Source organism: Salvelinus fontinalis, chromosome 16, assembly GCF_029448725.1.
Source record: "Salvelinus fontinalis isolate EN_2023a chromosome 16, ASM2944872v1, whole genome shotgun sequence".
Lineage (NCBI taxonomy): Eukaryota > Metazoa > Chordata > Actinopteri > Salmoniformes > Salmonidae > Salvelinus > Salvelinus fontinalis.
This window is the reverse complement of record NC_074680.1, coordinates 100,438-1,237,010: the sequence shown is the minus strand read 5'-3', so window position 1 is coordinate 1,237,010 and position 1,136,573 is coordinate 100,438. Positions and strand designations below refer to the sequence as shown.

Below are 1,136,573 nucleotides of genomic sequence, written 5' to 3'. Positions count from 1 at the left end.
TTTTTGCTACATGTGACCATATCATCGCAATGTATGTTTTTTCAATATAGTTTAATCAGATTATTGAAACTTTATTCGGGAGTTTTGCCGTGTTCCGTCATCTGACTGTGTTTACGTTGGAGAAATTTATGCCACTACGCTAGTGCCAATGCTAATTGAAGAGGGACATTTGCCATTCTGAATCGAAACAACGACTCATCTGGACAGAGTACACGTTCTTCAACATTCTGATGAAAGATCAGCAAAAGTAAGACCCATTTTATGATGTTATTTCATATATCTGTCGTGCATGTGAATTGGCCGTGGGCGCCCAATTATTTCTGTCTATTGTAGCTACGCTAATATAGCGATACATTTTGTTTGCGCTGTAAAACATTTAATAAATCGGAAATATTGTTTGGAATCACAAGATGCCTGTCTTTCAATTGCTGCAGACTATGTATTTTTCAGAAATGTTTTATGAGTATTTAGCTATTTGACGTTGGTGTCTGTAAATATTATGGCTGCTTTCGGTGCAATTTCGGATTGTAGCTGAAATGTAAACTATGGTTTATACATGAAATATGCTAATTTTTCGAACAAAACATATGCTATCAGACTGTCATCTGATGAATTTGTTTCTTGGTTAGTGGCTATTTATATCTTTATTTGGTCGAATTTGTGATCGCACCTGATGGAGTAAGAAACTGATGGAGTTAGAGAAAGTTGTGTCTTTTGCTAACGTGGTTAGCTAATAGATTTACATTTTGTCTTCCCTGTAAAACATTTTAAAAATCGGACATGTTGGCTTGATTCACAAGATGTGCACCTTTCATCTGGTGTCTTGGACTTGTTAATATGTGAAAGTTAAATATTTAAAAAATAGATTTTGAATTTCGCGCCGTGCATTTTGAGCTGGATGTTGTCATAAGTGTACCGGTGTCGGGCTGCCCCCGTAAAAGGTTAAATGCAACTTTTGATCCCTGGGACATTGGCAAGTGGGCTAACAGCTGGGCGTTGAGTTGGTTTAACAGTGATTGTTAGTTGAAAACATTCACCTTTATTATACAAATCACCTTTGTCAAATGTTTTATAAGCCAATGTGCAGTATTTCTCTGAAATTGTTAAGCATTAACTTGGCCAGAATCGTGGCACTGCTGAGATGAAAATGGCAGATGCTAGCAACGGGCATGTGAAACTGACAAAGAACCTGGCAAGCATGACCCCATTGGCTTAGTGTGATGACTTTGTATAGGGTGGGCAATACACGTAGGGCTAATACCATGAGCTCATATTGGGGCACAAATAAGACCAATAAGGGCAGCCGATCCAAAGGGTGGGCTTTTTTCAGGCGAAGTGAGGGCTGCCCTCACCAGAAATGGGCTGTCTACACAGGGCCAATACCTTGGGGCCATTAGCAAAGTCGCATCAACCCAATGTGGGCAGCTCAAATGGGGGCAATATTTTTTACCTGCATGTTTGCTGGGAAATACAATTTTTATCTCTTCTTGAGGTAAGGCAAGTTGTCTACAGAACTGATCATTCCATTTTCACACTCCACTGATGTGCATAACCATATTACATACATGTCACAAGCCGGCTCATAGCCTGTGACAAAAATGAGGGGACACGAACAACAGGTATAGGCCAATTTAAAAGTGTTCTTTATTATTAAACAAACTATGAACTTAAACTAAGAAATAGGAATGAGGTGTGGATGTATCATAATGTAAGGTGTATGTAAAGTGCATGGGTGCATGAATATGTGTGTGTGAACATGACTGAGTGAAAACTATGCAAAACTAAAAAGGAACAAACAAATCATGAGCATACCTGGAGGAGCAGAGAGAGAGAGAGAGCAAAGTGATTAGTGACAGCTTTATACCCTGAGCCCAGGTGGCTCCAATCACTAACGACCCTCCTCTGCCTGCAGGAGGAACCGCCCCCTGCACTGCAGAGGAGGAGCCGTGACACCCCCCTCCTTAAAATGAGGGTCCCACCCTCAACCCAACTTCCTCCAACATATTCAAAATAATTCAAATTTCCCAATAAACCAAATAAACAAAAAAAATACCAATCCCGGCTCCTAGCAGTAGCCCCGTGTCCCCCAGCTGACTGTCCGCCCCTCAAACTCAGCAGCCCTGGTACCTGGGGAGCAATTTAAGAGAAAAGAGGCGCAGACAGCCCGTAGGGGTCAGCAGAGAAAAGATACAAGCTAGGTTAAAGGAGCACGGGACAGAGCATCAGCAATGATATTATCCTTACCACTAATGTGTCTAATATCAAGGTTGAAAGGTTGCAAGAACAAAGCCCAACGCATCAGGCGCTGGTTTGGGTTTTGCAGAGACCTCTGAAAAACAAGTGGGTTGTGGTCAGTGAACACAGTTAAAGGGGTCAAACCAGAACCAACATAGACCTCGAAGTGCTGTAAAGCCCAAATGAGACCTAAAGCCTCCTTTTCAATTACTGAATAGTTTTTCTGATACTTATTAAATTTTCGGGAGAAGAAACTGACTGGACACTCAACCTTGTCGTCATTCTCCTGGAGAAGCACAGCCCCAGCACCGATTTGACTAGCGTCTACCTGCAATTTGAAAGGTTTCCCAAAATTTGGTGCTGCCAACACAGGTGCCAAACACAAGAGTCTTAACTGCATCAAATGCCTCTTGACACTGGGTGGACCAGATAAATTCAGCCTTGGCCTTCAACAGATTGGTCAGTGGGGACACTACTACCGAAAAGTTTACAAAAAGCACGGTAGTACCCCGCCATTCCCAGGAAGCGCATCAGTTCTTTCTTTGTAGAGGGCTGGGGGAACTGCTTCACAGCCTGAACCTTGGCTTCTACGGGACAGACAAATCCCTGACCAACAACCTTGCCTAGGTATGTGACTGTAGCTTTGGCAAACTCACATTTTGCCAAATCAATACCTGTGTCCAACATAGACTGCATCTCTGTTTCCAGTTTTAGTCTCTTCTCCTCAGATACACGATAAAATCTGTGTTTGATAAGCTTAGCATCTCCGATGTCTATATCATGTTCAATTAAGTGGGTTTGCGATGGAGTGTCAGAAAACAAAACAGGGTAGTTTCTAATAAGAGCTACCAATTCATCACGTTTCTCAGAGTCTAAATGATCTACCAAAACCCCAAGGTTTTGCAAAGTCTGAGAGTTTTTCAACAGACCTTGTAAGACCTGGTTTGGCTTACTTGTACACTGACACGTATGACAAGTTTTAATAAACTGAGATACATCCCGCTTTAAACGTGGCCAGAAAAAATAACGAAGTATACGATCATACGTTTTACGAACACCCATATGACCTGCCACATCACCATGTGAAGTTTGCAACACTTTATTTCGCAAAGTAGTAGGTACAACTATTTGAAAGACTGGTTCTCCTAGACCCTGATCATAGTGTGGAACCCATTTCCTGACCAACAGCCCATCAAGAAGAAAATAACACTGAGCACTATTCCTCACCACTGAATCAGGAACCACTTTATCAAACAGATCAGCCAAAGTAATATCGGCTTTTTGCTCAGCCATCAATGAATCTCTAGAACTAGTCAACTGTTCTGTCTGGAGTTTGACTGGCAACTCAAGACTTTCTGGCTTACTCTCAATCTCCTTACGAGAGGCCGCGCGGGTAACCGCACAAACTGGAAATACCTCAGGAGACACACAGTTCTGATCCGGAGATTCCCTTGCAGGTGACACTGAAGGTTGCTTCTTACAGATGTTTAATTTGCCATCTGCCCACACCTTACTACCTGCCAAGTCATTCCCCAAAATCATGTGCACTCCCTCTACTGGCAACTGAGGTCTAACCCCAACATCTACATCACCCTCTACCAGACCACATTTTAGGGTAACTTCATGTAAAGGACAAGAGAATGGAACTAAACCCATACCACATACCATTACACAACGGCCAGAATCAGACTCTTTAGAGAACGGCAAAACAGATTCCAGAATAAAAGAATCTAAAGCTCCAGTGTCTCTTAGGATCTTGATTTTAACATTCTGGTTGCCATCTACCAGGGACACTACACCATCTGAAATAAAGGCTGAAAAATCACAGCGGGAAAACTGAGAATCAAACTCAACTAGTGGCTGAAACAGCTCACCCTGGTGGTCAGAGGCTGAAACAGGACTTGCCATCACAGCAGGTTTAACTTGAACTGACTGTTTTGATTTAAGCAGAGGACAATTTTTCTTCCAATGTCCTTCAACTAAGCAGTAGCGACAGGTATTAGCATTAACCGGTGCTTTAAGTCCTCCAGACCCAAACTTCTGCCGAGGCCTTTGGAAAGAAGCCCCCCAAAAAGGTGACCTACTATTCCTAGGAGTAAAGTTATTTTCATGGTACATGTCACTGTTTGACTCAAAATGGCTTTTATGTGTTAGCCTGTACTCATCTGCAAGGATGGCTGCATCACTTGGAGACTTAACTTTACGTTCATTCAGGTATGTAGCAACCTGGTAAGAAACAGAATTTTTGAACTTTTCTAACACAATCAAATTAGACAGACCCTCAAAAGTACTAACTTCAGAAGCTGTACACCAACGATTAAATGCAGAAGTCAAGTCACAAACAAACTCAGAATAGGTTTGTGAATCTAACTTTTTCCTGTAACGAAAACGTTGACGATATGCCTCTGGCACAAGCTCGTAGACCTTCAGAACTACTGATTTAACTTTAGCATAAACTTTACTGTCAGCTACACTCAGTGCTGCAAAAGCCTCACGTGCTTTACCTGTAAGTACACATTGCAACAACATAGTCATGTCCAAATCTGACCAAGCTCTAGCTTCCGCAATACGCTCAAATAAAGTAAAGTATGTGTCTGGATCTGACTCATCAAATTTAGGCAACAAACGAAGATTCTGTGAAACATCAAACTGTGGTAGTCTTTCCGGTCTATTAGCATTTCTCAATCGCTCTATCTCTAATTGCATTTGCAACAGTTCCCTCTGCTGCTCAAAAGTTAATGAAGGGCTAGACTGAAAACTTGCACCCTCACTACTAGCAGACTGACCGCCAAAAACACCCATTTCCCTAAGACCCTGCTTTAAGCTAGTTTTAACAGTCTCTTTAAATTTTTTATCAACAATCTCAATCTGATAATGTTCAGCAATTTCAATTAACTGCTCCTTAGTACACAACTCTAAGGCTACCTCTGAAGGAGCTTGAACAAAACTACACAAAATGGAAGACATTTTCCTCAACCAATACAACTATTACAAATGCTCAAAAAAACACAACTCACCTGCTGTCAATCTGGGTTCAAGGACAGGAGCCACACCCCACTATCCTCCAAAAACTACTAACTAACTGGCCCTGGTCTTCGTGCAGTCACATGTGGTGGGGTTTTATGCACACAAAACCAGTGGAGTGGAAAAGACAACCAGAAACTGGCGGCCCTCCCATAACCACGGAGGTGCTCCCGAGCCGATGTAGGGGAAAAGGGAAAGGGATGCTCTACCCACGTTCACTGCCACCTAAAACAAAAACACCACAAGCCTCCTATGGACACTTGCTGATATGCCTGAACAGGAGAGGACTCCCACCTGAACAAAACCCAGAAAAACACAGAGTGAATTGCTTAGCTACCAAGCTTAACTGAACCAAAAGAACACATGGCTCTCAACTCTCTCTTAAACAAAATTGGCCCAACCAAAACATCCCCTCAAACAATTTTTTTTTGGCAATCTGAACTAAACTAACCCAAGTTAACTACTATCCCGGACGAGCCCCCACTTGTCACAAGCCGGCTCATAGCCTGTGACAAAAATGAGGGGACACGAACAACAGGTATAGGCCAATTTAAAAGTGTTCTTTATTATTAAACAAACTATTAACTTAAACTAAGAAACAGGAATGAGGTGTGGATGTATCATAATGTAAGGTGTATGTAAAGTGCATGGGTGCATGAATATGTGTGTGTGAACATGACTGAGTGAAAACTATGCAAAACTAAAAAGGAACAAACAAATCATGAGCATACCTGGAGGAGCAGAGAGAGAGAGAGAGCAAAGTGATTAGTGACAGCTTTATACCCTGAGCCCAGGTGGCTCCAATCACTAACGACCCTCCTCTGCCTGCAGGAGGAACCGCCCCCTGCACTGCAGAGGAGGAGCCGTGACATACAGTAATCATGAAACTGCATTTTCTTCTGTAACAACATGCTTGCAACCCACACCCGAGTGTTATGTCTACTAGAGTGCCAAAAAAATGCTAATAATAACTTAACTATGCTAATTACTATGGTAATAACTATACCAACTAAGTAAATACTAATATTCACAAATTACTATTTGGCCAAGTTTGCTTAACATAGATCGTGATAATGCCTTACTTAGCATCTGAGATCTTATTGGTGTGTTCAGATAAGTGTATCATACAGTTAAATATATAAACCGTCGAATTTATTCAAAACATCTGCAGGCAATTTGGGATAAAGGAGATCTTACAGACAAGGTCAAATCCAAACAATTGCAATTTACAGTAATTAGAAAGCAATCATTACACCATTTCTCATATCGAGTCTTAACATCCCAATGAAGCTACAATGGTTTAGTGGGTGCAGAGTATGAAACGGCAACCTCTGTTTATTACCAATAAAACTGACAAACGGAAAGATTATGAGACATGGTATTGAATGATTAAAAAAAACATACGTTTAATGCAGTATTAGTATCATAATGAGTGGAATAGGCCATATGGAAGTCAGAAATCTTAAGTTATCATAGTGTCATAATTTCCACATTAGAAACAAGTTATGATATTGATTGGTAGTTGTCATTGGGTGCATTCATTGTATCTCGATCAGGGCACCGGGTGGTCAAAATGTGCACATGTTTGCCATTGATCCTGAAGTTAAATGTACACCTACCCAGGCCACCGCTGGAGATAAAACAAATGCAGCCATTGGCCAAGAGTTAGGTGGTAGGGATTGTTGCAAATTATTTTTGAGGTGGAGATTTCTGTATTTTTCCAACCAAGGTATCACATGCACAGTATTCCCCCGAAAAGGATAAATAATCACAAGACCTACATTATAACCCAAAGAGTTCTAGTGATATTCTGCCACACATAATACAACAGGTTTCTTAAATCCTAACAAGCTTGTCTGTACTACTAAAATCCAGCTGGTGCCAAATCTGTAGTCCATACACTTCATGGGGGTAGTCCGTTTTTGTTACACAAACATTCCTTGATAGATGAAGGGCTTTTGTAGGTCTTCTCTCTTTCCATCTCTCTTTCTTTCCCTTTAATTCACAGACAACAATACCCGGGGGAAGCGATTAGATATGGTGAGATTTCACCGGACTTGTTTTTATTTAGTTCCCATGAGTCTTTGCTGCATCAAATGAGCCAATAAGAAGCTGCAGTCACCACCTCGGCCTTGCGTGGGTGCTCTGCTTATGTCGGATTGGACAGTTCAGTGGGAGGTTGGGGTATGGACACATGTTCACCAAAGATGGTGGATAAATGAAGATGGTTCACTCAGGCCGTTTACCATTGAAAAAAAGTAAATCATTTCGACTGCTCATGAATTTAAATTGACTAAATAAGTCTATATAACACACTGCCATTGTTAGAATCTTAATATCACAAACAGAACTAGAGTTATAACCATTTTAAGGATGGCATTTTTCACGTTTTTTTCCATTGCCCCTCCTTCTCCCGACAGCTGCCACGCCCAGTTGATAATCACCCAGATAATTGCCTCGAAACTGAACCTAAACTTTACCGTAACTAATTTCACCCATATAACAACAGATTAAATAAATTAAGTAAAGTATGATGGGGAGAAAGTGGGAGAATGGGTGAGTTGATGAGCGAAGGGAAGTGAACAATGCATAATCATAAAATCACCAATTGTGAGTGAAGAACAGGCCTGGCCATTCTATTGTATTGGTACAGTACATTTTAATTATAATCTCAAAATGCAATGTCCCTATATCAGTCTCCAAAAATTAACCTGTTATGGCTGCACTGCGGTGCCGGTACACTTATGACAACAGCCCGTCCAAGTGCAGGGCGCGAAATTCAAAATATATTTTTTAGAAATATTTAACTTTCACACATTAACAAGTCCAATACAGCAAATGAAAGATAAACATCTTGTGAATCCAGCCAACATGTCCGATTTTTAAAATGTTTTACAGCGAAAACACCACGTATATTTATGTTAGCTCACCACCAAATACAAAAAAGGACAGACATTTTTCACAGCACAGGTAGCATGCACAAAACCAACCTAACTAACCAAGAACCAACCAAACTAACCAAGAAACAACTTCATCAGATGACAGTCTTATAACATGTTATACAATAAATCTATGTTTTGTTCGAAAAATTTGCATTTTTGAGGTATAAATCAGTTTTACATTGCAGCTACCATCACAGCTACCGTCACAAATAGCACCGAAGCAGCCAGAGTAATTACAGACACCAACGTGAAATACCTAAATACTCATCATAAAACATTTCTGAAAAATACATGGTGTACAGCAAATGAAAGGCAAACATCTTGTGAATCCAGCCAATATTTCCGATTTCTTAAGTGTTTTACAGCGAAAACACAATATAGCATTAATATTAGCTTACCACAATAGCCAGAAACACAAGCCATTTACCAGCAGCAAAAGTTTGCGATCGTAACAAACCAGCAAAAGATATATAATTTTTGACTAACCTTGATAAGCTTCATCAGATGACAGTCCTATAACATCAGGTTATACATACACTTATGTTTTGTTTGAAAATGTGCATATTTAGAGCTGAAATCAGTGGTTATACATTGTGCTAACGTAGCATCTTTTTCCCAGAATGTCCGGATATTTTTATGACACTCACCTATTCTGACCAAATAACTATTCATAAACGTTACTAAAAAATACATGTTGTATAGGAAATGATAGATACACTAGTTCTTAATGCAATCGCCGTGTTAGAATTCTAAAAATAACTTCATTACGACATCCAGCTTACGTTATAGCGAGAGAGTGCCCAAAATCTGGGCGCAAACTATTAGTAAACATGTTCCGACAGATATATGAAATAGCATCATAAATGGGTCCTACTTTTGATGATCTTCCATCAGAATGTTTTACAAGGGGTCCTTTGTCGGGAACAATCGTTGTTTGGTTTTAGAATGTCCTCTTCTCCAGTCAATTAGCACGGAAAGCTAGCAAAGTGGCGCGAAGCTCTCCTTCGTGAACAAACGCAGACAACGCAACACGCCTAATGTCCCGAAAAAATTTCAATAATCTAATAAAACTATATTGAAAAAACATACTTTACGATGATATTGTCACATTTATCAAATAAAATCAAATCCGGAGATAGTAGCCGTCTATAACGACAGCTTTTCAGAAGGCAATCCCCGGGTACTTCCTGAAAACAAGAAATTGGTGACACGTCATGCCAAGAGCTCTTATTCGACCTCAGATCAAGTTATACACTCCATTTCTTCTCTCACTCCCTATTGACATCTAGTGGAAGGCGTATGAAGTGCATGTATACTAATACATATCAAGCACATTTATAGGCAGGCCCTAGAACAGAGCATCGATTTCAGATTTTCCACTTCCTGTCAGGAAGTTTGCTGCAAAATGAGTTCTGTTTTACTCACAGATATAATTCAAACGGTTTTAGAAACTAAAGAGTGTTTTCTATCCAATAGTAATAATAATATGCATATTGTACGAGCAAGAATTGAGTACGAGGCCGTTTGAAATGGGCACCTTTTATCCAGGCTACTCAATACTGCCCCTGCAGCCCAAAGAAGTTAAAGCAGTCTTATCAGTCGACTCTGTCCTACTTGGAGTACACAGTTAGAGCGTGCACATCATTTACAAAACGGCAAGAAGACCAAGACGATTGGGATGCACATGCTGCGTTAGCGCGGCTACAAGATCTGAATTAAACAGACTCAGATGGCGGGGAAGAAATGAATCATGACATGTCTGATTATTCTTCTGATTCTGAGCCTCAGCCTGAACCTATACCTCCGAGGCCTAAGAGCAAAAAAGCCAGACAGTAAGCACTGACCACACCACCAACTGAAACGGTGAGACAGAAAGGGATGGCACCGTTTGGATAGACCAAGCTGGTGACAATGCGACGGGCCGATTATCAGCACAAAATGTCATCACTGAGAGAGCAGGCCCTACTAGGGTTGCAAATGTATACTAAATATGAATAATTCTTTACAAAGTAATTCAAGTGTAAATTACCTAAAATACGATAGATTGCCTTGGATTTTCTGTTAATGACCTAAATCTGTCTGTTGAGGTGTTGGAAGCGTTCATTTCAATCCTGTGTGTCTATGGAGCATTTGGTGGGAAGAACGTGTATATGGAGAGCCTCTGGTCAGACATGTTTTCTTTGGAGAAACCATGTCACGTGATCGCTTCAGAGAGATCATGCGTTACCTCTGTTTTGATGACAAAGCAACGAGAACACGACGCCTGGAAACAGACATTCACTATGGTATCCAACGTTTAAATAATTGACTATTTTTGACTGCTATCATAATGCCATTATTGCTTTTGTGCTGATTTTTCCTGTTTATCAAGCACACTTGGCGCTGATAATTGTAACGTTCGTCATATTCCTCCTCCTCGGATGAGGAGGAGCATGGATCGGACCAACACGCAGCGAGGTATGTAGACATAATGAATATTTATTAACGACAAGACGAACACGAAAAAACACTTGGAAAATACAAAACAACAAAACGACGTAGACAGACCTGAACTTGAGAACTTACATATACATGAAGAACGCACGAACAGGTACAGACTACACAAACGAATGAACAACAGGGCTCCGGGCAGCCGAGCGGAAATGGAGGAAAACTCGCCTCCCTGCGGACCTGGCATCCTTTCACTCCCTCCTCTCTACATTTTCCTCTTCTGTCTCTGCTGCTAAAGCCACTTTCTACCACTCTAAATTCCAAGCATCTGCCTCTAACCCTAGGAAGCTCTTTGCCACCTTCTCCTCCCTCCTGAATCCTCCTCCCCCTCCCCCCCCCTCCTCCCTCTCTGCAGACGACTTCGTCAACCATTTTGAAAAGAAGGTCGACGACATCCGATCCTCGTTCGCTAAGTCAAACGACACCGCTGGTTCTGCTCACACTGCCCAACCCTGTGCTTTGACCTCTTTCTCCCCTCTCTCTCCAGATGAAATCTCGCGTCTTGTGACGGCCGGCCGCCCAACAACCTGCCCGCTTGACCCTATCCCCTCCTCTCTTCTCCAGACCATTTCCGGAGACCTTCTACCTTACCTCACCTCGCTCATCAACTCATCCTTGACCGCTGGCTACGTCCCTTCCGTCTTCAAGAGAGCGAGAGTTGCACCCCTTCTGAAAAAACCTACACTCGATCCCTCCGATGTCAACAACTACAGACCAGTATCCCTTCTTTCTTTTCTCTCCAAAACTCTTGAACGTGCCGTCCTTGGCCAGCTCTCCTGCTATCTCTCTCAGAATGACCTTCTTGATCCAAATCAGTCAGGTTTCAAGACTAGTCACTCAACTGAGACTGCTCTTCTCTGTATCACGGAGGCGCTCCGCACTGCTAAAGCTAACTCTCTCTCCTCTGCTCTCATCCTTCTAGACCTATCGGCTGCCTTCGATACTGTGAACCATCAGATCCTCCTCTCCACCCTCTCCGAGTTGGGCATCTCCGGCGCGGCCCACGCTTGGATTGCGTCCTACTTGACAGGTCGCTCCTACCAGGTGGCGTGGCGAGAATCTGTCTCCTCACCACGCGCTCTCACCACTGGTGTCCCCCAGGGCTCTGTTCTAGGCCCTCTCCTATTCTCGCTATACACCAAGTCACTTGGCTCTGTCATAACCTCACATGGTCTCTCCTATCATTGCTATGCAGACGACACACAATTAATCTTTTCCTTTCCCCCTTCTGATGACCAGGTGGCGAATCGCATCTCTGCATGTCTGGCAGACATATCAGTGTGGATGACGGATCACCACCTCAAGCTGAACCTCGGCAAGACGGAGCTGCTCTTCCTCCCGGGGAAGGACTGTCCGTTCCATGATCTCGCCATCACGGTTGACAACTCCATTGTGTCCTCCTCCCAGAGCGCTAAGAACCTTGGCGTGATCCTGGACAACACCCTGTCGTTCTCCACCAACATCAAGGCGGTGGCCCGTTCCTGTAGGTTCATGCTCTACAACATCCGCAGAGTACGACCCTGCCTCACACAGGAAGCGGCGCAGGTCCTAATCCAGGCACTTGTCATCTCCCGTCTGGATTACTGCAACTCGCTGCTGGCTGGGCTCCCTGCCTGTGCCATTAAACCCCTACAACTCATCCAGAACGCCGCAGCCCGTCTGGTGTTCAACCTTCCCAAGTTCTCTCACGTCACCCCGCTCCTCCGCTCTCTCCACTGGCTTCCAGTTGAAGCTCGCATCCGCTACAAGACCATGGTGCTTGCCTACGGAGCTGTGAGGGGAACGGCACCTCAGTACCTTCAGGCTCTGATCAGGCCCTACACCCAAACAAGGGCACTGCGTTCATCCACCTCTGGCCTGCTCGCCTCCCTACCACTGAGGAAGTACAGTTCCCGCTCAGCCCAGTCAAAACTGTTCGCTGCTCTGGCACCCCAATGGTGGAACAAACTCCCTCACGACGCCAGGACAGCGGAGTCAATCACCACCTTCCGGAGACACCTGAAACCCCACCTCTTCAAGGAATACCTAGGATAAAGCAATCCTTCTGCCCCCCCCCCCCTTAAAAGATCTGATGCACTATTGTAAAGTGGCTGTTCCACTGGATGTCATAAGGTGAATGCACCAATTTGTAAGTCGCTCTGGATAAGAGCGTCTGCTAAATGACTTAAATGTAAATGTAAATGTAACAAACGAAACAGTCCCGTGTGGTGCAACTGACACAGACACAGGAACAATCACCCACAAACAAACAGTGAGAACAGCCTACCTTAATATGGTTCTCAATATGGTTCAGAGGAAACGTCAAACACCTAATTGAGAACCATATCAGGCAACACATTTAACCCAACATAGAAACGCATAACATAGAATGCCCACCCCAACTCACGCCCTGACCAACTAAACACATACAAAAACAACAGAAAACAGGTCAGGAACGTGACAATAATGATGTTTAGGCTAATGATGTTTTCATAATTTAGACCACACATCTTGCTTAACCTGCACTGGAAAGCCCAATACATTTTTTACTCAAATACTTTTAACAAGTTGAACTCAAAGACAATGAAAAGTCATTATTACTTAACGTGATACTGACAAAAAAAGAATTGAGAAGTTCTAATGTTAAGCCAGCTCAATTGTCGCACGCTAGTTTGCAATTTCGACCTGTTAAAGCCAGCCCTCTTCTGTGTTCAATGAGCTTGCTTGAGCTAAGGTGGGAGGGGTGGCAATATCTAAGGTGCATCGTTAAAAACTTGCAATGTGCGCCAAAGTGCCACTTTCAGGCAGCACTGGTGGGGACATTTAAGACCAACCAAACGCTGGTCTTAACAGTAATGTGCTTGATTATGGTATGGATTTTAAAAGCAGAAGCACACCCTATCCAGCTTTGACGCACAGTGCCCATATGCACATGGAACAAGAGAGATGTGCTTTTTGTGCCTGTATACCTCGTATTAAGAAACACACAAAAAAATCCCCATTTTGCTACATTTGATTAGAAACCAAGCATAGCCTCCCCTCCTCTCAATGAAGGCTGTTTTTTTGTCCTTTACAATGCATTTGCTAAGTAGAGAGACTACTTTAAAATAAATCCTAATCACCAATGCTTTATTATTAAAGGAGCATCATTATTGGGAGCATCCCCTTTTTAATCTGTAGGCTATTGTACATTATTTTAGCCAGCTCCTGTTATTATTTTGATGTGTGTAAAACACCCTCCGTGTAGGCTATGCCCATCATGGAACGAGAAGTGAAATGATCCGGTGACACTTGTATTTAGAAACAAGTTATTTTCCTGTAACAATCGCTTTTTTCCCATTTCATTTGATTAAAAAACATGCTGATTAGACCAGGAACATGTGTGCGCACTTGTTGATTTTGTACATCCACACCAGACGCGATCCGAACACGCAGGTTGAAATATCAAAATGAACTCTGACCCAACTATATTAATATGGGGACAGATCAAAACTCAGGAAACATTCATGGACATTTAGCTAGCTGCTGTTGCTCGCTAATTTGTCCTAATTTGACCTGGGATATAAACTTTGGGGTTGTTATGTTATCTAAAATGGATAAGGTCCTTTTTCTGGATCTGTGTAGAATTTTGAGTCACACAAAATTGTGTGTTCTCTACTCCGACAATTAATCCACAGATAACAGGGGAAATCTAGTTAGTTTCTAGTAATCTCTTCTTCTTCAGTCGTCTTCTTCTTCTGTGGGCTTTCTATGTCAGTTGGCAACCAACTTTTAAGGTGCATTTTTACAACCAACTGGACTGGAGTGTGGACCTCAGTTCATCTTTCAATCACCCACATGGGTATATGCTCCTAAAAATCTATGAGGATATGGGAGAGGCGGGACTTTGAACCAAGTTCTATTTTAGCACCTGACTCCGCAGACGCTCGTTGGCAAATGTGAGCATTTTAGATTAAATTATTGAACAATATGTATGTGTACATTTATTTTCCAACGCTCGCGCACGCAACACAGGGGGGGTCAGCATTTTAGATGGCAATCACCCCACTCTCTCCCAATCCGGCAGTGTATACAGTTACTATTAGAAGTGTTAGCAGCTGATGTTATTCTTCAATAACACAGACTCAAAGCAAATCAGGGGGAGAACAATAGGTTTACTCAAAGAGAACAAATCAAAGATGTTATGCTCGGAAATAGACGACAGATGTTCCTTATTTCCTGTCCTCAGTGATTCTCTCCACAGAACAAAGTAACAGGATGTAATTTATAAACCAACCCTAGCCTGTGGTTGACCAATTAGAATTCCTTGAAGTAAAATTGGGCCAATGGCCAAATAACAAGTATCCCATTTCAGGCTCAATGTATAGACCAATCGAACCAATGAGAACTTGCCACATGTAGCTTAGAGTCTAGGACTGAAACCCCTACACAGATTCTAATCAGATGTTGAACTGAAAAACAACTATTTCCACTATCGTTAATTCCCTATTGACCTCTAGTTCTGTGTTGTGTATTATCCTGTCCTGGCAAATAATTGATTAACTTAAATTACTCTTACAGAAGTTACAACATTAGAATGATCAACAAAGAGATGTAATGGTGCTAGACAAGGAACAATTGAGGCCTGGACAAATATAATTGACTCTGTAAAGAATAAGCTCAGCTAAAGCCCACATACAAATAAACAATCTATAAAGCCCAACACATGCATTGCTACAAAGACTACAAAAACTATTGACTGTCTGTGATTTGAACCCCCCCCCAAAATAAAAGGAAATTAAAAAAGTTTGGAAAAAACTTTTAGGCTACCCTTGCCCTACTATAATGAAAGCTGGTTCAACAGAAATGCGTCTGGTGTATGGTTGCAAAGCTAAGTTTACCAAAGTTACCGGAATCTTCATAATTTTTGGTAATTAACAGAAAATGTGTCAATCTATTGTAATTTAGGTAATTTATACTTTAACAACATTTAAAATGTACTTATATATAGTATTTTTTTAATTTTTATATCTGTGTCAATATTGTACATGAATTTCTAGTAGATGGACCATATGGTTCAAGAGAAAATAGCCTAATTAATGAAAAAGAAATCTAATCAACACTTCCAACTCCAGACATTTTTCACAACTTTTACCAGTTTGACACCAAAACATTGACAGCAAATATATACTGACAGAGTAAAATAAATACAATTGTGTGAAAATAAATATAAACCCTCATATTAAAAACCAATGGTATGTGATTTCGCCTGGCATAAATAACGTGCTCACTCAGGACACTGTGGTTCAAAGGAGCTAGCCAACTACACAGCTAACACAATCACTTCAATGTGAATCTGGAAAGACTGCAAACTAGCTGCACTTCATTTCGTTTTGACCTTTTTTTCAATTTCCATTTATTTGTACATATCCATAAAAATGATACCAGCTGATTCATGACTTTGACTGGCTGAGAAACGCTGCCTGCCTTTCTCTCTAGTCCAGACTCCCAACACGTTCATTCTTATGGGACAGCAGGAGATCGAATTTGAATATTGAAACAATGTTGCAAATGTCAGAGAGACAGACAGCAAGGTTTATATAAATCTCCGCTGTTGAAAACGAAATGCTAGTCTATAAGAAATGTAAATGCTTTTGTTGATGCTTTTTATAGTGGAGATCAGGTTTATAAAGTGCCTGGCTAGGCTGATGAGACAGTGGATTGCACAGTCAGATGGAACAGGCATTTTACCGTCATAGATTTAGCCGGTGGTAACTTGTGGAATAGACACCAGCTGGAATGCGGTTTTAACCACTCAGCATTCAGGATTAGACCCACCCGTTGTATAAATGTTTTACAGCTTTGTCATTCTATTTTTATTTAACCTGTTAAGGCTAGGGGGTGCTGTTGTCACTATTTATGGTAATCGTGTAATTTTTGAAACGGCTTCCTACAAAATTCTTGATCGTACAATATGCATATTATTATTATTATTATTGGATAGAAAACAGTCTATAGTTTCTATAGGAGTTGAAATTTTGTCTCTAAGTGGAACAGAACTCATTCTACAGCAATTTCCCTGACATGGAGTCAGATTTCAGAAATTTTGGCCCCTGTTCTGGAGTCAGTTTTAAGGCCACTGTTATTCCTATGAGTATATGGACACTGCTTACGTCTTCCCCTGGATGCCTTTACGTGATGACGATTTGAATGGTATCGATTGCCCAATCACAGCCACTATAAATGAAAAAACCCTGTATGTAGCAACTCTTTTCTTGGTGCGTCATGCGCGCGGAGGATACCGACCCACTGTTTTTACAAGCACTAGTGAAGCCAGTTATATTTCTCCGGTCATATTTCTACTCGTTATAGGAGTTAAAAACATCATAAGGTAGTTAATTTAAAGCGTTTTATAGCAATTTATATCCGTTTACTGCGATTTTGGGACATTTATTTCTGAGACGCTGTGAATCTCTGGGCACGCTTCCAATTCATGCCGAACGCAGTTGGCATTTCCACATGGCAAGAGGACAGCTTTCCACCAAAAGACGATTATACCCAAGAAAGGATGCTTCGCCCAAGATTCTGATGGAAGAACAGCTCAAAGTAGGAACAATTTATTATGATAAATCGTGTTTCTGTCGAAAAATGTTAGTGGCTTAGGACGCCATTTTTTTTGACTTAGCTTCGCTTGGCGCAAACTGTATTGAAAAGTAAGGATAATTTAAGAAATGTAATTCCGCGATTGTATTAAGAATTAAATTGTCTATCAATCGCTGTCCACCCTATATTTTTTAGTCACGTTTATGAGTATTTATGTATACGACTAGATCACTGTCTAATATGGCGCACAAACATTTTCTCACCAGCTGGGCAACTTTTCTCATTGTCCAACAATGATTTTGGTGGCTAAATATGCACATTTTCGAACAAACTGTATATGTATGTTGTAATGTGATGTTACAGGAGTGTCATCTGAAGAATTCTGAGAAGGTTAGTGAAAAAATTAATATATTTTGGCGATGTTTACGTTATCGCTCTCTTTGGCTTGAATCAATGCTGGGGTAATGTTTGCACATGTGCTATGCTAATATAACGATTTATTGTGTTTTCGCTGTAAGACACTTAGAAAATCTGAAATATTGTCTGTATTCACAGGATCTGTGTCTTTCGATTAGTGTATGCTGTGTATTTTTACGAAATGTTTGATGATTAGTAGTTAGGTAAACACGTTGCTCATTGTAATTATTCTAGTCCATTTGTGACGGTGGGTGCAATTGTAAACTATCACATCTACCTGAAATATGCACATTTTTCTAACAAAACCTATCCTATACCATAAATATGTTATCAGACTGTCATCTGATGAGTTTTTTTCTTGGTTAGGGGCTATCAATATCTTAGTTTAGCCGAATTGGTGATAGCTACTGGAGTTGGTGGACAAAGTAAAGATGGTGGATTATGCTAATGTGTTTTTAGCTAATAGATTTACATCTTTACATATTGTGTCTTCACTGTAAAACATTTTAAAAATTGGACATGTTGGCTGGATTCACAAGATCTGTGTCTTTCATTAGCTGTATTGGACTTTAATGTGTGAAAGTTAAATATTAAAAAAAAAAAAATTTTTTAATTTCGCGGCTCTGCCTTTTCAGTGGGGGTGGGGGGGGTGTGCCGCTAGCGGAACGTGTGTCCTTGAAAGGCTAAGTCCAGTTCTGTTTCACGCACAGACATAATTCAAACGGTTTTAGAAACTAGAGAGTGTTTTCTATCCAATAGTAATAATAATATGCATATTGTACGAGCAAGAATTGAGTACGAGGCAGTTTAATTTGGGAACATCAAGAAAAAATAGTGCTAACAGCTCCCACTATTGACAAGAAGTTTTAAGGCACATGAAAGTTCACATGTTACAGGTGGGATTTTTGCCCAAAAACAAATTTTGATAAAACATAAATGTTTATGTTCAAATGCCTCTGGGAAGTAGTAACATGCGACATACGCCTAGTTTCCTGAAATGAGTCATATTTAGAAACCCTTTATGGATAGGCTACTTGGATTATGCACGGCAAGGATAAGAAAAATACAAGACTAGTGTTGCAAAGGGATGGTGTATTACTGTAAACTTCTAGCTTTACTTGTAGACTACCAGAATGTTGGTATCGTTCAATGATTTAATGTAATCTATCACAAGACTTCTAGTGGCCCTTTTGGGAACTTCAGATTTTTACAGGTGTCTGTAATGATCTCTGGGACTCTGTGTGGCCTTAACATATGTAAAATATGTGACAATTAAAGCAATTTCCCTATGTGGAGTTGAGAATGCAGATTTTTCCAACCTGTTCTCAGACCTGTGTATAACTCTGCCTGTCTTCTATTGGTTGAGATGCACTGCATACGCCTTCCCCTGGGTGTCAGCGAATAGAGGGCCTTGAAATGGAGTCTCTAGGCAGATCCGAAAGTCTATAAATTGATTGGAATCAATTTGGCATGTCGGCATGCTGGGGTGATGTTTGCACATGTGGTATGCTAATATAACGCTATATTGTATTTTCGCTGTAAAACACTTAGAAGATCTGTGTCTTTCAATTGCTGTACGCTGTGTATTTTTAAGAAATGTTTTATGATGAGTAATTAGGTAATACACGTTGCTCTCTGTAGTTATTCTAGGAGCTTTGGTGAGAGTTGTGATGGTGGCTGCAATGGTAAACTATGATTTATACCTGAAATTTGCACATTTTTCTAACAAAACATATGCTATACAATAAATATGTTATCAGACTGTCATCTGATGAAGTTGTTTCTTGGTTAGTGGCTATTTATATCTTTATTTGGTCGAATTTGTGATAGCTACTGATGGAGTAAAAAACTGGTGGAGTAAAAAAAGTGGTGTCTTTTGCTAACGTGGTTAGCCAATATATTTACATATTGTGTCTTCCCTGTAAAACATTTTAAAAATCAGAAATGATGTCTGGATTCACAAGATGTGTATCTTTCATCTGGTGTCTTGGACTTGTGATTTAATGATATTTAGATGCTAGTATTTACTTGTGACGCTATGCTAGGCTATGCTAGTAGCTTTTCTACTGATGGGGGTGCTCCCGGATCCGGGTTTGGGAGGTGTTAGAGGTTAATAACAAACTCGTATGCCATCTGTAAATACGAATAAAATTGTTAAATTACGAGCCTAGTTGGTTTAGCCACGGAAAAAGCAAGGAACCTTCCCACTAGCCATGATTGGCTGAGATAATGGATGGGCTGGACATGCCGAGAGATGAGTTCGGATTGGTCTTTAATGTAGCACGCTTCTATCTATAACATGAGCTGCTCAGTATCTGAAGGTAATAATTTTTGTAACGCAGCCTTTTTTATATCCCGAAGAACTGTACAAGTGTTGCTAATGCTCTCCACTTTCTGAAGGACCGAGTTTTGACATCAGTGAAATGCCCGGTGGAATCAGAGTATGATAGCTAAGGAAATTATTGCATTTGATTGCAAATAATGCGGATGGAGTCGAAAAGAGGACATGCAGAAGAAGGCTGTTGTATTAAACACCTGTCTCTGGATTATATCTTCAAAGTAAGGGAAACCATGGCAGGTAGCCTAGTGGGTAGAGCGTTGGACTAGTAACCGAAAGGCTGCTAGATTGAATCCCTGAGCTGACAAGGTAAAAATCTGTTGTTCTGCCCCTGAACAAGGCAGTTAACCCACTGTTCCTAGTATAGAATAAATAAGAATTTGTTCTTAACTGACTTGCCTAGTTAATTTTTTAAATAAAAAATAAAAATGTCCGTGACAGAGAGGGAGAAGCGTTCCTCCATGTATACGGGTAAGAGAGTCTAGCGAGCTACATTTTCAGATGTTAAGTTTCAGATAAATAAGTTTCAAATTTAGTCAGAAAGTCGTTTTCATTGCAAGTTAAAGCGTAGTTAGCTAGCTAGCTAACGTTACATGTGTGATCTGTGTAGTAATATTATTTGCATCTCAGAGCCATTTGCTGTCCTAGATATAGCCTAATGTTAGTTAACATTGAACCTAGCTAGTTGGTTAGCTTTAGCTACCAGCATATTCTTGCAGGGTACTAATATTATGAATTGGGATTATGGTTCATTGTTTAGCTGGCTCATTTCATTAAACATTTTTATTTTATTTGATAGTGTTTGTTTACCAGAGATGGTAATGTGAAGAAAAACATGACCTGCACCGAAGTCAAGTTAGGATAATAACGTTAGGGAAATGAGATAGTGTCCAAATTCTAAAATTCTCCGGTAAAATGCCTTGCTTTTATTTTGTCACACTCACAACCATAAGCTATATTTGTAATTATCTCACCACTAACTTCTAAATAATGATCGTGTTGTGAGTTTATTTTCCTGTAATAACAAATACAAATTAGCTAAAGTTAAGACGTTGTCAGTTATGATATGATCATTATTTGAACTGGCTAGCCAGCCAATTTAATGTTAGCTAGATAGCTAGCTAAAAAGCTAGATACAAAGCAAACATTGTTTCGAATGTTGCTTTTAGCTGCCTAGTTAGATTGACATACAATGAATACATGTTTAAACAGATGGGTTAATTGGTGTTAAGTACATCAGGTATGCTTTTTTGGACCACTAGACTGCTGATATCATGCAGCCTGTCATTTTTTGTGTTAGTACTTTTTCATAATGACAATGACAAGTTTGTGTGACATTAGTGCTAGTACGAACTCGGACCCAGGCGCAGAGAAACACAGCAGGCAGAGGTAAGGGGTAAATCCAAAATACTTACTTGAGGTCTTCATAGCAAAACAACAAAGCAAGAGCACATGAGAACACTGAACAAAACATGAGACCTGAGCAACTGGCCCAGTCCACAGAGGAACCTAAATAGTCATCCAGCAGGTGATCAAAATATGCCCAATCATGGTCACCTGGATACTAGAAGTAACCCAAGGGTGCTCTCCAGTGGCAACCTTAGGTAGTAGACTCAAGGGAGAAAACCTGACCTGTGACAGTTTGATGTTGGATGACAACTGTCTACAGACATGTAGATAGACGTAGTATAAACCAGCCTTTAGTCTTGAAATCTTTGGTTGTTTAGTACACTACTATACTCACTCTGTATAGCACTTGGCCTCACGTGAATCCTTAAAAAGAAGAGTGGGGCTAAGGCTTAATTGGGTGTGAACGATGCTGAATGGGTGTAGACAAAAAAGAGCCCTCCAGTAGGTTGTCCAACACATTCAAAAGCCATTCCTCAAAAGTGGGGTTACAAATGTATCAATTTACAAAGCAGAATTCCTTTCCCATTGTTCCTCAACTGTACAGTATGATATACTATTTTCTAGCTCTGAGTCTATACTTTTATCCATTGTCAAAAACACAATTTCAAATGTTGCTACATAAGACGAATCGAGCCGGTCGGTCACAAATGGTCTACTCATGAGGCTTTTGCCCTCATGCTTCTGGATTATTCACAATTCACATAATCCTACCTGCAGTGGATAGGCTACTCCATGTGGTTTGTATCCATCTCCAGTTCCAAAGAGTGCCTCTAGTCCTGTTACCAGAGACCCCCCCCCCCCCCCCCCCCCCCAAACATGTTCAAATTAGCCAAGGTATTTTTATTTTTTTTACGGGAGCCTAGGTATTTTTTTTTTCAGGAGAAATGTGATGCGTTAAGGCCTATATTTGTTGAAGCCAATTACAACAATGTTGACTGTCAAGACTCCAAACATATTGAGCAAACACTGGATGTTTTTGCTACTGTTGCTATTACTCGTTACTGTAGCCTATGCAATATAATAAACTGTTCCAATCCACAATAGACTAGGTTGAGAATATTCCGTTCCCCCAGCCAAATTGGAGTTTAAGACAATCCAAAGACAATCAATAACCTACAGAATTTGAGACAACTGCATGCAGTATTAAGCCATGAAACGAAACGCTCGGCACACCTATAATTTATCTATTCATCAAAACCCAGCTCTTTCACGCCACCGCCAGTTATTGCACTCATTATTCCCGCAGTGAAAATAGCAAAAATATTTCTGACACACCCCCAAACTATAGCTCTACCACCGGTGCTAAGATTTACAATTGCGTTAGGTTTATTAAAATAGAGCCCTTAAGTCTCTTCTCTGACTGATGATCTTGGTAATGAACAATACGATGTGTGCAACATCAATCTGGGGCTCTCTTCGCCCTCCCATTCCCGTCATGTTAATCATAATGCTTTCACTGATGTCTTCCTCTTGTGCCATTATGATTACGTGTGTGAGAAATCCCCAGTCTATTTCTGTCTGGGAATTCAATAGAGCATAGTCTGCCGTCTGATTGAAATGGATGTGTCGGGGGATGAGGAAGTAATAACCACATCACCACCAGAACTTTTCTGAGAGGTATTACTTTTGTTGGATTCTATTTATTTTTTTCATTACCAAGCACACGTTTGGGGTTGTATTGACCCTTGAAGCCAAATATTGAGTCAAACATTTTTGGGAGGTTACTTTATAATAATCTCTGAATTTGGTTTTAATAGCTGTCAATTGATGATACAAATATGGCAACATCATAGCTGATATAGTGATTTGAAAACACTAACCAATAATGTTAAAAAAGGGTAAATACTAAGTGCTCTATTTTAACAAACCTAACAAAATTGTAAATCTAAACGCTGTTGGTAGCACTATAGGTCTGAGGGTGTGTCAGAAGTATTTTTGCTAATTTCACAGCTGTTATTATGAGCGAAATAGCTGGCGGTGGAGCGAAAGGGCTAGGTTTTGATGAATAAACAAGTTGTAGGTGTGACAAGGGCTTAGCCACTCAATGGCCAATCAAGACGTTCCATGGCTTTAATACTTTTTGTCTCGTTCTATAGGACAATGAAAGTCTTTGCATTGTCATCATCTCCAACTTGGCTGGGTGCATGGAATATTCTATTCCTAGTCCATTGTCAATTGATCCTACAGTTTAGTAAATAACAGACTCGTAATGAGACTAGTAATGACTAGGTACAGACTAGTAATGAGTAATAAGAACAGTAAAATAGAGGACTGTATGTAGGCCTACAGCATGTAGGCAAAGCGTCACCAGTAGACCTTTGAGAAACCATTTATGGATAGGCTACTTGTGCATGGCCAGGATAAATCTTCTTCAGGCTAGGGTCTATTTTTCTCCACTTCCTGTCTGACTGACGTGCCCAAATTAAACTGCCTGTTACTCAGGCCCAGAAGCCAGGATATCCATATTATTGGTACCATTGGATAGAAAATGCTTTGAAGTTTGTATAACTGTTAAAATAATGTATGAGACTATAACACAATTAATATGGTAAGGAGAAAATCCAAAGAAAAACCAACCAGAATAATTTTATTTTGAGAGCCAATGCTCTTACAATGGAAAGCTATGGGTTATATGCAATTCCAGCTCCCAGATTGCAATTCCTATGGCTTCCACCAGATGTCAACAGTCTTTGCTCAAGGTTTCAGGCTTGTTCCTTCCCAAACGAGGAAGAATTTTGAGTTTTGGTACTGGGAGTCAGAGTTGGAAATCAGTCTGTGCGAGCGCGACGAAGAGGACACGCACCTGCTAATTTTACTTTCCTATTGAACATACTTCTTTCCGTATTAAATATTATAGTTTAATTACATTTTAGGGTACCTGAGGATTGAATAGAAACATATTTTGACTTGTTTTAACAAAGTTTAGCAGTAGCTTTTTGGATTCTTTTCTCTGCATGTTGAACGAGTGGATTACTCAAATCGATGTTTATTTGGCGCCAGACTTTTTGGTATATAAAGAAGGATTTTATCTAACAAAACGCCCAGCATGTTGTAGCTGGGACCCTTTGGATTGCAAATCAGAGGAAGATTTTCAAAAAGTAAGTGAATATTTAATCGATATTTGTGATTTTACGAAGCCTGTGCTGGTTGAAAAATATTTGGATCTGGGCCAGATCCCGCCATCCTCAAACAATCGCAATTAGATTAACAAGAACTTAAGCTTTTAACATATATATGACACTTGTATGTACCAAGATGTTTAATATCCATAATTTTTATGATTATTTATTTGAAATTCGCACCCTCCAATTTCACCGGAGTTTGTCGACAAGTGTCCCGCTGGCGGGACGCCTATCCCAGAGAGGAAGAAAGACACCAGACACATTGCTGCTGAACCAGCTTTCAATATAGTACGGTAAGTGTTTTTTTAATAAAACTAAATGGAAAACTTCCGGACGTGTCTCCATGCTGCTTTGCTGTTTGTTGCTACTTGGCTACCTGCCAAACCTTTCAGTTTTTACTTTTAATAACCGTTTAATCAAATTAACACATTACCAGCATCTAAGTTTTCTCCTCAACTTTTTAACCCCGGACGCTTTATCTGCACAGGGTTCTACCGGACCTCCACCAGCCGAAAAAGCGAAGTAGTAACATTAACACTAAGCCATCTAATTGCATTTGCTGTACTCATAATATACAGGAGAACTACCGCTTATGGTGAGGATAGCTGTGTTGCAAACCCAACTTCAGACACAATCGTTAGGCAAGTGCAATTTAAGTGTAGGAAAGGATTAAACAATGTCTGTGCCACCAGTAAGTAAAGATAGTAGTATAAATCCCCCCTCCCCCCAGGGCTTCTGGAAGAAAATGTTGTAGGTATGCTCAACTGGTGTCGCTCATTCAGCCAACAGAAACGTTCGACCGGTTCAGAGGCCGAGCCTTCTCAGGTCTCTCCTCCACCCGTTACGGTGAAGTCTCCCACCATTAGCTCTGACAAATTGAAAACCTTAGTCTTTGGCGACTCCATTACGTGCAATATTAGACTTAAAAATAATCATCCAACGATAATACACTGTTTACCAGGGGGTAGGGCTACCGACGTAAAGGCTAATCCGTAGAGGGTGCTGGCTAAGGCTAAAACTGGTGATCGTAGAGCATATAGGGATATTATTATCCACGTCGGCACCAGCCATGTTATGATTGTCGTGACTTTAATTTCATTAATCTGATGACTTATTTATCTTATCAACCATGTTTAATTGTTACCCGATTAAATTAATCATGTAACAATTAACTCATTAGGAATATGGGGCACCACGAGAGCGGTTCTTTAAAAAGAGTTACCATCTCCCGAATTAAACTCTGAAGGTCCTTACCTATCACATCCATAAACAGTCAACTTATTAAATCATAACCTCTTATCATATCATCATTCTGAACAGTCGTAACCTCATGCATCTGCAAAAACCACAAACGTACACAAATTGGTTTTATTATTTATTTACTAGCTAACTAAATAGTAACACAGGACAAACATACACATGTAAATCATTAGAAAAAGGTCCCTAGCAGACTGACACAATATGGCGGGAGAGAGGGACAGCGAAACAATACTAAGGTACATTTAGAAACTACTCTCACAGTAATCATATACTTTACACACGAACCGACGCCCGTTTGGAGTAAGAAATCATGAATGTATTTACGTGTAAATGTCTTGGTTCGTCGTGTCGTTCTGAACAGAACTGTAGAGTTGATTTCCCTTCTATTCGTTCCTGAAGCTGCCGCTTTAAAGATAGGCTAACCAGCCGTGTCGATGGTTCCCGTTGGGGTGATGAGAGTAGCGTGCAATGGTGATTTGAGAAGAGTAGTAGAATAGTTCAGATTTCAGAGATCAAACTACTTTGGACGTGAGATGCAGCTCGATTCCTTTCTGGTCTGATATGTTAATTCTTAACCCTTCATTTTATACAGTTCTTCAAAACACGCACTCAATCAAGGGGTGGTGACTACTCACTTGTACAAAGTTACATTAACAATTTCCTCTTATGGTTTCTAAGATCACATCCCTCTCAATGAATTACTTCTTATGGCTTGAGGGCAGTATTTCGACGTCTGGATGAGAAGCGTGCCCAAAGTAAACTGCCTGTTACTCAGGCACAGAAGCTAGGATATGCATATAATTGGTAGATTTGGATAGAAAACACTCTAAAGTTTCCAAAACTGTTACAATAATGTCTGTGAGTATAACAGAACTGATATGGCAGGCAAAAACCTGAGGAAATGTCTCCTGATGTACTGGCCTGTCTCCTGGTAGCGCCTCCATGCTCTGGACACTACGCTGACAGACACAGCAAACCTTCTTGCCACAGCTCGCATTGATGTGCCATCCTGGATGAGCTGCACTACCCGAGCCACTTGTGTGGGTTGTAGACTCCGTCTCATGCTACCACTAGAGTGAGAGCACCGCCAGCATTCAAAAGTGACCAAAACATCAGCCAGGAAGCATAGGAACTGAGAAGTGGTCTGTGGTCACCACCTGCAGAACCACTCCTTTATTGGGGGTGTCTTGCTAATTGCCTATAATTTCCACCTTTTGTCTATTCCATTTGCACAACAGCATGTGAAATTTATTGTCAATCAGTGTTGCTTCCTAATTGGACAGTTTTATTTCACAGAAGTGTGATTGACTTGGAGTTACATTGTGTTGTATAAGTGTTCCCTTTATTTTTTTGAGCAGTGTATATTGGCAAAAGGGAAATGCTCACATTTGTGCACAAAACTTCAGAGAAATAAGCTTTTTGTGTGTATGGAACATTTCTGGAAATGTTTTATTTCAGCTCATGAAACTTTACACATTTATATTTTTGTTAAAACTGTTTTTTCAACCACTCCACAAATTTCTTGTTAACCTCTCTGGGATCGCGGGACGCTTGCGTCCCAACAGCCTGTTAAAATGTAGAGCGCCAGATTCAAAAAAATTATATAAAATTAAACTTGATTAAATCACACATATAAGATACCAAATTAAAGCTACACTCGTTGTGAATCCAGCCAACATGTCAGATTTCAAAAAGGCTTTTCGGCGAAAGCATAAGATGCTATTATCTGATGATAGCCCAATGTAAACAAGAGAGTGTAGCCTATTTCAACCATGCTGGAGCTACTCAAAACGCAGAAATAAAATATAAAACTTGCATTACCTTTGACGAGATTCTTTTGTTGGCACTCCAATATGACCCATAAACAACACAAATGGTCCTTTTGTTCGATTAATTCCATCCATATATATCCAAATTGTCCATTTATTTGGCGCCGTTGTACCAGAAAAAGCATCGTCCAATTTGCACAAAGTAACGACAAAATGTCTAAAAAAATTACCTCAACTTTGCCAAAACCTTTCAAAGTACTTTTGTAATACAACTGTAGGTATTTGTAAACGTTAATAATCGATCAAATTGAAGACGGGTCAATCTGTTTTCAATACAGGATATCAACAAACTCACGGTACTTTTCAAGTCTTGCTCAACTCTCAAACATAAATACAAGACGTCACTCCACTTCCGGGTCAATATCTTTCTCAGTTCTCTAATGAAAAACCTTAACCTTTTTCCATACAATGGCGACATCCAGTGGAAGCAGTAGAAACTGCATGGATAGTGATTAGAATTCTGGTTTGCCCATGAGAACCCATTGAACACACAATGACTTAAAAAAAAAAAGGTTGGTCCTCAGGGTTTTGACTGCTATATAAGTTCTGTTATACTTACAGATATGATTCCAACACTTTTAGAAACTTCAGAGTGTTTTCTATCCAAATATACTAATGATATGCATATCTTATATTCTGGGGATGAGTAGAACGTAGTTGAAATTGTGCACGCTATTTTTCCATATGTGAAAACTCTGCCCCCTATCCCCAAGAGGTTTTAACAAACTATAGTTTTGGCAAGTCGGTTAGGACATGTACTTTGTGCATGACACAAGTCATTTTCCCGACAATTGTTTACAGACAGATTATTTCACTTATAATTCACTGTATCACAATTCCAATGGGTCAGAGGTTTACATCCACTAAGTTGACTGTTCCTTTAAAACTTCTTGCCACTAGGGGGGTGCCATTTCGACATAGTACAAATTCGTTTCCAAATTAAACTGCCTCGTACTCAATTCTTGCTCGTACAATATGCATATAATTATTACTATTGGATAGAAAACACTCTCTAGTTTCTAAAACCGTTTGAATTATGTCTGTAAGTGAAACAGAACTAGACTTAGAGCAATTCTCCTATGAGGATTTGAAAATGGTGAAATCTGCTTGCTGTTCCCAGACCTGTGGATAACTCTGACTGTCTTCTATTGGTTGAGATGCACTACATACGCCTTCCCCTGGTTGTTAGCGAATAGGGAGTCTTGAAATGGCGTCTCTACGTAGTTCCCAAAGTTTATAAATTGATTGGGAACGAGGTGGCTGATTCTTTTCACCTTCGCTCGGGCGCATTGAGGACCTGGGGACGTTCTTTTGGAACCATCGGTTATAGATCTCAGACATTTCCGGCTGTGTTTTTATTCGATATAGGTGTTGAAGACATCGTAATGTTGTTATTTTGAACCGAATTATATCAGTTTGTCAGTATTTTGCGATTTTTGGGTATTTATTTCCTTGGCGCTGTAGGAATGTGGGTATCTCTCTCTTTCGCGCTAATGTTTACTGCTAATTGCAACTCTGAAGAGGACGTTCTCCAACCTATCAACGATTCTTTTTGACAATGGACACCTTTCCCAAGATTCTGATGAGAGTTCATCGAAAAGTAAGAACTATTTATGCTGATAATTCATTGTTCTGTTGAAAAATGTCAAATGCATGAAACGCCATTGCTTGCAGTGTAGCATTGTGTTATCGCAGCCTGTATTGCGCAGTAAGGTCAATTTTAAAAATGTAATTCAGCGATTGCATTAAGAACTAATTTCTCTTTCAATTGCTGTCCAACCTGTATTTTTTTAGTCAAGTTTATGAATAGTTTTCGATAAGAGTAGGTGGCTTTCCAAGATGGCGCCGGACAGATTGCTCGAGCTCTTGGCTACTTTTCTCATTGTATAAGCACAATTTGTGCCGCTAAATATATACATTTTCGAACAAACTCTATATGCATTGTGTAATATGATGTTACAGGACTGTCATCTGAAGAATTCTGAGAAGGTTAGTGAAAAAATTTATATATTTGTGGTTTATACGTTATAGCTATTTTTGCCTTGAATCAATGCTGTTGTAATGTTCGCTATTGTGCTAAGCTAATATAACGCTATATTGTGTTTTCGCTGTAAAACACTTAGAAAATCAGAAATATTGTCTTGATTCACAAGATCTGTGTCTTTCATCTGCTGCACGCTGTGTATTTTTAAGAAATGTTTTATGATGAGTAATTAGCTAATACACGATGGTCTCTGTAGTTATTCTTTTATTTTAGTGAGAGTTGTGATGGGGCTGCAATGGTAAACTATGATTTATACCTGAAATATGCACATTTTTCTAACAAAACCTATGCTATACAATAAATATGTTATCAGATTGTCATCTGATGAGGTTGTTTCTTGGTTAGTGGCTATTTATATCTTTATTTGGTCGAATTTGTGATGGCTACTAATGCAGTAAGAAAATGGTGGAGTATGGAAGTGGTGTCTTTTGCTAACATGGTTAGCTAATAGATTTACATATTATGTCTTCCCTGTAAAACATTTTAAAAATCAGAAATGATGGCTTTATTCACAAGATGAGTATCTTTCATTTGGTGTCTTGGACTTGTGATTTCATGAACATTTTATTACATGATATCCCTGTGGCTTTAGGCTAGGCTATGCTAGTCAGCTTTTGTGATGGGGGGGCTCCCGGATCCGGGTTTGGTAGGCGTTAGAGGTTAAACAGTTCGGAAAATTCCAGAAGAAGATCATGGCATGACTTTAGAAGCTTCTGATAGGCTAATTGACATCATTTGAGTCAATTGCAGGTGTACCTGTGGATGTATTTCAAGGCCTACCTTCAAACTCAGTGCCTCTTTGCTTGACATCATGGGAAAATCAAAATAAATCAGCAAAGACCTGAGAAAAACATTGTAGACCTCCACAAGTCTGGTTCATCCTTGGGAGCAATTTCCAAACGCCTGAAGGTACCACGTTCATCTGTACAAACAATAGTACACAAGTATAAACACCATGGGACCACGCAGCCGTCATACCGCTCAGGAAGGAGACGCATTCTGTCTCCTAGAGAGGAACGTACTGTGGTGCGAAAAGTGCAAATCAATCCCAGAACAACAGCAAAAGACCTTGTGAAGATGCTGGAGAAAACAGGTACAAAAGTATCTATATTCACAGTAAAACGAGTCCTACCTGAAAGGCCACTCAGCAAGGAAGAAGCCACTGCTCCAAAAATGCCATAAAAAAGCCAGACTACGGTTTGCAACTGCACATGGGGACAACGATCGTATTTTGGGAGAAATGTTGTCTGGTCTGACGAAACAAAAATATAAGTATTTGGCCATAATGACCATTGTTATGTTTGGAGGCTTGCAAGCCGAAGAACACCATCCCAAGCATCATGTTGTGGGGGTGCTTTGCTGCAGGAGGGACTGGTGCACTTCACAAAATAAATGGCATCATGAGGTAGGAAAATTATGTGGATATATTGAAGCAACATCTCAAGACATCACAAATGGGTCTTCCAAATGGACAATGACCCCAATCATACTTCCAAAGTTGTGGCAAAATGGCTTAAGGACAACAAAATCAAGGTATTAGTGGCCATCACAAAGCCCTGACCTCATTCCCATAGATTTGTGGGCAGAACTGGAAAAGCGTGTGCGAGCAAGGAGGCCTACAAACCTGATTCAGTTACACCAGCTCTGTCAGGAGTAATGGGCCAAAATTCACCCAAATTATTGTGGGAAGCTTGTGGAAGGCTACCTGAAACATTTGACCCAAGTTAAATAATTTAAAAGCAATGCTACCAAATACTAATTGAGTGTATGTAAATTTCTGACCCACTGGGAATGTGATGAAACAAATAAAAGCTGAAATAAATCATTCTCTCTACTATTATTCTGACATTTCACATTCTTAAAATAAAGTGGTGATCCTAACTGACCTACGACAGGGAATTTTTACTTGGATTAAATGTCAGGAATTGTGAAAAACAGAGTTTAAATGTATTTGGCTAAGGTGTATCTAAACTTCCGACTTCAACTGTAGCTATCATATTTTTGCACAATTAATGTGATAGGTAGCTTGCTAACTAATGATTTGCCTAAACAGTTATATTTTTAGGAGAATACGTTGCTGTCGTTTAATACAGTAACGGAGACACTGGGAGTTGAGAAGCAAGTACAGGGGGTGAGTTTAATAATACAATGAACATAGACTGATACAAAACAAGAGTAGCGTCTGGACACGAAACAAATAACCAATACTGCCTGGGGAATGGAACTAAGGGAGTGACAGATATAGAGGAGGTAATCAGTGAAGTGATGAAGTCCAGTTGTGTCTCATGATGAGGCGCAGATGCGCGTAATGATGGTGCCAGGTGTGCGTATTGATGGTCGTCAGAGCCAGTGATTATTAAACCGGCGACGTTGAGTGCCGGAGAGGGGGAGCTAGAGTAGACGTGACAGTACCCGGCGGCCAGTGAGACTGCCTCGAGGGCGAGGAGCAGGCCGGTCGGAACGGCGAAGGTGGAAATCATGGATGATGTTGGGATCCAGAATGTCCTCCACCGAAACCCAACACCGTTCCTCTGGACCTTGCCCCTCCCAGTCCACCAGCTACTGGAGCTGACCCCTTCGACAGGAGTCCAGTAGGGATCTGACAGCATAGGCGGGACCTCCCTCGACTTTCAGGGGAGGCAGAGGGGTGTCGTGGGGGACAGCCTCAGCCAGGGGACCAAGAACAACCGGCCTGAGAAGGGAGACATGAAAGGAGATACGGTAGTCACAGCGGAGCTGTAATCTATACGTCACCTCGTTCACCTTCCGGCTCCTCTTTCACCCCAGCTGCCAAACTAACCCTGATTCAGATGACCATCCTACCCATGCTAGATTATGAAGACATAATTTATTAATCAGCAGTTAAGGATGCTCTCGAGCGGTTAGATGTTCTTTACCATTTTGCCATCAAATTTGCCACCAATGCTCCTTATAGGACACATCACTGCACTCTATACTCTTTTGTAAACGGTTCATCGCTGTATACCCGTTGCAAGACCCACTGGTTGATGCTTATTTATAAAACCCTCTTAGGCCTCACTCCTCCCTATCTGAGATATCTATTGCAGCCCTCATCCTCCACATACAACACCCATTCTGCCAGTCACATTCTGTTAAAGGTCCCCAAAGCACACACATCCCAGGGTCGGTTCCTCTTTTCAGTTCGCTGCAGCTAGCAACTGGAACGAGCTGCAACAAACACTCAAACTGGACAGTTTTATCTCAATCTCTTCATTCAAAGACTCAGTCATGGACACTCTTACTGACACTTGTGGCTGCTTTGCGTGATGTATTGTTGTCTCTACCTTCTTGCCCTTTGTGCTGTTGTCTGTGCCCAATAATGTTTGTACCATGTTTTGTGCTATGACTCGAGAGGGGATGGGAAAGCAGGTCCTCCGAAATTTGGGTGCCCAGTCTGATTCTCATCCTTGACCATGAGATGGTGGGATTATGGCGTTGGAGCTATGGGAGGCCGAAGATGATCTTGTGAACTGGTTCACTAATAACAAAAAAGCGAATGTTTTCCTGATGAATGGACTCCACGCTGAGGGTGAGTGATGTGTGTGATGGTTCCGTATCCTAGTGGCTGATTATCAAGGGCTTGGACTGGAAACGGAGAGGAGAGTGGGTATGAGGTGATGTTCAGAGAGGAGGCAAGGGTCTGGTCAGTAAAGTTCCCCACGGCACCGGAATCTACTAGCGCTGTATAAACAGTACATGAGGGACAGCCAGCTAGTGTGATTGACACTTAAAAGGGTTTAGCAGAAAATTATGAAGATCGGATACTCACACCTGCCCCAGGAGGTGGAAGATCACGTGACTGTTCCTCTGCTCTCGTGGACACTGCTGAAGCTGGTGCCCCCTTGACCACAATAGAGACAGAGCCCCAGCTGTTTCAAGCTGTGTCGCTCAGCCATGGGGATGTGTGACCCCAACCTCTGATAAAGAGCGTTCACTGAGGGAGGTAGAGAAGTGATGAGGGTACTGACGCTCCCGATGTAGGTTATCCAGGCAGATGGCTATCGCGATGAGTGCATCCAAGGAGAGGTTGTCGTCTCGACATGCCAGTTCCAAATGGATCTCCTCGCGCTGTCCTCGTCTGAATAGCATACGAAATGCCGGCTCATTCCACCCACTGGAGGCTGCTACTGTCCGGAAGTTGAGCACCTACTCGGCAGCGGTTTGATCACCCTGCCATAGTTGGAATAGAGGCTGTATTGAGAGGAGGCTGTATTGAGAGGAGGATGCATCAACACCCCGGAAATATGTTTGTGGTACACTCCTTGACAATGCTTTTTTTTTGTGATATAATATGTGTATTGTCTTCAAGATTGCTAAGGTAAGCAAATGCTGGTATTATTCTCATACATGTCACCCACACATTCATTCTTTGTAACAATTAGATCTTTAATTGCTTTAAACTAGTAGCTAGCTCATCTTGATCGTGTGTTCCTTCTCTCTTTCTAGAAGCAATCAGTTACAAGGCAAAAATACAGATAGAAGCCTTCAAATAAACTGAGGATAGAGAAATACAGGCTAAGGTTTCTTGCACGCATTACTTTTAGAAGTTACTCTAAAACATTTTGGGTTGTTTGGATGGGTTGCAGGCATTGGGTCAATTGTTGGGTTGTTTTTTAGGGTTAGGGTTGTTGGTGGGGTTGTTGGTGCTGGGTTATTAAATTGTGCTTTGGATATTTGACCAAGCCAGTGGGGTAATTCTCCCGCCAACAGCGAGTCAGGTCCAACAGAATACTTGCATGTATTCTAGTTTTAGTTCGACTGAGTGACTGACAAGTGGAAAACAGCTAACGTTATTTTGACAGACTAAGGGTGTTTTGGCTGACTGAAAACGAAGTAACAAACGTAACATAATTAGGTAGCTAGGTAAGGTTAGCTTGTGCACTTTCTTTGCTAAGATCTCTGGCTGTGGTAACATTAGTTAGCTAGGGGACAGGGTCTAGTTTCCTGAATTTCCACCTGACTGATGTGCCCAAAGTAAACTGCCTGTTACTCAGGCCCAGAAGCATATATGCATATAATTGGTAGCATTGGATAGAAAACACTTTCAAGTTTCGAAAACTGTTCAAATGTCTGAGACTATAACAGAATTCACATGGCTGTCACGCCCTGACCTTAGTTCCTTTTTTATGTCTCTATTTTAGTTTGGTCAGGGCGTGAGTTGGGGTGGGCATTCTATGTCTGGTGTTCTATGTTGTCTATTTCTTTGTGTTTGGTTGTGTGTGGTTCTCAATCAGAGGAAGTTGTCTATCGTTGTCTCTGATTGAGAACCATACTTAGGTAGCCTGTTCCCACCTGTGTTTGTGGGTAGTTGTTTTCTGTTTTGTGTATCTACACCAGATAGAACTGTGCCGTTTTGATAATTTTTGTTCTAGTATTCGGTTATAATAAAAATCATGGACACGTACCATGCTGCACCTTGCTCCTCACCTTCTTCCACCAACAGTCGTTACAATGGCAGGCAAAAATCTGAAGAAAAACCAACCAGATTTTTTTTTGAAGTCCCAGTCTCTTATAATAGAAACCTATTGTTCCTATGTAATTCCGGCTCCCAGATTGCAATTCCTATGGATTCCACTAGATGTCAACAGTCTTTATTCAAGGTTTCAGGCTTGTTTCTTGAAAAAACGAGCAAGAATATTTCGTTTTAGTGAAGAAAGCACCGGAACAATATCAGTCTTTCGGTGCATGGTAAAGAGGGAGCGCGCTTACTAATTTTACTTTCCTATTGAACATATTACTTTCCGTATGAAATATTATAGTTTATTTACATTTTAGGGTACCTGAGGAATTAATTGAAATGTCGTTTGACTTGTTTGGACGAAGTTTAGCGGTAGCTTTTTGGACTCCTTTGTCTGCATGTTGAACGTGTGGATTACTGAAATCGATGGCGCCAACTAAACTGACTTTTTGGGATATAAAGAAGGATTTTATTTAACAAAACAACCATTCATGTTGTAGCTGGGACCCTTGGGATTGCAAACATAGGAGGATTTTCAAAAGGAAGTGATTTATTTAATCGCTATTTGTGATTTTGTGAAGCCTGTGCTGGTTGAAAAATATGTTGATGTGGGGCGCAGTCCTCAGACAATTGCATGGTATGCTTACGCTGTAAAGCCTATTGTAAATTGGACAACGCAGTTAGATTAACAATTAAGCTTTTAAATGATTTAAGATACTTGTATGTTTATGAATGTTTAATATTACGATTATTTATTTGAATTGCGCGCCCTCCAATTTCCCCGGATGTTGTCGACATGTGTCCAGCCAGCGGAACGCCTATCCCTAATTAACATTAATTTCCCTAGCTATACTCGGGCTATACTCGGCCTTGTCTCAGGATGGTAAGTTGGTGGTTGAAGATATCCCTCTAGTGGTGTGGGGGCTGTGCATTGGCAAAGTGGGTGTGGTTATATCCTGCCTGTTTGGCCCCATCCGGGGGTATCGTCGGATGGGGCCACAAGTGTCTCCCGACCCCTCCTGTCTCAGCCTCAAGTATTTATGCTGCAGTAGTTTGTGTCGGGGGGCTAGGGTCAGTCTGTTATATCTGGAGTATTTCTCCTGTCTTATCCGGTGTCCTGTGTGAATTTAAGTATGCTCTCTCTAATTCTCTCTCTCTCTCTTTTCTTTCTTTCTTCCTTCCTTTCTTTCTTTCTTTCTTTCTCTCTCGGAGGACCTGAGCCCTAGGACCATGCCTCAGGACTACCAGGACTGATGACCCCTTGCTGTCCCCAGTCCACCTGGCCGTGCTGCTGCTCCAGTTTCAACTGTTCTGCCTGCGGCTATGGAACCCTGACCTGCTGTTTTCAACTCTCTAGAAACAGCAGGAGCGGTAGAGATAACTGACATTCACTCCTGAGGTTGCACCCTCTACAGCCACTGTGATTATTATTATTAGACCCTGCTGGTCGTCTATGAACATTTCAACATCTTGGCCATGTTCTGTTATAATCTCCACCCGGCACAGCCAGAAGCCTGGTTCCTCTCTAGGTTTCGGCCTTTCTAAGGAGTTTTTCCTAGCCACCGTGCTTCTACACCTGCATTGCTTGCTGTTTGGGGTTTTAGGCTGGGTGTCTGTACAGCACTTTGTGACATCAGCTGATGTTAGAAGGGCTTTATAAATACATTTGATTGAAATTTGATTGAAGTAACTCACGCAAGCAGTTAAATCAGGTTAGATTATTTTTTTTTAAATACATCCGATGGAACAGCACACAGGTACAAAAATAACATACACTATACACACCTGGTAAGTGTGTTGTAGTAAAGGTTTGGCCGGAGGGCACACAAAATCTATTGTGTAATCTGTTGTAAAATGTGTTAATTATTAAAATTTGTATTATAATGTACAGTGTATTACAGCCTTAATTTTGGTTGGACCCCAAGAAGAGTAGCTGCTGCCTTGGCACAGGCTAATGAGGTTTCATAATAAATACAAATATATACTTAAAAAATAATAATAATTGCTTTCCTCTAGGGCCCCACACGGGCCTGGGCACAGGGGCTTCAGCCCCGCTGAGCACCTACATTAATCCAGCCCTGCCCACAGGGGGAAGGCTGAGCTGAATATTCCATCACTCCTTTATCAGTTTAGGTTACCAACCTATGCTATGACGGCTTACTCGGAGAAGCCAGCGAATTGGATTTTCAACGACTTGAATAGATATCTCTAAGATGGTTGAGTTTCACAGGCTAGACGATGAGAAAGCTAATTACTTACCCCCAAGTAGAAAATTTCAGGCTGTCGAGGGGCCTAAGAGAAAAATAAGGAAGTGAGAGAGAGAAAGATGCATTGGAAAGGGGAAAGGTTTTTCCGTGATTTTTATGGACTGAGTTTAACTAGTGGTTTCCGTAACATTGTACGATCACAGAGATTGAACACCGGTAGGGAAACCAATTACTTTGGCTTCGTAACATTACATTATGAATCATCAATCGTGCTTAAGTCATTATGGGGATAAAGTGGTGTGGCCTCAAAAAATTGAATCGAATCACCAACCTGTCTCTATTCCAGTGCACATGATCAACATGTTGAAATGCCCACATCACTGTGACTATGGCTGTTATTATGTATTTGTAATAATCTGTAATGTTGGTCTTTATTCTTTTCTCCGTTCATTTAAGAAGTAGGTATTTCTTATTTAGAAGGGAAAGGGTACACATGGGTTGAATCAAAGTTGTTTCAAAGTCAATTCAATTAAATTACATTGACCCAATGTGGAATAGACTTTAAATTGAGCTCTGCGCCCCGTGGGTAGCTGTTGCACACTCGGTAGCGCCAATGCAACTTGTTTAGTACTCATCAACCCAGGACCGGCGCCAGAACAAATCAGTTGGATGGGCCTTTGATTTCCATAGATGGGCAAGTTTTTCATGGGACCTCCCTTGTGTGCATGCACTTGCTTGTTCACCATTGTTTAATGGTTGTAATAGTAAAGGTCATAGGCAGCTTGTGAGTTTCAAGTTTGGGGAAGCTTACAATGTATCCTACCATTTCTACCAATCTGAATGGCAGTTCTGATTATTTTTACATGTGCATTTTTGTAATAACATTTGTTTCTCAAAATCACGTGGTTAATCATACAAATCTGAAGTAAAATGATCAAAATCTAAAAGTGAAATTAAACTATGGTGAGAGCACTAGCTTCTGCCATATGTACACAATGACACACTGTGATCCATTGGTGGCTTAAGAAATGAGAGCATAGAACTCAGAGATAACCTATAGGCCAGGGATAATCAACTAGATCCAGATTTTTTGTGGCTGGTCGGGGAACGGAACATTTCAAATAATTTGTAGAATGAAAATTGACCACAAGAATCCCAAACCGATAATATTTGACTACAACATAATAATTTCAAACCTTGCTTACATTTGTTTCCTGAATCGGGTCACATATGATCACGTGCCTCTGTGTGGAAATACTTGGTAACAGATTTCCCAAATCAAATTCAATTGGTGCTGATTTCCTGGTGTTTCCAGTTTTTTATGTCCAACAATGGACAAAAACACTAAAACGTGGGGTGTCCGCCAGTTGTGGAACCCTTCTATAGGCCAATAGAGCAGTAGGCTTATAACTTCCATCGTCAAGGAAGTAAAATACGTAGTCCTAGAGCTGACAAATAAAAACAATAGAAAATATCTTGATGAAAATGCATTTATTTTCAATCACTATCATCTCTCTACTCTGGCTGTCTGCCTCTCTTTCTATCTGACTTGTGCTATTTTGTTTGTTTTCACGCAGTTTTTGTAACTTATTTTGTACATACTGTTACTGCTACCGTCTCTTATGATTGAAAAGAGCTTCTGGACATCAGGACAGCGATTACTCACCTTGAATGGGATGAAGAATGTTTCTTTAATGAGTTGGACGAGAGGGATTTACTCCAGACACCCGAACAGGCCGTCATCCCAGTCATTCCCAGGAGAAAGAGACGGAGGTTTCGCAGACGTAGATCGGGTACCTTGTGAGGATCCGGCGACGAGTGGCTAATTTGCCATTGGTACAATTGGCCAATGTACAATCGCTCAATAATACGGTGGACGAACTACAAGCACGTACAGTTGAAGTCGGATGTTTACATACACCTTAACCAAATACATTTAAACTCTGTTTTTCACAATTCCTGACATTTAATCCAAGTAAGAATTCCCTGTCTTAGGTCAGTTAGGATCACCACTTTATTTTAAGAATGTGAAATGTCAGAATAATAGAAGCTTTTATTTCTTTCATCACATTCCCAGTGGGTCAGAAGTGTACACACTCAATTAGTATTTGGTATTTGGTAGTATTTTGGGTAGCCTTCCACAAGCTTCCCACAATAAATTGGGCTGTGGCCCATTCCTCCTGGCAGAGCTGGTGTAAATGAGTCAGGTTTGTAGGCCTCCATGCTCGCACACGCTTTTCCAGTTCTGCCCACAAATTTTCTATGGGACTGAGGTCAGGGCTTTGTGATGGCCACTCCAATACCATAAGGAAACAGGAAAACGCTCATCCAGAGTTGGCGCTCCTGTGGCCAGGGACTTTAATGCAGGTGAACTTAAATCCATTTTATCTCATTTCTACCAGCATGTTAAACGAGAAGGAAAAAAACTCAAGAGCACCTTTACTGCACACACATAGACGCATACAAAGCTCTCCCTCGCACGCCATTTGGCAAATCTGACCATAATTATATCCTTCTGATTCCTGCCTACAAGCAAAAATGAAAGCAGAAGGCACTAGTGACTCGGTAATAAAAAGTGGTCAGATGAAGCAGATGCTAAGCTACAGGACTGTTTTGCTATCACAGACTGGAATATGTTTCGGGATTCCTCCGATGGCATTGAGGAGTACACCCCAAAAGTCACTGGCTTCATCAATAAGTGCATTGATAAAGTCTTCACCACAGTGGCTTTATGTACATACCCCAACCAGAAGCCATAGATTACAGGCAACATCCGCACTGGGCTACATGGTAGAGCTGCCGCTTTCAAGGATCGGGACTCTAACCCGAAAGCTTATAAGAAATCCCGCGATGCCCTCCGTCGAACAATCAAACAGGCAAAGCATCAGTACAGGACTAAGATCGATTCATATTACACCGTCTCCGACGCTCGTCGGATGTGGCACGGCTTGCAAACTATTACAGAATACAAAGGGAAGCACAGCCAAGAGCTGCCCAGTGACACGAGCCTACCAGATGAACTAAATTACTTTTATGCTCACTTCGAGGCAAGTAACACTGAAAGATGCAGGAGAGCTTCAGCTTTTCCGGACTACTGTCCCGTCTGCTCCCGCTCTTCTCTCCCTTTGGCGCTTGAGATTGCTAGGTTGCCCTGCATCACGCACTCTTGCCATCCATCATGCACACCTTCCCTCGTCGAATGCATCAGCATTATTGGACTCACCCGGACTCACTTATCACCTGTTCATTTCCTCCCCTATATTCGTCAGTTCCCCAGCTCTGTTCCCCGCTGCTGCATTGTATTGTTTTTGTCTTTAATATTAGTTTGCTGACGCTGTTCCTGTCTCGTTCTATGTCCGTCTTTATTACATGTTTTACTCCCCGTACCTGCTTCATCTCTCCAGCGTCAATTCATGTGACAGACTGCAGCAGCCAACATACGAAGCATCAGGGAGTACCGGCGTTCCGTTTGGTATTGTGGTTTCGGCTCTGGGTCGCCACCGATGGAACCGGGGGTGCCTAGCCAGCTCGTCGGGCTTCCACGCCCTAGCTGGCTCGAGAGGTTTCCTTGACCCAGTTGGCTCGGATGGCGCCCATCCCACGTCGGGCCTCAGCCGGATCATCAGTTTTTGTTCGCCCAGTCGGTCCAGGAGTTTTTTGTTTTGTTGGTGACGTCGGGGTGGATTCCGCCACTGATGGAACCGGGGGTACCTAAGCCAGCCCGTCTGGCTTTCACGCCCTGGCTGGCTCGAGAGGTTTCCTTGCCTCGGTTGGCTCGGCGGCTTCCCATCCCCACATCACACTCCGCCGGATCTTCGGGCTCCCTCTCTACAGCGGGATCGACTGGCGTCTTGCCTCAGCCGGATCCTCGGGCTTCAATGCCTCAGCCGGCTCGCCAGGCTCACACGCTCCTGCCGGTTCGTCGGACTTCCACTCCCCAACCGGCTTGCCCAGCGCCCATTTCTCGGCCGGTTCGCCCAGGTTGGACGCTGGGTGGTGCCCCAAGAGGGGGAGGTACTGTCACGTCTGCTCCCGCTCTTCCCTCCCCCTGGCGGTTGAGGGCGCTAGGTTGCCCTGCGTCACGAACTCCTGCCATCCATCACGCACACCTGCCTTCCCTCGTCACGCGCATGAGTGTTATTGGACTCACCTGGACTCACATATCACCTGTTAATTTCCTCCCCTATATTGTCAGTTCCCAGGCTCTGTTCCCTGATGAATTATATAGTTTTTGTCTTTAATATTAGTTTGCTGACGCTGTTCCTGTCTCGTTCTATGTCCGTCTTTATTAAATATTTTACTCCCCGTACCTGCTTCGTCTCTCCAGCGTCAATTCATGTGACAACTACTTAAGTATTTTTTTTGTGGTATCTGCACATTACTTTACTATTTATATTTTTGGCAACTTTTACTTCACTACATTCGTAAAGAAAAGAATGTACTGTTTACTCCATATATTTCCCTTGACACCCAAAAGTACTCGTTACATTTTCACAGGAAAATTGTCCAATTCACACACTCATCAAGAGAACATCCCTGGTAATCCATACTGCCTCTGATCTGGCAGACTCACTAAACACAAATGCTTCCTTTGTAAATTGTGTGTTGTAGTGCGCCCCTGGCTATCCGTCAATAGAAATAAAAAATATAAAAATTGTGTCGTCTGGTTTGAATTAATATAAGGATTTTGAAATGGTAATATTTTAACTTTTGATACTTAAGTACATTATCCCCCTGGCTGTCCGTCAATAAAAAACATTGTGCCGCCTGGTTTAATATAAGGAATTGAAAAGGATTTATACTTTTACTCAAGTATGAAAATGTAGTACTTTTTCCACCGCTGGATGTGGCTGGGGGATATAGCATTTCTTTCACATGACCCATCAATTTAGACAAGTGTGTCTGGGTAAGTGTCATCTAATATTTATAACACATTTTTATCTGGACACTTTCTGTTTACCTGGAATTGTTTCTTATTGTAGGCTACCACCACTTTTAGTCTTAATCTTTACTACATGACTCACAGTTTGGCACATGACCTCCCATCCTTAAAGAGATGAGTGGGCTGGCTTAAGAGGGTGTGAACAATGCTGAATGGGTGTAGACAAAGGAGAGCTCTCCAGTCGGTTCCAAAACTTTCAAAGGGCCTTTTCTCAAAAGTGAATTTCAAGTTCAACTTTCAAAGCAGAATTATTTTCCCATTGTTCCTGAAAAAAATGCACTGTATTTTATACCATTTTGTAGCTCTGAGTCTCTACTTTTCCAATGTAAAAAAATAAAATAATAATGTTGCTACATAAGACCAATTTGAGCTGGTCAGTCACATATTACATCAACCAATCGGTGCCCTCCCGCACATTGACTCTGTACCGGTACCCCCTGCATATAGACTCGCTATTGTTATTTTACTGCTGCTCTTTAATTGTTACTTTTATTTCTTATATTTTTGGGGGTATTTTTCTTAATACTGCATTGTTGGTTTTGGGCTTTTAAGATAGCATTTCACTGTAAGGTCTAAACCTGTTGTATTCGGTGCATGTGGGAAATACAATTTGATATGATTTGATTGAGGATGAGTGTTGGAAAGCTTTTACAAATACTGATGAACTATAATTTGCAATGGATGTTATAAAAGCACTGTTGACCTGTGTGAGGCGAAGAAAACATTTCTGAGTAGCCCAGCTTAGTGGTGTGTCAATCAGACATTGACAATGTGCACTTTCCTACATATGTACGCTTTTCACTGAGCCACAACTCAATCATCTAGACCTATTGCCACGTGCACTACCCACATTGCAGGTTTTCCTAACAGTAAAAATAAAGAAATAATTCTCTGTATAAGTCATGCTCAATGGTGAAGTATTTTGAATAATTTCATTTAGACAGGAGTAATTATGTTATTCTGGCAAAACATCAATTTAATTTTGGGCAATCCAGCATCCTAACAGTGCACTGTGCACCACGCCAACTTTCCTTTTCAAATCACAATGGGAGTCTAACAATGGGAGTCTTCATCCCAAAGGCGGGAAGGCAGGAAACAAGCTTCGGTCTGCATGTTATTCCCATAGAAACGCATTGGGTTTATTCTGGACCGATTTTGTTGAGTGAGCCCTCTCGCTTCACCTCTTCCTCTCTGCTGAAACGATCACAGGAGAAAACATCAGAGCGAGCGAAACAGTACTCCTCTATATTTAGTGCATGTATCTGATGCTGTCTGGACAGAATTAGTATGACATGTCACGCTCTTTCGGTCCAGACAGCATCAGATACATGGTCTACACATGTGGAGACAGAGGAGCGCTGTTTCCCTCGCTCGGATGCTTTAAGGCAAAAATGAAAGTAGGGTGGTTGGTCGGGGTGGGCGTATAACACGAACGTCTCGCAACCCAAAGAACAGCTTTAGCATTTTAGAAACTTTTCAACTACTTATTACGTTCTAGCTATTTTGCAACAACTTAGCATATTAGCTAACACTTCCACCAAGCCTAACCTTAACCGTTTCAGCTAACCTTTCCCCTAACTTTAAGCCGTTAAACACTGTGACATTTTTGCTGTAATTTTGTATACAACGTTTGCTAACATACAGTGGGGACTGAAATTATTGACACCCTTGATAAAGATGAGTAATAATAAAAATAAATATATAGTCAACAAATTCAAATACTGAGCTATATTGTAGTCTAAAAAGAATGGGGAAATTATATTATTTTATACTAATAGATTTCCTCTGAGAAAGAGATTGTTGTAATGTATTTTTTTCTCAAAAAGGTAGGGGTCAAAATTATTGACGCCCCTAAAGATTCTTATAAATAAAGTAGTCAAAAGTTTAGTATTTGGTCCATTATTCCTAGCACACAATAATCTCGGCTATCCAAGAGTAAAATTCTCCTCTAAAAGTTGATTTACTGTTTGACATCTGGGGGCAACCTGGTCTCATTTTTGCCAATATGTTACGAATTCTAGTTAGGTGACAAACTTTAGCTAGCTAGCTAACATTAGCGAGGTTAGGGTAACGGGTTAGGGTTAAGTTTAGGAATTAGATTAACTTCTCTGCGCTACGGATCCCTTTAGCGGGATCATTTTCCTAAACAACCGCTGAATTGCAGGGTGCAAAATATTACTAACAATATTTATAATCATGCAATCACAAGTGAAATATACCAAAACACAGTTTAGCTTGTTGTTAATCCACCTATCGTGTCAGATTTTGAAAATATGCTTTGCAGCGAAAGCAATCCAAGCTTTTGTGAGTGTATCAATCAATGCTAGAACTGTAACGCTCGTCTTCCTCCTCGTCTGAAGAGGAGCAAGGATCGGACCAAAACGCAGCGTGGGTTGAATACATACTTATTTATTATTATAAACGAAGACGGAAAAAACACTTAACGTCGTTTATTATTCTGTAGTTTGTTTAACAGACCTGAACTTGAGAACACAAAACATGAACGCACGAACAGGAAGGAACAAACAAAACGAAACAGTACCGTGTGGTGAAACAAACACAGACACAGCAACAATCACCCACAAACAAACAGTGTGGACAGCCTACCTAAATATGGTTCTCAATCAGAGGAAACGTAAAACACCTGCCCCTGATTAAGAACCATATCAGGCTAATACAACGAACCCAACATAGAAACACATAACATAGAATGCCCACCCCAATTCACGCCCTGACCATACTAAACAAACACAAAACAGGTCAGGAACGTGACAAGAACAGTTAGCCTTATATTAGCTTGGTTAGCTTGGTCACGAAAGTCAGAAAAGCAATAAAATGAATCGCTTACCTTTGATAATCTTCGGATGTTTGCACTCACGAGACTCCCATTTACACAACAAATGTTATTTTTGTTCGATAAATATTACTTTTATAACAAAAAAAAGCCATTTGGGTTGCGCGTTATATTCAGAAAACCAAAGGCTCATTCCGTTCGATGACAATTCCAAAAAGTATCCGTAATGTTCGTAGAAACATGTCAAATGTTTTTTATAATCGATCCTCAGGTTGTTTTTAACAAACATAATCAATAATATTTCAACCGGACCGTAACCTATTCAATAAAAGAGAGAAAGAAAATTGAGAGCTACCCCTCTCGTGCGCAGGAACTAATCAAAGGACACCTGACTAGTTTTGAAAAATCTTGCTAATTTTTCAAAATAAAAGCCTGAAACTATGTCTAAAGCCTGGTAACAGCCTGAGGAAGCCATTGGAAAAGGAATCTGGTTGATACCCCTTTAAATGGAAGAAAGACGGGCCAGGAAACACAGATTTTTAAAAAATCACTTCCGGTTTAGATTTTCTCAGGTTTTCGCCTGCAGAATCAGTTTTGTTATACTCACAGACAACATTTTGACAGTTTTGGAAACTTAGAAGTGTTTTCTATCCTAATATGTAAATTATATGCATATTCTACGATCTGTACCTGAAAAATAGTCCGTTTACCTTGGGAACGTTATTTAAAAAAATTAAAAAACATCTGACCCCTAGCGTCAAGAGGTTAAACCTATTACAACTGGAGCAGCCATCCTTGCCTATATTTAACCCCCCAAAATTAAATTCTACTTAACAGCTAATGTGGCTATCATGAATAACTAGAAATGCCATGATGATCTGGGGTGGCAGGTAGCATAGTGGTTAGAGCTGACAAGGTAAAAATCTGTCGTTCTGCCTCTGAACAAGGCAATTAACCCATTGTTCCTAGGCCGTCATTGAAAATAAGAATTTGTTCTTAACTGACTTGCCTAGTTAAATATAGGTTAAAAAAATTAAAACAAAACGGCCGAAACGAGGTAAAGGTAAGAATCTCTGATTTAACTACATATTAGCTAAATGTAGTAATGAATAAATTGGCAAAATGTCTTTAAATGGACAATTATGTGAACTGTCTTGTGCAAGTTTTAAATTGACACAATACCTGTTCTGCAAAGGTGACGTGCAGGAGCTTGCATGATGTCTACTTAGATGCTAATTAGCATTATCGAATCTGAGAGTAAATAGAGCCGAACACATTGATAAAAGTCACTGTGTCCGAGAGATTTACAAAACATCACCCCAAGGTAAACATCACGTACGGGAAAAACAAATGAAAAACAAATTATTGGAACCATTTCCCTGTTTGACCGCTAGGTTTTATGGGTCTTATAACATCTCCACTGTGGGGCTCTATTGCTGGGGTGGAACAGAAGTCTACTCACACAGTAGATCAGGGATCAGTGGAGCAAGGTTGTACATCGCTGATATGCACTTTTTTTCACCTAAAATTATGCTTTCGTAATAATAGGCTGCTCAACCAGTGAGCTATGGAGTGCCACTTCTGTCTTACCCTTAGCTCTGACGGTTTTCCATAATATATGTATTATAAAGTTGTAGTTTTTATTGTGTTGATGATTGTCTTTTGCATATATTATTGAGAATTGTGTCAAATAATTCAGCATCGCCTGCCAATGATACAGGATGGATATAGGTCTCTAACGGTTTGGGTCTAGAGTTTCTAGGGGGATGACCGCGGCCGCTTTCCAATCTTTAGGAATTTCAGATGATACGAAAGAGAGGTTGAACAGACTAGTAATAGGGGTTGCAGCAAAGGCAGCGGATAATTTTAGGAAGAGCGGGTCCAGATTGTCTAGCCCAGCTGATTTGTAGGGATCCAGATTTTGCAGCTCTATCAGAACATCAGCTGTCTGGATTTGGGTGAAGGAGAAGCGGGGGGGGGGGGGGGGGGGGGGGCTTGAGCCAGTTGCTGTGGGGGGTGCAGGGCTGTTGGCCGGCTTTGGGGTAGCCAAGTGGAAAGCATGGCCAGCCGTAGAGAAATGCTTATTGAGATTCTCGATTATTGTGGATTTATCAGTGGTGATAGTGCTTCCTAGTCTCAGTGCAGAGGGCAGCTGGGAGAAGGTACTCTTATTCTCCATGGATTTTACAGTGTTCCAAAATATTTAGTAATTAGTGCTGCGGGATGCAAATTTCTGTTTGAAAAAGCTAGCCTTTGCTTTACTAACTGACTGTGTGTATTGGTTCCTGACTTCCCTGAAAAGTTGCATATCGCAGGGACTATTCGATGCTAGTGCAGTACGCCACAGGGTGTTTTTGTGCTGGTCAAGGGCAGTCAAGTCTGGAATGAACCAATGGCTATATCTGTTCTTAGTTCTACATTTTTTGAAAGGGACATTCTTATTTAAGATGGTGAGGAAAGCACTTTTAAAGAACAACCAGGCATCCTCTACTGACGGGATGAGGTCAATATCCTTCCCGGATATCCGGGCCAGGTCAATTAGGAAGGCCTGCTCGCAGAAGTGTTTCAGGGAGCATTTGACAGTGATGAGGGGTGGTCGTTTGACCGCGGACCCATAACGGACGCAGGCAATGAGGTGATTGCTGAGATCCTGGTTGAAAACAGCAGAGGTGTATTTAGAGGGCAAGTTGGTAAGGACGATATCTATGAGGGTGCCCATGTTTACGGATTTGGTGTTGTACCTGGTCGGTTCCTTGATAATTTGTGTGAGATTGAGGGCATCTACCTTAGATTGTTGGACAGCCGGGGTGTTAAGCATATCCCAATTTAGGTCACCTAGCAGTACGAACTCTGACGATAGATGGGCGACAATCAACTCACATATGGTGTCCAGGGCACAGCTGGGAGCTGAAGGGGGTCTATAACAAGCAGCAGCAGTGAGGCACTTATTTATGGAGAGATGGATCTTTAAAAGTAGAAGCTCAAACATTTTGGGCATAGACCTGGACAGTATGACAGAACTCTGCAGGTTATCTCTACAGTAGATTGCAATTCCGCCCCCTTTAGCATTTCTATCTTGACGGAAAATGTTGTAATTGGGGATGGAAATTTCAGAATATTTGGTGGCCTTCCTAAGCCAGGATTCAGACATGGCTAGGTCATTAGGGTTGGCGGAATGTGCTAAAGCAGTGAATAAAGCCAGCTTAGGGAGGAGGCTTCTGATGTTAACATGCATGAACCCAAAGCTTTTACGGTTGCAGAAGGGTACGGCTAAAGGCTATAAGAACTGGTCGTCTAGTGCTTTTGGAACAGAGAATAAAAGGAGCAGATTTCTGGGCGATAGATTCAGGGCATAGTGTACAGACAAGGGTATGGGAGGGTGCGAGTACAGTGTGGCTTAACCTAGTCATTGAGTGACGATGAGAGAGGATGCATCTCTGGAGGGGCCAGTTAAGCTAGTGTCGGACTCCGCATGTGTGGGGGTGGGACAAGGGGGCTATCTGAGGCATGTTGAGCAGGACTAGGGGTTCCGCAGTAAAATAAAACATTGAGAGCTGCCCTAAACAACAGTATACAAGTCATATTGACATTAGAGAGAGGCATAAAGCAATCACAGGTGTTGATTGGAGAGCTAAGACAACGGGTTAATGGCGATGAATGGGCAAAGAGGGTCAGTTGTGCAGAGAGGGTTGGGTGGATGTGTGGTGTGGACAGAGGGAGGGTGGTTGGGATATGGTAAAATCTTTGTACTTACATTGATGTACATTTTGTAAAACTTGAATACATTTATTTTATATATATAAACCAGGAAGAGCACATTGAGATTTGAAATCTCTTTTTCAAGAGCGTCCTGGCCAAGATAGGCAGCATCAAGTCATTACATAATTACAGACAGACAACATGAAAAACGACAAGTAATCTAGTAAAAACCTTAGAAATGACAGGAGTGTAATGAAATCATAAAACAGTAAATTAAAAACATTGACAGGACAAGGAATCAGCCTCAAAATCCTCCATCAATTATTTAATCAATCGGTGTCATGGTTCCACCTGTCACCAGAGGGTGCCAGAGACCGTCCTAGAGACATTAACGACGTGTCCAATTTACTCCTTATGATTTCCCTGTTAAGAGGTGTGTTTTCTGATGTGCTTTGCAGAAGCTTGAATTATTATTATTAGTTTACAATTGGCTCATTCATCCCCCTCCTCTCCCCTGTAACTATTCCCCAGGTCGTTGCTGCAAATGAGAACGTGTTCTCAGTCAACTTACCTGGTAAAATAACGGTAAAATAAAATAAAAAAATAAATAAAATTTACCATGTGCGTGCATGTCCTGAGTGAGTTTTTGAGTCTTACTGTGATCCTGCGGCTAACGTTTCTCAGTAAAGTATTATGTTTTTCCTTAATTACTGATTCCTCGTCTGGTCTCTTCTCTGCACCTGGGTCCAACCTTACCATGTTACAGCAAGCTTCTGACCAATCATGGACCCAGCAGAGATCACCCAGATCAAGAATATTGTAACCCACCAAAGAGCACTTCTGGGGCGGCAGCAAGAACAACTCTTACCCAGGAGGAGCCAATGTCCAAGTCTCAACACCCAGTGCTACAGGCGTCACCGTAGTTCCTCCAGGGAACTCAAGATCCCAACCCCTGAGCGGTATGACGGCCATCTGGGAGGATGCAAGGGGTTCCTCACTCAGTGTTCTCTGGTGTTCGAGGTACAGTCCTCCTCGTTCCACACCGATCGGGCCATGATCTCCTACATAATCTCTCTACTCCCAAGGCCCTGGCGTGGGAAACGGCAGTGTGACAACAGCAGCCACCATCCTGTAGCTCCATATTAGCCTTCATTGCCGAGCTGTGATGAGTCTTCGACCACCCAGGCGGCGGATAAGAAGCGGCCATCCGACTGTTCAACATGCACCAAGGGGCTGACTTTTCCATTGAGTTTCGCACCCTCGCCGCCGAGAGTGGGTGGAATACGGAGGCTCTAGTCATCGCTTTCCACCAGGGTTGTCTAACTCCATCAAGGATGAACTATCCTCTCAGGAACTGGGAGAGGACCTTGAGTCCTTGACAACGCTGGCAATCAGGATCGACAATCGCCTCCGAGAATGCTTGAGACTGCGCCTTTTTGACACCACCCCAGTATCCCGGTTTCATGAGCACCCCAAGCCCCCCAAACCCAGCATTGAGGAGCCCATGCAGCTGGGACACACACGTCTGAGCCCACAGGTGCACAGGTGCAAAAGTTAAATCCTAGAGGAAACTTGCTTCAGTCTGTTTTCTACCAGACAATAGGAGAGGAATTCACCTTTCAGCAGGAGAACAACCGAAAACACATGCCAAAATCTACACTGGAGCTGCTTACCAAGAAGACTGTGAATGTCCTTCAGTGGCCTAGTTTTGACTTTAATCTGCTTGAACATCTATGGCAAGTCTTGAAAATTACTATCTAGCAATGATCGCAAAGAACTTGACAGACTTTTTCAATAATTATTCCAAGAATAATCTGCAAAAATTGCTAAATCCCACTGTGCAAAACTCAGAGTTACCCTGAAAGACTCAAACCCCAAAATAGCAGCCAAAGGTGTTTCTACCATGTATTGACTAAGGGGAGTGAATACCTATCTAATAGAGATACACTATGGGTGCTTCTCAATATGCATACTAACAGCTTAACACTCATGCTCCAAGGGCATTCTCTGAGGATGTGTTCTTGAGTACGTTCTTCTGAGAACAAGAGTGTGGAGAACGCATAAAACATTTCATTTGTGACACACTCACATTCCCTCTACTGTATTAACTCACGCTGCATCTCCCAATTAACTGAACCTTATTCCAGCCAGTGTATTCGGAAAGTATTCAGACCCTTTGACTTTTACGGTACAGCCTTATTCTAAAATGGATTATCCCCCCCCCCCCCACCCATCAATCTACAGTACACACAATAACCCATAATGACAAAGGAAAAACTGGGTTTTAGAAATATCACATTTTCATAAGTATTCAGACCCTTTACTCAATACTTTGTTGAAGCACCTTTGGCGACGATTACAGCATCGAGTCTTCTTGGGTATGATGCTACAAGCTTGCCACCTGTACATGGGGAGTTTCTCCCATTCTTCTCTGCAGATCCTCTCAAGCTCTGTCTGGTTGGATGGGGAGCGTTGCTGCACATCTATTTTCAGTTCTCTCTAGATATGTTTGATCTGTTTCGAGTCTGGGCTATGGCTGGGCCATGAAGCCACGACTGCATTGTCTGTGTGTTTAGGGTCGCTGTCCTGTTGGAAGGGGAACCTTCGCCCCAGTCTGAGGTCCTAAGCGCTCTGGAGCAGGTTTTCGTCAAGGATCTCTCTGTACTTCGCACTGTTTATCTTTCCCTCAATCATGACCAGTCTCTCAGTCCCTGCTGCTGAAAAACACCCCACTTCATGATGCTGCCACCACCTTGCTTCGCCGTAGGGATGGTGCCAGGTTTCCTCCAAACGTGACACTTGGCATTCAGGCCGAAGAGATCAATCTTGGTTTCATCAGACCAGAGAATCTTGTTTCTATTGGTCTGAGAGTCCTTTAGGTTCCTTTTGGCAAACTCCAGTTGGGCTGTCATGTGCCTTTTACTGAGGAGTGGCTTCTGTCTGGCTACTCTAAAGTAAAGACCTGATTTGTGGAGTGCTGCAGAGATGGTTCTCCCATCTCCACAGAGGAACTCTAGAGCTCTGTCAGAGTGACCATCGGGTTCTTGGTCACCTCACTAACCAAGGCACTTCTCAAGTTCCACAGTTCACAGTTCTCAAGTTCCACAGACATGTGACTAACAGAAATGGAATAAGGTGTCCCTGAACAAAGGGGGGGGGGGGGGGGGGATCAAAATTAAAAGTAACAGTCAGTATCTGGTGTACCTAGCATTAGCCCTCCGATCCAACAGGTCTCAGACCTGCTCAATAGGATTGAGATCCGAGCTCTTCGCTGGCCATGGCAGAACACTGACATTCCTGTCTTGCAGGAAATCCCGCACAGAATGAGCAGTATGGCTGGTGCCATTGTCATGCTGGAGGGTCATGTCCGGATGAGCCTGCAGGAAGGGTACCACATGAGGGAGGAGGATTCCTCCCTGTAACGCACAGCGTTGAGATTGCCTGCAACAACAAGCTCAGTCCGATGATGCTCTGACACCCCCCCAGACCATGACGGACCCTTCACCTCCAAATCGATCCCGCTCCAGATTACAGGCTTCGGTGTAACACTCATTCCCTCGACGATCAACACGAATCCGACCATCACCTCTGGTGATACAAAACCGTGACTCGTCAGTGAAGAGCACTTTTTGCCAATCCTGTCTGGTCCAGCAACGGTGGGTTTGTGCCCATAGGCAACGTTGTCTGAACACTAATGGAGGGATTGTGCGATCCTGGTGTAACTAAGGCAGTTGTTGTTGCCATCCTGTACCTGTCCCGCAGGTGTGATGTTTGAATGTACCGATCCTGTGCAGGTGTTGTTACACGTGGTCTGCCACTGCGAGGACGATCAGCTGTCAGTCCTGTCTCCCTGTAGCGCTGTCTTAGGCTTCTCACAGTATGGACATTGCATTTTATTGCCCTGGCCACATCTGCAGTCCTCATGCCTCCTTGCAGCATGCCTAAGGCACGTTCACACAGATGAGCATGGGCACCCTGGGTATCTTTCTTTTGGTGTTTTTCAGTCAGTAGAAAGGCCTCTTTAGTGTCCTAAGTTTTCATAACTGTGACCTTAACTCCCTACCGTCTGTAAGCTAGTGTCTTACCAACCATTCCACAGGTGCATGTTCATTAACTGTTTATGGTTGTGATTGTGTCGCCCATTTTTCACCATTATCCCCTGTGCATTTATACCTGTGTTTTCAGTTTGTCTGTTACCATTTCATCTTGTCTTGTCAATCCTACCGGCGGTTCTTCCCGTACTCCTGGTTCTCATTAGTTCCTGTTTTCTAGTTCTTCTGGTTTTTGACCATTCTGCCTGCCCTGAGCCTGCCTGCCGTTCTGTAGCTCTTGACACTGCCCTGGATTACTGACCCCTGCCTTCCCTGAGCCTGCCTGCCGTTCTGTAGCTCTTGACACTGCCCTGGATTACTGACCCCTGCCTTCCCTGAGCCTGCCTGCCGTTCTGTATCTTACGGACTCTGCCCTGGATTACTGACCTGTAACTGCCCTTGACCTGTCATTTTCCTGCCCCCTGTTTTGTAAATATTTTGAACAGTCTGCATCTGGGTCTTATCCTGAGGTCTGATACCATTAGGTTGCAGCTCAGAAACCCCATCCACCAGCTTCACATTGATGAGTTTGCCAGAGACTCACCCTTCTTTCTCAGAACAGGACATTTGATTTCTAGAAGTTCTTGAGAGTTTAACACTCCATCTGGGCTTGCAGAAAGCCATTGATCCTTGACACAGTACTGTGCCTCTACCCTCCAGACTAAACCCACAGCTCTCCATCCATGTATAGGCCACCTGCTCGTTCTCCTTGTCATTGTGGTTGCTGAGTTTCCATGGAACCTGGGGAAGAGATGCTCCCGCACAAAGTAGTCAGGATTTGTTGAGCTGCAAAACAGGAACCTTCTTTGCTGAGCTAGCAGTGATCCGAAGTTTAAGAGTGTCATACCACGCATTGGAGGCACTCTGTGCATTAGTGACCTTCTCCAAGCTGGTACATTTACACTCCTCCAGCTGAATAAAGGCATAAAATGACAAGCATTTCTGACATTGCATGTTGATGCCGTGTTCACAATGGCTGCTGTAGCTGTGTGGCTTCGGCTGGAACTTGATGACTATTTGGTTTAGCTTTGATGCACTTGTGCAGAAGGCTCCCACCGGAACATTGGCCCCTTCCAAACTCTTAAATTAAGTGCATTACGGGAGTGGTATGCAGGGATTGGAGGTAGAGATGGAGAAGCGGCCGGGGTGGTGTCAGAGAACTCAACAGATGTTGAGTTCTAAATCTACAATCTACTCAACAGATGTTGAGTTCTAAATCTACCTGAAATAGTCCTTATGGTGACATCCAGGTCAAATCCTTATTTTATGCCTCAACCTTTTTGGAGCTAAATTACGCTGCGTCCCCAAGTTCCACTGGCATTGCTCATCTATACAGGACACCCCTGTCAATCCTTCAGTCTGTACTTGTGCCAGTATCACAGCAGTATCTTTCAGAAGGAGACTGACGTCAACAAGAGTTCCACGGTGTGGCCCTATAGGTTAAATACGGCTCAAAATTATGATAAAAAGGTCTGCCATTTTAGGTCTGTTGTCTACAAATAATTGGGATCACAAGAAAACAAAATAAAGTTGCCAAAGTGCAAAAAAGTTAACTTCTCCAAACAATACCCCAAAATGAAAAATAGCAGGCACCCATTTAATGAAAACTATTTGAAACCAAAGCTATCGTGCAAAACCCGAAATCGATCTAAAAGTAATCCTTACACAAGAATTCTTACGAAATGGCGCACAGTTTCAACTTTCTCATTGGAATTCCAACATGTCAGTCTCTTGATGTCTGTCAAAGAATGATTAGAATTCATCATGGTTTCTCTTAACAAAAGAGCAAGTAATATTATGTATGTTATACAGCACATACAGCTATTCATGAGTTGTGTGCTCACTGTTGAGGGAAAATAGTTCCCTATTGGGCACTGTGAGCAAATTTGGCCAGTGGGATGACCTCATAATGAACCTGTGGAATATCCAACGAAGGCCTAGCTTTAGCTTGTGTTGGTGGGTGAACTTAGTACTAAAATGTTCTTCCGTTTTTATCAACAGTATGATAAATAGGTTCAAAGGCCTTATGCTCATGTGCCACTTCAATTTGTTTTTTTAAGGTTAAAATATACAAGGATTATGTATAAAATGTTTTAATAGAAAGATCCAGAAAAAGGGCCATTAGTGCTCTGAACACAAATGACACCACTGAGTAGGTTGATGAATATATGATGGAAACACTGTACATAGGGAGGTCTAACCTCAGAGGTTACCCACTGGGCACAGACTTTTTAATGTTTCGTATTGATCGAGTTGTCAGCTAACGTGAATTCAAAGTGAAATCAACATTATTGGATTGAAGTTAACCTTTTCACGTGTGAGTTCCAAATATCTCAAATGGTCGCCACAGCGAGAGTTTGTGTGCATGATGTCAGAATGCACTCACGATTCCAAAATGTGATTGTTTCGCAAAAGGACAGTTAACCTGCACTGCCATCAAACCAAGGCATGCTACCTGCTAATTATCTATAGGCTATGTGTCACGAATCCCGCCGAGGATGGTGTCTCTTCCTGTTCGGGCGGCGCTCGGCGGTCGTCGTCACCGGCCTACTAGCTGCCATCGATTCCTTTCTTTTTTGTTTTCTGTTATGTTGGTGTTGGATTGTGAAGTGGATTGTGGTATTTTCTCGGAACAGTTTAGTCCGGTGTTTTGGACTTATCTTTTTTCATGCGCCCGTGTGTTTAGGGCATGATCGTTTTCCTGTGTGTTGGAAAATAAATCCACGTTCGTTAAACCTGCTCTCTGCGCTTGACTCCATCCACCCATTACTCCTAGTAGCTCTGACACTATGTTTCAACTTGTCAATTTCAAATGACTTTCTAACACGTTTGAATTGAGGTGTGTTCTGTCTGCTCATTAATTCACATAAGAAGTAGCCCATTTCACTGTTGCGGACAATTTATATTTGACAAGAGCCCATGCACTTCCCCAGTGTCTCCCCAGATCAAGTATGGAGACATTGTGCATCTGTAGTCAGAACATGCCTTGCACAAAGCTTTTACCCCTGGCACATTTTCTGGCTGGTGCCCAGAAACTGTAGCATACCGTATGTAGTGTAGCATACCGTACTGTACTGTAGCATACCGTATGTATGGAGTATAATGTATTTACTGTGTTATTCACATTTTCATGTACTGGTGACAATCATGCATTCCGATTCTTGCTGTGTGTATAATACTTTTTTGAAGGTTGTAGTGATAATGATGAGCTAATGCTAAGCTATTTGCCAGCTATGTGTGGCTCCATGTTTGTTGACATCATACAAGAATTCTGGTTGTCACATACGCATCGGTCAAACCAAAGATGTTATGAAAACATGGTGAAGGGATAGTTCACTAGACTGACTTATGGTGCTTTCAAGACAACTGGGAACTCGGAAAGATACGAGGTAAACTCATAATGTCAGTGATCTTCAGGTCGGAAAATCAGAGCTCTAGAAAGAGTTCCCGAGTTGGAAATCCGAGTTGGATGATCGTTCAAAATGTTTTTTCCCAGTTTGAGCTTGTTTTTTTTCCAGAGTTCCCAGTTGTCTTGAACCCACTGAAGTCAGAAATCGGAGATTTCCCAGTTCTTTTGAAAACGGCATCAGATTGTAATTATGGTACCTCAGGGTTGCCAGCTCAGACCCCCCTTTCCAGGGGTTTTGATACCTTCCCCCATTTCTACCCACCATGGATTTGAAAATCACCCAAAAATTAAATGAACCTGTCAGGACCCGGTGTGAGAAAGTCACTAATAAATCGGCAGAACCCAGAAGATGAGGCAGACACAGCAGTACTAGAGACGGTGGTTTAATCAAAGGAAAGATCTTCCGGCAAAAATATAAATCCACAACGTCCAAAACAAAAGCCAAGAGACAAAAATAGATATCTTCAAAAATACAAAGAAAATACACAAAGTGGTAAGAACAGCAAGGGAAAAAACAAACCTCCAAAGACTAATCCAAAATAAACAAGAACAATACCAGAGAATCTCTGGAAACTCCAACAAGAGAAAACGTTAACAGCAGGGCTGGGGCTGGGTGCTAACGTACAACCACTGAGCAAAGAACTGAGGAACACACAGGGTTTAAATGCCAAACAAGGGAACGACCTACAGGTGCAAACAATAATTAGAGCAAGGAAAAAACAAAAGGTTCAAAAAAGGTGCAATGGGGACATCTAGTGACCAAAACCTGAACAGTCCTGGCCAAAACCTGACAGAACCCCCCACAAACCCCTCTAAAATTGTTTCATCCCTGTTTAGCTTTCGCGCTGCGGTTAGACTAGGCAGTAGGCTTGTATTTGGTGTGATGATCTTTGAGGTGACAACATTTGATTTGCTTTGTGATTTGTCAAAAACGGTAAACGACTTGTCAAGTCATGTACGCCGGTGCTTGTATACACTATAACAAATACATTGAAGATTTGTAATACGCTGAAAAGTGGCCATACTAAGTTCATAGTTTTTAGGCAATAGGTGCAGCCATCTTTGACTTTGTTTATTTGTGTCTTATAGTGAATGGCAATCTGGGATGAGGGAGTTTTCACTTGTCAAACATAAACAAACATGGCTGCCATCATAAAGATGTTAGCTGCTGTTAGCTTAGCGGACACACATCCCTTTTCTAAAGACTATTACACTTATCCCTTGTGCTCACCAGAGATGTGGTACATTGTAAACAAGTCTAGCTGTTAGGTCGTTAACTTATATTTAGTTTTTTGTCAGCGCAACCTGTTATTTAGACTGGTTTATGGAATGAGTTTAGCTGTGGATGTGTTCTGTGTGATGTTTGGATGAGGAAGTTCGCATTTATCTTTTACAATAAAAGGTGAAATTGAGGAATAAAGTGGTGAATACCTTTTATTTCCAATCAGTGCAAAACATTGTTGAGATGCTTTCAGACAACAATGCCGTTTAGATGCATTTGTTGCATCATCCGTTCTGTTCCAATCACATATTTGCTATGGTACGCTGCAGGGACAACTCAACAATAATCACATATATGTGATCGGGTTAAAAGTGGAAAGTGGAAAAAATAAATTCTCAAATGTCCATTACAATGATAATGTGTTTCAAATACAATTGGATTTCCATGTTGAATAATCGATTTTCTTTGTTGAAATGACATTAAAACAACATTGATTCAACCAGTTTGTGCCCAGAGGGTAGATATGTTGTTTGGATGACAGTGAGTGTAGTGTGGGTGGTGTATAGTACATAGATAAATAATATACTATACCTTACATTACTTAGGTGGCATGACTGAATAGTAATTACCCATGTTTCCACACCTCAAGGAGAGTCATTCCATGTCATTTTAGCAAGCCATGACATCCACTATCTCGGATAGTTCTGAAATAGTTTCCGTAGTGAGGTAAACAGGTAAAATTGGCATTCCTGAAACTAAGATCATCAACGAAACAAAGACAGTTCTGCCGAGTTATTCGAGGAAGGAAAGAGAGGAATGCTACACACCACTCTCGCTCTTGAGTATCTTACCTAGTTATTTTCAGATGATCAAATTTAGCTCTTTGGTAGGTTCGGCAACTATGTGTGTGTTTTCTATCCCAGTTCGCTCCTCTCCCTGTAGGCTTTACAGATGCTCCCCACCCCTTGGCTACTCTCTCCTCTTCTATCCTGTAATCTCTCCCTTCTGCTAAATCCTTCTCCTTCTCCTGATTCTGCCTCTTTGACCCTACTCTCCTCCCTTTCCGCATCATATGACTCGCACTGTCCCCTTTCCTCCCGGCTGGTTTTGCCCTTTACATCCTGCCCCGTGGCCGAGTGACTCATTGCGAGTTTACAGAACAGGGTTGCAGGCAGCAGAGCAAAAATGGAGAAAAACAATACACCGGGAAGACAGATTATCCTTTCTCACCCTCCTCTCGACCTTCTCTTTCTCTGTATCCGCTGCTAAAGCCACTACTCAATTTCTCCAAATTTCAAGCTATTGCCTCTAACCCTAGGAAACTATTTTCCATATTCTCCTCCCTAGATCCTCCACCCCTTCGCACTCCAGAGCATAACGGACCTATTTCTCTCCATATCCCCGGATTCCTACCGCAAACTCTGAACATTTTCATCTGGATCTTCGCAACTAGCTAACCACAATCCCGGGTGACCACTCCTGGCTAGCGTTTCCATCCCGGAGCAGGCACCGGAGCAGGCACCAATTAGCCTGAAGCTAATTGGCTAGGGCTCCTGTGCTACCACTGAAGCCCACTCCTGGGCTACAAGACCCGGACCCATTTACTGCCGGTACGGAGCACGGAACCCCGCCTATCCTCTATGACTGGAATACCGACATAATCTGCCCGGGGACTCCAACAGGCCCCTCAGGCGTGACACCCGCTGAAGGCCCATTCTGCTAACCTACTAGGCCTGTTAGCTACCTAGAGCTACCTGGAACCCTGCTAATTCCACGACTGGTCTATCGACGTCACCGCACGAAGAGGCAAAAACAGACTTCCCCCCCATCGCGACGTCCCCCAAAGGCTAACTTGCCTGCCCCGGTCTGCTAACTGCTAGCTTATCTTGCAGCTAGCGCAGCCAGGAAGCTAGCACCAGTTAGCAAACACAATTCTACAATTCACAACCTCTCTTTCGCCATCGCTATCCGGCTTGGATTCTCTGTCGACACGACCACGTCTGCAAACGTTTGCAGACGTGCCCTCAACCGGTGCCCTCAACCGGCCTCCGTCTGAGCAGACCCCCTCCGTCTGAGCAGACCACCCCCCCGGGCTACTAACTTTAAACGCGTGCTAGCTTATTGGAGGCCTCACTACTCCATCTACGGCTGCCCCCTGGACACTATGATCACTTGGCTACATAGCTGATGCCTGCTTGACTGTCCACGGTACTCCATTCTGTTTATTTGTGTTTTATCTGTCGGCTCTGTGCCTTAACTCAGGATCTGTGTGTAGTTAATCCGACCCTCTCTGCCCAGTCGTCGCCATTTTTACCTTCTGTTGCTGTGTTAGCTGACTAGCTGCTGTTATCTCAACTGCTGTTTTAGCTAGCTCTCCCAATCATGACCTGCAATCACTTTATGCCTTATTGTATGTCTCTCTCAAATATCAATATGCCTTGCATACTGTTGTTCAGGCTAGTTATCATTGTTTTGGTTTGCAATGGACCCCGTAGTTCCACTCTCCGTACCTCTGATACCTCCTTTGTCCCACCCCCCACACATGCGGTGACCTCACCCATTGAGACCAGCATGTCCAGAGATACAACCTCTCTTATCATCACCCAGTGCCTGGGCTTGCCTCCGCTGTACCCGTGCCCCACCATACCCTGGTCTGCACATTATGCCCAGAATCTATTCTACCACGCCCATAAATCTGCTCCTTTTATTCCTTGTCCCCAACGCTCTAGGCGACCAGTTTTGATAGCCTTTAGCCGCACCCTCATCCTACTACTACTCTGTTCCTCGGATGATGTGGAGGTAAACCCAGGCCCTGCATGTCCCCAGTCACCCTCATTTGTTGACTTCTGTGATCGAAAAAGCCTTGGCCTCATGCATGTCAACATCAGAAGCCTCCTCCCTAAATTTGCCTTACTCACCGCTTTAGCACACTCTGCCAACCCTGATGTCCTTGCCGTGTCTGAATCCTGGCTTAGGAAGGCCACCAAAAACTCTGAGATTTCCATACCCAACTATAACACTTTCCGTCAAGATAGAACTGCCAAAGGGGGAGGAGTTGCAATCTACTGCAGAGATAGCCTGCAAAGTTCTGTCATACTTTCCAAGTATATGCACAAACAGTTCGAACTTCTAATTTTAAAAATTAATCTCTCCAGAAATAAGTCTCTCATTGTTGCCGCCTGCTACCGACCCCCCTCAGCTCCCAGCTGTGCCCTGGACACCATCTGTGAATTGATCGCTCCCCATCTAGCTTCAGAGTTTGTTCTGTTAGGTGACCTAAACTGGGATATGCTTAACACCCCGGCAGTCCTACAATCTAAGCTTGATGCCCTCAATCTCACACAAATCATCAAGGAACCCACCAGGTACAACCCTAAATCCGTAAACATGGGCACCCTAATAGACATTATCCTGACCAACTTGCCCTCCAAATACACCTCTGCTGTCTTCAATCAAGATCTCAGCGATCACTGCCTCATTGCCTGTATCCGCCACGGGGCCACGGTCAAACGACCACCCCTCATCACTGTCAAACGCTCCCTGAAACACTTCTGCGAGCAGGCCTTTCTAATCGACCTGGCCCGGGTACCCTGGAAGGATATTGACCTCATCCCGTCAGTTGAGGATGCCTGGTCATTCTTTAAAAGTTACTTCCTCACCATATTAGACATGCATGCTCCGTTCAAAAAATGCAGAACCAAGAACAGATATAGCCCTTGGTTCACTCCAGACCTGACTGCCCTCGACCAGCACAAAAACATCCTGTGGCGAACTGCAATAGCATTGAAGAGCCCCCGTGATATGCAACTGTTCAGGGAAGTCAGGAACCAATACACGCAGTCAGTCAGGAAAGCAAAGGCCAGCTTTTTCAAGCAGAAATTTGCATCCTGTAGCTCTAACTCCAAAAAGTTCTGGGATACTGTAAAGTCCATGGAAAACAAGAGCACCTCCTCCCAGCTGCCCACTTCACTGAGGCTAGATAACACGGTCACCACTGATAAGTCCGTGATAATCGAAAACTTCAACAAACATTTCTCAATGGCTGGCCATGCCTTCCACCTGGCGACTCCAACCTTGGCCAACAGCCCCGCCCCCCCCGCTGCTACTCGCCCAAGCCTCCCCAGCTTCTCCTTTACCCATATCAAGATAGCAGATGTTCTGAAAGAGCTGGAAAACCTGGACCCATACAAATCAGCTGGGCTTGACAATCTGGACCCCCTATTTCTGAAACTGTCTGCCGCCATAGTCGCACCCCCTATTACCAGCCTGTTCAACCTCTCCTTCGTATCATCTGAGATCCCCAAGGATTGGAAAGCTGCCGCTGTCATCCCCCTCTTCAAAGGGGGAGACACCCTGGACCCAAACTGTTACAGACCTATATCCATCCTGCCCTGCCTAGCTAAGGTCTTCGAAAGCCAAGTCAACAAACAGATCACTGACCATCTCGAATCCCACCGTACCTTCTCCGCTGTGCAATCCGGTTTCCGAGCCGGTCACGGGTGCACCTCAGCCACGCTCAAGGTACTAAACGATATCATAACCGCCATCGATAAAAGACATTACTGTGCAGCCGTCTTCATCGACCTGGCCAAGGCTTTCGACTCTGTCAATCACCATATTCTTATCGGCAGACTCAATAGCCTCGGTTTTTCTAATGACTGCCTTGCCTGGTTCACCAACTACTTTGCAGACAGAGTTCAGTGTGTCAAATCGGAGGGCATGTTGTCCGGTCCTCTGGCAGTCTCTATGGGGGTACCACAGGGTTCAATTCTCGGGCCGACTCTTTTCTCTGTATACATCAATGATGTTGCTCTTGCTGCGGGCGATTCCCTGATCCACCTCTACGCAGACGACACCATTCTGTATACTTCCGGCCCTTCCCTGGACACTGTGCTATCTAACCTCCAAACGAGCTTCAATGCCATACAACACTCCTTCCGTGGCCTCCAACTGCTCTTAAACGCTAGTAAAACCAAATGCATGCTTTTCAACCGCTCGCTGCCTGCACCCGCACGCCCGACTAGCATCACCACCCTGGACGGTTCCGACCTAGAATATGTGGACATCTATAAGTACCTAGGTGTGTGGCTAGACTGCAAACTCTCCTTCCAGACTCATATCAAACATCTCCAATCCAAAATCGAATCTAGAGTCGGCTTTCTATTCCGGAACAAAGCCTCCTTCACTCACGCCGCCAAACTTACCCTAGTAAAACTGACTATCCTACCGATCCTCGACTTCGGCGATGTCATCTACAAAATAGCTTCCAATACTCTACTCAGCAAACTGGATGCAGTTTATCACAGTGCCATCCGTTTTGTTACTAAAGCACCTTATACGACCCACCACTGCGACCTGTATGCCCTAGTCGGCTGGCCCTCGCTACATGTTCGTCGTCAGACCCACTGGCTCCAGGTCATCTACAAGGCTATGCTAGGTAAAGTGCCGCCTTATCTCAGTTCACTGGTCACGATGGCTACACCCACCCGTAGCACGCGCTCCAGCAGGTGTATCTCACTGATCATCCCTAAAGCCAAAACCTCATTTGGACGCCTTTCCTTCCAGTTCTCTGCTGCCTGCGACTGGAACGAATTGCAAAAATCTCTGAAGTTTTATCTCCCTCAACAACTTTAAAAATCTGCTATCCGAGCAGCTAACCGATCGCTGCAGCTGTACATAGTCCATCTGTAAACTACCCACCCAACTTACCTACCTCACCCCCATACTGCTTTTATTTATTTACTTTTCTGCTCTTTTGCACACCAGTATCTCTTCTTGCACATGATCATCTGATGATTTATCACTCCAGTGTTAATCTGCTAAATTGTAATTATTCGATTTATTGCCTACCTCATGCCTTTTGCACACATTGTATATAGATTCTCTTTTTTCTACCATGTTATTGACTTGTCTATTGTTTACTCCATGTGTAACTCTGTGTTGTTGTCTGTTCACACTGCTATGCTTTATCTTGGCCAGGTCGCAGTTGCAAATGAGAACTTGTTCTCAACTAGCCTACCTGGTTAAATAAAGGTGAAATAAAAATAAATAAAAAAAACTCACTCTGCGGGTGACTTTGTCAACCACTTTGAAAAGAAGGTTGATGACATCCACTCCTCATTCACTCTGCCTATTGAGTACACTGGTCCCAGTCACACAGAACTAACTACCTCACACTTTGACCTCTCTCTCCCCTTTACCTCCAAATGAAATCTTGCTTGTAGTGAGGATCGGCCGCCCAACATCCTGGCAGATATCTCAGCTTGGATGTTGATCCATAACCTCAACCTCGATGAAACGGAGCTGCTCTTCCTCCCGGGGAAGGCCTGCCCGCTCCAAGACCTCTCCATCATGGTTGAAAACTCCATGGTGTCCCCCTCCCAGAGGGCAAAGAACCTTGGCTTGACCCTGGACAACACCCTGTCGTTCTCTGCAAACATCAACGCAGTGACTCGCTCCTGCAGGTTCATACCCTACAACATCCGTAGAGTACGACCCTACCTCACACAAGTCCTAATCCAGACACTTGTCATTTCCCATCTGGACTACTGCAACTCGCTGTTAGCTGGGCACCACACTTGTGCCATCAAACCCCTGCAACCTATCAAGAACGCTGCAGCCCCCCTGGTTTTCAACCCAAATTCTCCCATGTCACCCCGCTCCTCCGAACAGCAAGAGCAGCAAGAGGAACTTCCCCACTCCATCTTCAGGCTCTGCTCAAACCCTACACTCCAACCCGAGTACTCCATTCTGCCATCTCTGGTCTCTTGGCCCTCCCACCCCCAAGGGAGGGCAGCTCAGCCTAGTCCAAGATCTTGTCTTTCCTGGCACCCCAATGGTGGAACCAGCCTCCCCCTGAAGCTAGGATGGCAGAGACCCTTTCACATCTTCCGAAAACATCTGAAACCTTACCTCTTCAAAGAGTATTTTAAATAACCCCCCCCCCCCCCCCCCGCCCGCTCTGGTGGTCGCTACTTTATTGAAGAAAAGTGTACTTACTAGAAAATATGCACATTTTCCACTATTGGTGTGTTTCCACCAAACGTCCACTTTTGTGGATACAAATCAGTGCAATAGTTTCAAAAACTGTTGCATTAAATAGCAGATGTGCCCACTCTGGTGTTGGCACTTGTTCTCTAGCCAACAGTGCGGATGGGCTGTGTGGGTAGGCTAGTCTACATGATGACATTATTATGGAGCGAGAATATATTTTTTTGTCAAGTGTCAATCATCATGTCACCTGTCACGAATACTACCGAAGGTGGCTCCCCTTCCCGTTCGGGTGGCGCTCGGCGGTCGTCGTCGCCGGTCTACTAGCTGCCACTGATCCCTTTTTCCTTTTCGTTTATGTCTGTCTAATTGTTTTCACCTGTTTCTTGTTGGGGTGTTGGGAGGGGTACTATTTAGTTTCGTTTCGCCCGCTAGTGTTTGTGCGGGCTTATTGGTTGTCATGTTACGTCGGAGGTGGATTATTGATTTTGGGTTTTCGCTGTCCAGTTTATTTCACTGTGGTCTTTGGGTTGTGTTTGCATCAAGATCACTGTGCACTTTCACCACCCTTTTTATTTATTTATTGAGAAGGCAAATAGGCAAATTGAGAACAAATATGATGAACAAATTGTGAAGTTCATCATAAATTATTTCATCTGTAGCCTAATAAACTGCATGGTTTCCTGAGTCGTAGTGGGAGGACCAGACACCATTTCATCGCGTGACTCTAAGTTTACTTTGATTTGATGGTTATTACATCAACGTTTCCACCATACATCACCCTCTCCACACACTGCATACACGAAAGATGTCCACAGCGTATGTTACATTTTTATGTTCATTATTTAGTTGAATACATTTATTCCTTTTTACATTTAAGTCATATGTGGTCTCCCTTTGTTGTTATGAACTATGAGCCAGGTCGTAACACAGTGGGGGCTCGTCCAATTAGAGATTTTGGTTAAATGGTAGATTTGGTTGTATACTACTTGTAATTTTGGCTAATTTGTTTGGTTGGTTAGTAATTGGGGCCAAATTGGGTTTAGTTGTGCAGTTCTTTATAATGCAATATGGTACTATTTGTTTGGCATGCTGTTAAAGTCAAAGTTTCTGAGTATCACAATTTTCAGGGTTTTTCCTTGATTGTGTAAGCTTTGGGTGTTTTGTTTTGGTGGCTGCTGTAAGGGAAGCAGCAATTGTCCCCTGTGTGTTGGTCTACAAAGACATTTGTGCCTATTTCCTAATCATTGGGGTTTTAGGTGCTGGTACATGTGTTACATTGATTTGGTAAGGATAGCCACTTCAGTTGGTAGGAACCATATATCCCCTTGTAGGTTTCAGTGACTCGATTTCAAAAGGAGATCAGTCATTTTGTTTTCTCTGTAGTGTGGTAGAGACCACGGGTAGAGCCAATTTGTCATACATTTCCTCGGGACCACTTCCTTGGATTCAGATCAGTCACTGGATTTCTGGTTGCCTTTCTGCTTCCGATGGAACCAGTGCATAAATACCCACTGCCTGTATCTGCACGATGAGATACTCAGATAGGTGTATAAGTTAGAAGGGCATGGGAGGTTCCATTTTGTCTTGGTTGTGTTTCACATCAGTGTACACTATGTACCAACACTAGTTGTGTAGGCATTAAACTCAAGTCTTTTGTCTAAATTGGTCATATGGCTAGTTATGGCAAGTTTGAGTGCCCATCGGAAGCACTTTTGGAGCAGTGCACTGAAGAGCAGATGGCACAGATTGCTGAGCACTTCAATATTGAATTGGATCGTAAGAAATTGAAACGCTTCATGAAGGTCGGTCTAAAAGCTGAAATAGTTAAGGAAGGAATCCTAACTTTGAGATCCAGTTTGTTACTCCGGTTGCGTCTCCAGGTGTCGCTGGTGCAAGTTTTGAGCAACAAAGAGTTAATGCTACGACTGGAATACAAGCAGATTAAACAAAACTGAGTTTTCAAAATTACAGAACAGTATAAGCTAGACCCAATCAGAGGGTAAGCTTAGACAAGAGTCATACGTTCACCAGTGACAAACTCTCCATCTGAGGACTTTGTAAGACGTGTGTTTACTCCCTAAGTTGAATGAAAAGGACCCAGAAATATAGCAGTTCTATCAGATGAGTATGTCTTGCTACATACATTTTTTTTAATGGATCCTGGTAGTCTGAAGCCGCCCGTAAAGAGTCATTCTCCCCTCGCTGAAAGTTTAAGGTTGTGAGTAGATCAATGGTTTCCTAAGGTTGATCGTGAAGTACTACTGTGGGTAGAATTTATCTTAACATAATTCGTAACTACTGTCAAGGTAGTGGCAACTCAAAAGTACAGTTTTCTGGCCTAGCGATGTCACGTTGTGTGTCACAAGCATTTCCCTACACCCGCAATAACATCAGCAAAATAGATCTTGTGAAAGGAAAGGTTGGTGTGCGTCCTCATGTACCAGTTGAGGGTATTGATCTCATTTTAGTTAACCAGTGAGCTAGTGTACAGGTCTCGGCTGGGGTGCCACCACCTTGTGGTTACACAGCAAAACCGTGTTCTCCCTTCTCCTCTCCAGATAGTCCAGTTATCTAGCCTGCTTGTGCAGTGACATGTGCCATGAGGTGTCAGTAACTGAACAAAATTGTGTGTTACAGAACTGTTTGACTTGCCTTTGCCAGAGCATCTCGTCTGTTTCTCGTGATGACTTGGTAAAGGAACATCAGGACAAACCCTCTTTGAAGGAGCTGCTTGCCAGTTGATGGGATAGAAAGCTCTGGGATAGGTTACTCGCTTCAAAACAGTATGCTCGTTCGCAGGTGGGTGCCTCATGGGGAAAACTTTGTAGGTGATCCTATCATGCAGATTGTAGTGCCCTCTAAGTTTCACCATACAATGATTCAAACGTCCCATAATCTTGCTGGACATTTGGGAGTTAGGAAAACCTATGACCGTATTTTGCGGTCAAGGTTGAAACGTGACATCTCTGCTTACATTGAAACATGTCACATATGCCACTTGACTGGTAAGCCAAATCCGTCAATTAAACCAGCTCCTCTGTATCCCATTCCTGCTGTTGGTCAGCCTTTTGAACATTTGATCATTGACTGTGTTGGTCCTTTGTCCCACTCTAAGTCTGGTAGTGGCTATTTTCTTACAGTGATGTGCCAGGCAACCAGGTACCCTGCTGCTTATCCCCTACGCACAGTAACTACTAAGTCTGTGAAGGTTTTATCTCCATTCATCTCTGTAGTTGGCATTCCTAAGGTCCTTCAAAGCGACCAAGGCTTTAATTTTACCTCTCACATGATTACACAAGTGCTAGAGCAGCTTTGTGTCAAGCATAACCAGTTCTCTGCTTATCATGCACAGTCTCGGGGTGTGATAGAGCATTTTCATCAAACCCTTGTCTCTCCTGCGTGCATACTGTACAGAGCTAGATCGTGATGGGAAAGGTTTGCCATGGTTACTGTTGGCAGCTAGAGAAGTTGTCCAGAAGAGTATAGGATTTAGTGCAAATTATCTGGTTTTTGGACATGCTGTGCGTGGTCCTCTGGCAGTGTTGAAGGACAGCTGGTGAACAGTAGAGCCACCACTAAATGTACTTGATTATCTCAATGGTTTTCGTAATAGACTGTTCTCTGCTGGTAAAATGGCAAAAGTGAAACTGGAAAGTGCACAAGTAAAGATTAAGCATATTTATTACCGTTGGTCTGAACATTGACAATTTAGCACCGGTGACCAGGTTTTAGCTTTGTTACCTATTGTAGGTTCTCCTTTTCAGGCTAAGTTCACTGGTCCTGGTCCTTTCACGGTGGTGCGCAAAGTCTCTGAACAGAACTCTGATTGCAACTCACAAGCGCAGGTGAATTTGTTGAAACCTTACTACTCTCGTTTCATAGGCTCCTATTAAGTCAGGTCATAGTTCGTTTTTTCTTCTTCGCCAAAATTAGAGGAAAATAACGTAGCCACATTTAATGTTTGCAAAATATTGCACAAAATGTAATTGAGTTTTTTTCTGCAAAGATATCCATGTAGCGTTTATGTAAACTCAGAGTGCGCTTCTGAACACTGTATGCTGGAAAAACTCGGTTTGTTATTTTTAACTAAAACATAACCAATCTTTGTTAATCATAAATACCGAACGTGTTTCTGCTTCAGGTGCTACCTTGGATACTCCATCTGATATGAATTCCCGTAGCAATGGTATTGGAATAATTCATTTGAATGCTAGAAGCCTGATCCAAAAGTTGGACTTTATTGAAATTTTGGTCTCACAATCAAATGTTGACGTTCTGATTGTATCTGAATCGTGGCTGTGTGATTCTGTGCCAGATTCAGATGTTCAGTTGATTGGATACAATATTTATAGAACTGATAGAGTTGGTAGAGGTGGTGGTATTGCGATTTATGTTAAATGCTGCTTAAATGTTTCTGTGTCCATATCAACCTCTGTCTCAAAGCAATATGAATGTCTAGTTTTAAACGTGGTACTTGGTAATAATGCTCATTTAACTCTAGCAGGGGTATATCGCCCCCCCTCAGCTCCTCCTTGTACTCTATGCAATTTATCTGATATACTGTCTAATTATGCAAACTCTGAATTACTGATTTTGGGAGATTTTAACCTGGATTGGCTCTCACCAGTATCCGATAAATTAAAAGGCATTTGTACTGAGCTAAATCTAACTCAGCTGATAACTAAACCAACCCGTCCCAACTTTAAGAACCCAGTAAAATCCACTCTACTAGACATTATTCTAACAAATACCCCCCATAAATACACAGCCAGTGGGGTTTTTGCAAATGATATCAGTGACCACTGCCCTATTGCTTGTATCAGAGATACCAGGCTGAAACACTCTGATCCCTGTATAATCTCTAAGAGAAATTATAAACATTTCTCACAGCAAGCTTTTATCCTTGACTTATATCACTCGGAGCTTTTATCCACTTGCTGCTTTCTGGACCCGGTTTTAGCCCTTGCTTTTTTCTCTTCTATTGTTACCTCTATGTCTGATAAACATGCCCCGCTTAAGAATCACAGAGTAAGAAACCGAACCAGTTCTTGGTTCTCTCCTGAATTGTCAGGTCTTTTCCTGCAAAAGAATCGGGCCTGGGCCTTGGCGAGGAAAACAGGTACTCCAGCTGATTGGCTGTTTTTTAGGCAATTGAGAAATAAATGTACTGCAGCTGTCAAAAAGGCAAAATCAAATTACTTCCTTAATGCTATGACAGATTCTGCAGGATATCCTGCAAAATTCTGGAAAACCGTTAATTCACTGAAACGGGGTAATTCTGCTGTTTCTCTTCCTAAGCAAATTACCTCAGACTTCTTTATTCTAACTGAAAAAAATGATATTTGTGATGCTTTTAATAAACATTTCATCTCTGCTGGTTTTTTATTTGAAAGGAAAAGTGGACTTTGTGGTACTGGCCAGTTAGTTGATTTTGTGTCTAGCTTTTCAACCGTTACTCTGAAAAATGGTAACCCTGTTTTTAGTTTCCAGAAAATAACTGAAGCAGAGGTTCTAATTGCCCTGTGTGCCATTGATACTAAGAAATCCTTAGGCGCTGACAATTTAGACCCGTACTTACTTAAGTGTGCTGCACCTATTTTTGCTGGTCCAGTAACACACATTTTTAATCTAACATTAAGCACAGGAAATATCCCTAAGGTGTGGAAAGCAGCTTTTGTTCTGCCATTACATAAGGGAGGTGACGGTAGTGATTTGGATAACTATCGACCCATCTCCAGGCTCCCTTGTCTGGTAAAGATTCTAGAATCTATAGTCAACAAACAGTTACAATCTTTTCTTTCTGCTAACAGTATTCTTAGTACCAATCAATCTGGTTTTAGATCTAAACACAGTACCACATCGGCCACTATGCTTGATGTAAATGATAATGCAAATGCCTTAGACGATAGAAAGCACTGTGCTGCGTTGTTTGTAGATTTGTCAAAAGCTTTTGACACTGTAGACCATGCTATCCTTTTGAGTAAGCTGTCATCTATAGGACTGGGCACTGATGCCTGCCGATGGTTTTATGACTATCTTAAAGATAGAACTCAAGCCGTCATGGTCGATGGGGTCAAGTCTGACCCCTTACAGTTACTTAAAGGGGTCCCTCAGGGTTCAATAATTGGCCCACTATTGTTCTCACTTTATATAAACAACATTGGTGATGATGTCAGATATTGTAAATTCCATTTATATGCAGATGACACAGTTATGTACTCTATTGCTCCAACAGCGGACCAAGCTTTAATGCAGTTGGAGTCTGATTTTAGGATACTACAGGGGTCTCTTTTACAGCTTAAACTTGTTTTAAAAGCTAAGAAAACAAATGTCATGTTTTTTTCTAGGTCTAAACTCCCAGTTAGAAACACGTTTGTAATCACTAGCTTGGATGGTACTCAAATCAATAAGGTCTCTGCATATAAATACTTGGAGGTATGGTTAGATGATAGGCTTTCTTTTAAAAAACATGTTACTGAATTGGGAAAAAAGCTCAAATTCAAGATAGGATTCCTTTACAGAAACAGGGCTTGTCTGTCCTCTGTAAATAGGAACAAATTGTGCAGGCTACTTTTATGTCCGTTTTAGATTATGGTGATATTATCTTTATGCGTGCATCGGCAAACACATTAAAACCACTGGATGCTATTTACCATTGGGCACTCAGGTTTATCACGGGTGATAGTTACAGAACTCATCACTGTATCCTATATCAACATGTGGGTTGGGTCTCTCTATCTGTGAGGCGAGAGCAACATGCTCTCTTGTTTATTTATAAAGCACTTCTTTTAAAACTACCTCCATATATATCATCATTAATTTCCACAAGATGGACTAATTTTAAAACCAGATCACAGATGTGGATTACATTAGAGACTCCTGCGGTCTCCACAGAGTTGGGTAGGACTGCCTTCAGTTCCTTTGTACCTTATTTATGGAACAAACTGCAGATCCAACTTAAGTTAGACACTCTGGTGTTGTAACGGGTGTCGTAATCCTCCTCCTCAAACGAGGAGAGGAGAGAAGGATCGAAAGACCAAAATGCAGCGGGTTGTGAATACATAATGAATTTTAATAAACAAGACGAAACTAAACACACGACGAACACTTGATACTTTACAAAACAACAAAACGAAGTAAACAGACCTGGACACGAACTTACATACAACGTGAAGAACGCACGAACAGGAACAGACTACAAATACCTAACGACAATGAAACAGTCCCGTATGGTGCGCACATACACTGACACGGAAGACAATCACCCACAAACAAACAGTGAGAACACCCTACCTTAATAGGACTCTCAATTAGAGGAAAACACAAAACACCTGCCTCTAATTAAGAGCCATACCAGGCAACCCAAAACCAACATAGAAACAGAAAACATAGACTGCCCACCCAAAACTCACGCCCTGACCATCACACACATACAAAACAACAGAAAACAGGTCAGGAACGTGACAGAACCCCCCCCTCAAGGTGCGAACGCCGGGCGCACCAGCACAAAGTCCAGGGGAGGGTCTGGGTGGGCATCTGACCACGGTGGTGGCTCAGGCTCCGGACGCTGTCCCCACACCACCATAGTCACTCCCCGCTTCTGTATCCCCCTCCCAATGACCACCCTCCAACTAAAACCACCTAAATGAAGGGGCAGCACCGGGATAAGGGGCAGCACCGGGATAAGGGGCAGCACCGGGATAAGGGGCGGCAGGTCCTGGCTGAGGGACTCTGGCAGGTCCTGGCTGAGGGACTCTGGCAGGTCCTGGCTGAGGGACTCTGGCAGGTCCTGGCTGAGGGACTCTGGCAGGTCCTGGCTGAGGGACTCTGGCAGGTCCTGGCTGAGGGACTCTGGCAGGTCCTGGCTGGGGGACTCTGGCAGGTCCTGGCTGGGGGACTCTGGCAGGTCCGGGCTGGGGGACTCTGGCAGGTCCGGGCTGGGGGACTCTGGCAGGTCCGGGCTGGGGGACTCTGGCAGGTCCGGGCTGGGGGACTCTGGCAGGTCCGGGCTGGGGGACTCTGGCAGGTCCGGGCTGGGGGACTCTGGCAGGTCCGGGCTGGGGGACTCTGGCAGGTCCGGGCTGGGGGACTCTGGCAGGTCCGGGCTGGGGGACTCTGGCAGGTCCGGGCTGGGGGACTCTGGCAGGTCCGGGCTGGGGGACTCTGGCAGGTCCGGGCTGGGGGACTCTGGCAGGTCCGGGCTGGGGGACTCTGGCAGGTCCGGGCTGGGGGACTCTGGCAGGTCCGGGCTGGGGGACTCTGGCAGGTCCGGGCTGGGGGACTCTGGCAGGTCCGGGCTGGGGGACTCTGGCAGGTCCGGACTGGGGGACTCTGGCAGGTCCGGACTGGGGGACTCTGGCAGGTCCGGACTGGGGGACTCTGGCAGGTCCGGACTGGGGGACTCTGGCAGGTCCGGACTGGGTGGCAGCTCCGGACTGAGTGACAGCTCATGACTGTAGGGCAGCTCATGACTGTAGGGCAGCTCATGACTGTAGGGCAGCTCATGACTGTAAGGCAGCTCATGACTGTAGGGCAGCTCATGACTGTAGGGCAGCTCATGACTGTAGGGCAGCTCATGACTGTAGGGCAGCTCATGACTGTAGGGCAGCTCATGACTGAAGGGCAGCTCATGACTGAAGGGCAGCTCATGACTGGAGGGCAGCTCATGACTGGAGGGCAGCTCATGACTGAAGGGCAGCTCTGACAGCTCCTGACTGGCTGGCGTCTCTGGCAGCTCCTGACTGGCTGGCGTCTCTGGCAGCTCCTGACTGGCTGGCGTCTCTGGCAGCTCCTGACTGGCTGGCGTCTCTGGCAGCTCCTGACTGGCTGGCGGCTCTGGCAGCTCCTGACTGACGGACGGCTCTAGCGGCTCCTGACTGACGGACGGCTCTAATGGCTCGTGGCAGACGGACGGCTCAAAAGGCGCTGTGCAGACGGACGGCTCAGACGGCGCTGGGCAGACGGACGGCTCAGACGGCGCTGGGCAGACGGACGGCTCAGACGGCGCTGGGCAGACGGATGGCTCAGACGGAGCTGGGCAGACGGATGGCTCAGACGGCGCTGGGCAGACGGATGGCTCAGACGGGGCTGGGCAGACAGATGGCTCAGACGGCGCTGGGCAGACAGATGGCTCAGACGGCGCTGGGCAGACAGATGGCTCAGACGGCGCTGGGCAGACAGATGGCTCAGACGGCGCTGGGCAGACAGATGGCTCAGACGGCGCTGGGCAGACAGATGGCTCAGACGGAGCTGGGCAGACAGATGGCTCAGACGGAGCTGGGCAGACGGCCGACTCTGCCCTGCTGAGGCGCACAGTAGGCCTGGTGCGTGGTGCCGGAACTGGAGGTACCGGGATGACGGCACGCACTTCAAGGCTAGTGCGGGGAGCAGGGACAGGGCACACTGACTTCTCGAAGCGCACTATAGGCCTGGTGCGTGGTACCGGAACTGGAGGTACCGGGCTGAGGGCACGCACCTCCGGGCGAGTGCGGGGAGAAGGAACAGTGTGTACAGGGCTCTGGAGACGCACAGATGGCTTAGTGCGTGGTGCCGGAACTGGAGGCACTGGGCTGGAGACACGCACCATAGGGAGAGTGCGTGGAGGAGGAACAGGGCTCTTAAAACGCACTGGAAGCCTGGTGCGTGGTGTAGGCACTGGTGGTACTGGGCTGGAGGTAGCGCCGGAAATACCGGACCGTGTAGGCGTACTGGCTCCCTTGAGCACTGAGCCTGCCCAACCTTACCTGGTTGCATGCTCCCCGTAGCCCGTCTAGTGCGGGGAGGTGGAATAACCCGCACTGGGCTGTGTTGGCGAACCGGGGACACCATGCGTAAGGCTGGTGCCATGTAAGCCGGCCCAAGGAGACGTACTGGTGGCCAGATATGTAGGGCCGGCCTCATGACATTTGGCTCAATGCCCAATCTAGCCCTACCAGTGCGGGGAGGTGGAATAACCCGCACTGGGCTATGCACCCGTACAGGAGACACCGTGCGCTCTACTGCGTAACATGGTGTCTGCCCGTACTCCCGCTCTCCACGGTTAGCCTGGGAAGTGGGCGCAGGTCTCCTACCTGCCCTCGGCCCACCACCTCTTAGCCTCCCCCCAAGAAATTTTTGGGTAGTACTTGCGGGCTTCCAGCCTTGCTTCCGTGCTGCCTCCTCATAACGTCGCCTCTCCGCTTTCGCTGCCTCCAGCTCCGCTTTGGGGCGGCGACACTCCACTGGCTCTGCCCAGGGTCCTTTACCGTCCAGGATCTCTTCCCATGTCCAATCCTCCTTTTCCCACTGCTGCTGTTGTTGCTGTCCGTTAACCCGCTGCTTGATCTGGGTTTGGTGGGTGATTCTGTAACGGGTGTCGTAATCCTCCTCCTCAAACGAGGAGAGGAGAGAAGGATCGAAAGACCAAAATGCAGCTGGTTGTGAATACATAATGAATTTTAATAAACAAGACGAAACTAAACACACGAAGAACACTTGATACTTTACAAAACAACAAAACGAAGTAAACAGACCTGGACACGAACTTACATACAACGTGAAGAACGCACGAACAGGAACAGACTACAAATACCTAACGACAATGAAACAGTCCCGTATGGTGCGCACATACACTGACACGGAAGACAATCACCCACAAACAAACAGTGAGAACACCCTACCTTAATAGGACTCTCAATTAGAGGAAAACGCAAAACACCTGCCTCTAATTAAGAGCCATACCAGGCAACCCAAAACCAACATAGAAACAGAAAACATAGACTGCCCACCCAAAACTCACGCCCTGACCATCACACACATACAAAACAACAGAAAACAGGTCAGGAACGTGACAGGTGTCCCTTGCCCATTTTAAAATGTTTATGGAGGATCAATATGATGTTGTCTATGATTGTTTATGTTGAATTGTGTATGTTTTGAAATGTTCTTGTCTGTATGTCTAAAACTGTACATGTCAACATGTTTACACGGGGCACAGCCGTAAAAGAGATCTAGGTCTCAGTCTGTTTTCCCTGTTAAAATAAAGATGAAAAAAAAAAAAAAAAAAGTTTGCTTAGAGTAGGTTCTGCCCTCTCTGCATTCTGTTTCCCTAGACTCCTTTTCACCTCATGCGTTGCACGGGGAGGGGAATTCAGCTCCTGATGTTTTGCAAGGCCGTTTAAAAAAAAAATCTGTGTTGGGGAATTTTGCATGCTCTGTTGGGGCGTTTGGATGACTGTAGTGTTGGAGATGCTCAGCCAATAAGGCAGCGCTTCTACCGTGTTTCTCCTGACAAGCACAAGCACTTTGAAGCTGAATTCAGGTACATGTTGGATCACGATATTGATGAGCTTGTTCCAGCTGTTCCAGTCTGTTGGTCACGAAGCCCGATGCATCTTTTAGGCCTTGCGCAGACTATCGTAAAGTTAACAACATTGCGAACAACATTGCGAAGCCTGATTCCTTTCCTCGTTTCCTCGTTCCTCGTATGGAGGTCTGTGACGATCAAGTGGATTCTGCAATCGATCTTCTAAAAAGGCTACTGGCAGGTCCCCTTGTCTCCAAGAGAAAGGGAGATTTGTACTTTCATCACAACTTCTGGACGGTATTCTTATCCAGTTATACCTTTTGCTTTGCGTAATGTACCCGCAACATTTCAGGGCCTCATTAACAGTTTTTTTTTCTCTGGCCTGGACGGATGTGCGGTGTACTTGGGTGATGTGATCATTTATAGTGACACCTGGTCTCAGCATGTTCAACGTATACAAGCACTGTTTGATAGTTTGGCTTGGGTGCGTTTGACAGTTAATCTGGCCAAATGTGAGTTTGCTAAGGCAACGGTCACTTAGCTGGGCAAAGTGGTCGGTCAGGGTGCAGTTCGCCCAGTGCATGCCAAAGTTGAAGCTGTTGAGCAGTGTCCGTCTCCCATGACGAAGGAGCTTATGCACTTTCTTGGTATGGTTGGTTATTATCGAAGCTTCTGTAAGAACCTCTCAGTGGTAGCACCTTTGAGTAGGGCTGTTGCGGTGACCGTATTACTGCCACACCGGCTGTCATGAAGGCAGTCAAATTCCACGTGACCATTAGTCACAGTAATTAGGCCTCTCCAAGCTCTGATGTTACTGATGGTCATTAGTAGCCTAACAAACATGTTAACTGCCTAGTACTCAGCACTCTATCATCCCTCTAATCTCTGACATCAATCAAATCAAATCAAACACTTAATGAGAGCCCATGAGCTCATTTTGCGCAACAATTCCATAGGCCATGCAATTGCATGAGAACAGTGATGGGCTCTACTAAACAGAGTTGGATCATATCAGCTTTCTATAGGCTAGGCCTACTACAGTGCCTTGCAAATGTATTCATCCCCCTTGGCGTTTTAAAAATGTTTTTGCATTACAACATGTACTTTAAATTTAAATTTGGATTTCATGTAATGGACATACACAAAATAGTCCAAATTCGTGAAGTGAAAAAAAAAAATGGAAAAGTGGTGCGTGCATATGTATTCACCACCTTTGCTATGAAGCCCCTAAAAAATATCTGGCTTATAGAGACATACAACTAGAGAGTTGCAGCTGTAATTGCTGCAAAAGGTGGCTCAACAAAGTATTGACTTTGGGGGGTGAATAGTTATGCACGCTCAAGTTCTGTTTTTTGTTTGTTTCATTTTTATTTTTTTATTCCATCTTCAAAGTGGTAGGCATGTTGTGTAAATGAAATGATACAAACCCCCCAAAATATATTTTAATTCCAGGCAACAAAATAGGAAAAATGCCAAAGGGGGTGAATACTTTCGCAAGCCACTGTATATTAATTTCTCAACTTTCCTAATATTAAGCACATTGCTTATCTTTACAACAAGAGCATAGCCTACCTGCCTGGCATGGAAATGAACCATGTGAAAAACGTCCTCCATTCGCTATTAGATGGCATGCATTTCCTCCTGTTTTGAGACAGGCCCATGATAATGGTCCTTTCTAAATCAAAACAAATTCCACAAAAATATTGTTTTGTATATGTTACAATGAGATTAAATCAAGAATGGGTGACAATATTAGCCTATCACTTGTTAATGATATATTATCACTTGTGAATCATAGTTGCACACCTCGTGAATCCTAGCCCATAGTCCTAGATGTATTATGAAGGTTTGTATCACAGCTAAAGTTGCCAAATAACTTCTTAAAATTTGAGCATGCTAATCCACTTTACAAGAGGTTTAGCGCCTAACTGTCATGCATATGCAGCGCGTGAGTTTCAAGTTTGGGGAAGACAAGATTCACCATAAAAATGCACCTTTATAATAAAAGCATTACATGAATAATCATATTTGCTATAACTTTTGATAATGGTGTTTTCCAGCTAATTGAACATTCGCTCTTATAGCCTACTGCCATGTGCGCATTCCAAGCTTATAATGTGAAGAAATAGCCTAATAGTTCAACATTTATTTCTGATCTGTTGCGTTAGCCACATTGCGTGAAATAGTTTTTGGGTCAAATCAAATTTTATTGGTCACATACACATGGTTAGCAGATGTTATTGTGAGTGTAGTAAAATGCTTGTGCTTCTAGTTCTGACAGTGCAGTAATATCTAAAAAGTAATCTAACAATTACCCAACAACTACCTAATACACACAAATCTAAAGAGGTGAATGAGAATATGGACATGTAAGTACAGTTGAAGTCGGAAGTTTACATACACCTTCGCCAACTACATTTAAACTCAGTTTTTCACAATTCCTGACATTTAAAACTAGTAAAAATTCCCTGTCTTAGGTCAGTTAGGATCACCACTTTATTTTAAGAATGTGAAATGTGTCACGATTGTCTTGAGGATATTGAGTGGACCAAGGCGCAGCGTGTGAAAAATACATGCTCTTTTATTAAAGACGAGTGAAACACAAAACGAATACTTATGACAAAACTAAACAATACAACAAACGACCGTGAAGCTACAAACGTAAGTGCACTACAAAAGCTACAAACGTTATACATAGACAATTACCCACAAAAGCCAAATGCCTATGGCTGCCTTAAATATGGCTCTCAATCAGAGACAATGAACCACAGCTGCCTCTAATTGAGAACCAATCTAGGCAGCCATAGACATACAAACACCTAGACAAGACCTGACCCATTAAACGTACAAAACCCCAGGACAAACCAAAAACACATACATTCCCCATGTCACACCCTGACCTAACTAAAATAATAAAGAAAACAAAGATTACTAAGGCCAGGGCGTGACAGTACCTCCCCCCACCCCCAAAGGTGCGGACTCCGGCCGCAAAACCTGACACAGAAGGGGAGGGTCCGGGGTGGGCCTTCTTATGGCGGCGGCTCGGGTGCGGGACGTGGCCCCCACTCCACCATTGTCAATACCCGCTTTGGCGGCTCTGGAAGATCCTGGCTGGTTGGCGGCTCTGGCAGATCCTGGCTGGCTGGCGACTCTGGCTGCTCATGGCTGGCTGCCGACTCTGGCTGCTCATGGCTGGCTGCCGACTCTGGCTGCTCATGGCTGGCTGCCGACTCTGGCTGCTCATGGCTGGCTGCCGACTCTGGCTGCTCATGGCTGGCTGCCGACTCTGGCTGCTCATGGCTGGCTGCCGACTCTGGCTGCTCATGGCTGGCTGCCGACTCTGGCTGCTCATGGCTGGCTGCCGACTCTGGCTGCTCATGGCTGGCTGCCGACTCTGGCTGCTCATGGCTGGCTGCCGACTCTCGCTGCTCATGGCTGGCTGGCGACTCTCGCTGCTCATGGCTGGCTGGCGACTCTGGCTGCTCATGGCTGGCTGGTGACTCTGGCTGCTCATGGCTGGCTGGCGACTCTGGCGGCTCATGGCTGGCTGGCGGCTCTGAAGGCTCCTGGCTGGCTGGCGGCTCTGAAGGCTCCTGGCTGGCTGGCGGCTCTGACGGCTCGGGACAGACGGACGGCTCTGACGGCTCGGGACAGACGGACGGCTCGGGACAGACGGACAGCTCAGACGGCGCTGGGCAGACCGCCAACTCTGACCTGCTGAGGCACACAGTAGGCCTGGTGCGTGGTGCCGGAACTGGTGGTACCGGACTGGAGACACGCACCTCAAGGATAGTGCGGGGAGCAGGAACGGGGCACACTGAATTCTCGAGGCGCACTATAGGCCTGGTGCGTGGTACCGGAACTGGTGGTACCGGGCTGAGGACACGCACCTCAGGACGAGTGCGCGGAGAAGGAACAGTGCGTACAGGGCTCCGGAGACGCACAGGAGGCTTGGTGCGTGCTACCGGAACTGGAGGTACCGGGCTGGGGACACGCACCTGAAGGCTAGTGCGGGGAGAAGGAACAGGGCATACTGGATCCTGGAGACGCACGTTAGGCCTAGTGCATGGTGCCGGAACTGGTGGTACCGGGCTGGGGACATGCCTCTCAGGGCTAGTGCGGGGAGCAGCAACAGGATGCACAGGACTCTGGAGACGCACAGGAGGCTTGGTGCGTGGTGTAGGCACTGGTGGTAATGGGCTGGAGACACGCACCACAGGGCTAGTGCGTGGAGGAGGAACAGGGCTCTGGAAACGCACAGGAAGCCTGATGCGTGGTGTAGGCACTGGTGGTACTGGGCTGGGGCGGGGAGGTGGCGCCGGAAATACCGGACCGTGCAGGCGTACTGGCTCCCTTGAGCACTGTGTCTGCCCAACCTTACCTGGTTGTATGCTCCCCGTAGCCCGACCAATGCGGGGAGGTGGAATAACCCGCACTGGGCTGTGTAGGCGAACCGGAGACACCATGCATGCCGGCCCGAGGAGACGCACTGGAGAGCAGATGCGTTGGGCCGGCTTCATGACATCCAGCTCAATACTCAATCTAGCCCTGCCAGTGCGGGGAGCTGGAATAACCCGCACCGGGCTATGCACACGTACAGGAGACACCATGCTCTCTACCGCATAACACGGTGTCTGCCCGTACTTTTGCGCTCCGCGGTAAGCTCGGGGAGTTGGCGCAGGTTTCCTACCTGACTTCGCCACACTCCCTTGTAGCCCACCCCCCCAATAATTTTTTGGGGCTGACTCACAGGCTTCCTACCGCGTCGTCGTGCTGCCTCCATTCGCCGGTATCCCTCCTAGCACTGTTCCAGAGAATCCCAAGCGGGCTCCGGCATTCGCCCTGGGTCGATCGCCCACCTGTCGATCTCCTCCCACGTGGTATAGTCCAGATCCTGCTCCCATTGCCATAAATCCTGTGTATGTTCCTGCTGCCGCTTGACACGCTGCTTGGACCCGTTCTGGTGGGTAATTCTGTCACGATTGTCTTGAGGATATTGAGTGGACCAAGGCGCAGCGTGTGAAAAATACATGCTCTTTAATTAAAGACGAGTGAAACACGAAACGAATACTTATGACAAAACTAAACAAAACAACAAACGACCGTGAAGCTACAAACGTAAGTGCACTACAAAAGCTACAAACGTTATACATAGACAATTACCCACAAAACCCAAATGCCTATGGCTGCCTTAAATATGGCTCTCAATCAGAGACAATGAACCCCAGCTGCCTCTAATTGAGAACCAATCTAGGCAGCCATAGACGTACAAACACCTAGACAAGTCACTGACCCATTAAACGTACAAAACCCATTGACAAACCAAAAACACATACATTCCCCATGTCACACCCTGACCTAACTAAAATAATAAAGAAAGCAAAGTTAACTAAGGCCAGGGCGTGACAAAATGCCAGAATAATAGTTGAGAGAATTATCTATTTCAGCTTTTATTTCTTTCATCATATTCCCAGTGGGTCAGAAGTTTACATACACACTACATACACTTGGTAGCATTGCCTTTAAATTGTTTAACTTGGGTCAAACGTTTTGGGTAGCCTTCCACAAGCTTCCCACAATAAGTTGTGTGAATTTTGGCCCATTCCTCCTGACAGAGCTGGTGTAACTGAGTCAGGTTGGTAGGCCTCATTGCTCACACATGCTTTTTCTGTTCTGCCCACAAATTGTCTATAGGATTGAGGTCAGGGCTTTGTGATGGCCACTCCAATACCTTGACTTTGTTGTCTTAAGCCATTTTGCCACACCTTTGTAAGTATGCTTGGGGTCATTGTCCATTTGGAAGACCCATTTGCGACCAAGCTTTAACTTCCTGAATGATGTCTTGAGATGTTGCTTCAATATATCCACATAATTTTCGTTCTTCATGATGCCATCTATTTTGTGAAGTGCACTAGTTCCTCCAGCAGCAAAGCACCCCCACAACATGATGCTGTCACTCCAGTGCTTCACGGTTGGGATGAGGTTCTTCGGCTTGCAAGCCTCCCCTTTTCCCTCTAAACATAACGATGGTCATTATGGCCAAACAGTTCTATTTTTGTTTCATCAGACTAGAGAACATTTCTCCAAAAAGTACTATATTTGTCCCCATGCAGTTGCAAACCGTAGCCTGGCTTTTTATGGCGGTTTTGGAGCAGTGACTTCTTCCTTGCTGAGTGGCCTTTCAGGTTATGTCGATATAGAACTCGTTTTACTGTGGATATAGAAACCTTTTTAGCTGTTTCCTCCAGCATCTTCACAAGGTATTTTGCTGTTGTTCTGGGATTGATTTGCACTTTTCGCACCATCTCTAGTAGACAGAAGGCGTCTCCTTCCTGAGCGGTATGACGGCTGCGTGGTCCCATGGTGTTTATACTTGCGTACTATTGTTTGTACAGATGAATGTGGTACTTTCAGGCATTTGGAAATTGCTCCCAAGGATGAACCAGACTTGTGGAGGTCTACAATTTTTTTTCTGAGGTCTTGGCTAATTTCTTTTGATTTTCCCATGATGTCAAGCAAAGATACACTGAGTTTGAAGGTAGGCCTTGAAATACATCCACAGGTACACCTGCAATTGACTCAAATGATGTCAATTAGCCTATCAGAAGCTTCTAACACCATGCCATCATCTTCTTCTGGAATTTTCCAAGCTGTTTAAAGGCACAGTCAACTTAGTGTATGTAAACCTCTGACCAATTGGAATTGTGATACAGTTTTAAGTGAAATAATCTGTCTGTAAACAATTGTTGGAAAAATTACTTGTGTCATACACAAAGTAGATGTCCTACCCGACTTGCCAAAACTATAGTTTGTTAATTAACAAGAAATGTGTGGAGTGGTTGAAAAACAAGTTTTAACCCAACCTAAGTGTATGTAAACATCCGACTTCAACTGTATATGGATGAGCGATGACCCAGCGGCATAGGCAAGGTGCAATAGATGGTATAAAATACAGTATATACAAGTGATATGAGTAATGTAAGATATGTAAACATTATTAGTGTGGCATTGTATAAAGGGACTAGTGATCCATTTATTAAGGTGGCCAGTGATTGGGTCTCAATGTAGGCAGCAGCCTCTCTGAGTTAGTGATTGCTGTTTAGCAGTCTGATGGCCTTGAGATAGGAACAGATTCTCAGTCTCTCGGTCCCAGCTTTTATGCACCTGTACTGACCTCGCCTTCTGGATGGTAGCGGTGTGAACAGGCAGTGGCCCAGATGGTTGATGTCCTTGATGATCTTTTTGGCCTCCCTGTGACATCGGGTGCTGTAGGTGTCATGGAGGGCAGGTAGTTTGCCCCCGGTGATGCATTTTGCAGATTGCACCACCCTCTGCAGAGCCTTGCGGTTGAGGCCGGTGCAGTTGCTTTACCAGGCTGTGATACAGCCCGACAGGATGCTCTCAATTGTGCATCTGTAAAAGTTTGTGAGGGTTTTTGTTGCCAAGCCAAATTTCTTCAGCCTCCTGAGGTTGAAAAGGCGCTGTTGCGCCTTCTTCACTACACTGTCTGTTTGGACAGTTTCAGTTTGTCTGTGATGTGTACGCCAAGCAACTGAAAAGTTTTCACCTTCTCCACTGCTGTCCCTTCGATGTGGATATGGGGGTGCTCCCTCTGCTGTTTCCTGAAGTCCACGATCATCTCCTTTTTTTTGTTGACGTTGAGTGAGGTTGTTTTCCTGACAGCACACTCTGAGTGCCCTCACCACCTCCCTGTAGGCTGTCTCGTCGTTGTTGGTAATCGAGCCTACCACTGTTGTGTCGTCTGCAAACTTGATGATTGAGTTGGAGTCGTGCATGGCCATCAGTCATGGGTGAACAGGGAGTACAGGAGGGGGCTGAGCACGCACCCTTGTGGGGCCCCAGTGTTGAGGGTCAGCGAAGTGGAGATGTTGTTTCCTACCTTCACTACCTTGGGGCGGCCCGTCAGAAAGTCCAGGACCCAATTGCACAGGGCGGGGTTCAGACCCAGGGCCTCCAGCTTGATGATTAGCTAGGAGGGTACTATGGTGTTGAATGCTGACCTGTAGTCAATGAACAGTATTCTTACATAGGTAATCCTTTTATCCAGATGGGATAGGGCAGTGTGCAGTATGGTGGCGATTGCGTCGTCTGTGGAGTTGTTGGGGCGGTATGCAAACTGAAGTGGGTCTAGGGTGGCCGGTAAGGTTGAATAGCCGTATGTGCGCACTCAAATCGTTTGGAGAAAATATTTATATTTTATTCAGCTTTGATCAATTGTATTCATACTGTAAAATAATATCAAATAATGCCACAGAATTCTAAGCAAATTAACTAGTGTGGCTAAATGTTCATCAGTGTAGTCCACAGCCATTTGGCATAGGAAGATCAGAACCTAACATTGCGACAACTGAGTATGCTACTCTGTTCTTCTGAAGTACAGTCGTGGCCAAAAGTTGAGAATGACACAAATATTAATTTTCACAAAGTCTGCTGGAATACTGAAGTATAATCACAAGCATTTCATAAGTGTCAAAGGCTTTTATTGACAATTACATGAAGTTAATGCAAAGAGTCAATATTTACAGTGTTGACCCTTCTTTTTCAAGACCTCTGCAATCTGCCCTGGCATGCTGTCAATTATCTTCTGGGCCACATCCTGACTGATGGCAGCCCATTCTTGCATAATCAATGCTTGGAGTTTGTCAGAATGTGTGGGTTTTTGTTCGTCCACCTTCGCTTCGCAGCAAGAGGTGCCTTTTGCACACACTGTATATAGACTTTCTTTTTTCAACTGTGTCATTGACTTGTTTATTGTGTTATTGGCTTGTTTATTGTTTACTCCATGTGTAACTCTGAGTTGTTGTCTGTGTCACACTGCTTTGCTTTATCTTTGCCAGGTCGCAGTTGCAAATGAGAACTTGTTCTCAACTAGCCTACCTGGTTAACCTGTCTAGGATGAGTGTGCCGCTAGCGGCACTCCCCCCCCACCCCCACTGAAAAACCAGTGCCGCGAAATTCAAAAAAAATATATTTTTTAAATATTTAACTTTCACACATTAAAGTCCAATACAGCTAATGAAAGACACAGATCTTGTGAATCCAGTCAACATGTCCGATTTTTAAAATGTTTTACAGGGAAGACACAATATGTAAAGATGTACATCTATTACCTAAAAATACATTAGCATAATCCACCATCTTTTATTTGTCCACCAACACCAGTAGCTATCACCAATTCGGCTAAACTAAGATATTTATAGCCCCTAACCAAGAAAAAAACTCATCAGATGACAGTCTGATAACATATTTATGGTATGGGATAGGTTTTGTTAGAAAAAAGTGCATATTTCAGGTAGATGGCATAGGTTACAATTGCACCCACCGTCACAAATGGACTAGAATAATTACAATGAGCAACGTGTTTACCTACTTACTAAACATCAAACATTTCGTAAAAATACACAGCATACACTAATCGAAAGACACAGATCCTGTGAATACAGACAATATTTCAGATTTTCTAAGTGTCTTACAGCGAAAACACAATAAATCGTTATATTAGCATAGCACATAGCACATAGCAGCCCAGCATTGATTCTAGCCAAAGTGGGCGATAACGTCAACATCGCCAAAAATATATTAATTTTTTCACTAACCTTCTCAGAATTCTTCAGATGACACTCCTGTAACATCATATTACACAATCCATATAGAGTTTGATCGAAAATGTTTATATTTAGCCACCAAAATCATGGTTAGACAATGTGAAATGTAGCTCAGCTGGTCAGAAAATGTCCTTGCGCCACTTAGACAGTGATCTACTCTTATACATAAATACTCATAAACGTGACTAAAAAATATAGGGTGGACAGGGATTGATAGACAATTTAATTCTTAATACAATTGCGGAATTACATTTTTTAAATTATCCTTACTTTTCAATACAGTTTGCGCCAAGCGTCAAAAAACATGGCGTCCTAAGCCACTAACATTTTTCGACAGAAACACGATTTATCATAATAAAAATGTCCTACTTTGAGCTGTTCTTCCATCAGTATCTTGGGCAAAGGATCTTTTCTTGGGAGTAATCGTCTTTTGGTGGAAAGCTGTCCTCTTGCCATGTGGAAATGCCAACTGCGTTCGGGATGAACTGAAAAGCATGCCCAGCTATTCACAGCGTTTCAAAAATAAATGTCCCAAAATCGCACTAAACGGATATAAATTGCTATAAAACGCTTTAAATTAACTACCTTATGATGTTTTTAACTCCTATAACGAGTAAAAAGATGACCGGAGAAATATAACAGGCTAAACTAACGCTTGGAACAGGAGCGGGTCGGTGTCCTCCACGCGCGTTACGCAGCAAGAAAAGAGTTCCTACCTACAGGGTTTTTTTTATTTATAGGGCCTGTGAACGCGCAATCGACCCCATTGAAATCGTCATCACGTAAAGGCATCCAGGGGAAGACGTAAGCAGTGTCCGTATAGTCATAGCAAAAACAGTGCCCTTTTAACCTCTACAGAGTACCTAACCCGGATCCGGGAGCACCCCCCCCCCCCCACACACTGATTAGCATCGCTAGCATAGCGTCACAATTAAATAGTAGCATCTAAATATCATTAAATCACAAGTCCAAGACACCCAATGAAAGACACAGATCTTGTGAATAAAACCACCATTTCAGATTTTTTAAATGTTTTACAGGGAAGACAAAATATGTAAATCTATTAGCTAAACACGTTAGCAAAAGACACCATTTTCTTACTCCAACAGTTTCTTACTCCATCAGGTGCTATCACCAATTCGGCTAAACTAAGATATTGATAGCCACAAACCAACAAACAAATTTATAAGATGACAGTCTGATAACATATTTATGGTATAGCATAGTTTTTTTTTTTTAAATGTGCATTTTTCAGGTATAAATCACAGTTCTACATTGCAGCTGCAATCTGATATAGTGCTGATGCAGCTAGAACAATTACAGAGACCAACGTTATATAACTAATTACTTGTCTTAAAACATTTCAGAAAAAATACACAGCGTACAGACATTGAAAGCCCAACATCTGGTGAATCCAAACAATATTTCAGATTTTTTAAATGTTTTATAGCGAAAACAAAATGTATCGCTAATTAGCATAACCAGGCCAGCCAAAACCAGCTGGACGCGCGCGACCAGTTCACATGCACGACAGATATATGAAATAACATCGTAAATTGGGTCTTACTATTGCTGGTCTTTCATCAGAATGTTGATCAAGGTGTCCTTAGTCCTGATGAGTCGTTCAATCCATTCACAATGGCAACCTCCCCTCTTCATTCAGCCTGGGTACTGGTCGACTGGCACGGTCAATTCCCAAAGTTAAAAAACTCAAAGAACGGAACACGGCAAAACTCCCGAAAAAATTCTAATAATCTGATTAAACTATATTGAAAAAACATACATTACGGTGATATGGTCACATGTAGCAAACAAACTTCGACACGGAGATAGTTTTCATCCATAACGTCAGCATAACAAAAGACAATGCCACCTCTGAAAACGCGCATCTCAGAAACCGGAAGTTGTCGGTCACGCTAAAGAAATAAGTCTTATTTCACGTCAGTACAAGATAAACAAAAAATTTCTCCTCTGACGTCTTCCAAACACCCATAGGAAGAAGTAGGAAGTGTCATTCGGGTCATAGGTGGCGTGACCATATATAGGCAGAGCTTTGAAGCGAGCATACACATCTTGCAATCTTTTTCAGGCTCAGGGAAAGTGCTGTGAAATGACCTGTGTTTGACTCAGAGACTCAATTGGAACGGTTTTAGAAACCACAGCTTGTTTTCTATCCAATGCTATATGGTTATATGCATATAGTAACAGCAATAATTGAATAAGAGGCAGTTTAGTCTGTAGAGGCAATTATGCTAATGCGAAATAGCACCCCCTGTATTCTCAAGAAGTTAACTGACTCCAGAACAGTGGCCAAAATTTCTGAAATCTGACTCCATGTCAGGGAAATTGCTGTAGAATGGGCTCTGTTCCACTTAGAGACAAAATTTCAACTCCTATAGAAACTATAGACTGTTTTCTATCCAATAATAATAATAATATGCATATTGTACGATCAAGGATTTTGTGGGAAGCCGTTTCAAAAATTACACGATTAGCATAAATAGTCTCAACAGCGCCCCCATCCTCAACAGGTTAAATAAAGGTGAAATAAAAATAAATAAAAGTGACTCCAAAATGACACATTATTTACCATGAATTTCTATTGGGCACAAAAAAAATCTGAAGCACAACCAAAACGAACTGCAAATGCCTTCAATCAAAATCAAAAATGCATGTTTTGACCAATGGGTAAAATAATTGTGTAGATCCAACTCCAATGGTCCAAACCTCATGTCTCCATCATAATCCATTCAAAAGTTATTGGAGTTTTTACACTTGTAGGATTATCACATTTTAAAAACTTGTTTTTTCCTTTAACCTGTTTGTCGTGCAAGCCCAACACCGGTACACTTATGACAACAGCCAGCTCAAAGTGCAGGGCGCGAAATTCAAAATATATATTTTTTAAAATATTTAACTTTCACACATTAACAAGTCCAAGACACCAGATGAAAGGTACACATCTTGTGAATCAAGCCAACATTTTAAAATGTTTTACAGGGAAGATACAATATGTAAATCTATTAGCTAACCACGTTAGCAAAAGACACCACTATTTTTACTCCATCCGTTTTTTACTACATCAGTAGCTATCACAAATTCGACCAAATAAAGATATAAATAGCCACTAACCAAGAAACAACCTCATCAGATGACAGTCCGATAACATATTTATTGTATAGCATATCTTTTGTTAGAAAAATGTGCATATTTCAGGTATAAATCATAGTTTGCATTGCAGCTACAGTCAGAAATTGCACCGAAAGCAGACAGAAAAATTACAGACACCAAAGCCAAATAACTAAATACTCATCATAAAACATTTCTGAAAAATACATAGTGTACAGCAATTGAAAGACAGGCATCTTGTGATTCCAGACAATATTTCCGATTTATCAAGTGTTTTACAGCGAAAACACAATATAGCGTTATATTAGCTTAGCACAATAGCAAACATAACAACAGCATTGATTCAAGGCAAAAATAGCTATAACGTATAAACCACCAAAATATATTAATTGTTTCACTAACCTTCTCAGAATTCTTCAGATGACAGTCCTGTAACATCATATTACACAATGCATATAGAGTTTGTTCGAAAATGTGCATATTTAGCGGCACAAATTGTGCTTATACAATGAGAATAGTGTCCATAACGTCAAGCAATCTGTCCGGCGCCATCTTGGAAAGCCACCTACTCTTATCGAAAACCATTCATAAACTTGACTAAAAAAATACAGGTTGGACAGCAATTGAAAGACAAATTAGTTCTTAATGCAATCGCCGAATTACATTTTTTAAATTAACCTGTCTAGCCCGGGGGGGCCGCTAGCGGCACACCCCCCCCACCCCCACTGAAAAGGCAGAGCCGCGAAATTCAAATTATTATTATTTTTTTTAAATATTTAACTTTCACACATTAAAGTCCAATACAGCTAATGAAAGACACAGATCTTGTGAATCCAGCCAACATGTCAGATTTTTAAAATGTTTTACAGGGAAGACACAATATGTAAAGATGTAAATCTATTAGCTAAACACATTAGCATAATCCACCATCTTTTCTTTGTCCACCAACACCAGTAGCTATCACCAATTCGGCTAAACTAAGATATTGATAGCCACTAACCAAGAAAAAAGCTCATCAGATGACAGTCTGATAACATATTTATGGTATAGGATAGGTTTTGTTAGAAAAATGTGCATATTTCAGGTAGATGTCATAGTTTACAATTGCACCCACCGTCACAAATGGACTAGAATAAATACAATGAGCAACGTGTTTACCTAACTACTAATCATCAAACATTTCGTAAAAATACACAGCATACACTAATCGAAAGACACAGATCCTGTGAATACAGACAATATTTCAGATTTTCTAAGTGTCTTACAGCGAAAACACAATAAATCGTTATATTAGCATAGCACATGTGCAAACATTACACCAGCATTGATTCTAGCCAAAGAGAGCGATAACGTAAACATCGCCAAAATATATTAATTTTTTCACTAACCTTCTCAGAATTCTTCCGATGACACTCCTGTAACATCACATTACAACATACATATACAGTTTGTTCGAAAATGTGCATATTTAGCCACCAAAATCATGGTTAGACAATGAGAAAAGTAGCCCAGCTGGTCAGAAAATGTCCTGCGCCACATTAGACAGTGATCTAGTCGTATACATAAATACTCATAAACGTGACTAAAAAATATAGGGTGGACAGCGATTGATAGACAATTTAATTCTTAATACAATCGCGGATTTACATTTTTTAAATTATCCTTACTTTTCAATACAGTTTGCGCCAAGCGAAGCTACGTCAAAAAAGATGGCGTCCTAAGCCATTAACATTTTTCGACAGAAACACGATTTATCATAATAAATTGTTCCTACTTTGAGCTGTTCTTCCATCAGAATCTTGGTCAAAGAATCCTTTCTTGGGTCTAATCGTCTTTTGGTCGAAAGCTGTCCTCTTGCCATGTAGAAATGCACATTGCGTTCGGCATGAATTGGAACGGTGCCCAGAGATTCACAGTGTCTCAGAAATAAATGTCCCAAAATCGCACTAAACGGATATAAATTGCTATAAAACGCTTTAAATTAACTACCTTATGATGTTTTTAACTCCTATAACGAGTAGAAACATGACCAGAGAAATATAACTGGCTACACTAATGCTTGGAAAAACAGTAGGTCGGTGTCCTCCGCGCGCCTGACGCACCTAGAAAAGAGTTCCTACCTACACGTGTTTTTGTTTTATAGGGGCTGTGATTGGGCAATCGATACCATTCAAAGCGTCATCACGTAAAGGCATCCAGGGGAAGATGTAAGCAGTGTCCGTATACTCATAGCAATAACAGTGGCCTTAAAACTGACTCCAGAACAGGGGCCAAAATGTGTGAAATCTGACTCCATGTCAGGGAAATTGCTGTAGAATGAGTTCTGTTCCACTCAGAGACAAAATTTCAACGGCTATAGAAACTATAGACTGTTTTCTATCCAATAATAATAATAATATGCATATTGTACGATCAAGAATTTTGTAGGAAGCCGTTTCAAAAATTACACGATTTCCATAAATAGTGACAACAGCACCCCCTAGCCTTAACAGGTTTAACCTTACTGCGCAATACAGGCTGCGATAACACAATGCTACACTGCAAGCAATGGCGTTTCATGCATTTGACATTTTTCAACAGAACAATGAATTATCAGCATAAAGACTGCTTACTATTAGCTGAGCTTCCATCAGAATCTTGGGCAAGGTGTCCTTTCTTCAAAACAATCGTCTTTGGGTTGAAAGATGTCCTCTTGTCCGGTCGAATTAGCCGCTAAACGTTAGCCGCCAACTGGAGTGGTGTCCAAATCGTGAAAGCGCATGGCAAAGAAATCCCAGAAAATCGCTATAAACTGCTATAAGTCGGTTTAAATTAACTACCTTATGATGTCTTTAACACCTATAACGAATAAAAACATGACCGGAGATATAGAAATACTAAAACGAAAGCGTTTGCAGGACGCCATTCTGATGTCTTCATGCGTCAAGCGCACTGTTGAAAAGAACGGTACTTCCTGTTCCACGGTCTAATATAAGGTCCCAGATTGCGCAATCGACTCCATTCAAAGTCTCACCGCTTACTGACATCTAGAAGAAGGCGTATGCAGTGCAGGCGTATGCAACCCTCATAGCTTGCATGGGGACTTATAAACTGATCTCAGAACAGGGACCTGGATTTCTGAAATCTCACTCCCTGACAGGAAAAGTGCTGCAGAATGAGTTCTGTTTCACTCAGAGAAATAATTCAAACGGTTTTAGAAACTAGAGAGTGTTTTCTATCCAAAAGTAATAATAATATGCATATTGTACGAGCAAGAATTGAGTACGAGGCCTTTTTGAAATGGGCACCTTTTATCTGGCTACTCAATACTGCCCCTTGTGCCCAAAGAGGTTTTAACTAGGCAAGCCAGTTAAGAACAAATTCTTATTTACAATAACAGCATACCAGGGAATAGTGGGTTAACTGCCTCATTCAAGGGCAGAATGACAGATGTTTTACCTTGTCAGCTCTGGGATTCGGTCCAGCAACCTTTCGGTAACTGGCCCAACGCTCTAACTACTAGCCTACCTGCCGCCCCGGGGTAGCTAAATCAAGTAGTCAAAAATAGGATTGCGTCAGCCAGGCTGGATACTATGCGAGAATTAAGGCTAGCTGACAGGCTCACCGTTTAACATGTCATCTTTCTTCTCGAATCCGGAGGACATAAACCATTATAGAGGTCAGATAGATATTGATTTTGAGACATTTTAGTGTACACATATTTTAGTGTACAGTTTTCATATTGTGGAATTCCTGTTCTTTAAAAAAAGTAAAAAATCTCAAAAACCTCTGAAATGTCAACGGAGCACTGAGTATACTGCAAGCTTTTAATTTATTTGTTTTTGATCTCAATGTCCATTATTTAGCATTTCCTCAAATATTATTTTTACATTTTCAACTTACATTTTTCATGTTTACTAAAAATGCTCTGAAGCAGGTTGTCATCAAGGATCTCTCTGTACTTTGCTCCTTTCATCTCTTCCTCGATCCTGACTAGTTTCCAGGTCCCTGCTGCTGAAAGACATACCCACAGCATGATGCTGCCACCACCTTGCTGTACCATAGGGATGGTGCCAGGTTTCCTCCAGTAGTGACGCTTGGCATTCAGGCCAAAGAGTTCAATCTGGGTTTCATCAGACCAGAGAATCTTATTTCTCATGGTCTGAGAGTCTTTAGGTGCCTTTTGGCAAACTCCAAGCGGGCTGTCATGTGCCTTTTTTTACTTATGTAAAAAAGGAATTTATATTTTATATTTTTTATACATTTGCAAAAAAAACATTTTTCGCTATGCGTTATAAGGTATTGTGTGTAGATTGATGAGCAAATTGTTTTTTTAATCAATTTTAGAATAAGGCTGTAACGTAACAAAGTGGAAAAAAGTCGAGGGGTGTGAATAGTTTTCAAATGCACTGTATGTGATAATGATGCGTTTCTATGTTTTGTAGTAAAAAAGATAGAGGAAGATAAGTGTTTCCAATGACGTCATCGGTTTGCATCGTGTGGTTTTGACCAATTGTGAGTAGGCATTGCCTATCATGCTGAACAAACGTATAAACGCAACATGTTGGTCCCATGTTTCATGAGCTGAAATAAAATTGTTCCATATGCACAAAAACATTGCTCTCAAATGTGTTTACATCCCTGTTAGTAACCGTTTCTCATTTGCCGAGATAATCCATCCACCTGACAGGTGAGGCATATCAAGAAGCTGATTAAATACCATGATCGTTACACTTGAAAATCTATGGCAAGACTTGAAAAGAAAATGATCAATAACCAACTTGACAAGAGCTTGAAGAATTTAAAAAAGAATCATGTGCAAATATTGTACAATCCAGTTGTGCAAATCTCTTGGAGACTTACCCAAAAAGACTCACAGTTGTAATTGCTGCCAAAGGTGATTCTAACATGTATTGACTCGGGGGTGTAAATTAATATTTCTGTTTTTCCTTTTCAATAAGTTTGCTACATTTTCTAAATACATGTTTTCACTGTCATTGTGGGGCATTGTGTGTAGATGGGCGAGAGAAAAACATGTATTTTATCCATTTGGGGGGTGGGGGGAGGGGGGGGTTGTGTGTAAGTGGAGAGTCTCCAATGACACTAAATTAGTCCAGGAGTAATACTTACTGGTACTGAAGCTTGAGGGTTGATGTAATCTGAAAGTGGTTGACAGAGACTGGACTGGAGTTTGAAGGAGGCAGACGGTGACTGGGCTTTGAGTGCAGCTTACAGAGGCCGGACTGGAGTTTTCTAGGAGGCAGAGACTAGCTGGACTCTGAAGATGGGCCCCGTGTGGCTCAGTTGGTAGAGCATGGCGCTTGCAACGCCAGGGTTGTGGGTTCGATTCCCACGGGGGGCCAGTACAAAAAAAGTATGAATGTATGTACTTGTAAGTCGCTCTGGATAAGAGCGTCTGCTAAATGACTTAAATGTAAGATGGCTGACAGAGACTGTACTTGACCTTTCTAGGCGGCAGACAGTGATGGGCTCTGAAGGTGTCTGCCAGAGACTGGACTGGACTCAAGTAAATTATCCCAAAAAATATTTAGCGGATGTCACATACTGACAATGCATTTGCAGATTTTTGTCTGCTCTAACTTGTCCAACCTTTCCTGGTGGACATGGCAAACTGCCACATTCGTCAGTCTCTTCTGTGTCATTGATGTTCTGAGACATGTTTTCAGCCGTGATGTCCTGTTCTGTGCCAATTGTAATTTTCCCTCTTTGTGGCACCTGACCACATGACTGGACAGTATTCTGGGTGCGACAAAACTAGGGCCTGTAGATCCTGCCTTGTTGATGGTTATGTTAAGAAGGTAGAGCAGCGCTTTATTGTGGACAGACCTCTCCCCATCTTAGCTACTGTTAAATCAATTGTAAGTAAGCATCTGTAAGTAAGCATTTCACTGTTGTATTCGGCGCATGTGACAATTTGTTTTTGATTTGATCAATATGTTTTGACCATGATAGTTTACAATCTAGGGTTACTCCAAGCAGTTTATTCTCCTTCAACTTGCTCAATTTCCATATTATTCATTTCAAGATTTAGTTGAGGTTTGGGGTTTAGTGAATGATTTATCCCAAATAAAACAATGCTTTTAGTTTTTGAAATATTTATGAGTAACTTATTCCTTGCCACCCATTCTGCAACTGACTGCAGCTCTTCGTTAAGTGTTGCAGTGATTTCACTTGCTGTGATAGCTGACGTGTACAGTGTTGAGTCCTCAGCATACATAGAAACACAGGCTTTACTCACCAAGAAGTCTTCTACTTGCTTGAATATACTTCTCACCTCTGGTACCATGTTCTTGATAATGTCACCCACCAGCAGGTGCTGAATGTATAGTTAGACTAGAGCATGACTAGCTGCACCTGCTCCCGAGTGGCAAAGCAGTCTAAGGCACCGCATCTCAGTGCTAGAGGAGTCACTACAGACCCTGGTCCGATTCCAGGCTGTATCACAACCTGCCGTGATTGGGAGTTCCATAGGGCGACGCACAATTTGCCCAGCGTCATCTGGTTTAGGGTTTGGCCATGGTTGGCCGTCATTGTAAATAAGAATGTGTTCTTAACTGACTTAAATAAAGGCTTAATAAAAAACCTGCAACGCCCTGGGCTCCAACTCTGGGTACTGGTTGATCACACTATCAATTTCTCCAGAGATGGGCACCTTTTCCAACTTATGATCAAAACAGTCTGTGAATTGCACACATGTAGTATCTTAAGATGTTGAATTACTGCATTCTGTAGTATGATTCTGCAGCACAACGGACATGAGGCTCAGCAGGGCCTGAGAAACATTTCAGAGGGCGGCGGATGTGTGGCCTCTGAATTGGCAACAGGTTCAAAGAAGGGATCATTTGAGTTGACATGGACTTATACAGTAGGCCAGACAGACAGTGAACAATGTCCTGTGTTACTGGCTAATCTATGACGTTTACTTTAAAAGGACACATTTACAGAATTAGGATTTTCACGATTCTATATGTATTGTCATTCAATACTTTGATTTTATTGCGATTCGATGTTCCAAAGATATTGGGAAAGGGGATACCTAAATGTGTCTTCTGCAATTAACACAACCCAGATGAATCAGAGTAATGGGGGGCTGCCTTATTCAACACCTAAGGAGCAGTTGTTTTGGGGAGTCCCCATTAAGTAGCGAGTCGGAGTCTGAGGCCGAGTCTTCTCTTATACTCCTCCCGTTACGGGGTCAGAGACGCCGAAGCTTCCCACCATTAGCTCTGACAAATTGAAAACCCTAGTCATTGGCGACTCCATTACCCGCAGTATTAGACTTAAAACGAATCACCCAGCGATCATACACTGTTTACCAGGGGGCAGGGCTACCGACGTTAAGGCTAATCCGAAGATGGCAACATAGGGCTACTTAATGTTAGATCCCTCACTTCAAAGGCAGTTATAGTCAATGAAATAATCACTGATCATAATCTTGATGTGATTGGCCTGACTGAAACATGGCTTAAGCCTGATGAAATGACTGTGTTAAATGAGGCCTCACCCCCTGGTTACACTAGTGACCATATCCCCCGTGCATCCCGCAAAGGCGGAGGTGCTGCTAACATTTACGATAGCAAATTTCAATTTACACAAAAAAAATGAAGTTTTCGTCTTTTGAGCTTCTAGTCATGAAATCTATGCAGCCTACTCAATCACTTTTTATAGCTACTGTTTACAGGCCTCCTGGGCCATATACAGCGTTCCTCACTGAGTTCCCTGAATTCCTATTGGGCCTTGTAGTCATGGCAGATCATATTCTAATTTTTGGTGATTTTAATATTCATATGGAGAAGTCCACAGACCCACTCCAAAAGGCTTTTGGAGCCATCATCGATTCGACATGTTGGTTTTGTCCAACATGTCTCTGGACCTACTCACTGCCACAGTCATACTCTGGACCTAGTTTTGTCCCATGGAATAAATGTTGAAGATCTTAATGTTTTTCCTCATAATCCTGGACTATCAGACCACCATTTTATTACGTTTGCAATCGCAACAAATAATCTGCTCAGACCCCAACCAAGGAGCATCAAAAGTCGTGCTATAAATTCTCAGACAACACAAAGATTTCTTGATGCCCTTCCAGACTCCTTCTGCCTACCCAAGGACGTCAGAGGACAAAAATCAGTTAACCACCTAACTGAGGAACTCAAATTATCTTTGCACAATACCCTAGATGCAGTTGCACCCCTAAAAATTTAAAACATTTGTCATAAGAAACTAGCTCCCTGGTATACAGAAAATACCCGAGCTCTGAAGCAAGCTTCCAGAAAATTGGAACCGAAATGGCGCCACGCCAAACTGGAAGTCTTCCGACTAGCTTGGAAAGACAGTACCGTGCAGTATCGAAGAGCCCTCACTGCTGCTCGATCATCCTACTTTTCCAACTTAATTGAGGAAAATAAGAACAATCCCAAGTTTCTTTTTGATACTGTTGCAAAGCTAACTAAAAAGCAGTATTCCCCAAGTGAGGATGGCTTTCACTTCAGCAGTAATAAATTCATGAACTTCTTTGAGGAAAAGATCATGATCATTAGAAAGCAAATTACGGACTCCTCTTTAAATCTGCGTATTCCTCCAAAGCTTAGCTGTCCTGAGTCTGCACAACTCTGCCAGGACCTAGGATCAAGAGAGACACTTAAGTGTTTTAGTACTATATCTCTTGACACAATGATGAAAATAATCATGGCCTCTAAACCTTCAAGCTGCATACTGGATCCTATTCCAACTAAACTACTGAAAGAGCTGCTTCATGTGCTTGGCCCTCCTATATTGAACATAATAAACGGCTCTCTATCCACCATATGTGTACCAAACTCACTAAAAGTGGCAGTAATAAAGCCTCTCTTGAAAAAGCCAAACCTTGACCCAGAAAATATAAAAACTATCGGCCTATATCGAATCTCCCATTCCTCTCAATTTATTTAGAAAAAGCTGTTGCGCAGCAACTCACTGCCTTCCTGAAGACAAACAATGTATACGAAATGCTTCAGTCTGGTTTTAGACCCCATCATAGCACTGAGACTGCACTTGTGAAGGTGGTAAATGACCTTTTAATGGCGTCAGACCGAGGCTCTGCATCTGTTCTCTTGCTACTAGACCTTAGTGCTGCCTTTGATACCATCGATCACCACATTCTTTTGAAGAGACTGGAAACCCAAATTGGTCTACACGGACAAGTTCTGGCCTGGTTCAGATCTTATCTGTCGGAAAGATATCAGTTTGTCTCTGTGAATGGTTTGTCCTCTGGCAAATCAACTGTAAATTTCAGTGTTCCTCAAGGTTCCTTTTTAGGACCACTATTGTTTTCACTATATATTTTACCTCTTGGGGATGTCATTCGAAAACATAATGTTAACTTTTACTGCTATGCGGATGACACACAGCTGTACATTTCAATGAAACATGGTGAAGCCCCAAAACTGCCCTCGCTAGAAGCCTGTGTTTCAGACATAAGGAAGTGGATGGCTGAAAACTTTCTACTTTTAAACTCGGACAAAACAGAGATTCTTGTTCTAGGTCCCAAGAAACAAAGAGATCTTCTGTTAAATCTGACAATTAATCTTGATGGTTGTAAAGTCGTCTCAAATAAAACTGTGAAGGACCTCGGCGTTACTCTGGACCCTGATCTCTCTTTTGACGAACATATCAAGACTGTTTCGAGGACAGCTTTTTTTCCATCTACGTAACATTGCAAAAATCAGAAACGTTCTGTCCAAAAATGATGCAGAAAAATTTATCCATGCTTTTGTTACTTCTAGGTTAGACTCTACTCTACCTTCCGGCTACCCGGATAAAGCACTAAATAAACTTCAGTTAGTGCTAAATACGGCTGCTAGAATCCTGACTAGAACCAAGAAATTTGATCATATTACTCCAGTGCTAGCTTCCCTACACTGGCTGCCTGTTAAGGCAAGGGCTGATTTCAAGGTTTTACTGTTAACCTATAAAGCGTTACATGGACTTGCTTCTACTTATCTTTCCGAGTTGGTCCTGCCGTACATACCTACACGTACGCTACGGTCACAAGACGCAGGCCTCCTAATTGTCCCTAGAATTTCTAAGCAAACAGCTGGAGGCAGGGCTTTCTCTTATAGATCTCCATTTTTATGGAATGGTCTGCCTTCCCATGTGAGAGACGGAGACTCGGTCTCAACCTTTAAGTCTTTACTGAAGACTTATCTCTTCAGTAGGTCATATGATTGAGTGTAGTCTGGGCCAGGAGTGTGAAGGTGAACGGAAAGGCTCTGGCGCAACGAACCGCCCTTGCTGTCTCTGCCTGGCCGGTTCCCCTCTCTACACTGGGATTCTCTGCCTCTAACCCTATTACAGGGGCTGAGTCACTGGCTTACTGGTGCTCGTTCATGTCGTCCCTAGGAGGGGTGCGTCACTTGAGTGGGTTGAGTTACTGACATGATCTTCCTGTCTGGGTTGGCGCCCCCCCTTGGTTTGTGCTGTGGTGGAGATCTTTGTGGTCTATACTCGGCCTTGTCTAAGGATTGTAAGTTGGTGGTTGAAGATCTCCCTCTAGTGGTGCGGGGGCTGTGCTTTGGCAAAGTGGGTGGGGTTATATCCTTCCTGTTTGGCCCTGTCCGGAGATATCATCAGATGGGGCCACAGTGTCTCCTGACCCCTCCTGTCTCAGCCTCCAGTATTTATGCTGCAGTAGTTTATGTGTCGGTGGCCTGGGGTCAGTTGGTTATATCTGGAGTACTTCTCCTGTCTTATCCGGTGTCCTGTGTGAATTTAAGTATGCTCTCTCTAATTCTCTCCTTCTCTCTTTCTTTCTCTCTCTCGGCGGACCTGAGCCCTAGGACCATGCGTCAGGACTACCGGGCATGATGACTCCTTGCTGTCCCCAGTCCACCTGGCCTTGCTGCTGGTCCAGTTTCAACTGTTCTGCCTGCGGCTATGGAACCCTGACCTGTCCACCGGACGTGCTACCTGTCCCAGACCTGCTGTTTTCAACTCTCTAGAGACCGCAGGAGCGGTAGAGATACTCTTAATGATCGGCTATGAAAAGCCAACTGACATTTACTCCTGATTATTATTTGACCATGCTGGTCATTTATGAATATTTGAACATCTTGACCATGTTCTGTTATAATCTCCACCCGGCCCAGCCAGAAGAGGTGTGGCCACCCCTCATAGCCTGGTTCCTCTCTAGGTTTCTTCCTAGGTTTTGGCCTTTCTTGGGAGTTTTTCCTAGCCACTGTGCTTCTACACCTGCATTGCTTGCTGTTTTGGGGTTTTAGGCTGGGTCTCTGTACAGCACTTCGAGATATTAGCTGATGTACGAAGGGCTATATAAAATAAACTTGATTTAACTGCCATGCTCAAGGGTAGAACTGCAGAATTTTCCACCTTAATGGCTTGGGGACATGAACCAACAACTGGCCCAACGCTCTTAACCACTAGGCTATCAGCCGCCCATATGTCTGCTGCAGAGAGACAAGAGAGAGCCATGAGAAAACAAGTTCTGAACAGTCATGGGAAAAAAAGTGCTGAAAACATTCCCTATTTATGAAGCAGATTGAGAACAAGCAATTGACAAACACATTGTAAATATAGGGCCTAGTTCTTTCTCCTGGTTCATAACCTGGGTAAAAAAAGTAGATAAGATAGGGCCTGTGGTTCTTTGTGGTTCTGTTTTGGTATCGTTTTGGTATTGAATATCAAGTATTTTGATACTAAGCCTGCTATCGGTATCAAAGTCTAAATGTTGGTGTTGTGACAACACTTCTTGGCAGGTAGCCCAACTCTTCTTAATGGCCTCCTCATTTACGTGCCATATAAGAAGTTCACCACTGTCATTCAATACTGGCAATAAAAATTCAGCAACTCAGCAACTCTTGGAGGACAGTAGAACTTGAAAGAAGAGCTTATTTATTGCAAAAATTTAAAATCGGATATTTCAGCTCTTGGCATTCATCAAGGTATTTCATAAACAGATGTTCACATTAGACTTCACATGTGTAACTTATCAATGATTGTGCATTACTCATCTCATATGTATTCTTTCTTTTATTTTTTTACCACTTTTTCTCCCCAATTTCGCGGTATCCAAATGGTAGTTACAGTCTTGTCTCATTGCTACAACTCCCGTACGGACTCGGGAGAGGCGAAGGATGAGAGCCGTGCGTCCTCCGAAACATGACCCAACCAAGCCGCACTGCTTCTTGACACAATGCCCGCTTAACCCAAAAGCCAGCCACACCAATGTGTCGGAGGAAACACTGTACACCTGGCGACCGTGTTAGCATGCATACGCACGGCCCGCCACAGGAGTCGCTAGAAAGCAATGGGACAAGGACATCCCTGCGTCGCCCCATGGGTCTCCGGTCGCAGCCGGCTGCGACAGAGCCTGTACTCGAACCAGGATCTCTAGTGGCACTGCTGTATATACTGTATTATATCTTATTGTACTATATCGTAGTCTATTCAACTGACATTTCTCGTCCAAATATTTATATATTCTTAATTCCTTTACTTTAGATTGTGTGTATTGTTAGACATTACTTGTTAGATATTCCTGCACTGTTGGAGCTAGAAACCCAAGCGTTTCACTACACCCACAATAACATCTGCTAAACACGTGTATGTGACAAATAAAATTTGATTTGAAATTTGCACGTTATGTGCAAATGTTTGTGTGATTCTTTTTTAAAATTTTTGATCATCTTTAATATTGCGTATAGATTCCATCAATGTACTTGTCTGCATCATTTCCAATCCCCAATATTTTTTTGTGGTAAATATATCTATATATACATACATACACACACATACCCACATATATGAACTCAGCAAAAAAATAAACGTCCTCTGACTGTCAACTGCGATTATTTTCAGCAAACTTAACATCTGTAAATATTTGTATGAACATAACAAGATTCAACAACTGAGACATAAACTGAACAAGTTCCACAGACATGTGACTAACATAAATTAAATGATGTGTCCCTGAACAAAGGGGGGGTAAAAATCAAAAGTTAGTCAGTATCTGGTGTGGCCACCAGCTGCATTAAGTACTGCAGTGCATCTCCACCTCATGGACTGCACCAGATTTGCCAGTCCTTGCTGTGAGATGTTACCCCACTCTTCCACCAAGGCACCTGCAAGTTCCCGGACATTTCTGGGGGGAATGGCCCTAGCCCTCACCCTCCGATCCAACAGGTCCCAGACGTGCTCAATGGGATTGAGATCCGGGCACTTCGCTGGCCATGGCAGAACACTGACATTCCTGTCTTGCAGGAAATACCACACAGAACGAGCGGTATGGCTGGTGGCATTGTCGTGCTTGAGGGCCATGTCAGGATGAGCCTGCAGGAGGGAGGAGGATGTCTTCCCTGTAACGCACAGCGCTGCGATTGCCTGCAATGACAACAAGCTCAGTCCGATGATGCTGTGACACACCGCCACAGACTATGATAGAAAAAATGGTGGACAAAGAAAAATGGTGTCTTTTGCTAACGTGGTTAGTTAATAGCTTTACATATTTTGTCTTCCCTGTAAAACATTTAAAAAATCTGAAATGGTGGCTTTATTCACAAGATCTGTATCTTTCATTAGGTGTCTTGGACTTGTGATTTAATGATATTTAGATGCTACTATTTAATTGTGACGCTATGCTAGCGATGCTACTCAGTGTGTGGGGGGGGGGGTGCTCCCGGACCCGGGGTAGAGACCCGTGAAAGGTTAACACAGTTAGTACACAACCAGGAATTGAATTCAGGTAATACCACTGGTGTCCCTCAGGGCTCTGTTCTAGGCCCTATCCTATTCTCGCTATACACCAAGTCACTTGGCTCTGTCATATCCTCACATGGTCTCTCCTATCATTGCTATGCAGACGACACACAATTAATCTTCTCCTTTCCCCCTTCTGATAACCAGGTGGCGAATAGCATCTCTGCATGTCTGGCAGACATATCAGTGTGGATGACGGATCACCACCTCAAGCTGAACCTCGGCAAGACGGAGCTGCTCTTCCTCCCGGGGAAGGACTGCCCGTTCCATGATCTCGCCATCACGGTTGACAACTCCATTGTGTCCTCCTCCCAGAGCGCTAAGAACCTTGGCGTGATCCTGGACAACACCCTGTCGTTCTCAACTAACATCAAGGCGGTGACCCGTTCCTGTAGGTTCATGCTCTACAACATTCGCAGAGTACGACCCTGTCTCACACAGGAAGTGGCGCAGGTCCTAATCCAGGCACTTGTCATCTCCCGTCTGGATTACTGCAACTCGCTGTTGGCTGGGCTCCCTGCCTGTGCCATTAAACCCCTAAAACTCATCCAGAACGCCGCAGCCCGTCTGGTGTTCAACCTTCCCAAGTTCTCTCACGTCACCCCGCTCCTCCGCTCTCTCCACTGGCTTCCAGTTGAAGCTCGCATCCGCTACAAGACCATGGTGCTTGCCTACGGAGCTGTGAGGGGAACGGCACCTCCGTACCTTCAGGCTCTGATCAGGCCCTACACCCAAACAAGGGCACTGCATTCATCCACCTCTGGCCTGCTCGCCTCCCTACCTCTGAGGAAGTACAGTTCCCGCTCAGCCCAGTCAAAACTGTTCGCTGCTCTGGCACCCCAATGGTGGAACAAACTCCCTCACGACGCCAGGTCAGCGGAGTCAATCACCACCTTCCGGAGACACCTAAAACCCCACCTCTTTAAGGAATACCTAGGATAGGATAAAGTAATCCTTCTAACCCCCCCCCCCCCCTTAAAAGATTTGATGCACTATTGTAAAGTGGTTGTCCCACTGGATTTCATAAGGTGAATGCACCAATTTGTAAGTCGCTCTGGATAAGAGCGTCTGCTAAATGACTTAAATGTAAGTCATAGACAACTCCCTCTCATTCTCCTGAACTCTACCCCTCCCTACTTTCACCCCGCTGTCTTGCATTCAGATGCCCTTGTATATCTAATACCTGTTCAGTCTGGCAATCTACAGCCATGAGTTGTAACACAACAAACATTTATAGCACTTGTTGAGTTACTGAATAAGCCCTACCCGATTTTCAAATCAATTCCAATGTGTGTGTGTGTGTGTTTGTTTCTGTGTGTCTGTATGCCTACATCTGTATTTTGGACTTTTTTATGATGTTGGCTACTTTAACACTTCTTTTTTTTAAACTGCATTGTTGGTTAAAGGCTTGTAAGTAAGCATTTCACTGTTGTATTCAGCGCATGTGACAAATCAAATTTGATTTGATTTTAATAGGGTTTCACCACCTTCGCTGCTTGAACCCTTAATGATAGTAATTGATGGTAATTGCAACATCACTGCTGACACTAAGAATGCCGGATGGAATACTGTCCTATAACAGTAGCAACAACACCATTCTCCATCAGCAGCACCAACAACATCTAGTCTTTATCAGCGCCCCTTTATCATCAACCCAGAAGGGGCGCACACCCCCTCCCCAGCCTCCAGCAAACACGACGCCAATCAAGGGCTTGATGTTGAGTCGAGTATGCTAGCGCTATGGCAAGAACAAAGATGTGCACCCCCCGGGCCCCCAGGACCGAGACGCACCGGCCCAGGCTGTAGAAAAAAAACAGTAAGTCTGCATCGGATGACAGGATAGAAAAAGTATTAGGGCCTTTTAGTGGTTAGAGCGTTGGGTCAGTAACCAAAAGGTTGCTGGATCGAATCCCAGTGCTGACAAGGTAAAAATCTGTTGTTCTTCCTCTGAACAAGGCAATTAACCCCCTGTTCCCTGGTATGCTGTCATTGTAAATAAGAATTTGATCTTAACTGACTTGCCAGGTAAAATAATTGAAGCTATAGAGCATAAAAAAGAAAAGACAAAATAACAGGTGTTGTAATTATAGTGGAATCTTACCAGCACAATATATAGCCACGAGAACAGACATGACTGCTTACTAAAATAAACAAGTTACATTATGTAAAAGAGGTGAAGTCAAACTTTTCCAGCGGCCTTAACCAACTGCATAAAAGAAGGTGGTTTTGTCGACTTCCAATGAAAGAGGACAAAACGGCGAGCTAGCAGCGAGGCAAATGCCATCACATTCGCCTGATGCGTGGTAACATTCTGATCTAGCGGAAGTACTCCCAGAATAGCAGTGAACGGATTGGGGCTAATAGTTTTGTTACCCGTGTGTGAGAATGCCTCAGAAATGGGGTCGCAGAAGCCACTCGAAGATTGCCAAGACCAAAACATGTGTCCCACTGTCGCTGGACTCTGATGGCTTCTCAAACGCTCGGGGTCAACATTTGGATATATTTTTACCCTAGGCCTAGGCTACTTTAATGAAGGCTGGTTTAACAGCAATGCGTACTGTCTTTTTTATCCTGGCCTTGCAAAGTAGCCCCCCCCCCCCCCCCCCCCCCCACAAAAAAAGTATATTTAATGATAAGTTAGATTCATATGAATCGATAATTTGAATGTTTTTTTGTGCCATTGTAGTAGTTGGGATTCAGTTCAATCGTGGTGAATCGAATCATGTGATTCAAAATGATCATTTGTGAATTGTAAACAGTAATATTAGGGGAAAAAATTTTCTGTAGCCTTCCTTTTAAATTATGTACAAAACATTGAACTCAATAGATGCTAGTTAGCCTGCAAAGTAAACACTTCTGAAGATAAATATGACTAAACTAGAAAATGTGTGTGCTTGCTTCAGCTGTCTAAAATGATCTGAATGGTAGTGGGATATGTGTTATCTGTAGAATTCAAGCTGAATAGAAGCTGAAGCAGTTCATTATAGTGAGAATAGTTATGATTAATTAAGTAGGCTGCTATACACTGAGTGTACAAAACATTAGGAACACCTGCTCTTTCCATGACATAGTCTGACCAGGTGAATCCAGGTGAAAGCTATGATCTCTTGTGCAAAATCGTGCACGGAGCCTCTACCGTGCGCTGCCACTTTAAGAGCTCATCAGCAGTCAGGAAGGAGAAAATAAAGATAGCTCTTCCAATCTCATTCCCAGACACTTTCGCCCAACTGTGCAGAAGGTCTGGTGGACCAATGCATCAAACTTGGCTTTCATTAGTTAGGGTTAGGTTTAAAATCACATTTTAAGAATATAAATTGTGGAAATGTGCAGGGTTTAGTCTTTATTTCAACTTGGGGTTGCCGAGTGGCGCAGCGGTCTAAGGCACTGCATATCAGTGCTAGAGGTGTCACTACTGACACCCTGGTTCAATTCCAGGCTGTATCACAACCAGCTGTGATTGGGAGTCCCATAAGTGGCACACAATTGGCCCAGTGTTGTTTGGGTTTGGCCAGGAAAGGTTGTCTTTGTAAATAAGAATTTGTTCTTATTTGACTTGCCTAGTTACGTTTTAAAAAAAGAACTGGATGGAGAGGCCAAACCCCCTCTCCAGTCTGTGCAGAAGGACATCATGGTCAATAGTGTTGAATGCAGCACTTAAATCCAAGAGTAAAAGGACAGAGAGCTATTTGGCATCTGTGTTGGCTCAAAGATCATTTACCACTTTACAGTAACTAAGGCTGTCTCTCTCAAAATCTATTTTGAAGAAGGTGGTGGGGATAGGATAGAGAAGGCAGGCAGAAGCTTAATAAGTTGTGAAATCACTTTCCTGGGCATGTCTGTGTCAACCAGGGAAAAGAAATTCATAATGCCTTTGCGTGGTAAGCTAGGGAACGTATCATCAAACTTCTCATCAGGTATTGCTTGACTGATACCCAGCACAATGTCGGTTATCTTATCTCTGAAATATGCCGCAAACTCATCACATTTCGATGTGGAGCAAAGTTCACATAGGTTGGCGGGGGTAGGATTTATCAGGCTATCAATGGTCGAGAAGAACACTCTCGAATTATTATTAGTGATCAAGTTAGAAAAATGAGCCCGTCTGGCATTTCTAATTGCATTGTTAGAATGCCAAGTCGCTCTCTCATCATATCATAATGGACCTGCAACTTTGACTTTCACCACTTCTGCTCTGCTTTCTGCACTTTCTCTTTAACCTTTCACATGTGAGTTCCAAATATCTCTAACGGTCGCCCCAACGTGAGTTGTTTTATGATGTTAGAATGCACTCACTGTTCCAAAATGTGATTGGTACGCAACAGGACAGTTAACTTCTTGTTGCTGCAGGGGCAGTATTGAGTAGCTTGAATGAAAGGTGCACAGAGGTGCCCAGAGTAAACGGCCTGCTCCTCAGTCATAGTTGCTAATATATGCATATTATTATTAGTATTGGATAGAAAACACTCAGAAGTTTCTAAAGGTTTGAATTATGTCTGTGAGTATAACAGAACTCATATGGCAGGCAAAAACCTGAGATAAAATCCAAATAGGAAGTGGAAATTATTAGGCTGGTCGATTTTCAACCAAGATCCCATTGAAATCACAGCGAGATATGAATGCGTTTTTTTGTCTGATGCCTCTACTGTGAAGGGGGGCCGAATGAGAGAGGAATTAGTCAAGTCTGCCATGACCTGACCATGCTTTCACCATGCGCGTTCACATAAGTGGGAGCTCTGTTCCATCACTCATCTGAAGTCAATGTAATTCTCCGGTTGGAACGTTATTCAAGATTTATGTTAACAACATTCTAACGATTGATTCAATACATCGTTTGACATGTTTCTACTGACGGTTACTGAACTTTTGGACATTTTGTCAGCTTTTAGGGAACACGCTTCGTGACTTTGGAATTGTTTACCAAACGCGCTAACAAAGTAGCTAATTGGACATAAATAACGGACATTATCGAACAAATCAAGCATTTATTGTGGACCTGGGATTCCTGGGAGTGCATTCTGAATAAGATCATCAAAGGTAAGGAAACATGTATCATGTAATTTCTGGTTTCTGTTGACTCCAACATGGCGGCTAATTTTAATATTGTTCTGAGCGCCGTCTCAGATTATTGCATGGTTTGCTTTTTCCGTAAAGTTTTTTTGAAATCTGACACAGCGGTTGCATTAAGGAGAGATATCTATAATTCCATGTGTATAACTTGTATTATCATCTACATTTATGATGAGTATTTCTGTTGAAACGATGTGGCTATGCAAAATCACTGGATGTTTTTGGAACTAGTGAATGTAACGCACCAATGTAAACTCTGATTTTTTTTATATAAATATGAACTTCATCAAACAAAACATACATGTATTGTGTAACATGAAGTCCTATGGGTGTCATCTGATGAAGATCATCAAAGGTTAGTGATTAATTTTATCTCTATTTGTGCTTTTTGTGACCCCTATCTTTGGCTGGAAAAATGGCTGTGCTTATTGTGGTTTGGTGTGACCTAACATAATCGTTTGTGGTGCTTTCGGCTGAAAAGCATATTTGAAATCGGACACTTTGGTGGGATTAACAACAAGATTACCTTTAAAATGGTATAAGACACATGTATGTCTGAGGAATTTTAATTATGAGATTTCTGTTTTCTGCACTTTCACTGGCTGTCGTCATATCGATCCCGTTACCGGGATTGCAGCCCTAAGTTAACACACGCTGCCTTCTAATTTTCTATAGGCTGTTTCAAGTTGTCAATTTAAAATAATTCGATAACAAGTTGTTGTTTTTTACAGATTCCAGAGGCTGACCCAAAATAACACCGCCAGAGAAGAGGAAGACAGAGCGGTCTTCTGGTCAGACTTCAGAGGCATTCACACCACCCAACGCTTCAGAGTATATTACTAGCTACTGTCCAGTCTCTAGATAACAAGGTCGACAAAATCAAGGCATGGGTTGCTTTCCAAAGAGACATCAGGGATTGTAACATACTTTGTTTCACGGAAACATGGCTCTCTTGGGATATGCTGTAGGTACAGCCACCTGGATTCTTTGTGCATCGCAGGAATAAACATCTCTCCGGTTATTGTCACAGCCGTGTATATCTCCCCTCAAGCCGATACCACGACGGCCCTCAAGGAACTTCACTGGACTTTATGCAAACTGGAAACCATATATCCCGAGGCTGCATTTATTGTAGCTGGGGATTTTAACAAAGCAAATTTGAGAACGAGGTTATCTAAATTATATCACCATGTTGACTCTAGCACTCGCGCTGGAAAAACACTGGATCACTGCTACTCTAACTTCTGCGATGCATACAAGGCCCTGCCCTCCTTTTGGCAAATCTGACCACGACTCCATTTTCCTCCTCCCTTCCTATAGGCAGAAACTCAAACAGGAAGTACATGCACTAAGGACTATTTAATGCTGGTCTGACCTATCGGAATCCACGCTTCAAGATTGTTTTGATCACGCGGACTGGGATATGTTCCCGGGTAGTCTCGGAGAATAATATTGACGTATACGCTGATTCGATGAGTGAGTTTATAAGGAAGTGTATAGGATATGTTGTACCCACTATGACTATTAAAACCTACCCTAACCAGAAACCGTGGGTAGATGGCGGTATTCGCACAAAACTGAAAGCGCGAACCACCGCATTTAACCATGGAAAGGAGAATAGGAATATGGACGAATACAAACAGTGTAGATATTCCCTCTGCAAGGCAGTCAAACAAGCAAAATGTCAGTATAAAGACAAAGTGGAGTCGCAATTCAACAGCTCAGACACGAGACGTATGTGGATTGGTCTACAGACAATCACGGACTACAAAAGGAAAACATGCCACGTCACAGACACCGACTTCTTGCTTCCAGACAAACTAAACAACTTCTTTGCCCACTTTGAGGATAATACAGTGCCACCGACGCGGCCCACTACAAGGACTGTGGGATATCTTTCTCTGTGGCCGACGTGAGTAAAACATTTTAACATGTTAACCCTGCCAGCCCAGACGGTATCCCTAGCCGCGTCCTCAGAGCATGCACAGACCAGCTGGCTGGTGTGTTTACGGAGATATTCAATCAATCTCTATGCCAGTCTGATGTCCCCACATGCTTCAAGATGGCCACCATTGTTCCTGTACCCAAGAATACAAAGGTAACTGAACTAAATGACTATTGCCCTGTAGCCCTCACCTCTGTCATCATGAAGTGCTTTGAAAGACTAGTCAAGGATCATATCACCTCCGCCCTACCTGTCACCCGAGACCCACTTCAATTTGCTTACCGCCCGAATGGGTCCATAGATGACGCAATAGCCATCACAATGCACACTGCCCTATCCCATCTGGACAAGAGGAATACCTATGTAAGAATGCTGTTCATTGACTATAGCTCAGCATTCAACACCATAGTACCCTCCAAGCTCATCATTAAGCTTGAGGCCCTGGGAACTGCCCGCATCCTCCTTTCTTCGCGACCACTACGAGGTAAAATAGAGCCAAGAAACCAGCGTACCAACGGACGTAATCAGGCCAGAATTTTGCAAGTTCTAGCAACAGCCCTAGCAACAGAAGCTAGAACTCATCGAATCCCATTGTGACGTAGGAGGGGACACTTTTTGGCATGGGGTTTTAGCCCTAGCACTCTCAGTTCTCTGCTGCCAATGACTGGAATAAATTGCAAAAATCACTGAAGCTGGCGTCCCACCTGACGCTAGCGTCCCACCTCGTCAACAGCCAGTGAAACTGCAGCGCGCCAAATTCAAAACAACAGAAATCCCATAATTAAAATTCCTCAAACATACAAGTATTTTACACCATTTTAAAGATACACTTGTTGTAAATCTAGCCACAGTGTCCTATTTCAAATAGGCTTTACTACGAAAGCACACCAAACGATTATGTTAGGTCAGAGCCAAGTCAAAGAAAAACACATCTATTTTTCCAGCCAAAGAGAGGAGTCACAAAAAGCAGAAATAGAGATAAAATGTATCACTAACCTTTGATGATCTTCATCAAATGACACTCATAGGACTTCATGTTACACAATACATGTATGTTTTGTTCGGTAAAGTTCATATTTATATCCAAAAATCTCAGTTTACAATGGCGCGTTATGTTCAAAACATCCGGTGATTTTGCAGAGAGCCACATCAATTTACAGAAATACTCATAATAAACATTGCTAAAAGATACAACTGTTATGCATGGCATTTTAGATGCACTTCTCCTTAATGCAAACGCTGTGTCAGATTTCCAAAAAACTTTACGGCAAAAGCAATAATCTGAGTACAGCACTCAGGCACAAAACCAAGCCATACAGATATCCGCCATGTTGTGTAGTCAACAGAAGTCAGAAATAGCATTATAAATATTCACTTACCCATGATGATCTTCATCAGAATGCACTCCTGGGAATCTCAGTTCCACAATAAATGTTTGATTTGTTCGATAAAGTCCATAATTTATGTCCAAATACCTCATTGTTGTTCGCGCGTTTAGCCCAGTAATCAAAATGCATGAGGCGCGATCACTAGGTGCAGACGAAAAGTCAAAAAGTTCCGTTACAGTCCGTAGAAACATGTCAATCTATGTATAGAATCAATCTTTAGGATGTTTTTAACATAAATCTTCAATAATGTTCCAACCGGAGAATTCCTTTGTCTTTAGATTTGCAACTCTCACGTGAACGCACGTGGTCAGCTCATGGCACTCTGGGAGAGACCTTACTCAATCACCTCTCATTCGCCCCCACTTCAGAGTAGAAGCCTCAAACAAGGTTCTAAAGACTGTTGACATCTAGTGGAAGCCTTATGAAGTGCAATATGACCCCATAGACACTGTATATTCGATAGGCAATGAGTTAAAAAACTACAAACCTCAGATTTCACACTTCCTGGTTGGATTTTTTCTCAGGTTTTTGCCTGCCATATGAGTTCTGTTATACTCACAGACATCCTTCAAAAAGTTTTAAAACTTCAGAGTGTTTTCTATCCAAATCTAATTATATGCATATTCTAGCTTTTATGGCTGAGTAGCAAGCAGGTTAATTTGGGCACGCTTTTCATCCAAAATTCTGAATTCTGCCTGAAAGATTAGTGGAATCTATGTGGGTAGCTGGACGGGTAGGATGACTGACTGTGAAGGTGAACAGGTGGTCACGTGTCAGGTGACCGAAGAATGGATGAGACTGAGGCAGGAATTCCTTTAACCATAAAGTGGTACATTTACTGAGTAGTCTGTGCTGCATAACAAAGGAAACAAAATAACACATATCCAATCAAATTCATAATCATAACAATCATTCATTATTAACATAATTAGGGAATTCATGAATCCAGTTAATTAAGAAGTCAATAGTAATCACCTGTGAGTCATTTAGGCTCTTAACTATTTCACATAAATCATGAAATAAATACAAACAGTGAATGGTCATTCAATCTATAATCTCCTTTAGTTTGATATCAAAGTCGATCAGTTAGCAAACAATGACATTTCTCATTTCATCCTTTCAATTGGTCTTCATGTGTACATGGAATTAATTTAATTACATATTAAACATATCGATTGCATAATTGGCCTATGAGGATCCGTATGATCATTTACAATTCACATTACACAATATGTTTGAAGCGTGCACTCCAAGCCACGCTCCGCGATAACAACTATAAACAATAACTGATAGCCCACTCTCCCGTTCGCAACAGATAGTTCAGATGAAAGGTAACAGAGTCGGTGGACTTACGTGGATTCATGGACGCACAGAACTTCTGGAGCAGACGGAGTTAAGGAAGAGAAAGCAGCGAGATCAGGCGATGCCGTTTTCCTCCTTTTATGTGGATGAGATCTGTCGGTCATCGCCACCTGACCAAATTAAAGCGCTCTGGCCCAGCTGAGTAAGTGGCCATGAATTAAAGGATTATTCCACCAACTCCATGGGCCTTTTCTACAGCCACCCTGGAAATTTGTTAAATTCCACACTCCTCAGAAAGGCTCATTGCTCCCCGTCCTCCGTCATCTCAGGGAGAGGAATTAGTCGAGCAACTGGCCTAATATATGTTCGGTTCTTTACCTGGATCTCTACTGATCTAACGCGACCATCGATCCCAGGCATGGTCTTAGTGATACGTCCCACCGGCCAGGAGGCTCAAGGCAGCTGAGGGTCCACCACCATTACTACCTGGCCAGTTTCCAGGCTGGCCATTTCTCTCCGCTATTTCCCTCTGTGCTGTAGGCTTGGTAGGTAATCCCGAATGAATCGGGCCCAGAAATGGTCAGCCAAGATCTGGCTGTGTCGCCACCGGCATCTGCCAACGAGGTTGGTATCAGCATACATGGCTTGAGGAAGTGACGCATCTCGGCGTCCCATCAAGAGCATATTCGGTGTAACCGGATCGGGGTCAGCGATATCTGCAGAGAGATATCCCAAGGGTTTGGAGTTCAATATCCCTTCCACCTCTATCAGGACGGTCCGCAAGACAGTTTCAGTGACAGTTTGGTCCCCCAGGACGACACGTAAGGCCGTCTTTACAGATTTGATCTCTCGCTTCCATGTTCCTCCAAAATGCGGAGCTCCTGGAAGGTTAAATTTGAATAAGATTTGTTGGTCCATCAGCTGATCCTGAAGGCTGGGTTCCATGGCTTGGAAGGCTTCCTCCAACCTGGCTTCTCCTGCCTTGAAGTTTGTGCCTCTGTCAGCCAGGATCTCGTAGGGTTTCCCCCGTCTGGAGATAAACCGCCGTAGGGCCATGAGGAAGGCTTCAGTATCCAAACTCTCCAGTAGGTCCAGGTGGACACACCTAGTCGTCAAACACTTGAATAGAATGCCCCAGCGCTTTTCCACTCGACGACCTAGCTTGATCGTCAAGGGGCCAAAGCAATCTACTCCTGTTGACCAGAAGGGTGGTTTGAGAAGGCGCAAGCGAGCAGGGGGTAAATCTGCCATTTTGGGCACAGTGGCTCCAGCTCGCCATCTCTGACATTCTACACAGGCGTATTGGTGCTTACGAATGGCTCCTCGTCCTCCAAGTATCCAGTACTTCCGCCTCATCTCCCCATAGACCCTCTCTGGCCCTGGGTGGAGAAGCTTTTCATCATAACTCTTGATGAGGAGCCTGGTAAGAGGGTGTCTGGAGTCAAGGATAATTGGGTGGATAGCGTCGGGGTCCAAAACTTCTGCTCGGCGCAGCCTCCCTCCGACTCTGATCACTCCAAGGAGTTGATCATATTCTGGGGCGAGAGAGAGAAGACGGCTCTCCTTAGCAACTTCCCTACCAGCTTTCAGAGCTTTTAGCTCCTCAGGGAAGCTAACTGCTTGTGCATGCTGGAGGAGTAGTGTCTCTGCCGCGAGGGAGGTGGGTATAGAAGCCACCCCATCTGAGGTCTGGTTTATGGCGGCGATCAGATCCGGCAGTGTTTGGGATTGTGCTAGGTCAGGGAGAGCTGTTGTTGGTTCCGTAGAGATGCTGTAACATTGGGCGGACTTCCTTAACTCATGAGTTTCAATTGGTTGCGGAGGAGCCGCACGCCTGGGGCCTTTCGGCCACTCGTTCTCTGGTTGGGACAAGAATGGTGGTCCAAAGCTCCAGCGATGGGGTTGAGCCAGTTCCTTAAGGGTTTTACCGCGAGTAACGTCATCAGCAGGATTGTTTATGCTATCAACATACCTCCAGTCCTGGACTTCTGTCAGGTCTTGGATTTCCGCAACGCGAGTTCCGACAAACACCTTATACCTGCAGGACTCCGATGTGAGCCAGGTCAATACAGTGGTCGAATCACTCCAGTAGATGACCCTCTGGATTGGCAAGGTGAGCTCGGCTCGCAAGGTAGAGGCCAACTGGGCTCCGGAAAGGGCAGCACTGAGTTCCAGCCTAGGCATTGACAACTGCTTCTTGGGTGCGACCCTGGACCTGGCCATGACAAAGGAGACATGGGTGTGTCCTGCCTTATCTTCCACTCTTAGATAGGAAACCGCCCCATAAGCTCGCTCCGAAGCGTCACAGAACACATGCAATTCCAGGCATGATCCCACTTGGTCAGCACAGGTTGGTACATAACATCTTGGCATTTGGACTCCAGAGAGCTCCGATAACTCTGTTTCCCAACAGAACCATCGTTCCACTAGGTCAGCCGGATGGATCGGTTCATCCCAGTCCCTCTTGGTCTGCCACAGGTCCTGGACTAAGACTTTGGCCCGGGTTGTGTATGGCAGGATATACCCAAGGGGATCGTATTGACTGGCCAGTGTCCGATAGATGGTGTGCAGAGTGGGGGTTTCGGTACTCAGGGCTGAGCGGTGCTTGTACCCAAGGGTATCCGGTATGCAGCTCCATCTCAGTCCTAGAGTGGGCTCTTGTGGGTTAGCACCAGACTGCGATAGCCAGAGTTCACTGCTACTTGACCTAGCTTGTGGCGGGAGGTGCTTTATAACCTCCGCTCGGTTACTCGCACACTGTCGGACCTCAAATCCCCCTTTGGACAGGAGATTCCGTACTTTATCGAGGAGTGCTTTCGCTTCAGCCGTGGATGGGATGCTCTGTAAGCAGTTATCCACATAGAAGGCATTTTCCACTGAATCCCATACTTCTGGGTCACTGTCTGGGTGCTCCCGTGCGTGTCTCTGCAGAGCGTATATGGCACAGCAAGGACTGCAGGTGGTGCCAAATGGGAGTACTTGCCATTCATAGATGGTGGGCTCTGCGTCTCGTTCCATATCTCGCCATATGAACCGGAGCAGTGTGGTGTCGGAAGGCAGGAGACAAATCTGATGAAACATGGCTTTGATGTCTCCACTGATGGCTGTAGAGTGCTGCCGGAACCGGAGAAGGACACCGAGCAAGGAAGGACCTAAGGTTGGTCCCGGGAGTAGACAGTCATTCAGGCTTTGACCAGCAGCTTGGAATGAACAGTTGAAGACAAGTCTGTACTTCCCACCGTGTTGCTGGATAACATGGTGAGGGAGATACCAGGATTCCCTGAGTGGGTTTCCCTCTTCATGAGCGGTCACTTTTGTGACATAGCCTGCCTTCACAAGGTTATGAATCTCCCGGTTATGCACTTCAGCAAGCTCAGGATTCTTCACCAGGCGTCGCTCCGTTCCACGCAGTAGTGGGAGTACAGCCCGTGTTGTGGTTGCCAGAAGAGGATGGTTGGGCACCCGTAGCAGTGGGGTTGCCTACCTCTGAACGCCATCCAGTTCAGTGGTGGTGGTGCGCTTCTCCAGGAGGTCTAATGCATAGGAGTCATGTTTTGAGCGGGTGACCTCCTGTAGCTTCCGGTTGGAGAAGGTGTCCATCTTCCAGAGCATCTCTACATTCCGAAGGAGGTCAGTGGCCGCACAGGGGGATGGAGCTGGATTGCTTCTGGTGAAGAGGACTTGCTGTGACTGTACAGCTTGGGTGGAGAGAAGTAGATGGACTGGACCTTGCACAGCCCAACCCAAGGCTGTATGGACAGCAATGGGCCCTCCTTCTGGTCCAGCTTGTATAGGCTCAGTCCGGGTGACGAGATGTGGGTGGTCTGACCCAATCAGGATAAGTGGCGCTACTCTGGCCAAGTTAGGAAGAGGTAATCCTCGTAGATGAGGATATTGTTTCTGTAGAACACCTACCGGGCAGGAGTGCTCCGCAAGATTCAAGCCATCTGCCGTGAAGGCATTGGTGATATTATAGGCCACGTCCCGGTTTCCTGAAGGTGAAATGCTAAAGGTCACAGCAGAGCCTTTCATTTGGATAACATCATGTCGCACCGTTCGGAGGTTAACCTGTCTAGGATGAGTGTGCCGCTAGCGGCACTCCCCCCCCACCCCCACTGAAAAACCAGTGCCGCGAAATTCAAAAAAAAAATATTTTTTAAATATTTAACTTTCACACATTAAAGTCCAATACAGCTAATGAAAGACACAGATCTTGTGAATCCAGTCAACATGTCCGATTTTTAAAATGTTTTACAGGGAAGACACAATATGTAAAGATGTACATCTATTACCTAAAAACACATTAGCATAATCCACCATCTTTTATTTGTCCACCAACACCAGTAGCTATCACCAATTCGGCTAAACTAAGATATTTATAGCCCCTAACCAAGAAAAAAACTCATTAGATGACAGTCTGATAACATATTTATGGTATGGGATAGGTTTTGTTAGAAAAAAGTGCATATTTCAGGTAGATGGCATAGGTTACAATTGCACCTACCGTCACAAATGGAATAGAAAAACTACTTAGAGCAACGTGTTTACCTACTTACTAATCATCAAACATTTCGTAAAAATACACAGCATACACGAATCGAAAGACACAGATCCTGTGAATACAGACAATATTTCAGATTTTCTAAGTGTCTTACAGCGAAAACACAATAAATCGTTATATTAGCATAGCACATAGCACATAGCAGCCCAGCATTGATTCTAGCCAAAGTGAGCGATAAAAGTGAACATCGCCAAAATATATTAATTTTTTCACTAACCTTCTCAGAATTCTTCAGATGACACTCCTGTAACATCATATTACACAATCCATATAGAGTTTGATCGAAAATGTTTATATTTAGCCACCAAAATCATGGTTAGACAATGTGAAATGTAGCTCAGCTGGTCAGAAAATGTCCTTGCGCCACTTAGACAGTGATCTACTCTTATACATAAATACTCATAAACGTGACTAAAAAATATAGGGTGGACAGGGATTGATAGACAATTTAATTCTTAATACAATTGCGGAATTACATTTTTTAATTTATCCTTACTTTTCAATACAGTTTGCGCCAAGCGAAGCTACGTCAAAAAACATGGCGTCCTAAGCCACTAAAATTTTTCCACAGAAACACGATTTATCATAATAAAAATGTCCTACTTTGAGCTGTTCTTCCATCAGTATCTTGGGCAAAGGATCCTTTCTTGGGAGTAATCGTCTTTTGGTGGAAAGCTGTCCTCTTGCCATGTGGAAATGCCAACTGCGTTCGGGATGAACTGGAAGCGTGCCCAGCTATTCACAGCGTTAAAGAAATAAATGTCCCAAAATCGCACTAAACGGATATAAATTGCTATAAAACGCTTAAAATTAACTACCTTATGATGTTTTTAACTCCTATAACGAGTAAAAACATGACCGGAAAAATATAACAGGCTAAACTAACGCTTGGAAAAATAGCAGGTCGATGTCCTCCACGCGCATTACGCAGCTGCAAAGGAGCTCCTACCTACAGGGTTTTTTTATTTATAGGGCCTGTGAACGCGCAATCGACCCCATTGAAATCGTCATCACGTAAAGGCATCCAGGGGAAGACGTAAGCAGTGTCCGTATAGTCATAGCAATAACAGTGCCCTTTTAACTGACTCCAGAACAGTGGCCAAAATTTCTGAAATCTGACTCCATGTCAGGGAAATTGCTGTAGAATGGGCTCTGTTCCACTTAGAGACAAAATTTCAACTCCTATAGAAACTATAGACTGTTTTCTATCCAATAATAATAATAATATGCATATTGTACGATCAAGGATTTTGTGGGAAGCCGTTTCAAAAATTACACGATTAGCATAAATAGTCTCAACAGCGCCCCCATCCTCAACAGGTGGGTCTCGGGAGTCCCCTCCAGGTTTAGCTGACGGGTGGCCGCCGTGAGAATGATCGTTCTTTCTGACCCATCATCTAGAACGGCGAATGTATCAATGCTTCTCCCTTCACTTTGCAGAGTGACCTTGACCACCTTCAACATGACCCTTGGAGACCGGTTCTGCTGGTCGAGGTACAGCTCCTTTGCAGCTCCTACCATGAGCATACTCTGCTCCTTCTGTGCTTGGGGAATTACATCATGCAACACTGTGAGATGGATTTCCTTACAGCGATTGCAGGGTTTCCTCAATGTGCAGGTCTCCGCCTTATGGCTACGGGCACACTTGTAGCGTCGCTCGCCTGAAGTGATCCAGGCCTTCAATTGAGTTTGAGTGAGCTTTTTTACCCTGGGGCATGAACCAAGGAAGTGTCCCTTACTATTGCAATATGGGCAGTAAGGCTGGAATTTGATGTTCTTGCTCTTGAGAGGGGTCTTCCCGGGTTCCTCCCCGGCTTCACTATTTAAGTACATGGTAGTGGGATTTGGTCTTTTCTGTCCCCCCTGGCGTTCAAACTCCTTCCTTCCCCCGGTGGCTATGGCTGAGATTGTGGCCTGGTGAGCGATACTCTTCGCCTTTGCCTTCACCTCCAACCATGCGGCCAGGTCTCTGAGAGCATAGGTGCTTCTCGAGCCCTCTTTCAGGATGCCCCTGTTCAAACAATGTTCAATGAAACTGTCTCTGAGGTACACTGGAAGCTTGCTAAGAAGCCTGTCCACGTGGGAGCCACATTTCAGCTCGTTCCCATCTTCTCCTTCAACAGATTGGAGCATTGAGGTCAGGGATTGGACAGCCAGGGAGAACTCTTGGAAGGCAGCATGGTCTCCCATTTTAATTGGAGACGTGTTCAGGATGTTGTTTAGTTCATTCTGGACTAGCTGGCGTGGCTCACCATATCTCGCCTTCAGGGCCTGGAGAGCTGCAGTGTATGGCGTTGCGGAGTGCATAAAAGATTGGGCCAGCCTGTATGCACTAGGAAACCGCAAATGATCCATTAGTACTTGGTATTTGTAGCGTTCTGAGAGATGACTGTGAATACCCAGTAGGGTCTCCAATGCCATTTCCAAAAGGACAAATTCACTCTCCTTTCCGCTCTCAAAGTATGGCAGTTTGGGTCTGGGAATTCCATAGGCTGAGGCTACTAGAAGTTTCATAATATTGGCTCCCTCTTCTGGTTGCGTGAAAGATGAACCCGGGACTTCTGATGAGCCCACTGTGACCTCATTGGGCCGGTCCCCTACTGTCCCAGACCCTCCATTGGTGGCAGACGGAATTGGGTGAGAGCCCTTCCACCTAATGTTTGAGGACTGGCCTGGCCCTGGACGAGAGGAACGATTTGCCGTGGTTGGTAATTGGCGGAAAGGCGAAGGAGTGATGCTTTGTCCACATGGAGGAATGCTAACTTCTGTCACTGGCATAGAGGGCGTTGGTGGAGCGGCCTGTCCCCCGTGCTCCGTGTTGGCTGTTGACCCCGGAGCCTCCGGGGACTGTGTGCCATGCTGTACCAGAGGGGCACATTGGGAAAGAAAGGCAGACAGGTCAGGTCCATGTGGAGGGGTGGTCAGGTCAACTCCCTGTTCGTTCCTCTCCAGGAAGGATGAGACCATCCGTGCCTCCTCCAATTCCCTTCTGGCTTGACGGTGCCGTCGCTGTTGTGCCAGGTCCTTGGCAATGAATTCCCGTTCCTGTAGAGCACTACGGGCCTGCACATCCAATAGATGACATCGTTCATCAGCCTGTCGTTCCTCCTCAATCTGACGCTCAATTTCCTCCAAAGCTAATAGTTTCATCCTCTCTTGTAGAACAGCGGTCTGTGAATCGCTGAGGGCTAGTGAATGGCGGCTGCCATGGCCGCTTCCAAAGGGGTATCCACTGGTCGAACTCCCACTCCGTCTAGAGTGCCTCGACGATTTCCCTTTAGTTAAGGAGTGAGCGGAGCCTGCCTCAGGAAGCTGGTTGACCTGTGCTGTGGGAGTCACCTCCATGGGTTCTTCCTGTAGACCACTTTCCTGCTCCAACGCAGTTTCCGGTGCTTGGCTCAGAGGAGATCGTTGATGGCTGAAACGTACAGTTGATCCATCACCACCTTGAGCTCTAGTGGGCTTGCCCTTTGATGTCGAAATCTCGACCACATAATCCTTAAGATAACCAGGTGCTTGCCTGGTTCTTCTAGTGCTGCTGGTGGTTGAGGATGAAGCCTTTGTTGCTTTAGGCTTAGCTCCTGGATATTTCCTTTGTTCCAAGACCTTTCCCTCAGCTGCCCTCTCCTCCTCTCTTCCCTCCAGTGGAGACAATTCTTCCCTCTCCTCCTCCATTTCACCTGTCTTTGGTTCAGTCATCATCCGGTTCGAAGGACCTTTGAAAGATTAGTGGAATCTATGTGGGTAGCTGGACGGGTAGGATGACTGACTGTGAAGGTGAACAGGTGGTCACGTGTCAGGTGACAGAAGAATGGATGAGACTGAGGCAGGAATTCCTTTAACCATAAAGTGGTATATTTACTGAGTAGTCTGTGCTGCATAACAAAGAAAATAACACGTATCCAATCAAATTCATAATCACAAAGATCAAATCATAACAATCATTCATTATTAACATAATTAGGGAATTCATGAATCCAGTTAATTAAGAAGTCAATAGTAATCACCTGTGAGTCATTTAGGCTCTTAACTATTTCACATAAATCATGAAATAAATACAAACAGTGAATGGTCATTCAATCTATAATCTCCTTTAGTTTGATATCAAAGTCGATCAGTTAGCAAACAATGACATTTCTCATTTCATCCTTTCAATTGGTCTTCATGTGTACATGGAATTAATTTAATTACATATTAAACATATCGATTGCATAATTGGCCTATGAGGATCCGTATGATCATTTACAATTCACATTACACAATATGTTTGAAGCGTGCACTCCAAGCCACGCTCCGCGATAACAACTATAAACAATAACTGATAGCCCACTCTCCCGTTCGCAACAGATAGTTCAGATGAAAGGTAACAGAGTCGGTGGACTTACGTGGATTCATGGACGCACAGAACTTCTGGAGCAGACGGAGTTAAGGAAGAGAAAGCAGCGAGATCAGGCGATGCCGTTTTCCTCCTTTTATGTGGATGAGATCTGTCGGTCATCGCCACCTGACCTAATTAAAGCGCTCTGGCCCAGCTGAGTAAGTGGCCATGAATTAAAGGATTATTCCACCAACTCCATGGGCCTTTTCTACACTGCCCCCTACCCTAGTGAAGTTAAGCACCAGCTGTCAGAGCAGTTCACAGGTCACTGCACCTGTACATAGCCCATCTGTAAATATGGGCTACGTACCTCATCCCAACTACCTCATCGCCATACTGTTATTATTATGTTTTGCTCCTTTGCACCCCAGTATCTCTACTTGCACATTCATCTTCTGCACATCTATCACTCCAGTGTTTAATTACTAAATTGTAATTATTTCACCACTATGGCCTATTTATTGCCTTACCTCATTTGCACACACTGTATATAGACTTTTCTATTGTGTTATTGACAGCATGTTGTTTATTCCATGTGTAACTCTGTGTTGTTGTTTGTGTCGCACTGCTTTGCTTTATCTTGGCCAGGTCGCAGTTGTAAATGAGAACTTGTTCTCAACTAGCCTGCCTGGTTAAATAAAGGTGGGGCAAAAAATATGAAGCTAATTCAAATAATCAAAGCTTGATGATTTTAATCAGCTGTGTAGTGATAGGGCATGAAACAAACCGTGTACCCAGGGGGTGCCCCAGGACGGAATTTGGGAAACCCTGGGATGGGGCAGTGTGCAGTGCAATAGCGATTGTGTCGTCCGTGGATCTGTTTGTGCGATATGAGGATTGAAGTAGGTCTAGGGTGTCGGGTAATGTGGAGCTGATATGGTCCTTAACTAGGCTCTAGAAGCATTTCATGATGATAGAAGTGAGTGCTACAGGGCGATAGTCATCTAGTTGAGTTACCTTCACTTTCTTGGGTACAGGAACAATGGTGGACATCTGGAAGCAAGTGGGAACAACAGACTGTGATATGGAGAGATTGAATATGTCTGTAAACACTCCTGTGAGCATAGAATAATGTTTCAAATGCACACATTTGAAAGTCACGTGGCCTGCTGGAGGTCATTTTGCAGGGCTCTGGCAGTGCTCCCCCTTGCACAAAGGCGGAGGTAGCGGTCCTGCTGCTGGGTTGTTGCCCTCCTACGGCCTCCTCCACGTCTCCTGATGTACCGGCCTGTCTCCTGGTAGCGCCTCCATGCTCTGGACACTATGCTGACAGACACAGCAAACCTTCTTGCCACAGCTCGCATTGATGTGCCATCCTGGAAGAGCTGCACTACCTGAGCCACTTGTGTGAGTTGTACACTCCGTCTCATGCTACCACTAGAGTGAAAGCACCGCCAGCATTCAAAAGTGACCAAAACATCAGCCAGGAAGCATAGGAACTGAGAAGTGGTCTGTGGTCACCACCTGCAGAATCACTCCTTTATTGGGGGTGTCTTGCTAATTGCCTATAATTTCCACCTTTTGTCTATTCCATTTGCACAACAGCATGTGAAATTTATTGTCAATCAGTGTTGCTTCCTAAGTGGACAGTTTGATTTCACAGAAGTGTGATTGACTTGGAGTTACATTGTGTTGTTTAAGTGTTCCCTTTATTTTTTTGAGCAGTGTATATTCTCCATATCCCAAAATATTGTATTTTCAGCTGTTTGAAGCTGGTGTAAAAAAAAACGAAAGTAAAACCCTTCCCACGCTGTTCATAAAAAAAAAAAACGGAAACATATTTCCGATGGATGTCACGTCAATATTGCTGTGCTACAATCACCATTTTCTTCATAAAACCCCTCTTTTGAAAGGTTAAGTCTGCCTTAATGATATATGATTGTTTAGGGGGTGGAAATTAGCCTTTCTCTCAAAATGAAAAACTTGCATAATGGCTCATTTGACGCTGCTGCCACAGGGAGGCACCTCTCACCCACTCAATCTGACAGGTTATGACCAATTTTGGCAGCTCCATCGTTCAGATTTGGACAACAAGGTAAGTAAACTGTATAAATCGTTTTCATGTCTGTCATGATAATATTTACAATTTAGAGTATTTTTTTCTGATTGATAAGTTGTTTTCAATTCATATTATCTGATCAATAAAATCAATATTTTTAAAGTACACTGAATAAAAATATAAACGCAACATGTAAAGTGTTGGTCCCATGTTTCATGAGCTGAAATAAAAGATACCAGAAATCTTCCATATGCACAAAAAGCGTATTTCTCTCAAAATGTGTTTAAATCCCTGTTCAATCAATCAATCAATCAAGTTTATTTTATATAGCCCTTCGTACATCAGCTAATATCTCGAAGTGCTGTACAGAAACCCAGCCTAAAACCCCAAACAGCTAGTAATGCAGGTGTAGAAGCACGGTGGCTAGGAAAAACTCCCTAGAAAGGCCAAAACCTAGGAAGAAACCTAGAGAGGAACCAGGCTATGAGTGGTGGCCAGTCCTCTTCTGGCTGTGCCGGGTGGAGATTATAACAGAACTATGCCAAGATGTTCAAAAATGTTCATAAGTGACAAGCATGGTCAAATAATACTCATGAATAATTTTCAGTTGGCTTTTCATAGCCGATCATTAAGAATTGAAAAACATCAGGTCTGGGACAGGTGGCGGTTCCATAACTGCAGGCAGAACAGCTGAAACCGGAACAGCAGCAAGGCCAGGCGGACTGGGGACAGCAAGGAGCCACCACGCCCGGCAGTCCCGACGTATGGTCCCAGGGCTCAGGTCCTCCGAGAGAAAGAAAGAGAGAAGGAGAAAATTAGAGAGAGCCAAGATTTTCAAAATGTTCATAAATGACAAGCATGGTCAAATAATAATCAGGAATAAATCTCAGTTGGCTTTTCATAGCCGATCATTAAGAGTTGAAAACAGCAGGTCTGGGACAGGTAGGGGTTCCGTAACCGCAGGCAGAACAGTTGAAACTGGAAAAGCAGCAAGGCTAGGCGGACTGGGGACAGCAAGGAGTCATCATGCCCGGTAGTCCTTACGTATGGTCCTAGGGCTCAGGTTCTCAGAGAGAGAGAAAGAAAGAGAGAACGAGAGAATTAGAGAGAGAATACTTAAATTCACACAGGACACTGGATAAGACAGGAGAAGTACTCCAGGTATAACCAACTGACCCTAGCCCCCCGACACAAACTACTGCAGCATAAATACTGGAGGCTGAGACAGGAGCGGTCAGGAGACACTGTGGCCCCATCCGAAGATACCCCCGGACAGGGCCAAATAGGAAGGATATAACCCCACCCACTTTGCCAAAACACAGCCCCCGCACCACTAGAGGGATATCTTCAACCACCAACTTATAATCCTGAGACAAGGCCGAGTATAGCCAACAAAGATCTCCACCACAGCACAAACCAAGGGGGGGCGCCAACCCAGACAGGAAGATCACGTCAGTAACTCAACCCACTCAAGTGACGCACCCCTCCTAGGGACGGCATGAAAGAGCACCAGTAAGCCAGTCACTCAGCCCCTGTAATAGGGTTAGAGGCAGAGGATCCCAGTGGAGAGAGGGGAACCGGCCAGGCAGAGACAGCAAGGGCGGTTCGTTGCTCCAGAGCCTTTCCGTTCACCTTCACACTCCTGGGCCAGACTACACTCAATCATATGACCTACTGAAGAGATAAGTCTTCAGTAAAGACTTAAAGGTTGAGACCGAGTCTGCGTCTCTCACATGGGTAGGCAGACTGTTCCATAAAAATGGAGATCTATAGGAGAAAGCCCTGCCTCCCGCTGTTTGCTTAGAAATTCTAGGGACAATTAGGAGGCCTGCGTCTTGTGACCGTAGCGTACGTATTGGTATGTACGGCAGGACCAACTCGGAAAGATAGGTAGGAGCAAGCCCATGTAACGCTTTATAGGTTAACAGTAAAACCTTGAAATCAGCCCTTGCCTTAACCTGTCTAGGATCAGCGTGCCGCTAGCGGCACTCCCCCCCCCCCCCCCACTGAAAAACCAGTGCCGCGAAATTCAAAAAAAATATTTTTTTAAAATATTTAACTTTCACACATTAAAGTCCAATACAGCTAATGAAAGACACAGATCTTATGAATCCAGTCAACATTTCCGATTTTTAAAATGTTTTACAGGGAAGACACAATATGTAAAGATGTACATCTATTACCTAAAAACACATTAGCATATTCCACCATCTTTTATTTGTCCACCAACACCAGTAGCCATCACCAATTCGGCTAAACTAAGATATTTATAGCCCCTAACCAACAAAAAAACTCATTAGATGACAGTCTGATAACATATTTATGGTATGGGATAGGTTTTGTTAGAAAAAAGTGCATATTTCAGGTAGATGGCATAGTTTACAATTGCACCCACCATCACAAATGGACTAGAATAATTACAATGAGCAACGTGTTTACCTAACTACTAATCATCAAACATTTCGTAAAAATACACAGCATACACGAATCGAAAGACACAGATCCTGTGAATACAGACAATATTTCAGATTTTCTAAGTGTCTTACAGCGAAAACACAATAAATCGTTATATTAGCTTAGCACATAGCAATTAGCAGCCCAGCATTGATTCTAGCCAAAGTGAGCGATAAAAGTCAACATCGCCAAAAGATATTAATTTTTTCACTAACCTTCTCAGAATTCTTCCGATGACACTCCTGTAACATCACATTACAACATGCATATACAGTTTGATCGAAAATGTTTATATTTAGCCACCAAAATCATGGTTAGACAATGTGAAATGTAGACAAGCTGGTAAAGAAAACGTCCTTGCGCCACTTAGACAGTGATCTACTCTTATACATAAATACTCATAAACGTGACTAAAAAATATAGGGTGGACAGGGATTGATAGACAATTTAATTCTTAATACAATTGCGTTATTACATTTTTTAATTTATCCTTACTTTTCAATACAGTTTGCGCCAAGCGAAGCTACGTCAAAAAACATGGCGTCCTAAGCCACTAAAATGTTTCGACAGAAACACGATTTATCATAATAAAAATGTCCTACCTTGAGCTGTTCTTCCATCAGTATCTTGGGCAAAGGATCCTTTCTTGGGAGAAATCGTCTTTTGGTGGAAAGCTGTCCTCTTGCCATGTGGAAATGTCAACTACGTTCGGGATGAACTGAAAAGCGTGACCAACTTTTCACATCGTTGCAAAAATAAATGTCCCAAAATCGCACTAAACGGATATAAATTGCTATAAAACGCTTTAAATTAACTACTTTGTGATGTTTGTAACTCCTATAACGAGTGAAAAGATGACCGGAGAAATATAACAGGCTAAACTAATGCTTGGAACAGGAGAGGGTCGGTGTCTTCCACGCGCGTTACGCAGCAAGAAAAGACTTGCTAGCTAAAGGTTTTTTTCATTTGTAGGGCCTGTGAACGAGCAATCGAGCCCGTTGGAATCGTCATCACGTAAAGGCATCCAGGGGAAGACGTAAGAAGTGTCCGTATAGTCATAGCAACGACAGTGCCCGTTTAAATGACTTCAGAAAAGTGGCCAACGTTTCTCAAATCTGACTCCATGTCAGGGAAATTGCTGTAGAATGGGCTCTGTTCCACTTAGAGACAAAATTTCAACTCCTATAGAAACTATAGACTGTTTTCTATCCAATAATAATAATAATATGCATATTGTACGATCAAGGATTTTGTGGGAAGCCGTTTAAAAAATTAGCCACATTAGCATAAATAGTCTAAACAGCGCCCCCATCCCCAACAGGTTAACAGGAAGCCAGTGTAGGGAAGCTAGCACTGGAGTAATATGATCAAATTTCTTGGTTCTAGTCAGGATTCTAGCAGCCGTATTTAGCACTAACTGAAGTTTATTTAGTGCTTTATCCGGGTAGCCGGAAAGTAGAGCATTACAGTAGTCTAACCTAGAAGTAACAAATGCATGGATTAATTTTTCTGCATCATTTTGGACAGAACATTTCAGATTTTTGCAATGTTACGTAGATGGAAAAAAGCTGTCCTTGAAACAGTCTTGATATGTTTGTCAAAAGAGAGATCAGGGTCAAGAGTAACGCCGAGGTCCTTCACAGTTTTATTTGAGACGACTTTACAACCATCAAGATGAATTGTCAGATTTAACAGAAGATCTCTTTGTTTCTTGGGACCTAGAACAAGCATCTCTGTTTTGTCCGAGTATAACCTGTTTGGGGTGCAAGCCCGAAATCGGACGAAAATGACAACAGCTGCAGAGCGCGAAATTCAAAATCTATTTTTTAAAAATATTTAACTTTTACACATTAACAAGTCCAATACAGCATTTGAAAGATAAACATCTTGTCAATCCAGCCAACATGTCCGATTTTTTTAATGTTTTACAGAGAAAACACCACATATATTTATGTTAGCTCACCACCAAATACAAAAGTGGACAGACACGTATGAATTATTGTCACGACTTCTGCCGAAGTCGTTGCCTCTCCTTGTCCGGGCGGTGTTCGGCGGTCGACTTCACCGGTCTTCTAGTCATCATCGATCCATTTTTCATTTTCCATTGGTTTTGTCTTGTCTTCCCACACACCTGTTGTCAATCCCATTCATTACCTGTTGTGTATTTAACCCTCTGTTTCCCTTCATGTGTTTGTCAGAGATTGTTCGTTGTCATGTGTTGTGTTAATTGTGTATAGGTGTGCGACGGGTCTTCGTACCCAGATTTGTTTTATATTTTTTCCGTGAGTGTTATGGAGCAGATTACTAGGACTTTAATTAAAGTACTCCATTCTACACTCTATTTGACTCTCCTGCGCCTGACTTCCTCTGCCACTTATACACGCCATTGTGACAATTATGATTATGAAGTATGAATTATGATTGAAGTAGCATGCACAAGCCAACCGAAATAAACTAAAACCAACCTAAAGAGCCCAGAAAAAACTACCTCAGATGACAGTCATATAACATGTTACACAATAAATCTATGTTTTGTTCATAAAAAGTGCATATTTTAGCTATAAATCAGTTTTACATTGATGCTACCCAAAAATGCTAATACATAGCTAGAGTCTGAATCCAGCCGGGAGTAGCCAGAGAAAATACATACACCAACGTCGGCTACTAATTACACCTCATAAAACATTTCAGAAAAGCATATGGTGGATAACTAATGAAAGACAGATATCGTGTGAATAAAGCCAACATTTCCGATTTTTGAAGTGTTTTACAGCGAAAACACAATATATCGTTATATTAGCTAACAACATAAGCTAGCATAAGGCAGCATTGATTCTAGTCAAGCGCTAGCCTAGCACAGTTAGCAGAGTTAGCATACAACAGTTCGACATATATATGAAAAAGCATCCCAAATTGGGTCTTATCTTTCTTGATATTCCATCAGAATGTTGTAACGGGGTCCAATGTCCAGTAGAGTCTTTAGTTGGGTTCCAGAACGAATTATTTCCCTCTTTGGTTAGCAGGCACGATAGCATTGCGGCGCTAGAAAGCGTTTCTTCAAAAAATTCTTCCGTCGTTTCACAACTAAAGTCCAGAATAAATTGCAATAATATAATTAAAGTATATTGAAAAAACATACTTTAGGATGATTTTGTGACATGTATCAAATAATGTCGTAGTCAGGCATCATATTCAACGTTATCTACCTTGTTCCAGAAGCCGAGAACAAATTATCCTTCGCGCCCGGAATTTTTTTTTAACTGCGCAGGTCTCACAAGAAGGTGTGTTATTCAGTCCATGGACGAGATATTCGACTCCTTTCAATTCTCACTTCCGCATTACAGTCTGACGAACGCCTGTGACGTGTCCCTATGGTCCTAAGTCAAAGGGCCTTTTATAGAGAAGGTCTTAAAGAGACACATCGCATTTTGGAAAACTCAATTCGGCTGGGAAAATGGCTGTAAAAATATTTCTGTTCGACTTAGAGAAACAATTCAAACCTTTTTAGAAACTACAGACTGTTATCTATCCAACAGTAGTAAATATATGCATATTGGAAAATAAAAAGTTTCTTAGGAGGCCGTTTGAAAATGTGCACACATTTTCCAGTTTTTTCAATATTCAGCTTGCAGCCATAACAGGTTAAAAGTAGACAGTTTTCAGCCATCCACTTCCTTATGTCTGAAACACAGGCTTCTAGCAAGGGCAATTTTGGGGCTTCACCATGTTTCATTGAAATGTACAGCTGTGTGTCATCCGCATAGCAGTGAAAGTTAACATTATGTTTTCGAATAACATCCCCAAGAGGTGAAATATATAGTGAAAATAATAGTGGTCCTAAAACGGAACCTTGAGGAACACCGAAATGCACAGTTGATTTGTCAGGACAAACCATTCACAGAGACAAACTGATATCTTTCCGACAGGTAAGATCTAAACCAGGCCAGAACTGGTCCGTGTAGACCAATTTGGGTTTCCAGTCTCTCCAAAAGAATGTGGTGATCGATGGTATCAAAGGCAGCACTAAGGTCTAGTAGCACGAGGACAGATGCAGAGCCTCGGTCTGACGCCATTAAAAGGTCATTTACCACCTTCACAAGTGCAGTCTCAGTGCTATGATGGGGACTAAAACCAGACTGAAGCATTTCGTATACATTGTTTGTCTTCAGAAAGGCAGTGAGTTGCTGCGCAACAGTTTTTTCTAAAATATTTGAGAGGAATGGAAGATTCGATATAGGCCGATAGTTTTTTATATTTTCCGGGTCACGGTTTGGCTTTTTCAAGAGAGGCTTTATCACTGCCACTTTTAGTGAGTTTGGTACACATCCGGTGGATAGAGAGCTGTTTATTATGTTCAACATAGGAGGGCCAAGCACAGGAAGCAGCTCTTTCAGCAGTTTAGTAGGAATAGGATCCAGTATGCAGCTTGAAGGTTTAGAGGCCATGATTATTTTCATCATTGTGTCAAGAGATATAGTACTAAAACACTTAAGTGTCTCTCTTGATCCCAGGCCCTGGCAGAGCTGTGCAGATCCAGGACAGCTAAGCCCTGGAGGAATACGCAGATTCAAAGAGGAGTCCGTAATTTGCTTTCTAATGGTCATGATCTTTTCCTCAAAGAAGTTCATGAATTTATTACTGCTGAAGTTAAAGCCATCCTCTCTTGGGGAATGCTGCTTTTTAGTTAGCTTTGCAACAGTATCAAAAATACATTTTGGGTTGTTCTTATTTTACTCGATTAAGTTGGAAAAGTAGGATGATCGAGCAGCAGTGAGTGCTCTTCGGTACTGCACGGTACTGTCTTTCCAAGCTAGTCTTAAGACTTCCAGTTTGGTGTGGCGCCATTTCCGTTCCAATTTCCTGGAAGCTTGCTTCAAAGCTCGGGTATTTTCTGTATACCAGGGAGCTAGTTTCTTATGACAAACGTTTTTCGTTTTTAGGGGTGCAACTGCATCTAGGGTATTGCGCAAGGTTAAATTGAGTTCCTCAGTTAAGTGGTTAACTGATTTTTGTCCTCCGACGTCCTTGGGTAGGCAGAAGGAGTCTGGGAGGGCATCAAGGAATCTTTGTGTTGTCTGAGAATTTATAGCACGACTTTTGATGCTCCTTTGGTTGGGGTCTGAGCAGATTATTTGTTGCGATTGCAAACGTAATAAAATGGTGGTCCGATAGTCCAGGATTATGTGGGAAAACATTAAGATCTACAACATTTATTCCATGGGACAAAACTAGGTCCAGAGTATGACTGTGGCAGTGAGTAGGTCCAGAGACATGTTAGACAAAACCCACTGAGTCGATGATGGCTCCGAAAGACTTTTGGAGTGGGTCTGTGGACTTCTCCATATGAATAATAAAATCACCAAAAATTTGAATATGATCTGCTATGACTACAAGGTCTGATAGGAATTCAGGGAACTCAGAGAGGAACGCTGTACATGGCCCAGGAGGCCTGTAAACAGTAGCTATAAAAAGTGATTGAGTAGGCTGCATAGATTTCATGACTAGAAGCTCAAAAGACGAAAACGTCATTTTTTTTTTTGTAAATTGAAATGTTAGCAACACCTCCGCCTTTGCGGGATGCACGGGGGATATGGTCACTAGTGTAACCAGGAGGTGAGGCCTCATTTAACACAGTAAATCCATCAGGCTTAAGCCATGTTTCAGTCAGGCCAATCACATCAAGATTATGATCAGTGATTAGTTCATTGACTATGACTGCCTTTGAAGTGAGGGATCTAACATTAAGTAACCCTATTTTGAGATGTGAGGTATCATGATCTCTTTCAATAGTGGCAGGAATGGAGGAGGTCTTTATCCTAATAAGATTGCTAAGGCGAACACCGCCATGTTTAGTTTTGCCCAACCTAGGTCGAGGCACAGACACAGTCTCAATGGGTATGGGTATGGCTGAGCTGACTACACTGACTGTGCTATTGTCAGACTCCACTAAGCTGGCAGGTTGGCTAACAGCCTGCTGCCTGGCCTGCACCCTATTTCATTGTGGGGCTAAAGGAGTTAGAGCCCTATCTATGTTGGTAGATAAGATGAGAGCACCCCTCCAGCTAGGATGGAGTTCGTCACTCCTCAGCAGGTCAGGCTTGGTCCTGTTTGTGGGTGAGTCCCAGAAAGAGGGCCAATTATCTACAAATTCTATCTTTTGGGGGGGGCAGAAAACAGTTTTCAACCAGCGATTGAGTGCTGAGACTTTGCTGTAGAGCTCATCACTCCCCCTAGCATACCACCCTGCATACCACTGCTGGCTTGCTTCTGAAGCTAAGCAGGGTTGGTCCTGGTCAGTCCCTGGATGGGAGACCAGATGCTGCTGGAAGTGGTGTTGGAGGGCCAGTAGGAGGCACTCTTTCCTCTGGTCTAAAAAATATCCCAATGCCCCAGGGCAGTGATTGGGGACACTGCCCTGTGTAGGGTGCCGTCTTTCGGATGGGACGTTAAACGGGTGTCCTGACTCTCTGAGGTCATTAAAGATCCCATGGCAATTATCGTAAGAGTAGGGGTGTTAACCCCGGTGTCCTGGCTAAATTCCCAATCTGGCCCTCAAACCATCATGGTCACCTAATAATCCCCAGTTTACAATTGGCTCATTCATCCCCCTCCTCTCCCCTGTAACTATTCCCCAGGTCGTTGCTGCAAATGAGAACGTGTTCTCAGTCAACTTACCTGGTAAAATAACGGTAAAATAAAAAATAAAAAAATAAAAAACTGGGTGGGGGCCAGAGACAATTACTCGATGCCGACACATCTTTCTAGCTGATTTACACGCTGAAGCTATGTTGCACTTGGTGACCTCTGACTGTTTCATCCTAACATCGTTGGTGCCGACGTGGATAACAATATCTCTATACTCTCTACACTCGCCAGATTTAGCTTTAGCCAGCACCATCTTTAGATTAGCCTTAACGTCGGTAGCCCTGCCCCCTGGTAAACAGTGTATGATTGCTGGGTGATTCGTTTTAAGTCTAATACTGCGGGTAATGGAGTCGCCAATGACTAGGGTTTTCAATTTGTCAGAGCTAATGGTTGGAGCCTTCGGCGTCTCAGACCCCGTAGCGGGAGGAGTAGAGACAAGAGAAGACTCAGCCTCAGACTCCGACTCGCTACATAATGGGGAAAACCGGTTGAAAGTTTCTGTCGGCTGAATGAGCGACACCAGTTGAGCATTCCTACAGCATTTCCCTCCAGAAGCCATGAGAAACTTGTCCGGCTGCGGGGACTGTGCGGGGGGGTTTATACTAACGTTACTATCTGTACTTACTGGTGGCACAGACGCTGTTTCTTCCTTTCCTACACTGAAATTACCCTTGCCTAACGATTGCGTCTGAAGCTGGGCTTGTAGCACAGCTATCCTCGCCGTAAGGCGATCGTTCTCCTGTATATTATGAGTACAGCGACTGCAATTAGAAGACATCATGTTAATGTTACTACTTAGCTTCGGCTGTTGAAGGTGCTGACGAACCATGTCCAGATAAAGCGTCCGGAGTGAAAAAGTTGAATGAGGGGAAAAAAAGTTGCGATGGAAAAACAAAAAATATAAACGGTAATTAAAAAGAAAAAACAAACAAACCGTAAAGTTGGCAGCTAGCAAAGTAAAGTTGGCAGCAAAATGCACAGCAACAAAACGCACAACAACACGTCTGTAAATTCAACAGGAAGTGACGTAAGCTTCCTGTTCCTTCTTTGCCAAGATAATCCCTCCACCTGACAGGTGTGGCATATCAAGAAGCTGATTAAAAAGCATAATCATTACACATGTGCACCTTGTGCTGGGGACAATAAAAGACCACTCTAAAATGTGCAGTTTAGTCACGCAACACAATGCCACAGATTTCGAAGGTTTTGAGTGAGCGTGCAATTGGCATGCTGGCAGCAGGAATGTCCACCAGAGCTGTTGCCAAATAATTTAATGTTAATTTCTCTACCATAAGCCGGCTCCAACGTCGTTTTAGAGAATTTGGCAGTATGTCCAACCGGCCTCACAACCGCAGACCACATGTAACCAGACCAGCCCAGGACCTCCACATCCGGCTTCTTCACCTGCGGGGATTGTCTGAGACCAGCCACCCGGACAGCTGATGAAACTGTGGGTTTGCAAAACCAAAGAATTTCTGCACAAACTGTCAGAAACCGTGTCAGGGAAGCTCATCTGCATGCTCGTCGTCCTCACCAGGGTCTTGACCTGACTGCAGTTTGCGTCGTAACCGATATGCATGAATTTTAAAAAATGTACAGTACCAGTCAAAAGTTTGCCAACCCCCGCCCACTAATTCAGATGATATCAATCAGCCTACAGACGATTTACTTCCAGCCTTGCTTGTGACTTTAAATTAACTAAAAACACCCCCTCGGCAAGCCTCTTTAATAACAAACAGAGAGACAACAAAGTGTTATGGGTCTCCCAGCAGCTGTGCTTTAATTAAATTCCCACGAGGTTTTTCAGTTGTTTCAGCTGCAGCTGGAATAATTAGTTCAAATTAGCAACAATTTATTTACATAGCGAATGACTCGCCTACATCCCCGTTCCATGTTCCCTCAAATTGAGGACAGTTAAGGAGGTGTTGGAGGTCGAGGCGCCGCGTAGTTGAATTAGTAGAGCGACGCTGTACACTTCAGGGTTTTGATACTTTACATTGTGATTAACTGGGGCGGCAGGTTGCCTAGTAGCTAAGAGCATTGGGCCAGTAACCGAAAGGTTGATGGTTCAAATCCCTATGCCAACTAGGTGAACAATCTGTTGATATGCCCTTGAGCAAGGCACTTAACCCTAATTGCTCCTGTAAGTCATTTGGGATAAAAGTATCTGCTAAATAACTAAAACACATACAAAAATATATATACTAACTGTGCCCCAAGATTCTATTGCCATTTCACTGTTTTTTCTGTGCTGTGGTTATAATGACTTCTACTAGTAACGGCTGTACAAATGCTACACTACTCTTCGCTCTGATGCAGCCTGTTAGAGAAAGCTGCTTACTGCCAATTGCAACAGTTATGTAAATTGCTAATGCCACCTTGAATACCATTGAATCCCCCTTCTGTTTGAAAGGGGAATTTTCTTCATTTATCTTGTGTCTAGAGGTGCCACCTTAGATCAAATCCAAAGCTGCAAGCAATGAAACCTGTCGACAGAGGATGAGAAAGGCCACCGCTGCTGCCACCAGAGCTATTGCTACTGCTGTTTCCCCGGCAGCTTTGTCACTGTCATAATAGGAGGAGGAACTGGCTAATATGTCCCTCATTCCACAGCAGGGCTGCTACAGAAAGGATAGCCCAAGCTGAATGTAAAGAAAGCTAAGGGGAATGGGGGACAGGGATGGAAGATGATGAAGAGGCAGCCCACACAAACACAGTGGCATTCCCTCCACCAGTAGTCTGATCCACTCGATAAGGTCTCCTGTCAGTCAGGCTAACTCTTGGGATACCGTGACATTTTAGGAGGAAAACAGTGTCTTTGTTGCTTACCTGACCTTTCACAAAGGCTCTCAGGACACAATGTTGTCGTCCTCTCAGCTGGTGGTGACACCACATGTGGGCAGTATGGTCCAAAACAGTTCTGAGTCTTTACCGTTCGCCCCGATGTGTGCACTCGTACACTCCCCCTTGTGTATTTAAAGGGAATGGACTAGTGTAAGTAGTATGGTGGGAACTCCCTTCAGCCCTGCTTGCACCAATCCAATGCTTTAGAATGAATGAGGAGGCGTGATCAAGTGCACACTTCGGGAGAAGGGTAGAGAATGGGAACGCAGCCACTAACTCTGTTCTGGAGGAAAGAACCGCTGAACGTTGCTGGCACTCTTTTTGCCAGTCTTTTTTTAATCAAAGTTTGGGATTTTTAGCAACTGATCAGAAATGTTGTGCGATCACGTGTGTTATTTGCGTCTGTACAGTTGGGTGTAAAATATTGCTTAATTCTCATTCCATGCACAAACAAATAGAATGCGTGACTGATCTGTCTCACAACGTTCTGTTGTTGTCTGTTAGCGGTTTCATTTTCGGTGGAATGAAAGTAGAAACCAAGATTGTATCCATTCAAAATGAATAAGCACAGGTATGCTATGACTCCTCCATCTATACAAATGAAGAGTGGAAAGTCAGATTTTACAGCCAGTAAAAATCTGAAATAGATTCCTTTGCCAACACTTCCACCTAGTGCAATGAAAACAACGGTGCAAGGTTTCTTTCAAATGTTCATTTCCTCAGTGCCATCCGGTCTCAAATGTCTCCCTAACCCTTTCCATAACCCCTCGATGTCTGCAGATCTGTAAGGTCTGGATAGGTATAAGCAGTGCAGTTACTTCCACCTTAAAGATATGCAGAAACAAAGGGTTAGGGCCAAGGGGGAGAGTTAGGGAATGATTTGTCTGGTGGCTAAGAAAAAGATCATGGGATCATGATGATGAAAATGAAATGATCAATAACCCCCCACTGGACTTGATTAACTACTACAAATAAAATAGTTACCATCTTAGATAAGCTTGCCGATCATGATTTAAAAAAAATGTAATAAGACATTAGTGTATCAAACTTTAATAATTGGACACATGGAATCAGGCCCAAATGGTTCAGTTTGGCAGAAGTGGAATTTTGATTTAAAGCCTCATTGAGAATAAATCCTTTTACAGATTGTGAATGCTAATCGGGGCCGATTCAGACGTAGGAAATGTACACCTTTCCTACACACTTCTCAGTATTTGGTTTTCAGACTTACGTTACTCAGTCGTGTAACGTCCTCTGCAGGTGTGGCTACCTGATTTCATTCAACGGCTGAAATACACTTGTTGGCAAACAGATTTTCTTATGGAGTTTTCATTCAATAGGGTTTTCAGTTGATGTATCTAAAGCCCTTCCTTTAAATACGGTGTACCTTTAAGTTAGAATTTTGTCGACAGACTCACCAGAATATATCGAGAGAACGGGTTCAGAATACAACACACACGTTTTCCATCGCCAAGGAAGCTCAAGACTTCTTGGAGAAGCACATCAAATCCAACACACAAGGGGACAAGTTGGCAGATGGAACCCCATGACTGGCTTATTATTCAGGTGATATCCATGCACAATCACGTAGTCGAGCCTATGGCTATGATGCTGCCCTCAGCACAAGACAAGACACCTCAAGTTTGGGTACAAGGAACAATATGACTGTTATTGCTGAGCATTGAACTTGTTATAATTATATTGCCTATGGTCGAGGACGTTTACACAGTGATGACAACACGCCAATTAATGAACAATGGAAAATATATGGAGATGTCATATGTACTCCAACTGTTTTCTTATGTGGCTACAGCACATTGAATACATTTGGGATAAAAAATGGCAATATAAGTTGGTAGCTATCTCCCTACTAATTTGTTTAATTTTGTATTTAAAAAATTATACTGGCAAGAAGAGATGGACAGGCACATGCGTTTACCAATAGGACGCCTTGGGGAGTGATTAGCTCCGTTTTGTAACGACAAAACGGGTTATATGTAGAAACCAGACAACAAAGTTTAAATTAAGCCTCTAACATCGATAAATCCACATATCCCCAAGCAACTGGGAGAGTGTGAGCGATCAGTTATGTACAACAGCGACTCAATCAGTTGGTAAAGCGGCGCGGCGACAGGAATCCAACAAGCCATTGCTTCCCCAAGAGGAATAGATAAGGAGACGCAGACGAGAGTAATGAACAGTTAAAGGCTATCCAGGAAAACATAGCTAGCATGCTCTCAATGCTAACTCAAACAAACTGCTACAAAAGAACATTCCCCTCAAAATAAAGTAGAGGCTATTGTGTCAGACACTCACAAACAAGGTGTACGCATGAATGAACAAGATAATAAAAATGTGCCTTTTGGAAACAAAGTTGCAAACTTTAGAAGATTAATTGGACCAGCAAGAAAACAGAATGAGAACAAAACAACATGATCATATTGGTGTTGCCGGAAGACGAGGAAAAAGGAGACCTTTTCACCTACATGGTCAAACTGATATCCGAGGGACTTGACATGGTTATATAACCAGAAGATCTGGAATGATGCCATAGGATCGGTGTGAATGCTATATAGACACGCATGGTAATCTTCAAACTCTGTAACTATCAAACCAAAATAAACATTCTGAGGGCACAAGGAGGGAGGGTAGATAAAAATTCACAGCCGGTCTATTGATTTGTCCAGGACCTGCCTGCTAATCTGAGACAGAGACACAAGGAATACATTCCCATCAAAAAGTCACTGGAGGAAAAGGGGATCAAGTCTCAGCTCCGCTTCCTGACAGTGCTGTGGGTATGGAGGAACGGAAAGGATGGAATTCACAAGCGCCGATGAAGCCCTCATCAAGCTACAAGAAACCTTCCCATAAACCTTCCCAGTTGAAGGAGGAGAGCCCCCTGCTCTGAGAAGAGGATAAAGTAGGAAAAAACGATGAGTGCACTAGGCTACATACAGTTATGCCTAAGAACAGCTTATGGCAAATTGAGACAATATCCTTTCCTCCTCCCCCTGATACAATCTATACTCTACTTTCCCCAAATGACTGTTTCTTCTGTAGGAAGTTAAAATAGAAGTAGCCGATGCCTATGGGCTACATGGACACTGAAAGACAATTCAAGAGGGAAATTATAAACTGAGTGGTTCGAGAAACCAGATTCTCTGGTCTGATGAAACCAAGATTGAACTCTTTTGCCTGAATGCCAAGCGTCACATCTGGAGGAAACCTGGCACCGGCCCTACGGTGAAGCATGCATCATGCTGTGGGGTAGTTTTTCAGCGGCAGGGAATCAAATCAAATCAAATGTTATCGGTCACATACACATATTCTGCAGATGTTATTGCGGGTGTAGCAAAATGCTTGACTGGGAGACAAGTCAGGATCGAGGCAAAGATGAAGAGAGCAAAGTACAGAGAGATCCTTGATGAAAACCTGCTCCAGAGCGCTCAGGACCTCAGACTGGGGCAAAAGTTCATCTCCCAACCGGACAACGACTCTAAGCACACAGCCAAGAAAACGCAGCAGTGGCTTCGGGACAAGTCTCTGAATGTCCTTGAGTGGCCCAGCCAGAGCCCGGTCTTGAACCCAATCGAACATCTCTGGAAAGACCTGAAAATAGCTGTGCAGCAACGCTCCCCATCTAACCTGACAGAGCTTCAGAGGATCTGCAGAGAAGAATGGGAGAAACTCCCCAAATACAGGTGTGCCAAGCTTGTAGAGTCATACCCAAGAAGACTCGATGCTGTAATCGCTGTAAATGTGCTTCAACAAAGTACTGAGTAAAGGGTCTGAATACTTATGTAAATGTTATATATATGTATTTTTTCATTAATTTGCAAAAATGTCAAAAAATTTGTTTTTGCTTTGTCATTATGGGGTTTCAAATCAAATCAAAGTGTATTTGTCACGTGCGCCGAATACAACAGGTGTAGGCCTTACAGTGAAATGCTTACTTACAGGCTCTAACCAATGGTGAGGGAAAAAAAGGTATGTGTGTGTGTGTGTGTGTGTGTGTGTGTGTGTGTGTGTGTGTGTGTGTGTGTGTGTGTGTGTGTGTGTGTGTGTGTGTGTGTGTGTGTGTGTGTGTGTGTGTGTAAGTAAAGAAATAAAACAAAGGTAAAAAGACATTTGAAAAAAAGAGAAGCAAGGCTATATACATACACCTGTTAGTCAGGCTTATTGAGGTAGTATGTACAGTACATGTAGGTATCGTTGAAGTGACTATGCATATATGATGAACAGAGAGTAGCAGAAGCGTAAAAAGAGGGGTTGGCGGGTGGTGGGACACAATGCAGATAGCCCGGTTAGCCAATGTGCAGGAGCACTGGTTCGTCGGGCCAATTTAGGTAGTATGTTCATGAATGTATTGGCAATGTGACTGTGCATAAAAGATAAACAGAGAGTAGCAGCAGCGTAAAAGAGAGGTTAGGGGGGGCACAAAATGCAAATAGTCCGGGTAACCATTTGGTTACCTGTTCAGGAGTCTAATGGCTTGGGGGTAAAAATTGTTGAGAAGCCTTTTTGTCCTAGACTTGGCACTCTGGTACAGCTTGCCATGCGGTAGTAAAGAGAACAGTCTATGACTGGGGTGGCTGGGGTCTTTGACAATTTTTAGGGCCTTCCTCTGACACCGCCTTGTGATGAGGTCCTGGATGGCAGGCAGCTTTGCCCCACTGATGTACTGGGCCGTACGCACTACCCTCTGAAGTGCCGTGCGGTCGGAGGCCGAGCAATTGCCTACCAGGCAGTGATGCAACGGGTCAGGATGCGCTCGATGTAGCAGCTGTTGAACCCGTGACAAATCTTTTTAGTTTCCTGAGGGGTAATAGGCTTTGTCGTGCCCTCTTCACGACTGTCTTGGTGTGTTTGGTCCAATCTAGTTTGTTGTTGATATGGACACCAAGGAATTTGAAGCTCTCAACCTGCTCCACTACAGCCCCGTCGATGAGAATGGGGACGTGCTCGGTGCTCCTTTTCCTGTTGTCCACAATCATCTCCTTTGTCTTGGTTACGTTGAGGGATAGGTTGTAATTCTGGCACCACCCGGCCAGTTCTCTGACCTCCTCCCTATAGGCTGTCTCGTCGTTGATCAGGCCTACCACTGTTGTGTCGTCAGCAAACTTAATGATGGTGTTGGAGTCGTGCCTGGCCATGCAGTCGTGGGTGAACAAGGAGTACAGGAGGGGACTGAGCACGCACCTCTGGGGAGCTCCAGTGTTGAGGATCAGCGTAGCAGATGTGTTGCTACCTACCCTCACCACCTGGGGGCGGCCTGTCAGGAAGTCCAGGATCCAGTTGCAGAGGGAGGTGTTTAGTCCCAGGTTCCTTAGCTTGGTGATGAGCTTTGAGGGTACTATGGTGTTGAACGCTGAGCTGTAGTCATTGAACAGCATTCTCACATAGGTGTTCCTTTCGTCCAGGTGGGAAAGGGCAGTGTGAAGTGCAATAGAGATTGCATCATCTGTGGATCTGTTTGGGCGGTATGCAAATTAGGGTGGGTCTAGGGTTTCTGGGATAATGGTGTTGATGTGAGCCATGACCAGCCTTTCAAAGCACTTCATGGCTACGGACGTCTGTAGTCATTTAGGCAGGTTGCCTTTGTGTTCTTGGGCACAGGGACTATGGTGGTCTGCTTGAAGCATGTTGGTATTACAGACTCAATCAGGGACATGTTGAAAATGTCAGTGAAGACAACTGCCAGTTGGTCAGCACATGCCCGGAGCACACGTTCTGGTAATCCATCTGGCCCCGCAGCCTCGTGTATGTTGACCTGTTTAAGGGTCTTACTCACGTTGGCTACGGGGAGCGTGATCACACAGTCGTCCGGAACAGCTGATGCTCTCATGCATGCCTCAGTGTTGCTTGCCTCAAAGCGAGCATAGAAGTGATTTAGCTCGTCTGGTAGGCTCGCGTCACTGGGCAGCTTGCGGCTGTGCTTCCCTTTGTAGTCTGTAATAGTATTCAAGCCCTGCCACATTCGACGAGCGTCAGAGCCGGTGTAGTACAATTCGATCTTAGTCCTCTATTGATGCCTGTTTAATGGTTCGTCGGAAGGCATAGTGGAATTTATTATAAGCTTCCGGGTCCCGCTCCTTGAAAGCGGCAACTCTACCCTTTAGCTCAGTGCGGATGTTGCCTATAATCCATGGCTTCTGGTTGGGGTATGCACACACAGTCACTGTGGGGACGACGTCATCGATGCACTTATTGATGAAGCCAGTGACTGATGTGGTGTACTCCTCAATGCCATCGGAAGTGCGAGCAAAACAGTCCTGTAGCTTAGCATCTGTTTCATCTGACCACTTTTTTATTGACCGAGTCACTGGTGCTTCCTGTTTAAATCTTTTCTTGTAAGCAGGAATCAGGAGGATAGAATTATGGTCAGATTTGCCAAATGGAGGGCAAGGGAGAGCTTTGTTCATGTCTCTGTGTGTGGAGTAAATGTGGTGTAGAGTTTTTTCTCCCTCTGGTTGCACATTTCACATGCTGATAGAAATTAGGTAAAATGGATCTAAGTTTCCCTGCATTAAAGTCCCCGGCCACTAGGAGCGCCGCCTCTGGATGAGCGTTTTCCTGTTTGCTTATGGCGGTACACAGCTCATTGAGTGCAATCTTAGTGCCAGCATTGGTCAGTGCTGGTATGTAGACAGCTACGAAAAATTAGAAAACTCTCTAATTAGATGGTGTGGTCTACAGCTTATCATGAGATACTCTACCTCAGCCGAGCAAAACCTCGAGACTTCCTTAGATATCATGCACCAGCTGTTGTTTATAAATATACATAGACCATCACCTCTTGTCTTACCAGAGGCTGCCGTTCTATCCTGCCGATACAGTGTATAACCCACCAGCTCTATGTTATTCATGTCGTTGTTCAGCCACGACTCTGTGAAAATTTAGAAAAAGCTATTGCGCAGCAACTCACTGTCTTCTTGGAAGACAAATAATTGATACGAAATGATTCAGTCTGGTTTTAGACCCCATCATAGAACTGAGACTGCATTTGTGAATGTGATAAATTACCTTTTAATGGCGTCAGACCAAGGCTCTGCATCTGTCCTCTTGCTCCTAGACCTTAGTGCTGCTTTTGACACAATTGATCACCACGTTCTTTTGGAGAGATTAGAAACCCTAATTGGTCTTCACGTACAAGTTCTTGCCTGGTTTAGATCTTATCTGTCAGAAAGATATCAGTTTGTCTCTGTGGATGGTTTGTCCACTGACAAATCAATTGGACCTTTCAGCGTTCCTCAAGGTTCCGTTTTAGGGCCAATATTTTTTTCACTACATAGTCTACCTCTTGGTGATGTCATTCGGAAACAAAATGTCAACTTTCAGTGCTATGCAGACGACACAAAACTACATTTCGATGAAACATGGTGAAGCCCAAAAATTGCCTACTACGGAAAGCCTGTGTTTCAGACATAAGGAAGTGGATCACGGCAAATGTTTTACTTTAAACTTCGAACAAAACAGAGATGCTAGTTCTACTTCCCAAGAAACAGATCTGCTGTAGGATCTGACAATTAATCCTGATGGTTGTACAGTCATCTCAAATAAAACTGTGACGGACCTCTGTGTTACTCTGGACAATGATCTCTCTTTTGCCGAACATATCAAGAATATTTAAAGTACAGCTTTTTTCCATCTTTGTAACATTGCAAAAATCAGAAACTTTTCTTCCAAAAATTATGCAGAAAAACGAATCCACCCTTTTGTCACTTCTAGATTAGACTACTGCAATGCTCTACTCTCCGGCTACCCGGATAAAGCACTAAATAAACCTTGCTTAGTGCTTAACACTGCTGCTATAATCCTGACTAGAACCCAAAAATGTGATAATATTACTCCAGTGCTAGCCTCTCTACATTGGCTTCCTGTTAAGGCTAGGGCTGATTTCAGTCTGTGACTCCACCCACTGAAATGATGCAGCCCAGGTTTTTATCAAGGATCTCTCTGTACTTTGCTCCGTTTATCTTTCCCTCTATCCTAACTAGTCTCCCAGTCCCTGCCGCTGAAAAACATCCCCACAGCATGATTCTGCCACCACCATGCTTCACCGTAGGGATGGTGACAGGTTTCCTCCAGATGTAACGCTTGGTATTCAGGCCAAAGAGTTCAATCTTGGTTTCATCAGACCAGAGAATCTTGTTTCTCATAGTCCGGGAGTCCTTTAGGTGCTGTTTTGGCAAACTCCAACTCATGGGGACCTTTAATGCTGTTTTTCAGTCTCTCTGTCCCAGCTTTGATGCACATGTACTGACCTTCCCTTCTGGATGATAGCGGGGTGAACAGACTGTGGCTCGGGTGGCTGATGTCCTTAATGATCTTTTTGGCCTTCCTGTGACATTGGATGCTGTAGGTGTCCTGGAGAGTAGGCAGTGGGCCCCCGGTGATGCTTAAGGCAGACCACACCACTCTCTGGAGAGCCCTTGTCACGACTTCCGCCGAAGTCTCCTTGTTCGGGCGGCGTTCGGCGGTCGACGTCACCGGCTTTCTAGCCATTGCCGCTCCATTTTTCATTGATCCATTTGTTTTGTTTTGTTCCCTGCACACCTGGTTTTCATTCCCCAATCACACTGCATGTATTTATTCCTCTGTTCCCCCTCATGTCTTTGTGTGAAATGGTTTGTGTTACGTGTTAATTGTTGACACGCCAGACTGGTTTGCTTATACCGTGTTGTTCACGAAGATGTTTATTGTTAAACATAAATGATTAAACATAAACTGTTTTGTGCGTTTTGCACTTTTGCGTATGGGCTGGAGGTTTTGACACAGTTGCGTCCGTCTGTTGGTTTCTCCTGCCTCAATAAAGTGTGCACCTGTTCACAACTCTCTGCTCTCCTGCACCTGACTTCGCTACCAGTACGCACACACCTGACAGCCCTATGAGACACCTGGTCTGGAATTGCCAAAGTTTTGACTTCATTCTACGCCTGACAGACTGTGGTATGATATACAACAATGTGCGGGCAGTAACACAGCTATACATGTCACTTCAACTCCAACATATTAATTGATTGCCTTTCAAATGATAGAAAGTAGCATTTTGTGGCCAGTATAAAGTCAGATTACTAATTAAATGCACTCCGTGGAAATTGACAAATATCTTGAAACACTGAAAAGGGCTAATGACAGCCCGGAACGCAACCATTGACTGTGAATGATTGCAGACGGGGACACAGACAGGAGATTGTGCTGGTGAGAATGGAATAGGGCCCTGTCTGCAAACAATCACAGTCAATGGCAGTGTTCCAGGCTGACTACATTACGGACACATGCCAGATCTCACAATGCCTGGATAGGTGTTTAACATATCAGCTAAACACAAATGATATAGCAATCAGATCCACGATTGTGCAGTCGATGATGTGACATGCGATCATTGGTTTATGCCATTTTTGCATTGTGGCCCCCCTAGAAGGCTACTAAATGCTACGCTGACATTAATTTAACCTGTCTTGGATCAGCGTGGCGCTAGCGGCCCCCCCCCCCCCCCCCCCACTGAAAAACCAGTGCCGCGAAATTCAAAAAAAATATTTTTTTAAAATATTTAACTTTCACACATTAAAGTCCAATACAGCTAATGAAAGACACAGATCTTATGAATCCAGTCAACATTTCCGATTTTTAAAATGTTTTACAGGGAAGACACAATATGTAAAGATGTACATCTATTACCTAAAAACACATTAGCATAATCCACCATCTTTTATTTGTCCACCAACACCAGTAGCCATCACCAATTCGGCTAAACTAAGATATTTATAGCCCCTAACCAACAAAAAAACTCATTAGATGACAGTCTGATAACATATTTATGGTATGGGATAGGTTTTGTTAGAAAAAAGTGCATATTTCAGGTATATGGCATAGTTTACAATTGCACCCACCATCACAAATGGACTAGAATAATTACAATGAGCAACGTGTTTACCTAACTACTAATCATCAAACATTTCGTAAAAATACACAGCATACACGAATCGAAAGACACAGATCCTGTGAATACAGACAATATTTCAGATTTTCTAAGTGTCTTACAGCGAAAACACAATAAATCGTTATATTAGCTTAGCACATAGCAATTAGCAGCCCAGCATTGATTCTAGCCAAAGTGAGCGATAAAAGTCAACATCGCCAAAAGATATTAATTTTTTCACTAACCTTCTCAGAATTCTTCCGATGACACTCCTGTAACATCACATTACAACATGCATATACAGTTTGATCGAAAATGTTTATATTTAGCCACCAAAATCATGGTTAGACAATGTGAAATGTAGACAAGCTGGTAAAGAAAACGTCCTTGCGCCACTTAGACAGTGATCTACTCTTATACATAAATACTCATAAACGTGACTAAAAAATATAGGGTGGACAGGGATTGATAGACAATTTAATTCTTAATACAATTGCGTTATTACATTTTTTAATTTATCCTTACTTTTCAATACAGTTTGCGCCAAGCGAAGCTACGTCAAAAAACATGGCGTCCTAAGCCACTAAAATGTTTCGACAGAAACACGATTTATCATAATAAAAATGTCCTACCTTGAGCTGTTCTTCCATCAGTATCTTGGGCAAAGGATCCTTTCTTGGGAGAAATCGTCTTTTGGTGGAAAGCTGTCCTCTTGCCATGTGGAAATGTCAACTACGTTCGGGATGAACTGAAAAGCGTGCCCAACTTTTCACATCGTTGCAAAAATAAATGTCCCAAAATCGCACTAAACGGATATAAATTGCTATAAAACGCTTTAAATTAACTACTTTGTGATGTTTGTAACTCCTATAACGAGTGAAAAGATGACCGGAGAAATATAACAGGCTAAACTAACGCTTGGAACAGGAGAGGGTCGGTGTCTTCCACGCGCGTTACGCAGCAAGAAAAGACTTGCTAGCTAAAGGTTTTTTTCATTTGTAGGGCCTGTGAACGAGCAATCGAGCCCGTTGGAATCGTCATCACGTAAAGGCATCCAGGGGAAGACGTAAGAAGTGTCCGTATAGTCATAGCAACGACAGAGCCCTTTTAAATGACTTCAGAAAAGTGGCCAACGTTTCTCAAATCTGACTCCATGTCAGGGAAATTGCTGTAGAATGGGCTCTGTTCCACTTAGAGACAAAATTTCAACTCCTATAGAAACTATAGACTGTTTTCTATCCAATAATAATAATAATATGCATATTGTACGATCAAGGATTTTGTGGGAAGCCGTTTAAAAAATTAGCCACATTAGCATAAATAGTCTAAACAGCGCCCCCATCCCCAACAGGTTAAGTGGAAGAACATTATTTCTCTTGAGGGGCCTTACTTTATGGTGTCAGACACATGCATGTGTGGTTGTTGGGAAATATTTTGTGTTAGTATTGCTGTAACTGGTAGTGTAACGCGGGTTGCAGCTTCATAGATGTCTAGCAGTGCTAGTTGAAGGAGACAGGGATATACCAGGGATACATTTCTAACTCTGTTACATGAGTTTGGATGATGTTCCCTTCCCTGTCCCTCAGGTGACGAAGGTTCATAGGTTACACCTTTCACTACACGTTCCTTGGAGATCCCCTTTTCTCTCACAGCCTCTCCCCCTATTGGAGTAGAACGCCTTAGGACAGCCACAGCTGTAGCTGAGTGAAAAAGGAGAATATCAGTCCTAGAGGCTCCAGAACAACACCAGGAGATAGAAACAGCAATTCACAAAGGAAACCCTAGACAAGGTGACCAGTGTCTATGAACTTGTATTTCTTTTCATACAAATATATTATGTTAAAATGGTTTCCTCTGTCCATGTAGAGACATTGCCATGCTAAAGTGGTAATGTTTGGGTTGATTAAAGGGAGAATAATATATATATTTTTTAATTATCTTCATATTTAATCGATTATGTCACCAAACTAACACAAGTGAAATCATTTTCTTTGTTCTTGTGCTTCCGGCTCAAAGTGAGGTAAGCGTGGATCAAGGCCTCCCCCAAGTGGACAAGAGATGACAGCGCAGGCGCCACTCAATGCTGTCTATCCCGATTGACAGGCTGGCCAGACTGAGAGCTTGTCAACCGCCTTTGGCTCCCACCCTGGGCCCTAACCCCCAGTCTTAGCAGCCTCCCGTGGGGGATGATAGCAAAAATGAGACCCAACAAGACCCTGAGAGTGACCAAGAGGAGAGACCAGTGTCTTGACTTTACTTTCATTAATCTGATGACTGTTATTTATCTAATCAACTAACTATGTTTAATTGTTATCCGATTAAATTAATCATGTAACAATTAACTCATTAGGAATTGGGGCACCACGAGACACAATTATGTGGCTTGTTACAAAAGAGATGGAGAGGGGGAGAGAGAGACATAATACTTTGGTACATTTAGAGGCTGACACGCTCTCTGAGCTCACTCAAGGGGCGGTGACTACTCACTTGTACAAAGTTATAGAAACAATTTCCTCTTATGGTTTCTAAGATCACATTCCTATCTTATCAAAAACACGTTCTTCATTTTTCATACACAACATAGAGGATGTACTGTATATACTTTTCAAGTTACAGAATGTACTTTATAACCTTTTTAATGATATCACAAAATAGCAACCGAAATGACATTATTATTCTTCAGATCGCCTCTGACCAAGTTCTATGTTAGAAATATTGTTCCATTATTCGCTTTAGAATGTGTTAGAGTTTCGGCAGAAAAATGTCTGTGAACAAAGCCAGATTCCTGTGTGAATTTGGAGAGGGAGCTGAAAGGAAGATAGCTGAAAGTTGTCACTCTGTGGGTGAGAGGTGGTCTGGCTGAAGTCCAGCTGATCCGACCCATCTGGATCCTCACAGGACATTCATGACACCAGATATAGTTACTCCTGAAAAAAGTAATGAGTTAGAATGCCATATTAGAGCACTCAGTGCTGACATGGCATATGTCGATGTACAGTATACAGTACTTTTGATTGTTGTGGGCAGGGCCGGCCCTAGCCTTTTGGGAGCCCTACGTGAGATTTGGTTGTCCCATAGCACCTCGTGGGCAAAACATTTTAGTGACCCCGTCTTGATGGTGGAAAGAAAGAAAAGTTAATTTCCTGCAATTCTACACAGTAGGAGTGGACCAAAAGAAGTGGACCAAGGTGCAGCGTGGTGAGCGTACAATTCTCTTTTTATTTAAAATGTCGCCAACAAAACAACAAACAACCGTGAAGCTTACAGGGCTATAGTGCCACAAACAAAGTCACTACCCACACTGAAAGGAGGGAAAAAAGGGCTACCTAAGTATGATTCCCAATCAGAGACAACGATAGACAGCTGTCCCTGATTGAGAACGATACCCTGCCTAAACATAGAAATGAAGAAACATAGAAAACAAAGCATAGAATGCCCACCCCAAATCACACCCTGACCAAACCAACTAGAGACATAAAAAGGCTCTCTAAGGTCAGGGCGTGACAAGGAGTAGCAAAAATGTTGCAGCCCCATGAAAAAATACTACAGTTTATTCTAGAATACTACAGTAATTACTATACACTAGTATCTCTTGATTATGTGTAGTACTTACTATATAATTCTGTAGTATACTGCTGAATACTACAGGAAATACTACAGTATTGTCGTCAACAACACTACAGTCTGCAAAAAAACTAAACTTGTTTAACTATAGTAAATACTACAGTATTTACTTAGCATATGCCCTTCCCATTCGCCTCCCCCATATCCCAATGTGTGAGAAACCTACATGCCAAGTATAGACCATATATTGTTTTCCCTACAGGTTACAGAAAAGAGCAGACACTCAGACCCACCTACCTACCCACCTACCTACCGGTTGTGGAAAAGTTGCTATGTTACTGTTTCTCCAGTAGGTTTCCTCAAGGAGAAAGCCTCCACTTCTATGACAAAGCTATTAAAACAAAAACATTATAGTAAATACTTCAACAATGTCTGAAAAAAACACTACAATAAACTCTACAGCATACTACAGTCCATAAAAACACTACAGTAAATACTACAGTATACTACAATCCACAAAAACACTAAATTCATTACTAGGTCCTGCTGCTGGGTTGTTGCCCTCCTACGGCCTCCTCCACGTCTCCTGATGTACTGGCCTGTCTCCTGGTAGCGCCTCCATGCTCTGTACACTACGCTGACAGACACAGCAAACCTTTTTGCCACAGCTCGCATTGATGTGCCATCCTGGATGAACTGCACTACCTGAGCCACTTGTGTGGGTTGTAGACTCCGTCTCATGCTACCACTAGAGTGAGAGCACCGCCAGCATTCAAAAGTGACCAAAACATCAGCCAGGAAGCATAGGAACTGAGAAGTGGTCTGTGGTCACCACCTGCAGAATCACTCCTTTTTTGGGGGTGTCTTGCTAATTGCCTATAATTTCCACCTTTTGTCTATTCCATTTGCACAACAGCATGTGAAATTTATTGTCAAACAGTGTTGCTTCCTAAGTGGACAGTTTGATTTCACAGAAGTGTGATTGACTTGGAGTTACATTGTGTTGTTTAAGTGTTCCCTCTATTTTTTTGAGCAGTTTATATTGCAACTAGAGGAGGATGTGGTGTTTAGATCTTGCAAAGACAGGTCAGTGAGGGGAAAGGAAGGAGAAGGAGCTTCGTCGAGCAAAGGTTAACAGATTGGCAGTGTCTGGAAATATTTGTGTACTATTTGTTTGATTTAAAAGACAGATACACATGACCAGGTAACAATTTTTTGTATATTTACAATTTAGGTCAGCCAAGCTGGACTATGGAGTCCCTTGGGAAACTCAACTACCGAACCCTCCAATGATGGGATTTATAAAATTATCTGAACAACCCTTTAACTGGAACAGAATATGGAAAAATATGACCTTGGCATGCTGTAATCCGAACCATCAACCAAAAGTTGTACTTTGAAATTGGCCCCTACTCCCAACTGATCACTGTATCCCCTAAATCAGGTAGGCACATTCATTCAAATGTTGTGGGAGTGCCCTATAGTTAAATGCTTGTGGGACAAAGTTTCTAAATTCATTTAGAGGTGTATGAACCTAAATATTCAATGCGTTGCATCTACCATGTTGCTTAACGATGGCAGCTCCTTGAAACTTTCAATCAATCAGAGATGATTACTGCTGGCAGGCAGCAAATGCCACAAAAAATATGTTGGCTCTTAGATGGCGAACACCCCACTCTCTCCCAAGTCACCAGTGGATACAGTGGTTATAATATCAGAATTATTGACAGCGAGAATGAATGATGCTTGTCAATGACTGATGCTAGTCAAGGTACAATTGAGGCCTGGACAAATATACTTGACTCTGTAAAGAATAATCTCTCTCTCTATATATATAGATACATATGTATGTTGGGCTTAATAGATTATTTATTTGTATGTGCTGGGCTTTAGCTGAGATTATTCTTTACAGAGTCAAGTATATTTGTCCAGGCCTCAATTGTATTTGGAAAAATATGTATATATGTATAAATATTTCTATATATATATATATATATATATATATATATATATATATATATATATATATATATATATATATATATATATATATATATATATATATATATATATATTTATGTAAAAGCATCCTTGGTTGATAAGCAGCCTTGGATGTTAGGGGGTAGAGGGGGTGGGGTGGGGGGGGTGGGGGTGGGGGGTCGATAGATATGTGGGGTGGGGACTGACAACCAACATTTGTTGCTAAAATATGGTTTCCGGGAGGGGATGCAGCAGGTTCGATTGGGCTGGGGAGAATGGGATGGGGTGTTGTGGTTGTAGGCCCACCTTTTTTCTTTTTTTTTCTTTTCATACCAATTGTATTATTACACAATCCTGTGTGATCAATATGATATTTTCTCTGTGTATTTCTTACTTTTTTTTCTTAATTGGCAGCCAATGGGTACATGTGGAATCAACTAAGTGTGTAAATTGGCATGAATATTGTACATATACCCCACAAGCTTCAGCAATATGATTCGCTGACACAAATGGACAGTTTGCACATCTAATGAAATTGTATTGAGAGCTCTTGTGTCAGCAAATCATATAGATTACACCAGAAGAAGGGTGTTAATTAAGGATCTAAACCTTTTTTTTTTTTTTTCGCCTAAAATGACATACCCAAATCTAACTGCCTGTAGCTCAGGCCCTGAAGCAAGGATATGCATATTCTTTGTACCATTTGAAAGGAAACACTTTGAAGTTTGTTCAAATGTGAAAGGAATGTAGGAGAATATAACACAATAGATCTGGTAAAAGATAATGCAAAGAAAAAAACAATCGTTCTTTTGTATTTTTTTTTGTACCATCATCGTTGAAATGCAAGAGAATGGCCAAAATGTATTATTCCGGCCCAGGTGCAATTTAGATTTTGGCCACTAGATCGCATCAGTGTATGTGCAACGTTTTAGACTGATAAAATGAACCATTGCATTTCTGTTCAAAATGTTGTATCAAGACTTCCCAAATGTGCCTAATGTGTTTATTAATAACTGTTAATGTTGACTACTCCTAATCAACTTCTGCAGTTATAAACATACTAAAACATTCTCAAATCACTTAGTCAAAATACATCAATCCCTCCTCTGGAACAATGATCACTCTCATGTTCCACAAAACCTAAAAACATATTGAATTGAAAACATTGACTTCACACCACCCTTGATACGACTACAACTGGGGAAAGAACCGTCCATCCGTTACATTCTATGCCCATGTTATGCTGGTTTCCTTAGCCGTCTCCTTCATTTTCATCTAACCCAAATTCAGAACGACAGTCCTTAGCGCTTACTTTGATTCTAGGACTCGAATTCCAGCTTCTCAACTTAGCACACATCATCCCTGTTAGAACGTACATTTATAAACAGAACCTTTCATAATAACTCTTCAGTCCCCCATTGTCCCTGTTTTCCTGTCACGAGTGGCCTGGTAATGAAAGATCAGTATCTCAATGCATACAATTACCCGGAAGCAAACCACATCCTTTGACAATCATGTTGTCACATGAAACATAAGTACGACGTGTCCAATGCAAATCATGTTTTCTTGAACATGCCTTATGCTCATTCTATGGCCGTCGCATGCTGTGACCTCCTTCTCAGCCAACCTAATTGTGACTCCCTGGCTCAGGGAAGTCTCAGCACCACTGATTTGCATTTCCTCAGGTCCCTTCGGAATAAAGTGAGATTCTCCTTTAAACAGGCTGTGACTTTAACCACTTGGCCTACCTTGGCAGCATAGGATGTCCACCATAGCGCTCTTCCTCACTGTCTTCTGTGTGAAGGCTTTTGCCTCTTGCCAGGAGATCCCCGCTTCACTAAGTTATTGTAGAGTGGAGCCTCTCAAATTCTATGAAACGTAAAGGCAACACTCAAACTTTAAGGAAAACAATTAAATGTTCAATATTTGGTACAGTCTATAAACATGAAACCACAACATTCATTAGTTATAGGCTTAAAATATTTTGCCCATGGGCATAGGGAGGGGTGTACCTTTTCTGTCAAATTAGGTCATTTCTGTTCAAGATTTCTATTCATTTGGCGAAGAGCAAACCAGGCAAAGCAATATTTCATATAGCCTCTTTATACCCTAAGGCCCCAATTCAATCCATTGTACATAAAGGAAAAGTGCACTGCTATACAATTTACAGGAACCTCTCCAGTTAATATTGTTTCTTATGGCTTCAGACGGGTGATGATCACACGACAATCCCTTCAGTGTCATGTCACTGGAGATCTTCTCGGGCCAGTCTCTCAGCGTATGGAGTAAAACGTGCCGTGGGGCTGGCGGTGGTGCGGGTCCTTACGGACAGCCGAAAGGCTCAAACAGCTACAGGCCCTGCTGGGGGCCAAGGAAACCCCGGAGTGCCTCTGCTCTAGAAGCTCAACATCCAGCCCACACAGCTCATCTCTGCCAATATCAGCCAGGTGGGAGAGTCAGGGCTTGAACAGAATTAAAAACTAAAACACACTGGAGATCTTGATGCTTCCAAATATTTCATGGATCATTAAACCCATGTTTCGGTCTTCAATAGACCGTCATCAGGATATTTTCGAGAGAGAGGGCTTACCAAAGAGCTGCTCTATTTGTGTGTGTGAGGATTCGTACTGTGTGTGCGTGTGTGTGCGTGCGTGCATACGTGTGTGTGTGGGAAAGTACAACCACTTAATGCCTTGAAGTTGAATTGACTGAATTATGTTGTGGTCAATGTTGTCATGAAACATCTTGACTCCGAGCATCCTGGCATCGCCCCCGCCACAGAGCGTCTGCTAAATGGTCTGTCAACCCACGTGGTTAGTAGTAAACATATCTATTATAGCAAGTAATACTGCTTTATATGTCATGTATGTGATATCAATTGGCACCGTGCATTCGGAGCAGGTACCGTTCTCCTTGCATACCAAACCCAGATTGGTCTGTCGGACTGCCAGATGGTGAAGCGTGATTCATCACTCTAGAGAACACGTTTCCAGTGCTCTGGAGTCCAATGTCGGCGAGCTTTACACCACTCTAGCCAACGCTTTGCATTGCGCATAGTGATCTTAGGCTTGTGTGCGGCTGCTTGGCCATGGAAACCCATTTCATAAAGCTCCCGATGAATAGTTGTTGTGCTGATGTTGCTTCCAGTGGCAGTTTGGAACTCGGTAGTGAATGTTGCAACCGAGGACAGATTATTTTTACCCGCTACGTGCTTCAGCACTCGGCGGTCCCGTTCTGTGAGCTTGTGTGGCCTACCACTTCGCAGCTAAGTCGTTGTTGCTCCGAGACGTTTCCTCTTCACAGTAACAGCATTTACAGTGGACCGGGGCAGCTCCAGCAGGGCAGAAATGTTATGAACTGACTTGTTGGAAAGTTGGCATCCTATGACAGTGCCAGGTTGAAAGTCACTGAGCTCTTCAGTAAGGCCATTCTTCTGCCAATTCTTGTCAATGGCAATGGCACGACTCTGTGCTCAATTTTATAAACGTCAGCAACGGGTGTGGCTGAAATTTCCGAATCCACTAATTTGAAGGGGTGTCCACATACTTTTGTATACATAGTGTATTCTTATTATATTATGTCATGACAGAATGTCACAACATGTTAAGTGACGGCTAAGGAACCTTGTCATTGGTTCCCATAGACCAGACAGTGTTGTAGCAGACATTGGCATCCAGCAGAGGCAAGGTGCTTCACGTCCTCACTGAAAATCTGGCAGGTAAGACTTATCCTAGGTAGGCTGTATTTATTATTAGTAGTAGTAGTAGAAGAAAAGGGAAAAATGTCAGACAGGGGCATTGGTCATTGTGAGGAAATGGGGCGGTGGTCTTGATTGTAATAGAGTTTTCTAATTTAGTGGGGTCTTGCACACCCACACACATACACATGGCACTGTAAGTATGCTGTCACTTGCAAAGAATGGATACATGGCTGTATTAATGTACTCTTTACTTATAGCGTTGAAAATATGAAATCTCCCTTTCTCTCTTTCAGCTCTTGTCATAACCCAACTATTGTGCTGGGCCACGTCCTGCCCACTTCCTGGAAAGGGATTAGTCAGTTGAAGGGAACTGAGGACAGTGCTAATGTAACGGTGCGATTAAATTGTTAAATTCCAGCATAAAATGGGCATTATGCCACCTCCTGGTGGATTAGTGTGTTTACGTTGTCTAACACACTCAGTGATAAAGGTACGGGATTCTGGGTAATCCACAGCAGATTTATGGAGAATTGCTGTGGGTGAGTTTAAAATTGAATGGTTCCGGGATATTAATGTATAAAGTTGACATTCCATCATAAAATCCACTTTTTACATCGTACATTAGCAATGTATGTTATTAGAAAATAGTATTACATTACATTTAAGTCATTTAGCAGACGCTCTTATTCAGAGCGACTTACAAATTGGTGCGTTCACCTTATGATATCCAGTGGAACAACCACTTTACAATAGTGCATCTAAATATTTTAAGTGGGGGGGGGGGGGTTAGAAGGATTACTTTATCCTATCCTAGGTATTCCTTAAAGAGGTGGGGTTTCAGGTGTCTCCGGAAGGTGGTGATTGACTCCGCTGACCTGGCGTCGTGAGGGAGTTTGTTCCACCATTGGGGTGCCAGAGCAGCGAACAGTTTTGACTGTTGTTGGTTTGGCGTCAAATAAGCCAGTCTTTATATGTTATTTGCCAAATCTAAATTTTCCATGTGGGTATTATGTTAGCTAAAGTTCCTTCTTTGAAGTTGGTAGCTAACTCGAAAATGCATCTTCTTTAGGAGTGCTATTTATATCCGGTCCCTACTGATCATTCATCCATACTGTGTGTGTCCCATCGTTGCAGGTAATTTATGACAAATATATAAAGTATATGTTTTATAAACTCATGAGCACCAGCCAGCGTATTAGCCTGGTTTTGTTAGGTTCTGAAAATATGTGGTACATTCTAGGTTACATTCTATTATATTTCTTCGCCACACGACTGTGACATTGAGTCATTTTTTTCAGGTTAATTTAATATATTTTGAATACTAAAATGGATGATAGTTTATTCTGATGACCTATATATGAGATTACACATGGAAACAATGTATTTAATGTATTATAGTATATTAGGAATTATTAGAAATGGTTAAATCCACTATATGATCACAATGACTTTGATAGACATTTCGATTGTTTCTTTTGTTAGTATATTATACAGTAGATTTATGGAGAATTGCTGTGGGAGTGCTATTGATATCCTGTCAACTACTGACCATTCATCCATACTGTGTGTCATCCATACTGTGTGTCTATCCATCCATTGCTCCTTCCTGTGTTGACTTACTGACTTGAGGGACTGGACCAGGCATGTCACACTAAGTACCTATGCTGGGCATCGAGTCAACTAGATATGGCTCTGAAGGCAACACTTGCTGACAACCTACAGGCCAGCACTGAAACTAAAACCACACAGTGTGCTACTTTACAGGAACGTCTGCAGTCCCATACCACAAGTGACAATGACAACCCTATAGGCAAGTCCTTACAAAGAGATTAAACAAGGAGAAAAAGACTGAGAATGTTATTGAGAAAAAAAGATGAATGAATGGGCGTCAAAAAGAGCAGGAGAGAACATGAAATCCTTAATAAATTTACTGAGACCACTTTTAGACTTAAACATAACAATCCCCATTAAAATGAGCATGATAGCTAAGTACGAGATCTGACAGATAATTGCGTACTGGATATTCAGATACGATATGTGACTGTAAATTGACTGTTCTGCGAAAAGCAATAACAAGTAGTACAGTATGCGTTTTGATTGAATTCCCGCCTATAGTATCGATTTGAGTCCAAACGTCAAAGTTCTCATGGAAGCATATTTTTAATTGGAAGAAAATCAAGATAGAAAAACAAGAGAAATACTTTGACAAACCAAAATAGGAAACATGGAGTTGAAAATGTTTAATGGAAAATATAAGTCAGAGAGCTTATAAAATGAAAAATAAACACGTACGCACGCATGCACACACACACACACAAGCACGCTGCATCCAGAATACAATAACATGATAGAAAAATGTCTCTGAGAAAACTTAAAGGGAGTAGTGGGTTGTGGTACCACCCGGTAACGAAGCTTTCTTGGAATTAGCACTCCCAGTGAAAAAAAGGTATTAAATCCTCCTGCTAATTCGTAATCTGACTTGGTCTTCCACTAACCAGCCCCCTCATTCACAATGTAAGGCCCTGACCCACAATGCATAGGTCCGGGTGCGAAGCAGAGCGGGCATTCCATCTTAAGTCCGATTTGCTGTCCCATGACTTGTCGTCTCTGGTTGGCCCGTCCTCCAGCCTATGGAAGTGAAATGAAGAGGTGGTTTGAGGATTAGAGAAATAGGACAGGTTGGTCAGCAACCAGTTAGCACCGGGCAGAGCAAGCTACTGTTAGTCATAGTGGAATAATGCGTTAAGGATTAGCTAGTTACATACTACTGTTGGCTACCTGGATGAGGAAACTAGAGGGCACACAAAATCTAGTGTGATGACTTCACAGTGGCAAGATCAGAGTGAAAACATAACGATATTAAAACAGTTAATCGTTGTAACTCAAAATGGAAGGGTCAGGGTACTTGAATGGTTTTGAAAATGTACCATCAGTCTTGTATGTCTCATCATTGTGCTGTAATATCCTTAAAGCACTTCAATGGTTTATGCAAAGCTCCCCTCTCTCCTCTCCTTGACCTTATTTCACCCTCCCATCTCACCCAACTTATTCTCTCAAGGCAGTCAACACGATGCTTGTCATTTGGCTGGGAATAGTTCCCGCAACATCCAAACAAACCAGTTTTGCAGCATTAATGTTGCCCCCGTGGTTTTCTAGTAAAACAGAGAATCTACAGAACTTTGTGTGAGTGTCTTTGAGCTGGATTCAATCTGTACCGCTGATGATCTGCACAGTGGCACAATTGACATTTTTCACAATTTCACAGTATTATTCCACAGTGTCATTCATAGTGTGGAAAAATACATAAAATACAGGAAATCACATTTTTGACTGTACTGTATTAAATGTGTTTATGGGATTTATGCTGTAGATTGCACTGCATTATGGGTAAAAACCTAAAGAATACTGTTTTTAACAGTAATTGGTAGCCTCTTGTAAAGGGTTCACTACCATACTTTTTTTTTTTACAGTAATAGCTTATGCCTACTGTAGATTCAAATCTACAACCTCATGTTGTCGGGTGAGACACATGAAGCTCAGACTATTTTAGTAAATATCTCCTTGAAACGGCGGTGAAGTGGGAGAATATTTTCAGCAGCTGTTGACTTCTCGCTCCTGGATGCTCTCTTGCTCAAACTGTCCCGTTCTGTGTTTCACCGCCTCTGAACCCCTAACCCCGAATAGATTTTCCCCTGTTCATACAGTGGGTGGCTTGCGACCCCCTTTGGCATTTTTCCTATTTTGTTGTCTTATAAGGCCCCAAAAAATGAATTTTAATTCCAGGTTGTATCATTTGATTTACACAACATGCCTACCACTTTGAAGACGCTAAATATTGTTTATTGTGAAGCAAGCAAGAACTTTTTTTTTTTTACTTCAGCGTGCATAACTATTCACCCCCCAAAGTCAATACTTTGTAGAGCCACCTTCTGCAGCAATTACAGCTGCAAGTCTCTTGGGGTATGTCTCTATAAGCTTGGCACATCTAATCACTGGGATTTTCGCTCATTCTTCAAAGAAAAATTGCTCTAGCTCCTTCAAGTTGGATGGGTGCTGCTGGTGTACAGCAATCTTGAAGTTCTACCACAGATTCTCAATTGAATTGAGGTCTGGGCTAAATGACTCAAGTGTTGCTTTAGCAGTATGCTTAGGTTCATTGTCCTGCTGGAAGGTGAACCTCCGTCTCAGTCTCAAATCTCTGGAAGACTGAAACAGGTTTCCCTCAAAAATGTCCCTATATTTAGCGCCATCCAGCATTCCTTCAAGTCTGACCAGTTTCCCAGTCCCTGCCGATGAAAAACATGGTGGATGGTGTTCTCGGGGTGGTGAGAGGTGTTGGTGTTTGCGCCAGACATAGCTGTCACGTTCGTCATAATAACTGGACAAAGATGCAGCGTGGTATGTTTCCATCCTTTTATTTGGAAGAGAAACTTAAAGAACAAAAACAATAAAGCGAATAGAGTAGTGCTCGCAGGCAACTATACCTAGACAAGATCCCACAAAGCACAAATGGCCACCTAAATATGATCCCCAATCAGAGACAACGATAAAGAGCTGCCTCTGATTGGGTACCACACCAGGCCAACATAGACATACAATTCCCTTAGATAACCCACCCTTAATCACACCCCGACCTAACAAACATAGAGAATAAACAGCTCTCTATGGTCAGGGCGTGACAATAGCGTTTATCTTGATGGCCAAAAAGCTAAATTTTAGTCTCATCTGACCAGAGTACCTTCTTCCATATGTTTGGGGAGTCTCCCACATGCCTTTTGGCGAACACTTTAAGCAATTACTTTTTTCTGGCCACACTTCTGTAATGCCCAGCTTTTGGTGTGTATGGCTTAAAGTGGTCCTATGGACAGATTCTCCAATCACTGCTGTGGAGCTTTGCAGCTCCTTCAGGGTTATCTTTGGTCTCTTTGTTGCCTCTCTGATTAATGCCCTCTTTGTTTGGTCCGTGAGTTTTCGTGGGCGACCCTCTCTTGGCAGGTTTGTTGTGGTCCCATATTCTTTCTTTTTTTTAATAATGGATTTAACGGTGCTCCGTGGGATGTTCAAAGTTTTGGATATTTTTATATGACCCAACCCTGATCTGTACTGCTCCCCAACTTTGTCTCTGACCTTTTTGGATAGCTCCTTGGTCTTCCTGGTGCCGCTTGCTTGGTGGTGCCCCTTGCTTAGTGGTGTTGCAGACTCTGGGGCCTTTCAGAACAGGTGTATATATTCTGAGATTATGTGATAGAACATGTGACACTTAAATAAAGTCCACCCGTGTGCAATCTAACTAATTATGTGTCTTCTGAAGCTAATTGGTTGCACCAGATCTTATTTAGGGGCTTCATAGCAAAGGGGGGGAATACATATGCATGCGCCACTTTTCCTTCTTAAAAAAAATATATATATTTTGAAACTATTTTGTTTATGTCCATTACATGAAATCTAAATAAAAAGACATTTCAATTACAGGTTGTAATGCAACAAAAATAGAAAAACGCCAAGGGGGATGAATACTTTTGCAAGGCACTGTAGATCTAGGATTCTACCCAATCCCAATTTTAATTTATTTCTTTGTCTCTCTTTCACCCAACACAATAAAGGTTTTGAATTAGTGTTGTAATGAATCCTCTTCTTTGGTTAAATACTGTTAATTTATATATATTTTTTACGGTATTATAGAAATACAACTAATAGCAATGTACTAAATTGTTGTAAATCGCAATGCACTCTTGATGATTTTAGGCATAATTTGTAAATGATACTGTAAACTCCAATTAAATGTTGGCTTAACAGTACATTCATGTATTTCAAATGGTACTGCAATTCCACCCCACAGAATACAGTACCTTACCATATTTTTGGAGCGGCAAAAACCTTTTTACCACATGGTGCATGGTATTGTTGTTTCTGTCTCATCTACATATTTTGAGGCGTCCCTTGTAAGACAATGCATTTTTCATCCGTAAATGAGAGTACTGTACCAATTGATCTGTGGTTGTAGGTCCCCAACAATAAAATGTGTATAGGGGACAGATTGGAGTGGCAGCAAGCCTACAACCTTTAATGGTTGAGTATTTCCTATGTCCTTGGACTATTTTGCCCTGTACTCACTGCAAGTTTGGAAACCTTTGCCAAGGCCTCTATAAGTGCAAGTGATATTGAAGAACACCTTCCTAATATTGAGTTGCAGCTCTTTCTGCCCTCAGAAAAGCTTCAATTTGTAGGGGCATGGACAAGAAGTTGCCGAAAATGTTCTGCAGGTTTGCAGGCCCATGTTGACTCCAATGTTTCACACAGTTGTGTCAAGATAACTGTCTGTCCTTTGGGTGGTGGACCATTCTTGATACACACGGGAAACTGGTGAGTGTAAAAAAAACAGCAGCTTGGCAGTTCTTGACACACTCAAACTGATGCGCCTGGCACCTACTACTGCAAAATACCCTTTTCAAAGGCACTTAACTCTTTTGACTTACCCATTCCCCCTCTGAATGTCACACATACACAATCCATGTCTCAATTGTCTCAAGGCTTAAAAATAGTTATTTAAGCTGTCTCCTCCCCTTCATCTACACTGATTGGATTTAACAGGATCATAGTTTTCACATGGATTCACTTGGTTATTCTATGTCATGGAAAGACCAAGTGTTCCTAATGTTTTGTACACTCAGTATACATATTTGATATGCTGTAATATGAAAATATATTACCTAGCAGCCAACCTGCTTGCACCAATCCCATGCAGTTACAGGTAAATACTGTAAAATACAAACCCCACCTTCCCTCAATGAATTTCATTCATTTATTCATTACAATTACCATTAAAACATTACAGTCCGAGTTTTGGTACCATAAAATTATTACGGTAACATGCTGTAAATGTATGTCCTGTAAATATTGTGAATTACTGTACATTTTCAGCATTATACTGGCAGCAGTGTTGCAAGCAAATTACTGTAATTATATAATACAGCTGTGTTGCTGTAATGATTACAGTAGGCTCATTAACTAATAACTGACTAATAATACAGCACTGTTTCTTACTGTAGAACATTTTACAACATCCCTGCTGTGAAGCAAAATTACAGTATGTACCCGGTATCTCAGCTGGCAGTTTAACGCTGCAAATTTACAGGGGAACTTTTACAGTCTAGGGACAGTGTAAGTTGAGCCATAGGTATATTTTTTGTCGAAGTACTTCTTCAGTGTCATTCTGCCTGTATTCTTCCATCCCTTTGCTGGTGCTCGAATGGACTTCCCTTTTCACTTCTTTTACTGCTCTTTCAAGAACCTCCAGGGGGACTAGACCCCTGCTTGTTTTATCATCAGATAAATGAACACAATTTTAGTCTCCGAGGCATGACGATGTCTGCACTGTGACAATACAAAATGCACCTGAGTTCATACGCATGACAAATTGCAAAACAAAGTCTAAGCATATTTTGCATGAAACTGACTAAATGTAGTCACCATTTGTATGGAATATGAAGGAGCTGTTGGTTCAACTTGCCCCTGGCCAAATGGCACAATTAACCCCAAAGCAATCATTTTTACTCCAGTATATTAGCAAACACAGCTACAGTACAAGGATACACTTTCATGCCAAGTGTAGGACCAAATATTGTAGCTTATAGAGACCCCAACTGGTGTATAAAACAATCTACTTTGGTTTAGATACAAGCTTCATGAAACTTATAATGACTTTTGGGGACCTAACTTGTTTACCACTTTTCCATGTGGGTTCTTCCTTCAGACTCCATGAAGTGATGACCTCTTCCTAAATATTTGGTCACATAATTCATTTTGTTTCCTTGAAACAAGGGGTGGCTCCAGGGCTGGCACTAGCCTTTAGGCAGCCCTAAGCAAGATTTGGTTGGGGGGCTCCTCCACCTCATGGGCAAAACATTTTAGTGCCCTAACCCTCTCTTGACGGCGGAGATACATTTTAAAGTACATTTCCTGCTATCCTACACATTTAGCCATGGGGAGTAGAGAAAGTGTTGCAGCCCAAATGAAAAAAAACAGCTTACTATAGAATACTACAGTACTTACTATACAATTCTGTAGTAAACTGTAGAATACTATACTACACACTGTAATATCCTTGATCACGTGTAATACTTGAATATTATAGTAAATACTACACTATTATCCGATCACTGTTGCAATTACTACAGTAATATCCTCTAAAACGCAACACTTTTTTAACTGTAGTAAATACTGCAGTATTTAATTTCCATATACCAGGCCTGTTCCTCTTGTGCCATCCATAAGTGAGAAACCTACAGTATAGACCATATGTTGTGTCTCCTACAGATTATAGAAAGAGCAGAATGTCACGATCGTTCTCCTCCTCTTCGTCTGAAGAGGAGAAGCATGGGTCGGACCAATACGCGTCAAGGTATGCAGTCATAATGAATTTATTTAAATGAAAGACGAACACTTAATACAAACTATACAAAATAACAAAACGACCGTGAAGCTACAAACGTTGTGCACATACATACATGCTACAAACGTTCTACATAGACAATTACCCACACCTAATGAGAGCCTATGGCTACCCTAAATAAGGCTCCCAATCAGAGACAACCGAAATCAGCTGTCTCTAATTGGGAACTCATTCAGGTAACCATAGACTCTTCTAGATCACTCACCAACATAGACAACGCTAGACATCTACACTCAACACAAAACCATATATTACACCCCATAACCCCTTTACCAAATAAACACCCAAAACAAACAAAACATAAACATTACCCATGTCACACCCTGACCTAACTAAAATAATAAAGAAAACCAATAATACTAAGGCCAGGGCGTGACATAACCCCCCCCTTGAGGCGCGAACTCCGGGCGCACCATACACAGTCTAGGGGAGGGTCTGGGTGGGCTTCCATCCACGGTGGCGGCTCCGGCTCTGGTCGCGGTCCCCACGTCACCACAGTACCTAAACACCTCCTAGGCTTCCTCCAAACGACCCCCCTCCACCTTAACCCCATTGCATTCAGGGGCAGTTCCGGACTAAGGGGCAGTACCAGGGTAAGAGGCAGTACCAGGGTCAGGGGCAGTACTAGGGTCAGGGACAGTACCAGGGTCAGGGGCAGTACCAGGGTAAGGGGCAGCACCAGGGTAAGGGGCAGCACCAGGGTAAGGGGCAGCTCCGGACTGAGGAATGGCAGCTCCGGACTGAGGGATGGCCCATGGCTGGCTGACGGATCTGGCTGCTCATGGCTAGCTGACGGATCTGGCTGCTCATGGCTAGCTGACGGATCTGGCTGCTCATGGCTAGCTGACGGATCTGGCTGCTCATGGCTAGCTGACGGATCTGGCTGCTCATGGCTGGCTGACGGATCTGGCTGCTCATGGCTAGCTGACGGATCTGGCTGCTCATGGCTAGCTGACGGATCTGGCTGCTCATGGCTGGCTGACTGATCTGGCTGCTCATGGCTGGCTGACTGATCTGGCTGCTCCTGTCTGGTTGGCGGCTCTGGCAGATCCTGTCTGGTTGGCGGCTCTGGCAGATCCTGTCTGGTTGGCGGCTCTGGCAGATCCTGTCTGACGGACGGCTCTAGCGGCTCCTGTCTGGCTGGCGGCTCTAGCGGCTCCTGTCTGGCGGACGGCTCAGTGGGCTCATGGCAGACGGGCGGCTTTGCAGGCTCATGGCAGACGGGCGGCTTTGCAGGCTCATTGCAGACGGATGGCTCAGATGGCGCTGGGGAGACAGATGGCTCAGATGGCGCTGGGGAGACGGATGGCTCAGATGGCGCTGGGGAGACGAGCAGTTCAGTCATCGCTGTGCAGACGGCAGACTCCTGCCGGCTGAGGCGCACTGTAGGCCTGGTGCGTGGTGCCGGGACTGGTGGCACCGGGCTGGGGACACGCATCTCAGGGCTAGTGCGGGGAGCAGGAACAGGGCATACTGGACCCTGGGGACGCACATTAGGCCTAGTGCGTGGGGCCGGAACTGGTGGTACCGGACTGGGGACACGCATCTCAGGGCTAATGCGGGGAGCAGCAACAGGATGCACAGGACTCTGGAGACGCACAAAAGGCTTAGTGCGTGGTGCCGGAATTGGTGATACCGGGCTGGAGACACGCACCATAGGACGAGTGCGTGGAGGAGGAACAGGGCTCTGGAGACACACTGGAAGCCTGTTACGTGGTGTAGGCACTGGTGGCACTGAACTGGGGCGGGGAGGTGGCGCCGGAAATACCGGACCGTGCAGGCGTATTGGCTCCCTTGAGCATTGAGCCTGACCAACCTTACCTGGTTGAATGCTCCCCGTTGCCTGACCAGTGCGGAGAGGTGGAATAACCCGCACCGGGCTATGTAGGCGAACCGGGGACACCATGCGTAAGGCTGGTGCCATGTAAACCGGCCCGAGGAGACGCACTGGTGGCCAGATATGTAGGGCCGGCTTCATGACATCCGGCTCAATACTCAATCTAGCCCTGCCAGTGCGGGGAGGTGGAATAACCCGCACCGGGCTATGCACACGTACAGGAGACACCGTGCGCTCTACTGCGTAACACGGTGTCTGCCCGTACTCTCGCTCTCCACGGTAATTACAGGGAGTAGGCGCAGGTTTCCTACCTGACTTCGCCACTCTCCCTTTAAGCCCCCCCCAAAGAAATTTTTTGGGTTTTCCCACAGGCTTCCTACCGCTTCATCGTGCTGCCTCCATTCGCCGGTATCCCTCCTCGCACTGCGCCAGAGAATCCCAGGCGGGCTCCGGCACTCTCCCTGGGTTGATCGCCCACCTGTCGATCTCCTCCCACGTAGTGTAACCCAGATCCTTTGTAGGTTCCTTTTCCTGCCTCCGAGCTAGCTCCTCATATCGCCGCCTCTCTGCTTTCGCTGCCTCCAGCTCAGCTTCGGTTATATTCTCCTGGTACCTCCCGGTCTAAAATTTCCTCCCATGTCCATAAATCCTTGTATTGCTCCTGTTGCCGCTGGTCATGCCGCTTGGTCCTATGGTGGGTAATTCTGTCACGATCGTTCTCCTCCTCTTCGTCTGAAGAGTAGATGCATGGGTCGGACCAATACGCGTCAAGGTATGCAGTCATAATGAATTTATTTAAATGAACGACGAACACTTAATACAAACTATACAAAATAACAAAACGACCGTGAAGCTACAAACGTTGTGCACATACATACATGCTACAAACGTTCTACATAGACAATTACCCACACCTAATGAGAGCCTATGGCTACCCTAAATAAGGCTCCCAATCAGAGACAACCGAAATCAGCTGTCTCTAATTGGGAACTCATTCAGGTAACCATAGACTCTTCTAGATCACTCACCAACATAGACAACGCTAGACATCTACACTCAACACAAAACCATATATTACACCCCATAACCCCTTTACCAAATAAACACCCAAAACAAACAAAACATAAACATTACCCATGTCACACCCTGACCTAACTAAAATAATAAAGAAAACCAATAATACTAAGGCCAGGCCGTGACACAGAAGCTCGGAATTATCCGTTCAGACCCCAATCCTACCTACATACCTACAGGTTATGGAAAATGTGCTCTTTAGTATTTCTCAATTGAGTTTCCTCAAGGAGAAAGCCTCCACTTCTATGTCAAAGATATTAAAAACAAAAACACTCTAGTAAATTACATCAGTCTGAAAAACACTAGAGTAAATACTACAGTATACTATTATCATCAGAAACACTACATTAATTACTATAGTATATATACTAACTATAGTATACTATAGTTTTATAACACATTTCATGCGATGCTACTCTTTTTGCCATTGGGCAAAAACTTTTTGCCAAGTTTTAAAGCAAATTTCCTACAATTCTACACATTTTGACAAGACGTGTTAATGATATCGGAGTGTGAAGGACTAACAAAATCAATGGGGGCCCCCTGGAGTTTAGGGCCCCCGGGCACCTAACCTGCATGCCCCGGTTGGTATTCGGCCATAATTACTAAAAGTTTAGTTAGCTGCCTTGCTGACATTTTAATTTAGTGACTGTCGGTGATTGACACAACGAGAGAAAAAGTGCTGATGCACAACCACATTTAAAAATGGCGCCTTCTGTATTCTACTATTCTAACTCTCAACAGTAAGTTGAGACCTCGACTAAGTTCCTAAAAATATATATTTTTTGCCCGGGGGCCCTATGCGACCGCTTATGCCTGGAGCCGGCCCTGGGTGGCTCAACTAACCCTTGGCATGACTTACCCCACTCTCCCCTGCAAATGTATGTCAGTTATTTTAGTACAATTAACTCATCTAAATTCTTCAAGTCTGAAAACACAAAACACTGCACTTTGGAGAAGTGTAGATGGTTGTTTTCCAACTATTTATACAGATTTTATGATTTGGTTACCAAAAGGAGAAGACTGATGTGACCTGAAACCTTGGGGGTAGTTTTCAAGTGTCTTGTAATTGTATCACCTATATTGGTCATAGATTTCAAATGACGTTCATGCTGGTAGTCAAACCATAATGGTTATGTATAATCTTATCAAGCATAATTTCCTCTCGAGTGGTTTTATATCAATAGCTCAACGAAACCAGCAGGCTTAAAAAAAAAAAGAAATATGTGCTCAAAGGTTTACACCATGGCAAGTGTGCGAATCCATTACATTTTCATCTCTGAATCTGGGTGACATTAAACACCAAAAAAGTACAAATTGATTTCATAAAAAGAGACAAGGGTGCACTTTGAAATACCATTGAGATTATTAAATCATTTCACCAATAGTATTTTCAACTTCAGTGACAAGATAAAAGAATGCTACATTTCAAGCATGAATGCAGTTGTCCTTTTATGTAACCCATAACAAGTTGTGTTGATGAAAACCCGAAAGTAGAAACCTGTCTAACATGCCCCACAATTAGTGAACTTAATTTCAGAGGTCATGCATTTTAATATTTGTGATTTGTAATAATAGTTTTAGTCAAGCATAGAGCACATAGTCTTATGGCTATTGTGAAATGAATCAAGTCAATAGAATAGTTGAATGGAGCAGAAAGGTGACCATATGTGCTGACTATTTTTAAATATATAGAGGGGTACATGATGCACATGCCTAGTTCTTTCATTTGCAGTTTTTACTAAAACAGGATAATCGCCTCATGACGACAGCCAATTCTTGGTTCATATTATTCCCCTATTAGTGATCCCATACTGTGCTACAGCAGAGAGGGAGTTTTGACTACAAGGAGAGTGACAGAGGGCTTTTCCCTTCTTTGAGGAAAACAAATACTCATTGCAATATCCTAAATCATAGACATAGCCTTCCTTCGATAAATGTGCCTGTGAACACATCGATTTATGAATTGAAAGATATTACGACCAGTGGGAGCATACAACTTTATTATTGAATTTTGAAAGAGAGAGATTTAGTTAGAGGGAAACATCGACACTCACCCTTGTGTGTTGATGGCTGGCTCACTCCCACAAGTCTCTGCGAATGAGACGATGGTTGCCCTGGGCGGTAGGCTTAGACTGGGCCTCTGGTCTGAGTGGCTGCGTCGGATGAAAGGCTGTGGCCCTCGCACGGACATAGGCAGCCTGCCACGATCTCCCCAAGGACGTGGGACAACATGGCCACCGGTGGAGGCCCAAGTCTGTGGGTACTGGGGTACGGAATAAGGCTGGGCCTCAAACAGTGAGGGCGAGGCCGGGCAGAAAACAGAGCGAGCGTTACTGATTAACTGAGAGATAGCTGAAGACCTTGGGGTGGAGTCGTCGCTGTTGTTCTCTCGTTTCCATCTTTGTACCCTAGGGGACGCTGGTGGTGAGGGTGCCTTGAAAGAATGTGTGGAGCCAGAAGAGCTGGAGTTTGGGTTCATTACATGTCTTGAGGCAGGTGGGCTTGGGAGTCTTCTCTGAAGTGATGGTGGGGTGGGAAGTTTGCGAATGACCGGAGGGCTGGTTGAGGATGGAAGCGTAGACAGCGTTCTGAAGGTGGGGGGACTGGGGAATCTTCGATGCAAGCCGGTTGGGGTTGAAGGTGTGGAAGGCAGTATTCGAGCTCTAGATACAGGCAGGGTGGTAGGTGGTTGGATACTGACGGTTGAAGTGGGAGGCACTGTCTTAAAGGAGCTGTCATCGCTTTGACTACATCCCGATGCAGCTCGATTGGGAGAGGGCCACCTGGGCACAGCCTGACCTTTCTTCATCGAAGACTCTGAGGAGTGCCGCAAGTGGATTACTTTTCTGGATTGCTTGTAGAGAGTGGCCGCCTCCTCTGTCTCTGGGTTTACCTCCAGCTGAGGCTCATTGTGGCTAACCCTGGAACTAGCAGAGGTATCCTGCCGTACAGTCCGGACAGGGGGCATGCTGCTCGAGCGCTGGGGCAGGTTGCCTCTGCTGGGTAGCAATGTCACAGACTGCATGGAAGCACGCAGCTTCTGAGATGCCATAGCCCTCTTGGGAATAGGGGATCGGCCCCTACTTGCAACCCCATCGTCTACATCGCTTACTGTGAGGATTTGTGCACCTTCAAAGGAATTGTCCATCAGGACCTCAAGAGGAGGGGGTGGCAGACTTTGTACGTCTAAGTCATCTGTCCTACAACTGCTGACCCCACTGCTTAGTATGGCCTCGATGTCACCTACTCCAGGCATAACAAGGACCCCACACTTTCGAACACCTTCGATTGGCCCTAACATTTTGGAGGCCTCTTGTTTGGGCTCTTCCACCCCCTGGCTGAAGGTGTCAATCAGCCTTTTGACAGAATTCCTTCCCTGGTACAGCCCTGAGGACAGACGAGGTGACAGTGGAGGGCTAGGAGGTAGGGTGGCTTTCAACAGCCCCTTGGTGGTTGTCTTGTCTTTCTTTTCATTTTCCTCCTCCATGTCCTTGCTTGCCCCCTGTTCCCAGGAGCTACACTTAGTAAGCCCTGCCTTGTCCTGAATTGGAAAAGTGTTGTTGTTCTTCCGCAGGGTGGATTGTAGACGTTTGGATGCCAGGGACTTTGCAGTATATCCTGGGTTCTGTTTAGTGGGACCTGTCTTGGCATTCTCTTCCATCCTGCCTTTGCTCATCCTCTCTAGCCTCTGACTCAGATCCCTCTGTGTCCTCTCTAGTTCAAGCAATGTTGGATCTTCACCTTTGCTGCGGAGGGATTCTACAGACTGTGAACGGCCCTCTTTGGGAACAGGGGTCTTTTTAATTGCCCTCTGTACAGGGGCTGCTGTTTGGGGCCTTTTTGGTGATCGCTCCTCCCCCTCTGTCCACTGGCGCCTGCTGGTCTTGGGGCTATCTGTTGGTTTAGTTTTGGCACTGTCACATTGTGAGGGAACAAATCTAATCCGACCACTTATGGCATCTTTCATTTTCAGGGTCATTTCCACGTTTTGAGGGTTCTCTATGCGCCTGGGAACCAGGCGATTAGGTTGCTGGTTAGGATCAGATGGTAAGGAGTTAGATTGCTTCCTGCCACCTTCTCCCTCCTCTTCCCCCTCCTCATCATTGTCATCCTCCTCACCACCATCTAAAAAGGCAGATCCTAATAGTGACTCTGTGTCTTTCTGCTCTTTACCCATTCTGGTGCAGGCCGAGTCTATGGAGTTTAGGGAGTTGCTTGGACTCACTTTCTTGGTAAACTTTCGCCTTGGTGCCCCTTGCCGGACTAGGGGAGCATTGCTGCCAATGGGACTGTAAGGAGTGGTTTGGTTGGTCGCAGTGTACTCACAGCTTTCACGGTGAATTCTTTCAGACCCAGCTAGTGACTCGCTCTCGGCCCCAATTCCACTGTCCTCACTGAACAATGCAGAGTCCTCTGGTCCGGTTGTACGGAGTGAGGCAGCCTCAATGCGAGTCAGCAACTGCATCAGTCTTGTCTCCACATTACGCTTAGCTTTTAATTTCTCTTCCAGCAGCTCAGAGACAGAGCTGAAGTACTCAGCCGCCTCCTCTAAGGCAGAGTTCCCAATGCCACCCACAGACTGGCCCACATTTTGCATCCTTTGAGTAGTATACTGAAGTAGCTGCTGCAAGAGGTCTGGTGAAGACTCAACATTGGTGGATCCAGACGTGAGGGGGGGGAAACTGGATAGGTTTTTCATTGGGCTTGGCCAGGCGAGATGCTCCCCATTGTCCTTCAGAAGCCTTTCACCCTCGTCTGCCATTTCCTCTAGCCGTCGGTTGATTTCCTCGTAGCGCATAGCCATGAAGGTCACCATTGGCTGCACAGACACCTGGGTTTGGGTCGCCTGCTCCAGGAGCCGCAGCAGAATCTCATATTTGCTGATGCTTGGGTTTAAATAGGCATACACAGCCTGGTGGGCTTTCACTAAAGGTTCCGGAAAATCTACTTTCTGCTCCACGAGGGGAGATTTTTTCTCCTTCTCTTTCTTTTTGGTCGGTTTGATTCCTTTGCCATTTTTCTTTGGTTTTCGTCCACCCTTTTTGTCAGCCATGTCTTGACTATCTCCTTGTTTCTCTTTTACATGTGGCCCTGTCTCTTGAGTCACCACTTTTCTGTCAAGGATGACCCCCTCTGGAACCAACTCGGTCAGGGAGGGTCTCTTTTTCTGTGGGGTTGAAGGTGCTTCCTTCTGAACAGAGTAGTTCTGACCAGCCAGTCTACTCTCCCCACTTCCTCTCTCCCAAGTCTCTCCATCAGTGTCTCCTGTTCCGGAGGAGCCTCCACTCCCTCCATCATTAGACTGGGACTTCCCTTGACTCTCTTGGCCCCCTGGTAGTAGTGTCCTTCCGCTCCTAAAGGTGCCCTGACCCGGAAAATTGTTACCTTTAGACGGGGAACAGCCCATTGCGGCAGCTCAATTTATGTTGATTCCCTCGGGGAACAAGAGCCCTGTGAAACTCCCACAAAGACTGAGGGGAAATAACCTCCACAAATGAAAGAGAATAATAGCCAAGGTCCTTAGCTATCAGCTGCACCTGTCATCTTCAGATGGCTCCAATCCGCGACAGAGTTGTTGATACTGGCAGGTTCTTTGTCCTTACAAAAAAGAAGACGACAACACAAAACAGAGACGAATCCATTCAAAAGTGTCCTATTTTCTTGCCTATCGTAGATAGGCTTTAACAAAATATCTGCATATCCATTTTCATGTTTTCTGTTAATTCCCTTTGCATAACATCAACATCTTACAGCTTGTCCTATGGAACAACATCCCTGTGTACTTGTAGAGGACAAGGAGCTGAAAGGATTAGAGAGGCTTTCAGTGAACTCCACAGTGTGCACAATAAAGCAAAGAAAAAATTCACACTCGTAAGACCTTAAGCTCATTACGGTAATCGGGGCTGCTTTCAGGTGGCTTTTTATAGAACAGACAACAATATCTCACTGTTTAGTGCCCTGGCCAAACCCAAAGGATACTGTAAATACAGTATACTACCAAGTAAAATGGACTGGATGCTCAAAATCAACTCCTATATTAATATTGTTATTTCTATACAACAGATGAACAAATAGTGGGGTTTTCAACGGAACTCAACCTGAACAGCTTTGCTCATGCACATTATGTAATCCAAAGTATACTTGCAATCAATAGCTGGTTATTCTACACTCTCAGAAAAAAAAGTTATGATTAGGGTACAGCATTGTTCCCTGGGGTACAAAAATATAAAAATACAAATTTTACCTTCAGTGGTACACACGATGATCTCACATGGTACTGTTCGGGACCTTATAGGGTACATAAGCAGATAATCTAGTATAATCATTTTTCTATAAAAAAGGTACACTCATCACACACTCGCAACGAAATGGGTACGGTGACGCTACATTTCTGTTTAACAGGGTGGATGTATGGATTAGTGGGGGAGTGACTTTCAGTTAGTTCTTTCTGGCCACCCGTTAGTTGAAGTGTTGTACCAGTTTAAGTGATCTATGGTTATGTTAATATGTTTTTTTGCATGTCTGCTTTATAAGCTGGTTTGTATTTAATGAGCTTACTATTGTACTAGAGCAGTGGTTCCCAACCTTTTTATAGTCCCGTACCCCTTCAAACATTCAACCTCCAGTACCCCTTCAAACATTCAACCTCCAGCTGCGTACCCCCTCTAGCACCAGGGTCAGCGTACTCTCAAATGTTGTTTTTTGCCATCATTGTAAGCCTGCCACACACACACTATTCAATAAATGTATTGAACATAAGAATGAGTGTGAGTTTGTCACAACCAGGCTCATGGGAAGTGACAAAGAGCTCTTAAAGGACCAGGGCACAAATAATAATATAATAATAATCAATAATTTTGCTCTTTATTTAACCATCTTACATATAAAACCTTATTGTTCATAAAAAATTGTGAATAACTCACCACGGGTTAATGAGAAGGGTGTGCTTGAAAGGATGCACATAACTCTGTAATGTTGGGTTGTATTGGAGAGTCTCAGTCTTAAATCATTTTCCACACACAGTCTGTGCCTGTATTTAGTTTTCATGCTAGTGAGGGCCAAGAATCTACTCTCACATAGGTACGTAGTTGCAAAGAGCATCAGTGTCTTAACAGCACGATTTGCCAAGGCAGGATACTCTGAGCGCAGCCCAATCCAGAAATCTGGCAATGGCTTCTGCTTAAAATTCAATTTTCACAGAACCGCTTGTTGCAATTTTGATGAGGCTCTCTTGTTAAGATATCGGTAAGTGGACACGAATCATCGTTTGTGTCATCCGTTTCGGGAAAGTACCTGCGTATTTGCGCAGCCAACTCATTCAGGTGCTTCGCTATATCACGTTTGACATTGTCTGTAAGTTTGTGTTCATTTGCACACAAAAAAAATTATACAATGATGGCAAGACCTGTGTGTTGTCCTTGTTAATGCAGACAGAGAAGAGCTCCAACTTCTTAATCATAGCCTCAATGTTGTCCCGCAAATTGAATATAGTTTCGGAGAGTCCCTGTAATCCTAGATTCAGACTATTCAGGGGAGAAAAAACATCACCCAGATAGGCCAGTCGTGTGAGAAACTGAAGTGAAAATTATGGTCAGTAAAGAAAAGTTTATTCTCGTCTCTCAATTTAAAAAAAAAACGTGTCAATACTTTTCCCCTTGATAACCAGCGCACTTCTGTATGTTGTAAAAGTGTTACATGGTCGCTGCCCATATCATTGCATAGTGCAGAACATACACAAGACTTCAGGGGCCTTGCTTTAACAAAGTTAAGCATTTCCACTGTAGTGTCCAAAACGTCTTTCAAGCTGTCAGGCATTCCCTTGGCAGCAAGAGCCTCTCGGTGGATGCTGCAGTGTACCCAAGTGGTGTCGGGAGCAACTGCTTGCACGCGCGTTACCACTCCACTATGTCTCCCTGTCATGGCTTTTGCGCCATCATTACAGATACCAACATGAGCAGCAGCTACGTTTGGCTACATAAGGACCGTTGGTGGAATTCCCGCGGGAGAGTAACAGTTAATGTGATTGGATGTTAATTATTTGACTGGGCTACCTGTGTTTGACATTGTGTTGTTATTTTGCTGAACACTAGATGGTTGAATTTTATTTTTCGCAGTGAAATGAGGCTACTCAGGTGAGAAAAAAACCTCACCCAAATGTATAGCCCCATTGGAAAATATAACTGGACTGTTTGAAAATATGAAGAAAAAAACATGTTAAAAAATTATATATATATATATATATATATATATATATATATATATATATATATATATATATATATATATATATATATATATATACTGCTCAAAAAAATAAAGGGAACACTTAAACAACACAATGTAACTCCAAGTCAATCACACTTCTGTGAAATCAAACTGTCCACTAAGGAAGCAACACTGATTGACAATAAATTTCACATGGTGTTGTGCAAATGGAATAGACAAAAGGTGGAAATTATAGGCAATTAGCAAGACACCCCCAAAAAAGGAGTGATTCTGCAGGTGGTGACCACAGACCACTTCTCAGTTCCTATGCTTCCTGGCTGATGTTTTGGTCACTTTTGAACGCTGGCGGAGCTCTCACTCTAGTGGTAGCATGAGACTGAGTCTACAACCCACACAAGTGGCTCAGGTAGTGCAGTTCATCCAGGATGGCACATCAATGCGAGCTGTGGCAAAAAGGTTTGCTGTGTCTGTCAGCGCAGTGTCCAGAGCATGGAGGCGCTACCAGGAGACAGGCCAGTACATCAGGAGACGTGGAGGAGGCCGTAGGAGGGCAACAACCCAGCAGCAGGACCGCTACCTCCGCCTTTGTGCAAGGAGGTGCACTGCCAGCGCCCTGCAAAATGACCTCCAGCAGGCCACAATTTGTTATTAAGGATGTCTATGCTGAAGATATGTATGGCCATGATCTGGTGTTACATGCAGTTTTCTTATTGCTTCTTGTTTACAATTTTCACCAGCCTTGTCATTAGGCATACCTCCTGTTTTACCTTACATAATAAACAAACAAGCCGCCAAAAATATATATTGTTATCCTAGCTTAAGTTCAAGTTTAAGTATTTTAAATCTTTGTTCAAGACCATTTTAGTTCACCTTCAGAGGTCACCTTACCAAACCTCTTAATTATCAGACACTTTTTTTCAATTTTCACCTAAAATGACATACCCAGATCTAACTGCCTGTAGCTCAGGCCCTGAATCTTGATACCATTTGAAAGGACTTTGAAACACATTGAACTTTGGGGAAATGTGAAAGGAATGTAGGAAAATATAACACATTAGATCTGGTAAAAAATCCACCTTTTTTGTATTTGTTTGGTACCATCATCTTTGAAATACAAGAGAACATTTTGATTTTGGCCACTAGATGGCAGCAGTGTATGTGCAAAGTTTTAGACTGAACCAATGAAGCATTTCTGTTCAAAATGTTGTACCAAGACTGCTCAAATCTGCCTAATTTGTTTATTAATAACTTTTCAAGTTCAAAACTGTGCACTCTCCTCAAACAATAGCATGGTATTCTTTCACTGTAATAGCTACTGTAAATTGGACAGTGCAGTTAGATTAACAAGAATTTAAGCTTTCTGCCCATATCAGATATGTCTATGTCCTGGGTAATGTTCTTGTTACTTACAACCTCATGCGAATCACATTAGCCTACGTTAGCTCAAACCTCCCGTGGGGGCCCCACCGATCCTAAAGAAGCTTTTTTTAGGCTCACTGCAGTAAATATACACACACTTCCCAAGAGGGCTCTATTAATAGTGGGCCTGAAAGGGGAACACCTTTCTATTCTCTTCAATTGCCTGGTCGACTGTACTTCAGCCTCACTTGGATCAATATATTACAGAAAAGGTAACAGGAGAAGAGATAAGAGGGATGAAAAAGCGGGTGTGCGCAAGGAGGCCTATGTTAGGGTTCAATCCTTACGTCCTTCTTTGTCAATCATTGGTTCATTGGTGAAATTAGCATTGTGACAATATCTTTAATTAAATAATTCAAAAACCTTTATTAATTGCAATTGCAGACAGAAGTTGACAAACAGGAACATAGCACGCATGTTTCTGAGTAAGTTCTGCCTCAAACAAGGTCTCAAGTTGTTTTATTATGTCACGTTCCTGACCTTATTTCCTTTGTTTTGTCTTTGTTTAGTTGGTCAGGACTGGGTGAGCTGGGTGGGCATTCTATGTTATGTGTTTCTATGTTGGATTCATTTTCAATTAGCCTGATATGGTTCTCAATCAGGGGCAGGTGTTTTACGTTTCGTCTGATTGAGAACCATATTAAGGTAGGCTGTTCTCACTGTTTGTTTGTGGGTGATTGTTCCTGTGTTAGTGTTTATGCCACTGGGACGGGACTGTTTAGTTTGTGAGTTTGTTCCTGTTCGTGCGTTCTTCGTTGTCTGTAAGTTCTCATGTACAGGTCTGTTTACGTTGTTTATTGTTTTGTAGTTTGTTAAGAGTTTTTTCGTGTTCGTCTTTCTTTACATAAATCATTATGTCTTCATACCTCACTGCATATTGGTCCGACCCTTGCTCCTCCTCAGACGAGGAGGAGAACGAACGTTACATATTAAACCGAAGTCCCGCCTTAGTGATGTCACTGACTAAGTCATTACCTTTTTACTCTTGAGACCAAAACCCTATATAAACAATGGCTTTTAGTGGTATCTTATCCTGTCTAGGATCAGCGTGGCGCTAGCGGCACACCCCCCACCCCCCCACTGAAAAACCAGTGCCGCGAAATTCAAAAAAAATATTTTTTTAAAATATTTAACTTTCACACATTAAAGTCCAATACAGCTAATGAAAGACACAGATCTTGTGAATCCAGTCAACATGTCCGATTTTTAAAATGTTTTACAGGGAAGACACAATATGTAAAGATGTACATCTATTACCTAAAAACACATTAGCATAATCCACCATCTTTTATTTGTCCACCAACACCAGTAGCCATCACCAATTCGGCTAAACTAAGATATTTATAGCCCCTAACCAACGAAAAACTCATCAGATGACAGTCTGATAACATATTTATGGTATGGGATAGGTTTTGTTAGAAAAAAGTGCATATTTCAGGTAGATGGCATAGGTTACAATTGCACCCACCGTCACAAATGGACTAGAATAATTACTATGAGCAACGTGTTTACCTACTTACTAATCATCAAACATTTCGTAAAAATACACAGCATACACGAATCGAAAGACACAGATCCTGTGAATACAGACAATATTTCAGATTTTCTAAGTGTCTTACAGCGAAAACACAATAAATCGTTATATTAGCATAGCACATACCACATAGCAGCCCAGCATTGATTCTAGCCAAAGTGAGCGATAAAAGTCAACATCGCCAAAAGATATTAATTTTTTCACTAACCTTCTCAGAATTCTTCCGATGACACTCCTGTAACATCACATTACAACATGCATATACAGTTTGATCGAAAATGTTTATATTTAGCCACCAAAATCATGGTTAGACAATGTGAAATGTAGCTCAGTTGGTCAGAAAATTTCCTTGCGCCACTTAGACAGTGATCTACTCTTATACATAAATACTCATAAACGTGACTAAAAAATATAGGGTGGACAGGGATTGATAGACAATTTAATTCTTAATACAATTGCGTTATTACATTTTTTAATTTATCCTTACTTTTCAATACAGTTTGCGCCAAGCGAAGCTACGTCAAAAAACATGGCGTCCTAAGCCACTAAAATGTTTCGACAGAAACACGATTTATCATAATAAAAATGTCCTACCTTGAGCTGTTCTTCCATCAGTATCTTGGGCAAAGGATCCTTTCTTGGGAGGAATCGTCTTTTGGTGGAAAGCTGTCCTCTTGCCATGTGAAAATGCCAACTGCGTTCGGGATGAACTGAAAGCGTGCCCACCTATTCACAGCGTTAAAGAAATAAATGTCCCAAAATCGCACTAAACGGATATAAATTGCTATAAAACGCTTTAAATTAACTACCTTATGATGTTTTTAACTCCTATAACGAGTGAAAAGATGACCGGAGAAATATAACAGGCTAAACTAACGCTTGGAACAGGAGAGGGTCGGTGTCCTCCACGCGCGTTACGCAGCAAGAAAAGACTTGCTAGCTACAGGGTTTTTTCATTTGTAGTGCCTGTGAACGCACAATCGACCCCATTGGAATCGTCATCACGTAAAGGCATCGAGGGGAAGACGTAAGAAGTGTCCGTATAGTCATAGCAAAATCAGTGCCCTTTTAACTGACTTCAGAACAGTGGCCAACATTTCTGAAATCTGAATCCATGTCAGGGAAATTGCTGTAGAATGGGCTCTGTTCCACTTAGAGACAAAATTTCAACTCCTATAGAAACTATAGACTGTTTTCTATCCAATAATAATAATAATATGCATATTGTACGATCAAGGATTTTGTGGGAAGCCGTTTAAAAAAGTACCCAATTAGCATAAATAGTCTAAACAGCGCCCCCATCCCCAACAGGTTAAACTTAGCAGTAAACGTCCACTCCCCAAAGCTGATTTATTGTGGAATGTCTAACTAGTCTCTTATCTCCCACACTCCCCTGCAGAGTTCTCTCTCAGTCACACACACACACACGCACGCACGCACGCACGCACGCACGCACACACACACACACACACACACACACACACACACACACACACACACACAAATACACACACACACACACACACACACACACACACACACACACACACACACACACACACACACACACACACACACACACACACACACACACACACACACACACACACAGAGAAAGAAAGAAACAGAGAGAGAAAGAAAACAACCGTGGAACAATTCTAAATCTATATAATGAATATATATTGTTAATCTATAGTCTAGGACCCTATAAATGTAAGGAGGGAGGGACCTTATAACCCCTCCCCTTCTATTAATATAACATAAGCATAACCAATTATTCTAATACATCAAACATTTGTACAGCCCCAAATCATGGCCGCTAGGTGAATCCTGACACCTACAAACCTGACTCAGTTACACCAGCTCTGTCAGGAGGAATGGGCCAAAATTCACCCAACTTATTGTGGGACGCTTATGAAAGGCTACCTGAAATGTTTGACCCAAGTTAAGCAATTTAAAGGCAATGCTACCAAATACTAATTGAGTGTATGTAAACTTCTGACCCACTGGGAATGTGATGAAAGAAATAAAAGATGAAAGAAATAATTCTCTCTACAATTATTCTGACATTTCACATTCTTAAAATAAAGTGGTGATCCTAACTGACCTAAGACAGGGATTTTTTACGAGGATAAATGTCAGGAATTGTGAAAAACTGAGTTTAAATGTATTTGGCTACGGTGTATCTAAACTTCCGACTTCAACTGTACTTCCAGGTCAACTGTAATATGAATACCATTGTAAAGCACAATTTCTCACGTTTCCATCAAAATCAATGACGAGCCCTTCATGCTGCCCGTCTCTGCATGATTAAAATATGCAATGAGCTCCGTCGGGTCTTTTTAAAAATGGCAGATGGGGAGGCGAAACCTACTGCGTGATATGGAAAGGGAGGGATAAGCCGTGTGGGGCTCTGTCCAATTTATCACCTCTAAAATGTAAATAAAACACTATAAAGAGTTTATATAATGTTTCATTACATACCTTGAATAGAAACATAGTTCATGTCGTGGAAATATTCGGTCATATTTCACAAATACCGGAGCATATGAGTTCAAATATACTTTTTATTACTTTATAACAAATGCCGAGCTGGTTCATGAATACAACTGCCTTCCAGTCTTGGCACACACACGTTTTATACATTATTCCACCTTACGTCATACTCATAGGAACTCCTCTTAATGGCTCATCCCCTCTGGCATTTAGCCATCGTTATCATATTGCCGTGCACTAAGTTTCATATAGGGCATGGAACCCGTAGAGCTACAGAAATAGGTTCATGCATGTAGGACAACAGTAACAGACCTTGGCACTCTACAGGAATAACCAGACATGTCATCCTGCTAACTCCTCTGAAAGGGACACCCATGTTCTGGAAAAGACCCAGGTGCATGTCTAATGGTGTCTAATGACCCAGAGCACATATAGAGTGCACTAGTCTTGCTGGCTCTTTCTGAAATAAATAATTGCCACATATGTATTAAAAAAAGTCACAATATTCACACCCCGGATTTTGATTCCAACACAGTCGTTACAGTCCAATTATTTTTCATTGCAGCCTTATTTGAATGCCGCGGTTGTGCAAATTTGTACGGAATGAGGTTAGTCACCGTTAGCTAACTGTCAGGTTTGTCTGTGAGGCTAGCTAGAAACGTTGTGTGGCTGCACTGGTGAAACGTCAAGCTGTCACTTTCACTACCTGTCACACCCTGGCCTCTGTTATATTGATTTTCTTTATTAGTTTAGTTAGGTCAGGGTGTGACATGGGATGTTTGTGTGTTTTGTCTAGTTTAGGGTGTTTGTATTGTATAGGGGGTTTTGTTGAGTGTATGGGGTTGGGTTTAGTATAGTTGTCTAGGCAAGTCTATGGTTGCCTGAATGGTTCTCAATCAGAGACAGCTGTCATTCATTGTCTCTGATTGGGAGCCATATTTAAGGCAGCCATAGACAGTAGGCTTTCGTGGGTAATTGTCTATGTTGAACGTTAGTAGCTTGTGTGTGCACTTTCGTTTATTAGCGTCACGGTCGTTTATTGTTTTGTAAGAGTGTTTCGTTTCGTGTTACGTCTTCGTCTAATAAAAGGAAGATGTATTTCTCTCACGCTGCGCCTTGGTCCACTCATTATCCTCAAGACGATCGTGACACTACCGAACATTAGCCATACAGTCAACTAGCCACGAAATAGAGATTAGAGAAATTCGTATATATCTGTCGGAATATATTAAACACTAAACTATTCCACCTTTTTGTGAGACATGATGTCCTCTAGAAACCATGAAAAAACAGGTATGTGAATCCTAGGACGAGGCATAGGAATGAAAAAGAGAGTAAGAAATAGCATTTATTTACAAAAATAGACTTGATTTACAATACAGATTTTTAAATAGTTGATTATCTGTTTTTTTGTACATATAATAATGTTATTATAGGAAAATTGTGTATGACTGTTTTAATATTTTTGGAATGGCCCACGCCTGTGTCTGACAGACCATGTGGGTGCAATTAGCCAAACATTGTTAGACACTGAAACCATTAATTTCCACACTATGATTCCTGATCCTGGTGACTACACCAAATGGGAATTATGTGATAACTCGGCCATGTTTTTGTATGAGGTGAGGTTAGGTAACTGCACCTTCAGAAGGGGAGCGTGTTATAGAGAAAGCTAGTTGAATAACAGAGCTTCTTTTCACATAAGTCAAAGCAATAACATTAGCATCATTAGATACACCTGCAGTTTTCAGGGCTGTGCTTGTACAATAAATGCCTATAAGAATACTTAAATAATAGTAGAAAAGTGCCAACAAATAGAAGTAGCAAATGTGCAGCATTTCAGGCATATGTGCCCATGGCTGTTCCTGGCAGTTCAAACTTTGCTATTGACATATACACTCTCAATAAAAAGGTTTAGAATTGTACTTAAGAGTACAAACGTACAGTATGTCACTGTGGTGGTACCCTGTCCATTGTACCTTTTTAGTTTTAGGTACTTAACTGTACCTTTGCAGTTCGTACCTTAAGAGCCAATAGTGTACATGTCACGCCCTGACCTGAGATATCTCTGTTTTCTTTATATTTTGGTTAGGTCGGGGTGTGACTAGGGCGGGTACGTTAGTTTTTGTATTGTCTAGGGTTTTTTGTATGTCTATGGTGGCCTGATATGGTTCCCAATCAGAGGCAGCTGGTTATCGTTGAGACTTAGTCTTGGTAATTTCTTCAAACAATCATCTTCATTTAATATCGATTAATTATTGCAATAATGAGACCGTCAGCCCACCAGTCTAGACAGAGTCTAACAGACGATGCACAGTTTTTATTTAGCTGATACCAAGATTGCTTAGTCAGTCATTTCTAAACTTCCCATAAGCCACCTTGGTTTTCTACACATGGTCTTTTACTTAGTTTCCCAGATGCCAGGAAGATGAGACAATGAGGCATTGTTATTAACTCTTCCAGGCTCTCTCTATCTCGAGTCACACACACCACATCTTGTCTATAGAATGCTATTTTTTAGGTTTTTATCACCGACACAAATCAATTGTCAGCTTCAAGCTATCTCTAGTAGAAGCCATGTCCTCAACACCCAGACTAGCTGCAGGGTGCTAGAGTGGAGACCATAAAACACAGCATTAGCAGGACAGAAATATCTTACTGTTCGTTAAGTAAATAATTGTTACATATCCAACAAATAAGGTGAATACATAATTTTTCCCTCACAATGTCTACAATTTTTTTTCTGAGGTCTTGGCTGATTTCTTTTGATTTTCCCATGATGTCAAGCAGGGGCACTGAGTTTGAAGGTAGGCCTTGAAATACATCCACAGGTACACCTCCAATTGACTCAAATGATGTCAATTTGCCTATCAGAAGCTTCTAAAGCCATGACATCATTTTCTGGAATTTTCCAAGCTGTTTAAAAGGCACAGTCAACTTACATTTCTGACCCACTGGAATTGTGGTACAGTGAATTATAAGTGAAATAATCTGTCTGTAAACAATTGTTAGAAAAATTACTTGTGTCATGCACAAAGTAGATGTCCTAACCGACTTGCCAAAACTATAGTTTGTTAACAAGACATTTGTGGAGTGGTTGAAAAACGTGTTTTAATGACTCCAACCTAAGTGTATGTAAACTTCTGACTTCAACTGTATATATTCTTAATCCATTCCTTACTTAGATTTACATGTATTTTGGGTATATGTTGTGAAACTGTTAGATATTACTTGTTAGATATTACTGCACTGTCGGAGCTAGAAGCACAAGCATTTCGCTACACCCGCAATAACATCTGCTAAACACGTGTGTGACCATAAAGTATTTCTTTACTTTATGAAAAGCTATCTGACCATAACTGTTCTGGTAGTTTTGTTAATTGTTTGAGTGCATGGGATTTCCCCACAATTTGCCAAACCAAATGAGAAGATTGTAACAAATTTGCATTTAACCACATTCAGGCTCCCTTTTTCATTTATTTTGTGTGTCTCGTGTTTCGGAAACTACCAGAAAGTCTTTGGTTTAGGTCCTTCAGGTGTTTTTTTTTAGGAATTGTGTGATGTTGGTTTCTCATTTTAATCACATGGACCTCAACCTTTTTATCCCTTTTTACTGGGGTTTAGTCCAACACCGTCTTCTTGATGAATTCTGCCATACTGGTACTGACGCAAAACAAAATAACATTAGAATGCAATGTTCCACTGCATTAACCCCATACAGAAACCAGCTACCTGCATTACCCCCTGGACCGAAACTAACCCTGACAACCTGTACCTCCCTACTCCCTGTGAAGGGAGGCCTTCCCGAGGCGTGAGCCTTGTCTGAGAGAGCAAATTGGAACAGAAAGGGGTGGAACTTGCACAGAGGGTAAATTCATGTCATTTTTTAAATTGATATTTATAATCTGGGGAATACATAACCCGTTTAACAACTCATCTATGGAAATGTATCTGGACTTCACAAGTATAGACAACTGAAAAACTTGACTTGAGCCTATGTTGTCACTGATGTGGCTACTAACCCATACACCCTTTTATCTTTCCATTACTTCAGAATACATTTGTTAAAACAGTATAATGTTACAAGGACATAAAAACTTATTGGTCTTTTTTTTTTAGGATTTAAAACTTGTGTTGTGTTTTGTCTTGGGGTACTCTCTGTATGTGCAGGTTTCTCTTTGAGTCCTTGCCACAAAGACTGGATCACCGAGTCATCTAGGTGATCACTGAGAAGTGGAGCCTTTGCCTACTTTACCACAGGGCCTGTGGTGAAGTAACCAAAGGCTCCATCCCCCAGATCATAGAATTTGGTCCGTGCCACATGCACCCACAAAGAGGCACTCCAGGCTGCTAAATGAGAATAAACTGGGAAGTTCTGATGTGCTTATTTCTAAAAAGTGAATTGAACACTCAAATGAATACACAAAACACTGATAAACGTTTGTATTGGTTTTCTTTAAAAAGAAACAGTGGACAAGACAATAGTCTGTTGACTATAGGCTATTTATGTTACATTTGCAACAGGTTGGATCGGAGGTTTGAGTAGAAAACGGATTATACACTAAACGCATTCAGTCTCAGCAAGTTGACAGAAGTTTGCTACGATGGGTTTGTGTCACATCACATGGGTAGCTAAATCGTTTTTTTTTTCTTTGGTTACGAGTTAGTGAATGCGAAGGAAATCTGCACGTCCGCGGGGTGCTGTCACCCTGGCGCGCTGCTAATTTATGTGATAGCTGCTCGGAAAACATTCTGCGGTTTGACGCTGAAAATAATGCTGCCCAGTGCTAGGCTTGAATGTACAACGACCCAGGGTAGCTTAAAGCAACAGCTGCAATCGGTACGTTCTGACTTTATCATCTTCCATGGAGCCTGAAAGAACCGGAGAACGCAAAACGGAAGTGCGCATTTTGGAACATACGTATGATGTGAACAACAATAGCGGAATCAGCGGTTCACCTTCAAAATAAAAGTCTCAATTTAAACTGATACAAACGGGGAAAAGTATCTAATGTTATTTCTCGCTGTTAAAGTCCCGCAATAAAAGCTACAACATTAATATTTGTGAAACATCTTTACAGTTGTATTCTCCGAGTGTCACTGAGTAAGCTGATACCCCATTTCATGGACCCAAAATCAGCTGTACATTACAATATGAATGTCCAATACACAGAATAGGCTGAATAGTGGGGTGATTTCGCACAGTTGAAGTTCCGCATTTGGTTTGCAACAGTTGGGGGTTCTATAAACCTACCTGTACAACAATGAATCATTTTACAAATGCCAACTCTCCTGTGCCATTAGACTAGCACGTTCAAAGAATGAACGTGAAACTAATCATTTACCATGGAAATCGTAAACACGTAGAATTCTATTCATTCATTAAAACTCCCTAGAGTCTATTGATGCACCGTTTACGTCAATCTAAGTAACATAACAAAAAATTCCCCATCAAAATCTGTCAATTTAATCTAGAGACGTCTCAATCCGCCTATGGCAACCTTCCGCATCTGCGGTGGAAGGTGGCCGAGCTACCATGGTGTTTGTCAGATCATGAGACATCCTTCTCACGAACACATCTGTCACGTCCGAACGGTTTGGCCTACAAACTAATATGACCACTGTATGGAAAAATGAGACTCATGAACACAACTCCTCTGAAGGTAAACTGTACTGGTTTAAACAATTTATGGAAGTATGGAGATAGTTTTGTGCCTATCCAAAAAAGGGGGAAAAAACAATATATATTTCCTGGGCTTTCTAATATCTCCTAGATATAGGACAGACACATTTCAAAACCTTATACCTTATGATCTATTTGTTAACTGTCATTTTTTTTTACATTTATTAATGTGTTTTTCAGTGCGTTTCTATGGGCTATAGTAGTAAAGGCCAAATTCAATATTTCATCAGGTATTTTTTGAATATATATTTTTATACCTAAAGGGGTCCTTCATTTCAAAATCAAATAGATACATGATCCATCGCCTCCTGAGTGGCGCAGTGGGCCAGTAGAGATTCTGAGTTCGAGTCCAGGCTCTGTCGCAGCCGGCCGCGACCGGGAGACCCATGGGGCGGTGCATAATTGGCCCAGCGGTTAGGGGAGGGTTTGGCCGGCAGGGATGTCCTTGTCCCATCAAGCACTAGCGACTCCTTTGGCGGCCAGGCGCAGTGCATGCTGACACGGTAGCCAGGTGCACAGTGTTTCCTCCGAAACACATTGGTGCAGCTGGCTTCTGGGTTAAGTGGGTATTATGTCAAGAAGCAGTGTGGCTTGGTTGGGTTGGGTTGGGTTGGGTTGGGTTTCGGAGGGCGCACGGCTCTCGACCTTCGCCTCTCCCTAGTGCGTACGGGAGTTGCAGCAATGAGACAAGACTGTAACTACCAATTGGATACCACGAAATTGGGGAGAAAACAGGGTCAAAAAAACCTTCAATAAATAAAAATGATCCGTTGTATGACCATCTTAAAACAATTCCATATGTCAGTTTAAGATCCTCAAATCTGGGGATTATCATGCGATAACTCTCCTAGCAGTTGTTAGGCCCGAGGTGGAGTTTTCACACGATAAATCCTGGGTTCTCATGCCTTCTTGCTTAAACAAATCTTGTTTTATCCTTATCTAGTATAATTGTGGCTTGATTCCACTATTTTTTATCGGTTTGCATTCGTGTCAATGGGGGACTTTTATTTGGAAGCCGAATCTCAGATTCCACTATTGTTTCTCACGACACACACGTCAACATTAACATCGAGTTGAGGAATTTTGTTTCATCATCATGAGCATCCTGGACCAAACACAGAGACAGATTGCTCACCGGTTACTTTTTAGATAGGAAGACCAGGTACTGTAAATCGTTCTCTCTAAAGTGTTTGACATTGCACCAATAGCTAGAGTGGCAAATTGGTACGAGGTTGTGGTTTGTTGTTGTTTTTATGCGCAGCAAGCTTGGCCTGATCAGCTGTGGCCATTCATGCAGGTGTGTAGCTAGCTAGCTGAGCGTAAGTTAACGTTATCTTTTCATATCATTGTCATCCATTTTAATATTTTGAGTAAGCATCATCATTTACTCGTGAATGACGCCGTAGCTAGTATCTGGGAAAATGAGCAGCAGTGTATGTGAATGGGTAACTTGTGTAGTTAGCGTCAACTACTTAAGCAGAGCCTGTCTGCATGAAATGGACGAGCAACTCGGTCTCGTCGAAATATTGTTTTCGATTAGACCGGGTTGAATCTGACTATTGAGACTTCTAGATGATAAAATGCATATGATATTTACAGCTCACGCTTCACCAGGATCCCTTGTGCTGGTTTGTGATAGTAAATTAACAAGATGATCATGTCTCTTGCTGCTGCTAGCTAGCTAGCTAGCGGGAAATGACAAAACACCCAAATAGGCTATACAGGGCTTTTGGTAATTGTATAGATGGCCTGGTTAATAGTCAAAAAGCTATCCCACTTTGGAGTCCCTATTGCTAACTGCAGCCACAAGAAGGAGGGGAGTTTGGTGAAAATATAGGCTAGTCTCTCTCCAGAATGGCTCAGCTGTCAATCAATCAATCAAATTGATTTATAAATTCCTTTTTATCAGCCATTGTCTCAAAGTGCTATACAGAAACTCAGCCGAAAACCCCAAACAGCAAGCAATGCAGATGTAGAAGCATGGTGGCTAGGAAAAACTCCCTAGAAAGGCAGAAACCTAGAGAGGAACAAGGCTCTGAGGGGTGTCCTCTTCTGGCTGTGCCAGGTGGAGATTATAACAGTACATGGTCAATATGTTCATAAATGACCAGCAGGGTATAATAATAATCACAGTGGTTGTAGAGGGTGCAACAAGTCAGCACCTCAGGAGTAAATGTCAGTTGGTTTTTCATAGCCGAGCATTCAGAGTTGGAGACAGCAGGTGTGGTAGAGAGAGAGAATACTTAATTCACACAGGACACCGGATAAGAATGGATTAATACTCCAGATATAACAGACTGATCCAAGCATAAATACTGGAGGCTGAGACAGGAGGGGTCGGGATATCCCCAGACAGGGCCAACCAGGCAGGATATAACCCCACCCACTTTGCCAAAGCACAGCCCCCACCACTAGAGGGATCTTTTCAAACCACCAACTTACTACATTTTACATTTACCAGACGCTCTTATCCAGAGCGACTTACAGTAGAGTGCATACATTTTATTACATTTTTCATACTGAGACAAGGATATCGCCCCACGGACCTCCCGGATGCGGCCGGCTGCGACAGCCTGGGCGCAAACCCAGCCCAGCCTGGGCGCGAACCCAGAGACTCTGGTGGCGCAGCTAGCACTGCGATGCAGTGCCCTAGACCACTGCGCCACCCGGGAGGACCATAGGACAAGGCCGAATATATCCCACGAAGATCTCCCTTTAACGGCACAAACCCGAGGGGGGCGCCAACCCGGACAGGAAGATCACGTCAGTGACTCAACCCACTCAAGTGACACCCCTCTTAGGCACGGCATGGAAGAGCACCAGTATTTATTTAACTAGGCAAGTCAGTTAAGAACAAATTCTAATTTACAATGGCAGCCTACCGGGGAACAGTGGGCTAACTGCCTTGTTCAGGGGCAGAACGACAGATTTTTACCTTGTCAGCTCGGGGATTCAATCTAGCAACCTTTCAGGTACTAGTCCAACGCTCTAACCACTAGGATACCTGCCACCCAGTAAGCCAGTGACTCAGCCCCCGTAATAGGGTTAGAGGCAGAGACAGCAAGGGCGGTTCGTTGCTCCAGTACCTTTCCGTTCACCTTCACACCCCTGGGCCAGACTACACTCAATCATAGGACCTACTGAAGAGACGAGTCTTCAATAAAGACTTAAAGGTCGAGACAGAGTCTGTGTCTCTCACATGGATAGGCAGACCGTTCCATGAAAATGGAGCTCTATAGGAGAAAGCCCTGCCTCCAGCTGTTTGCTTAGAAATTCTAAGGACAATAAGGAGGCCCGTGTCTTGTGACCGTAGCATACGTGTAGATATGTACTGTAGGACCAAATCAGAAAGTTAGTTAGGAGCAAGCCCATGTAATACTTTGTAGGTTAGCAGTAAAACCTTGAAATCAGCCCTAGCCTTAACAGGAAGCAAGTGTAAGGAGAATAGCACTCTCGTAATAATATGATAAAAGAACAGGCCAATTCTTTTGCATTCATTGTTTTCATTGTGTGAATTGTGTTCCCTTTGATTGTTTACTTTTTATTAGTTCCCAATGAGATATATCATCGGTACTAAACAAATGTAATAGGGGAAAGAGTAGCTCAAGTCAAGACATAGAAAAGGAGGCGGATAGGCTGAGTAGAGAGAGAAATGCAATTGAAAGAACCTGAATTTTCCTTATTTTTTACAGTTTATATTTGTCTGCTTTATGTATTTTGACTTATTTGAAGATGGAAGTTATCGGTCTACTGCTGCATTGGCCTATAGGCTATGAGTTCCATGCGCTCATTTCTTTAGCCGCCAATGGATCACAGTGTATCATTGTGTACATATGGCAGAGGCTTGTGCTCTCACCATAGTTTAATTTCACTTTTAGAATTTTATCATTTTACTTCAGATGTTTATGATTAACCACGTGATTTTGAGAAACAAATCATAACTGGCATGCAGATCGGTAGAAATGGTATGATAAATTGTAAGCTTCCCCAAACTTGAAACTCACGCTCCGCCTTTGAAGTCTTTATACAATAATTGCCTCCACATTTAAATGGTGGGATTTGCCTATAGGCTACTTTGAAGCAAGGTAAGACGTGCCTCATAATACGAAGTAAAACAGTCAGGTTTCAAACAATTAAGTAGGGCAGGTGTTTTCAAAATGCATACTGCCTCCAGCTCACATTGTAAAGTAGTGGTGACGCTCCGATAGCCTGTTGCCTGCACTTGAATTGTGAATGGGAGGCGTACTTCAATTAGGCTACCAGTTGAGAAAAAAAATAGTAGGCCTAGCTCTTTTTTTAAGTGTGCACCAAAAATGTTTTTTTTAACATGGGACTGCATTTAGAATTGTTTGTCCATGAATGGGCTTATAAAAGCACATGATTTACTCCAACTGCAACCAGCTGAGGAGCTGCAAGAGAAATCCAGCTCAAAAGGCTCTGTATGCTGTGCGTGTGTGATTAGTTGTGTTAGATATTTTTCATGTAGCCTAACAAAAATACACACACACACACCAATTTTATTCCACTTTATTATGCAAATTAACCTATAGACTATTAATCACAATGGTCAAATGTATTTCCATCAATGAATAAAAAGCATTTTTTTGGGGCAACAGTTTTATCAACTTATATATTTTTTCTATCAGCCAAAAGGCGGGAATCCCAGCTTTGTGTGTGTGTGTGACCGCTCTTTTGTTGGTTTTGACCTAGCCCATGAGTGTGTCTGTGTGTAGTCTGTCTCCCTAGGCGGAGGGGTGGCCTCCCTCATTAACAATGATCCTACCTAGGGCTTTCTGAGACTAGTGTGTGGTTGTGTGTGTGTCTTTATGTGCCTGGCATCAAAGAGGACAGGTGGCAGTGGGAAAAGGTCTCCCTTTCTCTCTCAGTAGGGCTAGGCAGGATGTGTGTTTACCCAGGTGGTGCCACCTGGCTGCTGTCGGCATTTCCATTGGCACCAATAAAGAACCTATACTAGGAGAGTAATTGAGTTAAACTCGTGTGTGTTGATACGTAGCCTTTTGTAGCTTTTAAGTAGTTTCTACCTGAAACAATACAACAAAGACCTCTTAACCTCTCTGGTGCAGGCGTTCCGCTAGCGACCCACCTCGACAACATCCGGTGAAATTGCAGAGCGCCAAATTCAAAATACAGAAATAGTCATAGTAAACATTCATAAAAAATATAAATGTTATACATCGGCTTAAAGATGAACTTCTTGTTAATCCTGCCGCTTTGTCAGATTTCAAAAAGGCTTTACGGCGAAAGCATACCATGCGATTATCTGAGGACTGCGCCCCGCTTACAAAAGCATACAAACATTTTACAACCAAGTAAAGGAATTACAAGTCAGAAATAGCGAAACAATTAATCACTTACCTTTGAAGATCTTCATATGGTTGCAGTCACAAGAGTCCCAGCTTCACAATAAATGTTTGTTTTGTTCGATAAAGTCCCTCAGTTTTGTTGGCGCGTTTTGTTCAGTAATCCACTGGCTCAAAGGCGGTCAAAACATGCCGACGAATACATCCTAATAGTACCGGTAAGGTTCGTCAAAACATGGCAAACGATGTTTATAATTAATCCTCAGGTTGTCAATTGTCTAAATAATCGATAATATTTCAACCGGACAATAGCGTATTCAATAGAAAGGAAAAACAACGAAGGGCGCACACTCGGTCACGCGTGCAAACCAGCACTGTAAGATTCTACAGTCCACACATTTTTCAGAAAACAAGCCTGAAACAATGTCAAAAGACTGTTGACATCTAGTGGAAGCCATAGGAACTGCAATCGGGGTCCTAACCCATTAGATACTCTATAGGCATTTAATTGAAAACTACCCACATCAAAGAAATCCTACTTCCTGGATAGATTTTTCTCAGGTTTCCGCCTGCCATATCAGTTCTGTTATACTCACAGACATTATTTTAACAGTTTTGGAAACTTTAGAGTGTTTTCTATCAAAATCTACCATATATGCATACCCTAGCTTCTGGGCCTGAGTAACAGGCAGTTTATTTTGGGCACGCTTCTCATCCAGATGTCGATATACTGCCTCCAAGCCATAAGAAGTTTTAAGCCACTGGGCCCCTGAGCTGAATGTGAAATGGGGCTTTACACCTTTATGTAATATGTTGGCTAAGTAGGCGACGCTTAGGCTACTCCAATGGAGAACGTGCATAAAGATGGCAGAATTCAGATATGATGTCATTGTTTTAGCACTGTCCACTGAGTTTGTAAACAAATAAATCAGCACAATCTACCTTTTTTCAGTTTTTCAAATTGCCAGCCTCTTGAAGCAAAAATGTTGAACATGTTTTCTGTGCTAATGACTATATAAAAATAACAAAATTGTAACGAAGAGCAATGTACAATACACTGAACTTAGCAAAACAAGGAATTTGTTTTAAGTGCACGGGGGGCCGTCATCTTTATGCACCTCCTCTATTATTCCAACCTTTTTTGGCAGTCAGTGTGGATGATGTTGGTCAACAATAAGTGTTTCCAAAAAAGGCTCAAACGTAAGCCTGATCCTGAATAATGTCTCTAGTAAATAACTTCTTGGACATTGAGTTGTACTTGTTTCATGGATTGTGCAGTGTGTGTTCATGTTAACGAGCAAATCCACATGAATGTCTGTTTGAAAAATCCACTTATGAATTTGCATGCTCGTAATATGTTTCATAATCTTTGGCCCCAGTAGCCGAGCGCTGTAGCAGTCTCAGTCTGTGAAATGAGAACTAAATGTAATTGCAAGCGAAAGCTATCTCCTAGGCCTAATGGATAGCTTCAACAGTGCAGTAGAATGTCATGCAAATTAACAAGGAATCAAGAAATTACAGAAGAGTCCAATTAACAATCCAGGGCCTTCAGAAAGGGCCTTCAGAAAGTATTTACACCCCTTGACTTTTTCCTTATTTTGTTGTTACAGCCTGAATTTAAATATTTATTAAATTGAGCTAATACCCCATAATGTCAAAGTGGAAATTAATAAAAAATGAAAAGCTGAAATTGTCTTGAGTCAATAAGTATTCAACCCATTTGTTATGGCAAGCCTAAATAAGTTCGGGACTTAAACGTGTGCTTATCAAGTCATATAAGATGCATAGACTCACTGTTGGTTTGCAATAATAGTATTTAAACATGTTTTTATTTTTTAATTTTTTAATGACTATCTCATCTCTGTACACCACACATACGATTATCTGTAAGGTTCCTCAGTCAAGCAGTGGATTTTAAACAACAGATTCAACCACAAAGACCAGAGAGGTTTTCCAATGCCTCTCAAAGAAGGGCACCTATTGGTAGATGGGTAAAAATATAAAAGCAGACATCTGTTGTGAATATTCTTACACAGGAACACTCAGTCAATATCTTATTATCCTAATATCCAAATTTCAACCTCTTATCTCAAATGTAAATCTTATGCTTAATATGTCATATCAGACAACTTTTACATTCACCTCGTGCTATTACTTATGACTAGTGGTATCCTCCTACAGCTTTGTTCATTTTTATAGAAATAAATTATACAACTAATTTAAATTGACTTACTGAAAACAGTTGCCATCCCTCAATTGTTCACGGATAATGTGTTTCCTGGGCAGCTCGCTCTAAGTGTTTGGTCTGGGCGGGTCCTCGTCCTCTTTTGGTCAGACAGGAATTGCCCTCACGCTTCATAAAATGGGCCACCGGTTACCGGTTTTCCTCACAGACCCACATTGGAAAGCTCCACAGGCAGAATCAATCATCCTGTTCGTGATTCCAAATTGTCGTGGAAATTCTTACACAGGGACACTCAAAGTCCATCTTAAATTTAATAATTGTTTGTTATCAGCGCGCTGAAGAGGTTCCAACCAACTCAATGCACCAAGTACACATGTCGATCAGGAGTTCCAATGGGGCAGTCCCGTTTTAGTTATCTTATGTACTTACACAGAAAGTAATATTTGCATGATTTAGCTTATTCATTATTTGTTTGCTATTATTCATGTGACTGACCAATACTGGTTCATGCATGTGGCAGACCAATACCTCACGAGGCTCTTCTCTCCAAGCTGAGACCTTGAAACTGAGATATCATTCTCAAAACAAGGGTTTGGGCATACTGCCAAATTGCAGATACTACAGTGAGGATTTCTTCCAGGTGTTCAATCAGTCACTTGCATGAACACAAATGGGTTATTAGAAAAGCATAAACATTTCCATCACACCCCTTTGAGCAAGATCAAGTTATTTATTAGACTTGGGATGGTGTATCAATACACTCAGTCGCTACAAAGATACAGGCGTCCTTCCTAACTCAGTTGCCGGAGAGGAAGGAAACCCCTCAGGGATTTCACCATGAGGCCAATGGTCACTTTAACCCTTTAGAAACCATAGCGGCCGTCAACGGCCTGTCTTTACATTACTATAGCGGCCGCAAACAGCCTTGTTTTACTCACATTAATATCTTTGTCAACATCGCAAAATGAACTTGCTAACAACCTGTTGTCATATTCACGTGGCTGTTGTCATCAACCATTAACCGGAGACGGGGTATGCTGTCATTTGACTAAAAATGACGGCGCCAAAGCGGCTACGACTTTTCACTGTGGAAAGTGATACGGATTCGGACGTCCTTGCACTTTTAAAAGCGATGATGTCGGGGTGATTGAACACCTACTCATGGAATAGAAACACCATAATATTAATCACGTTAATTAAGCAAGTAATAGTCAAAAGTTTGGACACACATACACACCTCATTCCAGGGTTTTAACCTTTGTTTTTACTATTTTCTACATTGTTGAATAATAGAAGACATCAACTCTTTGAAATAACACAGGGATTCATATAGTAACCAAAAAAGTGTTAAACAAATCAAAATAATATTTTATAATGGAGATTCTTCAAATTGCCACCCTTTGCCTTGCACACACTTGGCATTCTCTCAACCAGCTTCACCTGGAATGTTTTCCAATAGTTTTGCAGGAGTTCCCACATGCTGAGCACTTGTTGGCTGCTTTTCCTTCGCTCTGCTGTCCAACTCATCCCAAACCATCTCAATTGGGTTGAGGTCGGGTGATTGTGGAGGCCAGGTCATCTGATGCAGCACTCCATCACTCTCCTTCTTTGTCAAATAGCTTTAATGCAGGGAAACTTAATTCAGTTTTACCTCATTTCTATCAGTATGTTATATGCGCAACCAGAGGGAAAACAAAAGCTCACCCTCCATTTGGCAAATCTGACCATAATTCTATCCTGCTGATTCCTGCTTACAAGCAAAAATAAAGCAGGAAGAACCAGTGACTTGGTCTATTTAAAAAAGTGGTCAGATGAAGCACGTTTTAAACTGTTTTGCTAGCTCAGACTGAAATATGTTCCGGGATTCTTCCGATGGCATTGAGGAGTACACCACATCAGTCACTGGCTTTATCAATAAGTACATCGATCCCACTGTGACTACGTACATACCCCAACCAGAAGTCATGGATTACAGGCAACATTCGCAATGAGCAAAAGGGTAGAGCTGCCGCTTTCAGGGTGCGGGACTTTAACCCGGAAACTTATAAGAAATCCTGCTATGCCCTCCGACTAACCATCAAACAGGCAAAGCGCCAATACAGGACTAGGATCGAATTGTACACCGGCTCCGACGCTTGTCGGATGTGGCAGGGCCTGCAAACTATTACAGACAACAAAGGGAAGCACAGCTGCAAGCTGCCCAGTGACACAAGCCTACCAGATGAGCTAAATCACTTCTATGCGTGCTTCGAGACAAGCAACGAGCATCAGCTGTTCAGGCTTACTCACGTAGCCGACGTGAGTAAGACCTTTAAACAAGTCAACATTCACAAGCCGCTGGGCCAGATGGATTACCAGGACGTGTGCTCCGGGCATGTGCTGACCAACTGGCAGGTAGCCATGTAGCCAACTGGCAGGTAGCCACGTCCGTAGCCATGAAGGGCTTTGAAAGGCTGGCAATGGCTCACATTAACACCATTATCCCAGAAACCCTAGACCCACTCCAATTTGCATCCTGCACAAACAGATCCACAGATGATGCAGTCTCTATTGCACTCCACACTTCCTTTTCCCACCTGGACAAAAGGAACACCTATGTGAGAATGCTATTTATTGACTACAGCTCAGCGTTCAACACCATAGTGCCCTCATCACTAAGCTAAGGATCCTGGGACTAAACACCTCCCTCTGCAATTGGATCCTGGACATCCTGACGGGCTGCCCCCAGGTGGTGAGGGTAGGTAGCAACACATCTGCCACGCTGATCCTCAACACTAGAGCCCCTCAGGGGTGCGTGCTCAGTCCCCTCCTGTACTCCCTGTTCACCCACGACTGAATGGCCAGGCACGACTCCAACACCATCATTAAGTTTGCAGATGACACAACAGGGGTAGGCCTGATCAACGACGAGACAGCCTATAGGGAGGAGGTCAGAGACCTGGCCGGGTGGTGCCAGAATAACAACCTATCTCTCAACGTAATCAAGACAAAGGAGATGATTGTGGACTGCAGGAGAAGAAGGACCGAGCACGACCTATTCTCATCGACGGGGCTCTAGTGGAGCAGGTTGAGAGCTTCAAGTTCCTTGGTGTCCACATCAACAACAAATTAGAATTGTCCAAACACAAGACAGTTGTGAAGAGGGCACGACAAACCTATTCCCACTCAGGAGGCTGAAAAGAGTTGGCAAGGGTCCTCAGATCCTCGAAAGTTTCTACAGCTGCAACATCGAGAGCGTCCTGACTGGTTGCATCACTGCCTGGTACTGGAACTGCTCAGCCTCCGACCGCAAGGCACTACAGAGGGTAGTGCGTACGGCCCAGTACATCACTGGGGCTAAGCTGCCTGCCATCCAAGACCTCTACACCAGGCGGTTTGCTACCGGACTATCTCCATTCTGTCTTGCCACCCACAACCCGCCAGCCCCCTCTTTTACGCTACTGCTACTCTCTGTTTATCATCTATGCATAATCTCTTTAACTATACCTATATGTATATATTACCTCAATTAGCCCGACAAACAGGTGCCCCCGCACATTGACTCTGTACCGGTACCACCTGTATATAGCCTCGCTACTGTTATTTTCACTCATTTTAATGTTTTTAATTTTTATTTCTTTACTTATCTATTGTTTACCTAAAACCCTATTTTTTTTAATTTTTTAACTTAAATTTCACTGTTGGTTACGGCTTGTAAGTAAGCATTTCATTGTAACCTGTTGTATTTGGCGCACGTGACAATTTTTTTTGATTCCATATCAAATTATACCATGCCAGGTTGGAGAGGATTGGTGCATTGTCCATTTACAATGTGGATGCTACAATGATTACAGATAGTCAAATCAAATTTTATTTGTCACATGCGCCGAATACAATAGTTGTAGACCTTACTGTGAAATGCTTACTTAGAAGCCCTTAACCAACAATGCAGTTCAAGAAATAGAGTTAATAAAATATTTAATAAATAAACCTAAAGTAAAACAAAACAAATCAATCAAAAAGTAACACAATACATGTACATAACAATAACGAGGCTATATACAGGGGGTACTTGTACCGAGTCAATGTGCGGGGGTACAGGTTAATCAAGTTAATTTGTAAAGTGACCATGTAAAGTAGTCCTGAAATGAGTCATGATGAGTAAGAAAATTACAGAAGTACAAATATCATACCCCCAAGACATGCTAACCTCCCCTGTTATTGTAATGGTGAGAGGTTAGCGTGTCTTGGGGGTATGCTAACTTTCTCACACGTCATTATTCCCCATTCAGTACTATCTGTAATTCATGAATCAAGCATCCTCATTAATCTAAGAACATGGATTAACAGCTACTCGCTGTTTGTCTATGCATAGTAGCTTTACTTCTACCTACATGTGCATATTAGCTCGTCTAACCTGTACCTCCGCTTATTGACTCGGTACCGGTTACCCCTGTATATAGCCTCCTTATTGTTATTTCATTGTTGCTCTTTGTGATTTACCTTAGTTTATGAAGTAAATATATCCTTATTTCTTAACTGCATGGTTGGTTAAGAGCTTGTAAGTAAGGATTTCACTCTAAGGTGAAACCTGTTGTATTCCACACGTGACAAATACAATTTGATGTTTTATTCTTATTTACAATAAAAGTGACTCCGAAGTCACACAATACATTACACAGTTCATTTCTATTGGGCACAAAATCATTTGAAACACAACCAAAACAAACAGCAAATGCATCCAGCAAGTTTGAAGATTCACAAGATGGATGTAATCATTGCGCACTAGGAATATGGGACCAAATACTAAACGTCTGAATACTTTAATACACATATGGGAATTTGTCCCAATACTTTCGGTCGACTTAAACGAGGGGACTATGTACAAAAAGTGCATCATTTCAAGTCCAAAGTGCTTGAGTACAGAGCCAAAAACAAAAATGTGTCCCTCTCCCAATACTTTTGGAGCTCACTGTATGTGCTGTTGGTTGGAGTCAGCACTATTAAATGGGTCTGCTCTACACCAGGGCTTACATATCCCTATTTTCCGCAATTAATTCTGTTAAAACCAGAGTTGTGGTATAATAGTACACAGTAGCTCTTTTTTTATTATTTGAGTCAGTTGGAAAGGACCCTGTAGTTATAACAACCACATTATCTAACATGGTTTTTAATCCAACACAACAACCACGGAATGTGTATTGGTTGAACATTTCCGCGAAGTAATTTTTTTTAAAGACAGTTGTGGCCCCCAAAATCCATGCAGTGGTGTTGGACTTGGACCAAGTGACCTTCTAAAACCTTTTCGAATGCCTGTTAGAAAAGTCATTGTGCATATGAATGGATAGGCCATACGTTTAAGAGAATCAAACCTTTTTATTTGCATGCCGTTGCCATCCCTTTTCTCATTTATGTTCTGCTTTGATAGCAATGATGATGAAATGGTACTAGGCTAGATGGATTCTGATGGTAAGATCTGAGCTAATGTCTGGGCTTTAGCTCAGAGGGCTATCGGTTTTTATCACAATCAGCCACAATGTAGCATGTAGGCCAATAGTGTTTTTTCTTCTGGTCTGACAAGTCATCTGTACTGTAAAGCACATGTGATAACTGCTGATGTAGCCTAAAACTTTTGATTGATTGGTAGATTATCATGACCCGTATTTAATACTCTGCACTTGTCTGTGTGTCTATAGGACCTGGGTGGGAGATGACCAAAGAGGATGTCCCGGTGCCAGAGTCTTCAGAGGGCGACTCTGACCTGGGCCGTCACAGCACATTGTCCCACAGTGGTGTAGCGCGCCCCACCATCCACCAGGTGGCCTCGGCCCCCATGCCCACTGACTGCGGTAAGAAGACACAACATATCACATGAAATTCAGATCTAAGTGTATTGAAAGATGAAAGTGCGTTTGAAACATTTCATTAGGCCTACACGTAAAACAAATGTCATGCACACACTCGAGGCGTACAAATGTCAGTCACACACACACACACACACACACACACACACACACACACACACACACACACACAGAGTACATACATCCTTTGATTGTTAATATAATCCTTAACCTACTGAGCTGACAAATCCGAATGGATCCATTAAAACAAAAACTATAAGTCTGACATATACTGTATATCTGAAAAATGGCTGGATTCAGCTCGCTGTGGTGATTTCAATGGTGTGTATTATACTGCCATCCAGGTGACATAAGTGGTACTACACCACCTCGTTTCATAAGTGTGCTTTTGTAAATGTTCATTGGCTCAGAGAGGCTCATGTGATGTCAACAGCTATAGACAAACTTCTGTGTGAGGTAGAATCAACTGCAAGGAACCATTGAATGAGTCTCGACCGGGGCAATCCAAAATATGTATTTTGTCTCTACGGCTTTCCAGACTTCTTTAAAAGGCAAAATCAAAGAACATTTTCAATAAATATATGCGTGTTTGTCTGATATGGACACAAGTTGTACCAAAATAACCGTCTGGGCCTTGTGAGTTGTATGGTATACCATTTGTCCGTGTCCGACAATGAAAATCATGGAACTATTGCCTCCCAAAAATGTATATATTTTATTTTTTACAATAACTCAACTTCATACAGTGGTTTCTCCTTTAAAAGTTGCAGCGGACTGCGGCGCAGCTTGAATGGTGCCGCAGAATTCTATGGCACGTTATTTAAGTGTGAACCGCTGGTACCATTAGTGCTAGCTTGACCACCAGAGGGCATCTTTGAGAAGCATTTAATAGCCTTCAATAATGGCTGTACTAGAGAATGCGGGCACGCGGGAGACCGGGGTTCAATTCCCCGACGTGAGGAAGGAGTTGGCTGTCCTTGAAAATAAGAATTTGTTCTTAACTGATTCCATATGTGTTATTTCATTGTTGTGATGTCTTCACTATTATTCTGCAATGTAGAAAATAGTAAAAACAAAGGGAAAAACCCTGGAATGAGTAGGTGTGTCCAAACTTGACTATTACTTGCTTAATTAACGTGATTAATATTATGATGTTTCTATTCCAAGAAAAATGAAAAACCCTCTGGGTTTCCTTTTGGATAGAATGGAAAATATGGCGCTGTACAACGTGACGGTCGGGAGTACAGTACTAGGCTATTTTGCAAAAAAATCTCTGTGTCATGTGGGCAGGGCACACGGGAGACCGGGGTTCAATTCCCCGATGTGGAGGAAGGAGTAGGCTGTCCTTGTAAATAAGAATTTGTTCTGAACTGACTTGCCTAGTTAAATAAAGGTTACACTAAGAGCATAACATTTCTGCACCCTATTTTTATAATTTTAGTCTAACCAATTCCCAAACAGAGATTAAGTGTATGAATAGGTATGAACTTTCCAATTTGTAAGTCGCTCTGGAAAAGAGCGTCTGCTAAATGACTTAAATGTAAATGTAAGTGAAAATAAAAATCTCATTGATTTATCAAGACCAGTCCCCATGATTGTCTCAGACCAGCATGAAACGGTGCTAAAATAGTTGAAGGCTTTTGCTTCAAATCCTATTGCTTCTAACTTCAATATGCTCTTTAAATAAATAAGACCTACACCACTTTTAACAGCACATTACTCAACACTAGTGAGACTCATGTCACCTACGGTAGGCCTACAGTATATCGAAAAACATGACGTGACTCTCCGCCAATAATTACATATAGTGGATTGAAGGATTCTAAATTAAAACCATAAGCCACCTCATGGGTCTCCCGGTGGTGGCCTGCACGGGTATCGAACCTGCATCTGTAGCAACGCATTTTGCACTGCGGGAGCCCCCATCCACTCCAGAGCCCCCATCCACAAAGTATCAAAATATAGAGAGGTGTTGGTAAAGTTATATCGTCCTGCTAATAGCCCATAATAGCTATTATAATACTGTACATGGTGTCCAGGTCAGGATTACCAAAACTTGTATTTATTAAAGACTCTCAGAAAGAATGTTTGTACTTATTTATTTTGATCCATAGCCATGAATGAGTGAGTTACTCAGCTTTATGTGGGTGCTGGCTATATGACTGTGTCATCAACTTGATAAAATATAACAATATTTTGGAGGTTATTTAAAGAAAAAAATAAACAAGAGAGCGATTGTAATCTGAACAAAGGCCAAAATAATATTTGTAAAGGCGAAAACATTTATTTCTGTTTTTAGAGGGAGAGAAACACAATTGTGCACCGCCTATAAAGGCCAAAATATAGCCCTGCTAATAGCCATCATGGCGCTGTACAACATGACTGTGTGTTTGAAAGAGTACTTTCCATTAAGCAACATTTTGTTTACCTTCATTAGACAACTTTGTTCCAATATTTCTGTAATTCACTGGTATTTATTCCCATAGTAATTTGTTATTGATCCATAACTAAATAAACATCAGCATTTTGAAAGAGTATTTTTATTATTATATTTTATTAACGGAAGCATAAAGATGTTGATAAAGAAATACTGTACTGCTGTTTTGAGTTAGAAATTTAACACTTCAGAGTACTTAAGCATCAAATACATTGCAGGTAAGGGTATGTTCACACCTACAGTAGCCGTGCTATAAAGAGTCTATTGTCCTGCTAATTGGGCTACAAGTGTTTGAAAACCTGTTTGATTTTCAAAATGCCACCAGCTGTCCATCGCTACTGTAAATAAAAACACAGCATCTTGTTTACATCCTTTATTGTAACCACAATGTCACAAATATTTTGTATCTACCTTTCCAATTACTCTTAGAGTTTGGGATAAATTTCATTAATATTATCGTGTTTCTTTCAAAAGGAAAACGAAAAATCCTCTGGGTTTCCGTTAGGATGGAACAGAAAATATGGCGCTGTATAACGTGACGGTTGGGTGTACAGTACTGGTCTATTTAGCAAAAGAATCCAGTGTCCTGCGGGCATGCGGGAGACCGGGGTTCAATTCCCCGACAGGGAGGAAGGAGTAAGCTGTCCTTGAAAATAAGAATTTGTTCTTAACTGACTTGCCTAGTTAAATAAAGGTTACACTAAGAGCATAACATTTGTACACGCTAATTGTATAGTTGTAGTCCAACCAATACGCAAATGTAGATTCAGTGAAAATAAAAGTCCCCATGCTTGTCTCAAACCAGCACAAACGGTGCTAAAATAGTTAAAATCCTATTGCTTCTGACTTCAATATGCTCTTTAAATAAATAAGACCTACACCACTTTTAACAGCACATTCACTCAACACTAGTGAGACTCATGTCGTCTACGGTAGGCCTACAGTATATCGAAAAATCTGACGTGACTCTCCGCCAATAATTACATATAGAGAATTGGAGGATATTTCTGTAATTCAGTGAGTACTTTTATCATTATTTTATTAATGAAAGCATAAAGATTTGTTATTTAGAATTATTTTTGTTTCTAGAGGGAGAAAAACCTACAGTCATCTCATGGGTCTCCCAGTCGAGTCCGGCACGGGTATTGAACCAGCATCTTTAGCAACACAGTTTACAAGCCAATTCCCTGCAATTCTACATATTTTGCCACGGAGCTGAGGGAAAATGTGCAGTTTAAGCACATTTCCAGTAATTCTAAACTTTTTGCCATGGCTTATGCCATGTTCTTATGCTATCTGAGTGACTCAAACATTGTAACAAAATCAATGGAGGCCCCATGCCATGCCAATTCTTTAATATTAGATTCTCCCTGACTGTCTAGTTTTTATTTTGGTGATAGTTCTCAAAGATGATCTTTTTTACAATGCATACAATACTGTTGTTTTCAACTCTCTAGAGAGAGCAGGAGCGGTAGAGATACTCTTAATGATCGGCTATGAAAGCCAACTGACATTTACTCCCGAGGTGCTGACTTGCTGCACCCTCGACAACTACTGTGATTATTATTATTTGACCATGCTGGTCATTTATGAACATTTGAACATCTTGGCCATGTTCTGTTATAATCTCCACCCGGCACAGCCAGAAGAGGACTGGCCACCCCTCATAGCCTGGTTCCTCTCTAGGTTTCGGCCTCTCTAGGGAGTTTTTCCTAACCACCGTGCATCTTCACCTGCATTGCTTGCTGTTTGGGGTTTTAGGCTGGGTTTCTGTACAGCACTTTGAGATATCAGCTAATGTAAGAAGGGCTATATAAAAAAAATATTAAAAAAATTGGGTGGTCACATAGAAAAAACCTCAACCAAATGTATATCCCCATTTGAAAAATATAAATGTGTAAAAAAAAGGGGGTCCATCGCCACCAGGGGGAGACTCGGCGATGCCTGGTGGCAGACGGAGTCTACATCACGAGGCGATGGCTCCCTCTGCTGTACGTGACAGGTCTCGACGGGCTCTCCGGCCAGGACTAATTGGGGCTGATTGTGGTTGGTGGGTAATCAAGGGCTGATTGTTCACCAGCTGTACGAGTCCCATAAAGCTGCCAGAAGGGCAGCACACAAGGAGAGGGACTGGGGGAAGAAAGGTGACGTCCGTATAGTTGGAGACGGTGCCCGAGCTAAAAGGAGGCAGTTCAGTTTTTTGTCCACGACAGGATACAGTAAGACCCGGAGCCCAGAAGACGGTATCCCAGAGAAGATCTCATGGGGAGACCTATCCTTTTCTTTTGATTTATTATTTAAATAGGAACCCTTGAAACCGAGCTAATCCTACTCTGTCCATGTCTGATCTGTGTAAACGTCTTGACCAAACCCCCTGGTCTGCCACAATATATATACACTGCTCAAAAAAATAAAGGGAACACTTAAACAACACAATGTAACTCCAAGTCAATCACACTTCTGTGAAATCAAACTGTCCACTTAGGAAGCAACACTGATTGACAATAAATTTCACATGCTGTTGTGCAAATGGAAAAGACAAAAGGTGGAAATTATAGGCAATTAGCAAGACGCCCCCAAAAAAGGAGTGATTCTGCAGGTGGTGACCACAGACCACTTCTCAGTTCCTATGCTTCCTGGCTGATGTTTTGGTCACTTTTGAATGCTGGCGGTGCTCTCACTCTAGTGGTAGCATGAGACGGAGTCTACAACCCACACAAGTGGCTCAGGTAGTGCAGTTCATCCAGGATGGCACATCAATGCGAGCTGTGGCAAAAAGGTTTGCTGTGTCTGTCAGCGTAGTGTCCAGAGCATGGAGGCGCTACCAGGAGACAGGCCAGTACATCAGGAGACGTGGAGGAGGCCGTAGGAGGGCAACAACCCAGCAACAGGACCGCTACCTCCGCCTTTGTGCAAGGAGGTGCACTGCCAGAGCCCTGCAAAATGACCTCCAGCAGGCCACAAATGTGCATGGGTCAGCATATGGTCTCACAAGGGGTCTGAGGATCTCATCTCGGTACCTAATGGCAGTCAGGCTACCTCTGGCGAGCACATGGAGGGCTGTGCGGCCCCACAAAGAAATGCCACCCCACACCATGACTGACCCACCGCCAAACCGGTCATGCTGGAGGATGTTGCAGGCAGCAGAACGTTCTCCACGGCGTCTCCAGACTCTGTCACGTCTGTCACATGTGCTCAGTGTGAACCTGCTTTCATCTGTGAAGAGCACAGGGCACCAGTGGCGAATTTGCCAATCTTGGTGTTCTCTGGCAAATGCCAAACGTCCTGCACGGTGTTGGGCTGTAAGCACAACCCCCACCTGTGGATGTCGGGCCCTCATACCACCCTCATGGAGTCTGTTTCTGACCGTTTGAGCAGAAACATGCACATTTGTGGCCTGCTGGAGGTCATTTTGCAGGGCTCTGGCAGTGCACCTCCTTGCACAAATGCGGAGGTAGCGGTCCTGCTGCTGGGTTGTTGCCCTCCTACGGCCTCCTCCACGTCTCCTGATGTACTGGCCTGTCTCCTGGTAGCGCCTCCATGCTCTGGACACTACGCTGACAGACACAGCAAACCTTTTTGCCACAGCTCGCATTGATGCGCCATCCTGGATGAACTGCACTACCTGAGCCACTTGTGTGGGTTGTAGACACCGTCTCATGCTACCACTAGAGTGAAAGCACCGCCAGCATTCAAAAGTGACCAAAACATCAGCCAGGAAGCATAGGAACTGAGAAGTGGTCTGTGGTCACCACCTGCAGAATCACTCCTTTATTGGGGGTGTCTTGCTAATTGCCTATAATTTCCACCTTTTGTCTATTCCATTTGCACAACAGCATGTGAAATTTATTGTCAATCAGTGTTGCTTCCTATGTGGACAGTTTGATTTCACAGAAGTGTGATTGACTTGGAGTTACATTGTGTTGTTTAAGTGTTCCCTTTATTTTTTTTGAGCAGTGTATATATATATATATAATTGAAGTCGGAAGTTTACATTCACTTATGTTGGAGTCATTAAAACTAGTTTTTCAACCACTCCACAAATTTCTTGTTAACAAACTATAGTTTTGGCAAGTCGGTTAGGACATCTACTTTGTGCATGACACAAGTAATTTTTCCAACAATTGTTTACAGACAGATATAATTCACTGTATCACAATTCCAGTGGGTCAGAAGTTGACTATGCCTTTGGGATAGGGGGCAGTATTTATCATGTCCGGATGAAAAGCGTGCCCAGATTAAACTGCCTGCTACTCAGGCCCAGAAGCTAATATTTGCATATTATTAGTATATTTGGATAGAAAACACTCTGAAGTTTCTAAAACTTTTTGAATGATGTATGTTAGTATAACAAATCTCATATGGCAGGTGAAAACCTGAGAAATCCAACCAGGAAGTGGGAAATCTGAGGTTTGTAGTTTTTAAGTGATTGCCTATCCAATATACAGTGTAAATGGGGTCAGATTGTACTTCCTAAGGCTTCCACTAGATGGCAACAGTCTTTAGAACGTTGTTTCAGGCTTCTACTATGAAAGGGGAGCAAATAAGAGCTGTTTGAACCAGGGGTCTGGCTGAAAGCCTTTAGCTAAGTCGCGAGCGCGAGCTCCGTTCCCTTTCATTTCTAAAGACAAAGGAATTGTCCGGTTTTAACATTATTGAAGATTTATGATAAAAAACATCCTAAAGATTGATTACATACATCGTTTGACATGTTTCTACGAACTGTAATGGAACTTTTGACTTTTCGTCTGGACTTAGTGCCCACGCCTTGTGCATTTGGATTACTGGACTAAACGCGCGAACAAAAAGGAGGTATTTGGACATAAAGATTAACTTTTGTTGTCTAACATGGAGACCTGGGAGTGCCATCAGATGAAGATCATCAAAGGTAAGTGATTAATTTTAACGCTATTTCTGACTTGTGTGACACCTCTCCTTGGTTGGAAAATGGTTGTATGGGTTTCTGTGGCTAGGCGCTGACCTAACATAATCGCAAAGTGTGCTTTCACCGTAAAGTTTTGGAAACTTTAGAGTTTTCTATCCAAATCTACTAATTATATGCATATTCTAGCTTCTGGGCCTGAGTAGCAGGCAGTTTACTCTGGGCACCTTATTCATCCAAGCTACTCAATACTGCCCCCCGTTCCCAAAGAAGTTAACAGAAGCTCTTATTTAGAGCTACTTTGTCAGTGTTTTCAACTATGGTTGATAAGACATCCACATATCAAAGCCATTGCAATTAAAACCTTACTTGCCACAGTCAGTGGTAGTAAGAAAAGACAAGTGCAAGTAAATAAGTGATGGTGGCATCATGGCTCTTTTCTCATCCACCCAGGGTCTCCTGTGATTCAGATGTCACAGTTGGCTAGCGCATGGTGCATGCAACACCGGGGCTACGTTCACCAGAGCACAACGTTGTGGGATGTTCAGATAGAACTATATTGTGTAGTACGAAGCTGCCTGGCATTGATATGTAGAATAAGGAATCACATCTGCTCTATTCGTGTCATTTCATATTGCCTTGGTTGTAGGTTTCACTTATTGTATGCACACGTACAGTATGCTCAATACATGTATTCATTGCAAGCAGACCTGGGTTTAAGTATCAATCGAAATCGTTAATATATTTTCAGCATTTGTTGTACGTTGTCTTGAGTGGCAGATGGGCGGGGTTTGCATTTTTGCGACTTTTCTATTGCTTCCATTTTGCCAGACATCCTCTATCAAGCCCAGATGAAGTATTTTAAATACTATTTGAACCCAGGGTGTATTCATTAATGCACACAGTTGCGAACCATAACAAAACGGAGCCTATCTTTTTAGACAAGTTCAGGTTAGTCTCTCCCCGTTTCGGTCATTTGCTTTAATTTGGTTCCTAGTGAATACACCCCAGGTCTGATTGCAAGTGACATGATGAAAAGAGTCTTACTGTTTTTGCTCTCCTTCCCTCCTCCAGAGTTCTCCTTCTTTGACCCCGAGGAGCCCCAGTGCAGGGAGGTGCTGTTTGAGTCCAGCACCACGGTACCGGAGCTGTTCGCCGTACTCAGGCAGTGGGTGCCTCAGGTCCAGAAGAATATCAGCCTGATCGGCAATGAGGTGACCCTTATTCCTCCATTACACCTAGTCTGTGTCCCACTGTCACCGTCTTCCCTATTTAGTGCCCTTAGGGCTCTGGTCAGAAGTAGTGCACTATATCAAGGGAATAGGGTGACGTTTGGGACATATACTTAATATCTCTCCAGGTTAGTTCATTAAGACAACCCATTTGTTCAACCTCCTGGGGTTGTAGACAAAGAGACAACACAAAGGACATTGTCAATGATGACACTAATGCCTGATTCACACTATGGGGCTGACCCATACTGTCCTGGCGTCAATATTTTCTTTTCACATTGTCCGTGGGTAACTAGGCCACGCCAGTACGTCTCGTTTTGGCTTTGCTCGATTTGGGGTCTATAGTTTGAATCCGGCATCAGTCAGCCACACTCAGACATATTTTACACAAAAATGTTAATGTATATGATAAAATAACTATTCAGTGTACATTTACATTTACATTTAAGTCATTTAGCAGACGCTCTTATCCAGAGCGACTTACAAATTGGTGCATTCACCTTATGACATCCAGTGGAACAGCCACTTTACAACAGTGCATCTAAATCTTTTAAGGGGGGGGGGGGTCAGAAGGATTACTTTATCCTATCAGTGTAGCTAATCACCTGTGGAAAACATTTTTATTTCTTTAAATACTGCAACATACTATACAGTACAATGTGCTCTGATCTTAATTGAACTCAAACGTAATCTCTCTCCTCCCCGTGTCTTAGTGCTCAGTGTTGTGATTTTCCCTCACCCCCCCCATTTTTAAAATGACTTTCTCTCGATAGTGTGCAACTGGATAATTGACCCCCTGAGAAAGGGAACAACTCTGCCTCTGTCCTTAGGGAAATGTAGCATTTAGGCAGGTGGACATTTCTCTATGAATTCCAAAGCTTACAACCTGCTTCAGCGATAACATAACGTAGCACTGCAAAAAAAAAAAAAAAGACCTCCTCACGAATGACTTCCCACAACAAAAGTGATAGCCATCTTCGTTTGGGTTTTCAGCTTCTGAAGTTAATATCGGTTCAGTGCTGTAAAATCCCTTGGTCTCAGACATTTCTAGGTTATCATGGCTATTATTAGATCTGTGTTCCACATAAGCTAACTAACTATTTAGACATCGCAGTGATGCTTATCGTTGCGCCACTGTTAGATCCTAAAGAGAGGCTGTGGTGTGAATGACCGAGATGGCTTGACCGACATGAGCCTCCTGCACTACTGCTGCAAGGCGGGGGCACCCGGCATAGGTGAGTAGAGGGGAGTGTATATATGTGTGTGCATGCATGTGATTGAGTGTCTTGTTTGTCTGTCTGTCTCGCTCTCTCTCTGTCTATGAGAAATATTGTTTGAAAGGCTTAAAGTCTGCCCTGACATTGTGTACTGTAGTATTCTGGCAGCCATTGACCGTCTGTCTGTCTCTCTCTCTGTCAATTCAATTAAATTTGCTTTATTGACATGACGTAACAATGTACATATTGCCAAAGCTTATTTTGGATATTTACAATATTAAAAATGAGAATCAAAATTATCAACGGATCAACAGTAACAACAATAACCAAGGGTCAAAATAACCATACATTCAACAATAACAATAAGCATACAGTAGAGTACATGTGCAGGTTGATTGGTCTGTCAGACACTGTCCCTCAACTTTAGGCAGGCAGCAATGTAGTGCGCTGCCAACCCACAGCTCTCTGCGTCCTCCCCAACAGGACGGGTAGCCTACTCTCATCAGAGAGGTCTTTGAAACCTTGAATAAGGGTACTGCTCTAGCAGGTCCAGGCTCTGCTGTAGGCCATGTGCTGTGGGTGACAGCAGGCATAGGTCATCTGCGAAGAATAGGCATTTAACTTCTGAATTGTGGAGACTAACACCAGGGGCTGAGGATTTTTCTAGAATAGTGGCCAATTTGTTGATGTAAGTATTGAAGAGTGCAGGGCTCAGATTGCAACTCTGATGAAGGCCCCACCCCTGGTTAAAGAATTCTGTTATTTTCTTGCCATTTTTAATGCTGCACGTATTGCCAGTATACATTGATTTAATTATGTCATGTGTTTTACCCCCTATACCACTTTCAATAACTTTGTAGAACAGTCCTGTATGCCAAATAGAATCAAATGCTTTTTGGAAGTCAATAAAGCAAGAGTATATTTTGGTATTATTTTGGTGGACATGTTTATCTATCAGGGTGTGTAGGGTGTAAATATGATCAGTTGTGCGATGTTTTGGTATACATCCAATTTGGCTTTTACTCAAGACATTGTGCTTATTAAGGAAGTTTAGAACTCTTACGTTTATAATACTACAGAAAACCTTCCCCAGGTTACTGTTCACACAAATGCCTCTGTAATTGTTAGGGTCAAATTTGTCTCTGTTCTTAAAGATTGGGGTTATGAGTCCTTGATTCCAGATGTCAGGGAAATAACCTACACTCAGGATCAAATTAAACTGTTTTAATATAGCCAATTGACGTTTTGCACTAGTGAGTTTGCGCATCTCATTTAGGATGCCATCAGGTCTGCATGCTTTTTAAATTTGAGAGCCTTAAGTTTCTTATAGAGCTCCTGGTCAGTAATTGGGAAGTCCAATGGATTTTGATTGTCCGTTATAGCTTTTTCTAATCCATTCAACTTCTTATGGATTTGGCGTTGTTCTCTAGACATGTTGTTTCTACAGTAGACGTGTTGTTCTGCGTTTGTGTCCATTTGAACGGTGTTGTAGAGTGTTTTAAAATGGGTTGTCCAGATGTCACCATTTTTTGTATCGTTATTTTGTAGCTGCAACACATTCCTTCCGTTTTTGTTGACGGTGCTGTCACTGTTGTTTCTATGGGGGAGATTAAGACAGTTAGAAACAGTATGGCCTGTAATAAAGCTGTCCCCTCGTGTGCTCGTTAGATCAGGTGGTGTTCTTGTGCGCGCATTTGTGTCCCCACAGATGAGCACATTTCCCTGGGCCTGGAAATTGCACGTCTTTTCCTCAAGGGTGGGGAAGATCTCCTCTGAGTAATATGGGGATTCTGAGGGGGGGATATATATTGCGCAAAGGAACACATATTTTTCTGTCAGTACAAGTTCTTTTTTCAGTTTTAACCAAACGTGATATTTCCCAATTTTGAGGGGACTGTACTGTAGTGTTCTAGCAGCCATTGCCCATCTGTCTGTCTCTCTGTCTATGAGAAATATTGTTTGAAGGGCTTAAAGTCTGCCCTGACATTGTGTACTGTAGTGTTTTGGCAGCCATTGACCGCCTGTCTGTCCCCTTAGGTGACGCAGACATTGCGGCCAGCTTCGCCCAGCAACTCCTGTCCCTGGGGGCAGAGCCTGGTCTGCGGTCGCGGTGGACCAACATGAGTGCCCTGCACTACGCCGCCTACTTCGATGTGCCCCAGCTCATCCGGGTGGTTCTGCACGCCTCCCAGCCCGGGGGTGAGGAAAGTGGAGATGGGGGAGAGAGGGGAGCAGGTGGTGGGGTGGATAGGGGAAAAGAGAGGGGAGACAAAAATAAGAGGAAAGACACTGGGCAGGATAGATAAACTGTGGAACAGATAACTGGAGAGAATGCTACGAAGGGAGAGAAACTTGCTACCAACACTGTCATTTGATACTTTGTCCCCTGCAACCACACTCACATGATCTCAAAAAATAAGGATTCAAGCTTCCAGTTTTCAGAATAGTACACTCATACAGTATGTGCAAAGGGAGTACTTGTCTAGGCAAATATGCTGAATAATCTGTAGGCAAAAAAAAACGCACACCTGTTTAGGCGAGGTGCTGGCTAGCGGAGTAGAACACTTGAAAAAGAAAAGGAGAGCTGCACACTCTAGGAGCTCAGATGCAATCATTTTGTAACCAATGTTTCGACAGACTGTGTTCGTCAAGGTATAATGACAAACACTGAGCTCCTAGAGTGTGAGACTCTAACATTCTTTTTTCAAATATACTGAATAAACAGACACAAACACTAAATAGACAACACTTACGGTTGCCTGTTCAAATAAAGAATAACGAAATACAGTTAGCTGACTTTCAGCATGTCACACCTCTCTCTCTCTCCTTAAACTTTTTGTCTTCTTGTGATGATTAAGCATTGAGATATAAAGCACATTTCTGCAAAAGCAGACAACGAAAGTGTTATTTCATCTAATTTGATTGAACTTGTTTCAGAGGTAGACACCACCTGCAGTGACTTTGACTTCGGCACGGCCCTGCACATTGCCGCCTCCAACCTGTGCTCCTCTGCAGTCAAGTGTCTGCTAGAACTGGGAGCTAACCCCACCTTCAGGGTATGTTCCCCAAATTGCCCTTCCCCTTGGATAAACACTTAGGGCTGATTTCCCAGACACTTTCAACAGAGAACCTAAATCGCTCTGTGCTGTTCATTTGCCTGGGAAATGTGGTGTCAATGGGTACCTTTTTTACTTCCTGTAACATAATTCAACTCAGTTGGTAGCTACCTGGTACCACCTACCTAACCAGCTTTTAGTTCAGCTGTCTCTCCTCACATTTGACTAATGTAAAACACAACTCAAGAACACTTTACTACAATTTTACCATAAATGCAGTGCTGGCTTGATTTATAGGAGTGGGTTCTCTTTTTAATTACACACTCACACATAATCATTCATATAAAAAGTCTGAATTTCTTCACATGGATGTGCTCCATTTCACTCATGCATAGTCATAGTAAATTAATATACACACCTCACACATACCGTCAAAACCTCCTTTCCACTCATTCCACGCTCGCAATTATACCCCTCAGGAATGTGCAATCCTTGTGACACAAAGACCCCGTCGAGCAGATGTGTTTCTTCGCCACTGAAGCTGTCACACGTCCCTCCTGTGCCCGACTCGCGCTTCTTCGCTTTACCCTCTGCCCAACTCTCTCATTCAGTTCTCTCCCGCAGGTTTTTCCTGCAAATTAACAGCACTAATTTATCTCCTAAACACATTTTACACCCCCTCGGTGCGAGGGGAGAGGAACGCAACACCAGATGCATTTTTATTATTGATATTATTTACCCCTGTTAAAAAGCCCGCTGTGTCTCGAACAACCTGCGACTCCTGTTTCAGCGTGTACGGCCCAGAGGGGGGACAAGTAAAGAGTCTCTGTGGCTCAGACTTTAGCTTTCGAGAAATGCTCCTTAAACATTTTGGTTGGTTCTCAGGTAGAGGTAACGGTGCGAGGGAATGTTCAAGGCAATATGTTTGCGGAAACATTTTTGTCAAGGTCAAATGAAAACGAGCGATTGGTCGATTGATTGCACTCTTTCAGATGCCCAGCCCATACCCTGATGACACTACTTGTATATTATAAATAATAATAGATTTTTTTTTATATAGAGACTTTTCATTACAAGTAGAAGCTCAGTCATTTTGATCTGGCAGTTCTTCGGTGGCCTTCCACAGCTTTAGATGGTAGGCAGGTTCGAAAAGGTAGTATCTTGAGCGGAGGCAGCCGATATGGAACGGCCAGGCTGGGAGGTAGAAACATCTGACAAACAGGCCACAGAGTTCTTCATCGGGTACCTTGTCGTCTTCGATGTTCGCAGTCCCTCTTCTGTAGGCAGTCTGGGTCCACTACTGAAATGTAGCGCCCACCTGGGTGATGCTTCGGCGACTGAAAAGCATACGTAAGACCATCACACCTCAGCAGTAATCTGGAGAAGCCCCCTATGAGGCGAGACTCTGCATCCCCTCACACCGCAGTCCACTTCCCTCTAGGAACCGGGGCAGGTGGCCAAAAGACTGATGCTGTTAATCTGGTGTTGCATCATTCAAATCATATTAGCTAGCTATATTAGCTTGCCAAGCCAAAACAAAACAGACTTGCCATAATCAGTCCTGCAATTCCGTGGATCACCACCAGATATTTCAGTTCATCTCTCAACAACTTGAATAAAATAAAAAAAAATGCAGTAGGAAACACTTTGATTGCTGAGATGTAGGCGGAGGATATGCGTTCTCACCCCCGCCCACTCTGTCCTGTCCCGATAAATCTTATCTGAAGAAAAGCTCCTGTGTCAGTCCTCCATACTGCCATCCCCTCTGTTTGATTCAGTAAGGCTTGTGATTCACCACGGCACATCGTTAATCAGCGAGATCTGCGAGAGAGGTGATGGGGGTTCATGTGTGTCGTGAAAGGCACAGGTTTGGTCATTTTTTCAAGTTCGTAACCATCTCTCCAAGCCCGATCACAATCTGTCAATTAGAAAGATAGAGTTCATCAAGAAGTGTAGCTCCGTGTGTATACTTCCAATAACATACCCGAGGAGGATGATGAGGATGACGATGATTGTTAACTGTACGTTGTAGTTCTGCCAATTTTTTATTTTTTTTTTGGGGGGGGTGTGGAGCTTATCCTTCCTCTGTAGTTAAGTTTTTTTTCATGCGCACAAGTGCAGTGTAATACCATTCTTGTTGTTCTTTCTCAACAATGCAGTAATTAATATCAGTTGTACTTTAAAAATTAGATCAAGTCAGTCAGAACAAAAGCAAACGAAATAGAAATAAGAAGAACACAAGAAAGTAAGCTATATACATTGTCAGTTCCATGGTCAGTGCCAATACCATATTAATATTGTGCAGGGATACTGGAGTGATAGAGGTAGAACTGTGTAGGGGTAAGGTGACTCGGCATCAGGATGTATGACAGAGTAGCAGAAGCGTATGTCAGTGTGTGTGTGTGTTGATGTGTGTAGAGTTGGTATGAATTTGTGTGTGAGCAAATTAAGTGTTTGTGTGTGTTGGAGTGTCAGTGTTTGGGAGTGAGTGTGTAGAGTGTGCATAGAGTGAGTGTTCATCGAGACAGTGCAAAAATATAAACAAACTAAAAGGGTCAATGCAGATAGTCCATGTAGCCATTTTGGTAGATATTTAGCAGTCTTATGGCTTGAGGGTAGATGCTGTTCAGGATCCTGTTGGTGTCAGACTTGTTCCTCCGGTACCGCTTGCTCTGTGGAAGCAGAGAGAACAGTCTATGGGTGGCTGGAATTTAGAAAAATGTTCTGGGTGTTCCTTTCACACGGCCTGATATAGAGGTCCTGGATGGTGGGGAGCTCAGCTTCAGTACTGGACGGTACATTTGCCATACTAAGCAGTGATGCAGCCAGTCAAGATGCTCTCAATGGTGCAGCTGTAGAACTTTAAGGATTTGAGGGCCCATGGCAAATCTTTTCAATCTCTTAAGGGGGAACGAGGCACTGTCACGTCTTCTTTACGACGGATTGCGTGTGTGTGGACCATTTTAAGTCCGTAGTGATTTGGACACAGGAACTTGAAGCTCTCGACCCGTTCCATTGCAGATCCGTCGATGAAGATGATCGTGAATATGCCTGCCAGCTGTTCTGCACATGCTCTGAGAATGAGCCCTGCTATACTTTCTGGCCCTGCTACCTTACGTGTGTTAACCTCATTAAAAACCTTACTGACGTCGACCTCGCAGAGCAAGATCACCCAGTCCCCTGGGTTAGCCGTTGCCCTTGTGAACGGCTCAAGAGTTTAGCATTTTTTTAAAGCATGCATAAAATGCATTGAGTTCATCTGGTAGAAAGGCATCATTGGACAGATTACGGCTGGGTCTTCCTTTGTAATCTGTAATGCACTGTAGCCCCTGTAGAGCCTGTGTCATAGGATTCAACCTTGTTCGTAGATTGTCCTTTTGCTTGTTTGATGGCTCTGCAGAGGATGTAGCGGGACTTCTCGTACTCGTTTGTGTCCTCAGCCGTAGCCTCTGTGTTTGCTGCGCTAGCCCTGTGTGCGGTAGCCCTAACCTTTACCTTAGCGCCTACCTCTGCGTTAATCTGGGGCTTTTGATTGGGGGAACAACGTTGGCGATGCATTTCTCAAGGAAGCCGGTGACGCAGGTGGCTAGCTCGTCGACGCTATCGACAGAGTCCTGGAATGCATTCCAGTCAGCGCTAGTAAAGCACTCTCCGATTCGGGTGACCATTTCTCAACGGAGCGTAGCTGTAACTGTGCCCATGAGAGGCAAGCTATTTGAACAGGCTGATGTTACCCAGTGTGTATTGGTTTTTGATTTACTTGGTCTATTTGAGTAACCCCGTTCTTGCTCTATAATGTTTTTCTTTTTTATACACCTCTGTAAGTCAAAAATAGTCATGAGATGACATTACAGTGTATTGCTTTGATGGAGACCATCACAAGCCACCGCGCTTGAGAGTAAAAATGAAAGAAACCGCATCGTTCACCCGCACAGTTAGGCTTACCTTGAATTTCAATTTCAGATATTCAACATTTTTGTGTGTCACATTTACCATTTGGCCTCAGTTGACGCAGTACACTAAACAGGCACTCGCTTGGAATGCCAATGTCTTCGATGTGCTTTGAATTGCCCCTCTCATCTTAGACAAAATGCTTTCTCATATAGGCTCACTCTGAGGCGTTTTGTCTCTGTAGCTCTGCAAAGTGTATGCTGAGGGCTTTGCTTCAGCGGCTCCCTGATTTAACTCTGCCATTTACTTTGAATAGAGACTCGCACCAGGTGAAATTGACAATGCGCCCTCATCCAGTGTTGTCCATATTTGCATTCGAATGGATCTGCCTCTATCCTTCTGCCCATTCTGCATCATTGGATATGTTTTATTTCACCACCCGAGGGCAGCAGAGTGCTAGCGTATCTGTGAATGGATTCAGCTCCTTACACAACTAGAGTTTCGAGGAGAAAACTGATGTGTGATTTGGCACAGAGTGTACTGGCTATACTTTTCAACCTCTCTCAAAAACAAGACTTGGTCTCCAAGGAGTACAAGGATCCGAGACTATGACAGTGCTAGAGGGCATAAACATTAATCGCCGGCTAAACACGTAAGCATGAAAGGGAAGCAGGGCAAAAATACGTGGCTGTCTTTCTTTCTTCCTAATTGACCTAGTTGTTACTAAGTCTGAGCTGTCATCCTTAAATTCACTGAGTTGTCAAGAAACGTACTGTTGATATAAGTAGAACATTTTGTCTGCTCATCTCTACATTTTTTGAAGGAGAATGCATTGTACTTTTATTCCGACAACAAGGAAAGGGATAAGGTGAAGGAGCAGGTAAAGACTTAGGACAGGATGTGGTTTGAACTCCTGCCTCTGGGGATAATGTGTAGTCCGGAGTCCGAGAGAAGTGGGAGCACTGCTATCTGCTCTGCTCTGTTTTTTGGTGTATTGACGTTTGGCTAATTACACCAGTTTCTAATTTCTAGGGTTGGTTGTTTTTCAGGGGGTTTGTTATAGCGCGGTCATTGGCACAGATCACCTGCCAGTCGGGATCTGATGCGATGCAGGTTTCACAAAGCGAGTGACCGATTTGCTGGCTCTCAAAACTGATTACTTCTCGTGTGTGAGTGCGTGCGTGAACACGTTTGTTGACCTCTGTAGCGCTTCGTCATTGCAAGAGGGACTTTTTATAAAAATTTGAAAACATGTTTTTGCTTTGTCATTATGGGGTATTGTGTGTAGAGGGGGGAAATAATAGAATAAGGCTGTAATGTAGCAAAATGTAGAAAAATGCAAGGGGTCATTTCCGAATGACCTGTATACATGCCGAGCTTTGCAGAATACACTAATTGTTTCCAAGTGCTTTACTCTCAAGAATTAGAAAAGTCAGATGGTCAGAAAGTTTCTATTGAAGTAGAGATGCTAACTTTGAAAGGCCTGCGTCTCTCTATAATCACAGGCAAACTCCAGGTTTTCCTTTACATGAGTGGCAATTGAAAATGTGTCTGCTAATGCTAGTAGTGCATTAACATCTACAGTTGAAGTCGGAAGTTTACATACACCTTAGCCAAATACATTTAAACTCAGTTTTTCACAATTCCTGACATTTAATCCTAGTAAAAGTCCATGTCTTAGGTCAGTTAGGATCACCACTTTATTTTAAGAATGTAAAATGTCAAAATAGTAGTAGAGATTTATTTCAGCTTTTATTTCTTTCATCACAATTCCAGTGGGTCAGTAGTTTACATACACTAAGTTGACTGTGCCTTTAAACAGCTTGGAAAATTTCAGAAAATGATGTCATGGCTTTAGAAGCTTCTGATAGGCTAATTGACATAATTTGAGTCAATTGGAGGTGTACCTGTGGATGTATTTTAAGGCCTACCTTCAAACTCAGTGCCTCTTTGCTTGACATCATTAGAATATCAAAAGAAAATCAGCAAAAACTTCCAGAAAAGGGTAGACCTCCACAAGTCTGGTTCAACCTTGAGAGCAATTTCCAAACACCTGAAGGTACTACGTTCATCTGTACAAACAATAATATGCAAGTATAAACACCATGGGACCACGCAGCCGTCATACCGCTTAGGAAGGAGACGCCTTCTGTCTCCTAGAGATGAACGTACTTTGGTACGAAAAGTTTAAATCAATCCCAGAACAACAGCAAAGGACCTTGTGAAGATGCTGGAGGAAACCGGTACAAAAGTATCAAGAACCACAATAAAACGAGCCCTATATCAACATAACCTGAAAGGTCGCTCAGCAAGGAAGAAACCACTGCTCCAAAACTGTCATAAAAAAGCCAGACAACTGTTTGCAAAATAGATGGCATCATGAGAGAGGACAATTATGTGGATATATTGAAGCAACATCTCAAGACATCAGTCAGGAAGTTAAGGCTTGGTCGCAAATGGGTCTTCCAAATGGACAATGACCCCAAGCATACTTCCAAAGTTGTGGCAAAATGGCTTAAGGACAAAGTCAAGGCATTGGAGTGGCCATCACAAAGCCCTGACCTCAATCCTATAGAAAATGTTTGGGCAGAACTGAAAAAGCGTGTGCGAGGAAGGAGACCTACAAACCTGACTCAGTTACACAAGCTCTGTCAGGAGGAATGGGCCAAAATTCACCCAACTTATTGTGGGAAGCTTGTGGAAGGCTACACAAAACGTTAGACCCAAGTTAAACAATTTGAATTCAATGCTACCAAATACTAATTGAGTGTATGTAAACTTCTGACCAACTGGGAATGTGATGAAATAAATAAAAGCTGAATTAAATCACTCTTCTACTATTCTGACATTTCACATTCTTAAAATAAAGTGGTGATCTTAACTGACCTAAGACAGAGAATTTTTACTTGGATTAAATGTTAGGAATTGTGAGAAACTGAGTTTAAATGTATTTGGCTAAGGTGTATGTAAACTTCCGACTTCAACTGTAGATACTTTTGTACCCGTTTCCTCCAGCATCTTCACAAGGTCCTCTGGGATTGATTTCAACTTTTCCCACCAAAGTTCATTCATCTTTAGGAGACAGAACGCATCTCCTTCCTGAGCAGTATGACGACTGCTTGGTCCCATGGTATTTATACTTGCGTCCTATTGTCTGTAAAGATGAAGGTGGTATCCTCAGGCATTTGGAAATTGCTCCCAAGGATGAACCAGACTTGTGGAGGTCTACAATTTTTTTCTGAGGTTTTTGCTGATTTTCCTTTGATATTTCCATGATGTCAAGCAAAGAGGCACTAAGTTTGAAGGTAGACCTTGAAATACATCCACAGGTACACCTCCAATTGACTCAGGCTAATTGACATAATTTATCAGAAGCTTCTAAAGCCATGACAATTTTCTGGAATTTTCCAAGCTGTTTAAAGGCACAGTCAACTTAGTGTATGTAAACTTCTGACCCACTGGAATTGTGATACAGTGAAATAATATTGTCTGTAAACAATTGTTGGAAAGATTACTTGTGTCATGCACAAAGTAGATGTCCTAACCGACTTACCAAAACCATAGTTTGTTAACATGAAATTTGTGGAGTGGTTGAAAAACGAGTTTTAATGACTCCAACCTAAGTGTATGTAAACTTCCGACTTCAACTGTATCTAACGATGGAAAGCAACATGGTTGCTACTGTGTACGTGTCCATCTCTCTGATGAGCTATTTAGTGCAGACTAGCATTAGCTAGCCAGCTTTAGACTGAAACTGGTCCAGGTCAGTTGTTAGCACTAGCACAGGAACCATTTCAGTCATTGGCCGAAATTGTTATCTTGCTTCTTTGCCGAGCTACTCACCGTTACGAGAAAAAGCCTCTCCAAATGTATGTCCTGGCTTTGTTATTGGCTGCCTACTAGCTCCTCTTTCACATTTTTAATAAAGGTTCAAGACGTGGTTTGATTTGCCTGCCCAACTTGCTACCATCTGCTATCTTCCACGGCAAGCCACCTCGGCAAACTACTGCCCATGTCGCAAAGAATCCCTTCTCCCAATTAGAGAAGCGGGAACCTGACCGTTTCGCCCCGACCGCCGCCCACGGCAACTGTTGCTGTCCGAAGCAGATGCCAAGAAATAAACACACTATTTGTTTTGGTTGTTAGTCTTGTAACCAGACATGACTTGTTCGGCAGCCACCCTCCAGGTGGTATGAACATAACTTTAATGAAGGCTAACTTTGCAATGTTCCGTATTTGGTTGTGATTATGCGTGAGCTTTATCTTCCCCGCGTCTCCTCTGAGCACTAAATGAATGCATTGGAAAATATCTTAACACGCTAATTGGTCCGTTGATTCTCCTTAACACCTGTCTGCGGTTAAAAGCAGCTACTGTAGGTAACTAGGTGCCCAGCTGGAAACGTAAAAGAGACAATTACAGAAGTTCTGCACTGTCAAGGTCAAGGTTTTCCTAGGAATGAAAGTATGGAGCTGAATTAAAGATGGGAAGAAAAAGACTACCTGCCACACACCCGCTGCCAATTAAATTCATTCCTGGTCACCGGTAGGGCTGTTTTTAACACATAACTAGCATTGCATTAACACCCATGGCCTGACTATAAATACATTCCAGCTCACACAGACAGTTTCTTCAGAAAGTTTTCACACCCATTGACTTTTTCCACATTTTGTTGTGTTTCAAAGTGGGATTAAAATGAATTTAATTCGCCTTATTTGTCAACGATCTACACAAAATACTCAGTCAAAGTGGAGGAAACATTTGTAAAAAAATAGAACTAAGTATTCATCCCCCTGAGTCAATACATGTTAGAATCACCTTTGGCAGCGAAATGTTAAAGTCAAGGGGTGTGAATACTTTCTGAAGGCACACACAGGCGCACACACACACACTCTTCGATCTCCAAAGACCTTTAATGCACTAAGGATATGCTTTTGTACAACAGCGTGATACAGTACTTACATAACAGTCATGTCGACAGACATTACACACACACAAGTCAATCAGCAGCGTGCCCATTAGCACAGTGCGAAAGGCGGGCTCTTGCGGAGAGCTCCTTTTGACAATTCATAAAGAATCACACGCCCCTCCAGAGGGGTGGGTGAGCGAGTTCCCAATTACTTCAGCAGCACCAATTCAAACACCCATTACACCTCTGAAGCCGTTTCTCCTCTGACACCTCAGTGCTCTGACTGTCTCTCTGACAGTTATGAGGATCTCTGAGGCTTAGCTGTTTCACTGAACCCCCAGGGTGTGTGCCCGCGCCAATGGACTGAACATGAAACACTGATAGGGTGTGTTTCTGCGGGTAATGGTGGTAATCAAGTCCAAACTTGAGCTTTCCAGACCTAAGTAGAACCACCAGTCTCATGAAGTGACATTGTTAACTTTTTGGGAGGCTCATTTTTTCCCTATTACTACGGACAGCTGCTATTTTATAAATCAGCTGGGGATAAATCAGTCTACTTCAGTGTTGACTTTCTCTGCTATTCTTTTTTTATTCTCTCCCTGTCTTTCTCCTTCTCTCTGTACCTTTGTTTATTTTCCTCTCCTTGCCCCATCTCTCTTCCCCCAGAATGAGAGGGGCCTGTGCCCGGCCGACGTGGTGTCCGAGCCCTTGGACATGCTCTTGGAGATGGCGGACGCCGCCGACCTGGCAAAGGAGCTGCGCAGCCTGCTGAGGGAGGCCCTTCCCCGGCCCTGCGCCCCCCTGACCCTCCCTGCCCAAGCACCATCAGAAAAGGCTCGGCTCCAGCTCATCACCATGGGCATCCAGCTGGGCGACCGCGTGGTCATCGCCGGTCAGAAGGTAAGCGGCCAGTTCCATAGCCATCAATGAAGGGTTTCAAATCCACAGACAGTCATTGGTCGATTGTCCATAACTGTGGTAGGAAAAAAAAGGAGCCGTCTGCTTATTTGAGTGAATGATTAACAGCTCATCTGCCAAGCCAATTCCCTTCTACTGATCGCAACTTTTAACAATATAGCACTCTGTGAAAGATCATGACTCTCTCGCCCCGGGAAAATGTCTGTGACAACACCGTCTTTGGCGGTCAAGTATGTTTTTCTTCTTCTTAAGACAAGTGAAGGAAAAGAAAGGGATGAAAAATAATAGAAAAAGGTGGACCGGTGACTTTAAGGACTTGTAATCTGTGTCGTGTTCCTGCCTGAAGACACCCTCACTCCTACACGCACACACTCCTAACACAGCTTCTGAGTGTGTGCGTGCACGCACACAGACAGACAGGGCCCCCTCAAAGAATAAGCTATTAATGAATTCCCGCGCCACACTGAGAGCGAAAACGCCGGGCGTTGCGTTCCCCCAGATTGGCTAATCAAAACCCTATTTTCTCCCTGCCGCTCTGGCGAGCCAGGTGCTTTGATCTCTATTTTCTTTTAATTCATTTTTGTCCCTGCTCCTCTACGTGTTTATAGATTTGGACGCATCAAAACACGCTTGAGTTCCCGGGGTTCTTGATAGAGGGGGCCCGTCCTTACCTAAATGCGCAGCCGTGCTCTCCCAAGGATGGGCAGATAGAGGATGAAACAACCATATTGAGAGAGTCTCCCCCTCACCATATTTTTTTTTACTGACTGTTTATCTCTAGGAGTAAGGCCCTGCTTGTTGGCTCTGTAGCTGTTTTAATGCGTGCGTGTGTATTTAGGTGGGCACTCTACAGTTCTGCGGCAGCACCGAGTTCGCCGGCGGTCTTTGGGCCGGCGTGGAACTCGACCAAGCGGAGGGGAAGAACGACGGATCCGTCGCTGGAGTCCAGTACTTTTCCTGCCGCCTCAAACACGGTATGTCCGCTGCAACCCCGACTGACAGTACTCCCTAAGCATTAATCAATCCAGTCGCTACGGATCATCATAGACTCAATCGGTATCCTCCATCCGACGCTATTAGGACCTATCGAACAAGTCGGTTGCTCAATGGAGTCTCACTATGGCAACAGCTATTCTCATGTGAGTTGTGAGTGAATTGGACATCTTAAATGGCTGCCCCAATCTGGTGTTTGGCCCATTTTGACCTCTTGCTCTCTTCATTACTTTTAGCAATCTCTTTTTCTCTATCTCTTCTCACATTCTCCATCTCCCCCTGACAGGGATCTTTGCACCCCTGTCCAAGATCAGCAAACCCTCAGAGCGATGCAAAGCCAGCCCCCAGAGAAGTGCCACCCCCAAAAGGCCCTCTCAGCGCATCAACCTGTCGCGCGTCACCTCCAAGATCAACACAGGTAACAGTTTCTCTGACAGGGACTTTGAATATTTGTGCCACGTCAGTGGATGGATGGATGGATAGGCTACAGGGTAAAGGATAGTTAGGCCTATAGTCCCTAGGGCCACAAAGACAAATGGACCTACCTGTGATGGAAAGCTCCCACCGTTATGGAAGCATAGAGAAACTCCTGAGCCTGAAGGGTTGAGTTAGGGAGGTAGGGAGCGGAGTCGGGAAGGTGGGAGAAGATGGAGAATGGCATAAAGGGAGGAGAGCCATTTTCCACTTCACCGTTTATCTCATTACACCTCCTCCAGGACGTGTTTTCTGGAGACCCATACACATTAATGCATTATTAGAGGCCACACATCACAGAAACACACACCTCGCCACCTCTCCCTCCTTAATTACATTTGTTTTGGATGCAATGTCTCAGCCCCCTCCCACCTCAATATGCTTCCACTGGCTGAGACATAACTCTGAAATTAATCCACTCTGGGCGGGGGGTGTACTCTATAATACAAAGCCATGATTCAGACCGTAATGGTCGTGAAAACCATAGCTTATCCAGCTCCCTGCTGCTCGGGGGTGGCTAGAAGAGGGGCCAATGACGAAGTCACAAACCCCATGAAAAGCGAGGAGACCGATTTCCGCTAACCAGATTTCCGCAGATGCCCGACGGAAAGGCGCAACGCCATCTCTGATGTTTGTGACTCTAACTTTCCCCCACCTCACCTGGGAATGAGTAGGTTTATCTGTCTGTCGGAGCTCTCTGGGGCACGAGTCAAGTTCTCTCCCAAGCCTTGAATGGATTGTCTTGTCGCAGTGGCCTGCCTTTTAGACCTCTTTCGCTGCTTAATGTAGACGCATGCTTACGGAGAGCTGCCCATGGTGATGAGGCTTCATTAAAAAGTGAAATACTGTAGATATGTTATCAAAAAAATTTAGCTCCAAGCTAGAAGCATCAAAACACCTAGAAAGGTAGTTCTAACCTTACATATGACTGGGCAAAGTGCCAAGAATAGGAGAGCCATCTATTCCATAGTACACTAGAACACAGCAAACATGGACAACAACAGTCCAAACATAGCTGAGGGCAAGAGAGCAAAATGTCTACTAGATGACAGGAAATGAATCTATCACTCCGCAGGAAAGGTAAAAAATCCATATCTTCATTTAAACCACAGTACTTAGTGGCCTGTAGTTTGTAAATCCAAAAACGTTCCCATTGATTTAGCTGTTTAAGACGGTCCTCTTTTCTAATTGAGTCCGGAACATGATCAATACCCATAGCTTGTAGGGAGGCAGGGTTGCCATGGTGTAAGGACTTGTAGTGCCTTGCCATGGGGTAGTCTTCATTGCCTACCCGTATGGCGTACTTGTGTTCCGCTAAGCGGTCTTAAGGCATCTCTTTGTCCGTCCAATGTAGAACACCTTGCACTGTGGACATTCCAATCTGTAGATGACATGAGTGGTTTTGCAGTTAATGAAATGCTTGACTTGATATTTTAGAAGCTGTGTCAACAAAATACTTTTTCTGTGAAATATTTCTGCAATGGTTGCACTGGTTGCATTTAAAAGAGCCCCTGGGTTTGTGGTCTAGCGAAGTTTTTTGAGAGTCACCTGGAAGATAACTGTGGACTAATTTGTCATTTAGGGTAGGACATCTCTTAAAGCTTATTACTGGTGGCTCAGGAAAGACTTGGCGTAGTAGCGTATCACTTTGGATGATTCCCCAATTATTTTTTAATGATCTCTGCTTCAGTGCTGTATTTTGTAACAAAGTACACTCTCTCTGATGTATCACGAGGCACTCCCCTACGCAACAAGTTCTCTCTGTCAAGTCATCCGGCCCATATACCTGTATAGTTCAGGACACGATTCAAGAAGTGATTCTCCAATTCAGCAGATTTGACACTGTAGTCTGTTTCCAGATCGCAAATTCTGCGGACTCTTTGGAATTGGCCATATGGAATGTTCTCTTTTAGCCTTTTGGGGTGAACGCTGTCTGCCCTCAGAATGGTATTCCCATCTGTAGGCTTCCTAAAGATTGATGTGTGCAAACAACCTTTGATATGTTTGTCAAAGTCCCAAAAATGTATGTTATCCTTGCTGTACTCCATAGTTAGTTTCATATGTTATTGGTGGAAGGAAATAAGTTAATATTCTGAGCCGGACCAGAACAGGCAAACATGATCAATATAGCGTCCCAAACATATAATCCGGTAAAATAACTGGTTATTAGAAGGATCCAAAATGAAGTTATTTTCCCATTTACCCAAGTACAAACCAGCGTAGGAAGGGCTGTAGCAAGCTCCCATGGCACATCCTTTGACTTGTCTTTCAGGACCGTATTTTTAAACAAGGATGTTATTATTAAGTCCATTCAGTCAGTGAGACAATGAATTATGTAGGAGGCATCTCAGTCTCAGGCCGGGTACTCAAGAAATGGTGCATGCCTACCAATCCTTGTTCATGTTCAATGGTATATAGACTCAACATCCATGTTGACTAAAAAGGAAGCTGTACCTATATTCTTCAATTCCTTGATTCAACACATCTGTGGTATCTTGAAGATAGGCTGGGAGTGATGGCAGAAAAGGCTTAAACTAATCAATGTACTTAGAGATGGGTTCTGTCAGACTTTCATTACCACTAATGACTGGTCTACCTGTTTTTTTTTTTTTTTTCAAGATTCTTGTGGACTTTTGGAAGAAGATAAAAAGAAGCCATACGCGGACTTCCATTGAAAATAAATTTGAACTCCTTGTCTGAAATGTAGCCATACTCCTTAGCTTCTGTGAGGATCCCTTTCAATTCAGTTTTTAGGTCCTCTGTAGGGTTGAAGGTAAAAGATTGGTAGAATTCATCATTGTCTAATTGACGGTAGGCTTCTGTCACATATTTGTCTTTACTCCACACTACTGTAACGCAATCTTTGTCTGCTTTTTTAACCACAATTCGTCCATTTTTGGACAATGATTCAACTGCATCCCTCTCTGTCTTAGAACGATTACGTCGTGTTTGGTTAGAGTCAATTTTAGCCTTAAACAGATTCTCCACATCAAAATGCACTTTCTTGGCACGTGTATTTAGTGTGGCATTCTGGACAATGGGACAAAAGGTGGACTTGGGCTTAAAAGGTGTTTTTGAGGGAACAGAAACTGCCTGACCTGAGACACTGGCGTCTGTAGTTGGAGAGATGTTTTGCTTGTACCAGGCCTTCAGATGTAGATTCCTGTAGAAATGAAATAGGTACATCTTTGAATTGAATGAATTGAGTATGTGGGTGCAAAGGACAGTCCTTTAGACAAGCCCGTTAACACCGTCATCAGAAAGGGGTTCTCCAGAAATGTTGATCCCAGCCTTGTTCTGGTCCTGCTCCGTGTGGTTGGATTGTCTTGATTTCTTCCTCCCCCCTCGGTGTTGGGCGCTTCCGCGTCCTCTCCCTCTCAACCTGCGTGGCTCCTCTTCATGGTCTAAAACATCTTGGGAGGAGCTGGCCTCTGAGTGTCTGGGGTGATGCTCATCGTCACTGCTTGTAAAATTGAAAGAAACAGATCTAGGCTTCCTCTGCGTATGTGATTCTTGCGCGTTGGTTTTCTCCAGGCAAAGACCTTGCCATCGCTATAGTCTACTTCATCTCTTCTAAATTCTCTTAGCTTGTCCTGCTTCAAATGTCAGAGTGAATGTGTCTACTTTCTCTTTCAAGATCGTATCACATTGTGCTTTGTTAGAATTGTCACTGTTCTGTGATTTTCCGTTTTTACTAGTTCAATTTCTGTTTGGACTACTTGTCTGTCCTTTTTAAATGCTTCTATTAGAAGTAGCATTAGGTCAAAAGAACACCTGTTGAGAATAGCCTCCCATTTATCTCTAAATTCAGTTTTACCTTGTGCTCCATTAGCTGGAAACTTCATAATACCTCTGGGGATTAGGCCTTTCCTCCAATAGTCAGACAAGGTGATAGAATTGAGGTCAAGTTTGGTGTCTTTCTCTATTAGCTGTTGCAAGTCTCCGTAAGCCTTGTTTAAGTCCATTCCAGTATTCTCTGTGGCTGTCATCTCATCTAGCAATGAGGTAGTGGTAATAAACCTTTGACCCTCTTCATGGGAATAGGAACATCTTGTAGCCTCTTGGGTAAAACCCATAGTATGAGTTGTAAAATGTTCCCAAAACACAGAAAAAATGACTGTGGAGCTGCTTCCTCTACACACGACCCAAGTGCTATGATTAACTTGTAGAAAAAAAGAGGAGGAAGGGAAGCACTGCTGTGGTGGATGAATCAGAATTAGTTGGGTAACATAGATAATTAAGATGTCTTATCTGCATAATATGCTTATGTGATATACTTGTTGTTAGAATGTATCCCTTCGGACTCTGGTGTTGGCAGTTGCACTTCTTCTCTCAGCTGGGGCTCAGTCACCTGGAGCCCAGAGAGGGGAGAGGTCAGACTTGTCTTTTACATGTCTCTGGTGCTATGCAGACTATCAAAAAGGGAAGAGGACAGGATGGAACATTGTCTTCATATGTGAATGTGTCTTTACCTATTCTTAAACCATGTGAAGGGATGGCGTGGGGAACCAAGTACTTCTCTCCACAATGTCTGTGTGCAAGTCACTCCCTCCTTTGGCATTCGGTGGAGGTGTATGGCAGTGTCTGGAACCGTTGTATGTCCTCTCTGATGTTGCACTTATCCTGGGATAGTGTATGACCTAGAGGCTCACTCCCCTTAGTGAGCTTGTCCAGGAGTGGGGTCAAGAAGGGGTTTTACTTGAGATGGGAGTATCTAGAGTTGACAATTGATTTATGCCGTTGGATGAGTTGGTGTTTTTGTGCTAGGAGTAACAGGAACAAGATAGCATCCTCGTCTTAGGAACCAAACTGAACAATAATTTATAGGGAATGCTATCTGGCTACGGAATACTCCTTTCTCATTTATAAAGTCTCCATTTGTGAACTGTTCCCAATATCTGTGGTTTGTTATGTCGACTAGGGGGTGGATCTTTGCTAGAAAAAATCTCAGTAGCCATTGTGTTGTCACTTTCAATGGTTCATTAGAAATGGTGAATCGTTGAAAGTCATTGCTATTGCAAAGCTCTTATTATTAAAGATGTAGTTTAAGTATAACTCTGACTTGTGTGTAAAGTTTGTCTCTCTTTATTTGATAGTAAAGAAATTAACCACCACACTGCTAAGGTACACAATAGTAGATTTTGGTAGACAGAAGGTGGAACTCAAGTACGTCATACAGGTAGGCAATGAAGACTACCCTATGGCAAGGCGCTACAAGTCCTTACACAATGACAACCCTGCCTCCCTACAAGCTATGGATATTGATCATGTTCCGGCCTCAATTAGAAAAGAGGACTGTCTTAAACAGCTAAATCAATGGAAATTACAATTTACAAACTACAGGCCACTAAGTACCCTGGTTTAAATGAAGATATGGATTTCTCACCTTTCCTGTAGGGTCGTGATAGGTCCATTTGTTGTCATCTAGTAGACATTTTGCTCTCTTGCCCTCAGCTATGTTTAGACTGTTGTTGTTCATGTTTGTTGTGTTCTAGTGTACTATGGAATATATTGCTTTCTTATTCTTGACACTTCTCCCAGTCATATTTAAGATTACACTACCTTTCTATGCGTTTTAATGCTTCCAGCTGTGAGTTGAATTTTTTTATAACATATCTACAGTATTTCACTTTTTAATGTGTATAGTATTGCTTACTAGGAGTTGTCCAATCTATTTTGTAACCACTCCCTCTTCAAATTAGTGCTGATTGGAAAAAGCTATTCAAAAGATGACATTATATTATAATTTCGTTGTACTCCCTGACAAAGGCCATGCAGTCGAAACGCGTCGGATTTTTAAAACTTTGTTCCATTGAACATGCTATACAAATAAAGATATTTTTTATTAATTATATGAATAATGCCTTGGTCCTCCTTTTTGATAACCAAATACTCTTTTACCAAAGAGCACATTCTGTCTACCAAAATCTATTATTGTGTACCTAATTAACCAAAGTTAATTTGTGGAATTTCTTAATGCTTTTGAGCCAATCAGTTGTGGTGTGACAAGGTAGGGGTGGTATACAGAAGATAGCCCTATTTGGTAAAAGAGCAAGTCCATATTATGGCAAGAACTTCTCAAATAAGCAAAAAGAAATGACAGTCCAACATTACTTTAAGACATGAAGGTCAGTCAATGCGGAAAATGTATGACACTTTGAACGTTTCTTGAAGTGCAGTAACACTCTGGGAAGATCCAGAGTTACCTCTGCTGCAGAGGATACGTTCATTAGAGTTATCAGCCTCAGACGTTGCAGCCCAAATAAATGCTTCAGAGTTCAAGTAACACACATCTCAACATCAACGGTTCAAATGAGACAGGCCTTCCTGGTCGAATTTCTGCAAAGAAACCACTACTTAAGGACACCAATAAGAAGAAGAGATATGCTTGAGACGCAGAGCAGGTGACCGGATTATCTCTGCATATGTGGTTCCCACAATGAAGCATGGAGGAGGTGGTGTGATGGTGCTTTGCTGGTGACACTGGCGGTAATTTATTTAGAATTCAAGACACACTTAACCAGCATGGCTACCACAGCATTCTGCAGCGATACGCCATCCCATCTGGTTTGCATTTAGTGGGACTATCATTTTGTTTTTCAACATGACAATGACCCAACATACTTCTAGGCTGTGTAAGGGCAATTTGACCAAGAAGGAGAGTGATGGAGAGTGTAGCATCAAATGACCTGGCCTCCACAATAACCCGACTTCAACCCAATTGAGATGGTTTGGGATTAGTTGAAATGCAGAGCGAAGGAAAAGCAGCCAATGTGGGAACTCCTTCGAGACTGTTGGAAGAGCATTCCAGGTGAAGCTGGCTGAGAGAATGCCAATAATGAATGTGCAAAGCTGTCATCAAGGCAAAGGGTGGCTACTTTGAATAATCTAAAATATATATAAAAAAATTTGTTTAACACTTTTTTGGTTAATATATGATTCCATATGTGTTATTTCATAGTTTTGACTATTATTCTACAATATAGGAAAAAATTAAGAAAAACCCTTGAATGAGTGGGTGTGTACAAACGTTTGACTGGTAGTGTATGATAAGCCTTTGGAACCCATTCTGGGATGAATTCATACTTCCCATAAACAGTGCAAGACAGCCCATTCCAATTTGACTATAGTACCTGTCTTGGCCTCAGGGGTGTCATCTGTGCCCTGTTTAGGAACTGGGCAGCTTTTTGGTTTATCAGGTGGGGTGGATGGAGAACCTTTTCTCCACACGTAGACAAAAAGAGGTACATTCATAAATAAAGGGACAAAATCTGACAGAGAAAATGAGAACATGAGAATTTGACAGGGACAAGAGTGCGAAAAGGAAACAAAACAAGAAAAAGGAGAAGGAAAAGTTGACGGGGACAGGATAGTGAAATGGAGACAAAAATAAGAAAAACAGAGGAAAAGCGGGAAGGTTGCCAACAAGACGAGGAGAAAGAATGAGCGAAGGTCACAGACAAATAAGCAAAAGAGAGAGTTGGTGATGCAAATGTAATGAAAGACAGCGTGACATTGCAGTGAAGGGGACTATAGAGAGCGTGGGAGTACAAAAATAGACATATTGAAAAGCAGCACTGGTCACCAAGGCCCTCCGAGAGATTCCAACAAAGTGCGAATGAGAGGTCACTCCCACGCAAGAGGCCCAATCAAAACCGGACCCGCCTCCAAGGACAGTGGAAGCGGCCATTCGTTGTTATCCAATACAAGGAAATTATTTCACCACAATGGTCCTCTTCTCATAGTTCAGCCTTCAGGTGTCTGATGCTAAATGGTTGAATGGTGAAGCTGAGTGGTTGACTAATGTCTGACTAGATACCCATTACAAGAAAGTCCAGAGCCTTTCAATGTGATGATGGTCTTTCTTTTTCATCCAAAGTGAAGGGAGATAAACTGCAGGTCAACTACAAGTATTTAACAGGAACCTGGTAGGGATGGACATGAGTAACCGAGTACTCGAAATTACGTCAAAGCTTGATCTTTAACCAGAGCTTTACATTTTTTTTATAAAATCACATTTTAACCTGTCTAGGATCAGCGTGGCGCTAGCGGCACACCCCCCCCCCCCCCCCACTGAAAAACCAGTGCCGCGAAATTCAAAAAAAATATTTTTTTAAAATATTTAACTTTCACACATTAAAGTCCAATACAGCTAATGAAAGACACAGATCTTGTGAATCCAGTCAACATGTCCGATTTTTAAAATGTTTTACAGGGAAGACACAATATGTAAAGATGTACATCTATTACCTAAAAACACATTAGCATAATCCACCATCTTTTATTTGTCCACCAACACCAGTAGCCATCACCAATTCGGCTAAACTAAGATATTTATAGCCCCTAACCAACAAAAAAACTCATTAGATGACAGTCTGATAACATATTTATGGTATGGGATAGGTTTTGTTAGAAAAAAGTGCATATTTCAGGTAGATGGCATAGGTTACAATTGCACCCACCGTCACAAATGGAATAGAAAAACTACTTAGAGCAACGTGTTTACCTACTTACTAATCATCAAACATTTCGTAAAAATACACAGCATACACGAATCGAAAGACACAGATCCTGTGAATACAGACAATATTTCAGATTTTCTAAGTGTCTTACAGCGAAAACACAATAAATCGTTATATTAGCATAGCACATAGCACATAGCAGCCCAGCATTGATTCTAGCCAAAGTGAGCGATAACGTCAACATCGCCAAAAGATATTAATTTTTTCACTAACCTTCTCAGAATTCTTCCGATGACACTCCTGTAACATCATATTACACAATCCATATAGAGTTTGATCGCAAATGTTTATATTTAGCCACCAAAATCATGGTTAGACAATGTGAAATGTAGACAAGCTGGTCAGAAAATGTCCTTGCGCCACTTAGACAGTGATCTACTCTTATACATAAATACTCATAAACGTGACTAAAAAATATAGGGTGGACAGGGATTGATAGACAATTTAATTCTTAATACAATTGCGGAATTACATTTTTTAATTTATCCTTACTTTTCAATACAGTTTGCGCCAAGCGAAGCTACGTCAAAAAACATGGCGTCCTAAGCCACTAAAATGTTTCGACAGAAACACGATTTATCATAATAAAAATGTCCTACCTTGAGCTGTTCTTCCATCAGTATCTTGGGCAAAGGATCCTTTCTTGGGAGTAATCGTCTTTTGGTGGAAAGCTGTCCTCTTGCCATGTGGAAATGCCAACTGCGTTCGGGATGAACTGAAAAGCGTGCCCAGCTATTCACATCGTTTCAAAAATAAATGTCCCAAAATCGCACTAAACGGATATAAATTGCTATAAAACGCTTTAAATTAACTACCTTATGATGTTTTTAACTCCTATAACGAGTGAAAAGATGACCGGAGAAATATAACAGGCTAAACTAACGCTTGGAACAGGAGAGGGTCGGTGTCCTCCACGCGCGTGACGCACCAAGAAAAGACTTGCTAGCTACAGGGTTTTTTGATTTATAGGGCCTGTGAACGCGCAATCGACCCCATTGGAATCGTCATCACGTAAAGGCATCCAGGGGAAGACGTAAGAAGTGTCCGTACAGTCATAGCAATAACAGTGCCCTTTTAACTGACTTCAGAACAGTGGCCAACATTTCTGAAATCTGAATCCATGTCAGGGAAATTGCTGTAGAATGGGCTCTGTTCCACTTAGAGACAAAATTTCAACTCCTATAGAAACTATAGACTGTTTTCTATCCAATAATAATAATAATATGCATATTGTACGATCAAGGATTTTGTGGGAAGCCGTTTCAAAAATTACCCAATTAGCATAAATAGTCTCAACAGCGCCCCCATCCTCAACAGGTTAAAGGTCACATGCGCCGAATACAACAGGTGTAGACCTTACCGTGAAATGCTAACTTACAAGCCCTTAACAAACAACGCAGTTCAAAAAATGTGTTTTAATGACTCAAACCTAAGTGTATGTAAACTTCCGACTTCAACTGTATATACTAGGCGGTGTCAGAGGCCCAAAATATTGGGGACATTTTATTTTTACACTGCTGCTACTCGCTTTCTATTATCTATGCATAGTCACTTTAGAAATTACCTAGACTAACCTGTACCCCCACACATTGACTCTGTACTGGTACCCCCCCAAGAAAAGAGTTAAGAAAAGATTTACTAAATAAACTAAAGTGAAAAAATATATATATCTACAAAGAGTAACAAGAAAATGACATAACAATAATTGGGGCGGTACCAGTACAGAGTAGGACCATGCAGCTGTCATACCGCTCAGGAATGAGACGAGTTCGGTCTCCTAGAGATGAAAGTACTTTGGTACGAGAAGTGCAAATCAATCCCAGAACAACAGCAAAGGACCTTGTGAAGATGCTGGAGGAAACGGGTACAAAAGTATCTATTTCCACAGGAAAACGAGTCCTATATCGACATAACCTGAAAGGCCGCTCAGCAGGGAAGAAGCCACTGCTCCAAAACTGCCATAAAAAGGCCAGACTACGGTTTTCAACTGCACATGGGGACAAAGATTGTACTTTTTGTAGAAATGTCCTTTGTTCTGATGAAACAAAAATATAACTGTTTGGTCAAAATGACCATTGTTATGTTTGGAGGAAAAAAGGGGGAGGCTTGCAAGCCGAAGAACACCATCCTAACCGTGAAGCACGGGGTTGACAGCATCATGTTGTGGGCATGCTTTGCTGCAGGAGGGACTGGTACACTTCACAAAATAGATGGTATCATGAGGAACAAAAATTGTGGATATATTGAAGCAACATCAGTCATAAAGTTAAAGCTTGATCGAAAATGTGTCTTCCAAATTGACACTACCTTCTGTAGCACCTTAAGGTCAGATGCCAAGCAATTGGCATACCAGGTGGTGATGCAACCGGTCAGGATGCTCTCGGTGGTGCAGCTGTATGACTTTTTGAGGATCTGGAGACCCATGCCAAATCTTTTCAGTCTCCTGAGGGGGAAAATGTATTGTCGTGCCCTCTTCACAACTGTCTTGTGTTTGGACCATGATAGTTAGTTGGTGATGTGGACACGAAGGAACTTGAAACTCTCGACCAGCTCCACTTAAGCTCAATCGATGCCCTCCTTTTCCTATAGTTCACGATCAGCTCCTTTGCCTTACTCACATTGAGGGAGAAGTTTTTGTCCTGGCGCCACACTGCCAGGTCTCTAACCTCCTCCCTATACAGTGCCTTGCAAAAGTATTCACCCCTTTGGCAGTTTTCCTATTTTGTTGCAGTACAACCTGTAATTTAAATGGATTTCATGTATGTAAAAATGTAAAATAATGACTTATTTAAAAATAAATACAAAACGGAAAAGTGGTGCATATGTATTCACCCCCTTTGCTATGAAGCCCCTAAATAAGATCTGGCCAACCAATTACCTTCAGAAGTCACATAATTAGTTAAATAAAGTCCACCTGTATGCAATGTAAGTGTCACATGATCTGAGTATATATACTCCAGTTCCGAAAGGTCCCAGAGTTAACACCACTAAGCAAGGGGCACCACCAAGCAAGGGGCACGATGAAAACCAAGGAGCTCTCCAAACAGGTCAGGGACAAAGTTGAGGAGAAGTACAGATCAGGGTTGGGTTATAAAAAAATATCCGAAACTTTGAACATCCCACATTAAATCCAATATTAAAAAATTTAAAGAATATTGCACCACTACAAACCTGCCAAGATAGGGTCGCCCACCAAAACTCATGGACCAGGCAAGGAGGGTATTAATCAGAGGCAACAAAGATAACCCTGAAGGATCTACAAAGCTCCACAGCAGAGATTGGAGTATCTGTCCGTAGGACCACTTTAAGCCGTACACTCCAAAGAGCTAGGCCATTGCTTAAAGAAAAAAAATAAGAAAACACGTTTAGGCATGTGGGAGACTCACTAAACATATCGAAGAAGGTACTCTGGTCAGATTAGACTAAAATTGCGCTTTTTGGCCATCAAGGAAAACGCTATGTCTGGCATAAACCCACCACCTCATCACCCCGAAAACTTCATCCCCACAGTGAAGCATGGTGGTGGCAGCATCATGCTGTGGGGATGTTTTCATCGGCAGGGACTGGGAAACTGGTCAGAATTGAAGGAATGATGGATGGTGCTAAATACAGGGAAATTCTTGAGGGAAACCTGTTTCAGTCTTCCGAGACTGGGACGGAGGTTCATCTTACAGCAGGAAAATGACCCTAAGCATATTGCTAAAGCAACACTTGAGTAGTTTAAGGGAAAACATTTAAATGCATTGGAATGGCCTAGTCAAAGCTCAGACCTCAATCCAATTTAAAATCTGTGATTTGACTTAAAGATTGCTTTTCACCAGCGAAACCCATCCAACTTGAAGGAGCTGGAGCAGTTTATCCTTGAAGAATGGGCATAAATCCCAGTGGCTAGGTGTGCCAAGCTTATATAGACATACCCCAAGAGACTTGCAGCTATAATTGCTGCAATAGGTGGCTCTTCAAAGTATTGACTTCGGGGGGGTGAATAGTTATGCACGCTCAAGTTTTCATTTTTTTGGTCTTTTTTCTTGTTTGTTTCACAATAAAAAATATTTTGCATCTTCAAAGTGGTAGGCATGTTGTGTAAATCAAATGATACAAACCACCCAAAAATCTATTTTAATTCCAGGTTGTAAGGCAACAAAATAGGAAAAATGCCAAGGGGGTGAATACTTTCACAAGCCACTGTAGGCTGTCTCATCGTTGTCTGTGATCAGGCGTACCACTTTTGTGTCATTAGCAAACTTAATGATGGTGTTGGAGTCGTGCTTGGCCATACAGTCGTGGGTGAACAAGGAGTACAGGAGGGGACTAAGCACACACCCCTGAGATCCCACAGTTTTGAGAATCAGCGTGGCAGATGTGTTGTTGCCTACCCTTACCACCTGGGGGCGGCCCGTCAGGAAGTCCTGGATCCAGTTGCAGAGGGAGGTGTTTAGTCCCAGGGTCCTTAGCTTATTGATGAGCTTTGAGTACACTATGGTGTTGAACGCTGAGCTGTAGTCAATCAATAGCATTCTCACATAGGTGTTCCTTTTGTCCAGGTGGGAAAGGGCATTGTGGAGTGCAATAGAGATGGCATCATCTGTGGATCTGTTGGGCGGTATGCAAATTGAAGTGGGTCTAGGGTTTCTGGGATGATGGTGTTGATGCGAGCCATGACCAGCCTTTCAAAGCAGTTCATGTCTACAGACATGAGTGCTACGGGTCGGTAGTCATTTAGGCAGGTTACCTTAGTGTAATTGGGCACAGGCACTATGGTGGTCTGCTTAAAACATGTTGGTATTACAGACTCGGACAGGAAGAGGTTGAAAATGTCAGTGAAGACACTTGCCAGTTGGTCAGCGCATGCTCGCAGTACACATCCTGGTAATCCGTCTGGCCCTGCGGCCTTGTGAATGTTGACCTGTCTAAAGATCTTACTCACATTGGCTGCGGAGAGCGTGATCACACAGTCTTCCGGTACAGCTGGTGCTCGCATGCATTTTTCAGTGTTATTTGCCTCGAAGCGAAAATAGAAGTAGTTTAGCTCGTCTGGTAGGCTCGTGTCACTGGGCAACTCTCGGCTGTGCTTCCCTTTGTAGTCTAATGGTTTGCAGGCCCTGCCACATCCGACGAGCATCAGAGCCGGTGTAGTACGACTCGATCTTAGTCCTGTATTGACCTGTAGCTTAGCATCTGCTTCATCTGACCACTAAAGCATCTCTTCTTCCCCCATGTGACCTACTTGCTGTGTGTATGTACTGACATGTATGTGTAACTGATAGATGCACACACACTACATGTTAATGTTTCTAAATGTATGTCAATTGTGAAGTATTTTGTCTAATGTCTGTGTCGGACCCTAGTAAGAATAGCTGAAGCCATTGGCTCCGGCTAATGGGGATCCTAATAAATGACATAAAAAATAACACAATGAAATGGACAGCGCTTTCTAAGATGATGATTAATTCATAACACCCATATTAGAGCATAAGCAAAGGCCTACATATGAGCCCAAGCCAGGAAAAAAACCTGAATTAAAATAATGAATGTGCGATTATACAATAAATAGTCTACTGCATATTACACATGGCACAATTTATTATTTATTTTTATTTTTTTAAGACTCATTTAACAAGTCCAAAACAGCAAATGAAAGATACACATCTTGTGAATCCAGTCAACATGTCCGATTAAAAAAAAAAAAAAAAATTACAGCGAAAACAGCACGTATATTTATGTTAGCTCACCACCAAATACAAAGAAGGACAGACATTTTTCACAGCACAGGTAGCATGCACAAAGCCAACCAAGAACCAACCAAACTAACCAACAAACAACTTCATCAGATGAGTCTTATAACATGTTATACAATAAATCTATGTTTTGTTCGAAAAATGTGCATATTTGAGGTATAAATCAGTTTTACATTGCAGCTACCATCACAGCTACCGTCAAAAATAGCACCGAAGCAGCCAGAGCAATTATAGAGACCAATGTGGAATAACTAAATACTCATCATAAAACGTTTCTGAAAAATACACAGCATACAGCAAATGAAAGACACAGATCTTGTGAATACAGACAATGTTTCAGATTTTCTAAGTGTTTTACAGCGAAAACACAATATAGCGTTATATTAGCTTAGCACAATAGCAAACATTACAACAGCATTGATTCAAGCCAAACATAGCAATAACGTATAAACCACCAAATATATTAATTTTTTCACTAACCTTCTCAGAATTTTTCAGATGACAGTCCTATAACATCATATTACACAATGCATATAGAGTTTGTTCGAAAATGTGCATATTTAGCGGCACAAATCGTGCTTATACAATGATAATAGTGTCCATAACGTCAAGCAATCTGTCCGGCGCCATCTTGGAACGGCACCTATTCTTATCGAAAACTATTCATTAACTTGACTAAAAAAATACAGGTTGGACAGCAATTGAAAGACAAATTAGTTCTTAATGCAATCGCTGGGTTAAATTTTTCAAATTAACGTAACTGCGCAATACACCGTGCGATAAAGCAAGGCTACACTGCAAGTAATGGAGTCTTATGCATTTGAATTTTTTCAACAGAACAATGAATTATCAGCATAAAGACTGCTTACTATTAGCTGAGCTTCCATCAGAATCTTGGGCAAGGTGTCCTTTCTCCAGAACAATCGTCTTTTGGCTGAAAGATGTCCTCTTGTCCTATCGAATTAGCCGCTAACGTTAGCCACCCACTGGAGAGGTGCCCAAATAGTGGAAGCGCATGGCAAAGAAATCCCAGAAAATTGCAATAAACTGCTATAAACTGCTATAAGTCGGTTTAAATTAACTACCTTATGATGTCTTTAACACCTATAACGAATAAAAACATGACCGGAGATATAGAACTACTAAAACGAAAGCGTTTGCAGGACGCCATTGTGATGTCTTCATGCGTCAAGCGCACTGTTGAAAAGGACGGTCCTTCCGCTCCAGGGTCTATATATAGGGCCCAGATTGCGCAATCCACTCCATTCAAAATCTCCCCGCTTACTGACATCTAGAGGAAGACGTATGCAGTGCATGTACCCTCATAGCTTGCATGGGGACTTATAAACTGATCTCAGAACAGGGGCTTGATTTCTGAAATCTCACTCCCTGACAGGAAAAGTGCTGCAGAATGAGTTCTGTTTCACTCAGAGAAATAATTCAAACGGTTTTAGAAACTAGAGAGTGTTTTCTATCCAATAGTAATAATAATATGCATATTGTACGAGCAAGAATTGAGTACGAGGCCGTTTAAATTGGGAACGATTTTCCCCCAGAGTGTAAATAGCGCCCCCTGTCATCATCAGGTTAACACCCCAGCCCTCCTACAATCTAAGCTTGATGCCCTCAATCTCACACAAATTATCAAGGAACCTACCAGGTACAAACCTAAGTCCGTAAACACGGGCACCTTCATAGAGATCATCCTGACCAACCTGCCCTCTAAATACACCTCTGCTGTCTTCAACCAGGATCTCAGTGATCACTGCCCAATTGCCTGCATCCGTAATGGGTCAGCGGTCAAACGACCACTCCTCATCACTGTCAAATGCTCCCTAAAACACTTCAGCGAACAGGTCTTCCTAATCGACCTTGCCCAGGTATCTTGGAAGGATATTGACCTCATTCCGTCAGTAGAGGATGCCTGGTTATTCTTTAAAAGGGCATTCCTCACCATCTTAAATAAGCATGCCCAATTCAAAAAAATTCACAACTAAGACAGATATAGCCCTTGGTTCACTCCAGACTTCACTGCCCTTGATCAGCACAAAAATATCATGTGGCGTACTGCATTAGCATTGAATATTCCCCGCGATATGCAACCTTTCAGGGAAGTTAGGAGCCAATATACACAGGCAATTAGGAAAGCAAAGGCTAGCATTTTCAAACAGAAATTTGCATCCTGTAGCACAAATGCCAAAAAAGTTCTGGGCCACTATAAAGTCCATGGAGAATAAAAGCATTTCCTCCCAGCTGCCCACTGCACTGAGGCTAGGAAACACTGTCACCACCGATCTACGATAATCGCGAATTTCAAAAAGCATTTTTATACGGCTGGCCATGCTTTCCACCTGGCTACCCCTACCCCGGTCAACAGCTCTGCACCCCCCACAGCAACTTGCCCATTTCTCCTTCACCCACATCAAGATAGCTGATGTTCTGAAAGAGCTGCAAAATCTGGACCCCTACAAATCAGCTGGGCTAGACAATCTGGACCCTCTCTTTCTGCAAATTGTTGCAACCCCTATTACTAGCCTGTTCAACCTCTTTTTCGTATAGTCTAAGATCACCAAACATTGGAAAGCTGCCATGGTCATCCCCCTCTAAGGGGGAGACACTCTAGACCCAAACTGTTACAGACCAGTGTTTTTCTGAATCAAAACACTCCAAATGAATGGACATTTTGGGGATATAACGACGGAATTAATCGAACAAAAGGACCATTTGTGATGTTTATGGGACATTTTGGACATTTTGGAGTGCCAACAGAAGAAGATCTTCAAAGGTAAGGCATGAATTATATCGTTATTTCTGAGTTTTGTGTCGCGCCTGGCGGGTTGAAATATGATTGTCATGTGTTTGTTTGATGGGGTGCTGTCCTCAGATAATAGCATGGTTTGCTTTCGCTGTAAAGCCTTTTTGAAATCTGACACTGTGGCTGGATTAACAAGAAGTTAACCTTTATTTTGGTGTATTGCACTTGTGATTGTATGAAAGTTAAATATTTCTAATAATTTAATTTCAATTTGGCGCTCTGCCATTTCACCGGATGTTGTCAAAACGATCCCGCTAACGGGATTTGCTTCATAAGAAGTTTTAAAACCTTTTTTTCCGTTGAACATGCCATACAAATGAAGGCATTTCAATTAATTATATGAAGAGTGCCTTGGTCCTCCTTTCTTTTTGAAAACTACATTTAATTTTTATCTCTGGGACCCTAAGGATGACAAATCAGAGCAAGATTACTGAATGTAAGTACATTATTTACCTTCAGAGGTGAATGTATCAAACCAGTTGCTGTGATAAAATGTTGTATTGTTGTGCACTATCCTCAAACAATAGTATGGTATTTTTTCCCGCTGTAATAGATACTGTAAATTGGACAGTGCAGTTAGATTAATATCAATTTAAGCTTTCTGCCCATATAAGACATGTCTATGTTCCGTAAAGTTGGCTGTTGTTTACAATGTCATTCTAGTCACATTATCGCATATTAAGCCACAACCGTACCGGTTTAGGGACAACGATAAAATTGAAACAATGTCGATCCATCCAAATAGTGCTCTGAATTGCGCACTATGTAGATTGCCTCATGGGCCCCAGAGAATGATACAGCTCTCATGGCAGACATGATAGAAATGGGTGGTTTGATATTAAGATTGTAGGCACACAGCTTGCTGTGTAGAGAAAGAGCACTTCCTCTGTACGTGTCTTGCAAGCTTCAGTTGGAAGCTTGATGCACTGCTCGATCAAAGTGGTGTGCAGTGACTGATTTCTGGTAGTTTTCCTCAAGGCCTTGCCACATTCATCTAAACCCTGTCTTCTGATAGCATATCTTGTTTTTCCCATTCATTATTTTGCTTATGGTGAATTATTTTATTTTACCTCTTCGCTAACTGTCCACTCCTTATTTTCCTCCACCAGGTGCTCTCTCTCGTTCCCTCTCCTCCTCTTCATCCTCCCTGGACTCCAGACCTGGCCTGACCGTGCAACCTCGGCCGTTTCCACGACAACGGCCTCCCGCAAGGCAGCGGCGGGAACGGCTTCAGCCCAGCTCCAAATCCATGCCCCCTCCGACCCGGTCTAATCCCAGCCCCAGCCTCATTGGTACTGCACTCTCGTGTCATAATTTCAAACCAATGAAATCCACCTACGTTGCTTTGAGTACCTTATATGGTGGAACCAGTTTAAAGTCGTAGAGGAGCCTTTATTTCGCTCTCTGATTATTAGTTAGTTACATTGGCAATTGAGAGTCACATTGATTAGTGAGCTCTTGAGGCCTTGAGACCATGGTAATGTTGAGAGCTGAAATGACTATTATTATTATGTCCAGGAAGGTACTTGAATAATAAGTCATTATTATGATGGTGGCATTAGTGAACATGATGGTGATTATATTAATGGCTTCCCTGATGTTACAGCTGCTTACGGTGTTGGTAAAAACATTAATATTCTCTCTCCCCCTCCCATGTTCCAGTACCCCGGAGCCGGACTCCCTCGGCCAGTAGCTCCGTGTGTGACGGGCCCGAGGTGCGCCTAGGGGAGAGGGTGTTGGTGGTGGGCCAGAGAACCGGGGTGGTCCGCTTCTACGGCAAGACCAACTTTGCCCCAGGTCAGATCACTGTCTATACCCAAAACCCACTACACACATCACGCTACATCCACTGGTAACCATGTGTACTGGCATACTAACTACCATACTAACAGGGTTGCGGTCATTTCTATTTCAATTCAATCAATCCGGAAAGTGTTCTGAAATGACGGAGACAACCATTATTGACCAAACAATATTTTGAAAGAGGAAGTTTAGTGTTTTAAGCATATGTTTTCGTTTGTCTCCTCCATATCCACGAACCGAAGATTATTATATGGATATTTTTTTTCTATTAATAACGTAGAATTAACAGCTGTACAGAAAGACTCATTTTGAAGGTCAAATTACAGAGGAGGAACTTCTTCTACATCCGCTGGTAACCATGAGAACTGGCATACTAACTACCATACTAACAGGGTTGCGGTCAATTATGTTTCAATTCAGTCAATACGGAAAGTGTTATGAAATGACGGAGTCACCCATGATTCACCAAACAATATTTTGAAAGTGGAAGTTAAGTATTTTAAGCATGTTTTCATTTCAGTCTCCTCCATTTCCACTAACCAACGTTTATTGTATGGATGTTTTTTTCTGTTTAATAATGTAAAATTAACAGCTGTACAGAAACACTCATGTGAAGGTCAAATTTCAGAGGAGGAACTTCTTGATGCAATTAAAGCCTTTAAGTCTGGCAAAACTCCAGAGCTGATGGCAGACCCGTGGAGATATACAGTGGCTTGCAAAAGTGTTCACCCCCTTGCACCTTGCACCCTCTAGCACTTGAAGATGCAAAATATGTTTTATTGTGAAACAAACAAGAACTAAACAAGAAACAAGAAAACTTGAGCGTGCATAACTATTCACCCCCCCCCCAAAGTAAATACTTTGTAGACACACATTTTGCAGCAATTACAGCTGCAAGTCTCTTGGGGTATGTCTATAAGCTTGGCACATCTAGCCACTGGGATTTTTGCCCATTCTTCAAGGCAAAACTGCTCCAGCTCCTTCAAGTTGGATGGGTTCTGCTGGTTTACAGCAATCTTTGTCGTACCACATATTCTCAATTGGATTGAGGTCTGGGCTTTGACTAGGCCATTCCAAGACATTTAAATGTTTCCCCTTAAACCACTCGAGTGTTGCTTTAGCAGTATGCTTAGGGTTATTGTCCTGCTGGAAGGTGAACCTCCACCCCAGTCTCAAATCTCTGGAAGACTGAAACAGGTTTCCCTCAAGAATTTCCCTGTATTTAGCTCCATCCATCATTCCTTCAATTCTGACCAGTTTCCCAGTCCCTGCCAATGAAAAACATCCCCACAGCATGATGCTGCCACCACCATGCTTCACTATGGGGATGGTGTTCTAGGGGTGATGAGTTGTTGGCTTTGCCAAAAAGCTAAATTTTAGTCTCATCTGACCAGAGTACCTTCTTCCATATGTTTGGGGAGTTTCCCACATGCGTTTTGGCGAACACCAAACATGTTTGCTTATTATTTTCTGGACACTCTTCTGTGACGCCCTGCTCTGTGGAGTGTACGGCTTAAAGTGGTCTTATCGACAGATACTCCAATCTCAGCTGTGGAGCTTTGCAGCTCCTTCAGGGTTATCTTTGGTCTTTTTGTTGCCTCTGATTAATGCCCTCCTTGCCTGGTCTGTGATTATTGGTGGGCGGCCCTCTCTTGGCAGGTTTGTTGTTGTGCCATATTCTTTCCATTTCTTAATAATCGATTTAATGGTGCTCCGTGGGATGTTCAAAGTTTCAGTTATATTTTTATAACCCAACCCTGATCTGTACTTCTCCACAACTTTGTCCCAGACCTGTTTGGAGAGCTCCTTGCTTGGTGGTGCCACTTGCTTAGTGCTGTTGCAGACTCTGGAGCCTTTCAGAACAGGTGTATATATACTGAGATCATGTGACAGATCATGTGACACTTAGATTGCACACAGGTGCACTTTATTTAACTAATTATGCGTCTTCTGAAGGTAATTGGTTGCACCAGATCTTATTTGGAGCTTCATAGCAAAGGGTATGCATCTGTTTTTTTTTGTTTTCTAGAATTTTTGAAACAAGTCATTTTTTTTCATTTCACTTCACAATTTGGACTATTTTGTGTATGGCCATTACATGAAATCCAAATAAAAATCTTGTTAAATTACAGGTTGTAATGCAACAAATTAGCAAAACCGCCAAGGGGGTGAATACCTTTGCAAGGCACTGTACCCAACCTTTTTTTGATATACTTAGAGGACCATTATTAGCATGTTTTAACCACTCCTATATGAATGGTAGATTATCAGACACTCAACAAGAAGGTCTGATTTCATTTTTACTGAAACATGGTCCAAGAGGTAAATATAAAGATCCAGTCCATTAAAAAAATTGGAAACCTCATATACTTCTGTGTTGTGATGCAAGATGCGTAGCACATAGAATTAAAAAGGTGTTGTCTGATATTATTCATCCTAATCAGACAGGTTTTTTACATGGACGATATTTTGGAGATAATATAAGTACTGGAAACAGTAGAACACTAATGAAAATCTGGAAAACAAGGCCTGGTATTCATAGCTCACTTTGAAAAGGCTTTTGATAAAGTACTACTGGAATTTATATATAAATGCCTGGAATATTTACATTTTTGAGAATCTCTTATAAAGTGGGTTAAAGTTATGTATAGTAAATAATGGCTACTTCTCAAAGTGTCGGAGTAAAACAAGGTTGTCCACTATCGGCATATCTATTTATTATTGCCATCGAATTGTTAGTTGTTTAAATCCAACAGATCCAAAAAATAATATCAAAGGGTTAGATATCCAGGGCATTAAACACATGTCATTATAGGCTGATGTTGTCTTTTAAATCCATAATTTGGATCCTTCATAGATCTACTTTTTCTAACCTCTCTGGATTACAACCAAATTATGATGTGTACTATATTATTTATTGGATCACAAAACAATACAACTTTTACATTACCGTGTAGTTTACCAATAAAATGGTCTTATGGTGATGTGGACATACTCAGTATACATATCCCGAAAGAGAGAAATGATCTTCATAGAAAGGTAGCAAAGATAGATTAGATCTTGCTACCTTGGAAAGGAAAATACCTGTCTACCTATGGAAAAATCACCCTGATTAACTCTTTACTCTTTAGTTTCCCTATTTGCTGATGGTCTTGCCTACACCTGTTTTATTAAATATATGAGCAAAAAACATTGCATTTTATTTGGAATGGCAAGGCAAGGCAGACAAAATTTAAAGGGGCCTATTTTTAGAATATGAATTTGGAGAGCTGGAATTCTTCAATATTAAAGCAGTAGACTTCTCAATGAAGGCATCAGTCATACAAAAGTTATACATAATTCCGAACTGGTTCTCTAGCAAATTAATAAGAATGTCTCACCCCATGTTCAAGAAAGGTCTTTGTCCCTTTATTCAGTTTATAACCTCTCACTTTCGGTTATTTGAAAATGATTACCTCCAAAATATCACTATTTTAAAAACAAGCCATAGAAAGTTGGTTGCAATTTCAGTTTGATCCACCAGTAAACACAGAACAAATAATGCAACAAATATTGTGCTTAAACAAAAAAAAAAGCTATAATCTTTGTAAAAGATATCATAAATAGGACTTATGTCACACATGCAGCGAACTAAAATATATGGAAATGTCTGCTCTACCCAAAATTACAACCAACTAATTGCAGCATTACTGCAAATATGGAAGAGGCAAGTGGAAGAGGGAAAAAGTAAGGAACTTCTCTGCTAGACCTGCATTAAAGACCAAAATTGGTTAAATAAAATAGTGATGAATGAAAAAAAGTATACCAGTTTAATTTAAGGACCAAAAAATTGACAACTGTGCCATATAAACTCAGCAAAAAAAGAAACGTCCTCTCACTGTCAACTGCGTTTATTTTCAGCAAACTTAACGTGTAAATATTTGTATGAACATAACAAGATTCAACAACTGAGACATAAACTGAACAACTTCCACAGACATGTGACTTACAGAAATGTAATAATGTGTCCCTGAACAAAGGGGTGGTCAAAATCAAAAGTAACAGTCAGTATCTGGTGTGGCCACCAGCTGCATTAAGTACTGCGGTGCATCTCCTCCTCATGGACTGCACCAGATTTGCCAGTTCTTGCTGTGAGATGTTACCCCACTCATCCAACAAGGTACCTGCAAGTTCCTGGACATTTCTGGGGGGAATGGCCCTAGCCTTTACCCTCCGATCCAACAGGTCCCAGACGTGCTCAATGGGATTGAGATCCGGGCTCTTTGCTGGCCATGGAAGAACACTGACATTCCTGTCTTGCAGGAAATCAGGCACAGAACGAGCAGTATGGCTGGTGGCATTGTCATGCTGGAGGGTCATGTCAGGATGAGCCTGCAGGAAGGGTACCACATAAGGGATTTGGATGTTTTCCCTTTAACGCACAGCGTTGAGATTGCCAGCAATGACAACAAGCTCAGTCCGATGATGCTGTGACACACTGCCCCAGAACATGAAGGACCCTCCACCTCCAAATCAATCCCGCTCCAGAGTAAGGGCCTCGGTGTAACGCTCATTCCTTTGACGATTAACGCGAATCCGACCATCACCCCTGGTGAGACAAAACCGCAACTCGTCAGTGAAGAGCACTTTTTGCCAGTCCCGTCTGGTCTAGCGACGGTGAGTTTGTGCCCATAGGCGACATTGTTGCCGGTGATGTCTGGCGAGGACCTGCCTTAAAACAGGCCTACAATCCCTCAGTCCAGTCTCTCTCAGCCTATTGTGTACAGTCTGAGCACTGATGGAGGGATTGTGCGTTCCTGATGTAACTCGGGCAGTTGTTGTTGCCTTCCTGTACCTGTCCCGCAGGTGTGATGTTCAGATGTACAGATCCCGTGCAGATGTTGTTACACGTGGTCTGCCACTGAAAGGACGATCAGCTCTCCGCGCTTTCTTATGCGTCTCACTCTTTGGACATTGCAATTTATTGCCCTAGCCGCATCTGCAGTCCTCATGCCTCCTTGCAGCATGCCCAAGGCACGTTCACACAGATGAGCAGGGACCCTGGGCATCTTTCTTTTGGTGTTTTTCAGAGTCAGTAGAAAGTTCTCTTTAGTGTCCTAAGTTTTCATACCTGTGACCTTCATTGACTACCGTATGTAAGCTGTTAGTGTCTTAATGACCGTTCCACAGGTGCATGTTCATTAATTGTTTATGGTTCATTGAACAAGCAATTGAACAATGCCGAGAGTGTGCAAAGTCATCAAGGCAAAGGGTGGCTACTTTGAAGAATCTCAAATATAAAATATATTTTGATTTGTATAACACTTTTTTGGTTGGTACATGATTCCATATGTGCTACAATGTACAATGTAGAAAATAGTAAGAAAATATAAAAAAAACCTTTGAATGAGTAGGTGTTCTAAAAATTTTGAAATGATGCAGACCATTACATTGATGGAAGCTACAATCTATCTGCAATATAAAGTGTTCTACTGGCAAACGCTTACCTACATACACGAATCTATGTGGCCAGACGGTTAAGTCCTTTACGTCATTTTTATTGTGTGCAAACTGCCATCAAAAGGAAAGAGATTGGGCATGGGTGTGGTTATCGCATAATTACAATACAGTGAGCTCCAATAGTATTGGGAAAGTTACACATTTTTGGTTTAGCTCTGTACGCCCACACTTTGGATTTTAAGTGATACAATGACTATGACGTTTTAGTGCAGACTGACAGATTTAATTTGAAGGTATTTTCATCCATATTGGGTGAACTGTTTAGAAACTAAAGCACTTGTTATACATAGTTCCTCCATTTTATTGGACCACAAGTATTGTGACAAATTCACTTCTGTGTATTAAAGTAGTTAAAAGTTTAGTTTTGGTCCCATATTCCTAGCACTGTTAACATCAAGCTTGCGACTCTACAAACTTGTTGGATGCGTTTGCTGTTTGCTTTAGTTGTTTTAGATTTATTTTGTGCCGAATAGAAATTAATGGTAAATAATGAATTCTGTCATTGGACTCACTTTTATTGTAAATAAGAATATCATGTGTTTTATAAACACTTCTACATTCATGTGAATACGACCATGATTACAGATGATCCTGAATAATTTGTAAATAATGATGAGTAAAAAAGTTAGATGCACAAATATCAGACCCCCCCCCAAAATGCTAACCTCTTGGGGGTATGATATTTGTGTGTATTTATTTATTATACTAAAGGTGAGGACGCTGTTGATTTTATGTGCGTTTGACATTTACTTAACTTTTCACCGAATTTGTTGATAACTAATCTAAAAAATACTCTGGATACATTCAGTAACATGATAAGAATATTCTTTCAAAATTTGAGGTAGGTGCAAAATAAGAAAAAATAATTACTAGCGTTGCACAGTTCCTAAGTAATTTCAATTTTGACTCAAAGAAAGAAGAGTCTTCAACTATAAGGTGCTTTTTTTTTTTAGCTCTGCTGCTGAGGTACTACAGTAAGCAGACTTGTAGTTGTTTTGTTTGGAACACAGCCCTGCATCCCCGCCATCATACAATTACTGTTGTTGTTTACGCAATCCAACATTTTTCCATTATAAATCGCAATCTGGGTCAGGTGGGCATAATTTCAAAGCTTGTTATGTTGCCAACATGACTAGCTAAACTATAAAATACGATTTTACAGTGTTAGGCTTTCACAAGGCAATTCAGAAAACGGGTTCTCTGTCACTGCGCCGAATTTCAGTTATATGGATTTAGATCCACAATAAAAATCTCCTGGGCGATAGGGGTTCTATGAAATATATTCCCAAATAAATGTATTCTCAAATACTTTTTTGTTACGCAGTGTGCACTGAAATGACATGCATGATTATTGCTGACACTGATGTTCAGATGAAGGGAATTAAATAGTCTGTAATGCGCTCCATCGCAGTGCTCAACTCAAACAGCGGTGTGTAGCCTACTGTAGCTGCTGGCAAAATAATTCAAAGCCTCTACTTTTTCACTCAGGATGTAACTTTCCAGTGCTACTATTCTTGCCATGTAATGTTGTTATTAAAACTAAATCAGACACCCCCATAGTACAATAGTTTACCTATTTACCTAGTCGGCTTGTTCTGTGTTCTATGCGAGAGTCGTGTGTAAATCGGAGTGCTGAGGGTGCCGCAATCACAATTTAACAAAAATATTATAAAAAATGTGTAATAAGTATAACAAATATTCACAAAGTACTGGGCCTTTATTACTCCTGTATGAGCGGACCAAAATAGTTGTCAGCAGCACGGGGAGAAAGAATTCTCACAGCATATCCAACCATTGTAATTTAGGTACAAAATGAAAATAAGGAGAAGACAATTAGCCATTACAGGTAACATAATATGATCATTATAATTTACTTAATTCATTTTAGCAGTGTTGCTTTCAAAAAGGTTGCTGTTGTTCCCATAGATAGAGCAACCATGTACCATGTGCAGCAACCATGTGTATCATTGACCCTGGATAAGCTAAAGACTGGGCTAACACAGCTAACCTTTTAGGTCAATAATATGATCATTTTGTAGACAATTTGCTGCCTTCATAATCCTGAGAGAAATTGAACTAGTAGCTATGTTAGCTGAGTTTTCTCAAAACAAACCTCATTCTGGCTAGCTACTTCATCTCACGCTTGCTAGCTTGTACACAGCCACAAATCACTCCAGAAACACAATGGGTAAATGGCGTTCTAAAATGTTTCATGGTGGAGACAAACGAGGGCGATAGTGCAGGGGTTGAGGAGGAGGACGTTGAAGAACGAGTGAGAAGATGGAAGTGGATATGGAGCTCGAGATAAAGCAACAGAAAAGGACACGAAATAGATGTTTCCGCGGTGATGATTTTTCATGACCACAATGCCCGCTCGCATTTTAAGGCCCGCCTTCCCACACCCATGATTTGTTGGGAGAGTTGGCTGTCTGAAGAAAACCCATCTTAGACATTTTTTTTGTTCATTTTGTCGTCATTGCCAAAATAATGTAATTGAAATCAGACCCTTGACACTAATGCCTACGGTCTTGTTTTTGGGACTATTTTTTGATTACACCCATGCGGGTAAATAGGGTTAAATTCTGTACTGTATGGAGTATCGTCATACAAAATTTTCAACATCATAGTACTGTATATTTGTTTTCTCACTTGTTTGTACTTCTGTTGCCATGCCAAGGCATTTCCTACAAGCTGCCTTAATCAGGGTTGACAATTTGTTATTTAAACATGTTCACCAAGTCAGAAACGAACCAAGCTGGTTTTCAAAGGATTTTCATGTTTGCAAGTTCATGGCAAGTTGTTGAAAGTATATTGAAGTCATGCTCTTAACACATGTTCTTTACATAGGGATTGCGGTTGCATTGAACATTTCCATTAGCATTGAGTAATAGTGGCAGCTGCATCACTTGACCTCCCCATTAGCAATATGGATTATGCAATGTATAATTGATACGTAATATGCAGTGCCTACTGAAAGTCTACACACCCCTTGCAGTCTTCACATTTTTCTGCCTTATAATTCAATTTAAAAAGGATTACATTTAAAAAAAAAAATCCTACAGATCTACCCAACCTTCTGAATTTTAAAAGTCAAAGATAATTCTAGAACATTTTCCTAATAAATACTTATTTTTTTCTCCTTGATGTCTTAGAGTTAATACATGGTGGAAGCAACTTTGGAAGCCATTAGAGCTGTGAATAATTTTGAATAAGATTCTAACAAACTTTATGCAAACTTCCTGTTATTGGTAATGGATAGAGTTTAGTATGTCTTGGGCGTATGATCTTTGACCCTATAACTTTCTCACTCATCATTATTTATGATTCACTCAGGATTATCTGTAATCATGGTAAAATCCACATTCATGTAAGAGTGTTTAGAAACATTATATTCTTATTTATAATAAAAGTGACTCCAAAATAACAGTACCTTATTTACCATAAATTTCTATTGGGCACAAGATAATCTGAAACATAACCAAAACGAACCGCAAATGAATCCAACAAAGGACCAAAACAAATGAATCCAACAAAGTAGTCACAAGCTTGATGTAGTCAATCCGTGCTAGGAATATGGGACCAAGTACTAAACTTGTGACTACTTTATTTTATAAGAATCGTTCGGGGTGTCAACCATTTTGACTCCTACCTTTTTGAGGAAAATAAGTATTACTTGTTTAAAAAAAATCTATTTCACTGAGCAATTCTATTAGTATAAAATATAATTTCAGATTTTGTTTGACCCTACAATGTGCATTCGGGAAAGTAGTCAGGCCCCTTGACTTTTTTTTGAGCTCAGGTGCATCCTGTTTCCATTGATCTTCCTTGAGATGTTTCTAAAACTTGGACTACACCTGTGGTAAATTCAATTGATTGGACTTGATTTGGAAAGACACACACTTGTCTATATAAATCCCACAGTTGACAGTGCATGTCAGAGCAAAAACTAGGCCATGAGGTTGAAGGAATTGCCGTAGAGCTCCGAGACAGGATTGTGTCAAGGCACAGAGTACCAAAAAATGTGTCCAGTATTGAAGGTTCCCAGGAACGCACTGGCCTCAATCATTCTTAAATGGAAGAAGTTTGGAACCACCAAGCGCGTGACAGTCCGCTTGGAGTTTGCCAAAAGACACCTAAAGGACTCTCAGACCATGAAGAACAAGATTCTCTTGTCTGATGAAACCAAGATTGAACTCTTTGGCCTGAATGCTCAGTTTCATGTCTAGAGGAAACCTGGCACCATTTTTTTGTGGCAGGGACTGGGAGACTAGTCAGGGTCAAGGGAAAGATGAACGGAGGAAAGTACAGAGAGATTCTTGATGAAAACCTGTTCGAGAGCGCAGAGGACCTCAGACGGAGGCTAAGGTTCACCTACCAACAGGACAACGACCCTAAGCACACAGCCAAAACAACACAGGAGTGGCTTTGGGACAAGTCTCTGAATGTCCTTGAGTGGCCCAGCCAGAGCCCAGACTTGAACGCGATCGAACATCTCTGGAGAGACTTGAAAATAGCTGTGCAGCAACGCTCCCAATCCAACCTGACAGCGTTTGAGAGGATCTGCAGAGAAAAATGGGAGAAACTCACCAAATACAGGTGTGCCGAGCTTGTAGCGTCATACCCAAAAAGACTCAAGGCTGTAATCGATGCCAAAGGTGCATAAATAAAGTACTGAGTAAAGGGTCTGAGTACTTATGTAAATGTCATATTTCAGTAACTATTCTTTTTTTATAGATTTGCAAAATGTGATGTCATTATGGAGTATTATGTGTAGATTGATGAGGGGAAAAAATGATTTAATCCATTTTAGAATAAGGCTGAAACATGACAACATTTTGAAAAAGTCAAGGGGTCTGAATAGTTTCCAAATGCACTGTAGCTCAGTATTTGAAGTGTTTATTTTATACAGTCATTATTGCTTATCTTTATCGAGGTTGTCTATAATTTCAGGCCCCACTGTATATCATATACGTAAATATAGCTACGATTGTGTTTTCTGTACTAGTGTTATAAACTCTCCACAGGAGAAAATGTTTGGTATCACTTTACTTTAAGTGTTATTGGAACACTGCTCTGCAGTATCAATCCTTTAGATACACGAAAGCCAGAACTAGTTGGGTGCTATTAAGTGACAGGTGTAGGCTTTGGGCAGGTCTGTCTGTCATTCGGAACAACTTCGGTGCCACACACAGTTTTGTTTTCGCTTCATTCAGTCATTTTCAAGGTGCTGTAAAAGGGCCATTCATAAAAAAAATATATATTTCACCTTTATTTAACCAGGTAGGCCAGTTGAGAACAAGTTTTCTTTTACAACTGCGACCTGGTCAAGATAAAGCAAAGCAGTGCGACAAAAATAACACGGAGTTACACATGGGATAAACCAACATACAGTCAATAACGCAATAGAAAAATCTGTAGACAGTGTGTGCAAATGAAGGAGGTAAGGCAATAAATAGGCCATAGTGGCAAAGTAATTACAATTTAGCAATGAACACTGGAGTGATAGATGTGCAGATGAGGATGTGCAAGTAGAATACTGATGTGCAAAAGAGCAGAAAAAAACTAATATGGGAATGAGGTATGTCGTTGGTTGGATGGATGGGCTATTTATAGATGGGCTGTGTACAGTTGTAGCGATCGGTAAGCTGCTCTGACAGCTGATGCTTAAAGTTAGTGAGGGAGATATACAGTTGAAGTCAAAAGTTTACATACACTGAGGTTGGAGTCATTAAAACTAGTTTTTCAACCACTCCACAATTTTTATGTTAACAAACTATAGTTTTGGCAAGTTGGTTAGGACATCTACTTTGTGCATGACACAAGTAATTACTTTCCAGCAATTGTTTACAGACAGATTATTTCACTTATAATTCACTGTATCACAATTCCAGTGGGTCAGAAGCTTACATACACTAAGTTAACTGTGCCTTTAAACAGCTTGGAAAATTCCAGAAAATGATTTCATGGCTTTAGAAGCTTCTGATAGGCTAATTGACATCATCAGAGTCAATTGAAGGTGTACCTGTGGATGTATTTCAAGGCCTACCTTCAAACTCCATGTCTCTTTGCTTGACATCATGGGAAATTCAAATGAAACAAATAATTCTCTCTACTTTCATTCTGACATTTCACATTCATTAAATAAAGTTGTGATCTTACCTGACCTAAGACTGGGAATTTTTACTAGGATTAAATGTCAGGAATTGTGAAAACTGAGTTTTTAAATGTATTTGGATAAGGTGTATGTAAACTTCCGACCTCAACTGTACTTCCCTCCCTACCTTGTAGGCTTACCCAGTATCGAAGGCTTGGCTTGACGATCTCCGAATGTCATTAACAATGGCAATTTTAGCATGTAAATCTGGATGGGGCAAACTCAACCTATATTTTAAATATTTTTTTGCCAGTAAATCCACTGCACAACATTGTATTATTTCATTATGCCTATTTGGTCTTAAAAGAAAGGAAAATACAATCACGAGCATCCACTTTTTTATGCAATATACCGACGCACAGACAGCATTGCACAAACAAAACAACCCTTGCAAGATCAACTGGAATTACATGGGTTTATTAAGTCAAATCGAAATCGGCCGAATACAACAAGTGTATACTTTACCGTGAAATGCTTACTTACAAGCCCTTAACCAACAGTGCAGTTCAAGAAGAAGAAAATATTTACAAAGTAGACTATAATAAAAAGTAACACAATAAGAATAACAATAAAGAGGCTATACACAGGGGGCACCGGTACCGAGTTAGTGTGCGGGGGTACAGGCTAGTTGAGGTCATCTGTACATGTAGGTGGGGGCGAAGTGACTATGCATAGGTAACAAACAAACAGCGAGTAGCAGCAGTGTACAAAAGGGGGGAGGGGGGGCAATGTAAATTGTCTAGTGACGATTTTTATGAATTGTTAAGCAGTCTTATGGATTGGGGTAGAAGCTATTGAGGAGCCTTTTGGTCCTAGACTTGGCGCTCTGGTACTGCTTGCAGTGCGGTGGCAGAGAAAACAGTCTATAACTTGGGTGACTGGTGTCTCTGACAATTTTATGGGCTTTCCTCTGACACTGCTATTATATAGGTCCTGGATGGCAGGAAGCTTGGCCCCAGTGATGTACTGGGCCGTCCTCACTACCCTCTGTAGAGCCTTACGGTCAGATGCCGAGCAGTTGCCATACCAGGCGGTGATGCAACCAGTCAGGTTGCTCTCTGCTGCAGCTGTAGAACCTTTTGAGGATCTGGGGACCCATGCCAAATCTTTCCAGTCTCCTGAGGGGGAAAAGGTTTTGTTGTGCCCTCTTCACCACTGTCTTGGTATGTTTGGACCATGATAGTTCGTTGGTGATGTTGTTGAAAAACCTATTTGAATGAGAAGAGACTGTCACTTGAAAACATGGTTTAAAGACCCAACAACATTATTTAGTTTCCCCTCCTCGTGAAGAAAAGCACATGAGCTAAATATAAAGTAAGCAAAACAATGAAATCATTCCAACATTGTCTAAAATTATTAATAAGATATTGTACTAATGAGAGAGACATATATAAGCAATATAACAATTGGAATGTACAAACTATGGCATAAGGGAACGATGAGCGTATGAGGCAAGCAGTCATTTCGATTAAAATATTAATGTGCGAGTAATCGATATAACTACTTGTTCAGCACTTTTGAAATGTGCAGGGACAGAATTCAGTACACCAAGTCAGAACCGTAGGATAAATAAAGGGGACATATAAGCAGACAATGAAAGCTCTTGCATTATTCGATGATTACATTTTTCTATAACAGGTTATTGGCTGCATGTGCACCACCAAGTCAGAACAGTAGGCCAAATTAAGAGGGGTAAATAGACCAAGTTATTAAGGTGAGTTACATAAAATCTTACTACACAACATTCAGTCATGGCCAAAAGCTTTGAGAATGACACAAATATTAATTTCCACAAAGTCTGCTGCCTCAGTTTGTATGATGGTAATTTGCATATACTCCAGAATGTTATGAAGAGTGATCAGATGAATTGCAATTAATTGCAAAGTCAGTCTTTGCGACTCTTTTCATAGTTTTGAAGTCTTCTATTATTATACAATGTAGAAAATAGTCAAACTAAAGAAAAACCCTGGAATGAATAGGTGTGTCCAAACCTTTGACTGCTACTGTTTATACTGTGCATTCAAAGTATTCAGACCCCTTGACTTTTTCAACATTTTGTTAGGTTACAGCCTTATTCTAAAATAGATTTGGGGGAAAAATGTCCATATCAATCTACACACAATACCCCATGATGACGAAGCAAAAACATTTATTTATTTTTTGACATTTTTGCAAATTTATATTTAAAAATTTAAAATTTTCACATAAGTATTCAGACCCTTTGCTATGAGACTTGAAATTGAGCTCATGTGCATCTTGTTTCCACTGATCTTCCTTAATATGTTTCTGCATCTTGATTTGAGTACACCTCTGGTAAATTCGATTGGACATGATTTGGAAAGGCACACAACTGTCAACAGTAGCAGTCAAAAGTTTGGACACACCTACTCATTCAAGGGTTTTTCTACATTGTAGAATAATAGTGAAGACATAAACGATGAAATAACACATATGGAATCATTTAGTAACCAAAAGTGTTAAACAAATCAAAATATATTTTATATTTTACATTCTTTAAAGTAGCCACCCTTTGCCTTGATGACAGCTTTGCACACTCTTGGCATTCTCTCAACCAGCTTCACCTGGATTAGCCTTCATTTCTCAAAATAATTATAGACTGACTAGTTTCAGAAGAAAGTTATTTGTTTCTGGCTATTTTGAGCCTGTAATCAAACCCACAAATTCTGATGCTCCAGATACTCAACTAGTCTAAAGAAGGACAGTTTTATTGCTTTTTTAATCAGCACCACAGTTTTCAGCTGTGCTAACATAATTGCTAAAGAGTTTTCTAATGATCAATTAGACTTTCAAAATGATAAAATTGGATTAGCTAACACAAAATTCCATTGGAACACAGAAGTGATGGTTGCTGATAATGGGCCTCTGTACGCCTATGTAGATATTCCATTAAAAAATCATCCGTTTCCAGCTACAATAGTCGTTTACAACATTAACAATGTCTTCACTGTATTTCTGATCAATTTGATGTTATTTTAATGGAATAATTTTTTGCTTTTCTTTAAAAAAACAAGGACATTTCTAAGTGACCCCAAACTTTTGAACGGTAGTGTATTTTGATTTGCATGACACTTTGTTTTGGTTACTACATGATTCCATTTGTTATTTCATAGTTCTGATGTCTTCGCTATTATTCTACAATGTAAACAATGTAAAAAAAATAAAAAATGGAATGAGTGGGTGTGTCCTAACTTTTGACTGGTACTCTCTCTCTCATATATATATATATATATATATAAATATATAAATAATACGCTTAGGCCTAACCCCAGAGAGATAGAGATATGCCGGTGGCATGCTACGACACCGATGGCTACTGCGTCTGTAATACAGACATAGACGTATAAAGGAAGGTCATTCGTCCATTTTCAATCCGAATTATTTGTATGAAGCATTGTAGTAGTTACTCTGGTAGGCCGGAAACAGTCTTCCCCAGCTCAAATTCAGCTGTCGGAGTCAGTTGGTGTTCAGGTGCAAACTGCCTTCATATCATAGACCTGCTAAAGATTAATAATAGCCACACCATACCAAACGTTTCTAAACTTTTTATTAGGTTAATATCAGAAGTAAGTTAAGCCATTGTTTATAGGGAAGATACGAGTAGAAGAGCAATTGTAAACCAGAGACAAAACGCGCTACTCTCCCCAACCCTTGCCCCCCAGTAAATTTCCATCGCTCCTTCACGTCATCCATTAGAATGCATCAAGCTGCTGAATCTTGTAGAAGACAGTTGTTTAAGAATGTGACTACATTGGTTACTGTAGACACAGCGTGCAAGAGTTTCTTCTACATGAATGCACTTACCCTTGTTTTGCATTGTGATATTTGCAATCAAGTATTGAATGCAAATATTGAAGGGGCAGTAGTGGTTAGAGCGTTGGGCCAGTAACCGAAAGGTTGCTGGATCGAATCTCCCCGAGCTGACAAGGTAAACATCTGTCGTTCTGCCCCTGAACAAGGCAGTTAACCCATTGTTCACCAGTAGGCCGTCATTGTAAATAAGAATTTGTTCTTAACTGACTTGCGAAGCAAAATAATAAAATGGATGGCCTCGAGAAGCTGCTTGATGGCCTCGAGAAGCTGACCTTGAGAAACTGCTCTAATCGTGGTTTGACGTTGACTGTCTGTCCGCCTCTTTTTCCATCTATCCATCTGTCCATCAGGGTTCTGGCTGGGGATCGAGCTGGACAAGCCCAGCGGGAAGAACGACGGCTCAGTCGGCGGGGTGAACTACTTCAGCTGTCCTCCCAAACATGGTGTCTTTGCCCCTCCATCGCGTGTACAGAGGTAAGTACATACCCCTCTGGGATACTCCATTTTATATTTGTGAACAACAAACTAAAAAATCTAGAAGTGTCTTTAATTATTTCTCACATTTAGAAATAGGTTTAGAGAAAAAAAATCTACCGAACCAAAGGTGCATCTGGTGAATGTCACTGGCACAATTACTGTATAACCGTGTAACTGACGGTTATGGATGAAGACTGTCATGAATATAAAATAGCTGCCATATGTGGAACGAACAGCTCACTCAGGGCGGGATGAACGGGCATTTGTGCAGTTGAGTCCGTTTCTGCTATAACATTGACCCTTAACAATGTGATGAAACTAGAAATAGAATGAATAGAATGGGCCTCTAACCCTGGAAATTTGACTGGTAAACTCAGAATGGCTGCCTGTTATTGTATTGCAATAATTGCTATGGTAATGTAGAATGTTCATTCAAATGTTTTTAGTGCATATTAATATGGAAAACTTACTGCTCTACTTCCTGCTTTGCTCCTATGGGTACGCTCACAATGGCCGCCAGTCCCACCCATTATGACATCATTGACTTCAATGGGGATGCCCATTCTATTCAATATATTTCTATGACAGCACATGCACGCGAGAGTGGGGGAGAGGAGAAACTTTTTTTGGGGGGGTTTTCTATTCGAACGGTTATCACGGTGACATCAGTAATTTGGCAGGCCAATAACCATCATCCAAATTTCCATGACCGTCACAGCCATTTTCATTACACTCATCAATATTTGGATGGCACTAACAAGCCAGGCCTCGACAATGCCATTTGTGAGAGCTGTTGAAATATTTGATTTTTGCTTTCTTGAGGACACGGCAAACAGTCCAGATTGGTGATTTACTAGACCACAGGTGTCAAACAGGGACAGGAAGCTAAGGCCTATTCACAGCCAAGCCGACTGGGCTGTGTTCGTTACGAAACAGGAAGGCCAAAGGGCTACCTGGGCTGGTCGGTCTGTTAGAAAAATATACATCAAGTAAAACAAATTTGGTCACATAAACATTTAGCAGATGTTATTGCGGGTGTCGCGAAATGCTTGTGTTTCGAGCTCCAATAGTGCAGTAATATCTAACGAGTAATATCGAACAATTTCACAACAATACACACACATTTTAAGTAAAGGAATGGTATTAAGAATATACATATTTGGACGTGCAATGTCGGAGCGGCATAGACTAAAATTCAGTAGAATAGAATACAGTATATACGTATGAGATGAGTAGTGCAAAATATGTAAACATTATTAAAGTGACAAGTGTTCCAATTATTGAAGTGACCAGTGATTTCAAGTCTATGTACAGTTGAAGTCTTACATTTACATACACTTATGTTGGAGTCATTAAATCTAATTTTTCAACCACTCCACAAATTTCTTGTTAACAAACTATAGTTTTGGCAAGTCGATTAGCACATCTACTTTTGTGCTTGACACAAGTAATTTTTCAAACAATTGTTTACGGACAGATTATTTCACTTATAATTCACTACCTACAGACTTGATATCATTGGCCACTTTAAGAAATGGAACACTAGTCACTTTAATAAATCTACTTTAGGAATGTTTACATATCTCGCATTACTTATCTCACATGTATATACTAAATACTGTTTTCTACACTATCTATTGCATCTTAGCCGCTCTGTCACTGCTCATCCATATATTTTATATTTATATATTCTTATCCCATTCCTTTACTAGATTGTGTGTATTAGGTTTTGTTGTGGAATTGTTAGATATTACCTGTTAGATACTGCTGCACTGTCGGATCTAGAATCATAAGCATTTCGCTAGACAATGACATTAAGACAATGCTGAAACATCAATCCATGGGCGAGTCAGTGCCACTTTTTTCATTTGTACCTCAATCAAAATGAAAGAAAAGTTATCTTGCGAATTCAGCAGGCTGTGGTGTAAAATAAGCTTTTAGGAGTGTTGACGTTATCTTATTAATTATTGTTAATGCCGTCTTTGGTGTGCTTATCAATGCACAAGCACCTTTTCCCCGCTCCTATCGCTCCTTGTGGAGCTTGTTGCGTGGTGGCCATAGACATATACAGTGCTTTCAGAAAGTATTCACACCCCTTGACTTTTTCCACATTTTGTTGTTACTACCTGCCTTTTGTGTCACTGGTCTACACACAATATCCCATAATGTCAAAATGGAATAAGGTTTTACCTTTTTGTGGACAAATTAGTTCAAAATGAAAACTGAAATGTCTTGGGAGTCAATAAGTATTCAACCCTTTTGTTATGGCAAGCCTAAATAAGTAACAATTTGCTTAGTAAGTTGCGTGGACTCACTCTGTGTTCAATAATAACATGATTTTTGAATGACAATTCATCTCTGTACCCCACACATACAATTATCTGTAAGGTCCCTCAGTCGAACAGTGAATTTCAAACACAGATTCGACCAGGAAGACCAGGGAGGTTTTCCAATGCCTCGCAAAGAAGGGCACCTAAAGGGTAGATGGGTAAAGATAAAAAAGAAGATCCCTTTTAGCATAGTGAAGTTATTAATTAAACTTTGGATGTTTTATCAATACACCCAGTCACTACAAAGATACAGTCGTCCTTCCTAACTCGGTTGCCGGAAGGGAAGGAAACTGCTCAGGGATTTCACCATGAGGCCAATGGTGACATTAAAACAGTTGAGTTTAATGGCTGTGATTGGAGAACAATGAGGGTGGATCAACAACATTGTAGTTACTCCACAATACTAACCTATTTGACGGAGTGAAAAGAAGGAAGCCTGTACATAAAAAACAATATTCCAAAACATGCATCCTGTTTGCAACAAGGAACTAAAGTAATGCTGGCATAAATGTGGCAAAGCAATTAACTTTTTGTCCTGAATACAAAGTGTTATGTTTGAGGCACAGGGGTGGCTGCCTCATGTTATGGGTATGCTTGTAATCATTAAGGACAAGGGAACTTTTCCAGGATAAAAAAGAAATGGAATGGAGCTAAGCACAGGCCAAATCCTAGAGTAAAACCTTGTTCATTGTCCTTTCCTGGGAGATGAATTTACCTTTCAGCAGAACAATAACCTAAAACACAAGGCCAAATCTACACTGGAGGTGCTTACCAAGAAGACAATGAATGTTCCGAAGTTACAGTTTTGACACAAATCTACTTGAAAATCTATGGCAAGACCTGAAAATTGTTGTCTTGCAATGATCAATAACCAATTTGACAGAGCTTGAAGAATTTTGAAAGGAATAATGGGCAAATGTTGCACAATCCAGATGTAGAAAGCTCTTACAGACTTATCCAGAAAGACACAGCTGTAATCGCTGCCAAAGGTGCTTCTACAAAGTATTGACTCAGGGGTGTGAATACTTATGTAAAGTAGATGTTTCTGTATTTAATTTTCATAAATTTGCTTACATTTCTAAAAACATGATTTCACTTTGTCATTATGGGGTTTTGTGTGTAGATGGGTGAGGAAAAAACATATTTAATCCATTTTGAATTCTGGCTGTAACACAACAAAATGTAGAAGGAAATTAATAATTTCATAGAAGGGTTTTGGAACCTCTAACCCTGGCAATTTGACTGTTAAACTCATGGGTACCCTAGCAATGGCTGCCAGTCTTGACTTGAATGGGAACATCAAGAAAGCCAGTCAGTTGAATGTTGGCAATTTTTTTCCAACACGTTTGATAAACAGGGCAAAATAGAAATAGGCCTTAAATAAAAGACACACCATGGCTGCCTTCACTGCAATCTGAGAAAGATTTAGGGAATCCCATTTCTTTACGACTTGGTCAGTTGGTTAAGCGTGTCCCAGTTTACGTCACCTAGCAGGTCAAATCCAGACTTAATGTAAGGGGCCAGGAGAGAGCTTAGAGTACAGGCCGGTGCTGATGGTGGACGAAGACACCCAGCAACAGTCAACGAAGAGATATTTGAAAGTTTAATGTTGTCGTGACGTTGGTACCATTTTTAATGTGATGATGATTAGTTTATCAAATCAATTGACTATGTTTAATTATTACGTTTTAATTACTCGTGTAACAATGAACTCATTAGCAATCTTGGGGCACCACGGAAAAAGGTTGTGGAAGTCTCTGGTTCTCCACCACAACATCCGGTGAAATTGCAGAGCGCGAAATTCAAAATACAAAAATCGTAATATTAAACATTCATGAAAATACAAGTGTCTTACATCGTTTAAAAGCTTAACTTCTTGTTAATCCAACCGTGTTGTCAGATTTCAAAAAGGCTTTACCGCGAAAGCATACCATGCAATTATCTGAGGACAGTGCATACACCAGCATTAAAAACATTTTTCAAACCAGCAGAGGCATCACAAAAGACAGAAATAGTGATAAAATAAATCACTTACCTTTGAAGATCTTCCTCTGTTTGCAATCCCAAGGGTCCCAGCTACACGACAAATGGTCGTTTTGTTCGATAAAGTCCTTCTTTATAAGTTTTGTTTAGTTGGCGCGTTTGATTCAGTAATCCACCCTTTCCACTCATTCAACATGCAGACAAAGGAATCCCAAAAGTTACCGGCAAACTTCGCCCAAACAAGTCAAACAACGTTTCTAATCAATCCTCAGGTACCCTAATATGTAAATAAATGATACAATTTAAGACGGAATGTAGTATGTTCAATACCGGAGATAAATAACAAAGTGCACGCCCTCATCCACGTGCACCACAAGACTACAGTCATAATGAGAGACACATTCAAAAACTACAACTACTAACTCATTGTTCAAAAAACAAGCCTGGAACCCTTTCTGAAGACTCTTGACATCTAGTGGAAGCCATAGGAACTGCATTCTGGGAGGAATTCCTTTGAATATCCCATAGACAAGCATTGGAATGGCCTGTGATCTCCAACAAAAAAAAACTGGATGGATTCTCCTCTGGTTTTCGCATGCCATATCTGTTCTGTTATACTCACAGACATTATTTTAACAGTTTTCGAAACTTCAAAGTGTTTTCTATCCATTGCTACCGATTATATACATATCATAGCTTCTGGGCCTAAGTAACACGCAGTTTACTTTGGGCACGTCAGTCATCCAAACTTCCTAATACTGTGGAAGCCTTTATTATTTATTTTATTTCACCTTTATTTGACCAGGTAGGCTAGTTGAGAACAAGTTCTCATTTGCAACTGCGACCTGGCCAAGATAAAGCAAAGCAGTACGACATACAACAAGACAGAGTTACACATTGAATAAACAAATATACAATCAAAAATACAGTAGAAAAATCTATATACAGCATGTGCAAATGAGGTAGGATAAGAGAGGTAAGGCAATAAATAGGCCATGGTGGCGAAGTAATTACAATATAGCAATTAAACACTGGAATGGTAGGATGTACAGAAGATGAATGTGCAAGTAGAGACACTGGGGTGCAAAGGGTTAGCAAGATTAATAAATAAACACAGTATGGGGATGAGGTAGATTTTATGGGCTAATTACAGATGAGCTATGTACAGGTGCAGTGATCTGTGAGCTGCTCTGACAGCTGGTGCTTAATGTTTAGTGAGGGAGGTAAGAGTCTCAAGCTTCAAAGATTTTTGCAGTTTGTTCCAGTCATTGGCAGCAGAGAACTGGAAGGAGAGGCGGCCAAAGGAGGAATTGGCTTTGGTGGTGACCAGGGAGATATACCTGCTGTAGCGCGTGCTACGGGTGGGTGCTGCTATGGTGACCAGTGAGCTGAGATAAGGCGGGGCTTTACCTAGCAGAGACTTGTAGATGACCTGGAGCCAGTGGGTTTGGCAACGAGTATGAAGCGATGGCCAGCCAACGAGAGCGTACAGGTCGCAGTTGTGGGTAATATATGGGGCTTTTGTGACAAAACGGATGGGACTGTGATAGACTGCATCCAATTTGTTGAGTAGAGTGTTGGAGGCTATTAGATGACATCGCCGAAGTCGAGGATCGGTAGGATGGTCAGTTTTATGAGGGTATGTTTGGCAGCATGAGTGAAGGATGCTTTGTTGTGAAATAGGAAGCCGGTTCTAGATTTAATTTTGGATTGGAGATGCTTAATGTGAGTCTGGAAGGAGAGTTTACAGTCTAACCAGACACCTAGGTATTTGTAGTTGTCCACATATTCTAAGTCAGAACCGTCCAGAGTAGTAATGCTGGACGGGCTGGCAGGTGCGGGCAGTGATCGGTTGAAGAGCATGCACTTAGTTTTACTTGCATTTAAGAGCAGTTGGAGGCCACGGAAGGAGAGTTGTATGGCATTGAAGCTCGTCTGGAGGTTAGTTAACACAGTGTCCAAAGAAGCGCCAAAAGTATACAGAATGGTGTCGTCTGCGCAGAGGTGGATCAGAGAATCACCAGCAGCAAGAGCGACATCATTGATGTATACAGAGAAGAGAGTCGACCCGAGAATTGAACCCTGTGGCACCCCTTTAGACTTTAGACCTTAGACTGCAAGAGGTCCGGACAACAGACCCTCCGATTTGACACACTGAACTCTGTCTGAGAAGTAGTTGGTGAACCAGGCGAGGCAATCATTTGAGAAACCAAGGCTGTTGAGTCTGCCAATAAGAATGTGCTGATTGACAGAGTCGAAAGCCTTGGCCAGGTCGATGAATACGGCTGCACAGTAATGTCTCTTATCGATGGCGGTTATGATATCATCGATGGCGGTTATGATATCGTTTAGGACCTTGAGCATAGCTGAGGTGCACTTGTGACCAGCTCTGAAACCAGATTGCATAGCGGAGAAGGTACGGTGGGATTCAAAGTGGTAATCTGTTTGTTAACTTGGCTTTCGAAGACCTTAGAAAGGTAGGATAGATATAGGTCTGTAGCAATTTAGGTCTAGAGTGTCTCTCCCTTTGAAGAGGGGGATGACCGCGGCAGCTTTCCAATCTTTGGGAATCTCAGACGATTCGAAAGAGGTTGAACAGGCTAGTAATAGGGGTTGCAACAATTTCTGCAGATCATATTAAAAAGAGAGGATCCAGATTGTCTAGCCCGGCTGTTTTGTAGGGGTCCAGGTTTTGCAGTTCTTTAAGAACATCAGCTATCTGGATTTGGGTGAAGGAGAGATGGGGGAGGTTTGGGCAAGTTGCTGTGGGGAGTGCAGGGCTGTTGACTGGGGTAGTTGTCTTGTGGCTGTTGTATTTTTGAGATTGCGAGGAGGTTATCTTCTGATGTGATCAAATGTGATTAAATACTTTCAAGTGATATCCTCTGGGTCCACATTGTACATTTTGTTGTACAGTTGAAGTCGGAAGTTTACATACACTTAGGTTGGAGTCATTAAAACTAGTTTTTTAACCACTCCACAAATTTCTTGTTAACAATCTATAGTTTTGACAAGTCGTTTAGGACATCTACGTTGTGCATGACACAAGTCATTTTTCCAACAATTGTTTACAGACAGATTATTTCACTTATAATTCACTATCACAATTCCAGTGGGTCAGAAGTTTACATACACTAATTTGACTGTGCCTTTAAACAGCTTGGAAAATCCCAGAAAATTATGTAATGGCTTTAGAAGCTTCTGCTAGGCAAATTCACATCATTTGAGTCAATTACAGGTGTACCTGTGGTTGTATTTCAAGGCCTACCTTCAAACTCAGTGCCTCTTTGCTCGACATCATGGGAAAATCAAAAGAAATCAGCCAAGACATCAGAAGGGGGAAAAAACTAGACCTCAACAAGCACCTGAAGGTACCACGTTTATCTGTACAAACAATAGTACGCACGTATAAACACCATGGGACCACGCAGCCGTCATACCACTCAGGAAGGAGACACATTCTGTCTCCTAGAGATGAACGTACTTTGATGTGAAAAGTGCAAATCAATCCCAGAACAACAGCAAAATACCTTGTGAAGATGCTGGAGGAAACAGGTACAGAAGTATCTATATCCACAGCAAAACAAGTCCTATATCGACATAACCTGAAAGGCCGCTCAGCAAGGAAGAAGCCACTGCTCCAAAACCGCCATAACAAAAGCCAGACTACGGTTTGCAACTGCACATGGGGACAAAGATCGGACTTTTTGGAGAAATGTCCTCTGGTCTGATGAAACAAACTGCTTGGCCATAATGCCCATCATTATGTTTGGAGGAAAAAGGGAGAGGCTTGCAAGCCAAAGAACACCATCCCAACCGTGAAGCACGGGGATGGTAGCAACATGTTGTGGGGGTCCTTTGCTGCAGGAGGGACTGGTGCACTTCACAAAATAGATGGCCTCATGAGGAAGTAAAATTATATGGATATATTGAAGCAACATCTCAAGACATCCTTCAGGAAGTTAAAGCTTGGTCGCAAATGGGTCTTCTAAATGGACAATGACCCCAAGCATACTTTCAAAGTATTTGAGTGGCCATCACAAAGCCCTGACCTCAATCCTACAGAGTTTGTGGGCAGAACTGGAAAAGTGCGAGCAAGGAGGCCTACAAACCTGACTCTGTTACACCATTACTATGCCGTTCTGTACCATCACTTATTCATATATCTTTATGTACATATTATTTATCCCTTTACACTTGTGTGTATAAGGTAGTAGTTGTGGAATTGTTAGATTACTCTTTGGTTATTACTGCATTGTCGGAACTAGAAGCACAAGCATTTCGCTACACTCGCATTAACATCTGCTAACCATGTGTATGTGACAAATAAAATTTGACAAATACACCAGCTCTGTCAGGAGGAATGGGACAGAATTCACCCACCGTTTTGTGGGAGGCTTGTGGAAGGCTACCCGACACGTTAGACCCAAGTTAAACAATTTAAAGGCAATGCTACCAATTACTAATTGAGTGTATGTAAACTTCTGACCCACTGGGAATTTGATGAAAGAAATAAAGGCTGAAATAAATAATTCTCTCTACTATTATTCTGACATTTCACATTCTTAAAATAAAGTGGTGATCCTAACTGACCTAACACAGGGAATTTTTACTAGGATTAAATGTCACGAATTGTGAAAAACTGTGTTTACTTTCACCTTAGCCAAATACATTTAAACGTCTGACTTCAAATGTCAGTCTGTTACCCACAATAAATTCAATTCAATTAAAGCAATAATATATATATATTTTTAGTTGATTTACAATTGAAGTGTCCTGGCTGCATATCAGTTCAAAATAGAGATGAATCCAGGGGGTACTGTATTGTAATGACCTCTGCGCAGCTGGAGGGGGCTTCAAGGTCTGCCGATTTTTAAGTACCACTACATGGTCGACTCCGACAAAGTTCTGGCAGTGTCAGAATTGTTTTGCCTTTTTATTGTGTAGTGTGGCTGGTGTTACGAGCCGATCCCAGTGACTGACCGATAGGAACACTGGCGGCACTGAGTATGAATAGTCAGATTAATATAATAGTTTGATTCTGAGTTCGGACATATAACGTCGGTATGTGAAAACAATTTCTTCGATGCATAGGCCTACTTTTAGTTTTTCCCGAACTCACTTCACTTGTATATAAGCATAGAGAGAAAGGCTTGCACTTCTGGCACAAGCGCAGATCAAATACATTGCTGCAGTTGACGTAGCCTATGCTGGCTGACGTAACCTCGCAATCCAATAGCAGAATGTGACGACAGAACTAAACAAAATCATACATCGCGTAGTGTGACGTGATAATTGTGGAAGTCTGAATCCGATATACAGTCCGCAAAGGCCTTTAGCATCACAGAGATAGTTTTACTGTAGCGTGAGGTAATAAAGATAGATGCAGACATGTATTGTGCCTTGCTGTACACCTCGTTCTTCCATGTTTTGCTTTTCTTTTCTGATGCCAATTCCTGAGGTTTCATTCGACTGCATTGAACAAGAAGGCAGACTGGTCCAGTATATTACCCTCCACCAGTCTCTAATAATGGTCACATTGTTGGACCATATGGTACTGTTATACAGTCTGATACATTAGACTAATTCTGACAATAATAAAGGGGCGGAAGTCTCTATCATCACATATTACTGTACACTCCATTAGGCCCCATTAACTTCCATTAGCCTGTGTGTGTGTTGCAGCTGTAAATGCGGCTAGTCAGTGGGCATGCCCGGTCTGGGTGTTCTACCACCAGCGCAGTTTGTCCTGATCATTGATAGCCATGAGAGGGTTGTCGGGCTCATTATACACAGCCTTCACACTGGGGGAGAGGAGACGGGGAGGAAAGGAGGAGAGATGGGGGGGATCAGGACATAACAGAAATGATCAGTGAGAGATCAGATAAAGAATGTGTACATCCACATACACCCTCATAGTAACAGTCTGACTGCAGGTGTAGCCTACCTCGTACCTGGGAGTGTCGCATTGGCGGGAGATGTACACATTATTACACACACCCACCTACATACAGTGCATTCGGAAAGTGTTCAGAGTCCTGGACTTTTTCCAGATTTTGTTATGTCACAGCCTTATTCTAAACTTGATTATCCCCTCAATTTGCACACAATATATACATATATATTCAATATATATATATATATATATATTCAATATATATATATATATATATTCAATATATATATATATATTCAATATACATATATATATATATTCAATATATATATATATATATTCAATATATATATATATATATATATTCAATATATATATATATATATATATTCAATATATATATATTCAATATATATATTCAATATATATATTCAATATATATATATATATATTCAATATATATATATTCAATATATATATATATATATATATATATTCAATATATATAACATAATGACAAAGAAAAACGTTTTTTTGAAATCTTTGCAAATGTCTAAAAAAAATATGGAACTATAACATTTACATAAGTATTCAGACCCTTTACTCAGTACTTTGTTGAAGCACCTTTGGCAGCGATTACAGCCTTGAGTCTTTTTGGGTAGGACACGACAAGCATGGCACACCTGTATTTGGGGAGTTTCTCCCATTTTTCTCAGCAGATCCTCTCAAGCTCTGTTAGGTTGGATGGGGAGTGTCGCTGCAAGGCTATTTTCACGTCTCTCCAGAGATGTTCGATTGGGTTCGGGCTCTGGCTGGGCCACTGAAGGACATTCAGAGACTTGTCCCGAAGCCACTCCTACATTGGCTTGGCTGTGTGCTTAGGGTCATTGTCCTGTTGGAAGGTGAACCTTCGCTCCAGTCTGAGGTCCCGAATACCCTGGAGCAGGTTTTCATCAAGGATCTCTGTACTTTGTTTCATTCATCTTTCCCTCGATCCTGACTAATTTCCCAGTCCCTGCCACTGAAAAACATCCCCACAGCATGATGCTGCCACCACCATGCTTCACCGTAGGGATGGTTCCAGGTTTCCTCCAGACGTGACACTTGGCATTCAGCTCAAAGAGTTCAATCTTGGTTTCATCAGACCAGATAATCTTGTTTCTCATGGTCTGGGGGTCTTTAGGTGCCCAAGTAAATGCCAATAGAAAAAAAGATAAAACAAACTAAAATGCTAGTATTCTTTCATTCCAGTTTCAATGTTTAACCTGACCTAGTTAGCTGAAGTTGGCTATCTAGCTAGCAAGTGACAAGAACGTTATCCAGCCTGCTTAGCAACCATTTTGTTTAGAATGGGTTGGCTGAAAATGTCCCAAAGATTATGCGCGCACATCGATGTGGCCGGAAGGTGTGCGTTATGGTTCTGAACGATCATATACACTACGTGACCAAACGTATGTGAACATCTGCTCGTCGAACATCTAATTCCAAAATGATGGGCATTAATATGGAGTTGGTACCCCTTTTGCTGCTATAACAGCCTCCACTCTTCTGGGAAGGCTTTCCACTAGATGTTGGAACATTGCTGCGGGGACTTGCTTCCATTCAGCCACAAGACCATTAGTGAGGTCGGACACTGATGTTGGGCGATCAGGCCTGGTTCACAGTCGGAGTTCCAATTCATCCCAAATGTGTTTGATGGGGTTGAGGTCCGGGCTGTATGCAGGCCTGTTCAGTCCTTCCACAAACCATTTCTGTATGGACCTCGCTTTGTGCACGGGGACATTGTCATGCTGATATAGGAAAGGTCCTACCCCAAACTGTTGCCACAAAGTTGGAAGCACAGATCATCTAGAATATCATTGTTTTCTATAGCGCTAAGATTTCCCTTCACTGGAACTAAGGGGCCTAGCCCGAACCATGAAAAACAGCCCTAGATCATTATTCCTCCTCCACCAAAGTTTACAGTTGGCACTATGCATTGGGGCAGGAAGTGTTCTCCCTTGCATCTGTCAAACCCAGATTTGTCCGTTGCACTGCCTGATGGTGAAGCGTGATTCATCACTCCAGAGAACGCATTTCCACTGCTTCAGAGTCCAACGGCGACGTGCTTTACACCACTCCAGCCGACGCTTGGCATTGCGCACGGTGATCTTAGGCTTGTGTGCTCATTGTGCAAATGTATTTGTTTTCGATATTTGGAGACTAAATATAGTTTACATGTTGTCAACAGTTTAAGGCAACCCGGTCTGTTTTGCCACATAGTTGCACACATGTCAGTTTTGTTGCTAAACAACCAACTTGTTTATAGCAACTGTGCAAAAACAATTAACGACTGAGTCGAGACTGTATCAACATGACCAAAAGAACTAACAACCAGAATTTTCGCCGGATTATATATTTTGGTGGAATAATTAAGTTGTATGAATTTATTTATCAAAATAAAGTTTTGAATTTAATTTATAGTTATTTTAATATGTTGGTAACCGTTTTATAAAAGCAAGGCACGCGAGGCATACACATTTACCTTGACTATATTCTGAAAACAATTCATGGGGGAAGTTAGGTACTGTGGTAAATGTATTCATGTTATGCAAATGTATGCTAATTTAAGTCATTATGTAATTGTAAGACCTTTTAACAGTGGTCTAGTGTCTGTAGCATAAACTCTTAAAGAGCTGTACCATTTTGAAAACCAACCATTGACAGTCATGTTTTGTGCAATTTCAACTAGTTATAATGCATAGTAATAATGTTTGGTGGCAAGACTTGTGCTATTAATACAAAAAAAACGGTTTAATTTCAATATCTTTTGTCTGAAGTAAAAAAATTAAAAAATCCAGGAAATTCTAAAGCTAATTTGAGCTATGTACTAACAAGGCTTTTCAGCATAAGCAGCTTGACTACTACTAGAATACTGTAGTTTATTGATCTACTGTTCTTCAACAACAGATGTACTCACATTGGATGGGTTGATTGGGATTCAAACCTTCTCTCAATCAGCCTAATACATACTCTTAGAGTAGGTTTACCCCATTAATGTACTTGGTAATGTAAACATGTTTTTTTTCATGCAAGACATCATCCCATTCCACTCATTTAAACATTATGTGGAGGTTTTCCTGGACACAGAGTCAAGGAAGTTGATTTCATTTGATTGAAGTTTCTTTTAAAGGTAGACGGCACTATACATACATATTTACTAGCAAACCAATCAAGGAATAGGAGTCAAGAAAAGGGGAAAGTAAGTCTTATTTGTTGTAGATGTTGAGAAGGAATTAATGAGTTTCTTTTTTTTAAAGTTGATCCATTTTGGTTACTTTAAAAAAAAATCTTGTTCCTTCTCTCCATCTACCCCCTTAAAAAAAGTTCCTCTCCCAACTCCACACCTGCAATCATCTTTCTCTTTTTTCTTACCCTACTTTTACTGTGTGATGAGGGGAGTGTTTTCTGAAAGGACTGGACTCCTTTTCTCATTCTTCCCCTCTTTTTTTCTAATTAACCTGCGGGGCAAGCGGGACGCTCTGCTAAATCGAGGTTTGGGCTAATAGAGATCTTCCTCTCGCATTCTCTCCATCACCGAGAGCCAGAACAGCCACTCTTTCGCTCTCTCTTTCTTTTTGTCTTTCTCTTCCTGTCAGCAGCTATCAGGACCCATTAGATAACAAACAGTGAGGCGTTACTTTTTTCTTCACATTTTTTCTGCTTTCTGTCACCCCCCCCTCCTTTCCTTTTCTGCTTTCCAAACAAGATAAGGCCGTTTTTTGCTGAATTCTCCACTTCGCCTGCCTATGTGGTAATGGTTTTCAAAGCTCCAGCTATTATCACTGACACACAGCGGCAAACACATCCACCAAGTTGGACAGGCACCTTGTCCTGGGATACCACAATTATTTATTTGATTTTGTGTCTATTCGAGAGTTGATGGATGGCGGGTGAGCGGTTCTGAGTCAATTCCATCTCGACTCATTCCATTCCGGAAATGAATGGATAAGGAATGGTTTAATTGGAGAAATAGGCCATTATTTGAAATTACGACTTTTTTCCTGCCCTATTCTTTTAGTGAATTTCAATTCATTCCCTGTGTAGTGAATATGCTGGGGTTGAAATGGAATTGACCCCAACCTTGTACTGTAAGAGAAAGAGCTGCCGATTTTGTAGGGTGTTATTGAAGAAGGCTAGTGTTTCCGGAACTCAGTAAGTTCTTCAACGATTGTGTATCTTAGACTTAGGCTTTAGTGTAAATGTTTTTAAATTTTATTTAACATTTTTTCACAGGATCCATGGCTCTATGGATTGTCTTTCAGAGCTGTCCTCCTCACGTCTCAACCGTCCTTTTGCCAGTGAGTTTTTGGCCTTGGTTTTTCCTTACTTATTCTTGCAAACGCTGAATAAACTTAACTACCGATGATAACATTTCAATGATGGAAAATGCAGTTGTCTTCATGTCACAATTATTTCCGTACCGTTCACTGTGTGCGCGTGTGTGTCCTTCTTTGTATTTGTTTATGTTAGTGTGTGTATGTGTACTAGATATTTGTGAATCTGTCTATGTGTATTCACACGTGTCTGTCATTCATTCAGGAATCAGACGCAGCTTCAGCACGTCGACGGCCATCTCTGCCCAGAAGGAGCAGAGCCAGAAGAGTCCCGTCAACAGGTGGCCATTAAGCACTCTCCTCCACATTCCACTTGTCTGCATTTCTCCTCCCTGACCGTTTTCAGCTTTCTCCCTAATCCCCCCACCACCGGAGGTAAAATGGTCAGCAAAAATTACAGTTTTGGGGAAATGCCAATGCTCGATAGCAGGGTTATAATGAGTATGAAAGCAATCTAAGATCCATCCCTCTCCTTCACGTTCCTCTCCCTCTCTCGTTTTACATCTTTCTCTCACCCCTCCCATTCCTTTACTTCCATTCCTCCCTTTGTCACTCTCGACATTCTTCCCCGTCCATTGTCTCACTTTCTCAGTACGCCCTCCTTTCACTATTTTTACTCTCCTTTCTCCATCCCCTGATTTCTACTCATATCTTTCTCTCTCTGCACTATTTCACCCTCTTTCTCTACCCTTTTACTCCTTGCTTGCTGCCTTACTCTCTCCCTCTCTGCTACCTTACTCTGCCTCTCTCCCTCCACACTCAACCTTCTGTCCCTCTCTCTCTCCACCTCTAACCCCATTCATCCATCTCATTCTTAATCCAATTTCAATTTAAGGGGCTTTATTGGCATGGGAAACATGTTCACATTGCCAAAGCAAGTGAAAAAGGTAAAATAAAATAAAATAAATAAAAAATCAACAGTAAACATTACACTCACAAAAGTTCCAAAACAATAAGGACATTTCAAATGTCATATTATGTCTAAATACAGTGTTGTAATGATGTGGAAATGTGACTGACCGGCTGAAATCGGTCTTATGTAGCAAAATCAGATTTTTTTATTTTATTTTTACATTGGATAAAAGTAGAGCCTCACAGCTACAAAATTGTGTATCATACACTGCATTTTTGAGAAACAATGGGAAAGTAATTCTGCTTTTGAAAGTTGATCGACTTGTAAACTGACTTTTGAGAAAAGAGCCTTTGAATGTTTTGGTACTTATTGGAGAGCTCTCCTTTGTCTACACCCATTCCAGGTAAAACAGAAAGTGTCCAGATAAAAAATATTTGACGCTTACCCAGACACTTTAAATTGATGCGTCATGTGAAAGAAATGCTATAACCCCCAGCCACATCCAGTGGTGGAATTCCTTATATTAAACCATACGGCACAAGTTTTTTTTCCTTTTTATTGACGGATAGCCAGGGGCACACTCCAACACAATTTACAAACGAAGCGTTTGTGTTTAATGAGTCTGCCAGATCCAATGCAGTAGGGATGACCAGGGATTTTCTCTTGATAAGTGTGTGAATTGGACAATTTTCCTGTCAAAATGTAAGGAACATGTATGGAGTAAAAAGTAACTTTTCTTTCTTAATGTAGTGAAGTAAAAGTACCCAAAAAATATAAATGTTAATGTACAGATACCCCCAAAAAATACTGAAGTAAAAATACGTAAAATACTACTTAAGTACTTTACACCACTGCCCAAATACCTTCACACCAGTACTTTATATACTGTTACACACACACTTAGTAGTATATACAACCCAGTAGTATCACATAGTATTCCATACATAAGTTAAGGCCATGCGCCATATATTTATGGGGTGGACACTTGATACGGTCACATGATATTGTTGTGGTATGTTACAACCACACATAGCAAAAATATTGCTAAGTGGATGGGTCTCTACAGACGGTGTAAACGGTACAGCCAAATGGCAATGCGAAATGGCATTCTGAGAAAATGGGTCATACTCAGGTGTACTCGCCGTTTCTTCCCCATCCATCACTGTCATCAGAAGACTACAATGTCAGCATGACACTATCACCCTCCAGAAATTAGTCCATCACAACTTTTTCCCTCTAACCTTTGTTGTTAGTGCAACATATTTTCAGTTCTTTCTTAACGTTATATCTTTAAAAGAAAGGATTATGTACGCATAACGAGCAGCTCATTTTATAGACACAAGATGCTGCACCACAGACCAATCTGAAATCTCTCGGCGTTGCCCTCTCCTTATCTCAGCTAGCAGGAAGGTTCCGGACTATTCTTTGGCTAAACAAACTAGGCTCGTAATTGAACAACTTTATTCGTATTTACAGATGGCATACGTTTGTTATTAAGGCACATTAAGTTCACATGTTCGAGAAGGCATGTCTGCCCAAAAGCGCACTTTGCAACCCGCGTTTTTTTAACGTTCAAACGGCGCTCCTGTGAAGTCGTGACTTGTGACATACGCCTCATTTTCTGAATAGGGTCACAAATAGTTAAGTACAAAAGGGAAAATGAATAAATATAGGTATAAATACAAGTATAAACACCATGGGACCACACAGCCGTCATACCGCTCAGGAAGGAGACGCGTTCTGTCTCCTTGAGATGAATGTACTTTGGTGTGAAAAGTGCAAATCAATCCCAGAACAACAGCAAAGGACCTTGTGAAGATGCTGGAGGAAACGGGTACAAAAGTATCTATGTCCACAGTAAAACGAGTCCTATATTGACATAACCTGAAAGGCCGCTCAGCAAGGACGAAGCCACTGCTCCAAAACTGCCATAAAAAAGCCAGACTATGGTTTGCAACTGCACATGGGGACAAAGATCGTACTTTTTGGAGAAATGTCCACTGGTCTGATGAAATAGAACTGTTTGGCCATAATGACCATGGTTATGTTTGGAGGATAAAAGGGTATGCTTGCAAGCCGAAGAACACCATCCCAACCGCGAAGCACGGGGGTGGCAGCATCATGTTGTGGGGGTCCTTTGCGGCATGAGGGACTAGTGCACTTCACAAAACAGATGGCATCATGAGGATGGAAATTCTGTGGATAGATTGAAGCAAGACATCAGTCAGGAAGTTAAAGCTTGGTCGCAAATGGGTCATACAAATGGACAATGACCCCAAGCATACTTCCAATGTTGTGGCAAAGAGACTTAAGGAAAACAAAGTCAAGGTATTGGAGTGGCTATCACAAAGCCCTGACCTCAATCCTTTAGAAAATGTGTGGGCAGAACTGAAAAAGTGTGTTCGAGAAAGGAGGCCTAACAACCTGACTCAATTACACAAGTTCTGTCAGGAGGTATGGGCCAAAATTCACCCAACCTATTGTGGGATGCTTGTGGAAGGCTACCCAAAATATTTGACCCAAGTTAAACAATTTAAAGGCAATGCTACCAAATACGAATTGAGTGTATGTAAACTTCTGACCCACTGGGAATGTGATGAAAGCAATAAAAGCTGAAATAAATCATTATCTCTACTATTATTCTGACATTTAACATCCTTAAAATAAAGTGATGATCCTACCTGACTAAGACATGGAATTTTTACTTGGATTAAATGTCTGGAATTGTGAAAAACTGAGTTTAAATGTATTTGGCTCAGGTGTATGTAAACTTCTGACTTCAACTGTATAACAAAAACACCTAGAGATTGTCTTTTACTTTTTGGCTTCAGAAGTAGCTTCAGACTGAATATTACTCACTCTGTTTTGTGTTGGATGATGTTTTCAGGTTCCGCTGTGTTTCTTCTGCAGGTTTTGGTTTGTTAGAAGTTTTTCATGATTGCCCTTGGTAGTAATAGTCCATTCAGGTATTTTTGTCCAAAATCAAGGTTTTAATGTTGAGGTTAGTATGCTCTAGAAGTCCTTGCAAATGTTTAAAATATTTTATCTACATTTATTCAACTCTAATTCCATTTTTATTTTGCAGAAGAACTCAGGAGCCCATGAGCTCACTCTTTTTCTCTCCCTCTCCCCTCAGGTCACGTTCCAACTCCCACCGTCGGCGCTGGAGCACCCTGAGTGGTGGCTGTGGTCCGGGAACAGGCGGCACAGGAAGCTCCGGAGGAACCACTGCCACCACCACCACCTCCTCTGGCTCGGACGCCTCAGTGCGCCTCCACCTGGGCATGCAAGTGCTGCTGAGCAGCGCGAACGAGATGGCTCTGATCCGCTACGTGGGCCAGGCTGACTTCGCCCCAGGCCTGTGGCTAGGCCTGGAGCTGCGCACCGCCAAGGGCAAGAATGATGGCCAGGTGGGCGGCCGCCGCTACTTCACGTGCCGCCCGGACTACGGCGTGCTGGTGAGGCCCAGCCGTGTCACCTACCGCGGCATTAATGGTGCCCGGCTCGTGGACGAGAACAGCTGAGGACACTAGGACCCAGGGGGTTGGGTTAGGTGGGAAAGCAGTAGAGCGAGCATATCAGAGAAAAGTTTCTGTGTGTTATTTTTTTGGGGGGGGGGGGTTAGCGATTTTGCTTTGTTCGTTTTTTCTTGGGTTTTGTGTTTGTTTCATTTGCTCCTTGAAATGTCCCCCAAAAACAACACTACCTAATTAGTTATTATTATATACATTTAAGAAATGTTTTATTTTAAGATGTGTGTTAAGGTGGTGTGGTCAGCCTACATTTTAACTACACATCAGCTAGTTTGTCCTATTTACTTGCTGATTTTACCTGTTTTGTTTTACCTGTCTACTCTACCCGTTGACCATTAATGGACACTAGAAAACCAGATATTACATTTCAAATTGAGTTGTCATGCTATTGAACATACTGTAGGTATGAGGCAACATAAGCTTTGATTGTCAGATTGGTTTGGTAGGGTGAAAGAAAATAATTTTCAGAAATATTTATACTTAAAATTAAACTGTGTGATATGATTGAATTGATGGAAATGCACTTGATTGATGGAAGATATGTACAAATCAGATACAGTAAATTAATACTTCCATTCTTCCCTAAGCTCCCTCACTGTATGTAGAGATTTTAACTGATATCAAAGGTAACCTGGTCAGCAACGCAGCTAAGCACCTTAATGCAAGACAATGTCCTGGTACAGAGGTACTAAAATATCCCCGGATTTGAGCACTTTGTAGTAAATGGATAAGGCTGTTTATAATGATAATGCAGTGTTATCTAGGTTCACTGCTGACTGTCCTAAATGAGCGAGAATGTGCACTGTGTTTGGCCAAAACTGAATTTGCAGTCACTGCCAACTTATGCTGAATTGCTAATTGACCATCAGCTCCTACACCCTAGGCACTGCTATGGATCTGAGCGGATTGGATGGGTGGAAGCAATATGGTAATAGCTTCACCTTGCCTTCTGATTGGCTGGGTAGAAATATTGCTTATACCTATCAATCTGTTTCAGATCTACAGGAGTGCCTAAAGGATATGGGCTAGGGGTTGATTTGGAACTATGGCACCACTTGAGTACTGGTATAGTGCCGTCAAGTGATGCCAATTTATACAAATATGGTCCTACACTGACGTGACACTCATATATGCTGATGTGTGCTACCTACTTTTGGTCAGATTGGACACCCCACTTGCTGTGTGACATAAGATTTGTCTAAAGATCATTTCCATCGGCACGACTGCTAATGACGTCTATTATGTCGTCCTTATGACAAAATACAAAATGCTTTGTGAAAGCTGGTTTACATGAAGCGCATTCCAAAGTGATATACCGATAAAGATTACAGTCTTGACAAGTCAGCAGGCAACAAGCTATTGATTTTATCTGTGGAGAGAAAAAAAGAGACCTTATTTAACAAAAGCTCCATGCGCCACCCAATTAAAACAGGTAGAACGTAACAGTAGCCCAGATGCTGAATGCGATGTACCATTGATCGGTCTGGTTGGGCCCTATGCAATTGAAATGTGTTGGCAGGACGAATCATGGTTGCCTGAGGTTTGGAGATGAAAGAAGCTAGGTGGTATGAATGCTAATTCAACTGCTCTCATCTCTTATCTGCAGTCCGTTCTGTTATTTCTGTAACAGTCAGGTCTGTTACGGTCATTGTTGTGGCATTTCTGAAAACCGTCTTTGCCATAAGAGCCAGTTGTGTAACAGCCATCGCCTTCACAGTCAATTCTGTAACACTGTTACTTAGTACGGTTGGGTTCTATAATGTCTTCTTAGACGATACATTATCGGAAAGCCCGAGTTCAAATGCACTTGAAAGTCATTGGTTGCATTGTGTGTGTGCGCAGCAGACGGTTTTGTTTTTATTTCTGCTCATGTCCCTTGTGTACATTTTGAATAATTTGTGTGTGTAGTGAAAGGGTTTCAGTGTGGAATAGTGACACGTAGTGTAAAAATGGTATTTGTAAAATGAATAAAGATTCTATTCTAATTTCACCATTAGTTTCTCTCTGTCTTTTGGATGCCTCTGTTCCAAACCTCCCATGTGGGCGGACTGTCTATTAGCAAACGCCTGAATTACTTAGCAACCGTTCCATCCCTGTTTGCAGTGCATTCGGAAAGTATTCAGACCCCTTGACTTTTTCCACATTTTGTTACATTACAGCCTTGTTCTATTTTTGCAAAAAAAATGTAAAATTGTAATATCACATCTACATAAGTATTCAGACCCTTTACTCAGTACTTTGTTGAAGCACCTTTGGCAGCGATTACAGCCTCGAGTCTTCTTGAGTATGATGCTACAAGCTTGGCACACCTGTATTTGGAGAGTTTCTCCCATTCTTCTCTGCAGATCCTCTCAAGCTCTGTCAGGTTGGATGGGGAGCGTCGCTGCACAGCTATTTTCAGGTCTCCAGAGATGTTCAATCGGGTTAAGTCCAGGCTCTGGCTGGGCCACTCAAGGACAGACTTGTCCCGAAGCCACTCCTACATTTTCTTGGCTGTGTGCTTAGGGTCGTTGTCCTTTTGGAAGGTGAACCTTCGCCCTAGTCGGAGGTCCTAAGCGCTCGAGCAGGTTTTCATCAAGGATCTCTCTGTGCTTTGCTCTGTTCATCTTTCCTTCGATCCTGACTAGTCTCCCAGTCACTACCACTGAAAAACATTCCCACAGCATGATGCTGCCACCACCATGCTTCACCGTAGGGATGGTGCCAGTTTTCCTCCAGACGTGATCAATCTTGGTTTCATCAGACCAGAGAATCTTGTTTTTTCATGGTCAGCATCCTTTAGGTGCCTTTTTGGCAAACTCCAAGCGGGCTGTCATGTGCAATTTACTGAGGAATGGTTTCCATCTGGCCTCTCTACCATAAAGGCCTAATTGATGGAGTGCTGCAGAGATGGTTTGGGATTATGGAAGCTTCTTCCATCTCCATGAAGGAACTCTGGAGCTCTGTCAGAGTGACCATCGGGTTCTTTGTCACCTCCCTGACCAAGGCCCTTCTCCCCCGATTGCTCAGTTTTGCCTGGCAGCCAACTCTAGGAAGAGTCTTGGTGGTTCCAAACTTCTTACATTTTTGAATGATGGAGGCCACTGTGTTCTTGGGAACCTTCAATGCTGCAGAAATGTTTTGGTACCCATCCCCAGATCTGTGCCTTGACATAATCCTGTTTTGTAGCTCTACGGACAATTCCTTCGACCTCATTGCTTAGTTTTTGCTCTGACATGCATTGTCAACTGTGGAACCTTATATAGACAGGTGTGTGCCTTTCCAAATCATGTCCAGTCATTTTAATTTACCGCAGGTGGACTATTCAAGTTGTAGAAACATCTCAAAGATGATCAATGGAAAAGGATGCACCTGAGCTCAATTTTGACTATCATAGCAAAGGGTCTGAATACTGATGTAAATAAGGTATTGTTTTTTTCTCTAATAAATTTGCCCCCAAATTTTTTTTAACTGTTTTTGCTTTGCCATTATGGGTTATTGTGTGTAGATTGAGGAAAATGTTTTATTTAATACATTTTAGAATAACAAAATGTGGAAAAGCTCAAGGGGACTGAATACTTTCCGAATGCACTGTATATCTAATGAGAAGAGAGATGTCTGGGGGGCTACACTTTTTGTTCGATTACAAAATGGGGCTCAACCGTTCTCATTGGAGGCCAGATTCCATCAGTCCTGTAATAACATTGTTTATTCCCTTGTATTTGTTGATTCAACTACTGCCCTGGCACACTGTTTTATACTGAAAACTACACAGCTACTTCTAACTCCATGAAAAACATGCAAGTTTACGAGATGCATGACTTTACCAAAAAATATCTAAGTGTGCCAATTTACTCTGAACAATTAAAGGCCTCTGTAACAATATTTATAGGATGTCCCTATTCAACTGGGAAAGAGTCTCGTCGCTGTTTTTTGCATTTGCCACATGGACAAAAACAATATTTATCTGCTACTGTGTAAAATCCTGCAATGGATGTTTGAATTGAGCTGTATAAGGGCTCGATTCACTCCATAGCGCTGAAGATCCGTGCTACAGCGCAATAAAAATGTTGAGTCAATGTTCCCACGTTAGCGAAGACTGCATTCACGGTAAACGCTGCATGTCGGCTCAATCGGGAATTTCCTTTCAATTTCAATCGCGCTATAACGCTGCACTTCCGCGATATGGATTGAATCGAGTCCTAAGTCTGACTGAAGGACTCGAGTCAAGTCTGGTAGCAGCAACCAATAGTCATTATATAGTAATTTATTAATTTTGGCAGATGTCATCTGAAGGGCAACATTCAGAGGTTACCAGTCATAGTACAATACATCATAATTACAACATTTTACAGATGCAATTCAGTTGGTTTTTACAAGGAGCAACGGACTTCAGATGAGTTGCTGCAAAGAAACAGCAATTTGTGTGAACACAGCCACTGCAGATGAACAATAGTGCCACGTGTTACTTGAACCCACTATCATAAGCTTACTTCAAGACATAAACTGAACAACACCTTGTGTTATCAAATGTTTTCACTACTTGTGACATGTCTATGACAGCTTGTAAAGCTTTATGAAAGAGTGTTCAAGTAAAGGGTTAACAACATAGACAGGCAAACAACTGACACATTGGCACTTCCTGGATGCACTCAAATCAACTTCATCTTAGCTTAGCATAGACTAGCACTCATGTCCGTTTGAGACTTAAGTACGTGAAAGTTGATTCGCACTGTACATTCAAATTAATGAATAATCACAAAATAACCACAAGCAAACTTTTTGAATGTATAAAAGCAGACTGCATTGACAGTGTTGAGGCTATGCACATTGAATGTAAATGTAGACATGGTTGATAACTGAAGGAGTAAGAAGTTAGATCCTCACAAAATATTAGCCATAGATTTTGCACAAGTGGACCACAAGCAATTTGTATTCAAACTTTTCACTCAGAATACTTTATATTCTACAGTAGTCGTTCTTAAAATAGAAAAGATAAATTATGCAAATGTATTAACATTGAGTACTTTAAAATAGCAGTTTAGGGGTAACGACCTATTCAGCAATGTTAAATATAGCCGCTGGGTAAGGCAAAAAAAAAAAATTATGAATCAAGAAAAGGTTGTTGAAAAAAGGCCCCCAGCAAAAATGCCAACATTTCCTATTTTAAAAGCACACTTTCAATTAAATTAATCTCCAACTATGTGTCCATGGAAGTTGATGGAACACTAATTTCTGTCTTTCCATAGAGGGCCATAATATATACATATCAAAAATCTCCAATGAGAAATGGAAGGTAAACTTGCCTGAATAAACAGTATGAAGTAAGCTCCATAGTATTGTGCCTCGAATAACATTCTTCATCTCTCTTTCTTTCTCCCCCTTCTCCCTCCATCTCTTTCTCTCAAACACACAAACATATGCACACACAGATGACTACCACTTACTCACGCACCTTAAAGTTCAAAAATAGCCGCCCACATACAGTGCTTATGGCACCATTACACCCCCCAACAGTTCCCGTTCACTCCCACCCTCATACCATAGCAACATTCAACTAGATGAGTGCTTTTAGTTTCCAACTATCTGAAATACCATTCATTGGTCAATTTAATTCGACATTGGACAAAAATTCCTGCTTCTAAAAAAATGCCAAATGAATTTGGATATGGTTGGGTGTAAGAAGTGTGTCCATTAATATACAGAGTTCCCGAAATAATAAGTCAATGAGAAGGCAGGCAAACATCAACAAACACAATATCATCCTCTCCGGAATCCAGTGTGCGATTCTCCCAATATTTTTGTAAAAAATCATTTCTGATTGGTGAATCAACTGCCAAGGCCAGAAATCCCAAAGGAAATGGATGAACTGCAATGATTGACAGCCAAATAAGTTAATTAATGCTACAATCAGTTAGACATCTGGCAGATGTGTATTGTTCTCAGTTACCATGTTCTACATGTTTTTGTTTGTGAAACACAAACTGTTTGTTTCCAGAATGACTTGTGATGAAAGGCTGCATTGACATCTACAGAGCCGCGAAGATAAGCGGTTGACTCGTGAAAACATTGCGGATAAATTAGCTAGTTCAACCAGATGGAAACGATTCACCCTGTCCTGTTACAATAGCTGACAACTCATTCAGCCCGCTCTCTTCGTATAGTGTATCACTCCCTTAGCGGCTACATTTTAGCAAGTGTTGCAAAATGTCCATTGTTCCTGTTTTTCTAGCCAATGGTCCACAACTTTGTCTTCCCAATGGTCTTTGAAGCTCTCCAATGTGCTTTAAAGTAACGGCCCAGTGAAAATCTAACTTTTATATTTTGTTAATGTTGTTGACTCGTCCTATACTCGTATTTGTGGCCAAAGCATAAATTGGGGGGAAAAACACTTCAAAAACTCCACCTTTAACTTGTATCTCAAACAGACCATTTAAAAAATGCTTGCTATTTCCTCATAGAACACGTCATCTCCCTGAGGAGGTTGAGCTGGCCAATCAGTGGTCTGGAGGAGGATGAGCTGGCCAATCAGCGGGCTACTTACAGTGGGGAGAACAAGTATTTGATACACTGCCGATTTTACAGGTTTTCCTACTTACAAAGCATGTAGAGGTCTGTAAATTTTATCATAGGTACACTTCAACTGTGAGAGACGGAATCTAAAACAAAAATCCCCAAAATCACATTGTATGATTTTTAAGTTATTAATTTGCATTTTATTGCATGACATAAGTATTTGATCACCTACCAACCAGTAAGAATTCCAGGTCTCACAGACCTGTTAGTTTTTCTTTAAGAAGCCCTCCTGTTCTCCACTCATTACCTGTATTAACTGCACCTGTTTGAACTCGTTACCTGTTTAAAAGACACCTGTCCACGCACTCAATCAAACAGACTCCAACCGCTCCACAATGGCCAAGACCAGAGAGCTGTGTAAGGACATCAGGGCTAAAATTGTAGACCTGCTCTGATGAGACAAAAATAGAGCTTTTTGGTCTAAACTCCACTCGCTGTGTTTGGAGGAAGAAGAAGGATGAGTACAACCCCAAGATCACCATCCCAACCGTGAAGCATGGAGGTGGAAACAGCATTCTTTGGGGATACTTTTCTGCAAAGGGGACAGGATGACTGCACAGTATTGAGGGGAGGATGCATCCAATACTCGCCATGTATCGCGAGATCTTGGCCAACAACCTCCTTCCCTCAGTAAGAGCATTGAAGATGGGTCGTGGCTGGGTCTTCCAGCATGACAACGACCCGAAACACACAGCCAGGGCAACTAAGGAGTGGCTCCGTAAGAAGCATCTCAAGGTCCTGGAGTGGCCTAGCCAGTCTCCAGACCTGAACCCAATAGAACATCTTTGGAGGGAGCTGAAAGTCCGTATTGCCCAGCGACAGCCCCGAAACCTGAAGGATCTGGAGAAGGTCTGTACGGACGAGTGGGCCAAAATCCCTGCTGCAGTGTGTGCAAACCTGGTCAAGAACTACAGGAAACTTATGATCTCTGTAATTGCAAACAAAGGTTTCTGTACCAAATATTAAGTTCTGCTTTTCTGATGTATCAAATACTTATGTCATGCAATAAAATGCAAATTAATTACTTAAAGATCATACAATGTGATTTTCTGGATTTTAGATTCCGTCTCTCACAGTTGAAGTGTATCTATGATAAAAATTACATACCTCTACATGCTTTGTAAGTAGGAAAACCTGCAATATCGGCAGTGTATCAAATACTTGTTCTCCCCACTGTACGTGAATATTGTTTATGACTGGTATAAGCCCACACCATTCTGTTGTTGGGGTACGCACACACAATTCCAACACAGAAAAGCTACTATTTAACATACTCAATTACCCATTTTTGGAAGGAAAACTATTTCTCTCATATTGTAAGTAATATTCATAGAAATCTGGAAACACTGGGCAGTTACTTTAACACCCATTGGTATTTCAGCAGGCATTTCAGAGATTCTTTTACATTTTTTTGACTCCGCAACCATTGGCCAGGTGAAAATGTGTCAATCCAAACTGTGGATGAAACCAAGAGGGGGGGGGTCATAAGGCAGCGGGTACTGTCCTGACACAATGTTGCTTGGTGTACCATCTAGTCTGGCTGTACGCCTGTCTGCCTATACACATGGTCTCCGAGGTGAGAGACAAAAAGCAAGATGGAGGTTGGGCTAAAGCACCGTGGCATTGCGGCCCTCCATCCGGGGCAGCCTGGGGTCCTGCACAGTCCCCATGGTGACCAGCAGCGGACGGCTGTCCTCGGCTTTGGCCGTCGTCGAGCAGCTCAGCGACAGCTGGGTCCCCTCCACTCCTCTCTGGAGGGCCACGGGTGGCGGGGGAGGAGGAGACGGGGGAGGATGGGGGTTGACAGGGTTAGTGTGGTGGTGGTGGGTCACCTCCAGGGGCAACCCTTGCTCCTGGTAGCCGTAGCCGATGTTCCCGCAGGGGAAGTGGCGAAGTCTGAAGAGGGGGACTGGGGGGAGGGTGGCAGAATCTAACAGGAGCGGGGTAGGGGCAGTGATATCCGAGAAGGTGGCCTGGGGTGGGGGCGGAGGGGGCAAGAGGGGCTTGCAGAGCCCCTGCTGTTGCTGCTGCTGTTGGTGGTGCAGGAGATGCATCTGCTGTTGTTGATGCTGTTGCTGCTGCGGATGGAAGGGATAAGGTGGCTGGAACTGCTGCTGCTTGTGCTGCTGTTGCTGGAGACCCAGGGCCCCCGCCGCCTCGGCCACAGTCCGCCCCTGGTACTCCTGCCCCTCGCCCGGCACCCTCCCACCTCCAACCCCCCCACCCCCACTGCCCATGTCTCCCTGCCTTTGCTGCTGCTGTTGTTGCTGCTGCTTCCTCTGCTGCTGCTGGAGGAACCAGGAGCCATAGGTGGGGTTCCACAGGTTGGTGGGCTTCCCATTGTGACCATCCTTATCCTTAGGGTGGCCCTGGGCGAAGGCCAGATTAATGTGGCCCCCCTCTGGGTTGGGCTGCTGGGTGGAGATGGGGGGAGGCGCCTTGGAGGTGGAGATGAAGGAGGTGGCTGTGATGGTGGTCGTGGTGAATGTCTGAGGGTGGGGGTAGGACTGGGGTTGTTGCGCCATCACCTGGTGCTTGGCAGTTTCGGGGGGTTGGCTGGATAGGAGGGGCTGCTTGACTCTTTGTTTCACCTCGGAGTCAGGGGCAAAGGGTGGCGGTGCAGGGCCCTCCCCGTCGGGCATCTGAGTGGACACCAGCAGGGGAGAGGCCGTTGGGTCCTCAGGGCGCATGGGCACCCGCTCCTCCTCTTCGGGGAGGGGCCCATATTCCACAGGTAAGGTAACAGTCACCACATCGGGGTCCTGGAGAGGATAGGGGAGCATTAGACACTAACAATGGCAAACAACGTGCAATGGCATCATGAACATTACCGATGTCTGAATTTGTAGAAAATGACATACTTATCAAAGTAGAGTTCAAAATGTCAATTCTAATGCAACCATGATTGACTTCATTCAAGTAGATGACAGAAACAATCCCAAAAAGGAATACAGCTTTTACACACACAGACAGACAGGTTATGAGCTGTATCACATTTTCAAATAGTCATACATAATAAAATAACCTCTTGGCAGTTAAACAGACATTTAATACTTGAGCACAGTTCCAGTGCAGATGGGTGTTGACTCTCGATGTTCACACTCCCTACCTGTAAGCAGTAGTCAATCCTCTCCAAGATGGTGGAGAAGTTGGGCCTGTCCTCCGGTTGATGCTGCCAACTCTGTGTCATTATTCGGTACCTGAAACACATGCACACACACATCACACACACACACGACCACAAGCACAATCTAAAACGTTTTCGTCTATTTGAACTTTGCACACATTGACAAACGCATCAGAAAATGTAAAGCCATATTTCCCCGTTCGATGATAAACTTTTGACAGACACAAACTCACGCACACTTTATCAAAAGTGCCGCCTCCCCGTCATAATCCCAGTCGACTGATTTAATACAAATCATTCTGAATGAAGTGTAACATCCCGCTAGTTTGAGTGATCACCGTTGAAAAGTCAGTAGGGGTAAAACGGAATCCTGGGGTACCCCCCAAGACAGTGCAAAATCAAGCTTGTTTCTTAATTAGATTTGACTTGCAATCATTACTCCTGTGTAATATTCTTTGGCAATGTGACATGCCTATTGTGAGCCCTTCGTGACGCAGATGAATTGTAACACATGGGAACTGTGTTTATTTTTCAAGGAAAAAACGATCAAAGAATAAAAAATGTGGCTTTTCTGTGGTGATACAAAGGCTAAAACTGACAGCTGGGAGAGTTCAAAGGAGAATTGGACAATAAAAGCGGTACGTCATGCATGGAGTGGGCGTGAAAGATCAGCGAGGGGCGAGAACGTGATGCAAGTCTGAGAAGTTATGGGTATTTTGTGTGTTTGTATGCTTGTATCCATGTGTATATCTGCATGTGCATGAGTGACAACAGTATATTGTAAGTGTGATGGTGTGTGTGTAATCTGTATGTAACAGAGTAAGTTCCATCCCTATGTGAGTGACAGTTCAGACAGGGACGAAAGTTGACTGAGTGACAGTTCACTTTCAATCTTAAGAAAGGTGACGTCACCACATGATAGCTCCTAGTGCCTCACTAGCACACATCTGCTACATGTGTTTGGGCGGTGTGTGATTGGACTTACACGGGCCCTGGGCAGTTTTTGGGAGGGTCCATCCTTCCCCCGTTGGTGACAAACTCCAACACTTCCTGGTTACTGCGACTGGGATAGGGCATATAGCCCAGAGAGAAGATCTCCCATAGCAAAACCCCAAAGGACCTGAGACAAATTGGGAGAGAGAGAGGTGGGAGGAAGAAGGAAAGTGAGAGGGGGGAGTGAGAGGTAGGTGAGGAAGCAAGAGAGGAATCATTTGTATTTAGTTTTTAGACGGGAGAGAGAATGATAAATCTTAAGTGTGATAAGGGCAAAGTGAGGGGTGAAGGAGGGAGGGAGGAAGCCTAGTCGTTAGAGCATTGGGCCAGTAACCGAAAGATTGCTAGATTGAATCCCCGAGCTGGCAAGGTAAAAATCTGTCGTCCTGCCCCTGAACAAGGCAGTTAACCCACTGTTCCTAGGCCGTCATTGTAAATAAGAATTTGTTCTTAACTGACTTGCCTAGTTAAATAAAGGTTAAAGTTTTTAAAACAATTAAAAAAGGACAGCAGGAGGCGTTCAAAAGGTGAAAAAGAGAAAGTTCCATTGAAGGATGGAAAAAGGGAGGTAAGGTAGACTGGAAGGGTGAAATGAAAGGGAGTGACATTCAAAAGAACTAAGACATCATTGAGAGTGAGTTACAATGGAACGTACCACGTGTCCGTTTTGGAGGTGAAGATCCCCTCCATGAAGGCTTCGGGAGGCATCCACTTCACAGGCAGCATGGCGCGCCCACCCTTTCTGTAGTAGCTCGCCCTGTGTAAAGACAAACCCGTGCACACACACAGGGGGATCTTGTTAGACACGCTGCATGACTTTATTGAAAGCACAGCAGGTAGAAAAAGAAATGAAAACAGAAAAGAAAGAAAAATAGGAAAATATGGACGCCTACTTAGCATTTATTTTTTTACATTTGGATCCCTATTAGCTTTTGCAGAACCTACTCTTCGAGGGGTCCACAAAAAAAACACAAAACATGACAAGTAACAAAACACTGATACCCAAAGACAGACACCCAAATACAACGATATACAAACAATACAACACAAATTATACAAACAATACAACTGAAACATAATGCATGTGTTAGAGTGTGTCTGTGTGAGTGTGTGTTTGTGTGTGTGTCTGCCGTTCCATGAGTTGTTGTTTAGTCAGATTTTTAAAGGTAATAGGAGATGGTAGGGAGTTCCATGCAATCATGACGGTATAAAACTGTGCATTGCCGTGTAACCGTTTTGGACTTGGGGACTGTGAAGAGACTCCTCCTGGTGGCATGTCTTGTAGGGTTTAGTTTATTAAGATCCCCAATAGCTACTGCACATGCAGCAGCTACTCTTCCTGGTGTCCACAGAAAACTTACAAAATTAATGACAAATAAAATAAGAGTTATAAATAGGAAAGACACCAAGAGACAATTAAGAGTTGACGTCAGGGCTCTGTGCAGGTTCTTCAACACCCATCTCGACAAACCATTTCTGTATGGACCTCGCTTTGTGCACGGAGGCATTGTCATGCGGTAAAAGGAAAGGGCCTTCCTCAAACTTTTGCCACAAAGTTGGAAGTACAGAATTGTCTAGAACGTAATGTAGCGTTAAGATTTCCCTTCACTGGAACTAACGGGCCTAGCCTGAACCGTGAAAAACAGTCCCAGACCATTATTCCTCCTCCACCAAACTTTACAGTTGGCACTATGCATTGGGGCAGGTAGCATTCTGCTAGCATCCGCCAAACCCAGATTCATCCACCGGACTGCCAGATGGAGAAGCGTGATCATCACTCCAGAGAATGTGTTTCCAATGCTCCAGATTCCAATGGCGGCAAGCTTTACACCACTCCAGCCGAAGCTTGGCATTGCGCATTGTGATCTTAGGCTTGTGTGCGGCAGCTCGGCCATGGAAACCCATTTCATGAATGTAACGACTGTCTTTCGGTGAGTTAGTAGACCAAGGCGCAGCGGGTGATGAATACATAATGACTTTATTTCAAGACGAAGAACAGACACGAAATACACTTGACTAATATTACAAAATAACAAAACGAACTAGACAGACCTAAACTACGAACTTACATGAAACGAAGAACACATGAACAGGAACGACCGAACGAACGAGACGAGACAGTACCGTGTGGTGCAACAAACACAGACACAGCGACAATCACCCACAAACAAACAGTGAGAACAACCTACCTTAATATGACTCTCAATTAGAGGAAAACGCAAAACACCTGCCTCTAATTAAGAGCCATACCAGGCAACCCAAAACCAACATAGAAACAGAAAACATAGACTGCCCACCCAAAACTCACGCCCTGACCATCACACACATACAAAACAACAGAAAACAGGTCAGGAACGTGACAATGAAGCTCCCGACGAACAGTGGTTATGCTGATGCTGTCATTAAAACTTGTTTTTCAACCACTCCACAAATTTCATGTTAACAAACTATAGTTTTGGCAAGTCGGTTACGACATCTACTTTGTGCATGACACAAGTAATTTTTCCAACAATTGTTTAAAGACAGAATTCACTTATCACTGTATCACAATTCCAGTGGGTCAGTAGTTTACATACACTGAGTTGACTGTGCCTTTAAACAGCTTGGAAAATTCCAGAAAATGATTTCATGGCTTTAGAAGCTTCTGAATTCAAGGCCTACCTTCAAACTCAATGCCTCTTTGCTTGACATCATGGGAAAATCAAAAGAAATCAGCCAAGACATCAGAAAAAAAAATTGTAGACCTCCACAAGTCTGGTTCATCCTTGGGAGCAATTTCCAAATGCCTGAAGGTACCACGTTCATCTGTACAAACAATAGTATACAAGTATAAACACCATGGGACCACGCAACAGTCATACCGCTCAGGAAGGAGATGCGTTTTGTCTCCTAGGGATGAACGTACTTTGGTGCGAAAAGTGCAAATCAATCCCAGAACAACAGCAAAGATGTGAAGATGCTGGAGGAAACAGGTACAAAAGTATATATATCCACAGTAAAATGAGTCCTATATTGATATAACCTGAAAGGCCGCTCAGCAAGGAAGAAGCCACTGCTCCAAAACCACCATAAAAAAGCCACACTACGGTTTGCAACTGCACATGGGAACAAAGATTGTACTTTTTGGAGAAATGTCCTCTGATTTGATGAAACAGAAATAGAACTGTTTGGCCATAATGACCATCGTTATGTTTGGAGGAAAAAGGGTGAGGTTTGCAAGCTGAAGAACACCATCCCAACCGTGAAGCACGGGGGTGGCAGCATTATGTTGTGGGGGTGCTTTGCTGCAGGAGGGACTGGTGCACTTCACAAAATAGATGGCATCTTGAGGATGGAAAAATTATATAGATATATTGAAGCAACATCTCAAGACATAAGTCAGGAAGTTAAAGCTTGGTCGAAAATGGGTCTTCCAAATGGACAATGACCCCAAGCATACTTCCAAAGTTGTGGCAAAATGCTTAAGGACAACAAAGTCAAGGTATTGGAGTGGCCATCACAAAACCCTGACCTCACTCCTATAGAATTTTTGGGGGCAGAACTGAAAAAGTGTGTGCGAGCAAGGAGGGCTACAAACCTGACTCCGTTACACAAGCTCTGTCAGGAGAAATGGGCCAAAATTCACCCAACTTATTGTGGGAAGCTTGTGGAAGGCTACCCGAAACAAGTTAAACAATTTAAAGGCAATGCTACCAAATCCTAATACTGAGTGTATGTAAACTTCTGACCCACTGGGAATGTGATGAAAGAAATAAAAGCTGAAATAAATCATTCTCTCTACGATTATTCTGACATTTCACATTCTTAAAATAAAGTGGCGATCCTAACTGACCTAAGACCGGTAATTTTTACTCGGATTAAATGTCAGGAACTGTAAAAAGCTGAGTTTAAATGTATTTGGCTCAGGTGTATGTGAACTTCCGACTTCAAGTGTATATTATTTAAGTGGTTAGGCATTTTCAACACACAATTGTTTTTATAAAGACTAGAAGAGAAGTAGTCAATTTCTACTCAACCGTCAGTCATGAAAGACTATAATGCATGTTGCTTTGTTTTGAGCCAAGTGCAGCCTTTCTTTGCTGAAACTGACCATATTACTGGACAGTAATCAAGATGGGACAAGACCAAAGCCTGAACAACTAGTACAATTGATTTTTGTGTAAAAAAAAAAAAATGCAGAATCAATTTTTATAACAGACATACCTCTCCCCATCTTCACAACAACTTTGTCAATATGACTTTACCATGATAACGGACCATCCACTGTTAATCCTAGGAGTTCAGTTTCTTCAACTATGCTCAACTGCAGTTTAGGTTTAGGTCTAGAACTCTTTGAACCAAATACAATGCTTTGGGTTTTAGATGTATTTCAGACAAGTTTATTGTTAATTACCCATTCTGACACTGACTGTAACTCCTTGCTAAGAGTCTCAGTGAGCTCACCAAAGCTGTCCCACATGGGTCGATTCTGGGTCTTGTTTACTGTTTTCATAAAAAAGATTGACTTATCTGTAAAAAATGTATGTACAGTACCTGCACTTGTATGCCGATGACACTGTTGTGTATGCTATTGCCCCCACGGTTGACCAGGCTCTATCTGAACTGCAGTCTGCCTTCATTGTATTACAGAAAAACTTTATTGACCTGAAATGAGTACTGAATGCAGGTTAAACTACGCATATATTGTTCTGTAGAGGGCATAAAAAGCTGTCTTTAATTAGCATATTGATGAGTTAGTTAAGAAGCGGAGAATAAAAATGGGCTTCTTCAATAGAAAAAAAGAGCAGATTATTCAGTCGATGTGTAACGGTGGTTCTCCTCCTCCTCTACAACCGAAGAGGAGGAGTAGTGATTGAACCAAGGCGCAGCGGGTTGTGAATACATAATTTATTTAAAGAAAAGACGAAAACACGAACTTCACTATAAACTAACAAAACAACAAACGGAGTAGACAGACCTGGACGACGAACTTACATTAAACACGAAGAACGCACGAACAGGGAAAATAGACTACACAAAATGACGATGTACAAAAAACAAACCGAACAGTCCCGTATGGTGCAACAAACACTGACACAGGAGACAACCACCCACAACGAACACTGTGAAACAACCTACCTAAATATGACTCTCAATTAGAGGAACGCCAAACACCTGCCTCTAATTAAGAGCCATACCAGGCAACCCTTAAACCAACATAGAAACAGAAAACATAGAATGCCCACCCAAACTCACGTCCTGACCAACTAACACATACAACAAACAGAAATAGGTCAGGAACGTGACACGATGTTCCTATCGGTCCTAGACTATGACTGAAATTCACATCATCTAAATGAACGCAGCTGCCACTTCATTAAAGCCGTTAGATACAGTTTATCATAGCGCACTGGGCTTTATTACGGGCAACAATTTTAGCATTCATCATTGCAATCTCTACCAGAAAGTTGGTTGGCACTCTTTGATGTCACGTCAGTTGATACATGGCTATGTTTTCAGTTATAAAGCCCTTTGACAAAACGTCCCACTGTACCAAACATCATTACTCAACTTTAGACATACGAGTTACCACACCTGGTCTGTGGCCTGAATGCAAAGCGCTATGTCTGGAGAAAACCAGGCACAGCTTATCGCCCATCTAACACCATCCCTACTGTGAAGCATGGTGGTGGCAGCATCATGCTATGGGGATGTTTTTCAGCTGCAGGGACTGGGACACTGGTAAAGGTAGAGGGAACAATGAATGGAGAAAAATACAGACCAATCCTTAATGAGAACTTGCTTCAGAGTGCAAACGACTTTAGACTGGGGCGAAGTTTTGGGACAGTCCCACTCTTTACATATTTTGTCATGTTTGGATAGAGGTGAAATGTAAATGAGAGAGTGCTGAAATAGCAGTAGGCCAGACTCGACCCATGCTTGCAGCAGTATATTGTACATGTGCTCGAGAGGCAGCAACCCAGACAGCCAGACCATCCCAGACCACAAAAGTATACCTTCATAGTAGCTGGGTTTAAAGAGTTTGTGTGATGGCAGTACCTGTAAATGTCCCTGGCCATTCCAAAGTCCCCTATCTTGGCCACTCTCCCCGGTCCTTTGGTGGTCAGCAGGCAGTTCCGAGCTGCAATGTCCCTGCAAAGTGACAAGACAAGAAGAACCTTACAGAGGTGAGTGTGTGTGTGTTCAAATCCAATCACATTTTATTGGTCACGTACACATATTTAGCAGAAATTATTGCAGATGTAGCAAAATGCTTGTGTTCCTAGCTCCAACAGTGCAGTAGTATCTAACAATTCACCTAATGCAAGACAATGCTAGACCTCATGTGGCTGGAGTGTGTCAGCAGTTCCTGCAAGAGGAAGGCATTGATGCTATGGACTGGCCCGCCCGTTCCCCAGACCTGAATCCAATTGAGCACATCTGGGACATCATGTCTCGCTCCATCCACCAACGCCACGTTGCACCACAGACTGTCCAGGAGTTGGCGGATGCTTTAGTCCAGGTCTGGGAAGAGATCCCTCAGGAGACCATCCGCCACCTCATCAGGAGCATGCCCATGCGTTGTAGGGAGGTCATAAAGGCACGTGGAGGCCACACACACTACTGAGCCTCATTTTGACTTGTTCTAAGGACATTACATCAAAGTTGGATCAGCCTGTAGTGTGGTTTTCCACTTTAATTTTGAGTGTGACTCCAAATCCAGACCTCCATGGGTTGATAAATTTGATTTCCATTGATAATTTTTGTGTGATTTTATTGTCAGCACATTCAACTATGTAAAGAAAAAAGGATTTAATAAGAATATTTCATTCATTCATTTCTAGGATGTGTTATTTTAGTGTTCCCTTTATTTTTTTGAGCAGTGTATATATATATTTTAAAGGGGTGGATCAGCTTTAATATTGCAGATAGATTGTTGCTTACATCAATGCAACTGTCTGCATCATTTCCAATCCCCCATATATTTTTGGGGTAAATATATATATCCATATACATACACATGCACATATATATACACATATCCATACAAATATATATACATATACATTCATACATATACACAAATATACATATACACTTTTCTTTTTAATTTGCCTTTATTATTTCCCGCAAACCGTACCACCCCTCCCCCAATTGGAGTAAACTAATAAAAAATAACACTCATATTTGGAGGCCAGTGGGGGGGCAACCCTGCCAGAAGTTGGGCTGAAAGACCCGAGGGGGCTTCGGGGGAAGCGCCTGTACATCCGGTGGTGGAGGAGGGGGGTATAGAGGTAAGTAAAAAATATTTACAATAAATATACAGTGTTTAGTAACATGATAATAACCGGCCGTGATCGAGAGTCCCATATGGCGGGCACAACTGGCCCTGCGTCATCTGGGTTAGGGGAGGGTTTGGCCGGGGTAGGCCGTTATTGTAAATAATAATTTGTTCTTAACTGACTTGCCTAGTTAAATAAAGGTAAAATAAAATAAAAATGATGACAGAAAAGAGCTTCTGGATATCAGGACAGCGATTACTCTCCTCGTACTGGGCAAAGATTTTTTCTTTAACGTGTCTGATGCAAAGCATCCTTCGCATGAAAAAGAGACGGAGATATCGGGGTCGTAGGTCGGGGTGCCTTGTAAGGATCTGATGGCGCGTGGGTCACCTGCCTATTAGCCAACGTACATTCATTGGATAACAAAATAGATGAGCTACGATCACGAATATTCTACCAGCGGGACATTAAAAGCTGAAATATTTTATGTTCGACATGGATAAAATACAGCTGGCGGGTTTTACGCTGCATCGGCAAGATAGAACAGCTGCCTTCGGTAAGACAAGGGGTGGCGGTCTGTGTATATTTGTAAACAACAGCTGGTGCACGATATCTAATACTAATATATAGTCTCTAGGTTTTGCATCTCATGATAAGCTGTAGAGTACACTATTTACCAAGAGAGTTTATCTATATTTTTCGTAGCTGTCTATTTACCACCACAAACCGATGCTGGCACTAAGACCGCACTCAAAAAGCTGTATAAGGCCATGAGCAAACAGGAAAACGCTCATCCAGAGGCGACGCTCCTTTTGGCGAGGGACTTTAATGCAGGGAAACTTAAATCCGTTTTACCTAATTTCTACCAGCATGTTAAATGTGCAACCAGAGGGGAAAAAAACTCTAGACCACCTTTACTCCACACACAGAGATGCATACAAAGCTCTCCCTCACCCTCTATTTGGCAAATGTGACCATAATTATATCCTCCTGATACCTGCTTACAAGCAAAAACTAAAGCAGGAAACACCAGTGACTCGGGTAATAAAGAAGTGGTCAGATGACGCAGATGCTAAGCTACAGGACTGTTTTGCTAGCAGAGACTGAAATATGTTCCGGGATTCTTCCGATGGCATTGAGGAGTACACGACATCAGTCACTGGCTTCATCAATAAGTGCATCGATGACGATGTCCCCACAGTGACCGTACGTACATATCCCAACCAGAAGCCATGGATTACAGGCAAAATCCGCACTGAGCTAAAGGGTAGAACTAGTGCTTTCAAGGAGCGGGACCTTAACCCGAATGCTTATAAGGAATCCCGCTATGCCCTCCGATGAATCATCAAACATGCAAAGCATCAATAGAGGACTAAGATCGAATTATACTACACCACCTCCGACGCTCGTCGGATGTGGCAAGGCTTGCAAACTACTACAGACTACAAAGGGAAGCACAGCCGAGAGCTGCCGAGTTATAGGAGCCTACCAGACGAGCTAAATTACTTCTATTCTTGCTTCGAGGCTAGCAACACTGAAGCATGAGAGCATCAGCTGTTCCGGACGACTGTGTGATCACGCTCTCCGTAGCCGATGTAAGTAAGACCTTTAAACAGGTCAACATTCACAATGCCGCAGGGCCAGATGGATTACCAGGACGTGTACTCCGAGCATGCGCTGACCAACTGGCAAGTGTCTTCACTGACCTTTTCAACCCTTCCCTGACTGAGTCTGTAATACCAACATGTTTCAAGCAGACCACCATAGTCCCTGTGCCCAAGATCACTAAGGTAACCTGTCTAAATGACTACCGGCCCGTAGCGCTCACGTATATAGCCATGAAGTGCTTTGAAAGGCAGGTCATGGCTCACATTGACACCATTATCCCAGAAACCCTAAACCCTCTCCAATTTGCATACCGCCCTAACAGATCCACAGATGATGCAATCTCTATTGTGATTGTCTCCACCCCCTCCAAGTGTCGCTCATTTTCCCCACGGTGCAGGGTTTTTCTTCGTGGAGAAGAAGGACAAGACCTTGCGTCCGTGCATTGACTACCGGGGTCTTAATGATATAACGATCAAGAATCATTATCCCCTACCCCTCCTCTCCTCGGCCTTCGAACCACTCCAGGGAGCCACCATTTTTTCCAAACTGGACCTTCGGAATGCCGACCACCTGGTTTGGATACGCGAAGGAGATGAGTGGAAGACAGCCTTTAATACAGCCAGTAGACATTATGAGTACCAGGTCATGCCGTTTGGACTCACCAACACCCCCCACTGTTTTTTAGGCTCTGGTAAACGATGTACTCCGGGACATGCTAAACCGTTTCATGTTCGTTTACCTTAACGACATCATGTTTTTTCCCCGGTCTGCCCAAGAACACGTTCTTCATGTCAGACAAGTCCTTCAGCATCTCCTGGAGAACCAATTGTTTGTGAAGGCCGAGAAATGTGTTTCACCGCTCAACAATCTCCTTTGTAGGATATGTCATCGCTGATGGAAATGTCCAAATGGATCAGGAAAAAGTGAAAGCGATGGTGGAGTGGCCTCAGCCTATGTCCAGGGTGCAGTTGCAACCTTTCCTGGGGTTCGCTAATTTCTACCGCCGTTTCATTCGGGGCTACAGCACTCCAGCGACCCCCCTCTCAGCACTCACCTCTCCAAAAGTACCGTTCACATGGTCTCCAGCGGTTGACAAAGCCTTTGTGGACCTGAAACATTGGTTCACCACAGCCCCCATCCTCGTCCATCCGGATCCATCCCGTCAATTTGTGGTAGAGGTTGATGCTTCTGATGTTGGAGTGGGGGCCATCCTGTCCGGCAGAGAGGAACTATGACGTTGGCAACAGAGAACTCCTGGCTGTCAAGTTGGCGCTGGAGGAGTGGATGCATTGGCTGGAAGGAGCAGAACAGCTCTTTGTGTTCTGGACGACCATACAAATGTGGAATATCTCAGTACAGCCAAGCGCCTTAACTCCAGGCAGGCCCGGTGGGCTTTATTGTTCACCAGATTTAACTTCACCATTTTCTACCGCCCAGGGTCCAAAAATGTGAAGCCAGATGCCCTCTCCTGCATATACAGTTCCTCTGCCACAACCTCGGTCTCCGAAACCATTCTTCCGCCCAATGTTCCCAGCCAGAACCTGAAGGGGGCCCAGTTAACCGGTTATTTGTTCCTAACTCAATCTGGTCCCGGGTCCTGGAATGGGCTCATTCCTCAAGGCTGACCTGTCATCCAGGTTCCCGTCGTACCCTAGCCTTCATCCAACAATGTTTCTGGTGACCCACAGTGGTTCCTGACGTTTCTGCATTCGTCACCGCGTGCTCAGATCAAGACTCTACGGCAAGCTTCTTTTAAAACACTACCTGTCCCTCATCGTCCCTGGTCCATATATCTCTCTGGACTTTGTCACTGGGCTCCCTCCGTCTGATGGCAACACTGTTATTCTGATGGTTGTGGATCGATTCTCCAAGGCCGCCCATTTCATCCCTACCCCCAAACTACCCTCTGCCAAGGAGACGACCCAGCTTATGGTGCAGCACATCTTCCGGATCCATGGACTCACGGTGGACATGGTCTCCGACCGGGGTCCTCAGTTCTCGTCTCAGTTCTGGAAGGCGTTCTGCACCCTTATTGGGTTGTTGGCCCGCCTGTCCTCCAGATTTCATCCCCAATCCAACGGCCAGTCGGACCGAGCCAACCTGTACCTAGAAACCACCCTGAGATGCCTGGTCTCAACCAACCCCACTACCTGGAGCCGATAACTGGTCTGGGTGGAGTATGCCTGGAACACCCTTCCCTGTTCGGCCACAGGACTCTCTCCTTTTGAGTGCTCTTTGGGGTATCAACCTCCACTCTTCCCGGAACAAGAGCAGGAGATCAGTGTACCCTCAGCCCAGATGTTTGTCCGCCGCTGTCGACGTACCTGTAAAAGAGCTCATGCGGCAATTCTCAAGACCAACTCCAGGTATCTCCAGGTAACTGGCCCCCCGTTGCATTGGTCCTTTTCCCATCCCCGTACCCTCCTTATTCACCCTACCTTCCTTGTGTCTAGGATTAAGCCCGTGTCTCACAGTCCTTTGTCTTCTGTTTCTAGGCTCATCCCTCCCCCTGGGTCATCGATGGCCAGCCAGCGTATACGGTGTGACGCCTCCTGAGGGTTCGACCACGGGGCAGGGTTTTGGGAGGGTTATGGTTATTTTATTTTTCTGGCACCACTCCGTCAGGGCTCTCACCACCTACCTGTTGGCTGTCTTGTCATTGTTGGTAATCAGGCCTACTACTGTTGTGTTGACTGCGAACTTGATGATTGATTGCGTGCGTGGCCACGCAGTCATGGGCGAACAGGGAGTACAGGAGAGGTCTGAGCATGCACCCTTGTGGGGCCCCTGTGTTGAGGATCAGCGTAGTGGAGGTATTGTTTCCTACCTTCACCACATGGGGGCGGCCCGTCAGCAAGTCCAGAACACAGTTGCACAGGTCGGGGTTCAGACCCAGGGCGCGAGCTTAATGATGAGCTTGGAGGGTACTATAGTGTTGAAGGCTGAGCTTTAGTCAATAAACAGCATTCTTACATTGCTATTCCTCTTGTCCAGATAGGGAAATGTGCAGTGTGACTGACTTTTTGTGAACGGGTGGTGTACCTAATAAACTGTCCGGTGAGTGCATGTGGACACCCATATGTTGTTGAGGTTTGAGAAAGTGTTTGCAATTGTTTGAGAGGGTGTGAATGTGGGGGACTGTGTCTTTGTGTGTGTGTGTTTGTGCGTGCGTACGTGCGCACGTATGTGTGCTGGTGTGTATAAGTGGGTAAAATGAGTTTGTGTGTGAGAAAGAGTATGCGCCTGTCACTGCATATTGTGCTGGTTTGACTATATGTGAACGCTATGTGCACACACTTACACTATATATACAATAGTATGTGGACACCCCTTCTAATGAATGGATTTGGATATTTCAGCCAGGTATATAAAATTGAGCACACAGCCATGCAATCTCCACAGACAAACATTAGCTGTAGAATGGCCTTACTGAAGAGCTCAGTGACTTTCAACATGGCACCGTCATAGGATGCCACCTATCCAACAAGTCAGTTCGTCAAATTTCTGCCCTGCTGTTATAGCAGCAAATGGGGGACCAACTCCGTATTAAGGCCCATGATTTTGGAATGAGATGTTCGACAAGCAGGTGTCCACATACTTTTGGTCATGTAGTGTAAGTCCATGTATGTTTTTCTACCATAGTTGGCCTACCGGTGTATAAACTGGTTCTCCTCCAGGTATTGGCATCCCTGTGCGATATCTCTGGCCACGTTGAGCAGGTCCACCATGGAGAGACTAGAGGGGTGCTCCTATAGAGACATACCAGACAGAGAGGGAGAGATCAGACTCATACATATAGAGAGACAGATAGAGAGATACAGACAGGTGGGCAGATAGACAGACGTATGTACTGAAGAGCAGAGCAGCCGAACATTTTTGTTGTTCTTCTGTTAGCTTTCAGACTGAAATATTTTAGTCTACTCAATAAAATACCCCTACACTCAAGGTTATTGAGGGGTTCTTTGTCAGTGGTGAAGAAAACAGCATACATTTGAAGCTGGTCCATGCTGGTCTATTTTTTTATTTTTTTTATTTATATCACATTTTTTTGACCATGTAGGCTAGTGGAGAACAAGTTCTCATTTACAACTGCGACCTGGCCAAGATAAAGCAAAGCAGTTCGGCACATACAACAACACAGAGTTACACATGGAGTAAACAAACATACAGTCAATAATATAGTAGGAAAAAAAGTATACAGTTGTGGCCAAAAGCAAGCATTTCATAAGTGTCAAAGGCTTTTATTGACAATTACATGAAGTTGATGCAAAGAGTCAATATTGCTGTCAATTAACTTCTGGGCCACACCATGACTGATGGCAGCCCATTCTTGCATAATCAATGCTTGAAGTTTGTCAGAATTTGTGGGTTTTTGTTTGTCCACCCGCCTCTCGAGGATTGACCACAAGTTCTCAATGGGATTAAGGTCTGGGGAGTTTCCTGGCCATGGACCCAAAATATCGATGTTTTGTTCCCCGAGCCACTTAGTTATCACTTTTGCCTTATGGCAAGGTGCTCCATCATGCTGGAAAAGGCATTGTTCGTCACCAACAGTTCCTGGATGGTTGGGAGAAGTTGCTCTCGGAGGATGTGTTAGTACCATTCTTTATTCATGGTTGTGTTCTGAGTCAAAATTGTGAGTGAGCCCACTCCCTTGGCTGAGAAGCAACCCCACACAGGAATGGTCTCAGGATGCTTTACTGTGACACAGGACTGATGGTAGCGCTCACCTTGTCTTCTCCGGACAAGCTTTTTCCCGGATGCCCCAAACAATCGGAAAGGGGATTCATCAGAGAAAATGACTTTACCCCAGTCCTCAGCAGTCCAATCCCTGTACCTTTTGCAGAATATCAGACTGTCCCTGATGTTTTTCCTGTAGAGAAGTGGCTTCTTTGCTGCCCTTCTTGACACCAGGCCATCCTCCAAAAGTCTTTGCATCTGCACGCACAGTGAGGCGATCACACCTGCCTGCTACTATTCCTGAGCAAGCTCTGTACTGGTGGTGCCCCGATCCCGCAGCTAAATCAACTTTAGGAGACGGTCCTGGCACTTGCTGGACTTTCTTGGGCGTGCTGAAGCCTTCTTCACAACAATTGAACCGCTCTCCTTGAAGTTCTTGATGATCCAATAAATGGTTGATTTAGGTGCAATCTTACTGGCAGCAATATCCTTGCCTGTGAAGCCCTTTTTGTGCAAAGCAATGATGACGGCACGTGTTTCCTTACAGGTAACCATGATTGACAGAGGAAGAACAATGATTCCAAGCACCACCCTCATTTCAAAGCTTCCAGTCTGTTATTCGAACTCAATCAGCATGACAGAGTGATCTCCAGCCTTGTCCCCGTCAACACTCACACCTGTGTTAACGAGCGAATCACTGAGATGATGTCAGCTGGTCCTTTTGTGGCAGGGCTGAAATGCAGTGGAAATGTGTTTTGGGATTCAGTTCATTTGCATGGCAAAGAGGGACTTTGCAATTAATTGCAATTCATCTGATCACTCTTCATAACATTCTGGAGTATATGCAAATTGCCATCATACAAAATGAGGCAGCAGACTTTGTGAAAATGTATATTTGTGTCATTCTCAAAACTTGGCCATGACTGTATATACAGTGTGTGCAAATGAGGTAAGATAAGGGAGGTAAGGCAATAAAGTAGGCCATAGTGGTGAGGTAATTACAATATAGCAAATTAAACAATGGAGTGATAAATGTGCAGAAGATGAATGTGCAAGTAGAGGTACTGGGGTGCAAAGAAGCAAAATAAATAAATAAATACAGTATGGGGATGAAGTAGTTAGATGGGCTGCTCTGACAGCTGGTGCTTGAAGTTAGTGAGGGAGATAAGAGTCTCCGGCTTCAGCGATTTTTGCAGTTCGTTCCAGTCATTGGCAGCAGAGAACTGGAAGGAAAGGCGGCCAAAGCAGGAATTTGCTTGGGGGTGACCAGTGAAATATACCTGCTGGAGCGCGTGCTGCGGGTGGGTGCTGCTATGGTGACCAGTGAGCTGAGATAAGGGGGGGCTTTACCTAGCAAAGACTTGTAGATGACCTGGAGCCAGTGTGTTTGACGACGAGTATGAAGCGAGGGCCAGCCAACGAGAGCGTACAGGTCGCAGTGGTGGGTAGTATATGGGGCTTTGGTGACAAAACAGATGGCACCGTGATAGACTGCATCCAATTTGTTGAGTAGAGTGTTGGGGGCTATTTTGTAAATGACATCGCCAAAGTTGAGGATCAGTAGGATAGTCAGTTTTACGAGGGTATGTTTGGCAGCATTAGTGAAGGATGCTTTGTTGCGAAATAGGAAGCCAATTCTAGATTTAATTTTGGATTGGAGATGCTTAATGTGGGTCTGGAACGAGAGTTTACAGTCTAACCAGACACCTAGGTATTTGTAGTTGTCCACATATTCTAGTTCAGAACTGTCCAGAGTAGTGATGCTGGACGGGCGGGCAGGTGTGGGCAGCGATCAGTTGAAAAGCATGCATTTGGTTTTACTTGCATTTAAGAGCAGTTGGAGGCCACGGAAGGAGTTGCATGGCATTGAAGCTCATCTGGAGGTTAGTTAGCACAGTGTCCAAAGAAGGGCCAGAAGTATACAGAATGCGTCTATGCTGGTCCATGCTGTTCTATGCTTGTCTGGCCGACCAGCATGGTTATGCTGGCAGACCAGCATGGTTAAGCTGGTCAAGCTGGTCTGACCAGCATGGTCTAGCTGGTTATTTTGGCAGACCAGCCATCGCTGTGTTTTCGCTGGTGACCAGTCTTCACTGTGTTTCCGCTGGTGACAAGACTTTGTTGTGTTTTTGATGGTGGCCAGCCTTCGTTGTGTTTTGGACAATTGTGACCATAATAAGTCATACTATGCTGGCTTGCAAAGTGATGTTTTATTACTATTGGAATCCAGCCAGAGTTGATTCCGATAATCTGCATCCAGAATGACTGCCAGGGTTAGAAATATGATTAAATGAGAATACCTAAACCATTGAAACTGTAACAACTGTAGTGGGTAATATTTATCATACAGTATATGATGTTATATATGCATATCTCACATTCGACCCATAATAAGACTATGTCATTTGTATGTTAACAAAGTCTATTAACATTTTTATTTTGGCCTCCCGAGTGGCGCAGCGGTCTAAGGCACTGCATTGTAGTGTGGCGGCGTCACAACCGGTTGTGACCGGGAGTCCCATAGGGCGGCGCAAAATTGGCCCAGCGTCGTCCAGGTTAGTGGAAGGTTTGGCTGGGGGGGCTTTACTTGGCTCATCGCGCTCCAGCAACTCCTTGTGGCGGGCTGGGCACCTGCAAGCTGACTTGGTCATCAGTTTAACTGTGTTTCCTCTGACACATTGGTGTGGCTGGCTTCTGGGTTAAGCGAGCGGGTGTTAAGAAGTGCGGCTTGGCAGGTCATGTTTCGGAGGACGCATGACTCAACCATCGCCTCTCCCGAGCCCATTGGGGAGTTGCAGCGCTGACACAAGATTGTAATTGGAAAGCAATTGGATATCCCGAAACTTTGGAGAAAAAGGGGGGTAAAAAAAGATAAACAGTACCAGTCAAAAGTTTGAACACACCTATTCATTCAAGGGTTTTTCTTTATTTTTACTATTTTCTAAATTGTAGAATAATAGTATAGACTGCGACCTGGACAACACTATGAAATAACACAAATGGAATCATTTAGTAACCAAAAAAGTGTTGGCACTGTGATAGGATGGCACTCTGATAGACTACACCCAGTTTGCTGAGTAGAGTGTTGGGGGCTATTTTGTAAATGACATCGCCGAAGTCAAGGATCGGTAGGACAGTCAGTTTTACGAGGGTATGTTTGGCAGCATGAGTGAAGGAGGCTTTGTTGCAGAATAGGAAGCCGATTCTAGATTTAAATTTTGGATTGGAGATGCTTAATGTGAGTCTGGAAGGATAGTTTACAGTCTAACCAGACACCTAGGTATTTGTAGTTGTTCACATATTCTAGGTCAGAACCGTCCAGACTAGTTATGCTAGTCGGGCGGGAGAGTGCAGGCAGCAATTAGTTGAAGAGCATGCACTTAGTTTTACTAGCATTTAAAAGCAGCTGGAGGCCACGGAAGGAGTGTTGTACGGCATTGAAGCCCGTCTGGAGGTTAGTTAGCACAGTGCCTAAAGAAGGGCCAGAAGTATACAGAATGGTGTCATCTGCATAGAGGTGGATCAGAGAATCACCAGCAGCAAGAGCGACATCATTGATATACACTGCTCAAAAAAATAAAGGGAACACTAAAATAACACATCTTAGATCTGAATGAATTAAATATTCTTATTAAATACTTTTTTCTTTACATAGTTGAATGTGCTGACAACAAAATCACACAAAAATTATCAATGGAAATCAAATGTATCAACCCATGGAGGTCTGGATTTGGAGTCACACTCAAAATTAAAGTGGAAAACCACACTACAGGCTGATCCAACTTTGATGTAATGTCCTTAGAACAAGTCAAAATGAGGCTCAGTAGTGTGTGTGGCCTCCACGTGCCTGTATGACCTCCCTACAACGCCTGGGCATGCTCCTGATGAGGTGGCGGATGGTCTCCTGAGGGATCTCCTCCCAGACCTGAACTAAAGCATCCGCCAACTCCTGGACAGTCTGTGGTGCAACGTGGCGTTGGTGGATGGAGCGAGACATGATGTCCCAGATGTGCTCAATTGGATTCAGGTCTGGGGAATGGGCGGGCCAGTCCATAGCATCAATGCCTTCTTCTTGCAGGAACTGCTGACACACTCCAGCCACATGAGGTCTAGCATTGTCTTGCATTAGGAGGAACCCAGGGCCAACTGCACTAGCATATGGTCTCACAAGGGGTCTGAGGATCTCATCTCGGTACCTAATGGCAGTCAGGCTACCTCTGGCGAGCACATGGAGGGCTGTGCGGCCCCCCAAAGAAATGCCACCCCACACCATGACTGACCCACCGCCAAACCGGTCATGCTGGAGGATGTTGCAGGCAGCAGAACGTTCTCCACGGCGTCTCCAGACTCTGTCACGTCTGTCACATGTGCGTGTGAACCTGCTTTCATCTGTGAAGAGCACAGGGCGCCAGTGGCGAATTTGCCAATCTTGGTGTTCTCTGGCAAATGCCAAACGTCCTGCACGGTGTTGGGCTGTAAGCACAAACCCCACCTGTGGACGTCGGGCCCTCATACCACCCTCATGGAGTCTGTTTCTGACCGTTTGAGCAGACACATGCACATTTGTGGCCTGCTGGAGGTCATTTTGCAGGGCTCTGGCAGTGCTCCACCTGCTCCTCCTTGCACAAAGGCGGAGGTAGCGGTCCTGCTGCTGGGTTGTTGCCCTCCTACGGCCTCCTCCACGTCCCCTGATGTACTGGCCTGTCTCCTGGTAGCGCCTCCATGCTCTGGACACTATGCCATCCTGGATGAGCTGCACTACCTGAGCCACTTGTGTGGGTTGTAGACTCCATCTCATGCTACCACTAGAGTGAGAGCACCGCCAGCATTCAAAAGTGACCAAAACATCAGCCAGGAAGCATAGGAACTGAGAAGTGGTGTGTGGTCACCACCTGCAGAACCACTCCTTTATTGGAGGTGTCTTGCTAATTGCCTATAATTTCCACCTTTTGTCTATTCCATTTGCACAACAGCATGTGAAATGTATTGTCAATCAGTGTTTCTTCCTAAGTGGACAGTTTGAATTCACAGAAGTGTGATTGACTTGGAGTTACATTGTGTTGTTTAAGTGTTCCCTTTATTTTTTTGAGCAGTGTATATAAAGAAAAGAGTCGGCCTCTAAAATTGAACCATTTGGCACCCCCATAGAGACTGCAAGATAGCCCGCTCGCAACAGGCCCTTCAATTTGACACACTGAACTCTATCTGAGAAGTAGTTGGTGAAGCAGGCGAGGCAGTCATTTGAGAAGACAAGGCTATTGAGTCTGCCGATAAGAATGCGGTGATTGACAGAGTCAAAAGCCTTGGCCAGGTCAATGAAGACGGCTGCACAGTACTGTCTTTTATCGATGCCGGTTATGATATCATTTAGGACCTTGAGCGTGGCTGAGGTGCACCCGTGACCAGCTCGGAAACCAGATTGCATAGCAGAGAAGGTATGGTGGGATTCGAAATGGTCGGTGATCTGTTTATTAACTTGGCTTTCAAAGATTTGAGAAAGGCAGGGCAGGATGGATATAGGTCTATAACAGTTTGGGTCTAGAGTGTCTGCCCCTTTGAAGAGGGGGATGACCGCGGCAGCTTTCCAATCTTTGGGGATCTCAGACCATATGAAAGAGAGGTTGAACAGGCTAGTAATAGGGGTTGCAACAATTTCGGCGGATAATTTTAGAAAGAGAGGATCCAGATTGTCGAGCCCAGATGATTCGTAGGGATCCAGATTTTGAAGCTCTTTGAGAACATCAGCTGTCTGGATTTGGGTGAAGGAGAAGCAGGGGCGTTTTGGCAAGTTGTTGCAGGGGGTGCTGAGATGTTGGCCGGGGTAGGGGTAGCCAGGTGGAAAGCATGGCTAGCAGTGGAAAAATGCTTATTGAAATGATCGATTATTGTAGATTTATGGGTGGTGACAGTGTTTCCTATCCTCAGTGCAGTGGGCAGCTGGGAGGAGGTGCTCTTATTCTCCATGGACTTTACAGTGTCTCAGAACTTTTTTGAATTAGTGCTACAGGAAACAAATTTCTGTTTGAAAAAGCTAGCCTTAGCTTTCCTAACTGGCTGAGTATATTGATTCCTGACTTCCCTGAAAAGTTGCATATCGCGGGGGCTATTTGATGCTAATGCAGAACGCCACAGGATGTTTTGTGGTGGTCAAGGGCAGTCAAATCTGGGGTGAACCAAGGGCTATATCTGTTCTTAGTTCTACAGTTTTTGAATGGGGCATGCTTATTTAAGATGGAGAGGAAAGCACTTTTGAAGAGCAACCAGGCATCCTCTACTGACGGGAGGATGTTAAAAGTTAATTTGTGGAATTTCTTTCCTTCTTAATGCATTTGAGTCAGTCAGTTGTGTTGTGACAAGATAGGGGTGGTATACAGAAGATAACCCTATTTGGTAAAAGACCAAGTCCATATAATGGCAAGAACAGCACAAATAAGCAAAGAGAAACAACAATCCATCATTACATGAAGGTCAGTCAATCCAGAAAATTTCAAGTGCAGTCACAAAACCCATCAAGCGCTATGATGAAAGTGGCTCTCATGAGGACCGCCACAGGAGAGGAAGACCCAGGGTTACCTCTGCTGCAGAAGATACGTTCATTAGAGTTAACTGCACCTCAGATTGCAGCCCGAAATAAATGCTCCACAGAGTTCAAGTAACAGACACATCTCAACATCAACTGTTCAGAGGAGACTGCGTGAATCAGGCCTTCATGGTCTAATTGCTGCACTACTAAAGGACAACAACTACAGAAATGATTTCACCGCAACCTGAGCCGGTGTGTGGAAAATCCTTTATTGCACCTTTTGAGGTGGAGCGACCCATGAGACAGATAATATTTCTAGTTGAGCTAGATTAGTAGCAGCAAGAGAAGGTGTTGGCGGAAAAAATGGTGACAAAGTGGTTTCTGTAAGAATTACAGGCGGTGACCCGTTCCTGTAGGTTCATGCTCTACAACATTCGCAGAGTACGACCCTGCCTCACACAGGAAGCGGCGCAGGTCCTAATCCAGGCACTTGTCATCTCCCGTCTGGATTACTGCAACTCGCTGTTGGCTGGGCTCCCTGCCTGTGCCATTAAACCCCTACAACTCATCCAGAACGCCGCAGCCCGTCTGGTGTTCAACCTTCCCAAGTTCTCTCACGTCACCCCGCTCCTCCGCTCTTTCCACTGGCTTCCAGTTGAAGCTCGCATCCGCTACAAGACCATGGTGCTTGCCTTCGGAGCTGTGAGGGGAACGGCACCTCCGTACCTTCAGGCTCTGATCAGGCCCTACACCCAAACAAGGGCACTGCGTTCATCCACCTCTGGCCTGCTCGCCTCCCTACCTCTGAGGAAGTACAGTTCCCGCTCAGCCCAGTCAAAACTGTTCGCTGCTCTGGCACCCCAATGGTGGAACAAACTCCCTCACGACGCCAGGTCAGCGGAGTCAATCACCACCTTCCGGAGACACCTGAAACCCCACCTCTTTAAGGAATACCTAGGATAGGATAAAGTAATCCTTCTACCCCCCCCCCCCCCCCCCCTTAAGAGTTAGATGCACTATTGTAAAGTGGTTGTTCCACTGGATATCATAAGGTGAATGCACCAATTTGTAAGTCGCTCTGGATAAGAGCGTCTGCTAAATGACTTAAATGTTAATGTTAAATGTTACAGGGGGAGACAGTTACGCCTGGGCCTTACCCCACCCTTAAAGGTACCGTCCAGTACCGTGTACATTTTTTACATTTTATTTCACGAGGCAAGTCAGTTGAGAACAAATTCTTATTTTCAATGACGGCCTAGAACAGTGGGTTAACTACCTTGTTCAGGGACAAAAGGACAGATTTTTACCTTGTCAGCTCGGGGATTTGATCTTGCAACCTCTTGGTTACTAGTTTAACACTCTAACCACTAGGCTACCTGCCATAACAAACAATGTTTGACATAAGCGCATCTTTAGTATCCTATTATCATAGTAACTGTAGAACCTGTCATTGGTTCTACCTGGATCCAGAAGGTTCTGCATGAAAGGGTTATAAATGGAAGTCAAAAGGGTTCCCCCATAGGGACAGATGACAAAATCCTGCAACCAGAGGGTTCTTCATGATAGGGTTCTATGCAGAACCCAATTTGGTTCCCCTACAGGGACAAAACAAAGAACCTCACCATGGTTCCTTGTGAGAGGGTTCGATGTCGCACCCAAAAGGGTTCCCCCATAGGGACAAATTACAGAATGTCCGACTCTATTGGTCCTAATCTTTAAATTCAGTTCGCTGGCAATTCAGGTCACTGGAAACCAAGAGGTTTGGAGTTCAAATCCTAGAATTGACTCCCAATTAATCAGAATACTGCAGCATACTGTCCCTTATAGCAATAATATCTTAATCCAGCTCCTAAAATACATAACATTTTTGGATATTTTATATTTTTGTATTTTCACGACAACCAGTAGCAGGGACATTTTTAACAGTGTAATGAAGAACCCTCTGATTATAGCAGTGTAATGAAGAACCATACAGTATCATTGGTTATAAACAGGTTCTCCACAGAGGTTCTCCACCAATATAAAGAGGTTCTCCACAGCTCAAAAATGTGTTCCCCTACAGGGACAAAATGAAGAACCCTTTTTTGGTACTGACTAGTTTATCCTAATGAAGGCAAGCAAAGACCCACAACCAAGACTAACAAAAGAACACATTGTAGCTTGTGTATTTGGCCCTCTATGTGCATGCACCTTCTAGTTACATTTTGGCAAATGTAGTCAAACACACTTTTCAAGATTTCAGAAATATCTTGTCCAAGGTACCATCTCCTGCTGTTGTGAGCAAGACACTTAGGGCAACATTTTCATGTCGCAAAAATACCTACGATGTGAACTAAAGTAATAATGCTATCAACTAACAAACTGTTATAATTGAAAAATACGGAACAAGCAAACAACTCAACTGACCAGTCTGGGCCGCGTCTCTCTCAGGAAACTCTTGACGTCTCCTCCGGCCATCAATTCCAGTAGGATGAAGCGTGGCAGGACCTGAAGACTCACCCCTATACACCCCACTATGTTCTGGTGGCTGAATTTACTGCAGAGGAAGAGACAGAGAAAAGAGTGGGGGAAGGAATAGGGAGAAAAGGGTGAGGGAGGATAGGGAATGAGGGAAGGAGCAAGGAGAGAGGGGGAGGAAGGGAGGAGAGAAGAAACAAGGGAGGAAGAAGGAGGAAAGAGAGAGTGATGGATGAGGGGGAAGGAGAGAGGGGAGAGGGGGAAGGTGGGAGGAGAGGGTCAGAAATAAAAAGTTATTACACGGTTGTTGAAGAATGGTCTGCCATGGTAGGAGCAAGTTTGTAATATGTCTTCAACCAAAAGCTTGTATGTGTGTGTGAGACTGTGTGTGAGTTTGTGTGTACGTGCGTGTGCTACCTGATAATGAGAGCCTCCATGAGAAAGTCGAGCTCATCCTGCTCAGAGCACACCTCAGGGAGTGTCTATATTAGACGTACACAGAACATACAATGAGGACATTCAAAAAGAACATAGACGATGTCTCGCAGTACTAGGGATCAATCTACACAAATGGGGCTAATTTATCAGCATATGCTTAACACTAGAACTGCTAAAGCAGTCATTTGGACTGCTCATGAATTATTTATTTTTACTACTCTGCCATTTTTAGTCATGCACCCCTAAATAAATCTACACTGAATGTACAAAACATGAATAACACCTTCTGCACCCCCCCCCCCCCCCCCCCCATCAATCCCCCTTTTGCCCTTAGAACAGCCTGAATTCGTGAAATTAATCATGACATATCGGATGAATATTGTGACGACCCTCCCACTCTGTCTGCCGTATTCTCTCTTTGTTCTTGTTTCCTTATTAGGATGTCGGTGGGCGGAGTTGGGAGGGTCGTCAGCTACATGGGAAACACCGGGGCCCACTGTCATAGGATAAATGCACCATTTCCCCATTCATGGAGGAGACTCTCTCCAGGCAGACACCTTGACAGATTTGTTTGTGTTTCTTGGTGTTTTTTTGGTTGTTTGTGTTAGCATCTTTCAACACCCTGCATTATCACATTCATGCATGCAAAACACTCACTTACACTACTGATTACTGATTACACACACCATTGTATATTATACTTAGTTATTTTAGTTAATAAATATATATTTTGTTACTCCTTTTCTCCACGTTGTCTCCCTTTTGTTACGGGCTTTGAGCCGGTTCGTGACAATATTCTCCTGATTTTGAGCCTCAGCCTGAATCTACAACTCCGAGGCATAAGCACACAAAAAAGCCAGAACAGTGCGCACTGAGCCACCAACTGAAACGGTGAGACAGGAGGGAGAAAGGGACAGTGACTGTGCTACATGACGATGATCAGAATAAAACGTCTACATTGAGGGAGCAGGACCTACATCTCATAGCCAAAGACAACATCAGAAACGTAACTCACAAGCTTTTGTTGTTAATGTGACATGGACATGCTCCAACTGATGCCATTGCGTGAAAAGGGACACCATGTAAGGACGAGCTGACAATAATTGACTATTTTTGACTGCTGTCATATCGACACTTACGTTCATTATAATTACATTATTGCTTTTGTGCAGATTGTCACTATTTATCAAGCAGACTTGGCACATATAATGGTGTTAAGGCTACTGATGTTTTCATCATTTGACCGCGCGTCTTGCTGACCGTGAGTCTTGGTGGTTGGGGTATTGTTTTTTTTGCGATGTTCCAACACATGCTTTCATAGATGTACAAAGATACTTGAAACACTTGAATTTGTGTTTTTACATATAGCCTACAGCAACATAAACTAATGGCAATACTATTATGTTACTTGAAATAGTTTTGTATCGTATTCTAATGTCACCTAAGACCTTCATAAACACAACCAAATCGTTTCCTTGTGCGTAAAAGTGGTGAAATTATGAGGTAATTAAGTCAAGGTCAGAATTCGGCTCATCTGAAGACACAGGCCACAATTTTATTTCTTTGATCTCCACCCCAAACTACTAGTGGGTGAGTAGCATGCTGTTCTCATGCTTAAGTTCAAAGTCAGAATACGCATTTAGAGAAAAGTGCATAAAAAGGGAATTACATTCCATTTACGCAAGCTTAACTCGGGTCGGAATTCCCCCCTTATTGAATAAAATACACACACATTCTTGCTGATACTCGTGACGTTTGAGGCCCTGTGTATTCTGTCTGTAAGTTGCTTGTTTGTTTGTTGTTTTGCTTGTTTGTTTGTTGTTTTGTTTGTTTGTGTCAGGGCTCACCTTAACTGCTACTTGCAGGGGACTGGACTCTCCAGGTATCCCCACTACCATCCCTTCATACACCTCACCGAAGGCACCATGTCCCAGACCCCTACACACACACACACACACACACACACACGCACACGCACACGCACACGCACACGCACACGCACACGCACACGCCCACAGACACACACACAGCACTTAGTAATCTTTCTACAGTTGAGGTCATTGATTAGTGAGTGGAAGGAAAGTGGGCCTATGGACAGTATGTGCAGCAGGTGGCTAGCTTAGCTTTTCACCGTGATATACTGTAACCTTCTCTGACATCTGAAGTACTGACGCCTCCGAACAATAAATGCCATGGCTTTCAGGGGTCACTGGGTCAGCTGTAATGTTGGTGCTTTGTGAGAACATTGCAGTGGGTCGGTACAGGCAACTACCGTATGAAACTACCGTCCGTATAATATTTAAATAAGGCTGCACTTGACTCAGTTTTCAGATATTTGGAAGACATTTCCGATTTTAGCATGGAAGTCCATTTTACTGAATTACTTTACTTTGCAAAGCAGAAGGAACAAGTGACATTCCACTCAATGGCAGCAGAAGATAGGCTTTCTGGTCCTGTGTGGCTCAGTCGTAAGAGCATGGTGTTAGCAAATCAAAGGTCTTAGGTTCAATTCCTGCAGGACTCACAAGCTAAAAATGTATGCACTCACTGTACTATGAGTTGTATAAACGTGTCTGCTAACCCTGCTGAAAAAAACAACATAGACCAGCCTTCATAATGTTTTTGTTGGTGACCAGCCTTCGCTGTGTTTGGGACATTGGTGACCAGCGTACCAGCATCAAGTCACATTATGCTGGCCTGTAAAGTGATCTCTAATTCCTTTTGGATTTCAGCCTGAGTGTAGATATCCAACAATTGGAACTTTTATTCACCCACAATCTGCATTCATAATGACTGCCAGGGTTAGAAAGATGAATACATGAAACCACCTCAACCCTCTCAACTGGAACAACCATTTCGGTAATGGGTGAAGTAAGTCCAACTAACAGATTTGGATTTGTTTAAAACAGGGATGGGCAACTTTGATGGGGGTGGGGGCCACAAAAATACAGAACCCATCATGAGGGGCCACAGTGGCTCTTGGTCTACGCACCCGCATCCATACAAATTGGCCGCCAGTTGCCCATCCCAGGTGTAGAAAAATGTATGTTATATATTTGTGGAGCATAAGAGAAATGCATTGGTTTATTCATCAATCACAGACATTGAAACAAACAATTCTAAAAATCAGCAATAGTGCATGCTGAGAAATATGATGGAGAATGTGAGAATCCACTCTGACTGGATTCTAATAGGAATTAAATATCACTTTGCAAGCCATAATATGTCACTTGATGCTGATTTTGCTTATGCTGGTCACAAGTGCCCAAAACACAGTAAAGGCTTGTCACCAGCTGTCACGATCGTGTGGCGGATTGATGGACCAAAACGCAGCTTTTGGAAAGTAAGCCATCTTCTTTTATTTCTTTAAAGATGACGAAAAATAAACACGACACAAAACTCTATACAAACTAACAAAAACATAAACATTACCCATGTCACACCCTGACCTAACTAAAATAATAAAGAAAACAAAGAATAATAAGGCCAGGGCGTGACTTAACCCCCCCTTGAGGCGCGAACTCCGGGCGCACCATACACAGTCTAGGGGAGGGTCTGGGTGGGCTCCCCTCCACGGTGGCGGCTCCGGCTCTGGTCGTAGTCCCCACGTCACCACAGTACCTAACCACCTCCTAGGCTTCCTCCAAACGACCCCCCTCCACATTAATCCCATTGCATTAAGGGGGAGTTCCGGATTAAGGGCCAGTACCAGGGTAAGGGGCAGTACCAGGATCAGGGGCAGTACCAGGGTAAGGGGCAGTACCAGGGTAAGAGGCAGCACCAGGGTAAGGGGCAGCACCAGGGTAAGGGGCAGCAACAGGGTAAGGGGCAGCACCAGGGGAGGGGCAGCTCCAGGGTAAGGGGCAGCTCCGGACTGAGGAATGGCAGCTCCAGACTGAGGGACTGCAGCTCCGGACTGAGGGACTGCAGCTCCGGACTGAGGGACGGCCCATGGCTGGCTGACTGATCTGGCTGCTCATGGCTGGCTAACTGATCTGGCTGCTCATGGCTTGCTGACGGATCTGGCTGCTCATGGCTGGCTGACGGATCTGGCTGCTCATGGCTGGCTGACGGATCTGGCTGCTCATGGCTGGCTGACGGATCTGGCTGCTCATGGCTAGCTGACGGATCTGGCTGCTCATGGCTAGCTGACGGATCTGGCTGCTCATGGCTAGCTGACGGATCTGGCTGCTCATGGCTAGCTGACGGATCTGGCTGCTCATGGCTAGCTGACGGATCTGGCTGCTCATGGCTAGCTGACGGATCTGGCTGCTCATGGCTAGCTGACGGATCTGGCTGCTCATGGCTGGCTGACGGATCTGGCTGCTCATGGCTAGCTGACGGATCTGGCTGCTCATGGCTGGCTGACTGATCTGGCTGCTCCTGTCTGGTTGGTGGCTCTGGCAGATCCTGTCTGGTTGGCGGCTCTGGCAGATCCTGTCTGGTTGGCGGCTCTGGCAGATCCTGTCTGACGGACGGCTCTAGCGGCTCCTGTCTGGCTGGCGGCTCTAGCGGCTCCTGTCTGGCGGACGGCTCAGTGGGCTCATGGCAGACGGGCGGCTTTGCAGGCTCATGGCAGACGGGCGGCTTTGCAGGCTCATTGCAGACGGATGGCTCAGATGGCGCTGGGGAGACGGATGGCTCAGATGGCGCTGGGGAGACGGATGGCTCAGATGACGCTTGGCAGACGGGCAGTTCAGTCATTGCTGTGCAGACGGCAGACTCCTGCCGGCTGAGGCGCACTGTAGGCCTGGTGCGTGGTGCCGGGACTGGTGGCACCGGGCTGGGGACACGCATCTCAGGGCTAGTGCGGGGAGCAGCAACAGGATGCACAGGACTCTGGAGACGCACAAGAGGCTTAGTGCGTGGTGCCGGAATTGGTGATACCGGGCTGGAGACACGCACCATAGGACGAGTGCGTGGAGGAGGAATAGGGCTCTGGAGACACACTGGAAGCCTGTTACGTGGTGTAGGCACTGGTGGCACTGAACTGGGGCGGGGAGGTGGCGCCGGAAATACCGGACCGTGCAGGCCTATTGGCTCCCTTGAGCATTGAGCCTGACCAACCTTACCTGGTTGAATGCTCCCCGTTGCCCGACCAGTGCGGGGAGGTGGAATAACCCGCACCGGGCTATGTAGGCGAACCGGGGACACCATGCGTAAGGCTGGTGCCATGTAAACCGGCCCGAGGAGACGCACTGGTGGCCAGATATGTAGGGCCGGCTTCATGACATCCGGCTCAATACTCAATCTAGCCCTGCCAGTGCGGGAAGGTGGAATAACCCGCACCGGGCTATGCACACGTACAGGAGACACCGTGCGCTCTACTGCGTAACACGGTGTCTGCCCGTACTCTCGCTCTCCACGGTAATTACAGGGAGTAGGCGCAGGTTTCCTACCTGACTTCGCCACTCTCCCTTTAAGCCCCCCCCAAAGAAATTTTTTGGGTTTTCCCACAGGCTTCCTACCGCTTCGTCGTGCTGCCTCCATTCGCCTGTATCCCTCCTCGCACTGCGCCAGAGAATCCCAGGCGGGCTCCGGCACTCTCCCTGGGTTGATCGCCCACCTGTCGATCTCCTCCCACGTAGTGTAACCCAGATCCTTTGTAGGTTCCTTTTCCTGCCTCCGAGCTAGCTCCTCATATCGCCGCCTCTCTGCTTTCGCTGCCTCCAGCTCAGCTTTGGGGCGGTTATATTCTCCTGGTACCTCCCGGTCTAAAATTTCCTCCCATGTCCATAAATCCTTGTATTGCTCCTGTTGCCGCTGGTCATGCCGCTTGGTCCTATGGTGGGTAATTCTGTCTATGTAAGAACGTTTGTAGCCTGTTTGTATGTGCACAACGTTTGTAGCTTCACGGTCGTTTTGTTATTTTGTTGTTTTGTTAAAGTGTTTTGTGTCGTGTTCATCTTCGTGGTATAATAAAAGAAGATGGCTTATTTTCCAACTGCTGCATTTTGGTCCGTTAATCCGCCACACGATCGTGACACCAGCAAAAAACACAACTAAGGCTGGTCACCAGCAAAAAACACAACGAAGGCTGGTCACCAGCAAAAAACACAACTAAGGCTGGTCACCAGCAAAAAACACAACGAAGGCTGGTCACCAGCAAAAAATACAACTAAGGCTAGTCACCAGCAAAAACACAACGAAGGCTAGTCACCAGCAAAAACACAACTAAGGCTGGTCACCAGCAAAAAACACAACGAAGGCTGGTCACCAGCAAAAAACACAACGAAGGCTAGTCATCAGCAAAAACACAACTAAAGCTGGTCACCAGCAAAAACACAACGAAGGCTAGTCACCAGCAAAAACACAACGAAGGCTGGTCATCAGCAAAAACACAATGAAAGCTGGTCACCAGCAAAAACACAATGAATGCTGGTCACCAGCGAAATTTGAACAAAGTTAGGGCTAGACCATGCTGGTCGGCCAGCAAAACCAGCTAGATCATGCTGATCAGGCCAGATTGACCAGCATCCGACCAGCACCAACCAGCATAGACCAGCACCAACCAGCATAGACCAGCATGGACAAGCATAGACCAGCATTGACCAGCTGGAAATGTATGGTGGTCTATGCTGTTTTTTTCAGCAGGGAAGTGGCATATGTTATGCCTCCCATCCCCATTTCTATTCCCAAGTACTTTGTAAAGTGTTTCAAATAGTTTTGCTTGTGCAGTTTGAGAAGCAACTACTAACTGTGTTTCGCTCCAGGTGGAAATTTATGCCAAACAATAGTGATGTTACTTTTGATACCAAAGCTCATAGGCATGCGTCGAAATCGCTAAGCAGTGTACTTCAAAACAGTGTGCCAATTCCTGTATAATTTTATCAGAAGTACATGATCAATGATGTCCAAATCTTAATTTAGTCGAACAACCAGTAGAAGACAAAAAGGCTATACTGTGCATGCGCTACGGCGCGTGGGACATCATCTACAATAATTTAGCTGCTCTAAATTCTTTTGACCAACAGGCGTCACTAGTGTACACTTTGTTGATAAAAGCCTTGAGTAATTAACCTATTTTCAACAGAATTGGCTGGAAAGCCTCAATGCTTCAGGAAGCTTTGTTTCCCCTTCACTACTTCACGAAAACATTGTTGATTCCATTTGAACTCATCTCAGATTTTTTGTTATAGCCAATTAGTGATACTGAACATGAAATGCCCATGCTTTCAAAAGTCTGAGTTGCAAATTTACACTGCAAATTTGTGATAATACTTTTAACACCCACAGTGTTAAAGTAAACCATTTCTTAGTGTGTATACAGTACGTGACCCACCGAAATAGTGTTAAGATAATACTTTTCAAAGTGTTAATACCCTAACTCCATGGGTGTGGGAAATTCTGACTTAAATTCTGACTTTATTAGAGCTGATGCTGTTACACTTTGTCAGTGTTAGGGAAGTAACACAGAAACTCATTGTTGGGTGTAGTTTAAAACAACAACGTATTCCAGTTATTTTTGTTGTGGTCCTCTGTCGCTCAGTTGGTAGATCATGGCACTTTCAATGTCAGAATAGAGGGTTCAATTCTCGGGACCAGCCATACGCAGTACATTTATCCACGCTTGACTGTAAGCTGCTTTGGATAAAAGCATCTGCCAAATGGAATATATTACATTGAAGTTGTTTATGACAATTTTTACAGGCTAGTTTACCTGGTGAGGGAGATGTTGCGTCGGGGCACCTCCTTCAGGTCGTTGACAGAGGCGGTCTTCCCAGCGAAGCAGTAGTTGGGGTTGTAGTCGGTCATGATGGTGGAGGCCCTCAGCTTGCTCAGTTTACAGTCTGGGCTCTGGAGCTCCAGCTGAATGGACTGTAGCTCTATGTGCTTCCGTCTGTACACTGCATAGACAAGAATATTAATATATTATGAGGAAACATGGACAGATATGTGAAGGGATGTCAAATATGAGGAATGTCGGCGTCCTGGATAATTTTTCACATAAATCGAAAGCAGTCATTCCCCTCCATGTGCAGTGCCCTTGTATGTTGTATTATAGCGTATTGATTTTGTGTGTTCTGTATGGTAGTGGTTCTCAACCAGGGGTACTAGGACCACTGGGGGTACTTGGCCTATCCACAGGGGATGCTTGGGAAGACTTATGATACCATAAGCCTACAGGTAAAATGCACACGATGGGGTACTTCAGGGGTACTACGGGCAGAGCTAAATTCAGTTGGTGCTACAGTAACTGAAAAAGGATAGGAACCACTGCTGTATGGTGACCTAAAATAATATATGTCCATGCCAATGGAAAATCAAGTTATTGTATCGTGAAAGTTTCATGTCTCTAGGATCAACTGAAGTCATTCAAAACCACGTGTGCATTTCACTTAATATGTGGTGATACTGTAGATCTGAAAATTAAGCACTATTTTTTTTAAATAACGTTTTTTTCCAAAATGTCAACAATATGACAAAGTGAGCAGGAAGACATACTTATTTGCCCACTCTTTAAATGGAGTATATTTTATTAAGGCTTCATAAATAATAAAGCCTCCATAAGACATTTAGAAAGTGTAACGACTCCCACCGAAGGTGGCTCCCCTCCCTGTTCGGGTGGTGCTCGGCGGTCGTCGTCACCGGCCTACTAGCTGCTACTGACTTTCTCTGTCTCCTGCGTGTGACTCCTTCCTCCACTACACCCCGGGCATTACAGAATCCCGCACCCTGCTAAGTATGGAGTCAGCAGGAGCAGCGGCCAACGTTCTCCCATCTATGGAGGAACGGGTTCTCCACCACACTACCGTCCTCCATCGCATCGGTTCCGCCATGGATCAAATGATGGAGAGAATGGACCGATGGGAAAGGAGTGGTCTCCTCTCTCCACCTGCAGTCTCTCCAGCTCAGGATTCCTCCTCTCCTCTCTCACCATCCTCCGGCTCCAGCGCTCTCCGTCTTGCGCTCCCGAGGGAGTATGATGGAGCGACAGTGGGATGTCAGGGGTTCCTGTTACAAATAGAACTGTACCTGGCAACGGTGAGACCCACTCCCTCGGGAGCGGAGAGAGTGAGTGTCCTCATCTCCTGCCTAACGGGTCGTGCTCTGGAGTGGGCTAACGCTGTCTGGAATGGCCCAGATTCAGCAAAGGAGCACTACCCCGAATTTTCCCGCCGCTTTCGTGCGGTGTTCGACCATCCACCTGAGGGCCGAGCGGCGGGAGAGTGACTGGTTCATCTTAGGCAGGAGAAGAGGAGCGCCCAGGATTACGTGTTGGAGTTTCGGACCTTGGCCGCGGGGTCTGGGTGGAACGACAGGGCCCTTATAGATCACTACAGATGTAGTCTCAGGGAGGATGTCCGCAGGGAGCTAGCGTGCCGGGACGAAGCTCTCTCCCTGGATGAGCTCATTGATATGTCCATCCGGCTGGACAATCTGCTGGCATCCCGCGGCCGTTCGGAGAGGGTACTGTGCGTTCCTCTACCCAGCACCCCTGCACCCATTCCCATGGAGTTGGGTGGAGCCGTGCCGAGGGGTACCGGAGGAGGAGGCTCCCCCTGCACCAGCTGTGGTCGGAGAGGACACACGGCCGATCGGTGCTGGGGGGGTCCATCTGGGGGTCGAGATGGCAGGCGGAACATTTCTCGGTCACCTCAGGTGAGTAAGCACCAGACTCACCCAGAGCCCCCTGTTTGTCATATGTTTGTCTAAATTTTTTTCCTTAAGTTTTTTCCCTCTTCCCAGCATAAGGCACTAGTCGATTCAGGTGCAGCTGGGAACTTTATGGTCGTCAGGTCGTCACCGGTCGTCACCGGCCTACTAGTCGTCACCGGCCTACTAGCTGCTACTGACTTTTCCTCCCCCTCCCTTTTTGTTGATTATTTACACCTGTTTGTGGTTAGGGTGATTTGTGGGGCTTTATTACCCAGCAGCCCGGCCTGCTGGGTGTGCGGGATTGTTTTTGTGTACATGCTTGTGGGACACGGTTCGTGTACGTTATTCTCAGTGGTATTTCGTGTTATCGTTTATGTGGTGGAGCATTCCTTTTAGAGTGGCGTCGTGTTCACCTGGTTGTGGTATTAAATTAGAACGCTACTCTGAACTCTCTGTCTCCTGCGTGTGACTCCTTCCTCCACTACACCCCGGGCATTACAGAAAGCTTGTTTTTTCCCCTCTTCAAACTACACACAATACCCCACAATGACAGGTTTTTAGAAAGTTTATTACAAATACAAAACTGAAGTATGATATTTGCATAAGTATTCAGAACCTTTACTAAGTACTTTGTTGAAGCATCTTTGGCAGCGATTACAGCCTCAAGTCTTCTTGGGTATGACGCTACAAGCTTGGCACACCTGTATTTGGGGAGTTTCTTCCATCCTTCTCTGCTGATCCTCAAGCTCTTTCAGGTTGGATGGGGAGCGTTGCTGCACAGCTATTTTCAAGGCTCTCCAGAGATGTTTGATCGAGTCCAAGTCCGGGATCTGGCTGGGCCACTCAAGGACATTCAGAGACTTTTTACAAAGCCACTGCTGCGTTGTCTTGGCCATGTGCTTTGGGTCGTTGTCCTGTTGGAAGGTGAACCTTAGCCTCCGTCTGAGGTCCTGAGCGCTCTGGAGCAGGTTTTCATCAAGGTTCTCTCTGTACTTTGCTCCGTTCATCTTTCCATCGATCCTAACTAGTCTCCCAGTCCCTGCCGCTGAAATACATCCCCACAGCATGATGTTGCCACCACCGTGCTTCACCGTAGGAATGGTGCCAGGTTTCCTCCAGACATGACGCTTGGTATTCAGGCCAAAGTGTTCAATTTTGGTTTCATCAGACCAGAGAATATTGTTTCTCATGGTCTGAGAGTCCTTTAGGTGCCTTTTGGCAAACTCCAAGCGGGCTGTCATACGCCTTTTACAGAGAAGAAGCTTCCGTCTAGCCACTCTACCACAAAGGCCTGATTGGTGGAGTGTTGCAGAGATGGTTGTCCTTCAGGAAGGTTCTCCCATCTCCACAGAGGAACCCTGGAGGTCTGTCAGAGTGACCATCAGGTTCTTGGTCACCTCCCTGACCAAGGCCCTCATCCCTGATTGCTCAGTTTGGCCGGGCAGCCAGCTCTAGGAAGAGTCTTGGTGGTTCCAAACTTCTTCCATATAAGATTGATGGAGGCCACTGTGGTCTTGGGGAGTTTCAATGCTGCAGAAATATTTTGGTACCCTTCCCCAGAGCTGTGCCTTGACAAGACGGAGACTTCAAAATAGCACGTCAAGGAAACTGTAGGCTGCTGTTCAGATGGGTACTTAACAATGGAAATTGCTGAGGGGAGGACGGCTGATAATAATGTCTGTAATAGATTCAATGGAATGGTATCAACCACATGGAAACCATGTGCTTGATACCATTCCATTGACTCTGTTCCAGCCATTATTATCAGCCATCCTACCCTCAGCAACCTTCACTGGTACTTAAATGGAATAGTAGTCTGAAATCTGTTCACCGACTGCAGGTCTATAACCTCACACATAGCCAGCCTAATATAATATTAACTCCTGCAGAATTAAGCATTTCTTGCAGCAAAATGATACACCAAATATACATTTTGACTCGGGAACAGGAGTGGAGGAATAGGATTTATTTATTTATTCGTTTTTTGAGAGTTACGCATTCTCTCCCCGGCCCTTAAATGTTTTTGCTGCGCAAATTAAGCAGAGATGAACGAGAACTATAATATTTAAGATATTATTCTGGTGAGCAAGCTTTGATTTGGTATTCAACAAAGGTGGCATGTCCATATGGCTAGGAGAAGCTAAACTTGCCCTAAAGTAAATCAAATTGCCAAAATTATATAGCCTAAATAACCTACTACAGAAATAAACAAAATCAGTCAAAAAAAGCTATTACACAAAAAGCATAATTTGGCCACATAAGATCATTAGCTTCTTTAAAAAATATATGAAGTCGATTGTTTTAAATCACATTGCCTACAGTTGGAAGGGCCTGCAATTTGGCCAGCAGGCAGCAAAAAGCCTAAGAAAGATGATTTTCGAGTTGCGACTCAGTGAAAAGTAGAGCGGCCCAGCCAGGCATATTTAGTTCAGTTCTTTCTGTTTGTATGGTTGTGAGGTATTGATTGATTTTGACTGCCTACCTTTGTTTGACCATTGCCTGTGACCACGATTCCTGCCTTCTGTGAAGGCTTACTAAACATCTGCTGCTCTCTGAGCGTGAATCTACACCTTTTTCTCACTGAGTGTTCATTACAGTAGGCTATCCTGTAATTTTAGTCGTATTTAAAAAAAAAATCTGCTGATGTCTCTCTTGCCTATAGCCTAGGTCTACTCTTCGCCACTACATGCTCAGTCATGCATTGAAGTGATTAAGTTATATAATTAGCCTACATTTTGACTCATCGCATCTACTGAACACGTTAGTTTATCTTACATAAGTCTTCAAATTCGATGATGCATGGACTGCTTTATAATAAAGTTGCATTTTTATGCTGAAAATTAGCTTCCCCAAACGTGAAACTCACGCGTCGCCTACGGCAACAGGTAATGACAGAAGAGAAGCTGTATTTATCTCATTATTGACAAATAGACTTCTGCTTAATAATTTCTGACATTTTGGCAGGCTATTTGTTAGTCAACTTGTCTATGATTAGATCAATTCAGATTCTCTTCTGTCATTAAAAATCGGTCTGCCATCACTGACTGTACAGCGCAGTTTCTATATTTGCAGGTTGAGTGTGGGCACCCGATTTTCACTTCTTCACATATAGTCGGGAGGTTGCGGATGGGCTACCTGCAGCTTGACTAACACACACACACAGAGACACACACACACTACTCTTATAAATAAGGGTATGGAATTGTTCCCTGACGTACAAAAATGTAAAAATACACATAATGTACTTTATGATCTCATGGTACTGTTCAATACTTTTTAGTGTACATGTACGGATAAAGAGTGGAATGGTACATTTTTGTATCCAACATTTTTTTGATTAATTATCACACTCTCAACATACAGTGAAGGAACATTTCTGTTTCCTAGGGTACACACATATTTTGTGTACCCTCAACTCTTGATGGTACTAACCAGAAAAGCAATATATTGAAGAAAGTTATAAAAAGGTACAGAAAAGCCTGTTTTTGCTTTGTCATTAGGGGGTATTGTGTGAAGATTGATGAGTTTTTATTTTTTATTTAATCAATTTTAGAATAAGGCTGTAACGTAACAAAATGTGGGTCTGAATACTTTCTGAATGCACTGTATGTAAGAAAGGTACTATCTGAGGTGTGAACTGGGGTACAATTATATATCTATACCTAAAGGTACAAGGGACATACCTTACTGGTAGGCATTTTGCTTAGTCCCACGATTTACCTAACTGTGGGACAGACTATGTTTGTTCCCACACTCGGGACTCTGACTCTTTAATGCTTACACAGACTTTTGGCCTCCCATCATATTCTAACCACCTCTCGCCGGCTTTGTATTCATGTTACCTAATGAAATTGCTGTATATGATTTTGTTGCCATATAATGCACATTCAAATGTCATAAATCAACATTGCAGAGCTCTCCCTGTCCTCTGGCGTGCCTTGATTGTATTACTTTTGATGATATCTGGAAATGTGCATGTACACCCTGGCCCATCTACTGTTGCTTGCCCCAATTCTGATTTGTGCTCTAATAGCTGTTTCACTGATTTCTGCTCTCGTAAAAGCCTGGGTTTCCTGCACATTAACACTAGAAGCTTATTACCTAAAATAGATCAATTGAAAGTGTAGGTTCACAGGTCCAATCCAGATGTGTTGGTCCTTACTAAGACATGGTTAAGAAAGAGTGTTTAGAATACTGAAGTTAACCTTCAACGAGTCTCCATGGTGATGGATAAACTTTATATCAACGGGCAATTGTATCGGGACTCTGGAGTAACTCCCTGGCTATTTTACTTTAATGTTCAAATTTGAGTTTGTGTGTTGTAGTGTATCATGACAACTTCAACTACAAGGAATACATGCTCTATTGAACTCCACTGTCACGACTCCTACCGAAGGTGGCTCCCCTTCCTGTTCGGGTGGCGCTCGGCGGTCGTCGTCACCGGCCTACTAGCTGCCACTGACTTTTTCCTCCCCCTCCTTTTTTGTTTATTGGTTACACCTGTTTTTAGTTAGGGTGATTAGTAGGGCTTTATTACCCAGCAGGCCCGCCTGTTGGGTGTGCGGGATTGTTTTGTGTACTGTTTGTACATGCGTGTATGTCACGGTTCGTGCTAGTTGTATTTTCGGAACTTTTTGTTCCCCTTGTATGTTGGGGCATTTGATTGGAGTGGCGTCGTGTTTCACCTTTGTGGTGATTAAAAGTTACGCTACTCTGCGTCTCCTGCGTCTGACTCTTTCCTCCACTACACCCCGGGCATTACATCCACTTGATAAGGAAAGGGCTGCATATAGCTCATGTTAACGTATGTAGCCTTCCTAACAAAATGCATTAGGTTTTTATTAACTTGGTCAACATAAATCATGTTCATATTTTGGCTTTGACCGAAACACATTTAGATGCATCTGTAAATGATGGGCAAATGAACATTCAACGATATAGTCTACTGAGAAGGGACAGGAATCATAGATATAGTCTACTGAGAAGGGACAGGAATCATAGATATAGTCTACTGAGAAGGGACAGGAATCATAGATATAGTCTACTGAGAAGGGACAGGAATCATAGATATAGTCTACTGAGAAGGGACAGGAATCATAGATATAGTCTACTTAGAAGGGACAGGAATCATAGATATAGTCTACTTAGAAGGGACAGGAATCATAGATATAGTTTACTGAGAAGGGACAGGAATCATAGATATAGTCTACTGAGAAGAGATAGGAATAGGAATGGTGGGGGTGGAGCACTGTACATTCAGAATCATATACCTTTTAAGAGAAGGGATGACCTTAATGTATGTCAAGTAGAGGCACTATGGGCTCCAGTACATCTGCCTCACCAGGCACCCATATTGGTAGGATGTGTGTATAGACCTCCTAGCTCTAAGGTGTCCTATCTGGATAACTTATGTACTGGGTTTGACCAGGCCACAGATAGCAACAGAGATGTATTTATCTTGAGTGATTTTAATATAAATTGGAAGGATCACAACAATCCGAATAGAACAAAATTGATGAGATATGCCAAGAACTGTGGTTTGAAACAAATGGTTAATGATACTACTAAATCATCAATTGAGTTTGGTCATCGTTCAGACACATGCATTGATCTGATTTTCTGTAATATACCATTGCAATGTTTAAAAGCCAGATCAATGCCAGTGGGCTGGACAGACCATAATATTGTGACCATAACCATGAACACCAAGGTTCATGGTTATAGGATTGTGGTTAAGAGAAGACATTTATTCATGAGCTATTTCTAAATGATTTGGCTGCTGTACCCTGGGAGCTGATTTATCTAGAGGATGATTTAAATCATGCTACAGAATGTTTTATTTATTTGCTCACTGAGGTAATGGACCATCATGCCCCTATAAGAAAGAGTACAGTTGGGGCTCATCCATCTCCATGGATTGATGATGAACTGGGTGAGGCTTTTTCTCAAAGAAATATGGCAAAAGTCTTAGAAGCCAAGTCAAAATTAGAAATTGATGGCCTCCCGGGTGGCGCAGTGGTCTAGGGCACTGCATCGCAGCGCTAGCTGTGCCACCAGAGACTCTGGGTTCGCGCCCAGGCTCTGTCGCAGCCGGCTGCGACGTCTGTGGGGCGATGCACAATTGGCCTAGCGTCGTCCGGGTTAGGGAGGGTTTGGCCAGCAGGGATGTTCTTTTCCCATCGCGCACTAGCGACTCCTGTGGCGGGCCGGGCGCAATGCACGCTGTCTCCTCCGACACATTGGTGTGGCTTTCGGGTTAAGCAGGGCATTGTGTAAAGAAGCAGTGGGGCTTGGCTGGTTTGTGTTTCGGAGGACGCACGGCTCTCGACCTTCACCGAACCCGTATGGGAGTTGCAGTGATGAGACAAGACTGTAACAATCAATTGGGTACCACGAAGGGGTAAAATAAATAAAAACATTTAAAAAAGGTGCGGGGGTGGCAATCTTTGCCAAGCATCACCTTCAGTACTCGGTTGTCTGTCCCCAAACAATTTGATTTGCTGGTTTTAAGCATTAAACTTTCAAATAGCTCTTTGTTGACTGTTGCTGGGTGTTATCGTCCTCCATCAGCACCAGCCTGTACCCTACAGGCTCCCTAAGCTCTCTCCTGGCCTTACACTAAGTCTGAATTTGTCTTGCTAGGTGACCTAAACTGGGACATGCTTAAACCACCTGACCAAGTCCTAAAGCAATGGGACTCCCTAAATCTTTCTCAGATTATTACCAATCCCACAAGGTATGACTCCAAACACACAGAAAAGGCTATTCTCCCCGATATTATCAGACATAATCCTGATAGGTATCAGTCTGATGTTTTCTGTAATGACCTTAGTGATCACTGTTTTACAGCCTGTGCTCGTAATGGCTGCTCAGTGAAACGACCTGTCCTGATTTGTCATAGATGCTTGCTAAAAAACTATATTGAGCAAGCCTTCCTTCATGACCTGGCCTCTGTAAATTGGTATAGAATCAGCTTGATCCCCTCTGTTGAAGACGCTTGGACCTTCTTTTTTTATATTTTCAGTGATATTGTTAACACTCCCCCCTTAACAAAATGAGAATTAAAAACAGGTTCAGCCCCTGGTTCGACTGTGAACTTGCAGAGTTACTCCAACACAAGAATTGCATTTGGCGAAAGGCTCGGCACACGCATACTCAGGCTGACTGGCTCTCGTTCAGGCAAATGAGAAATAAGTGCACTCAGGGTATCCAGAAGGCCAAAGTTAGTTACTTTATGGAGCAGCTCTCGCTCTGTGGGTCTAAACCCAAGAAGTTCTGGAAAATGGTTAAAGATCTGGAGAATAAACCCTCCTCCTCATAGCTGCCCATGTTTCTTAAAGTTGATGACGTGGTTGTTTACTGTGAAATTGCATTTTATCTGGTCAAACACAAGGGTTGGTAACAGGCTGATTGGTCAGCTTTTTGAGCCAATAATGGGGGCTTTACCATTCTTGAGTAGCGGAATGACTGTAGCTTCCCTCCAGGCCTGAGAACACACACTTTCTAGTAGGCTTAAACTGAAGATGCGGCAACTAGGAGTGGCAATATTGTCTGCTATCATCCTCAGTAATTTTCCATCCAATTGTCAGACCCCGGTGGCTTGTCATTGTTGATGGATAACAACAATTTTTTACGGAATTCAAAAGTACAATTCTTGTCTTTCTTAATTTGATCCGATATACTTGGATATGTAGGTGTCAGCATTTATTGCTGTCATGTCATCCCTACGTTTGCTTATCTTGCCAATGAAAAAGTAATTAAAGTAGTTGTCAATATCAGTGGGCTTGGGTTTTGTGATGAATGAGCCAACTGATTCAATGAATATTGGAGCCAAGTTGGCTTTTTTCCCCCAAAATGTATTTAAGGTGCCCCAAAACTTTTTATTATCATTCTGTATATAATTTATCTTCGTTTAATAGTATAGTGTAACGGCTTTCCTCCTCAGGGATCGAACCAAAATGCAGCTGAGTTTGTAGACATGATTTATTAACGAAAAAACACGAACTCGACTAATACACTAACAAAACAAATAAACGGTGTAGACAGACCTATACGACGAACTTACATAAAACATGAAGAACGCACGAATAGAGAAAACAGGCTACACAAAATGAACGATGAACAAACAAAACCGAAAACAGTCCTGTGTGGCGTAACGACATACACAAACACAGGAGACAATCACATTATATGAATCATTTTTATTTTCCAAATGGCCTGGTTGCTCATCATTACAAACCACATACCAGCAAATACTTTTTACATCATCAACATATGAATCACTACAAAACTTATTGTATGACCTCTTATACAATATATTACGCCCAGCCTTTGGGACTTTACCCTGGTAGGTTGACTGGCAACCTGAACCAGGTTGCAGGCACTGGTTACAGTTTTTTCTTGAGTGGGCAGCTTGATGAAAGCCAGTCAATATTTAAATCACCCAGAAAATATACTTCTCTGTTGATATCACATACATTATCAAGAATTTTCCATATTATCCAGATACTGACGGTTAGCACTTGGTGGTCTATAGCAGCTTCACACAAGAATGGCTTTAGGTGAGACAGATTAACTTCTTATGGCTGCAGGGGCAGTATTGAGTAGCTTGGATGAAAGGTGCACAGAGGTGCCCATAGTAAGCTGCCTGCTCCTCAGTCCCAGTTGCTAATATATGCATATTATTATTCATATTGGATAGAAAACACTCTGAAGTTTCTAAAACTGTTTGAATGATGTCTGTGAGTATAACAGAACTCATATGGCAGGCAAAAACCTGAGAATATATCCAAACAGGAAGTGGGAGTTCTGAGGCTGGTCGATTTTCAACCAAGATCCTATTGAATTCACAGTGAGATATTGATGAGTTTGCACTTCCTATGGCTTCCACTAGATGTAAACAGTCTGTAGAACCTTGCCTGATGCCTCTACTGTGAAGCCGAATGAGAGGGGAATTAGTCAGGTTTGCCATGACCTGACCATGCTCAAACCATGCGCGTTCACATTAGAGGGAGCTCTGTTCCATCGCTCATCTGAAGTCAATGTAATTCTCCGGGTTGGAACATTTTTCAAGATTTATGTTAACATTCTGAAGATTGATTCAATACATCGTTTGACATGTTTCTACTGACTGTTACGGAACTTTTTTGACATTTCATCAGCTTTTAGTGAACGCGCTTCCTGACGTTGGATTTGTTTACCAAACATGCAAACAGAAATAGCTATTTGGACATAAATGATGGACATTACCAAACAAAACAAACATTTATTGTGGAAGTGGTAGTCCTGGGAGTGCATTGCGACGAAGATCAGCAAAGGTAAGTGAAGATTTATAATGCTTTTTATGAGTTTTGTTGACTGCACAATTTGGCGGGTAACTGTATGGCTTGCTTTTGTGGCTGAATGCTGTTTTCAGATTATTGAATATTGTGTTTTGCTGTAAAGCTTTTTGAAATCTGACACAGCGGTTGCATTAAGAACAAGTGTATCTTTAATTCTATGTCAAACATGTATCTTTCATCAAAGTTTATGATGAGTATTTATGTTATTTGACGTGGCTCTCTGCAATTTCTCCAGATATTTTGGAGGCATTTCTGAACATGGCGCCAATGTAAACTGAGGTTTTTGGATATAAATATTAACTTTATCAAACAAAACATATATGTATTGTGTAACATGAAGTCCTATGAGTGTCATCTGATGAAGATCATCAAAGGTTAGTGATTAATTTTATCTCTATTATCTCTATCTCTGCTTTTTGTGACCCCTGTCTTTGGCTGGAAAAAGGACTGTGTTTGTCTGTGATTTTGCGGTGACCTAACATATTCATTTGTTGTGCTTTCGCTGAAAAGCCTATTTGAAATGGGACACTTTGGTGGGATTAACAACAAGATTACCTTTAAAATGGTATAAGATACTTGTATGTTTGAGGAATTTTAATTATGAGGTTTCTGTTGTTTGAATTTGCCGCCCTGCACTTTCCCTGGCTGCTGTCATGTCGATCCCGTTAACGTGATTGCAGCCATAAGAAGTTTTTAACCTGTAGCCATATTACTTCAACAGTTTTATTTTTATTTTATTTCACCTTTTTTTAACCAGGTAGGCCAGTTGAGAACAAATTCTCATTTACAACTGCGACCTGGCCAAGATAAAGCAAAGCAGTGCGACAAAAACAACACAGAGTTACACATGGGATAGACAAACGTACAGTCAATAACACAATAGAACAATCTATATGCAGTGTGTGCAAATGTGGTAGGGATGTATGGCAATAAATAGGCCATAGTGGTGAATTAATTACAATTTAGCATTAACACTGGAGTGATAGATGCAGGTGATGATGGGCAAATAGAGATACCGGGGTGCAAAAAAGCAACAAAAAAAAATATATATTTATATTTATATATGGGGATGAGGTAGTTGGTTGGGCTATTTACAGATGGGATGTGTACAGGTGCAGTGATCGGTAAGCTGCTCTGACAGCTGATGCTTAGTTAGTGAGGAAGATATAAGTCTCCAGCCTCAGTGACTTTTGCAATTTGTTCCAGTCATTGGCCGCAGAGACCTGGAAGGGGAGGCGGCCAAAGAGGTGTTGGCTTTGGGGATGACCAGTGAAATATACCTGCTGGAGCGCGTGCTACAGGTAGGTGTTGCTATGGTCACCAGTGAGCTGAGATAAGGCAGGGCTTTACCGAGCAAAGACTTATAGATGACCTGGAGCCAGTGGGTTTGGCGACGGATATGTAGCGAGGGCCAGCCAACGAGAGCATACAGGTCGCAGTGGTGGGTAATATATGGGGCTTTGGTGACAAAACGGATGGCACTCTGATAGACTAGATCCAATTTGCTGAGTAGTGTGTTGGAGGCTATTTTGTAAATGACATCGCCGAAGTCAAGGATCGGTAGGATAGTCAGTTTTACGAGGCTTTGTTGCGAAATAGGAAGCCGTTTCTAGATTAAATTCTGGATTGGAGGTTCTTAATGTGAGTCTGGAAGGAGAGCTTACAGTCTAACCAGACACCTAGGTATTTGTCCACATATTCTAAGTCAGCATCATCCAGAGTAGTTATGCTAGTCGGGCGGGCGGGTGCGGGAAGCAATCGGTTGAAGAGCATGCATTTAGTTTTACTAGCATTTAAGAGCAGTGGATGCCACGGAAGGAGTTGTGTATGGCATTGAAGCTCGTTTGGAGGTTTGTTAACACAGTGTCCAAAGAAGGGAAAGATGTATACAGAACGATATAGTCTGCGTAGAGGTGGATCAGAGAATCACCAGCAGCAAGAGCGACTTCATTGATATATACAGAGAAAAGAGTTGGCCAGAGAATTGAACCCTGTGGCACCCCCATAGAAACTGCACAGAGGTCCGGACAACAGGTCCTTCGATTTGACACACTGAACTCGATCTAAGAAGTAGTTGGTGAACCAGGTGAGACAGTCATTTGAGAAACCAAGGCTATTGAGTCTGCCGATGAGAATGCGGTGATTGACAGAGTCGAAAGCCTTGGCCAGGTCGATGAAGACGGCTGCACAGTACTGTCTTTTATCGTTGGCGCTTATGATATCGTTTAGGACCTTGAGCATGCCTGAGGTGCACCCATGACCAGCTCGGAAACCAGATTGCATATCGGAGAAGATATGGTGGGATTCAAAATGGTCGGTGATCTGTTTGTTAACCTGTTTGGGCTGCAGGGGCAGTATTGAGTAGCCAGATAAAAGGTGCCCATTTCAAACGGCCTCGTACTCAATTCTTGCTCGTAAAATATGCATATTATTATTACTATTGGATAGAAAACACTCTCTAGTTTCTAAAACCCTTTGAATAATATCTGTGAGTCAAACAGAACTCATTTGGCACAAACTTCCTGACCAGGAAGTGGAAAGTCTGAAATTGGGGCTCTGTTCTACTTCCTGCCTATAAATGGGCATGATACGTAAGAGTATACGTGCACTTCATAGACCTTCCCCTGGATGTCAAGAGGCGGTGAGAGAAGAAATGTAGTGTTTATCTTGGTCTGAAGTGGAATACAGGCTCTTTGTATGACGTGTAGAACAGTCGGAAGTAGCCTTGTGATGTCCTGTTTTCGTGCTCCTGGGTAGTACAGGGTTTTTGCCTTGGGAACCAATATTTTTCTCACCATAAAGCTGCCTATGATGACAGCTGGTGATGTTGAATGGGCCGGTCTTTCAGGCAGCCTCATGGTCTGACGAGGGTGGGAGCTTCGAGGATCTGAACCCGAGGTAGAAGCCTCCAGAGAGGGAGACAGAACCGAGGACGAAGACGCAGGTACCCCAGGATCTGATCTTGAATGGGAAGTCCCCAAGGAAGAAGGCGCCGGAACCTCTGGATCAAGGGTGGCAAAGGAGAACTCTTTTGCCAGAGGACGCTTTCTTTGACTTTCACGGCGAGTGACGTACCTCCATGGCTGGTTGGTTGGGTTGAGAACAGATCTGTTCTCCAGGGAAGGGGGAGACCCCTTCGGGGATGGAACCCTGCTGTGCACCGGCCAGTAAGCTGTGGAGAGCAAAACTTCCACCAGACCAGAGCGGCGTCCGACTAATGGGGTGGAAGAAAAATAAATAGTAGGTGGGCGTGGATTCCCCAGTACCTTGTGTAGGTTTGCTACTTGCTTGCTATGAGTAGCCACTTCACTCCTGTAGTCCTCCGCAAGCAAGCAGTTGCTACATTGAAAGTCAGCACTGTCCACATTGTCCCGGAACAAAGCAAAGTAAACACAGCTCCTGTAACGCTGGAAACATTCAATAGCGACCTCCATTTGAAACCGCAGAGCCAGCTAGGCTTTCGTGTCTATCCCCCCATGCGGAATCTGGCAGGATCCCGGGACAGACAGCAGCGCTCACAGCAACTAAGCCCAACAGAGCCGCAGGATCCAAAATAAAAGTATATTAAATTACTGTCAGCTTTTAAACTCGAGGTCTCTAGTTCAGGTTTCGGCGTTCAACAGCTTTCAACAACAGCAAACATACGTCGCACTGATGACGTGTTAGGTCTGCGAAGGATCAGCCATTGATCCATCAAAGTACCTAGTCTGTGCGCATCAATCTTCCTGAGTGTGCGTGTGTGTATGCACATACGTGTGCTTGTGCGCACATAACGTGTTCACATGTAATGGTGTGTGTTGTGTTCTCACAGTATATATAGATACCTACATGTTTTGAATAGGCCTTACACCAAAAGTTGTGTGTTTGTGTGCCTGTGTGAGTCCGCGTAAGCTTGCGTGCGTGTGCGTGTGTGTGTGTGTGTGTGTGTGTGTGTGTGTGTGTGTGTGTGTGTGTGTGTGTGTGTGCACACAACTATAGGTCTGTATCCGACGCATTTCACCACTCACTGATCATGACTCCAGACACAGCTAGCAGCAGGGCAGCGATGAGGGCTGAGGTCCCCACAGACAGACCCAGGGCCAGATGGGACAGGGAGGGCTGGGGCGGCAGGGGAGATACCTCTGCCAGGGGAGAGAAGAGTTCAGATCTGGGTCAAGTACATCTTATTAGAAGATGTTGTGAATTTACTTACAATCATCTGATGACTGTTATTTATAAAAATAACTATCTTTAATTATTACCCGATTAAATTAATCATGTAACAATTAACTCATTAGGAATTTGGGGCACCACGAGAGTGGTTGTTTAAAGAGTTACCATCTCCCGAATTAAACTCTATCACATCCAACATATTAATCATAACCTCGTCTCATATCATCATTCTGAACAGTCGTAACCTCCTGTATCTGCAAAAACCCAGCCTTACTAATTCAGTACTACACAAATTGGTTTAATTATTTATTTACTAGCTAACTAAATGATAACATAGGATAAACATACACACTTAATACATTAGGAAAAGGTCCCTAGCGGACTGACACAACATATGGCGGCATGTTACGAAGGAGATGTAGATAGAGAGAGAAAGATACACTTATCGTCGATACATTTTAGGAACTATTCTCACAGTAATCATATACTTTGCACACGAACCGCTGCCCGTTTGGAGTAAGAAATCATGAATACATGATTACATTTAAATGCCTTTGTTCGCTGTAGATCTCTGTCGGTACCAGCCCTCCTTAGGAAGGGTGTTGGAATTTCAGCAGAATGCTTGTAAGGCTCTGATTGTCCAAAAGGTGTCCCCCCTACCCCCTGTCTTCTACTGTTGTTCACTCTGGAAGATGCTCCTTGGATGATAGGCTAGCCAGCCGTTTCGACGGTTCCCAATGGTGATGAGAGTAGTTGAAAACGGTGATTTGATAAGGGTAGTAGAATAGGATGGTTTGAAGAGTAGTAGAATGGTCCCACTTAAATTTGCTTTTCTAGATACCTTACTTAGGACTGCTAATCAGCTGTACCAGTGATTTTCCAGGAGGGGAGTTTCTCGCCTCTACATCGTGTTGATATTCAGAGATCTAACCACTTTGGACGTGAGCTGCAGCTAAAACGTCTCTCTGGTCTCCATGTTAATTTCTTTACCAATCCTTTTATGCACTCTGGTCAACAGGGACGGTTCTGTCAGGCTGACATTCTCTCTGACTTCACTCGGGGCGTGGCTACTTACTGTGCAAAGTTTATAGGAGACAAATGATCTCTTATGGCTCCTAAAATCACATTCCTATCTTAAGAAAAATACTTTCATAATTTGTCATGTTTAAAATACAACGTAGAGGATGGAGACTTCATACACCTAGTCTATATACTTTTCAAGTTACAGTAGGTGAGGTGTCAATCCCCCACCAGCTCCCTCCTCCCCTCTTCTGTGGGTGAGAGAGGGTCTGGTTATTGTGATCCATTGCCAAGCTGATCTGACCAATTCAGGTCCTTACAGGACAGTCATGACAAAGAGCATCACAAAATTAAGTGAATATTAGTGATGGTCACGAGTTCTAATTGCTAATCATATGGATGGATACAAATATGGAAAATCTATTCCAATATCAGCTGATTTTTTTTGCGATATGATAATGCTAGATATCGGCTATATAAAAAAAAAAAAAATTCTGTTGACTTCCACAGCTCTTTTAACCTCTTGGAAATAGGGGGCGCCCTTTTCACTTCTGGATAAAATTGTGCCCAATTTAAACGGCCTGGTACTCTGTCCTAGATCATATGATATGCATGTTATTATTACTATTGGATAGAAAACACTCTGAATTTTCTAAAACTGTTTGAATTATATCTGTGAGTAAAACAGAACTCATTTGGTAGGCAATCTTCCAAACAGGAAGTGAAAATTCTGAAATCGGTCTCTGAGAAAGGCATCGCCTATTCAATTGCCTTGTATTTATGGATCTGTATGCACTTCATACGCCTTCCACTAGATGTCAACAGTCAGTAGAACGTGGAATGAAGTGTCTAGCCTTCCCTGGGACCGAATGAGAGCCTTTGGAGTGACAGGTCAGCCATATTGGCAGTATTCGGCTACGCACTTAGATTTGTCATATCGTTGCCTGCAATGCGTTAGGTAGACACAAAGAAATGCTCCGTCTGGGACGTTATTGGATATATTTGTGAAAAACACCCTATCTTCATGGACACGTGCGCTACACCATGCTAGCCAAAGTTGCTAATTCGACAGAAGAAATGGACATTCTAAAACAAAACAATGATTTATTGTGGAACTAGGATTCCTGGCACTGCATTCTGATGAAAGTTCATCAAAGGTAAGGGAATATTTATGATGTTATTTCGTATTTTTGTGGACTCTTTGGACTCCAACATGGCGGAGAATGGCTGAGCGCTGTCTCAGATTATTGCATGCTGTGCTTTGTACTAAAGTATTTTTTTTAATCTAACACAGTGGTTGCATTAAGAACCAGTGTATCTTTAATTATATGTGCAACGTGTATTTTTCAGCAAAGTTTATGATGAGTTTTTCTGTTAGATTACGTGGCTGTCTAAAATTTCTCCTGACATTTTGGTGCCATTTGTGACCATGGCTGTACCATGTATTTTTCATAAAAGTTTTATGATGAGTATTTCTGTATTTCACATTGCTCTCTGTAATTCTGGCTGATTTGGTGCCATTTGTGACCATGGCTGCAATGTAAAACCCCGATTTGTAGCTATAAATATGCACATTTTCGAACAAAACATAAATGTATTGTATAACATGATGTCATAAGACTGTCATCTGGTGAAGTTGTTCAAAGGTTAGTGATTAATTTTATCTCTATTTGTGGGTTTTGTGAACGCTATCTTTGCGGTGAAAAAATGGCGTTCTGTGTTAGGCTATTGTGGTGAGCTAACATAAATATAAGTTGTGTTTTCGCTGTAAAACATTTTAAAAATCGCACATGTTGGCTGGATTCACCAGATGTTTATCTTTCATTTGCTGTATTGGACTTGTGATTTCATGAAATTATATGATATTTAAGTCCATTCATCTGCTTGCTGATTGCCCATTGTGCCTGGTGTGAATGTTCTGAGAGCTATATAATATAAAATGTTCAATATTGGTGCCAACCACTACAGAATATATTATTGTTGCAGTCATCTTTTGGTGTTGGATAATTTTTGTGTTGGCTCAGAATCTTTGTTTACCCAGACAAGAACCATTATAAACTTCTATTAGCACCTACATATGGCATATTATGTCAATACTTTACATGTGCTGCACAATGGTCACCAAAGTCTACAAAATGCAAACTCCAAGGTCAATCAAGCACACATTAAAATATAACTAACCTTTGAAGTTTTTAAAAGTATGTGACTTATGTTTTTGACCCAAGTCTGGAAAAGTAACATGGAACAATGATTTCACCTCTAACATAATGTAGATACCTGAAGTTACAAGCTATCCTAAGAATTGATCCCAAAAATTATAACAATTAGTGCATTATTACTACACCATTAAAAAAGCATGTCCTATGAGTAAGATTCAATAAAGTATAGAACCCCTGCTAATACATTACTTTAAGAGGATGATTTAAGGAAAGTTAATCATGTTTGAATTTATATGTAGAATTATATTATAGTCATCAAATTGAGCAAGGCACATACATCTCTGATTGTTACATTACAACGGTTGTGTGTGTGTGTGTGTGTGTGTGTGTGTGTGTGTGTGTGTGTGTGTGTGTGTGTGTGTGTGTGTGTGTGTGTGTGTGTGCGTGTGTGCGTGTGTGTGTGTGTGTGTGTGTCTGACCTGTTGATGCATTGACACAAGAGACACCGTCGGGGGCAAGTACGAGGTCCTCGTCACAGTAACATATTGTCCCCTCCTCGTTCTCATGACACTCGCCCGTCTCACAGTGGCTACAGTTCTGCACGGGGCAGATGATCACCTCTCCATCACTTTCCATCCCTATACAGGCACAGACACAGGAAACGGTCAAAGGATATGCTCCGTGCAGATGTCTTACCGTATATGCTGCCCCTTTGCTTTATTCCTCAACCCACAATATACAATGTTCCAGATGCAATAACCTACATATACTAGAATAGAAAATAATAGAATAGGCTGGGAGCAGCACAGTGTCAACTGCAGAGCAGCGCTTTGCTTAAGGGCACAACAGTAGTGAAAGGTACCTGGAAGCAGACACCAGCAGACCTTCGATTGCCAGTTCAATTCCCACCTTCATCACCCTGCCTGACGCCTGCCTAAAGCTTGAACCAGCAACCTTACTACTGGTCCGCCTCACTAACCTCTACCTTGCCGGTCGTCGCCCTATAGTTCATAGACAGTGTACTGTAATTGTCTCTCATTTCATCATCCGTTACCTTTCAGAGCATCCAGGAAGATCTCTAACTCTGAGTGGGTGAAAGAGGAGCCGTCCTCTCCGTCCTGCTTTGGGTCATTTGCTTCAGAGGTGTTGCCACCTAGAGAAAGTGCAGGGGATGGTCGTGGTAATAAAATGACACAATCAGTCAGTGAACTTACTACAGAGTACCTCCATGGTATATAGCAGGTGTCGAACTCATTCCACGAAGGGCCGATTGTCTGCAGGTTTTCGCTCCTCCTTTGTACTTGATTGATGAATTAAGGTCACTTATTAGTAAAGAACTCCCCTCACCTGGTTGTCTAGGTCTTCATTAAAAGGAAAATTCAAAAACCCGCAGACACTAGGCCCTCCATGGAACTAGTTTGACACCCCTGTTGTGTACAGTATGTTTAATTTCATCTAAAGTGCTACCTGGTGATATTATCTTATGATAATAAAGTTTTATGGACCAACAGACAAAGTGACAGATAAGGTGATTGAAAATCAACATGACATCTACAATCTATATGTTACGACAAGAATATATAATGTCATGTGCTGTTATAGAGTGCATTCGGAAAGTAAACCAAGCCATGAAACCAAGCCATGAGGTCGAAGGAATTGTAAGTAGAGCTCCGAGACAGGATTGTGTCGAGGCACAGATCTGGGGAAGAGTACCAAGACATTTCTGCAGCAGTGAAGGTCCCAAAGACCTCAGGGAGGTGACCAAGAACCCAATGGTCATTCTGACAGAGCTCCAGAGTTCCTTTGTGGAGATGGGAGAACCTTCCAGAAGGACAACCATCTCTGCAGCACTCCACCAATCAGACCTTTATGGTAGAGTGGCCAGAGAGATGTCACTCATCAGTAAAAGGCACATGACAGCCCGCTTGGAGTTTGCCAAAAGGCACCTAAAGTACTCTCAGACCATGAGAAACAAGATTCTCTGATCTGATAAGGCCAAGATTGAACTCTTTGGCCTGAATGCCAAGCGTCACGTCTGAAAGAAACCTGGCACCATCCCTACGGTGAAGCATGGTGGTGGCAGAATCATGCTGTTTTTGACTGGCAGGGACTGGGAGACTAGTCAGGATCGAGGGAAAGACAAATGGAGTAAAGTACAGAGAGATCTTTGATGAAATCTGCTCCAGAGCACTCAGGACCTCAGACTGGGGCTAAGGTTCACCTTCCAACAGGACAACGACCCTAACCACACAGCCAAGACAACACAGGAGTGGCTTTGGGACAAGTCTCTGAATGTCCTTGAGTGTCCCAGCCAGAGCCCGAACATTTCTGGAGAGACCTGAATATAGCTGTGCAGCAACGCTCCCCATCCAACCAAATAGAGCTTGATAGGATCTGCAGAGAAGAATGGGAGAAACTGGGGTATCGTGTGTTGGTGGTTGAGGGGGAAAAATATTTTATCAATTTTAGAATAAGGCTGCAATGTAACATGTGGAAAAAGTCAAGGGGTCTGAATACTTTCCGAATGCACTGCTTTATATTATTTTCTTATTTTATTTAACCTTTATTTAACTAGGCAAGTCAGATAAGCACAAATTCTTATTTACAATGACGATCTACCCCGGCCAAACCCTCCCCTAACCCGGACGACGCTGGGCCAATTGTGTGCCGGGATCGAACCGGGCTGTATATTCATGTTCCTATATACTGTATATTTATTGTATATATTTTTTACCTACCTCTATACCCCCCTCCTCCACCACCGGATGTACAGGGGCCTCCCCCTCCCCCGAAGCCCCCTACAGTCTTCCAGCCCGACTTCTGGCAGGGTTGCCCCCCCTGGCCTCCAAGTATTAGGGGTCTCCCACCCTGAGACCCAGGGTTACTGTCATTCCAACCTCCGCCTCCACCTACACACACAAAGATACAAAGGACAAACACTAAGACAGATATACACCAGATTAAAGAATGTACACACATTTACAGACACCTTCTGGATTGCCAATCAATCAATGAACACTCGATCGATTGATTGATTTCTGGACAGTCACAGTCCTTAAAAGTTGCAAGCAAATCCTCATATGGGCACCATAATGTGGAGGATCATCCTCACATGGGGCACCAACATGTAGATAAAGGTCGTTCTTATGGGATGGGAGATGGTAATATTATGATTCATTTGATTGAAACTCACTAGCATCCACCCATTCACACTCAGGTCAATGTCTGAAATAGAATCAGGAATGCTTCCAACGCTGAGCCAGAAAGAGAGTAACCACCTCTGTATCTGATAGAGACTTGGCAGTAGTTTGTAGTAGGGGCCTCCACCTCTCCTGTCAAAACCAGGCTTCGGCTCTAGTTAGCAGGAAGACACCCACAATTAATCCTACACAAACTCTCCCGGCTCGCGTCTTGCCCTATTTTCTCCTCTTCTCTCCCACCAGTCAAATGAGACAAACAAGTACATCTAAAACCTAAAATAAAAATAAAATCCTATGCCAGCAACAAACAGTAAACAGACCAGACAGAGCAAATGTTTCATTTGCGCTCACCGCGCTACACTCACAGTAAGCCAAAGGCCTACTGAACAGCCTAATATGACTGTAAAAAAGAACAGTAATGTAGAGGCGTTGTGTTTGCACCCCAGGTGGAAAAGGAGAGAGACAAATTGTGACGTTAATAGGCACGCAAACTTGTCATCTTGTCCTGTCTCACGTTACGAGTAAGAAATATAAATATGACTATGAACAGAGGTAGCGCTCCTATGAAACGCACATTTTCTTTTGCCACAAAGCAGGAGTGCATAGTCTCCAATGCAACGTTCTACGGTCAATTTCTCACATATAAAATGTATTAAAAAACAAACCAACTTTATACAATACTGTAAACAAAAAGTGCCTATCCCCACTAAAGCATACACTAGCTGTAAGTACAAACAGGCCACACAGAAAATGTACTGGAAACACATAATGGAGCACAAGACACTGAAAACACTGGGTGGGAGATGAAAGTGGTAAATAATTCTATTGAGTTGTTAATAGAACTCAGTTGGGGAGCAAGCCTTTAAAAGCTGTAGTTGTATTGAAGTCAAACGGCACCAAGGGAGCGGGACACAGGGTGCCAGAATGGATTGGGGGCACACACTGAGGCAGATGCCCACACAAACACCCAGAACGTGCAAACAGACACCCACAAACACAGGCGCACACAGGCTGACACCCACACAAACACGCAGAATGCGCAAACAGACACCCACAAACACAGGCGCACACAGGCTGACACACACACAGGCGCACACAGGCTAACACCCACACAAACACCCAGAACATGCAAACAGACACCCACATACACAGGCGCACACAGGCTGACACACACACAAACACAGGCGCAAACAGGCAGGCACACACACACTGTCAAGCAGTCCTTCACAACACAAAACACACAGTGTTGTTGGAAGTTTCACCTGCCGCTCCAGACTTCCCGTTATGCCCTGGTACACCGGTGTGGTCCATTGACTCAACCTGGCTGTCCGATTGGCTGCTGTACCCACGTCCCCCACCTCCACCTGCGATGATCAGGGGGATGTGGACACCCATCTCCACCTGTTACCATGGCAAATTAGTCCGTGTGACACCAGTCTCTAAACATATATTATACATTTGATGTGGGTGTGCCCAGACCCGCTTCAGCCCAGCTTCAATAAAAAAGGCACAGGTGCTCAATTGAGGAAAGACACAACAACATATATTCTAAATGATCTAATATAACCCCTTTCATTTCCTTTCCTAACTTCCTTATCTTACTAGGACTGTGTCGGTCATGACATTTTGTCAGACGCTAACCGTTACTTAACATAAACACATCTAGCACCTCCAGGCCTCCACGCATGATGCGTGCATTTAGAACATCTGCATTTTTTTAAAGAAGTCTAATAAATCCATTTAATATAGCCTACACCATCACAATAAATCCATTGTTTATTTTAGGCCGGTCTAAAGAAACATGACATGAAGAAATTTTATTTAAGATGAACAGAATAGCATATTCTGAGTCGGGCCGATTTTGTTATCTGGCTAGGTGCAATGTCAATGGCAGCCTAGGCTGGAGAGTAGTTCATTTAGCAGACAAGATATGCTTATACGTGCATTATGTGCCATTCTTTTTTACATCATATGACTTCATAGTAAGAAGAATATAATTGAATTTAGCTGAATGAAATTGGACGGATATTCTTCCCATTACTGATCGAGTGCGCATATGAGCTATGTTTTCCTCTACGACTTTCACAAGTGTCAGGAGACTCGTCTGAAGTCAGTACATCCGATTTGCCAACTTCTGTCTGTAGTTGTCGAACCGTTTGGGATACCCACTGATATGACCCCTCTGTGCAAAGGTGAGACTCTCACAAACACTTCCACATCGGTTGTTTTGCTCTAGGACACACTCACAAGACTCATCTGAAGGTTCCTCAGTACCAGTTAAAAAATGAATGGAAGTATAAATGGAGACTTTTTTATGGCAAAAATAAGGTGTTAAATACTTGTAAACAATAACATAAAATAAATACGTGTCCTGATCTTTCTAAAATCACTCAGATATACAGTGGTTCCTCAATTAAACGTTTCGAGCTCATGCCATGACCGTCTGCGGTATATTGTATATTATATATATTATATTGCGGTAACAGTTAGAATGCTGATCTATCGGTAGTCTAAACTGTGGCACAAATTGACTATCTTTTCGTAAATTAATGGAGGTGTGAATGTTTCAGTCCGAGAGTCTCTCTACTCTGGCACTAGATTCCTGCATCAGTCGCCAAATGTTTTTGCTGCCGTGCGGTCGTGGAGTTGAGAGAGAACTTGGGTAAATACATTTACACTTGACATGTGGGCTTTTGGTTTCTCTCCCTCTAAAAACAGAAAAAAATAATTCTAAATAACACATTTACCACAGTGTGAAAGAGTGATAGCCTCTCTATAAAAAGTGAGTTTCTGAAAGTCCTTCTTTGCTGATGTGAAGAAGTAACTGCATGAAAGAGAGTGCAGCGAGAATAGGGGGGGGGGGGGGTGTTGCCCATATTTTCAAGACCTGAGCTACTTAATTTATTGAAGAAATGTACTAGTTTATTTAGGCAATCTAATATATTTGTTTAGTCTTGGCCTATTTAGTAGGATATTTTGCAGCATAAAGCTATATTTGTCAGCATAAAGCTGAGTGTGTAACGTTCGTCATATTCCTCCTCCTCAAATGAGGAGGAGCATGGATCGAACCAACACGCAGCGAGGTATGTAGACATAATGAATTTAATAAATGAAAGACGAAACACGAAGAACACTTGAATTGATTACAAAATAACAAACGACGTAGACTGACCTGAACAAGAACTTACATAAACACGAAGAACGCATGAAACAGGAACAGACTACCCAAACGAACGAACAAACGAAACAGTCCCGTGTGGTGCAAACAGACAGACACAGGAACAATCACCAACAAAAAAACTGTGAGAACAGCCTACCTTAATATGGTTCTCAATCAGAGGAAACGTCAAACACCTGCCTCTAATTGAGAACCATATCAGGCAACACATTTAACCCAACATAGAAACACATAACATAGAATGCCCACCCCAACTCACGCCCTGACCAACTAAACACATACAAAAACAACAGAAAACAGGTCAGGAACGTGACAGAACCCCCCCTCAAGGTGCGAACTCCGGGCGCACCCCTAAAACTCAAGGGGAGGGTCTGGGTGGGCATCTGTCCGCGGTAGCGGCTCCGGCGCAGGACGAGGACACCACTCCACCATTGTCTTTGTCCCCCTCCTTAGCATCCCTTGAGTGGCGACCCTCGCCCCCAACCCTGGTCCAGGAACCTTCACCAAGGCCCCTCCTAAATAGCGGAGACAACTCAGAACAGAGAGGTAGCTCAGGACAGAGAGGTAGCCCAGGACAGAGAGGTAGCTCAGGACAGAGAGGTAGCCCAGGACAGAGAGGTAGCCCAGGACAGAGAGGTAGCTCAGGACAGAGGGGTAGCTCAGGACAGAGGGGCAACTCCGGACAGAGAAGCAGCTCCGGACTATATGGCGGCTCCTGACTGGAGGGCGGCTCATGACTGGAGGGCGGCTCATGACTGGAGGGCGGCTCATGACTGGAGGGCGGCTCATGACTGGCTGGCGGCTCTGACGGCTCCTGACTGGCTGGCGGCTCTGGCGGCTCCTGACTGGCTGGCGGCTCTTTTTGGGTGAGCCTCTCTGGCTTCCAGCCGCTCTGCCTTGCTAGCGCCTCATAATGCCGCCTCTCAGCTTTTGATGCCTCCAGCTCCGCTTTGGGGCGGCGACACTCCTCTGGCTCTGCCCAGGGTCCTAAGCCATAAGGCCATCAAACAGGCAAAACATCAGGTATAGCGATAAAGTGGAGTCGCAATTCAACGGCTCAGACATGAGACGTATGTGGCAGGGTCTACAGACAATCACAGACTACAAAGGGAAAACCAGCCACATCGTGGATACCAACGTCTTGCTTCTGGACAAGCTAAAAACCTTCTTCGCCCGCTTTGAGGATAACACAGTGCCACCAACGCGGCCCGCTATCAACAACTGTGGGCTCTCCTTCTCCGTGGCCAATGTGAGTAAGACATTTAAGCGTGTTAACCCTCGCAAGGCTGCCGGCCAAGACGACATCCTTAGCCTTGTCCTCAAAGCATGCGCAGACCAGCTGGCTGGAGTGTTTACGGACATATTCAATCTCTTCCTATCCTAGTCTGATGCTCTCCACTTGCTTCAAGATGTCCACCACTGTTCCTGTACCCAAGAAAGCAAAGGTAACTGAACTAAACCACTATCGACCCGTAGCACTCACTTCTGTGATCATGAAGTGATATTAGAGGCTAGCTAAGGATCATATCACCATACCTGACACCCTAGACCCACTTCAATTTGCTTACCAGCACAATAGATCCACAGACGATGCAATCGCCATCACACTGCCCTATCCCATCTGGACAAGAGGCAGTGGTGTAAAGTACTTAAGTAGTACATTGAAGTATTTTTAGTTAAGTAGTTTTATGGGGTATCTGTACTTTTCTTAACTATTTTTATTTTGGAAAATTTTTACTTTTACTTCACTACATTCCTAAAGTAAATTATGTACTTTTTTACTCCATAAGTTTTCCCAAAAGTACTCATTACATTTTGAATGCTTTGCCTGAAAGGAAAAGGGTCCAATTCACGTACTTATCAAGAGAACATCCCTGCTCATCTCTTCTGCCTCTGATCTGGCGGACTTACTACAGACACTGACAAGAGGAATACCTATGTAAGAATGCTGTTCATTGACTATAGCTCAGCATTCAACACCATAGTACCCTCCAAGCTCATCATTAAGCTCGGGCCATGGGTCTGAACCCCGCCCTGTGCAACTGGGACCTGGACTTCCTGACCGGCCTCCCCCAGCTGGTGAAGGTAGGAAACAACACCTCCACTTCACTGCCCCCTCCTGTACTCCCTGTTCACCCATGACTGTGTGACCACGCACTCAATCATCAAGTTCGCAGACGTCACAACAGTAGGCTTCTCTCTGAAACCACACATCCATCTGACTCTTTATCCACCGTGTCTGGTCGCAGGCTAACAGCTGGCTTCTCTCTGAAACCACACATCCACCGTGTCTGGTCGCAGGCTCACAGCTGGCTTCTCTCTGAAACCACACATCCATCTGACTCTTTATCCACCGTGTCTGGTCGCAGGCTCACAGCTGGCTTCTCTCTGAAACCACACATCCATCTGAAGGGGACGCTTTATCCACCGTGTCTGGTCGCAGGCTCACAGCTGGCTTCTCTCTGAAACCACACATCCATCTGAAGGTGACTCTTTATCCACCGTGTCTAGTCGCAGGCTCACAGCTGGCTTCTCTCTGAAACCACATATCCATCTGAAGGTGACTCTTTATCCACCGTGTCTAGTCGCAGGCTCACAGCTGGCTTCTCTCTGAAACCACACATCCATCTGAAGGTGACACTATATCCTTTGGGACCACACAATTACCAGGTGGACAGTAGGCCTCTTGAAGCGATAGAGGAAATCAACAAGATCCACAAGTATTCTTTCATAATATCTGGCCTTATGTTATCTGTAGTTTTGTGATGCGCTGTCCCACTCCGTAGTGGACAACATTCAGTCTTCGTTTATGTAATGGACTGTAAGGCACAAGTATTCTATTTTTAGAAAATCGGCAGTCCACATGTCAAGTGTAATTGAGCCAATTGTATTTACCCAAGTTCTCTCTCAACTCCGGGGCCACCCGCCTGCTGATTTGTTTTGGCCTGATGCAGGACTCTATTGCGATAGGAAAGAGACTGACAAACATTCACACCTCAATTAATTTACAAAAGTATAGTCTAAAAGCTTGACTATGTGTGAAAAATCCCCCAATTTGTGCAACAGTTTAGACTACTGATGCTGCGGTACGTCAGAGATGAATCCTATTGTAACATGTAGCCTAATGGCCAAAATAAAGCAAACTTGCAATGTATTCGATGCTTAATTAAGCACTCTGAAGTTTTACACTTCTAACTCAATATCACAGACCATATTTGCCCTAACGAAAAATGCATCAACCCCACAAATATTTAAATGTTTTATAGTCCATTATAACGCTGTTGGCTATTGGAGTATTTGTTTCATATCCTACTGATTCTGTGATCACCATGCCTCACGCAACCGCAAAAGGTTGGAAAAAGCAATTTCACAAATCTGGCTGTTTTTAAACTTTGCTATGCTGTATTAAAGGCTTTACACTTGTTTTCGTTATAACAGACTCTCTGGTATTACTTATATTTTATTTAGTATTGTTTACAGTGTTCCTAACTGGCATATAGATTTATATTGTAATCTAACAGCACCTGTTTGTCTTGCAACTGTATCTCTTGCGCTTTCGACAATGATTTTACATGAGGCCCATTTGACATGATATACAGTGGCCTGCGAAAGTATTCACCTCCCTTGGCATTTTTCCTATTTTGTTGCCTTACAACCTGGAATTAAAATAGATTTTGGGGGGGGGGGGTTGTATCATTTGATTTACACAACATGCCTACCACTTTGAAGATGAAAAATATTTTTTTATTGTGAAACAAACAAGAAATAAGACAAAAAAACTGAAAACATGAGCGTGCATAACTATTCATCCCCCCAAAGTCAAAACTTTGTAGAGCCACATTTTACAGCAATTACAGATGCAAGTCTCTTGGGGTATGTCTCTATAAGCTTGGCACATCAAGCCACTGGGATTTTTGCCCATTCTTCAAGGCAAAACTGCTCCAGCTCCTTCAAGTTGGATGGGTTCTGCTGGTGAACAGCAATCTTTACGTCATACCCCAGATTCTCAATTGGATTGAGGTCTGGGCTTTGACTAGGCCATTCCAAGACATTTAAATGTTTCCCCTTAAACCACTTGAGTGTTGCTTTAGCAGTATGCTTAGGGTCACTGTCCTGCTGAAAAGTGAACCTCAGTCCCAGATCTCTGGAAGACAAACAGGTTTCCCTCGAATTTCCCTGTATTTAGCGCCATCCATCGTTTCTTCAATTCTGACCAGAATCCCATTCCATGCCGATGAAAAACATCCCCACAGCATGATGCTGCCACCACCATGTGGGGATGGTGTTCTCTGGGTGATGAGAGGTGTCGGGTTTGCGCCAGACATAGTGTTTTCCTTGACGGCCAAAAAGCTACATTTTAGTCTCATCTACGTTTGGGGAGTCTCCCACATTCCTTTTGGCGAACACCAAACGTATTTGCTTATTTATTTATTTATTTTTTATTCTTGGACTCTTCCGTAAAGCCCAGCTCTGTGGAGTGTATGGATCAAGTGGTCCTATGGACAAATACTCCAATCTCCGGTGTGGAGCTTTGCAGCTCCTTCAGGGTTATCTTTGGTCCCTTTGTTGCCTCTCTGATTAATGCCCTCCTTGCCTGGTCCTTGAATTTTGGTGGGTGGCCCTCTCTTGGCAGGTTTGTTGTTGTGTCATATTCTTTCCATTTTTTAATAATTGATTTAATGGTGCTCCGTGGATGTTCAAAGTTTCAGATATTTTTTTACAACCCAAACCTGATCTGTACTTCTCCACAACTTTGTCGCTGACCTTTTTGGAGAGGTCCTTGGTCTTCATGGTGCTGTTTGCTTACTAGTGCCCCTTGCTTAGTGGTGTTGCAGACTCTGGGGCCTTTCAGAACAGGTATACATATACCGAGATCATGTGACACTTAAATAAAGTCCACCTGTGTGCAATCTAACTAATTATGCGACTTCTGGAGGTAATTGGTTGCACCAGATCTTATTTAGGAGCTTCATAGCAAAGGGGGTGAATACATATGCACGCACCAATTTTCCGGGGTTTTTTGTTGTTGAAATTTTTTAAACAAGTTATTTTTTGCATTTCACTTCACCAATTTTGACTATTTTGTGTATGTCCTTCACATGAAATCGAAATTAAAATCAATTTAAATTACAGGTTTTAATGCAACAAATAGGAAAAATACCAAGGGGGATGAATACTTTTGCAAGGCACTGTACCTAAAATACTTACATCCACTAGACTAATAAATAATATATATTTAATTTTTTATTATTTAATTAACCTACTGTATATAATGTTATTTCAAGTTATCCCTTTGGAGCAAATGCAAAAGCGATTTGGAGTTGTTGAATAGGAGTGACAAAATGTATTACAATTGAATTTGAATCAACTGAATGATGATGATGAAGAAGAGTGATTGAATTTAGAACAGTAGTGTAAGAATTGCTCTTCCTCTGTCCCACGCTCACACACACAAAAAAAAAAGCTGTTTGAAAATGCTGTAACTAATGTACTAAGGCTTATTACTTAATAAAACGTTTGTTACACTAAGGTTTTTATTCTAAGAGAAACTAAAATGGTCTGTTATATTCCATTACATTCTTAAAATATGTGTTGACTGTATATATGCAAGTGATGTCTGCTAAATTAACACGTTGATGTTGAAGCCTCTGCTACTAAGCACAGATATATATTGTAGGTGTTTTATTTATTAAGAATATAAAGAATTATCTGGTGGCATTGGTAGAGAGTCTTGCGGAGAATGGAGTAAAAGTGCTCTGTAGTGTAAGTACGCAACAACTCTGTGGGCCAGGTGTAAATGGTTTAGCAGACTTTCCAATAAATTGGAATCAAAAAGAAGCCGTGCAACCTTGATGGGCTATCAGCAGGACAATAGACTCTTGCCGAGTTTAGGGACTTTAAATGTATTCATGGGTGTTTGCGAGGCATGTCACATCACCCATCTCTTTGCACAGCCCACCAGATACACTGTTTTCTAACCACATCTGGATGGATCCATAATGAATTACTATGGAAATAAATATCACTGAATGACAGAAATATTGGAATAAAGTAGGCTAATGCAATTGAAGGCAAACAATTGTTGCTTACTGAAACACCTAGTGTTTCTAAATTGCCATACATGTTTAACTTCTTATGGCTGGGGGGCAGTATTGAGTAGCTTGGATGAATAAGGTGCCCAGAGTAAACTACCTGCTACTCAGGCCCAGAAGCTGATATGCATAGTATTAGTAGATTTGGACAGAAAACATTCTGAAGTTTCTAAAACTGTTTGAATGATGTCTGTGAGTTAAACAGAACTCATATGGCAGGCAAAAACCTGAGAAACAATTCAACCAGGGAGTGGGAAATCTGAGGTTTGTAGTTTGTAGCTTTGCCTATCCAAGATACAGTGTAAATTTGGTCCGATTGCACTTCCTAAGGCTTCCACTAGATGTCAACAGTCTTTAGAACCCTGTTTGAGGCTTCTACTGTGAGGGAGGAGAGAATGAGAGCTGTTTCAACCAGAGGTCTGGCAGAGTGCCATGAGCTCAGTCTCACGCACTCCCATGAGTTAGCTGTTAGTTAGTTTCAACCGGAGAATTCCTTTGTCTTTAGAAATGCAATGGAACGCCATTGCATTTCTAAAGACAAAGGAATTCTCCGGTTGAAACATTATTGAAGATTTATGTTAAAAACATCCTAAAGATTGATTCTATACATCGTTTGACATGCTTCTACGAACTGTACCGAAACTTTTGGACTTTTCGTCTGGACCTAGTCTGGACGCGCGAACAAAAAGGAGGTTTTGGACATAAATGGACTTTATCGAACAAAACAAACATTTATTGTGGAACTGGGATTCCTGGGAGTGCATTCTGATGAAGATCATCAAAGGTAACTGAATATTTATAATGCTATTTCTGACTTCTTTTGACTCGACAACATGGCGGGTACCTGTATGGCTTGTTTTGTGTCTGAGCGCCGTACTCAGATTATTGCATGGTGTGCTTTTTCCGTAAAGTTTTTTGGAAATCTGACACAGCGGTTGCATTAAGGAGAAGTGGATCTATAATTCCATGTATAACACTCGTATTTTCATCAACATTTATGATGAGTATTCCTGTAAATTGATGGCTCTCTGCAAAATCACCGGATATTTTGGAAGCAAAACATTACTGACCATAACGCGTCAATGTAAACTGAGATTTTTGGATATAAATATGAACTTTATCGAACAAAACATACATGTATTGTGTAACATGAAGTCCTATGAGTGTCATCTGATGAAGAACATCAAAGGTTAGTGATTCATTTAATCTCTATTTCTGCTTTTTGTGACTCCTGTCTGTGGCAGGAAAAATGGCTGTGTTTTTCTGTGACTAGTTGCTGACCTAACATAATCGTTTGGTGTGCTTTCGTCGTAAAGCCTTTTTGAAATCGGACACTGTGGTGGGATTAACAACAAGTTTATCTTTAAAATGGTGCAAAATACTTGTATGTTTGAGGAATTTTAATTAGGAGATTTCTGTTGTTTGAATTTGGCACCCTGCACTTCCACTGGCAGTTGTCATATCGATCCCGTTAGCGAGATTTCAACCGTAAGAAGTTAATGCTTTTCGACCTGTCCCCAAATTAATATAATTAGTGCAGAGTTTGTTTTGATATTTCAACCTTTGTGTCCTGATCGTGTCTGGTATGGGGGTACAAAATCAACATGCACGTGATGGCACACGCGCGCATCCGGTTTGGTCAGCCTGTAACGGTGAGTTTTAAAAGCATGATAGGCCTACTGTTTTGAGGATAAATGTTTGATGTGATTTTCGATTTCATTTGCATTGATGTCAGAGTGATTAGAGGGACAATAGAGAGCTGAGTACCAGACCATTAGCGGTCATTAGTGAGTTGGGCACTACCAACTCATCGGCGCCATTCATGTACCGAGTCCATAGGAGGAGATTACTGTGACTCAACAGTGACGTGGAATTTGACTGCGGTCATGACTCAGGACTGCCAGAATGGCGGTAATGCAGTCACCGCAACAGCCCTAATCCTTACCAGACTCTTCTATTTCCATTATTTCCATCCTTCACATCTGACAGTTGAAAGCCACGTGGAGGAGGCATACCCAATCTTTTCAACTATCAATGATCAAAGGAGGGCAAGAAAACAGGGAAAGCTTTGCGACGCAGCCTTTTTCGCCTTACCTTGAACACATAGGTGGCTCCTCCTCCTCCTCCTCCGCCCCCTTTGACCTGTGTCTTCTTGTCCAATGGCGTCTGCTCTAAACAGATCTTGTTCAGTGTCCTGTTGGTCTACCAATGAGAATGGAGAGAGAGTGATACCAGAGTTTCTTTATTCAGGGGAAAACAACACATTTGAGACACTATAATCCAGACTTCCTCACAAATCATGCATTGATATCAATGGAAGATACAGTGGGGCAAAAAAGTATTTAGTCAGCCACCAATTGTGCAAGTTCTCCCACTTAAAAAGATGAGAGAGGCCTGTAATTTTCATCATAGGTACACTTCAACTATGACAGACAAAATGAGAAAAATAATCCAGAAAATCACATTGTAGGATTTTTAATGAATTTATTTGCAAATTATGGTGGAAAATAAGTATTTGGTCAATAACAAAAGTTTATCTCAATACTTTGTTATATACCCTTTGTTGGCAATGACAGAGGTCAAACGTTTTCTGTAAGTCTTCACAAGGTTTTCATACACTGCTGCTGGTATTTTGGCCCATTCCTCCATGCAGATCTCCTCTAGAGCAGTGATGTTTTGGGGCTGTTGCTGGGCAACACAGACTTTCAACTCCCTCCAAAGATTTTCTATGGGGTTGAGATCTGGAGACTGGCTAGGCTACTCCAGGACCTTGAAATGCTTCTTACGAAGCCACTCCTTCGTTGCCCGGGCGGTGTGTTTGGGATCATTGTCATGCTGATAGACCTGGCCACGTTTCATCTTCAATGCCCTTGCTGATGGAAGGAGGTTTTCACTCAAAATCTCACGATACATGGTCCCCTTCATTCTTTCCTTTACACGGATCAGTCGTCCTGGTCCCTTTGCAGAAAAACAGCCCCAAAGCATGATGTTTCCACCCCCATGCTTCACAGTAGGTATGGTGTTCTTTGGATACAACTCAGCATTCTTTGTCCTCCAAACACGACGAGTTGAGTTTTTACCAAAAAGTTCTATTTTGGTTTCATCTGACCATATGACATTCTCCCAATCTTCTTCTGGGTCATCCAAATGCTCTCTAGCAAACTTCAGACGGGCCTGGACATGTACTGGTTTAAGCAGGGGGACACGTCTGGCACTGCAGGATTTGAGTCCCTGGCGGCGTAGTGTGTTACTGATGGTAGGCTTTGTTACTTTGGTCCCAGCTCTCTGCAGGTCATTCACTAGGTCCCCCCGTGTGGTTCTGGGATTTTTGCTCACCGTTCTTGTGATCATTTTGACCCCACGGGGTGAGAACTTGCGTGGAGCCCCAGATCGAGCGAGATTATCAGTGGTCTTGTATGTCTTCCATTTCCTAATAATTGCTCCCACAGTTGATTTCTTCAAACCAAGCTGCTTACCTATTGCAGATTCAGTCTTCCCAGCCTGGTGCAGGTCTACAATTTTGTTTCTGGTGTTCTTTGAGAGCTCTTTGGTCTTGGCCATAGTGGAGTTTGGAGTGTGACTGTTTGAGGTTGTGGACAGGTGTCTTTTATACTGATAACAAGTTCAAACAGGTGCCATTAATACAGGTAACGAGGACAGAGGAGCCTCTTAAAGAAGAGGCTCTCACAGACCTGTAACCAGAAATCTTGCTTGTTTGTAGGTGACCAAATACTTATGTTCCACCATAATTTGCAAATAAATTCATAAAATATCCTACAATGTGATTTTCTGGATTTTTTTCCCTCATTTTCTCTGTCATAGTTGAAGTGTACCTATGATGAAAATTACAGGCCTCTCTCATCTTTTTAAGTGGGAGAACTTGCACAATTGGTGGCTGACTAAATACTTTTTTGCCCCACTATCTGCTAAGGTCAAGTTCCAAGCTCATATCTGTAGGTAGGATTGGGCCTTTACTAGCCTATTCCCAGATCTGTTTGTGCTGTCTTGACACATTCTACAGTCATTGTCATGCAAAACAAGACGTGTCCAAGAGCATAGGAGTACAACACCTAATATGTTATTCTACCCAATCTACTCATCACTGCCTTGGGCTATTGTAACAAATGAGAGATTTATCGAGAGCCAAACGACTAGCGGTGCTGATGACAGGTAATAATAACCAAACAGTCAGTCCTCTTCCTTCCAACCACGACACTTTCATCAATCTGGACTTCAGGCTCCTACTGCCAGAACTGGAGACGGAGGGGTCACTACGGAGTTTGATTGACAGCTGCAGGAGGAGAGGGGGGCAATGGATTCCGACCTTGGCCAGTGCCCCATGGGAGGCCGTGGATTGCCAGAGCTCATTTTCACACAGAATTACATCCCCGCCCTCCTGCCCTAACCCACACCCTCCCACCTCTGGCTGTCGCTTTTGTGTGTGTGTGCATGAGCGTGTGTCTAATATGGTGTGTAAAAGCCTAAAAGGATATTAATACTTCTACAGAGGGGAGGCTGTGAGAAACATAGAACACACCAGCACTCAACTAATCAGTTTGAAAAGCCACCTTTGAGAGCATCTACTCGCTTCAGGATTATAGACCTGGTAGAAATTATAGACCTCAAATGACTCCAAATGCATCTGGGCCACCTCTCAGCTTTTCATTGTCTAACTTTTTTTCTCCAAGATATTTTAATCCATTTTCCAAATGATTCCTGACTGAGAACTCCAACGTATGAGACAACTCTGGGATAACGCCAAAAACAACACCATGGGCTGAGAGTAGGGGTGTAAACGTTTAAACAAAAATGGGATTCTTGATGTTAAGAAATCACCCCTCGACGAAAAACAATGTTTATTTGTTTTTTCCCCAGTTATCACAAAATATTATTTTCTATGTTATAGTCGAAGTAGACGATTGCCTATAAAGGCCTGGGGAAAGTTGTGCAATTGAAATAACACCAGTGAGGAAGAGTCAAACTTTAGATATACTTTGATGAATTTGTGAGGCATGCAAGACAAGACATCGCAAGATACAGATTACTTAGACATATGCGCACGGTTCTTTCTGCCCCTTCCTCCCTCTCAAGCGCGCTGTCTCGTCTGCTTGCCTGTTCGTTCTCTTCACTAATGATGCGCATGTGTATTCAGTAATCGGTCTGTTGCGTGTCGAATATCCTAGCCTATTCATTGATGACAAGCCCTGCTTCACTGAAGTTGCGAGACATTGCAAGCCAAACAGCTGTGAGATACAGCTTTTGATTACCGTTTGATAGGCCTAGTGCACGGTTCTGACTATTTGCATGGAGGTTCTGACTGTTTGCCTGGAGGCCGACCTGACTTCCCTCTCCCTCCGTTCCTCGCAAGCGCCCTCACTTTGAAAGATATAAGCGTTTGTGTTCTCCAAAGTACTGCAATAAATCAGTCTCCTTTACAAAAATACAGGATTTTAGGACTTGAGGAGTCGATTCGGAGCAGAATTGAATCTTGACACTCAGAAATGGGAGTCGACACCGGGAGTCGATGTGCAAGGAGTAGAGGAATCAATTATTTTGGAGTAGACTGTCCACCACTATGTCATCATCATCAACATTTGAGAAAATGGTCGAGAAAGGCAAGCGACAGCAGCGAAGTCCTGTATGGCAATACTTTGAGAAGTTAAATCAAGCGACTTGCCATTTCCACTGTTGGATTGAGACTCTCAACTAGGGATGTGGCAAATGGAAAATGTGGGGAAATGCAAACTTTGCGAGATGTAATTGAGGTACAGTAACGGTAGTAATAGGTGCAATGCTTAACCATCTGAAAGGGACGCACTGTGAGCCCTAAACCGTTACTGGAAGCAGTGCGGATGCATTGTGAATTCCCGTGGAATTTTATGAATATGTGTTATAATTTTAACAGAAAACGGATAAGAATACTGTTGAAACGTTAATATTTCTTTCCCATTTCTCACATTCCTAATGAGAGTCAATTCAATCCAACAATGCTTACAGTGGAAATGGCAAGCAGTTTTGAGGATGTTCTTCTTTTGCCATATCCCCGAGGCTTCAACATTCCAGTTTGGATCGAGCTAGGCCATGCTGTAGTCTATAATAGGCTACTTATGCACTTGTGAATAACTGACAGGATTGTGTATAGGTGTAAGTGATGAAGCAACAATTAATTAGAAAGCAAAATGAAGCATTACTGGACTAAGAACACTGGTTTAACCTGGGTTTATCTTCAGTGCATTTGTTTTTTTTCCAGGTTATCAGACCCTTCTTAGATACAGTCATCTTAGATAGGGCTCCCGAGTGGCACAGCGGTCTAAAGCACTGCATCTCAGTGCAAGAGGTGTCACGACAGTCCCTGGTTTGAATCCAGGCTGTATCACATCCGGCCGTGATTGGGAGTCCCATAGGGCGGCGCACAATTGGCCCAGCGTCGTCTGGGCTTGGCCGGTCTAGGCCGTCATTCTAAATAAGAATTGGTTCGTAACTGACTTGCATAGTTAAATAAAAAGGTTAGATCTACACAGTCCACTTAGATCCAAGTGCCTTCCTAGGAGGCAGGGGCTAGGGGTTAATTTGGGATGAGGCATAATTGTTAAAGTATTGAGCCTTGACATGTATTCTGAGCTTTTGGGAATTTGGTACTCACATTGGGGCAAGCGTCTTCTCCTTTTTGGCCCACCAGGAAATGAAGCAACTCGCCCTTCTGAAGCGGGAAGTCCGCTGTGAGTTGGACACCATGTGACTTGGTCATGGCCAATACACTGCGACCGCCAGCCGCCCCACAAGCTGTGATCCTGTTTTGGAAATACACATAAACAAAAAGGCATGACTTTGGTATTACTACTTTGTATGAACCAGCTGTGCATAAGGCATTATAAATGCATTTATCACATTTGCTTTAACTTAAAGGCCTGACATGTAGCTTTGTGGGCGACCCGACCAAATTCTATGTGAGTTAAATATTTGTCATCCTCATTGAAAGCAAAACTGATAAGCAGTAGATCCATTCTATGTGCACTATTTCTATGCTTCCAGTCCTTATGTTTCAGTTTTGTGTCTTTAATATTAAAAAGCCAACTCGGCTCCTCCATTCATTTAATCAGATTCATTCATTCATCACAAGCCCACTGATATTGCAAACTACTTTCACGGCTTTTTCATTGGCAAGATATGCAAATGTAAGGATGACATGCCAGCAACAAACGCTGACACTACACATCCAAGTATATCGGACCAAATTATGAAAGACAAGAATTGTACTTTTGAATTCTGTAAAGTCAGTGTAGAAGAGGTGAAAAAATTATTTTTGTCTATCAACAATGACAAGCCACCGGGGTCTGATAATCTAGATGGAAAATTACTGAGGATAATAGCAGATCATATTGCCACTCCTATTTGCCACATCTTCAATATAAGCCTACTAGAGAGCGTGTCCCTCAGGCCTGCAAGGAAGCTAAAGTCATTCCGCTACCCAAGAATAGTAAAGAGCCCCTTACTGGCTCAAATAGCCGACCAATCAGCCAGTTACCAACCTTTAGTAAACTTCTGGAAAAAATTGTGTTTGACCAGATACAATGCTATTTCACAGTAAACAAATTGATAACAGAATTCCAGCACGCTTATAGGGAAGGACACTCAACAAGCACAGCACTTACACAAATGGTGATTGGAGAGAAACTGATGATACAAATATTGTGGGGGCTGTCTTGTTAGACTTCAGTGCAGCTTTTGACATTGTTGATCATTGTTTGCTGCTGGAAAAACGTATGTGTTCTGGCTTTACACCCCCCCCCTGATATAATGTGGATAAAGAGTTACTTGTCTAACAGAACACAGAGGGTGTTCTCTAATGGAAGCCTATCAAATATAGTCCAGTTAGAATCAGTAATTCCCCAGGGTAGCTGTTTAGGCCCCTTGCTTTTTTTCAATTTTCACTAATGACATGCCACTGACTTTGAGTAAAGCCAGAGTTTCTCTGTCTGCGGATGACTCAACACGATACACGTCAGCTACCACAGCGACTGAAATGACTGCAACACTCGACAAAGAGCTGCAGTTAGTTTCAGAGTGGGTGGCAAGGAATAAGTTAGCTCTAAATATTTCTAAAACTAAAAGCTTTGTAATTGGAACAAAACACTCACTAAAACCTAAACCTCAACTAAATCTTGAAATAAATAATGTGGAAATTGAGCAAATTGAGATGACTAAACTGTTTGGAGTAACACTAGATTGTAAACTGTCATGATCAAAACATATTGATGCAGTTGTAGCTTAAATGTAGTAGCTAAAATGGGGAGAAGTCTGTTAATAATAAAGCGATGCTCTGCCTTCTTAACATCACTATCAACAAGGTAGGTCCTACAGGCCCTAGTTTTGTCGCACCTTGACAAAGTAATGTGGTCAAGTGCCACAAAAAAGGACTTAGGAAAATTGCTATTGGCTCAGAACAAGGCAGCATGGCTGGATGTACACAGAGAGCTAATATTAATAATATGCATGTCAATCTCTCCTGGCTGAAAGTGGAGGAGAGATTGACTTCATCACAACTTTTATTTATGAGAGTATTGACATGTTGAATGCACCGAGCTGTCTGTCTAAACTACTGGCACACAGCTCGGGCACCCATGCATACCCCACAAGGCATGCCAGAAGAGGTATTTTCACAGTCCCCAAGGACAGAACAGTCTATGGGAAGCACACAGTACTACATAGAGCCATGACTACATGGAACTCTATTCCACATCAAGTAACTAACGCAAGCAGTAAAATTAGATTTAAAAACATTAAAAAAAACACCTTGGAAGCAACGCAAACATTGGCAAAGACACATGCATACACACACACACACACGATAACATATGCACTACACATTCACATGGATTTAGTATTGTAGATATGTGCTAGTGGCGGAGTAGGGGCCTGAGGGCACACAGTGTGTTGTGAAATCTGTGAATATATTGTAATGTTTTAAAATTGTGTAAACTGCCTTAATTTTGCTAGACCGCAGGAAGAGTAGCTGTTGCTTTGGCAGCAGCTAACGGGGATCCATAATAAATACAAATACCAATACTTTCAATTTTGTTCATCAGTTTAAAACAGTTGAAAATACAATATTTTGGTTATTGAAAATATATTTAATAGCGGTTTAGATTGTACAATCATTCTCTACACTTAACATGGCTTGTTTTGTCACAAACTGCAATTATACATTTTAGCAACCAGGTAATGGTGGATAGATTCCTACTGATTGCACCTGAGGCTTGTTATAATAACAACATTTCAAATGTACAATGACTGTAAATACATTCATAAGGTGTTACACACAGGTGGTATAGTGCATTATAAGGCTTCTGAAACAGAGCACAATATCAAAACAACCATTGGCTGTCTTCACACAACACTCTTAGAAAGTAGTAGAACCATATAGGGTTTTTCAATTTGTCCCCATAGGGCACGTGTCAAGCTCATTCCACAGAGGGCTGAGTGTCTTTTCGCTCCTCTGTTATACTTGATTGATGAAATAAGGTAACTAATTAGTAAAGATCTCCCATCACCTGGTTGTCTACGTCTTAATTGAAAGGAAAAAAACAAAACCCTCAGACACTAGGCCCTCCATGGAATGAGTTTGGCACACCTGCCATAGGGGCACATTTTTTGGTGCTAAGTAAAACCCTTTGCAGAGGGTTCTACCTAGAACCCTCTATGTAGGGTTCTTCATAGAAACCACAGTATATGGTTCTACCAAGAACAATTTTATCCTCTAAAGGGTTTACCTGGAACCCTCAATGATGGGTTCTACTGAGAACCCTTTCATCTTTGGAGGGTTTTTCCTATGAACGGTTCCACCAGCCTATTAGTCATTAAAATTACATTATTTAGGACAACGCATTTTTTTTTTACCTTCATTTAACTTGGCAAGTCAGTTAAGAACAAATTCTTACAGTCGTGGCCAAAAGTTTTGAGAACGACACAAATATACATTTTCACAAAGTCTGCTGCCTCAGTTTGTATGATGGCAATTTGCATATACTCCAGAATGTTATGAAGAGTGATCAGATGAATTGCAGTTAATTGCAAAGTCCCCTTTTGCCATGCAAATGAACTGAATCACCCAAAAACATTTCCACTGCATTTCAGCCCTGCCACAAAAGGACCAGCTGACATCATGTCAGTGATTCTCTCGTTAGTTCTTAGGGATCAAATCCCGTTAACGGGATCGATTTGACAACATCCGGTGAAATGGCAGAGCACCAAATTCAAATTAAATTACTATAAATATTAAACTTTCATGAAATCACACATGCAATACACGACATTAAAGCTACACTTGTTGTTAATCCAGCCAACATGTCAGATTTCAAAAAGGCTTTACGGTGAAAGCAAACCATGCGATTATCTGAGGATAGCACCCCACCAAACAAAAACATGACATTCATATTTCAACCTGTCGGGCGCGACACAAAACTCAGAAATAACGATATAACTTATGCCTTACCTTTAAAGATCTTCTTTTGTTGGCACTCCAAAATGTCCCATCAACATCACAAACGGTCCTTTTGTTTGATAATTTCCGTCGTTATATATCCAAAATGTCCATTTATTTGGCGTGTTTGATCCAGAAAAACACTGGTTCCAACTCGAGCAACATATCTAGTAAGTTACCTGTAAACTTGTTCCAAACATTTCAAACAACTTTCCTAATACAACTTTTGGTATTTTTTTACGTAAATAATTGATCAAATTTAAGATGGGATAAACTGTGCTCAATACCGGACGAAAACAAAGTGGAGCGTGCTTTCAGGTCGTGCGCCTCTAACAAACAGTACACTTCACTCGACCCTCGTTCTGAACTGCCCTACTTCTTCATTTCTCAAAAGAAAAACATCAACCAATTTCTGAAGACTGTTGACATCTAGTGGAAGCGATAGGAACTGCAAGCAAGTGCCTTGGAAATCCAGATCCCCATAGAAATCTTATTGAATAGAGAGTGACCTCAAATACATTTTTTCCTGGATGGTTTGTCCTCAGGGTTTCGCCTGCCAAATAAGTTCTGTTATACTCAGACATCATTCAAACAGTTTTAGAAACTTCAGAGTGTTTTCTATCCAAAAATATAATCTACTAATATATATGCATATCCTAGCTTCTGGGCCTGAGTAGCAGGCAGTTTATTTTGGGCACACTTTTCATCCGAACGTGAAAATACCGCCAAGCCTTAAGAAGCACAGTGTTGATGAGGACAAGCCCGGAGATCACTCTGTCATCCTGATTGAGTTTGAAAAACAGACTGGAAGCTTCAAAAGGAGGGTGGTGCTTGGAATCATTGTTCATCCTCTGTCAAACATGGTTACCTGCAAGGAAACACGTGCCGTCATCATTGCTTTGCACAAAAAGGGCTTGACAGGCAAGGATATTGCTGCCAGAAAATTTGCACCTAAATCAATCATTTATCAGATCATCAAGAACTTCAAGGAGAGTGTTTCAATTGTTGTGAAGAAGGCTTCAGGGCGCCCAAGAAAGTCCAGCAAGCGCCAGGATCGTCTTCTAAAGTTGATTCAGCTGTGGGATCGGGGCACCACCAGTTCAGAGCTTGCTCAGGAATGGCAGCAGGCAGGTGTGAGTGCATCTTTATGCACAGTGAGGCAAAGACTTTTGGAGGATGGCCTGGTGTCAAGAAAGGCAGCAAAGAAGCCACTTCTCTCCAGGAAAAACATCAGGGGCAGACTGATATTCTGCAAACGGTACAGGGATTGGACTGCTGAGGACTGGGGTAAAGTAATTTTCTCTGATGAATCCCCTTTCCGATTGTTTGGGGCATCCGGAAAAAAGCTTGACCGGAGAAGACAAGGTGAGCGCTACCATCAGTCCTGTGTCTTGCCAACAGTAAAGCATCCTGAGACCATTCATGTGTGGGGTTGCTTCTCAGCCAAGGGAATGGGCTCACTCACAATTTTGCCTAAGAACACAGTCATGAATAAAGAATGGTACTAACACATCCTCCGAGAGCAACTTCTTCCAAAAATCCAGGAACAGTTTGGTGACAAACCATGCCTTTTCCAGCATGATGGAGCACCTTGCTATAAGGCAAAAGTGATAACTAAGTGGCTCGGGGAACAAAACATCGATATTTTGGGTCCATGGCCAGGAAACTCCCAAGTCCTTAATCCCATTGAGAACTTGTGGTCAATCCTCAAGAGGCGGGTGGACAAACAAAACCCCACAAATTCTGACAAACTGCAAGCATTGATTATGCAAGAATGGGCTGCCATCAGTCAGGATGTGGCCCAGAAGTTAATTGATAGCATGCCATGGCGGATTGCAGAGGTATTGAAAAAGAAGGGTCAACACTGCAAATATTGACTCTTTGCATCAACTTCATGTAATTGTCAATAAAAGACTTTGACACTTATGAAATGCTTGTAATTATACTTCAGTATTTCATAGTAACATCTGACAAAAAAATCTAAAAACACTGAAGCAGCAAACTTTGTGGAAATTAATATTTGTGTCATTCTCAAAACTGTTGGCCACAACTGTATTTTCAACGATGGCCTTGTTCAGGGGCAGAACGGCAGATGTTTACGTTGTCAGCTCAGGGATTCGATCTTGCAACCTTTCGTTTACTAGTCCAACGCTCTAACCGCTAGGCTACCTGTCATCCCATCACATACAGTATAAGTCAAAAGTTCAGACACACCTAATCATTTAAGTGTTTTTCTTTATTTTGACTATTTTCTACATTGTAGAATAATAGTGAAGACATCAAAACTATGAAATAACATATATGGAATCATGTGGTAACCAAAAAAGTGTTAAACAAATTCTTCAAAGTAGCCACCCTTTGCCTTGATGACAGCTTTGCACACTCTTGGCATTCTCAAAAACAGCTTCACCTGGAATGCTTTTCCAACAGTCTTGAAGGAGTTCCCACATGCTGAGCACTTGTTGGGTGCTTTTCCATCACTCTGCTGTCCAACTCATCCCAAACCATCTCAATTGGGATGAGGTCGGGTGATTGTAGAGCCCAGGTCATCTGATGCAGCACTCCATCAGTCTCCTTCTTGGTCAAAGAGCACTTACACAGCCTGGAAGTGTGTTGGGTCATTGTCCTGTAGAAAAACAAATGCTAGTCCCACTAAGCGCAAACCAGATGAGATGGCATATCGAGGCGTAATTCTGTGCTAGCCATGCTGGTTAAGTGTGCATTGAATTAAAAATAAATCACAGACAGTGTCACCAGCAAAGCACCTCAACACCATCACATCTCCTCCTCCATCCTTCACGGTGGGAACCACACATGCGGAGATCATCTGCTCCCCTACTCTGCATCTCACAAAGAAATGGCGGTTTGAACCAAAAATCGCCAATTTGGACACATCAGACCAAAGGACAGATTTCCATTCGGTCTAATGTCCATTGCTTGTGTTTCTTGGCCCAAGCAAGTCTCTTCTTCTTATTGGTGTCCTTTTAGAAGTGGTTTCTTTGTAACAATTCGACCACGAAGCCCTGATTCTCGCAGTCTCCTCTAAACAGTTGCTGTTAAGATGTGTCTGTTACTTGAACTCTGTGAAGCATTTATTTGGGCTGCAATTTCTGAGGCTGGTAACTCAAATGAACTTATCCTCTGCAGCAGAGGTAACTCTGATTCTTCCTTTCCTGTGTCGGTCCTCATGAGAGCGAGTTTAATAATAGCGTTTGATGGTTTTTGTGACTGCACTTGAAGAAACTTTCAAAGTTCTTGAAATTTTTCGGATTGACTGACCTTCATGTCTTCAAGTAATGATGGACTGTCGATTCTCTTTGCTAATTTGAGCTCTTTTTGCCATAATATGGACTTTGTCTTTTACAAAATAGGGCTATCTTCTGTATACCACCCCTTCCTTGTCACAACTCAACTGATTAGAAGGCCAGCATCCCGAATTCGCCTATTCACTGTTGACGTTGAGACTGATGTTTTGCGGGAACTATTTAATGAAGCTGCCAGTTGAGGACTTGGGAGGCATCTGTTTCTCAAACTAGACACTCTAATGTACTTGTCCTCTTGCTCAGTTGTTCACCGGGGCCTCCCACTCCTCTTTCAATTCTGGTTAGAGCCAGTTTGCGCTGTTCTGTTACGTGAGTACTACACAGCATTGAACGAGATCTTCAGTTTCTTGGTAATTTCTCGCATGGAATAGCCTTTATTTCTCAGAACAAGAATAGACTGACGAGTTTCAGAAGAAAGTTATTTGTTTCTGGCCATTTTGAGCCTGTAATCGATACCACAAATGCTGATGCTCCAGATACTCAACTAGTCTAAAGATGGACAGTTGTATTGCTTCTTTAATCAGGACAACAGTTTTCAGCTGTGCTAACATAATTGCAAAAGGGTTTTAAATGATCAATTAGCCTTTTAAAATGATAAATAATTGGATTAGCTAACACAACGTTGCATTGGAACACAGGAGTGATGGTTGCTGATAATGGGACTCTGTACGCCTATGTACACTGCTCAAAAAAATAAAGGGAACACTTAAACAACACAATGTAACTCCAAGTCAATCACACTTCTGTGAAATCAAACTGTCCACTTAGGAAGCAACACTGATTGACAATAAATTTCACATGGTGTTGTGCAAATGGAATACACAAAAGGTGGAAATTATAGGCAATTAGCAAGACACCCCCAAAAAAGGAGTGATTCCACAGACCACTTCTCAGTTCCTATGCTTCCTGGCTGATGTTTTGGTCACTTTTGAATGCTGGCGGTGCTCTCACTCTAGTGGTAGCATGAGACTACAACCTGCACATTTGTGGCCTGCTGGAGGTCATTTTGCAGGGCGCTGGCAGTGCACCTCCTTGCACAAAGGCGGAGGTAGCGGTCCTGCTGCTGGGTTGTTGCCCTCCTACGGCCTCCTCCACGTCTCCTGATGTACTGGCCTGTCTCCTGGTAGCGCCTCCATGCTCTGGACACTACGCTGACAGACACAGCAAACCTTTTTGCCACAGCTCGCATTGATGTGCCATCCTGGATGAACTGCACTACCTGAGCCACTTGTGTGGGTTGTAGACTCCGTCTCATGCTACCACTAGAGTGAGAGCACCGCCAGCATTCAAAAGTGACCAAAACATCAGCCAGGAAGCATAGGAACTGAGAAGTGGTCTGTGGTCACCACCTGCAGAATCACTCCTTTTTTAGGGGTGTCTTGCTAATTGCCTATAATTTCCACCTTTTGTCTATTCCATTTGCACAACACCATGTGAAATTTATTGTCAATCAGTGTTGCTTCCTAAGTGGACAGTTTGATTTCACAGAAGTGTGATTGACTTGGAGTTACATTGTGTTGTATAAGTGTTCCCTTTATTTTTTTGAGCAGTGTACATAGGCGTACAACACTAACAATGGTCATGACTACAACATTAACAATGTCTACACTGTATTTCTGATCAAATTCATGTTATTTTAATGGACAATTTTTTTAATTTTCTTTAAAAAACAAGGACATTTCTATCTGTCCCCAAACTTTTAAACCATACTGTATACTTACACAATGTATTATTATTAAGGATGACATTGTAAAGGCTAATAAGGCTGGTGGAACCATTCATAGAGGGTTCTAGGAAGAACCTTTAGATTATTAAGAATGACATTGTAAAGGCTAATAAGGCTGGTGGAACCATTCATAGAGGGTTCTAGGAAGAACCTTTAGATTATACAATCATTCTAGGTAGAACCACATACAGGGGTTTCTATGAAGAACCCTACATAGAGGGTTCTAGGTATAACCCTCTGCAAAGACACTCAGCATGTTACACCTATCATGACAGGAATGCAATTTAGACCATGGATATTCAGCCTATGTGTTACACCTACCATGAAAGGAAGCCAGTTACAACTATTGAGATTCAGCCTATGTTGTCTTACTCGATAATTATAAAAGGAAGGCAATTGAGCCTATTTAGATGCAGCCGTTGTCTTACCTGTAGATGCCAGTCTCCGGTACCCTCCAGATTTGGATGCCTTTGAATGGGCTTCTGGTTGTCACATTAACATTGACATTGCTGTTCCGATAGGAGCTGGTACACTGGGTTGGGGTGGGCCCCTCTGAACCAACTGCCCCACAAGTGTGAAAGGCCCATTTCGTTGCTGTAAAACACATTGTTACACATTAATCAACATTTGCGTGTGGACACGCACACACAGATGAACACATTATGCGCACACACACTGTTGAAACGCATCACATTTATGTTTTATTTCACTTCAACGAGCCCCTCCAATGCTCTATACTTTCACATCATCAAACCGCAACACACTGAAAAGGCAGAATAATTATGCGTCCTGCTTGTCTGAGTCCTGATCTTTCTTGGCATTAATGAAATAAGCATCTTCATCAAGTTTCACTGCAGTAAGAAATTCCATTCCAGCTATTGTCACTGTCCAAAGAAAATCTCCAAACTGTCCTCACTCCAGTCTTTACCACAGTAATCAGTTACTTTCAATAGGTTTAAACAAGGGTTCTCGTTTTCCATCAGTTTTCATTTTCAGTCAGTTCACCCAATGTTTGTGGCTTCAATTTTTTGTACATTTTTATTTTGACATGATTTTTACTCTCGTCTGAGTGTGCCAGAGCACAGAATAATTGATGAATTCATGAACGCGCAACACCCGTGGAATATGGCCGGTGTCATTAAACATCTGCAAAAAAACGTACAGTGGCTTTCAAAAGTATTTACCACCCTTGGCATTTTCCTATTTTGTTGTCTTACAACCTGGAATTAAAATATACTTTTTTTGGGTGGGGGGGTAGTATCATTTGATTTACACAAAATGCCTACCACTTTGAAGATGCAAAATATTTTTTTATTGTGAAACAAGCAAGAAATAATACAAAAAAACAGAAAACTTGAGCATGCATAACTATTCACCCCCCCCAAAGTCAATACTTTGTAGAACCACGCTTTGCAGGAATTACAGCCGCAAGTCTCTTGGGGTATGTCTCTATTAGTTTGGCACATCTAGCCACTGGGATTTTTGCCCACTTTAAGCAATGGCTTTTTTCTGGCCACTCTTCCGTAAATCCCAGCTCTGTGGAGTGTATGGCTTGAAGTGATCGTATGGACAGATACTCCAATCTGGAGCTTTGCAGCTCCTTCAGGGTTATCTTTGGTCTTGTTGTTGCCTCTCGGATTAATGCCCTCCTTCCCTGGTCCGTGTGTTTTGGTGGACGGCCCTCTCTTGGCAGGTTTTTTGTGGTGCCATATTCTTTCCATTTTGTTTAATAATGGATTTATTGGTGCTCAATGGGAAGTTCAAAGTTTCGGATATTTTTATATAACCCAACCCTGATCTGTACTTCCCCAAAACCCTGATCTGTACTTCCCCAGGTCCCTGACCTGTTTGGAGAGCTTCTTGGTCTTAATGGTGCCATTTGCTTGGTGGTGCCCCTTGCTTAGTGGTGTTGCAGACTCTGGGGCCTTTCAGAACAGGTGTATATAAACTGAGATCATGTGACAGATCATGTGACACTTAGATTGCACACAGGTGGACTATATTTAACTAATTATGTGACATCTGAAGTTAATTGGTTGCACCAGATCTTATTTAGGTGCTTCATAGCAAAGGGGGTGAATACATATGCACACACCACTTTTCAATTTGTTTTTTAAAATAATTTTCTGAAACAATTTTTTTTTTTTTTTCACTTCACCAATTTGGACTATTTTGTATATGCCCATTACATGAAATCCAAATAAAAATATATTTAAATTACAGGTTGTAATGCAACAAAATAGGAAAAATGCCAAGGGGATGAATACTTTTGCAAGGCAGTGTAATTTGATTGTTGCCATCAGCACTGTTACAGTCACAAACACTTTTGATAACATGAAAACAGCCTAACCAACTCTGCTAGGGCGAGTAAAACGGTCAGAGTGCGGTGTTCTCTCATTTGTGTCTGGAAGTAGCTAGCAAGCTAGCCAAAGTTAGCCAGTTAGCTTAGGTGCCTGACTGCCATTTTGAGGTCAGACAGCTCAGATCAACCCTACTCCTCAGCCAGAACTTCCAGTAAGCGCTCTGAATGCTCCCTCGGAATTTACAAATCCCCAGAGTGCATACAGCGAGCCAGATTGAATTTTACTAACCCAGAGTGATGAAACTTTCAGTACATTCCAATTTGTGACTTACCACCTGGATTCGGTCATATGTAGCAACATTTTTATATTTTTTATTTTTTTTACATTGGATAAAAGTAGAGACTCAGAGCTACAAAATGGAATAGCATATATAGCATTTTTGAGGAACAATTGAAAAGTAGTTCTACTTTTGATACACTTGTAAAAGTTGATACACTTGTAAACTCACTTTTGAGAAAAGGGCCTTTGAATGTTTTGGTACCTACTAGAGAGCTCTCCTTTGTCTACACCCATTCAGCATTGTTCACATCTTCTTAAGCCAGCCCCACTCATCTTTTTAAGGATTCACTTGTGTGGTCATGTGCTAAACAGCGAGATGTGTAGTAAAGATTAAGACTAAAAGTGGTAGTAGCCTACATTATGGAAAAATCCAGGTAAACAAAAAGTGTCCAGATAGACGACGCTTACCCAGACACACTTGTCTAAATTGATGGGTCGTGTGAAATAAATGATTTAGTGAATAAATGATCACATCCAATGGTGGAAAAGTACACAATTTTCATACTTGAGTATAAGTATAAATCATTTCAAATTCCTTCTATTAAACCAGACGGCACAATTGTAGTTTTATTTATTTATTGACCGATAGCCAGGGGCACAATGTACTTAAGTATCAAAAGTAAAAATATAAACCATTTCAAATTCCTTATATTAAGCAAACCAGAAGGCACAATTTTATTATTTTTTATTGACGGAGAGCCAGGGGCACACTCCAAACCTCAGACATAATTTACAAACGAAGCATTTGTGTTTGGTAAGTCTACCAGATCAGAGGCAGTAGGGATGACCAGGGATGTTCTATTGATAGGTGTGTGAATTGGACAATTTTCCTGTCAAAACGTAACGAGTACTTTTGGGTGTCAAGGAAAATGTATAGAGTAAAAAGTACATTATTTTCTTTATGAATGAGGTGAAGTAAAAGTTGCCAAAAATATAAATAGTAAAGTAATGTACAGATACCACAAAAAACGACTTAAGTAGAACTTTAAAGTATTTTTACTTAAGTACTTTACACCACTACCCAAATTCCTTCACATCAGTACATTAGCATACTTTATATACTGTTGTATATACAACCCAGTAGTATCACATAGTATTCCATACATAAGTTAAGGCCATGCAACCTGAGTTGAAACCTGAGTGAGGTACACATGTACAGTACATAAACAGATGCATGCGCCATATATTTATGTGGTGGACCCTTGATACGGTCACATGATATTGTTGTGGTATGTCACAAAATCATGTTACGACCAAACATCAATATTAATTTTAAATATCAATATTTTGCTAAGTCTTGCTAAGTGGATGGGTCTCTACAGAAGGTGTAAACTGTACAGCCAAATGGTTACTTGCATAGTAGCAACATCAGAAATAGATTGTGTAAATTTTAAATATAATATACAAGGACAATATCAATAACGATATCAGTGATAGACAAGGTTGCATACAATCAGGGTATACATACTATCAGGGGTAAAGTGGCTGAGCAGCAGGATAAAACATTATTCTAGTAGCAACGTGTGTTAGGAGAGAGTCGTGAATAGTGGCACTGCAGATTGTGCTGATGACTGCTCCGTACAAACCACGCCTGAACAAGGGAATCTATATTCGGAGAGCCTGTTTCTGTCCTGCCCTTGACTTTGGTGCAGGGCATGTGATGTCCATAGCCTCTTTGTCGCAAAACTCCCTGATCTTGTTAAAAATATAGTTTGTCTAGCTGTGTCCAGTCCAGGTGGTGCTTGTACAGGCAGACCATCTATGGGAGGAAGGATGTCAGCGTAGTGCAGCAGCTGAAACCTGGTCTCGACAGTCTGAACGCTCCTTAGCGACAACAACACCAGGTTCCAGAGCATCGAAGCTGTAAAACAGGAAATAACAAAAAAATCAGAAGACATTACAACCTTGCACAACATCAATTCACCTCCCAAGTTTATACAAGAAGAATAACATCATATAATGAAAATTATTTTTTACCTGAAGTGCTGGTGCTGCTTGATCTGTGGCAGCGGGCCTGAAGTACGGAGTCAGGTGTTGCTGTCAGCCATAGCTTTCCACTAGCACCGTACCATCCTCCAGTTCAACCAGCTGTGGGATGTTGACCCCTGTCACAGTGCTGTCCTTCACAACACCAGCAATCTTAGACAAAGTGTTCACTCTGGTCTTTCTGAAGCGCTGCTTGATGAGGCCAAAGCATCAGTTCGGGGCAAACTTGGAGTGGAGTTGTAAGTGAATGTCCAGACTGTGGTGGAGCTTGTGCATGGTTCACCAGACACAATATCCGAGCACAAACTTGTTCTTGTTTTGGCCCTAACATTTATCACAATTCAGGTCCACAATTGTTTCCCAAACTCCGTAGTTGGTGAAGAAATGGTGCATGTAGTTGATGACTGCGCTGTTGCCTTTGCTTGCTTGTGCTAGCTCTCTTTTTGATGACTGTATGACTGTTGGATTAGAGTAGCTAGCTAAAAAAATGAACTATAATCCAAATCCATAGAGTAACGTCACTAGCAATACAAACCGATTGTCATAGCAAGCTAAAGTTAACCAAATAACCTGAGGTTTAATGTTAGTTAGCAAGCCAGCCATCGAACTCCAGCTAGCTAGCTAACAGCAAGCTTTAGCTTGCAATGAAAACAACTTTCTGACAAAATTAGAAATGTATGATATCTGAATCTGTAGCTAGATTCTTACCTGTATACATGGATGAAAGCTTCACGGCAGACTGCAACCCCTTTAATCAGACATCCTGTGTTTCCGTTTAGTTTGCACAGCTTGTTTGGCCCGTTGTGTTCCACTGATTTCAAAATGTGTTATTTTCAGAGTGAGAGAGAGTCAGCATTTGTCGTCCAAAAAGTAGTCCATCACAGCTTTTTCCCACTGACCTTTGTCGATAGTGCCTGATAAATTCAGGGCACCAATTTTATTAAGAGCAGTAGCAACATATTTGCAGTTCTCCATGGATAACGTTATATCTTTCAAAACAACTGCAGTAGAAAGGACTATCTACGCATAATGAGCAGCTCATTTTATAGACAAGTTGCTACACCCCACCAAACTCATCTCTCGGCATGTCCAGCCCACTCATTAACTCAGCCAATCATGGCTAGCGGGAAGGTTGCTGCCTTTCTCTGTGGCTAAAGAGAAGGCTTGGAATTTAACAATTGTATTCATATTTACAGATGACATACAAGTTTGATATTAAGGCACATGAAAGTTCACATGTTCGAGAAGGCATTTCTGCCAAAAACGTTCAAAAGGCTCTCCTGTAAAGTGGTGACTTGCGACATATGCCTAGTTTCCTGAATCGGGTAACATTTGGGTTCTCTCCCTGCTTGAAAAGTTTCAGCCAAGTATCTCACTATTTGCATGTTTTATGGACCAATTTTTGTTTTTTTAGGGTTGAAAGTAGTTTTTTCCACCGGCTGTGTTTTTTCTTATACTGTCCTGAGCCTTAATGTACAATAATTCAAACTAGGATAGGATACTTTTCATCAATATATTTTGGCTAAACATTGACATGATTGAATGTCATTGTTATCTCGTGCGAGGCACGTGAGATTTTGTCATGGTTGCTGGGTTGGGGGCAATTGTAACGCAATTGTAACATGTTCAAATTTAAATTAACCAAGCAGCCAAATTATGAAAATAACTTTATGATTGTGGAAATTGTACATGAATTACACAAAAACTAACTTTAAATAGCCTTGGTGTCATGTAGAGTGCTAAGGAAATTGTGAACAGGTACAATTTGGGCACAATCAGACTATTCACATATTTTGAGAGGGACCGAACGGCCATGCGCAAACAGAGGTGTTACTGTATATATAGGTTACTTATGTAACAGTTGTTAAAGTACTGTGTGAATTTGACCAGGTTCATATATTAATATGCCATGTCGATTTGTTATCATGCATGCCTGCATCCTGGGAGTAGGGGAGTGTGTACTTACGTTATGCCCTGCGTGCTCGTGCTCAAATCATTTTGATGCACTATGAGAGGTAGGCACGCTTTTTGTGTCGTCTTCAGAAAAGTTCGATTGTTTTAAGCACAAAGTCATACACACAGTGTTTTGTTCATGAATAATGTTGTATATTTAGAGGTTACTCATAAGTGGATGGTATTGTTAAGATGCACTTGTAATTGTACTTTTTTAGGATGATATCAACATTCTGAATTCAACATGTGGTTAATAGCTAGCTAAGGTATTAGCAGGCTATTGTATGTGTGAACGATGGCTAGCTCCTCGAATGATCCCAGTCCCTCGCATTGTGCATCTGTTGTAGAAAGAGGCGACGATTCGCGGAACATGTGTGCTCTACAAATGTTTTATTTTCTTTTGGATGCAGATGTAGGATGCAGAGAGTGAATTCTGCTTAATTAAAACTACCTGATCTCCAAAGTCCACGTCTATAGTCTCAATCAACCACACACAACACAGAGTTACAGCGGTGCAGTACAGCACCGGTTACACTTACATAGACATAATTATATTTCTTGCAAAATCAATACATATGTCTATGATAAGATGATAATTCATAACATGAAGTTAGGTTAATTTATTTGATTTATTTTTTATTTGTTACATTTGACCTAAGCTAATTGCCAGACTTTTCGGATTAAAATCAAATATTGTGATCCGACCGTCTTATGTACAGACCTATACATGATATGAATGATTAGGAGACAGATGTATGTTAAAAGAATGACTGGCATAGTTCAAGTGGTCTCTGAGCAACAATTGCCCCCTACTCTGAAAATGTCATGACTAGGACCAAGAACATGTGTTCCGAATGTATTCTGGAGTTTCGTCTTTGTATTTGGGTGAATGGTAATATGGCATTTTTTTCCAGTTCCTGAAGAATTTCAGTTTTGGAGATACAAGTTTTTCTTCTGACAGCCACGCTTTGCCAGGTGACACACATTTCTCCTCATTTGCAGAGTAATCCCAGGCGTTTGTTGCTAATGGGAGTTATTTTCAGACCAGATTAGCATGAGATTACTTTTGTCAGATGGATGTGACTGGATTTAACACTGATTGAGTCACTAAAGCCTGATTTGGGGGAACGATGGGAACGGCGCCTAGGAAGCCGGGACAGTTTCAAGGTGTCGAGTGCCTCAATTTGTAGAATTTAGCCTGGCATTCAAACTGATTTAGCTATGTTTCACTGATGTGAAGTGAAACAATGGTGAGTGAGTGTTCATTAACCAGGCTTGAACTGACTAGGCAGTAAAGAAAGATATGTAGCACAGCTGGTGTTTGCAGTTGCTTCAAACTCATTTGTGTTATGTGGATCAATCACAAGGTGCCAAGGGAAAGCCAAAGTCGTTATGCTACTACAGTCCTGTTTTACATTGTCACCCATTTTTGAATTTGAACATGTATGTCTAGCCAGTGTGTTTCACTGAAATGAAGGACAATTCATTAACTCTTGGTGTGACTAATGGTTTAGGCCTGTTGGGGAGGTCCCACTGTCAGCTGAAGGGTTGTTGTTGATAACGCTGCCATCTTGAAGCTATAGGAAAAACAATTCTATACATTTTTCCCCATTGAGATTTTCGAAATCAATGATATGTTGCAAATGCCATAATCTCTCAAATAATGCTAATAACATGGATTTGATCACTTTTTTTGGACAAATAATCACAATTTGTAATCCCTACACGGACATGCTCTCTTGTGGACCCCAGTGACATCATTTCTGACAACAGACTTGGGCTGTGATTCAAACGAACACAGATTAAACGACCAGTACTACGAGTGACATTTACAGTAAAGGTGATTTCGGCGTGAGTCAATATTTGCTGCGTTCACAGTGAGCGCACTCTCCACAAACGTCTGTGCAATTGCTTTTAAAAGTCTCTCGTTGTATCCAGATCTGCATTGGAATAAATCCCAGACTTGGGCTCTAGATTGTCATTTAGATATCTCCCCCACCTGTCAACACCAGCTCCAAAAACAGACATGAATCTGAGGTTAGAGGGGCAAGGACTCTAAACTATCCAGTAAAAGTAAATGGATTCCTAAGATGGTTTTCTTGCCACCAAACCAGATAAAGAAGCTGTGACGCCCCCAGTGTACCCACTTAAACTGCATACTGTGTACTAATCGTTCTACACACAATTTAGAACGTACTCTCAAGTAAAATGAGTGCAGTAAGGAAGAAATAAACATACTAGTCTCAAGATACTACATGTGCATATTACCTCAATAACCTTGACTAACCGGTACCCCCTGTATATAGCCTCGTTACTGTTATTTTACTACTGCTGTCACACCCTGGCGTAGAGAGGTTTTAATTCTCTATTTTGGTTAGGCCAGGGTGTGACTAGGGTGGGCATTCTAGTTTCTTTATTTCTATGTTTTGTATTTCTATGTTTTGGCCGGGTATGGTTCTCAATCAGGGACAGCTGTCTATTGTTGTCTCTAATTGGGAATCATACTTAGGCAGCTTTTTTTCCTTTGGTGTTAGTGGGTAGTTGACTTTGTTAGTGGCACTATAGCTCTAGTAAGCTTCACGGTCATTTCTTTGTTTCTTGTTTTGTTGGCGACATTCTAAATAAAATATACTCTCATCACGCTGCACCTTGGTCCGGTCATTTCCACCTAGACGACGGCTGTGACAACTGCTCTTTAATTATTTGTTACTTTTATTTTTTACTTAAAACTTATTTTTCTTAAAATGGCATTGTCGGTTGAGGGCTTGTAAGTAAGCATTTCTGTAACGATGTACGCTGAGCGTTGGGAAGCAAGTTCGGGGAGTGAATACATTTAATCAATAAACGAACAAAACAAGAAACACAAACAGCGCCCCGACATGAAACAGGAACAGAAATAATAACCCCTGGGGAAGGAACCAAAGGGTGTGACATATATAGGGAAGGTAATCAAGGAGGTGATGGAGTCCAGGTGAGTGTCATGAGGCGCTGGTGCGGGTGAACATGGAAACAGGTGTGAGGGATAATGAGCAGCCTGATGACCTAGAGGCCGGAGGGGGAGCACACGTGACAATTTCACTGTAATGTCTACTACACCTGTTGTATTTGGCGCATGTGACAAATACAATTTGATTTGATCTATACTGAGAATGCGTCATCTAATGTGCAGTTGCGTTTATTCCCACCATTGGTTCATTCTGATTATCAGCTGTTGTCAAACAGCTGTAGGCCACAGAAATGGCCAGTCCTACACACACTCACACACATATGAACACCCTCTTTCTCTCTCTCTCACACACACACACACACACACACACACACACACACACACACACACACACACACACACACACACAGGTTTTACTGTCCTTGTGGGGACAAACTGGCACATGCACAGATAGAGGTCTACCTGTGCCTGAGCACCTCCCCCTTTGCCCTCCCATGTTTTGTTGTTGTTCTGAACCCACTGCCCTCAATTCAGAATAGTCCTCTGCACCATGTGTAGGCCTACAATTTAGCTACAAAGGATCTGTAGCTTCTTTTTAAAAAATGTGCCGAGCTGTGGATTGTGTAGCCCTCTCAGTGAACAGCATGCAGACAAAACAGACCTTTCGAAAATATTTCAAATACCATTGTGGGAAAACACAGGTTGGAAAGCAAATGGCTCCCACAGAAAAGAGAAGGCTAATCTGTCTGCTTCTGTAGGCTATCGTAATATTTGTTTTATCAACTTTGAAATAGGCCTATAAAAAATAAAACAGGAGAGAGGTAGGCTTTTAACACAAACGCATTGCATCATTGAGTCAGTGAAACTGGAAAGCTTTTTTAGGACTATAATTTCCTACTCATATTGTACAATATGTTGCGTCTCAGATTGTCAGTCTGTCAGTGTCAAATTAGCCAGTCATTTCGATTGTTGGTGAGTTAGATTATGCCAAAGTCTTCAGTCATGTAAAATGATGTAGAATTGCATGAAATGGGTTTATAAAAGGCCACATTCATCCCGGACCTCGGCTACTAAAAATGGTCAACATGTGTGACTTCTGTAAACTCTTCTACTCTATGCACATGTGCTGATATGCATGCAATGCTTTATTATACAAGTTTTATTTTATCTCATGTGTTCAGTCACCCCCATCTCGCGCTCACCTTTTGTTCTGGCACCTCCCAATTTACAAATGATGCACAGATAGTCGAGACTCTAGCTTAACACCACATACAAGAAATATTCACACTAAGCCAGCCAGCCATATATCATGATTTAGAAGATTATGAATATTAGGCTATATTATGAAGTTATTATTTAAGAGCATCGAAGATGAAGAAGAAGATCAGTAAAACATTTTATTAGCTCGCTAACGACAAAATGTATGTCAATCATCAATATCAATGATGGTCTACCCTTTTTTCCCAATGTCAATAATGTCATTAGGAGACAATGTAACGAGCTTGTTAACAATTTCCGATGAGTGTGTTGTTGCAGAAAAAATAGGCATGTGCAACAACAACAAACATATTCACTAGAGGCAGTTAGTGTGTTATGAATTTTGAGATGTGAATTATGTAAGTGGATAGAAAAAGTCAAGGTCAGGGGTGCTTTTTTTTCATTTTGAGCACCTGTTCTAAGACAGGTCTTTGCAAAGCATATATAGCTTATCCCACATTGCGCTGAAACACCACCTGGCTGGGGACTGTGCGCACCCAAAGATCTGAGTGAAAGAACATTTTTAAAAGAGATGTACACAGGCATAAAAGTTGGTCTAATTTACTTGAAACAAAAGTCTACTGAAGTGAGACTTTGTCCTTGTGTTTCTTGGCTATTTACATTGTTTTGTTCACAAGCTAAATTGAGTTTGAACTGCTAGGGTAGAGAAGACAACTCTGCTACTAGTCAGACTCTCAATCTCACAGGCACAAACATGAGGAGTCGCGTTACCATGGTAACATCCAGTCCTTAAAGGGGCAGGTGAAAATGTTGGTTTCATCTGTGATATTTTGGTTAAAAGACTCAGGTCCCAATTTTTTTAATTTTATTAAACAATATACTACATTACTTCTTACTTGTAATACATTTATTGTTTTAGCAACATTACAAAGCATACTCATAATTTTGTTTTGGCAGTTAAAAAATCTGAGTGGCTGGTAGATTTTTTAATCTACCTGCCACAGTGGCTGGTGGGTAAAAAATTATATTTTATTCACCATTAATTTAGGATTATCCATAATTATGGTAGCATCCACATTAATGTAGTGTTTAGAAACATATTATATTCTTATTTACAATAAAAGGGACTCCAAAACGACACAATACATTATTTACAATTCATTCTTTTATTTACTTTATTTTTACTATGGGCGGCAGGTAGCCTAGTGGTTAGAGCGTTGGACTAGTAAACGAAAGGTTGCAAGATTGAATTCCCGAGCTGACAAGGTAAAAATCTGTCCTCCTGCCCTTGAACAAGTTAGGTAACCCACTGTTCCTAGGCCGTCATTGAAAATAAGAATTTGTTCTTAACTGACTTACCTTGTTAAATATAGAAAAAATGTAAAAAATGTAGCCTTTATTCATTTCTACTAGGCACAGAATTATCTGAAACACAAACAAAACAAACAGCAAATGCATCCAACAAATGTGCAGTCACAAGCTTGATGAAGTAATTCCATGCTATGAATGTGGGAGCGGAATACTTAACCTTTAACTACTTAAAACACATACAAGTGAATTTGTCCCAATAGTTTTGCCCCCCTAAAATGGGGGAGACTATGTACAAAAAGTGCTGTCATTTCTAAATGGTTCCCCCAATATGAAAATACCCTCAAATGAAAACGGACAGTCTGCACTTCAACTCCATAGTCATTGTTTGATTTTAAGTATAGAGCCAATCAAAAATACTTCACTGTCCCAATAACTACAGAGTGCACTGTAATTCATATCATGGGCCTAATAGTACTGTAGAGCTCTTTTTACTTGCACACAATATAGCTGGATCGCCCAGTCCTGCCCCTAGGGGTCCACCACCCTGCAGCACCCCAACCCAACACATCCCACTCAACTTTAGGATCTTAGTGAAACATTAATTATTGGTTTCAGGTGTGTTAGGCCAAGGCCAGAGTAACAACCAACAGTACGGCAGACCCCCCCAGGCCAGGACTGAGAGCCCAGCAGCTAGGGATTCCCCAAACAGGTATCTCCCCTGACATGGGAATGTTTTCAATTCGTCTTGTTGATGAAGTTAAAATGAATTTAAGTTATTTGCATATAGCTTCCTATTGGTTCATTCTGATACTTGGGTATCATTATCTTCATCTACATAGGGGGGGTAAAAACCAGGAAATAGGTTGACTGCTATAGACGGGTTAGCTGACAGTGTCACAAAAACGATACTCAAGCTTCAAATGGGGCAGAAGGCCGTGTGCTGTTGGAATTCTGGATGGCCAGATAGCTAGCAACAATGACAAGACGCTGCCATGCGGCTCGATTCAGCTAGTTTTATCTTGTCATTGATACCATGTCTTGTTTCGAGGTGATTTGACTGATGTCTTGTCTACGCTAATATGGCTAAAATCCACTGGGAAATGAGAACAACTTTAACAATGTATTTGAGCAACAACAAGTGCTCATTGTGAAAATGTATTCATGTTTTCAGTAAACATTGGAGACTAAATATAGCTTAAGTGTTGTCAGCAATCTAAGCCAACCCCGTCTGTTTTGCCCCATAGTTAAGCACACGTCGGATGTGTTGCTAAACAACCAACCTGTCTATGTTAAAGGCCCAGTGGAATCAAACACTGGATTTCTGTGTGTTTTATATACACTGAGTATACAAAACATTAAAAACACCTGCCCTTTTCCATGACATAGACTGACCAGGTGAATCCAGGTGAAAGCTATGATTCCATATTGATGTTACTTGTTAAATCCACTTCAATCAGTGTAGATGAAGGGGAGGAGGCAGGTTAAAGAAGGATTTTTAAAGCTTTGAGACCATTGAGACATCGATTGTGTATGTGTGCCATTCACAGGGTGAATGGTCAAGACAAAAGATTTAAGTACCTTTGAATGGGATCTGGTAGTAGGTGCCAGGAGCACTGGTTTGTGTCAAGAACTGCAAAGCTGCTGGGTTTTTCACGCTCAACAGTTTCTCATGTGTATCAAGAATGGTACACCACCCAAAAGTCATCAAGCCAACATGACACAACTGTGGGAAGAATTGGAGTCAATATGGACCAGCATCCCTGTGGAATGCTTTCGACACCTTGTAGACTCCATGCCCTGGCGAATTGAGGCTGTTCTGAGGGCAAAAGGGAGTGCAACTCAATATTAGGAAGGTGTTCCCAATGTTTGGTTTACTCAGTGTATATTTCCACACTATGAGGATGGAATGATACTGTGGAAGTGTGAAAATGATTATAATGCCCCATTAGTGGAAGAGCTGTTTGAAAAGACTGCCTGAAATTTCAGCCTGTTATGGTGGGATGGAGTTCTGGCCTGCCCGGCAAAATAGTTAATAGACCAGTAAGAAAGAGAATTCCAAGCCTCTTTGCCAGTAAAAGCTAGTTTTATATTTTCCCCTCCCCACTCAGACCACCCCCTAGCAAAATTCTTGCTTGAGAAATTACTATTTGCTAAGAACACATTTTGTTTATTTTTGAATATTTTAATTGAAAACAATCACCGTTATGCACAGACCAGGAATAACTATAATTTTAACGATGCTTTGTGGAAAGTAACTCTTTTTTGGAGGGAATAAATAGTTACTTTGGAGGTGACTACAAATATATGTTTACAGATCCCCAAAAATCATTACTTTTCAAAACTACTTGAATACAGATCTCAGAAAGTGACTGCTTTTCCATACTATTTGAATACAGATCTCAGAAAGTGACTACTTTTCAGAAACTACTGGATTGGCTGCCTTCAACTAATGGCAGGGTTCTGTCTGGAACTGAATTCAGGAAGATAGAAATAGAATGAATAGAGCACACACAATCTCCTATACCAGGACTCTCTAACCCTGTTCCAGAAGAGCTACCGTCCTGTAGGTTTTCCCCAATACCATTTCGATCCATCCGACAGTCCTATTTGAGCTACAGACTACATTTCTAGCTGAACATTTTGTAAATGTCCATTCTCCTAAATGTCCATTGCCCAAGGTGTATATAATAAAGTCAAACCAATTAACCAATTTTGTACAGAGAAGTAGAAATAAATTGTGCCGCTCAACTACTGTATAACTCTTTTAAAATCGAAAAGCTGCAATGTATTTTATGATACCTGAAAATACCGCAGAGAAATTCAAAGCCATTTGCAAACAGCAAGCTGGATGCTTAGCGAAAACAACTTTGAGTCTCATTGTCCATCTGGGGGTAAGTGTTCTTGTTTCAAACACATTCTATACCCTCTTTAAAGGGAACGTTTACTCAGAATACAAACTAACATGATTTTCCACCTACCTTGGCTATTGTTGATTCAAGGATATTTAGTTTCCGTTCGACACTTAATAGACATATTTTGTTGCTGTTAGCATTCTCAATAACACTTAACAATAAACACGTCTTGTGCCTGTGTAATAAAACTGTAATTACTTTTGGAGCAACATTTTATTAGCATGTTGTTACATAATACTAGTCAATGCATTTTAATTGCATGGCAATGAGCTTTTGTAACTACTGTACAAAAGGAATAGGGACTCTTCCTTATTCCACTTATGTAATAAATTAATTATTATGCAATAAATTTATTATAAAGCAATTTCCAAAGTCCTATGTAACAACAATGTTGCTTTAGTAATAATCACAAAGTTACTACACATGTACTGTATAAGAACTGGATGTAAAGTGTTATTGTATTACCTTATGTCTCACTAATTATGCAAAAGTGGTCTACTCTAATTTTGAGGTGATTCCATGTACCTCAAGTATTTAATTCTAGGCTAGGTTAAGATTAATATATTTCGGGTCTCTTCTTCCTCTGTCCTTGGTGTTGCAATTTTTTGGGGGGAATACACACATTCTCTCAAACGAGACCACACACACACACACACACACACACACACACACACACACACACACACACACACACACACACACACACACACACACACACACACACAACTACACCCATGTGCAACCACACACTCATTTTGAGGCGAGCGACGTTTCTCTTTCCCATTAGGCAGCGAAAGTGAAGTCAGCTCATCGATGGAGAGTCGGATAGAGGGCTATGTTGTTTCCCCTCATAGAAACGATGAGCCAGCAGTGAGAGAGAGACTGGTTGCTTCTGAAACGGCAGCCTATTTCCTATACAGTGCACTACTTTAACAAGAGCTATATGTGCACCAAATACTGTAGTGAATAAGGTGCCATTTTACACACAGCTACTGTCTGAGTGCTCACCTCATTGTAGGGATGAGTTTTACACTAATGAGAAAAAAAGGTGTGGAGAGAATTTAGGCAGTGGATCGATGCAGATGGACGGCGTTGAGAAAGAGTGACGAGATAAAGGAGCGGAGAAAGAGGGTGAGAGCAGGGGAGATGAGTGGAAAAGAGTGGGAAAAGAAGGGAACCTAAAAAAAACAGAGCAAGAGACAGGACTCTGAAAATGAGTGAGGAGGGGCTGCAAGGGAGAAAGGTTAGCTAGAGAAAGAGCAAAGAAAGTGAAAAAAAGGAGAGAGAACGAGATGGAACAGTAAAAAGGAAGGCGAGAGAAAATGTTGAAGAAAAGAGCAATGATGACAGAGAGGGCATTGGCCGAAGAGAGGGGGAGTTGTGCGAAAGAGGTGGGGAAAGAGTGATAAGGAGAGATGGAGGAGGGAGAGAAAAGACGGATGTTTCCCAGGGTTCATTGAGCATGTTGAGGAGGGAGGAGAGCCACGTCAGACTGACACACACACACACACTGAGCGAATGTTAAAGCGCTCCTCAGAGTCGCCTATCAGAAGTCCAAGACATCAATTCAAGTCCACTTATTAATCTTCTGGGCGAATATCTATGATAATCCAATTCCAAGAGCACGAAAGAAGGATGATCCCAAAATCAGAGAGTCCTGCTTTTCTTAGCACCCAAGATATGTTAGCCAATGTTATTGAAACACCATAATGTGAATGCTTAGTATACGATCTCCTGGTGAAGATCCAGTCAGTTTTGGAAATCTATACCCATATTCCCGGAAGACCTCTCAAAATCACTATTATCAACAAATGATCAACACTCCTCATTGAATAAACTTAGACGATGTTTGAGGTTCATGAGCATATTTGTCTGCTGTTTTGGCTAGGTGACCTGTGTTTGAGGTCTCTTGATATTGCATTATTTAATGGACACAGCTCTTATATTATAGATGCATCACTGTTTCTCGTATCTTGACCACCAATTAAAAAAAATCCCCTCACAGTAACATAAGATCTGTCTGACCGACATTAACCGAGCCAATGCATATCGAATCAGGCATGTAAGCGGAGAAAAATGACACCGAGAGAGTGTGTTAGGATGAGGCTGTGGCTAAGAAGTCTTGATTGAATGGTCAAATTTGTTAGCTTTGCGATGATTGAAATTGATTAGCTTTGTGGTGACACTGAAGGAAATGTCATAAACCAGATCTTGTTGCTTGGAGAAATAATGCAATTACTCTGAGATTCCCAGAGTACAAGGACACTGGCATCAGCCAACAGATAGGTATTTATTTTGTCCGTGGTGGCACAATAGGCTTAAGATACAGTACCAGTCAAAAGTTTGGACAAACCTACGCATTCAAAGGTTTTTCTTTATTTTTTACTCATTTCTACATTGTAGAATAATAGTGAAGACATCAAAACTATGATATAACACATATGGATTCAGGTAGTCACCTTAAAAGTGTTAAACAAATCAAAGTATATTTTATATTTCAGAGTCTTCAAAATAGCCACCCTTTGCCTTAAAGACAGCTTTGCAAACTCTTGGCATTCTCTCAACCAGCTTCATGAGGTAGTCACCTGGAAATCAATTAACAGGTGTGCCTTGTTAAAAGTTCATTTGTGGAATTTCTTTCCTTCCTAATGTGTTTGAGCCAGTCAGTTGTGTTGTGACAAGGTAGGGGTGGTATACAGAAGATAGCCCTATTTGGAAAAAGTCCATATTATGGCAAGAACAGCTCAAATAAGCAAAGAGAAATGACAGTCCATCATTACTTGAAGACATGAAGGTCTGTCAATCCGGAAAAGTTCAAGAACTTTGAAAGTTTCTTAAAGTACAGTCACAAACACCATGAAGCGCTATGATGAAAATGGCTCTCATGAGGACCTCCACAGGAACGGAAGACCCAGAGTTACCTGCGCTGCAGAGGATGCGTCAAGTGCACCTCAGATTGCAGCCCAAATAAATGCTTCACAGAGTTCAAGTAACAGACACATCTCAACATCAACTGTTCAGAGGAGATTTCGTGAATCAGGCCTTCATGGTCTAATTGTTGCAAAGAAACCACTACTAAAGGACACCAATAAGAAACGTGAGCCAAGAAACGTGAGCAATGGACATTAGACAGGTGGAAATCTGTCCTTTGGTCTGGAGTCCAAATTTGAGATTTGTGTGTGCCTGCTCGAAAAGCGTTCCAGGTGAAGCTGGATGAGAGAATGCCAAGAGTGTGCAAAGCTGTCGCCAAGGCAAAGGATGGCAACTTTAAAGAATCTCAAATATAAATATATTTTGCTTTGTTTAACACTTTTTTGGTTACTACATGATTCCATATGTGTTATTTCATAGTTTTGATGTATTCACTATTATTCTGCCATGTAGAAAATAGTTAAAATAAAGAAAAACCCTTGAATGAGTAGGTGTGTCCAAGCTTTTGACAGGTACTGTAAGTCTCGAAGATTAACCAACGAGACAAAATACACGTTTACCTTGATTATACGCCTGGAAAACGTCAATCATTGTTGCGTGCTGTTTAAAATTTCTCTAGGAACCGATTCCAGCTTAAAATGTTAATTTATGCAGTAGAGGTTGGAAGAATCTAAGGGGGAAAATGTCAACTCGGTGAAACGAGCTACATTGACATTCTCTGGAGGCAAATTGGAGCGTTTTGCACTTCAAAACTGTCCATCCTGCTCCATTTGATCCATAACTGAGACCGACCGTTACACACGTGGTTATGGATGAATCCGGTAGGTGGCGCACTTACTTTGTTTGAGGTAAAGCACTGTGCCTTTTCATAATATGTGAGTGAGTGTAAATAGACCGCCTGGGTAACTGTGTGTGGGTCTGTGTGTTAGGTTGCGTGTTAGTGTGCGTGTCACGAGAGGAGAATGGAGAGAGGAGAGAGTGTCTGGAGAACATTGTTCTAACTTGAGATTCAGAGATAAAAATGTATAATCTTCCTTCTCAGACTGCCTTTTCTGTATATTACAAATACAGTGCCTACGCCTGAGACACTCACAACTATACGACAACAGATGGACACTTACAGTCAGTTGGAGTAGGAAGGTCTGACAATGTTCTTGAGTTTCCATTGGATGGGGTGGTTGTTTTAATGTTCTGATTGGTTGGTTTCAATGGCAGTTTAGTGGTGCCGGTTACCGTTGGAGGAAATTCACCATTGGCTGAGGAGAGAAACAGACAAATAACAACTTAGTGACATTGTTTGCTTACTATACCTTTGCACAGCTCTCCACAGCTTTCCAAACAGTTGGAGATAAGCATGGTTGTGGTCATTAGGGACCACAACCCAAAGAAAACAAACTGAGATAGATGGGGACTACCTGTACTTGTCCAATAAGAAACTCATTTTAATTTCCGTTGTTAAACACTTTAAAAATGTGTAGTTTTGTGCCCTAATGAACATGTCTCAGGTTTAAGCTTGGAGAATACTTGGCTGGATAACCCCAATCTGAAGTTGCATGGTGTTGGTTTGTCCAACAGGGGGCACTCTTACCTCAAGACCAATAGAGTTGGATATAGTGGTGGTGGTGGGAAAGGTTGGGGGTGCTTAAATCCAACTCCTTCCCATCTTCCTCCATCCCTAGGTGGGTAAGTACATTGGATCCGGGGCTTTCATACCACCGGCTCAACCCAATAAAGCATATGGACAGACCAACCACCTCAACCTACCCCAAGGCCTTAGATCATAAAGCTCACAAGTGCCTTGATCTTTTCCCCCTCAAATTCTAACCTAGAAATACATCTCCTAGGTAAAAAGGGATGTTGATTAGGTATTGCTAGTCTGGACATTAAGTACTAGACCTTGCAGAGGCTGTGAATTGGGCCTGTGCGGAGGGCTATGATGATATGGGACTGCACACTGGACTTCTGGTTAAAACCCACACAGACTAGGGTGCAGTGGGAAAAAGAATAACACTTTCCCCAATAATCAGCTGCAAGGGCCAGGTGTAAATCCCAGTCTCTGATTGGTCTGTTCCCCAATCAGCAGCGGAGCAACTGGAAAGGCAAGATAGAAATAGCCAATCTGATTGTAAGAGGTTTGACGTTCCTCAAGAAATTATACAACGAACCAACCGTACAAAAAAGGTTAACAAAAAAACGAGTCACTATGAAAATGCTGATATAGTGATTGCAATTTCACGGTATTGTTACCAGCAGTGGAAACCAATGAGGTTAGTAGTGTTCCAAACCATTGAAATTCTCCATTAAAAAAGTTTGAAGAATACCTCTCTAGAACACAATGTCAGTGGCGATTGTGCGACTGCCTCAGACTATTGTCGGAATCCTTGTCATATCCACGCGAGATCCATTCAAATGTTAATAGCCAAGTTATATCATACCTGCCTCTGTCACTCACATGTGAACATCCTCTTTGAGCAACTGTGACATTTTGTCCATTAAAGGGACTGTGACCTATCTGTCGGATGTCTAAAGTAGAATTTCAAGAGCATTCCGGGTGTCTCACCTTTACAAATTTCTCACAAATCCAATAATTTCCACTGAAAAGCCACGAAATGTTGTTTGACCATAATCAGAAATGAAAGAAACTCTAAGTTAGTAGACCAATGTACTGTAAATTGTCTGAGTAAAAGACTACTCAAATCAAATGACATTTTATTTGTCACATGCGCGAATACAATAGGTGTAGACCTTACTGTGAAATGCTTACTTACAAGCCCTTAACCAACAATGCAGTTTTAAGAAAAATAATTGTAAAGCAAAAAAAAGACAACTCCAATTTAAGAATATTTACTGAATTAATAACTAAAGTAAAAAATAAAAGAGCAACAATAAAATAACAATAACTAAGCTATATAGAGGGGAAGTACCAAGTCAATGTGCGGGGCTACAGGTTAGTCAAGGTTATTGTGGTAATATGTACATGTAGGGTAAAGTGACTATGCATAGATAATAGATGATAAACAGCGAGTAGCAGCACTGCCTGCTCCTGGATGGCAGGAGGCTTGGCCGCAGTGATGTACTGGGCCATACGCACTCTGGTGCACACTATCTGCACAAACTGATTTCTGTCTTTATCTTACAGAAATTACTGGCAATTTACTAAGAAATTGCATGGTAAAATGACAATTACACAAGAATGACTTGTTTATTTATTTGGAATTCATTAAATCAAGCAGCATTAGGCAACATTTAGTTAACAATTCTGTAAAATAACTAGCAGCATATCCATTGATAGCACATAATCCCCTAGTACTGTAAATAAAAGAATTGTAAAAAATCATACCAATGGTGTTCTACCATCCAGCAAGACACAGAGGTCAAGTCTTTTACGTCTTATTGATAACCATTACCCACAACCCCCAGCCTTATTTCGCCCCCCTCTGCTGCAATCACAAACCTCTGTAACCACTATTCACTGAGTGTACAAACATTAAGGGCACCTGCTCTTTCCATGACATAGACTGACCAGTTGAAAGCTATGATCCCTTATTGATGTCACTTGTTAAATCCACTTCAATTAGTGAAGAAATGGAACGTGCTGGTGTATCAAGAATGGTCCACCACACAAAGGACATCCAGCAAATGTGCTACCTTGTCCCGGATCTGTTGGCTGGAGCTCTCTCTCTCTCTGTCTCTGTCTCTCTCTCTGTCTCTCTCTGTCTCTCTGTCTCTGTCTCTCTGTCTCTCTCTCTGTCTCTCTCTCTGTGTCTCACCTGCTGTCTCACCTGCTGTCTCACCCTCTGAATGCTCAGCTATAGCATGAAAAGCCAACTGACATTTGCTCCTGAAGTGCTGACCTGTTGCACCCTCTATAACCGACAGTGGCAAGAAAAAGTATGTGAACCCTTTGGAATTACCTGGATTTTTGCATAAACTGGTCATAAAATTTGATCTGATCTTCATCTAGGTCACAACAATAGACAAACACAGTCTGCTTAAACTATTAACACACAAACAATTATACGTTTTCTAGTCTTTATTGAACACACCGTATAAACATTCACAGGGTGGAAAACGTATGTGATCCCTTGGATTTAATAACTGGTTGGTCCTCCTTTAGAAGCAATAACCTCAACCAAACATTTTCTGTAGTTGCGAATCAGACCTGCACAGCAGTCAGGTGGAATTTTGGACCATTCCTCTTTACAAAACTGTTTCAGTTCAGCAATATTCTTGAGATGTCTGGTGTCAAACTGCTCCCTTGAGGTCATGCCACAGCATCTCAATCGGGTGGAGGTCAGGACTCCGACTGAGCCACTCCAGAAGGCGTATTTTCTTCTATTGAAGACATTCTGTTGTTGATTTACTTCTGTGTTTTGGGTTGTTGTCCTGTTGCATCACCCAACTTCTGTTGAGCTACAATTGGTGGACAGATAGCCTAACATTCTCCTGCAAAATGTCTTGATAAACTTGGGAATTCATTTTTCTGTCGACGATAGCAAGCTGTCCAGGCCCTGAGGCAGCAAAACAGTCCCAAACCATGACGCTCCCTCCACCATACTTTACAGTTGGGATGAGGTTTTGATGTTGGTGTGCTGTCCCTTTTTTTCTCCACACATAGTGTTGTGTTCCTTCCAAACAACTCAACTTTAGTTTCATCTGTCCACAGAATATTTTGTGGACATCCAGGTGCTCTTTTGGAACATCCAGGTGCTCTTTTGTGAACTTCAGACATGCAGCAATGTTGTTTTTGGACAGGAATGGCTTCTTCCGTGGTGTCCTCCCATGAACACCACACTTGTTTAGTGTTTTACGTATGGTAGACTTGTCAACAGAGATGTTAGCATGTTTCAAAGATTTCTGTAAGTCTTTAGCTGACACTAGGATTCTTCTTAACCTCATTGAGCATTCTGCGCTGTGCTCTTGCAGTCATCTTTGCAAGACGGCCACTCCTAGGGAGAGTAGCAACAGTGCTGAACTTTCTCCATTTATAGACAATTTGTCTTACCGTGGACTGATGGACATCAAGGCTTTTAGAGATACTTTTGTAACCCTTTAAAAGCTTCATGCAAATCATCCATTCTTAATCTTAGGTCTTCTGAAATATCTTTTGTTCGAGGCATGGTTCACATCAGGCAATGCTTCTTGTAAATAGCAAACTCAAATTGTGTGATTGTTTTTTATAGGGCAGGGCATCTCCAACCAACATCTCCAATTTCGTCTCATTGACTGGACTCAGGTTAGCTGACTCCTGACTCCAATTAGCTTTTGGAGAAGTCCTTAGCCTAGGGGTTCACATACTTTTTCCAACCTACACTGTGAATATTTATTATTATGTATTCAATATAGACAAGAAAAATACAATAAGTTGTGTGTTATTAGTTTAAGTACACTGTGTTTGTCCATTGTTGTGACTTAGATCAAGATCAGATCAAATTTTATGACAAATGTATGCAGAAATCCAGGTAATTCCAAAGGGTTCACATACTTTTTCTTGCCACTGTATGTGGTTATTATTTGACGACCCTGCTGTTCATCTATGAAGGTTAAAACATCTTGAAGAACGATCTGGCCTTAATGGCCATGTACTTATAACTTCCGAAGGATTGACCACCCCTCAGAGCCTGGCTCCTCTCTAGGTTTCTTCCTAGGTTCCTGGCTTTCTAGGGAGTTTTTCCTAGCCATCGTGCTTCTATAGCTGCATTGCTTACTCGTTGGGGTTTTAGGCTGGGTTTCTGTATAAGCACTTTGTGACAACTGCTGTAAAAAGGACTTAATAAATAAACTTGATTGATTGTCATTCAAGAGACCAGTGTCCATAGTCATCAACTAACCAATGGGTTATAGTATACTGCTAAAAAGGGTGCTTTGCAGGTCTAGATAGAGCCTTTTGCAGGGCCATATACGAAGCTAGCCCTAGAACCCTTTTTGGTTCTATTTCACACCTTTTCTTCTAACAGTCTCCACTCACTGCTAGAGTAGTGGGCATTTTGTTCTATATTAAATGTCTTGCAGCGTTAAAAACTGGAACGAGCTTATGATATCAAAACATTTTCCGCTTTGGCTCAATCAGTTGTCTTTTAAAATTAAGAATGAAGTAGGGCTGGCCCTTTCTTCCAACATAATGCCACTAATTTAGACAACTTCCTTTAAAGTTGGTCCTTTGTATTACTTACCACCGAGCAGCTTCTGAAAGAACAGCGCCTTTCTGTTCCAGATACATAATCTATCCATCTCTGGAAAATGCATCAAAGGACTCTGTTTGGGACTAGCTCATCTGAATATCAAGTTGAGAGCCAACTGCATGTTTCTTAATTATGATGACAGGCCACATTTGTTCCCCGTGTCATGTCGGCTTGCCAGCTCGTGCCGGCTCGCCCAAAAAACTCATAATCCCCTTTTCCTCCACGCATCGTTCCACAGGCATTATGGGACATTGTAAAAAATGGCTACCTTTCATTTTTGTCTCTTTAATAATCTCCTAAAAACACCCTCGGTTCCCCCGACCTGGCTCTGCCATCACTACGTCCTCGAGCTGAACTGCTCTCGTTCATCATAATATGGCAAGGGGCTCCCGCCATGGCTGTGTGCGGTACGAACCGTTTCAAGTACAGTACATGCCTTACATGCCTTTCGGTCTTAGCCATGCACTGACTGTAGAATTCTACTCAAGACCCAAACCCTGAAAGACATCTATTTTGATTGTCAGGTCAACACAGACAGTTAATATTTAAGATAATCTTTTAGTAATATCGACAACATAGTGATTTTATGCTTAATTATTGGCCTCGTTTTTTTTGGCTTGGTCATTAAGAGATGCAGCGGCCATGGCCGAAGCCAAACAAAGTCTTGAGGGGTGGCTTAATGTGGGTGTCTCTTATGTTTGTGTGTTTGCACGTGGCAAGCGTTTGTACATTCACTCTGTCAAAACAGTACACAGTTACAGTCACACACCCTTTTAGATAACTTGAAACAGCTTAACTAGGTCTTGAAGTCACCTAGGCAAGCTAGTGCTAGCCAACTTCTTTTGCCAATTACCTTCAGCCGGCTCGTGTGGGACTGTGGCAAAGTTGGTTTGACATTGGATAGCCTATCCCTGGGGCTAGTAAGAGACTGTCAACAAATTACACAATGTAAATGGGACAATATATATTTTAGTTGTCTCATTAAATGCGTTCAGTATTTGTATATGACATTTTACAATTTATAAGCAGTTTGAGGTTTTTAAGTCATTGAAATTTGGAGCTATTGACCTTTTAAAATACCCTACTCGACCAAAGTATGTGGACACCTGCTCGTTGAAAATCTCATTCCAAAATCATGGAGATGATCCCCCCTTTGCTGCTATAACAGTCTCCACTCTTCTGGAAAGGCTTTCCACTAGATGTTGGAACATTGCTGCGGGACTTGCTTCCATTCAGCCACAAGAGCATTAGTAAGATCAGGCACTGATGTTGGCCGATTAGGCCGGGCTTGCAGTTGGTGTTAAGTTTTATCTCAAAGGTGTTCGATGGGGTTGAGGGCAGGGCTTTGTGCAGGCCAGTCAAGTTCTTCCACATCGATCTCGACAAACCATTTCTGTATGGACCTTTCTCTGTGCACGGGGGCATTGGCATTCTGAAACAGGAAAGTGCCTTCCCCAAACTGTTACCACAAAGTTGGATGAACAGAATTGTATAGAATGTCATTGTATGCTGTAGAGTTAAGAATACCCTTCACTGGAACCACGGGACCTAGCCCGAACAATGAAAAACAGCCCCACACCATTATTCCTCCTCCGTCAAACAGTTGGCACTATGCATTCGGGCAGGTAGCGTTCTCCTGGCATCTGCCAAAAACAGATTTGTCCATCGTACGTGAGTGTTGCAACTGAAGACAGACAATTTTTGTCCCACGTACATTGTGTAATTTACTGATGTTTCCTAACTAGCCCTATAGGGTTATCAAATGTCAAACAAAATGGACTATTTACAATTTGATCAGGTCATGTGCAACTGCAATCCAAATTGATGATTACTTGGGTGCTGCTAGGTGTGGGCATGTGGGCAGGATTGAAATAAACCCTACCCAAGGAAAACTGCTATGGTACCCTTCATTGCGTGACATACCATTTTTTCCTGTCATGTCGTAAATCTCCGTTTTGGATGAGACTGACTTTATGACCAAACTGATTCTATTTACACATATAGGCTGTTTTGCACTAACACTTGTAGTCATCTTTTCTTAATATTTTGCTGATAGTTGCTTTTTTTGAAGGAAAGTTTTACTTGCAATGTCTGTGAAATGTGGTTGTCTTACCAACTTAATTGATTGCACTGACTGAGTCGCTCTGGATAAGAGTGTCTGTTAAGTGACCGAAATATTCATGTATCAAATCAAATCACATTTTATTGGTCACATACACATGGTTAGCAGATGTTAATGCGAGTGTAGCGAAATGCTTGTGCTTCTAGTTCCAACCATGCAGTAATATCTAACAAGTAAGCTAACAATTTCACGACAACTACCTTATACACACAAGTGTAAAGGAATGAATAAGATGTAATGTGTAATGTAATGTGATATTACTAGCATGATTCTTTTAAATAGTCGATTTTTGACTGCTATATTTAAAAGATTAGGTTTCTGTAAATGTAATATCCCGATGCTTTGATATGTGCCCATATCATAATCACTCTAACGGGTGGTGGTCTGCATATAAAACACCTCACTGCAACTTTGACTGACAGGCAGAACTCATGTACAGTTCAAGTTGGAAGTTTACATACATCTTAGCCAAATACATGTAAAATAATTTTCTTTTTCACAATTCCTGACATTTAATCCTAGTAAAAATTCTCTGTCTTAGGTCAGTTAGGATCACCACTTTATTTTAAGAATGTGAAACGTCAGAATAATAGTAGAGAGAATGATTTATTTCAGCTTTTATTTCTTTCATCCCATTCCCAGTGGGTCAGAAGTTTACATACACTCAATTATTATTTGGTAGCATTGCCTTTAAATTGTTTAACTTGGGTCAAACTTTTCGGGTAGCCTTCCACAAGCTTCCCACAATAAGTTGACTGCATTTTGGCCCATTCCCCCTGACAGAGCTGGTGTAACTGAGTCAGGTTTGTAGGCCTCCTTTCTCGCTCAAGCTTGTTCCATTCTCTATAGCACAGGTGTCAAACTCATTCCACGGAGGGCCGAGTGTCTGCGGGTTTTCGCTCCTCCCTTGTACTTGATTGATGAATTAACATCACTAATTAGTTAGGAACTCCCCACACCTGGTTGTCTAGGGCTTTATTGAAAGGAAAAAACAAAAACCTGCAGACACTAGGCCCTCCGTGGAATGAGTTTGACACCCCTGCTTTATAGGGTGGAGGTCAGGGCTTTGTGATAAGCCACTCCAATACCTTGACTTTGTTGTCCTTAAGCCATTTTGCCACAACTTTGGAAGTATGCTTGGGGTCATTGTCCATTTGGAAGACCCATTTGTGATCAAGCTTTAACGTCCTGACTGATGTCTTGAGATGTTGCTTCAATATATCAACATAATTTTCCTTCTCATGATGCCATCTATTTTGTGAAATGCACGAGTCCCTCCTGCAGCAAAGCATCCCCACAACATGATGCTGCCACCCCCGTGCTTCACGGTTGGGATGGTGTTCTTCAGCTTGCAAGCATCCCCCTTTTTCCTCCAAACATAACGATGCTCATTATGAATAAACAGTTCTATTTTTGTTTCATCAGACCAGAGGACATTTCTCCAAAAAGTCCGATCTTTGTCCCCATGTACAGTTGCAAACCGTAGTCTGGCTTTTTTATGGTTGGTTTGGAGCAGTGGCTTCTTCCTTGCTGAGCGGCCTTTCAGGTTATGTCGATATAGGACTCGTTTTACTGTGAAAATAGATACCACTGGGACTCAGTGAGCATACTCTGGAGAAGTGTAAAGCTGCAGGCCAGGGGACTGGCAACCTGACCAAAACCCACCGGAGACTGCTGGGGCGAAGCTTGATTTGCCACAATCTAACAAATGTTAGAACATTCTGAAGACATTTTTTATAAAACCTAAAGAAATAAGATTTTGTTATCAAAAACATTCTTTAAATGTTATCATCCCAATGTTAGCTAAAACCCTAACTAGAACTTCATGGGAATCTTAGCTAATGTTCTGGGAATGTTCCCGGTTTGTTGGGTGACAACCTCACTGAGCGTTGAATTCAAAGCAGGCAGATGAAGCAGTGAAACGACCCCCCAGAACGTAATTTAGTCTCTGTCTGTAATTGAGTTTAGTTGGTTAAATCCCACCCGTTTTGTCTTAATAACTGTGACTTCCTGTCCGTCTTCCAAGCGGCAACAGCTTCAGAGATCCCCAGTTTGCTATTCTGGGCACAGTCACGGATTATCCATTTTATTGACCAGATACTCAAGTGGCCTCACGAACAATGAAAATACATTTCTTAAAATTGGAAGGTAGTCAGGAGGAGGCAAGATCAGGTGGGACCAGTTCAAACAGGTACTTCAGAGCATACGGGAGAGAGTGAGGGATATACAGCATATTTTCTGCTGATTAGAGACGTGAGTGTCATATGTTGCTCTTTCTCTGCTGATTTAACATCTCAATTACCATATGGATAAAGCGGGAAAGGTCAGCCAAATCTTTATATTTATATATACAGTACCAGTCAAAAGTTTGGACACACCTACTCGTTCAAGGGTTTTTCTTCGTTTTTACTATTTTCTCCATTATAGAATAATAGTTAAGACATCAAAACTATGAAATAACACATATGGAATCATGTAGTAACCAAAAAAGTGTTCAACAAATCCAAAAATATTTTCAAAGTAGCCACCGTTTGCCTTGATAACAGTCTTGCACACTCTTGGCATTCTCTCAACCAGCTTCACGAGGCAGTCACCTGGAATGCATTTAAATTAATAGGTGCGCCTTATTAAAAGTTAATTTGTGGAATTTCTTTAGTTCTTAATAATGCGTTTGAGCCAATCAGTTGTGTCGTGACAAGGTAGGTGTGGTATACAGAAGTTAGCCCTATTTGGTCTTCTGATCTGGTTTAAGCATTGTTGTGGACTTAGAACATTAAAGTTTGTTGTGTTGCTATTTCTAATGTGTGATTTTGAGAGTGAAAACCTAAAAAAAACGGGGGAAATCCGAAACCTGGAAACCGTTTTTTTTTAATGGCAAATAATGTATTGCCTGGTAAAAATTCTGAGTGGCTGGTAGATTCTTTCATCAACCTGCCACAGTGGCTGGTGGACTATTTTTTAGGCCCTGTTCATAAACGACCTCATTAGCTATCAAGCTAACAACCTGGTTACTTTACCAGTGTATCTAAACATTAGGGGGCACAGAAAGAAATGAAAAGGGATAGCTTCTTTAGAAGATCAATGAGCATAGCAATGAATGAATGACTGATTTCTTGCATGTTGTCACTCACTAACTTGACAGTCTTAAAGAGTGTACAATGTTCTTATGCACGACACAGTGCCTGGACACAGCCCTTAGCCGTGGTATATTGGCCCGAGGTGCCTTATTGTTATTATAAACTGGTTACCAAAGTAATTAGAGTAATTCGAGTTTTGTTGTGCCTGTGCTACCCGTAGCATTCAGGGATCGAACAACCAAGTTTCGTATCATTTTTAGAGCACGTGTGCTTCAAAAGTAGCTAGAATTAATTTAGGTCAAATATGCTATATCTCAATCAATGAAACAATTATTGCTCCTGGATTTTGTGTTGTGTTCCTACATTTTTAAAGTTTGGAGCACCAGTGGTACCAATGAAAATGTTTCATTTAGAACCTTGACTACAATTGAAAAATTGAAACGGGCCAAAAATGTTTAAGTGTTTAAAGAGAGTTGGGCCGGTAAGAAAGGGTTTGAGTTACGAATCCCATGCTGACTAGGTGAAAAATCTTAGCCCTAGTCTTTCAGGATAAGAGCGTCAGATAAATGTAATTACTTTCTAATTTCTATTTCATGTTTGACATGTTTTGTAAATAAGAATCTGTTCTGAAATAATCTTAAGGGTTAAATCGTCTACGGCTTTTGACAATCTGAAATTGTTGTTTACAACCCTAAACAACAATACTTACAGGCCAGGAAGCAGTCCATACTGAAGGAGATGTTATCCAGACAAATCGCTGATCCTGGACCTGATCCATTGTCAGTACTGAACTGGAGCCAGAACCTGAGGAGAAACACAATCTGATCTCATTCAACTCTAGTATGAGCTGAAGATGAAGTATGCCTTTCCCCAATGCAGATTCAAGTCTAGGACAAGATAAAGATAGAGTATGTTTAATGAGTGTAGATATCCTTGCAAAACGTTTCTTGAGCGTAATGATATCCCTGTCTTATCCTTCTCATCCTCGACTCAAGTTTTCTACTGGAATTAGTACATAAAGGAGTTCAAACATGACTTAACTCAAATATTCTACTAGCACAACTACATACTTCAAAAGAAACATTGTTGATCACATTGATTTTTCTGCCAGTACGAGAACATGTCATAAAGACCTCATGTAGAGAATGAGTGACTTCTGCCCATACTATAGTGTTCTATTAGATAACGGCAAATAGACAGAACTCTGATGCATGGCCTCAAAGACCAGTTTACATTACTGGACGAGGATCTTTTTCAAGTCATAGTGAATTTCAGGTAGTTACCGTTCTTTTCCCTTCAATTTGCTCATGCTATTTGGTGTGCAATGGTGAGACAAAGGGAACAGAGAAGATACATGACAGACTACTGTAGAGAGACAACTTTGAAGACATCCGCACGCTTCATTTTAGTTACAGAATAAAATCCTATCAAAATCAATACGCTCATCTTTTCCTCCCATCTTGCGTTACAAAAATGTCTTCAGAATTTGGGCATTTTCTTGGTGGAAAGGTCAATTAAGACTTCATGGTCGAAATGCGTCCATTGTGACTCCTGATTGAGAACACATCTAAGTAATATTTAATGTGGAAATGTTGGCCGTCTTTTTCATAGAACCCAAAAGGTTGAAAAAGGAACTCCTAACTTAACTCCTAACTTGGCCCTCGTCTACTTCCATACCGCCCTTCACGGTCCAACAACATGGGTCGCTACTACAACCTAACCTTTATCCACGGACTCCCCTGTTCCTCTGCCTATATTCCAGAGATCCAGACCAAAGGTCATACCTCGAGTCCGGGCGAGTTCATAAGGCGTAAGGACACGCATTTTAATGAAGAACGTGGCCAGAACAAACTCCATAAAACCGGGAATAAAAATATAATAACTCTCTGAGGATTGGGATTAGCCCCGGCTCCGACGATAGAAAGTGCTCAATCAAGCACACAGAGATGAAACGAGTCATAGAGCTTTTTTATTTCATTTATTTCAGCTCCTCACAGTGAATAACTGAAAAATCAAGTGCCGTAGCTAATTGGAGGAAAAGGCAGGTGAGTGGAGGCCTCTGTATAGATTTTCACTTCCTTGTTTGTTTGTTTTTTAAACAAGTGATACAGTGAGCGCTAAGGTGAATATGGAATTCACCGTACAAGGCAAGTGGACCTATTGGGATTCGTTACGTTTGCAGGGTGAAAGGGAGGGTTATCTTAACCTGGAATGCAAATGTTGAAAATCTGCATTTGGAAGGAAGAACTGAAGAGAAAAGCTATTCATTACTGTGTCTTTGGACCTGAGGAGGCTACATGTGTTTTATTTCATCCCAAAAGAATACACAAAGCACATGCACCTCTGTGGTTTGCAGGTTCTTTTACGCATTGACATGGTGCATGCTTCAACTGTAGTATGAGTCTATAATCTCACCATCTAATGATGCAGTGCCCTATTTTGACCCTGTTAAATATTCGTACACTTCACTTTGTTTGCCTAAGGCTGGGATTGGCCATAATCACTTGTCTCTCTGTCAATGGACCAAATTGATCCGCCGTACCAGTCAACAAGTCCGTAGAGAGGAACGATAATGCGCCTCCAGCCTTTCTTGGTCCTGCGCTCGTTGGCAGAGTGCCACAGTCTGCGCTGCTCCTCTGGTCGTGTGCTGTTTTCCACCAGCCACAAAGACAGTGCCCCTCTCTGGCCACCTCCAGAACACATCAAGAACCGTACCTGTCGGGGAGATCAAAAAAAGTATGAGTATAAATGAGCCAGAATAGGACTTGACGGAGACACACATTGACATCTCAAATCATTGGTTTGAACGCATCAGACGGTGATGCTACACTGTCATGATTACTAGTTTAGAAGTAGTGTACGCACGTACAGTTACTTGCAATTGCAGGGTACATCATGAAGATTAACACCTGCACTCTGTTGAATGTTCCCCAGTGTTATTAAATGCAACATTTTAACCCGGAATGTCTTCATCCAGCCAGGCATTCAGGGAAGACATTTGACTATAAAAAAATGTAACTAGATAAAACTGCAGGAGCCGTGTGCGGGTATCTGTCTTTATTTCATGAACCGGCAGATTCATCAATTGTCTCAGCTGTACACTTTGCTGTACAAAGTTCCCGGTTCATATTGCTCATATTCTTCTCAAACGAACTGCACAACATTCCACCTGTCTAAATGCTATCTTTCTGTCTCTCCAGTACGCACAGGTGACGAATAGGGTTTCCCTCTGATAAAACTGTGTAACTATAATTTCAGTGATGTAGTACGAGGTATTCTATCGCAGTGCACCATTCCCCTCACTCAATAGTAATTGATCCAGATTTCACCTTTGTGAAACTGTGAGAAGTTCCCCCGACATCAAGATTATAGAAGTCAAACAGTGTTTGCCGGGCATTACTTCGAGGTGGACATGATCTGCAACTAATAACCAAGCCAATCTACTCTTGAGATTGGGTCCTGCGTCAGACAGAACCGACAGGCAGGCACCGTACATTGGACAGCTCAGGGGTCGTGTAAGGGGAGAGATTGAGGTGCTAATCTTTGGGCCCTTGCCAAGGAACCACTGACTGCGGCTAGCTGGGCTGTAGCAGTGCCGCGAGCACAGTTCAGGACTGATATCCCCGTCTCTGTTTATCTTTCTATCTCTTCCTCTCTCTCTCTCTCTAGTCGTGCTTATCCACACACTCCTCTCTCTCTCCTGTTCACTCTCTCTCCCCAGCACTCTGTTTTCAACAGACCTTCCCCCACCCCCTACACAAGGGGGTGCCCTAATATGGACACCATACCAAATACCTCTAAATATGATATCGGCCCACTTGCCAGACACCTTCTATAAAGAGGCGGACGTTTACAACCATAGCCGTGGACTCACTCTGTCTAGACCTGACTGACAACCCCGCTGGTCGCAGACTGACCACTAAGGCACGAATAATGCATTCCATATCGCCAGCCTCTTATTATTTGGGGTTGACCTCGTGTCTGGAAATCTCTGGGAAATCCCCATGATAGCTTGCTAACCCGCCACTATCCGGGTTGGGATCAAATTTCATGCAATCTGTCCATTCAGGAAATAGTTGAATTCAATGAATTGATTAAATTGAGAAATGATTAATGAAGCAGTGCAAGCTTCCACTTGCGCTCCCCCCTCACCTGTCCACTGCAGCTCTTTCCAGGCCAGTGTAAATGTGTGTGAGTGTGTGTGTGTGTGCAAGCGTGTGTGGGTGCATGCGTCTGTCTGTCTGTCTGTCTGTCTGTTTGTTTGTTTTCCGGCAACTTACAAGGTAAACTAATAGTTAAATGGAGAGATATTGCTTCAAGATATTCAACAACAGCTTTTAAAATCCATTAGTTGAATTAATTTCCTGAAGTAAGGGGAGCTCTGCTCATTATACCTACTAATAATTGTCAGTCATTCGGTAATCCTGCTATCATCTAGAACTTTGTTTTTCAATAGTAATACTGCTCTATTTTTAATCCAGGTGTGCCTGTTTTCTTCCAGACTCTCCTGTTGAACATAATTAGTCTGTCCATTCATTCATGTTGTTGTTTGTGATCCACACTTTCTGTGTCTCCATCCCAAATGGCACCCTATTCCCTACATGGGTCCTGGTCAAAAGTAGTGCCCTATCAAGGAAATAATAAATAAACAACCCTGTGTGTAAGTCTGGTTGGTCAGACTTAAAAGACTATATCTGAACTATTTGTGCAATGCGCCTTAATTATAATTACCCAACGCTGAGTCTCCAAATGTGCACACAACGGGAGGGCATTGTGTGTGTGACTGTCTGTCTCTGAGTGTCTGGTGTGTGTTTGTGTGTGTGTGTGTGTGTGTGTCTCAGAGTGTCTGGTGTGTGTGTATCTGGCTCTCTCTCTGTGTGTGTGTGTGTATGTGTATGTGTGTGTGTATGTGTATGTGTTTGTGTATGTGTGTGTGTGTGTGTGTGTGTGTGTGTGTGTGTGTGTGTGTGTGTGTGTGTTTGTGTGTGTGTGTGTGTGTGTGTGTGAAAGAGGGCTCTCACCTCACATCGAGAGTTCCGTAGGGGAGGTGGGAAGAGAGGGCTCCTGAGCAACGTTGACACCTGATGACCCTTGGACTGCCCTCCGTCCACACTGAACATGGCACCTGGCACGCACACACACACACACACACACACACACACGCATACATGCACACAAACAAATAAACAGACAGAACAGAAGATTATATGCACCCACACACTCACACACACACAAACAAGTACGTAAACACACAGAAAACCAGTTAAATATCTTTGCTTTGCGACAACAAAAAAATGCAATGACACGGCGGATTTTACATAAGAGTTCCAGTGAATGATAACAACAGAGGTTGTGTTTTCTCTGTTATGCCCGAATTTGAGCATACGGTATAGGCCTTACTTTGAATTACAGCCACTAAAGGCATACAGTAAATTGATGACGACCAAGTCCAGAAACAACCCCTAGTCCCTATTCCCTACAACTGGATTGGTGCTGTATAAGCAATATGGTTCAGCTCCACTTTTTCGCCTTGGGAATACTTTTTCCACATATTGCCTACATCTATCCAGTTGTTTCAGATCTTCACACGTGCCTTAGGGGTAATAGATTGCCTCGGCGGTAGCTAGGGGTTGTGTACGGGGCTTGTGTTATCGATATCAGAATGGATGATTCACCTGAGGATGATGAACAGCTGGGCCGCACCCCCTTTGGCGGGGTGTGGACACGCCTCCAGGAGGATCCCTTGGCCGCTGTTGGCTGCCAACCGCACTCACCATCCTCGAAGGAGCAGTAGCTGCCGTTGAGAAACTGACCTGAGAGGGAGAGAAAGACAGAGAGAGCGAGAGAGGTAGAAAGAGGAGAAGAAAGTGAGTAGCCTTGTATCTCAATTGACCTAGAGAGAGAGAGACAGACAGACAGTGAGAGAGATGGAACATCAGAGAGGAGGACATGATGAGAGGAGTGTCTCAGTAGCAAGGGCAGAGGGAGAGAGGATGGGAGAAACAGAGAGAAAATTGAGAGCATACGGCTAGAGATGGTGAGGGGGAGTGCGGGAGAAGAAGGGAGGCAGAAGGAGAGAAAATATGGAGCTAATCCTTTTGGTCCCAGTGCTTTATAAAGAGTGGGTGAGTGACTGATGAAGGGAAGGAGAGAAGGATGGGGGATGAGGGAAGGGTGAAAGGGGAGAGACCAAAAGGAGGAGGAAAAATACAGGGGCTAATAATTTCAGAAAAAGTGAGAGAAAGAGCAAGAATGGGGGGGGGGGGGGCGCCCAACCAGCTTTTACACATCTGAAAGAGATGAGTCGAAGATAGAGAGGAGAAAGAAAAGGGGAGGATGAAAAATAAATTATAGAAAAAATAGTTTGGTGATGCAAGCCTGCTGTCAATTGGCGACTGCACTTTATATATAGCAGTGGAGGCTCCTCAGAGGAGGAAGGGGAGGACCATCCTCCTCAATGAAAAAAGAAAAAGGGAAACTAACAAAGTTATCCTTTTTATATAAAACTATACTAAATATATTCACGTCACCAAATAATTGACTAAAAAACACTGTTTAAATGAAGGTCTACAGTTGCCTCAACATCACTCTGGAGGGTAGCACCGTGGTGTAGCCGTAGGACAGCTAGCTTGTGTCCTCCTCTGGGTACATTGACTTCAATATAAAACTTAGGAGGCTCATGGTTCGCAGCCCCGTCCATTGACTTACATAGTCCGCCAACCTATCAGAGCTCTTGCAACATGAACGGACATGTTGTCCACACAATCAAAGGATTAGAGAATGAATCTAGCACTGAAAGCATAAGCTACAGCTAGCTAGCAATACAGTGCATACAATATGGTGAGTATTTTACTCAAAGAGAGAGAAAGACAATAGTTGAACAGTTTAACAAATTAATTAATTAAGGAGAAGCGAGAGAGATTTCGTAGTATATATTTTTTTTACACTTTCACGTTCACTTACTTAGCTAGTTTAGCCTACTCAAACACCCAGCTCAAACAGAGAGGGATGCTATGTTACCTAGCTGGCTATGGCTTTCCAACACTGGACCTCTTCCAAGGCGTTTGGTTTAATAAATGTATTGCCACCGGGTAACTACTTGCTGCTGGCTGTACACTGTACTGCATGATTGTAGCGGGTTTACTAAAGCGCTAGTTCTAGTAGCTATGTTGACTGTGACGTGGTCATGTGTGGCAAAGAAGGACATAGGTCAATTGCAGTTGTTCCAGAACAAAGCAGCACGTAATCGCACTTATGTACACAGAGGGAAAGTGTCAGTAACATGCATGTCAGTCTCTCCTGGCTCAAAGTTAAGGAGAGATTGACTGCATCCGTATTGGTCTTTGTGCGAGGTGTTGATGTGTTGAAGGTACCGAACTGTTAAGCAGTAGGCAAACAGTGCAGACACTCATCAGTACAACACAAGACATGAAACCCGAGGTCTCTTCACAGTCCCCAGGTCCAGAACAGAGGCTGGGAAACAGTATTAAATAGAGCCATGACTACATGGAACTCTCTGCCACCCTAGGTTTCTCAAGCTAACAATACAACCAGTTTTTAAAAAAACAGATAAAAGAACACCTTACTGCACAAAGGGGACTGTGAAGCGACACAGCCATTTTATATATCTTATATTGTAATTTGCACTGTACTGTGTATTAGACCTAGATATTGTGTGCATGTACTGATATGTAGGCTGTGTGTGATGTTTTAAATGTATGTATTTCAATCTTTGACTAATAATGTTCTGTATTATGTATTATGTTCTGATTCATGTGGACCCCAGGAAGAGTAGCTGATGCTTTTGCAGCAGCTAATGGGGATCCTAATGAATACGAAATCCCAAATACGTGGCAACGATGTAGGCTGTGCGAAGCGGTTAGTGGTCATGATATGAAGGTTTGGCTTGGAAAGGTTTTTTCGCCTGGTCAGAGACAGCTGATATGTTGTGCACTGAAATCCACAAGCGAAGGAAAAAGGTGAGAGGAGGAGAGCGTGTAGGATAGATGCGAGAAGGAGTTATATATACAACGAACTGTTTGTATGTGGCAACTACGAAAGTGAACTGTGTTTGTATGTGATCAGGGGTGTGTTCAAATGGAAGCAAACTAAACAAAACGGGGATAAACATACCTGAATTTGTCCAATAGAAACTCTCGTTTGCAACTGTTGGACTAACGATTACACCCTAGATCAGCTACAGGCAAGAGTGTGCAAAGCAGCATTGAATGTGCCACTGTCTGTCACCTTGATTACTCAAAATTCTCTCGACCTGTGCAGCTACGTTGTACATTTTCATTCAAAGGTTGCAGCAACCTCATGGTGGGTACGGGGAACATTCAAGTATCACGTAGTAGCCTAAACCCATCGATGTCACATTGAGCTGGGTGAATGGAATATGAATGGCAGTCATCCAATATGCTGTAATAGAAATAAGGCCATGCTCAAAAAAAAAATCTCTCATCTTAACTGGCACCGACCGCCACTGATATATAGCTGCCGAAAAGCCACTTCATAGGGGGAAGATACTTGCCCAAGGCTTCTAAGTAGGACAATTTGACCTGTTTCACATAGTAGTCATCACAGCAAGGATGCATGCTGCTAGCTCCAGCACTTTAAGGGCCTGTACCACTCCTGCAGTTTGTTCCCATGCTGAAATCGTTCCTTCTGTAACTTGTTCTCTCTACACTAATTGGCACTGGATGACACAATTAAGGAGACTCAAAGATCCTCACAGGGAAGGGAACGCAACGTTCATGCACACACAAACACACGCACGCACGTGCATGCAGACACACACACAAACGCACACCACCAAAATCAGCATCAGTGGCCACAAATGCAATTACATCTCTGTCTTCCACCGATCGTTGATCAGTGAAGCCTCTGCTCAACTGTTGCGACTCGTCTGCAGAGGCGAGGCGGAGCGAGAAAGGGAGGGTGGAAATGATGACCTACGACTGTAAACACATCGACCAGCATAGTCTTCGATCCTCTAGCAGGCGGATCTGTAAAAATGAATCCACCCCCCCCATCTTCAATATTCAATATCAATGCCATAAAGTCCTCTTGATTGAAATGATAGATAAATGATGGATTGATCAAACGGAATAGGTTATGCCGAAGGGTAACACGGTGTGTTTTGGGACTCTGGAGTCGCGAAAGTCTCAGGGAGGGTAGATAGGCACAAATGCAGGGCACAACTGCAAGTGACTGAGGGAGAGAGAGGGGTCAGAGAGAGAGAAATAGGAGGGAGAGAGAGATGGGACAGAGGGGGGGGAGAGAGAGAGCTGGGAGAGGAGAGAGAGATGGGACAGAGGGGGAGAGAGGGAGAGGTGGGTGGGAAGGAGAGAGCCAGCCATGGGAGAGCGAGCTGTAGTTCCCGACACAAATAGACTTTGTGCTTACCATCACGTTGCAATCCTCAGGACGTAATTTGAGCGGAAAAGGGCCGGTGACTAATAGATCCATTGTTTATGACATGAGAAGTCGAGTAATGTACAGTGCTTTCCACTTCTCATGTCAAACAGAGTCAATCCACTAAATGAGATCAATGATGTAACTAGTGTTATCCACTGACAAATAACTACTCCATAATTGACAGGGTTGACTGGCACTATTTGAAGATAAGATACAACAGAGAAGTTGCCACAAAGAGGGAGCTTCGGATGGGTAACGAGCTTCCAAATAATTTGTTATGCACACCTCTCAAGTCACTCACTGTACAAAGACAACGGGATCAACAATTCCAGTGAATCCCAAGCTGTGTAACCTCTGGCCGCCACGCCTAGCGATCTCCATGCATTTCATGTTTTAAGTAGTGATTAATTCAACTGTCATGCAATGGTCGGTCTCTCTGGGGCACACGCCACATTCAAATGTACACCGTCCCCCTGGGTTAGTGTGCTAGTCTAATTGGCATTGGTAGCTTGATAGGTACTAGGATCATTAGCAGGGAAAAAGCCATCAGGCCTGGGATTTGAACCCTCACGTTAGCCTCTTATTTCGCTAGCCCCCATGGTTCGCTGACGTATAGGCACAGGGGAGTGGCCATCATAGGCATGCTAATGTTAATTCTGGTCAGCTTCATATATATGTGCATGAATGGAGATTAATTTAGGGGAAATTAACATTCTGTATGTTTTTCATGGAAATCATTTAAAAAGTATTTATGTACAGCGACACACATGCAATTATATACAGTGCCTTCAGAAAGTATTCATACTCCTTTGCACACCTGGATTGTACAATATTTGTCCATTATTCTTTTCAAAATTCTTCAAGCTCTGTCAAATTGGTTGTTGATCATTGCTAGACAACCATTTTCAAGTCTTGCCATAGGAACATTATCACTGTCTTCTTGGTAAAGCAACTCCTGTGTTAATCTGGGCTTGTGTTTTAGGTTATTATCCTGCTGAAAATTGAATTTATCTCCCGGTGTCTGGTGGAAAGCACATTGAACCAGGTTTTCCTTGAGGACTTTGCTTCTGCTTAAATCCATTTCTTTCTTGTTCTGAAAAACTCCCCACATGATGCAGCCACCACTATGCTTGAAAATATGGAGAGTAGTAGTAATGTGTTGTAGGGATCATAGCGTAGTGTTGTTTGCCCCAATCAAATCCAAAGCATGAACTGAATACCTGCCTCGCCCAATGTGGTACAGATCTGCTATTTTTAAACTTTAGAATCGGAACACCCATCAGAAGCTAGCCAGCTAACTAGCTACTAGCTGGTAGTCAGTTAGCCACTGCTAGTGGTCTTCACCATTAACTCGGACACCAGCCAGCTTCAGCTCGGTCAATACCTGCCAGTCTGCATAGCGCGACACCAACCCAGAGCATATCAGACTGCTTTTTCTCTACCTCTTCACCAGATTCTTTCCGCAAGCCCTGGTCCATTACACCAGATCATCGCAGCTAGCTAGCTGCATTCGAGTGGCTAATGCTGGCTAACGCCTCTGTCACGAAGCATGCACCAGTTAGCCTTGAGATAGCCTCGAGCTAGGCCCATCTCCCGGCTTGCCGAAGAGGTCTACCAGCTAATTCTTGGGCTACAATGCCTCTTTTGCCCATTGGCCTGGACCCTTTATTGCCGACACAGAGTCCCGCCGATCCATGGTCTGGTCTGCCGACTTATTGGTCCGAGGTGGTTTCAACAGGCTCTACGTCGCCGAAGGCCCATCTGCTAGCCGCGACCCACTAGCTGTCTGAATCGCCGTGTCTTCAGAGCGCCTAGTATAGTAGCGACTACTGAACAGCTCCCTGACTCACCTATTGCTGCTCATTGGACCCTATGATCACTCGGCTACACATGCCTCTCTCTAATGTGAATATGCCTTGTCTATTGCTGTTTTGGGTAGTTATTATTGTCTTATTTCACTGTAGAGCCTCCAGAAATGCCCAACATGCCTTAGATGTCCCACCCCTCACACATGCAGAGACCTCACCTGGCTTAACTGGTGCCTCTAGAGACAAAACCTCTCACATCGTCACTCAATGCCTAAGTTTACCTCCACTGTACTCACATCCTACCATACCCTTGTCTGTACATTATGCCTTGAATCTATTCTTCCATGTCAAGAAATCTGCTCCTTTTACTCTCTGTTCCGAACGCACTAGACGGCCAGTTCTTATAGCCTTTAGCCGTACTCTTATCCTACTCCTCCTCTGTTCCTCTGGTGATGTAGAGGTTAACCCAGGCCCTGCAGCCCCCAGCACCACTCCTATTCCCCAGGTGCTCTCATTTATTGACTTCTGTAACCGTAAAACCCTTGGTTTCATGCATGTTAACATCAGAAGCCTCCTCCCTAAGCTTGTTAAATTCACTGCTTTAGCACACTCCGCCAAACCTGATGTCCTAGCCGTGTCTGAATCCTGGCTTAGGAAGGCCACCAAAAATTCTGAATTTTTCATCCCGAACTACAACATTTTACGACAAGATAGAACTGCTAAAGGGGGCGGAGTTACAACCTACTGCAGGGATAGCCTGCAGAGTTCTGTCATACTATCCAGGTCTGTGCCCAAACAATTTCGAGCTTCTACTTTTTAAAATCCACCTTTCCAGACACAAGTCTCTCACCGTTGCCGCTTGTTATAGACCCCCGTCATTCCCAAGCTGTGCCCTGGAAACCATATGTGAATTAATTGCCCCCCATCTATCTTCAGAGTTTGTACTGTTAGGTGACGTAAACTGGGATATGCTTAACACCCCGGCCGTCCTACAATCTAGATGCCCTCAAACTCACACAAATTATCAAGGAACCTACCAAGTACAACCCTAAATCCGTAACCTCATAGATTTCATCCTGACCAACTTGCCCTCTAAATACACCTCTGCTGTCTTCAACCAGGATTTGCAGAGGATAAGTTCATTAGAGTTACAAGTCTCAGAAATGCTTCACATAGTTCAAGTAACTGTTAGGTATGCGTAACTGGCTGTAAGGGAGTCAGGCACAGGAGAGCAGAAGTTGGGTAGCCAAAGGAGCCTTTTATTTAGGCGAACAAAACACACGGCACTAAGAACACAAAACACAATATGGGTTAACATAACCCAGCGCAAACCAGTCTAGCGTGCACATACACGAAACAACAAACAATTCCACACACAGACATGGAGGGGAACAGAGGGTTATATACACGTCTAATACTGAGGGAATTGAAACCAGGTGTGTAGGAAAACAAGACAAGACAAATGGAAAAATGAAACGTTGGATCGGCGATGGCTAGAAAACCGGTGACGTCGACCGCAGAACGCCGCCCGAACAAGGAGAGGAACCGACTTCGGCGGAAGTCGTGACAGTAACAGACACACCTCAACCTCAACTGTTCAGAGGAGACTGTGTGAATCAGGCCTTCGTGGTCGAATTGCGGCAAAGAAACCACTACTAAAGGACACCAATACGAAAGAAGGGAATTGCTTGGGCTAAAAAAAAACATGAGCAAAGGACATTAGACCGGTGGAAATCTGTCCTTTGGTCTGATGAGTCCAACTTTGAGATTTTTGGTTCCAACCGCCGTGTCTTCATGGGACGCATAGTAGATGAACAGGTGATCTCTGCATGTGTGGTTCCCACCATGAAGCATGGAGGAGGAGGTGAGATGGTGTAGGGTGCTTTGCTGGTGACACTGCCTTTGATTTATTTAGAATTCAAGGCACACTTGACCAGCATGGCTACAACAGAATTCTGCAGCAATATGCCATCACATCTGGTTTGCGCTTAGTGGGACTATCATTTGTCTTTCAACAGGCTGTGTAAGGGCTATTTGACCACGAAGGAGATTGATGGCCTCCACAATCACCCGACCTCAAACCACTTGAGATGGTTTGGGATGAGTTGGACCGCAGAGTGAAGGAAAAGCAGCCGACAAGTGCTCAGCTTATGTGGGAACTCCTTCCAGACTGTTGGAAAAGCATTCCAGGTGAAGCTGATTGAGAGTATGCCAAGAGTGTTCAAAGCTCTCATCAAGGCAAAGGGTGGCTACTTTGAAGAATCTCAAATATAAAATATATTTTTATACGTTTTAACCTGTTTGGGCTGCAAGCCCGACGTCGGAACGAAAATGACAACAGCTGCAGGGCGCGAAATTCAAAATCTATTTTTTAAAAATATTTAACTTTTACACATTAACAAGTCCAATACAGCATTTGAAAGATAAACATCTTGTCAATCCAGCCAACATGTCCGATTTTTTAAATGTTTTACAGAGAAAACACCACATATATTTATGTTAGCTCACCACCAAATACAAAAGTGGACAGACACGTATGAATATGATTATGATGTATGAATTATGATTCAAGTAGCATGCACAAGCCAACCGAAATAAACTAAAACCAACCTAAAGAACCCAGAAAAAACTACCTCAGATGACAGTCATATAACATGTTACACAATAAATCTATGTTTTGTTCATAAAAAGTGCATATTTTAGCTATAAATCAGTTTTACATGCTATCAGTTTTTACATGCTACCATAAATGCTACCACATAGCTACAGTCTGAATCCAGACGGGAGTAGCCAGAGAAAATACATACACCAACGTCGACTACTAATTACACCTCATAAAACATTTCAGAAAAACATATGGTGGATAGCTAATGAAAGACAGATATCGTGTGAATAAAGCCAATATTTCCGATTTTTGAAGTGTTTTACAGCGAAAACACAATATATCGTTATATTAGCTAACAACATAAGCTAGCATAAGGCAGCACTAGCATAAGTCAAGCGCTAGCCTAGCACAGTTAGCACAGTTAGCATACAACAGTTCGACAGATATATGAAAAAGCATCCCAAATTGGGTCCTTATCTTTGTTGATATTCCATCAGAATGTTGTAACGGGGTCCAATGTCCAGTAGAGTCTTTAGTTGGGTTCCAGAACGAACTATTTCCCTCTTTGGTTAGCAAGCACAATAGCATTGCGGCGCTAATCTGTCTTTCTTCAAAAAATTCTTCCGTCGCATCACATCTAAAGTCCAGAATAAATTGCAATAATATAATTAAAGTATATTGAAAAAACATACTTTCGGATGATTTTGTGACATGTATCAAATAATATCGAAGTCAGAGATCATATTCACCGTTATCGACCTTCTTCCAGTAGCCGAGACCAAATTATGCTTCGCGCCCGGATTTTTTTTTTAACTGCGCAGGTATCACAAGAAGGTGTGTTATTCAGTCCATGGACGAGATATTCGACTGCTTTCAATTCTCACTTCCGCATTACAGCCTGATGAAGGCGTGTGACGTGTTTCTACGGTCCTAAGTCTAATGACCTTTTATAGACAAGGTCTTAAAGAGACACATCGCATTTTGGAAATCTCAATTCGGCTGGGAAAATGGCTGTAAAAATATTTCTGTTCGACTTAGAGAAATAATTCAAACCTTTTTAGAAACTATAGACTGTTATCTATCCAACAGTAGTAAATATATGCATATTGTAAAATAAAAAGTTTCTTAGGAGGCCGTTTGAAAATGTGCACATATTTTCCAGTTTTTTCAATATTCACCCTGCAGCCATAAGATTAACAATTATTTTACTACATGATTCCATATGTGTTTTTTCGTCGTTTCGATGTCTTCACTATTATTCCACAATGTAGAAAACAGTAAAAATAAAGAAAAAACCTTGAATAGGTGTGTCCAAACTCTTGACTGGTACTATACATGCATAATGAATTGCACACATACGCACGCACACACGTACATACACACACGCTTACGCATCACACAAACACACGTACAAACACATACACACATGTCATGTACCTAATTCTTTTGAGGGTGCATTGATGGCCAAATTAAACCTATTTTAATTCATCATGACTTAAAGATGCATTATCTTCTATATTGTACAATTTAAAAGAACTGTGGCCTGTGCATTTCAATGGGCATGATGCCCCTGCACACAGACGTCCAGCCAATCCAACATTGGCGTAAAACGAAAAATACGAACCGCAGAAACATTCTAAGGGTGAGAAATGCTAGTGACGTATAGTATCGGCGTGGGAAACATGTATGCTCTGACGGCGCTCTGCAGTGCCTCTGTCAAGTAAGTTCAGGCAGCCGTAGTTGTGGGCTTACGTCCCAAATGTCACTGTATAGGGCTGTGGTCAAAAATAGTGCACTATATAGTGAAAAGGCTGCCATTTGGTACATAGCCATAGCTGTGTAATGGCAGGCAGTCGGGGCACAACATCTTCATTAATAAAGGAGCTCTGCCCGTGGTTGATCTATTTTGCCGCTCTACCAAGGTTGAAGATGACTCGGCGCACTCGATATGCCCCCCCCATCCACCTACCCCCACCCACACAAACAGCCTTCAACCTCCATCACCCACAACAGACCCAGTCCAATGGTGAAGTACACTGAGCAAAAAATATAAACACAACATGTAAAGTGTTGGTGCCATGTTTCATGAGCTGAATTTTTTTTTAAACCAGAAATACGCACAAAAAGCTCATTTCTCTCAAACGTTGTGCACACATTTGTTTACATCACTGTTAGTAAGCATTTCTCCTTTGCCAAGATAATCCATCCAACTGACAAGTGTGGCATATCAAGATGCTGATTAAACAGCATGATCAGTACACAGGTGCACCTTGTGCCGGGGACAATAAAAGCACACTTTAAAATGTGCAGTTTTGTCACACAACACAATGCCACATATGTCTCCAGTTTTGAGGGAGCATAAAGTTGGCATGCTGACTGCAGGAAGGTCCACCAGAGCTGTTGCCAGAGAATTTAATGTTCATTTGTTCAATTGAATGTTCATAAAGCCTTTTTGTTGCAAAAGAAATCATTCTGATTGGCTGGGCCTGGCTCCCCAGTGGGTGGGGTGCAGCCCACCCATGGCTGCACCCCTGCCCAGTCATGTGTAATCCATAGATTAGGGCCTAATTTATGTATTTAAATTGTCTTATTTCCTTATATGAATTCTAACTCTGTAAAAACGTTAAAAATTGTTGCATGTTTTGGTTCAGAATAGATAAGCTGTACTCACTGCACATGTCCCCTTCGTCGTCGCCGAGTGGGCAGTCCATCGTGAAGTCACACAACTGTCCCAGAGGGACCCCCGGGCCGTGGTGACAATGGTACTGGCCCTGGAGGGGGATGTTGTGGAAAGGGGAGAGATCTGGAGAGAAGCAAAGAGAGAGAGACAGAAACGCATCTGTCAACAGAGAGAAATGAATCATCATCACAATGACATGGTTGAGGCTTGAGGGTGTCATGAAATGGACACCGTAAACAAAACTGCTACCATGTACTATTTACAACAGAAAAGTGTAGTTTGCATAGATATACACACGCATGTACTTTTACATATGATATGCTCCCATGTTGTTGTGGAACGGGAAGGAATCTAGAAAAATCATAGAGAGATAGAAACACAGAGCAATGAGTGCTGGAGGTTAGTCTTGCGGTACTGCTGCCACCGCCAGATCACATACACTGAGTGTAAAAAACATTGGGAACATACTCTTTTAATGACATATACTGACCAGGTGAATCCAGGGGAAAGCTATGATCCCTTATTGATGTCACTTCTTAAATCCACTTCAAATCAGTGTAGATGAAAGGGAGGAGCCATGATAAAGAAGGATTTTCAAGCCTCGAGCCAATTGAGACATGGATTGTGTATGAGTGCCTATCAGAGGGTGAATGGGCAAGACAAAATATTTAAGTGCCTGTGAACGGGGTATGATAGGCGTACCAGTTTGTCAAAGGCTCTAGTTACCCAAGGCATAAACTGTTCTCTCTGCTAACACACGGCAAGAGGGACTGGAGCGCCAAGTCTAGGACCAAAAGGCTCCTTAACAGCTTCTACCCCCAAGCCATTTTACTGCTGAACAATTCATCAAATGGCCACCTGGACTATTTACTCTGTTTTTACACTGCTGCTACTCGCTGTTTATTATCTATGCATAGTCACTTCACAAATTACCTCGACTAACATGTACCCCGCACATTGACTCGATACCGGTACTCCCCTGGTGTATAGCCTCGTTATTGTTATGTAATTTTCTTCTGTTACTTCTTGATAATTTTTTTAAACTTTAGTTTATTTAGTAAATATTTTCTTAGCTCTATTTCTTTAACTGCATTGTGAGTTAAGGGCTTGTAAGTGAGCATTTCACAGTAAGGTCTACACCTGTTGTATTCGGCACATGTGACAAACACAAATTGATTTGAATGTGTCAAGAACTGCAATGCTGCTGGGTTTTTCACCCTAAAAAATTCAAACCAGCAGGGTAACTGAAGAAAATGTATAGGAGAAGAGATCCAAACTGCATTTCTTCCAACAGATACTGTACAAAAGCTGTCAACTTCCAGTCAAGGATCAAGGAACTACCAGGGAGAAAGAAAAAGTGAAATGTTTCGGCTCTCCAGGATCGTCACTGAATAGCCCTACAACTGTACAGCATAGAAGTGTCTGCTGGGTTGTTTGGGTGACCCAACTGCTGGGTTGCAGGCTTTGGGTCAAATTGGTTCGGTTGTTTTCTTTAAAACGAGCACGGTTGAGTTGTTCAAAGCTGGGTTTTTGGTACTGAGTTATTGAGATATGACCCAGCGGGTCAGATCAGAAGACTGGAGGCATAGTTTAGTAGGAGTGTGGCTGGGGCAGTCATGACATTTTGTCATGCAAATGAATGCAAATTAATTAAATTATTCTATAGTAAGAATAATATAATTGAACTGAATAAAATAAAAAGGGCATTTTTCCCATATGCAAGTGTGCATATGAAGTGGCTATGTTGAGCATAAAAGTGATAATTTGAAACAGGTCCTATATGCTACGTTTTTTGGCGAATTTAGTTAGGAACGATACAAACCTTAGAATGTCTTAGAAATCAAAACATTCAGTACATGGGCTGCGTGATGCGACGATAGTCTATTGACTATTTGAAAAAGTCGAGTGAAAAAGCGTGCGCTCTGTTCCTTGCCTCAGGCGGCACACGCTGTTCTCTCATCAAGTGATCATATTTTCACCCATCAATTTGATGGTGTCTTTACTAATATCAAATGGGCAGGCACAAGGGCGGGGGTAAGAAGACATCCATATGCAATCGATTAGCGAATGGAGGTTGCTTTCCCAGATTTTGTTTTTAAGCCGGGTAGGCTACTCAGGTTTTATAGTGCTGCAGCAGAGAAACAAATACAGTAGCAGCTAGGATCCTCCTCTTTTTAGTAGCAACCATCAAAACTTTCCCACGGGATAGCATAAAGAAATGTCTGGGCTTATAAGAACACGTATTTCACTTCATGCATCAACCACTGTTTGAGGAGCATGCAGCCTCTCGCTGTGTGACAGGTGATATTCCATGATATGCCATGGGCTCTCCAACCATGTTCCTGCAGCTACCCAGTGCTTCATTTGGGAAACCCAGTGAAATCTGTTCGGGAACATCGATACTAACATGCTTTCACAACGAAACATATTTAATAAAACTGTTGACAGCCCCTATTTTTGCACGCTTGAGAAAGAAATGAAGGAGAGAGGAGGAGATGGAAACGCACGATAGTGAGATAATAGGTAATGTCAGCATATAAATTATGAAAATATAAAAAAAATGCCATATTACTAGGCGATTCAAAAGACTCATGGATATAAAGTTTGGAGCATAGCATAAGGTAACCAGTCCATCCAGTATGTAAAATAATACAATCCACACTCAAAGACGATAACTAGAATTTGTTAAGATTTTTAGTTCTCGCCTTATGTAGCCCCGCCCACTTGACCCAGTTCCATTCAAACGCAATTGTGTTTGTCTTTCCGTTTCACAACTTCTGTCAATGCTAGCGAATTACCTCAGAGCGGTGGCTAGCTAACAATTAAAAAACGTGCATCTTTAACACATCTTAACAAAAAAACAAAAAACAAAACATGGCTCACATTTGGGAACACACACAAATGGCTTCACCAGGAGGAGGGAAAAGGATTGGTATTTTTGAATGACACCTGAATCTGCCTATGGGGACTCTGCTCTATAAGTGTGTTAATGCTGAACCGACAATAACATCACAGCCAGTAGCATCCCAGGTCAAAATGAACTGAAATTAATATTTATTTGTGGCAGTACCATTTCAATGTATTTGAGGATAATGAGCTGATGGGCTCCCAGTGGATGGAAGACTGTGGATACTCTGTAGACCACAGAGGCACCGTTGTCAGTGTTGAAGTGCGCTGAGAGTCAGGAAGCACGCTCAGGGAGTGAGTGATTTAATCAATAAACGAAACACGAACAATGCACAGACTTGAAACAGAAACAATAATGTCTGGGGAAGGAACCAAAAGGAGTGACATATATAGGGAAGGTGATGGAGTTCAGGTGAGTGATGACGCGCAAGTGCGCGAAACAATGGTGACAGGTGTGCGCCATAATGAGCAGCCTGGTGACCTAGAGGCCGGAGAGGGAGCACACATGACAGTAGTGGAATGACTTTAGCTTCCCTCCCTGTGAAGGTGGTGGAGGGTACACCCCAACTGCAACCACGTGGCTACAACATGCAGGTGCAAATTGGTATGTTTTGCACAGGACTGAGAGAAAGTAAGGTGCTCATCTGGACTCTGTCCCAGCAAGTTGTCGTCCCTGCTCCCTATGATGCACAGTTCTGTGCAGAGGCTGTCCTGACGTTGAAGGCATTCTACTCAACACACAGGCTGCCATTTATTGTTGAGGAGTGTCAGTCAGGCAGATTGTCACTGAGTGACAAATATATGCAACTGTAGAAGTATGTAGTCCGATGTCTCTCCTGTTTGCAGATACTATTAACAAATTGTTAAAATGCCTGACTTAATGCATCAACAGTCACAGTATTGTGGAAATTGTTTTTATGGCTTTGTTTTTTGTTAATATTAATGAGTATGTAAAACAACTAATTAAGTTGTTATATAATTAATTTAAATGTATTTAACATTACTTTTAACACAACTTTAATTCATATTGGGAAATCGACCCTGTGAATGGCATTTGACTGGTCAGTTCATTCAGCATCTCCATTAATGACATCACCACGCAGGTTACACAGGGCAGCACAGATTCAAAGTATTTTGTCCATTTTAGATGAGAGGTTGATTGGCACACGTGACAGTACCCCCTCCACGACGCGCGGCTCCTACCGCAGGACACTGAATTACGCGTTCACATGAACCCTCACGTTAGCTATCCATCTTGTACATGTGGTGTCTTCCTCTGACAGATGTGTGCCTCTTTGTGAAGGCTGGAATTGTTCATGTGACCTTCCTCTCGTGTAGCAGATCACGGATTGTAAAGCCCCGGTCAGCCATGACCTCATCACCTGGACAGAGGTACTCCAGGAACCCAGAATCCAATGTTATATATTTGACGCTACAACTACCTCCATATGCTGAGGAGATGAACATCACTAGACCACAAGGTGCAATGGCCACCATGTATTTGATAGTGTTCTGGGCGTAGTAATGGCTGAATGACTCCCCCCTTGAATCCAGATTCTTGCTCTTCTGTAAAGAAGTTTCTGAGCAGTCAATAATGCAGGTTGTTCCTGGGTAGTGGTCCTTAAAACATTGTGGCATTGTAGCACGGATGTTTTGCCCTTGGCAACCATGGAATGTACTCAGATTCTCTTCCATCATGCCAATCCAATAACTAACCACTCGACTGACAATACTCTAGGAAACACCAAAACTTTCTGCCCAAGTCCTGCTGCAGCAAGTTGAGCTACAGCTTCATCAGCGTCATCAAGAGTTGGTCTGTCAGGTCTAACTGAAAGCTGCCTTTGTAGAGGGGTAGAAGACATTCCGCCAGGGTAGAAAAGGCAGCAAGAGACAAGCCTGTATGCAGTCGACAGAGTGCTTCATTCCTAAGCAGGGTTTTGAGGAGAGGTGCTGCTGGGCACTGTGTCCCTGCCTCACAGGTAGTGGGCTTCATATGATCGCCTGAGCTGTAGTTGTGATCACTTAGAGATGGGTCTTCCCATTGAGTTTGGGCAAACTTCTCCGAAGGCATATCCATTCCCTCTATCTGTGTTGGTCAATCCCCATTTTCAATTTGGTGAACACTTGAGCCTGTTGTGTCATCTGTTAATAAATTAGTATGGCTTGTTAAACAAAAACATGAAACACCATACTGCATGAATGCTCCTAATAATATGTAATAATCATAATAATTAAGTACAGTATAGATCAAATGGGATTTTTTGTTGTTGAGTTGTATAGGACATAAATGGCGCTATTATGAGACTGTGCTTAGATGCAAGAGCAAGAGGGAGACACAAAATGAGAGCAGAAAAACTGCTCAAGCGTTTGGCTTACCTGTCACTGATGAATGCCTGACCAACGAACGATGCGTCTTCACGAGTGGGGCATCGTAGCCAAACAATTTTTCTAGGTAAAGTTGCTCCACCGTAGGCTTCTGGTCAAAGAAGTGGTAGGAGCACACAAAGGGATGTTTTGGTGGTTTCTTTGGGTTCAACGCTTTGATGCAGAGCCTCGCTTTGATGCAGAGCCTCGTATGAGGCTCCACAGGTACGTTTCAGATCGACGTAGAGGTTGGTGTTCAAAACATTGTTGTTGTAAAAACTGCCTCCTCTTCATACTGAACATATAACGCTTGTCATGTTGATCGATTTTACGATTTTGTGCGGTTCTGACAGTGTAAAACAATCAAGCTCTGAAAATAGAAGTAGGTCATTTTTTTGTGTCATCAACATTGTAAAGTCTGTGACAGAGTACAACACAAGGATAATCCATAACTCTAGCCATGAATATCTGAATCCCATCTTTGACCCAACTTATTACAAATCACGTAAACTCTGACTGTCGCGTTTTGCATACGGCGACGTTACCACAGGACAAGGACCACATACAGTAGGGTGGCACAGGGGATAGGATTTCTGACAAATGTGTGATGTCACCATGATACCATGGACATCAGTCGGGAGCATTGAGATGGTAGCTGGGGGGAATTTGCATATCTATGCAAATTGTAAAACAGAAGCATCAGCAGACAGACTTGAATGAGTCGCAAATGGCACCCTATTCCCTAAGTAGTGCACCAGTTTTGACCAGGGCCCATAGGGACTAGGGTGACATTTGGAATGCATCCTTGTAAAAACGGACAACTCGCTCTGAGTTCATCGTCGGAAGCAGATGATCGTAGATAAAGGGAGAACAAAAAGAAAAGCAGGAAGCTTGCTGATGGGGATCACTTTTTCCATTTTCATAGGGAAGAAAGAAAGAGCGATATTATCGCGGATGCTGCGTCCGTGTACTGTACCATAGTTTGCCCTTGATTTGTGTGAGACAATATAAGATTAAGGTAGGCCTGAGAACCTGAGAGTATGAGTACACACCAAAGAAACACCACAGACAGTGAGTTCTACACTTTCAATTGAATAAAAACCAGGTGGTGTAGGAATATAACGATGTATGTGTCATGGTGTAAATGCAAATTACAAAAATAGCTCCAATAGATGTCTTTAGAAAGATAACAATCTTATGTCTAACTGTGTGATCAAATGTACAGCCAGCTAACTGTAGACCTGTCTGCGTCCCAAATGGCACCCTAAGCCCTATATAGTGCACTATATTAGGGAATAGACTGCCATTTGGGACATATCCCTATGCTTTCCCCCCACCTGTTAGCACAGTAGGGTATATCTGCAAATAATGACTTTCTTCGCACAATGACCTTCAATTATGTTCAGAAAAACATCTCAGCGCTGACTGCCTCTTGTGTTAGGTCTTTATTTCTCCCAACGCTTGGCTAGAAAGCCTCACTTACATACAGTGAGTAACAAAACACCACCTCATGTAATCACCATGGCAGTTAATGCTTTTCCCTACCATTAGACAGAGTGAAAAGGCTTGCTAAGGCTCAACGTGAGTTTAATGAGAACGACAATCTTAGTCAAGAGTATAGTAGAAATAAGAACTATACGCCAGTGTTTTGCGTGTATTATGGGGGGTTCATATGTGAGCTCTTTTGTATACAGTTATTGAAGTATAATAATATGGGCTTTTTATGGCCTTGAGTGTTTAGGTAGGTTGACAGTGGCAATTATGTGATTCTGACTCCCTGGTTGCTTACTGTGAAGACCTGACAACTCCACAACTTGGTTAGAAAACAAAACATGATTTCTAGACAATAACCTACACCTCATTATCACACCTCGCCTTGAGACATAGCTGTATAACTCGTATGGCTGTAGTCCACAGCCATGTATCATTAGCACCATCAACCGTCCTCTAGAATTTGGAGCTAGGTATTTACCTGTCTCAGCTGAGACTTCCTGTATCCCTTGAGTTTGAGGAGGCCATGTTGAAAACCAAAGCAGATCTCTACCTCTGACTTCAGTTCACAGAGCAACTGACTGTGGCAAGGCAGACACTTGCCTCCGAGCTGACCGCAGTTGGTCTGCCTTAATCACGCTTGTCAGATTCTGAAAACGCGGGAGGTGCGAGACAAATAGGGGAGTCAGCGGGTTTTGTTATCCCAATCGCCCACGGCTCTGTGCGAGCTCTGAGGAATGATGTATGTGGGGAGGAAAAGGCAAAGAGGTGACAGGAAAGGCCACTGTGGCTGCCAAACCCTACAGACGAATGGCAACATTGTCGCCGAGTGGATTCTGTCTAATTCTGGAGAATTAATAATATCATATGTCTACTTGAAATGAGGACTCTCATCTCAGCTGGCGAAATTGGTTGATGTTACAAACATAAAAATGAGGTCTGGTTGGAATAACGTTGTCATGACTGTCCTGTGAGGATTCGAACGGGTCAGATCAGCTTGGCAATGCATGACAGTTGTCATGGTTCCCATTCTACTACAGGTTGGGAGGACTCTTAGTTTTCTTTTGATCACGGCTCCCGAGAACCCCCTTATCCTAGGGTACACCTGACTAGCGCTACATAACCCACTACTCTCCTGATGCATGGGGCACCTACTAGACTGGGGTAATTTGCCAGAATAAATGTCTAAGACCCCCACCTACAGCCACGTCGCGTCCCCCTGCCTCCATTGAAGACCAAGACTTGTCCTCTCTCCCTACTGAATACTTCCACCTCCGGGAGGCCTTCAGTAAGAGGCAAGCCGCCACCCTCCTTCATCATTGTCCATAAGACTGTGCCATAGAACTCCTACCCGGCTCCACCCCTCCCCTGTGCCGTCTTTACTTCCTCTCGATCCCTGAAGCTGCAGTCATGGACAATTACATCCAGAAGTTGCTGGAGGCAGGTTTCATTTGCTCCTCAAAATCCACAGCTTGTGCAGGTTTCTTCTTCGTGGGAAAGAAGTATGGAGGTCTGCATCCCTGCATCGACTACCGAGGGCTGAACAGGATCACGATTAAGAACCGTTACCCCCTACCCCGGATCTCCGCCACCTTGGAGCTGGCCCAGGGGGCCCAATTCTTCACCTAACTGGACCTCCGCAATGCTTACAATCTTGTGAGAATCAGGGAGGGAGATGAATGGAAAACTGCCTTTAACACCCCTAGTGTCCACTGAGTATTTAGTCATGCCATTCGGATTATCGAACTCACCGGCAGTCTTCCAAGCATTGGTCAATGCCACTCTTAGGGATATGTTGAATTGGTTTGTCATTGTTTACCTCTACGAACATCCTGGTCTTCTCCAAGACCCTTCCGGAACACATTCTGCACGTCCGCCAAGTCCTCAGGTGCCTCATGCAGAGCCAACTACACATCAAGATTGAGAAGTGTGAGTTCCATGTATCCAAAGTCTCCTTCCTGGGCCACATTTTCTGTACTTCCGGCATCCAAATGGACCCATTAGGGTGGTCACTGACTGGACACGTCCCACCTCACTCAAACAAGTCCAGCAGTTCCTCAGGTTTGCCAATATTTACAGGCGTTTTATACAGAACTTTGGTGCAGTGGCAGCGCCTCTCACGGCCCTAACCCACAAGTCCCAGACCCATTTTGGCTGGACCCCCGAGGCTGACAGGGCATTGATAGAGCGCAAGGGACGTTTCACCTCCGGACCCATCCTCGTTCAACCTACTCATCCCTTCGAGGTATAGGTGGACGCCTCGGACACCGGAGCAGGAGCGGTCTTTTCACAGTGGAACGAGGGGGACAAGAGAATGCGCCCATGTGCCTTTCTTTCCAAGCGGTTCTCACCAGTGGAACCACAACTAGTGGAACCGCAACCGCAACGCAACTATGATGTAGGCAACCGGGAGCTCTTGGCAGTCAAGTGGGCCCTTAAAGGGGTGGAGACACTGGTTAGACAGGGCACCCTTTCGTGATCTGGACAGACCATAAGAACTTGGTCTCCAATCAAGAAGCCAGGAGGTTGAACGCTTGCCAGGCTATGTGGGTTCTGTTTTTTTTAACAGATTCAACTTCACTCTAGTCTATAGCCTGGGATCCAAGAATCAGAAAGCAGATGTCCTGTCCCGGCAACACAATGCTTCTAACGAGGAGAGGGACTCCAAGCCCATCAACCCCAGCTCCTGCATTGTGGCTCCTGTGTATGGAGTATAGAGACCACGGATCGACAAGCCCAGACCCGAGAACCTGACCCTGGCGGGGGTCCCACTAGCAGACTTTAAGTTCCGCGATGAGCCCGTTCTCAAGTGCTACAATGGGGACACTCCTCTAAATTAACTGGGCATTCAGGGGTTAATTGCACAATGGAGTTCCTGAGGCGAAAATTCAGGTGGCCCAACATAATTGAAGATGTGAGATCCTTTGTTGCGGCCTGTTCCACCTGTGCCCAAAGTAAGTTCTCACGAAAGCAACGGGCTGGGTTACTCCAACCTCTGCCCATCCCCAGCCGGTCCTTGTCTCACCTGTCCGTAGAATTTATCACAGGGTTACCTCCATCCCAAGGGCTTACCACTATCCTGGTGGTTGTTGATCGGTTCTCCAAAGCATTTCATTGCCTTACCCAAGTTGCTCTCAGTGAAGGAGACCACTGATCTCATGATTATGTCTTTCACTACACGGATCTCCCTAGGACATTGTCTTGGATCGTGTGCCCCAGTTTGTCGAACGGTATTCGGAATTCCTTCTGCTCTGTTGGGGGCGTCGGTGAGTCTCTCCTCGGATCAGAGCGCGTACCTCCTTGCTCTGCTCATCTGCCCTACACCAACACCAGGCAGACAGGCACCGAAGGCCTCTTCGGCTCCTCCGACTGGGTCAATGAGTGTGGCTGTCCACCCGTGATCTTTCCTTAAAGGTGGACTCGATGAAGCTCTCTTCATGCTACATAGGACCATTCATGATCTTGAGTCGCATCAACCCAGTCACCTATCGTCTCCAGGTTCCCAGGTTTATGACGGTCTGTCCATCCTTCCATGTCTCCCGTCTCAAGCTGGTAAGGACCAGTCCCTTCTCTCCCCCCACACCTGCCCCTCCGCCCAGCCTACACAGTCCGGCGTCTGTTGACGGCTCGTCAGGTCCAAGGAATGCTGCAGTACCTGGTGGACTGGGAGGGCTACGGCCCTGAGGAGCGGGCGTGGGTGCCTGCCCGGGACATCCTGGATCCGGGACTTGTTCGGGACTTCAACCATCTACGTGGTGGTCGACCTGGCTTCACGGCTGAATCCGCTCCTAGAAGGGGGGGTACTGTCATGGTTCCACCAGTCTCCAGAGGGCGGCAGAGACCGTCTTAGAGACATTAATGACACTCAGGTGTGTCCTTTTTACTCATGATCATTTCCCTGTTAAAAGAGGTCTGTTTTCTGTTGTTCTTGTGCATGTGCATTTGTCTCCTGAGTGAGTTTTCGAGAATTAGTGTTTGTTGTTTTCCCAGTGTTACTGTCATAAGTAATCATAAGTAAGGCTGGGTTTTTTGCAGATGCAGGAGGTTACAACTGTTCAGAATGATAATATGATAAGAGGTAATGAATAATACATTGACTGTTTTATGTATGTGATAGGTAAAGACCTTTATAGTTAAATTCGGGAGATGGCAACTCTTTAAACAACCACTCTCGTGATGCCTTAAATCCTGATGAGTTAATTGTTACATGATTAATTTAATCTGGTAACACTAAAACATAGTTAGTTGATTAGATAAATAACAGTCATCAGATAAATGTATGTGTGGTCGCAGGAATCGAAGCCACTACCCTGGTGTTACAAGCACCATACTCTATCAACTGAGCTACAAAGCAACACATACGGCTCACTTTTTCTCATGCCGCTTAGGTCTAGAAAAGCACAAGTTTCACCTCATGACGTAATTTCCAATATCACCACCCAGAATCAGGAAGCCACTGTTTCAGTCCTGCCATTCGATTTGTTATCTCTTGCTGGTATATTTGACAGCAGTCACCAGTGGACAACGTAGCTCGGCTCTCTTATGAAATGCTGATTGCCTGGTCCTGTTAAAGTGATGATGCACTGTGAGATTATTGCGAAACAAGGAATGATGGATCACTAGTCTTCTAAAGCTTAATTTTCCCGCTTATGATTCCTGTTGCCATCATCAAGCTGTCAAAAAGAGTGATGATAAGAATTAGTATATGATAGATTTGATGAGGTTAGTGTCAGTGGGGAACAGTTATTGTTCTTTGAAAGGTGCCAAAACAGCCAACATTTAAGTAATGAACGAGAATATTAGACTCAATTAATATCACATCGTCTCAATAATGTTAGTCGGGCTGTTGACACTGACCTTACTGGTGTACTTCTTTAAGAAAAATATGATATATTATAGACATCAAGGTCATTTGAACTACAGATGTCGGATCTTAATTTGACCCCTTTTGTGTCAGGAGGAAAATAATCTTGCAGATGGAGGATTTTCATATATGAAGAAAATATTTAGAATCGCTGCCAGGGGGCAGCTGGAAGAGTGTTTGTATACAATGCAGTACTGTACCTACATTGTACCTTATGCAGGCTACAGCGCATCTTGTGTGAATTCTTATGTGAATTATAATAAATTGACATATTTGCAGGGTGTAGATGTATTTTTTGTTAGGGAAAATCCTTTTTTAAATAAATTGTTTTATTATGTATTGAAGGCAAGCAATAGGCAGAATAAATTATTGGTTACCGCAGTGCCTGTGTGGTCCAGCGGTTTCCCTTGGCACACATATGCCAGAGTCAGTATGTACAGTATGTATCATCAATATTCATAGCATTCTTATTGCTAGCATTGTGACCCGCTGTAACGCAGTGGTCTAAGCAGGGCGATCTGGCTTCGAGCCTCATGAGTTCAATACCAGTGCTCTGCGATCTAGTGACACGCCTTAATTGCATTTAATTCAATGTTTTCAAGAAGGTAAACGAATAGTCGGATAATTTATACATCATAGAAAAGAGTCTCAGCTCAGCAAAATTGTCTTTGGATGGGTTCAAATGCATAAACATCTTGACAGCTTTACAAAATGAAATATTAAAGCCACACAGTACAGGCTTTCAATCCACACCCAAAGACCATAACTAAATTGACAAATTATACATAGCCTAACGATAAAACCCGGGCGAGCCTCCACACTGGAGGAAAGTTGATCATTCTACAGTAGGCCTACATCTGTCAATCAACTGATGGCTCAAATCAGGTCATCAACTCAGCCAGGAAACAGAAGCCTATTATTTTCACACCTTTCATTGGAATATAATCAAATAACAAGGCGCCTACATCGATGGCACAAGATTATCGCCAGCTGATGTCTCGTTACATCATCAATATGCGCTACATTAACCAGCACAGCTGATCTCAATTGCAGCCGTTATTGGTCACCTCATTACCGCTCCCTAAAAAATGATGTCAGTGTTACTTAGTCCTGCTTGTGTAGCGGACATGAGTCGGTCATAGCCATGTGTTGAGGTAGCCACGCCTGCAGACAAAACCAGTGTCTGCCTTCGGCCCAAGACTGTAAAATGGTTTCAGAAGTTGGTTGCTCCCGTGGGAGAGCTGGGTTCATATTCAATTTGTTACACTTGCAACCAAAGCCTTTCAAGTTACACTACTTGACCAAAAGTATGTGGACATCTCATCGTCGAACATCTCATTCCAAGATTCCATTCCATTCCATGGGAATTAATATGTAGTTGGTCCCCCCCCTTTGCTGCTATAACAGCCTCCACTCTTCTGGGAAGGCTTTCCACTAGATATTGGAGGATTGCTGTGGGGACTTGCTTCCATTCAGCCACAAGAGCATTAGTGAGGTCGGGCACTGATGTTGGCCGATTAGGCCTGGCTCGCAGTCGGCATTACAATTCATCCCAAAGGTGTTCGATGGGGTTGAGGTCAGGGCTCTGTGCAGGCCAGTCAAGTTCTTCCACACCGATCTCGACAAACCATTTCTGTATGGACCTCGCGTTGTGCACTGGGGCATTGTCATGCTGAAACAGGAAAGGAGCTTCCCCAAACTGTTGCCACAAAGTTGGAAGCACAGAATTGTCTAGAATATCATTGCGTTAAGATTTACCTTCACTTTAATTAAGGGGCCTAGCCCAAACCATGAAAAATAGGCAGGCATTTGGCATCATATGTTGTTATGATTTGCGTCATGTGATGCAGAATGCACCATACAGGGATGATATCTGTATTTTGAAAGTTATACATCTTGAAAACTTGATTGCTGACAAGAAAAACATTTTGGGACTACATTAGCACTAACAAAACAGATAACAAAAGATTGTTTTAGGGCAGAGTTTTCCTTTAACTCATCAGGCAAACCTACTCTAAACAACTTGGAATAATACTTGGTTGATGCTAATATGGATGTTCGGTGTCCATACTAGGACAGCCTCTTAGTCTGTATGGATGCACAACCAAAATGCAACAGGACAAAAATGAACAAAACAAAGAGTATGCACACCAACTCACATTTGCCAAAAGATTTACATGTAACTGTGCTTGTGACATGCTCAGTATGACAAGTGAATAGACACAGATTGGGATCAGGCCGGTAAGTACGTCTGGGGGCAATATTTTGATTGTAAGGTCACGTAAAAACAAGTTCTTAGACCTCATTTGAATACAACTTTCACTGCGGCTGTGTTCAGAATTAAAAAGGGATTTGAATACTGACTGAGTAGGTAAGTCTGTTGAAGCATGCATCATAAACGTCGATACAGCAACAAGTCTATGGCAGACACAAAAGTTCACTTCTGGGGTGACGCATTTCTGTTTTTGTTATTTGCCATGAGAGGGTGAATCACCTTAATTTAATCACAATTATTGTGTCTGGCCTGAGGTCTGGGGAACCAATTGAAAAGTCTTCTGTACACAACTCCATTACATCTAGCTCGTTCTTTTGCAAGCCTCTAATGAGAACCTTAGTTATCTTAACGCTACGGACTTCCCTATTTGTGTTGTTCATTATAATGACATAAAACCATTCGTGTGAGTCAATGAGTAGAAGTACTCCGGAGTTATATCATGAACTGAGCCATGTATTTTCTTGGCCGGTTGTAATTCCATACTAATTTCCCTATGCATCGTATGCCTTTATACTGTATATATCCATACCAATTTTATGATTCACATATTCTTTCCTATCATATCCATGTTCTCTTTTCTTGTTTCAACCCTTTTCCCCATCCCCATTATCGCCAATAAAGACAATAGTTATGGTTTAATTTAAAGTCTTCTATTACATGGTAACATAATCATTATCCAATATTTACTAAATAGTAGGGTTTCTTTGGGATTCATCAAAACAACCACCACTTTGTACTATTTGGTACCAGTTATGTTGAATGAACTACCAGAAAGTACCCATTTGAACCACAATATTTCCCTGTAAACACTAGGCAAACACCCGCTGAAACAGGACAGTAAAATGAAGCTCTACCACTAGATCATCACTGTATCTACAGTATATTGCTCTGGTTACCACCACATCACCGCTTTGCTTCCGTACTGGGCTATTCAATTAGTAGTTACCAATTGTGTTGAATGTACCAGAAAGTACACATTTGTACCACAATGTTTCACTGTAAACACTAGGCTGAAAGAGTGATATTAAGCACTAACACATGACTGCGTTGTAAACATACTGAGCTCTTCTCTGGGGTCTTCCCTCTCTCCAGGTGCCTCTGGGCGCCTGTCAGGGTTCACACAAGGGCGAGCGCTTCACTCATTCAAATCCACTGGAGGCAGAATGGGGAGATATTTAGATTTACAGTTGGAGGGATCCTAAGATGGATTCCCCTGATGCTCCCTCTGGACAGCGGACAGGAGGCATTCGCTCAAGAATTCTATTAACTGTCCAGAGCCACGCTCGATTGGTCAGAGTAGAGCCCAATCACGATCCATCTCTGTCAGAGGATGCCGCTCAGTAGGAGAAGAAGGGGGATGTATGCCTGGCGCGTTGAGAGTGTGGTGACCAATGTGACAAAAATGGAAAAGAAACAGAAAGAAACATCTTCCTTTCATTTTGAAATACTTTTGTGTATAATGTGTCTCAGAAATGAAATGGTCATGGAATGAAATGGTGAGACTAACGTGGGCAAGCCAAGTCCTCTGTGAAGTTTAGGAAGTTGAGAGTAAGGGGATAGCTAGAAGAAATATGAAGCTACCAGAAGTGTACAGAGTGGCGAGGTACATCAAAGCACCACATAATGGTGGGAGTGAGAAAGGGGTCAGCTGTCCGTCTCTTTGTAAAGCTTTGATACCTCGGTGGTCCCGTGTCCTTGATGTACGGCTCTCTCTCCGTCGGGTCACAGAGGAGCTAGTGATGCTCCCTGCTCCCTTTCAAATGAAATCATCAGACAGATGGAGGGATTTTGAAGTATGGGGAGTTTTGAGACATTTTGGGGGTTGATCCACATTCTGGTCTACTGAAGATCTGAAGGGGTTGCAGGGTTTATAGTCATCCACCAAAGTGAAGTTATGAAAATAATACTGTGTGAGCTCATGAAATACTATTATGAACAAGCCACTTATCATGACCACTGTGTAAGTACATGTGACATGTAATTCATTGTAAAATGTTTTCTAATCTGACTGAATGCTAGGCTGATCCGGACATCTGTTCTAGTTGGCATCTGTCTTTGTATTAATATTCCACCCACCTAGCCCAGGGCCATTGAAGCCTTCCTCAATATCATCAAATAAGACCCACTGCTATAATTGCCCCCGAGAGGGTGGATTTGTAATACAAACTCAGTTTGTATTGGTAAAGAGGGGAACATTTCACAGAAGATGTTTGTGGAAGAGCCCAAGGGTAGCGGTCACAGGGATAGAAAAAGAGACGAGGCTGAGAACAGCGAGCTAAAGACGGGAGGGTGTATATTTCAGGAAGTTGTGGATAAGTAAGATTTAAGGCAAAACATAACTAATTGGTGCTATTAAAGTGATTGTTTATATGTTGTTGTCTCTTTGTAGGGTAAGCTGTACGGTGGGGTCTGAAATTATTGACACCCTTGATAAAGATGTGCAAAATAAAGTAAATACTGAGATACTGTACTTGAGTTCTGCCTCTCAGTCAAAGTTGCAGTGAGTTTTTTTTACATGCAGACCACCACCCGTTAGAGTGATTATGATATGGGCCCATATCAAAGCATCGGGATATTACATTTACAGAAACCTAATCTTTCAAATATAGTACTCACAAATCGACGTTTTAAAATAATCATGCTAGTAATATCACATTACATGTATATTTCAGTCATTTAACAGACACTCTTATCCATAGCGACTCAGCAATCAATTAAGTTGGTAAGACAACCACATTTCACAGACATTGCAAGTAAAACTTTCCTTCAAAAAAGCAACTATCAACAAAATATTAAGAAAACATAACTGCAAGTGTTAGTGCAAGAAAGACAAGCACAAAAGCAACACAAAACAGCCTATCTGTGTAAGTAGGATCAGTTTGGTCATAAAGTCAGTCTCATCCAAAACTGAGATTTACGACATGACAGGAAAAAAAGCTACCAAATACTATTTGAGTGTATTTAAACTTCTGTGTCACGTTCTGACCATAGTTCTTATGTGTTTTGCTTCTTTTAGTGTTGGTCAGGACGTGAGCTGGGTGGGCATTCTATGTTGTGTGTCTTGTTTGTCCGTTTCTATGTTTGGCCTAATATGGTTCTCAATCAGAGGCAGATGTTTTGTGTTGTCTCTGATTGGGAATCATATATAGGTGGCTTGTTTTGTGTTGGGGATTGTGGGTGGTTGTTTCCTGTCTCTGTGTTTTGTCTGCACCAGAAAGGACTGTATCGGTTTTGCAACGTTTGTTATTTTGTAGTATTTGTAAGTGTTCACAGTATTCGTCTTGTTAATTAAACATGTTGAACACGAGCTACGCTGCGTCTTGGTCCGATCCCTGTTACACTCCCTCTTCTTGTGAAGAGGAGGAAGGCTGCCGTTACATTCTGACCCACTGGGAATGTGATGAACGAAATAAAAGCTGAAATAAATCACTCTCTACTATTATTCTGACATTTCACATTCTTAAAATAAAGTGGTGATCCTAACTGGCGTAAGACAGGGAATTTCTACTAGGATTAAATGTCAGGAATTGTGAAAAACTGAGATGAAATGTATTTGGCTAAGGTGTATGTAAACTTCTGACTTCAACTGTATATTGTATGCTAAAAATTGTGAAATTATATTATTTTAAACTAATATAATTGCTTAGAGAAACAGATTCTGTTTGACAAGTAATATGATTTTTTCTCAAAAACGTAGAGATCTAAATGATTGACACCCCTGATATTAATATCTCACCTTTTTTTGACATTGGGTGTGATATTAGACCATTTCTCCATAAAGAATATTTCAAGATCCTTGATATCATTTGTCTGCGCTTTATGGACTGCCATCTTCAATTCAAACCACAGATGCATGTGCATCTTTCTTTGTCATTAACCACTACTAGTGTGTGTGGCTAAAGAGCTCTATTTTCATGTCATCGGACCATAGCACCGAGTGCCAATGCCGTTTAGCAAACTCCAGGCGTTTACATCTGTTGGATGACATGAAAATAAAGATGTATCTCAATCCAAAAAAGCAACATAAAAACTCTTTATATGTATCTTACATTTGCAGTAGTACAGACGCGCACACACACACACACAGGAATTGTTTCTCTGTGCTCTAGTGCGTTTCCCTCCCACTACTTCCATTCACCAATACCCTCATCATGCATTGTGATTTTACAGGTCCGTTGATCACTACATTCTCTCCACTTGGCTGAGCATATATCTACAAGACCAATGCGTTTATTGATTCATGAGTGTTTCACCAGTGGGCCTAACATTTACTAGGCTGATTGAGATCCCTGGTCAAAAGCAGTGCACCATTTAGGGAATTGGGTGCCGTTTTGGACGCAGCCTATGTCTGTACTTCATCTCACCAAGAGGATAGACACCTATTTTTGGTTTATTAGTGAAATAGATAATGTGTTTACAACTAGTTAACTGGTGGTCTTGATTCCTGATCAATTCAAAGAGACGCTTGTATTGTGATAGAGGACAGGTTAAGAATGAGCGGGCAACAGTCTATTGCAGCTCATTGTTGCTATCCTATGTATAATTTGGTAGATCTCACAGTACAAGAGTACATATCATGGTGCGCATTCTGTACGTGAGAAATATTTTGTTCCATAGCAGTTACGACCCAATAGGCTTCAATGCCACACAGCCACTGCACTGGGATGAGTCTACCGTTCCCTATCAGCGTGGCCAGCCTCTTACCCTGCCACTACAACCTGTCCTTCCATCCATCCATATACACACTATCTACTCCACCACCGGTCTCCTAACTCATTTCACTCCCAAGGCTCCCCGGGATAGGAGTGATTGATGGGCCAGGGGACACTCTTCCGCCACTGAGTACCTAATCACTGAGTATAGAGTTGAAGTAACGCCCCATTAGAGTCCAGCAGCTGCATGGTGTAAGGGTCAGGTAAATGGGCCAGGGAATAGGAGGTTAGAGGTTGAAGTCCCCCGAGGGGACTTGCTGCTGTCTCGACAGAGGTACTTATCCATCTGTGAAAATGACAAGTGACAATGTGTAAGTAATAGAAATATCTTCAGAGTGAAACAAACTAGAAGTGTATAAATGAGAATTAACAAAAAATGACATTTGATAATCTACTGTTAATCGACAAGCAGGGTCAACGTCACGGCAAAGACGGAGACAAAACGGAAACACATTTGTTATTGCCACGATCTGTTAATGGACTCATCCATCAGTCTTTTCGCTAAAAGTCCTGTTTGCTTCGTGCGAGACATACCCGAGGATGCTAACGGTGTGGAAGGCTGTGATTCTCCTGAATAACCAACTAATCTGATTTCCAATATAGCAGCTGGTGAGAAATACAAATGTGCCACCGTCAAAATGCTCAAGACGTTTCGACTTTTTAAAGGGAACGATGAGCGTAAGAGATAGATGTACCGGCGCTCAAGTTGGTTTCTGTGTAATGAATGGGAATCACTTGTTGGCCCCTTGACAGATGAGTTAATCAGCATGGCAGAGGATGAAAAAAAACTTGACACGTTGCTCAATTAATTTGGCCCGCGTGGCTGTTAGCTGACGAATATCTTGTCTTTCACACCGCCACGACTTGATTAATCGCTGTTCTCAAGTGCAAGGAAGGTGCCACAAAAGGAGGGAGCATGTCAGAATGCAAATTGTACACTGTCAAACTCGTACATACCCGGAAACAAGCTAATAGACATATTTTTCTTATGAGGGGAGTCGATCAAGATTGGATTTACCTTAAGGCCCGGAAATCTGTAGGAATCAGATGAAAATAAGATGCTTCGTTTGAATGTTAATAATTATCACCTATTATTTATCACACGTAGCACGTCTGTCCCAGGGTTCCAAACTGCCTCTGGAAGCAACGTCAGCACAATAATTGTTTATCAGGAGCTTCATGAAATGGGTTTCCACTGCTGACAAGCCTAAGATTACCATCCGCAATACTGAGCGTCGGCTTGCCGCCGTTGGACTCTTGAGCAGTGGAAACGCATTCTCTTGAGTAATGAATCACGCTTCACCATCTGGCAGACAAATCTGGGTTTGGTGGATGCCAGGAGAACGCTACCTGCCTAAATGCATAGTGCCAACTGTAAAGTTTGGTGTATCATATGACACAAAACGTAGCAACATATGATGCCAAATGCCTGGTTATTTTGTATGGTTTGGGCTAGACCCCTTAATTCCAGTGAAGGGAATTCTTAATGCTACAGCATATGATGCAATTCTTGACAATTCCGTGCTTCCAAATTTGTAGCAACAGTTCGGGGAAGGCCCTTTCCCGTTTCAGCATGGCAAATCCCCTGTGCACAAACGAGGTCCATACAGAAATGGTTTGTTGAGATTGGTGCGGAAGAAGTTGACTGGCCTGCACAGAGTCTTGACCTCAACCCCATCGGACACTTTTGGGATGAATTGGAACGCAGTCTGCGAGCCAGGCCTAATCTCCCAAAATCAGTGCCTGACCTCACTCGTGCTCTTGTGGCTGAATGGAAGCAAGTCCCTGCATCAATGTTCCAACATCTAGTGGAAAGCCTTCGCAGAAGAGTGGAGGCTTTTGAAGCAGCAAATGGGGGACCAACTCCACATTAATGCCATAATTTGGAATGAGATGTTCAACGAGTGGGTGTCCACATACTTTTGGTCTTGTAGCGTACGTGGACACCATAGATCGAAATGGCTTGCATTGAGCGGTAGCACTGATTCTCACGGACACAGGAGTATGTAACTTCTGTCTGTGTGATGCAGGATGTGAAATCTGACACCACTTGAAGCTCAGATGTCCCTCCTACCATTACATTCACTCTTCAACTCCTGGCAGAACACTACGTCACTATCAACAGAAATCCTACAAGACTATCAACAAAAATCCCTACATTGTAATGCAGCAGGAGAGGGTGGTTTAGTCACTGTAGTAAATTCAGAGATTTGTTTATGGCCTGCAATCTAAAATTATTCCGATTTTAAACAAAAAACACTTTCTATTTGTCATAGATCGACAAGATTAATATGAGATGAAAGATGAGTTCCTAACGAGTTCAGGAAGCCCTGAGCTCTATGAGAAGTTCACAGCGATGGGGGCAGACGTTTTGATTAAGAGAGAACTTTAGAAAATATGCACATTTTCTCCAAAACGAAATGTACAAATATGTACAGAACCAGTCAAAAGTTGACACACCTACTCATTCAAGGATTTTTCTTTATTTGTATTATTTTCTACATTGTAGAATAATAGTGAAGACATCAAAACTATGAAATAACACATATCTAATAATGTAGTAAACAAAAAGTGTTAATCAACTCAAAATCTATTTTATATTTGAGATTCTTCAAATAGCCACCCTTTGCCTTTGATGACAGCTTTGCACACTCTTGGCATTCTCTCAACCAGCTTCAACTGGAATGCTTTTCCAACAGTCTTCACTCTGCGGTCCAACTCATCCCAAACCATCTCAATTGGGTTGAGGTCGGGTGATTGTGGATGCCAGGTCATCTGATGCAGCACTCTATCACTCTCCTTCTTTGTCAAATAGCCCTTACACAGCCTGGAGGTGTGTTGGGTCATTGTCCTGTTGAAAAATAAATGATAGTTCCACTTAGCGCAAACCAGCTGTGATAGCCATGCTGGTTAAGTGTGACTTGAATTCTAAATAAATCACAGACACTGTCACCAGCAAAGCACTCCCACACCATCACATCTCCTCCTTCATGCTTCACGGTGGGAACCACACATGCGGAGATCATCTGTTCATCTACTCTGTGTCTCACAAAGAAACGGCGGTTGGAACCAAAAATCTCAAATTTGGACTCATCAGACCAAAGGACAGATTTTCACCGGTCTAATGTCCATTGCTCATGTTTCTTAGCCCAAGCAAGTCTCTTCTTATTATTGGTGTTCTTTAGTAGTGTTTTCTTTGCGGCAATTAGACAATGAAGGCCTGATTCATGAAGTCTCCTCTGAACAGTTGATGTTCAGATGTGTCTGTTAGTTCAACTCTGTGAAGCATTTATTTGGGCTACAATTTCTGAGCCTGGTAAATCTAATGAGTTACCAGGCTGCAGCAGAGGTAATTCTGGGTCTTCCTTTCCTGTGGCGGTCCTCGTCAGAGCCAGGTCCATCATAATGCTTGATGGTTTGTGCTACTGCATTTGAAGAAATGTTCCGTATTGACTGACCTTCATGTCTTAAAGTAATGATGGACTGTCGTTTCTCTTTGCTTATTTGAGCTGTTCTTTCCATAATATGGACTTGGTCTTTTACCAAATGTGGCTATCTTCTGTATACCACCCCTTCCTTGTCACACCACAACTGATTGGATCAAACGCATTAAGAAGGAAATACATTCCCCAAATTAACTTTTAACAAGACATACCCCCTAAGGATCGGACCTGTTTTCAAATTTTGCCTGAAATGAAACCAAATCTAATTGCCTGTAGCTCAGGACCTGAAGCAAGGATATCAATATTATTGATACCATTGAAAGGAAGCACTTTGAAGTTTGTGGAAATGTGAAATGAATGTAGGAGAATATAACACATTAGCTCTGGTAAAAGATAGTACCATCATCTTTGAAATGCGGGAAAGGCCATAATGTGCTATTCCAGGTTAGGTGCAATTTAGATTTTGGCCACTAAGATGGCAGCAGTGTATGTGCAAAGTTTTAGACTGATTCAATGAACAATTGCATTTCTGTTCAAAATGTTGTATCAAGACTGCCCAAATGTGCCTAATTGGTTTATTAATACATTTTCAAGTTCATAACTGTGCCATCTCCTCAAACAATATATTGGTATCCTTTCACTTTAATAGCTACTGTACATTGGACAGTGCAGTTAGGTTAACAAGAATTTAAGCTTTCTGCCCATATCATATATGTTTATGTCCTGGGAAATGTTCTTGTTACTTATAACCTCATGCTAATCACATTAGCCTACGTTAGCTCAACCATCCCGTGGAGGGGGACCAATCCCGTAGAGATTAATTGAAATTCATTCAATGTGACTGCCTCATGAATCTGGTTGACAGAATGCCAAGAGTGTGCAAAGCTGTCATTAAGGCAAAGAGTGGCTACTTGGAAGAATCTCAAATCTATTTGTATTTCTTTACCACTTTTTTGGTTACTACATGATTCCATATGTGTTGTTTCATAGTTTTGATGACTACAATGTAGAAAAACCCTTGAATGAGTAGGAGTGTCCAAAGTTTTGACTGGTACTGTATTTTACAGTTATAAGGAAGCTGCAATCTTATAGTTAATAGTTTATACATTTATTTTACTATATTTAGAAAAAATATAAGTAATTTCATGCTTTTTTCACAAAGTTTTGTTGAATCCATATTTTTATCATATTTGTACTGTGTGCTTGAGCTTGTGTCCTCAAAAGTGACTGTCACGACTTCCGCCGATGTCGGTCCCTCTCCTTGTTCGGGCGTCGCCGGCCTTCTAGCCATCGCCGATCCACCTTTCATTTTCCATTTGTTTTGTCTTGTCTTCCCACACACCTGGTTCCAATTCCATAATTATATGTTGTGTATTTAACCCTCTGTTTCCCCCATGTCCTTGTCCAGAATTGTTTATTGTAAGTGCTTATGCACGTTATGTATGGCGTGCGAAGGGTTTTTGTCCCATTGTATATATTTATTGTTTTGTTCACGGTGATTTTGATTATTAAACTGCGCCATTGTAACACAGTCTTTGCTCTCCTGCGCCTGACTTCTCTGCCGCAGTACGCACTCCTTACAGTGATTAACTATTTTTATCAGAAAGGTGAGATTTGAACCTTTCTTGGAGTATGCAGCACTACTAGTTATTGTTTAGTGCCCTCATGATAAATATTTACATTTTCAATTACATTTAGTAACATTTATGAGGTTTTTAACATCTCTGCGAAATCCGTAACTTTGATGTATCACAGCTGAAAATGAGGAGCACAGATGTGAGACGACCAGAACAGTCTGTATATCTCAGCGTTTGCGGGTTCTCTCAAATGGGAAAATATTTGATCTGAAGCACGATCGCTAATTCAAAGAACTGCTTCAAACTGAAATACACACCACCCCCCCCACCCCCATTTTTGATAAATCTCAATTTATATCAAGTCTGTACATCTAATATATTTTTTAACCATGGCCTGCACATCGAGAAAGAGGCACAACTCTTAACCAAAACATACTGCAAACCACAGGGAGAGTTAAACAACGACTAAAAGCCTGAGCTCCAATCAGCCTTAGCCCCCCTGAAGCTTTACAATAGCAATAATTAATAGTCCTAATTAACTCATTAGGGAAGCAGAGACTGGAACAAAACAAGCAAAAACCCCACGAGAGATACGAGTTTAAAAAGCGAGCCTTTTCGAGCCAGGCTTAGCGACAGGTGCTCATGGGACAAGAGGTACACTCCACAACGTTCACCTCAATTGTAGATCAGCCGATACTTGTTGTGGAGAGCTGGCGCGACGGATTAAAGCTTGGAGAGACATGCAGAGGTGGGTGGGTGTTGAAACATATCCAGGTGCTGTTTAGGGAGAGTTCAGCGCGTGGGCGCACGCTCGTGCGCGTGTGTGTTGGCCCCAGAATGGGGACATTGTGAGCTGCCCAACAGGAGAACAATTAGCCTTGTCTAATTTTGGGGATTTGCATGAGCAAGAGCAACCTGTTCTGTTGTCGGTGGTCTGAGAGGCACTGGTACGCAACGAGTCGTTAGTGATGAGTTGTATGTGTGGAGGGGGTGTCTACGTGTGTGTGTATATGTGTGTGTTGGGATCATCAAATGCATTTTTACATTATCTGGAAAGTGCAGGATGTGGCAAAATGAGGACGTAATACAGACAACGATACAGTCCTTGCATGTATGTTGCAAAGGTAATCAACATTTTTAAAAGGTTTTAAAAACAATTATAATAAATGCAGCAGTTGGACAATGGATAAAGATTCTCCAAACTGTTTGAATTGTTTTAATCCATCAGGTATTGACTTGAGTTATAGCACATAAAACATTTTACTGGCATAGACAAATAATGGATTTCGGTGTGAATTTAGATTACAATTACTGTAAAATGTCACCGTTTTTTTTCATAGAATGAACTCATGTTCTAATGGTTTCAGGCATCTGTTTTATATTATGTGATCAAATGAAGAAAATGTATTTGCATAAATTCATTTGGGTGCAATTGATACATTAACATAAAGGGGTGCACAGGGCTGCAACCACAAACACGTCCTCTGTCTAGGCCTACCTGCACTCACCTGCGCTGTCTAGACTGCCTAAATTAATTACAGTTGTTTTCTAATTCTATTCAACAAGTGTGTCAATAGCAGGATACCCACGGATTAAACATCTGATTACACCTATCTATACATACTTTACATTGTTTGCGAGATCATACATAGTGTTTCTCAAAATGCATACTACCGGGCTCTGAGCACGCAAATTCGAGCACGGGAGAGTCGGAGCATGAGTCCAAACCAAAGTATGCGAAACGGAGCACGGAGGACACTTCTCCAATGTGTAATCCATTTGTACATAGACTACATGACCAAAAGTATGTGAACATCTCATTACAAAATCATGGGCATTAATATGGAGTTGGTCCCCCTTTGCTGCTATAACAACCTCCACTCTTCTGGAAAGCTATCCACTACATGTTGGAACATTGCTGCGGGGACTTGCTTCCATTCAGCCACAGGAGCATTAGTGAAGTTGGGCACTGGTGTTGGGCGATTAGGCCTGGCTCGCAGTCTGCATTCCAATTCATTCCAAAGGTGTTCGATGGGGTTGAGGTCAGGGCTCTGTGCAAGCCAGTCAAGTTCTTCCACACCGATCTCGACAAACCATTTCTGTGTGGAACTTGCTTTGTGTAAGGGGGCATTGTCATGCTGAAACAGGAAAGTGCCTTCCCCAGATTGTAGCCACCACAAAATCGTCTAGAATGTCATTGTATTGTAGCGTTAAGATTTCCCTTCACTGGTATTAAGGCACGACCCATGAAAAACAGCCCCAGACCAATATTCCTCCAGGTATTGTTCTCCTGGCATCCGCCAAACCCTAATTTGTCCGTCGGACTACCAGATGGTGAAGAGTGAATCATCACTCTGTAGAAATTGTTTCCACTACTCCAGAGTCCAATGGCGGCGAGCTTTACACAACTCCAGTCAACACTTGATCTTAGGCTTGTGTGTGGCTGCTCGGCCATGGAAACCCATTTCATGAAGCTCCAGACGAACAGTTATTGTGCTGACGTTGCTTCCAGAGGCAATTTGGAACTCGGGAGTGAGTGTTGCTACGGAGAACAGACCATTTTTTACGTGCTGCGCACTTCAGCACTCGGCGGTCACTGTCTGTGAGCTTGTGTGGCCTACCACTCCGCGACTGAGCCGTTGTTGCTCCACTTCACAATAACAGCACTTACAGCTGATTGGGGCAGCTCTAGTAGGGCAGAAATTTGACCAACTGACTTGTTGGAAAGGTCGCATCCTATGACGGTGCCACGTTGAAAGTCACTGAGCTCTTTAGTAAGGCCATTCTAATGCCAATGTTTGTCTATGGAGATTGCATGGCAGTTTGCTCGATTTTATACACCTGTCAGCCACCATGGGGCACTCTGCTCAAAACGTTGACATCAGAAACCACACAACGCCATACGCGTCGTCTGCGGTTGTGAGGCCAGTTGGATGTACTGCCAAATTCTCTAAATTAACATTCAATTCTCTGGCAACAACTCTGGTGGACCTTTCTGCAGTCAACATGCCAATTGCACGCTCTCTCAAAACTTGAGACATCTGTGGCATTGTGTTGTGTGACAAAATTGCACATTTTAGAGAGGCCTTTAATTGTCCCCAGCAGAAGGTGCAATGATCATGCAGTTTAAAACTTCTTGTCAATAGGGGGGTGCTGTTTTCACTTTGGAAAAAATCGTGCCAAAATGAAACTGCCTCGTACTCTATTCTAGATCGTACAATATGCATATTATTATTACTATTGGATAGAAAACACTCTCACGTTTCTAAAACTGTTTGAATTATATCTGTGAGTAAAACAGAACTCATTTTGCAGCAAACTTCCAGACAGGAAGTGAAAAATCTGAAAACGAGGCTCTGTTTCAGGGCCTGCCTATTCAATTGCCTAATATTTATCGATATGCATGCACTTCATACGCCTTCCACTAGATGTCAACAGGCAGTGGAAGGTGGAATGGGGTGTCTAGCTTGATCTGAGGTCGAACAAGAGCTCTTGGAATGACGTGTCCAGAATTTCCTTTCTCTACCTAGGCGCGGGAAGCCCCTCCATATTGTCTTATGATTAGCGTTCGGTATACACGGCTAATATCTCCGGCTTTGATTTTATTTGATGCATGTGATAATATCATCGTAAAGCAGTTTTTTTCAACCAAGTTCTATCAGTTTATTCAACGTTTATTTGGACTTTTGGAGTTTTCCGTTCTTTGCGTCGAGAGAAACTGTGAACGTCATCAACATTGGCTAGCATTGTGGCACGAATTCGACAGGAGAAAAGGACATTCTAAAACCAAACAACAATTTATTCTCGACCTAGGACTCCTTGTACAAGATTCTGATGGAAGCTCAACAAAAGTAAGAACAATTTATGATGTTATTTCGTATTTCTGTGGAAAATGTTATTCCTATTCTCTGCCATTTTGGCGGGCGCTGTCTCGCAATAACGCAAGCTGTTTGTTATGGTAAAGTTATTTTAAAAAATCTAACACGGCGGTTGCATTAAGAACCAGTGTATCTTTCATTTGCTGTCCAACATGTATTTTTTAGTAAAGTTTATGATGAGTTCTTTGGTCAGATTAGGTGAGTGTCCAAAATATCTCCTGACATTCTGGGGAAATGTTGCTACATTTTCACAATGTATAACCACTGTTTGCAGCTCTAAATATGCACATTTTCGAACAAAACATAAGTGTATTGTATAACCTGATGTTATAAGACTGTCATCTGATGAAGTAGTCCAAGGTTAGTGATTAATTTTATATCTTTTGCTGGTTTTTGCGATGGCTACCATTTGCTGCTAATAAATGCATTTGTGTGTTTGGCTATTGTGGTAAGCTAATATAATGCTATATTGTGTTTTCGCTGTAAAACACTTAAAAAAATCGGAAGTATTGGCTGGATTCACAAGATGTTTATCTTTCATTTGCTGTACACCATGTATTTTTCATAAATGTTTTATGATGAGTATTTAGGTATATCACGTTGCTCTCTGTAATTATTCTGGCTACTTTGGTGATATTTTTGATGGTAGTTGCAATGTAAAACTATGATTTATACCTCAAATATGCACATTTTCGAACAAAACATACATTTATTGTATAACATGTTATAAGACTGTCGTCTGATGAAGTTGTTTCTTGGTTAGTGACTAATTATATCTATATTTGGTCGGTTTTGTGATAGCTACCTATGCGGTAGAAACATGGTGAAAATATGCGGTTGAGTCTTTGGCTATTGTGGTTAGCTAATAGAAATGCATATTGTGTTTTCTCTGTAAAACATTTTAAAAATCGGAAATGATGGGTGGATTCACAAGATGTTTATCTTTCATTTGCTGTATTGGACTTGTGATTTCATGATATTTATATGCTATTATTTACTTGTGGCGCTATGCTAGGCTATGCTAGTCAGCTTTTACTGATGAGGATGCTCCCGGATCTGGGATGGGTGTTAAGTAAAGGTTAATCAGCTTCTTGAAATGCCACACCTATTAGGTGTGCAGAAATGCATCACCTATCAGGTGATTATCTTGGCAAAGGAGAAATGTTCACTGACAGGGATGTAAACAAATTTGTGCACAAAGTTTGAGAGAAATAACCTAATGGAACATTTCTGGGATCTTTTATTTCAGCTCATGAGACATGGGACCAACACTTTACATGTTGTATTTTATATTTATATAAGAAATAAATGTTCATATTTGAGTAAATTTAAAGATACCTTAATATAAAATGACTCAAGTAAAAGTGAAAGTCAGCCAGTAAAATCTTACTTAAGTAAAAAAGTATTTGATTTGAAATATACTTAAGTATCAAAAGTAAATGAATTTGCTAAAATATAAACTCAGCAAAAAAAGAAACGTCCTCTCACTGTCAACTGCGTTTATTTTCAGCAAACTTAATAACATGTGTAAATATTTGTATGAACATAACAACATCCAACAACTGAGACCTAAACTGAACAAGTTCCACAGACATGTGACTAACAGAAATGGAATAATGTGTCCCTGAACAAAGGGGGGGTCAAAATCAAAAGCAACAGTCAGTATCTGGTGTGGCCACCAGCTGCAATAAGTACTGCAGTGCATCTCTTCCTCATGGACTGCACCAGATTTGCCAGTTCTTGCTGTGAGATGTTACCCTACTCTTCCACCAAGTCACATGCAAGTTCCCGGACATTTCTGGGGGGAATGGCCATAGCCATCACCCTCCGATCCAACAGGTCCCAGACGTGCTCAATTGGATTGAGATCCAGGCTCTTCGCTGGCCATGGTAAATCACTGACATTCCTGTCTTGCAGGAAATCATGCACAGAACGAGCAGCATGGCTGGTGGCATTGTCATGCTGGAGGGTCATGTCAGGATGAGCCTGCAGGAAGGGTACCACATGAGGGAGGAGGATGTCTTCCCTGTAAAGCACAGCGTTAAGATTGCCTGCAATGACAACAAGCTCAGTCCGATGATGCTGTAACACAGCGCCCCAGACCATGACGGACCCTCCACCTCCAAATCGATCCCGCTCCAGAGTACAGGCCTTGTTGTAACGCTCATTCCTTCGATAATAAACGCGAATCTAATAATCGACCTTGGTGAGACAAAACTGTGACTTGTCAGTGAAGAGCATTTTTGCCAGTCCCGTCTGGTCCAGCGACGGTGGGTTTGTGCCCATAGGCGACGATGTTGCCGGTGATGTCTGGTGAGGACCTGCCTTACAACAGGCCTACACGCCCTCAGTTCAGCCTCTCTCAGCCTATTGCGGACAGTCTGAGCACTGATGGAGGGCGTTCCTGGTGTAACTCGGGCAGTTGTTGTTGCCATCCTATACCTGTCGCTCAGGTGTGATGTTCGGATGTATCGATCCTGAGCAAGTGATGTTACACGTGGTCTACCACTGCGAGAACGATCAGCTGTCCGTTCTGTCTCCCCTGTAGCGCTGTCTTTCGCATCTCACAGTACGGACATTGCAATTTATTGCCCTGGCCACATCTGCAGTCCTCATGCCTACTTGCAGCATGGCAAAGGCACGTTCACGCAGATGAGCAGGGACCCTGGGCATCTTTCTTTTGGTGTTTTTCAGAGTCAGTAGAAAGGCCTCTTTAGTGTCTTAAGTTTTCATAACCTTGACCTTAATTGTCTACCGTCTGTAAGCTGTTAGTGTCTTAACGACCGTTCCAGAGGTGCATGTTCATTAGTTGTTTATGGTTCATTGAACAAGGATAGGAAACAGTGTTAAAACCCTTTACAATGAAGATCTGTAAAGTTATTTGGATTTTAACAAAATATCTTTGAAAGACAGGGTCCTGAAAAAGGGAGGTTTATTTTTAGGCTGAGTTAACTTAAGTATTAAAAGTACAAGTGTAAATTATTTTAAATTCCTTATATTAAGCAAACCAGAAGGCCCGATTCTCTTGTTTTTCAAATCTACGGATAGCCAGGGGCACACTCCAACACTCAGACATAATTTTAGAAACAAAGCATTTGTGTTTAGTGACTTAGCCAGATCAGATGCAGTAGGTAGGATGAGGGATTTTCTCTTTACGTTTGTGAATTAAACCCTTTCCCTGTCCTGCTCAGCATTCAAAATGTATGGAGTAGAAAGTACATTATTTTCTTCAAGAATGTAGTGGAGTACAATTAAAAGTTGTCAAAATTATAAATAGTAAAGTACAGAGAGCCCAAACTTTACACCACTGAGTGAATGGTGGTTAACATAGTTGACTGAGTTTGGAATTTTCACTCAATTCACTTTTGTCTAATGTCTGTGCCCTAATAGTCTACTTCCATTTTGTGACGCTTGGTCAATTGAGCATGTCAATTCAATTCGAACATCCCGTAAAGTATTTGTCCACATTGTGTATCTCTGCTTTTATTGATGCACAATAGCTGCTGTGACAGTGGCTTGTCTGTTCCAATAACCAAAAGGGGAAACCAGACATAACTCAACCGTAACTATTTTTGAAATCCACATTTTATACCACATTTCTTCAATATTATACACTTCCCTCGAAACGTCAAAGCAAAGGTCCCTACAATTCCTCGTAGCGCTCGGAGGAAATTGAATCAACGGGATTAACCTAATTTAAGGACCTCTCGAGGTTCACAGAGAGATATTATCCCCTGTAGCATGCCAGCCCTGCATTTCATTCGACAACATATGGTAATGAGGTTTACATCCAGAACAGCAGCCGGAGAAATCTCCAGTTTGAAAAACATTTGCACTGCTTTTCAAACACCCTTAGAAGTGACATCAAAACATAGCTATGAAAGCCACAACTCTTTCCTAAGTTCACTGTATTCCCCAGAAGCGAATACATTAGTAGCTAATTCAAGTAAGTGTTTTATTACAAAGACAAAATGTACTAACCGGTTCACTTTTCAAATTTGAAAGAATAAATTATAACATTTATATAACGTAAAATAATTCAAGAGTACATTTATATTGCGTAAGTTTTACACTTAAGCAACTTGTTCGGTTCTTCTCGTTGTAATGTTCAACAGAGCAGAGAGCATAGTGCTCAGAACATAAACGTCAATTGCACAAAAAGCTAAAAGATGTTGAATGCAGGGAGCAACACTTTGACACTCGATTCAAAGACCACAGAACAGTTAAAGAACAATTCAACTAGATGTCACATGCCTTCACAGGCAGATATTTCAGTACGCTTTTGACATGTATTCACAATTAAATAGGGGAAACAGCAGAAGCTGTCTTTTAGAGAGAATCAGCTATGTTATCTGCATACACTACATCACCAAATGCATGTGGACACCTGCTTGTCGAACACCTCATTCTAAAATCATAGGCATTAATAAATGGAGTTGGTCCCCTCGTTTCTGCTACAGTGCCTTCTGAAAGTATTCAGACCCCTTCCCTTTTCCACATTTTGTTACGTTACAGCCTTATTCTAAAATGGATTAAATAATAAAAATCCTCAGCAATATGCACACAATACCCCATATTAACAAAGCGAAAACAGGTTTTTAGAAATGTTCGCAAATCTATATATATATATATATATATATATATATTTTTTTTTAATACCTTATTTACAAAATAATTCAGACCCTTTGCTATGAGACTTACAATTGAGCTCAGGTGCATCCTGTTTTCATTGATCACCCATGAGATGTTTCCACAACTTTTTATTTATTTAACCCTTATTTTAACAGGTAAGTAGACTGAGAACACATTCTCATTTACGGCGAATAGTTACAGGGGAGCGGAGGGATGAATGAGCCAATTGTAAACTGGGGATGATTAGGTGACCATGATGGTATGAGGGCCAGATTGAGAATTTAGCCAGGACACCGGGGTTAACACCCCTACTCTTACGATAAGTGCCATGGGATCTTTAGTGACCACAGAGAGCAAGGACACCCGTTTAACGTCCCATCCAAAAGACAGCCCCCTACACAGGGCAATGTCTCCAATCATTGCCCTGGGACCAGAGGAAAGGGGGCCTCCTACTGGCCCTTCAACAGCATCTGGTCTCACATCCAGGACCAACCCTGCTTAGCTTCAGAAGCAAGCCAGTAGTGGGATGCAGGGTGGAATGCTGCTGGTAAATTCAATTGATTGGACATGATGTGGAAAGGCACATACCTATCCATATTTGGTCCTACAGTTGACAGTGCATGTCAGAGCAAAAACCAAGCCATGAGGTAGAAGGAATTGTACATAGAGCTCCGAGACAGGATTGTGTCAAGGCACAGATCTGGGGAAGGGTACCAAATCAATTCTGCAGCATTGAAGGTCCCCAAGAGCACAGTGGCCTCCATCATTCTTAAATGGAAGAAGTTTGGAACCACCAAGACTCTTCCTAGAGCTGGCCTGCCCGGCCAAACTAAGCAATCTGGGGAGAAGGACCTTGGTCAGAGAGGTGAATAAGAACCAGATTGTCATTCTAACAGAGCTCTAGAGTTCCTCTGTGGAGATGGGAAAACCTTCCAGGAGGACAACCATCTCTGCAACACTCCACTAATCAGCCCTTTATGGTAGAGTGGCCAGACGGAAGCCACTCCTCAGTAAAAGGCACATGACAACAATGGAAGCTGCGGGGACTTGCTTCCATTCATCCACAGGAGCATTAGTGAGGTCGGGCATTGATGTTGGGTGATCAGACCTGGCTCGAAGCCGGCGTTCCAATTTATCGCTAAGGTGTTTGATGGGGTTGAGGTCAGGGCTTTTTGCAGGCCAGTCAAGTTCTTCCACACAAATCACGACAAACTATTTCTGTGTGGACCTAGCATTGTGCACAGGGGCATTGTCATGCAGAAACAGGAAAGGGCCTTCCCCAAACTGTTGCAACACAAAGTGGGAAGCACAGAATTGTCCAGAATGTCAATGTATGTTGTAGCAATAAGATTTCCCTTCACTGGACCTAAGGGGCCTAGCCCGAACCACAAAAAAACAGCCCCAGGCCTTTATTCTTTCTCCCCAAACTTTACAGTTGGCACTATGCATTCAGGCAGGTAGCGTTCTCCTGGCATCTGCCAAATCCAGATTCGCCAGAAGCGGGATTCATCACTCCAATGAATGCATTTGCACTGCTCCAGAGTCGAATGGCAGCGAGCTTTACATCACTCCAGAAGACGCTTGGCATTAGCTATGGTGAACTTAGGCTTGTGTGTGGCTGCTCGGCCATGAAAACCCATTTCATGAAGCTCCCTATGTACAGTTCTTGTTTGGAACTCGGTAGTGAATGTTTCAACCGAGGACAGCACTCGGCGGTCCCGTTCTGTGAGCTTGTGTGGCCTACCACTTCGCAACTGAGCCATTGTTGCTCCTAGACATTTCCACTTCACAATAACAGCACATACAGCTGACCAGGCCAGCTCTAGCAGGGCAGAATTTTGACGTACTGACTTGGTGGAAAGGTGGCATCCTATGATGGTGCCACGTTGAAAGTAACTGAGCTCTTCAATAAGGCTATTCTACTGTCAATGTTTGTCTATGGAGATTGCATGGCTGTGTCCTAGATTTTATACACCTTCCAGAAACAGCTGAAATAGCCGAATCAACTAAAACTTGAAGGGGTGTCCACATACTTTTGTATATTTAGTTTAGATGTGGATATACAGCACACACTTGAGGTAGACACTGCCCATAACCACAGATCTAGGGTCAGATTGCACAACTCCAAATCCTAACCTTCACGATTAGGAACCATTAGTAGAACCAAAATGTCTGACATTGGGTCAGTCTTTAGATTCAACTATTACCCACTCCACAGTACAGTAGCGTGCTGACACAGTAGCGTGCAGTCACACAACACAGCAATTGCTAACTTAAACGCTCACTTACCCATGGTGCAGTTGGTGGTGAAGCCCGGTTTGATCGTGGCGGTGGCGTCCTGTTCGTTCGGCCGGTCATAGCTGGCTTGGATCCTGAAGGTCGCCATTCCACGGGACCCCAGGGTGAGGTGGACCACTGCCCAGCTGCCGAGTAAAGAGATGAGAATGAAGATCAGGGCCACTAGTAGACACCCCGGGCGACAGGGCCCCCCATGCCTACTGTAGGGGTAGGGAGTCAGGACAGGAGTTCCCTCTTCCTCCACCTGAGTTTCCCCCTCCGTGGAGGTCTCAGGAGAAGGGGGAGAGGGGGTAGACTGGGTTTGTGTGGAGCATGTTGTGTTCGAGTCCCCCTCCTCCCCTTGCATTTTGGGAGGTTCCCCCTCATCCTTAGCCTGTTGGTGCATGCTCCTGCCGGGTAACGTGTGGACAAGCTTTTGGCGAAGCCTCTTACTAACAGCTGACAGGTGGTGTGCGTAGATGACACCTTGCACTTCAGTACCAGAGGTGGCAAAAATAGAGTGTGCAGGTGTGTGTGTGTCAGAGAGAGAGTCAGAAAGGGTGTGTGCATGCCACACACACCAATGCTAGCTCCTGTGTGCACGGAGATCCTGAAGCGAATGCTCTCTCCAGCAAGCCACCGCCTGCCTTTGTGTAGTTCAACGTGGTCCATAATTTTATTAAGCAAATTGCTGCTGATTTCACTTTGGATTTGGGCTACTGACCAATGACTAATCCCTCCCTCCCGCTCTCTCTCCTCCCTCCCCTTGCCTTCTCTTCCTCCCTCCCCCTCTCCCCTTCCAACCCCCTATCACCATGCCTATTTTCTGTATTATTTCCTTATGACATACTGTATGCCTCTCCGCCATCGATTGGATCAAAATAAACAACATGAGGAAGTACAGTAGCTGTGGATTTGTGGCTACTTAGTAAACACAATGCACACATACTGTAAACCACAACCACAACACTTCTAGTAAGAAGTACTGAAAGTCAATTAAAAGTCATTATTACTTAAAATGTTTATGTGGTACTGAATCAAAACTAAATGATAAGTCACACCAGGTACATTTTTTGTAAGATCTGATAAAACCTGAACTTTTTTCCCAGCTTGCTCTACTGCAGGTAGACTTTTTTAGAATTGTTTTAAATATATGTGTTTTTGCCTGTACATTGTGTAATTGATTGGTTAAATGTTATGCTACACAATAAAATAAATATCGTTTTTGCAACCGTTACTGAAATGGTTGTTCCAGATTTAAATCTCTTAGGTAGTTTCCTCCCACTGTTCTTAACCCTGGCACTCATTATGAATGCAGGTTGCGGGTGAATGCAAATTTCAACTGTTGGATAGCCTAACGCTTGATAGATTCCAATAGGAATTACACATCACTTTGCAAACCAGCATAATGTGATTTACAGTTAGGGTTGCAAAAGTATGGTACATTTTCCAGGTATTCCAGAAATCCTGTCTGGAAGTTTGTGGACATTTTGCCACCCTACTTGCAGGCCTAATGTGGCCCCTTGACTTTTTCCAATTTTGTTAACTTAAAGCCCTATTCTAAAATTGATTACATTTGTTTTATCAATCTACACACTGTACCCCATAATGACGAAGTGAAAAACGGTTTTTAGACATTTTTGCAAATTTGTTCAAAATAAAAAACAGAAACACCTTATTTACATAAGTATTCAGACCCATTGCCATGAGACTAGAAATTGAGCTCAGGTGCATCCTGTTTCCTGTGATAAATTCAATTGATTGGACATGATTTGGAAAGGCACACACCTGTCTATATAGGTCCCACAGTTGACAGTGCATGTCAGCGCAAAAAACCAAGCCATGAGGTCAAAGGAATTGTCCGTAGAGCTCCGAGACAGGATTGTGTCAAGGCACCAAAAACATTCTGCAGCATTGAAGGTCCCCAAGAACGCAGTGGTCTCCATCATTCTTAAATAGAAGAAGTTTGGAACCACCAAGACTCTTCCTAGAGCTAGCCGCTCAACCAAACTGAGAAATCTGGGGAGAAAGGCCTTGGTCAGGGAGGTGACCAAGAACCCGATGGTCACTCAGAGATCTCCTCTGTGGAGATAGGAGAACCTTCCAGAAGGACAACCATCTCTGCAGCACTCCACTGATCAGGCATTTTGGTAGAATGGCGAGACGGAAGCTACTCCTCAGTAAAATACACATGACAGCCCACTTGGAGTGTGCCAAAAGTTACCTAAAGACTCTGACCATGAGAAACAAGATTCTCTGTTCTGATGAAACCAAGATTGAACTCTTTGGCCTGAATGTCAGGCGTAACGTCTAGAGTAGACCTGGCACCATCCCTACGGTGAAACAAGGTGGTGGCAGCATCATGCAGTGGTATCTTTTTCAGTGGCACGGACTGGGGGACTAGTAAGGATCGAGGGAAAGATGAACGGAGCAAAGTACAGAGCGATCCTTGATGAAAACCTGCTACAGAGCACTAAGGACCTCAGACTGGGACGTAGGTTCACATTCCAACAGGACAATGACTATAAGCACACAGCAAAGACAACGCAGGACTGGCTTCGGGATAAGTCTCTGAATGTCCTTGAGTGGCCCACCCAGAGCCCAGACTTGAACCCAATCGAACATCTCTCCAACCTGACAGAGCTGGAGAGGATCTGCAGAGAAGAATGGTAGAAACTCCCCAAATACCAGTGTGCCAAGTTTGTAGCGTCATACCCAAGAAGACTCAAGGCTGTAATCGCTGCCAAAGGTGCTTCAACAAAGTGCTGAGTAAAGTGTCTGAATAATTTTGTAAATGTAATATATATTATAAAATTATAAAACAAGTTTTTGCTTTGACGTTATGGGGTATTGTGTGTAGATTTAAAAAATATATATTAAATACATTTTAGAAGGCTGTAACGCACATATGTCAGAGTCAAGGCCCGCGGGCCACATCCGGCCCGCGAGAAGGTTTTTTACGGCCCCTGGGATGATCTTGATTTATTATTAGAACCGGCCCGCAGACCGCAGCAAGCCGGCAGCCCGCAGATCTTTTACACGCACCAATACTACATTTCCCACAATGCAACGGTGACGCACCGAGCAGTAGGCTGCTTCATTTCAATATTTATTGGCACAGCAGTCGTCAGCATCACAGTAAAATTAACTTTCAGATACCCATCAAAAATGGCAAAACGGAAGGTGGACACTGAGAACCGGGGGTTTCAAACAAGGTGGGAGTCGGAGTATATGTTCACGGAGGTAGCTGGAAAACCTGTGTGTCTTCTGTGTGGAGAAAGTGTGGCGGTACTGAAAGAGTATAATCTGAGACGACATTATGAAACGAAACACGCGGACAAAAACAAGAATACGGACATGGAACAAAGGCTACAAAAGGCAGAGGAATTAAAACGAGGCCTCAAATCTCGACAGGCTCTGTTCAAAAAAGCCAAATCACAAGGCCAGGCTGCTGTCAAGGCCAGTTTTATTTTGGCAGAAGAGATCGCTAAATCAGCCCGGCCATTTACGGAGGGGGATTTCATCAAAAACTGCATGATTAAAGTTTGTGACGAAGTTTGCCCAGAAAAAAGGCAACTCTTTTTAAATGTGAGTCTGAGCAGAAACACCATTGCCGAGAGAGTAGACCAGTTGTCCATCAATCTAAAAGAGCAGCTTGTGAAAAAGGGAAAAGATTTCATTGCATATTCCTTGGCTGTGGATGAGAGCACCGACATTTCTGACATTGCCCAGTTGTCAATTTTCATCCGCGGAGTGGACTCCAGCCTAAGCGTGACAGAGGAGTTTTTGGCTTTACGTCCTATGCATGGCACAACTACGGGGCATGATTTGTATGAAGAGGTGTCAAGATGTGTAAATGAGATGGAGCTGCCTTGGGAAAAACTCGTGGGTTTGACAACCGACGGAGCACCTGCGATGTGTGGACACAGGAGCGGACTGGTGGCGAAGATACGGGAAAAGATGCAAGAGGAAAACGCGACAGGTGAGCTGACAGCTTATCATTGTATCATACACCAGGAAGCGTTGTGCGGTAAAGCCTTGAAAATGGAGCATGTAATGAGCATCATCACGCGCACAGTTAACTTTATCAGAGCCAAAGGTTTGAATCACCGCCAGTTCAAGGCATTTCTGACGGAGTTAGAAACGGAGCATGGTGATTTGCCTTATCACACAGAGGTGCGATGGCTAAGCCAGGGAAAGGTGCTTCAAAGATGTTTCGAGCTTCGTGAGGAGATTTGTCTGTTCTTGGACAGCAAAGGGAAAGACACAACACAACTCCGAGACGAAATGTTTCTGTGTGAAATGGCTTTTCTGTGTGACATTACGAGTCATCTGAATGCAATGAACTTGCAGCTGCAGGGTCGGGATCATGTCATCTCTGATATGTACAGTACAGTGAAGGCATTTAAAACCAAACTGACTCTGTGGGAGACGCAGATGCGGAAAGAAAATTTGAGCCACTTTCCCAGCTGCCAGACCATGAAAGAGAAGCTCTCTACCAGTGCGTTCCCGAGCGCACAGTTGGCTGATAAAATAGGTATGCTTGCCGCTGACTTTCGACGCCGATTTGCTGACTTTGAAGCACAAAAAAGCAGGTTGGAACTGCTCGGTAACCCATTTGCTGTTGACGTGGAAAGCTCACCACCAAACCTCCAAATGGAGTTGATTGACCTCCAATGCAATGATGCACTGAGGGCAAAATATGCGGCAGTGGGTGCTGCGGAGTTCGCCCGTTTCCTCCCCGACACAATGCCCCAGCTGCGCATCCAGGCTGCTCAAACGTTGTCTATGTTTGGCAGCACATACCTGTGTGAACAACTGTTTTCTTTGATGAACCTGAACAAAACATCACACAGAAGTCGACTTACTGCTGAACACCTCCACTCAATTCTGAGGATTTCCTCAGCTCAGAGCCTTACCCCGAACATTGATGAACTTGTGGAAAAGATGGGACACCACCAAGTATCACCCTCAACCTCAAACAAGTGAACATTACTGTGCAATCACATATTTAGAGTTTTTACTCAGTTCAAGTTTAAAAGTTAAAGTTTAATATTTGTTTTCACTGCATGTTACTTCTCCTTAAACAAAGTGTTGTTTTTGATTAATAGATTTTTGCACTTTATTTTATTGTATTTCAATCCAATTATATTTTAAAAATATTTCAGTTGAGTGGATGATAGAAAATTGCTATTATTGTTTTTTTCTTTGAAGTAAATTTAGCCCACTTTTGCTAAAATAGAAAATATAGGCTACTGATGGTGCCTTGAATACCGGTTTCTTTCATTTAATGTTCATGTTATGGGGATTTTTATATAAAGGAAATTTGTCTTTTGTGTCTGTTGAAAATTAAAGATTACTGACAGAGCCATAAGAAAATATTGCTTTATTTATCTGATCATATTGGAATATATTTGTTAGGTTTTCAGTAGGTTCAATTAGGTTCACTAGACTATATGCGTCATTTAAAATTTTTTCAATGAACATTCGAACAGTCCGGCCCTCGGCTTGTAGCTAAATTTTTTATTTGGCCCTCCGTCCATTTGACTTTGACACCCCTGCTGTAACGTAATAACATGTGGAAAAAGTAAATTGGTCGGAATACTTTCCGAATGCACTGTATGTAATCATTACATTTTAATGACAATATTCACCTAGGAAGACCACAGGAATGAAAATAGGCAAATTCAACAACCATGTCTTTGTCACTAACAAATACAGTCATGGTTGGTAACTCTACAATTCAATCGAAAAGGCAAGGCACACTGGGAAATGATTGCAATCTTGGCTTAGTGGGGGCATTAAATTGAAGTATACGTACTTATAAAAAAAATGCATTTGTATTACTCATAGCAAGAGAGCACTCAGCTATTGAGGTTTCTTAACTAAAACATTTTGGGGTAATCGGTATTCCTAAAAATGTTTGAGTAGGCAGAACTTATCCGGTATTACATTGGACACACTTTGCTGTTTACTTTAAAACCGCAGATAATCATCGCCTTCACATGTAGATGTTATAAAAGATACATTTACAAGATAACTCCAGCTTCAATATTGTGACTTCAATGGTATTTTCTTCTTGCAGAGTTCAGTTTGGCGCACAGAAAATGTTACCCATAATGTTATCAATATTGATACATGACTAAAAGGGCTTGAACTACTGAGGACATGGATGTAACGCAGAGACTTAAAAGTCCATCACACTAAATATCTCCAAAGATGTTTGTAGTGCCTCCTAGGGTTTCATTAAGCGGTGGTGCAGTCAGTAAACCATACCAAATATACGCATGACACATAAGTAACTCAGGACCAGTACCTACAGATGTAGGATCCTAATATGACCATTATTGTCGCAGCAAAATATTCCCGCAGCAACAGGATTTTAACATTTTGTCCATTCACACTTTTCCGCCGATGTTATGTTGCTTGATCGGTGGTTAGACTATTAGCTAGCCAAAATTATTGTAATGGAGAACTGTAAATTCTCGAGCAATTTTTTGTTTTATTAAAAGTAAAATACTCTAAAGCAATTTACTGCAGCTTACTGTAAATTAAGGTGCATTGTGAGAAAATGTTGTGGGCAGGGAAATAATTGCTGTATTTTGAATGATAATTCATTACCACCCCACGGAATACAGTACCTTGCCGTATTTTATGACATCAGAAACCTTTAGTTGTTTATTGCTCTTTTAACATATTTTGAAGAGTCCCTTGTAAGAGACAATATTTGTTGCACCCGTGATTGAGAACGCCGTATAGTGCCCCGTCAATTAAAAATGCATATGTGATAGATTAGGGTTGCAGGAAGTCTTAAAGCTTATATGGTTGAGGAATTTGTCCATGTTCTTTTGGGCTGTTTTGACCTGTAGTCACTGTCAGTTTGGAAGCCTTGGTTACGGCCTCTAGAAGTGCAAGTATTTGTATTTACAATGGATCCCCAACTTCTTGGGGTCCAGCAAAATGAAGGCATTTATACAATTTTAAAAACATTACAAAGCATTCACAGATTTCACAATACACTGTGTGCCCTCAGACCCCTACTCCACCACAACTACATACAGTACCAGTCAAAAGTGTGGACATACCTACTCATTCCAGAGTTTTTCTTTCTTGTACTATTTTCTACACTGTAGAATAATAGTGAAGAAATCAAAACTATGCAATTGCACATGGAATAATGTAGTAACCAAAACATTGTTGAACAAATCAAAATATATTTTATATTTGAGATTCTTCAAAGCAGCCACCCTTTGCCTTGATGACAGCTTTGCACACTCTTGGCATTCTCTCAACCACCTTCATGAGGTAGTCACCTGGATTGCATTTCAATTAACAGGTGTTGCTTGTTAAAAGTTAATTTGTGGAATTTATTTCCATCTTAATGCGTTTGAGCCAATCAGTTGTGTTGTGACAAGTTAAGGGTGGTATTCAGAAGATAACCCTATTTGGTAAAAGACCAAGTCCATATTATGGCAAAAACAACTCAAATAAGCAAAGAGAAACATCAGTCCATCATTACTTTAAGAAATGAAGGTCAGTCACTCAGGAACATTTCAAGAACTTTCAAAATTTCTTCAAGTGCAGTCGGGGAAACCATCAAGCGCTATGATGAAACTGGCTCTCATGAGGACCGCCACAGGAAAGGGAGACACAGAGTTACCTCTAATGCAGAGGATAAGTTCATTAGAGTTAACTGCACCTCAGTTTGAGTTCAAATAACAGACACATCTCAACATCAACTGTTCAGAGGAGACTACGTGAATCAGGCCTTCATGGTCAAATTGTTGCAAGGAAACCACTACTAAAGGACACCAATAATAAGAAGAGAGTTGCTTGGGCCAGGAGCGCTTGAGATGGTTTGGGATGAATTGGACAGCATAGTGAGGAAAAGTAGCCAACAAGTGCTCAGCATATGTGCAACTCTTTCAAGACTGTTGGAAAACCATGCCTCATGAAGCTCGTTGAGAGAATGCCAAGAGTGTGCAAAGCTATCATCGAGGCAAAGGATGGCTAATTTGAAATATCTAAAATATAGCATGAACAGTATTTGATTTGTTCAACACTTTTTTGCTTACTACATGATTCCATATGTGTTATTTCATAGTTTGTGTCTTCACTATTATTGTACAATGTAGAAAGTAATACAAAAAAAAGAAAAACCCTAGAATGCAACAATCTCTCCTATCCCCTCCCCACATCCATCCACTTTCCAGCATAGTACATTACATGGGCTCTGGGAAAAAGGAAGAGGGGATTTCTGCATTGATAGAGAATAAGCTTTGTTATGAAGGGCCAATGCTCCACTATATTCCATAATTTTTTTAATTTCACCTTTATTTATCTAGGCAAGTCAGTTAAGAACAAATTCTTATTTACAAGGACGGCCAAGGAACAGTTGGGGTTAACCTCTCTTGGGTAGGGGGCAGTATTTAGAATTTTGGATGCCCAATGTAAACTCCCTGTTACTAAGGCCCAGAAGCTAGGATATGCATATGCATGGTAGTATTGGATAGAAAACACTCTAAAGGTTCCAAAACTATTAAATAAATGTCTGTGAGTATAACAGAAATTATATGGCAGGCGAAAACCTGAGGAAAATCTATCCAGGAAGTGGGATTCTTTTGATGTGGGTACTTTTCTATTGAGTGCCTATACAGTATCTAAATGGTTAGGACCCAGATTGAAGTTCCAATGGCTTCCACTATATGTCAACAGTCTTTAGACATTGTTTTAGGCTTGTATTCTAAAAAATGAGGAAGAATGAGACCATTTTGTAAGTGGCATGCAGAATGAAGCAGAGCTCGTTTGCGCGCATGACCGATTGCGAGCCGTTCGTTGTTTTTCGTTTCTATTGAATACGCTATTGTCCGGTGAAATATTATCGATTATTTAGACAATAGACAACCTGAAGATTAATTATAAACATCGTTTCACATGTTTCAACGAACTTTACCGGTACTATTAGGATGTATTCTATGTCATAACCGCCTTTGAGCCAGTGGATTACTGAACAAAAAGCGCCAACAAAACTGAGTTTTTGGGACATAGAGGGACTTTATCGAACAAAACAAACGTTTATTGTGTAACAGGGACTCTTGTGACTGCAACCATATGAAGATCATCAAAGGTAAGTGATTAATTTTATCGCTATTTCTGACTTTCATGACTCCTCTTCTTGGCTCGAAAATGTTTGTATGCTTTTGTAAGCGGGGCGCTGTCCTCAGATAATCGCATGGTATGCCTTTGCCATAAAGTCTTTTGAAATCTGGCACAGCGGCTGGATTAACAAGGAGTTAATCTTTAAGCCGATGTATACACTTGTATTGTTATGAATGTTCAATTAACTTTCTGTATTTTGAATTTGGCGCTCTGCAATTTCACCGGATGTTGGCTAGCGTCCCACCTGCCCATAAGAAGTTTTAACTGCCTTGTTCAGGGGCAGAACGACATCCTTTTACCTTGTCAACTTGGGGATTCAATCTAGCAACCTAAAAAGAAGATGAGACAGGGAGCTCTTCAGGGGTGGTCAGAGGAGTGTTCAGGTAGGTGTGTGGGAGTTTCCATCGGTGCCACCTCGGTGGAGAGTCCAGACCAGGTTTCCACTGTGCGCATTCCCCCAGAATATGCCGATTTGGCTATCGCTTTTAGTAGAAAGAAAGCGACTAAATTACCACCTCATCGACGGTGGGATTGCGTGATAAACCTCCAGGTGAACGCTGCACTTCCCAGGAGTCATGTGTACCCCTTGTCACAGGAGGAGACGTTGGCTATGGAGACATATGTCACGGAAGCTCTGAGACAGGGGTTTATTCGGCCCTCCATGTCACCCGTCTCCTCGAGTTTCTTTTTTGTGAGAAAGAAGGAGGGAGGTATGCGTCCGTGCATTGATTATCGAGGTCTAAATTCAATCACAGTGGGATTTAGTTATCCGCTACCTCTCATCGCTACGGCGGTGGAATCATTCCACGGAGCACGTTTTTTCACAAAACTGGATCTTAGGAGCGCGTATAATCTGGTGCGTATTCGGGAGGGAGACGAGTGGAAAACAACGTTTAGTACCACATCAGGCCACTATGAGTACCTCGTCATGCCGTATGGGTTAAAGAATGCTCCAGCCGTTTTCCAATCCTTTGTAGATGAGATTCTCAGGGACATGCACGGGCAGGGTGTGGTAGTGTATATTGATGACATCCTGATCTATTCTGCTACACGCGCCGCGCATGTTTCCCTGGTGCGCAGGGTCCTTGGGAGGCTGCTGGAGCATGACCTATACGTCAAGGCTGAGAAATGTGTGTTCTCCAAACAAGCCGTTTCCTTCCTGGGTTATCGCATTTCCACCTCAGGGGTGGTGATGGAGAGTGATCGCGTTAACGCCGTGCGTAATTGGCCGACTCCAACCACGGTAAAGGAGGTGCAGCGGTTTTTAGGGTTTGCCAATTACTACCGGAGGTTTATCCGGGGTTTTGGCCAAGTGGCGGCACCCATTACCTCACTGCTAAAGGGAGGGCCGGTGCGTCTACAGTGGTCGGCCGAGGCTGAGGGAGCTTTTAACCAGTTGAAGGCACGTTTCACTGAGGCTCCCGTGTTGGCGCATCCGGACCCTTCATTAGCGTTCATAGTGGAGGTGGATGCGTCCGAGGCTGGTGTTGGAGCCGTGCTATCACAGCGCTCGGGCACGCCACCGAAGCTCCGTCCCTGTGCTTTCTTTTCTAATAAGTTGGGTCCGGCGGAGCGGAACTATGATGTGGGGGACAGGGAGTTACTAGCTATGGTAAAAGCCCTGAAGGTGTGGAGACACTGGCTTGAGGGGGCTAAGTACCCTTTTCTCATCTGGACTGACCATCGCAATCTGGAGTATATCCGAGAGGCGAGGAGATTGAATCCGCGTCAGGCGAGGTGGGCCATGTTCTTTACTCGTTTTAGATTTACGATCTCTTACCGACCAGGTTCCCTCAACACAAAGGCCGACGCGCTGTCTCGTCTCTATGACACGGATGACCGGCCCATCGATCCGACTCCCATCCTTCCCGCCTCTTGTCTGGTGGCTCCGGTGGTATGGGAGGTGGACGCGGACATCGAGCGGGCGTTGAGGGTAGAACCTGCGCCGTCCCAGTGTCCGACTGGCCGTAGGTACGTACCGCTTGGTGTTCGTGATCGATTGATTCGGTGGGCTCACTCAATACCTGCTTCGGGTCATCCGGGGGTGGAGAGGACAGTGCGTGGGAAATACTGGTGGCCCACCTTGGCTAAGGACGTGAGACTCTATGTCTCCTCCTGCTCGGTATGCGCTCAGAGTAAGGCTCCTAGGCACCTACCGAGGGGGAAGTTACAACCCCTTCCGGTTCCACAACGGCCATGGTCTCATCTATCGGTAGATTTTTTGACGGATCTTCCTCCATCTCAGGGGAACACTACCATTTTGGTCGTTGTGGATCGGTTCTCTAAGTCCTGTTGTCTCCTCCCATTGCCTGGTCTCCCTACGGCCCTACAGACAGCGGAGGCTCTATTTACCCACGTCTTCCGGCATTATGGGGTGCCGGAGGATATCGTATCTGATCGAGGTCCCCAGTTCACGTCCCGGGTATGGAGGGCGTTTATGGAGCGTCTGGGGGTCTCGGTCAGCCTCACCTCTGGGTATCACCCCGAAAGTAATGGGCAGGTGGAGAGAGTGAACCAGGAGGTGGGTAGGTTTCTGAGGTCGTATTGCCAGGACCGGCCAGGAGAATGGGCGAGGTACGTCCCGTGGGCGGAGTTGGCCCAGAACTCACTCCGCCACTCATCTACGAACATGTCGCCCTTCGAGTGTGTACTGGGGTACCAGCCTGTCCTGGCTCCGTGGCATCAGAGCCAGACTGAAGATCCTGCGGTGGAGGAATGGGTACAGCGCTCTAGAGAGACCTGGCGTGCGGTCCAGGACTCTCTCAAGCAGGCCAGTGAACGGCAGAAGAGGAGCGCTGACCGCCACCGCAGTGAGGCCCCTGTGTTTGCACCAGGGGACAGGGTCTGGCTCTCGGCCCGAAACTTGCCCCTCCGCCTGCCCTGCCGGAAGCTGGGGCCGCAGTGTGTGGGGCCATTTAAAGTCCTGAGGAGGATAAACGAGGTGTGTTATAGGTTACAACTTCCCTCTTACTATCGTATTAACCCCTCGTTTCATGTGTCTCTCCTCAGGCCGGTGGTAGCTGGTCCCCTGCAGGAAGGTGAGGTACCGGAGGTCCCTCCTCCCCCTCTCGACATCGAGGGGTCCCCGGCGTATAGGATAAGAGCCATTCTAGACTCAAGACACCGGGTGAGGGGCCTGCAGTACCTCGTGGACTGGGAGGGGTACGGTCCGGAGGAGAGATGCTGGGTACCGGTGGGGGACATCTTGGATCCGTCCCTTTTGAGGGACTTTCACCGCCTCCATCCGGAGCGCCCTGCTCCTCGCCCTCCGGGTCGTCCTTGAGGCCGGAGTCGGCGCGCTGCGGGAGCCGCGCGTCGGGAGGGGGGTACTGTTACGAGTCCCGCCGAGGATGGTGCCTCTTCCCGTTCGGGCGGCGCTCGGCGGTCGTCGTCTCCGGTCTACTAGCTGCCACCGATCCCCTTTTCTGTTTTCTTTTTAGTTGGTCTAATTTGTTTCACCTGTTGTGTGTTTAGGTTAGGGGTTATTTAAACCCAGTTTGCCCGCTCCCTTTTGTGCGGGCTTGTTTTTCTGTTTCGTGTTTGTGGTGTGTATTAGCGGATTTTTGTGATTCAATTTACTTTGGACATTTCTCTTTACGCGCCCAGTGTTTAGTGTGGCGTCACCGGATTGTAGGTGATTATTGTAAGGAAATAAATTCCACTCGTTGAAGATATTCCTGCTCTCTGCACCTGACTCTTATTTCCACCACTGGAATTGTTACACAATGCAACTCCAAGTCAATCACACTTCTGTGAAATCAAACTGCCCACTAAGGAAGCAACACTGATTGACAAAAAATTTCACATGCTGTTGTGCAAATGGAATAGACAAAAGGTGGAAATTATAGGCAATTAGCAAGACACCCCCAAAAAAGGAGTGATTCTGCAGGTGGTGACCACAGACCACTTCTCAGTTCCTATGCTTCCTGGCTGATGTTTTGGTCACGTTTGAATGCTGGCGGTGCTCTCACTCTAGTGGTAGCATGAGACGGAGTCTACAACCCACACAAGTGGCTCAGGTAGTGCAGTTCATCCAGGATGGCACATCAATGCGAGCTGTGGCAAAAAGGTTTGCTGTGTCTGTCAGCATAGTGTCCACAGCATGGAGGCGCTACCAGGAGACAGGCCAGTACATCAGGAGACATGGAGGAGGCCGTAGGAGGGCAACAACCCGGCAGCAGGACCGCTACCTCCGCCTTTGTGCAAGGAGGTGCACTGCCAGAGCCCTGCAAAAGGACCTCAATCAGTGTTGCTTCCTAAGTGGACAGTTTGATTTCACAGAAGTGTGATTGACTTGGAGTTACATTGTGTTGTTTAAGTGTTCCCTTTATTTTTTTGAGCAGTGTATTTCTCCCATGGGCAAAGAAATTCAAAAGGGGTAATTAACAGTAATTTTGATTCAAATTTGGAAATTGTCCAAACAGATCATCAAAGTAGATGGATTATTTAAAATATGTTATTGGACAATTAACAGATATGCCTTATTAACCTATACAGTCCAAATAATGATGATCCAACGAACAAAGGATCTGCTTCGGAAAAGTTGTATTCCTGGTCGTAGTGCTGGTTACTGCCGCTCTGATATCCAATAGTTCTTCCCAGCTGTATGTAACATCACAAGACAAATTCTGGGCTATCAATGTAAGAAATAAAAAAACGAAATACTGCAAATGTTCTTTAGAGCTAGAAGCGAGGCAGCCCTCTCTTTCGGCACTAAAGCAAGTGCCTAATTTTCAGTATATCATGTTTTAGTTTCTACTGTAGCATACTGTACGCATGTATGTATGGAGCATAATGTCTATACAGTTTTATTCACGTTTTTAAGTACTGATGACAAATAATGCATTCCATTCCGATTATTGCATAGATTGTGATGGACACCTATGATCTGTGCAAAAATACTTTTTTGAAGGTTGTACTGATAATGATGAGCTAATGCTAAGCTATTTGCCAGCTATGTGTGGCGCCATGTTTGTTGATATTATATAATGCATTCTGGGTGTCACGTAAACGTCTCTCAGATGAAAGATGTTATAATGAGGGGAACGAATGTTTCACTCGTCTTTCAAGTAATCTTCACGAATTTAATGAAAGGAACACATCCCCTTCAACATACATACTGCAAACAGACCAAAGTCATCTTCTTATCTTTGTTTGACATGAAAAAACAAACATGGTGGTACACACAAACTACCCATCGTTGGATTACTTTCGATTTTTAGAAAGTGGTATACTCAGTTATTTCGATCAATGGTGAGCTCACCCGTGATGTGATGAATTGTAAATAGTAATTGCTCTTAGCTAATTCATATTGTGGTTTCTGTCACTCAAGAGTTAGCTAAATATGACCGCTTGTGTAATGTCAATGTAGGATACATTTTATGGTTTGGATGATTGTGTTATGCTGTCGATACTTCTTTGAATGTCTGAACATTGCATGCCAAAATTAACTGGTCACATTCAGGACATAACTTTGTAAGGACTGTGTTTGTGCAAAATGTTTCTGTGAAAAACAGTTTGGCTAGCTCAAAATGCTGACTGTTGCGTCAATCAAAACTGGACGTTCTTAATAAGTATTCGAATCACACCGGTTTGAGCGTATGCTGCAGGGACCACTATGGTCACCTAATACCTTTTTTGCGCTATTGGTTAGAGCCTGTATTTAAGCATTTCGCTTTAATGTCTACACCTGTTGTATTCGGCGCACGTGACAAAAACTTTGATTTGATTTGAATTACATTTTGAATATGGATTACCTGTATCTTATCAGCCAGCTAGTTATTTGAATCAGGTGCACTAGATTAGGGTTGGAGAAAATCTACAAAGACGTCTACAAGACGGTAACTCTCCTGGAGAAACATGGCTGAGAACAAAACTATATTGAGCGTCAATGTTGTTGGGATATAATTTTAGCTAGCTACTGTTGCTAAGATGCGAGAGAGTGGCTGGGTTTCAGGAACCTAGAACGGATAGATCTCCAATGAGGAGATCATGATGAAATGATGATTAATTTCTGACTTTGAATAACACTATGATCTGTAATGCTAATTCTGTCCATCTTTTTTTTCTCCTTCAAAACTTCTTAAGGCTAGGGGGCAGTGTTTTGACGTCCGGATGAAAAGCGTGCCCAAAGTAAACTGCCTGTTACTCAGGCCCAGAAGCTAGGATATGCATATAATTGGTATATTTGGATGGAAAACACTCTAAAGTTTCTAAAACTGTTACAATAATGTTTGTGAGTATAACATAACTGATTTGGCAGGCGAAACCCAGAGGACAAGCCATCCAGGGGAAAAAATAATTAAGGTCATAGGATTTCCCAATAGATTTCTATGGGAAACCCTATTTATGAGGAACGCGGTTGCAGTTCCTATGGCTTACACTAGATGTCAACAGTCTTTAGAAATTGGTCGATGTTTTTCTTTTGAGAAATGAAGTAGTACTATTCATTCCATGTGTCACTCTGAAGGTCCCTACTATTTTGCTGTGCGTGAACAGGAACGCGCTCCGTGTTTTTTTTCTTCGGTAAAAAACAGATCATCCCGTCTTAAATTTGATTGATTATTTACATTTTAGGATACGTAAGGTTGGATTAGGAACATTGTTTGAAATGTTTGGACCAAGATTACAGGTAACTTAGATACTTTGTAGTCATGTTGGGCGAGTTGGAACAGGTGTAATTCTGAATCAAACGCGTCAAATAAATGGACATTTTGGGGATATAAAGAAGGAAGTTATTGAACAAAACGACCATTCATTGTGTCACTGAGACATTTGGGATTGCAAAAAGAAGATCTTCAAAGGTAAGGCATTTATTATATCGTTATTTCTGACTTTTGTGTCGCACCTGCCTGGTTGAAAAATTATTTACATGTGTTTATATGCGGGGTGCTGTCCTCAGATAATCGCATGGTCTGCTTTCGCCGTAAAGCCTTTTTGAAATCTGACACAGCGGCTGGATTAACAAGAAGTTAATTTTTATTTTGATGTATTACACTTATATTATCATGAATGTTGAATATTGAAATTCCTGTAGTTTGAATTTGGCGCTCTGCAATTTCACTGGATGTTGTCAAATCGATCCCGCTAAAGGGGTTGGCGCGTGAAGGGATCACAAAGAGGTTAATATTGTAATTAGTTAGCTTTCCTTCACTGTTTGCTGCAAAATATTGCAGAGAAAATAATGTTTTTAATTAAATCAACAGTACCTTTTTTTGAATATTCAAAAGGAAGGAAGTGGTCATTCTCTGATTAGAGTGTCACTATCGACAACTTTGTGGAGTTTCTTAGGTCATTTAAAGAAGTGCCTATTGGATAATGCCAATATTCCAAGCCCCCTTTTGACAAGAAAACCAGCAACCAGAGATCGTGGCGCCATTTAGGAAATGTCGATCATGAATATGGAATATTGACGGAGAAAAGAGGGGGAAAAACTCACTAATGTCATGTCTATAATATATCTACGGCAACATAGGAGGATTATAGCCTAGTTTGGAAACATGGCTTAACATGATAATGGAATTTTACCCTGAGACACACATACAGCTAAAAATATTTTGATCATGCAGGGACTGTGCATGGTTTACACAGTGGCTTTTTATATGCCTGAGATGAAATCGAGGCTAGAGGAGGAGGTTGGTTGGTGGTTGGGACAATATTGCCGGTTTGGAGATTTCAGGATCAGGGTATCTATTAAAGCCACATTGATGTTGACTGTCAAATAGCATACTGCAGAACAAGCGCCAAGAAAACTGTTGATAAGATCAACCGCTTTGACAAGCCAAAATGAAATGGCACACATTTTAATGTTATCTCTCGAGGGGGCTGGGAAACTGTTGCGCCCCTCCTTCAACTAGGGTGTGTGATTGGGAAGGGGTTGGTTGGGTTTGCTCTGTAGGGTCAAAGGGCAACCAATAGAAACTGCTAAATCTGACATGCTCGACTCAACATTCCGCAAATTTTTTTTATCTTCCACTCAAAGTCAACTGTTATGACTGTTTGTTGTGGTCTCGACATCGAGCTGCATCTAAAATCACATCTCTCAATGGACTGCGGATCTTTATTTCCCAGAAGTCATGACAATTACACAGTGGTTTGTTGACCACTAAAGATATGCTCAAGGCTAAGCATTAGCAATGTTGTTCACAGCTGAATCACAAAAGTGATTGGGCTTTCCCGCCTTTCTGTGCGAAGCAAATTAGTCAGCTATTTCATTGTACATTTTTTCCACAGAGAATGAAAGGGAAGCGAAACAAACAGACCGAGGAGAGAGAAAAAAAGGAGTCGACGAGGGATTCGCGCTGGGGTGGCAATTTTACATGCTCTAGAAACACTCACAGAAACAGAAAAGCAGCAGCTGATGAGACAGGCAGGAACATACAGTCCTTGCCTCTTTCTATCAGCTCTCTTGAACCTCATTTCAAATTCAGGCCGGGTGAGGCAGCTTTTTTTCCACACACACAGCCAGACTGGCTCAAAATAAAAGAGACCGATCGAGGAGAGCGAGAGGGATAGAGAGAAAGAAGAGAGATTTGCAGGCTCTGAAAGCCCCTAGGGAGTCTCGGAGAGGCTAAACATCCATTGAGCTCCAAATTGACCCCATGTCCCCATGTCACAACTGACAAAACCCATACCAAACCTGGCAGTTTGAAGTGACTCAAATCCTCTTTTTTTATATATATCCGATTAAACTCATACAAATCTGATTCCTTTTGTCTGAACGGTCAAATCTGATTTTTTTTTCTTAATACTGTTATTTGGCGTATCTTGTCGCTTGCAAGCTACTCTGTTGACAGTTTGACAAGAACATGTGGTAGCTAGCTAGGTGACTGCTGTGGCTAGCCAAAAATGACACATTTTGAAAGTTGGATCTTATCCATTGAAGCTTTGAAAGTTTTATTACCATTCAGAGCAACTGCGAGACTTTCATGGCAGGCATTATTGACAATTTAACTTGCAAAACAAAACCTTTTGAGTGAAAGGAAGCCCCAGCACCACCACCAATCAGCCTACTAGCGTAGCCATGGCAGCAAGTGACTACAGTCTCAGCATCAGATTAATGAAAGTAAAGTCACGACATTACTCATCCACTATTGTTGCTGAAACTAGGCTGAAAGGGCATTGTCCTTTGCAGCACAGTTCCAGCAACTAAGTGGATGCGAATAGAGCATCCTTTGAGAAAATTCATGGAAATAAAATATCTGAGCCAGAACAGCATGGTTCAGGCCGGCACGACACAGTCCATTCCTACTCTTAGGCCTAAAAGACACAGACAAAACATTTTAACAGCTCTAACTGTCAATGTGCCAGGACAATTTGTCAAATTGAGCGAAGTTTGACGTAATTTAATAGTAGATGTGTTTTAAGGAATCAGAACATGGACTACATTAGAAGATGTGTGGGCCGACAAGAGTGACGAAAACAGAAGTGACAGTAATCAACTGTCATCGTACGTGGACCGTGTGTGCGTTTGTGTGAGTGTCTGTCAATCTAGAGAAAGAGAGGTTCATTAAGATAGGCAGTGTATGTCACCCAAGACAGGTGAAGATATGAATTGTGTCTTGTGTGTATTTTGTGTGTGTGTATGCGTTCTCGTGCACGTGTGTGTGGTTACTTAAGTGAATACATTCATTGAGTCCTTCTGTGTCGGGGGCTCGCCAGGCCAGCTGCAGAATGTTAAGGAAGTGGGAGCTGACAGGATGCTAGCGGTGGCGACGTGGTGGCTGTCGCCGTCGTCGTGCTGCTGCATGTATCTTGTGTCTGCGGCATTTTGCTAATCTGGGCAATTTATAGTGGCAGGACTAATCACATTAGACTTGTAATTGGTTTGCAATGTGATGTACATCTGGGCCGATGTGCTAAGTGCCAGCTATATAGTGCTCTGGGAAGTTGGGAAGGGCTCAGAGCAGGCTGTTCAATCAGGTCAACTGTCGGTGACACCATTTTTTCAGGGTTGTTTCAGCTGGTTTAATGAATTGGTAAGAATTGATACTTTCTGGTACTTTCCCTCAAGTAAATCAAACAAAATTGTAACTACCTGGTACAAAACTCATGTTTCAATGAATCCCAAAGGCACTTACATGTAATTAACATGTAATCATGTCACGTTAATAGCACGTACACAGCAGGCTATAAAATAAACTGTAACCCTCTATGGGCTTTTCCCTGTTTTAGGTCAGTTAGGATCACCACTTTATTTTAAGAATGTGAAATGTCAGAATAATAGTAGAGAGAATGATTTATTTCAGCTTTTATTTCTTTCATCACATTCCCAGTGGGTCAGAAGTTTACATACACTCAATTAGTATTTATTTGAATTGTCTTTAAATTGTTTAACATGAGTCAAACGTTTCGGGAAGCCTTCCACAAGCTTTCCACAATAAGTTGAGTGAATTTTGGCCCATTCCTCCTGACAGAGCTGGTGTAACTGAATTAGGTTTCTAGGCCTCCTTCCTCGCACATGCTTTTTCAAATCAAATCAAATTTTATTGGTCACATACACATGGTTAGCAGATGTTAATGCGAGTGTAGCAAAATGTTTGTGCTTCTAGTTCTGACCATGCAGTAATATCTAACATTTACCTTACAAGTGTAAGGAATAAATAAGAATATGTACATAAATGGACGAGCGATGGCCGAACGGCATAGGCAAGATGCAGTAGATGGTATAGAGTACAGTATATACATATGAGATGAGTAATGTAGGGTATGTAAACCTTATATAAAGTGTCATTGTTTAAAGTGACCAGTGATACATTTATTACATCCAATTTTTTTTTATATTAAAGTGGCTAGAGATTTGAGTCAGTATGTTGGCAGCAGCCACTCAATGTTAGTGATGGCTGTTTAACAGTCTGATGGCCTTGAGATAGAAGCTGTTTTTCAGTCTCTCGGTCCCAGCTTTGATGCACCTGTACTGACCTCGCCTTCTGGATGATAGCGGGGTGAACAGGCAGTGGCTCGGGTGGTTGTTGTCCTTGATGATCTTTTTGGCCTTCCTGTGACATTGGGTGGTGTAGGTGTCTTGGAGGGCAGGTAGTTTGCCCCCGGTGATGCGTTGTGCAGACCTCACCACCCTCTGGAGAGCCTTGCGGTTGTGTGCGGAGCAGTTGCCATACCAGGCGGTAATACAGCCCGACAGGATGCTCTCAATTGTGCGTCTGTTGAAGTTTGTGAGTGTTTTTGGTGACAAGCCAAATTTCTTCAGCCTCCTGAGGTTGAAGAGGTGCTGTTTTCCAGTTCTGCCCACACATTTTCTATAGCCTTGAGGTCAGGGCTTTGTTATGGCCACTCCAATACCTTGCCGTTGTTGTCCTTAAGCCATTTTGCCACAACTTTGGAAGTATGCTTGGGGTCATTATTAATTTGGAAGACCCATTTGCAACCAAGCTTTTTCTTCATGACTGATGTCTTAACTTTTTATGGCTGCAGGGGCAGTATTGAGTAGCTCTGATTAAAGGTGCCCATTTCAAACGGCCTCGTATTCAATTCTTGCTCGTACAATATGCATATTATTATTACTATTGGATAGAAAACACTCTAGTTTCTAAAACCGTTTGAATTATATCTGTGAGTCAAACAGAACTCATTTGGCACAAACTTCCTGACCAGGAAGTGGAAAGTCTGAAATCGATGCTCTGTTCTACTTCCTGCCTATACATGGGCATGATACGTAAGAGTCTACGTGCACTTCATAGACCTTCCCCTGGGTGTCAAGAGGCTGTGAGAGAAGAAATGTCATGTTTATCTTGGTCTGAATTGGAATACAAGCTCTTTGTATGACGTGTCCCTCATTTCCGGTACTCTTGGGAGCGCGAGGTGGACAGTGGGATTGCCTTCTGTTTAGCTGCCGTTATGGACGACTACTATCTCCGGCTCTGATTTTATTTGATACATGTGACCATATCATCGTAAAGTATGTTTTTTCAATATAGTTTAATCAGATTATTGAAATTTTTTCGTGATTTTTGCCGTGTTCCGTTCTCTGACTTTGTTGACGATGGAGAGATCCGTGCCACTTGGCTAGTGCGCGTGCTAAATGAAGAGGGAAAGTTGCCGTTCTAAATCCAAACAACGACTGTTCTGGACAAAGTACACCTTGTCCAACATTCTGATGGAAGATCAGCAAAAGTAAGAAACATTTTATGATGCTATTTCATATATCTGTCGTAGATGTGAACTAGTCGTCGGCGCCCAAGTGTTTCTGGCTATTGTGCTAAGCTAATATAACGCTACATTTTGTTTTCGCTGTAAAACACTTAATAAATCGGAAATATTGGCTGGAATCACAAGATGCCTGTCTTTCATTTGGTGTACACTATGTATTTTTCAGAAATGTTTTATGATGAGTAATTAGGTATTTGACATTGGTGTCTGTAAGTTTTCTGGCTGCTTTCGGTGCAATTTCTGATTGTAGCCGCAATGTAAACTATGATTTATACCTGAAATATGCAAATTTTTCTAACAAAACATGTGCTAAACAATAAATATGTTATCAGACTGTCATCTGATGAAGTTGTTTCTTGGTTAGTGGCTATTTATATCTTTATTTGGTCGAATTTGTGATAGCTACTGATAGAGTAAAAAACTGGTGGAGTAAAAAAAGTGGTGTCTTTTGCTAACGTGGTTAGCTAATAGATTTACATATTGTGTCTTCCCTGTAAAACATTTAAAAAATCGGACATGTTGGCTGGATTCACAAGATGTGTACCTTTCATATGCTGTATTGGACTTGTTAATGTGTGAAAGTTAAATATTTAAAAAATGTATATTTTGAATTTCGCGCCCTGCACTTGAGCTGGCTGTTGTCATAAGTGTACCGACGTCGGGCTTGCAGCCATAAGAATTAAGATGTTGCTTCAATATATCCACATACTGTTTTTCCTTTCTCATGATGCCATCTATTTTGTGAAGTGCACCAGTACATCCGGCAGCAAAGCACCCCCACAACATGATGCTGCCACCACGTGCTTCACAGTTGGGATGGTGTTCTTCCGCTTGCAAGCCTCCCCCTGTTTCCTCAGAACATAATGATGGTGATTATGGCCAAACAGTTCTATTTTTGTTTTATCAGACCAGACGACATTTCTCAAAAAAATACAATCTTTGTCCCCATGTGCAGTTGCAAATCGTAGTCTGGCTATTTTATGGCGGGTTTGGAGTAGTGGCTTATTCCTTGCTGAGCGGCCTTTCAGGTTATGTCGACATAGGACTCATTTTACTGTGGATATAGACACTTTTGTACCTCCAGCATCTTCACAAGGTCCTTTGCTGTTGTTCTGGGATTGATTTGCACTTTTCGCACCAAAGCACGTTCATCTCTAGGAGACAGAACGCGTCTCCTTCCTGAGCGGTATGACGGCTGCGTGGTCCCATGCTGTTTATACTTGCGTACTATTGTTTGTACAGATGAACGTGGTACCTTGAGGCGTTTGCAAATTGCTCCCAAGGATGAACCAGACTTGTGTGGGTCTACAATTTTTTTCTGAGGTCTTGGCTGATTTCTTTTGATTTTAACATGATGTCAAGCAAAAAGTGGAACTGAGTTTGAAGGTTGCACCACAGGTTACACCTCCAATTGACTCAAAATATGTCAATTAGCCTATCAGAAGCTTCTAAAGCCATGACATCATTTTCTGGAATTTTCCAAGCTGTTTAAAGGCACAGTCAACTTAGTGTATGTAAACTTCTGACCCACTGGAATTGTGATACAGTGAATTACAAGTGAAGTAATCTGTCTGTAAACATGGTAAAATTACTTGTGTCATGCACAAAGTAGATGTCCTAACCGACTTGTCAAAACTATAGTTTGTTAACAAAAAATGTGTGGAGTCGTTGAAAAACGAGTTTTAATGACTCCAACCTAAGTGTATGTAAACTTCTGACTTCAACTGTAGGTTCCTGCCTATCTAGTGAGTTTTTCATAGCCACCATGCTTCTACATCTGCATTGCTTGTTGTTTGGGGTTTTAGGCTGTGTTTCTGTGTAAGCACTTTGTGACACCATTTACATAAGTATTCACACCCTTGAGTCAATACTTTGTAGAAGCACTTTTTGAGTCGACTTGGGTATGTCTGTATCAGCTTTGCTTATCTGGATTTAGGGATTGTCTCAAGCTCTGTTAAGTTAGATGGGGAGCGGCGGTGAACACCAATCTTCAAGTCTTTCAACAGATTTTCATTTGAATTCAAGTCTGGGCTTCGGCTTGGCTACTCAAGGACTTTCACATTCTTGTTTTGTAGCCATTCCAGCGTTGCTTTGGCAGTTTGGGGTCATTGTCCTGTTGGAATGTAAATCTTCGCCCCGGTCTGAGGTCCTTTACACTCTGAAACATGTTCTAATCAAGGCTTTAGCTGTATTTGGCTCCATTCATTGTTAACCCCTATCCTTACCAGTCTCCCAGTCCCTGCCACTGAAAAGCATCCCCATAGCATGATTCTGCCACCAACATGCGTCACGGTAGGGTTGTTAGACGTGTGTTCTCCATACGTAGCGCTTTGCATTCAGGCCAAAGAGTTCAATTTCTGTCTCATCAGATCACAGAACCTTTTGACTTTCACATGCCTTTTCGCAAACTCCCGGAGTGCTGTCATGTGCCTTTTTCTCAGGAGTGGCTTCCGTATGGCGACTCTCCCATAAAGCCCAGATTGGTAAATTGCTGTAGAGACTGTTGTACTTCTGGCAGGTTCTCCCATCTCAGCCAAGAAACTCTGTAGTTCTGTCAAAGTGGTCATTGGGTTCTTGGTCACCTCCCTGACCGAGGTCATTCTTGCCCGGTTGCTCAGTTTGGTCAGACAGCCAGCTCTAGGCAGAGTCAGGGTAGTTCCCAATGAATGAGAACACTGTGTTTTTGGAAACTTTCAACACTCTAAATAGTTTTAAATCCTTCCCCAGATATATGCCACATTACCATTCTAATTGAACTGGCCACATGTGGACTCCAATCAAGTTGTAGTGACATCTCAAGTATGATCAAAAGAAATTGGACGCTCTTGAGCCTAATTTATCAGTGTCATAGCAAATGGATGTGAATACTTATGAGATATTTTTGTACATCTTCAAAAACTTTTAAACACGTTTTCACTTTGTCATTATAGGGTATTATGTGTAGATTGGTGAGAATGTTAATTCAATACATTTTTATATTCAGGCTGAAACGACAAAATGTAGAACAAGTCAAGTGGAATGACTACTTTCTGAAGGCACTGTAGATGCTTTGTTGCATAAAGGACGTGTGCAATTATTACAGTTATTTGCACTCTGGTGAAGTCCTGTGGTGCATGCTGCAGATTACTCATTGGCCCAATGGCTGCAGTTACCTGAGTGTATCCTTGGTGGACGACAACTCCATCATTCCCCACTTCTCGCCACTCTAATGCTTAGTTACAATTCTCTATCTATCTCCCTCTCTTTCCTTCTCAGTCATTTGTTTTCGTTTGCCTTAATCCCTCTCATTATCTCGGTCTCCTCTCTGTTTATTAGTTCTCTCTCTCCTCTTGCTCACTGTCACTCTTTATACCCCTCTGTTTGAGTCTGCATCTCTGCTTTCCTGTCGTCCCCCTCTTAAAGGGGAACTGCACCCGCTGATTTGGCCCTATTTTTCAGCTTGCTCCTCAAGAAATGCTGGCGGCCATGACAGAAGCCAAATGTGAGTTGGCTTAGGGGTGTGGTTTGATGTGGGTTTTTCTTGGGTGTGTCCTTGCCACCACCAAGACACACCCATCTGTCAGAACCTTGCCCGCACCTGTTTCTCCCCCACTCAATCACAACAAACAAACCTCCTGCACATTGAATTCAATAACTACAGGCAGATGTATGGGGAAATGCCCGAGGAAGCTTTGAATAGGTCAGTAGTCTACAAAGTAGTATGAGAAGAATGCAATTGCTGAATTTATATACATATTATAGACTAAGTGTTTTTATAACTTTCAAATATAGTAGCAGGTCTATATAACATGAACATCCCTTTACATAATACCATAGAAGCAGTGTTCTGCTAATATAACAATGTGCACATTAAAATCTTTAATTGTCATTCCCAGCTGATACAGATACTGTGCCTATCTGCATTTTGTCTGGTGGTAATGGGGCTACCTTGGCAAACATGACAGAGTGGTCATACCTTCCTGTGTGGTATCCTGGTGCAGAATACGAAGGGTTTCTCCCCATATTGACTGATACCATTCAATTGAATAATAAAAAAAGACAATACAAGTTGTGGCTAGGAAAATGTTTATGTCGATTGACTGGTCTCTTTCCATTCAGAGACATCAGTATGAAGCCTGTCTGTCAATCTGGACTGTGCTGGCTCCATACATGTTTCTGTGAACGCATATACACACACAGTCACTTTTCTATTAGCAATGGCAGTTAGGATAGGTAATATCTGACACACAAACAGGTACAACGTTGAAGTTTGAACAAGTCAGCCTAAGCCTACCTAATTATTTTCTCCCCATGGACAACTGTTGGGGAGCAGGCAAGAGGTGAGGCTGGAGGTGAGGTCTTTGCATTAGCTGTAATTGTTGATGAAGCTGTCTTCGTCATCAGGGCAGTAACTCGGGTCACTATCAGAGGCCTCGTGATGGCACATGCTTTTCATACGCGTCCAAGGAAACTCCGGCAACAACGGAAGAGGTGTCACAATAGGAGTTGTGTTGCATGACACACTTTTATTCTGAGGTCTTTTCTGAAAATAGCAAGTGAACAGTGAATGGAAGAATTTTTTGAGGTCGCTAAACCATTGCACTCACATTGCTGGATATGTTATGATACCCATATTTGCTCTTTCTGGTAGGTCCCGGCATCCGTTCATGAGCACAGGATCAGTCTGGCACCCAATGGTGCACTTTGTCTAACAGAAAAACAGGGTCAACGATTGTCATCATCCCTCAATTATAAACACAGATCAAAAAATAATGTAATCTTGTTTGGAAGCTAATTCTATGCTATACAGATGTAGACTGACAGGCTCCAGATTGGATTAGATTGTGGCCGGTGACGCCGTTACACTATGCAACCAACTGTGACATGTTTTGCTATGGACCTGGCATCCAATATTTACTTGTGCCCTAGAGACATGGGTTGCAGCTCAAAAGCTAGTGACTGTTTTGTCTAAACGTCACTAAATAAGTGTGGCATGGAAATACAATGACATTCCTAAAGTAGGCAAATAATTAGTAGGAAACAACTTTGCCATATTATGTAGTCAAATTTACTTTAGAGAGATGGCAATGTTGCTATTACCATTACCGTTACCGGCAAAGTTCGTCAAAAATAGCTAGCATTGCTGATGTTAGCTAGCTAAAATAAGGTGGTCCCCTCAATCTGGCTAAAGTTCTACTGTTGACTGACGCCATTCCGGAGAAATTTGCGCAACCGCGGCATTCAAACGAGGCTGCAACTAATGGGGACTGTAGCGACTGTGGTGGCTTTAAAATCTGTGGTGTGAACTACGTTTCTATTCAAGCGTTGATTGACATGGTAATGGGCGGATAGTATTGAAAAAAAAAAAACGGACCCCTGTTACGTTCCTGGCCTGTTTTCTGTTGTTTTTGTATGTGTTTAGTTGGTCAGGGCGTGAGTTGGGGTGGGCATTCTATGTTATGTGTTTCTATGTGGGGTTAAATGTGTTGCCTGATATGGTTCTCAATTAGAGGCAGGTGTTTGACGTTTCCTCTGATTGAGAACCATATTAAGGTAGGCTGTTCTCACTGTTTGTTTGTGGGTGATTGTCTTCCGTGTCTGTGTATGTCGCACCACACGGGACTGTTTCGTTTTCGTTCATGTATGTAGTCTGTTCCTGTTTGTGCGTTCTTCGTGTTATTATGTAAGTTCGTTTGTTCAGGTCTGTCTACGTTGTTTTGTTGTTTTGTAGTTATTCAAGTGTATTTCGTGTCAGTGTTCGTCTTGTTTAATAAATTCATTCATGTCTTCATACCTCGCTGCGTGTTGGTCCGATCCATGCTCCTCCTCATCCGAGGAGGAGGAATTAGACGAACGTTACAGAATCACCCACCAACAAAGGATCAAGCAGCGGGTTAACCTGTCTAGGATCAGCGTGCCGCTAGCGGCACACCCCCCCCCCCCCCCCACTGAAAAACCAGTGCCGCGAAATTCAAAAAAAATATTTTTTTAAAATATTTAACTTTCACACATTAAAGTCCAATACAGCTAATGAAAGACACAGATCTTGTGAATCCAGTCAACATGTCCGATTTTTAAAATGTTTTACAGGGAAGACACAATATGTAAAGATGTACATCTATTACCTAAAAACACATTAGCATAATCCACCATCTTTTATTTGTCCACCAACACCAGTAGCCATCACCAATTCGGCTAAACTAAGATATTTATAGCCCCTAACCAACAAAAAAACTCATCAGATGACAGTCTGATAACATATTTATGGTATGGGATAGGTTTTGTTAGAAAAAAGTGCATATTTCAGGTAGATGGCATAGGTTACAATTGCACCCACCGTCACAAATGGAATAGAAAAACTACTTAGAGCAACGTGTTTACCTACTTACTAATCATCAAACATTTCGTAAAAATACACAGCATACACGAATCGAAAGACACAGATCCTGTGAATACAGACAATATTTCAGATTTTCTAAGTGTCTTACAGCGAAAACACAATAAATCGTTATATTAGCATAGCACATAGCACATAGCAGCCCAGCATTGATTCTAGCCAAAGTGAGCGATAACGTCAACATCGCCAAAAATATATTAATTTTTTCACTAACCTTCTCAGAATTCTTCAGATGACACTCCTGTAACATCATATTACACAATCCATATAGAGTTTGATCGAAAACGTTTATATTTAGCCACCAAAATCATGGTTAGACAATGTGAAATGTAGCTCAGCTGGTCAGAAAATGTCCTTGCGCCACTTAGACAGTGATCTACTCTTATACATAAATACTCATAAACGTGACTAAAAAATATAGGGTGGACAGGGATTGATAGACAATTTAATTCTTAATACAATTGCGGAATTACATTTTTTAATTTATCCTTACTTTTCAATACAGTTTGCGCCAAGCGAAGCTACGTCAAAAAACATGGCGTCCTAAGCCACTAAAATGTTTCGACAGAAACACGATTTATCATAATAAAAATGTCCTACTTTGAGCTGTTCTTCCATCAGTATCTTGGGCAAAGGATCCTTTCTTGGGAGTAATCGTCTTTTGGTGGAAAGCTGTCCTCTTGCCATGTGGAAATGCCAACTGCGTTCGGGATGAACTGAAAAGCGTGCCCAGCTATTCACATCGTTTCAAAAATAAATGTCCCAAAATCGCACTAAACGGATATAAATTGCTATAAAACGCTTTAAATTAACTACATTATGATGTCTTTCATTAGCTGTATTGGACTTTAATGTGTGAAAGTTAAATATTTAAAAAAAATATTTTTTTTGAATTTCGCGGCACTGGTTTTTCAGTGGGGGGGGGGGGGGGGGTGTGCCGCTAGCGCCACGCTGATCCTAGACAGGTTAACTCCTATAACGAGTGAAAAGACGACCGGAGAAATATAACAGGCTAAACTAACGCTTGGAACAGGAGCGGGTTGGTGTCCTCCACGCGCGTTACGCATCAAGAAAAGACTTGCTAGCTACAGGGTTTTTTAATTTATAGGGCCTGTGAACGCGCAATCGACCCCATTGGAATCGTCATCACGTAAAGGCATCCAGGGGAAGACGTAAGAAGTGTCCGTATAGTCATAGCAATAACAGTGCCCTTTTAACTGACTTCAGAACAGTGGCCAACATTTCTGAAATCTGACTCCATGTCAGGGAAATTGCTGTAGAATGGGCTCTGTTCCACTTAGAGACAAAATTTCAACTCCTATAGAAACTATAGACTGTTTTCTATCCAATAATAATAATAATATGCATATTGTACGATCAAGGATTTTGTGGGAAGCCGTTTCAAAAATTACCCAATTAGCATAAATAGTCTCAACAGCGCCCCCATCCTCAACAGGTTAACGGGCAGCAGCGACAGCAGCAGCGGTACAAGGAGGAATGGACATGGGAGGAAATCCTAGACGGAGAAGGACCCTGGGCAGAACCAGAGGAGTGTCGCCGCCCCAAAACGGAGCTGGAGGCAGCGAAAGCGGAGAGGCGGCATTATGAGGCGCTGGCAAGGCAGAGCGGCTGGAATCCCGAGAGGCTCACCCAAAAAATTATTGGGGGGGGGGGCTAAAATGGAGTGTAGCTGGGTCAAGTAGGAGACTTGAGCCAACTCCCCTTGCTTACCGTAAGGAGCCGGTCAGGGCGGTATTGGAGGTGAGCGACGCAGAGACAGTGAAGGAGTTAATGGGGAAATTGGAGGAGAGAGTTATGAGGGATGTACTGGTTTGGTGCATGAGGCACAACATCCGTCCGAATGAACGTGTCGGTGAGTTGATGTCAACAGGAACAGCTCTCCATACTCGTCCTGAGGTGCGTGCTAGCCGTCTGGTTAAGACAGTGCCTACACCACGCACCAAGCCTCCTGTACGTCCTGTTACTGCTCCCCGCACTAGCCCTGAGATGCGTGTCCCCAGCCCGGTACCACCAGTTCCGGCACCACGCACTAGGCCTAAAGTGCGTCTCCAGAGCCCTGTTCCTTCTCCTCGCACTCTCCCTGTGGTGCGTGTCTCCAGCCCAGTGCCTCCAATTCCGGCACCACGCACCCAGCCTCCTGTGCGTCTCCAGAGCCCTGTACGCACTGTTCCTTCTCCCCGCACTCGCCCTGAGGTGCATGCCCTCAGTCCGGTACCACCAGTTCCGGCACCACGCACCAGGCCTATAGTGCGCTTTGAGAAACCAGTGTGCCCTGTTTCTGCTCCCCGCACTAGCCTTGGAGGTGCGTGTCTCCAGTCCGGTACCACCAGTTCCGGCACCACGCACCGGGCCTACTTTGCGCCTCAGCAGGTCAGAGTCGGCCGTCTTCCCAACGCCGCCTGCACTGCTTGCCTACCCAGCACCATCTGAGCCATCCGTCTGTCCAGCGCCATCTGAGACATCCGTCTGTCCAGCGCCATCTGAGCCATCCGTCTGCCCAGCACCATCTGAGCCAACCGTCTGCCCAGCGCCATCTGAGCCGTCCGTCTGCCCAGCGCCATCTGAGCCGTCCGTCTGCCTAGCGCCATCTGAGCCATCCGTCTGTCCCGAGCCGTTAGAGCCGCCCGTCTGTCCCGAGCCGTCAGAGCCGTTCGTCAGTCAGGAGCCGCTAGAGCCGTTCGTCAGTAAGGAGCTGCCAGAGCCGCCAGCCAGTCAGGAGCTGCCAGAGCCGCCAGCAGGTCAGGAGCTGCCAGAGCCGCCAGCCGGTCAGGAGCTGCCAGAGCCGCCAGCCAGTCAGGAGCTGCCCTCCAGTCATGAGCTGCCCTCCAGTCATGAGCTGCCCTCCAGTCATGAGCTGCCCGCCAGTCATGAGCTGCCATTAGTCCGGAGTTGCCTCTCTGTCCGGAGTTGCCTCTCTGTCCGGAGTTTCCCCTCTGTCCTGAGCTACCTCTCTGTCCTGAGCTACCTCTCTGTCCTGAGCTACCTCTCTGTCCTGAGCTACCTCTCTGTCCTGAACTGTCTATATTTAGGAGGGGCCTTGGTGAAGGTTCCTGGACCATGGTCGGGGGCGAGGGTCGCCACTCAAGGGACGCTAAGGAGGGGGACAAAGACAATGGTGGAGTGGTGTCCTCGTCCTGCGCCGGAGCCGCCACCGCGAACAGATGCCCACCCAGACCCTCCCCTTGAGTTTTAGGAGTGCTCCCGGAGTTCGCACCTTGAGGGGGGGGGGTTCTGTCACGTTCCTGACCTGTTTTCTGTTGTTTTTGTATGTGTTTAGTTGGTCAGGGCGTGAGTTGGGGTGGGCATTCTATGTTGTGTGTTTCTATGTGGGGTTAAATGTGTGGCCTGATATGGTTCTCAATTAGAGGCAGGTGTTTGACGTTTCCTCTGATTGAGAACCATATTAACTTCTAGTTCCTCCCAAACCCGAATCCGGGAGCAGCCCCATCAGTAAAAAAGCTGACTAGCATAGCCTAGCATAGCGTCACAAGTAAATACTAGCATCTAAATATCATTAAATCACAAGTCCAAGACACCAGATGAAAGATACACATCTTGTGAATCATTTCTGATTTTTAAAATGTTTTACAGGGAAAACACAATGTGTAAATCTATTAGCTAACCACGTTAGCAAAAGACACCACTTTTTTTACTCCACCATTTTTTTACTGCATCAGTAGCTATCACAAATTCGACCAAATAAAGATATAAATAGCCACTAACCAAGAAACAACTGTAACAGTCCTGACCTATTTATGTTAGTTTTTATGTGTTTATGGTCAGGGCATGTGTTTTGGGTGGGCAGTCTATGTTATCTGTTTCTATGTTGGTTTCGGTTTGCCTGGTATGGCTCTTGATTAGAGGCAGGTGGTTTGCATTTTCCTCTAATCAAGAGTCATATTTAGGTAGGGCATTCTCACTGTTTGTTTGTGGGTGATTGTCTCCTGTGATGTCTTTCGTCGTTATGTTCGATGTATTCACTTTTGGAGCTGTTTGGCTGTTCGTATGTTTCGATGTCCGTTCCTGTTCGTGAGTTTACGTTTGTCTATGTAAGTTTATGTTCAGGTTGCGTCAACGTCGTTTTGTTATTTTGTAAATTTTGAAAGTGTTTGTTTTGTTTTCGTGTTGCCATCAGTTGTCGTTATTAATAAATAAAGATGGCATATTTCCCTGACTCAGCATATTGGTCTGAAGATCCTTCTCTCCTCACCTCATATGAGGATGAGGAAAGCGACAGCTATTACAGAATCACCCACCAACAAAATGTGACCAAGCGGTATGGGAAAAATAAACGGAGTAAGGGACAGAAGAAGGAGCAATGGACATGGGACGATGTTCTGGATGGAAAGGGTGTCTACACATGGGAGGAGATCCTAGCGGGTAGAGATCGCCTCCCATGGGAACAGCTGGAGGCACTGAGGAGAGCGGAGGCTACCGGAGAGAGGAACCGGAATTATGAGGGGACACGTCTTGCACGGAAGCCCGAAAAGCCCGTGAGTAACTCCCAAAAATTTCTTGGGGGGGGGGCTAAAGGGTAGTGGGCCAAGGGCAGGTAGGAGACCTGCGCCCACTTCCCAGGCTAACCGTGGAGAGCGGGAGTACGGGCAGACACCGTGTTACGCAGTAGAGCGCACGGTGTCTCCTGTACGTGTGCATAGGCCGGTGCGGGTTATTCCACCTCCCCGCACTGGTAGGGCTAGATTGGGCATTGAGCCAGGTGTCATGAGGCCGGCTCAACGCGTCTGGTCTCCAGTGCGTCTCCTCGGGCCGGCATACATGGCACCTGCCTTGCGCATGGTTTCCCCGGTTTGCCTACACAGCCCGGTGCGGGTTATTCCACCTCCCCGTACTGGGCGGGCGACCGGGAACATTCAACCAGGTAAGGTTGGGCAGGCTCAATGCTCAAGAGAGCCAGTACGCCTGCACGGTCCGGTATTTCCGGCGCCACCTCCCCGCCCCAGCCTAGTACCTACAGTGCCTACACTACGCACTAGGCTACCAGTGCAGTTCCAGAGCCCTGTTCCTCCTCCACGCACTCTCCCTATAGTGCGTGTATCCAGTTCAGTGCCTCCAGTTCCGGCCCCACGCACTAAGCCACCTGTGCGTCTCCTAAGTCCTGTACACACTGTCACTTCTCCCCGTACTAGTCCTGAGGTGCGTGCCCTCAGCCAGGTGCCACCAGTGCCGGTACCACGCACCAGGTATAGAGTACGCTTTGAGAGTTCAGTGTGCCCTGTCCCTGCTCCACGCACTAGTAGGAAGGTGCTTATCATTAGCCCGGTGCCTCCAGTTCCGGCACCACGCACCAGGTCTACAGTGCGCCGTATCCGGCCAGAGCCATCCGTCTCCCCAGCGCCATCTGAGCCATCCGTCTCCCCAGCGCCATCTGAGCCATCCGTCTCCCCAGCGCCATCTGAGCCATCCGTCTCCCCAGCGCCATCTGAGCCATCCGTCTGCCATGAGCCTACAGAGCCATCCGCCAGACAGGAGCCGCTAGAGCCGTCAGCCAGACAGGAGCCGCTAGAGCCGCCCGCCAGACAGGATCTGCCAGAGCCGCCAACCAGACAGGATCTGCCAGAGCCGCCAACCAGACAGGATCTGCCAGAGCCGCCAACCAGACAGGATCTGCCAGAGCCGCCAACCAGACAGGATCTGCCAGAGCCGCCAACCAGACAGGATCTGCCAGAGCCGCCAGAGAGCCATGAGCAGCCAGAGCCGCCAGAGAGCCATGAGCAGCCAGAGCCGTCAGAGAGCCATGAGCAGCCAGAGCCGTCAGAGAGCCATGAGCAGCCAGAGCCGTCAGAGAGCCATGAGCAGCCAGAGCCGTCAGAGAGCCATGAGCGTCGAGAGCCGTCAGCCTGCCATGAGCGTCGAGAGCCGTCAGCCTGCCATGAGCGTCGAGAGCCGTCAGCCTGCCATGAGCGTCGAGAGCCGTCAGCCTGCCATGAGCGTAGAGAGCCGTCAGCCTGCCATGAGCGTAGAGAGCCGTCAGCCTGCCATGAGCGTAGAGAGCCGTCAGTCTGCATGGACCTGCCAGAGCCGTCCAAACAGGACCTGCCAGAGTCCTTCAGCCGGGATCTGCCCCTTGTCCCGGTGTTGCCCCTTGTCCCGGTGTTGCCCCTTGTCCCGGTGCTGCCCCTTGTCCCGGTGCTGCCCCTTGTCCCGGTGCTGCCCCTTGTCCCGGTGCTGCCCCTTGTCCCGGTGCTGCCCCTTGTCCCGGTGCTGCCCCTTGTCCCGGTGCTGCCCCTTGTCCCGGTGCTGCCCCTTGTCCCGGTGCTGCCCCTTGTCCCGGTGCTGCCCCTTGTTCCGGTGCTGCCCCTTGTTCTGGTGCTGCCCCTTGTCCCGGTGCTACCCCTTGTCCCGGTGCTGCCCCTTGTCCCGGTGCTAGCTGTTTATTTAGGGGAAGGTAGTGTTAGGGTGGGCATTAGAAGGGGTAGAAAGAAGAGGGGAGTGACTATGGTGGTGCGGGGACAGCGTCCTGAACCGGAACCACCACCGTGGTCAACTGCCCACCCGGACCCTCCCCTGGACTTTGTGCTGGTGCGCCCGGCGTTCGCACCTTGGGGGGGGGGGTACTGTAACAGTCCTGACCTATTTATGTTAGTTTTTATGTGTTTATGGTCAGGGCATGTGTTTTGGGTGGGCAGTCTATGTTATCTGTTTCTATGTTGGTTTCGGTTTGCCTGGTATGGCTCTTGATTAGAGGCAGGTGGTTTGCATTTTCCTCTAATCAAGAGTCATATTTAGGTAGGGCATTCTCACTGTTTGTTTGTGGGTGATTGTCTCCTGTGATGTCTTTCGTCGTTATGTTCGATGTATTCACTTTTGGAGCTGTTTGGCTGTTCGTATGTTTCGATGTCCGTTCCTGTTCGTGAGTTTACGTTTGTCTATGTAGAACGTTTGTAGCCTGTATGTGTATGTGCACAACGTTATTTAGCTTCACGGTCGTTTGTTGTTTTGTATAGTTTGTTAAAGTGTGTCGTGTTCGTTCATCTTCTTTAAATAAAAAGAGAAGATGTATCATTATTCCGCTGCATCTTGGTCCGTCTCTCCAGTACACGATCGTGACAACAACTTCATCAGATGACAGTCTGATAACATATTTATTGTATAGCATATGTTTTGTTAGAAAAATGTGCATATTTCAGGTATAAATCATAGTTTACCATTGCAGCCACCATCACAACTCTGACCAAAGCAACTAGAATAACTACAGAGACCATCGTGTATTACCTAATTACTCATCATAAAACATTACTTAAAAATACACAGTGTACAGCAAATGAAAGACACAGATCTTGTGAATCCAGCCAATATTTCAGATTTTCTAAGTGTTTTACAGCGAAGAGCCGCCAGCCAGTCAGGAGCTGCCAGAGCCGCCAGCCAGTCAGGAGCTGCCAGAGCCGCCAGCCGGTCAGGAGCTGCCCTCCAGTCATGAGCTGCCCTCCAGTCATGAGCTGCCCTCCAGTCATGAGCTGCCCTCCAGTCATGAGCTGCCCGCCAGTCATGTTGCTTCCTAAGTGGACAGTTTGATTTCACAGAAGTGTGATTGACTTGGAGTTACATTGTGTTGTTTAAGTGTTCCCTTTATTGTTTTGAGCAGTGTAGTTCGAATATAATGGGATAACTGTCACGGCTGTCGTCCTCCTCTTCTGACGAGGAGAAGCGAGAAGGATCAGAGGACCAATACACAGCGTGGTAAGTGTTCGTCATTTTAATGGAAAAAACTGAACACTACAAAAACAACAAAGAAACAACCGTGAAGCTAAATCCCAATCGTGCTGACACAAAAACTACACATAGACAATCACCCACAACCCACAATGACAAAACAGCCTACCTAAATATGGTTCCCAATCAGAGACAACGACTAACACCTGCCTCTGATTGAGAACCATATCAGGCCAAACACAGAAAAAGACAAACTAGACATACAACATAGAATGCCCATTCAGATCACACCCTGACCAAACAAAACATAGAAACATACAAAGCAAACTATGGTCAGGGTGTGACAATAACAGAATAAAATACAAATATTCTTCACACACCACTTGTTCCCGTGACACGTGTGGAACCGCTGTCATATAAAAAAGTAATATTTTAAAACAGCCCAAGCCATTGCCTTTTGATCAGCATTTCATCTCTTTCCTGCCCTCACTCCACTTTGTTAGGGAGCAAGCGTAGGGTCTTACTCTTAAGGTATCTTCATCATGATACCGATATAAAATAACAGCAATCCTATTTTCAAAAGCATGTGAGTCTCGTGTTCATATTTCAACCTTCTCAGGCTTTTGGAGTTGCCTATACGTGATCGAGCAAAATAATAGGGCGACACTTGATTTGGCATGCATTATTGCATGCTGTTTCTGATCAGTGATAGATGAGAAAACGGATACATGAGCTATGCCACCTCCACTTATTTTCCCAGCCAGAAACCAATTATCCAAATAGCCTATACAGACAGAGATTCAGAGAAACAAAACCACATCGATTATGAAGTCAGTGAAGTCACAGGCTTTTGGTTGGAAGTAGACCTCGGCTACTCAGCGACTGAGAGTGAAGAGCAGAACAATCCACTTGTTAAGCTACATAACATGCTGTCAAAAGGTTCTAATAAATGAGCCAACTAGACAAGATGATCATGAGAAGTGGCGACCAGTCATTCAGGGCAGGTGGGGCTGAGCACCACACTTTGTTTTGCCGGGGCGGGGGTAGGGGGGGGGGGGGGCGGCTTGCCTGTTTGGCTTGTTATTTTTGGCATTAATACGTGTCGCATATCAGTTTGCAAACAATGTAAAAAAAAATACAAATATTGAGTTAATAAAGGTGCATACAAACAAGCTTTCTTGAGTAGGGCAGCCCCAAAATGCAGGTGTTTCAGCCTAGCTCAGTGCTTTCTGTGGTGGTGGGGCTAGCCAGCAGAAGATACAGAGCAAGTTTTCTGTCATGATTGCCTCAGTTTTCTGTCACTCTTGGGACAGTACGTCATCCCCAATTAGGTTAGACCCATAGAGTTAGAGTTATATTAGAAGTGCCCATCCAAGAAGGCTCAGGGTCATTGGCCACTGATAGAATGACATCAAATCACGTTATATCTACAGTAGCTTTGATTGGACTGATCATGTCAATATCTTACTTTTAAAGTCTTAGCTAGCAGTGATTATCAAGTCGACAATCTACTGGCAAATCCTTTATATTCCTTGTTATATGAAAATAAATAATGAAGAGAAATTATAGATAAAACGTATCGGTGCTCATCAGCCATTGTACTTAAATTACACAAGTTGGAAATTCCAAATTCAACAATGACTCGTTTGGAAGGAGTCAGTGGGTAACTGCAAGCGTTGCAAAGAAACTACTAACGTTAGCCTGCTATTCAATGTCGTTTTTTCCCCCGAGTTCCCACCATAAATCGAGAGAATACCAGACTTGGATGACAAAGTTTGAAGACAAAATTTGCCAACAAAGGACCGCTGTGCCGCCTTCACAAGGTAAGTCCAAAAATGTTTTGTATGCTGCTGCATACATTATGTAATATTCCAGGGAGAAACGTATACTGTCGCTAAGAAAGTAATACTAAGTGTATGCTGTGTAGTAAGCTGTAAGTAGCCCATATGCCTCACTCTAATAATTTGGTCTATTTTTACCAACGCTGTATTGTAAACACATCGTTCACGGTGTGTGCATGTTTGGCTACTCTTTTTGTACAGCTTTGACAGTGATAGTAGTTGTGGTGCATGGCTTGCATGTGCAAATTCAGCACACATAACATTCTGTAATACAATCGTGTTATTTGACGTGTATCTTTTTGACACGCAACGACCCAAACGGCGTTCCACGTGCCTCACCCTAATCATTTGGTCTATTTTCACCTCTTAATTTTGCCTACTGTTCTAACTTGATGGTGCACAAATAGCCTATAACCTGTTTTAGAGAAATGTAATCGTTGAATATTGTAAGAGCTTTCATTATCTGTTTATATGCCCCATGTATTTATCCTATGGTTCGGACATGTACAGGGAGTACGCTGTAAAAACGGCCCATGTTCTGAATTCTATCGCTGTACATTTCAGAAGTGCCGAACAAATAGTTATATTGACTACATCCGTCGACGCTGGCTCATTAATGTCTTGAATCGAAATTATGGATTGCCTCTTGTCCGCTTGTCGTCCCCTTATGCCATAGTTTGTACACCACATTTGTTTAGCAAGTCTGCCAAATCAGCTATGTTTTTATGTGTGGTGGCTTTGCTGGCATGCATGCCACTTTTTTTTTGCCCCACCAAGATTTACATGCTAAAATCGCCACGGATCATGAGCAGCACTCACCTTAACTTAGCTAACATTTCCCCAGCCTAATTGTAGCCTAACCAATATCCAAACGGAGATTCAGTGAAAACAAAACTCTGATTGATTTAAAGGGAGGAAGAAACCACATGGGAAAAGTTGTAAGCAAGTTAGGTCCAAAAAACTGATTTTCACAAAGTCAAATTAATTTGTGTTATAGGTTTCATGATACTTGTATCTAAACCAAAGTAAATACTTTTAAGACTGTTTCATACATCATTTGGGGTCTTTATAAGCTTCAATATGAGGTCCTAAACCTAGCATGAAAGTGTATCCTTGTAGCTGTGTGGGCTAATATAGTATAAGTGGTTGCTTTGGGGTAAATTGGTCCATTTGGCCAGGGGCAAGTTGAGCCAATGGTTGAGCCAAAGGCAAGTTGAGCAAAAAAAGTGTTTTCTTCCCAGACATAATGCAAGGCGTTATCGCTGGGATATGGGGTTACACCTGGGCTTGTTTTTTGTTGTTGTACAAATACACTTAATATGATTCAAAGACAATGATAGACATGGTTTTAAAAAGATAGAGGTAATATTTCATTCAGTACAGAAATTTGTAAGCGGCTCAATTTACCCCATACCCAGGGTAAACTGTGCCAAGAGACCACTTTTTTGGAACAACCAATGTTTTCAATACTGTTATGTTGACATGAATTTAGACTATTTCCAGGGATACACATCATCCTGAAAAATATATATACATTATCTTTGTTTGAAAGAGTACTACATTGCTCTTGACGTAGTGAAGCTGAATGTGTCACGTCAGATTTGCTGTACCAGAACCACATGCAATGATGTGCTGTCTCACACCAGATGTGCAGTACCAGACCAGTATACAATGATATGTGCTGTGCATTGGTTCCTTGAGAGAAGTACTCACATTCGTGGGTGCTGAGCTAATACACACAAAAACAGTTCTTAGGGATGCAGACACTCAAACACACACAGAGTTGAGGACACACCTCCCACTCCCAAGTTCAAGCACTTGCCAGCCAGACGTATTATGTTCCCGACACACAACAGCAAATTAAATTGCAACGGCACATTAAACAAGGGCCTGTTGGTTTACCTTACATGGCATATAATGAAAAATAGATCCTTAGAAACTCCCACTACTCATTTCAGTGATGAAAACATTGTAACTCGGGCCTAAAGTGCTATTAAATTACAAAGATGAAAGGAATATGGGGGAGAAATCACATGACAACTGCTTGCACTTTTTAAGTTGAATTATGCCCCAAATTCAATTACTCTGCAACCTCATACGTAAGTGAGCAAAAGGAAATTGCTCTACCAAATGACAGCTTTGGTGATTAGGGGAGGGTGGCGATGGGGGGGAAGGGGGTGAGGGAGGTGGGGATGACTGGCGCAAGAGCCTTCAATGTTCCGAGGTGATTTGGTGCATTTGTGTACGGTTTGGATTGCTCCTAATTTTACTCCTGACATCTTGATTGCTTCCAATTATTTTGTACTTTTCCCACTTTAAATGTGTTTGCTCCCTTTTGAAAGGGAATATTTAAACTGTTATTTACTTGAAATGCGTAAGCCCTCAGTGCTGTTTAAAAATAGTATTTTCCATGTGTACATTGGAAGAACCAAACACAGTGGAGCTCTCTGTGTCTAGTGAAGAGCTAGTGAGCCCAACAATATGCTACAAAATCGGGTAGTCTCTTTGGTATTCCTTTTACAACGGACAGCTTTTAGACCACAGCCCATGGAAGCAAAGGGTTTAGTCGTACAGTAGGTGTGGTTGAATCATTTAATTTCATAGGGACTGAAAACATCACAATCATTCATGTTAGCCAAAGGTTTGTCTGCGATAAACGTATATGGTAATTTTTGGTGTTGTCAACAGCAAAATACTATGAAACTTTTTACTGCAGAATCCTGTAAATTATGGTGCATTGTAGGAAAATGTTGTGGGCGGGGAAATAATTGCTGTATTTCGAAAGGGTACTTTAATTCCACCCACATAATACAGTACCGTACTAGTAGGTGCATGGTATTGTTGTTTCTGGCTCATTAACATATTTTGAGGCATGTCTTGTAGGTGAATATACAGTGCCTTCAGAAAGTATTCACACCCCTAAACTTTTTCCACATTGTGCTGTGTTACGATTTACACAAAATACTCTGAAGTCAAAGTGTAAAAAAAAATCTAACATTTGTAAAAAAAAAGAAAAAGAAAATAACAACACTGATTAGATAAGTATTCATGTAACGACTCTCGTCGTTGGTTGAAGGAGGGGAGGACCAAAACGCAGCGTGGTATGTATACATATTCATTAGAATACTCTCTAATACGAACACGAACAAAATATATAAACAAAACGAAACCAACGACGCTACAGACCTGAACATGTGAACAAAGAAAAACAATGAACGCAACGAACAGGAACAATCACCCACAAACAAACAGTGAGAACAGCATACCTTAATATGGTTCCCAATCAGAGACAACGTAAAACACCTGCCTCTAATTGAGAACCATATCAGGCAAACAATAAACCCAACATAGAATGCCCACCCAAGCTCACGTCCTGACTAACCAAACAAAGGAAATAAGGTCAGGAACGTGACAGTACCCCCCCTCCAAGGTGCGGACTCCGGCAGCAAAACCTATAGGGGAGGGTCTGGGTGGGCATCTGTCCACGGTGGCGGATTTGGCGCTGGACGTGGCCCCCACCCCACCATAGTCACTACCCACTTTTGTGGCCTCCTTTTAATGCCGACCCTCCATATTAACCCCACTGGACTGAGGGGCAGCACCGGACTGAGGGGCAGCACCGGACTGAGGGGCAGCTCCGGACTGAGGGGCAACTCCGGACTGACTGACGGCTCTGACAGGTCATGGCTGGCTGGCGGCTCTGGCGGCTCCTGGCTGGCTGGCGGCTCTGGCGGCTCCTGGCTGGCTGCCGGGCTCTTGCGGCTCCTGGCTGGCTGCCGGCTCTGGCGGCTCCTGGCTGGCGGGCGGCTCTGGCAGCTCCTGGCTGGCGGGCGGCTCTGGCGGCTCCTGACTGGCGGGCGGCTCCGGCGGCTCCTGTCTGGCGGGCGGCTCCGGCGGCTCCTGTCTGGCGGGCGGCTCCGGCGGCTCCTGTCTGGCGGGCGGCTCCGGCGGCTCCTGTCTGGCGGGCGGCTCTGGCGGCTCCTGTCTGGCGGGCGGCTCCGGCGGCTCCTGTCTGGCGGACGGCTCCGGCGGCTCCTGACTGGCGGACGGCTCTGAAGGCTCAGGGCAGACGGGCGGCTCTGAAGGCTCAGGGCAGACGGGCGGCTCTGAAGACTCAGGTCAGACGGGCGGCTTTGAAAGCTCAGGACAGACGGGCGGCTTTGAAGGCTCAGGACAGACGGGCAGCTCAGATGGCGCTGGGCAGACGGGCGGCTTTGAAGGCTCAGGACAGACGGGCAGCTCAGATGGTGCTGGGCAGACGGGCAGCTCAGATGGCGCTGCGCAGAAGGCAGCTTAGGCGGCGCTGGGCAGACAGGCAGCGCAGGAGGCGCTGGGCAGACGGGCAGTGCAGGCGGCACTGGACAGACGGCAGACTCTGGCCGGCTGAGGCGCACAGTAGGCCTGGTGCGTGGTGCCGGAACTGGTGGTACCGGGCTAAGGACACGCACCTCAAGGCTAGTGCGGGGAGCAGCAACAGGGCGCACAGGGCTCTGGAGACGCACAGGAGGCTTGGTGCGTGGTGTAGGCACTGGTGGTACTGGGTTGGAGACACGCACCATAGGGTGAGTGCGTGGAGGAGGTACAGGGCTCTGGAGACGCACTGGAAGCCTGGTGCATGGTGTAGGCACTGGTGGTACTGGGCTGGAGACACGCACCATAGGGTGAGTGCATGGAGGAGGAACAGGGCTCTGGGGACGCACTGGAAGCCTGGTGCGTGGTGTAGGCACTGGTGGTACTGGGCTGGGGCGGGGAGGTGGCGCCGGATATACGGGACCGTGCAGGCGTACTGGCTCCCTTGAGCACCGAGCCTGCCCAACCTTACCTGGTGTAATGCTCCCCGTAGCCCGACCAGTGCGGGGAGGTGGAATAACCATGCACTGGGCTGTGTTGGCGAACCGGGGACACCATGCGTAAGGCTGGTGCCATGTATGCCGGCCCGAGGAGACGTACTGGAGGCCAGATACGTTGAGCCGGCTTCATGGCACCTGGCTCAATGCTCAATCTAGTCCGGCCGATACGTGGAGCTGGGATGTACCGCACCGGGCTAAGCACACGTACAGGAGACACCGTGCGCTTTACCGTACTCTCGCTCTCCACGGTAAGTTCGGGGAGTGGGCGCAGGTCTCCTACCTGACTTCGCCACACTCTCTCTTAGCCACCCCCCCCCAAGACATTTTTGGGGCTGACCCTCAGGCTTCCTACCGCGTCGTCGTGCTGCCTCCATTCGCCGGTATCCCTCCTCACACTGCTCCAGAGAATCCCAGGCGGGATCCGGCATTCTCCCTGGGTCGATCGCCCACCTGTCTATCTCCTCCCATGTAGTGTAGTCCAGATTCTGCTCCCATGTCCATAAGTCCTGCGATCGCTGCTCCTGCTGCTGCTGCCGGTTACCACGCTGCTTGGTCCGAGTGTGGTGAGTGATTCTGTAACGACTCTCGTCGTTGGTTGAAGGAGGGGAGGACCAAAACGCAGCGTGGTATGTATCCATATTTATTAGAATACTCTCTAATATGAACAAAAACAATAAACAAAACAAAACCAACGATGCTACAGACCTGAACATGTGAATAAAGAAAAACAACGAACAGGAACAATCACCCACAAACAAACAGTGAGAACAGCCTACCTTAATATGGTTCCCAATCAGAGACAGCGTAAAACACCTGCCTCTAATTGAGAACCATATCAGGCAAACAATAAACCCAACATAGAAACACATAACATAGAATGCCCACCCAGCTCACGTCCTGACCAACCAAACAAAGATTAAACAAAGGAAATAAGGTCAGGAACGTGACAATTCAACCACCTAATTGAATACAAGTTAAAATGACCATTGGCAGTGATTACAGCTGTGAGTCTTTCTGGGTAAGTCTCTATGTCACGCCCTGACCTGAGATATTTCAGGGTGTGACTAGGGTGGGTACGTTAGTTTTTGTATTGTCTAGTTTTTTCTGAATGTCTAGAGTTTTGTAGGTCTAGGTGATTTGTATGTCTATGGTGGCCTGATATAGTCCCCAATCAGAGGCAGCTGTTTATCGTTGTCTCTGATTGGGGATCATATTTAGATAGCCATTTTCCTTTTGGTGTTCGTGGGTTCTTGTTCTATGTTTAGTTGCCTGTCTGCACTACTCATATTAGCTTTACTGTTAATTTTGTTAGTTTGTTCAGTGTTAATTCTTGAATAAAGAAGAATGTACGCATACCACGCTACACCTTGGTCTCCTCCTTACAACGGCCGTGACACTCTAAGAGCTCTCCACACTTGGATTGTCCAACATTTGCTCATTATTCTTTTTTTAAATTCTGTCAAATTGGTTGTTGGACATTGCTAGACAACCATTTTCAGGTTTTGCCATAGATTTTCAAGGAGAAACTGTAACTCAGCCACTCAGGAACATTCACTGTCTTTTTGGTAAGCAACCCGTGTAGATTTGTCCTTGTGTTTTAGGTTATTATCCTGCTGAAAGGTGAATTCCTCTCCCAATTCTGGTGGAAAGCAGACTGAACAGGGTTTTCCTCTAGGACTTTGCTTGTGCTTAAATCCATTCCGTTTCTTTTTAATCCTTAACTCTCCAATCCTTAACATTTATGGTTACTTGCGAAAGTATTCACCCCCTTGGCATTTTTCCTATTTTGTTGACTTACAACGTGGAATTAAAATTGATTTACACAACATGCCTACCACTTTGAAGATGCAAAATGTTTTTTCTTGTGAAACAAACAAAAAAACTGAACTTGAGAGTGCATAACTATTCACCCCCCCAAAGACAATACTTTGTGGAGCCACCTTTTGCTGCAACTACAGTTGCACGTCTCTTGGTATGTCTCTATAAGCTTGGCACATCTAGTCACTGGGATTTTTGCATATTCTTCAAGGCAAAACTGCTCCAGCTCCTTCAAGTTGGATGGGTTCTGCTGGTGAACAGCAATCTTTACGTCATATCACAAAGTATCAATTGGATTGAGGTCTGGGCTTTGACTAGGCCATTCTAAGACATTTAAATGTTTCCCCATAAACCACTTGTGTTGCTTTAGCAGTATGCTTAGGGTTATTGTCCTGCTGGAAGGTGAACCTCCGTCCCAGTCTCAAATCTCTGGAAGACTGAAACAGGTTTCCTTCAAGAATTTCCCTGTATTTAGCGCCATCCATCATTGCTTCAATTCTGACCAGTTTCCCAGTCTCTGCCGATGTAAAAACATCTCTGGGTGATGAGAGGTGTTGGGTTTGCGCCAGACATAGCGTTTTTCTTGATGGCCAAAAAGCTCAATTTTAGTATCTTCTGACTAGAGTACTTCCTTCCATATGTTTGGGGAGTCTCCCACAATCATTTTGACGAACACCAAATGTTTCTGCTTATTTTTTTCTTTAACCTGTTACGGCTAGACGTTCTGCTAGCGGAACCCCTCGACAACATCTGGTGAAATGGCAGAGCGCCAAATTCAAATTAAATTACTATAAATATTTAACTTTCATGAAATCACACATGCAATACACCAAATTAAAGCTACACTTGTTGTTAATCCAGCCAACGTGTCAGATTTCAAAAAGGCTTTACGGCGAAAGCAAACCATGCTATTATCTGAGGATAGCACCCCATCAAACAAACACAGACAATCATATTTCAAACCGACAGGCGCGACACGAAACTCAGAAATAAAGATATAATTTTACCTTTGACGAGCTTCTTCTGTTGGCACTCCAATATGTCCCATAAACATCACAAATGGACCTTTTGTTCGATTAATTCCATCGTTATATATCCAAAATGTCCATTTATTTGGCGCGTTTGATCCAGAAAAACACTGGTTCCAACTCGCGCAACATGACTACAAAATATCTCATAAGTTACCTGTAATCTTTGTCCAAACATTTCAAACAACTTTCCTCATACAACTTTAGGTATTTTTTTACGTAAATAATCAATCAATTTTAAGACGGGATAAACTGTGTTCAATACAATACAGAGGAAAACAAAGTGGAGTGTGCTTTCAGGTCACGCTCCTCAAACAAACAATACACTTCACTTGAACCTCGTTCTGAACAGAGCTACCTCTTCATTACACAAAGGAAAAACATCAACCAATTTCTAAAGACTGTTGACATCTAGTGGAAATGATAGGAACCGCAAGCAACTGCCTTAGAATGATAGATTCACATAGAAATCCCATTGAAAAGAGAGTGACCTCAACAAAAAAAATCCTGGATGGTTTGTCCTCGGGATTTCGCCTGCCAAATAAGTTCTGTTATACTCACAGACATCATTCAAACAGTTTTAGAAACTTCCGAGTGTTTTCTATCAAAATCTACTAATAATATGCATATCTTAGCTTCTGGGCCTGCTTTTCATCTGGACGTGAAAATACTGCCCCCTAGCCAGAGGTTTTAAGCAATGGCTTTTATCTGGCTACTCTTCCGTAAAGCCCAACTCTGTGGAGTGTATGGCTTAAAGTGTCCCTATGGACAGATGCTGTGGAGCTTTGCAGCTCATTCAGGGTTATCTTTGGTCTCTTTGTTGCCTATCTTATTAATGCCCTCCATGCCTAGTCCATGAGTTTTTGTGGGCGGCCCTCTCTTGGCAGGTTTGTTGTTGTGCCATATTCTTTCAGTTTTTAATAATGGATTTAACGGTGCTCTGTGGGATGTTCAAAGTTTCAGATATTTTTTATAACCCAACCCGGATCTGTACTTTTCCACAACTTTGTCCCTGACCTGTTTGGAGAGCTCCTTGGTTTTCATGGTGGTGCCCCTTGATTAGTGGTGTTGCAGACTCTGGGGCCTTTCAGTACAAGTGTATATTTACTGAGATCATGTGACAGATCATGTGACACTTATATAAAGTCCACCTGTGTGCAATCTAACTAATTATGTAACTTGGTTGCACCAGATCTTATTTAGGGACATCATTGCAAAGGGGGTGAATACATATGCATGCTCCACCAATTTGGAGTATTATGTCCATTACATGAAATCCAAATAAAAATCCATTTAAATTATAGGTTGTAATGCAACAACATAGGAAAAAGGCTGAGGGAGATGAATACTTTTGCAAGGCACTGTACTTTGCTTGAAAAAAATGGAGATTGGTATTTAGTAATGTATTGTATTTGCTCCAAACGTAACACTTTGTATTCTGGACAAAAATGTTAATTGCTTTACCACATTTTTTGCAGGATTACTTTAGTGCCTTGTTGCAAACAGGATGCATGTTTTTGAATATTGTTTTCTGTACCAGCTTCCTTCTTTTCACTCTGTCAATGAGGTTTGTATTGTGGAGTAACTACAATGTTATTGATCCATCCTCAGTTCTCTCCTATCACAGCCATTAAACTCTGTAACTGTTTTGAAGTTACCATTGACCTTATGGTGAAATCCCTGAGTGTTTCCTTCCTCTCCGTTAACTTAGTTAGGAAGGATGCCTGTATCTTTGTTTTGAGTGGGTGTATTGATACACCATCCAAATTTGAATAAATTGATTTGGGTGTAATGTTTTTTAAATTCAGGCTGTAACACAACAAAATGTGGACAAATCAAGGGGTGTGAATACTTTCTGAAGGCACTGTATACAATACACCATAGTTCGTAACTGCCCTCGAGCTCCAACCTCAAGACTATTACTATAATCTGTGAGATAAAATATATATATCCTTCTCCAAAGTGCTCAATCTTGTAGTATAAAGGATGTATGGTTGCAGTTAGTTTCACTCTGGTGATGTACTGAATAGATTGCATAAAACATGGTGAATGAAGCCTCAGTGGCAGAGAAAAAGAGAGTGAGTTAGTGTGTAGAATGTACGGTGGAGTGAAGTTACAGACTGACAAGACTTCCTCCTAAATAATGCAGTGCATGAATCCATCTATTGGTTTAATCTCTCTCGATCCACATTCTCTCATTCAAGTAGACTAAAACTGGGCCAGGATGACTGACATGTACCACTGTGAAAGTATTGGGAAACCTACACTTGTTAACAGGCACTAAAAATACTAAAGCCACATTTTTCATATTCAAATTGTATGGGGCTTAGATGCAGGTAAAAATATTGTGCTTTTTAAAATCAAGAATGAGCAGCAAGAAATCCCCATTCATGCGAGCTCACAAACCTACCGTAACATTGTTACCTGTCTCACTGTCACGCCCTGACCTTAGTATTCTTTGTTTTCTTTATTATTTTGGTTAGGTCAGGGTGTGACATGGGTGATTATATGTTTTTGTCCTGTCTAGGGATTTTGTGTGTTTATGGGGTTGTGACCAGTCTAGGGGTTTGTATGTCTATGGTTGCCTAGATTGGTTCTCAATTAGAGGCAGCTGTTAATCGTTGTCTCTGATTGGGAACCATATTTAGGCAGCCATATTCCTTGAGTATTTCGTGGGTGATTATCTATGTCTATGTTGCATGTTTGCACTCAGTGTTATAGCGGTCACGGTCGTTTTTGTTATTTTGTATTGTTTGTTAAGTGTTCTTCTTTATTAAACGGAAGAATGTATTCTAATCACGCTGCGCCTTGGTCTCATCACTACGACGATCGTGACACTCACGAGGTAGGCCCAAACACCACCTGAAAATAAGTATCCTTACAATAACTGTAGTAGAGGTCATCCTGAAACTTCTCCATTTAAGAATTGAGGAGAAACAGTAAGAGATCTGACCCTAGTTGAGGACATCACTGGATCTAGAGAGTGCTCAATTACTGTACTACACCATTACGGCAAATCAACTGTTTCTCCTGGAGACCTGAGTGGAATACTACGAAGCAAGCTAGATCTACTCAGGCTTTTATAAAGCTAGCCGACTTCAGTTAGCTTCACATTACAGGTCAGGCTTCAACTGTACTATGACATCGGATATTGCTCGTCCACCTGCCTCTGACTCTGGCAGGCTTCAAACTGTGCATGCATGTCAAACATGGCTAGTCGAACTAGGAAATCTTCACTGGGACAATGCTGAAACATAAATCCATGGGCAAGTCAGTGCCACATTTTCATTCAGCAGGCTGTGGTGTTGTCACGCCCTGGCCTTAGTATTCTTTGTTTTCTTGATTATTTTAGTTAGGTCAGGGTGTGACATGGGGAATGTTTATGTTTTGTTAGTTTTGGGTGTTTATATGGTAAAGGGGTTATGGGGTGTAGTATATGGGTTTGTGTTGAGTGTAGATGTCTAGCGTTGTCTATGTATGTTTAGTTGTCTAGGAGAGTCTATGGTTACCTGAATGAGTTCCCAATTAGAGACAGCTGATTTCGGTTGTCTCTGATTGGGAGCCTTATTTATGGTAGCCATAGGCTCTCATTGGTTGTGAGTAATTGTCTATGTAGAACGTTTGTAGCCTGTATGTATGTGCACAATGTTTGTAGCTTCACGGTCGTTTTGTTAAAGTGTTTCGTGTTTATTGTTTGTCATCTTTTAAAATAAAAGAAGATGGCTTATTTTCCAACTGCTGCATTTTGGTCCGTCAATCCGCCACACGATCGTGACAGGTGTGGAAAATGTTTTTAGAAGTGCCATCTTTATTTAATTGTATTACTTTATTAATTATGCTGTCTTTGGTGTGCTGTGATGTGCTCATCAATGCACCCTTTTCCCACTCATCACTTCTTCTATCTGTGGAACAGCTTGTTGAGTTGTGACCTACCGGCTCAAATCGGTCTTATGTAGCAACATTTCTTTGTTTTTTCTTTCTTACATTGGATAAAAGTAGAGACTCAAAGGTAGAAAATGGTATATCATACACTACAGTTGAGGAACAATGGGAAAGTTATTCTGCTTTGAAAGTTGATAAACTTGTAACCCCACTTTTGAGAAAATGGCACTTGAATGTTTTGGAACACCTACTTGAGAGTTCTTCTACGGTGTTGCTAAATTAATCTTTAAATTTTGAGATTATGCTACGGGACTTAGAGGTCATTTGTGATTTAGTACGGTACCCTGCGTCACTGCTTCCTTGCTCCAGACCAGCATAAGGGGGAGTTAGAGCACTGATTGTGCTTTTGGGTCCCAAGGCGCTACTATGTCTCTAACTGACAATGAATAGGTGACATAAACCAAATAGAAACTGATAATTGTGCAATGAACTGAACGATGAGGATGAAGGTGATTGAATTTAGAACAATAGAGTAAGAATTGCTATTCCTCTGTCCTGCAAGCGCACAACCAGAAAAATACACTAATTCTGTTTCTACTCGTCAGTCTAACTTACTAAACTGTTGTTACACTACGGTTTTCATTCTGAGAGAAACCAAATATGTTCCATGATATTCTTAAGGATATCTGTGTTGACTAAAAATTAGCAAGTGATGTCTGCTAAATAATCAAGCTGATGGCACATTCATATAGCCTTGGCACCTACATAAAGCTGAGTGACTCACTCATTCATAGCTTTGGATCAAAATAAACAAGAACCAACATTCTTTCTGGTAGTCTTTATGACTGACAACAGCCAGTGAAAGTGCAGAGCGCCAAATTCAAAACAATAGAAATCTCATAATTAAAATTCCATACAAGTATTTTACACCATTTTTAAGATAAACTTGTTGTTAATCCCACCACAGTGTCTGATTTCAAAAAGGCTTTACGATGAAAGCACAACAAATCATTATGTTAGGTCTGCACCTATTCATAGAAAAACACAGCCATTTTTCCAGCCAAAGAGAGGCGTCACAAAAAGCAGAAATAGAGATAAAATGAATCACTAACCTTTGATGATCTTCATCAGATGACACTCATAGGACTTCATGTTACACAATACATGTATTTTTGTTCGATAAAGTTCATATTTATATAAAAAAATCTCAGTTTACATTGGCGCGTTATGTTCAGTAATATTTTGCCTCCAAAACATCCGGTGATTTTGCAGAGAGCCACATCAATTTACAGAAATACTCATAATAAACATTGATAAAAGATACAAGTATTATACATGGAACTTTAGATAAACCTCTCCTTAATGCAACCGCTGTGTCAGATTTCAAAAACTTTACGGAAAATGCACACCATGCTATAATCTGAGTACAGCGCTCAGAGCCAAAACAAGCCATGAAGATATCCACCATGTTGTGGAGTCAACAGATGTCAGAATAGCATTATAAATATTCACTTACCTTTGATCTTCATCAGAATGCACTCCCAGGAATCCCAGTTCCACAATAAATGTTTGATTTGTTCCATAAAGTCCATCATTTATGTCCAATACCCCCTTTTTGTTCGCGTGTTCAGTACACAATACAAACTCACGACGTCCATGCGAAATTTCAGACAAAAAGTCATAATATAGTTCGTAGAAACATGTCAAACGAAGTATAGAATCAATCTTTAGGATGTTTTAAACATAAATCTTCAATAATGTTCCAACCGGAGAATTCCTTTGTCTTCAGAAATGCAATGGAACGCAAGCTAACTCTCACGTGAACGTGCCTGGTCAGCTCATGGCACTCTGCCAGACCCATGACTCAGAGCTCTCATTCCCCCCTCCTTCACAGTAGAAGCATCAAACAAAGACTGTTGACATCTAGTGGAAGCCTTAGGAAGTGCAATATGACCAATATCCCACTGTATATTCGATAGGCGATGACAACCTGCAAACCTCAGATTTCCCACTTCCTGGTTGGATTTTCTCAGGTTTTTGCCTGCCATATGAGTTCTGTTATACTCACAGACATCATTCAAACAGTTTTAGAAACTCTGAGTGTTTTCTATCCAAATCTACTAATAATATGAATACATTAGCAACTGGGCCTGAGTAGCAGGCAGTTTACTCTGGGCACCTTATTCATTCAAGCTACTCAATACTGCCCCCAGCCATAAGAAGTAAATATATATTTTTTGGATTATCCTGACCTGGACAACATCGTTCCTAAAAGGAAAAATGTTACCACTGTCTCTTGCGCATGTCATTTTCCATATGGATCCATAACGAATGGATAAATATCACTGAATGACAGAAATATTGAAACAAAGTAGGCTACTAAAGGTTCTTAACTGACTTTCCTAGTTAAATAAAGGCCACGTTCTACAGCGCCATATTTTCCAAACGGAAACCCTGAGGGTTTTATTTTAGTTTTTTCTTGGAATAGAAACACCATAATATTAATCAAATTAATTTAGCTACATTTCTTAATCAATCCAATAAACTATGTTCTTACAAAAAAAGGTTATACATTCTCTAGTACAGCCAATAACTTTCGGTTATTTGAAAACCAAATAATCTACAAAATATCGTTAACGTTTTTAAACACTTGTTTTTCACAAGGGTTATTGGAAGGAGAATAGACACGATGTGATCCCAAAAACATCTCTCTGACATAGGGTCCAGCATATCTCTTGCTGATGTCATTGAATGTCTCTGTTTTAATAGTCTCTAAAAGGAAGAATATTACCACCGTCTCTTGCGCAGGTCATTTACCAGATTTTCCCTAACAAAAAATTCCCCTTAGATATTAATTCAGAATCCTCCAATCCCCTAAATGTAATTATTGGCAGAGAGCCATATAGATTGCAAAATAGTTGAAGAGATTTTCAATGGCACATGGCTTATGAATTGATACGTAATTTTCCGTTCCTATTATAGTCTCTGAAAGGCAAAATATTATCACCGTCTCCTGCACATGTCACTTTCCTTTCATAATGCATCCTTATCTACAAATTGATTATTATTATTATTATTAGATATTCTCACAGCGCACATTTGTTAATCCCAAACTCTAAAAGTAATTGGAAAGGTAGATGAAAATGATTTGTGACATTGTGGTTACAATAAAGAATGTAAACAAGATGCTGTATTTTCATTTACAGTAGTGATGGACAGCTGGAGGCATTTTGAAATCAAGTTTTCACATGTGTACTGTAGCAGGTGTACCCCATTATGCGAACAATGTTTCCTATTAGCAGGACAACAGACTCTTCATAGCCCGGCTACTGTAGGTGTGAATATCCCCCAATTTGCAATGTATAGAAACACCATGAAATTGATCAAATTAATAAAGCTACATTTAAAATCAATCCCATATACTATGTTCTTACAAAAAAAAAGTTTTAAATTCTCTAGTACAGCCAATATTACAAAAAGTACAATGCTTCTCAAAGATGCCCTCTGGTGGTCAAACTAGCACTAACTAGCAGTGCTGCCGTACGACGCAACTTTTACAGGAAGAACCACTGTATGTCTACACCCATTCAGCATCGTTCACACCCTCTTTAATGATTCACATGTTGATTCACATGTGAGGCCATGTGCTATACAGAGTGAGTACGGTAGTGTACTAAACAACCAAAGATTTCAAGCCTAAAGACTGGTTTAAACTATGCATATCAACATGTTTGTAGACAGTTGTCAGTGACATCATGAACATTTTCTTGTCGTCCGACATCCGATTTTTCGTTGTTGTTATGAAAAAGTATAATAAAATGACAGGCTGTCACGTTCTGACCCTAGTTATTGTGTTAATTGTTTGTTTTAGTGGGTCAGGACGTGAGTTGGGTGGGCATTCTATGTTTTGTGTCTGGTTTGTTTATTTCTGTGTTTGACCTGATATGGTTCTCAATCAGAGGCAGCTGTCAATCGTTGTCCCTGATTGAGAACCATATTAAGGTAACCTGTTTGGTGTTGGGTTTTTGTGGGTGATTATATTTCTTGTCAGTGTTCGTGCCACACGGGACTGTTTTCGGTTTGGTCACGTTTGTTGTTTTTGTATCTTGAAGTGTTCAGTTTTCTTTCATTAAAATATGAACACTTTCCACTCTGCGTTTTGGTCCGATCCTCTTCAGACGAAGAGGAGGAAATCTGCCGTAACAGAATCACCCACCACCAAAGGACCAAGCGGAGTGGAAAAGGGCAGAGACAACAGCAGCAGAAATCCCAGGACTCCTGGACATGGGAGGAGATTTTGAACGGAGAAGGCCCCTGGGCACCCTCCAGCTGAGCTGGAGGAAGCGAAAGCTGAGCGGCGGCGATATGAGGAGGCAGCACGGCAGCGCGACAGGTACGAGAGGCAACCCCAGATTTTTTTTGGGGGGGGGGATAGAGAGGAGTGTGGCTAAGCCAGGTAGCAGACCAAAGCGCACTCCTCGTGCTTATTATAAGCAACGCGTTACTGGTCAGGCACCGTGTTATGTGGTTAAGCGCACGGTGCCCATAGCCCGGTGCACTATAGGGAAGCCCCCCGAAAGTGTCATGCGAGTGTGGGCATCCAGCCGAGGCGTATTGTGCCTGCACAGCGCGTCTGGTCTCCGGTACGCAGTTTCGGTCCAGGGTATCCTGCGCCGGCTCTGCGTGCTGTGTCTCCGGGGCGCTGGGAGGGTGTAGTGCATCCTATGCCTACACTCCGCTCGTACCGGGCAAATGCGGGAGTGGAGCCTAAGGGAGAGGTGCGCGTAGTAGGCACTAGCTCTCCAGTGCTCATCCACAGCTCGGTTCAACCTGTGCCTGCACTCTGGAGGGTACGGGCTGGAGTAGTATTCCAGCCTGGGGGAGTGGCGCCAAGGCTGCGTACCAGAGCTCCAGTGCTCCCCCACAGCCCGGTCCTTCAGGTGCCTCTTCTTAACATCAAGCCTCCTGTAGGTCTCTCCAGCCTGGTGGGTCCTGTGGCAGCCCCCGCACCAGGCTGTCTCTCCGTCTCCTCCCTACAGGTGTGCCCGTCTCCCCAGAGGCACCTGCACTGCCAGTCTTCCCAGAACTGCCTGCCTGCCCAGCGCTGTCAGAGCTGCCCGTCTGTCCCGAGCCGTCAGAGCTTCCCGTCTGTCCCGAGCCGTCAGAGCTGCCCATCTGTCCCGAGCCGTCAGAGCCGCCCGTCTGTCCCGAGCCGTCAGAACCGCCCGCCAGACAGGAGCAGCCAGAGCCGTCCGCCAGACAGGAGCAGCCAGAGCCGTCAGCCGGCCGTGACCAGCCAGAGCCGTCAGCCGGCCGTGACCAGCCAGAGCCGTCAGCCGGCCGTGACCAGCCAGAGCCTTCAGCCGGCCGTGACCCGCCAGAGCCGTCAGCCAGCCAGGAGCCGCCAGAGCCGTCAGCCAGCCAGGATCCGCCAGAGCCGTCAGCCAGCCAGGATCCGCCAGAGCCTGCAGCCTGGTGGTCCAAAATAGCATAACTGGTGTATTTTAACATCAATAAACCCATCCGTTTAAAAACGTATTCAGTATATGTCAATCTAGCCAAAGCAGGCAAATAAAAGCAACTTTCTACACAAGGTTTTGTTACATTTCGAGCTTGTTAGCTAGCCAGTTCAAATAGTGACCATAATATAGACTTGGTCTTTTACCGAATAGGGCTAACTTCGGTATACCACCCCGACCTTGTCACAACAAAATTGATTGGCTCAAATGCATTAAGAAGGAAAGAAATTCCACAAATTAACTTTTAACAAGGCACACCTGTTAATTGAAATGCATTCCAGGTGACTACCTCATGAAGCTGTTTGAGAAAATGCCAATATTTTGCAACACTGTCATCAAGGCAAAGGGTGGCTACTTTGAAAAATCTCAAATATAAAATATATTTTGATTTGTTTAACACTTGTTTGGTTACTACATGATTCCATATGTGTTATGTCATAGTTTTGACAATGTAGAAAATAGTAAATATAAATAAAAACCCTGGAATGAGTAGGTGTCCAAACTTTTGACTGGCACTGTAGATGACATCTTAACTTTGTATTCGTTATTACAGGAAAAAAAAACTCTCAACAAGATCATTATTTACAAGTTAATGGAGAGCTAAATACAGAAAATAGCTTACGGTTGTGAGTGTGACAAAATTGAAGTAGGGAATTTTACCAGAGAACTTGGACACTGTCTCGTTGGCCTAACGTTATATCCTAATTTGACTTTGGTTCAGATAATTTTGTTCTTCACATTACCGTCTCTGGTAAAAACACACTATCAAATAAAATCAACATTTATTTGTCACATGCACAGGATACAGAAGGTGTAAACGGGACAGTGAAATGGTTACTTGCATAATGGAATCTTTTGTTAGACATGTAACTAGCCAGCTAAACAATGACCCATAATCCCAACTCAAAGTTACTACCCTGCATGAATCTGCTGGCAGCTAAAGCTAACCAACTAGCTTGGTTCAATATTAGCTACCTAATGGCTCTAAGATAGAAATAATATTACTACACATATCATACACGTAACTTTAGCTAGCAGGCCAGCCAGCTAACGTTAGCCTGCTAGCTAACAGTACGCTTTACATTGCAATGAAAATGACTTAAAGATATGTTTCGAAAAACATTTTAAGTGTAGCTCTCTCTTACTCACCTACCCATATACATGGATGAACACATCTCCCTCTCTGTCATGGATGCCATGGTTGCCCTTAGTTTGATGATGTAATCCAGAGACATGTGGTTTCTACAACAGCCTTGGCACAAACCCAGATTTGTTCGTTGGACTGTCAGATGGTGAAGCATGATTCATCACTCCAGAGAATGCATTTCTACTGCTCCAGAGTCCAATGGTGGCAAGCTTTACACCACTCCAGCCGACTCTTGCCATTGCGCATGGTGATCTTAGGCTTGTGTGTGGCTGCTCGGCCATGGAAATCCATTTTAATGAAGCTCCCGACTAACAGTTCTTGTGCTGACGTTGCTTCCAGAAGCGGTTTGGAACTCGGTAGAGTGTTGCAACCGAGGACAGACGCGCTTCAGTACTCTGCAGTCCCATTCTGTGAGCTTGTGTGACCTACCACTTTGTGGCTGAGCTGTTGTTGCTCCTAGACATTTCCACTTCACAATAACAGCACTTTCATTGACAGGGGCAGTTCTAGCAGGGCAGACATTTGACGAACTGACTTGTTGGAAAGGTGGCATCCTATGACTGCCAAGTTGTAAGTCACTAAGCTCTTCAGTAAGGCCATTCTATTGCCAATGTTTGTCTATGGAGATTGCATGGCGGTGTGCTCGATTTTATAAACCTGTCAGCAAAGGGTGTGGCTGAAATAGCCGAATCCACAAATTTGAAGGGGTGTCCACATACCTTTGTATATATAGTGTACCTTGAGGTGTACGCCGTATTCTTGTTAGCGCTCAGATTTGAGATATTTGCTGTGAAGGAGCATGCAGATTCAGAACAGATTGTCCATCGGCCTTAACCCCCCACAACAGTGCTATCCCTATAGAGCAGTGGTTCCCAAACTTTTTATAGTCCCGTAAACCTTCAAAAATGCAACCTCCAGCTGCGTACCCCATCTAGCACCAGGGTCAGCGCACTCTAAAATGACGCCGGAAGAAATGGCAGCAGTTTTACGGGCGCCCAACCAATTGTGCTATTATGTGTTTTTTATGCGTTATTTGTAACTTATTTTGTACATAATGTTTCTGCCACCGTATCTTACGGCAAAAAAGAGCTTCTGGATATCAGGACAGCAATCACTCCCCTCGGATTACACAAAGATTTTCTCTTCAACAACCAAGACGCACAGGACATTCTCCAAACACACGACAGGGCCAACATCCCCATTATTTGCAAGAGGAAGAAACACAGGTACAGGGGACACAGAGTGGGATGCCTCGTGAGGACCCGCAGAAGGCAAGTGGGAAAGCTGCCGTTATCGTCAATATTACTCGCCAACCTGCAATCATTGGACAATAAATTAGACGAGGTACGATCACGAATATCCTACTAACGGGACATCAAAAACTGTAATATACTATGTTTCATGGAATCATGGCTGAATGACGACATGGGCTGGCAAGATAGAACAGCACACTCCGGTAAGACAAGGGGCGGCGGTCTGCGCATATTTGTAAACAACAGCTGGTGCACGAGATCTAAGGAAGTCTCTAGATTTTGATCGCCTGAAGTAGAGTATATTGTGATAAATTGCAGGCCATACTACTTGCCTAGAGAGTTTTCAGCTATACTTTACGTGGCTGTTTATTTACCACCACAAACAGATGCTGGCACTCAGTCAGCTGTATAAGCAAACAAGAAACCACTCACCCAGAGGCGGCTCTCCTAGTGGCCGGAGACTTTAATGCAGGGAAACTTAAATCAGTTCTACCAAATGTCTATCAACATGTTAAATGTGCAATCAGAGGGAAGAAAATTCTAGATCACCTGTACTCCACACACAGAGACGCGTACAAAGCTCTCCCTCGCCCTCCATTTGGTAAATCCGACCACAACTCTATCCTCCTGATTCCTGCTTACAAGCAAAAATGAAAGCAGGAAGCACCAGTGACTCGGTCTATAAGAAAGTGGTCAGATGACGCAGATGCTAAACTACAGGACTGTTTTGCTATCACAGACTGGAACATGTTCCGGGATTCCTCCGATGGCATTGAGGAGTACACCACATCAGTCACTGGCTTTATCAATAAGTGCATTGAGGACGTTGTCCCCACAATTACAGTACGTACAAACCCCAACCAGAAGCCATAGATTACAGGCAACATTCGCACTGAGCTAAAGGGTAGAGCTGCCACTTTCAAGGAGCGGGACTCTAACCCGGAAGCTTACAAGAAATCCTGCTATGCTTTGCGACGAACCATCAAACAGGCAAAGCGTCAATACAGGGATAAGATTGAATCATACTACACCGGCTCCGACGCTCGTCTTATGTGGCAGGGCTTGCAAACTATTACAGACTACAAAGGGAAGCACAGCCGAGAGCTGCCTAGTGACACGAGCATACCAGACGAGCTAAATCACTTCTATGCTCGCTTCGAGGCAAGCAACACCGAGGCATGCATGAGAGCATCAGCTGTTCTGGACGACTGTGTGATCACGCTCTCCGTATCCTACGTGAGTAAGACCTTTAAACAGGTCAACATACACAAGGCTGCGGTGCCAGAGGGATTACCAGGACGTGTACTCCGGGAATGTGCTGACCAACTGGCAGGTGTCTTCACTGATATTTTCAACATGTCCCTGACTGAGTCTGTAATACCAACATGTTTCAAGCAGACCACCATAGTCCCTGTGCCCAAGAACATAAAGGCAGCCTGACTAAATGACTACAGACCTGAAGCACTCACATCTGTAGCCAACCTCACACTCATTGTCAACATAACAAAGTAGATGATCGTGGACTTCAGGAAACAGCAGAGGGAGCAGCCCCCTATCTACATTGACGGGACAGTAGTGGAGAGGGTGGAAAGTTTTAAGTTCCTCTGCGTACACATCATGGACAAACTGAAATGTACCACCCACACAGACAGCGTGGTGAAGAACGCGCAGCAGCGCCTCTTCAACCTCAGGAGGCTGAAGAAATTCGGCTTGTCACCAAAAACACTCAAACTTTTACAGATGCACAATCGAGAGCATTCTGTCGGGCTGTATCACCGCCTGGTACGGCAACTGCTCCGCCCATAACCGTAAGGCTTTCCAGAGGGTAGTGAGGTCTGCACAACGCATCACCGGGTGCAAACTACCTGCCCTCCAGGACACCTACACCACCCGATGTCACAGGAAGGCCAAAAAGATCATCAAGGACATCAACCACCCGAGCCACTGCCTGTTCACCCCGCTATCATCCAGAAGGCGATGTCAGTACAGGTGCATCAAAGCGGGGACCAAGAGACTGAAAAACAGCTTCTATCTCAAGGCCATCAGACTGTTAAACAGCCATCACTAACATTGAGTGGCTGCTGCCAACATACTGACTACTGACTCGACTCTAGCCACTTTAATAATGGCAAAATTGATGTAATCAATTTATCACTAGCCACTTTATATAATGCTTACATACCCTACATTTCTCATCTCATATGTATATACTTTACGCTCTACTGCATCTTGCCATCTTGATGTAATTAAATGTATCACTAGCCACTTTAAACAATGCCACTTTATATATAGTTTTCATACCGTACATTACTCATCTCATATGTATATACTGTACTCTATACCATCTGCTGCATCTTGCCTATGCCGTTCGGGCATCACTCATTCATATATTTTTATGTACATATTCGTATTTATTCCTTTACACTTGTGTGTATAAGGTAGTTGTTGTGAAATTGTTAGGTTATATTGATTGTTAGATATTACTGCATAGTCGGAACTAGAAGCACAAGCATTTCGCTGCACTCGCATTAACATCTGCTAACCATGTGTATGTGACAAATACATTTGATTTGAAGTGCTTTGAAAGGCTGGTAATGGCTCACATCATCACCATTATCCCAGAAACCCTAGACCCACTCCAATTTGCATACCGCACAAACATATCCACAGATGATGCATTCTCTATTGCACTCCACACTGCCCTTTCCCACCTGGACAAATGGAACACTTATGTGAGAATGCTATTCATTGACTACAGCTCAGCGTTCAACACCATAATACCCTCAAAGCTCATCACTGAACTAAGGATCCTGGGACTAAACACCTCCCTCTGCAACTGGATCATGGACTTCCTGACCGGCCACCCCCAGGTGGTGAGGGTAGGTAGCAACACATCTGCCACGCTGATCCTCAACACAGAGCCCCCCAAGGGTGCTTGCTCAGTCCCCTCCTGTACTCCCTGTTCACCCACGACTCCAACACCATCATTAAGTTTACAGACGACACAACAGTGGTAGGCCTGATCACCGACAACGACGAGACAGCCTATAGGGAGGAGGTCAGAGACCTGGCCGGGTGATGCCAGAATAACAACCTATCCCTCAACGTAACCAAGACTAAGGAGATGATTGTGGACTACAGGAAAAGGAGGACCGAGTATGCCCCCATTCTCATCGAAGATGCTGTAGTGGAGCAGGTGGAGAGCTTCAAGTTCCTTGGTGTCCACATCACCAACAAACTAGAATGGTCCAAACACACCAAGACAGTCGTGAAGAGGGCACGACAAAGCCTATTCCCCCTCAGGAATCTAAAAAGATTTGAAATGGGTCCTGAGATCCTCAAAAGGTTCTACAGCTGCAACATCAACATCATCCTGACAGCTTGCATCACCGCCTGGTATGGTAATTGCTCGGCCTCCAACCGCAAGGCACTACAGAGGGTAGTGCGTACGGTCCAGTACATCACTGGGGCTAAGCTGCCTGCCATCCAGGACCTCTACACCAGGCGGTGTCAGAGGAAGGCCCTAAAAATTATCAAAGACCCCAGCCACCCCAGTCATAGACTGTTCTCTCTAGTACTGCATGGCAAGCGGTACCGGAGTGCCAAGTCTAGGACAAAAAGGCTTCTCAACAGTTTTGACCCCCAAGCCATAAGACTCCTGAACAGGTAATCAAATGGCTACCTGGACTACTTGCATTGTGTGCCCCTTCCCCAATCCCTCTTTACGCTGCTGCTACTCTCTTTTTCATATATGCACAGTCACTTTAACAATATATTCATGTACATACTACCTCAATTGGCACGACCAACAAGTGCTCCCGCACATTGGCTAACCGGGCTATCTGCAGTGTGTCCCGCCACCCACCAAACCTTCTTTACGCTACCGCTACTCTCTGTTCATCATATATGTATAGTCACTTTAACCATATCTACATACTACCTCAATCAGCCTGACTAACCAGTGTCTGTATGTAGCCTCGCTACTTTTATTGCCTCGCTACTGTATATAGTCTTGCTACTGTTTTTCACTTTTGTTTTTATTTCTTTACTTACCAATTGTTCACCTAATACCTTTTTTTGCTCTATTGGTTAGAGCCTGTATGTAAGCATTTCACTGTAAGGTGTTCGGCTCACGTGACAATTCAACTTTGATTTGATTTGACAATTATTTTTTGTTGTTGCCATCATTGTAAGCCTGCCACACACACACACACTATACAATACATTTATTAAACATAAGAATGAGTGTGAGTTTTTGTCACAACCCTGCTCATGGGAAGTGACAAAGAGCTCTTATAGGACCAGAGCACAAATAATAATAATCAATATTTTGCTCTTTATTTAAACATCTTACATATAAAACCTTATTTACAATTTTCAATGAACATATAACTCACCACAGGTTAATGAGAAGGGTGTGCTTGAAAGGATGCACATAACTCTGTAATGTTGGGTTGTATTGGAGAGAGTCTCAGTCTTAAATTATTTTCCACACACAGTCTGTGCCTGTATTTAGTTTTCATGCTAGTGAGGGCCGAGAATCCACTCTCACATAGGTACGTGGATGCAAAGAGCATCAGTGTCTTAACATCGCAATTTGCCAAGGCAGGATACTCCAGAAATCTGGCAGTGGCTTCTGATTAAATTCAATTTTCACAGAACCGCTTGTTGCAATCTCGATGAGGCCCTCTTGTTCAGATATCGGTAAGTGGACTGGAGGCAGGGCATGAAACAGCCTCAGCTTGTAAATCAGCTAGAAAGATGTGTCGGCATCGAGTAATTGTCTCTGGCCCCCTCCCAGTTAGGGGGAGTGATGAGCTCTACAGCAGTCTCACAACTCAATCGCTGGTTGAAAACTGTTTTACTGTCCCTCCCAAAAGATAGAATTTGTCAATAATTGGCCCTTTTTCTGGCACTCACCCACAAACAGGACCAAGCCTGTCCTGCTGAGGAGTGACGGACTCCATCCTGGCTGGAGGGGTGCTCTCATCTTATCTATGAACATAGAGAGGGCTTTAACTCCTCTAGCTCCACAATGAGATAGCCAGCCTGCCAGCTTAGTGGAGTCTGCCATTGAGACCGTGTCTGTGCCTCTATCTAGGTTGGGCAAAACTAAACTTGGCGGTGTTCGCCTGAGCAAACTCACTGGAATAAAGACTTCCATTCCTGTCATTATTGAAAGGATTGTGATATCTCACATCTCAAAATAGGGCTACTTAATGTTAGATCCCTCACTTCCAAGACAGTTATAGTCAATGAACTAATCTCTGATCATAATCTTGATGTGATTGGCCTGACTGAAACATGGCTTAAGCCTGATGGATTTACTGTGTTAATTGAGGCCTCACCTGCTGGTTACACTCGTGACCATATCCCCCGGGCATCCCGCAAAGGTGGAGGTGTTGCTAAAATTTACGATACCAAATTTTAATTTACAAAAAAAAAGACAGCGTTTTCTTATTTTGAGCTTCGAGTCATGAAATCGATGCAGCCTACTCAATCACTTTTTATAGCTACTGTTTACAGGCCCCCTGGGCCGTATACAGCATTCCTCACTGAGTTCCCTGAATTCCTATCGGACCTTGTAGTCATGGCAGATAATATTCACATTTTTGGTGACTTTAATATTCACATGGAAAAGTCCACAGACCCACTCCAAAATGCTTTCTGAGTCATCATCGACTCAATGGGCTTTGTCCAACATGTCTCCGGACCTACTCACTGCAACAGTCATACTCTGGACCTAGTTTTGTCCCGTGGAATACATTTTGTGGATCTAAATGTTTTTCCTCATAACCCTGGACTATTTTTATTACGTTTGCAATCGCAACAAATAAACTGCTCAGACCCCAACCGAGGATCATCAAAAGCCGTGCCATAAATTCTCAGACAACCCAAAGATTCCAAGATGCCCTTCCAGACTCCCTCCACGTACCCAAGAATGTCAGAGTACAACAATCGGTTAACCACCTAACTGAGGAACTTCATTTAACCTTGCGTAATACTCTAGATGCAGTCGCATCCCTAAAAACAAAAAACATTTGTCTTAAACTAGCAACCTGGTATATAGAAAATAGCCGAGCCCTGAAGCAAGCTTCCAGAAAATTGAAACGGAAATGGTGCTACACCAAACTGGAAGTCTTCTGATTAGCTTGGAAAGACAGTACCGTGCAGTATCGAAAAGCACTCACACTGCTGCTCGATCATCATATTTTTCCAACTTAATTGAGGAGACTAAAAACAATCCTTATTTGTTTTTGATACTGTATTAAAGCTAACTAAAAAGCATCATTCTCCAAGAGGATGGCTTTCACTTCAGCAGTGATAAATTCATGAACTTATTTGACAAAAAGATCATTAGAAAGCAAATTACGGACTCCTCTTTAAATCTGCTTATTTCTCCAAAGCTCAGTTGTCCTGAGTCTGCAAAACACTGCCAAAACTTAAGATCAAGGGAGAGACTCAAGTTTTTTAATACTATATCTCTTAACACATTGATGAAAATAGTCATTGGCCTCTAAATCTTCAAGCTGCATACTGGATCCTATTCCAACTAAACTACTGAAAGAGCTGCTTCCTGTGCTTGGCCCTCCTATGTTGAACATAATAAATAGATCCCTATCCACCGGATGTGTACCACACTCACTAAAAGTGGCAGTATTAAAGCCTCTCTTGAAAAAGCCAAACCTCGACCTAGAGAATATAAAAAAAACTATCGGCTTATATCAAATTCCCCATTCCTCTCAAACATTCTAGAAAAAGCTGTTACGCAGAAACTTACTGCCTTCCTGAAGACTAACAACGTATACGAAACGCCTCATTCTGGTTGTAGACCCCACTCGTGAAGGCGGTAAATTACCTTTTAATGGCGTCAGACCAAGGCACTGCATCTGTCCTCGTGCTCCTAGACCTTAGTGCTGCTTTTGATACCATCGATCCCCACATTTTTGAGAGATTGGAAACCCAAATTGGTGTACAGGAACAAGTTCTGGCCTGGTTTAGATCTTATCTGTCAGAAAGAAATCAGTTTGTCTCTGTGGATGGTCTGACAAATCAACTGTAAATTTCGGGGTTCCTCAAGGTTCCGTTGTAGGACCTCTATTGTTTTCACTGTATAATTTACCTCTGGCCATGTCATTTGGAAACATAATGTTAACTTTCACTGCTATGCGGACGATACACAGCTGTACATTTTGATGAAACATGGTGAAACAACAAAATTGCCCTCCCTGGAAGCCTGTGTTTCAGACATAAGGAAGTGGATGGTGGATAATTATTTCCTTTTAAACTCGTACAAAACAGAGATGCTAGTTCTATGTCCCAAGAAACAACGAGATCTTCTGTTTGATCTGGCCATTAATCTTGACAGTTGTACAGTCATCTCAAATAAAACTTTAAAGGACCTCGGCGTTACTCTGGACCCTGATCTCTCTTTTGCCGAACATATCAAGACTGTTTCAAGGACAGCTTTTTTCCATCTACCTAACATTGCAAAAATCAGAACTTCTGTCCAAAAATGATGCAGAAAATGTTTCCATGCTTTTGTCACTTCTAGATTAGACTACTGCAATGCTCTACTTTCCGGCTACCCGGATGAAGCACTAAATAATCTTCAGTTAGTGCTAAACACGGCTGCTAGAATCTTGACTAGAACCAAATAATTTGATCATATTACTCCAGTGCTAGCCTCTCTACATTGTCTTCATGTTAAGGCTAGTGCAGATTTCAAGGTTTTACTGCTAACCTACAAAGCATAACATGGGCTTGCTACTATCCATCTTTCCGATTTGGTCCTGCCGTACATACCTACACGTACGCTGCGGTCAGAAGATGCAGGCCTCCTTATTGTCCCGAGAATTTCTAAGCAAACAGCTGGAGGCAGGGCTTTCTCCTATACAGCTCAATTTCTATGGAATGGTCTGCCTATCCATGTGAGAGACGCAGACTCTGTCTCGACCTTTAAGTCTTTATTGAAGTTTCATCTCTTCAGTAGGTTCTATGATTAAGTGTACAGACGTGGCCAAAAGTTTTGAGACTGACACATACGAATTTCCACAAAGTTTGCTGCTTCAGTGTCTTTAGATATTTTTGTCAGATGTTACTATGGAATACTGAGGTATAATTACAAGCATTTCATAAGTGTCAAAGGCTTTTATTGACAATTACATGTAGTTGATGCAAAGAGTCAATATTTGCAGTGTTGACCCTTCTTTTTAAAGACCTCTGCAATCCACCCTGGCATGCTGTCAATTAACCTCACTAGGGTAGGGGGCACTATTTTCACCTCTAGATGAAAAGCATGCCCAAAGTAAACTGCCTGCTACTCAGGCCCGGAAGCTAGGATATGCATATTATTAGTGGATTTTGATAGAAAACACTCCAACGTTTCTAAAACTGTTAAAATAATGTCTGTGAGTATAACAGAACTGAAATGGCAGGCAAAACCCTGAGAAAAATCCATCCAGGAAGTGGGATTTTTTATGTTTGTAGTTTTCCATTGACTGCCTATACAGATTACATTGATTTAGGACTTATATTGCACTGCCTATGGCTTCCACTAGATGTCAACAGTCTTTAGAAATAGTTTCAGGCTTGTATTCTGAAAAATTAGGGAGTAAGACCACTCTGAATGAGTGGACACTGCAGTGTCCCAGAGGTTTTTCATGAGAGCGCGCCTTTCTTGTTTTCCTTTTATATTGACAAAGCTTTTGTCCGGTTGAAATATTATGACTAAAAACAACCTGAGGATTGATTATAAACATCGTTTGACATGTTTCTATGACCTTTACAGATTTCTCGTCTGCCTGTTGTGACTGCCTTTGAGCCTGTGGATTACTGAACAAAACTGAGATTTTTGGATATAAAGAGGGACTTTATCGAACAAAACAAACATTAATTGAGTAAATGGGAGTCTTGTGAGTGCAACCATATGAAGATCATCAAAGGTAAGTGATTATTTTTATCGCTATTTCCGACTTGTGTAACTCCCCTACTTGGCTGGTAACTGTTTGTAAGGATTTGTCTGCTGGGCGCTGTTCTCAGATAATCGCATGGTATGCTTTCGCCGTAAAGCTTTTTTGAAATCTGACACCGTGGTTGGATTAACAAGAAGGTAATCTTTTAGCCGATGTATAACACTTGTATGTTTGAATTTTTATAATGAGTATTTCTGTTTTTGAATTTGGTGCTTTGCAATTTCACTGGACGTTGGCCAGGTGGGACGCTACCGTCTCACACCCCCTAGAGAGGTTAACTTCTAGGCCACATCCTGACTGATGGCAGCCCATTCTTGCATAATAATTGCTTGGAGATTGTCAGAATTTGTGGGGTTTTGATTGTCAACCCGCCTCTTGAGGATTGACCACAATTTCTCAATCGGATTTACTTTTTAGGGCTGCAGGGGCAGTATTGAGTAGCTTGGATGAAAGGTGCCCATTTCAAACGTCCTCGTACTCAATTCTTGCTCGTACAATATGCATATTATTATTACTATTGGATAGAAAACACTCTCTAGTTTCTAAAACCGTTTGAATTATATCTGTGAGTAAAACAGAACTGATTTTGCAGCAAACTTCCTTACAGGAAGTGGAAAATCTGAAATCGATGCTCTGTTCCAGGGCATCCCTATTAATTTGCTTGGTATGTATTAGTATACATGCATTTCATACGCCTTCCACTAGATGTCAATAGGCAGTGAAAGAAGAAATGGAGTGTATAGCTTGATCTGAGGTCGAATAAGAGCTCTTGGCATGACGTGACACCAATTTCCTGTTTTCAGGAAGGCGCGAGAAGGAACCCAGGGATTGCCTTCTGAAAAGCTGTCGTTATAGACGGCTACTATCTCCGGCTTTGATTTTATTTGATAAATGTGACAATATCATCCTAAAGTATGTTTTTTCAATATAGTTTAATCATATTATAGAATTTTTTTCGGGAGGTTAGGCGTGTTGCGTTCTCTGCGTTTGTTCACGAAGGAGAGCTTCGCGCCACTTGGCTAGTCTGCTTGCTAATTCAAGAGAGAAAAAGGCCATTCTAAAACCAAACAACGATTGTTCCCGACAAAGGACCCCTTGTACAACATTCTGATGGAAGATCATCAAAAGTAGGACCCATTTTATGATGTTATTTCATATATCTGTCGAACATGTTTACTATTAGTTTGCGCCCAGATTTTGTGCGCTCTCTCGCTATAACGTAAGCTGGTTGTCGTACTGAAGTTATTTTTTAGAATTCTAACACGGCGATTGCATTAAGAACTAGTGTATCTATCATTTCCTATACAACATGTATTTTTAAGTAAAGTTTATGAATAGTTATTTGGTCAGAATAGGTGAGTGTCATAAATATACCCGGACATTCTGGGAAAAAGATGCTACGTAAGCACAATGTATAACCACGAATTTCAGCTCTAAATATGCACATTTTCGAACAAACCATATATGTATTGTGTAATATGATGTTATAGGACTGTCATCTGATGAAGTTTATGAAGGTTAGTGAAATAATTAATATATTTTGCTGGTTTTGTCGCTGTCGCTACCGTTTGTCTTGAATTAATGCTGTTGTGTGGTTGGCTATTATAGTAAGCTAATATAACGCTATTGTCACGTTCCTGACCTATTTCTGTTAGTTTGTTGTATGTGTTAGTTGGTCAGGACGTGAGTTTGGGTGGGCATTCTATGTTTTCTGTTTCTATGTTGGTTTAGGGTTGCCTGGTATGGCTCTTAATTAGAGGCAGGTGTTTGGCGCACCTCTAATTGAGAGTCATATTTAGGTAGGTTGTTTCACAGTGTTCGTTGCGGGTGGTTGTCTCCTGTGTCAGTGTTTGTCGCACCATACGGGACTGTTCAGTTTGTTTTGTACATCGTCATTTTGTGTAGTCTATTTTTCCCTGTTCGTGCGTTCTTCGTGTTTATGTGAGTTCGTCGTCCAGGTCTGTCTACACCGTTTGTTGTTTTGTTAGTTTATAGTCAAGTTCGTGTTTTCGTGTTTTCTTTAAATAAATTATGTGTTCACAACCCGCTGCGCCTTGGTTCCATCACTACTCCTCCTTTTCGGTTGAAGAGGAGGAGGACCACCGTTACAGAACCACCCACCTAAATGAAGCCAGAACCAAGCAGCGGTGTAATAGAGGAAGGGACAGCGCAAGAAGGAGTAATGGACATGGGAGGATGTATTGGACGGTAAAGGTTGCTACACATGGGAGGAGATCCTGGCTGGAAGGGATCGCCTCCCATGGAAACAGCTGGAGGCACTGAGGAGAGCAGAGGCAATCGGAGAAGGGAACCGGCGTTATGAGGGGACGCGTCTAGCACGGAAGCCCGAAAAGCCCGTGAGTACCACCCAAAAATTTATTGGGGGAGGGCCAGAGGTAGTGGGCCAAGGGCAGGTAGGAGACCTGCGCCTACTTACCAGGCTAACTGTGGAGAGCGGGAGTACGGGCAGACACCGTGTTACGCAGTAGAGCGCACGGTGTCCCCTGTACGTGTGCATAGCCCAGTGCGGGTTATTCCACCTCCCCGCACTGGTAGGGCTAGATTGGGCATTGAGCCAAATTTCATGAAGCCGGCCCTACATATCTGGCCACCAGTACGTCTCCTTGGGCCGGCTTACATTGCACCAGCCTTACGCATGGTGTCCCCGGTTCGCCTACATAGCCCGGTGCGGGTTATTCCACCTCCCCGCACTGGTCGGGCGACGGGGAGCATTCAACCAGGTAAGGTTGGGCAGGCTCGGTGCTCAAGGGAGCCAGTACGCCTGCACGGTCCGGTATTTCCGGCACTACCTCCCCGCCCCAGCCCAGTACCACCAGTGCCTACACCACGCACCAGGCTTCCAGTGCGTTTCCTGAGCCCTGTTCCTCCTCCACGCACTCTCTCTATGGTGCGTGTCTCCAGCCCGGTGCCTCCAGTTTCGGCACCACGCACTAAGCCACCTGTGCGTCTCCAGAGCCCTGTACACACTGTTCCTTCTCCCCGTACTCGTCCCGAGGTGCGTGCACTCAGTCCGGTGCCACCAGTGCCGGTACCACGCACCAGGCATATAGTACGTTTTGAGAATCCAGTGTGCCCTGTCCCTGCTCCCCGCACTAGGCTTGAAGTGCGTGTCCACAGTCCGGTGCCTCCAGTTCCGGCACCACGCACCAGGCCTACAGTGCGTATCAGCCGGCCAGTCTGCCGTCTGCCCAACAGCGCCTGAACTGTCCGTCTGCCAAGCACCGCATGAACTGCCCGTCTACCATGAGCCTACAGAGCCTTCCGCCAGACAGGAGCAGCCAAAGCCTTCCGCCAGACAGGATCAGTCTGAGCCATCCGTCTCCCCAGCGCCGTCTGAGCCATCCGTCTCCCCAGCGCCGTCTGAGCCATCCGTCTCCCCAGCGCCGTCTGAGCCATCCGTCTCCCCAGCGCCATCTGAGCCATCCGTCTCCCCAGCGCCGTCTGAGCCATCCGTCTGTCCCGAGCCATTAGAGCCGCCCGACTGTCCCGAGCCGCTAGAGCCATTCGTCAGTCAGGATCTGCCAGAGCCGCCAACCAGACAGGATCTGCCAGAGCCGCCAACCAGACAGGATCTGCCAGAGCCGCCAACCAGACAGGATCTGCCAGAGCCGCCAACCAGACAGGATCTGCCAGAGCCGCCAACCAGACAGGATCTGCCAGAGCCGTCAGTGAGCCATGAGCGTCCAGAGCCGTCAGCCAGCCATGAGCGTCCAGAGCCATCAGCCAGCCATGAGCGTCCAGAGCCGTCAGCCAGCCATGAGCGTCCAGAGCCGTCAGCCAGCCATGAGCGTCCAGAGCCGTCAGCCAGCCATGAGCGTCCAGAGCCGTCAGCCAGCCATGAGCGTCCAGAGCCGTCAGCCAGTCATGAGCTGTCCCTCATCCCAGAGCGGCTATTTATCCAGAACTGCCCCTCAGTCCAGAGCTGTCTCTCTGTCCGGAGCTGTCTTTCAGTCCGGAGTTGCCCCTCTATCCTGAGCTACCTCTCTATCCTGAGCTACCTCTCTATCCTGAGCTATCCCTCTGTCCTGAGCTATCCCTCTGTCCTGAGCTATCCCTCTGTCCTGAGCTATCCCTCTATCCCGGTGCTGCCCCTTGTGTCGATGTTACCCAAAAGATTAAGTGGGGGTAATATGAGGGTGGTCATTTGTAGGGGGAGAGGTAAGCTGGGATTGACTATGGTGGGGTGGGGACCTCGCCCTGAGCCTGAGCCACCACCGTGGTCAGATGCCCACCCAGACCCTCCCCTAGACTTTGTGCTGGTGCGCCCGGAGTTCGCACCTTATGGGGGGGGGTTATGTCACGTTCCTGACCTATTTCTGTTAGTTTGTTGTATGTGTTAGTTGGTCAGGACGTGAGTTTGGGTGGGCATTCTATGTTTTCTGTTTCTATGTTGGTTTAGGGTTGCCTGGTATGGCTCTTAATTAGAGGCAGGTGTTTGGCGTTCCTCTAATTGAGAGTCATATTTAGGTAGGTTGTTTCACAGTGTTCGTTGTGGGTGGTTGTCTCCTGTGTCAGTGTTTGTCGCACCATACGGGACTGTTCGGTTTGTTTTGTACATCGTCATTTTGTGTAGTCTATTTTTCCCTGTTCGTGTGTTCTTCGTGTTTATGTGAGTTCGTCGTCCAGGTCTGTCTACACCGTTTGTTGTTTTGTTAGTTTATAGTCAAGTTCGTGTTTTTGAGTTTTCTTTAAATAAATTTTGTGTTCACAACCCGCTGCGCCTTGGTTCCATCACTACTCCTCCATTTCGGTTGAAGAGGAGGAGGACCACCGTTACAGCTATATTGTGTTTTCGCTGTAAAACACTTAAAAAATCGGAAATATTGTCTGGATTCACAAGATGTTTGTCTTTCATTTGCTGTACACCATGTATTTTTCAGAAATATTTTATGATGAGTATTTAGGTATTTCACGTTGGTGTCTGTAATTACTCTGGCTGCTTCGGTGCTATTTGTGACGGTAGCTGTGATGGTAGCTGCAATGTAAAACTGATTTATACCTCAAATATGCACATTTTTCGAACAAAACATAGATTTATTGTATAACATGTTATAAGACTGTCATCTGATGAAATTGTTTCTTGGTTAGTTTGGGTGGTTCTTGGTTAGTTAGGTTGGTTTTGTGCATGCTACCTGTGCTGTGAAAAATGTATGTCCTTTTTTGTATTTGGTGGTGAACTAACATAAATATACGCTGTGTTTTCGCTGTAAAACATTTAAAAAATCGGACATGTTGGCTGGATTCACAAGATGTGTACCTTTCATTTGCTGTATTGGACTTGTTAATGTTTGAAAGTTAAATATTTCTAAAAAATATATTTTGAATTTCGCGCCCTGCACTTGAGCTGGCTGTTGTCATAAGTGTACCGACATCGGGCTTGCAGCCATAAGAAGTTTAAAGGTCTGGGGAGTTTCCTGGCCAACATATCGATGTTTTGTTCCCCGAGCCACTTAGTTATCACTTTTGCCTTATGGCAAGTTGCTCCATCATGCTGGAAAAGGCATTGTTCGTCAAGAAACTGTTCTTGGATGGTTGGAAGAAGTTGCTCTCGGAGAATGCGTTGGTACCATTCTTTATTCATAGCTGTGTTCTTAGGTAAAATAGTGAGTTAGCCCACTCCCTTGGCTGAGAAGCAACCCCACACATGAATGGTCTCAAGATGCTTTTCTGTTGGCATGACACAGGACTGATGGTAGCGCTCATCTTGGCTTCTCCGGACAAGCTTTTTTCCGCATGCCCCAAACAATCGGAAAGGGGATTCATCAGAGAAAATTACTTTACCCCAGTCCGCAGCAGTCCAATCCCTGTACCTTTTGCATAATATCAGTCTATCCCTGGTATTTTTCCTGTAGAGAAGTGGATTCTTTGCTGCCCTTCTTGATACCAGGCCATCCTCCAAGTTTTCACCTCACTGTGCGTGCAGATACACTCACACCTGCCTGTTGCCATTCCTGAACAAGCTCTGTACTGGTGGTGCCCCGATCCTGCAGCTGAATCAACTTTAGGAGACGGTCCTGGCGCTTGCTGGACTTTCTTGGGCTCCCTGAAGCCTTCTTCACAACAATTGAACCGCTCTCCTTGAAGTTCTTGATGATTTGATAAATGGTTGATTTAGGTGCAATCTTACTGGCAGCAATATCCTTGCCTGTGAAGCCATTTTTGTGCAAATCAATGATGACGGCAAGTGTTTCCTTGACAGAGGAAGAACAATGATTCCAAGCACCACCCTCCTTTTGAAGCTTCCAGTCTGTTATTCAAACTCAATCCGCATGACAGAGTGATCTCCAGCCTTGTCCTTGTCAACACTTACACCTGTGTTAACGAGAGAATCACTGCCATGATGTCAGCTGGTCTTTTTTTGGTAGGGCTGAAATGCAGTGGAAATGTTTTGTTGGGATTCAGGTCTTTTGCATAGCAAAGAGGAACTTTGCAATTAACTGCAATTCATCTGATCACTCTTCATAACATTCTGGAGTATATGCAAATTGCCATCATACAAACTGAGGCAGCAGACTTTGTGAAAATTAATATTTGGCCACGACTGTAGTCTGTTCTTGGGGTGTGAAGGTGAACGGAAAGGCACTGGATCAATTTACCACCCTTGCTGTCGCTGCCTGGCCTGTTCCCCTCTCTCCACTGGGATTCTCTGTCTCTAACCCTATTACGGGGGCTGAGTCACTGGCTTACTGGTGCTCTTCCATGCCGTCCCTAGGACGGGGTGTGTCACTTGAGTGGGTTGAGTCACTGACGTGATCTTCTTGTCCGGGCTGGCACCCCCCTCGGGTTTGTGTCGTGGGGGAGATCTTTGTGGGCTATGCTGTCTCAGGATAGTAAGTTGGTGGTTGAATATATCCCTCTAGTGGTGTGGGGGCTGTGCTTTGACAAAGTGGGTGGGGTTATATCCTGCCTGGTTGGCCCTGTCTGGAGGTATAGTCACAGTGTCTCCTGACCCCTCCTGTCTCAGCCTCCAGTAATTATGCTGCAATAGTTTGTGTTGGGGGGCTAGGGTCAGTCTGTTTTATATCTGGAGTATTTCTCCTGTCTTATCCGGTGTCCTGTGTGAATTTAAGTATGCTCCCTCTAAATCTCTCTCTTTCTCTTCCCCTTTCTCTTCTCTCTGAGGACCTGAGCCCTAGGACCATGCCTCAGGACTACCTGGTCTGTTGACTCCTTGCTGTCCCCCAACGGCATTGCACGTATCCCCAGTTTGGGAACACCTGCTATAGAGGAACTACCTAAAGTTTGTTGTTTCTTTTATTCTTACCCATGTTCTTGCTATAACAATTTTGAAAAGTTGAAATGTTAGCACAATAGAAAAGTGGTGCGAAGCAAGGCCAATCTGGAGGACTTTCCTTAAATTTGAACTGTTGCAAATCTCCAGAGAACCTGCAAACAATCTCTAGAGCGCCTGCAAAATAAGGGCCAAGGGCCCAACTCCAGTCTGAGTCCTTCTACTAGCACTGCTACAGTGCTTGCTTTGAGTTCAACACAGCGTCCCGTGGAATCTATTTCAGTATAATGTACATAGTCCGTTTTTCCCCTCCAGAGCTTACAGTCCCAGATGCTTCATAATGGTGATGCGCACCAGAAATCTCAAGAGGATTGCACGTCTCATGCTCCTATTTCTTGTCTTACTGTTTTATCATGCAAGCCCAGTAGTGATCAAACGCACAAGCGTATTCTGGTGTGGAGATGTGGAAACCCATGGAACACACTCAGGGAAGGTTCCAGGGAAGATTTATCATAGGCTCCCACTGCTGCAGGAGATGGATTACATGTCAAAATAGGACCAGAGAGCAGATCATTCAGACAATGAGGATTGGGGAGAAGGGTACTCCAGGCGATATGGGACACAGCCAATAGAAAGGTTTGGATGACCTCTGACCCATTTGTTCTAGAATAGTGATAGCTGCCTATAAACCTGCCTGACATCATCATGGTGAACTGTGGGGACAGACTGGCCCAGCGGAGTACCAGCCAGAGGATACGAGCCTCACTAAATGGAATCTCCCCTGTGCTGTAGAAAAATACGAAAGGAGGACCGAATTCAGTTTCTTACTTATTGAACGGAAATACAGTCTGCGGAGGGTGGGTTTACGTTGCTAAGCTTTATTGATGTTATGAGCTCATGCAGTAGTTTAAATGTCAGTTAATCATTAGACAGTGATTCATTTTTCTTAAGAAAAACCGTGGACTCATCTTTGCTCCGAAGGATATAATAATTTTTTAGATCGTAACAACCCTAATCCTATCCAGGCTCTGCTGGTTTGCTGATGTAGATGGTTTGCGTGTGATTAAAATACTACACTAAGATTAATGTGCTCTCTGATATCAATAAAATAAAAGAAAAAATTATAATTGTCAAATGCTTCGTAAACAACAGGTGGACTAAAAGTGAAATTCTTACTTATGGGCCCTTCCAGACAATGCAGAGAGAAAGAAAATAGAGAAATAATAGAAAAGAAAGACACGTCCTAACAAAAGTTTTCATAGCTACACAATGAGTGACAATAACTTGGCCATACACAAGGTGTACCAGTACTGAGTTCATGAGCAGCGGTACGAGGTAACTGAGGTAGATACTGTATGTACATATACAGTAACTAAAAATAAAGTGACAGTAAACTGTAGCAGCAGTGTATGTGTGTAACGGCGTTCCTCTCTCTCTTCATAAGAAGAGGAGGTGTAGTGATCGAGCCAAGGCGCAGCGGGTTGTGAAAACATGATGAGTTTTATTTATAAAACAAAACGAAACAAACTATACTTGAATAAACTAACAAAATAACAAAACGAAAATAGACAGACTAGTACGACGAACTGACATAACACACGCAGAACGAACGAACAAGTACTTACTACAAAAACGCACAAACAAACCGAAACAATCCCGTATGGTGTAACATCGACACAGACACAGGAGACAATCACCCACAAACAAACAGTGAGAACACCCTACCTAAATATGACTCTTAATTAGAGGAGAACGCAAAACACCTGCCTCTAATTAAGAGCCATACCAGGCAACCAAAACCAACATAGAAACAGATAACATAGACTGCCCACCCAAAACACATGCCCTGACCTAAACACATACAAAAACAACATAAAACAGGTCAGGACCGTTACAGAACCCCCCCCTCAAGGTGCGAACGCCGGGCGCACCAGCACAAAGTCCAGGGGAGGGTCTGGGTGGGCAGTTGACCACGGTGGTGGCTCCGGCTCTGGACGCTGTCCCCACACCACCATAGTCACTCCCCGTTTCTGTCTTCCCCTCCCAATGACCACCCTAAAACTCACATCCCCTAAATAAACGGCCAGCACCAGGAGAAGGGGCAGCACCGGGACAAGGGGCAGCACCGGGACAAGGGGCAGCACCGGGACAAGGGGCAGCACCGGGACAAGGGGCAGCACCGGGACAAGGGGCAGCACCGGGACAAGGGGCAGCACCGGGACAAGGGGCAGCACCGGGACAAGGGGCAGCACCGGGACAAGGGGCAGCACCGGGACAAGGGGCAGCACCGGCACAAGGGGCAACACCGGCACAAGGGGCAACACCGGCACAAGGGGCAGGTCCCGGCTGATATACTCTGGCGGATCCTGGCTGAGGGACTCTGGCAGGTCTATGCAGGCTGACGGCTCTCGACGCTCATGGCGGGCTGACGGCTCTCGACGCTCATGGCGGGCTGACGGCTCTCGACGCTCATGGCGGGCTGACGGCTCTCGACGCTCATGGCGGGCTGACGGCTCTCGACGCTCATGGCGGGCTGACGGCTCTCGACGCTCATGGCGGGCTGACGGCTCTCGACGCTCATGGCGGGCTGACGGCTCTCGACGCTCATGGCTCTCTGACGGCTCTGGCTGCTCATGGCTCGCTGGCGGCTCTGGCAGATCCTGTCTGGTTGGCGGCTCTGGCAGATCCTGTCTGGTTGGCGGCTCTGGCAGATCCTGTCTGGTTGGCGGCTCTGGCAGATCCTGTCTGGTTGGCGGCTCTGGCAGATCCTGTCTGGTTGGCGGCTCTGGCAGATCCTGTCTGGTTGGCGGCTCTGGCGGCTCCTGTCTGGCGGGCGGCTCTAGCGGCTCCTGTCTGGCGGGCGGCTCTAGCGGCTCATGGCAGACGGGCGGCTTTGCAGGCTCATGGCAGACGGGCGGCTTTGCAGGCTCATGGCAGACGGGCGGCTTTGCAGGCTCATGGCAGACGGATGGCTCAGACGGCGCTGGGGAGACGGATGGCTCAGATGGCGCTGGGGAGACGGATGGCTCAGATGGCGCTGGGGAGACGGATGGCTCTGGCCGGATACGGCGCACTGTAGACCTGGTGCGTGGTGCCGGAACTGGAGGCACCGGGCTAAGGATAAGCACCTTCCTACTAGTGCGGGGAGCAGGAACAGGGCACACTGTATTCTCAAAGCCCACTCTATACCTGATGCGAGGTACCGGCACTGGTGACACCGGGCTGAGGACAAGCACATCAGGATTAGTAGGGGGAGAAGATACAGTGTGTTCAGGGCTCTGGAGACGCACAGGAGGCTTTGTGCGTGGTGCCGGAACTGGAGGCACCGAACTGGATACACGCACTACAGAGAGAGTGCATGGAGGAGGAACTGGGCTCAGGAGACGCACTGGTAGCCTAGTGCGTAGTGTAGGCACTGTAGGTACTAGGCTGGGGCGGGGAGGTGGCGCCGGAAATACCGGACCGTGGAGGCGTACTGGCACTCTTGAGCATTGAGCCTGCCCAACCTTACCTGGTTGAATGCTCCCGGTCGCCCGACCAGTGCGGGGAGGTGGAATAACCCGCACCGGCCTATGTAGGCGAACCGGGGAAACCATGCGTAAGGCCGGTGCCATGTATGCCGGCCCGAGGAGACGCACTGGAGACCAGACGCGTTGAGCCGGCCTCATGACACCTGGCTCAATACCCAATCTAGCCCTACCAGTGCGGGGAGGTGGAATAATCCGCACTGGGCTATGCACTCGTACAGGAGACACCGTGCGCTCTACTGCGTAACACGGCGCCTGACCGTACTCCCGCTCTCCACGGTAAGCCTGGGAAGTGGGCGCAGGTCTCCTACCTGCCCTTGGCCCACTACCTCCTGGCCCCCCCCCAAGAAATTTTTGGGTGTTACTTACGGGCTTTTTGGGCTTCCGTGCCAGACGCGTTCCCTCATAGCTCCGGTTCCTCTCTCCGGTAGCCTCTGCTCTCCTTAGTGCCTCCAGCTGTTCCCATGGGAGGCGATCCCTACCAGCCAGGATCTCCTCCCATGTGTAGCAACCCTTTCCGTCCAATATATCGTCCCATGTCCATTGCTCCTTCTTTTCCTGTCCCTTACTCCATTTACTCCGCTGCTTGGCTCTAGCTTGGTGGGTGATTCTGTAACGGCGTTCCTCTCTCTCTTCATAAGAAGAGGAGGTGTAGTGATCGAGCCAAGGCGCAGCGGGTTGTGAAAACATGATGAGTTTTATTTATAAGACAAAACGAAACAAACTATACTTGAATAAACTAACAAAATAACAAAACGAAAATAGACAGACTAGTACGACGAACTGACATAACACACGCAGAACGAACGAACAAGTACTTACTACAAAAACGCACAAACAAACCGAAACAATCCCGTATGGTGTAACATCGACACAGACACAGGAGACAATCACCCACAAACAAACAGTGAGAACACCCTACCTAAATATGAACGCAAAACACCTGCCTCTAATTAAGAGCCATACCAGGCAACCAAAACCAACATAGAAACAGATAACATAGACTGCCCACCCAAAACACATGTCCTGACCTAAACACATACAAAAACAACATAAAACAGGTCAGGACCGTTACAATGTGATGATAAAAATATATAGAAAAGTTAGTGCAAAAAGACAGTCCGGGTAGCTATTTGGTTAAATATTTAACTGACTATTTAACAATCTTACGGCTAGTGGGTAAAAGCTGTACAGGGTCCTGTTGGTTCCGGACTTGGTGCATTGGTAGTGCTTGCCGTGCAGAAGCAGAGACAACAGTCTATGACTTGGGTGGCTGGAGTCTTTGACCATTTTTAGGGCCTTCCTTTGACACCGCCTGGTATAGAGGTCCTGGATGGCAGGGAGCTCGGCCCGACTATCCTCTGTAGTGCCTTGTGGTCGGATGCCAAGCAGTTGACATACTAATGCGGTGATGAAGCCAGTCAAGATGCTCTCAATGGTGCAGGTGTAGAACCTTTTGAGGATCTGAGGGCCCATGCCAAATCTTTTCAACCTCCTGAGGGGGAAGAAGTGTTGTCGTGACCTCTTGATGACTGTGTTGGTGTGTTTGTACCATGATAGATCCTTGGTGATGTGGACATGTGGAGTAACTTGAAGCTCTCGACCTGCTCCACTACAGCCCTGTGAATGGGGCTGTGCTCTGCCTTTAGTTACTAATCACTAACTATAAGATTTCACCCTTCTTATAACTGTAAAATACATTTGTGTGTTTTGCGTTAGAGAACATTTGCATATTTTCTAAAGATCTCTCTTGATCAAAATGTCTGCCCCACCGCTATGTACTTCACACAGAGCAATAGCTTGGCTCCCTGAACTCGTTAGGAAGTCGACTTTAATCTTTCATAATTAATCTTGTCCTTCTATGACAAACTGAAAGTGTTTTTAATTTGAAATCCATTAATCATTTTAGATTACTTTGATGAAGTTGGCTATAAATTGACGTTTCAGACAATCATTAGGCAAGGGCAATTTAAGTGTAAGAAAGGATGATACAGTGTCTGTGCCACCAGTAAATACAGGTAGTAGTGTTAATCCCCCCGCATCCGGGCAATTTTCTCATGGCTTCTGGAAATAAATGCTTTCGGCATACTCAACCGGTGTCGCTCATTCAGCCGATATAAACTTTTTTCTTTCCCCACTAAGTAACCAGTCGGAGTCAGAACCCGCGCCTTCTCAGGTCTCTCCTCCACCCGTTACGAGGTCTTAGCCATCGAAACCTCCCACCATTAGCTCTGACAAATTGAAAACTCTAGTCATTGGCGACATTACCCGCAATATTAGACTTAAAAATACATTGTTCACCAGGGGGCAGGGCTACCAACGTAAAGGCTAATCTGAAATGGTGCTGGCTGACGCTAAAACTTGCGAGTGTAGATGGTATAGGGATATTGCTATCCTCGTCGGCACCAACAATGTTAAGATGAAACAATCAGAGGTCATCAAGCTCAACATAACTTCAGTGTGTAACTTAGCTAGAAAGATGTGTTGGCATTGAGTAATTGTCTCTGGCCCCCTCCCAGTGATGAGCTCTACAGCAGACGCAAATTAAAACTGGTTTAAAACGGTTTTCTGCCAATCCTAAAAGATAGAATTTGTAGATAGAGTAACTGGCCCTCTTTCTCGGACTTCCTCACAAACAGGACTAAGCCTGGCCTGCTGAAGAGTGACAGACACAATCCAAGCTGGAGGGGTGCTCTCATCTTATCTATCAACACAGATAGGGCTCTAATTCGTCTAGCTCCACAATGAGATGAGAGTCCATCACAATGAGAACGGTTAGCAAGCCTGTCAGCTTAGTGGAGTCTGGCATTATCACAGTCAGCGTAGTCAGCACAGCTTTCCTCATTGAGATCGAGTCTGTGCCTTGATCTAGGTCGGGCAAAGCTAAACATGGAGGTGTTCGCTTTAGCAATCTCACTAGAATAAAGACCACCTCCATTCCTGTCAATATTGAAAGAGATTGTAATATTATCTCATATCTCAAAATAGAACTACTTAATGTCAGATCCCTCAATTCCAATGCAGTCAGTCAATTAATGAATCACTGATCATAACCTTGATGTGATTGGCCTGACTGAAACATTAAATCAAATTGTATTTGTCACATGCGCAAAATACAACAGATGTAAACCTTACAGTGAAATGCTTACTTACAAGCCCTTAACTAACAATGCAGTTTTAAGAAAAATACCTAACAAAACATGGCTCAGGCCTGAAGAATGTACTATGTTAAATGAGGCGTTTCCTCCTAGTTACACTAGTGACCATATCGCCCTCGCATCCAGCCAAGGCGGAGGTGTTGCTAAATTTACGACAGCAAATTAAAATGTACAAAAAAACTTTGTCTTTTGAGCTTCTAGTCATGAAATCTATGCAGTCTACTCAATCACTTTTTTATAGCTTATGTTTACTAGCCTCCTGAGCCGTATACAGCGTTCCTCACCGAGTTCCCTGAATTCCTATCGGACCTTGTAGTCATGGAAGATAAAAAAACGTTAGGGTCACTTTAAGAAAAACAACAATGAAGACAATGCGGGCGCCAGCCAGAAAATGTGCCATGGGGAAAAAGTTTGTGCAAGGCCTGTTCTGACTAGAGATGTGCAATGTCTTGAGACTTGATCTGGGGAAGCGCTTGGTCTCTCAGAGAAGAGAGAAGTTTGTCTGGCTCAGTAAAGCTTCAAACATAAATTGTCCGCAACAGTGAAATGGGATACTTCTTTTGTGAATTAATTATGAGGCGGAGCATACCTCAATTCACTCTGTTGTTAGAATATCATTTGAAATTGACAAGTTGAAACACAGCCAATAGATCAGGTATTCCCAAACTGGGGTACCCGTACCCCAAGGGGAACGCCCCCCCCAAAAAATGCATAACATTTTAAGAAGTATTATTTTATTTTTGAATTTGATTTTTTTTTTTCACATTTTCCAGCAGTGCATTTATATTTTCCAACGGGGCTATACATTTGGGTGAGTTTTTTTTCCTCTCCTGGGTAGCCTCGTTTCACTGCCAAAAATAAAATGTATCCATCTCGTGTTCAGCGAAATAACAACACAATGTCAAATACAGGTAGCCTAGTCAAATAATTAACATCCAATTACATTAACCGTTAATCTCTCGTGGGAATTCCACTAATGGTCTGTATGTAGCCAAACATAGCTGATGCTCATTTTGGTAACTCTACTGATGGTGCAAAAGCCATGACAGGGAGACATAGTGGAGTGGTAACGCGCGTGCAAGCAGTTGCTCCCGACGCCACTTGGGTACACTGCAACATCCACCGAGAGGCACTCAGACTATTCTGCCTTGGCAGATCGCGCTGTTAATACACTGATGCCCTTTGTAACCACATACCTTTTGTGAGAGTGGATTCTCGGCCCTCACTAGCATGAAAACTAAATACAGGCACAGACTGTTTGTGGAAAATTATTTAAGACTGAGACTCTCTCCAATACAACCCAACATTACAGAGTTATGTGCATCCTTTCAAGCACACCCTTCTCATTAACCTGTGGTGAGTTATTCACAATTTTCGATGAACAAATAAAGTTATATGTAAGATGGTTAAATGTTGCTATAAATAATTAGCCTCCACAGGATCGGTGGGTCCCCTGCGGGACGGTTGAGCTAACATACGCTAATGTGATTAGCATGAGGTTGTAAGTAACAAGAAAATTTCCCGGAACAGAGACAAAGCTTACATTCTTGTTAATCTGACTGCGCTGTCCGATTTACAGTAGCTATTACAGTGTAGAATACCATGCTATTGTTTGAGGAGAGTGCACAGTTATGAACTTGAAAAGTTATTAACAAACCAATTAGGCACATTTGGGCAGTCTTGATACAACATTTTGAACATTTCACTGGATCAGTATAAACTTTCCTGACATTTAGTCCTAGTAAAAATGTCCTGTCTTAGTTCAGTTAGGATCACCACTTTATTTTAAGAATGTGAAATGTCCGAATGATAGTAGAGAGAATTATTTATTTCAGCTTTTATTTCTTTCATCACATTCAACAGGAAACAAAATAGGTAAAATGCCAAGTGGGTGAATACTTTCGCAATCCACTGTATACATACATACATACATATGAACACTTAAAAAAAAAATACTTTTATTCCCCGCAAACCCTTCCACCCCTCCCCAATTGGAGTAAACTAATAAACTATAACACTTAGGCTTCTACCTATATGGACTATTCACATTTTACAATAATTGTATTTTGTTTGTTTTTAGTCCTGGCCTTCCTCTATTTCTGATGTCCATCCAGTTTGATTTCTATTTGTAACTGTGCTATTTCACAACATTTCTGAACCTATATACATTTTACAGACCCCATTACATTTGTTATCTTGTTGTTATTAGTCCCACCCTTCAGCTCCATTCAACCTCTCCCATCTATCTCTTTACACCATCCATTTAGGATTTCTATTTGCCATATATTTGTCAACTGTGCTGTGATGCTTCACAGAAATACTGAACCTTTCTATTCTCATAACTTCTACAGATTGTAAATGAAAGATAAACATTTTTGCTAAAATAATTATTATATTATTGATCTATTGACTATGTCTTTTCAAATCAACCAGTATTGCTATCTGCAGCGTTGGTTCTAGGTAAATGTCAGCCATTCCTGGACCTGTGACCAAAAACAAGTTACATATGGACAGTACCAAAATAAATGATCTAATGACCTGCAAAGATTGTATCCCCCATATATATAACGTTCTAGTGGTTGCAAGAATTTTGTATAATAATACAAATTGAAAAATGTGACGTTTTGAAACCGGCGTCGTTTGGCGTGGCAATTCATAAACCATGTGCCATGGAATCGAAAATCTCTTCCCATTTATATGGCACAGTTGTCAATGTTTTGGTCCTTAAATGAAATTGGTATATTTATATTTATCTTGTTCGTGAATCGGGACACAACTTTGATGGTCTTGAGAAATGTGTGCTGTAAACTTTCACCAACTTTTTAGTTAGGTACCCAATACATATAGACAACCAATGAATGTAAATCTTCCCAGTTACTTGTCTGGCACCAGATCTTCCTGACAGAAACCCTGATATATAGTATATACTGTACAGTGCCTTCAGAAAGTATTCACATCCCCCAAATGTTGTTGTGTTACAAGTTGGGATAAAAATGTATTTAATTGTCAATTTTTGTCAACTATCTACATAAAATACTCTGTAATGTAAAAGTGGAAGAAAATGTCTAACATTTAAAAAAAAAAAAAAAACACTAGGTCAAACCTGAGTCAATACGTGTTAGAATCACCTGAGGCTTTCCATAAAATAGATGGCAAAGTCAAAGATACTGGTTTCCCCTATCCATCTGTAATGAAGTTTTCAATAAATACTTACAAATCCTAACCTATCTGACAATAATAAAGAAATGCATTTTGGCGTCGTAGCATGTCGACGGCATATCTCTCTCTGGGGCTAGGCCTAAGCTTCTCTTTTATAAATACATTTTTTAAGCTGCAATATGTCACTTTTTGAGAGACCTGGCCAAATTCACATAGAAATGTGAGCTATAGATCAGTCATTCTCATTGAAAGCAAGTCTAAGAAGTGGTAGATCTTTTTATGTGTGTTATTTCTATACTTCCTGTTCTCAAATGTAGTTTTTGCGTCTTTTACATTTGGTTTTGTACACCAGCTTCAAACAGCTGAATATACAACATCATGGGTTATGGCAAATATAATTTCACGGCAGTTTACATAGTATAATGATTCTCTACACATTACTTGCTTTGTCACATTATCTAAATTTAAGTGAACTATTAGAATCTTGGCAAACAGGAAATGGAGGAGCAATTTCTGCATAGAGCATTTTTGAATAAGAAAACCCTTTATTAAGGCTTAATATGTGACTAAGAAGTGATATTAAATGCCTTATTAGCTAATTATATACACTTATAAACTACAAATAAGTGCCTAATACGTATGTGTTCCTTTAAAATATAGTGTCACCAATTTCTCCTCATAGCAATAAAAGCACGTGGTTGTGGTGACCTTTTCACCCCCCCAAGCACAGAGTTACAGTATACATACTGGATTTTCTTAGTGTGTTGCATTATTGAAGTCTTTTATATTGTGGCAACATGGTCATTGTATCATGCCATTAAGCCCACAAACATTTTGTTTGATGTCAGTTAGACTTGGGCTATTTGGAGTAGTAAGATGAATTGCTCCTAAAGATCAGATTGTGTACAGACTATACCAACCAGTTCTGAATGAGAAATGATTCAATATAGGTCATGATGAAAAGCCAAGGAATCAGATGCAACACTACGAGCCCCAAATTAATTTTGGATCAAATCAGAGTAATTCATGCGTCCATGACAACAAGTCTTTACTAGGCCGATTTGAACGTGGTAGCTCGAGGTAAATATGTTTTCCTGGAGAATGGCCATTTGCTGTTCTTGGCTTAAGTTACATCATTAAAACCTGTGGCGACAGGAGACAGCTAATTTTCCCAATTAACAGCGTGATTAAGGCAAGCAAGGGTGGTCAGGAGCAATGAAAAACCACGACCCCACCTCCCTCTCTCACCCATAATGGGTCAGATTACATACCCCTGACCAGACGAGGGCATATGAACATGTGCAGAGGAGCCAAAGTAAATCCCCTCTTAACACATGAACAAATCTGATTTCCCAGATTGTCTGCAAAGCCTACATCTTGCATGACAAGCGACTGCTCTATAGAGAGATGGAGAAAGCCTAATTTGTAAGCTAAAAAGCTTGATTTGCATGAAAAATGAACAGAGCATAGCTAAAGACACGTTGAGCTAATGTGCGCTAATGTGATTTGCATGAGGCTATAAGTAACAAGAACATTTCCCAGGAAATAGACATATCTGATATGGGCAGAACGCTTAAATTCTTGGTAATCTAACTGCACTGTCCAATTTACAGTAGCTATTATAGTGAAAGAACACTATGCTATTGTTTGAAGAGAGTGCACAGTTATGAACTTGAAAATGTATTAATAAACCAATTAGGCACACTTGGGCAGACTTGATACAACATTTTGAACAGAAATTCAATGGTTCATTTGATCAGTCTAAAACGTTGCACATACACTTCTGCCATCTAGTGGCCAAAATATAAATCACGCCTAAACTGGAATAATACATTGTGGCCTTTCACTTGCATTTCAAATATGATGGAGAAAAAAAATCATGTTTTTCTTTGTAATATCTTTTACCAGATCTAATGTGTTATTCTCTGACATTAACTTCACATTTCCACAAACTTCAAAGTGTTTCCTTTGAAATGGTACCAAGAATATGCATATCCTTGCTTCAGGTCATGAGCTACAGGCAGTTAGATTTGGGTATATCATTTTAGGTGAAAATTGAAAAAAAGGGGCATTCCCTTAACCAGTCAAAACAGTTTATGTATGAACCAAACCCTGAAATCAAATAAGAAGATTACTATCGCGTCCTTTACCCCTTTCTGGGGAATTTGGTCCAAACTCCGCAGACGTTTTTAGGTGTGAAATGTGTGAAATGAAAAACAAGTTTTGTCTTACATTTGTATAGTAAAACATTCATCATAGCTACACTGCACTCAATGAAAAGTCATTATTAATAAAAATGTTTGTGATACTGACTCAACTAAATGAGAAGTCACATCGACTCTATTTTTGCACTTTTTACCCAGCATGCTCTACTGCAGATAGAATTTTTTTGCATGTACATTGAGTGATTGATTTAATATTATGCTACACAAAGATAATAACATATACATTTTTAGAAACGCATAGCAGGAAGAGTAGGGAATTATGGAACACTTAGAGACGTGAGGGTATGTGGTCGACTCCTGTTGTAGAAAAATGTTTCGAAATAGTGTGTCTGTGAAAACACATTTTGCACTGTTGTTAAAATAATTTGTTTTATTTAGTATAGTAGAAGACTCTGTCCTAAGCATCCTAAATAATGCCATGGACTTTTTTTTATATAGTCAACTAAGGGGAAAGCATGATGTAAGATGCAAAAATATTCCTACTGATTATAGGCTACTGAAGCCAACAATTTTCCGCTGCACCACAGAGTATTGAAGAAAACAGTGGATAAAGATGGCGACAATCCCACGCTGACGTTTATTGCTGACCAGAAGATGTCCCTAATGTGTATTGTGAACAGATAATGAAGCTCAGAGTAATGAAATGTTTTTTTTTTAGCACAATTTGGTGAAAGCGCAGAAGCCTTCAGAAAGCCTTGGTTTCCCATCAGTAAGGTTTGAAAATTCTGGCAAAATTCCCAGGTTTACCAGTAATGCCGGTTGGAAGATTCCTGGAAATCCTCCAACCAGGATTTAATTTTAGTCTAGGAATTTTGCAACCCTACTTGTAGGCCTTTAAACCATGATCTTCAGGCCACTGTATTAGGGTAAAGTTAGGCTTCAAGATAAAGCCTTATGAGATACTGTATGCAATGTCATAAATCATTTAATTATAATGATATCTGCCTGTCACGATCGTCTTCTGGTGAATGAGTGAACCAAGGCGCAGCGTGATATAAATACATCCTCTTTTTATTTACGAAGAAGATGAACACGAAACGAAACACTTTACAAACTAACAAAACAACGACCGTGAAGCTACAAAACGAAAGTGCACACACAAGCTACTAACGTTTAGACATAGACAAAAAACACATACACCCCCCATGTCACACCCTGACCTAACTAAAATAATAAAGAAAACAAAGATAACTAAGGCCAGGGCGTGACACTGCCTCGGATCTAATTTCATGAAGGCCACAGTACTGAACATAAACAAATTCAACAATGATGTCTCTGTCACCAACACATACAGTCATGTGTGCTAACACTACAATACTCTTAAAAAGGCAAGGCACACTGGGAAATTATATTGGAGGCATGGCTTAGTGGGGTCGTTACTCAATATTTTAAAGCTGATACAACAGGGTCACAGTGACTATCGGTTTGAGTAATGACACAAAATCACTTTAATCTGTACTCAGATATATTAAATGCATTGGGTTCCTTCAAATGTTTTGAGTAATGACATCACATTGGGGTTTACAGTGTAGGAGTCAACTAATAAACTTTTCTTTGTCCTTCCTTCTACTAACTTAGTGGGTAATAAGATACGTTACCAGACTGCAATAAAAAAAATTGTCAAAGCAGATGCTCGCTTCCTATTATGCAAATCAGATATTCTGGGGGCTGTATTGACTAAGACATCCTACTGACTCATAGCGGAAGGAATTGCATTTCTTAAGATTTTTGAAGACTCACTCACTCGGATGACTCTCATGCTCCACAACAAAGAATGTGGTGGTGCATGAGAGTCATCCGAGTGAGTAGGTGTTTAACCATAAGGGCGTTTTGTGCTTTTGGGCGCAATACGTCTAACCCAACATGCTTCGGCCCTGCAAAGACAAAATCAAGCTGTGAAGACGCAGGAGGTGTCAAATGTAATCAATGGGAGGTTCTTGGGATAAGGGCATGAGCTGAGCCAACAGATAGAATCTCATCTCCCTCCGGCTTGCATCAGCGAAGGTAGCCCCTGAGCAATGGTTCTCCTACATAGGGATTTGCTGATTATCACTCTTCAATAGGCATATCAAACATGGCGTAAGGAAGCCTTCCCTCTTCACCTTCCTTTCTTTCATGATCACCGATAGAGCTTGATGCTTGGGGGAACATTCATCTGTTGCGGAAGCTGGTGTGGATTGGAAAGGGAGTGGTGGAGGGATATTGATACGAAGGCAAGGGAGGTGTTTGAGGGGTAGTTAGCAAGCACAATTGTTTCTGGCAGCTTGACCTTTCAAATCAGACCGTGGCTTGAACCTGCTTCACCTCTGGGAAAACCAGTGGAGCCAACGCCACCAGAATGCAGAGCACTGCCTTACGAGCTCAGTGCCAACCGGCAAGGGAGTGGGCTCCAGATGTGACATGTCGCACCGAGGACTGGTTCAATGGGAACACCAAATAAATACATTAAACATGGGACAAACTCCTGGGAGAAGAGAGAGGATTGGAGCAGCATATGTTGTGACCTATGCAGTCTATTCTTCTCTCAGACCCAGGGAAAGTGACAGTGAGGAAATTAGGGATAGAGGACTGTCCAGGGACCACACATCCTTACTGGCAGGAACCAGGTATAGCTAACTGGTCTAAGATTACACAATCTAATACCTATATAACGTATTAGACTATAATAATTTACTATAATAGTACAATCATTTGTTGGATAATATATTATATATTTTTTGGTTTGTAGTATACTACAGTGTATAACCATACTATATAAGGTGTTTTTTCCAGGCCCAGTGTCTGGATTGTGCTGCTGTTCCTGAGGATGTGTATGGGTTAGGATGAGTCAAGAAGACAAGCACGACCCTGGGACACTGGCAGAGGGATGGAGGAGCTGTAAAGTGCTTAGGAACCAGAACGGAATGAAGCATTAACAATAGATCCCAGAATGCTTGATGATGAGGGGAAGTAGGCAGGACTGTCTGGACACTAATGAACAGTGATGGGCCTCCACCAGTTCACAGGGGCAGACTGGGGGGGGGAAATTTCAGGTGTGCCAGGGCTTCTGGTAGGGCCATTTGGCTAGGACTGCTCTGCCAGCTCCTAATGAGGAGCAAGGTGCCAGGTGTGTGTGTAAATTGCAGATGATGGGGGTCACCATCTTGTGGAAAACTTCTCTGTCGGGGGAATTACACAGCCCGCTAATCTAATCGGGCTTCCAAAAACCGAGCCTGACAAAAACCAGAGTTTACAACGTCACGCGTCAGGGGCTTCGGAAAAGTCAATTTATCTTGTGTGATGCGGCACCTTATGCGATATGTTAACTCCCACTGTTTGGAATCAACTTAATCTTGTCCAGACCCCATGGCTGGAGACAAAGCTGCTTTTTCAGATGTGTTTATTCCAGGCCGGCAAACAGAATGAAAGAGACAGCTCTCTGCGAGCCGCCCCCCAGGCTCCTCTGATTTCAATGCCATACAACTCTCCTTCCGTGGCCTCCAACTGCTCTTAAATGCAAGTAAAACTAAATGCATATATACATATATATATATATATATATATATACACACACACATATACACATACATACTACACATACAGACTTTTTTTAGAATATACCTTTATTATTCCTCGCAAACCCTACCACCCCTCTCCCAATTGGAGTAATTGGAGATTACAATTGGAGTAAACTAATAAAACAATAACACTTAGGCTTCTACCTTCAATTTATACATATTATACGCATTTTACAGACACAATCTATTTTACAATAGTTATATTTTGTTTGTTTTTAGTCAGTTTGATTTCTATTTGTAACTGTGCTATTTCACAAAATGTCTAAACCTACAGTTGAAGTCGGAAGTTTACATACGCCTTAGCCAAATACATTTAAACTCAGTTTTTCACAATTACTGACATTTAATCCTAGTAAAAATTCCCTGTTTTTGGTCAGTTACGATCACCACTATATTTTAAGATTGTGAAATGTCAGAATAATAGTAGATTAATTATTTATTTCAGCTATTATTTTATTTCATCACATTCTCAGTGGGTCAGAAGATACATACACTCAATTAGTATTTGGTAGCATTGCCTTTAAATTGTTTAACTTGGGTCAAACGTTTCAGGTAGCCTTCCACAAGCTTCCCACAATAAGTTGGGTGAATTTAGGCCCATTCCTCTTGACAGAACTGAGTCAGGTTTGTAGCCCTCCTTGCTGGCACACGCTTTTTCAGTTTTGCCCACCAATTTTTGATGGGATTGAGGTCAGGGCTTTGTGATGGCCACTCCAATACCTTGACTTTGTTGTCCTTAAGTCATTTTGCCAAAACTTTGGAAGTATGCTTGGGGTCATTGTCCATTTGGAAGACCCATTTGCGACCAAGCTTTAACCTGTTTGGCATGCAAGCCCGACGTCGGTACACTTATGACAACAGCCACTTCAAGTGCAGGGCGCGAAATTCAAAATATATATTTTTTAAATATTTAACTTTCACACATTAACAAGTCCAATACAGCATATGAAAGGTACACATCTCGTGAATCCAGCCAACATGTCCGATTTTTAAAATGTTTTACAGGGAAGACAAAATATGTAAATCTATTAGCTAACCACGTTAGCAAAAGACTCCACTTTTATTACTCCATCAGTTTTTGACTCCATCCGTAGCTATCACAAATTCGGCCAAATAAAGATATAAATAGCCACTAACCAAGAAACAACCTCATCAGATGACAGTCTGATAACATATTTATTGTATAGCATATGTTTTTTTCGAAAAATTTGCATATTTCAGGTATAAATCATAGTTTACATTGCAGCTACATTCAGAAATTGCACCGAAAGCAGCCATAATATTTACAGACACCAACGTCAAATAACTAATTACTCATCATAAAACATTTCTGAAAAATACATAGTGTACAGCAAATGAAAGACATGCATCTTGTGATGGGAGACAATATTTCCGATTTATTAAGTGTTTTACAGCGAAAACAAAATGTAGCGTTATATTAGCTTAGCACAATAGCCAGAAGCACTTGGGCGCCTGCGACTACGACAGATATATGAAACAATGTCATAAAATGGGTCTTACTTTTGCTGATCTTTCATCAGAATGTTGAACAAGGTGTCCTTTGTCCAGATGAGTTGTTGTTTGGATTCAGAAGGGCAACTTTCTCTCTCCATTTAGCAAGCGCGCTAGCCGGGTTGCACGGATCTCTCCATGTAAACAAACGGAAGAGAACGGAACACGGCAAAACTCCCGAAAAAATTTCAATAATCTGATGAAACTATATTGAAAAAACATACTTTACGATGATATGGTGACATGTATCAAATAAAATCAAAGCCGGAAATAATAGTCGCCTATAACGTCAGCAAAACAAAAGGCAACCCCACTGTCCAAATCGCGTTCTTCAGAGTACCGGAAATGGGGTACACGTCATTCCAAGAGGATTTATTCCATCCCAGATCGAGATAATCACCTCATTTCTTCTCTCACAGCCTTCTTGACACCCAGAGGAAGGTGTATGACGTGCATGTATACTAATAGCTCCTGTGCCCATTTATAGGCAGGAAGAGGAAGAGAGCATCGATTTCAGACTTTGAACTTCCGGGTCAGGAAAAGTGCTGCAGAATGAGTTCTGTTTCACTCAGAGAAATAATTCAAACGTTTTTAGAAACTAGAGAGTGTTTTCTATCCAATAGTAATAATAATATGCATATTGTACGAGCAAGAATTGAGTACGAGGCCGTTTGAAATGGGCACCTTTCATCCAAGCTACTCAATACTGCCCCTTGCAGCCATAATTAACTTCCTGACTGATGTCTTGAGATGTTGCTTCAATATATCAACATCCTTTTCCTTCATCATGACACCATCTATTTTGTGAAGTGCACCAGTCCCTTCCGCAGCAAAGCACCCCCAGCACATGATTCTGCAATCCGCGCGCTTCATGGTTGGGATGGTGTTCTTCAGCTTGTAAGCGTCCCCCTTTTTCCTCCAAACATAACAATGGTCATTATAGCCAAACAGTTCTATTTTTGTTTCATCAGACCAGAGGACTTTCATCCAAAAAGTAACCGAAAGTGAGCAAATAACCGAATGTGAGCAGTTGTAATCTGAATAAAGGGAAAAAGGCCATTCTTGAACATGGGGTGAGACATTTTTTATAATTTGCTAGAGAACCATTTCGGAATTAAGTATAACTTTTGTATGACTGATGCCTCTAGTGAGAGGTCTAATGCTTAAATATTTAATCATTTCTGCCCTCCGAATTCATATTCGTTATAGAAATAGGCTCTTTTAATTTTGTCTGGCTTGCCATTCCAAATAAAATTTAATATTTTTCCTTCATATAATTTAAAAATCAGGTCACTAGGTGTAGGCAAAACCATAAGCAAATAGGTAAACTGTGATATGACTAAAGAGTTAATCAGGGTGATTTCTCCACAAATAGACAGGTATTTCGATGGCAATAATAAATATATATGCTGATAGTGGACAACCTTATTTTACTCCTCTTGACAGTTTATAACTTTCTGAGATGTAGCCATTATTTACCATTTTATACATACAGTATTTGGCTAAGGTGTTTGTAAACTTCCGCCTTCAACTGTACATAGGGTTACTATACATAACTTTAACCCATTTTATAAGAGATTCTCCAAAATTGAAATATTCCAGGCATTTATATGTAAACTCCAGTCGTACTTTATCAAAAGCCTTTTCAAAATCAGCTATGAAAACCAGGCCTGGTTTCCCCAATATTTCATAGTATTCTATTGTTTCCAGTACTTGTCTTATATTATCTCCAATGTATCGTCCATGTAAAAAACCTGTCTGATTACAGTGAATAATATCTGACAATACCTTTTTAATTCTATGCTCCAAGCATTTAGCTAGAATTTTTGCATCACAACACTGAAGTGTAAGAAGCCTCCAATTCTTTAAATGGAATGGATCTTTATATGTACACCACTTGGATCCTGTTTCAGTAATAAGGAAATCTGTCACGACTTCCGCCGAAGTCGGTCCCTCTCCTTGTTCGGGCGGCGTTCGGCGGTCGACGTCGCCGGTCTTTTAGCCATCGCCGATCCACTTTTCATTTTCCATTTGTTTTGTCTTTGCTTTCTACACACCTGGTTTCTATTCACCAATTACATGTTCATTATTTAACCCTCTGTTTCCCACATGTGCGCGTGCGTGTTTATTGATTGTTCATGTCGTTTCTTGACGGCTGGTTATTGTTTGCCGGGTTATGTATGTACGCCCGTTATTTGCGAGTGACCGGTATTTCTCCGCACCTTGAGTATTGTCTGTATACTGGTGCTGTCGTGGAACTAAATACCTTGTACACTCATCTCTGCTCTCCTGCGCCTGATTCACTGCACCAGTTACCCACCGCCTGACAAAATCAGACCTTCCTGTTGCGTGTCCGATAATCTACCGCTCATATAGTAGTGGTTAAAACATGCTAATAATGGTCCTCTGAGTATATCAAAAAAGTTTTGTATACTTCCACTGGTATGCCATCCAGCCCTGGAGTTTTCCTGGACTTAAAGGCATCAAGATGTTCCTCCTCTGTAATTTGAACTTCGCATGAGTCTTTCTGTACAGATGTTAATTTTACATTATTAATAGAAAAAAATCCATACAATTAGCTTCGGTTAGTGGAAATGGAGGAGACTGAAATGAAAACATATTCTTAAAGTAATTTGGTGCATTTTTCCCCATATTCCATCCAGTTCGCTTTATTTTTTATAATGTATTACACTGGATCTTTCTTGAATAATTCCTCCATTTCTTTTAGTTTTTCCTCTAACTTATTCTGTGCCTCTATGGTACAGTTTTTATTGCTACTAACTGTACTGTTAGTCCTTCTTTGTTTTGATTTACTCTTTTGACCTATATTGCTTTTGTTTTATAGATGAGTACTGAATTGCTTGGCCTCTAAAGGTACATTTAAAAGTTTCCCTTACAATAAGTGGTTCTGCTGTACCTATGTTATGTCGGAAAAAGTCTGTTTATAAATTCCTCTGTCCTAGTTATAAACAAGTTATCATCCAGTAAGCTTTGAATACATTTCCAATATCCTCGCCCACGTGGAAATTCTGTAAGAGTAATATATATATATGCCAATTATGTGATGATCCGACCGCATTCTGTCCCCTATTAACACTTTTTCAAACTTTTGGTGCCAGAGAGAATGACATAAGGAAGTAATCAAGACGACTGGCTTGATTAAGACTCCGCCATGTATATCGCACTATCTCAGGGTATTTAAGCCTCCATATATCCACTATTCCAATATATCCTTGAGATTCCTGATTTCCTTAAATGCCTGAAGGTGATAGTTTGTAGTGTGATTTCCTTTACGGTCCATAGAGGTATTTAAAACCGTATTAAAATCTCCCACCTTTATAATAGAGTCTAGTGTTGCTTGTAGAGTTGATAAATTCTTATATATATTTTCAAAGAAGCTTGGATCATCATTATTTGGACCGTATAAGTTAATAAGTCATATGTTTATTGTCCAATAACATATTTAAAATAATCCATCTACCTGATGATCTGTTTGGACAATTTGCACATTTGGATCAAAATTACTGTTAATAATATCATCACCCCTTTTTGAATTTCTTTGCCCATGGGAAAACTATATTTCACTCCCCCACTACTTTTTCCACAAAACTTAATATAAAATTGTCGAATGAGTTTTCTGTAAACAATAGATGTTATATTCTTTCTCGTTTAATTAGGAAAATGCTGATCATCTTTTCTTATCTGCTAAACCATTACAATTATTTCACCAATTACCATAATGAGACAATTACCAAGTTTCAATTATATTTATCATAATATATGTTTGAAAACGTACAATTATGTAGGAGAGTTAAAAAGGTTATTCCATCAAACTTCAAATTATTAGAATAATACACAACGCATAACAGAACAACCAGGTTGAGGGTCAGTGGCCAAAGCCCGCCAACAGGAATATTCCAAGTTCAGACAGAAGGGGGGAGTCAGATCGCTATGATCGCAAGGAACTTAACTTTTGGTGTCTATTTTTATTTGTTGCGCTACAGGTGCTGCCTGCTGGTGTTAGGTAGGCATCTACAGTAGCTGAATTATGTTAACATCTTCGGGTTGTGTTTCATTAAATGTATTTAATTTCATCTGGGTGCTTGCGTCACCTAGTAACACCCTAGTACTACCCGTAGCGCCCGTTCTCCTCAGTCCGAGAAAACACAGAGAAAGGTATGTGTTGCAGATTACTCCTTTGTGGAAGTCCATAACGTGAAATAATTAAAACATCCCAAGGTTAATGCTGTAGATATTGTTATAAGGGAGTGTGAGACTATTGAAACATGTCACTTTCAGAGTTGTATTGTTGTTATTAATATAGTTTACAGAGTGCTAAAAGTGCTGCTGTTGCTAGCTAGCATGCCTTTCAATGATGCAGACAGTTAGCAGAGCTGGTGCTGGCGTTGCATTGTGGGAGATGTAGTTCTGGCCCTCTAAGGTCTGAATGGGATAGAGGCGATTTCACGTTGTAACTTGTTTGTGTTGCAGTGTTTTTGTACATGAGTTGTTGTATTTTGGTACTGTCAACACTGAAAGCACCCAGCAATGTATTGGAGATGTGAGACAGGATATGTGTTTTACCTTTCTTCATGCTCCTGTGTAGAACAACTTGTCAGATGGTGCATTGGAGACTGATGTGTTCCTGTCCTGTCTTTTTACAATACTAATGCTGGTATGGTTCTATTGTCTAAGAATTAAGATTATACATTCGTTGTATTAAGGACTGGTTATTATTTTATAGTGTACATTATGGCTTTATGTATGAGTGTGATTGTGTGAGTCCGAGAAAACACAGAGAGAAAGAACAGCTTGTCAGATGGTGCATTGGAGACTGATGTGTTCCTTTCCTGTCTTTTCACAATACTATTGCAGATCAACATAAAAGCCAAAAGGACAGCCGTGGTGTCACTCTTCATTTCTTGGTTCTCCTGTGGTACATATAAAGACGGCTACAATTAAAAAGTAACATGATATTTGCATTGCTACTAAGTAAGCCTCAAATTGGTCCCCACTATTCCACCCACTACAACCCCTCCTCATCCCGAGTGTGGTTGTCATCCCAATGCCCAGCAGACCACCCTAGACACCCGGATCCCATGTCCCCCAGAGAGACTGGGACTCATCCTTCGAAAGAGCACACAGTGCCACCCACAGAACAGAAGCAGAACAACCACCAAATGCATTTCCATCGCCCTCACCTCGATTTGTATTGTATATACTAATCGAGTTTTCTCGGAGGACCTGAGCCCTAGGACCATGCCTCAGGACTACCTGGCCTGATGACTCCTTGCTGTCCCCAGTCCACCTGGGCGTGCTGCTGCTCCTGTTTCAACTGTTCTGCCTGCGGCTATGGAACCCTGAACTCTTCACTGGACGTGCTACCTGTCCCAGACCTGCTGTTTTCAACTCTCTAGAGACAGCAGGAGTGGTAGAGATACTCTGAATGATCGGCTATGAAAAGCCAACTGACATTTACTCCTGAGGTGCTGACCTGTTGCACCCTCTACAACCACTGTGATTATTATTTGACCCTGCTGGTCATCTATGAACTTTTGGCCATGTTCTGTTATAATCTCCACCCGGCACAGCCAGAAGAGGACTGGCCACCCCTCATAGCCTGGTCATCTTTAGGTTTATTTCTAGATTCTGGCCATTCTAGGGAGTTTTTCCTAGCCACTGTGCTTTTACACCTGCATTGCTTGCTGTTTGGGGATTTAGGCTGGGTTTCTGTACAGCAGGTTGTGACATAAGCTGATGGGCTTTATAAATACATTTGATTGATTGATATAGCCATTAAAAAATATAGATATATAAAATAAAAAAATCCTGTTATTTTCCATAATTAGCTATTAATATTTGTAGTAATGGTGGCAGTTTATGCAAAGGATTTTTACCTCTCACTAGTCTCGCCATTACCAAAATTACATTATGGCAAGCAATTATTATTTTAGCAAACAATTATTGTGATTCATTCTATATTGTCCCTAACATCTTTTACTCCCTCGCAACAGTTGTGGGATCCACAGACACTCAACCCCTTTCCCTCACAATATCCATAGACTCATTCTCAACAGTTGCACCATACCAGAGCCCACCTCAAGAAAGGTATTGATTTACGCATGCATATACAGTTGCAGCTGTATGAGAAGGCCTGCAAAACTGAGCAAAAAAATGGGGAGATTTGATTAGCCATTGTCATGACCTAGGTGATGCAGGTTTCCCCTGAAACACCCACACGTGGTCCCCCGTAGTGACCATATTCCCAAGCATCTCCGTGCAGTCAGACCTTTGATTTTGTGCCACTAGAGCCACAATAACATGCCCCCTCTCTGAATGTTCAAGTGTGACCTCCTCCCCATGGGTTACTGCAGCTATTGTTGCCAGCACTGCCACTGCCTGGGTGGGGTTATCCCACCGGAATCCCCACCGGCTAGGTACAAGGTCATCAAGGTTCTCATTAGCAGCTTTGAGAATTTCCTTGTATATTATGCTCTCGCTTCAAGGGGCTCTGGCCATCAGTATCGCTCTCAGTCTATCCAACTGCCCTACCCTTTCTACCACCTTAGCTCGTAGGCCCCCCTTTAGGCTATAATCTAGAGGCTGACTTTCTAACATGTCCTTAACACAGGGGTTTTAAATGTTTAATTAATACACGCAGGCCTGTTTCATTATTCCTACCCTCCTTTTCCCCCCACGCACATGAAAGCTTCATTTGCTTTCTTTAAAACATGACCTCTCTCTCTTTTATTCATAAATTAATTATGTTCTCTCTCTTTTCTTAATGTGATTCATTGGATTTGACAGAGGCTGGTTAAAGCAGCTGTTTCTCGGCAAGAATGTATTAGCCGAGTATGATAAGTAATATAAACATTAAAAAAAGAGGTACAAGGAAAGGTGTAGGGGCAGAAGGGCGGATGGAGGGATGAAGAGAGGAGGGGTGAACAGGGGAGGAGGGAGCAGTTACGTAACTAACACATGGGAATAAAGGCTGCATGCCACCGGTTTTACTGCACAGATTAATACACAGAGAGAGAGACCGAGAAGAAAATAGATATTTTCATGTTCTACAGAAGCTACATCACGCCTCATATTGTTAACAGTAAGAAGTACGCTGAAGATACGGCTTACATTTTTCCTCTCTCAGTGATGGTTGCAAACCTTTAACAACTACAGGGGAGCTCAAGAATGCAGGAAATGTTGCTTCTGTTAGATGGAAGGCTAATACAATGCTATCTTAACACTTGTATTACTGACATATGCCACTAAGTTAACTGTCAATGTAAATACATTGCAGCTCCATGCAAGTCAATGTAACAGCAGCCATGACAGGTGTTTGTCAATGTGAATATTATGCAGCTCCATGCAAGCTAAGAATGATATAGTTTACAGGCTAACCTAAATCTGGGCTAGGATGGGCATGAGTAATCGAATACTCAAGTACTCGAACTGACGTCAAAAGTCAATCTTTAGATCTCTTCAAGAGATCAATTTTTTTTTTAAATGCTGTAAAACTGTTTTTTCTAAATTGTGTCTTGAAGACAATGTTCCTTTGTTCCAACAATGAGCTGAAGTTCTCGAATTATTGCGTAATTTTAGCTACTTCGCGGTTGTCACTAGTTACCACAGCCATAAAGTTAAAATTGGCTATATAATTTTAATTCAGGAAAACAAAAATGTGCTTTTTGGTATTAATTTAAGGTTAGGGTTAGGTATAATATTGACAGTGTGATTCAGGTAAAGGGTTAGCTTTTTAATCCGATTTTAAGAAGCGAATGTGTAGAAACAGGCAGGGTTTTTGACTTGTGGCTGTGGTAACTAACGTTAGTGACGACCCAACTTTGCGAACTGCTAGTGGCGTTTAGAATTGGTTAACCTAGGCCAGAAATGGGCAACTTTGATTGGGGTGGGGGCAACACAAACATTTAACTCACCTTAAAGGTCAGCAGTGGCTCGTGGGTCTGCATACCCACATCCATACAAATGTATAAATTGCACCTTGCATATTCTATTATTCCAACTCTCAACAGTAAATTGAGACCCCCGACTCAGTTCCCGTCTGTATATCGAAAATAATTTGGTTTGTAACCTTGAAAAATGTCTTAACTTGTTGAATTGAGCCCCGTTTCAAATGATCACTCTTTGAGAATATCTGTTCCAAACACGAAATGCAAATCATTTCACCCTACAGTTCATTCGGCGTATGAGCCCTAGGACCATACGTCGGGACTACCGGCCGTGGTGACTCCTTGCTGCCCCCAGTCCGCCTGGCCTTGCTGCTATTCCAGTTTCAACTCTTCTGCCTGCGGTTATGGAACCCCTACCTGTCCCAGACCTGCTGTTTTCAACTCTTAATGATCGGCTATGAAAAGCCAACTGAGATTTATTCCTGATTATTATTTGACCATGCTTGTCATTTATGAACATTTTGAAAATCTTGGCTCTCTCTAATTTTCTCCTTCTCTCTTTCTTTCTCTCGGAGGACCTGGGCCCTAGGACCATGCATCGGGACTGCCGCCCGTGGTGACTCCTTGCTGTCCCCAGTCCGCCTGGCCTTGCTGCTATTCCAGTTTCAGCTGTTCTGCCTGCGGTTATGGAACCGCCACCTGTCCCAGACCTGTTGTTTTTCAACTCTTAATGATCAGCTATGAAAAGCCAACTGAAAATTATTCATGATTATTATTTGACCATGCTTGTCACTTATGAACATTTTTGAACATCTTGGCATAGTTCTGTTATAATCTCCACCCGGCACAGCCAGAAGAGGACTGGCCACCCCTCATAGCCTGGTTCCTCTCTAGGTTTCTTCCTAGGTTTTGGCCTTTCTAGGGAGTTTTTCCTAGCCACCGTGCTTCTACACCTGCATTCTAGCTGTTTGGGGTTTTAGGCTGGGTTTCTGTACAGCACTTCGAGATATTATCTGATGTACGAAGGGCTATATAAAATAAAATTGATTGATTGATTGATTGATTCGGGAAAATATTCAGACCTCTTCCCTTTTTCAACATTGTTACATTACAGCCTTATTCTTCAACGGATTAAATAAAAAATGTTCCTCATCAATCTACAGACAATACCCCATAATGACAAACCGAAAACAGTTAAAAAATATATATACATTATATACCTTAAACAGATATACCTTATTTACATTTGTATTCAGACCCTTTGCTATGAGACTAGAAATTGAGCTCAGGTGCATTCTGTTTACAACTTGATTGGAGTCCACCTCTGGTAAATTCAATTGATTGGACATGATTTGGAAAGGAAAACCAAGCCAGGAGGTCGAAGGAATTGTCCATAGCTCTATGACTTTTCCTAGAGCTGGCTGCCTGGCCAAACCTAGCAATCGGCGTGAAGGGCCTTGGTCAGGGAGGTGACCGAGAACCCAATGGTCTCTCTGACAAAGCTCCATAGTTCCTCTGTGGAGTTTGGAGAACCATTCAGAAGGATAACCATCTCTGCAGCACTCTACCAATCAGGCCTTTATGGTAGAGTTGCCAGACGGAAACCACTCCTTAGTAAAAGGCACATGACAGTCCGCTTGGAGTTTGCCAAAAGGCACCTAAAGGACTCTCAGATCATGAGAAACAAGATTCTCTGGTCTGATGAAACCAAGATTGAACACTGGCCTGAATGCCAAGCGTCACATCTGGAGGAAACCTGGCACCATCCAGTGTCAGGTTTGAAGCATGGTGGTGGCAGCATCATGTTGTGGGGATGATTTTTAGCGGCAGGGACTGTGAACGCAGCAAAGTACAGAGAGACCCTGCTCCAGAGCGCTCAGGACCTCAGACTGGGGCGAAGGTTCACCATCCAACAGGACAACATCCCCTAAGCAAACAGCCAAGACAACGCAGGAGTGGCTTCAGGACAAGTCTCTGAATGTCCTTGAGTGGCCCAGCTAGAGCCTGGACTTGAACCCAATCGACCATCTCTGGAGATTCCTGAAAATAGCTGTGTAGTAACTCTCCCCATCCAACATGACAGACCTTCAGAGATCTGCAGAGAAGAATGGGAAAAACTCCCCAAATACAGGTGTGCCAAGCTTGTAGCGTCATACCCAAGAAGACTCGAGGCTCTAAACACTGCCAAAGGTCCTTCAACAAAGTACTGAATAAAGGGTCTGAATATTTATGTGAAAGTGATATTTCAGTTTTTTATTTGTACTTTTTTTGTTTAAATTAGTTATTGTTGCAAGCTGTTGACTAAACTAAATATAAATAAACTATACTATAAAACAACAAATGTAAATAATGATAGTAAAAGGCCTTGGAGCACCTTAAATTAAATGTTTGTTAAAATGGTAAACTCAACACTATTACACACACATAGCTTGCGTTCCAAATGGCACCCTATTCCCTACATAGTGCTATACTTTTGACCATACTGTATCAGAATCAATATTGATGCAACAGAGTCATCAAAGGCCTAGCCATGATGGTATGTCCACCTTTTTGATTCTGACAGGTGACAACTGCTGCTCTGCAAGCTCAGGCTCACACTGGTGTTCCAACAATGTCAAGAGTGCATTGGAATATTCCAGAGAGCATCGCAAGGATGTATTTGTTGTTGACAGCTTGGTTCCAATAGCCACACTACAAATAACTCCCCAATACATTGCTCCATTCTGAGTGGTTTGCTATTGTGGAAATGGGAACAGGGCCACAATCCAAGCTGAGAAATGGGAGAGCGTTTGATTATGCTCAGTACAGTTGATAACGAAAATAACAATGGATTGAAACGGTGTAAATGTGTGTACTATTACTAGCCTACCAAAACCATTTGTAGCCGCTATACTTCTAGTCAAGACTTTTATAATTACCACAGAAACAACACAATAACCCAGCAATTAAAACACATTGGTAGATGCTAAATGAGGTATATAAGGTAAACAGAGAAGGTGTTCTGTTGTTCTTAGCAGAGTGCTAAATGACCCCATCTTTCATCTACACTTCAACAAACAGCTACCTGGCTACATTATAGCAGGGGTTAATGAATCTTCTGAGACCTATATGAAATGAATGGAATACTCTAACAACAACAATTGTGTTATTTTAAGTTTATAACTCTGATGTGGGGTTTTTGAAAGCTGAGTGTGTGTCTGTGAGTGTATCCAAAGGTTAATATCAGCACCCAGAATCAAATCTCAGTTAGGTTATCACAAAAGAACTGTCCATACATATACAGTCCATACGTATACACTTGTATGCATGTGGTGGTTCCATGCATGCATGTGTTAATATGTGAGTCAAAGTAGTGTACATACAATTGGTATGCTAAGCGTGTACCTCTGTTTAGTGTTTGAAAGTGTACACTGCTAATGCCCCGGGTAAAATGTGCACAGACCCATGCCTCTTTACCGGTGCCAAACCTCTTTCATTTAGCGAACAAATAAAACGATCTAATTCGCCAAGGAAGATGTACGAAATTACAAAGCCAAACCGGTAATTTTAATGAGCGCACCAAACCCATGATCCTTACACACACTAAAGAACTATTATCTTTACATTTTCACTTCACTACTTCTTCATTTTGTTTAATATTCAAGCAGGAGGAATCGTAAAGGAAAAATCCACTCAAAACATTTTATTTTATTCGTCCCAAAATGTTTTGCAAGTCAGCAGGCAGTTTTCAAGATATGAGACTTTCAAGAAGCAAAGTGTCACCGGTCACATCTTTATAATGATGCTAAATTCCTGGACAGCTTTTAAACAAGAGGCCCTATATAAATGATTGTTTCCAATTAAACATGGGTACAATATTTACTGAGGCCGGGTGCAATATCTATTTCAAATTAGGCTGCTCCGTTAATGGGTATATTGCATTATCCCAAGTGATGGCAAAAAGTAACTAATTAAAGTGAGCATGCGACGCTCCAATGAAAGAGACCCTATTCCCCGACTCAGGTAGCAACCACTGATTGAAGAGGGAGAGAAAGTGAGAGAGGAGAGAGAGAAAGTAAGACCAGAGAAAGAAGGAGAGAGATGAGAAATTGACCACGTTTACATGAACACCAACATCCCGTTATTATTCGGGATACTCAAGTGTTCTGTTTTTGAGTTGACGCATATGAACATCATATCCCATTTACAACAACTCGAATAAGCTTGTATCCCGGTTATGAGAAACCTGATTAAGATAGCTGGAATATGCTGATCTTAGACGGAATAATGTGACTTGCAAACAGAGCTGATTGACTGCTAGACACTAACAAAATACCCATCATATCTGGCCCTGAACCATCTTTGAATCATGGCATTGAACGCTTTTGCAGGATTATGTCAATTCACATATTGGCTACATGATTATTGCAGCTCAATGGGTGTAACTTTTGTTGACAATTTCGATACCTTTTGGAATCACGTTTTATAAAGGAGGATGGGATCCACCCAAATCATGTGGGATCCTGGATCCTTTCACAGCACTGTAAGGCTGCGTTGAGACAATGACTTATCAATGACTCAAGCCCAGCTCAGCTAATCCCTACCATTGTGATGCAGAGTTGTCATAATGCTTCAGCAATTGTACACTACACCAGGGGCGTCGGTAGACACAATATGAGTAACCTAATTTATGTTCCTTTAACTGACCTGAATGCCTCTACTGATCCTACAGCTATTGTATGCAGTAATCATGTGCCTATGATCCAGATGTATACTGTTAGCACTAAGCTAGTGTGCCCTATGAGGAAGTCCACTGAGCAGCTCACCCTGCACTAACATAAAGAACATGAGCACATCTACTTCTGCTAACCTACCCAGTAAAGCAATAAAAGGAAGTAAGCATCCCAGAAGAAGAGTGCTCAAGATAGCCCACGTTAAAATATGTACTTTAAGAAACAAGGTTCATGAAATCAATAATTTGCTAGTGACAGATGACATTCATATTCTGACTATCTCTGAAACTCACTTAGATAATACCTTTGATGATGCAGTGGTAGCAATTAGAAGTCGACCGATTATGATTATTCAACGCCGATACCGATTATTGGAGGACCAAAAAAAGCCAATGCGGATTAATCGGACAATTTTTTCAAATGTATTTGTAATAATGACAATTACAACAATACCGAATGGACACTTATTTTAACTTAATATAATACATCAATAAGCTCAATTTAGCCTCAAATAAATAATGAAACATGTTCAATTTGGTTTAAAAAATGCAAAAACAAAGTGTTGGAGAAGAAAGTAAAAGTGCAAAATGTGCCATGTAAGAAAGCTAACGTTTAAGTTCCTTGCTCAGAACACGAGAACATATGAAAGCTCGTGGTTCTTTTTAACATGAGTCTTCAATATTCCCAGGTAAGAAGTTTTAGGTTGTAGTTATTATAGGAATTATAGGACTATTTCTCTATACGATTTGTATTTCATATACCTTTGACTATTGGATGTTCTTATAGGCACTTTAGTATTGCCGGTGTAACAGTATAGCTTCCATCCCTCTCCTCGCTCCTACCTGGGCTCGAACCAGTAACACATCGACAACAGCCACCCTCAAAGCAGCGTTACCCATCGCTCCACAAAAGCCGCGGCCTGCAAGGAGAACATCTACTCCAAGTCTCAAAGCGAGTGACGTTTGAAACGCTATTGGTGTGCACCCCGGTGTCACGTTCCTGACCTGTTTTCTGTTGTTTTGTATGTGTTTAGTTGGTCAGGACGTGAGCTGGGTGGGAATTCTATGTTGTGTGTCTAGTTTGTCTGTTTCTGTGTCAGCCTAGTGTGGGTTCTCAATCAGAGGCAGATGGTAGTCGTTGTCTCTGATTGAGAATCATATATAGGAGGCTTGTTTTGTGTTGGGAATTTGTGGGTGTTTGTTTCCTGTCTCTGTGATTGTCTGCACCAGATAGGTCTATGTCGGTTTTTGCACATTTGTTATTTTGTATTGTTGTTTGTAGTGTTTTACTTGTTCTTTATTAAACATGTTTAACACTAGCCGCGCTGCACTTTGGTCCTCTCCTTCACCCCTGGAAGAAAACCATTACAGAAACACCCACCAAACCCGGACCAAGCAGCGTGGCAATGGGCAGCAGCAACAGCAGCAGCAGTACAAGGAGGAATGGACATGGGAGGAGATTCTGGACGGAGAAGGACCCTGGGCAGAGCCAGAGGAGTGTCGCCGTCCCAAAGCGGAGCTGGAGGCATCAAAAGCGGAGAGGCGGCATTATGAAGCGCTTGCAAGGCAGAGTGGCTGGAAACCCGAGAGGCTCACCCAAAAATTTATTGGGGGGGGGGCTAAAGGGGCGTGTGGCGAAGCCGGGTTGGATACCTGAGCCAACTCCCCGGGCTTACCGTGGAGTGAGAGGGCGTCGTACTGGTCAGACACCGTGTTATGCGGTAAAGCGCACGGTGTCCCCAGTACGCGTGCTTAGCCCAGTGCGGGCTATTCCACCTTGCCGCACTGGGAGGGCTAGGTTGGGCATTGAGCTGGTTGTCATGAAGCCGGTCCAACGTATCTGGCCTCCAGTACGTCTCCTCGGGCCGGCGTACATGACACCAGCCTTACAGGTGGTGTCCCCGGTTCGCCTGCATAGCCCAGTGCGGGTTGTTCCACCTCGCCGCACTGGCAGGGCTACGGGGACCATTCAACCTGGTAAGGTTGGAGAGGCTCGGTGCTCAAGAGCGCGTGTCCTCCTTCACGGTCCGGTATATCCGACGCCACCTTCCCGCCCCAGCCCAGTACCACCAGTGCCTACACCACGCACCAGACTTCCAGTGCATCTCCAGAGCCCTGTTCCTCCTCCCCGCACTCGCCCTGAGGTGCGTGCCCTCAGCCCGGTACCTCCAGTTCCGGCACCACGCATCAGGCCTATAGTGCGTCTCAGCCGGCCAGAGTCTGCCGTCTGCCCAGCGGTGCCTGAACTCTCCGTCTGCCCAGCGGTGCCTGAACTCTCCGTCTGCCCAGCGGTGCCTGAACTGCCCGTCTGCCCAGCGCCGTCTGAACTGTCCGTCTGCCCAACGCCGTCTGAACCGTCCGTCTGCCCAGCGCCGTCTGAACCGTCCGTCTGCCCAGCGCCGTCTGAGCCGTCCGTCTGCCCAGCGCCGTCTGAGCCGTCCGTCTGCCCAGCGCCGTCTGAGCCGTCCGTCTGCCCAGCGCCGTCTGAGCCGTCCGTCTGCCCAGCGCCGTCTGAGCCGTCCGTCTGCCCAGCGCCGTCTGAGCCGTCCGTCTGCCCAGCGCCGTCTGAGCCGTCCGTCTGCCCAGCGCCGTCTGAGCCGTCCGTCTGCCCAGCGCCGTCTGAGTCGTCCGTCTGCCACGAGCCATTAGAGCCGCCCGTCTGTCCCGAGCCATTAGAGCCGTTCGTCAGTCAGGAGCCGCTAGAGCCGCCAGCCAGTCAGGAGCCGCTAGAGCCGCCAGCCAGTCAGGAGCCGCCAGAGCCGCCAGCCAGTCAGGAGCCGCCAGAGCCGCCAGCCAGTCAGGAGCCGCCAGAGCCGCCAGCCAGTCAGGAGCTGCCAGAGCCGCCAGCCAGTCAGGAGCTGCCAGAGCCGCCAGCCAGTCAGGAGCCGCCAGAGCCGCCAGCCAGTCAGGAGCCGCCAGAGCCGCCAGCCAGTCAGGAGCTGCCAGAGCCGCCAGCCAGTCAGGAGCTGCCAGAGCCGCCAGCCAGTCAGGAGCTGCCAGAGCTGCCCTACAGTCATGAGCTGCCCTACAGTCATGAGCTGCCCTACAGTCATGAGCTGCCCTACAGTCATGAGCTGCCCTACAGTCATGAGCTGCCCTCCAGTCATGAGCTGCCCTCCAGTCATGAGCTGCCCTCCAGTCATGAGCTGCCCTCCAGTCATGAGCTGCCCTCCAGTCCGGAGCTGCCCTCCAGTCCGGAGCTGCCACTCAGTCCGGAGCTGCCACTCAGTCCGGAGCTGCCACTCAGTCCGGAGCTGCCACTCAGTCCGGAGCTGCCACTCAGTCCGGAGCTGCCACTCAGTCCGGAGCTGCCACTCAGTCCGGAGCTGCCATTAGTCCGGAGTTGCCCCTCTGTCCTGAGCTACCTCTCTGTCCTGAGCTACCTCCTAAATCATGTGGGGGCCTTGGGGAGGATTCTTAGGCCAAGGTCGTGGGCGAGGGTCGCCACTCAAAGGACGCTAAGGAGGGGGACAAAGACAGTGGTGGAGTGGTGTCCTCGTCCTGCGCCGTCCTGCGCCGGAGCCACCGCGGACAGATGCCCACCCAGACCCTCCCCTTGAGTTTTAGGGGTGCGCCCGGAGTTCGCACCTTGAGGGGGGGGGGGGGGGGGGTTCTGTCACGTTCCTGACCTGTTTTCTGTTGTTTTGTATGTGTTTAGTTGGTCAGGACGTGAGCTGGGTGGGAATTCTATGTTGTGTGTCTAGTTTGTCTGTTTCTATGTCAGCCTAGTGTGGGTTCTCAATCAGAGGCAGATGGTAGTCGTTGTCTCTGATTGAGAATCATATATAGGAGGCTTGTTTTGTGTTGGGATTTTGTGGGTGTTTGTTTCCTGTCTCTGTGATTGTCTGCACCAGATAGGTCTGTGTCGGTTTTTGCACATTTGTTATTTTGTATTGTTGTTTGTAGTGTTTTACTTGTTCTTTATTAAACATGTTTAACACTAGCCGCGCTGCACTTTGGTCATCTCCTTCACCCCTGGAAGAAAACCATTACACCCGGTAACTAGCTAGCTATTTCACATCGGTTACACCAGCCTAATCTCGGGAGTTGATAGGCTTGAAGTCATAAACAGTGCAATGCAGCTGCTGGCAAATCGCATGAAAGTGCTGTTTGAATGAATGCTTACGAGCCTTCTGGTGCCTATCATCGCTCAGTCAGACTGCTCTATCAAATCATAGACTTAATTATAACATAACACACAGAAATACGAGCCTTAGGTCATTAATATTGTTGAATCCGGAAACTATCATCTCGAAATCAAAACGTTTATTCTTTCAGTGAAATACGGAACCGTTCCGTTTTTTATCTAACGGGTGGCATCCATAAGTCTAAATATTCCTGTTACATTGCACAACCTTCAATGTTATGTCATAATTACGTAAAATTCTTGCAAATTAGTTCACAACGAGCCAGGTGGCCCAAACTGTTGCATATACCCTGACTCTGCGTGCAATGAATGCAAGAGAAGTGACACAATTTCACCTGGTTAATATTGCCTGCTAACCTGGAGTTCTTTTAGCTAAATATGCAGGTTTAAAAATATATACTTCGGTGTATTGATTTTAAGAAAGGCATTGATGTTTATGGTTAGGTACAGTCGTGCAACGATTGTGCTTTTTTTGCAAATGCGCTTTTGTTAAATCATCCCCCGTTTGGCGAAGTTGGCTGTCTTTGTTAAGAAGAAATAGTCTTCACACAGTTCGCAACGAGCCATACGGCCCAAACTGCTGCATATACCCTGACTGTTGCAAGAGAAGTGACACATTTTCCCTAGTTAAAAGAAATTCATGTTAGCAGGCAATATTAAGAATATATACTTGTGTATTGATTTTAAGAAAGGCATTGAGGCATTGATGTTTATGGTTAGGTACACGTTGGAGCAATGACAGTCCTTTTTTGCGAATGTGCACCGCATCGATTATATGCAACGCAGGACACGCTAGATATACTAGTAATATCATCAACCATGTGTAGTTAACTAGTGATTATGATTGATTAGTTTAATGCTAGCTAGCAACTTACCTTGGCTTCTTACTGCATTCGTGTAACAGGCAGGCTCCTCGTGGAGTGCAATGTAAAGCAGGTGGTTAGAGCGTTGGACTAGTTAACTGTAAGGTTGCAAATTGAATCCCCGAGCTGACAAAGTCCAAATCTGTCGTTCTGCCCCTGAACAAGGCAGTTAACTGACCGTCCCTAGGCCATCATTGAAAATAAGAATCTGTTCTTAAATGACTTGCCTAGTTAAATAAAGGTGTAAAAAAAAAAAAAAAAAACGGCCAAATCGGTGTCCAAAAATACCGATTTCTGATTGTTATGAAAACTTCCAATCGGCTCTAATTAATCGGCCATTATTTAATCGATCGACCTCTAGTAGCAATACAAGGTTATAACATTTACAGAAAATATAGAAATGCCAATGGTGGAGGTTGTGGTTCTGTTTATATTCAGAACCACATTCCTGTAAAGATTAGAGATGATCTCATGTTAAATACTGTTGATATAATATGGCTACAGGTTAATCTGCCTCACCTAAAACCCATGCTGGTGGGAAGCTGCTATAGACCACCAAGTGCTAACAGTCAGTATCTGGATAACATGTGAAATGCTTGACAATGTATGTGATATCAACAGAGAGGTATATTTTCTGGGTGATTTAAATATTGACTGGCTTTCATCAAGCTGCCCACTCGAGAAAAATCTTCAAACTTTAACCAGTGCCTGCAACCTGGTTCAGGTTATCAGTAAACCTACCAGGGTAGGTACAAACGGCACAGGAATGAAATCAGCAACAACATGTATTGATCACATCTTTACTAATGCTGCAAAAATGTGCTTGAAAGCAGTATAGTACCCAATCACAATATAGTACCCGTATCTAGGAAAACCATAGTTCGATAGGCTGGGCCTAATATAGTGTATAAGAGGTCATACAATACATTTTGTAGTGATTCCTATGTTATTAATGTAAAGAATATCTGTTGGTCCGTGGTGTGTACTGAGGAGCAAACATACAATGCACTTGACACATTTATGAAATTGCTTATTCCAGTTGCTAATAAGCATTCACCCATTAAGTTTGATGCACATTTGTGGCCTGCTGGAGGTCATTTTGCAGGACTCTGGCAGTGCCCCTCCTTGCACAAAGGCTGAGGTAGCGGTCCTGCTGCTGGGTTGTTGCCCTCCTACGGCCTCCTCCACGTCTCCTGATGTACTGGCCTGTCTCCTGGTAGCGCCTCCATGCTCTGGATACTACGCTGACAGACACAGCAAACCTTCTTGCCACAGCTCGCATTGATGTGCCATCCTGGATGAGCTGCACTACCTGAGCCACTTGTGTGGGTTGTAGACTCCGTCTCATGTTACCACTAGAGTGAAAGCACCGCCAGCATTCAAAAGTGACCAAAACATCAGCCAGGAAGCATAGGAACTGAGAAGTGGTCTGTGGTCACCACCTGCAGAATCACTCTTTTATTGTGGGTGTCTTGCTAATTGCCTATAATTTCCACCTTTTGTCTATTCCATTTGCACAACAGCATATGAAATTTATTGTCATTCAGTGTTGCTTCCTAAGTGGACAGTTGATTTCACAGAAGTGTGATTGACTTGGAGTTACATTGTGTTGTTTAAGTGTTCCCTTTATTTTTTTGAGCAGTGTATTTTCTACATTGTAGAATAATAGTGAATACATCACAACTATGAAATAACACATATGGAATCAGTTAAGAACAAATTATTATTTACAAGGACAGCCTACTCCTTCCTGCCCATCGGGGAATTGAACCCCGGTCTCACGCGTTCTCGCCCGCATTCTCTAGTAGAGCCATTATTGAAGGCTATCAAATGCTTCTCAAAGATGCCCTCTTGTTGTCAAGCTAACAATAACTAGCATTAATGGTACCAGTGGTTCACACTTACAGTTGAAGTCGGAAGTTTACATACACCTTAGCCAAATACATTTAAACAAATTTTTTCACATTTCCTGACATTTAATCCTAGTAAAAATGCCCTGTCTTAGGTCAGTTAGGATCACCACTTTATTGTAAGAATGTGAAATATCAGATTAATAGTTGAGAGAAGATTTATTTCAGCTTTTATTTCTTTCATCACATTCGCAGTGGGTCAGATGTTTACATACACTCAATTAGTATTTGGTAGCATTGCCTTTAAATTGTTTAACTTGGGTCAAATGTTTCAGGTAGCCTTCCACAAGCTTCCTACAATAAGTTGGGTGAATTTTGGTCCATTCTTCCTGACAGAGCTGGTGTAACTGACTCAGGTTTGTAGACCTCCTTGCTCTCACACGCTTTTTCAGTTCTGCCCACACATTTTCTATAGGCTTGAGGTCAGGGCTTTGTGATGGCCACACCAATACCTTGACTTTGTTGTGCTTAAGCCATTTTGCTTATCTGTGTATCCGTCAATTTTATCTCAGAGGCTACCCGGAACATATCCCAGTGTGATCAAAACTATTTTGAAGCATGGATTCTGATTGGTCAGGCCAACATTGAATAGACCTAAGCAAAGGGTACTTCCTTTTTGAGTTTCTGCCTGTAGGAAGGGAAGAGCAAAATGGAGTCGTGATCAAAGGGCGGGGGAGGGTCTTGTAGGTATTTCGAAAGTTGAGTAGCAGTGGTCCAATGTTTTTCCAGAGCGAGTAGTACAGTCAATGTGTTGGTAGACTTTTCCTAAAATATGCTTTGTCAAAATCGCCAGCTACAATGAATGCGGCCTCAGGATATGTGGTTTCCAGTTTGCGTAAAGTCTAGTGTAGTTCTTTGAGGGTCGTCGTGGTATCAGCTTGAGTGGGAATTGTCACTATAACCGAAGAGATTTCTCTTGGAAGGTAATACCGTCTGCATTTGTTTGTGAGGTATTCTAGGTCGGGTGAACAAAAGGACTTGAGTTTCTGTATGTTATCACACCATGAAGTTAATCATGAAACATGCACCCCCGCCATTCTTCTTCCCGTAGAGTTCTTTATTCCTGTCTGCGTGATGTACTGAGAACCCAGCTGGCTGTATGGACGGGGACAATATACTCTTTCACGGAGAAATTTATCTTGGAATATGTTACAATCCCTGATGTCTCTCGAAGGAAATCCTCGCCCTGAGCTCGTGTACTTTGTGACTGAACATTAGTGAGTAATATACTCGAAAATGGTTTGCACGCCTCGAAGTCCACTCTGAATACTTCTTCTCCCCCGGTGGTGTTTTGGATCAGGCTCTGGAATACGTTTAATTGCCCTGGGTGTACAAACAAAGGATCCAATTCGGGGATTACAGGGATATGACTCTGAATTTATACAGCAACATCTCCCCAATAAGCATTTATGTCTCTTATATAGATGTTATATCCTTGTATTTCTACTGCTGTATCATTAACTGAATTATCTAAGTGAGTCTCAGAAATGGCTAATAAATTAACCTGTTATGGCTGCAGGCCGGTGTCGGTACACTTATGACAACAGCCCGTCCAACTGCAGGGCGCGAAATTCAAAAGATATTTTTTAGAAATATTTAACAAGTCCAATACAGCAAGTGAAAGATAAACATCTTGTGAATCCAGCCAAAATGTACGATTTTTAAAATGTTTTACAGCGAAAACAGCACGTATATTTATGTTAGCTCACCACCAAATACAAAAAAGCACAGACATTTTTCACAGCACAGGTAGCATGCACAAAACCAACCAAACTAACCAAGAACCAACCAAACTAACCAAGAAACAACTTCATCAGATGACAGTCTTATAACATGTTATACAATAAATCTATGTTTTGTTAAAAAAATGTGCATATTTGAGGTATAAAACATAGTTTTACATTGCAGCTACAATCGGAAATAGCACCGAAGCAGCTAGAACAATTACAGAGACCAAATTGAAATACCTAAATACTCATCATAAAACACTTATGAAAAGTACATGGTGTACAGCAAATGAAAGACAAACATCTTGTGAATCCAGCCAATATTTCCGATTCTTTAAGTGTTTTACAGTGAAAACATAATATAGCATTATTTTAGCTTACTACAATAGCCAACCACACAACAGCATTGATTCAAGCCAACAGTAGCGATAACGAATAAACCAGCAAAATATATAAATTTTTTCACTAACCTTCTCAAAATTCATCAGATGACAGTCCTATAACATCATATTACACAATACATATATTGTTTGTTCAAAAATGTGCATATTTAGCGGCACAAATCGTGGTTATACAATGTGAATACGTAGGCAAATTGCAATAAAAATGCCCGGAGAAATCTTGGAGAGGCACCTAATCTAATCAAATAACTATTCAGAAACTTTACAAAAAAATACATGTTGGACAGCAAATTAAAGATAGCTTAGTTCTTAATGCAATCGCCGTGTTAGAATTCTAAAAATAACTTCAGTACGACATCCAGCTTACGTTATTGCGAGAGAGCGCCCAAAATCAAAGCGGAAAACACAACGACACATTTTAGACAGAAATAGGAAATAACATCATAAATGGCTCCTACTTTTGCTGATCTTCCATCAGAATGTTGTACAAGTGGTCCTTTGTCCAGAATAATCGTTGTTTGGATTTAGAATGTCATTTTTCCCTCTCGAATGAGCAAGCAAAACTTGCCAAGTGGCGCGAAGCTCTCCATCGTCAACAAACGCAAAGAACGGAACACGCCAAAACTCCGGGAAAAAATTGAATAATCTGATTAAACTATATTGATAAAACATACTTTACGATGATATTGTCACATTTATCAAATAAAATCAAAGCCGGAGATATTAGGCGTCTATAACAAAAGCTTTTCAGAAGCCAATGCGGAAGTCCTTTCCGCGTCTTCCTGAACAGAGGAAATTGGGGTCCTGTCATTCCAAGCTGTCTCTTTTTTGACCATAGAAAGAGCTTGAGACCCCATTTCACCTCTCACAGCCTATTGACATCTAGTGGAAGGCGTATGAAGTGCATGTATACTAATAGAATTCAAGCAAACGATTAGGGAGGCCCTGGAACAGAGCCTCGAGTTCAGATTTTTCACTTTCTGACAGGAAGTTTGCTGCAAAATGAGTTCTGATTTACTCACAGATATAAGTCAAACGGTTTTAGAAACTTGAGAGTGTTTACTATCCAATAGTAATAATAATATGCATATTGTACGAGCAAGAATTGAGTACGAGGCCGTTTGAAATGGGCACCTTTTATCCAAGCTACTCAATACTGCCCCTGCAGCCCAAAGAAGTTAATGTTATCTGATGTTAGCAAGTTATTGATTTCATTAACCTTATTTATAAGGCTACATTATGTATATTAATATCGGCTATTCCCAGCCCTTTCCTTGTTAGCTTCTCAGAGATAGACATAATATGTAAAAGAGCAAACGAAGCAAAATAAAAATATATACATTCATTGTGTGTGTGCTGCGTGGTTAAAGCTTGGCTCTCTCACCCCTTCCAGGATTTTGAGAGGGAGGGTGGACAATGAGCCTGCAGCATCATAGCGGATTTGAGCAATGTCCCCATGTGCTCTGGCAGCTTTCATGGATGGGATAAGTTCTTTCCTTTTCTGGCGCACAGCTTCAGGATAGTCCTCGTTGAGGAAGATGTTATTCGCTCTTTCCAGAATAGCTACCTTGTCCTTGAACCACCCTGCATCCCACTGCTGGCTTGCTTCTGAAGCTAAGCAGGGTTGGTCCTGGGTTGTCCCTGGATTGGAGACCAGATGCTACTGGAAGTGGTGTTGGAGGGCCAGTAGGAGGCACCCTTTCCTCGGGTCTACAAAAAATATGTATAAATATATATACAGTATACACACTACCGTTCAAAAGTTTGGGGTCACTTAGAAATGTCGTTGTTTTCGAAAGAAAATCACATTTTTTGTCCATTAAAATATCATACAATTCATCAGAAATACAGTGCAGACATTGTTAATGTTGTAAATGACTATTGTAGCTGGAAACGGCTGACTTTTAATGGAATATCTACAAAGGAATACAGAGGCCAATTATCAGCAACCATCACCCCTGTGTTCCAATGGTGCGTTGTGTTAGCTAATCCAAGTTTATCACGGGCAGCTTCATTAAATAGTACCTGCAAAACACCAGTCTCAACGTCAACAGTGAAGAGGAGACTCCGGGATGCTGGCCTTCTAAGGCAGAGTTTCTCTATCCAGTGTTTGTTCTTTTGCCCATCTTAATCTTTTATTTTTATTGGCCAGTCTGAGATATGGCTTTTTCTTTGCAACAGTGCCTAGAATGCCAGCATCCCGGAGTCACCTCTTCATTGTTGATGTTGAGACTGGTGTTTTGCGGGTACTAAACTCAGCAACAACAAAAAACGTCCTCTCAGTGCCAACTGCATTTATTTTCAGCAAACTTAACATGTGTAATTATTTGTATGAACATAACAAGTTTCAACAACTGAGACATAAACTGAACAAGTTCCACAGACATGTGACTAACAGAAATTGAATAATGCATCCCTGTCACGACTTCTACCGAAGGTAACTCCTCTCCCTGTTCGGGCGGCGCTCAGCGCTCGGCGTCGCCGGTTTACTAGCCGCCACCGATCCCTTTTTCCTTTTCTGGTTGTTTTGTCTGTGTTCCTTTTCACACCTGGTTTCAATTGCGTTTATTTCTGTGTGTATATAGGGCACCTGTTACCTGCCTTATTTCGTGCGGGATTAAGCTTGTGGGGGTTTTGCGCTCGATTATCTTTGATGTTTCTTGTTTTCGTTATTACGCACGTGTAGTTAAGTTTCGGAACTGAGTTTGTTCCTCCGTGCGTTTGGCACGAGTTAATGTATTGTTTTCACTATTTAGGCACTTGCATGTAGTGTCGGAACTGTTGTTGTTCCTCCGTGTGTTGGCACGAGTTTCTGTCCCTTCGAGAGCGTAGTTCTGGATTTTCGTCTGTGACAATTTTGTATTGGTGGACTATGTGTATATATAATTATATATTAAAACTTCTTGCCACTATAGGGGGTGCTGTTTCGCATTTGCATAATTTGCTCTACAGATTAAACTGCCTAGTACTCAATTCTTGCTCGTACAATATGCATATTATTGTTATTATTGGATAGAAAACACTCTCTAGTTTCTATAGCCGTTTGAATTATGTCTCTGAGTGGAACAGAACTCATTCTACAGCACTTTTCCTGATATGGAGTGAGATTTCAGAAATCTTGGCCTCTGGTCCCAGGTCAGTTTTAATGTCCCTGTAAATGCTATGAGGATACAAACACTGCCCACGCCTTCCTCTAGATGTCAGTAAGTGGTGACAATTTGAATGGAGTCGATTGCGCAATCAGGGCCTGTATAAAAGGCCAAAGACCGGATGTACCGTTCTTTTGCTCCCTGCGCCTGATGCACGATGGACGTTGGACCTGCTCTCTTTTCAAGCTGTTGTTTAGCCAGTAATATATCGCCGGTCATGTTTTCACTCGTTATAAGTGTTAAAAACATCATAAGGTAGTTAATTTAAACCGTTTTATAGCAATTTATATCGTTTAGTACGATTTTGAGGCATTGCTTTGTGATGCACTTTGAAGCGCCGGGCACGTTTCGGGGTCCCGGTCGAACGTTAGTGGGCATTTCGACGGACAAGAGGACATCTTTCGACCAAAAGAAGATTAGACCCAAGAAAGGATACATTGCCCAAGATTCTGATGGAAGATCACCTCATAGTAAGAAATATTTAAGATGATAAATCGATGTTCTGTCGAAAAATGTTAAACGCATATTCCGCCATTTTTTTTGGTATAGCTTCGCTTGGCGAACCCTGTATTGCACAGTAAGAATAATTTTAGAAATGTAAATCAGCGATTGCATTAAGAACTAATTTGTCTTTCGATAGCTGTCCAACTTATATTTTTTTTGTCAAGTTTATGAATAGTTATTCATGAGACAAGATCACTGTCAAATATGGCGCCCGACATTTTCAGGCTAGTTTTGCTAGTATTGTCATTGTTAACCACTTTTTTTGTGGCTAAATATGCACATTTTCGAACAAACTCTATATGTATGTTGTAATATGATGTTACAGGAGTGTCATCGGAAGAATTCTGAGAAGGTTAGTGAAAAAATTAATATATTTTGGCGATGATTACGTTATCGCTCTCTTTGGCTTGAATCAATGCTCGGGTAACGTTTGCACATGTGGTATGCTAATATAATGATTTATTGTGTTTTCGCTGTAAAACACTTAGAACATCTGAAATATTGTCTGAATTCACAAGATCTGTGTCTTTCCATTGCTGTGAGCTGTGTATTTTTAAGAAATGTTTTATGATTAGTAATTAGGTAATACACGTTGCTCTCTGTATTTATTCTAGTCGAGTTGTGATGGTATTGTAAACTATGATTTCTACCTGAAATATGCACATTTTTCTAACAAAACCTATCCTATACAATAAATATGTTATCAGACTGTCATCTGATGAGGTTTTTTCTTGGTTAGTGGCTATCAATATCTTTATTTGGCCGAATTGGTGATAGCACCTGATGGAGTAAGAAACTGATGGAGTTAGAAAAGTGGTGTCTTTTGCTAACGTGGTTAGCTAATAGATTTACATATTTTGTCTTCCCTGTAAAACATTTAAAAAATCTGAAATGGTGGCTTTATTCACAAGATCTGTATCTTTCATTTGGTGTCTTGGACTTGTGATTTAATGATATTTAGATGCTACTATTTAATTGTGACGCTATGCTAGCGATGCTAATCAGTGTGGGGGGGGGGGATCCCGGATCCGGGGTTGAGAGGCGGTAAAAGTTAAACACAATTCTCAGAAATCCCTGCTCTCCTGCGCCTGACTCATACACCTCTCACCGAGACGCACCTTATCACAATCCCTGAACAATGGGGGGGTCAAAATCAAAAGTAACAGTCAGTATCTGTTGTGGCCACCAGCTGCATTAAGTACTGCAGTGCATCCCCTCATGGACTGCACCAGATTTGCCAGGTCTTTCTGTGAGATTTTTCCCCACTCTTCCACCAAGGCACATGCAAGTTCCCGGATATTTGTGGAGGGAATGGCCCTAGCCCTCACCCTCCGATCCAACAGATCCCAGACGTGCTAAATGGGATTGAGATCCGGACTCTTCTCTGGCCATGGCAGAACACTGACAATCCTGTCTTGCAGGAAATCATGCACAGAATGAGCAGTATGGCTGGTGGCATTGTCTAGCTGGAGGGTCATGTCAGGATGAGCCTACAAGGATGTCTTCCCTGTAACTCACAGTTTTGAGATTCCCTGCAATGACAACAAGCTCAGTCCGATGATGCTGTGACACACCGCCCCAGACCATGACGGATCCTCCACCTCCAAATCGATCCCGCTCCAGAGTACAGGCCTCGGTGTAACGCTCATTCCTTCAATGATAAACTTCGAAGCCGACCATCACCCCTGGTGAGACAAAACCGCAACTCGTCAGTGAAGAGCACTCTTTGCCAGTCCTGTCTGGTCCAGCAACGGTGGGTTTGTGCCCATAGGCAATGTTGTTGCCGGTGATGTCTGGTGAGGACCTGCCTTACAACAGGACTACAAGCCCTCAGTCCAGCCTCTCTCAGCCTATTGCGGACAGTCTGAGCACTGATGGAGGGATTGTGTGTTCCTGGTGTAACTCGGGCAGTTGTTGTTGCCATCCTGTACCTGTCCCGCAGGTGTGATGTTCGGATGTACATCTCCCTGTAGCGCTGTCTTTGGTGTCTCACAGTACGGACATTGCAATGTATTGCCCTGGCCACATCTACAGTCCTCACGCCTCCTTGCAGCATGCCTAAGGCACGTTCACGCAGATGAGCAGGAACCCTGGACATCTTTCTTTTGGTGTTTTTCAGAGTCAGTAGAAAGGCCTCTTTTTAGTGTCCATAACTGTGACCTTAAATGCCTACCGTCTGTAAGCTGTTAGTGTCTTAACGACCGTTCCACAGGTGCATGTTCATTAATTGTTTATGTTTCATTGAACAAGCATTGGAAACAGTGTTTAAACCCTTTACAATGAAGATCTGTGAAGTTATTTGGAGTTTTACAAATTATCTTTGAAAGACAGGGTCCCGAAAAAGGGACATTTCTTTATTTGCTGAGTTTCTTTAACCTGTTAGGGGTGCAGCCCGACACCGATACACTTATGACAACATCCAGCTCAAAGTGCAGGGCGCGAAATTCAAAAGATATTTTTTTTTTAATATTTAACTTTCACACATTAACAAGTCCAAGACACCAGATGAAAGGTGCACATCTTGTGAATCAAGCCAACATGTTCGATTTTTTTAATGTTTTACAGGGAAGACACAATATGTAAATCTATTAGCTAACCACGTTAGCAAAAGACACCAATTTTCTTACTCCATCAGTAGCTATCACAAATTCGGCCAAATAAAGATAAAAATAGCCACTAACCAAGAAACAACCTCATCAGATGACAATCTGATAACATATTTATTGTATAGCATATGTTTTTTTCAAAACATTTGCATATTTCAGGTATAATTCATATTTTACATTTCAGCTACAATCAGAAATTGCACCGAAAGCAGCCATAATATTTACAGACACCAACGTCAAATACCTAATTACTCATCATAAAACATTTCTGAAAAATACATAGTGTACAGCAATTGAAAGACAGGCATCTTGTGATTCTAGACAATATTTCCGATTTATTAAATGTTTTACAGCGCAAACAAAATGTAGCGTGATATTAGCATAGCAGCAATAGCAAGAAAAACTTGGGCGCCCACGACCAGTCAACATGCACGACAGATATATGAAATAACATCATAAATTGGCTCTTACTTTTGCTGATCTTTCATCAGAATGTTGAACAAGGTGTCCTCTGTCCAGATGAGTCGTTGTTTGGATTCAGAATGGCAAATTTCCCCCTTTCACTTAGCTTACCAACTCAATTTCCGCCTGACTGACGTGCCAAAAGAAAACTGCCTGTTGCTCAGGCCCTGAAGCCAGGATATGCATATTATTATTACCATTGGAAAGAAAACACTCTGAAGTTTGTAGAAATGTTAAAATAATGTAGGAGAAAATCCAAAGATAAACCAAGCAGATTTTTTATTTTTGAGAGCCCATGCTCTTCCAATGGAAAGTATAGGGAAATAATTAAATCTAGCTCCCAGTATGCAATTCCTATGGCTTCCACTGGGTGTCAGCACTCAAGGTTTCAGGCTTGTTTCTTCAAAAATGAGTAAAAATAATGAGTTTTACTACATGGACACAGACTTGGAAATTGTGTATGCGTGCGATGAAGAGGAGACACCTGCTAATATTGTTTAGGGGTAGATTTTTGGATTCCTATCTTGGCATGTTGAACGAGTCGATTACTCAAATTGATGGCTCCAAGTAAAAATACTTTTTGGGATATAAAGAAGGATTTATCTAACAAAACGACATTACATGTTATAGCTGGGACCCTTTGGATGACAAATCAGAGTAAGATTTTCAAAAAGTAAGTAAATATTTAATCTCCATTTGTGAATTTATGAAACCTATGCCGGTGGAAAAATATTTTGATGTGGTGCGCCGTCCTCAAACAATTGCATGGCATGCTTTCACTGGAAAGCCTACTGTAAATCAGACAGTGCAGTTAGATTAACAAGAATATAAGCTTTCAACCGATATAAGACGCTCCAGTTTCACTGGAAGGTGTCCTGCTAGCAGGACGCCTAGCCTTAATTATAAGATCCTTCACCTGTAATAGAGAGACACAACTGTCCTGAATGGTACACCCGCCTGCTTTGGTCTTTGTCATGGTAGCAACATAGGTTACGCTGTTACTCCTCGCAGTTCCAGACAGGGCAGGTCGCATGGAATATTGGAAACAACAACAAACAGCATGGATCTAGACAGCCACAAGCCCGAGACAATCCTGGGTCCCAGCCACAATGGCTAACCATGTCACGGGCTGCGTTCAAGCCCTCAAGAAATTCCCGCTAGCTTGATAGGCAGCTAGCTGCCACGCCAAGCAGCTCTTCAGACCCGGCCTTGGTCGGCAGGATCACTGGACAGATAGTAGCGGTCCCATCAACTGATGCCAACAGCGACGTGGGATACAAACTCAAAAGATGGAGAGCTAGCAACCAAACTGTTTCAATTGACTTTTAAAACATTCCAAAACCACAAACTTACCAAAATAACAAACTGAGCTCTCTCGTTCCACGTTCAACAGGAAGTGACGCTTTGACTGGGACGTGATGACTGTGAAAGGATGGGCTGGACAAATGCGTTCTTAGTATTTCACTTTCAACCACAAGAAGACAAACTGAAATGCTATCAGAAACATGTTGGATCATTTTCCCCAATTTTTATTTCCTTATAAGCGGTCAACAAACTGATGTCATTTGGAGATTCTGCACGGAAATCTCGCCCGTCCTTACATGTCTTCACGCCGTGAGAGAAGCAGACAGAAAAAAACTTTACTGATGTCAACTAGATTGTCGATGAATTCATTCTATCGATTTATGAAAAATGTTCTGGTGAGCAAGGCTTTATTTAGTATTCTAAATCATCAAGTAATGAGAGACGAGAAGCTGTCTATAGGAGTAAGAAATAGCCTGTCTTTTGTCGTAAACAATAAGCAGAAAAATATATTGAAAAAAATCACACCCCTGTCAAAAAAAATCGTTACGCTGTAACTGGGCAAATTAGGATATTGTGTTTATTCATGGATACAGGGATACTCGTGAGTGGGATATCAAAGTTGCATGTAAACAGCTTATCCTGAATAAGACCTTAACAGGGATATAAGGTATTATCCGGGGTACTGTGCGCATGTATACGTGGTCAGCGTGAGAGTGGAGAGGCAAGAGAGCGGAATTGAAAGGAGCACATTTAAATGGATTCATAGGGAGAGTGAGGAGGGATAAAGAGCCTCAAAGCTGATGTATGGACATAGAGATGGTGACAGATAGTGTAATGACAACGCTGGGAGACGGGAAGCAAGTGCAGGTAGAGTTGAATAATAAATGTAACAAAGAACAATGCAAGACAAGCCACAAGTGTAGAGTACGGTCATGGAACAACATTAATACTGCCTGGGGAATTGACCTAAGGGAGTGCTAGATCTAGGGAGGTAAATGAGAGAGGAAATGGAGTACAGGTGAGACTAATCATGAGGAGCTGGTGCGTGTAATGATGCTTGCCAGGACCAGTGGTTAGTAAACCATCAATGTCGAACGCTGGAGGGGAGGAGCGGAAGTAGACGTGACAGAAACATTTGTGAGATAGTGAATGAAAGATAAGGAATGTCAGAGATAGGGAGGTTGAGGAATGAGAAATATACTGTATGTGGACAAATTACTTGCTTTGCCCTGCATGGGGTCTTGTGGATTTAAGCCACTGTGTAGCTACTGTAGGATCAACTAAGTGAAATGAATGAATTATGGAATCCATACTCTACAGTATTCTATATCGTCCAATTACTTTTTCTCCTCTGAGCCTAACAGGAAGAACCATGGTCTATTGAACAGGTGGAACTCCCCAAGATTGGACATCCAAGCTAAAGAGGAAACCCAAAAGTTTCCCCAGTATCATAAAGATACAACCATGTAGCATTTAACTTCTCACGAGTCAGCATCCCGGATCCGGGAGCACCCTCATCAGTAAAAAAGCTGACTAGCATAGCCTAGCATAGCGCCACAAGTAAATACTAGCATCTAAATATCATGAAATCACAAGTCCAAGACACCAGATGAAAGACACACATCTTGTGAATCCAGCCATCATTTCTGATTTTAAAATGTTTTACAGGGAAGACACTATGTATTTCTATTAGCTAACCACGATAGCAAAAGACACAACTTTTTTTCCCCACCATTTTTTTACTGCATAGGTAGCTATCACAAATTCGACCAAATAAAGATATAAATAGTCACTAACCAAGAAACAACTTCATCAGATGACAGTCTGATAACATATTTATTGTATAGCATATGTTTGGTTCGAAAAATTTGCATATTTCAGGTATAAATCATAGTTTTACATTGCAGCCACCATCACACCTCTGACCAAAGCAACTAGAATAACTACAGAGAGCAACGTGAATTACCTAAATACTCATCATTAAACATTTATGAAAAATACACAGTGTACAGCAAATGAAAGACAAAGATCTTGTGAATCCAGCCAATATTTCAGATTTTGTAAGTGTTTTACAGCGAAAACACAATATAGCATTATATTAGCTTACTACAATAGCCTACCACACAGCCCCATTCATTCAACATAACGTTAGCGATAGCAAATAAACCAGCAAAAGATATACATTTTTTCACTAACCTTCTCAAACTTCTTCAGATGACAGTCCTATAACATCAAATTACACAATACATATATGGTTTGTTCGAAAATGTGCATATTTAGCGGTACAAATCGTGGTTATACAATGAGAACAATGACAATATGAATAGTAGCCAAACAACAAACAAAATGTCGGGAGAAATCTTGGGAGAGGCCCCTAATCTAATCAATAACTAATCATAAACTTGACTAAAAAATACAGGTTGGACAGCAAATGAAAGATACATTAGTTCTTAATGCAACCGCTGTGTTAGATTTTTAAAATTAACGTTACTACGACATACAGCGTGCGTTAAAGCGAGACCGCACCGAAATTAATGGCGGAATAATAGTTTCACATTTTTCAACAGAACAACGAATTAACATCATAAATAGTTCTTACTATTTGATGAGCTTCCATCAGAATCTTGTGCAAGTTGTCCTTAGTCCAGAATCATCGTTGCTCGGTTGTAGATTGTCGTCTTCAACTTAGGAATTAGCAGCAAACATTAGCTATGTGGCCCAGACGTGTCCAACTCTTCATAACGCAGCACAAAGAAAATTCCGAAAATCGCAATATACTGATAGAAACTGATATAACTCGGTTTAGAATAACTACATTAAGATGTTTTTAACACCTATATCGAATAAAATCAGAGCCGGATATATCTAAGGCCTATAACGAGAGCTTTTCAGAATGCCATCCTGAGGTCTGTCTTGCGCCATGACGAACGTTGAAAAGAGTGCACCCCCCGTTCCAAGAGCCTTTATACGGCCTCAGATCTACCTAGCAACCCCATTCCAATTCTAACTGCTTACTGACATCTAGGGGAAATCGTATGCAGTGCATGTCGACTCATAGATTACATGCAAATTAATAAACTGACCCTGGAACAGAGTGCCCGATTTCTCACTTCCTGACAGGAAGTTTGCTGCAACTTGAGTTCTGTTTTACTCACAGATATAATTCAAACGGTTTTAGAAACTAGAGAGTGTTTTCTATCCAATAGTAATAATAATATGCATATTGTACGAGCAAAAATTGAGTACGAGGCAGTTTAATTTGGGAACAAATTTTTACAAAGTCGAAATGGCGCCCCCCTATTGACAAAAGGTTTTAAGCAGCCACTGTGCAGTGGAACTCCCCAAGATTGGACCTCCAAACTGAAGAGGAAGCCCAACATTTTTTCCCAGTGTCAGAAAGATACATGTAACATTGACGAATAATTGGAAGCTAAACAAGTCGGATATAGATACTCCCAAAAATGCCGAGATTCAGTTCAAACGCCTTAGCATGACAGTTTAAAAGCTTTACCATATTAACTCTTACTATCTGCGAGCGAACAGATTATTCCGCCTCGTCGCAAGAAGAACCAACCTGAAATGAATCTCTCCAACCCATACACAGAGGAACAGCCACAACATACGAGTGTCACGACGTCTTGTGATCTATCGCCTCTCAATGTTTGTCTGACAGTCTATAAACCCCCAGATTACTGTAACTCACTTATTGTTGCATGTGGAGGGATCATAATACGAGCAATTTAGGGTAAGTGTCTGCCATTTCATCTGGACTTTATTGGAAACCTCATTAAGACACAAAGGCTCTGTGGGAACGAGTCGTCTTTGAGAAGGCACTTTGATTATTTTATCATTGCAGCTCTGAAGCCCGTTTCATAATCATCAACCCTTCTCGGCTTTGTGTGCGGGTGACCATCAAAGTGGAACTGGCCTAGAATGTACTGTACCTAGATGGAGTTTCCAGTATATATGAGAATGCCTGTGACTGTGTGTTTGTGTTCACGTGTCTGCACTGGTGTTCTTGAGGCAACAACACAAAATACACAGAGCACAAGGCTGTTAAACTACTCTGGGTATATATAAAATATCTAGTCTAAGTCATGTAGTCTAAGTCATGAGAAACAAGATGCTCAACTTTGAAGGTTATTTTTCCTAATCAAATATAATTATTCACCCAAGTGGCCGATGAGATGGGGCCGAGGCTCTTTTTTAAACTGATCTCATGCATAATTTGCATTTGCGAGTTATTCTGTCAGGCGTCGTGATACACAAATACATTTGAATACGTGATATCCACTTTCACACTGCATTCAGCTGTACACTGCACACCAATGCATTTATGCACTGTAATTGGACCATTTAGAAAACACACAGAGTTTTGGTCACATGACTGTCCCCAAGGCTCTGGGCAAACTAAGTGTTTCATAACCCACAGGACTGCACATTTTTTTATCCAGCCCAGCTAATAGCACACCTGATTCAACTGAATGGCTTGATTAGTAGTTGACGAGTTGAATCAGGTGTGTAATTCTGAGCTCTATTAAAAATGTAAAATTGTACAGTCCTGTGGGTTCCCAGGACTGGAGTTGAGAAACTTGATGCAGAGTTAAAGGAGGAGTATCACAATTAATGTTATTTGTACTTTGGTATGGATAGTTGCCTCACTCTACTCATGTCTATGATTCCATCAAAATAACAGTTGCCTTTTGTGCACTTCAAAGTCAACTGTGCAACAATAAGAGAAAAGAAAACCTCAAAGCAAGGGTACGTCAAGGTGCCAAAATTGAACGAGATTTATTGCTCCAAAGAGGGGGGGCAAAGCTGGTAAAATATCCCAGTTGGGTAGATCGATCGATCCACCTACACTTATGGAGAGAAGAGCCTAGGAGAATTAATGCCGAATTATGTCTGTATATATTTGAATACAAAGAGTGAGGATGTATCCCTGGGAAGACAATAAGCCTCTTATTGATGCTCCTACAGACCACATTGTATGTAATAGTCCTTCACGGGAGGAGACCAAACCTTGAATGCAGAGGTCATTTTGTCATTAATTCCCCAGAACCAGCAGTCCCCTTTGATCAATTGTGCCAAACAAGAGAATCGGGAGAGATTTCCCTCTTTATAATTGCAGTTGAATTAACCTATTGATTTTAATATTTAAAAACAATAAAAAACTAAAATGCCATGCCCTATGACATGGAATTATTATTATTACTACTACTACTACTACTATTATTACTACTAAAGTTATTGTTATAATGCGTCTACAGCTGGATTTGTGAAAGAGATTCGGAAAATTCACCTTGGTCAAAGACAACATGGCTAGGAGTTCTCAAATAGAGGACATAGGTGAGAGTGGGTTACGTTGAGCCATGTTTTACATTCTAGATCACCTGAGGAAGGCCCGCAGCATCATCGACCCCACACACCCCAGCCACGAGCCGTTCAGTCCCTTACCATCGTGCAGACGGTATCAGTGCATGAGGTCTGATAGGAACTGTCCCTGAGCCTGTTGGTATCTACAAGCCATCAGATTGCTGAACACAAACTGGACTGACCAACTGTTCTGATCTCCTCACTTTAGCACACATGCTATGTACTCGTGTACATACCCACACGGACATACAAATATACACACACATATACCTTCATGCTACACACACACATCACAACTACTGCTACTAGACTATTATTATGATTGCTAAATACTGCACAGTTTAAACACGTGCCTCCAAATGCCCCCTTCCTCAAAACCTGTGTAAATATTGGACTATAAAACGTGCCTTCCTGTATTGTGTTTATTCTATTCCACTGAGCCATTTACTTTATGTTCCTATTCTTATATTTTATTATTTCTTATTGCTGTTGCATTGTTGAGAAGGAACCTGCAAGTAAGCATTTCATTGGACGGTGTGTACCACATGTATCCCTTACATACAACTAATACAACACAAAATCGTCTGCTCTGTAACATTAATAATGTGCTATCTTGCGTATCCATGACACATTGCAAAACTAGTATGCATATTATGTATAAAATGGACAAAATGTAATCATAATTCCTGTAGGGTATTGTGGCCATAGGCTCAATTTACCCCATAGCCATTGAACTAAACCCCCAAAAGGGGGGGTTTAAAACAGGGAATATTTACTAGGATTAAATGTCAAAAATTGTGAAAAACGGAGTTTAAATGTATTTGGCTAAGCTGTATGTAAACTTCCAACTGTACATGGTTGTATATACACTTAGGTTGTAGTCATTAAACACAAATCCCATAAGCACCTCTCTAAAGAGGTGTTAAATGGTCTGTCCTGTAAGAATTGAACCTTCAACATCGTGGCAACGACCCCCGCTTCTTGCAGACTCGCACTAAAGGAGTGGGTCGGTGTCTCTCTTCCGTTCGACGCTAACATTGCATCTGCCTAACTCAGCTGACAGAACTCGGTAGATTGACTAGAAGAAGAAAAAAAAATGCTACATTAACGAGTGGGAACTGCTTTGTTGTGTTCAGTGGGAGAATCTTCAGCTGAAGATAATGTTAGTTGACAGCTTTCGGCAGCTTTCCAGCCAAAGACAAGCAACCAAATTAGTTTTAATGCCATCTGCACCCTTTTTTCCCCCCTCTCTTCTCAACTTCTTTTTTTTCTGGGCAGGGATAGCCAATCACAATAATCGCATTGGGACTTCCTCTTGTCGAGAAGTCGGTTGCCAGGGTCTTTTCATTAGCGAGAGATTTTGGCCTTCTTAAAAAACTCTGGTGCGAGCTTTGTCATGTGCACGTGTGCCCCATTTGAAGGTGTGAGCACACTGGTAGAGGGAAACAAACTCACATAAGTACACAAAGTCATTATTATACATGCATGTGCACGAACACATAAACCAATTCCTCAGTGAGCTCGACTGCATTGATCGGCAAATGAACGTAATGTTTATATTTACACTCGCTGTTTAGTGATGTATTTTGAGTCGATCCCGAAGCACCCGGCACTTCCTCATTCAAACAAACAACTATGGCAACATCTGAAAGCGAAAAACATTATTTGAATGAGAGCCAAAATTATTGTTTGGTTACCAGTTACTGTTAAAATGTCAAAACAAATTGTTTTTTAAGATCAACTTCTGCTAAATGTCAGCGTGGAAGAGGCAGTCGAAATAAGCCTAGGGGCATCCACAACATACACTGTAGATCCATGGAACCGCACTGCATCAGCATTGTTATACACAAACTGGGCCTGAAGAGTTCAGGTGAGGACAAGATACAAACTGGTGCAAGTAAACAATTGATCATGAACTCTGGTTAAAGGTCAAAGTTTACTCAGTCACCCACCGGCAGAGTCAGACAAAACAAAAACATTGTGGGAATATCAATGCAAGGAAAATATGTTGACACTTTTAGTAGCAGTTTTCCGATGGAGTGCAAACATCTGGTAGAGAGTGGGCCAGGTGCATGTTATAATTCAGACAGCTAGATGACATACTGTAAAATGCAGCCATTAGTTTGAGATTGACTACATTGCAGTTGGTGTCTACAGACTGACTGATCTACAAATCACCTTGCACTGTAAAAAATGACTTCTATGGCGGTGATCAGCAACTGAGCAAAAGTGACGCTCTAGAACACAACCATTGGAAATTAGACGATAAAGGCAACTAGTGGGATAGGGAATTATGATGACAGGAAATAATGTGGACAGAAACAGACTTGGGTAAAACCCCCACTCCAAATCTATAGCTACGCTCAGGCATGTTAAGGTTTTGATTGGAGTGCATCTTCTCTCTCAACCACAGCTCATTCGTCAATAACTTTATAGATGGATGGCTAGGTAACTGAGTAACTGAACAAGCCAGTGAGAAAATACAGGCAAGAGAAGCACATTGGGTCAGAACTACCGGTGGTGTTTCCATTTGGGATACCAGAGCCAAATATTGAGAGAGATTGGTTTGGTTTCTATGTCTGGTCTTGTTACTATACTGCATTTACACAAGCAGCCCAATTCAATATCTGTTCAACTCTCTGTATGGCTCTGGTACATACTCCAATCTGGCCAACAAGTTTCTCAACAAGCTCAACAAGATATGGTAGTGATTCACTACATGACCAAAAGTATGTGAACACCTGCTCGTCGAACATCTCATTCCCAAATCATGGGCATTAATATGGAGTTAGTCCCTCATTTGCTGCTATAACAGCCTCCACTCTTATGGGAAGGCTTTCCACTAGATGTTGGAACATTGCTGCGGGGACTTGCTTCCATTCAGCCACAAGAGCATTAGTGAGGTCGGGCACTGATGTTGGCCGATTTAAGCCTGGCTCACAGGCAGTGTTCCAATTCATTCCAAAGGTGTTCGATGTGGTTGAGGTCAGGGCTCTGTGCAGGTCAGGCAAGGTCTTCCACACCCTTCTCAACAACCTATTTCTGTATAGTCCTCACTTTGTGCACAGGGGAATTATAATGCTGAAACAGGAAAGGGCCTTCCCCAAACTGTTGCCACAATGTTGGAAGCACAGAATTGTCTAGAATATCATTGTATGCTGTAAAGTTAAGATTTCCCTTCACTGGAACTAAGGGACCTAGCCCGAACCATGAAAAATAGTCCCAGACCATTATTCCTAATCCACCAAACTTTACAGTTAGCAGTATGCATTGGGGCAGACAGCGTTCTCCTGGCATCCGCCAAACCCAGATTCGTCCGTTGGACTGCCAGATGGTGAAGCTAGATTCATCACTCCAGAGAATGCATTTCACTGCTCCAGAGTCCAATGGTGGCGAGCTTTACACCACTCCAACCAACACTTGGCATTGCACATGGTGATCTTAGGCTTGTGTATGGCTGCTCGGCCATTGAAACCCATTCCATGAAGCTTCATACAAACAGTTCTTGTGCTGACGTTGATTCCAGAGGGCAGTTTGGAACTCGGTAGTGAGTGTTGCAACCGAGGACAGATGATTTTTACACGCTACGCACTTCAGCACTCGGCGGTCTCGTTCTGTGACCTTGTGTGGCCTACCACTTTACGGCTGAGCCGTTGTTGCTCCTAGACATTTCCACTTCACAACATCACTTACAGTTGACCGGGGCAGCTCTAGCACCTTTCCAAACGTACTTGTTGGAAAGGTAGCATCCTATGACGGTGCCACGTTGAATGCTACTGCCAATGTTTGTCTACAGAGATTGCATGGCTGTGTGGTCAATTTTATACACCTGTCAGCAACGATAGCGGAATCCACTAATTTGAAGGGGAGTCCACATACCTTTGTATATATATACTGCACCAACCTCTGTTTAATTTGTTTCCCCCAGCAAAAAATGGAACACGAAAAAAGCAAGGATAATGTCACCCAACTGTTATTATTAAATAGGAAAGTGGTTGACATTTACAGTTGATTTACATGGTGTAAGTCTATCTTATCAATCAAGGTCCACGGGCTGTAATTATGGGTTCTCATGGTTTGGTAATGATTTGAAAGTGTATGTCTTTGTAAATAGGCGAGTCTGGCATTTGTCAGTGGCAGTGCTATATTCCTGGTTAGCTACCAATGTTGGAAAAAATATATTTGATAAGCAGGTGTACATATACAGTAATTTTCTGAAGATGGTGTAGTGAGGCTAGCACTAATTCCAAAAGGTTTTTGGACACTAAAGTCCATGTAGAATAAGAGCACCTCCTCCCAGCTGCCCACTGCACTGAGGATAGGAAACACTGTAACCACCGATAAATCTACGATAATCGATCATTTCAATAAGCATTTTTCTACGGCTGGCCATGCTTTCCACCTGGCTACCCCTCCCCCGGGCAACATCTCAGCACCCCCTGCAGCTACTTGCCCAAGCCCCCACCCCCCCTGCTTCTCCTTCACCCAGATCCAGACAGCTGATGTTCTGAAAGAGCTGCAAAATCTGGATCCTTACAAATCAGCTGGGCTAGACAATCTGGATCCGCCGAAATTGTTGCAAGCCCTATTACTAGCCTGTTCAACCTCTCTTTCATATCGTCTGAGAACCCCAAAGATTGAAAAGCTGCCGCGGTCATCCTCCTCAAAGGGGGAGACACTCTAGACCCAAACTGTTATAGACCTATATCCATCCTGCCCTGCCTTTCTAAAATCTTCGAAAGCCAATTTTTTTTTTTTTCTTTTTTTTTTGGGGGGGTGTATCAGCTTAATATTGCGGAAAGAATGTTGCTTCCAATGTAATTGTCTGCATCATTTCCAATCCCCATATTTTTGGGGGTAAATATATATATCCATTCACGTATGCATACATATACACATATATACATACACATACCTACATAGACATACATACTTTTTTTAAAGAGTATACCTTTATTATTATTCCCCGCAAACCCTACCACCGATCCCCCAATTGGAGTAAACTGATAAACATTTCTGTTTTTACCTTCAATTTATACATCTTATACACATTTTACAGACACAGTCTACTTTATAATAGTTCTCTCTTGTTTGTTCTTAGTCCTTCCTCTATTTCTGTTGTCCATCCAGTTTGATTTCCACTTGTAACTGTGCTATTTCACAATAGCTCCGCACCTATACACATTTCACAGATCCCGTATGCCCTACATTGTTTATCTTGTTATTAGTCCCACCCTTCAGCTCCACTCAACCTGTCCCATCTATCTTCCAACATCATCCATTTCGGATTTTTATTTGCCATATATTTTTCAACTGTGCTGTGATGCTTCACAAAAGATTTGAATCTTCCTATTCTCATAGCTTCCACGGATTGTAAATTAAAAATAAAGATTTTTGCTAAAATAATTATTATATTATTGATTGATTGACTATGGCTTTTCAAATCCCCCAGTATTGCTATCTGTAGCGTTAGTTCTACGCAAATGTTGCAATTCTTCAACCATTCCTGGACCTGTGACCAAAAACGAGCTACATGCGGACAATACCAAAATAAATGGTCTAATGACTCTGCCTCCTCACAGCAGAATCTACAGAGCTGGGAAGATTGTATCCCCCATATATATAACATTCTATTAGTTGCAAGAATTTTGTACAATAATTTAAATTGAAAAATTCGAAGTTTTGAATCCGGCGTTGTTTTGCGTATCAATTCATAAACCATGTGCCATGGAATGGGTACATCGAAAATCTCTTCCCAACTATTTTGCAATTTATATGGCACAGCTGTAAGTTTTTTGGTCCTTAAATGAAATTGGTATATGTTTTTATTTATCACACTTTTCTTTAACCATTTATGTTCTTTAATATAAGGCCCTTCTTTCAGGTGGATTAAACTGAAATTGCAACCAACTTTCTAAGGCTTGTTTAAAAAATAAAGATATTTTGGAAATTATTTCCTTTTCAAGCAACCGAAAGTGAGCAGGTGTAATCTGAATAAAGGGAAAAAGGCCCTTCTTGAACATAGGATGAGACATTCGTACCAATCTACTAGAGAACCAGTTTGGATTTAAGTATAACTTTTGTATGACTGATGCTTTTAGTGAGAGGTCTAATGCTTTAATATTTAATAATTTCTGCCCTCCGAATTCATATTCGTTATATAAATAGGCCCTTTTAATTTTATCTGGCTTGCCGTTCCAAATAAAATTGAATATTTTTTGTTCATATAATTTAAAAAGCAGGTCACTAGGTGTAGGCAAAACCACAAGCAAATAGGTAAACTGTGATATGATTAAAGAGTTAATCAGGGTGATTTTCCCACAAATAGACAGGTATTTTCCTTTCCATGGTAGCAAGATCTTATCTATTTTTGCTAACTTTCTATAAAAATTTATTGGAGTGAGATCATTTCTTTCTTTTGGGATTTGTATACCGAGTATGTCCACATCACCGTCAGACCATTTAATTGGTAAACTACATGGCAATGTAAAATGTGTATTTTTTAGTGATCCAATACGTAATATGGTACATTTATCATAATTTGGTTTTAATCCAGAGAGGATAGCAAATGTATCTAGATCCTCTAAGAGGCCGTGGAGAGTTTCTAGTTGTGGTTTTAAAAGAAAACATGAATCATCAGCGTACAATGACACCTTAGTTTTTAGGCCCTGGATTTCTAATCCCTTAATATTAATGTTTGATCTAATTTTAACAGCTAACATTTCGATGGCAATAATAAATAGATATGCCGATAGTGGACAACCTTGTTTTACTCCTCTAGATAGTTTAAAACTTTCTGAGATGTAGCCATTATTTACTATTTTACACCTAGGGTTACTATACATAATTTTTACCCATTTTATAAGAGATTCCCCAAAATTGAAATATTCTAGGCATTTATATATAAACTCCAGTCGTACTTTATCAAAAGCCTTTTCAAAATCAGCTATGAAAACCAGGCCTGCTGTCCCCGATATTTCAAAGTGTTCCATTGTTTCCAGTACTTGTCTTATATTATCTCCAATGTATCGTCCATGTAAAAAACCTGTCTGATTAGGAAGCCAAGTTAACAAACAGATCACCAACCCTTTTGAATCCCACCGTACCTTCTATACTATGCAATCTGGTTTGCGAGCTGGTCATGGGTGCACCCCAGCCACGATCAAGGTCCTAAACGATATCATAACCGCCATCGATAAAATACAGTACTGTGCAGCCGTCTTCATCGACCTGGCAAAGGCATTCAACTCTGTCAATCACCGCATTCTTATCAGCATACTCAATAGCCTTGGCTTCTCAAATGACTGCCTCGCCTGGTTCACCAACTACTTCTCAGATAGAGTTCAGTGTGTCAAATCAGAGGGCCTTTTGTCCGAACCTCTGGCAGTCTCTATGGGGGTGCCACAGGGTTAAATTCTTGGGCCGACACCGTGCAGGACGTTTGGCATTTGCCAGAGAACACCAAGATTGGCAAATTCGCCACTGGCGCCCTGTGCTCTTCACAGATGAAAGCAGGTTCACACTGAGCACATGAGCACATGTGACAGACGTGACAGAGTCTGGAGACGCCGTGGAGAACGTTCTGCTGCCTGCAACATCCTCCAGCATGACCGGTTTGGCGATGGGTCAGTCATGGTGTGGGGTGGCATTTCTTTGTGGGGCCGCACAGCCCTCCATGTGCTCGCCAGAGGTAGCCTGACTGCCATTAGGTACCGAGATGAGATCCTCAGACCCCTTGTGAGACCATATGCTGACACATGCACATTTGTGGCCTGCTGGAGGTCATTTTGCAGGGCTCTGGCAGTGCACCTCCTTGCACTAAGGCGGAGAAACCGGTCCTGCTGCTGGGTTGTTGCCCTCCTACGGCCTCCTCTACGTCTCCTGATGTACTGGCCTGTCTCCTGGTAGCGCCTGCATGCTCTGGACACTACGCTGACAGACACAGCAAACCTTTTTGCCACAGTTCGCATTGATGTGCCATCCTGGATGAACTGCACTACCTGAGCCACTTGTGTGGGTTGTAGACTCCGTCTCATGCTAAAACTAGAGTGAGAGCACCGCCAGCATTCAAAAGTGACCAAAACATCAGCCAGGAAGCATAGGAACTGAGAAGTGGTCTGTGGTCACCACCTGCAGAATCACTCCTGTTTTGGGGGGTGTCTTGCTAATTGCCTATAATTTCCACCTTTTGTCTATTCCATTTGCACAACAGCATGTGAAATTTATTGTCAATCAGTGTTGCTTCCTAAGTGGACAGTTTGATTTCACAGAAGTGTGATTGACTTGGAGTTACATTGTGTTGTTTAAGTGTTCCCTTTATTTTTTTGAGCAGTGTAGTACAGGTGCTGACATTAACACACACACACACACACACACACACACAAAAGCAAATATATATATATATACCGTTGATATATACATACATAGCGTTGATGTGTACTCTTACCCACTTATATAAACTACATACACTACTGTTCAAAAGTTTGGGGTCACTTAGAAATGTTTTTGAAAGAAAAGCACATTTTTTGTCCATTAAAATAAGATAAATACAATGTAGACATTGTTAATGTTGAAAATGACTATTGTAGCTGGATTTTTAAAAATGGATTATCTACATAGGCGTACAGAGGCCCATTATCAGCAACCATCACTCCTGTGTTCCAATGGCACGTTGTGTTTGAAAAGGCTCAAAACTAATTGATCATTAGAAAACCCTTTTGCAATTATGTTAGCACAGCTCAAAATTGTTGTGCTGATTAAAGAAGCAATAAAACTGGCCTTCTTTAGACTAGTTGAGTATCTGGAGCATCAGCATTTGTGGGTTCGATTACAGGCTCAAAATGGCCAGAAACAAAGACCTTTCTTCTGAAACTCATCAGTCCATTCTTGTTCTGAGAAATGAAGGCTATTCCATGCGAGAAATTGCCAAGAAACTGAAGATCTCGTACAACGATGTGTACTACTCCCTTCACAGAAGAGCGCAAACTGTCTCTAACCAGAATAGAAAGAGCAGTGGGAGGCCCCGGTGCACAACTGAGCAAGAGGAAGTACATTAGAGTGTCTAGTTTGAGAAACAGACGGCTCACAATTCCTCAACTGGTAGCTTCATTACACAGTACCCGCAAAGCACCAGTGTCATTGTCAACAGTGAAGAGGCGTCTCTGGGATGCTGGCCTTCTAGGCAAAGTTCCTGTCCAGTGTCAGTGTCATTTGCCCATCTTAATATTTTCTTTTTATTGGCCAGTCTGAGATATGGCTGTTTCTTTGGAACTCTGCCTAGATGGCCAGCATCCCGGAGTCGCCTTATTATTAAAAATACTAAACAGTTTCTCAAACTAGACACTCTAATGTACTTCTCCTCTTGCTCAGTTGTTCACTGGGGCCTCCCACTCCTCTTTCTATTCTGGTTAGAGCCAGTTTGCACTGTTCTATGAAGGAATTAGTACACAGCGTTGTACGAGACAATTTCTCGCATGGAATATACTTCATTTCTGGCCATTTTGAGCTTGTAATCGAACACGCAAATGCTGATGCTCCAGATACTCAACTAGTCTAAAGAAGGCCCGTTTTTTTGCTTCTTTAATCCGAACAACAGTTTTCAGCTGTGCTAACATAATTGCAAAAGGGTTTTCTAATGATCAATTAGCCTTTTCAAATGATAAACTTGGATTAGCTAACACAACGTGCAATTGTAACACAGGAGTGATGGTTACTGATAATGGGCCTCTGTCGATATTACATAAAACAATCTGCTGTTTCCAGCTACAATAGTTATTTACAACATTAACAATTAACAACATTACCACCTTTTCTGATCAATGTGAGGTAATTTTAATGGACAAAAAATGTGCTTTTCTTTCAAAATCAAGGACATTTCTGTGTGACTCCAAACGTTTGAACGGTGGTGTATCTAAATTGCATGTGTGTGTGTTTTCACAGGCAATTCCTCTTACACATGGATGGCATGGTCAGTGAACTTCCAAACCAGAAAGAACTGCCCAGCCATCATTGAGAAATCCACTCAGGCCAAATACATGGCCAACGACACATAATCATCAGCATTCTTGGCTCCTTATAAATCCCTTTCCACCTGGCCAAGAGTACCACTCCACCTGGGTCTATAGGAGTCAAGAGAGAAGCCTCTTGTTTCAGGAGGACCTTCACTCATCCCTATCTGGCACCCCTCCCTGGTCCCAAGTGACACTCCAACAGCCAGTAACACCTGATTGGACGGCTGAGAGGAGTTCATTTACGTATCTGGAGTGTGCCAACAAACCAGGGATGATAAGTCCCTCTGGACAGCTGGAAACCTTGTTTGTAAGGCGCTTGCTAGAGAGGAGTCGAGGGAAAACAACCTTGACTCAGGGGTAGACGTAACATAGCAAATGTACATCCCGGATACTCCAATTAGTATGATATGTTACGAATTAGAATTTGCATGATATGTTCTGAATTCTCAAGACATATATGTTTATGAATTCCAATTTGTTGTCGCTAACATTAGCCACATAGCTAACGTTGGCTAGGGTTAGGGAAAGGTTAGCTAACATGCTAAGTAGTTGCAAAGTTGTACGTGTTTGCTAATTAGCTAAAATGCTGTTGTCCATGATGAGATTCAAACACGCAAACTTTGTGTTGTTAGACATTCGCGTTATATACTATCCATCCACTCCGACCAAACACACTACTTCCGTTTTTGCCTTAAAGTGACCTTCATTCTTATGTATATCAAATTTAACATATCATACTAATTTGAGTGTCCTGGATTTACATTTACTATATTATGTCTCGTCTATACGACCAGGCTGGGGAAAATGGCCAGCCAACCTCCCCCTGAGCCTCCTCTCTGTTTCCCTGTTGACCAAAGATTACTTTTAGAATTAGAGCACCAGACTGCTCCTGCTTGAGGTGGGTTCATCCCATTTTAAAAGTCAAGAAGGGGATGAGGGGAGACAGCGACACGATAGGAGCAGAAATCCAATTCCCCACTTCCTCATTTGCGGGTAAAAAACGCACTATATTTGCTCAGGCTGAGCGGGCTAATGGGATAGAACAAGATGGGGCTTTGACATCTGTCGGCAGTCAGCCAGGAGGAGCATGTGAGCCCATTCCATGTGTGAGAAAGCTTGAATGGCAAATATCAAAGGGCTATGCAAACAAAACGTGGCAGGGGGTTTAGCTCGCCAAGTGTTTTAACTGTATAAATATGGTTTAACATCCCATGGATGCGTCAAGAAGAGCCGAATAAGAGTGCTCTTGAGCTAAGAATGAAAAAATAAGTAAATACATACTCAGTTGGTAGAGCATGGTGCTTCTAATGCCAGGGTAGTGGGATCAATTCCCAGGACCACCCATGCGTAAAATGTATGTAAGTCGGTTCGGATAAAAGGTGTTTGCTAAATGGCATATTATTATATATTACAAACACACAAGCCTTCCTGTATGCAAATAAATAATTAAATCTAATGCACATGCTTACAACGAAACATTTCAGCAGTTTTTTGTGGTATCTGTACTTTACTATTTATATATTTTTTACTTTTACTTCACCACATTCCTAAAGTATAATACTTTTTCTCCATAAATTTTCTCTGACACCAAAAGTAAATTTTGAATGACGATGCTGAATAAAAATGTACACTACAGACGGCTATATCGGTCCGCTAATAAAAGACTAGTACAGGCCCAGTGCACTATTTTTGTGCTGCAGCACCCTCAGCACCCCTGCTTCCCGCTGCAGTCTCAATCTTAGCAGGACTTTCAAAATGGACACCATAGGCACCAGACATACAGTATTACCAGTGATGTGTAGTTCAGTGTACTTTGTTTTTCTTTTTCATGTCTTTGATACCTAAAAGGGTCCACCACAGAGGTGAGCAAATCAAAGTCTTCCGGTCATTCACTAGCAGGTGGTGTCCCCTTGCAAAGTGCCCATGATACAAAACCTACTCTGAGGTAGCACTTTGGACAGGGAGAACACAGTATTTTCTCCATATTTGCTTTGATACGAAGAGCACATTAAGAAGGACAACTCTTACGCTACATTCGCTTCACGTCTGGTTTTTCAAGCATTCATTTGTTCACTCCACAAAAACACTTCTCCTCAGTGCTTCGCCAAAGGTGATCAGCTAAACTAGTCGTTTGGCTGTGAAGAACTAAGACACTGTTCCCTTGCAAATGTTCCCTCTGTGTTTCTTCTTATCCTTTCAAACTCAGCCGGGAGGAATGCGCAATTAGAGATAGTAAAGATGAGAGAGGGAGAGTGTGAATGTGAAAAGAGAGGGGGCGTTGGGGATGAAAGTCTTGGGCTTACATAACCGTCTGGGAAAACAAGAAGTAGACCACATATTCAACGCCGCTTGCTAGGAGGAGAGAAAGAAGGACTTTTGCCTGCCGCTGTAACGGATCCGAAGTTGACAAGAGATCTCTCATTCAAAGACAGGCGGTTGTTTTTTTTCCATCAGAGTCTTTATATGAGGCTCAAATGTTTCATTTCTACATCTCAGACTTTGTACTGTTCTACCCACCAGGAGTCAGAGTAGCATCCCAAACACTTCTGTAAGAGACACAGAGAAAGAAAGGAAGGGAGTGAGGGGAGATGAATAGAGAGAGACAGGCAGACAGAAAGAGGCAGAGGAAAGAGGGGTGGAGGAATGCGAGTGCGAAAAAGTGAGTGAAAAAATAGAGGTTAGGTGGAACAGAGTGAGAAAGAGACATTGCACCGTTAGAATTCATCTAGAAGCTGTGACAGCAACAGTTGTTTCATTCCTCATTCCTCTTTTCATACAAAACATAATTATTTTTGTGGAGTTTGTGAATAGTTGTGTTTATTTGTGAAAGTGGTCAGTAATAGGCAGGATACTCAGTGTATCAAGACCAGATTTGAGGATTACCATTTTCAACAGAGGGATATGTCACGACTTCTGCCGAAGTCGTTACCTCTCCTTGTCCGGGCGGTGTTCGGCGGTCGACGTCGCCGGCCTTCTAGCCATCATCGATCCATTTTTCATTTTCCATTGGTTTTGTCTTGTCTTCCCACACACCTGTTGTCAATCCCATTCATTACCTGTTGTGTATTTAACCCTCTGTTTCCCCTCATGTGTTTGTCAGAGATTGTTTTATGTCAAGTGTTTATTCTTGGTGTATAGGTGCGCGACGGGTCCTCGTACCCATGTTTATTTGATGTATGTATATTCTCGTGTTTGGAGCATGTCATGTGGACATTTATTAAAAGTCTCCATTTACACTTCGTTTAAGTCTCCTGCGCCTGACTTCCCTGCCACCTCCCCCTCCAAGATGGCTTAGCAGTTCAGACGTAATTTTTTTTCCTCGTACTGTCTTGTCCTGTATATATATATTTACACCTTCTTCGCATATCTTTTATATTTTTTTATTATCCAAGAACTCAACTACAAAAGCTTTCCTGCAACCCGCCTCACCAATTACAACAAAAAAAGTATTATTTACCTCAAATCTGAAAATCCACAGTGGAAGCTAACCAGGGGCTAATCAGAAGTTAGCCAGAAAGCTAACCAGAAGTTAGCCGAAAGCTAGCCGAAAGCTAATCTGAAGCTGCCCAGAAGTTAGCCGGCTTGCTGGCTAGCTTTGGTGTTTCAGCTGCCCACGTTTTGTGGTCATCAGCTATTCCTTTAGCTCGATAATCTACCGGCACTTTTGTGCAACGCGACTCGGACCGGAGCATACCGGGCCTTTTTTTCTCTCAGTTTCCCCGGATTTCAGCCGCAGGCTCTGGACATTTGCACCTTGATTTCGCAGCTAGCTAGCTGCAAACCGTGTGACTATTGGCTTACGTCGATCCCGGAGCAAACTTAAACTATTCCGGAGCTAGCCAGCTGAGGAGTCCCATCAGCCATTCCTGGGCTACAGTCACCTATCCGGACCCGTTTTTTTTTTTTGCTGCAGATACGGAGCCCCACCGGGCCTTCACGATTGACTGCCGACGTTATCTGCCCGAGGGAGTTATCCAACTGGCACCTCCGTCGCGACGTTACCTGAACACCTGGGGCCCGCTAATCGTTAGCTGTCTTATCGGCTGCTATCTTAATAAGTATTTCGGACAATTTTTTTTTATTGGGTCACTATATCTATTTTGCCAATTGGATTGATCCCCTCTACAAGACACGGAACCCCACTAATCTACCGACGGAAACGCACGAGGTGTCTAAAAATAGACCTCCATCCTATGCTATCTTGCTACCGATAGCCATCTACCCGGCCAGCTGTCTGGATCGCCGTGACCCCAACCAACATCTACTCACTGGACCCTTATTGATCACTCGATTAAGCATGCCTCTCCTTAATGTAAATATGCCTTGTCCACTGCTGTTCTGGTTAGTGTTTATTGGCTTATTTCACTGTAGGGCCTCTAGCCCTGCTCACTATACCATATCCAACCTTTCATTTCCACCACCCACATATGCGATGACATCACCTGGTTTCAATGATGTTTCTAGAGACAATATCTCTCTCATCATCACTCAATACCTAGGTTTACCTCCACTGTATTCACATCCTACCATACCTTTGTCTGTACATTATTCCTTGAAGCAATTTTTTCGCCCCCAGAAACGTCCTTTTACTCTCTGTTCTAGATGCTCTAGACGACCAATTCTCATAGCTTTTAGCCGTACCCTTATCCTACTCCTCCTCTGTTCCTCTGGTGATGTAGAGGTGAATCCAGGCCCTGCAGTACCTAGCTCCACTCCTATTCCCCAGGCGCTCTCTTTTGATGACTTCTGTAACCGTAATAGCCTTGGTTTCATGCATGTTAACATTAGAAGCCTCCTCCCTAAGTTTGTTTTGTTCACTGCTTTAGCTCACTCTGCCAACCCGGATGTTTTAGCCGTGTCTGAATCCTGGCTTAGAAAGACCACCAAAAATTCTGACATTTTCATCCCCAACTACAAGATTTTCAGACAAGATAGAACGGCCAAAGGGGGCGGTGTTGCAATCTATTGCAAAGATTGCCTGCAGAGTTCTGTTTTACTATCCAGGTCTGTTCTCAAACAATTTGAACTTCTACTTTTAAAAATCCATCTCTCTAAAAACAAGTCTCTCACCGTTGCCGCCTGCTATAGACCACCCTCTGCCCCCAGCTCTGCTCTGGACACCATATGTGAACTGATTGCCCCCCATCTATCTTCAGAGCTCGTGCTGCTAGGCGACCTAAATTGGAACATGCTTAACACCCCAGCCATCCTACAATCTAAGCTTGATGCCCTCAATCTCACACAAATTATCAATGAACCTACCAGGTACCACCCCAATTCCGTAAACACGGGCACCCTCATAGATATCATCCTAACCAACTTGCCCTCCAAATACACCTCTGCTGTTTTCAACCAAGATCTCAGCGATCACTGCCTCATTGCCTGCATCCGTAATGGGTCAGCGGTCAAACGACCTCCACTCATCACTATCAAACGCTCCCTGAAACACTTCAGCGAGCAGGCCTTTCTGATCGACCTGGCCGATGTATCCTGGAAGGATATTGATCTCATCCCGTCAGTAGAGGATGCCTGGATATTTTTTTAAAATGCCTTCCTCACCATCTTGAATAAGCATGCCCCATTCAAGAAATTTAGAACCAGGAACAGATATAGCCCTTGGTTCTCTCCTGACCTGACTGCCCTTAACCAACAGAAAAACATCCTATGGCGTTCTGCATTAGCATCGAACAGCCCCCGTGATATGCAACTTTTCAGGGAAGCTAGAAACCAATATACACAGGCAGTTAGAAAAGCCAAGGCTAGCTTTTTCAAGCAGAAATTTGCTTCCTGCAACACAAATTCAAAAAAGTTCTGGGACACTGTAAAGTCCATGGAGAATAAGAACACCTCCTCCCAGCTTCCAACTGCACTGAAGATAGGAAACACTGTCACCACCGACAAATCCACTATAATTGAGAATTTCAATAAGCATTTTTCTACGGCTGGCCATGCTTTCCACCTGGCTGCCCCTACCCCGGTCAACAGCACTGCCCTCCCCTCTGCTACTCGCCCAAGCCTTCCCCATTTCTCTTTCTCCCAAATACAGTCAGCTGATGTTCTGAAAGAGCTGCAAAATCTGGACCCTTACAAATCAGCCGGGCTAGATAATCTGGACCCTTTCTTTCTAAAACTATCTGCTGAAATTGTTGCCACCCCTATTACTAGCCTTTTCAACCTCTCTTTCGTGTCGTCTGAGATTCCCAAAGATTGGAAAGCAGCTGCGGTTATCCCCCTCTTCAAAGGGGGGGACACTCTTGACCCTAACAGCTACAGACCTATATCTATCCTACCCTGCCTTTCTAAGGTCTTCGAAAGCCAAGTCAACAAACAGATTACCGACCATTTCGAATCCCACCATACCTTCTCCACTATGCAATCTGGTTTCAGAGCTGGCCATGGGTGCACCTCAGCTACGCTCAAGGTCATAAACGATATCTTAACCGCCATCGATAGGAAACAATACTGTGCAGCCGTATTCATTGACCTGGCCAAGGCTTTTGACTCTATCAATCACCACATCCTCATCGGCAGACTCGACAGCCTTGGTTTCTCTAATGATTGCCTCGCCTGGTTCACCAACTACTTCTCTGATCGAGTTCAGTGTGTCAAATCGGAGGGTCTGTTGTCCGGGCCTCTGGCAGTCTCTATGGGGGTGCCACAGGGTTCAATTCTTGGACCGACTCTCTTCTCTGTATACATCAATGATGTCGCTCTTGCTGCTGGTGATTCTCTGATCCATCTCTACGCAGACGACACTATTCTGTATACTTCTGGCCCTTCTTTTGACACTGTGTTAACAACCCTCCAGGCGAGCTTCAATGCCATACAACTCTCCTTCCGTGGCCTCCATTTGCTCTTAAATACAAGTAAAACTAAATGCATGCTCTTCAACCGATCGCTGCCTGCACCTGCCCGCCTGTCCAACATCACTACTCTGGACGGCTCTGACTTAGAATATGTGGACAACTACAAATACCTAGGTGTCTGGTTAGACTGCAAACTCTCCTTCCAGACTCACATCAAGCATCTCCAATCCAAAGTCAAATCTAGAATTGGCTTCCTATTCCGCAACAAAGCATCCTTTACTCATGCTGCCAAACATACCCTTGTAAAACTGACCATCCTACCAATCCTCGACTTCGGTGATGTCATTTACAAAATAGCCTCCAAAACCCTACTCAATAAATTGGATGCAGTCTATCACAGTGCCATCCGTTTTGTCACCAAAGCCCCATATACTACCCACCACTGCGACCTGTACACTCTCGTTGGCTGGCCCTCGCTTCATACTCGTCGCCAAACCCACTGGTTCCAGGTCATCTACAAGACCCTGCTAGGTAAAGTCCCCCCTTATCTCAGCTCGCTGGTCACCATAGCAGCACCTACCTGTAGCACGCGCTCCAGCAGGTATATCTCTCTAGTCACCCCCAAAACCAATTCTTCCTTTGGACGCCTCTCCTTCCAGTTCTCTGCTGCCAATGACTGGAACGAACTACAAAAATCTCTGAAACTGGAAACACCTATCTCCCTCACTAGCTTTAAGCACCAGCTGTCAGAGCAGCTCATAGATTACTGCACCTGTACATAACCCATCTACAATTTAGCCCAAACAACTACCTCTTTACCTACTGTATTTATTTATTAATTTATTTTGCTCCTTTGCACCCCATTATTTCTGTCTCTACTTTGCACTTTCTTCCAATGCAAACCAACCATTCCAGTGTTTTTTTTAGTTTATATTTTACTTGCTGTGTTGTACTCACTTCGCCTCCATGGCCTTTTTATATTTTTATTTATTTATACATATATCTGTTTGCCCTCACCTCCCTTATCTCACCTCACTTGCTCACATTGTATATAGACTTATTTTTTTTTCACTGTATTATTGACTATATGTTTGTTTTTACTCCATGTGTAACTATGTGTTGTTGTATGTGTCGAACTGCTTTGCTTTATCTTGGCCAGGTCGCAATTGTAAATGAGAACGTGTTCTCAATTTGCCTACCTGGTTAAATAAAGGTTAAATAAATAAAAAAATAAAAAAATGTACAGTACATCGGTAGAACATTGATTAATAAGAAGATCCTTTGAAAAACAGAGGCGTTTTCTATTGAAAGTAGAGTTGATCTGAATATTCAAAGAAAGGTATTCATTCCCCTTGGCATTTTTCCTATTTTGTTACATCACAACCTGTCATTTAAATAGATGTTTATTTTATTATTTGGATTTCATGTAAAGGACAAACACAAAATAGTCTAAATTGTTGAAGTGAAATAAAAAAATTACTTGTTTTTGATAAAAAAACAAAAAACTGAAAAGTGGTGCATGCATATGTATTCATCCCCTTTGCTATGAAGCCCCTAAATAAGATCTGGTGCAACCAATTACCTTCAGAAGTCACATAATTAGATAGATTGCACACAGGTGGACTTTATTTAAGTGTCACATGATCTCAATATATGTACACCTGTTCTGAAAGGCCCCAGAGTCTGCAACACCACTAAGCAAGGGGCACCACCAAGCAAGCGTCACCACCAAGCAAGCGGCACCATGAAGACCAAGGAGATCTCCAAACAGGTCAGGGACAAAGTTGTGGAAAAGTACAGATCAGGGTTGGGTTATAAAAAAATATCAGAAACTTTGAACATCCCACAGAGCACTGTTAAATCCATTATTATAAATGGAAAGAATATGGCACAACAACAAACCTGCCAAGAGAGGGTCGCCCACCAAAACTCACGGACCAGGCAAGGAGGGCATTAATCAGAGCGGCAACAAAGAGACCAAAGATAACCCTGAAGGAGCTGCAAAGCTCCACAGCTGAGATTGGAGTATCTGTCCACAGGACCACTTTAAGCCGTACACTCCACAGAGCTGGGCTTTACGGAAGAGTGGCCAGAAAAAAGTAATTGCTTAAAAAAATAAAATAAGCAAACGTTTGGTTTTTGCCAAAAGGCATGTGGGATACTCCCCAAACATATGGAAGAAGGTACTCTGGTAAGATGAGACTAAAATTTAGGTTTTTGTCCATCAAGGAAAACGCTATGTCTGGCTCAAACCCAACCCCTCTCATCACCCCGAGAACACCATCCCCACAGTGAAGCATGGTGGTGGCAGCAGAATGCCGTCAGGATGTTTTTCCATCAACAGGGACTGGGAAACTTGTCAGAATTGAAGGAATGATGGATGGAGTCTTCCAGAGATTTGAGACATGAACAGAGGTTCACCTGCCAGCAGGACAATGACCCTAAGCATACTGCTAAAGCAACAGTTGAGTTGTTTAAGGGTAAACATTTAAATGTCTTGGAATGGCCTAGTCAAAGCCCAGACCTCAATCCATTTGAGAATATGTGGTATGACTTAAAGATTGGTGTACACCCGCGGAACCCATCCAACTTGAAGGAGCTGGAGGAGTTTTGCCTTGAAGAATGGGCAAAAATCCCAGTGGCTAGATGTGCCGAGACTTGGAGCTGTAATTGCTGCAAAAGGGTGAACAGTTATGCACGCTCAAGTTCTGTTTGTCTTATTTCTTGTTTGTTTCACAAAAAATATTTAGCTTCTTCAAAGTGGTAGGCATGTTGTGTAAATCAGATGATACAAACCCCCGAAAAAGCCATTTTAATTCCAGGTTGTAAGGCAACAAAATAGGCAAAATGCCAAGGGGGTGAATACTTTTGCAAGCCACTGTATATTGTGATCACTACATAAAATGGATTTGTATATAGCTTTAAAGCAAATTTCTGCAGCATTAGTAAAGATGTGATCAATACATGTTGATGATTTCATTCATGTGCTGTTTGTAAATACCTTGGTAGGTTGACTGATAACCTGAACCAGGTTGCACTGGTTACAGTTTGACGTTTTTTATTGAGTGGGAAGCTTGATGAGAGCCAGTCAATATTTAATTCACCCAGAAAATATACTTCTCTGTTGAAATCACATACATTATCAACCATTTCACACATATTATCCAGATACTGACTGTTAGCACTTGGTGGTCTATAGCAGCTTCCCACCAGAATGGGCTTTAGGTGAGGCAGGTGAATCTGTAGCCATATTACGTCAACAGTACATAACATTAGATCGTCTCTAAGCTTTACAGGAATGTGGCTCTGAATACAGACTGCAACACTGACCCCGTTGGCATTTCTGTTTTTTCCGTAGATGTTATAACCATCTATTGCTACCACTGTATCATCAAAGGTATTATCTAAGTGAGTTTCAGAGGAAGTCAGAATATGAATGTCATCTGTTACAAGCAATTTCTTGACTTCATGGACCTTGTTTGTCAAGCTTTCTTTAATGTGGGCTATTTTTAGCACTTTTCTGGGTTGCTTGATTGTTTTTAATGCTTTTACTGGGAAGTTTATCAGAAGTAGACTTTCTCATGTTATTTATATTGGAGCTGATAGTGCAGGGTGAGCTGCACAAAAGTGTTTCCTCCTACTAGGGCACACCGCCTCAGTGCAACTCTTTTTCATAGGCTCATGATTACTGCATACAATAGCTGTAGGATCAACAGAGGTTTTCAGGGCAATTAGGGGGACAAATTAACTTCTTATGGCTGGGGGCAGTATTGAGTAGCTTGGATGAATAAGGTGCCCAGAGTAAACTGACTGCTACTCAGGCCAAGTTGCTAATATATGCATATTGTCAGTATATTTGGTTAGAAAACACTCTTAAGTTTCTAGAACTGTTTGAATGATGTCTGTGAGTATAACAGAACTCATATGGCAGGCAAAAACCTGTGAAAAAATCCAACCAGGAAGTGGGAAATCTGAGGTTTGTAGGTTTTCAACTCATCGCCTATCGAATATACAGTGGGATATTGGTCATATTTCACGTCCTAAGGCTTCCACTAGATGTCAACAGTTTTAGAACCTTGTTTGATGCTTCTACTGAGAAGGAGGGGGGAATGAGGGCTCTTTGAGTCAGGGCTCTGGCAGAGTGCCATGAGCTGACAAGAAACGTTCACGTGAGAGAGTTAGCTTGCGTTCCATTGCATTTCTGAAGACAAAGGAATTCTCCGGTTGGAATATTATTGAAGATTTGTGTTAAAAACATCCTAAAGATTGATTCTATACTTCGTTTGACATGTTTCTACGAACTGGAATAGGACTTTCGTCTGAACTTTCGCATGGACTTGCCCGCGCGTCGTGAGTTTGGATTGTGTACTGAGCGCGCAAAAAAAAAAGGAGGTATTTGGACATCAATTATGGACTTTATGGAACAAATCAAACATTTATTGTGGACCTGGGATTCCTGGGAGTGCATTTTGATGAAGATTATCAAAGGTAAGTGAATATTTATAATGCTATTCTGACATCTGTTGACTCCACAACATGGCTATCTTCATGGCTTGTTTGGGCCCTGAGCGCTGTACTCAGATTTTAGAATGGTGTGCTTTTTCCGTAAAGTTTTTTCTAATCTTACACAGCGGTTGCATTAAGGAGAGGTTTATCTAAAGTTCCATGTATAATACTTGTATCTTTTATCAATGTTTATTATGAGTATTTCTGTAAATTGATGTGGCTCTCTGCAAAATCACCGGATGTTTTGGAGGCAAAACATTACTGAACATAAATATGAACTTTATCGAACAAAATATACATGTATTGTGTAACATGAAGTCCTATGAGTGTCATCTGATGAAGATTATCAAAGTTGAGTGATTCATTTTATCTCTATTCCTGCTTTTTGTGACTCCTCTCTTTGGCTGGAAAATGGCTGTGTTTTTCTATGAATAGGTGCTGACCTAACATAATAATTTGTTGTGCTTTCGTCGTAAAGCCTTTTTGAAATCGGACACTGTGGTGGGATTAACAACAAGTTTATCTTTAAAATGGTGTAAAATACTTGTATGTCTGAGGAATTTTAATTATGAGATTTCTGTTTTGAATTTGGCACCCTACAAGTCATTGTTTCAATGCAGCCTTAACATACGTGGACAGGAGCCAAGATGCTTTGGATGGACTCCTGTAGAGTATCTTCTGTTTCCAGAAAGTGTGAAAGTTATATATAAAAGTGATTCCAGCAGAGCCACAGTAATCTTTTAGTTAGATGTGTAATACCAGTAACCTGCTGAATCTTTCACACCTGCGGCCCAATGATGGTACTGGGCCTGAAATGATTGTCCGTTTTTTGGAGTCTTTTAATGCTAAAATCAGTTCTTTAAAATAAATTTTCTGATGTTCCGAGCTAGGCCTCCTGATGTCGTTTGACCCCACATGGACTACGACAGCGTCAGCTCCCGGTATCTGTCGTCGAACAGTTGGAAGTAGCCTTGTGATGTCCTGTAGTCGTGCTCCTGTGTAGCACAGGTTTTTTGCATTGGGAACCGAGATGTTTCTCACCATAGAGCTGCCGGTGATGACAGCTGGTGAGGTTGAATGGGCCGGTCTCTCAGGCAGCCTCATGGTCTGATGAGCTCTGAGGATCTGAACCTGAGGTGGAAGCCACCGGAGAGGGAGACAGAACAGAGGACCGAGACCCAGGTACCTCCAGATCCGATCTCGAATGGGAAGCCCCTAAGGAAGAAGGTGATGGAACCTCTGGATCCAGGGCGGTAAAGCCATTTCTGGTCTGTTTCAGGTCCGGGTTTAACATCTCCAAGGAGCCACGTTGCCAGAGGACCCCTTATTCGACTTCCACGGCGAGTGACGTATCTCCATTGCTGGTTGGTTGGGTCGAGTCCCCCTACGCGGAATCTGGCAGGATCACGGGACAGACAGCAACCCTACAGCAACTTAGCAAAACAGAGCCGCAGGATCCAAAATAAAAGTATATAAAAACACTGAGCTTCGCTAAAACAATTAACCGATGCCTCTCGTTCAGCTTTTGGTGTTCAACAGCGTTTAACAACAAACATGCGTCGCGCTGAGCCAGAAACACCAATACCATGCACCCACTAGTGGTAAAACGCTTTTTTGTCTATCTCTAAAGATATGGTACAATACTGTATTCTGTGGGGTTGAATTACACTACCATTCAAAATACAGCAATTATTTCCCTGTACACAACATTTTCCCACAATGTACCATAATTTACAGCATGCATCAGTAAAACCTTTCAGAGAATTTTAGTTTTGATAATTCCCAATATATCAGGACCCAGGATAAGGCCCAGATGCAGACAGTTCGAATCACAGATGTTTATTAACCAAACAGGGGGCAGGCAAATCACAGGTCAAGGGCAGGCAGAGGTCAGTAATCCAGGGCAGTGTCAGAAAGGTACAGAATGGCAGGCAGGCTCAGGGCAGGCAGAAAGGTCAAAAGAGGAAGAATTATAAAACGGGGACTAGAGAGAACAGGAGTACGGGAAAAAAACACGCTGGTATGCTTGACGAGACAAGACGAACTGGCAACAGACAAAACGAAAACACAGGTATAAATGCACAGGGGATACTGGGCGACACCTAGAGGGGAGTGGAGACAAGTACAAGACAGGTGAAACAGATCAGGGTGTGACACAATATTAGTGTATATATTACAGTTTTCCGTTAGTGTAACAATGGATAACAAAATCCATTCCAACCAGGCGGTATAGTTATTAGGTTTACGGCAAGGCAGTATGTTATAAACATCAAAGGAAGCATGTAGGAATGCTGTGATGTTATTGCTGTAACATTCGAAGAACATAATGTACCCAAAAGTCATATAAAAACCACGTAGTGCTCTGGTGACAATTCAGTACATCATAGCATGGCCTTACGCATGGCAATGGTTTTCTAGTATAGTAAAAGGTTATGTCAATCATTAAGAGAGGCAACAGGGGCACTGTGTTAACCAAGAATGGATCTAGTACTGTCAACATGGCATGGAAAAGGATTTTACTGTTCAGTATTTTTATTTTATTTTAGGAAATAAAAGTATTTCTTTATCCTGAACAAAATACATTTACATAAATGTTTTGCCATAGGCTTCTCTGAAAATGTCATTTTTTGTCTCACCAGTCAGACAAAAACAACTCAACATGAAGCAGTGCAATATTTAACAAAAATGCAATCACTTTAGCGTTATTTATATATGCTATATATGCTCTTAAAAGTGATATAGAAGCTTTCGTGCCTCGTAATTGAATCCATAATGAACTACTGACTAACAAGCCATGTACTCAGCGTTCTTCTCCCTGTTTTAGTCTTCTACAGGTGCCTACTGTACGTGCACTCTCCTGACACACGTTAACTGTGAAACCAGTAGCTTTTTCTATTATACCGAAAGCTTGTTGTATATTTATGACCACTCATTAGAAATGTTTTAAGTTTCTACCGTTGCCCACTGCTTTTGACAATGGAAGGTAACATTGAATGTATTGCTCCACCTATACCAGCAGTCACAGAAAGCAGTCACGTTCCACTTCTGTGACACTGATGAAAATAGAGTTGTGGGTGGCTAAGTAAAGTGACATCCTTTTCCCCGAGGTCGGAAGTGCTGATGCTCCTGGGCCAATCAAATCCATGGTTTAGTTTGGATCATGGTAAATCAGTACCTTCGGGTCTCAGGGTTTTTGGGAAAGTTGGTTTGAATCTCAAGTTCACCGAGAACGAGACGGACCTCATTATATGAATGAAACAGACCTCATTAATTAAGGCTCTCATTTAGGGATAATGAATGTTACATGACCAAACTCTTGTCTTAAGGAAATTAGACCTCTGTTTAGGACTTCTGTTACCTTGAAGGACTGTGTGGTGAATAAAGAAAGTACATTCATTTAGCAACATTACTCTGTCACGCCATGACCAGGGGTACATAATCCTGCCCACCGTTGGCCTAACATGTCTACTTTACTTTATCAGACCAAACCACATTGATGTACTTAGAATATGTGGACAACTACAAATACCTAGGTGTCTGGTTAGACTGTAAACTCTCCTTCCAGACCCACATCAAACATCTCCAATCCAAAGTCAAATCTAGAATTGGCTTCCTATTCCGCAACAAAGCATCCTTTACTCATGCTGCCAAACATACCCTTGTAAAACTGACCATCCTACCAATCCTCGACTTCGGTGATGTCATTTACAAAATAGCCTCCAAAACCCTACTCAATAAATTGGATGCAGTCTATCACAGTGCCATCCGTTTTGTCACCAAAGCCCCATATACTACCCACCACTGCGACCTGTACACTCTCGTTGGCTGGCCCTCGCTTCATACTCGTCGCCAAACCCACTGGTTCCAGGTCATCTACAAGACCCTGCTAGGTAAAGTCCCCCCTTATCTCAGCTCGCTGGTCACCATAGCAGCACCTACCTGTAGCACGCGCTCCAGCAGGTATATCTCTCTAGTCACCCCCAAAACCAATTCTTCCTTTGGACGCCTCTCCTTCCAGTTCTCTGCTGCCAATGACTGGAACGAACTACAAAAATCTCTGAAACTGGAAACACCTATCTCCCTCACTAGCTTTAAGCACCAGCTGTCAGAGCAGCTCATAGATTACTGCACCTGTACATAACCCATCTACAATTTAGCCCAAACAACTACCTCTTTACCTACTGTATTTATTTATTAATTTATTTTGCTCCTTTGCACCCCATTATTTCTGTCTCTACTTTGCACTTTCTTCCAATGCAAACCAACCATTCCAGTGTTTTTTTTAGTTTATATTTTACTTGCTGTGTTGTACTCACTTCGCCTCCATGGCCTTTTTATATTTTTATTTATTTATACATATATCTGTTTGCCCTCACCTCCCTTATCTCACCTCACTTGCTCACATTGTATATAGACTTATTTTTTTTTCACTGTATTATTGACTATATGTTTGTTTTTACTCCATGTGTAACTATGTGTTGTTGTATGTGTCGAACTGCTTTGCTTTATCTTGGCCAGGTCGCAATTGTAAATGAGAACGTGTTCTCAATTTGCCTACCTGGTTAAATAAAGGTTAAATAAATAAAAAAATAAAAAAATGTACAGTACATCGGTAGAACATTGATTAATAAGAAGATCCTTTGAAAAACAGAGGCGTTTTCTATTGAAAGTAGAGTTGATCTGAATATTCAAAGAAAGGTATTCATTCCCCTTGGCATTTTTCCTATTTTGTTACATCACAACCTGTCATTTAAATAGATGTTTATTTTATTATTTGGATTTCATGTAAAGGACAAACACAAAATAGTCTAAATTGTTGAAGTGAAATAAAAAAATTACTTGTTTTTGATAAAAAAACAAAAAACTGAAAAGTGGTGCATGCATATGTATTCATCCCCTTTGCTATGAAGCCCCTAAATAAGATCTGGTGCAACCAATTACCTTCAGAAGTCACATAATTAGATAGATTGCACACAGGTGGACTTTATTTAAGTGTCACATGATCTCAATATATGTACACCTGTTCTGAAAGGCCCCAGAGTCTGCAACACCACTAAGCAAGGGGCACCACCAAGCAAGCGTCACCACCAAGCAAGCGGCACCATGAAGACCAAGGAGATCTCCAAACAGGTCAGGGACAAAGTTGTGGAAAAGTACAGATCAGGGTTGGGTTATAAAAAAATATCAGAAACTTTGAACATCCCACAGAGCACTGTTAAATCCATTATTATAAATGGAAAGAATATGGCACAACAACAAACCTGCCAAGAGAGGGTCGCCCACCAAAACTCACGGACCAGGCAAGGAGGGCATTAATCAGAGCGGCAACAAAGAGACCAAAGATAACCCTGAAGGAGCTGCAAAGCTCCACAGCTGAGATTGGAGTATCTGTCCACAGGACCACTTTAAGCCGTACACTCCACAGAGCTGGGCTTTACGGAAGAGTGGCCAGAAAAAAGTAATTGCTTAAAAAAATAAAATAAGCAAACGTTTGGTTTTTGCCAAAAGGCATGTGGGATACTCCCCAAACATATGGAAGAAGGTACTCTGGTAAGATGAGACTAAAATTTAGGTTTTTGTCCATCAAGGAAAACGCTATGTCTGGCTCAAACCCAACCCCTCTCATCACCCCGAGAACACCATCCCCACAGTGAAGCATGGTGGTGGCAGCAGAATGCCGTCAGGATGTTTTTCCATCAACAGGGACTGGGAAACTTGTCAGAATTGAAGGAATGATGGATGGAGTCTTCCAGAGATTTGAGACATGAACAGAGGTTCACCTGCCAGCAGGACAATGACCCTAAGCATACTGCTAAAGCAACAGTTGAGTTGTTTAAGGGTAAACATTTAAATGTCTTGGAATGGCCTAGTCAAAGCCCAGACCTCAATCCATTTGAGAATATGTGGTATGACTTAAAGATTGGTGTACACCCGCGGAACCCATCCAACTTGAAGGAGCTGGAGGAGTTTTGCCTTGAAGAATGGGCAAAAATCCCAGTGGCTAGATGTGCCGAGACTTGGAGCTGTAATTGCTGCAAAAGGGTGAACAGTTATGCACGCTCAAGTTCTGTTTGTCTTATTTCTTGTTTGTTTCACAAAAAATATTTAGCTTCTTCAAAGTGGTAGGCATGTTGTGTAAATCAGATGATACAAACCCCCGAAAAAGCCATTTTAATTCCAGGTTGTAAGGCAACAAAATAGGCAAAATGCCAAGGGGGTGAATACTTTTGCAAGCCACTGTATATTGTGATCACTACATAAAATGGATTTGTATATAGCTTTAAAGCAAATTTCTGCAGCATTAGTAAAGATGTGATCAATACATGTTGATGATTTCATTCATGTGCTGTTTGTAAATACCTTGGTAGGTTGACTGATAACCTGAACCAGGTTGCACTGGTTACAGTTTGACGTTTTTTATTGAGTGGGAAGCTTGATGAGAGCCAGTCAATATTTAATTCACCCAGAAAATATACTTCTCTGTTGAAATCACATACATTATCAACCATTTCACACATATTATCCAGATACTGACTGTTAGCACTTGGTGGTCTATAGCAGCTTCCCACCAGAATGGGCTTTAGGTGAGGCAGGTGAATCTGTAGCCATATTACGTCAACAGTACATAACATTAGATCGTCTCTAAGCTTTACAGGAATGTGGCTCTGAATACAGACTGCAACACTGACCCCGTTGGCATTTCTGTTTTTTCCGTAGATGTTATAACCATCTATTGCTACCACTGTATCATCAAAGGTATTATCTAAGTGAGTTTCAGAGGAAGTCAGAATATGAATGTCATCTGTTACAAGCAATTTCTTGACTTCATGGACCTTGTTTGTCAAGCTTTCTTTAATGTGTGCTATTTTTAGCACTTTTCTGGGTTGCTTGATTGTTTTTAATGCTTTTACTGGGAAGTTTATCAGAAGTAGACTTTCTCATGTTATTTATATTGGAGCTGATAGTGCAGGGTGAGCTGCACAAAAGTGTTTCCTCCTACTAGGGCACACCGCCTCAGTGCAACTCTTTTTCATAGGCTCATGATTACTGCATACAATAGCTGTAGGATCAACAGAGGTTTTCAGGGCAATTAGGGGGACAAATTAACTTCTTATGGCTGGGGGCAGTATTGAGTAGCTTGGATGAATAAGGTGCCCAGAGTAAACTGACTGCTACTCAGGCCAAGTTGCTAATATATGCATATTGTCAGTATATTTGGTTAGAAAACACTCTTAAGTTTCTAGAACTGTTTGAATGATGTCTGTGAGTATAACAGAACTCATATGGCAGGCAAAAACCTGTGAAAAAATCCAACCAGGAAGTGGGAAATCTGAGGTTTGTAGGTTTTCAACTCATCGCCTATCGAATATACAGTGGGATATTGGTCATATTTCACGTCCTAAGGCTTCCACTAGATGTCAACAGTTTTAGAACCTTGTTTGATGCTTCTACTGAGAAGGAGGGGGGAATGAGGGCTCTTTGAGTCAGGGCTCTGGCAGAGTGCCATGAGCTGACAAGAAACGTTCACGTGAGAGAGTTAGCTTGCGTTCCATTGCATTTCTGAAGACAAAGGAATTCTCCGGTTGGAATATTATTGAAGATTTGTGTTAAAAACATCCTAAAGATTGATTCTATACTTCGTTTGACATGTTTCTACGAACTGGAATAGGACTTTCGTCTGAACTTTCGCATGGACTTGCCCGCGCGTCGTGAGTTTGGATTGTGTACTGAGCGCGCAAAAAAAAAAGGAGGTATTTGGACATCAATTATGGACTTTATGGAACAAATCAAACATTTATTGTGGACCTGGGATTCCTGGGAGTGCATTTTGATGAAGATTATCAAAGGTAAGTGAATATTTATAATGCTATTCTGACATCTGTTGACTCCACAACATGGCTATCTTCATGGCTTGTTTGGGCCCTGAGCGCTGTACTCAGATTTTAGAATGGTGTGCTTTTTCCGTAAAGTTTTTTCTAATCTTACACAGCGGTTGCATTAAGGAGAGGTTTATCTAAAGTTCCATGTATAATACTTGTATCTTTTATCAATGTTTATTATGAGTATTTCTGTAAATTGATGTGGCTCTCTGCAAAATCACCGGATGTTTTGGAGGCAAAACATTACTGAACATAAATATGAACTTTATCGAACAAAATATACATGTATTGTGTAACATGAAGTCCTATGAGTGTCATCTGATGAAGATTATCAAAGTTGAGTGATTCATTTTATCTCTATTCCTGCTTTTTGTGACTCCTCTCTTTGGCTGGAAAATGGCTGTGTTTTTCTATGAATAGGTGCTGACCTAACATAATAATTTGTTGTGCTTTCGTCGTAAAGCCTTTTTGAAATCGGACACTGTGGTGGGATTAACAACAAGTTTATCTTTAAAATGGTGTAAAATACTTGTATGTCTGAGGAATTTTAATTATGAGATTTCTGTTTTGAATTTGGCACCCTACAAGTCATTGTTTCAATGCAGCCTTAACATACGTGGACAGGAGCCAAGATGCTTTGGATGGACTCCTGTAGAGTATCTTCTGTTTCCAGAAAGTGTGAAAGTTATATATAAAAGTGATTCCAGCAGAGCCACAGTAATCTTTTAGTTAGATGTGTAATACCAGTAACCTGCTGAATCTTTCACACCTGCGGCCCAATGATGGTACTGGGCCTGAAATGATTGTCCGTTTTTTGGAGTCTTTTAATGCTAAAATCAGTTCTTTAAAATAAATTTTCTGATGTTCCGAGCTAGGCCTCCTGATGTCGTTTGACCCCACATGGACTACGACAGCGTCAGCTCCCGGTATCTGTCGTCGAACAGTTGGAAGTAGCCTTGTGATGTCCTGTAGTCGTGCTCCTGTGTAGCACAGGTTTTTTGCATTGGGAACCGAGATGTTTCTCACCATAGAGCTGCCGGTGATGACAGCTGGTGAGGTTGAATGGGCCGGTCTCTCAGGCAGCCTCATGGTCTGATGAGCTCTGAGGATCTGAACCTGAGGTGGAAGCCACCGGAGAGGGAGACAGAACAGAGGACCGAGACCCAGGTACCTCCAGATCCGATCTCGAATGGGAAGCCCCTAAGGAAGAAGGTGATGGAACCTCTGGATCCAGGGCGGTAAAGCCATTTCTGGTCTGTTTCAGGTCCGGGTTTAACATCTCCAAGGAGCCACGTTGCCAGAGGACCCCTTATTCGACTTCCACGGCGAGTGACGTATCTCCATTGCTGGTTGGTTGGGTCGAGTCCCCCTACGCGGAATCTGGCAGGATCACGGGACAGACAGCAACCCTACAGCAACTTAGCAAAACAGAGCCGCAGGATCCAAAATAAAAGTATATAAAAACACTGAGCTTCGCTAAAACAATTAACCGATGCCTCTCGTTCAGCTTTTGGTGTTCAACAGCGTTTAACAACAAACATGCGTCGCGCTGAGCCAGAAACACCAATACCATGCACCCACTAGTGGTAAAACGCTTTTTTGTCTATCTCTAAAGATATGGTACAATACTGTATTCTGTGGGGTTGAATTACACTACCATTCAAAATACAGCAATTATTTCCCTGTACACAACATTTTCCCACAATGTACCATAATTTACAGCATGCATCAGTAAAACCTTTCAGAGAATTTTAGTTTTGATAATTCCCAATATATCAGGACCCAGGATAAGGCCCAGATGCAGACAGTTCGAATCACAGATGTTTATTAACCAAACAGGGGGCAGGCAAATCACAGGTCAAGGGCAGGCAGAGGTCAGTAATCCAGGGCAGTGTCAGAAAGGTACAGAATGGCAGGCAGGCTCAGGGCAGGCAGAAAGGTCAAAAGAGGAAGAATTATAAAACGGGGACTAGAGAGAACAGGAGTACGGGAAAAAAACACGCTGGTATGCTTGACGAGACAAGACGAACTGGCAACAGACAAAACGAAAACACAGGTATAAATGCACAGGGGATACTGGGCGACACCTAGAGGGGAGTGGAGACAAGTACAAGACAGGTGAAACAGATCAGGGTGTGACACAATATTAGTGTATATATTACAGTTTTCCGTTAGTGTAACAATGGATAACAAAATCCATTCCAACCAGGCGGTATAGTTATTAGGTTTACGGCAAGGCAGTATGTTATAAACATCAAAGGAAGCATGTAGGAATGCTGTGATGTTATTGCTGTAACATTCGAAGAACATAATGTACCCAAAAGTCATATAAAAACCACGTAGTGCTCTGGTGACAATTCAGTACATCATAGCATGGCCTTACGCATGGCAATGGTTTTCTAGTATAGTAAAAGGTTATGTCAATCATTAAGAGAGGCAACAGGGGCACTGTGTTAACCAAGAATGGATCTAGTACTGTCAACATGGCATGGAAAAGGATTTTACTGTTCAGTATTTTTATTTTATTTTAGGAAATAAAAGTATTTCTTTATCCTGAACAAAATACATTTACATAAATGTTTTGCCATAGGCTTCTCTGAAAATGTCATTTTTTGTCTCACCAGTCAGACAAAAACAACTCAACATGAAGCAGTGCAATATTTAACAAAAATGCAATCACTTTAGCGTTATTTATATATGCTATATATGCTCTTAAAAGTGATATAGAAGCTTTCGTGCCTCGTAATTGAATCCATAATGAACTACTGACTAACAAGCCATGTACTCAGCGTTCTTCTCCCTGTTTTAGTCTTCTACAGGTGCCTACTGTACGTGCACTCTCCTGACACACGTTAACTGTGAAACCAGTAGCTTTTTCTATTATACCGAAAGCTTGTTGTATATTTATGACCACTCATTAGAAATGTTTTAAGTTTCTACCGTTGCCCACTGCTTTTGACAATGGAAGGTAACATTGAATGTATTGCTCCACCTATACCAGCAGTCACAGAAAGCAGTCACGTTCCACTTCTGTGACACTGATGAAAATAGAGTTGTGGGTGGCTAAGTAAAGTGACATCCTTTTCCCCGAGGTCGGAAGTGCTGATGCTCCTGGGCCAATCAAATCCATGGTTTAGTTTGGATCATGGTAAATCAGTACCTTCGGGTCTCAGGGTTTTTGGGAAAGTTGGTTTGAATCTCAAGTTCACCGAGAACGAGACGGACCTCATTATATGAATGAAACAGACCTCATTAATTAAGGCTCTCATTTAGGGATAATGAATGTTACATGACCAAACTCTTGTCTTAAGGAAATTAGACCTCTGTTTAGGACTTCTGTTACCTTGAAGGACTGTGTGGTGAATAAAGAAAGTACATTCATTTAGCAACATTACTCTGTCACGCCATGACCAGGGGTACATAATCCTGCCCACCGTTGGCCTAACATGTCTACTTTACTTTATCAGACCAAACCACATTGATGTACTTAGAATATGTGGACAACTACAAATACCTAGGTGTCTGGTTAGACTGTAAACTCTCCTTCCAGACCCACATCAAACATCTCCAATCCAAAGTCAAATCTAGAATTGGCTTCCTATTCCGCAACAAAGCATCCTTTACTCATGCTGCCAAACATACCCTTGTAAAACTGACCATCCTACCAATCCTCGACTTCGGTGATGTCATTTACAAAATAGCCTCCAAAACCCTACTCAATAAATTGGATGCAGTCTATCACAGTGCCATCCGTTTTGTCACCAAAGCCCCATATACTACCCACCACTGCGACCTGTACACTCTCGTTGGCTGGCCCTCGCTTCATACTCGTCGCCAAACCCACTGGTTCCAGGTCATCTACAAGACCCTGCTAGGTAAAGTCCCCCCTTATCTCAGCTCGCTGGTCACCATAGCAGCACCTACCTGTAGCACGCGCTCCAGCAGGTATATCTCTCTAGTCACCCCCAAAACCAATTCTTCCTTTGGACGCCTCTCCTTCCAGTTCTCTGCTGCCAATGACTGGAACGAACTACAAAAATCTCTGAAACTGGAAACACCTATCTCCCTCACTAGCTTTAAGCACCAGCTGTCAGAGCAGCTCATAGATTACTGCACCTGTACATAACCCATCTACAATTTAGCCCAAACAACTACCTCTTTACCTACTGTATTTATTTATTAATTTATTTTGCTCCTTTGCACCCCATTATTTCTGTCTCTACTTTGCACTTTCTTCCAATGCAAACCAACCATTCCAGTGTTTTTTTTAGTTTATATTTTACTTGCTGTGTTGTACTCACTTCGCCTCCATGGCCTTTTTATATTTTTATTTATTTATACATATATCTGTTTGCCCTCACCTCCCTTATCTCACCTCACTTGCTCACATTGTATATAGACGTATTTTTTTTTCACTGTATTATTGACTATATGTTTGTTTTTACTCCATGTGTAACTATGTGTTGTTGTATGTGTCGAACTGCTTTGCTTTATCTTGGCCAGGTCGCAATTGTAAATGAGAACGTGTTCTCAATTTGCCTACCTGGTTAAATAAAGGTTAAATAAATAAAAAAATAAATAAATGTACAGTACATCGGTAGAACATTGATTAATAAGAAGATCCTTTGAAAAACAGAGGCGTTTTCTATTGAAAGTAGAGTTGATCTGAATATTCAAAGAAAGGTATTCATTCCCCTTGGCATTTTTCCTATTTTGTTACATCACAACCTGTCATTTAAATAGATGTTTATTTTATTATTTGGATTTCATGTAAAGGACAAACACAAAATAGTCTAAATTGTTGAAGTGAAATAAAAAAATTACTTGTTTTTGATAAAAAAACAAAAAACTGAAAAGTGGTGCATGCATATGTATTCATCCCCTTTGCTATGAAGCCCCTAAATAAGATCTGGTGCAACCAATTACCTTCAGAAGTCACATAATTAGATAGATTGCACACAGGTGGACTTTATTTAAGTGTCACATGATCTCAATATATGTACACCTGTTCTGAAAGGCCCCAGAGTCTGCAACACCACTAAGCAAGGGGCACCACCAAGCAAGCGTCACCACCAAGCAAGCGGCACCATGAAGACCAAGGAGATCTCCAAACAGGTCAGGGACAAAGTTGTGGAAAAGTACAGATCAGGGTTGGGTTATAAAAAAATATCAGAAACTTTGAACATCCCACAGAGCACTGTTAAATCCATTATTATAAATGGAAAGAATATGGCACAACAACAAACCTGCCAAGAGAGGGTCGCCCACCAAAACTCACGGACCAGGCAAGGAGGGCATTAATCAGAGCGGCAACAAAGAGACCAAAGATAACCCTGAAGGAGCTGCAAAGCTCCACAGCTGAGATTGGAGTATCTGTCCACAGGACCACTTTAAGCCGTACACTCCACAGAGCTGGGCTTTACGGAAGAGTGGCCAGAAAAAAGTAATTGCTTAAAAAAATAAAATAAGCAAACGTTTGGTTTTTGCCAAAAGGCATGTGGGATACTCCCCAAACATATGGAAGAAGGTACTCTGGTAAGATGAGACTAAAATTTAGGTTTTTGTCCATCAAGGAAAACGCTATGTCTGGCTCAAACCCAACCCCTCTCATCACCCCGAGAACACCATCCCCACAGTGAAGCATGGTGGTGGCAGCAGAATGCCGTCAGGATGTTTTTCCATCAACAGGGACTGGGAAACTTGTCAGAATTGAAGGAATGATGGATGGAGTCTTCCAGAGATTTGAGACATGAACAGAGGTTCACCTGCCAGCAGGACAATGACCCTAAGCATACTGCTAAAGCAACAGTTGAGTTGTTTAAGGGTAAACATTTAAATGTCTTGGAATGGCCTAGTCAAAGCCCAGACCTCAATCCATTTGAGAATATGTGGTATGACTTAAAGATTGGTGTACACCCGCGGAACCCATCCAACTTGAAGGAGCTGGAGGAGTTTTGCCTTGAAGAATGGGCAAAAATCCCAGTGGCTAGATGTGCCGAGACTTGGAGCTGTAATTGCTGCAAAAGGGTGAACAGTTATGCACGCTCAAGTTCTGTTTGTCTTATTTCTTGTTTGTTTCACAAAAAATATTTAGCTTCTTCAAAGTGGTAGGCATGTTGTGTAAATCAGATGATACAAACCCCCGAAAAAGCCATTTTAATTCCAGGTTGTAAGGCAACAAAATAGGCAAAATGCCAAGGGGGTGAATACTTTTGCAAGCCACTGTATATTGTGATCACTACATAAAATGGATTTGTATATAGCTTTAAAGCAAATTTCTGCAGCATTAGTAAAGATGTGATCAATACATGTTGATGATTTCATTCATGTGCTGTTTGTAAATACCTTGGTAGGTTGACTGATAACCTGAACCAGGTTGCACTGGTTACAGTTTGACGTTTTTTATTGAGTGGGAAGCTTGATGAGAGCCAGTCAATATTTAATTCACCCAGAAAATATACTTCTCTGTTGAAATCACATACATTATCAACCATTTCACACATATTATCCAGATACTGACTGTTAGCACTTGGTGGTCTATAGCAGCTTCCCACCAGAATGGGCTTTAGGTGAGGCAGGTGAATCTGTAGCCATATTACGTCAACAGTACATAACATTAGATCGTCTCTAAGCTTTACAGGAATGTGGCTCTGAATACAGACTGCAACACTGACCCCGTTGGCATTTCTGTTTTTTCCGTAGATGTTATAACCATCTATTGCTACCACTGTATCATCAAAGGTATTATCTAAGTGAGTTTCAGAGGAAGTCAGAATATGAATGTCATCTGTTACAAGCAATTTCTTGACTTCATGGACCTTGTTTGTCAAGCTTTCTTTAATGTGGGCTATTTTTAGCACTTTTCTGGGTTGCTTGATTGTTTTTAATGCTTTTACTGGGAAGTTTATCAGAAGTAGACTTTCTCATGTTATTTATATTGGAGCTGATAGTGCAGGGTGAGCTGCACAAAAGTGTTTCCTCCTACTAGGGCACACCGCCTCAGTGCAACTCTTTTTCATAGGCTCATGATTACTGCATACAATAGCTGTAGGATCAACAGAGGTTTTCAGGGCAATTAGGGGGACAAATTAACTTCTTATGGCTGGGGGCAGTATTGAGTAGCTTGGATGAATAAGGTGCCCAGAGTAAACTGACTGCTACTCAGGCCAAGTTGCTAATATATGCATATTGTCAGTATATTTGGTTAGAAAACACTCTTAAGTTTCTAGAACTGTTTGAATGATGTCTGTGAGTATAACAGAACTCATATGGCAGGCAAAAACCTGTGAAAAAATCCAACCAGGAAGTGGGAAATCTGAGGTTTGTAGGTTTTCAACTCATCGCCTATCGAATATACAGTGGGATATTGGTCATATTTCACGTCCTAAGGCTTCCACTAGATGTCAACAGTTTTAGAACCTTGTTTGATGCTTCTACTGAGAAGGAGGGGGGAATGAGGGCTCTTTGAGTCAGGGCTCTGGCAGAGTGCCATGAGCTGACAAGAAACGTTCACGTGAGAGAGTTAGCTTGCGTTCCATTGCATTTCTGAAGACAAAGGAATTCTCCGGTTGGAATATTATTGAAGATTTGTGTTAAAAACATCCTAAAGATTGATTCTATACTTCGTTTGACATGTTTCTACGAACTGGAATAGGACTTTCGTCTGAACTTTCGCATGGACTTGCCCGCGCGTCGTGAGTTTGGATTGTGTACTGAGCGCGCAAAAAAAAAAGGAGGTATTTGGACATCAATTATGGACTTTATGGAACAAATCAAACATTTATTGTGGACCTGGGATTCCTGGGAGTGCATTTTGATGAAGATTATCAAAGGTAAGTGAATATTTATAATGCTATTCTGACATCTGTTGACTCCACAACATGGCTATCTTCATGGCTTGTTTGGGCCCTGAGCGCTGTACTCAGATTTTAGAATGGTGTGCTTTTTCCGTAAAGTTTTTTCTAATCTTACACAGCGGTTGCATTAAGGAGAGGTTTATCTAAAGTTCCATGTATAATACTTGTATCTTTTATCAATGTTTATTATGAGTATTTCTGTAAATTGATGTGGCTCTCTGCAAAATCACCGGATGTTTTGGAGGCAAAACATTACTGAACATAAATATGAACTTTATCGAACAAAATATACATGTATTGTGTAACATGAAGTCCTATGAGTGTCATCTGATGAAGATTATCAAAGTTGAGTGATTCATTTTATCTCTATTCCTGCTTTTTGTGACTCCTCTCTTTGGCTGGAAAATGGCTGTGTTTTTCTATGAATAGGTGCTGACCTAACATAATAATTTGTTGTGCTTTCGTCGTAAAGCCTTTTTGAAATCGGACACTGTGGTGGGATTAACAACAAGTTTATCTTTAAAATAGTGTAAAATACTTGTATGTCTGAGGAATTTTAATTATGAGATTTCTGTTTTGAATTTGGCACCCTACAAGTCATTGTTTCAATGCAGCCTTAACATACGTGGACAGGAGCCAAGATGCTTTGGATGGACTCCTGTAGAGTATCTTCTGTTTCCAGAAAGTGTGAAAGTTATATATAAAAGTGATTCCAGCAGAGCCACAGTAATCTTTTAGTTAGATGTGTAATACCAGTAACCTGCTGAATCTTTCACACCTGCGGCCCAATGATGGTACTGGGCCTGAAATGATTGTCCGTTTTTTGGAGTCTTTTAATGCTAAAATCAGTTCTTTAAAATAAATTTTCTGATGTTCCGAGCTAGGCCTCCTGATGTCGTTTGACCCCACATGGACTACGACAGCGTCAGCTCCCGGTATCTGTCGTCGAACAGTTGGAAGTAGCCTTGTGATGTCCTGTAGTCGTGCTCCTGTGTAGCACAGGTTTTTTGCATTGGGAACCGAGATGTTTCTCACCATAGAGCTGCCGGTGATGACAGCTGGTGAGGTTGAATGGGCCGGTCTCTCAGGCAGCCTCATGGTCTGATGAGCTCTGAGGATCTGAACCTGAGGTGGAAGCCACCGGAGAGGGAGACAGAACAGAGGACCGAGACCCAGGTACCTCCAGATCCGATCTCGAATGGGAAGCCCCTAAGGAAGAAGGTGATGGAACCTCTGGATCCAGGGCGGTAAAGCCATTTCTGGTCTGTTTCAGGTCCGGGTTTAACATCTCCAAGGAGCCACGTTGCCAGAGGACCCCTTATTCGACTTCCACGGCGAGTGACGTATCTCCATTGCTGGTTGGTTGGGTCGAGTCCCCCTACGCGGAATCTGGCAGGATCACGGGACAGACAGCAACCCTACAGCAACTTAGCAAAACAGAGCCGCAGGATCCAAAATAAAAGTATATAAAAACACTGAGCTTCGCTAAAACAATTAACCGATGCCTCTCGTTCAGCTTTTGGTGTTCAACAGCGTTTAACAACAAACATGCGTCGCGCTGAGCCAGAAACACCAATACCATGCACCCACTAGTGGTAAAACGCTTTTTTGTCTATCTCTAAAGATATGGTACAATACTGTATTCTGTGGGGTTGAATTACACTACCATTCAAAATACAGCAATTATTTCCCTGTACACAACATTTTCCCACAATGTACCATAATTTACAGCATGCATCAGTAAAACCTTTCAGAGAATTTTAGTTTTGATAATTCCCAATATATCAGGACCCAGGATAAGGCCCAGATGCAGACAGTTCGAATCACAGATGTTTATTAACCAAACAGGGGGCAGGCAAATCACAGGTCAAGGGCAGGCAGAGGTCAGTAATCCAGGGCAGTGTCAGAAAGGTACAGAATGGCAGGCAGGCTCAGGGCAGGCAGAAAGGTCAAAAGAGGAAGAATTATAAAACGGGGACTAGAGAGAACAGGAGTACGGGAAAAAAACACGCTGGTATGCTTGACGAGACAAGACGAACTGGCAACAGACAAAACGAAAACACAGGTATAAATGCACAGGGGATACTGGGCGACACCTAGAGGGGAGTGGAGACAAGTACAAGACAGGTGAAACAGATCAGGGTGTGACACAATATTAGTGTATATATTACAGTTTTCCGTTAGTGTAACAATGGATAACAAAATCCATTCCAACCAGGCGGTATAGTTATTAGGTTTACGGCAAGGCAGTATGTTATAAACATCAAAGGAAGCATGTAGGAATGCTGTGATGTTATTGCTGTAACATTCGAAGAACATAATGTACCCAAAAGTCATATAAAAACCACGTAGTGCTCTGGTGACAATTCAGTACATCATAGCATGGCCTTACGCATGGCAATGGTTTTCTAGTATAGTAAAAGGTTATGTCAATCATTAAGAGAGGCAACAGGGGCACTGTGTTAACCAAGAATGGATCTAGTACTGTCAACATGGCATGGAAAAGGATTTTACTGTTCAGTATTTTTATTTTATTTTAGGAAATAAAAGTATTTCTTTATCCTGAACAAAATACATTTACATAAATGTTTTGCCATAGGCTTCTCTGAAAATGTCATTTTTTGTCTCACCAGTCAGACAAAAACAACTCAACATGAAGCAGTGCAATATTTAACAAAAATGCAATCACTTTAGCGTTATTTATATATGCTATATATGCTCTTAAAAGTGATATAGAAGCTTTCGTGCCTCGTAATTGAATCCATAATGAACTACTGACTAACAAGCCATGTACTCAGCGTTCTTCTCCCTGTTTTAGTCTTCTACAGGTGCCTACTGTACGTGCACTCTCCTGACACACGTTAACTGTGAAACCAGTAGCTTTTTCTATTATACCGAAAGCTTGTTGTATATTTATGACCACTCATTAGAAATGTTTTAAGTTTCTACCGTTGCCCACTGCTTTTGACAATGGAAGGTAACATTGAATGTATTGCTCCACCTATACCAGCAGTCACAGAAAGCAGTCACGTTCCACTTCTGTGACACTGATGAAAATAGAGTTGTGGGTGGCTAAGTAAAGTGACATCCTTTTCCCTGAGGTCGGAAGTGCTGATGCTCCTGGGCCAATCAAATCCATGGTTTAGTTTGGATCATGGTAAATCAGTACCTTCGGGTCTCAGGGTTTTTGGGAAAGTTGGTTTGAATCTCAAGTTCACCGAGAACGAGACGGACCTCATTATATGAATGAAACAGACCTCATTAATTAAGGCTCTCATTTAGGGATAATGAATGTTACATGACCAAACTCTTGTCTTAAGGAAATTAGACCTCTGTTTAGGACTTCTGTTACCTTGAAGGACTGTCTGGTGAATAAAGAAAGTACATTCATTTAGCAACATTACTCTGTCACGCCATGACCAGGGGTACATAATCCTGCCCACCGTTGGCCTAACATGTCTACTTTACTTTATCAGACCAAACCACATTGATGTACTTAGAATATGTGGACAACTACAAATACCTAGGTGTCTGGTTAGACTGTAAACTCTCCTTCCAGACCCACATCAAACATCTCCAATCCAAAGTCAAATCTAGAATTGGCTTCCTATTCCGCAACAAAGCATCCTTTACTCATGCTGCCAAACATACCCTTGTAAAACTGACCATCCTACCAATCCTCGACTTCGGTGATGTCATTTACAAAATAGCCTCCAAAACCCTACTCAATAAATTGGATGCAGTCTATCACAGTGCCATCCGTTTTGTCACCAAAGCCCCATATACTACCCACCACTGCGACCTGTACACTCTCGTTGGCTGGCCCTCGCTTCATACTCGTCGCCAAACCCACTGGTTCCAGGTCATCTACAAGACCCTGCTAGGTAAAGTCCCCCCTTATCTCAGCTCGCTGGTCACCATAGCAGCACCTACCTGTAGCACGCGCTCCAGCAGGTATATCTCTCTAGTCACCCCCAAAACCAATTCTTCCTTTGGACGCCTCTCCTTCCAGTTCTCTGCTGCCAATGACTGGAACGAACTACAAAAATCTCTGAAACTGGAAACACCTATCTCCCTCACTAGCTTTAAGCACCAGCTGTCAGAGCAGCTCATAGATTACTGCACCTGTACATAACCCATCTACAATTTAGCCCAAACAACTACCTCTTTACCTACTGTATTTATTTATTAATTTATTTTGCTCCTTTGCACCCCATTATTTCTGTCTCTACTTTGCACTTTCTTCCAATGCAAACCAACCATTCCAGTGTTTTTTTTAGTTTTTATTTTACTTGCTGTGTTGTACTCACTTCGCCTCCATGGCCTTTTTATATTTTTATTTATTTATACATATATCTGTTTGCCTTCACCTCCCTTATCTCACCTCACTTGCTCACATTGTATATAGACTTATTTTTTTTTCACTGTATTATTGACTATATGTTTGTTTTTACTCCATGTGTAACTATGTGTTGTTGTATGTGTCGAACTGCTTTGCTTTATCTTGGCCAGGTCGCAATTGTAAATGAGAACGTGTTCTCAATTTGCCTACCTGGTTAAATAAAGGTTAAATAAAAAAATGTACAGTACATCGGTAGAACATTGATTAATAAGAAGATCCTTTGAAAAACAGAGGCGTTTTCTATTGAAAGTAGAGTTGATCTGAATATTTATCAAAAAGAGGCACAAACTTCACAATGGACATCAACTGTCAAAATGAGACCTAGTCAAAAGTAGTGCACTATTTAGAGAATAGGGTGCCATTTGGGATACAGCGGCTTGCGAAAGTATTTACCCACTTGGCATTTTGCCTATTTTGTTGCCTTACAACCTGAAATTAAAATAGATTTTTGGGGGGTTTGTATCATTTGATTTACACAACATGCCTACCACTTTGAAGATGCTAAATATTTATCGTGAAACAAACAAGAAATAAGACAAAAAAAACGGAAAACTTCAGCGTGCATAACTATTCACCTCCCCAAAGTCAATGCTTTGTAGAGCCACCTTTTGCAGCAATTACAGCTGCAAGTCTCTTGGGGTATGTCTCTATAAGCTTGGCACATCTAGCCACTGAGATTTTTGCCCATTCTTCAAGGCAAAACTGGTCAGGCTCCATCAAGTTGGATAGGTTCTGCTGTTGTACAGTAATCTTTAAGTCATACTACAAATTCTCAATTCGATTGAGGTCTGGGCTTTGACTAGGCCATTCCAAGACATTTAAATGTTTCCCCTTAAACCACTCGAGTGTTTCTTTAGCAGTATGCTTAGGGTCATTGTCCTGCTGGCAGGTGAACCTCTGTCACAGTCTCAAATCTCTGGAAGACTGAAACAGGTTTCACTCAAGAATTTCCCTGTATTTAGCGCCATTCATCATTCCTTCAATTCTGACCAGTTTCCTAATCCCTGCCGATGAAAAACATCATCAGAGCATAATGCTGCCACCACCATGCTTCACTGTGGGGATAGTGTACTCAGGGGTGATGAGAGGGGTTGGGTTTGCGCCAGACATAGCGTTTTCCTTGATGGCCAAAAACCTCAATTGTAGTCTCCTCTAACCAGAGTACCTTCTTCCATATGTTTGGGGAGTCTCCCACATGCCTTTTGGCGAAAACCAAACGTTTGCTTATTTTTTTCTTTAAGCAATGGCTTTTTTTCTGGCCACTCTTCTGTAAAGCCCAGCTCTGTGGAGTGTAAGTGGTCCTATGGACAGATACTCCAATCTCAGCTGTGGAGCTTTGCAGCTCCTTCAGGGTTATCTTTGGTCTCTTTGTTGCCGCTCTGATTTTATAACCCAACCCTGATCTGTTCTTCTCCACAACTTTGTCCCTGACCTGTTTGGAGAGCTCCTTGGTCTTCATGGTGCCGCTTGCTTGGTGGTGCCCCTTGCTTAGTGGTGTTGCAGACTCTGGGGCCTTTCACAACAGGTGTATGAAGACCATGTGACACTTAAATAAAGTCAACCTGTGTGCAATCTAACAAATTATGTGACTTCTGAAGGTAATTGGTTGCACAAGTTCTTATTTAGGGGCTTCATAGCAAGGGGGAATACATATGCATGCACCACTTTTCTGTTTTAAATCTTTTACACATTTTTGAAACAAGAAACAACAATTTAAATTACAGGTTGTAACGCAACAAAATAGGAAAAACACCAAGGGGGATGAATAATTTTGCAAGGCACTGTAATCGCCATATCAAGGAAAGCGTCACGGATCCCCCCGGTACGGCTGCTCATTCCGTTCACCAGCTCCAGAGGTCTACGTCACCAGCCTTCTCAGTGACACTGAACTGGATTCATTACAACTAAACCCAGATTGTCTTGTCTCATTACATACATCTGGTACCCATTGCCCCTAATTATTATGTGTATATATGTGCCCTCTGTTCCCCATTGTCCTTGTCGGTTATTGTTACCATGTCCATTGGTTGTGTGAGTACCTGTGCTATTTTATCGACTTCCATGCTACGTGTTATTGTGAACTTGTTTTACGGGTCTCGTCCCGTGTAATATTTAGAGGTTTACACCTCGCTCTTTTGTTTGGGTTGAGAGAATCCACCCCCCTATTACGTATTCCTGTGCCTATCTTCAATCATTATACAACATGGCAGAATAACCGACCCACTAAATGGAGACAGCAGGAAAGACTGAGCTGTTGAACATCAAGAGGACTGTCTCTCCAGACTCGGCGGTTTCGGGCACCAGCCCCTACATCACTACCTGCCTCCGTCCCATCTGAGCCGGAATACCCCTGTCCCTCCGGGAGCGCTTTGACGTTGCTTCAGCGAGATGCTGAAGGGATTCCTTCTGCAACACGACCTGTACCTCGCTCACTATGCCGAGACTGTCTCCGGGAGAGACAGGGTTGTCACCGTCATATCGGCACTGACCGTACGGGCCGTGGACTGGGATGCCGCGGTCTGCGAAACTGGCGGACCTGAGGTCGAGTCCTACGGGCGCTTCACCCTCCTCTTTCGCTCGGTGTTTGATCATCCTGTGGAGGGCCGAGAGGGGGGTGAGCGCCTATTCCAACTACGCCTGGGAGCTAGGACCGCCTCAGAGTTCGCTCTGGAGTTCCAGACCATCGCGGCCTCCACTGGATGGAACAAGTCGCCTCTGGCCACCGTGTTCCACAGCGGACTGCGAGAGGAGGTAGAGATGGAGTTTGTCACCAGGGCAGGATCTGTGTCACTCGACCAGCTCATCAGCATGGCGATTCGTTTGGATAGCATCCTGCAGTCCAGACGAAGACCTGTGCGGAATCTGGAGCCCATGGCCAGAGCCGATGGAGGTGGGCTCTGCACGTTTGCCCAAGGCAGAGCATAGGAAAAGGAGAAATCTGGGCCTCTGCTCCTATTGTGTCGAAAGGGTAATTTCTCCCTGAGCTGCCCCCTATCCACTAATAGGCGAGGAGGTAACAAGCTAGGGAATTCTCCTGCTCCAACCCAGGTAGGATGCAAGATCTCCCCTCCTTTTCTGTCAACTCAATCAGTGTGTTTTCCCATTAAAATCTCTGAATACCCTACCCCCTCACTCCTGGTAGCTCTGACTGATTCTGGAGCTGCCGGTAATCTTGTAGATAGCGCACTGCATTATGCATTCCTGTGGTTCCCCTACAGTCAACCATTCCGGTTCGAGCCCTGGATAATCATCCAATAGGGACAGGGCGCGTACATCACATCACTGTTCCCGTTTCTCTCCTGACCCATGACACTCATTTAGAACAGATCACCTTTTTGATTATAGACACCCCCACGCACCCCGTTGTTTTAGGTCTCTCCTGGTTGAGTTGGCATAACCCTGTTATTTCCTGGTCCGAGGGGAGACTGCTGGGTTGGTGTCTCGCGGTGTCTGTGAACACCACTACGGTGGAAAGTCCGGACCGCGCCCCTCAAGTGGAGTTACCGTAGGAATATCAGGATCTGCGTCAGGTTCTCTCTAAGACCCAGGCTACACGCCTACCTCATGGCCCCTGGGACTGTGCCATTGACCTGCTGTCTGACGCAGCATTCCCGAGAGAACACGTCTATCCCAGCTCTTATGCGGAGAATGAGGCCATGGAGACCTACGTACAGGAGAGCCTCGAGCAGGGTTTTATCTGCCCCTCTAAGTCACCAGCCTCCTCAAGCTTATTTGATGTTATAACAAATATGGGGACTGCGTTCCCTGCATTGATTATCGAACTATGAATAAAGCCACTTGTTAAGTTCAGCTATGCTTTACCCCTCATCCCAACCATCATCGAACAAATGCACGGGGCGCAGTACTTCTGAAAACTGAACTTGAGGAATGCCTACAATCTGGAGCGCATTCGTGCAGGCGACAAATAGAAAATGGCCTATTCTTGTGATGCCTTCTGGCCTGTCTAATGCTCCTTCAGTCTTCCAAGCCTTTACTAACGAAGTGTTACGGGGCTTGTGGTTTATATAGATAACATTTTGGTCTATTCTTCTGACCGCGCCCAGCATGTCTCGTTAGTCAGGTCTGTGCTAGGAAGACTGTTGGAGCATGATCTATATACCACTGCTCCCGTGGTGGCACATCCCGACCCCTCACTTCCCCTCATCGCCGAGGTGGATGCCTCCGAAGTAAGAGTCGGCGCAGTGCTGTCCCAGCACACCGGATCCCCTCCAAAGCTGCGGCCCTGTGCCTTTTACTCCAAGCAATACCCACCCGTATCACGCGCTCCAGCAGGTATATTTCACTGGTCATACCCAAAGCCAACACCTCCTTTGGCAGCCTTTCCTTACAGTTATCTGCTGCCAATGACTGGAATGAATTGCAAAAATCACTGAAGTTGGGGACTTATATCTCCCTCACTAACTTTAAGCGTCAGATGTCAGAGCATCTTACCAATCTCTGCAGCTGTACACAGCCCATCTGTAAATAGCCCATCCAAACAACTACCTATCTCATCCCCATATTTGTTTTTGTTGTTCTACTCGCACATCATCATCTGCACATATCACTCCAGTGTAAATTGCTAAATTGTAATTACTTCGGCACTATTGGCCTATTTATTGCCTTACTTCATTTGCACACACTGTTTACAGATTTTTTTATTGTGTTATTGACTGTACGTTTGTTTATCCCATGTGTAACTCTGTGTCGTTGTTTTTGTCGCACTGCTTTGCTTTATCTTGGCCAGGTCGCAGTTGTAAATTAAAACTTGTTCTCAACTGCCCTACCTGGTTAAAAAAGGTGAAATAAAAAAATTTAATAGCAGCTGAGCCCCGCCCAGAGGAACTATGACATAGGGGTCTGGGAACTCTTGGCAGTCAAGAAGGCTCTCAAGGCATGGAGGCACTGGCTGGAAGGGTCCAAACATCTTTTCCTGGTGTGGACGGACCACCGCAACCTGGAGTACATAAGGGCAGCAAAGAGGCTAAACCCGAGACAGGCCAGGTGGGCTCTATTCTTTGCCAGGTTCCAATTCACGCTTTCTTATAGGCCAGGCTCAAAGAACGTGAAGGTGGACACCCTGTCTCGCCTCTATGATGCAGAGGAGATGGAACAGGAAGAGACGTAAACCCTCCGCAAGGTGGGCCACCAGTACTTCTCAGTCAGGCAGGCGATGGTACGGCCTATTTCAGGATGACCCAACACAGGCGCCGTGTGCACCCAGATAAGGAGGCAGTCCCGCGTACACATGGGCACATAGGCGTAGATCTCCGGGCACTGTGCAGGTGCGAGTTCTGTACGCAAGGCCCACCGTATGTCGGCGTCCATGTCCCACACCACTGGCACAATGATAAGGGTCTCCTCTCTCTTCCTGCTCCATCTGTGCCCAGACTAAGACACCCAGACACCTCCCTTATGGAAAGCTCATTCCCCTGCCGGTTCCACAACAACCCTGGTCCCCCTCCCAGGGGAACACCACCGTTCTCATCGTTGTTGACCGGTTTTCCAAAGCTTGTCGCCCCCTTCCTCTGCCTGGGCTCCCGTCAGCCATGCAAACCATGGAGGCTCTTTTTATGCACGTCTTCCGGCACTACGGGATCCCGGAGGACATTGTGTCAGATCGTGGCTCTCAGCTCACCTCGCACGTATGGAAACGTTCATGGAACGCCTGGGGGTCACGGTCAGTCTCACCTCCGGGTACTGCCCTCAAGCTTATGGGTAGGTGGAAAAGGTCAATCAGGAAGTGGGCAGGTTCCTGAGGTGTTACTGTCAGGACCGGCTGGGGGAGTGGGCAGATTTTCTACCTTGGGCTGAGTACGCGCAACATTCCCTCCGCCACTCCTCCACTAACCTTACTCCTTTCCAGTGCCAGTTGGGGTATCAGCCGGCCCTGGCACCTTGCCATCCGAGCCAGACCGAGGCCCCTGCGGTGGATGAGTAGTTTTGGCGCGGTCAGGAGACCTGGAACACCGAGCACACTCATCTCCAGCGGGCCGTGCATCGGCACAAGGAACAGGCCAACCTCCACCGTAGTGAGGCACCTGTCTTCTCTCCAGGCGACCGGGTCTGGCTCTCCACCCAGAACCTCCGCCTGCCCTGCCGGAAGCTGAGCCTGTGGTTTGTAGTGCTGTTTAAAGTCTTGAGGAGGGTTATTGAGGTAACCTACCATTTGCAATAGCGGATAATAGCGGACGATATTGCCACATCTTCAATTTAAACAGACTACAAAGTGTGCCCTCAGGCCTGGAGGGAAGGTAAAGTCATTCCGCTACCCAAGAATAGTAAAGCCCCCTTTACTGGCTCAAATAGCCAACCAATCAGCCTGTTATCAACCCTTGTGTTTGACCAGATACAACGCTTTTTCACAGAAAAAAAAATGACAACAGACTTTCAGCAAGCATAAAGGTGAGGACACTCAACCAGCACTTATACAAATGACTGATGATTGGCTAAGAGAAATTGATGATACAATGATCGTGGGGGCTGTCTTGTTAGACTTCAGTGCAGCTTTTGACATTATCGATCATAGTCTACTGATGGAAAAAACATGTGTTTTATGGCTTTACACCCCCTGCTATAATATGGATAAAGAGTTATTTGTCTAACAAAACACAGATTAATGGAAGCATCTCCAATATAATCCAGGTAGAATCAGGAATTCCCCAGGGTAGCTGTTTAGGCCCCTTGCTTTTTTCAATCTTTACTAATGACATGCCACTGGCTTTGAGTAAGGCCAGTGTGTCTATGTATGAGGATGACTCAACACTATACACGTCAGCTACTACAGCGACTGAAATGACTGCAACACTTAACAAAGAGTTGAAGTTAGTTTTGGAATGGTAGCAGGGAATAAGTTAGTCCTAAATATTTCCAAAACTAAAAGCATTGTATTTGGGAGAAATCATTCACTAAACCCTAAACCTCAACTACATCTCATAATGAACAATGTGGAAATTGAGCAAGTTGAGGTGACTAAACTGCTTGGAGTAACCCTGGAATTTAAACAACAGTAGCTAAGATGGGGAGAAGCCTGTCCATAATAAAGTGTTGCAATGCCTTCTTAACACTTTCAACAAGGCAGGTCCTACAAGCCCTGGTTTTAGTCGCACCTAGACTACTGTTCAGTAGTGTGGTCTGGTGCCACAAAGAGGGACTTGGGAAAACTGCAGTTGGCACAGAACAGGGCAGCACGGCTGGCCCTTAAAAGTACACAGAGAGCTGACATTAAGACATGCATGTCGATCTCTCATGGCTCAAAGTGGAAGAGATATTGACTTCATCATTACTTGTTTTTGTAAGAGGTGTTGACAAGCTAAAATACTAGCACACAGCTCGGACATCCATGCATACCCCACAAGACATGCCACCAGAGGTCTCTTCACAGTCCCCAAGTCCAGAACAGACTATGGGAGGTGCACAGTACTACATAGAGCCCTCAAGGAACTTCACTGGACTTTATGCAAACTGGAAACCATATATCCTGGGGCTGCATTTATTGTAGCTGAGGATTTTAACAAAGCAAATTTGAGAAAAAGGCTATCGAAATTCTATCAGCATACTGACTGTAGCAGATGCACTGGAAAAACACTGGATCACTGCTACTCTAACATCCGCGATGCATACAAGGCCCTCCCCCGCCCTTCTTTCAGCAAATCTGACCACGACTCCATTTTGCTCCTCCCTTCCTATAGGTAGAAACTTAAACAGGAAATACCCGTGCTAAGGACTATTCAATGCTGGTCTGACCAATCGGAATCCATGCTTCAAGATTGTTTTGATCATAAGGACAGGGATATGTTCCGGGTAGCCTCAGAGAATAAAAGACGCAGGACTGTGGACTCTCTTCCGTGGCTGACGTGAGCAAGACATTTAAACATGTTAACCCTTGCGAGACTGCCGGCCCAGACCATGCGCAGACCAGCGTGTACATGTTCAATCTCTCCCTATCCCAGTCTGGTGTCCCCACATGCTTCAAGATGGCCACCAATGTTCCTGTACCAAAGAAGGCAAATGTAATTGCCTCGTGGCACTCACTTCTGTCATCATGAAGTGCTTTGGGAGACGAGTCATATCATCTCCACTTTACCTGTCATCCTAGACCCACTTCAATTTGCTTACCACCCCAATAGGTCCACAGACGATGCAATCGCCATCTCACTGCACACTGCCCAATCCCATCTGGACAAGAGGAATACCTATGTAAGAATGCTGTTCATTGACTATAGCTCAAGATTCAACACCATAGTACCCTCCAAGTTCACCATTAAGCTTGAAGCCCTTGGTCTTAACCTTGCCCTGTGAAATTGGATCCTGGACTTCCTGACAAGCTGCCCCCAGGTGGTGAAGGTAGGAAACAACATTTGCCATGGCCATGCACGCCGCCAACTCAATCATTAAGTTTGCAGACGACACAACAGTAGTAGGCTTGATTACCAACAACGACGAGACAGCCTACAGGGAGGAGGTGAGGGCACTCAGAGTGTGGTTTCAGGAAAACAACCTCTCACTCATCATCAACAAACATTGGGAGGTGATTGTGGACTTCAGGAAACAGCAGAGGGAGCACCCCCCTATCTACAACAACGGGGCAGCATTGGAGAAGGTGGAAAGTTAAGTTCCTCTGCTTTCACATCACAGACAAAATGAAATGGTCCACTCACACAGACAGTGTGGTGAAGAAGGTGCAACAGAGCCTCTTCAACTTCAGGAGGCTACAGAAATTTGGCTTGTCTCCTAAAACCCTCACAAACTTGAGAGCATTATGTCTGGCTGTATCACCGCCTGATTTGGCAACTGCACCGCCCACAATCACAGGGCTCTCCAGAGGGTGGTGCGGTCTGCACAACACATCACCGGGGGCACACTACCTGCCCTCCAGGACACCTACAGCACCCAATGTCACTGGAAGGCCAAAAAGATCATCAATGACAACAACCACCCGAGCCACTGCCTGTTCATCCCGCTACCATCCAGAAGGCGAGGTCAGTACAGGTGCATCAAAGCTGGGACTGAGACTGAAAATCAGCTTCTATCTCAAGGCCATCAGACTGTTAAACAGCCATCACTAACACAGAGAGGCTGCTGCCTACATACAGACTTGAAATCATTGGCCACTTTAACAAATGGATTACCTGTCACCTTAAAGAACACCACTTTAATCATGTTTACATATCCTACATTGCCCATATCATATGTACATACTGTTCTATACCATCTACTGCATCTTGCCTATGCCGCACGGCTATCGCTCATCCATATATGTATATATTCTTATTCAGCCCTTACATTTGTGTGTATAAGGTCGTTGTTGTGAGTTTGTTACATTACTTGTTAGATATTACTGCATTGTCGGAACTAGAAGCACCAGCATTTCGCTACACTCGCATTAACATCTGCTAACCATGTGTATGTGACCAATAAAATTTGATTTAATTTGTTTTATCTTTAGCTCATTCAGTACAAACACAGTTCACTGTTTTATATGTAATGTGGGTGCTTTGGTGTGTTTGGACCCCAGGATCCCTAATAAATACAAAACGCAAACATATTTTGAGGCGTGCCTTGTAAAAGGCTACATTTGTTGCACTCCTTGATTATCTTCCCTATATCTGTCACTCATCTTGGTTCTTTCCTCAGGTGTTATTGACTCTGCTTTCATGTCGGTGCGTTGTTTGTGTTTCGTGTTTATTTTATTTATTAAACACTCACTCCCTGAACTTGCTTCACGACTCTCAGCACACTCATTACAGTAAGTACATTATTTACCTTCAGAGGTGAATGTATCAAACCAGTTGCTGTGATAAAAGGTGTTTGTTGTTGTGCACTCTCCTCAAACAATAGCATGGCATTTTTTCGCTGTAATAGTTACTGTAAATTGGACACCGCTGTTAGATTAGCCTGCATTTAAGCCTTCTGGCCATTTATGATACGTCTTTGTCCCGGAAAGCTGTTGTTTACAATGTCATTCTAGTCACATTATCGCATACAGTGATCCCTCGCCACTTCGCGGTTCACTTATCGCGGATTCGCTATTTCGCGGATTTTCATAATGCATTTTTTTTTTTTTTTTGGTGCATTGTGCTCTGCATTCTGATTCGCTAAAAACTCACTCCCGCTTCTTGTATCAAAACATGCTACGAATTGTGCTATCATTTTGTCGTCTCGTGCAGTTATGTGTACGTACATAAAACAGCTTGGCAAATTTACATTAAGTTGGCCAAATTATCTTGTAATTTCGAACATCTCCTAAACCCATAATGTCGACGAAACGCTCTGAAGAGCAGTGAAACGGCCTACACGTGAGTCACTGTATTTGTATACATGTAATAGTTGCTAATTGTAAAAGAAAAAAAAAGTTTTCTATTTCGCGGATTTCACTTATCGCGGGTCATTTTCGGAACGTAACCCCCGCGATAAACGAGGGATTACTGTATTGAGCAACAACTGTCCCGGTTTAGGGACACCGATTCTGTAGAGGTTTTTAAGTCTTCCAGAAGTTCCAAGAAATATGAATGAATATGATGTAATGTGTCAACATTTCACATAGCATCCAACCTGCTTGCACCAATCCCTTGTAATTACTGTGAAATACAAACCCCGACCCTCAATGAATTTAATGAATTCTTCCATTCATTCATTCAGGTAGTTACATTTGAATACAATACATTTTACGATATTGTATTGTCATTATTTGATACCGAATTAAAGTAGGTGGTAGGTGTACTACAATATGAAATACAGAAAGTTTCTTGCTGCAGAGCTGCCTGTAAACTACTGTCAAATTCATGTTATCCGCTTTACAGTGCATGTGAAAATAGGGGTCTAAGGTGGGTATCAGTGTGATTCATTGCATTCCTTTCAAAGTGCATACTGCCTTGCGATGCATAGTGACATACTTCCTAGGTTAAATGGGTGTTTCACGGTAAAGTCTACACTTGGTCACATGCGCCGAATATAACAAGTTTGATATTATTTGTTGTCACACCACAGTGCATTCGGAAGGTATTCAGACTTCTTTTATTTTTACACATTTTGTTAAGTTACAGCCTTATTCTAAAATGTATTAAATAGTTTTTTTCCCTCATCAATCTACAAACAATACCCCATAATGACAAAGCACATTTTTGGGGGGGGAAAATAATAATAAATAATTTACGTAAGTATTCAGACCCTTTACTCAGTACTTTGTTGAAGCACCTTTGGCAGTGTTTACAGCCTCAAGTCCAAACATACCAAGACAGTTGTGAAGAGGGCACGGCAACATCTTTTCCCCCTCAGGATACATGGGTCACCAGATCCTTCACTGCACCATCGAGAGCATCCTGACCGGTTGCATCACCGCCTGGTATGGCAACTGCTCGTAAGGCGTTACAGAGGGTAATGCGTATGGACCAGTACATCACTGGGGCCAAGCTTCAAGACATCCAGGGCCTATATACTAGGCGGTGTCAGAGGAAAGCCCAAAAAATTGTCAAAGACTCCACTCACCAAAGTCATAGACTGTTCTCTTTGTAACCGCACGGCAAGTGGTACAGGAGCGCCAAGTCTAGAACCAAAAGGCTCCTTAACAGCTTCTACCTCCAAGCCATAATACTGCTGAACAATTAATGAAATGCCCACCCGGACTATTTACATTGACCACACCCCTTTGATTTTACAATGCTGCTACTCGCTGTTTATGCATAGTCACTTTACAAATTACCTCGACTAACCTGTACCCCGCACATTAACTCGGTACCGGTACCCCCTGTATATAGCCTCATTATTTATGTCATTTTCTTGTTATATTTTTTTACTTTTGTTTATTAAGTAAATATTTTCTCAACTCCATTTCTTGAACTGCATTGTTGGATAAGGGCTTGTAAGTAGGCATTTCACAGTACGGTCTACACCTGTTGTATTCGGCGCATGTGACAAATACAATTTGATTTGAGTCTTCTTGGGTATGACGATACAAATTTGGCACAACTGTATTTGCAGAGTTTTTCTTAAATTTTTCTCTGCAGATCCTGAAAAGCTCTGTCATGTTGGATGGGAAGCATCACAGCACAGCTATTTTCAGGTCTCTCCAAAGATTCAAGTCTGGGCTCTGGTTGGGCCACTCGTGGACATTCAGAGACTTATCCTGGAGCCACTCCTGCATTGTCTTGGATGTGTGCTTAGGGTCGTTGTACTGTGGGAAGGTGAACCTTCGCCCTGTCTGAGGTCCTGAGCACTCTGGAGCAGGTTTTCATCAAGGATCTCTCTGTACTCCGCTCCGTTCATCTTTCCCTTGATCCTGACTAGTCTCCCAGTCCCTGCCGCTGAAAAACATCCCCACACCATGATGCTGCCACCACCATGCTTCACCGTAGGGATGGTGCCAGGTTTCCTCCAGACGTGACGCTTGGCATTCAGGCCAAAGAGTTCAATCCTGGTTTCATCAGACCAGAGAATCTTTTACGTGCCTTTGGGCAAACTCCAAGCAGGCTGTCGTTTCAATGTTTACTGAAAGAAAAATGATACAATTAACAATTTTTTCAACCTGAGAGTCATTGGCCTTAGCTAATTTTCTTTGAAGAACATGTCATAGAATTGAGTGCACACTGTGCACCCCCCGACACAATTATATTACATATGTGGTGTTCGGGTCCACTGGACCAGAGGGTAATAACAGTGTGTGTAGGTGAAAATGAAAAAAAGTTGGCTGTCTGCCTTCCCTCTGTCTTCCTCCTCACTGGGCCTGCTGTTTCAATAATTTTTTTCAATATTGTAAACTTTGGAAGATTAAGAATTTTACGACTATGAGGATCATGTCTGTCAATTCAGAGTCTGACAGTGAGATGGAAGAAGAGGATGAGATTGACCCTCAGCCAACCCCAGGACCAGCCCGTCAGCAACCAGCTCATTAGCAGCCTGAAGGAGGAGAAAATTGGATGTCAATTTTTTTTTTTAATTGAATGGTCTTCTTGCCCAAGGAATGAGCCACCCCGCATGGCTGCCAATGTGATAAGTATGCAACCAGGGCTAACACGGATGATGGTTACTCATGTGCAGGACATAGTCTTCTTTTGAACTGTTCATCCCAGACACCATCCAGAAAATCATTCTGGACTGCACTCATTTTGAGGAAAGGTGTGTTTTTGGAGAGAGATGGATGAAAGTGGACCAAACTCATTTCCCTGCCTACTTTGTGTTTCTTATCCTTGCTGGTGTTTTCAGATCTAATAGAGAATCCACAGAATCCCTGTGGGATGCAGAAACTGGCAGAGTTTTTCCGTGCAACAATGTCTCCAGAAAACTTCCACATTATTTACAGGATTATCCAATTCGATAACCAAGACACCAGACCAGCTCGGCGGCAGAGAGACAAGCTAGCTGCAATAAGGTCAGTGTGGGACAAGCGGGTGGACCGCCTTCCCCTGTATTACAACCCTGGGCCCAACGTTACTGTTGATGAGCAGCTTATGCCGTTTAGGGGCCGCTACCCCTTCAGGCAGGACATACAGTTTAAACCCGCAAAATATGGAATCAAGATCTGGGCTGCCTGTGATGCTGCTTCATCATATGTATACGGGGAAGCCAGATGGAGGAGCCCTTGAGAAGAACCAAGGGATGCGGGTTGTCCTGGATGAGACACAGGGACTCCGTGGCCACATCACATGCAATAACTTTTTTCCCTTGCACAAGCTGGGACAGGAGCTCCGAGAAGACAATTTAGACAAGCTGGTGACTGGCTATGGCTGCAAAAGAAGACTCCTATGCTGGCCACTTGTGATATTCTTCAACATCTTGGACATCTCGAAGTACAACGCGTTTGTCATCTGGATGGTGTTGAACCCAGATTGGAACAGAGGGAAGCTCCAGTGGAGACGGTTCTTTCTCGAGGAGCTGGGCAAGGCATTGGTAAGACCTCAAATCCAGGAGGCAACATATCCCAAGGACCCCAGCTTCAGCAGCCATTGTGAGGAGGATGCTGGTGTCCCATCCGCCCAACCCACAGAACCAACAACTACAGAAGTGTGAGTGTTGCATGTGTGTGTCTGACTCTTCTACCTTGGCCTGCTGTAACTATATATGTGAGTGAGAAGTTAGTCAAATTCCTGAACTAAGTGTTTTCATCATTCTAGATTGCAGCCGGTAGCAACAAGAAGAAGTGCTGTGATGTGTGTGTGGAACCAAGAAGGACAGGAAGACACAGTACACATGCATCAAGTGCAAGACATACATTTGCAAAACACAGTAAAACGGTCTCTCATGTGGTGTGTAGACTGGCCATAATTTGTGTTCAATGGGGCTCATTTATCATTTCCATAAAATACTCTATGTAAAATTTGCCCTTGTAATTTCTTCTGTTCAAAACCATAAACATCAATAGTGATGAAAGCCTGGTTTAATTTATATTTGTTCAAGATAAACATGATTTATTCCAACCATGGCTTGATTAACGAATAGCGCTTTTATTGATACATGTGATCTAGCAGTGGTAAATGGCAAATATTAACCATGTATGCTGTCTAAATTGCTTATAATTGATAAGTCAACATCTAAGTATTTTTACATACATTGTTATGGCTGTATTGTTTTAAAAACCCAATAAGGTTGTGGGTCCATCAGACCGGTGAACATTGGGTGAATAAGAAAAACATGAGCACCCCACAAATGTTAAGAATGATGGCCACTGTGTTCTTCGTGCTCTTTAATGCTGCAGTAATTTTTTTCGTACCTTTCCCCATATCTGTTCCTCTACACAATCCTGTCTCGGCACTCTGCGGACAACTCCTTCATCCTCATGGCTTGGTTTTTGCTCTGACGTGCACTGTCAACTGTGAGACCTTAGACAGGTGTATGTGCTTTTCCAAGTCATGTCCAATCAATAAAATCTACCACAGATGGTCTGCAATCAAGTTGTAGAAACATCTCAAGGATGATCAATGGAAACAGGATGCACCTGAGCTCAATTTCGAGTCTCATAGCAAAGGATCTGAATACTTATGTAAATAAAATAATATCTCTTTTACTTTGAATGAATTTGCTGAAATTGAGAAACCTGTTTTTGCTTTGTCGTTATGGGGTATTGTGTGTAAATTGATGAGGAATGTTTATTTAATCCATTTTAAAATAAGGCTGTAATGTAACAATGTGGAAAAAAGGAAGGGGTCTGAATACTTTTAACGAATGCACTATGTATTGCCTTAATGTCTTGCATTAACGGGTCATAGCCTTACTGGATGAGGAAATTGATCCAATTGTCCTGGAGCCAAGGGGAGAGAGAGCATTTTGTGTGTGTGCGCCCGAGTTTCGGTGCCTGCTCAGCTGAGGACAGCCTGACCGTCATGGTCTAGAGCCAGTGTAAATGGTGGTGTGTGTGGTCCAGGACAGACAGACTGAGAGAGAGAGAGACTGACCATAATAAGATGTGGCAGATGTATTATATATATATATAAGATATATTACCCAGACCTGTCTAAGGGATAAGTCTTAACGCTGACGACTAGTGATGTTACGTTCGATACCGGAGCTCCGAGGAATGCGTTGGAAACGATAAGCAGCCATCTTCGAAGCAGTGCCAATTGCGTGTATCATTTATCAGAAGCGATACGAATGCACACATCCTTGTACACACACATTTTACACGAACATTGAGCAGACGCTCCCATCCAGAGCGACTTACAGTTAGTGCATTAATTCACTTTAAGAAAGCCGGGCGGGACAATCACATATGCTTGCCAAAAAGCATCCTTCCTTCATGATCTGGACTGGACTCTGTAAATTGGTATAGAAATCAGCTTGATCCCCTCTCTCGAAAATCCTTGGACCTTCTGTGTTTTACATCGTAGTGGTTTTTCAAGCACGCCCCCATGTAGAAAAGGAGAATTAAAACAGGTTCAGCCCCTGGTTCGACCGTGATCTGGCAGAGTTATTCCACCTCAAGAAGACCATTTGGGGAAAGGCACGCACATATTCAGGCCGACTTGCTGTCGTTCAGGCAAATGATAAATGAATGTCACACAGGCTATTTGGAAGGTGCTTTATTAGGGAGCAGTTCTCTCTCTATGGGTCTAACTCCAAGAAGTTCGGAAAAATGGTGAAAGACCTGGAGAATAAACCCTCCTCACAGCTGTCCGTATCCCTTAATGTCGATTATGTGTTTGTTACTGACAAGGACTGTGCGGCTGAGCTCTTTAAATCACCACTTCATTAAGTCAGGATTCCTATTTGACTCAGCCATGCCTCCTTGCCAGTCCAAAATGTTCTCAACTCCCAGCCCTTCTAATGTGACTATCCCTCTTTTCCCCCATTCCCCGCTACAGTTTTTCCCTGCAGGCAGTCACTGAGTCTGAGGTGCTAAAGGAGCTCCGTAAACTTGACCCCCCAAAATCGTCTGGGTCAAATGGTTTAGATCCTTTGTTCTTTAAGGTTTCAGCCCCTATCATGGCCGAGCCTGTCTCTCCACTCTGGGGAGGTTCTCATTCCCCCTTTATTTAAAGGGAGAGATCAAAGTAATCCTAACTGTTTTAGGCCAAATGGTCTACAGCAGCTTCCCACAAGAATGGGCTTAAGGTGAAGCAGATGAACCTGTAGCCATATTACTTCAACAGTATTTAACATTAGATCTGCTCTAAGCTTCACAGGAATGTGGTTCTGAATATAGACAGCAACACCGACCCTGTTGGCATTTGTCTTTTCCGTAGATGTTATAACCATGTATTGCTACCACTGTATCATCAAAGGTATTATCTAAGTGAGCTTCAGAGGAAGCCAGAATATGAATGTCATCTGTTACAAGCAAGTTATTAACGTCATGGACCTTGTTTCTCAGGCTGCATATGCATATGGGCTATTTTTACCACTTTTCTGAGTTGCTTGATTATTTTTTATGCTTTTACTGGGAAGTAAAGAAGTAGACGTGCTCCTATTATTTATATTGGAGCTGATAGTGCGGGGTGAGCTGCACACAGTGGTCTTCCTACTAGAGAACACTACCTCAGTGTACCTCTGGTTCATAGGCCAATGATTACTGCAATAGCTGTAGGAGCAACAAAGCTATTCAGGGCAATTAGGGGGAAATAAATGAAGTTACTTACATTGTGTCTGCCAACGCCCCTTGGATAATGTACATTTGATGGAGCATTTATTTTTAATTTTGACTTGGCAAGTCAGTTAAGAACAAATTCTTATTTACAATGACGATCTACCCCGGCCAAACCCTAACCCGGACTACGCTGGGCCAATTGTGTGCCACCCTATGACTCATTGTCACAATGGTAGGGATTAACTGAGCTGGTCTTAGGTCATTGATAAGTCATTGTTTCAACTCAGCCTTTACGTACGTGGACAGAGTCCGGGCGCCAAAATGATTTGGATGGACTCAATGATTTGTCATTCCTGTAGAGTATCTTCTATTTCCAGAAGGTGTCACAGTTATCTATAAAATTGATTCCAGCAGAGCTACAGCAATCTTTTAGCCAGATGTGTAATGCCAGTAGCCTGCTGAATCTTTCACACCTGCAGCCCAATGATGGTACTGGAACTGAAATGCTTGGCCTTTTTTTTGGCTAAAATCAGTTCTTTAAAATCCATTTTCAGATGTTCCGAGCTAGGCCTCCTGATGTTGTTTGACCCCACATGGACTATGACAGCATCAGCTCCCGGCATCTGTCGTCAAACAGGAAGCAGCATTGTGATGTCCTGTAGTCGTGCTCCTGTGTAGCACAAAGTATTAGCATTGGGAACCGAGATGTTTCTCACCATAGAGCTGCCTATGATGACAGCTGGTGATGTTGATTGGGCCGGTCTCTCAGGCAGCCTCACGGTCTGATGAGGGTGGAAGCTGAGGATCTGAACCTGAGGTGGAAGCCACTGGAGAGGGAGACAGAACAGAGGACCAAGAAGCAGGTACCTCCGTATCCGATCTCGAATGGGAAGCCCCTAAGGAAAAAGGTGCCGGAACCTCTGGATCCAGGATGGTAAAGACGTTTCAGGTCCGGGCTTAACATCTCCAAGGAGGCCCGTTGCCAGAGGACGCTTTCTTCGACTTCCACGGCGAGGGACGCATCTCCATGACTGTTTGGTTGGGTCGAGAACAGCTCTGTTCTCCAGGGAAGGGGGAGACCCCTTTGGGGATGACTGAGCACCGGAAAGTCCAAATCAAATTTTATTGGTCACATACATGTTTAGCAGATGTTATTAAGGGTGTTGCGAAATGCTTGTGCTTCTAGCTCTGACAGTGCAGTAATATCTATCAAGTAATATCTAACAATTACACAACATATCCCCAATAAACACAAATCTAGTAAAGGTTCATCCTTGGGAGCAATTTCCAAACGCCTGAAGGTACCGCGTTCATCTGTACAAATCATAGTACGCAAGTATAAACACAATGGGACCACACAGCCGCCATTCCGCTCAGGAAGGAGACGCGTTCTGTCTCCTAGAGACTTGGGGAGGTCTACAAATGTTTTTCTGAGGCCTTGGCGGATTTCTTTGGATTTCCCCATGTCGTCAAGCAAAGAGCCACTAGGTTTGAAGGTAGGCCTTGAAATACATACACAGGTACACCTCTAATTGACTCAAATGATTTCAAATGACTAAGGTGGTCTGGTGGTCTGCTTGAAACATGTTGGTATTACAGACTCAGACAGGGAGAGGTTGAAAATGTCAGTGTAGACACTTGCCAGATGGTCAGCGCATGCTCGTAGTACATGTCCTGGTAATCTGTCTGGCTCTGTGGCCTTTTGAATGTTTAAAGGTCTTACTCTCATGCATGTTTCAGTGTTACTTGCCTTATAAGCGAGCCTAAGTTATTTAGCTCATCTGGGAGGCTCGTGTCAATGGGCAGCACTCGGCTGTGCTTCCCTTTGTAGTGTGTAATAGTTTGCAAGCCCTGCCACATCCGACGAGCATCGGAGCCGTTGTTGTGCGATTTGATCTTAGTCCTGTATTGATGCTTTGCATGTTTGATGGTTCGTCGTAGGGCATAGGGCGATTTCTTATAAGCTTCCGGGATAGAGTCCCTCTCCTTGAAAGTGGCAGCTCTACCCTTTAGCTCAGTGCGAATGTTGCCTGTAATCTATGGCTTCTGGTTGGGGTATGTACGTACAGTAATTGTGGGGACGACGTCCTCAATGCACTTATTGATAAAGCCAGTGACTGATGTAGTGTACTCCCCAATGCCATCGGAGGAATCCCGGAACATATTCCAGTCTGTGCTAGCAAAACAGTCCTGTACTTTATCATCTGCTTCATCTGTCCACGTTTTTTTTTATAGACCGAGTCACTGGTTCTTCCTGCTTTAATTTTTGCTTCTAAGCAGGAATCAGGAGGTTAGAGTTATGGTCAGATTTGCCAAATGGAGGGCGAGGGAGAGCTTTGTACACATTTCTGTGTGTGGAGGGAAGGTGGTCTTGAATGTTTTTTCCCTGTGGTTGCACATTTAACATGCTGATATAAATTTGTTAAAACTGATTTAAGTTTCCCTGCATTAAAGGCACCGGCCACTAGGAGCGCTGCCTCCGGATTAGCGTTTTCCTGTTTGCTCATGGCGGAATACAGCTCATTTAGTGTGGTTTTAGTGCCAACCTCGCTATGTGGTGGTATGTAGACAGCTACGAAAAATACAGATAAACTCTCTAGGTAGATAGTGTGGTCTACAGCTCATCATGGATTCCCCAGTAGCTTGTGTAGGATTGCTACCTATTTCTTTAAGAGTAGCCCCTTCGCCCCTGTAGTCGCCCGCAAGCGAGCAGTTGCTACATTGAAAGTCACCACCACATTGTCCAGGAACAAAGCAAAGTAAACACAGCTCCTGCTGCGCTGGACGCGTTCAATAGCGACCTCCATTTGAAACCGCAGAGTCAGCTAGAATAGCTGGGATTCCGTATCTCTCCCTACGCAGAATCTGGCAGGATCACGGGACAGACAGCAGCACTCTTAGCAACTAAGCCCAACAGAGCCGCAGGATCCAAAATAAAAGTATATAAAAACATTTACAAGGAATCATTCAGCTTTCAAATAAACGTCTGATCAAAACATACAACTGTAAACATAGTCATTTATAATGCAGAGGCACCAATAAATTGTCCAGTACTCCTATTGTATGCTGTTTTCATGTACATTCCCTTATGTCTAAGCTTCTAAGGTGACTCAAGCTTTACTAATTGTGGTAAGTGCATCAGTGAACTCTATTCTATAATTAGTTACAAAACAATAAAAATGCAGTTGTATATTGCTGCTGTTTGTCTGATATCCAACAGTCCATGGTCAGCTCTGTTGACCATGAAAATGGGGTGAGGTACACTATTTACCTGGTCATCAATTACATGTGGCCCATTGTTTACCTTATTACCTTGCAATGACCACAAGGGTGTTTCAAAGTTCTGCCAGTCAAGTTGAGCGCATGAATATACGCTCCCCACTTACTCAGTCTGTTCTTTCAGGCTTCCTGATAGTTAGAGATGAGAGAACATGTACAATTTGTTCAATTCTATGCATTTTAATAGGGGTGATGTTTTGGTCAATGTAACGTCCTGACCAGAGTTCTTATGTGTTTTGCTTGTTTAGTGTTGGTCAGGACGTGAGCTGGGTGGGAATTCTATGTTGTGTGTCTAGTTAGTCTGTTTCTGTGTCCAGCCTAATATGGTTCTCAATCAGAGACAGCTGTCAATCGTTGTCCCTGATTGAGAATCATATATAGGTGGCTTGTTTTGTGTTGGGGATTGTGGGTGGTTGTTTCCTGTCTTTGTGTTTTGTCTGCACCAGCTAGGACTGTGACGGTTAGTTTGTTTTGTCATTTTGTATAGTGTCTTGTGTTGTGTTAATTAAATAATGGAAAATTACCACGCTGCACATTGGTCCTCAGATCCTTCTCGCCTCTCCTCGTCTGAGGAGGAGGACGACTTAGACTGCCGTTACAGTCAAAGCTATTTTTACTTGGGAAATAGGGTGATTGTGCGGGACTTTTAAAGTAGATGGCCCTAGCTAGCAAAAATAGAGTAGTAGACAATTTAAAACTGGTTATGTTCCAAAATGTGCACTTGCGTTCTCCCGTTCTTTCAAGGGTGATGTTCCTCCTGAGAGAGCTTGTCTTCTAGTATGGGAGAACGCAGAGCGCTTAAAATCTCTTAAATTTGAAACATACTTCGACGTGATCTCAAACCTAAACTGGAAACTGCATCATCACGCAGCCGGCATCAACAAAGCTAGATTTCATGCAATGTCTGCTTACATTGTACCCAACGTAGCAGCGTAAACAACTAGTGCTTGCAATTCAGTGAACAACTAATGGAAATATTTAACACGAGTAACAAGTAACAGAATCAATTCAATTCTCAGTACCTGTTAGTGAATTAAGCTTACACAGTCAACATTTCTTGGTCTGTTGCTACATCATTATGGACCTATGACAGGAAAGCTTTTATGCATTGTACAGAGGCTGAAGCAAATAACTATTTTGCTTACTCTTTAAGAATGATAAATAGCCCGAATAGTGGTGTTTCACTGTGAAGCTAATATTGAGTTGCATTAGGACTGCTGATGTTTTATTTGCAATGTGCAGGGTTCCATTGTGATAAATTCATACAACTATAACACCTATGCATATTATTAAATGAGACTTATTCACTATAGCTTGGTTTTATATTCACCTTATGCATTGATAACTAATTGATAGGGGACAACTAGACTAGAAGGCCTGTCACGACTTCCTCCGAAGTCGGTTCCTCTCCTTGTTCGGGTGGCGTTCGGCGGTCGACGTCACCGGTCTTCTAGCCATCGCCGATCCACCTTTCATTTTCCATTTGTTTTGTCTTTTTTTACCACACACCTGGTTTACATTCCCTCATTACTTGTCATGTATATAACCCTCTTTTCCCCCCATGTCTGTGTGTGTGAAATTGTTTATTGTCAGGTGGGTACGCTTCCGGCTGGTGTACGCCGGGTTTTGTGGCAGCCGGTACTTTGTACTTGGTTGTGTGTACTTTCTGCTGCCTCACTTGTTCTTTGTGCATTTGTTTTTGTGACGCGGTTGCGTCCTGTTTTAACAATTGCCTGAGTAAAGTGCTTTGTCCACTCATCTCTGCTCTCCTGCGCCTGACTTCCATGCACCAGCTACACCCACGCATTGACAAGGCCTAAACTACGTCATCCTAATGTAAGATAAATGCATTGGATACAAAACAAACACTGGCATAATATAAAGGAGGACATGTCCAATTTAATTATATGCATGCATATCAAACAGGAATATATTAAATGTATGCACCATTGTAATGTTATTAATGCTTTTCTCTCTACTTGCAGGGGATTAGACAGATGCAGCCCCCAGAGGCCCACGCCTCAAAACCAGAACCATGGGGAGACATCAACACTTAATTTTTATAAATATTAACCCTTATTCATTGTACAGTATCTGTGTATGAATCCTTTGAAAACGGTCCATTGTACAAAAGTCAAGTTTTATTAGTCGTATGTACAGGATACACATGGTCCAAAGAAATAATACAAGATAGAAAAAAACCTTAACATCCCCAAGTGAGGGACATCAAGGAGATTAACATTCAAAAGATTGTTCAGTACATGATAGCAAATGTTATGACAGCCACAGGTTTTTTATATACATGACAGGAGTTTACAGGTTTTTGTTTCAGCCTTTCACTAACACCTCATTAACTTCTAGGTAGGAGGCAGTATTTTCACGTCCGGATGAAAAGCGTGCCCAGAGTAAACTGCCTGCTACTCAGGCCCAGATGCTAGGATATGCATATTATTGGTAGATTTTGATAGAAAACACGCTGAATGATGTCTGTGAGTATAACAGAACTCATATGGCAGGCAAAACCTGAAGACAAAGGAATTTCTGAAGACAAAGGAATTCTCCGGTTGGAACATTATTGAAGATTTATGTTAAAAACATCCTAAAGATTGATTCTATACATCGTTTGACATGTTTCTACGGACTGTAACGTAACTTTTTGACTTTTCGTCTGGACCTACTGATCGCGCCTCATGAATTTGGATTACTAGGCTAAACGCGCACACAAAAAGGAGGTATTTGGACATAAATGATGGACTTCATCGAACAAAACAAACATTTATTGTGGAACTGGGATTCCTGGGAGTGCATTCTGATAAAGATGATCAAAGGTAAGTGAATATTTATAATGCTATTTCTGGCTTCTGTTGACTCCACAACATGGCGGATATCTGTATGGCTTGTTTTTGTGTCTGAGCGCTGTACTCAGATTATTGCATGGTGTGCTTTTTCCGTATTTTCTTTTTTGAAATCTAACACAGCAGTTGCATTAAGGAGAAGTGGATCTAAAATTCCATGCATAACAGTTGTCTTTTAGCCATGTTTATTATGAGTATTTCTGTAAATTGATGTGGCTCTCTGCAAAATCACCGGATGTTTTGGAACTACTGAACATAACGCACCAATGTAAATTGAGATTTTTGGATATAAATATGAACTTTATCGAACAAAACATTCATGTATTGTGTAACATAAAGTCCTATGAGTGTCATCTGATGAAGATCATCAAAAGGTTAGTGATTCATTTTATCTCTATTTCTGCTTTTTGTGACTCCTCTCTTTGGCTGGAAAAATGGCTGTGTTTTTCTGTGACTATGTACTGACCAAACATAATTGTTTGGTGTGCTTTCGTCGTTAAGCCTTTTTGAAATCTAACACGTTGGCTGGATTCACAACAAGTGTAGCTTTAATTTGGTGTATTGCATGTGTGATTTCATGAAAGTTAAATTTTTATAGTAATTTATTTGAATTTGGCGCTCTGCATTTTCACTGGACGCAAGCGACCTCAACCTGATGAGAACCTAGCAGAAACTGTTACGGCTCTCGTTGGGAGAAGGAGACCAAGGCGCAGTGTGGTAGGCGTACATTGTATTTTTATTGATGACACCAACAAACAAAAAGAATCAAAAACGAAAGCGCACAGTTCTGTGAAAAAACACTAAAACAGAAAACAAGATCCCACAAAACCCAAAAGGAAAATGACAACTTATATATGATCCCCAATCAAAGACAACGATAGGCAGCTGCCTCTAATTGGGAACCATACTCAGCCAAAATCACAAAGAAATAGGAAACATAGATTTTCCCTGACCTAATCAAACATAGAGAATAATAAGGATCTCTAAGGTTAGGGCGTGACAGAAACATAAGGCCATGGAAGGAGAAATTAACTTCATTGAACCAGGACTGAAATTTGAGCAATCTGCTGAGAACCACAACTACCTTTGTTAATGTACAATGGTTTTGTAAACAGTTTTGCATATTCATAGGCTTGACCAAGTGTTCAACAATTTATTTTTAATTGATCATTTTCATTATTTGCAATGGTGAAACACAAGGGGAGGAGAAAATGACAAGAAGAAACAAACACTGCATGCATATATTGACTGCTCATGTAAGAATGCACAAATAACTTGGCTGGATAGCAAGCCTACTGTAGATTGAACAGAGCACAGCCAGCTGCATTTCCTACATTTATCAGATTTTGTTCAAATGTCTTGCCTCCAAACCAGTTGGGCACGACCGTTTTGTCCTGCCAAGCCAATGCTATGGAGTGAAATGAAAGCATTTAGTTGCCATCTGTCCCTGAAAACAAATAGTAATTAAAAAAATACTTGCTACATTTGTCGCTAATGACAATGGCAAACAAGCCCACCAATTCAGAAAAAAAAAAAAAAACTGTCCAGGTCTGCACAATTGACACTGCTGCTTTCATCTCATAAGAGCTGATAACCAGGACGAGATCGCCTGCTAGCTAGCCATCGAGTCCAACGAGCTAACTTAGCTTGGCTAGCGGGCTGAGAAACAGCAGTGACTCAACATTTGAATAAAACATTCATATGGAAGTAGTTTGAACAGTTTAACAAAATTTGGTTAATAAATAAATGTAGTACTTACATTTTACCAAGTTATTTCATATTCCTCTGAAACGTTTTGTCACAAGCGGGGAATTGTTATTGTGTCGCAAGGTGTTATATGAGAGCCTCCCCGGTGGAAATAATGAAAAAGTATGCTCCCATGTATGCTCCCTTTGTTTTCCAGATCTCTCAAGTACGCTTATGGAACTTCCGGTAAACTTAGTACATACAGTACTTGCCTTTTCGTATTATGTTTAGAATCTAAGAACTAAACACATATTAGAACACAGCTAAAATTTGCACTTCTCAGTCCTGGAGATAGCAGAAAAACTCTAGCTATAGATGACACCACAGACACACACACACACACCCTCCCTTCACCTGCACATACACACACCATCCTACCCTGCCTTTAAGGTCTTCGGGAGCCAAGTTAACAAACATAACACCAACCATTTCGAATCGCACCGTACCTTCTCCGCTATGCAATCTGGTTTCCGAGCTGGTTATGGGTGCACCTCAGCCACACTCAAGGTCCTAAACGATATCATAACCGCCATCGATAAGAGACAATACTGTGCAGCTGTAACCATCGACCTGGCCAAGGCTTTCGACTCTGTCAATCACCGCATTCTTATCGGCAGACTCAACAGCCTTGGTTTCTCAAATGACTGCCTAGCCTGGTTCACCAACTACTTCTCTGACAGAGTTCAGTGTGTCAAATCGGTTGTCCTGTTGTCCGGACCTCTGGCAGACACTATGGGGGTGACACAGGGTTAAATTCTTGTGCCGACTCTCTTCTCTGTATACATCAATGATGTCGCTCTTGCTGCTGGTGATTCTCTGATCCACCTCTACGCAGACGACACCTACTGTATACTTCTGTCCCTTCTTTGGAAACTGTAAACTAACCTCCAGACGAGCTTCAATGACATACAACTCTCCTTCCTTGGCCTCCAACTGCTCTTAAATGCAAGTAAAACCAAATGCATGCTCTTCAACCGATTGCTGCCCACACCTGCCCGCCCGTCCAGCATCACTACTCTGGACAGTTCTGACTTAGAATATGTGGACAACTACAAATACTTAGGTGTCTGGTTAGACTGTAAACTCTCCTTCCAGACTCATATTAAGCATCTCCAATCCAAAATCTAGAATCTGCTTCCTATTTCACAACAAAGCATCCTTCACTCATGCTGCCAAACAAACCTTAGTAAAACTGACTATCCTACTGATCCTCGACTTCGGCGATGTCATTTGCAAAATAGCCTCCAACACTCTATTCAGCAAACTGGATGTAGTCTATCACAGTGCCATCTGTTTTGTCACCAAAGCCCCATATAGTACCCACCACTGCGACCTGTATGCTCTCGTTGGCTGGCCCTCGCTTCATATTCGTCGCCAAACCCACTGGCTCCAGGTCATCTATAAGTCTTTGCTAGGTAAAGCCCCGCCTTATCTCAGCTCACTGGTCACCATAGCAGCACCCACCCACAGCACACGCTCCAGCAGGTATATTTCACTGGTCACCCCCAAAGCCAATTCCTCCTTCGGCCTCCTTTCCTTCCAGTTCTCTGCTGCCAATGACTGGATCGAACTGCAAAAATCACTGAAGCTGGAGACTCATATCTCCCTCACTAGCTTTAAGCATCAGCTGTCACAGCAGCTCACAGATCACTGCAACTGTAAATAGCCCATCCAACTACCTCATCACCATATTGTTATTTATTTTATTTATTTTGCTCCTTTGCACCCCAGTATCTCTACTTGCACACTTATCTCCTGTACATCTATCACCCCAGTGTTTAACTTGCCATGCTGTAATTATTTTGCCACTCTGGCCTATTTATTGCCTCACCCACCTTATCCTAAGTCATTTGCACACACTGTATATAGACTTTCTCTTTTGTATTATTGACTGTATGTTTGTTTATTCCATGTGTAACTCATGTGTTGTTGTTTGTGTCACACTGCTTTGCTCTATCTTGGCCAGGTCGCAGTTGTAAATGTGAGCTTGTTCTCAACTAGCCTACCTGGTTAAATTAAGGTGAAATAAAAGAAATACAAATAAACGATACCTGGTGCGGCACTACCAGCTGTGCCTACCCCCAATGATATGTGCCCTCCTCCCTCTCTTTTTCTCCCCCTCTCTCAGCCCAAACTGTGACTCTTATCACCCTGACCGATGCAGTGTGAATTAGTAGTCTTGGAAGAGCACGGGCCCTAGCAGAACCACGTCATTGCTAGCAGACAGCCACTGAGGCTGGTGTTTGGGTATAAGGTGCTGGTGTTACACTGAAGTAACACGGAGGCTGTTTCTATAATTGTTTCGGTAATACTTTACTGATAACTGACAGGTGTCATGCTTTATTACTTGTTAATAAACTGACTGAAAAGAGAAAGGGTTGAAAATAAAACGTTTTCTGTCCAAGAAACGCGAATAATATTAATTCAAGACTACTCTATCAACATTACAAAGTACAGAGTACAACAGTTGGTACCTCCTTTACATCAGACGTGCTAACCAACATTTTAGTTTTGCCTCTAGATTTCTAGTCTGTTTTTGGAATTGGACCCTCAGTGAGTGGAACAAATGTCTAATGATTCGGCCTTGCGGGTGATGCGCCTGAGGTGTGTCGCGTTATTCTTGGTCCCCCAGGCAAAATGGGACCTCAGGGGATTATGTTGTCATCTTATTTAGATATGTATTAATTTTCTCCCCGTGACAAACCTGTGAGTCACTCCCGTGTGAAGCTTATACTAGCTTATAAAGTACCGCATGTCTCCAAAAAAGTTGAGCGCAAATGCTATTAAAAATGAGTCACACACACTAGTAAATAGGGTCTAACACTTTCATAATACCAGTCTGGATGTCTTCATTCCAAGTTATCCAGCTAAATAAAGAAGAAGCCAGCAGTGAACTTGATTTAACCCACCCTCTGAGCTAAAATCAAGGTTGTGTTCAAGTGCACAATATTTTGCTCCATATTGATTATTTAAGCTTGACAGACATTACAAAGAAAATAGTCATTGTTTCTTTCTCTATATGCTCCCGTGTGTGTTCCTCTGTGTGTGCGCGTTTCTTTCTCCATATGCTCCTTTGTGTGTGTGTGTGTTTCTTTCTATATGCTCCTTTGTGTGTGAGGGTGTTTCTTTCTCTATATGCTCCTGTGTGTGTTCCTGTGCGTGTGTGTGTGTTTAGCTATATGCTCGTGTGTGTAAGTGTGTTTCTTTCTCTATATGCTCCTGTGTGTGTTCCTGTGCGTGTGTTTAGCTATATGCTCGTGTGTGTGTGTTCGTGTTTCTTTCTCTATATGCTCCTATGTGTGTTCCTGTGTGTGTGTTTCTTTCTCTATATGCTCCTGTGTGTGTTCGTGTGTGTGTGTTTCTTTCTCTATATGCTCCTATGTGTGTTCCTGTGTGTGTGTTTCTTTCTCTATATGCTCCTGTGTGTGTTCGTGTGTGTGTCGTTCTTTCTCTATATGCTCCTGTGCGTGTGCGTCTGTGTGTGTGCCTCTCTCTGTACTCCTGACTTGTTTCTTTATGATCTGAGCATTCCCCTAGCAGAGTATTAGAAAAGAGAGAGGAGTTGGCTGGGCTCAGACTGATAGTGTGTGGGCAGATAGCACTCCCTAATCTGTAACATATGCAACTGTGTCTCTGGTGTGCATTCGGAGTCGGGCACACAACTACACACGTAGACATGCATGCCGGCGTACACATAGGAGACACACATGTATTAGTTTCTTTCTTTATGCAGCACCTTATTACTACTGAATGGATGTATTTACATTTTTCTGTGCACACGCGCACACACACTTTCCTTTGGGATCCCTCATAATCTAATCCAGGCATCACAGGTCCGGGTTGTTGTTGGTCTGGCTGGCCATGTGTCTGGAGATGGCTTAACAGGCCGATCCGTGACATGCAGAACTTGTCGCAGTGGGGACAGGGATGGTTGGTCATGAGACCAGGGCTAGTTGTTACTGGCACCGGTGTCTGTGCTTTGCGGCGTGCTCCCTTTCCGGCTGTTAATGATCTTATTTTGACCTCAGATTTGGGTTCCATTGTTGATTTGGGCATGGATTTCCCTGTTTGAATTCTTATGGCATTTCTTCAGGTGTGCTTTGTGGTTGTCACAGAAACACTTATTCCTGACTTCCAGGGGCACGGGATCCATCCCTGGGCTAGGAGTAGAAAATATGTTTAGGAAGTCTTGAGTCACTCATCCTCACGAGGTGACCTGCCCATCGGAGTTGTCTCATTACGATGGCTTCTATACTGGAGGAGTTGGTTCACTCCAGGACACTGGAGGACATCTTCCTAGCTGACGTTAAGTATTTTCCTGAGACAACATTGGTGGAATCTTTCAAGAGGTTTGATGTGTTTATTGATATGCAGTCCACGTTTCTGCACTGTATAACAGGGTAGGGATGATCACTGAGTTGTACACATCCACTCTGGTCCTGGTGGTAATGTCATGAGTGTGCCAAAGGCAGAACTAGCTCGAGCAACCTGATGTCGCATTTCATCATTGATTAGGATATTGGTGGAGAGGTGTACACCTAGGTATGGAAAACTGGGAACGATTTCAAGTATCGCATTTTTGGCAGTGATCTTGGGGAGTAGCAGGTGTACTCCGGGACCTTGCTGGAAGAGGATATTAGTTTAGCCTGTGTTGTGTTTTACCCATCCTGCTGCATGCTTCTGTGAATATGTTAACGATGAACTGGAGATCAGCTTCTGAGCAGGCACTCACTTGAGCATCATCTGCATACTGACATTTTACAACAGAAGGGGTTGTGGTTCTTCACTTGGCTCTGAAACAGTTGATACTGAATATCTTCCCATCTGTCCTGTAGGTGATGCGTATGCCTCTGAGGAGTCTGGTCTCTGTCAGATGGAGCATTGCTCCCAGGAAGATGGTTGGTGCGATCATTGAGCCTTGATTTTCTCCGGGTCCTCATCTCGATTGGCTCTTTGGTTTCACTACTGGAGAGAATGACAGCCTTCACACCGTCATGCAGGAGGCGGAGGAAGTTAACACATTTTTTCAGGCAGCCATATCTCAGGTTAACAGAGTCAAAAGCCTTGGTCGGTCACACAAACACAAAGAATGGAAATTGAACTTTTAGCCCTTGCAATACTGCACCTGATTGGCTGTCTGCATGCATGGTTGAACACACATACACACTAAAAAAAGTGGGTTGCTCAAGTGTTCTTTAGGAAGGGTGATAGTTCTATGTGAAGCCATACTTACTTAAAGAACCCTTTGAGCCCTTCAATGGTTCTTTGCAGTTCACAAAAAAGGTTCCATCTTTTAGTGGTAAATAAAATGTAGGGGCGAAGGCTTGTTAGCATACCTTGGGGCTCACAGCTCTTGAATTGCAACCGTGAGTAAGAGTGTCATTCCAGTTAATCTAACCTGTTTTGTCATGCCCAACAATCCCTCAGTTTCCCTTTCGAATTTGATGTAGTTAATTCTGATTTTTGATGCACTAATTCTGTGTGGTCAAAAGGGTTAAAACAGAAACAACTGAAAGGTTAATGGGTTAGGCATTAATCCTGAGTAGTTAAGGTCATGGCTATGGTTTGGGGGAGGCTCTGCAAACCAACCGATCTCATACCATCGAGTATCATCAAGTATTCTCACGGCTTGCTAGAGTATTGTTAACTGCTGTAGTGCAGTGGTCTGAGCAGCGCACATCCAATCAGAGCATCTTGAGTTTGTGCCCAGCGCTAGGCAATCATTTTCAATTTTTGGGGGGTGAGTGCAGAGGAAGGCATATATCGATATTCTTAATATCGAAACATCCAAAGTCTATATCAAACATCCAAAGTCTATTTCTAGTGGCTGGTTATGTTATGACCATGACCAGTTACGGTGTCTTGTGAAAGACTCAAGTAAGGTCTTGTGTTAATTGAGAACTGTTGACTAAAGCAGTGGTACTCAATTCTCTCCTCAGGGACCCCCAGCTGTTCCAGAGCTTGCACACCTGATTCAATTTGTCATTTAACACAATAATAACAGCTATTGAATTTTAACAATTTTGTTTAACCTTTTTAACTCGGCAAGTCCGTTAAGAACAAATTCTTATTTACAATGATGGCCTACCCAGGCCAAACCCTAACTTTATAATACGGCTAACCAGAATTTAAAAAAACTATGGTTCATCAAAAGGTTATTTGTAGGACCTTTGAGATTGAGAATGGTTCTTTATAGTACCATTCTCCAAAAAGGGATCCGCTCTGATTATATTCCAAAGAACCATTGTTTGGCACTATATATATTTTTTTTTTAATGTGTACAGTTTCACCTTGGCGGAGAGATAAAAACACAGTAAAGGGCATCAAGGCCATCTTAATATTTTGGTTATGTTTCCCATTTGATTAGTTTGTGTGTTTTTAGGTCTGTATGTTGCGGTTGAATTCTTTGTTTTTAAACGCTTAGAAAAAAGGGTACCAAAAGGGTTCTTTGGAGAGGAATAGAGTTCTACCAATAACCATTTATCCTTAGAACCGTTTTTGGAACACATGTGTTCTTTGTAACCTAGAACCTTTCTCATCTTTAGAACCGTTTTTGGTAGAAAGTGTTCTTTGATGATTCTTTGGAAGGCAAGAAGTGTTCTTCGGAAAGCAATAAGGGGCCCCTTCAGAATCTGAATAAAATGTATTGTATTTTTGTTCTTTCTTTTAAATAGTACCTGAGCATTAGTGTTTGACTCAGTGTTTAAAAGGATAGGTGTGAGAATGTTTTAAACTTTATCCACATTATATGGGGATATTTGTACACAGCAAATTGGCCAGTGTTACCTAGTATTGACATTTCAGTGTAACGTTTCTAGAGTTAATTCAGGAGTTAAATTAACTCTGTAAAGAAGTCAATTAACACTCAGTGGTGTAAATAACCATTGTGATTGTTTAATTCTTACTCTGTGTAGAGTAAAACACTCAACCACACCCATCATTATCATATTTCTCAGCATGCTCTAAAGCAAGTTGATTTTTTAGAATTGTTTGTTTCAATATCTGGGTTTTTGCATGTAGATTGATTGGTGGTTGATCTAATGCTACACAAAGATAATTAACAAATCTTTCTAATCAAATCTGCTAGTAGTTGAACTTATTGAACCTGTTACTGAGAAGGTTTTTCCAGTTTAGATGGTTTATGTAGTTTCCTTACCTACCTTGGCAGTCATTCTGAATACAGGTTGCGGGTCATTAAACGTTCCAATTATTGAATATCCTCACTCTGGCTGGATTCCAATAGGATTTACATATTACTTTGCAAACCAGCATAATGTGATTTACAGGCCTAATCTGGTCTGTAAACAAGGAGTTTCCTAAAAGCACCGTGTAAGGGTATAACTAGGCCCGCAAATAAAGGCTTTATATTATACTGTATGTATTGTTATTTTAGGCTGGGTTTCAGTATAGCATTTTGTGACATCGGCTGATGTAAAACGGGCTTTATAAATACATTTGATTGATAAAGAGTTTGTTAAAGGATAATAAGCTTGGTGGAACCGTTCATAAAGGGTTATAGGAAGAACCATTCAAAGATAAAAGGATTCTTGCTAGAACCTTTAGATAATAAAAGGGTTCATGGTAGAACCATTTATACAGGGTTCTAGGAAGAACCCTCTGCAAATGGTTCTACTTTAAAAGGGTTCCGCTATGGGGACAAACAGAAGAACCCTATGGTTCTACTTGTATTTGCTCATACATAGGCCTATTTGTGTGTTTGCACACGTACCATTCAAAAGATTGGACACACCTACTCATTCAAGGGTTTTTCTTTATTTTTTACTATTTTCTACATTGTAGAATAAAAGTGAAGACATCAACACTATGTAATCATGTAACCAAAGTGTTGAACAAATTCTTCAGAATAGCCACCCTTTGCCTTGATGACAGCTTTGCACACTTGGCATTCTCTTAACCAGCTTCACCTGGAAAGCTTTCCCAACAGACTTGAAGGAGTTCCCACATATATTGAGCACTTGTTGGCTGCTTTTCCTTCCCTCTGCGGTTCCTGTGGCGGTCCTCATGAGAGCGAGGTTCATCATAGCACTTGAAGGTTTTTGCGACTGCACAAGTTCTTGAAATGTTCCGGAATGACTGACCTTCATGTCTTAAAGTAATGATGGAATGTAGTTTCTCTTTGCTTATTTGAGCTTTTCTTGCCATAACATTGACTTGATTTCACCAAATAGGGCTATCTTCTGTAAACCAACCCTTCCTTGTCACAACAACTGTTTGGCTCAAAAGCATTATGGAAAGACATTACACAAATACATTTTTAACAAGGCACACATGTTCGTTGAAACGCATTACAGGTGACTAACCTCATGAAGCTGGTTGAGAGAATGCCAAGAGTGTGCAAAGCTGTCATATATTATTTTATTTAATACTTTAACACTACATGATTTCATATGTGTTATTTCATAGTTTTGTTGTCTAAACTATTATTGTACAATGTAGAAAATAGTACAAATAAACAGTAATATTAAATGAGTAGGTGTCCAAACTTTTGACGGGTACTGTAAGTGACCCGTTTCGGGGAGCTAGGCATTTGGCGTCACTACTTCACAGGATAGGCATTTATGTATTTTTATTTGGTCAAAATGCATTCCTTTTTGCAGAAATGCCTTCTGGAATATGTGAACTTTCATGTGCATGAATAACAAATGTGTATTACATCTGTAAATACAAATACAATTGTTAAATTACGAACCTAGTTGGTTTAGGCACAGAAAAAAGGCAGGAACCTTCCCGCTAGCCATGATTTGCTGTGATAATGGATGGGCTGGACATGGCGAAAGATGAGTTTGGATTGGTCAGCCATGTAGCTTGCTTCTGTCTATAACGTGAGCTGCTCAGTTTGTGTTGATAATATAACGATAGCCACCAACGTTTTTCTACTTTTCTCAACAACACTGATGCCCTGAAATTAGCAGGTGCTATCGACAGATCAGTTGAAAAAAGTAGTGATGGGCTACTTGCTGCACACGCCATGGTTGTTTCTACAATGTTTCTACAAAGGAACAAGCAACGTAATGTGAAGTGAAATATACATAATGAATTACTCATGTAATTACTATGTTAAAACAATGGCACACACCCGATTTAGTACTTGTAGTTGTGATCAGTGGGAATCCATCTGAATCTAGTAAAAACGTCCTTACAGCAACAATACGTGTAAATACAATGTAATTATTAAATATTTTGCAGGGGATATCAAAATGTCAGTTATCACAATGTCGTTATGAAGAAAAGTACTGTAATTACATGTTTCTACAAAGGAACAAGCAACTTAATGTAAAGTGATGCTACGTGTTTTGATTGTAGTAGGTGAAGTTTCATACACTTTCTTGAGCGTTGGTGTTCATCGGACAGCGATATGTTTGAAAGCAATGGAATCCATGGAGTGACCCCAAAAAACACTGATAGCAACAAAACATGCTCATAACCCTGTCAAAATAATGAAACGCATTAATTTGCTGTAGGATCGTAGTTCCAAAGATGTCGTATTGGTTGATATAAATGAAAAGTTGAGATTCTGTTGTTTTCGACAAAAAAGCGCTTACAGGGGTTAGTTCCATTTAAAGGGCCGGTATTGGCCACAATTGACTGCTATTTCAATTAACGAGGCAAAGTATCTGGCACCAGGTACTCCTGGCTCCATTTCCTCTAGGGGGTGCATGCTAAGAGTGAAAATCTTACAGTTGATACACTAATCGGATGTCTTTTGAAGAGTTGAGAGTACTCCTTTCTTATTTTCTTTACCCAACCAGTGCATCCACTCAATAACATGGAGATGCTTCTTTAAAAATGTTTAGTCCGTTTGCCCGTTAGTCTCCACAGCGGCCCCTTTATTGTCTGCCACGCTCTTTAAATGTGTTGTGTGTGACATCCTATGTGAGGATCCACAAAGTTGTTTGTATAATTGGCCTTAGAAGTATTATGCAGTGATGCACTTGTAATAATCAAAGCTAGAGTGAATACTTGCAATTACTTAAAAGTACATTTTAGTACCTTTTTAGCCCACTAGACCCTTAGTGGTTCTGAAAACCATGTTTTTATGTCCCACACATTTATAATGGATTCCTTTTGAAGTGCCCGACACATTTTTCAACAGTACTTTGGTTTACACTGAAAATGTGTTCTTTGTTCATCCATAACATGTCAGGTAAAAGGACTTATAAACAATACAAGAAGATGGCCTCATCAGCAGAAGATGATGCCATAACCGAAGTGGTAGATGCCAATATCCCAAAGCAAGAGGTACAAGAACCAACTGTGGTTGGTGTAGATGACGATATACAGTGCATTCGGAAAGTATTCAGACCATTTGACTTTTTCTATATTTTGTTAGTTTAATCCATTTTAGAATAAGGTTGTAACGGTTTGTCCCCCTCATCAATCTACTGTACTTACAATACCCCATAATGACAAAGCAAATACTGGTTATTAGAAATTTCTGCAAATGAATAAAAATTGAAATATCACATTTATATAAGTATTCAGGGTCTTTACCAAGTACTTTGTTGAAGCATCTTTGGCAGCGATTACAGTCTCAACTTTTCTTTGGTATGACACTACAAGCTAGGCACACCTTTATGGGGAGTCTCCCATTCTTCTCTGTAGATCCTCTGAAGCTCTGTCAGGTTGGATGGGGAGCATCGTTGCACAGATATTTTTCGGTCTGTCCAGAGATGCTCAATCAGGTTCAAGTCCGGGCTTTGGCTTGGGCACTCAAGGACATTCAGAATATTGTCCCGAAGTCACTCCTGCGTTGTCTTGGCTGTGTGCTTAGGGTCGTTGTCCTGTTGGAAGATGAACGCTCTGAAGCAGGTTCATCAAGGATCTCTGTACTTTTCTCCATCTTTCTCTCGATCCTGACTAGTCTCCCGGTCCCTGCTGCTGAAAAACATCCCCACCACATGATGTGCTAAACTGTGCTAAAATAATTGTAGGCTTTTGCTTCAAGTCCTATTGTTTCTAACTTCAATATGCTCTTTAAATCTTCTTAGTGATCCCTTCGCGCGCCAATCACGTTAACGGGATTGATTTGACAACACCCAGTGAAATAGCAGCGCGCCAAATTCAAAAACAGAAATACTCATAATAATAATAATTCGGCGAATAATAATTGCTTTACGGCGAAAGCAAACGATGCTATTATCTGAGGATAGCACCCAAGCAAACAAACACAGACCATCATATTTCAACCCTCCAGGCGCGACACAAAACGCAGAAATGAAAATATAATTCATGCCTTACCTTTGACGAGCTTCTTCTGTTGGCACTCCAATATGTCCCATAAACATCACAAATGGTCTGCTGGAGGTCATTTTGCAGGGCTCTGGCAGTGCACCTCCTTGCACTAAGGCGGAGGTAGCGGTCCTGCTGCTGGGTTGTTGCCCTCCTACGGCCTCCTCCACGTCTCCTGATGTACTGGCCTGTGTCCTGGTAGCGCCTGCATGCTCTGGACACTACGCTGACAGACACAGCAAACCTTTTTGCCACAGTTCGCATTGATGTGCCACCTTGGATGAACTGCACTACCTGTGCCACTTGTGTGGGTTGTAGACTCCGTCTCATGCTACCACTAGAATGAAAGCACCGCCAGCATTCAAAAGTGACCAAAACATCAGCCAGGAAGCATAGGAACTGAGAAGTGGTCTGTGGTCACCACCTGCAGAATCACTCCTGTTTTGGGGGGTGTCTTGTTAATTGCCTATAATTTCCACCTTTTGTCTATTCCATTTGCACAACAGCATGTGAAATTTATTGTCAATCAGTGTTGCTTCCTAAGTGGACAGTTTGATTTCACAGGGCCTGAGTAGCAGGCAGTTTACTTTGGACACGCATTTCATCCAGACATGAAAATACTGCCACCTATCCCAGAGAAGTTAAAGGACGAACCACTGTAGGTGCTGTAACAACATTCTTCCTAGATTGAGATGGATTCCCATTGATCACAACTACAAGTACTGTATTGGTGTCTGCCATCATGTTGCAACATACAGTAACTATATTGTTAATACATGATGCATTTCCCTTTAAATTAAGTTGCTTGTTCCTGTGTAGAAACATTGTAGCTAAGTTACTTTTCCTTACAACATTGTAATAACTGAAATTTTGATACCCTGTTAAATATGTAATTGCATTGAAAGTACATTGTAATTACACTTGCAGGTGCTGTAACAAGTTATTCAACATTGAAGTGTATTTTCCCAATGATTGTAATAAAAAGGTTTACCCTACTGTGTTCCACATTACTTGAAGCTGCTTGCTCACCTACATTGACATTAGATTATTTTGAACAACATATCACTTACATTACACCTTTGAAGCCAGAGAAATACACCCTTGAATCCCTTTTCAAAAGGCAGGCACATAGTTTACAAAGGTTATACCATTGTGTTTCACTTTATATTAAGTTGCATGCTCCTGGGTAGGTACATTATAGTTACATGCATATCCAATGTAAATACATTGCCCTTACATTTAATTCAGTACATCCTTTAAGCCAAATAATATAGAAAGAAGATAACTGAAGCTGTAGTTAATGACAGGGTGTGTATTGTTACCAGTGGCGATTTTAGCATGTACAAATGCATGCATGGCAAAGCCACTACAACACTAAACAATACAATACATGAATTGCACTATAAATGGTTACAAACGGTGCCCACAAACTGTTCGGGCCTAAATAAAGCTGTCTCAACAACAGTCCCAACACCTCACCCCTGCTACACCTGACTATCAGCAGAGCATTGTCTGGTAGCAAAACAGTTCACTCAGCCGGATTTACTGCCTTTAAAAAAAACATGGCTGAGTTGCTTTAACAAAAGTGGTTTCAATTAAGATGTACAGACTATGGAATCGATGAGCGGATAAGAGGCAATCAGTCATTTTCATTAAGATATTAATGAGCTAGGACGGACGCAGTCAATATAATTTTTTGTTCAGCAATTTTGAAATATACAGCAACAGAATTCGGAACATGGGCCGTTCTTACAGTATTATCCCTGTACACCAAGTCAGAACCATAGGATAAATAAAAGGGGGCATATGTCACCCGACTCTAGAAACTAGGCGCGTATGTCGCACTTCACAGGAGAGTCGTTTGAACGTAAAAACATGTTTTTATCAAAATGCGTTTTTTGGCAGAAATGCCTTCTCGAACATGTGAACCTTCATGTGCCTTAATAACAAACGTGTATGCCATCTGTAAATACGAATACAATTGTTATATTATGCGCCTTGTTGGGTAAGCCACAGAAAAAGTCAAGCAACCTTCCCAATAACCATTTGTATGTGACAAATAAAATTTGATTTGATTGGCTGAGATAATGAGTGAGCTGGACATGCCGAGAGGGGAGTTTGGATTGGGTTGCCAAATTGAGCTCGTCAGTCTGTGTTGGTAATCCTGTCGAATGCTGCTTTCAAAAAAAAAGAAAAAAAAAAGAGATGGAGAAAACACCTGTCTCCAGATTACATCTTCAAACTAAGAACAACCGTCGTATGGCATTCCTGACAAAGATATGCGTCCATGATGCATGTTGAAGTATACTGTACAGGTAAGGTAGTCTAGCGTTAGCTAGCTACATTTTCAGATATTACACATTTCTAATTTTCACAGTGTTTTCATTTCAGGCTAGTGTACTGTTAGCTAGCTAGATAACGTTAGCTGGCTGGCTCCCTAGCTGACGTTATTTGTTTCCCAAAGCCGTTTGCTTTTCTAGTTAGAGCCAAATGCTAGCTAGCTAACTTCGGACCTGGTTGGTTCGCTCCCAGCACTGTGGCATTGTTGCCACTTTGTTCCTTGATGTTTAACAAGCTAATGTTAGCTGGCTGGCTCGTTAGCTAACGTTACGTGACGTGTGTGGTCTTAAACATTGTTTACCTAGCTAGGTTCATTGTTTACCTACCTAGCTAGGTCTTAAGCTAAAGTGTACTGTTAGCTAGCTGGCTGGTTAGCGGATGTTATTATTCGTTTCCCAGAGCTGTTTGCTTTTCTAGTTAGAGTCTAATGTTAGGCAGTGTGGCACTTTGTTCATTGTTGTTTAACTAGCTAACGTTACGTGACATGTGTACAACACCCATTGAACATGGCCGGTGTCAGTAAACGTCTGCAAAAAAACGTAATGAAATTGTTGCCAGCAGAGCTGGTTAGGCTGTTTTCATGTTATCCAGAGGTAAACAAATCATCGGTCAGAGCGTCAAGTGTGCACTCCGAGAGCGAAACTAGATGGGTGGGGCTAAAGCTTAAGAGGGTGTGAACGATGCTGAATGGGTGTAGACAAAGAAGAGCTCTTCACTTGATACCAAAACATTCAAAGGCGATTTTTTCAAAAGTGAGTTTACAAGTTGAGCAACTTTCAAAGCATAATTACTTTCCCATTGTTCCTCAAATGCAATGTATGATATACCATTTTGTAGCTCTGAGTCTCTACTTTTATCCAATGTAACAAATACTATTTCACATTTTTCTACATAAGACCGAATCCAGGTGGTGAGTCACATAAGCAAACAATGAAGGCTCTTATAATATTCGATGACATTTCTCTCTAGGCTATAGGCTACATGTGCACCACCAACAGCTAACAGCTTACTACACAACATACACTTAGTATTACTTTCTTAGCTACAGTAAACATATCTCCCTGGCATATTACATAATTTATGCAGTAGCATACGAGACATTTTTGGACTCACCTTGTTGTGCTGTTCTCACTTAAACAGGAAGCTGGTGCGGTGGTGTCACGACATCCGCCGAAGTTGGTGCCTCTCCTTGTTCGGGCGGCGTTCGGCAGGCGGTGTCACCGGCTTTCTAGCTGCCACTGATCCACGTTTCTTTTTCCATTTGTTATGTCTTGATTGTACACACCTGGTTCCCATTACGTTATTCTTATTTCCCTATTTAACCCTCTGGTTCTCATTATGTTTTGTGCGTGATTGTTAGTCTTTTGTGTTAGGGTTTGTTATCCCTGCGTGGATTTGGCTGATTATTTTAAGAGTAAAGTATGTTATTTTACTCAGTTCGGCGCCTGACTCCGTCCTCACCTCTGCACAACTGATACTTGACAGGCGGTCCATCGTGGGCTTTTTTTGTCATCAAAGTCTGGCATTCTCTGGATTTATGGTGCTTTCAAGACAACTGGGAACTCGGGGAAAAAAACAAGTTTGAATCATGATGACAACAGTGATCTTCTGGTCGGAGCTCTAGAAAGAGGCCGAGATCTCGACTTGCAATTCCGAGTTGGATGAACAAAAAAAAAAAAAAATCCCAGTCGGAACTCGGTTTTTTCTGAGTTCCCAGTTGTCTTGACGCACTGTAGTTATTTGTCCCTGTTTCGAGTTTCCAGTTGTTTTGAGAGCGGCGGAAGTAATGCTTGATTGACAGCATGGCTGATTTTGAATGTTTTAAGCTTGGAAAAGAGACTCTCATTGTTGCATTTTCAACTTGTAGTGTAATGTTTATGTCCAATGGCCAATGAGGATTTGCCAGTAGATTGTTGACTTGATTCATGACTGCTAGCTTCCTAGCAAAGATTTTGAAAGTACAACGTGATTTGACGTCATTTTATCTGTGGCCAATGACCTTGACCCTTCTTGGATGGGCACTTCTAATGTAACTCTATGGCAGCACCCAAGGGGCTTGAATTTTGTTAGCTCTACCCTTAGATCTGGCGATGACGTAGTGTCCCCATGAGTGACATGACACTGAATTCAATCAGTCCACAACTAGAGAACATTATCAACCCCTACGCTCCGTATTTTCCACTAGCTGCCCCACCACCAGAGAAAGCACTGAGCTAGGCTGAAACACCTGCATTTTGGATCTGTGTTACATAAGTTTGCATGCAGCTAAAATATTAACTCCATGATGATTATTCACCTTTTTTTTCTTTTTTTTCTTTCTGTTTTTTACATTGTTTGCAACCTGGTATGTGACAAATATGAATGCCAAAATAACTTTTTGGGCTAAACAGGTGAGGAGCCCAACCTTCCCTGAAAGACGGGTCGCCACTGATTGTTACAACATCTGACGGAGTCCTAGCCTAGCTTATTTAAGCGATAATGCCAGAGAAGACAGTGTTGAGGATATAGAGTTGAAGTCGGAAGTTTACATACACCTTAGCCAAATACATTTAAACTCAGTTTTTCACAATTCCTGACATTTATGCAGAGTAAAAATTCCCTGTCTTAGGTCAGTTAGGATCACTGCTATTTTAAGAATGCGAAATGTCAGAATAATAGTAGAGAGCAGAATTTATTTAAGCTTTTATTCCTTTCATCACATTCCCAGTGGGTCAGAGGTTTACATACACTCAATTAGTATTTGGTAGCAATGCCTTTCAATTGTTTAACTTGGGTCAAATGTTTCGAGTAGCCTTCCAAAAGCTTCCCACAATAAGTTGGGTGAATTTTGGCCCATTCCTCCTGACAGAGCTGGTGCAACTGAGACAGGTTTGTAGGCCTCCTTGCTTTTTCAGTTCTGCCCACACATTTTCTATAGGTTTGAGGTCAGGGCTTTGTGATGGCCACTCCAATACCTTGACTTTGTTGTTCTTAAGCCATTTTGACACAACTTTGGAAGTATGCTTGGGGTCATTGTCCATTTGGAAGACCCATTTGCGACCAAGCTTTAACTTCCTGACTGATGTCTTGAGATGTTGCTTCAATATATCCACATAATTTTCTCCCTCATGATGCCATCTATTTTGTGAAGTGCACCAGTCCCTCCTGCAGCAAATCACCCCCATGCTTCAAGGTTGGGATGGTGTTCTTCGGCTTGCAAGCCTCCCCCTTTTTCTTCCAAACATAACGATGGTCATTATGGCCAAACAGTTCTATTTTTGTTTCATCAGACCAGAGGACATTTCTCCAAAAAGTACGATATTTATTCCCATGTGCAGTTGCAAACCGTAGTTGTTCCACTTGTGTAATAAACTTTACCGCTAAATCCTTAGAGTATAATTACATACTATTTACACAGTAATTACATATAAACACTAGTTAGTACTTTAATTAGTACTTTAGTTACTAATTAATTACTGGTCAAGTGTTACCAATATGGTAATCTGGACACTGCCCATATGCAAGGACCCCATTTCACCATACTGTCTACACCTTCTGTATTCTGTGCATGTGACACAAACATAGATTTTATTTGATGTAGTGTGTGTTTACCAGAGACGGTAATATGAACAACATGACCTGCACCAAAGTCAGATTAGGATATAGGCCAAGGACTAGATAAAGTGTGTTTTTACCTGCAGTTCTTCCTTATTGTAGGCTGCTACTTTTACAATGTTTAGGTGTGACATCTTTGGTTGTTTACTACACTGCTCACTGTTTAGCACATGGCCTCACATGTGAACCCTTAAAGAGATGGGTGGGGCTAAGGCTTAAGTGGGTGTGAACAATGCTGAATGGATGTAAACAAAGAACAGCTAGTTCTAGTAGGTGTACCAAAACATTCAAGGGCCATTTTCTTAAGTGGGGTTATCAACTTTATCAACTTTCAAAGCAGAATTATTCTCCCACTGTTCCTCAACTGCAGTGCATGATATACAATTTTTTGGGGGGGGGTAGTGCAACCACTTACTATATGCTTTTATCCCCTGTTCTGACACTCACTTTCTGTGCAATATCCCTCTAATCTATTGTTATACTTGATCTGTCAATGCAAGTCAAATTCTCGTTCAGTACAGAAAATCAAATAAAAGTGTAGTTCTGCTTACCCTGTGATGGGCGGAAGCATGTCAGTGGACAAGAGGGCTAGCGGAATTTTGTCCCTCTCGATGAGCCACACCGTGTAGCGTCCGCTCTGCAGGGGGTGCAGGAACATGGCCATGTCCATCCCACAGGGGTCCCAACCTCCCCACAGCCAGGGGCTCAGGACCCATGGACCTGCCAAGGCAGAGCCGTTCACCCACAGGAACTGACCTGAAAAGGAGAAAGAGAAAGACGTTATCTAGGTCATTTGTCACTTCCAATCCTTCAGCATTGATTTGATGATTTTATTGTTTTGCTTTTGTATGTCCCTTTCATGCCACTCTAGCTTGAACTTGAGAGAAGTCCTAGCCTCTATCCGCGAGACACTTCTGTAGATATGAAACTATTGCTTAGGTGAATGCAAAATCTCCACCAGCCAGGGGACAATATGGAACTACTACTCTGCCTATCCAATTAATTAAGATCAACAAGAAATGCCAAGGGGAAAGGGCTATTGGGTCGTTTCTGGAGAGTATGAAGCGGGGTGGAGTGATTATTATTGTTACTATTAACAAGTGCATCTTAAATGTCAGCGTTAGGGGTAGTGGGGAAACAAAAGGATCCACGTGAATGCCACATAATATGCCAATCGCTGACAGGTTTGCCATAATGGAGTCAAGAGCCCACGAGGGGACCACGCACCCTTCGTTGTGGTTGATGGATTACAGATATCCCCACATTCCAGACCAAGATTTCCCCCAGATATCCCCACATTCCAGACCAAGATATCCCCCAGATATCCCCACATTCCAGACCAAGATATCCCCCAGATATCCCCACATTCCAGACCAAGATTTAAAGTTCTGTGACGGCACCCTCCTTTACAAGCACTCATGAGAACAAACAAACGACTCTTCCTTTTGCCTTTTATGACTCTGAATGGCCCTGAGGGGGGGTCAGCAGACCGTCTTGTGATCTACATGTGTTACTGGGTAAATGACCAGCCAGGCTTTTGAGTACTGGGGATTTGTATCCCAAGAGGAGAGAAGTCAGGATTTTCCACTCTTTGTAAAAAATGTTTTGCCAATAGCACAAAGGACATTTAAACTTGTTTTCTGGACAATGTATCAAACCAAAAAAACTCATGACATGTTGAAGCTTGAAGCATACGCATACTGTGACATTTTTCCTAACCTTTCCTATATCATTAAAAGGGTTTAATTAGTATTTGCTCTAACATCAAATGTATGAATTTTACCAGAAGCATGTTTAGTACCTACAGGCTACATATTTCATCTTGCAGACAGTTAAACTGGACTGTACAAGTAGAAACATTCTGGGAACACTTATGAGGAAATCTCAAATGTAGCTCATGTGAACATACTGTGAGTATCACTATAAATTACAGGACTTGCAAACATGTCAGATCAAGTTTCTTCATAGTGTGGCCACACTAAGTTGAACTGAGTGATCAAATCTCCTTGGGAACCAAACACCGGTCGACTTTTCTTATCCTACTCAGACAGAAGAAATCATCCCTGATCCTGCGAGACTAGCTGACTGAGTTCTCGCAATCCATCCGGGCTGGGACCTGAAGGAGGGATTCATTGCATGGAAGCTGCTCTAATAGACTTCACTGAGGACTGAGAGAGAGGAACTGGGTATCACTCCTTCGGCTGTGAATTACTCCAGACCGCTGGCTTCAGCTCCACTGGTGAGAGAGACTGGGACAACCATCCTCCATCCAATCATCCCATCCTAACAGAATCTCACTGAGAGGGAACAAGATACAAGTAATTTCCCTTGTTACAATATTCATATCCTATAAAAGTGGCATTGTGTGTCTAAGGTGGTGGAAGTCATTGAGTAATTGTAAGACGGCAGGTCTAATCGACAAGCCCTTGGTCAATACTGTCCCGGTATTGTTTACATTTGAATGCTAACTGATAGCCTAGTTCATTGTCTATTCCTTGTTGGTGAAGCGCTATGGTTTTGTGGTTGTGAACGCCTGTGTTGTTGTAGCCTCTAACATTTAATTTTTCAATGAATATGATCGTATTCTCAAAGCCCTGTGTACGTATTATTTCATTTGCCTGAGATTAGTATGGGAGCCATTCATATTGACCTGCGGAGACTTTCACCTCAATAACTGTTGTGTCCTATTATACCAGACCTTTATATTGTATCTGTTAACTACCTCACTGCCCAACTTATTTAGTCTAGTAAATCAAACCTTAAATGAATTTGCGGCGCTGAGTTCATTCGCGAGTGACTAGGTTCTTGAGGTTCCGGAGCTTGACGGCTGTTCAGAACGAGTATATAAAAGTAAGGTGACTGTTGATTAAGACTATTGAGGATATAGGATTAATGGTATAACGGTTAATGATTATCAGTAGTTGAGTTAATTAGATTATTTTGGATAGGATAACCAAATTAAATCAGACCAATTAATTATTCCAGTAATTAATCAGCTAAAAGTCGGTGACACTTTAAGTTATCCCTATTACTATGAAACTACACTGTAATAACTGCAGGGGCACAGGCTCTGGTATGCCACTGAGTGCTATCAGTTATTACACAATTGGAACAAGGAAAGTGTAATTGCACAACCACTTGCTGAAGGTAATTCCACGTGTAATTAATGTTATTAAACATTCTTGTTCCAATATGCAACTCATGTTTTGTAATTACACGTTTGAAAGTCACCTGTTAAATAACCCAAACCAAAATCGGACCTTGTTTACATGTAACTACAAGGTGACACTACCATCGAATCCACATACCAGGGTTGATAAATAGGCTAGGACTGAGTATCAACAATTGTAACAAGGCACACCCGGTCATGTACCTACCCAGGAGCCCCAACTTCATGTAAAGTGAAACCCAGTAGGGTATAACCTTTCTTAGGGCTAGGCGTCCCGCTAGAGGGACAACTTCCGGAGAAACTGGAGGGCGCGCAATTCAAATAAATAATCTTAAAAATGATGGATATTAAACATTATAGTACATACAAGTGTCTTATATCGGTTGAAAGCTTAAATTCTTGTTAACTTTTTTGGGCTGCATGCCCGAAGCCGGGCACAATATGACAACAGCCACTTCAAGTGCAGGGCGCGAAATTGAAAAGATATTTTTTAGAAATACACTGCTCAAAAAAATAAAGGGAACACTTAAACAACACAATGTAACTCCAAGTCAATCACACTTCTGTGAAATCAAACTGCCCACTTAGGAAGCAACACTGATTGACAATAAATTTCACATGCTGTTGTGCAAATGGAATAGACAAAAGGTTGAAATTATAGGCAATTAGCAAGACACCCCCCAAAACAGGAGTGATTCTGCAGGTGGTGACCACAGACCACTTCTCAGTTCCTATGCTTCCTGGCTGATGTTTTGGTCACTTTTGAATGCTGGCGGTGCTCTCAATCTAGTGGTAGCATGAGACGGAGTCTACAACCCACACAAGTGGCTCAGGTAGTGCAGTTCATCCAGGATGACACATCAATGCGAACTGTGGCAAAAAGGTTTGCTGTGTCTGTCAGCGTAGTGTCCAGAGCATGCAGGCGCTACCAGGAGACAGGACAGTACATCAGGAGACGTGGAGGAGGCCGTAGGAGGGCAATAACCCAGCAGCAGGACCGGTACCTCCGCCTTAGTGCAAGGAGTTGCACTGCCAGAGCCCTGCAAAATGACCTCCAGCAGGCCACTGGAGGCCACTTAGAAACTAGAGAGTGTTTTCTATCCAATAGTAATAATAATATGCATATTCAGGAAGGAGAGCTTCTGCCTGGCCGGTTCCCCTCTCTCCACTGGGATTCTCTGCCTCTAACCCTATTACAGAGGCTGAGTCACTGGCTTACTGGTGCTCTTTCATGCCGTCCCTGGGAGGTGTGCGTCACTTGAGTGGGTTGAGTTACTGACGTGATCTTCCTGTCTGGTTTGGCGCCCCCCCTTGGTTTGTGCTGTGGTGGAGATCTTTTTGGGCTATACTCGGCCTTGTCCCAGGATTGTAAGTTGGTGGTTAAAGATATCCCTCTAGTGGTGCGGGGGCTGTGCTTTGGCAAAGTGGGTGGGGTTTTTCCTTCCTGTTTGGCCCTGTCCGGGGGTATCTTCGGATGGGGCCAGAGTGTCTCCTGACCGCTCCTGTCTCAGCCTCCAGTATTTATGCTGCAGTAGTTTATGTGTCGGGGGGCTATAGTCAGTTGGTTATACCTGGAGTACTTCTCCTGTCTTATCCAGTGTCCTGTGTGAATTTAAGTATGCTCTCTCTAATTCTCTTGTTCTCTCTTTCTTTCTCTCTCTCTGAGAACCTGAGCCCTAGGACCATACGTCACAGCAAACCGGGCATGATGACTCCTTGCTGTCCCCAGTCCACCTGGCCTTGCTGCTGTTCCAGTTTCAACTGTTCTGCCTGCGGTTATGGAACCCCTACCTGTCCCATACCTGCTGCTTTCAACTCTTAATGATCGGCTATGAAAAGCCATCTGACTTTTATTCCTGATTATTATTTGACCATGCTTGTCATTTATGAACATTTTGAAAATCCTGGCTCTCTAATTTTCTCCTTCTCTCTTTCTTTCTCTGTCTCGGAGGACCTGAGCCCTAGGACCATACGTCAGGACTACCGGGCATGATGACTCCTTGCTGTCCCCAGTACGCCTGGCCTTGCTGCTATTCCAGTTTCAACTGTTCTGCCTGCGGTTACGGAACCCCTACCTGTCCCAGACCTGCTGTTTTCAACTCTTAATGATCGGCTATGAAAAGCCAACTGAAAATTATTCATAATTATTATTTGACCATGCTTGTCACTTATGAACATTTTGAACATCTTGGCATAGTTCTGTTATAATCTCCACCCGGCACAGCCAGAAGAGGACTGGCCACCCCTCATAGCCTGGTTCCTCTCTAGGTTTCTTCCTAGGTTTTGGCCTTTCTAGGGAGTTTTTCCTAGCCACCGTGCTTCTACACCTGCATTGCTTGCTGTTTGGGGTTTTAGGCTGGGTTTCTGTACAGCACTTCGAGATATTAGCAGATGTACGAAGGGCTATATAAAATAAACTTGATTCATTGAACTTGATTGTACGAGCAAGAATTGAGTACGAGGCCGTTTGAAATGGGCACCTTTTATCCAGGCTACTCAATACTGCCCCTGCAGCCCAAAGAGGTTAATCTAACTGCACTGTCCAATTTACAGTAGCTATTACAGCGAAAACATGCCATGCAATTGTTTGTGGACAGCACCCCATATACAATATTTTTCCACCGGCACAGGTTTCATAATTTCACAAATAACGATTAAATATTCACTTACTTTTTTAAAATCTTCCTCTGATTTGGAGTCCCAGCTATGACATGTAGTGTCGTTTTGTTAGATAAAATCCTTCTTTATATCCAAAAAATTCAGTTTAGTTGGTGCCATCGATTTGAGTAATCCACTCGTTCAACATGCAGAGAAAGGAATCTGAAAATCTAAATACGTTTCTCTTTACTCCTCAGATACCCTAGAATGTAATCAAACTATAATATTTCTTATGGAAAGAAGTATGTTCAATAGGAAACCGATTTTAGCAGGAGTATCCTGTCTTTATGGCAAACGCAAACACGAATTTCCAAGATTGTGTCCCTGTACTAAAACTGATATGTCTTATTCGTTTTGGAAGTTACAAGCCTGAAACCTTGAACATAGATGGCTGACACTCTGTGGAAGCCATATGAATTGCATCCTGGGAGCTAATTTTCAGTATGCCCTTGCCATTGTAAGAGCATGGTCTCTCTCCCCCCAAAAAATCCAGTTGTTTTTTTCTTGGGATTTTCTCCTACCATATCTATTGTGATATATTCTTCTACGTTATATTAACATTTCTACAAACTTCGAAGTGTTTTCTTTCCAATGGTACCAATTATATGCATATCCTGGCTTCATGGCCTGAGCAACAGGCAGTTTACTTTGGGCACGTCATTCAGGCGGAAATTGAGAAAAAAGGGGTCTAGCCCTAATTAAAGTACTTTACTTCCTCTTGTAGCACTTTTCGTTCTGCGTTGTGTACTTTTAATTAGGACACTGCCACACCTGGAGGTCTGCTGGTTGGATTCTTTTTAATTAACCTGCACACGAAGAGACAACACACAATATTTTAGCCCTTGGCGCAGTCACAGCTCTCAGGCACCTTGCTAGCCGAAGGTCAGGCAAAAGAGAGCTCCTAAAATAAATAACAGGTGCTGCGTGCACACATTCAGTGCACAACAGCACACCATACAGTACAAGTAAAATGATATAGAACATAATTTGGACAAAATAAAATACATATCTGCACACGAAGAGACAACACACAATATTTTAGCCCATGGCGCAATCACAGCTCTCTGGCACCTGCGCAAGCACATGGACACTCACTCAAACACTGTCCCAAGTACTCACAAGTTACAATAGATACCCTAGTTAGCGAGATGGCATAGCAGTGCAGACGTGGTTTGTTGTCCTCTCGTTTCCTTTTCGTATTTTTTGTATATATTCCAATTTATTTTTCAATCTCTTTTTCCATTTTTAATTTTTAATTACCTTCCGGTAACCCGCCTCACTCAATGTGACACGGATCCGCTATTTTTTTAGTCCGTATAGCCAAAACTTTCATCAGAAGGTAGCCAGCTAATTAGCTAAGTTACTAGCTATTTAGTCATTGTTAGCCACTGCTAGAGGCCTTTACCCTCTGCTCAGGCACCAGACATTTTTTTTAGCCTGGATAATACCTGCCACACTCTGTTTTTCGCCACTACAACGCCAGATTCCTGCAGTAAACCCTGGACCATTGATCATCACAGCTAGCTAATTGCCACTGAGTGACCCAGCCCTGAAGCTAGCCCTGAGCCAGGCGCATCTCCGGCTAGCAAACGAAATTACCACAACTACAATACCTCTTTCGCCATCTGGCCAGGTCCCTTCGTCGACACGGCGCCCTGCCGTACCACCACGACTGGTCCGCAGACGTAATTCCATCAGCTGTGCCTTCAACCGGCATCTGCCGGACGACGGAGCAGACGCTTCTGCCTTACCCCGCACTGCTAACTTTAAACTCTGTGTCTCCCGCGTGCTAGCGTAGTAACGACTACCTAGGGGCTTCCCTGTTTCATCTATTGCTGTACACTGGACCCTATGATCACTTGGCTACATAGCTGATGCCTGCTGGACTGTTCATTTATCACGGTACTCCACTTTGTTTATCTGTCGGCCTTAGCCCCGAACTCAGGCCCTGTGTGGTTAACCGACCCTCTCTGCCCATTCATCGCCATTTTACCTATTGTTGTGGTCTTAGCTGATTAGCTGTTGTTGTCTTACCTGTTTTTGACTTAGCTAGCTCTCCCAATCAACACCTGTGATTGCTTTATGTTTCTCTCAAATGTCAATATGCCTTGTATACTGTTGTTTAGGGTAATTATCCTGGTTTTAGTTTACTGCGGAGCCCCTAGTCCCACTGTACATGGTTTAGATACCTCCTTTGTCCCACCTCCCACACATGCGGTGACCTCACCCAGTATAACCAGCGTGTCCAGAGATACAACCTCTCTTATCATCACTCAGTGCCTGGGCTTACCTCCACTGTACCCGCACCATACCCCTGTCTGCACATTATGCCCTGAATCTATTCTACCACGCCCAGAAATCTGCTCCTTTTATTCTCTGTCCTCAACGCAATAGATGACCAGTTTTGCTAGCCTTTAGCCGTACCCTCATCATACTCCTCCTCGGGTGATGTGGAGGGTAACCCAGGCCCTGCATGTCCCCAGGCACTCTCATTTATTGACTTCATGCATGTTAACATCAGAAGCCTCCTCCCTAAGTTTGTTTTACTCACCGCTTTAGCACACTCCGCCAACCCTGATGTCCTTGCCGTGTCTGAATCCTGGCTTAGGAAGGCCACCAAAAATTCTGAGATTTCCATACCCAACTACATCATTTTCCGTCAAGATATAACTGCCAAAGGGGGAGGAGTTGCAATCTACTGCAGAGATAGCTTGCAAAGTTCTGCCATACTTTCCAGGTCTATGCCCAAAAAGTTCGAGCTTCTAATTTTAAAAATGAATCTCTCCAGAAATAAGTCTTTCACTGTTGCCGCCTGTTATAGACCCCCCTCAGCGCCCTGGACACCATATATGAATTGATTGCCCCCCCCATCTATCTTCAGAGTTCGTTCTGTTAGGTGATCTAAACTGGGATATGCTTAACACCCCAGCAGTCCTACAATCTAAGCTAGATGCCCTCAATCTCACACAAATTATCAAGAAAACCACCAGGTACAACCCTAAATCCGTAAACAATGTCACCTTCATTGGTATTATCCTGACCAACTTGCCCTCCAAATACAACTCTGCTGTTTTCAATCAGGATCTCAGCGATCACTGCCTCATTGCCTGCATCCGCTATGGGTCCGCGGTCAAACGACCACCCCTCATCACTGTCAAACGCTCCCTGAAACACTTCTGCGAGCAGGTCATTCTAATCGACCTGGCCCATGTATCCTAGAAGGATATTGACATCATCCCGTCAGTCGAGGATGCCTGGTCGTTCTTTAAAAGTAATTTCCTCACCATCTTAAATAAGTATGCCCCCTTCAAAAAATGTAGAATTAAGAACAGATATAGCCCTGGTTCACTTCAGAATTGACTGCCCTTAACCAGCACAAAAACATCAACTTGTAGCATCAAATAGTCCCTGCGATATGCAACTTTTCAGGAAAGCAAAGGCTAGCTTTTACAAACAGAAATTTGCATCCTGTAGCTCTAACTCCAAAAAGGTTTGGGACACGGTAAAGTCCAGTGCAAGACTTTACAGAACAAGAGCACCTCCTCCCAGCTGCCCACTGCACTGAGGCTAGGTGACACGGTCACCAGAAATAAATCCATGATAATCGAAAATTTCAATAAGCATTTCTCTACGGCTGGCCATGCTTTCCTCCTGGCTACCCCAACCCTGGCCAACAGCTCCGCACCCCTCGCAGCTACTTGTCCGAGCCTCGACAGCTTCTCCTTCACCCAAATCCAGATCGTAGATCTTCTGAAAGAGCTGCAAATCAGCTGGGCTAGACAATCTGGACCCTCTCTTTCTAAAATTATCCGCCGCCATTGTTGCAACCCCTATTACCAGTCTGTTCAACCTCTAGGGATCTCGGGACGAGACGAAAGAAAGATTGGAAAGCTGCCGCGGTCATCCCCCTCTTCAAAGGGGGTGACACTCTAGACCCAAACTGTTACAGACCTATATCCATCCTGCCCTGCCTTTCTACAGTATTTGAAAGCCAAGTTAACTTCTTAAGGCTGCAAGGGGCAGTATTGAGTAGCCTGATAAAATGTGTCCATTTCAAACGGCCTCGTACTCAATTCTTGCTCGTACAATATGCATATTATTATTACTATTGGATAGAAAACACTCTCTAGTTTCTAAAACCGTTTGAATTATTTCTCTGAGTGAAACAGAACTCATTCTGCAGCACTTTTCCTGACCCGGAAGTTCAAAGTCTGAAATCAATGCTATCTTCCTCTTCCTGCCTATAAATGGGCACAAGAGCTATTAGTATACATGCACGTCATACACCTTCCTCTGGGTGTCAAGAAGGCTGTGAGAGAAGAAATTAGGTGATTATCTTGATCTGGGATGGAATAAATCCTCTTGGAATGACGTGTACCCCATTTCCGCTAATCTGAAGAACGCGATTTGGACAGTGGGGTTGCCTTTTGTTTTGCTGACGTTATAGGCGACTATCATTTCCGGCTTTGATTTTATTTGATACATGTCACCATATCATCGTATAGTATGTTTTTTCAATATAGTTTCATCAGATTATTGCATTTTTTTCGGGAGTTTTGCCGTGTTCCGTTCTCTTTCGTTTGTTTACATGGAGAGATCCGTGCAACCCGGCTAGTGCGCTTGCTAAATGGAGAGAGAAAGTTGCCATTCTGAGTCCAAACAACGACTCATCTGGACAAAGGACACCTTGTTCAACATTCTGATGAAAGATCAGCAAAAGTAAGACCCATTTTATGATGTTGTTTCATATATCTGTCGTAGTCGCCGGCGCCCAAGTGTTTCTGGCTATTGTGCTAAGCTAATATAACGCTACATTTTGTTTTCGCTGTAAAACACTTAATAAATCGGAAATATTGTCTGGCATCACAAGATGCCTGTCTTTCATTTGCTGTACACTATGTATTTTTCAGAAATGTTTTTATGATGAGTAATTAGGTATTTGATGTTTGTAACGGTAATCCTCTTCCTCTTCATCCGAAGAGGAGGAGTAGTGATTGAACCAAGGCGCAGCGTTGTGAAATGACATGATTTAATTAAGACACGACAAAATAACTAAGACAGAAAACGAACTAGACTTGAATTAACTAACAAAATAACAAAACGAATGTGTAGACAAACCTAGACATACGAACTTACAATAAAACACGAAGAACGCATGAACAGGGAAAAATAGACTACACAAAAATGACGATGTACAAACATACCGAACAGTCCCGTATGGTGCGACAAACACTGACACAGGAGACAACCACCCACAACGAACACTGTGAAACAACCTACCTAAATATGACTCTCAATTAGAGGAACGCCAAACACCTGCCTCTAATTAAGAGCCATACCAGGCAACCCTAAACCAACATAGAAACAGAAAACATAGAATGCCCACCCAAACTCACGTCCTGACCAACTAACACATACAACAAACTAACAGAAATAGGTCAGGAACGTGACATAACCCCCCCCATAAGGTGCGAACTCCGGGCGCACCAGCACAAAGTCTAGGGGAGGGTCTGGGTGGGCATCTGACCACGGTGGTGGCTCAGGCTCAGGGCGAGGTCCCCACCCCACCATAGTCAATCCCAGCTTACATCTCCCCCTACCAATGACCACCCTCATATTACACCCACTTAATCTTTTGGGTAACATCGAGACAAGGGGCAGCACCGGGATAGAGGGATAGCTCAGGACAGAGGGATAGCTCAGGACAGAGAGGTAGCTCAGGATAGAGAGGTAGCTCAGGATAGAGGGGCAACTCCGGACTGAAAGGCAGCTCCGGACAGAGAGACAGCTCTGGACTGAGGGGCAGTTCTGGATAAATAGCCGCTCTGGGCTGAGGGACAGCTCATGACTGGCTGACGGCTCTGGACGCTCATGGCTGGCTGACGGCTCTGGACGCTCATGGCTGGCTGACGGCTCTGGACGCTCATGACTGGCTGACGGCTCTGGACGCTCATGGCTGGCTGACGGCTCTGGCAGATCCTGTCTGGTTGGCGGCTCTGGCAGATCCTGTCTGGTTGGCGGCTCTGGCAGATCCTGTCTGGTTGGCGGCTCTGGCAGATCCTGTCTGGTTGGCGGCTCTGGCAGATCCTGTCTGGTTGGCGGCTCTGGCAGATCCTGTCTGGTTGGCGGCTCTGGCAGATCCTGACTGACTATCGGCTCTGACGGCTCGGGACAGACGGGCGGCTCTAATGGCTCGGGACAGACGGATGGCTCAGACGGCACTGGGGAGACGGATGGCTCAGACGGCGCTGGGGAGACGGATGGCTCAGACGGCGCTGGGGAGACGGATGGCTCAGACGGCGCTGAGGAGACGGATGGCTCAGACGGCGCTGGGGAGACGGATGGCTCAGATGGCGCTGCGGAGACGGATGGCTCAGACTGATCCTGTCTGGCGGAAGGCTTTGGCTGCTCCTGTCTGGCGGAACGCTCTGTAGGCTCATGGCAGACGGGCAGTTCATGCGGCGCTTGGCAGACGGACAGTTCAGGCGCCATTGGGCAGACGGCAGACTCTGGCCGGCTGAGACGCACTGTAGGCCTGGTGCGTGGTGCCGGAACTGGAGGCACCGGACTGGAGACACGCACTTCAAGCCTAGTGCGGGGAGCAGGGACAAGGCACACTGAATTCTCAAAGCGCACTATAGGCCTAGTGCGTGGTACCGGCACTGGTGGTACCAGGCTAAGGGCACGCACCTCAGGACGAGTACGGGGAGAAGGAACAGTGTGTACAGGGCTCTGCAGACGCACAGGTGGCTTAGTACGTGGTGCCGGAACTGGAGGCACTGGGCTGGAGACACGCACCATAGAGAGAGTGCGTGGAGGAGGAACAGGGCTCTGAAAACGCACTGGAAGCCTGGTACCCTGGGCTGGGGCGGGGAGGTAGCACTGGAAATACCGGACCGTGCAGGCGTATTGGCTCCCTTGAACACTGAGCCTGCCCAACCTTACCTGGCTGAATGCTCCCCGTCGCCCGACCAGTGCGGGGAGGTGGAATAACCCGCACCGGGCTATGTAGGCGAACCGGGGACACCATGCGTAAGGCTGGTGCCATGTAAGCCGGCCCAAAGAGACGTACTGGTGGCCAGATATGTAGAGCCGGCTTCATGGCACTTGGCTCAATGCTCAATCTAGCCCTACCAGTGCGGGGAGGTGGAATAACCCGCACCGGGCTATGCACACGTACAGGAGACACCGTGCGCTCTACTGCGTAACACGGCGTCTGCCCGTACTCCCGCTCTCCACGGTTAGCCTGGGAAATGGGCGCAGGTCTCCTACCTGCCCTTGGCCTACTACCTCTTAGCCCCCACCCCCCCCAAATAAATTTTTGGGGTTTCTTCACGCGTACCTTCATGAATCCGGTTTTGAGCTTCATTCTCCTGTTTCCAGCCACGTCTCTTTGCTGCCTCCTCATACCACCGCTCCTGGGCTCGCGCTGCTTCCATCTCCTCACGAGCGCGGCGATATTCCCCAATGTGCGCCCAAGGACCTTTTCCATCCAGCTCGTCCTCACAAGTCCAGTAGTCCTGTGTATTACCCTGCTCGAACATACGCTGCTTGGTTCTGGTAATTAGGTGGGTGGTTCTGTAACGGTAATCCTCTTCCTCTTCATCCGAAGAGGAGGAGTAGTGATTGAACCAAGGCGCAGCGTTGTGAAATGACATGATTTAATTAAGACACGACAAAATAACTAAGACAGAAAACGAACTAGACTTGAATTAACTAACAAAATAACAAAACGAATGTGTAGACAAACCTAGACATACGAACTTACAATAAAACACGAAGAACGCATGAACAGGGAAAAATAGACTACACAAAAATGACGATGTACAAACATACCGAACAGTCCCGTATGGTGCGACAAACACTGACACAGGAGACAACCACCCACAACGAACACTGTGAAACAACCTACCTAAATATGACTCTCAATTAGAGGAACGCCAAACACCTGCCTCTAATTAAGAGCCATACCAGGCAACCCTAAACCAACATAGAAACAGAAAACATAGAATGCCCACCCAAACTCACGTCCTGACCAACTAACACATACAACAAACTAACAGAAATAGGTCAGGAACGTGACAACGTTGGTGTCTGTAAATATTATGGCTGCTTTCGGTGCAATTTCTGAATGTAGCTGCAATGTAAACTATGATTTATACCTGAAATATGCAAATTTTTCGAAAAAAACATATGCTATACAATAAATATGTTATCAGACTGTCATCTGATGAGGTTGTTTCTTAGTTAGTGGCTATTTATATCTTTATTTGGCCGAATTTGTGATAGCTACTGATGGAGTCAAAAACTGATGGAGTAATAAAAGTGGAGTCTTTTGCTAACGTGGTTAGCTAATAGATTTACATATTTTGTCTTGCCTGTAAAACATTTTAAAAATCGGACATGTTGGCTGGATTCACGAGATGTGTACCTTTCATATGCTGTATTGGACTTGTTAATGTGTGAAAGTTAAATATTAAAAAAATATATATTTTGAATTTCGCGCCCTGCACTTGAAGTGGCTGTTGTCATAAGTGTACCGACGTCGGACTTGCACGCCAAACAAGTTAATAAACAGATCACTGACCATTTCGAAACCCACCGTACCTTCTCCGCTGTGTAATCCGTTTTCCGAGCTGGTCACGGGTGCACCTCAACCACGCTCAAGGTACTAAACGATATCATAACCACCATCGATAAAAGACAGTACTGTGCAGTCGTCTTCATCGACCTGGCCAAGGCTTTCGACTGTCAATCAACGTATTCTTATCGGCAGTCTCAATAGCCTTGGTTTCTCAAATGACTGCCTCGCCTGGTTCACCAACTACTTCGCAGACAGAGTTCAATGTGTAAAATCGGAGGGCCTGTTGTCCGGACCTCTGGCAATCTCTATTGGGGTACCACAGGGTTCAATTCTCGGGCCGACTCTTTTCTCTGTATATACCAACGATGTCGCTCTTGCTGCGGGTGATTCCCTGATCCACCTCTACGCAGACGACACCATTCTGTATACATCTTTCCCTTCTTTGGACACTGTGTTAACTAACCTCCAAACGAGCTTCAATGCCATACAACATTCCTTCTGTGGCCTCCAACTGCTCTTAAAACAAAATGCATGCTTTTCAGCCGTTTGCTGCCTGCACCCGCCCTGCCCTGCTCTTCAACCGATTGCTGCCCACAGCCTCGTGCCCGACTAGCATCACTACTCTGGACAGTTCTGACCTAGAATATGTGGACAACTGCAAATACCTAGGTGTCTGGCTAGACTGTAAACTCTCCTTCCAGACTCGTATCAAACATCTCCAATCCAAAATCAAATCTAGAATCGGCTTTCTATTCTGCAACAAAGCCTCCTTCACTCACGCCTCCAAACTTACCCTAGTAAAACTGACTATTCTACCGATCCTCGACTTCGGTGATGTCATCTACAAAATAGCTTCCAATACTCTCCTCAGCAAATTGGATGCAGTCTATCACAGTGCCGTCCGTTTTGTTACCAAAGCGCCTCGTACCACCCACCACTGCGACCTGTATGCTCTAGTTGGCTGGCCCTCACTACATATTCGTCGCCAGACCCACTGTCTCCAGGTCATCTATAAGTCTATGCTAGGTAAAGCTCCGTCTTATCTCAGCTCACTGGTCACGATAACAACACCCACCCAAAGCACGCACTCCAGCAGGTATATCTCACTGGTCATTCCCAAAGCCAACATCTCCTTTGGCTGCCATTCCTTCCAGTTCTCTGCTGCCAGTGACTAGAACGAATTGTAAAAATCGCTGAAGCTGGGGACTTATATTTCCCTCACTAACTTTAAACATCAGCTATCTAAGCAGCTAACCGATCACTGCAGCTGTACATAGTCCATCTGTAAATAGCCCACCCAATCTACCTACCTCATCCCCATATTGTTTTTATTTACTTTGCTGCTCTTTTGCACACCAGTATCACTACTTACACACCATCATCTGCTCATCATCATCTTCTCATCTATCACTCCAGTGTTAATCTGCTAAATTGTAATTACTTTGCTACTATGGCCTATTTATTGCCTACCTCCTCATGCCATTTGCACATACTGTATATAGAGTATATAGAGAGAATTTTGTATTGTGTTACTGACTGTACGTTTGTTTATTCCATGTGTAACTCTGTTGTTGTTTTTGTCGCACTGCTTTGCTTTATCTTGGCCAGGTCGCAGTTGTAAATGAGAACTTGTTCTCAACTGGCTTACCTGGTTTAAATAAAAGGTGAAATATATTTATATATATCTTTTTTTTAAATAAATCTTTATATTGTCCACATTGTAACAAACGTATGGTTGCATAACAGCAAATTGTGTAACATTACCACGGTTTTATATTGAACAATTTCGGAGCCAAGGGCAACATACCTTGCTAGCCGAAGGTCAGGCAAAAGAGAACAATAAGGGGGTACGGAAATACAGATAACCTGCGATGGGCCAAACCAAAATATACAAAACTTTTATAATGACGTGTATGTACAATAATGATATGAAAAAGTGTTTGTACACCAAAAAATAACATTAGCTATGCAGCTGTAATTAAATAAAAAACACACTGAATTACTATTATTATTGTTATCAAATTATTAACATCCCCTCTTGACCTGGCCTATTTGAATCGGTCCTTGTGTGCATCTTGGTGCATAATCTAGCGGAACAACATCACACTGCTACATCCCCCCCCCCACTGTTTTACCTTAGATTATGGGCACAAAACAAAACACATTACCTCAAAGGTAACAAAGCAAAGAAAGAAAAAGGAAAATTCACACCCACATGGCGACAGAGTAACCCAGTGTAGTCCCTTACATCTAGACCCACAAATTGTCAATCAGCTGAAAAGCTATCCCAAGAAAGGATTAGGGAAAATAAGGGGTAGCTAATCCCTTATTCAACCATATACGAAAAATGCCATATACATTTTATGCCGAATGACTACACACAAAGTTACATGAATTGTCAAATATATTAGACAAACCCACAAATCTTTCTAAGACACGCTTAGATTACTACATATATAAAAAATGAAAAGGTAGGCAATATCCTATCGTCACTGAGAAACCAAGAACTGTTTCATTTCCTATGTAGACATAGTTTGGATTAGCCTATTCACTGGTTTAATAAGTCTACCTAGTCTAGTCCGAACACCCTCACCCAAAAACCTAGCAGGAATGTCACGGACAGCACTAACCGTGCTCAGAGGTCTAACCTCAGGATGGGGAGTATTACAGATCGGCATATCCAGAGCAGGCACACTTTCAGTTACAGACTCAACGCTAGTAGTGTCAGACGACTGATCAGAATCCTGGTAGATTGTCAGACCACACTGACGAAGCATCTTCAACCAAGGTAACATTATCTGTCACCGCATCATCCACACAAAATGGAGTTTCGCAATCAGAACTCTTGTAGGCTTCGGGGATATCTCTCTGGTCCACTTCTGCTGAGCACACCTCACTTAAGGGGACTTCATACAATTGTTCCACCTCACTTCCATCAGCTGAGACTTCACCATCCTCTTGTAGTATCTTTCACGCCCTGACCTTAGAGAACCTTTGTATGTCTCTATTTTGGTTTGGTCAGGGCGTGAGTTGGGGTGGGTATTCTATGTTCTATGTTTTGGCCGGGTAGGGTTCTCAATCAGGGACAGCTGTCTATCGTTGTCTCTGATTGAGAACCATACTTAGCCTGCCCTTTTTCCCACCTGTGTTTATGGGAAGTTGACTTTGTTTAGGGCACATAGCCTTTGAGCTTCACGGTTTGTTTTTGTAGTGTTTATTGTTATGTTCGCCGTCATTTTTTCCAAATAAAAAGAAAATGGATGCTCACCACGCTGCACCTTGGTCCTCTCCTTTCAACAGCCATGACAGTATCCTCCCAGAAGACTCAGGAAGGCCTGCTACCCAGTGGACAGCCCTGGTGTCACTCCCATCCATTTGTCTGGACTCTGCAGACATCTCAGAGATCACGTCACCAATCGATAGAGATCCGTGATCCTCGGGTTCCAACCACGAAGGCAAAGGCAGAAAGTTGACTGGCATAATCAGGTTCTTCTGCAAAGTTTTGATGCGTCCAGTGGTAGGGTGTTGGATACGATATGTGTTCAGTGAGCTGTTCTTCGCAACAACTATGTACACCACACTCTCCCAGCGATCAGCCAGTTTCTTCTTGCCCCTCTCCCCCTTGTTAGCAAGTAGAACTCTGTCTCCCTTCTGCACCGAGTGACCCGTGTCTCTTTTGTTGCTTACTGGTGCTGCTGCTGGGCCAATGTCATGGCCTCTCTCAGATCCTCACCCATTGACTGGACATACTTATCCACATCTACTGTGTCCCCATCCAACAGCCCACTTTCAAACATAACATCTACCGACAACCTAGGGGTGCGTCCAAACATCAAGAAGAAGGGCGGAAATCCAGTAGTCTCGTGAACAGTGCAGTTACAGGAGAATGTCAATGTGTTCAACATCTGAGGCCATTTAGCCTTGGACCTATCTGGTAGAGCTCTAATCATCCCACCCAGTGTGCGATTCAGACGTTCTGCTTGACCGTTACCCATGGGATGATAAGGTGTGGTGTGGGACTTTTCAACACCAGATACCTGAAGTAATTCTGCAATAAGTGAACTCTCAAAGTTAGCACCCCTGTCAGAATGGATACAATCAGCGATCCCATAAATGCAGAAGAAATTATTCCAGAGAACACGAGCAACAGTCTTAGCAGACTGGTTTGGACATGAATATGCACAGGCCAGCTTAGTAAAGTGATCAGTCACTACTACCACATCAATAGACTTGTTGTTTGAGTCTTCTGCAGTCCAGAAATCAATAAACACTAGTTCTAAAGGTGCCCTTGTCACAATGGAGACAAGTGGAGCTTTTGCTTCAGGCTCAGGTGCTTTACTCAACACACATCACACGTATTCCTTGACATCCTTTTCCATAGATTCCCAGTAAAACCACTGTCTCGTAAGCCACAATGTGCGCTGCTGACCCTGATGAACAGCATCATTGTCACGCCCTGACCTTAGAGATCCTTTTTACGTCTCTTTTTGGTTTGGTCAGGGTGTGATTTGGGGTGGGCATTCTGTTTTGTTTTTCTATGATTTTCTATTTCTATGTTTTGGCCGGGTATGGTTCTCAATCAGGGACAGCTGTCTATCGTTGTCTCTGATTGGGAACCATACTTAGGTAGCCCTTTTTCCCACCTGGTTTTGTGGGAAGTTGACTTTGTTTAGGGCACATAGCCTTTGAGCTTCACGGTTTGTTTTTGTAGTGTTTATTGTTTTGTTCGGCGTCATTTTGATTAAATAAAGAAAATGAACACTCACCACGCTGCACCTTGGTCCTCTCCTTTCAACAGCCATGACAATCATCATGAACTCCCTTCAGCACAAGGCCTCTCGAAGACACAGGTACAACATACTGGAATATTTTCTTCTTACTCACTGGGTGTTTTGAGACACGATACAGAATCCCTAACCGCGTGGTGAGTTTTCCCAACTGTCTTAGAGTATAAACTGTTTCTTTAGCTTCCGGGACTCGCTCTCTCCTAGATGGGCGCCGGCCTCTATCTACAGAGAACATCAGTATTTCTTATCCTCTTCATGCAGTGGCACATTGTAATACCCTGACGTCAAGTCCATTGTGCTGAAGAAGGCATTACCTCCCAACACAGCCAGTACATCAGCCTGATGAGGCAGGGAATAGCTTCCTTTACTGTGCGGGCATTTAACCACCTAAAGTCTGTACATAGACGCAAGTCCCCATTCTTTTTCCATACCAGCACCAATGGTGAGGCATACTCGCTGCTGGATTTTCTGACGATTCCCTTTTCCTCCATATCATCCAGTGTTTCCCTGAGTTTTTGGTAATGAGCTGGAGAAAGCCTACGATAAGGTAATCAAAATGGGCGGTCATCAGTCAACCGTATGCGATGGCAGAACTATTTTGCCTCGCTACAATCCAGGCTATGTCTAGAGAACACTGTGAACACTGACAAGTGTGTCTTTCCAGAACTGTGAAACTGGACACTCCTCAACAGACAGGCCTTGAAGTCCAAGATTGCTCAGTGTACTGTTGCCATTAACTACACTGCCACCAACTGAACTCTTAGCTGTAAGACTGCCATGTGAGCTGTCACATTGTACTTTTGCCACATTCTGGTAAGCTGCTTGCTGCTTGACATCATCAAAATCCTCCAATGCAATGCAAGGGTACACATCCGCCACTTTAGCATTTCGTCTCAGGGTACCTGGCGAAGTTGTTGTATTCACAATCTTCACAGTGAGCCATCCATCCCCCCACAGAGGCGTAACTACTCTCTCTACTAATATGTGTCGATTCACACAACGAGACGTGCTGGGCTCGACAACAACAGTACTGCTCACAGAGAGTTTTGTCTTTGGGGGTAGGCGGCCCCACACCAGATACTCACTCATGGGTTGGAGCGTTACTGCTCTCTTCAACTTAATGGTGCCCACTTTATCTGGGATGGAGTCTCCTCTCCATCTCTCCAGATTTGATAGGAGACGCAGGAACTGGCTGTCATCACACTGGCCAGAAGGACCTAGCGTACCCACCACCCGCCAGTAGCTGTCATTTGATTTAAACTGTCTAATCAGAGACTTCAACACTTTAGTGCCCACAATGAGTTCATCAACCTGCCCATCTACAATAAGCAGTGGGACTACATAACTGAAGCCATAAAGCTGTATTTTTAACTGGGCTAGTTTGCGTCCCACCACAACCCACCAGGATGATGTCTGAAGGAGCTAGAAAGTTGCCCTCTACCACTCCTGCCTCCCTCAACTGAGGTACAATATCTGCGCGCAGAGTAGCAGCCATGGACCCACTATCTAACATCCCCTTCAGCTCAACTTTATCCTGTACTGGAACGGTGGTGTAAAACAAACTGTCATTCTGAATAATTCTCATTGTGTTCTGAAAAATTACTGTGTTGTTCTTGGGTACTGACTAGAATAAGAATAAACAGATTGGATATCATCATCAGTGGAGGAAAAATTAGACTGCCCCACATCGCCCTCCTCAGAATGGAGGCTTTCTAGTTTTCCTGAGACCTGCCAGTCTGTCCACGTCCAGGGCTCTGTCGCTGCCCAGTCTCACTACAGTCAAAGCTCATGTGGCCCGGAGAAAAGCACTTGAAACACAGCTGGTGCACCTCACAGTGAGCTTTAGTGCAGTGATTAGTGCTTCCACAGACAGCGCTCTCACGCTGACGTTTGGGAAACTGTTTACGGGGTCCTCTGTTAACAGACTGAGTATTGCTGATAAGAGCCTTCTCTAACAAAGTCCAAACTTAATCTAATGTCCCCCCCTCAGATACAGATGGGGCCTGTTCTGGTTCACAGCCACATCGAGAAAAAGATGACACATTAGGTCTGCTCACAGGATCCACTTCCTCCTGGGGAGGAGTCAAAGACAGCAGCCACCTGCTGTGAAAGTTGTGTTCTACATGCTTTACGCTCCCTTAACAGTTCATCCAAACGATCCTGTACCTCACTGGCTGTCCAGTCACGAAGGGGTTTGCATTTGAACACTTGGGCCAACTCTTTATCAGGACAGTTGCGTACTAACATGGCTGCCAACTCTGAGCACTGATTGGGCAAGGTTCTACCCTCACTTACAAGGTACTGTTCAGCTGCCTCTGCAGCTTTGTTAAGCCTAATCCAAAAATCTAGTGGACCCTCATTAGTGTATGGTTTGATTGAGTAGAAATCAGATAATGGCATACCTGAGCAGACAGTATCCCCAAAGTGTTGCCTGAGAACACTGAACACTGCCTTAACATCTGTGACAACAGGGTTGTTACTCCTCCAGACTTTGGTCACATCCCGTGCCCTCCCCATGAGCCTAGACATCACCTCCCCAACATGCTCAGATCCAGTGTAACCCCTCTTCTCTAGGTAGACTCCCATTAGCTCCTACCCACTCCAGGACAGCGTACTTATCTAAGCCATCACCCCTAAAGAAAGGTGGAGCACTAACATCTGACTTCCCAACCAGATTCAGCTTGGACGCATCAATAAAAGTTGACCCACATTGCTCAGGCAGGGGAAACTGCTGGGGTTGATGAGGGGAATGGGCAGGAGAAAGACTTGAAGCTCCAGGCTGCAGTAAATTCGCTCTGATAGATTCTCCTATCTCTGAACCAATCTGCTTAATAAGGTCACTAAGTTGACTCGGAGGTGTCCCATTATTACTAGGGATGATGGTACATCAAAAGACAGAGGTGGGATACCCTGGTCAGGTGGAGTAAACAGCCTACCTCTCCCAGTGCTTGTAAACTCAGGACTAGCAAATACTCTACTCCCAGGAGCTGACTGTACAATTGGTGTAAATGCAAGGACACCCCTCCCTCTACCCACAATCCCCAGTATAACTCATCTTATGGACTTGAGAGAGTCTTCCATGGCTCAATAGAGCACTAAAATACAATGTCATTACTGCATTCAGATACCAAAAAAATTGCAACAAACAAATTCCTTCAAAACATACCAATAAACACAAATACCCTTATTTTGTGAATATGCTACATTCACCTTCACTATTTATAGTATATATTCACTTATAGCAAACCATTAACAAGTGCACATGCGCAGATCGCGCACCTCATCCACATGCACAGCTCCGGTGGTTGGCTTGAGCTGACCAGTCGGCAGGTCGCGGCACCAGTTTGTAGCGTGGTTCGATCTGCGTTGTGTACTTTTAATTAGGATACTGCCACAACTGGAGGTCTGCTGATTTGATTCTTTTTATTTGCCCTGCACACGAAGAGACAACACAATATTTTAGCCCTTGGCGCAGTCACAGCTCTCAGGCACCTTGCTAGCCGAAGGTCACGTAAAAGAGAACAATAAAGGGGTACGGAAATACAGATAACCCGTGATGGGCCAAACCAAAATATACAAAACCTTTACAATCACGTGTATGTACAATGTTGATATGAAAAAGTGTTTGTACACCAAAAAATTACATTAGCTATGCAGCTGTAATTAAATAAAAAAACACACTGAATTATTATTATTATTAACATCCCCTCTTGACCTGGCCTATTTGAATTGGTCCTTGTGTGCAACTTGGTGCATAATCTAGGCGAACAACATCACTGCTCCACTCTTTCAAAATATAATTTGATGAATCATGCGTGACTCCATAATTTGTAACAAGTTTCAATAAAACATTTTTGGTAGTATTTCTATGTTGAAGATTGAAAAATAATTAGGTGCATTTTCCCCATATTCCCTCCAGTTCGCTTTAAAAAAAATAATACACTACATATATATTACTGGATCTTTCTTGAATAAGCTCCTTTTAGTTTTTCCTCTAACTTATTCTGTGCCTCCATGGTACAGTTTTTATTGCTATCTAACTCTACTCTTAGTCCTTCAATTTCCTTTGTTAATATTTACTTGTTGCAAGACAAATTTGCCATTACGAATAGAATATACACCCCTTGTAGATGAAAAAATAAAACTTTTGTTTTTGGTCTGCTAAAGAAAACATTTTGTGAAGCACGTGCTCTAGCAAGCAATGCCCCCTCAAGCGCATTATGCAGCCTGTGATTTTGCCTGTGACGTTCATTCAGGTGAACAATATCTGGTGAAGGCTCCAGTTCTACAATCAAAGTAACTATTACTCCTCGGCCTGAAGTCCTGGAATATTATTTTTGTATCTACTTGAAGGTAATTGTCTCTTTTATACCTGTACACGGTTTCTGTTGGTAAACCTGGCATTTCTAGTTGGCTTCTGACTTATTCATCATACTTGACTAGCAACTGGCAAGCTGTATCAGGCAGCTTTACATGTGAGGGGAAAACAAATAGCTATATTTGCTAAGCTATCCATCTGATTGATAAAAATGCCATTAGCTGGCGAGCTAGATTGAAACTGCTGGAGGAAAGTTAGCTATCGTTGCCTAACTCCCACCATCAGTCTGAGTTCACCACCATAGCTAGCTACGTGGACTGTAGCGAGGTTTCTAGAAAAGATCAACTATACTGTATGTTTTCTAGCTATAACACTGACTATTGTGAACACTTTTTGTCAAACTACTTCGCTCCCCTGCCTGGGGTTTGATCCCAGGCTGTGTCATTACCGGACATGACCAGGAGTCCCATAGGGCGGCACACAATTGGCCCAGCATTGTCCGGGTTAGGGGAGGGTTTGGCCAGGGGGGGCTTTACTTGGCTCATCGCGCTCAAGCGACTCCTTGTGTCGGGCTTGGCGCCTGAATGCTGACTTCGATTGTCAGTTGAACGGTGTTACCTCCGACACATTGGTGCAGCTGGCTTCCGGGTTAAGCGAACTGGTGTTAAGAAGCGCAGTTTGGCGGGTCATGTTTCAGAAGATGCATGACTCGACCTTCACCTCTCCCGAGCCCGGAATAGGCTTGTGAATAGGCTTGTGGACATGTACATCAGTGTTTCAATAGTTAAAACTAAGTTACTGACTGACTAGGCTAATTCTTATTCATACTTTTGGTGGTTTAATTTCAGATGAAGAGGGAGTTAGATCATTAGAAGAGCAGCATGCAGGGCCCGTATTCACAAAGCATCTCAGAGTAGAGTACTGATTTAGGATCAGTCTTGCCTTGTATATCACAATGAATGAAAAGGGTGAGCTTAAGACACTTTGTGAATACAGGCCCTGGTTGAAAGCTGTTGCCCAATACCTTGCACAGCAGTCTTTCACCACAGGAACCTAGAGGTATTTCCGTCAATGCTTATGAACTGAATATTTGTATGTGAATTTCCATATATCAATGACACTAACAAAAGGGTTGAATTGATCAGCAACATGTGCAGTGAACATGACTTTGGCGATGGATGGTATATAATGCATTTATTGTCATCTCCCCATCAGGCCACTGCATGCTGTAACATGGGCTTGGATGGTGACACAACTTCTTCAAGCTTCCTGACTGAATACTGGGGTTTTCAGTGGTTCTAGAAGCAAGGGCCTTACCTGGGAGCACAGCAACAGTCTCTCTGTCTCGCAGCCATTCTGTCAACATGTATTGTATGTAACCACTCGAATTCTTACTCCCTGCTACGTATGCAAGACCTCAAAACTTGAGACATCTGTGGCATTGTGTTGTGTGACAACTGCACATTTTAGAGTGGCCTTTTATTGTCCCCCGCACAAGGTGCACCTGTGTAATGCTGTTTAATCAGCCTTTTGATATGCCACACCTGTCAGGTGGATGGATTTTCGACCAACAGGGATGTACTTGCGAAAGTATTCACCCCCTTGGCATTTTTCCTATTTTGTTGCCTTACAACCTGGAATTAAAATATATTTTGGGGGGGGGGTTTGTGTCATTTGATTTACACAACATGCCTACCACTGTGCATAACTATTCAACCCCACAAAGTCAATACTTTGTAGAGGCACATTTTGCAGCAATTACAGCTGTGGGTCTCTGTGGGTATGTCTCTGTAAGCTTGGAACATCTAGCCAATGGGATTTTTGCTCATTTGTCAATGCAAAACTGCTCCAGCTCCTTCAAGTTGGATGGGTTCCGCTGGTGTACAGCAATCTTTGTAAGTCACACCACAGATTCTCAATTGGATTGAGGTCTGGGCTTTGGCTAAGCCATTCCAAGACATTTAAATGTTTTCCCTTAGTGTTGCTTTAGCAGTATGCTTTGGGTCACTGTCCTGCTGGAAGGGGAACCTCCGTCCCAGTCTCAAATCTCTGGAAGACAAACAGGTTTCCCTCAAGAATTTTCCTGTATTTAGCGCCATCCATATTTTCTTCAATTCTGACCAGTTTCCCAGTCCCTGCCGATGAAAAACATCCCCACAGCATGATGCTGCCACCACCATGCTTCACTGTTGGGATGGTGTTCTCGGGGTGATTAGGGGTGTTGGGTTTGGCCCAGACATAGTGTTTTCCTTGATGGCACAAAAAGCTAAATATTAGTCTTATCTGACCAGAGTACCTTCTTCCATATGTTTGGGGATTCTCCCACATTCCTTTTGGCGAACACGTTACGTGTTACGTGTTAAAAATTCAGGATTGAACCTGCAAAATGATCTACACCAACAAGAGGGGTGTGAACAGTTTGTGTCATGAACAGTGCCGTTGCCCATAGAAATAGAAGTGGTGTGCAGGATGTTCCCCAATGCTGGAAGGGGGCCCTGAGTGAAAAGGTTTGGGAACCCCTGCTCTAGAGTTCCATAGCCCAGCAGACTCACCTAGACGAAAGGGGGATGGACACGGTTTTGATAAAAGTCTGGGAGACTTTTACAAGGAGGCGAGAGCATGAGTTTGAGTGAGTACAGTAAATGCATTCCAAACTTTGGCCCTGGATAATATACTAGTATCACACAAGCAGACTGCTATAGTGAAAGAGGTTTACATAGTAGATCAAGTAACCTATTATGAGTGGAGCTTACTTCTCTGTGCTCTGGAGAGATCACAGGTAGTTGGTCAGAAGGCTCTGGAGGTCCTTGGACCAATCTGTCTCTAGCACCTGGAGAGAGATGGATAAAGGTAGTGAAAGAGAGAGCCCTCACCCCTGACATACTACTGTCCCAGGGCCCCCTGCCTACCCCTCTTATTGCAGTCTCTCTGACAGGGAGTTACTGCAGGAGTAGACCGTTGTATGGTGCATAGGGCCTATCTACTTCTTATGACTGTAGTATTAGCTCTTAAATTAGTATAATGTAAAGAAAAACATTTTTTTTCTTTAGGCGTCCTTGGCCAAGCAGTCATGGATGACCAGGGAGTCAAGACTGGTGGGCTGACGGTGTTATTATTGCAATAATTAATCGATATTAAATGAAGATGATTGTTTGAAGAAATTACCAAGACTAAGTATCTCTCAGTACTGCATTTCCACGACAACCTCCACAAGTCTGGTTCATCCTTAGGAGCAATTTACAAATGCCTGAAGGTACCACGTTCATCTGTTCAAACAATAGTACGAAAGTATAAACACCATGGGCCCACACAGCCGTCATACCGCTCAGGAAGGAGACGTGTTCTGACGTGCAAATCAATCCCAGAACAACAGCAAAGGACCTTGTGAAGATGCTGGAGGAAACTGGTACAAAATTATCTATATCCACAGTAAAGCGAGTCCTATATCGACATAACCTGAAAGGCCGCTCAGCAAGAAAGAAGCCACTGCTCCAAAACTGCCATAAAAAAGCCAGACTATGGTTTGCAACTGCACATGCGGACAAAGATCGTACTTTTTGGAGAAATGTCCTCTGGTCTGATGAAACAAAAATAGAACTGTTTGGCCATAATAACCATCGTTGTGTTTGGAGGAAAAAGGGGGATGCTTGCAAGCCGAAGAACACCATCCAAACCGTGAAGCACGGGGGTGGCAGCATCGTGTTGCGGGGGTACTTTGCTACAGGAGGGGCTGGTGCACTTCACAAAATAGAGGGCATCATGAGGGAGAAAATTATGTAGATATAATGAAGCAACATCTCAAGACATCAGTCAGGAAGTTAAAGCTTGTTCGCAAATGGGTCTTCCAAATGGACAATGACCCCAAGCATACTTCCAAAGTTGTGGCAAAATGGCTTAAGGACAACAAAGTCAAGGTATTAGAGTGGCCATCACAAAGCCCTGACCTCAACCCTATAGAACATTTGTGGGCAGAACTGAAAAAGTGTGTGCGCGCATGGAGGCCTACAACCTGACTCAGTTGCACCAGCTTTGTCAGGAGGAATGGGCCAAAATTCACCCAATTTATTGTGGGAAGCTTGTGGAAGGCTACCCAAAATGTTTCACCCAAGTTAAACAATTTAAAGGCAATGCTACCAAATACTAATTGAGTATGTAACTTCTGACCCACTGGTATTGTGATGAAAGAAATAAAAGCTGAAATAAATCATTCTCTGTCCTATTATTCTGACATTTCACATTCTTAAAATAAAGTGTTGATCCAAACTGACCTAAAACAGGGAAGTTTTACTCGGATTAAATGTATTTGGCTAAGGTATATGTAAACTTCCGACTTTAACATACATACATACATACGGTGTGCTACAGTAGAAACGACAACACGATAAACTATAATGATAACGTAATAACACACGTGTCCAAAATTACTATTAGTACGGAAAACTGCAATGAAGGCAATGCGAGCACCAGACAGGAAATGTGATGGGGGAAAAAATGCAAGTTCTGTGCAAGTTCTGTTCTGACTGGGGATGCAGCAAACATCTGCATACTTGATCCGGGGAAACACTTTGGACGTGTATGCGCTCTCCTCGAAGAGAGACAACATAAATTGTCCGATTTCTATGTGAATTAATGAGGAGGTAGAAAACATAACAAATAAAACTTATTCGAAAATGTTTTAAATTGGCAAGTTGAACATAGGCTATAGATTATTAGCAGGCAGCTTGCCTTGGTTTGAAGGTAGCACAGGTTAACTGTCCTACCAAGCAACTTCATGTAAAGTGAAACCCAGAAGGGTATAACCTTTATAATTACTATGTAGTGACAAGGTCAGATTTTGGTTTGGTTTATTAACATAGAAATTCACGGGTGACTTTCAAATGTGTAATTACAAAACAGTTACATAGTGGAACAAGACAATATGTAATACCATCAGTAATTACACATGTGGAAAAACCTTCAGCGAATGGATGTGTAATTACACATTCCTTGTTCCAATTGTGTAATAACTGATCGAGGTACAACGTTATCACCATTGAATTACATAGTAATAGGGGCAACTTAATGTAAGAGTTTACGACTCAGTTATTGGTACTGCAAATGGTGGATAGGACAAGACAAACCTGCTCAGGGATGGACTGGGACCAGATATCGGACTGGCATTTCTAACATACCAGCCCATTTTTTTTCCTTGAGTCCCCCACACTGGCCCATTTTTTTTTTTTTTTAAACCTTGAAGCCCCCATTATTAACCAAATAATAATATTTATTATTTTCAAAAAACAAACAGGCCTAATGGTCTAAAGATAGACCGGCTCAAATGCCCTGTGGCCAGTCTGTTTCTGACCATGCTGATTTTCTATTTCAAATGCAAGCTAATTCAGGCTCCATCACTATAATATTGTTAATTAGCCAAATAAATCATGTTTTGATACACAATTTTGGTGCAATCCCCTCTTGAGACAACATTTAATCTATATCCTTTATAGAATTAGTAAAAACCACAAAGCCACAACATACCTAAGATAATATAATATAGCAAGAACAATACCGTTAAATATAGTGCTCTATACGAATGATCTGAAAGTAAAGTAGACTATCAAAGCATGAATGCAGGACATATCCTATGTTCTGGGGCAGAAATGTTCTTAGATCAAAACTGGAATCATATAGAGACATACCCATAAAACGACTTCAGTAGACTTCTTAAGGTTTTCAATTCAACATGAGAATTGGAGGTTACTTAAGGTCAGCTTTTTCAAAGTGAGACAAGTAATGCGTGAGAAAGCCATTAGCAAAGACTGAATTAGACTGAGAAGCTATACTTTATAACCAATAAAATGCAATTGCATGCCAGATGCAAAAGCCTACTGTGATGTAATTTTAATTTCCGCTGGCAAAGACCAACAGTATAAAGACACAATGAACTCTCTTGACATTGAAATGCTAATTTGTAGATATGAGTGTGACATGGCTGAGATATGAGAACAATGTCAAAGGGCCATTCATCTGGATATTACGGTGTCCATAAAAAGACAGCCTCAAGCTATTGCCTTTTACAAGAAGAAGATCTATAGCTCAAACTCAATCAATGACTAAGGAAAAACGAAAGAGAACAGTCAAATGAATAAAAAAAACAGAGGAGCTATATCAAAGTGGTGTCTACAGGCTTTGATATGAAGTCCCCACTCTCCAAAAGACTCATTGAGCTCATTCAAATCAGGAAGTTCACCGGAAACAGCAGCGGGGGGAAAACTACAAAGGCTTTCTTTACCACTTTTTATAGGAGAAAAATCCTATTTAAATGTCAGGGTGAGGGAGAAAGAGGAAACTGATTGTTTTTTAAACGTGTTTTTCATTATTCAGAGTGTCACGATCGTCAATGGGAGAGAGGACCAACATGCAGCGCGTGGAAAATACATCTTCTCTTTATTAAAGAAGGAAAAAACGAACCAAAACAACAAACAGACGAACGTGAAGCTAAGCAAGGACTAAGTGCACAACATGCAACATAGAACATCGACAATTACCCACAAATGCATGATGCCTATGGCTGCCTTAAATATGGCTCCCAATCAGAGACAAATGAAAGACATCTGTCTCTGATTGAGAGCCACTCAGGCAACCATAGACAAACCTAGAAACATACACTCAACCATAGACACAGCTAGACTTCTATACTAAACATAAACCCAACTACTCTAATAAACCCCCTAAACCTTACAACTACCCTAGACACTACAAAAAACACATACATTCCCCATGTCACACCCTGACCTAACTAAAATAATTAAGAAAACAAAGAATACTAAGGCCAGGGCGTGACACAGAGTGAAATCCAACAAGGAATTAATGTGACATTGTTTTTTATTTTATTTTGTTTTCCACTGAAGTGAGGATGGAGCAGGAAACTTGCTCGGCTGTTGGATTTACAGATCTGAGAAAGCTGTCGTGAATTTATGACTTTGACAATTGTAGTTTTTCTGTTAGTTTTATTATTTTTTCATTTCCAGCGAGCATGTAATACTTGCTTGGCAAAGACATTGTAATATATCAGCTTCTGTGGTATCACAATGTATCAAATCCACCACACTAACTAGTATATGGACTGAACTGTGTGTCACTTGTGCACTCCCTCAACCACTCATGGACACCATGTGAGAAATGCTGTTACAGAAACATATGAGAAGTGGATGGTGATGCATTGGAGACATGAAGGATCTGATGTGATGAGCATGTACTGTCAATCAAAGCGTTATTCAAGCCAATTAAAAACTTTGATGTGGAGCGCTCAGTGTCTCTACATGGTCACACTGTTTAGTGACTGACAAGGCCTGATATTCCTACACTTAACATATTGCAGAGGTTTCTCTCCTTTCATCATTGCTGTGACAAGTTACAGTGCACTATGGGTATATATACTGCAGTTGTATTTTTGAATCCATTTGTATTGGCTATGCATTTTACTGTGGATAAATTACTTAATTAGCTGATTTTCTATGGCACACTTTTTATCTGCCTTTGGAGCTTACCACAAGAACATGATGACAATACCCAGAGGGCCAATGAGAACCGCAATGTCAACACATGGACATTCAGTCCCAAATCAATTAAAATACAGAGACTGAATTAAATGAGGCCTGAGCACAGTAGCGTAGCACTCAGTACCTTCAAAATGTGTATTTGTTTCTGTACCATCTTGTACCTTTTTAAAGACAGCCTTTTCATTCCTATTATCCCTTTTGAAGGTGACCATTGTCTCCCAGAGGCCGTCGGGGACCATCGGTGAATTCGGAGGCCCTCAATTTATGGTGCTCCTGCTAAGCCTTGTTTGTTTTTCTCTTCTGATTTACATGATGTATAATACTCAGAGGCTCCCAACAACTTGGAGCCTCTGAGCATTAGGCTCTGAGTTTTCCGAAACGTTTTGGAAAGCATTACCCAGTGTTTTACTCATGGAGATGCTGAAAAATACCTGCTCAATACAATTATTGGCAGGTCACAGCTTTGACAACAAACTACAAAGTCAAAAACTAGATTTCTGCACCCTTCTCGCAGTGCTCTTGACATTGGCAAGACTTGCCTTTTTTTCTGGTAATATTATTCCCTCCCTAAGCCTTACATAAAAAAGCTTTTTAGGCTTATTCCATAGCTGCAGCAACAGGAATGGATGAACAAACACTTTTGTCCACGTAAAATGGGAAGGCTTATGTTTGACATTCGTTCTTTGATAAAGCTGGGTATTTACTTAAGCAGTTGGGGTATAGTCAATTTCTTGAGTTGCTTTACCCAACAGCTTCTTCCCCCACCTGTTCGTTTAAGTTTGAGTTCTGCTGTGCTCAGCCAGACTCAAAACACTGCTGTGTTCACCGTTCTGTTTACTGCACATAGCAGTCTGTGAAATTAAACAGCATGCAGCAATCAGGCTGGTTCCACCATTGCTAGCTGTCAGATCCAGTCCTAACCAAATTACTCAAAGTGCCCGTTGATATTTACAATTCTGTTAGAAATTGTAGCTTTTAAATCATAAAACAAAGCACCAACTTTTGTCTGGTCTTGCTGCAACAAGTCCACAATTTCCTCAAAGAGCCATTGATGGTTTTGGATTAAGAGGAAAACATTTTGTGGAAACAATTACATTCTCACAATTCTCGTGCTAGAGGGGAACCCGTCAATGTCCACAGATTTGGACTCCATTTGCCACGCAAGCTCTTGTAAATTGGGCCATTTTGCCACAGTTAATGGACTTTGTTGAAGGCAATTACTTATTTACCTCTAGAGAGAAGACTTCTCATACTCAACAGTGGTTATGGTGTATTACATGGATATTGTCCCCTGAAGCAAGTTAGCCTAACCCCAGAAGACAGTGCAGGGAATTAACATCCAAATAATTTACAACAAGCTAGTAAAAACTTATGCTACAGTTTATGTGCTGTTACTGATTCGAATCAAATAAAGCTCTTCTTGACAGCGCACCAAATCATTCCAATTGTTCTCAAGCACAGCATTGCCTGAGATTAGGTCTGCAGCCGAAATGGCGCCCTATTCCCTCTATAGTGCACTACTTTTGATCACGGACCAAAGGGCAGCCAATATATAATCCCAGTCGAAGACTGAAGGGAGAATTTTTTTTTACATTTAAATGTCGTTTTTTCAAAATCCTCTTGGCAAAGACGATGCGTTTGCCTTCTGAATGAGCATGGGTTTTGAGTATTCATAACATTTCTCAGTGCAAGTTACAGCACATTATTGGAGTGCAGCAAATAGATCTTTCTGGAAGCTTTTTATTAACACACAGAAGCTAAGACGCTGACTTTTGTTTCTCTCTCTAAATCTTGGCAATAATTTAGCGATGATATAATATGAATTGAGTTATTCCACAGCACGTCGTCACTATTATGTCACCCAGCCGAATCTCGAGACCTGTTCTGTTTGATTAATAAAAAAAATATATATTTTGACTGACAGCTGTAACCTTCGATCTGTATTCATCCTTGTGGTACAGAGACAAAAAGTCACGTCGACAGCAACAACGTGTTAAGGAGGCAGAGAAATGGCACAGGGAAGGCTGCAATTTTTTTTTTTTACCTTGTCTGGCTCCTCCGTCTGTGAGACTAAAACATTTAGCGTCATTGAATTAGACACGCTGAGGTATGATAAACACAGCATGAGTTATCAATACTTTTATGTGGAAATATGGTAAAACATGTAGTTTAAACCTCCCTGTTAAATGCATACCATGCAATTCTCTAATTAGAACAGTGTCGTTTTCACTATGACATGTATTCTACCATGCTATGACACCACTGAGATGGCGAGATACAGGACCAGCGGTGTTATGTCAGTAGAGCCATGTCGCAAACCACTACCTCATTACAATGGTCATCTGATGTGAGCCAGGGCACCAAAAATGTAAAAGTAGGCTACAAAAAAGTTGACTCAAATCATTCCAATATCAATTACAATGCCATGGCTGTTTAGCATATTGATGGGCTGGCTTTAGGACTATCGCTCAGAGAGAAGCTGCCAGCCTGCGCAGAATTCTCTCGAGAACCAGAGACCGTGCCAGACAGGTCAACTGTTTAGGTAGTGCGTCGATTGCTGTGAACTTGTTGTTTGCATTTGAACTCGGCCTTGTAAGCCTCATGGCCAACTGTTTTATGCACCGGTTACTTTCACATTGATTTTGGCATAGGCGGAGTGTCCAGTAGGCTAAGGGAAGATACGCTTCCCCTAAAGTAAATTTAATTAAATTAGTCAAAATTATCTACATAATTACTTGTGCCTATACAGAAATGAATCAAATAATTCAAAATACGACACCAGAGAGCATGATTAGGCCACAGAGGAGCATTAGCTTCTTGAAAAATGTGCTGTGTTGCTCACAATTTGGGCAGCAAATACAGTGGCAAGAAAAAGTTTGTGAACCCTTTGGAATTACCTGGATTTCTGCATAAATTGGTCATGAAATTTGATCTGATCTCCAAGTCACAACAATAGTCAAACAGTGTGCTTAAACTAATAACACACAAATTATTGTATTTTTCTTGGCTATGTTGAACACATAATTTAAACAGTGTGGGTTGGAAAAAGTATGTGACTTCTCCAAAAGCTAATTGGAGTCAGGAGTCAGATAACCTGGAGTCCAATCAATGAGACGAGATTGGAGATGTTGTTTAGAGCCCCCTTGCCCAACAAAAAGCACTCACATATTTTGAGTTTGCTATTCACATGCCTGATATGAAACATGCCTTGAACAAAAGAGATCTCAGAAGACCTAAGATTAAGAAATGTTGACTTGCATAAAGCTGGAAAGGTTACAAAAGTATATCTAAAAACCTTGATGTTCATTTTTCCACGGTAAGACAAATTGTCTATAAATGGAGAAAGTTCAGCACTGTTGTTACTCTCCCTAGGAGTGGCCGACATGCAAAGATGACTGCAAGAGCACAGCGCAGAATGCTCAATCAAATCAAATCAAATGTATTTATATAGCCCTTCGTACATCAGCTGATATCTCAAAGTGCTGTACAGAAACCCAGCCTAAAACCCCAAACAGCAAGCAATGCAGGTGTGGAAGCACCTCAATGAGGTTAAGAAGAATCCTAGAGTGTCAGCTAACGTCTCTGTTGACGAGTCTACGATACGTAAAACACTAAACAAGAATGGTGTTCATGTGAGTACACCACGGAAGAAGCCACTGCTGTCCAAAAAAAATATGTTTGCAAAAGTCCACCTGGATGTTCCACGGCGCTACTGGCAAAATATTCTGTGAACAGATGAAACTACAGTTGAGTTGTTTGGAAGGAACGCAACACTATGTGTGGAGAAAAAAAAAGGCACAGCACACCAACATCAAAACCTCATCCCAACTGTAAAGTATGGTGGAGGGAGCGTCATGGTTTGGGGCTGCTTTGCTGCCTCAGGGCCAGGACAGCTTGCTATCATTATCAATACATTTTGCAGGAGGCGATTTGTCCTCCAATTGAAGCTAAACAGAAGTTGGGTGATGCAACGGGACAACGACCCAAAACACAAAAGGTAAATCAACAACAGAATGGCTTCAACAGAAGAAAATACGCCTTCTGGAGTGGCCCAGTCAGAGTCCTGACCTCATCCCGATTGAGATGCTGTGGCATGACCTCGAGCAGTTCACACCAGACAACCCAAGAATATTGCTGAACTGAAACAGTTTTGTGAAGAGGAATGGTCCAAAATTCCTCCTGACCGTTGTGCAAGTCTGATCCGCAACTACAGAAAACGTTTGGTTGAGGTTATTGCTGCCAAAGGATGGTCAACCAGTTATTAAATCCAAGGGTTCACATAGTTTGTCCACCCTGCACTGTGAATGTTTACACGGTGTGTTCAATAAAGACATGAACACGTATAATTGTTTGTGTGTTATTAGTTTAAGCAGACTGTGTTTGTCTATTGTTGTGGCCTAGATGAAGATCAGATCACATTTGATGAATTTATGGAGAAATCCAGGTATTTCCAAAGGGTTCGCATAGTTTTTCTTGCCACTGTAGACTACCAAATAGCTGATTATTTAGTTGCAGTGGTCAGTGAAAAGCAGTTAAATAAGCCTATCGCAATATTTCAAAATACAAATCTTGAAGACAAAGAAAAGGCTCTAATCTGACTCAAAATTCTCAACTCCCAATTGAGCGAACAGTAAGCTATCTTATTGGCACCAGCAGAGAGCATCTGGGTGAGTGCATATTCACTGTCTCGATCATTGCAACAGTACCACTGGAACGTTTTTTGGGAGAATAATTTCCTCCTCCAGGCTAGATGGATGTCATATTATACAACTTGTGTCTCACCTTTTTGTAGGCCTAGATGAAATGGTTGTTTATACTGATGTCAGTGTCAGAGTAAGCTACTAATTTGTGTTATATAAAAAAAGATGTTGCAGTCATATAAAGTATAGTAGAATTGCATGAAATGTGTTAAAATCAAATATTATTTGTCACATGCTTCGTAAATAACAGGTGTAGAGACTAACAGTTAAATGCTTACTTACGGGCCCTTCCCAACAAGGCAGAGAGAAAGACATTTGAGAAAAAGTAAAAAGAAAAGTAAAACATGTGATAATAAAAGCAAAATGAGTAATGACAACTTGGCTATATACATGGGGTACCTGTACTGAGTTGATGTGCAGGGGTACCATGTCATTTACGTAGATATGTACATGTAACTATGAATAAAGCGACATGTAATGAGTCAAAAAGTTGTGCAAAAAGGGTCAATGAATATAGCTATTTGGTTAACTATTTAACTGACTATTTAGCCATCTTATGGCTTGTGGGTAGAAGCACTTCAGGGAGAACAGTCAATGACTTGGGTGGCTGCAGTCTTTTAACATTTTTTGTGCCTTCTTCTGACACCCCCTGGTATAGAGGTCCTGGATGGCAGGGAGCTCGGCCCCAGTGATGTACTGGGCCGTACGCACTACCATCTGTAGTGCTTTGCAGTCGGGATGCCATACCAAGCGGTGATGCAGCCAGTGAAGATGCTCTCAATGGTGCAGCTGTAGAACTTTGTGAGAATCTGAGGGCCCATGCCAAATCTTTTCAGTCGCCTGAGGGGTTGTCGTGCCCTCTTCACGACTGTGTTGGTGTGGACCATGATAGATCCTTAGTGATGTGGACACAGAGGAACTTGAAGCTCTCGACCCGCTCCACTACAGCCCTGTCGATGTGAATGGGGGTGTGCTCGGCCCTCCATTTCCTGTAGTCCATGATCAGCTCCTTTGTGTTGCTGACGTTGAGGGAGAGGTTGTTGTCCTAGATTGCCTCATCTGTGGGTTAAGGCATTATGCAAATTGGCGTCGGTCTAAGGTATCTGGCATGATGGTGTTGAGGTAAGAAATTACCAGCCTTTCAAGGTTTCAGATGTGAGTGCTATGGGGCGATAGTCATTTAGACTGGTTGGCGTTCTTGGGCACAGGGCCTATGGTGGTCTGCTTGAAACATGTAGGTATTACAGACTGGGTCAGGGAAAGGTTGAACATGTCAGTGAAGACACTTGCCAACTTGTCAGCGCATGCTCTGTGTACAGATCCTGGTAATCCGTTTCGCCCTGCGGCCTTGTGAATGTAAACTTGTTTAACGGTCTAACTCAAATCGGCTAAGGAGAGCACAGTCGTCCGGAACAGCTGGTGCTCTCATGCATGGTTCAGTGTTGCTTGCCTCAAAGCATGCATAGAAGGCATTTAGCTTGTCTTGACTTTTTGTTGGGGGGGGGGGTCCCCAAACTTGAAACTCACAAGCCACCTATGGATGATGACATCCTGGTTATATGTGAGCTACTCAAAGCCTGACTATGGGGTCAGTACAGCTCAGCTAACTAGTAGCAGCCTAGCCGGAGAGCACTGTTGCTGAAAAATCCCCCATGGCCCTAGTTGCTTCTGTAAGTCGCTCAATATAAGAGCGTCTGCTAAATGACAAAAATGTAAATGTACCGAGAAGCACAACCAGTCATTCTAGCTAGAGAGGGAACTTAAGCTAAACGAGGGGGGAGGGAATGCTGTAGGTAAAAGAGCTTACAGAAAGAGCTAGCTCTAAGCGTGTACTGGGCAATGCTATCTGTGGTGTTGGTCCTGGCGTTAGCTAGTCAACGTTCGCCCCCTGGGCCAATCGCCTAAATATTGCTAGTACACTGCAAAATGAAGACAAAGTGATTGTCTTAGGTGAGCTATCTGGTTAGCTTTGCCTAGTAACGTTAGTGTTGCGTAGGCTAAGGGACTCGCCCTGTGCAGAGGTAAAAGTAGCCTTAGCTCTAGTATGGAGACCCGGAATATGAATGTGCTGTTTGATGTTTAGCTGTGTAGCTAGCTAGTCCCGTCATAGCTAGATAGCTTTCACCCAGTGGGTCAGTAGTCCAGTTATAGCAAGCACACTGCTCGGGTGCCTGGCGTAGGCCTCCCTGGCAAGGGGAAGCGGTAGCCATGACTCGGGAGAGTGAGCTACAAGCCTGTCGTAAACTGCACGCAGTAAGCCAGAGAGAACCGCAAGGTGGAGTTTCTCTACAGGCTAGAAGGCTCTCACGACCGCAGTACGGGAAGGTAGGACTGGTCAGCCTAGCCAGCGAGGGCGCTGGAAAGCTAGGTGGAGAAAATAATACTGCCGTGCAGGTAGAGAGAGCTAGCAAAGGAGCTAGTTCTAGTTGTGTGCTTCGCCGATCCTTAGCTGTGTAGCCAGCTACTCCTGGTGTTTAGCTAGCTATCATTACCCTCAAAGGTTAGTAGCCTAGCTATAGCAAGCACACTGCTAGCTGAAAATAATGTGCATTCTTTGTTAGCTAGCTAGATTAGCTTAGAGTATGGCATCTTCAAAGTCTCTTTCCTTTCTTCCATCTAGGTGGGAACAAGCGGCACGAAGCAGGTAGCTACAGTACCCGTCAAAAGTTGACACACCTACTCATTCAAGGGTTTTTCTTAATTTTGACTATTTTCTACATTGTAGAATAATAGTGAAGACATCCAAACTATTAAATAACACATATGGAATCGTGTAGTAACCAACATGTTTTAGATTCTTCAAAGTAGCCACCCTTTGCCTTGATGACAGCTTTGCACACTGAGGTAGTCCCTGGATTGCTTTTCCAACAGTCTTGAAGGAGTTCCCACATATGCTAAGCACTTGTTGGCTGCTTTTCTTTACTCTGCAGTCCAACTCATCCCAAACCATCTCAATTGGGTTAAGGTCGGGTGATTGTGGAGACCAGGTTATCAGATGCAAATAGCCCTTAGTTTGGAGGTTCCACTGTGTCTCAGTGCACCCATTGTTATGCATCAAGCTCAATTATGATAATTTCACAATTTTCCTTGGTAATGGTTATATCATACTACTGTTTCTATGAGGGATTATCTCTTGTGTGTGTTCATGGTGGATCAACCATGTTAAATAACACCCATGTAAGAATACATAGCACATTCCCACCTACAGTAGGTCTAACGTCAACGGTCAAATATCTTCTCTAACCCAGGGCCAGAGCTTAAAGTTGTGATCTATTGAGACGCCAGTTCATTTGGATCTATTGAGACGCCAGTATGAAAACCAACAGCAGTGTATGAAAGTTTCCCTCTACTTGTAATAGTAGAGTTTACAATGTAAGAGTAGTCGACAAACAGCCTATTCTCTTGAACTGTACCTACCTTCCACGGGAAGTAACTTAAAGGGATAGTTAAAGTCAAATGCTCCTTACGACAGATTAACAAATTAGTTACAACACACTTAAACTATTTGGAGATGGGGACATAAACTTTGTCTCGCAAATAAACAGACAGGTGTCAGGAGAGTTGTTTATGATTTACTGAGGTACAAAAAGGGGGAAGAAAGTCACAGGTATAGAACATAAGGGAGTTTTCTTATACAGCCCAATGATCCGTACATCAACTGTTTTCATTTTCCTTACTTCAATTCATGCCGTTAGGTGGAAAGGAGGGGGGGTAGAGACTATTAACGTGTGAAAGCAGCCAATAAGACAGAGTCTTTAGCAGTGATTTTTAAAGAGGGTTAGCGGGAGCAGCCTTTACCTGAGGGAGTTAGCACTGGACTAGCTGACAACCCACGGAGACAAGCGTCATCGCCGTTTCCTTCCTTCACTTAATGCCGTGAGATATGCTGTCGGCAGTGCCAGGCCTGTACGTTAATAAGCTGTGCACTCGGGCCAGGAAATGGGGAGAAAAGGACCAAGGAGAGGCTTATTTTTGTATTCATTTTCTTTAGCTACAGACTGCAAAAAAATCGACAGTATTTTTTTACCTGGCCTAGGTTTGGCTGAGATTTTCCAAGTGCGTATCCCAAAAATGTTGAGCAAAACTTCGACTTTGAGCTGAGAATGGAAAACATTAAATTAGTTCATATCACTTCCCTATCAATTTAAAGTTAAACCGAAAGTAATGTTAACATTAGGTTATGTCCTGGGAATGTTTTTTGTTTGCTGGGGAGGTTTTTTAATCATGGAATGATTTCATTCTACTTATTTAATCAAAGCAATGTTTTTTTAATCTCTTTGATGAGTATGCTGTGTACGGTAATGTTACACAGTTCCTCCCTATTCTATAGGAGCTAATCAAAAGACAAATCCCAACATTTTGCAGGTGGCAATTTAATCAGTGCAACACAACTTTAAAGGAACATCATAGCACAGTCTATGGGGGACTGGCTTCTGTTACAAATGTTGGCTAAATGTTCGTTGGGCTGTATTGGGACTCCCGAAGGAGAAGTGGTAGTGGCTCAACTCAATCAGGCGCTGGGAAAGGGGGAAGCGGGCAATAGATCCAAAAACAGGGAAATATATAAAGAATTAAAGACACCATGGCCTTTGTAGTTGAGACAAAAAGGAATGAATCCATAAAATGAGTGGAACCTCCGAGACGAAAACACACCAGAGGGCCCTGGCAAACCCCTCACGGCGACAGATACCGGCCAAGGAACGCCGGCATGGTCATTTAATGGAAATAGGAGAGGAGAAGGAGGAGGTAGAATGTGGGGAGATGATTCCAAATGCCATTCACAGGGGCACCATGTGGAGCGTATCCCTGGAGGCAGGGATATCTACCCGATTTAAGTTACATTAGGTAAAGACACAGAGGTAATAACTCCATTAGTGGACTCGCTCCTTTGTCTTCCTCCCCCCCTTGCCCTCCACATACAGACACACACGCAACCTCTTTGGATTCTCTCAAATTCCATCCACTCCTGCTCTTTTTCCTCACATACACGTATACACACCATCTCCAGAATCTATATAAACCCATCTACTCACTGTCTCACTTTCTCTCTCACACACACACACACACAGACGTAGACACTCAAGCTCTCCAGAAGCTTTCTGATCCATCCATTTGATCTCTCAAACTCCCTCTCTTTCCACCCCCGGCATATTTTCTTTCGTCGCTTGATGACATATTGTGGAACAGTACGACGAACACCATTAATATTGCACTGAAGATGCAACAAGGCATCGGTTATTTACCTATGTGCTTCGAAACTCCCGTCGTGAACTGGGCATCCCGTTTATGTTGTATTTCCCTTCAGTAGAGTAGATTTGCAGTGTGCAAATGAGTGCGCGCACACATGTGTTGATACTGTATGTGCTTCCCTGCTTATACACCTGTGTGTGTCTTCTATTTTAATGTCTATGTGTTGCGACTCAAGTATGGGTTGGCAAAATTCCTGTAACTTTCCCTAAATTCCCAGGTTTTCCAGAGATCCCAATGGGAAGATTACCAGAATCAGGAGGGAGTAAGCATTACATTCGCCAACCAGGATTTCTGGGAATTTTGGGGAAGTGACCAGAATTTTTCAACCCTAGAATCAAGACAGGGTAGCGAGGGGAGTTGGGCAGGGAAGTCAGCTGAGGTAAGGCCTTGATGGATCACTCTCCAGAGGGGCGTCAGCCACTCTCCCCTGCGAACACAGCCTAATGGTGGAGAGCCTCCCAAGGATAAGCTAAGCCAGTGTGCCAGAGCCGGTACCAGTCAACCCACGGGGGTATATGGAATGTGGGTGTAGGGAGTGTGTTTGCGAGTCTCACACACAGCAATTACGACACACACAAAGTCTCATTGTGGCTAGGTGTCAGTCGGCAGACACAGGGGGTTTTGGGAGTGTGTATGTGTGCTAATATATGTGTACCCTCCCACACAATGTAGCACCCAGCAGGTATATGGTAGGGTGTTTGTATGTGTTAGCATGTGTACTCCCCTATTACCTCACGTATGTGTCTGTCAAGTGCATCTGCATGTGTTTCTCTCTACCACCTACGTGCCTCACACCGCATCTATCCTTGTTTACCAATTTATCAGCATCTAATTGAACAAACTTCACCAATTCAACCTTCTACATGCAGAGCACCACGTGACCCCCTGTCAGTGGCACATTCTGTCCTCCGGCAGACAAGACGCCAGGGCGATCACAGAGACAGTGGGAAACTGCTGAAATCTGGCAGTGCCATGCCTTGGCTGATTAGGAACTATTACCACAGGCTCCTCAGTCAAGCTCAACTAGACTCTCTGTTTATTATCAGATGGCAGCCTTCACTTTCCACTGCTGTGGGACACACATTGGTTGACAGCTATAACAGAGAGAAACAGGCCGCACTGCTTCATCTTTCAAGGGGGAGGGGGGACAGCTATAGGGGAGGGAGGAAGGTTTATGTGTGCTGTTTGATGGAGCCTCTTGGGCATAATAATGGGATTAATTAGGGATATGTGGCATATGCACACACACACACACACACAAACACGAAACACACAGACACACACAAACACGAAACCCACAGTCAAATGTGAAGGCACACACACACACATCTAGCCTCCCCCCCCCCCCCCCACACACACAAAGCATGGAAACAAAACCAATAAGAACAGCATCCTACAGAGAGACTGCAAACAACAGCTGAAAAAAATCAATAGCAAGCCAGCTGCTTGGCTTTTTTTAAATCTGAAGGCACAGCTGGCTTCAACACATGTCAGAGACTGCCGAATATTAACACAAAAACCTGAAATTCAAAGTTGTTGTTAATTGGAAATAAACACTGTTAACTATAGACTGGAAAAAACACTGTTTCCGTTCTTTCATGGCATGTGAAATAAACAGTTTGTTTTCTACAATAGTAACACTTTCATTCTTAGAAATAAGGGTACGGTTAGGGTACAAAGTGTTCTTTGGGGTACAAAAGGATAGGTTCACTGTCACGCTCGCTATCCTCAAACTCCCTGTCATAAATCGACCAAGGCGCAGCGTGCATGTAGTTCCGCATCTTTTAATGAAAGTGAAACCGAAACAACCAAAAAAACAACAGGTAAACAGCAAAGAACGTGAGGCAACCGAGGTGCACACAAACACACACGGAAAATAATTACCCACAAAACACAGGTGGGAAAAGGCTACCTAAGTGTGGTTCTCAATCAGAGACGATAGACAGCTGCCTCTGATTGAGAACCACACCCGGCCAAACACATAGAAATAGAAAATCATAGAACATAGACTGCCCACCCAAATCACACCCTGACCAAACCAAAATAGAGACATAAAACGCTCTCTACGGTCAGGGCATGACACTCACATGTTACTGTTCGGTACCTTTTAGGGTGCATGTACGGATAATCGACACTGAACAAAAATATGAACGCAACATGTAAAGTGTTGGACACATGTTTCATGAGCTGAAATAAAAGATCCCAGAAATTGTCCATACGCACAAAAAGCTTATTTCTCTCAAAATGTTGTGTGCAAACGTGTTTACAGTGCCTTGCAAAAGTATTCATCCCCTTGGTGTTTTTCCTATTTTGTTGCATTACAACCTGTAATTTAAATTGATTTTAATTGGATTTCATGTAATGGACATACACAAATAGTCCAAATTAGTGAAGTGAAATTTAAAAATGTACTTGTTTCAAAAAATTAAAAAATTAAAAAGTTGTGCCTGTATATGTATTCACCACCATTGCTATGAAGCCCCTAAATAAGATCTGGTGCAACCAATTACCTTTAGCGGTCACATAATTAGTTAAAGTCCACCTGTGTGCAATCTAAGTGTCACATGATCTGTCATATGATCTCAGTATATATACACCAGTTCTGAAAGGCCCCAGAGTATGCAACACCACTAAGCAAGCGGCACCATCAAGACCAAGGAGCTCAGGGACAAAGTTGTGGAGAAATACAGATCAGGGTTAGGTTATAAAAAAAGATCCCAAACTTTGAATGTCCCACGGAGCACCGTTAAATCCATTATTTAAAAAATTAAAGAATATTGCACAACAACAAACCTGCCAAGAAAGGGCCGCCCACCAAAACTCACAGACCAGGCAAGGAGCGCATTAATCAGAGAAGCAACAAAGAAACCAAAGATAACCCTGAAGGAGCTGCAAAGCTCCACAGCGGAGATTAGAGTATCTGTCCATAGGACCACTTTAAGCCGTACACTCCACAGAGCTGGGCTTTACGGAACAGTGGCTAGGAGAAAAAAAGCAAAAACCTTGTGTTCGCCAAAAGGAAAGTGGGAGACTCCCCAAACATATGAAAGAAGCTACTCTGGTCACATGAAACTAAAATTTATCTATTTGGCCATCAAGGAAAATGCAATGTCTGGCGCAAACCCAACACCTCTCATCACCCAGAGAACACCATCCCCACAGTGAAGCATGGTGGTGGCAACATCATGCTGTGGGGATTTATCAAACTGGTCAGAATTGAAGTAAAGATGGATGGCGCTAAATACAGGGAAATTATTGAGGGAAACATGTTTCATTCACCAGAGATTTGAGACTGGAACGGAGGTTCACCTTCCAGCAGGACAATGACCCTAAGCATACTGCTAAAGCAACACTCGAGTGGTTTAAGGGAAAACATTGAAATGTCTTGGAATGGCCTAGTCAAAGCCCAGACCTCATTCCAATTGAGAGTCTGTGGTATGACTTAAGAATGCTGTACACCAGTGGAACCCATTGCCTTGAAGAATGGGCAAAATTCCCAGTGGCTGGACGTACCGAGCTTATAGAGACATACCCCAAGAGACTTGCAGCTGTATTTGCTGCAAAAGGTGGCTCGACAAAGTATGGACTTTGGGGGGGGGTGAATAGTTATGCAAGCTCAAGTTGTCTTATTTCTTGTTTGTTTCACATTAATAACAATTGTGCATCTTCAAAGTGGTAGGCATGTTGTGTAAATCAAATGATACAAACCCCCCAAAAATGCATTTTAATTCCAGGTTGTAAGGCAACAAAATAGGAAAATGTGCAGGCAGAAGCTACGGATAACGAACACAATTTAATTTTATCGATATCAATTTGAATGCACAGAGATATCGTAAGGAGCTCCTGAGGCCCATTGTCATGCCATTCATCCGTCGCCATCACCTAATGTTTAAGCATTATAATGCACGGCCCCATGTTGCAAGGATCTGTACACAATTCCTGGAATCTGAAAATGTCCCAATTCTTCTATGGCCTGCATAGTCACCAGACATGTCACCCATTGAGCATGTTTGGAAGAGGAGTGGGAAAACATTCCACAGGCCTCAATCAACAGCCTGATCAACTCTATCCGAAGGAGATGTGTCACGCTGCATGAGGCAAATGGTGGTCACACCAGATACTGACAGGTTTTCTGATCCACACCTCAACCTTTTTTTAATGGTATCTGTGACCATCAGATGCATATCTGTATTCCCAGTCATGTGAGATCCATAAATTGGGACTTAATGAATTCACTTTAATTGACTGATTCCCTTATTTGAACTATAACTCAGTAAAATCTATTACATTTTTGTTTCCCAGGGTACAAACGTATTTTGTGTACCCTAAGTATCCACCATAAGGTACAATGATACATTTTTGTCACTTATATTGAACTGACGGCTTTCTCACTGTGGTGATACCCTAAAAGGCAAATCTGTACGATCATCATTATCATATTTACCAGCATGCTCTACTGCAGGTTGATATTTTACAATTGTTTGGAAGTTTCCTGGAAATGGGAGGAAGTATGCAGGAAATCTGAAAGTTGCTGGAATTTTGCAACTCTACTTGCTGGTCTGATGTGGCCTGTAAACCAACTTTCAGGACACTGTATTGTGAAAAAATATGACTCAACGTATGAGATACATATTTAATAGTAATAAAATTCAACAATCATCTCTCTGACACTAAGAAATACAGTCATGGGTAGTAACTCAACAATCCACTAGAAAGCAAGGTACTCTGGGAAATTATATTGGAGGTGTGGGGGAGTGGCTTTCAGTTAGCTATTTTGGCCACCCGTGAGTAGAACTGTTGTACCAGTTCAAAGTGTATGAACCAATATGTTTTACTCATCAACGTAACAACATGGTGTGGTCAAAGGCTTAGTAACTTGTAATCATGACCTCGTTACCTATGAATATAGTCATGCTTTGGTTTTTAAAATTATTAACATCTTAACGGATAGCTTGTAAACTACCCACAATGTATGATAGCTTGTAAACTACCCACAATGTATTATTTTGCGACGTCATATGGAGACTCTACAAACAACAAATCCGATTCCTCAGTTAACCCCCAACAACTGCTCCCTGGGCGCCAATGACGTGGATGTCAATTAAAGCAGCCCCCCCGCACCTCTCTGATTCAGAGGTTAAATGTGGAAGACACATTTCAGTTGAATGCATTCAGTTGTGTGACTGACTAGGTATCCCCCTTTCCCTTGATCCTGGTCGGATGCTGCACGCACCTGACTCTTCCTGCAGGCTTGCTTCTGGCTAAAAAGGAAAGTTTAAATAATTCCTGTCAGCTCTAATTGTTTAATACTTTGTCTGTGCTTCGCTTGTTTTTTGTCCTCCAATTTGTTTGGTCAACTTTTCAACCTGTTCTCCGTGAAGTAGGTTACCAGAGTTGTTTAACCTTGACATAGGACTAGCATGCTACAGTAGCTGACTGACTGTGCTGTCGTGATCTGCCGATCGCAGTCTTATTGTTGATTCTTCCCCTCGTCTCCTGCGTCCAATGCCGCCTCTGGGTTATTGCATCTGGAATCTATCTGGATTTAACTCAATATATCGCTATTGGATTAGCTGACTCTCACTTGGCCGGTGAAATGGCCTCTCGCCTTGGCTCTTTATTGGTCGCTAACTCAGTGTCGGGAAGCCTCCGCTCTCTCTACGCCTGCTGGATTTGTTTGTGTGTTCTGTAGGTTCCTGCCTGTGCTAGACTAGTTGGTGTTGTTCTCTGGCTTACTACTTAACTATGTCGACCGTGGTGGTTAGTTAGCAGGCTAAAATAACTGACTTTAGCTAGCTGAATTGCTGGCTAAGATAACTGAATATACAGTACCTGTAACATTGTTTGATAACTGGTTCGATGGCGTTATATATTCCCAAAGCTTCGGTTTACATCGATGTAGCTATAAGCTAAGTGTTAAGACTAACTGGCTGATTCTTGCAGTGCTAACATTAGCAGGCTGGTAGGGCTAACGTTAGCAGGCTAGTAGGACTAATGTTAGCAGGCTAGTTGGCTAGCAACCATGCAAGCTGATTTGGAACAATAAAGTATTTGCTTGTAAGTTGGCTGAAAATGTAAATGAAATGCAAATGGTTTGGTTAGATTTTAAGTTATTACTGTCGGAGTTTACTTTATAGAGAATAGGCTGGCTCGCCGGGTCCTCCATATTATGTCATAACCCGCCAAAACGTTTTCTGGCATTCTTCGGAATTCTGATAGATTTTATGTAATAACTCAAAAAATTTAAGTGGAACTTTAGAACATATACTAATGCAAATCCATATGTTACATGTAGTTACGTTCATGCTACCTACCCTGTTTAAGTGGTGTATGGTAGAGGTACATTTTTGCCACTCGCAAGGAACAGATGGCTCTGTCACTGTGGTGGGATCCTATAAAGACATTGTTCCTTTTCTAAAGGCACTCTTTTCTACCTGTGGACTGTATGTAAGAAAGGTACGGGGGGTACAATTATGTACAGTACCAGTCAAAAGTTTGGACAGACCTATTTTTTTACATTGTAGAATAATAGTGAAGATATGGAAACATGTAGTAACCAAAAAAGTGTTACACAAATCAAAATAGCCACCCTTTGCCTGAATGACAGCTTTGCACACTCTTGGCATTCTCTCAACCAGCTTCATGAGGTAGTCACCTGGAATATATTTCAATTAACAGGTAGGCCTTGTTAAAAGTTAATTTGTGGAATTTCTTTTCTTCTTAATGTGTTTGAGCTAATCAGTTGTGTTGTGACAAGGTAGGAGTGGTTTACAGAGATAGGGCTATTTGGTAAAAGACCAAGTGATGAAACTGGCTCTCATGAGGACTGCCACAGGAAGACCCAGAATCACCTCTGATACCGAGGATAAGTTCATTAGAGTTACCAGTCTCAGAAATTGCAGCCCAAATAAATGCTTCACAGAGTTCAAGTAATACACATCTCAACATCAGCTGTTCAGAGGAGACTGTGTGAATCAGGCCTTCAAGGTCGAATTGCTGCAAAGAAACCATTACTAAAGGACACCAATAAGAAGAGGAGACTTGCTTGGGCCAAGAAACACGAGCAATGGACATTAGACCGGTGGAAATCTGTCCTTTGGTCTGATGAGCCGTGTCTTTGTGAGACGCAGAGTAGGTGAACGGATGATCTCTCCATGTGTGGTTCCCACCGTGAAGCATGGAGGAGGAGGTGTGATGGTGCTTTGCTGGTGACAGTCTGATTTATTTAGAATTCAAGAAACACTTAACCAGCATGGCTACCACAGCATTCTTCAGCGATATGCCATCCCATCTGGTTAGAGCTTAGTGGGACTATCATTTGTTTTTCAACAGTAAAATGACCCAACACCTCCAGGCTATTTAAGGGGAATTTGACAAAGAAGGAGAGTGATGGAGTGCTGCATTAAATGACCTGGCCTTCACAAACACCCGACCTCAACCTAATTGAGATGGTTTGGACTGCAGAGAAAAGAAAAGCAGCCAACAAGTGCTTAGCATATGTGGGAACTCCTTCAAGACTGTTGGAAAAGCATTCCAGGTGAAGCTGGTTGAGAGAATTCCAAGAGTGTACAAAGCTGTCATCAAGGCAAAGTGTGGCTAAATTGAAGTTTAACACTTTTTTGGTTACTACATGTTTCCATACTATTCTACAATGTAGAAAATAGTAGAAATAAAGAAAAACCCTTGAATGAGTAGGTGTGTCCAAACTTTTGACTGGTACTGTACCTAAATGTGCAAAGGAGGTACCTCATAGACTATCACTACAGTGACAAGCATTTGTACCCCTTTAAGAACTAATCTTTACATTTTAGTGTATAGCAATGACATCACCCATACACAACTCAACCCCCCCCCCCCCCCCACTGCAGACACACACACACAAACCACCTAGCCTTCCTCACACAAAATTAGCCCCCTGATGATCTCGCGAATAACACGTCTTTAACAGTGTGTGATAATTACCCATCCTGCCAAACAGGAGCATTTTCAATTATATACCGCTGTGGCAGGCAACATCTCTTACCGTTCTGAGAAGAACAGGTGTGCATCCCAAATGGCCACCTGTTCCCTATTTACTGCACTACTTTTGACCAGGGCCATTGGGCTCTGGTTAAAAGTAGAGCTCTACATAGGGAATAGGGTGCCATTTGGGACACAGCCCTGTGTTCACCAGGGTTTCTCTAACAAATGATCAGAGCGTATGTAGACGGTGGAGCTGTGGATACCATACGCTCCGAAATGACTGTGGGCTACACTCAATCAAAGCAGCATTACCCGGAGAATTGAGAAAACAACATAATTTAAAAGATTCTCGAGTCATGTACCAACCAAAATAATGTTTTTTTGTCAATTTGAAATAAACGATCTCAATTGTAATTAAACATAATTTCTCGGTTCTCCGACGTCGTCTTGTTTTTGAGTTAATCTCCAAAACTCTGTCAGTCATTTTGACGGAACGATGAGCTGTGCCGGTTTGATCGACTACGATTTGAGGAAATCCACCAAAAAATTGTGTCTTGTGATCTGTAATCATCCAGCATGAGTATGGTTCGACTGGTCCCAATCGTGGCCGTGCTCACGTGTAGCAGCTATTATCGATCGCTTTTCCCCATCTGAGCTGCCAACCTCTGTGCTTAGTCTGAAAGAGAAACCGCCTGTGCGTATGCATGCATACATGACAAGGATTGAACAGAAGTGTATATACACGAAGATATACACTTTTTCGGGGTATGGGTAATAAATGTGAACCAGTCAAAGTCAGCTGCAGCCACAGAAAGAGGTCTGCCTAGTAACATTCCACTGAGCAAAATAGTTTGAATAGCATTTTTGTCCCATTACACTTTCATTTAAGGTTGTATATTTGAAATATATGTGACACTAAATGCACCAAGGCAATTCAGGAGGGTGTTTAATCTTTCTGGGGTGGGACTCCCAGGCACTTGGCAGATGTTGTCCCCACTACATCTCAAATCAAAGTTATGCCCCAGACTGTGAGCCTCATAAAAGACTCCACAAAAAAGTACTTGGTACCTTTCTCTAAGCTATACCTTAACAACATTGCAATATAATTAGTTATTCTTTATGTCTTCTCATTGTATAGTTGGTTGTTTCTTTGCTCATTTACCTGCCGCAAGTAAGCCCTAACCTTCAGGGCCAAAAAACAGCTGTGCTCTGAAGAAGCAATCTCAGATTTTTTAAAATGCGCTCCTCCGATAGCCAATCACTCCTCTCTCCAGCACTCCAAAAGGGGTTCTGCCCTGCTTGTGGGTGTGGATAACATGATCCTCATAGCAATGAGGCTCCTGTTTCTCGAACACTGAGGTTATGAAGAGAGATGTGGATCAGAACCTGAGGAGTTGGGGGTCAAAGGTTGGGTGAGTGTCGTGGAAATGGCAAGATTATGTTATAATGCTTGTATTATAATTGTTGTTTTATTCGACAGAATAGAGTATTCTGTTAACTATTGTGTGTGTGTTTTAATGAGGAGAGACTCTATGAGATAGCACTGACAGGAGATTTACGATGTCTTTGGGTGATAAAACCTAAAGAGCATTCCAGATAACATGAGGTAATGTATTTGTGCTATACCGTACCAGGGTGAGACAGTTCCAGTTTGGAGTAGGAGGACCAGACACTGGTATTTACAATAAACTGTTGACACAGCAGTTGCTGTCTGCTATGTATTATAGATACCTTTCATACAAATCTTAACCTTGTGACTATTCTATGTATCTGTTGTTCGTCATGTAGGTTGAGAGGGGTGTATCATGGCTATAAAAGATCTTTGTACTTTTGTGTTGTCACTTTCAATGGTTCATTAGAAATGGCGCATCTTTGAAAGTCAGTGCTATTGCAAAGCTCTTATTATTAAAGATGTAGTTTAAGTATAACTCTGACTGGTGTGTGTACTTTGTCTCTCTCCTCATTGGGTAATACAGAAATTAACCACCACATGAGTCACGCCAAGCAGTAGAAAGTGGCTCAGATTGCATGTGCACACTAGGGAGAATTAAGCAGAATGGTTCTTGGAACATAGCCAGAGCCTCCACGTCGGTGTACTGCTGCCTTAACTACAGGACACCTGCTTGCCATTCAAGGCTCGTCCTCCTCCTTTAACCCCTAGTGCTGCTTTGTAACACACACACAAGTGTGGATTTATCGATGCAAAGGAGGTAATATGCATGGTGGCCACAACCACTTAAAATGCCTAAGCTGAAAAGACCACATATAAAGATTATGATAAATATCTAAACTATGCAAAACAGGATTTTCCCCAATTAAGTGCAAAGAATGCCACTATTTGCTCTGTGCATCTCCGGACCTTACCAATTCATTTCTCACCTGAGTCGTTTGATCTACTATTTGCGCTGTGCATCTCCGGACCTTACCAATTATTTTCTCACCTGAATCCTTTCTAGGAAAATGGTGAGAGACGTTCACTTATTTGAATTACAATCAGCCGGTGTGAGTCAAATTGGGAGAAATAATGAGTACCTGTTGAGGACGAAAATAACACAGCTCCCTAATGCAATCTGCTCAGGCATGAGTTACTTTGTGAAATACGCTTCCTTACTTCTCTCCGGCAGATATTGGCAAGAACAGCCTAGCATACACAAATAAGGCTCTTTTCAGGGGATTATAGATTTTTTTGTTTTAGCAGCAGGTGGGAAAAGGCTTTGCGGAACCGATGGAGAGCAAAACTGCCACGCGCTTGATGATATTGACTAAAATACCCTAACAAGAACTCTTACTATAACCTTCCTCTTGTCATTACTTGTATTATTCACTGTTTGGCCTGTAGATCAATCTAGACTCCCACAGGCTATTGGCACTGGTGTTCCTGTCTATATTGAGAATAATTCAATATACCTCAAGTTCCTCTCCTTTTTTCCCCCAACTCTTGGCTCCAGTAGTACACGCCCCACATCAACAGATGGCAGTGTAGAGCAGAAGCATCAACAGGTCAACCATCTGGGTATCACTCCATTTGAGCCGGTGCTTCAGCTTAACCACGCATCAAACGATTTAATCAAGCCAATAGCACACCCAGTTGATTTCCTATCGCCTTCCCTTGGTTTCTTTCTTTGGTAATGGCACTCTCGATTGCCGGGGACAATTACACCATGGGCTCCGGCTGCAATCGAGCTCCAGCTCGGTCACAAAGAGGGGGCGGTACTGGGCAAGGCTGCCCCCTCTCTCCCCTCGCTATCTGGGCTGGTGATATTCTGCAGCAGCCAGTCAGTTCATCACACTGGTATTTAGCACTGGGGTGATGGACAATTCTAATGGTCTGTCGGCCGCCTCATCAGTCCAGAGAGGGCCTGCTGGTCAGTGGAGACATGAGCCGACTCCAGAACGAGGGTGTCAATCTACATGCCTGACTGGAAGGTTTTTATTACGGCAAAGCGTTTCATGTTAAATTCTCAGAGTTTCTGTGAAGCAATGATATAACAAGGTGTTTACAGGGTAGTTATATTGGCAGTACAGTAATTCTCAGAAGTTGTATAGCTGTAGTCTGCTGTGTTCTACCCATAATATGTTTCACAGTAGTTGCCAATGTAGTCGCTGTGTAAATAGATGTATTACTTCTTTTGGTTATCCGGGTGTTGTGAAGTGATTACATCGAGTCATATTTTGTTGTTCAATCTTTCAGAGGGGATGATATGAAACATAATTAGTTCATGGAATGCATGGCTGTCATTTTTTAATTAGGAAAGAATGAATAGATATGTGATTCATTTGGGGAATGCATGCCATTTCATGATCTCGGAGGAGTAAATGTTAACGTATTACCTCGTCGTGTAATCTGATTTTATGCATGTATGATGGTGTCTTATTTCAAAAGCATTTTATCTATTTTATTTTCTAATAGTATGGAGCCAACCTTTTATCGACCTCAAGTGTCAGAGAGAGAGAAAATAGGGCGCATACCATTATCTGTCAGATGGTTATTTTCTCTCAATCACTCTAATATTTTTCTTTCCATGCCTCAGATTATCTCTATATCTCAGACTTATCTTTTTTCTCTCAGTCTGTGTGAGTGACTCGTTCACAGCTGGTCTCATACTAAGCCGCTTGCTCCCTCCTTTAACCATCCAGAGCTATTTCTCTCTCACTTTTGCTCTCTGTGTTACCCTCTCTCATTCGCTCTCTGCAACTCTCACTCGTTCTTTTGATCTGTCTCTCTCCAGCTCTCTCTTTTGCTCTCCCCAACAGTCACGCTCTCTCTTTTACTCTCCCCCTTTGCTCGGCCTCTCAATCTCTGTCCCTTGCTCTCTCTCTCTCTCTTTAACCAAACCAGCGTTCCAAAGGCCCTGGCTGTGACTCGGGCCTTTGAAGGGTGTAAAAAAGAAGCCTTCACTGGTATCTCCAAGATTTCTTTTTTTTTCACGTCAAGAGTGGCACTCGGCGCCGGAAGCACTTCATATATTATTTCAAAGATTAAAGCAACGCACTCATAAGCAGCACAAGCAAGTAGCGCAGCATGACACGCACACAACCTCACAAAGGAGAGAAGAGAATACGCTGAGAAGAACAGAGAGAGGGAAATTGAGACGTGTTCGCAAAGGAGCTGGGCTCTACTGTTCTTCTGGTGTTTCTGCGTTGCACCCCATTAGGACTATCGGATGAAACTGTAAACAGAGTTCAGCTGACAGTTTCAGATTGGTCCTCGTTCAGGCTGCCTTTGGTGTGTGTCAGTGTTTTGTTTTGTCGTGGCATTCCCAGTACAAACTCAAAGACAAGTCTCTCGAAGCCTAACCATGTTCTGATGTGTCTGATGTGTTTGGTTAACTTGCGATGCGCTTAGACTTTGTTTTCCGAATAGCTTCTCTCTCTTCGGATCCAATTTGAAGTCAGACACAGCCACACTAAAAAGCTTTATGTGATCCTACCATTGCGACCACCTTGGGGCCTATACCCCCTAGGAACAACAGTTGCTTCCTTCCTGCGTGAATCGCTTCCCACCGGTTTCCTCCAGAGTAGGTTTCCTCCAGAGTAAATGCAACAGGCCTGCATACAAACCATGTACTGTCAGGCCTCAACTTTTCAACTCCAACGACTCCTATTGTCACTTATGATTCTCATCACCATCGTGCAAGACCACCTACTGAATATTGTCGATAGCCCTACATACAACCTGAGTACCATCTGTCCTCAACCTTTCAACTCGAACCACTTCTATGCTCACTAATCATTATCATCTCCCATAACACCCGTGATCCACAACCCACTTACCTCCTGCACTGACAACCTCAGCACGACAGGAAGTAGACTTTCACATTCTCTCGATTTAATTAGTGTCAGCGCTCAGTTCCTCTCCGGCTCAAACGTCTACCCATTCACCATCAAAGCTCGACTCAATTAAGACTGCCATCTTTGAAGTCCAAAATGAGACAAGGCAGGTAGCTCTCGTGGGAGATTTGTCAGGCTTTGCAACCGAAGTAATAGGGCCTAGCGCCTAGGGGTTTGCTACCACGTTGTGTGACACACTTTGTGTATCAACGAGGCATAGAAAGGGACTGCTACGCTACATGTAAACGTGCACGTACAGTTAATTGATCACTGCTCGTCACAACACATATACTTGTTACATGATGGTAAATAGGTTAGTTTAAAATGTGTGTTGCTGCCAGGTGTGATCTCGATTTGTACTTAGTGATAAACCACACACAGTGCAATAGCTATTGTATATTACTGCATTTTCATGTGAACAACTGGGGTTCAAACGTGAGATCCTGTACATCAGGACTGATTTCATTTGATTTGTTTTGACTTTGTGGCGGTGGAATCTGAATTTGTAGCTGTGTTATTTAGTGGAAACCCTAGCTAGCTGCCGTTAGCTATTTAGTCCAGTCTAGCCGTGCTTACCTGGTTTTTAAGCCCAGGCATTAGCTCAAGGAGCTAATGCAAATATTCTGGCTCAGGCAAGGTCATCACAGACACATATACTGTACAGCACTAAGGGCTCCTATGCTGTCTGTGGCTCCTTCTCCCAGCGTTTTTTCCCGAGTAAATCTCGCCGTTAAGACGTTAAAACAGTCTGCCTCACACCTTACTGCCTCCGGTTAATGCCTCACTCACAGATCCTTGCAGCTTATGCTCACAGCGACGTCTGTAGATCTAGATAACTCGAAATAATTACAGGACGGAGTGCCAAGGGACATTTGCAGGACACGTGCTAGGTTCTTCTGGCCATACAACAGTACATTTCAAATGAGAATGTGACGGCCGGCGAATTATCAGCACAGTGCAGGCCTGCCGTGTGTTTGCCTTCTTACTCTCCCTCTGCTACAACAAGCTGAATCCACACCAGAGTGTGTCACCGCTCCAAAAGCAAGGCAGTTGGATGTTTCTTTCATTGTGTACATTTCAAATTCTCTTCGCTTAAGACACAGAGAATAAAAGTATGGCTCCTTCACAACAACATCGCTTCATAACACTCACTGATCCTCTAGTAATAATTGTGATAATGTATTCTTTGAGCATGAAAAATTAAGGGGGCCTGTTTATTGACTGTTCAGAGTCTACCCACTGGGCAAACACTGGTTGAAATCCACATTGTTTCCAGGTCATTTCAATGTGAAAAAGTGATTGGATTTTTTTTTTAAGTCATCAACCTAAGGGAATTTGGTCTGTTTTTCACCCAAAGTTACACCTACATCCAAAGACGTGGTTGAATGTTTTGTTGGTTCACGTTGAATTCAGGTTAGTTGACAACTCAACCAAATGTAAATCTAAACTAGACGTTGAATTGACAGATCTGGCAACATCCTTCATCCCGACAATGTTAGCCCAAAGGCATTTCTTCGCATGAGAGGGAGATAGAGAGCATTGGTGTGTGTATTCATGGATGCAAAGGGGAAACAAGCTTCCCCCAAACATTTTACAATAACAAAAATAGACTATCTTTTCATAATTTTGCTTCAATTCGCAAGAGGCTGAATGTATCTCACCGGAGAAGGTATCTGAGCGAGCGAAACAGTGCCCCTCTGTCTCGGTATGTGTAGGCCATCTGTCTGATGCCGTCTGGTCAAAAAGAGTATGACATTGTTGCCGCCCATAGCATTGATTGCAAGGGAAAGCCAGCAAGGCCTCCCTCGATAAAAAAATATAAATAATAGCCAATCAGCTAAATTGAGTGAGCTCAACTGTGAACGGAGCTGTGAGGGGAACGGCACCTCAGTACCTTCAGGCTCTGATCAGGCCCTACACCCAAACAAGGGCACTGCGTTCATCCACCTCTGGCCTGCTCGCCTCCCTACCACTGAGGAAGTACAGTTCCCGCTCAGCCCAGTCAAAACTGTTCGCTGCTCTGGCACCCCAATGGTGGAACAAACTCCCTCACGACGCCAGGACAGCGGAGTCAATCACCACCTTCCGGAGACACCTGAAACCCCACCTCTTTAAGGAATACCTAGGATAGGATAAAGCAATCCTTCTGACCCCCCCCCCCCCCCCCTTAAAAGATTTAGATGCACTATTGTAAAGTGGCTGTTCCACTGGATGTCATAAGGTGAATGCACCAATTTGTAAGTCGCTCTGGATAAGAGCGTCTGCTAAATGACTTAAATGTAAATGTAAATGTAAATGAATGGTCCTGGCGCACTCAAAAAAAAACTGTCAAGGGAAGCCAGTTTGGATTTGGCTTCCCTCCAATAAGTCATTGACAGAAACAACTTGAATTGTGTTGTCCAGTGGGTAGGTAGCTAGCTAAAATTGTCCCTTTCCTGAATTAGCCATGGATGGCAATAGGGAGTTGGACTTGTGGTTTTACTTATTAATTCTCCGTACAATGATTATAACGGCAATTCTGATCCAACCATAAATTCATACATTGTGCCCCTGGCCTGAGAGGAAGTAAGTTTCATATGTAGCTAGATGTAGAAGGCTAATGTTAACTAGCTAACATTGCCCATAAAAAGGAAGTTAGGCTAGGGAGCAAGCATTTTAGCCAGGTAGACTAGAACAACAACAAAAATGTAAGTGTGTACTGTATGACAGCCATAAACTGTTTCGTTGACATTGTTTCTTTACAAATAGGCTGAGTTAACATGTTTTTTCTACTTGTACGCATGCATGCATGCACACACAGTCACCAAATCAGAACCATGGACAGCCACATCATATTTAGCTTTGGTTGATTGGACTAAATTGTTTTTGGTATTTTTTAATTGTCACTGTACTAGACTAAGCAGAGGTGATTTGATGATGTTGAAATGTTGCTGGAATAGTGGAGGCAGCTCCTGTTTTCTTTGCGACTTGAGGTAACTCTCCGTGGTTCTAAATCAATAGTTGTTTAGGTGGGCAACAATGTCGGAAACATTAACTTTCTTGACCACGTTGCAGGTCAATTAACTGCTTTTACATGCAATATGAATTTTGGACTTCCCCGGACAGAGGTTACTCTCTGGTTTTGTGATGAAACAAAGGTGTGGTTGAATTTATTCTGCGACTGTGTCTTCTTGTCTCGGCCTTTAGGCCTATATATCACGGCGAACAGGTTATAGAACAAACAAACCAATCATCACAACACATAGATTGTAATATGTTTGTTTTTTCTGGCTTGGCTTCCCCAGTGGTTTAATCTCTCCCTTGGGCTGTCGCACTATCTCGTCATCTCTCTCTTTCTCTCTCATGCCTTTCTCTCGACCTGGTCCGCCTGTCACCCCGGCGCTCCAGCAACCATGTTTTTATGTGTGTGGCACTAGAGAAAATGGCAGCGGGGAGAGAGAGCAAGGGAAAGTGAGAGAGAGGAGAAGAGCAAAGCCAGAGGCACACAGGATGTGACACTTGATCAATGAGGAGGAGCGTTGTTGTGGCCGACTCGGTGAACCATCTGAGAGAGAGACCTGTCGTCAGCAAGGGAAGGAGAAGAAGAGAATGAGGGGGAGAAATAAAGAGGTATTCACAGGAAGGAAATCGAATTCTTTAGAAGCAAGGTGTACGTTTATGTCTTAAGGAACCCCGGGCGTATACTTTCCTCCAGTAAAGTATTCAAAATGCAATCTTCCAGCTTTCAGGCTAGACTGGAAGAAAAATGTCTGAATATAGAAAATCACCCAAGAAAGAAAATAATCATTCCCTAAAAATAATCACCCATACCCTTCGCCCACTTCCACTATTTAGGCCAACATGTATTTTTTTTTGCTGGTTTGTTTATGGGTTTCAGTGTCTGCCACTTATACTGAACAAAAATACAAACGCAACATGTAAAGTTAAAGTTGTGAAGTTGGTCCCATGCTTAACAAGCTGTAATAAAAGATCCCATAAATGTTCCGCATGCCCCAAAAGCTTATTTTTCTTAACTTTTGTGCACAAATTTGATCACATCCCTGTTAGTGAGCATTTCTCCTTTGCCAAGATAATCCATCCACCTGACACATGTGACATATCGAGAAGCTGATTAAACAGCATGATCATTACACGGGCGCACCTTGTGCTTGGGACACTAAAAGGCCACTCTAAAATAGGCAGTTTTGTCACACAACACAATGCCATAGTTGTGTGCAATTGGCATGCTGACTGCAGGAATGTCCACTAGAGCTGTTGCCAGAGAATTTAATGTTCATTTCTCTACCATAAGCCGTCTCCAACATCGTTTTAGAGAATTTGTCAGTACGTCCAACCTGCCTCCAGTCTGTAATAAAGCCCTTTTGTGGTGGAAAACTATTTTTGTTTGACTGGGCCTGGTTTTCCAGTGGGTGGGCCTGGCTCAAGTGGGTGTATATCCTCTACCGAGTACCTAACCCGGATTCGGGAGCACCGCCCACCCCCCCCCCCACACTGATTAGCATCGTTAGCATAGCGTCACAATTAAATAGTAGCATCTAAATATCATTAAATCACAAGTCCAAGACACCCAATGAAAGACACAGATCTTGTGAATAAAACCACCATTTCAGATTTTTTAAATGTTTTACAGGGAAGACACAATATGTAAATCTATTAGCTAAACACGTTAGCAAAAGACACCATTTTCTTACTCCAACAGTTTTTTCCTGCGTCAGTAGCTATCACTAATTCGACTAAATGAAAATATATATAGCCACTAACCAACAAACAAATTCATAAGATGACAGTCTGATAACATATTTATGGTATAGCATAGTTTTTTTTTTTTTAAATGTGCATTTTTCAGGTATAAATCACAGTTCTACATTGCAGCTGCAATCTGATATAGTGCTGATGCAGCCAGAACAATTACAGAGACCAACTTCATATAACTAATTACTTGTCTTAAAACATTTCAGAAAAAATACACAGCGTACAGATATTGAAAGCCCAACATCTGGTGAATCCAAACAATATTTCAGATTTATTAAATGTTTTATAGCGAAAACAAAATGTAGCGCTAAATTAGCATAGCCACGCCAGCCAGAACCAGCTGGGCGCGCCCGACCAGTTCACATGCACGACAGATATATGAAATAACATCGTAAATTGGGTCTTACTATTGCTGATCTTTCATCAGAATGTTGATAAAGGTGTCCTTAGTCCTGATGAGTCGTTCAATCCATTCACAATGGCAACTTTCCCTCTTCATTTAGCGTAGGTACTGGTCGACTAGCACGGTTCTGTCCAAAGTTAAAAAACTCACAGAACGGAACACGGCAAAACTCCCGAAAAAATTCAAATAATCTGATTAAACTATGTTGAAAAAACATACATTAAATATATATTTTTTGCCCTCTCAGGCACACCAATGGCTGTGCCCTTGCCCAGTCAAATGAAATCCATAGATTAGGGCCTAATTCATTTATTTCAAATGGACAGATTTGAACTGTAACTGTAAAATCATTGAAATTGTTGCATGCTAAGTTTATATTTTTGTTCAGTATATAAACACGTGAACTTGAATAGACATTAACAGCATTAAAAGGCCCACACCTTGATAATTTGTTTTATATGCAGTACCAGTCAAAAGTTTGAACACCTACTAATTTCAGGGTTTTTCTTTATGTGTACTATTTTTTACATTGTAGAATAGTAGTGAACACATCAAAACTATAAATTAGACTGGGGCCTTGATAATGTCAAAATCCTCCAAGAGAAAGACAAGAGTAGGAGTGAGAGACAGAAGAGATAATAAAAACTAGAGTATACCCGAGGGCTATGGTATTAACTTCAACAGACTCAAGCACTGTCTGGTCGCTCTGTTGGCACTGGTTTACACGGTTTCTGTAGCATACCGGGGTATACAGGATTACCGGAAGTGCACAAATATATTATTGTAATTCTTTACGCACAAAATAATTTACGGAACATGGATCTTGATTCAGGATTGCTCTTGACATTTTGCCACTGAGCTAGCAAGTTAGGGATTGATCGAAATGGAGGGTTTTGTAACGGCTGTCTAATTCCTCCTCGGATGAGGAGAAGGAGTAAGGGTCGGACCAAAACGCAGCGTTGTATGCAGACATAATTGATATTTATTAAAGACAAAACGAACACGAAAAACTCTTAAACAAACTACAAAACAATAAACGACGTAGACAGACCTGAACTTGAGAATTTACATAGACACGAAGAACGCACGAACAGGAAAGACTAGCCAAACGAACGAACAAACGACACAGTCCCGTGTGGTGCAACAGACACAGACACAGGAACACAATCACCCACAAACAAACAGTGAGAACAGCATACCTTAATATGGTTCTCAATCAGAGGAAACGTCAAACACCTGCCTCTAATTGAGAACCATATCAGGCAACACATTAAACCCAACATAGAAACACAACACATAGAATGCCCACCCCAACTCACGCCCTGACCAACTAAACACATACAAAACAACAGAGAACAGGTCAGGAACGTGACAGGTTTAGTCTTTTTTTTAAAATCTAGTCCAGAGGGGGGTCCTGAAATTTGTAATTGATGACATTTCAATATTTCTCAGGGATTTAGAATTATAATTTAGAATTAGTTGCTTATTGGGCTATACAGTATATCGATGTGTGCCCGATGCGCCCCTTATATCTGATTCTCCGCTGGGCGCAAAATATTAAGTGCGCCTATAGGCTATTTATTGTGGTCTCAATCAAATAATCCATAGTCTTAAGTGCATGTTAGGAGAAGCAGAGCAAAGTTATATTTCTAAGATGCTGGGATGGTGTAAATAAATCTAGGCTGCATTACACACTGAAATGGATATTCCAACCCTGAGCCCCGGCCTGCTCTTGCTGTGTAAGCGTACAGTAGCTGGGTAGGTGTAAATAAATCTAGGCTGCATTAAACAATGTAATGAATATTCCAACCCTGAGCCCCGGCCTGCTCTTGCTGTGTAAGCGTACAGTATGAGTTCAGGAAAAGAGTCAAAGGCTTTTTTAGAAAATATTCGTTTAATGGGCCTTGTCCAAAAAATGCAATATCTTGCGGGCAGATTAGCCTATAGCCTATGTTCAGTTCAGTTTGAGAAGGAGAACACGATGATCAGAACGAGGACCTCCGTTGATAGCTTGCTACAACTATAATTGACTTTAATAAAAACAATAATGTTTCTTGTCAGAGTTATTGACCTCATAATAACCCAGATTCTAATTACTTTCATTGTGGTGCTGAAACCTGGAAGCAGCAGCAACAGTCAATCGGAAATGGACACCTCATGGTGCTGAAACCTGGAAGCAGCAGCAACAGTCAATCGGAAATGGACACCTCATGGTGCTGAAACCTGGAAGCAGCAGCAACAGTCAATCGGAAATGGACACCTCATGGTGCTGAAACCTGGAAGCAGCAGCAACAGTCAATCGGAAATGGACACCTCATGGTGCTGAAACCTGGAAGCAGCAGCAACAGTCAATCGGAAATGGACACCTCATGGTGCTGAAACCTGGAAGCAGCAGCAACAGTCAATCGGAAATGGACACCTCATGGTGCTGAAAGTAAGCAAATTTGAGTAGGCATAATTCATTTAAACCATCTTAAACCGTCTTCATTTTAATTAGACCTTACTCACAACAAGATGGCTTTGTGTTGGAGCCTATTACTTCCTATTTAACCCTCCTGTTGTGTTTGTTTCAAGTTTTTAAAAAATGACCGCCCCATTATAGCTGATTATAAATCCATAATAATACATATATTATCACCTAATGTTGTTAGATATTTTTATCAACTTAAGTTATTGTAAACATTACAAGTTTTGAACATGTATTTTCTATTTATGGCCTGTAGGCCTCATTGACCTGAGCTAATACGACTTGTGTTTTAGTAAAAAAAACATCATGTATGGATTATTTTGGCCCTGGGGTCATCCTGATAACATTTTCATCCTACAGCCGACCTCTCCTCTCAGGTAGGGATGAAGACCAGGACAAGTTCCCATTCTTTGACCGGAATGTGACAAGATCCTCAGCAGGGCCCTCTTCCTCATCAATGGATTGTAACAACAACCTCAGCAGGGCCCTCTTCCTCATCACTGGATTGTTCCACATCGGTTGTCTCTTGGTCTGGATCATATTCTGTGTTGTCTTCAACTTCTGACACTTCCTCCTCTAATGCATCTTCACTGTCCCTTTCCTGGCCTCTCTCCTCCTCACCAGTGTCATGATCAAGAGCCTCACATACAGTATATCGTTTGGTCATTGTGCTGCCACAGAATGAATTGTGAGCCACAAAAAAGGCCTCAAAGATTTATAAACCAGAGCTGCGAGAAAAGTTCTATATATTATTGAAACAATGTTGCGATTGTTTGTGAGAATGACAAAAGGTGTGGTTCCCTTGGGAGTTGCTATGGAAGCCAAGAAGGGGAGTGTAACGTCCTGACCAGAGTTCTTATGTGTTTTGCTTGTTTAGTGTTGGTCAGGACGTGAGCTGGGTGGGAATTCTATGTTGTGTGTCTAGTTTGTCTGTTTCTGTGTCCAGCCTAATATGGTTCTCAATCAGAGGCAGCTGTCAATCGTTGTCCCTGATTGAGAATCATATATAGGAGAACTCAATTGTATACACTTATTGTAGTCTCACTCATTAATTTCTAATGATCAGTCATTTTTGACCAGGAACACCACAGGTGTACAAAAGTTAAATTAAACACCCAAATGTTATGAAAATCATTAAAGTGTATTTTGTGTGTTCAGATGCCCTGTGTGGACAAAGTCATGGAACCTTATGACAATCAGATTATTTATTTATTTTATTTTTACCTTTATTTATACAGGTTTTTTCTCATTGAGATAATATCTCTTTTCCAAGAGAGACCTGGTCCAATAGCAGCAGGGGGAACAACGTTTCAGACAAAACAACTTACATACACTAACACAAAACTATACACACAACAATTACACTAAAAACAGCTGGCCTAAAAACAATTACACTCTTCTATGATCAAGTGTTTAAACTCCAACGAAACTAAATCATCACATTTTAAAATGTTCAGGAGCGAATTCCAGGACCACGGTGCTAAGTAACTATAACTATTTATACCATGACCTGTTCTAATTTTTGGTTCTGTTAGAAGCAAATCAGAATGATAATTGATATTTATTTACTGACCTGACTAAAAAAGAACAGAGATAAAATGGCATTTTTCCCAATTTGGCCTTATAAATCAATGTATACCAGTGTTTCAGCCTACGCAAGGTCAATGACGACCAGCCAACAGCGCTGTAGAGATCACAATGATGTGTTAGACGTTTCTGATTTGTAATGAACCTGAGGACTGGATGATACACTGAATCAAGTGCTCTCAGGGTAGTGGCTGAGGCCTGCATATATACACTGCTCAAAAAAATAAAGGGAACACTTAAACAACACAATGTAACTCCAAGTCAATCACACTTCTGTGAAATCAAACTGTCCACTTAGGAAGCAACACTGATTGACAATAAATTTCACATGCTGTTGTGCAAATGGAATAGACAACAGGTGGAAATTATAGGCAATTAGCAAGACACCCCCAATAAAGGAGTGGTTCTGCAGGTGGTGACCACAGACCACTTCTCAGTTCCTATGCTTCCTGGCTGATGTTTTGGTCACTTTTGAATGCTGGCGGTGCTTTCACTCTAGTGGTAGCATGAGACGGAGTCTACAACCCACACAAGTGGCTCAGGTAGTGCAGCTCATCCAGGATGGCACATCAATGCGAGCTGTGGCAAAAAGGTTTGCTGTGTCTGTCAGCGTAGTGTCCAGAGCATGGAGGCGCTACCAGGAGACAGGCTAGTACATCAGGAGACGTAGAGGAGGCTGTAGGAGGGCAACAGCCCAGCAGCAGGACCGCTACATCCGCCTTTGTGCAAGGAGGAGCAGGTGGAGCACTGCCAGAGCCCTGCAAAATTACCTCCAGCAGGCCACAAATGTGCATGTGTCTGCTCAAACGGTCAGAAACAGACTCCATGAGGGTGGTATGAGGGCCCGACGTCCACAGGTGGGCGTTGTGATTACAGTTCAACACCGTGCAGGACGTTTGGCATTTGCCAGAGAACACCAAGATTGGCAAATTCGCCACTGGCGCCCTGTGCTCTTCACAGATGAAAGCAGGTTCACACTGAGCACATGTGACAGACGTGACAGTGTCTGGAGACGCCGTGGAGAACGTTCTGCTGCCTGCAACATCCTCCAGCATGACCGGTTTGGCGGTGGGTCAGTCATGGTGTGGGGTGGCATTTCTTTGGGGGGCCGCACAGCCCTCCATGGGCTCGCCAGAGGTTACCTGACTGCCATTAGGTACCGAGATGAGATCCTCAGACCCCTTGTGAGACCATATGCGGGTGCGGTTGGCCCTGTGTTCCTCCTAATGCAAGACAATGCTAGACCTCATGTGGCTGGAGTGTCAGCAGTTCCTGCAAGAGGAAGGCACTGATGCTATGGACTGGCCCGCCCATTCCCCAGACCTGAATCCAATTGAGCACATCTGGGACATAATGTCTCGCTCCATCCACCAACACCACGTTGCACCACAGACTGTCCAGGAGTTGGCGGATGCTTTAGTCCAGGTCTGGGAGGAGATCCCTCAGGAGACCATCCGCCACCTCATCAGGAGCATGCCCAGGCGTTGTAGGGAGGTCATACAGGCACGTGGAGGCCACACACACTACTGAGCCTCATTTTGACTTGTTTTAAGAACATTACATCAAAGATGGATCAGCCTGTAGTGTGGTTTTCCACTTTAATTTTGAGTGTGACTCCAAATCCAGACCTCCATGGGTTGATAAATTTGATTTCCATTCCATTTCCGTGATTTTGTTGTCAGCACATTCAACTATGTAAAGAAAAAAGTATTTAATAAGAATAGTTCATTCATTCAGATCTAGGATATGTTATTTTAGTGTTCCCTTTATTTTTTTGAGCAGTGTATAACATCACTAAAATCTAAAACCGACAGTAATGTACATCGTACCAGCTCCTTCCTGGCCTCAAAAGAAAAACAAGCCTTATGCCGGTAATAAAATCCTCTTTTCAGCTTGAGCTTCCTTATCAAGTTCTCTACATGCACAGTGAAGCTCAGCTTATCATCAACCCACACACCCAAATATTTGTACACTTTAACTTGCTCTATAGTATGTCCAGCCAATGTAGCAATGACATGATTTGTAACATGCCTGGCATTTAAAAATACCATGCATTTTGTTTTACCCGAATTTAGAATCGTCTTTAAATCATACAGATTCTGTTGTATGATGTTAAATGCTCTTTGGGCATTTTCAAAAGCTAAAGAACCTACTACCACTTGAATAAAGAACAGTATCGTCTGCATAAAAATGAACATCCGCTGTTTCAATAAGATTCCCAATGTTGTTGATATACAAAATTAACAACAGTGGGCCCAAAAGCACACCTCTATGGACTCGGTGTCGAAAGCCTTCGACAAACTAAGGCTTTTGTGTCTATGTCTAACTCGCCATTAGACATTGTGTACGATTTGATAGGTAATTTATAAACCAATCTAGAGCATGACCAGTAATTCCACAACATTTTAACCTTTGCACTAACACAGCATGGTCCACGGTGTCGAAAGCCTTCGACAAATCAATAAAGACAGACACACAATGTAACTTCTTATCAAGAGCACAGTGGATGTCATTTAAAGCCTTCAATGTTGCTGAAACAGTGCTGTGGCCAGACTTATAACCTGATTGCAATCCATTTAAGATGTTGTTTTCTTGGAAGTAGGTCTTTGGCTGCCTACTAACTAAGGACTCCAGTACCTTTGACAGTACAGACAATTTTGATATGGGTCGATAGTTGTCAAGTAGCGAGGGATCTCAACCTTTCAGGAGAGGCAGTACAAAAGCAGATTTCCATAACTTGTGGATTTCCTTAACATGTATTTCTAACCTTACGCTTGATGTTAAGGGGGAGCAATGATGTCTGCGGGGGTCTAGTTCATCAGGGCCAGGGGATTTTTTCCCATCAATTTCTTTCAGGGCTTTACTCACTTCTGACACAGAGAAGGATGAAAAGGAGAACCTGGTGAAGGAGTGCACAGGGGGGTCAGGTACATTTATAGGGGGCTCAATTATACCTTTGACCTTTTCAAATAAACTGCCTGCATCTAAAAAATGCTGGTTCAAGGCTTTCAGAATGGAGGTTCTCTCAGTTACAATCTGTGTGTCGACCATCAATTGTTTAGGAAGCTGTGTATCTTTGCTGCACTCCAAACCTTTCACTACTTGCCAAAATTTTGATTAAATGAACTACAGCAGGAGGGTTAAGAAATAAGAGTTAGGCCTACCTGTTTGACAGACATATTGGTCCATAGGCTGCTATATCTATAGGTTTTCCTCCACCCACCATGCACTCTTTAAATAGCCCACCTCCCTCTCAGTGAAGGGCTGTTAAGTTAAAACCAGGACTCGAATTGAGAGTGTATGAGAGGGTATGCCATAGGTCTACCTTTTACTAAAGAAAATGGATTTTGAAGATCTGATTCATATAAAAAAGCTGGAGAGATGTGACTTCGATTCAGAGGCTGAGCTACTACAACCTATAGCCGGGGAGACGAAGAATGTACTTTGCTTGTGAAGTCATCCAATTCTGTCACTATCAATCGATTTAGGCTATTCACTTTCTGTACAATGGAAGATGTTTAAACCCGGACAGTTTTTAGGGAAACACTTGCGACCTTCTCTCATTGGGTTAAGCCACGGATAAGTAACCGGCAGTTAAAGATGACGTTTCTCTGCGTACGGTAGGCCTACTCTGTCTGGGGTCAATGGGGTCGAAATGTAAGCCTGATTTCTAGAAAGCACCATGCTCAGATTCCTACCGACATCTCAGATGTAATTATTGCAAGCTGGAAACAAGACACACTGATTTGGCACAAATATGATAAGATGAACACATAGGCATTTGTCTCTGTCCATTCTTAGCCTGTCATTTCATGAATGTGTGTGGTGTTAAAACATATTCTGTCAAATGATGTAGAATTGCATGAAATGTTTATAAAAGGCAATTTTTCTCTCAGACCTGAGAAATACGATTATAGATTCATGCAATGCTCTTACTCTAAAGGAGATATTTCCACCCACGGTGACCTGTAAACCCACAACCTTCTGGCCCCACAGCCCTCTGCGCGGTCAAAAGGCATGTGTTGCCATGTAATGCTTCCAGGATGAAGAACAGTTTCGAAAACTGCATATCTAATGATCTGGTGTGTCCAAGAAGTGAGGGTAAACCGTAGGCATTTTCTTTGCTATCCACTATGTTAAAATTATTATTTTGGGTATAGTGGAGTGCCATCCATTTTCATATCAGAGAGGTCCGATTTTCTCCATGTAACCCTTATTATAAACAACGTTAACTCCCTTAACAAACCAAATGCAAAGCTGAAGCCCTGAGCAGGATATAATTGATTTGACACATCTTACATTTCTTGTAGTTATACTTAACTTACTTAAGCAGTGGCGTAGCATGGACCACGTAGCACCAACCCCGTGCTACCCAAACGGTATGGAAAATCATACAGTCGGTATTTCGAAATACCCCATTATACGGTAGATCGCACAAGCCTAGTAAGGACGGAAGATTGGAAACACACACTCTCTCTCTCTCTCTTTCATACACACAAACACACAGGACGATTGACACTGGGTAAGGACTGGAGATTGAGAACACACACACATTTTTAGTTGAGAATAAAAGGATGGCTTGTCTAATCCAGAGTGGGCATTGCTGCTGGTTCTCCAGGATAATGTCATTGAGAAAGGTGCTGAGCGAGGGGGGTTAGGGGGAGGGAAGGACGGAGAGGATGGAACGGACACGGGGTGATGCTAATCTGGATCTGGGTGCGGGGAGTTTCTTTTCTCCTTCTAGCCCTACCCTACCCTGATCAATGCTCACTCTGTAGGTCTTTAACTTACTCTTTCCTTTTTGTCTCCGTCTTTCTCTTCACCCCCTCCGACTATCTCTGTCTCTCTCTTGCTTCCCTCAGAGTAGACTTAGCAACAATGACACTGATAGCCCAGACACTGCATGATTGTTTGTGTGTGTGAACATTCAAGTGTGTGTGCATGTACACGCACTTGTGCTTTCGTGTTTACGCGTATGTGCACCTGTGTGTGTTCATTTGTGTGTGTGTGTACTGTATGTGGAGTGGTGTGGATAAGTGAATGCCGTGATCACAGTAGTGGAACTAATGGAACGATATGACGCTGTGAGCTTCGGCTGAGGCTCTGCGGCAACATATTGAACACGTGGCGAGAGACAGAGAGAGAGAGAGATGGTGGTGATTGGAAGAGAGAGTCAGTGATGTAAGAGAAAGAAAGAGATGGAAAGAGAGATATTGGAGAGGGATAGTCATAAAGGAGAAAGAGAGAGTGATGGATAGAGAGATAAAAAGAGAGAGAGACTGGCAGAAAGAGAGAGATGGAAAGAGTGTGATGGAAAAAAGATACTGACAGAGATAGAATAAAGGTAAGAGAAAGTGTATAGTGAAGAGGATGAGAGAATAAGGCTACAAAAGAGACAGACATTGTAAGGGGTGCGTAACTGGTGGCAGGGAAGTCAAAACGCAGGAGAGCAGAACGCAGGGGGGGGGGGGGGGCTGTGCATATTTGTAAACAACAGCTGTTGCATAAAATCTAAGGAAGTCTCTAGATTTTGCTCGCCTGAAGTAGAGTATCTATGATAAACTGTAGACCACACTATTTTGCCAAGAGAGTTTATCTATACTTTTCGTGCTGTTTATTTACCACCACAGACGGATTATGGCACTAAGACCACACTCAGTCAGCTGTATAAGGAAATAAACAAGCAGGAAACTGCTCACCCAGTGGCCGGTGACTTTAATGCAGGGAAATTTAAATCAGTTTTACCTAATCGCTATCAACATGCGCAACTAGAGGGAAAATAATTCTAGATCACCTGTACTCCACACACAAGATGCGTACGTAGCTCTCCCTCGCCCTCCATTTGGTAAATCTGACAAATTCTATCCTCCTGATTCCTGATTACAAGCAAAAATTGAAGCAGGAAGCACCAGTGATTCGGTATATAAAAAAGTGGTGAGATGAAGCAGATGCTAAACTACAGGACTGTTTTGCTATCACAGACTGGAACATGTTCCGGGATTCTTCTGATGGCATTGAGGAGTATTGAGGAGTACACCACATCACTCACTGGCTTTATCAACAAGTGCATCGAGGACGTTGTCCCCACAGTGACTGTACGTACATACCACAACCAGAAGCCATGGACTAAAGGCAACATTCACACTGAGCTAAAGAGTAGAGTTGCCGCTTTCAAGGTGCGGGACTTTAACTTCTTATGGCTGCAAGGCAAAGTGTTGAGTAGCCAGTGAAATCGTGCCCATTTCAAACGGCCTCCTACTCAAATCTTGCTCGTACAATATGAATATTATTATTCTTTTTGGATAGAAAACACTTTCTAGTTTCTAAAAGAGTTGGAATTATTTCTCTGAGTGAAACAGAAGTCCTTCTGCAGCACTTTTCCTGACCAGGAAGTGAAATGTCAGAAATCAATGCTCTTTTCAACTTGATGCCTATACATGGTCTTAATACTTAGGAGTCTGCTGACACTCTATACGCCTTCCTATTGGTGTAAAGAGGATGTCAGAGAAGAAATTTTTGTGCTCCTCTTGGTCTGTGGTGGAAAAAAAACTATTTATTTGACGTGACCGTCCACTTCCGGTACTCTGAAGGAAGTGGGATTGACATCTGTTTTGCCTTCATAACGAACGGCTAACGTCTCCGGTTCGAATTTTTTTTGATACATGTGACCATATCATCGTAATGTATGTTTTTTCAATATAGTTTAATCAGATTATTGAAACTTTATTCGGGAGTTTTGCCGTGTTCCGTCCTCTGACTGTGTTTACGTTGGAGAAATTTATGCCACTTGGCTAGTGCCAATGATAATTGAAGAGGGACATTTGCCATTCTTAATCGAAACAACGACTCATCTGGACAGAGGACACGTTCTTCAACATTCTGATGAAAGATCAGCAAAAGTAAGACCCATTTTATGATGTTATTTCATATATCTGTCGTGCATGTGAACTGGCCGTGGGCGCCCAATTATTTCTGTCTATTGTAGCTACGCTAATATAGCGATACATTTTGTTTGCGCTGTAAAACATTTAATAAATTGGAAATATTGTTTGGAATCACAAGATGCCTGTCTTTCAATTGCTGCAGACTATGTACTTTTCAGAAATGTTTTATGATGAGTAATTAGCTATTTGACGTTGGTGTCTGTAAATATTATGGCTGCTTTCGGTGCAATTTCGGATTGTAGCTGAAATGTAAACTATGGTTTATACATGAAATATGCACATTTTTCGAACAAAACATATTTATTGTATAGCATATGTTATCAGACTGTCATCTGATGAATTTGTTTATTGGTTAGTGGCTATTTATATCTTCATTTGGTCGAATTTGTGATAGCACCTGATGGAGTAAGAAACTGATGGAGTTAGAAAAAGTTGTGTCTTTTGCTAACGTGGTTAGCTAATAGATTTACATATTTTGTCTTCCCTGTAAAACATTTTAAAAATCTTTCATGTTGGCTTGATTCACAAGATGTGCACCTTTCATCTGGTGTCTTGGACTTGTTAATGTGTGAAAGTTAAATATTTAAAAAAAATAGATTTTGAATTTCGCGCCCTGCACTTTGAGCTGGATGTTGTCATAAGTGTACCGGTGTCGGGCTGCCCCCGTAAAAGGCTAACCCAGAAGCTTATAAGAAACCCTCCCACGAAACCATCAAACAGGCAAAGCGTCAATACAGGCCTAAGATTGAATCGTACTACACCAGCTCCGACGTTCGTCGGATGTGGCAGGGCCTGCAAACAATTACGGACATCAAAGGGAAGCACAGCTACGAGCTGCCAGTGACACGAGCCTACCAGACAAGCTAAATAACTTCTATGCTCGCTAGGGGGCAACAAATACTGAAGCATGCAAGAGAGCATCAGCTGTTCCGGACGACTGTGTGATCATGCTCTCCATAGCCAATGTGAGTAAGACCTTAAACATTTCAACATTCACAAGTCTGCAGGGCCAGATTGATTACCAGAACGTGTACTCCGAGCATGCGCTGACCAACTGGCAAGTGTCTTCACTGACATTTTAAACCTGTTCCTGACCAAGTCTGTAAGACCAGCATGTTTCAAGCAGATCACTAGTCACGTTGCCCAAGAACACCAAGGTAACCTGCCTAAATTACGACCGACCTGTGCTTTGAAAGGCTGGACATGGCGCACATCAACAACATTATCGCAGAAACTCTGGACGCGCTCCAATTTTTATACCGCACCAACAGATCCATAGATGATGTAATCTCAATCGCACTCCACACTGCCCTTTCCCACTTGGACAAAAGGAACACCTACGTGAGAATGATATTCATTGACTACAGCTCAGCGTTCAACACCATAGTGTCCTCAAAGCTCATCACTATGCTAAAGACCCTAGGACTAAAAATCTCCCTCTGCAGCTGGATCCTGGACTTCCTGATGGGCCTCCCCAGGTGGTAAGGGTAGGTGACAAAACATCTGCCACACTGATCCTCAACACGGGGGCCAGTCAGGGGAGCATGCGGAGTCCCTGTTCACCTATGACTGCATGGTCAAGCACGACTCCAACACCATCATTAAGTATGCGATGACTCTGTACTAATACCCCCTGTATATAGCCTCACTATTGTTATTTTATTGTTGCCCCTTAATTATTTGTTATTTTTCTATTTTCTTGTATATTGATTTTTTTTGTATTTATTAATTTTTTACTTGCGTTTATTTGAATAAATACTTTACCACTTATTTTTATTAAAACTGCATTAATGGTTAAGGGCTTGTAAGTAAGCATTTCAATGGAAGGTTGTATTCGGCGCATGTGACAAATACCATTTCATTTGAATACAGAGAGGGATTGAACTGACAGTAATCAGACACAGAATGCATGTATTGACTAGGAAACAACATGTTAATAAATGTAGCTAAGGATGCACTACAAATTACTTGGCTAGGTACAGCGGCTTGCGAAAGTATTCACCCCCCTTGGCATTTCCCCTATTTTGTTGCCTTACAACCTGGAATTAAAATGCAATTTTGGGAGGTTTGCATCATTTGATTTACACAACATGCCCACCACTGAAGATGCAAACATATTTTTTATTGTGAAACTAGAAAAGAAAAACAGAACTTGAGCGTGCATAACTATTCACCCTCCCAAAATCAATACTTTGTAGAGCCACCTTTGACAGCAATTACAGCTGCAAGTCTCTATAAGCTTGGCACATCTAGCCACTGGGCTTTTGCCCATTCTTCAAGGCAAAACTGCTCCAGCTACTTCAAGGCAATGGGTTCCGCTGTTGTATAGGCCATTTTTTGACTAGGCCATTCCAAGACATTTAACTTCTTGCGACTACAGGGGGTGCTGTTTTCTCATTAGCATAATTGCATTACAGATTAAACGGCTTCCTACTAAATTCTTTATCGTACAATATGCATATTATTACTATTATTGGATAGAAAACAGTCTCTAGTTTCTATAGGCGTTGGAATTTTGTCTCTGAGTGGAACAGAACTCATTCTACAGCAATTTCCCTGACATTGAGTCAGATTTCACACATTTTGGCCCCTGATCTGGAGTCAGTTTAAAGGCCACTGTGAACGCTATCAGGATACGGACACTGCTTACGTCTTCCCCTGGATGCCTTTACGTGATGACGATTTGAATGGTATCGATTGCCCAATCACAGCCCCTATAAAACAAAAACACGTGTAGGTAGGAACTCTTTTCCAGATGCGTCGGGCGCGCGGTGGACACCGACCTGCTCTTTTTCCAAGCATTAGTGTAGCCAGTTATATTTCTCCGGTCATGTTTCTACTCGTTATAGGAGTTAAAAACATCATAAGGTAGTTAATTTAAACCGTTTTATAGCAATTTATATCCGTTTAGTGCGATTTTGGGACATTTATTTCTGAGACACTGTGAATCTCTGGGCACGGTTCCAGTTCATGCCGAACGCAATGGGCATTTCTACATGGCAAGAGGACAGCTTTCGACCAAAAGACGATTAGACCCAAGAAAGGATTCTTTGCCCAAGATTCTGATGGAAGAACAGCTCAAAGTAGGAACAATTTATTATGATAAATCGTGTTTCTGTCGAGAAATGTTAATCGCTTATGACGCCATTTTGTTTGACGTAGCTTCGCTTGGCGCAAACTGTATTGAAAAGTAAGGATAATTTAAAAAATGTAAATCAGCGATTGTATTAAGAATTAAATTGTCTATCAATCGCTGTCCACCCTATATTTTTTAGTCACGTTTATGAGTATTTATGTATACGACTAGATCACTGTCTAATATGGCGCACGACATTGTCTGACCAGCTGGGCAACTTTTGTCATTGTCTAACCATGATTTTGGTGGCTAAATATGCACATTTTCGAACAAACTGTATATGTATGTTGTAATATGATGTTACAGGAGTGTCATCGGAAGAATTCTGAGAAGGTTAGTGAAAAAATTTATATATTTTGGCGATGATATGATATCGCTCTCTTTGGCTAGAATCAGTGCTCGGGTAACGTTTGCGTATGTGGTATGCTAATATAACAATTTATTGTGTTTTCGCTGTAAGACACTTAGAAAATCTGAAATATTGTCTGTATTCACAGGATCTGTGTCTTTCGATTAGTGTATGCTGTGTATTTTTACGAAATGTTTGATGATTAGTAATTAGGTAAACACGTTGCTCTATGTATTTATTCTAGTCCATTTGTGACGGTGGGTGCAATTGTAAACTATGATATCTACCTGAAATATGCACATTTTTCTAACAAAACCTATCCTATACCATAAATATGTTATCAGACTGTCATCTGATGAGGTTTTTTCTTGGTTAGTGGCTATCAATATCTTAGTTTAGCCGAATTGGTGATAGCACCTGATGGAGTAAGAAACTGATGGAGTTAGAAAAGTGGTGTCTTTTGCTAACGTGGTTAGCTAATAGATTTACATATTTTGTCTTCCCTGTAAAACATTTTCAAAATCTGAAATGGTGGCTTTATTCACAGGATCTGTATCTTTCATTAGGTGTCTTGGACTTGTGATTTAATGATATTTAGATGCTACTATTTAATTGTGACGCTATGCTAGCGATGCTAATCAGTGTGGGGGGGTGGGGGGGGGGGGGGGGGTGCTCCCGGATCCGGGGTAGATGCTCGTTAGAGGTTAACTGTTTCCCCTTAAACCACTCAAGTGTTGCTTTAGCAGTATGCTTTGGGTCATTGTCCTGCTGGAAGGTGAACATCCATCCCAGTCTCAAATCTCTGGAAGACAAACAGGTTTCCCTCAAGAATTTCCCTGTATTTAGCGCCATCCATCATTCATTCGTTTCCCAGTCCCTGCCAATGAAAGATATCCCCACAACATGATGCTGCCACCACCACCATGCTTCACTGCTTCACAGCAAAATTAAAATAAAAAAAATCTTAGCACAAAATACAGATCCACAAGCACTATTTGAATGTGCAAATGCACATTCCACAGTTGCAAATGTTAGGAATTTCTGAACATTTGCTCACAAATCATTCAACATTTGTTCAAATTGTAGTTTTATTTGTGAGCTGTGTTGAATATATTTAGAGATCATTCATTTATTTGACTTATGACATTTTATATATGTATAGATGATGGTTTTATTTACTAAATATTGTAATAATATTCACAGATCATAGTTTTGTGTGTGAGTTATGTTGCATATACACACTGATCATGGTACACATGCTCACAGAATAAAGAAATAAAACTCACTCCATGCAGGTGTGCTAGATTATGGTTGGAGTGAAAACCTACAGGACCGTAGCTCTCCAGGAACGGGGTTGGAGAGCACTGGTCTAGTCTGTGTTAACGAGCAATACTTAATCACTATGGATCAAACATGATCCCAGATCCCCTGGCTTTATGCCAATGTAGAGAATGATGCGCCACCAGCTAATTGAGAAGTCTGCAAAGACATTTTAGAAGATGTTCATAGCATAAACATAAAAACAGCTACACACACACATACTGTACTTACCATCTCAACACCCCCCCCCCCCCCCCCCCCATTTATATCTAACCATCCCCCAGGTGGGAGGCCCAGTCTGAGTGATCATTTTGTCAGCCCAGTTACAAAATCACAGGCAAACAAGCTAACCAGCTGTGATCCCCTACCAACATCTGAGTGCTGTGAAATGTTTGCAATAAATTGTTTCTATCTTTTAATTAACTAATTATTTCTCAAATTAGACTCGGTTCTTCCATCTATGTCAACCTCAGGCTAGTGCTGGTTGTTTGGTGGTGTTGGTGTCAGCAGGGTCTTTTGTAATCATGGTATGTCAGGCTGGTATCAGTATACAAGCCACTCAAAGTGATGCTAATGAAAACTATTGGCATCAGCAGTATGCAAAGGCATCACAGGCATCCTGTGTTTCTTTTTTGACTGGCTCTCTGGATGTGTGCATTGGGCCGAATTCATTAGGCACACTGAAGCTAAGTTTAAGGCAGTCCCTCCCTGTTTCAGGCTGTATTGTTCCGTTTTGTGCCTAATGAGTGTTGAGAAGTGAATAAGACAATTGGGAGAAGGAATTGAACTGCCTTGCAAAATGAGTGCATGAGAGCTCTTGAAAAGAGATTCAAATCTCAATGAGTGTGTGACCTTTGTCAGTGTCTAATCAAACTGGTAGTAGAGAACAATTGAACACCATGTCATATTTTCTAATGGAGACAAACCCGGTTGTCACGATCGCTGTCTTCAAACTCCCTATCATAAATGAGCCAAGGCGCAGCGTCTTTAATCGAAGTGAAACCTTTCACAAAAAAAGAAAACAGGTAAACAAAATCAGAACGTGACGCAACCGTGGCGCACACAAACACTCACAGAAAATAAATAATTACCCACAAACACAGGTGAGGAAAAGGCTGCCTACGTATGATTCCCAATCAGAGACAACAATAGACAGCTGCCTCTGATTGGGAACCATACCAGGCCAAACAAAGAAATAAGAAAACTAGATTACCCACCCAAATCACACCCTGACCTAACCAAAAGAGAAATAAAAAAAGGCTCTGTAAGGTCAGGGCGTGACACCGGTACCATAGAGGTCAACAAACTATAGTTTTGGCAAGTCGATAATGACATCTCCTTTGTGCATGACACAAGTAACTGTTCCAACAATTGTTTACAGACAGATTATTTCACTTATAATTCACTGTATCACAATTCCAGTGGGTCAGAAGTTTACATGCACTAAGTTGACTGTGCCTTTAAACAGCTTGGAAAATTCCAGAAAATGTCATGGCTTTAGAAGCTTCTGATAGGCTAATTGACGGTGTACCTGTGGATGTATTTCAAGGCCTACCTTCAAGCTCAGTGCCTCTTTGCTTCACATCATGGGAAAATCAAAAGAAATCAGCCAAGAAAAAAATCGTAGACTTCCACAAGTCTGGTTCATCCTTGGGAGCAATTTCCAAATGCCTGAAGGTACCATGTTCATCTGTAAAAACAATAGTATGCAAGTATAAACACCATGGGACTAAGCAGCCATCATACCGCTCAGGAAGGAGACGCGTTCTGTCTCCTAGAGATGAATGTACTTTGGTGCGAAACGTGCAAATCAATCACAGAACAACAGCAAAGGACCTTGTGAAGATGCTGGAGGAAACAGGTGCAAAAGTATCTATATCCACAGTAAAACGAGTCCTATATCGACATAACATTAAGGCCGCTCAGCAAGGAAGAAGCCACTGCTCCAAAACCGCCATAACAAAGCCAGACTACGGTTTGCAACAGCAGACGGGGACAAAGATCGTACTTTTTGGAGAAATGTCCTCTGGTCTGATGAAACAAAAATAGAACTGTTCAAAAAGGGGGATGCTTGCAAGCCGGAGAACACCATCCCAACCGTGAAGCACAGGGGTGGCAGCATCATGTTGTGGGGGTGCTTTGCTGCAGGAGGGACTGGTGCACTTCACAAATAGATGGCATGTTGAGGAAGGAAAATTACATGGATACATTGAAGAAACATCTCAAGATATCAGTCAGGAAGTTAAAGCTTGGTCGCAAATGGGTCTTCCAAATGGACAATGACCCCAAGCATACTTCCAAAGTTGTGGCAAAATGGCTTAAGGACAACAAAGTCAAGGTCTTGGAGTGGCCATCACAAAGCCCTGACCTCACTCCTATAGAACATTTGTGGGCCGAACTGAAAAAGCGTGTGCGAGCAGGGAGGCCTACAAACCTGACTCAGTTACACCAGCTCTGTCAGGAGTAATGGGCCGAAACTCACCCAACTTATTGTGGGAAGCTTGTGGAAGGCGAAAAGTTTGACCCATGTTAAGCAATTTCAATGCAATGCTACGAAATACTAATTGAGTGAATGTAAACTTCTGACCCACTGGGAATGTGATGAAAGAAACAAAAGCTGAAATCATTCTCTCTACTGAAATGCAAGCAGCAGGTGATGAGACCAGTTGCAGAAAGTATTACAATACCAAAAAATACAAAACATAACATTTCACTCAAGTCAACCTTACCAACATGATTGTAATCCAGTCCGTCATCAGTACTATTCATATTAACTGGACCTCCTTAGCACAAACTAGAATTGTTCACTTTATTTTAAATGATGATGTAATGATCAATGAATCACACAGGTCGGGAATGTCATTAGATAGAATAGCAGTCCTGGGGACCCAAAGGGTGCACATTTTTGTTTTTGCCCTAGCACTACACCGCTGATTCAAACGATCCACTTATCAAGTGTTGATGATTTGAATCAGGTGTGTGGTGCTAATACAAAAACAGTGTTTCTTCCTCCACTGTCCCACACTGGGCACAAACCAGTGATCCTCTGCACGCAAACACACAAGACTCTACCTACATGTTTATTTATCCTACTGTTTTTCCCAAACAAATGTAAATGATTTGGCTCAAACCGTACCAATTGGATTGCTCCATCCGCAACATTTCAAGATAGATGTGGAGTGAGCTTACGGCATGTTCTTAACTCTGTTAAACGTTTGTATGTGATCATGCATTAGTGTATGTCTGTGATTCCTTTCGCGACCCGCCTACTCATTCATGTCGCCTCTCTCTTAGACCAGGGTTTCCCAAACTCGGTCCAGGGTTTTAGTCCTAGCTCTACATAGCAGATCAACTAATCGTCAAGCCTGGTTATTTGAATCAGCTGTGTAGAGCTAGGGCAAAAAATCTAAACGTGCACCTGAGGGGGGCAGGACCGAGTTTTGGAAACCCTGTCTTAGACCATGGTACTGTAATTGTACTCCTCAGTCTTGCCTTCATCGTTCGTAAGTGAGAAGAGATGGTGGTACTGCAGAGGTTGCCCTCTGCCTTATTCTTCTGAGACAGGCATCTCCAGAGGAACACTGAGGAGGGATAGATGGGAAGGAGAGAAAAATGACATGGTCTTTTCAGTAAGCCATACCAGTATAAATACAGGTATTCTGTTTAGAAATGGGGTGCTTGTCGAGGCAAATCAGGCATTACTGGACCATCTGAAAAGACATTGAGGAGCCGAGGGGAGGATACTCGCATGTACATGGAAAGGAAGCTGTAGGTGGAGTTGATGCCGTATGACTCCTAGTTGAACATCTGACTTGCATCTCAGCCATTAGACTAAAACCAGCCATTAAGCTAACAGAGATATAAAAAAGGAATGGTGGTTAGTGTGTGTGTGTGTGTGACAGTGTGTGTCTCACTGTGTCACTAGTGGCATACTACTCGGATTCCTTTATGAAGTTAGCCAGCTTCAGCTTCACATTCCAGGTCAGGCTTCATCCGTACTTTGATGGTGGATCTTTCTTGCCCTTTGCCGCTAACTTCAGCAGGCTTGTGACTGCGTGTGCATGTCGCACATTGCTAGTCGAATGTCGAATGCTGAAACATCAATTCATGGGCGATCCAGTGCTACATTTTCATTTGTAACGAAATCAAAATAAAATAAAAGTTACCTTGCAAATTCAGCAGGCTATGAGATACTCTTAATGATCGGCTATGAAAAGCTAGCTGACATTTACTCCTGAGGTGCTGCACCCTGGACAACTACTGTGACTATTATTATTTGACCATGCTGGTCATTTATGGACATTTGAACATCTTGGCCATGTTCTGTTATAATCTCCACCCGGCACAGCCATAAGAGGACTGGCCACCCCTCATAGCCTGGTTTCTCTCTAGGTTTCTTCCTAGGTTTTGGCCTTTCTAGGGAGTTTTTCCTAGCCACTGTGCTTCTACACCTGCATTGCTTGCTGTTTGGGGTTTTAGGCTGGGTTTCTGTACAGCACTTTGAGATATCAGCTGATGTACGAAGGGCTAAATAAATACATTTGATTTGATTTGATATGGTGTGAAATAGGCTTTTAGAAGTGCCATCTTTATCTTATTGTCGTTAATGCCGTATTTGGGTTGGTTATCAATGCACTAGCACCTTTATCCCCACTCCTATCTATCCTTCTCTCTGTGAAACAGCTTATTACTTTGTGGCCATAGACATATAATCCATAGAAGGGTTTTGGAACCCTCTAACCCTGGCAATTTGATTTTTAACCTCATGGGTACACAAGCAATGGCTGCCAGTCTTGACCTGAATGGGTACCACCATCTATGGATTATGTCTATGGTTGGTTGAGTCTGTCAATTTGCTTTTGGAAATGTCTAAATACAATTGTGCAAAAAATGTACAGTTTGGAAGCAAATCCACTTTGGCTTAATACAATACTTAACCAGTCGTCTTTCTCAAATGCAGGGGATAATTCTTCAATCTTTGCGAGAGGGAGGGTATCTGATTTCTTTGTGCCTCAACTCATGGTTCAGAAACTTCAATCAGGATAAATGGAGTTAGCATTTAGTTAGCCTGCCCGGAGCAGGTTAATTCTGAAGGATTTGTTGCCATAGAAATTGACCTAGCTAAAAGGTGAGCCACTTTCATGGTAACGGCTATCCTGCGTTTAACCTTGCCTGGGCATCCGACCTTGAATTGCATGTCGGGCACAATGGAGCGTTTGAATCAGGAAAGTTTCCTCTCATGACCTTTACAATTAAATTATGTTTTAACATACTTTTCCGGGTTATCTGTGCATTTGGTCCTTTTGCAGGTAAAACAATAAAGACAATACACTGAGTGTACAAAACATTAAAGACATCTGCTCTTGCCATTACATAGTCTGACCAGTTGAAAACTATGATCCCTTCTTTAAGTAACTTGTTAAATCCACTTCAAATCACTATAGATGAAGGGGAGGAGACATGTTAAAGAAGTATTTTTATACCTTGAGACAAGGATTATGTACGTGGGCCATTCAGAGGGTGAATGGGCAAGACAAAAGGTTGAAGTGCCTTTGAACGAGGTATGGTTGTAGGTGCCAGGCGCATCGCTTTGTGTCAATAACTGCTATGCTGCTGGGGTTATCCATAACTGTAAATTAACCATGCACTAATACTGTATACAAAAAATTGACAAACCAATCAATAATTAGGAATGTGTCACGACTTTCGCCGAAGTTGGTCCCTCTCCTTGTTCGGGCGGCGTTCAGCGGTCGACGTCACCGGCTTTCTAGTCACCACCGATCCATGTTTCATTTTCGTTTTGTTTTTGTCTTCAATGTACACACCTGGTTTCCATTCCATAATCATGTTCCTTATTTAACCCTCTGGCCTCCCCTTTTGTTTTGAGCGTGATTGTGTTTGTCAAGTGGTTCTGTGTACGTGTTCTGGATTGTTTATGTTTATCCTTATTAGATTATTGTTGATATTGAGTAAAGATTGTGGCTTTACTCATACCTGTGGACTGCGCCTGACTCCGCTTCATTCCATTCACCTAAAACACTGACAGAATCACGCACCTAAAGAATGGAGTCAGCAGGTGCACCCAGCCATCCTCTACCAGTGGAAGAACGCATCCAGCAGCACGCAACTATGTTGCAGAGTCTCGGTACTGCCGTGGATCGCGTGCTGCAAACTAGGGAGAGAGGGGTTTTTCCCGGCAACCCCATCATCATCATCATCATCATCATCACCCCCGCTCCCACAGCAACCTCCCTCGACGTCCACCCCTCCTTCACCAGCATCCAGTGGAATTTGGCTATCGCTCCCGAGGGCATATGACAGAACGGCTGCCGGGTGCCAGGGGTTTCTTCTCCAGCTGGAGCTCTACCTGGCAACCGTTCGGCCGGCTCCTTTGGGACGCGAGAGTGTGAACGCCCTCATAAAGCACTGGAATGGGCCAACGCCATCTGGGGAAGAGAAGAACCGGCGTTGGACGATTACGAAGATTTCACCCGGTTTCGACTATATCATCTCAGACAGGGGATGAGGAGCACACAAGAGTTCACGCTGGACTTTCGCACTCTGGCCGCCGGCGCGGGATGGAATAAGCGGGCCCTGAACGACCACTACAGGTGTAGTTTACGCGAGGACGTTCGCAGGGAGCTAGCCTGCAGGGACACCACCCTTAACCTTGACCAGCTGGTGGACCTATCCATCCGGCTGGATAACCTGTTGGCCTCCCGCGGACGTCCGGATCGGGGTCCGTCAGTTCCATCTCCCAGCACCTCTGATCCTACTCCGATGGAGCTGGGAGGTACTGCTATGAGGGGGACCGGATGGAGGACCATTCCCTGCACCACCTGTGGCCGCAGAGGGCACACTGCTGGTCAGTGCTGGGGAGGTTCCCCAGGGAGTCGAGGTAGCAGGCAGATCGCTGGTGGATCATCCCAGGTGAGTAGGCACCCGACTCACCCAGAGCTCCCTGTTGCGCACATGTGGTTGTTTATAGAATTTCCTGAGTTTTCCCCGCATTCCCAGCATAAGGTGTTAGTCGATTCAGGCGCGGCTGGGAAATTTATTGACCGTTCCTTTGCACGTAGATTAGGGATCCCTATTGTTCCCGTTGATGTTCCCTTCCCTGTACATGCCTTAGATAGTCATCCTTTGGGGTCAGGGCTAGTTAGGGAGGTCACAGCTCCACTCTGTATGATAACGCAGGAGGGTCATGAAGAGAGAATTAGTCTCTTTCTGATCGACTCTCCTGTGTTTCCTGTTGTGTTGGGCCTTCCCTGGTTGGTCTCACATGACCCCACTATTTCGTGGCAACAGAGGGCTCTCAAGGGATGGTCACGTCAGTGCTCAGGGAGGTGTGTAGGTGTTTCCTTAGGTGCAACTACGGTGGAGAGTCCAAACCAGGTCTCCACCATACATATTCCCCCCGAATATGCTGATTTGGCACTCGCCTTCTGTAAAAAGAAGGTGACTCAATTACTACCCCATCGACGAGGGGATTGTGTGATAAATCTCTTGGTAGACGCAGCACCTCCAGGAGTCACGTGTATCCTCTATCACAGGAGGAGACGGCGGCTATGGAAACATATGTCACCGAATCTCTGGGACAGGGAAACATTCGGCCTTCCATTTCACCTGCCTCCTCGAGTTTCTTTTTTGTGAAGAAGAAGGATGGAGGTTTATGCCCGTGTATGGATTATCGAGGTCTTAATCAGATCACGGTAAAGTCCAGTTACCCGTTACCTCTCATAGCCAGTGTGACAGAGTCATTGCACGGGGCGCGCTTCTTCACAAAATTGGATCCCAGGAGCGCTTACAACCTGGTGCGTATCCGGACGGGGGATGAGTGGAAGATGGCATTTAGTACCACTTCTGGGCACTATGAGTACCTCGTCATGCCGTACGGGTTGATGAATGATCCATCAGTCTTCCAATCCTTTGTAGATGATATTTTCAGGGACCTGCACGGGCAGGGTGTGGTGGTGTATATAGATGACATTCTAATATACTCCGCCACATGCGCCGAGCATGTGTCCCTGGTATGCAGGGTGCTTGGTTGACTGTTGGAGCATGACCTGTACGTCAAGGCGGAGAAATGTCTGTTCTTCCAACAGTCCGTCTCCTTCCTAGGGTACCACCTTTCCGCGTCAGGGGCGGAGAAGGAGAATGACCGCATTTCAGCCGTGCGTAATTGGCCGACTCCAACCACGGTAAAGGAAGTGCAGCAGTTCTTAGGGTTTGCCAACTATTACCGTAGGTTTATCCGGGGTTTTGGTCAGGTTGAGGCTCCCATTACCTCCTTGCTGAAGGGGGGACCGGTGCGACTGCAGTGGTCAGCTGGGGCGGACAGGGCTTTTAGTCACCTGAAGACTCTGTTTCCCTCGGCTCCCGTGCTGGCTCATCCTGATCTCTCCTTGGCATTCATAGTAGAGGTTGATGCGTCAGAGGCTGGGATAGGAGCTGTGCTGTCTCAGCGCTCGGGTACGCCACTAAAGCTCTGCCCCTGTGCTTTCTTTTCAAAGAAGCTCAGCCCGGCGGAGCGAAACTATGATGTGGGGGACCGGGAGCTGTTGGCTGTTGTCGGGGCTCTGAAGGCGTGGAGACATTGGCTTGAGGGGGCTAGACACCCTTTCCTCATTTGGACTGACCACTTCCATCTGGAGTACATCCGGGCGGCGAGGAGATAGAACCCTCGCCAGGCGAGGTGGGCCATGTTTTTCACCCGATCATACAGACCAGGTTCCCAGAACGTGAAGGCAGACGCACTGTCCCGGATGTATGACACAGAGGAGCGGTCCGCGGATCCCACTTCCATAATTCCGGCTTCTTGCCTGGTGGCACCGGTGGTATGGGAGGTGGACGCGGACATCGAGCGGGCGTCACGTACAGAGCCCACTCCCGCACAGTGTCCAGTTGGGCGTCTGTACATTCCGTCTGATGTCCGCGATCGTTTGATCTGTTGGGCTCACACGTCACCCTCCTCTGGTCCTGGCATTGGTCGGACAGTGCGCTGTCTTACTGGGAAGTACTGGTGGCCCACGTTAGCTAAGGACGTGAGGGTTTATTTTTCCTCCTGCTCAGTGTGCGCCCAGTGCAAGGCACCCAGACAACTGTCCGGAGGGAAATTACAACCCGTTCCCATTCCACAACAGCCGTGGTCACACCTATCGGTGGATTTCGTGACGGATTTCCCCCTACACGATGTAACACTACGATCCTGGTTGTTGTGGATCGGTTTTCTAAGTCATGCCGTCTCCTTCCTTTGCCCGGTCTCCCTATGGCTACAGACTGCGGAGGCCCTGTTCACCCACTTCTTCCAGCACTACGGGGTGCCTGAGGATATAGTTTCTGATCGAGGTCCCCTATTCACGTCTCAAGTCTGAAGGGCATTTATGGAACGCCTGGGGGTCTCGGTCAGCCTCACCTCAGGTTTTCACCCTGAGAGTAACGGGCAGGTGGAGAGAGTTAACCAGGATGTGGGTAGGTTTCTGCAGTCCTATTGCCAGGACTGGCCGGGGAGGTGGGCGGTGTTCATCCCCTGGGCCGAGATGGTCCAAAGCTCCCTCCGCCACTAACCTATCACTTTTTCAGTGTGTGCTAGGTTATCAGCCGGTCCTGGCACCGTGTCATCAGAGCCAGATCGAGGCTCCTGCGGTGGAGGAATGGTTTCGGCACTCGGAGGAGACATGGGATGCGGCAGAAGGCGAGTGCCGACCGCCACTGCACCAGCCACCAGGTCTGGCTCTCGACCCGGAACCTGCCCCTTCGCCTGCCCTGCCAGAAGCTGGGTCCGCGGTTTGTGGGGCCATTTAAAGTCCTGAGGAGACAGAACGAGGTTTGTTATAGATCGCAACTCCCCCCTGATTACCGTATTTACCCCTCGTTCCATGTGTCTCTCCTCAGGCCGGTGGTAGCTGGTCCGCTCCAGCCATACCACAATGTAGCCTGTTTCACCCCCCAAAAAAAACATATTCCTGTTAAACAGCGGGCTGCCATGCACTTCACGTGAGACTTCCTACCACAAAATCTATCACTGTTTCCACAGCAGGAATATTGTTCCTAGAGCTTGCTAGCTAGGTGAATAGCTAGTACTGCCATGTTCAACATTTAATATTGTTAGCTAGACACAAACAGAACCATGCATAGAATGATCTGCACAAAAAGGCAACCAAGCTTGGTCTATTAGCTAACTATCGCCAACCATCACTGCCCAGAGACAGTTTCATCAAACAAAGCATCAACTTTGAGATAGTTCTTACCTTAACATAGTAGCTAGTTAGTAGTGATGTTTTGTTTGATACATACCGGAGCGCCGAGGCACGTGTCGAAATCGCTATCAGAAGTACGTCATCAATGACGTCCGAAGCTTCGTTTGATCACACGCTTTTCAAACCATGTGTTACAAAATGCTTGATCCCACAGATTTTTCCTGTGGTTCCGGTGCTTTCTTCAAATCCAAGCTGCTTTCAAACACCGACCACTACTGGACACGTACTTAAAAACAAACAGTTAGGATTTTGACTAAAAGTTTACCTGACCTGTAGCATAGCAGGAAGAGTTGGGAACTATGGTACATTCAGGGTCTTGAGGGTATGAGGTGAAATCCTGTTGAAGACAGACTATTTAGAATAGTTTTTTTTATGTGAAAACACAATTTCTGCACTGTTGTTCAAATAATTAGTTTTACTTAGTATAGTATTATCTTCTGTCTTAAGCGTCCTACATAATGCAATAGAATCAGTTTTTGAAAAATAGTCAACTTGAAGGCACAAAAGAGTTTTGATGTTTTGATGAACACAGAAGAGAAAAAAAAGTATATGACAATCACACACTGCTATTTATTGCTGACCAGCAGATGTCACTAATGTGCATTGTGAACAGATAATGAAGCTCCGAGTAATGAACCGCTTTTTGGCACAAATTTGGTGAAAGCCCGACGCCTTCAGAAAGCCTCAGTTTCCCCATCACTACCAGTAAGTAATTTCAGTTTGGACCTTCAACACTGGTACAATAATCCAATCTGTTACAACAATGTCCTAATATGGTATTCAATCGCCTATGAAAAAAACGCTACTGGTTTTCTTCTATGGTATAATGGCGGTCCGCAAACCAGCATTAGAGGTGCATGCCGCCACCTGTGTGGCTTTCCGGTAGACTAGACGCCAGAGGTGGGACCAAGTCATTGTTTTACAAGTCACAAGTAAGTCTCAAGTCTTAGCACTCAAGTCCCAAGTCAAGACAGGCAAGTCCGAGTCAAGTCTCAAGTCAAGACCGTCAGGTATCATGTCAAGTCTCAAGTCTTTAACTTTGAGTTTCGAGTCCTAAACAAGTCATAATGTGCTCTTTTTTTTCACCTTTTTTTAACCAAGTAGACTAGTTGAGAACAAGTTCTCATTTACAAATGCTACCTGGCCAAGATAAAGCAAAGCAGTTCGACACATACAACAACACAGAGTTACACATGGAATAAACAAACGTACAGTCAATAATACAATAGAAAAGGTCTATATAAAGTGTGTGCAAATGAGGTAAGATAAGGGAGGTAAGGCAATAAACAGGCCATGGTGGCGAAGTAATTACAATATACCAATTAAACACTGGCGTGATAGATGTGCGGGAGATGAATGTGCTACGCGTGCTCTTCACAAATGTAATACCACAAGAGTAATAGCTAGTATATTACATTTACGCAAATCATGAATACTTTTAAAACGATCTATATTTATTACTTTCCAAATAAATGTTATATTTCCATGGAAATACATGGGTAGCCATGAGAAAGAAACCCCCCCAATAGTGATCGACTATCGAGGATCGCTATGGGGCGCAATCGGGCGATGTAGGCTTGTACACAATCGCCCAACCTTGTTTTAGCAACTTCAGGCAGGATTTAGGCTTCCAACTGCCTTGCCAGTTGTAGCTCAATCTTGGGTCCAATGATCACGTTCCCACACTGACTGACTGTGTGGAGGCTCATTGATTTAACGTTACGTTTGCCTACATGATACACTAGTAAAGTAATAAAGTATATAGCTGTTGGCTATATTAGCCACGACTTACCGTTCTTTGTGCAGCTTCAAATGTCGAACAAAGTTGGAAATTGTTGCGCCTCCGTCTGTAATTTTCTTCCCGCATGTTTTGCAAGTTCTAATCCATTTTTTGTTGATACAGCGTTGTCTTTATATCCGAAAATAATAATTTGGGGTTTCTTTCCAAGGGCTCCATCTGAATTCACCCGCCGACGTTCCTCTGCACTGCCACGCACAACTTTTTCTTAGCTGGCACATTTTTATTGGCTGCTGTCCGATTCAAACTGTAATCCGTTAAATGAAGAGTTGATGCTGCACACTTTATTAATAGCATCAGTTTTAAATTTAAGCTTGGGGAGGGCATCAAGTCAGGTTGAGTCATAAGGCTCAAGTCCAAGTCAAGTCACGAGTCATTGGTGTTAAAGTCAAAGTCGAGTCCAAGTCATCATATTTGTGGCTCGAGTCTGACTCGAGTCCAAGTCATGTGACTCGAGTCCACACCTCTGCTAGACGCTGTGTTGCATATTGCTTCCTTTCGCAAGTCGGAAAAGGGGAATGGGAAAAACTTACCCTACCCTAAACTTACCCTACACCTATACACTATACTCCACCACCACCACGGGGCATTGTGTTCACAACGTTGACATCATCAAACTGCTCACCCATACAAGTGGTCTGTGGTTGTGAGGCCAGTTGGATGCACTGCCAAATTCTCTAAAATGATGTTGGAGGTGACTTATGGTAGAGAAATTAACATTAATTCTCTAGCAGCTCTGTTGGCCCTTCCTGGAGTCAGCATGCCAATTGCACACAAAACTCAAAACTTAAGACATCTGTGGCATTGTGTTGTGTGACAAAACTGCACATTTCAGGATGGCCTTTTATTGTTCCCAGCACAAGGTGCACTTGTGTAATGATAATGATGTTTATTCAGCTTCTCGATATGCCACACCTATCAGATGGATAAATTATCTTGGCAAAGGATAAATGCTCACTAAAGGGATGTAAACAAATTTGTGCAGAAATTTGTTTTTAAATACGCTTTTTGTGCATATCGACAATTTCTTGGATCTTTTATTTCAGCACATGAAACATGGGACCAATGCTTTACACGTTGCATTTATATTTTTCTTCAGTGTATGTTCAAAAGCTGTCAACGACCTTGTCCATTTCTCATCTGAATAGGTTTATGTACTAAGCTAGGTCAAATGTAGGAGCGGTTTTGCAGACACAGATTACACCGAGTCTTGGACTGGAAATATATTTTTTGGGAGATTTTCCATTGATCTTGTTTTTTAGTTCCAGACTAGGCTTAATCTGTGTCCTAGAAAAAAACTTCCCATAATGTCCATTTGTCTGTCCTTCAGGGTGAACTTCTCGATGACAGCGTTGTAGAAGTCACAGCAGAAACACATGTCTGGAGCAGGTTTTCATAATGCATATCTCTGTACACTTCCTGTCACTTTCTGTTGAACGCGGAATGAGGGAGAGCTCGGTTTGTTGTTTTGGAAAGTTTGTTGTTTTAAAAGTGTATTGGAAAGTTTCTTAGCAACTAGCTAACTTTTTAGTGTGGATCCCGCAACGCAGTTGGCATCAGTTGCTGGGACTGCTACTCTCTGTCCAGTGATCCTAACGACCAAAACAGGGTCTGAGGAGCGAATAGGCATAACAGCTAAACAAGCTGATAGCGGGGATTCTTGAGGGCTTGAACGCAGCCCGCGACACGGTCAGCCATTGTGGCTGGGACCGCGGATTGTCCCAGGTTTGTGGCTGTCTAGATCCCTACTGTTTGCGGTATTAAATCTTCCCTGTGACCTGCCCTGTCTAGAACTGCGAGGAGTAACAGCAAACCTTTGTTGCTAGCTACCATGACAAAGAGCAAAACGGCAACAGGAGTACCGTTGAGAACATGGGTGTCTATCACAGGTGAATGATCTTTAAACGGACAAAAATAGTTCTACAAGCAATTGTTACAACAACAAGAAAATTGCTTCAAGTGTTTTGTCCAAATACTGGTGGATTCAACTAATTTCAAGTGTTTTGTCCAAATACTGGTGGATTCAACTAATTTCAAGTGTTTTGTCCAAATACTGGTGGATTCAACTAATTTCAAGTGTTTTGTCCAAATACTGGTGGATTCAACTAATTTCAAGTGTTTTGTCCAAATACTGGTGGATTCAACTAATTTCAAGTGTTTTGTCCAAATACTGGTGGATTCAACTAATTTCAAGTGTTTTGTCCAAATACTGGTGGATTCAACTAATTTCAAGTGTTTTGTCCAAATACTGGTGGATTCAACTAATTTCAAGTGTTTTGTCCAAATACTGGTGGATTCAACTAATTTCAAGTGTTTTGTCCAAATACTGGTGGATTCAACTAATTTCAAGTGTTTTGTCCAAATACTGGTGGATTCAACTAATTTCAAGTGTTTTGTCCAAATACTGGTGGATTCAACTAATTTCAAGTGTTTTGTCCAAATACTGGTGGATTCAACTAATTTCAAGTGTTTTGTCCAAATACTGGTGGATTCAACTAATTTCAAGTGTTTTGTCCAAATACTGGTGGATTCAACTAATAAAATAATGGATGACCTGACCAGAGAGGTCCAGGACCTGAAGAACAGCTTGCAATTCTCCCAGGGTCAGCTCGATGAGTTGAAACAGGAGAATGGCAAGATGACAGCAATTGAGAGAGGACATCAGTTCTGTGTGTGAATCCATGATAACAATGACAGATAAATCAGACTATAACATGGTTGAGGACGGAATTGCAGAATCTCCACAAGAGACCTGGGCGGAGTCTGAGGTCAAAGTAAGGGAAATGATCTCTGAGAAATTGAAGATTGACTACAGGAAGATTGAGGTGGAGCGTGCCTACAGGACTAGAATACCCACCACCGGCCCAGGTGACAGGCCCAGGCCAATAGTGGTCAAGTTCCTGAGGTTCACGGACAAGGTAACTGTTCTGGAAAGAGCCAAGAACTTGAGCGGAACGTATATCTTGCTCAACGAGGACTATTCTGAAGCTGTGTGCCAGAAGAGGAAAGAACTTATCCCAGCCATGAAAGCTGCCAGAGCATGTGAGACATTGCTTACATCCACTATAACAGGCTCATTGTCCACCCTCCCTCCCAGAAGCCTGGAAGGGATGAGAGCGCCAAGCCTATGGGTTCGTAGCTTCAACCCCGCATCACATACACACCAATTGATTAATGGACTGCTGAATGTATATATTTGTCTCTTGCTTTGTTTGTTCTTTTCCATATTATGTATATCTATGATAAGCTACCCAGGAAAGGTGTCACGACTTCTGCCGAAGTCAGTCCCTCTCCTTGTTCGGGCGGCGTTCGGCGTCACCGGTCTTCTACCCATCGCCGATCCACCTTTCATTTGTTTTGTCTTGTCTCCCCACACACCTGGTTTCAATTTCACCATTACATGTTGTGTATTTAACCCTCTGTTCCCCCCCATGTCCTTGTCCGGAATTGTTTATTGTAGTGCTTGTGCACGTTATGCTGGTGTGTAACGGGTTTTGTTCACGGTGGTTTTGTTTACTAAACTACGCCGTTGTAAATCCGTTTTTGCTCTCCTGCACCTGACTTCTCTGCCGCCAGTACGCACCCCCTACAAAAGGGCTGAAAGTAGCCCATATTAATATGTGTAACCTTAGAAATAATGTTAATGTAATCAATAACTTGCTAACATCAGATAGCATTAATTTATTAGCCATTTCTGAGACTCACTTAGATAATTAATTTAATGATACAGCAGTAGCAATACAAGGATATAACATCTATAGGAGAGACAGAAATGCTTATGGGGGAGGTGGTGCTGTATATATTCAGAGCCATATCGCTGTAACGCTTAGAGAAGATCTTATGTCAAGTGTTATTGAAGTGTTGTGGTTGCAGGTTCACTTGGTACATCTAAAGCCTTTTCTTTTGGGGTGTTGCTATAGGCCACCAAGTGCTAATAGTCACTATCTAAATAATATGTGTGAAATGCTTGATAGTGTATGTGATGTAAACAGAGCGGTCTACTTTCTTGGTGACCTGAATTTCGACTGGTTTTCATCAAGCTGCCCGCTCAAGAGGAAGCTTCTCACTGGAACCAGTGCCTGTAATCTGGTTCAGGTCATTAATCAACCTACCAGGGTGATAGCAAACACTACAGGAACAAGATCATTCACATGTATCGATCACATGTTTACCAATACTGTATAACTTTGTTCTAAAGCTGTATCCGTACCCATTGGATGGAGTGATCACAATATAGTGACTATATCAGGGAAACTGGGCCTAAAATAGTGTTTAAGAGATCATACAAAAGATTTTGCTGTGACTCTTATGTGGATGATGTTTAAAATATTTGTTGGTCTGATGTGATTAATAAGGAGCATCCAGACCCTGCACTTGATTAATAAACATGTACCTGTTATGAAACTGACTGTTGGGACTATTAAGGCTCCATGGATTGATAAGGAATTGAACAACTGTATAGGGATGGGGCAAAAGCAGTGGCTAATAAGTCTGGCTGCACATCTGACTGGCTGAATTACCGCGACTAAGCTCAACAAATAGAAGAAGAAAGTGTAATATGAAGCCAAGATCAATGATATAAAGAATGACCATAAGGGCCTCCCGGGTGGCGCAGTGGTCTAAGGCACTGCATCGCAGTGCTAGCTGTGCCACCAGAGATTCTGGGTTCGAGCCCAGGCTCTGTCGCAGCCGGCTGCGACCGGGATGTCCATGGGGCTATGCACAATTGGCCCAGCGTAGTCCGGGTTAGGGAGGGTTTGGCCAGCAGGGATATCCTCGTCTCATCGTGCACTAAAAACTACATTAAGGTGTAAACCTACTCTAAGACTATGTATTAGACTGATTGAGAGATGGTTTGAATCCTAATCAACCCATCCAATGTGAGTACATCTGTTGTTGAAGTACAGTATATCAATAAAGCTGCAGTAGACAAACTGCTTATGATGAAAAGCCATGTTAGTGCTTCGGTCAAATTAGCTTTTGAGTTTCCTGTTTTTTTCGGCTTCAGACAAAAGCTAATATTTCACTTAAAACACACTACCTTTCAAAAGTTTGGGGTCACTTAAAAATGTCCTTGCTTTTTGAAAGAAAAGCAAACATTTTTGTCCATTAAAATGACATCAAATTGATCAGAAATACAGCAGTGTAGACATTGTTAATGTTGTAAATGACTATTGTAGCTGGAAACGGTTGATTTTTTTAAAGGAAGGAATATCTACATAGGCGTACAGAGGCCCATTATCAGCAACCATCACTCCTGTGTTCCAATGGGACATTGTGTTAGCTAATCCATTATTTTTATTTTAAAAGGCTAATTGATCATTGGAAGCCCCTTTTGCAATTATGTTAGCCTGATTAAAGAAACAATAAAACTGGCCTTCTTTAGACTAGTTGAGTATGTGGAGCATCAGCATTTGTGGGTTCGATTACAGGCTCAAAATGGCCAGAAACAAATCACTTTATTCTGAAACTCGTCAGTCTATTCTTGTTCTGAGAAATGAAGGCGAGAAATTGCCAAGAAACTGAAGATCTGGTGCAACGCTGTGTACTACTCCCTTCACAGAACAGAGCAAATTGGCTCTAACCAGAATAGAAAGAGGAGTGGGAGGCCCTGGTGCACAACTGAGCAAGAGGACAAGTACATTAGAGTGTCTAGTTTGAGAAACAGACGCCTCACAAGTCCTCAACTGACAGCTTCATTAAAACCTGTTAGTGAATAGGGGGCGCTATTTTCACCTTGGGAAAAAATCGTGCCCAAATTAAATGGCCTCGTACTCTGTTCTAGATCATACGATATGCATATTATTATTACTATTGGATAGAAAACACTCTGAAGTTTCTAAAACTGTTTGAATTATATCTGTGAGTAAAACAGAACTCATTTGGCAGCAAACTTCCAAACAGGAAGTGAAAATTCTGAAAATGGGGCTCTGTGTCAGGCCTTGCCTATTCAATTGCCTTTTATTTATGGATCTGTATGCACTTCATACGCCTTCCACTAGATGTCAACAGGCAGTAGAATGTTGAATGGGGTGTCTAGCTTGATGTGAGACCGAATGAGAGCTTTTGGAGTGACAGGTCCGCCCTATTGGCAGTATTTAGCCGCGCACCAGGGAACCCCACATTGTCTTCTGAAATGCGTTAGGTATACACAACGAAATGCTCCGTCTTGGAATTTATTGGATACATATAAGAAAAACATCATAAAGATGGATTTTCAACCGAGTTTGACCAGTTTATTCGACGTTTATTGTGACTTTTGGAATTTTTCGTTCCATGCCCCAAGAGTTGATGGACATGTTCGCGCCACAATGCTAGCCAAGTTGCTAATTCGACAGAAGAAATGGACATTCTAAAACAAAACAACGATTTATTGTGGAAATAGGACTCCTTGCACTACATTCTGATGGAAGATCATCAAAGGTAAGATAATATTTATGATGTTATTTCGTATTTTTGTGGTATATGTTGGCTCCAACATGGCAGAGAATTGCTGGGCGCTGTCTCACAATATTGCATGCTATACTTTGTACTAAAGTTATTTTTTTTAAACCTAACACAGCGGTTGCATTAAGAACTAGTGTATCTTTCATTTGCTGTACAACATGTATTTTTTAGCAAATTTTTATGATGAGTTTTGGTTAGATTACGTAACTGTCCTAAATATCTTCGGACAATTTTGTGCTTTTTGGCGCCGTATTCACAATGTAAAACCACGATTTGTAGCTATAAATATGCACATTTTCGAACAAAACAAATGTATTTTATAACATGATGTTATAAGACTGTCATCTGATGAAGTTTTTCAAAGGTTAGTGATTCATTTTATCTCTATTTGTGGGTTTTGTGAAAGCTATGTTAGCGGTGAATAAATGGCGTTGTGTGTTTGGCTATTGTGGTAGGCTAACATAAATATATGTTGTGTTTTCGCTGTAAAACACTTTAAAAAATCGGAAATATTGGCTGGATTCACAAGATGTTTATCTTTCATTTGCTGTACAACATGTATTTTTCATAAATGTTTTATGATGAGTATTTATGTATTTCACGTTGCTTTCTGTAATTATTCTGGCTGTTTTGGTGCTATTTGTGACGGTGGCTGCAATGTAAAACTACGATTTATACCTATAAATATGCACATTTTCGAACAAAACATAAATGTATTGTATAACATGATGTTATAAGACTGTCATTTGATGAAGATGTTCAAAGGTTAGTGATTCATTTTATCTCTATTTGTGGGTTTTGTGAAAGCTATGTTGGCGGTGAAAACATGGCATTGTGTGTTTGGCTATTGTGGTGAGCTAACATAAATATATATTGTGTTTTCGCTGTAAAACATTTAAAAAATCGGACATGTTGGCTGATTTCACAAGATGTTTATCTTTCATTTGCTGTATTGGACTTGTTAATGTGTGGAAGTAAAATATTTCAAAATTTTTTGGGGGGAATTTCGCGGAATGTTGTGGGTGTTCCGCTAGCGGAACCCCGGGGCGAGAAATGTAAAATAGTACCCGCAAAACACCAGTCTCAACGTCAACAGTGAAGAGGCGCCCCCGGGATGCTGGCCTTCTAGGCAGAGGTATCCTGTGTCCATTATCTGTTCTTTTTCCCATCTTAATCTTTTATTTTTATTGGCCAATCTGAGATATGGCTTCTTCTTTGCAACTCTGCCTAGATTGGCCTCCATTGTTGTCCAAACCAAGAAAGCTAACCTGAAGCCTATTTATAGTGCTCAAGCTCTGATTTCTAAGTGAAGAAATTAGCTAGAAGTGTTTTCACACATGAGTACTGGGTGTAGATAATCTGTAAATGAGTGTGGCATTTTGAATGGAAGTGTTTTCCAAACGAAACACAAGACCTACAAGTCCTCAGTCCAGCCTCTCCAGTCCAGCCTGTCAGTCCAGTCCAGCCTGTTAGTCCAGTCCAGCCTGTTAGTTTAGAATGATGTGTCTAATGTAAAGAACTGTGTTTAGTGTTTAGCAAAAAGTGTGTTTTACAATTGCAAACTGAGTGTAAAGCAGATGTGCTTGCAGTGTTGCAGACATGAGTTAATGGTTTCACTGAGTGTGCCTCAAGTATCACTTTTAGTATGTAAGCGATTGTAAAAAAAAAAAAAAAAACTGTAAAAGAATATGACTCAAGTAAAAGTGATAATCACACGCTAAAATACTACCTGGAACATAAGTCTAAAAGTATGTTGTTTTAAATATACCTAAGTATAAAAAGTAAATGTAATTGCTAATCTATCCTTAAGTATCAAAAGTAAAAGTATAAATAATTTCAAATTCCTAATATTAAGCAAGCCAGATGAGATAATGTGTTTTTATTTATTTACAGATAGCCAGGGGCACACTCCACAACTCAGACATCATTTACAAACTAAGCTTTTGTGTTTAGTGAGTCCGTTAGATCAGAGGCAGTAGAGAAGACCAGGGATGTTCTCTTGATAAGTGTGTGAATTGGACCATGTTCCTGTCCTGCTAAGCATTCAAAATGTAACAAGCACTTTTGGGTGTCCGGGAACAGGTGTGGAGTAAAAAGTACATTCTTTTATGTAGGAATGTAGTAAAAGGAAAAGTTGTCAAAAATATAAATAGTAAAGTACAGATACCCCCAAAAACCAACAAGCAGTACTTAAAAGTATTTTTACACCACTGCAGCCAACCTTGTCCACCAAATACCCACATGGGGCCAAGTTTTTCTCAGTTTGGTGCATAATGAACACGACCCACTACGGCTATAACCTTGGGCAACAGAATAGACCCACTGTTGTTGTGTCAAGGAGAACATCCTCCCTCTAGTTTTTCCTCAGAATGGACAATGTTCATTGTTCTCAGATCAGGCGCCAGGCTTTTATACACTGTTCACAGCATGGACACTGATGTAAGATCAGCAACAGTCTCTTGCTCAAAGAACGAGTGCTCCTGTCCTGCACTTGGATCAAGGAAACTCCATGACATCCAGGCTTCTGCCACAATGATCAAGGCCCAGAGACGTAGGAGGGGAAACAAATGTGAATGAGTGCATTGAGATGGATATGATTGAATTGATATTCATTGACTGAGCCTCATGCTGCCTCCCCTACGCTACAGTGAGTTCAGAAGGTGGAGGAGGATGTAATCACACACACACACACACACACACACACACACACACACACACGCATAAATAAACCCCTAAACCAAAGCATAAACAAACCTGACAATACCTGACAAAAGTGTTGCCAGCCGCTAATTCAATTCGCTAGATCGTTCTGATTTATACTTGACTTTTACTTTATTAAGCCTTAATTATTTGTCCTTAACGCGTGACGAAAGTCAATCGTATACATATTCATCTCAATGTGGGGGGAGGGCAAGGTCATACAAACTACCTTTTGACAATACCAAGTTCAAACAGAGGGCGCGGGCAACACTTAACGTTTAAGACACGCACCAGAACGGCGTCCATTTTAGTACACCCTCAGCTTGAGGCTTGGCACTGGTCTCCTAAAATGAACACTATACACACAAGTCACTGAACAAAGCTGAAACCGAATAAAGTCCTATCCCTGAAGTTGTATGAAGAACTGGGAAGGAATATGAAAGAATTGAATATGCAGTTTGTGGAGTTGGATAAAGAGAGCAAAATGGTTCTTTATAAGGTTTTTACTCCCAGACATTTGAGTATTTCACTGTCTTGCTCTGTGTCTCTGGTTGAAAGGTTTGATGAATTCTGTTTACTAGATGTGAGAGGTTTTTTTGGAGAGTAAAATGGTCATTAGTAGGTACGGTAGATGCACTTGTCTTTAAGCACGGCTAAGATAAAACTCAACTTCCCACATATTCTGACAATGTCTTCTTTCTTTTCTCTGTCAATTTCAAGGATTTCCGTAAACAGATTGGGTTTGCAAGATGAAAAAGTCCAGCGGCAATATATATTTGTATGATGTCTTTGTCTGTGCTAATAATGACGAGGGAAAGTAACTCAATCTCCTTCCGCTCTTTCTTCCTTTTTTAAAATAATTTGATTCACTAGCTTATTTGTCCATTCCCTAGCTCATTTGTCCACTCACAACGCGTTAGCGGCTTCCTGATGCTTGACACTACGAGTTGACCACCGATAAGTCATCACCACCCCACCCCAGGTAGAGGAAGAGAAAAACCATTACGCACCCCTAAGAAGATAACGAGAGGAAGCAGGTATATCCATCTTCCTCAATACCACTCACCCAAAACTCAGTTATATACATTTCCTCTGTATACGGAACTCCCTCTAATGGATCATTCTTTGCGGGGGCGGGAAAAAATGAGGATGGCGCCCCGTCCCCACGTTAGTGCAGCGCTAATAACTTCCTGAGCAAGAAAAATTAAGCCCGCTCTCAGATCCGTTTGTGCCATCTCACTAAACTCCTACGGTCACTGCCATTGTCACGCCAAACCGCTAACAGCCAAGGCTAAGAGAAATGCGCTTCCCCTGTCAATCTGGCCCTGTTGAACTATGTTGAGGCAACACAGATGATTCTTTCAGGAGGGGCTCCGACTACAGCCCGTCATATGAATTATGATTTGGCCTACTTGTTTATATCTTTTTTTGATGAAGTCCAGTCAGGCAGACGGCAGCTCGCTAGGCCTGGAGTCCTGTTTACACCTGTGAGACAGGGATGCTGTCGGTCAATTAGCCTGTCCAAAAATACGTTATTAAATCACGGTGAAAATAAACCAGACAAATCAAATGCCAGTAGGAGTTTGCTGTCCTCGTTGACTCTCTGCCTATCATTGGTGTGCCGCTCATTCTCTCTGTCTGTCTCTCTTTCCCTCTCATCTCTCTATCACGGTCTTTCCTCTCTGACTGTGTCTGGCTCCCCTTTCTCTATCTATCTCTCTGTTTCCTCACTGACTGTTCTCTCCCTATCTTTTTCCTTGCATTTCTTTCTCTTTCACTCTTGTTATCTCATTCTATTTCTCGGCAGTCTGTTTTTTTCCCAGCGTGTTCCGACTCCTTCTCACTGTCCCTTACTATATCATTACCCATCAGTAGTCATACTTTGCTCCAACCATGAATAATGGAAGAAGGGGGGAAAGACTGAACAAAAATGTATGGTTTGTGTCAATTTAGCTTATATCTCCCTGACAGTATTTCTTCTGGGAGAGCGGGAGACATAGAGGGAACATGGACGTGTTAGTTCTCGGGAAGATGAGGAGCTGTTCACACAGACAAAAGTGTTTGCCATAGATAGATGAGAAAGGAAGAATGAAAAATAAATCAAGATTGTGTCGCTACGTGAAAAATGGATGTATGAATACTATCTGAAGGCACTGTGTGTGTCTGTGTGTTTGTTTACAGAGTGTCGACCTCTCGACTGTGGTAAGCTCGCGTCTCTAAATCCTTGTAGATCAGCTGTGATCTCCACAGATCCCGTTTGAGCCTCCGCCAAGACAGCAAAACACGATTGTGGAACACAGATTGAGAACACACTTCTTTCTGTTTCGATTTAGTTTAATTAAAATCTTAGACTTGAAAGACTGTCCATACATTACAAAGTAAAATGTTAAAATATGAATGTCAGATAACATTATGCAAACCGGCTACGTTGTTTTTCTTGTTGACCTTCCTATATGACTTTGGTTTGGTGTAATCATATTGATTTAGGATGAAGTCTAAAGAGTAGAGTGCATGACATTGGGATTTGGTTTGGTGTAATCATATTGATTTAGGATGAAGTCTAAAGAGTGCATGACATTGGGATTTGGTTTGGTGTAATCATATTGATTTAGGATGAAGTCTAAAGAGTAGAGTGCATGACATTGGGATTTGGTATGGTGCTTTGCGGACTTAAGATCTATCCTGAATTCAGTTATTGCAGGTTTTTCTGGAGATTTTCAGCTTTTTCAGAATTGCGTTTGCTAGATGTCTCAAACAGATTATTTTACCTATATTAAGGACCCTTGTGTTGTCTTAAGGGTAAAAAATGACGCGCCTCTACGTTTAACAGCAGAGAAAAACCCCTAAATGATAATTTTTCAACTTGAAATTTGATTACTTTTCCAAGAGTGACCCCAACATTAGAAAAAGTGGAACATCGCATTTGTTCATATGTCCATGAATGCTGTACACCACCAGGGTACAAAGATTGTCTTAGGGTTATTTTTGACCTGGCAGTTATAAAATAATTTACACACCACAAAAACCCCACAGACACACACAATGAGAAATTGAGATTGTGTGCTACTGATTGAACTCAGACAAAACTAAAACTATATTGTGCATGTGCAGCATCACCCCTCCACGACCCCACACATGACTCAAGTTCACAGACAAAATAAACGAAATTTCAGACAAAATAAACATTTATTGAAAGCATTGTTTACCTATGGGGAATGCAGTCAGAGGCTATAAAGGTGCTGCAGATGACAGTCCAGTTCTCTCTTTGCTGAAGCCATGAGTGCACGTTTCAGGGCCCACCAGGTTGTAGATCTGATTTTGTCCAGGAGGAACAAGAGAACAATGATCTAGAAGAGGTGGTATCTGAAGAAGAAGATGGGGAAGAATACAACCCAGAGCACAATGCATCATCTTTAGATGAAGAAGAAATCCCCCAAGCTGAAAGAGAGACATTTTTGTCAAAGAATAGAAAAATAACATGGTCCTTGTCACCATGTGATAACCAGGGCAGGATGACAAATTTGGAGGGTTTCTGTAAATATGGAGACAACTGGAAAAGGATGGATGAGATTGACCTGCGTGCCTACATAGGGCTGCTAATCTTAGCGGGTGTGTATAGGTCCCGAGGCGAGGCTACATGTAGTCTCTGCGATGCAGAGAGTGGAAGGGTGATTTTCCATGCCACGATGCCACTGAAAGTCTTTCACACTTTCTCAGGAATGCTACGATTTAATAACCTTGAGTCAAGACCTGCAAGATGTGTGAGAGACAAACTGGCGGCCATAAGAGAGGTCTGGGAGAAGTGGGTGGAGCGTCTGCCATACCTCTACCTGAGGCCTGAAGTAAGAGTGGATGAGCAACTGATTCCATTCAGAGGTACATTTTTATTTTCATCTCTGTAATGTATTGCTGTAATATCATTGATTTACGTGATTGTTTTCTGTGACACTGATATTAACTACTGATAGTAATCTCTTTTGTCAAAAGGTTGCTGTCCTTTCCGGCAGCATATGCCCAGGAAGCCAGCAAAATATGGCATCAAGATATAGGTGGCCTGTGACGCACAATCCAGCTATGCTTGGAAGATGCAAGTCTACACAGGGAAGCCGACCAGTGGAAGCCCGGAGAAGAACCAGGGGATGCGGGTTGTGCTTGATGTGACAGATGGACTGAGGGGGCACAATGTCACGTGTGACAATTTCTTCACCTCAGTCAGCAGCTCCTGAAGAGGAAGATCACCATGGTTGGCACAGTTAGAAAGAACAAGCCTGAGCACCCCCCTGCACTCCTCACAACAAGGGGGAGAGAGGCCTTCTCATCGAAGTTTGTCTTCACCCCCACCACCACTCTAGTTTCTTACCTCCCAAAGAGGAACAAGAATGTGGTCCTCCTGAGCACACTGCACAAAACGGCTGAGATCAGTGATCGTAAGGACAGGAAGCCAGCCATTATCCTGGACTACAACCACAACAAAGGAGGCGTGGACAACCTGGACAAGGTGATTAGAACTTACAGCTGCAGGAGGATGACTGCCCACTGGCCCCTGGTCATCTTCCATAACATGATTGATGTGTCCTTATACAATCCCTTCATGATACGGAACAAGATCAACCCTAGCTGGATGCCTGATAAGCGGAAGAAGAGGAGGTTGTTCCTGGAGCTGGGAAAGGCACTTGTAACCCCACACATTCAAAGAAGGGAGCACCTCCCCCGCACAGCAGCCTCTTCAGCGCTTGTGAAAGCTGTTCAGGGGGCTGAATCTTGTCGTGATCCACCTGAGGCTGCAGTTGGGGCAGGCAAGAGGAGGAGATGCCAATTCTGCCCCGCCAAAGAAGGACTGTAAAAGAAATACTATGTGCTGCACATGTGAGAAATATATCTGCAAAGTCCATGCACACACACTTGCATACTGTCCTACATGTGCTAATTAGAGTTGATTGATTTATGTTTTTCAAGATTTAGTTTTGTATCTATCGTGTCTTATTTATTGTTGTTGTTAATACACCTTGTGAGTGGGGGCAATGGTTTGAAAAATGGGAGAAGACAAGGATTTTGTAGTTGAATTCCTCATTCTATAGTATAAGGATATATCACTATTTTGCCAAAATCGTTCAAGACTGTTATTGTTTCCCTTCAATAAAATGCATTCAAAACTACTTTCTGCAGATTTCTGCTACTTTCTTAGGCTATACAAGTGCTATCTCTTGCAAAACATTTTTTTTTACACCTATGCAGTACCTTTAGCAATAAAAGTAATAAATAACCTCTACTTTAGTAAAGAAAACAATAATGACAGGTGTGTTGTAATACAAATGAGTGGTGTCCACTGATTAAATGCAGACTTTCTGCATTGTGAAGAGGGAAAACCCAGATATTCACAAAGTTTGTGATGAATGACCAGGTTGTTTCTTCATGAAAAAATAGATTTGGGGTTTAAAATTCAATTAAGCTGCTTTATTTCAGAGGTTTGGTGAAGGCAGGTCATTTTTGACCCTTCGGATAAGGGGAGTATACAGCATGTTAAGACTACACAAGGGTTATGTGTCAACTCCTTCCATCACAAAACGTGACGCTGTGCACATCAAATATGCTTCCGAAAGGACAATGTTAAAAAACAAATATTTGCAACAATTGAATTTCTGACTTCTGCCAGACTCCTTTTCCCCATGAAAAGGAGCACTCAGGTGCTGACACACTTATTTAAAATTATATCAAGCCTCTTACCATGATATAATTAGTAAAAGCACATACAGTACACCCCCTACAGAGTGTTTTCTTCCACTTAAATTACACATTTGAAAGGTCTGCTATAGTATTCCTTTAATACCAACCCTGCAGGACTTCAAACCAGTGCGTGCTGCCCCTGTGAGTGGTTTGTGGGAGAGGAAGTTGGGATGACTATTGTGAAACTGTTCCAGGTCACTGGGGTCAGGAGAAGGCAAAGCATACCACTGGACTAGGGGACACAGTGAGCAGTGGTGTGAAATGCTAAGTAAAAATACTTTAAAGTACTACTTAAGTCGTTTTTGGCAGGTATCTGTACTTTTTTACATTTTTGACAACTTATACTTTTAGTTCACTATATTCCTAAAGAAAATCATGTACTTTACATTGTCCCAGACACCTAAAAGTACATTTTGAATGCTTAGCAGGGCTGGAAAATGGTCCAATTCACGCATTCTCAAGAAAACAACCCTGGTACTGTCTCTGTGTCTGAAAAAAAAACAAGAATATTGTGCCATCTGGTTTGCTTAATTTAAGGAATTTGAAATAACATACTTTTACTTTTGATACTTAAGTATATTTTAGCAATGAAATGTACTTTTGATGCTTAACGATATTTCAAACGATATACTTTTAGACTTTTACTCAAGTAGTATTTTACTGAGTGACTTCACTTTTAATTGAGTTATTTTCTATTAATGTATCTTAACTTAAGTATTTACTCCAGTATGATATTGGGTACTTTTCCCACCACTGACAGTGAGTAAGTGAGTGAGGTAGTGTAGGTTTTGCTCTCTGAGAATGACAACCAATAGACAAGTTCTTAGTGATCTGGCGGTTTGTCTTAATTTGTTGTCGTCCAGTTTATCAGACACAGATTAAGCCTAGTCATGATCTAAAAAGTTGTTTAAATTGAGAATCTCCGTTGAATTTTCTATTTAGTCTAGGAGTAGTCTTAATCTGTGTCCGAGAAACTGTCCCTTTGTGATTTCAACCAGTCCTTTCATTCTTTAGCTAGAATGATCACCGATCATTTGGATTGATCACGATTTCGCAGGTGTTCGCATTGTTCATATTTCGGAAAGGGAGGGGACATTTGGCCCATAGATTTATCTGAAACTTGAAAAGGGAGGGGGTGTAATTACTGCCCTGCTTCTGGTTTTGGTATATTTTCTAACTTAATTGAGCATCTGGCGCAATTACGCAAGATTTATTTCTGAGTTTCCGAGATCACCATGCGCCCAACAAATACGGAAAAAATAATGATACTGTAGTCACTGTTACTCCACATTATAATCAGTTGAAAGTCTAACCCATTGGTGTAAAACCAAATGGTCAATGAGTGCAGTTACATGCACACAATAATTGTGGATAGTCAGATTAATATAAACGTTTAATTAAAACCTTTACAGGCTTTGTGTCACGTTCTGACCATAGTTCTTGTATGTTTTGCTTGTTTAGTGTTGGTCAGGACATGAGCTGGGTGGGAATTCTATGTTGTGTGTCTAGTTGGTCTGTTTCTGTGTTCGGCCTAATATGCTTCTCAATCAGAGGCAGCTGTCAATCGTTGTCCCTGATTGAGAATCATATATAGGTGGCTTGTTTTGTGTTGGGATTTTGTGGGTGGTTGTTTCCTGTCTGTGTGTTTTGTCTGCACCAGATAGGGCTGTTTCGGGTTTGCCACATTTTGTTTTTTTGTAGTGTTGTAAGTGTTCACAGTTCGTTATATTAAATATGTTGAGCACTGGCTACGCTGCGTGTTGGTCCGATCCCTGTTTCACCCCCTCTTCTAGTGAAGAGAGGGAAGGCTGCCGTTACACTTTGCAAGAACAACGATTTCCCTGATAATCCTGTTTACATGGACACATCTGAAATCAGGCTACCTGATGGCACTCTGATCAATGCAGAAAACAATATTTAATTCTGTTTTCGGACATATAAAGTTTGTGAAAACTACTTCTAAAACACATACATTCAGTTGTTCCGAACCCACTTCACTCACGCTAAAGAGGGAGTCTCGCTTGGCTGGGGCCTAGCACACGCGCAGATCAAATATACAGCTGGAACGCCAATTAAGGTGTGTACATGTCCTAATAATTCGAAAGATTGCTTGGAAAACCAGGTGTTTTAATCGGCGTATGCTGACTATTACATAATCTGATTACTGCCATAGTAATTTTAACGTCAAATGATTACTGTGCATGTAAACATACACAATAAGCTAATCAGACAATAAGCTAATCATTACTCAAGCAGAGTTAATTGCTACAGCTTCTTAACATTGTCCACATGAATCAATAAAACGTCACAATAAGGTGCAGAGTGTGCAATTTGCCTGACACCTGTGTGCTATTTTCAAGGGATTGTTAAAGAAACGTTAACTATTCGTTTGTAATATTTTCACCTCTTGAAGAGTATAGTTAGAACTACACATTTCTGATTATTCCATGCAAAACAATTGAGCACATTTAGCTCCATCAGTTATACAGCAAGTACCTGCATGCTTTTCATGATCATTAAACATCAATTGATCATGTAATTTCAGATACGTGAGAGTTGCCTCACTATCTCTCTAGTAATTTGTCATTTGAGTGATATAAAATATAAGTGAACTATACCTGACAAGTATGTTTAGGTTGATTTCCTATCCTTTGTGGCCTCTGCCTGTCAAGCAGCAGAATGTCGCATTTGCCGATGTACTATTAGCTAATAATGTTAACTTTGCAAGCAACTGGTAGAAACTTTGTACAGTGGCTAATCATAGTGGTAGGTAGGTAGGTAATGTACTTTTTTACTCCAACCAACATAGGCCTATCTAGCGAAGTTAGCTAACATTATCCCCTTTTCAACATTGTTTTTAAGAGGGTTTAATCACGATTGCTGACAGACATGATAGGCTACATTGATTGATGGAACATGTCAAATTGTCTAGTTAGCTAATAAAAGATCATGTCAATATGGCTAGTTAACAAGCTAACTTTCAGGGGATAAACTAAATGACTATATCCAAATATTGTTTGATTTGCTTGCCATCTATAGTGGTGATTACGGCAGTCCGACTGACAACTTTACCAGGATGAGGAATTGCCGATGTCAAGCTCTTTGCAAAAGTCGATTCTGTATAACTCTGGTCGAGCTAAATGTGGAATATTTACATATGCGTAGTTCTGACTATGCTCTTCAAGAGATGATATTATTAAAACCAAGTAGTTTGAATATTTATTTAACAATATCTTGAAAACAGCACATAGTTGTTGTTTAGCATGTGTAATAGTTGTGGTTTTAGCATGTGTAATCAATGATCAGGTGACTCAATAATGAGACTGATAACCATACAAAACTGTACAGCAGTATAGCATTACTCAAAACAGCAACCCTTAAAGGTCTGTCTGGCAATGCAGATCAATTGTTGTTTGTCCAACTTCTTTCTCATTAACACTAACTTTCACAAAAATCCTCCAAGTTTTACACAAATGTTCCAATTAAGTCAATGTACCTTAAAGGGATACTTTGGGATTTATGCCATGATAATCTTAATCCACTTCCCCAAAGTCAGATGAACTTGTGGATACAAGTTTTATGTCTCTGTGTCCAGTATGAAGGAAGGTAGAGGTAGTTTCTCGAGCCAATGCTAACTAGCATTAGAGCAATGACTGGAAGCCTTTGGGTCTCTACTAGCATGCTTGCAGATACCCATATACTTCCAGACATTGTGCTGACGGTAGTTAGCATTGGCTTTGCGAACCTAACTCGAACTTCCTATATACTGGACACAGATGCATAAAACTGGTTTCACTAGTTCATCTGATTCTGGGGAAGTAGATAAAGGGCTTCATTGCCAAAATCCCGAAGTATCCCTTTATGACAATATCCGATTGTTTTCATGAAACAAAGGCAGACTTTAGAATTCTCTATATCTTACATGTACGTTCATGGTGTACCTTGGTCCCTGAATATACTTTAGAACACACTCAAATTAGAGTGCATTAAATTAGATGAATTTAAACAAAATAATGACTATCCTCTGCAGGAAGTAGCATTTGTAAGTAAATCTAATTCATATGGGGCTTTTCTTTTTGTAGTAGCTAGTGTTTACTTTATTGCGTATTTAAAGTCCTGTTCCCTTGACACAGATTAAGCCTCGTTCTAAACTGTGAAGAATGTTCATGGGAGATACTCTATTTAAAATCATTTTTAATCCAGAAGTTGGCATTTAGTAATGCAAATCCTGAATTAAATTTTGTCCTGTGTCTTTTACTGTAGCAGCCCTCCTGGCAATGTTTGCCTGGGAGGAGAGATGTATCACTATATCTCAATGGAAATTCTTGGTCTAAATAATGTCGATGAAACAGATATGAAAGTTTTAAAAAATCACAGCCTCTTTCAGTGGTCTCTACTTTTTCAAGGTCATTGGACCCCTTGACACACACTGTGGGATAGAAACAATTCAAGCTATTCCATTTGCAGTACCTCCTCCCAGAATTGAGATTCAATAACAGTTTGTTCAAACAGAGGGGGAAAGAAAACGAGAAACACATTCTCTACCCTACGGATGAATGCGAGAACTCTGCTGAAAGAAAAGAGGACAAGGCAGGGGAAATCCATAGGCCCCGAGCAGAATTTATGCAAGGGGAAATAAATCCACATTGTTTTCTATTCAGTAGAATAAGCATTTATAAGTGCTGAGGAGTTTGAATGTAATGTGAATCCTGTACAGTACAAAAGCCTGGGGAGCCAGGGCACAGGAAGATTGCAGAGAAGTCTTGAACTGCGCTTCAAACTAACCGTAGGCTATGGCTGGGAGGAAAAACACACCGTTTTGCCTTTAGAATAATAACAATGTAACAATATCAAGAAAGTTGAATTGTAGACAAACTGAATATATTAATATTTAAATGTCGGTGGTAGCTCGGGAGTTAACACTATCGAACTGCAAAATGTTTTAAAGTGTTTGTTTCTTCCCACTGAATGACGAGAGCACTTTCTCATTGCTAAATCCCAGAGTGTGCTAGGTTACCAGAATAATATCCAGCTGACCTTTGCCATGCATAACTAATAGTACACTTGTTCCTATGGAATATTGCAGCTGGACTATCAGTTCTCAGATGTTAAATGTTTTTGGTTACTTAAAAAACAAGACTGCCAAAGAGGCCATTGGAGAAAGAAAAAGGTTCCGGACCTAGTCTCTTTTCCAGAAGTTGCTGACACAGTGAATAACAAAAATCCCCCAAGTGTGACAAGTTAGTTGTGTGTCGCAGTGCTATGCCTACTCTCGCGTGCACACACACACACACATAAATAAAAAACAAACCACTTGGGGTTACTTTTTAAAGTACCTCATTGGGTTACAACGTTACTGCCATTAAAAGTAAGAGTAAGTAACGGTGTAATGTAATTCGTTACATTACTTTTGCTTTACCAAGAACATAAAACCCTCTGAACATGCCTCAGGACACGATCAGGACACGCAGGTTGAAATATAAAAACAAACTCTGAACCAACTATATTAATTTGGGGACAGGTCGAAACGCATGATGAGTTCATGGCAGTTTAACTAGCAAGCTTGCTGTTGCTAGCTAAATTGTCCTGGGACATAAACATTGGGTTGTTATTTTACCTGAAATGCACAAGGTCCTCTACTCCGACAATGAATCCACAGATGAAAGGGTAAACCTAGTTAGTTTCTAGTAATCTCTCGTCCTTCAGTCTTCTTATTCTTCTTTGGACCTTATATGGCGGTATGCAAATAACTTTAAGGTGTATTACCACCACCAACTGGACTGGAGTGTGGATCTCAGTTCATCTTTCAATCACCCACGTGGGTATATGCTCCTAAAAAAAACAATGATATGGGAGAGAAGGGACTGGCAGCGCATCAAGCTTCAAAAATAGAAGCAAGTTCTATTTTAACGCCTGGCTATGCAGACGCTCGTTGACGCACGCGAGCAGTTTGGATTGAATAAACATGTATCTGTCCATTTATTTTGCAACGCTCACGCACATGAAGCCAGTGGTGTGGTCAGCATGTAAAGAGTGGTCAATGTGCCACACTGTCAGCAGCACTGACATCATCGGACACCATGGGAGAGATCGAGATCTCTGTCAGATTTCCTAATAGTTCTTTAAGTTGTTTTAGTAAAATGAACCGTGTATTTTGCACAAAAGAATGTCTTATTTTTTTATCGCATTATTATTTGGCCTTTGTAGTTCAGCAGCCTATATTGAAACGGAACTGTTCCACAAAAAAATTAGTGTTGGAGGAGAAATGGATACACATTATGATAATAAAGAAAGATGTTTAAATAATAGTGTGACACCCTGATCTGTTTCACCTGTCCTTCTGCTTATCTCCTTCCCCCTCCAGGTGTCGCCCATCTTCCCCATTATCCCCTGTGTATTTATACCTGTGTTTTTTTGTCTGTCTGTGCCAGTTTCTCTTGTCTGCCAAGTCAACCAGCGGTTTTTGTCTCAGCTCCAGCTTTTCCCCAGTCTCTCTTTTTCTCACCCTCCTGGTTTGGACCCTTGCCTGTCCTGACTCTGAGCCCGCCTGCCTGACCACTCTGCTTGAATCAAAATAATTACTTACAATCATCAAATAGGCATACATGTTAATTTAGTTCTCTCGGGGTGACAGGTTTAGCCGAACAGAAATCTAGCTTTTGCTGTTTTGTTGCAGAAGCACCGCCATCCTCAGCATCAACGGCAATGGGCTAGCGTGGGTCTTTCTCCGCCAGTTTTGTGGAACTGTGCTTGTCCTGATGGTCTTGCAGAATTAGTCATTTGGGTATATAGTCTGAAAGAGGGGGAACCCCCCCCTAGTGAAAGTAAAACTAGAGTGCGGGTGATTTAGTCCAGGTGGTTGCAAGGGCATTGATGGTCAAAGAGTTGTTGGGCTTCTTGATATTTGAAGTTGCGTTCTTCTCAGTTGAATGTTAATTCAATGTTCTTAGAAGACTGCTGCATAGTCCAATTTCCTTACTGTCCACAGATGTTGTTGTTGTTGCCTACCCAACCCCCTGAGACAAACACACACACACTCAAGGGATTGGAAGCACAGTGTCAGCCAGGAGCTAGTGCCCCTGGAGCAGTTAGGGACTTGCTGTTGAGTCATGTGTTGTTTTTGTGACTTTAGCCTAGTGGTTAAGAATGTTGGGCTAGAACGTTGGGCCAGTAACCGAAAGGCCACTGTTAGAATCCCAGAGCCACAAATCTGTCGAAGCGCCCATGAGCAAGACACTTAACCCTAATTTCTCCTGTAAGTCGTTCTGGATAAGAGCGTACACTCAAAAAAAAATGTTTTTTTTAAATGTGCCTTCTCTCCCATAATATCAGGCAAGATTTGGCTGATGGCTAAGAATGGGGCTTCAGACATTTGACCTAACATATTCATACTGCACCTTCGGACATATGTATCAATCACCTCAGAGTAGGAGTGCTTTTCTAGGTGCAAGCACCCCCCCCCCCCCCCGCCCCCTTGGCCTATATGGATAGAGCTAAATTGAAATGTTTCTTACAAAATAACATATGCATAAGCATGGTAACAATTGAAAGGGAACAGTTTGGAGATTATGGGAAAATTATGAGACCAAAGTTGAGGACACAACAGTTCACCGGGACTGAATCCAAACAATACACTGTTGATTTTATGTGCATTTTACATGTAATTTGCTGCAATTGTTGATAACGAAATCTAAAAATACGTTGGATACATTCAGTAACATGTATCTAGAGTAATATTCCTGGAAAATGTGGGGTAGGCGCAACCTAAGAGGGTTTTGAGTGAGAGGACTAACTGGTGTCTAAGTGTGCACACACCTCTCAGGTCCTAAGTCATTTTTATGACTCAAAGAAGTCTTCAACTATAAGGTGCTTTTTTTGAGCTCTCCTAGCTGTGCTGTTGAAGAACTCGAGCAAGCGCACTTGTGGTCGCTTTGTTTGGTTCACAGCCCTGGATCCCCGCCCATCACACAATTACTGTTGTCGTTTACGCAATCCAAAAACGGCCCATTTATAAATCGCAATCTGGGTCAAGTGGGCATCATTTGAAAGCGTGTTCTATTGCCAACCTAGCTAAGTTATAAAATATGATCGCACAGTGTTAGGTTTCACAGGGCAATTCAGAGAAACGTAGCGTAATTGTGGAGCGCATAGAAAAGATGCATTCAGGAGAGTGTTTCACCGCAAATGTTCTCCAAGATAGACAAAACATAGGCTCATTCTGTTCCAAACACCCCAGGGTATGACGCCATGTCATATTGTAACTGTACATCAAAGAGTGATCATAAATGTTGACACTGTATATGACAGTTTTATGATATGGAAATGGGAAGTGCACCTTTGGACTCGTGGGTGTTTTGGCTCGCTTTTTATGACATAAAAGCAATATTTATTATAATCCTCAGCGTCTCCTCTTTCAAAATACACCCAGTCCTCTTAATTTAGAGAATTTCCCTCGCAACAAAAAAAGGTTGGCCAATTTGAGGGAGGGATGTGGGCAACTTCTTGTCGCGTGTGGTGCTGAAGTCCAGAACGTCTGTCAATCAAAACCCATACAGTACTGTGAAGTGAGCTCTGACATAATTTATAGCACTGTGTTCCAATTTAGGCACTCGTCAGTAGGAATGGTATCAAAGAATGCTTCCTAAACACATTTGCATACCCTAAACCAAAGCCCCATTCACTTTTATTGCCAGAGACATCGGTAAATTGTTTTCATTTTCAATTCCATAATAATAATGACTATATGTGGTGACAGCAGCGGCTGGTGTTTATTAAAGGATCCGCCTGTTTTTTTTCAAATTTTCGCCTAAATGACATACCCAAATCTAACTGCCTGGAGCTCAGGCCCTGAAGCAAGGATATGCATATTCTTGGTACCATTTGAAAGGAAACACTTTGACGTTTGTGGAAATGTAAAAGGAATGTAGTTGAATATAACACAATAGATCTGGTAAAAGATAATACAAAGAAAAGACCAACCATTCTTTTGTAATTTTTTTGTACCATCATCTTTGAAATGCAAGAGAAAGACAAATGTATTATTCCAGCCCAGGTGCAGTGTATGTGTATGCAGTGTATGTGCAACGTTTTAGACGGATCCAATGAACCATTGCATTTTAGACTGATCCAATGGACCATTGCATTTATGTTCAAAATATTGTATCTAGACTGCCCAAATGTGCCTAGTAACTTTTCCTGTTTATTAGTAACTTTTCATGTTCAAAATTGTGTGCACTCTCCTCAAATAATAGCCTGGTATTCTTTCACTGTAATAGCTACTCTAAAATGGAAAGTGCAGTTAGATTGACAAGAATTTAAGCTTTCTGACAATATCAGATATGTCTATGTCCTGGGAAATGTTCTTGTTACTTACAACCTCATGCTAATCGCATTAGCCTATGTTAGTTCAACCGGCCCGTGGAAGGGACACTGATCCCGAAGAAGTGAATTAATTGATTTATCTTGGGTCACTTCTCAAAAATATCAATATTTTGTCTTGCTGGCTAAGCTATTAGATATGATAAAAGTACAACAATGGGCAATCAAAAGGCCTCACCTGGCCCAACTTTGCGCTCATTTAGTTCTAATCACACACTCATTTTATTAGTCGCCAACGTGTAATTTACGGCCTATTCGTTTGGCTTGATCGAAGACACCACGGCCTCATTCACACTTGGTTTCCCAACCTCTACCCTTTTATTAGGCACATTTTGGAGACCCAATGGGAGTCTGGCCCGCAGGGTATTGCCCTAAATGAGGGCCGTGGTGCCCCTCTAATTTCATTTTCATCTGTGAAAGGCAGTCGTCATTACTCTGGCTAATGTTCTGGTCTGTTTTCACTCTGCCTTGTCCAGACAATATCTTCCTATCCTAGCCGACGTGATAAATAGAATAGAATAGAATAATGTGTCCTATCATCCGCCCTTCCTTGAAATCCCCCCTCATCCCTGAAGACATAAACTTTTGAGAGAGCTGCGGCAGTAGGAGAAACTCAGGGAGGTTTATAGTCAGTTTCAAAGACAAGACTCACGAAACCGCACCAAAGTGATACATATATACTTTTGACGCCTCCAAAAGGTGTCGGGGGGGAAAATACAGAGCTTTACCATACAAAGGCTTTTCATTTTATTCTGGGAAAGGCAACAAGTTCCCCATGAGAAATACCTTAATCCTTGCGAGGAGGTAGACAGGCTTAAGGGCACCCGCCATTGTTCAGCTGACGCCTCTATCTTTGATTCAACCGACGGTTGAGAAAAAAGAGAAGGACAAAGTGTGTGGAAGGTGAGAACAGGCGAGCAGGTTTCAAAACACGCAAGTAGTCTTCGATGCTGGATGCTTTCAATGCCTCCCAGAAAGGTACGAGCGAATAGAGAGCCAGCCCAAGATGCATGTTTCCAGGAGGAGCCAGAGTATGTCTGATCACAGCAAATGGGAAGCCAGATTGCCACACGTCGGGATTAGAAGCACTACGTGTGTGTGTGTGTGTGTGTGTGTGTGTGTGTGTGTGTGTGTGTGTGTGTGTGTGTGTGTGTGTGTGTAGCCCTGCATGTGCGTGTGTATGTATATTTGTAGCCATACTATATGTGTGTACAATATATGGCCTTGTGTGTAACCCTACGCGTGTCCTCCACTCACGCTCACCGAACAGGAACCACCTTGGGGAACCAACCATCAATGAACCAAATTAATCAAACACACAAGAGGCTGTGGTTGGGGTACAGGTGTGACCATGTGCACCACCAGAGAGGGATTCTGGAAAAGAGCTGATATACCCCTCAGATGACATTTGAAGAATACTCGGAACTCTCCAAGAGTTGCACTACTTTTGACCAGAGCCCTATATAAAAGTAGTGCATTATATAAAGGAAATGGTGCCATTTGTTACGTAGAGTTCTCCACTGGACGAAGATTTACTCTTCCTATAAATGAGCTCCGGTGCTCGAGTGCAACAATCAACCAGGATAATTCCATGGATGAATGCAAGCTTTGGCTTTTACTTTGCCATTACACACGTCTCCCATTGGCTCAGGTCAAGATCAATAAGCTGATTAATTGAATAAGGATTAAATTATTTTCAGCATGATCTTAAAAGGATATAGAATCGAATATGGAGGACATTGGCCATCAAGAAACAAATTGATTGGAGTCGCTGGATCGATGGGCCATTCAAGCCAAAATGAGAAATAATCGGGCCACTAAAATACACAATATAGAAAATGTGGACACTACTTCAAATGAGTGTATTCGGCTATTTTAGCGACACCACAGGTGTTTGAAGTCGAGCACAGATGTCACGACTTCAACCGAGGCAGGCTCTCCTTCCCGTTCGGGTGGCGCTCGGCGGTCGTCGTCACCGGCCTACTAGCTGCCACTGACTCTTTTTCCTCCCCCTCCTTATGTGTTTATTTGTATCACCTGTGTTCAAGTTAATTGTTAATTAGTGTGGCTTTATTAGTCAGCCAGCCCGTACACTTCTTTGTGCGGGATTGTTTCATTGTGGCTTTTGGATTTCGGGAGTGGATGTTATTATTGTGGACTGGGTTTATTTATCGTGTCGTTGGACCGTTGTGTGTGACACCCAATACGTCCGTGTTGGACATTATGTTTGCAAGTTGAGTATTAAAGAACTCAACATATTGAAGCTCTGCTGTTCCTGCGTCTGACTTCGCACCTCCCGACATTCAGAGCATTACAACAGAGGCAAGCAATCTCTATGGACAAACATTAGCAGTAGAATGGCATTACTGAAGAGGTCAGTGACTTTCAATTAAATGTCTGCCCTGCTACAGCTGACCCGGTCAACTGTAACTGCTGTTATTGTGACGTGGAAACATCTAAGAGTAACAACTGCCAAGCCAAGAAGTGGTAGGCCATACAAGCTCATAGAACGGGACCGCCGAGTGCTGAAACACGTAGCACGTGAAAATCTTCTGTCCTCAGTTGCAACACTCACTACCGAGTTCCAAACTGACACTGGATGCAACTTCAGCACAATAACTGTTAATCGGGAGGTTCATAAAATGGGTTTCCATGGGCGAGCAGCCTCACACAAGCCTAAGATCACCATACGCAATGTCAAGTGTTGTCTGGAGTGATGAATCATGCTTCACCATCTGTCATTCCGACGGGCGAATCTGGTTTGGTGTATGCCAGGAGAATGGTACCTTCCCGAATGCATAGTGCCAACTGTTAAGTTTGGTGGAGGAGGAATAATGGTCTGGGGATGTTTTTCATGGTTCGGGCTAGGACCCTTAGTTCCAGTGAAGGAAAATCTTAATACCACATTATACAATGACATGATAAATGAATCTGTGCTTCAAACTTTGCGACAACAGGTTGGGGAAGGCCGCTTCCTGTTTCAGAATGACAATGCCCCCGTGCACAAAGCGAAGTCCATACCATTTTTTTTGTTGAGATAGATGTGGAAGAACTTGACTGGCCTGCACAGAGCTCTGACCTCAACCCCATCAAACACCTTAGGGATGAATTGGAACGCCAACTGCGAGCCAGGCCTAATCACCCAACATCAGTGCCTGCAGCATGGTTCCAACATCTAGTGGAAAGCCTTCTCAGAAGAATGGAGGCTGTTATAGCAGCAAAAGGGGGGGTCCAACTCCATATTATTGCTCATGATTTTGGAATGAGATTTTCGACAAGCAGGTGTTCACATACTTTTGGTCATGTAGTGTAGCTCACACTTTAGCCTGGTAGATGAATGACTAATTGCGGATGTACTGGCGGTATACTGTATGTGTGAGAATGTGAACCCTTTGGAAATATCTGGATTTCTACATAAATTGGTCATAAAATTAGATCTGGTCTTCATCTAAATCACAACAGACAAACACAGTCTGCTTAAACTAATAACATACAAATTATTGTATTTTTCTTGTCTACATTGAATACATCATTTAATCATTCACAGTGTAGGTTGGGAAAAGTATGTGAACGTTTAGGCTAATGACTTCTCCAAAACCTAATTGGAGTCAGGAGTCAGTTAATGTGGAGTCCAACCAATGAGACGAGATTGGAGATGTTGGTTAGAGCTGCCCTGAGACCCAAGATTAAGAAATGTTGACTTGCATAAATCTGGAAAGGGTTACAAAGGTATCTCTAAAAGCCTTGATGTTCATCAGTCCACGGTAAGACAAATTGTCTATAAATGGAGAAAGTTCAGCACTGTTGCTACTCTCCCTAGGAGTGGCCGACATGCAAAGATGACTGCAAGAGCACAGCGCAGAATGCTCAATAAGGTTAAGAAGAATCCTAGAGTGTCAGCTAAAGATTTACAGAAATCTCTGGAACTTGCTAACATCTTTGTTGATGAGTCTACGATACGTAAAACACTAAACAAGAATGGTGTTCATGGGAGGACACCACAGAAGATGCCACTGCTGTCCAAAAAAACATTGCTGCATATCTGAAGTTCGCAAAAGAGCATCTGGATGTTCCACAGTGCTAATGGCAAAATATTATGTGGACAAATTAAACTAAAGTTGAGTTGTTTGGAAGGAACAGACAACACTATGTGTGGAGAAAAAAAGGCACAGCACACCAACATCAAAACCTCATCCCAACTGTAAAGTATGGTGAAGGGAGCATCATGGTTTGGAGCCTCGGGGCCTGGACAGCTTGCTATCATCAACGGAAAAATGAATTCCCAAGTTTATCAATACATTTTGCAGGAGAATGTAAGGCTATCTGTCCGCCAATTGAAGCTCAACAGAAGGTGGGTGATGCAACAGGACAACACAGAAGTAAATCAACAACAGATTGGCTTCAACAGAAGAAAATACGCCTAATGGAGTGGCCAAGTCAGAGTCCTGACCTCAACCCGATTGAGATGCTGTGGCATGACCTCGAGAGCGGTCAAGAATATTGCTGAACTGAAACAGTTTTGTTTCAGAGGAATGGTCCAAAGTTTGGTTGAGGTGATTGCTGCCAAAGGTGGGTCAACCAGTTATTGAATCCAAGGGTTCACATACTTTTCCCACCCTGCACTGTGAATGTTTACAAGGTGTGTTCAATAAAGACATGAAAACGTATAATTGTTTGTGTGCTATTAGTTTAAGCAGACTGTGTTTGTCTATTGTTGTGACCTAGATGATGATCAGATCAAATTGTATTACCATTTATGCAGAAATCCAGGTAATTCCAAAGGGTTCACATACTTTTTATTGCCACTGTATTAGGGCTGTATTGGAAGTTTATGTGTGAGATTATGTGGATCATTTTTGAAGCCTGCTTTCGATGAGTTTGAAAGTGCACATCACCACATCTCGAGGTCTTTGATAATACTACAGGTCAAATTATCCAATTTGCAGTCTACCAATCAGATTTCAGGAAAGGACCATAATCCACTACTGTAAACCATAACTGTCAACCCTTGCCAGTTATAAGATACTGTACATGTTTGCAAAGGGATGATAAAGGTTTGAAAGCATTGAACAGAGCAGATATAGCCTGGTCCCAGATGTTTGTGCTGAATAAATGTATAGCCAATGCCTATGGAGTTGGTAAACTATAATAACCAATTGGCCTCAATATTGAAATCGCTGTTTCAGCCAAAGCTCAACCTAAATCATTACGTACACATTTACCACTATGCTCCCCCCCCCCCCCCCCCCCACACACACACACAAACCCACCAGAAACAAAGGGTTCCGGGACATCACCAATGTGGCATGCGCTTGTTAATTCACCTACCACCTTCTAGCTCCTAGTCAACTTTGCATTTTGTTTTTATGTGTGTTATTTCTTAGTTCTCTAGTTCCTTGAGTGCTGCTGTGGTGTCGGCCTGAGTGGGGATGAAAGGAATGAGAGCCAGTGTTCTCGTCAGACTCTGTAGGAGGGCAAACCACCCACCACCTCTGAGTATATTACTTGCTAATATACAGTCTCTGGACAATAAGGTAGACAAACTCAGGGTGAGGATTTCCTTCCAGAGGGACATGAAAGATTGTAACATAATTTGCCTTACAGAGTCATTGCTCACGCAAGATACACCTTCCTAGGCCATACGTCTGCTGGCTTCTCTGTACATGGCACAGACAGGAAGAACCCTCCAAGAAAAGCAAAAGGTGGAGGAGTATATTTCATGATTAATAACTCTTGGTGTGATTGTAAAAAAGTACAAAAACTGAAGACCTTTTGCTATCCCAATCTGATATACCTCACCATCAAATGCCGACCCCATTACCTCCCAAGAAAATTCACATTGGTTATTGCCATGGCCGTTTATATCCCCCCTCAAGCCGACACCACAGCGGCACTCAAGGAACTACATAGGACTTTGAGCAAACTGGAAACTGCACATCCCAAGGCCACATTTGTTGTAACTGGGAACTTTAAAAATTCTCCCAAAATTTCACCAACAATTCGCCTGTGCCACACAGGGAGAGAAGACTCTTGATCACTGTTACTCTCACTTTCGTGACTGTTTACAAGGCCCTACACCGCCCTTCGGCAAGTCAGATCACATTCTTTGCTTCGAAAGGAAAACAACACAGAGCAGCCGTCGTGGGCCCCCACTGCTCACGAGGACTGCAGCCTTCTGATCTCTGTAGCTGACATGAAAGGCTGGTCATGGCTCACATCAACAGCATCCTCCCGGACACACTAGACCCACTCCAATTCGCATACCGCCCCAACAGATCCAAAGATGACTCAATCTCAATCGCACTCCACACTGCCCTTTCTCACCTGGACAAAAGACACACCTTAGTGAGAATGCTGTTCATTGACTACAGCTCAGCGTTCAACACCATAGTGCCCACAAAGCTCATCACCAAGCTAAGGACTCTGGGACTAAACACCTCCCTCTGCAACTGGATCTTGGACTTCCTGACCGGACTGACCCAGGTGGGAAGAGTAGGCAACAACACGTCTGCCACGCTGATCCTTCACACTGGGGCCCCTCAGGGGTGTGTACTTAGTCCCCTCCTGTATTCCCTGTTCACCCATGACTGCGTGGCCAAACACGACTCCAACACCATCATTAAGTTTGCTGACGACACAACAGTGGTAGGCCTGATCAACAACAATGATGAGACAGCCTATAGGGAGGAGGTCATAGAACTGGCAGTGTGGTGCCTCTCCCTCAATGTGAGCAAGACAAAAGGGGCTGATCGTGGACTACAGGAAAAGGCGGGCCAAACAGTCCCCCCTTAACATCGACAGGTCTGTAGTGGAATGGGTAGACAGTTTCAAGTTCCTTGGTGTCCACATCACCAACAAACTATCATGGTCCACACTTATCAAGACAGTCGTGAAGCGGGAACGACAAAACCTTTTCCCTCTCAGGAGCCTGAAAAAATTTGGCATGGGTCCCCAGATCCTCAAAAGGTTCTACAGCTGCACCATCGAGAGCATCGTGACCGGTTGCATCACCGTCTGGTATGGCAACTGCTCGGCATCTGACAGCAAGGTGCTACAGAGGGTAGTTGCGAACGGCCCAGTTTATCACTGGGGCCAAGCCTCCTGCCATCCAGGATCTATACAATAGGCGGTGTCAGAGGAAAGCCCATAAAATTGTCAGAGACTCCAGTCACCCAAGTTATAGACTGTGTTCTCTGCTACCGCACGGCAAATGGTACCGGAAGCTCCTCAACAGCTTCTACCCCCAAGCCATAAGACTGCTGAACAATTAATAAAATCGCCACCGGACAATTTACATTGACCCCCCCCCCCCTCCTCCTCTTTGTACACTGCTGCTACTCGCTCTTTATTATATGCATAGTCACTTCACCCCCACATGTATGTACAAATTACCTCTACTAGCCTGTATCCCCGCACACTGACTTGGTACCGGTGCCCCCTGTATATAGCCTCGTTATTGTTATTCTTATTGTGTTACTTTTTATTTTAGTCTACTTGGTAAATATTTTCTTAACTCTTCTTGAACTGCACTGTTGGATAAGAGCATTTCGCGGTAAAGTCGACACTTGTTGAATTCGGCGCATGTGACAAATAAAGTTTGATTTGAATAGGAATTTCAAGCGTGTTAACCCTCGCAAGGCTGCCGGCCTGGATGGTATACCAAGCCGCGTCCTTGGTGCATGCCAGGAATAGCTAGCTGGAGTGTTTACGGACATATTCAACCTCTCCCTATACCAGTCTGTTGTCCCCAGTTGCTTCAAGACGTGCACCATTGTTCCTGTACCCAAGCAAGCTGATGTAACTGAACTAAATGACTATCGCCCCGTAACACTCACCTCTATCATCATGAAGTGTTTTGAGAGGCTAGCAAAGGACCCTATCAACTCCAACTTGCCCGACACCCTAGACCCACTACAATTTGCATACCGCCCCAACAGATCCACAGAAGATGCAATCGCCACCCTATCCCACCTGGACAAGAGGAATACCTACAGTTGAATGTCGGAAGTTTACATGCACCTTAGCCAGATACATTTAAACTCAGTTTTTCACAATTCCTGACATTTAATCTGAGTAAAAATTCCCTGCTTTAGGTCAGTTAGGATCACCACTTTATTGAAAATGTTTTATTTCAGCTTTTATTTGCTTTCATTTTTATTTCACATTCCCAGTGGGTCAGAAGTTTACATACACTCAATTAGTATTTGGTAGCATTGCCTTTACATTGTTTAATTTGGGTAAAATGTTTTGGGTAGCCTTCCACAAGCTTCCCCCAATAAGTTGCCTCCTGACAGAGCTGATGTAACTGAGTCAGGTTTGTAGGCATCTTTGCTCTCACACGCTTTTCCAGTTCTGCTTAGAAATGTTCTATAGGATTGAGGTCAGGGCTTTGTGATGGCCACTCCAATACCTTGACTTTGTTGTCCTTAAGCCATTTTGTCACAACTTTGGAAGTATGCTTGGGGTCATTGTCTATTTGGAAGACCCATTTGCGACCAAGCTTTAACTTCCTGACTGATGTCGTAAGATGTTGCTTCAATAAATCCACCAAATTTTCCTTCGGCAAAATGCCATATTTTTTTGTGATGTGCACCAGTCGCTCCTGCAGCAAAGCCATGACATAATTTTCTGGAATTTTCCAATCTGTTTAATGCACAGTCAACTTAGTGTATGTAAACTTCTGACCCACTGGAATTGTGATACAGTGAATTATAAGTGAAATAATCTGTCTGTAAACAATTGTTGGAAAAATTACTTGTGTCATGCACAAAGTAGATGTCTTAACCGACTTGCCAAAACTATAGTTTGTTAACAAAAAATGTGTGTAGTGGTTGAAAAACAAGTTTTATTGACTCCAACCTAAGTGTATGTAAACTTCCGACTTCAACTGTATGTGAAAATGCTGTTTATCGACAACAGCTCTGCTTTCAACACCATAGTGCCCTCCTTAGCTTGTCACTAAGCTTGGGGTCCTGGGTCTGAGCAGTCCCACTGCGTGGCTTCGCACGACTCCAACTCAATGATCAAGTTTGCTGACAATACGACAGTGGTAGGCCTGATTACCAACGACGATACATCCTACAGGGAGGAGTTTAGAGCCCTGGCGGAGTGGTCCTAGGAAAATAACCACTCCCTCAACATGAACTAAGAGCTGATCGTGGACTTCAGGAGACAGGGCCGCAGTGGAGAGGGTCATAAGCTTCAAGTTCCTTTGTGTGCACATCCCTAAGGACCGGAAATGGTCCCACCACACCAACACCGTCGTGAAGAAGGTGCAACAGTGCCTCTATAACCTCAGGCGGCTGAAGAAATTTTGCATGGCCCCTAAGTCCAACACAAATTTCCATAGATGCACAAGTGAGAGCATTCTGTCAGGCTGCATCACAGCTTGGTACGGCAACTGCACCGCCCTCAACCGAATGGCTCTCCAGAGGGTGGTATGGTCAGCCCAATGCATCACCAGGGGCACACTTACAGCACTCAGTGCCAAAGGAAGTCCAAGAAGATCATTAAGGACTTCAGCCCCCGAGTCACAATGTGTTCACTGCTAACAGAAGGAGAAAGTACAAGTGCATCAAAGCCGGGACCGAAAGACTGAAATACAGCTTCAATCTCCAGGCCATTAGAGTGCTGAAGAGCCATCACGCCATCCCCTGTAGTTAGTGAGAGTAGTATTCCCGTAGTAAGGAATAGACAAAGATAGACACACAAGAAAACACAAACCCAAGCTCACACACAAACACAGACACACAGACTCTGTACCAACATATACACTCACACAAACGCATACGCCCATACACATAAAAAATGTTGCTGTCCCATGTACTGTATTTGTTCATCTACACCTGTTGTTAATGAAGCATTTGACAAATAACATTTTATTTGATTTATATAGAAACATTGATTAACCTCTAAAAGTCTTAGCTTTTTGGGGGATGGGAGGGTTACTTAGCTAACATATTGTTTTCAGATGGTTATACCATGGATCATTTAGCTATTGATTTTACATTTTAAGACCCCTATTGGTATAAAATATATATATACACTGCTCAAAAAAATAAAGGGAACACTTAAACAACACAATGTAACTCCAAGTCAATCACACTTCTGTGAAATCAAACTATCCACTTAGGAAGCAACACTGATTGACAATAAATTTCACATGCTGTTGTGCAAATGCAATTGACAAAAGGTGGAAATTATAGGCAATTAGCAAGACACCCCCAAAAAAGGAGTGATTCCTTTTTCCTGGTGACCACAGACCACTTCTCAGTTCCTATGCTTCCTGGCTGATGTTTTGGTCCCTTTTGAATGCTGGCGGTGCTCTCACTCTAGTGGTAGCATGAGACGGAGTCTACAACCCACACAAGTGGCTCAGGTAGTGCAGTTCATCCAGGATGGCACATCAATGCGAGCTGTGGAAAAAAGGTTTGCTGTGTCTGTCAGCGTAGTGTCCAGAGCATGCAGGCGCTACCAGGAGACAGGCCAGTACATCAGGAGACGTGGAGGAGGCCGTAGGAGGGCAACAACCCAGCGGTAGGACCGCTACCTCCGCCTTTGTGCAAGGAGGTGCACTGCCAGAGCCCTGCAAAATGACCTCCAGCAGGCCACAAATGTGCATATATTTTTGGGGTCTATATACTCATAGATTGAATTTGGATTACTGATACATTGTGATTTGGGTTGTTAACTGGATTCGTCCGGACATTTATGATTTCTTGTTTCAAGTTTTGATGAATACTTGTTTAAAATTTTTACTGCACTGTTAGGAGCTAGTAACACAATCATTTAGCTGCACCCACTATAACATCTTCTAAACCGTGTACGCGGACAATAAACTTGTGTGATTTGATAGAATTGGACAGATTGCAGACGGTATTGTAATTACATCCCAACGAACATCAGGGATAACTCATTTTTTCCCCCTGACTTTTCTTTTAAATGGATTTTGTAGCTTTAATTACTACCCCTTGTTTGAATTGTCTTTTTCGTCTTCTCTAGTTAGTTACAGACTGAGTGAATGCAGGCTGACAGTGCATCTCCTTGTCAGAGGTAATTGGCTGAGCAGGCATTAACCTCTACTGCCTCAGAAACCCGGATCCGGGAGCACCCCCCACCCCCCACACACTGTTTAGCATAGCTAGCATAGCTTCACAAGTAGATAGTAGCATCTAAATATCATTAAATCACAAGTCCAAGACACCAGATGAAAGATACAGATCTTGTGAATAAAGCCACCATTTCAGATTTTTAAAATGTTTTACAGGGAAGACACAATATGTAAAGATGTAAATCTATTAGCTAAAAACACATTAGCATAATCCACCATCTTTTATTTGTCCACCAACACCAGTAGCTATCACCAATTCGGCTAAACTAAGATATTTATAGCCCCTAACCAAGAAAAAAACTCATCAGATGACAGTCTGATAACATATTTATGGTATGGGATAGGTTTTGTTAGAAAAATGTGCATATTTCAGGTAGCTGCCATAGGTTACAATTGCACCCACCATCACAAATGGACTAGAATAATTACAATGAGCAACGTGTTTACCTAACTACTAATCATCAAACATTTCGTAAAAATACACAGCATACACTAATCGAAAGACACAGATCCTGTGAATACAGACAATATTTCAGATTTTCTAAGTGTCTTACAGCGAAAACACAATAAATCGTTATATTAGCATAGCACATAGCACATAGCAGCCCAGCATTGATTCTAGCCAAAGTGAGCGATAAAAGTCAACATCGCCAAAAGATATTAATTTTTTCACTAACCTTCTCAGAATTCTTCCGATGACACTCCTGTAACATCATTTTACAATATACATATACAGTTTGTTCGAAAAGGTGCATATTTAGCTATACAAAACCGTGGTTACACAATGAAAATAGTAGCAAAACAAGCCTGAAAATGTCGGTCGCCATCTTTCAGAGTGATCTAGTTTAATTAATAGCTAATCATATACTTGACTAAAAAATACAGGGTTTACAGGAATCGAAAGACAAATTAGTTCTTAATGCAACCGCTGATTTACATTTTTAAAATTATCCTTACTTTTCAATACAGGGTTCGCCAAGTGAAGCTATACCAAACAAAATGGCGAAATATGCGTTTAAAATATTTCGACAGAAACACGATTTATCATATTAAATATTGCTTACTTTGAGCTGTTCTTCCATCAGATTCTTGGGCAATGTATCCTTTCTATGTTATAAACGTCTTTTGGTCGATAGATGTCCTCTGTCCTTCGAAATGTCCACCACCAACGACCGACACCCCAAAACGTGTCCAAAGTTTCAGAGTGCACAACAAATAAATTCCTCAAAATCGCACTAAACGGATATAAATTGCTATAAAACGGTTCAAATTAACTACATTATGATGTTTTTAACACCTAAAACGAGTAAAAACATGACCGGAGAAATATTGCTGGTTAGAAAACGATTTGGAACGAGGCAGGTCCGATGCCCTTCACTCTTCAGGCGCACGACGAGAAAGGGCGGTCTCTATACATTTTGGTCTTTTATAATGGCTGTGAATATCCCATCGATTCCATTGAAAGCGTGATGACGTACAGACACCCAGAGGAAGACGTAGGCAGTGTCGGTTTCTTCACAGCATTCACTGTCGCCTTAAAAACAGACCCCAGATCAGAGGTAAAAAAATTTGAAATCTGAACCCTGTCATGAAAAGTGCTGTAGAAATTGTTCTGTACCACTCAGAGACAAAATTTCAACTTCTATAGAAACTAGAAGGTGTTTTCTATCCAATAATAACAATAATATGCATATTGTACGATCAAGAATTTAGCACGAGGCAGTTTAATTTGGAGACACAAATATGCTAATGCGGAACAGCACCCCCTATAGTTCCAAGAAGTTAAGGCGGGCTGAGCGGTGGTGGAGCGCCACCATCTGGAAGTGTAAAGAATTACACAACCTGCTTGGCTTTGTTATTTCATCCTCAAGGTAGGGCAGTGGTTTCCAGACTGGGATCTTTGGCCCAACAAAAAGCCTAATGCATTATACATATCAATGGTATCTTTCAGTTCTGTTATTTGAGTGCTACTCTTTTCAGGTCATTTTCAGGTAAGGTTCAATTAAGGACATTCATTGTGAAATGAGTTGGAAGAAACATTCCCATACCCAGGGCAGTGAAAGAGCTAGGCTAGAGTTGACATAGGGCTGCTGTGGAAAACGAGTGAGTGATTGAGCTCATTGTTGCTTAAAGCCCTCAAGGTTGGTCAGTGCATTAGGAGGTAGAGGCTTTCAACAGCAACCAGGTGTCTATGGTCTCTGATTTCTCCAGTCCTCCATTGCTTTGCGGTAGATGAAAGGCGAATGCTTTAAATAACGAATCTATACTTTCTCATTAGCGGTGGATCGTATAAAAAGGGTTGTTGATTTGTAAAGGGTTGAAACGTTTGGAAAGAAATGTCCTCTGGTGTCTAAAGCTTTTGAATGCAAGCATCTCTCTCTGAGGTATAGCTCTCAAGATTGTTGGAAGTACAGCTCTTCCACTGTGCTATGTGAGTCAGGGTTGGGGTCAATTCCATTGCCACTCATTTTTGTCATTTCTTTTCGATAAGAATTGGAATCTCAGTTTACTTTCTGAATGGACTGAATTGAAATGGAATTCACCCCAACCCCACTGTGAGTGAGCCTATATACCGTTGCTGAAAATGTACACGTCTGGGGCAAAGAGCAAAGCTTCATTGGTGTCTATGGTGGGTCACTTAATGTTTAGCCCCACAAACTAATCATATCACCCATCTGTGTGTAGTTGCCATTAGCACAGATGTTCCCATTCCATATAGGAGGGAGTAATTTCCAAATGCAGCACTTTAAACCTTTATAGAGTGAATGATTATGCATGTCAACATGCGCTAATATGGTTTGTGTCACGTTCCTGACCTGTTTTCTGTTGTGTGGTATGTGTTTAATTGGTCAGGGCGTGAGTTTTGGGTGGGTAGTCTATGTTATGTGTTTTCTATGTTGGGTTTATGGGTTGCCTGGTATGGCTCTCAATTAGAGGCAGGTGTTTGGCGTTTCCTCTAATTGAGAGTCATATTAAGGTAGGTTGTTTCACATTGTTGGTTGTGGGTGGTTGTCTTCCGTGTCTGTGTATGTTGCACCACACGGGACTGTTTCGGTATGTTTGTTCGTTCGGTTTTTGTGTAGTCTGTTTTCCCTGGTCGTGCGTTCTTCGTGTTACATGTAAGTTCTTAAGTTTAGGTCTGTTTAGTTCGTTTTGTTATTTTTTGTAATCCTTCCAAGTGTTTGTTTTCGTGTTTCGTCTTTTGTTTTAATAAATCATGATGTATTCACAACCCGCTGCATTTTGGTCTTCCGATCCCTCTCTCCTCTCCTCGTCCGAGGAGGAATATTACGACAATCGTTACAGTTTGCCACTGGCTTGTCATGGTACACTATGTCATCAGAGCTTATATTATAGACTTTAAGGACCGGTTTCCTGGACACGGATTAAACATAATCCTGGACTAAAAAGCATGCTCAATTGAGAATCTAAACACTCCATTGACAGTGATTCTTAGTCCAGGACTAGTTCTGATAATCTGTCTGGGAAACTGGCACAATTTTAGCCAGAATTCCCCTCAACCAAGTATATCCAACCGTTACATTCTCTCTTTCATCACCTGTTTTCTGGTGATTGGAGAGGTTGGTTTCACTTTCATCGCAGAGAATGTAGCAATGTGGAGAACGTAGCAAACCACCCTCACCACACACTGCCATGTATCCAAGCACGTTGGCATGGAGATACTGAGTCAACCGGCACTAGTTTGCATGTCCTGTTCCTGCCCGCCCTATCAGGTCATGAAAATAGAAAGCGGAGGCTGATGAGGTGGATGGCCGGCGCTTCACCGAAATGCAAGGGCGAGCTAGTGCCGAACGGCAAAGCAAAACAAATTGCCTCCCATCCAAAGTAATACCTCTTAATTATTTGCCCAAATAGGAGCAGTTTCTGGGGAGAAAAATAGTCGGAAGCTAGGGGTCATTTGTTCTTAATGCGGCTGGAGCACCATCGATCAACTCAGACATAATCTCACAGAGCAGAGGCGGAAATAAACCTGGGAGCCGGCAGTCTGGTCACACTTTTTTTTTTTTTACTCTCGCATCATACTTTTAAGACTCTGTGTCTATCTTTTATATGACTGACTAAACGAGACTAAACTTCCAAACAAATGCTCACTAACCTAAACGTAACCGTGGGAACTTGAAGTTCAGTAACATAATAATAATTCAGTAAAGTGCAGAGAGGACTTTAGTGTAGATTTTTTACAGAACCTACTGAAGTGACTAAATATCCAAATGAATAATGACTAACCTGAACATAATCATGTGAATGTCAGTAAGAGCAGAAGAGTTGACAGTGGCTTTAAAGAAATTATGTTCAACTTCTCTAAATGCTTTTGTCCTGATTGACTTATAACATTAATCTGATGACTGGTATTTATCTAATCAACCAACTATGTTTAATTGTATCCCAATTAAATGAATCATGCAACTATTAACTCATTAGGAATTGGGGCAACACGAGAGCGGTTCTTTAAAGAGTTACCATCTCCCGAATTCAACTCTAAAGGTCTTTACCTATTACAGTCAACTTATTAATCATAACCTTGTATCATATCATCATTCTGAACAGCCGTAACCTCCTTGCATCTGAAAAAACCCAAGCCTTACTTATGATTCAGTACTACACAAATTGGTTTATTTAGTTATTTACTGGCTAAATAAATGGTTACACAGGATAAACATACACACTTAATACATTAGAAACAGGTCCCTAAAACGAGTCCTATATCGACATAACCTGAACGGCCGCTCAGCAAGGAAGAAGCCACTGCTCAAAAACTGCCATAAAAAAAGCCAGACTACGGTTTGCAACTGCACATGGGGACAAAGATCGGAATTTTGGGAGAAATGTCCTTTGGTCTGATGAAACAAAAATAGAACTGTTTGGCCATAATGACCATCGTTATGTTTGGAGGAAAAAGGGGGAGGCTTGCAAGCCAAAGAACACCATCCCAACCGTGAAGCACGGGGGTGGCAGCATCATGTTGTGGGGGTGCTTTGCTGCAGGAGGGACTGGTGCACTTCACAAAATAGATGGCATCAAGAGGAAGGAAAATTATGTGGATATATTGAAGCAACATCTCAAGACATCAGTCTGGAAGTTAAAGCTTGGTTGCAAATGGTTCTTCCAAATGGATAATGACCCCAGGCATACTTCCAAAGTTGTGGCTTATGCCATTTTGCCACAACTTTGGAAGTATGCCTGGGGTCATTATCCATTTGGAAGAACCATAACTCTTAACTCTTAACAAAGGCAAGGTATTGGATGGCAAGGTATTGGATTGGCCATCACAAAACCCTGACCTCAGTCCTATAGAAAATTTGCGGGCAGAACAGAAAATGTGAGTGCGAGCAAGGTCTACAGTACATACCTGACTCAGTTACACCAGCTCTGTCAGGAGGAATGGGCCAAAATTCACCCAACTTATTGTGGGAAGCTTGTGGAAGGCTAAAACGTTTGACCCAAGTTAAACTATTTAAAGGCAATGCTACCAAGTACTAATTGATTGTATGTAAACTTCTGACCCACTGGGAATGTGATGAAATAAATAATTCTCGCTACTATTATTCTGACATTTCACATTCTTAAAATAAAGTGGTGATCCTAACTGACCTAAGACAGGGAATTTTTACTTGGATTAAATGTCAGGAATTGTGAAAAACTGAGTTTAAATGTATTTGGCTGAGGTGTATGTAAACTTCCGACTTCAACTGTATTTACGTGAAAATGCCTTTGTTTGCCGTGTATCTCTCCTAACCGGGCAGCCTTGGAAAGGGGGTTGGACCTTATTGCGGCACGCTTGTTAGGCTCTGATTGTCCAAAAGGGGTTTCTCTGTTGTTCTCCTCTGCAGTCGTCCGGTATCTGGTGACTTGTCGTGTAGTGCCAGCGATTGTACGCGAGGTGACTTTATTGTCTCTACCTCGTGTTGAGATTCAGAATTCAAACCACTTTAAACGTGAGCTGCAGATCTATGTCTCTCTGGTCTGATATGTTAATTCTTAACTCATTATTTTATACAGTTCGTTCAAAAGGGACTGTTCTGACAGGCTGACACGCTCTCTGACCTCACTCAAGGGATGGTGACTACTTACTGCGTTATTTCCTCTTATAGTTTCCTCTTATAGTTTCTAAAATCACATCCCTCTCTTATCAAAAACACGTTCATAATTGTTCATAGCAGGATGTAAACTTCGTAAATGTAGTATGTATACTTTAAAAGTTACAGTATTTCCTTTATAACATTTTTAATGACATCACAAAATAACACACACTATGACATTAGTGTTCTTTAGACCGCCTCTGACTATTCCCCACGTTCTATGTTCGAAATATTGTTCCAGTATTTGCTTTAGAACGTGTTAAGAGTTTTGGGGGGGAAAGTCTGTGAAACAAAGTCACATTCCTCTGGTGAATTTGGGGAAGGAATTCCTCTGGTGAATTTGGGGAGGGAAACCTGAATCTTCTCTCTGTGATTTATAACAAGGTGCGAGGTGTTAACCCCCACTAGTTCCCTCATACCCCACCAAAGCAGTCATTTGGACTCTGTCAGTGGAGTTAATTGATTACCCAAATGTCCATGGTCAGCTGCATTTGTTCTGGTCATAGCAATGAGTGATTCTACAATAGTCAATATCAGACCAAATTGGGCCAATCTTTCTCATCAATCAGTGACACCATTCATGCCAAGATGAAATGTTTTTGTATTTCACGCTCTTGCAATTCCTTGTCTTGGCCTGCAAATCTCAAAATTATGTAAAATATTATGTCACATACTTTAGCATTTGTCTTTGGCCACTTCCCAGACTAACACATTAAAAGGCACTGTTAGTGGATATTTAGATTGTTTGTGTGATATTTATTCAAATGTCCATTCCTCAGACCTAGGCTAAAATAGGATAGATATTTATTTATCAATTTTCACAGAAATGTAATTGCTGCCACATTACCCATCCCAACGCATTACATGCATGACGGGTTGAGAGCAGCAAATTATCATCCGCAGCGCATAACTGCATTCCTGGAGCAGTTTTAGGGGTTACGTGCCTTGCTCAAGGGCACAACGGCAGTAGGTTGCACCTGGGATATTAATGCCAGGAACCCTCCAGTTGTCGTCTTAAATACAACCACATTTTTCCAAGCAGCTTGGAATTCCAACCAGCAACCTTCCTAAAAAGCTACCGTCACCTCACTAGGTCTTTGAATGTACAGTATGTAATATGACGACTCAAACAATGTACAATATGATTCAAGCAAGGTTACTCTCTAACCGCGAGGCCTTTGAGTGTAGAATATGACTCAACCAACTCTTTCCACTCAGTGACACGTTTTCTTGTACTTTCTCATCCCGGTGTACAAATAAAGTGACTGTGCAGACACAGCTATGCCACTCAACTCTTGGCTGACAAAGCAGCAGATGAAGATGAATGAAGTGCCAGCCATGTGCCAGCCAAGACCCCAAAGCAACAATTCCCTTTTGCCAGTAGCTAGCTACCCCCTCAACACCAATTGTCATCTCTTTTGCCAGCCCAGCAATGCTTTTTGCTGCCCCTCTACTTTCTGAGGGAAAATCACCTCGGACAGATGACCTCGATCACTAGGCACAGAGTGTACAGCTGCACGTAGAATCTCAACAAGGCCTGCAATGGCTCAGAGTTTTATAATGCTTGGCGGCTGTAGGGTATAGTGTCGTCTCCTTGAGCAATTGATGGTATATTGGAGAGGGAGGGTGCTGAATGGTGGCTGAACGAGTTCTGTTCACACAAAAAAAGCGTTGTTGAATCAAGAGGCTTCAGTCATGTTGCCTTGTTGTACGGTTGGTGGGCAAACTATTTGTTCCATGTGCTTTAGAGTCTAGTGTCCCTTTTCCCTCAATCGAGAGATCCACAGTATGCAGTGTTTTGTTTTGACTCAGTACCTTGATAATGAGTTGATTTGCTGAATTAAGTATGTTTGTGCTGTGCTAGAACAAAAGCCTGCACACACTGTGGGTCTGCAGGACCAGGTTTGAAAAACAGTGTATTAGAGGGGAGCAACCATAGTGACAGCATCATGACAATAACAAAGAATTCATACAGTTGTGATGGTTTAGAAGAGCCTTAACCGTGCCGACATCAGTCATAAAGGTACATTAAATAAAGGGAATGACAGAGTTATTTTGATTGAGCCAGTTCGACAGCTGTTGTAATGAGAGGTCCTCTCAGGGGAAGGGTCACCACGGGTTCAACAGGGGGAACCAAATCTCTGCCTGACCAAAACAGTTTGCCCTTCTAAATTTATTGTATGGATGAGGAAATACAACATTCGGTAAAAAAAAATAAGTACAAGTAAATAAATTGATACATCGTTTGTACATTAATTACCAGCCAGAGTGAGAGTGGTGCCAATATCAAAACGAGCTCGTCTGGAATCGAATTGGGCAGGTTACCCTAGAGACCCATTTGAATGGACGGTTTGGAAAGCAATGCAGGAGCCATGTAACCTTGAAATAGTTCTATCCTATGCAACAGATACCGTCAACCTTCACTTGAACTTTGGATGTGTCTTATTTGGACTTCAGAGGAATAGTTTCTGGCGTCTGTGAGCAAAAAACAAGAGCTAGTAAAATCAATGTACTAGGGAACTACATCCCCAAATTTTTCTTTTGAGATAACGCTGCTGCATCGTCTGCTCTATGTACTCCCTGACGACCTGCTTTTCCCTTTGAAGATAATTGCTTCACTAAATCATTTGCTTGCAACTGTATTAGTATGTGTCACAAACAGAAGACGTGAGTGTGTGTCTGGCCTCTGAAGTAATGCTTGATAATGTCACTGCATTGGCAGGTAAGTTATTACATTTTTAAAGATGCAAAGGCCTGCATGCAAACAAGAAGTGTGTGTACGTGTGCGTGCATGTGTGTGTGTGTGTGTGCGTGTGTGTGCTTGTGTGCATGCATGCGCGTGTGTCTGGTAGGCAAGGCAGGCATCTCAATCCTAACCTATACCATAACAATAATGTGTATCATCCCTAACCCTAACCCAAATCCAACCTAAACCCTAACCTCGATACCTGATCTAACCTGTTTGCACTAGCACAGTATCCATACTAGGACAGCTTCAATGAGTCCAGGATAATTGATTCCCTAGAAAAATCCCCTTCAAAGTTCACATGCTACATTTCCACAATACCCGTGATCTGATATTTGAGGCTCTTTGTATCGAAAAAACCTCACAATGCCTGAGGACCTCATCAGGGGTGCTGTTTGATTATTCCATCTCCTTGGTTCTGCCCTCAAGGTAAACAGTAAAACAGCAACGGCAGGTTGAGGAAAAGAGATGTTTTGTTATAGATGCACCCACCCACCTTTGCTTCCTTCCTCCCCCCTCTGTCTCTAGTTCTCGCTCTGTTTTTCTTCCCATTTGTCATAACAAGGTTGAGGAGTCACACACTGTGCTCCTGCCCCCATTTGAAAACTCCAGATGACACTTTGAATCGCAAAACAACAAAGCTGGCTATGGGGCACTCTGTTGCTAACAAACAAATCAATGGCCACGGCAAACAAGCAGCCTACTGGATATCTCCCCCCTGCCGGTGCCCCTCTGGGCCCGCTGTTGCCTTTTCACCTCGGCGTGTGTGAACAAAAATCCATGTGTAATCATATTCACACAAATCCTCCGCAGTGGCAGCGGGGGGTAGACATCTGGAATTGAGAATGGTCCTCTCGAATCGAGGGGTCGCGAGGAGAAGCCAAGCGCTTTGAAAATAATTGTCTTTCTCATCGGGCTTGATTTCTTCTAAATCTCTGCACCTTAACAGAGGGGATTAATTTGTAATCTGCGCTGGTCGCCACACCAGCCACGTCTCAGAGGAGACGAGTCGTATTGGGCTCAAAGATGGCTGCGCGGTTCAGTTGAACGGCTATGCAGATTTCCCCACTGTCACGTCATCGCCTGGCCAAAGGCATCGGTGCCCCAAGCTATTGTCATTAGCCGCATCTCTAATATGCCTGTTTATCACCAATGGGGGCAGAGTGGGGTGCAGTGCAGTCCCTTAGCATGCTATGCTAAGCCCTGCTAGTGTGGATAAAGAGTCGAAGAGTAGGATTAGATGTTGTTTAAGAGTACTTACACCAGGGCAAAGCAAATCAGTATAGGCTTCAATTACGTGTAGGCTTTGCATGTGCCAAGTCAGTAGGTCTTTGGTGAACCTCTAGGTAGTTTAACTAAGTCTAAGACGTGTGCTGTCTTAAAGTGGGTTGCCCGTACTATTAGTGATAGATATAGAAGTGAGTCTATGTAGGCCAAAGCAATTGTGCCAAAAAAACACCTCCCTGCTTTATCAATGCATGTGTGATAGGTCACCTGTTATTCTCACCTAAAAGCAGCTAGCCAGTATCACAGGTTCCCTATATTCCCACATGAAGGCGATGCAGTGCGACAGCCTCGAGGATTAACTTTACCATAGAATAACGAAAGAGGAAATAGCTTGTTCATTTCCCGGATCATATTCATCCAACTTTTCGGCTCTTATTTCCGTCCCTATAAATTGCAGGCGCCGGTGGAATGTACTGAGACAGCGGCTACGCCTAATCATTCAACGCACGCCCACCGCATTTGCCTGATCTGACGGGTTGAGGTGATTATGCACATACATTTCCTTTGTGCTTATTTTTACCTTCAGCCATGTATGGTGCACTCCTTTTTTTGTTACCCACGTGTAGATGACGTTGATTGCTGCTGCCAGACGGCTGAACAGCTAACTGTTGAGCCGTCTGTGGCTTTAACGTCAGATCACGTTAATTTGATCACCCCCGTGTAATTTATCTGTGTATTATTACAATTTAAAATCCCTGCCTTGGGCACAAGCCCTACGTTCAACTGTCTTTGAGGCAGGTGCTACAATTATTTCAGTAAGAATGAATTATTATGTTTCCTATCCGACAACATGCTGTTGTGGCTTCAGCATTTCACCAAAACTAAATGTATTATGTCTAACTTTCTGGTCCACTGTGGCTAAACAAAATCAGAAAGTATCCGCTGTTAAATATATACGAGATATCATCTTTGATCATTTTGTCATTACTTTTGTTTGAGTTGTTTCCATTGTTGCTATCGTTACCTTGCAATTGCAAAGACTTTACGTAACCCGAACACATTATCAGGCGATTGTGGCGATGCGTTTACTGACTGAGGCTTAGTAGAGCGTCTCCCTCTCTCTATACTTTATGGATTAATGTGGCCTTTTAAAAAAAAATCTCGACCCATCTCTTAGGATGCTTGAGGGGACATGATAAATTTCATTAGAACACGTAAGGAAGTGGGCACACCCTCCATTCTCACCATCATCTCTGGAAATGAATTTTCTCCTCTTACAAGCGCAACGCTATGCTAAGAACATGACTGAGGCTTGGGAACAGTGGTGCTTTTGTACTCACGTTTGAAATGATACAGACTACTGGAGTTGCAAACGACTCACTCATTCTCACCATGAATTGTCTCCTTGGAGATACAGTGCATTCGGAAAGTATTCAGACCCCTTGACTTTTTCCACATTTTGTCACAGCCTTATTCTTAAATTGATTAAATAAAAAAATGTCCTCATCGATCTACACACAATACCCGATAATGACAAAGTGAAAACAGGTTAAGAATTTTTCGCAAAAAAATGAAATACCTTATTTACACAAGTATTTGCTATGAGACTCGAAATTGAACCCAGGTGCATCATGTTTCCATTGATTATCATTGAGATGTTTCTACAACTTGATTGGAGTCCACTAGTGGTACATTCAATTGATTGGGAATGATTTGGAAAGGCACACACCTGTTTATATAAGGTCCCACAGTTGACAGTGCATGTCAGAGCAAAAACCAAGCCATGAGATCGAAGGAATTGTCCGTAGAGCTCCAAGACAGAATTGTGTCGAGGCACAGATCTGGGGAAGGGTGCCAAAATATTTCTGAAGCATTAAAGGTCCCCCATAATTATAAAATTTAAGAAGTTTGTAAACACCAAGACTCTTCCTAGAGCTGGCCGCCTGGCCAAACTGAGCAATCGGGGGAGAAGGGCCTTAGTCAGGGAAGAACCTGATGGTCAATCTAACAGAGCTCCAGAGTTCATCTGTGGAGATGGGAGAACCTTCCAGAAGGACAACCATCTCTGCAGCACTCCACCAATCAGGCCTTTATGGTAGAGTGGCCAGACCGAAACCACTCCTCAGTAAAAGGCACATGACAGCCCACTTGCAGTTTGCCAAAGGGTACCTAAAGTACTCTGAGACCATTAGAAACAATATTCTCTGGTCTGATGAAACCAAGATTGAAGTCTGGAGGAAACCTGGCACTATCCATACGGTGAAGCATGGTGCTGGCAGCATCATGCTGTGGGGATGTTTTTCAGCGGCAAGAACTGGGAGACTAGTCAGGAACGGAGAAAAATACAGAGAGATCCTTGATGAAAACTTGCTCCAGAGCGCTCAGGACCTCAGACTGGGGCGAAGGTTCACCTTCCAACAGGACAGCGACCGTAAGCACACAGCCAAGACAACACAGAAGTGGTTTCGGGACAAGTCTCTGAAATACCTTGAGTGGCCTGCCAGAGGCCGGACTCGAACCCGATCTAACATCTCTGAAGAGACCTAGAAATAGCTATGAAGCAATGCTCCCCATCCAATCTGACAGAGCTTGAGAGGATCTGCAGGGAAGAATGGGAGAAACTCCCCAAATACAGGAGTTGCCAAGCTTGTAGCTCCATACCGAAGAAGACTCAAGGCTGTAATCATTGCCAATGGTGCTTCAACAAAGTAAAGAGTAAATAGTCTGAATACTTATGGAAATGTCATATTTCAGTTTTTGCTTTGCCATTATGGGGTATTGTTTGTAGATTGATGAAGGGAAAAAACTATTTAATCAATTTTAGAATAAGGCTGTAACGTAACAAAATGTGGAAAAAGCCAAGGGTTCTGAATATTTTACAAATGCACTGTATATCAATAACACTCTGAAATAGAGTCTAAGTTTTGATGCATGTCGTGTAATATTCTACCTGAAGGTTTCACCCAGTTAAAAGCATCTCTGTTTACCTTCAGCCTTGTACCGTGTTGTACTTTTGTGTTCTCCTAATGTAGTACTCTAACATTGAAAACATCTATTCCGGTAGCACCACCGTAACCAAATGTCTTTGTTGAACCAAGGTTGTAAAACAAACACAAACGCAGCTATTCCAATAGAGTGATTCCTGAACCAGCACACAGCATATCTGAAAATACTCTTAGGTATGAGTGTTGGTTGTCACCTCTGTATGAAATACAATGTATCCAGTATGTCCTGCTGAGACTGTGCTTCTGTATCATTTTAAAGTTGCTGAATGAAAGAGAAAATGATGTAGAAGGTACTTCCCCGCTTCGAAGTTGCGATACCTTCATTCTTACCTTCCTCCCAGCCCTGTGTACGTCCTCCTTTCTTCTCCATCCTCCCGTTCCCCTCTTCCCAGGGGTTGTCTGCCGCCACCACGCTCCACGTGAAATCCGGGTTATCCTCCGGCTGCGGGTGGTCACATGGCTTCCTGTTGCCGGGGCACCCGGTATCTAAAGGAAGATGATAAACAGTCAATTCACAGCATGTAGCAACTACGGGCGAACTGTGTCGCAAATCATAAACAAAATGGCTGCATCTCAAGTCTGGAGTGGCCTCCTTCCCCTTGCCTTCTCGTTCAAGCACTGCTCTGAAAATACAGGATGAAAGCAATATGGCTGGAGGTCCACTGTTGCACTCGGTCAGTTTGGATCAAGGAAAGGAGGCGAGTAGAGGAAGCTGCTTTCGAGTATTGAGATGTACCCCATGTAGAAGTGCAGAAGATGAGGAGCTGGAGGAGTCTGGAGATCAAAATGAGGAGTAGGTTTTCAAAAGAGAGCTATTCTGTAAAGTTTAAACCCATCTGTGGCAGTTTATAATTATCTGTGAGACACACAGGCTATGCAAATTATTGCTAGAAGTGAACACAAAGGCAACAGGCAACTGCTTCAGAAATAATTCCATTTGTAGCGCACACGGCAACAATCTCTTCTCTGCGAGGTATTGCTTAATCCACAAAGTCAAATTGCTGTTTTCCAGGGAAGGTTAGCATGCACCTATGGATGTTCGAACAATCCGCTGTTATTACAATAACAAACCATTCAGCAAAGTATCACTCAGACAGAAAATTGAACAGTGGTGGTGCGCACTCCCTCCCTCTTTCCATCGTTCCCTACCTACATCCATCCATCCATAAATGAATTGTTCCCTCCCGAGAGGATGGCCACCAGCAGAGAAACAGCGATGTCCCTGTGGCTTAGGTAACTGACAATCTGTCTTTTGGAGTGCTCGATCAGTTTCAAATGGTTTCTCACCATGGGCTCTTGTACAAAAAAAGCCCCAAGCCAGAGTGAATCCATCAGCCTATCATTCAATCACCTCTCAGGGGTCCTGGCTTGCTGGACGCTTTACACAACATGCTGTGGCGGCAGACACAACACATGACCTCATAGCTGTAAAGTAACTGAGGTGTTTCGTGTTGCATCAGTGAACATCGTTAGATGGAAGCACATCCATAGATGTTTATCATTGGTTCAGGGTGGTTCAGCATGAGTACGACTGTATACTGTGTGATATAAACTGTCCTGTATACACTAGAGATAGGGGATTCACAAGCCATACAATTGGTGTGAAAGTGAAAATGCTGACTGACAACTTCTGCCATACGGTAGTTCATTTACTCTCCTTGTGATTTACAACATGTTGTGTGGGTTTTATACCAAGTTGCTGTTACAGTAGGCCTATTGTGAATCCCCCAAAAATGTGTGTTGTTGTGTGGCCAGGAGCGTTTATGGTCGTGAGTTCAGTATGGTACTCGTTTTATGCACTGTTTGAGGACAATTGCATGACTGAGGTCACTTGGGGTTCACTCAGCCATTTACCGGGCAGACTGTTTTTATACCCCCCAAGTAAGGGACATTTACAAGTGAACTTAAGTTATTATTTTGATAATACGACCAACGCAAAAAAAGCACGGTTGTTTTTGAAGTTATTTATTTCAATGTTTAAAAGGTTTTTGCATAGCGTATTTTACAACAGTGACTTTTACATAAGCCCTTTGATTTCTCCTTTCGTTGATGAGTTGGTCGCATCTGTCAGTGAAGTCTACACCAATACAAACTTTTCTCTGGTGGGCACGACCTAACCGGCACCCCTAACAAACAATAGCCTCAAGTCAAGTCAAAACCGTTACAACAGACCCGTCGAAATGAGAATGCGTGAGCAGAAAAGAACCCCGTGCCTACTGTACAATATGGTGGTGGACTTTTGATGTTATGGGGCAATTTTTGCTTCCACTGCTCCTGGAGCTGTTGTTCAGGTCGACGGCATCATGAACTTTACCCAGTACCAGGGCATTTTTGCCAAAAACCTGGTTGCCTCTTCCATGAGGCTGAAACTTGGACTCAAGCGGATCTTCCAGCAAGACAATAACCCCAAGCACACAAAATCCAAAAAGTATTGTTAATTGGCCACAAAATCAACATTTAGGAATGGCCATGTCAGTCTGGATTGGACCACTGAAAACCTGTGGTTTGAATTGAAGAGGGCAGTCCATAAGTGCAATTGAAGGATATCAAGGATCTGGAAGGATTCTGTGTGATGGAATGGTCTAAGATCCCTACCAATGTGTTCTCCAGCTCATAAACTATTTTAGAAAAAGGCTCACTGCCGTTTTCCCGCAAGGTGAGTTATTGAAAGGTATGGAAACCAGGGGTGTCAGTACAAAAAGTAAGATAAAAAAGTATTACTTGTTAAACAAAATCTCTTTCTCTGAGCAACTGTATTAATATAAAGTAATATAACTTCCTTTTTTTATACAATATAGCTCAGTATTTGATTTCTTTTATACAGTAATTGTTGCTCATCTTTATCAAGGGTGTCAATAATTTCAGACCCCTCTGTACACAGACACACACTGAAATAAAGAGACATCCCTTACAGACACTCTTATCTGCTATACATGACTCGCAATCTAGCAGACAAATGTATGCAAGACGGTCTTATGCACACATATCTAAATATACAAATATTCGTCTCTGCACTCACAGATATACTTTTATCTTATACATGACTCACTCTCCAGCAGACACAAACACACTTACACACACAGAGCTATTGTACATTTGGCTGTTTCTCCCATTTTTCACTCCCGTATACCACACACATTAACGAATGCAAAAGCACACTTGTGCACTATGACTCCCTTACCACTCATGCACGTTGCCAAATCGTCCAGAGAAATTACTCAAGGCTTTCAACAGAATCACAAGGCTGTCACAAGGCTTTCCCATCCACTACATGAGCAAACTGGGTGAATTGCCCATTTATCCTCATTTGGACCCCTAATTTATTCGTATGTCTTAATGCGACCCTGAATACGTAATCATATTCCCTTTGACATCACTCAGCAAGGCTACTGTGATAGAAAAATGATGTATTCACCTTATTTGTTGGATATTTAACAATTATTTACTTAACAAACTAAGATAATTCTGTCCTGCTAATACTGAGTTTAATGGTGTCCACTCTAGCTTCCTGCAGATAGTCTGTGTGTTGAGGAAATGGGTTTTACTAGCGGGCTATACAACTTTACAGCCACGTTCCATTCTATGATCAGTGGTGCACTGGGGAGATGTATTACATGGACAGGATGTGGGGTGGTTGTACCTGGGATAGAGATGGACTGGAACAAAGGGTCCTAGACATCCTGGCATCAGGGAAATTAAGCCAAGGTTGGGGGTTAAAACAACATCATGTGTTGTTAACGACAGGATGAACCGAAAGTGGCTTATGATGCTGTTTGACCTGCCTGAGAGGGGTGGAACTAAACATTATTGGTGTCATATATAAGCTGTCTGTTTTTCATTGTTAGGGAAGCTCTCGGCAACACAACTTAGAGTGTGCGGTCGACGGGTTCCTTATTGCAATAATTAATCAGTATTAAATTAAGATGATTGTTTGAAGGAATGACCAAGTCTCTCTCAGTACTGAATTTCCACGACCCTACATATGACGGTTTGATTACACCATCGAAGGTGACAAGCTGATTCTATGTTTCCACGACTGCCAATGCAAACACAGACAAGCAGCGTCTTCTCTCCATGTTTTTTTGTTCATCCGGTTCTTGTGTCTTTGTTTTGCTAAATCCATTTTGTTTAGCAAAGGGATGTGTTTTCAGAGAAGGTCAAGGTAAACACCATTTCTGTGTTTGGCCCTTGGCACAATGTCATTTTAAGCTGGAGTTACGAATCACATATAATTAAATAGGTGTTTCTAAAGAATTTAGACTCAGTTTTAGTGATGTGAAGGTTTTACTAGAAAGTTCAATATCCCAGCCCTTGTTAGGCCCAGTGCAGTCAAAAACGAGATGTTCCTGTGTTTTAAATACAGTATATTTCCACACTGAGGTTGGAATGATACTGTGAAATTGTGATAGGATGGAGTTTTAGCCTGCCTGAAGACATCAGGCAGTATAAATGAATAGACCGATAACAAAAATAGTTTCAAACCTCTCTGCCAATAACAGCTAGTTTTCAGGTTACATTCCTCTCATTAGGCTTATCCAATTAATCCCCTCACTCAGACCACCCCCAGACAGTCCTCGCAAACTCTTGCTTGAGAAATTGCTCTTTGCTATGGCCTCAGAACAAAGGGTACGGTTAGGGTACAGCATTGTTCCCAGGGGTACAAAACTGTCAAAATACACAGTGTACTTTCAGAGGTACACATATAATCTCACATGGTACTGTTCGATACCTTTTTAGGGTACATGGGCAGATAATCTAGTACAATGGTACATTTCTGCACCCAATATTTTGAATTTGAAAAAGGTACAATCATCACATATGCGCAAAACCCACACCCATCATTATCATATTTCCCAGCAGGCCCAAATGCAGGATCGTTTTTTGAATTGTTTGTTTCAATATGTGTATTTTTGCATGCACATTGATTGATGAATGATCTTATGCTACATAAAGATAAATATCACATTTTTCTAAACTAATCCAATCTGTTAGAAGTTGGATTTATTACGCCCGTTAATAAGATGGTTCTTCCCGTTTAGATGGTTTAGGTACTCTCATATAATAACTTTCTTACCTTGGCAGTTATTCTAAATGCAGGTGATTAAAAGTTACGATCTTTGTCCAAAAAGTACGATCTTTGTCTCTCCATGTGCAGTTGCAAACCGTAGTCTGGCTTTTATACTGCGGTTTTGGAGAAGTGGCTTCTTCCTTGCTGAGCGGCCTTTCAGGTTATGTCAAAATAGGACTTGTTTTACTGTGGATATAGATACTTTTGTACCTGTTTCCTCCAGCATCTTCACAAGGTCCTTTGCTGTTGTTCTGGGATTGATTTGCACTTCTCGCACCAAAGTACGTTCTTCTCTAGGAGACAGAACGCGTCTCCTTCCTGAGCGGTATGACGGCTGCGTGGTCCCATGGTGTTTATACTTGCGTGCTATTGTTTGTATAGATGAACGTGGTACCTTGAGGCATTTGGAAATTGCTCCCAAGGATGAACCAGACTTGTGGAGGTCTATGATTTTTTTTCTGAGGTCTTGGCTGATTTCTTTTGATTTTCCCATGATAGTTTGTTAACAAGAAATTTGTGGAGTGGTTGAAAAACGAGTTTTAATGACTCCAACTTAAGTGTATGTAAACTTCCGCCTTCAACTGTATATACTATGGAACGCCGTTTGGGTCTTTGCGTGTCAAAACAGATACAGTAGCATTGTCAAAGCTATACAAAAGTCTGCAAACAATCAAACATTGGCCACAAACGATGTGTTTACAATACCACGTTGGTAATAAACATAATTTGTCCAACTTCTGGGGTAGCTAGCTTTAGCTTGGTACCTAGTTAGCACCAATACAACCAGCCTGAAAACAATGACCCGTAGAAACTGCAGTGATTTTCATTATTCTTAGCAATGATTTAGGAATACTTGTAAGTAAATCGCTAGCCAGCTACTTAACCCTGTTGCCCTAAGCTAACGTTATAAGCAGCCAGCTAGCTTCATCTGGCTAGTGAGGCTCGACCGGACCGTGTTGTGTTGAGAAGCTAGCCACAATAAGGATTAGCCACAGTAGTGGACTTTGCGGTTTGCCTTCAAAATAGATGGTTCTGACCACCATTAATCAAAAAAGAACTGTCTTATAAATTAGGGTTATTTTAGATGACAGCTAGCTAACTACAGCAGCTGAAACAGATGTCGTTTTGCTGTGTTTTTGGGGAAGAACATTGTTTGCATCCATGAGCTAGCTAGTTTTTTTTCTGACCAGTACTGTATGTGCGCGAGACAACTTTACGAGCATCATAGCATACGTATCGAGGAATCGTTGTGACATGTGAAATACGAGTGTAATCCATGTGTAATAACTACGCGTTAAATTATTATGTGACGTGCAGTCATATTCAGGTCCTGATTGCTCAACAAGCTTATTTGACACGCAAAGCCCCAAACGGCGTTCCATAGAAATCCTGGTTGAGAATGAAACTAATGAATAAATGAAAAACGAAAGAGCACAGCATGTGAAAGAAATAGGTTTTGATTATGTTTTACTGGTAATGGGGACATACGTAAATGCCAACAAAATTACTTTTTGGTCAGTGTGGTGTGTGTGTGTGTAACCTTTATTTAACTAGGCAAGTCAGTTAACCTGTTAGGCGGGCTGTCCCGACATCGGTACACTTATGACAACATCCAGCTCAATTGCAGGGCGTGAAATTCAAAATCTATTTTTTTTTTATATTTAACTTTCACACATTAACAAGTCCAATACAGCATTTGAAAGATAAACATCTTGTTAATCCAGTCAACGTGTCCGTTATTAAAATGTTTTACAGCAAAAACACCACAAAAACACCACGTATATTTATGTTAGTTCACCACCAAATACAAAAGAGGACAGACATTTTTCACAGCACAGGTAGCATGCACAAAGCCAACCTAACTAACCAAGATCCAACCAAACAAACCTAGAAACAACTTCCTCAGATGACAGTCCTATATATTTTGTTCGAAAAATGTGCATATTTGAGCTATAAATCAGTTTTACATTGATGCTACCATCATAGCTACAGTCAGAAATAGCACGGGAGTAGCCAGAGTAAATACAGACACCAACGTCAACTACCTAATTACTCATCATAAAACATTTCAGAAAAATATATGGTGTATAGCAAAATGAAAGACAAAGATCTTGTGAATACAGACAATATTTCCGATTTTTTTAAGTGTTTTACAGCGAAAACACAATATATCGTTATATTAGCTTACTGCAATGGCTAACACACAACAGCATTGATTCCAAGTAATCGGTAGCGATAGCACAGCTCGACAGATATATGAAATAGCATCCCAAATTGGGTCCTTATCTTTGTTGATCTTCCATCAGAATGTTGTAAAGGGGTCCATTGTCCAGAACGGTCTTTGTTTGGATCCAGAACGAACTATTTCCCTCTTGAATTAGCAAGCACACTGGCCGTGCGGCGCTAACCTCTCCTGCTTGAAAAAATTCTTCCAACGCATCACGTCTAAAGTCCCGAATAAATTTCAATAATATAATTAAACTATATTGAAAAAACATACTTTAGGATGATATTGTGACATGTATCAAGTAAAATCGAAGCCGGAGATTATATTCACCTATAACAACGGTTTTCCAGGAGGCAATTCAAGGTCCAACTTCGCGCCTTCGAAAAAAAATAATTATGGCGGACCTCTCACTCCAAGAGGCTGTATTCAATCCCAGAACGAGATATTCAAGTCCTTTCTGCTCTCACTTCCGCATGACACCCAGGGGAAGGTGTATGACGTGTTTCTATGGTCCCAAGTGACATGCCCTTTTATAGACAAGCTCTTGAAAAAAGACCTCGCATTTGGAAATCTCACTTCCTGTCACGATCGTGTGGCGGATTAACGGACCAAAATGCAGCAGTTGGAAAATATGCCATCTTCTTTTATTTTAACACGAAGATGAACACGACACAAAAACACTTTAATAAAACAACAAAATAACAAAACGACCGTGAAGCTACAAACGTTGTGCACAAACATACAGGCTACTAACGTTCTTACATAGACAATTACCCACAACCAATGAGAGCCCATGGCTACCCTAAATAAGGCTCCCAATCAGAGACAACCGAAATCAGCTGTCTCTAATTGGGAACTCATTCAGGCAACCATAGACTCTCCTAGATAACTAACCAACATAGACAACTCTAGACATATACACTCAACACAAAACCATCTACTACACCCCATAACCCCTTTACCAAATAAACACCCAAAACCAACAAAACATAAACATTACCCATGTCACACCCTGACCTAACTAAAATAATAAAGAAAACCAATAATACTAAGGCCAGGGCGTGACACTTCCGGATAGGAAAAAATAGGAAATGGGCTGCAGAAAGAGTTCTGGTTCACTTAGAGAAATAATTCAAACGGTTTAAGAAACTAGAGAGTGTTTTCTATCCAATAGAAATGATAATATGCATATTGTACGAGCAAGAATTGAGTAGGAGGCCGTTTGAAATGGCCACCTCTTTCCAGGTTACTCATGCTGCCCCTTGCGGCCATAAGTTAAGAACAAATTCTTATTTACAATGACTGTCACGACTTCAACCGAGGCAGGCTCTCCTTCCCGTTCGGGTGGCGCTCGGCGGTCGTCCTCACCGGCCTACTAGCTGCCACTGACTATTTTTCTTCCCCCTCCTTATGTGTTTATTTGTATCACCTGTGTTTAGGTAATTAGTGTGGCTTTATTAGTCAGCCAGCCCTTACGCTTCTTTGTGCGGGATTGTTCATTTGTACTTTTGGATTCGGGAGTGGATGTATGTATTGTGGACTGGGTTTTGTCTTCCGTGTTTGGACGTTTGTTTATGAAACCCAGTAAGTCCGTGTTGTACATTGGTATGCCGGTTGTGCATTAAAAAGAAAGCACCGTATTGAAGCTCTGTTGTTCCTGCGTCTGACTTCACACCCCCGACACCCAGAGCGTTACAGAATCCCGCACCACTAAAATGGAGTCAGCAGGAGCAGCAGCCAACCCTCTCCCATCGATGGAGGAACGGGTTCTCCACCACACCACCGTCCTCCATCGGATCGGATCAGCCATGGACCAAATGATGGAGAGAATGGAGCGATGGGAGAGGAGTGGGCTCCTCTCTCCACCTTCGGCTCCCCCTCCCCCAGGACTCTCCATCCCCCGGCTCCAGCGCGCTCCGTTTTACGCTCCCGAGGGATTATGATGGAGCGGCGGCAGGTTGTCAGGGGTTCTTACTCCAACTAGATCTCCAGGTTAACGCTGCGCTTCCCAAGAGTCACGTGTACCCTTTGTCCCAAGAGGAGACGTTGGCTATGGAGACATATGTTGCGGAGTCTCTGGGACAGGGGTACATTCGGCCCTCCATCTCACCCGTCTCCTCGAGTTTCTTTTTTGGAAAGAAAAAAGGAGGGAGGTTTGCGTCCGTGTATTGATTATAGAGGTCTAAATGCCATCACAGTGGGGTTTAGTTACCCACTACCTCTCATCGCTTCGGCGGTGGAATCATTTCACGGAGCACAGTTCTTTACAAAACTGGACCTCAGGAGCGCGTACAGTCTGGTGCGTATTCGTAAAGGAGACGAGTGGAAAACCGCATTTAGTACCACATCGGGCCACTATGAGTACTGCGTCATGCCGTATGGGTTAAAGAATGCTCCAGCCGTTTTCCAATCCTTTGTAGACGACATTCTCAGGGACCTGCACGTGCAGGGGGTAGTTGTGTATATCGCTGACATTCTGATCTACTCAACTACTCACGCCGCGCATGTATCTCTGGTACGCAAAGTGCTTGGCAGACTGCTGGAGCATGACTTATACATCAAGGCTGAGAAGTGTGTATTCTCCAAACAAGCCGTCTCCTTCCTGGGTTATCGCATTTCCACCTCGGGGGTGGTGGTGGAGAGTGACCGCATAAAGGCCGTGCGTAATTGGCCGACTCCGACCACGGTAAGAGGTGCAGCGGTTTTTGGGTTTTGCCAACTACTACCGGAGATTTATCCGGGGTTTTGGCCAGGTAGCGGCTCCCATTACCTCACTGCTAAAGGGGGGCCCGGTGCGGTTACGGCGGTCAGCGGCGGCGGACGGAGCTTTCAACAGGTTGAAGGCTCTGTTCACGGATGCTCCCGTGTTGGCGCATCCGGATCCCTCTTTAGCATTCATAGTGGAGGTGGACGCGTCCGAGGCTGGGGTGGGTGCCGTGCTATCACAGCGCTCGGGTACGACACCAAAACTCCGCCCCTGCGCTTTCTTCTCTAGTAAGCTCAGTGCAGCGGAGCGTAACTATGATGTGAGGGATCGGGAGTTGTTAGCGGTGGTCAGGGCTCTGAAGGTGTGGAGACACTGGCTTGAGGGGGCTAAGCACCCCTTTCTCATCTGGACCGACCATCAGAATCTGGAGTATATTCGGGCAGCTCGGAGACTGAACCCACGTCAGGCAAGGTGGGCCATGTTTTTCACCCGGTTCCGGTTCACGTTGTCCTATAGACCCGGCTCCCAAAACGTAAAGGCAGACGCACTGTCCCGCCTTTAGGACCACCGAACCCACTCCCATCATCCCCACCTCGAGGCTGATAGCGCCAGTGGTCTGGGAGGTGGACTCGGACATCGAGCGGGCGCTACGGGCGGAACCCGCGCCTCCTCAGTGTCCGGCGGGCCGTAAGTACGTACCGCTTGGTGTTCGGGACCGACTGATTCGGTGGGCTCATGTCCTACCCTCCTCGGGTCATCCTGGGGTGATGAGGACAGTGGGGAGCCTTCGGGGGAGGTATTGGTGGCCTACCTTAGCTCGAGACGTTAGGGTTTATGTCTCCTCCTGTTCGGTATGCGCTCAGAGTAAGGCTCCTAGGCACCTTCCTAGAGGGAAGTTGCAACCCCTCCCCGTTCCACAACGGCCATGGTCTCATCTGTCCGTAGACTTCCTGACCGATCTTCCCCCCTCTCAGGGAAACACTACGGTTCTGGTAATTGTGGATCGGTTTTCTAAGTCCTGCCGTCTCCTCCCGTTGCCCGGTATCCCTACTGCCCTACAGACTGCGGAGGCCTTATTCACCCACGTCTTCCGGCACTACGGGGTGCCGGAGGTAATCGTTTCTGATCGGGGCCCCCAGTTCACGTCCCGAGTATGGAGGGCGTTCATGGAGCGTCTGGGGGTCACGGTCAGCCTGACTTCCGGTTATCACCCCGAGAGTAATGGGCAGGTGGAGAGAGTGAACCAGGAGGTGGGTAGGTTTCTGCGGTCGTATTGCCAGGACCGGCCAGGGGAGTGGGCGAGATACATTCCCTGGGCCGAGATGGCACAGAACTCACTACGCCACTCCTCTACTAATGTCTTACCCTTTCAGTGTGTGTTGGGGTACCAGCCGGTCCTGGCACCATGGCATCCGAGCCAGACCGAGGCTCCTGCGGTGGAGGAGTGGGTACAGCGCTCCAAGGAGACCTGGAGGGCCGTCCAGGAGTCCCTCCAACAAGCTACGAGAAGGCAGAAGAGGAGCGCTGACCGCCACCGCAGTGAGGCCCCCGTGTTTGTACCGGGGGAAAGGGTCTGGCTCTCGACCCGAAACCTACCCCTCCGCTTACCCTGCCGGAAGCTGGGGCCGCAGTGTGTAGGGCCCTTCAAAGTCCTGAGGAGAATAAACGAGGTGTGTTATCGATTAAAACTCCCTTCCTATTATCGTATTAACCCCTCGTTTCATGTGTCTCTCCTAAAGGCCGGTGGTAGCTGGTCCCCTGCAGGACGGTGAGGTGCCGGAGGTCCCTCCTCCCCCTCTGGACATCGAGGGGTCCCCGGAATACATTATACGGGCCATTCTGGACTCGAGACGCCGGGTGAGGGGCCTGCAGTACCTCGTGGACTGGGAGGGGTACGGTCCGGAGGAGAGGTGCTGGGTACCGGTGGAGGACATTTTGGATCCATCCATGTTAAGGGATTTCCATCGCCTCCATCCGGATCGCCCTGCGCCTCATCCTCCGGGTCGACCTCGAGGCCGGTGTCGGCGCGCTGCGGGAGCCGCGCGTCAGAGTGGGGGTACTGTCACGACTTCAACCGAGGCAGGCTCTCCTTCCCGTTCGAATGGCGCTCGGCGCTCGTCGTCACCGGCCTACTAGCTGCCACTGACTCTTTTTCTTCCCCCTCCTTATGTGTTTATTTGTATCACATGTGTTTTGGTAATTAGTAATTAGTGTGGCTTTATTAATCAGCCAGCCCGTACGCTTCTTTGTGCAGGATTGTTCATTTGTACTTTTGGATTCAGGAGTGGATGTATTGTGGACTGGGTTTTGTCTTCCGTGTTTGGACGTTTGTTTATGAAACCCAGTAAGTCCGTGTTGGACATTGGTATGCCGGTTGTGCATTAAAAAGAAAGCACCGTATTGAAGCTCTGTTGTTCCTGCGTCGGACTTCACACCCCCCGACACCCAGAGCGTTACAATGATGGCCAATTGTGCGCCGCCCTATGGGACTCCCAATCAAAGCCGGATATGATACAGCCTGGATACAAACCAGGGACTGTTGTTACGCCTCTTGCACTGAGACACAGTGCCTTAGACCGCTGTGTCCATGTGTTTGTGTGTGTTAACACTTAAAAGGCCACTGAAATGTTAAATATCGGTTATCGGTAACGTATATTTTGGCAAGGAAAATATCACATCGGTCAAATGTCATATCAATGCATCACTAGTCGTAATAGTTAGTGTGTCACGTTCCTGACCTATTGTTCCTTTTTTCTTTTATTTATTTAGTTGGTCAGGGCGAGTTGGGGTGGGTTGTCTTTGTGTGTTTTGTCTAGTTTAGGGTGTGTGTATTGTTTAAGGTGTTTTTAGTATGTATTGGGTTGTGTTCAGTGTAGGTGTTTAGGAAAGTCTATGGTTGCCTGATTTGGTTCTCAATCAGAGACAGCTGTTTATTGTTGTCTCTGATTGGGAGCCATATTTAAAGGCAGCCATAGGCTTTAGGTGTTTGTGGGTAATTGTCTATGTTCTATGTTGCATGTGTGCACTTAGTTCAGGTTTAGCTTCACGATTGTTTGTTTTGTTCATTTTGTAAGTGTTTGTTTTTTCCTTCATTAAAAGAAGATGTATTTTTCACGCACTGCGCCTTGGTCCTCTCTTTCTCAGCAAGACGATCGTGACATAGTGTAGCGTTCGTCATATTCCTCCTCCTCGGATGAGGAGGAGCATGGATCGGACCAACACGCAGCGAGGTATGCAGACATAAAGAATTTATTAACAAGACGAACACTGACACGAAATACACTTGAATAGAATACAAAACAACAAAACGACGTAGACAGACCTGAACTTGAGAACTTACATAGACACGAAGAACGCACGAACAGGAAAGACTAGCCAAACGAACGAACAAACGAAACAGTCCCGTGTGGTAGACACAGACACAGGAACAATCACACACAAACAGTGAGAACAGCCTACCTTAATATGGTTCTCAATCAGAGGAAACGTCAAACACCTGCCTCTAATTGAGAACCATATCAGGCAACACATTTAACCCAACATAGAAACACATAACATAGAATGCCCACCCCAACTCACACCCTGACCAACTAAATACATACAAAAACAGCAAACAGGTCAGGAACGTGACAGTTAGGCATCTAATTTAATGGTTAAACAAAAACGTATTACTTTTAAATGTGGAATGAACACAACCAGTCATGATGTTTTCATGTTATTGTCAAACAAATCACTTCAAAAAGTAGGCTACATGCGCATGTTGGTCCACTCCAAAATAATTCTAGCATCCAAACAGTTCACTGTGCACTAGCGCCATTTGATGAATTGAAAGAGACATCTGTTACAAAACACCCACACATTATGACATTGGGCGATACGAGACAGCCACATGGATACTTAAAAAAAAAACATGACACCGATGTGGGGGTGTTTGTTTAATCTGGAATATGCTTTTATTTTCATATTTACCACTGTAGCAGTACAAATGCCATTTTAAACAAATAGGAGAACGTTTAAATGAAGAGTTATTTAAAGACCCCCCCCCCAAAGCTTGACTTTGTTGTATTTATGGGGACTCATATATAATTAAGATGGTCTGAGACCCACCTGACCCCTCGTAAATTCACACTCTGGCTGCGTCCCATATTGCACCATATTCCCTAGTGTACTACTTTGACCAGGACCCATATGGCTTTAGTCAAAATTAGTGCTCTATGTAGGGAATTGGTTGCCATTTGGGACGCAACCTCAGTGATTAGGTTAAATCAGTTGCTTACATTATAAGAAACAAGAGTGCCTCGAACTACCCTAGTCCAAGGTTAACTTTCATGTGAATGCCCCTTTGTGATAGGCTAGTTTCTGTAAACAATTAGTCAGCTAATGTCACAATCGTGTGGAGGATTGACGGACCAAAACGCAGCATTAGGAAAATAAGCCATCTTCCTTTTTATTATGAAGAAAGAGAACCGAAAACAAAACACTATTACAAAACTAACAAAACAAACAAACAAACGTGAAGCTATGAACGTAGTGCACATACAGGCTACAAACGTATAACATAGACAATTACCCACATCAAACGAAAGCCTATGGTTACCTTAAATATGGCTCCCAATCAGAGACAACAGAAATCAGCTGTCTCTAATTGGGAACCCATTCAGGCAACCATAGACTTTCCTAGACAACTACATCCAACATAGACACAGCTAGACACATACACTCAACACAAACCCATACACTACACCCAACACCCCCTTTACCATATAATCACCCAAAACTGACAAAACACAAACATTACCCATGTCACACCCTGACCTAACTAAAAATAATAAAGAAAACAAAGAATACTAAGGCCAGGGCGTGACAGCTAATGAACACCACTTTCCTATGCAAGGCCAGTTCAACCTTTTAACACTACATTGAATGCAGAAACGTAACATACTTGCAGAAATATATATTCTTTTAACAACAAAAGCTGAACATTTAACTTTAAATCAAATGAAATGTATTTATAACGCCCTTTTTACATCAGCAGATGTCATATAACGCTTATACAGAAACCCAGCCTAAAACCCCAAACAGCAAGCAATGCAGATGTCGAAGCACTTGATCCCTATCAGCATAAGGTGTACAAAACGCTACGTATCAGGTGTCATTATTGGGTATCATGATCACATAACATACTGTATGTATTGATAGTATAACATACAGTACGTATAATGATAACAACATACATATAGTGTACATATGTATAGATTGCATTTTGATTACTGTTACAGTGCTATTTGGTTGTTAATTAGATTCGTCCTGACGTTCTTGATTTTTTGGGGGGGGTTTTGTACTTTTAACATCAAATATATATAAATCTTGTCACATACTTGTTGACATTATACTGCCTTGTTGATTTCTTAAAATCAATCCCATATACTATGTTCCTACAAAAAAGGTTTTAAATCCTCTAGTAATGCCAATATTGAAGACTATCAGATACTTCTCAAAGATGTCTTCTGGTATTCAAACTAGCACTAACTAACATTAATGGTAAAAATGGCTGACAATTAAATAACGTGCCATAGAATTCTGCAGCAGCCCGCAAGGTGTGTTTCAGTATGACGCAACGTTTAAAGGAGGAACCACTGTAGTAACATAAGCTGCACCGGCTATACCATCTGCTAAACTGTGTATGCGACCAATAAACTTTGTGTATGCGACCAATAAACTTTGATTTGTTATGTGATCACATGATCACATAATAATGTGTCATAATCATTCACATAAACTGATGTTATGATAACTGGCTTAACACAATTGTTATGCATGCTATTATGAAGATGACCTACTTGTTAAGCAATATTCTCAGACAATTACAATATCTTCACATGGATAATGGTTTGAGTGATGACTGGTTGTCATAAGCAAGTGGCAGCTGTCAAGATAAAACCGAGCCATATTGTAGGTCTTGTAAGCCATGTGAAACTGGACCTTTCCTTGTCCTACCTCGTCAAAAGCATTCTAGTCTACAAACATTTCTCAATGGCTTTGCATTGACCATGCATTATATAATGGCTTTTGCAAGTAATTTGGTAATCAAGACACAACCTAGCAAACCCAAAACCACCACAAAACATTGTCTCAACGTTGATTCAAAGTTGTGGGTGTCAATGCGCCATTGCTAACAACAATTTTAAGTCCTATTGTGACTTTGTAACAACATCGGACAACCGTTGAGTTATTAATAATGTTTGTCAACAAGAAGAACAATGGGTGAAATGCGAAGGGAACAACTCTGTGACAGACACATCTCATTCACTGTCTGTAAAAGTCTGTTTCACCTGTATTTTTCCGCTTTGCATAGAAGCCCATCCGTGCCATTATACATTTTCGGGTACAGTGTTAGTAATTACATCAAAGCCATTATGTTCCGTGGTCCTTATGGGGTTATAGTGAATAACTTCTGATTATTCTCCAATTAAATAGTCTCTTTCTGGATCTATTTCCAACCGCTGCTTTTGTTAAGTTGCTGAATGGTCTCTCAGCACAACAGCCACCCATTGTAACTAAACCAAGGTTACGCCCCAAATGGCACCCTCATTTCTTCACAGTGCACTACTTTATGCTCATAGGCTCTGGTCAAAAGTAGTGCACTTTATTGTCACACCCTGATCAGTTTCACCTGTCTTTGTGATCGTCTCCACCCCCCTCCAGGTGTCGCCCATCTTCCTCATTATCCCCTGTGTATTTAGACCTGTGTTGCCAGTTCGTCTTGGTTGTTCAAGCTAACCAGCTCTTGCTTTTTCCAGTTTCTCTTTTCTCGCCCTCGTGGTTTTGACCCTTGCCTGTGTTGACTCCGAGCTCGCCAGCCTGACCATTCTGCCTGCCTGCCGACCTGTACCGTTACTGACCTCTGCCTTACCCTGACCCTGAGTCTATACTGTTGCCCCACCTCTGGTTTACTGACCCCTGCCTGCCTTGACCTGTCTATTGCCTGCCCCTGTTGGGATATTAAAAATGATTGTGGGCTAGGCGTCCCGTCGACAACTTCCGGTGAAATTGGATGGCGTGCAATTCAAATAAATAATCATAAAAATTATGGATATAAAACTATTGTTTCGCTTTACAGCGAAAGCATGCCATGCGATTGTTTGAGGACGGCGCACCAGATCAAAATATTTTTCAAACAGCACAGGCTTCATAAAATCCCAAATAGCAATTAAATATTCACTTACTTTTCGAAAATCTTCCTCTGATTTGCAATCCAAAGGGTCCCAGCTACAACATGCATGGTCGTTTTGTCAGATAAAATCCTACTTTATATCCCAAAAAGTCTGTTTAGTTGGCGCCATCGATTTGAGTAATCGACTCGTTCAACATGCAGAGAAAGGAATTCAAACAGTTACTGCTAAACTTTGTTAAAACAAGCCAAAAATACATTTCTATCCAATCCTCAGGTACCCTAAAATGTAATTAAACTATAATATTTCATACGGAAAGAAGTATGTTCAATAGAAAAGCAAAATAAGCAGGTGCGCGTCCTCTTCGTTGCACGCTCACAGACTGATTTCCAACTCTGACTCCCAGTACCAAAACTCAAAATTCTTCCTTGTTTGGGAAGACACAATTTTGAACAAAGACTTTTGGCATCTAGTGGAAGCCATAGGAACTGCAATCTGGGAGCTGGAATTGCATATGACCAATTGCGTTCCATTGTAAGATCATGGGCTCTCAAAAAAATACAATTTCTGGTTGGTTTTTCTTTGGAGTTTGTTCTACCATATCAATTGTGTTATAGTCTCATACATTATTTTAACATTTATTCAAACTTCAATGTGTTTTCTATCCAATGTTACCAATTATATGTATATCCAGGCTCCTGGGCCTGAGTAACAGGCAGTTTACTTTGGGCACATCAGTCAGACAGGAAGTGGAGAAAAATAGACCCTAGCCTGAAGCGTTCTGCATCTGGGTCTTGCCTTCATACCTGATAGTACAAACTGGCCATAACTGACCCAGACCAGCTGCGCAATGCCATCTCCTCCCAAGGAGCCTCCATTGGTAGGCACGAGGAATTGCTTCGTGGGCTGTTGGAGGGGGTACAAATGTTGGCTGAGCACCATGACCGGGCGTTGGACATGCTGCTGGAGCAATTCCCTCGGATCATCTGGGGGGCAGGCTGCCACGGTGGTAACCCCACCGCCCCTTAGCAAATCGGCGGTTAGCAGCGCCGTCCCACTGGCCACTCCACCTTCCCGGGAGCCCACGGTTACCACCTCCGGAACGCTTTAATGGAGAGCCGAGCACCTGTCGGGCGTTTTAAGCTCAGTGTGCCCTCATTTGAGCTTCAGCCCTTCTCCTTTCCAGCGGATTGCTCCAAAATAGCCTACCTCATCACTCTGATGTCTAGAAGGGCTCTCACCTGGGCTACCGCTGAATGGGAACAGCAGCTGGCCATATGCACAAGCCTGGAGGGGTTCATGGGAGAGGTGAGGACACCCGCATTGTGGCCAACTATGCGGTGGATTTCCGTACATTGGCAGCGGAGAGTGCGTGGAACCCGGAAGCATGTTCGACATGTTCCTGCATGGAGTCTTGGGTGAGCTTGCGGCTCGGGAGTTACCCACAGATTTTGATTACCTCATCGCTTTGACCATCCGCATCGATGGTCAATTGAGGAAACGCGATTTCACTCGCACCGAGAGCACCCGAGATCTCCAACCATCCTCGAGAGTCACCAAGGAGGGCCGAGGCACTGTTTCCCGAGCCCATGCAACTAGGCAGGGATGGGCTGTCGCCAGCGTAACGGCAACACCGGATCAGCAAAAGGAGCAAAAGGAGCAAAACTTTTGGTTATTTTGTGTGCTCGGTAAAAGACCAGGCTCAACGGTAAGAGCGAGGACTCTGGTGGGCCATATGGGGAACTTTTTTGCATCCCCTACTCGCACCCCTTTTCATGTCATTCAGCTGGGGGAAACCAGTCCAAATCACTCCGGGTCTGCATTGACTCTGGGGCCGATGAGAGCTTTTTGGACGTCACACTGGCTTCAGAGCTGAACATCCCCACTCAGCCCCTCTCCATTCCCGTGGATGTTAGAGCATTGGACGGGCGCTCTATAGGTCGGATTACCCATAACACCACTCCCATCAGCCTACGGGAGTCAGGGAATCACAGCGAGACCATTCAGTTCCTGCTCATCAAGTCCCCCCAGATCCCTGTGGTTTTGGTATTCTCCTGGCTCCAGCAACACAAACCACTCATCAACTGGTCTAAGGGGGGCATCATGGGCTGGAGTCCGTTCTGCCACGTCCATTGTCTGAAGTCGGCGCAACCTTCCCCGGGACGTCTTCCTGGGTCCTCGGAGGTGGTTCTGGGCCATTCCCACGAGGTACCAGGATCTCCGGGAGGTGTTCCGAAGGTCCCCGGCCACATCGCCCCTATGACTGTGGGATTGACCTTCTCCATAGCACCACACCACCCCAGGTGCATCTGTACTCGCTGTCGGGACCTGAAACCAAAGCTATGGAGGACTACATTGGGGACATCCTAGCTACTGGATTTATCTGTCCCTCTTCCTCTCCCGCTGGCTCAGGGTTATTCTTGGTGGAGAAGAAAAGTCAATGACATGACTGTGAAGAACTGTTATCCGCTACCACTAATTTCCTCGGCCTTCGAGCCACTCCAGGAGGAAACTGTGTTTTCCAAGCTGGATCTACGTAACGCCTACCACCTGGTGTGGATACAAGAGGGGGATGAGTGGAAGACCACCTTCAACATGGCCAGCGGCCCCTACGAATATCTGGTCATGCCCTTTGGCCTCACCAATGCCCCTGCGGTGTTCCAGGCTCTGGTGAATGATGTTCTCCGCAACATGCTGATCTGGTTCGTCTTCGTCTACATTGATGACATCCTCGTCTTCTCCCGCCCCCCCCAAGAACACGTGCTCCATGTCCGGCAGGTTCTCCAGTGCCTTCTGCAGAACCAACTGTTCATTAAGGTGGAAAAGTGTGAGTTCCATCGCTCCACCATTCCCTTTCTGGGCTACATCATCTCTGCTGGGAGTGTCAAGATGGATTCTGAGAAGGTGAAAGCGGTGGTGGATTGGCCTCAGCCTACGTCCAGGGTGCAGCTGCAACGCTTCGGGGGTTCGCCAACTTTAATTGCTGCTTTATCCGGGGTTGCAGCACCCTGGCTTCCCCCCTGTCTGCCCTCACCTCTACCAAGGTTCCGTTCACAAGGTCCACCGCCTCAGACCGGGCATTCCGGTACGTTATACATCGCTTCACCATGGCTCTGATCCTGGTTCATCCGGAACCTTCCTGTCAGTTCATGGTGGAGGTCGATGCTTCAGACTTCAGGGGAGGGGCTGTTCGATTCCAACGTTCTGCCCTGGATCTTATGCTGCATCCCTGCGCCGCCTTCTACCACCGCCAAATTGCCATGGAGAGGAATTACAATGAGGGGAATCGGGAGGTTCTCGCGGTGAAGATTGCATTGGAGGAATGGAGGCACTGGCTCGAAGGGGCGGAATATCCGTTCATTGTCTGGACCGACCAAAAAAACCCGGAGTATCTCTGCACCGCCAAGCGCCTCAACTCCAGGCAGGCGAGATGGGACCTGCTGTTTACCCAGTTCAACTTTTCCCTCTCCTACCGGCTGGAGTCCAACAACGTCAAGCCGGATGCACTGTCTCGCCGCTATAACACCACGGCTACCACCCCGGAGCCCGAGACCATCCTTCACACCTCGTGCCTGGCGATGGCACTCAGCTGGGGTATTGGGAAACAGGTCTGGGAGGCGCAGCAGTCCTAACCGAACACCTGACGCTGTCTGCTCTGCGGTCCTGGAGTGGGCCCATTCCTCCAGGCCACCTGGGCTACCGGCAGAACCTTGCCTTCGTGAGACAACGCTTTGGGTACCCTACCATTGTTCCGGACATCGCCGCCTTTGTCGCCGCCTGCACAGTCTGTGCATCGAACAAGACCCCTCGACAAGCTCCGGCTGGCCTTCTCCAACCTCTGCCCATCCCTCATCGCCCCTGGTCTCACATCTCCCTGGACTTTGTCACGGGTCTCCCCCCGTCTGATTGCAACACCGCCATCCTGGCCGTGGTGGATCGCTTTTCCAAGTCCGCCCACTTCATTCCTCTCCCAAGGAGACGGCCCAGCTCATGGTGCAGCATGTCTTCCGGATCCATGGACTGCCCGTGGACATGGTCTCCGACCGCGGCCCTCAGTTCTCGTCCCGGTTCTGGAAGGCGCTCTGCACCCTCTTTGGGTTGTCGGCCAGCCTGTCTTCCGGGTTCCACCCCCCAGTCTAACGGCCAGTCGGAGTGAGCTATTAGACCAGGACCTCGAGACCACCCTGCGCTGCCTGGTCTCCGCCAACCCAACCACCTGGAGCCTGTAGCTGGTGTGGGTAGAATACGTCCGCAACACCCTTCTCTGCTCTGCACGGACCTATCACCGTTTGAGTGTTCCATGGGGTAACATCCCCCGCTCTTCCCTGAGCAGGAAGAGGTCGGCGGCATACCTTCTGCCCAGATGTTTGTCCGCCGCTGTCGTCGTACCTGGAGGAGAGCCCGGTCGGCCCTCCTCAAGACCACCTCCAGGTATCAACGACAAGCGGACCGCCATCGGACCCCGGCTCCCCGGTATCGTCTCGGGCAGATCCACCCCTCGGGCAGATCTGCCCCTCCGGGTGGAATCCCACAAACTCTTACATAGTAAACGTATACGAGTTAAACATGGCAGATTTGGGCACTGACAAGTGCCTATATTGGAATGCAGTGGCCGTACAGTATCATGCTATAAATTACGTCAGAGCTCAGGCTCTGCGCTTCTGACGGAAGTTGTCTCATCCCAGAATTTGACAATTTAATTACGTTTTTTGTTGTCTGAGTGAGGGACATGTATTTTGAAAGATCAGACATTGAGGATTATAATAAATACCGCTTTGATGTCATACAAGCAAGCCAAACACCTGTCCAAATGTGCACTTCACATTTCCATATTGTAAAACACATGTCATATACAGTGTTAATGTTTCTGATCACTATGTTTGATGAGTTACAAGATGACATGGCGTAGATCTGGGGTTTTCTGAACAGATTGAGCCTGTTTGTCTACTTTTAGGAAAGGCGTTACACGCACCTGAACGTATTCATGACTGTTTTCTATGCGCCCCAAATTTATATCTGTTTCTTTGAATTGCCTTGTGAAAGCCTAACACTGTAACATTGTATATTTTTACCTAGCAGGCAATATAACAAGCTTTCCAATTATGCCCACCTGACCCAGATTGCGATTTATAATGGGCTGTTTTGAATTGCGTAAACAACAATATTAATGCAGGGTTCTGTTTCAACTACAACAACTACTAAACTCAGTAAAAAAATAAATGTCTTCTCACTGTCAACTGTGTTTATTTTCAGCAAACTTAACATGTGTAAATATTTGTATTTACATAACAAGATTCAACAATTGAGACATAAACTGAACAAGTTCCACAGACATGTGACAAACAGAAATGAAATAATGTGTCCCTGAACAAAGGGGGGGGGTCAAAATCGGTATCTGGTGGCCACCAGCTGCATTAAGTACTGCAGTGCATCTCCTCCTCATGGACTGCACCAGATTTGCCAGTTCTTACTGGCGTTACCCCACTCTTACACCAAGGCACCTGCAAGTTCCCGGACATTTCTGGGGGGGGGCGGCCCTAGCCCTCACCCTCCGGTCTAACAGGTCCCAGACGTGCTCATTGGGATTGAGATCCGGGCTCTTCGCTAGCCATGACAGAACACTGACATTCCTGCCTTGCAGGAAATCACGCACAGAACGAGCAGTATGGCTGGTCATGTCAGGATGAGCCTGCAGGAAGGGTACCACATGAGGGAGGAGGATGTCTTCCCTGTAAAGCACAGCGTTGAGACTGCCTGCAATGACAACAAGCTCAGTCCTATGATGCTGTGACACACCGCCCCAGACCATGACGGACCCTCCACCTCCAAATCGATCCCGCTCCAGAGTACAAGCCTCGGTGTAACGTTCATTCCTTCGACGATAAATGCGAATACAACCATCATCCCTGGTGAGACAAAACCGTGACTCGTCAGCGAAGAGCATTTTTTCCCAGTCCTGTCTGGTCCAGCGACGGTGGGTTTGTGCCTGTAGGCGACGTTGTTGCCGGTGATGTCTGGTGAGGACCTGCCTTACAACAAGCCTACAAGAACTCATTCCATCCTCTCACAGTCTGAGCACTGATGGAGAGATTGTACATTCCTGGTGTAATTCGGGCAGTTGTTGTTCCCATCCTGTACCTGTCCCGCAGGTGTGATGTTCGGACGTACCAATCTTGTGCACGTTCACGCAGATGAGCAGGGACCCTGGGCATCTTTCTTTTGGTGTTTTTCTGAGTCAGTAGAAAGGCCTCTTTAGTGTCCTAAGTTTTCATCACTGTGACCTTAATTCCCTACCATCTGTAAGCTGTTAGTGTCTTAACGACCATTCCACAGGTGCATGTTCATTAATTGTTTATGGTTCATTGAACAAGCATGGGAAATAGTGTTAAAAACCTTTACAATGAAGATCTGTGAAGTTATTTAGATTTTTTACGAATTATCTTTGAAAGACAGGGTCCTGAAAAAGGGACGTTTCTTTTTTCGCTGAGTTTAAGTGTGCTTGTTTTAGTTCCTCAAAGGCACAGCTATGAGAGATTTTTTTTTTTTATCACCTCAACGCTGAAGAATTAAAAAAAAACTTTTACCCCTTTTTTCTATCCAATTGGTAGTTAGTCTTATCCCATCGCTGCAACTCCCGTATGGACTCGGGAGAGGCGAAGGTCGAGAACCCTGCGTCCTCCGAAACACAACCCACCAAGCCGCACTGCTTCTTGAGACACTGCACCACTCGGGAGGCCCACAAAGACTCTTCGAGTCATAAAAGTTTACTGAAATGACTTAGGAACTGTGCACACTTTCAAGAGGTGTGTGGCCACTTGGAGACACCAGTTAGTCATTTCCCTCAAACCCTTGTCATTTGTTTTCTTATGATGCACCTACCCCACCGTCCTATTGCATTTGGCTGTGTTAAAAAGGTTCCTGATTGCTTAATAACCCGTTCATGACACAATGACCCTGACCCCATTTATCAAAGGTAACAGAGATTGAACACCCTTGCTGCTTTTCAGAGTCAGAGGTTGTCTAGATGCATACCGAAGGGGGCTATCTTGATTTAGAATTCAAATTAAATTGCTACATTTGAGCCACGCATCACAACGCACATTTTTCTCAAATCAAAAAACACTTCATGTATTTGCATTCGACAGTACCCGATGCATCCTGAAAACGAGTTGACAAATGTGCTTGTGAATCATTTAACTGGAATGATGAATATGTTTATGTTCTTGATTACTACTGAATCGCTTGTGGGCTCCAGCTTTTTTATGTCTCGATTCCACTTTTTTATGGCCTGGTTCATCTAGGGTAAACTCATTCACTGTCCTCTGAGATGGATCCACACTGTCAAATGGCAGACAGACAGATGAATAGATGAGTAGTGAGTCCTCTTTGACAGACAGAGGAGACAATACAAGATGTGGATAGGATAAATGAAATAAAACGTACATGCTCAGACAGCCGCACTGGGGGAACAAAAATGTATGGTAATCATCTGGTCCTTGCTCTATTTTTGCTACCTGAAGATTGATTTCCATCAAAAACCTATCTTGCTCTCAATGTATTACCGAGGCGACTGCCTGGATGCGTGGCCTCAACCCAGGGTTGTAGTAGATGAGGGGGAAGTGATTTGGGCAGGTTGGCGAGGAGAGAGAGCGAAATGGTAAATACACGAGGCAGGATGAATGGTCAACTATCAACAAAGGAGGTTGGATGATGATCAGAGGATGGTGTTTCATTCTCGCAACACCAGGTATTGATCATTCAACCGTACTTGACAGGTGACAGGTGTTGACACAGTGGCACCTCTTGAAGCTCCTCTGTTTCTAAGTCTCCACAAATTCCCACTGTCAAACATCCAACCAGATGTTGTGGCTCAAATTGTGTGACTCTCCAAGTACTGAGAACCCCACTACATACGATGAGTCCCCCCCCCCATTATAGTGGACCATTCCACAAGTGTCCATTTGGGTCTGTCTCATCGCTGGCAATCATTGGCTGAATCAGGACAATCCATCTCGATCTGGAGAGAGAGTTGGAGAGATAGCGCTGAAGTGGGAAAAGACAGAGGGCGAAAGTGAAAGGAAGGAGGGGGGGGGTTTGCCCATGCTGCTGGTGGCAAGTGGCCATAATAAATGCCAGCACCAAGCAGATGCTGTGGAGACAGCTAAGGTCTATCACCGGGCCTGCAGCAGCACAGTAGTGCTCACAGGCCACCACCCTCTTCCGTTCCCTTCCTCCCTCCACTCGGCTCCACTCTCCAGAATGCCCCCTCACCGAACTGACATTATAGTTTGTCTTGTAGGTACAGTATTGGTTCGGAATAGCAAACAGAAGGCACTGTTTGTTTGCGCTCAACAGTACCCCATGCGACAATGCTTTCAACCATGCAATAGGTTTGCCAAAGATGCTAAGTGTTCTGGGCCCTGTTAAAGCTCTGGGGCCGTATTCACAGAGTCAGAGGATGAGTGCTGATAAAGGGTCAGTTTAGCCTTTTAGATCATCATAAGATTATATGGCCAGCGGGGTCCTGATCCTAGCACTTCTTCTCTGAGATTATTTTTGAAGATGGGCTTTTACTTTTTTTTGTATTAAGGCTCATGTATCTCACAATCGCCTCCTGTTTTTGGCAACTAAACGTTTGCCAAACCCATACACATTGTCATCACACATAACATTCTAGTGAGAGTCAACTAATATATGTTGGTCACCGTGAAGATTTGCTTTCCCTCAACCCACAAGGGCCATATTTGCGGAAGCATTCTCATTCCGAGCTGTTTATGTCATTTGCGCTTTTCATGTCTAGATGTTGTGTCGTTCTCATTCCCAGCTAACTATCCTGATTCATCAATCTCGAAGGCACAGTGCTAGTTAGAAACCCCCCCTCCTTCTTTTTCTGGGGGTTAGTGAGTGGACGTCACTGGGTGAGGGACATTTCTGTCATCCCATATGGAGTGACAGCGCACACGGGTATCGCTCGTTTCGGGCCGACGGGCCAGTTCCCTCTAAATCAAAATGGAGCCCTGTTATACAGAGTGACACCAATTAGTGTCTCATAGCTGCCAATTACAGGCGGTTGAGCCAAAGTTCCTGGGAGTTACAGGGAGGGAAGCGCTTCATAAACAGAACGTGGTGACAGTTTAGTGCCAGCCATCTCTGAATTATCACTTACAAAACCACCTCTGACCTCCAAGGGTCCGCGAGGGTGAAAGTCCAACCTGGCTGACCCTTGGAGTCCCAGTGATTTGAATGTGCTGTAAGAGGCTAAGCTATAATGGACAGACATACACTGAGTGTAGAAAAGATTAAGAACAACTTCCTAATATTGAGTTGCACCCCCGCCATTTTGCCCTCATCACAGCCTCAATTCGTCGGGGTATGGACTCTACAAGGTGTTAAGCTCTGCAAGGATGCTTGCAGGTATACTTGCCCATTTTGACTCCCACAGAATGCTTCCCACAGTTATGTCAAATTGGCTGGATGTCCTTTGGGTGGTGGACCATTCTTGATACACAAGGAAAACTGTTGGGCGTGAAAAACCCAGCAGTGTTGCAGTTCTTGACACAAACCGGTGTGCCTGGCACCTACTACCATACCCCGTTCAAAGGCACTTCAATCTTTTGTCTTGCCCATTCACCCTCTGAATGGCACACATACACAGTCCATGTCTCATGTGTCTCCAGGCTTAAAAATACTTCTTTAACATTTCTCCTTCCCTTCATCTACACTGATTGAAGTGGATCATAGCTTTCACATGGATTCACCTGGTCAGTCTGTCATAGAAAGTGTTCCTAATGTTTTGTATACTCAGTGTATATCCATGTACTGCACCTGAGTTTCAGTAGAACTCCTTGTTTTAGTAACACATGAAACACAGTAACACTGGTTTTAAATTACACTTCAGCTAAACTTGTTTCAGTTCAAATTCAGTGACTTCGAGAAAGAACACTTCAGCTAAACTTGTTTCAGTTCAAATTCAGTGACTTCGAGAAAGAACATCCCAGAGGCTGCAAAATGTTAAATGTGCCGGGGACGGTGAAAAACAAAACCGCAGAGGGCGAAGGACGAACGACACTGAGACGGTTATGGATGTTGTTGGAGAGCTGACGGCAAGCGTCACATCACATAAAGAGAGCGCCGTAGTTTTGGGACACAGGGTGATGGGGCCTGTCAGTTCATCTTAGAGGCTCTGACAACAAAACGCTAACTAGACGCTCACCTGATGTCGGCGCCACGACCTTGGGGGAGTTTAGCTCATCCTCGGCCAGCCAGGAGAAGTTCCAGTAACCCCGTGGGACACCCAGTCCGGTTCGGCCCACCAGCGACTCACCTTGAAGAAAGACGCAGAAGACACGGTCATGATAATGCAACACGACAAACATATCGTTTTTTTTTTTTTCAAGGAGAACGGAATTACATTCACCAATCTTTTCAATTGCTTATTCAGATACACATGAAGGGAGGGGGACAGGCGAGAGATGGATGAATAGTTGAAAGTGGTTAAAGGACACTTTTCTTTTGAAACGAGTGGGGAAATCCCACTCCATTCGTATTGTTTCGTATTTATTGGATAGGAAGGATTGAGAAGTTAGTGTGCTGATATCGTCCCGTGGTGTGTCTGCATGCTCTGATAATGCACCATTGATTCATCTCATGCGGCTATATAGTCGAATTGACACGTTGTTTTTACACCAGACACAGACGCTTTGAAGGGAGATCACAGCGGGTGAAGTTATTTGTTCTTCTGTTCAACATTTGAATCCCAAATCTCTAGATACCTTTGTTCTCTACAACAATGAGGTGTAGGTTGAAGGATCAAGCAAAGGCAGCTCGTCTAATAGAAATTAAATTGAATAACATTTGCCAAAATGATATAATTACTTCTGTCCGGCTGTCAGTGAAAAGCATCAAAAATAGGCATAGGCCTATCGCAATATTTCAAAATACAATGACGCAAAAAAACACAAAAGAGAAGACAAAGAGAAAACTCTGTCTTGTGGTGGAAATTACAACATATTATTCACATTACTTTATATTCTTGTATTAGTACATTCACACGTCTATTCTTCTGCGGCTTAACGCTGACAGTTGATTTACGATGTCTTGGTGATAAAACCTAAAGACTGCGTTCCATTCAATGATCAGTGTCTGTGTGAAATGTTGGCCTGTCTGCCTGTGCCAGGCAAACCCTCCCTCCAGTTTATTTTCTCCCACATCTCAGATGGACACTGGACCTCATCATTTGAGGAAAGGACCTAGTGTCCTATGTTACATTAGTATTTCTGTATAAACAATTAATAAACGACATCGAGACAGACATTTGGCACCATGTAAATCTTGTAGTCTGTTGCGTGAGAGCACAATGTACCCTTGCATAATTTGACACATCTGTTCTTTGTCACGGAGACTCAGGAGGACTAGAAAGAGTTGTACCCTAACCCTGCTTATTTGGTCTCTCAGCGATCACTTAAGGGTGGTCGTTGACCAGCTCCATTATTGCAATAATTAATAATAAAGTTTGATTGTTTTGAAGAAATCTAAAAAGATCTCTCCTTTGAATCACAACAGTCTTTAGTTATCAAAATTTTCAACTCCCAATATTGAGCGAACAGTGGCCTTTTTATTGGCACTAGCGGAGACCGTTGGCGCATATTCAATGTCTTTAGCATTGGGTGAGTCAGTGCCACTGGAAAGTTTTCTTTAGGATAAAAATGTAGTTCTCAAGACTAGATACAAAGCCGTTGTACAATTACTGTCTACCCTTTATTGTAGGCCTAGATTAGATGGTTGCACTCAAGACGAGGATGTTTTTATTGTTTGTCATTTACATGTCATTTTTGTGGTATGAAAGATTTGGCTAATGTCTCCAATCATGTAAAGCGTTGTAGAATTGCATGAAATCTGTTTATAAAAGGTCAAATGTTTTCCAGATCGTGCAACGACAAGAAAAAATCCTCTAGCTGGGGCTGAGCAAGAAAAGAGAAGGCAGGCATTGTTCCGATGGTCTTTTTTTGCAGTGAGTAGGTTATGTTAGGCTTAATTATGACCAACTTCTTGAGAATACAGGGGGTGCTGTTTCGCATTAGCATAATTGCCTCTACAGATTAAACTGCCTCTTATTCAATTATTGCTGTTACTATATGCATATAACCATATGCCATTGGATAGAAAACAAGCTATGGTTTCTAAAACCGTTCCAATTTTGTCTCTGAGTCAAACACAGGTCATTTCACAGCACTTTCCCTGAGCCAGAAGAAGATTGCAAGATGTGTATGCTCGCTTCAAAGCTCTGCCTATATATGGTCACGCGACCTATGACCCGAAACACACTTCCTTCTTCTTCCTCTGGGTGTCTGGAAGACGTCAGAGGAGAAATTTTTTGTTTATCTTGTACTGACGTGAAATAAGACCTATTTCTTTAGCGTGACCGACAACTTCCGGTTTCTGAGATGCGCGTTTTCAGAGGTGCCATTGTCTTTTGTTATGCTGACGTTACGGATGAAAACTATCTCCGTCTCGAAGTTTGTTTGATACATGTGACCATATCACCGTAATGTATGTTTTTTCAATATAGTTTAATCAGATTATTAGAATTTTTTCGGGAGTTTTGCCGTGTTCCGTTCTTTGAGTTTTTTAACTTTGGACAGGGACCGTGCCAGTCGACCAGTACCCAGGCTAAATGAAGAGGGGAAGTTGCCATTGTGAATGGATTGAACGACTCATCAGGACTAAGGACACCTTGATCAACATTCTGATGAAAGACCAGCAATAGTAAGACCCAATTTACGATGTTATTTCATATATCTGTCGTGCATGTGAACTGGTCGGGCGCGTCCAGCTGGTTCTGGCTGGCCTGGTTATGCTAATTTAGCGCTACATTTTGTTTTCGCTATAAAACATTTAAAAAATCTGAAATATTGTTTGGATTCACCAGATGTTGGGCTTTCAATGTCTGTACGCTGTGTATTTTTTCTGAAATGTTTTAAGACAAGTAATTAGTTATATAACGTTGGTCTCTGTAATTGTTCTAGCTGCATCAGCACTATATCAGATTGCAGCTGCAATGTAGAACTGTGATTTATACCTGAAAAATGCACATTTAAAAAAAAAAAACTATGCTATACCATAAATATGTTATCAGACTGTCATCTTATGAATTTGTTTGTTGGTTTGTGGCTATCAATATCTTAGTTTAGCCGAATTGGTGATAGCACCTGATGGAGTAAGAAACTGTTGGAGTAAGAAAATGGTGTCTTTTGCTAACGTGTTTAGCTAATAGATTTACATATTTTGTCTTCCCTGTAAAACATTTAAAAAATCTGAAATGGTGGTTTTATTCACAAGATCTGTGTCTTTCATTGGGTGTCTTGGACTTGTGATTTAATGATATTTAGATGCTACTATTTAATTGTGACGCTATGCTAGCGATGCTAATCAGTGTGGGGGAGGTGGGGGGTGCTCCCGGATCCTGGTTAGGTACTCTGTAGAGGTTATGTTAGGCTTAATTATGACCATATAATCTACTCATCAGGAACAGTAAGCTATCGTACATTAGTCTGCAAATGCGATGATAGATCGCAATAATTTATCATAAAGGTGGATTTTTTTGTGAAAAAAAGTACTTCTCCAAACGCAAATGAAGGGATGGGATGGGCTGCTAATGTTTCTACCCCAGTTCTATCGCTGAAGAATCCTAAGAACAGCATTCACTTGGAGTACCGAGGGATATTTGCGAAAATAAATACAAGTTCGGTCCTTTAGTCAAAACTCCAGAAACGACAGCATTAGTGTTATGCGATGAAAAGTAAGTTCCAAGGGGCCCGAAAGAGTTGGGTATAGGACAATAATAGCTGTTGCAATTACCTAAGGACACGTTTTTTTATGACTTTCTTAAACCCCGTAAACTTGGAGGCTAATTACTTTGTGACCAATTTGTGGTCTAATGCCAAATAGGAGATGGGACGGTAGTTTGACAGTCGGAGAAGTGCAAAGTAATTGAGCCCTGCCACGGGTCTTTCTTTCTTTTTTCTGTGTCGTTGTTGTGTTGCTTTTTCTCTGCCTTTTTTTGTGTTTCTTTTCCTCTCTTGTCTTTCTTGTGTTCTTTCTCTACATCTCTCCCCTCAGTCCTCACAGTAGGAAGAGTGTATCCATGTCATTCCAGCAAGCTATGACAATCACCATCTCAGATTGTTCTGACATTGTTTCTGTAGTTAGAAACGGTTTGGCATTCAGATTGGCATTCAGGAAATACCATTTTGTTGTAATTTAATTTTATCTCTGACAAATTAAGCTAATTGATTGATTGTAAATGTGACATTTTATTTGATAGGATTCAGATAATATTCAATACATATAATACCCAAATAGTACCTAATTTGGAACAAACCTCTTCCTACCAATGAGTAAAACATAAAAAATCCCCCAAAATGGTCAAAAGCCACCCACGGACTCCCACACCCCAATCCCACCCCAACAACCAGTATACAGTATCAGCTCTCTATGTTTGACAAGTAGTATGAAGCTGCGGCTTGGAATATTGCTTCTTCATACTATGTAATGTATTCCCTGTGAATCTGGGGACACCCCCCCCCCCCCTGTTCAGTTCAGATACATTTGTAATTATAGTCACTTGCATTACTTACCATAAAGTAGTCTGAAGGTACCAGGTTTTGACCACTATTTGCCACTGTTCCTGCTATACCGCCATGCTCTTTTATACATTTTGCTGGTCTCTTGTGTTTATTAAATAGATCATAACGTTTTCTTTGCAACTTTTGGTAGAAAACCAATAGATTTGGATCAGGATGAAAATACATTGTGTGGTCATCCTCACAATTCAAGCCTGTCCACACTGTATACTGGTTGTTGGGGTGGGATTGGCTTGGGGTGTGGGGGGTCAGTGGGTGGCTAATGACAAACAAAAAAACATACATATTGGTAGGAAGAAGTGTGGTCCAAATCGGATGTTGGGTACTTTAATTTCTCAGAGATCAAATTATATTTCAACAAAATAATGTTTTAGGAATACTAATTGCATCTGTTAGTAACTACAGAAATATTCTAGGTGGGTGTAGAAATCCTCTTTCTTGTGCTTTATAAATTGGAACGACCCATGACCGAAATGCATCGTTCAATACACTGTACCCTTAGAAGAAGCCCGGCAAACCAAAATCCTTTAATCATTTCAAATTAGCACTAAAGGGGAAATTGATAGAAAGCACAGCACGAAATTCATAAGCCAGCGATCTCTCTCTAGTGCCTGTCCCTTAGCTTGACTTCTAAGCGTCCGTGTTTATATTAGAGCAACACTTTATATAGATAGTGGAGTATTGAGAGACTCACACAGAGACTCCAATGCACTCATGTGCACCATAGATTTGCACATTAATGTGAGTGCAGTTACAGATCGGATTTTTCCTCTTTGCCACTCTCCCTCATACCCTTCCCTCTATTAGGCTCATCGGACCCCTCGATAAGGCCAGCACGGCCATTATAACAAATGTTCTTTCTATTTTTACCACGTCCCTTCAGTCCATGTCAACCAGCTCTATCTGACTGCATTATTCAAAGCATTATTTATGAAGTGATGTTCGGATGATCAACCCCTCCTCCACCACACAGCCTACGCTGCAACAGAGACTCTATGGAGCTCACTTCAGCTTCACCAAACATCCATCAGGCGAACTGTGACATCCCCCCCTCTTTTAAAAAAGCACCACAAGTGCTCCATAGATTGATCAATGAGGCTTGAACTGCACATAGTAAAAGCCTGCCACCTAAACACCCACTCACATACATAATACACACACAGCCTTTCTGGAGCTGTGATCACACACACACAAACATACATGCATAATACACACAGCCTTTGGGGCTCTAGAGCTGTGATCACAGGGGTTCTGAGGCAGAACACGATGGAATAACAACCCCACACACACACAAACACACCACAACAACTGTGAAAATGCATGCTGTTTGTAGATGAGAGAAAAGATTGACCTCTGGTTACATACATTACTGCCTAATAAATTGATTTGCTGTCCGGCCGTGATGGGTCATTAAATGCTGGTCAAAGTCAAACGGCAAAACGTCAGAGCCATGCTCGGATTTGCACCTCCAGTTCAACACAAAGGAGCTGTATTGATATCCATCAGGCCTTCCTGACTCTCCGCTTACCTGTCTGACTTCCAGCAGCCTTTCCTACAGTCAAATGACCTAGTGGCCTCATGGGTGGAATATTAGTTAAACATTTTCATAATTTCAAAATGAATAAACATTATTTCAAAAAACCCACCGAACATTGGTTTTGTTACATTTCAGTCTTCTGTGATGTATACAAAGTGTAATATTGGAATGCAAACTCAAAATGTAATACATTTTAACTCTACTCCACGGTATAACTGATTATATCTGACACTGTTGAGGTTGCTGAGGGGAGGACGGCTCATAATGATGTCTGGAACGAAGCCAATGGAATGGCATCAAAACCATGTGTTTGATGTATTTGATACCATTCCACTTATTTTGCTCCAGCTATTACCACGAGCCGGTCCTCCCCAAATAAGGTGCCACCAACCTCCTGTTATCTGACATGGTACATGTGTCTTCTGTTTAAGCCCATAACCATGTGTGTGAGGTGTATACTTTTGTTTCAAAGTAGATTTGTTTAAGAACACCAAGAAACACTCCTGTGTGACCCTGATTTAGCCCACTGCAGTAAAAGGTTAAGAGCTTTCCAAAATGTCAGAGCCCCTCCACCCTCATTCCCCTCCATGTGTTCAATTGCTGGAATGTTACTACGATAAATGGGAAGGTATACACCCCCAACCTTCCACCCACCCAATGATTGGTGGATCATAGGTGATGCTCATGCAGTATATGTTACATTTAAATGAATTCCTTGGTTCCAATCAATTCAGACAAGCTCCAGTTTCCAATTCAGAAAAGCCCTAGGTTAAATATGGGAATTGAGTCAGGAAATACATTGAGACATAGCCGTTGGTAATCAAAATGTTCCATGTGCACATGTGCGGTACTTATTGAGGTGTACCTTGATCGGGGGCTTATGCCATTCTGAAGGATCATTGCATTTGTTTAACTTAATCATAACACCAGGGCACACTCCAAACCATGTATTATGGAGGCACTCAAGGGGGGATTGAACCCAGGACATTTGCCAGGTATTCAGGCACAAGTCTTCATAAGTTACCCATCACACGAAGCAAGTTTAGCAAACTAACATGTACTGGATCATTTTTTTATGTTGCAATAAGCCCAAGTTTAAGAAATATAAGACACCTAAGCTATTGTGACAACAACCATGTGTGTGCTTACCCATTCTCTCAAATGTTTGTTGCTGCTGTGAAGAAGACAACCTATGTGTCACGCCGTGACCTTAGAGAGCCTTTTTTTTCTCTATTTGGTTAGGTCAGGGTGTGATTTGGGTGGGCATTCAAGTTTTCTATTTCTTTGTTGGCCGGGTATGGTTCCCAATCAGAGGCAGCTGTCTATCGTAGTCTCTGATTGGGAATCATACTTAGGCAGCTCGTTTTTCCACCCTAGTTTGTGGGAAGTTGTTTTTGCACAGTAGCTGAGAGCCCTGCAGAACTTTACGTTCCTTTTATATTGTTTTGTTGTTTTGACGGGGTTTCATTATTAAATTATCATGAACACTTTCCACGCTGCGCTTTGGTCTCACTCACTCAACGACGGACGTAACACTATGATATATTCCTTGCGATTAAATACTATTTGCGTGCCTGCATCGTTTTGGGGGAAATCCGTCTGGACATCTGTGTTATTGTATGTCTTAATTTCTTGTTCTTAATAAGGCTAGGGGTTCCCCTAGCCCTAGACAACATCAGCTGAATTGGCAGAGCGCGAAATTCAAAACAATATCATACATGCACAAGTGCAATACACCAAATTAAAGCTCAACTTCTTGTTAATCTAGCCATCGTGTCCGATTTCAAAAAGGCTTTAGAGCGAAAGCACACCATTTAATTATGTTAGGTCAGCGCCAAGTCACCGAAAATCATAAAGCCATTTTCCAGCCAAAGAGAGGAGTCACAATCATCAGATGGCACTCATAGGACTTCATGTTACACAATACATGTATGTTTTGTTCGATAAAGTTCATATTTATATCCAAAAATCTCAGTTTACATTGGCACGTTATGTTCAGTAATGTTGTGCCTCAAACATCCGGCGAATTTGCAGAGAGCAACATCAATTTACAGAAATACTCATAAACTTGATAAAAGATACAAGTGTCATGCATAGAATTAAAGATATACTTCTCCTTAATGCAACCGATGTGTCAGATTTCTAAAAAGCTTTACGGAAACAGCACACCATGCAATAATCTGAGTACAGCGCTAAGCCACAAAAACAAGCCATACAGATACCCGCCATGTTGTGGAGTCAGTAAAAGTCAGAAATAGCATTATAAATATTCACTTACCTTTGAGGATCTTCATCAGAATGCACTCCCAGGAATGCACTCCCAGGAATCCCAGTTCCACAATAAATGTTTGTTTTGTTCGATAAAGTTAATCTTTATGTCCAAATACCTCCTTTTTGTCAACGCGTTTAGTTCACCAATCAAAATTCACAAGGCGCGAGCAAGTCCAGACAAAAAGTCAAAAACCTTCTATTACAGTTCGTAGAAACGTGTCAAACGATGTATAGAATCAATCTTTAGGATGTTTTTATCATAAATCTTCAATAATGTTTCAACCGGACAATTCCTTTGTCTTTAGAAATAAAAAGGAACGTAGCTCGCTCTCACGGCCATGCGCCTGACTTAGCTCATGGCATTCTGCCAGACCTCTTAGTCAAACAGCTCTTATTCTCTCCCCCTTCACAGTAGAAACCTGAAACAAGGTTCTAAAGACTGTTGACATCTAGTGGAAGCCTTAGGAAGTGCAATTTGACCCCATAGACACTGTATATTCGAAAGGCAATGACTTGAAAAACTACAAACCTCAGATTTCCCACTTCCTGGTTGGATTCTTCTCAGGTTTTCGCCTGTCATATTAGTTCTGTTATACTCACAGACATCATTCAAACAGTTTTAGAAACTTCAGAGTGTTTGCTATCCAAATATACTAATACTCTGCATATATTAGCTTCTGGGCCTGAGTAGGAGGCATTTTACTCTGGGCACGCTTTTCATCCGAATGTGAAAATGCTGCCCCTTATCCCAAACAGTTTTTTTTTTAAGAAAAATGTTACATGTGTATTGTTATTGTATTGCTAAATATTGCTGCACTGTTGGAGCTTGAAACATAACATATGTGTATTTGGCACTCAGAGAACTAGCAAGCCACTGGCAGATTTACCATTAGGCAGAAGAGGCAATTGCCTCGGTCTTCACATCAAGGGGCCTCATTAGTAACTTCCGGCGCCGACAGAGATGGCCGCCTCGCTTCGCGTTCCTAGGAAACTATGCAGTATTTAGTTTTTTTACGTGTTATTTCTTACATCGGTACCCCAGGTAATCTTAGGTTTTATTACATACAGTAGGGATGTATGCCCACCACCCAGAACAATGGATCGGATCCCAGCCGGCGAACCAAAACAACGATGCCATAAAAGAGGCAGACGAAGCGGTCTTCTGGTCAGGCCCTGGAGTAGGGCACATCGCGCACCGCTCCCAAGCATACTTCTAGCCAATGTCCAGTCTCTTGACAGCAAGGTAGATGAAATCCGAGCAATTGTAACATTCCAGAGAGACATAAGAGACTGTAACATTCTTTGTTTCATAGAAACATGGCTCACTCGAGACACGCTATCGGAGTTGGTACAGCCAGCTGGTTTCTTCACGCATCGCGCCGAAAGAAACAAGCATCTTTCTGGTAAGAAGAAGGGCGGGGGGGTATGCCTTATGATTAACGAGATGTGGTGTGATCATAACAACATACAGGAACTCAAGTCCTTCTGTTCACCTGACTTAGAATTCCTCACAATCAAATGTCGACCAAGAGAATTCTCTTAGATTATAATCACAGCCGCATATATTCCCCCCCCCCAAGCAGACACATCGATGTCCCTGAACGAACTTCATTTGACTCTACGTAAACTGGAAACCACATATCCTGAGGCTGCATTCATTGTAGCTGTGGATTTTAACAAGGCAAATCTGAAAACAAGACTCCCTAAATTCTATCAGCATATCGATTGTGCAACCAGGGCTGGCAAAACCCTGGATCATTGTTATTCTAACTTCCCTCCCCCGCCCTGCCTTCGAAAAAGCTGACCACGACTCCATTTTGTTGCTTCCAGCCTATAGACAGAAACTAAAACAGGAAGATCCCGCGTTCAGGTCTGTTCAACGCTGGTCCGACCAATCTGATTCCACGCTTCAAGATTGCTTCGATCACGTGGACTGGGATATGTTCCGAAAAGTATTGTGTCAAACAACAACATTGACGAATATGCTGATTCGGTGAGCGAGTTTATTAGCAAGTGCATCGGCGATGTTGTACCTACAGCAACTATTAAAACATTCCCAAACCAGAAACCGTGGATTGATGGCAGCATTCGCGCAAAACTGAAAGTGCGAACCACTGCTTTTAATCAGGGCAAGGTGACCGAAAAATGACCGAATACAAACAGTGTAGCTATTCCCTCCGCAAGGCAAACAAACAAGCTAAGCGTCAGTATAGAGACAAAGTAGAGTCGCAATTCAACGGCTCAGAAACAACAGGTATGTGGCAGGGTCTACAGTCAATCACGGATTACAAAAAGAAACCAGCCCTGTCGCGGACCAGGATGTCTTGCTCCCAGACAGACTAAACAACTTATTTTCCCGCTTTGAGGACAATACAGTGCCACTGACACGGCCCGCTACCAAAACCTGCGGACTCTCCTTCACCGCAGCTGACGTGCGTAAAACATTTAAACTTGTTAACTCTCGCAAGTCTGCAGGCCTAGACGGCATCCCCAGCCGCATCCTCAGAGCATGCGCAGACCAGCTGGCTGGTGTGTTTACGGACATATTACACCAATCCTTATCCCACTCTGCTGTCCCCACATGCTTCAAGAGGGCCACCATTGATCCTGTTCCCAAGAAGGCTAAGGTAACTGAGCTAAACGACTACCGCCCCGTAGCACGCACTTCCGTCATCATGAAGTGCTTTGAGAGACTAGTCAAGGACCATATAACCTCCACCCTACCTGACACCCTAGACCCACTCCAATTTGCTTACCGCCCCAATAGGTCCACAGACAACGCAACCACACTGCACACTGCCCTAACCCATCTGGACAAGAGGAATACCTATGTAAGAATGCTGTTCATCGACTACAGCTCAGCATTTAACACCATAGTATCCTCCAAACTCGTTAACAAGCTCGAGACCCTGGGTCTCGACCCCGCCCTGTGCAACTGGGTACTGGACTTCCTGACGGGCCGCCCCCAGGTGGTGAGGGTAGGTAACAACATCTCCACTCCGCTGATCCTCAACACTGGGGCCCCACAAGGGTGCGTTCTGAGCCCTCTCCTGTACTCCCTGTTCACCCATGACTGTGTGGCCATGCACGCCTCCAACTCAATCATCAAGTTTGCAGACGACACTACAGTGGTAGGCTTGATTACCAACAACGACGAGATGGCCTACAGGGAGGAAGTGAGGGCCCTCGGAGTGTGGTGTCAGGAAAATAACCTCACACTCAACAAAACAAATGAGATGATCGTGGACTTGAGGAAACAGCAGAGGGAGCACCCCCCTATCCACATCGACGAGACAGTAGTGGAGAGGGTAGTAAGTGTTAAGTTCCTCGGCGTACACATCACAGACACGCTGAATTGGTCCACCCACACAGACAGCGTTGTGAAGAAGGTGCAGCAGCGCCTCTTCAACCTCAGGAGGCTGAAGAAATGTGGCTTGTCACCAAAAGCACTCACAAACTTTTACAGAAGCACAATCGAGAGCATCCTGTCGGGCTGTATCACCGCCTGGTAAGGCAACTGCTCCGCCCACAACCATAAGGCTCTCCAGAGGGTAGTGAGGTCTGCACAACGCATCACCGGGGGCAAACTACCTGCCCTCCAGGACACCTACACCACCCGATGTCACAGGAAGGCCATAAAGATCCTCAAGGACAACAACCACCCGAGCCACTGCCTGTGCACCCCGCTATCATCCAGAAGGCGAGGTCAGTACAGGTGCATCAAAGCAGGGACCGAGAGACTGAAAAACTGATTCTATCTCACCACTAACGTTGAGTGGCCGCTGCCAACATTCTGACTCAACTCCATTCACTTCAACAATGTAAAAATGTATCACTAGCCATTTTAAACAATGCCACTTCATATGTTTACATACCCTACATTACTCATTTCATATGTATATACTGTACTCGATACCATCTACTGCATCTTGCCTATGCTGTTCTGTACCATCACTCATTCATATATTTTTATGTACGTATTCTTCATTCCTTTACACTTGTGTGTATAAGGTAGTTGTTGTGAAATTGATAGGTTAGATTACTCGTTGAATATTACTGCATTTTCGGAACTAGAAGCACAAGCATTTCGCTACACTCGCATTAACATCTGCTAACCATGTGTATGTGACAAATACAATTTGATTTGAGCTGGGCAATTGTTACAAATCTTCTGCATCTGCAGTGGTAGGTGGCCGAGCTACAGCGGTATTTCATCAGACCAGGAGACATCCCGAAAATCACTCTTCTCACGAAAACGTCTGTAGCGTCCGAGCGGTTTTTGGCTACATACTAATATGACCACTCTATGAAAAGTTGAGACTGTCACGAACCCGTTGGTGTTGCGCTATAACTCCCACAAGTGTCACGGGACTCAACTCAGGCACCAACCCTGATGAATGGAAGCGAATATGGCATTTCCACATGAAAGGTATCGGGGTTATTTCATGACAAACACATTTAATTATATGAGCTTTCTTATCTCTCAGATATAGGACAAACACTTCAAAACATACTTCCATTTGATTACATGTTTGACTATCTTTTTTCCATGTATGAATCTGTAATTCAATATGTTTCCATAGGCTAGTAGCAAATTAAAAACATTTTTTTTAGACCTACATGGATCCTACAATAACAAATCAAATAGCTAAATGATCGGTGGTATGACCACCATAAAACAATTCCATGTTAGCTGAGTAGAAACCCAGCCCCGGGCCCTTCGACTCTAGGCAAGAGAGATACAATAAGCATTTTTTAAATAAAAAGACAGGTGCTGCTGATAATACTGCCATCGTCGTTGAGGAAGAGGAAAAGGAAATGTATGTGTAGCCCATATATCTGATGCTGTCTGGCCAAAAATATTATGGGATGTCATACTATTTTTGGCCAGACAGTATTTGATACATGGGCTACATATTGCTAGTTTAACAACACCAAAATGTAGATTAATATATAAATATGCAATTTCATTGTGTCACGATCGTGTACTGGAGAGAATGAGGACCAAGGCGCAGCTGGATATGAATACATCTTCTCTTTTTTTATTTAAAAGACGAAGATGAACACGACACGAAAACCTTTACCAAAACTATACAAAACAACAAACGACCGTGAAGCTAAATAACGTTGTGCACTTACACACACAGGCTACAAACGTTCTGACATAGACAATTACCCACAACCAATGAGAGCCTATGGCTACCCTAAATAAGGCTCCCAATCAGAGACAACCGAAATCAGCTGTCTCTAATTGGGAACTCATTCAGGTAACCATAGACTCTCCTAGATGACTAACCAACATAGACAACGCTAGACATCTACACTCAACACAAAACCCATATACTACACCCCATAACCCCTTTACCATATAAACACCCAAAACCAACAAAACATAAACATTCCCCATGTCACACCCTGACCTAACTAAAATAATAAAGAAAACAAAGAATAATAAGGCCAGGGCGTGACATAACCCCCCCCTTGAGGCGCGAACTCCGGGCGCACCATACACAGTCTAGGGGAGGGTCTGGGTGGGCTTCCATCCACGGTGGCGGCTCCGGCTCTGGTCGCGGTCCCCACGTCACCACAGTACCTAAACACCTCCTAGGCTTCCTCCAAACGACCCCCCTCCACCTTAACCCCATTGCATTCAGGGGCAGTTCCGGACTAAGGGGCAGTACCAGGGTAAGAGGCAGTACCAGGGTCAGGGGCAGTACTAGGGTCAGGGACAGTACCAGGGTAAGGGGCAGCACCAGGGTAAGGGGCAGCACCGGACTGAGGAATGGCAGCTCCGGACTGAGGGACTGCAGCTCCGGACTGAGGGACTGCAGCTCCGGACTGAGGGACTGCAGCTCCGGACTGAGGGATGGCCCATGGCTGGCTGACGGATCTGGCTGCTCATGGCTAGCTGACGGATCTGGCTGCTCATGGCTAGCTGACGGATCTGGCTGCTCATGGCTAGCTGACGGATCTGGCTGCTCATGGCTAGCTGACGGATCTGGCTGCTCATGGCTAGCTGACGGATCTGGCTGCTCATGGCTGGCTGACGGATCTGGCTGCTCATGGCTGGCTGACGGATCTGGCTGCTCATGGCTAGCTGACGGATCTGGCTGCTCATGGCTGGCTGGCGGCTCTGGCTGCTCCTGTCTGGTTGGCGGCTCTGGCAGATCCTGTCTGGTTGGCGGCTCTGGCAGATCCTGTCTGGTTGGCGGCTCTGGCAGATCCTGTCTGGTTGGCGGCTCTAGCGGCTCCTGTCTGGCTGGCGGCTCTAGCGGCTCCTGTCTGGCGGACGGCTCTAGCGGCTCCTGTCTGGCGGACGGCTCTAGCGGCTCCTGTCTGGCGGACGGCTCAGTGGGCTCATGGCAGACGGGCGGCTTTGCAGGCTCATGGCAGACGGGCGGCTTTGCAGGCTCATTGCAGACGGATGGCTCAGATGGCGCTGGGGAGACGGATGGCTCAGATGGCGCTGGGGAGACGGATGGCTCAGATGGCGCTGGGGAGACGGGCAGTTCAGTCATTGCTGTGCAGACGGCAGACTCCTGCCGGCTGAGGCGCACTGTAGGCCTGGTGCGTGGTGCCGGGACTGGTGGCACCGGGCTGGGGACACGCATCTCAGGGCTAGTGCGGGGAGCAGGAACAGGGCATACTGGACCCTGGGGACGCACATTAGGCCTAGTGCGTGGGGCCGGAACTGGTGGTACCGGACTGGGGACACGCATCTCAGGGCTAATGCGGGGAGCAGCAACAGGATGCACAGGACTCTGGAGACGCACAAAAGGCTTAGTGCGTGGTGCCGGAATTGGTGATACCGGGCTGGAGACACGCACCATAAGGCTAGTGCGTGGAGGAGGCACTGGTGGTAATGGGTTGGGGCGGGGAGGTGGCGCCGGAAATACCGGACCGTGCAGGCGTACTGGCTCTCTTGAACATTGAGCCTGCCCAACCTTACCTGGTTGAATGCTCCCGGTCGCCCAACCAGTGCGGGGAGGTGGAATAACCCGCACCGGGCTATGTAGGCGAACCGGGGAAACCATGCGTAAGGCAGGTGCCATGTATGCCGGCCCGAGGAGACCAGACGCGTTGAGCCGGCCTCATGACACCTGGCTCAATGCCCAATCTAGCCCTACCAGTGCGGGGAGGTGGAATAACCCGCACCGGACTATGCACACGTACAGGAGACACCGTGCGCTCTACTGCGTAACACGGTGTCTGCCCGTACTCTCGCTCTCCACGGTAATTACAGGGAGTAGGCGCAGGTTTCCTACCTGACTTCGCCACTCTCCCTTTAAGCCCCCCCCAAAGAATTTTTTGGGGTTTTCCCACAGGCTTCCTACCGCTTCGTCGTGCTGCCTCCATTCGCCGGTATCCCTCCTCGCACTGCGCCAGAGAATCCCAGGCGGGCTCCGGCACTCTCCCTGGGTTGATCGCCCACCTGTCGATCTCCTCCCACGTAGTGTAGCCCAGATCCTTTGTAGGTTCCTTTTCCTGCCTCCGAGCTAGCTCCTCATATCGCCGCCTCTCTGCTTTCGCTGCCTCCAGCTCAGCTTTGGGGCGGTTATATTCTCCTGGTACCTCCCGGTCTAAAATTTCCTCCCATGTCCATGAATCCTTGTATTGCTCCTGTTGCTTTGTTTTCCGCTGCTTGGTCCGATGGTGGGTAATTCTGTCACGATCGTGTACTGGAGAGAATGAGGACCAAGGCGCAGCTGGATATGAATACATCTTCTCTTTTTTTATTTAAAAGACGAAGATGAACACGACACGAAACACTTTACCAAAACTATACAAAACAACAAACGACCGTGAAGCTAAATAACGTTGTGCACTTCCACACACAGGCTACAAACGTTCTGACATAGACAATTACCCACAACCAATGAGAGCCTATGGCTACCCTAAATAAGGCTCCCAATCAGAGACAACCGAAATCAGCTGTCTCTAATTGGGAACTCATTCAGGTAACCATAGACTCTCCTAGATGACTAACCAACATAGACAACGCTAGACATCTACACTCAACACAAAACCATATACTTCACCCCATAACCCCTTTACCAAATAAACACCCAAAACCAACAAAACATAAACATTCCCCATGTCACACCCTGACCTAACTAAAATAATAAAGAAAACAAAGAATAATAAGGCCAGGGCGTGACACATTGAACTATCCCTATTCACTGAACTGAAAGCGTCAAAGTAAATAGAATACAATATAACCCAAAAAGCACCAAATGGGGTCAAATTGGAAATGATTGCAAAGAAATACTGTCTGTCAAGCAGCAACACTTTTTTAAAAATGTATTTAACCAATTGTTATACAAATGGCTTAAATTTCCCCAAATTAGCATATCTTTAAAAATGTTCGCACATTTATAGTAGTTGTTTTTGTATATTGTCCATGTTTTGGACAGCTATTTTGATCAATTTAATCCATAGAAACATGTCATTAAAATGTTTATCTTATTCATTCAAAGTGGTGTATTTCTGTGACACTCAGAGGCTGAAAAATTGTCAATTGAGGTAATCGGACATACTGGTACGACCTAAGACATTTTTCTCTAACTTTGGAATGCTATGGGCTGTCAACACAGGTCCAGCTGCATCTGAAAGATGAGACTCAACTTGGTATAGAGACATTGACTGGAAGCTAAATATCTATTTTGAGTTATAGTGGCTGTCACAACCCCCAGGGGTCAAATTTGAGGTGGTCCATATCATTATCTTTTCAAGATACGGGACTCTGATATACTGCAAGAGTCTGATATACTGTAGCTGACTGTCATTGATACATGACGCTGCTATACTGTAGCTGACGGTCATTGATACATGACGCTGCTATACTGTAGCTGACGGTCATTGATACAGGACGCTGATATACTGCAAGAGTCGGATATATTGTAGCTGACTGTCGTTGATACATGACGCTGATATACTGTAGCTGACTGTCATTGATACAAGAGTCTGATATACTGTAGCTGACGGTCATTGATACAAGAGTCTGATATACTGTAGCTGACGGTCATTGATACATGACGCTGATATACTGTAGCTGACTGTCATTGATACAAGAGTCTGATATACTGTAGCTGACGGTCATTGATACAAGAGTCTGATATACTGTAGCTGACGGTCATTGATACATGAGTCTGATATACTGTAGCTGACTGTCATTGATACAAGAGTCTGATATACTGTAGCTGACTGTCATTGATACAAGAGTCTGATATACTGTAGCTGACGGTCATTGATACAAGAGTCTGATATACTGTAGCTGACGGTCATTGATACAAGAGTCTGATATACTGTAGCTGACGGTCATTGATACAAGAGTCTGATATACTGTAGCTGACTGTCATTGATACAAGAGTCTGATATACTGTAGCTGACGGTCATTGATACAAGAGTCTGATATACTGTAGCTGACGGTCATTGATACAGGACTCTGATATACTGCAAGAGCCTGATATACTGTAGCTGACGGTCATTGATACAAGAGTCTGATATACTGCAAGAGTCTGATATACTGTAGCTGACTGTCATTGATACAAGAGTCTGATATATTGTAGCCGACTGTCATTGATACATGACGCTGATATACTGTAGCTGACTGTCATTGATACAAGAGTCTGATATACTGTAGCTGAAGGTCATTGATACATGACGCTGATATACTGTAGCTGACTGTCATTGATACAAGAGTCTGATATACTGTAGCTGACGGTCATTGATACAAGAGTCTGATATACTGTAGCTGACGGTCATTGATACAAGAGTCTGATATACTGTAGCTGACTGTCATTGATACAAGAGTCTGATATACTGTAGCTGACTGTCATTGATACAAGAGTCTGATATACTGTAGCTGACTGTCATTGATACAAGAGTCTGATATACTGTAGCTGACGGTCATTGATACAAGAGTCTGATATACTGTAGCTGACTGTCATTGATACAAGAGTCTGATATACTGTAGCTGACGGTCATTGATACAAGAGTCTGATATACTGTAGCTGACGGTCATTGATACAGGACTCTGATATACTGCAAGAGCCTGATATACTGTAGCTGACGGTCATTGATACAAGAGTCTGATATACTGCAAGAGTCTGATATACTGTAGCTGACTGTCATTGATACAAGAGTCTGATATATTGTAGCCGACTGTCATTGATACATGACGCTGATATACTGTAGCTGACTGTCATTGATACAAGAGTCTGATATACTGTAGCTGACGGTCATTGATACATGACGCTGATATACTGTAGCTGACTGTCATTGATACAAGAGTCTGATATACTGTAGCTGACGGTCATTGATACAGGACTCTGATATACTGCAAGAGCCTGATATACTGTAGCTGACGGTCATTGATACAAGAGTCTGATATACTGCAAGAGTCTGATATACTGTAGCTGACTGTCATTGATACAAGAGTCTGATATATTGTAGCCGACTGTCATTGATACATGACGCTGATATACTGTAGCTGACTGTCATTGATACAAGAGTCTGATATACTGTAGCTGACGGTCATTGATACATGACGCTGATATACTGTAGCTGACTGTCATTGATACAGGACTCTGATATACTGCAAGAGCCTGATATACTGTAGCTGACGGTCATTGATACAAGAGTCTGATATACTGCAAGAGTCTGATATACTGTAGCTGACGGTCATTGATACAAGAGTCTGATATACTGTAGCTGACGGTCATTGATACCTGACGATGATATACTGTAGCTGACTGTCATTGATACAAGAGTCTGATATACTGTAGCTGACGGTCATTGATACAGGACTCTGATATACTGCAAGAGTCTGATATACCGTAGCTGACTGTCATTGATACAGGACTCTGATATACTGTAGCTGACTGTCATTGACACAAGAGTCTGATATACTGTAGCTGACTGTCATTGATACAGGACTCTGATATACTGTAGCTGACTGTCATTGATACAGGACTCTGATATACTGTAAGAGTATGATATACTGTAGCTGACTGTCATTGATACAGGACTCTGATATACTGTAAGAGTATGATATACTGTAGCTGACTGTCATTGATACAGGACTCTGATATACTGTACGAGTATGATATACTGTAGCTGACTGTCATTGATACAGGACTCTGATATACTGTAAGAGTATGATATACTGTAGCTGACTGTCATTGATACAGGACTCTGATATACTGTAAGAGTCTGATATACTGTAGCTGACTGTCATTGATACAGGACTCTGATATACTGTAAGAGTATGATATACTGTAGCTGACTGTCATTGATACAGGACTCTGATATACTGTAAGAGTATGATATACTGTAGCTGACTGTCATTGATACAGGACTCTGATATACTGTAGCTGACTGCTTTCATTTTGACCACCTCAGTCATTGCTCTAGCTTGCTCTGAAAATGCTTATGTCTATATTAAAGTTTTGGCTTGAATGGCAGGCAACAGGGGTCATTGCTATCTAGTTGTGATTGCTGGAACATGTCTCTGTACAATATAGACTCTGTACCTTGCAGTGCAGCAATAGGCACTTAAATCGATACTGGCTGTCACTATAATAACCAGTCAGTAACATTTCCAGTAAGCCCAATGATTACACTTCGAAGGAAGAAGTCCATATACATTGATCTTTAGCATCAATCATAATCCATTTAACCTGTAAACCTAGCAAAGGAGCTGATCGTGGACTACAGGAAACTGTGAGGCACGAACGCCCCCATGGGGCTGTAGTGGAGCGGATCCACATCACTAAGGAATTAACATGGTCCACACACACCTACACAGTTCTGAAGAGGGCACGACAATGCTTCTTCCCTCTCAGGAGGCTGAAAAGATTTGGCATGGGCCCTCAGACCCTCAAAAAGGTATACTGTTGCACCATTGAGAGCGCCATGACTGGCTGCATCACCGTTAAGTCAACTGCAAAGCACCCGACCGCAAGGCGCTACAGAGGGTGGCGAGTATGGCCCAGTACAAACCCAAGACTGTTCTCTCTGCTACTGCATGGCTCGTGGTACCAGTGCACCAAGTCTTGAGCCAATAGGACCCTGATTGAGCTTGTACCCCTGAGCCATAACACTGCTAAATGGCTAATCAAATGGCTACCTGCTGCTGCTACGGTCTATTATCTATCCTGCTTCCTAGTCACTTCAACCCTACCTACAGATTACAGTATGTACAAAACTACCTCAATTACTTCTTACCCCTGCACATTGACTCAGTTCTGGTACTCCCTGTATATAGCCATGTTATTTTTACTCATCATAGTTATTCACTCTGTATGTATTCCTTGTGTCACTATGTATCTTTTTTCTTTCATTTTTCTTTTATATCTTTAATTGTTGGAAAGGCCCGTAAGTATAACCCGTAAGTAAGCATTTCACTGATAGTCTACACGTGTTGTTTACGAAGCAAGTGACAAATAAAATTCAATTTGATTTAATATAAGGTGATTTTACATTTCAGCGAAACTGCCAAAGGATAAATAAAGCCAATGTGCAATGATTTATGCATCTCACTATTAGCAAACATGGTGGATCAGTGTAGGTGCTCGGTTTCCAATTGCTTCTGATCATCTGTGACGTAATACATGTAAGATTTTATTAATGTAATTGGTTACATGGAAGGGATTACAAAAAACGATAACTGTAATCCATTACATTACCAGCAAAAAATAGTGTAATCAGATTACAGATACTTTTGAAAAACTAGATGATTACTTCGAGGATTACTTTTACATTCGGAAAGGAGGTTTGCGGAAAAAAATGAATGGCACTTCTCTGTTTTCTCAATGACAGTCAATTCAGCATTGAAAAAAGGCGCAAGTTTAAGTTTGTTCCACCTGAGCGAGTCTGACCATAAATCAGAGACCACTATGATGACACACCAAATGTGATTGATGGATCGCGGGAAAATAGCAGGAATGGGCTTTTGTGGTCTATAATACAAGCCATGTCTTCCAAGGGTGCGACTGCTGTTGGCATCCAAAGATTATCCAGTTTGAATAAATACTTGGAGGTAAGGATGAACAGTTGTGTAGTCTACGATGATACGGATATCACGTATTATTGATATCTACATAGCATGTGTGAATCACACTGCTGCTCTCTCATTTAGCTATTTGAGCCTTACGGATTGTGGTTGTTGTGGATGGCTGTTCGCAAATCTAAATGTGTATTTGAACCCAATAATGGTTGAATTCAAGAAGTTTAAGCTGCCTATCATTCATTGTTTTTGAACCAGTTTACAGCCAGTGAAAAATGCACTCTTGCATAATGTGGACCTAATGCATGCTGAAAACATAAATCCATAGGCCTAATGGACACATGCTCAAACTTGTACACTTTTGATAGACTTAAAAAGGGGCAATCTGTACATGCTAAATCCATTTTCTATAAATTATACATACAGTACCAGTAAAACGTTTGGACACACTTACTCATTCAAAGGTTTTTCATTATTTGTACTATTTTATACATTGTAGAATAATAGTGAAGACATCAAAACGATAAAATAACACATAAGGAATCATGTAGTAACCAAAAAAGTGTTAAACAAATCAAAATATATTTTAGATTTGTAACGTCCTGACCAGAGTTCTTATGTGTTTTGCTTGTTTAGTGTTGGTCAGGACGTGAGCTGGGTGGGAATTCTATGTTGTGTGTCTAGTTCGTCTGTTTCTGTGTTCAGCCTAATATGGTTCTCAATCAGAGACAGCTGTCAATCGTTGTCCCTTATTGAGAATCATATATAGGTGGCTTGTTTTGCGTTGGGGATTGTGGGTGATTGTTTCCTGTCTTTGTGTTTTGTCTGCACCAGCTAGGACTGTGACGGTTAGTTTGTTTTGTCCTTTTGTATAGTGTCTTGTTTTGTGTTAATTAAATCATGGAAAATTACCACGCTGCACATTGGTCCTCAGATCCTTCTCGCCTCTCCTCGTCTGAGGAGGAGGACGACTTAGACTTCCGTTACAAGATTCTTCAAAGTACTGTAGCCACCCTTGCCTTGATGACTGCTTTGCACACTCTTGTCAAAGCATGCCATTCCTTGAGCGCAGCATTTATTTTTCAACTCGAATCAATGAACCCAATCAATCCTCCATGACAACCAAATCATAAACAACAGAGTAGGGCTGGCTAATAAGTTCTTAGTTTTGGGGTCATGCTCAGGTTAAACAATTTGGCTTATCTATACTTCCATATTTCCAAATCCTATTCTTGAAGATCAAGGGCTATAACATTTATTGGAATGACTGGAATCTGTTTTTTAATGTAAATATGTAATTTAATCATATTACTATATGTAGTAGAAAGCGATGGGTTAGAAGAAGCCTACATAATCAACCCATAAAGTAAAATTTAACATCTATATATGGCCAGCTATGTAAACTTAACGTTGATTTATCCTGCAATAGATGTCGTTCAATTGGTAACATACATTTTTGTCTTCATCTAATGCATCTTAAGAGGAAAGTAATCTAATCTAAAAGTAACGGAATGTAATCAGATTAGGTTACTGAGTTTGGGTAATCTAAAAATTACGTTACTGATTACAATTTTGGACAGGTAACTTGTAACGGATTACATTTAGAAAGTAACCTAGCCAACCCCGATGAGGGTTTATATTATTTCATAATCGCAGACGGTGGAAGGGGGACGAGGGAACTTGTTTGTGCAAAGTGAAACGCACCTATCAATTCATTCATCAGAACAGCTGTCCTGATGTTGAGCGGCAGAGGGAAAACCAGCGGTTCCGGTGAAATATCCATTAAAGCCGTGCTTACATCAAAAGGGTCTTTATTTCCTTTCACGGATCCAAATGATTTGATGGCGTAATTACATGGCGCTCAATCTTTTATCATTACAGATAATGGTGATAATGACAATGATAATGTTGGTGATGATGATGATGCTGGTGGTGACAATGGGGAGATGCCTTCAACTCCCTCTTACGGTCTTTGTTGCAAATCTTTAAAAAAAACAAGAGATGTCGATTGCATCTGTTCTGAATGGTCTCGTACAATATGTCACTCACAAGCGTACAGATCTGTCATTGACAATCCTGAAAGTCACATGCTAATTAGGTGAAAACTTGAAGAAATTGTATTTTTAGGTGTCAAAAATAAAGCGTGCCATGCGGTCCTCGGTCAAATCTTAGGGAAGGACTGATTTATATCTTAGTCCCATCCCCAGTCATTAGTAATGAATGAACAAAGGACTCCAAGACTGGGTGACAAGCAGTGGGCTATTTCTACGGAGTGTCTGTCTGGAAGGTTATGGCTGAAACCCAAATTGCACTGTGTTCCCCGTATATTATAGATTACTCAAGATGCTATGACTGCTTTTAGTGTCTCAAAACAATTCTTTGAGTGGTCCACAATGTGTCTTTTAAAACCTGTGTTTTTGTATTGTCAATGATTTATTATTGTGGAGTGACTAACTTTTCTATATCTACCTAACTCTACAGGTCTGTGGCAGCAGTCTACCTCCAGGCGGAGGTGCTGCCTCACCTGACACGGCTCTAAGGCAGCCTTTCTTAAATTATGGGTTGCGAACATGTTCGAGTAAATGGATAATTATTTCATGAATTACTGGAATTGATTTGGCCAAGTGCAACTGCACAATCTGCGCAGTGCTCTCTCTCTGCTTAGCAGCGGCCTCTGCTCAGTTTGGCAGCTGTGCAAGTGGGAGAGGTAGATCTGTCAATGTGCTTCGCGGTTTACCAGATCTTTTTTCTGCAGTTTTCTTGAAGATCACTCCGCGACCCACACGCTGCAGCCGTGTTGTTCAGCAGCAGATGATGCCACTGACTTGTCATTCCCACTTGCCATCACTCACCGCTGTCATGGACTTATGCTAGTCACACGGGCTGTGTTTCAAACAAAGTAGACAGCCCTCGGCCCTAAACCCTCAGCCCTTGGGGTAATCCCCGCGGCCATATTTGTGAAAGTAAAATCAAATGTAAAAACAAATGTAAAGAAGTTAGAAATGGTGCTACTAATGTACAAACACGTCTCATAATGATGTTTTTGTTTGGTTAGCTAATTAATTTGATAGTTATCATAAGGTAGGCGTATATTAATTATGATATAGTTAATATAAGTAGACATGCAATCATAGTTGACTGTAGCGCAGGGGTGTCAAACTCATTCCACGGAGGGCCTAGTGTCTGCAGGTTTTTGGTTTTTCCTTTCAATAAAGCCCTAGACAACCAGGTGTGGGGAGTTCCTAACTAATTAGTGATGTTAATTCATCAATCAAGTATAAGAGAGGAGCGAAAACACGCAGACACTCGGCCCCCCGTGGAATGAGTTTGACACCTGTGCTGTAGCGCATATAAAGCACCCATTGAAAACACAATCATCGTTGGGATGAACGAGTGACGAATTTCCGGGCAAGGGCGGTCCATTTAAAAATCATTCCTTCCTCCCTTGCCCAGCAAGTGTATACTTGTCAGGCGTCATGATATGTCATCAGAAGTGTCCACTTAATTTGAGGGCTGAGGGGATAGGGTGTCTTTTAAGTGTTTGGAATGCTGCCAATATCTGACTGATCTCAATCGTCATGAAACACAAATACAGTGATGACTTTCTGTCGCTTTCATACAAACTTTGAGAAATAATGTGGAGCACCCACAATGTGTTTTGTGCGTGGAAGTGCTTAGTAATGAGTTCCTCAAAACGAACAAATTAATAAAACAACACGTCCTGACCGAACATCCACAGCATGACCAGGGAGTTCGTTCAGAACAGGGCAGAATACTTCAGGAAAAAAATATATATTATACATTTTTGAATAAGGCAGTAACGTAACAATGTGGAAAAATCTCAGGGGTCTGAATACTTTCCGAATGCACTGTATGTTACAGTATATGGCGAGTAACGGATCAACTCTCGGAACACTTGTGTGCAGGTGGGTCGGGTTGTTGCGAAAAGTCTCTCCTGATGTCGGGTATTGGGTGGGTCTTGGAATATATGTGGCCGGTGTTGGGCGGGTGCGGCTCCATTAAAACTGACCCATGCAGGACTCTTCTCAGGTGGTATGTACGCGCTAGCTCTGGTTCAGGGCATTATGTTTACCACTGTGGCTTTTGCAGATAACACACTAGCTAGCACACACTAGCTAGCTAGCTACTACACAACACAATACTAGCTAGCTAATACACCAAGGATGGGGTTATTTCAATACTAGTCAATTCCTAATTCCTAAACCAAATTCCAATTCCTAATTGTCCTAATTGAAAAGCATTGAAGAGAATTGGAATTGACATTTCAGAGTACTTCCTGAATTGTCTGGAATTGAAAAGGAATTGACCCCAACCCAGTCGTGCACACTACAGCTAGCTAGTACCTAGCTTCTAATTCTAAATGTAATTTCACCACCCATGCTGTTGGTGGCGATAACGCACCATCCTCTCTGGCACCATTCGACCTGCCTGAGCACATATGTCTCACAGCGTCTGTATACTGAGAAGGGATCTGCTTAAGCCAGACCCTATTGGCCACAGCAGCACTGTATGAAAGTGGACATGATTTACCTCCGCGGCTTCCCTGCTCCCCCATAATCGCAGAGTTAATGTAATGGGGGGCAAGCTTTTAAATAGTGGAGTGCCACTCCATAAATCTGTCCCAGTCTCCTGACCTTCCCTCTCCCTCCTCTCAATCTTCCCTCGCTCGCTCTCTCTGATGCTGAGCCGACGCAATGGGACAGCTAGCGCTAAATCATCGCAGACACCGCCCATCTATGGTTCGGGTCGCCACATCTAAGGGGTGCCCCTCGGTCTTTCTGAAGGGTGCCCCATCCAAACCCATTATGTTATTCCTTGCTTCTATATTGTATCTATGTCCCTGCCTCCCAAATGTTCAAAGAAAACCACCTACACCACAACTGCCTGTGTAATCATATGTTCCAATAACCACACTAGCACTATTTAGAATGAATGGATTGGGCATGGTATGTTAGTATGGACATTAGAACGTAGCCTGAGCACAGGACTGCACCTATTTTACAGGATGTAACAAATCTGTAACTCCTTACAGAAAATCTTCTGCAGTTTTTATTGTTCAAAGTATTATTAAACCACTAATTAACCACACTCTGGGTGGATGCCGCTGCGTGTGCTGTATGTGACTACCTTGATAGGCTAGAAATGGAAGATTAGAGAGTGTTAAAAATCGAATTAAACTGGGTGTCAATTCGAGGCCGAGACAGGTATATATTTGGAAGTAGCATTTTCTGTAGGAGAGAGAACGTTCGTTACAGTGGAGAGTTTATAGCGCATCACTGTGTGAATACCTGTGAGTGGGAGAGTGTCTGGGGAATGGATGTGCATCGAGGGAGGAGGGATATGGTGCGTGCGGGTGTACGATAGGAGGTGTATGTGTAAAAGATGTCATGCTGCTTGTGAGTACAACTTCCCCCCCGATTCGGCACATACCTGGCTCGAACCCGGGACCTCTGCTTCACAAACACGTGACCGTTCTCCCTCAAGACTTTCTACTGGTCACCCCACTCAAAAGCTAGCTGTTGAGTGACACAAACATGGCCACTTATGGATGAGGACTACGTTTCACACATATCCATGTGCGACATTCACCCCTCAAATAGAAGCAACAGCGACCCCCAGCGCAATTGTAGATCTGTATCACGCTGCTTGATTAGCGAGTACCACTTCCTCCCGATTTACCTGGATCGAACCTGGGACCTCTGCTTCACAAACAAACGTGACCATCCTCCCTCAAGCGTCTCCACCGGTAACGCCACTCAAAAGCTAGCTCCCGTAGCATTTGCTGGAGGAGGGCTGATGTGTCTTTGTGAGAGAGAGAATGTGATAAAGAGTGTGTGTGTCTCTGTCACTGCCTGTGTATAATGAGAGGTGCACTTCCACAAACACACCGCACTCATCATAGACCGGTGTGTGTCCATCTCTGTCTGCGTGCGCCAGTCTCAGTACACATAAGCCTATCACCAATATTGATCCACAGTGGGCTGCTGTGTGTGTGTCTCTCTGTGTGTGCCTCTCTGATTAACACTGACTAAATACGCATCCAAATCGATGATGGCCCGAAGGGGCCAATGATTGCCACCCAGCCAAACACAAGCTGCACCATTACTGTGTCTGTGTGTGTGCGCGCTTGTGTGTGTGTGTGTGTATTAGTCTCCCCACTAACAAATTACCCAGACCCTTCCATTGAGAGAGCTGACAGGGCTAAAGAAAAAACTCTGTAATCCTCCAATAATTATGAGAGAATTACCAGCAATCATCATGATCCTACTGAGTCTGTGTTTTTAGAGTGTGGCTAAAGCTTACCTGAATGGATCGGGACACCCATTTATTAGCATTGAAAATGACTGGAGATTGGGGATACTCAGGATAGCTGGGTTAACGATACAGTTGTCTGGATATACTGAACCACTCAAAAGGTTAGACACACCTACTCATTCAAGGGTTTTTCTTTATGTTTACTATTTTCTACATTGTAGAATAGTAAAGAAGACATCAAAACTATGAAATAACACATATGGGGAAAAAAGTGTTTAACAAATCAAAATATATTTTCTATTTGAGATGCTTCAAAGCAGACGACAACTAAAGGACACCAATAAGAAGAGACTTGCCTTGGCCAAGAAACACGAGCAATGGACATTAGACAAGTGGAAATCTGTCCTTTTTTCTGATGAGTCCAAATTTGAGATCTTTGGATCCAACTGCCGTGTCTATGTGAGATGCAGAGTAGATGACCGGATGATCGCCGCAAGTGTGGTTCCCACCGTGAATCATGGAGGAGGTGAAGGAATGGTGTGGGGGTGCTTTGCTGGTGGCACTGTCAGTGATTTATAGAGAATTCAAGGCACACTTAACCAGCATGGCTATCTTAGCATTCAGCAGCAATACGCCATCCCATCTGTTTCGCGCTTTGTGGGACTAAAATTAGTTTTCAACAGGACAATGACCCAAAACACACCTCCAGGCTGTGTAAGGGTTATTTGACCAAGAAGGAGAGTGATGGAGTGCTGCATCAGATGACCTGGCCTCCACAATCACCCGACCTCAACCTAAATGATTGGTTTGGGATGAGTTGGACCGCAGAGTGAAGGAGAAGCAGCCAACAAGTGCTCAGCATATGTGGGAACTCCTTCAAGACTGTTGGAAAAGCATTCCAGGTGACTACCTCATGAAGCTGGTTGAGAGAATGCCAAGAGTGTGCAAAGCTGCATCAAGGCAAAGTGTGGCTACTTTTAAGAATCTAAAATATTAAATGAAATATACAGTATATATTTTCTAAATATACTTGTTTGGTTACTACATGATTCCATATGTGTTATTTCATAGTTTTTATGTCTTCACTATTATTCTACAATGTAGAAAATAGTACAAATAAAGAAAAACCCTTGAATGAGTGTCCAAAGTTTTGACTGGTACTGTAAATGGAGCAAATAACAAGTGTCAATGTGCAACTTATGAAGTGATGAAAATACATGCATTTGCGTGAGCATACACACACTTATGATACTTTACATATATATCCATACTATTTATCAGTATGCTACATATAAAATGAAGAAAAATGCATGCATTTGCTCTCTCTCTCTCTCTCTCTCTCTGACACACACACACACGCAAACGTATAAACACAAACTTGAGTAACACTCACCGATACAAAATGACAGCAAATTATGCAAAGAGTCGAATACGAGAATGTGTACACACAAACAGGGTCATGTTTGGATTATACAAGCACATCTTGAGTCACACATAAGATACAATGTAAGATACACATACGTTAATTTCATTCAGCAACCCCCCAGTCTAACAGTTTCTTCTCAAATCCTCCTGTGGTGCAGAAAGTCTCCATGGTCTGCACTCTAACTTACCAGAGAGAGTCCTAAGTACAATGCCACGTGCACACACAATTGCTTTCCCCACCATCTGTCTGTCTGTTCTGTACAGTTGTCCATCCACCCCCTCCTCACTAACTCTTCTCTCTCTCTATTCAATTTAAGGGGCTCTATTGGCATGGGAAACATATGTTTACATTGCCAAAGCAAGTGAAATAGATAATAAACAAAAGAGAAATAAACAATAAAAAAATCAACAGTAAACAGTACACTCACAAAAGTTCCAAAAGATTAAAGACATTTCAAATGTCATTATGTCTATATACAGTGTTGTAATGATGTGCAAATAGTTAAAGTACAAAAGGGAAAATTAATAAGCATAAATATAGGTTGTATTTACAATGGTGTTTGTTCTTCACTGGTTGCCCTTTTCTTGTGGCAACAGGTCACAAATCTTGCTGCTGCTCCAATTGCACACTGTGGTATTTCACCCAATAGAGTTGATCAAAGTTGGATTTGTTTTTCAAATTTGTGGGTCTGTGTAATCTGAGGGAAATATATCTCTCTAATATGGTCATATATTTGTCAGGAGGTTAGGAAGTGGAGCTCAGTTTCCACATTATTTTGTGGGCAGTGTGCACATAGCCTGTCTTCTCTTGAGAGCCAGGTCTGCCTTCGGCGGCCTTTCTCAATAGCAAGTCTATGCTCACGGAGTCTGTACATAGTCAAACATTTCCTAAATTGTGGGTCAGTCACAGTGGTCAGGTTTTATGCCACTGTGCACTTTCTGTTTAAGGCCATATAGCATTCTAGTTTGCTCTGTTTTTTTGTATTTTCTTTTCAATGTGTCAAGTAATTATCTTTTTGTTTTCTCATGATTTTGTTGGGTCTACTTAATTGTGTTGCTGTCTTTGGGCTCTATGGGGTCTGTTTGTGTTTGTGAACAGAGCCCCAGGACCAGCTTGCTTATAGAGCTCTTGTCACGTTCTGACCATAGTTCTTTTGTGTTTTTGTTGTTTTAGTGTTGGTCAGGACGTGAGCTGAGTGGGCATTCTATGTTGTCTGTTTCTATGTGGGGTTTCTTGTTTGGCCTGATATGGTTCTCAATCAGAGACAGGTGTTTTGCGTTGTCTCTGATTGGGAACCATATTTAGGTAGCCTGTTTTGTGTTGGGTTTTTGTGGGTGGTTGTCTTCTGTCTTCGTGTGTCTGCACCAGACAGAACTGTTTCGGTTTTTCACATTTGTTGTTTTTGTATTTTGTAGTGTTCACGTTTTTGTCTTTATTAAACATGATGAACACTAACCCCGCTGCGCTTTGGTCATCTCCTTCTCCTCCAGACGACAACCGTTACAGCTCTTCTCCAGGTTAGTTTCTCTGTAGGTGATGGCTTTGTTATGGAAGGTTTGGGAATTGCTTTCTTTTAGGTGGTTGTAGAATTTAACGTCTCTTTTCTAGATTTTGATAATTAGCAGGTATCGTTCTAATTCTGATCTGCATGCATGATTGTGTTTTAAGTTGTACACGGATGATATTTTTGCAGAATTCTGCATGCTATTTTGTGAATTCTGGGTTGGTGAGCAAACCCCAGACCTCACAACCATGAAGGGCAATGGGTTCTATAACTGATTCAAGTATTTTTAGCCAGATCCTAATTGGTAGGTTGAATTTTATGTTCCTTTTGATGGCATAGGAGACCCTTCTTGCCTTGTCTCTCAGATTGTTTACAGCTTTGTGGAAGTTACCTGTAGCGCTGATGTTTAGGCCGTGATATGTAATGTTTTTTGTGTGCTCTAGGGCAACGGTGTCTAGATGGAATTTGTATTCGTATTCCTGGAAACTGGACCTTTTTTGGAAAATTATTTTTGTCTTACGTCAGGGCCCAGGTCTGACAGAATCTGTGCAGAAGATCTAGGTGCTGCTGTAGTTCCTCTTTGGTTGGGGACAGAAGCACTAGATCATCAGCAAACAGTAGACCTTTGACTTCAGAATCTTGTAGTGTGAGGCTGGGTGCTGCAGACTGTTCTAGTGCCTTTCCCAATTCGTTGATATATATATATGATAAAAATCACAGACCTCTACATGCTTTGTAAGTAGGAAAACCTGCAAAATCGGCAGTGTATCAAATACTTGTTCTCCCCACTGTATATATATATATATATATATATATATATGCACATTTGTGGCCTGCTGGAGGTCATTTTGCAGGGCTCTGGCAGTGCACCTCCTTGCACAAAGGCGGAGGTAGCGGTCCTGCTGCTGTGTTGTTGCCCTCCTACGGCCTCCTCCACGTCTCCTGATGTACTGACCTGTCTCCTGGTAGCGCCTCCATGCTCTGGACACTACGCTGACAGACACAGCAAACCTTTTTGCCACAGCTCGCATTGATGTGCCATCCTGGATGAGCTGCACTACCTGAGCCACTTGTGTGGGTTGTAGACTCCGTCTCATGCTACCACTAGAGTGAGAGCACCGCCAGCATTCAGAAGTGACCAAAACATCAGCCAGGAAGCATAGGAACTGAGAAGTGGTCTGTGGTCACCACCTGCAGAATCACTCCTTTTTTGGGGGTGTCTTGCTAATTGCCTATAATTTCCACCTTTTGTCTATTCCATTTGCACAACAGCATGTGAAATGTATTGTCAATCAGTGTTGCTTCCTAAGTGGACAGTTTGATTTCACAGAAGTGTGATTGACTTGGAGTTACATTGTGTTGTTTAAGTGTTCCCTTTATTTTTTTGAGCAGTGTAGTTGATTCTAAGATTTGTACTTGATCATGTATATGATTTTGCTGTTTGTTTTTTGTTATAGGGCCAAAAAGATTGGAGAAGTGGTTTACCCATACTTCTCCGTTTTGGATAGATAACTCTTCGTGTTGTTTGTTCAGTGTTTTCCACCAGAAGTGGTTAGAGTCTATGGATTCTTCAATTACATTGAGCTGATTTCTGACGCGCTCTTCTTTTTCCGTAGTGTATTTCTGCGTCTCTATGTTTTTGGTTGGATAGGTTTCTCAATTTCTTTCTTAGGTTTTTGCATTCTTTATCAAACCATGTCATTGTTGTTAATTTTCTTCGGTTTTCTGTTTGAAAGTTTTTGATTTGACCGGGAAGTTGAGAGGTTAAATATACTGTTTAGGTTTTCTACTACCAAGTTTACACCTTCACTATTACTGTGGAACCTTATGTCCAGGTATAATTTCTTTATATATTTCAGTTCCTTTGGCTTTGATGCCTCATGATTGAGTATTGCTCTCAAGTAGGCTGTGAACTGATAAGGGTGTCAGTGGGCTGACTGTGAACGCTCTGAGATCCTCTGGGTTGAGGTCAGTGATAAAGTAGTCTACCAAGAGATAAGCTATAGGTGTACCTACCATAGGAGTCCCCTTGAAGCCTACCATTGACTACATACATATCCAGCGTGCGACAGAGCTGCAGGAGATGTGACCCGTTTTTGTTGGTTATGTTGTCGTAGTTGTGCCAAGGGGGGTATATGGGGGAGGGAATGCTGTCACCTCCAGGTAGGTGTTTGCCCCCCTGTGTGCTGAGGGTGTCAGGTTCTTGTCCAGTTCTGGCATTTAGGTCGCCACAGACTAGTACAGATCCCTGGGCCTGGTAATGATTGATTTCCCCTTACAGGATGAAGAAACTGTCTTAATTAAAGTATGGGGATTTTGTTGCATTACAACCTGTAATTTAAAATGATTTTTGTTTGGATTTCATGTAACGGACATACACAAAATAGTCCAAATTGGTGAAGTGAAATGAAAAAAAACTTGTTTCAGAAAATAGTGGTGTTGCATGGATATGTATTCACCCGTTTGCTATGAAGAACCTAAATAAGATCTGGTGCAACCAATTACTCTAACGGCTTTCGTCCTCGTCTGAGGAGGAGTAGCAAGAATCGGACCAATGGTGCCGCGTGGTAAGTGTCCATAATAGATTTTTAATAAATCAAAATGAACACAGAACAAAAATAACAAAACACAAACAAACAACCGAAACAGTCCCGTATGGTGCAAACACTGAAACAGTAAACAACCACCCACAAAACGCAATAAAAAACAGAGTACCTAAATATGGCTCCCAATCAGAGACAACGACTGGCACCTGCCTCTGATTGAACCATACTAGGCCAAACACATAGAAATATAACAACAGAACAAAACATAGAAAAACAACATAGAATGCCCACCCCAACTCACACCCTGACCAACTAAAATAAAGACATAAAAAAGGAACTAAGGTCAGAACGTGACAATTACCTTCAGAAGTCACATAGTTAGTTAAATAAGGTCCACCTGTGAGCAATATAAGTGTCACATGATCTCAGTATATAAACCTGTTCTGAAAGGCCCCAGAACCTGCAACACCACTAAGCAAGGGGAACCACCAAGCGGCACCATGAAGACCAAGGAGCTCTCCAAACAGGTCAGGGACAAAGTTGTGGAGAAGTACAGATCAGGGTTGGGTTCAAAAAATATATCCGAAAATTTGAACATCCCACAGAGCACCGTTAAATCCATTAGTAAAAAATGGAAAGAATCTGGCACAACAACAAACCTGCCAAGAGGGCCGCCCACCAAAACTCACGGACCAGGCAAGGAGGTGCAAAGCTCCACAGCTGAGATTGGATTATCTGTCCATAGGACCACTTTAAGCCATACACTCCACAGAGCTGGGCTTTACAGAAGAGTGGCCAGAAAAAAAGCCGTTGCTTAAAGAAAATAATAAGCAAAAACATTTGGTGTTTGTCAAAAGGCATGTGGGGGACTCTGCAAACATATGGAAGAAGGTACTCTGGTAAGATAAAACTGAAATTGAGCTTTTTGGACATCAAGGAAAGCGCTATGTCTGGCGCAAACCCAACACCTTCCATCACCCCGAGAACACCATCCCCACAGTGAAACATGGTGGTGGCAGCATCATGCTGTGAGGATGTTTTTCATTGACAGGGACTGGAAAACTGGTCAGAATTGAAGGAATGTTGGATGGCGCTAAATACAGGGAAATTATTGTGGGAAACCTGTTTCAGTCTTCCAGAGATTTCAGACTGGGACGGAGGTTCATCTTCCAGCAGGACAATGACCCTAAGCATACTGCTAAAGCAACACTCGAGTGGTTTAAGGGGAAACATTTAAATGTGTTGGAATGGCCTAGTCAAAGCCCAGACCTCAATCCAATTGAGAATCTGTGGTATGACTTAAAGATTGCTGTACACCACTGGAACCCATCCAACTTGAAGGAGCTGGAGCAGTTTTTTCTTCAAGAATGGGCAAAAATCCCAGTGGCTAGATGTGCCAAGCTTATAGAGACATACCCCAAGAGACTTGCAGCTGTAAATGCTGCAAAAGGTGGCTCTTCAAAGTATTGACCTTGGGGGGTGAATAGTTATGCATGCTCAAGTTCTGTTTTTTTGTCTTATTTCTTGTTTGTTTCACAATAAAACATATTTTTCACCTTCAAAGTGGTAGGCATGTTGTTTAAATCAAATGATACAAACCCCCCCAAAAAAATCAATTTTAATTCCAGGTTGTAAGGCAACAATATAGGAAAAATGCCAAGTGGGGTGAATACTTTCACAAGCCGCTGTAAGTAGCAGGAAGGCATTTGTCTTTATTAAGATCATTTCCTTTTGAATTTCTAGCCAAATGTAAAATGCCCTGTTATGATTCATTTAAAAGAGTTAGTCTGCTCTATACCAAATTAGTCCCTTCCCTGTTTCTGTTTCACACCTGGTAGTTTGGTGGATGGGACTACCAGCTCTCTCTAACCTAGAGGGTAACCAGTGCGTCCATCTCCTCTAAAGACATGTTAGCCGTGTGGTTTGGCCTCAGACCAGTACGTGTGAGCAGAGCCTGCTGGGCATCTGGTACATGCATCTCTCTGTAGCCGAAGCCAGACTTCCCACTCCCCATAAACATCAAGGTGGTCCCGGTAAAAGCGATCTACGCTGCCGGCGTCTACCTGAACCCCCCCCCCCCCCCAAAAAAAAACGCCATCAACACAAATCACACCACCAGACGGTTTGTGGAGTCTAGTGGGTTGTGTTTGAGTACGCTATCCATGACGTGGAGGGTGAGCCGAAGTGGTCAGCTGGGGTGGCGACTCTGGTACGAGGGGGCCCTGGCGTGTGCAGGTTTTTGATCAAGTCTAGCTGTATTTAACAAGCCTAATTCAAGGAATTGGGGTCTAAATGGAAGATTATGATGAGTTGGGTGATGTAATCGTTTTACAGAGGGAGAAAATGTACCTGTCATCCCCACTCAACATCACCAGGGTCATGTTCATTAGGCACCAAAACAGAGGGACTATCTGGCTCATTTCTGTTTTTCCATTTCGATACATTTTCAAATGTTTTCTGCTGCATACCCTTATGAACACCGCTCAGGCAAGCACTATCCTGCAACCCACAAGGTTTAGCGAACAAGAGGGTGCCCACTGAACGAACACGTGCAGACTAGAATTCAAGACAGGCATAGAAGAAGACACAGCACAGAACGAATCAGAGAAGATTGTTCTTCTGTCTCACCCCGGTCCGGCCAATCATAAATGACCTATTCTCCCTGCAGAGCTCTGGGTAAGTAGTCAGTGGACATCAGTTGAAAAATCCCTGCATATGAATACAATGGAAAGAGGCATCAAAAGAAAGACGGATAACCATGAAAGGGTATCAAAAAAGCAAACCATACTCAACAATTCCATCTGAGTCTGATGACTATGATTGACAGAGAGGATTTAAAACATATATTTTATAACCAGGTTGACTGTGTTCAACAATGGACTGGCAGGAGGAGAAAAAGGGGAGATGAGTGTAAAATCACCTTGCCCAAGGGTACGCCACCGCTTGAAACAATCAATAGCCCTAAGGATTGATGCTAGGGCCCACATGAATGCAGGGAGAGATACAATATATTTGCAGTGGCTCAGGGCATCAGGCTGAGGAACAGGGACTAGCACCCCATCTACCAAGCATAAGTCACCTATTATATAACACCGGTATCCGTTTCACACTATCATACCAACCTAAACCGTCCCATGCTGGATACCATCTTTCCAGAACAGTTCCAGCAACTGTGCCAGCCCAGTACAGCTTAGTTTGGTTTGGCCCTATTTTGTGAATCAGGCTACAGTTTCCTGGGAACCCACTTGGTTTTCCTTTGAAACTTACTCCTATTTACAGAAATCCACAGAATGGCCGAACTCAACTGTAACTTTTTGAAGTGTTCCAGGTAGAAACACATTTGTAAAGCTGGCATGTGTCTTCACGTCTGCAAATATTTCAAAGATACGTGATTCAGATGGTAATTCAGATGGCGAGAAAAGTGATTCAAGCTGATATGTAAACTAATGAGTTTCATTGAAGCTCAGTTGGAATGAGAACTCCACTCCAGTGATTAAGGTGATATTGACAGTTGGATTAATTCCTGATTGGCTAGAGGGAGACAGCCTCTGGAACTGTGCCTCCCACACCAAAAGCAATTCACTCTCTAAAGATTTTACACACCATTATCACCCTCCCCACACATACTCTGTCTCTCTCTCTTTCTCCCCGCTATCAATTTCCCCCCTTGATCTATTGCAGACATTCCAAATTGTGTAATCGTTCCCTGACTCCAGGCCATTTAAAGATGGTGAGAATATAATTGTATCTTTTGTACCTAATTGTACCTTTATCTCTGACAAGTGGGAGCTATAATTTACTGACCAAAAATATGAATGCAACATGTAAAGTGTTCCTCCCATGTTTCATTAACTCAAATAAAAGATCCCAGAAATGTTCCATATGCACAAAACTGTTATTTCTCAAACATGTTAGTGAGCATTTCTCCTTTGTCAAGATAATCCATCCGCCTGACGTGTGGCATATCAAGAAGCTGATTAAACAGCATGATCATTACACACGTTGTGATGTGGACAATAAAAGGCCACTTTAAAATGTGCAGTTTTGTCACATGCCACAGATGTCTTAAGTTTTGAGGGAGTTTGCAATTGGCCTGCAGAAAGTTCCACCAGAGCTGTTGCCAGAGAATTGAATGTTCATTTCTCTACCATAAGCCCCCACCAACGTCGTTTTGGAGAATTTGGCAGTACGTCTAACCGGCTTCACAACCGCAGACCATGTGTAACCATGCCAGCCCAGGACCTTCTTCACCTGCGGTGGCCACTGGCACGCTGGAGAAGTGTGCTCTTTACAGATTAATCCCGGTTTGAACTGTTCTCGGACAAATGGCAGATGGTTTGCAGATGTCAATGTGAAAAGAGTGCCCCATGGTGGCAGTTGGGTTAAGGGCAGGCATAAGCCACGCACAACGAACACAATTGCATTTTAGTGATGGTAATTTGAATGCACAGGATACCGTGAAGAGGATACTGTGAATCCTAAGGCCCATTGTCGTGCCATTCATCCGCCGCCATCACCTCATGTTTCAGCATGATAATGCACGGCCCCATGTCGCAAGGATCTGTACGCAATTCCTGGAAGCTGCAAATGTCCCAGTTCTTCCATGGCCTGCATACTCACCAGACACGTCACTCATTCAGCATGTTCAGGATGGTCTGGATCGACATGTATGACAGCGTGTTCCAGTTCCCGCAAATACCCAGCAAGTTTGCACAGCCAATGAAGAGGTGTGGGACAACATTCCACAGGCCACAATCAACAGCCTGATCAACTCTATGAGAAGGAGATGTGTCGTGCTACATGAGGCAAATGGTGGTCACCAGATACTGACTGGTTTTCTGATCCACACCCCTATCTTTTTTTTTTAAGGTATCTGTGTGACCAACAGATGCATATCTGTATTCCCAGTCCTGTGAAATTCATAGATTATGGCCAAATTTATTTATTTCAAATGACAGATTTCCTAATATTAACTAACTCAGTAAAATCTTTGAAATTGTTGCATGTTGTGTTTTTTGTTGTTGTTGTTGGAACATTAATCTGTATCCTTTACTATTTACGATGTCATGTCATTCCCATTCCCGTAAATATTACATTGAAAAGCGCCATTCAAGCTTTCATAATTTCTACACCGTTCATGGCATTATGTTCCATTCCGATCAGCAATACTGATGAAATTCACTGCAGTGGTAATTCTGATAACACTTGGAACCCAGGACACGAGTTCCAACAAGTGCAGCTGAGGTGAAAGCCTGTCAGAGCAGCAAGCAGTCAAGTATCAGCTGGCGTCACTCAATGCAATGTCAAAGGGAGATGAAAATGCCAGGAGTCTGATCCCTGTACGGCGCCTTACCCCACAGTTACCATGATGGCAAGAGGGGCCTGGGACATTAAAGTTGTCTAAGGGGGAGAGTGTACTGCTTTGGTAATGTATTTATCAAGATAGAGTTGAAGTCGGAAGTTTGCATACACCTTAGGCAAATACATTTAATCAGAGTAAAAATTCCCTGTCTTAGGTCAGTTAGGATCATTTTATTTTAAGAATGTGATATGTCAGAATAATTGTAGAGAATTATTTATTTCAGCTTGTATTTCTTTCATCACATTCCCAGTGGGTCAGAAGTTTACATACACTCCATTAGTATTTGGTAGCATTACCTTTAAAATGTTTAACTTGGGCCAAAGCTTCCCACAATAAGTTGGGTGAATTTTGGCCCATTCCTCTTGACAGATCTGGTGTAACTGAGTCAGGTGTGTAGGCCTCCCACACGTTTTTCAGTTCTGCCCACAAATTTTCTATGGGATTGAGGTCAGGGCTTTGTGATGGCCACTCCAATACCTTGACTTTGTTTTTCTTAAGCCATTTTGCCACGACTTTGGAAGTATGCTTGGGGTCATTGTCCATTTGGAAGACCCATTGCGAACGTTAACTTCTGACTGATGTCTTGAGATGTTGCTTCAAGATATCCACATAATCATCCCTCCTCATGATGCCATCTATTTTGTGAAGTGCACCAGTACCTCCTGCAGCAAATGACCCCCACAACATGATCCTGCGAACCCCGTGCTTCACGGTTGGGATGGTGTTCTTCGGCTTGCAAGCATTCCCCTTTTTCCTCCAAACATATAACAATGGTCATTATGGCCAAACAGTTTCATCAGACCAGAGGACATTTGTTCAAAAAGTATGATATTTGTCCCCAAGTGCAGTTGCAAAATGTAGTTTGGCTTTTTTATGGCCGTTTTGGAGCAGTGGCTTCGTCCTTGCTGACCGACCTTTCAGGTTATGTCGATTATAGGACTCGTTTTACTATAGATACTTTTGTACCTGTTTCTTCCAGCATCTTCACAAGGTCCTTGCTGCTGTTCTGGGATTGATTTGCACTTTTCTCACCAAAGTACCTCCAATTGACTCAAATTATGTCAATTAGCCTGTCAGAAGCTTCTAAAGCCATGACATAATTTTCTGGAATTTTCCAAGCTGTTTAAAGGCACAGTCAACTTAGTGTATGTAAATGTCTGACCCACTGGAATTGTGATGCAGTGAATTATAAGTGAAATAATCTGTCTGTAAACAATTTTTGGAAAAATTACTTGTCATGCACAAAGTAGCTGTCCTAACCGACTTGCCAAAACTATAGTTTGTTAACGAGAAATTTGTGGAGTGGTTGAAAAACGAGTGTTAATGACTCCAACCTAAGTGTATGTAAACTTCCGACTTCAACTGTATCTGATGGTGTCAAGGCCAAAGCGTGATGAGAATGTCTGATGTTGAGGATGTTGTGTCGGTGAGTAGGCAGCAGTAAATTATGCATATATACACTTACAGATGCACACACACACACACTGCATTCGGAAAGTATTCAGACCCCTTGACTTTTTTCACATTTTGTTACGTTACAGCCCTATTCTAAATTTCATTCAATATAACGTTTTAATTCGCAAACCACACACAATACCCCAGTAAGACAAAGCGAAAACAAGTCTGACATTTCTGCAAATGTATTCAAAATAAAAAAACAGAAATACCTTATTTACATAATTATTCACACCTTTTGCTACAAGACTTGAAATTGAGCTCAGGTGCATACTGTTTCCATTGATCATCCTTGAGATGTTTCTACAACTTGACTGGAGTACACCTGTGGTCAATTTAATTGAATGGACATGATTTTGAAAGGAACACACGTGTCTACAGTCGTGGCCAAAAGTTGAGAATGACACAAATATTAATTTTCACAAAGTCTGCATGATGTTAATTTGCATATACTCCAGAATGTTATTAAGAGTGATCAGATGAATTGCAATTAATTGCAAAGTCCCTCTTTGCCATGCAAATGAACTGAATCCCCAAAAAACATTTCCACTGCATTTCAGCTCTGCCGCAAAAGGACCAGCTGACATCATGTCAGTGATTCTCTCGTTAACACAGGTGTGAGTGTTGACGAGGACAAGGCTGGAGATCACTCTGTCATGCTGATTTAGTTCGAATAACAGACTGGAAGCTTCAAAAGGAGGGTGGTGCGTGGAATCATTGTTCTTCCTCTGTCAATCATGGTTACCTGCAAGGAAACACGTGCCGTCATCATTGCTGTGCACAAAAAGGGCTTCACAGGCAAGGATATTGCTACCAGTAAGATTGCACCTAAATCAACCATTTATCAGATCACCAAGAACTTCAAGGAGAGCGGTTCAATTGTTGTGAAGAAGGCTTCAGGGCGCCCAAGAAAGTCCAGCAAGCGCCATGACCGTCTCCTAAAGTTGATTCAGGTGCGGGATCGGGGCACCACCAGTACAGAGCTTGCTCAGGAATGCAGGCAGGTGTGAGTGCATCTGCACGCACAGTGAGGCGAAGACTTTGAGGATGGCCTGAAGTCAAGAAGGGTAGCAAAGAGGCCACTTCTCTCCAGGAAAAACATCAGGGACAGACTCATATTCTGCAAAAGGTACAGGGATTGGACTGCTGAGGACTTGGTTAAAGTCAGTGTCTCTGATGAATCCCCTTTCCAATTGTTTGGGGCATCCGGAAAAAAGCTTGTCCAGAGAAGACAAGGTGAGCGCTACCATCAGTCCTGTGTCATGCCAACAGTAAAGCATCTTGAAACCATTCATGTGTGGGGTTGCTTCTCAGAAGCCACTCCTCAGTAAAAGACACATGACAGCCCACTTGGAGTTTGCCAAAAGGCACCTTAAACTCTCAGACCATGGCAAACAAGATTCTCTGGTCTGATTAAACCAAGATTGAACTCTTTGGCCTGAATGCCAAACGTCACATATGGAAGAAACCTGGCACCATCCCTACGGTAAAGCATGGTGGTGGCAGCATCATGCTGTGGGGATGTTTTTCAGAGGCAGGGACTGGGAGACTAGTCAGGATTGAGGCAAAATTAACAGAGAAAAGTACAGAGAAACCCTTGATGAAAACCTGCTAATGAGCACTCAGGACCTCAGACTGGAGCGAAGGTTCACCTTCCAACAGGACAATGACCCTAAGCACACAGCCAAGAAGCAGGAGTGGCTTCAGGACATGTCTCTGAATGTCCTTGATTGGCCCAGTCAGAGCCCGGACTTGAACCCGATCAAACATTTCTGGAAAGAACTGAAAATAGCTGTGCAGCAATGCTTCCCATCCAAGCTGACAGAGCTTGAGAGGATCTGCAGAGAAGAATGGGAGAAACTCTCCAAATACAGGTGTGCCAAGCTTGTAGCATCATACACAAGAAGACTCGATGCTGTAATCACTGCCAAAGGTGCTTCAACAAAGTACTCAGTAGAGGGTCTGAATTCCTATGTAAAAGTTATATTTCCGTATTAACAGAAATGTCTAAAAACCTGTTTTTTCTTTGTCTTTATGGGGTAATGTGTGTAGATTGATGAGGGAAAAAAACTATTTAGTTACTTTTAGAATAAGGCTGTAACGTGGAAAAAGGCAAGAGGTCTGAATACTTTCAGAAGGCACTGTATGTGCACACAAACTGACAAGCACATTCACAAGCTCATGTATTCACACACGGATACAGGAATGTTGGACATTCATTACACATACAACTTATGGTACCAACCCATGGTACACACACACACACACACACAAGCACAGTAATTAAATGCAAAATGAGAGATGATGGGTCTAGCTAGGTACCAAGGGGCTCACGAAGGGCTGTGTCAGCGTTGAACTTGAGTAGCAACAGAGTGCTCCTCTATACGTGCAACAAATTGCCTGGCAAAAAAGAGAAAATGGTTACCTATTTTCTGGACCTCTGTGTGCAATAATTGAACCTGTTTGCTCCCTCCATGAGACCGGTAAGGAGTTAGGTCTGAGAGTCAAAGAGAGTCTCTCTGGGATTCTTTACACATACGCAGGCACCCAGACATTTCTAAGCCACCGAAATCAATATGTTGCTTCGAAGCCTCTTTCTGAAAGAACAGCGTTAATGTAACGCTCGTCTGAAGAAGTGGACCAAGGTGCAGCGTGGTAAGTGGTCATGACTCTTTAATTACTCAGAACACCAAACAAAAACAACAAAAATAATAACGAACATCACGTTCTGCAGGCTTCACAGAGCTAACAAAAAACAAGATCCCACACCATAGGTGGGAAAAAAAGGCTACCTAAGTATGATTCCCAATCAGAGACAATGATAGACAGCTGCCTCTGATTGGGAACCACACTCGGCCAAACACAAAGAAATATAGAAAACATAGAATGCCCACCCCACATTACACCCTGACCTAACTAAATAGAGAAATAAAATGTCTCTCTAAGGTCAGGGCGTGACAGTTAAAAGCTAGGCTAGTGTTAAAAAAAATATGAAGAGAGAGTATATAATGCACTTTCTACATACACTTGAACTGATATATACGGTATAATTATTTGGATTGAGGAGTATCAACACAGTCCACGATACTATTGTTACTTCTTACTTGCCACATTGTGTATGTCTCCTTCACCCTCTGTATTTTCCTAACTTCCCTCCAAACACTTTCTCCACAGTGTTCTGTCTGTCTCTCCGGATGCAGTGCGCAGTCTCGCTGAAGCCAACTCATCATGGGCGGCCGTCTACTCTTGCCCTTCTAGACCACTTCAACCTCTTCAGGATAAGGAGGAGGAAGAAGGAGAGCGAAACATGAAGTTAGAGTGGAGGAAGTCCACCATATACAGAGAGTTAGCATTTAGCTCAATGAAATGCAACGCAAAGGACAAAGACTTACCGCCGTCTTTAGATGGGATGCTTATTTTACATTTCCTGTCTCTTTTAATTGGGCTGTAAGAGAAAAAATCTATGGAGTTACATCCCTTTTCTGGAAAAGAAAACTAACCCATAAAAACTAATTTGAGTGCTCAAAAGTTTTCTAAAAATATGTAGTAATTAGTTGGTTAGGCTCTGTTCTTTCGTTTGCCTCTGACACGGATTATTGATAATGCAGTCATTAAAAGCTAGAGCCAATTGTAATTGGAAATGGTAGGAATTTAAAGCGTCCTTGGGGAGGCGGATATAGGGGAATAAGGCACCATTGGCACAAGTGCCGACAAGCAATCTGCGGTTGGAATACCAGCAGTACACGTAGAAATTCACCAAAATGAATCAAATGAGTTTGTTTCTGAAATTTGTCCTCCATTGCCATGATTTATTGGTGTGTCATGGTAAAATGAGAGTGCAGTGGTAGAATATAATAAACATTATGATAATGTCTCAAGGAGCAAAGAGAATATCACTGTTACTTTGAGGTGGATGTATACAGATGTAGGATCTTAATTTGATCACTGTTTTGTTTTTGAGAATGTTCCTGCGGCGCAGGAAATCCAGATGAGCTTCGTGATTTACATAAATTCATTGAAAACCCGCCCTAACACACGGTTATATTAACAGTATTCCACTTTCATGTAGCCTCAGTTTGACCAGCTAATTGCCTAACCACTGATCACGCAACATTATGGACTAAACCTTCAAATCCTGTTGCTGCAGGATTATTTTGCTGAAACAACACAGGTCAAATTAAGATCCTACATCTGTATAAATAAATAAAGGTTAAATAAAATAAAACAAATACGTGTCAGGCTTCCTGCAAATGTCATAATGCACTGTGGTTGTTCTGTTGCTGCTTCAGTACTGCAATAATAAGCTGTTGCGGCGTTACTATCTCAAATTATAAGCGATAACCCAAGTATTCTGACGAATCCCATTTCCATACTATATTTAGGCCCTAACAACTCACCTAGTCGTACAATTTGTAATGTTGGGGGAATGTAGTCCTAATTCTAGACCCTTATACACAATGGTGACACTTAAAAACACTACCACCCCTTCCTTTTGAAGGGAATAGCCTATCCTTTTCTAGGGCAGTACATGACTTGAGTCCCCACATGTAACCCAGCTTGGTGTTTACTGACGCTTGCTGCCTGGTCCATATCCTCTACCTTGGGGCTCCAGAACGGGCCTGCATCCCTATAGCCCAGGTGTGGACACACTCTCCCAACCCCGAGATCACTAGGCTGTGTCCTCATAAACAACCCTTCCACTGCCATCCACCATGCCACTTCCCCATAAACCACCATACTACTGCCATCCTAACCTCCCACCATCTGACCAGCTATTTCAGCCAGTGAGGGACAGAGTTCCCAGCCTCCACTGGGAGACTGGAGTCCCATGGAGTCCCCTCTGTGAGTGTGGGGATAAAACGTTGCCAGGCGCCTAGTGCCCTCGTCAGCCCTAAAACCATTGACTTGTCAAACAATCGCTCCTAGCAGCTGTTCCCAGATCTGCCTGCTGGGCCAAGAGATCCATGGCGGCGGCCCTCCAATTCCCCGCACTGCTGCGACTCGGCTTCCACTCAGACACCATACGGATGGCCATACGAGCGCCTCCACCATGTCGCTGGTGAAGCCTAAACAGCCTGACAGCCCCATTCGTTGCCATAGGAAAGAGGAACACTCAGAGTTTCCAAGCACCGCCCAAGATAATTCATTCATTCTTCATCTAAAGGAGCCGTGGGCACAGCAAGCACTGTCATTTCTGGCGGGGAAATGACGATACTTTGTTCGACCGCCACAATTGTGATGAACACTATTGTAAAGTGGCTGTTCCACTGGATGTCATAAGGTGAATGCACCAATTTGTAAGTCGCTCTGGATAAGAGCGTCTGCTAAATGACTTAAATGTAAATGTAATGAACATAGATTCTCAGAGTCCTTTTTTTCCAAAATAACTTGAATTGCCTCTCACCTGTCAATTAAGGGGCTGAGTCAAGATCTGGAATTTGTTACAATTCAATCGCTACTCATAACACTCCGAATAATAGCAAAAATGACGGCATACAGAGTGTAAGGGTTTTAGTATGATTGGGAATGTAAAGAGTGAGGTGAAGGACCACTGATACATTACTTGTATTTACCTCTAACTACATTGGCAGCCGATATTGCTGATATTTACTGACTCTACATAGACAATCCATGAGGGATACAATCAGGAACAGATTCAGACCCAGGACACCAGGTGAGTGGACTCTGACGAGTAATCAACAAGTAATTACCAGGGAAAGAAGAGAAGCCGCAATGCTGCTAACCTCGACGCTAGGATTTGAGGATCCCTGCTATAGAAGGAAGAGGATTGGATGAGAGATAGGAAGGAGCTTAGACGTCCATCTTGAACACATAGGTTTTGTATTTTTATTAGGTGTCGTACAAATACTCCCACTACACTACTTGTTTCACAAACCTTTGCTGTAAACTACAGGAAAATATAATTTGCCCCATCTGACCTGTTTTACCCCTCTGGCTAAAAAGAGTTCTCTATCTTCAGCGGCTTGGTTTTCAATTTCAACCCCACGATCTAATTTTCATCCCCCTCATCGTTCTCTCGCTACCTTCAAACTCCCTCTCTCTCTCTCCCTCTCTCTCTCTCTCTCTCTCTCTTTTTAAAATTCCACATACACTTCTCAGCCAGCTCTCACAGTCTCACGTCAGAGTTAGACATCCACGTTTCTCAAACATCACATTCCGAAGTTCTTCCAAACGTCGGTTAAGTTTAGTCATTAAGTCTGAATGGATAAGGTAAGGGTTCATGCTTGGGATAGGCTTAATCAATGGCTAGATTCAAACATGCAACTTTCGGCACCAGAGGCAGATGCTTACGCCCGTCCGCCATCCACAACACCCTAGCAAAACTAAAACCTACTTGAACGTAACAGCGCTCATTGATGCCCCTAGCGGCCGGTTTCCAAGTAATCTCTCAACGGCCTCAGACATGGATGGACATTGAATAATGACTTGTATCACGGTTGACCTGGCTGACACATCTACCCATCTTCTCTAGCCTCCTATCTCAACCAGTGGAGGCTGCTGAAAGGAAGGCGGCGCATAATAAAGTCTGTAACGGAGCGAATGGAATGGCATGTATTTGAAACCGTTCCACTCATTCCGCTTCAGCCATTACCACGAGCCCATCCTCCCCAGTTAAGGTGCCACCAACCTCCTGTGATCTCAGCCTTTCTCCTCCTCTAACCTCCCTCTCTCCAGCCACTATCAATTTCTCATTGTTTCTCTTTCCTAACATTTTATCGTCGGGCAGGCATTTCCAATCTAATTCCACCTTTCCCGCTTCATTCTTAATTGCGGAATGGACACGGTGGATGGGTGCTTAATGTTGAACAGTATTTTAGAGAGGAACCCTCTCTAGAACTTGGGGGGATTCCCGCTGTGCTAATGGCCTGCTGTTCCAAACACTAGACCAGCAGAAGGGAGGCTGTTCCCTGCACCGGACCGGGGGTGGGCGGTGTGTGTGAGTGATGATGCGCTAGAGATTTCCTGGCAAGGTGACTGACCTTGCACTATCCCTATTTGTAAACACTGCGCTCCCGTACACAGGAAGCTGTGGTGGAGGGGGGGTGGGGGGGGGCTGTGGATGTAGTTACTAAAACCGTCTGAGCTTGGACATTGTTATCCTTACCTTGTCCCATGTTTATTCTTTCATATTATGAGAATATGCATTGGTTAGATAGCTCGCTATGTGTTAACTTTGTGAATAATGTATTTGGAGCAGCTATTGTGGCACAGTCTGTAAGTACTCATTAATGATTGGTGGTGTATCAGAGGTAGACAGCTGGTGTTCCGCCGGCTGCAGCAGTTGGAATTTGAAATAAAAATGCTGGTTCATGTTGCATTAGTAACGGGTGCCGAATGCCATGGTCTTTATTTCTCCACGTATCATTGGTACAGCAGTTCACAGTTAGGCTTTGGTGCCGAGCTGAAGATCAGAGCAAGACATTGCGTTTACTTCACGTGAAATGTGAACCTTGCGATCCTCTGAGCGTTGCCCATTTCTGGTAGGAACTGTTTGTTATCAGCAGCATCTGTTTGGGTGGGTGCAGAGCAGGATGTCGAACGTTTTAAAAACGTTCTACATGGTAAAATGGTACCTATGTTTGATTACAAACTATACTTTTACATAATGTGTTGTATTTCTGAATGAATGTTGTTATCAGCATTACAATTTGGGCAAGAACTGCCACACAGAAAATTCTCCAGTGTTAAAAAATATAGACTGACCAGGTGAAAGCCATGATCCCTTATTGATGTCACTTGTTAAATTCACTTCAATCAGTGTAGATAAAGGGGAGGAGACTGGTTCAAGAATAATTTATAAGCCTTGAAACAATTGAGATATGGAGTGTCTGTCTGCCATTCAGAGGATGAATGGGCAAGACAAAATATTTAAGTGCCTTTGAACGGGGTATGATAGTAGGTGCCAGGCGCACCGGTTTGTGTCAAGAACTGCAACGCTGCTGGGTTTTTCACGCTCAACAGTTTCCCGTGTGTATCAAGAATGGTCCGCCACCCAGCCACCTTGAGTCGATGTGGGACAGCATCATTGTAGAACGCTTTCGACACCTTGTAGAGTCCATGCCCTGACGAACTGAACCTGTGCAAAAGGGAAGGTGACTCTATTAGGAAGGTGTTCTTAAATGTTTTGTACACTCAGTGTATTCAGAATGACTGACATGGTTGGGAAGACTAAGCATCTAAACTGGAACAACCATTTCAGTAACAGGTGCAACAAGTAGCATATTGAATTAGTTTAGAAAATATTTCTAATTTAAATATGAGTAACACGATTCATTAATTAATCAATCATTTTTCCCTTTCTACTCTTGTTTTGGTTAGCCTTTGAGGGGAGAAAAACTGAGTCACTTCTGGGCTTTCGATTGGTGCTACTTTCATGAGAAGTGACATTTCAGAGCCTTAGTCAAAACCTATTCAGTTATTCTAAAAGCTTTTGGACCATTGTAAAGGGATTCATCATTTTATTAAATTCTTACTCTGTCTTCTAAAGCAAGGGTCTGAGTGACAGACCTCTCTGCTATGCAATTGTCTTCCCACTATTTCCAAAAGAACCAATCTGAGACACCATTGTTTTCGCTCATCGCAACAGGCAGAAATGAATGAGTGCCAAGGTATGGTTTAGCGCTTTTATCTTACAAAATAAGAGGCTAGTCTGGAAAGAGTGTTTAAAAAAGGGATGGCTGGGGATGTTTTCCAGGCAATGCTTCATGTCAATTTCTTTCCAAGAAACACTGACCTTGTTTACATGCACACCAATATCCCGTTATTATTCGGAATACTTTTTGAGTTGACGCATATAAACATCATATCCTGTTTACCATAACCCCGAAAAAAGCGTGTATCCCGGCTATGTGCTCAGTTCGATACACCACAATTTATTATACTGATACTGATACTAGACCACATAGCCTACTAGCTACTTTCACTCCTATTTTAGACAAGTTTTCTGCTTATAATTTACGACATTTGGTAGGCCATTGTTTGTCAACTATAGTAAGATACATGCAGCTTTTCTTCTGTCATAACTTGTTGCCCCAGAGGACTAAATGAAGTAGTACTCACCAGAACAATTTCTTACGTCGATAGAATGAATGCATTAGTAATCACCGGTAAAGTTGTCTGTTTTGTTTAGGAAACCAGGGAGAAAACGCAATAACTCTGAAAGATTGGTCCGGTGCAAAATATCCAAATGTCATCAGTTTGACCGGTTTTAAGGAAATTAAAAGCTGAGAAAACAATGAAACACGTTTCTGATAACACTTCGTTATGCACCCAGTTCGTCTTGGGTGCATAACATTTTATGCTGTTTAAATACTCTCTCCTTGGATAACAGTGTCAAAGATAACACATTACACGCACATTCGCATTTCATGGATACAGGGATACTAGTGAGCGGGATATCAAAGGTGCATGTGAACAGCTTATCCCGAATAAGACCTTAAGCAGGATATGAGCTACTATCATGGATACTATAGCTACTACCATGTAAACGTTTTCTCTGTCATTATCTATGGCGTGTCTAGTTTGCATCTTCCTGAGAGCTCCTAAATTGGTCACCTTAGATAAGGCCTTCCAGCATTTAGCCACGCTGGCTTCGAATCATTGAAGGGTCCATATTATCTGGATTAGCCTGAACCCAGATCTGTCTTGCCAACTTCTATGGAGGGTATACAAATCCCAAGGGAGGTGAGTCACTGGGCAAGCTGACACAATAACCCTGAAATACAATTAGAGCCTTGACATTGTGTGTCTGATGCACTTTTGTAAGTGACACTTTCTTCAGACAGTTACACTACATGACCAAAAGTATGTGGACAGCTGCTTGTCAAACGTCTCATTCCAAAATCATGGGCATTAATATGGAGTTGGCGCCTCCTTTGCTGCTATAACAGCCTCCACTCTTCTGGGAAGGCGTTCCACTAGATGTTGCTGCGAGGACTTGCTTCCATTCAGCCACAAGAGCATTAGTGAGGACGGGCACTGATGTTGGGCGATTAGGCCTGTCTCGGAGTCAGCATCCAATTGTCATGCTGCAACAGGAAAGGGCCTACCCAAAACTGTTGCCACAAAGTTGGAAGCACAGAATCATCTATAATGTCATTGTATGCTGTAGCATAAAGATTTCTCTTCATTGGAACCAAGGGGCCGGAACCATGAAAAACAGCCCCAGACTATTATTCCTCCTCCACCAAACTTTACATTTGTCACGTTCTCCTGACTTCTGCCAAAACTAGATTTGTCCGTTCCACTGCCAGATGGTGAAGCGTGATTCATCACTCCAGAGAACGTGTTTTTACTGCTACAAAGTCCAATGGCGCCGAGCTATACACCACTCCAGACAATGCTTGGTATTGTGCATGGTGAGCTTAGGCTGTTCGGCCATGGAAACCTATTTCATGAAGCTTCCGACGAACAGTTCTTGTGCTTACGTTGCTTCCAGAGGCCGTTTGTAACTCGATAGTGAGTGTTGCAACCGGGGACAGACGATTTTTACGCATTTCAGCACTCGGCAGTCCCATTCTGTGAGCTTGCGTGGCCTATCCCTTCACGGCTGAGCCGTTGTTGCTCCTAGACGTTTCTAGTTCACAATAACAGCACTTACAGATGACCGGGGCAGCTTTAGCAGGGCAGAAATTTTACAAACTGACTTGTTGGACAGGTGGCATCCTATGACAGTGCCAAGTTGAAAGTCACTGAACTCTTTAGTACGGTTATTCTACTGCCAATGTCACGTTCCTGACCTGTTTTCTGGTGTTTTTTATGTGTGTGATGGTCAGGGCGTGAGTTTTGGGTGGGCAGTCTATGTTTTCCGTTTCTATGTTGGTTTTGGGTTGCCTGGTATGGCTCTTGATTAGAGGCAGGTGTTTTGCGTTTTCCTCTAATTGAGAGTCATATTAAGGTAGGGTGTTCTCACTGTTTGTTTGTGGGTGATTGTTACCTGTCTCTGTGTTTGTGTTCTGCACCAGATAGGTCTGTATCGGTTTTGCACATTTGTTATTTTGTAGGTTGTTTGTAGTGTTTCACTTGTGTTTGTATTAAACATGTTTAACACTAGCCGCGCTGCATTTTGGTCCTCTCCTTCACCCCTGGAAGAAAACCTTTACAGCCAATGTTTGTCTATGGAGATTGCATGGCTGTGTGCTCGATTTTATACACCTGTCAGCAATGGGTGTGGCTGAAATAGCCGAATCCACTAATTTGAAGGGGTATCCACATGTTTATGTATAGTGTATTAAATCAGAGGGGGAGACAGGCAAGTGGGAAAAACAATGGGAAGGGTGGACACAGGGGTCGAATCCTGGTCTCCAGGGTCGTACATGTGTCAAGCGTTCCACTCGACCACGGGCTCTGCACGTCTGAAGCAATTCAAGCAATTCAAGTAGTTTGTCTATGTACATTGTTAGTCAAGAGCGGGCCACCTGCTGAAGTGAACCTTGACAGCAGACTCGACGGTGTTCCTTTGTGTGTCTCGAGGAGAACAAATACACTCTGATTCCACCAAGCCCCGTCTCTGACATTTATTTGCACAGAGACGCAGGCCACCGAGAGTCGCGGCGGGTTAGTTGCGAACAAAATGATGGCACACGTAGGCAGGTGGCTCATCCGCGTTTCAGATGCATATGCTTTGTTCAGTTGTCAAAGTTATATCTGTAGAAAGTGATTTTCACAGAAACATATATTTTTCAGGATATACTCTATCTAAACAGGCGACAGGCATGATATTGAGATATTTTGATATTGACATATGTATTTGAATAATGCAGTGGAAAAATGTAGGTTTCTTGACGTATTCATGAATTCGATGTGGCACCATTTTTGTTCCAAGGCCATCAATTTGACAATTTGCCAGCAACATACCACCCTGCATCCCACTGCTGGCTTGCCTCTGAAGCTAAGCAGATGGGAGACCAGATGCTGCTGGAAGTGGTGTTGGAGGGTCAGTAGAGGGTACTCTTCCCTCTGGTCTTAAGATCAATGCCCTAGGGCAGTGAAGGAGACATCGCCCTGCGTAGGATGCCTTCTTTCGAATGGGATGTTAAACGAGTGTCCTGGCTCTCTGTGGTCACTAAAAATCCCATGGCACTTATCGTACGATTAGGGTTGTTAACCCCGGTGTTCTGGCTAAATTCTCAAACTGGCCCCATTTCCATCATGGCCACCTATTATTGAACTGTAGCTTGCCAACTACTGTCTTATCTACTACCAGTCCCTGTGTAAAGGACAGTGTGAGGTCGTTTCTCAGCAAAAGATACATAAACATATATGAGACCATCTAGTCTTTATAAATGCTTTTGAGGTGGATATCAGTACCGTCGAGAGAGGAGGTTAAATAAATAGTAATAACTAAGAATAAAACCAGCATTTTACAACATGCCAGTCAACAATGTGCCACTGTCAAACACAATGTCATCCCTTTCCCACCTCGAGCCCAGACGGAGGGGAAGTGACATAATGTACCGTCCCTGCAAACCACAATGATGCCATGAGTGAGCGAAGTGAGAATCACCTTAAACACGCTGCCTGTTTTACCACTGTGCCGATGAAACACTGTACCATTTCCTTGTGTCATCCAAACACCAGTTCTCATAAATCGGCTCACAAAAACCCTCACAACCCTCATCACACCATCACCGCTGTCCCCCAACACCACCTCCCTCCCTCTCGTTAATTCCCAAACCCCGCTCCCACCGCCCCACTGAACACACCATCACTGCTATCCCCCAATAACTTCCCCTCCCTCACTTCCCTGCATCCCTTCTCTCCTTCCCTCTGGTACATCGAACCCCGCTGCTCTGCTGACTCAGACCCCTTCCATGGACTATCCAGTTTTCCAAACAGCCAGCATGCTGCCAGAGGTTTTTGGCAGCCCAGATTTAAGTCTCCCCCCCCCCTTAGTTCAGTGCCATGAGCCCTCCACACATTTCTCACGGCTCCCTCTTATCAGGTGGATATTCACATGGGTGAAGGACACGGACAGTGTGCTTTAAACACCTCATTATTCCTCCTAAATAGAGGTCATAGGTTTAGCAATTTGCAACCGCTAGCAATGTCTTTTAGCCTGCTGTTAGCTGAGTGCGGGTGCCAGGTTCTCTCCCCAAGGGCAAAGAAGAAATATACCTGGGTAGTTGGCAGACAGTGTTAGGGGTGTGAAACGGATGGATGTATTTTTATCTGACGCTAATAAATAAAACAGACTGCGCAATGGCAGAAACCCCTATCGCCTCATTCCTGACAAATAAAGGAAGTGAACGAATGATAGCCGACAAAAGGCAGAAATTATAAAGCTGCAACCAAAACAATAAACAGAGATAGAGAGATAGATGGGTTACAATTGTTATTGTGTTTATGTGAAGTGTAAGTAACATGCATGTGACAACTCTGGCGGAAATTAAACAGCTGGCACCGGAACAATAGAATGAGATGGGTTACATCTGTTGCTGTGTTTGTACGGAGTGCAGGTGACATGAATGAGATTCAGCTTTTTGGATGCGGTTTGCAGACCAAAGAGGTCCTTCGGGTAACTGATGGTTAAAGGTGCACTATGCAGAAATCATTCCACCATTTCCTGGTTGCTAAAATTCTAATAGTTCACCTGATTTTAGTTGATCTATAGTGTGGAGAATCATTGTACCATCTAAACCGCTGTGAAATATATTTTCCAGAACCAAAAATATAGCATTTTCAGCTGTTTGAAGCTGGTGTACAAAACCGAAAGTAAAAGACGCAAAAACAAAACTGGGAAACAGAAATAGCACACATAGTACATATCTACCGCTACTTTAACTTGCTTTCAATGAGAACGACAGATCAATTTCTCCAATCTCCATGTGAATTTGGTTGGGTCTCCCAAAAAGTTACATGTTGCAGCTTTGACATTGCCGTAACTGATTGTAACCTTTGATGCCTCAGTGGAATGTTATGGAGTTATGTTCCTTTCCGTATAGTTCAAGAAGTCAATTACCTTTCATTATGTTGCATAAGAGCATTGAGCCAGTAACCGAAAGGTTTCCGTTTCAAATCCCCGAGGCGACTCGGTGAAAAATCTCTCGATGTGCCCTTGAGCAAGGCACTTAACCCTAATTGCTCCTGTAAGTCGCTCTGGATAAGAGCATCTGCTAAAATGGCTGAAATGAAATGTAAACTATGTATCATGACACCTTCCCAAATGGCACCCTATTCGCTATATATTGTACTACTTTTGACCAAGACCCATAGGGATCTGGTTAAAGGTAGTACACCATGTAAGGCATAGGGTGCCATTTAGGATGCAGACAATAAGCAAATTAACCCTGAGTAAGAACAGTACTACTTAATGTCTATATTTAATGACTACTAACGACGACACTGGCCTGACAAGGTCCCACTTCTGACACCAAATGAAACGGTTGTGGGAACGGGAATGACCTCAGCATGCCACAAACCATTAACCTTGCATATGGTATAACAAGTCTAGATCAGTTGAGTGGTCACTGTATTGCTCTAATGGGTACTAAGATATAGTAGAATACTAATGCCAGCTGATGGGATTAAAGTTAAATAGACACCCATGTAACGGCTACTGTGTGGGATTGCATAGGTCTTACAAACCACTTTGATCTCTTAGAGACCGTGTTAGTCTGGACAGCATAAGGTTGGCAAGTCTCTAGTCTTTAAACTCCTCATACATACAGTGCCTTCAGAATTATTGATAACCCTAGACTTATTTCCCATTTTGTTGTGTTACAACCAAATAATGACATAGTGAAAAACACTTTTTAGAATTTTGGGGGGGAAAGTTTTGAAAATGAAATACAGAATCAAATGTACATAAGTATTCCTAACCCTGAGTCAATACCTGATGGAGTCACCTTTGTCAGCGTTTTCATCTGTGAGTCTTTCTGGGTAAGTCTCTAAGAGCTTTGCACACCTGGGTTGTACAATATTTGCACATTATTATTTTGAAAATTATTCAACCTCTGTCAATATGGTGGATGATCATTGCTAGACAGCCATTTTCAAGCCGATTTAAGTCAAAACTGTAACTCGGCCACTCGGGAACATTGAATGTTGTCTTGCTAAGCAACTCCAGTGTATCCAGTATTTGGTTATTGTTGTGCTGAAAGGTGAATGTATCTCTGAGTGTCTGTTGGAAAGCACACTGAACTAGGTTTCCTTCTAGGATTTTGCCTGAGCTTAGCTCTATTCCATGTGTTTTTATCCTAAAAATATCCATAGTTCTTGCAGATGACAAGCATATTCATAACATGATGCAGACACCACCATGCTTGAAAATATGAAGTGATATTCAGTGATGTGTTGGATTTGCCCCAAACATAACGTTTTGTACTCAGGACATGAAATTCATTTCTTTGCCACATTTTTTGCAGTTTTACTTGAGTGCCTTATTGCAAGCAGGATGCATGTTTTGGAATATTTGTATTCAGTACAGGCTTCCTTCTTTTCACTCTGTCATTTGTTAGTATTGTGGAGTAACTATACTGAACAAAAATATAAAACACTACATGTAAAGTGTTGGTCCAATTTTTCAAAGATCCCTGAAATGTTCCATATTTGTTTACATCGCTGTTAGTGACTATGGAGGGGGATGTTGAGGAGTATTTCTGTCTGTAATATAGCCCTTTTGTGGGGGAAAACTATTTCTGATTGGCTGAGCCTGGCTCCCCAGTGGGTGGGCCTATGCCCTCCCAGGCCCAACCATGGCTGCGCCCCTGCCCAGTCATGTGAAATCTATAGATTAGGGCCTAATGAATTGATTTAAATTGACTGATTTCCATCTATGAAGTGTAACTCAGTAAAATATTTGAAATTGCAGCATGTTGCGTTTATATTTTTGCTCAGTATACAACTGGGCTCTCCAACCCTGTTCCTGGAGAGCTGCTGTCCTATAGGTTCACACTCCAACCCTAATCTGATTCTAATAATTAGCTGGTTGATAAACGGAAGCAGCAGTTACAACAGGGGTTAGAGTGAAAAACGACAGAAGGGTAGCTCTCCAGGTACAGGGTTGGAGAAGCTTGATTACTACAATGTTGTTGCGCCATCCTAGGTTTTCTCCTCTCATAGCCATTCAACTCTGTAACTGTTTTAAAGTCACAATTGGCCTCGTGGTGACATTTTTGAGCGGTTTATTTCCTCTGTGTCAACTGAGTTACGAAGGACGCCTGTATCTTTGTAGTGACTGGGTGTAATGATACACCATCCAAAGTGTGAGGATTAACTTCACCATGCACAAATGGATATTCAATTTCTGCTACCAATAGGTGTCGTCCTTTGCGAGGCATTGGAAAACATCCCTGGTCTTTGTGGTTGAATCTGTGTTTGGAATTCGCTGCTCGACTGAGGGACCTTACAGATAATTGTATGTGTGGGGCACAGAGATGAATTAGTCATTCAAAAATCATGTTAAACCCTATTATTGTCCATGCAACTTACGTGACTTGAGCAAATGTGTATTTCTGCCATAACAAAGGGGTTGAATAATTATTGACTCAAGTCATTTCAGCTTTAAATTTTTTATTAATTTGTAAACATTTCTAAAAACGTAATTCCACTTTGACATTATGGGGTATTGTGTTTAGGCCAGTGATGCAAAACCTCAATTGAATACATTTTAAATTCAGGCTGTAACACAACAAAATGTGGAAAAGATTAAGAGGTGTGAATACTTTGTGAAGGCAGTAGGTATACAAAAACGCACACTCGCACATAGACATGCACACACATGCATGAAACACAGCTTCTCTCACACATGCATTCTCTTGACACACACACACACACACGTGAAAAGCACACTGTCTCATGCATTGTCTCACACTTTCTTTGAACACACACGACCCCACGCTGGCACACACCTACTCTCCCTTTCCCTCAATAATGAATGTTGTCCCGCAGGGCGCTGCTAGACTTGCCCGGTATGTGACCGCATGCAGGGATGCCACGCTTTGGAGAGGTGGAACCGTGCATCGCAGGAGAGGTCAGAGAGAGAGAGAGGGAAATATGAGTTCGAGAGAGGAGAGAGAGAGAGAGGAGAAATTAGGGACAATAGAGGGAAATGAGGAGGAGGGAGGAGAAGGAAAGCGTTCAGTGTGCCATCTCAGCTGCTGTGATTAAAACAATGCCTGAGGTCAACAGTGAAGCTAGCTAGGCATGGTGGTGGGAAAAAGCGGCCGGTTAGGGAAAGCAGGCAACCAATCCCCTACCTCCCTGCAGTGTGCTGACTTGGCCCACCCAGTACATAAAGGGACTCCCACAGGTCCCCCTTGGTATATGCTTTAATTATATTTCATTATGGCTCCCCCTTGCTCACCAAGGCATTAGGATACTATTTTTAAATGCTAATCAGCCAACTCCATTTGAAAGAGATAAGGATTTAATGATACAGTATAGTGTGGAATGCATTAGTGGGGGGGTCTGTGTGTGGGAGGATAAACAGTGAGTAGGCCTGTGTGTGTGTTTTATACTCATAGAAAGTGTGCGCGTGTGTGCATATTTACATTTTTGGGCGCTAAAACACTGGGATTTTGTGTCTGAGAATTTTGGATGGAGCCAATGCTTTTTAAATGGGAGTCATCTGTTGCCGGAAGGATGACAACAAAAGTGCATCATCCGACAAAAAAATGCACAAACAGTCAAATGCTACTGGTCCGACAATACTTAAATTTGAGTTGCACTTTTGTTGGACAAAAACATGCAATGATTTATTGAAGGTCATACATATAACGGCTTTCGTCCTCTTCGTCTGAGGAGGAGTAGGAAATATTGGACCAATGTGCAGCGTGGTAAGTGTCCATAATAGATTTTTAATAAATCTAAATGAACACCGAACAAAAATAACAAAACACGAATAAACAACTGAAACAGTCCCGCATGGTGCAAAACACTGGAACAGGAACCACCACCCACAACACACAATGAAAACAGGATACCTAAATATGGCTCCCAATCAGAGACAACGATTAACAGCTGCCTCTGATTGGGAACCACACCAGGCCATACACATAGAAAACAAACAACCTAGAAAAAAGAACATAGACTGCCCACCCCAACTCACGCCCTGACCAACCTAACACAAAGACATTAAAAAAGAAACTAAGGTCAGAACGTGACAATACGTGATTTCAACCGTGTTCATGCGTCTGACTGTCAACGTAGCCTTATACACTTACAGTGAAAGAAATAGCAATGCATTGCATGATATTGCTCAGCAGAAGTAAGAACACCACTGCAAGTGATCTAGGTGTATATATATATACACATTTATACAACGGGTGGGTAGAATCCTGAATGCTGATTGGTTAAAATCGCATTCCAGCCGGTGTCCATTCCACAAGTTACCACTGGCTAAATCTATGACGTTAAAATGCCCATTTACTCTGTTCCATCTGACCTCCAATATAAAAAGCATCTAGACATTATCTCACATTACTTTTAGACTAACATCTAGTTTCAAACAGCGGAGATTTATATTAACCGTGCTGTCTATCTCGCCGACATTTGCAACATTGTTTCAATATTCAAATTTGATCTCCAGCTGTCCCATAGTAACGAACGTGTCGGGAATCGAGATGAGACGAACAGGCAGCGTTTCTCAGCCAGTCGAAATCATGAATCACCTGGCATCATTTTTATGGATATATACAAAGAAATGTAAATTGAAAAAAGGTCAAGCGAAATGAAGTGCAGCTAGTTTGCAGTCTTTCCCGATTCACTTTGGAGTGATTGTGTTAACAGTGTTGGCTAATTCCTGACGAGGGAGCACATTTTCTATGCCAGGGTAAATCTTGCCTCATTGCTATGGATGCACCCAAATAAATGTCACAAGAAAACATCTTAAATCAACAGCTACTGTTGTTATTCTGGCTGCACTGTTTGATGTGACTGTAAATTAGCCGTGGTTGGCTAGCTAGCAAGCAAGGGATAATAACGTTGCCAGCAGTGTGGCAATGGAACATTTAGAACGAATGACAGGTTCATGTCCATAGATACAGAACAAACGACCAGAAGGCTTGAGTAGCAACCCTAGATTTGTGTCAGGACTATATCTTGTGGAATGATTAAATAGTATCACTAAATTAATAAAAATAACAATGAAAGTCTGTTAATCATTATTTAAATATGTTGGTAACCTGTTGTTTAAAAGTGATAATGCCCTCGAAGCCGGTGTTTGAAGGATATATTGGCACGGTTTGCCGGCCCTCAACTTCGTCTCGACTTCTCTGGCATTATCACTTAATTTAAGTATTTAATTGGCAGGGTACCAGATAGCCAGCAGTTAAAATCTCAGGCAAGGATTGTCCCTATTCACCTAATTTTCAAACATTGCTATGGGCACAGCCAAACAATGGAAGTGATTGATTCGACCTTCTGCTTTACTTCCCTACTGGAGCACTGGTGGCAAACTTGCCACAGTAAATTAGTTCAAGGAGTATAAAAGTCAAGTAAATAAGTGTAAGTGTCATTTTATATTTATTTCAGTGTGGGGGGGATCTTTATTTTTACCATTTTCTGCATTGTAGAATAATAGTGAAGATATTAAAACTATGAATAGCACATACGGATTCATGTAGTAACCAATAAAGTGTATATATTTGAGATTTGAGATTTTTCAAAGTAGACAATTTGCCATGATGACAGATTTGCACACTCTTGGCATACTCACAACCAGATTCATGAGGTAGTCACGTGGAATGCATTTCAATTAATAGGTGGGCCTTGTTAAAAGTTAATTAAGGGAAAAGACTTTAAGACATGAAAGTCAGTCAATCTGGAAAATTTCAAGAATATTTACATTTTCTTCAAGTGCAGTTGCAAAAACCATCAAGCGCTATGATGAAACTGGCTCTCATGAGGACCGTCACAGAAAAGGAAGACCCAGAGTTACCTCTGCTGTAGAGGATAAGTTCATCAAATCAAATGTTATTTGTCACATGTGCCGAATACAACCACACCGTGAAATGCTGACTTACAAGCCCTTAACCAACAATGCAGTTCAAGAAATAGTTTTTAAAAAATGACAAAAAAAATGTAATCAATCAAAAACTAACAATAGATTTACATAACAATAACGAGGCTATATACAGGGGGTACCGGGTCAATGTGTGGGGGTACAGGTTAATCGAGGTCATTTGTAAAGTGAATATGCATAGATAATAAACAGCGAGTAGCAGTAGTGTAAAAAAAAAAGAAGGGGGAGGTCAATGTAAACTGACCAGGTGACCATTTGATTAGTTTAGTTGTTCAGCAGACTTATGGCTTGGGGGTAGAAGCTGTTAAGGAGCCATTTGGTCCTAGACTTGGCGCTCCGGTACTGCTTGTCGTGTGGTAGCAGATAGAACAGTCAATGACTTGGGTGACTGGGGTCTTTGACAATTTTTTGTGCCTTCCTCTGACACCGCCTAGAATATAGGTCCTGGATGTCATGAAGCTTGGCCCCAGTGATGTACTGGGCCATACGCACTACCCTCTGTAGCGCCTTCCGGTCAGATGCAGAGCAGTTGCCATACCAGGCGTTGATGCAAACAGTCAGGATGCTCTCGATGGTGCAGCTGTAGAACTTTTTGAGAATCTGGGGACCCATGGCAAATGTTTTCAGTCTCCTGGGGGGAAAAGGTGTTATTGTGCCCTCTTTACAGCTGTCTTGGTGTTTGGACCATGATAGTTTGTTTTATGACGTGGACACCGAGTAACTTGAAACTCTCGACCCACTCCACTTCAGTCGCATCGATGTTAATAGTCAGCTACTTTGTCTTGCTAACATTGAGGGAGAGGTTTTTGTCCTGGCACCACACTGCCAGGTCTCTCACCTCCTCCCTGTAGGCTGTCTCATTGTTGTTGGTGATTCGGGATACCACAGCAAACTTAACGATGGTGTTGGAGTCGTGCTTGGCCATGCAATTGTGGGTGAACAGGGAATACAGGAGGGGACAAAGCACGCATCCCTGAGGGGCCACAGCATTTAGGATCAGCGTGGCAGATGTGTTGTTGCCTACCCTTACCACCTGGGGGCGGCCTATCAGGGAGTTCAGGATCCAGTTGCAGAAAAAGGTGTTAAGTCCCAGGGTCCTTAGCTTATTGATGAGCTTTGAGGGCACTAAGGTGTTGAATGCTGTGCTGTAGTCAATGAACAGCATTCTCACATTGGTGTTCCTTTTGTCCAGGTGGGAAAGGGCAGTGTGGAGTGTGATTGAAATTGCATCATCTGTGGATATGTTGGGGTGGTATGCGAACTGGAATGGGTCAGGGTTTCTGGCATGATAGTGTTGTGAGCCATGACCAGCCTTTCAAAAGCACTTCACGGCTACCGACGGGAGTGCTACGGGGCGGGAATATTTTAGGCCGGTTACCTTCGCTTTCTTGAGCACAGGGACTATGTTGGTCTGTTGGAAACATGTAGCTATTACAGACTCGGCCAGAGAGAGTTGAAAATGTCAGTGAAGACACTTGTCAGTTTGTCCGTGCATGCTTTGAGTACACATCCTGGTAATCCATCTGCCCCCACAGCTTTGTGAATATTAAAACCTGTTAAAGCTCTTGCTCACATCGACTACGGAGATCGTGATCACACAGTCATCCGGAACAGCTGGTGCTCTCATGCATGCTTCTGCGTTGCTTGCCTCAAAGCGAGGATTAAAGCATTTAGCTCGTCTGGTAGTATCGCGTCACTGGGCATCTCGTGGCTGGGTTTCCATTTGTAGTCCGTAATAGTTTAAGCCCTGCCACATCCGACGACCGTCAGAGCCGGTGTAGTATTATTCAATCTTCGTCCTGTATTGACGCTTTGCTGCTTGATGGTTCATCTGAGGGCATAGCGGGATTTCTTACAAATGTCCAGATTAGTGTCCCGCTCCTTGAAAGTGGCAGCACTAGCATTCATTAGAATAGCTTCACGGATTTCAAGTAACAGACACATCAACATCAACTGTTCAGAAGAGACAGTGTGAAAAAGGCTTTCATGGTCGAATTGCTGCAAAGAAACCACTACTAAAAGATACCATTAAGAAGAAGAGATTTGCTTGGGCCAGGAAACACGAGCAATGGACATTATATCGGTGGAAATCTGTCCTTTGGTCTGATGTGTCCAAATTTGAGATTTTAGATCCAACTGCCATGTCTTTGTGAGACGCAGAGTAGGTGAACGGATGATCTCTGCATGTGTGGTTTCCACCGTGAAGCATGGAGGTGGTGTGATGGTGTGGGGGTACTTTGCTGGTATCACTCCGTGATTTAGCCTGTGATTTATTTAGAATTCAAGTCATACTTAACCAGCATGTCTACCACGGCATTCAGCAGTCACACGCCATCCCATCTGTTTTGCACTTAGTGGGACTATTATTTGTTTTTCAATAGAACAATGAAACACATCTCCAGGCTGTGTTAGGGCTATTTGATCAAGCAAGAGTGCTGCCCCTGGCCTCCACAATCACCCGACCTCAACCCAATTGAGATGGTTTGGGTTGAGTTGGACCGCAGAGTGAAGGAAAAGCAGCCAACAAGCGCTCAGCATATGTGCGAACTCGTTAAAAACTGTTGGAAAAGCATTCCAGGTGAAGCTGGTTGAGAGAATTCCAAGAGTGTGCATCAAGAAAAAGGGTTTCTACTTTGAAGAATCTAAAATATTAAATACTTTTTTGGTTACTACATGATTGAATGTGTTATTTCATAGTGTTGAGGTATTCACTATATATTATGAAGAAAATAGTAAAAAATAAAGAATAACCCTTGAATGAGTGGGTGTCCAAACTTTTGACTGGTACTGTATATTTAAAAAAGTATATATTATTCTGATATTTCAGGGAGTGCTGCAGCACCCTCAGCTATACCCGTGGCTATGCCTGAGACCATTCAGTGATTCAGGGTGAAAATAACTGCAAATAATGCTTCAATGTAGGCTACATCTAAACTAATGAAAGATAATATAGTAACTGGTGTCACGTTCCTGACCTATTTATGTTAGTTTTTGTGTGTTAGTTGGTCAGGACGTGAGGTTGGGTGGGCATTCTATGTTATCTGTTTCTATGTTGGTTTTGGTTTGCCTGGTATGGCTCTTGATTAGAGGCAGGTGGTTTGCGTTTGCCTCTAATTAAGAGTCATATTTAGGTAGGGCATTCTCACTGTTTGTTTGTGGGTGATTGTCTCCTGTGTCCGTATGTTATGTTCGTACCACATAGGACTGTAGCGTTTGTTTGTTTCGTTTTCGTTTCGATGTCGTCTGTTACCTGTACGTAAGTTTATGTTTAGTTATGTAAGTTTATGTTCAGGTCTCGTCAACGTCGTTTTGTTATTTTGTAGTTTGGAAAGTGTTTTGTTTCGTTTCGTGTGCCATCGTAATTTATAATAAAGATGGCTTATTTCCCTGAGCCTGCGTTTTGGTCTGAAGATCCTTCTCTCCTCACCTCTTCCGAGGATGAGGAGAGCGTCACCCGTTACAGAATCACCCACCAAGCTAAGACCAAGCGGCAAAGGGAAACTAAACGGAGTAAGGGACAGGAGAGAAAGGATTTCTGGACATGGGAGCAAATAATGAATGGAGAAGGTCCCTGGGCTAAGGCAGGAGAAAATCGCCGTCCCAAAGCTGAGCTGGAGGCACGGAGGAGAGCAGAGGCTACCGAGGAGAGGAACCGGAGCTATGAGGGAACGCGTCTGGCACGGAAGCCAAAAAAGCCCGTGAGTAATTCCCAAAAATTTCTTGGGGGGGGGCTAGGAGATAGTGGGCCAAGGGCAGGTAGGAGACCTGCGCCCACTTCCCAGGCTTACCGTGGAGAGCGGGAGTACGGGCAGGCGCCGTGTTACGCAGTAGAGCGCACGGTGTCTCCTGTACGAGTGCATAGCCCAGTGCGGGTTATTCCACCTCCCCACACTGGTAGGGCTAGATTGGGTATTGAGCCAGGTGTCATGAGGCCGGCTCAACGCGTCTGGTCTCCAGTGCGTCTCCTCGGGCCGGCATACATGGCACCTGCCTTACGCATGGTTTCCCCGGTTCGCCTACATAGCCCGGTGCGGGTTATTCCACCTCCCCGCACTGGTCGGGCAACCGGGGGTATTCAACCAGGTAAGGTTGGGCAAGCTCAATGCTCAAGAGTGCCAGTACGCCTCCACGGTCCGGTATTTCCGGCACCACCTCCCCGCCCCAGCCTAGTACCTACAGTGTATACACTACGCACTAGGCTACCAGTGCGTATCCTGAGCCCTGTTCCTCCTCCACGCACTCTCCCTGTAGTGCGTGTATCTAGCCCGGTGCCTCCAGTTCCGGCCCCACGCACTAAGCTACCAGTGCGTCTCCAGAGCCCTGTACACACTGTATATTCTCCCCCTACTAATCCTGATGTGCTTGTCCTCAGCCCGGCGTCACCAGTGCCGGTACCACGCATCAGGGATAGAGTAGGCTTTGAGAATACAGTGTGCCCTGTCCGTGCTCCCCGCACTAGTAGGAAGGTGCTTGTCATTAGCACGGTGCCTCCAGTTCTGGCACCACGCACCAGGTCTACAGTGCGCCATATCCGGCCAGAGCCATCCGTCTCCCCAGCGCCATCTGAGCCATCCGTCTCCCCAGCGCCATCTGAGCCATCCGTCTCCCCAGCGCCATCTGAGCCATCCGTCTCCCCAGCGCCATCTGAGCCATCCGTCTCCCCAGCGCCGTCTGAGCCATCCGTCTCCCCAGCGCCGTCTGAGCCATCCGTCTGCCAGGAGCCTGCAAAGCCGCCCGTCTGCCATGAGCCTGCAAAGCCGCCCGTCTGCCATGAGCCTACAGAGCCGTCAGCCAGACAGGAGCCGCTAGAGCCGTCAGCCAGACAGGAGCCGCTAGAGCCGTCAGCCAGACAGGATCTGCCAGAGCCGTCAGCCAGACAGGATCTGCCAGAGCCGCCAACCAGACAGGATCTGCCAGAGCCGCCAACCAGACAGGATCTGCCAGAGCCGCCAACCAGACAGGATCTGCCAGAGCCGCCAACCAGACAGGATCTGCCAGAGCCGCCAGCGAGCCATGAGCAGCCAGAGCCGCCAGCGAGCCATGAGCAGCCAGAGCCGTCAGAGAGCCATGAGCAGCCAGAGCGCCATGAGCAGCCAGAGCCGTCAGCCTGCCATGAGCGTCGAGAGCCGTCAGCCTGCCATGAGCGTCGAGAGCCGTCAGCCTGCCATGAGCGTCGAGAGCCGTCAGCCTGCCATGAGCGTCGAGAGCCGTCAGCCTGCCATGAGCGTCGAGAGCCGTCAGCCAGCCATGAGCATCGAGATTCGTCAGTCAGCCATGAGCTGTCCTTCAGCCTGAAAAGGCTGGATACCCAGAACTGCCCATCAGTCCAGAGCTGTCTCTCTGTCCGGAGCTGCCTTTCAGTCCGGAGTTGCCCCTCTATCCTAATCTCCCTCTCTATCTTCATCTATCTCTATATTCTTATCTATCCCTCTTTCTTGATTTATCTCTCTGTCCCGGTGTTGTCCCTATTGGATATGTTGTTAAGGGAATTTTGTGGGGGTCAAAAGAGGGTGGACATTCTTGGAGGGAGGAAGTTAGGATGGATTATGGTGGGGTGGGAACCGCGCCCGGAGCCTGAGCCACCACCGTGGTTAGATGCCCACCCAGACCCTCCCCTAGACTTTGTGCTGGTGCGTCCGGAGTTCGCACCTTGTGGGGGGGGTACTGTCACGTTCCTGACCTATTTATGTTAGTTTTTGTGTGTTAGTTGGTCAGGACGTGAGGTTGGGTGGGCATTCTATGTTATCTGTTTCTATGTTGGTTTTGGTTTGCCTGGTATGGCTCTTGATTAGAGGCAGGTGGTTTGCGTTTGCCTCTAATTAAGAGTCATATTTAGGTAGGGCATTCTCACTGTTTGTTTGTGGGTGATTGTCTCCTGTGTCCGTATGTTATGTTCGTACCACATAGGACTGTAGCGTTTGTTTGTTTCGTTTTCGTTTCGATGTCGTCTGTTACCTGTACGTAAGTTTATGTTTAGTTATGTAAGTTTATGTTCAGGTCTCGTCAACGTCGTTTTGTTATTTTGTAGTTTGGAAAGTGTTTTGTTTCGTTTCGTGTGCCATCGTAATTTATAATAAAGATGGCTTATTTCCCTGAGCCTGCGTTTTGGTCTGAAGATCCTTCTCTCCTCACCTCTTCCGAGGATGAGGAGAGCGTCACCCGTTACAAACTGGTTTAAATGTAGCAACTCAACAACAAACACCATTTAGCCTGCGCATATGTTAAGGCATGTCATTGCCTCATTCCATTTTTCTTTTCTTTTTTACGAAGCCTACAGAGCCTTGTGAAAGTATTCACCCCCCTGGGCGTTTTTCCTATTTTGTTGCCTTACAACCTGGAAATAAAATTGATTTTTGGGGGGTTTGTATCATTTGATTTATACAACATGCCTACCACTTTGAAGATGAAAAATATGTTTTATTGTGAAACAAACAAGAAATAAGACCAAAAAAAACAGAACTTGAGTGTGCATAACTATTCACCCCCACAAAGTCAATACTTTGTAGAGCCACCTTTTGCAGCAATTACAGCTGCAAGTCTCTTGGGGTATGTCTCTATAAGCTTGGCACATCTAGCCACTGGGATTTATGCCCATTCTTCAAGGCAAAACTGCTCCAGCTCCTTCAAGTTGGATGGGTTCCGCTGGTGTACAGTAATCTTTGTAAGTCATACCACAGATTCTCAATTGGATTGAGTTCTGGGCTTTGACTAGGCCATCCCAAGACATTTAAATATTTCATAAACCACTCGAGTGATACTTTAGCAGTATGCTTAGAATCATTGTCCTGCTGGAAAGTGAACCTCTATCCCAGTCTGAAATCGCTGAAACAGGTTTCCCTCAAGAATTCCGATGGATTAGCGCCATCCATCATTCCTTCAATTCTTACCAGTTTCCCAGTCCCTGCCGATAAACATCCCCACAGCATGATGCTGCCACCACCATGCTTCACTGTGGGGATGGTATTCTCAGGGTGATAAGAGGAGTTGGGTTTGCGCCAGACATAGCGTTTCCTTGATGGCCAAAAAGCAACATTTTTGTCTCATCTGACCAGAGTACCTTCTTCCATATGTTTGGGGAGTCTCCCACATGCCTTTTGGCGAACACCAAACATGTTTGCTTTTTCTTTTCTTTAAGCTATAGTTTTTTTTGGGCCACTCTTCCATAAAGCCCAGCTCTGTGGAGTGTACGGCTGACAATGCCTTGCAAAAGTATTCATCCTCCTTGGCGTTTTTCCTATTTTATTGCATTACAACCTGTAATTTAAATGGATTTTTATTTGTATTTTATGTTATTTCACCTTTATTTAGCCAGGTAGGCCAGTTGAGAACAAGTTCTCATTTACAACTGTGACCTGGCCAAGAAAAAGCAAAGCAGTGTGACACAGTTACACATAGGATAAACAAACGTACAGTCAATAACACAATAGAAAAGTCTATATACAGTGTGTGCAAATGAGGTAAGATTAGGGAGGTAAGGTAATAAATAGGCCATAGTGGCGAAGTAATTACAATTTAGCAATTAAACACTGGAGTGATAGATGTGCAGAACGCTTTGGGGTTGACCAGTGAAATGTACCTGCTGGAGTGCGTGCTACGGGTGGGTGCTGCTATGGTGACCAGTGAGCTTAGATAAAGCGGAGCTTTACCTAGCAAGACTTATACATGACCTGGAGCCAGTGGTTTTGGCGACGAATATGAAGCGAGGGCCAGTGAGTGTTGGAGCAGATTTTATAAATGACTAAACTGAATTCAAGGATCGGTAGGATAGTCAGTTATACGAGGGTATATTTGGTAGCATGGGTGAAAGATGCTTGGTTGCGAAATAGGAAGCCAATTCTAGATTTGATTTTGGATTGGAGATGCTTAATTAATGTGAGCCTGGAAGGAGAGTTTACAGTCTAACCAGACACCTAGGTATTTGTAATTGTCCACATATTCTAAGTCAGAACCATCCAGAGTAGTGATGCTGGACGGGCGGGCAGGTGCGGGCAGCGAACGGTTGAAGAGCATGCATTTAGTTTTACTTGTATTTAAGAGCAGTTGGAGGCCATGGAAGGAGAGTGTCATGTTTTGTCTTTGATCATCATGTCTTGTCCCTGTGCTTCCCTCTGCTGGTCTTATTAGGTTCTTTCTCTCTTTCTATTTCTCTCTCTCCTCCTCCCTCTTTCCCTCTCCCGCTCTCTCTCTCTATCGTTCCGTTCTTGCTCCCAGCTGTTTCTCATTCTCCTAACGACCTCATTTACTCTTTCACACCTGTCCCCTATTTTGCCCTCTGATTAGAGTCCCTATTTCTCCCTCTGTTTTCCGCTTCTGTCTTTGTCGGATTCTTGTTTGAGGTTAGCTGCTCTGTGTCCTTGTTCCGCCCTGTTGTGTTTTTGCATTTGTCAGATGCTGCGTGTGAGCAGGTGTCTATGTCAGCTACGGTCTGTGCCTTCCTGAAGCGACCTGCAGTCTGGGGTCGTGTCTCCAGTCGTTCCTCTCTACTGACAAGAGGTTTTCAGTTTCCTGTTTTGGATTACCTTTGATATATCCAGGAACATCATTGTTTGTTTAACTGGAATAAAGACTCTGTTTCTATTACGTCGCTTTTGGGTCCTCCTTCATCAGCATAACAGAAGAATCCGACCAAGAATGGACCCAGCGACTACGGATTCTCTCAACACTGCCGTCAAGATCCAGGGAGCAATGCTCGGCAGACACGAGCAGGAATTGTCTGCTGCTCGTCATGCCGTTGAGACCCTGGCCGCTCAGGTCTCCGATCTCTCAGGACAGTTTCAGAGTCTTCGTCTCGTACCACAAGCTACTTCCTGGTCTTCCGAGTCTCCGGAACCTAGGGTTAATAATCCACCATGTTACTCTGGGCAGCCCACTGAGTGTCGCTCCTTTCTCACCCAGTGTGATATTGTGTTCTCTCTCCAGCCCAACACATACTCTGGAGAGAGAGCTCGGATCGCTTACGTCATATCACTCCTTACTGGTCGGGCTCGGGAGTGGGGCACAGCTATCTGGGAGGCAAGGGCTGAGTGACTAACGTTTATCAGAACTTTGAGGAGATGATACGGGTCTTTGATCGTTCAGTTTTTGGGAAGGAGGCTTCCAGGGGTCTGGCTTCCCTATGTCAAGGTGATCGATCCATAACGGATTACTCTATAGAGTTTCGAACTCTTGCTGCATCCAGTGACTGGAACGAGCCGGCGTTGCTCGCTCGTTTTCTGGAGGGACTCCACGCTGAGGTTAAGGATGAGATTCTCTCCCGGGAGGTTCCTTCCAGCGTGGACTCTTTGATTGCACTCGCCATCCGCATAGAACGACGGGTAGATCTTCGTCACCGAGCTCGTGGAAGAGAGCTCGCGTTAACGGGGTTTCCCTTCTCCGCATCTCAACCATCTCCTTCCATCGGCTCAGAGACTGAGCCCATGCAGCTGGGAGGTATTCACATCTCGACTAAGGAGAGGGAACGGAGAATCACCAACCGCCTTTGCTTCTATTGCGGTTCTGCTGGACATTTTGTCATGTCATGTCCAGTTAAAGGCCAGAGCTCATCAGTAAGCGGAGGGCTACGGGTGAGCGCTACTACTCAGGTCTCTCCATCAAGATCCTGTACTACCTTGTCGGTCCATCTACGCTGGACCAGGTCGGCTGCTTCCTGCAGTGCCTTGATAGACTCTGGGGCTGAGGGTTGTTTTATGGACGAAGCATGGGCTCGGAAACATGACATTCCTCTCAGACAGTTAGGGAGGCTCAAACCCATGTTCGCCTTAGATGGTAGTCCTCTCCCCAGTATCAGATGTGAGACACTACCTTTAACCCTCACAGTATCTGGTAACCATAGTGAGACCATTTCTTTTTTGATTTTTTGTTCACCTGTTACACCTGTTGTTTTGGGTCATCCCTGGCTAGTATGTCATAATCCTTCTATTAATTGGTCTAGTAATTCTATCCTATCCTGGAACGTTTCTTGTCATGTGAAGTGTTTAATGTCTGCTATCCCTCCTGTTTCTTCTGTCCCCTCTACTCAGGAGGAGCCTGGTGATGTGACAGGAGTGCCGGAGGAATATCATGATCTACGCACGGTCTTCAGTCAGTCCAGAGCCAACTCTCTTCCTCCTCACCGGTCGTATGATTGTTGTATTGATCTCCTTCCGGGGACCACTCCCCCTCGGGGTAGATTATTCTCTCTGTCGGCTTCCGAACGTAAGGCTCTCGAGGATTATCTGTCTGCTGAAGGCATTCAGATGGATCCCGCTAAGGTCCAGGCTGTCAGCGATTGGCCCGTTCCTAAGTCACGTGTCGAGTTACAGCGCTTTCTCGGTTTCGCTAATTTCTATCGGCGTTTCATTCGTAATTTCGGTCAAGTGGCTGCTCCTCTCACAGCTCTGACTTCTGTCAAGTCTTGCTTTAAGTGGTCCGGTTCCGCCCAGGGAGCTTTTGATCTCCTCAAGAAGCGTTTTACATCCGCCCCTATCCTTGTTACTCCTGACGTCACTAAACAATTCATTGTCGAGGTTGACGCTTCAGAGGTGGGCGTGGGAGCCATTCTGTCCCAGCGCTTCCAGTCTGACGATAAGGTCCATCCTTGCGCTTACTTTTCTCATCGCTTGTCGCCATCGGAACGCAACTATGATGTGGGTAACCGCGAACTGCTCGCCATCCGCTTAGCCTTAGGCGAATGGCGACAGTGGTTGGAGGGGGCGACCGTTCCTTTTGTCGTTTGGACTGACCATAAGAACCTTGAGTACATCCGTTCTGCCAAACAACTTAATGCACGTCAAGCTCGTTGGGCGTTGTTTTTCGCTCGTTTCGAGTTCGAGATTTCCTATCGTCCGGCAAATAAGAACACCAAGCCTGATGCTTTATCCCGTCTCTTTAGTTCTCCAGTGGTTTCTACCGAACCCGAGGGGATTCTCCCTGAAGGGCGTGTTGTCGGGTTGACTGTCTGGGGAATTGAGAGACAGGTAAAGCAAGCACTCACTCACACTGCGTCGCCGCGCGCTTGTCCTAGTAACCTTCTGTTCGTTCCTGTCTCTACTCGTCTGGCTGTTCTTCAGTGGGCTCATTCTGCCAAGTTAGCTGGCCACCCCGGCGTTCGGGGTACGCTTGCTACTATTCGCCAGCGGTTTTGGTGGCCTACTCAGGAGCGGGACACGCGCCGTTTCGTGGCTGCTAGTTCGGACTGCGCGCAGACTAAGTCAGGTAACTCTCCTCCTGCCGGTCGTCTTAGACCGCTTCCCATTCCTTCTCGACCATGTTCTCAGATCGCCTTAGACTTTATTACCGGTCTGCCTTCGTCTGCGGGGAGGACTGTGAGAGCCGCCAATAAACGTAGGATTAAGAGTCCTAGGTATTGTCGCGGTCAGAGAGTGTGGCTTTCCACTCGTAACCTTTCCCTTACGACAGCTTCTCGCAAGTTGACTCCGCGGTTCATTGGTCCGTTCCGTGTCTCTAAGGTCGTTAATCCTGTCGCTGTGCGACTGCTTCTTCCGCGACATCTTCGTCGCGTCCACCCTGTCTTCCACGTCTCTTGTGTCAAGCCTGTTCTTCGCGCCCTCGTTCCTCTTCCCTCCCCCCCTCCCGTCCTTGTCGAGGGCGCTCCTATTTACAAGGAACGGAGGATCATGGACATGCGTTCTCAGGGACGTGGTCACCAGTACTTAGTGGATTGGGAGGGTTACGGTCCTGAGGAGAGGAGTTGGGTTCCATCTCGGGACGTGCTGGACCGTTCGTTGATTGATGATTTCCTTCGTCGCCGCCAGGGTTCCTCCTCGAGTGCGCCAGGAGGCGCTTGGTGAGTGGGGGGGTACTGTCATGTTTTGTCTTTGATCATCATGTCTTGTCCCTGTGCTTCCCTCTGCTGGTCTTATTAGGTTCTTTCTCTCTTTCTATTTCTCTCTCCTCCTCCCTCTTTCCCTCTCCCGCTCTCTATCGTTCCGTTCTTGCTCCCAGCTGTTTCTCATTCTCCTAACGACCTCATTTACTCTTTCACACCTGTCCCCTAGTTTGCCCTCTGATTAGAGTCCCTATTTCTCCCTCTGTTTTCCGCTTCTGTCTTTGTCGGATTCTTGTTTGAGGTTAGCTGCTCTGTGTCCTTGTTCCGCCCTGTTGTGTTTTTGCATTTGTCAGATGCTGCGTGTGAGCAGGTGTCTATGTCAGCTACGGTCTGTGCCTTCCTGAAGCGACCTGCAGTCTGGGGTCGTGTCTCCAGTCGTTCCTCTCTACTGACAAGAGGTTTTCAGTTTCCTGTTTTGGATTACCTTTGATATATCCAGGAACATCATTGTTTGTTTAAAACTGGAATAAAGACTCTGTTTCTATTACGTCGCTTTTGGGTCCTCCTTCATCAGCATAACAGAGAGTTGTATGGCATTGAAGCTTGTTTGGAGGTTAGTTAAAACAGTGTCCAAAGAAGGGCCAGAAGTATACAGAATGGTGTCATCTGCGCAGAGGTGGATCAGAGAATCACCAGCAAGCAAGAGCGACATCATAGATGTATACAGAGAAAAGAGTCGGCCCGAGAATTGAACCCTATGGCACACCAACAGAGACTACCAGAGGTCCGGACAACAGGCCCTCCGATTTGACACACTGAACTGTTTGAGAATTAGTTGGTGAACCAGGCTGTCTGCCGATAAGAATGTGGTGATTGACAGAGTCGAAAGCCTTGGCCAGGTCGATGAATACGGCTGCACACTGTCTTTTATCGATGGCGGTTATGATATCATTTTGGAACTTGAGCGTGGCTGAGGTACGGAGAAGGTACAGTGGGATTCAAAACGGTCGGTGATCTGTTTGTTAACTTGGCTTTTGAAGACTTTAGAAAGGCAGGGTAGAATAGATATAGGTCTGTAAGAGTTTGGGTCTAGAGTGTCTCCCCCTTTGAAGTGGTGGATGACCGCGGCAGCTTTCCAATCTTTAGGGATCCCGGACGATACGAAAGAGAGGTTGAACAGACTGGTAATAGGGGTTGCAACAATGGCGGCGGATAGTTTTAGAGAGGTTCCAGATTGTCTAGCCCAGTTGATTTGTAGGGGTCCAGGTTTTGCAGCTCTTTCAGAACATCTGCTATCTGAATTTGGGTGAAGGAGAAGCTGGGGAGGCTTGGGCAAGTAGCTGTGGGGGGTGCGGAGCTGTTGGCCGGGGTTGGGGTAGCCAGGAGGAAAGCATGGCCAGCCGTAGAGAAATGCTTATTGAAATTCTCGATTATCGTGGATTTATCGGTGGTGACAGTGTTACCTAGCTTCAGTGCAGTGGGCAGCTGGGAGGAGCAAAGGGGTTGAATACATTTGCACGCACCACTTTTTTTAAAACAAGTTATTTTTTTCATTTCACTTCACCAATTTAGCCTATTTTGTGTATGTCCATTACTTGAAATCCAAATAAAAATCTATTTAAATTACAGATGGTAATGCAACAAAAAAGAAAAAACGCCAATGGGTATGAATACTTTTGCAAGGCACTGTATCGGCTAACAGAAGCATGCTAATGTAGAGATGTTAGTGGAGCGCATATGAATTATGATCATTATGATCGGAGGAAGTTGGATCCACACTTTCCGCATTTTTTCCCCGTGTTTTAAAAGTGTTCCAAAAAAAAGCGGTATTATCTAAAACTGTAATACCAACACAGAAGGAAGTAGATCGGAAGAGTCATTATGTTCGCACAATGTCTTGATTGCAGCATTTCTAGGTCAATGTTTATTCTAAGCAACAACGTTTATTCACAGTTTACTATATACCACATCTGTATGCTTGGTTTTTTTTTCACACCCACTGTAATAAAATGCAGGCATTATGGGACTAACCATTAATGCCTAATGCAGACCTGTGTTTATTAGTTATGCGACTGCTTTGTTTAGGATGGAGGAGTTTGTGGATTAATTATCCATTCAATTTAAGACATGGCTGCATTTTAATGTGTGGATAAATAGCATTAAACTAAAGTGACCGTTGTGCCATTTCAGCACCATGGACACCTCCACTCATTCATTACCACACTGGCAAGTATGACGTGGCAGGTAGCCCAGCGGTTAAGAGTGTTGGGCCAGGTTGCTGGTTCGAATCCCTAAACTGACTAGGTGAAAATGTGTCATTGTGCCCTTGAGCAAGGCACTTAACCGTAATTGCTGTAAGTCGCTCTGGATGGACCTTTTTTTATGACAGCATCAACGCTATGAGGTTCATTGCTGCCATTTCAGCACCGTGGACAGCTCCACTCATTTCAGGACAGCACAAAGCTGTGCCGCTCACACAGCAAACCTGGGGTATAGCCTTTTCGGTTAGGTGAAATGTTCAGAACGTTGCAGATAGAATTGGAATGTTGGAGCTGACATGATATCTACATCTACCATATGCATTGCTAACGGAACGTTTTGTAAAGTTGCACCCTTCTGAACAGGACCCAGTGCTGCATTACTAATACCCAGGTACAAGGCATTGCCCTAATCACCTCAGAGAATCTTGAGCCACACACCAGTTTAGCAGAAGATACATTATTTCAACTGCGATCCCCTTAAACCATAGTAGCATCAGAAAATATAGAGACCCCTGCATTATACACAATCATAAACTTTACAGGATTTGGATTGGGGTTTTATGATTGTGTTATAAAATGGTGTGTGTGTCTGTGTGCATGTGTTCCTCATGCAGGAACAATCCATTCACCCCATAGTAACAGACTCTCTCATTTTAGGTGAGCATGAGCACAGAAATTCAAAGCACATGCAGTTCGAGCAATGTGGGGACACTTCTCTCTTTCACTGGGTACAAGGACTGTGGGTGCTGAATGGCATCCACACAGACACACACACACAAGAAAGACTTCAGCATTACCTGAACATGGCCCAATTGACCTCAAACAAACACTTCTTTATTTGACCATAGATTTTGAGCATAATGGGAACAAATCAACAAAGGGCATGTTTACTTGAAATGGGAAAATGTAGTGGTCATGCCTTGTTTCAAATGACCACTTATGTTGCCCCCCTGCAGCTTTCCAAGGTTCAATCCAATACAAAAGTCTGAGATCAGAACAGAAGGTTAGCAACAGTAGAATAAATGTTTTCTTTCTACAGCGAAGGACCTATGGGTCGCGCGCACCATAACAAGATTTGAAGGTACTTTTGAAAGGAACAGTCTGATATCTGTTCAATGGTCATTTGAATGATTGATATTTAGCCATTCATTCTTGAAGAATATAACATGAATGAGTGTTGTCTATATCAATATATTTTTCAAATAGCAGAATGTACCTTTAAAGAAAGGTAGAAGGAAAAAAATGAAGGAAGTAGCAATGCAGAAAGGCACATAAGGTGAAGGTCAACTCAGAAATATAAAGGAATAACAGAGTTTGGATTCCTGGCACCAAAATTCTGCCGGGCATTGGGATGAAACCCAACTCGAGATGGGGGCTTTTGGCGGGTGGAATAGTGGGGACCAATTGGAGGTTTGCTTAGTGGAGATGCAAATGTCATGGTACAACTATATAGACACTCAATCATTATGTTACTTTTTAATAGGACGTTTACAAACATATATTTTGATAAAAATAATTGAAAGGTGTGTCTCATTATGGTAAGTGGTGAAATAAGTATAGCCAGTTACACTTGTAATGGCTTAGCAGATAATAAGAAAAGACGATCAGTATTTACCTGGCTAAAAGAGAAGGATTATAATATCTACTGTTTACAGGAAACCCATTCGACAGTTTTAGATGAAGTTTTGTGGAAAAAGAACTGGGGGGGGAAAAATATATTTCTCCCATGGGCAAAGAAATTCAAAAGGGGTGATGGTTTTAATTAACAATAACTTTGATCCAAATGTGCAACTTGTCCAAACAGATCCTCAAGGTAGATGGATTATTTTAAATATGTTATTGGACAATAAACATATGGCTTATTAACCTATACGGTCCGAATAATGATGATCCTAGCTTCTTTGACAATATATATAAGAATGTATCAACTCTACAAGCAACACTAGACTCTATTATTATAGTGGGAGATTTTAAATACGGTCTTAAATACCTCTATGGACCGGAAAGGAAATCACACTACAAACTATCACCCTCAGGCACTTAAGGAAATCAGGAATGTCATGGATGTATTGGAATTAGTGGATATATGGAGACTTAAATACCCTGACCTAGTGAGATATACATGGCGGAGGCTTAATCAAGCTAGTCGCCTTGATTACTTTCTTATATTATTCTCTCTGGCACCAAAAGTTAAAAAGTGTTTGATAGGGGACAGAATGCGGTCGGACCATCACATAATTGGCATATATATTACTCTTACAGAATTTCCACGTGGGCGAGGATATTGGAAATTTAATCAAAGCCTACTAGATGATAAATTGTTTAGAACTAGGACAGAAGAATTTATAACTGACTTTTTTAGACATAACATAGGTACAGCAGATCCCCATATTGTATGGGACACTTTTAAGTGTGCCTTTAGAGGCCATGCAATTCAGTACTCATCTATAAAACAAAAGCAATTTCGATCAAAAGAGTCCATATTAACAAAGGAAATTGAAGGACCAACAGTACAGTTAGATAACAATAAAAACGGTACCATAGAGGCAAAGAATAAGTTAGAGCAAAAAGAAATGGAGGAACTTATTCAAGAAAGATCCAGTGTAATATATTACAAAAATAAAGCGAACTGGATGGAATATGGGGAAAAATGCACCAAATTATTTTTCAATCGTCAATATAGAAACGTATTAAAACTTGTTACAAATGATGGAGTCACGCATGATTCACCAAATGATATTTTGAAAGAGGAAGTAAAGTACTTTAAGAATATATTTTCGTTTCAGGCTCCTCCATCTCCACTAACTGAAACTAATTGTATGGATTTTTTCCCTAATAATAATGTAAAATTAACATCTGTACAGAAAGACTCATGTGAAGGCCTAATTACAGAGGAGGAACTACTTGATGCAATTGGGGCCTTTAAGGATGGGAAAACTCCAGGACTGGATGGCATACCAGTGGAAGTATACAAACATTTTTTTGATATACTCAAAGGACCATTATTAGCTTGTTTTAACCACTCCTATATAAATGATAGATTATCAGACACGCAACAAGAAGGTGTGATATCATTATTACTGAAACAGGACCCAAGTGGTATATATAAAGATCCAGTCCATTTAAAAAAATTGGAGACCTCTTACACTTCAGTGTTGTGATGCAAAAATCCTAGCAAAATGCTTGGCGCATAGAATAAAAAAAGTTTTGTCAGATATTATTCATCCTAATCAGACAGGTTTTTTACATGGACGATACATTGGAGATAATATAAGGCAAGTACTGGAAACAATGGAACACTATGAAATATCGGGGACACCAGGCCTGGTTTTCATAGCTGATTTTGAAAAGGCTTTTGATAAAGTACGACTGGAGTTTATATATAAATGCCTAGAATATTTCAATTTTGGGGAATCTCTTATAAAATGGGTAAAAATTATGTATAGTAACCCTAGGTGTAAAATAGTAAATAATGGCTACATCTCAGAAAGTTTTAAACTATCTAGAGGAGTAAAACAAGGTTGTCCACTATCGGCATATCTATTTATTATTGCCATCGAAATGTTAGCTGTTAAAATTAGATCAAACATTAATATTAAGGGATTAGAAATCCAGGGCCTAAAAACTAAGGTGTCATTGTACGCTGATGATTCATGTTTTCTTTTAAAACCACAACTAGAAACTCTCCACGGCCTCTTAGAGGATCTAGATACATTTGCTATCCTCTCTGGATTAAAACCAAATTATGATAAATGTACCATATTACGTATTGGATCACTAAAAAATACACATTTTACATTGCCATGTAGTTTACCAATTAAATGGTCTGACGGTGATGTGGACATACTCGGTATACAAATCCCAAAAGAAAGAAATGATCTCACTCCAATAAATTTTTATAGAAAGTTAGCAAAAATAGATAAGATCTTGCTACCATGGAAAGGAAAATACCTGTCTATTTGTGGGAAAATCACCCTGATTAACTCTTTAATCATATCACAGTTTACCTATTTGCTTATGGTTTTGCCTACACCTAGTGACCTGCTTTTTAAATTATATGAACAAAAAATATTCAATTTTATTTGGAACGGCAAGCCAGATAAAATTAAAAGGGCCTATTTATATAACGAATATGAATTCGGAGGGCAGAAATTATTAAATATTAAAGCATTAGACCTCTCACTAAAGGCATCAGTCATACAAAAGTTAACCTTAAATCCAAACTGGTTCTCTAGTAGATTGGTACGAATGTCTCATCCTATGTTCAAGAAGGGCCTTTTTCCCTTTATTCAGATTACACCTGCTCACTTTCGGTTGCTTGAAAAGGAAATAATTTCCAAAATATCTTTATTTTTTAAACAAGCCTTAGAAAGTTGGTTGCAATTTCAGTTTAATCCACCTGAAAGGACGGAACAAATAGTACAACAAATCTTGTGGTTAAATTCAAATATAGTAATTGATAAAAAAACTGTATTTATCGAAGAAATGTTTAAAAAAGGTATAATTTTTGTGAATGATATCATAAATAGGACTGGTGGAGTAATGTCACACATGCAGCTAACACAGACATATGGAAATGTCTGCTCTACCCAAAATTACAACCAATTAATTGCGGCATTACCACAAAAATGGAAGAGGCAGGTGGAAGGGGATAAAAGTAAGGAACTTGTATGTCGGCCTTATATTAAAGAACATAAATGGTTAAAGAAAAGTGTGATAAATAAAAACATATACCAATTTCATTTAAGGACCAAAAAACTTACAGCTGTGCCATATAAATTGCAAAATAGTTGGGAAGAGATTTTCGATGTACCCATTCATTCCATGGCACATGGTTTATGAATTGATACGCAAAACAACGCCGGATTCAAAACTTCGAATTTTTCAATTTAAATTATTGTACAAAATTCTTGCAACTAATAGAATGTTATATATATGGGGGATACAATCTTCCCAGCTCTGTAGATTCTGCTGTGAGGAGGCAGAGTCATTAGACCATTTATTTTGGTATTGTCCGCATGTAGCTCGTTTTTGGTCACAGGTCCAGGAATGGTTGAAGAATTGCAACATTTGCGTAGAACTAACGCTACAGATAGCAATACTGGGGGATTTGAAAAGCCATAGTCAATCAATCAATAATATAATAATTATTTTAGCAAAAAAAATTATTTTTAATTTACAATCCGTGGAAGCTATGAGAATAGGAAGATTCAAATCTTTTGTGAAGCATCACAGCACAGTTGAAAAATATATGGCAAATAAAAATCCGAAATGGATGATGTTGGAAGATAGATGGAAAAGAATGAGTGGAGCTGAAGGGTGGGACTAATAACAAGATAAACAATGTAGGGCATACGGGATCTGTGAAATGTGTATAGGTGTGGAGCTATTGTGAAATAGCACAGTTACAAGTGGAAATCAAACTGGATGGACAACAGAAATAGAGGAAGGACTAAGAACAAACAAGAGAGAACTATTATAAAGTAGACTGTGTCTGTAAAACGTGTATAAGATGTATAAATTGAAGGTAAAAACAGAAATGTTTATCAGTTTACTCCAATTGGGGGATCGGTGGTAGGGTTTGCGGGGAATAATAATAAAGGTATACTCTTTAAAAAAAGTATGTATGTCTATGTAGGTATGTGTATGTATATATGTGTATATGTATGCATACGTGAATGGATATATATATTTACCCAAAAAAATATGGGGGATTGGAAATGATGCAGACAATTACATTGGAAGCAACATTCTTTCCGCAATATTAAGCTGATCCACCCCCCAAAAAAAAAAAAAAAAAAAAAAAAAGGACCTATGGGTCGCCGCACCATAACAAGATTTGAAGGTACTTTTGAAAGGAACAGTCTGAGATCTGTTCAATGGTCATTTGAATTATTGATATTTAGCCATTCATTCTTGAAGAATATAACAATGAATGGGTCATGAGTGTTGTCTATATCAATATATTTTTCAAATAGCAGAATGTACCTTTAAAGAAAGGTAGAAGGAAAAAAATGAAGGAAGTAGCAATGCAGAAAGGCACATAAGGTGAAGGTCAACTCAGAAATAAAAAGGAATAACAGAGTTTGGATTCTTGGCACCAAATTTATTTTACAACGTCAGTTCAGTCAATCTCCTCCTATTGATTTGTTACTGCAATTGTGGTCGCTACACATTCTGTCCACTCACTGTTTTACTTAGTGGCAAACCTCAAAGGACATGCTGCATTATCTGCTCATTGCCCCTCGCAGAGCTTCACATACAGTTTAAAGTAAGAGGAGTTATGTAGGACTGGCACTGTACAATTCAATGCCAAACAAAGGATGGGATTTTGAATGAGTTCGGTTCAAGTACAATTGATGTATTCATTAATTGATTCAAAGAGCCACTCATAGTTCCATTGAAGTAAGACATTTTGTAACGATCAAGCTGAAATTAACAATGGACAATTTTATTAATTACCATGACTTGTTTTTAAATCCCTATTTAGCTTATTGTCCAAAGCAACGTTAGATGTCCCATCTTTATACTTTTGCGTCAACATTTCTCACAAGCTGTGTTGCAGAAACTCCTGTATTACCTTTAATGGGCATTTGAGGATATGTTAGACAGTGGTACACCCAAACACATCATCAAATCAATTCCACCACCAGAGCAGTGCCGCTAGCTACCTTGTTTTTGTTAGTAGAGTTCCTTTTTCTAAGTCTTATGCTTTCCTGAGACAGCAATAGATACAGAGGGGGGGAGACAGATGACGGAGTGTAACCGTGGGAAGGGTAGACGAACCCAGATCACTCAACCACAGGCTCCTTACTAGCTTGTTTACATCTCTGTAAACTACGTCAAAGGAGAAGCAACCATGCATTTTCCAGGCCTCGTCAACAGCCATGTTATTCAGGATGAACGAGGCGACATCAATCCATCCGGGAGATATTTGAGGGGCTGCATCCAAAACGGCACCCTATACCCTAGTTATTGTAATACTTTTGATCATAGGGCCCTGGTGAAAAGTTGTGCATTATATAGGGAATAGGGTGCCATTTGGGACGTAAATAAGTATTCTCTTTGAATGATCTGTTAATTGCTTCTGCTTCCAACACATGACCCACTTTGAATGTAGCCCTACGAGGATGGGGCGGTGTGGCGAGACGCCAAGAGGAAGGAAGGGGTGTTCTATTGGGATAATTCGGGTGGCAACTTTCATAACTCTGTTTGATTATTCATCGCCTGTTCTATCATAGTGTGAGTCAGATGTAGAGGTGCTGATAGTGCGACTATCTCACCATTTCTCTCTGTCCGTCTTTCTCTCTCTCTCTCTCTGTCACCCTCTCCATTTCTCTGTCTATAGCTCTGACTCTCCAGCTCTCTCCCTCCCTTTCTCTCTTCCTGGCTCCTGTAAAAAAGCAGGTCATGCCTTTCCTCCATTTCCTGTTCCTCAATCACCCAGCCTGACAATCACCCAGCCTGTCGCCAATCTGACAAAAGAGAACTCAAATGTGGGTTGAGTTGTTTTTTTGTGGGACGCACACCTCTTTCAGAGAGGCCTGTTCTTGGGGCGTAGAAAGAAAAGAAGAAAGAGGAGAGAAAGAGAGAAGCTCTAGATGTGTCTTTGAGATTGCCGTAGTAGTATCATCACCACAGATCAGTTGCAATATGCATGGAAAGTGAATATGGAACAAGCATTTCTAAAAGTAAACACAACTGGAGACACCAAGTCATTTTTTAAGACATGTAATTGACAAGTTAGCAGTTAGTTACTGCTCCAATAGTATTTTTCTATCTAAAACCACAGAACTGTGGGGCAAAATATATTTTTGCTAGCAGGCGTCTCCAGTAATGTAAACTTTTGTGACATCTCCACTTTCCAAGCGTTTTGACGCCATAAACCAATTTCCTCCAAACTCTTTCAACCAAAACGTACTATTTATCAAAACATAACAGTTAATTAATTTCCGATTTGAATACTGTTGATTAAAAAACAGTTCTGCTCAGTCTGTTCTTTCAATTACTGCTCGGAACTGAATGCACCCTTAAATAAAGCAAACAGCAGAACTTCTTCACTCTTCAAGGCTTAACATTTTAATTACACTGAAAAGGCATAAATCGGGGAGAACCGTACATTTTGAATAGAGACAATCAAATGGTCACACACTACGTTTCCCAGACACACTAGCGGCAGTAGACCCAGCCAAGCGGTGAAATGTATGCTGGGAAAACCTGAGGTAAGTCTTTGGCTTGAGTTGATCTCGGGAACCCATTCCAGTACATCTCACTTTGCAATTGGCAAACCATCCGACTTGGCGCCCCTCCCCTGGCCCTTGTGGCTCCCCTTTACTACTCTCTGCTCTGTACGAGATAACATCTGGCCTCGGTTGCCGAGCCCAGACAGATGGCAAACAGGGGGAGCCGGCCGGCGGAGAGAGAGCGAGGAAGAAAGCCTCCGGGGGGGATTAAGCTGGTGGGGCCTACACTGTCTGTCTTCTCCCCGCTACAAATTCCTCTTGATGGGGGAAACGAGTCTGGGGAGCGTGTCTGAGAACCAGGGCTATCAAGATAATGTTGGATGTAATTATCCAACGGAGGATGTCAGTGATGACTTGATTCCAGAGGAAACAGAAGCATAAATAACAACAGAAGAGCAGTTTTAGCGGTTACATAGAGAAATGTGCTGGGTGTAGTGGACGTATCTCCCCTTCTTCAATGGGCATCACTTTGTCTTCATTGATGTTGAAGGCTAGAGTAGATCAATATAATCTACTCTGTTGTTGAAGTACAGTATATCAGTAAAGCTACAGTACTCTAGCAGTAAAGCTGCTGATGCTGAAAACCCTTGTTAACAATGGAAACCTAGTCACTTTATTATTATTATTAATACTAATAATTATAATGTTTACATATTTTGCATTACTCAACTCATATGTATATACTGTATTCTACACTATTCTACTGTATCTTAGTCTATGCCGCTCTGACATTGCTCACCCAAATATTTATATATTCTAATTCCATTCCATTCCTTTACTTTAGTGTGTATTGTTGTGAAATTGTTAAATATTATTGCAATGTTAGAGTTTGAAACACAAGCATTTCACTACACTCGCAATAATATCTGCTAAACATGTTGTGAATACTATGTTCCTTACAGGACATTCTGTCCCCACCCTGGGAGGGGAGAGACCTTGGGCTTGTAGTAGATTGTTTAACAGGTGGCAGACAACGTGTGAGTAGGAGAAGACTTGTGAACTATGTTGCCCTTGTATCGGAGAGGAGGAGGGACATTTATGATGAAAAATGAGGTATATCGACCAATGTACAGGAATTGATGGGGAGAGCTCTCTAAATAAACATTCCTGACAATTGTAGCTGGGCCTCCGTCTGATTCATTCCAACCAGTTTCCTACAAATTCTGGGTATCAGGCTGAGTGATCAATTCAATTGGGTTTGTGAACATTGAGAACATAATTCTCGTAACATGCTTTTATTAAAGAACACCCTCTGTGTTATATTAGACAGGTAACTATTCATCCACAATATAGCAGGGGGTGTAAAGCCAGAACACAAGTTTTTCATGCTGCAGACTATGACGAATAATGTCAAAAGTCTAGAAAAACAGCCCCTAAAATCTTTTTTTATCATCAATTTCACTCAGCCAATCAGTCATTTGTGTAAGTGCTTTGCTTGTTGAATGTCCTCCTCTTTAAGCATGCTGAAAGTCTGTTGTCAATTTGTTTCCTGTAAAATAGCATTGTATCTGGTCAAACATCTTTCCCCCTAAAGATTACTAAGGGTTGGTTACAGGCTGATTGGTCTGCTATTTGAGCCAGTAAAGGGGGCTTTACTAGTCTTAGGTAGAGGAATGACTTATGCTTCCCTCCAGGTCTGAGGGCACACATATTCTAGTAGGCTTAAATTGAAGATATGGCAAATAGGAGATGCAAATAGGAGTGGCAATATCGTTGCTATTATCCTCAGTCATTTTCCATCCAAGTTGTCAGAACCGGTGGCTTGTAAATGTTGACAGAACAATCATTTTTACACCTCTTCCACATTCACTTTACAGAATTCAAAATGACAATGCTTGTCTTTCATTATTTGATCAGTTATACTTAGATGTGTAGTATCAGCCTTTGTTGCTGGCATTTCATGCCTAAGTTTGCTAATCTTCCCAATTTAAAAAAAACATTAAAGTAATTGGCAATATTATCATTCATCATTTGTGATGAATGAGCCATTTGATTTAATGAAAGATGTAGTTTGCCTTTTTGTCCAACATTTCATGTAAGGTGCTCCAGAGCTTTTTACTGTCATTCTTTATATAATTTATATTTGTTTCATAGTATACTTTCTTCTTTTTATTCAGTTTAGTCACGTAACGGGCCACCCCCAGGTGGTAAGGGTAGGCAACAACACGTCTGCCACGCTGATTCTCAACACTAGGGCCCCTCAGGTGTGTGTACTTAGTCCCCTCCTGTACTCCCTGTTCATCCACGACTGCGTGGCCAAACACCATTCCAACCCTATCATTAAGTTTTCTGACGACACAACAGTGGTAGGCCTGATCACCGACAATGATGAGACAGCCTGTAGGCAGGAGGTCAGAGAACTGTCAGTGTGGTGCCAGGACAACAACTTCTCCCTCAATGTGAGAAAGACAAAGGAGCTGATCGTGGACTACAGGAAAAGGTGGGCCGAACAGGCTCCCATTAACATCGACGGGGCTGTAGAGGAGCGGGTCGAGAGTTTCAAGTTTCTTGGTGTCCACATCACCACCGATATATCATGGTCCAAACACACCAAGACCGTTGTGAAGAGGGCAAGACATAACCTTTTCCCCCTCAGGAGACTGAAAAGATTTGTCATGGGTCCCCAGATCCTCAAAAAGTTATACAGCTGCACCATTGAGAGCATCCTGACCGTAAGGCGCTACAGAGGGTAGTACGTACAGCCCAGTACATCACTGGGGCCAAGCTTCATGCAATCCAGGACCTCTATAATAGGCAGTATCAGAGTAAAGCCCATACAATTGTCAAAGACTTCAGTCACCCAAGTCATAGACTGTTTTATCTGCTACCGCATGGCAAGCAGTACCCTAGCACCAAGTCTAGGACCAAAAGGCTCCTTAACAGCTTCTACCGCCACGGCAAAAGACTGCTGAACAATTAATCAAATGGCCACCGGGCTATTACATTGACCACCCCCATTTGTTTGGTACACTGCTGCTACTCGCTGTTTATTATCTATGCAAAGTGACTTCACCCTTACCTACATTTACAAATAACTCTAACCTGTACCCCAAACACTGACTGCACATAACTCTAACCTGTACCCCCTGTATATAGCCTCGATATTGTTATGTTATTTTAGTTTATTTGGTAAATATTTTTCTTAACTCTTCTTGAACTGCACTGTTGGTTAAGTGCTTGTAAGTAAGCATGTTACGGTAAGTTCTACACTTGTTGTATTCGGCACATGTAACAAATAAAGTTTTACCTGATAGGTGTAAGGAAAGACGACAGACGAGAAACAAGTACAGGAAGTGAACATTGAATAAATAACTGACAAGAAACAAACAAGGACAGCTTCTGGACAGGGGAAACATAACGACAATAATGCTAACACAGGGATCAAACCGAGGAACAGTCAGATATAGGAGGGGCAATCAACAAAATAATGGCATCCAAGTGAGTCCAAAGATGCGCGTAGTGATGGGCAGCCTGGCGCCCTCGAGCGCACGCGGGGCTGGGGGGGAGGGTACTGTCACGCCTGCTCCTACTCCCCCCACCCCTGGCGCCCTTGGGCTGGCCAAGGGAGCCCGACAAGCCGGCCGAGGCGTGGGAGCCCGACCGCGGCGTGGGAGCCTGACGAGCCGGCTGCGGCAAGAGTATTGTGTTGACCAGCCTCGTTATTGCAGAGCTCTCATTCCATTCACTGTGTGCATGTAGTGACCTTGCTCCCCTATTAATAAGTGAATAAAGATTTAGTTTAAGTATAACTCTGACCTGTGTGATACGTTTGTTTCTCCTCATTTGATAAAACAGAAATCACCACTGTGACCTCTTATACACTATATTAAGCCCAGCCTTCGGAACTTTGGTTATCCTAGATATGGCTACTATATTGTGATCCTTACATCCAATGGATCTGGATACTGCTTTCAAGCTAATTTCTGCAGCATTAGTAAAAATGTGATCAATACATGTTGATGATTTAATTCCTGTGCTGTTTGTAACTACCTGGGAAGGTTGACTGATAACCTGAACCAGGTTGCAGGCACTGGTTACGGTTTGAAGCTTTTTCTTGAGTGGGCAGCTTGATGAGAGCCAGTCAATATTTAAATCACATTGAAAATATACCTCTCTGTTGATATCACATACATTTCACACATTATCCACATACTAACTGTTAGCACTTGGTGGTCTATAGCAGCTTCCCACAAGAATGGGCTTTAGGTAAGGCTGATGAACCTTTAGGCATATTACGTCAACAGTATTTAACATGAGATCCTCTCTAAGCTTTAGAGGAATGTGGTTCTGAATATCAACAGCAACACCATTGGCATGTCTGTCTTTTCTGTAGACGTTATAACCATATATTGCTACCACTGTATCAAAAGGTATTATCTAAGTGAGTTTCAGAATATGAATGTAATCTTTTACTAGCAAGTCATTATTATCATTAACCTTGTAAACGTGGGCTATTTTTAGCACTTTTCTGGGCTGCTTGATTGTTTTCATTGCTTTAATGGTAACCTTAGCAGAAGTAGACATGCTCGTGTTATTTATGTTAGTGCAGGGTGAGCTGCACACAGTGGACTTCCTACTAGGGTACACCGCCTCAGTGCTAACAATATAAATCTGGTTCATAGGCACATGATTACTGCATACAATAGCTGTAGGATCAGCAGAGACTTTCAGGGCAGTTAGAGGGAAATAATTAGGTTACTTACATTGTGTCTACCAACGCCCCTGGTATAATGTACACTTGCTGAAGCTTTATGACAACTCAGCGCCACAATGGTAGGGATTAACTAAACTGGGTTTAGGTCATTGATAAATCATTGTGTCAATGGAGGCTTATGTTGTGAAAGGATCTAGGAACCTCAATTATTCGGGTGGATCCCATCCTCCCTTTAAAATGTGTTTTGTTTCCAAAAGATTTCGAAATTGTCAACAAAAGTTACACCCCTTGAGCTGCAATAATCAAGTAACCAGTTGTGAAGAGAAATAATCCTGCTAAAGCGCTCAATCCCAAGATTCACACGCACAAGGCCAGATATGATGGGTCTTGTCTAGCAGAGAATCAGTTAGAATCCAGTTTCAACTGTCCAGAGCTGCCCTTCATAATGTCATTAAAACCCACATGGAATACGATAGAATAGATTTCCATGTCTTGGCGTAGAACATTCGGGAGCAGTTTAGTAATGTTTGTATCCACTCCGGCCGTTCATTGGGAGTGTAGCCTGCTTTGCGGGAGGTCGCTCTCTTCGGCTTCCACAGCTTGTGATATGTGTCCCCTCACAACCCCCTGCCGTTCCATGAGATCTTGTTTAACTTCTTTGGGACTGGGGGGCAGTATTGAGTAGCTTGGATAAAAAGGTGCCCAGAGTAAACTGCCTGCTACTAAGTCCTAAAAGCTATAATATGCATATAATTAGTAGATTTGGATAGAAAACACTCTGAAGTTTCTAAAACTGTTTGAATGATGTCTGTGAGTATAACAGAACTCCTATGGCAAAAACCTGAAAAATCAAAGGTTAGTGATTACTTTTTTCTGCTTTTTGTGACTCCTCTCTTTGGCTGGAAAAATGGCTGTGTTTTTCTGTGACTAGGTGCTGACCTAACAATCGTTTGGTGTGCTTTCGTCGTAAAGCCTTTTTGAAATCGGACACTGTGGCTGGATTTACAACAAGTTTCTTTAAAATGGTGTCAAATACTTGTATGTTTGAGGAATTTTAATTATGGGATTTCTGCTGTTTTGAATTTGGCGCCCTGCAATTTCACTGGCTGTTGCTGAGGTGGGACGCTAGCGTCCCGAATATCCCAGAGAGGTGAATCTGTTTTTGAAGGTAATTTTGCCGTTATTTGGATCCTGGATGCTGTATTGGGCGTCACAGGCACACTATGCCTGCTAACGGTTCCATCTAAATTACCACTGCGCCTTCATAAGAATATCAGTATGTTCCTTATACTGGACTCGCTAAATGTACAGTAGCCCTTATCCAGCTATCCAGTTAGCTAAAAACATTCAAATAACTCAGTGAGAAGCAGGGTGCCGTTTGGAAGTTTACTTGAATCAGTGTGAAACTGCAGCAAACACAAAATTACATGTTTTCATTTACATTAGTATGAAGCACAGAATGTCTTACACAGTAAGTGCACTAAATGTATGAAATAAGGAATAAGATTACTCAGTCTAGAGTCAAATATAGAATAAAGTTACTAGAACACAACTGTATGTTTGATACTGTATGCTTGATATTGCTAAGCTTGGTGTCGCTAAAGAGAAATAGCACAGAAGCTAATGCAAAGACCAGAGAATCTTGTTTCTCATGGTCAGAGTCCTTTAGGTGCCTTTTGGCAAACTCCAAGCGGGCTCTCATGTGCCTTTTACTGAAGAGGGGCTTCCATCTGGCCACTCTACCATAAAGGCCTGATTGGTGGAGTGCTGCTATAAGATTCTCATATCTCTACAGAGGAACTCTGTCAGAGTTACCATTAGGTTGTTGGTCACTTCCCTGACCAAGGCCCTTCTCCCCCGATTGCTCAGCTTGGCCGGGCGGCCAGCTCTAGGAAGAGTCTTGGTGGTTCCAAACTTCTTCCATTTAAGAATGATGTAGGCCACTGTGTTCTTGGGGACCTTCAATGCTGCAGACATTTTTTGGTACCCTTCCCCAGATCTGTGCCTCGACAAAATCCTGTCTCGGCGCTCTACGGACAATTCCTTTGACCTCATGGCTTGGTTTTTGCTCTGACATGCACTGTCAACTGTGGGACCTTATATAGACAGGTGTGTGCCTTTCCAAATCATGGTCAATCAATTGAATTTACCACAGGTGCACTCTAATCAAGCTGTCGAAACATCAATGATGATCAATGGAAACAGGATGCACCCGAGCTCAATTTCGAGTCTCATAGCAGTACTTATGAAAATATGGCATTTCTGTTTTGTAGTTTTGATGAATTTGTAAAATAAAAAAGACATTTTTTTCGCTTAGTCATTATTGGGTATTGTGTGTAAATTGATGAGGGGAGGAAATAATTTCAGCTATTTTAGAATAAGGCTGTAACGTATTGTAACGGTCCTGACCAGTTTTATGTTGTTTTTGTATGTGTAATTGGTCAGGGCGTTAGTTTTGGGTGGGCAGTCTATGTTATCTGTTTCTATGTTGGTTTTGGTTGCCTGGTATGGCTCTTAATTAGAGGCAGGTGTTTTGCGTTCTCCTCTAATTAAGAGTCATATTTAGGTAGGGTGTTCTCACTGTTTGTTTGTGGGTGATTGTCTTCCGTGTCTGTATGTTATTTCGTACCACACGGGACTGTTTCGGTTTATGTAGTCTGTTTCCATTTCGTGCGTTCTTCGTGTCAATGTAAGTTCTCATGTTTAGGTCAGTCTACGTCGTTTGTTATTTTGTATCATTTCAAGTGTAGTTCGTGTTCGTTTATCGTCGTTAAATAAAAAGATGGCTTATTTCCCTGAAGCTGCATTTTGGTCTGATGATCCTTCTCTCCTCTCCTCATCTGAGGAAGAGGAGAGCGACAGCCGTTACAGAATCACCCACCATACCAGAGCCAAGCAGCGGAGTCAACGGAGTAAGGGACAGGAAAAGAAGGAGCAATGGACATGGGACGATATCTTGGACGGAAAGGGTTGCTACACATGGGAGGAGATCCTGGCTGGTAGGGATCGCCTCCCATGGGAACAGCTGGAGGCACTGAGAAGAGCGGAGGCTACCGGAGAGAGGAACCGGAGCTATGAGGGAAAGCGTCTGGCACGGAAGCCCAAAAAGCCCGTAAGTAATTCCCAAAAATTTCTTGGGGGGGGCTAGGAGGTAGTGGGCCAAGGGCAGGTAGGAGACCTGCGCCCACTTCCCAGGCTTACCGTGGAGAGCGGGAGTACGGGCAGGCGCCGTGTTACGCAGTAGAGCGCACGGTGTCTCCTGTACGAGTGCATAGCCCAGTGCGGGTTATTCCACCTCCCCGCACTGGTAGGGCTAGATTGGGTATTGAGCCAGGTGTCATGAGGCCGGCTCAACGTGTCTGGTCTCCAGTACGTCTCCTCGGGCCGGCATACATGGCACCTGCCTTACGCATGGTTTCCCCGGTTCGCCTACATAGCCCGGTGCGGGTTATTCCACCTCCCCGCACTGGTCGGGCAACCGGGAGTATTCAACCAGGTAAGGTTGGGCAGGCTCAATGCTCAAGAGTGCCAGTACGCCTCCATGGTCCGGTATTTCCGGCGCCACCTCCCCGCCCCAGCCTAGTACCTACAGTGTCTACACTACGCACTAGGCTACCAGTGCGTATCCTGAGCCCTGTTCCTCCTCCACGCACTCTCCCTGTAGTGCGTGTATCTAGCCCGGTGCCTCCAGTTCCGGCACCACGCACTAAGCCACCTGTGCGTCTCCAGAGCCCTGAACACACTGTATCTTCTCCCCCTACTAATCCTGATGTGCTTGTCCTCAGCCCGGTGTCACCAGTGCCGGTACCTCGCATCAGGTATAGAGTGGGCTTTGAGAATGCAGTGTGCCCTGTCCCTGCTCCCCGCACTAGTAGGAAGGTGCTTATCCTTAGCACGGTGCCTCCATTTCCGGCACCACGCACCAGGTCTACAGTGCGCCGTATCCGGCCAGAGCCATCCGTCTCACCAGCGCCATCTGAGCCATCCGTCTCCCCAGCGCCGTCTGAGCCATCCGTCTCCCCAGCGCCGTCTGAGCCATCCGTCTCCCCAGCGCCGTCTGAGTCATCCGTCTGCCAGGAGCCTGCAAAGCCGCCCGTCTGCCATGAGCCTGCAAAGCCGCCCGTCTGCCATGAGCCTACAGAGCCATCCGCCAGACAGGAGCCGCTAGAGCCGTCAGCCAGACAGGAGCCGCTAGAGCCGCCCGCCAGACAGGATCTGCCAGAGCCGCCCGCCAGACAGGATCTGCCAGAGCCGCCAACCAGACAGGATCTGCCAGAGCCGCCAACCAGACAGGATCTGCCAGAGCCGCCAACCAGACAGGATCTGCCAGAGCCGCCAACCAGACAGGATCTGCCAGAGCCGCCAGCGAGCCATGAGCAGCCAGAGCCGTCAGAGAGCCATGAGCAGCCAGAGCCGTCAGAGAGCCATGAGCAGCCAGAGCCGTCAGAGAGCCATGAGCAGCCAGAGCCGTCAGAGAGCCATGAGCGTCGAGAGCCGTCAGCCCGCCATGAGCGTCGAGAGCCGTCAGCCCGCCATGAGCGTCGAGAGCCGTCAGCCCGCCATGAGCGTCGAGAGCCGTCAGCCCGCCATGAGCGTCGAGAGCCGTCAGCCCGCCATGAGCGTCGAGAGCCGTCAGCCCGCCATGAGCGTCGAGAGCCGTCAGCCCGCCATGAGCGTCGAGAGCCGTCAGCCTGCCATGAGCGTCGAGAGCCGTCAGCCTGCATAGACCTGCCAGAGTCCCTCAGCCAGGATCTGCCAGAGTTTATCAGCCGGGACCTGCCCCTTGTCCCGGTGTTGCCCCTTGTCCCGGTGCTGCCCCTTGTCCCGGTGCTGCCCCTTGTCCCGGTGCTGCCCCTTGTCCCGGTGCTGCCCCTTGTCCCGGTGCTGGCCGTTTATTTAGGGGATGTGAGTTTTAGGGTGGTCATTGGGAGGGGAAGACAAAAACGGGGAGTGACTATGGTGGTGTGGGGACAGCGTCCAGAGCCGGAGCCACCACCGTGGTCACCTGCCCACCCAGACCCTCCCCTGGACTTTGTGCTGGTGCGCCCGGAGTTCGCACCTTGAGGGGGGGGGTTATGTAACGGTCCTGACCAGTTTTATGTTGTTTTTGTATGTGTAATTGGTCAGGGCGTTAGTTTTGGGTGGGCAGTCTATGTTATCTGTTTCTATGTTGGTTTTGGTTGCCTGGTATGGCTCTTAATTAGAGGCAGGTGTTTTGCGTTCTCCTCTAATTAAGAGTCATATTTAGGTAGGGTGTTCTCACTGTTTGTTTGTGGGTGATTGTCTTCCGTGTCTGTATGTTATTTCGTACCACACGGGACTGTTTCGGTTTATGTAGTCTGTTTCCATTTCGTGCGTTCTTCGTGTCAATGTAAGTTCTCATGTTTAGGTCAGTCTACGTCGTTTGTTATTTTGTATCATTTCAAGTGTAGTTCGTGTTCGTTTATCGTCGTTAAATAAAAAGATGGCTTATTTCCCTGAAGCTGCATTTTGGTCTGATGATCCTTCTCTCCTCTCCTCATCTGAGGAAGAGGAGAGCGACAGCCGTTACACGTATATAAATCTGGAAAAAGGGAAGGGGTTGGAATACTTTCCGAATGCACTGTATAGGTGTTTTTATATGATTTGGATGTTGAATATTGCAAATGTTAGGCTAAATGTATGGTTAATGCTGCATGATGTAGCTAAATCATTAACGTTATAGTTTATGGTGGTTGATTAGCTAAGAGAGCAGAGTCATGGGTAAAATTGTAGCTAGCCAAAATAGATTGAAATTAGATATGTTTTGGAGGGAAACAGGTAACATTATAATGTTGGAGGGAGACAAAGAGTATAATATTGGAGGGAAACAGACGGATATAATGTTGGACGGAAAAGGTATAACGTTGAGTTGGCTATCTTCCAGAGATTAGGTCTAGTTAGTGAGCATTTAGCCTGTAATGAATACATTATACAATTTTATTGATGATAAATGTAATGTCAGGTTACACCAAAGCCTCCCACAATGCCCACTATAAGAGAAATGGGTTGTCAATGGGAACCCAGACCAAAGGCAAGGCGAGATATAGACTCACAGACCAACCCCAACACTCAGAGAGGAAGAAGAACAGTTGGCACTCAGCTTTCCTGTCACGGCCGTCGAAAGAACTGGACCAAAGTGCAGCGTGGTAAGCGTACATATTCCTTTTTATTAGGATGACGCCGACAAAACAATAAACAATACAAACACGACCGTGAAGCTTAAGGGCTATGTGCCACAAACAAAGTTAACTTCCCACACTGAAAGAAGGGAAAATGGCTACCTAAGTATGGTTCCCAATCAGAGACAACGATAGACAGCTGTCCCTGATTGAGAACCATACCCGGCCAAAACATAGAAATACAAAATCATAGAAAACAAAAACATAGAATGCCCACCCCAAATCACACCCTGACCAAACCAAATAGAGACATAAAAAGGCTCTCTAAGGTCAGGGCGTGACATTCCCCTGGTAACTCTACAGCCGAATACAAGGACTCAATTTGGGTTGCTCCTAAAATAACTGTGTTGATAGTATAATTATGTTCACAATATTGTAGTAATTTCATAATCTCCTCTGCACAGCTTCCCAGACAACCAAGTCCATTAAAAACGTGGCAGTTAGCACTACCATGCCAGTAGATAACTTTGGCCTAGCATTAGCATCAACTCCTGTGAAAAATAGATCATCTAAACCTCCCCCAGCTAAGCGGTCATGGATGGAGTGTATGGAAAGTGTTGATGACTCCATAATGATGTTACACGATCCAGATGTTCCCTCATACCATCCCAGTGTATCAGCATGTCACTAGATACTTGCTATGCCATACTCAACAATGACATCATTTTTAGCAACCACTTTCTGTTATAGTAATAGTATTACCCCCTAATGTACATATTTTTTAAAATAAAAAATAGGTTGAATAGATAGCCTATAAGTATAGTAGTGGAGCTTCCACTAAATTGCTCACCTTACAGATACCACTGAACGAAGGGTTAGGGCTAGGGGGAGGGCTTGAGAGTGAATTGGGACTGGGAGGGGTTGTCGCACTGCTATAAATGTCTCTTTTTCAGCTTTATTTACTACATAACCAATCACTGCTTCCTTCCATCCATTTGTCTCTATCTCGTTCCTAATTGGAGGAGGTCTAAGTGGATAGACCTTTTGATACTATTTTCTAAAATGCTTGAGACAAGGACAGGAGAATGTGATTGCAATTCATTATGAGATCACCTTTACTTACATTGCTTTCCACGTGTAAAGTATGACCTTTCAACAGACATTATCAAGGTTGTGTGTGTTTGTGTTAACTTCTCGGCAGACCACCTCCTACTCCCATCCAGGACGTTGCAAAGTACCTTGCGTATGAGGATTGCCTCTTGGGACTATTCCAAGACTGTCCCATTTGCACAAGGGTGTGTAACATCTCTAAATTTGTGAGAGGGACATTGTTGTCTGTGGAGCGGAAATGTGCCAACTGCTCATACTACAGACAGTGGGAGAGCCAGCCCCTCATTGGCAACATCCCAGCTGTCAACCTTCACCTATCTGCTGCCATATAGTTCTCAGGACCATCTTTTGTACAGATACAGAAGGCAAGAACAGGATATGTTCTTATGCTCAATATCAGTTGACAAATCATGTAGTTAAAAGTCAAAGCCGTTGGCGGGTGTGGGGGGGTCTACTAAGCATCATATGGAATTGTTTTAAGATGGTCATACCATGGATAATTTAGCTATTTGATTTTCAATATTAGGACACTTATTTGGATAATTTAGGTCAAAAATATATTTGATTAAATATTGAATTTGGCCTTTACTACAATAGGGCATTGGATAAAACATTCATAAATGTAAAAAAATACAGTCAAAAAATAAATTAAGGTTTTGAAGTCTGTCCTATATCTATAGTAGAAGATATAAGTAAGCTCAGGAAATATTTTTTAGGGGGGGGTGGACACAAACCTACCTCCATACTTTCATTCAGTTGTATAGGTTACCTTCAGACCAGTCTCGTGACACTTGTGGGGGTCATAGAGCAAAATGGAAGACACCATTCGGACCCTATAGATGTTTTCTTGAGAAGACCGGTTTTCGGGATGTCTCATGGTCTGACAACCACCGCTGTAGCTCGGCCACCTTTCGCCGCAGATGAGGACGCGGTGGATTGAGATGCAGCCAATGCAAAAACGGATAGCTCTAGCTTAAACTGATTTTTTTTTGATGGGGATTCATTTATTATTATGTTTCTTAGATTGACGCATGGGTGAGTCAATAGACTCTTAAGGACTATGTCTTTACTCTTCACAGATGCTGACTGCTCTGTGCATGAAGACAATTTGACGCACCACATGCACAAATCACAACAGCTCCTTCTCTGTACAAAACAGACCAGGCAGAACTCATACAGTCCATGGCAAAGAGGGAGGAAGGGGTTGCCATTGGAGGGGACATGAGGGCGGACTCCCCGGGCCACTCGGGTAGGTGACACATAACCCCAAAACAGCTGTTCTTCCTGTGGTGCAGCTGTTGCCTTGTTAACACAGGAATTACAATTCAGATGTATAACACCACGTCCTACATTATTGACTTTTGAATGATTGAATGAACTATTAACTATTAACTATATATATAGATTGAACTATTGAATGATGACTGCATTACTACAGTTCATAGCCCTGTGGTTAAAGGAAAGAAGTTTGCGCTTGATTTTAACTTTACTAGTACAATGCCACCAATGGAATAGCTTCAACACGTGTAAACTCTACTCCCTATGCTGACCTGTCAAGCTAAAGCAAGCATAATTCCAACAAATTTGAACTCGTGTTTCATCGAAGCAAATATTCTGTTGAGAAACCGTGTGTAACTTCCAATGTATTCTTATTGTTAATAATACCTTATTAGATATCACCAGAAAAGTAGAAGCAGTAGCCAGGGACAAAGGGTGCCAGTCTGTGAAGAAGTGGATTGAGAGCATTACAAACCACCTGTACTGGTCGGTATGGCAAGTGGGGTTAAAGAGGGTTGCCAGGTGGTCGTCGGGGGTAAATCATGTACAGAATGTCCATGACCACGAGGACCCTCTTTTCCCCAAGTGCTTGCAACAAATGGCTGAAGCCTGGTATGTACTGTAATTATGTTACCCATGCAACACAATTATCATTTATTCTAATCTGCATGGTGTTTATATCCTATTTCTAATATTTTTCCTTTTACATTCTACTAATATTCTAGCGACCAAACCAACCTATTAGTTGGAGAAGCTGCTTCTCAACAAATGGCTACAAAAAGACGTCTCAAACCTGTCCCACAGTGTCATTCTATGGTTTGCGCCAAAGAACCTATATCATTTTAGGCTGTACCTGGCAGGATTACACTTGAATGCGAACCTCAGCAACTGCAAAGGGAGTGCTGGATTTCGTGGTCAGCTTTCCCAACTCCAAAAAAGGGAAGCGTTCCATGAAGCAGGTGAAAATTCCCCCAACATACCATGAATTCCAATAGTTTACTTATAATCTGTTAAATCATTTTGGATACACAAACATTCCACAAATAAACATGATTTTTGTATATGCATATTTCCTGTAGACTACATCTCCAGAAAAAACACTGGAATACTATAACATCATAAGTCAGGAAAGTAAAGGAAATGAAATGTATTACTCCTTAATCTACCATTTTCCTTTTCACAAACATTACAGGCTACATAGACAGGCTGCTGGATGTCCTCCTCATTAAGGTCATCCCTGATCCAGCAACACATGGGGGAAAGGTGTGTGAGCTCTCCATCCTAGAACCCCTGTGTGCCCAGTACGACGGACCTGACAAGGAGGAAGCCAAAACTTCAGTGACGCAGGGGAAAGTGAAGACTCTGATCTCTATAGACCCTTCCACAAAAGTCACCAGAAGTATTAGTTTCCAATGCATGTTCCATGTTTAAACATCTGTTTATGATGAAGAAGATTAAGTAAGAAGTGGTACACACACACACACACAAACATCCCACTAAGCTCTCTCTTTTTTTCTCTGTAGGTATCTCCATGGCCATTCCCGTCCTAGGTCTGCGGGACCACACCAAGGTGTTCAAAGATGGCAGCTGCCTGCTGACAGTTTTGTCCTGGTGGGCTCCATCATGGCCTTCTCAGTCCCCCTCACCATCGTGGCGATTACCTACTTCCTCAGTGCCTTGCAGACTGAAGCTACCCTCTGCCTGGACCAGCTGGTTTCCCTGCCCAAGTGCAGTGCCACCCCAACCCTGGGCTTCTTCCCCCAGGCATTCCTTATCCGTCAACCTTCTGGTATACATTCAACAAGACATACCGTTCAGCCTTCTCCCGCTACATACGCTGCCAGTATAGCCCAGAGAGGAAGCCTCTGCAGCACATACTGGTCAACACCATCCCTCCACTAGCATGCAACTTCACTCACCTGGCCCTGGAGGAAATGGGGTCCCTCGGGAATGGGGCCCACAGCGGTGAAGGACCCATGGGTTCCTATCTCTTTGGTAAGACTCATGGGCCTTTTCTCAATTGCATAATCCTTGCGTCCTCTCTACTCATCTCCTTCTCAAAACCCATTGGGTGAGAAATCCAGAGGTCCAACCCCCTCTGAGGGAAAGGGGGATACCTAGTCAGTTGCATAACTTAATGCATTCAACCAAAATGTGTCTTCAGCATTTAACTAAACCAGTCTGAATCGGAGAGGCGCGGGGGGCTGCCTTAATCGACATCCACGTCATTGGCACCCTGGGAGCATTTGTTGTTGTTGGGGGTTAACTGCCTTGCTCAAAGGCAGAACGGCAGATTTGTCAACCTTACCGGTTCTGTGATTCGAAACCAGTGACCTTTCGGTTAAGGCCCAGTGCTCTTAACTGCTAGGCCGCCTGCCACCCTGGAACAATCTTTCATTCTAATTACAATTTCAGACTACATTGATGCTTTGATGAGCTACCTCTACAGTGAGGTGCTCATTGACCCTGGTGCTCATGCCGAGGAGCTCCAGCAGATGTCCATCCCTGAGAATCTGAACGCACGGTTTGAAAGGCCACCAGAAGCTGAAGCGGTTGAGAGACACCTCGATTCAGTTGAATACTGTGTCGACTCCTTCAGTGTCGGTAAACCCCTGACGGATGCGCAGGAAGACACATGAAGGTATCACCACCATGTTCCTCCTGCCCAGGAACCCCAAGCATCAGCACACAAAGCTCCGATGGGCTAAATACCTGAAGTGATATTAAAATATTTTTATATTAGTCTGTCATCACTAGAAGATATTGGATCAACAATAAATATCTCCATGTAATATGTGATATGTAATACTGTTCTGAAAATAACACATAAGATGAGGTAATGTAACTTGATGTTTTATCTAAATGTTATCAGCCGTCACCAGAACCACCAGTACGCCATCAGCACCGCCAGTAAGCCACCTGCGTGCCACCAGAACTTCCAGTGTTCCAACAACCCTCCAACAGCCACTTCTTGCCATGTGATCCTCATAAGTGAGTTGTTCAGTAATATTCTCCATGTCATGTTCATTTCGGATAATCGCTACATGTACAGTATCTTGACAATGTACCCTGTTATACATGTCTAGCCTCCTGATAGTACCACCTGCCCTCAAACCTGTCTGATGCCAGAAGCTATCCTAGACCCCACAGTAACTCCCTTGTTTATAAGTAGGACAGCCTGATTCTTCTTCAACTATCCTGGCATGACTCGTGAAGTGAATACTCATTCACACAACATTTAAAGCACACAAGAAACCGTTTTTCTTTAATATGTTTTTTTTGTCATGTTTAGACCAAAGCCATGTTTTGACTACAGTGTGGTCAGTTCTCTGGCTCAATAGTGTACACTGCCATCCTTTTCTTGTCTCCCTCCCCACTCAGTAGTGTTATGGAGGTATTTGACTGTTGAAAGATACAACCATCCAGGCGTTGTTAATGTTGCTTTATCCTTCCCGTGTGTTAGCGGTTGACTGTGTAGATGACGGAGAGGAGGTGTCAATTTGAATTTCTCTCTCTATCGCTACAAGATTGAGTGCCTATACGTCATTCCAATCACTAGGTTTGCAAAGGGAGGGTATATTACAATAAACTTTTAAAGTTTACAAGTAAACTAGCAGAATTTTGGTAAATGTCAAGGTATTTTTTTAATTTTAAAGGGGAAATCTGTAGTTGCTATATCCATTTTTGGACTTATAAATTAAAGGATATGTACCGATTGATTCTTGAAGAACGTAACTTATAAATGCCTCATGAACTTAGTGTAACTCTCATGCCCCATCAGAACCCTAAATATAAACTTGTTTTACTGCAATATCTGTAAACAAAGTAAATGTAAACCAACATTTACCTCAAAATACATAGCTTCTAAACATGGTTAAAAGTATAATTGTGATATCATGGATGGTCAGTCCTTTCATCCATAGCTCTGTCTATGAATTTCAGAGTGGTAACATTTCTCCAGCTCCATCCCTCAGCTTTTTACCGAAACAAGGGCGGGGGATAACACTTTCTTATTGTTTCAACTGCTTATTACCGCTTAAACAGATGACATCTATTGCCTTTTTGGGTACTTCAGATTATCAAGGGTGTCTGTATTTCAGGTAGATCGCTTAAGAGTGACTTCAAAATTGGATGTCTATCCATGTCCCAAGGACATCAGGAAATTCCTTCAAAACTAGGGGCAACAGTGAGAGCTTTCAAGAAGTCTTGGGTGGCGGATGGGTGTAATCCCATGACTGTGGATCAGAAGGTTGTGTGGTCAGTCCCAGTGGTAGACATTTATTTTTTAACCCAAAACCTTAACCCTTAAAGAATGAGTGGCTAAACGTAATGTTTTAACCATATCCAAAACCTTTAACCTTCTAAATTTGACGTTTGGAGAAACGGGAAGACACTGAGCAGGAGGAAGCAACCCAGGGTGTCAAAAACACAAGAAATGTAACATTTGGCGCAACTTCAAAAATGGACCTATTGAGAAACGTGGATAAACGTCTAATTCTAAAGGGATACTGTGAGACCTAGTCTGCATGGCCTTTTCACATGTAAAATATCTAAAAAATTCCAATAAGATCATTTTTAAATAAAAAAGAGAATGACAAAGCTCTAAAACACTATCCTAAATATAAACCATAAACTTAGTGAATACCATCGGTGTTAAATGTGAGGGTTTCAGCTTGAAATATCCTTTATATATATTTTTTTTAAACACTTTTATTTATTTTACTATGTCAATGTATCTTTGTTGTATATGATTTGCCGCCAAACTGGTGGTAATTGGAATAGTTATGTCACGTTCCTGACCGGTTTTCTGTTATTTTGTATGTGTTTGACGGTCAGGGCGTGAGTTTGGGTGGGTAGTCTATGTTGTGTGTTTCTATGTTTGTTAAGGGTGACCTGATATGGCTCTCAATTAGAGGCAGGTGGTTTTCATTTCCTCTGATTGAGAGCCATATTAAGGTAGGTGTTTTCACACTGTTTGTTGGTGGGTGGTTGTCTCCTGTGTCTGTGTAAGTGTATGTTACGCCACATGGGACTGTTTTCGGTTTTGTTTGTTCGTTCGTTTTATGTAGTCAGTTTTCCTGTTATTGCGTTCTTCACGTTATATGTAAGTTCGTGTCCAGGTCTGTTGACTGCGTTTGTTATTTTGTAAATTCAAGAGTTTCGTGTTCGTCTATCATTTAAATAAATTCATTATGACTGCATACCTCGATGCGTATTGGTCCGACCCATGCTTCTCCTCTTCAGACGAAGAGGAGGAGAGCAGCCGTTACAAGTTAATTTAAAAGAATGCCGTGGTTGCTGCTTTCTTAATAAATGTGGCTATTTTCTCTTGAACCATATGGTATAGCCACTAGAAACTAATGGATAATATGAAAAAATGTATACAACAGTAAAATGTAAAAGTTATTCAGGTATAAATGACCAAAGTTACCATAGGTTACCTGTTCATTTCCAAAATTACCAAAGATTCTGGTTACTTTGGTACATTTCCAGTAGCTTTGCAACTCTAACCATCACTAGCCCTCTTCTCAAAGTCATGCACTGACGAGTATCTCAGAAACCTCATGTATGCTTTTGTATTACACATCCCAGGCAGTGACAACTGATCAAATATGATGCTGCAACACTTATCGATACCTGCTAGTGTCCAAGTATGAGGAAAGGGATGTACTTTGACTTTTCACTCCACCATCTTTTCTCCCCCTCAATATCATGGTCTGTCAATTCGGTCGAGTATCTAAGAAACTGTATGTATGGATGTACGCAGTGCTTGTTTGTTTTTTTGGGCTTCAAGGGAATGGGGGATTCTGGGGGCTGAGATAAATAGACGAGTCTGGCCTAAGTTTTAAAACGAAAGACAGCTATGACGCCGTCCCTTATGACACCCTGTTCCCTACATAGTGTTCTACTTTTGACCAAAGCCCAATAGACTCTGGTCAAAAGATGTACTCTATCTAGGGCAGGGGTGTTCAACTCTTACTCTGCGAGGTCCGGAACCTGCTGAATTTCTGTTCCACCTGATAATTAATTGCACTCATCTGTTGTCAAGTTCTAAATCCCGAATTAGAGCAGAACAATGAAAAACTGCAGTGGAACTGGCTTCGAGGTCCAGAGTAGAGTTGGAAGGATCTAGGGTGCCATTTGGAACACAGCCCTACAGCTCGAGGTGGTGCCTCACTATCAACTCGAAACACGGGGTGATGAGCCAGGTTGGGAACGAATGATAATGAGAAGAAGAAATGACTCTCTCTCTCTCTCTCTCCTCGACCTACCCAGACACTGAAAGCAAAACAAGGTAGCAAAAAAAGTTATCACACTTACAAAAATAAACCTGTCTGGGAAAAAGTTGGGGTATTATGTACTTGTAAATTCCAGTGACCTTATACTGTGTGTGAAACATGAAGACTAAATGCAATTCAACAGGTGGCTAGGCAAATCGCATTTACGCTCTTCGCGTTTAGCAAGATAGCAGGTCATCTGTGAGAAATAATGGTGCAATAACTCATTTTGGGCATTTTCTTTGTGTACACAAATTAAGAGAGCGACGCCTTCTGGTCATTTTTGTATGATAAAAAAAAAAGACTGACTTAATAAGACCTTATTATTAACCCTTTGACACGTAAGAACACAGGTATGATCATTCTACAGTGGTCCCTGTAGTGTATGCTCAAACTGGTAGGATTAGAACACTTATTTAGAATGTCCAGTTATGACTGACGCAACAGTCAGCGTTTGACCCGGCCACACTGTTTTCTAACGGTAACATTTTGCACAAACACAGTATTTTTACAAAGTTATGTCCTCAATGTGAGCAGTCTATTTTTTGATGCAATGTTCAGATATTCACAGAAGTAGTGGCAGCATAACACAACTCTCATCCAAACTGGAAAATGTAGGCAACATTAGTCATAGTGCTCACTGAGGAAAGAGTGACCGAGCACAAGCAGTCATATTAGCTGACTCTCGGCTGACAGAAACCCTAAAATGAATTAGCTATAAGCAATTACTATTTACAATTCATCACATCACGGGTGAGCTCACCAGTGATCGAAGTAATTGAGTAACTCGAAAGTAATCCGACGATCGGTGGTTTGTGCTCGCAGCCATTTTGTTTTTTTCTCGTCAACCAAAGAGGTGACATGATGAGTTGGGTCTGTTTGCAGTAAGCATGTTGAAGTGGGGGTGTCGTCTACGATCATTCACTTCCATCACTCACTTCCGGAAGTTTACTCCTCGTTTTGTTATAACATCTTTGGTCTGACAGACGCTTACATGAGAACCAGAATGCATTCTATGATGTCAACAAACATGGCGCCACATATAGCTGGAAAATTAGCTTAGCATTAGCTCATTATCATCAGTACAACCTTCAAAAAAGTATTTTACACACATCATATGTGTATATTAAAATCAATGCAAGAATCTGAATGCATGATTTGTGAACAGAGTGCCCCATGATGGCAGTGGGGTTATGGTATGGGCAGGCACAAACTACAGACAATGAACATAATTGCATTTCATCTATGTCAATTTGAATGCACTGAGATACTGTGACGAGATCCTGAGGCCCATTGTCGTGCCATTCATCCGCAGCCATTACCTCATGTTGCCGCATACAATGCACAGCCCCATGTCACAAGGAAAAAGGCCAACACGAGAGAACCGAATGGAAAACAGCCTAACCCAAGCCACAATGCCACCGTGTGTGAAGGGAGTTCTTCCCTCAGAGAAGGCTACAACACAATACTAATGAAAGGCACTGTGACACAGTATTCTATGTGACTGTGTGCCACAATAGCTTCACAGAAGCTGAACACCATTTCTGATTCCCAGCTGAATCTTTTTTTAATGTCATGGAAGGATGATATCAGGGTCTTGTTTATTAGATGTCCATCCCTCCCTGTTTGTTTCAATCCATGTTATTCCATTTGGTGCCAAATGATCACGACCCAGAAGTGGGGTGACAAGAATTCCTTGCAGCATGACCACCTGTGGAGGGAAAACTCAAAATCCCTCTGTGGGAGTACTCACACTCTGATTGGTGCTTTGGCCAATTAGACCAATCACTCCAGTGTGATATGGCTAGACCAGGGGTGGCCAACCCTCCTCCTTCCTGGAAAGCTAACACCTGTGCAGGGAAAACTCAAAATCCCTCTGTGGGAGTACTCACACTCTGATTGGTGCTTTGGCCAATTAGACCAATCACTCCAGTGTGATATGGCTAGACCAGGGGTGTCCAACCCTCCTCCTTCCTGGAAAGCTACCACCTGCGCAGGGAAAACTCAAAATCACTCTGTGCCAGTACTCAACCCTCTGATTCGTCCATTGACCAATTAGACCAATCACTCCACTCCAAACACTCCCGAGTGACACAGTGGTCTAAGGCACTGCATGAGGCGTCACTACAGACCCTGGTTTGATTCCAGGCTGTATCACAACCGGCCAAGATTGGGAGTCCCATAGGGCGGCGCACAATTGGGGTTTGGCCAGGGAAGGCAGTCATTGTAAATAAGATTTTGTCCTTAACTGACTTGCCTAATTACCCACGTGCCATCTCGTCATTGGTTATACCCACGTGGGTGACTGAAAGACGAACGGAGGTCGGTGGTGGTAATATGACCTTTCATGAAAGTTAGTTAGTAATCTTCTCCCGCTAAGGGTTTTGTCATCATGGTAGATCCTTATTCAACATTTAACTAGCTGTTAATTAATTAGGGCAAAGCCAAAGCAAATTAGAAGTGTTGTCATCTAATCCTTTCGACCAGGTTTTATTTTGCTATTACTTCGTTTACTTTCTGATGAGACAATGCCATTGAGGAGGAGGAGACTCTGAAACCCCAGTTACCACTCTGTCCTTCACCTTTGCGTTTAAAACACCATGGTTAACTCCAGTGTGTTAGCTCAATTTCCCCAGAGGCGTCAGTGTCAATCATTTAAGTCGTGGAACGTGTGGTCAGCCTACCGCAGCCAATTATTAATTATAGAACAATGAAAACCGTGGAGTCTCGGAAAGTCATGGTGTCTGACTCGCTCTGGTCACCTCCGTGTCGGCCACACTGAAGGAGATATCGGGTTGTCCATTGGCCTTGTTTGATTAGTGGTCCAGGAGAGTCTGGAGAACCTTCTTGTCATGGTGTAGAGAGAGAGAGCGAGAGAGAGCGAGAGAGAGAGAGAGATCTTAAGTACAGTGGCTTGCGAAGGTATTCACTCTCCTTGGCATTTTTCCAATTTCGTTGCCTTACAACCTGGAATTAAAATTGATTTTTGGGGGGGTTGTATCATTTCATTTACACAACATGCCTACCGCTTTGAAGATGCAAAATATATTTTGTTTGTTTGTTTCACAAAGACAAAAAAACTGAAAACATGAGTGTGCATAACTATTCACCACCCCCAAAATCAATACTTTGTAGAGCCACCTTTTGTGGCAATTACAGCTGCAAGTCTCTTGGGGTATGTCTCTATGAGCTTGGCACATCCAACCACTGCAATTTTGCCCATTCTTCAAGGTAAAACTACTCCAGCTCCTTCAAGCTGGATGGGTTCCGCTGGAGTACAGCAATCTTTAAGTCATACCACAGATTCTCAAAAGGGGTCTGGGCTTTGACTAGGCCATTCGAAGACATTTAAATGTTTCTCCTTAAACCACTCACGTGTTGCTTTAGCAGTATGCTTAGGGTCATTGTCCTGCTGGAAGGTGAACCTCCGTCCCAGTCTCAAATCTCTGGAAGACAAACAGGTTTCCCTCCAGAATTTCCCTGTATTTAGCGCCATCCATCATTCCTTCAATTCTGACCAGTTTCCCAGTCCCTGCTAATGAAAAACATCCCCACAGCACTAGGGATTGTGTTCTCGGGGTGATGAGAGGTGTTGGGTTTGTGCCAAACATAGCGTTTTCCTTGATGTCCAAAAAGCTAAATTTTAGTCTCATCTGATGAGAGTACCTTCTTCCATATGTTTGGGGAGTCTCCCACATGCCTTTTTGCGAAGACCAAACATGTTCGCTTATTTCTTTCTTTAAGCAATGGCTTTTTTCTGGTCACTTCCGTAAAGCCCGGCTCTGTGGAGTATACGGCTTAAAGTGGTCCTATGGACAGACACTCCAATCTCCGCTGTGGGTCTTTGCAGCTCAATCAGGGTTATCTTTGGTCTCTTTGTTGCCTCTCTGATTAATTCCCTCCTTACCTGGTCCGTGAGTTGTGGTGGGCGGCCCTCTCTTGGCAGGTTTGTTGTGGTGCCATAGTCTTTCCATTTAAAAAAATGATTTAAATGGTGCTCCGTGGGATGTTCAAAGTTTCTGATATTTTTTTATAACCCAACCCTGATCTGTACTTCTCCACAACTTTGTCCCTGACCTGTTTGGAGAGCTCCTTGGTCTTTATAGTGCCGCTTGCTTGGTTGTGCCCCTTGCTTGGTGGTGCCCCTTGCTTGGTGGTGTTGCAGACTCTGGGGACTTTCAGAACAGGTGTATATATACTGAGAACATGTGACAGATTCAGGGGCGAAAATCTGATATCAACCTTGGAGGGGACAATTACATGAAATTTTCTCAGGAGCAATTCCTGAGGGGGACACCAAAAGTAGTGCTGTAACACATAGCCTACGCTGTAATATGTTAAATGTATATTGAGGGACCATAATCACTACTACTGGATAATTGTTAGGTACAGTAGTTAACTGAAGGGTTGTCCCAACTTGTTTAAATCATTATAATACTACTAATAATAATAGTTATAGCAATGTTCCTTATCAGTGCAGTGTTCCTCTCTCTTGAAACGTTTGCAAGAGTTTGCGGTTCTATAAATTGTGGGTGTGGCTGATATGGTTTTGTGTCATCACTGAGGTAACTGGACGATGCTGTGCCACTGTCCCCTATACTGGTGCTGCTGGCAACAAGGGTGACACCTGGTCCTGCCGTGGCTGTGACACTGTCCTCAAGTCTCTCTCCTTGGCTCTCCCCCTTTCACCACCCTCACTGACTCACAGTCTGTCTCCTAGAAAATAAATAAGGTGTTTGCTGTACTCCTAACTACCGGTACCCAAAACTACACAATTAATCACAACAGCAATACCATTGCCTTAAACAAATCTTGGTTCAGTCACCAGTTTAAATTGAGAGTGGGGGTATTCATGGCATTTTCCAATTATGTCCCTATTTTACAAATCAAAAAAATTGAGAACCTTTCATAATGTTGCCAAACAAAGACTCAACAAACTTACCTGAGACTCCCTGTCTCTGCCAGTCTGTCCCTGCATATCTGTCCCCAGCTCTGCTGTCTGTGTGCCATCTGTTGCCTGCTCTGCCTAATGACATCATTGTGAAATATTTCCATTAGCATTTCACTTCTTTCTTATGAACATTTTATCAACTGGTCTTTGAGATATTAGGCTACTAGAGTTCTTACTTTGCGTTTTGGTGTACTGAAAAATACTCTGTCCTTTTTTTTTATTTTTTTTTTTTAACCTGGCTGGCTGGCTGACCGGTCTAGCTGCACACACACATTTACACAACACATGCTGCAACGTTTTGAAATTTTAACATAGTTTGTTTCATATTGGCAGGCTTCCAACAATAGCTGAATTTGCAAAGCTAGCGAGCACCAATTCCGTTTCTGTGGTGTTTGCTATAATCTTTGCTACCTGGTTAAAGGTGAAAAAAATAAAAAATTCACTAGCGACAATTTAGCTTTTGCAACGAGACCATTAAATATATTTAAAACAATGGTATAAGAGAGTGTAGTTTTGTTCAGTTTGGACTTCAGTTTATCGCTAACCTTATCACAGGGACTTTGAAGCACTACAGCTGCATGCTAATCTTGGAATAAACTGACGATAGCAAATATTCCATCTTTGACGACGCCACATAAATGGAATAGGTACTAGCTAGCTTGATAGTTAATGTTTGCTTTAGTTTGCGCGCTAGCTCTGCAAATTCAGCTAGTGTGTGAACCCTGCAACATGAAAAAAATATATACATTGCTAAGGCGCGATTGACTGGATTACCTCACGTCAGTTACGTACATTGAGTGCCTTTCGGACAGTAGATACGAGCCCTCTATTACCTTGCCAGCTAAAGAACTGGCAGTCGATCAAACCATTGTGAGGCAAAGGGCGGGGGGATCGCAATCTTGTGAAATTTAAAAACGCGCTATTAAGTGTCTATAATCAGTACAAGTGCTTTCATTGCGTATTATTAATATTATTGAAATTACATAGTTATAGTGATATATTGGGGGGGACAAATCATATTTTCCCCAGGATGGGGGGGTCGTGTCCCCCCCGTCCCCCCTGGGATTTCCGCCTATGGACAGATTATGTGACATTTAGATTGCACACAGGTGGACGTTATTTAACTTATTATGTGACTTCTGAAGGTAATTGGTTGCACCAGATCTTATTTAGGGGCTTCATAGGAAAGGCGGTGAATACACATCCACGCAACACTTTCCGTTAAAAATATTTTAGAATCTTTTGAAACAAGTCATTATCTAAATTTCACTTCACCAATTTGGACTATTTTGTGTATGTCCATTACATGAAATCCAAATAAAAATAATTTTAAATTACAGGTTGTAATGCAACGAAATAGGAAAAAGGCCAAGGGGGTGAATACTTTTACAAGGCACTGCAGCGAGCCTCCATCACGGTTCTCTCTGCGACAGTGAACCAACCATCTCTTTCTTCTCCTCTCCTCACCAGCCAGGCCAGGCCGCGGCTACTATCTAGGGAAATAATTGAGTTAGTCAGAAACTTGAAGACCTGTATGCCTCAGCCTCTCAATGTTAGCCGTTGATAAAGCATCATCTTGAGCCCCCAGTCCCGAGCCACTACTCTTCCAAAAGCCATCAGCCCCACAATATGACTAGCTCAAAGAAAGGATAGAGAGAGGAAAGAGAAGAGAAATAATGGCAAAGAGAAAAGGGAAAAGAGAGCGAGAGAATAAAGGGAAATAGATTGAGGTCCCTACAGGCTGTATGATTGGACATATATAAATGACTTCAGAAAGCTACGCAAATATACCAATATTTTGTACTTCAAACAAGAGTATAGTGTGTTCAATTTGTAATAGCCTATACCACCTCCGTTTCAAAGGTTGGCGATCATCCATTTCTCGAAGTCAGCATGGGTTCATTCTAATTCCCCAGTGATTGGTTCTCAAGTAAAGATATCTAACAAAAGTGTGTAGTGTACATACCTAGCTACCTATCTACTGTACCTACATCACATTAACCCACACATCTTGACTGCTATTCATTACGTTTACTTTGACCTTTGTGAAAAAAGCACAAATCTGAGCCCTCTCATTGAATAAATCCAAGTTGGACCAATTAGATGAGGCACATCGGTGACAAGGTCACGGTGACAATGGCCGAACTGTGTATAGTACTCGATGCACCATAGAAATAGAGTCATATAATTATATTATTATTCGTCTATTTTCTATGGTGTGTATCGCTCCACTCAAAAATAGGATGCATACACAGCAAATTCTCCAGTGTTAAATTAACACACTGCTTAGAGTAAAGAATATTTTGCATATTTCCCAGAGTGCCTTCATTTTCGATTGAATTGTAGAGTTACGACCCATGACTGTTAGTGACAAAGACGTGCTTGTTGTATTCATCCATGTTCAGTCCTGTGTACTTCACCAAAGGAGATCCTGAACGAAAATGAAAACATTAAAATGTAATTATTTAACACGATAGGTGTTTCATAAGGCCTTATTTTGCGAGATTTGCCCTAATTAAGTGGCCTGAAACTCATGGTTTACAGGCCACAGAAGGCCTGCAAGTCACATTATGCTAGTTTGCAAAGTTATATGTAATTGAAATTCATCCAGAGTGAGGCTATCCAATCTTTGGCATTTTTAATCACCAGCAACCTGCATTCAGAATGACTGCCAGGGTTGGGAAGACTATGATATGAGACATATTGTTTTAGTTTAGAGAATGTATGTCATTTATATTTGAGTAAAAAGAAAGTATCTGTTGACGTAAGATTTGGTGGGTGTAATGTTGGCTCGGACTGTGCTGGAGATTGTAATGAAATCTGCCAACACGAACTTAGAGAAGCACCTTAAAGTACAAATCAGCTTTCTCGGGTGACATACCAAACTGCTAAATTTGCTCATTCATTAAAATCATGATACAATGAAGATGAACCTTTACTGGCATTATTAAGTCAGACACAGAGTAGTAACAGAGACAGAGGCCCCACACGTTAACCCAGCAAGCTTCCAACAAAACAAAACAGTGCTCGTGGCTGCACGACTCGCTAAACTTGACACAACAAATCATTTGTGAACACCAATAGGCATGCGGCAATGGCGTCCTCTTCGAGCAGGCCGGAGGAGTGTGTACCCGAGCATCGCTAATAATTGACATGCGGCAATTACAAAAGCAGAAGTTTTAAACAGAGAGACATTAACAATTCTGCCATCTTTGAAAAAGCTTATGTGCTGTGCGGGGCCTCTGTCTGTGTTACTACAGCCCAATCTGAGCTAAAATTCCACCGAATCTTACTTCCTTTCCAACATATACTTCCTTTCTTAAAATGGGAAAAGGAAATCATTTTTTCTCCTGGACTGTAAACACCATGGAAGCTATGGGATGAAATGCTCATTTTACTGCTATGAAATCCTGTTTGCTCTTTAGAAAACGCAAATCTTCTTTGAAGAGCTTAGCCAACACACCGAATCCCTCTCCCCGTTGATACATTTTTACAGTCGGCACCACCTCAATGTAACAATAAACCAACGTCTCATTTTACTTATTGTATATGACTCCATTTCTTCCAACCACTCTTTATAAAGAAAACCTTGATGTGACATTGCGAAAGCCTCATGTCTTTGTTCGGTTGTCAGCTGAGAAATAGAGACTCGTGCAAATGGCAGAATGCATGTTGATATGTACTGTAGGAATGTACATGTATAGCTGAATCACTACCTCATCCCACCCAACCCACTCCCATGCCTCTATGTACAGTCAGGTCACCCGTGATAGAAGTCAGTATCGGACGTCCATCCACGACGGAAGACGAAATGGAAACCAGACGATTTTGCTAAATTGTTGTGGACGCAGACGAGCATAAGCACCTGCCTCTGGTGCCAAAGGTTGCATGTTTGAATCCAGCGATATAAAGTTGTTTTTGAGACTTTCATTTTAGCCTATCCCAAACCTTAATCCTTACCTTAACCATTCGGAGTTAATGCCTAACCTTAGGATTTCTGAGTTAATGCCTAAACTTAACCTTAAAGACGTTTGAAACAACTTTGAAATGTTACATTTGAGAAACATGGATGAACGTCTAATTCTGATGTGAAACTGTGAGAGCTTGTTGCTATGTAAGCCATTTAACTCATCCTATCTTCCTAGCACAAAAGGTGAAATAGACTTTGAATTGTTTGCATGTCTGCGTTTGCCTTCATCCTCATCTATCAAGCTGGCTCCTTTGGGAAATTAGAGCATTAAACCAATCTGATGATTCTCATCCTACATATCGACGTTTTCAAATGGGAAATGCCACTGTTCGGTGCCTACACCGAAGCTCCCATCATCCAGAGCGAGATGCTACCACAATGCAGGAAATTGTGTTTTGCTAAATTGTCTTTTCTCCCAGCAACTTGCAATGTCAGAATTCTGTTTTGGCAGAGAGACGAGAGGGAATGTGTTCATCATTTGTTCTATCTAATCTTTGCTGTCCAAATGTATAGCAGCCTCCATGCATAAACCATTATACCCACCCCTCCCTTATTTTTCATTGCTCATTCTTAAAAATGAATTGGAAGTGGCATTTTTACAAGACGCTATTTAGGTAACTGGAAATAGTTTAGCACCATTGAAACACAATGGTGATGGATGGTCAGTGAGTTCCCCACCTACAACAAGTGCTTTGAGTCAGTAAAAATCTCTACGTTAATCAGTTATTGAGACAAAAAGTTCAAATGTACCAGTCAAAATTTTGGACACACCTACTCATTCAAGGAGTTTTCTTTATTTTTTACTATTTTCTACATTGTAGAATAATAGTGAAGACATCAAAACTATGAAATAACACATATGGAATGATGTAGTAACCCCAAAAAAATTCAACAAATATATTTGAGATTCTTCAAATTAGCCACCCTTTGCCTTGATGACGGCTTTGCACACTCTTGGCATTCTCTCAACAAGCTCCTTGAATGTTTGTCCAACAGTCTTGAAGGAGTTCCTACATATGCTGGGCACTTGTTGCTTTTCCTTCACTCTGTTGTCCAACTCATCCCAAACCATCTCAATTGGGTTGAGGTACGGTGATTGTGGAGGCGATTTGAAGGTCTGATACATGCAGTCTCCTCTGAACACTTGATGGTTTGACGTCTGTTAGTTGAACTCTGTGAACCATTTATTTGGGCTGCAATTTCTGAAGTACAGGTAACTCTAATGAACTTACAGTGCCTTGCAAAAGTATGCACCCCCCTTGGCGTTTTTCCTATTACAACCTGTAATTTAAATGGATTTTTATTTGTATTTCATGTAATGGACATAAACAAAATAGTCCAAATTGATGAAGTGAAATGAAATAAAAAAAAAAAAATACTTGTTTCAAAAGATTCAAAAAATGTTAAAACGGAAAAGAGGTGTGTGCATGTGTATTCACCACCTTTGCTATGAAGCCCCTAAATAAGATCTGGTGCAACCAATTACCTTCAGAAGTCACATAATTAGTTAAATAAAGTCCACATGTGTGCAATATAAGTGTTACATGAGCTATCACATGATTTCAGTATATATATACACCTGTTCTGAAAGTCCCCAGAGTCTGCAACACCACTAAGCAAGGGGCACCACCAAGCAAGCGGTACAATGCAGACCAAGGAGCTCTCCAAACAGGTCAGGGACAAAGTCGTGGAGAAGTACAGATCAGGGTTGTGTTATAAAGAAATATCAGAAACTTTGAACATCCCACAGAGCACCATTAAATCCATTATTTAAAAAATGGAAAGAATATGGCGCCACAACAGACCTGCCAAGAGAGGGCCGCCCAACAAAACTCACAGACCAGGCAAGGTGGGAATTAATCAGAGGCAACAAAGAGACCAAATATAACCCTGAAGGAGCTGCAAAGTTCTTTTGCAGAGATTGGAGAATATGTGGGGATGTTTTTCATTGGCAGGGACTGGGAAACTGGTCAGAATTGAACGAATGATGGATGGCGCTAAATACAGGGAAATTCTGGAGGGAAACCTGTTTGTCTTCCAGAGATTTGAGACTGGGACAGAGGTTCACCTTCCAGCAGGACAATGGCTGCTAAAGCAACACTCGAGTGGTTGAAGGGGAAACATTTAAATGTTTTGGAATGGCCTAGTCAAAGCCCAGACCTCAATCCTTTTGAGAATCTATGGTATGACTTAAAGATTGCTGTACACCAGCGGAACCCATCCAACTTGAAGGAGCTGCAGCAGTTTTGCTTTGAAGAATGGCAAAAATCCCAGTGGCTAGAAGTGCCAAGCTTATAGAGACATACCCCAAGAGACTTGCAGCTGTAATTGCTGCAAAAGGTGGCTCTACAAAGTATTGACTTTGGGGGGGGTGGATAGTTATGCACGCTCAAGTTCTGTTTTTTGTTTGTTTCACACACAAAAAAAAATTTGATTCTTAAAAGTGGTAGGCATGTTGTGTAAATCAAATGATACAAACCCTCCAAAAATCTATTTTAATTACAGGTTGTAAGGTAACAAAATAGGAAAAATGCCCAGGAGGGTGAATACTTTCGCAAGCCACTGTACGTTTTTCCAGCACAGATTAAGATCGATAATGTCAAAAGCTGCACTGAAATCTAACAGGACATCCCCCACAATATTTGTATCATCAATTTCTCTCAGCCAACATCAGTCATTTGTGTAAGTGCCGTGCTTGTTGACTTTCCTTCCCTATACGCGTGCTGAAAGTCTGTTGTCAATTTGTTTACTGTGAAATGGCATTGTATATGGTCAAACATAATTTTTTCCAGAAGTTTACTAAGGGTTGGTAACAGACTGATTGGTTGGCTATCTGAGACAGTAAAGGGGGCTTTACTATTCTTGGGTAGCGGAACTATTTTAACTTCCCTCCAGGACTGAGGGCACACTTCCTAGTAGGCTTACATTGAAGAAGTGGCAAATAGTAGTGGAAAAATTGGCCGTTATTATCCTCAGTAATTTTCAATCCAGATTGTCAGACCCCGATGGCTTGTCATTGTTGATAGACAACAATACTTTTTTCACCTCTTCCACACTGACTTTACGGAATTCAAAGTACAATTCTTACCTTTCATTATTTGGTCAGATATACTTGGATGTGTGTTGTCAGCGTTTGTTGCTAGCATGGCATCCCTAAGTTTGTTTATCTTGCAAATGAAAAGTAATTAAAGTAGTTTGCAATATCAGTGGGTTTTGTGATAAATGAGCAATCTGATTCTCCAAAATTTTATGTAATCCTTATGTTGTCTTAACGGTCAAAAATGACCCACCACTATGTTTAACAGCAGAGAGAACCCCCTAAATTATGTTTTTTCAACTTTAAATTCTGATGATTTTTCCAAGAGTGACCCCAACATTAGAAAAAGTGAAACATCGCCTTTGTTCATATTTCAATAAGCTGTACACCACCAGGGTACAAAGATTGCCTTAAGGTCATTTTTTACCAGGTAGTTATAAAATAATTTACACACCACAAAAAACACAATGATAAATTTAGATTGTGTGCTACTGATTGAACTCAGCCAGCAACTCCTGAAGAGGAAGATCACCATGGTTGGCACAGTTAGAAAGAACAAGCCTGAGCTCTCCCCTGCACTCCTCACAACAAGGGGGAGAGAGGCCTTCTCATCAAAGTTTGTCTTCACCCCCACCACCACTCTAGTTTCTTACGTCCCAAAGAGGAACAAGAATGTTGTCCTCCAGAGTACAATGCACAAAACGGCTTAGATCAGTGATCGTGAGAACAGGAAGCCAGCCATCATCCTGGACTACAACCACAACAAAGGAGGCGTGGACAACCTGGACAAGGTAATTGGAACTTACAGCTGCAGGAGGATGACTGCCCACTGGCCCCTGGTCATCTTCCATACATCATTGATGTGTCCTCATACAATGCCTTCATGATATGGAACAAGATCAACCCTACCTGGATGCCTGATAAGCAGAACAAGAGGAGGGTGTTCCTGGAGCAGCTAGGAAAGGCACTTGTAACCCCACACATTCAAAGAAGGGAGCGTCTCCCCACACAGCAACCTCTGCAGCGCTTGTAAAAGCTGTTCGGGGGGCTGAATCTTGTCCTGATCCACTTGAAGCTACAGCTGGGGCAGGCCAGAGGAGGAGATGCCAATTCTGCCCCACCAAAGAAGGACTGTAAATCAAATACTATGTGGTGCACATGTGAGAAACATATTCAAAGTCCATGCAAAAACACGTGCAAACTGTTTTACATGTGCTAAATAGAATTGATTGATTTATGTTCTTATAGTTTTTGTTTTGTATCTATCTTATTTTATTCTTATTGCTGTTTATACACCTTGTGGGTGGGGACAATGGTTAAAAAAATGGGAGAAGACAAGTATTTTGTTGTTGAATTCCTCATTGTACAGTATATAAGAATATATCACTATGTTGCCAAAAATCTCAAGACTTGTTGTTTCCCTTCAATAAAATGCATTCAAAACAACTTTCTGCACATTTCTGCTACTTTCTTAGGCTATACAAGTGATATCTATTGCTAAAATATTAATGTCTACACCTATGCAGGTTGTTTCTTCATGCAAAATAGAGTTGGGGTTTCAAATTCAATTAAGCTGATTTATTTTAGGGGTTTAGTGAGGGCGGGTAATTTTTGACTTTTGGGAGTACGCAAAATGTTAAGACTACACAAGGGTGAAGGTGCTCCAAAGCTTTTTACTATCATTCTTTATATCTTTTCTCTTTGTTTCATAGTATAGTTTATTTTTATATTAATTGAGCTTAGTCACATAATTTCTTAATTTGCAGTACGTTTGCCAATCAGTTGGGCTGCCAGACTTATTTGCCTTACTATTTGCCTCATCCCTCACAACCATAAAAATGTTCAATTCCTCATCAATCCAAGGCAATTTAACAATTTTTACAGTCATTTTCTTGAGTGCGTGCTTATTAGTAACTGGAATAAGCAATTTCATAAATGTGTCAAGTGCAGCGTCTGGCTGCTCCTCATGACACACCTCACCAGCAAATATTCTTTACATCATCAACATATGAATCACAACTAAAGTTATTGTATGACCTCTTACACATATTAGGCCCAGCCTTTGGAACTTTGGTTTTCCTAGATATGGCTATTATATTGTGATCACTACATCCTATGGATTTGGACACTGCTTTAAAGCTAATTTCTGCATTATTAGTAAAGATATGATCAATATGTGTTGATGATTTCATTCCTGTGCTGTTTGTAAATACCCTGGTAGGTTGACTGACAACCTGAACTTGGTTGCAGGCATTGATTACAGTTTGACAATTTTACTTGAGTGGGCAGCTCGATGAACCAGTAAATATTTAAATCACCCAGAACATATAATTCTCTGTTGATACCACATAAAGCTGAAGTCGGAAGTTTACATAGACTTAGGTTGGAGTCATTAAAATTTGTTTTTCAACTACTCCACAAATTTCTTGTTAACAAATTATAGTTTTGGCAAGTTGGTTAGGACATCTACTATGTGCATGACACAAGTCATTGTTCCAACAATTGTTTACACACAGATTATTTCACTGTATCACAATTCCAGTGGGTCAGAAGTTTAAATCACTAAGTTGACTGTGCCTTTAAACAGCTTGGAAAATTCCAGAAGATGTCATGGCTTTAGAAGCTTCTGATAAATGATGTCAATTAGCCTGAGTCAATTGGAGGTGTACCTATGGATGTATTTCAAGGTCTACCTTCAAACGCAGTACCCCTTTGCTTGACATCATGAGAAAATCAAAAGAAATCAGCCAAGACCTCAGAAGAAAAAATGTAGACCTCCACAAGTCTTGTCCATCCATGGGAGCAATTTCCAAACACCTGAAGGCACCACGTTCATCTGTACAAACAATAGTACGGAAGTATAAACACCATGGGACCACGCAGCCGTCATACCGCTCAGGAAGTAGACGCGTTCTGTCTCCTAGAGGTGAATGCATTTGTGCATATCAATCCCAGAACAACAGAAAAGGACCTTGTGAAGATGCTGGAGGAAATGGGTACAAAAGTATATCCACAGTAAAACGAGTCCTATATCAAAATAACCTGAAAGGCCGCTCAGCAAGGAAGAAGCCACTGGTCCAAAACCACCATAAAAAGACAGACTACGGTTTGCAACTGCACATGGGGACAAAGATCGTACTTTTGGAGAAATGTCCTCTGGTGTGATGAAACAAAAATAGAACTGTTTCGCCATAATGACCATCGTTATGTTTGAAGGAAAATGGGGAGACTTGTAAGCCGAAGAACACCAACCCAACCGTGAAGCACTGGGGTGGCAGCAACATTTTGTGGGGGTGCTTTGCTGCAGGAGGAACTGGTGCACTTCACAAACAAGATGGCATCATGAGGGGGGAAATTATGTGGTTATATTGAAACAACATTTCAAGACATCAGTCAGGAAGTTAAAGCTTGGTCACAAATGGGTCTTCCAAATGAACAATAACCCCAAGCATACTGTAACGGTTTTGACTTGAGGTTATTTATAAGGGTGCCAGGTAGGTTGTGCCTACCAGAGAAAGCATTGGTTTTTCCTTTTAGTTTGGGAGGGAATGAGTCCCATCTGGTCCGTCAAGTCACACCAATACAAAGGACTTATGTAAAAGTAAGGATGGAAATATACTTTTCATAAACCCCTTAAAACATTGGAAAGAACTTCAAACAAGTGTATTCTTTTGCGTGGTTGTATTAACAACATAAATGATCACACACACAACAATATAACAATTAATGCACTTATGTTCATTTAGAAATGTCCTGTACCTCGGGCATAAAAAGAGTCCAGCCCGGTAAATAAGTTCAGTGACTCAAGTGACCTTAGTCACGCAACGTTTGTCCTTAGCATAAACCCAGTATATTCATACACTCAATAACACTTATTTTGCAACACAACTATAAAGCGTATCAAAGACTAACCAAAGAATAATACATCCTCACAACTACATAAATCACAGTATACATCACCCCAAACAAATGAAATACCGTGTACAAAAAGTTGTAGTCAGTCGGTCAGTCAGACAATCCGCCAACAAATCTCCAGCGGAGAAAAGGCCACAAAAACCAACAGAGAGTTGTAGTCCACAGACGCACAGAGTGGATCCAATCCTGGGTAACCTCGCTTTAAGGCTAAAAAACACACTGTAAGGCAACAAAACAAACGTAATGGCGAAGCTTCATGAACTTAAGGTAGTACACATCCTCATTCATGTCTCAATCCCAACTTCACCTTTGCGCAGCTGATGCTGGCTATTTAATGGGGAATTAAAGGGGAAGCGCCCTATTAGAAGGAGAAGCACTGAGACGGTTCTGAAATATTCAGGGCCGTCACAATACTTCCAAAGTTGTGGCAAAATGGCTTAAGGACAACAAAGTCAAGGTATTGGAGTGGCCATCACAAAGCACTGACCTCAATCCTATAGAAAATGTGTGGGCAGAACTGAAAAAGCTTGTTGCAAGCAAGGAGGCCTACAAACCTAACTCAGTTACACCAGGTCTGTCACGAGGAATGGGCCAAAATTCACCCAATTTATTGTGGGAAGCTTGTGGAAGTCTACCCGAAACATTTAACCCAATTTTAACAATTTAAAGGCAATTTTACCAAATACTCATTTGAGGGTATGTAAACTTCTGACCCACTGGGAATATGATGAAAGAAATCAAATCTGAAATAAATCATTCTCTACTATTATTCTAACATTTCACATTGTTAAAATAAATCGGTGATCCTAACTGACTTAAGACAGGGAATTTTTACTAGGAATAAATGTTAAATTGAATTGTGACAAACTGAGTTTAAATGTATTTGGCTAAGGTGTATGTAAACTTCCGACTTCAACTGTATGTGTTCAACCTGGGGGTTGTGTGTGAGAAAAGTCTATGAAATAATAGATTTAACAACATCAGTGGGAACATCTTGGGGGTGAAATTGGAGAACAACAGGCTTTAAGCGGGATTCTGGATAAATTGCAGGTGTTTAATGGCATAATCTGGGAGCCCAGTCAACAGTGAGTTGCAGTTGTCCAGATGGGAGATGACAAGTAGCTGGATTAGGACATGCGCCACTTCCTGTGTGAGGTAGGATCATACTCTATGGATGTTGTTTAGCATGAACCTGCAGGAGCGAGTTATTGCTTTGATGTTTGCAGAGAACAACAGGGTGTTGTCCAGGGTCACGCCAAGGTTCTTTGCACTTTGGGAGGGGGACACTGTGGAGTTGTCAGATGTGATGGAGAGGTCTTGGAGCGGGCAGGCCTTCCCCGGGAGGAAGAGCAGCTCCGTCTTTTTGAGGCTGAACTTGAGGTGGTGGGCCGACATCCAAGCCAAGATATCTGCCAAGTACGCAGTGATGCATGTCGCCACCTGGGTGTCAAAAGGGGGGAAGGAGAAAAGTAGTTGACTGTCTTCTGCATAGCAGTAATAGGAGAGACCATGTAAGGATATGCCGGAGCCGAGTGACTTGGTGTACAGAGGAGAGGAGAGGGCCTAGAAATGAGTTCTTAGTGAGAGTGCATGGTGCAGACTAGTGATGTTACATGTGATACCGAAATCGCTAAGCAGCTAACAGTGTGCCGATGTACACTAACGTTCAAGTTTGAGGTCACTTAGAAATATATTTGTTTTTGAAAGAAAAGCACATTTTATGTCCATTAAAATAACAAAATTGATCAGAAATACAGTGTAGACATTGGACATGTTGGAAATGACTATTGTAGCTGGAAACGGATGATTTTTATGGAATATCTACATAGGGCCATTATCAGCAACCATCACTCCTGTGTTCCAATGGCACCTTGTGTTAGCTAATTCAATATTTATCATTTAAAAAGGCTAATTGATCATTAGAAAACCCTTTTGCAATTATGTAAGCACAGCTGAAAACTGATTAAAGAAGCAATAAAACTGGGCTTCTTTAGACTAGTTGAGTATCTGGAGCATCAGCATTTGTGGGTTCGACTACAGGCTCAAAATGGCCAGAAACAAAGACCTTTCTTCTGAAACTCGTCAGTCTACTCGTGTTCTGAGAAATGAAGGCGAGAAATTGCCAAGAAACTGAAGATCTCGTACAACTCTGTACTATTCCCTTCACAAAACAGCGAAAACTGTCTCTAACCAGAATAGAAAGAGGAGTCGGAGGCCCCGGTGCACAACTAAGCAAGAGGACAAGTACATTAGAGTGTCTAGTTTGATAAACAAATGCCTCACAAGTCCTCAACTGGCTGCTTCATTAAATAGTACCCGCAAAAGACCAGTATCAAAGTCAACAGTGAAGAGGCGACTCTGGGATGCTGGCCTTGTAGGCAGAGTTCCTCTGTCCAGTGTTCTTTTTCCCCATCTTAATCTTTTATTTTTATTGGCCAGTCTGAGAAATGGCTTTTTCTTTGCAACTCTGCCTAGAAGGACAGCATCCTGGGGACGCCTGTTCACTGTTGATGTTGAGACTGGTGTTTTGCGGGTACTATTTAATGAAGCTTCCAGTTGCCATTGGAACACAGGAGTGATGGTTGCTGATATTGGGCCTCTGTACGCCTATGTAGATATTTGATTAAAAAAAATAAAAAATCTTCCGTTTCCAGCTACAATTGTCGTTTACAACATTACCACTGTATTTCTGATTTGATGTTATTTTAATGGACAAAAAATGTGCTCTTCTTTCAAAAACAAGGACATTTCTAAGTGACCCAAAACTTTTGAACGGTAGTGTATATACAGTATTTGTAACATTTGTTACACTGTTTTTACACAGTAGCCTACACATGCATATGCAACACTCTCATGTAATATGATACACATTGTAAAGTGGGACCCATATTTCTTCTCTAACACTGTTTTTAGTCTTATTGCCTTTCATTCTTGTCTTAAAAATGTATATCACACAAGTACTTCAAATAATCCTTCTTCATTGTTCTATGGTACAAAGGGTCAACGACATTTATGCTCCCTTGTAATCAATTCAATCTGAAAAAAGAGAAAATAATTGTATGATTAATTTGCACTGAACAATGTCACATACTGTAGCAGACTTAAAGGTTAAACCAATTTCCGTTGTAGTCAATTCAGAAAAGGAATGGACATAGAACAATGTTCTGTTCTTTATTTGCATTTAGCTCTTCTTCCCATAATGTCTCGTCCAATGGTCCGCCTGAATCCTGGGTTGAATTACCTGGCGTCCAATGAAATTGATCGAATAACTCATTTACCTTTTTTTAGCTATTGAGCTATTGTGTCATGACAATAAAATCTACATTTCCTGGCAATGCAAACGTCCAATGCACCTCAACCAATATACTACGACTATAAAATGTCCATGGCATTTTAACAAAATCTTTGGTATGCACTTATGCTTCTATTTCTTTGCAGTGGAATAACCACAGTAAACTACTGAAGATGAGCAGCAAAATATTATTGAAATAATACTAAGAAAATGCACAGTGTTTGCAGGGAAAGGAACATTGCATTGGCTCTTTGTCAGCTGGGTCAAAAGGATGATGGGTTTTTCATTGTTACAATGTCATCCCTCTCGCTCTTTCTCTGCCCCTCTCTTTGAGTCATACACAAACAGATCCTTGATGTGTGTATGCCTGAATAGGGCTGTTGCAGTGAGCATATTCCCGCCACACCGGCGGTCACATGTCATGAAGGCAGTCAAATTCCATGTGACCGTTTAGTCACAGTAATTAGGCTTCTCCAAGCTGTGATGCTGCTGATGGTCATTAGTAGCCTACCAAACGTGCTAACTGTCTGGTACTCAGCACTCAATTGTCCCTCTAATCACTCTGACATCAATGCAATTGTGTTCGAAAATCTAATCAAACACTTAACGAGAGCCCATGAGCTCATGTTGCGCAACATTTCTATAGGCTATGCAATTACGCGAGAAAACAGATTGAATGCCTCTACTAAAAAGAGGAGGATCCAATCAGCTTTTTATAGGCTAGGCCTACTATATTTATTTCTCAACTTTCCTAATATTAAGCACAATGTTATTCTTTACAACAGGAGGTTAGTCTACCCGTCTGGCATAAAAATTAACCACGGGAAAAGCGTCCTCCATTCACTAGTTAAGTGCATATATTACTTTTTTTTGGTTTCGAGACAGGTGCATGATTCGGGTCCATTCTAAATCACCCCAGAATTCAAACATATATTATTTAGTATATGTAAAGATTAAATCAATAATAGTCTAATGGGTGACAATATTAGCCTATCACTGCCTTACCTCCCTTATTTTACCTAATTTGCACACACTGTATATATTTTTTTCTACTGTATTATTGACGAACTGCTTTGCTTTATCTTGACCAGGTCGCAGTTGTAAATGAGAACTTGTTCTCAACTAGCCTACCTGGTCAAATAAACATGAAATAAAATCTTCTTAAAATTAAGCACATGAATCCACTTTACAAGGGGTTTAGAGACTAACTGGCATAAACAGCGCAGAAGTTTCAAGTTTGGGGAAGATAATTTTCACCATAAAAATGCACCTTTATAAAAAAAAAAAGCATGACTTGCATAAATCATATGTGCAGTCTCTTTTGATAATGGTGTTTTCCGCTAATGGAACATTTGCACTTATAGCCTACTACCATGTGCGCATTGCTGCGCTTATAATGTGAAGAAATAGCCAAATAGTTTATCAACATTTTAAGCTAAACGTTCTGATCTGTTGTGATGATGTGTCAGCCACATTGTGTATTAACTGCTAGTGGTTTTATTAATTTGGGATCTCTCGCATAAAAAACACAACTGTCCCAGACTATGTTTGGAATATTTATTTCTCGCACAGAATAGAATAGGTTGACCTTTGTACCATGGGGGATAGTAGATTGACATAGACTAGTGCTTTTGCTGTTCGGTAGGCCTACTCATCTTGTTGGCTGATGAAAAGTAAATGTGGACAGTTCTTCCAATATTTTCTAAATGTTCCTCGGAATTGGATAAGTACACGCGCAGTTGCGTCCTGATGTGTCTGCTGATCTGATTGGTCAAAAGTCACAATTAGTGAAATAAATATCAGAATTATGATGCCTGTGTAAATGCAGCCAAAGAGTTTTGACATTTGTGTGTATGAGGGCCTAGTACACATCAGGGGTGTCAATAAGGTTGAAACATCACAGCTATTCAGGCACTAACAAGCCTTCCATTAGCCAAAATAAATATTTTTTTGCTGCTCTTCATTATTCGCAACAAATACTGTACACACTCATGAGAGGCTAGAAGCAATGCAGCAGGTCTAGAGGCAGACTAGCACCCCTGGAACGGGTGAGGGAGTGAAGTGCTCAAGCACACATGCAGTAGGCCGCACATGAGATTCTGATTCCAGTAACCCTTCCTGTCACCAGCTCACAACCCCACCAAATCTTCCTGTCGGCCCTGGGACTCGAACCGATAACCCTCCGGTAACCCATGCTTCTCTCTAACCTCAAGACTACCACCACCTGCCCATCATAGCCCTGATCTTTGTATTTGCGAATACTAATAAGCCCAACCTTCCCTTAAGGATATCAAACGGTGCTTTAAATAAAATTAGCAACCTGTCGGAGCCCACACTCTTTCTCCCAGCCGAGGAAAGGAAAACTGTTAATTGAATGAGCAGCAGGGATGTAGACAACCAGAGAGATAATCAAGATGAAACCAATTTGCACATGTCAATGGCGGTAACGTGGCGATAACAAGAACGAAATAGACGTAGATAAAGAGACTGGAGATGGAAAATAATCTAGGGAGTTACTGGGGTTTAGTTTCCATGTCTTTTTTTCCCCTAAGCATTTTCAAAGTTGCCAATTAAGACTGCCATGCTTTGTAATTCGGTGACATCAGTCATATTTAAGGAGACTAAGACACTTTCGAGGGAGGACCGGTGATGGTGAGACGATCATTAATTTGTTGACGAGGTGACTAATTGACTCACCCTTTCTGATCAGCAAAGTTATTCTGATTCGCGATGTTGCCTTCTTAACGGTAGCTGTTGAAATGGCCTCAGGGAGCACGTCCCCAAATCCGTTTTGAAAGGGATTTTCTCCATGCCTCTCCAAAGGCCCTTGCATATCTATTCAGCACTCGGCTACCTGCGCTCTCATGCGTCAGTAGCACAGTTAATAGGAGCTTCAGCTTTGTTGATGACAACTGAAGTAGGACGAGAGCCCAGACATGCTAATGCAAACAGGGCCTTAGTCACCCTCGAAACCAACCACCGACCACTATTTTCTATGACTTTGGTAAACACAAAATGGACACTGTAATCAAATGTATTTTTAACATGTTACGGTGGATTTTATTGCAAGTCACAATAATGGTTTATCGATTTAGTGTGGTTCACTGAAGCCAGTTGATGAAGGTGACTTGTGATGGTATATCAACTTCAATTGCATTCTTCTGCTGATAAAACTGCGGATAAACCATTCGCAGCAAAACATTTGCATTCTAGCATTGTCCAGTCAGTGCATTACTTCTTCTCAAACACAGTCCACAACACAACACCAGCATAGGCCTGTGGAAACTTTTGCTTTTTCACAGCCTCTTCCTTGACCATTTTGCTATGAGTTACTACACTCTTTTTTCTAGAAGTCAGATTTTGAAGTGCATCAAGATGGTCCTGAAAGCTTAATGGCTGGCTGGCCATGGATGGGTGGAGGACAGCGTTAGGAGTGATGGAGTGAGAAGGAAGGAGAGAGAGAGGAGGTCATGGCTCCAGGTTTTGGGAGCTGCAGGCTTTGGAGAGAAACCGTATTTCTACTAATCCCTGGCGGCCGAGACTCGTTCAGCCTCAGAATCTCACTTCAAATGAGGTCTCTAGAGAGGAGTTAGCTCAGCACCTCTACACACACGCACACCCACCATCAGCCCTCTGGGAGAAGTGCCTCACACCACTTGCTTCATCTGCAGAACTTTCCTGACAGTGTGCACATACAGTACTCATGAGAGAGTTCGAGAGAGGGAGGGAGAGAGATAATTAGAGAGGGATATAGCGGAGAAATAGATTATGTGAAATACAGTAATCTTTCATTTAAGAAGGTAAAGATGGCGTAGAGATTGCACAGTGCAGTGGGTAAGAAAAAAGGCAAACTAATCCGGGCTCTATCTATTAAATCTTGACACTTTTCTTAACAAGACCTGAAAAGTTTAGAAGCGAGAGAGATGACCTCTGCCTGCTAGTAAGAGAAAAAAACATTGTCTGCAAGATCCAGAAAACTCCACAGACATTGCACGTCCCTTTGAACATGGTGAAGTTATTAATTGTGACCGGCTCGATTCGTTCTTTGAAGTTATGTTTTTTAACATCGGATATCATAAACTCAGCAAAAAAAAGAAATGTCAACTGTCAACTGCGTTTATTTTTAGCAAACTTAACATGTAAAAATATTTTTATGAACATAACAAGATTCAACAACTGAGACAAACTGAACAAGTTCCACAGACATGTGACTAACATAAATGAAATAATGTGTCCCTGAACAAAGGGGGGGTTAAAATCAAATGTCAGTATCCGGTATGGCCACCAGCTGCATTAAAAACCTTTTCTCAATAGGGGGGGCGCTGTTCTCACTTTGTAAAAAATCGTTCCCAAATTAAACTGCCTCGTACTCAATTCTTGCTCGTACAATATGCATATTATTATTACTATTGGATAGAAAACACTCTCTAGTTTCTGAAACCGTTTGAATTATATCTGTGAGTAAAACAGAACTCATTTTGCGGCAAACTTCCTGTCAGGAAGTGAGAAATCTGAAATCGAGGGCTCTGTTCCAGGGTCAGTTTATTAATTTGCATGGAATCTATGGGTCTACATGCATTGCATACGCCTTCCCCTAGATGTCAGTAGGCAGTGAGAATTGGAATGGGGTGTATAGCTCTATCTGAGGCCGAATAAGACCTGTTGGAATGACGCGACCACTCTTTCATTTCTTCACCATGGCGCGAATCGGTCACCTAGGTTGCGTTCTGAAAAGCTGTCGTTATAGGCGTTAGATATATACGGCTCTGATTTTATTCGATATGTGTTAAAAACATCATCAACTAGATATATTAACCTGTTTGGCGTGCAAGCCCGACATCGGTACATTTATGACAACAGCCACTTCAAGTGCAGGGCGCGAAATTCAAAAGTTTTTTTTTTTTAATATTTAACTTTCACACATTAACAAGTCCAATACAGCATATGAAAGGTACACATCTCGTGAATCCAGCCAACATGTCCGATTTTTTAAATGTTTTACAGGGGAGACAAAATATGTAAATCTATTTTGCTAACCACGTTAGCAAAAGACTCCACTTTTATTACTTCATCAGTTTTTGACTCCATCAGTAGCTATCACAAATTCGGCCAAATAAAGATATAAATAGCCACTAACCAAGAAACAACCTCATCAGATGACAGTCTGATAACATATTTATTGTATAGCATATGTTTTTTTTGGAAAAATGTGCATATTTCAGGTATAAATCATAGTTTACATTGCAGCTACAATCAGACATTGCAGCGAAAGCAGCCATAATAATTACAGGCACCAACGTCAAATACCTAATTACTCATCATAAAACATTTCTGAAAAATATTGGCTGGAATCACAAGATGCCTGTCTTTCATTTGCTGTACACTATGTATTTTTCAGAAATGTTTTATGATGAGTAATTAGGTATTTGACGTTGGTGCCTGAAATATGCACATTTTTCTAACAAAACATATGCTATACAATAAATATGTTATCAGACTGTCATCTGATGAAGTTGTTTCTTGGTTAGTGGCTATTATCTTTATTTGGTCGAATTTGTGATAGCTACTGATGGAGTAAAAAACTGGTGGAGTAAAAAAAGTGGTGTCTTTTGCTAACGTGGTTAGCTAATAGATTTACATTATGTGTCTTCCCTGTAAAACATTTAAAAAATCGGACATGTTGGCTGGATTCACAAGATGTGTACCTTTCATATGCTGTATTGGACTTGTTAATGTGTGAAAGTTAAATATTTAAAAAAATATATATATTTTGAATTTCGCGCCCTGCACTTGAGCTGGCTGTTGTCATAAGTGTACCGACGTCGGGCTTGCAGCCAGAAGAAGTTAAGACATGTAGCTAGCTAGCTAAACAATGAACCATAATCCCAACTCATGACATTATTACCCTGCATGAATCTGCAGGTAGCTAACCAACCAGGTAACTTGCAAAGCAAATGGCTCTGAGATACAAATAATATTACTACACAGATCATACACAACGTTAGCTGGTGAGCCAGCTAGCTAACAGTACACTTTAACTTGAAATGAAAATGACTTTGACAAAATTAGAAACCTGTAATATCTGAAAATGTAGCTAGCTAGACTATCTTACCCGTATCCATGAATGGACGCTTCTTTCTCTCTGTCATGGTTGCCCTTAGTTTGAAGATGTAATCCGGAGACAGGTGTTATCTCCAGCTACCATACTCCAATTCCACTGATTTCAAAACTCGGTCCTCCAGATAGTGAAGAGCAACACTTCTGCAGTTTTACTACGTGATATGTTTTTTTTAAGCCACATTAGAAAGGATTACCTACTACACATACTGACCAGTTTAAATAGATAGAAGCTTGCTACATGGCAGAACAATCCAAACTAATCTCTTGGCACTCATTATCTCAGCCAATCATGGATAGCGTGAAGGTTGCTGACTTTTTCTGTGGCTAAACCAACTCATAATTTTACTTTATTTGTATTTACAGATGGCATACACGTTTTTTATTAAGTCACATGAAAGTGCACATGTTCCAAAAGGTATTTCTGCCAAAAAAGGCATTTTGATATAAAAATGTTTTGGTTACTTTCAAATGGTGCTCCTGTGAAGTAGTGACGCACGACATACGCCTAGTTTCCTGAAACTAGTCACAATTACACTGAATGGTGTACACCCAGTCACTACCAACATGCAGGCGTCCTTCCTAACTCAGTTGCTGGAAAGGAAGGAAACCAAAGGGATATTACCATGAGCCCAATGATGACTTTAAAACAGTTATACAGTTTAATGGCGGTTATAGGAGAAAAGTGAGGATGGATCAACACCATGAATCACACAAACACAGCTTTTTACTATGCAATTGTTTTCTGAAGAAAAAGGCCTGATTCCACTTTGGTCCTTCTTTAGTTACCAATAGCGACTGTACACACAGACAGCTCTCCTCCCTCTTCCTGCCAGTGGTCAGCAGTCATTTCTTACTATATGTACAGTGGCCCCAAGGGGCAAAATAGCTAGAGTGAAGGTCTAAGCATTAATGGGATAGTTCACCCAATTTATAAAATGACTGATTTGTTTCCCTACCCGAACACAGTCAAAGTCTGGACAGGGAGAGACTGCAATCTAGATTTGTTTTTACCTTGTCACAGCCACCAAGTGCTAACTTTATGTCATGGTCGTCATAATGAGGAGACCAAGGCGCAGTGTGGTAAGTGAACATAACTCTTTGATAAAAGAGAGAACACTGAACAGAACTAAATAAAACAACTAAACGAACCGTGAAGCAATATGGCTAGTGCGGAACAGGCAACTAAACATAGAATAATACCCAAGGAATATGGCTACCTAAATATGGTCCCCAATCAGAGACAATGATAAACAGCTGCCTCTGATTGAGAACCAATCTAGGCAACCATAGACATATAAACACCTAGACATGCAGAAATCTAAACAAACCACCCGTCACACCCTGACCTAACTAAATAATAAAGAAAACTAAGGTCAGGGCGTGACACTTTAGCTTTTTCTAAAAAACCAAAACAATATATGTAGCCCAAATTAGCAGACACCTTTATGTCTTTTCGAAAATCCTCTCAAACTCACTTCAAACCAAGTCATTATTGAGCAACACAATCACGTCAAAGTTACTTTGAGACTCATAAAAATGTAATGAACCACCAGAGATCAAGGTATGACTGGGGAATTGATTACTCAGTCCTGTTTTATTTTTCGACAGAAACCTTTCATCACCAACCACAAAATTGGCTAGCTAGATGGATATTTTCAATGAGTGTATTCGGCAAGTGAGTAGTGTCTAGGGTGTGATTGTGTAAAAATTTGGATCGTTAACATTCAGGAAAATTCCCTAACTAAAAAACAATGTTTTTTTTTTTTTACTGGTGGTTTTGTGCAGTTATCACAAAACCACCAGTAACAGGTCCTGATCACCATCATGAAGGGACAAATGTAAATGAAACATACCTAATGCAACAATGCTGTAATGTTACTAGGAGGAGATATGTATCTTTCAAATGATTTGCTATGGATGTAAAGTGATACCCAAATCATCGTCGTTAACAGTTGGAAAAATGGCAGAGAGTGAGACCGGGAAGTGACAGCAGCGAAGTCGTGTATGGCAATACTTTGAGAAGTTAAATAAAAATGCTACATTTGCAAGGTGGAATTGAGCTACTGTGGCAGTACAGGTGCAACGCTTAAACATCTGAAAGGGGGGCACCGTCAGACCCAAAACGTTTCTGGCAGCAGCGCAGGCCCCCAACAACAGACATTAGACGTGCTTTTCACACAAAAGAAGTGCGATAAGGGACGGAGTGAGAAAATCACAGCGCTGATTGCAGAAATGATTGCAGTTGATATGGTAGAGGATGTCGGCTTCAATGCCCTGATGGCGTATATCAAACCAAACTACAATATGTCATGTTGAAAAACTATGACGGCCCAAATGGATAAATTGCACAATGATTGCTCTGCAAGTACAAAGTGCGAGCTCTCAACACAGACTGTTGGACGTCTATGAACACGCTGTCATACATTAATATGAAAAGCCATCACATTGATGAGAAGTGGGACATCAAGTTCCATGTACTGATCACTGAGAACATGGAGGAGATGCACACAGCAGAGAACCTAAAAATTATTAAGAGCCTTTGTACCTGTTTTTTTCACACCTATTCCCAACTTAATCCGCCAAGACAATGTGCTGTAGGACGTTGGTACCCAGCCAGGCGCTAATGCGTCTCTCTTTCCTCGCTGAATGAATGACAAATGGACGAATGGGCACCTTCACAAATGAATTTAAATGAGGCCTTGCTGAAAGACAAGGAGGGTGAAGGGGTTGATTTAATTCAGAAAGACAGCGTAATGATGAGTTTGTATTATGTCTATTTATCAGCAGCAAATCATTTGTCCTCACGCCTTGCGGGTTGATACCATTCTCTTTTACGTTTTACTTTGTAAAAAGAAGCTGTTATGGGACTGTTTTATGGACTACATGTATCGATCGTCGTATAGAGGAGAAGGAGAAGACCAAGGTGCAGCGTGGTAAGTATTCATAATTCCTTTTAATGAATATGAATACTAGAACAAAACAACAAAACCGATAAACGAACAGTTCTGCAAGGTGACATACACTAAAAAGAAAATAACCACCCACAAACACAGGTGGGAACAGGCTACCTAAGTATGACTCTCAATCAGAGACAACGATAGACAGCTGCCTCTGATTGAGAACCATACCAGGCCAAACACACAGAAATACAAAACAAGGACAACATAGAACACCAGACATAGAATGCCCACCCAAACTCACTCCCCTGACCAACCAAAATAGAGACCTAAAAAGGATCTCTAAGGTCAGGGCGTGACACTATAACTATATTACTAATCAAATGTATTGTAAGGGAAAAGAAGACATGCTATATGTTGCAGTAGGTCTTTGGAATAATGCCAAACATATCCTTGACCCTATCCAACAAAGCAAATGATACCAGCCCACTGAATGAATGACAAATGGATGGAATGCGCGATACTTCACAATCAAATTTAAATGAGGCCTACCTGAATGATGAGGGTGAAGAGGTTGATTTCATTTAAATTAGGCTCAACTGAATGATGAGGGTGAAGTGGTTGATTTTAATTTAGAACAACAATAGTGTAATGATGAGTTTGTGTTATGCCTATTGATCAGTGTGGGCGCTCATGTTAATAAGTTGACCGTGCACCTTGCATGTTGATACCATTCTCATTTCCGTTGTAAAAATAAGCTCTTACAGGACTGTTTTATTTACTGTAACTCTATTACTAATCAAATGTATTGTAAGAGAAATGAAAACATGATATGAGGTGCAGTAGACATTTTGAATAATGCAAACATATATCCTTGTATAACACCCTGATCTGTTTCACCTGTCTTTGTGCTTATCTCCACCCCCCTACAGGTTTCGCTCATCTTCCCCATTATCCCCTGTGTATTTATACCTGTGTTCTCTGTCTGTTGCCAGTTCATTTTATTTCGTGAAACCTACCAGCGGTTTGTTCCCCTGCTCCTGTCGGTTTCTTCTCCTGTTTTCTTGTCCTTCCCAGTTTTGACCGTTGTACCTGCCCTAACCCCGAGCCTGCCTGCCGTTCTGTACCTTGCCCCACCTCACTGGATTATTGACCCCTGCCTGCCCTGACCCCGAGCCTGCCTGCCGTTCTGTACCTTGCCCCACCTCACTGGATTATTGACCCCTGCCTGCCCTGACCCTGACTGCCGTTCTGTACCTTGCCCCACCTCACTGGATTATTGACCCCTGCCTGCCCTGACCCCGAGCCTGCCTGCCATTCTGTACCTTGCCCCACCTCACTGGATTATTGACCCCTGCCTGCCCTGACCCCGAGCCTGCCTGCCATTCTGTACCTTGCCCCACCTCACTGGATTATTGACCCCTGCCTGCCCTGACCCTGAGACTGCCTGCCGTTCTGTACCTGGCCCCACCTCTCTGGATTACTGACGTCTGCCTGCCTTTGACTTGTCGTTTGCCTGCCCCCGTACTAGAAATAAACTTTTGTTTCTTTGACACTGTCTGCATCTGGGTCATACCTGAAACCTGATAGCTTTGCTCTAAGTTGATGAGCGGGAAACAAACGATGCCAGCCACTTCAATGGCATTCACAGAAGTAACAACAGCATAACACAATCATCCAAACCGGAGAATGTAGGCTACATTAGTCCTAGCGCAAACTGAGGAAAAATGTACGTAACACAAGCGGTTATATTTAGCCATCTCTCACTGACAAAAAAACACTATATAAAATAGCAAATAGAAATTCATCACATCACGGGTGAGCTCAATTTAAAGTGTTCCTACGATGGGTAGTTTATGACGCCACCGTGTTTTTTTTTTTGAGTCAACCAAAGATAAGAGGTGACAAGATGAGTTGGGTCTGTTTTCAGTATGCATGTAGAAGGGGGTGTGTCATCTACGATCATTCACTTCCCTTCATTAATTCCCGGAAGTTTACTCAAAAGATGAGTGAACCATTCCTTCACCTCATTTTGTTATAACACCTTTGGTGTGACAGATGTTTACGTGACACCCAGAATTGTTTTGTATATTGTCAACAAACATGGCGCCACACATAGCTGGCAAATAGCTTGGCATTAGCTCATCATAATCAGTACAACCTTCAAAAAAGTATTTTACACACATCGTATTTGTCCATTACAATCTATGCAATAATTGGAATGCATGATTTGTCACCAGAACTTGAAGACATGTGAATAAAAATGTAAAACATTATGCTCCATACATGTCCAAAGATATTATTTGTAAGGAAAACGACAATGAAGGCAATGCGAGCACCAGACAGAAAATGTGCAAGACTGTGCAAATGTCTGCATACTTGATCTGCGGAAACACTGGGGAACTGCCTGGGCTCTCCTCGAGTTTGTCTGGCTCAGTAAAGCGTAAAAGATAAATTGTCCGCAATAGTGAAATGGGCTACTTCTATGTGAATTAATAAGGAGGCAGAACACACCTCAATTCAAACTGTTAGAAAATAAAACTCCTTAGAATATTTTTTTTTACTGAAGTTGAAACATAGCCTGTACATAATTAGCAGGCAGTGTGCCTTGGTTTGAGGGCAGTGCGGGTTAACTGTCCTGTTGCGTAACAATTACATTTTGGAACATTGAGTCCATTCTGACATCACGTGCATAAAAAAAGTTAATGCTTGGGTGACCATTAGAGATATTTAGAACTCACACGTGAAAAGGTTAAATTGACAATAATCTGATGAGTGACAATATTAGGCCTATCAGTTGTCAAATTGTAAATGAAGAGATGGCCGCCACTTGTAATTGACAGATGCAGGGAAAGGAGCATTGCACGATCAAATCCTCCTTTAGTCACATGCAGGTAAAACATTTAGATTTCTATATAGTATCTGAAAGAGCATATTCTGCAAGTGCCGCTCCTTTTCAAAATTGTACTTTTTCCAAGAATATCCATGCTGTCCATGCATTCAGTACATGACCACTCGTGCGCATTGCTCTGGCTACTAAGCAAACACTAGTAACATAATAAACATAAACATCCGTCTTCATCGACCTGGCCAAGGCTTTCGACTCTGTCAATCACCATATTCTTATCGGCAGACTCAGTAGCCTCGGTTTTTCTGATGACTGCCTTGCCTGGTTCACCAACTACTTTGCAGACAGAGTTCAGTGTGTCAAATCGGAGGGCATGTTGTCCGGTCCTCTGGCAGTCTCCATGGCAAGAAGCCTCCAGTGATGATCCATGGCAAGAAGCCTCCAGTGATAATCCATTGCAAGCCTCCGGTGAGGATCCAGGGCACGAAGCCTCCGGTGAGGATCCATGGCATGAGGCCTCCAACGAAGGACGTTAGTCCGGAGCCTCCGGCGTCGCCCTCCAGTCCGGGGCAGCCGGAGTCTCCCTCCAGTCCGGGGCAGCCGGAGTCTCCCTCCAGTCCGGGGCAGCCGGAGTCTCCCTCCAGTCCGGGGCAGCCGGAGTCTCCCTCCAGTCCGGGGCAGCCGGAGTCTCCCTCCAGTCCGGGGCAGCCGGAGTCTCCCTCCAGTCCGGGGCAGCCGGAGTCTCCCTCCAGTCCGGGGCCGCCGGAGTCTCCCTCCAGTCCGGGGCCGCCGGAGTCTCCCTCCAGTCCGGGGCCGCCGGAGTCTCCCTCCAGTCCGGGGCCGCCGGAGTCTCCCTCCTGTCCGGAGCCGCCGGAGTCTCCCTCCTGTCCGGAGCCGCAGGAGTCTCCCTCCTGTCCGGAGCCGCCGGAGTCTCCCTCCTGTCCGGAGCCGCCGGAGTCTCCCTCCTGTCCGGCGCCGCCGGAGTCTCCCTCCTGTCCGGCGCCGCCGGAGTCTCCCTCCTGTCCGGCGCCGCCGGAGTCTCCCTCCTGTCCGGCGCAGCCGGAGTCTCCCTCCTGTCCGGAGCAGCCGGAGTCTCCCTCCTGTCCGGAGCAGCCGGAGTCTCCCTCCTGTCCGGAGCAGCCGGAGTCTCCCTCCTGTCCGGAGCAGCCGGAGTCTCCCTCCTGTCCGGAGCAGCCGGAGTCTCCCTCCTGTCCGGAGCAGCCGGAGTCTCCCTTGTAGCCGGAGCCTCCCGTCAGTCAGGAGCTGCCGGAGCCGCCCGTCATTCAGGAGCTGCCGGAGCCGACCGTCATTCAGGAGCTGCCGGAGCCGCCCGTCAGTCAGGAGCTGCCGGAGCCGCCCGTCAGTCAGGAGCTGCCGGAGCCGCCCGTCAGTCAGGAGCTGCCGGAGCCGCCCGTCTATTCGGGGCCTGCTGCAAGGGTCCCCAGTCTGGGGTCGGCGATAAGGGTCCCCGCTCCAGAGGCGCCACCTAAGTGGGCCAAGACTAAGGTGGGGCGGGGTCCACGTCCCACACCAGAGCCGCCACCGCGGTGAAATGCCCACCCAGACCCTCCCCTATTAGGTTCAGGTTTTGCGGCCGGAGTCCGCATCTTTGGGGGGGGGGGGTACTGTCACGTCCTGACCTTAGATCCTTTTTATGTCTCTGTTTTGGTTGGTCAGGGAGTGGGTTTGGGTGGGCATTCTATGTCTGGTGTTCTATGTTGTCCTTGTGTTGTATTTCTGTGTGTTTGGCCTGATATGGTTCTCAATCAGAGGCAGCTGTCTTCATTGTCTCTGATTGACAATCATATTTAGGTAGCCTCTTCCCACCTGTGTTTGTGGGTGGTTGTTTCCTGTTTAGTGTTTGTGTCACATTTCAGGTCTGTGCTTTTGTCGTGTTTGTTGTTTTGTTTAGTGTTGCATATTTTATTAAATGATATGAACACCACGCTGCACCTTGGTCCTCTTCTTCTCCTCCAGATGACAAGCGTTACAATTGCTTGTTTTAAAAATAGAGAATTGAGATTACTTCATTTTAAATAACCGAAAGTGAGCAGTTGTAATATGAATAAAGGGTAAAAGGCCATTCTTGAACATGGGACACATTCCTACTAATCTGCTCTAGAACCAGTTCAGATTTAAGTGTAACTTTTGTATGACTGAAGCCTTTAGTGAGAGGTCTAATGCTTAAATATTTAATCACTTCTGCCCTCCGAATTCATTACAGTTGAAGTCGGAAGTCTACATACACTTAGGTGGGAGTCATTAAAACTCGTTTTTCAACCACTCCACAAATTTCTTGTTAATAACAAACTATACTTTTGGCAAGTTGGTTAGGACATCTACTTTGTACATGACAGAAGTCATTTTTCCAACAATTGTTAACAGACAGATTATTTCAAATATCATTCACTGTATCACAATTCCAGTGGGTCAGAAGTTTACATACACTAAGTTGACTGTGTCTTTAAACAGCTTGGAAAATTCCAGAAAATTATGTCATGGCTTTAGAAGCTTCTGATGGGCTAATTGACATAATTTGACTCAATTGGAGGTGTACCTGTGCATGTATTTCAAGGCTTACCTTCAAACTCAGTGTAAAGGGTTTCAACACTGTTTCCCATGCTTGTTCAATGAACCATTAACAATGAATGAACATGCATCTGTGGATGGTAGGCAATTAAGGTCACAGTTATGAAAACTTATCACACTAAAGAGGCCTTTCTACTGACTCTGAAAAACACCAAAAGAAAGATGCCCAGGGTCCCTGCTTATCTGCGTGAACGTGTCTTTGACATGCTGCAAGGAGGCATGAGGACTGCAGATATGACCAGGGTAATAAATTGCAATGTCCGTACTGTGAAAGGCCTAAGACAGCGCTACAGGGAGACAGGACGGACAGCTGATCGTCCTCGCAGTGGCAGACAGCGTGTAAAAACACCTACACAGGATTGGTACATCCGAACATCACACCTGCGGGACAGGTACAGGACAGCAACAACGGCTGCGTGAGTTACACCAGGAACGCACAATCCCTTCATCGGTGCTCGGTGGAGGGTCCGTCAGGTGGAGGTGGAGGATCCGTCATGGTCTGGGGCGTTGAGTCACAGCATCTTCGGACTGAGCTTGTTGTCATTGCAGGCAATCTCAATGCTGTGCGTTACAGAGAAGACATTCTCCTCCCTCATGTGGTACCCTTCTTGCAGGCTCATCCTGACATGACCCTCCAGCATGACAATGCCACCAGCCATACTGCTCGTTCTGTGCATGATTTCCTGCAAGACAGGAATGTCAGTGATTTACCATGGCCAGCGAAGAGCCCGGATCTCAATCCCATTGAGCACATCTGGGACCTGTTGGATCGGAGGGTGAGGGCTAGGGCCATTCCCCCCAGAAATGTCTGGAAACTTGCAGGCGTCTTGGTGGATGAGTGTGGTAACATCTCACAGCAAGAACTGGCTAATCTGGTGCAATCCATGAGGAGGAGATGCACTGCAGTACTTAATGCAGCTGGTGGCCACACCAGATACTGACTGTTACTTTTGATTTTGACCCCCTCTTTGTTCAGGGACTCTTTATTCATTTTCTGTTAGTCGCATGTCTGTGGAACTTTTTCAGTTTACTTCTCAATTGTTGAATCTTGTTATGTTAAGTTTGCTGGAAATAAACACAGTTGACAGTTAGAGGACGTTTATTTTTTTGCTGAGTTTAGTTTGTTGCTAGAAAACTTCAATTTCAGTTTGTGTGCTTGTTGGTTTAGCTTTCTGTAACTTTGTAGCAAGTACGATCTGCATGTATATTGTGTCATTATTGCAAGGTGTCCCGATATCTTTTCCAACTGTCCCATTATCTGGTTTTAATGTCCATTCTAGAATGCCCTTCTGGCCAATCAGAAACGAGTATTCAACAGTGCTGTGGTATAAGCATAAATAGCGGTTCTGCTAGTCTTCTCACTATACTATTGTTGCACAGGAGGCTGCTGAGGGGACGGCTCATACTAATGCCTGGAATGGAGTGAATTGATACCATTCCAATTATGCAGTTCTAGCCATTACTATGTGCCCGTCCTCCCAATTAAGGTGCCACCAGCCGCCTGTGCGTGTACGGCCATGTTTGAAAACCATTCTCTGACTTATGTTGCACCTGGGAGTAAACAGGGTTTCTGATGGAATTCCCGGGCATTCTAGCTAGAACGGTCACAACACAATTGTGACTACAAGGCTGATATGCAGGGACATGACTTAGTGTCAATGCCAGTAGTTTCAGCCTCTGCCTCGTATTCCAGTTGTCTAGACTGCTCAAAACCCCTAAAGCGGTGTACCAACGCTTCGCATTTCTGTGTCTCCCGCTATTGTTTGATTTTTGAAAACACAAGCGATTCACAAAGTAAGCAGAACAAGGATAATGTCAGTCTCCCGATCCCATGAAATGTAAAATTAACAGAAATATGTGGTCACATAAGCATTGGTCTTTGAAAACGAATCACGGAAACAGGAGATAAAAAGGGAGCTCTGTATGTGTGTGTGTGTGTGTGTCGGCAGAAAGACAACAATCCCCTGATTCCGCATCATTAAAAAACATTGTCAGCGTCTTCATAACCTAGTTATTCAAAGCCAGAAACAAAACTGTGCACTGTCAGATAGAGAGGAAAGGTAGAGGGAGGGGAGGGAATGCAGAGGTAGCGATAGATGGAGGGAGCGAAGGGAGTGGGTTCCTGTTTGCTTTTAATTGGCTCTTTGTTTTTCATCAATCCCAGCAGAGTCATTGGTTGCGTCTCATATAGCACCCTTTTCCCTAAATAGTGTACTACAATCAACCACAGCCCTATGGTTCATGGTCAAAAGTAGTGCACTACAGAGGGAATAGAGTGCCATTTAGGACGTAATCGCTATTTAGGAGTTTGATCTTTGGGAAGTTTTCCTGGTGCCAACAAGCCAACATTTTCTATGTGACATTACTGACATCAGTAGTGGTTGCTGTGTCGTAGCTTAGAATTACTGGATACGAGTTCTTCAAAGAGGGTGTGGTGAAATCTGTAGATTAAAAAATAGCAATGGCACATGTGATGTCAGATGCCATTCCATAGACACGGCACTGGCAGCAGGGATAGTTGTAATATTAAAAGACATAGAAGACTTTAGCTCAGCAGGTTCTTGCAGTCTTGTGGCACGCAGAAGACCCGGGTTCAAACCATGTGTTTGTTTCACCTGTCTTTGTGCTTGTCTCCACCCCCCTCCAGGTGTCGCACATATCCCCTGTGTTCTCTGTTTGTCTGTTGCCAGTTCGTCTCGTCTTACCTGCATGCGTTCCTGCCTTCCTTTCAAGTTCTGTTTCCTAGTTTTCCCGGGTCTGACTATTCTGCCTGCCCTGACCCCAAGCCTGCCTGCCATCCTGTACCTGCTTGACTCTTACCTAATTACGAACCTCTGCCTGCCCTGACCCTGAGCCTGCTTGCCGTCCTGTACCTGCTGGCTCTGACCTGATCACGAACCCCTGCCTGTTCTCGACCTGCCCTTTGCCTGTCCCGTGTTTTCAATAAATCATCTGAGAACTGTACTATCTGCCTCCTGTGTCTGCATCTGGGTCATATCCTGAGTCATGATAGTATTTGTTTATTAGTAGGGACATGTTAAGTAGGAGTGGTATTAATGAAGGAGAGTGGTAGTATAGCAGTAGTGCACCCATTGCAGCCATTATTGTAGGTTAAGGCAGAAGTAAGGAAGAGTTTGATTTTGAGTATTTGGTATGGCAATAGTTTGTTGTAGTAGCACAAGCAATGTTTGTACTAGCAGATATACTTTTAGGGAGACATTTCCTGACTTCCCTTGCAGCGTTCCATTTTCCAAATGTACCAATAACCATTGACATTTAATACATGGAAAATAGATTTGAAATAGGCCTACTGTAGCATATCACACATTTCAGTGTGGCATCATCTACACCTTCTCACGGAGAGTAACAAGGTTTTTCCACTATGGTCAATAATATGAATTACAGTGGCTTGCGAAAGAATTCACCCCCCTTGTCATTTTTCCTATTTTTTACAACCTGGATTTTTAAATATATTTTTGGGGGGGTTTGTTTCATTTGATTTACACAACATGGCTACCACAATACTTTTTGTGAAACAAACAAGAAATAAGATACAAAAAAAACAGAAAACTTTGTAAGGTGAAACCTCCGTTCCAGTCTCAAATCTCTGGAAGACTGAAACAGGTTTCCCTCAAGAATTTCCCAGTATTTAGCGCCAACCATAATTTCTTCAATTCTGACCAGTTTTCCAGTCCCTGCCGATGAAAAACATTCCCACAGCATGATGCTGCCACCACCATGCGTCACTGTGGCGACGGCCCAGGTCTGTGGAGTGTACGATTTAAAGTGGTCGTATGGACAGATACTCTAATCTCCACTGTGGAGCTTTGCAGCTTCAGGGTTATCTTTGGTCTCTTTGTTGCCTCTCTGATTAATGCCCTCCTTGCCTGGTCCGTGAGTTTTGGTGGGCGGCCCTCTCTTGGCAGGTTTGTTGTGGTGCCATATTCTTTCCATTTTTTAAAAATGGATTTAATTGTGCTCCGTGGGATGTTAAAAATTTCAGATATTTTTTTATAACCCAACCCTGATCTGTACTTGTCCACAACTTTGTCTCTGACCTGTTTGGAGAACTCCTTGGTCTTCATGGTGCCGCTTGCTTGGTGGTGCCCCTTGCTTAGTGGTGTTGCAGACTCTGGGGCCTTTCAGAACAGGGGTATATATACTGAGATCATGTGACACTTAGATTGCACACAGGTGGACTTTATTTAACTAATTATGTGATTTCTGAAGGTAACTGGTTGCATCAGATCTTATTTAGGGGTTTCGAAGCAAAGGGGGTTAATGAAACAAGTGTTTTTTAGTTATTGAAACAAGTTTTTTTTTTCATTTAACTTCACCAATTTTTACTATTTTGTGTATGTCCATTACATGAAATCCAAATAAAAATCCTTCTAAATTACAGGTTGTAATGCAACAAAATCCACATAATTTAATGAAGACAGCTTCTCTATCCTGGAGGGGGAAATCAATCATTACCAAGCCCAGGGACATGTACTAGTCTGTGACGACCTAAATGCCAGAACTGGACAAGAACCTGACACCCTCAGCACACAGGGGGACAAACACCTACCTAATCCATTTAAATTACAGGTTGTAATGGAACAAAATAGGGAAACGCCAAGGGGGATGAATACTTTGCCAGGCACTGTATGTGCGGTGCCACAACCCCCCTTGGGTTGTGCCATGGCGGAGATCTTTGTGGGCTATACTCAGCCTTGTCTCAGGATGGTAAGTTGGTGGTTGAAGATATCCCTCTAGTGGTGTGGGGGCTGTGCTTTGGCAAAGTGGGTGGGGTTATATCCTGCCTGTTTGGCCCTGTCCGAGGGTATCATCGGATGGGGCCACAGTGTCTCCTGACCCCTCCCGTCTCAGCCTCCAGTATTTATGCTGCAATAGTTTGTGTCGGGGGGCTAGGGTCAGTCTGTTATATCTGGAGTACTTCTCCTGTCGTATCCGGTGTCCTGTGTGAATTTAAGTATGCTCTCTCTAATTCTCTCTCTCTCTCGGAGGACCTGAGCCCTAAGACCATGCCTCAGGACTACCTGGCATGATGACTCCTTGCTGTCCCCAGTCCACCTGGCCATGCTGCTGCTCCAGTTTCAACTGTTCTGCCTGCGGCTATGGAACCCTGACCTGTTCACCGGACGTGCTACCTGTCCCAGACCTGCTGTTTTCAACTCGCTAGAGACAGCAGGAGTGGTAGAGATACTCTCAATGATCGGCTATGAAAAACCAACTGACATTTACTCCTGAGGTTCTGACTTGATGCACCCTCGACAACTACTGTGCTTGTTGACATTTATGAACATTTGAACATCTTGGCCGTGTTCTGTTATAATCTCCACCCGGCACAGCCAGAAGAGGACTGGCCAACCCTTATAGCCTGGTTCCTCTCTAGGTTTCTTCCTAGGTTTTGGCCTTTCTAGGGTGTTTTTCCTAGCGACCGTGCTTCTACACCTGCATTGCTTGCTGTTTGCGGTTTTAGGCTGGGTTTCTGTACAGCACTTTGAGATATCAGCTGATGTAAGAGGGCTATATAAATACATTTGATTTGATTTTGTGGTCTTGCTGCCACCCCTGGACAACATATACCTCTGGAGGCAGAAGTTCAATCCCTGTTCTGCCACTCATCTACATCTCTATTATAAAGTTGTCAAAAAAAACTTGAAAACCATAAAAATATATTCAAAGAGTTCTGTGTGGTTAAACGGTCAGAAAATGATACAGCTCAGCAACAGATGGAGAAGTATTTTTTTTAAAGTTTAACCTGTTGGGGATGGGGGCGCTGTTTAGACTATTTATGCTAATTTGGCTAATTTTTTAAACGGCTTCCCACAAAATCCTTGATCGTACAATATGCATATTATTATTATTATTGGATAGAAAACAGTCTATAGTTTCTATAGGAGTTGAAATTTTGTCTCTAAGTGGAACAGAGCCCATTCTACAGCAATTTCCCTGACATGGAGTCAGATTTGAGAAATGTTGGCCACTCTTCTGAAGTCAGTTATAAGGGCACTGTCGTTGCTATGACTATACGGACACTTCTTACGTCTTCCCCTGGATGCCTTTACGTGATGACGATTCCAACGGGGTCGATTGCGCGTTCACAGGCCCTACAAATGAAAAAACCCTGAAGCTAGTCATTCTTTGGGAGCTGCGTCATGAGCCTAGAGGACACCGGCGCGCACCTGTTCCAAGCGTTAGTTTAGCCTGTTATATTTCTCCGGTCATCTTTTCACTCGTTATAGGAGTTAAAAACATCATAAGGTAGTTAATTTAAAGCGTTTTATAGCAATTTATATCCGTTTAGTGCGATTTTGGGACATTTATTTTTGCAACGATGTGAAAAGTTGGGCACGCTTTTCAGTTCATCCCGAACGCAGTTGACATTTCCACATGGCAAGAGGACAGCTTTCCACCAAAAGACGATTTCTCCCAAGAAAGGATCCTTTGCCCAAGATACTGATGGAAGAACAGCTCAAGGTAGGACATTTTTATTATGATAAATCGTGTTTCTGTCGAAACATTTTAGTGGCTTAGGACGCCATGTTTTTTGACGTAGCTTCGCTTGGCGCAAACTGTATTGAAAAGTAAGGATAAATTAAAAAATGTAATAACGCAATTGTATTAAGAATTAAATTGTCTATCAATCCCTGTCCACCCTATATTTTTTAGTCACGTTTATGAGTATTTATGTATAAGAGTAGATCACTGTCTAAGTGGCGCAAGGACTTTTTCTTTACCAGCTTGTCTACATTTCACATTGTCTAACCATGATTTTGGTGGCTAAATATAAACATTTTCGATCAAACTGTATATGCATGTTGTAATGTGATGTTACAGGAGTGTCATCGGAAGAATTCTGAGAAGGTTAGTGAAAAAATTAATATCTTTTGGCGATGTTGACTTTTATCGCTCACTTTGGCTAGAATCAATGCTGGGCTGCTAATTGCTATGTGCTAAGCTAATATAACGATTTATTGTGTTTTCGCTGTAAGACACTTAGAAAATCTGAAATATTGTCTGTATTCACAGGATCTGTGTCTTTCGATTCGTGTATGCTGTGTATTTTTACGAAATGTTTGATGATTAGTAGTTAGGTAAACACGTTGCTCATTGTAATTATTCTAGTCCATTTGTGATGGTGGGTGCAATTGTAAACTATGCCATCTACCTGAAATATGCACTTTTTTCTAACAAAACCTATCCCATACCATAAATATGTTATCAGACTGTCATCTAATGAGTTTTTTTGTTGGTTAGGGGCTATAAATATCTTAGTTTAGCCGAATTGGTGATGGCTACTGGTGTTGGTGGACAAATAAAAGATGGTGGATTATGCTAATGTGTTTTTAGGTAATAGATGTACATCTTTACATATTGTGTCTTCCCTGTAAAACATTTTAAAAATCGGAAATGTTGACTGGATTCACAAGATCTGTGTCTTTCATTAGCTGTATTGGACTTTAATGTGTGAAAGTTAAATATTTTAAAAAAATATTTTTTTTGAATTTCGCGGCACTGGTTTTTCAGTGGGGGGGGGGGGGGGTGTGCCGCTAGCGCCACGCTGATCCTAGACAGGTTAACCTAAACTGGCATAATGCCGACACCATCATCTGCATTTTTTTGACTCAATAATGAATAGAAGGGTGATGTGAAAAGATCATGAGAAAATATTTTAACCAAACCAATTGTCTTGAATCAGATTAACATATGCGAGCGTGCAGCCTTGCATAATTGAAAGGCCAGACAGATAAGGCAAAGCAATGGGAAATATTGATGATATTTTGCCCTTTTTGAAACTTCTTAAGGATCGGTGTCCAGCTAGCGGGACAACTTCCGGCGTGATTCAAATAATGAATCTTAAATATTATGGATTTTAAATACTTAGGTGTATATATGTGTCTTATATCATCTGAAAGTGTCATGTTTTGTCTTTGATCATCATGTCTTGTCCCTGTGCTTCCCTCTGCTGGTCTTATTAGGTTCTTTCCCTCTTTCTATCCCTCTCTCTCCTCCTCCCTCTCTCCCTCTCCCGCTCTCTCTCTCTATCGTTCCGTTCCTGCTCCCAGCTGTTTCTCATTCTCCTAACGACCTCATTTACTCTTTCACACCTGTCCCCTATTTTGCCCTCTGATTAGAGTCCCTATTTCTCCCTCTGTTTTCCGCTTCTGTCCTTGTCGGATTCTTGTTTGAGGTTTGCTGTTCTGTGTCCTTGTTCCGCCCTGTCGTGTTTTTGCCTTTGTCAGATGCTGCGTGTGAGCAGGTGTCTATGTCAGCTACGTTCTGTGCCTTCCTGAAGCGACCTGCAGTCTGTGGTCGCGTCTCCAGTCGTTCCTCTCTACTGACGAGAGGTTTTCAGTTTCCTGTTTTGGATTTACCTTTGATAATATCCAGGAGAATCATTGTTTGTTTAAGACTGGAATAAAGACTCTGTTTCTATTACGTCGCTTTTGGGTCCTCCTTCATCAGCATAACAGAAAGCTTCAATTCTTGTTAATCTAACTGCACTGTCTGATTTAAAGTAGCTATTACAGCGAAAACATGCCATGCGATTGTTTGAGGACGGCGCCCCACGTCAAAGTATTTTTCCACCGGCACAGGTTTTATACATTCACATATAAAGATTAAATATTCATTTACGTTTTGAAAATCTTCCACTGATTTGTCATCCAAAGGGTCCCAGCTATAACATGTATTGTCGTTGTGTTAGATAAAATCCTTCTTTGTAGGATAGGGTGGCAGGTGGTGAGAGTGTTGGACAAGTAGCTGAAAGGTTTCAAGATCAAATCCTCGAGCTGACAATGTATAAATCTGTCATTCTGCCCCTGAGCAAGGCAGTTAACCCACTGTTCCTAGGCCATTGCTGAAAATAAGAATTTGTTCTTAACTGACTTGCCTAGTTAAATAAAGGTTAAAAAATGTATATATATCCCAAAAAGTCAGTTTTGTTGGCACCATTGATTTGAGTAATCCACTCATTCAACTTGCAGAGCAAGGAATCCAAAAACCTACCCCTATACTTTGTTTCAACAAGTCAAAATACGTTTCTATTTACTTCTCAGATACCCTAAAATGTAATCAATCCATAATATTTATTTCCGAAAGAAGCATGTTCAATAGGAAAACGATTTTAGCAGGTGCGTAATTTCTTTGTGGCGCGCGCAAACACGGATTTCCAGAACTGTGTCCTTCTACAAAAATGGTTATTTCTTATTCGTTTTTGAAGTTACAAGCTTGAAACCTTGTACATAGACTGCTGACACCCTGTGGAAGCCACAGGAATTGCATCCAGGGAGATCATTTACAATATGACCTTCCTCTTGATTTTCTAAGAGGATTTTGAGTGTGGCATGAGTAAGCTACAGATCCCACTGTACTTTTTACCTCAACCACACAAACTGAGAGTTGATGCCACTCACACTTGCATACACAGCGAACTGCTAGCGCATGCTAACTGCCGCGAACATCTGGGGGGGGTTTCATCACAATAGAAATGCAATGACGGAGAATGACTGAGTCATGTTTCAGTTGGCAGTTGGAAAACAAACCTTGTTGAATTACTATTTACGAGGGAAATTAAGTTAAATCGGTTTTAAAATGAGTGTGTCTAATAAGCAAGTTTATTTAAACATACCTAACTATATTTGCTATAATTACCTTTTTTTTTTTTTTTTTTTTTTATTTCACCTTTATTTAACCAGGTAGGCTAGTTGAGAACAAGTTCTCATTTGCAACTGCGACCTGGCCAAGATAAAGCATAGCAGTGTGAACAGACAACACAGAGTTACACATGGAGTAAACAATAAACAAGTCAATAACATGGTAGAAAAAAGAGAATCTATATACAATGTGTGCAAAAGGCATGAGGTAGGCAATAAATCGAATAATTACAATTTAGCAGATTAACACTGGAGTGATAAATCATCAGATGAACATGTGCAAGAAGAGATACTGGTGTGCAAAAGAGCAGAAAAGTAAATAAATAAAGCAGTATGGGGGGTGAGGTAGGTAAATTGGGTGGGTAGTTTACAGATGGACTATGTACAGCTGCAGCGATCGGTTAGCTGCTCGGATAGCAGATTTTTAAAGTTGTTGAGGGAGATAAAAGTCTCCAACTTCAGAGATTTTTGCAATTCGTTCCAGTCGCAGGCAGCAGAGAACTGGAAGGAAAGGCGTCCAAATGAGGTTTTAGCTTTAGGGATGATCAGTGAGATACACCTGCTGGAGCGCGTGCTGCGGGTGGGTGTAGCCATCGTGACCAGTGAACTGAGATAAGGCGGCACTTTACCTAGCATAGCCTTGTAGATGACCTGGAGCCAGTGGGTCTGACGACGAACATGTAGCGAGGGCCAGCCGACTAGGGCATACAGGTCGCAGTGGTGGGTCGTATAAGGTGCTTTAGTAACAAAACGAATGGCACTGTGATAAACTGCGTCCAGTTTGCTGAGTAGAGTGTTGGAAGCTATTTTGTAGATGACATCGCCGAAGTCGAGGATCGGTAGGATAGTCAGTTTTACTAGGGTAAGTTTGGCGGCGTGAGTGAAGGAGGCTTTGTTGCGGAATAGAAAGCCGATTCTTGATTTGATTTTGGATTGGAGATGTTTGATATGAGTCTGGAAGGAGAGTTTGCAGTCTAGCCAGACACCTAGGTACTTATAGATGTCCACATATTCTAGGTCGGAACCGTCCAGGGTGGTGATGCTAGACGGGCGTGCGGGTGCAGGCAGCGAACGGTTGAAAAGCATGCATTTGGTTTTACTAGCGTTTAAGAGCAGTTGGAGGCCACGGAAGGAGTGTTGTATGGCATTGAAGCTCGTTTGGAGGTTAGATAGCACAGTGTCCAAGGAAGGGCCGGAAGTATATAGAATGGTGTCGTCTGCGTAGAGGTGGATCAGGGAATCGCCCGCAGCAAGAGCAACATCATTGATGTATACAGAGAAAAGAGTCGGCCCGAGAATTGAACCCTGTGGTACCCCCATAGAGACTGCCAGAGGACCGGACAACATGCCCTCCGATTTGACACACTGAACTCTGTCTGCAAAGTAGTTGGTGAACCAGGCAAGGCAGTCATTAGAAAAACCGAGGCTACCGAGTCTGCCGATAAGAATATGGTGATTGACAGAGTCGAAAGCCTTGGCCAGGTCGATGAAGACGGCTGCACAGTAATGTCTTTTATCGATGGCGGTTATGATGTCGTTTAGTACCTTGAGCGTGGCTGAGGTGCACCCGTGACCGGCTCGGAAACCGGATTGCACAGCGGAGAAGGTACGGTGGGATTCGAGATGGTCAGTGATCTGTTTGTTGACTTGGCTTTCGAAGACCTTAGATAGGCAGGGCAGGATGGATATAGGTCTGTAACAGTTTGGGTCCAGGGTGTCTCCCCCTTTGAAGAGGGGGATGACCGCGGCAGCTTTCCAATCCTTGGGGATCTCAGATGATACGAAGGAGAGGTTGAACAGGCTGGTAATAGGGGGTGCGACAATGGCGGCGGACAGTTTCAGGAATAGGGGGTCCAGATTGTCAAGCCCAGCTGATTTGTATGGGTCCAGGTTTTCCAGCTCTTTCAGAACATCTGCTATCTGGATTTGGGTAAAGGAGAAGCTGGGGAGGCTTGGGCGAGTAGCAGCGGGGGGGGCGGGGCTGTTGGCCAAGGTTGGAGTCGCCAGGAGGAAGGCACCTTGTTTCGGGGTTGATATTAAATAAATGATTTAGTCATAGAAATGTATAGTTTTCAGCAGAATCTGTACCTTATCTGGAAACTCATTTTAATTCAGATCGTTACCACACATAGTTATTTACATTTTAGTCATTTAGCAGACGCTCTTATCCAGAGCGACTTACAGTAGAGTGCATACATTTTATTACATTTTACATACTGAGACAAGGATATCCCTACCGGCCAAACCCTCCCTAAACCGGACGACCCTATGCCAATTGTGTGTTGCCCCACGGACCTCCCGGTTGCGGCCGGCTGCGACAGAGCGCGAACCCAGCCCAGCCTGGGAGCGAACCCAGAGACTGGTGGCGCAGCTAGCACTGCGATGCAGTGCCCTAGACCACTGCGCCACCCGGGAGGCACAATACAATGCAAATCTTAACACAAAGTAGGACTGACAAACTGAGGTCTGATCAAATATTATATGTCAATGAAATATATTAATTGCAGCAGATTTTCATCAGCCAATTGTAGTTTAAAGTTGGACATAGCCATACCGATTACAAATCTAATTTAATGGCATGAATTGGTATTCTGAATCTTTCAAAAAATGTTCACTATTTCATATTCATTGTATTTTTTGTATAGTCTAAAATGACCTGCTCTGCTATGTAGACCGTTTGAAAAGTTTAGACAAGTTTCAGTTCTTTGTTTCGTTCTAGGTTAGAGACAGAGAATGACCTTGAGGGAGACATGACTAAAGAAGACTAGACATGCTCACGTGCACACACACACACTGGAAAGTAAAACACACTCACCTATGGACACACTTCCACACCTTATGCATGCGCCCAACTGAATTCATAAAATAAACACAATTTAATTCCTATATATGGCACATACAGTATCTTCAAGTACATTTTCACAGGCATACAAAGTCAATGACACAGACACACTCCCACAGGTAATCCTGCAGGCTTTGATGAGGTGACAGTTGTTCTTCACGCTGTCCTCTCCAACAGAGAGCTTTGTTGTTAGCCAGGGGGTTAACCCGCTAGAAAGGCCACTCTGTACCTCACTCAGTCTTGTGTTTTCTCTCAGTTTTCACTCATCTCTCTCTGAGGTCACAACAAGACAGGCATATCCTCGGGCAGTCTCACCTGAAGGCCCCCTCCGCATAGTGTAGCCCACACAGAGCCAAGCCTCCAGCATCCCTACCTCATTGTGTATGTGCTTCCGAATATCAGTGCACCAGGGCATCACTTGAGGCTGGGAACTATTTGCCTTTGCTCCAAGTTGACATGAATAGGGGGTGTTGAGGCACAAAGTGTGTCTAAAAAAGTTTGATTCAGCTGGAAGTTTCCCTGAGGCAGAGAATGGGAAGGCTGTACTCAAAGAATAGAGCACAGTGAGAGAGAGAGAGAGAGAGAGAGCACAACAAGCAAAGGTTGTGCTCCTCTGCTCAGTCGCTGATGCATGCCAGATCTTACAAAGCCTTGATAGGTATTTTATGTATCAGCTTACCACATCATATGTAACATAAATCTGGTGCCCGCCGGCACAGTTGAAGGCGTGGCACGCAACCATCGGTTGATGAGCGCAACGTCTGAGAAAGGGAACGCGATCATAGGCTTTCCCAACATTGGGCCTGCAGCCTAATTCAAGATGGAACCTATGGGTTGGACACCTCCAACGACACCCGTACCTGCAGCTGGTGTTTGGAGGATATTGGCACGGGCCAATATATCCTCCAAACACCAGCTTCGAGGGCATTATCACTTTTATACAACGGGTTACCAACATATTCAAATAATGATTTCCATATTTTCATTAAAAAAATTATTTTGATTAATTTGTTCATAGCATATAATCCTTCTACAAGATATAGTCCCAACACAAATCTAGGGTTACTACCCAAGCCGACTGGTCGTTCTATCGGTTCGGTTGCTAGAGACGTGACCCAGTCGTTCAGTCTATTTGTTCTGTATCTATGGATGCGACCCAGTCGTTCGTTCTAAATGTTCCATTGCCATACTGGCTGGCAACGTTCTTATCCCTTGCTTGCTAGCTAGCCAACTACGGCTAACTTACAGTCACGTCCAAAAGTGCAGCCAGAATAACAGCAACGTTGCTGCTTTTGCTTTAGCTGTTTTCTAGTGACATTTATTTGGATACATGGATAACAATGAAACAATGAGGCACGATTTCGCATGACATAGAAAATGTACACACTCCTCAGGACACTGTTCAGAGGAGCGTGACAACAACACAGCTAACACAATCACTTCATACTAAAGCTGGAAAGACTGCAACGTAGCTGCACTTCATTTTGTTTTACCATTTTTCAAATACAGTTGAAGTCGGAAGTTTACATACACTTAGGTTGGATTCATTAAAACTCGTTTTTTAACCACTCCACAAATTTCTTGTTAACAAACTATAGTTTTGGGAAGTCGGTCAGGACATCTACTTTGTGCATGACACAAGTCATTTTTCCAACAATTGTTTACAGATAGAGTGAATTATATGTGAAATAATCCATCACAATTCCAGTGGGTCAGAAGTTTACATACACTAAGTTGACTGTGCCTTTAAACAGCTTGCAAAGATCCAGAAAATGTCATGGCTTTAGAAGCTTCTGATAGGCTAATTGACATCATTTGAGTCAATTGGAGGTGTACCTGTGGATGTATTTCAAGGCCCACGTTCAAACTCAGTGCCTCTTTGCATGACATCATGGAAAAATAAAAATAAATCAGCCAAGACCTCAGAAAATAAATTGTAGACCTCCACAAGTCTGGTTCATCCTTGGGAGCAATTTCCAAACGCCTGAAGGTACCACGTTCATCTGTACAAACAATAGTACACAAGTATCAACATCATGGGACCGTGCAGCCATCATACCGCTCAGGAAGGCGACGCGTTCTGTCTCCTAGAGATAAACGTACTTTGGAGCAAAAAGTGCAAATCAATCCCAGAACAACAGCAAAGGACCTTGTGAAGATGCTGGAGGAAACAGGTACAAAAGTATCTATATCCACAGTAAAACGAGTCCTATATCGACATAATCTGAAAGGTCGCTCAGCAAGGACGAAGCCACTGCTCCAAAACGGCCATAAAAAAGCCAGACTACAGTTCGCAACTGCACTTGGGGACAAATATCATACTTTTTGGAGAAATGTCCTCTGGTGTGATGAAACAAAAATAGAACTGTTTGGCCATAATGACCAGCATTATGATTGGAGGGAAAAGGGGGAGGCTTGCAAGTCGAAGAACACCATCCCAACAGTGAAGCACGAGGTGGCAGCAGTATGTTCTGGGGGTGCTTTGCTGCAGGAGGGACTGGTAAACTTCACAAAATAGATGGCGTCATGAGGAGGAAAATTGTGGATATATTGAAGCAACATCTCAAGACATCAGTCAGGAAGTTAAAGCTTGGTCGCAAATGGGTCTTCCAAATGAACAATAACCCCAAGCATACTTCCAAAGTTGTGGCAAAATGGCTTAAGGACAACAAAGTCAAGGTATTGGAGTGACCATCACAAAGCCCTGACCTCAATCCTATAGAAAATGTGTGGGCAGAACTGAAAAAGCGTGTGCGAGCAAGGAGGCCTACAAACCTGACTCAATTACACCAGCTCTGTCACGAGGAATGGGCCAAAATTCACCCAACTTATTGTGGGAAGCTTGTGGAAGGCTACCCGAAACATTTGACCCAAGTTAAACAATTTAAAGGGAATGCTACCAAATACTATTTGAGTGTATGTAAACTTCTGCCCCACGGGGAATGTGATGAAAGGAATAAAAGCTGAAATAAATAATTCTCTCTGCTATTATTCTGACTTATCACATTGTTAAAATAAAATGGTGATCTAACTGACAGAAAACAGGGCATATTTACTAGGATTAAATGTCAGGAACTGTGAAAAACTGAGTTTAAATGTATTTGGCTGAGGTGCATGTAAACTCTGACTTCAACTGTATATCCATAAAAATTATGCCAGCTGATTCATGATTTCGACTGGCTGAGAAACGCTGCCTACCTGTCTGTCTTGTCCCGACTCCCAACATGTTCATTGCTATGGGACAGCTGAAGATCGAATTTGAATGTGGAAACAATGTTGCAAATCTCGGAGAGACAGACTGCAAGGTTTCTAAAAATCTCCGCTGTTAAGAACTAAATGTTAGTCTAAAAGAAATGTAAGATAATGTCTAAATGCTTTTTATAGTGGAGATCAAGTTTATAAAATGCTTGGTTGGGCTGAGACAGTGGATTGAGCAGTCAGATGGAACAGAGTAAATAGACATTTTAATGTCATAGATTTAGCCGGTGGTAATTTATGGAGTAGGCACCAGCTGGAATGTGGTTTTAACCAATCAGCACTCAGGATTAGACCCACCTGTTATATATTTTTTTTATTGTCACATGCTTTGTAAACAACAGATGTAGACTAAAATGTATTTTAATAATATTAGTCAAAAAAGTTGTAAAACGAGGAATACATACACAAGCCACCGGGGTCTGACAATCTAGATGGAAAATTACTGAGGATAACAGCGAACAATATTGGCACTCCTATTTGCCACATCTTCAATTTAAGCCTGCTAAAAAGTGTGTGCCCTCAGGCCTGGAGGGAAGTTAAAGTCATTCTGCTATCCAAGAATAGTAAAGCCCCCTTTACTGGCTAAAATAGCCAACCAATCTGTTACCAACCCTTAGCAAACTTCTAGAAAAAAATGTGCTTGACCGGATACAATGCTATTTCACAGTAAACAAATTGACAACTGACTTTCAGCACGCGTATAGGGAAGGACATTCAACAAGCACGGCACTTACACAAATGACTGATGATTGGCTGAGAGAAATTGATGATAAAATAACTGTAGGCCTCTTGTTAGACTTCAGTGCAGCTTTTGACATGATCGATCATAGTCTGCGATAATGTGGATAAAGAGTTACTAGTCTAACAGAACACAGAGGGTGTTCTTTAATGGAAGCCGCTCAAACATAACCCAGGTAGAAGCAGGAATTCCCCAGGGTAGCTCTTTAGGCCCATTGAAGCGTGATTCCTCACTCCAGAGAACGTGCTCCAGAGTCCAACAGTCATAAAATAACTACTGTAGTAGGTTGTGTGGGTTTTGACACTCTTATAAAAGTGTCATAACCAGCCATAAAATAACTACCATGGTAGGTTGTGTGGGTTTTGACACTGTTATGTAGGTGTCATGACCAGCCATAATATAACACTTTGTCAGCTGTTATGACATGGTATCAAGTGTTACCCAGTTTTGTTATATTTCAGTCTTCTGTGTTATATTGGGATGCAAACAAAAAATGTAATACATGTTCAACTCTATATCAGACATGGTATATGTGTATTATTTTTTAAGCCCACAACCATGTGTGTGAGGTGTATACTTCTGTTTCAAAGACTACCAAGAACCACTTTGTGTGACCGTGATTTAGCCCACTGCAGTAAAAGGTTAAAGACGTCTGTATCTACAGTTAGAGACGTTAGCAACCCCCCAAACAAAAAGTCTTCATGTCAATCTGGCCTGGAAAATCGCATAAGCATTATGTTCACACAACATGAAAACAGACTCGAAAAGGGTATTACACTACAGCATTCATTCATCACACTTCAATCAACCCCACCCAGCCACACAGATTAAGCATTGCTGCAAGGCTTAAGGATGAACATGCGTAAATCAGTCAGAGACACTTTGAGCTTGTCTGGGGCCCCAGAGAGCCACGGGGCTCCATGTGGTGGCGCCCGCTTTCAGTCGGGGCTGTAATCACACGGCATGCACACTTCGCCTCCAGACCGCCAAGACAAGGCGAGGGGGGCGGGGAGGAATGAGGATGACCAAAGAGACTCACACTAGGACATCCGTGTCCGCGGTTTGGGCTAAGCCGATTTTGGACCGAAGCTTTGACGCCATTTTCAAAGCAGTGGCCTGTGCCCAATAGACGCTAGCGTTTGAGCCGGCGAGCAAGCACTGGGTGGGTGGGGGGGGGGGGGGGGGAGAGAGAGAGATAGACATTAAGCCGCTCAAACACACACATAGACACACACGCAACGCAAGCACACATCCCAGAGGCCCCTCTGGCCAAAACTCCCTTGTGTGCATAATTGTATTTCAAATCCATGCGTTTGCATTCACTGTGTGTACGGCCTGGGAGAATTTGCAACAGCTTTCTCTCTCCGTCTTTCTATCTGTTTTTCTTGCTCTTTCACAGACTGTACAGTATCTCTCTCTGATGCTGATGAGACAGGAAAATGAGCCCGCTCTCTCTTTGGCAAACAGGGGAGAACCTGATTTCCTCTGACTCTGTGTCTCTCTCCTTCTATCTCTCTCTGTCACCCTCTCCATCTTTCTAGGTTAGGGCAACAAAGAGGTCCATGCTTTTTCTACCGCTCTCTTTCCCTTTTCCCCTTCCTCTAAGGTTTAAATATCACCATCGACATGTCATGGTTGAAGGCCAATGCACGCCAAATGGGGGGGATAAAACAGATGACTTCATTGACATTTTTGTAGACATTCCAACTGCTTGCGTCCTTTTGTTATTAAAGAAGGGAATGACGAGCGGTCAAAATAAGAAATAACTAAGCTCTATAAATCGCTCCTCAATATAAAATATAATTTGTATTCTATCCCATGCACAGCAATGTAGCGAACCAATGCCTGTAGGGGAAGTGGAGGGACAGTTCAGTTTGTGGTCTCTATTCATTAAGAAATGAATTGCGAGTGAATGCATAAACAACGACAATTGGAGGTCTCTGTCACAAGCTATTGTCCTTCGAATAAAGAGATTGTACAATCATATAAATAAAAACATGTGTCATCCATCCAAGTTGGCCACTACGGTGGCCTGGAGGCACACTTGTCATTCTAAATGCCTTTTGAGAAGATTTATCGATTTGATCTCACTAATTGCAACCATTCCTACCTTCATCCATAATAAGACCATCAGACAGTGAAGTTTATTTACTCTCAAATCAGTGTGTGGATAATAATATGATTTGTCATAAACATGGTAAGACTTGATGTTAACGGCTGTTGGTGGAAGAAGGTGAGGACCAAGGTGCAGCATGGTACGTGTTCATCCTTTATTAGTTGAACTGAACACTGAATAGCAAAACAACAACGAGAACAACCGAAACAGTTCTGTCTGGTGCAGACACAAAAACAGAAAGCAACTACCCACAACACACAGGTGGGAACAGGCCACCTAAGTATGGGTTCTCAATCAGAGACAACGATTGACAGCTGCCTCTGATTCGGAACCATACCAGGCCAAACACATAGAAATACAAAACATAGAACAAAACATAGAATACCCACCCCAACTCACGCCCTGACCAAACCAAAATAGAGACATAAACAAGGAACTAAGGTCAGGGCGTGACACTTGACTTGGAGACATCTAGTTTGATAAGACTTCTGCATAGAACTCAATACGGATTAATTAATCAAGATTGTCTTGTGATTTCTTAATTAAAAAAAAACTGAATTCCCATGCTTTTGAATTAGCATCTGTTGTAACTAAGCTGTAACGGCAGTCCTCCTCCTCTTCATCAGAAGAGGAGGAGTAGTGATCGAACCAAGGCGCAGCGTAGTGAAATGACATGATTTATTGAACACGACGGAAAAACAAACTAAACTTGCATAAACAAACAAAACAAATAAACGATTCAGACAGACCTGAACGACGAACTTACATATAACGTGAAGAACGCAATGAACAGGAACAGACTACATAAAACGAACAAACCCTAAACAGTCCCGTATGGTGCAAACATATACACAGACACAGGAGACAACCACCCACAACGAACACTGTGAAAACGCCTACCTAAATATGACTCTTAATTAGAGGAACGCCAAACACCTGCATCTAATTAAGAGCCATATCAGGCAACCAAATAAACCAACATAGAAACAGAAAACATAGAAATGCCCACCCAAACTCACGTCCTGACCAACTAACACATAAAACTAACAGAAAACAGGTCAGGAACGTGACATAACCCCCCCCTCAAGGTGCGAACTCCGGGCGCACCAGCAGAAAGTCTAGGGGAGGGTCTGGGTGGGCATCTGACCACGGTGGTGGCTCAGGCTCTGGACGAAGTCCCCACCCCACCATAGTCAATCCCAGCTTACGTTTACCCCTTATCATGACCACCCTCTTATTTCCCCCACCTAATTTAAGGGGCAACACCAAGATAAAGTACAGCTCCGGGACAAGGTAGCTCAGGATAAAGAGGTAGCTTAGGATAGAGGGGCAACTCCGGACTGAAGGGCAGCTCCGGACAGAGAGACAGCTCTGGATAAAGAGGTAGCTTAGGATAAAGAGGTAGCTTAGGATAGTGGGGCAACTCCGGACTACTAGCCGCTTCTGGCTGAGGGGCAGCTCATGGCTGACTGACGGCTCTGGACGCTCATGGCAGGCTGACGGCTCTGGACGCTCATGGCTCGCTGACGGCTCTGGCTGCTCATGGCTCGCTGACGGCTCTGGCTGCTCATGGCTCGCTGGCGGCTCTGGCAGATCCTGTCTGGCTGGCGGCTCTGGCAGATCCTGTCTGGTTGGTGGCACTGGCAGATCCTGTCTGGTTGGCGGCACTGGCAGATCCTGTCTGGTTGGCGGCACTGGCAGATCCTGTCTGGTTGGCGGCTCTAGCGGTTCCTGTCTGACGGACGGCTCTAGCGGTTCCTGTCTGGCGGACGGCTCTAGCGGCTCCTGGCAGACGGGCGGCTCTGTAGGCTCATGGCAGACGGGCGGCTTTGCAGGCTCATGGCAGACGGGCGGCTTTGCAGGCTCATGGCAGACGGATGGCTCAGACGGCGCTGGGAAGACGGATGGCTCAGATGGCGCTGGGGAGACGGATGGCTCAGATGGCGCTGGGGAGACGGATGGCTCAGATGGCGCTGGGGAGACGGATGGCTCAGATGGCGCTGGGGAGACGGATGGCTCAGATGGCGCTGGGGAGACGGATGGCTCAGATGGCGCTGGGGAGACGGATGGCTCAGATGGCGCTGGGGAGACGGATGGCTCAGATGGCGCTAGGGAGACGGATGGCTCTGGCCGGATAAGGCGCACTGTAGACCTGGTGCGTGGTGCCGGAACTGGAGGCACCGGGCTAAGGACAAGCACCTTCATGCTAGTGCGGGGAGCAGGGACAGGGCACACTGGACTCTCAAAGCGTACTCTACACCTGGTGCGTGGTACCGGCACTGGTGGCACCGGGCTGAGGGCAAGCACATCAGGATTAGTACGGGGAGAAGAAACAGTGTGTACAGGGCTCTGGAGACGCACAGGTGGCTTAGTGCGTGGTGCCGGAACTGGAGGCACCGAACTGGATACACGCACTACAGGGAGAGTGCGTGGAGGAGGAACAGGGCTCTGGAAACGCACTGGTAGCCTAGTGCGTAGTGTAGGCACTGTAGGTACTAGGCTGGGGCGGGGAGGTGGCGCCGGAAATACCGGACCGTGCAGGCATACTGGCTCTCTTGAGCATTGAGCCTGCCCAATCTTACCTGGTTGAATGCTCCCGGTCGCCCGACCAGTGCGGGGAGGTGGAATAACCCGCACCGGGCTATGTAGGCGAACCGGGGAAACCATGCGTAAGGCAGGTGCCATGTATGCCGGCCCGAGGAGACGCACTGGAGACCAGACGCGTTGAGCCGGCCTCATGACACCTGGCTCAATGCCCAATCTAGCCCTACCAGTGCGGGGAGGTGGAATAACCCGCACCGGGCTATGCACACGTACAGGAGACACCATGCGCTCTACTGCGTAACATGGTGTCTGCCCGTACTCCCGCTCTCCACGGTTAGCCTGAGAAGTGGGCGCAGGTCTCCTACCTGCCCTTGGCCCACTACCTCTTAGCCCCCCCCCAAGAAATTTTTGGGTGTTACTCACGGGCTTTTTGGGCTTCCGTGCAGGACGCGTCCCCTCATAACGCCGGTTCCTCTCTCTCTTCACCTCCGCTCTCCGAACTGCCTCCAGCTGTTCCCATGGACGGTGATTCACTTTAGCCCATGGTCCTTCTCCGTTAAATACCTGCTCCCAACTCCACAAGTCCTGTATACTCTCCCGTTGCTCGACATTACGCTGCTTGGTTCTGGATTGGTGGGTGGTTCTGTAACGGCAGTCCTCCTCCTCTTCATCAGAAGAGGAGGAGTAGTGATCGAACCAAGGCGCAGCGTAGTGAAATGACATGATTTATTGAACATGACGGAAAAACAAACTAAACTTGCATAAACAAACAAAAGAAATAAACGATGCAGACAGACCTGAACGACGAACTTACATATAACGTGAAGAACGCAATGAACAGGAACAGACTACATAAAACGAACAAACCCTAAACAGTCCCGTATGGTGCAAACATATACACAGACACAGGAGACAACCACCCACAACGAACACTGTGAAAACGCCTACCTAAATATGACTCTTAATTAGAGGAACGCCAAACACCTGCCTCTAATTAAGAGCCATACCAGGCAACCCAATAAACCAACATAGAAACAGAAAACATAGAAATGCCCACCCAAACTCACGTCTTGACCAACTAACACATAAAACTAACAGAAAACAGGTCAGGAACGTGACATAAGCTTTAGAATTGTATGATATAAAGTGGGTCTCGGTAAGAACTTGTCAGGTAATTAAGAAAACTTGGAACAGTTTTTGCCCTCGAGGCCAGAAACTCCCCAGCCCAAAATGTGCCCTCTCAAAATTGTCAACTGCTGCAAATTACACAAACTCCCTCACCTCTCTTTTGTAACTCTCTCTAGTTCATTGTGGCAGTGGAATATGTGGCAAATTGCTGCTAACATTGTTTGTGAGTATATTAGTGATGTTACTAGCATGCACATGTAGAACGCATGGCTATGTTCCGCAGTCCATACTGGCATCCAACTTAATGAAGCAATGTATTGTATTTGGCATGCATCCTAAGTGACATAATAGTGTGGAAATGTAACAGTTTTCTTCCTGGGATGAAGGAGAGGACCAAAACGCAGCGCGGCTAGTGTTCAACATGTTTAATAAAGAATAATAACGTGAACACTACAAGCTACAAAACAATAAAATGTGAAAACCGAAAACAGTCCTATCTGGTGCAGAACACAAAGACAGAAAACAATCACCCACAAACCAACAGTGCAAACAGGCTACCTTAATATGGTTCCCAATCAGAGACAATGCAAAACACCTGCCTCTGATTGAGAACCATACTAGGCCAAACAACAAACCCAACATAGAAACACAAAACATAGACTACACCCACCCAGCTTACGTCCTGACCAACTAAACAAAGACAATAAGGTCAGGAACGTGACAGGAAATTGGAACAGAGTGTTAGGATTGTGTATTGGAGGTGAAGTCAGGTGCAGGAGAGCAGAGTGTAGTGAATATTCCGGTCAAAAATGACGGCACAAAGTAACATAAAATGTGCCCAAAACACGGAACATAGACAAAAAAATTATGCACGTAACAGTATCCACAATATCAAAATACATGTAACACAAAACAATCCTACACAAAGACATGATGGGGAACAGAGGAATAAATACATATGAATTGATTGGGGAATGAAAACCAGGTGTAAAGGGAACAAGACAAAACAAATGGATACATGAAAAATGGAGCAGCGATGGCTAGAAAGCCGGTGATGTCGTCCGCCGAACGCCGCCCGAATAAGGAGAGGAGTCGACTTCGGTGGAAGTCGAGACACAGAGCCTATGTGTATACAAAAAATAATAATAATAATAATGGTGCCGGAGGAGATGGCTGCCGTTTTACGGGTTCTTAAACAATTGTGTTTTTTCAAGTTAATTGGAACTTATTTTGTACATAATGTTTCTGCCACCGTCTCTTATGATTGAAAATAGCTTCTGTGTCACGCCCTGACATGAGATATCTCTGTTTTCTTTATATTTTGGTTAGGTCAGGGTGTGACTAGGGTGGGTACGTTAGTTTTTGTATTGCCTAGGGGTTTTTGTATGTCTAGGGTTTTTGTAGGTCTAGGTGATTTGTATGTCTATGGTGGCCTGATATGGTTCCCAATCAGAGGCAGCTGTTTATCGTTGCCTCTGATTGGGGATCATATTTAGGTAGTCATTTTCCCTTTGGCGTTTGTTGGGTTCTTGTTCTATGTTTAGTTGCCTGTCTGCACTACTCATGTTAGCTTCACGGCTCGTTTTGTTATTTTGTTCGTTTGTTCAGTGTTCTTTCTTATAATAAAGAAGAATGTACACTTACCACGCTGCGCCTTGGTCTCCTCCTTACGACGGCCGTGATATTCTGGATATCAGGACAGCGATTACACACCTCATACTGGATGAAGATTTTTTTTTCTTTAAAGAGATGAACGGGAAGGATTTACTTCAGACACCAGACAAGGACAACATCCCCGTCATTCGCATGAGAAAGAGACAGAGATATTGGGGACGTAAAATACCGGTCAAAAGTTTTAGGACACCTACTCATTCAAGGGTTTTTCATTATTAATACTATTTTCTACAATGTAGAATTATAGTGAAGACATCAACACTATGAAATAACACATATGGATCATGTAATCATGTCGTGTGTTAGGTCATTGTCCTGTTGAAAAACAAATGATAGTTCCACTAAGTCCAAACCAGATGTGATGGCGTATCGCTGCAGAATGCAGTGTTAGCCATGCTAGTTAAGTGTGCCTTGAATTCTAAATAAATCACAGACAGTGTCACCAGCAAAGCACACCCACACCACAAAACCTCTTCCTCTGTGCGTTACGGTGGTTAATACAAATGCTGAAATCATCCATTCAGCCACACAGCGTCCCATAGAGTCACGGTGATTGGAAGCAGAAATGTCCAATTTGTACTCCGGACCAAAGGACAAATGTCCACCGGGCTAATGTCCATTGCTCGTGTTTCTTGGCCCAAGCAAGTCTCTTCTTATTGGTGTCCTTTAGTAGTGGTTTCTTTGCACGATTCGACCATGAAGGCCTCTCCTCTGAGGAGTTGATGTTGAGATGTGTCTGTTACTTGAACTCTGTGAAGCATTTATTTGGGCTGCAATTTCTGAGGCTAGTAACTCCAATGAACTTATCCTCTGCAGCAGAGGTAACTCTGGGTCTACCATTCCTGTGTCGGTCCCCATGATAGCCAGTTTCATTTTAGTGCTTGATGGTTATTGCGACTGCACTTGAAGGAACTTTCAAAGTTCTTGAAATGTTTCTTAATGTAATGATGGCCTGTCATTTCTCTTTGCCTATTTGAGCTGTTCTTGCCATAATATGGACTCGGTCTTTTACCAAATAGGGCTATCTTCTGTAAACCACCCCTACCTTGTCACAACACAACTGATTGGCTCAAACGCAATAAGAAGGAAAGACATTACACAAATGAACTTTTAACAAGGCACACCTGTTATGCCAAGAGAATGCCAAGAGTGTGCAAAGCTGTCATCAAGGCAAAGGGTGGCTATTTGTTAAACAAATTTTGATTTGTTTAACACTTTTTTGCTTACTACATGATTCCATATGTGTTATTTCATAGTTTTGATCTTTTCACTATTATTCTACAATGTAGTTAATAGTAAAAATAAAGAAAAAACTTTGTATGAGTAGGTGTTCTAAAACTTTTGACCGGTAGTGTAGGTCGCGGTGCCTTGTAAGGATCCGACGGCGAGTGGGTAACCTGCCTCTACCATCCGTCCTATTAGCCAATGTACAATCATTAGATAACAGAATAGGTGAGCTACAACATTAAAAACGGTAATATCTTATGTTTCACTGAGTCGTGGCTGAACGACGACATTGATAAAATACAGCTGGCGGGGTTTACGCTGCATCGGCAAGATAGAATAGCTGCCTCCGGGAAGACAAGGGGTGGCGGTCTGTGTATATTTGTAAACACAGCTGGTGCACGAAATCTAATATTAAGGAAGTCTCAAGGTTTTGCTCGCCTGAGGTAGAGTAGCTCATGATAAGCTGTACACCACAATATTTACCAAGAGAGTTTTCATCTTTATTTTTCATAGCTGTCTATATACCACAACACACCGATGCTGGCACTAACTCCACACTCAATGAGCTGTTTAAGGCCATAAGCAAACATGAAAACGCTAATCCAGAGGCAGCGCTCCTAGTGGCCGGGGACTTTAATGCAGGGAAACTTAAATCTGTTTTCCCTAATTTCTACCAGGATGTTAAATGTGCAACCAGAGGGGAAAAAACTCTGGACCACCTACTCCACACACAGAGACACTTTGGACGCGGAACAAGCTCTCCCTCGCCCTCCATTTGACAAATCTGACCATAATTCTATCCTCCTGATTCCTTCTTACAAGCAAAAACTAAAGCAGGAAGCACCAGAGACTCGGTCAATAAGGAAATGTCAGATGAAGCAGATGCTAAGCTACAGGACTGTTTTGCTAGCACAGACAGGAATATGTTCCGGGATTCTTCCGATGGATTCTTCCTACCACACGTCACTGGCTTCATCAATAAGTGCATTGATGACGTTGTCCCCACAGTGACTGTAGGTACATACCCCAACCAGAAGCCATGGATTACAGGCAACATCCGCACTGAGCTAAAGATTAGAGCTGCCACTTTCAAGGAGCGGGACTCTAACACGGACGTGTCGTGGAAAATCGGTTCAAATATAACCACTTTAGAGGAGCGGGACTCTAACCCGGACGCTGAGAGGAATTCTCGCTATGCCCTTAGACGAAGCATCAAATAGCCAAACCTTCAATACAGAACTAAGATTGAATCATACTACATTGGCTCCGATGCTCGTTGGATATAGCAGTGCTTGCAAACTATTACAGACTACAAAGGGAAGCACAACCGCGAGCTGCCCAGTGACACGGGCCTACCAGACCAGCTAAATTACCTCTATGCTCGCTTCAAGGCAAGTAACATTGAAACATGCATGAGAGCATAAGCTGTTCCAGATGACTGTGTGATCAAGCTCTCCGTAGCCGATATAAGTAAAACCTTTATACAGGTCAACATTCACAAGGCTGCAGGGTCAGACGGATTACCATGACATGTACTCCAAGTATGCGCTGACCAACAGGCAAGTGTCTTCATTGACATTTTCAAACTGTCCCTGACCGAGTCTGTAATACCAACATGTTTTAAGCAGACCACCATAGTGCCTGTGCCCAAGAACACTAAGGTAATCTGCCTAAATGACTACTGACCCATAGCACTCACGTCTGTAGCCATGAAGTGTTGGAAGGTTGGTTATGATTCACATCAACACCATTATCCCATAAACCCTAGACTCACTCCAAGTTGCATACCGCCCCAACAGATCCACAGATGATGCAATATCTATTGCACTCCACACTGCCCTTTCCCACCTGGAGTAAAGGAACACCTACGTGAGAATGCTATTCATTGACTACAGCCCAGCGTTCAACACCATAGTGCCCTCAAAGCGCATCACTAAGCTAAGGACCATGGGAAAAAAACACTTCCCTCTGCAACTCGATCCTGGATTCCTGACAGGCCGCACCCCAGGTGTTAAGCGTAGATAACAACACATCTGCCATTGCTGATCCCCAAGAAGGGAGCCCCTCAGGGGCGCGTTCTCAGTCCCCTCTGAACTCCCTGTTCACCCATAACTGCATGGCCAGGCACGACTCCAAAACAATCATTAAGTTTGCCGACGACACAACACTGGTAGGCCTCATCAAAGACAACAATGAGACAGCCTATAGGGAGGAGGTCAGAGACCTGGCCGTGTGGTACCAGGATAACAACCTCTCCCTCAACGTGATCAAGACAAAGGAGATGGTTGTGGACTACAGGAAAAGGAGGACCGAGCACGCCCTCGGTCACGACAAAGGTTATTTCCCCTCAGGAGACTGAAAATATTTGGCATGGGCCCTCAGATCCTCAAAAAGTTCTACAGCTGCACCATCGAGAGCATCCTGATGGGTTGCATCACTGTCTGGTGCCACCCTAGTCATAGACTGTTCTCTATGCTACCACACGGCAAGCGGTACCGGAGCGCCAAGTCTAGGTCCAACAGGTCATTATCTATGCATAGTCACTTTAACTCTGCCTACATGTACATATTACCTCAATTACCTCGACCTACCTATGCCCCCGCACATTGACTCTGTACCGCGTACTCCCTGTATATAGCCTCGCTACTGTAATTTTACTGCTGCTCTTTAATTATTTGTTATTTTTATTTCTTATGCTATGCTAATATAACGATTTATTGTGTTTTCGCTGTAAGACACTTAGAAAATCTGAAATATTGTCTGTATTCACAGGATCTGTGTCTTTCGATTAGTGTATGCTGTGTATTTTTACGAAATGTTTGATGATTAGTAAGTAGGTAAACACGTTGCTCTATGTAGTTATTCTAGTCCATTTGTGACGGTGGGTGCAATTGTAACCTATGCCATCTACCTGAAATATGCACTTTTTTCTAACAAAACCTATCCCATACCATAAATATGTTATCAGACTGTCATCTGATGAGTTTTTTTCTTGGTTAGGGGCTATAAATATCTTAGTTTAGCCGAATTGGTGATAGCTACTGGTGTTGGTGGACAAATAAAAGATAGTGGATTATGCTAATGTATTTTTAGGTAATAGATGTACATCTTTACATATTGTGTCTTCCCTGTAAAACATTTTAAAAATCGGACATGTTGGCTGGATTCACAAGATCTGTGTCTTTCATTAGCTGTATTGGACTTTAATGTGTGAAAGTTAAATATTTTTAAAAAATATTTTTTTTGAATTTCGCGGCACTGGTTTTTCAGTGGGGGTGGGGGGGGGAGTGCCGCTAGCGGCACCCTCATCCTAGACAGTTTAATGCGTCTGGGGTAGAGGTCTGTTTATGTTTCTTACTAACACTGCCCAAAGGTGTGTACTTAAAAAAAAGACATATACTGTACATGTATGTTTGTGTGTGTATTTGTGTGAGTGTCAGTGTGAGTGTGTGTGTGTGTTTGTGTGTGAGAGAGAAATACAACATGTAAATGGTATGTACATTGTATGCACACAAGTTACTTCACATACACATTCCCCTTCCTTCCTTACCACTTTCTTGGCCTGCATTACTCCACACCAGCAGCAGCAGCAGTAGTAGTAGGAGGTGGGAGTGAGCGTTCCATGAGGATAATGTTGGGGTATTGACTGCTAATCTCGCCGCGGCACCACAGTTGCCTCGCCGCCTGGGACACTAGAGAACCACATTCTACATCAGTGGAGTAAGAAATGGGGAAGAAAGCCTCATTGTAATGGCTGGGAATGTAATGAATGGAACAGAAAAACCATGCAAAGACTGAATGCAAAGTGGTGCATTCATAAATCTTTTTAAACAACGTATCCTACTTCAAAAAAGAAAAATGTCATTCATTTGAATACATTTCATGCTGTTCCATTCAAGCCGTTCAATTCCATGTGCCCGTCCTCCTGATTTCTCTCTCTGTCAGCTGATGTCCATCTCAGCACTGCTGTACTCCATACAGAGAAGTAATGAGCATCTATGAACCCCCTCAAAATGTCTTGCTATAACCTCTAAATTGCTGAAATATCTTCAGAATCATTATGAGTCCGTTTTAAACGTGTTACATGAAGAGACATATGAATTAATAGCCTACGTGTGTTACTTAATACTTACAATGGCATGTGTGGTCTTAAGTATGTGAACTGCAGACCAACACGACTACAATAGATGAGAGTTCAGCGCGAACCCACACAGTATCAGAGCTCGATTGTGTTCACTAGCAATGGGTCATTAGGGAACGAACTGGTCTTTTTGGATCATTTGGCTCCCTGATTTGCAAACTGTTGCTATTGCTTTTTGAGCTCAAGACCATGATTATCTGCAATTTAAAAACATTCTCTGAATATGGTAATTCCACACTGCAGGACAATATAAAGTGAGGAGAGAGCATCATTCCGGTCCACACGCATTTTTGCACTGCATAAAACACATTCTGGTAGCACTTTATAATAACTCCACGTAATAACACATTTATAATGGATTATTACTTTATTTATAATTTCTTAATCGTTACTCACAAATTTTAAAGTGTTAAAAAAAAAGTATACGTATCTAATAACAATTCATAAGATCCTTCATAAGATGTTTAATGTATGACTTTATGAAACAATTTCTAATCATTAGTTAAGTATTTTTGTGTGGCCTCATCTAAAGTGTTGTTTTTATACTTTATAAATGTTTTGAGTGACCAGTGTAAATGATCACAAAAAGATGGACATGCCCTTGGTAGACATTCCAGCAGGACCTGATGCTACTTCAGGTTTCAAAATGGCCCCTATAACATATCAATGCTTAAACAATAAGCACAAAATACAGAGGATGTTTAAGAAAATATATTGAACATTTTATTTGAAAACAGTCTGATGTGAGGTGTGATGTGTATCTTCAGACACACTATGCTGAGTAAAATAAAGTTTTTAGTCCGAAAATACTAACATAAGCGTTTCTTGGCAGTGACTTTTCAACCAAAACCAAAGTGTGGATTGCAGTCACTCCTTAGAGAAGTCTGATCTCCGCTAACCCAAAACTAAAATCATAATTTGGTCAGCTGCTTGATTAAATTCTAGGTCCCTACGTGTTAGAAATTGAGAGTTCTGGTTGGTCTCCACCCTCTCAAAGGGAAGATAAAGCCACACACAAATACTTAACTAATGATTAGTAAATGGTTTATAGGGACTTATATTAAACATCTTATGACTAAAGTCATGATTGATAAACTATTTACTAATCCATTATAAATGCTTTAATACTTTGTTATTGTAAAGTGCAGCCAAAAATCTAAAAAACATTTGCATGCCATCTAATAATTTGGTCAGGTATAAACTCATTTGATCTCACATGTCACAATCTGATGTCATGGCAGGCAACGTTTTAGGTTTTACATTAGAGATTTCTGACTCCTGAACAAAGAGCCATTTGGTAGCAAAATGAATGTCTCTATTAGCTGAATGGAGCCAAATGATCCAGCACACCAAAAATACTTTCAATGCCCATCACTAGTGTTTCCACTTTAGCATTCTTGTGTCTCAATACTCATTTGGTTTTAGCCGCTACTACATATGCACACCTGTTAGCTTGTTTTTGTTCAGGTTTGTTTGGTGTTTCCCTGTTGAGCACAAGCTGTTTCCACTGGTTAATGAATAATATGAATAGGTGAGCAGCCATTATCAAGATATGTTTTGACACTCTACCCAGTGTGCTAGCTGGAGTGATTTTGAAGCCCGGGAAAAAGGATATAGGAACTCCCATGCAAAACTGGTCATTGTTTATGCAGCATCAGTGGATCTCTGGCTTTTAAAATTAGCATGTGAAGCAATGGTATATTCACAATAATCATCAAATGTACATGCTTTAAGGATGTGAGGCTGTAATGATACAGTGGATTTAAAAACAACGATTGGTGGATGGCGGAGACTGGATGATATCCAGACTTCGAAATCGATGATAGCTGGAAGAATTTTTTTTTTTATAAATAAAATAATTTCACCATTATTTGGCCAGGTAGGCAAGTTGAGAACAAGTTCTCATTTACAACTGTGACCTGGCCAAGAATAAAGCAAAGAAGTTTGACACATACAACAACACATGTAGTTACACATGGAGTTACACATGGAATAAACAAAACATACAGTCAATAATACAGTTGAAGAAAATCTATATACAGTGTGTGCAAATGAGGTAAGAAAAGTGAGGTAAGGCAATAAGAAGTCATTACAATATACCAATTAGACACTAGAGTGATTGATGTGCAGAAGATGAATGTACAAGTAGTAATACAGGGGTGCAAAGGAGCAAGATAAATAAATACATGAGGTAGTTGGATGGGCTATTTACAGATGGGCTATGTACAGGTGCAGTGATCTGTGAGCTGCTCAGACAGCTGGTGCTTAAAGTTATTGAGGGAGGTAAGAGTCTCCAGCTTCAGTGATTTTTGCAATTCATTCCAGTCATTGGCAGCAGAGAACTGGAAGGAAAGGCGGCCAAAGGGGGAATTGGCTTTGGGGGTGACTAGAGAGATATACTTGCTGGAGCGCGTGCTGCTATGGTGACCAGTGAGCTGAGATTAGGCAGGGCCTTACCTATCAGAGACTTGTAGATGACCTGAAGCTAGTGCGTTTGGGGATGAGTATGAAGCGAGGGCCAGCCAATGAGAGCGTATAGGTCGCAGTGGTGGGTAGTATATGGGGCTTTGGTGACAAAACGGGTGGCACTGTGATAGACTGCATCCAATTGGTTGAGTACTGTGTTGGGAGCTATTTTGTAAATGACATCGCCGAAGTCAAGGATCGGTAGGATAGTCAGTTTTACGAGGGTATGTTTGGCAGCATGAGTGAAGGATGCTTTGTTGCGAAATAGGAAGCCAATTCTAGATTTGATTTTGGAATGGACATGCTTAATGTGAGTCTGGAAGGAGAGTTTACAGTCTAACCAGACACCTAGGTATTTGTATTTGTCCACATATTCTAAGTCAGAACCGTCCAGAGTAGTGATGCTGGGCAGATGGGCAGGTGTGGGCAGCGATCGGTTGAAGAGCATTCATTCGATTTTACTTGCATTTAAGAGCAGTTGGAGGTCATGGAAGGAGAGTTGAATGACATTGAAGCTCATCTGGAGGTTAGTTAACCTGTTTGGGCTGCAAGGGGCAGTATTGAGTAGCCAGATAAAATGTGCCCATTTCAAACGGCCTCGTACTCAATTCTTGCTCGTACAATATGATTGTTATTATTACTATTGGATAGAAAACACTCTCTAATTTCTAAAACCGTTTGAATTATTTCTCTGAGTGAAACAGAACTCATTCTGCAGCACATTTCCTGACCCGGAAGTGGAAAGTCTGAAATCGATGCTCTGTTCTTCTTCCTGCCTATACATGGGCACAAGACTTATTAGTATACATGCACGTCATACACCTTCCTCTGGGTGTCAAGAGGCTGTGAGAGAAGAAATGAGTTGAATATCTTGGTCTGAGTTGGAACACATCATCTTGGAATGACGTGTCCACCATTTTCGGTACTCTGAAGTGCGCGAGCTGGACAGTGGAATTGCCTTTTGTTTAGCTGCCGTTATAGGCGACTACAATCTCCGGCTTTGATTTTATTTGATACATGTCACCATATCATCGTAAAGTATGTTTTTTCAATATGGTTTCATCAGATTATTGAAATTTTTTCGGGAGTTTTGCCGTGTTCCGTTTTCTTCCGTTTGTTGACATGGAGAGTTTTGTGGCACTAGGCTAGCGCGCTTGCTAAATGAAGAGGGAAAGTTGCCGTTCTGAATCCAAACAACGATTGTTCTGGACAAAGGACACCTTGTCCAACATTCTGATGAAAGATCAGCAAAAGTAAGACCCAAATAATGATGTTATTTCATATATCTGTCGTAGTCGCCGGCGCCCAAGTGTTTCTGGCTATTGTGCTAAGCTAATATAACGCTATATTGTGTTTTCGCTGTAAAACACTTGATAAATCGGAAATATTGTCTGGAATCACAAGATGCCTGTCTTTCATCTGGTGTACACTTCATCTGGTGTACACTATATTCATCTGGTGTACACTATATCATCTGGTGTACACTATACACTATTTTTCAGAAATGTTTTATGATGAGTATTTAGTTATTTGGCGTTGGTGTCTGTAATTTTTCTGTCTGCTTTCGGTGCAATTTCTGACTGTAGCTGCAATGTAAACTATGATTTATACCTGAAATATGCACATTCTTCTAACAAAACATATGCCATACAATAAATATGTTATCAGACTGTCATCTGATGAAGTTGTTTCTTGGTTAGTGGCTATTTATATCTTTATTTGGTCGAATTTGTGATAGCTACTGATGGAGTAAAAAACTGATGGAGTAAAAAAAGTGGTGTCTTTAGCTAATAGATTTACATATTGTGTCTTCCCTGTAAAACATTTTAAAATCGGACATGTTGGCTTGATTCACAAGATGTGTACCTTTCATATGGTGTATTGGACTTGTTAACCTGTCTAGGATGAGGGTGCCACTAGCGGCACCCCCCCCCACCCCCACTGAAAAACCAGTGCCGCGAAATTCAAAAAAAATATTTCTTTAAAATATTTAACTTTCACACATTAAAGTCCAATACAGCTAATGAAAGACACAGATCTTGTGAATCCAGCCAACATGTCCGATTTTTAAAATGTTTTACAGGGAAGACACAATATGTAAAGATGTACATCTATTACCTAAAAACACATTAGCATAATCCACCATCTTTTATTTGTCCACCAACACCAGTAGCTATCACCAATTCGGCTAAACTAAGATATTTATAGCCCCTAACCAAGAAAAAAACTCATCAGATGACAGTCTGATAACATATTTATGGTATGGGATAGGTTTTGTTAGAAAAAAGTGCATATTTCAGGTAGATGGCATAGGTTACAATTGCACCCACCGTCACAAATGGACTAGAATAACTACATAGAGCAACGTGTTTACCTACTTACTAATCATCAAACATTTCGTAAAAATACACAGCATACACTAATCGAAAGACACAGATCCTGTGAATACAGACAATATTTCAGATTTTCTAAGTGTCTTACAGCGAAAACACAATAAATCGTTATATTAGCATAGCACAGGTGCAAACATTACCCCAGCATTGATTCTAGCCAAAGAGAGCGATAACGTAAACATCGCCAAAATATATTATTTTTTTCACTAACCTTCTCAGAATTCTTCAGATGACACCCCTGTAACATCACATTACAACATGCATATACAGTTTGTTCGAAAAGGTGCATATTTAGCCACCAAAATCATGGTTAGACAATGTGAAATGTAGCCCAGCTGGTGAGAAAATGTCCGTGCGCCATATTAGACAGTGATCTACTCTTATACATAAATACTCATAAACGTGACTAAAAAATATAGGGTGGACATCGATTGATAGACAATTTAATTCTTAATACAATCGCGGAATTACATTTTTTAAATTATCCTTACTTTTCAATACAGTTTGCGCCAAGCGAAGCTACGTCAAAAAACATGGCGTCCTAAGCCACTAACATTTTTCGACAGAAACACGATTTATCATAATAAATTGTTCCTACTTTGAGCTGTTCTTCCATCAGTATCTTGGGCAAAGGATCCTTTCTTGGGTCTAATCGTCTTTTGGTGGAAAGCTGTCCTTTTGCCATGTGGAAATGCCAACTGCGTTCGGGATGAACTGGAAGCGTGCCCAGCTATTCACAGCGTTTCAGAAATAAATGTCCCAAAATCGCACTAAACGGATATAAATTGCTATATTAAATTAACTACCTTATGATGTTTTTAACTCCTATAACGAGTCTTAACATGACCGGAGAAAGATTACTCCCAACACTAATGCTTGGAACAGGTGCGGGTCGGTGTCCTCCACGCGCATGACGCACCAAGAAAAGACTTGCTAGCTACAGGGTTTTTTAATTTATAGGGCCTGTGAACGCGCAATCGACCCCATTCAAATCGTCATCACGTAAAGGCATCCAGGGGAAGACGTAAGCAGTGTCCGTATACTCATAGCAATAACAGTGCCCTTTTAACTGACTCCAGATCAGGGGCCAACATTTCTGAAATCTGACTCCATGTCAGGGAAATTGCTGTAGAATGGGTTCTGTTCCACTTCTGTTCTGTTCCACAAAATTTCAACTCCTATAGAAACTATAGACTGTTTTCTATCCAATAATAATAATAATATGCATATTGTACGATCAAGAATTTTGTGGGAAGCCGTTTCAAAAATTACACGATTAGCATAAATTGTGACAACAGCGCCCCCATCCTCAACAGGTTAATGTGTGAAAGTTAAATATTTAAAAAAATATATCTTTTGAATTTCGCGCCCTGCACTTGAGCTGGCTGTTGTCATATTGTGGGTGGCCTTGGGCTGCAGCCATAAGAAGTTAACACAATGTCTAAAGAAAGGCCAGAAGTATACAGAATGGTGTCGTCTGCGTAGTGGATCAGAGAATCACCAGCAGCAAGAGCGACATCATTGATGTATACAGAGAAGAGAGTCGGCCCGAGAATTGAACCCTGTGGCACCCCCATAGAGACTGCCAGAGGTCTGGACAACAGGCCCTCCGATTTGACACACTGAACTTTGTCAGAGAAGTAGTTGGTGAACCAGGCGAGGCAGTCATTTGAGAAACCAAGGCTGTTTAGTCTGCCGATAAGAATGTGGTGATTGACAGAGTCAAAAGCCTTGGCCAGGTCGATGAATACGGCTGCACATTAATCTATTTTATCGATGGCAGTTACGATATCGTTTAGGACCTTGAGCGTGGCTGAGGTGCACCCATGACCAGCTCTGAAACCAGATTGCATAGCGGAGAAGGTACGGTGGGATTCGAAACGGTCAGTAATCTGTTTGTTAACTTGGCTTTCGAAGACAGGGCAGGGTAGGATAGATATAGGTCTGTAGCAGTTTGGGTCTAGAGTGTCTCCCCCTTTGAAGAGGGTGACGACCGCGGCAGCTTTCCAATCTTTGGGAATCTCAGACGATACGAAAGAGAGATTGAACAGGCTAGTAATAGTGGTTGCAATTTCGGCAGATAATTTTAGAAGGATAGGGTCCAGATTGTCTAGCCCGGCTGATTTGTGGGGGTCCAGATTTTTCAGCTCTTTCGGAACATCAGCTGTCTGGATTTGGGTGAAGGAGAAATGGTGGGGGCTTGGGCGGGTTGCTGTGGAGGGTGCCGGGTAGATGACCGGGGTAGGGGTAGCCAGGTGGAAAGCATGGCCAGCCGTAGAGAAACGCTTATTGAAATTCTCAATTATCGTGGATTTATCTGTAGTGACAGTGTTTCCTAGCCTCAGTGCAGTGGGCAGCTGGGAGGAGGTGCTCTTATTCTCAATGGACTTTATAGTGTCCCAGAACTTTTTCGAGTTTGTACTACAGGATGCAAATTTCTGTTTGAAAAAGCTAGCCTTAGCTTTCCTAACTGCCTGTGTATATTGGTTCCTAACTTCTCTGAAAAGTTGCATATCACGGGGACTATTCGATGCTAATGCTGAACGCCACAGGATGTTTTTGTGCTGGTCAAGGGCAGACAGGTCTGGAATGAACCAAGGGCTATATCCATTTCGGGTTCTACATTTTTTGAATGGAGGAAGCATGCTTATTTAAGATGGGGAGGAAGGCACTTTTAAAGAATAACCAGGCATCCTCTACTGACGGGATGAAGTCAATGTCATTCCAGGATACCCCGTCCAGGTCGATTAGAAAGGCCTGTTCGCTGAAGTGTTTTAGGGAGCATTTGACAGTGATGAGGGGTGGTCGTTTGACCGCAGACCCATTACGGATGCAGGCAATGAGGCAGTGATTGCTGAGATCTTGGTTGAAAACAGCAGAGGTGTATTTGGAGGGTGAGTTAGTTAGGATGATATCTATGAGGGTGCCCGTGTTTATGGATTTGGGGTTGTAACTGGTAGGTTCATTGATAATTTGTGTGAGATTGAGGGCATCAAGCTTAGATTGTAGGATGGCCGGGGTGTTAAGCATGTCCCAGTTTAGGTCACCTAGCAGCACGAGCTCAGAAGATAGATGGGGGGCAATCAATTCACATATGGTGTCCAGGGCACAGCTGGGGGCAGAGGGTGGTCTATAGCAAGCGGCAACGGTGAGAGACTTGTTTCTGGAAAGGGGAATTTTTAGAAGTAGAAGCTCAAATTGTTTTGGTTCAGACGTGATAGCCTGCAGAGTTCTTTCTTACTATCTCTGCAGTAGATTGCAACACCGCCCCCTTTGGCAGTTCTATCTTGGCGGAAAATGTTATAGTTAGGGATGGAAATTTCAGGATTTTTGGTGGTCTTTCTAAGCCAGGATTCAAGATGAAGACTCGTTTAATTTTCAATTGGTGAAGAAAAATCATCTGAAATCCTCCATATGATGAACTGAGCGGGAACGTTTCAACCCCAACCCGGTGTTCTCCATTCCTTGGTTTAAACAACATTTTTAACTAGAGTGCATTTTCAAAATGACAGTGATTCCACAGCCCTTAACAGTGCTACTGGGGCGCTGTTAAGATAATTCAAGCACTTCTGGTATTGAATTCTTATGAAATGCAACTTTTCCATTTATGACCTTCACGAAAAATGTTTTTGATGAAAAATATGTATATTTACGCTGAGGCTTTAACAAAGCGAGATGTTCACGGCGGCCTTGTTTCCTTTTCAAGGCAATGAAAGAGAATCTGCAACTCTTTATTAGGCCTTCCCGTCTCCAGGGTAGACAGATTTGACAAGAGAACGGAGCCATCTTAAACAAAGAGAAATATTGAGCAAACAGTGCTGATGGTAGGAACTGTAACCCGGCATCGATGCTCAGACAGAAGACAATTTAACACTGCATATTTTCACTGCATATTTTTAAATATGGCCTCGGTACGGAACGGAAGATTCAATACAAAGGATCGTCTGATGTAAGAGATGTTCTTCTGTCGCCTACCTGGTTCGTGTTCATTAGGGGGCATGATGTAGCAAGACGTTTTGTGATGAAAATTATATATATTTTTTTTTTTACCCAGCATAGACTGCTTATTGCAGTGGTAAAAATACTATTTCAAAAGAGGCCAAGAATAGATAAAGTACACCCTGTTTAAGATGATGCCAGTTCAAAATACAAGAATCTCCATCAGACAATGAATGATATTTTTGGATGACATTTCCACTCTCAGCCATTTGAAATGCTACTTCATCAGAAAAAATGACTCCAATGATGAATCAAATTGGACTTATGGTAGGATTATGTGTGGAGAGGGGCACACCTCTGAGCAAAACCCATCTTGTTTTCTCTGCCTTTGAAGTTCTTCCCGAGCCTAACAATGAAATGTATCTGTTGACCTTCTCTCATAATGTGATTTATAGATGATAAATCACATGACATGTGTCATCTATAGAGAAGAGAGTGGGGGTCTGATAACTGAGTAAAGTTATCAAACCTTCAGAAAAAAAATCTGTGTAGGGTGCTGTCTTTTGGATGGGATGTTAATTAAACAGGTATCCTGACTCTCTGTGGTCACTGAAGATCCCATGGCACTTATTGTAAGAGTAGGGGTGTTAACCCTGGTGCCCTGGCTAAATTCCCAATCTGGCCTTCATACCATGAATAGGGTGGTTACAGCTCATCCCCAGCTTACAATTGTCTCATTTATCCCCTGTAACTATTCCCCGGGTTGTTGCTGTAAATGAGAATGTGTTCTCAATCAACTTACCGGGTAAAATAAAAAACATGGTTGGTCTGTTTTTAAACTCATTTTGTTGTATGTAGGGCTCCCGAGTGGCACAGCGGTCTGGCACTGCATCTCAGTGCTTGAGGTGTCACTACGGACACCCTGGTTCAAATCCAGGCTGTGTCACAACTGGCCATGATTGGGAGTTCCATAGGGCGGCGCATAACTGGCCCAGCGTCGTCCGGGTTTGGCCGGTGTAGGCCGACATTGTAAATAAGAATTTGTTCTTAAACTGACTTGTCTAGTTAAATAAAATGTATAATTAAATTGTCCAACCTAATAAAGGCTTTAGAAGTTCTTTGAAACACAAGAAAGTACAGTCGTGAGATACTTCGCTCTGAGAAAGGAGGCATGAAGGACGAAAATGTCTTAACTGTAATACACTGTAATAGAAAGTCAAATTCAGCATGACTTAGAGGCTTTTGTGCTCGTGGGGAACAGTGCCATGGCCTGTCAAAAAGACAAAGAGAGATAGCTTTCATTGTCTGCTCAGCTCATCGCTGCTGGACGGGAAATTACATTAGGCGCGGCGTCAGAATCTGCATGTTAGCCCGTGTTAGCACCAGGGGGCCGAAACCGATTTGGAGTGGATTAGCAGTCTTGTTACAGTTCATATAGCCAGCCTGTTATTTAATGAGGACTGGCCCCTATGGCAGAGTTCCCAGACAGTTATAAGCAGACCGCGCTGCCAGAGTCTGTGGCAGCTTGATATTGTGTAGTATGGAAACACAGGCAAGCGCACATTACTTGCAACACATTCAATTAAATCCCCACCTCCCCCGTGGAACAAAAAAATGGTTTTGTTGTGATGGTGTTTGCACATGCCTCTATGGTGGAGATAAGTCAGAATGATGTTGCGTGTTTTTCCCAGATATTCCCCTAAGGTGTATATGTGGAACTTTTATCACAGTGGGCTGTTTTTAGCTGGCATTACTGGTTCCCTGAGTACCTACTCAAGTAAGGTAGGTCCTTAAGAGTCTAAGCTGGGGGGGCTCTACTAAGCTAACATATGGAATTGTTTAAAGATGGTCAAACTAAGGATAATGACATTCTAGACGATTCTGTGCTTACAACTTTGTGGCAAAAGTTTGGGAAGGCCCTTTCCTGCTTCAGCATGACAATGCCCCTGTGCACAGAGCGAGGTCCATACAGAAATGGTTTGTCGAGATCAGTGTGGAAGAACTTGACTGGCCCGCACAGAGCCCTGACCTCAACCCCATCGAACACCTTTGGGATGAATTAGAACGCAGACTGCGAGCCAGGCCTAATCGCCCAACATCAGTGCCCAATCTCACTGATGCTCTTCTGGCTGAATGGAAGCAACTCCCCGCAGCAATGTTCTAACATCTTGTGGAAAGCCTTACCAGAAGACTGGAGGCTTTTATAGCAGCAACGGGGGCACCAATTCCATATTAATGCCCATGATTTTAGAATGAGATGTTCGACGTGCTTTTGGTCATGTAGTGTAAAAGAAAGATAAGGAAAACACTTTTTTACTCATATTAACAGAACATTTGGGGCACTAAACTACTTCCATATACACTGAGTGTACAAAACATTAGGAACACCTTCCTAATATTGAGTTGCACCCCGTTTTGGCCTCAATTCATCGGAAATGGACTCTACAAGGTGTCGAAAGTGTTCCACAGGGATGCTGGCCCATGTTGACTCCAATGCTTCCCACAGTTGTGTCAAGGTGGTTGGATGTCCTTTGGGTGATGGACCATACACATGGAAAACTGTTGAGCGTGAAAAACTCACCAACCTTGCAGTTCTTGACACAATCAAGAACTGGCACCTACTACCATACCTCGTTCAAAGACAATTTAATATTTTGTCTTGCCCGTTCACCCTCTGAATGGCACACATACAAAATCCATGTCTCAACTGCCTCAAGGCTTACAAATCCTTCTTTAACCAGTCTCCTCCTCTTTATCTTCACTGATTGAAGTGGATTTAACAAGTGACATCAATAAGGGATCATAGCTTTCACCTGGATTCACCTGGTCAGTCTATGTCATGGTAAGAGCAGGTGTTCATAATGTTTTCTACACTCAGTGTATACTTACCTTATCTTTAACTGTTACCGCCTTCAGACGAGTCTTGCGACATGTACATGTCCGTGACAGTCTCACCTTTCCATAGAGGGGTCATATTAGTGTGTAGCCCAAACTGTTCGGACATTTTCGTGAGAAGACCTATTTTTGTTTGACAAACACCACTGTAGCTCGGCTACCTTCCACCGCAGATGCAAAAGGCCGCCATTGGCAGATAGGGTGGATTGAGACTCATCCCATGCAAAAAACTGGTATCTCTAGCTTAAACAGACAGATTTTGATGGGGATTCATGTATTATGCTAATGAGATTGACACTAGGGGGCTAGACCACTTTATGGGTGTGAATTGTTTTGGATTAAATGTACGCTCAAAATAACTCATTGCCATTGGGATTTTCCTAGTCATTTTTTTGTGGGAAAGCCAAGTACTGTGTGATGTAGTAACTACAATTTCTTTCAACTAATGTTCCAGACTTGAACATTTCTCCCCCTTGAATATTCCTCCCCAGTATGGTGCCAAGAGGAATCATGGTACCTCTTGTAAACCCACACTTAACTCCATGAGTGGTGTGTGTGTGTGTGTGTTCCCCCAGAGAAGTAGTACCGTTAGAGGGGAAGAGCTAAAGCAACTTTCCCTGAGTGCCTGGAGATGGCATCTTGGTGGCCGGGTTTCAGACTGATAAAATCCTAGTCACAGTTCTGTCCCCTTCATAGCTGGCAGCCACAGACCAGTCGCCGCCACACCCCATCAAACATAGTAAAAAAAATAGTTTTTACTTCTGAGGGGATGAAATCGAAGTAGAGTGAAAGCTTTACTCTTTAACCTCCTTCCCCTCCTCCTTGGCTCTAGCCAGTTGATGATTGTTAATCTGTAAGGTGGAACCAATATGGCTGAAGCTCCACCACTACACTGCTTAATACCTGTCCAGACCCTTCAGATCTGCAAACATTGAAGGGCCAGGGCGAGGGGTAGGGAGTGAATTGGGTCTGCTATCACATTACACCATGCAAAGAAATATGCATCTTCATGCATATTGACTTAAACATAGGCAATTGAGCACTGCTGCTACAAATGATAGATAAAGTGATTACGAATTGTGCTATCTTTTCTCAACGTCATAGAGATTGAAGGTAGAACAACATGCACACGACCAATATAATCACACTGCAGTTGCAATGAGTCTTCTCAAAGGGTGAGGAATTGGCTGGAATTATTGGGTGAAATGGGTTCCCTCGAAAGCCAATGCGTTTCGGCAAACGGTCATCGATAATGACAGGTCTTAATCCGTCTTCAACAGGCATCTGCTGGGTTCCCAGAATCCTTTTGGATTACTGCATGGCATATCGACAAAGAAAACCCAGACACTGGGGGCTTACATCATTATGCACAACAAATGACACGCGCTCAGTCGGTTCGACAGATGGCATTTCTTTCTGTTATCACCGGCTTCCAGCTTGAGGTGTTACACATCCTTATTCCCCTCTTTATGCAGCGTAACGGTGACAGATAGGAGACCTTGAACTGGGAACTGTGGCTTGATTCATCAGGTGATAGGTCCAAGAAAAGTATATTAATACTGTGGCCTCCTGAAAGGATCAAGCCAATTCCCCATTCCCCCAATCCCCAGTCGTCACCAAGGAAACTCAAAATGGAGATGCAGGTAAACTCAGTATTTAAGAGGCAACAGATATGCGAGCGCCCCTGATGCTCGGGTATTCAAACAGCACCTGCCTATCTCGGAACATCTCCAGACGACCATATTACAATGGCTGGTTAAATAGTAATTTAGTGTCGCCATCGAGGCATGCCCCAGACACCAATTAAGAGTGTCTTATTTGCGATTGAAACGACTGAAATCGTCTCATTTGAAGTAAGTCAGAAGGAAATAAGATTTTCAGAGCCAAAACATTATTAGAAGATGGCTATCACATTTACTCTGATGTCTGCAAATGAAGTCATGTAGGGTGACTTATTCGCCACTCCCCAACAGCTCTCCCTAGTGGCTGGAATGAAAACCAAAACCAACAACTTCAAGTTTGGACATACTCATTCAAGTGTTTTCTATATTTCTACTATTTTATATATTGTAGAACTATAGTGAAGACATCAACACTATGAAATAACACATTGAATCATGTAGTAACCAAAAAAGTGTTAAACAATCAAAATATATACATCTTTGACGCCCGGAAAGGTGGCTAGAATCTAAAATCTATTTTGATTTGTTAAACACTTTTTTGGTTACTACATAATTCCATTTGTGTTATTACATAGTTTTGATGTCTTCACTATTATTCTACAATGTAGAAAATAGTACAAATAAAGAAAAACCCTTGAATGAGTGTGTCCAAACATTTGACTGGTACTCTATATTAAACAAATAAATGGTGACCCCTTACTATAGATACATATTCAAGATGGATATTTACATATTGTAATGAGGATTAGTGGGTTACTGTGGTTACTGGTGTCATGACGTGGGTATAGCGAGTGCCTTCCCCCGCTCTCCCTCTTACACCCAGGTTCTGTTATCTCAGGTCGCAAACTCCTGGAGGAGACTCTCTCCCTCATTCAGTATAGAGAGAGGGTTCACAGTAGAACAGAGGAACTTCTTCTACATCACAGAACTTGAGAACTGAACAATGTCCATGTTTTGGAGAATGCGTAAACGGTCGGTGGAGAATCCGGCTACGACCGGTCCATTTTGTTTAATGTTTGTGACCTCATTGAGAGACAATACAGCCACATTATCATAACTCTGTTTATACAAGAGTCTCTGTCATGAAATTTGCATCTAATTATTGTATAAAATGAATGAGTAAAGATGAAACTATTTGTGAACTTATGTAATGTCATTTTAAACACTTTAATGAAAGAGAATCCAATTCTCTTTTGAGTTTAACTAAGTCATTGGCCCGCCCCATGAGCACAGACATTGATCTGGCGTCATGGTACAGCCTTTTTTGCTGGTCCCGAATAAAACCCCCACCTAGAGAAGCCCACTTCAGACCATGCGTACCTTGATTACCGAGAGGGCTAAGGTTTGAGTAGAGACCACGCATACCTCGGTCAGCTGAGGATGCAAAGGTTTGAGTAGAGACCACAAAAACCTCAGTATAAGCTAAGGTTGTAATGGTTTTTGAATTCCTAACCATATCGGTTTAGCCCACTAGGGCACATCCGGTATCATTTCCTTGTAACCGTATCTACTGTTTGTTTGTAATGCATTTCTGTGATTATTTAGTTAGTAAATAAGTGATTAAGACAATTGATGTATGGATGATTCATAGTGAAGCCTGGGTCCGTGCAGATAACCAACAATTTACGACGTTTGGAATGAGACTAACGTGAGGTAAAGAATAATTCATTAATTAGAAGACTAATTGATCAGATATTAAAATATCTGAAAAGTTATATTAGGAAAATTATAACTTTGTAATCTGAAGATTTTCCTTGGTGCCCTAGTTAATTACATTAATTACATTTAACAGTAATTACAGAGAATTGATTTGATAAAATAACAGTCTTCAATTTAATGATGCCAAAGACACGACACTGGTAACTGATTCCTGTTAGCCAAGAGTGAATAAATAAGGATGCATTGTGTAATATCCGGTTTGTTACAGTTTTGTATGGTGTACACTCAAATTGGCTTGTCAGGACGGTCGAGATATTCCAATTGCGTCTGAGCTAGAGTGCACCTAAAAATGTAATCAGAGATTAAACCATCAGTTCGGAAATCTTACCTGTAGCCATGCGTGGTATCTTACATCCATGAGAAGAGGTCTATGCCTAAGCGAGCAAGCCTGCCTAGCGGTGCCTTTCTCCATCATGTGTGGATAAGAAGATAACTCCAGCAATAACGAAAAGTACAACAATATATCACATATACACACCAGAGCAGACTTGTATTGCAGTGACCGTTGGTATGGCATCTGTCACCTCCTTTTCGCGGAGGAGGTCATTTCCTTTGCTTTGGGGGATCTATTTAGTGTAAATGATGGGGCAGAGGGATCAGTAGTGTCCACTGGGAGGACACATGCATACATAATCAGCCTTGCCTGTCATCAAGAGACAGACACAGAGACACACACACACACACACACACACACACACACGAGGTACAGTATCAATCATAAACAGACATGGTATCATACATAGGCTCTCATCTCTCTTGTTCTCTCTCGCACACACAGATTCATGCAAATGTTCAGCCTCTCAGCTCTCTCTCTCTCACACACATACACATTTCCTCTCACATACAGTTGAGGTCGGAAGTTAACATACACTTACAGTGGGGCAAAAAAGTATTTAGTCAGCCACCAATTGTGCAAGTTCTCCCACTTAAAAAGATGAGAGAGGCCTGTAATTTTCATCATAGGTACATTTCAACTATGACAGACAAAATGAGGGGAAAAAATCCAGAAAATCACATTGTAGGATTTTTAATGAATTTATTTGCAATATTGGATAGAAAAAAGCTGAAATTGTGTCACGACTTCAGCCGAAGTCGGCCCTTCTCCTTGTTCGGGTGGTGTTCGGCGGTCGACATCACCGGCTTTCTAGTCACCATCGATCCATTTTTCAGTTTCGTTTTGTTTTGTCTGTATTATACACACCTGGTTTAAATTCCCCCATCATGTTCCCTATATAACCCTCTGGCTTTCATTTCTGTTTTGTCCGTGATTGTTTGTGCGTTAGGTGTTGTGGTTGATACGTGTATGTATCTGTTTATTTCCATTTGTGGATTTTTTGCCTTAATTTTGAGTAAAACACTGTGGTTTCGCTCAACACCTGTGTCCTGCGTTTGACTCCGAATATTCTCCGCACACAACCCTGACACATTGAATAGGATGGTGTATCAACACACACAGTCATTACAAAGATACAGGCGTCCTTCCTAACTCAGTTGCTGGAGAGGATGGCACCCGCTCAGGATTTGGTGACTTGGTGATTTTAAAACAGTTAAAGTTTAATGGCTGTGATAGGAGATAACTGAGGATGGATCAACAACATTGTCATGTAAATGACAGAGTGAAAATAAGGAATCTTGTACAGAATAAAACATATTCCAAAACATGCATCCTGTTTGCAAAAGGGCACTAAGGTATTTCTGCAAAAACAAATGTGGCAAAGCAATTCATTTTTTTGTCCTTACATTTTTCATGTGTGAGTTCCAAAAATCTCTAACGGTCGCCCCAGTGTGAGTTTACGCACGTGATGTCAGAATGCACTCACTGTTCCAAAATGTGATTGTTACGCAACAAGACAGTTAACCTGTTGGGGATGGGGGCGCTGTTTAGACTATTTATGCTAATGTGGCTAATTTTTTAAACGGCTTCCCACAAAATCCTTGATCGTACAATATGCATATTATTATTATTATTGGATAGAAAACAGTCTATAGTTTCTATAGGAGTTGAAATTTTGTCTCTAAGTGGAACAGAGCCCATTCTACAGCAATTTCCCTGACATGGAGTCAGATTTGAGAAATGTTGGCCACTTTTCTGAAGTCAGTTAAAAGGGCACTGTCGTTGCTATGACTATACGGACACTTCTTACGTCTTCCCCTGGATGCCTTTACGTGATGACGATTCCAACGGGGTCGATTGCTCGTTCACAGGCCCTACAAATGAAAAAAACCTTTAGCTAGCAAGTCTTTTCTTGCTGCGTAACGCGCGTGGAAGACACCGACCCTCTCCTGTTCCAAGCGTTAGTTTAGCCTGTTATATTTCTCCGGTCATCTTTTCACTCGTTATAGGAGTTACAAACATCATGAAGTAGTTAATTTAAAGCGTTTTATAGCAATTTATATCCGTTTAGTGCGATTTTGGGACATTTATTTTTGCAACGATGTGAAAAGTTGGGCACGCTTTTCAGTTCATCCCGAACGCAGTTGACATTTCCACATGGCAAGAGGACAGCTTTCCACCAAAAGACGATTTCTCCCAAGAAAGGATCCTTTGCCCAAGATACTGATGGAAGAACAGCTCAAGGTAGGACATTTTTATTATGATAAATCGTGTTTCTGTCGAAACATTTTAGTGGCTTAGGACGCCATGTTTTTTGACGTAGCTTCGCTTGGCGCAAACTGTATTGAAAAGTAAGGATAAATTAAAAAATGTAATAACGCAATTGTATTAAGAATTAAATTGTCTATCAATCCCTGTCCACCCTATATTTTTTAGTCACGTTTATGAGTATTTATGTATAAGAGTAGATCACTGTCTAAGTGGCGCAAGGACAAATTCTGACCAGCTGAGTTACATTTCACATTGTCTAACCATGATTTTGGTGGCTAAATATAAACATTTTCGATCAAACTGTATATGCATGTTGTAATGTGATGTTACAGGAGTGTCATCGGAAGAATTCTGAGAAGGTTAGTGAAAAAATTAATATCTTTTGGCGATGTTGACTTTTATCGCTCACTTTGGCTAGAATCAATGCTGGGCTGCTAATTGCTATGTGCTAAGCTAATATAACGATTTATTGTGTTTTCGCTGTAAGACACTTAGAAAATCTGAAATATTGTCTGTATTCACAGGATCTGTGTCTTTCGATTCGTGTATGCTGTGTATTTTTACGAAATGTTTGATGATTAGTAGTTAGGTAAACACGTTGCTCATTGTAATTATTCTAGTCCATTTGTGATGGTGGGTGCAATTGTAAACTATGAAGTCTACCTGAAATATGCACTTTTTTCTAACAAAACCTATCCCATACCATAAATATGTTATCAGACTGTCATCTAATGAGTTTTTTTGTTGGTTAGGGGCTATAAATATCTTAGTTTAGCCGAATTGGTGATGGCTACTGGTGTTGGTGGACAAATAAAAGATGGTGGATTATGCTAATGTGTTTTTAGGTAATAGATGTACATCTTTACATATTGTGTCTTCCCTGTAAAACATTTTAAAAATCGGAAATGTTGACTGGATTCACAAGATCTGTGTCTTTCATTAGCTGTATTGGACTTTAATGTGTGAAAGTTAAATATTTTAAAAATATATTTTTTTTGAATTTCGCGGCACTGGTTTTTCAGTGGGGGGGGGGGGGGGTGCCGCTAGCGCCACGCTGATCCTAGACAGGTTAACCTGCACTGCCCTCAAACCAAGACACGCTGCCTGCTAAATATTTATAGATAATCTCCGTGTACATTTGTACTCTCTACTCTTTAATTCCCACTTTCTTTTCAAATCCACAGTCCTGATGAATAGACTTGGTTTCATTCACCTGACAGTAATGATTATCCATTGTTACTGCGGACTGCTTCCTGTTCATCATGGACATCTTTAAGACTTATGATGTGTTACCAGTACCATGTCAATTGTGAGGAGTACTAGTAGCTACAGTTGAAGTCGGAAGTTTACATACACTTAGGTTGGAGTCATTAAATCTTGTTTTTCAACCACTCCACAAATTTCTTGTTAACAAACTATAGTTTTGGCAAGTCGGTTAGGACATCTACTTTGTGCATGACACAAGTCATTTTGCAACAATTGTTTACAGACAGATTATTTAACTTATAATTCACTGTATCACAATTCCAGTGGGTCAGAAGTTTACATACACTAAGTTGACTGTGCCTTTAAACAGCTTGGAACATTCTAGAAAATGATGTCATGGCTTTAGAAGCTTCTGATAGGCTAATTGATATCATTTGAGTCAATTGAAGGTGTACCTGTGGATGTATTTCAAGGCCTACCTTAAATATCAGTGCCTCTTTGCTTGACATCATGGGACAATCAAAATGTCCTCTGGTCTGATGAAACAGAAATAGAACTGTTTGGCCATAATGACCATTTTTATGTGTGGAGGAAAAGGGGGGGGCTTGCAAGCCGAAGAACACCATCCCAAATGTGAAGCACGGGGGTGGCAGCATCATGTTGTGAGGGTGCTTTGCTGCAGGAGGGACAAAATAGATGGCATCATGAGAAGGAAAATGATGTGGATATATTGAAGCAACAGTATGCAAATTGGTCTTCTAAATGGACAATGACCCCAAGCATACTTCCAAAGTTTTGGCAAAATGTCTTAAGGACAACAAAGTCAAGGTCTTGGAGCGGCCATCCCAAAGCCCTGACCTCAATCCTATAGAAAATGTGTGGGCAGAACTGAAAAAGCGTGTGAGAGCAAGGAGGCCTACAACCTGACTCAGTTACACCAGCTCTGTCAGGAGGAATGGGCCAAAATTCACTCAACTTATTTGGGAAGCTTGTGGAAGGCTACCCGAAACGTTTGACCCAAGTTAAACAATTTAAAGGCAAGGCTACCAAATACTAATTGAATGAATGCAAACTTCTGACCCACTGGGAATGTGATTAAAGAAATAAAAGCTGAAATAAATCATTCTCTCTACTATTATTCTGACATTTCACATTCTTAAAATAAATCGGTGATCCTAACTGACCTAAGACAGGGGACTTTACCTCAGATTAAATGTCAGGAATTGTGACAAACTGAGTTTAAATGTCTTTGGCTAAGGTGTATGTAAACTTCCGACTTCAACTGTAGAAGTAGTATTTACATAAGTACATTATACTCGATACCATATGTAATACGCGACGAACGGAAATCATCCGACTAATGGTATTTGACTATGATGATGTATTCACCTAACGGCACCGCCGGAGGATTTGAGTGAGACTACCTTTATTATGCATGCGAAAGCAGAAACCTTGCCATATTTGCAATATTCATGCATTCTGAAAGTGTATGGGTCAGTCGTGAAATATGACCGATTTTTATGGTGTTCCGAACCAATTTCCCATGAACGCCTTTTTCCTAATTGGATCCGGAGATATGTTTTCTCCGTCACACCCCCTTCCTCATCCCCCCTTTCCTTCCTCTCCTCCTTCTCTTCCCACTCTCCAATGTGTTTGGGAGCAAGTTGGGACGGCGGCAGGCAACAGAGCTAATTGCATTAGCATCAATTTACTGGTGCGGCAGAGGACAGCTGTGTACGACGATAGATGTATGACTCGGCTAGCACAGCAAAAAGTGTCTGTGTGAGAGCGAGAGACAGAGAAAGTGTGTGTGTGTGTGTGTGTGTGTGGGGGAGAGAAATTGTGTGTGCATGTGTGGGCTGCTATATTCCAACTTCACCGGCTCTCCGAAGCAAGACAGTACTGTTACGTCAACTTATGCAGATTGAACAGACCCCCAGAAGGCTCAGACACACATACACACCCGTAGTGACCTCCTCCTGCTAAGAGGTAGGAGATGATGAAAGATGCTTATGGACTTGTGTCTCGGTTCCTCTAGCATCAAGAACCCCACAGGGGAGGATTCAAATATCAAGTCGCAGCCTCTCAGTGTCTTCAGATCGCAGTGGGCATACGTCTCCTCCCTCCCCTCTGCCCCGAAAGCACCTGGCTGAGTAAATGCAATGCAGGCCGAGAGAAAGATCTTGATAGTATGTCCCTAATGCCTGTGTGGGATGGAGGAAGTGTGTGTGTTTCTGTATTTGTATTCGTATTTATTATGGATCCCCATTAACTGCTCTCAAGGCAGCAGCTACTCTTCCTGGGGTCCAGCAAAATTAAGGCAGTATATACAATTTTAAAAACATTACAATACATTCACAGATTTCACAACACACTGTGTGCCCTCAGGCCCCTACTCCACCACTACCACATATCTACAGTACAAAATCAAAATGTGTGTATAGTGCGCATGTTATCGTGTGTCTGTGCCTATGTTTGTGTTGCTTCACAGTCCCCGTTATTACATTTATATCTAATTTCACTGGTTGCATCAGTTACTTGATGTAGAATAGAGTTCCATGTAGTCATGGCTCTATGTAGTACTGTGCGCCTCCCATAGTCTGTTCTGGACTTGGGGATTGTGAAGAGACCTCTGGTGGCATGTCTTCTGGGGTATGCATGGGTGTCCGAGCTGTGTGCCAGTAGTTCAAACAGACAGCTCGGTGCATTCAACATGTCAATACCTCTCATAAAAACAAGTAGTGATGAAGTCAATCTCTCCTCCACTTTGAGCCAAGAGAGATTGACATGCATATTATGAAATATTAGCTCTCTGTTTACATCCAAGGGCCAGCCGTGCTGCCCTGTTCTGAGCCAATTGTAATACGTCCTTTTTTGTGGCACCTGACCACACGACTGAACAGTAGTCCAGGTGTGACAAAACCAGGGCCTGTAGGAACGGCCTTATAGATAGAACTTTAAGAAGATAGAGCTGTGCTTTATTACTGATATACTTGTGTGTGTGTATGTTAGAGTTGTCATTCTCTTCCCAAACCCACCCGATGGGTCAGATTCGGGCTGGGCCGGGCTCGGGCTTGTCAGGCTGTGTAAAAAATAATTTACAAAAATAAAACTGCCGCAGGCAGGCAGTGCAGCCAGCTATAGTTGCTGAAGCTATACCTAATTACAGCCATTTTATTTTTGTTTCTTACCTGTTGTTTCTCTTCCTGAAAAGTTATGCTACCGAAATCCCTAATTTGTTAAGACAGCAAAAACATTCCCTATTCCAATGCCATACACTTTTCACGTGGCACTTGCATGTAGTGCATGCACATGACCAATAGGGAAGGACCGTAGGATAGCCAATCACAATCGCATTCATAAATTGGTTGTAACACATGCGGCAAAATGGATGAGAAGGTTGTGATGAAGGGTCTTGCCACAGGCAAATGTATATTGGTTGCTCGGGAGGAAAGGGGAAGTCCTGTGCTTCTATTGTGGACAGAGTAACCACCTACTCAGTAACTGTCCGACGAAGGGATGACCACAACCCCTCCACTTCTGCCCGGGTAAACACCTCTACGTTTTTGAATATTACCAAAAGGCAGTTTGGTATCCCGGCTCTTCTTTCTGCTAATTGGGTCACTCAGTTAATTAAGGGACTACTGGACTCGGGGGCCGCAGGTAGTTCCATTGACAAACAATTGGCACAACAGTTAAGAGTCAAACTAATCCCTGTTAATCCTCCCCTTAGGATAAATGCACTGGCAAACAACCTTTCGGAACCGATCTTGTGACTCGCATGACCGAAAGTATCACCCTTCAGATTGGCCTCCTTCACTCTGAGGTCATTCAGTTAATGGTGTTGTCTTCGTCTCAGGAACCCCTCATCCTCGGTCACCCCTGGCTAAGCCTTCACGGCCCTGCCATCTCCTGGCGGCAAGGGGAACTGCTGTCATGGTTTCCCGCCTGTTTAGAGAACTCCTTCAATCTACCCTGTCGAGCCACCTCTATAGAAGGATCGGAGTCTGCCATTCCAACCCACATCCCACCTGTATATGCCCAGTTCCAGAGTGTCTTCAGCAAGAAAAAGGCGTTCATTCTGTCCCCTCATCGCCCTCCTTCCTGGGGCATCGCTCCCTAAGGGTCGGATCTACGCCTTGTCCATCCCAGAGAATGAGGCTGCGGACATCTATATATAAGAAGTCTCTGGCCGCATCCAGTTTCTTTTAGTGGAAAAAAAGGATGGTAGTCTCCTTCCCTGCATAGATTACCGACCCCTCAATGACCTTACCATCAAGAATTGCTTCCCTCTTCCTCTGATTCCGGCCACACTAGAACAAGTTGGACAGGCTAACATCTACTCCAAACTGGACCCTACGTAGTGCTTACAACCTGGTCCATATCCGAAGTGGGGATACGTGGAAGACGGAGTTCCTCACCGCTAGGGGTCACTACAAATACCTGGTTATGCCCTACGGTCTCACCAATGCTCCCGCAGTCTTCCAGTCCTTCATGAATGAAGTTTTCCAGGACATGATCAACCAGTTCCTCATCGTGTACATTGACAATATCTTGATCTACTCTCACTCCCTTGCAGAACACGTACAGCATGTGTGACAGGTCCTCCAACGGCTACAGGACCACCATCTTTATGTCAAGGCTGAGAAGAGTGCCTTTCACGTTACTACGGTAACCTTCCTAGGGTTTGTGTTGACACCAGGAGGGGTCAACATGAACGAAGGCAAAGTTACAGCCGAGCTTAATTCGCCCACACCTACCACCGTAAAGGAACTACAACGTTTCCTAGGATTTTCCAACTACTACCGCCTTTTCATCCGAAACTGCAGCAACACAACTGCTCCTCTCTCAGCTCTCAAAAGTCAAAAAACACATACCCTCCAATGGACCGACACCGCCCTTACCGCATTTGAGACCTTGAAACTCCTCTTCACCTCTGCACCTATCCTTAGGCAGCCAGATCCTACCCTTCCTTTTGTTCTGGAGGTTGATGTGTCCGAGGTCGGTGTAGGAGCGGTTCTCTCTCAGTGGGTAAGGACACCTCCCAAATTACACCCATGTGGCTTCTTTTCCAAGAAGCTGTCACCCGCTGAGAGGAACTATGATGTCGGCAACTAAGAGCTCCTCGTCATTAAGCTGGCTATCGAACAGTGGCGCCACTGGTTAGAGGGAGCTCATCACCCATTCCTTGTCCTTACCGCCAACCGCAATTTGGAGTACTTAAGAAGTGCTAAGAGGCTCAATCCCAGACATGCTCGCTGGGCACTCTTCTTCACCAGATTCAACTTCACCATCACCTACCTGCCTGGCAAGAAAAATGTTAAGGCGGATTCCTTATCCTGTCTATTTGACCCCCTTCCTTTAACCCAGCTCACGAGCCCATCCTGCCTCCGTCTTGTATCGTGGGAAATCCAATCAGCCGTCCAAGAGGCCCTACGCCACGACCCAGCACCTCCCGACACCCCTGCAGGCAAGATCTACGTTCCGGAATCTGTCAGACCCCAACTAATGCAGTAACGCCATACCTCCCTGAGTTCTGGCCATCCCGGAATCACCCGGACCACGGAGCTACTGACATGCAAGTTCTGGTGGTCATGCCTAACAGCGTCCGAGATTACGTTATTTTCTGTCCCGTCTGTGCATGGGCAAAGAGCCCTCGCCAACTACCTACCGGTAAGCTCGAGCCTTTACCTACACCACACAGAGCATGGTCCCACATCGCCATGGATTTCCTCACCGATCTGCCAGACTCTTCGGGCTTAACTACTATTTTAGTTGTAGTGGACTGGTTCTCCAAGATGTGCCGACTATTCCCCCTTTCGCATCTACCTAATGCCATGGAAATGGCCGAGTGCATGTTCCAACAGGTGTTTCGTCTGTATGGGATCCCGGAATAAATAAAATTTGGATCGGGGACCGCAGTTCGTCTCCAGGGTGTGGCGAGCCTTCTGCGACCGACTGTGGGTCTCCATCAGCCTATCCTCCGGATACCATACCCAAACCAACGGGCAGATGGAATGCCTGAATCAGGAAATAGGGAAGTCCCTTTGCCAACACTGCACCCACCAAACACACGAGTGGAGTCATTATGAGTGAGCAGGTTTGGGAGACCGCACATCGGCACCTATATCAAGTTTCCCTCTCCCAGAAACGGTTCGCTGACCGGCGTCACCGACCTATTCCACTCTTCCACCCTGGGCAACGTGTGTGGCTCTCTACCCAGGACATCCGGCTTTATGATCCCTGCAAAAAGTTGAGTCCCTGGTTCATTGGTCCCTTCATAATAACACACTGCATCAATCCTGTTACCTACCGTCTCCAGTTGCCCCACCATTACCGGATCTCCTCATCCTTCCGAGTGTTCCTTCCCAAGCCTGTGAGATACATCCCTCACCATCCTCCAGTGGCGCACCTTGGCGCACCCCCTCTGTTTGACGTCGGCAGTGCACCGGCTTATTCCGTCCAAGCCCTCCTTGACTCCAAGCGCCTGGGTGGTTGCATCCACTACCAGGTGGATTGGGAGGGGTACGGACCTGAAGAACGGTCCAACGTCAAACAAAGGGAGTGCGCCAAGGTGCGCCACTGGAGGATGGAGAGGGCTGTATAGGTCCCCGCCCAGGACATCCCAGATCCTGGCTTTCCACCGTAACCGTGCGGGCCACCTGCTCAGCTTCCTAGGCCGTCAAGAGCCGCCCGTGGAGGGGAGGGTACTGTAATATCTGCTTACAACTAACACTCTCAAACACGTAGATCCCCTGAACGTAGCTCACTTTCCAGCCCACTTTCCAGCTCACACTCTCAAACACATAGATCCCCTGAACGCAGCTCACTCTCCAAATCCCAATCACCTGAATTCTGATCACCTGTTCACAATCAGACACTATTTCATTATCACATACTATTTAAATCAGTTCTTTGCACCCCATCATTGTGAGGTATTGTTTGTTTTGTGACAAACTTTTATTCGGAGCTCTGTTTTTCCCGTAATTTAATCCTCCCGTATATGACAGTTTTGGCCTGCCTCACTAACGACACCTTTTGCTTATTCCCTGCCTGTACTTTAGCCTATCGGATTTCCTGTTATCAACCTATTGACTGATCTCCCGGACAACATTACTAGCCTTTCCCTGGCTGTACTGTTGCCTTTTTGGACCCCCTGTGTATGACCTTCTGCCTGCCCCTGGAACCAACTACGTGCCTCCTCCTGTGATCCTTTTCCAATAAACACCTGCTGTGCCCAGCACTTGAAACCAGCTCTCGATGTCTCCCATCGTGTTCATTACACCTGCTACCTCTGTTCCTCCACCAGACCATTTCCCCCAGATGTCTGAGCCTGGCAGATGAAAAGAGAGAAACTGACAGAGAAGTTGAAACATGTCCTGAAAGAGGGAACTGTCAGGATGACAACAGACATGTGGACTGATGATTATCGGAAGGTAAGTTATCTGATGATAACATGCCATTGTATTACTGCAGATTTCCAGTTAGTCGCAAGAAACCTGACCACAGCAGTTTCCAGCAGAAGATGCCCAAACCAGGGATCATATATGGTGGGAAATAGGGAAGCAGCTAGTGACCATGTTTGGCCTCGATGTTACGTCTTTAAACAAAATTGTTTGGCTAACTGACCAGGGCTCCAACATCGTTCTTGCCCTTCGGCCATATCAGAGGCTGGACTGCCAGGACCACATTCTGAACAAAGTGCTACGACATGGCCTTGACGGAACGTATTGGTGTAACAGTCACCGCAGCAAAGTCCCTTGTCAGGTAGGTTACTTATGATATAAGCAAAATAAATACAATGCAGTATGTTATCCTAATTATTGTGCTTGATATAAACATGTCATACCAACAGCAACAACGCATTTAGGAAAATCATTAATATAGCCAACATAATTATAATAATTATAATAATAATGTAGACCTAATTCATTTATATAGCTTTCCATGGGCATATTATTTGGCCATGCACCGGTTTTGAAAATGTATGATGCCCTCTCTAAAGGTATGTTAAGCAGTCTGCGCTGGCTGCACGACTCTCAAAGACCCTGCTTTAGATGGGAGATACAAGGTTTAGTACGGTGTACCTGCTTTGAGGCCACTATGGTGTTGAACGCTGAACTGTAGTCAAAGAATAGCATTCTCATATAGGTGTTCCTTTTGTTCGGGTGGGAAAGGGCAGTGTTGAGTGCAATAGAGATTGCATCATCTGTGGATCTGTTGGGGCGGTATGCAAATTGGAGTGGGTCTCGGGTTTCTGGGATAACGGTGTTGATGTGAACCGTGATCAGCCTTTCAAAGCATTTCATAGCTACAGACGTGAGTGCTATGGGTCGGTAGTCATTTAGGAAGGTTATCTTGGTGTTCTTGGGCACAGAGACTATGGTGGTCTGCTTGAAACAAGTTGGTATTACAGACTCAGTCAGGGAGAGGTTGAAAATGTCAGTGAAGACAATTGCCAGTTGGTCTGCGCATGCTCAGCTCAGAGTACACGTCCGGGTAATCCGTCTGGGACTGCAGCCTTGTGAAAGTTGCCCTGTTTAAAGGTCTTACTCACATTGGCTACGGACACCGTGATCACACAGTCCTCCAGAACAGCTGGTGCTATCATGCATGTTTGAGTGTTACTTGCCTCGAAGTGAGCATAGAATTAATTTAGCTCATCTGGTAGGTTCATGTCACTGGGCAGCTCGTGGCTGTGCTTCCCTTAGTAGTCCGTAATAGTTTGCAAGCCCTGCCACATCCGACGAGCGTTGGAGCCAGTGTAGTATGATTCAATCTTAGTCCTGTATTGATGCTTTGCCTGTTTGATGGGTTGTCCGAGGGAATAGCGGAATTTCTTATAGGCTTCCCGCTCCTTGAAATCAGCAGCTCTACCCTTTAGCTCAGTGCGGATGTTGCCTGTAATCCATGGCTTCTGGTTGGGGTATGTACATACGGTCACTGTGGGGACGACATCATCGATGCACTTATTGATGAAACCAGTGACTGATGTGGTGTACTCCTCAATGCCATCGGAAGAATCCCGGAACATATTCCAGTCTGTTCTAGCAAAACAGTCCTGTAGCTTAGCATCTGTTTCATCTGGCCACTTTCTTACTGACCGAGTCACCGAGTCATTCAGGTGTACAACTGACTTGGTATCCCCCTTTCCCTATCATTGGTTAAAACTGTCCCTGAGCTACTTTATTACAGCCAAATTATGAAACAGTCGCATTAAAGTGCTTTAGCCGGCATGTGGTTTATTTGGGCCTACTCCTAATTATTCAAGACTACCTTTATTTCATTTTAAAACTGGAATGCTTCATTCATAATAAAAGACTCTGCGTCCAATTTGAAGAAGGTTAGAGGTAGTTTCGAGAGCTAATGCAAGCTACCGTTAGCGCAATGACTGGAAGTCTACAGGAACAGATGCTAGTTCTTCCAGTCATTGCGCTAATGCTAGTTAGCAACTTCCTTCAAAACGTGCACACATACAAATGGTATCCATGAGTTCATCTGACTCTGGGGAAGTAGTTATAGGGATTCATTGCCAAAATTCTGAAGGAAGCTTTTATGTCTCATACCCAACATGCATATATCACAGTCAACAAACAAGTGAATATGAAAAAGCCACTTTAGAAGATTTTAGCTTATTTCGACTCAGCTAGGGTGCTAGGTCAAAAATAACTGCTAAAGCTTAGGCCTACACAAATTGAACTTTCACCTTTAAATGTATGGATTACAACTCAACATATTGAGGAGGAACTCTGTCTCTTGCAGGTAAGTTTTAAGAGATTCTCTAATGAATGTAATTTGACTCAAGAAAAAAATATTGGCAACCCTGTCATTATCATCTATACTGTGAATAGCATTAGCATCTTCGTTATCCTCTATACTATGATTGGCATTAGCATGGTAATTACCATACTCAATCAGGGTGCCATTGCTTTTATCTATGGCATTCATGTATATAAAGAACTGTGTACGGCAAACTGTTTCATCATACATCGCACCATCTATTCACCATTGCTAATGGCATAATGCTAATTTTGTAAAGCTAATTCCTAAATGCACTGGTTGGTGCATAATAGGGTCTGCAAAGTGTAAAAAATAACTAATTGGAGAAGAAAGTTTTGAGTTATATGAGGCATTAGACCAGCTACCTATATCTCTTTCAGGGATGTTGTCGAAATCTAAGATGTCCTATTTTAATGAAGTTGCTAACTCTGGCGAAGCAACATTGGGCTAGTAATTCCAGTTGTATCTCATCAGATGCAGTGAAAATCTGCCAAGAATTTGAAAAAGCTAGTTGTGCAAGTAGAATTGAAACAAAGGACGCAGGGTTAGGGGAAACAAAGTCGGGAAAAGTTTGCTAGCCTGTAGAGTTGCATTTTGTACTTCCTGTGTGGTTTCTACATCCTGTTTGTGTCTGTATATGGGCCAGTTGGATAACACTTGCCTATTTTTCCAAACACGCTACTTGTGCCTCACTGTCAACCACACAAATAGTGACTGTTCGCGGTCCAACTTCCCAAAACAAATCTAGGTCGTCTTTTATCCTTAGTCTTTCCTTCATTTTCCCCTGTGATTGTTTATTAGGAATGGATGTAGAGTGGCCACCTGTCCATTTTTCACCTGGGCCATCTGGTTTCCATCCTCACTTTCAAGTGAAATCTCTAATCTAAAATATCACTGAAAAGTTATAACTGTTAACTGAAAGTTAAAAGTTAACTGTCTTATTTGTGTAACTATGCATTCCACAATAAGGTTTTTCAGTGTGCTGAATTCCATTATCGTAGTTAATTTATCCTGAATGCATGATTCTTTTTCTCCTTCAGAAAGAAGGCTGGCACATCAGATTCTTGAGATACTTTAAAGGGATAGTTTGGGTTTTTTGGCAATGAAGCCCTGGAAAGCAACCAATCCTCCATCATTAACACAATGGAGCGGTTAATTAAATGATTTATTATCTAAATGTTCAACGTGTGTGGGCAACGGAGAGAAATAAAATGGTGCAGTTTGAGGCCATGTGGTGGAGAGTGATGCAGAACCTGGAGATGGGGGTGTGAGCATGTGGGACTGAACAGGTGTGATGCAGTTGATGTTTGTGTGATGTTCACGTTTATATGTGTATGTTTTGTATTGTTAAACAAAAAAGTGCAATAAAATATTGGAACAATGACAGCTCGCAACACAAATCGAATTATTAATTAGGAATAGTGTCACGTTCCTGACCTGTTTTCTCTTGTTTTTGTATCTGTTTAGTTGGTCAGGGCGTGAGTTGGGGTGGGCATTCTATGTTATGTGTTTCTATGTTTAGGTTCATTGTCATTTAGCCTGATATGGTTCTCAATCAGGGACAGGTGTTTTACGTTTCCTCTGATTGAGAACCATATTAAGGTAGGTTGTTCACACTGTTTGTTTGTGGGTGGTTGTCTTCCGTGTTTGTGTCTGTGCGCCACACGGGACTGTTTCGTTTTGTTCGTTCGTTTTAGGTAGTCTGTTCCTGTTTCATGCGTTCTTCGTGTTTATGTAAGTTCTTGTTCAGGTCAGTCTACGTCGTTTGTTATTTTGTAGTTTGTTTAAGTGTTTTCGTCTTTACTTTAATAAACTTCATTATGTCCACATTCCACGCTGCGCTTTGGTCCAATCCATACTCCTCCTCTTCGGACGAAGAGGAGGAGGACAACCGTTACAGAACCACCCACCAAACAAGGATCAAGCAACGTGAGAGGAACCAGCAACAGCGGCCAAAAAACCAGGACTCGTGGACTTGGGAGGAAATATTGAATGGAGAAGGACCCTGGGCTAAGGTGGGAGAAAATCGCAGCTCTCGGGAGTCGGTGGAGTAAGCGAAAGCCCAGGATCGGTGGTATGAGGAGGCAGGTAGGAGACGTGGCTGGAAACCCGAAAGTAAACCCCAAAAATGTATTGGGGGGTGGCTAAAAGGGAGAGTGGCGAAGTCAGGTAGGAGACCTGCGCCTACTCCCTGTACTTACCGTGGAGAGTGAGAGTACGGGCAGACACCGTGTTACGCAGTAGAGCGCATGGTGTCTCCTGTACGTGTGCATAGCCCGGTGCGGTACATACCAGCTCCTCGTATCGGCCGGGCTAGATTGAGCATTGAGCCAAGTGCCATGACGCCGGCATGGCACCAGCCTTACGCATGGTGTCCCCGGTTCGCCTACATAGCCCGGTGTGGGTTATTCCACCTCCCCGCACTGGTCGGGCGACGGGGAGCATACAACCAGGTAAGGTTGGGCAGGCTCAGTGCTCAAGGGAGCCAGTACGCCTGCACGGTCTGGTATTTCCGGCGCCACCTCCTCGCTCCAGCCCAGTACCACCAGTACCTACACCACGCACCAGGCTTCCAGTGCGCCTCCAGAGCCCTGTTCCTCCTCCACGCACTCTCCCTGTGGTGCGTGTATCCAGCCCAGTGCCTCCAGTTCCGGCACCACGCATCAAGCCTCCTGTGCGTCTCCAGAGCCCTGTACGCACTGTTCCTTCTCCCCGTACTTGCCCTGATGTGCGTGCCCTCAGCCCGGTACCACGCACCAGGCCTATAGTACGCCTTGAGAGTCCAGTGTGCCCTGTTGTTGTTCCCCGCACTAGCCTGAAGGTGCGTGTCCTTAGCCTGGTACCTCCAGTTCCGGCACCACGAACCAGGCCTACAGTGCGTCTCAGCCGGCCAGAGTCTGCCGTCTGCCCAGCGGCGCCTGAACTGCCAGTCTGCCCAACGGCGCCTGAACTGCCCGTCTGCCCAACGGCGCCTGAACTGCCCGTCTGCCCAGCGGCGCCTGAACTGCCCGTCTGCCCAACGGCGCCTGAACTGCCCGTCTGCCCAACGCCGTCTGAACTGTCCGTCTGCCAAGCGCCACATGAACTGCCCGTCTGTACTGAGCCTTCAAAGCCGCCCGTCTGTACTGAGCCTGCAAAGCCGCCCGTCTGCCATGAGCCTTCAGAGCCGTCCGCCAGTCAGGAGCCGCTAGAGCCTTCCGCCAGACAGGAGCCGCTAGAGCCTTCCGCCAGACAGGAGCAGCCAGAGCCTTCCGCCAGACAGGATCAGCCAGAGCCTTCCGCCAGACAGGATCAGCCAGAGCCTTCCGCCAGACAGGATCAGCCAGAGCCTTCCGCCAGACATGACCAGCCAGAGCCGTCAGCGAGCCATGACCAGCCAGAGCCGTCAGCGAGCCATGACCAGCCAGAGCCGTCAGCGAGCCATGACCAGCCAGAGCCGTCAGCCAGCCATGAGCAGCCAGAGCCGTCAGCCAGCCATGAGCAGCCAGAGCCGTCAGCCAGCCATGACCAGCCAGAGCCGTCAGCCAGCCATGACCAGCCAGAGCCGTCAGCCAGCCATGACCAGCCAGAGCCGTCAGCCAGCCATGACCAGCCAGAGCCGTCAGCCAGCCATGACCAGCCAGAGCCGTCAGCCAGTCCGGAGCTGCCCTTCACTTCGGAGTTGCCCCTCATTCTGGTGTTTCCCCTCATTCTGGTGTTTCCCCTCATTCTGGTGTTTCCCCTCATTCTGGTGCTGCCCCTCATTCCGGTATTGCCCCTTAGTCCGGTGCTGCCCCTTAATCCAGTGGGGTTAATTTGGAGGGTGGTCATTGGGAGGAGGCTAAAAAAGCGGGGATTGATTATGGTGGGATGGGACCACGCCCAGAGCTTGAGCCGCCACCGTGGATAGATGCCCACCCAGACCCTCCCCTAGACTTTTGGTGGTGCTTCCGGAGTTCGCACCTTGAGGGGGGGTTATGTCACGTTCCTGACCTGTTTTCTCTTGTTTTTGTATGTGTTTAGTTGGTCAGGGCGTGAGTTGGTGTGGGCATTCTATGTTATGTGTTTCTATGTTTAGGTTCATTGTCATTTAGCCTGATATGGTTCTCAATCAGGGACAGGTGTTTTACGTTTCCTCTGATTGAGAACCATATTAAGGTAGGTTGTTCACACTGTTTGTTTGTGGGTGGTTGTCTTTCGTGTTTGTGTCTGTGCACCACACGGGACTGTTTCGGTTTGTTCGTTCGTTTTAGGTAGTCTGTTCCTGTTTCATGCGTTCTTCGTGTTTATGTAAGTTCTTGTTCAGGTCAGTCTACGTCGTTTGTTATTTTGTAGTTTTTTTAACTTCTTATGGCTGCAAGGCAAAGTGTTGAGTAGCCAGTGAAATCGTGCCCATTTCAAACGGCCTCCTACTCAAATCTTGCTCGTACAATATGAATATTATTATTCTTTTTGGATAGAAAACACTTTCTAGTTTCTAAAAGAGTTGGAATTATTTCTCGGAGTGAAACAGAAGTCCTTCTGCAGCACTTTTCCTGACCAGGAAGTGAAATGTCAGAAATCGATGCTCTTTTCAAATTGATGCCTATACATGGTCTTAACACTTAGGAGTCTGCTGACACTCTATACGCCTTCCTATTGGTGTAAAGAGGATGTCAGAGAAGAAATTTTGTGCTCCTCTTGGTCTGTGGTGGAAAAAAAACTATTTCTTTGACGTGACGGTCCACTTCCGGTACTCTGAAGGAAGTGGGATTGACATCTGTTTTGCCTTGGTAACGAACGGCTAACGTCTCCGGCTCGATTTTTTTTTGATACATGTGACCATATCATCGTAATGTATGTTTTTTCAATATAGTTTAATCAGATTATTGAAACTTTATTCGGGAGTTTTGCCGTGTTCCGTCCTCTGACTGTGTTTACGTTGGAGAAATTTATGCCACTCGGCTAGTGCCAATGCTAATTGAAGAGGGACATTTGCCATTCTGAATCGAAACAACGACTCATCTGGACAGAGGACACGTTCTTCAACATTCTGATGAAAGATCAGCAAAAGTAAGACCCATTTTATGATGTTATTTCATATATCTGTCGTGCATGTGAACTGGCCGTGGGCGCCCAATTATTTCTGTCTATTGTAGCTACGCTAATATAGCGATACATTTTGTTTGCGCTGTAAAACATTTAATAAATCGGAAATATTGTTTGGAATCACAAGATGCCTGTCTTTCAATTGCTGCCGAATATGTATTTTTTTATGTAAATGTTTTATGATGAGTATCAAATCAAATCAAATCAAATTTTATTAGTCACATACACATGGTTAGCAGATGTTAATGCGAGTGTAGCGAAATGCTTGTGCTTCTAGTTCCGACAATGCAGTAATAACAAGTAATCTAACCTAACAATTCCGCAACTACTACCTTATACACGCAAGTGTAAAGGGATAAAGAATATGTACATAGAGATATATGAATGAGTGATGGTACAGAACGGCATAGGCAATGGTGCAGTACATGGTATAGAGTACGGTATATACCTATGAGATGAGTACTGTAGGGTATGTAAACATAAAGTGGCATAGTTTAAAGTGGCTAGTGGTCCATGTATTACATAAGATGGCAAGATGCAGTAGATGATATAGAGTACAGTATATACATATACAAGAGATGTGTAATGTAGGGTATGTAAACATTATATTAGGTGGCATTGTTTAAAGTGGCTGGTGGTACATTTTTACATAATTTCCATCAATTCCCATTTTTAAAGTGGCTGGAGTTGAGTCAGTATGTTGGCAGCGGCCGCTAAATGTTAGTGGTGGCTGTTTAACAGTCTGATGGCCTTGAGATAGAAGCTGTTTTTCAGTCTCTCGGTCCCTGCTTGGATGCACCTGTACTGACCTCGCCTTCTGGATGATAGCGGGGTGAACAGGCAGTGGCTTGGGTGGTTGTTGTCCTTGATGATCTTTATGGCCTTCCTGTGACATCGGGTGGTGTAGGTGTCCTGGAGGGCAGGTAGTTTGCCCCGGGTGATGCGTTCTGCCGACCTCACTACCCTCTGGAGAGCCTTACGGTTGTGTGCGGAGCAGTTGCCGTACCAGGCGGTGATACAGCCCGACAGGATGCTCTCGATTGTGCATCTGTAGAAGTTTGTGAGTGCTTTTGGTGACAAGCCGAATTTCTTCAGCCTCCTGAGGTTGAAGAGGCGCTGCTGCGCCTTCTTCACAACGCTGTCTGTGTGGGTGGACCAATTCAGTTTGTCCGTGATGTGTACACCGAGGAACTTAAAACTTTCCACCTTCTCCACTACTGACCCGTCGATGTGGATAGGGGGGTGCTCCCTCTGCTGTTTCCTGAAGTCCACAATCATCTCCTTTGTTTTGTTGACGTTGAGTGTGAGGTTATTTTCCTGACACCACACTCCGAGGGCCCTCACCTCCTCCCTGTAGGCCGTCTCGTCGTTGTTGGTAATCAAGCCTACCACTGTAGTGTCGTCCGCAAACTTGATGATTGAGTTGGAGGCGTGCATGGCCACGCAGTCGTGGGTGAACAGGGAGTACAGGAGAGGGCTCAGAACGCACCCTTGTGGGGCCCCAGTGTTGAGGATCAGCGGGGTGGAGATGTTGTTACCTACCCTCACCACCTGGGGGCGGCCCGTCAGGAAGTCCAGGACCCAGTTGCACAGGGCGGGGTCGAGACCCAGGGTCTCGAGCTTGATGACGAGTTTGGAGGGTACTATGGTGTTAAATGCTGAGCTGTAGTCGATGAACAGCATTCTCACATAGGTATTCCTCTTGTCCAGATGGGTTAGGGCAGTGTGCAGTGTGGTTGCGATTGCGTCGTCTGTGGACCTATTGGGTCGGTAAGCAAATTGGAGTGGGTCTAGGGTGTCCGGTAGGGTGGAGGTGATATGGTCCTTGACTAGTCTCTCAAAGCACTTCATGATGACGGAAGTGAGTGCTACGGGGCGGTAGTCGTTTAGCTCAGTTACCTTAGCTTTCTTGGGAACAGGAACAATGGTGGCCCTCTTGAAGCATGTGGGAACAGCAGACTGGGATAAGGATTGATTGAATATGTCCGTAAACACACCAGCCAGCTGGTCTGCGCATGCTCTGAGGACGCGGCTGGGAATGCCGTCTGGGCCTGCAGCCTTGCGAGGGTTAACACGTTATAAATGTTTTACTCACCTCGGCTGCAGTGAAGGAGAGCCCGCAGGTTTTGGTAGCGGGCCGTGTCAGTGGCACTGTATTGTCCTCAAAGCGGGCAAAAAAGGTATTTAGCCTGTCTGGGAGCAAGACATCCTGGTCCGCGACGGGGCTGGTTTTCTTTTTGTAATCCGTGATAGACTGTAGACCCTGCCACATACCTCTTGTGTCTGAGCTGTTGAATTGCGATTCAATTTTGTCTCTGTACTGGGACTTAGCCTGTTTGATAGCCTTGCGGAGAGAATAGCTACACTGTGTGTATTCGGTCATGTTTCCGGTCACCTTGCCCTGGTTAAAAGCAGTGGTTCGTGCTTTCAATTTCAGGCGAATGCTGCCGTCAATCCACGGTTTCTGGTTTGGGAATGTTTTAATCGTTGCTGTGGGTACGACATCGTCAATGCACTTCCTAATGAACTCGCTCACCGAATCAGCATATTCTTCAATGTTGTTGTTGGACGCGGTGCGGAACATATTCCAATCCGCGTGATCGAAGCAGTCTTGAAGCGTGGAATCAGATTGGTCGGACCAGCGTTGAACAGACCTGAGCGCGGGAGCTTGTAGTTTCAATTTCTGTTTGTAGGCTGGAATCAACAAAATGGAGTCGTGGTCAGCTTTTCCGAAAGGAGGGCGGGGGAGGGCCTTATATGCGTCGCGGAAGTTAGTATAACAATGGTCCAGAGTTTTGCCAGCCCTGGTAGGACAATCGATGTGCTGATAGAATTTAGGGAGTTTTGTTTTTAGATTAGCCTTGTTAAAATCCCCAGCTACGATGAATGCAGCCTCAGGGTGTGTGGTTTCCAGTTTACAGAGAGTCAGATAGAGTTCGTTCAGGGCCATCGATGTGTCTGCTTGGGGGGGAATATATACGGCTGTGATTATGACCGAAGAGAATTCCCTTGGTAGATAATGCGGTCGACATTTGATTGTGAGGAGTTCTAGATCAGATGAACAGAATGACTTGAGTTCCTGAGTGTTGTCATGATGGTCACACCACGTCTCGTTAATCATGAGGCATACCCCCCCGCCCCTCTTCTTACCAGAAAGATGTTTGTTTCTGTCTGCGCGATGCGTGAAGAAACCAGCTGGCTGCACCGACTCCGTTAGCGTCTTTTGAGTTAGCCATGTTTCCGTGAAGCAGAGCACGTTGCAATCCCTGATGTCTCTCTGGAAAGTTACCCGTGCTCGGATTTCATCGACCTTATTGTCAAGAGACTGGACATTGGCGAGTAGTATGCTAGGGAGTGGAGCGCGATGTGCCCGTCTCCGAAGCCTGACCAGGAGACCGCTACGTTTTCCCCTTTTACGGCGTCGAGTAGCTTCGCCGGCTGGGATCAGGTCCATTGTATTGGGTGGAAGGCAAAACACTGGATCCGTTTCGGGAAAGTCATATTCCTGGTAGGAACGGTGGTTAGTTGACGTTAATCGTATATTCAGTAGTTCCTCCCGACTGTATGTAATGACATCTAAGATCACCTGGGGTACCAATGTAAGAAATAACACATAAAAAAACAGAATACTGCATATTTTCCAAGGAACGCGAAGCGAGGCAGCCATCTCGCTCGGCGCCCGGAAGAGTAATTAGCTATTTGACGTTGGTGTCTGTAAATATTATGGCTGCTTTCTGTGCAATTTCGGATTGTAGCTGAAATGTAAACTATGGTTTATACATGAAATATGCAAATTTTTCGAACAAAACATATGCTATACAATAAATATGTTATCAGACTGTCATCTGATGAATTTGTTTCTTGGTTAGTGGCTATTTATATCTTTATTTGGTCGAATTTGTGATAGCACCTGATGGAGTAAGAAACTGATGGAGTTAGAAAAAGTTGTCTCTTTTGCTAACGTGGTTAGCTAATAGATTTACATATTTTGTCTTCCCTGTAAAACATTTTAAAAATCGGACATGTTGTCTTGATTCACAAGATGTGCACCTTTCATCTGGTGTCTTGGACTTGGTAATGTGTGAAAGTTAAACATTAAAAAAAAATAGATTTTGAATTTCGCGCCCTGCACTTTGAGCTGGATGTTGTCATAAGTGTACCGGTGTCGGGCTGCCCCCGTAAAAGGTTAAGTGTTTTCGTCTTTACTTTAATAAACTTCATTATGTCCACATTCCACGCTGCGCTTTGGTCCAATCCATACTCCTCCTCTTCGGACGAAGAGGAGGAGGACAACCGTTACAAATAGGCTTGATTTGATTTATTTTCTTTACTTTCTTTGTTGTAATCACAATGTCACAAATAATTGAACACATACAACATGAGCAGGTTAACTTGGTCAAAATATTTCTTTATTAAAGACTATCAGAAAGAATGTCGGTACTTATTTATTTGATCCAAAGTCACAAATGAGTGAGTCACTCAGCTGTATGCTGACAAATAAAGCTTTATGCTGCAAAATAGCCTACTAAATAAGCCAAGCCTAAACTAATACATGAAACTGCCTAAATAAACGAGTACATTTCATGCGTTCATCCACCTCTGGTTCATCCGCACTGCGTTCATCCACCTCTGGCCTGCTCGCCTCCCTACCTCTGAGGAAGTACAGTTCCCGCTCAGCCCAGTCAAAACTGTTCGCTGCTCTGGCACCCCAATGGTGGAACAAACTCCCTCACGACGCCAGGTCAGCGGAGTCAATCACCACCTTCCGGAGACACCTGAAACCCCACCTCTTTAAGGAATACCTAGGATAAGATAGAGTAATCCTTCTAACCCCCCCTTAAAAGAGTTAGATGCACTATTGTTAAGTGGTTGTTCCACTGGATATCATAAGGTGAATGCACCAATTTGTAAGTCGCTCTGGATAAGAGCGTCTGCTAAATGACTTAAATGTAAATGTAAATGAAGAAAACAACTAAATTAAATAGCTCAATGTCTTGAAAATATGGGCAACCTTTTTCCATCTGTATCCTCGCTGTACTCTCATTCAGTTTCTTCCCCACATCAGCAAAGAAGGACTCCATGTTTCAGAACCCCACTTTATATAGTATAGAGGGGCCATCAGTCTTTCCACACTGTGGTAAATAAAGTCAGTTTGCAATCTTATAATTCTTTCAGTCTGTTTTTTGAGGGAGATAAACCAAAAGCAATAGCAAAAGCATAATCAGCGTTCTAACTCCCCCTTGTGATAGTTTGGTGGAATGACGCAATTTACCACAATCTACCACAAAGTGTCGCGGCATAAGCTCAAAACCTTTAATTGAGGAACCACTGTACTTCCCCAGAGTCAGATGAACTCTTGGATACCATTTTTATGTCTCTGCGTGGATTGCCAAAATCTCAAAGTATCCCTTTAAGTCTCATATCCAACATGCTTATAACACAGTCAACAAGCAAGCAAATATGTGACCCGTTTCGAGAAGCTAGGCATATGTCACATGTCACAACTTCACAGGAGAGCCATTTGAACGTTTTAATTCTTTTTTTGTTTTGCCTTCTAGAACATGTGAATTTTTATGTGCCTTAATAAAAAACGCGTATTCCATCTGTAAATACAAATACAATTCTTAAATTACGAGCCTAGTTGGTTGAGCCCCGTAAAAATAAAGTAACCTTCCCGCTAGCCATGGTTGGGTGAGATAATGGATGGGCTGGTCATGCCAAGAGATGAGTTCGGATTCGTCTGCCATGTAGCCCACTTCTGTCTACAACATGAGCTGCTCAGTATGCATAGATAATCCTTGCTACCGTGGCTTTTTTGAAATACATAACGTTAGCCATGGAGAACTGCAAAAGTCTTGCTACTACGCTCAACAACATTGCTGACCAGAATTTAGCAGGCGCTATCGACAAAAATCAGTGGGAAAAAGTTGATGGAGTGACTTGACACAATAACAGGACAAACAAGCTGTAGCAAGCTACAAACCCAACGGAAAAGACATGCTGCCGTGAAGTGTTCATCGGGTATACGGGTAGCAGTCTAGCTACATTTTCAGATATTATACATTTCAAATTTTGTCAGAAAGTTGTTTTCATTGCAAGTTAAAGCATACTGTTAGTTAGCTAGTGAACGTTAGCTTGCTAGCTCGCTTGCAAACGTTCCGTGTTTAATCTGTACTATACTATTTATATCTCAGAAAGCAATTTACATTGTTAGTTATAGCCTAAAGTTAGTTAGCTAGCTAACATTGAACCTAGTTAGTTAGCTTTAGCTCCCTGCAGATTCATACTACACATAATTTCATGTGGCTAACTATGACAATCAGTTTGTATTGCTAGTAGTATGGGTTGGGATTATGGCTAATGGTTTAGCTAGCTAGCTATCTAACTAGCATGCGAGGAAAAGTGACAGAGAAATACATCTTCACTCTGTCAAATCAGAGCAGCAGGATCAACGTACAGCCCGCCCTTCTCTTCACAGACAGGCAAACTAGCCAGTTGAGTTATTTAGACCATGCACATGACTGACTCAAAGTCAGTACAGTATGGTTTAGAAACTCTGTGACTGACACATGAGAAACATGTTTGCTGGCAAAAAATACCAACAATTATTGGATCATAATCATATCCAGAAAATTGCCCATATCTGTTACAATACTCGTTTTGTCCAACTACTCGACACACCCCTAGTGTCTGGGTAAGCTCCATCTAATAATTATAAACTATTTATACAATATTTTTTTTCTGAACACTATCTAGTTTTGATTTTGCTACTTTGAAAATATGCAAGTAAACATTTCACTGTACTGTTTCCTTCTGTATCCTTTGCATGTGACAAATACAGTTCGATTTTTATTTGATATAGTGTGTGTTCACCAGAGACGGTAATGTGAAGAATAACATGACATGAACCAAAGTCAGATTAGGATATTAGGCCAAGGACTAGTTTTTCCTTATTGTAGGCTACTACTTTCACAACTTTAAGCCTTGACATTCTTTGGTTTTCTCAAAAGTGGGGTTACAAGTTTATCATCTTTCAATGCAGAATTACTTTCTCATTGTTCCTCAACTGCAGTGTGTGAAATGGTGTGTACCATTTTGTATCTCTGAGTCTCTACTTTTATCCAATGTAAAAAACACAATTTCAAATGTTGCTGCAAAAGAACGAATCGAGGCGCTCGGTCACATATGAGAAAGCCACTGTCAAGCATTGCCAGCATTTTGGGGGGGATTGAGTTGAGGTCTCATTGGATTTTAAAGAGTTGGTTACTTTAATGAATGGGTTAATCATGTTTTTTTCTAAAGATATCTCTCTTCTCGCCACTTGAGTTTCAGTCATGCAAAAAGTGAACATGGTGGATGTTCTAGTAACAGCTTTCGGGATCTGCAGTCTTGATATTCTCTTACATTATAAAACAGTCTCTAGTTATAATACAAATCACATTCATAAAGTAACAGTTGTGTAGTAACAGATCTACTAAGCAATATTAATCACCAACTTCCATAAATCTGTTCACCCACGACTGCGTGGCCATGCACGCCTCCAACTCAATCATCAAGTTTGCGGACGACACTACAGTGGTAGGCTTGATTACCAACAATGACGAGACGGCCTACAGGGAGGAGGTGAGGGCCCTCGGAGTGTGGTGTCAGGAAAATAACCTCACACTTAACGTCAACAAAACAAAGGAGATGATTGTGGACTTCAGGAAACAGCAGAGGGAGCACCCCCCTATCCACATCGACGGGACAGTAGTTTGTACACATCACGGACAAACTGAATTGGTTCACCCACACAGACAGGGTGGTGAAGAAGGCGCAGCAGCGCCTTTTCAACCTCAGGAGGCTGATGAAATTCGGCTTGTCACCAAAAGCACTCACAAACTTCTACAGATGCACAATCGAGAGCATCCTGTCGGGCTGTATCACCACCTGGTACGGCAACTGCTCCGCCCACAACCGTAAGGCTCTCCAGAGGGTAGTGAGGTCTGCACAACACACCACCGGGGGCAAACTACCTGCCCTCCAGGACACCTACACCACCCGATGTCACACGAAGGCCATAAAGATCATCAAGGACAACAACCACCCGAGCCACTGCCTGTTCACACCGCTACCATCCAGAAGGCGAGGTCAGTACAGGTGCATCAAAGCTGGGACCGAGAGACTGAAAAACAGCTTCTATCTCAAGGCCATCAGACTGTTGAACAGCCACCACTAACATTTCGTGGCCGCTGCCAACATACTGACTCAACTCCAGCCACTTTAATAATGGGAATTGATGGAAATTATGTAAAAATGTATCACTAGCCACTTTAAACAATGCCACTTAATATAATGTTTACATACCCTACATTACTCATCTCATATGTATATGTATATACTGTACTCTATATCATCTACTGCATCTTGCCATCTTTATGTAATACATGTATCACTAGCCACTTTAAACTATGCCACTTTATGTTTATATACCCTACATTACTCATCTCATATGTATATACTGTACTCTATATCATCTACTGCATCTTGCCATCTTTATGTAATACATGTATCACTAGCCACTTTAAACTATGCCACTTTATGTTTATATACCCTACATTACTCATCTCATATGTATATAGTGTACTCTATACCATCTACTGCATCTTGCATATGCCGTTCTGTACCATCACTCATTCATATATCTTTATGTACATATTCTTTATCCCTTTACACTTGTGTGTATAAGGTAGTAGTTGTGGAATTGTTAGGTTAGATTACTTGTTGGTTATTACTGCATTGTCGGAACTAGAAGCACAAGCATTTCGCTACACTCACATTAACATCTGCTAACCATGTGTATGTGACAAATCAAATTTGATTTGATTTGATCAATAACCAATCTAGTCATCTTTTTAAAGGAAATACCATGTTATTCTCTGATATAGGCATTATATAATAGAATAGAATGAAGGACACACCAAAACCCAGGGCTATAGTTGGCCCTGCTCCAGCACCGGGATAACACCACAATTTGGGTGTTGGAACCTTTACTGGCCATTCACACTTAGTCCTTTTATTAACAAATGTTTGTGTGAAGGGTAAGGTAGCTCAGAAGGTAGCTCAGGGCCAGTTTTAACCCAAATAGCCCTGGGCTCAGTTAATGTAGTGTGAACAACCATTGAAACACATGTCAATAACACCATTGACACAGGGTGTCAATAACCCCATTGACACAGGGTGTCAATAACACCATTGACACAGGGTGTCAATAACCCCATTGACACAGGGTGTCAATAAAACCATCGAAACACACTTTATCATTCCAAACAACAGCCATAAGAGTCTAAGGAGTGATATAGGAATGGCTCATAAAATAGTCTGTGGGCTCTGTGCCTGCAGAATCTCTGAACTCTAACTGCAAAGCAGCGGTTGGATTTCAACAGCCAGCTGTTAGGAAAACGCAGCAGCAGATGAGAGCCTCAGAGTGACAAGGGGAAATTACAGAACATATTGGTTTTGTGTTATCGTATCTAATTGATTCCATATTCAACCAGTGGTTACTCGGTTTATTTCACTTCAACGGGTAGCTGATCCTGGACTTCAGGAAACAGCAGGGGGAGCACCACCCTATCCACATCAACGGGACCGCAGTGGAGAAAGTAAGTTCCTCACCGTACACATCACTGACAAACTGAAATGGTCCTCCCACACACCTCAGGATGCTGAAGAAATTTGGCTTGGCACCTAAAACCGTCACAAACGTTTACAGATGCACAATTGAGAGCATCCTGTTGGGCTATATGACCGCCTGGTACGGCAACTGCACCACCCGCAACCATAGGGCTCTCCAGAGGATGGTGCGGTCTGCCCAACACATCACCGGGGGCAAACTTCATGCCCTCCAGGACACCTACAGCACCCAATGTCACAGGAAGGCCAAAAAGATCATCAAGGACAACACCCACCCGAGCCACTGCCTGTTCACCCCGCTATCATCCAGAAGGCGAGGTCAATACAAGTGCATCAAAGCTGGGACCGAGAAATTGAAATCAGCTTCTATCTCAAGGCCATCAGACTGTTAAATAGCCATCAGTTGCACCTTAGAGGCTGCTGCCCTATATACATAGACTTGAAATCACTGGCCACTTTAATAATGGAACACTAGTCACTTTAATAACGTTTACATATTTTGCATGTATATACTGTATTATATTATATTCTACTGTATCTTAGTCTATGCCGCTCCAAAATTGCTCATTCAAATATAATTTTTTTAAATTCCATTCCTTTACTTTGGATTTGTGTGTAATGTTACTTGTTAGACATTACTGCACTGTTGGAGCTAGAAACACAAGCATTTCGCTGCACTCGCAATAACATCTGCTAATCACCAATTGTCACGACTTCTTCCGAAGTCGAAGCCTCTCCTTGTTCGGGCGGTGCTCGGCGGTCGACGTCACCGGTCTTCTAGCTATCATTGATCCATTTTTCATTTTCCATTTGTCTTGTCATCCTACACACCTGGTTTCAATCCCATTCATTACCTGTTGTGTATTTAACCCTATATTTTCCCTCATGTCTTTGTCAGAGATTGTTTGTATTTCAGTGTTGTATATATTTTTGTATTGGTGCGCGACAGGTCCTCGTACCCATTTTTGTTATTTGTTACATTTAGTGTTAGGAGTATGTTTCGTTCATTGTTATTAAATAACTCCATTACACTCAGTTTGATTCTCCTGCGCCTGACTTCCCTGCCACCTATACACACGACTCTGACACCAATAACATTTTATTTTATTCGATATTTTTGAGAATATAACCTTAAAGGTCAGGGGAAGAATGCCGGTTATGAGGGGATTGGACACTGGGGAGCTGTTGAAATGGATATCTGACAGATATTTGTTGTTGACTGTGTTGCTGATAATGTCAGTGTTATAGATATCCATTCTGTTAGGATCTGACAAATTACGTAATTTCATTTTGCCGTGCCTTGAAATACCAGGACATAAAACCTAGGTTGAGTTTTCCAAAAGCTTTGTAGCTAACGAGCAACTTTATTTATTTCAACAAACCAGATCACTCATAGAACATGAAAGTGCTTCATTTTGTCCACTTGACCGTCAAACATACATTTTTACAATTGTTAGGCTACTCGCTGCTGTGAGGCTGGATCGTTGAAATACCTGAAACGGTAGTTATTGGCATTTATTGAGCTCCTGCATGAGATGCTTCATTTGAAAATATACCAGAATCTTCTAACAAACAAGACCTCTTGTGAAATATATATACAGTATATATCTACAGTGCCGTGAAAAAGTATTTAACCCCTTTCTAATTTTCTTTTCTTTTGCATATTTTTGGTACTGAATGTTATCAGATCTTCAACCAAAATGTAATATTAGAAAAAGAGAACCTGCGTGAACAACTAACACAACAATTACATACTTATTTCATAAACTTAGTTATGCAACACCCAATGCTCCTGTGTGAAAACGTAATTGCTCCCTTACACTCAGTAACTGGTTGTGACATATTTAGCTGCAATGACTCCAACCAAATGCTTCCTGTAGTTGTTGATCAGTCTCTCACGTCACTGTGGAAGAATTTTGTCCCACTCTTCCATGTAGAACTGCTGTAACTCAGTGACATTTGTGGGTTTTCAAACATGAACCGCTTGTTTCAAGTCCTGATACATCTCAATTGGGGTTAGGTCTGGACTTTGACTAGGCCATTCCAAAACTTCAAATTTGTTGCTTTTTAGCCATTTTCATGTAGCCTTGACTGTGTGTTTTGGATCATTGTCTTGCTGCATGACCCTGCTGCAATTCAGCTTCAGCTCACAGACGGATGGCCTGACGTTTTCCTGTGGAATAAGTTCTCTTATAAAGAGCATAATTCATGGTTCCTTCTATTAACGCAAGTCGTCCAGGTCCTGAGGCAGCAAAGCATCCCCAAACCATCACACTCCCACCACCATGCTTGACCGTTGGCATGAGGTTCTTACTGTGGAATCCAGTGTTTGGTTTTCAGCAGGCATAATGGGACCCATGTCATCCAAAAAGTTATTATTTTGAATCATCTGTCCATAGAACATTCTTCCAAGAGTCTTGATGATCATCCAGGTGCTTCCAGGTGCTTTTTTGGCAAACTTGAGTCCAATTTTTGGATGAGATGGGTCCCATTATGCCATCCGTCTGAGTGCAGCTGGGTCATGCAGCAAGACAATGATCCAAAACACACAATCAAGTCCAAAACACACAAGCGAAAGAGGTCTGAGCTGGCAACCCTGAGGTACCATATTTTAAATCTGTTGCCACGTTCAAAATCTCTGACTTCTGACTTCAGTGTGTTCACAACAACTGGGAACTCGGAAAAAACTAGCTCTGGGAAATATATTTTTGAACGGTCATCCAACTCTGAATTCATACTTGGGAACTCTGGCCTCTTTCTACATCTCCAACTTCCCGACCTGAAGATCACTGACATCATGATTTTACCTCTTATTTTTCAGAGTTCCCAGTTGTCTTGAATGCACCATACAGAACAATCCCTTTACCTCGGTTTTTATAACATCTTTGGTCTGACAGATGCTTACGTGACAACCAGAATGCATTGTATGATATCAACAAACATGGCGCCACACATAGCTGGCAAATAGCTTAGCATTAGCTCATCATAATCAGTACAACCTTCAAAAAAGTATTTTACACACGTGTCCATTACAATCTATGCAAGAATCAGAATGCATGTTTTGTCACCAGTTCTTGAAAACGTGACTAAAACAGTAAATACATTATGCTCCACACATACATACAGTGTGTCCCAGTAAAAACGAAGACATGATATACAGAAAATAAGGCACTTGCTTTGAGAGATGTGCAACGTCTTCATACCTGATCTGCGGAAACACCGGGAAGGGCTTGGGCTCTCAAAGAGATAAGGTTGTCCGGCTCAGTAAAGCCTGAAACATCAATTGTCCGCAACAGTGAAATTGGCTACTTCTTATGTGAATGAATGGAAAATCAAACCTGTTCGAAAATTATTTGAAATTGACAAGTTGAAACATTGCCTATGGATGATTAGCAGGCAGCATGCCAACTGTCCTGTTAAGTAACAATCACATGTTGGAACAGTCTGACATCAAAGGTGTAAAAAAAACTCACGCTGGGGCGACCGTTGTAGATATTTGGAACTTGCGTGAAAAGGTTAAATAAATATAATAAGTATAATAATGTTTTTTGTTATTTTCTAACATTAGGTTTCAGTTGATGATCTGATAACATTCCGTTTCAAAAATATGCAAAAATGGAGAAAATCAGAAAGGGGGGAAATATTTTTCCATGACACTCTATCATCTTTCATGATATAATTACCATTTAAAATAGCCATGCACGTGGCCTGGGGTGGACTAGTGGTGTTTGCCGCAGCCTTTGGAGCACACATCTATCTATACCAGTTCTGGCGTGAGTCTGAATCCAGTCAACGCCCTTCTAGCACACCATCTCTCCTCACTTTCCCATCTCTTCTCACTGTATCTGTCCAAAAGACTTGAAAAGTATTTTTTTTAAATAGCCATGTACATGGGTTCTTGTAAAATAGCAGGGTGGTCTAGCACTCTAACCCGCTGCCCCTGAAACACGCAGAGGCATGGCTTGAAAGGAAATGCAACCGCATCAAAAGTTACTTTCTCATTTAGAACTTGAAAGAGAGATGATGTCATCACCAGCCACGTTTCCTCGACTCTCTCCTTCCTAATCTATAGCCCAGCTAGAATTCATCTTCCTCTCCTATTTAACTTCTCTGTCTATCTGCCACTCACAGTCAGTCCTTAACTCTACATCACACACACACCACCCTCCCTAGCTGTCCTCTGCATTGGAGGACCAACTGCTGAGCTGAAAGAGGCATATTTGTTTTATATTTGTGTGTGTGTGCGTGCCTGTGTATGCCTCTGTATGTGTGTTTGTGTATTCTGTTTGCTCTTTAAAGCTGCATCAAACCCGTACCTGTCAGATGTGGCAGAGAAGCCATCTCAAATCAAATAGAGCAGTTGACTCATAAGAGCACCCTCAACAGCTTTACTGTTTGAAATGCAGGTAAATCATCCAGGCAAACCATGAAGGCGCAGTTTCAATACAGACTGTCCCATTGCCCATTCCTTTGAAACATTTTCCTAAGGCATAGATATACAGTATGTGTGCAGCCAAAAATAATATACTTGTCAGGAAAGTGGTTTGGTTAAAATAAAGACGTCTGGTTTGACAGCAGGATGACATGGCAAATCTTGTCAGCAAGATGCACCTTACTCAAGTAGGCCCCAAAACCACATAGGGAACTTAAAACACACAAACTCTTTCTGCGTCCTAAATGATGCACTACTAACGACCAGAGCCCTATGGGCCCTGTTCAAAAGCAGTGCGTTATGTAGGGAATAGAGTGCCATTTGGAACGCAACCACTGTGTCTACCATATAGCACATAAATAAACTTATGGAAATCACAGTACTTTTCTGAAGTAAGAATTTGTCGAGTCAGGTTGGCCGATCATGTGCGTTCTCTTTTTTACGCCCAAAAAGACATGACTACAGGTGAAACGGCAGCAATTTCAAAAGTCATCCATCCTAGGAAGATTAGTAACCTCGCCAGATGAAAGATAATGCGAGGGCCATAATTAATCCTTGTATTCCCACAGGGTAAAACGAAGAAATGAATACCATTGTTAACACTCGGCATGAAGGGTATGCCGTAAGAGACCGGACGTGACGCCATTTTCTCACTTTAACAAGGATATAGATTGTTCTAACCCTTCCTTGTACATTGATCACACGTTGTGAAAGCTGTCACGGCCGAATGTCACTGTCAATAATTAGTCATTGCTGAGTCTCAAATGGCACCCTATTCCCTATTTAGTGCACTACTTTCGACCAGGGCCCACAGGGAAATGTTTAGTGCATTACTACATAGTGCACTACTTTTGACCAATGATCTATGTAGAGAAAATGGGGGCCATTTGGGAAGCAGGTATTGTTTCCACTGCCTGCAAAAAATGACATAACCGCTACATAGTCAAGTGAAAACAACACAGTTAATAAAAACGTTTGGCAAATCGATATGAAACTGGATGAACATCATAAATAGTTGGGAGAGGTTGAGGATAGAGGAAGGACAAAAAAAAAAAAAAATGATAACTATTGTAAATTACGATTGTGTCCGTAAAATGTATATAAGGTGTTAAAGCTGGAGGTTGAAGCCTAAGTGTTGTTGTTCATTAGTTTATTCCAATTAGGGGAGTGGTTGTAGAGTTAGCGGAAAATAATGAAGGAAAATATGTTTTTAAAGAAATGTACTGTATATACTGTACCAGTCAAAAGTTTGGACACCCCTACTAATTCAAGTTTTTTTAAATTCTTTTTTTACTATTTTCTACATTGTAGAATAATAGTGAAGACATCAAAACTATGAAATAACGCATATGGAATCATGTAGTAACCAAATAAGTGTTAAACAATTCAAAATATATTTGATATTCTTCAAAGTAGCCACCTTTTGCCTTTATGACAGCTTTGCACACTCTTGGCATTCTCTCAACCAGCTTCATGAGGTAGTCACCTGGAATGCATTTCAAATAACAAGTGTGTCATGTTAGGAGTTAATTTGTGGGATTTCTTTCCTTCTTAATGCGTTTGAGCCAATCAGTTGTGGTGTGACAAGGTAGGGGTGGTATACAGGAGATAGCCCTAATTGTTAAGATACAAAGTACATCTCAAATAAGCAAATAGAAATGACAGTCCATCATTACTTTAAGACATTAAGGTCAGTCAATCCGGAAAATTTCAAGAACTTTGAAAGTTTCTTCAAGCGCAGTTGCAAAAACCATCAGGCGCTATGATGAAACTGTCTCTCATGAGGACCGCCACAGGAAAAGAAGACCCAGAGTTACCTCTGCTGCAGAGGATAAGTTCATTAGAGTTAACAGCCTCAGAAATTGCAACCCAAATAAATGCTTCACAGAGTTCAAGCAACAGACACATCTCAATATCAACTGTTCAGAGTAGACTGCGTGAATCAGGCCTTCATTGTCGAATTGCTGCAAAGAAAAAACTACACCAATAAGAAGAAGAGACTTGCTTGGTCCAAGAAACACGAGCAATGGACATTAGACCGTTGGAAATCTTTCCTTCGGTTTGATGAGTCCAAATGTTACATTTTTGGTTCCAACCGCCATGTCTTTGTGAGACGCAAAGTAAGTGAACGGATGAAATCCAAATGTGTGGTTCCCACCATGAAGCATGGAGGAAGAGGTGTGATGGTGTGAGGGTACTTTCCTGGTGACACTGTCTGTGTTTTATTTAGAATTCAAGGGACACTTAACCAGCATGGCTACCACAGCATTCAGCAGAGATACGCAATCCCATTTGGTTTGCACTTAGTGGGACTATCATTTGTTTTTCAACAGGACAATGACCCAAAATACACCTACAGGCTGAGTAAGGGCTATTTGACCAGGAAGGAGAGTGATGGAGTGCTGCATCAGATGACCTGGCCTCCACAATCCCAGAACCTGTCATGCCCTGATCTGTTTCACCTGTTCCTGTGATTGCCTCCACCCCCTCCAGGTGTCGCTTATTATCTCCAGTGTATTTATCCCTGTGTTTCCTGTCTCTCTGTGCCAGTTCGTCTTGTATGTTTTCAAGTCAGCCAGCATTTTTCCTGTTCTCCTGCTTTTTGCATTGTCCTTTTTCTAGTCTTCCCGGTTTTGACCCTTGTCTGTTTCTGGACTCTGTAACTGCCTGCCTGACCATTCTGCCTGCCTTGACCATGAGCCTGTCTGCACCTCCTGGACACTGATCTGGTGTTGACCTTTTTGCCTGTCCATGACCATTCTCTCTTCCCTTTTGAATAATAAACATTGTAAGACTCCAACCATCTGCATCATGTGGCTGCATTTGGGTCTCGCCTTGTGCCTTGATACAACCTCAACCCAATTGAGATAGTTTGGGATGAGTTGGACGACAGAGTGAAGGAAGAACAGCCAACAAGTGCTCAGCATATGCGGGAACTCCTTCAAGACTGTTGGAAAACTATTCCTTCTGAAGCTGGTTGAGAGAATCCCGAGAGTAAGCAGGGCTGTCACCAAGGCAAATGGTGGCTACTTTAAAATCAAAAGAGATATATACAGTTGAAGTCGGGAGTTTACATATACACTTAGGTTGGAGTCATTAAAACTCGTTTTTTAACCACTCCACACATTTCTTGTGAACAAACTATACTTTTTGCAAGTCGGTTAGGACATCTACTTTGTGCATGACACAAGTCATTTTTCCAACAATTGTTGAGGCAGATTATTTCACTTATAATTTGATATAATAGTTTCACAATTACAGTGGGTCAGATGTTTACATACACTAAGTTGACAGAAAATGATGTCATGGCTTTAGAAGCTTCTGATAGGCTAATTGACATAATTTGAGTCAATTGGAGGTGTACCTGTGGATGTATGTCAAGGCCTACCTTCAAACTCAATGCCTCTTTGCTTGACATCATTGGAAAATCAAAAGAAATCAGCCAAGACCTCAGAAAAAAAAAATCTACCTCCACAAGTCTGGTTCATCCTTGGAAGCAATTTTCAAACACCTGAAGGTACCACGTTCATCTGTATAAACAATAGTACGCAAGTATAAACACCATGGGACCACGCAGCCGTCATACCGCTCAGGAAGGCGACACGTTCTGTCTCCTATAGATGAACGTACTTTGGAAACAGGTGCAAAAGTATCTATTTACAAAGAAAAATGAGACCTATATCGATATAACCTGAAAGGCCACTCAGCAAGGAAGAAGCCACTGCTTCAAAGCCACCATAAAAAAGTCAGACTACGGTTTGCAACTGCAGACGGGGACAAAGATTGTACTTTTTGGACAAATGTCCTCTGGTCTGATGAAACAAAAATAGAACTGTTTGGCCATAATGACCATCGTTATGTTTGGAGGAAAAAGGGGGAGGCTTGCAAGCCGAAGAACACCATCCCAACCATGAAGCACGGGGGTGGCAGCATTATGTTGTGGGGGTGCTTTGCTGCAGGAGGGACTGGTGCACTTCACAAAATAGACGGCATCATGAGGAAGGAAAATTATGTGGATATATTGAAGCAACATCTCAAGACAACAGTCAGGAAGTTAAAGCTGGGTCGCAAATGGGTCTCCAAATGGACAATGACCCCAAGCATACTTCCAAAGTTGTGGCAAAATGCTTAAGGACAACAAAGTCAAGGTATTGGAGTGGCCATCACAAAACCCTGACCTCAATCCCATAGAAAATTTGTGGGCAGAACTGAAAAAGCGTGTGAGAGCAAGGAGGCCTACAAACCTGATTCAGTTACACCAGCTCTGTCACGAGGAATGGGCCAAAATTCACTCAATTTATTGTGGGAAGCTTGTGGAAGGCTTCCCGAAATGTTTGACCCAATTTTAACAATTTAAAGGCAATGCTACCAAATACTAATTGAGTGTATGTAAACTTCTGACCCACTGGGAATGTGATGAAAGAAATAAAAGCTGAAATAAATAATTCTCTCTACTATTATTCCGACATTTCACATTATTAAAATAAAGTAGTGACCCTAACTGAACTAAGAAACAATTTTTACTAGGATTAAATGTCAGGAATTGTGAAAAACTGAGTTTAAATGTATTTGTGTATGTAAAATTCCGACTTTAACTGTATATATTTTAATTTGTTTAATACTTTGTTATTACTACATTATTCATATGTGTTATTTCATAGTTTTGATGTTGTCACTATTATTCTACAATGTAGAAAATAGAAAAAAAAGAAAAACCCTTGAATGAGTAGGTGTGTCCAAATGTTTGACTGGTACTGTATGTGCGTATGTACTGTGTGTATGTATATATAAAGTATTTAACCCAAAAATATATGGGAGTTTGGAAATGATACAGGCAATTACATTGATGGAAGCTATAATCTATCTGCAATATTGAAGCTAATCTACCACCTAAAAAAATGTACAAGGTAGTGGAGGCTCCTTAGTGAATTCATTAAATTTAAAATTGTAAACATTTAAAAGGTTATCCTTTTTAGATAAAACTATACAAAATACATTAACCAAATAATTATTAAAACACACCTTTTTGCAATGAAGGTCTACAGTAGCCTCAACAGCAGTCTGTAGTCTAGCACCATGGTGTAGCCGGAGGACAGCTACCTTCCGTCCTCCTCTTGGTCCATTGACTTCAATACAAAACCTAGGAGGATCTTGGTTCTCACCCCCTTCCATAGACTAATACTAATTATGACATCTTCTGGAGGACGTCCTCCAACCTATCAGAGTTCTTGCAGCATGAACTGACATTGTCCACCCCATCAAAGGATCAGAGAAGGAACCAGGTACTGAAAGCATAAGCCACAGCTAGCTAGCACTGCAGTGCATCAAATCTAAATAGTTGTCTGAAATAGAGAAAAAGACAATAGTTGAACAGTTTTCAACAAATTAATTTCTTCGAAAATGAAGGAGAAAATGTTTTTATTTTTTTCACATCGAGTTCCAAGATGGCGTAGCAGTATAGACGTATTTGTCGTTGTCCCATGTAAATGTTGTATTTTTTTGTATATATTTCAATCTCTTTTTCCATTTTTAAATTAAAAATACCTTCTGGCAACCTGTCTCACCCGATCCGCTATTTTTAGACCTTATAGCTAGAACCTCCATCAGAAGCTAGCCATTAGATGCTAATTAGCTACTAGCTATTTAGTCAGTTTTAGCCACTGCTAGCGACTTTTACCTCTAGCTCAGACACCAGCCACCTTTACCCTGGATAATACCCGCCAGTCTGCACAGCATGATATCAACCCTGAGCATATCAGGATTGCTTTTCTCCACCATTACTCCAGATTACTGGACCATTATTCCAGATCCTCGCAGCTATCTAGCTGCTACCAAGTGGCTCAGCCCCGAAGCTAGCCTTTGAACCAGGCCCATCTCCCGGTCTGCTCAGTGGACCCTATGATCACTCGGCTACAGAGCTGATGCCTCCCGGACTATTCACTAACACAACTAGAAGCCACTACATCGCCGGATTCCTGCCGTATGCTCTGGACCTTTGCATCGGATCATCGCAACTAGCCAGCTGCTACCGAGTGGCTATAGTGGCTAACGCCCTTGTCCCGAAGCTAACACCAGTTAGCCTTGAGCCAGGCGCATCTCCAGGCTAGCAAACGATATTACACCAGCTACATGACCTCTTTTTCCAATTGGCCTGGACCCTTTGTCGACACGGAGCCCCACAGAACCATCACGACTGGTCTGCCGACGAAATTCCATCCGATGTGCCCTCAACCGGCCTTTGTCGGACGTCGATGAAGACGCTTCTGCTAGCCCCGGACTGCTAACTTTATGAACGCCGTGACTCCCGCTTCCTAACGTAGTAACGACTTCCCTGTTTCATCTATTGCTGTTCAGTACACCCTATGATAACCTGGCTACGTAGCTGATGCCTGCTGGACTGTTCATTAATCAAAGGTACTCCATTTTGTTTGTTTTGTTTATCTGTCGGCCCCAGCCACGAACTCAGGCCCTGTGTGTAGTTAACCGAACCTCTCTGCCCATTCATCGCCATTTTACCTGTTGTTGTTGTCTTAGCTGATCAGCTGTTGCTGTCTTACCCGTTGTCTTAGCTAGCTCTCCCAATCAACACCTGTGATTAATGTATGCCTCGCTTTATGTCTCTCTCTATTGTCAATATGCCTTGTATACTGTTGTTTAGGGTAGTTATTATTGTTGTTTTTTTTACTGCGGAGCCCCTAGCCCTACTCAACATGCCTCAGATACCTCGTTTGTCCCACCTCCCACACATGGGGTGACCTCACCTAGCATAACTAGTGCCTCCAGAGATGCAACCTCTCTTATCGTCAGTCAATGCCTAGGTTTACCTCCACTGTACCTGCATCCTACCATACCCCGGTCTGTACATTATGCCCTGAATCTATTCTACCACGCCAGGAAATCTGCTCCTTTTATTATCATCTGTCCCCAACGCACTAGATCACCAGTTTTGATATCCTTTAGCCGTACCCTCCTCTGTTCCTCGGGTGATGTAGAGGTTAACCCAGGCCCTGTGTGTCCCCAGGCACTCTCATTTGTTGACTTCTGTAACAATTAAAGCCTTGGTTTCATGCATGTTAACATCAGAAGCCTCCTCAATAAGTTTGTTTTACTCACTGCTTTAGCACACGCCAACCCTGATGTCCTTCACGTGTCTGAATCCTGGCTTAGGAAGGCCACCAAAAATTCTGAGATTTCCATCCCCAACTATAAAATTTTCCATCAAGATAGAACTGCCCGTAGCCGGCCGCGACCGGGAGGTCCGTGGGGCGACGCACAATTGGCCTAGCGTCGTCCGGGTTAGGGAGGGTTTGGCCGGTAGGGATATCCTTGTCTCATCGCACTCCAACGACTCCTGTGGCGGGCCGGGCGCAGTCCACGCTAACCAAGGGGGCCAGGTACACGGTGTTTCCTCCAACACATTGGTGCGGCTGGCTACCGGGTTGGAGGCGCGCTGTGTTAAGAAGCAGTGCGGCTTGGTTGGGTTGTGCTTTGGAGGACGCATGGCTTTCGACCTTCTTCTCTCCCGAGCCCGTACGGGAGTTGTAGAGATGAGACAAGATAGCAATTACTAGTGATTGGATACCACGAAAATTGGGGAGAAAAGGGGATATAAAAAAAAAAGAAAAAAGATAGAACTGCCAAAGGGGGAGGAGTTGCAATCTACTGCAGAGATAGACCTGGATAGTTTGACAGAACTTGGCATGCTATGCCAAAACAGTTCAAGCTTCTAATTTTTTTTATGAATCTCTCCAGAAATAAGTCTCTCACTGTTGCCGTCTGTTATAGACTCCCCTCAGCTCCCAGCTGTGCCCTGGACACCATATGTGAATTGATTGTCCCCCCATCTATCTTCAGAGTTCGTTCTGTTAGGTGACCTAAACTGGAATATGCTTAACACTCCGGCCGTCCTACAATCTAAGCTAGATGCCCTCAATCTCACACAAATCATCAAGGAACCCAGCAGGTACAACCCTAAATCCGTAAACATGGGCACCCTCAGAGATATTATCCTGACAAACACTTCTGCGAGCATGCCTTTCTAATCGACCTGACCCGGGTATCCTGGAAGGATATTGACCTCATCCCGTCAGTTGAGGATGCCTGGTTGTTCTTTAAAAGTAATTTCCTCACCATCTTAGATAAGCATGCCCCTTTCAAAAAAGGTCGAACTGAGAACAGATATAGCCCTTGGTTCACTCCAGACCTATCTGCCCTCGACCAGCACAAAAACATCCTGTGGCGTACTGCACTAGCATCAAATAGTCCCCGCGATATGCAACTTTTCAGGAACCAATACACACAGTCAGTTAGGAAAGCTAAGGCTAGCTTTTTAACCAGATCTTTGCATCCTGTAGCTATAACTCCAAAATTATCTGAGACACTGTAAAGTCCATGGAGAATAAGAGCACCTCCTCCCAGCTGCCCACTGCACTGAGACTAGGAAACACTGTCACCACCGATAAATCCACGATAATCGAGAATTTCAGTAAGCATTTCTCTACGGCTGGCCATGCTTTCCTCCTGGCTACCCCAACCCCGGCCAACAGCTCCGCACCCCCCACAGCTACTTGCCCAAGCCTCTCCAGCTTCTCCTTCACCCAAATCCAGATAGCAGATGTTCTGAAAGAGCTGCAAAACCTGGACCCATACAAATCAGCTGGGCTAGACAATCTGGACCCTCTCTTTCTAAAATAATCCGCCACCATTGTTGCAACCCCTATTACTAGCCTGTTCAACCTCTCTTTTGTATTGTCCGAGATTCCTAAAGATTGGAAAGCTGCCACGGTAATTCCCCTCTTCAAAGGGGGAGACACTCTAGACCCAAGCTGTTACAGACCTATATCCATCCATCCAGTTTTAGAAAGGCAAGTTAACAAACAGATCACTGACCATTTCGAATCGCACCATACCTTCGCCGCTGTGCAATTTGGTTTCCGAGCTGGTCACAAGTGCACCTCAGCCACGCTCAAGGTACTAAACGATATCATAACCGCCATCAATAAAAGACAGTACTGTGCAGCCGTCTTCATCGACCTGGCCAAGGCTTTCGACTCTGTCAATCATCGTATAATTATCGACAGACTCAACAGCCTTGGTTTCTCAAATGACTGCCTCGCCTGGTTCACCAACTACTTCTCAGATTGAGTTCAGTGTGTCAAATCGGAGGGCCTGTTGTCCGGACCTCTGGCAGTCTCTATGGGGGTACCACAGGGTTCAATTCTCAGGCCAACTTCTCTGTATATATCAATGATGTCGCTCTTGCTGCTGGTGATTCCTTAATCCACCTCTACGCAGATGACACCATTCTGTATACATCTGGACCTTCTTTGGACACTGTGTTAACAAACCTCCAAACGAACTTCAATGCCATACAACTCTCATTCCGTGGCCTACAACTGCTCTTAAACACTAGTAAAACAAAATGCATGCTCTTCAACCGATCACTGCCTGCACCCACTCGTCTGACTAGCATCACTACTCTGGATGGTTCTGACTTAGTTTTAACTACAAATACCTAGGTGTCTGGCTAGACTGTAAACTCTCCTTCCAGACTCATATTAAAATTAGATCTAGAATCGGCTTCCTATTTCGCAACAACGCCTCCTTCACTCACGCTGCCAAACATACCCTCGTAAAACTGACTATCCTACCGATCCTCGACTTCGGCGATGTCATTTATAAAATAGCCTCCAACACTCTACTCAGCAAACTGGATGCAGTCTATCACAGTGCCATCCGTTTTGTTAGCAAAGCCCCATATACCACCCACCACTGCGACCTGTATGCTCTTGTCGGCTGGCCCTCGCTACATATTCGTTGCCAGACCCACTGGCTCCAGGTCATCTATAAGTCTTTGCTATGTAAAGCTCTGCATTATCTCAGCTCACTGGTCACCATAACAACAACCACCTGTAGCACGCGCTCCAGCAGGTATATCTCACTGGTCATCCCAAAGCCAACACCCACTCTGGCCGCCTTTCCTTCCAGTTCTCTGCTGCCAATGACTGGAACGAATTGCAAAAATCACTGAAGTTGGAGACTTATATCTCCCTCACTAACTTTAAGCATTAGTTATCTGAGCAGCTTACCGATCGCTGCAGCAGTACATAGCCCATCTGTAAATAGCCCACCCAACTACCTACCTCCTCCCCATATTGTTTTTATTAACCAGATAGCAGATGTTTTTGCTCTTTTGCACACCAGTATTCTACTAGCTCATCATCATCTGCACATCTATCATTTCAGTGTTAATTTGCTAAATTGTAATTACTTCACTACTATGGCCTATTTATTGCCTTACCGCCTTACTCCATTTGCACATACTGCATATAGATTTTTCTATTGTGTTATTTATTGACTGTACTTTTGTTTATCCTATGTGTAACTCTGTGTTGTTTTTTGTCACACTGCTTTGCTTTATCTTGGCCAGGTCGCAGTTGTAAATGAGAACTTGTTCTCAACTGGCCTTCCTGGTTAAATAAAGGTGAAATATAAAAATAAAATAAACTTTCAGTTTCACTTAGCTAGCAAATGCATCGGGCTAGTTTAATTACTAAAAAAACCCTGCTCAAACAGAGGGATGCTATGTTGGCTAGCTGGCTATGACTATCCAACACAACACTGGAACTCTTCCAAGTCCAGGTAAGCTTTCGGTTTTTAATGTAATGTATTGCCACCGGGGCCTGCCGGTGTAATTGCTTACTGACTATACACTGTAACGTTACTGCATGATTGTCGGGGTGTATTCATTCCGCCGATTCTGTTGAAAAACATTTCTTAAATGGAAGAAAACGAAACGAGGATAAAAATACCTGAATTTGTCTAATAGAAACTCTCGTTTGCATCTGTTGGACTAATGTTTACACCCTAGATAAGCTAGATGCAGGCAAGAGTGTGCAAATCGGTATGTCCATGTGTCGCTGTCTGTCATCTCAATTTTTTCTCTCGACCTGTGCGCGAGCACTTACGCTGTACACTTTCATTCATAGGCTAGGTTGAAGCAACCTCATGATGGGTAGAGGGGAAAATGTAAGTATCATGTAGTAGACTAAACCTATCAATGTTACATTGAACTGGGTAAATTGAACCTGAATGACAGTCATCAAACATGTTGTTATAGAAATAAGGCCATGTTCATGGGGGGGAAAAGTATCCTCCCTCATCATAAACAGCACTGACCGCCACTACATAGCCACATGGGTATTGAAGCGTCATCAACAGAGCAGTTGCAAATTCCGTTCTTTCTACGTTAAATGTGTGTTGGTAAGCCAGACAGACGGCCGCAGAGAGCGAGAGGACAGACTTAACGGCCCTCATGGGTAAGTTTATGACCTGTTAGTGATTAAATAAACCTTGTCTTAGTCGACTGAGAATTTACAAGAGCAGGGAACGAGAAAGTGGTGTCTAATGTTACCTGAATAGTATTTTAACCTACTACTTATTCTCAGTAAATACATCATACAGGCGTGTTATGCAAAGCTATTTGTCACCTGAAGTGCCATACGTGCTTAGAGGTCGTATTGAAGCGTATACACAGAATAAGCTTATATAGCTTGACTTGTATGACCCACAAGGTATGGAAACCTAATTATGTATGTATGATGGTGTGTATAGACAGTATGGACAGTATATGAATAGAAAAGGTGTGTACTGCAGTAGTTATATAGGGAAAGGCTTTACTAGAATACAGTATATACATATGAAGTGGGTAATGTAAACATTATTAAAGTGACCAGTGTTCAATGACGATGTACTGTACGTAGGGCAGGGTAGAGTCCGGGGGGAAAGCCGGCTAGCAACAGAGACTAAGTTCAGGGAAGGGTACTGGCAGGAGGCCGGCTAGTGGTGACTATTAAACAGTCTGATGTCGAGGATATAGAAGCTGTTTTTCAGTCTCTCAGTCCCAGCTTTGATGCACCTGTACTGTCTCCGATCTAGATTATCTTCTTGGCCCTTCCTGTGACACCGGGTGCTGTAGATATCTTGGAGGGTAGTGTCATGACGTTGCCTGCTTGGGTATAGCAAACCCCATCCCCCTCTCCCTGCCTCTCCCTTTCCTCCTTCAACCCATGCTGTGATCACAGAGAGACGTCGTAAATTCCTGAGAATCTCCTCATGGCCAAACAGTATTAGAAGAGAGGGTAAACTTTCAGGACAAAGGAATTTTCTTCCACCTCACAGAACTTGAACATACTTGAACATAGAACTACGAACATATTTCATGTTCCTGCAAAAGTATGGAAGATCGGTGAAGAGTCCAGCTATTAACATGTCTGTTTGTCCCCATGTGGGAAACTCATGAGAGACTGTGGGACTACATTACCATACCTCTGTTTATATAATAACCTCAGATATGAGGTTTACATCTGTTTGTTGTATAAAATGAATGAGTGAGTATGATACTGTTTGTATAATTGTGTAATATGATTTTGGACTGTTTAATGAAGAAAAATACAAATCCCTTTTGTATTTGAACTAAATCCAAGGACCGCCCCTGAGCCCAGTTAGGGTCAGACATCCAAGGACAGCCCCTTCCTGCTATCCGAATAAAAAACTCAGAGAAATTATCATTAGACCATGTTTTTCTCCATATGGGGAGAACGAAGGTTAAGTACCATTGCTGAATCTTTAACCATACCACGTGGTTAAACTCTTAGACGAATGAGAACAAGTCTTTGATATTGACTACTAGTCTGCAGCTAGGAATCCGGTATCATTGAACGCGAAGAAAGACAACCGCCGAAACATCCATTCTATGACGAATGTCACTCTGAACTATCCACAATAACCGAGACAGAAGGAACTCCAACCAAAACTAACTTCTCTCCAACGATCAAGACGACACACACCAAGCGTAAATATATATATATATATATATATCGATTGCAATTGTTCCCGAATGAGTGAGCATTCATGTGTAAGGATTAGCATGTCAATTGTTATAATTATGGACTCTGTAGTGACTTCTTAGACAAAGGGAAAATTGTGGTTCGACTGACAAGCCGCCATGCCGGTTCAGCCCCCTAGGGCATATTTCTCCCATCATTCCATGTAACCATTTTAAGTTTGTTTGTTTGTTTATGCATTTCTGTGAATTAATTAGTTAGTAATAAATAAATGATTTTAAGACAATTGATGTATGGATGACTCATAGTGAAGATAACCAACAATTTACGACGTTTGGAATGAGACTAACGTGAGGTAAAATAAATGAATCATTAATCAGAAGACTATTGATCAGATATAAAAATATCTGAAAGGTTATATTGGGAAATTGTAACTTTGTAATCTGACTACTTTCCCTGGAGCCCTCGAATTCATAGTTAATTAGTTGCGTTATTACCCAGTTGATCGCGTAATCCCTAATTACAGGAATCTTTGATAAAAACTATAAGTCTTCAATTTAATGATAGCAACGACACGACAGTAGGCATTGTGCCCCCGGTGATGTGTTGTGCTGATCGCGGCACCTTCTGTAGAGCCCTTGCCGTACCAGACAGTGATACCATGCCTTATTTCTATTACAGAATATCGGATGACTCTCATTCATTCATAGGCTACTACATGATACTCACATTTTCCCTATACCCGTCACGAGGTTGCTACAACCTAGCCTATGAATGAAAGTTTACAAACATACACATTCAAAAGTTTGGGGTCACTTAAAAATGTCCTTGTTTTTGAAAGAAAATAGATTTTTTGGTCCATTAAAATAACATCAAATGTATCATAAATACAGTGTAGACTTTGTTAATGTTGTAAATGACTATTGTAGCTGGAAACTGCTGATTTTTAATGGAATATCTACATAGGCATACAGAGGCCCATTATCAGCAACCATCACTCCTGTGTTCCAATGGCACGTTGTGTTAGCTAATCCAAGTTTATCATTTTAAAAGGCTAATTGATCATTAGAAAGCCCTTTTGCAATTATGTTAGCACAGCTGAAAACTGTTGTTCTGATTAAAGAAGCAATAAAACTGACCTTTCTTTAGACTAGTTAAGTATCTGGAGCATCCGCATTTGTGGGTTCGATTACAGGCTCAAAATTGCCAGAAACAAAGACCTGTTTTCTGAAACTCATCAGTCTATTCCTGTTCTGAGAAATGAAGGCTATTCCATGCAAGAAATTGCCAAGCAACTGAAGATCTCGTACAACGCTGTGTACTACTCCCTTCACAGAACAGCGCAAACTGTCTCTAACCAGAATAGAAAGAGGAGTGAAAGGCCCCGGTGCACAACTGAGTAAGAGGACAAGTACATTAGAGTGTTTAGTTTTGAGAAATAGACGCCTCGCAAGTCCTCAAATGGCTGCTTCATGAATAGTACCCGCAAAACCCCAGTCTCAATGTCAACAGTGAAGAGGAGACTCTGGGATGCTGGCCTTCCAGGCAGAGTTCCTCTGTCCAGTGTCTGTGTTCTTTTTCCCATCTTAATCTTTTCTTTTTCTTTGAGACTGAGTTTTGAAGAGGCCAAATTCCCTCACCATCACCGACTACACAACACGCAGACCTCACGATGTAACTTCAATCACTCTGGCTACAGAGAAACAAAAGGGTGGGTAGGGAGAGTGCTCTGCCCCTACCTTCTGCCATACGATCGATCTGTAATGGCTTCTTCTCCTTTGATGGCCTCTGTTTAATCAGAGTAAAAGCCGGGACACAGGCATTCATTTGTCCTCTCCCGTTCATTTGTTGTTGTTTTTGTTACTGCTCCAGCAACAGCAACAGGCCAGCTTTCATCGTCCAGCTGATGTAGCCCTGCTCAATAATAAAGCAGTAAGGGGGGCGAGATGAATGACCCGTGGGCCGGCGGGCCGATTCGTAGCCCCACAGCCGAGCCCCAACATCTGTACTTCCTTCTGTAAATATACTGTACACCAAAATACCTTTCTGCAATTCGAGTGATGTTGGAATTGGAGCATTAAATCCAGTGCTCATATTGCACATTTGTCTTTACACATTTGTATAATGTCTTCTTCGTGTTCTCGGAAATGCAATTGTATTTGGAGTTAAGCAGCTTTGTCTGAGAAAATTCGGTGGCAACTTTTTTTCGGGCATGTGGGGTTCCTTAGGGATCGGTATCAGGCCAGCTCCACATTTAGTTTGGGTCGAGATAAGAACACATATAAACGGGAGCTTGTTTCACATCAGTACACAGCTTAGGCCACCCTGGAGTCCAGAGCAGAGTGAAAAACCTTAGGATCAAACAGCTGACAGGCTTCCAGTTCCTTTACAAAAAATGTCCCCTCTATCCCCTGGAGTCATTAGCTACAGCCGGTCTACTCCTCCTTAGTGGCCTTTTAGAATGGGCCAGCTGTTTGATTCCTGTTCTTGGGCCATGTTAAAGCCGTCACACTGCACAGCCATCCGTTCCAAGGCTCATGTACCTGTATTGTCCTGTCATTGTATAGCATAACGAGAGCTCCAGGTCCAGTGGCTCACTATTTATCTGTGCGCACGTGTGTGTGTGTGTGTGCGTCCCTACCTGCGTGTGTGTGTGTGGGTTGGTTGGTTAATCTATCCTTGTGGGGAACTAAACTAAAATCCCCAAATGTCCCCACTAGGAGAGTAAAACAAGGAATATTCTCCCTCGTGGGAACGTCCCCATGAGGAAAAAGGCTATTTTAAGCTTTGGGGTTCGATTTGATGTGATTTATTTGGGACGCCAATAGCAACAGCTAGTCTTACTGGGGTCCGACACATAACAAAAAAGACATACACCTATTATCTATGAGTGCATGTATCAGTTACACGTACGGTGTCTTCAGAAAGTATTTAGACCCCTTGACTTTTTCACATTTTGTTACGTTACAGCCTTATTCTAGAATGTATTAAATCGTTTTTTTCCTCATCAAGCCACACACTATACACCATAATGACAAAGCAAAAACTGTTTTTTTTTTTTTTTGGAGCAAATCTATTCACGCTACAAGGTTAGCACACCAGTATTTGGGGAGTTTCTCCCATTCTTCTCTGCAGATCCTCTCAAGCTTTGTCAGGTTGGATGGGGAGTGTCACTGCACAGCAATTTTCAGGTCTCTCCAGAGATCGGGTTCAAGTCCGGGCTCTGGATGGGCCACTCATCAAGGATCTCGCTCTACTTTGCGCCGTTCATCTTTCCCTCGATCCTGACTAGTCTCCCAGTCCCTGCTTCTGAAAAACATCCCCACAGCATGATGCTGCACACCACCGTGCTTCACCGTAGGGATGGTGCCAGGTTTCCTCCAGATGTGACGCTTGTCATTCTGGCCAAAGAGTTCAATTTTGCTTCCATCAGACCAGAGAATCTTGTTTCTCGTTGTCTGAGTCTTTTAGGTGCCTTTTGGCAAACTCCAAGCAGGCTGTCAAGTGCCTTTTACTGAAGAGGGGCTTCCGTCTGGCCACTCTACCATAAAGGCCTGGTTGGTGGAGTGCTGCAGAGATGGGAGAACCTTCCAGAAGGACAACCATCTCCACAGAGGACCTCTTTGAGTGATCATCAGGTTCTTGGTCACCTCCCTGACCAAGGCCCTTCTCCCCCCGGATTGCCCAGTTTGTGTGTGTGTGTGTGTGTGTGTGTGTGCACATTTGTTTGTGTGTGTCTGATCCATGTCAGCAAGGTCTCCAAATAGTCCCATTGCCTTTAATCACACCTGAACAGTAGGCCATCTAGTATGCATACCTATATGAAATGCGTCTGAGGTTTCATTTAATGGTTTTCCTCCCCTGTCAGTCAAGGGATTTACCATGGATGTTTGCCATCTGTATCCTCCAATACATGACAGTTGAATCGGGCGGTTCATTATTACTCAAGCTAGAATGTTAGATTGTAAGTGTCACTGTCCCTTTCAAGGGACAGATTAGATTTTTTGTTTTTTCCACTATTCTCCAAGCTTGGCATTCATTCACAGAGAAACATCTGATCGATTTACATCCGAATTTGACATCGACATCCTCCTCTCTTCCAAGGGCCTAAACAAAAAACTTAGAAACCCTCCAATACATCTGGGTCTGCTTGATTTTTGATTGGTATCGAGTGGCAAACTGGAAGTGAGCCAAACTCACTTGCTGCCAATGGCCATGCACTGGTTGACTTCTGTCTGTCCACTCCCCTTTTGTTTAATCGCAACAGATGCTTTCATGGCAAGGGGAAGACTTATCTCTCCAAGCGCTTTAGGGTCAGCAAATTTCGTATTAGCGATAAGCAAAAGAGTCGCCCGCTGTGCTATATTGACGACCCCTCTTTCCACTAGGTGAATTAATTACCCTGGCTCTGTCACACTGCCAGCCCTCGTTGTCTAGGCTTCATTTTTTTCTCTCTTTCTCTCTCTACCTCCCTTTTTTCCACTTAGCTCCAGAGCAGTAACAAGCAAGGTCAGGAGATGTCTAGGGAAAAATTTAGTGGCGGGACAGGGGCCAATCTGAGCTTGGGCTGGAGGCAGATTCCCTGGACCGAATGCAAGCAAGCAAGGTCACCCCCGAAGTCGTCCAACTGGCATTAGTAGCAAAACACAGAGCTTTTTGATTTATCCATGTTGCACTGCTGATGTGGCCGCATCAAACCTGGCTACTGACTCCATGTTGTACTGTTCCAGCAGGACAAATTACCAAAATGTATCCAGCTGCCTCAAAGAACCCCGCTGCTCCCTAGTGGACATCATAATAAGGACTGTTTCATTTTTTTTTTAAATGCTTGTCGATTAGCCCTGAAGCTATTCACATATTTGGACAGAAGGTGACTTGGTTAAATTAGAGGATGACTTGAATAATGAGTGTACACTACAACTACGTCATTGCAGGAGGTGGTGGGTTTGGGGAAATTCTAGTTGAATAGGGATATTTAACGACATGTCCTGCTCGCCACTGTTGGTGTACCATGCTGTAGTAGTGTGTCCTTACTCTGACAGTGACTGTACTCAAAGACACAAGCAAAACAAGAAAAACATGGGTTTACAGAAGGACAAAGCCTCTACAATGCCATTACCGAAAGGCGAAATAGGAAATAAACATGAATGCTTAATTTGTCTATTGAAGGAGTTGCCATACAGCGAGACATGAATATCGGAGGTCAGCAAGCAATGTAAATAGCTAAACCCTCTTAGATAATACAGTTTTGACATCACATCAACGAAAATGGATGGCAACAAATAAACACCAGACGACCATGATTGATGTTCATTTGTCGATCACAACATGCAAACACATTTATTTAGACAGTCTTCCATTATTTACCGGTATAATCTGTGCTATCAAGTGTGGAGCGGGTACCTGCTTGCTTAATGCACCGAATTGAAACTTTGAGAAGCCACACTCATCTTGACTGAAAATGAAGAATGAGAACGACAGCAAAAATTCCTGACTTTTCCACGCGGAGTACACTCTTCGCTGCTCAAGCCAAGAAGATAAGCTGTCTGCTCGGAGACATCGGAGAGGGAGTACAGAAACACTCTGCATACTGTATTCAGTCCCCGTGATCCTCTCAACCTCTCCACGCCACTGAGCACATTGGGGCGCACTCACCGGCGCTCCCGCCATTCAGATAAGCCCAAACAGCCCATCAAGCCGCTCCAATGCCATTACTCGCCCCACTTCACCCCCTTTTGCACCCCTCATCTCTGCCATAACCTCCCCATCCATGCATTTAGCAGCTGGGGGCGCGTTCCACAGGCCAGATGGTCCAATTGATATGCACCGTGCCCTTCTCTCAAAAATGAGATGTGTCAACGAGAGGGAAACGGAGGAAGAAAGGGGATTATTGTGGAAAATTATTGTGGAAACTGTGCCTTCTCCAGAAGCTACAGAATCTCCACCTTGCTGCTACAGAATCTCCACCTTGCTGCTACTTCTTCCCCCTTTCATGGCGGATTGTATCCTGTTATAAGTGGGTTTTGGCCAGTGACAAGGATACGGCTCACACCGCTCCCCGCTCCTCAACAATACAATTACAGATCATAAAGGGAGCCGAGGAAGATGTATAAATGGAATCTAATGTGACGTGCATCATCATCGGCAGACTACTTTCTCCCCGTCCACATCCCCATGTTCATGCTTGAGAGGGTGTTAATTGTGACTACCGGCATCCACACAAACACACACTGCTCACATAATGACATTGATGTCCTACTACCCTTGGAAGGACCTTGGTGTGTTTATCAACTAAGCTACACAGATATACACCAGTTAATTAGGTACAACCATCTAGTACCGGGTCGGACCCCACTTTGCCTCCAGAACAGCATGAATTATTTGGGGAATGGACACGTAGCTCGATTGGTAGCAAGGGACCTAACCTGTGCCAGGAAAACATTCCCCACACATTACACCACCGCCACTAGCCTGTACCATTCACACCAGACAGGACGGAGCCATGGACTCATGCTGCTTACGCCAAATCCTTACAGGCAATGTTTTTCCACTCCTCTAATTGTCCAGTGTTGGTGATCGCGTACCCACTGGAGACGCTTCTTCTTGTTTTTAGCTGATAGGAGTGGAACCCGGTGTGGTTGTGTGCTGCTATATCCCAAGGGTCGACGATTTGAGCATTCTAAAATGCCTTTCTGCACACCATTGTTGTACTGCACGGTTATTAGCCTGTCTGTGGCCCGCCTGTTACCTTGCACAATTCTTGCCGTTCTCCTTCGACCTCTCATCAACGTGCTGTTTTCACCCACACGTCTGCCACTGACTGGATGTTTTTTTTGTCGCACCATTCTCTATAAACCCTAAACAATGTTGTGCATGCAAAGCCCAGGAGGCCGGCCGTTTCTGAGATACTGGAACCGGCGAGCCCGGCACCGACGAGCATACCACACTCAAAGCTGCTTAGGTCACTCGTTTTGCCCATTCTAACGTCCAGTTGAACAGTAACTGAATGCCTCGATGCCTGTCTGTCTGCTTTATATAGCAAGTCATGGCCATGTGACTCACTGTCTGTAGGCGCAAACCATTTTTGTGAACTGATTGGTTTACCTAATAAACTGGCCACTGAGTGTAGATTGCAAGTAAGTCTGTGTAACATTCTGACTTAACCATTATCCTTGTGGTTGAGAGGAGCTTGATGTACTGTATCGCGGCAAAGTTGGGCAAATGGGAGACATCTGTTGATTCATCTCGATTTACCCAGAACAAGGGATGGGAATTTGAAATAATTTATCTATTCAAACAATATCATTACATTTTTTTAGTTTAAACTTGGATACTTGTTGTTGATGCGCAGCCTGCAAGACTTGTACATGACTCGGGAGAGACTGTGCATAGCTGTTGTAGCACGGCAGGGGCTGGTGGTGTGTGTGACACTAGACTGAGATAGAGAAAAAATAGCCACTGACTCGCGCTAAATAAAAAAAACTTGTAAATGCCATAGGTTATCTATCATACCATCTGGTAGTGCCTGTCTTTACTGCATCAAAACGATGTAAAAAAGCTAGCTAAGATAACCAGATGTTAGCTAGGCATGGCAGCTAGCTAACTAGGCTAGTTGAGGCTATTTTTGCTGCGCTCCCCCTCCATGTCTAGAACAACTCCATTTAGATGAAACAACAGCCTACTCCTTCATTTAGCTTACTCAATTCCGTCATTTTAATTGCATTTTGCATTGACTAGCGATCTCCCACTTCTCGCTGCTAAAACATGGAGCCAACAACAAGCTACACGTGTGAAACCTGTGTAGGCTATACAGTATGTATTTTTATGGGGCGCACGTCGTCAAAATATCATTCAAAATGATGTTGTTTTAATAAATTAAGAATTTTAAAGGTCATGGTATATTTTTGTGTGTAGCAATGTCACAGATAATTATATTTAATTGAGGCAAATTTAATTGGCCAAATGTCCCCTCCCCTTCTGAAATTAAAAAGATGCTTACACCTGAAAAATCGTTATTTGTGCAAATAACCAGTGAGGCAAAACCCAAGCACCAGAACTAACGCTGCTGATCTCACGCATTCATTGTATCATGATAGATCTACGGTACCATTTATGCTCCACGAGAGAATATCCGTTGATGAATGATGGACAGATGATTTCCTCGATAAAGAAAACACTATGTCTGCCTTTGTGCGGTATGTAACTCGTCCAAAAATCGTTGACCTGGGTTGAACTTTTGACCTTTAAAAACAGACAATAATTGAATGCATATACGATTTCATCCGTCTTCATGAGTCTGTGTGGCCGTAGCCTCAAGATTAGCAAGGTTGCACAGCAATAGGTGTCGTGTGGTCTCCATAGTGACAGCACATATGATTATTGAGTATAATTGAGTATAATTAATTTTTTTGCTTAATGTTTCAGTTGAACCTGAGTGTCAAGGTTGGAATAAGCAGACAATTGGTAGAAAGAACTCCTGCCTTACCATGTTTTGAAAAGGTGGCTTCTGGGTAGGTTTTACATCATAGCAATGTCACATCAAAATGTTACCGAAATTGTGTTTTTTACATTGGCTAAAAGTACAGACAGCTAGAAAATGGTATATCATACACTGCAGTTGAGGAACAATGGGAAAGTAATTCTGTTTTGAAAGTTGATCAACTTGTAACCCCACTTTTGAGAAAATGGCCCTTGAATGTTTTGGTACACCTACTGGCCCTTGAACGTTTTGTCTACACCCATTCAGCATCGTTCACACCCTCTTAAGCCTTAGCCCCACACATCTCTTTAAGGATTTTCTCATCTCCCGGCATGTTCAGCCCTTTCATTATCTCACCCAATCATGGCTAGCGGGAAGGTTCCTGTATTTTTTGTGGCTAAACAAACTAGGCACGTAATTTAACAATTTGATTTGTATTTATGGATGGAATACACATTTGTTATTAAGGCACATGGAAGTTCACATGTTCTAGAAGGCATTTCTGCCAAGAAAATACATGTTTACGTTCAAACGACGCTCCTGTGAAGTAGTGACGTGCGGCATACGCCTAGTTTCCTGAAACGAGTCACAAATATGGTACATGCACTGACACTCTCTGTCCTCCGGCTCGTTCCAACATGAATGCAGAAAAGGTCCCATTTGTCACTGTGACACCACTGTTGCCCATTATGGCCAAGTAGAGAAAACGAGGTGTGTGCTGATGTCATGGCATTCTAAATTCCATACACATGAACGCACACACACACACAAATCCAGTGTAACACGCACATACCCTGTTCAGAGAAAACTAGGTCTGTGGCATTCCAAATTACACACACACACATCATCACCACCAATGTAACTCACGCAAACACTGTCTGACTTCCTACATGCTGCACGTTACCTAATCCCTGAGCATTGTAAAGTGGGGCATCTCTGAAGAAAGGAGGGGCGGCTGCATAAATAAGCAATTGATGTGTGCCTCTTTCTCCATAACTAGCTTTAAGCTAAAACTCCTGTGCCCCAGCTTCCATATGCACAGTGCCATTAATCAAAAAAGTTGTTGGAAGTTCTCAAAGAACAAATAAAAAAAGTGACATAAATAACTAAAACATCAGGGAACGGATACGGGCGACCAGCCGACCACACAGTGGCAAGAACCACAGTAGTCACCTTGATTTAAAGGTTGTCTGTCACGCCCTGACCTTAGAGATCCTTTTTATTTTGGTTGGTCAGGGTGTGAGTTAGGGTGGGTATTCTATATTCTATTATTTGTATTTCTATGTTTTGGCCGGGTAGGGTTCTCAATCAGGGACAGCTGTCTATCGTTGTCTCTGATTGAGAACCATACTTAGGTAGCCCTTTTTCCACCTGTCTTTGTGGGAAGTTGACTTTGTTTAGGGCACATAGCCTTTAGCTTCACGGTTTGTTCTTGTAGTGTTTATTGTTTTGTTCGGCGTCATTTGTATTAAATAAGGGAAAATGTACGCTCACCACGCTGCACCTTGGTCCTCTTCCTTCAACAGTCGTGACAATGTCGTCATATCAAATAATTGCTCCAGCATTAAACAGAAGTGCAGTGATTTAACATCATTAGAAGCATTAGGCACCTGCACCATGTCAAGGTGTTTATCAATACCTCACCGTTTGGCAAGCTTTTCCCCACTAATGTTTTCTGCAAGGTTGCTTACGAATCAGCATAAGCCGCGTAGCATAAGTGTGCATAGTGGGTTATATTTTTGCCATATTTTCCAAGCTCCATGGAGACGCAGCAAATGAATCCGAGCAATAATGGATAAGAAACGGAAATGTTTCCAATGTTTTGAAGCGTGGCCAGAAAGCCTAATGATTTAATTAGAATTGTTTCTGCTTTTGTCACGAGGAGGAGTGATTGCACTGACTGTGCGGCCCACAGATAGATTGTAGCAGGGTAAAGGTTTGCCTCATTAAAATGCATACATTTTATACATCTGTACCAATCTGGGGGCGGCTCTGGAAAAAAAATAGAGACGACTGTAAATTACTATAATAACGCAAACAGAATTAGTTTGACAGCGGTTCGTTGGGTGTAAGCCGTGTGGGACTGATTTTCTTGAGCACAAGAAATGTCAACAGCTCTTAAAACCTGTTGGGGATGGGGGCGCTGTTTAGACTATTTATGCTAATTTGGCAAATTTTTTAAACGGCTTCCCACAAAATCCTTGATCGTACAATATGCATATTATTATTATTATTGGATAGAAAACAGTCTATAGTTTCTATAGGAGTTGAAATTTTGTCTCTAAGTGGAACAGAGCCCATTCTACAGCAATTTCCCTGACATGGAGTCAGATTTGAGAAATGTTGGCCACTCTTCTGAAGTCAGTTAAAAGGGCACTGTCGTTGCTATGACTATACGGACACTTCTTACGTCTTCCCCTGGATGCCTTTACGTGATGACGATTCCAACGGGGTCGATTGCGCGTTCACAGGCCCTACAAATGAAAAAACCCTGAAGCTAGTCATTCTTTGGGAGCTGCGTCATGAGCCTAGAGGACACCGGCGCGCACCTGTTCAAAGCGTTAGTTTAGCCTGTTATATTTCTCCGGTCATCTTTTCACTCGTTATAGGAGTTAAAAACATCATAAGGTAGTTAATTTAAAGCGTTTTATAGCAATTTATATCCGTTTAGTGCGATTTTGGGACATTTATTTTTGCAACGATGTGAAAAGTTGGGCACGCTTTTCAGTTCATCCCGAACGCAGTTGACATTTCCACATGGCAAGAGGACAGCTTTCCACCAAAAGACGATTTCTCCCAAGAAAGGATCCTTTGCCCAAGATACTGATGGAAGAACAGCTCAAGGTAGGACATTTTTATTATGATAAATCGTGTTTCTGTCGAAACATTTTAGTGGCTTAGGACGCCATGTTTTTTGACGTAGCTTCGCTTGGCGCAAACTGTATTGAAAAGTAAGGATAAATTAAAAAATGTAATAACGCAATTGTATTAAGAATTAAATTGTCTATCAATCCCTGTCCACCCTATATTTTTTAGTCACGTTTATGAGTATTTATGTATAAGAGTAGATCACTGTCTAAGTGGCGCAAGGACTTTTTCTTTACCAGCTTGTCTACATTTCACATTGTCTAACCATGATTTTGGTGGCTAAATATAAACATTTTCGATCAAACTGTATATGCATGTTGTAATGTGATGTTACAGGAGTGTCATCGGAAGAATTCTGAGAAGGTTAGTGAAAAAATTAATATCTTTTGGCGATGTTGACTTTTATCGCTCACTTTGGCTAGAATCAATGCTGGGCTGCTAATTGCTATGCGCTAAGCTAATATAACGATTTATTGTGTTTTCGCTGTAAGACACTTAGAAAATCTGAAATATTGTCTGTATTCACAGGATCTGTGTCTTTCGATTCGTGTATGCTGTGTATTTTTACGAAATGTTTGATGATTAGTAGTTAGGTAAACACGTTGCTCATTGTAATTATTCTAGTCCATTTGTGATGGTGGGTGCAATTGTAAACTATGCCATCTACCTGAAATATGCACTTTTTTCTAACAAAACCTATCCCATACCATAAATATGTTATCAGACTGTCATCTAATGAGTTTTTTTGTTGGTTAGGGGCTATAAATATCTTAGTTTAGCCGAATTGGTGATGGCTACTGGTGTTGGTGGACAAATAAAAGATGGTGGATTATGCTAATGTGTTTTTAGGTAATAGATGTACATCTTTACATATTGTGTCTTCCCTGTAAAACATTTTAAAAATCGGAAATGTTGACTGGATTCACAAGATCTGTGTCTTTCATTAGCTGTATTGGACTTTAATGTGTGAAAGTTAAATATTTTCAAAATATATTTTTTTTGAATTTCGCGGCACTGGTTTTTCAGGGGGGGGGGGGGGGGGGTGCCGCTAGCGCCACGCTGATCCTAGACAGGTTAAGGTGTTGATGATTGGCCGGAAATGTAACATTATGCTCTTTGAATGTACACAATTCCCAAGGAGGCATTAAGCACATACACTTCCTAAAAGCTTTTAATTGAACTCAACTATAATTATGAACGGTGTCCATTTGTACTTTCTAATGTGATAGTAGAACATGTACGGGGGCAAGAATAATAAAAAATGAAGGCCACTTGATCTTGCTCAATCTAACTTATTGATGAAGGACTGAACAAGCGAACACCTTTGGGACTCAAGTGGGGTGAGCCCGGTGACATTGTCATGTGTAATCGGGCGATTCCTTGAATGTTTTGTCTACACCATTATTATTTTTCATTATTTTAAAAACGCACAGTACCAGTCAAAAGTTTAGACACACCTACTCATTCCAGGGTTTTTCTTTATTTTTACTATTTTCTACATTGTAGAATAATAGTGAAGACATCAAAATTATAAAATAACACATATGGAATCATGTAGTTACCAAAAAAGTTTTAAACAAATCTAAATATATTTTAGATTCTTCAATGTAGCCACCCTTTGCCTTGATGACAGTTTTGTATTCTCTCAACCAGCTTCATGAGGTAGTCACCTGGAATGCTTTTTTCCAACAGTCTTGAAGGAGTTCCCACATGCTGAGCACTTGTTGGCTGCTTTTCCTTCACTCTGCGGTCCACCTCATACACACAAATCTAACTAAGGAATGGAATAAGGATATATAAATATGGGGATGAGCAATGACAGAAGAGCATAGGTAAGATGCAATAGATGGTATAAAATACAGTATATACATATGAGAGAAGTAATGCAAGATATGTAAACATTATTAAAGTGATCCACTTATTATCCACTTATTAGTGATCCATTTATTAAAGTGACCAATGATTTCAAGTATGTATGTAGGCAGCAGCCTCTCTGTGTCCCAGCTTTGATGCACCTGTACTGACCTCGCCTTGTGGATGATAGTGGGGTAAACAGGCAGTGGCTCGGGTGGTTGTTGTCCTTGATGATCTTTTTGGCCTTCCTGTGATATCAGGTGCTGTAGGTGTCCTGGAGGGCATGAAGTTTGCCCCCGGTGATGCGTTGTGTAGACCGTACCACCCGCTGGAGAGCCTTGCGGTTGTGGGCGGTGCAGTTGCTGTACCTGGTGGCGATACAGCCCGACAGGATGCTCCCAATTGTGCATCTGTAAAGGTTTGTGAGGGTTTTAAGTGACAAGCCAAATTTCTTCAGCCTCCTGAGGAAAAAAAGTTTATATGTAGGCAACAGCCTCTCTGTGTCAGTGATGGCTGTTTAACAGTCTGACGGCATTGCGATAGAAGCTGTTTTTCAATCTCAGTCTTCTTCACCACCCTGTCTGTGTGGGTGGACCATTTCAGTTTGTCTGTGATGTGTACCCCCGTATATCCACGCAGTCTCCTCTGAACAGTTGACGTTGTGATGTGTCTTGTTACTTGAAATCTGTGAGGTGCAATCTGAGGTGCAGTTAATTGTGGATTTCTGAGTTTAGTAACTCTAATGAACTTATTCTCTGCTGTAACTCTGGGTCTTCCTTTCCTGTGGCGCTCCTCATGAGAACCAGTTTCATCATAGTGCTTGATGGTTTTTGTGACAGCACTTGAAGAAAGCTCTTGAGATTTTCCGGATTGACTAACCTTCATGTCTTAAAGTAATGATGGACTGTCATTTCTCTTTGCTTATTTGAGCTGTCCTTCCCATTTAAGCAAATAGGGCTATCTTCTGTATACCCCCCCTACCTTGTCACAACACAACATGAAGCTGGTTGAGAGAATATCATGAGTGTGCAAAGCTGTCATCAAGGCAAAGGGTGGCTAGTTAGAAGAATCTGAAATATATTTTGATTTGTTTCAACACTTTTGGTTACTACATGATTCTATATGTGTTATTTCGTAGTTATGATGTCTTCACTATATTATACAATGTAGAAAATTGTAAAAATAAAGAAAAACCCTAGAATGAATAGGTGTGTCCAAACTTTTGACTGGTACAGTATATATATTTCCTGAGTATTATATTTCTCCTAGATTTAGGACAGACACTTCAAAACCTTGTTTCTTATGATTTTCTTGACTGTCCTTTTAGGCATTTATGAATGTGTTATTCAATGCATTTCTATGGGCTTTTATCAAGTGTTTTTTGATACATAAAGGGGTCCTAAAATTCCAAATCAAATATCTAAATGATCCATAGTACTGCCATCTTAAAACAATTCCAAATGGCAGCTTAGCCACCCCCCTTCCCCCAACGTCTTTGATTCTGTGATATGAGAAAGCAGGATGGATCAACAACAATACTAACCTAATTGGCAGAGTGAAAAGAAGGAAGCCTGTACAGAATTAAAATATTCAAAAACATGCATCCTGTTCAACTAGCTCTCACAGTCTCACTTCAGAGTTAGACGTGCATCCATGTTTCTCAAACCTCAAAGTTCAACGTTTTTAAGGTTAAGTTTAGGCATTAGGGTTAAGGTTTGGGATATGCTTAAAATAAACAACAACTGTATATTGCTGGATTTGAACTTGCAACTGTTGAAATCAGAGGCAGATGCATATGTTAATGACCATCCACCATCCCCATTGCTCTAGCAAAACCAAAACCTACTTGAAGGTAACGGCGCTCACTGTTGCCCCTAGTGGCTGGTTCTAGGGAGAACCCTTTGCCTCACAAAGAACCATTTTGGAACACCTTTTTTCTAAGAGTGTAGGAGGCATGCATGGCGTACTAAAGCTGTGGGCTAACATCAACTTTAGCTATCTCTGATGTGCATCCAAAGTTCTAATTTCTCCATTATTATATTATGTTCCTTGGCGGATCTTTGTATGAGGCGATTAGCCTGTCTCTATCCAATCAGTGGGATTCAGATCTGAGTTTGACGGTGTGGGATTGGTTGGTTCAAGTCCTGGTGAAAAAGGAAGGTCGCTGAAAATCAAGTAGGCTAAGAATGTATAGGAACACCCGGCATGGGGGAACTGTGCAATCAGACCGAGCCAGCCCCACATTTTGCTTATCTGACAGGTTTGATTACATTTTTCTAGGCCAGCCTCCCTCATCAAAGCGTTTAAGAAATTATACTGATTACAGTGCACTGAAGACATGGGGAAGCACCCTGGAGTATTGAGTGCTAAGCATTCGCTGAGATAATAGCTTCATTTGTGCTTGATCAAAATAAAGGCTGCTTGTTTAATCCCTAACCTATTGGTACTTATGTTGGATTGTTCAGGGAATTGATGAGGCCTTTTAGGCAGGTTCGGAAAGAAAAAACAAACTCATTAGCTGTACATAGCGGTAAATGAACTTTGTCAAAGACGGAGAATTCAGAGTTATTGCTGCATGATACAATACATTAATGTGTGGCCCTATTGTAGACTATATGGGCTACAACTGATGATACTTTGATTTGGAAGGTAAGTAAAGTCAATGTGGTCAAAATGAACGAGAGAAAATAATTAGCTCTTTCATTTTTTATTTATTTAACTAGGCAAATCAGTTAAGAACAAATTCTTATTTACTATGATGGCCTCCCCGGCAAAACACGGACGACGCTGGGCCAATTGTATGCCGCCCTATGGAACATCCCAATCACGGCTGGATGTGATACAGACTAGATTTGAACCAAGGACTGTGGTGATGCCTCTTGCACTGAGATGCAGTGTCTTAGACTGCTGCGCCACTCGGGAGCTCAATATTCATAACGAACATTGAAATATCAATTAAATCAAATATAGATATATGACATTTAATACAGCAATGATCACAGCTCTCAATGTAGTCTTAATGCAGAATGAAGTGAGCCCTTGCTCTCAACTTAGTATTTTGGTGAACTCTAACCTACTCACCCCATCATTCATTCAGAAATGCAACTTGCACAACAAGAGTGCACTATAGTTTGATGCAAAACCATCACCACACACCTTCTTTCATGAATAGACAACATGTGTAATGCATGAGTGTAAAATGAGTCATTATTTCCTATTGATTGTGTAGCTCAACTCTGTTACGTAAGCACTACTTATGCCACTTAACTCAGAAAGTAATACCACAGTGCCATCACTCTGGTTGAAAACGTATCCATCCGCCATCTGATAACAAGTGCAGTAAATTGCCAAACCCTGGCCTGAAGCTATCATCAAGCCAACGACCCTTATCAAATCCAACAACACAATCAAACTGCACTTTTCAGACAGTGCAAAGAAACAAACAACGGTGTGTGAGAACCAAATAGTATGCAGCTTTTTCCACAAAAAAGTTCAATAACACACAGTTTATAGGCCTTACTTATATCAACCAACACTAGCATTTTCGTTGCCGTTCATACATTGATACAGTTCATTGCTAGACTACATGTCGTCCATTGAAGCATTGCGAGGATGGGAACGTGTGTGTGTGTGTGTGTGTGTGTGTGTGTGTGTGTGTGTGTGTGTGTGTGTGTGTGTGTGTGTGTGTGTGTGTGTGTGTGTGTGTGTGTGTGTGTGTGTGTGTGTGTGTGAGAGAGAGAGAGAAATTATGAGGAGGAGGGATCGATCTAAAACCTTACCTCCGGAGGCTATATGAAGAAAGAGGCGGGGGTCTGCTGCTCGTATCGCCGCGGTGTACTTGTCCTCTCTCCCGGGAACCTGTGCTTTCTTTTCTGGCATAAGCCGGACTCTTAGCCGGCCCCCTTCGGCGCCGAACCACCATTCCAAAATATTTGTTAGGTCAATTTCCAGGAAAAATATCGGGTCTTCCTCGTAGACTGCCAGTCCACCGCATCCCGTTTTAACCAAGTCCTCCCCAATTTCCACCACGACTTGATTCGATTTACGGCTGGCTTTCGTCAAACCCAAATTCAGAACTTTGGACAGCGGCCTCTTGTAGCCGTGCGGAAGCTGTCCACCAGCACTGGTTGAATTCTCTGCCGCCATGCTATCGATTGCAACCAACTTTGGGTCAAGAAAAGTAGCCACCGTTTTTTGTAAGGGAATGCAGTGCATCCTTAAATTAGCGCGCACCGTATAGCACCCACTAAAAGTCAGACAATCTCCGTTAAGTGGACGTTTTATCAACTCGGTAATGTAGTAGCGCAACAGAGAGGGCACTGCAAAATCCATGGCCAGGTTTTTCCTCTTAAGTCGGGAGTTGTAGGTCTGGTTGGAGTCTTTTTTGCTTCTGGCATCCCCGCTGCTGCTGCTGTTGCCAAGCCCCGCAGTGGGGAATGCAAGCCCTGCGGTGGTCATTTGCGAGGCGCACTGCAGCTCAGCAAGAAATGCCGCAGACCAAACGAACAAGTATAATATCCTGGTCGCCATGCTTGGAATCGAAAACTCTATTGTTTGATTATGTTTTACCCCGGTTCCTTTCTCTTCTTTTTTCACGAACGCAGCACAAAATCACAGCGCGAATCGATGATCATGCGGGCTCTGTAGTTCTGGCTAGTGCGCACCCGCGGCACATTCTCTTCACATGGGTTTGGTGATAGCGGTGACTGTTGCTTCTAACCCTTCATCGTTAAAGAAGAAAAGTGTCCGAATTTTTCCACCCTAAATGATGTTCTTTGTAACGGGTATATGGCCCAAATTACTCTCTTACTGCAGGGCGCTGCTTGATATGCACTGGGTCCGCTCCAGTGCCTATCAAAGGCTCCTTGTGTGTCTCGTGGCACAGTTGTGGCGGTACAAGAAGTCGTTTTGCCAGCGAAGAGATACAGTATCGCTCTCTCCTGTCATAAATCTTCACTGACCATGTCAGTATTCAGCAAAAGCTGTTTGAGCAATTCCCCCGAACACGAACCAATTTACTCCCAATGCTTCACCTCGATAAATGCACCACGGTGTCAAGCGGAAAGTGGAACTTTAAACCCTAATACAATATATTTCCCTCGAATAGGACTATACCCACGCTGTCGGGACGCAGTCTCTCCAAGACTCTTTTCCGATGGCTTTTGCTGGCTTCAGTGCACGAGATGAGTCACCTGTCTCCCTACGTTCGTATTGTAAACTCACGTATGCATCCCGTAGACATCGGTGTAAAGCCAGATATCCTCGAATATGTGAATATGAGGCACATCTGTGCCAGAAAGTGTAGCCTCGGTAGGAGCGTCCGCACGTTGAATGGCCGTTACAAACACGTCCGGGAGCAGTATGCACCTTCAGATCAGTGTCAGCATCCGTTAAGGCGCCTAAATCTCATTGAAATTATCCAGGCCAAATACTGAGCCACAGCGGCGGTGCTCCTGAAAATACCCCTAATTAATTTCAATTAATCATTAACCCATTAGCAAGCAAATGATTTATCCACTACTCTCTCCAAATGCATCCTGCCTGAATTGGTAATTGTTTGGTGTAGCCAACCCATGAACAATTTTGTCTCACCAAGAGGGAAGATAATTAAGCAAGAGGTGTCATAGCCATTGTAAGACGTTTCTGTAAATTCAACAGTAAAACACTGTCAAGTGCACAGTAAAATACTTTAAATGTGTTTTACAGAATTAATGCATTATGGGTAAAATTCTGAAAAATACTGTTATTAACTGTAATGGAGAATAATAGTGATGACATCAAAACTATGTCTTGGGTGCATGGTGTCATCAAGGCAAAGAGTGGCTACTTTGAATAATCTAAAATATAAAGTATATTTGGATTTCTTTAACACTTTTTTGGTGATTACATGATTCCATATGTGTTATTTCATAGTTTTGACAACTTCACTATTATTCTACAATATAGAAAATAAATAAAAACCCTGGAATGAGTAGATGTGTCCAAACCTTTGACTGGTACTGTATATATATATATACAGTTGAAGTTGGAAGTTTACATACACTTAGGTTTTGTCATTAAAACTCGTTTTTCAACCACTCCACAAATTTCTTGTTAGCAAACTATAGTTTTGGCAAGTCGGTTAGGACATCTACTTTGTGCATGACACAAGTAATTACTTTCCAGCAATTGTTTACAGACAGATTACTTCACTTGTAATTCACTGTATCACAATTCCAGTGGGTCAGAAGTTTACATACACTAGTTGACTGTGCCTTTAAACAGCTTGGAGAATTCCAGAAAATGATGTCATGGCTTTAGAAGCTTCTGATATGCTAATTGACATAATTTGAGTCAATTGGAGGTGTACCTGTGGATGTATTTCAAGGCCTACCTTCAAACTGAGTGCCTCTTTGATTGACATCATGGGAATATCTAAAGAAATCAGCCAAGACCTCAGAAAAAAATGGTTCATCCTTGGGAGCAATTTCCAAACGCCTGAAGGTACCACGTTCATCTGTACAAACAAAGGTACGCAAGTATAAACACCATGGGACCACGCTCAGGAAGGAGACGTGTTCTGTGTCCCAGAGATGAACGTACTTTGGTGCCAAAATGCAAATCAATCTCAGAACAACAGCAACAGACCTTGTGTAGATGCTGGAGGAAACAGGTACAAAAGTATCTATATCCACAGTAAAACGAGTCCTATATCAACATAACCTGAAAGGCCGCTCAGCAAGGAAGAAGAACCCAGTGCTCCAAAACCGCCATAAAAAACCCAGACTACGGTTTGCAACTGCACATGGGGACAAAGATCGTACTTTTTGGACAAATGTCCTCTGGTCTGATGAAACAAAAATGTGTCTTTCAAATGGACAATGACCCCAAGCATACTTCCAAAGTTGTGGAAAAATGGCTTAAGGACAACAAAGTCAAGGTATTGGAGTGGCCATCACAAAGCCCTGACCTCAATCCTATAGGAAATTTGTGGGCAGAACTGAAAAAGCGTATGCGAGCAAGGACTAAAAACCTGACTCAGTAACACCAGCTCTGTCAGGAGGAATGGTCCAAAATTCACCCAACTTATTGTGGGAAGTTCGTGGAAGGCTACCCGAAACGTTTTACCCAAGTTGAACAATTTAAAGGCAATGCTACCAAATACTAATTGAGTGTATGTAAACTTCTGACCCACTGGGAATGTGATGAAAGAAATCAAATCTGAAATAAATAATTATCTCTAGTATTATTCTGACATTTCACATTCTTAAAATAAAGTGTTGATCCTAACTGACCAAAGACAGGGAATTTTTACTAGGATTAAATGTCAGGAATTGTGACAAACTGAGTTAATGTATTTGGCTAAGGTGTATGTAAACTTCCTACTTCAGCTGTATTACTAACATATTCCTAATTTAACACAGAGCGTTGAGTACATACAAAATAGAGGGCTTACAAAAAACTGGAATTGAAGTGTGTAAAAGGCTTAAACCTAGAGGAAGACTATTCAATCATTTTTAATTACACTACTATAGTATATTGTAGGGATATATTTACCTCGTCTGTATGTGGTCACTCTTATCCTAGATTGCTGTCCTCAAGTGCTGCCCAGTCTCTACGTGGCTCCAACCATTTCAGCATCGTGCCTCTAGCTTTAAAAACTGCACTCACACACCTGATACCTATTTCCCCTGCAATACACTGAAATAGTAGAAATCAGAGTGGAGAAAACCACCAGTCCTGTTTGTGCCACCTTTTAAAGAAAACCGCTTTCTTAGAGTGAAAGTTCACTCAAAACCATCTTAATATTTACTTCATTACATTATTAGCAAAAACTGTGATGATGATGATGCGTTTTGCATATCATTTTGTGGATTGTATTAACAGTGGACTAATGAACAAAATAGTATCCCTTTAAACCCACAGATTCGTCATCTCAACTAGCTGTCTACAGATTCTACAGCCCCAGGGGTTATTATTGATTACTGGGTCTGAACCTAACATCTGATATGAATCAGCAGTGAGTTTCAGGCAGTCAATGGAGACCCCCTTGTCACCTGATCATCTTATACAGTATGTTTCCTATTGGGTCTGTGAATGTGTGTGTGTGTGTTGGGTGCTTACAGGGCTCCTGTGCTGTAGACCGTGACCCAGTTACCCCCTCCATGAAATGCATTTTCCCAAGGGGCTTAGGGAGGGATTGTGGGGCTATGGCATTGTTTGATGGTTCCTTTGTAAAATGTGGGCTTCACAGATACTTTCCTCCTCTTCATCTGGCTTTGCTGCTTTGCTTCTCCATCCTCTCCATTTGCGCTGCTGCACTGAAAGGTCATTGGTGATTTAATCGTGTTTGTGTCTGATTTTGTGTGTCTGTGTATGTATGTTTGTGTGAATACTCGCACATTAATGTGTTTTTTTGCATTCAAGGTGTGTGTGTGTGTGTGTGTGTGTGTGTGTGTGTGTGTGTGTGTGTGTGTGTGTGTGTGTGTGTGTGTGTGTGTGTGTGTGTGTGTGTGTGTGTGTGTGTGTGTGTGTGTGTGTGTGTGTGTGTGTGTGTGTGTGTGTGCTAGAGTAGATGTACATGCAACTTATCAAATGAATGTGCATGTGTGTGTTTACGCCTCTGACCAAGGCTGTTTTTCAATCACCTTCAATAGCAAGCATTACAGAGACATGTTACGAGAGAGCTTATCTATAAACACACATACACACACACAATCACGGAGCACCTGCTCATTCCGCATATGGCGCTTGTAACTTCTTAGGCAAGACGTGAAAGTCAAACCCACCAGCCAATTCCTTAAAAAACAGGCAGTCTTCTTTTATGCCCTATATTCGTACTGTATCTGAGCATATTACATATTCAAGAAGACAAGCTGGTTTATTCATATTTGAAGACTCTCAGGAGGAGAAGGAGACAGAAGAAGAATCAGAATGCGGTCAAAAGAAGGGAGGGAGACTCAACTCCATTCGACATCTTATCTGAAATTCTGTACTCAGCTACAGTATTACCTACACTACCGTTCAAAAGTTGTCCTTGTTTTTGAAAGAAAAGCAAATGTTTTGTCCATTAAAATAACATCAAGGACAAGTACATTAGAGTGTCTAGTTTGAGAAACAGACGCCTCACAAGTCCTCAACTGGCAGCTTCTTTAAATAGTACCCGCAAACACCAGTCTCAACGTCAACAGTGAAGAGGCGACTCCAGGATGCCTTAAAAATATCTACACTGTATTTCGGATCAATTTGATATTATTTTAATGGACAAAAAATGTGCTTTTCTTTCAAAAACATGGACATTTCAAAGTGACCCCAAACTTTTGAACGGTAGAGTACGTAGAAGTAGTGTACTATGTACAGAATAGGGTGCCATTTGGGGTGTAGCCTAGGGCATTAATACTTGGACGCCTAGCTATCTCATGGGTAATTGCTTAGGGGTGCAACTGGACCCGTTTGTCTAGAATGACAGAATTGGAGACGGCATGCTTAAAGTTGCATTAGCATATGCATAGCACAAACTATAATTGAAGGCAAAGAGTTGAGGAGGATTGTTTAAAGCGGTGTAATCACTCATTGGAATAAGCCTGTGTCTGTAATAATTAACAAGAGATTCGGAGTTAAAGCTAGAAGTTGGAAGCTGAATTGATTTTAAAGCACCCTTACCATAATGCCAACTCAGGCCTAGCCTAAAAGTCCCATTCTTTACATGTATTGTTTCTGCATGTTTGTGATTGTAATGCATGGTGTGTGTGTGTTTTGATGGTTGCTTTTCATTCATGGTGGGACTGTTACACGTGGGCCTACCCGGCTCCACCAGGGGGCTAAAGGTGCTTAGCCCCCTCAGTTTTAGTGTTATATCCCTACATAAAAATAGCTAAAAAAGTTTGGGTGACAGGTTAGCACCAAAAAAAATCTATCTCTGCTGCAGGGTTAGCACAATGGACAGAGTGTGCCGCGGTGTGTAGGGGGGCTATGGAAAGCCACTGGAGCAGTCTTTAGCGTTTTTATAAAAAGTGGGGAAAAAACGCTTTTCTCTGTGTTAGGCTAAGTGCATGCCTCCGCCTGTAATATTTTATTTTGATTTAAGGTTGATTTCGCAAATACAGGCACTTTTGAATGTTATTGAAAATGAAACCTCTTGAAACAGCTATTTATCTATCTGAATATTTTCTTCACTCTGTCTGGAAACAAGATCAAGATCTAAGACCATACAATATAAGATTTTTTTAATCAATTTCCCCAAATACCAGAGGGGAAATGTCATTACCACCACATCATAAAATTGCAATTTTAGTTGAAAAGGAAATTACAGAAATTGTGCCTAAGGTATTTTATATAACATTTCACATTATTTTAGTTATTTTAATTTTTACTATTTTGAAGTTTTCTTAATTATATGTACTCATCATATGCCTTGATGATACTCAGAAACGTATATTTGTCATCTCAATATTTTAGGAATTATCTTAATAACAAGCATACAGGTTTACCTCAAAAAATGTACCGTGATGGTAATGACTTAGCATTGTGGTAATGACAGAGCGTGGTGGAAATTACATTTCATATAAAACAGCTGATGAAAATTACCAATAAACATTTTAATGTCAGTTGTAAATGTTTAATTTTATTGAAGATATAGAACACACCATTCAAAACCTCAAAAAACAAAGATACAGGCCTCAACTTTAGCATTAGGCAGAAATACATGTACAAGGTTGGAAACACTGGTTGACATTAAACAAATGATTGTTCACTGGCTACAGTCTATTGATTCAGACTCATGAGACAGGTATGTGCTCACTCAAGATTAGGTTTTGCCCATAATACACTCTATTGCTTAAACGAGTGAGCAAATTTCCTCCCATCAAGCATCATATGCTGTTTTGTCACTGGCTCAGGGACAAGCCCAAGCACATTCTTTGGTTGGTACCATACAATGTCCTCTCTCATTGGCCAAATGAATCATTTCGGCTCCCACACAACTCATCTTGATCAGAACACAGCACTCTGCGTCAACATCTTGTATAAACCAGGGTAAGGGTCTTCATCATATTTCACAACACACCACTTTCCTCATGTATGTCTGCAATGGGCTGCATTGCACTAGGAAATGGCTGTAGTGCTGTGCAGGTGGAAGTGAAAGGCTGTGCTTTGTCTGCCTCTGTTTGTTCAATTATCACATAGATGTGGAGTCATTTGAGGGGCTATTAGGTCATCATTCTGTAGCTGTAAGACTTCAGGTGAGTGTGGTGGTGTGTTCCTTGACAGGTATGACACCATAACCACTATTTTCTGGATAGTTGATCTTCTGTTTCTTTGGTTTAATTTCTGTGGCCTCCTTTTTTCTCGCTGGGAAAGTTGGATTCAGTTCACCACTTTATTTTGTCTTGAGGTTTCTTTCTCTGTTTCTTAAGATACTCCTCGTATCTTATAGGAGCTTGTTTGATTTTGTTTATATACACTACATGAACAAAGGTATGTGGACACCAGCTCGTCGAACATCTCATTCCAAAATCATGGGCATTAATATGGAGTTGGTCCCCCATTTGCTGTTACAACAGCCTTCACTCTTCCGGGAAGGCTTTCCACTAGATGTTGTAACATTGCTGCGGGGGACTTGCGTCCATTCAGGCATAAGAGCACTGATGTTGGGCGATTAGGCCTGGCTTGCAGTCGGCGTTCCAATTCATCCCAAAGGTGTTCGATGGGGTTGAAGTCAGGGCTCTGTGCAGGCCAGTCAAGTTCTTCCTCACCGATCTCGAAAAACCATTTCTGTATGGATCTCGCTTTGTGCACGGGGGCATTGTTATGCTGAAACAGAAAAGGGCCTTCCCCAAACTGTTGCCACAAAGTTGGAAGCACAGAAACATCTAGAATGTAATTGTATGCTGAAGGGTTAAGGTTTCCCTTCACTGGAACTAAGAGGCCTGGCCCGAACCATGAAAAACAGCTCCAGACCATTATTCCTCCTCCACCAAACTTTACGGTTGGCACTATGCATTTGGGCAGGTAGCGTTCTCATGGCATCCACCAAACCTAGATTCGTCTGTCAGACTGCCAGATGGTGAAGCATAATTCATCACTCCAGAGAACGCTCCAGAGTCCAATGGCAGCTGGCTTTACACTACTCCAGCAGACACATGGCATTGCGCATGGTGATCTTATACTTGTGTGCGGCTGCTCGGCCATGGAAACCCATTTCATGAAACTCCCGACAAACAGTTATTGTGCTGACGTTGCTTCCAGAGGCAATTTAGAACTCGGTAGTGAGTGTTGCAACCAAAGACAGACAATTTGTACGCGCTTCAGCACTCGGTGGTCCCGTTCTGTGAGCTTATTTGGCCTACCACTTGGCCGGCTAAGCCGTTGTTGCTCCTAGACATTTCCACTTCATAATAACTGCACTTACAATTGACCGGGGCAGCTCTAGCATGGCAGAAATTTGACGAACTGACTTATTGGAAAGGTGGCATCCTATGATGACAGGCCATTCTACTGCCAATGTTTGTCTATGGAGATTTTATACACCTTTCAGCAACGGGAATCCACTAATTTAAAGGGGTGTCCACATACTTTTGCATATATAGTGTATGTCCTTGTCCTGGCCTTGGTTGATTTAGGGGGCATCTTATAGGAAATAAAACATTTATAATTGAAGTCAGTAACCATAGTAAGTCACATAAATAGACATCAAAATCACTCAATCATCCTAACATAATACAACATGTGATGGTCTTATTTAGCAAATAATTGTTCACTTTCAACCTTACCATGATCATATATGTAATTTGTGTTTTTTCAGGTCTTAAGATAAGTAAAAGTGTATGAACTAATACATTTTGTCATTACCACCACATTCTGTCCTTTCCATCAATATTCATTGACATTTTTTTTTTTTTTTGCTTGTCATGGTGGAAATGACACAATACTTAGAGACTAATATATTTTGTGTAAAAAAATGTAAATGGCTTATGCACATCTAATATGTATATAGTTTCCATTTATTTGACTCTTTTTTTAAACGGGTGCATAACATTTTGTCTAATTATCATGACTTTTGTAAGTGTAACACATAGCAGAAGGTCAAAAGTCTGGGTGTGAGCCTCCCGACTGGTGCAGTGGTCTAAGGCTCTGCACCGCAGTGCAAGCTGTGCCACTAGAGATTTTGGGTTTGAGTCCAGGCTCTGTCGCAGCCGGCCGCAACCGGGAGACCCGTGGGGCGGCACACAATCGGTCCAGTGTCGTACGTGCTAGGGGAGGGTTTGGCTGGCAGGGATGTTCTAGTCCCATCACGCACTAGTGACTCCTGTGGCAGGCCAAGCACAATGCACGGTTGCCAGGTGTGGCTGGCTTCTGGCTTAAGTGGGCATTGTGTCAAGAAGCAGTGCTGCTTGGCTGGGTTGTGTTTCAGGGGACACACGGCTCTCGACCGGGAGTTGCAGCGATGGGACAAGACTGTAACTACCAATTGGGGAGAAAAAGGGCAACAACACAAAAAGTTGGGGTGTGAGACAGAACAAAAACAGTGAAATCCAGACATGAAATTCTTTAGAAAATGTCATTTAAAAAATGTTGAAAGCTGGAAAAAGAAGTGTAGGGTTATTTTAGTCTCTACTTAATGGATGTGGGGTCTAAATAAAGATTGTATCTTAAAAATCTAACGCTGAGTCACAAAAAGTCCCGTATTTGCAAAATCACCCATAAAAGGGTGGGGTCAAGTTTACCAGTCGGGCCCTTGTGAGGACGTCGTGTTGGAAGCCAAATTGCCTCCTTCCTGCTTCTCTGCTGTTTCCATAGGGGGTGCTTTGCAAGAATATCTGCCCTATGATAGGGTGTATGAGGTTTTCATCCCGACATTGACTGACACTGAATTGATTATGGACAAGGTCTCTCCAGAGCCTGGAGAGGAGAGGGTGTGCTCTGACACTTTCCCGGACTTGGAGAGAAAATGACTGCACTGTAAAATGTTCCTGGGTGTGGCACGGAAGTTGTGTCACTGCTAGTGTGTCTGGAGACAACTCCAGTGTCCACTGTGCATCTTTCGGGAGAGAAAGCTCCCTTACCTGCTTCAACAAAGTTTGTGCCCCTGCAACGCCAAAAGGTTAATGGAAAGTGTTTAGGGCCTGGGCAAAGTGTTCATCTGCCTCGGGGCAACCGCTATTATATTTTATTTGCTTGCCAATCTACGTTTCACCAAATGGACATACCCTGTTGGTCAATGTGTATCATGTACCCAGTGCTCGTTTGGAATGTGCTTTGCTGTCACATGTCCATTGGTTTGGGTAGTGTGTGCTTTAAAGAAGAGTGGTTAAAAATGCTCAACTGTAATAGCTTCAGTTGAAAGAAAAATGGCAACTGCTACATCCTGACAATGTTTGAGGTTACTGTGTATGTGTAAGGAACATCTTTCGGGCATCATTTCAAATGTCAAGACCAGAATAAGCGGAGGGGTGTGTGGCGAAGACGAGCTATAGGCACGTCTCTCTTCACTACTACGCACGGACTCACACTAATTCAGGCGCACTATTTGTTAAATTGTGTCAGTTGTTTATCAATGCACCTTAAAATGTATATTCATCAGTGAAGTTACAGCTCCAAACATATTCCCCCATTCATTTAGAATTTTATGTTACGGAAATGTTGATCATGCATTCAATATAATATACTGCACATTCGTAGCATTCTCATTCTCCAAGTGCAAACATTGTTTGGATAGCTCACAAACTGTGCAACACTTGTGATAAATAACTTGTGGTTTATTATATTGCATTGACCAGTTTAATGTCATTTTCTTTGTTGTCTTTGGAGAGCATGTGTCCGGTTTCTCCATGTTTACTTGTTAGGGCTAGGGTCCTTTTTTCTCAATTTCCACCTGAAATTGAGGTGCCCAAAGTAAACTTCCTGTTGCTCAGGCCCTGAAGCCGGGATATGCATATATTTGGTACCATTGGAAAGGAAACACTCTGAAGTTTGTAGAAATGTACAAAATAATGTAGGAGACTATATCACAATAGATATGGTAGGAGAAAATCCAAAGAAAAACAAACCAACATTTTTTGGGAGAGAGCCCATGCTCTTACAGTGGAATGTATAGGGGAATAATGAATTCTAACTCCCAGGATGCAATTCCTATGGCTTCCACATGGTGTCAGCAGTCTATGTTCAAGGTTTCAGGCGTCTAACTTCCAAAACGAATGAGAAAGAACAGTTCTAGTACAAGTTCACAGTCTTGGAAATTCGTGTATGCGTGCATGATGAAGACAGAGCGCACCTGCTAAAATTGTTTCCTATTGTTTCCTAAAGTTTCCTATTGAACATACTTCTTTCCATATGAAATATTCTAGTTTGATTACATTTAGGGTATCTGAGGAGTCAATAGAAACGTATTTTAACTTGTTGAAATAAAGTTTAGGGGAAGATTTTCTGATTCCTATCTCCATGTTGAACGAGAGGATTACTCAAATCGATGGCGCCAACTAAACTGACTTTTTGGGATATAAAGAAGGATTTTATCTATCAAAACGACACTACATGTTATAACTGGGACCCTTTGGATGACAAATCAGAGGAAGATTTTCAAAAAGTAATTGAATATTTTATCGCTATTTGTGAATTTATGAAACCTTTGCATGGCATGCTTTCGCTGTAATGGCTACTGTAAATCGGACAGTGCAGTTAGATTAACAAGAATTTAAGCTTTCAACCAATATAAGACACTTGTTTGTACCTAAATGTTTAATATCCATAATTGTTATGATTATATATTTGAATTGCTTGCCCTCCAGTTTCACCGGAAGTTGTCCCGCTAGCAAATGCGCCCTGCTTTAGCTCACATAGCACATAGCGTGCCAAGAATAGGTGTGGCAAATGTATTTAAGTGCTATTTCGGAATGTTCTAGTTAGTTCACTTTTGAGTGACTGGAGGGGAGGCTGTATCTGAGCCTGGTAGACCCCACCTGTTAAGACAGGTTTTGCCTGATGAGAGGCTTTTTCTTTTGAATGCTGACATTTAGAAGTCAGAACTTTGTATATATCACTGTCATCTTTAAAACACCAGCACTGTGCAAATAAATCCAATGCTAATTTGCACCTCTACCTGCCTGTCTGCCTCCTGCTGAATCTTTGTCTTTAGGACTGATAGACTGCACCTATATTAAGCTGATGCAGCACACAGATAGATATAGGCTACAAAAGCACTCAATGATCTCAGAGTCTCTGCATTTGAACTTCATGATTATTGTGGTATAGCGCGATGTAAGCAGAATTCAATATAATTCCAATGCAAGAATCCCCCCAAAACTTCAACTGCCCTCTTAGTCACTTTATCCTCTGTGAATGTACAGTATATTATATTTAATGATCAACATTTCCATAACAAAACATTCTAAATTAATGGGGAATATGTTTGGATTAGCTGTAACGTCACTGATGAATATACATGTTAAGGGGCATTGATAAACACTTGACCCAATGAAACTGATCAGTCAGGCTTTGCTAACAGCTATCGCTAACGTGCAGATGCTTTGGAAAACACTAATGAAACGAATGACTTGTGTTTTATTGCACACCTTCCTCATGGTGTATGTAAAAGTAAGTGTTTAAAAAAGTGAACATTTCGTAAAAGCAACAAAGCACTCTGCTTCCTACTCCCGTACCCTGGTAGCTACTTCCTCCACTGAGTTCCGTTTGTGGTCACCACTAAAGTGTCAATGCCTGCTGGGGCAGAGATGCTTGATTGTGCTAGGAACCCAAAGTTTCACCCTGAGCTCTCCAATCCTTCTGCCCTCTCCTCCTCCATCTCCTCCCTCCTCGTATATGCCGTGACACGTGTTGTGGGTAGAGGCGATTGAAGAGAGGCGTTGCGTCTCCCTCCAGCTGAGTTCCCAGCTCTGAATTGACAGTCATAATAATAATAATAATAATAATCTGGATTGGGTCATCTGTTATGGTGGACTCAGAGGTGCAGGGTGCGAACTTGGATAAGTGGCGGCTCCCGAGGTAGGCTTTAAAGATCCTTGTTTTTCTAAGTTACATAAAAAAATATCCATCAAAATCTGTCAATTTATGCTAGAGATATCAGTTTTTTGCATGGGCTACATCTCAATCCACCACATCTGCCTCTGTCGGCCTTCCTCATTTGTGGTGGAAGGTGTGGCCAAGCTACAGCTGTGTTTGTCAGACCATGAGACATCCCTAAAGCCGGTCATCTCAAGAAAACGTCTGCCCACGTCTGAACTGTTTTGGCTACAAAATAATATGACCACTCTGTGGAAAGACGAGATTCTCACGAACGCGATGGTATTCTCTTTTCCCCCACAACTGTCACGAGACTCGTCTGAAGGTAACCTGGTACCGGTTAAAAAAGGAGTTTCTTGCCAACAAAAATAAGTCGTTAAATGTGTCCAAAAAATATAAATATTTCCTTTTTTATATCTCCTAGATATAGGACAGACACTTGAAAATCTTATTCCTTATGATATTTTTTTGGACTGTCTGTTTTGCCATTTATGAATGTGTTTCTATGGGCTATAGTAGTAAAAGCCAAATTCAATATTTATTCAAATAATTTTTATTGCATCAGAGGTACTAAAATTCTAAATCAAATAGCTAAATGATCCATGGTATGACCATCTTACAATAACTCCATATGTTAGCTTAGTAGCCGCCCCCCCCCCCACCCCCCCAAAAGGCTTAGACTTTAAGAGGTTAACTTTAGTCCACCGCTCACATTTGTCATTGAGAGCCTGAGTGTCGATCTGACATCCTTTGTATATTTTAGCAATTGTCTCCAGTGAGTCACACGTTAGCAACATTAACATCCTTTTTGAGAACTATACACTAGACTGTAACCTCAGATTCCAATAACAAAAGGAGTTATTATGCTAATTTGTTCAGAGCAAGGTGCAGCAAAAAAAATGCTGTGTTTTGATAATACCCATCTGTCTTTCTATCCTCGTCAAGGCAGAGAGACTGACAGCACACAGTGTCATTTCCAGTTGATTAAATACCTTGGTGGGGATGGAATGTTTGGACTCCTCATGCTTAGTCATTCAGATAGGGGACCGCTAATGCTAATCGAAGGTGGCAAACTGACTTTTCATTATGATGGCTAACTCAAAAGGGTCAACACATTCTGCTCTGCTGCATTCACTCAGTATCTATTAGTGACTTGGCTAACAACGTGCCTGCCTTTGCCAATGCGGACACTGTCAGGGAGAATGAGAGAAGTTGTAGGTTACCAATGCAAAGGAAAACAAGACTTTCTTATTGGACAAATTCATGTAGGTCCCTCCCCGTTTCGGGCTGTTTGGTTTCTTGTGAATAAACCCCTGAACACCCTTCAGAAAGAAAGGGAACTGTTTTTGGTCAGATTTGCGTAAATATCCACTGAACAAAAATATAAACGCAACATTTTGGTCCCATGTTTCATGAGCTAAAATAAAAAAAAATCACAGAAATTTTCCATATGCAGAAATGTAAAAATATTAAAATGTTGTGCACAAATTTGTTTACATTCCTGTTAGTGAGCATTTAAAGTTTGCCAAGATAATCCATCCACCTGACAGGTGTGGCATACCAAGAAGCTGACAAAAGTGCACCTTGTGCTGGGGACAATAAAAGGCCACTTTAAAATGTGCAGTTTTACCACAAAACACAATGCCACAGATGTCTCAAGTTTTGAGGGAGCGTGCAATTGGCATGCTGACTGCAGGAATGTCCACCAAAGCTGTTGCCAGAAAATTGAATGTTCATTTGTCTACCATAAACTGCCTCCAATGCCATTTTAGAAAATTTGGCTGTACGTCCACCAGCCTCACAACTGCAGACCAGGTGTAACCACCATAAGCCAGGACTTCTTCCCCTGAAGGATCATCTGAGGGGGGGTGTCAGGGGGTGTTGAGGAGTGTTTCTGTCTGTAATAAAGCCCTTTTGTGGGGACAAACTCATTCTAATTGGCTGGGCCTGGCTCCCCAATGGGTGGGCCTGGCTGCCAAGTGGGTGGACCTATGCCCTCCCAGGCCCACCCGTGGCTGCACCCCTGCCCAGTCATGTGAAATCCATAGATTAGGGCCTAATGCATTTATTTCAATTGACTGATTTCCTTATATGAACTGTGACTCAGTAAAATTCATGTTGCGTTTATATTTTTGTTCAGTATAGTATGTCAGTGCTTTCCAATTCTCTCCATAAGTACCCCAAACCATTCCATCTATTTGATCTATTCCAGCACAAGCACACCTGACTCAACCATTCAAGGGCTTGATGATTAATAGACCCAGTCGAATCAGGTGTGCTGGTGTTGGAATAGATCAAACAAACTGGGAGCACTTAAGGGAGGTTTGAGAAACACTTTTATTCTGTATGTCAATAAATGTCCCACATAACTTGTTAAGTGGCAGTCCAAGATGCAGTATGAACCAGTGGTGACAATCTGCTCAATTGAATTAAGGTTTTGATTATGGTCATGTAGTGATTGTATGTGGACATGTTTTTTTTTTATGGTTGGATGAGGAAAGGCTATGCCCATACTCAGGCTGCCTTTCCTTCCAGTTCTCTGCTGCCAATGACTGGAACGAATTTCAAAAATTGCTGAAATTGTAGACTTATATCTCCCTCACTAACTTTAAGCATCAGCTATCTGAGCAGCTTACCGATTGTTGCAGCTGTACATAGCCCATCTGTAAATAGCCCACCCAACTACCTACCTCCTCCCCATATCGTTTTTATTTACTTTTTTACTCTTTTGCACACCACAATTTCTACTTGCACATCATCATCTATCACTTCAGTGTTAATTTGCTAAATTGTAATTACTTTGCTACTATGGCCTATTTATTGCCTTACCTCCTCACGCCATTTGCACACACTGTATATAGACTTTTTGTATTGTGTTATTAACTGTACATTTGTTTATTCCATGTGTAACTCTGTGTTGTCGTTTGTGTCGCACTGCTTTGCTTTATCTTGGCCAGGTCGCAGTTGTAAATGAGAACTTGTTCTCAACTGGCCTACCTGGTTAAATAAAGGTGCAATTAAAAAAATTACAAATATGATAACCACCCCACCATTGCCTTCCTTCAGAGCCCCTTCTCCAGTGTTTTCACCAGAGAGAGAAATCTGAAGGAATTTGTGATTCCCTTATCATCTTCGCCTTTCAGTGTGAACGTCTTATAAGGAATTAATTGCCTCAATCATTCACTCGTCTCGCCCAGCTTTATTGAGAAAATTGATAAACTGACCACTTCCAAAGAAATTAATCTCGTCCTGAAAAATCATTTTCTACAACCCCTTTTCCTGGCTCTACCTATAGAAAAGGGGCCCTAGAGGGTAATCATTTTTTTTGTTTGAAGTTCTGACAAGAGCACACTCACGCGGCAGCCCCTACCTCTCCGCATAGCGTTAACCCTTCTCCAACCCATCAACTGCTACATGGTTTTAGATCTTTGATGTGTTTAAAGGTCCAATGCAGCAGTTCAAATCATTCCTGGGTAACAATTAAGTACCTTACTGTGAATGTTTTCAATTAAAACGGTCAAAAAGAAAAAAAATAGCTTCTTAGCAAAGACATATTTCTCTCGGACTGTCTGGGAGGGTGGAGGCTAAAACTAAAAACTAGCTGTTATGGAACTTGGAACTTTCTTTTCTTATTGGTCTATTAACTGTGTGCAGTAGGAAGTCTGAACTGAAGAAACGAGACATTATAGCTTACCTGAAATATTTCTGAACCCCAAATCAACTCCTGCCCTCTACACCCGCACTAGTGTAGATCTGAGAAGATTGGATAGGTGTCCGTGATGTGGCGACAAATCCGCCTATCAGAGGGCAAGATGCAGCTAGCAACATATTGCTTCCGTTGATTGGTTGATTTGGGATTCAGGAACAGCTTAGCTACCACTACCTGCTACATTTTGCCCATTTCATACACAGCACGGACAAAGTACTAGCACAAAAAATGTCAGAGTAGGTGACCTTGATCAATCTCATCAGTATCGAGAACACTGATGGTTTCCCACTCTGGAAAACAAAGATGGAGAGTTTCACCAGCACCACACGCCAAGTCAATTTTCTTCAAGCAACTTCGGAGGAAGAGAGAAAAATTAGGAGGACCTATTAGGGGTTCGGGGCCATTTTTTACGGCCCTTGATGTCAATATAAGCCATCTGGTAGTAGGGTAGCACTAGTATTATAGGGTTGGATCAAATATAAATGACTCATGAGCCAGAGGGAGATCATAAGTCGCGAACGAGTGTTTGGCTTTTTGACATACATCAAGAGTTTGGGGTTAAAGGATCGATGAAGTTAAATGACTAGATATGAGTTTGAGGGATGTTCTGTGCAGGCTGTAGTATGATAGGAAATGAGTTAGGGTGTGTGTGTGTGTGTGTGTGTGTGTGTGTGTGTGTGTAAACACAGATGCAGCATACTAGCTGCTGTATCTATAGAAGCTTTTTATTGTGGGCTTAAAGATAAAAACAGACTACGTGTCAGATCTCTATCACCAACACACACACACAAACTCAGTACATTCATACACATATAATCCTACATCTGTTGTGTATTATTCGAAGGATCCACGAAAATGCTATCGGACTTGATCAAAGTCATTATTAAAGGGGCCCAGACACATAACATGCCAAATATGCTGTAATTAAAAGGGCAAGACATGCCATAACCCTGTTGCCTCCAGTTATATCTCAATTTTCTTTGGAGGTTGCGTTGCAATTTCTATGTCTTTTTCTCCTGTTGCTAGTATCCTGAAACAACCTCTAAACAACCCCCCCCCCAAAAAAAACAGCCACTAATACATTAATGGTGAGATTTGTTTCCAGCCGCCCACATGCCATTTCCTGTCATGGCAACAACAACAAAAATATGCCGTTTTCTGGCATCTAATTGCACACCTCGTTGAGAAATCGCTACGCTCCTCATTTCTTTGTGAGAATTCTGTTTCTCAGAGTTCTGCAAGAGTGCTCCACCCTTTTCTATTTGGTTCTCTCTCTCTCTAGCAGTTCTCACTCTTTTCTGCTCACACTCCCTGTGTATCTCTCCATTCCTCCCTGTCTGTATCCCTAGCTCTCTCCCCCTCTCTCAGTCACTCTCCCTCTCTCTTCACTCTTGCAGTCCGGCTATGAACATGTCTGTAGACAATTGTCGCCGCAACATCATGAACATTCTATTGTCGTCCGACATCAAACTTGTCATTGTTGTTATGAAAAGGTATAAACACAAAACAACAGCCTCTGCATGACATCAGCAGCCCGGTGTTCCAAATATCATACTTTCTCTATTTTAACACCAATAAACCCATCAAATCAAAATCAAATCGAATTTATTTATATAGCCCTTCTTACATCAGCTGATATCTCAAAGTGCTGTACAGAAACCCAGCCTAAAACCCCAAACAGCAAGCAATGCAGGTGTAGAAGCACAGTGGCTAGGAAAAACTCCCTAGAAAGGCCAAAACCTAGGAAGAAACCTAGAGAGGAACCAGGCTATGAGGGGTGGCCAGTCCTCTTCTGGCTGTGCCGGGTGGAGATTATAACAGAACATGGCCAAGATGTTCAAATGTTCATAAATGACCAGCATGGTCAAATAATAATAATCACAATAGTTGCAGCAAGTCAGCATCTCGGGAGTAAATGTCAGTTGGCTTTTCATAGCCGATCATTGAGAGTATCTCTACAACTCCAGCTGTCTCTAGAGAGTTGAAAACAGCAGGTCTGGGACAGGTAGTACGTCCAGTGAACAGGTCAGGGTTCCATAGCTGCAGGCAGAACAGGTGGACTGGGGACAGCAAGGAGTCATCATGCCAGGTAGTCCTGAGGCATGGTCCTAGGGCTCAGGTCCTCCGAGAGAGAGAAAGAGAGAGCATACTTAAATTCACACAGGACACCGGATAAGACAGGAGAAGTACTCCAGATATAACAGACTGACCCTAGCCCCCCGACACAAACTACTGCAGCATAAATACTTGAGGCTGAGACAGGAGGGGTCAGGAGACACTGTGGCCCCATCCGATGATACCCCCGGACAGGGCCAAACAGGCAGGATATAACCCCACCCACTTTGCCAAAGCACAGCCCCCACACCACTAGAAGGATATCTACAACAATCTACCACCACCACAACCATCCTGAGACAAGGCCAAGTATAGCCCAGAAAGATCTCCGCCACGGCACAACCCAAAGGGGGGGCGTCAACCCAGACAGGAAGATCACGTCAGTGACTCAACCCACTCAAGCACTTTTCTGTTTAAACCCATCTGTTAAAAAAAAAAAATCTGTTTTAAAAATGCATTCAGTAAATGTCAGCCAACTAAAAGCAATTTTCTAAACAATGTTTTGGGTTGCTGCTAGCTAGTTAGCAAATAATGACCAGAGTGTAGCTGACCACGTCTTATCTTTAGCTACATTTGATTCATTATTACAGGAAAATAAACCCACAACAACGTTATTTACAAGGTAATGGAGAGTTTACAGAAAAGTGCTTTCTGCCACCACTTTCTAAATGTAATCCGTTAGTTACAAGTTACCTGTCCAAAATTGTAATCAGTAACGTAACTTTTGGATTACCCAAACTCAGTTACTTTTAGATTACTTTCCCCTTAAGAGGAATTAAAAGAAGAGAAGGAGGATAAATCAGGATAAATCAATGTAACAATGTACATAGAAGGAGGATAAATCAGGATAAATCAATGTAACAATGTACATAGCTGGCCATATATGGATGTTACATTTTACTTTATGGGTTGGTTATGTAGGCTTCTTCTAACCCATTGCTTTATATTACATATAATAATAAGATTAACTTTGGTTTTTAATGTAAAGATATATCAGAATTCCAGGCATTCCAATAAATATTATACCCCTTGATCTTCAACAATAGGACTTGGAAATATGGTTGTTGTTTTACCTGAGCATGACCAAAAAACATGACCAAAAAAGCATGACCCAAAACTAAGACCTTATTAGCCAGCCCTTCTCTGTTGTTTCTGATTTTGTTGTCATGGAGGACTAATTACATTTTGATTTGAGTTTAAAAATAAATGCTGCGCTCATTTAATGGTATGCTTTGAGCACTACAGAAAAGTGCTATTTTCATGTGAAAAATGAATGCCATATGCTGCATTTGCTATAGGCCTATTGTTTATCTTTTTGTTGATGACACTTTAATATCTTGATAATATGCAGCTGTTTAAAGGGACAATCCACAGATGAAACAATAACAAAATGACACCCTGCCTCTGTTTTGGTAAAAAGCTGAGGAATGGGCCGGGAGAAATGTAACCACTATTAGATTAATAGACATGAAAATTTTTGTTTTAACCACGTATGAGGCTATTCAGTGTTTGTTTACTATTCCAATGTTTACATACATTGGAGTAAAACAAGCTCATATTTTGGGTCTCAATGGGTGTGAAAATTGAACTAAGCTCATGAGGCGTTTCTAAGTTATATTCTTCAAGAATCAATTGATAAATATAGATCCTTGTCATTTATAAGTCCAAAAATGGATGTAGCAGCTATAGATGGCCCCTTTTAAGTCTATCAAAAGCGTGCAAGATTGAACATGTGTCCATTAGGCCAATAGATTTTTTTTATCAGCATGAATTACATTGTGTGACCCCTGCTTAGGCTGCCCTTCATCACGCACACCTGTCACCATCATTACGCTCTTCATTGGACTCACCTGGACTCCTTCACTTTGTTGTTTGCCCCCACTATATCTGTCTGTTCCTCAGTTTGCTTCCCTTGTCAGCATTAATGTCATTTTGTTTCCCCTGTCCAGATGCTGTGTATTCTGTTTCATGTCCTCTCATTTCCCAGCTTCTGTCCTTACAGATTGAGCAATAAAATCCCCACCTTTATTGCATAGGCTGGGATCCGGACTATGCAGCTGTTGCAAGAGCGCATTTTTCACTGGTTGCCCACTGGTTTCAAAAACAATGATTGTGTCATGTTTTGTCTTTGATCATCATGTCTTGTCCCTGTGCTTCCCTCTGCTGGTCTTATTAGGTTCTTTCCCTCTTTCTATCCCTCTCTCTCCTCCTCCCTCTCTCCCTCTCCCGCTCTCTCTCTCTATCGTTCCGTTCCTGCTCCCAGCTGTTTCTCATTCTCCTAACGACCTCATTTACTCTTTCACACCTGTCCCCTATTTTGCCCTCTGATTAGAGTCCCTATTTCTCCCTCTGTTTTCCGCTTCTGTCTTTGTCGGATTCTTGTTTGAGGTTTGCTGCTCTGTGTCCTTGTTCCGCCCTGTCGTGTTTTTGCCTTTGTCAGATGCTGCGTGTGAGCAGGTGTCTATGTCAGCTACGGTCTGTGCCTTCCTGAAGCGACCTGCAGTCTGTGGTCGTTCCTCTCTACTGACGAGAGGTTTTCAGTTTCCTGTTTTGGGATTTACCTTTGATAATATCCAGGAGAATCATTGTTTGTTTAAAACTGGAATAAAGACTCTGTTTCTATTACGTCGCTTTTGGGTCCTCCATCAGCATAACAGAAGAATCCGACCAAGAATGGACCCAGCGACTACGGATTCTCGCAACACTGCCGTCGAGATCCAGGGAGCAATGCTCGGCAGACACGAGCAGGAATTGTCTGCTGCTCGTCATGCCGTTGAGACCCTGGCCGCTCATGTCTCCGATCTCTCAGGACAGTTTCAGAGTCTTCGTCTCGTGCCACCAGCTACTTCCTGGTCTTCCGAGTCTCCGGAACCTAGGGTTAATAACCCACCATGTTACTCTGGGCAGCCCACTGAGTGTCGCTCCTTTCTCACCCAGTGTGATATTGTGTTCTCTCTCCAGCCCAACACATACTCAGGAGAGAGAGCTCGGATCGCTTACGTCATATCACTCCTTACTGGTCGGGCTCGGGAGTGGGGCACAGCTATCTGGGAGGCAAGGGGTGAGTGTTCTAACGTTTATCAGAACTTTAAGGAGGAGATGATACGGGTTTTTGATCGTTCAGTTTTTGGGAAGGAGGCTTCCAGGGCCCTGGCTTCCCTATGTCAAGGTGATCGATCCATAACGGATTACTCTATAGAGTTTCGCACTCTTGCTGCATCCAGTGACTGGAACGAGCCGGCGTTGCTCGCTCGTTTTCTGGAGGGACTCCACGCTGAGGTTAAGGATGAGATTCTCTCCCGGGAGGTTCCTTCCAGCGTGGACTCTTTGATTGCACTCCCCATCCGCATAGAACGACGGGTAGATCTTCGTCACCGAGCTCGTGGAAGAGAGCTCGCGTTAACGGTGTTTCCCCTCTCCGCATCTCAACCATCTCCTCCCATCGGCTCAGAGACTGAGCCCATGCAGCTGGGAGGTATTCGCGTCTCGACTAAGGAGAGGGAACGGAGAATCACCAACCGCCTTTGCCTCTATTGCGGTTCTGCTGGACATTTTGTCATGTCATGTCCAGTAAAGGGCCAGGGCTCATCAGTAAGCGGAGGGCTGCTGGTGAGCGCTACTACTCAGGTCTCTCCATCAAGCTCCTGTACTACCTTGTCGGTCCATCTACGCTGGACCGGTTCGGCTGCTTCCTGCAGTGCCTTGATAGACTCTGGGGCTGAGGGTTGTTTTATGGACGAAGCATGGGCTCGGAAACATGACATTCCTCTCAGACAGTTAGGGAAGGCCACGCCCATGTTCGCCTTAGATGGTAGTCCTCTCCCCAGTATCAGATGTGAGACACTACCTTTAACCCTCACAGTATCTGGTAACCACAGTGAGACCATTTCCTTTTTGATTTTTCGTTCACCTTTTACACCTGTCGTTTTGGGTCATCCCTGGCTAGTATGTCATAATCCTTCTATTAATTGGTCTAGTAATTCTATCCTATCCTGGAACGTTTCTTGTCATGTGAAGTGTTTAATGTCTGCTATCCCTCCTGTTTCTTCTGTTCCCTCTACTCAGGAGGAACCTGGTGATTTGACAGGAGTGCCGGAGGAATATCATGATCTACGCACGGTCTTCAGTCGGTCCAGAGCCAGCTCTCTTCCTCCTCACCGGTCGTATGATTGTTGTATTGATCTCCTTCCGGGGACCACTCCCCCTCGGGGTAGACTATTCTCTCTGTCGGCTCCCGAACGTAAGGCTCTCGAGGATTATCTGTCTGTTTCTCTCGACGCCGGTACCGTGGTGCCTTCTTCCTCTCCCGCCGGAGCGGGGTTTTTCTTTGTTAAGAAGAAGGACGGTACTCTGCGCCCCTGCGTGGATTATCGAGGGCTAAATGACATAACGGTTAAGAATCGTTATCTGCTTCCCCTTATGTCGTCAGCCTTCGAGATTCTGCAGGGAGCCAGGTTCTTTACTAAGTTGGACCTTCGTAACGCTTACCATCTCGTACGCATCAGAGAGGGGGACGAGTGGAAAACGGCGTTTAACACTCCGTTAGGGCATTTTGAATACCGGGTTCTGCCGTTCGGTCTCGCTAATGCTCCAGCTGTTTTTCAGGCATTAGTTAATGATGTACTGAGAGACATGCTGAACATCTTTGTTTTCGTTTACCTTGACGATATCCTGATATTTTCACCGTCACTCGAGATTCATGTTCAGCACGTTCGACGTGTACTCCAGCGCCTTTTAGAGAATTGTCTCTACGTGAAGGCTGAGAAGTGCGCCTTTCATGTCTCCTCTGTCACATTTCTCGGTTCTGTTATTTCCGCTGAGGGCATTCAGATGGATCCCGCTAAGCTCCAGGCTGTCAGCGATTGCCCCGTTCATAAGTCACGTGTCGAGTTACAGCGCTTTCTCGGTTTCGCTAATTTCTATCGGCGTTTCATTCGTAATTTCGGTCAAATGGCTGCCCCTCTCACAGCTCTGACTTCTGTCAAGACTTGCTTTAAGTGGTCCGGTTCCGCCCAGGGAGCTTTTGATCTCCTCAAGAAGCGTTTTACATCCGCCCCTATCCTTGTTACTCCTGACGTCACTAAACAATTCATTGTCGAGGTTGACGCTTCAGAGGTGGGCGTGGGAGCCATTCTGTCCCAGCGCTTCCAGTCTGACGACAAGGTCCATCCTTGCGCTTACTTTTCTCATCGCCTGTCGCCATCGGAACGCAACTATGATGTGGGTAACCGCGAACTGCTCGCCATCCGCTTAGCCATAGGCGAATGGCGACAGTGGTTGGAGGGGGCGACCGTTCCTTTTGTCGTTTGGACTGACCATAAGAACCTTGAGTACATCCGTTCTGCCAAACGACTTAATGCACGTCAAGCTCGTTGGGCGTTGTTTTTCGCTCGTTTCGAGTTCGTGATTTCCTATCGCCCGGGAAATAAGAACACCAAGCCTGATGCCTTATCCCGTCTCTTTAGTTCTCCTGTGGCTTCTACCGACCCCGAGGGGATTCTCCCTGAAGGGCGTGTTGTCGGGTTGACTGTCTGGGGAATTGAGAGACAGGTAAAGCAAGCACTCACTCACACTGCGTCGCCGCGCGCTTGTCCTAGTAACCTTCTGTTCGTTCCTGTCTCTACTCGTCTGGCTGTTCTTCAGTGGGCTCATTCTGCCAAGTTAGCTGGCCACCCCGGCGTTCGGGGTACGCTTGCTTCTATTCGCCAGCGGTTTTGGTGGCCTACTCAGGAGCGGGACACGCGCCGTTTCGTGGCTGCTTGTTCGGACTGCGCGCAGACTAAGTCAGGTAACTCTCCTCCTGCCGGTCGTCTCAGACCGCTTCCCATTCCTTCTCGACCATGGTCTCACATCGCCTTAGACTTTATTACCGGTCTGCCTTCGTCTGCGGGGAAGACTGTGATTCTTACGGTTATCGATAGGTTCTCTAAGGCGGCACATTTCATTCCCCTCGCTAAGCTTCCTTCCGCTAAGGAGACGGCACAAATCATCATTGAGAATGTGTTCAGAATTCATGGCCTCCCGTTAGACGCCGTTTCAGACAGAGGTCCGCAATTCACGTCACAGTTTTGGAGGGAGTTCTGTCGTTTGATTGGTGCTTCCGTCAGTCTCTCTTCCGGGTTTCATCCCCAGTCTAACGGTCAAGCAGAAAGGGCCAATCAGTCGATTGGTCGCATTTTACGCAGCCTTTCGTTTTGAAACCCTGCGTCTTGGGCAGAACAGCTCCCCTGGGCTGAGTACGCTCACAACTCGCTTCCTTCGTCTGCTACCGGGCTATCTCCGTTTCAGAGTAGTCTTGGTTACCAGCCTCCTCTGTTCTCGTCCCAGCTCGCCGAGTCCAGCGTTCCCTCCGCTCAGGCTTTTGTCCAACGTTGTGAGCGCACTTGGAGGAGGGTCAGGTCTGCACTTTGCCGTTACAGGGCGCAGACTGTGAGAGCCGCCAATAAACGTAGGATTAAGAGTCCTAGGTATTGTCGCGGTCAGAGAGTGTGGCTTTCCACTCGTAACCTTCCCCTTACGACAGCTTCTCGCAAGTTGACTCCGCGGTTCATTGGTCCGTTCCGTGTCTCTCAGGTCGTCAATCCTGTCGCTGTGCGACTGCTTCTTCCGCGACATCTTCGTCGCGTCCACCCTGTCTTCCATGTCTCTTGTGTCAAGCCTTTTCTTCGCGCTCCCGTTCGTCTTCCCTCCCCCCCTCCCGTCCTTGTCGAGGGCGCACCTATTTACAAGGTACGGAAGATCATGGACATGCGTTCTCGGGGACGTGGTCACCAGTACTTAGTGGATTGGGAGGGTTACGGTCCTGAGGAGAGGAGTTGGGTTCCATCTCGGGACGTGCTGGACCGTTCGTTGATTGATGATTTCCTTCGTTGCCGCCAGGGTTCCTCCTCGAGTGCGCCAGGAGGCGCTCGGTGAGTGGGGGGGTACTGTCATGTTTTGTCTTTGATCATCATGTCTTGTCCCTGTGCTTCCCTCTGCTGGTCTTATTAGGTTCTTTCCCTCTTTCTATCCCTCTCTCTCCTCCTCCCTCTCTCCCTCTCCCGCTCTCTCTCTCTATCGTTCCGTTCCTGCTCCCAGCTGTTTCTCATTCTCCTAACGACCTCATTTACTCTTTCACACCTGTCCCCTATTTTGCCCTCTGATTAGAGTCCCTATTTCTCCCTCTGTTTTCCGCTTCTGTCTTTGTCGGATTCTTGTTTGAGGTTTGCTGCTCTGTGTCCTTGTTCCGCCCTGTCGTGTTTTTGCCTTTGTCAGATGCTGCGTGTGAGCAGGTGTCTATGTCAGCTACGGTCTGTGCCTTCCTGAAGCGACCTGCAGTCTGTGGTCGCGTCTCCAGTCGTTCCTCTCTACTGACGAGAGGTTTTCAGTTTCCTGTTTTGGGATTTACCTTTGATAATATCCAGGAGAATCATTGTTTGTTTAAAACTGGAATAAAGACTCTGTTTCTATTACGTCGCTTTTGGGTCCTCCTTCATCAGCATAACAGATTGATAGGCAGCTTAAACTTCTTGAATTCAACCATTATTAGGTTCAAATTTAGGTTTGTGAACAGCCAATCACAACAACCACAATCCGTAAGGTGCAAATAGCTAAATGAGAGAGCAGCAGTGTGATTCACGTTAACGCGCTATGCAGATATAAATAATAAGTGAAATTCCGTATTGCCGTAGACTACACCACTGCTGTCGTCCTTCCTGCCAAGCATTTATTCAAGTTGGATAATCTTTGGATCGCAACAGCAGTCACACCATTGAAAGACAGCTTGGACTGTAACCTACAAAAGCCTATTCCTGCTCTTTTCCCACAATCCATCAAACACATTTGGTGTGTCATCATAGTGGTCTCTGATTTATGGTCAGACTAGCTCAGTTGGAACAAACTTAAACTTGTGCCTTTTTTCAATGCCGATTTTAATTTTGAGAACACAGAAGTGTCAAAGATTTTTATTCTCACAAACATCCTTTCTGAATTTAAAACGAATCATCTAGTCTTCGAAAGTATCTGTAATCTGATTGCAATATTTCTTCTGGTAACGTAATGGATGAGAGTTAACGTTTTTAATGTTACGTGCCGCAGTGTGACGAAATTAAAGTAGGTCATTCTATCGGAGAATATAAGAACTGAATCATCTTGTCACAGGAGGATTTGGTCTGACTGCTGGAGCAGTTGGGTAATAACCACAATGGACGTTGCGCCATTCGCAGAGACTTTTTCATGTCTGTGCGAGAAGGAAACTGACAGTTGCAGCGATGGTCTACAGACATTCCACTGGAATATAAATTGTCTACAGACATTTCGTTAAACCAAGTATAAACTGTCCTTAGCTCTCTGTGTATCCCTCCCTACCGTGGCACTCTGTGCATCTCCCCCTCTCTCTGTAACTCCCTCTCCCCCCCCCCCCTCTCTCTCTCTCAATTCTCTCTCTTTTTTGCTATCTCCCTGCCCTCCCCGTCTTCCTGTCTCCTGGTAACAGAGGTACACGAGCCTTATAAAGTCGGTCTGTGCTGAGGAATACATATTGCAGGTTTAGTTTGCTCTGCATCGCTCTGGAGTTTTCATTACACCCAAATGAAACCCAACAACAATGTCAACAACAACCGCACAGGCACCAGCTTATTACAAATGTGGTTACAAACTGACGCCCGCATGCAGAAATGGAAAATGGATGGCGGGGGAGTATGTAATATTTACAAGGGCCGAAGGGGTGATGGTGATAAGAAATTGCCCTGATTCCTGAGGTTTCCGTCTTGTTCTGCCTCAAATTGCAACTGGCTTAAGCAGATGTGGCCCCAGTCTTGCTTTTCACATCTCTCTCTCTGTCTCTCACCAAACGGGAAGAAAACAGACTGAAACAATGCCTGGACTTGTCCAGTAACAAATACTAATGTATGTTTTCTGTTGCAAAACGTTTTACCACAATGAACACAGCCCAGCTTATGAAAAATTCAGCAAGGGAACATATGACTACTACGGTGTCCACAGCCTCAGTCTCAGCACGACTTCTATAGCTACATCACATATTGTGTTGTGAGCGTTTCTAACTGTACAGCTGCTGGATGGGTTGAATACTAATATGAACCGCTTGTTTATGGTCTCACCTGGAAAGTGGATAGACTACTGTTCAGACAGCAGCAACCTTTTTCCCCAAAACTTTCCCTGAAGGGTATTTTCCATTGCAGAGCAGCCTGCTTGGAAGTACTAGGAACATACATTTTGACCACGGCCACCACAGTTCAGCAGGTCACTTCCCCATCGGATTCCATCATGACCATCATCATTGTGGGCAGCTCGATGGAAAGAGATTTTGGCCTGCCTACGGTCTGTGGACTGACCAAGGTCCACTGTCACCCAGGAGCCGTGTCCATGACATTAACTCTCACTTGCCCACAGTTCTGGCCAACTACTCCAATGTTGACACCATCGTCACCCACATAGGTTTTAAACAATAAAAACTCCTGTAGAAATGGCACTATGGTTATTGTGAGTAACCTAATGTATGTTACTTTAACTCTGCCTTCTAGTGAGTTTATACAAACTGTCATCTCCTACCATTCTGATAGATTGTAGACTATCAGAAAACGTGGTTGAAACGTTAATAATTTGGTGGTTATTCCAATGGTTACCTCGAGGCAAATTCCCCAGGGGCAGAGTGTCCCACACTCATTGAATATGGCACTTTTAAATGTTAGAGCAATCGCTAGTAAAACCTTTCTCGTGAATTACCTCATTACTGAGTGCAAAGTTGATTGCATGTTTCTCACTGAAACATGGCTGTCTTCAGACTAGTGCTGCTCTTATTGAAGCCTCCCCCCCGGACTACAGATTTTCATACTCTATCAGAAAAGGGAAAACGGATGGGGGGACAGCGTCTATTTTTACTAATGCTCTCAGCTGTAAGGACATTTCATTTGGCGACTTTGGGTCTTTATAGCATCATGCTATAATGTTTAAATGTCAGCCACCAGTGCTGGCTATAACCCTGTATAGGCCACCAAAGCACTGCCCCACTTTCTTTATTGATTTCTATGAACTATTGTCTATTGTCCTTGAGAACTATGATAAAATCATTGTGTTGGGTGATTTCAATATTCATGTTGACAAAGAGACTGACTCCAGGGCGATTGAATTGATTTATCTTTTGAGCTCTATGGACTTTATCCAACATGTTATTTGGCCCACCCATAACCGCAGCCATACTCTGGTTATTACCAAGGGGCTTTCTATTGGCATATTCTCCATTGTTGATGTTGTTTTATCTGATCACCACTGTGTATGTTTTACTACCTTGTTGCCCATAGCACAGGAAAGTACTGAACACATCATTAAGAAACGCCATCTTACCTCTGAAGTTGCTACACATTTTATTGAGTGTATGAACAATACTCCATTACCTATTCTGTCTTCCTCTTGTGAAGATTTAGTTGATAACTTTAATGACAAATTAAGGGCAACTGTTGATGCCATAGCTCCAGTAAAGTTGAAAAAGACCACATCTAAACAGAGAGCCCCCTGAGGAAATAAATAAATTAAAGGGAAATTGCAGAAAAGCAGAGCAGAAGTAGAGAAAGTCAAAGTTGCAATTCCATTATAGAATATACAGTGCATTCGACACGTATTCAGACCCCTTCCGTTTTCTCACATTTGTTATGTTAGTCTTATTTTTAAATGGATTAATTAAATAAAAAATCCTCATTAATCTACACACAATACCCCAAATTGATAGTGAAAACAGATTTCTTTTTTGCACATGTATTAAAAATAAAAAATAGAATTTCCTTATTTACATAAGAATTCAGATCCTTTGCTATGAGACTGCAAATTAAGAAAATTGAAGACCTCCCAACTTATTAAAAACATTATTTGGAATTGAGTATTGATCAACATCTTGAAAGTGTTATTTATGTCAACAAAATCCAACACTTCCAAACCGCCTTCAGCTCTTCTGTTAGAAAGAACTGACTTTTTTAGTTTGTGAGACTTGTTTTTCCAGATGAAGTCAAGAAAGGTCTTATTGATCTCTTTACAAGTAGCATGATTTACACATAACGATAATGAGGGGTACACAAAACAAGACAGTCCCTCTGCCTTGGACAGAAGTACTCTCCCAAATATAGCAAGATCTCTTTGTAGCCAATTATTGAATATATTTTTGGTTTTCTTAATTTCAAATGTTGTCTGACTAAGTGGTTTTTTGACAGATGTATTCCTAAATATTTAACACAGTCCTTTACAGGAATATTTCTTTATCATTAGAGTCAAATAAACATAAGATTTCACATTTAGAAACATTCAGTAATTAATCCTGATGCAATAGAAAATGCAGTTATAACATTAAGGGCATGTGCGACCTGGTCTGTGTCTCTTAAGAAAAGAGTAGTATCATCAGCTATTTGGGAAATTTTGATTTCTTTGTTAAAAATGGTTAAGCCATACAAATTTGCATTATTCAGAATATCTAGAGATAGAAGTTCCACAACCAAAACGAATAAAAATGGAGAAATTGGGCATCCCTGTCATACACTTCTGTTGATACTGAATCTTTTGGAAGTATTGAGGTTTAGTAACACAGAACTATTTATATCTTTGTAAAACATGCAAATTCAAAAATTTTAACTTCTTGCGACTATAGGGGGTGCTGTTTCGCATTAGCATAATTTGCTCTACAGATTAAACTGCCTAGTACTCAATTCTTGCTCGTACAATATGCATATTATTAGTATTATTGGATAGAAAACACTCTCTAGTTTCTATAGCCGTTTGAATTATGTCTCTGAGTGGAACAGAACTCCTTCTACAGCACTTTTCATGACAGGGAGTCAGATTTCAGACATCTTGGCCCCTGATCTGGAGTCAGTTTAAAGGTCCGTGTAAATGCTATGGAGAAACAGACACTTCTTACGTCTTCCCCTGGATGTCAGTACGTGATGACGCTTTGAATGGAGTCGATTGCGCAATCATGGCCTCTATAAATCACCAAATACCGGAAGTAACTTCCTTTGGCTGCCTGCGCCTGACGCACGAAGGATGTCGGACTCGCCTCCTTCCAACCTGTTGTTTAGCCAGTAATATTTCTCCGGTCATGTTTTTACTCGTTATAGGTGTTAACAACATGTCACGATCGTGTGGCGGATTAACGGACCAAAATGCAGCAGTTGGAAAATAAGCCATCTTCTTTTATTATACAACGAAGATGAACACGACACAAGAACACTTTACAAACTAACAAAATAACAAAACGACCGTGAAGCTACAAACGTTGTGCACAAACATACAGGCTACTAACGTTTTACATAGACAACGCTAGACATATACACTCAACACAAAACCATATACTCCACCCCATAACCCCTTTACCAAATAAACACCCAAAACCAACAAAAACATAAACATTCCCCATGTCACACCCTGACCTAACTAAAATAATAAAGAAAACAAAGAATAATAAGGCCAGGGCGTGACACAACATCATAAGGTAGTTCATTTGAACCGTTTTATAGCAATTTATATCCGTTTAGTGCGATTTTGAGGCATTGCTTTGTTGTGCACTTTGAAGCGCCGGGCACGTTTCGGGGTCCCGGTCGAACGTTAGTGGGCATTTCGACAGACAAGAGGACATCTTTCGACCAAAAGAAGATTAGACCCAAGAAAGGATACATTGCCCAAGATTCTGATGGAAGATCACCTCATAGTAAGAAATATTTAAGATGATAAATCGTGTTTCTGTCGAAAAATGTGAAACGCTTATGCCGCCATTTTGTTAGGTGTAGCTTCGCTTGGCGCAACCTGTATTGAAAAGTAAGGATAGTTTAAAAAATGTAATTCAGCGATTGTATTAAGAATTAAATTGTCTATCAATCGCTGTCCACCCTGTATTTTTTAGTCAAGTTTATGAGTATTTATGTATAAGACTAGATCACTGTCTAATATGGCGCACATTTTCTGACCAGCTGGGCAACTTTTCTCATTGTCTAACCATGATTTTGGTGGCTAAATATGCACATTTTCGAACAAACTCTATATGTATGTTGTAATATGATGTTACAGGAGTGTCATCTGAAGAATTCTGAGAAGGTTAGTGAAAAATTTAATACATTTTGGCGATGATTACGTTATTGCTCTCTTTGGCTAGAATCAATGCTCTGGTAACGTTTGCACTTGTGGTATGCTAATATAACGATTTATTGTGTTTTCGCTGTAAGACACTAAGAAAATCTGAAATGTTGTCTGAATTCACAAGATCTGTGTCTATCCATTGCTGTGAGCTGTGTATTTTTAAGAAATGTTTTATGATTAGTAATTAGGTAATACACGTTGCTCTGTATTTTTTCTAGTCTAGTTGTGATGGTGGGTGCAATTGTAAACTATGATTTATACCTGAAATATGCACATTTTTCTAACAAAACCTATCCTATACCATAAATATGTTATCAGACTGTCATCTGATGAGGTTTTGTCTTGGTTAGTGGCTATCAATATCTTTATTTGGCCGAATTGGTGATAGCTACTGGTATTGAGAAAAAATGGTGGACAAAGAAAAATGGTGTCTTTTGCTAATGTGGTTAGCTAATAGATTTACATATTGTGTCTTCCCTGTAAAACATTTAAAAAATCTGAAATGGTGGCTTTATTCACAGGATCTGTATCTTTCATTAGGTGTCTTGGACTTGTGATTTAATGATATTTAGATGCTACTATTTAATTGTGACGCTATGCTAGCGATGCTACTCAGTGTGGGGGGGGTGGGGGGTGCTCCCGGACCCGGGGTAGATACTCGTGAAAGGTTAAGAGACCTGTTTAATTCTGTCAAAGGCTTTACAGAAGTCCAAAAATAGGACAACCGCATCTGAGTCAATTGCATCTGAATAATCTATAAGGTCCAAGGCTAAACGAATGTTTAGTTTATGTGACGGCCCTTCCTAAATCATGTTTGAGTCTCATTTATAATCGTGTCTATTCCTTTCTTTAATCTTTTAGCATAAACCAGAGCAATCAATATTTAATAAAGTAATTGGTCTCCAATTGTCAATGAGAGAAGGGTCTTTATCAGGCTTCATAATCAATGAAATAAGGCCCTGTTTCATAGTGGAGGCCATTTCCCCACTTTTAATGCAATCTTGAAACATATTAAAAATCGGGTCTTCTAGTAACTCCCAAAACTGTCTATAGATTTCAACTGACAGGCCCTCAGGGCCAGGTGATTTCCCTTTTTCATTGAATTCAGAGCCCCTCTAATTTCTTCAATTGACACAGGTGAATCGCAAACTGAGTGGAAATCATCCTCAATTACAGGGACATAATTCTGAATGTGGTAAATGTAGCTTGACCTTTTTGTTACTCTTTATTGTTTTGTTGCTGGTTCACATTAATAAAAATGATGAACGCCTTCCACGCTGCACCTAGCCTGGTGAGTTCTGTGCCTGTGATAAGCACTAACCCTCCTGTCCGGGGCAGCCAGGGTCTCCCGTCTGTCCGGAGCAGCCAGGGTCTCCCGTCTGTCCGGAGCAGCCAGGGTCTCCCGTCTGTCCGGAGCAGCCAGGGTCTCCCGTCTGTCCGGAGCAGCCAGGGTCTCCCGTCTGTCCGGAGCAGCCAGGGTCTCCCGTCTGTCCGGAGCAGCCAGGGTCTCCCGTCTGTCCGGAGCAGCCAGGGTCTCCCGTCTGTCCGGAGCAGCCAGGGTCTCCCGTCTGTCCGGAGCAGCCAGGGTCGCCCGTCTGTCCGGAGCAGCCAGGGTCGCCCGTCTGTCCGGAGCAGCCAGGGTCGCCCGCCTGTCCGGAGCAGCCAGGGTCGCCCGCCTGTCCGGAGCAGCCAGGGTCGCCCGCCTGTCCTGAGCTGCCAGGGCCGCCCGCCTGTCCTGAGCTGCCATGGCCGCCCGCCTGTCCGGCGCTGCCCGTCACTCCGGCGCTGCCGGATTCTCCCATCTATTCGGGGCCCGCTGCAAGGGTCCCCAGTCCAAGGTCGGCGGCGAGGGTCGCCGCTCCAAAGGCGCCACTTAAGCGGACAAAGACTATGGTGGAGTGGGGTCCACATCCCGCGCCAGAGACACCACGGACAGACGCCCACCCAGACCCTCCCCTATAGGTTCAGGTTTTGCGGCCGGAGTCCGCACCTTTGAGGGGGGGGGGGGTATTGTCACGTTCTGACATTAGTTTATTTTTTATGTCTTTGTGTTAGGTTGGGGTGGGCAGTCTATGTTCTTTTTTCTATGTTGTTTGTTTTCTATGTGTTTGGGCTGGTGTAATTCCTAATCAGAGGCAGCTGTTTATCGTTGTCTCTGATTGGGAGCCATATTTAGGTAGCCTGTTTTCCATTGTGTGTTGTGGGTGGTTATTTTCCGTTTCAGTATTTGCACCATACGGGACTGTTTCGGTTGTTTGTTCGTGTTTTTTTTTGTTATTTTGTTCTGTGTTCATTTGATTTTATTAAAAATCTAATTATGGACACTTACCACGCTGCACATTGGTCCGATCCTTGCTACTCCTCCTCAGACGAAGAGGAAATCCGTTACAATAGTTAATGGGTTGATTATTCTGTGTATTGTCCGGGAACTTTCTCGATTGTCTTGTTAAAAGAGATCATATTGGCTTAAATGGGTTTGTGGTTTTTCACTTCGCTCTGGAAAATCAACTGTTAATATTAAATAGATACTAATAACTACATTATTTTTGTTGCCATTATTGTGCAATTTTACTTAAATTGTATTGCTTTGTTTTGCAATATTATAATGTTGTATAATAATGATAGAATCACCTTCCAGTGTAAAAAACATGGAAATTAATAACAAAAAACGATGTTTTAAGTGTGAAGTAGGCATTGGTCTGATAACGAACAACAAATTCACAAGGACCACAATGCGTACTGCACCCATGCTCTACCAAAGTTTTCCAGCACACATCTTTGACCTAGTTTTTTTAATCTATTTTGGTCTACTGTACTTCCAATAATGTGTAAGCAGGTTGCTTAGGATTCAAACCTTTTTAAACAGCCTAATTCATAAGCTTAGATGAGGTGCTCCCACAATAATGTGATTTGTACCGCATACAAGATAATGTTTCGCTTTCTTCCCACCCCACACTAAAACATGAACCCATTCCACTACCTTTTCAAGTTATTTTTTATAATATGGAAGCAAGCTTTGCATTTATACTATCAGGCTGGATACAGCCCTTAGCCATGGTATATTGGCCATATACCACAAAGCCTTCCCTAGTGGCGCAGGCTTTAATCCCAGGCTGTGTCACAACCGAACGTGACCGGGAGCCCAATGGGGCAGTGCACAGCGTCATCCGGGTAAGGGGAGGGTTTGGTCGCGGGGATTTCCTTGGCTCATCATGGTCTAGCGACTCCTTGTGGTGGGCCGGACACCTGCAAGCTGATAGCGTTCATCAGTTGGACGGTATTTCCTCTGACACGTTGGTGCGGCTGGCTTCCGGGTTAAGCAAGCAGTGTGTGAAGAAGCAGCACGGCAGGTCATGTTTTGGAGGACACATGACTCTCGGCCTTCGGCTCTCCTGAGTCCGTTGGGGAGTTGCAGCGATGAGACAAGATCGTAACTACCAATTGGCTATCTAAAAAAAAAGAGCTACCTTATTGCTATTATAAACTGGTTACCAGAGTAATTAGAATAGAAAAATGTATGTTTTGTCATTATGTCATACCCGTCTTATATACCATGGCTTTCAGCCAATCAGCATTCAGGGCTCGTTCAATAAATACAGTCGTATGAAAAAGTTTGGGCACCCCTCTGAGGCTGCATAATAATTTACTCTGTCGTCACAGAAAATGATCACAGTGGCATGCCATTCATTTTCTAATAAAAGCTGAGTACTGGGGTATTGTCCAGACAAAGATTTTTAGTGTAGCAATATTAAGTTGTATGAAAATAAATCAGATGTGAAAAATAGGCTATGCATAAATGTGGGCACCCTTGTCATTCTGTTGTTTTGAATACCTGTAACTACTTAGCACTGATTAATTGGAACACACAATTGGTTTGGTGAGCTCATTAAGCCTTGAACTTCATAGACAAGTGCATCCAATCATGAGAAAAGGTATTTAAGGTGGCCAATTGCAAGTTGTTGTTCTCTTTGACTCTCCTCTGAAGAGTGGCAACATGGGGGCCTCAAAACAACTCTCAAATGACCTGAAAACAAAGATTGTTCAACATCATGGTTTAGAAGAAGGCTACAAAAAGCTATTGCAGAGATGTAAGCTGTCAGTGTACACTGTGAGGAACATAGTGAGGAAATGGAAAACCACAGGCACAGTTCTTGTTAAGGCCAGAAGTGGCAGGCCAAGTAAAATATCGGAGAGGCAAAGGCGAAGGATGGTTAGAATGGTCAAAAACAGCCCACAGACCACCTCCAAAGACCTACAACATCATCTTGCTGCAGATGGTGTCACTGTGCATCGTTCAACAATTCAGCGCACTTTGCACAAGGAGAAGCTGTATGGGAGAGTGATGCGGGAGAAGCCTTTTCTACAAGGCCACAAACAGAGTCGCTTGAGGTATGCAAACGCACATTTGGACAAGCCAGCTTCATTTTGGAATAAGGTGCTGTGGACTGATGAAACAAAGATTGAGTTATTTGGTCATAACAAGGGACGTTATGCATGGCGGCAAAAGAACACAGCGTTCCAAGAAAAACACTTGCTACCCACAGTAAAATTTGGTGGGGGTTCCATCATGCTGTGGGGCTGTGTGGGAATCTTGTTAAAGTTGAGGGTCGCATGGATTCCGCTCAATATCAGACGATTCTTGGGAATAATGTTAAAGAATGAGTCACAAAGTTGAAGTTACGCCGGCGCTGGATATTTCAACAAGACAACGACCCAAAACACTGCTCAAAATCTACCCGGGCATTTATCCAGTACAATGTTCTGGAATGGCCATCCCAGTCCCCAGACCTGAATATCATTGAGAATCTGTGGGATGAGTTGAAGCGGGCTGTCCATGCTCGGCAACCATCAAACCTAACTGAACTGGAGATGATTTGTAAGGAGGAATGGTCCAAAATACCTTCATCCAGAATCCAGACCCTCATTAGAGGCTATGGGAAGCGTCTAACAGGCTGTTACTTTAGCAAAAGGAGGCTCTACTAAATATTGATGTGATTTTTCTACTGGGGTGCCCAGATTTATGCACCTGTCTAATTTTGTTTTGGTGCATATTGCACATTTTCTGTTAATCCAATAAACCTCATTTCACTACTGAAATATTACTGTGTCCATCAGTTATTTGATAGATTAAAATGAAATTGCTGATCCAAACACCCAATTATTTATGAATGGAAATCATGGAAATTGTCAGGGGTGCCCAAACTTTTTCATACAACTGTATTTATACCTTATTTTAATAGCAGGACACTGGAAAGTCCATTATCCCTCTGAAGAGTATTAATTAGGCTGTTTGAGAAGGTTAGAATCCTAAGCAAACTGCCTACACATTGTTGGAAGTACAATATACCAACATAGCTATTGTAGTAGGTCAAAGCTGTGTGCTGGAAAACCTTGGTAGAGTATGGGGGAATTACGCATTGTGGTGCTCTTGAATTTCAATCAAATCAATCAAATGTATTTATAGAACTAGGACAGCAACGAGTCATCAGGCCAGGTCACCCTTGCTGTCCCCAGTCCACCTGGTCATGCTGCTGCTCCAGTTTCAACTGCTCTGCCTGCGGCTATGGAACCCTGACCTGTTCACCGGACGTACTACCTTGTCCCAGGACTGCTTTTCTCAACTCTCTGGAGACAGCAAGAGCGGTAGAGATAGTCTGAAGGCATGGTCCTAGGGCTTAGGTCCTCCGAGAGAGAAAGAACATACTTAAATTCACACAGGACACCGGATAAGACAGGAGAAATACTCGAGATATAACAGACTGACCCTAGCCCCCCGACAGCATAAATACTGGAGGCTGAGACAGGAGGGGTCGGGAGACACTGTGGCCCCGTCCGACGATACCCCTGGACAGGGCCAAACAGGCAGGATATAACCCCACCCACTTTGCCAAAGCACAGCCCCCACACCACTATAGGGAATATCTTCAAACACCAACTTACCATCCTGAGACAAGGCCGAGTATAGCCCACGAAGATCTCCCCCACGGCACGAACCCGGGAGGGGGCGCAAACCCAGACAGGAAGATCACGTCAGTGACTCAACCCACTCAAGTGACGCACCCCTCCTAGGAACGGCATGGAAGAGCACCAGTAAGCCAGTAACTCAGAACCCCGTAATAGGGTTTGAGGCAGAGAATCCCAGTGGAGAGAGGGGAACCGGAAAGGCAGAGACAGCAAGGGCGGTTTGTTGCTCCAGTGCCTTTCCGTTCACCTTCAAACTCCTGGGTCAGACTACACTCAATCATAGGACCTACTGAAGAGATGAGTCTTCAATAAAGACTTAGAGGTCGAGACCGAGTCTGCGTCTCTCACATGGACAGGCAGACCATTCCATAAAAATTGAGCTCTATAGGAGAAAGCCCTGCCTCCAGCTGTTTGCTTAGAAATTATAGGGACAGTAAGGAGGCATAAGTCTTGTGACCTTAGCGTACGTGTAGGTATGTACGGCAAGACCAAATCGGAAAGATAGGTAGAAGCAAGCCCATGTAATGCCTTGTCAGTTAGCAGTAAAACCTTGAAATCAGCCAGTGTAGAGAGGCTAGCACTGGAGTAATGTGATCAAAACTTTTGGTTCTAGTCAAGATTCTAGCAGCCGTGTTTAGCACTAACTGAAGTTTATTTAGTGCTTTATCTGGGTAGCCGGAAAGTAGAGCATTGCAGTAGTCTAATCTAGAAGTGACTAAAGCATGGATTCATTTTTCTGCATCAAATTTGGACAGAAAGTTCCTGAATTTTGCAATGTTACGTAGATGGAAAAAAGCTGTCGTTGAAACAGTCTTGCTATGTTCGTCAAAAGAGAGATCAGGGTCCAGAGTAAAGCCGAGGTCCTTCACAGTTTTATTTGAGACGACTGTACAACCATCAAGATTGTCAGATTCAACAGAAGATCTGTTTCTTGGGACCTAGAACTAGCATTTACCGCCATCCACTTCCTTATGTCTGAAACACAGGCTTCCAGAAAGGGCTATTTTGGGGATTCACCATGTTTCATCGAAATGTATCATCGAAATGATAATAAAATCATCAGCTATTGTCCTGTATTGTTAAAAATCCTAGCCATTTTTTTGGCAATGCAAGAATCCCCCGTAAAAACTACTTGCACCCAGTTGCAGACCACCAGGGGGTGTTTGTGGGGAGCCCACGCGGCTGTGTGTGACTGGTCATAGAAGTCAAGTCCCTCTTGTTATTTCTCTGTTCAGGCTCTAAAAATAATAGAGAAGGAAATTAAAAGACTAGCCTAGAGGGACATCAGAACAGAATGAGGCCGGTTGGATTTCTGTTAGGAAAAGGACTTTTACAGTGGCTTGCGAAAGTATTCACCCCCCTTGGCATTTTTCCTATTTTGTTGCCTTACAACCTGGAATTAAAATTGAATTTTGGAGGGTTTGTATGATGATTTACACAATATGACTACAACACTTTGACGATGCAAAACATTTTTTATTAAATAAGACAAAAGAACAGAAAACTTGAGCATGCATAACTATTCACCCCTTAGTGTCATTGTCCTGCTGGAAGGTGAACCTCCGTCCCAGTCTCAAATTTCTGGAAGACTGAAACAGGTTTCCCTCAAGAATTTCCCTGTATTTAGCGCCATCCATCATTCCTTCAATTCTGACCAGTTTCCCAGTCCCTGCCGATGTTGAGGTGTTGGGTTTGCGCCAGACATAGCATTTTCCTTGATGGCCAAAAAGCTCAATTTTAGTCTCATCTGACCAGAGTACCTTCTTCCATATGTTTGGGGAGTCTCCCACATTCCTTTTGGCAAACACCAAACATTTTTTTCTTTAAGCAATTACTTTTTTCTGGCCACTCTTCCGTAAAGCCTATCTCTGTGGAGTGTACGGCTTAAAGTGGTCCTATGGACAGATACTCCAATCTCCGCTGTGGAGCTTTTACAGCTCCTTCAGGGTTATCTTTAGTCTCTTTGTTGCCTCTGATTAATGACCTCCTTGCCTGGTCCATGAGTTTTAGTGGGCGGCCCTCTCTTGGCAGGTTTGTTGTGGTGCCATATTCTTTAAATGTTTTAATAATGGGATTTAACAGTGCTCTGTGGGATGTTCAAATTTTCGGATATTTTTTTATAACCTAACCGTGGTCTGTACTTCTCCACAACTTTGTCCCTGGCCTGTTTGTAGAGCTCCTTGGTCTTCATGGTGCCGCTTGCTTGGTGGTTCCCCTTGCTTAGTGGTGTTGCAGACTCTGGGGCCTTTCAGAATCAAATCAAATGTATTTATATTGCCCTTCTTACATCAGCTTATATCTCAAAGTGCTGTACAGAAACCCAGCCTAGAACCCCAAACAGCAAGCAATGCAGGTGTAGAAGCACAGTGGCTAGGAAAAACTCCCTAGAAAGGCCAAAACCTAGGAAGAAACCTAGAGAGAAACCAGGCTATGAGGGGTGGCCAGTCCTCTTCTGGCTGTGCCGGGTGGAGATTATAACAGAACATGGCCAAGATGTTCAAATGTTCATAAATGACCAGCATGGTCAAATAATAATAATCACAGTAGTTGCAGCAAGTCAGCACCTCGGGAGTAAATGTCAGTTGGCTTTTCATAGCCGATCATTAAGAGTATCTCTACCGCTCCTGCGGTCTCTAGAGAGTCGAAAACAGCAGGTCTGGGACAGGTAGCACGTCCGGTAAACAGGTCAGGGTTCCATAGCCGCAGGCAGAACAGTTGAAACTGGAGCAGCAGCACGGCAAGGTGGACTGGGGACAGCAAGGAGTCATCATGCCAGGCAGTCCTGAGGCATGGTCCTAGGGCTCAGGTCCTCTGAGAGAGAGAAAGAAAGAGAGAAAGAGAGAATTAGAGAGCATACTTAAATTCACACAGGACACCAGATAAGACAGGAGAAGTACTCCAGATATAACAAACTGACCCTAGCCCCCCGACACATAAAGTACTGCAGCATAAATACTGGAGGCTGAGGAGGGGTCAGGAGACACTGTGGCCCCATCCGATGATACCCCCGGACAGGGCCAAACAGGAAGGATATAACCCCACCCACTTTGCCACAGCACAGCCCCACACCACTAGAGCCATATCTTCAACCACCAACTTACCATCCTGAGACAAGGCCGAGTATAGCCCACAAAGATCTCCGCCACGGCACAACCCAAGGGGGGGCGCCAACCCAGACAGGAAGACAACGTCAGTGACTCAACCCACTCAAGTGACGCACCCCTCCAAGTGGCGGCATGAAAGAGCACTAGTAAGCCAGTAACTCAGCCCCTGTAATAGGGTTAGAGGCAGAGAATCCCAATGGAGAGAGGGGAACCGGCCAGGCAGAGACAGCAAGGTGTGTGTATATATACTGAGATCATGTGACAGATCATGTGACACTTAAATAAAGTCCACCTGTGTGCAATCTAACTAATTATGTGACTTCTGAAGGTAATTGGTTGCACCAGATCTAATTTAGGGGCTTCATAGCAAAGGGGGTGAATACATATGCACGCACCGCTTTTACATTTGACATTTTTTTAAACAAATTTCACTTCACCAATTTGCACTATTTTGTGTATGTTCATTACATGAAATCCAAATAAAAAATCTATTTAAATTACAGGTTGTAATGCAACAAAATATGAAAAACGCCAAGGGGGATGAATACGTTTGCAAAGCACTGTATGCTCTTTGCAATTCAATCACTGGGCATTATGCAAAAAAAATAATCATAACTTCACTCACTCTCTATTGAAATTCAGAAAGATACCGTTGCCAGATTTCCAGAAAAAAGCAATTGCACGTGTTAATTTATTTAAGATCTCCAAAGTTCAGAGTAGCCCTGCCCGTCTACTCCCCAGCCTATAATTGTTTTCGCTTCCCGCTTCCAGTCATCGATTCGTCCATCTTTAAAGGGGTGACACACCCACCTACACCATTCCTGTCTGAATTCCGCCATTCCTCTGTTGTACCAGTGAGGCCATGAACAATTCATTAGCTCCCTGACAACCTGGCAAGTCAGATCCTTGAGTGCCGTAACCAAGGTGAAAGAGTGGGAATGAGAGGGGAAGGAGATAGGGAAAAACATCTCTATAAGTGGAGATGGTGCAAGATACCTAAATGAATAGTCTAATTGCCTTATTAACTTCTCTGGCCCAAACATGCTAACATTAGAGTACATCTAAATTGTTTAAGTTGAAGGTGGGGGAGAGCTGCCACATAAATGAGGAAAAGGGCATTTCTATGTCTAAGTCTCATGGTATAGTTCTCTGTATCACCGTTTTAGCATTGTAATGTAGCCCTAATGGAAATTTCATTAAAAAAGGCACATATTCCGTTTGCAACGTGTTCCATGGCATGTGAAATGACCTGATTTAGGAACAAGAAATGCACTCCAAACAAACTGTCCAGGTGTTACTGAAAGCGAAGACGGATGGAATGCATGTTTTACTTTTTACAATTAAATGTGTTACAATGAGAACAAATATTGTCTAATTTATTGTATATCTAAGTACATTTCCGGAAGGAAGCTCAAGTCAGACAAAACAGTATTGGTATGTACGTGATGGTCATCACTCCACCATCTGGGCAGACCAATGCTTTTGACAGTGACGCAACACTAGCGTATGTCAATGGCGTTACTGAGTTCAATCTCAATGACATAACACTTACCCAAACTGAATGTACAAAACATTATGAACACCTGCGTTTTCCATGACAGACTGACCAGGTGAATGCTTTGTTCCCTTATTGATGTCACTTGTTAAATCCACTTCAATCAGTGTAGATGAAAGGGAGGAGATAGGATTAAAAAAAGGGGGTTTTAAACCTTGAGACATGGATGGTGCATGTATGCCATTCAGAGTGTGAATGGACAAGACAAACGATTTAACTGCCTTTGAATGGCAGTTGGTGCCAGGCGCACCGGTTTGAGTCAAGAACTGCAACGCTGCTGGTCTTTTCACACTCAACAATGTCCCGTGTGTATCAAGAATGGTCTACCACCCAAAGGACATCCAGCCAACTTGACGCAATTGTACGAACCATTGGAGTCAACATGGGCCAGCAATCCTTTGGAACGCTTTCGACACCTTGTAGAGACCATGCCCTGACGAGGTCTGTTCTCAGTTCAAAAGGCTGGGGGTGCAGCTCAATATTAGAAAGGTACTCTTAATGTTTTCCACACTCAGTGCATGTCAATGGTGTTACCAAATTATTTTTTGCCGATTCTATAGTAATCCATCGAAATTCACTGTTGAATTAGCCAGCGGGAATGGTCATCACAGCCAATCATGTTACCCGTGCTAACCATTTCCCAGGCAATATGACAAGACTTTCTGAAACGTTGTTTTTAACTCTTTCTTCTCTCTTTGAGACACACACATCAAGTCTAAATGTTCTCGGTACTGACTCCATATCTTGATTTCCGTCACAGGAACCTTCAACAGACATCCGCATGTACCTCTTTTGTCCTTCTTCTTTCCATTACACAAGGGAAAGCCTCATTTGAGATCCACTGAAGGGATGAGTTGTGGACTATTGTCCTCCATAAAGCAGAGTCAAAACTACACAGTGGTCTCTCTTGCTGGTGAGATAAAGCCTGTATTCCAGTTCATGGTACAAGGAAATGTTGATAATGGCTTTCTTTTGATCTGTGGTAGAGCCTTACAAAATGGCCCAAATGGAAGAAAATTCAATACTATATACAGCACATTGATATGGATTGAATACACCAAGAAATGTAGTAATACTTTAACAGTGGCTATCAAATATGTATAGGTAACCCTTAAATCACTCGTTGCTGTTATGTGCAGTATGCTAAAGTTTGTATCCCTCAAACTCAACTCTGGACCTCAAAGCCGGCAGGCCCAGACCTCGTAGGTTAAGAGTTGAATACCTCTGGTCTATATGGTCAAAGCAACACATGTCTACCCTCAAATGTTTATCTAATAAGCAGGCATTCAATTATTACTAGATGATGGTATAGCACAGTGCTACAGTTGACATAACTCTCATAATTACAACTGAAGTGAAAATAAATATTTAAAATGTTCTTTACTGAGGGAACACTGACGAATCCTCTCCATCACACTCTGTTCTGGGTAGTTCTCTCGTCTGTTCCACCCAATGCCACTTTTTAAAGTGTCTACCTCAAGCTATCGCCTCCAGGTGTACCATTGTGTACTTTCATAAAAAATAAACCACAGACCTTAGACCTAGGATGTATCCCAAATGGCACCCTATTGTAACGTTGTTTGTCTGAGGAAGAAGGAGTAGACCAAAGCGCAGCGTGGTACGTGATGTTTTAATATAGCCTGAACACTGAAACAAAAAAACAAAAGTGGAACAAAACGCAACAGTTCTGTCAGGCACTCACACAAAACAACTACCCACCAACACAGGTGGGAAAAGGTTACCTAAGTATGGTTCTCAATCAGAGACAACGATAGACAGCTGCCTCGGATTGAGAAGCACACCCGGCCAAACACACAGAAAAGAAAACATAGAACACCAGACATAGAATGCCCACCCCAACTCACGCCCTGACCAAACCAAAATAGAGACATAAAAAGGATCTCTAAGGTCAGGGCGTGACACCTATTCCCTTTATAGTACACTACTTTTGACCAGAGCACTATGGGGCTATAGCAAACGAATACATTGGGGATGGTTCCAAATGGTAACCAACATATATCACAGCTCACAGTTAGAAAGCATCGCCCTGACGTCCAACACCAGCCTTGCCCGATATAGTCTCTTCTTACTACTTCTCAGGGCACTTGCCATTTGTCCGGTGTTGCCCGAAGTTCGTTCGACAGGGGAGTTATCTCTTTCCTCTCCTCCATCTGAAAGTGGAGTTGAAGGAGCACAGCAAGAGGAGCATGCCAATCAACAATGGTCACGTCACGAGCTGTGGAAGCCGAAGACAGCGGCCTCCCGCAAAGCAGGCTACACTCCTAACGAGAGGCCAGGAGCGGATACAAACAGCAAATAGTTTTGCCTCCCTGGAGCCTGATCTCTCTACACCTACACCTTTGTCGCTGGGGGTACCTGTGGCTACGGTCGCTGTACCTACTTCTGGACCTTAGAGAGCCATCTCTATTTGGTTTGGTCAGGGTGTGATTTGGGGTGGGCATTCTATGTTTTGTTTTCTATGTTTCTTTATTTCTATGTTTTGGACGGGTATGGTTCTCAATCAGGGACAGCTGTCTATCGTTGTCTCTGATTGGGAACCATACTTAGGTAGCCCTTTTTCCCTCCTTTCAGTGTGGGTAGTTAACTTTGTTTGTGGCACTAATGCCCTGTAAGCTTAACGGTTGATTCTTTCGTTTTTTTTGTTTTGTTGGCGACATTTCTAAAATAAAAGGAAAATGTACGCTCACCGAGCTGCACCGTGGTCTTCTTCCAGCATCGGCCATGACATCTTTGCTGCCCTTGAGTCTTCGCCTCACTGTGCGTGCAGATGCACTGACACCTGCCTACTGCCATTCCTGAGCATGCTCTGTACTGGTGGTGCCCCGATCCCGCAGCTAAATCAACTTTAGGAGACGGTCCTTGCTGGACTTTCTTGGGCGCTCTGAAGCCCTGAAGCCTTCTTCACAACAATTAAACCGCTCTCCTTGAAGTTCTTGATGATCCGATAAATGGATGATTTAGGTGCAATCTTACTGGCAGCAATATCCTTGCCTGTGAAGCCCTTTTTGTGCAAAGCAATGATGACGGCACATGTTTCCTTGCAGGTAACGATGTTTGACAGAGGAGAACAATGATTCCAAGCACCACCATCCTTTTGAAGCTTCCAGTCTGTTATTCAAACTCAATCAGCATGACAGAGTGATCTCCAGCCTTGTACTTGTCAACACTCACACCTGTGTCAACGAGAGAATCACTGACATGATGTCAGCTGGTCCTTTTGTGGCAGGGCTGAAATGCAGTGGAAATGTTTTGGGGGGATTCAGTTCATTTGCATGGCAAAAAGGGACTTTGCAATGAATTGCAAATCATCTGATCAGTCTTCATAACATTCTGGAGTATATGCAAATTGCCATCATACAAACTGAGGCAGCAGCCTTCGTGAAAATTTATATTTATGTCATTCTCAAAACTTTTGGCCATGACTGTAGTGTAATTTTGTTAGATAAAATCCTTCTTTATACCCCCAAAAGTCTGTTTAGTTGGCGCCATCGATTTGAGTAATCCACTCGTTCAACATGCAGAGAAAGGAATCCAAAAAGCTACTGCTAAACTTTGTTAAAACAAGTCAAAATATTTAATCCTCAGATACCCTGAAATGTAATTAAACTATAATATTTCATACGGAAAGAAGTATGTTCAATAGGAAAACGATATTAGCAGGTGCGTTCGTCGCACGCGCATACACGAATTTCTAAGTCTGTGTCCCTGTAGTAAAACTAATTTCTTCCTCGTTTTGGAAGAAACAAGCCTGAAACCTTGAACAAAGACTACTGACACCCATTGGAAGCCATAGGAATTGCATACTGGGAGCTAGATTACATTTTTTCCCCTATACTGAGAGCATGAGCTCTCATAAAAAAGATTTCTGGTTGGTTTCTCTTTGGATTTTCTCCTACCATATCTATTGTGTTATAGTCTCCTACATTATTTTTACATTTCTACAAACTTCAGTGTTTTCTTTCCAATGGTACCAATTACATGCATATCCTGACTTCAGGGCCTGAACAACAGGCAGTTTACTTTGGGCATGTCAGTCAGGCGGAAATTGAGAAAAATAGACCCTAGCCGTATGAGTGTCAGCCATTGTTGCCATTAATGCTAGTTAGACCACCAGAGGGCATCTTTGAGAAGCTAAGTTATTGAAATTAAATGGATCTGTAGGCCTAAGAGTCCTGTTTACTGGAGCTGTTTTAGCATAACTTACTTACTGGCATACAGGCCTACCTCAATATACAGTATATCATTCATGCATTCATTCATGATTTCATTTGTGCAAGTAATCACACAGCATACTATCATGTCTGCTCCCGCTCTTCCCCCCCTGGCACTCGAGGGCGCCAGGCTGCCCTGCATCACGCACTCCTGCCATCAATTATGCACACCTGCCTTCCCTTGTCACTCGCATCAGCAATATTGGACTTACCTGGACTCACTCAATCACATGTTTATTACCTCCCCTATGTTTGTCAGTTCCCCAGCTCTGTTCCCTGCTGCTGCATTAATTGTTATTTGTCTGTATTACTTGTTTTCTGACGCTGTTCATGTCTCGTTCCATGTCTGTTCCATATTAATTGTTTGACTCCCCGTACGTGTTTTGTCTCTCCAGCGTCAATTCATGTGACACATCCATGTTTATTAAATACTGTCATGGAAAATCAGTACTGAAAGAGACTTTGTCATATCTTCAAACAATCATTGTTATTTAATATCGATTAATTATTGCAATAATGAAACAGTCAACTGTTGGGCTGAGAGCCTAACTGAAAATGAAAAAACAGATATTATATAAGACCTAAAAATGCTTAGTCAGACTGGTTCCAACTCCCATAAGCCACCTTGGTTATCTACACAGGATGGTGTTTACCCCCAACCCGGCTTAGTTTCCCAGATGCCAGGAAGATGACACAATGAGGCATTGTTCTAAACTCTACCAGGCTATCTCTATCTCGGTGACACCCACCACATCTTATCTATGGAATGCCAGCTGGAGGTTTCAAAGCTTCAAAAGACTCCTCAGTTAACTTTGAAAGGGCGAGAGAGTCCTAAGAACCTTACTCTATTTCATAAAACAAACTTTTGGTGCATAAACATAACAATATTGTAATTATGCTACCACAATACATACATTCAAGCCTTGAATATTTAAACAATGAATAAACCTCAACATGCCAGCTAAAGCGATTGAATTCAGGAATTCATTTGACTGTTTTTAATATAAGGAAAATATGGCGCTGTACAACATTGACCGGTCGGGAGTAGGCCTAGGTGACTGCAAGTGAAGAGCAAAATAATCCTAACATTTCCACACCCTAATTGTAGGCTAACAAATACCCAAAAGGAGATTAATCTAAAATAAAAATCTCATTGATTTATCAAGACCAGTCCCCATGCTTGTCTCAGAGCAGCACAAAAAGGTGCTGAAATAGTTGACCACACACGGGTAGGCTATTGTTTCAAATCCTATTATAACAATTGGATGACTTTGGGAGTTTCATTAAGCAACAATCTGTTGCTTTCATTAGCCTACTTTATTCCAAACTTTCTGTCATTCAGTGATATTTATTCCCCTAGTAATTCGCTATGGATCCATCCAGATGTGGTTAGAAAACAGTGCATGTGGTGGACTATGCAAAAGAGACATGCCTCCCAAACACCATGAATACATTTAAAGTCCCTAAACTCGGCGGCTTCTTTTGTATTCTTAAAAGAACTCCAGCACAGAGAAGAGAAAGGAGCCTTAAAAATTCAACAATGAATAAAGCGCAAAATGTCAGCTAAAACGATTGAATTCACGAATGCATTTGACTGTTTTTAATATTGTCAACCAAAAAACAAAAAAACAAAAACACAGCATCTACCGTGGTAGAAATATGGTATTGAATTCGATTTTGTTTTATACTATTTCAAAATGCATATGTTTATTAGGCTACTGTGCAGTGAAAAGACAATGCTCCCCTACCCTCCTTTCCTATTGTCCTGCTAATAGCCCATCATGGGTGGATGGCTTCTTTTGTATTTTAATGTATTGAATTAATGTATTAATTACAGTCATTTACCATTCTCGGAGTGGAAACGTTCACAGTGTACTACACTTGTGAAAACACGTTTTCAAACTGCCTCCGGCTGTCTATCACTACTGTAAACCGAGAACCGTATTCTAAAAATAAAAACAGAGCATCTACAGTGGTACAAATATATTATTGAATTGGATTTTTTACAACGGTTTTAAATGTATATGTTTATTATTGTGCAGTCTGACATAACCAACAGGACAATGATAAGTGGCAACAGAAGCTGGAACAGTATAGGGCTGAGTGACTTACTCATTCCTGGCTTTCGTTCAGAATAAGTTATATTATTTAAACGGAGTCTGGGGCTCTCTAATGTGTGGATAGGTCACTGGGAGTAAAACGATACCGGACTGCACTCTGGTCAAAAAGTGATGGCAGACATAGAAGCCCAGTCTAGGAGTTTAATGATGATCCAGAGTATACAGTTGAAGTCGGAAGTTTACATAAACTTAGGTTGGAATCATTAAAACTCGTTTTTCAACCACTCCACAAATTTCTTGTTAACAAACTATAGTTTTGGCAAGTCGGTTAGGACATCTACTTTGTGCATGACACAAGTAATTTTTCCAAAAATTGTTTACAGATTATTTCACTTATAATTCACTGTATCACAATTCCAGTGGGTCAGAAGTTTACATACACCAGTTGACTGTGCCTTTAAACAGCTTGGAAATTCCAGAAAATGATGTCATGGCTTTAGAAGCTTCTGATAGGCTAATTGACATAATTTGAGTCAATTGGAGGTGTACCTGTGGATGTATTTCAAGGCCTACCTTCAAACTCAGTTCCTCTTTGCTTGACATCATGGGAAAATCAAAAGATATCAGCCAAGACCTCAGAAAAATAATTGTAGACCTCCACATGTCTGGTTCATCCTTGGGAGCAAATTCCAAATGCCTGAAGGTACCACGTTCATCTGCACAAACAATAGTACGCAAGTATAAACGCCATGGGACCACACAGCCGCAATACCACTCAGGAATAAGACGCATTCTGTCTCCTAGAGATGAACGTACTTTGGTGCGAAGAGTGCAAATCAATTCCAGAACAACAGCAAAGGACCTTGTGAAAATGCTAGAGGACACAGGTACAAAAGTATCTATATCCACAGTAAAACGAGTCCTAAATCGACATAACCTGAAAGGCCGCTCAGCAAGGAAGAAGACACTGTTCCAAAACAGCCATAAAAAAAGAGCCAGACTACGGTTTGCAACTGCACATGGGGACAAAGATTGTACTTTTTGGAGAAATGTCCTCTGGTCTGATGAAACAAAAATAGAACCGTTTGGCCATAATGACCATCGTTATGTTTGGAGGAAAAAGGGGGATGCTTGCAAGCCGAAGAACACCATCCCAACCGTGAAGCACGGGGTGGCAGCATCATGTTGTGGGGGTGCTTTGCTGCAGGATGGACTGGTGCACTTCACAAAATAGATGGCATCATGAGCAAGGAAAATTATGTGGATATATTGAAGCAACATCTCAAGACATCAGTCAGGAAGTTAAAGCTTGGTCGCAAATGGGTCATCCAAATGGACAATGACCCCAAGCATACTTCCAAAGTTGTGGCAAAATGGCTTAAGGACAACAAAGTCAAGGTATTGGAGTGGCCATCACAAAGCCCTGACATCAATCCTATGGAACATTTGTGGGCAGAACTGAAGAAGTGTGTGCGAGCAAGGAGGCGTACAAACCTGACTCAGTTACACCAGCTCTGTCAGGAGGAATGGGACAAAATTCACCCAACTTATTGTGGGAAGCTTGTGGAAGGCTATCCAAAACATTTGACCCAAGTTAAACAATTTAAAGGCAATGCTACCAAATACTAATTGAGTGTATGTAAACTTCTGAACCATTGGGAATGTGATGAAATAAATAAAAGCTGAAATAAATCATTCTCTCTAGTATTATTCTGACATTTCACATTCTTAAAATAAAGTGGTGATCCTAACTGACTGACCTAAAACAGGGAATTTGTATTGGGATTAAATGTCAGGAATTGTGAAAAACGGAGTTTAAATGTATTTGGCTAAGGTGTATGTAAACCTCCGACTTCAACTGTACATGTGGTCTGTGAACAGAGGGAAACAGGATAAAAGGAATAGAATAATAGAATAAAAGAAATGACTACAATGTAAATCCAATAGACAATATGACATTAAACAATAATGTCAACAATCTCTATACCCAATTGACAATAAAAGAAAAATAACACACCATAATTCCTCTCAAGAGAATCACAGTTACACCAACTGGTAGGCTATTCACACAATTGTACAAAATGGTAAGAGAACTGGTGAAGAAAGTTACCCCTCTACATACACATTTATTTTATTTACATATAACAATAGCAACAGTAATATTATAAAAGTTAAATAAGTATTTGTTCTGACTTACATTTGGTCAAAAACACACACATTTCCCTGTAAATGAAAACAGTCTGATCTCCACTAAAGCCAACCTAACTAAGAAATACATTTCATTGGTTGCCATGGTGAATAATCCAATAATAATTGGTGGGACACATAAAAGAATACATCAAAGAGTTTACTGGAATCTCTAAATTAAAATACTGGCAGATCAATAAAATGTCCTTGTAGATCTAATAAAATTTAGAGGATTCTAAATCAATATCTAAGGGGCTTTTATACAATTATAATGCAGGGTTAATAATAAATTTATATATTTGTTGGGGTTGATGCATTTTTTGGTTCAGGCAAATCTGGTTTTAGAGTACTTAAGCATTGAATACATTGCAAGTTTGCCCATTTTGGCCTTTAGGCTACACTTTACAATAGGATTCAACTCTGACTGACCAGTAGTCAGTAGTCTAAATTGTGGCACAAATTTGGGGATTTTCCACACCTAGCCGAGCTATTAGAGTATCCTTTTGTGAATAATTGATTTTTCGTAATGCCTCCAGCTGTCACGTTCCTGACCTTGTTTTCCTTTTGTATAGCTTTGTTTTGTTGGTCAGGACGTGAGCTGGGTGGGCATTCTCTGTGTTTGTTCCTTGTTAAGTGTCAGGGTTAATTGACCTTGTATGGCTCTCAATCAGAGACAGGTCTTTTCGTTTTCCTCTGATTGAGAGACATACATAGGGAGGTTGTTTCTCACTGTTTGTTTGTGGGTGATTGTCGCTGTGTCTGTGTTTATTGCACCACACGGTACTGTCTTGTTCGTTTTGCCTGTTCGTGAGTTCTGCGTGTTTAATGTAAGTTCCATGATCAGGTCTGTCTACGTTGTTTGTTTGTTATTTTGTATAAGTCAAGTATAGTTCGTGTCAGTCTTAGTCTTTTCAATAAATTCATTATGTCAACATAACTCGCTGCGTATTGGTCCACCGATCCTTCTCTCCTCTCCTCATCCGAGGAGGAGGAAGAAGTAGACAATCGTTACAGAATCACCCACCAAACTAGGATCAAGCAGCAGGGAAAAGGGCAGCGACAGCAGTGGGAGAAAACCCTGGACTTGGGAGGAGATCCTGGACGGTAAAGGACCCTGGGTTCAGCCAGGGGAATATCGCCGTCCCAAGGCGGAGTTGGAAGCAGCGAAGGCAGAGAGGCGCTGGTATGAGGAGGCAGCGCGGCGACGCGGTTGGGAGCCCGAGAGTCAGACCCAAAAATTTCTTGGGGGGCGGCACACGAGGAGTGTGGCAAAGCCGGGTAGGATACCTGAGCCAACTCCCCGTGCTTACCGTGGAGTGAGAGGGCGTCGTACTGGTCAGACACCGCGTTATGCAGTAAAGCGCACGGTGTCCCCAGTACGCGTGCTTAGCCCAGTGCGGGCTATTCCACCTCGCCGCACTGGTAGGGCTAAGTTGGGCATCGAGCCGGATGTCATGAAGCCGGCCCAACGCATCTGGCCACCAGTGCGTCTCCTCGGGCCGGCATACATGGCACCAGCCTTACGAATGGTGTCCCCGGTTCGCCAGCATAGCCCAGTGCGGGCTATTCCACCTCGCCGCACTGGCAGGGCTACGGGCACCATTCAACCTGGTAAGGTTGGGCAGGCTCGGTGCTCAAGAGCACGTGTCCTCCTTCACGGTCCGGTATACACGGTGCCACCTCCATGTACCAGTCCTCCGGTGGCAGCCCCCCGTACCAGGCTGTCTCTCCGGGTTCTCTCTCCAGCTGCTCCCACCTGTCCAGCGCTGTCAGAGCTTTCCTCCTCTCCAGCGCAGCCAGTGCCTATACCACGCACCAGGCTGTCTCTCCGTCTCCTCCCTACAGAGCTGCCCGTCTGTCCAGAGCCATCCAGCCAGGACCAGCCAGAGCCGTCCAGCCAGGACCAGCCAGAGCCGTCCAGCCAGGACCAGCCAGAGCCGTCCAGCCAGGACCAGCCAGAGCCGTCCAGCCAGGACCAGCCAGAGCCGTCCAGCCAGGACCAGCCAGAGCCGTCCAGCCAGGACCAGCCAGAGCCGTCCAGCCAGGACCAGCCAGAGCCGTCCAGCCAGGATCAGCCAGAGCCGTCCAGCCAGAGCCGTCCAGCCAGGATCAGCCAGAGCCGTCCAGCCAGAGCCGTCCAGCCAGGACCTGCCAGAGCCGTCCAGCCATGACCAGCCATGACCTGCCAGAGTCCCTCAGCCCGGACCTGCCAGAGTCCCTCAGCCCGGACCTGCCAGAGTCCCTCAGCCCGGACCTGCCAGAGTCCCTCAGCCCGGACCTGCCAGAGTCCCTCAGCCCGGACCTGCCAGAGTCCCTCAGCCCGGACCTGCCAGAGTCCCTCAGCCCGGACCTGCCAGAGTCCCTCAGCCCGGACCTGCCAGAGTCCCTCAGCCCGGACCTGCCAGAGTCCCTCAGCCCGGACCTGCAAGAGTCCCTCAGCCCGGACCTGCCAGAGTCCCTCAGCCCGGACCTGCCAGAGTCCCTCAGCCCGGACCTGCCAGAGTCCCTCAGCCCGGACCTGCCAGAGTCCCTCAGCCCGGACCTGCCAGAGTCCCTCAGCCCGGACCTGCCAGAGTCCCTCAGCCCGGACCTGCCAGAGTCCCTCAGCCCGGACCTGCCAGAGTCCCTCAGCCCGGACCTGCCAGAGTCCCTCAGCCCGGACCTGCCAGAGTCCCTCAGCCCGGACCTGCCAGAGTCCCTCAGCCCGGACCTGCCAGAGTCCCTCAGCCCGGACCTGCCAGAGTCCCTCAGCCCGGACCTGCCGCCCCTTATCCCGGTGCTGCCCCTTCATTTAGGTGGGTTTAGTTGGAGGGTGGTCATTGGGAGGGGGATACGGAAGCGGGGAGTGACTATGGTGGTGTGGGGACAGCGTCCAGAGCCGGAGCCGCCACCGTGGACAGATGCCCACCCAAACACCTCCCCTTGAGGTTGAGTTTTGCGGCCGGAGTCCGCATCTTGGGGGGGGGGGGGGGGGGGGTAATGTCACGTTCCTGACCTTGTTTTCCTTTTGTATAGCTTTGTTTTGTTTGTCAGGACGTGAGCTGGGTGGGCATTCTCTGTGTTTGTTCCTTGTTAAGTGTCAGGGTTAATTGACCTTGTATGGCTCTCAATCAGAGACAGGTGTTTTTGTTTTCCTCTGATTGAGAGACATACATAGGGAGGTTGTTTCTCACTGTTTGTTTGTGGGTGATTGTCGCTGTGTCTGTGTTTATTGCACCACACGGTACTGTCTCGTTCGTTTTGCCTGTTCGTGAGTTCTGCGTGTTTTATGTAAGTTCCATGATCAGGTCTGTCTACGTTGTTTGTTATTTTGTATAAGTCAAGTATAGTTTGTGTCAGTCTTCGTCTTTTCAATAAATTCATTATGTCAACATACCTCGCTGCGTATTGGTCCACCGATCCTTCTCTCCTCTCCTCATCCGAGGAGGAGGAAGAAGTAGACAATCGTTACACCAGCTGTCCATCACTACTGTCTACATCTACAGTGATACAATTATATTATTGAATTAGATTTTTTTTTAAATAGAAATGCACATAATTTTCAATGTTATACTAACAAGTGGTTGCCATGGTGAATCATCCAATAATAATTGGTATGGCACGGCTCTCGGAACTCATTAAGAGGCGGCGTTTAAATGAAAATACTAGCAGATCAATAACATGTCCCTGTAGATCTAATTCAATTTAGAGGATTGGAAGATTCTAAGTTAATATCTAAGCGTCTTTTATACAATTATAATGCAAGGTTAACCTGTTGGGGATGGGGGCGCTGTTTAGACTATTTATGCTAATGTGGCTAATTTTTTAAACGGCTTCCCACAAAATCCTTGATCGTACAATATGCATATTATTATTATTATTGGATAGAAAACAGTCTATAGTTTCTATAGGAGTTGAAATTTTGTCTCTAAGTGGAACAGAGCCCATTCTACAGCAATTTCCCTGACATGGAGTCAGATTTGAGAAACGTTGGCCACTTTTCTGAAGTCATTTAAACGGGCACTGTCGTTGCTATGACTATACGGACACTTCTTACGTCTTCCCCTGGATGCCTTTACGTGATGACGATTCCAACGGGCTCGATTGCTCGTTCACAGGCCCTACAAATGAAAAAAACCTTTAGCTAGCAAGTCTTTTCTTGCTGCGTAACGCGCGTGGAAGACACCGACCCTCTCCTGTTCCAAGCGTTAGTTTAGCCTGTTATATTTCTCCGGTCATCTTTTCACTCGTTATAGGAGTTACAAACATCACAAAGTAGTTAATTTAAAGCGTTTTATAGCAATTTATATCCGTTTAGTGCGATTTTGGGACATTTATTTTTGCAACGATGTGAAAAGTTGGTCACGCTTTTCAGTTCATCCCGAACGTAGTTGACATTTCCACATGGCAAGAGGACAGCTTTCCACCAAAAGACGATTTCTCCCAAGAAAGGATCCTTTGCCCAAGATACTGATGGAAGAACAGCTCAAGGTAGGACATTTTTATTATGATAAATCGTGTTTCTGTCGAAACATTTTAGTGGCTTAGGACGCCATGTTTTTTGACGTAGCTTCGCTTGGCGCAAACTGTATTGAAAAGTAAGGATAAATTAAAAAATGTAATAACGCAATTGTATTAAGAATTAAATTGTCTATCAATCCCTGTCCACCCTATATTTTTTAGTCACGTTTATGAGTATTTATGTATAAGAGTAGATCACTGTCTAAGTGGCGCAAGGACGTTTTCTTTACCAGCTTGTCTACATTTCACATTGTCTAACCATGATTTTGGTGGCTAAATATAAACATTTTCGATCAAACTGTATATGCATGTTGTAATGTGATGTTACAGGAGTGTCATCGGAAGAATTCTGAGAAGGTTAGTGAAAAAATTAATATCTTTTGGCGATGTTGACTTTTATCGCTCACTTTGGCTAGAATCAATGCTGGGCTGCTAATTGCTATGTGCTAAGCTAATATAACGATTTATTGTGTTTTCGCTGTAAGACACTTAGAAAATCTGAAATATTGTCTGTATTCACAGGATCTGTGTCTTTCGATTCGTGTATGCTGTGTATTTTTACGAAATGTTTGATGATTAGTAGTTAGGTAAACACGTTGCTCATTGTAATTATTCTAGTCCATTTGTGATGGTGGGTGCAATTGTAAACTATGCCATCTACCTGAAATATGCACTTTTTTCTAACAAAACCTATCCCATACCATAAATATGTTATCAGACTGTCATCTAATGAGTTTTTTTGTTGGTTAGAGGCTATAAATATCTTAGTTTAGCCGAATTGGTGATGGCTACTGGTGTTGGTGGACAAATAAAAGATGGTGGAATATGCTAATGTGTTTTTAGGTAATAGATGTACATCTTTACATATTGTGTCTTCCCTGTAAAACATTTTAAAAATCGGAAATGTTGACTGGATTCATAAGATCTGTGTCTTTCATTAGCTGTATTGGACTTTAATGTGTGAAAGTTAAATATTTTAAAAAAATATTTTTTTTGAATTTCGCGGCACTGGTTTTTCAGTGGGGGGGGGGGGGGGAGTGCCGCTAGCGGCACGCTGATCCTAGACAGGTTAATAATAAATGAATATATTTGTAAGGGGTTGATGCATCGTTACTTGCATGCGTGACATAACTCCACCAGTCCTATTTATGATATAATTTACAAAGATGATACTTTTTGGATAATTTTTTTGTTTTTAATTTTAAAAAAGAAAGCTTTAACTACAATATTTGTTGTATTATTTGTTCTGTCTTTTCTGGTGGATTAAACTGACATTGCAACCAACTTTCTATGGCTTGTTTAAAAATAATGATATTTTGGAGATTATTTTATTTTCAAATAACCGAAAGTGTCACGCCTGCTCCCGCTCTCCCTCTCTGGCGTTCGAAGGCGCCAGGCTGCCCTTCATTGCGCATACCTGTCACCATAATTACACGCATTAGCGCTCACTGGACTCACCTACACTCGTTCACTTTGTTGATTGCCTTCCCTATTTCTGTCTGCTCCCCCGTTTGTTCCTGGTGTCAGCATTAATGTCATTATGTGTTCATGTCCAAGCGCTGTCCTGTCCTGTTTCATGTCCGTTGTTTCATTAAATGTTCACTCCCTGTACCTGCTTCTCATCTCCAGCGTCGATCCTTACAGAAAGTGAGTGGTTGTAATCTGAATAATGGTGAAAAGGCCATTCTTGAACATGGGGTGAGACATTCTTACCAATTTGCTAGAGAACCAGTTCGGATTTAAGTATAACTTTTGTATGACTGACGCCTTTAGTGAGAGGTCTAATGCTTTAATATTTTGTCATTTCTGCACCCCAAATTCATTATATAAATAGGCCCTTTTAATTTGGTCTGCCTTGCCATTCTAAATAAAATGTTCGATTTTTTGCTCATATAATTTAAACAGGTCGCTAGGTGTAGGCAAAACCATAAGCAAATAGGTCAACTGGGATCTGACTAAAGAGTTAATCAGGGTGATTTTTCCACAAATAGACCTGTATTTTCCTTTCCATGGTAGCAAGATCTTAGATTACTTGATGCTTTTTCCATTGGCAAGATGATCAAATTTAGGCATGACATGCCAGCAACAAACGCTGACACCACACATTCACGTAAATTATGAAAGACAAGCATTGGAATTTTGAATTCCATAAAGTGAGTGTCGAAGAGGTGAAAAAAGTATTGTTGTCTATCAACAATGACAAGCCACAGGGGTCTGACAACGTGGATGGAAAATTACTTAGGATAATAGCAAACGATATTGCCACTCCTATTTGCCACAGTGTGTGCCATCAGGCCTGGAGGGAAGCAATAGTAATTCCGCTACCCAAGAATAGTAAAACAGCCTGTTACCAACCCTTAGTAAACTTTTGGAAAAAACTGTGTTTGACCAGATACAATGCTATTTTGCTGTAAACAATTTGACAACACACTTTCAGCACGCTCATAGGGAAGGACATTCAACAAGCACAGCACTTACACAAATGACTGATGATTGGCTGAGAGAAATTGATGATAAAAAGATTGTGGGGGCTGTTTTGTTAGACTTCAGTGCAGCTTTTGACATTATTCGTCATAGTCTGCAGCTGGAAAAACTTGTCTTATGGCTTTACACCCCCTGCTATAATGTGGATAAAGAGTTACCTGTCTAACAGAACACAGAGGGTGTTCTTTAGTGGAAGCTTCTCCAACACAATCCAGGTAGAATCAGGAATTCCCCAGATCAGCTGTGTAGGCCCCTTACTTTTTTCAATCTTTACTAATGACTTGCCACTGGCTTTGAAGCGGATGACTCAACACTACACACGTCAGCTACTATAGCGAGTGAAATCACTGTAACACTTAACCTGTCTAGGATCAGCGTGGCGCTAGCGGCACCCCCCCCCCCCCCCACTGAAAAACCAGTGCCGCGAAATTCAAAAAAAATATATTTTTAAAATATTTAACTTTCACACATTAAAGTCCAATACAGCTAATGAAAGACACAGATCTTGTGAATCCAGTCAACATTTCCGATTTTTAAAATGTTTTACAGGGAAGACACAATATGTAAAGATGTACATCTATTACCTAAAAACACATTAGCATAATCCACCATCTTTTATTTGTCCACCAACACCAGTAGCCATCACCAATTCGGCTAAACTAAGATATTTATAGCCCCTAACCAACAAAAAAACTCATTAGATGACAGTCTGATAACATATTTATGGTATGGGATAGGTTTTGTTAGAAAAAAGTGCATATTTCAGGTAGACTTCATAGTTTACAATTGCACCCACCATCACAAATGGACTAGAATAATTACAATGAGCAACGTGTTTACCTAACTACTAATCATCAAACATTTCGTAAAAATACACAGCATACACGAATCGAAAGACACAGATCCTGTGAATACAGACAATATTTCAGATTTTCTAAGTGTCTTACAGCGAAAACACAATAAATCGTTATATTAGCTTAGCACATAGCAATTAGCAGCCCAGCATTGATTCTAGCCAAAGTGAGCGATAAAAGTCAACATCGCCAAAAGATATTAATTTTTTCACTAACCTTCTCAGAATTCTTCCGATGACACTCCTGTAACATCACATTACAACATGCATATACAGTTTGATCGAAAATGTTTATATTTAGCCACCAAAATCATGGTTAGACAATGTGAAATGTAACTCAGCTGGTCAGAATTTGTCCTTGCGCCACTTAGACAGTGATCTACTCTTATACATAAATACTCATAAACGTGACTAAAAAATATAGGGTGGACAGGGATTGATAGACAATTTAATTCTTAATACAATTGCGTTATTACATTTTTTAATTTATCCTTACTTTTCAATACAGTTTGCGCCAAGCGAAGCTACGTCAAAAAACATGGCGTCCTAAGCCACTAAAATGTTTCGACAGAAATACGATTTATCATAATAAAAATGTCCTACCTTGAGCTGTTCTTCCATCAGTATCTTGGGCAAAGGATCCTTTCTTGGGAGAAATCGTCTTTTGGTGGAAAGCTGTCCTCTTGCCATGTGGAAATGTCAACTGCGTTCGGGATGAACTGAAAAGCGTGCCCAACTTTTCACATCGTTGCAAAAATAAATGTCCCAAAATCGCACTAAACGGATATAAATTGCTATAAAACGCTTTAAATTAACTACTTCATGATGTTTGTAACTCCTATAACGAGTGAAAAGATGACCGGAGAAATATAACAGGCTAAACTAACGCTTGGAACAGGAGAGGGTCGGTGTCTTCCACGCGCGTTACGCAGCAAGAAAAGACTTGCTAGCTAAAGGTTTTTTTCATTTGTAGGGCCTGTGAACGAGCAATCGACCCCGTTGGAATCGTCATCACGTAAAGGCATCCAGGGGAAGACGTAAGAAGTGTCCGTATAGTCATAGCAACGACAGTGCCCTTTTAACTGACTTCAGAAAAGTGGCCAACATTTCTCAAATCTGACTCCATGTCAGGGAAATTGCTGTAGAATGGGCTCTGTTCCACTTAGAGACAAAATTTCAACTCCTATAGAAACTATAGACTGTTTTCTATCCAATAATAATAATAATATGCATATTGTACGATCAAGGATTTTGTGGGAAGCCGTTTAAAAAATTAGCCACATTAGCATAAATAGTCTAAACAGCGCCCCCATCCCCAACAGGTTAACAAAGAGCTGCAGTTAGTTTCAGAATGAGTGGCAAGGAATAAATTAATCAAAAGCTAAAAGCATTGTATTTCGAACAAATCATTCACTAAATCCTAAACCTCAACTAAATCTTGTAATGGATAATGTGGAAATTGAGCAATTTGGTCTTGGTCAAAACATATTGATACAACAGTAGCTAAAATGGGGAGAAGTCTGTCCATAATAAAGCGCTGCTCTGCCTTCATAACAACACTATCAACAAGGCAGGTCCATCAGGCCCTAGTTTGGTCGCAACCTGGACTACTGTTCAGTCATGTGGTCATGTGCCACAAAGGGGAACCTCGGAAAACTACAATTCGCTCAGAACAGGGCAGCACGGTTGGCCCTTAAATGTACACGGAGAGCTAATATTCCTCCTTCCCTTGGGCTATCTTGGAGCAATCCAATATCATCTGATGTCCGGGAGGGCTCTCACCTGGGCTACTGCTGTATGGGAACAGCAGCAGGCCATATGCGTTAGTCTGGAGGGATATGTGGCAGAGGTGAAGAAGGTTTTCACGCCCCGTTCTACGGGAGAGAAGCTGCCAGAAGCTAATCCAGCTTCGGCAGGGCTCCTGAAGTGTGGCTGACAATGCAGTGGATTTCTGCACATTGGCAGCGGAGAGTGCTTGGAACCAGGAAGTACTGTTTGATATGTTCCTGCACGGCGTCTCGGAGGAGGTCACGGACGAGCTTGCTGCTCGGGAGTTACCTACGGATCTCAATTCCCTCATCGCTTTGACAATCCAAATCGATGGGCGACTACGGGAACGACGGATGGAGAGGAAATTCGATTTCGCTCGCACACCCAGGGATCTCACCTTGCCTCCGAGTCAACCCAGAAGCTCCTGATGTCTCGTTGCCGAGAGGACCCGAGGCTTCCCGACCTGCACTGAGGGCTGCCAAAGACGGCCGAGTCCGCAATTCCTGAGCCTATGCCACAAGGCAGAGCTGGGCTGTCACCAGCGGAACGGCAATACAGGATTGACACAGAGTTGTCAGGATTGACACAGAGTTGTTGCATATGGGCCATATGCAGAATGTTCCTGCTTCCCCTGCTCGCACCCCTTTTCATGCATTTCTGCTGTGGGGAGACCAGTCCGAATCACCCTGGGTTCTCATTGACTCTGGGGCTGACGTCAGTTTTTTGGGACGCTACCCGAGCTGAACATCCCCACTCAGCCCTTCTCCATTCCCATGGATGTTAGAACGCTGGACGGGTGCTCTATAGGCGGGCTGGTCTGCTCCAACATCTGCCTGTCCCCCACCATCCCTGGTCTCACATCTCCCTGGACTTTGTCACGGATCTTTACCCGTCTGATGGCAACACCGCCATCCTGACCGTGGTGGATTGGTTCTCCAAAGCAGCCCACTTCATTCCTCTCCCCAAACTACTCTCTGCCAAAGAGATAGCCCAGCTCACGTCTTCTGGAACCATGGACTGCCCGTGGACATGGTCTCTGACCGTGGCCCTCAGTTCTCATCCCGGTTCTGGAAGGCGTTCTGCACCCTCATTGGGTTGTCGCCCAGCCTGTCCTCTGGGTTGCACCCAGAGTCCAACGGACAGTCGGAGCAAGCCAACCAGGACCTCGAGACCACCCTGCGCTTCCTGGTCTCCGCCAACCCCACCACCTGGAGCCAGCAGCTTGTGTGGGTTGAATATGCTTGAAACACTCTTCCCTGCTCTGCCACGGGCCAATCTCACTTCGAGAGCTTCCATGAGCAGGAAGAGGAGGTCGCCATACCTTCTCCCCAGATGTTTGTCCACCGCTGTCGTCGTGCCTGGAAGAGAGCCCCGTCGGCCCTCCTCAACACCACCTCCAGGTATCGACGACAAGCGGATTGCCGTCGGACCACGGCTTCCCGGTATCGTCTCGGGCATAAGGTATGGCTCTCCACCCGAGATCTGCGCCTACGGGTGGAGTCTCGCAAACTCTCCCCCTGGTTTATCGGCCCTTTCCCCATTTCCAAGGTCATTAGCCCCTCTGCTGTTCATCTTTTGTTGCCCCGCACCCTTCCTTTAATGTGTCCCGTATCAAGCCCGTGTATCACAGTTCCCTTGTCCCACTTCCATGCCCACCCCTCCTCCCCGTGTCATCGATGGCCATCCGGCGTACACGGTGAGATGCCTCCTGAGGGTTCAACCGCGGGACAGGGGTTTCCAGTACCTGGTTGACTGGGAGGGTTATGGCCCAGAGAAGAGGTGCTGGGTCCCCACTAGAGACATCCTGGACCAAGCCCTCATCTTCACCGCCGGCACCCCGGTCAACCAGGTATGCGCCCAGGTTGGACGCCAGATGACGCCCCTAGAGGGGGAGGGGGGGGGGGGGGGGTACTGTCACACCCTGATCTGTTTCACCTGTCTTTGTGATTGCCTCCACCCCCTCCAGGTGTCACTCATCTTCCCCATTAACCCCTGTGTATTTATACCTGTGTTCTCTGTTTGTCTGTTGCCAGTTTGTCTTGTTTGTCAAGTCAATCAGCATTTTTGTGTCAGTGCCTGCTTTTCCCCAGTCTCTCTTTTCTCGTTCTCCTGGTTTTTGACCCTTGCCTGTCCTGACCCTGTGCCTGCCTGCCTGACCACTCTGCCTGCCCTTGACCCTGAGCCTGCCTGTCGTCCTGTACCTTGGCCCCTGTTGCTGTAATAAACATTATTACTTTGACACGGTCTGCATCTGGGTCTTACCTTGATACCTGATACACTCTGTGTGCCCCTGACTTAGCCCACTTCATTAAAAGGTTATTAAGGGGGTAAAATTGTCTGTTTAAGTCATAAGTAAAGGGCCCATCTTAGAGTACAATTATCCTTTCAAAGACGGTGTGAGGCTTTTTTGATTGACTGACAGAGATAAACCGGACATCCCCTGGACATACCCGAATGCCCCAAATAACTTTTTCAAACAGGTTTAAAACAGTTGTTTCAAAGACACTAGGGGCACGCACCCCTTATATCCAACTGTTTCCAAACAGTTGTTTGGGGGTACCCTTATGTACATATAGTGAAATACTGTGTAAGGTTTGTCAACATTTATTGACCATTCATATGGATTTGCTGAGAAGTCTTTTTCAAAGGTTGAAGGTTAGACAGCTTTATTACAGTACATCCTCGACGCCCCGGCCGGACACAACTGTTTTCAGACAGTTGTTTCAAATACTCTCCACACACGTGCACGCACACACACACACACACACACACACTCACACACATCCCCACCCGGACCCAATCGCTCTTGTGTAGAGAGAGAGAGAGAGAGACAAACAGCTCGGGGAGACATGCAGAGAGAGACAGAGATTTCATTAAAAGGTAAATACAATTTTAAACCACTTTATTTTATTCTCAATCTTTAGTACAGCCATTTAAACATATTACTATTATTAAAAGTTAACTATACAATATGAAACTATAAACTTAATGATTATATTATTTTTTTTACTAAACATTTATAAAAAAGTATCCATATTATTAAACAATACTACACATTTCTACATAATACATGTTTATATGTAATTATTTTGGTGTAGGAAAGACTGTTTTTTAATTTACTTTAAATGTATCTCTCTGAATGTAACCCTGTCTCACACACACACATATGCACAGAGAGACAGAGTAAGATATATTTCATTCAATGAGGGTAAATACATATTAAAACCTGTATTTTCTTCAAAACTGTTTAGTACATAAATGCATATATATTACAATTAATATTTTGTTGTAGGAAAGATTCTAAATGCATTTTGTTCATAGAAAGAAGACTTTGGAGCCTGGCTCTCTGAATGTAACCTGACACCATGTGTCACACACACACACACACAACTTTGAGGGAGAGAGAGGAAGAGAGATTTCATTCATTGAAGGTAAATACAATTTTCTTTTCAAATATTTAGTACATAAATGGATACATATTACAATTATTAAACAATACTCCACTTTACTACACAATACATGTTTATACACGTAATTATTTTTTAATTCCTTTCTTCCAAATCCCCATCTTCAAGCTGTGAGCGGATCTTCAGGGCCTTCCAGGTTTTGTATGTTTTCTTTTCCATGATAGATCAACCTTCTTGCCGTCAAGCCCAAGTTATGTCTTGAGGACAGAAGGGCCCATCGTCGTAAATGGTCATCACGATGGTGGAAGAACTGCTGTACTTGTTTCATCATTTCAAGCACTTTCAAATAATCTCCCCACCTGAAGCTAAAGACAAGCACAAAATAGTTGACCTCTGTGCATGCTTTGGAAGATGCATACTAACTAACAGATTTGGTGGCATTTGAGCTATTGAATTCGTAACGACCTAAAATTGTCTCTTTTGAGTCTGTACTACATGCGACTGAAGAGATTCTTATGGCTTTCAAATCATCTCGCCCGCAGACTTCCTCTTCCAATGCGTACCCAGGCTAGGATGTTCCACCCAGGGCCTGTTCAATCTGACATAGAGCAAGTCTTATCTTAAGCCATTCTCTCATGCGAAACGCAGAAGAAAATTGCTTAAGATGGTTTGTCATTATGTCCCAGACATGAAGTACACAATACACCTAAAATTGGTCTAGGAGACATGTTTTCTGTAGTTTATCTGTGTTAGACTCGGCACAGGACAAGTCTAACACTTACTTATACACAGGCAGACCTACCCCGGAAATTACTTTTTCATTATACAAGTGGTCACAAAATACACAGCAGCTCCATAAGTTAACTACAAAAATTCCCAACTGTTTCACATTTTTCAAACATATTTTCTTTCAGTTCAACAAGGTCACCACACATCAATCATCCGGCCATTACTTTTTATTGCAAACATTTGCTTTACTTCGAAGACACAGCTGCACTATCATGTTACATAAGCACACCCTAAATATCATGAGGACATCCGTACAGGATGTCCTTAAAAGGACATAAACACAGGACACAGAAAAAGATCATCAATCACTTTATGACACATACCGCCTGGACGCGCCTGGACTCGAACCCAGAATCTATAGTGGCACAGCTAGCACAACGCTGCATTGCCTTAGACCACTGCGCCACTCTGGAGACCCTGTGTGTGTCATCCTGCAGCACAGCATTTTGGGGGATGTTGAGGTCAGGTCCAATGTTGACTATGCACCCAAGAGGGAAAGAAGTTGGGCCATCCTAGAAATGTTTTAGAGTCATATAATACAAACTTTTGCAGACGCTTTTATCCAAAGCGAGGGAACAGGGAATTGAACCCACTATCATGGCATTGCAATGCTTTATCAAGATGCATGACATAGGGGTCTAAATGCTTTGTGAAGCCTCAATTAAAGCGGTGCTTATGCCACCCTTTATAAAGCACAGGATTATGTCATATTTGAGCTAAAAAGTGGCCCTATGGACAGAAACTCCAATCTCCGCTGTGGAGCTTTACAGCTCCTTCAGGGTTATCTTTGGTCTCTTTGTTGCTTCTCTGATTAATGCCCTCCTTGCCTGGTCTGTGAGTTTTGGTGGGCGGCCCTCTCTTGGCAGGTTTGTTGTGGTGCCATATTCTTTCAAATTTTTTATAATGGATTTAACTGGGCTCCGTGGGATGTTCAAATTTCTGATATTTTTTTATAACCCAACCGTGATCTGTACTTCTCCACAACTTTGGCCCTGACCTGTTTGTAGAGCTCCTTGGTCTTCATGGTGCCGCTTGCTTGGTGGTTCCCCTTGCTTAGTGGTGTTGCAGACTCTGGGGCCTTTCAGAACAGGGGTGTATATATACTGAGATCATGTGACACTTAGATTGCACACAGGTGGACTTTATTTAACTAATAATGTGACGTCTGAAGGTAATTGGTTGCACCCGATTTAATTTAGGGACTTCATAGCAAAGGGGGTGATTACATATGCACGCACCACTTTTCTGTTTAAATTGATTTTTTTGAAACAAGTTATTCTTTTCATTTCACTTCACCAATTTGGACTATTTTGTGTGTGTCCATTACATGAAATCCAAATAAAAATTTATTTAAATGACAGGTTGTAATGCAACAAAATAGGAAAAACGCCAAGGGGGATGAATACTTTTGCAAGGCACTGTATCTCAGATAGATGGGAGTGAGGCCTAAGAGGGTTTTATAAATAAGCATCAACCGGTGGGTCTTGCGACGGTTATACAGAGATGACCAGTTTACAGAGAAGTATAGAGTGCAGTGCTTTGTCCTATAAGGAGCATTGGTGGCAAATCTGATAGCCGAATGGTAAGGAACACCTAACCGCTCGAGAGCACTCTTACCTGCCGATCTATCAATTATGTCTCCATAATCTGGCATGGGTAGGATGGTCATCTGAATCAGGGTTAGTTTAGCATCTGGGGTGAAAGAGGAGTGATTACGATAGAGGAAACCAAGTCTAGATTTAACTTTAGCCTGCCGCTTTGATATGTACTCAGAGAAGGACAGTGTACCATCTAGCCATACTCCCAAGTACTTGCATGAGGTGACTACCTCAGGCTCTAAACCCTCAGAGGTAGTAATAACACCTGTGGGAGAAGGGGCATTCTTCTTATCAAACCACATAACCTTTGTTTTGGAGGTGTTCAGAACGAGGTTAACCTGTTTGGGCTGCAGGGGCAGTATTGAGTAGCCTGGATAAAAGGTTCCCATTTCAAACGGCCTCGTACTCAATTCTTGCTCGTACAATATGCATATTATTATTACTATTGGATAGAAAACACTCTCTAGCTTCTAAAACCGTTTGAATTATATCTGTGAGTAAAACAGAACTCATTTTGCAGAAAACTTCCTGACAGGTAGTGGAAAATCTGAAATCGATGCTCTGTTCTAGGGCCTGCCTATAAATGTCCTTGATATATATCAGTATACATGCACTTCATACGTCTTCCACTAGATGTCGAATCCCATTTCTCTTTCAGCAAAAATCCTTTCTGATTTGGGGAAGTGACAATGAGACAAGAGATTCATTGAATATCACACAATTAAAAAGTAGGTGTCAAATGTAAACATGCACAACGGCGACAATATGATTATTGAGTTGGTGCCGTCTGGCACCGGTGAGGATGATGTTTTGCGACTGAGGGCCAGTCGAACAGGCATAAACACCCACCTTGGAACTTGGAGAGGAGAGTCAAACAATTTGAATGAGGGGACAGGAGGAGAAGGAGTAGGGGAAGCATGGGTGAGCGGCTTGATGATAAAACGTTCTATTTATTGGAGGGAACAGGCATTAATCACTCCCGGCCAGGGCCCAGGGGCCAATAACGCGAGAAGGCAATCCAGCGCCAAGGCACTCCAGCTCTGAATAGGAGGTGTGCGTGTTTGGTGTGGATGGGATTAAAAGCAATGATTAGCATGCCGGGATTCTTATCAGCTAATTTAGAGGAGTGACACGCAAGCGTCGAGTGACTTCCTCCTCATAGATCCATTCAAGCCTGTAGCTCACGGTGGAAGTAGACAATATCACACAAGGGGAATTAGAGTGGAGATGAGAGGGTGTCAATGTCACTTCCTGTGCCATGTCCCCCATTCATGGGCCACGGTTTCCCATCTCCCATCTCTGGCTGGCTAATTACCACATTCTTCTGTTATGTTATCATCTGCAAAGGTTAAAGGCGGTATTTGAAATTTGGCCCTCCGGTTAGGATTGCCCTCAAAGTCCAGAAGTGATGCTGTGGTACGCTGGCCTAGAGACAAATCCCTAAGTAGCTGTGTAGGAAGTACAGTAAAATGTGACACTTTTTTGAATAAAAGCCCAAACAATTTTATTAACGCCCTGGGAGGGGGATTTGTCAACTTCCTGAGGCGATCAAGCTGTCTCTTCATGAATAAGGAGAGAAACAGAGTGGCTTTGCCAACACAAACATTTCTCTCCGCTCCAAATCAAAAGGTGTCATCTGGCCCTAGAGCTTGATATCAGCAGTTTTAGAGGTATCACGCCGTCCCTCAGACACCCTAGATCAAGACACAGCTTTTCCTACTGAAAGGTACGCCTCGGAACGAAGGCGAGAGGGAAAGCAGTGGGAGGAGATATTTGCTATCTTAGCACAGCAGACCCTTTGATGTGAACCACAAGGTGTCTGTCTGCTTACTGAAGACTGTGATGACGTTCCTTCTCTTCCTGTTGTTGTTGTTTTGTTCCGTGTTGCACAGGCTCACTGTGGCAAGCCATCAATGTAATAAGTACTCTGATTCTTGGGGGAATGATGCATCTTGCCATAGAGATCTGGCATTTACAAAATTACACTGATTGGCCCAAGGAGGGAGCTATAGTAATTAACCCGAGACAATTCCATCCTGGCCCCAAATTGTGTTTATGTCACTCAAGCTGAAGGAGAGACAGCAACCAGGTTCCCCCGAAGCAAAATATGACTCGGCTAGAACATAAAGAAGACTCCCGAATCGATGAGTTAACACTGTGTGTTCTCTCGTTCTCACCCCCAACCTCAGCAATTATGTCAGGAACAGAGGGAGGAGGTGGGTGCCGGGATCTTAACTAACTCCTCTGGGGGTAACCTTAAATCGCAGCAGTTAATCCTGTCAAGGTAAGCACATTTTAAAAATTAATTTCAGTCCAAATTTCGCAATCTCTTCACGGGTTTCTGTTAAAGATACCTAACAAGAGCTCCTTTGGAAATGTTTCATGTGATGATGGTGGAGATAACTAGGGAATACTTTAGTACTTCGGTAAAATTAGCTGAACTAAAAGCAGTGCAACCGTAAAGTGAAGTGTTCTCCAGCTCCACCATTAGTCACTGAAGGTAGGCCTTGAGGCGAATCTAGAGTGGCTATCAACTCCTCTTTTCCTCTCCACTCACATGTTTTGTGCAGACCTCTGTTGGACGATAACCTTTTCTCCACTTGAACACTCCGTTCTATTCTCAGTTTTTCATCTAACGCAATAATACAAGTCAAGAAACAATTGGTTCTCTTGTTGCCTCGTGAAACTGCACTGTTGTACGGTGTAGTGAATTTAACCAGAACTTTTCCTGTCCATAAGAGGAAGCATCACAAAAGTGACTTCGAAAACAGTCTAAGCAGTCTAATGTCAAGATGAGTCTCAAACCCACACTATCGGTGGTGTAGATCCAGCCTTCAGAAAGTATTCATACCCCTTGACTTATTCCACATTTTCTTGTTACAGACTGAATTCATCATTTTCAGCGACTACAGCTGTGAGTCTTTCTGAGTAAGTCTCTAAGACACCTGGATTGTGCAACATTTGTCTTCTTGGTAAGCGACTCCAGTGTAGATTTGGCTTCGTGTTTTAGGTTATTGTCCTGCCGAAAGGTGAATTTGTCTCCCAGTGTCTGGTGGAACGCAGACTGAACCAAGTTTTCCTCTGTGATTTAGCCTGTTCTTAGTTCCATTACATTTTTTTTTATCCTGAAATACTCCCCAGTCCTTAACGATTAAAAGCATACCCACAACATGATGCAAACACCACTATGCTTGAAAATATAGAGAGTGGTACTCAGTAATGTTTTGTATTGGATTTGCCGCAAACATAACCCTTTATATTGAGGACAAAAAGTGAATTGCTTTGCCAAATTGTTTGCAGTATTACTTTAGTGCCTTGTTGTCAAAAAGGATGAATGTTATGGAATATTTGAATTCTGTACAGGCTTCCTTCTTTTCACTCTTTCAATTAGGTTAGTATTGTGGAGTAACTACAATGTTGTTGAGCCATCCTTAGTTTTCTCCTATCACAGCCATTAAGCTCATTGTTTTAAAGTCACCCACCATTGGCCTCATGAAAGAAATCCCTGAGCAGTTTTCTTCCTCTCAGGCAACTGAGTTAGGAAGGACGCCTTGTCTTTGTAGTGACTGGATGTATTGATACACCATCCAAAGTGTAATTAATAACTTCACCATTCTCAAAGGGATATTCAATGCCTGCTTTTTTTGTTGTTGCCATCAGGCAATGGAAAACCTCCTTGGTCTTTGTGGTTGAATCTATGTTTGGAATTCACTGCTCGACTGAGCGACCTTACAGACAATTGTATGTGGGGGGTATAGAGATGAGGTAGTCATTCAAAAATCCATACGACTTAAGTAACTTGTTAAGCACATTTTTACTCCTGTACTTATTTAGGCATGCTATACTAAAGGGGTTGAATACTTATTGACTCAAGACATTTCAGCTTTCAATTTTTTATTCATTTAATACAAATTAGAAAAACATAATTCAGGCTGTAACACAACAAAACGTTGAATAAGTCAAGAGGTGTGAATACTTTCTCAAGGCCTCATTATACAGAATATATACAAAAGTATGTGGACACCCCTTCAAATGAATGGATTTGGCTATTTCAACCACACATGTTGCTAATAGGTGTATAAAATCGAGCACAACGACATGCAATCTCCATAGACAAACATTGGCAGTAGAATGGCCTTACTGAAGAGCTCAGTGACTTCAACGTGGCACCGCCATAGGATGCCACCTTTCCAACAAGTCAGTTCATCAAATATCTGCCCTACTAGAGCTGCCCCGGTCAACTGTAAGTGCTGTTATTGTGAAGTAGAAAGTCCAGAAGGAACAACGGCTCAGCCACAAAGTGGTAGGCCACACACAAGCTCAGAACGGGACCGCCGAGTGCTGAAGCGCGTGGCACGTAGAAATCGTCTGTCCTTGGTTGTAACACTCACTACTGAGTTCCAAACTGGCTCTAGAAGCAACGTCAGCACAATAACTGTTTGTTGCGAGCTTCATAAAATGGGTTTCCATGACCGAGCAGCGACACACAAGCGACACACAAGCCTAAGATCACCCTGCGCAATGCCAAGCGTCGGCTGGAGTGGTGTAAAGCTTGCCACCATTGAACTCTGGAGCAGTGGAAACGTGTTCTCTGGAGTGATGAATCCCGATTCACCATCTGGCATTCGGCAGACGAATCTGGGTTCGGCGGATTCCAGGAGAACACTACCTGCCCCAATGCATAGTGCCAACTGTAAAGTTGATGGAGGAGGAATAATTGTCTGGGGCTGTTTTTCATGGTTCGGGCTAGGCCCCTTCGTTCCAGTGTACGCTACAGCATACATTGACAATCTAGACGATTATGTGCTTCCAATTTTGTGGCAACAGTTTGGGGAAGGCCCTTTCCTGTTTCAGCATGACAATGCCCCAGTGCACAAAGCGAAGTCCATACAGAAATTGTTTGTCGAAATCGGTGTGGAAGAACTTGACTGGCCTGCACAGAGCTCTGACCTCAACCCCATCGAACACCTTTTGGATGAATTGCAATGCCAGTTGCGAGCCAGGCCTAATCGCCAAACATCATTGCCCAATGTCACTAATGCTTGTGTGGCAGAATGGAAGCAAGTCCCCGCAGCAATGTTCCAACATCTAGTGGATAGCCTTCCCAGAAGAGTGGAAGCTGTTATAGCAGCAAATGGGGCACCAACTCCATATTAATGCCCATGATTTTGGAATGAGATGTTTAATGAGCAGGTGTCCATATTTTTATTTTATTTCACCTTTATTTAGCCAGGTAGACCAGTTGAGAACAAGTTCTCATTTACAACTGCGATCTGGCCAAGATGAAGCAAAGCAGTGCGACAGAAACAACAACACAGAGTTACACATAAACAGACGTACAGTCAAAAACACAATAGAAAAATCTATGTACATTGTGTGCAAATGTGGAAGAGTAGGGAGGTAAGGCAATAAATAGGCCATAGAGGCGAAATATACTTTTGTAATATATACTTTTGTTCATAGTGTATTTCGGACACGTCTATTTAATGTAAAGTGTTTACGAGGGTTGTTTAGATTTGATTCTCAAGTGTTGACAGCAGTATGGCCAACCACCGACCAGAGAGGCACTCTCTGCACCACCAACATATTGCCCGTCGATCTAATTTGGTCCCGTAATATACACCTGCAATTATCCCTAAATGACGCTCTGCAATTTAGCATGTACCGTTTTTCCCCCGTTATCCTCCACAGGCATCAGCAGTAAGACACCTTCTCTCCTCAGAAGTTATTTGCTGGAACTAATGAGCGCAGTTCGATTACAGGCTCAAAATGGCCAGAAACAAAGACCTTTCTTCTGAAACTCGAGAGAGCAAAAAAAGCGGCTTGGCGGTTTAGTTTTTAAATGGCTTTGATGAATGACTCCTGTCCCCAGTGGCTTGCACTGTCATTAGCTTGACACCAGATAGAAGTGAAGTCTTAAGAAAATGGAAAATGTATTTACATCCTTTTTCATCAATGAGCAAATGGTTCAAAGAAAATGCAACCTGGCGTGGTTAGGGCCGCAGGCATGTAGAAAGACACTTCCGACGTGTCTTGTGAGTCCTGTGGGTGTCCTAGAGAAAAACCACCGACATGTTCTAGATAGTCTCACCTTTGAACAGAGGGTCGTATTAGTGTGTAGCCCAAACTGTTCGGATGCTACAGACGGTTTTGTGAGAAGACCTCTGTCACCTTTCACCGCAGATGCGGAAGTGTTACATAGGCGGAACCGGTGGATTGAGACTCATCCAATGCAGAAAACCATATCTCTAGCTTAAACTGACAGACACATTTTGATTAGGATTTTTGTATTATGCTAATTTGTTTTATGCGGGTGCGCGAACCTACCTTATTAATGCGATTCAGCTAATAGAGTTAAACACTGTTCCCAGTATTCCACTTTATTGGGTCTGAGTTTGTCGTTCCCAACTCAAGACCAATTACAACTGGGTCGTATCAATTTGGGCAAAACGTAGCAAAAAGATTTGCCATGCAAAACGAAAACGAGCATTTCTTATTGGATATGTTCAGGTAGTCCCTCCTTGTTTCAGTCAGTTTTCATTAATTTGATGCCTAATGAATACGACCCTGCTGTCTGCAAAACTAGATGGTATAGCTCTATTTTCATGTTTGCATTAGATTGCTATAACAATAGCTCCAGGATTTACATTAGTTACAACTTGACCTTTATCTTATATGCAATTATTCCTTTGGGGAAAATCCAAATAGTCTACCTTAAATCCCTTATTAAGTATTACTATAGATTTGTGCAATTTTCAAAGGGATCCTTCTATTCATTTTAAGAATGAAACAACATTGACACCCAGTGGTCACTGTCAAAAACAAACAGGCAATAAGTAACATCTCTATACTGTAAACTACTTATTGTATTTGCCCTTGGCCTCTTCGAAAATTGTGTAATGCAAATGGGTATGAATCCCAGGTCCTACCAATCCTCCTCTGTCTCTCCTTGATCTCAAAGGTGTCTGTAGAAAAAAACGTTATAATATGGAAGGAGAATGTGTGTCTACTCAACTCCTGCTGTATCCTACCAGATAAATGGGAGTAGGGGATGCCCTTCTATATCTGCTGCTGCTGCCATCGCTGAAGTTGTCATTAAAAAGAGGCTAGAGCCTCAATTACGCTGAAGTACACATCGTAAAGTCCACCAGTTGAGGGAGTGGGGAATTAAATCACAGAGCAATGGGCAACACACCCCTGCTGGGAAAGACATCCATACTAACGTCTTCAAATATCAACTCTAACACCCCGAAGAATAAGCGAGGAACAATCATTTTATGGACATTTTGGGTTTAAAATAAAATAGAACAGATTTTCAAAAATCCCATCACCTCAAATGGAGGAGCATTTTTGTGGAACTTTGCTTAGCAACTAAAGTTTTCTGTGTGCCAGAAGAGTGCGTTAGCCTGCTAAGCCAAAGTCTAGACAATACCTTTGGGATTCAATGTAATTGTTCAGTAGTCTGGCTAACACCAAACTCAAAGTCTTCCTGACTTCATAGTCTGGGAAGGCTGCTTTATGTTGTCGGCACAATGTGTCGATAACGAAGGGGGCTGTGCTTTTTTAGTGATTGGTTCTCCTGTGTCTTTCTCACTCAAACACCCACATAGACAACTACACACAGCCACTGATCGCCGCCCCCTTCCGAAACAACTGTTGGATTTTAAAATTGAGGTCTCAACCCCCAGGAAAGGGAAAAAAAAAGGTTTACGAGAAACAATCAAAGTTCAGCCCATTTCTGTGTGAATACTGCATTTACAATGGACTCCTGTTCAGACCAGTGTGTCACAGCTCTCTCGCTGTGTACCATGTGAGCTGCATCAGCCAGGCTAATTGTTCAGGTCTCAGGCTTGCAATGTTACTCAAGCATTGGTCACCGAAGCATGGTCACACAAGCATGGTCACCGAACCACCTTGTTACACTAAATCCCCCTCTGACCTCTTCTCTTCTCGCAGAAAGCCATCCAGGTCACGGCAGCAATGTGACTAACCTCTATTACACAACGGTTGTGGCAGATCAGTACTGATATTTTGCCCAATTATTGGTAAAATATTGGATCTGATAGGTCAACAGACCAATTAGTGGCAAAAAATCGGAATTGGACTTCCTGTGCAAAGCCTTATAACTTTGCCTGGTAATCGGTTTCACAGCAATCTGAGCATGGAATGAGAATTATAGAATATGTTGATGTAAACAACCATTTGATCTCAATCAGTTTCATACCGTGTTGTTTCAAAGTAGCCTACATTGTTGTTTTGAATGATGTACAATGATCAAATTTTAGAGCAGCTGGAGATAAACTGTAGCATAGCCTACCTGAGTATTTTGCCTAGTGGCATGGCTGTTTTGGCCACATGAGAAAAATATAGTGGTGTTGTCTTACCGTAACGTCATACTATGCTATTACATTCGGTTCTGTTATGTAGAATAGACAGTGGAAAACACAATACCCATTTTGTATTAAAACTACTCTGGTCATGGTGTTGATACTTTTGGAGTTAAAATGTAAGCATCCAACTCTCGGAGAGTTCCTTAAATGTAACTCCAATTGCCATTCTATTATCAACGTCATTTTTAATAAACTCCCCTTTTCTAAATCAACTCCCTTGCCATTTTACACTTTTCTGTGTTGTTTTAAATTGACAATCATCTACAGCAGAGTACAGTTCTCTTTAAATGTACTTCTTTTGCGATATAATGTGTTACATTATGGTGGTTTGCAATGTGCAATATCCAATCTCGTTTGAAAGCGAACTTGCAGGACGATATCCAGCTCTCTTGCATCACGCACAACTTGCATTTAGAGTGCCTATCAGAGTAGGAAGCAAACACAGTGCATGAAGACTACCGACACCATGTGAACTGGAACAACTATCTCACTATTAAGTCCAACAACTTACAGATTTGGATTCGTTTATAAGATCTATGTGTTTTATCTTTGTCTATCATAAGATCAAAAACAATGAATGTACATGCGAAAACACAGATATTGAAACAAACCATTTGAAAAATCTACCTGCAACAGAACATGCTGGGAAATATGATAAGGCCCCTCCCACATCTGTGGATAACTCAACATGCTGGGAAATATGATAAGGCCCCTCCCACATCTGTGGATAACTCCATAGATTTAACTCCCTGTCTCTGGTTACTCTTAACTTATGGCTGCAATCCCGTTAACGGGATCGATATGACAACAGCCAGTGAAAGTGCAGGGCGCCAAATTCAAACAACAGAAATCTCATAATTAAAATTCCTCAAACATACATGTATCTCATACGATTTTAAAGGTAATCTTGTTGTTAATCCCACCAAAGTGTCCGATTTCAAATAGGCTTTTCAGCGAAAGCACCAGAAACGATTATGTTAGGTCACCACCAACTCAAAGAAAAATTCTGCAATCTTTCCAGCCAAAGAGAGGAGTCACAAAAAGCACAAATAGAGAAAAAATTAATCACTAACCTTTGATGATCTTCATCAGATGACACTCAAAGGACTTCATATTACACAATACATATATGTCTTGTTCGATTAAGTTCATATTTATATCCAAAAACCTCCATTTACATTGGCGCCATGTTCAGAAATGCCTCCAAAATATCCGGAGAAATTGCAGAGAGCCACGTCAAATAATAGAAATACTCATCATAAACTTTGATGAAAGATACATGTTTTACATAGAATTAAAGATACACTTGTTCTTAATTCAACCGCTGTATCAGATTTCAAAAAGCTTAATGGCAAAACACAATATTCAATCATCTGAAAACAGCCTTCAGCCACAAATGCAAGCCATACAGTTACCCGCCCAAATTGTGCAGTCAACAAAACTCATAAAAAGCATTATAAATCTTCACTTACCTTTGCTGATCTTCGTCGGAATGCACTCCCAGGACTCCCACTTCCACAAGAAATGTTTTTTTCTTTCTTTTCGGTAATGTCCATCATTTATGTCCAAATAGCTATTTTTGTTGTGTGTTTGGTATACAAATCCAACATCAGGGAAGCGCGTTCACTAAAACCTGAAGAAATGTCCAAAAGTTCCGTAACAGTCCGTAGAAACATGTCAAACGATGTATTGAATCAATGTTTAGAATGTTTTTAACATAAATTTTGAATAACGTTCCAACCGGAGAATTACATTGAATTACATTGACTTCAGATGAGCGATGGAACGGAGCTCCCTCTCATGTGAACGCGCATGGTCAAAGAATGGTCACCTCATGGCAGACCTGACTAATTCTCCTCTCATCCGGCCCCCCTTCACAGAAGAGTCATTAGACAAAGTTCTACTGACTGTTGACATCTAGTAGAAGCCGTAGGAAGTGAAAACTCATCCATATCTCGCTGTGATTTCAATGGGAGCTTGGTTGAAAATCTACCAGCCTCAGAATTTCCACTTCCTGTTTGGATTTTTTCTCAGGTTTTTGCCTGCCATATGAGTTCTGTTATACTCACTGACATAATTCAAACAATTTTAGAAACTTCAGAGTGGTTTCTATCCAATACTAATAATAATATGCATTTATTAGCAACTATGACTGAGGAGCAGGCCGTTTACTCTGGGCACCTCTGTGCACTTTTCATCCAAGCTACTCAATACTGCCCCTGCAGCCATAAGAAGTTAATGGAGTTAAAAGTAACTCCAGGGAGCCTATCACTCTCTTGAGGGTTAAGATAACTCCCAGTAGTCAATGTAACCCTATCCTTGATTTACTGTGTACTGTCATCATTATGTGATCTCGCAGATATTGATTCAGCTTGATCTAACTTTGATCTAACTTTCCCTGAGTCAAATCCAATTGTATTCGTCGCATGCTTTGTGAACAACAGGTGTGAACTAACAGGGAAATATTTTCAAGCCATACATGGTTTATGTTCCTGTTGTAAACAGTGGAGTAATGGAACCGTATATTATGGGTTATGATAGGGTAAAACAGTTGCACTATGCTCTGGAGACATTTATTATATAGGTCCTTCCTGGATGGCAGGAAGCTTGGCCCCAGTGATGTACTGGGCCATACGCACTACCCTCTGTAGCGAACTACCCTCTGTAGAGCCTTACGGTCAGATGCCAAGCAGTTGACATACCAGGCGGTATACCAGGCGGTGCCTAGAAGGCCAGCATCCCGGAGTCACCTCTTCACTGTTGACGTTGAGACTGGTGTTTTGTGGGTACTATTTAATGAAGCTGCCAGTTGAGGACTTGTGAGGCGTCTGTTTCTCAAACTACTACATTCTAATGTACTTGTCCTCTTGCTCAGTTGTGCACCGGGGCATCCCACTCCTCTTTCTATTCTGGTTAGAGCCAGTTTGCTCTGTTCTGTGAAGGGAGTTCGATTACAGGCTCATTTCTTTTATTTATGTGAATCACATTTTCATTTGGCGTACCCCAGTTTGGGAATACCTGCTCCAGACAAAGCGAGTGCAACAATATCCGTAGGCTAGTTATTGGTTTCATAACAATACCTTGGAGGATCACATCTCCTCCAATGTGTTTTGAGAAGGTGAGGAAAGGGGACGTGAGGAATCAAGGAAATACAATCTAGATTCAACCTTGGACTCTAGAAAGTGAATGACTCAAATTTCCAGGCGCTAATACACACAATACCACCGTCCTGCCCTCGGGCCCAGCATTTAAATGGAGCTCCAGCAGTGCTAATGATATGTAAAAATGTAAACCATGGGCTCTCATTTTGCTTGTCACACCACCGCCATTATAACCATAACCTCATCAATTTAGCCCCATCAGGATTTTAGGAAAAGGGATATTCAGCTCTTTAGTTAATATGCATGATATTTCTCTGAGTCGTGTCCTTCCTCTCTGTGTCTCAAGGTTAAGGAT

The 1,136,573-nt window shown here is 42.9% G+C and overlaps 3 protein-coding genes, 1 long non-coding RNA gene and 1 other non-coding gene across 6 annotated transcripts; 3 read left to right on the top strand and 2 right to left on the bottom strand.

Moving 5' to 3' along the window:
- The first annotated feature begins 93,813 nt into the window (after positions 1-93,813).
- On the top strand, positions 93,814-93,889 carry trnaa-ugc (transfer RNA alanine (anticodon UGC)). The gene has a single exon. It is a non-coding gene; the product is annotated as a tRNA-Ala (tRNA).
- A 62,300-nt stretch (positions 93,890-156,189) lies between these two features.
- LOC129812509 (photoreceptor cilium actin regulator-like) lies at positions 156,190-171,186 on the bottom strand. The gene is made up of 2 exons (XM_055864122.1): positions 167,469-171,186; positions 156,190-156,676 (listed from the first exon to the last, which is right to left on the bottom strand). Exons 1-2 carry the CDS (start codon positions 170,819-170,821, stop codon positions 156,556-156,558), a joined length of 3,474 nt encoding a protein of 1,157 aa, XP_055720097.1. The 5' UTR covers positions 170,822-171,186; the 3' UTR covers positions 156,190-156,555.
- A 14,616-nt stretch (positions 171,187-185,802) lies between these two features.
- LOC129812507 (CAP-Gly domain-containing linker protein 4-like) lies at positions 185,803-277,928 on the top strand. 2 transcript variants are annotated; one of them, XM_055864119.1, is made up of 15 exons: positions 185,803-185,934; positions 197,954-198,106; positions 206,515-206,654; positions 207,814-207,907; positions 209,927-210,088; positions 210,827-210,945; positions 220,410-220,643; positions 221,500-221,635; positions 221,941-222,072; positions 240,313-240,495; positions 240,866-241,000; positions 256,841-256,964; positions 271,452-271,516; positions 271,758-271,833; positions 275,542-277,928. In XM_055864119.1, exons 2-15 carry the CDS (start codon positions 197,968-197,970, stop codon positions 275,927-275,929), a joined length of 2,127 nt encoding a protein of 708 aa, XP_055720094.1. In that variant the 5' UTR covers positions 185,803-185,934; positions 197,954-197,967; the 3' UTR covers positions 275,930-277,928. The 2 variants fall into 2 exon arrangements, with proteins under 2 accessions (XP_055720094.1, XP_055720095.1); XM_055864120.1 differs by having other exon boundaries at positions 271,758-271,927; positions 275,542-275,631.
- A 2,238-nt stretch (positions 277,929-280,166) lies between these two features.
- On the bottom strand, positions 280,167-1,059,842 carry LOC129812506 (ALK tyrosine kinase receptor-like). Its single transcript, XM_055864118.1, has 29 exons — positions 1,058,072-1,059,842; positions 815,908-816,018; positions 788,851-789,006; positions 653,319-653,523; positions 444,079-444,212; positions 409,638-409,769; positions 398,809-398,946; positions 398,155-398,258; positions 395,676-395,848; positions 393,843-393,937; positions 382,874-383,008; positions 364,281-364,446; positions 354,967-355,114; positions 350,418-350,525; positions 340,316-340,454; positions 338,592-338,762; positions 336,908-337,006; positions 336,333-336,491; positions 332,530-332,643; positions 317,242-317,428; positions 311,429-311,519; positions 309,561-309,625; positions 309,093-309,222; positions 299,135-299,232; positions 292,653-292,745; positions 287,269-287,370; positions 286,606-286,740; positions 285,603-285,693; positions 280,167-285,255 (listed from the first exon to the last, which is right to left on the bottom strand). The coding sequence occupies exons 1-29, from the start codon at positions 1,058,820-1,058,822 to the stop codon at positions 284,101-284,103; spliced, it is 5,385 nt and encodes a 1,794-aa protein (XP_055720093.1). The 5' UTR covers positions 1,058,823-1,059,842; the 3' UTR covers positions 280,167-284,100.
- On the top strand, positions 703,048-715,822 carry LOC129812508 (uncharacterized). The gene is made up of 4 exons (XR_008753005.1): positions 703,048-703,148; positions 710,484-710,676; positions 714,350-714,656; positions 715,050-715,822. It is a non-coding gene; the product is annotated as an uncharacterized LOC129812508 (long non-coding RNA).
- Positions 1,059,843-1,136,573: the final 76,731 nt, after the last annotated feature.

Bases quoted from the DNA above. Each gene is read 5' to 3' on its own strand.
- LOC129812509 (XM_055864122.1), bottom strand. From the start codon at position 170,821: ATGGGCTGTTCCCCGTCTAAAGGTAACAATTTTCCGGGTCAGGGCACC. The intron at 156,677-167,468 runs GTGAGTGTCGAT...TCACTTCCATAG, and splicing joins CCAGCCATCAACACACAAGG to GCTGGAGGACGGGCCAACCA.
- LOC129812506 (XM_055864118.1), bottom strand. From the start codon at position 1,058,822: ATGGCGACCAGGATATTATACTTGTTCGTTTGGTCTGCGGCATTTCTT. The intron at 364,447-382,873 runs GTAAGTGTCCAT...TGTGTTTTACAG, and splicing joins CCTTCCTACTCCAACTGACT to CAACGAAATGGGCCTTTCAC. The intron at 285,694-286,605 runs GTAAGTCCAATC...CATGTGTTTCAG, and splicing joins AAAAACTGCCCAGGGCCCGT to GTACCGAATAATGACACAGA.
- LOC129812507 (XM_055864119.1), top strand. From the start codon at position 197,968: ATGACCAAAGAGGATGTCCCGGTGCCAGAGTCTTCAGAGGGCGACTCT. The intron at 210,089-210,826 runs GTGAGGAAAGTG...AACTTGTTTCAG, and splicing joins GCACGCCTCCCAGCCCGGGG to AGGTAGACACCACCTGCAGT. The intron at 221,636-221,940 runs GTATGTCCGCTG...TCCCCCTGACAG, and splicing joins TTCCTGCCGCCTCAAACACG to GGATCTTTGCACCCCTGTCC.